The sequence below is a fragment of the Lissotriton vulgaris genome, chromosome 8 (assembly GCF_964263255.1).
Source record: "Lissotriton vulgaris chromosome 8, aLisVul1.2, whole genome shotgun sequence".
Classification (NCBI taxonomy): domain Eukaryota; kingdom Metazoa; phylum Chordata; class Amphibia; order Caudata; family Salamandridae; genus Lissotriton; species Lissotriton vulgaris.
Window position 1 is genome coordinate 1,383,488,237 of NC_141696.1, and position 1,117,991 is coordinate 1,384,606,227.

The 1,117,991-nt window shown below is 45.3% G+C and overlaps 2 protein-coding genes across 10 annotated transcripts in view; both read left to right on the forward strand.

The window, feature by feature from the left end:
• The first annotated feature begins 355,579 nt into the window (after nt 1–355,579).
• RUNX1 (RUNX family transcription factor 1) lies at nt 355,580–971,196 on the forward strand. 9 transcript variants are annotated; one of them, XM_086935374.1, is made up of 10 exons: nt 355,586–355,682; nt 355,871–355,997; nt 839,070–839,317; nt 851,505–851,661; nt 883,809–883,913; nt 892,243–892,299; nt 912,047–912,238; nt 951,629–951,790; nt 954,815–954,904; nt 966,289–971,196. In XM_086935374.1, exons 2-10 carry the CDS (start codon nt 355,937–355,939, stop codon nt 966,780–966,782), a joined length of 1,566 nt encoding a protein of 521 aa, XP_086791500.1. In that variant the 5' UTR covers nt 355,586–355,682; nt 355,871–355,936; the 3' UTR covers nt 966,783–971,196. The 9 variants fall into 9 exon arrangements, with proteins under 9 accessions (XP_086791504.1, XP_086791500.1, XP_086791502.1 ...); XM_086935378.1 differs by lacking the exon at nt 355,871–355,997 and having other exon boundaries at nt 355,580–355,682; XM_086935376.1 differs by lacking the exon at nt 954,815–954,904.
• Nucleotides 971,197–1,099,962: 128,766 nt separating this feature from the next.
• The window catches only part of LOC147698787 (uncharacterized), a 59,855-nt gene continuing 41,826 nt past the window's right edge, over nt 1,099,963–1,117,991 (forward strand). The window contains exons 1-3 of the mRNA XM_086936274.1: nt 1,099,963–1,100,149; nt 1,100,961–1,101,095; nt 1,111,488–1,111,522. Of these exons, the coding sequence (XP_086792400.1) occupies nt 1,100,044–1,100,149; nt 1,100,961–1,101,095; nt 1,111,488–1,111,522 (276 nt within the window). The 5' untranslated portion in view covers nt 1,099,963–1,100,043. The remainder of the gene's footprint in view (nt 1,100,150–1,100,960; nt 1,101,096–1,111,487; nt 1,111,523–1,117,991) is intronic.

A 1,117,991-nucleotide genomic window follows, 5' to 3' on the forward strand; every position in this document is an offset into this window, starting at 1 on the left:
AGGAAGATGTGCTGAGCCTCCTAAACATATCTTTACAGGTAGGACAAGTGCCTGCCTCCTTTAAGGAAGCTTGGCTGATCCCCCTGCTAAAACAAAATGGGGGCGGACGTGAAATGTCTGAAAAATTTCAGACCAATCTCCCAGCTACCGTTCCTGGCGAAAGTACTGGAGCAACACGTTCTCACCACTTTGTCGGATCACCTGGAAAGCTGGAATGCTGGAATGCTGTTAGAGCCGAATCAAGCAGGTTTTCGTGCGAACCATAGCACGAAGCTTGTCATGCTGTCGATTGTAGATGAGCTTAGGAACAGAGCAGACAAGAAAACTCCGGGTGCCCTGGTGCTGCTGGACCTCTCTGCGGCATTTGATACTGTGTGTCATGAACAACTACTGTCGCGGATAAGGGATTTCGGTATTCAGGGCACAGCACATGCATGGTTCACATCCTTTCTTCAAGGGAGAATGCAGAGAGTGCAACTAGGTGACCTGCTTTCCACCGCAACTTCGATCACCTGCGGAGTTCCGCAAGGGTCTGCTCTGTCACCCCTTTTGTTCAATATATATCTACAGCCTCTGATTCTAATGCTCAATCAAATGGACTGTCAGGTATATAACTACGCGGATGACACCCAAATTATCATCCAATTGGATGATAGCCAGGATGCCTTTGCTAGACTGCAAAACATTCTGAGAAGTACAGCTAACTGGATGTCCGGGAACTCCCTAAAAATCAATCCGGACAAAACCGACGTGTTGCCAATTACCATCGCTGGCAACCCTTGGAGCGATCAATTTTGGCCTAGGGAGCTGGGTATGCCCCCGAACCGGCGGCAGTGGTCAAGAGCCTGGGCATCCATGTGGACAGTAAACTGTCCATGAAAAAGCAAGTCACAGCTGTGGTGGGCACCTGTGTCGGCCTCCTCCGACAACTCAGGAAAGTTTCCTCGTTGCACAATGCACAGCAATAACCAGTGCTTGAAGAGGGATATGGTGATGGGGCTCTCTTCCCAAGTGCTGATGCACTTTAGGCAGCTCCGCGCCACGCACACACCCTTGCACCATGGTGCAAGGACTTGTGCATTATGTCTAGCATAGGTTCCGTACTGGAATGAGACCCTTCAAGTGGAAAATATTATTCCTTGACTTACTTTAAAACTTTTTTCCAACTTCAATGTGTGCTAAACAGTAGGGCACACATACTAAGTTGAAAAAATAACATCTTACCTAACTACGCCTTTTCTTGAGGAAACATTTTTTTTTACATAATCCCTATTGGTAGATGGGGACTTTTGTCAATATCCATAGGTGGTTGTATGGGAGCGCCAATGTCCCAACCATGGTACGTTCACCTTGATGCAAAGTAGTGCAGAGTTACCAGTAACCCTATTTTGCACTACCTTGAGGCTACTTTCCAGTGCAAGTAATTCCCAGGTAAATACTTTGCACTGCAATGTGTCACAAAAATGCAAACCCGGCATAAAGTGTTAGTAAATCTGGACCTTTGTGCACATGATGGGTTGTGCTCATTCCCACGGATTTGGATTCCAATTTCTACCAAATCCTACCTTGTAGAATTGAGCATGCAGCACAGGGCAGGGCAGCCAATGGTGCAGGAGCACAAGATGTCAGTTCTCTCAATCGTACTCTGGAGGTTCTTTGGGTTGCTTGTGTTGTGGTTCAGGGAGAACCTGACAGGGTAATTCTGGCTTGATTGTTCTCATTGGCGCGGGATCAAGACTCATTTGCATATGGCTTTGTCCAAACTGAGGTGGCATAGTGTACAAAACAACAATGGACTGGGATGCAGCCCCAACGAATTGCCAGTGACTGAGATTAATTCAGGCATTCCTTTCAACATTCTTGTATACTTCTGGAGGTAGCAGCGGCACAGCATTTGACAGGGAAGACCATCACAGGAAGATCGGTGCTAGTACTTGTGATGACCAGCATGGCTCTTCTCATTATGATATGGCCTGCAAAGGAAAGAAGAATCCCAGCTCTTTTTCTTTAGTCCTTCATTACCCTGCCTTCAACCGAGACTGACTGCAGCTGCAGTTGCACTAGAGCACTACAGAATATAGAAACACAAAACTATGGTCAGCCGGATGACCTGCTGTGAGGCTACAGGGACACAACAAATGGAAGTGGCCTTTGCCCTGAAGTGCTCTGCTGACAAATAACAACTGGATCTGGACTGACTGTAGCCTTCTTCTGGACTCTGCTGAAGACCCTGAGAGTCTCTAAGTGCCTTCCCTGATGTCCTGGGGACCTTAGAACTGTATGTCTATGGTTGCTTGGGCACCAGTAGAAAAGTTTGAAAATGTTTGAACACTTTTCCTCCTGAGCTCAAGAGCATCATTCAGCAGGATCCACCAGGAAAAGTATTCAACTGGCAGATCCATAATGTTGGAATGAATTTCAGCTTCAGCCTGCGTAGAGATCTCTGCACCTCTGAAAAAACAACAAAGTCCCATTCTGCGGTGCGATAGAGAACATTTTCAGAGATAAATCTCCAAAGCTCCAGAGCACCAGTAGGACCAACCTGCTTTAGGTCTCTGGCCTTCGGATTCACAGCAATGATTAGAATTTTAGCACTCTCCTGCACGGGGAGGGTTTTTTTCTCAAGAACCAAAAGTGACTCAGTCCTACCCTGCATTGCAACTTCAAAAATATGTCAACGTTGTTCTTCAAAGGAAGTAACAAAGGCCCTTTCTGTGATGGGACTTGGAAATTTTGGGAACTTTTTGACTTCCAGATTTTCATCTGGACCAATAAACCTGGCAAATCTGACATAGGGATTATCGCAGTGAGCCTGAAATTTACCTTGGTCCGGGGCTACAACTTCAATAGATCATCATTGGCCCTTAGTGCTTTTTGGTACTATTTTACTTTAAAAAATTTACATTCATATCTCTAGTTTCCATTTTTGGATTGTAGTGGCATTTTGTTTATTACATTTTACTCTATTTTTCTGGTCTAATTGTTTTTGGAATCTTTATTGCTTGGTGTTTTGACTTTATTAATGTTTTGGTACTGCATATATATACTTTATACAGTTCCCTAAATTAAGACTGGCTTTACAAGGTACCACAAGGTTGAGCTCAGGTTTCTTTAGTGATTTGAAGGGTTCACCCTGACAAGAAGTATTATTATTCGCCACATTCTTAAAAATCCATTCAAAATAAAAGGTTGGGTACCAGACTATTACTGTCAGAATATTGTCATATATAAATAATGTGTCCTAAATATTGTCTACAACAATATGCCCCTAATGGAGGTAAAAATATGAAAGCTATACTCAATGGTACGATGGTTTTGCAAACGATATTTAGGAAATGATAGGTGTGCCAAACAATATTTCTGACAAAGATATTCATAACATTTCCTCCAGTGAACGTGGGGGACAGTGGGGGCCATGCGGACTCCCACTGTGCCTACACTTGATTTGAACGTTCACTCCCCTCTTGATGCCCCTACCGTTCACTTTCACTTCAGATCACATTGTGCAGCCACCAGACTTTACATCACTGACCAATCACAAAAGAGAACACAGACAACTGCCTCTTGATGATAGCCCCTGAGCTGAAGACAAGGACCAGGGTGAAGGAACTGTCCCCATTGCCTCTCACTCATAGAGGTGGCCATCCTTACCTAATCTTTGTCTGTATCCACAAACAGTGGTCCTCAGATTAAAGGATTCGGGTCCTTCTTAACATGCTCAGCGTTTCAAATGGGATAACATGTAAATGTTAATTAATAAATTCATGTGTTCGATTATGCATACAATAATTGATATAATAGCTATGAATTAATGAAATACTCCAATTTTGGAGTAGCAGCTTTCTTGTCCACAACCCACATGAATCAGGTGTTCCAAACTGAAATGACATTAGTCAATATAAGTAACGTCGTGTTTTACTCAGAGGTTTAGCTGCAGCTGGCAGGGTCTGACTCTTGTAAGGTGAACGCAGCTCCGAGCTCTGCACGTCAGAGAAATCCTATCTAAGCCATACATCCAGGAGCCGTTTCCATGCTTCAATGGAGGGCCCAGTGATGCTCACCTGTCTCCCATTAGAGGCGTTCAACCTCTGCAGCACACCTGGGCATCCCTTTCAAGTCCCCCGGCATAATTACAGAGTGTTTCTTGAAAACATATCTCACCTGCACAGCGCCTTTGGCTGGCTGCATGCACAAGGCATGCCGGGTAAAAAGGGTTCAGGGGCACGAGCTTTGGGTTTATCACGTGCCAAGTTTGGGAGAGTCAGAGAAAGTTAATATGACACGAGATGGCCCACGGAGGTTTAACGAGCACGGGGATCCGGGTTTACCGCAGCTATGGGTTCAGGTGCAACTTTGCCAGCACCATCAGCGGAAGCTGGAATGTCTCCAGGCGGAAACGTGTTTTTTCTTTAAATTCATCGCCTGGAGGACTGGTTTACGGAGAGCAATCGGATAAAGTATTTAGTAGGAGCGTCTTTAAATTGTGGCCTTTGTCCAAACCTTATAAAATCAATTTATCATGTATATTCAAATTAGACACGAGAGAAAATTGTATTTACATTACCTTTCAGGACACCTTGTACGTATTATACCTGAACAATAGGGGCGCTCTTTTACCTTTGTTTATCAAACTAATGCGGTCATGTTCCACAATGAATTACGACCAGTGACTCATGGAAAAGATCGAGATTCATAATTTAAACATTCAAGCAGGTACAAATAACATACTGGTGTGAAACGATAGTTAAAGGAACCATAATGTTAAATATTCATTAAAGCACGGAATTTAGGATTTTTAATGGTTTTTTAATGCAATATTTCTAAGCACTACCTCTCAAAAATTAGGTCTGGTGGATATTTAATTTACACCAATGAGATTCAGGAAATGCACGAATTACAAGTATCATGGAATTTTACAAAATTCCACATTATGCGATATTCGATGTAATATTTTGCCCACAGGCTTGTATCACTCCACCGCTGACATCCCTTATTCAAAGAATTTATTTGTGTGAAAAAGTTTGGGCGAGATGCAAGCAAACCACATTTTGCACAAAAATTAGAATTTTGCCTAAAGTTTGTAAACTGTTACAAAATAATGTGGAAAAAAAATAATGCAGTTCATTCACCCGTTTAAAAAATGCATTCATGAGAGATGTGTATTTGAATAGTGCCTGCGCTGCTTTACTTTAGGAAAGAGTTGAAGACTCACCACTGTAAAGACTACGTCATCACAAAGCAGTAGTGGTCCACAACCCAGCCACTTCTCCTACCACTGGTTGACTTTACAATTGGCTTTGACCAGGTAGAGCACTCCACTGCCTTATGACTAGGATCGTCCTATAGAAATGCTGTATACATAAGTATGTTCACATACACGGACAATGCTTTAAATCTTTTTTGTTGAAGTTTCACATAGCGCCAACTCGACCCGAAGTTACTGACCGCTTTACATGACCACCAGTTTGCACTACCCAAGGACACATTCATTTTCGGTAGGCACGGAGAGAATAAGTGACTTACCCAGAATCGCAGGATGTTGACCCAACCAGAGACTCGAAACTGTGGAGAAGTGTGGCTCACTGGTTAGAGCAGGCAGACCCTGAAGCAGAGGTCAGACCCGGGACCAGGGTTCAATTGCCGGCGCGGCAGGGTCTTGAGCTCAAATGTCCACGGACTCGATAATTCTCGCTTTGGTGCCTGACCTAATCATGGGTTCACACTCTGCAACTCTGGGCATTAAGCTTGCTTAATCTCCACAACGGCCCCCCCGCGGCGGGATGCCTGGCTTTCACCTTGGAGATGCCCTGTAGGGGCTATCTCACAGGAAAAAGCCAGGACGGGTTCCCAAGGCAAGCGCCGAGATACCTCCCCAGGTGATCAAGCGCTATATAAGAACATACAAAAAAAAAAAAAAAAGAGTTGCCAGCTATGGCCTTTGTGACACATCCTCTCTAAGGGCTCACCCAATGGAAAATATTGTGATGCCAACAAACAGCACAGATGGAAAAACACACAAATGATATCAACGAACGCAAGATTCGTAAATACAAGAGGGATACTCTTGACTATAAACTTGGAGAAGTTTACACTTGGGCGGAGGTGTACGCCCAGAAAAGACGTAATAAGCCGTATACATCACAGACAGACACCTCCTCATCGGATAGTGACAACACTCAAAGAACTAGGAGAATTCCACCGACACCATCTCAGCCTGACACAACTAAGGCACAACAACCTACGACCAGTCAACAGATAGATCCAAGTCCTTTTTTAGAACAGGGCCAAACACAAAAAGGAGACCCCGGAGAGGACAAAACAAAAGAAAAAGAAACAAGGAAAGACCCACCAACCACGAGGAGTACAACGGGAACTATCAAGGACAAACTAACCAAGAAAACACAGAACAACTAGTTATCAATATTAGCGACTACCAACTCACCCAACATGAAATCCAACTCCTACAGAAAGGAACTTCCTTTGTACCTACAACCGACACAAACAACTTGGAACTCGAAGTCAGTTTCTTTAAGCTGATGCGCAAACTTCGACTCCGTCATTTTTTTGACAACGTGCTACCCCCCAACCCGTCAGCAGAACCAGATCAGCTTCTCGGATTGAGACCACATAGTACATTTCAATCACCTGTAAGTCACAAAACATTGGACTTGTTTGAAAACAGAGTTAAACAGGATCTAATGAAAATTCAACACAAACACAAGAAAACCAAGAATATCACACAAAAGGATTTAACCACGTTGAAGAAAATATCTAATAATGAAACCATAACATGCGTCAAAGCAGATAAGGGCGGTGCCCTTATAATTATGAACACAGTCATGTATGAAGCGAAAGTGTTGGAACACATCAGCGACACGACGACATATATGAAACTGGATGGAAACCCCACAATGGAATACATGAAAACCCTCACCAACATATTGGATAAAGCATTGGAAATGGGAATAATCAATATGAAAACTAAGAATTTCCTCACCAAATCCAATCCTAAAAGTCCGACCTTGAGAATGCTCCCCAAGATTCATAAAAACTTAAAGGACCCCCCTATGAGACCTATCGTCTCTACATGTGGGAGCCTACAGGAACCCGTTGGACAACTATTAGATAAATATCTACAACCAATGGTACAAACAATGAGGACATACACCAAAGACACAACACATTTTATCTCGAAACTAAGGAACCTACAACTAGAAACCAACCAGAAACTGATTCTATGTACAGCCGATGTACGGTCCCTGTACACGTCAATACCCCACTCCTTGGGGATTGAAGCAATTGAACAATCCCTGCTTAAATCTGACTTGGAAAGACCATTTCAAACGTTCCTAATGGAACTAATGTTATTCACGCTGTACCAAAGCTATTTTAAACATCAAGAAACATGGTACCAGCAACTCGTGGGAATGGCTATGGGCAATTCAGCGGCTCCCGCGTATGCGAACATTTTCATGGAACACTATGAGGAAAATCACATACTCAGTAATAGACAATGGACTGATCACCTCATGCTTTTCACAAGATACATAGACGATATCTTTATCGTCTGGAAAAGCACACAAGAAGAACTACAAGATAGACTGTTGGAATTCAATAAGATCGACCAAAGAATACAACTAACTTGGGAAATTTCAAATACAAGTGTTAACTTCCTGGATGTGAAAGTATCCATTAGCGGACAAACAATCGAGACAGACCTGTACACCAAGCCCACTGATAGAAACAACATGCTTCATTACAGCAGCTTCCATGAATCTAACTTAAAAACATATTTACCATACTCACAAATGGCACGGGCCAAAAGGATTACATCCAACCCGGAGAAGGCTGTACAGCGGATCAAAGAAATTGCATGCAAATTTCGTAACAGAGGGTACCCTGAAAACATCATCGAAAGTTCAATACAGAAAATTAATAACATCGATAGACAGAAACTCCTACAACCCAGTGTAAAAAAAGAACAGACACGCATAGTAGTTGTTTCAAAGTTTTCTACCAGCACCAATAAATTTAAAAAGATCATTTATCAACATTGGCCACTTTTGAATCTTGAACCAGACTTTAACCAGATCTTTCAGGAACCCCCCCTATTTGCACATACCAGATCACGTAACTTAGGTGAAATAGTGCGACACAAACCCACCAAACCAGTCTGTTATTCGGGAACCAAACCATGCTTTAACTGTGGGAACTGCAATTCTATCATTCGAGGCAATACCATCGATCACCCAATGAAGGGTAACAAGATCAAACTCCAAGTTAACGCTACATGCGACACTAGTAATGTCATCTACGCCCTAAAATGCCCGTGTGGAAAACTCTATATCGGGAAGACAGAACGTAAGATTAAGACCAGGCTCATTGAACACAAGTCTAACATTCGTCTGAAAAGTACCAAGTCAACATTAGCAGTACATTTCCATGAAGCGAAGCATAACATTTCTCAATTAAAGTTCACGATATTGGAAACCATTCCAAAACAGGAGGGCAGAGACAATACTAAATTTCTTCTCCAAAGAGAAAATGAATGGATCCAAAAATTGTCAACACAGAAGCCACTGGGGCTTAATGAACGAATTGAACTCTCTTGCTATCTGTAAAGTTGCTCACGGACTGTGGCAGTGATTCCTGAACGATTCAAGGAACACTGACTAAATTGTAATTTTAATTTTGCTATCATTTGTTAAATGCTCGTGCACCCGTTGATATCTCACATACTAATTTTCCCCAGTCTTGACAATACCAGGGTCAAGTCTCTTTTTCCCCGCTTATTGTTACTTAACCCATGTCACTCTTGACCCCACCCCACAGCCAGGTTACCAGGTAGCCCACGTATCGTTAGGTTACTACATTTCCCAAACTACATCACGCCCCCGATCCTCCCCTGTTTACTAGAATTTTTACACGGTCCCTTAACACTCTCCCGAACACGCCCCCCAACTGTCCCACGTGACGGTGTTCCCTTAAGGTAACGAAACGCGGTTAATGGCGTTCCGCCTGAACCAGCGTGGAAGAAAGGAGGACCTTATTCACCATAACCAGGTCAGTTCGAGCTCACAACTCCCCACTGCACTGCGTCAGATGTAACAATTCCGCAGTACCGTTACCCGGTAACTGACGCGCTCCGACCCTTTCTCATTTCAGAACAACCAGCATACCTACTGCAAGACGCACGTAAGCCGATGCGCGCTGAGCATGTATATTATTCCCCATCACATGGAACTACTTTGGAATAATATCGGTGTACCTCATAGTTTTCCCCCCACCCCTCTCCCTCCCTATCCTCCACTACCCAGGTCACAACAAAGTGCATGAATTTATTTATTTTTCTTAATTTCGTGACTCAGTTAGATACTTTTTGATTGTAATGTTTCTGTTTGCAGTGTCCTTTCCCTGATGAAGGGGTGTATGTTAACCCCGAAATGCATTGGATACATAAGGATGGTACTACGTTATGCTGAATTGAAATGAATAACCAACAATATTAATGATGCACTATAAAGAAACCTACGAATAAAAAACCAAACGGAACTTTGCTTGAAAGTCTTTTTTGAAACCTCTATTACCCATAGAGGGACTAAAGTGTGCCCATAAGGATGGGACCAGTGACCCACTGACCCCACACCATGGTCTGTTAAATGTTGATGTCGAGGGACGCCTGACATCACTTGTGGAGCACCTCAAACAGTCGAATAACCTCATTCGAAAATAGCTGTGCGCCAGCCCTACCCATCTCATAGTATACATAAGTATGTTCACATACACGGACAATGCTTTAAATCTTTTTTGTTGAAGTTTCACATAGCGCCAACTCGACCCGAAGTTACTGACCGCTTTACATGACCACCAGTTTGCACTACCCAAGGACACATTCATTTTCGGTAGGCACGGAGAGAATAAGTGACTTACCCAGAATCGCAGGATGTTGACCCAACCAGAGACTCGAAACTGTGGAGAAGTGTGGCTCACTGGTTAGAGCAGGCAGACCCTGAAGCAGAGGTCAGACCCGGGACCAGGGTTCAATTGCCGGCGCGGCAGGGTCTTGAGCTCAAATGTCCACGGACTCGATAATTCTCGCTTTGGTGCCTGACCTAATCATGGGTTCACACTCTGCAACTCTGGGCATTAAGCTTGCTTAATCTCCACAACGGCCCCCCCGCGGCGGGATGCCTGGCTTTCACCTTGGAGATGCCCTGTAGGGGCTATCTCACAGGAAAAAGCCAGGACGGGTTCCCAAGGCAAGCGCCGAGATACCTCCCCAGGTGATCAAGCGCTATATAAGAACATACAAAAAAAAAAAAAAAAGAGTTGCCAGCTATGGCCTTTGTGACACATCCTCTCTAAGGGCTCACCCAATGGAAAATATTGTGATGCCAACAAAATAGCATGAGCTGAAACTTCAAACCACTTTTTTCTGAGAAATACATAGGGGCATGTGGCTTGTAGAGATCCCCAAATGCCTTTTTAGAAACTCTCTCAGTAAGAAGGATGCCCTTCATGGACTCTTGAATACAAGCATTGTCGTACCTTTTTATGGCTCTACTAGTAAATGTTGGACTCATATGTGCTTTAATAGCAGCAATCATCAGCTGTTAATAGATGCCATGTTTTCATAGGTGTCCTAAACTGGGCACTTTTCATGCGGATCACCTAAAATAAGGCCCTCAATATGAGTGGCCCCAAGTCAGTGCTAAATGGTAAAGGAATTAGGCCCAAGGTACAAGCCAAATAGCAAGGTTGTGGGAAGGCGGAATTCTATACTAGATTTTCTTACCAATCTCTAGAATCTTAGGTCGACTGGATTTTTTATTGTTTGCTAAGAAGTGTGAAGGGGAGAACAACATTAATCATAGCAAATTTAGAATTCACCAAATTAGCTCCAACTCAAGAACAACTGACTACCAAAATAACATTTTTAAAGTTTTATTACATAGCCAAAAATAACTGAATATACAAGCACCTCAGCAAGAGGTTCAAGAAATAGACAGGCACTAATACAAACATAATCCTACGCAAGAGTCTCATACGACTCAATATGATGAGAAAAGTTATTTCTAAAAGCACCAGGCAAATGATAACAAATCCAGCTTGAAGCTTTAGCTGCATTCGTTCAAAAGGGCAGAAAAGAAAAATTGGTCTGTCCCTACACTAACACTAAATGACATCCCTACTTAGCATTAACCCCAGGCAAGAGAATAAGGTGTCAGCCGTGAAGACTTCCAAAGAAAAACATTCACCATCCATCAGTAAGTAGCCTAAGCCACTGAGCTCGTTGTAAGATGCTCCTTCTATTCCCCTGCCTAGTTCCCTCTAAAATCCCAAGACCCTACTACATCTTCATCTGCACTCCAAGACTGCCTAACCCAAAACTGACTCTCCACCCTCGGGGCACTTTCCCTAATACAAAATCCCAACAACAGTTGACACGCCTCAGCCACTCCCCTTGAGGCAGGTACCAGTGTATGGATGTTTCCAGTCTGGCTCCATCTTCGTCTAAAAACCGTAGCTGTGTCCTTGGGTCCCAGGCACCTTCCTCGCCAAACTATCCTAATTTCTAAACAATGGCTCATTCTACCTAACAAGCTCCATGGCACCTGCAACAGAAATACATGAGAAACAACCTTGTACAAGCTCAAAGTTACACTTCGAAATCCAACTGGAAAAGAAAAGGTTTTTCCAAAAGACGATTCAGGCTGCACCTCGAGTCATGCTAAGGAAGACACAGTTAGGCCTCTACTGGCTTTTCATGTCGCAAGCTTTTACACGTATAAAAGCATTTCTACCATTACATCAGAATCAGGTTATTCAATAATCATTTCAAAAGGCATACATTCTTATTACATTCCTAAGGCAATATTATTCTCATCAGGTTAGAACATCACACGTTTATTAGTACACATTTCTACACGTGCAAATTTAATATGGCACGTTAACCTAATGCACCATTTATATGTGAAACAATAATTTCTCAACCTTACTTAAAGCATATTCTCAGTTAAAGCACTACATTAGTCTGCAACTATGTGTGCACCTACCTACATTTGCAATACACTTGATTCGTCCTACATTTCCAATGATCACACATTAACATAATCCTCTAAATATGCGGGTGATGACTACTGGGAAGTATAGTGCACCCCCACAATTTTCAGAATAACATGGAGCTCTATCAGCTCCATATTCTTGATTCAATATTATGTTGATTTAAAACACGACAAGACACTCTCTTCACTATTATCTGACTCTTGTAAGATCTTTTTCATCCCTGCTTTCCCTCTTTGGCACAGTTTTTCAGTCTTCATCTTCTTTCTTCTTTCCTCCTTGTGTACACTTCTCTCTCTAGCATTGGATCAAAGTCTGATGAGTTAAAAAAAATTGTGGTCACCAAAATTGGTTGCCGGTGGCCACTACCTGCAAGTAACTCAAATTACGCACTGCCCAGAGTCAGTGGCGTAGCTAGAGCTTGTGGCACCCGGGGCTATCCCTCAGATTGCCGCCCCTGGTGGGGTGGGGGGGGAGTATTGGGGAAAAAGGACAGCGAGCACTTGAAAGAGGTCCGAGAGACATGTAGTATTGCCGCTAATAGTTACCTTGATCATGCAAGTTACATGCACATACATGACACGGTCCAAGGCTACACAGTTGAATACACCGTAACCGGCAGTACAAAGGAGAACACACCAACTGCATGATCTATCTGGGAACTCAGAAAACCGCATGTGACATCCATCAGAGAGGTGCGTGAACGATTACCTGGTAATCACCTTAGCACAATGCAAGCATGCACATACATGACACTGTTCGGGGATCCGTCATCTACAGCTGACATTAAATGACCAAACATCATGGTCCCCCCATTAAAGCAGTGGGGACCTGCACAAACATGATGTGCTCTGGGGACAGCGCAGTCACCCACCTGGCAGCCTCGAAGATAGACAGGCCTGCTCACTCCATGACCGCTGGTCGGGGCAAGGGCACTCTTGGTCTCCCCTCTGTTGATGCCTATTTCTCAGGAGCCGTTCAGGTGCAGGGGCCAGGCCGGATCAAAAGAGCCATCAAGGTTCTTAAGGGAAGGCTGACAGGCTGCAATCCGCGATGGCGCGATCAATGTCATGTTGCTGGTGCTGCTATATTGAGCAGCGATACATATGAGCAGTGGTCCCAGTGGATAGTTTCATGCATACAGGAAATAAACAATATTTACCAAGGAAAAATGCAAAAAGACGTATTGTACTTAGTGCACAGTGTTATTTTTTTTTTTTAAATCTTTATTGACATAAAGGCATCAGTGACATATACAGTATTGCAATAGGATTCAACTTGGTTCTGTGTAGTATTAGACTGGTAATACAGTATGGTAGTGCGTATTATAACATGTAGTAAATGCAGTCCCAACAGGTACATTGATTTGTAGCAGTAATTGTCCTCAGTACAGTAGTTGGAACGTAACGAATCTGTCTCATTTATATATAAGGTACACCCCTCTAACCCTCAATATCATGTTCAACAATGTGTGAAAGGTTTTAAGGTACCAATAAAGAAAAGAAAATCTAACTATTTGTCATCATGTGTAGTATGTCTTCTGTACACTCCAACATTTATCAGCCATTCAGTTTAATTACAATTCGGTACATGATTAAGCCACAATCGTGCGACAGCCCGGTGCATGAAGAACTAAACACCCACCCTCCTAGTCATCCTCCCCCTCAGAATCTAGATCTTCGTTTTCTGGCAAGGGTTCACAGATTTCTCCTCTATAAGTGTTCCAGGGAGCCCAGATCTTGTTCCATTTCCGGGGGCAAGCCCTAAGCACATACACCGCCCTTTCCGTTACCATCAACAAGTCCATATTTTTGGCCCATCGAGCCGCTGTAGGTAGTTCTGGAACACCCCAATTTTGTGCTATGTCCCTCTTGGCTACTGTAACGGCTAATGTGACCCACAACAGTCCATACCTGTCCAAATCATTGGGGTCCCAAATATTCAACAGACACTTTCGATGTTCAGGCAGGACAGATATCTTAAGTGCTTGAGAGACAGTGCGCATAATTTGTTTCCAGTATTCTTTTATCAGCGGGCATTCCCATAGGGTGTCATACAGATTCCCTTCCTCCCCGCATCCCCTGAGGCAGAATGGGTGTGGTGTCCTTTGTATCCTGTGAAGTAATGTTCTAGTGTAGTAAACTCAGTGCAGAATTTTGAGTTGCACTAATCTGAATTTCGCCGATATGCCTACTTCCCTCGGTGAGGCAAGCGCTTCATTCCATTCTGATTCATCAACCTCTCCTATTTCCCTTACCCATTTCTCCTTAAGGTGTAATGTGGGATCTGCCAGGTTGTTGACTAACTTTTTATATGTAAGAGAAGTTGCACTCTGCGGCATAAAATCTGTCAGTAGACTATCTTCTAGTGGTGAAGACTCTGGTAGATCAGTGTCTGGTGGAATTGCTTGGAGTAGTGCGTGGCGTATCTGTACGCACCTGAACGTCTCGTTGGGGCCTAAACCGTATTGCTGTAGGAGTTGTGGTAATGCAATCACTGTGCCTTTCTCCCATGGATTGGTGTCAGTACAACGCATACATTTACAACGACCTACCATTACAACGGAACTTTTACAACGCAAAAACTTTTACAACGCATGTATTTACAACGGATGTATTTACAACGCAGGTACCTTTACAATGCATACCATTACAACGTAAGTATTGGTAAATATATATTAATTTTATAATCGTAAATTAATTGAAAAAAATATAATTTAATTTAATTTAATTTCATTTAATTTAATTTAATTTCATTTAATTAATTTAATTTAAATTTAATTTTAATTTATTTTTACCCTGTACCCCTGTACCCCAAAAACCCCAAACTGACCCTGAACCCCAAAAATACCCCTTTACCCAAAAACTAAAAACTGACCCTGAACCCCAAAAATACCCCTTTACCCAAAAACTAAAAACTGACCCTGAACCCCAAAAATACCCCTTTACCCAAAAACTAAAAACTGACCCTGAACCCTAAAAATACCCCTTTACCCAAAAACTAAAAACTGACCCTGAACCCCAAAAATACCCCTTTACCCAAAAACTAAAAACTGAACCTGAACCCCAAAAATACCCCTTTACCCAAAAACTAAAAACTGACCCTGAACCCCAAAAATACCCCTTTACCCAAAAACTAAAAACTGATCCTGAACCCCAAAAATACCCCTTTACCCAAAAACTAAAAACTGACCCTGAACCCCAAAAATACCCTTTTACCCAAAAACTAAAAACTGACCCTGAACCCCAAAAATACCCCTTTACCCAAAAACCCAAAACTGACCCTGAACCCTAAAAATACCCCTTTACCCCAAACATATAACATTTAAAATATAATTATATACTTACCAATACTTACGTTGTAATGGTATGCGTTGTAAAGGTACCTGCGTTGTAAAAAAATGCGTTGTAAATACATGCGTTGTAAAAGTTTTTGCGTTGTAAAAGTTCCGTTGTAATGGTATGTCGTTGTAAAAGTTGCGTTGTAAGTGATGTTTCCCTTCTCCCATAGGTCCCCTATCGTGGAGATTCCTATGCGGTCCCACTGTGTAAAACCTTTGCATAATCTGAGGTTCCCCAATGATTTTGTATCCCACAGTGGCGTCAGTTTGGTGAGTTTCCCTGCCCAGCCCAGTCATGTTTGTGCTTCATATATATGCAAAAAGGAAGGGGTATCCCCGACTAGAGTTCCTAATTCGGGATGGGTACAATGTTTGAAAGAAAAGGTAATTAGGAACTGGTTTAACTAAAAGGGCAAAACCTGACAGGTGACAGCAATAACTATAGGGAAACAGAGTGCATGGTACAAAATTATAGACTTTATTTTATTAAGTTATAGTTATTATAAAAACATTGTTACTTTGTTACAAATTTTGTTGTGTGCGTGCCTCCACTATACATGTGATAGTTGATCTACATATATATACATATCATTACATCCTTAGTGCAGTTCAGTACATTTCAAAAGAGATTATGATTTAAGAACTGTCTGGAAGCTTGTTTTAACACACTATGCATAAAAACATGGCTAAATATGACATCTACGCGCGTTTCGGCTGAGGGCCTTCATCAGGGAGCCATGTGAATGTCCAAGGGAACCTATGCACATAAAGAAATATAAACAATAGCAGAGCTTGTCAGTGTCTGTGTTTTGCCCTAAATATTTACATATTAAAAACCATAGAGAATTATGATACATTTATACAGTGTTAGAAAACGAAACAATAGTGTCCTATAAGTGCTCAAACCTGTCCTAATATTTACAATTATGTACAATGTATTGCCCATTTGAACTGGTACATGTATGATTATATACATATGGCATTAATCCTGACTTTTTGTACACAAGCTTAACTACATGAAAACGCTATATTGCAGTATGTTTCAGGATAGGGAAGGTGGAAAAGGAAGGCGCACATATGGTAATTATCTATACAACATTCTATGATATTAATACTAACCACCTGTGAACACAAACCACTGATGTTGTGGGGAGGGAAAAGAAAGGGGAAGGGAAGGGAAAACGGAAAAAAGAAAATGAAAAGAGAAAAGAGGGAAGAGGGTGAAGACCAGAGAGCAAGAAGGAGAAACAGGGGGAAGAGAGGGGAAGGTTGGGGAGGGCAGACGGGAGAAGTGTGGGAGGAAAGAGAAGAGAGAAAGGGGGAGAAAAAGAGAGGGGGAGAAAAAAGAGGGGGGGAAAGGAAGGGAGAGGTTCGGATGGAATTAGAGAACCAGCATTATACCTGGTGCAGATTCTCACAGGGACGAAAGTCAATTTGGTCTGAAATGTAGGACTGTCTGTCTTGGAACGTAGGTACTAAATGGTGACATAATATCAAATGTAAAGAGATTAGTGGTCCAGATCAAAAAAAATGTTTAGAGAATGTGACAAGGAAGTTAGGAGGTGGATGAGTAGCTTTATTAAATGCTTTACTCGTTTTGCCTTTAATTCGTTATTATGAGATATATATATCTGGTGAGCGTTGCGGGCTGTTGGATACAAAAGGACATAAGGTAGAATTATAAAGGTCATACTGAGGTCCAATCAAGTCTAGTTGGTGGAGTGGCGCAGAGAAAGTACCTGTAATTGGTCCTACACAGTTGGAGAGCTACGAGCTCCTGACGCCAGGAAGGTTAAGTTGCAGGTAATCTACATGTCGGGAGACATGAATAACGACAGGATTAGCAAAGGCTGTTCTAGCGACTACTCTCCTTGCTTGTGAAAGCGGTCATAACCATGACATTGAGGAACAGATAAATACCTGTGGGTTGTGTCCAATAGTTCTCTAAATGGAGGTCTGTGGACGATTCTGTAAGTGCTGACAGTCTACATGTCGGGAGACATAAACGGCGGCAAGGTTGACAAAGGCTATTCTAACAACTGCTCTTTTAGTTTGTAAAAACGGACATAAACATAGCAGGCAACAACTAAATACCTTTAGGTTGTGTCCACTAGTCTTCCAATGGGGGTCTGTGGGCTTCTTCACGAGCGCTGAAAATTAGCGGACGGGTGCCGTCATGGCGGTAGTGATGCGGAAACGGTCTATACGGCAAAAAAAGCAACAAAGCCGAAAATATTTATTCAAGTTATGTTAGAGAGCGGTCATGGACGCTGTTTAATGAGGCAGAGCGTAGGGGTACGGGGGCCAGTGCTTACCTGGTAGAGGGATTCCGTTCGCCTTCCAATGAGGGGGTCTGTCGGCGTCTGTACGGGTAGAGCCAGGTGTGGGAGCAACTGATGGGTGCCGGGTGGGTTTTAACTACGGAATTCGCACGAGATGACCAATACGTGTCCGAGTTCGGTTCGGTATAGACATAAATGACGGACTATGTGGGATAGCGTCAATGAACAGTCCTGGAGATGGGCAGACATGTTGGAAGGGTAAAACAAACCCTTATGTGCTGGATATTAGCAAAATATATATCAGTTTATTCAGACATGGGGGGGTATAGGTGATAAGCAGAAGCACAACGTGCCTTTGTGTCAGTGGTGTTAGGTATCGAAAGCGTCTGAAGTGGAAAAACATTGGGACCTATTTTTAACCGTAGTTATATTTAAGGACTTGGTCCCACGGTATTTCGTTGTTCATCCCCTTTGTGTAGGTATCCAGGGTAAAAATCCAATATACCTCGCGACATTTACGCACCTGTGTGCTAAGTGTGCCGGACGATTTTCAGATTTTTTCCAGGATGAACCAACGAATGTCGTTGGAATTATGTTTGGCCTCTAGGTAGTGTTTGACTAGGGGGGCTTGCGTTTTGCCTGTGCGGATAGCCGATCTGTGCTCCGATAGGCGGGTTGACATCATCCTTGCTGTTTCGCCTACATAGCCCATGTTGCGTGGGCAGAGTAGGAGATAGACCACATTGGTGGTTTTGCAGTTAGTTAGGGTTTGAGAACGGACGGTGTTGTTGTTGAAACTCATTTCTTTGGTTTCAATTGCAAATTCACAGGCAGTGCAGTCAAGGCACTTGTAGCTGCCTACCACTGGTGTCATGTCAGTAAGGGCTCTTTGTGTGGGGGATTTTTTGTTAGGTTCCATTCTCGATCTTACAATCAGGTCTTTAAGGTTTTTGTTTTTCCTATATGCAAACACTGGCTTAGGAAGCTGACTTTCTTTGGGTTTTGTTGCATTGAGGATGTGCCAATTTGAAAATATAATGTGCTGGAGCTTTGCATTCATGGTAGAATGCCTAGTTACAAAGACCATCTTGGATTGAGGTTCTTTGATTTGAGGTGTTAGTAGGTGCTGTCTGTCAAAGAACCTTGCTCTTTTGTATGAATCACGGACTAGACGCTTGGGATATCCACGAGATATAAATTTGAGTTTCATTTCGGCTGCTTTTTTATCAAAGTCTGTAACAGAAGAGCAGTTCCTTCGAACTCGAAGGAACTGACTGAAAGGAATGCTAGATTTCTGAGTTTTCGGGTGATAGCTAGTGTAGTGTAGAAGTGTATTGCGAGCAGTTGGCTTCACATACAAATCTACACTGAGGTGGTTGCTGTTATTGATGATATTAATGTCTAAAAACTCCACATGTGTCTGGCTAGATGTAGCAGTGAAATGTATGTTCTTATCACATAAGTTTAGCCATGACACAAAGGTAGACAGTGGTTCTGTTTCCGAGGTCCAGATGAAGAAAATATCATCAATGTAGCGAGCCCATGATGAAATGGACTCGCTGAAGGGGGCAATTTCGTTGTAAATGAATTTGGACTCAAATTCAGCCATATATATATTGGCCACGGTGGGCGCACATGAAGCCCCCATGCTGACACCCATGGTTTGTTGATAAAGGGAACCATTAAAGTCAAAAGTATTTTCTGATAAGACTATTTTCAAGCAGTCCAAAATGAAATCTTTGGGGCAATCAATTTGGTAGGCGTCTATGAACCAGGAGACAGCTTTAATGGCTCCCGGTTGGGGAATGTTGGAATATAGGGCCTCTATATCCATAGTGGCTAGCCATTGTCTTTCAGGGTCAAATGTAAGCGATTCCACGATGTTAATGATATCTCTGGTGTCCTTGACGTGGGATTGGGTTCTTGGAATATGAGGCCTTAAGATGGTATCAATGTATTTGGATAAGGGCTCGGTAATGGATCCAATAGTGGAGACTATGGGTCTGTACGGTGGGTCATGACTGTTTTTGTGTATCTTCGGGACTCCATATATTGCTGCCATTTTGGGTTGGCGAACATTAAGAAATTGCCACTCCTTTTCACAGATCACGTTGTCGTCAAGAGCCTTAGTTGTTAGGGACAGAATTGCAGATTGAACTCTTTTTGTGGGATCTTTTTGGACTGGGGTATAATGGTTGGTATTATGTAATAGTGTCTCCATGTTTAGTATGTATTGGTTAGTGTCTATTACAACTATGCCTCCCCCTTTATTGCAACATTTGATCGTGATGTCTTTGTCGGCTTTAAGTTCCGCAAGGGCTCGATGTTCATCATGTGAAATGTTAAAACTAGGAGGGGGTATATATTTGGTGGCAGCTGTGAGTTTATTGTACACCACATGCTCAAATGTGGCAATTTCTGGCGATACTTGTTCTAGAGTTGGTAGAAAAGTGGATGCTGGTTTAAGACCTGATAAATTGATAGTATCTTCTACTTCTGAGTTAGTTGATTCAAAGAAATTTTGGAGTCTGATCTTTCTAAAGAAGGTCATGAGGTCTTTAAAGAGTTCAAATCTGTTAATGTTACAGTGAGGGACGAAAGAAAGCCCTTTGGTTAATAACTTTTCTGTGGCTGGGGTAAGAGATTTGCTACTCAGATTGAAGATAGGTATTTCTTCTAGTCGCACCAGTATTGCGCATGGCGGGTCACAAGAAATTGGTTGGGGTTGGAGTATATTGCTGGAGCTTCCTGGTAGTTCTGAGGAGGAGGGTAAGCATGCATCAAAGGGCCTGGATACTGAGGGTTGGGGGGCGGCGGATAATGCTGATTGTATTGTTGTGAGTTGCCCCTGTATCGTGGCTGGTATCTGGGTTTCCAGCGTCCCTGGGGGTTCCCTCGTCGGGATAAAAAAGGCCTGTTGCCTCTATTTTGGCCTCCTCTTTGTTGTCCTCCTTGGTCTGGGTCACTGGTAGTGCTTTCATTGTCAGACCCTGATGTGTTAGAGAAGGTGGTCACTTTTTTAGGGATGGGTTGTTGATTGGAGGCATAGGTGTTGTCGCCAAAAGGTTCTGGTTGATAGTAGCTTTCTGCCAGATAAGGGTAGACTTTTTCATTGCTAAAGTATTGGATATCTTTTTTAAGTTTATCCGTTTTCCTCTTTAGGAGATAGTCATTATATGACTGCAGGTCTTTTTCCATCTCTTCTAGTTTCTTTACTGCATCTTCTTTAGCTGTGTTGTTATTGAGTTTAAGTTCTAATTCTGCTATTTCTACTAGAAGAGCCTCTACTAGATGCTTAGCAGTTTCCACTATCAGCATCATGAGATCCCTCGAGCATCTATTTGCTATGAGGGACCATCTTTCTAGGAATCTTCTTATCTGGACGAAAAGCCCTGGAATATTTTTAACTCGTAGGCCCTGGGGGATGACTCCAGCTTTTAAATATTGGAGCATAAAGTGGCCGTGCAATTCTATTCTTTTTGTTTTTTTCTTTAGGGCTAACAGTTGTTGATAGTCAGTGTTTTGTAAATTTGTACTTACCGGGTTTTCTGTAGCAGCTAATTCACCTACCATGGACACAAAGTCATCATCAGAAAATCCAAACGTGAGTAGTTTGTCCATAGTGGGTAAGTGAGAGGGCAAGGGATAGAGGAAGTGCAAGGTGGAGTGAGTAGACAAACAGGGTGGACAATACAATAAGTACAAAAGATGGTACAGGTTTGAGGTGAAGAATTGAGCTAAAATAAAACTAAACTAACTAAACCCCCGCACAGACAGGCTGTGGAGAAAATATATGCAAAAAGGAAGGGGTATCCCCGACTAGAGTTCCTAATTCGGGATGGGTACAATGTTTGAAAGAAAAGGTAATTAGGAACTGGTTTAACTAAAAGGGCAAAACCTGACAGGTGACAGCAATAACTATAGGGAAACAGAGTGCATGGTACAAAATTATAGACTTTATTTTATTAAGTTATAGTTATTATAAAAACATTGTTACTTTGTTACAAATTTTGTTGTGTGCGTGCCTCCACTATACATGTGATAGTTGATCTACATATATATACATATCATTACATCCTTAGTGCAGTTCAGTACATTTCAAAAGAGATTATGATTTAAGAACTGTCTGGAAGCTTGTTTTAACACACTATGCATAAAAACATGGCTAAATATGACATCTACGCGCGTTTCGGCTGAGGGCCTTCATCAGGGAGCCATGTGAATGTCCAAGGGAACCTATGCACATAAAGAAATATAAACAATAGCAGAGCTTGTCAGTGTCTGTGTTTTGCCCTAAATATTTACATATTAAAAACCATAGAGAATTATGATACATTTATACAGTGTTAGAAAACGAAACAATAGTGTCCTATAAGTGCTCAAACCTGTCCTGATATTTACAATTATGTACAATGTATTGCCCATTTGAACTGGTACATGTATGATTATATACATTTGGCATTAATCCTGACTTTTTGTACACAAGCTTAACTACATGAAAACGCTATATTGCAGTATGTTTCAGGATAGGGAAGGTGGAAAAGGAAGGCGCACATATGGTAATTATCTATACAACATTCTATGATATTAATACTAACCACCTGTGAACACAAACCACTGATGTTGTGGGGAGGGAAAAGAAAGGGGAAGGGAAGGGAAAACTGAAAAAAGAAAATGAAAAGAGAAAAGACGGAAGAGGGTGAAGACCAGAGAGCAAGAAGGAGAAACAGGGGGAAGAGAGGGGAAGGTTGGGGAGGGCAGACGGGAGAAGTGTGGGAGGAAAGAGAAGAGAGAAAGGGGGAGAAAAAGAGAGGGGGAGAAAAAAGAGGGGGGGAAAGGAAGGGAGAGGTTCGGATGGAATTAGAGAACCAGCATTATACCTGGTGCAGATTCTCACAGGGACGAAAGTCAATTTGGTCTGAAATGTAGGACTGTCTGTCTTGGAACGTAGGTACTAAATGGTGACATAATATCAAATGTAAAGAGATTAGTGGTCCAGATCAAAAAAAATGTTTAGAGAATGTGACAAGGAAGTTAGGAGGTGGATGAGTACCTTTATTAAATGCTTTACTCGTTTTGCCTTTAATTCGTTATTATGATATATATATATCTGGTGAGCGTTGCGGGCTGTTGGATACAAAAGGACATAAGGTAGAATTATAAAGGTCATACTGAGGTCCAATCAAGTCTAGTTGGTGGAGTGGCGCAGAGAAAGTACCTGTAATTGGTCCTACACAGTTGGAGAGCTACGAGCTCCTGACGCCAGGAAGGTTAAGTTGCAGGTAATCTACATGTCGGGAGACATGAATAACGACAGGATTAGCAAAGGCTGTTCTAGCGACTACTCTCCTTGCTTGTGAAAGCGGTCATAACCATGACATTGAGGAACAGATAAATACCTGTGGGTTGTGTCCAATAGTTCTCTAAATGGAGGTCTGTGGACGATTCTGCTAGCGCTGACAGTCTACATGTCGGGAGACATAAACGGCGGCAAGGTTGACAAAGGCTATTCTAACAACTGCTCTTTTAGTTTGTAAAAACGAACATAAACATAGCAGGCAACAACTAAATACCTTTAGGTTGTGTCCACTAGTCTTCCAATGGGGGTCTGTGGGCTTCTTCACGAGCGCTGAAAATTAGCGGACGGGTGCCGTCATGGCGGTAGTGATGCGGAAACGGTCTATACGGCAAAAAAAGCAACAAAGCCGAAGATATTTATTCAAGTTATGTTAGAGAGCGGTCATGGACGCTGTTTAATGAGGCAGAGCGTAGGGGTACGGGAGCCAGTGCTTACCTGGTAGAGGGATTCCGTTCGCCTTCCAATGAGGGGGTCTGTCGGCGTCTGTACGGGTAGAGCCAGGTGTGGGAGCAACTGATGGGTGCCGGGTGGGTTCTAACTACAGAATTCGCACGAGATGACCAATACGTGTCCGAGTTCGGTTCGGTATAGACATAAATGACGGACTATGTGGGATAGCGTCAATGAACAGTCCTGGAGATGGGCAGACATGTTGGAAGGGTAAAATAAACCCTTATGTGCTGGATATTAGCGAAATATATATCAGTTTATTCAGACATGGGGGGGTATAGGTGATAAGCAGAAGCACAACGTGCCTTTGTGTCAGTGGTGTTAGGTATCGAAAGCGTCTGAAGTGGAAAAACATTGGGACCTATTTTTAACCGTAGTTATATTTAAGGACTTGGTCCCACGGTATTTCGTTGTTCATCCCCTTTGTGTAGGTATCCAGGGTAAAAATCCAATATACCTCGCGACATTTACGCACCTGTGTGCTAAGTGTGCCGGACGATTTTCGGATTTTTTCCAGGATGAACCAACAAATGTCGTTGGAATTATGTTTGGCCTCTAGGTAGTGTTTGACTAGGGGGGCTTGCGTTTTGCCTGTGCGGATAGCCGATCTGTGCTCCGATAGGCGGGTTGACATCATCCTTGCTGTTTCGCCTACATAGCCCATGTTGCATGGGCAGAGTAGGAGATAGACCACATTGGTGGTTTTGCAGTTAGTTAGGGTTTGAGAACGGACGGTGTTGTTATTGAAACTCATTTCTTTGGTTTCAATTGCAAATTCACAGGCAGTGCAGTCAAGGCACTTGTAGTTGCCTACCACTGGTGTCATGTCAGTAAGGGCTCTTTGTGTGGGGGATTTTTTGTTAGGTTCCATTCTCGATCTTACAACCAGGTCTTTAAGGTTTTTGTTTTTCCTATATGCAAACACTGGCTTAGGAAGCTGACTTTCTTTGGGTTTTGTTGCATTGAGGATGTGCCAATTTGAAAATATAATGTGCTGGAGCTTTGCATTCATGGTAGAATGCCTAGTTACAAAGACCATCTTGGATTGAGGTTCTTTGATTTGAGGTGTTAGTAGGTGCTGTCTGTCAAAGAACCTTGCTCTTTTGTATGAATCACGGACTAGACGCTTGGGATATCCACGAGATATAAATTTGAGTTTCATTTCGGCTGCTCTTTTATCAAAGTCTGTAACAGAAGAGCAGTTCCTTCGAACTCGAAGGAACTGACTGAAAGGAATGCTAGATTTCTGAGTTTTCGGGTGATAGCTAGTGTAGTGTAGAAGTGTATTGCGAGCAGTTGGCTTCACATACAAATCTACACTGAGGTGGTTGCTGTTATTGATGATATTAATGTCTAAAAACTCCACATGTGTCTGGCTAGATGTAGCAGTGAAATGTATGTTCTTATCACATAAGTTTAGCCATGACACAAAGGTAGACAGTGGTTCTGTTTCCGAGGTCCAGATGAAGAAAATATCATCAATGTAGCGAGCCCATGATGAAATGGACTCGCTGAAGGGGGCAATTTCGTTGTAAATGAATTTGGACTCAAATTCAGCCATATATATATTGGCCACGGTGGGCGCACATGAAGCCCCCATGCTGACACCCATGGTTTGTTGATAAAGGGAACCATTAAAGTCAAAAGTATTTTCTGATAAGACTATTTTTAAGCAGTCCAAAATGAAATCTTTGGGGCAATCAATTTGGTAGGCGTCTATGAACCAGGAGACAGCTTTAATGGCTCCCGGTTGGGGAATGTTGGAATATAGGGCCTCTATATCCATAGTGGCTAGCCATTGTCTTTCAGGGTCAAATGTAAGCGATTCCACGATGTTAATGATATCTCTGGTGTCCTTGACGTGGGATTGGGTTCTTGGAATATGAGGCCTTAAGATGGTATCAATGTATTTGGATAAGGGCTCGGTAATGGATCCAATAGTGGAGACTATGGGTCTGTACGGTGGGTCATGACTGTTTTTGTGTATCCTCGGGACTCCATATATTGCTGCCATTTTGGGTTGGCGAACATTAAGAAATTGCCACTCCTTTTCACAGATCACGTTGTCGTCAAGAGCCTTAGTTGTTAGGGACAGAATTGCAGATTGAACTCTTTTTGTGGGATCTTTTTGGACTGGGGTATAATGGTTGGTATTATGTAATAGTGTCTCCATGTTTAGTATGTATTGGTTAGTGTCTATTACAACTATGCCTCCCCCTTTATCGCAACATTTGATCGTGATGTCTTTGTCGGCTTTAAGTTCCGCAAGGGCTCGATGTTCATCATGTGAAATGTTAAAACTAGGAGGGGGTATATATTTGGTGGCAGCTGTGAGTTTATTGTACACCACATGCTCAAATGTGGCAATTTCTGGCGATACTTGTTCTAGAGTTGGTAGAAAAGTGGATGCTGGTTTAAGACCTGATAAATTGATAGTATCTTCTACTTCTGAGTTAGTTGATTCAAAGAAGTTTTGGAGTCTAATCTTTCTAAAGAAGGTCATGAGGTCTTTAAAGTGTTTGTGCTTTATGCCACAGTGCTGCTGTGTGTTGTGTCGGGCCAATCAGTTTTCTAACCTGGGACTTGTTGTATAAGACGGAGAGCATGCCGTCTGTCCCCAGTTGAGACCAGTCCGCTTTATATGCTGGGTCCTCCCGTGGGGTGTGGACCCATTGATTGATTATCTTCAGTTGAGCCGCCCAGTAGTATAATTGGACATTTGGTAGTGCAATCCCCCCCTCATACCAACTCTTCACCAGTTTATCATGTGCAATACGTGCCGGGCCATTATTCCAGAGTAAGCTGGAGACCAGCGCTGCTATCTGCTTAAAATAGCGCGGTGCAACCAAATAAGGGGTATTTTCCAACACATATAAGAATCTAGGGAGTGCCATCATTTTATACAAAGCCGCCCTCCCCAGGAGGGTCAGGGGCAAAGTCGCCCAGTGTTTAACGTCAGCACATAGGCGTTACATAGGTGGCTTTAAGTTTGTGTCAAAGAAGTCAGTGGCATTACCCGTGATGAAAATACCCAAGTATTTAAAGGAGATTGTCGTTAAGGCCAAGGGGCAGTCCTCCCGCAACAATGGCTCCGGGCCTCTGAGTACATACACCACTGATTTTGACCAGTTCAGGGTATAACCCGACGATTCCCCATGTGTGTTACAGAGGTGCAACAGGGCAGGGATCCTGTTATTAGGGCCCACCATGTAGATGAGCATATCGTCAGCATATAGGGAGATCTTATCTTCCCACCCCTCCTCCCACCTGATACCTCGAAACAGCGGCGTAGTTCTAATCAGGATTGCCAGTGGTTCAAGCACCAGGGCGAAGAGCAAAGGAGACAACGGGCATCCCTGTCTAGTCCCCCGCTTCAGTGGGAACGACGCTGAAATATGTCCGTTCGCCACCACCTGTGCTACCGGTGACGTGTACAGCAGTCGCACCCATGCTCTAAATTTTGGTCCAAAGCCCATACGAGTAAGCACTGCAAATAGATATTCCCATTCCACTAGGTCGAAAGCCATTTTGGCATCGAGGGAAAGGATTACCGCCTGCTCAGCAATAAGGTGTGCACATGCCATCACCCCATGGACCCTCCTGAGATTCATCGCTGTGCTTCTGTGGGGCATGAAGCCCGACTGGTCAGGGTGTATCAGCGTGTGTAGGTGCTGTGTCAAACGGCTGGCCAGGATCTTTGCCAGAATTTTAGCCTCCATGTTAAGCAATGATATGGGGCGGTAGGAGGTGCATGCAGTCGGCGGTTTATCTGGCTTAGGTATAGCCACTATGGTGGCAGTACACTGGTCAAGCGGCAGTGCCGCCCTTTCAAGGCTGTTGGTATACATATTCAGCAACGGTTTGCTTATCATAGGGGCCGCCGCTTTATACCACTCCACAGGCAGTCCATTGGTGCCTAATGCCTTACCGGATTGCAAATTTTGTATCGCCAATTGAATTTCCTCTTCCAAAAGGTCAGTTTCTAATTCTTGCTGTGCCTCTTGTGTGAGCGCGGGGATGGTAATCTTCTCTAGTGAAGTCGTCGCCGTCTGTGTGGTGACGTCACGTTCTGGGGTATATATGTCCCGAAAATGACACGCCAGGGTGTGTACTATTTGTTCAGGGTGTGTCTGCAGTTGACCATCATGCGTGTAAAGTCTCTGTATGCCTCTGTTACTGCCCCCTCTCCTGTCCAGCCATGCTAGCATTTTCCCAGCCTTATCGCCCACATCGTATATTCTATGTAACGTGTTTGCTTGATAACTTTTGACAGTTGTTTTGAGATGATCCTTGTATTGCTGTTGGCGGAGCTGTAATAAGTGTGCTGTTTCCGTTGTGGGATTTGACATGTGCGTGACGTTCGCGTTGTGAAGTGCTAGTTCTAGTTCCGTGAGTTCACGTCTGGAATCCCGTTTGTGTCCCGTTATCGCTGCTATCGCTTCCCCTCTGAGGACTGTTTTATAAGCTTCCCAAAGTACTGAGGGCGAGGAGACAGTCCCTTCATTTTCTTTGAAGTATTGCGTGGTTGCCAATTTAAGTTTTTTCCTAATCTTAGGGATTTTCAAATAGTGGGGATATATTGGGTATGTTCTAGCACATTTCTTTTGTTTGGTGGTGAGTGATAGAGATATCGGGGAGTGGTCAGATACACCTCTAGGCAGGATATCTATTTTATCTATCGATCCCAGAAATAAAAAATAGTCTATTCGTGAAAGGCTATTATGAACTGCAGAATAGTATGTGTAGTGGGTAGCCGCTGGGTTCAACTGTCTCCATACATCCGTAAGGCCCATCGCCTCTATAAAACCAGGGAGTGCGGCAGAACCCCTCGGGCGGTCTCTCACGGGGAAGGTGTCTAGCGCGGGGTCTATTATTGCATTAAAGTCTCCTCCAAGTATTGTGTCACCCTCTGGGAGGTCTAGGAGAAATTTACCAAGTGCTGGTAGTGCAGTTGAGTGAAGTGCCGGGGGGATATACACGGAGACCACATTCAAAGGTCTTCCTTCCCATTGTCCGTGCAATGCCGCAAAACAACCCTGATCGTCCATCCTGCGGCACTCCACCAGAAAAGGGGATGATTTTTTCATGAGTATCCCAGTTCCCCTGGATCCCGTTGTGAATTCTGCATGCACTGCCATAACATACCCACGTCTGTTAAGTGCTTTACATATTGACCCTGCAAGGTTTGTCTCCTGGAGCAGCACTAGGTCAGGTCCCTGACGTTTAACTGCTTGCAAGACCAGACCTCTTTTAATTTTATCCCCTAAGCCCCGAACATTCCAGGTTAGCATACGCAGGGGGGGCACGTCAGCCGTCGCAGGAGCGCCCTCAACGGGTACTACATTTAACTGTTGGGCTATCGGGTTGTGTAATCATTGTCGCAAGCGATCAGTGGCCGACATCAACACAGATGCGGCGCCGTGTGGTAGTGTACCATAATCGTGTGGCTTTTGGCATTGTAGCGTACCATAGAGTAGAAGTGATGACAAATAACAATAACATTAACATTTGAACTCCCCCTCCATCCCCCCTCCCTGCTCCCCTGCTCCACGGACCGCTTCCTGCCCGCTTCCCCAACTTGGCAGAGTGCTTTTCCCCATTCCCTACTATCTTACTTGCTCGTGGGGTTGGTGAGTCCCCTACAGGCACCGGCTAATGCCCACCCTACTCAGCTTAACCAACTCCAGGTCCCTGTAGTTCGTGTGTGTGGTCTCTCTTATGAAGTTCACCTCTAGATCAGGGCCGGCTGCCCAGAATCAAGAGGGTCCCGCTCCAAGTCAGATTCCAGTCCCGTAGCATCAGCGTGTTGTAAAGGACGACTGTTCTGTTCGTCCGTATGCTTGTCGTTACGATGGTGTGGTCGATCTCTGTGTGGACGCTGTTGTTGCCCCGCCTGCCTCCATCCATCAAGCCAGACCCGCGCCACTTCTGGCTTATCAAAGAACCATGCTTTTCCATCGGCTACAATTCGCAATTTGGCAGGAAATAGCATTGAATATGGCAGGCCTTTGTCTCGCAGTGTCTTCTTTATCTCCGTAAAGGACTTCCGGCGCCTGGCCACCTCTGCCGTGTAGTCTGGAAAGAAGGCCAAAGTGGAGTTTTGGAGCTTGACTGGCGGTGAAACTCTTGCCGCCTGTAAGATTGCCTCCATGTCTCTGAAATTAAACAATCTAGCCAGTACAGGCCGCGGCGTCGCTCCCGGTTTGGGCGCCCCACCTGGCACCCGGTGCGCCCTCTCAACGGAGAAAAAATGGGACAGGCCTTTAGGCTGCAGTTTATTTTTAATGAGGTCCGCGACATAGAGGTCCATTGCTCCCTTTCCTTCTGTTTCCGGTAGGCCAAGAATGCGTATGTTGTTCCTGCGGGAACGCCCTTCCTGGTCGTCCAGCTTTTCTTGTAGCACCCTGGTGACTTTTTCCATGCGTTCCATCGCTATTTGTAGTTCGGAAGTGTCTTCAATAAGTGATTTTGTAACCACTTCGACCTGGGACACCCTCTTGGTCATCTTTTGAAAGTCCGCCCGCAGCAGAGTAACTTCAGAGGAAATGGAGCCCACTGTTGTTTGCACCTCTGATAGGGTCTTCATAATATCTTCCAGTGTCACTTTTTTGGTACCACCCATGTCCGCAGTAGCGCCTGTGGAGTTTCGCCCACTGACTTGTGAGTGGCCGTGTTGGCTATAGGCAAATTTATCCAATTTTGCCTGCGTCGAAGCGCTTCTGGTCCCTTTGCCCGCCATGACTCGAGGCAGAGCAGCTTTGTGTCCCGCTGTCCCGTGAGCTTAGGCGTTGGCTGGGCGGTAACAAGTCTCTTTCGCACACGGTCGCCCTACGATTGCAGTCTCAGGAGCTCGATCGGCATCCGACCGTTGCGTGGACCGCCGGGGCTCTTCTAGGAGGCCGCTCCCGGGTGTTGTCGGCACCGTCAGTACTTCATGCGTGTGTTCCGCAGTGCAGGAATCCAGGGGCTCCTGGCCGTGTCGATGGCAGCCTCAACGATGGTTCTGCTCGTTATCACCACATTTAGTAGGGGTCTGCACTCCTGGCGTGTCTATTCCTTTCCCGTTCCACTCGAGCCGAGCAGGCCTCACCTCCAAAATGGCGCCCGATGGGGTCCCAAGGTGCCGCCCACTGTGTGGAAACTTTCACTGTTCAGTCACCGCCGTGGTTTCTTTACGGGTGTTCGCCGCCCTGAGCAGCCGTCCTCGTCCACGGGTCTCCACGGCCCCCCCAGAGACTCTCACCATTAGTTCTTGTACTGGAGCGTCTTTCACTACGTCCCTTTCCGTGGGGGGCCGGCAGTCGCTACTGAGTTCAATCCGGGCAGGTCACACTTCCGCCGGGGTTCGATGAATACGCCAGGCCGATGTCGCCGGTTCGCCGTAGGCCTCACTGCGCACGAGTTGAAAAGTGCAGTTCCCGGCACTCGATTTTCGCCGGAGTCGGATCAGGTGGTGCTGCTTTGGTTCCTGAGTAGGTACCGCCACTTCGGGCAGGCAATGTGACGGATTAGATTATCGGATTTTACGAAAGGCCGTTATGCCGCGAGGAGCTCCCACTTCACGCTGCCGCCATGCTTGGCCGCTAGCCAAGCCACCTGCACAGTGTTATTTAATCACACTGGGCTCCTAATCATTTATACATTTGTTAACAAAATGTTAATTAGAAATATCTAAACCAAAAAAAGGGGGGGGAGAAGGGGTAATGAATAACATTTGGGAAAACAAAAAACAAAATTCGGAGCAAAAGCAGATAGTCTAGGGCCCTGGTGTCTGTCCTAGTTCTTATGAAGAGATAACATGGCATATTAGAACGCAGTATGTATGGGCGCGCCCATGGTGTAGAGGCGGGGCTACATACTAACAGGAAATGGAAAAGCCACTTGCCCTAGGGTTAAAAATCAGGGGCTTGGGAATAAAGAATGGCAACAAACTGGATTTAAAAACATCATCCCAAACAGTAAAAATGCATCAGCATCTAAACCTACGCACGGAACAATTAAGTGTGCAGAGAATATGCTGAATTGCTAAGAAGGCTAGAATAATAGTGGTCATCAGGGTAAACAGGTTACACAAACAATAGATGCCTATTCCCAGTTTGTGGCATAGCAGGCACAGGGCGCTAGACTAAGTTAGCTGCGAATGCACAGAAAGACGCGCTCTCATGCGTGGAGCTGATCAAGGGTTAGATGAAGAATTCAGCTGCTCAGAGACCAAATATCAAAGAGTGAGCACTCGGTTTACACTGAGAAAACGAGTATCCTTTTCAACAAAAGCAAGCGTGCACGCTAGTGTGCTACCACTCTAATGAGTAACCATCCCGAAGCGCCTAGAAACCAAAGGAGGGGTGATCGTTTTCCCAGAAAGATAGGTGTCTTATTTAGAGTAGGGTGCGCTAATGTACTAGTAGCCTAATGAATACCCATCACCAATCTGATGTTCGAGATTAATCTACATAACAGTAAAATCAGTAGAATGTGTGAAGGGCCGTCCGGACAATCTAATCTAACTAAATTGACAAAAGCTTACCTCTCCTCTGTAGCACGTCTCCGTACAAAAGAGGAGTAATAGACAACGCTTAGGTAAGCTGCCGGGAGCCGGTTCTTCATTAGGCGTCAAGGAAGAAAGACTTCACCGACCGTGCCCAACATGACAGTTAACATGTGGAGAAATGTGAGACATTTATAATGCCTAGTGGGTGCAGTCCTGAGTGCGTGCCTCAGACTCAGTAAAGTAAATACCTGAGCTAGCGTATAGAATTAATTAAAGAAACAATGCATACGTTACTTAAAGAAACGCAGTTAAGCATTTTGAGTGAAAAAGCAGAACATCACTTACACATAAAGGGGGATACGATCGTGAAGCGAGGCCAGATCCATTCTGATGTCTCAGCTCAGCACGTTCTCTGTGTCCGTGGGCTGCCAGGGGCCAAATTCCACATCAGTGGTGGCATAAACAGTTAGGCAGGGGGTCTGCTGTGCCTCATTTGACGTAAATATTGGCGCGAACAACTCGAGCATAAGGAGCTTAACTATAGGAGCGTCACGGGCCTATGAGGTGGTGGCGTACGTGCGCTGCACCCTGCATCGGGCAATAACCACTCCACGCATCAGTTAGCGTAAAAGGCCATTTTATTAGGACAGGCATGACAGTCAAAATCAACATAACATTATTAACAATTGACAATCCCCCCAAACATCCTGCCTCTCAACCATCATCCACTCACGTACTCCAATAGTCAATCCCAATTCAAACCACGACCTCTTCACGTATACCATTCACTTCCCCCTTTCACTTCCAAACTCCTCCATCATCTCCATCCATCGCACTCCCGTCTACCACACCCCCATCCTGCACCTGTAACCCCCTCCCCGGAAGGGTGATTCTGCCCGTCATGGACTCCCCACCCCTCCCAGGTCCCGCAAACACCCCCGTGCCATCCTGTCCTAAACTGGCTTGCCTCACAACTTGTCGAACAAAAAGCGCCCAGTATCTCCACTCCTTTCAACCTTGTAGGGTGGGTGGGAGGACAAACTAATCTAATCCCTGAGGCACTGGGGACAGGAAGAGGAAGTCCTTCCCCTCCTGTCCCCTTAAGTAACCTCCTAACCCCCCCACTGGACCCATGCTTGCTCTAAAACGCCGGGCTGGAGGAGGTCGGCCCTCCCAGTCTGGCCGAGTACCTGTAGGGCCGCCCGCACCGCCTCGGCATCGGGCGTTGCCATGACGACTCACTCCGCTTCGCTACATATCTTTTTAATAACCTGCACGAGCCGCACAGCGGGCACCAGTGGCGACGCGCTCCGCCAAGAATTCACTCCCCGCCTACACTAACTACCAAAAACACAGCTAAACAAACTAACCTAATCCCTGAGGCACTGGGGACAGGAAGAGGAAGTCCTTCCCCTCCTGTCCCCTTAAGTAATCTCCTAACCCCCCACCCCCTAATCCCACCCCCTAAACTAACTTCCTGCCCGCCCGTCCTATCGCGCGAACACCCCGGGGAAAAGACTGGTCTGCCGACCTGCTTTCCCGGGGGCCGCATCGCGCAATAACCACTCCACGCATCAGTTAGCATAAAAGGCCATTTTATTAGGACAGGCATGACAGCCAAAATCAACATAACATCATTAACAATTAACAATCCCCCCAAATAACCTACCTCTCAACCAGGCGCGCAACACCCATTGAACTCACCTAGCTTCAGCCTCCCCCGTCTTGTGTGGCAGCCTGGGATGAGACAGATCCCGGGCACACACAGAGCCGCACCCGAACTAGGCCCTGCAGTTGTTTCACCCCCTTCTAAGAGCCCCTGCAGCTCCACTCTGCCTACTGATTGAAGATTCAGCCCCCCCCAAATTTTTTCTTAGCCCCCCCCGAAATTTGGCTCTAGTTGCGCCTCTGCTCTCAACCATCATCCACTCATGTACTCCAATAGCCACTCCCAATTCACACCACAACCTCTTCACGTATACCATTCACTTCCCCCTATCTCTTCCAAACTCCTCCTTCATATCCATCCATCACACTCCCGTCTACCACACCCCCATCCTGCACCTGTAACCCCCTGCCCGGAAGGGTGATTCTGCCCGTCATGGACTCCCCACCCCTCCCAGGTCCCGCCACTCAGGGAACCCCCGGAGGGCGGTTACCTGCCCCACCAATCATGCACCTTTCGCACTCAGTCACGCCTACACCATATCGGCTCATTCCACAGAAAACTGAGCAGGTCCCGCAGTTCCATAAGATAGTACGCATTTCCCATGTGCGAAAGGTGCACGCCATCATCGCGAAAGAGAAGGGGCTCCTCCAGCCTGAGCCCGACATGAGCCAGCACTTTAACCCCACGATCAGCACAAAAAAGTCTCATTGCCTTGTTCAACTTTCTGCGGGCTCTTTCAACTGCCGCGGGTTTAAGAGCACCCCTCCATATCCATCGTGGTATGAACTTAGTCCAAACAATACAGGCTCCAGCCAGATTGCTCCACATTGCCTCCAAGTCCCGCTGCATCTGGTGTAACAAGGAAACCCCCGACTGTTTCACTAAGTCATTCTCCCCCAAGTGGATAACAAGCATGTCCGGGCAGCCCAGCTGTGATACTTTCTTCGTAAGCCATGGCAACAATTCGCCCCATCGCATTCCACTCTTACCCCACCATTGGACCTCATGATGACTGCTCCTCAGGCCCAGGCTTTAACCATATACCTCCCTGTCCGCATACTTTGAGGCCCAGTGTACAAAAGAGTGTCCCACGATCCAGGTGACCGTCTTGGCCCCCGGGCCCCAAAACGCAACCTACAAAGAGAAAGAGATTAGTGCCACAGTAAAGCAAGAGTGTAACAACCACCGCAGCCGCCCGCGCCCCCTCTCTACTTGTGCACATAGCGTTCACAGCATCGCAACCGCCAACGACCAATCCGCCGAATCTCCTCCCACGACCAACCTAACCCCGCCGCGGCCGTGGCTGCCCCGATTCCAAACGAGTGCGTGCCAAAACGCGCCGGATCCCTGTCAAGCCTCCGCAAAGCCAACCTCAACACCGCCAGCAACTGAAAGGACGCCAACCACCTCATGGAAGCACGCACGAAGATCTCACCATCCGACCTCTGCACTCGTCCACAAAACCCCTGCAACTCACGTACCGGGCACACGTCCGCACAACCCCTCTCTGCCAGCCACACCCACTTGCCACGACCAACCTGGTCCGTCTTGGAATGTCCCAACCATATGCCCAGCCGGGCCCCATCCAACCGCACCTCCACAAACACCCGCCCCGGCGCCCCACGAGCCCCCAACAACTCTGACACCCGAAACGCTCCAAAAAACATCCACACCATGCATAAACGGAACAACGCCACTTCATCCCTGTCATAACAGCAAAAAGGCAACTCTCCCAAAATTCTGTCTAACAATTCAAACGTAATCGCCTCGCGAGGCAACTCCCCCCTCCCCCCTCCGCCCTCACCCGTCCCCAACCTTTCAACATACGACTCAGCAGATCCATCCTAGCCGGATCAAAACCCAAATAGACCATGCTGTAAAAAGAAATGCCTGCCAACTTGCCAGCAATCGTCGTCTGAGCCAATCCCCTGTCCATGCAGTCCAGTACAAATCACACCACCCCCTATTCGCATGCGTCCCTGGGCATCCGCCAAGCACCTTTCTTCCAACCCAAAAAAGCTCCAAACTCAGACCACGCCAACCTGTACGACCGCCTAGTGGACTCAGCTATAGACTTTTCAACCAAGCCACCACTCTCACTCCCCCCATGCCCAAATACCCTCCTGCACCTTGGTCTTGCAAGCTTCTGCTCCCGACATCAGCTTCCTGAAGCGCTGCCACTGCGAACGAGATAACGCATCCGCAATTTCATTACTTACGCCAGGCACATGTTGCGCGCGGAACAGCACATTGAAACGCAAACACAGCAGCATGAAACTTCGCAGCAAGCGCAGCACTCGCAGATCCTTTGCTTTCTGATTGTTCACCAGGTCCACGACTGTCATGTTGTCAACGTGGAACAGCACCAACCTGTTCTGGAATTCCGGGCCCCATACCAACAGCGCCACCAACAGCGGAAAGAATTCCAGGAACGCAATGCTCGCTCCTGCCCTGGCGCAGCCAGTGAGCCGGCCACTGCTCCGCACACCAACGGTCGTCCCAGAAAATCCCGAAACCTGCCGCTCCCGCCGCATCAGAGTAGAGTTGTACCTGCCACACCATCCTGTCCCACGCCAAATCCAAGGAGACACCATTGAAGTCTTCCAGAAACACCAACCAGACCCGCAAGTCAGACCGCACTCCCAGCGTGACCCCGACCCTGGGGTGAGGGAGAACCGCTCCCGACATGGCCATGCCGAGGCGCCTACAAAACGTCCTCCCGGCCCTCACCACTCTGCATGCAAAGGTCAACAGACCCAGCAAACGCTGCACAGACCTCAACTCAATCTTGCGGGCAACAAGCACCTGTCTCAAAACCTCCTGTATCTCAGCCACCTTCTGCACCGGCAACCGCGCCTGCCAAGCCACCGAGTCCAATTCGATTCCCAAAAAGGTGAGACAGCAACTAGGCCCTTCCATCTTCTCCGGCGCCAAAGGCACCCCAAACTCTTGCGCCATCTGCTGAAATTGGCCCAAGGCTGTACCACAGTCTCCCGTCTGTCCCAATCCAACAAACAAGAAATCATCCAAGTAGTGAGACACCAGCCGGTGCCCACTGCGGTCCGCGAAGGCCCACTGCAAAAAGGAGCTGAAGGTCTCGAAGAGCGCGCAAGAAACCGCACAACCCATCGGCAACACCTTGTCAACAAAAATGGCCCCATCAAACTGCATCCCCAACAAGGAAAAATCCGCCGGATGAATGGGAAGGAGGCGAAAGGCCGACTTGATGTCACACTTGGCCAACTCCGCCCCCCTCCCGCAGGCCCGCACCAAACCGATGGCATCATCCACCGACGCATACAAGACCCTGGAGTCCTCCTCCGTGATGAAATCATTCGCCAAACCTCCCTCCGGCCACGACAGATGGTGGATCAACCTGAACTCCCCTTGCTCCTTCTTGGGCCCCACCCCCAGAGGGGAGACCATGAGATCCGACATCAGCCACTCATCGAACGGACCCGCGATCCTGCCTTCCAAAACCTCCTTCTTCAATTTTCGCGCCACCACCTCCGGCAATTCTTTTGCCGACCGCAAGTGCTCAGCCCAACGCTGCCCCCTCGGCCCCTGATAGCCAATCAGAAAACCCTTCACAAACCCCCAGTACAGTCTCACCGCAGCCTCTCTCTATCAGGATACCGGGAGAGCCATGGACCCATGGCCTCCACCCTAACCGGAGTATGGGCCCTTTGGCCCAGCCTGTCCCCTGCCTCTTGCAATCTTCCACTGCTCTGAGGGTGTAGCCAGCGTGAGGCATTGCATGACCGCACTTGGAACACTCATGTTTGAATTTACAGGAAGGCCGATTGCAGAATCCCTTATTGAAGCCCCAGCAGGCCCCAGTGGATCCCGGCTTGTATTGCTGCCCGGCAGCCCCTGACCACACCGCCTGAGCTCCGTGCCATCCGGCAACCCCCGACCCACCCGCTCCAGATTGGATGGGGCACGACTGAAAAGACAGATAGGCGACCGGAAGACCACTGGCCATATGTGTGGATGCCGCCGCCTGTGTCGATGACATCCACTGAACCCAGAGTTCTTGGTCAACGTCCCCCCCACGGTTTGTCTGGGTTAACACTGATCCTGGCCCTGAACTCCTTGTCATAGCTCAACCAGGCAAAAACTGCGCCTTCCTAATCACGTCCATATACTTAAACAGCGCAATCGCCAGATCCGCGTGCTTCTCACAATAGATACTCGCATAGATCAAAAAGGCCGACGTCCAATTTTCCATCGTCACCGGCACTCTCGGCCGCCTGGTCAACTCCCACTCTTCCTCCTTCGACTCCATCCTCTTTTCCCCCATTGTCCTCCGTCTTATCAGTCTGTGCACTGGCCGTCACGACCTGTTTATTACCATCCATCGGAGCCGGCCCCGCTCCACCTGAGGCCCCAAACTCCCCCACACCCACCGACCGGCAGGCCTTCTTCCTCCCTCCTTTCGTCCCATCCCCCCAAGCGTCCCACCAGGCGCCTAAAATTCACAAAAATGCAGGGCTTTACCTTTCAGGGAATTCTTGCGCTCTGCTGTGTTACTGACTGCCTATCCGGCTGTTAATTTTCAGGTGGTGGTGCTACAGGAGAGGGGGGACCCTCTTAACCCCTCAAAACGATGTTGCTGCACAACACCTCAACAAATGAAAAACAAATTCCTATGCACACACACTATTAAATTCAAACACCGAGTGGTGTAATAGTCTGTACGGTCAGTATCATCATAAGAATTAATGTCCACTTCTTCTTGTCTGAGCAATTTTTTCTTTTTATTGCTCAAGCAATGCCACGCCAGCCGACACGTGTTTCGTCAGAGTGCAGATCGCTCTGACTCTTAAGGGCTGGAATTCAAACAAAATATACAAAGTACTAAGTATTATAATGTCTAACACATAATACGATTTTGCATAGTAGTGGCCATAAATAATAATTACTAATTTTTTTGGCATGGTTACATGTACGTGATACATATGTCCCCGAAGACAGCGAGCAGGGGGGTTTAAATTATTGGGGCGGGGTGGACAAAGGGGGAATTGTTAGGTCTCCATGAAGGAAGGGTCCACTGTAGTCCTCACACAAAACTTAATTACAGCAATGCTTTTACTCAATGAGGCAGAGAACTTTAATCATATTTTCCCTGTACATTGCACTCGTATAGGTGACATGCACATGCAATGGAAAAGTGATTGCGTGACCAAAACACGACTATGTTTCTCATAAATTAGCTCAAACGACGTATCTTCATTCGTATATCTCTGTACTGTAGATGAAAACATGAAATCAATTGAAATCAATCATGCACGCGGTTGTACTGCGATATCGTGCGAAGATGTGGTTTCAAAGCAGTGAAAAGAATGGTACAAGAAAAAAAGATGTGAAGCTTATCTTTTTCAACGCAGTGGAATAGGAAAGACCCTGCACCACTGTTTTAGTTGTGTAGTTAAAATGATGTTTTGTACTAGGCATGCATATTCATACCTTTCTTGTAATAATGGCGTATATTGTAGTCCCTATTGAAAATTAATACCGAAGAATAATTTTAAAATGCGATTCAAATCGCTACTGTCCGCTAGACTTATTAATAGACGACTATGTGTTGCCACTTACCACTTGACCGTTGATAATTCCAACCCGGTAAGGGTATCTTTTCTGTTTCAAATGAATATGGATCTTCCCATGAGTCTTCTTCGTCGTAGTATGTAACCCGCAGTGGTATATGCAAATAAAAATTAAAAAACTCCAAGTAAGCAGATGTCTCTACCCACGTAGTTCAACCTTCAAAAGTTATTAGACACGTTCCTGCAAAAGTGTTATGAAGACCTGTGCACAACACTTCGACGGCCTTATCTACCCAATAATACATCTCCAATAAATTCATTTCCATCTCGATTCCTTTGTATCCTGTTTGTTAGACTAAGTCTGCTCAACCACATGTATGCCAGAAAGTAAAATTACTCCATCCTTTTGACCTCTTATGTCAATTTTTTTTTCTATATTTAAGCACTCTAAACCACATGCCTTGTCTTAATTACAAAATAATTCACCGCCTCCTTGTCACAATTAATAAAACCTGCTCACCTGTATACAAATAATTAACGTGTTCTATGCGCCGTATTATTGCGCGATACCGGAACAGGAGCAGAACATGTGTACAAAAGTCGATACCTAGAGAAATACGTAAAACATTGTGGTACGTTGACTCTCTCTTACATTCACTCTAAACAACGAGAAACACCCTAATAAGGCTCTCGTGCTTACTATTGTCTTGTTCGGTTTTCGATTCTCAAATCCGTGCTACGTTGGTTTCTGTGGTGTTTAAAGTCAAGCGTCCCAATATACCTGGACCTGTAATTTTACCAAATGTAACTTAACATCCACAGCCTGATTGCTAAGGTTCCTGTACCATCTATGGAATGGAAATGAAAATACAAATTGACTTCGTTACCTCCTGTTCCGCCTAGCCGCGAGTCCGGCGTTTCTAAGCGATGGCGATTTCGAATGCGGCGTGAAAACTATCCCGCGTATATATTAAAGGGGCACTCCCTCCGAATTATTTAAACGACTAGAACGTTGTGAAAACGTCCGTATTCTGAAAGTGGTCCCTCCGGAAGTGCGTACACCATGAATCCATGTGAGGCAAAATGGGAAAACAGACTCATCGCTAATATCCGCATTGATTATTATGTTCGCGTTACTTCTTTCTCGATAAAAGAAAATTCAACTACTCTGACGTAACAGTCAGAGGCTGACCAAAGCCCAATAACATTATAAGCTACCGAATATTCCATCAAAAACATTCCATATCTGTGGAGTGTGAGGATACGAAGGGTGTAGAAAAAATGCCCAAATCTCTCAATATTAGTGAAATATTTGTTGTGTTTCATATTAATGCACTATCTTTGTTCCCCAATTTAATTTGAAGATCAAATAATTCTGTCGATTATTTTAGACCTACTTGTGTATTGAGATTGTATTACCTCACCCCAATGTGCTTTCTTAGTGACCGCTTGAGTGACATTTGATACAAGCACGTACATTTTGTTACACATTGATTTGATGTCGTTCCCATGTCAACCTATTTTACAATAAGTACATGTCTCTGTTGGTTACATGCATTGCGACACCATAGTACTGTTCATATTGTGTCATAATTACGAATTCTATCCCAAGAAAAATTGCATTTCAGAATCACAACTGAGACCCCGTTTCACCGATTCCAAGCACAGTATCCATAGGGCCTCTATTCTACTTAATCTCAGTTCCCTGTTTCCACCTTTAGGGTTCTGTTCTATTACTTCTACCCCAAAGAATGAGATCTCCTTATGGGTGTTTTGGGCAGGGCAAAGTGAAGCATGGATCGCTGCAGGATATCTTGGGTCCCCATTTTTCAAGGCTCTTATATGTTCTGTGATGCGTTCTTTTAAGGGTCTGATAGTACTACCCACATACTGTTTGTTGCATTTGCATACCAGAAGATATACCACATATCTGGTGGTGCAATTGATGTTTTGTCTGATTTCATAGCATTGGTTTTTCAGTCCTTTAAAAGTTTTGACTTTATGTTGGGCCCATTTACACATACTACAGAACCCACATTTGTAGAAAGCTTTAGTGTGTGGTGTTAGCCATGTGTTGTTTTGTGGTGTTCTGGGTAGTGATGGACTAAGCCTGGTGCGTAAAGTCCTCCCTTTTCTGAATGTGATCAACGGACGTGCTGGTATTTCTTGTGACAAAATATTATCTCTTTTAAGGATCCCCCAATGTTTGTTGAGACTTTTCCTTAATGTTTGGTTCATTCCATTGAATTCTGTAATCATGCGTACTATGGTGTTACCTCGTTTAGTTGTAGTGCTGCTTTTTAGTGTTTCTGTTCTGGTAACTTTTATTATTGTTATATTTTGTTATCCCACCAGGCGCCCTCACCTGATAGAGTTGCAGGGACGTCCTGTTCAGTCCTCCGTGTGTCCACCGGCTTCACAGCCCCTCTGCTGGCCCGATTGGCGCCATCCCGTGCCTCTGGGAAAACTCTCGGCTTGCCCATTGCCACTCTACCTTTCCCCCAACTCTCAACCTCTCGCACCTCGCCTTCCTCCAACTCATCCTCCTCCTCCTCATAGTCCAACACCTCATCCTCCATCAACTCGCGCAACTCAGTCACCACTCTCTTAGCACCTTTCCCTTTCACTCCAGGCACAAACTCGCACTCCAACATCGCCGGTGCCCGCTCCCTCGGTGGCGGGCAGGCCGTTGCGGACTCCCCTGCTGCTTCGTCCCAGCGTTTGGAGGCCGTCTTGCGCCCCGCCGGCCCACCCCGGCCTCTACCAGCTGTACCTGCCGGCCTTTACCCCCCCTTCCGAGCCGTATGCGCCCGGGGAGGCCCCAGTGCCACCAGGTCTCTGCGCCGCCAAGGCAGTCCCTGCCCCCTTTACCCAAACCCACTCCCCAACGGCCCCAGGAACCGCTACCTCCGTGCCTGCGTCAGACCTCCCCCCACACGCAGGTGCCGGGGCCCCTTTGCCCCCAGGCACCCCACCCGCCTTTGCCTCCCTGGCCGCACATAAGCACTGCCACTCACCCTCCGCCTCTTCAATAATGCGACGCTGGTCGCGAATCCGCTCCTCCTCCGACATGAGCTTCCACCTAGCGTACCATGATCCCTGCCTCTCCATGTCCCTATAGGGACCCTTCCCTGATGGGGTCACCGTGGGGGCCCTCTTTCAAAGACCCAAATCCCCTCAACTGCTGTGCCTTCCGTGGGCCTTTGCCCTTGGACCCCTGTGCTTTGACCACACCCTTCTTGCCCTTTGAAAGGTCCACTGGCTGCCCCCTGGCAAGGCCCCCTTCCTCCCTCCAGACTCCCCTTCCGTCAGCATGAGGGCGAAATCCTCCCCAGCCGCCTGCTCCCAGTCCCCCAGGTCCTCCTCCCCACTGCCCTCACTACTCTCGCCATAATCCACTAGCTGCCCCCCCTCCTGACCCCCCAACCAGGGGGGCAAGGGGACCAAATCCATCCATGGGTCCCTCGCAGGCTGCAGATGGGCCCCGAGCCCCCCCAGGGCCACCCTCCCCACCCTGCATCACATGACGACTCACTCCGCTTCGCTACACTTCTTTTTAATAACCTGCACGAGCCACACAGCCGGGCACCAGTGGCGACGCGCTCCGCCAAGAATTCACTCCCCGCCTACACTAACTACCAAAAACACAGCTGAACAAACCAACCTAATCCCTGAGGCACTGGGGACAGGAAGAGGAAGTCCTTCCCCTCCTGTCCCCTTAAGTAACCTCCTAACCCTCCACCCCCTAATCCCACCTCCTAAACTAACTTCCTGCCCGCCCGTCCTATCGCACGAACACCCCGGGGAAAAGACTGGTCTGCCGACCTGCTTTCCCCGGGGGCCGCAGTCAGCAGTTGCAAGCAGCAAGTGGCGGTGCGCTTGCACTTTAAGCAGGGTTGCGCGCGCGGCACTGGTGGCCCGTGGCTTTGGCCTTTATAATTTATTTGGGGACACTGACAGTAGTGTCAGTGTCCCCAAATAAATTATAAAGGCTGCCACCACGGGCTACCAGTGATGCACGGCCGCCGCCCCAAAAATAGTGCCGCCTGGGGCGGCCCGCCCCCACCACTCCCCCCCCCAGCTATGCCCCTGCCTAGAGTTAAGTGGCAGAAAAACTATGCCTGATATTGGTAATCCTAGGTATTAATGTTGGATCACAAGTTGATTTCCTGTATGCACATAAGTAGTCGACAATAACTTGCTGAAATCTGTGTTACTGCTATACTTTCCAAATGCAAGCCCATATATGCCATATTTATAGGCATATATTACACCTGCTTTTAGCAAGTAAATATGTGCCCGGAATTCCATGCAGTTTTACTGCATCATGGAATACTGGCTGCGGTAACACAACAGCATTTGTAATACTGCATTTACATGGGTGCTCCTAATGAGGGGATTCTTTACACGGAAAATATATCTCAGTTACTGATAGAAACCTAGCCTAGCTGAGGTTTCATTCATTATCAATAATTAAAGAATGGTCTCATGAAAGCAATAACCACTGCATTGGCCTCCAATGACTGAACGGACATGGTGTAAGCTGATTAAATATGTAAATGCATAAACAGGCAAGCACTGGAGAGGGTGTGAAAAGGTTTGTTATAAATTAATACAAAAATTACTACCAAATGTGCAAAAAGTGATAAGAGATCCTATTAGATCTGTCAATAGAGCAACAGAAAATTGTGGGGACACGTGGAACTCCTTACCAATGTGCATAGAAACAGAAGCAACATCAAAGCCTTTCTGACCATTCACAGCATTTAGGAGCTTCCGTGTTTTGGGAGATGGAGCTGGGTGCCTCAAAACAGTTCAGCTTCACGATGAGATTCCAGTAAACCTACGTAATGTTAGGACACATTTGCCAATATAGCTGAAATAATTTTAAAAAAAGAATCCTGCAAATTTCATACAAGTATAACATTCATTTAATTCCTCATAGGCTTAAGGGTAGCAATGAGTTTAAATAACTTTTAAAAAAACTCTGAAAATGTCCCCTTTATTCAAATCTTGCATTTATTCACTTTAAAATATCAACAAGGGGAAGCAGCATTTACTGAGTGGTCGGAACAATGTGTGCCATTGCCACGCAAGCATAACCATGCATTGGACTTTACCATGCATGTCGTTACAATGCAAAATTTTACAAAACATATATGTCTTTATAACGCATGCTTTTTCAATAAAAATGTAAGTATCTTGCAGGTAAGTATAAAGAATTAAAAAAAAAAAAAAATATATATATATATATATATATACACACACACATATATATATATGTTTCTGATCATATTATGTGAACAAGACCGGGTTCCCCCTGTCGAAGCGCGTCATGCTGCCAGTAAAGGAGGAATAAAGCATTATTAATCCTGAATTTCATCTCGTGTGGTCTGTACCTGCTGTTCGTGATAGTTATCGCATCAGGATTCCTGATTTTATATATATATATATATATATATATATATATATATATATATATATATATATATATATATATATATATATATATATATATATATATATACAAACAAAAAAATGTTATAAGGACATTTTAGTTAGGAATTCATATATTTTATTAATCCTAAAAATTCAATGAAAAAACAAAGATTAGAGGAATATTATAGTTAGGAAATAACATTTTATAAAACTTCGAAATTCACTGAAAAAACCAGAGGTTACAAGAGACATTATACTTAGGTTTAGATTTCACTCTTACAAAACCAATGAAATTCATCAGTTATAGTTACCTGAGCTAACTATAACTTAAGGTCCCTCAATGCACAGCTTATGACCTCACATATTGCATCACTCATGACATGGTGAGTGACATCACTGATGACATCTCAAATGACATAATTGATGTCATCACTGGTGATATCATCCAGTGATCGTAAGTGTTTAGTAAATGTTTCTGAGACTTAAAGATATATACTTAGGTACTGCATACATTAAATACTATTCTTTCTGTAATCCTAATGAGTGATACTATTTCTAACATATGTCATCTAAATGGCCATGTGACTTTCTGTATCAGTGTGCGAGTGGGTGTCTGAGTGGCTGTATGGGTGTGTGAGTGATTGTGTGACTGGCTGTCTGTGTGAATAAGTGAGTGTGTGAGTAGCTGTATGGGTGAGTGAGTGGCTGTGTGTGTGATAGTATTGGTGAGTGAGTCGGTGAGGGAGTGACTCTATAGGTGGGTGAGTGGATGTAGGAGTGGCTGTATTGGTGAGTGAGTGACTGTTTGAGTGGGTGTCTGGTTAATGTTATTGAATGTTGAAAAGAGTCTTGGCAACATCATTTTTTTTAAAGGTACGTGTTATCATTACACTGACAAACTGGTTCCCCCCTTCCACCACCAGTAGAGGGATCTTGGTAAATTAATGGCCACCACAGTAAGGAACAACTATGTTTCTTCTTGATGACATACTTGGAGAAAACTGAGGGTTCAGTGGTCTCAGCCCAGACATAATGCGCAGCCAGGAAACTTGTCTAAGGGACTTCCCAGAGCAGGATGCAGCCCTATCCTAAAAGGGGGTAAGGGAGTCTTAACTTCTTCCTGAAATGGACATTACTGGTGTGATTACACATGTAATGCTTCCCCAGACAGTTCATTTTAAGATGAATGATAATAGAAAATACAACTTCAATTTGCTTCATTCTTCCAAAGCCCTGCTCACATTACTGGATAGCAAGAAAAAACATTATGAGCATAAAGGAGGTAGAGTACTGGCTATGCAGCTCAAACAAATGGTTTTGAGACATGGTGTGTCAGAGATAAACAGAGACAGAATATTAGTAATTGTGGAACCAGACATGGCCCTTAAAATGCTCCAGGCGTAGACTACTTTCACTGTTTAAGATGGTTTTTGTTATAAGACAGGGTGGTGCTTTTTAGAAGGCAGTTATACGTAGAAAACGCATGAAACCCCTTTTTAATTTTAATGAACTTCAGAGTTAACTGACTCATTGGTTCAACGAAAAGGTATGACTGGCCTCGAATTAATTTAAATTAAAATTTAAACATGCATGCATGACTAAAACATTGTACAAAGGATAGATAGTGGAAAGGAAATGCATTGTCAAGTAATGTATTGGCCCACCAACCCCAACACTGAATGAAACCTAGGCAGATGTATATGTGATCTGGCAAAATGCTATCACTCTAAGTGCAAGAAACACAATGGATGAAGTGGAGTAACAGAAGCAAAATGTAAATGACGATTTAACAGACTAAAGGATGAAGATCACTGACTGAAAATGTATATTTATATAAATCTATTATTTATGATTTCTTTCGGTTAAGTGTGAGAATGATGAGACAGCTAAAGATATCACCAAAAATGAAAAAATTTAACTGCAGCCATTACTGCATTCATTAAGAAATAACTTGACCGAAAAATAACAATCCCAGCTAACAACATAACCTTCACTTTTACCAAAGTGCCGCTGCCACTGCCATTAGCATAGCGCTTTTCGAGATTGTGCCCCAATCCTGTAGCGATTTTGGCTCGCTGCCATTTTGTCTTAGTTGTTGTTGTTGTGCCTCCCTGCCCGGATCTCCACCCCGCTCCCGCCTCCCAGCTGATCTTCCCTCCCACTGATACTATCAGCCTTGATCTCCCGTGTGTTACGCTGTGACCGCCCTGCTTCCAGCAGATGCGGCCGCTCCTCACGATGCTCCCCTGCTCTACCTGGTATCGTAGCGCTATACAGCCAAACCGCTGCCTGCCACCTCGCCTCACTACCGATATTGCTATTGCCAGATCGTATAGTATATTGTAACGTAGCGCTAAATTGCCTGACTGTTTGAATTATCGCTAAGCATAATCATTTCGAAGCGCGAGACTGCCAAAGTGCGCTGTAAGTTTGTTTTCAATTGTGCTGTGCTGCTTAAAGTAATTATTTCTGCCTGATTGTGCCGCTGCCACTGCCATTAGCATCGAGCTTTTCGTGATTGTGCCCCAATCCTGTAGCGATTTTGGCTCGCTTCCATTTTGTCTTAGTTGTTGTTGTTGTGCCTCCCTGCCCGGATCTCCACCCCGCTCCCGCCTCCCAGCTGATCCTCCCTCGCCCCTCCCCCTTCCACTATCCACATATGACAGATGCTTTTACGCGCAGCGGTCACGCGCAGCGGTCGCGCCCCATGCGCGCCGAAGGTGCGCCAAAGGTAAGCCCGCCTATGCCCGTCCGTGCCTGGTCCGCGCCCAGCGCCAGACCCCCTGGTCCCCGCATTATCCCTTCCGCCCGCATAACCTACGAGGCCGCAACCCTCCTTGCCCTTAACCCTGGCCGCACACCACAATGCTGCGAGGCTGTCCCAGGACACACTCATGGACCCTTCACCTTCCACTCCTGCAAGTTCGCCTGCATCAGGACTCACACCAAATTCACTAACTCCAAACACAGCTCCGACTCTAACCACCTGAAGTGCATCCTGCTGAACACTCGCTCGGTCCACAGACACGCCACTGAACTCTGGGACCTACTCGACACTGCTTCACCGGACGTCGCCTTCCTTACAGAAACATGGTTGAACGCCTCATCAGCTCCCGACATCGCCATAGCCATCCCGGACGGCTACAAGATCATCCATAAGGACCGCACCAACCAAACAGGAGGAGGCATCGCCATCGTCCATAAGAACACCATCCGAATCACGACCAGCTCCGACAATAACCTCGCTACCGCCGAACACCTTCACTTCCAGATCCACACCGACCCCAAGACCACACTTAGAGGCACCCTCATCTACAGACCACCAGGAACCGGCACACAATTCAGCGAAGACATCACTGACTTCATCAGCCCACATGCCCTCACCTCCGAGAACTACATCCTACTGGGAGACCTCAACTTCCACCTGGAAAAGAAAAACGACAGCAACACCACCACCCTTCTGGACAACCTGGCCAATCTCGGACTCAAACAACTTGTTGACACCCCCACCCACTTGGCCGGACACACGCTCGACCTCATCTTCACCTCCAGCAAACACATCTCCTTCGATCACACCACAGCTCTACATTGGATGGACCACAGCTGCGTTCACTTCAGCTACAAACAGACCACGACCCACAACCCCCCACAACCTATTCCTCGAAGAAATTGGAGCACAATCACCACCGACCAACTCTTCACATCGCTTAACCTAAACCCTCCAGCCATACCATCGGACCCAAACCAAGCTGCCACCAAACTCACACAATGGATCACCCACGGCGCTGATGAATTAGCACCCTTGAAAAACCATCAAACCAAACAAGGTAGCAAAAAGGCCCCCTGGTTCAACGATGACCTTAAGAAATCCAAGAAGTTATGTCGTACTCTCGAGAAAACCTGGAGAAAAAACCCAACCACTGACAACCTGGCCACCTTCAAGGACGCCACACGCAAACACCACCAATTGATCCGATCCACCAAAAAATCAGCATTCAAGGATCGACTCGACAACAACGCCCACAACAGCAAGGAACTATTCAACATCGTCAAAGAATTTACAACCCCACCGCCGGCACCAACAACATCACTCCCTCCCAAGACCTCTGAGACTCTTTATCCTTTTTCTTCCACAACAAAATCGCCGACATACATAATAGCTTTGAAAACCAGTCCGAAGAACAGTCCACTCCACCCACCTCCGAACCTAAACAGCACCCTAACAACCTTTGCGCCTGGAACCCAATTTCTACTGAAGACACCATCCGCCTGATGAACTCCATCCACTCAGGTTCGCCAACCGACCCATGTCCCCACCACATTTTTAACAAAGCAGACTCCATCATCGCACCCCATCTCCGCGATGTCATCAACTGTTCCTTCAACTCCGCTACCTTCCCGGAAAGCTGGAAACACGCCAAACTCAGCGCCTTTCTGAAGAAACCCACAGCAGACCCCACTGAACTTAAGAACTACCGCCCCATCTCGCTCCTCCCATTCCCTGCCAAAGTCATTGAGAAAGCCGTCAACAGCCAGCTCGCCGCCTTCCTCGAATCCAACAAATCCCTCGACCCTTCACAGTCCGGCCTCCGAGCCAAACATAGCACCGAAACCGCCCTCATCGCAGCAACTGATGACATTCGAACACTACTGGACAACGGAGAAACAGCTGCCCTCATCCTACTTGACCTCTCCGCCGCCTTCGACACAGTCTGTCATAGCACCCTCATACAACGCCTCAGCAACGTCGGATTACAAGGAAAAGCTTTGGACTGGATCATCTCATTCCTCGCCGGGAGAACCCAGAGAGTCCGCCTCCCCCCATTCAAATCAGAGGCCACCGAAGTCATTTGCGGCGTACCACAAAGATCATCACTCAGTTCCACCCTCTTCAACGTTTACATGAGCCCCCTCGCATCCATCGCGCAACAACACAACCTCAACATCTTCTCCTATGCGGACGACACCCAGCTGATCCTCTCCCTCACCAAAGACCCAAACACCGCCAAATCCAATCTACACGAAGGAATGAAAGAAGTAGCCGAATGGATAAAGAACAGCCGTTTAAAACTAAACTCGGACAAAACGGAAGTCCTCATCTTAGGATCATCCCCATCTGCCTGGGACGACTCATGGTGGCCACCGGCCCTGGGTACAGCACCCATATCCACAGATCACGCACGGAACCTAGGCTTCACCCTAGACTCCTCCCTCTCGATGACCAGACAAGTCAACGCCGTCTCATCTTCATGCTTCAACATCCTACGCATACTCAAAAAAATCTTCCGCTGGATCCCCACCGAAACAAGAAAGACAGTCACCCACGCACTGGTCACTAGCCGACTCGATTACGGAAACACCCTTTACGCCGGAACCACAGCCAAACTACAGAAAAAACTCCAACGCATCCAAAACGCCTCAGCCAGACTCATCCTGGACATACCCCGTCAAGCTCACATTTCCGGTCACCTGAAAGACCTTCATTGGCTCCCCGTCAACAAGAGAATAACGTTCCGTCTCCTCACCCACGCACACAAGGCCCTCTACGACCTAGGACCCGAATGCCTCAACACACGACTGTCCTTCTACACACCCACCCACCAACTACGATCATCCAATCAAGCCCTCGCCGCAATTCCGTGCATCAATAGATCCACCATGGGGGGTAGATCCTTCTCCTACTTAGCGGCCAAAACCTGGAATTCTCTCCCCACTCACCTCCGCCTCACACAGAACCACCTCTCCTTCAGAAAGCAGCTAAAAACCTGGCTATTCGATAAGTAATGGACCCACCCTCCCTCAAGCGCCTTGAGACCCTCTGGGTGAGTAGTGCTCTATACAAATGTCTGAACTTGAACTATATAATTCAACATGCGTAAAATACCATTTAATAGACTTATGCACACCAAGGACCCAATGTGTTAATGTAAGGTTCTAAAGTATTCAGCGATTTTCCACACCGATTGTTTTTCTACTGCAACTTGATCTTTCACTACCATGTATGTGCTATCATTCGCCATTCAAAGGAGTTTCAAAAACTCTTTTCTTATTAATACATATGAAACAGAAGTCATTTTGTGACCTCCATCTCTGAATGTCAGATTATATTCTGAAACCTTTCCAGGACATTTAAAGAATGGCTTTAGTGAGAGAGCTAATTGACAAACTAAAAATGGATATGACATAGGTGCTAACACAGTGGACATTTAAAACGTGCGCAAAAAAAAAAGTGCAAACGTTTATCTTTCTGTAAAATAGAAAAATATTGTGAATTAGTATTAAACCACCTAGCTTGCTGGTCTGTTGTCATTCCATAGATAGCGCACAATGCATTACGAGAACAAAGTCTGCAGCGTGTTTTGTGAGAAGTGCAAATGTTCTCCAGTTTTTATATTTATGTAATGCTTCCTTACAGTATAAAAATGTGTGCAGGAGAATATGGTGCAAAGAAACAAATTAATGCATTATATTTCAAAGTTGTTATTTTACTTCTGATGGAAGGATTATGTGAATCTAATGAATGTGTGTGCACATAAATTGTACTTGAGTGTAATTCAAGTATGGATGGAAAGCAAGAGAAAATGTTTTTATTTTTACGCAACATTTCAGTTCTTGTGTTGATAGAATGTTATGTATTAAAATGTGCCGCAATTATTTTTAGTTTGTATACATGGATTCTTCATATTGTTCCTAACACTATGGGCCATAAGTACAAACACAGTTTCCCATAGACACAGAATGGGTAAAACCCTTTGATACATCTGGCCCTATAAGTCTTGAATTCATTGGTAAGTAGCACATTTGGGCTAAATTTTAGAGAATCACATTTTACTGGCTCTGAGCGTACTTTGGTCTTGTCGTGCTGAGCTCTCTGTTGCTCAGTCTCATGATTTGGCGATCTGATTACACTTTGCCTCTCACTGATCCTATGGATCAAACCCTCTTGTTACAACAGATGTGTCATCATTGGTAAGTAGACATTTATACACACAGCATGTATGGAGGCATTAAAAAATCTTGTTGTCGGAACACAAAATCTGTGGCCAAGTTAGAGCAATTGTTTGAAAGTACAATGTATGTCATTTGTGTAGTAATAACAGTGAGGGCCCTACTATGATGTCGGTCAGAAAGCCTCCGACCACAGGTCAGAGGAGGCTTTCCGACTGACATCCCTGGTTTGACTTCCAACCTCCAAATTACAATGTATGTGGTTGGAAGTCAAACAGGCTGGTCATTCCAGCTGGCAAGTCAGAACCGCAACGTAATCCCTTTAAGACAGCATTTACGCCACCAGGATTACGATGTTGGTTTCACACAGCCTTTCTTTGGCCTTTCTGACATGGAAAGCCTGTCAGAAAGCAACTTTGTTGCCTCTGCAGCCTATGGTTGTAGGCCTGGGGGTACCTATGGGGCTGCCCTGTAAATCCCTGCATCCTGTGACAGGCAGACTGCCACAGGGTGCAGGGATTTACACAAACTGCCACTGCTCTATGGGAGCTTATGTAGCGGGCGGTTTCTGACTGCAGCAGAAGCTCCCATAGGAAAATGGGAGTGTGCGACCGCACCACGTGCGGTCGCATCATAATACTTTGTTTTCTAAAATGTAGAGTTGTGATCTCTACCAGTGTCACAAGAGATAAGGGAGGTCATGCTTTGAGAAGCTTTGGTGCCTTAAAATGTTCTTGAAAAAGACCAGAGGTTGTCCCGCTCGTCTGTTGAGGTTTCTGTCAGGTTCAACGATACGCCTCGGAGCACATATTTTTGTAGATTTAAAACAGTTCTCAAACTCATCAATAGGGGGCTGGAAGTATTCCTCCTTTGCTCTGGTATAGGCTCAATTGTTGCCTCTACAAAACACACAGGGTTTCCTGTAGTTTTTACCTGCTCTTGGGTATTTCAAAAGCTCTAACATGAGGATGGCAGAGACTATCTATGTACGGTTGATGGGCCTTCAAGACATTTGGTTTGTAGATGGAAATGGGAACTAGGATTTCAAATGCCATGGTAAGTGTTGATTCAAGTCAAGCTAGGTTTTTAGGAGTACATTCAGATGTGCAAAAGGCAACTTAGAGAGAAGTTGAAAAGGATTCAGACATGAGAAAAGTTGATCAAGGTTGGAAGGCATCTTGGCTTTAACACCAAGCACACTGTAAAAAAATGATTAGATGATGCTCTACCAAAGAGAGCTATTGGAATCCTACGGGCTGGAGTTCAGGTGTAAGGGAGAACAGTAGACCAAGGCTGTAGCCTTCACCAGATATTCAAGTCACCCAGGAAACAGGCAGTAAGTACTGGAGTACGGTTGGGTAGTGTTATTTTTAAATTGTGCATTCATTATTGATAATTGTTTAATATGTTTAAGTTGTAATACTTGAGGTTGTTATTTATTTGTTTACGTGTTTTATTACTTTACCATTATTTATTCATTTTTGGGATGTATGGGTGCTTGCTTTTAAGGAAAATATATATTAATGTATATGAATTGGTTAATCAATTAGTTACATTTTTGACTGAATTTTTATTCCTAACATGTTTAATTTTTAATGTATTGATATTTGTGATTATATGTTTAATTCAAACAACTATTTAATCTTTATTTTGGATTTTGAGGTCTGTTGGGGGAATGTGCAATTCTTGTTCCTTTTAAAAGAAATATTATAAAGTATAATCCATTAAAAAGTTAAATATGCAAAATATGAACATTGTAAATTTGTTTTGGGGGTGAATGTTTGCTTCATTTAAATAACAGATGTTATTACTTTTCTTATAGGGTTTTGTTTTCATTAGGGATTTGCGGGACACTGTCTATTGTAAAAAAAAAAAATAATAATTTCAATGTTTTTATAGTCTTGAGACATAAAAACCTTTCATAAGTATGTTTTTCAAAGTAGGATATTGAAATATAAGTGTATATTTAAATTTCGTCATTCATTTTAATATGTATTTTTTTACTCGGTGCAGTGAATCTGACCTCCCAACTCTGCTCCTTCCACACCAATTTATGCACTTTCCCTAATGCAGAGTTAGAAGGGTAAATCTGACCACCCCCACCAACAATGTGTGCACATTCCGCATTGTTTGGAAGACAGGAGTTAAACTACTAAATCTGGCCCCTTACACAATGTTTGCACTTTCCTCTTGATAGAGTGGAAACCACATTTTATTTGTAGGGGTGCATTATAATCACATGTAGATTGCACCCGCATATACTCCTTTGGTGTATTAACATAAAGTGTTGGAATTTGTGAAATCGTATTAACATGGAACGTGACATATTTTAGGCCATTGAAAAGTAGCAGGGAGAATAATGAATGTAACTAGCAGAAACCATTAAAATGGAAAATTTGTGTTGTGCAACTGACAACCATCCATGTATTAAATGTGCTTATTAATCATGATATTTCATATGTAGGTAAATGCATTAATTGAAAGTGCCTTAATGCTATGTAAACTCCTAAGCTTATATGATGCTTTCTTTTGTTAGCTGAATTTCCTAAGCCTGAAACGCAAGACCCTGAAAACTCGTGCTTTAGAATTCAAAGTTTGAATTTCATGTGTTCTGTGGAATCTGTTCTTTCTCACATTTTGTGCTGCAGGTGAAGAAGCGCTCTTGTTAGATAGAATAATTTCTTTATTTTACTAGTCAGGCAGGAGAGAAGAAGTTACAATTGTGTGGCTTGAATCGATAAAGGTAGGTTGTTGATTTTCACACCGAAGAAGGCCTGGGCACCAAGGACAAATTGTAAGAAGGAATGTACACAGTTGTCACTGTGGAACACAACCTTTAGGACTATACCTAGAACAGATGGCGTGATTAGCACTGCACCCTGTGAATTTTACTTACAGATAACTTATCGTTAGGGATTGGGATAGTGACCCCATTTCTTTTTTGTCTACAGAGAGAGAGCATCTTAGAACAAGCTCTGACTTGGTAGCTTTATGCTACATGACCAATTGATCGTGGAAAGACTTCTTAGAAGACTCCTTTTATGGACACCTTTTATTCCTCCTTCTGAAAATGCTTAAATAGGGATGTCATTTTAGTGCTAGAGTAGCGATAGATTTAATGCTTTTCAATCACCAACCCTCGATGCAGGGAAACTTGGACTCATGATTCCTGATCTTTTGTATTTTAGTTCTTGAGCTAATTGTATTGTTTATGTTGCTTCTAAACTGGATGTGCAGATTTGGCTTCATGTAATTCCTATGAATTTCTACACTCTCGTGTTGTGGTGTCTCTATGTTCAGTTGGTTTTGGCTTTGTAATAAATTAACTGACCTTAATTCGTTGCCCGTGGTTATTATGGGTCCAAGAAGATTATTGATTAACAGGTAGGTCCCCTAATGACTTTTCTCCCCTTTACACTTTCATGCTGTGGAAAAGAACCATTGAATTGTGCCTCTAGAATAGGTCTAGAATTTCTGGGCCCGGCCCTTTCACTCTATAACTGATGCTGTGAAGTCAAAATAATAAATATCCCCCGTCACTTTCATCAATGTTTATTAGTGTGGAGATAGAATAGTAAATCTCCCTGCACCCTTCCGTGAATGCATTTTCCCCAATGTCCGTTAGACTGCCTTTAGACTAGTACATGTGATTGCTCGCATCCCAATGCACAATCCATGCATTTTGCCCAGTTTGTGTAGGATTGTAGTCAGAATAGAGCTGTTGTCCTTCACTTTTAAACTTCGGTGAACACTCACTTAATCATTCCTGGAATCAAGGATCCCCACCTGCGTCATTACTGGCTTCAGCATTTTCAATGATCTGAACCACAAAACAAAACACAAAAAATTGAGAAACATGCATTCAATAAACAAATAAACAAATGATGAAATATTTTATTTAATTGAAAAATAAATATAAATAAAATCTAAATTTTAATTTTTGTGGGAAGGTTGGTGGTTTTCTAAATTCAGGAGCGGTCATGCACCATCCATACTATATTCTTCTCGATGCACTTACACTTTTTCCCGCGAGTCAACCTGTAGATGTTGACTTGATTTTTAGCCCCAAATTTCAACTTTTTCACATTTACAGAACCTTTTTAAAATGTTAAATTCTACATTTTGCCTCTTTATTTATTTATTTACACTTTATTAATCTGTTAAGATTATTTTATATTCTAAGTAGCCTCAGGCCCCCTGAGTAGGCTTCGCGGCCCTCCAGTGTCTGGAAGGTCTGATTACTGCAACCAAATAAAATATTTAGGGCCAGATCTACGACATGATTTTGCATGTGCAAACGGGTTTGCGACCCATTTGCGCTTGCAAAATCACTGTGGCACATATACAAACACTATTTTGCAGCGAGTCGCAATTAGGAAGGGGTGTTCCAAGGGCCTCCCTTCCTAATTGCGACTCGCAGCCCTAAGTGTGAATGTTTTGCAACCGCAATTGTGGTTGCAAAACACTCACAATTTACCGCCCTTTTCAAGAAGGTAGTAATGCAGTCGCAAATGGGATGGGGTCCATAGGGGACCCCTTCCCCTTTGCAAATGCAGGTTAAGATATTTTTTAGGGGCAGGCAGTGGTTCCAGGGGTCACTACCTGCCCTTAAAAAATGAAACAAAAACATTTCATTTTTTTTTAAAATGCAGCCTGTTTTCCTTTAAGGAAATCGGGCTGCAATTAAAAAAATAAAACTGCTTTATTTAAAAGCAGTCCCAGACATGGAGTTTTGCTGAGCCCAGCAGGCCACCATCCGTGGGAGGGCCAGCCATTCCCAATGGGGTCGAAAATTGCGAGTGCCTCTTTAATATTCATGAGCCTCGCATTTTGCGACCCCCATTGGGTATCGCAATCAATGTCTTTGACACTGTTGTACATTGTAAATTGCGACTCGCAATTTGTGACTCGCAATCAAGCCCAAATTGTGAGTTGCAGTTTACACTGGTCGTACATCTAGCCCTTAAACATTTGTATGTTTGTTTGATGTTTTCCTGTTTCTGTATTTTTTGGGTGCTGTCTTGCGGTTGAAATCATTGATAAAGATGAGACCAGGGTCCCCCGCTTCCAATAATGACTCAGTGGGGGTCTCTGCATTCTAGGAGCGATTAAGTGTTGCTCCAAAGAATTCAAAAGGATTAGAATCACTGACATAAAATACTTGTTATGTTCCTTTTGAGAATGATATTATTTTTACAATACATTTATTCTAATTATTGTTATGTTCCTTTTGAGAATGATATTATTTTTACAATACATTTATTCTAATTTGCTATTTAATGTCATTGTTGATTAATTGATGCAAGCATTTTTAAGAATATTTTTTAGGTTAATGAATTAATGTCTATCTTATATTTGCTAAATATTTAGTTAAAAAAAACAATGTGACTCACTTTAAATTACAATAAAGCAATTATAATTAAATACACGTAATTATCAATACAATGTATACATTTTGGACCACACAATGTTGGTCTCCAATATATTTTGCATTTTACAATGTATGTATGTAAATTCAATATTTATTTGTTAAAATTTGGAAAATCAAATTTTGTTACCACAATAATTATATGTTCGATATTTTGTCATGCAACCACATTGAATTATGTTGAAATGTTAGACAGTTGTACTGGTTGCCTGCATCATATTAAATTGGTTTGTGGTAATCAGTTAAATGTATGAGTTTAAGCATACTTATCACCTTCTTGATGCCAGATACACTTGAGGATAATGAAAAGTTTTTGGTAGATTTCGTGTGCTATTTTTTGATGTCTGGAGTACAGAACAGGGTGTCTATGTTGCTATTTCCATAGATTGGATTAAAGTAAGTGTATGCAGTTAAAGTCTTTGAGTTTCGATATTGGATTTCAATTGTGAAGCTAGAAGGAGAGCTTTGACTCGTAGACATGGACTGCTATCTTCTTTTCCTAACTTCTCAGGCTCCAGATCGTAAGACAGGCATGTGAAGATGACTGAAGAAAACATCAGTACTCCAGAAAGGGGAAAAACTGAAATGAGTCAGAAAAACTTTTTCAAAAGTGTAAGGCAGATGAAACTCCAGCACATACTCAATAAGAAATCCAGAAGAACTTCAGAAAATCAGGAAAAATCCTTTGAGAAAGCAAAAGCAGGGAGACACTTTGAAATGCACTAGCTGATCGCGGCGGTCTCCTTATTTACGATCTTTTAATGAATTACCCGAAAGTGAAATTTGCACATACTTTCCTTCCATGAAACCTTGGGAAAGTCCTAAGAAAGGGTATTAAAAAAACATGACTTCCACAAGGAAAATCAGATGTGGATTTGTGGATATATATTCAAGAAATACTCAGGGTACATATCTCCAAGTTGGCCACTGTGTTGCCCAAGCAGTTACAAGGAAACATTTCGTTCACAAGAAGACCTTCCTAGACTGATAGCACTCAGTCCCAGCATGCAAACGGAATCCAGCAACTCACACCAATCACCCAACGGTTGATCCAGGAAAAGAACAGCTTCCCAACTCCTATTAGTAAGTACATGCATGCAGAGCCCTCGTTTCTGTGTTGATTTTTAATGTGTCTGTGTGTGAGCATGAAACATATTCAAATGTAACTTTGTTTTTCACTTCTTATGAGCTAATAAATAGGAGTAGAGGATTTAATTGCTGAAAGGATATTACACCAGAATATCGACTACAGAATATTGTGGGCATGGAAGTCATTTATTGGTCACCAGGGGTCGCAACTGCGACCCTAGCAATTCCATTGCAATCTTACACATGGACACATTCAAAATGCGATGGGAACTAGATGAGTTCTTCAAAAACATTTGAGTGAAGGTTTTTTTTTCAGAACAGTCCAATCATGGAAATGGATGACGGATACATCACTCTGAGGAAAAAGTCCAAATGTAATCCACCACCTTCCACAATACCCCCAGAAGTATGGGCTTTTGAAGAGGCAGTGATAAAGGATAGTCAGATTAGCCATTCGTCTACAGGATACCATCAAGAATCTAGTGGACAAGGCCAAAGATAATGAGTGAATTACAAGGAAAGATCAAGAATTTTCTTACCACAATGGAACCACAGATGCCTCAATTTTGCACCATCCCGAAGATTCATGAAGGAAGAATGCGCTCCCCCGGGAAGACCCATAGTAATGGGAATGAGATCAGATCTTGAGCCATTGTCACTGTATACAGATGGATTCCTAAGGTCCCTCGTCACACAAATGATTAACCCCTTCCATGCTCATGACGAGAGATCGTCATGAACAATGGGATTCAAGGGAGGTCAGCACTCTGGAGGAATTGCCTTAGCATTCAAGGTGTTAAGGACATTAATCATTTGCTTAACCTACTGAAAGAAGTGGAATATGACCCACGACAGACAAAACAATACAGTGCCTCGATGTTGAGGCCCTCTATACCAGCATCCTGCAGGGTGAGAGCCTGTGGGTAATTACCGAACTGCTGCTAGCCCAAGAATGGACTTGGGCAGCCCCATTCCAATGGATTATGAAGCTTGCTGAACTGGCATTGATGGAGAATTTTTTATCTTTTAAAGAACATATCTTTTTATAGCGCCATGGGACATCCATGACATATACATTAGCGCCGAATATAGCATGCACCTACATGGGTTGGTTTAAGGAGAAGAATATATGGACCAACAACCCGTTCAGTGACAGAGTACGGTTATAGTAGTGATGTATCAATAACAATCTTGTCATTTGGCGTGGAGATTAAGCTACCATTACATCATTCAATATTTGGCTTAATGGCAGAAACCCTTAATTGAGCTTCACTATGACGGTTGATAAGAAATCTGTGTCTTTTCTTAAAATTAATATCACGGCAAAGGATGGAAAACTCACCAGCTCTTTATATACGAAGCCCACAGATGGTAACAGCCTTCTACATTTTAAGAGCACTCACCCCCGGGCTCTCAGAAAAAAGTTGACTGTTGTACAAGAAATTGCTCTGACGTTCAAGACTTCAAGAAAGAAGCTGTGATACTCACCATAAAGTTCAAAGAAATAGAGGGGCAGATTTACAAGCCCCTTGCACCACTTTTGCGTCATTTTTAACATAGGCAAAGTGACGCAAAAGTGGCGCAAGGGGCTTGTAAATAAGCCCCAGAGTATCCTGAAAGGATCATTGCAAGGGCACAGAAGAGGGCAGGTAACATTCCTAGAGATGCCTTACTGGAGAACAATATAAAACAGGACAACCACTGCTTGATCTTAATGAGTACCTATAACACCTCCTCCAATGCCATCAAGACAATCATGAATAAACACTGGGGCATACTTACTTCTAATCAGTTGACCGTCAACCAACCACTCTTCTCGTTTAGAAGAAACAGGAGTATCAGAGACAGATTGGTTCACACTAACACATGGCAGAAAGTTCCAGAACGACGAACCACACTTTGGGATCTCCCACTAGTGACAAAAAATGTTTCCTGTGGCAGTTGCTCTGTATGTCCACTCACTAAACTGTATAAATATTTTGACCTTGGCCTCCCCACTCCTTGGGGAAGAGAGGACCCGTACAAATTGCAATGATAGCAATATAGTTTATGTCATCACATGTCCATGGGGCCTTCGCCACATTGGAATCACTTCAAGGAAAATCAAAATTCGGATAAGTGAACACAGAAGCACGATCTGGTGTAAAAAAGCGTCCACCGAACTGACATCACACTTATGGGAAAAGAATCACAGCGGAAAAGACATAAGATGGTCAATTACAGAGAAACTCACCCCTCACGTAGAGGTAAACAATGAACTCCTAGAAAAGGAACAAAGATGGGTCTATAAATTGAAAACATACGGAAGAGGCTTCAATGGTGACATACTGTGGAATCAACCGAGCCTGCTGTAGATTTGTGCTGAAGAAAAAGACAGTAACAAGAGCAATGCAAAGTACTGATAGACACCTCCCAGTCAATCATGTGATCTGTATTGACATTTTAGGTGACCCTGCAACAGGAGCTCATATTATTTAGATATTAGCATCCTCGCAAGATGCGCACCTTCATGTCTCTGAACCAGCATCCGAGGTTCTGCTCCCTTTTTATCATGACATGTACATTAACATTGTGTTATGGATGACCAAGATAGTAAAATAAATGTGCCAGAGGGTGTAATAAGTAAAACATGAACATGTATAGGATTGCATCTTTATTACATAGTTAGGTTTTAAAGGAATATATGTCCCCAGTTTATTTTGCACATCTGTCTCTGTGGTCATTGGAGTTCTTGAGTAATACTAGCATATGCAGGACCTATGCCCTTGTTGCATTTTTTTTAAGCACAAAGGTGTCCTTCATATAACCAGTATTTTTTTCCATTGGGTTCCAGTGCTTTATAATTACCCAAAAACATTGATGAATGGTGTTTGCACAGCGGATAGACCTCATGAGTGGTCTTAACAAACCATCAACATAATTTTTAAGGGAATACCGTTTCCCTTTTGAAATGTGTTCCACACAGGGTCTGTGCACCTGAGGGAACTACAACTTCCATGATTCTCTAGATCCGGCGCGTAGTATCCTTGGGGTGCGCATCACGGTTAAATAGCCACATACTGTGGCACGTTCATTTTATGCCATGTCATTTCTTACAGGTATAAACAAGACTGACAAGAATAACATTGCCTGTGCATGCCTATATTTTCTTTGAATGCCGCAAAAGATTGTCACATAAAAATACGTCACGGAGGGAGTGTTAGAAAAACTAACCCACCCACTCTGATGAATGCCCAGGACCATAACAGGGCACCATGTTGGTGAACTAAAAGGGTCATAGGACCATTTTGTCCTACAATCCAGTTCGTACTGTTGTTTTTATCCTTCCTATCCACCAAGCTAATAAATGGAAACCTTAGGAGTGGCAGAGAAATGTGTATCACATTGTTATGCCACTTAGATAACATTATTAAAAGTGGTCCTTGGAATATGGTGGAGCTTACCCTGAATTTTAGGGGTTATGGCAAACCCAGTGATAAGGCATGCCACTGTTCGAGTGTGTGAGGGTTATTTTTAAGAAAAAATATATATTTTTCTTTTTCCAATTCCTCAGGGAGTGGCGTATAGTGTTGCACAAACGATCCCCGCTTTTGAATGTCTCTAACTCTAGAGGGATTCTCTGATGTATGTTGTGTCCTTCCTGTACAACCCGTGGTCTCAGAGGTGTCAAAATCCACGATAGGAACACAGAGGCAGCTCGTCCTTATGGATGTCACTTGGGGCTCCAATTTCCTTGTTTTCTGCCAATTTTCTTTATTGCACTAATAGTGAATGACCTATTATTCACTATCAGTGTAATAAAAACGGAGTACAACTGGCTAGAATATGACTCTCCCTGTCAGCTGAGGTAAGGAGAAAATGCGTTTACATGTATGTTGAGTGCGAGCTTGTGGTTGTTTATGTGAGAGACATAGTAGATATATGTGAATGTGTGTGTGTGTGTGTATGTGTATGTGTGTGTGTGTGACTGAAAGTAAAGGCAAATGGCATGTGATGTCACTTCCACTAACCCTGGCATTTTGTTGAATTGACATCCATGATCGTGGAGGCCATTACATTTATATATTTAAGCATAGGTTTACTATACTTAACTCTACATATATGATCCTTGATTTTCTATGTATATATATATATATATATATATATATATATATATATATATATATATATTATAAGCAAAACACCCTGAAGTATTACAGTGCACACTCGGCAGCCAGCCTGCCCTCCGGCCTTCTCTGACATCTCGTTTTCCCAGTCAGGAATAGTTCAATCGCCTGACGTCTTTCAAGACATGTAGTCTCTTCATCAGAGGCAGCTTCAATACATGTGAGTGCGGAATGCTCCCATTTATTTAAATTAATCACATGGTTGTTATTGGCCCACAGTGGGCGGCACCCAATTCAACATCGAGGCAATGCATGGTGGACTTAGTAGTCCTAAGTGAGAGCGAATGTCATTGTTACCAAGGTTGGTTCCGTACTTACAATGTTCATTTCGAAGTTAGTGTAAATTCCTTAGTAGGATCCTGATAGGTACCACCAAGTTTATTGCGTCTGGCTCGCTGCGCTGAAACAGGCAAAAACAGTTTTCACCCCAGCCTCTTGGTTCACCAAGATGGTGCAGCTCCGTCACGGCGGGGCAGCCGTGTAAGTAGGTTATAAGCAAAACGCCGTGAAGCATTACAGTGCGCACGCAGCAGCCATCCAATGCGGACCACACGTCCCAGAATGCAAATGTAAATATAACGTGATTGGCGCGGCCCACTGGGGGCTATAAATCATGCATTCAATGGTGTAATTGGAATTCTTGCGCCGCATTTCAGAAACTTCCTATGAAGAAGAGGACGAGACCTCGAAACGCGTCAGGCCAAAGAAATGCTTACCTCGGAATACAAATGCAGATTTTCAAGTGAATAAAACCAGAAGGTTTACATCCATCGTTGAGTGCGTCCTTGAAGCTTTCGTGCAATTTGTTTGACATTTGACTACACGGCTGCCCTGCCGTGGAGGATTGCACCATCTTTGACTGTGTAAGAGGCTGTGCAGTGGAACTTTGCCAAATACCGACGAAACAGCACAGTGAATGTGATACTACCAATCTGCATGAACAAACTAGGGGCCAACTGAAGGTTGTATGCAATGTTTAAAATCATGAATGCGGCACAGGACCCACTGTGGGTAACAATAATCCAATTCGGACCACATGTCCCAGAATGCAAATGTAAATATAACGTGATTGGCGCGGCCCACTGGGGGCTATAAATCATGCATTCAATGATGTAATTGGAATTCTTGCGCCGCATTTCAGAAACTGCCTATGAAGAAGACGAGACCTAGAAACGCGTCAGGTCAAAGAAATGCTTACCTCGGAATGCAAATGCAGATTTTCAAGTGAATAAAACCGGAAGTTGTACATCCATCGTTGAGTGCGTCCTTGAAGCTTTCGGGCAATTTGTTTGACATATATATATATATATATATATATATACTAGCAGCCCGCCCCAGCGTTGCCTGGGGGAGAAGGGGGCTGGAGGCTGCATTTTTACCCCGGGGCAGAAGGTGGCTGGGGCAGCATGTTGTCGAGCGGTGCACCCGCCACCTCCCTCCCGCCCCCCCCCCCCCCGGCCCGCCCCGCCTCCCCCCCCCCCCCGCCCACCCTGCCTCCCGCCCGGACTCCAGCAACATCCGATTTAAGTTAAGTAGCAGCCCGCGCGGTGCACCCGCCGACTCCCTCCCGCCTCCCGCCCCAGCAACATCTCCAGCAACGTACCTCTCACTGCTCCTCCGCTTCCCGCCGCTCCTCCCCGCGCTGCCACTGCTCCTCCGGTTCTCGCCGCTCCGCAGCTCCTACCGGCGCTGTTGTCCTCCGCTCTTCCTGGTTCTGGTGAACGCCGCTCCTCCCCTCACACAGACGTCGCTCATGTCGTCTGCTCTTCCTGGTTCTGGTGAACGCCGCTCCTCCCCTCACGCAGACGTCGCGGCCGGCGCTAGTTGCAAGGGACTACTTTTTTTCATTTATTAATATTTTAAACAACGTTTTATTTTTATTTTTATGTAGCCTATGTCCTTCTGCTTGCCCTGAGGTTTTCTAAGACGTCTTGGGTGTGTAGATTGGCGCTGTGGTTCCCGAGATTACCTTGCCCAAAGGTGCAAGTTCTCTCTTTATAATAGTAGTATATATATATATATATACTGGCGACAAGGGGGCAATAAACCACCTCTGAAAGCATCTTTAGCGCTGTCGTGTGGTCTGTGCCTGCTATTTTGTGTCGGGATCCAGAGCCGATTTGCAGGAGTTTGGAACATATATATATATATTTTGATGCAAAAAAGCCCGAAAGCTTGAAGACGCACTCACAGCAGTTGTTGCCAAAACCGGCTTTAATTGAAGAAAAGACCAGTATCTACATTTGAGGTGCAAGGGTTCTTGTGCTGACGCGTTTCAAGGCCTTAGCCTCTTCCTCATGGGCAGCTCAAAGTCAAACACGGATGGCTCCAATCAGCATCTTAAATACTTGTCAGGACCCCCAGTGGGTAATGTTCAATGCATATGTGCAGTACGGTGCATGTTGGGACTTCGAGTCCAGATTGGAGAAAATTGACAACTTATAGTAAGTTCCGTGTTTACTTTCAAATTAAAAGCAATATTTTCGCCTTCAGTAGGCCCCCAAATGCCACGCTGGTTATGTGACTGACATCCGCTGTACTGACCGCGGCGTTAGGCAAAGTTCCAAGCTGCCACGTAGCCCCTCCTTTACATTGTGGAAGCGGTGCAATCTTCCACGGCAGGGCAGCCGCGTGATTAATTTTGATGCAAAAAAGCCCAAAAGCTTAAAGACGCACTCACAGCAGTTGTTGCCAAAACCGGCTTTAAATGCAGAAAAGACCAGCATCTACATTTGAGGTGCAAGGGTTCTTGTGCCGGCGCGTTTCAAGGCTGTAGCCTCTTCCTCATGGGCAGCTCAAAGTCAAACACGGATGGCTCCAATCAGCATCTTAAATACTTATCAGGACCCCCACCTTTTGCTTTTAATTTGAAAGTAAACACGGAACTTACTATAAGTTGTCAATTTTCTCCAATCTGATCTGATCTGATTGGAGCCATCCGTGTTTGACTTTGAGCTGCCCATGAGGAAGAGGCTACGGCCTTGAAACGCGTCGGCACAAAAACCCTTGCACCTCAAATGTAGATGCTGGTCTTTTCTGCAATTAAAGCCGGTTTTGGCAACAACTGCTGTGAGTGCGTCTTCAATCTTTCGGGCTTTTTTGCATCAATATATATATATATATACATATATATATATATATATAAATATATATATATATCAGACAAACACTCCGACCACTTCCACCAAAGCCTTGGCGGCGAAGAAGGAGAAGCAAACCTCTTTTTATCAGGCAAGATGTTCTTTATTCAACCATAAATATCCAAATCAGCAATCGACAGATGACGCGTTTCGGGCTCGAGAGCCCTTGATCACATAGAGACTGGTTTGGTTGTAGCCATTTTTAAATGATATGCCCCATCCTACTCAGGTCACGTGGTCAGTAAGTTAACATGGAACTTGAAAACAGACTCAGGAAATGACCGCTATTGCAGATAGGTAATTTTACATGCTATTATGCAATATTAAAATCGCTATCTACAATGATTTCAAATGTGTATATTTCACATTCAACACGGGCTCAAGTTTTGTCAAAATTCATAACATTATCACTGCTACCCGATGGAAATGACATCATTCCTTTTATCTATACAAATATATAGACAAAAAAGGGGATTTATTCTATGCAGATGCCATATCACTTTTGTATGAATGTAGAGTCCTATTAAGTTGTTGTCATATTTTCAAACATGATTTACCATAAAATCTTAATCGACTAAAAACATTTCTGGATAAATCCAAATGCAATGTCTTGTATATAAAACACTATCTGCTTATATATATATATATATATATATATATATATATATATATATATATATCACAAAACCCAACAATGAAGTGCACACTCAGGAAGTCAGGAAGTACCACAAAGTGCAGGTTTATTAGTCCAGTTGTACTACTCGGCTAATAAACCTGCACTTTGTGGTACCTCTTGCGTGTGCACTTCTTTGTTGGACTTTGTGGGATATATACACCAGCAGGCTCCCCGGTTCAGTGCACCCCCTTCCGACGGGCCGTGGGATCCAGAAGGATCACTCTGTGATTGGACTATACATATATATATTCAAGGTACATAGATCTGTAGTTAAGAGTAGTAAATCTATACTTATCCACATGCACTTATTTTCTTGATGTTTTAGTCCTCCATATTTGCCCTCGTTTTTTTTCCATACAACTCCTCGAATAGTCAAAATTGGCATACAGGAGTCAAGAGCAATCTGGTGAAACCTGCCATGAATTATTCACTCACAAACAATATTTAGTTTTTTACATAAAAAGTGTTGACATGAAAAAAAGCAAACGCCAGAGAATCATTCACTGTAATTCAAACCATCAGAGTTTGGAAGCAGGTTTTGTGTTACAAAAAGCCAGAAGTCTAGACTCCTCTGATATTTGATACAGTAGTTTTCCTAACATCTGCACAAAGATATTCAGAAGATAAATAAAGTGCTCTTGTGTTGGCGCTGCTTATATGGATTCCTTTCACACACAAAATTGCATGAACAAATGAACTGGTAATTCAGCTAAAATACCTGAAACTGTCATGTAACCATGGGCATATCCCCAATGAGGCGGGAACAGTGATGACTCATACAGATTAGTGTGTGAAAAAGTTAGAAACCACACACCGAGATTCCATTTCAATTAAAGACATGCAACATAGAAGTAAGATATACTGCATTAATGCAAACTCTCTCAGCCCATATACTTGAAAGTATCTGACTCCTGAATAGCAGCTGTTTCTTTGAACCTAATGGAAAAAGCTGTAAAACGATTATGCTTTTCTGTACATAGACCTGTTTGATTTTAAACAGTCAAAGTTGTCATAAATGATTTTAATATCTGGATGTATACATTACTTTTGGCTGGCGCATGCATTTATGGCAATAATCACAATAGTTCAAGGATGGATTACCTTTCATTTCATTGCTTGTTATTCTTCAAACTGTTCTTACCTTAGTGACTAGGTCATCGGTTAATAATGGCTTCTAACAGATCCGGTTTCAGACTCTGGCCATTGGGCAATATATTAGTTACAATAACTGGGTGTATGATAATCCTAAAACCGCAGATTTACGAGTTTAAAGTATCATTTATTACAGGTATGGTAAATATTGTTGCTGGTGCTCAGTTTATTAACCTCAAAGCATAAAGGATGTGTTCACCTTGTCAGGGTGGAACTCCTGACCGGTGACTCTAATGCAGGCATCAGCAGGCACCATTTAGTTTATTGGAAATGTATTTATTTAGCGCTTGTACCCCTGATGAGGCGTTGAATTATATTATTGAACAATCTACTGTGCATTTCCACCAGTGCATTTGTTGATTCTACATTATAATTGGTTATTTCTACATTACAGACTTAGGAGACAAGTGGAGATTGCCCAATCCAATTAAAGAGTTTGATACAGGTTCTTTGGTTCACTAACTTCATAGGGTGATTTGCACACCATTTTTACTTAGGAGAAATACTAATGGTGTACCTCTCAAATCATGCCATTCATGCTGTTGTGAAGGGTTCACACCAGTCATGACTGCAGGTTCTTGTGCTTCACTAAACTAATGCTTTCACTCCAGTCATCTGTGTTTGGTCACATGGCCACAGGGACGTCACAGACATGAGAGTAACCAGAGTCCTTACTGTAATCTACCAGATTACTCACTTTCCAAGCAACATCTGATCTCAGGACCAACATATCTTCTGTCCAGAATAGCTAAACATCCTCTGGCAGGGACACAAATCCCAACCTGCAGGGCAGTCCGCGTGGTCCATTCTCGCAGTGGCCAGTATGTTTGTTTCCACTATATATTTATATATATTTATTGTTCCATCAGATTGAATGAGTGTATGTCTGAAACCTGAAACCGATGTAAAGCCTTTTTTTCAGCAAGTATTTTGAAAGTAAATGGGCTACCAGTAGTACAGCAAGTCCATTTCTTACAGGCCCTAGACGAAAGCCAGAGAAAAGACTATGGTGTAAGAAAAGAGAGAGAATCTAAGAGGAGAGAACTTTTATTAGCTCTTGGGGCCAAAACAATGCTGGTGCATCCTTTTGAGTGCACAAATCTCTTGGGCATCTGCTGCATCCTTTCTGGAATGCAAAGCAGTGTTCTCACTTCCAGAAGGTAGGAGCCCCAAATAAGAACAGATACTTAGCAGTGGTGATGACTATTTAAAATATATTTTGTGCTGCAGACTGATGAAAATTTATGAAAACTGACCAATGGAATAACCTATGAAATCACAGCAAGGTAAGGAATTTGCCAATAAGGGACCGAATTATATGTTGGCAGAAAGGGTACTGAGAGAGCGCAATTTGAATGAAATGTATGAATACGCCATATTTACAAACCAGTTGCGTAAAGTTAGCTAAGGTAACTAGAGAGATGAGAATATGTATCCGCATTTACTCACAATTGCTTTGTTAGATATAGAGAGCACATATAGAGTGTGGGCTAATATAGAAATGTGTGGAAATGTTTAGAAATGTTAGATGTGTTAATCAGGTTCCATGTTATGTAGCTGCTAAATGAAGAAGGATGTAAAATGCAAAATGAAGAAACGTGCAGACCACATGGCACTGTATAAGAACGAAATGTACAATTGCATCTTTCACGTAACATGGATTCAATATTATTCAATGATTTTGCTTATATGTTAAAGGCTATGTTTTATAGAAGTGTTTTGTATAACCAGAGTGTGGTGTGTTAGCATATTACTTTAAGTTAAGAAATAAGGGTTCACAGGGTGCAGGCTACTGCACGTAATTTAGTAGGCCCGGAGAGATAAAGTGTCTTCTTTGATCTGCACGTGTTAGTTAAAAGTCAAGCCTCGTTAAAATAAATTGTCAATGCTGGTCGAGTTTTATGGCCTAGCCTGATAAGGGGAGCCTGGAATTTGGGGCCCTGCTTCGAAGTGTCTGTTTGCAGGTGCGAGGGGGGTACCAATCAAGAGCTTGATGAATAGAGCTCTGTTCGAGGAGATAGGCTCGGGTCCGGAGGAGTCTACTGGAATGTCATGGGGGTACCAGCACTCTGGAGACGGAGCCTGGGAAGCAAGGTCAACTTTAACAGATGGCCCAAGAAGTGAAACTATGGAAAAAACCAGAATCGAGACCACGTGAATTGTGTACGTGGTGGGCGTCTCAGAGGGGCGTTCCACCCATACTGTGATTCTGTATTAGGGACAGCGCCCTGGGGAGGATAGAGGGCAGATGGCCTGAGGACCCTTAGAGAGCGGATGGGTAGGCAGAAAGGGTACTGCTACAATGCATAGGTTTTTCATCTAAGACTAAGAGAGAGAGATTGAACTTCTTTGGAAGTCAACACGGCTGACACCTTTTTTTTAGGTAAAGAACTTGCTAAGTAGGGATGTCATCTAGGCTAGCGTAGGGTCAGTCTAACCTGATTTGTTTCTTTTCTGTAAATGACGCTCAAGCTTCATCTTGTGTCGATGATATTTAACTTACTGATTTTTGAATTGGTTTTGGTAGTTTTCTTCTGTCGATTAAAATCTCTCAGAGAGTTCATGTTCATCTTATTACCTGTGTATCTTTTGAATCTTATATTGAGATGTTTGTACCTGCAACTAATTTTGGCTTTATAATAAATCTTTAAAACTTATCCGTAGTAAGTGGTTCTTTAGAGTTGTGTCAGTTTTGGGCTGGTTTGACCTATGTAGGGTTTGCCTTTTACTCAATGACAGTCAACAATCGATCCAAAAGACTTAAGTGAGATAGGAGTTAGGGTGATCTGGTAATCGATCAAAAATCTCACGTTCCCAGTTGGTAGCAGAGAAAGATGGTTGGCTTCTTGAGGAAGGCGACCTAGATTAGGTCAAGATTACCCCAAGGCCCCTAGTGATCGACGACCAGAAGAAGAGTCACCTGCCGAAGAAGGTGCTGACGGTGCGAGAGAGAAAAGCAGCAGAGTCGGTCAAGAGTGAGTATAAGGGTCATGCGTTGTCAGATTGCGGTGTTTGTGTTGTACCTGTGTTGTAATGTCCAGCGGAGTTGAATGCCTGTAGTGTGATTGTGAGACGGTTGTGAGCGCGCGCAACCTGGTGAAAATCTTAAGTTCAGGAAAGAGCTTAAGTGGTTCGGGTGTATCGGACATCCAGAGTAATTGTCTACCATTGTGAAGGGTGTCATGAGGTACCATTGATCGCCCGTAGGACCGTGATAGGTGGAACGTAAGAGTGAGTTTATGAGTAACGGACGCTGGTCGGACGTTTACTGTGTGTAAGTAACCTATCAGTTAAGGCGATCGTCTGAACGTTTACGGAAGACGTTTCGTCAGTTGAGGTGACAATTACAGTTAGACTGTGGACGTACAGTCAAGAAAAGTGATCGCTTGGTCGGAAGTAGTCATTTTTCGGTGTATGAATGGGACGCATGCATGACCGGGAGACGAGCTGAGAAAGGAGGGGAACTGCTGCAAAGGGGACGAGTGACGTCAGAGCGAGCCGCGCTGGGATAGGCTGGTTGGTGTGAAGCCGCGCTGGGATAGGCCGGTTGACGCAAACCGCGCTGTGATAGGCCAGTTGGCAAGAACCGCGCTGGGATTGGTGGATTGTCATCAGGAAGTAAACGAACGCAGGGAATTGAGAAAAGTAGATTTTGAACATGAAGTGTTTTAAATGTTTGAGAGCGATCTTTAAAAGAGAAAGGAGGGAATCTTATGACGGGGAAGAGGCCCCGCCGGAGGGCACACCCGCTCACTACATGGCTACGAACGTAGGGTTACATACTATACTGTGGATCTCTGAGTGGAGCAAGATAACGGAGGGAAATGAGGAACTGACGTTCCCGAAATACGGAACGTTTAGGCTGGAAGCATTGAACCAGCTGAAAGCAGTAATGCTTGCGACGAGACCTCTACCCAGACCAACACAGTTTGAAGCCCTCAATGCATGGTTTAGGGCGGCATATGATCGGAGTTTGAACAGGCGTCAAGAAAGAGTAAGACAATCGGTAAGAGCAGTACAGGATGCCAAATGGGATGAAGAAGCTAAAAAGTGGAGAGTTCAGAGAATTGAAGTAGATAAACTGTATCCAGTAATAGAAGTCACAGGAGAAAAGAAACCTCTAGTGGAGGATGATGAGAGCGAGACAGATGACAGCCTGATAAATAGGTTATTGTTGGACAGACCACCTCCGTACAATAGAGAGGCTGAACGTCCCGAGCTCCAAAAGGGGGACGGGGCCGGTACAGGGGAATATAGACCGCTCCCCATAACAGATTGAGAACCCAACAAAGGCGAGGAAATACCTCAACCTAGTCCAGTACAGACAGTGGTTGTAAGGTTTGTGGTACAAAAGGTGCCGGAAACAGAGTGTGCAAGGTCGTACCAACTGCCGGACGCTCTTCAAGTACCCCTTACCATAGGTCCTGTAGTATCGATTTACGACCCAGAAAGAGCGCAAAAGGGGGAACAGGTACGATTGGACAGGGAAAGAGCAGAGATGGAAAGCAGGAACAATACGATTAATTCACAAAGGCAGTTGCTAGGACCAAGAGGTCGGAGCACACCATTGGATTCGGTAGTGGATCCCATAATAGATCAAGGGGGTCAGAGAGGGCAGATGGATCTGAGAGGACCACGGCCGAAATCCTTTAGGGAGTTAAGGGAGTACTTGAAAGAATGGGATGCGGCCGTAGAAACTCAAAACAACAGGTTAGAAGCGGAAGCTGAATGGGGAAACCGAGAGAACGGTACCCTGTCTCACTGCGGAGCTGGCGAAAGCGGTCCAGAGTGGGACGGGAAGAGTCAGGACGGTAAAGGAGATACTCGCCATATCAGGAGTGGAAGTAGACAGGAGTATGAGGATAGGAATGCAGGATGTGGAGGGGTGCCTCGCCCCATTCTCAGTGAGGGAGATCGAAGAACGCAGGAGTACAGGGACAGTTACAGGTGCACTCACCACACACCGGGCGAAGATGTACAACATTGGAGTCGCAGGAGTATGGAGAGTCGCGAGGGGTTTCACCATGCATCCAGTGATCACGGACGGGATCGCGGGAACACGGAGAGCTGTGAGGGGCCTTATCGAGTATTGAGTGACACTAGACAGCAAAGGAATGGCGAAGGCTTAGAGAATAGTGGGGGATCTTATCGTGTGCCTAGAGAGGCTGAACCGAAGAGACAGAATGGGATGGTGGGAAATAGAGCATTGTTTCACCACACACCGAGGGAAGATGGAAGAGCATGGGACTTAGAAAGATGGGAACAAGGGAGGACTCCTCATAACTCACCTGAACCTAGGCGTACGACTCGGAGTTGGGACGGGAGGAATGTAAGTGGACCATCTAAGAATGAGGTACTAAGAGCTGAGGTAAAGGCAAAGAGACTCGATGTAGCCAGTTTAAAATCGGACTTAGATGAAATAATAGACGGCACGTTGCCAATGGAGAGGATCGACCTGTACGAACAAGACAAGGTACTGTTTATGGCAAAGGATATTATTCGGAAAGCGAGGGCAGTACACGAAAGACTATCTGAATTGGCAGACAAATACACGGTAGACCTGTCAAGGACTAAAGCACTACAGGGTAACCATAGGCTGCATTGCACGGATCAGGATTTAGACGAAAGGAGGACGATCGGGTTGAAAACACACATAAAAGAACTGATCATGGGCATAAGAACGTGGAGAGATTTGGATAAATGGGAGGAAAGATGGTCCAAGAGAGGGACTGTCAGAAGGAGCACAATTGGGATGTCCCCAGAGGGAGGACTACAGAGAATGGAAGCTTACCCTTTGCGAGAAATTGCGAATGGAAGCTATGTGCATGTGCCCTGGAGTAGAGGGGACTTAGCGGCATTTACCAATTCTTTTCCTAAACTGAGGGAGAACCCCGTGGAGTGGTATAAGCAGGTAGAGAGGTTTGTAAAGATATCCAAAGTACTGTGGGTTGACCTGAACACCCTGTTTGACATTGTAGTGCCAGGGGACTTGTGGACAGCATGTAAGGTTAGCGTTGAATGGCCATCATCCGAACCGGATAGGGATGCCCAGACAAACGGACCATCAGAAAAAGTCATGGAAAAGTACGAAAGGGTAATGGCATGGCTGAAGGATAAGGTGCCGTTGCAGGACATACATTGGGTTAAGATAGATCGGACCACCCAAGAACCTAAAGAGACTGTCCATGAGTATTATGAGAGATTGCTGAAAGCATTCAAACAGTACAGTGGGTTGGATGTAATGGATCCTAGAGACATAGGACAGTTTGTGTCAAAGTTCGTTCTGGGTTTGAGACCTGATATTAGTTTGATGATCCAGCAACATTTAATTTGTTGGCAAAACAAACCATTGGATGAAATTTTGAGATACGCAAGGTACTGCAGTGATGAGATAGACTCCAAAGCAAAGAAACTTAAGGAGAAACTGATGATGGTGCAGATGCAGTCGGCTGGAAAGGGTGGACAGCGGCAACAGGGAACAGGGACATTAGAAAGGAAGCAAAATAATCAGAATAAAGACGATGAGGAAAAACAGAGACCTAGGGTAGATATTGCGACATTGAAAAGGACGACCAGATGTCACCAGTGTAACGAGGTGGGGCATTGGAAACACGAGTGCCCCTATAATATTGAGACTGGAGAACTAGAACCAGAGGAGGAGGAAGTCCAGAGCAGTCTGGCTAAGGGGACAACGATACAGAAGGGAAAGATCATCAAAGGGGGGACCCCGACTCCTCGAGCCCAGTTCCCTCAACCACCCAGAATTGCGACAGGGGGAAAGACCTATAGACAAATGCCACTTTTCGTAGGAGGAGAGGAATGCTATTACGTTGATCCATTGACTGGACAGCGTGTGAGTAACATGGAGGACTGTACCCTTGGGGCAGTTCTAGAGGTGGACCAAAGGGGTCCGTATGTAGAGGCTGAAGTAGCAGGGTGTCCTACAACCTTCTTAGTAGACACAGGAGCCACTCGATCCACTATAAGATCAGCAGTAGTCCCGGACCTGCCCATGTCAGGGGAAACTATTCAAGTGGTGGGAGTCGCAAACAGAAGGATAACTAGTTCTTTGACGGAGCCAGTATCAGTGAAAATAGGGAAATACAGTGATGAACATCAGTTTGTGGTCTGTGACTCCAGCCCTGTGTGTCTGTTGGGAAGAGATTTATTGTGCAAACTGAATTGTACAATATACTGCACCCCCCAGGGAGTGGAGGTACTAACTAACGATGATGACGCTGATTTCAAGGTTGCAAATTCAAGGGTGTGCGTGGAGCTGTATCCCACCTTGACGGTGGAAGAGCTTCCATGGGAATTAAGAGGTGCGGTGTCATCTGAAGTGTGGGATTTCACTGGGGAAGAAATAGGACTGATCAAAGGTGTAGAGCCAGTGAAGATCATGGTAAAACCAAATGCTGAGTATCCAAGAACACCCCAATACAAGTTGACCCCGGAGACGATTGCAGGAATAAAGCCTGTGATCGAATCCATGATTAAGCAGGGAATACTGAAGGAAATCGTGGGAAGCCCATGTAACTTCCCGATTATGGGTTTGCAGAAGCCTAGTGGGAAATACAGAATAGTGCAGGACCTTCGAAAGATTAATAACATAGTTGTTTCGTGTTGTCCAGTGGTACCGAATCCATCAGTGATATTGTTTCAGATACCATTCCAAGCTGAGTGGTTCACAGTGATAGACCTTTGCCAGGCCTTCTTTTCAATCCCGTTAGATGAGGAGAGCCAGTATCTTTTCGCTTTTAAGCTGGAAAATCGCGTTTTAACATGGTGTCGTATCCCACAGGGGTATACAGAGAGCCCATCGATTTTTAACCAGCTGTTGAAGAAAAATCTTGAAAGTCTAGTACTGCCACGGAACTCGGTTCTGGTCCAGTACATAGACGACCTACATGTGGCGTCAGAAACTGAGGAAGCTTGCAAAATAGACACCATCACCTTACTGAATCACTTGGCTGAGAACGGACACAAGGTGTCTCCGAGCAAATTACAGTACTGTTTGACAGAAGTACAGTACTTGGGTCACAGAATTGAAAAAAGGAAATGAAAGGTGTCACCAGACAGAATAGAGGCGATCATGAAAATGAATTCGCCCACAACACAGAGAGAAGTCAGGATGTTTCTCGGAATGGTTGGTTATTGCCGGCAGTGGATAGCTAACTTTTCACTGAAGGCAAAACCTTTACAAAAGCTGACGCACAAGGAGGTGAGTGATCCGGTACCATGGGACAAGGATTGTTTGATGGCATTCTTGCAGTTGAGGGAGGACTTATGTCGTGCCCCTGCTCTAGGAATGCCGGATTACGAAAAGCCATTCTTACTGTACTGCTGTGAAAGAGAAGGTTGTGCATTGTCAATTTTGGTCCAAATCCATGGAAATGCCTGTAGACCAGTTGCATACTTCTCGGCTACTTTAGATCCAGTAGCCACAGCGTTGCCCGGATGTCTCAAATCCGTTGCTGCAACGGGTGTCAGCATTAAGCGTTGCCAGAACATTGTAATGGGACACCAGTTAGTGGTGTATGTGCCTCATTCTGTAGAACTGTTAATGACCAGGACCAAGACACAGTATCTGACAAATAGCAGGCTCACGCGCTATGAGCAAGTCATTCTGGCTGCCGAGAACGTACCCTCAAGAGATGCTCTGTTTTGAATCCTGCCACTTTGATGCCACTTCCAAATGACATTGATGATGATGTATGTACAGATCATGACTGCCTTGATGTGACTGAACTATGCACCAAACCAAGACCAGATATCGTAGATGAGCCCTTGACTGACCCTGATGAAATATTCTTTGTTGATGGCTCATGCGTAAGAGACAAGATTGGTCAGCTGAGAGCAGCTTATGCCGTTTGCACCATTACCGGAGTTGTGGAAGCCGCTTGCCTGGAAGGAGTACACTCCGCTCAGGTAGCTGAAATCATTGCATTGACACGCGCCTGTTTAGCAGGTAACAAAATTCGAGTCACCATTTACACCGATAGCCAGTATGGTTTCGGGGTAGTTCATGACTATGGGCAGTTATGGTCTCAAAGAGGTTACATGACCTCTTCAGGTTCACCTATTCGAAATGGGGAATTTGTTCGACTATTGTTGGAAGCACTACAAGGTCCGGCAGCTATTGCCGTTGTAAAATGCACAGCTCACACTAGAAACACCGATTTTGTGTCAAAAGGTAATAGGTATGCCGACGAGGTTGCACGCTACTGTGCAAAACAAGGATATTCTTTTACAGAGGTGGAAGTGAGTGGGATTCAGGAAAGGACCGAGTTAACCATGTTGTTGGAAACTGTAGACACTTGGGATGAGTTGAAATGTATACAAGAGAATGCACCTGACTTCGAGAAAAAGACATGGGAAACTGCAGGTTGCACAAAGAGTGAAATGGACTTTTGGGTCTCCGCAGATGGGAGAGCAGTATTACCAAACGAACTAGTTAGTCCAATGGCAAGGAGAATACATGGGCCAGCACACATAGGTAGAGATGCTATGGTGAGGGTATTCAGGCAAACCTGGTACAACCCCAAGTTTAGAGTGGCGGCAGAAGCAGTATGTCAACGTTGCGTGATCTGCCAACAACTGAATGTAGGAAAGAGAACACCAGTCACATTGAGTCACATAGGGAGGTCCGGGGGTCCATTCAATAGGATGCAATTAGACTTCATTGAAATGCCAAGGTGTAACCGCCTCAGATACGTCCTGGTGGTTGTCTGCATTTTTTCCAGGTGGGTTGAGGCTTACCCCACACGCAGGTGTGACACACTCACAGTAGCAAAATTGTTGCTTAGAGAACTGATACCGCGCTTCGGGGTGCCGGCCTCTTTGGAATCAGATAAGGGAACACATTTCAACAGCGAAATTGTGAAGATGCTTTGCTCAGCCCTAAATATAGACCAGAAGCTGCACTGTAGTTATCGACCAGAAGCTTCAGGAATTGTGGAACAGATCAACAGCACGATTAAGTCCCGAATTGCCAAAGTTTGTTCATCGACATCCTTGAGCTGGCCTGATGCACTGCCACTGGTCCTTATGAGCATACGTAGCACACCAGACAGAAGGACAGGTCTCTCTCCACATGAGGTGTTAATGGGGAGGGCTATGAGACTGCCATCAGTTCCAACTACAGCACTGTTGAACATCACAGATGATTTGATCCTGGACTATTGTAAGGGACTCTCTGACGCCATTCATTCTGTGTCTCTTCAGGTGCAGGCCGCTGAAGTTCCATCGTCCCAAGACTTGTGCCACGATCTGTGCCCTGGTGATTGGGTCGTGGTGAAGAAGCACGTAAGGAAGAATTGCTTAGACGTGCGCTGGCGTGGGCCCTACCAGATCATACTGGTAACGAACACTGCAGTGAAGTGTGGAGGCTTGCCCAACTGGATCCGCGCCTCACACACCCGAAGAGTTCCAGCACCTCCGGAAGAAACAGTTCCTCCCTCGGATGAAAATCCAGTTGAGAATGGAGAATCAACGGAGGAGACCAGTCAAGCTGTAGAGGTGCCAGAAGAGACTGGGAGCGTGTCTGATCAGGCCGAGGACGGTCAATACACCAGCGAAACTGAAGTTGCCACAGAAGGAGAAAGTAGCTGGGAGTACGAATCAGACACTGATCAAGCTGCAAGTGGTCAAGAGTCGAGTGCAAGAACAAGGAGCAGGAGGACAAGAAGTGGAGAGGCTAGCTGGCCGGAAAGAAGGAGAAGGCCAAGCCTGAGAGCAAATCCAGAGAGAACTCTTGTTCCAATTTCTGAAGACTCAGACCTAGACGAAAGTGCAGTGGACTCAGACTCTGAGGGCCCAAGAAGATCAAGGAGGGTATGTGTGCCCTGCAGAAGATACGCCACTCCTGAGTGGACCTACTTGGCGGCAGATATCTTGGGGACAGAGATCCGGGAGGGTGAGGGAAGTGCAGGTGACCAACCTTGATCCAATCGTAACGGTGGAAGTAAGACTGTTGACACCTGGAATTGAGACCGAAGGGTTGTTAACGTTCACTCTCCCCGTCCCTCTGTATTTAAGCAGGATCAAAGACCTGGTACTGAACAGATTAGAATTTCCAACTTTGGGTCACCCAGTACCAGAGCATGAGGAAACCATCCTTCGTTTGGAATTGTTGGAAGATGCTATTAGAGCCGCTGGAACACGAATCATCGTAGATACCTAAAAGACTTTGTAAATAAGCCAGAGAGAAAGGATAACCTAGCGCCTAGTGGACGAAGAAGAAAATTAGGGACATTTCATTTAGTGGACGGAGAAGGGCTAGGGTTGTCTGTTGTTGAAGTTAAAAGAGACTGAATTACAAAAAGACTTTATCAGCTTCCAAGTGTGGTTAACAGACTGAGAAAGCAGAATGAAAGCAGAGTGAAGAAATTAAAAGAGACTTTTCAGAAAGAAACTACACTGTTTGATAACATGGAGGCCGGTGGTCCGAACCGCAAGGCAAAATGCATAGTAGGCACACTTATAGCAGTAGTGATTTTCCTTATAGTCATAGTAGTTACTGTATCATACATAGTGGGACATGCGAGTGTAACAAAGGCAACAGATGTAAAGCCTGTAGCGACATCGAAACCTGCTGTTGCTGGTAAAAAGGAGGAGGACAATGCAATTCAGGAGAAAGCGTTGCTGGCAGCAGAGGCCCGTAGGTTACATGTAGATGAGTCACAGGGCAATTTTAAAACCAATGCTTATGCCAAACTGTTATATGAATACATTGACGTCAAGGATTGCTATGTCTGCATGCAATTGCCGGCTTCTGTAGATGAGGGCATTCGGTATCATCATCTTCCATTGACTTATGGTATTACATGTAGTTTATTGCTTAGTGTATTTTATGGACGCGATGGTTTTGAGTATTATTTCTCGAATTATGATTCAGTATTACCAGAAGTCCCGAACTATAAACAGATGAACAAATGGGACTATTACAAGAAGGAAGATAGATTGGCGAAATTCTTCCTTCCTTGGGATACACTGGATACTTCATATGCACGCAGAAACAATCTAACTTGCAAAGTATCAGAGATTGAGAAGAAGTTTATAGGGCAAGTTGATGACCGTTACAGAAGGCAAAAGATTCTGAAAATGTCAGGACAGTGGAAAACAGATTGGACCGAGGAGGAGAAGGCCCACAAAAGGAAGGGTAGTAATGGTCCAATAGCTTTAGATCGAACACAGAAAGGGAAGTTATGCCTACACAGAAGCAAAACTTACTATGAGAGTGTGTTTGTAGGTGAAGTTAGTTGTGAACATGCTTTTCGATTAGAATACTATACAAAGGATTTCTTAAAGGGAATGCAAGTGATTCCTAATGTATATTTTGTATGTGGAAGAAATGCCTACGTGAAACTGCCTGACAATTGGTACGGTTCATGTTACTTGGCAATTGTTTTCCCCAAAATATATCATGCAAAAGATTTAGAGATCATAGAGGGAAAAGCCTCAGCAAGGGGGAGAAGAGATGTAGGTGATGCTGAGGTAGTTGGAGATGTATTTGGCGCTATGTTTCCTCTTTTAGGATTGATACTTAATGATGTCAAGATCAGGAGACTGGCTACAGTTGTAGACAGATTGTCTGCAAGTACTGCAAGATCACTAATGCTGGTAGAAGGGGAGATGCAATCGATAAGGGCAATGGTTCTTCAGAACCGTCTTGCTTTAGACGTTCTGCTAGTAAAAGAGGGCGGAGTCTGTAAGGCTTTGAAGGTCCAGGAATGCTGCACTTACATTCCAGACAACTCAAAACCTCTTGAGAAGGGCATACAGAATATTACAAAGATACACCAAGAAATTGAGGACCTAACAAGGGTAAATATCTGGGAAAAAGTAGGTCATGGGATGGGTAAAGTTGGAGGTTGGTTTGCCAATCTCGGGAAGAGTTTTTTCTGGTATACTCTGAAGCCTATCATCATAATTGTGATTTGCATAATCATATTGTGGGGTTTAGTGAGACTGTACAAATGGTATAGGTCGAACAGATTGCAAAGGTCTATGAGAGAACAGGAGCAGAGGTTAGCTGCTATGCAAGATCATCAGTATAGGAGTCTGAGGGCTCTAGAAACGATAAAAAGAGGGAGCCTTGCAACAAGTTCTGTTTGATCCATTCAAATTGGTGTACTGGTGATGACCCCTAGAGGTCATCAAAGGGGGAACTGAGAGAGCGCAATTTGAATGAAATGTATGAATACGCCATATTTACAAACCAGTTGCGTAAAGTTAGCTAAGGTAACTAGAGAGATGAGAATATGTATCCGCATTTACTCACAATTGCTTTGTTAGATATAGAGAGCACATATAGAGTGTGGGCTAATATCGAAATGTGTGGAAATGTTTAGAAATGTTAGATGTGTTAATCAGGTTCCATGTTATGTAGCTGCTAAATGAAGAAGGATGTAAAATGCAAAATGAAGAAACGTGCAGACCACATGGCACTGTATAAGAACGAAATGTACAATTGCATCTTTCACGTAACATGGATTCAATATTATTCAATGATTTTGCTTATATGTGAAAGGCTATGTTTTATAGAAGTGTTTTGTATAACCAGAGTGTGGTGTGTTAGCATATTATTTTAAGTTAAGAAATAAGGGTTCACAGGGTGCAGGCTACTGCACGTAATTTAGTAGGCCCGGAGAGATAAAGTGTCTTCTTTGATCTGCACGTGTTAGTTAAAAGTCAAGCCTTGTTAAAATAAATTGCCAATGCTGGTCGAAGTTTTATGGCCTAGCCTGATAAGGGGCGCCTGGAATTTGGGGCCCTGCTTCGAAGTGTCTGTTTGCAGGTGCGAGGGGTGTACCAATCAAGAGCTTGATGAATAGAGCTCTGTTCGAGGAGATAGGCTCGGGTCCGGAGGAGTCTACTGGAATGTCATGGGGGTACCAGCACGCTGGAGACGGAGCCTGGGAAGCAAGGTCAACTTTAACAGACGGCCCAAGAAGTGAAACTATGGAAAAAACCAGAATCGAGACCACGTGAATTGTGTACGTGGTGGGCGTCTCAGAGGGGCGTTCCACCCATACTGTGATTCTGTATTAGGGACAGCGCCCTGGGGAGGATAGAGAGCAGATGGCCTGAGGACCCTTAGAGAGCGGATGGGTAGGCAGAAAGGGTACTGCTACAATGCATAGGTTTTTCATCTAAGACTAAGAGAGAGAGATTGAACTTCTTTGGAAGTCAACACGGCTGACACCTTTTTTTAGGTAAAGAACTTGCTAAGTAGGGATGTCATCTAGGCTAGCGTAGGGTCAGTCTAACCTGATTTGTTTCTTTTCTGTAAATGACGCTCAAGCTTCATCTTGTGCCGATGATATTTAACTTACTGATTTTTGAATTGGTTTTGGTAGTTTTCTTCTGTCGATTAAGATCTCTCAGAGAGTTCATGTTCATCTTATTACCTGTGTATCTTTTGAATCTTATATTGAGATGTTTGTACCTGCAACTAATTTTGGCTTTATAATAAATCTTTAAAACTTATCCGTAGTAAGTGGTTCTTTAGAGTTGTGTCAGTTTTGGGCTGGTTTGACCTATGTAGGGTTTGCCTTTTACTCAATGACAGTCAACAATCGATCCAAAAGACTTAAGTGAGATAGGAGTTAGGGTGATCTGGTAATCGATCAAAAATCTCACGTTCCCAGTACTAAGTAGAAAAGTACCCTTTCTGCCAACGTAATGGTCCACCCGCCCAATTCCAATGAGGGTGGACCTTGGTGTAACGAAAGCAGAGACTACTCTGTCCTTGCCTTGGGTCCACCCCTTCAACGGAGTAAGGGGCTCTGGTGGTTGACCAATATTTAGCTGCTGGGCAGACATAAAGGTAATTTATCACTGCTCATAACCTTGGTGATAAAACCCTGTGGTTAGTGGCAGTGAAAACTGCAAAATGCCCCCCTCACCATGGGAGATAACTCCTAAGGTGAGGTGGGAATTCTTTTTTTTTTTTTTTAAACAAAATCCCACATTGGAATTTTCTTTTTGAAAATAAATAAATTCTAGCTTTGCCGTATGGCTCCATAATGTTTGACAGAGCCATACGGCAGAGTTATAATACATTGGCAGATATCACCTTGGCAGCGGTTCCTCTCGGTACTTGAAATGCCCGACGGATATTTTCAAAATGTGGTCGTTCGGACTCTGCCAGGGCGAGAGGTTAATTCACTCTGTTGCTCTGGCAGAGGACGTCCCAAACTTCATGTTTTAAATCAGGGCCTAAGGCTCTTAACAGACCCCCTTCCTTCTTTGATTAGAGTTACTGCAATTATGCAAGCAGACTTATTGCAGGCAAGCACCAAATGTCCACATCTCAAGAGTATTTAAACCCATTAAAGGTGCTGTGGGGAGCATAGGTTGAGCAATGCAGATCAAAGATGAAACTTTTGTGGATAAATAAATGTACAATTATTCTGAATGTTTCCAGCAACAAAGACAGCAGGGACTCGTCTGTTGTACTGTTCTAAAGGAAGCACACATAAACTAGGCTGCAGGGACAAACACGAATGTAGTCAGTGAGGGCTAAGTTAGAGTGACAAAAGTCAAGAGAAATTACTTTCTCTAAAAATCTGGTTATCTTGGCGAGTACATTCATCCTCCCTGCTGGAAAGCAAGTGTCATATCATTGGAGGACATTTATCTTACTTTAGTATGCCTGCCGAAAAGCTGGTGTTAATGAAATAGGATAAGCTTGTCGATCATATGACCAGAAGACCTCAATGTGACCTCCAAGGTCAGTTTACAGCAGGGGTGTGAATTTTTAAATCACTTTACATCTGAGATGAAAGAGCTCCATGAGTGCAAGACCTTTAAGGTTGTGTATTTGTGTTCTGCCTGTCTGAAATATTAAATAAACTTAGGCAAAGCCAATAGGTCTCGGCATCTGAGAGCTATAGGCATTGTCAATCTTAATGTCTATAGGTATTGTCAATGCGTTGCCAATGCTAATGGCATATCAGCGCAGCCGTGCACACTCAGTACCAGGTGAGGCTTGTCCTCTTCGCAGCATCACCAGCGGAGCGTGAAATGTGTCCTCCCCCTCCCGGGCCGGACCACTAATAGCAGTGCAGCAGACATGCATCAACATAGAGAAGCAACATCGCTACTGCATTTCTCTGCTTACAAATGGTATCACATAATAACAATGTATGTATTGTAAGCTGTTTTTTTTTGTTAATGTGGGGTCCCTACATGCATGGAACCTTCTATATGTTCCCACTGAGTATGTTTGTTTCCACTATATATTTATTGTTCCATCAGATTATATGAGTGCATGTCTGAAACCTGAAACCGATGTAAAGCCTTTTTTTCAGCAAGTATTTTGAAAGTAAATCAGAATGAAAAGTAATGTTGCACTGGCACATCCTTGCTTTTATTTGTACCCTGATTTGCGGATGAAGCATTTTTTTATTGCGATTGCGCCCAAAACACACACTTAAATCACACTTTTATCACTGCAATGTAAAGAGTATGTTTAGGTATGTATTTACAATAGAAATCATGCAATCAAAAGCCTTAATTTAGGCGTATGTTTTGTAACTAAATCAGATACACTCAGAATGAAAACTAATGTTGCACCGGCAAATCAAAATACAAAATTAATGCAGTATGTTGAAAGTATTTACAGTTGAATTACCGGTGCAACATTACATTTAATTATGAATGCATATGAATTACTTTTATGACATGCGCTTAAGCAAAGGCTTTGCATTGCTTGATTTTGTTTGTAACCACCCCCCCCTAAATAAAGACTTTAAATTGAAGTGATAGAATTGTGATTTAGCCATTGGCTTTGAAAGTCAATCATGGGCATGCAGAATTACAGGTATATTATTCCGATGCCGGGCCTGAGTGTTAACGTACACCAATTATGTATAAAATAGCTAAACAGGAGCCCTCAAAAAACAGTGTCCTGCATTTGACCCCAGTTTTTAAATACCCCTCAAATGTGATGAGATAAAAACAAGATTTACAGGCCTGTTTACTGAGCAGCTTGGAGCAGTGAGTGGAAACACGAGCACTCGTGTTAAGTGCTCTTCAACAAAGAAAAAAGTAGTTCCTGAAGTAGATCATAAAATGGAAGCAGCGGAGGGATAGTGTAATTGATCCATGCTTTCGGGGAGGGCTAAACACAGGAAGAGGCACGACAAATGCATGCCATGGACAAAAAGGGAGAAAGAATGTGAGAGCGATGATGGAGACAGCAAATGGGAAGCCTATGGGGGAGCTGAAGCCCACAAAGAAAATACAACAAGTCTCTTCTAGACAACGAATGCACGTCTATCTAAGATGCAAAAAGGGGGTCTGCTCCTATGGATGAAGTAACCATTGGATGTGTAGTTAGTCCATTACGATGCTACAATAGATTGAGCAGGATCTCAAAGAGAAATGAGGGTACGGAGGAGGAAGAACGTTGAAATAGCTGAGCAAGAGGGGCTAATATTATAAAAAGAGAGACGGAAGAGACAAGAGAGAATAGAATGAGAGAGGTAGACCGAAGAGTAAGAATGATAATTAATTATAAATGGGAAAGAGGAGCAGAGCGAACGTGACTGAGAATGACGGTCAGCTTAAGCATGGAAATGAGAAGATAGTTAGAAATAGGAGGAGAATGGCAGGAGCAAAAAATGGTATGACATCATGAGACTGACTCGAGAGAGAAGAAGAGGAATCAGGAGAGAGAAAGCTAGATAGGTAATTTGGTAACAAAAAGAGAAAAGAGAAAGAGATGCAAGAACAGTGTTCATCTTCACAGAACTAAAAACACAGGTATGTTAGTGCAGGACTTTGGGTCCTGGTGAGGTGTATTCCTTGTCATATGGTGGTGGTCGATTGCACCCAAGGATTGTGGCAGGCCACACTAGGATCAATTGTTCTCTTTTCTTGGGCATGTTCTACTCCTTTTAATCTATTTGTTACTCCACTAGCAAGCGTTATGAAACCATTTGGTTTCTCATTGGTGTCCCACACCGACAACACCCAGATTGTGGTGTCAGTGACTAGTAGCCCAGAGGCCACCGTCATTAGATTCCACAACTGTATGCTTTAAATCAAGACATGGATGGCGCTAAGAACTGTTTATAATTGAATTTCGCTAAAAATGAGGATCAGATATTTGTCAGAAACACTTCTTTTTGGTCACCAAGCTGGTGGCCCCTGGAACTTGGCACTCTCCCCAGTCCGATCGCAAAAGTAAGAAACTTGGTGGTACTGGTTGACAGCAAGTTATCTTTCGAAGGTTATATTAACTCCATCACCGCCTCTTCCTTCTCCTTGCTTAAGGTAGTGAGGAAAGTCCTTCATTTTATGCCACAGGAACTGCAGAAAGCTGTGGTTTCTGTTTTAATCACGTCTGTATTTGGACTATTGCAATGCGCTTTTCATAAATATACAGAAAAGGTTCGTAAGCAACTACAGATTCTTCAGAATGCGAAGTCTGGCTACGTTTGAGAAACAAAACAACACTATGGTAGTTAATGGGTCTCAGGGAAAAGTTTAAAGACATGCACTGACAGAATCCCAGGCACAATTATGTATCAAACCAAAAAATCTGCGGGTCTATCAGACTCTCCGAAGAGAGATCAAGAGCACAACCAGTACAAGCAAATAGACCCTACTAAAACATGGAAGAAGTCCTATTTAAAAGGACGGAATCCCATCACTCACCGAGGTGGCATGATTCATCATATGGGATCTCATCTTGGTTGCAAATCCAAGTGCAACCAAGGGTTACAACCCCCTCACTGTGAGTGAGGAGCTCAGGGATGTTTTATTGATCAATTGATCGGATCTCCTAGAATCCGCTTGATGTGAAGCATGAAAGTATTTAGGGAAATTGGGTGCAGTGCAAGGAGTAGAGTGATGTGTAAAGTGATGGTAAAATTGTCTACCAGGCGAAAAAAGGAGTTTAATGATTAACTATTGGTGTCAATGTTAAAAAAACAGTTCAAGCGCGGTCTGCAAGAATTGTCGAGCGTGCTGGTCTAAATAAAGGGTCTACATGTTTCAACCATGATGCTCAATCTCTGATCACGGCCTTCCTCAGGACCTAGATGGTGATTGCTACTGCAAAGACTATGTGATCAAAATAATTACATTGTGATTGGAACGATACAACCTACAAACACCAGTGATCTCCTATGTGAAGAATTACAGGATTGTTGTTGTCACCTATGGAAAGAAAAACATAGTGGAGAAAGAACATGTTAAAAAACACTTGCACTGTACTGTGTGCTCTAATTTGTTGAACAATTTACTTGTTATTATTCCTAAAGTGTACATAGTGCCTTTAGAACTGAAAAGTTAGTAAGGTAGTAGTTTTCTTACCCGTAAGTGCCCGGATGGACGCCTCACCTCACCTGGCAAGAGCTCAGGATGTGAGGCACTGCTCTGTTAGAAGGAAAAAGCAGTGATTATAGCCACTGTGAGTATACCATAAGACTGTTCTCATGTGTTTAAAGTCAACTCTGACAAATCATTCCTGACGAAACCATATAGAATAGCAATAGACTGTGTAGTGTCCTTTGAGCCTAAAGCAGTATATCACAATATATGAATACATGAGCCGGCTCTTAATCCACAGGATAGCTAGGAAGGAGGGTCAGCTATCGAGAATAGAGAGCCACTTCACCTACGTATTCAGTGTTATGATCGCGCCTTGTGGAGCAAGATTCAGGGTTTCAGAATAGCGCGTTGTCAAAGAAGATGACGTTACTCACCTCTCCATCGGTACCCCGGACCTTTCTCTGGCTGCCACCGGAGGTAATCGATGAGAGGGAGCGCCGCCTTTTATACGTTGCGTAATTCATTGATTATACCCCGCTGTGTCTCACTAGTCTTAGATTCTGTCGCGTACTGAATGCATCATCCTTTCAGTAGACTGAAATGGACTACTGAAACGGGCTGAGAGTTGTGGAAACTATAGTTTATATTCAACCAACTGTCGTAGACACATCAAAACTACTGAACACCCATGCAAACATGAGAAATGTAGATTGGCACTTGATTTCCGTGCTTGTGTGTCAAATAATGCGGAAAGGGATTTCATTCCGTAAGGAAGCTTATCTCAATCTTTGTTCAGCCTGGATACTTGTTTATTACACAAGAGTGTCTAAGACTCTTAGGGCCATATGTATCAAGATACCAATTAGCGATTCTGTAATAGCGATTTTTAAGAAATCGCTATTTCAGAATCGCTAATTGGTGTGTATCAAGAAAATCACAATTTTTTAGCGATTTCTTGATATTCCTTAATTGCGAATTCACAAATTGTGAATTCGCAATTAAGGAATACTTTCCCATTCTTTTCTATGGAAGGAATGGGAATTTATTCTCAATTTGCGATTCGCAATTTGCTAATCGCAAATTGAGAATAATTTTAAGGGTGCAGGGGTGTCCAAAGGACACCCTGTTGCAGCCCTGAAATAAGTATGGGTGCACATGTGGTGCACATGCATGCCCTAAGGGCATGTATGTGCATCACATGGCACTTAGAAAAATATAAAAATTGGCATTTTTCAAGAAATTCGCACATTACTACCAACTTGAATTTGGTGGTAATTTGCGATTCCTTAGGGACAATTGGCAATTTTTTTTAGCTTCATACATTGTATTAAAGGAATCGCAAAATTTGCGATTCCTTAAATGCAATTGCAAAATAAGGAATCGCAAATTTTGCGATTCCTTATTTTGCACCGATTTTTCAATCATACATCCCATTAGCAAATTCGCATTCGCCTTAGCGAATGCGAATTTGCTTCATACATATGGCCCTTAGAGAGTTTTATATATCGATAGATCAATAGGTAGAAAAGAGAATCAACTTTGAAGTGCGCCTGCCACCATGCATTTAGCGTAGATATGTGTTTGGTATATAAGAGTTTCCATCACTCTAAAAGGATTTCATATTGTCAGTATATCCAACATATGAGTGTCATAAAGACCCACTATTCGATAGCAATGTATGATTTTGGTTTCCTTGTAAGTGGGCGCTTATACTGGGTTTTGTGTAAGGCGACACTAATATATGCTGAAATGTAAACTCGTGATAGAGTATAAACACACGAGTAGATTGTAATTAGCATAGCCAGCCTTTTGCTACATGAAAAGACAGTACACAGAACTATGACAGAGTCCACGGAATGTCGTCATTTTAACCCTCAGTGTCACTATGTAGTTTAAAAACCCATCTCCGTTCCTTCCGGATGAGGAATTTGGTTATATCTGCAACATGGGGGGAACAAAAGGTTGTTCAAGGACCGTCCATATTAGGTCATTTGCTTTGTGTTGCATATTTAGAAAATGATTTGTTAGTCTTGTAGATAATTGTTTGCACCGAATAGTGCTTTTATGTTCAAGTATTTGTTGTTTCGCCTTTCTGGTCGTCATTCCGACATATTTGAGCTGGCAAGGGCACGTTATCAAGTAGATAACCTTTTTACTATTACAATTCGTGTGTTCCAACTGTCTCCACAGCCTCTCAGTGCCTATATCCACTTCTGTCCTATGTTTAGTTTGTGGACAGTCCGCGCATGAGCCACAAGGATAGTGTCCTTGAACAGCTAGCAAGCTCCATAATGTCTCTTGTCTTTTTGACGATTCTACTCTTGGTCTGGTATGTACCAGACTATCAGGCAGATTTGAGCTTCTCTTGAATGAAATCAGCAGTGGAGGTATGGTTTCTTTTCCTATATTGAGAATGCGCCAATATCTACGCACACTCTTCTGGATTCTGTTGGACAGGGTGCTAAAGGTATTGACGCAAGTAAGTCTTATCAGTGGTTTTGCCGCTAAAGGTTCTAAAAGTGCCTCCCGGTTATTATTGGATGCTCATTTATACGAATGGCGTAATAATTTTTTGGGATAATTCCTCTCATGTAATAGTTGTAAATTTTCTTACATTAGGAATTGTGATTTCATAATTGTGATTAAAAAAGAATCGCAATTAGGAAATCGCAATTCCTACTTTGTGTGCATATGGCCCTGATGGAAGGATAATCCAATACTGACTTCTGAAAACTTTCCAAAGCTCTCACACTGCCTTTTCATGCCTCTAAATAAAGCTGGTAACTTTTTTGTCAATTGCTGGAAAAAAGGGGCTAACAAATGCCCCATCTGACCCGCTTATTTTCAAAATCCCAAAGCCTCCCATCAGCATAGTGGTCTTCCTCGCTTCATTTGCATGGTGCACTGGCTAACAAAAATGACGTAATCTGCCTTTCTTCCTATACAGGTTTACTATCCATAAAGTAAAACGCCTGTTGAATTTAGATGTAGTGTAACGTTCAAAATATCCACTTATCAAGAGTGAAAAGATCTTGGGTTGTTGTCTCAGTGCATTAAAGTAGTAACAATAAAGCAGTGTCACACTGTGGGTGTCGCAGTTAGAAAAAAGAGGCGAGTGGAATGCTTTATTAATCTCAAACACTGGCGAATACTCTGGCTGCATTCCAGGCCATTGTTTTGCCCACTGATCCAAGGAAACTGATGTGCTAATCAGCATTAGGAACTGTCCAGCTCGGAATGCCAAGTCAATTCCCCACCAGACAGGAACACAAACTACACAAAACAGTTTTAGCCATGTGAGCCTCATCAGTGAGGTACAGCTTGAGTTCAATGGCACAGTGAAAATGAGACCCCATGTCTGGGCAGGGCCATTGCACTTAAGGGGTCTTACTTAAAATATGACGTGTGGAATGCATGATTGAATCTCTTCTACAAACAATTCAGACTTCAGAGACATAAGAGAAGGACATGTAGAATGGAGAACGTGATGACCCATAATGCGATGCTGAAGGTGCCGACAATGTCAGCATGCCTCCCATCCCACCAGAGTACCTGTACCATTGGAAAGTACAATGACTTCCCCATTCAGGATGGCAGTGGAGCACTTCCAGGTTAAGTGGCTGAAGAGAATAACCTACCACAACTGAGAACACTTTTGGTTGGCAACTGTGCATTTTGGTGGGTTAATTTTATTTCTCATCATTCTGTCCTTGTTTTCACCTTCACCCTTGTTGTTTTTGTCGCTCCCTTCATTTCCCCTTGTTGATATCCTGCTTCACCTCTGCACCTCTTTGCTTTCGTTTACGACCGTTACGAACTTGTTCCTGCTACCACCTGAATTAATCTCATCCACTGAAAATTACTTGGGCCACATTCTTGTTCATTTTTTTCTTTGCCTATTACAGCACTTTAGACAGATGCTAGACTTAGTCCTGCACCAACAAGGACAGTTCTGCACAAAGTACCAGACCATGTTCCCCCAGACAGGAACACAAGCAATCCCAAAAATCTTTCAGCCTTTTGAGCCTCGTCAGTGAGGTGCAACTTGAGCTCAATGACACAGTAGGTATGGGACCCAGCACCAGGTTAGTAGAATTACTTGCAACACTGCTGCAAAGTCATCAATTATCTCAGGTGTAGACTTGCCATTTATTTAATCCATTGAGACCTATGAAAATTAAATCCAAAGTGTACAGTCAGTTCAAATTGCCAGTATAAATTACAATCAATTAAAAGTCATTGTATGTTTACTGACTGACCAGAGGGTATTTTCCACTATATTTATAATTTTCAACTGGTACTGATGTATTCTTTGGCCCAAACCTTTTGTATGTTTTATCCAGATAAAGTAAGTTACAGGGGCACTGTGTGCTTTACATTTTTTTAACTGAATGTAGTGTGAAGTTACAGAGTTCATTCTAATTTTTCTGTGTTGAAGCTCTTGAAATTACTGGTAGTGAATGCTTCTTAGTGGCCACGTTTTGAAATGTTCTTGTACTCTCTCCATGCCCCATATTTCTGTACGGTTTATATTTACAGAGGTTCTATAATTGCAAATATATATATATATATATGACTGTCACACACTCTGGATCCTCGAGTGAAAAAATAGACGGCCCTCCAAGTCGGTGTTCACCACAAAAGATTTATTGGCAGACCCCCTGCCCCCTCGACAGACGCGTTTCACCGTTTAGGCTTCGTCAAAAAAAAAAAAATATATATATATATATATATATATATATATATATATATATATATATATATATATATATATATATATATATATATATATATATATATATATATATATAACATATATAACGCCAAGGGTAGGAATAGCAAATCTATACTTCACTATATGCACTTACCTTCTGATATATTGGTCTTTGATATTTTGTCCACAATATTCTTGCATCTGAATATTCTTAGTCTCAATATTCAGTAGTAAAATCATTTTCTAAATTTAAAAGCATTGCATAACTAAACACAGAAAGCAATGGTTGTGTTTCAAAAAAAGTTAAAGAATCTACGTACACACTTGGTGCATGCTTTTATGGACCTTAGGCACGAGTTTCATGATTAGTTATTTTCCCAAAGGTACCACCCCAGCATACTCTATAGAACTTGTTACACGGATGGACACATATTTCTTCTCCACATTGCCTCTTCTTTAATATAAATCAATGGGGAAAATACATCACCGCAATTTCTTTTCAAATCTCCTCTTTCCAGTTCTGAAACGTTGGCCTGTATGCCCTGTGTCAGCACATGAGCGCAGTGGGATCTACTGCAAAGGGTAATATTCTACTGCTGTAAGTTTTACTGAAGCGGCCATCCCTCACTGGAGATTTCCTTGAAATGTTAGGAACAGCCACAAATTCAAGAACTTGTGCGCACTATGTGCCCCCCTGCATGCATCCCATGGGCCATGAGGCACCAGGGCCCTTTGAAGGGCCCCCTTTGTTTCCTCACCGCCACCCAAACAAATGCGATCTCACCAACGTGGTTACGGTCACAGTGAAGAAGCTTGTCAAATCCTTGGTGGAGCCACTGCGGCACCGCTAAATATATTGCTGCCTCAAAACGGACGTGCCAGGGATGTCAGATCCCTCGCGGCAGCAGTCGTCCACTCACAGGCCGACAATTGTACTTGTAATATGGCGGTTAGACCACTGGTGCAGCGGTCCCCGACCGCCACCACACCTCCACCACGGGTTTGGTCATACAATGGACCGCCAAACTAGTACTCAGGCTCTTAGGGGCAGATTTATGTTAACTGGCGCATCCCCAGGGATGCGCCAGTTAACATGCGCCACAGTGCGCCACAGCTCCGCCAGCCATGGTGCGCCGCATTTATAATGCGGCGCACCATGGTGCAAAAACGGCACAGATGCGTGACGCATCTGTGTCGGAAATGTGGCGCATTGCTGGAGTTGCGTCGCAAGCGCGACGCAGCTCCAGCAAGGCTCGGGGGTGCCCCATTTTAACAATGCTGCGTCAAGACCTACGCCTGCTTCAAGCAGGCGCAGGCTTTTGACGCAGCATTGGCTTAAAAGTGAGTGAGTGAAATCTCATAGATTTCACTCAGCCACTTTTGCGAGGCGCACCTGCCCCGGAACGCCCACCCTGCGCAGGAACGCCCACATGCGGCGCAGGGCTTTACAACGTGACGCATCTGCCTAGATGCGTCACATTGTAAATCGTTCGTAGGGATGCGCCACGTTTACGCCGCCTTGCGTGACGCAACAGCGGCGTAAACGTGGCGCAAGGGCCTCATAAATCTGCCCATTAGAGCTTAACGCAATTGGAGAGCGGAGTGAATTGGTCGCTCCATCTAATGTGTGGTTTTCTGATTCCTTTAGTTGTGAGGGAACCACTGATTGACTACTTGTGGAACCAAAAGCAGCTGCTGGTCCGCCATGGACCTGCATGAAGAGGTGCGCTGTACTGAGGGATATGTCCCTGGTCAGGTTTGCCTTGGAATGGATAGGCAGTTAGGGAAATCAAAACAATAGCTCCAGGAGTCGCGAGAAAACTTCCTGTGCTTCATCAAAGCCATTGCTTTCTCCTTTTCCATAAAAAAATTTGCTTTGGGGTTTGGTCTGAAAAGCAAAAAAAGTTATGAGACTAGGGGTGTGCGGAACTCACAAGTTTCACTGCACGAAGTTACAAAAAAACTCTATGACATTCTGTGGCATTCCGCCAACAGGTGGACAATATGCTGCTTGTGCTACAATTTAGTGCTGGTAGTGCGAGCGCTGCTAAAAAATTAGCGTGAAAGGCACCTTGCCTTGCGAAAGAGCGCATGGCCGTATGAGTTGATTTTGTTGCCGTGAGCAGCAGCAAATCTACTTGAACAACACCCCTCTCTGACCTCAACATCTTGCGTCCTCCGGCATTATAAAATGCCATGAAGACTTTGTGGCGACTGGAAATCGCGCCAGGGGCTGGCAAATCTCACTTGCAAGCACCAGATGTGGAGTGTCACGTTGTTCCTGCGAGGAGCAAGTGCCAGAATAATTCCGCCACGCACTGATTGGCAGAATTTGCAGGAACTCTGCGTTAGGATGTATGATGGAACAACGCTAGCTATTACAACGTGTGTTGTTACATCGCAGTCATTACAACGACTGCGATGTTACCACGCTATGCCATTACAACGCAAGTCTTTACATCGACTTGCGCTAGATGGCATGCTAACATTAAAAAAGTGTAATTTACTATTCCAACTCCAGTCCACTTAACAGTAGGGAAGGTGTTGGGATAGTAAACTACACTATTTGTAATGTTAGCACGCCATCTAGCGCAAGTCGATGTAAAGACTTGCGTTGTAATGGCATAGCGTGGTTATATCCCGGTCGTTGTAACAACCGCGTTGTAACAGCATTGCGGTGTAGTGACCGCGTTGTTAACGATGTTTCCCCACCAAACCTATGGGATGGCAAGCTACTGGTCAGTGTCTAAATGAACTTATATTTTTCTGCTGGTATTGGACTTACTTCATAGCAGTACTGCAACAGGAGCAGCTTCTTCAACAGTGGTTCTATTAACTCCTATCAACTTTAGCATGGATTCTGTCAGATTCTCACATGCTAGGTAATTGACCCAAAAACCTCCAACCACAAGATCATAGCAGGGGATCTTTTCCCAGTAGGCTGCAGGCATCACTGCAGTTCAAGTGAGGAAGCTAACTTCCATAGCCCTGACAGTAAACATCTAGCCCAGTTTAAAGTCATTGCAACCCAAGAAAATCTCTTTGTAGTCCTTCAGCAGGTAAGGAGTAAATGTCTTCTTTTCTCAAGACTTGAACCAAAGTGAATGGGCAGAGCATGGCCTTTCAAAGTCTCACGCAACATGAATACTCACTTAGGGGGTCATTAGGATCGCGGACGGACTTGAGTCCATCCGCGACCCCTGAGTAGGAGGGAACGTCCGCATGGGCTGCGGCGTTCCCTCTGTGCAGATTAGGATGTGACTGCCAGGGTGGCGGTCACATCCTCTATTTTTAACATTGCAGCGGGTGGAACTTCAAGCTGCACCCGCAGCAATGTTAAAAATGCACGCTTTGCATTTGTATGTAGAAAGTGGCAGGCACCGCGCGGTGCCTGCCGCCTACTGCATACAAATGCAGGGGGGGACCATAGGTACCCCCCATGTGCACCCCCCCACCCTCCATTCACCTAGGGGGCCCGCAACGGGCCCCCGCAGTGAAGTTACACATGCTTTTCCATGGCGTAAAAGCATGTTTCCAAGCACATCCTAATCTGGCTGACGGTGTCTGAGAGACACCGTCACCATATTAGTGCTTTTCCGCCGCGGTTGTAAGCCAACCGCGGAGGGAAAGTTGCGGACGGAAACCAGGACCCACCAGCCTTCCTAATGTGGCGGTGGGTCTTGGTGGGTCCGCAGAGGATTCTCCGCATCCTCCAGGCCGGCGGTGGCTTCCGCCGGCCCGGAGGATGCGGAGAATCCTCCATCCTAATCAGCCTCTTAGTTCGCCAATCTTCTTTATCTTGTTTGGGATGTGAGGCAGAGCACAGACGAGTCAGAGAGTTAAAACCGACACTAATCCTTGCTAAAGGCAGCCTGGAAATGAAACATCATATCATCTCATCTTCTGGGGGCTACGCAGCGTCTTACCTCGTCTTCACTTGCCGAGTCCATGCGCGTCTAAGGCCGGTGGCTTATATGATGCACTATTTCATTTATGTATTCATTAACAGATTGAGCGCAGCAACTCAATACAAACTAAAAAGGAATACTTGTCATCAGCTAATTTAACCTATTATGGATTATCGATATTCTCTGGTGGTGGTAGTTAAGCTACTGAAATCAAGGACCTCCAGCTGCAATAGGTTGCAGTGATCAGTGGTCTCTGTTTTGTTATATTTGTGTGTGTTCCAAATATTTTATTGAACGTTTATATCAGCAAATACTTAATAAACAATAAGCAAGACATACAGAAAAATTGAACATTGCAAAAATCTTGTAAAATATCAATATATAGGAAACAATAATTAATAAAGCATAACAAAATAAAATTCAAAAAGGGAAGGGAAGGAGAGGGAAACTATAATAGCAAAAGCATGAAAGTCAATAAATAGAGCTACTATGTTTTGTTATATTTTTAACAAATCTCAAAACACAGTAGGGAGTTAGAGGCACGTTTGAATACCTGTAGTGAAGCAGCGCTGTTAATAGTTTGTGTCTGAGTGGGACCTCTGTTGGTAGTAGATATTGATAGGGTGCACGTTGAAAACGAGAACAGAAGTTGGATGTAGATTTGTATATTGATGTGTGTGTTTGCCTTCATGTGAGGTTGCCGGGGGTTATTTTATACTGATGGTGAGACAGGACAAGGTTTAACACTGAATAGTTCTTCATGCTTTACTTTCCTATTACATTGCCATGCAGGGGGCAGAGAGAATTGCAAGGCTATAAAACAACAAAATGTATGACGTTACAACGCATGCTTTTACCACGCATGCCTTTACAACGCGGTTTTTACAACGCATGCCTTTACAACGCATAGTGCTTTGGGGCGCTGGATAGTGAATAGTTTAATTTAGTATTCCAACTCCAGTCCCCGTGGATAGTAGGGAAGGTGTTGGATAGTACATTAAACCTATTCCCTATCCTAGAGCGCCCCCCAGCGCAATGCGTTGTAATGGTTTGCGTTGTAAAAGTTGCGTCGTAAAGGCACTGCGTGGTAAAAGTTGCGTTGTAAAGGATGTTCCCCACAATATTCAATATGGCATAAAATCCTTCACCCTTTTTTATTTTGATCCCAGAATGATTGTATATAGTACATCATTTCAGTAATGTGAGAAGCCAGCAGAACTTGTTGAAATACGTATTTTGCGTTATATATAATTCGTATCCACCCAGCTAGATCAATGCTAGAGATTTGAATGAGGAAGAAGGGCTACTAATATTTGAGGTGGCCCCCTCGTCTGAGATTGCCTGACCTCCTTTGACCTTGGGACTCATGCGGTGTTCAGCTTAGTTGGTACCTGCGTGACGGACCTGTTTGGAGCGCACTGATGCTCAGTGTATTTCCTCAGCAGAGGAAATGAAGTCAGCACTTAAAAGCATAACAACATGAAAAGAAATATATTTACTAGAAAATCATGGACCGTGAAATCTGACCAACCTCATGTTTTAAAGGAAACAGCTCTTTCATCTGGGTTAAATGATGTTGGGTGTATTCGCTCTTAAACAAATAAATGAGTGACTAAAATCTTTCACGTGGTCTGGTTGCTTAGACGTTCACACCAGTGTAGGGATAATTCAGTCGCTGTGCTAAAAAATAATATGAAGGCCCTTTTGTGGCAGCACACCCAAAACAGTGGGAGGTACTGCACACAGAGCCATGTTTTCCGGTGTAAATTTCACTGAAGGGGTCATCTCTAAATGGAGCTTTTTCGAAATTATTAGACCACCCACAAATTTAAGAACTTTTGTGTGAACTCGCTTCCACCATAGAAATGTTTGTGGATTTGCTCTTGTGGAGTGGTGTGGCTCACTGATTAGAGGCGGCAGACCCGAAAGCAGAGAACGGCCGGGGACCAGGGTTCAATTCCTGATGCGGCAGGGTTGTGGACCAGGGTCAGCGGACTCGATAATTCTCACCTCGGTGCCTACTCTAACCAGGGATCACACTTGGCAACTCTGGGCATTAGCTTGCCTCATCTCTACAGCAGCCCCCCATTTGCCGGGGGTGCCTGGTTTCACCTTGGAGATACCCAGTAGGGACCATCTCACAGGGATAGCCAGGACAGGTTCTCCAGCGCCACAACGCCTCAGGGCAGCAGTGTGCTTTACAAGACCACATACATTACAACTAAGGGCCCAATTATGATGCGGTAAGGATGGCTCCGACCCTCGGTTGGATCCATCCTTACCGCATCGCAATCTGTCTGTAATAATTTCCGACCAACCCATTTTGATGGAGTTGGTCAGAAATTATTACAAACAGGAATTCCGAATGGCTGACGACAGGCTCGGAGAGCCCGTCCCCCCATTCGGAAGGCCTGCAGTAATCCCTCAGCCGGCTCTTTCCAGCCAAGGGATTATGATGGCAGTTTCCCACTGACTTTCTGTGCCGACCTTTCCGACACAGAAAGGCATTGGGAAACTGTCTTTGGGGGCCCCCAGCAGGCCACCAGGGGTGCAAGGCCTATGGTGCCCCCCTGTTGGTCCCTGCACCCGATGGCTGGCACCGCGAGGTGCCTGCCACGGGGTGCAAGGATGAACTGCACCTCTGCGCTTTGCTATGAGAGCATCATTCCGTTCAGAATGCAGGCTCCCATAGTAAAGTATAGTATTGCTACCAAACAGGTTTCTGTCACATCCTAATAGCTGGGCTGGAACCAACAACAGGAGGTCGTTCTGTTCTATTTCTAGAGCGATGCCGGACGGGCTCCGGTCCATCTGACATCGCAATCGGGCCCTGTAGGTGGAAGTCTATTTCCAGGGTGGGAAAAAGAGGCAAATCATCGTAAAATTGGACGGGGAGCACCAGAAGCATCTCAATGATTTTTAAAAGTGCTATTGCACAAATGTAATGGCATTTTCCATGCTCAATAATGCACAATGTACATCTGTACATGTGACGCTTCATGGTGCAATTGTATTTCACAAAAGTTCCCCTTGAGTATGCCTGAAAACCTGAGATTGTCATAGGTTTCTAGGTGGAATCGGAAAACATTTGTAAATTTTCACTAGGGCTCCCACTTTTATGTTTTTTTTTACATTTCCGTCTGTATGTATCCATATTTATTTTTGGGCCATTTCAGTGGTATTTATCCACATTTATTTTATGTTTTGAGAATAAGAGGGGTCATAAAATGGTATATTTCCAAATGTATTTATCTGATAAACCTGCACTCATACTTTGATGCCTGTGGCGCTTTAGCAAATTTAGCAGCCAAATATAACAAAACACTACATGAACAGATAAATATTAGCATTATATACAAATATATTGTTAACATATGCCAGTATTTAAAGGAATCTGATTCTGTTTTAAAATCCCCATGGTGTCTCTCTGCTTGACAGTTGGTCTGGAATTCATTGTATTGTATTGTATTGTATTGTAGTGTAATTGCATTTATATAGCGCTTCCTATCCCTGACGAGGCATCGAAGCACTTTTTCAGCGAGTATCACGTTACTCTGGGACCCATAAAGGTATTAGTGTTGAATTAGTATAGTGAAATATTAAAGTAATTTAAGTGGTGGATTGGTTAGTCAGTTATTTGGATGCAGAAGGATAGAAGAGGAAAAAAGGTTTGTATTTCTATAGCGCTTCTTACCCCTGATGGGGCGTAGAAGTATTTTTTGTTGGGGAGTAGAATGCTACTACGGAAACCCATAAAGTATTACTGGTGAATTAGTATGGTGAAATATGAAGTCATTTGAGGGGTGGATACTAGTCAGTTATTTGGAGTGAGAAGGATTACGGAGGGGTAGAAGGGGCATTCATATAACACCTGTTAGCCCTGATGGGTGTCGAATCGCTTTTCTGGTGAGTAGCACGCTACTCCAGAACCCAGAAAGCATTAATGTTGAAAATTAGTATAGTGAAATATTAAGTCATTTGAGTGGTGAATGTGTTATTCAGTTATTTGGATAGAGAAGGGTAGGCGGCGGGATAGAAGAGGGAAGAGGGTAGAGGTTTGTATTTATATAGCGCTTGCTACCCCTGATGGGGTCTTGAAGTGCTTTTTTTGGCGAGTAGCATGCTACTTTGGAACCCATTAGGATTACTGTTGAATTAGTATAGTGAAATAGGAAAGTAATTTGAGTGGTGGATATGTTAGTCAGTTATGTGGATTGAGAAGGGTTGGGGAGGGGTTGAAAAGGGAAAAAGGTTTGTATTTATATAACGTTTGTAACCCTGATGGGTGTTGAAGCGCTTTATTGGCGAGTAGCAGCTACTCTGGAACCCATAAAGGATTAGTGGTGAATTAGTATAGTGGAATAAGAAATTTGAGAAGTGAACATGTTAGTCTGTTATTTAGCAGTAGGAGGAGGCTTTTGGATGAGAAGAAATGGGTTGTGGAGGGGAAGAGTCAGAGGGAAGAGTTTAGAAAGGTTTGTTTTAGGGATCTGTATAGTAAAGGAGGTGTCAGATGATGCAAGGAAGGGTAGAGTAGTGGAGAGTCTAGAAAGGGTAATTTTGGGGATCATAGTAGTGGTATTGTTTTGGGATAAATGAGAGAGTGGATGTAGAGGATATATTGATAGATGTACAGGGTGAAGAAATAGGATAATGCATTGGAAAGAGTAGTAGAAAGAAGTTTGAGATGAGTCAGAAATTTGGGCTAGAAGATATATTGAGAGAAGTATAGGCTGAGAAATAGGGTAGTGCATTGGATATGCTAAATTAGAAGAAAGTGATAAATATATAGATCCATAAGAACATTGAAAGTATATAGATGCATAAAGGAAATGTGGGTATATGCAGGTTAAAGATATTGATAGAGGTACAGGATGAGAAATAGGGTAGTGCATTGGATATGCTTTTTCAGAAGAAAAGTAACAAAAACACAGATCCAATACATGGAAAGTACATAGATGCACAATGGAAGCAAGGACATGTAGACCAAATATGCACCAGATAAACTCCGGTTTTCAAGTGCTATTGTACTTTTATTTTTTTTAACAACATAATTTTTCTACATGTTTATACAAAGCGATACACAAATATCAGTACACATCTATAGTGAAAATAAATGCTTATATACAGAGGGATATGCTGTAAATTTCTGTTTGCCTATGGTGCTTATGTGGGGAAGAGCCAATTCTTGAGCAGTTTTCTGAAGATAGGGTGGTTGTCCGTGGATCTTATGTTGAGGGGTAACGAGTTGCATAGTTTGGCTGCTTGAGCAGAGAAAGATGTGCCTGCCAAGGTTTTTTCTTGTATCTTGGGATTTTGAGGTGAGGTGCCACTTTAGAATGGAGGCTCCTTTGTTGAATGTGTTTGGTGATTTTATTCCTGCTGAAGAGCAATCCCATTCCATGTATTGCTTTGTGGGTGATACAAAGCAGCTTGAACGTGGATCTTCTGGCAACCGGTAAACAATGCAAGGCTTTCAAGGCAACAAGGAGAATCACGAATAAGAAGCACAATTTTCTGTATTGTCACGCTTTTAAAAATAAACACAAACGGTAAATAGGCTGTTTTCTGTCTGTATTTACCTGTAAATTGTTTTATAGTTGTGCTGCTTTTTTTGTGAATCAGGAACAATAGATGCAGAAATTAAGAGACATGCACGTTTTCTAGGCCCACCTGGGTGTAGCCAAATCCACATGTTGGTGGTTTTTGGGATAAAAGTGTGGTGGATGGGCAGCAAGAATGACAGATGCATTGAATGCTTCAAGACAATAGGCTTAATTATGCTATAAACAAAAAGAATCAATATTCATGGGGTGGGATTTATAAAGAGATTGATGTAATAAATATGAATCCTAAGTCCCTATCACATGCGAGTAATACAAAAACAAGACATCAACAAAAATGTGCATAAAATATAGAATTATTTATCAGTAGCTGTCAATAAGTTGACTGTTTTCCACTGAGAGGTTCCAAGTGTCAACAAATAGACAACTTGTTTAAAGAAATCTCAAAGTTATTGTGACCTACTCACCTACAATTTTTGGTTATACATATCCCCCAAATCCTCTTCCCTTTATCAGATCAGCAACAGAGAGCTTGTGGAGTCATCAACAGCCATACACAACATGGCGCTACCTCCATCCACCCTCTCTTAAACATCCGGAAATCGTACCACCCACTCGCATGCTAAACCTCCCCTTCTATATCCAGAACAATGTGCATGCTGTCCTGCCTCTCCCACCAAACCACCTTCAGTAGGACCCTCCCTTCCTGCTCAACCCCTCGACCCCCAAAACTCAAGAGATTGCTCCACTCCCCCGCCCCATCTAAAAAAAGAAATACACGCCATTCCACACTCTTTAGTTGCGCTCAACATTCCCCTCAATCAAGGTTCCAGCCTTTCTGACACCAGGATATAGAGAGGTCCCTGAAGCTGAATATTCCAGGTGCAGCATCCTCACTACCTTGCAGCAGATATGCTACTGGCCGCCAGCAGTCATCACATCTATACATATCAACTCTGAATGTGCATGAGAGTTTGTAGAAAGAAGAGGCAGGACAGGCAGCGGTCAGTGCCTTCTCCATACTCTAATGAGAATGAAAAGGAGTGGCTAGTCACGTTGGAGGTAAGATCCCTCATCCTACCCCCTTAAACATGGCACCTCATGGGGATTCCCTGTATTATCTTTAACCTATTAATGGTAATGAAATCCTTGGCCAAGGCAATTTCCTGGCACATTTAGTACAAAGGTACACACTGGGCACAAAGGTGTCACCAAATATCCCTCCCTGATGATGAGAGGTTACTATTCCTTAATAATGTTAATGCCTTAGTTAAAAGTTTAGTGACATCCAAAAATTAATTCATGTGTTCCTGTCTTCTTTGCTTTTCCAAATGGGTGTTTTGTAAGAGCAACATCCAACCTAGAAAGAGGGTCTCATGGCACTGAAGAAGAAGCCTATACATGAGAGGGAACACTGATCGAAAGTTTGTATTTTTTGTTCCGCAGCGCCAGTGAAAGAGAATCCAGATGGCAAAACCCTTACTTAGGAATGATCTTTGGCTCCAATTAACCATCCTGAAAGGAGGTTCAATAAGGGAAGGTACAAGGAAAAATGAATATTATTCAAGGTATGATATATCCTAAATTTAGAAACCAAGAATGAAGGGCACACCAGGTAGAAGATGCAATGCTTGTTGAACACTATTTTGAAATTGACACTCTTGCCCAGAAGCAGCCAGTGCAATTTCTTTAAACAACCCACAAAGGGGTTGGGCAGGTAGAAAACAAAAGCATTGACCACCTGGCGACTCACCTGAGAATCCTTAGATGATAGAAATATGCTTTAGATATTACAGAGACCTGCGAATCAATAAGGTATCAGCATCAATAAATACTATACATGAATTCCTCACTGCTTCTAAAGTGGCAGGATAGGAACCTATTCAGTGTGGCAAGGGGTCGAGATTCCAAGATTTAATGGGGCATTTGTTAAGAAGGATTTCGGATTTGACAGTGTTGAGTTTGGGGCTTATCCCAAACTTTGAATTTTTAATCAATGCATTATATACTCAACACCAGGGAACTCTTTAGGTCAATGTATATGCTGAACAAAATCAATAACATAACACTGAGAAATGCCACTTGGGACAGGCTTTGGCCTGGAAAAGAAAGGGCACAATTGAACTGCCTGTCTCATCCTTTTTCAGTACTTCTGATGTGGAGACTGTCTAGATGCTGTAGGAGATTCTGTTGATCAATGTTGTTGAGGGCAGTTAAACATCTTGTAAATTCAGCACTTAAACACTGCCTCTATATCAGGACTATCTGGGATACAGTCGGAGACTTGGACAAAGACTGGTGACTAGGTAGAAAATGAAGCGGAAAAAGGAGTACAGCACTGCCCAGGTTCACACAGGTAGTCAGAGGGGAAAAAGGGATCCAAAGGGGAAGCCTGTACAAGTGAACACAATGGCTACTCAAAGGATGGGCACTCAAGAGGCAATTTAGCATTCCGAATCACTACACCCAGGACGGACGTGCAGGATATATATAATACAACATTAACAATAAAGGGAATGTGGGGTAAAGCACTCAGGAGCTCCACACGGTAAGACTGAATGAAGCTCGGTAAGTTTCTCGACCACAATTCCTGTTACAGATACTGACTGAAAATACCCGCATATAGGATATGTATGCAAAGCAGGGTCTGTGGAGCTTATACCTATGGTGATGTTATAACTGTAACTCAAAGACAATACTCACAGTGAACAAGAAACACCAGCTAGGCGGTCAGCTGTGCCAACGGATCCTGGCGATCAAGCATGAGAACACACAAGACAGTAACAGCAAGGGGTTAGAACTAAACACAAGCACAATAGACAAGGAGCTAGCAAGGAGGAGTGCTTCACAGGAAGGAAGGAAATCACAGGGCACACTTGACTGAAAGCAAGTAACAAACATACAAGGTAATAAAAGCAAGCCAGCAGAATAGGAGACAGTAAACTAGGAACTGGAACCAAATGGGAAGAAAAGCAGTGACTGGAAAAGTATATTCAGACGGGGAGGCTACAAGGGTATACTAAAATTGTGTTGAATCAGAAGACAAAAAAACACAGTAGCACTCTTCAGTTCATGAGCATAAACAAGAATTGAGCTAAAGTTCAAGAGTCAACTAGCTCTGCAGGCAGTGCTAGTTCAGGAACAGGAAATTAATGTAGCAGAGTAATCAAGGCAGTACTGCAGGCAGTGCAAATCAGGAACACGAATTAGCTGAAGCACAGGAACAGGAACAAATAATAACTATATCTCAGGAACTCAGGAAACAAGGTAGCACTGCAGGCAGTGCCAATTCAGGCAATAGGAATAGCTATAGCTCAGGAATCAAGGAACAAGGATTAACTATAGCTCAGGAATTAAGGAATATTAAAAGCTCAAGAAACAAGGATCGGTCTCACCGGAACACAGCTACAATGACCAAGCTTGGCCTGAAGGGAGATGGGGGTTAAAAGAGCTCACAGTAATCACATACATCAGGAGTGAGCTGGCTAGCAGCAGCCAGCCGCAGGTGAACTAGATTCCTCCAACCATCCTTGGCCTGCAGGGGTGGAGATGGAGCAGTGAGCTGGGAATTCTAGGTAATGAAGTTTCCAGCATGGGCAGATTGGCTTCCACAAAACCCGGCATGGATTGGGAATGGATGTAAATTACCACACGGTGTCCAAATTCCTGGAAGTCAGCATATGAATGCATGGAAGGGTCTTGAAGCTTATTAGAACACCGGAGAGCCCTGTAATACAGCCCCCTGGTGGTGGACACGAAAATGCAAGGAGTGAGTTGTGACAGTACACCCCCTTCAAAGACTTGGCACTGGATTCAATGCCTTTGCTCCTATGAAATAAATTCATTTCCATAATAGATGTAGTGCAAGATACCAGTGCACTGCAGGAAAATTGCGATGTTCTGGAGGGTAGGACATTAGGCTGTAAATTAACAGCAGTATTGAAGGCAGAACCTGAAGAGTCTGAATCCAGTAACGGGGGCTTAGAAGCCTAAATTAAAGATGTTTGAAGTCTTGACGATGACAGGCTAGTGTAGCACTCTGAAAACAAAGCAAGACTGACCGTAGGGTCAAAAGCACATAACGGATAGGCAGGAGGCACAGAGGTCAATGGCAAATTGGCTGAAGACGAAGGAGGTGACACGAAGCAGACCTGAGATTCTGGCCCAGGAGGAAAACATACAGAAGACTCACATGCAGGAGAATTTGGAAGCAGGTATGCAGGAGACCCCGGCCCTGGAGGCATACATGGTGAGAGTTTTGTCTCTGATGCTAGAGGTTCAGTCTCTGAATGTATACTTGCTGAGATCTCTGAAGGCTGGTAAACTGGAAGCACAGGGTCAAAAAGTAGGTAAGACAGAGGCTCAAGGTCGGAAGGCAGGCAGCCTGAAAGCTCTGGTTCTGATGGCAGGCAGCCTGGAAGCTCTGGTTCTGATGGCAGGCAGCCTGGAAGCTCTGGTTCTGACAGCAGGCACCCTTAAAACCCTGGTTCTGACTGCAGGCAGCCTGGAAGTTCTGGCTCTGAAGGCAGGCAGCCTGGAAGTTCTGGCTCTGAAGGCAAGCAGCCTGGAAGTTCTGGCTCTGAAGCCAGATAGGCTGGAGACTGACTTAGTTGGCAGGTAAGCTGCAGGCTCTGGCTCAGATGGCAGGCAGGGTGCAGAGGTGGGTACTAATGGCAGGCAGGCTGCAGACTCGGGTACTAATGGCAGGCAGGCTGTAGACTCGGGTACTAATGGCAGGCAGGCTTCAGACTCAGGTACTAATGCCAGGCAGGCTCCAGGCTCCGATGGCTCATATGGGGAAATATGCGCTGGCATGTACGTATGGGGAGGGAGACAGGTACAGTTCAGTGCTTGCACGGATTATGAAGCCGAAGCGTGGTAAGGTGCAGATCTCTGAAATTAGATCTGCTGAGGGCACCGTTCTCATGGAGGAAATGGATATCGCTGAATGCTACAAACAGTTTTATGCTGATTTATACACCTCCCACCGAGGATGTGCGGAGAAGCAGATTCTTGATTATCTGGAGCATATCAAGCTGATGGTCCTCTCAGATACGCATAAGGAGTTTTTAATGCACCCTATTGAAAAGGATGGGATTTCTGAGGCTCTGGCGTGTAGGAAGGCGGCGAGTGCTCTGTGTACAGACGGCCTGATGGTGACTTTCTATAAAACCTTCCTGGACCTGCTACTGCCACACTTGTCTTCTGTATTTGATGATATGTGCGTCTCTGGTACTATGCCACCGTCGATGAGGGAAGCTCTGTTGGTTGCCATTCCTAAGCAGGGGAAAACCCCCGATGAGTGTGGCTCGTACCGCCCCCTATCTCTGCTCAATGTAGACACCAAGATATATGCTAAGGTGTTAGCAAATAGGCTGGCTCTACTCTCTGCGGACTTGGTGGCACCTGAACAGGCCCGATTTATTCCGAACAGGAACCTTACATACAACGTGAGGACGGTGTTTGGTACTATGCAACACGTGAAACAAGAGAACAAGGCAATAGCAGTATTTCTTGACATGGAAAAGGCTTTGGACTCGCTGGAGTGGGCCTTTATGAGGCAGGTCCTGTTGAGAATGGGGCTGGGATAGTCTTTTTACAACTAATAGGGGTGCTATACCATCGCCCAATGGCGTGCATTCGCTTGGGAGATTAGGTTACGGAGCCGATCTCCATATCCAGAGGGACCAGGCAGGGCTGCCCCAAGTTGATGCTGCTGTATGCCATGGTGGCGGAACCGCTGGCATGTGCCCTGGTAATGAAGGCATAGGGTTCCTACGTACAGGATAGTAGTGTCAACCTACTCGGACTATACCCTCCTGTATGTTCGCGACCCCGAAAATAACTTGACGACGGTCATAAGGGATGTGGTACATTTTTGAGCTCTATCGGGACTCAGGGTTAACTGGGCGAAGTCGACTGTTTTCCCTCTCACCCCGGTTACGTCGGAATTTGATATGGAATACCCACTGCAATGGACCACTGATTCTATCCGGTATTTGGGCATTAAGCTGCATATGGATTCTGAGACAGTCTTTAGGGAGAACTATGGCACAGCTATTGCCAAACTAGAGGATGACGTGGAAATATGGGCTAGACTCCCCTTGCTCCTGATGGGACGTATTTCCATTATGAAAAGGGTGGTCTTGCCTAGGATGTTGTTCCTTTTCATGAACATTCCGATAGTCTTGCCCGTACCTTATTTCTCAGGCTCCACCTGTCCATGATAAAGCTAGCCTGGGCGGGTAAGCAAGCTAGAGTAAAATGGAAGGTCCTTACGCTACCGTATCATATGGGCGGACTGGGGGCGCTGGACTTTGAGTTATATTATCGAGTAGCGCAGGGGGCACGAGTCCACTCCTGGATTCATGGGGGGGCAGATGTCCCGTACCTCCGCATGGAACGACTGTTCGCGGACCCCTATCCGCTACCAGCTATGATATTTGAGCCAATAGATCACCGAACTGGTATTTTAGATTCTATTAATTTGACCCGCCATGCTTGCCACTGTATCCTACAGCAACAGGCAGGTGCATAGCTCTACACCCCATATATGCCGATTGAGTGGACGCTGTGGCTGGGGCAATGCAGAGATAAGGGGGTAACGCGGGCGTTACGGGCAATGTCGATAGCGACGGCAGGGGATCTATTTCATGAGGGAGTGGTAACAGGTGTAAGAGACAGCGGGTGAGCATACTATGCTAGGTAGATTCCAGTTCTACAGAGTGCGCAGGGCATTGTGCAATTTGTTGGGGGAGGACTTAGCGGAACCCCCTGAGGTAAAGGAACTGACACACGTGATCAGGACTGAGTCCCCTCGCAAGATGATTACTGCATTATATAAGTTACTCTTGGTGCACAGGGAGCATGGTTAAACTGCGGCCCGACTGGCCTGGCAAATAACAATAGATGACCTCATGTGGTCGTACCGCTGCCTTAACACTAGAAAGATTTCACTCCATGGCAGGCACCATCTCGTACATTTTAAGTATATTAACAGGGCCTACTACACCCCGGAGCGGCTCTGCAGATACGGCCTATGTGAGGAGGCCACTTGTGACAGATGCCAAGCGCTAGAGGTAGACTTCTTGCATCTGGGGTGGCAGTGCCCCGGGATCCATGCATACTGGGTGGAAGTGTTTAAGGAATTGGGTGCAGTGATCGAGTTGGAACTCTCCCCTGACCCTACAATGGCAGTGCTAGGATACACAAAGAAATTACCCCAGACTGTTAGGTGGTTGGTACATATTGGGCTCCTCATGGCTAAGCGCAGAATAGCACTATGCTGATGAAAGGCCCAGTGTCGACACTTAGGCAATGGTCGCACGACTTACTATACTGTTGTACACAATCCGAAAATTATAATGAGCTGCTTCTGCCTCGTAGCCGGCCTAAGAATTTTTGGGGACTATATACAGCGTACAGGCTGGGCAAGACTGAAGGACAGATGCGGGAGGAGGATATGGTCGCAGAGGAGAGGGGCCAACAGATATAGACCCGGAGGGGGCGAGGAGAAGATATCTGAAGATGGAAAAGTGTGGCACAGCCACGTGATGTCCACTCCTAAGCGGTACATTGTTAATATGGATTCAAGGGGGTGGGAAGCACGATCTGAATGTGTGGTGATTTGGCCTGGTACTCTTCATTGGAGCAGGTTGTTGCCCTGCTGGGTGAATAGCTCTGGCTGTTTATAGGGTAGCAGGTATAAGAACAGGTAACAGGGTCTACTTAATGACATTCTTGCTGGCATGAGTTCGCAGGTAAAATTGATGTGTTGCTCGTTGCACGCCGCCTGCCCGGTTGGGTTGTTGGCACTCAGGCTGTGTAAGACTAATATTGGCGTTGGGTTGCTGGCCGAAAGGCCGGGTATGTGTGTTTGGTGTACTGGGGATATATTTTCTTATAAGCACTGCTGTGTTTCAACATGCTTTATAAATAAAGTTTAAAAAATAAAATAAAAAATATGTGGAAAATGCTGATGTCGCTTTGACTTTCAACACTAAAAACTACTTTTTTGTCACACTTTTCTATGAGTTCCCATAGCATAAAAATATTGAAGCAAACATTTTATTTCCATACCTCCTCTTTATAGTACAGCACAACGCCAATCCTAAAAGTCCTCTCTGAAATATGACTTATTTTTACTGGAATTTACTGTCCAGACATTTCATTATGACTCACCTTTTCTCTTAAGACAACATTGTGATTACATCATGCTTTGGGCTGAGTTAATATTCTGCCAGGAGAAAACAGAAACACATTTATTTTTTCGAACCACATGTTATCTTTCCTATTTATGTTCAATTGAAAGAGGGTGAGGAACTACCTTACAGGGTAAAATGTGTGTTTTTTTTCACACTCATGGAAATGTAATAAGACAAAAGTGGGCTCTACAGATATTTAATCTCCTTTGTCAACTATTTTAGGCTTACTGTGCTGTTAACAGCTTCACAGCTTATGGGTGGAATAATTTGCTGTGTGTGTAGTGGAGCAGGCCTGCTTGGACAGGAAGTTGGACATCTGAAGAGCTGACCAGAAGCAGTAGCTCAGCAGACATGGCGGCCAGGCGGCTTCATTCCTAAACGGGTTTTCTGGAACCGGTTCCTGGCTAGCCCAAGTGGCGCACATGCTGCTCGGAAGCCCCCCTGGGTTTCCAGAGCGGATTCGGTTGCCTTTTAAGTGATTCTGAGCTGCTTCCTTGATGGACTGAAGCCATAGCAAAGACTGGGAGTGATTATCAGCTCGCTGAGCGCTGCATGTGCCAGGGCTCCAGCGTGCCAAAGCAGATCTTGGCTAGTACCAGAACAGGACCACAACTGGGCTAATGGCCACTGCTTGTTGGAGCCAAATAAACAGGAAGAGTTCTAAACACGGAATCCATCCTTTGAAAGAAACTAAAAATGGCCCATCTTTCACATGCTTTGTATTAAGAAGTTCACTTTGAGTGAGAGAGACATCTGTATCCTCTCTCCTGGTACCTGGTCTTCTTTTTTACCAAAGCTAACTGCATGATAATAATTCCTACCACATATTTACTGTCCTCATTGAACCTTTGACACAACTCTTACATTCAATTGTACATGAAGAGAGGCTTTTAGAATCCACTGAATACTGTGCAGCTCTTCAGATGCACCTCGTTCGAGCTGACGAGGCTCCTAAGGGCAGAATCGCTTGGTTTCTACCTAACATTATCAGTCGAAAAGTCCTTGGCGAGGGTCTTAGGGCCTGATTATGAGTGTGGCAGTGCGGGAGCGGGCTGCCACACCACTGCCCCGCTCCTACACCAACGATCAAGGGCCACCACCCACCCACCAGATTACAAGTATTATCGTGGTCTGGCAGAAGGGAGATTTGGTGGCCCCCAGCGGTGCAATTGAAAGGCTCTTATGTGAGCCTTAAACTGCACAGCTGTGGGACCGCCAGTGCATGTTCCTGCATGGACTGGGTGCATGCACACAGGGGGGCACAATATGCAACCCCATGCACAGGACCAAGAGGTGGCCCTATGGGGCCCCCTTTCCTTTCTTTATCTCCAGCTGTTTCATGGAGTAACCTCCATGAGACTGCTGGCACTGAAGAAAGTTGTAATATGCGTATCAGTGCTGTAGGGCACTATCAAGCATAATGCGGCCCTCAGAGCGTTGCGCAACATCGCCAGGGAATCTCTGATCCCTGACGGTTGCGGCAGTGCCATTGCGGTTCAACCAGCCCAAGTTGTAATCCAGCGGTCGGACCGCCGGTGCAGCAGTGGCAGGACCACCACCGATGTGCCACCGTAAGTTGGCGGTCGTAGGACTGCAAAACTTATAATTAGGCCCCTAGTGTATCTGCCCCTAGGCTACACAGGAGAGTTTCTTGCATCCCTAGATAAATGTCTAGCCAAGTACCTTTAGAAATCTTCCAACTTTACGGTCCTAGGAGACCTGGATCTTCAGCTTGATAAAGTCTCAGACGATTTCAGGTGGTTATTTCTGGGAAATTTGACCTCCAGGAGTATAAGGCAATTCGTAAATGTATCAACTAATTGCACAGGTCATATGCTCTACACTATATTTCAAACTGGCAGGTTGATGTTTTGGATAATAAAATGAGTGATTGGTCAGACCATGCTCTGAAGAACTTTGCATAGAAGGTGGAACAGGGTCCTCTAGGCCGATTGATTATTCCTTCTTTATCTTGTAGAAACTTGACTAAAGTTACTAGTTTGGAGATAATGTCCAGTCTTGGTGACAACATCCCGCCTATGAGTGGAGATGTTAAGGCTGATCCTCTGGCAGTTAATGCCTGGTTGCTGCAAATGGCAAATGCTGTTGCTCCTATTAAGGAGAGGTCTGCTTTCTCTGAGAGCAAACAAGCATCTGCTCCATGTTTCAATGGCGAACTCAGGAAGCTGAACAAGCAGTGCAAAGAATTGGAAAGAGGTTAGAGAAACAAATGCTGCCATTCAGATAAGGAGCATTCCAAAAAAGCACTAAGGGGCATCTTAATGACGGCCAGCGATAATTATCGCTGGCCGTGCTTAGCGATAATTATATTATCGCAGGCTATCTCTGGTATTTATCACCCTGGTATCGCGTTATTAACAGCGCGTTACTCCAGGGCGATACAAATTCCAGAGATAGAGAGGTTATTGCCCTTTTGCAGGGAACATCGCTTGTTTTCCAGCAATGTTCCCTGCAAAACGGTGATAACCTTGCTGATACGACCCAGAGGGTCGTAGCAGCATAATCCACCCCCTATGTAAAGGGATGGCTAAGTCAGGATTTTAGAAGACGTTAGATTTTGGCAGAAACAGCAGTTTTCACCAAAATCTAATGTGTGCTATAATCATGTGGGCTGCCTTGTAAATATTGCGATGTAAACATCAGCCATATTTGCAAGGTAGTACATCCGGGGTATGCCCAGTAACGCCCACTTTGCATCCCATTGGAGATGCAAAGGGAGGCGTTGGGAAAAAAGGGTGCTAACATGCGATTATGCATGTTAGCACCCTCTTGTAAATAGGGCGCTGGTTTTATCTCCGCTTTTTTGGCTTTGTAAGCCAAAAAAGCGGAGATAATGCCCTTGTAAATATGCCCCTAAATAGCTACAATTGAACAATCAAGAAGAGCCAAGTGGATTTCTTTACCAATCATATGGCTGAATCTGGCTGTAAATCTAGAGATATTTTAAAGATTGACAAAAAGTGTGCCTGCCCTGATACTCTCCAACAGCTGTTAGAGACCTCCCCTAAGCTATGAGCACAGCTATCCGATTTTTTATAACAACATTTTGAATTTTGTGTATGCACTTAACACTATTGAGGCTTAGGGCCCCCTTGACATGGGCTAGTTGGAGGACCAGTTAGTGTTCTCAGTGGAGAGTTTGTTTTGCTCTTTTTCTTTGGAGAAGTCTGAACAAGATTCCAAAGCTTGCAGGTCCGGTGCGCCAGACGACCCGTGTCCTCCACATATCCTCGTACAGCCATCAATCCCATCCTCAGCCGCCTTTTAAATAGTTCCATATGTTCAGCCATGGTGCCTAGATGCTGGAAACAAGTAAAACTATTTCCCTGCCGAAGAAGCCATCAGCCGAAAGATCAATTCTGGCTAACTTCAGATATACTTCTGTATTGCCTGCTTTTTCTAAGTTACTGGAGAAGTTGGTTAATTGACAATTGTCTATGTCCTTAGATAAATACCAGCTGTTGCATTCTTCTCAATCGGCATTTCACCCAGGTTATAATCCACCCTTGCGAAACTCACTGATACATTTAAGCTGGTGGTAGATCAAGGGAGACAGGTTGCATTGCTACTTTTAGATCTATCAGCGGCCTTTGACACAGTGTCCCACTCCATTATTATGTAACATCTGGAAAATGTAGGCATAAGGGGATTTGACAGAAGCCAATCGGTCTGTATGCTCCTTATCCTTTTGATTCTAAGCCGCTAATGTTTGGTGTTCCCCAGGGCTATGCTCTGAGCCTGATATTGTTCAACATTTATATAATCCCTTTGACAGCGCTGGTGGAACCTATGGGGGTTCAGGTTGCGTCCTATGCTGATGACACTCAGATCCTCCTTATTTTGGACAGAAATGTACCGAATGACTTGAGTAGTTTCAAGGCCTGCCTTATGGCCGTGTTCCAGTGGATGCATTTTAGCAATCTAAAGTGTAACATGAACAAACAGAATCCTGCTATTCGACATACCTCCTCCCACTATAGCACATAATCTTGGGGTAAAGTTTGACAACAGAACTTCTTTTGGCCCACAGGTGTATGGAGTGGTGGGCATTTGCTTTGAACTTCTAAACTCATTAAAGACATTTCTGTAGCTGTTACCAATTCAGTATCAGAAGATGGCAATACATGCCCTTATTACTTCTTGTCTTGACTACCCCAACTCTCTTCACTGGGCACACCGGCGTAGCAACTTAGAAGACTCCAGCTGATACAGAATGCTGCGGCTTAGCATCTACTAAAACTTCCAACAGGCCATCATATCTGTCATCACCTTAAAGATCTGTACTGGCTGCAAATCAAGGAGAGAGTACTGTTTAAGGGGCTTATGCATTCCCATAGAGCCTTCTATCAAGCTGGTCCGCGGTTCCTGGCCAAGAGGATCATTCCTAACTATCCGGCAAGACCCCTGCGTTCCTCTGACGCCATGTTGGCGATGGTCATGAAAGTAAAGAGGATAAAAATGGGGTGCCACTTCTTTTTCTTTTCTTGCCGCCATCACATGTAACACTCTCCCTTCTCACCAACAGGCTATAAAGGACAAACATGTCTTCAAACGCAACCTTAAACTTAAAACTTGCCCATTTGAAGTGGCATATCAGTAATTTGCTTGTGGTACAGGTGGTCAGTGAGGATAGCTAGTGCAGGGACGCTCTTTGAGTAGATGTGCTCTTTATAAAACCATTGATTAACTGATTGAATGTCTACATCTGAGAAAGGGAAGGAGAGAAAGGGAAGGAGAGACAGGAAGTAGCCTGTTGACTTTTTTCCAACTTAGTTTACTTCAGAAAATTCTCTGTTCTTTCTTTGTCTTTCAATATCAAACAATGGGGACTTCCTTGTAACCCTATGTAAAACCCTGATTTGGGCTCCTGAATTAGAATTCCAACTTGGGAGCCAAGCATTTGCCTAAAAGGGTTTTCGCCAGGGAGAACCTGAGGAAAATTGACTTGGTAAAATGGATGAAATATAACTCTGCACACTTAAGAACTGGAGAATTGACATGCAGTTAACATGTTATTCCTTTTCTAAGGTCTAAAGTTTTGAATGATGTGTAAACTGTGCACAAGGTAAACGCCACATTCTGAGGCATCGGCATGCACAATTAGGAATGAGCCGTGAACTATGCTTCTAACGATGCAATGAATATAAACTGGAAGCAATGTTTGAGCTTTACAGGAATGAGCAAAGGGGAAGGGTTTTTTTCATTGCAACTGCACAATGTTTTTCTAAAATGTAGCAATCATATTGTACCATTATCTGTCATAGAGTCAGAACTCAACACCAAATCAACTACTTTTGGCACGTTCAACACATAGCCCCTTCCTCCATGCAACTACCAGGGATCTATTTTATGTCTCTGCTTGAAAATTATTTTAACAATCTTGCATGATGTTTCTCTTACAACTACCTAGTTCCCCAACTCCGGTACCCCTTTAACCTCCATTTATAACCCAAATACCTCCCTATCTTTATACACACTCTCCCACTAAAACATATTTGTTTATCGCATCTTAATTCTCTATTCACTACAACAATTTATTTGTTTGTTTGATTGATCACTGACCTCTATCTCCTTCTTAACCAATCTAAATCAAACAATTTTTACCCGGGGTTGCTCATCTTCAGAACACAAGACTTAAAAGCTGATAACTTCGTCTACATGTGAAAGCATTAACAGTTTACACAATTGACTAACCACTGACCCTGGGTTCCCACAGCAACATGCTGTGCTACTTGCTGAAAAGTGCACCAAAGCGATCCTCCGGAGTAGTTCAAGCTGTATAAATTCAATTATAGTTTTTTTCTGAACTTTAATAGGGATAACCAACAGAAGGCGGAAAGTTTCACTAATAGGCTTGAAGGAGACAAACTCAGCAATCTTTGAAAACTGTGGGAAGTATGAAATTGGCATTCTTAAGTTTAGAGTTCATTGTTGTCATGCTTCATCTAGTTGAAGATTTGCTCTGTGATCAAGAGAGCAGTGTTTGACTGACCTGTCGGGCAGTCTGGCACAGATTGATTGATGAACTTGAAACAGAAAGTGTGTGGCCTAGGTTTTTGGTCCCGCCATGCTCTTTGGGCAAAACAAAATTGTCCCACAAATTGGCCCTTTCAACAGTGTCTTTCTAGCAGTGCTAGACTGCCCTAAATCCCAGTCTAACACTCTGAGCAGTTGCAGTAACAGGTTCCTTTCATGAGTATGAAGTGGAAATATTTCACCATATCCCAGCCAAATGCCCCAAAAAACCTTTTATACTGTGCAGGGAACTTTAAATGTGTTTCTATCCTCTATCATAAGTCAATTGAGTGCTATCTTTATGTGATGAAGCTTTTGTAAAGTAAGGCAACTTGTTGTAAAGCCTTCACAGTTTGCCAAACGTTCTTCTTGGAGGCTTGTATAAATTATGGTGGGCGTCACGATAAGGTGATTCATGGTTCACAAACAAGGTTGAGGATGTGACCTAAAAAATAGTTCGAATAATGTCCACTGCTGGGTTGCACCCATCACATGCACAGACTCAGTCTGAGCGCCTCATTGGGGAGTGGGTTGGGGTCAGGGGGGTTTGGGGGGACAAGGTTTGGAGTGGGGTGGGGGGGTGGGGAAAGGGAAAAGCAAAAAGAAAAAAGAAAGTTCATGCAATTAATGTGCTTCTCAACATAAATGAGATGTTTAAACTGGATGTGTATATTTATGAAAAGCTCAGGAGGAAATGCAATTGGTTAGCGCGTTGGCTCTGTTTCCTACAGGGTAATGTCAAGGATTAGGGTAATTAGCCTAAATATAGGTGGTCTGAATGATTGGAAAAAGAAGGGAAGGTTTGAGGAGTATATAAATTCAATAATGGCCGATATTGTATGTTTACAAGAGACCCATCTACCTTGGAAAAAGAAACACTGGCTAAATTTAAGGGGGTATGAAACTCTGTCCTGTTCCTCACAGACATCAACGGTAAAAGGGGTAGCTATTATGGGCCGGGTAGGCCTGGGAGGAGCTAAAAAATCAAAGGCCGATGTACTGGGAAGATGGGCAATATGCGAACTGAAATTAGGCATAACTCTATGTTCAGTATATGGCTCTAACCTGGACGATCCGGGGGTGATAGACCACATAGAGAGGGAACTTACTAACTGGCCTTCACCTATAGTAATGTGTGGCGATCTCAACATCTCAGCAGATTTCATAGGTGATACCCCCTATAGCGGTCGTAAGCCTCGGGTATTCAGGGCTATACCCGCCATAATTAAATCTCATGGGTTGAGGGATGTGTGGGGCAGCCTTAAGAAAGATGAACCCGAGTTTACATACTTTTCACATCCATTTAACAAGTATACAAAACTGGACTATTTTTTAATATCAGCAACCTGTCTCCCAAACGTAGAAATTGCAATGCTTCCCAGGCTAATATCGGACCACAATCCTCTTGTTCTCACCATGACCGTTAATAAACAAAGGGAGAAAATCAGACCCTGGACTTTCGATAGAAAGCTCTTAGCGGATAGTAATTACGTAGCACATATAAAGAAATGGTCCCAGTCTTTCTTCGATGCGAATAGATATAGTGCATCCCGTGTCATGGTCTGGGATAGTTTTAAAGCTGGCCTGAGAGGAGAGACAATTAGTTTTTCGGGTAGGATGTGGAAAGAAGCTAAGGAAAACAGAGAGTGTCTTCTGGTTAAATTGGCGGAGGCAGAGGAACAACACAGGAGGGATGTCTGCCATGGGATTCACGGTACTCAGAGCTTAGAAAGGCTGAATAGCATGAAGGCAGACATACAACGGCAATTGGCTAAAAAAGCTGCAGTAGAGTATCAGACCCGCAGAGCGGGAATGTATGAAACAGGGGAGAATGCAGGTAGGGCTCTAGCGCTACGGATAAGGCAGGCCACATCAAAAAATACTATAACTGAAATTAAAAAAGGTGATCAGATCTATAATAAACCAACTGAAATCCTCGAAGTTTTTAGGGGGTTCTACCAGGATCTTTATAAGGAAGAGATGGATATAGACGATCAGGGTATAAACTGGCCGGATACAGGCGCTAAACTTACATCTAGCGAGAGAGAATCGTTGGAGCAGAACATCACTATGGACGAGTTTATTCAGGCACTAAAAGATCTATCAGTAGGAAAGGCAGCAGGTCCAGATGCCATACCCCTGGAGGTTTACAAACACCTGAAGGAAGAAACGGCACCCCTTCTGTTAGACTTATTTAATGGGGTTATAAATACTGGGGTCATACCAGAATCCTGGACCAAGACCAATATAGTGGTATTCCACAAAAAAGGGAAACCCAAGGAATATCCTGGCTCTTACAGGCCCATATCGCTAATAAATAGCGATAACAAACTATATGCAAAAATAATGGCTACACGGTTGGGGAGGATTATTGCGGCTCTCGTCTCGCCATGGCAGCATGGCTTTGTCCCTGGCCGGGATACTACTGACCATATCAGAAGAGCCATAACCCTGTTCGATATCCAGGCTGCTGCTGGGGGGGGAGCTGCAATGATCCTCCTCGACACGGAAAAAGCGTTCGACCGTGTTAGGTGGAGTTTTCTGTGGAAAGTGATGGCAGATAGAGGATTTGGTCCCAGATTCTTGCAGGCAATCAAGGCTATGTACTCGAATCCAACGGCCAGCATCCAGCTAATGGGGGAAAGCTCCAGGCAGATTCATATCACGAGAGGCACGAGAGGCACGAGAGGCACGAGAGGACAAGGGTGTCCGTGCTCACCTATCCTCTTCGCATTATATATAGACCCCTTAATTACTCTCATAAAGAATGATATTAACATAAAGCCAGTTGTCACTAACGGATTTCACACCAAAATCCTCGCATACGCGGACGACTTAGCCATAACCACCGCTGATCCCGATAGTGCCATGAGGGCAATAATCAGCATTACATCAGACTTTGGTAGGCTATCTGGATATCGACTTAATGTGTCAAAAACACAAGTACTATGCTCAAGGAATATAGTCAAACTTGACGAGAGATACGTAGATTCAGTGGTATACTTGGGAATTACAATCAATGCCCAGCCAAGGGAAATTATCAAAGATAATTTTGTGCCTTTACTGGAAAAGATGAGACAAGATTTAAAAAGAATTGATACCCTCCACTTGACAATTATAGGCAGGGTCAATGTTATTAAAATGACAATGTTCCAAAAGATCCTATACAAATTCAGGTCTATTCCTTTCAGAGTAGACGACATATTGATTAAGGAAATGGAGGCAATTTTCATGAACTTTGTTTGGCAGTATGGCAAGGTGAGGAGATCAATTAAATTTATGTCTCTCCCCCAGGAAAAGGGTGGATTAGGAATACCTAACCTTAAGTTTTACAATTGGTCTTGCCTTCTTACAGGAATGGCTATACTCTTTTTCCCTGACGATATGCCACACAGGCAGGGTGATATCCCATCTATTTATCAGCTGACACTAGGGAGTGAAGCACACAGGGTTTTGCTAAGGAAATACGATAAACGCTTCTACAAGGCATCAGGTTATAAAATATTAGAAGATATATGGTGGTTATGGTCCTCTGTACAGAAGAATCAGAGCATTCCAAAAGTTTAATAAGCATACTTTACTTTGGAAATCAGGACTACTTCCGCACTTAAGTAAATATGGCCCTTGGAGACATTGGGAAAGACAGGGAATCACTACATTAGGTCAAGTGATGATAAAGGATGTTTTGAGGCCCCTTGAACTCCTGAAGACACGATACGCACTTCAAGGCTGCCAAGGCTGCCAAGAGTTCAAATACATGCAGTTGGCCAACACAATAAAATCAAAAAGACCGAGCATAAACATATTGAAAGACTGCACACTACTAGATTATATGAAGGGAGGTGGTTGCAGAATCAGGTCAATGTACGGGTTATTCTTGGAAACGCTCCCTGAAGATATGCTCAAGACAGAGGCTGCTTGGGTCGATAAACTAAGAGACCCTGATATTGATTTGGATAGAGCTATCCTAATGGATAAAAGGTTCCTACGCTCCTCAAATCTAAGAGCACAGCACTTTAAGACTCTCTTTAACTTATATTATACCCCGGCGAAATTGTATGAATGGGGAAAGAGGCCGGACAACAACTGTCCCAGATGTGGACTTGGACCGGCTGATGTCCTACACATGTTTTGCAGTTGCGGGAAACTAGGGTCTGTCAAAAAGGAAATTGAAAAGTTCTTAGAGGGGCTGCTAGCTGTCAAAATAGACCTATCCCCTACACTTTTAATAATTGGGTGTGATGCTAAACTGGGTTTAAGTATAGAGTCCGAGGCACTCGTTTTTATATCAACAGCTGTTTTTAGAATATTAATTGCTGCTGCATGGAAGGATGTTGAGGCCCCAACCTTCCAAATGTGGATGTGCAGGATGCTCGGGATTCATAATATCGAGTCAGAGTTGTACGCACTAAAGGGAGCGAAATCCAGGGAAATGGGTCTAAGGATTTGGGCGCCCGTGGCTTCATGGAGGAGGCTAAAAAGTGGGGGTGTACAGTTCTTTAAATATCTAATGTAGACACTTCTATTGTATTTATTGTATTTATTGCCCTATGCTTCAACAGCTGAGCTTTTACTCTTATTATGTGTATTCGTCTTCCTGTATGTGTATTTATATTCCTGTATTAATAACTACTGTTATGTATAGAGTACATTATATTGTCATGAACTTTCAATAAAAAAAATAAAAAATAAATGAATAAAAAAAAAGAGTGCTATCTTTATGTGATGAAGCTTTTGTAAAGTAAGGCAACTTGTTGTAAAGCCTTCACAGTTTGCCAAACATTCTTCTTGGAGGCTTGTATAAATTATGGTGGAATTGTTCAAGGATACTGTTAGGAATGGAAACCGTAGCGTGATTTTCCCCCTAACATTTTGCTTAAGGCCTCCTGTTATGCTGACTTCACTTTTGCTAGCTTTAGGACTCTGCACACTTTACCACTGCTAACCAGTGCTAAAGTATTTGTGCTCTTGCCTTAAAACATGGTAGAACTGGCAGAGACCAGGTGCTGCTGCATGGATCAGACGTGCCACAAAGATTCACATCAACCTTGAAGCCCGCAGCCGCTTTGGAACTGCGACCATGCGACGAATCCTCAGTGCAGTCCCTCGCATCCCTTGTCAATGGCAGCCTCGTCGACAATGACAGACTCTGCATTGCAGCCTAGCAACCCTACAGAACTGATACATTGCCCCAACGACACGATGCATCCTCAACGCCAAACGTTATACCACAAGCCTTTGTTGATGAAATCCTCAATGACGATGCCGGACCTTGAATCGCAGCCTCACAACATCTCAGATCTGATTCATTGCTTCAGCTGCGCAACACATCTTCAATGCAAATCCACACAATGCTCCACAAGCAAGATTTAAGGTACTTTTCTTAGCAGGTACAACTGGGTTCGCCTAGCTGCCTCACATTCCATTGTGGTCGGCCTGAACTTCTGACTTTGTACCGGTCCATTGTGACCAGATATCCACAGTTGGTGCTTTGCGCTTTTTGGTATTATTCTAACTGGAATCCTTTAACCTACATATCTCTGGTTCTACTGATTGGATTTGTCATGTTGGTCCTATTTTATTTATTGAAAATAATTCTATTGTTCTAACTTGTTGCGGGTGTCCTTTGTGTGTGGTGTTTTCACCTTATTACTGTTTAAAGTGTTGCATAAGTACTTTACAGATATTTTAACCACATGTTGCAAGCTATGATGTCTTTCACCTGCAACAAAATAAATCCCCCTCTTGGCAAAATAAATTATTTCTTTTATCAAAAAGAGTCCCAAGCAAGAGGTGCTCCTCATATTCACATGCTGTTATGGATAAAAGATACACCAAAATTTGGAACTGACAGTGATGAGTCTGTCTTGTCTTTCATAGAACAGTATGTGACATGTCGCATCCCAAATTACGGTTGTTAAAAGGGCTTGAGACAAGTTCTACTCTTTAAAACTCATAGATGTAGGAAGCACTGTCATCGAAAATACAGATGCATAGGAAAGTTGTGCATGAGATGTCAATTTGTATTCCCAAGACCTGTGATTTCTCAAGGAAGGGTGAATAGCTTTTTGTCTGCAGTAAGACATACACTGACACGGAAATCACAGAAAAACACATACAACCTGAGAACAACAGAGGCTTCCAAGTATATTAATGACTACAACCCTGTGATTCTCAAGATTTGAAATACAAATATTGATCTACAAATTGTTGCAGACAACTCCATCACTGTTGTTTGGTATGTCACTTCATACATTACAAAAAATCTGAGAAGATAGAGATGAAGGAGATGTGGGAGGAGATTTCTGCAGAAAAGACTCTTTTGAAGAAATTTTACAGCTTCAGCTTGAAAATGCTTTACCATAGAGAGATGGGATCCTATAAGTGTTGTGACCGGTTGAGGGCTAGCTTCTGTCTCACCCTGACAAAGACTGTGGTTGCTGCTTGACTGGGGCTCACACCCACACCCCTAGTCAACCAACCAATTAATTTATTATATTTGTGATCAGCAGTGAGAATTAGGACTTGTGTTTGTGCAGTGCCATATTGATTTTGTGTACATTACCATCCCATATCTGAGACCAATATGAGTTTTAATTTTCCCTGATTGGCCTTTTTGCTTTTTCTAAATACTCTCCCTCACTGTTGTGCCTGAACCCCCACCTGCAAGGATGGAGTTTGTGCTGGCCCAGACAGATGCCTACACTGTGTGCCTCCTCAAACCGTTCTGTGAAGAGAGGGGACTTGAATCTAAGACCAACACCAGGATGGTGGAGCTCCAAAATGGCATTGAAGACTTGGGCAGAGGGTGATCAGTCTCTGGTTACTGCCACAAAAGGAGAGGATGAAGTGGGTAGGCAAGTAGAGGATTGCGATCCCAGTCCTGAGAGGCACCGTTCTGCTAAGGAGGATGAAGAACTTCCTCGGTTAGAGGTCCCTACAAGAGCAGAGAGTAACATGTCTTCCCCAGGCCTGTCGCCAGAGGAGCTGGCTGACAGTAAGGCAGAAAGGGAGTTCAGGCTGGAGATGGCCAAAATTAGAATGGAGGAAACAAAACTGTCCATTGAGGTAGGAAAAAAAGAAATTTGCCATTAAAGCAAAACAAAAGAAATTGGCCATGGCAGAGAGAATTGCTTTGGAATGGTTGGTTGATAAGAGGAGCCTGAAGACAGGCCAAATACAGCAGCGATGGTGGCAGTGTACCTACAATTTCCTCTGTAGACAGGAGGGGCTATATTCCCAAAGGCCTGGTGCCTGACTTTGTTGTGGGAGATGACATAGACAAGTGGTTTGAAGCTTATAAGGTGACTTTACAGATGCATAGAATCCCTAACGAGGATTGGGGGCTAGCCTCTGGAAGCACATCCCTAGTGAGGGAGTGACGCCCTACTGGCCCTAGATATAGATATGAGGTATTCCCCCATGAAGGACACTCTTGTCAGATAATATGGCCTCACCTCAGAGAAGTACAAGCAGAAGTTTAGGGACAGCTGTTAGCTGGACCAGCAGTCCTGGGTGGATTGTGTGGGCTTTTTTTGCGAGGTACTGGAGGGTTGGGTTAAGGGCAGTGAAGTGAAGGATTACCAGGGGCGGTACAATTTGCGAAATACCACATGCTCAGTCTTTGTTTTGCAATATCTTATGGATAGCAAGCTCACTGACCCCAAGGAGCTAGCCAATGAGGCAGACCGCTGGCTCAGCACCAGGGTCTTTAAGAAGGTATCTGGGGAATCAACATAATGGTGGGCAGGGTCCCAACCAGAAAATGGGAGGGGACACACATAAAAACAGGGAGTTTTCTAAAGGAATCCAAATTCCCACCAGAACAGAAGAAGAAATGATTACCCGATTGTAAATTCTCAGGGATGGCACCCTAAATGCTATGAATGTTAAAAGGTTTGGCACTTCAAGAGGGATGCCAAGTGTCCCAAGCAGCACGGCCCCTCATTGGTTGGCACACTGGGGTTGGTAAGCATAGGACTTGGGGAGAATATTGCCTTAGATATTGTGGGATATATCATAGAGGTTACCCTAGTGCCCCTGGGTGACAGAGAGATGGTGCAGAGAACAAACATGCCTAGTAACACTGTAACAATAGGAAATACAGACAGTGGGTCTCCATCAATGGACAGAAGGTAAAGGCTCTAAGAGACACTACATCCAGCATGACAGCTGTCAGATGTCATTATGTCACCTCAGAGCAGGTCATTCCTAATGCCTTCCATCATGCTGTTGAAGCCAACAACGTTAAGAGTCACTATCCAGTGGCTCTGCCTCTCTTTGGGTGGAGAGGGTCACAGGTTCCTGGAGGGTAGCTGTGAGTCCATCCATGCCTGTAGATTGTCTGCTTGTCCAAGGCATAGAGCACACCATCTGGAAGGAGGTGGAACTCAGGTCCCACTTGGAGATGTTAGGGTTTCCTGAGTATGTGTGCCTTAACTACATGGTCCATTGTCGCCCGAGAGGCTAGTCAGCAGAACCTGGAGCCTGGAAGTATGGCCCAGGTGCTTGCCAAAAAGAGGAAGGGAAAGGGGTGCAGGAAACCCGCTCCTGAAACTCCCACAGTCTGAAAGGAGGCTGTGAGTGATGCCCCAGAACCTACAGGGTAGGACATTGCCATCCTGGGAAACATTCCTGAGGTAACCAACTGGCAGCAGGAAGGGGTCCCACCATGGAAGAGTTCTGCAAGACGCAGATGGAGTGTTCTTCTCTTGAAGACCTACGATGGCAGTCAGAGGCCCAGGTAGCTGAGTACAACTCTGGTTATCACCCTATTTACTGGGAGAATAGTCTCTTGTACAGTGAATGTTAGGCTTGACATCTTTGGTGTGTTTTTCCCCTGTCTTTTCGCTTCTGACCTCCTGTTTTTGACCATGGGCTGCATTTTGTTTTTGCTGGTTTTAGAACTCTGGGCACGTTACCACTGCTGATCAGTGCTAACGTGAAGGTACTCTCTGTGTAAATTGTGATTCTGATTGGTTGTCCATGTCTGACATATTTGATTTATAGGTAAGTCCCAAGTAAAGTGCACTATGTGTTACCAGAGCCTGTAGATCAAATGCTACTAGTGGGCTTGCAGCACTGACTGTGCCAACCACGTTAGTAGCCCTGCACACATGTCTCAGACCTGCCACTACAGTGTCTGTGAGTGCAGTTTAAACTTTTGTATCTACCTTGCAAGAGCAACCACTTAACAGGCCCAAACCTTCCCTTTTCTACATATATGGCAACCCTAAGGTAGGCCCAAGGTAGCCCCATGGGCAGGGTGCAGTGTATTAAAAGGTAGGACATGTACTGGTGTGTTTAACATATCTTGATAGTAAAATACTGCTAATTACATTTTTCGCTATTGAAAGGTCTATCTCTACCAATGGTTATCATTGGAGCTGCCTTGTAACCTAGTACAAGTATAACTTTCAATTGCGGAGAGATTGAAATTTGGCGTTTGGGGTCCCTGAACTCACAATTTTAAAATACATCTTTTACTAAAGTTGGTTTTTAAATTGCATGTTTGAAAATGCCACTTATAGAAAGTATATATGAAAAAGACAGTGGCTCTTGTGGATATTATGCAGAATACTTGATAATGCATATGCACAATGTCAATTAATGTTGGCAAAACAATGTTGAAAGAGCAGGCATTGAAACAGAATGCAATAATGAGACCAAATACTGTTTGTACACATTTTACAAGTATATTTGAAAAAATCTGATAAATTGTGCTCAGTGTCCCAAATGAACATAGAATAAACAAACAATAGGTGACAAATGTTGGCATACAGCAAGTTTTCTTAGTACAACTAAACGACCATTATATGATACACACTGTTAGGCACAACCTACAGTTCATATCATGGAGACTGTAAATAGTTTGTTTATTATGCTAGTCGACTGGAATAATGTGTGTTGGTGGTCCCCTAGTGCTACTGGGCCTTCCTACTGGAGCTGGCTCATGATATTCCACTGACAAGTAATCTAGGGCAGAACAAGACCTTTGAAAGGCTTTCCACCCATTTTCTCTGGCCCTGATGAGGATGGCCTCAGATGTGTTCTGCAGTGGTGAGTCAGGAGGGATGCACAAGGCCACTGGACCACAAGACAGCCCTTGGCAATAGGCTCATCCTGTTCTTAATGGACCATGCCACCACGCACCCTGTACCCAGAGACTATACCTCTGAGGACGGTGATTGCACCCACAGTGGCCAGGGCACTGACGGGGATCTTTACCTAGGTGGGGTTCCCCAAGGAGGTGGTATCTGACCGTGGTAACAACTCCACGTTGGGGTACATGAAGTTCTTGTGGAAGGAGTGTGGGGTAACCTACAAGTTCTACAGTCATTACCACCTCGTAACCAAATGGCTTGTTGAGAGAAATAAAATGAAATTAAATTTGGATTTATAGCACGCTTTAAACCCAAAGATAACAACTTAGCAACAGCTCCAGTTTATGAAGAACTAGAATGAAAACCAAAAGGCTTTCAAAGATTTTTTGAACAAGACAAATGAGTTGAGCTTAGAGATGTCAGCAGGGTTACATCAAACAGAGGCAGCCCTATTATCCGAACCTGGGGCAATAAAGTATATAATAACAACAGTGGTTCAAGGGAAGGGTGCACAAGTAGACAGAAATAAAAAGTGCAATACATAGTGGATGCTCTGAACTATGTCTTTTTTGTCCCGATGATGACCACACTAACTCGTTTTGGTTGAAACGCAGTCGACGCTCATCTTTGGCATGCATTAAAGAGGAAGAATCTATTGCCAATCCTCTTTTTTGCAATTGTCAGCAACAGTTGTCTTTTTGTATATTTTCCTCGGCCATTGTTTTATTGTATACACTGTCAATTGTTCCTTTTGTATTGGTAGTTGCGTAACTGTATGAGCACCTCTTTGCTCATTTTTGTATTGTAATTTTTCAAATTTTTTGCTTCAAGTAGAAAAAAGCTTTTTTGATAATTTTCTGTTGATGGGTATCATTGTTGATAGTTTTTCTTTGCATTTTCTCCTTGTATTGCACTTTTTATTTCTGTTTTCTTGTGTAATTTTGCCATTAACCATTTATTTATTTATTTATTTTATTTATTTAATTTGTATAGAGCTACAGCTACCCAACAAAGGGTTTCCCGGCGCTGATGATCCAGTGCATTGAATGGTTCAGGTTCTAGATGTTAAACAGCCAGGTTTTTAAGGCCTTCCTGAATTTCATATGGTTGGTTTCCTGCCTAAGTGTCACCGGAAGAGTGTTCCAAAGTGAAGGTCCGAGATATGAAAAGGATTTGCCGCCCATTCTCGCCAGCCTGATTTTAGGAATCACAAAGTGGTTGGCTGTGGCTGAACGAAGGGTTCGGGATGGGCGGTAGGGATGTATTAGATTTTGTAGGTACTTGGGTGCCTTATTGGTTGAGATCCTGTGCATAATACATAAAGATTTGAATTTCACCCGATTCTCGATTTTCAGCCAGTGCAATTCGCGGATGTACTTGGTAGTAGGTGTGGAGATGGGAATTTTCCACAGTAATCTTGCGGCGGCATTTTGCACTGTCTGTAGTCGTCGGGTTGTGGCCTTATCGGCCCCCAGGTATAGCACGTTGGCATAGTCAAGCCTGGAAGTTATTAGAGCGTTGATGACTGTTTTTTGGGTATTTTTGGGCAGCATCCAACAGATTTTTTTTAACCACTTTAAAATCGCGAAGCATGTAGCTGACGTCTTCGCGGCTTGCTGATTGAGATTAAGCGATTCGTCTATGATGACTCCAAGGTTGCTGGCTGATTTGACTGGAACGGGGGGGGTACCCATCACGTCTGGCCAGTGTTGGGGTCCCCAGAGCTCTTTGTTCTTACCCAGAACAAGTAGCTCTGTTTTCTCGCCATTGAGCTTGAGAAATTTTTTTCTCATCCACTCTGCGATGTTGGTTAGACCGAGTTTTAATGACGAGATGTTGTTGGAATCAGTGGATGATAGAGAGAAAATAAGCTGAGAATCGTCAGCGTAGGAGAACATGAGTAGTCCAGTCTCATCTTGGCCAGCGGGCTCATGTAAATATTAAAAAGCAGTGGGCTCAGTATGGAGCCCTGAGGCACTCCATGTTTAAGGGTCATAGTGTCTGAGCAGGCGGATTGGGAGAAAACTTGGAAAGTGCGCTGCTCTAGTAGAGATTTAATCCAATTGCATGCAGCGCCCCTGATACCAGTGGCGTGGAGTGTTTGCTCAAGTACAGCATGTGACACAGTATCAAATGCTGCACTGAGATCAAGTAACAGCAAGGCAACCGTTTCTCCGCGGTCCAACATTAGACGGATGTTCTCAGTTACGCCTAACAAGGTCGTCTCTGTAGAGAATCCTGTGCGGAATCCTGACTGATGAAGGGGTAATAGATCATGGGTAGTAATGAAATCAGTAAGGACTCTGTGAACGTGTTTTTCTAATATTTTCGCAAAGGTTGGTAACAGGGAGATAGGTCTAAAGTTGGATGGCAAATTGGGATCTGTTCCTGCTTTTTTCAGCAATGGGTGAATCATCGCATGTTTCCACTCACTCGGTACAGTTTCTTCCTGTAAGGATTTATCAAGAAGATTAGTGATTGTTTCCAGGGCCCCGTTATTGAGTTTTTTCAGGACCGAGCATGGTAGTGGATCATTAGGTGAGCCTGATTTGATGGAATTTAATAGTTTGCGAACCAGGTCTAAGTCAAGCAGCGGCCAGTTGTTTAGAATAGCTGGAGGTGTTACATCATAGGGGGATATGCAGGAGGACAAAGCTGTTTTCGCAGGAGTAATGGGGGCTGAAGTATTGGTTTCAAAGCTAATGTCAGTAGAAGGCAGAATCACCTTAGTCTTGGCTATGTCCTTTGTGATTTGTTCTATACCCTGATATATCTTATCCACTTTTTCTACAAAGAAGGCTGCGAGAGAGTCACATTGTGATTTATTTAGGTCTGGGGGAGATTGTAAGGTGAGGGAACCAGCTAGTTTTCTTACTGTTTTAAAAAGTGTTTTGGACTGGCATAGGGCTTCAGTAATTTTTGTGCAGGCATGTTCAGCTTTGGCTTTGGCGCATAGCCTCTGGTAGTTTGAGAGTTTGTTTTTGTAGGCTATTTTGGCATCAGAGCAGTAGGATTTCCTCCATTGACGTTCTGCAGTTTTGCAGGTGCTTTTTACCTGTTTCAAGGTCTCATTGAACCAAGCGGCAGGGGGACGGTGGGAATTTTGTTTTAATTTAGTTTTAGGCAGAACGGAATCAATAGCTTTTATAAGCCAAGTTTGGACTGATGTTGAGAACTCTTGTATTGTTGATTTTGTACAGGGGAGATGGCCTTCAAGAAAGGAATTGAGGTTATCTATATCAAGCTTTTTCCATTTCCTGACTAGTTGCGTAGGTACTGATGTTTTATCCCTGTTAGAGAATTTTACAAGAAGGGAAAATTTAATCAGGAAATGGTCAGTGCAGGGCACTGGAAGGGCAGTGTGTGTAGATATGTCATTTAAGTTGGAAAAGATGGGATCCAACAAATGACAGGCTCTATGTGTAGGGCCGGAGTTCTTTAAGGTCAGATTAAGGGATGCTAAATCCGTTTTAAAATCATTAGCTATTGAGCAATCATCTTTCTCCAAGTGTAAATTCGTATCCCCTAGAATGGTGAAGCTAGCCATTTTCATAACTAGAGGTCCAATAAGTTCAACAAGGTTAGGTATCCATTTAGAGGCGGTTCCTGGCGGCCTATAAATAAGTGCTCCCGAGAAAGTAAAATTCGGTGTAAGTGAAAGTTTAAAAATTGCGCCTTCACAACCCTCACATGGGAGTTTATTGAATTCGCAGTTGTAACAATTTTTAAAGATAATTGCTATTCCTCCTCCTGGTTGCTTTTCACGGTCAAGTCTAACAATAGCATAAGTTTCAGGGAGTGCCGTAGCTAAGTCAGGGCCAGAGCTATCTTGAAGCCACGTTTCTGTTAAAAACACGGCATCGGGAACCTCATCCAAGAGTAAATTAAAAATTTCCGTTTTATGCTTAGGTAATGAACGGCAGTTAATACTAAAGAATAAGAATGATTCTGAACCATTGTTGTTATTATATAGAGATGTGAGCAGGCAAAGGGTTCCATAACCTGGCTGCAGCCATGGAGCTAAAACGGCGGCCCCATCTGACTTTGCAAAACCTGGGGATGGTCACTTTCCTATCAAAAGAGGATCTGGGAGTCTACCCTGACACATATCAGTTAAAAGGAGTAGAAAGATATTTAGATCCTGTATGATGAATGGTGAAGATGATCAGGTAAATAGCCTAATAGGAAGCAGTGCAGCATGAAAATGTCTTCTACGACTGACATCCTTTTAGTCAGTCAGTTGAGGTTCAACCAGACCCTAAAAGGCATGATCATGGGCCTATCAGAGCCCTTGAGGTGGAAGTGGGACATCCTCCTACCTTGACATTGGTTGTATAAAGAGAGGTACAACAGAATTGGGTTGGCTTCATCCCCTTTGAGCTTCTGAATGGGCACCCTGAGAGAGGACCTCTCAGTCTGGTGAAGGAGGACATCCTGGAAGGCCCCCAGGATGTGGGCAATACATGCTGGCACTCCATACCCAGATGAATCACTTCTGGAAGAAAGCCAAAGATAATCTAGAAGCAAGCCAGGAGGTCACAAAAAGGTGGTATGACCAGAAGACCACTATGGTCAAGTGGAAGATGTCAGCCTCTCCCCTACCCTGACCCTAGAACAACGTAGAGACTGGCGCCATTTGCTTAGGCAGTTTGCCTGATCTCCCTTACCCTGGGACTCACTCCATGGTGCACCATGATAGTGACACTGGGGACAGCCTGTCTATGAAGAGTAACATCTAGAGATTGGTAGACAAGCTAGGTACCAGCATTAAGAAGGAAGTCTACAAAATACTGGAGTGAGGGATTTTTGAACCCTCGAAGAGCCCTATTCTAGTCCAGTGGTGTTGGTCCCCAAGGCTGCTCCTCCAGGTGCCACCCCTTAACTTAGGTTCTGTGTGGATTACTAGGGCCTCAATGCAGTCACCAACACTGACGGGTACACCACCCCCTGAGCTCATCAGTTCGTAGATAGGTTGGGAGCTTTCAAGTTCCTCAGCATGTTTAGTTTAACATCTGGTTACTGGTAGCTGACATTGACCGAGAGGGCCAAAGATAGGTCTGTGTTCTCTATCCCAGAAGGGCACCTTCCAGTTCCGGGTTGAAAAACGTTTCTGCCACTTTCTAGAGGTTGGTCAAACAGGTCCTGGCTGGGTTGGAGAACTTAAGTGCCTGTGTGATGATATTGCATACTTCAGTTGTAGCTGGAAGGACATCCTGTGCTACCTCAGCAAAGTGCTTTACGCTCTGCGGAGCAGATGCTTGATTATCAAGGCCAGTAAGTGCCAGATAAGGCAGGGTTTTGTGGTTTATTTGGGTTATGAAGTGGTAGGAGGCAAGGAGCACCCTTCCAGGTGAAGTTCTAACCCATCCAGGTATGGGACCACCCCCCCAAGACCCAGACAGAGGAGAGGGCCTTCTTAGGTCTCACTGATTATTACAGGAGAAGACAGTTAATGGACTTTACGGTGGAGCACTGTCCTGGAAAAGACCACACCAATGCTGATGGTCTCTCCAGGTTTTTCTACCTTACTGAAGAGAGCTCCCCAAGGATTGGGTAGCTCTCCCCACTTTCAGCTGTGGGGGATACATGTTAGACCTGCCATCCTTGGCGTCCTCCTGTTTTTACTGACATCGATTTTGCTGGCTTTAAAACTCTGCTCACTTTATCACTGCTAACCAGTGCTAAAGTACTTGTACTCTCTCCCTAAAACAAGGTACAATTGGCTTATACCCAATTGGCATATATAATTAACTTGTTAGCTCCTAGTAAATTGGCACTACCTGTGCCCAGGGCATGTAAACTAAATGCTACTAGTGGGTTTACTATGCAAACAAATGATGGACGGAATGCTGAATAAATCATACATTCACCCCCAGTCAAGAGACCTGGGTTAAATCCATCCTTCGGTTGCTCATCATGCCACTCCGGTCTTGACCCTGTGCCTCATGGGAACAGTCCATACTGAACTGCCAAGCCAGGTCCTCCCTGGACCGGAAACAAGCATCCTGGGACCGGTTTCTGGGTATTACCCTTCAGCAGCCAGGCTAGCCTGAATTCAGTGGCACAGTGAACAAGGGACCCATGTCTCGGCCTACCCATCCCCTTAGGGTGAAAAGTGCAAGTGCAAGGGCGCACATGCAGTTTTTTCAAGAATTACCGATACGGCGAGGAAGAGGAGGAGGGCAGCTAGGGGACGCCGCAGTACAGGTAAGTGGTTTTAAACATATTTTAATTAATGTTAAATACTTGTTAATAGGGGGAGTGGAGGTGGGGACTGGCCAATTCCGCTCTGCTGCGGAGTCTGCAGAGATTTTCCTCCTCCGCGTTCTCCGCGTAATGCGGAGAAGGCAAACCTCTGCACACTCCACGGGAGGAGCGGAGTTCTCCGCCCGGGGTTACTCATCACTTTGGCTGCACAACGCATCTTCAACGCAAATCCTCGCAACACTCCTCAAACCAGGATTTAAGGTACTTTTTGGGCATATGTAGGAAGGCGTTTGCGAATTCACACGTTTAAGAATCTCAAACGGCGATTTGGTATGTAGGTGCCACATAGCAAAATAAGGAATCGCAAAAATAACGATTCCTTAGTTTGCTCAAGCATTTAAGGAATCGCAATTTTGAGATTCCTTAAATGCTATATAGGGGTGCCTTTTAAATTGCGATTTGGGCATAAGGAATCGCAAAATACCATCTACACCAAGTAGATGGTATTTTGCAATTTCCTGTCAAAATGATTTATTTTTTTAAATTCAAAGTGCCCTGCGGCGCACAGACATGCCCTTAGGGCATGTATGTGGGCCACATGAACTTACAGGCACATTCCAGAGGTGCAATAGGTGGCCTTTGGACACCCTGGCACCCTTGGAATAGCGATTCTCAAATTGCGATTTTCTCAAAGAAAATCGCAATTTGAGAATGTATCCCCATTCATTCCTATGGGCCTAATGGCCCATAGGAATGAATGGGACACTCATTCCTTAATTGCGGTTCGCAATTTGCTAATCGCAATTAAGGAATTTTAGGGATTCGCAAAACAATTGCGAATTATTACCTACATTCAATTTTGCAATTCTCAAATAGCGATTCCTTAAAAATCGCTATTTGAGAATCGCAAAATGTAAATTACCTACATATACCCCTTGGTTCAGTGAGCCTAGCTTGGTTCCTGTAGCCAGGACAGTCAGTCAGTCAGTCAAAATGTACTTTATTTGGTTTATCACAAAGTCTTTTTATCTTCTATCAATGATAGTGCTTTTGCATTTAGCTTGCAAATCTTTTTAAAGGATGATTCTTCTAGTTGACTATTCCAAATCTCCTCTACTTTGAGGGTTTCTAGTGATGTTTGCAAATCGTCACCCCATGAATTGGGTTCTTGTTGGTCATATTGTTTTTTAATTTCTTGCCAACATAGGTTATTTAATGATCCTATTTCCGCTGATCTCAATTTCCAGCACCATTTCGCTAGGACTGCTTTCCTTTGATATATTTGATTTTGCAAGCCAAATTCCAGTATTATTTGTGCTGGAGCTGATCCTTTGTAAAGGTTAAACACAGATTTATATATTTTTGTCTGGAGGGTGTTTAAAATGACTGCTTCTTTCCCATGCCATATTTCCAGTCCATATGAGAGGGATGGTAATACTTGGGCTGCCATTACTTTTAGCAGATGATCATATGATGGGCATTGCAATTTCTTTTGAAGTGTTCTGTACGCAAAGCTCAGTGACTGTGCTTTTGCAGCGATGTTTCTTTTTTGATCTAGAAGGGACATATTTTTACTTATTGTGACCCCCAGGTATTTGTAAGCAGTTGTTTCCTCAATGTGTTTATACTTTGTGTACCATTTGAAAGATCGTCTGCTTGTGACGCCAATCTCACCACTTTTGTTTTTTTGGTGTTTAATTCCAGACCTTCTCTGTCGAAGTAGTCCGTTAATTCGGATATTGTTCTTTGGAGGCCTATTGGTGTTTGACTTAAAACTACAATATCGTCCGCATATTGTAGAAACTGGATGCATTCGTTGGCCAATTTCGGCGGGTGTCCATTCACGTTCTGAAGTTGGTCTTTCAAATCTGCCAAATATATGTTAAAAAGGCTTGGAGAGAGCACGCAGCCCTGTTTGAGACCATTTCTTATTTTTAATTCTGCGGATATTCTTCTCCCATCTCCAAGCTTTACTTTTGCCCATGTTCCACTATATAGGGCTATTATAGTTTCATTTAATGCTGGCGGAAGACCCCAATGTTCCAGTTTTTTCCATAGGCCTTGTCTTGCAACTCGATCAAAGGCGGTTTTCAGGTCTATTTAGCAGGCTATTAATCCGGTCTTCCTTTTTCCCGCTCCTTCGATTAGTAGTGACAATGCTGAAAGATTGGTTATGCAGCCCATGCCTTCCATAAAACCCGTTTGAAATTTGGGTACTATTTTGTTTTCGTTTATCCATTGTCGGAGGAGAATCAATATACAAGATGCAAAGAGCTTTGCCTCTACATCAATTAAAGCTATTAATCTGCAGTTCCAGGGTTCCATTCTGCATCCATTTTTGTGTATTGGGTGGAAGATGTTGCCCTGCCAGGACTGTGGTATCTTTTTTTCTTTATAGACGTGATTGAATAGCGGTGTCAGGTATTTCGCCCAAAAGTCTGGATTGTGTTTGAATAAGGCGTTTGGCATCCCATTTGGGCCTGCTGCTCCTTCCGCTTTCAGTTTTTTTATTAGGGCGGTTGTTTGTTTAACAGTTGTCAGAAGTGCCTGTTCCTCTCGGTGTGTACTTTCATACTGGTCATTTTTTCTTTGTCCAAATTCTGTTTCTTTTTGGTCCTGACTTTTTTTAAGGTTTTTATTTATTTCTTTGTCATTTTGATTCCTATGGATGTTATATAGGCTTTCAATGTAAGCGGCCCATGTTGTTTCGCTTATTCCTATGTTGTATTGTCCACCCGCTCCTTTTGATAGTTTATTAATTGTGTTCCAAAATTCTCCACTATTTGGTAGTTGTTCTTAGTAGATCTTCCCAAATTTCCTCTATGTACAATTTTTTCGCTTTTCTGCATTCCTCTTTATATTCTTTTCTCATTTTTTGTATATCGTTGTTATCTACTTCTTCTCCTAACCTCTTGTCTGCAGCCTTTGTTCTTAATTTTTTCGCGATTTCCCTTTTTTATCTCTTAGTTTAGTGTTTAGTGTTGTACCACGGCTCTTTGTTAGCTTTGTGTCCATAATTTGCTGGTGTGTTTACCGAGAATTTTCCTAGCACAAATTTATGTAAGTTCTCCCATTTTATTGTGAGTGATTGATTTTCAATGGTCTTCATAGTATTTTCATGTTCAAGTACCAAATCCATTATCTCCTTTTTTATGGGACCCTTACATTTGATTTTCTTCAATTTGTGTATTTCCGGAATTTCTGAGAAAAATTCTATTTGTGTTTTCTCTTCGATGTTTTTCCTCAATATGGTCTCTTGTGGAAAGTGATCACTCTCCGGTCGAGTTCGTATTTCAAAATGGGCTACGTTCTTTTTTAGTTCATTACTTGTTAGAGTAAAATCTAGTGTGGAGCTATTTTTTCCACTGGAGAAGGTGTTTTTTGCGAGTTGATCTCCCTTCATATTTCCATTTAGGATTGTTAATCCGAGGGATTCCAGTTCGCTCCATATCTTATGGATTTTATTCTTGTCCTGCTTGGCTTTTATTATATTGCTGTTGAAATCACCGGAGAAAAATATCTTGTGAGATTGATGAGTTTTGTGTAAGGTTTTTATCAAATTTATTAGTGTTAGGGCTTTTTTAATTTTTGTGACCTTATCTGGATGAATATATATGTTTATAATTAGTAGTTTCCATCCTGGACTTTCTTTACTTTCTTTTTTCTCTACTTTGATCACTTGTATCCAGTTCTCCCCTGGATCGAGCAGTTCGGTTTTCCAGTTTAGGTCATTTGTTATGAAAGTGGACAGGCCTCCCCTTGGGTGTCCGTACTTTGCAAGTTTTTCTGCCATTACATGATATTCCTCGTATCCCATAATTTGCCTCAGGATTACGTTCCATGTTTCCTGGAGTAGTATTATTTCAAAATTACTCAGGTAGTCTATTGTCTCTTGATCTTGAGACATTTCTTTAAAACCATGTACGTTCCACAAGCAGATTTTTATTTTTCTCTCTGGTTTCGGGGTTAAATTGGTGTTTTGTCTTTGGTTATTTTGGACTAATTTACCTACATCAGGATCGATGAGAGTTTAGTGCCTGTGCTAACCAAGACCAATCATTTTGTTCCTTCAACCCCTGATACTGCTGCTTTATTTTTATACTATTCAGGTCTTGTTCGGTAATTGATTTATTTCTTGCTCCCTTCAAGATTGTGTGTGTTTTTCCGTTAGGGTTATTAAGTTGAGGAATCTTATTGTTTAGTAAGGGGAATGGATACTTTATTGGTGTTTGACGCTCTAAAGTTATTCCCCATTCTGTAAAATGTGTCCTAGTCGAGAAGATAAGCTCTGCTATTTCTTTTGAAGCCCAGGTGGTACTGCTTATTTCCATATCCTTGTCTTTGTTTGTTTGAATGAATTCTACTGATTTAAGGTCGCTTGTTGTTTTTCCCCTTAATTTCGGTATCTCTTCAATTAATCTCAGTATGTTTCCCCGGTTCAGCGTGTCCGATTTACCTTTTGTTTGATATTCCGGCTTGAACAATAGTTTACAATCTGTTTCCATGCTTGCTGTTTCGAGATATCGTGTTTGATAAACTCTCCTTTTTCCCTCTGTTGGGTCAAGTCGAATGTAAGGTGTTTGATAGTTCCGGCCGACCGTAGTTGTTAGTTCCGGTCGGCTGGAATCTACCGAGGATACTACTTTTAGAAGGTTCGTTGATTCTCGATCAGTTTGTACATTACTTATGTTTTGTCCCAATTTGTCATTTGGCTGAATTTCATGATAGTCTCTGCATGTTCTTCCTTTATTTCCTACCGTAATGGTCAGACGTATATTTGGTTCCCTCGCTTGGTCTGCCTGTATTTTTTGAATTTGCTCTTTTTCCATTTTGTTCTGGTTGTGTGGTGATTTTCCTCCTATCTGCCATTTTGGACCTTTTTGAGCCGATGTTTCATACTCCCTTTTTGGTGTTAATGCGTTTTCCTGTGTTTTTTGTTGTTCTATAGCCTCGCTGTGGTTTGTTTTTGCTATCTCACTTGCATCATTAACTTTATTTGTATTTGATTTTTCCTCGTCTTTTGTTTTTCCTTGTATGCTTGATGTTATTTTGTTCTGCTCTGGAAATTTTGAGTATTCCTCGGCTTCTTCTGTGTTTTTTTCTTGATTACCATCTTCTTTGGTAGAAGTATCTGTGATCTGATCAATTGGGGCCTCTTTCTTCTTTCGTTCAAAAATGGCAAAGAGTTGTTTTACTTGCTTGCTTTTTGTAGCATTTTTTCTTGCCTTCCTTGCCCGTTTCCGCTGTCTTTTGGTTAGGGGTTCAACCGTGCCTGATGAACCCATTGTTTTATTTTCGTCTTGTCCACTCTTTGTTGGCTCATTTTCTTCTGGATCTTTTTGAATTTTTTCTTTTTCGACGGTATGGATTGTTCTATTTTGTTTTCCAATTTTTTTGGCCTCATCGTTGGAATTGTCACCTTTATTAGTTTTTGAATATGTTACTGCTAGTATTTCTTTCAAAATGTCTGGTAGGGATGCCAGTTTGTCTATTATGTCCTTGCAGACGCAATTTTGTTCCATTGATTTAGCTTTCCATTGTTTGTCTTCCTCCTTTTCTTTTTTGTAAGGTACACCGAGATTTTGTCCAATTTCGAATTTATTCCCGATATATGAGTTGCAATTAGGTTCATCAGGTCTACCTGCATGTCGAGTTTGTTTGATTGAAAGTTCAGCACGTTGATTGCTTGTTGTAAGCTTTTTAGAAGAAAATCCCCCCAGAGTGCGGATTTTGCTTCAGTTTGTTGCATCCGTACCCCTGTTGTCCTATTTAAGCTTCCTGAGGAAGAGATAGTTATAGGGTATTCTTCTTTGGTCGTATCTTTCGCTGCGTTGGAAGCCTGGCGCTTACTAGTCGGTTGTCTGATTGGGCTTGATGTAAGGATTATTGGAAAAGATGTTGGTTTCCTTTTATATCCATTTACATTTTCATTTTCAATGCTTTCAGAATGTTCCAATTTTCTAAATTTTTCGTGACTCTGTTGCATTGGTTCGGCTTCGTTATGTATGTTTTCTTCAAGCACTTCTCCGAAGTTCTGTTTCTTCGAAAATTGAGAAGGATTTGGACCACTCAATCTTTTGTACACTTTTCTGCAATTTTGTTTGAGATCCTAAATTGCTTTGATTGATGAGTACTAGGCTGTTTTCTTTGACCTCATCGGATGTTTTGTTAGGTGTGGACATTGTTTGACTGAGAGGTGCCTGGATTTGTGCCGAAGTTTTTATCAGCCAATTTTTTATTGTAGGTTTTTCTTTGAGATTGGTGCCCAGACTTATTTCTCATTTTGCGTTTTTTTACATGATGAAGTTAAACGAGTTAATTTTTTGGGACTTTTTTGGGTTTTTTCTTCCTCGCTTTTGGTATGTGTTACTGCCACTTGCTCTTTTGAGAACTGAAAATTGTACTTCAATTTTTCACCCCCAAACTTGAAAGGTTCGGCCATGGGAATATGTGTCCGATCAGATTGTTCTTTACCGGTTGACTCTTCTGACTTGCTTTTATTCCCTTGTTCCTTTTTTCCTTTTACAGCCAGCCTTCTTTTTGCTTTCTGTATTAAAGTCTGTCGGATTTTGCCTGACCGCATAGTCCAATATCTGCTATTTTTACCTAAAACACTCTCACTTCCAGCTCGTTTTTGCGTTGTCTTTCCCAAACCTCCCCAAGCCCGTCTGCCGCTTGTGCGACAGCTGCCGTCGGGGGAGTGCACGTGGAAATAAAGGCAGGAGTTAGGTGAATAGCTTGATGGTAAAAATGGTTCTGTATTTCTGCAGAGTGAACTCTTTTGGGTATTGCGGTAATCTTTTACTGATGGTACTTTTCCTCAGATTATTCCTCTAGCTCAACTCCTTTTATAGCATATCTGTCAGTCCGTCCATTTGTCAAATGCCCGTTCTCATGGGTTCCACTCTCCACCCCCTTTGCTCCAGTTCCAGGACCGATTCAGGCTCTTTCAAACACCCCACTGGACTTGTACCAAATGCTTCTGCTATACCCCTCTTTCTCTGCTGGCCCCTTAATCCCTGCTCTTTACTTGCTCCTTACTTGTTTCAGCTCCAGTCCATAGCTCCTGCAAATCCACCCTCTCTGGGGCTCTGCCTCTTGCACTGGCTCTGGATCTGGCTCCAGCTCTCAAATGTTTCTCCGTGTTGCTGCTCCAAATGGCTCCTCGTGGCCCCTTGTAGCTCCTCTCAGCTCCTCGCAGCTCGTAGCTCCAGATCGCGCTTGGCCGCTCAGCTGACCTCTCAAATTCCGGTCATTTCCTTATTTTTGTAGCCAGGACATGCTCCTTCTCAGTTGGCCTGAAGGTATGACTTTGTCCTGGTCCGTCGCGACTCAATATCCACAGTTGCTGCTTTGTGCTTTTTGACACTATTTGTTACTGAAATCTTTAAACCTACATATCTCCGGCTCTACTGATTGGATTTTTGTTGATTTGGTCTTCCTTTTTTATAAAAATACCTCTATATGTCTAACTTGGTGTGGGATCCTTTTGAGTGGTGTTTTTATTTTATTACTTTGGAGTGCTGCATAAATACTTTACACATCACCTTTCGGTTAAACCTGTCTGTTCTGCTACCAGAGGGTTGAGCGCAGGTTAATTTAGGGCTGGCTTGTGACCAACCCTGACTAGGATTGTGGTTGCTGCTTAGCCAGGGTTCACCACCCAGTCAACCAAGAACCCAATTTCATACAAGTGCTATCACCAAGGCCTTTGTCATCTGCTCTTGGTGGATGGTATGAAGGAGAGGGAGAGTTGATATTGGATGCCTTTAACCACCACAGTGATTTGGGAAACTATGAGTACTCCCAGGCAGGTTCATCTTTGAGCAAGGGATGAAGGTGACCCTCGTTATGGAGTTCAGTAAAGATGTAGTGAGTCAGATTCCACTCCTTCCACTCAATGGATCACATGGTCGAAGCACATAGTGAAATGAATCTGGCTCACTGGCATATTTTCCCAATTCACATTGATTAGTGTGCATTAAACATAGGTTTGAAAAATGACCTTGTACTGCTGGAGGAGGAATTTAAGAGCAGGCAAGAAAGAGATAATTCATTTCCATATACTCTTGAGGTTCAACTTTCCAACATTTTACATGGGTGGTTTATTGACAGGAAAGCTGGCAGCTAGACAAAATAGCAAAAAACACAGTTGATGGACAGAATGTAGAACAATGTCATACATTCACCCCAGTACAAGGATCTGGGCCTAAATACATCGTTTTTTTGCACTCCATACCACCCTGGGTTAGACACTGGCTATATGCAAATCAGCTTTGACCCTGCGCCTCATGGGAACAGTCCAGTCCGAACTACCAAGCCATGTCTTTCCCAGACCGGAATCAAGCATCCAAGGACCGGTTTCTGGCTATCAGCCTTCATCAGCCTGGACAGCTTGACTCCAGTGGTGTGGAGAGCCTGCGACTCACGTCTGAGCATACCCAGCCTACTCGGGGTGAAAATTGCAAAAAACACAGTTGACGGACAGAATGTAGAACAATGTCATACATTCACCCCAGTACAAGGATCTGGGCCTAAATCCATCGTTTTTTGCACTCAAAACCAGCTAGACAAAATATTCAGGTCAGCAGGAGGTTTATTCAAGAGAGGACTGCCGCAGGGGTGAAAGATAACCCCTTTGAGGAGGGAACATCAGTCAAGACCATGGGGTCAGCTTCCTGGAAAGAGGTGATTTGCTGCAATGAATCCAAGCATGCAGTGAAACAGAGTCCTGAAGTCAATGTAAAAGCGTTCATTTTGAGTGCCAGTGTCAACGGGCCTGATTCACAGAATGAACTTAAGACTAAATCCTAAACTTACTACTATTTTGGTATTCACAGAATGCACTTACTACTTTTGGTATTCACAGAATGAACTTACTACTTTTGGTATTCACAGAAGTTAGGATTTTGTCTTAAGTCAGTCTTAAGTTTGTCTTTAATTTGTCTTAAGACAAACTTAAGACAAAATCCTAACTTCTGTGAATACCAAAAGTAGTAAGTTCATTCTGTGAATGCCAAAAGTAGTAAGTGCATTCTGTGAATACCAAAATGGTAGTAAATTTAGGATTGAGTCTTAAGTTCATTCTGTGAATCGGGCCCAACATCTCCTCCTGGAAAATTGAGGAGGTTGTGGGGAATGAACAATGAACCAGAGGTAGGATGACCAGTGAATAAGCAAAGGTGTAGAGTTTTTGTAAATAAAGTTACAGTTTTATATGATTTCTGACTAAAAACATCTCAAGGTCGCCACAGTGATGTTGAGGCAGTCAATGAGTGCTTTCAAATTAAAGTTGATCATCTCCTGCTGGAGATCAAATGTTTCCTGGTTTGGTTTGTGGCTTTGATAATTCACTTAGCAAGTTAATATATTTTGACTGTCTTTACTTCCTTCTGGTAGCCTCTTTTAAGTCTTGAGCATGGAATCTTGTCATTGCTGGTTAATTAAATTCTCCAAATAAGTTTAAGGTTAACGCTAAGCATTTTTGCAGAGCCAGTTCCCTATTTATCACATATTGGTGAATTTAATGTAGTCTTTGATTATGTAGATCTGAATGGGGAAAACCAAAAGTAGCTGTTATGCTATGGTACAGATTTTCTAGTACGTCTTTATCAAGGGAGGATTTCTGTGAGTTTGTTCTGAGTGAACCGTTGGTTGCCTCAAATGATTTAGCACTTGCATTTTCATTGAAACTGGTGGATGTGGATTGTGATGTCCACTAATTGCCAGTAACAAGATGCTATAATATGTTTAATAACTCAGGAGAAATGGGAGAGTGGTCTGGCCTTGAGTCAGGTTACACTGACAATTTGAAGGGTTCTAACTCATATGTGAGTACACAATCCAATGTGGAACTAGCTGTGTGTAGAGGCCACACATCTGCCTACTTGTTTATTCTGCTTTGTGGATCATTTGGTTGAAATTATCCATAATGGCCCCGCTATCCCCCCTGCTCTTCTCAATAGTGCTGGAACCACTAGCCTGCAATATTTGCCAAAAATACACCCACACGGCGCTGGGTTTCCGGCTCCGGCCTATCAGTCTCTCGCTTTATGTGGAAGACATGGTCCTCTACATCCGAGACCCGGAGGACAATAATTCCCCTGTGCTTCGGGAATATGTGAAATTTGGCAGGCAGTCAGGTCTCCGTATAAATTGGAATAAATCCGCCATGATCCCGCTGACCACCGGCACCAAGCCCCCGCAGTTGGAATTCCCTCTAGTGTGACAGGAAGATCCCATTAAATACTTAGGTATCTGAGTACACAGGGATACAGAACTAGTTCTTCGGCATAACAATGGCACAACTGTTGATCACATAGAAATGCAGATACAGAGGTGGATAGCACTCCCCCTCTCCCTAGCTGACAGAATTTCCTTGCTGAAAATGGTGATACTCCTGAAACTTTTATATCTGTTCGTTAACATACCAATCATCCCCCCTTCATCAGTCTTCACAAGGCTCCGCACAGCGTTTGTGCAACTAATCTGGGCGGGAAAACAGGCCAGGATCAGTCTCCGCACACTCACTCTCCCATACAGCGCAGGCGGTTTCACGGTACCAGACGTTTACCTCTGCTACCTATGCGCACACGCCCAATTTGCATACTGCTGGCATCACCCGGTGAAGTACTTGCCGCACCTAGCTGTCGAGGACGAAGACGGTCACCCGATACCTCTCGTAAGTATTTTATCACACAATAGGCCACATCTTGCAGCACGTGAAATAAACACAATCCGCACCACAACTCGTGCGTGGGAAAGACTCAGCACCCTAGCCCACAAATCCCCTATATATGCACGAAACCTCCTGCTGGCATGGCACTCTAGCCTATCGGTCACGATGGAAAGGAACAACATGGCACTCTTGGAACAGGCTGGCATCTCGACTCTGGGTGACCTGTATCCAGGTGGCTCATTCCTCACACATGATGACTTAACATACATCAGGAACCAGACATTGCTCTTCCGTTTCCTCTATCACCGACTGTGGGCAGCTGCTCGAGAGCTATATCCCTCCTTTCCCGATGAACCCCCTACATTACACTCTCTGCAATTACTGATCACCGCACCTACTCATGCGCACATTGTATCTAAACTATACAGGCAGATACAGGATGAGATAGACGCTGACACTGCTCCAATGAGGGATAAGTGGTCTAATTTCTAATTTAAAATACTTCTAGAGCGCAGCGTACACCTTGCGGTTTCTTGGCGCTGGGGGGGATCGGCAACTGAGGGAGAAAGACCAGGGAGAGGTGAAGGGAATTTTGAGGGAGATTAAGTGAGGAAAGCCTGGCTGAAGAGGAACGTTTTCAGATCTCTGCGAAAGGGGAGATACTGAGTGGCAGAGCGGAGGTGGTCAGGGAGTGAGTTCCAAAAGGTTGGAGCCAGGGTGGAGAAATTGGCCCCGCCCCACTTTTTGCGGGTGAAGCGAGGGATCTGGAGGAGGGACTTGGAGGAAGACCGGAGTTCTCTTACGGGTACATAAGACTTGATTAGTGAGGAGATGAAGGCGGGGGCAGTGCCCTGGCGGGCCTGGAAGACCATACAACCGATCTTAAATAGGGCCCGTTCCTTTATAGGGAGCCAGTGAAGCTCCCTGAGAAGAGGGGTGGAGTGGTGATACCGAGGAAGACCGTACACCAGCCGGGCTGCTTGGTTCTGGACGGTCTGGAGTCTACGCAGACTGTATGCGGGGATACCGTGGTAGATAGCGTTTGCGTAGTCCAGTTTCGATATCACAAGTGCGGCCATAATGATCTTAAGTGCCTGGGGGGAAAAGAAGCGGGAGACAGTGCGGATAGTGCGGAGAGAGAGGAAGCAGGAGGACACCACAGAGCTGATTTGTGAATGGAGGGTGAGTTGGCTGTTTATTTTGACACCAAGTGTTTTGACCGTGGTGGAGGGGGTCGGTGCAGTGCCAAGGGAGGGGGGCCAGAAGAGAGAGTTCCAGGGACTGGACGAACCACCAGTGAGAACCAGCTCGGTTTTATCCGGGTTCAGCTTAAGGTGGTTGTGGTTCATCCAGTCCCTGATGAATGTCATAGTTGACTGGAAATTAGAGACCGAGAGAGGAGAAGGGGACAGATCAAAGATGAGCTGGAGGTCATCCGCGTAATTATAGACGGTGACCTCCAGCTGCTGTAGTGCAAAGATGAGAGGAAAGATATAAAGGTTGAAAAGTAAGGGGGAAAGAGAGGATCCCTGGGGGACACCACAGGTGACAGGGAGGGGAGTGGCCGTGAAGTCGCCTAGCCGGACCGCCTGAGTGCGTTCCCTCAGAAAGGAGGAGAGCCAGATCAGAGCTGATCCCCCGATGCCGGCCGCCTTGACACGGGTAAGTAAGATGGTGTGGTCCACCGTGTCAAAGGCGGCGGATAGATCAAGGAGGACCAGTGCCTGGTGTTTGTTTCCATCCATACCCTTTCTGAGTTTGTCCAAGACTGAGACCACGACTGACTCGGTCGAATGCCTGGGACGGAACCCGGCTTGGCGGGATGCCAGTCCCCCATTTGCCTCAACATGGGCGCTGAGCACCGCGGTAACATGGCGTTCCATCACCTTGCCCAGAAAGGGTAGCAGGGAGATGGGGCGATAGTTGGCCGAGATAGAAGAGTCAGCGCCAGGTTTTTTCAGGATGGGCACTATGGTAGCTGCCTTGAGCGCAGAGGGCACTACGCCCTGTGCCAGGGAGCTGTTGAGGAAGGCAATGGGGGGGTCAGGGCAGCTGGAGTATATTTGCTGCAGGACTCGTGCTGGGCAGACGTCCGCGGGAGACCCCGACTTCACTTTAGGGAGTATCTCCATAAAAGAGTCCTGAGTGAGGGGGGGGATGGAGGTAAGCAGGTAGGGGAGGGGGGGAGGGATCGACGAAGGCAGAACAAGGTGGAGGGATATTGAGCTTGATGGTTGCTATTTTATCTAAGAAATAAGTATTAAGATGGTCGCAGAGTGGTTGGGAGGGAGGGATATTGGGCGAGGTTCGGTCTGAGAATGCCAGGTCATTCACTATCCCGAAGATTTCCCTGGGTTTATTTTCGGCAGAAGTAATTTTTGACGAAAAGTAGGCGGTCTTAGCAGCCAGGATTGCTGTTTTGTATTTGTCCAGTGCTGAAATGAAGTGGGTTTTTGATAAGGGATTGTAATTTTTCCTCCATTGCCTCTCTGCCCGTCGGGCGCTCAGTTTGAGATCTTTTAGGTGGTCATTGAACCATCTATTAGCGTCCTTTGGTCGGCGGATGGAGATGCGGCGTAGGGGCGCCACAGAGTCGCAGCCTTCAGCCAGCCAGGTGTTGATGGCCTTGGCTTGAGAGGTAGATGGTAAGCCAACAAGAGTAGGGGTGGAGTCGCGGAGCATGGAGGTCAAGGAGGGGTAATCCAGTCTATTCCAGTTCCGTGCCCAGATGTTTTTGGCATGCGGGGTTTTAGGCATCGCGTTACGGGGAATAGAGAAGGAAATGAGGGCATGGTCGGACCATGGGCACGGCGAGACGGTGGCCGAGGCCACGGGGAGGTTGAGGGACCAGACCTGGTCCAATGTGTGCCCATGGGAGTGGGTGGGAACGGATATGTGCGACACGAAATTAAGGGATGAAAGGCAGTCTGTAAACTCTTTTGAGGCTGAGCACTCGTGTGGGTCAGAGGGCCAGTAATTAAAGTCCCCTAGCACCAAGACCGAGGCGTAGTTGACCACCAAGTTGGCCAACAGGTCTTGAAAGGCCGGCAAGAATGCGGGCGAGGGCTGGGGAGGCCGGTACATTAATAGGCAGGTGATGGGGGGAGAAAATGAAAGAGAACGGACTACCAGGAAGTCAGCAGGGGGAATGGGGGGGGAGGGAAGTGATTGGAAATTCAACTCGGACCGAGCAATCAGGGCGACCCCACCGCCTGCCTTGCCTGCCGGCCGGTCGGCTCGCAGGGCCACATAGGAGGGGGGTAGGGTGGCCAGGAGAACGGGGAGGGAAGTGTCACAATACCAAGTTTCGGTCAGGAGCAGTAGGTCAGGTTTCTCGGAGTCGAGTAAGACGAACAGCTCATGGTGGTGCTTGACCGCTGACCTGGTGTTGAGTAAAAAGACAGACAACGCTGGCGAGCGGGGGAGGAGGTCTGGGGGGAGGGGGCGGGGTGACAGGGTAGCATGTAACGGGGGATGAGGGGCTGTGGGGGAAGAGGAGGCCAGGCCTAGAGAGGAGATCAGTCTGCGGATGGGATCTGGAAGTAGCCAATGGCCTTGAAGAGCAATTAGATCCTTGGAAGAGTAGGATGTAGTTTTGGCATGGAGTCGTGCCCCTAGCCCCGTCCGGCCGCGGACGGGCGCAGACGCGCTTGCCTTAGGCGCGCCTTCGGCGCGCAAACGTCGCGCCCGCTGCGCTCGTCCGCTGCGCGTCCGACCAAGACACATGCTTTATGCCGCTGATCGGGAGGTTGGAGGGGGCGTGGCCAGCCGAGGGGGCGTGTCTCGCCTCGCCCTCGTGAATGGCGTCGGAATGAGGGGGTCGTTGCAGCGAGGAGCGCTGTTTGTGAAAGCCCAGGTACAGGTTTAAAAACAAAGTATCACACACAATAGTTAAAAATCAATTTGTCCCCTGCTCCCGGCTTTTCGCCTCAGGAGCCAATCATAAGTGCGGCGCTTGGCGTTTGGCGCGCTCTATTTGTCTGTTTTCCTGGCGGGGGGCCTGGCCAGCCGAGGGGGCGTGTCTCGCCTCGCCCTCGTGAATGGCGTCGGAATGAGGGGGTCGTTGCAGCGAGGAGCGCTGTTTGTGAAAGCCCAGGTACAGGTTTAAAAACAAAGTATCACACACAATAGTTAAAAATCAATTTGTCCCCTGCTCCCGGCTTTTCGCCTCAGGAGCCAATCATAAGTGCGGCGCTTGGCGTTTGGCGCGCTCTATTTGTCTGTTTTCCTGGCGGGGGGGCGTGGCCAGCCGAGGGGGCGTGTCTCGCCTCGCCCTCGTGAATGGCGTCAGAATGAGGGGGTCGTTGCAGCGAGGAGCGCTGTTTGTGAAAGCCCAGGTACAGGTTTAAAAACAAAGTATCACACACAATAGTTAAAAATCAATTTGTCCCCTGCTCCCGGCTTTTCGCCTCAGGAGCCAATCATAAGTGCGGCGCTTGGCGTTTGGCGCGCTCTATTTGTCTGTTTTCCTGGCGGGGGGGCGTGGCCAGCCGAGGGGGCGTGTCTCGCCTCGCCCTCGTGAATGGCGTCGGAATGAGGGGGTCGTTGCAGCGAGGAGCGCTGTTTGTGAAAGCCCAGGTACAGGTTTAAAAACAAAGTATCACACACAATAGTTAAAAATCAATTTGTCCCCTGCTCCCGGCTTTTCGCCTCAGGAGCCAATCATAAGTGCGGCGCTTGGCGTTTGGCGCGCTCTATTTGTCTGTTTTCCTGGCGGGGGGGCGTGGCCAGCCGAGGGGGCGTGTCTCGCCTTGCCCTTGTGAATGGCGTCGGAATGAGGGGGTCGTTGCAGCGAGGAGCGCTGTTTGTGAAAGCCCAGGTACAGGTTTAAAAACAAAGTATCACACACAATAGTTAAAAATCAATTTGTCCCCTGCTCCCGGCTTTTCGCCTCAGGAGCCAATCATAAGTGCGGCGCTTGGCGTTTGGCGCGCTCTATTTGTCTGTTTTCCTGGCGGGGGGGCGTGGCCAGCCGAGGGGGCGTGTCTCGCCTCGCCCTCGTGAATGGCGTCGGAATGAGGGGGTCGTTGCAGCGAGGAGCGCTGTTTGTGAAAGCCCAGGTACAGGTTTAAAAACAAAGTATCACACACAATAGTTAAAAATCAATTTGTCCCCTGCCCCCGGCTTTTCGCCTCAGGAGCCAATCATAAGTGCCTGGTCTCCAATGTTGGACGCCCTTCTTACGGAGGATGATTGGACAGCAACCTGTACACTAACCACACTTCTTACTCCCAATGGGAACTTGCGTCTTATCCATTATAAATACATACACAAGGTATACCTCACCCCTCTTAAACTGTATAAAATTAAACTACGTGATGATGGAAAATGTACACAGTGCAATGCAGATGAAGCGGACTTCGCACACCTTGCTTGGTGTTGTGAGAGGGTGCAACTATCTGGGTAAATGTTGTCGTCCATCTGGCGAAGCTGTTGTCCTGTGACATTCCATGTACCCCTAGAGTGTGTCTGCTGGGCCTGGATGTACCCCTCAGAGCAAAAGGGAAGAAACTTATGTCCATATTACTGCTACTAGCGAAACGCAGACTATCTATGCACTGGAATAGCAGACGTGCCCCAATGATTAAGGACTGGTTAGTGGATGCTGCCTATTGTAGAAAGAATTTTTTGATATATGCAGAGGAGCTGCCGACTGCTTCTAAGCCCTCAGACACATGGGACCCGCTGTCTGAGTATCTACGTAACAATCCGGATTTGACCAAGCCGGCTCCTGACACCATGTCCCAAACCTAAATATTAACGACTACATTATCTGTTGGAATCTGATGTTTTATATGCTGAGTGAACGATGCTTATGTGTTACTGTGCTCCTTTCCTGATCTGTGTCTTGGATCTTATAATGTGATTTTTACAACTCCCTGTATGGTGATTATGACTAATATGTGACTTGTTCATCTTGATCCTCTATAATAAAACTGATAAATAAAAATAAAAAAATTAAAAAAAAAAAAAAAGAAATTATCCATAATGACGATTGCTTTGGCTGCACAATATGGACAAAGGCAGAATAAGGAGCCAAATCCTGGTGGATGGCAGTCCACTAGATGGATAAATAAATTGGCTTGATTATGCAGTGTGCAATGATCCACTGTTAGTATAGGGATAGCAGGCAGACGATAAAAAAACACTTGCCTCTCTTAGAGTCTCAGTTATTTTCTGAAAATAAGTTGCAATTCTGGTGACAGATCATTGTGGATGGTGGTTGAAGCTTCACTGAATCATGCTTTTATAATCACAACTACATCACAAGATTTCCTAGGGCATGATTTGGTAACTGAATGAGTGTTGATAAGGTATTCGTGTGTGGGAGCTAGGTTTGCTCACATTCTAGAAGGATGCTGAGTAGAGTTCTGTTAGGGGTGCCACTTGGGGCGTTCTTGAAAGAGTGGTGAAGGGTGGCGCCTCAGGGCAATGGGATAGCATTGATGGAGCATATTTATTTAAGTTAAATGCCTGTGATAGTGTGAGGGATCAGGCCATAACAGAGATATGGCTTTAGGCTTCTGGCCTTCTGCATTTGTTCTGTGGTTGTGTTGAATGTGGGGCAGTCATGGCACTGTGCTTCAGGTGACCCTCCTAAATTTTGCAAATGATTTATTAAAAAAGTATAAATCATGTCTGCTTCCTTTGAAAAGATATTAATTGTGAGTTTTCTGTGTGAATCCAAGTCACCCAAAGAATCAGGTCTAAGCCCTGCAAGAAGGAGCAAAATATTGATGTTGGTGAGTTATTTCAGAACAGATAGCCACCAAGCCTGCGGGTCGTTCATATGGAATTGGATGTTGGTCTTGGTTGTTCCTGATTTTGGACTTGTGTAAACATCTGCAATAACAATTTCTGTATAGGATCTTACAATGATGCACTTATATTTCTGGTGGGTGATCCAGTGGTGCACAGAAGTGGGAGGCTGGTGAGTGGATGGCAAGGTCACAAAAACTGCTGAGCTTTGAAGATGGGGGTCTCGCTGTGCCGCAGTGGGTATAGTAACTTACAGGAAAGCCAGCCATGGACGCATGCTGAGAGGTTAAGAGTTAAAGGAACGTTATTAGGTAAAGCTGGCAAGGTCTGCCATGTGACAGCATATTAATAGACTAGAGATTCTGAGAGCAGCACCATCCAGGTGAGTGGATTGGACGGCAGACAGAGTGCACCCTGGGCCTCCAACCGGGATCCATCACTGGGAAGGAAGCTCTCCCTATAAATGTTAAAGGTGGCTGAGGTAAATTGAAAGATCCTTAGTCTGCTTAATAATCCTTAGTCTGCTTCATTTCATTAATAAATGAGGGTCATATTTACTAGAATGGTGGCGCAGGCAGCAAGCTGTCTTGCTGCGCTGCCCTGCGTCACAAGGAAAGGGCGGGGAACGCACCATATTTATCCAATACAGAACATTCTTGTCCTTTCCTCCTAATCTGCTGCTGTTTTGGGAGCCTAGTGCCATCGCAGGCACCCTTGCAAGGGTGCCTGCATTACAGGCAATATTGTTTGTGTGTAGGAAGGGGCACCTTCCTGCACAAAAACAATCCAAAGAGGCATTTTCCTCTTTCTATGTGTGCTGCAGAATGCAGCACACATATGTAAATGTAAATGTGTGTATACTTGTAAAGCGCACTATCTCCTAGAAGGTATCTTGGCGCTGTATACCGCTGTGGAACCCTTCCTGGCTTTCCCTGTGAGATGCCCCTTACTGGGCACCTCCAATGTGAGGCCAGGCATCCTAGCGCTTTCGGGCCGTTGTGGAGATTAAGCAAGCTATTGCCCAGAGTTGCAGAGTGGGGCCAATGATTAGAGTAGGCACCGAGGCGAGAATTATCGAGTCCGTGGACATTGAGCTCAAGACCCTGCCGCGTCGGGAATTGAACCCTGGTCCTGGGCCAGTCCTCTGCCTCAGGGTCTGCCGCTCTAATCGGTGAGCCACACTTCTCCATATAAGGAGGAAAAAACAATGAGAAATAATTGTGTTTGTCCTCGTTAGGCCTCACCTTGGGAGGCATGAGATTTGGATGCAGTCCCAGGTTTACAAGTCCTTGTAACTTTAGGAATGCGTCAAAAACCATGGGAGTTGCATAGGAACACCCACCGCAACACGCATGGAATACCTCCCTTGTGCAGAGTAAGGCAACGCAGCGATTTGCGTTGCTTCATATATAAGACTTGGGGCTTTGCGCCGTGAATGCCATGTTGTGTGGTGCATGCATGACGGAAGGCCCTCCTAAATATGCCGCTAAATAAATAACAAAAAATGGTTGATGTCAATGTATTGATGAATGGTTCTTTGAATAGCAAAGATATCATGTGGGTGCGTCACTGAAGAAGGAACGCAAGCCAGTAAAGCCTCACCACTGTGTGGCTGAGACAATGTTAGGGCTGAGGGCCAGAGTCTGAGGCAGGCTGCAAACAGCTAGCAGTCGGCTCTAATCCGTCCTCTGGAAATTCACTTTAAGGCTCATGTTTTTGATATTGACTCATTACATACAATACATCATTTCATCACCCTATAATTTACACACATTACGGCGAAAAAAAATGAAATCTGGGAAACATGATCCCAATAAAAAATAAATAAGAGGGCTTAGGGGAAGCCTATTTCATTTGCACAAAGTCAGCATATACACAGTGTATACTTCCACTGCGCCCAGCGTCGCCATTCGCTTTTATCCTGCACAGCTCCAGCTGTTTTCTCCATTTAGGTCTGAAGTAATTTGTTCATGTCAGAATAGGTAAAAAATGAGACTAAACCAGAGGAACATATTGTTTTTGCTGCATTACCGCATAAATTCTACTCTTGTTAAGTAGTTCTTTCCTTGTGCTCTCGCCTTTCGACTGGTCAGTTAGTCGCCTGATATTTTGACAGAGGTCTCTGTTTAGTCTTGGTTTGGGGGCGCAGTGAGCTAATGGGGGCCAGCCTGGAGCTGGGGGTGACTGTCAGGGCTACTTGGTCAATAAAGGACATTGGACACCCTTCTGATCTTTGGGCAACAGTGATGCTGAATCTGTTTCCTCAGTATCCCTTCCAATTAGCCATTGTTGTCCGCTGCTAAATATTGACTACTAAGTGGAAATAGGGTTTTGTCTACGAAAGGGTGCGCGAGTTAGAAGGCAAATAAATAGGAAGGGATCATTAAGGCATTAATATGTGGTATACTTTTAGGTACTTGACATTATTTCTGCCGAAGTTCTGTAAACACAAGGGAATTTGTACTCTGCAAATCTGCAAAAGTATTCACTCACACTTCGAGCTCGATTAAAGATATTCATCTGAATGTGCTAGTGCCTGACATCGGAAGTGACGTGTGTCTATCATGCCTACCATAATTACCTACCATATCATTCCTACTACATCTACCTACCATGGCTAGATTGCAGTAAACATCCAGTATCTAACTTACTACGTGTATCCTACCTTCATACCCACATATTGTACCTACCTAGCATACACCTACACTCCTTACTATACCAGACCTACTTACCACATACCTACCGAAGCTTCCCTGCTTAACCTACTACACCTAATCTAGCACACAACCATGTCTAGCCTACCATTCATCTCATATCTTCCAAACTTACCCACCATACGTATCCCGTCAAACCTAATCTACCTATCAGACCAAACCTAACATTCCTAGCCTTGTATAACTACCTACATACCAAACCTACCTACTAAACAAACTTAACAATTGTACTTACTTACCTACTGTCAGAAATTGGGTTATTAATTTTAATGAATCTCCTCCAACTTAATAAACACAATCTGATTATATCAAAACACAGCTCTGAGAGAATCTCTGCTCAACCCCTGATAGCTATGGCACACACGGCAGTCAATTGCCAGGGAAGTGTGTATTAGGTTCAAGCAGTACGAACAGTTTAAAGTAAAGTAAACAACCCAATGAAATTACCAAACCCAGTCAAGAAAACAAATAGTAAAAATACAGCAAGATAACCAAAATATGAGAAGTAGAACTAGAGATATAGAGTTTCAAAGGTTCAAGGCAAAAGTGCCTAGAAACGTAAAGATGCAGTGAAAAATAGGGACGCTAGGTGGCGGCGGACTGGAATGGCCGCGCTGAAGTGAGGCTCCCGCCAATCTGGGTGGATTAACCCACATAACCCCATCCTTTTCACTTCTAAGGCACCTACACTTCGCCATCAGATAGCGGAGGGAGTGCTGCCTAACTGACCCGACTTTGGTGGCTGTGGGTGATCTGAAGCTGCTGCTACAAGCTCCGGAGTTCAGGGGCAGGCGGGGTGCGTCGGCCTGGAACGGCCAGCCGGGCGAGAAAATCATGCGAGGCCGAGGCTGCAAGGGCCTGATTACGGAGCGGCGCCCGGTCCAAGGCCACAGTGGGAGACCGATCAACGCAGCCGCGTGCCGAAGAACGATCAAGGCTGGTGATGACACCCAGGGGTGGAAGTACGGGAGCGAGTCGCGCTGCCCCAATAGGATGACAGAGGTGAACCAGCACCCATATACATAGCTGGGAGTGATCACGGATGAGGCCCATGTCCCGGTAGCTGCTGAGTGGCGGGGCGGGAGACACCGAGGACTTCAGGGGGGACCCCGCTTGTTGCACCAGCACTGCCTAGGAGCCTGAGAGGCAGCCGACGTGATTAGAATCAGCTGGCTGCTGGGAACAAATCCAGAGGAGTAGCAGGCCTCCCGCCGCCATTTTGTGAGAGAGGTGGACGTGCGCTCTTCCTAGCGGGAGTGGACACGGATATCAGCCACCTGGGAAATTGTGATTTGCCCGCATCCTTTTGCCCGGACACAGTACCACCGGGGCGTAAGCACGCTTGCCCATTTGCCCTCGCTGACAAGTGCTGCTGCCTCGCTCCGGATCTGGACTGTCGGGTAGGAATACGGGTAGTCTGAGAGGCCGCATAGGGGCAGGAAACACGCGGTGAGAATAGAGGTGGGAACTCTGACTGCTTCCCTACGACGTAGATACCACCTAGAAGCAGGCTGAAGATCACTGGCAGCTATGGGCAGGACGGAACCCAAACAGGCGAAGCTAACATTCGACACACGCAAAAAGCCCAGCTCCAACTCCAAGGAGCACGTCGATGATGACCCTCCGGAGACCAGAGATGAGGGCTGGAAGGCGCTATTGGTGGGGATGCAGCAGGGCCTCACCTCCATCGACTCTAAAATGGACGCCATGAGCAATAGACTGGAAACTGTTGTGGCGAAACTGGATAAACATGAAGAACGGATAAAGGAAGCGGAACACACGGTGTCAGAATTGGAAGATGGAGCGGGGGCGAGCCAGCAACACATGCTGCAAATGGACAAATTGCTAAAGATCAAAGCAGACAAGAATGAGGTGTTGGAGACCCGCTTCCGAAGAAACAAAGTACGAATGCTGGGCCTAGCACAATATACCAACACTGGGAGGCTGGAAGACTTCATGGAACGACTGCTAGCTGATTTGTTTGGGAAAGACTCCTTCTCTGCACACATGGTCATCGAAAGGGCCCATAGATCTTTGGCAACGTGTCCCCCCCCCCTGTGAACCCCTCCGCGCCCGGTGATCATGCGGTTCCTGAAGTACCGCGATAGAGACACAGTACTACGCTTGGCGTGAGAAAAAGGCAAAGTGCGGTATGAGAACACCACTCTATCCTTTTATCCCGACTTTACCCAAACCGTGCAGGAAGCCCGTCGCAAATTCATAGCGGTGAAGAAAAAACTGCAATCCCAAGGCATTCAGTACGCTATGCTGTATCCCGCGAGGTTACAGATCCATCATCGTGGGACACCGCACATCTTCAGCACACCACAACAGGAGGAGGAGTATCTTAAGCGAGACAGACAGACGATCGGCTTCCCGGGAGGAGGTCACGCAACGACGCTCACGATCCCACTCACCATTGTCGGAGCCAGCTTGACACCGAAGGCCTACATAAGAAGCTATTCCCAGTAGCACTGCTGCTATGCTTTCTTTGGACGCTCTGCAGATTGGTGATGTATTAACACAGCTTATGACATGTTTGCATACTTGGCCGCCAGGTCACTCGCCTCCATCCCATCAGACTGACCCCTGTAGCTCAGGTGGTTGCGATAGAGGGGCTGAGTGGTTATGGCGGGGGCCCCTAGTGATTCCCAATTGAGGGTGTTCCCCCTTTTTCTTTCTGAACAGTTGAGAGTACAGAAGCTATCTGTTGAGGAGGTTGAATGTGGGGGGAGGGATGTTTTTTCCTGGCCAGTTGGGGCAGCCGGTGTGGGTGGCAGGGGGTGGGATGAGGAGGGGTACAGTCCGAAAAGTTTATTCTATGTGAGACTGAGAGGCGAATGCGTCCAAGGCAATATGAAGAATGCGATGAATGATAGATATGACTGAGGACAACACTGATAGAACTGATCTTCACATTGTCTCCTGGAATATGAGGGGATTGAATGACCCCATGAAGCGTAGGCAGGTACTGAGGTATTTGGATCGCCATCATGCCCATGTGGCTATGCTGCAAGAGACCCATCTTTCGCAGGGGAGTGCGCCCAGGTTCGCATCGCGAGGGGCATCCCATAGCTGTTTTGCATCCTACTCAAGTTATTCTAGAGGGGTGGCCATACTTATTAAACCTAGTGTTAGATTTGTTGTAGGAGGGATGGATATGGATCCTGACAGAAGGTACTGTGTGCTGTGGGGCAGGCTGAACTCGCACAATGTCGTATTCGCGAATTATTATGGGCCCAATGTAGACAATGCTCACCATTTTCTCACACTGCGGGGCAAGCTACACACACTTGTACCCAGATATGATCTCTGGGGAGGGGACTTTAACACCGTGGTTGACCCCGACCTAGATCGATCCCATGCCACTGCGGCACACTACACCAACATTCAACGCACCTTGCAAGACATTGTAACATCTGATAACTTGCTGGATGCTTGGCGCTACTTGCACCCCACACGGATGGAAGGGACACACCATTCAGCGGTTCACAACACCTGGGCAAGGTTAGATTATGTGTTCATAACGAAGGGCATGGCGCACTGGGTTGGTAAAGCGACACACATGGCTAGAACGTTTTCCGATCACTCCCCTGTATTAGTTACCGTGAGGCCCCGGATAGATCTATCCCCCTATATTAATTGGAGGCTAAACCCCCTACACTTACAGGACGCTGTCTTTAGGGCAGAGATGGAGCCGGAGATTACTGAGTTCTTCCCTAGAAATATGGACTCTGTAGCCAGTTTGACAACGGTGTGGGAGGCGTTTAAAGTGACCATGCGGGGTTGGTGTACCTCCAAGGGAGGAGGCATACTGAAAGATCTCCGCCGGGACTTAAACAATTTGGAGAACGAGTTAAGGGAGCTGGAGCGGGCGATACTCGGGGGGACGAGACGGGAGTGCTAAAGGCTAGCCTGCGAGAGAAAATGATGGAATACATGAAAGTTGCTGAGAGGGAATGTAAATTACGGGGGAAACACTGCGTGGCTTGAGTATATGGTGAGGGCGACAGGCCTGGGAAGTCCCTTGCTGGAGCATTTAGACCCCCTAGATTTCGTAATTACATCACTGAACTGCAGGATGAGCAAGGAATGCCATGTAGGGCTTTCCCAGACCAAATGTCTACCCTAACGAAGTATTATAAAAAGTGTTACACGTGGCAGAACCCACTAAACCTCAGGGAATACTTTGAGGACGTGGCCCTGGCGTGGCTGGGGGACACGCAACGCAAATTCCTAGCTCACGACTTAGAAGTTGACGAGATCACGGAGGCAATAATGAACATGAAGTCTGGAAAAGCCCTGGGGTCTGATGGAATTCCTATAGACCTTTATAAGACCTATGTTTCCATCTTAGCACCCATACTGAAGGCAGTATTTTATGAGGCTCTGGAGGGGGGATGTCTATCTGCGACCATGAGGGAAGCCCAAATTTTATCACTGCTTAAACCTGGCAAGTCTCCTGACCTGTGCAACTCGTACCGACCCCTGTCGCTTCTTAATAGCGACACCAAAAGGTTGGCAAAAGTGCTAGCTATGAGATTAAATCTTCTTCTGGAACAATTGGTGTTACCCGATCAAGCAGGGTTCGAGCCGAATCAGGCCACGGCTCATAACCTCCGGACTCTCCTGGCTGTACTACAGGATATAGATCCATGCAGCACTGCGGTGGCTGTCTTCCTGGATGCCACCAAAGCGTTTGATTCCGTAGAGTGGGATTATGTGATGGAAACGCTGAATCACATGGGGCTGCCAGAACCTTTTCTATGCTGGATCAAATTGCTATATACGGCGCTCTGTGCCAGAGTTCTCCTTAATGGCTCCTGTTCGGAGACCTTCCAGATTACTAGGGGGACGAGGCAGGGATGCCCTCTCTCCCCCGTTCTGTTTGCCATAGCTATAGAACTGCTAGCCGCTAAGTTGCGGCAACACCACAATCATAGAGGCCTTATATATCCTTCTAGGCAATTGTTAGTGTCCCTCTATGCTGACAACATAACGTTGTACTTTCATAAACCACAAGACAACCTTAACCCAGTCTTACGAGAGATCACCAAGTTTGGGGCAATAGCCGGGGTACAAATAAACTAGGGCAAGTCTGCAGTCTTTCCGCTAACCGACAACACGCTCACACACCCATTAGACTATCCGCTGACGTGGGAGACGGATGACTTTAAGTACTTGGGAATCTACGTCACCAGAGATAAGGACGCTTTGATGAGGACGAACTATGGGCGTGCTATGGATAGAGTGACGCAAAACATCACTAGTTGGCTTAGGCTACCCCTCTCGATGGCTGGGAGTATATCATTAATTAAAATGGTTATAGTGCCCACATTTTTATATTTATTCATAAACATCCATTACCACCAGGGTGCCTATTTTTTTAAAACATTGAAAACGCAATTGGTGCGGTTAATATGGGTGGTAAGCAAGCACGGTTGAAGCTGGACACACTTACGCTGCCGTACCGTTTTGGGGTTGTTGGATGTACCTGATTTTGTACAATATTATTATATTGCGCAGGCGCACTTCGCAGTGTACTGGTTCCACCCTCCCCCGTACATGCCTCATCTCGCGGTAGAAGATGGATGCATGGCCCCAGTCCCGACATCAGGGTATGTGTTTACATCAATCAAGGAAAAAGGCGGAGACCCATCCACTGTAGACTGCACTGTCAAAGCATGGCACTGGCTGGCGTGAGCTGAGGGGGTGCCACAGATGTATTCCCCTGGAATACCTTTACGCTGCTGTCCCATGCTGCCTGTTATGAATGAAAAGATATGCCAAGACTTGTTAACTAAACTGCAATATGCAACTTGGGGTGATTTATATCTTGGGGGTGAATTTCGTACAAAAGACCAATTCTTTGGGGAGGCTCCGCACCCATTTATGGATCTCTTCCTTTACACCAGGTTTAAGCAGAGTGTACGGGCCAAGACCCCGGACTTTCCGAAGAAACCAGAAACGTTTGTCTCCCTCCACTTAATGCTCCAGACAGAAGCCCCTGCGCATGTTACATCTTTGTTGTATGCGCAAGTACATACTGCACCCCACGCTCACTAGTGAGGGCCAGAAGGGAATGGGATAAGGACTTTGACGAACCACTTACTGATGACCAGTGGGATATGGCTTGCCTGCAGACTGACGCGGTCTCTGGAAGTAGTAGGTTTCGACTGCTACATTTTAAATTTCTACATCGGTTGTATCATACCCCAGCGAGGTTACATAAGCTCCATCTCCGAGATAACGATAGGTGCTCCCGTTGTGGTCAGGGTCCAGCTGATTTCATGCATTTGGCATGGGAATGCCCTCAAGTGGCCGCTTACTGGGAGGAGGTCTTTGCAGGACTAGCTGAGATGCTGGGGACTCCCATTGAGCCGAATCCCGTCAGGGCCCTGCTGGTCTGGTTGCTGATATAAAAACACCTCACCGCAAATTCCTGGTAATGGGCATACTCCTGGCCTGGCGACAGGTAGCCTGCAGATGGGGCAGGGGCAGAGCGCCTAAATTTAAGGCATGGATACATGACATGTCCACTTGGCAGGAGTATCTTCATGCATAAGCAGAACAATTACCACTGAAGTCCCGGCCTAGGGATATTTGGGGTCCCCTGATGTCTTATCTTTCGGGTAAGCATGCGGGGGATGAAAATGTCGCCACTGGAGTAGAGGCTGCGTCTGAGGCGTGAATCAGGGGTGTGAATGCGGTGGGAAAATGGTTGTGCTGATAATTGCGGAGAATTGGGGTTGCATGGGGGAGGGGAAGGGTGGGAAGAGCCTATTGATCTGAAGTGACAAATTGCTGTTGTTCCGGGGACATTATCTCGCTGGGAGAATACAATTATGAACTTTGTGTTTTGGACACATCTGCGGACAATTTGGTCAACCTGTTCATCTCTCGGTTGTTCACCTTGGGGAATCTAGAGGGGAACAGTTGGGGGGAGGGAAGGAGAGGGTGGGGAAGGGAGGGGGGGAGTTCCTCTGTGATAATGTATACATGAACCTAAGTTTAGTACCGCACATTACAATGTAACAATTTGGACATCATGCATTGTTGTATGATAAAGGTTTAAAAATAAATTACTTTTAATAAAAAGATGCAGTGAAAAATAGCAATCCACGATTGACCGGGAGCTAAGCATGATTTCAGGCTGACTGTGATGGTACAGAGGTCAGATACATCAAACAGGTCATCCTCGTCAAAGTTTTTACGTAATTACTCTGTAAAAATTGAAAGTTAAAATCCACTAGTGTGGCAAGATCCAAGGTTGTAGCCACTGTTGGACACATCTTCATTGAGCTCCCCTAAAGCTATTGGTTTTGACAACAAAAACTATGAGAGAGACACAGCAGGATTTTGTGACTGCCGAGGGTGCCTCATTGTTCTGATAGATTTAACACCTCACTCAGGCCCAAGGTTTTACCTTCGGATTTTATCAATTATTTTAAACAAAAATATTCCAGCAGGGCAAGGCTCAAAACTGTAGCTGGGTAGGGCTCCAGGAGGCCAATACCTTTACTATGTTTTCAGCACAGCAAAAAACTCTGAGCAGGAAGAACCTTGTTTTCTTGCTTTCCTTAGGTGAAACCGAACTCTGTAGGCCTCAGCATCTTGTCCAAGTTCTTCAGCGGTAGACACAATGACGAGGTCCCGAATTCGCCAACTAATGGGTTGGTTCTTGGCCAGTCCTACAGCCCCTAGCAGCTCAGGGCAGGTTTTTAAGCACCAGGTCTCTCTCCACTCTGGTATCCTGTAGGGGCCAGTCATCTGTGGACAGCTGGGCACACTTGAAGTCAGGAAACCATTTGCTTCTTGTGTCTGTGAATCCGGTAAATAGGAGGTCAACAACATGACCCTGTGAGATCAGGTCCAGTCCTTGGGTGCTAGTCGGAGTCAGAAGTACTTGAACCCTTTGAGTAAATGCTTTTCTTCCAGCAGGATTCTTCTTTCTTCCAGCTGGGTTCTTCAGGTCGAGTGTTCGCAAGTCCAGGAACGTCCTAGGCCTGTCTTATGGAAAATGTAGTTGGTCCTACACAGTGAATTGCTTTCCAGACCTTCAATCTCTGTGAGTGCACATTATTTAAATTTACAATATGCAATTTTTTATATATTCATTACCGTGCCTTGTGGAATTATAATGCAGAATTTAGTGGGGATATACTAACATATAAAATAAGTTTTCCCTCTTGGCAAAGGTCCTTTTTATGTCTCGCAACTGGCGATGCAGCGCAAAGCGCTGTCGCCATCGAGACCTTATTGTTGCCGACTTGCCTCGGAAGTGGGACAGGAGATGGGCATGCGCAGAGCTTTTGGCGATTTGAGCAGGTGTATGCGCACGTACAGCCACGCGCGCGCGGTGTGCACATCTCCTGTCCCGCTTCCCAGGCAAGTCAGCATGCAGTTTCACTTTACATTCCCCCCGTCGGCTCCACGTACACATCTTTGTTCATATTGGTTTCAGCCAGCCAATATTCCCCTTTCCTTTAACCCAATTGAATCCCTTCTCTTACCTCATTCAATTTCCTTGTGAGAACAAGGCACACGCGGTAATGGGGTCTCGGTTAAGCCCTCCAATACATACATCACCCGCCCCGCGCTCCCAGACCCGTGTCCCTAGGACGGAAGTTTAAAACAAGCACAATGTATCTTGAAATTAACAAAATAAGCGCAAGTCCCAACAAAACAAGACCGAAACAAGTTTCTTCTCACACAACGATATCAGTCGGCTACATTACCGAAACACAAAGACATAGTTTAGTCTTAGTGAAATAAGAGTCAGGCAAATGTTATGGTATCATCATTTATCTAGCACGTCACTCAGAAACACTGAGGCAAGTTTTGGAAATGTTTACAAAACCAAAAAAACATTAAAATGCTCTTGAGGCAGAATACCAGAAAAGGGTAAGATAGCTCACAGAGTTAATGCGCAAAAATGCAGGTGATCAGAAGGCCAGTTCACAAATTCAAATCTTGTCACATGTGACTAATATCCAAATTTAATGGCATTTACTTTAACAACATAAAAAAGAAGAAAGGCTGAATTGTCCCTAAGCTGACCCATTATACGACCTTGTGACAAGGCAATTGCTTGGATACACAATAATTATTTAGACCTAAAGCTTTATATACCATTTTTTTAAATGTACTCCTGCGACCGTATCAGCTTTAATTACCATTTCAAATACAAGGATCATCGTCGGTCCTCAAAACAAACTCACATTTATTTTTATGTTTCCTAGACCCACTCGATTCTTCGCCGGCCACTGTACTAGAAAGTCAGATTGTAGTCCTCTTACTATGTTGATTGTTCTAAGTAATCTGCACTCGCAGCAGACGAGTTGGAATCCTAGGGCCAGATGTAGAAAGTATTATACTGGTCACCCTTTGCGACCGCTAACAGGCATTTTGCTACTATAGAGAGCAAAATTACACTCGATAACTTGTTTCCCATTCGCATGTTGCAATTCATTATTAGGAAGGGGCGTTTAGGGTGTCCCTTCCTAATATGAATAGCACGGGTACCTATGCATGTTTTGTCACCGGGAATGCGATCACAAAACATTGGCAGTTGGTGGTAACCATTTGCAAACGGGAATTTAGGCGCTAAAATTTTTTAAGACCAAGCAGTCACTGCCTAGTCTTAAAAGACGAAAAGGTAACTTTTCATATTTATTTTTTAAATGCGTCCCGTTTTCCTTTAAGGAAAACGAGCTGCATTACATAACAAAAAATATCTACTTTATTTAAAAAGTCATCACAGATATGCTGGTCTCCTGACCCCCAGCAGGCCATCATTCCTCTGATTGTCACCATTCACAATGGGTCGCTAATTGCGACTTGCATCATGAATATTGATGAGGCAGGTCCATTTGCAACCCACTGCGAATCGCTAACAGTGCCAAAAACACTGTTGTACATTGCAGTTTGCAATTTCCTAATAGCGAATCATTAAAATACGCTATTAAGAAATCACATACACATGATTTTGTACATCTGGCCTCTAGAGCGCTAACAAATTGGCAGTTGCACCCAGCAGTAATCTGTACCGACCACTTAAAAAAAATCCATCATATTCCCATGAGTCTGAATTTCTTGGTGTAGCTGGATCTTGACTGATTGCAGCGGATCAATCGTCATTAGGAGGTTAGGGCTTGGTAGAGGAGCTATTAATCGGGAGGTGAGCTCAGGGGATTGGTTGACCCTACGATCGTTCTTATCAATGGCTTCTAGCTAAAAAGGTGTATCATTTTTTATGTTTGAAATTTACGAGTTAGGTTGATATGCACATCACATACTGGTAATGTTTATGTCCTCCACAATGTCCCTCATTGTCATTATTACATTTGAGGTGACTATGTGGGTTCCTGAATAGTCAATATTTCACGGAACGCCAGGTCATAAGTGTGGTGTGTTGTGAGATTTGCGAGCGCTTTTCGTCTCATGGTCTCCACAAGCACTGCCACTCTCTCTTCCTGTTTACTTTTGCATCCTTCTATGGAGTGGTTACAAGCCTTAATGCGTTGTTACTCGTGCCTATTTCGTATTTGGCACTGTGAGCGAAACGAGCTTCGCTCGGGGGGGTTGGCGGTATATGTTTAAATGTGGGAGGGAATATATATATTGAGGAAAGGAACGGCTGCAACATTCTTTTGTTACCTCTTCATGTAGCTACATGCTGTTTAATCAAATAAACTGTATGGAAAATTGCCTTCAAGAATAAATATTCTTGCAGCATTTTTCCTACCTGAATATTCCTACAACAGGTCCTAAACAAGCATTTGTAATGCCATAGGTCTCGCATTTAGGTGAGTTTAAGCTGTTGGCATTGTAAATGATATGTCACATATGTGGGTGGTGTAAATACACAATGCAGCCCACAAATGGCATTTAACCTTTTATGCCATATGTTCATTTTAGGTGCCATCTAGAATGGACTTGTAAGAATGTTAAATAGGCCAAACATGGAGTTTCAATTGCACAACATATGTTTTGCGTGGGAGTTCAGGCGCTTCCTCTACTGTTTAGCAGCGGTTACGCTCCCAAAGTTCTAAATCCAGCAAAATCAGAAAGCAGAAAAAGTGGAAGGGGAGCACAGCAACAATGAAGGAATTCCTTTCATGTACCATACCTACTTACCATACCTAGTTTATCGCACTTTCCCACCATACTTACCTACCATCCTTAAATTACTTTACATAATCTAACATACAATAGTGAACCTAAAAACCTTCTACATCTATCATACCTACCTACCATACTTAGCATAACATACCTAACCTATCATGTCCTATCCATACCTATCATACGAGCTTTCCTACCACCTCCAATTACCTACCATACCTTCCTTCCATACCAAATAACTATAACTACCATTCTGTCAAGATCTGGCTGCTGAGAAAATCTGTTGAGTGTTGAGCTGATTTCTTGAATATTAGTCTGGTGCTGTGACCTCCAGCACTAAATGAAATGCATGAAAGGTTACTGTGTCTCTTTAAGAGGATCTTAGGAGGAAATCCCAATAAACGGGAAAAAGCTTCCATGGCAATCAGGTCGCTCCTGAAGATAAGGGTTAATATTGAAGAAATGATCAAGGCACCAAACTCCTACTGACATCACGAAGGAGAAAAGAGCCAAGCAGAATACAGATGAAGAAATCTAAGCGTCAAAACAGCTAGAAGCAAACATCAGGTACAAAAACAGTAGCAAGGAATTACGAGCGTGGTGAAAAATAGGGAAGCTAAAGGTTGTGATGCATCCAGCTCTTGGAAATCTATCCTTATATATGCATATAAGAGGAACAGACATCACTCTGTCCTTCTACTCTGAAATATTGCCCTGACCACCCACCATCTTTCCGAGGGCTAGTTATATGGCTTGGCCACACCCACTTTCTAGAAATCAGAGGGCCTCATTTATGAAAAGAGACGCATCGCTGCGTGAAAACAACGATGCGTCACTTTTCACTGCGCCCTCCTTGCAACACCAATGATGCGTCATAATTACAGTATGACGCACCATGGCACAAGGAGTTACAAATACGTCAGTATTTCTGACGAATCTGTAGGCACAAAAGTGACGCAACTCCAGCAATGTGTCCTTTCACATGGGGCAAGCACCATGTGAAAGGGCCTGCATCAGTCTTACGCCTGCTGTGAGGCAGGCGTAAGATTTTGACGCATTTGAGTCCTCGAAGTGGCGCAGTGAAATCTCATAGATTTCACTGCGTGACTTCCATGACCCTTTCTTGCGTCAATACGCCCCCCCTTGCATACATTATACCTGGCGCAGGTATAATGTGGCGCAGGGGTTTACAAAGTGACGAATCTACCTAGGTGCGTCACTTTGTAAATATGGCGCAACAAGGCGCATTTTTTACACCACTGGTGCGTCACTAAAAGTGACACACCGGCGGCGTAAAAGTGACGCACAGCCTCATAAATGAGGCCCATAGTGTTTATACGGTAGATGAAGAAGAAGCCCGAGTTTGACTTCTCTTGACCAGTGCGGTATTGCACAGCCTGGCTGCCACCAATAGCACCTGGTACTCTGGGTAGTACGATGATACCGGAGTGGATTACACAACAAGGCACATCAGTAGCAGGCCGTGCATCATTCCAGAACACGCCACCTGCCAATGCAAACCATGATTCCTGCCTCCCGTAAGTTCCCTGCTCGTTTCGCGGCACAGTTACCTACATATCATATCTCTAATGCCTTTCCTACCATAATGTACCTTACAACCTACCATTTCTAACCTACCTATTGACCTATTATATCTAATACACCATATGTACCCTACCATAATACTATATCTACCTACCTGCCATACCTGCCTATCATTCATGGCCAACCTTCCATCTTTCACCTACCTCCACCCATGCTGTGTATATATCTTCTGCCTCCCATCAGAGGAAATTTTTGTAAAAAAGAATTACCAAATGCAGCTTTTGAAGGGCGTAAAAAGGTGAATGCCATTGCTTCTCTGAAAATCGTGAGCTCTATTAGCATTGCCAATGTTTGTATCTTACTGCCTCCTAAATATATCTATTAAACTCGGAAAGATGTTTCCTCATCCAGCCATTATGTTTTTTGATTATAAAATACAAAAACAAATAATGGTGTTAATCAACTATGGAGTTACTTTGACTAAGATAATGCCAGACACACTCTCAAACATGGTCACTTTCTAGAGCCCATGTGATGTCGTTGTGATCCTCTTCCTGAGACTGTTACAGTGTAAAACCTGTTTGTATATTTTGCATGTTGGGTTGAACCCCCTACTACAGAGGGTTTCCTTCAACAATAGTACAACACTCTCAATCTAGGGTAAGTTGAATCAATATACTCCCAACATGAATGCTAATAGAAGCGCATGGGAAGGTAGATCACTTGCAATACATATATTAAATTACTTCATTGGATATTTTGACCGATTATCATCTTTCCTATTTTAGCTTATGTAGTCCTGACATTTTAGCCTTCCGCATGGGGTTACTGTGCATACCGGTGGGCACAATTGGGCGATAAGGTTCCATCTTCTATGAGTAGGGAGCCCTTAAGTCCTTTGGAGAATCTGTAGGTCTCCCAGGGGGTGGAGAGTATTATCAATGCCAGCGAGTCCTGAGGTTCAAGCCCGAGTAGCTAATGCTCTGTCTTCACTCTACTGTATGGTTTCAGCAAAACAGTAGGAATATTGAATATATCTAATGGAGATGATATTTTGAAAACTATACCAGTTTGATGACCACAGTCTGACGAAACATGGATTTCAAGAATGACAAAAATAAAGAAGTTTCTTTCTGATTAAAATATGATTGTATTTACTAAAATAGGAACAAAAACAGATCTACAGTTTAATACAATTGATAACATGAAGATGAGAGGCGTTTCTTTGCCTTCTATATCTACTGCATGCTGCACAAGAAGGAAGAAGAGAGACCGTATGAAGGAAAATACACAGGAAAAGAAAGCTAAAAGGAAGGGCATTAGCCGGCCCGTGGAGCACAAGATATTGAAACTGGTGGATATTTAATCTTTCTTCAGGACCTCAAAGACCTTTATTGTGATGCTGCCAATTACCGACTAGCGAAGATTAGACGAGGAATCCCTGCATAAGATAATAGGTTTCTATTCCATAATAACATATAATCCCCTCTGTTCAAGAAAAGAACAATGACATTACATAATTCTCAGTGGTCTTCCACTGAGTGGCTCACCACTGAGCACAGCCAACTATGGGCCCCATTAGGAGCCCGCCCGCCATCCTATCGGAAATCGGGACCGCCCGCCCTAAGGGCGGGGGTCCCGCACGCACCATTAGGATGTGCCGGCCACTGTGGCGGGCACATCCTGTATTTTTAGTATTGTGGCGGGCAGAGCTCTGTGCTCCGCCCACCACAATACTAAAAATGCTTTGCAGCATTTACATAATCAAAGCGGCAGGCACCGCGCGGTGCCTACCGCTTTGATTATGTAAATGCAGGGGGGGTACCAAAGGTACCCCCCCCCCCCGTGTGCCACCCCCCTTTGGCCTTCACTCTGGGGGCCCACAGGAGGCCCCCAGAGTGAACACCGCATGCCTTTCCGTGGCGGCATTGCCGCCACGGAAAGGCATTGTAAAATGCCCATTGTAATATTGCGGGCGGTGTCTGACAGACACCGCCTGCATGTTACTCGTTTTCCGCCCCGGCCGCAAGGCGACCGGGGCGGAAAAGTGGCGGGCGGTCTTTTGCTCCGCCGTGGTCCCCCCCCGCCATTCTAATATGGCGGGGGGAATACAGGGAAGGATGGTGAGCGGATTTCCCCCGCCAGGCTGGCGGTGGCTACTGCCAGCCTGGCGGGGGCAATCCACCCGCCATCCTAATGGAGCCCTATGTCTCAATTTTTTTAAATGAAAAAACACCAAAGCAAAATCACCACAAAGCAACCAATGTTTGGCTATTCATTTATATGGGCACATTACAAATAACAAGGCACATACATATAACATTGGTCATGGTGTAAATCCTTCATTTTACTATTATGATATAATAAAGCCAGCAGATAGGCCTGCTTCTAGATTAGTTATAATGCCCCTGCCAGTGCTAATAATGAGTCTATATGTAAGAAGAGCTATTTTAATTATGTACAAAATCTATGTTAAAATCTTGTGAGAGGAAAAGCGTAGGGGTGACGTAACTGGCGTAATTCTCTCTAGCGCAATTATTCGTAATTACTGCAAAATTACTCGTAATTGTGTGTAATTATGTGAGAAATGTAGTCCAGCATTCAGCACTGTTTTCTTAGTGCAAAAATTCACTTTTGCATCCAAAATTGACCCAAGGATGCATTTTGCACTAAGAAAATAGCACTAATAGCTACAGGACACAAACAGCCTCTTACTCTCACTTAGTTCGCTGTTTCAGTGCTCCTGTGGTAGGATTTTCGCCCCAACTGATTCTTAATTACTCAAGCTTGAGTAACTGCTTAATATCTGTAATTTTGCATCACCCAAGTAATGCTTAATTACTTAAACTACTTCGATTACTCCGGTGTAATTAACATTTCACCCAAGCCTAGGAAAAAAGTGTGTTTCTTGTAGATTGTGCTACAATGTACAAGGATGTGTTGTGGATGGCAGAGTGGAAGCACACATTACTGGTTCTATATTGTTCATCAAGTGGATGATCCTATCTTGACTAGCATTTCAGTCACACCAGCCACGCCGCCAGCTAGGATTCCCTGCAACAGTTAGTCTGACCCTGTTTGGGAGCGTTAGGACAGAGATAGAATACTTTTGTGCACAAAAATGTCCAAAATATAAATATTATAACCTTTGCTTAGGCTAGGGTTGACCATATTTTGGGTTCCCCTCTGGAATGTTATTATTCTCTCAAAACTAGTTTTACCAGTACTTTGGAATCTAATGCAGCAAAAACAAACAATATTAGCCATTCGGCCATGCCACATTTTTGCCTGTTGAATTAGAATCAAACTTTGTTCTGCCTGCCACCAGTAATTTGGTTCTGCTGGACTTCCATCCCAACAGAAAGTTGAGCCTTGATAAGGTGGAAAAACTCTTATAAAGTGCACATTCACCAATCGGTTTCTTGGTTCTAGTGTGGCGGAGAGAAATATTACGGAAAGTTGAAATTAAATGTTGTAGGCTTGAGCAAACAGATAAGTCTTAAGCATCTTTCTGAACTGTCCGCAAGTTGCAATCAGTCTGATCTCCACAGGGAGAGAGTTCCAGAACTGTGGGGCTATGACAGCAAATGGAAGGCCTCCTAGCTTGTTGTGTTTAAAAGGGGGAATGGTCAACCTGTTTTGGTGAGAGGAGCGCAGGGCCCGGGAGGGAATATATCTTTGAATTCTTGCCGAAATGAAAGCAGGACTGCTGCCGTGAAGAGCTTTAAAAATGGTGCATCCCAGCTTGAACACACACCTTTTGGCTATTGGAAGCCAGTGTAAGGTTTTCATTATAGGGGTCACGTTCTGCCATTTAGGTTGGTGGAATATGAGTCTGGCGGCGTGGTTTAGAACCAGCTGAAGGCGTCTGAGGTGGTAAAATGTAATGCCACAGTATAGAGAGTTGGCATAATCCAATCGGGAAATCACCAAGGCTAGGATAACCAAGGTCAAAGCCTCCCCAAACAAAAATCTACTGATCTTCCTTATTATCCTTAATTGGAAAAAACTAGCAGAAACTACTGAGCTTATTTGGGCATTCATTGACAGATCGTTAGAAATCATGATGCCTAAGCTTTTTGCACAGTCTGCAGGACCTGGAGGGTTACCTAGGGATGTTGGCCAGAAGTTAAAATGCCATGGATTAGAGGAGCCACCTGTGAGAATCAGCTCGGTTTTATCAGGGTTGAGCTTAAGTTGTTTATGATTCATCCAATCCCTAATAAAAATCATGGTGGATTGAAAGTGGGTGACTGACGGTATACAGCAGGAATATCGACAAGCAAAAATATCGAGGTAAGAATATCGACTGTGTTAAATATCGACGAATTAAATATCGATGTTGTAAATATCGTTTTTTTAGAATAGCAGAAATATCGACATTGTAAAATATCGTTGTAGAGAATATAGTTGAGATAAATATCGATGTATATAATATCAATATAATAATTTGTTGTTTTATATTTATTTATTAATATGTATTTATTATGTTTATTTAATTGTAATTTAATGTTTTCTGTGATTATTATTAGAAAAAAATTAATATTTTTTATAAAAATGTTGTAAATTTTTTAGGAGCGGGTTCTTGGTTTTATAGGGGATAAGGGTGGGTAGTCATTTAAAAATGTTGTGTACATTTTTTATTTTAATTTACAAATTTCACGAAAAAAAATCATGAATTTAGAAATTTGAATTTGAAATTAGAAATTAATTTAGATATTTTTAAAAATGTATTTAAATTAAGTATGTGGATTGGAGTTAGAATAGTAAATTATTATGGTTTACTGTCCAGCACTTTCCCTGAGTTATGTTGGATTTGGAGTTAGAATAGTAAATTATTATGGTTTACTGTCCAGCACTTTCCCTGAGTTAATTTGGATTGGAGTTAGAATAGTAAATTATTATGGTTTACTGTCCAGCACTTTCCCTGAGTTCTGTTGGATTTGGAGTTCGAATAGTAATTTATTATGGTTTACTGTCCAGCACTTTCCCTGACTTATGTTGGATCTGGAGTTAGAATAGTAAATTATTATGGTTTACTGTCCAGCACTTTCCCTGAGTTATGTTGGATTGGAGTTAGAATAGTACATTATTATGGTTCACTGTCCAGCACTTTCCCTGAGTTATGTTGGATTTGGAGATAGAATGATAAATTAATAATGTATTTAAAAAAAAATATTAAAACAAAAAAATGGTTAATCATATTTGTCAATATTATTACATATATTGAAATAGTTAAGATTATATTTAATAATATTTGTATAAAAAACAATTATATATTTTTATAACATTTTTAAATTTATATCACAAGTTTATAAATTTATAAAGTACAATAGTAATAAAGTCTTGTAAAAAAAAACCAGTATTTATTGTTAGATTTGTTTGTAGATGGAAACATTTAAACATTTTTTTAAAATAATATTTTTGTATTTATTCATATTTAACATTGCAGTATTTGTAACATATACATTGTAATTTTTTTATTAATTAGCATATTACATTCAAAAAATGTAATATGTTAATTAATTTACATATAATTGGCATTTCCAAAACTATATACATAAAATTGTTCACATTTTTATATTATAAAGAATAAAACGTTTTACTTAATAAACATATTGTTTATATAGAATAATTGTTTGAATATATATTTTGATATAAAAAAATTAATGTATATTTTACATTATTCCTATGTCTATTGTAAACATTTAGAAAGTTATAACAATTTAACAAAAATAATTAGCAATTTTTTAAACATTTTTTAATTCATTAATATGGGGATTAAGTCCTATTTTTGTTTCTATTATGCTGCCATTTTGTTTTGTGTTGTTCACTTTTTAGTCTATCTACATCGTTGTTTGGGTGATTTCTGAAATCGGAACCTTGCGGTTGGGAGCTGCTTCGTGTTTGTTAATGTAAGTTTAATTTTCATTACTTTTAAGTTACTTTTAAGAAATTATTTAGTTAGTTTTAGTGTATATGTGTTGCTATGTGTCTTATTTAACTGTTTATGTGAAAAGTACGTGTTATTTAAGAACGTTAGTGATAGCATACTTAGTTTGCTATCTAATATGGATGTAATGTTAATGTTTTGTATTCAAGTATTACTTTATGTATTTTAGTACCTTTTATATGTTATTTCTTGGCTTTGTGGGTTTATTATTTATTTGGGGTGGGTTTTGTTTGTACTTTATTTACAGGTGTCTGTTTTGGTGACCAGATGGATTTGATCTCGTTTTTTTTAAACATAGAGGGAAATGTTTATATACATTTCCCTATTTTTCGGGATTTTGGAGCGTTTTTTATCGTGATTTATTTTCGGGTTTTTATGGCTCCATTATCCAGAGGATTTCTACGTTGGACTCTTTTTATACAGTTGTATTTTTTGCATTTTGGGGGGTTTAATTTCACGATGTGGATTGCTTTTGGTTGGATTCGTTTTGAAAGCATCTATTTCGAACACATTCTACAGCTGCAGAACCGTAAGTCATTATTTATTGAATTTTTGGGGTGGTTTATGTTTATTGGTTATTTTGTATTTTAATTAGTTATATTATGTCTTGTGATAATAATTTATATTTTATATTACATGACATAATTTAACTAATGTAACAAAAAATAGTCTATGTTATTTATTGTTTGATGGTTTGCTATTTGTATTTTATTAAAGGATAGCTTTTGCAATTAGGTCTATGTATTCTAGACCTTGGATACTTGGGTACATTCTTGTTTATTGTTGTAGGTATTCGTACATATTTAATGTTTGTTTGCTTAGTTTTAGCCCTATTTTTGATAGAGATTGTTCGATTCTTAGCTCTTGGTAGCTTTGCTCTTTTTTGATGCATTGGATTAAGCATGGGCAAATTTTGCAAATTCGCGATCGTGAATTTGCGGATTTTTGCGAATTCGCCAAATTCACAAATTCTCGCGAATTTGCAGATTTTTATTTTTGCGTGTTCGCGGGTGTTCGCGGGGAACTTTGCGTATTCGCGGGGCGCTTTGCGTGTTTGCGGGTTTTATTTTGCCTGGTTCATCACTGCCAGCCTCTCGTTTTTTATGCCCTTCTGCCCTCTGTACCACTTGTTTTTGTGCCTTTCTGCCCTCTGCCCCACTCTTGTTTGTGCCCTTTTGCCCTTTGCCCCACTGGTTTCTGTGCCCTTCTGCCCTCTGCCTAACTCATGCCCTCTGTCCCACTTTGTGCCCTTCTGCCCTCAGCCATAAGTCAGCTTCAACAGGAAGCACTAATAGATAAAGTATAGCAGGTGCTTGAGTTGAAGGTCAAATTAAGATACAGAGTCATTAATCACCCCAAGTTTGGGGTGATTAATGATTGTGTAACTGAATTTGAGAATCAACTCTAGCACCTGCTTTACTTTATCTATTAGTGCTTCCTGTTGAAGATGACTTTTTGTAACTATTTTAGAGGCTCTGGCAGCTTGCCGGCGCCATTCTAAAATAGTTACAAAAAGTCAGCTTGAACGTTTGACCCAATCCGTTCCGCTCGCGGATTTTGCGGGAAATTCGCGAATCTCGCGCATTGCGAATTTACCGAAAATCCGCAAAATCCGCGAGCGGAACGGATTTTCCGCCCATGCTTACATTGGATTAGTTTATGAAGTGTTGGTTGTGTTCTTCCTATTGTGGCTTGGAAAGCATTATGCCATCCTTCTACCGCGTTGTTGGTTTTGACTTTTTGTGCTATAGTGCTAGCGTACACATTCCACCATGGAATTTGGAACTTAGGTTGTCTGCGGTGACCAGAACGACGTAATCTTCCTACCCAGGTGTCTTCAAAATAGTCTAAGAAGGGAGTTAATTCTTTCTCATTCCTGCGGTAGAAAGGGCTGTCAAGTAATAAATTGTAATAGTTAGCCACTTCTGTTGTTGGGACATATGCCAGTGCTAATAATTTTTTAATCTGGTAAGCAAAGTTGCTGTTTGTAGAGCATTCTATGCTTAATGTAGATTTTGTAAGTGTCTCCATATACTTTGGTTGTAGTGATAATAACACCCTTGCATTGCAGTGTGTGGATATATTTTAAGTATAGCTTGAATCATAGCTATTTCAAAGTCCATTATGATTCTTTGTGGGTAGTAATTATCTGTAAAATCTTTGATTGTTGTTAAGATTCCTATGTAGGTTGCATTTGTTTTATTTGGCAGCAGTGTATAAATTAAGGGGATATTAGTTTCCTGGTATTCACCGTGGATGGTGTAAAGTTGATAGAAAGGTTTTGGACACACTTTAAGAGTTCCGTCCATCATCCATGTTTCACACGATTTTAGTTTTTGCAAGTTGCTATTTGTTGCAAAAAGTAAAATTCTTTTATCATGACTTTGGTTATCATACATTAAGAATTTATCTTCATTATGGGTAATAGTATATTCTGGATATATTTCAATCTCTTCAAAAGTTTGAGGTGATGGTGGAGTTGGATCAGATGCTCTTTCAGTTTTAGCTATTAATCTTTTCAAGTTGGGGATTGAGGGTAACTGTCCTGTTACGTGTTCTGGGACTTTGGTCAAAACATTTTTCAAAATAGTGGTGCTTGTTTCTTGGGAGCCTGTACTTGCTTCTCTAAGTGTCTCTAATGCTTCTCTTACTTCGACTTCTGTTACATTGGGTGGGTGGTTATGCTCACGTACATTTACAACATTGTTATCGACAGTAGTTGCTCTACCATAGCAAGCAGTTGAATAATATTTACTACATTTCCAATGGGTTTCATTCTCTTTGACTTTTTCTTGGGTTTAGGTATAACCCATGTAGCTGAGCATTATTTTTTGTTTTTGAGATGTTATAAAAGTAGCTCCTTCTGCCATTTCTAAGGTAGATCTGTGAAGACATATATATGTGTTTTTAGTAAATATGTTAAACATTTATTTCAATGTTTAGGTTTAAATAGTAAATTAAAAATGTACTTACAATGTTGTTTTTTCAGCTATTCCGATGTTTTCTGTTCTTATATTCAGAGTTTCACTGTTTTTTCTTTAGTTGTGGTAGAGAACAGTAGTAATTAATAATATTGTTTGATACTTTTTTGTTTCTCTTTTCTGATTATTAATTGACACAGTGAGTATACTTACTTAATTTTGTAGAAGCTGTTGTTTGTGTAGATGTAGCTTGGTAGATGAAGTTTGTTGAATCTGAAAAAAAACGTGTTACTATTAGTTTTTTATTATATTTGGATATATTTATAGCTCATACAATATCAAGTCATTTTGAACTTCTGTTTGCTATATTGTTATTTATTTACAACTTTTCTATGTAGGCATTGATAAGGCTGTTCATATTTTAGTATATTTATTTATTGTGGCTGTTGTTGATAGGATTTTTTAGTTCAATTTAAAAAAAAAGAGAGAGCATTTATTTAGTATCGGGAGTTTAGCTAACTTTCTTGAGGCTTTTATAGTACATAACATGGGAGTTCACTTACTCGAGTTGTAGTAGACTGTGTTGCAGTAGTTGTTGTAGGTGTGTATTCTTTTCTCTTCAGCAAAGTAACCGTTTTTCTCCAAGTTTGGGCCAAAAATGGTAATTTTAGTTAAGTATGTAATTGTTTTTATAGTAGTTAGTTAAGTATTTCTTCATTTTGATTAGTTTAATTACATGTATTTTAAATTCATTGGATGAGAACGTTAGTTTGAATTTGATATCCCTTATTTTTAAATGAGGCTGTTTTATTTGTAATTTCGTTCTAGTATATATTTAAAGATGTTTTGTGTGTGTTTTATATTTATTGTTTATAACGTTAAAAATGTTTCAATATGTGAAGTGTTGATAAAAGTATTATAAATTGAGTATATTTGAATTATTAAGTACGTTTATATTAATTAGTGTTTTAAAAAAATTATATATATATTTTAAATATATAGTATATTTATATATGTTTTTAAAGCATTATTTAAAATGTAATAATTATAAAATATTAAATTTGTTGAGGGTATTGTGTATTTAAGGTTATAGATAAAAAGTCGATTATTTTTTGTATTTTAAATTAGGTAGTAAGTTATTCGATATTTGTGTTATCGATATTTGTGTAGTTGGTAATGTTATTTCAAGAATTGTCGATAATTTTGTAGTCGATATTTATGTACTCGATATAATTGTGAACGATATTAATGTAGTCGATAATAAAATATCGATATTTGTGTAAATCCTTGTTTAAGTATATGGTGACGATATTTTTGTTGACGATGTTTTTGCGACAATATTTTTGTAGGTCAGTGTTTTTGTAATCGATATTTCATCATGGAACCGTGACTGACGATGCTGACGAATCAATTTCAAACAACAGTTGCAGGTCGTCAGCATAGTTGAAAGTCCCAATCCTTTTTTCTCTCAAGGATCAAATTAGCAGGAGCAATTACAAATTAAAAAGGAGGGGAGAAAGAGAAGAGCCATGAGGTACCCCACAGGTGAGTTCCCTCTTGTTGGAAGAGAAGTTAGCCAGCCGCACTGCTTGGAAGCGGTTACTGAGGAAAGCCATCTCAATGCCAGCCCCTGGATCCCCGCACTTCTGACACGGTCAATCAGAATGTTATGATTGACCGTGTCGAAGGCTCCTGATAAATCCAAAAGGACCAGGGACTGGGGGGTTCCATTATCGGCTCCTCTTCTTAGTTCATCCATAACAGTGAGTATAACAGATTCCGTAGAATGGACGGGTCTAAAACCTGCCTGATGGGAATCCAAGATCTGATGGTGTTCGGTAAATGAACTAAGATAATCGGCCACATATGCTTCAAGGACTTTGCCCAAATAGGGCAGGATGGAAATGGGGCGGTAATTACTAAGGACAGACGGGCCCGCACCTGATTTCTTCAGAATGGGAATGATTTCCGCATTTTTTAATTCCCCAGGAACGATACAGAGATTGAGTGAGTTGAATGACAGGGATGCTTCTGATTGTAGGTTGGATAGGCAGAGTAATCACAGGTCACTTATCTGGAAATGTGACAGCAGAGGATAGGAGCAGGTGGTCAAACAAAGGATCAAAGCTGAGGTTGTCTTTTTACATGATGATGGCAAGTGTGGCCTAGTATGGAAGAAACCATCAGAGGAGCCCACTCAGGCAATCATTCCTGCTCGTATTAAGAAAGAAACCTGCTACCAGAAGAGGTAAAGGAGGCCATTGATCATTTGTTAAAGGGAGGACTTGAAAGCTGGCTAGGAGCTCTGCACATGACCACATTTACAACAGTAACATCTGAGCATCAAGGTGATCATTGTCTTCGAGGTGGGCTGTGGTTGGAAATGGGGCTTGTTTTTTCTCTTTGCTAATGTTTACTGGTCGAAAGGATTGTTTACATTGTATACCAATAATTAATTATTATAAAAAAGGACTTCTGAGATAGGTTTCAGGCAAGGAAAAAAATGATTCAACAGTTAGACCACATGGTGGGAATTCTGCAAGGATTGAGTCAGCTATTCGAACCAATCATTGGTTGGTGCATAGGAAAAAATGTCTGAACATCATTAGCTCGGGTGTACCATGCTAATTAAAACTTATTACTGACAATTAGCATCAATTAATTTTTAACACTACTGATTGCAGCACTTTGAAACTAAGGGGAATATTCACAAGAACGTGTGATAACTACCGCAAGAGTAGCGTAATGCAACTTTCAACATCGCAGCCTATCGCGGGAAAACAACCCCATGTCAACCTGGAATTCAAAACGCGGCGATAGCATGCGATAGTCTGCTGAAACCGCGGACAATGTCCGCGATAAAACCACCTCGATGGAGACAAAAACACAAACCACAACACCAAAAAACATGCGATGAGCCAAAGCGCGATGAGGATACCATCGATAAGCAGCGCCAGGCCTGCAACACACACCTGGCAGGTGGGAAATAGCACCATAAAAGTAGAAAAAGCACCCTAACACAAACGGACCAACAATCAAGCATCATGGAGTCAGCCAGAGCAGGCGCAGAGGGCGAGCACAACCCCACAAGCACCCCGGACGACCAGCCCAGGACCTCGGGGACAGGGAAGGGCAAGGACAAGAGGAAGAGAAAGGCGAAGTTCAGTCCGCAGACGAACAGGATCATAGTCACAGAGGTGATGGAACACCATCAACAACTGTTCGTCACCTTCAACGTGTCATTGGGCACCAAAAATGGAATAAGGTGGGACATCGTGGACCAGGTGAATGTCGTCGGGGAGCACAAGAGGACAATGGACGCGGTCAAGAGGCGATGGAATGACATCAAGCGGTGGACCAAGAAGAAACTCTCTGCCAACCAGAAGGCAGCAACGCAGACTGGAGGTGGAGGCCCAGCACCACAGTTTGTGCTGGATGACATGGAGGAGCTGGTGTCAACAGTCATCAGTGTGGAGACTGTGACCGGAGTCTGGAGATCGGACACTGCTCAACAGGACACAACACAGCGGCAAAAGGGTGAGTGACCACCAGGTACTGGGGGGATGGGTGGAGAAGGGCGCAATGCACAATCAAGCAGAGCACAGTGCACACCCACAATGACTCTGGGTCCTCGTCCAGAACTACAGACTGTCACAATGTACAATGCCATGCTGTCTGAATGTCACCATGTACCATGCGGCTACATACATGTGGACACATTATAATACACCATCTCCCCTTCACATTGCAGGAGCACCGTCAACACCTCCTGCAGAGCAGTGCCAGCCACTCTTCACTGATGACGAGGAGGACATCAGCATCGACACCCAAGCCATCCAATACATAATTTACCTCATCCGCCACTCACCTCCAGGACAGGCCAGCTACATCGGGGAGACCCCACCCACTACCCAAAGTACCCAGCAGGAGGCACCCACAGCCCCGGCACTCCCCCAAGACTCCCAGAAACAACACATGGGCTTCAAACGCCGTGTGCTGGAATGCCAAAGGGAGACAGCAGAGCAGGTTCGGCAACATGGCAACCAAACTTGACACCATTCTTGGGTGTGTAGCCCCGCTCCATGGTCTCCAACGAGCCCTGACTAGATCGCTGGAGTCATGACGTGGAAGAAGAACACCTGTCCGCTCAGAGTGGTGTGAGCTGGCACACATTTGGAGGCTCATGGAGGACAGGGTGCGGATGGAGGCAGTAAGGATGGCAGCCACCGCTGCACATCAGCGGAATGATCTACCATGCCTTGCAGATCCTCATCATGGCATTGCTGCCACAAGGCGTGGTGATGTTGAATGATGCTGCCCTCACACCATTCACATCCCCCCCCCTGGTGTGTCCATACCTCCCTGTGCGGCAGCTCTAACCACTCCGGCACCTGATGTTACAGTACCATACAATGCGGATGACAATCCACCTCCGGCACCTGATGTGTCATTGGCACACAGTGCTGCAGCCGGTACAGCAACACCCCCAGGTGGGGCAGGCCACACATCCGGGGACGAGGACGTGGAGGGATTGTGATCAGAAGGGCTCAGTAACATTCATTACCGCCACCTGGCATGTTCCTTGTTGGTCCCGCATATGGCCTCATGACCTTCCACTGACCCCCGATTCACTCAGATGCACTCACCTTGGACAGCGACATGGACTGCCACATCCTGTTTGATTACAAATGACATGGCTACCAGACTGCATTCTGCACCCATCCTCTTCTGCAGTACTAGTCTTCCACGGATGGCCTCTGGCTGGCTGTCCTGGTGTGGTGTATACGGCAGTGCCCTGTACCACTCCATCTGCGGAACTGAACTGGATGTGCAATAAACATCCAGTGGCGCACTGCTGTGTCATGTCTTTCATCACTCATGTATGTATGTGTGGATGAATGTAGGGACAGTGATTTCCTTTGCGCCAATGATGCTCATCCTGTGGGATGCCAGTCTGAGGGTGCTACATAGCGATGTGTGCACGGATCCCGTGGACACCACAGCAGGGACACACGCACCAGCCACTTTCTTGTCCGGACATGGACTGAACCACGCCCAGTGCCCATGAGTCCTTTTTGCAAGCCCTGCACTGCTCCAGGGTACGGCAGGCCAGACCACTTTACTAAGGCTCCAGAGGGGTGGGCCTCATTGCTACCCATCACAGGCGTACTCGCTGGTATTGTGCAGGACACTGGTCTAGTTGTCAGCATGCCACAGCCACTCCCTGAGGGCAGGTTTGCACGCACACCACACCCACCCGGCACAGGCATCACAGGTCATGTGACCCGGCAAATATAAGGGGCTGACAGCGTCACATACCCCTCTGCCGGTGATGACTGGATGACGGACCTGAGGCCTTGAGGTCGGCATGGGCCTACCACCACGTGGCGCTGACTGTGGTTGAACAGGGTTTGTGGCATACGCTGCATTGCAGCTGGCCCAGGCACCCTGCCAAGGGACACTGACTGAAGTTGAACAGGGTTTGTGGCGCATTGCAGCCGGCACAGACACCACGCCACGGGACGGGACGGTGACTTAGGGTGCACTTAGTCCATGGCACCTTGAGCTGCTGAGCGGGTGTGCAGCCTGCGATAACGGCCCGTCCCGGCGGGCCGGACTGCTCAGGATTAGAATGCTTTGCTGGAACACAGTGTAGGCTGCGCCAGCGGGCTGCCCGGGCCTACCGCCACATGGCCCGCTTCCTGGATCACAGAGTTAGTGGCATTCATTGGGCTGAGCGGCTGTGCAGGCTGCAATGTTGCCCGGTGCCCTGCTATGTCCCATCCCATGGTGTAATCAAGACCCAGCACCAAACGTGAGACCTGGTGGCCTGCGCAGCGTGGCTGCATGGTGTGGAGGGTGCCATGTCCATGGGCCCGGGCTTGTGGCTTGCAGCGGCATGTGGTGGGACCTGCAGTCTACACGTCGGTGGTGGAAGGTGAGTAGTGAGACCTGTGTGTGCATGGGCGGGCATGCTCCGATGGGCAGCGGTAGGGGCTGGGATGCCTCTGCCTGGGTGTGCATGGGCGGGCAGGCGGGAGATGTTATCTTGTGCAGGTGTGTTTACTGTGCCAGACATGTCTCTGGACTCTGTTTCAGATGACGGCTCTGTCTCAGATGTGTGACCTGGTGTACTGCTCTACATATCAGCAAGGGACGGAGACACACTGGTGGCAGCAGGTTAGCATTGTGCCCTGGGCACACAGGGTCGTCTCTCTCTCTCTCCCTCTCTTCTCTCTCTCTCCCCCTCTCCTCTTCTCTCTCTCTCTCCCCCCTCTTCTCTCTCTCTCTCTTTCTCTCCCGCTCTCCACTTCTTTCCCTCTCCTTTGCTCTCTCTTGATGTGCGCAGGACACCCCTTCTCATCATATTTTTTGTCTAGCAGGCTGTGACCTATGGGTTGAGTCGATGGGAGCCGCCATGTGTCTTCATTTGATTTCTGTGTTAATTTCAATAAAGTTTCATTGTTTGCTTCAAAAAGTGAATGTGTGATGCTCATTTCTGTGACAACACATGCATGTCATCAGTTGTGATTGTGCGACATCAGGTGGATTATTTCGTACATGTTTTGGTGTAGCTGATGTGGATGTCTTTGGTCGGGGTGCCAGGGAGGGGTGGTCCTCGGTGTGGTGTTGTGGCCCTCTTGGGTGTCCGTGCTGCATGTTCAGTTGCTCCATTGCATCTGTTTGTCTTCATGTGTGAATGGGGGCTGTGCTCCCTTTTGTGGTGCAGGCTGTGGTCCGACTTTACACAGGTCAGAGCAGGTGTAAATTTCCTGCGGCTAACGCGCCTTATTGCGTGTTTTGTGTTTTTATCACCGGTCTGGCTGGTCATTGTGAATGTTGAGGTGTGGTGTTGTCGCGGGTTTTGTCACGGGAACGCCTACTCTGCACCTTATTAGCGATAGTTGCGAGGGTCCTCTGTGGCAATGGCTTTTGCGGCTGCTATCGTGGGAAAACGGGTGCTTTGGGCTGTTAGCACCAGCTTGTGAATGGTGGGGTAAATTTATCACGACTTTGGCTGCAATAAAGTGCTGTTAATTCAGCAATAGCTCCTTGTGAATATTCCCCTAAGTGCATTGCACTAGAATGAATTAACTTCAGTTTTCCTGTACAAAGCAACACTTTAAATAGTTTTCTCAAACAGATTGGTTAAATTGAGTAATAGTAATAAATACACCTTAAAATAATCAAATTTCCAATTGTGATACTAAACAAAAAATAGTTATATAGGATTACCACTATACCCTTAAGCTCTATACCCCAAACTCCTATCCTATTCCCCAAAGTTTTAACTCATACCAAGAGCTCTTATCCCTATATCCTTAAATTTATAACCCATACCTTGATGCAAGTCGTCGCAAGACACCGTAAGTCCTTTAGTTGAATTTACTAAGCCTGGCAAAGCCATCTTGTGTGGCTTTGTGTGGTTTAGTAAATTCAAACTAACGTGAGGCAGCACTGTGTCCTAACTTTTAACCCCTAACCCCTTAAACCTATACCTCTAAATTCTAAACTCGTAACCCCTATATCCCAATCTCTTAAAATGTAATCCTATACCCCAAACCGTTAAACACATTACTTAACCTCTTAACCATGAACCCTATAACCTTAATTCAGACCAGTGACCCCTATGTCTTATGCCTTTAACTCCGTACTTCTAATCTCAAATCTGTCCCTAATGTTTAAGCTCTAAACCCATGCCCTTATCCCTGAATCCAATATCGCTCACCCTTAACGTCTTTATTTCTTAACCCCGTACCTACTATTATGCATCCTTTAACCCGATAATCCAAATCCTTAACCCCTAACCCTAAATGATTGGTTTCTGTGATTTCTTTAGTTAACCTTAACACTTATATCATGAACCTACCCCTAATGCCTAGCTCGTAAAGGCATGACCTTAACCCTAAACCCAATATTCTTCCCTCCTTCCCAATATCACTTACTCCATACCCTTACACCTCAACCTATGAATCCCAAATACTTAACTGTGTCCCCAATCCCTACATATTTGTCCCCATACACTTGAACCCTGGGTGCTAAAGTCTTATCTTTGTATCATTTACACCTAAACCCTTATACCCCAAATTTATACTTAAAATCTAACTTCTAACCCCACACTCACTTAAACCGATACCACTAACCCATACCGCATTATATCCCTGCCCTTAATCCCTTAGCCTCTATAACAAAAACCCTTAACTCTCCACTCCAATCCAATACCCCTAAGCCCTAACACTATACCCTTAACCTTTGTACCATTCACCTCTAACCAGTAGCCTTTTCAAACCAACCTTAAAATGTTTTTAAAGCAAATATAATATATAATTTGGGAACAAACTTTTTGGGAAGTGTTCTTTTTTTAAAGCATATATTTTGAGACACAATAATTGAGAAGTGTTATTTTTAACATTGTTGCTATCGATGTTTTGAAATATTATATCGTGAACAATTATAAGAAGGAAGATTCCTATCTGGTGTGCCTGTGTAAGAGACTGAGGTGTATCCTTTTGTGCACTTGAACACAGGGAAAGTGGAAGTATATCCAATGGTGAGATGTCTCACTTTCTTTTCTGGCTTAGGAACCCTAAAGGATGATAAAAGGCTCTATCCTGTGTGCGAGAACCAGATCTTATTTAGGAACCAGTGGAAGCTCTGGCTGGAGAGAGGTGTGAATCCTAGCAGTCTTCCATGGAAGCACTGGAGCTGTTTGAAAAACCAGGAGTTACTTTTACAGCTTCTTTTAAAAGCGGAAAGGCATAACTTTTGTAGTGTCTGGAGGGCTAAAGCAGGGCACCAAATGTTCCCGTGAAATGTGAGACCTAACTGGAAACTAATTTCCATTTTGTCTTCTTAGAGGTTTTGTTCACTTTAACTCGAGTCTACTATGGGACTGCTAAAAGAAGAAAACATCTCCCGTTGAGCCTTCATCAGCTACAGCATCCTGCAATTACTGTAGGAGATTAAAAAACATACTAAGAGCCTGATTTAGAGTTTGACATAAGTGAAAATCCACCAAGAAAACAATTGATGTCCTGCCCTCCATAACTAAAAGGTATAGGTTTCTATACACTCTAAATAGAGTGTATTGGACATCTGTAACTTTTGGACAGATGTGGCAAATCTCAGTGTGCAACCTTCAAGAGACCATCACTAGCTTCTGCATCCTGCCTTACCTTGCAGCAGGAGTTTAACTTCCAGTAAAAAGATAAATCCAAAGGTATGACCTTCAAGAGCATACCCTACCTTCCCTCCAACATGGTCTGCAGAAAATCATGCCCAAATCCTGGTCATTTGCGAGTATTTGCTTTATTTGTTGATTTTGGCTTTTTTGGCACTTTTGCTACTTAAAATGTTAGCATTTTATATGCGGGGTTCTCTTAATCATGTTTCAATCATTTATGACATTTTGCTCATTACGTTTATTGTCGATTTTCTAAATTAATTAAAAAAATTATTGTCTTCTTTTCTTGACTTCAATTTGTTTGATACTGCTTTAACCTATCATTCCTTGTTCCATGGGAAAAACCATAGCTACCAGTGATCAAGCACAGCTTTCTCATGATGTTATATGACAGGGTGCGGCCTATATAGCGAAGAAGCTAATTTCTTACATTGACCTCACAATAACATTTCAGCCATGAACTTTTGCACATATTTGCGTGCACAACAGTGTTGGATTCGTTTCCCTGAAACTAAACTTGTTTACACATATAGCTTTGCACAACATTATCACAATGCCCAGAACATGATGTACAAGTTTTTTTTCACACTATGTATAAATGTCATCTCTATCTTCATCCACAGGGCGACAAGGCTATCTACATATTCATATCATCACTAATCTATACGCACATTGAAAAGCTATTTTCTATTATAAAAGATGAGCATCTCAATAGATTAGTGGAAAAGGCACTTCAGCTGACACCGAAGTCACTGCATGCTGAAACTTCACCACGCAGCGGTCTGACATCTTGTGAAGAGTGGACACTTCATGACCAAGACGGAGTCATTCATTCTCTCCCATCAGGTAATGGAGTTGGATCGTACCTTGGGTGGATTCTTGGCTTCACACCTACACAGACTCTAAATATACTTACAGTAGGGTCTACATCGAAGGAGTATGCTTCATTACTTCCTTGTTTTATATGCCTGTATATATATATATATATATATACATATATATATATATATATATATTACCTACTGGCGGTCGCCAGTAGGTATATATAGTTAGGATTTTTTCCCTATGGCATTTTTGAAAATTCTATGTCTAATAACTTTGGCGTTTGTGGACGGAATTGGCTGAAATTTTCAGGAAAATGGCACATTTTGTTTCTGAGCAGCTCCTGGAAATTTGGGGGGGTCGTCAAGGGGGGGCCGAGAAAAAAGGGGGGTCCCAAAACGCGTTTTTCCCATGTTAATTTCCATAGGGCGGTTGGACTCACTTTTAGCCCGAACGGCTGAATGGATTTTCACGAAACTTGGCAAAATTGTAGGGACTATTAGCCCGATGTGCCTTTGCTAGGTCTCAATATATGTGCTTCAGTGGATTTTGAGAAATTAACGTTTAAATCAAGATATATATCTGTAACAGCGCTCCGGGCAGCGATCCGGTTAGCGAACTTTTCGCGTATCGGAACTTTGCGAAGCGAAGCTGATTGGCTCTTCGGTGTCTGTCAACATTCTAAACAGTCCGAAGCGGCCGCCATCTTGTCTCTCGGTAGGATCGAGAGACAAGAGGAGGCCAAAACAAAGGGGGAAATTACCATAAGGGGGCATAGTAGATCCTCGTTGACCCCCTAAGTTTTATGTGGAGGTTTTAAAAGGGCCTAGGAGGGTCCAAAAAAAAAATAATATATATTTTTTTTTGCGTGGTAAGCGCCAAGTTCGCGAACCGGAAAGCGTTCTGGGCAGCGTACTTTAAGGATAAAAGAATGATAGACTTTTCTAATACTGTATGTTAATTATTTGTTATTTTTGTTCGTTTTTTTTTATTTATTTATTTATTTTGATTTTAAAAAAAATTATTTATTGTTTTCATAGTTCATTAAAACTTCCAGCATTATATCATCTGGTATCTCGTCAAACATGGATGTTTCTGTCTCTTGTAAGGTTTGAATAAATTGTTCATCAAGAGATTCATCCATAAAATCTTCATCCACATTTTCTTCTGTTAAAATGTCTTCGGATGTAATGTCGAAGGAAACATTAGTTTTTTCTTGCTCCCCTTCCATTTTTTTGCTGTAAATTGCATAAAAAAATAATTATATTAGAAGAGTTAGGGCACTGTTGGGTTTAAGTTCAGACATGTAGTTCTGTTTTTTTAACAGTGAAGTTAAAGTAAGTAAATTCATAATTATAGCAGAGAAGTGTAAGTCAATCAATAAATGTAACAGAGGAGGTTATCTGTATCTATAACTATAGCAGGGGGACAGTAAATAATTATCAATAAACGTTTTTACAAATTAATTTAAAGTGCCACTTACAAATTATCAAATAACTTTACAGGGAGGTGAAAAGGCTCTTGAAATGTAGTTCAGGAAGTAGCAGTGAAAATGGCTGTGTTTCCTTCTCTTCCTTTATATATATTCAGGTATATAACCAATCAAATGTCAGGTAATAAAAATTGTAAATGAAAGTAAAGTTTTCATTGGTTGTCAATTCCAATATTTTAGATGTGTTTTGTGAAGTAATTTACCTCAGGGTATTTAGATAGGTCTACAGGCTAAATGGCTAAATGAAATTTCAATCAAATTTGTGAGAATGAAAGGGATTGTTATGTAGTATGAGCTAATCTATATTTGGTGAGAGTGTCTCTAGTCGTTTTTCTGCTAATTACTTCCCCACCTTTTTTAAGGACCGCTTTCTGGAAAGCGGCCCGGTTAGCGAACCTTAAGCGTCACGGGAGTCCACCATTTTGTGTTTTGGTCGCATTAAGATACAAGATGGAGGGCAAATAATGTTCAGAATGTGTAGAAGGGGGCACGGTAGACTTATCTTGACCCCCTAGGTTTTCTGAGGGTGGCTGAGGAGGGTTAAATGTGCGGAAAAAAAACATTTTTTTAAAAAATTCCGCGAGGTTAGCTTTCGGTTAGCGAACCGGGGAGCGTATTTTGTGGAAAATTAGTGAAAAAAGTTAGAAAAAAATAATAATTGTGAGTGATTAGATGAAGGGTAGCTCTGAGAAGAGCTTTTGGGTTTATGGTACATTTAGGTACTTATAAGTAGGTACCAATGCACATTCTTAAATTCAGAATGAAAATTCTGTTGCCCTCATCTGAGAAGTGAACTCCATCTCCTCTGTAGATATCTTGCATGTAGTAACGCAAGTTATTGTTGTACAGGGAGCCCATTCCATGGTCTCTCATGAAAGCTGAAACAGATTTGTTTACATGCTTCCTCGACTTCTCAATTTGAGGACAAAATTGGTTGGACCACCTCCATTTCTGTCTTTGGCATATATTGGAATATACCAAGGCAGTTTGAGGAAAAAGTGCCATTAATTGCTCAAAGGTGTCCTTTAAAAGCATTTCCAGACCTACCCCTGTCAAAGTGCCCAAATCATTACCTCCACAGTGCACTATTAACAGGTCAGGTTTTGGCAAATGCATAAAGGTTTTCACCAATGGTATCAAATTCAAATTCAAATTCAAATTCAAAAGGTGCTTTATTCGGTTTGTAAAGAAATACAACCATATAGCAACATACACATAAAATTTAACACAATACTAAATTAAGCTGTCAAAAAAAAAAAAAAACAGTCTTACACAGTAGCGCTCATTGTAGAAACATTTACAGTATCAATAGTGCATAGTCATTAGGTCATTCAAGTTTGGCTAAGATTTTAACAATCCTGCGACCTATAATTATGTGCAAAGATGCAATTTAAAGTGCTAAATATTGTCTCTATATTAGTATATGTGCAAATTGGCAATTCTAAAGTGCATATGCAATTAGCAGCACCTAGACTATCTATTAATTAAAAACAATAATAAATGAAACAAAGTGCAAGTGGTAAGCCAATCCTATGATAAATCTAGTACAGTAGCAGCAATTAGTCCAACAAACATATGTGTGCAAAAATACAAATACATAATTCAGCAGCATCAATTTAAAGTGCATAGTACATTTAGCAGCTAAAGAAATTCATATAATAATTGATTTTCTTGCAGAGATACATTTTAAAATATAAGTAGCCACATAAAAGCAAACATCTGGGGACTCTAGGTTAAACACTAGTGTCATTGCTGTTTGTAGATCAATTGGTGACATTTTAATCCTCTTTGGCCCAACCACTTAATTTCCACATCTTGTAAATTGAGGTTGGGTAAATTTCTGCTCTCAGCATACCTTTGAGCCCAGTGGATGTAACTATGTCCAACAATCCAGACGTTAAACATGGTGGGAGAAGGTTGTGCTGCAGTCAGATGAAGTGTGGTAATGAAAGGGCAGTTGAAACAGTAGGAGTTTGTAAAGAAAAAAAACTGTGGAGTTCCAATGCTAATGATTCATTAGCAGTGATTGGTGCATTTCCATTTCTGAAAACAGAAAGTTAGGGTGCATGGATGTGTTCTTTGAAAGATGTAATTTGAATGGTCAAGGAAGAAACTTTTAATGAAAGATTGCACTGGATACGCAGGTGCACTGAGAGTTCAGAGTTCAATTGAAACATTGTTGTGTGAATTTGCAAACATGAGAGGTCTTCCAGGAGGTCGTTGCTATGGAAAAAAGGCAGAGAGGGCAGAGGGGGGAAGGGTTTTGATTTGAAAAAAGTGAGGGAAGAGTTATGATTGGCTAATATGAGAGATATGTGAAATGAATATCTGTATTTCTGTGCTTTCAATAGCTGCAGCCTCTGGAGTGCATACTCTTTGTTCTGCTGAAGACAATTTGGTGTATTTCTGAGACTGTTTTCAAAACTCAAAAAGTATTTGCTAAGGTGAGAAAAGATTTATTTATTTTAGATAGAGAATAGTATGAATTAAGGAGAAAATGATGAAGAAAGCTGTGTTTTTAAACTGTGGCTTTGTCTGTAGTGATATAGAAATAGATTTTGTTACTTTGAGAAATTGTAATTGCATATTCGGTGTAGCATTCTGGCATGCAGTAACACAAGTTATTGTTGTACATGGAGTCCATTCCATGGTCTCTTATGTAAGCTGAAACAGATATGTTGTTTATAAAAATAATTTTTGAAATCAATTACATTTCTGCATATGTACTGCTAGAGCTTCATAGGTTGTTTTGGGTCATATTTATAAGGCATTTGAGTGTCTTTGATGTTATTTTTCCTTTTTAAATGGAAAGCATTCCTCATGGGGCAAGTGTCTTATAAATACGCTCCCACCTGCGCTTGGCAAATTTAGATTTTGATTATGGGAGTTACATAGCCATGTTAATAATGTCGAAAAAATGGTGCTAGGGCATTCCAGAAAACGCTTTCATGTGTCTTAAGGACATTTTCAGTCATTTCCTCTTGAATGCAGGTATACAATTGATTTATATGCTGTGTTTAAAAACGATTCTTTTCTATGATGTTATTTTTTCCTTTTTAAATGGAAAGCGTTCCTCATGGGGCCCTGAGCAGTTCTTAGCCATGTTATTTAATGGGAAGTGGATAACATGGCTAAGAGCATTTGCTGGATAATGCATGAATATCGCTGACTTTTCAGCGATATTCATGCATTGCGGCTGCTTTTTATCGCATTTGCGAGCAGTTCTTAGCCATGTTATCCAATGAGAGGTGGATAACATGGCTAAGAGCATTTGCTGGATAATACATGAATATTGCTGACTTTTCAGCGATATTCATGCATTGCGGCCGTTTTTTATCGCATTTGCGATAAACCTTGCTAATAGCAAGGTTTATCTGCGATAAAAATCGCCGATGTGCGGCGATAATTTTTGTTATCGCTAGTGGTTGGTAATATACCCCCACGTACCCCCGCGTTTTTGGTTGCAGGAATCGGGAGGCGGGAGAGTAGCACTGAAATCAGTAGTCTGACGCCTGAATCGGGAGGGTTGGTATGTGTGGATTCTCTACAGCTGGGGCTAGGTGATAGCCTGGGACCGGCCTGGCATCTAAAATGGCTACCGTGCACGACAAAATTGTGGCATTGTAAAAAAGACAAGATGGCGCAGACAATGTTTATCAATAAGGATTCATTTATAACGAAATATTTTATCGCACTGACAAATTGGTTGTCAACACTTCCTGATTTCCTTCGAATCGAACGTTAACAGACGTGACGCAGCAAAGAAAAAAAAAAAGCTCACGCACAGCCGCTGGAACACATGTATCAACATATATGAGCCTTCTCAGCCACCCTCAGAAAATATAAGGGATTAGGATACGTCTCCCGCACCCCCTTATACTTAGTAATTTAATTAAAACGAAGCACAAAATGGTCTCCCGCACCCCCTTATACCTATTCCCGTTTCGCCAGCAGTTTGCGGCCCAATTCGGTGTTCGGAAAGCGCTTCTACCGTGAAAAATATATATTTTTTATTTTCCCCACGGGACCCTTTAAAAACCCCAACAACATTCCTAGGGGGTCAAGAGGGGTATACCTTGCCCCCTTTCATTAAATTCCCCCTTCGTTTTTCACCTCTTCTTCTCTCTCGATCCTACCGAGAGATAAGATGGCGGCCGCTCCGGTCTGTTTAGAATGTTGACAGACACCGGGGAGGCAATCAGCTTCGCATCGCAAAGTTCCGTTTCGCAGGTGGGAGCGTATTTATAAGAAACTTGCACCATGAAGAACGCTTTCCATTTAAAAAGGAAAAATAACATTATAGACACTCATATGCCTTATAAATATGACCCAAAGCAACCTATAAAGCTCTAGCAGTACATATCCAGAAATGTAATTGATTTCAAAAAATCGTTTTTAAACACAGCACATAAATCAATTGTATACCTGCATTCAAGAGGAAATGACTGAAAATGTCCTTGTGATGCAGTGCTGGTGCAAAAGATTTTCTATGTTAAATAATAAGTAGGGCGTTAAGTTTTTGATGACTGTTATTCATTTACTGTTTGGTAATAGTGGTTAATAACATTTTTTATTATATTTTTCCACAGATTCAACTGCAGATCTTTTTTAAATTTGAAAAATGCCCAAGAAAAATAGAATTAGAAAGGCTAGAAAACGTCAAAGACAGCAGGATGATGTTTTATTGCAGCAGTCCTCTTCCCCAAATACTTATCAAAACACCAAGAAAGCTCCGGGTAAGAGCACAAAATCATTCTTAAAAAATATTTTTAGTAAAAAAAGTATTTTTCGCCAAAATGTTTCAGTTCAGAAAAAGAAGAGTAATTTAAATGGAAAGGAAAGACCCATCGAAAATGTTACTGGTAGAGGAAGAGATAACTCTGTGCATGATAGTAGAAGGAAACAACAGTTTTGTGACATTCGAAAACGAATGTTTCGTAACAGGATAATAGTTAATTTATTAAGAAATATTAAAAAAGGCCAACAGAAAGCGGCATTTTATAAGAAGAAGAAAAATGTAGAGAAAATTATTGATCATGCTTTTGAAATTAAGCGAAAGTTGTTTATTTTGGTAATCAATAGAATTAGGAAACTAAGCAAGGTAATTTCTGATTTCAAAACAAACAGTAGATGGAAGAGAGTAGTAAATCGTAGTAACTTTTGTGAAGTTTTTTCCGGAGAATGGATGCATAATTCAAGTTCTGAGGCATTTTTTAATGAGGAGAGTTATTTTCAGGATAATGATTTGATGTTTGCAGTTGACACCAGTGGTCGAGCTTATGAAGTGAAGGATGGTTGTCCAGTTGAAAAAGAAAAACTTGTGACAACAGAGACAGAAGAGGTGCTAAGTGATGAGGTTTTAGGAAGACGTCCTAAGGGTCCTGTGTACATTTGGAAGTGTAGTTCTATTTGCAGTGTGCGACAGGTTTCCATCAATTTGCTTTGTGATTTTATACGGACATTTAATAAGAAAAGTTTGAAGCAGAAAATGAAGTTGTTGCAAGATTTAGATCCTTGCAGAGTGAGACAAATGACAGGTTTGCGTGGTCATTCACTGGCTTGTCTTTCCAGGAGAGTATGCCAGAGTGTTTTTCATCATTTCAGGATGCTAGCAGTGCATCATAATAAAGTGAGAAAATTAGTGAGAATGTTGTATTATGCTAAGAGTCCAGCAATTATGCTTAAACAATTATGTGCTGCTCTTTTGCATGGTTCTGAAATAGATGTGAAGAATATTTGTGAAGAAATTGAGTTTTGTTACTTTAGTAGTAAAGATGAGAATGTTCAAATTGACCCTGAAGTAGAGGGTAATGTTGAAGATAATGTACAGGTTTCCAGTACAGATAATTTTCAGAAGGAAATTGCCACTTTTCAAATGAAATCAAGTGAGAGGCCTAATTTCACTTGTGTATGTTGTCGACGCACTTATTATAAGAATCAGACTAAGGTAGTGGATTTATATGCAAAAAGTGAAAGGGAAAATAATAGTGAATGGAAGGATTTTGCCACATACTTGATGGTAGAAAATTATTTTTGATTTAGGATCGGATCAACGTGTGTGTACTTATTGTTGTAATAAATTAAACCAAAACCAGATGCCTGCTAGGGCAGTTCATAATAATCTGGAATTGGTTGAGATTCCTTCTGAATTGAAGGATTTAAATACTTATGAATGTATTTTGATTCAAAGTATCCATCCCTTTCAGGCTATTGTAAGAATGGAGCCAAAGACAGGGAAGTTGCCTCCAGCAGATTTACAGAGAGGATTAAAGGGAAGAGTTGTTTATTTGCCTCTAGATTTGAACAAAAACATTAACACAATTGGAATAGAAAAAGTGGAAGAGGAACCTCTGGTTATCTTAGTTAATGGGGTTCTGACAAAGAATAAGAAAATATGGCAAGATTTAGTGGATGTTAGGAAAGTCAAAAAGGCAACAGTGTATTTGAAGACAAATAATAAGTACTATAAGAATGTATATGTTGCAGAAGAGGAAGTAAGTGATGAAGAGGATAGCGATTTGTGTGCTGGCCAAATTGAGAAAGTAGAAGCCTCTAAAAGTGAAGAAATATATGAACATTATAGTGTTCATCCTTTGCATTCCAAGGAAGTCATGGGGAATGCTATTGAGTTGTTTCAAATGAAACAAGCTAAAGGGAGTCCCATTAGTGTTTGGGAGGAAAGTTTGGAAGCTCGGTGTTTCCCACAGCTATTTCCCACAGGTCGAGGAGGAAGATATGATGAGCGACCTCATCAAATTCCTGCGTCAGAATACCGGACTTTACGATTGTATGCAGACGATCCTAGGTTTCGTCAATGCATTCCCTATTTGTTTCATCTCCTGTTTGAAAGCGATCTGTCTGGACTGTCATATGCAGTGAACCACATCTTAAAAAGTGGTATACAGATGCGAAATATCTCGGCAAGGGACTTTATGCATAAAGTCAATGTCCAAGACAGTATTTTGGATTCTCACTTAATTAATCTCATGGCGTGTCAGCGTGGTACTAATGAGTACTGGTACCGTCGTCATGGTGATTTAAAATGTATGCTGAGGAACTTAGGAACTCCGACATGGTTCCTCACTCTGAGCTGTGCCGAGTATGGCTGGGAAGACTTACTTGAATTTCTACGAGAGGCAAATGGAAATATTGAAAACATTGAATTCAAGACACCTGGAGAACTGTGTTCTTTGGATCCTGTGAATGTATGCAGGTACTTCAATCATAGATTTGAAGCTATGATGTCTTTCATCACAAATAAGAAGAATCCACCTCTTGGAGAGGTGTTGGATTTCTTCTGGAGAAAGGAGTACCAAGCAAGAGGTGCTCCTCATATACATATGTTGTTGTGGATCAAGGATGCACCTAAATTTGGAACAGATCCGGATGACTTAGTGATGAATTTCATAGAACAGTATTCTACGTGTGCTGTTCCAAACGCAACGGAGAAGAAAAGCCTAAGAGAACAAGTTCTACATTTCCAAAGCCATCGTTGTGGAAAGTACTGTTGTCGTAAATTTAGAAACAAGGACAAGTTCTACACCAAATGTCGTTTCAACTTTCCACGACCGGTGATTTCTAAAGGAAAAGTGAACAGTTTGATGTCTTCACTGCGACATAATGTGACGAGGAAATCACCCAAAAATACATACAATTTGAAAAGGAACGAAGAGTCCAAGTACATCAACGACTACAACCCAGTGATTTTGTCCATGTGGAATGCTAACATGGATATACAGTTTGTGGGTGACAACTGTATGGCTGTGGCTCGGTATGTGACATCTTACATCACCAAAAAAGAAAAGACAGAACTGAAGGATATGTGGGAGGACATTTCCCATGAAAAGAGCCTCAGCAAGAAGTTGTACAGTTTCAGTCTGAAGATGTTGTCGCATCGAGAAATCGGAGCTTACGAATGTTCAGATCGATTGTCTTCAGCAAGTCTCTATGCCAAATCCAGGAGTATTGTTTGGGCGAGTCTTGGTCTTGCTGCAACGCGAAATCGGGTTCTAAAACCTGTCCGGGAAATTGAATATTTGGCAGAAAAGGAACCAAACAGTACCGACATTTTGAAAAGCAACATGTTGGATACATATTATCCAAATCGAAGCAGTCACCTTGAGAATGTTTGTCTATATGAGGTTCTACAAAATTATATATTCAAGAGGAACATCAAAGAAGATATTGAGAAAGGAGTGTATGCTGTAATTGGAAGTGAGGGATGCCTGGTCAAGCAAAGAAAATGCCAATTAGTAAACCATCGAAAATTGAGTGGCGAATCTTCAGAAAAAAAGGAGTTTTTCTATTTAGCACTTTTGCAACTTTTCAAGCCTTGGCGTGCAGAAGAGGAACTGCTTGGAGATTTCCTCTGTTACGAAGACTCTTTCACTGCTGCTAAGGATAGCATAGAATGTCCTGCTTTTCCCAAATATCAAGAAATGCTAACTTTGGAAATTGAGCAGGAAGCAACGATTGCAGCCGAGATTGCCAGAGACAGTTCTCAGGACAGTCAGAGTTCTGTTTCATTGAGTCAAGATCCACTTGGAGGACCTATTATCGAAAATGAAGCTGCCACTGCTATGAATGAAGTGGAAAGAGCCATGGCACATGCTCAGGAGGATTCAGTTAACTTAGAAGACTTGGAAAAACAACTCAACGTTGAGCAGAGGAAAATATATGATGAAGTTACCAAGCAAATTGAGCATGGATTAAGTCATGAGAAGAAAGAGTGCTCATGTACATCGTTGAAGCCTGTCCTACTGTATGTGAGTGGAGAAGCGGGAACTGGAAAAAGTTTCCTCATTAAAGCAATTTCATGCTATCTGCAGGAAAGGACTGAGTCATCGCTGTCTTGTGTTGTCACCGCTCCTACTGGACTTGCAGCACATAACATTAAAGGTATTACTTTGCATCGTCTACTGATGCTGCCGGTGGAGCATGACAACAAATTACAATATCACAAGTTATCTGGGGATGCTTGCTGTGAAGTTTCAAGAGTCTTGAGGAAAATGAAACTACTTATCATTGACGAAGTAAGCATGGTTTCCAATGTCATGCTTGCCTTTGTGCATTTGAGAATGCAAGAAGTACTTAAAACTGAATATGATGTGTTATTTGGTGGCAAACACATCATTGTTTTCGGAGATCTTCTGCAGCTGACACCAGTAAAAGGAGAACCTGTGTTCAAAATACTCACGCATGAAGATACCAGGAAGTGCCTAGGGAGCATTGGCAACGTCAATATATGGTTAAACTTCAATTATGCTGAACTGCATGAAAATATGCGTCAGGCAAAAGATGAAGATTACAAGAATATTCTACAAGATATTAGAATTGGAAAAGTGACCGAGCATGGAAAAGATGCTTTGAATTCACGATTACTTTCAAATTTATATCCCGAACAAGAGATTGTGGCTGAGAATATTTTTCAGAAAATTACTGAGAAGAAATCCGGAATATGTTTGATGCCAACTCCTGCAGAATGTGCCATCTTCAACAACAAAATGTTGAATTTAGAAAAGCAAGAGATTGTGAAACTTGAAGCTATTGACAAAATAAAGCACATGGGATCAACAATTATTTTGTCAGAAAATTTGAAATCAAAATTGGATTCATTAGAGAAGACTATATCTAAAACAGCGGGTTTTGAAAAGACTTTGAATGTGTGTTTAAATTGCCGAATCATTTTGAGAAGAAATTTACATGTTGAAAGAGGTCTGGTAAATGGATCAATGGGTAATGTTGTTGATTTTGAGAAGTACAGAAATAGAGATGGAATAGAATTTTTAAAAATTAAATTTGATGGCATTGAGGAAGTACAGCTAATTGGTCGTTGTTCTGCTAGGTTTTTGCTTGTTAAAGACTTATATGTTCGCCGTAAACAGTTTCCTGTTTGCTTGGCATATGCGGTAACAATTCATAAATCGCAAGGTTTAAGTGTAGACAGTGCATTGGTGAATATTGGCAGTTCTGTGTTCAAGGAGGGTATGGCATATGTGGCATTGTCACGAGTTAGAACTTTATCAGGATTGTACTTGATTGACTGTGATGTCACAAACATTTGTGCGGATCTAGATTGTGTTAAGGAATACAATAGGTTAAGAAGAGAGTATGCGCCACATTTGCCTCAATATCCTTTGTTTGAGAAACGTGTGGTAGGCCGCAAACGTAGAAATATCAGTAATAGTAGGGAGGTTGTTGCAAAAAGACTAAAAGTCAATGAACCGAAAATTGTTAGCAGAAAGAAAGTGGATTCTGTTGAAGATGTTGTCGGTTTTCAATTTGAAAACAGTTCTGGTGTCAACTGCTATGCAAATGTAGTGGTTAATGTTCTCTTTTCACTAGAGAGTTTAAAAGAACAGATTCTGTTGAATTCAGAACAAATTTTATGCTGTTTATTGAATTCTGTTTTCGAGAAATGTAGCAGTGATCGAACAAAAGTAGAAAGTGTGTCTGAAGTTCGTTATCTGTTAGATGAATGTTCAGGGCAAACAGACTTCTCTGAAAATAATCAGCAAGATTGTCAGGAGTTTTTAATGTATATGCTTGATGTATTGCAAGATGAGGGTGTAGATGTAGATCACCTGTTTGGGCTTTCTTATCAATGGCAGCATGACTGCGAGAATTGTAGGGTATCAAGTACTACTAGTGTAGACTCAGAAAGATTTATATATTTAACTTTGCCAGACAGTAAATCAGTCTCGTTTAATAAACTAGTAAATGCAGCGGATCACAACATGGAGTGTAGCCAATGTAAATCTGAAATGATGTCAACATTATTTATACGTAGATATGGACAGTATGTCATTTTAATGATTCAACGATGTAGGCCTGATGGATCAAAATTGTCAACTTTAATAAAAAATGTTGTGGCTTCTCAGCTTTCAATATCAGGAAGGACTTTTGTAACTGTAGCAATTATCTATCACAATGGTCCTTCAACAACATCAGGACATTATACAGCTTATTTAAAGTCTCGAAACGGCTGGTCATTCTGCAATGATTCCGTTGTAACTTTAAAAAAAAAATTGCCGTTTGACCTTAAAAATTCTTACCTGGTGTTTTTAAAACCAAAATTTTAATGAAAGAATCTCGGGATTTCCTGTGAAGAATTGCAAAAGGTTCATGAAGTAGAGGGAATGTAAGTCTGCAATGCTGTCTAGATTATTGGTCCAAAACTTTTAATTATAATGTCAATTTAAAAATCCAACTATATAAACCTGATGCAAGTAAGTCTGCTTCATAGTAAGCAGTATCAGTGTCATAGGAAAAGGAGAACATGAGTGACAAAGAAGGGTAAGATATTAGTAGTCCAGGATTGTGAAAATAATCTTAAATGTATTCTTTTTGAAAGTTGCGAAAATAGAAAATGTCGGGATTTGATTGGAAGAATTACAAGAGTAGCGAATCGCGGCAACATGATTTGGCCTAGTGGAAACATGTGATAGAATGAGAGAAGTCTTTTCTTCTATGTAACATATTTTTCGTATCGATGGAGGTTTTCTTTCAGAAAGTGGCGGGCTGAAAATATTTATAGCACAACAGAGTGAATGCTGTTCATAGGAGATCCTTCGACGTCATTGAAAGTAAGTTAATTTTAAGGAGTTTTGAAATCAGATTTCTTAGGTAGTATGGGTGTTTTAAACACAGTCATTTTGAGTGTGTTTTTTTTTCCCCGCTGTTACATGATGAATACGTTCAAGTCACTGATTTAAGTGAAATTTGATACATTCTGAGAACAGCAAAAATAAACCATATAACATGTATAATTAATGTTCTTCTGTTTGTACTTATGATATACATTTAGAAATGTGAGGTAGATATGGAGAAACTGAGTCTTCTGTAAGTGTCAATTTTAATGCTTATAGTGCTGTATTTCCGGGTACTGTTTTTTTTAAAAAAAGGAATAGGCCTCACCTCAAAGAAAGCTTTTCAAAGCACACATCTTATTTGCATCCTGAAACTATCATTTAAAATATTAGAGACAATTTTATGATGGCTTTACATCTTTTTTGCGCTGCTATTGCATCACTATTGTGAGACATCAGCAGTGCAAAAGAAGTACCATGTTCCAAAATAGGTCTCAGTTCATCAGCATGAAGATACTGTTTATTTAAAATATATATCTTTAGGATTGTGTAGGGGACGTAGAGAAGCAGAGGCTTCTGTAAATGTCAAAATTGTTGAAAAAGTGTTTCTTCTTGAACCTTTTCCCTTTTCTTTTGTAATTTTTAAATACATGTAGTAATATTTTTGGAAATGTTTGTTTTCTCTTTTACAGATTGAAAGTATGAAAAAATATTTTAAAAAGGTAACAAGAATTATAAGGTAAATGTTTTCTACTCTTTTTACCCGCAATGCACTGCTGATGATGTCACTGACCATGTCATGAATGATGTAATAAGAGGACATGATTTACTTCATTGGTAGGCCTTCACATGCATTATCTGCTCTGTATTCTTCAACAAGTGTAAAATTGATCTGTAACCCTGAGTAGGTCTCACCTTAAACAAACCTCACGAGACATCACACCTTATCGTCATCCTGAATTAATAAATAGATCTATTAAACACTATCTCTGATTTACTCTCTATAGCTGTCTTTCTTTTTACATTACTCTCTGTTTACTTCCCTTATACTAACTCTTCTTTTTTTAAAAAAAATATTTTTTTTGGTTCGCTTCAAGTTCGCGAACCGGGCAGCGAACTTGAAGCGAACCAAAAGAAATAGAGCTTGCTAGAGTGCTAAACATTCTAGCAATTTTATTTGAAAGGGGAGGTAGTTCTGAAAAGAACTTTTTTTTAATGTTTTTGTTGTTTTATTTATTTATTTATTTTTTTCAGAACATTTTTTGTTTTTTTTGTATTTTTAGAACAGTTTTATGTTTTTTTGTGTTTTTCATGGAGGGGAAATAACAAAAAAACAGGCATTGAAAAGGGCTCAACAGGAGCAAAGAAAAAATTACTGCTTGGGTGGGTTAGGGCAGTTATGGTTATCAAACACCAAGTTTATTAAGTTTACGCTCATGTTGCCGCATGAGAGCATAGCACCACAATGTATGCACGTTAACTTCATGTGCTTGAAGTTTGGCTGTATGTTTGGCACAGTTTCCTGTGCCTCTCTTACAGTCAAAGATATATTAGAAGTTGATTTGGCCACAGGAGTTGTCGGGGGATTATCTTGCAGATCCCTTAATTCTGCCCGGCTGTAATTTAATGGATGCCACCTGACCATATGGCGATGCATAGTATAGTTGCCCATACTATACTTTTTCTCTGTGCCTCGAGATAATCTTTTTTTGCAAATTAGGCAGGTGGCATATTTGGCATTAACCTTCTTCTCCCCTCGAGGAATTGAGAAAAATTGCCAAATGAAACTTGTTTTCCTTCTGGAAACACGGGGCAACTCCTGAATAAATTCAGGTTCATCAGTGTCCTCTTCTTCTAAGTCGTCTTCTTCCTCCTCTCTGTTTGAGATGAATTGAGATGGTGGTCCTCTCTTGTCATGAGGAGGTTGAGGTGGTGGTGGGGGTCCACCAGCTGAAGCAAAGATAGAAGCCATTGCAATCAAAATGGAAAATGGTCTTTCTCTCACCAAGATGAAAGTCAGAGTGAGGAAAGAAGAAGGGGTTTACGTGATTTTGGAAAAGCAAAAGTTCGGAACCAATGAAAAGTGTTATTTTTAGGTCACATGACCTAGTCATACATCATTTGGAAACCAGAAGTGAAATGAACCAATGAAAACTTTGATAAACAAGTCACATGACTTGTTCCGCTCACGTTACGCGGTGCGCGCCGCGTCCCGCACCGTTTCCGGTTCGCGGTCCCGAGCACTTTCGGGAGCGCTAAAGCGGCGCGTCATAAGACGCATTACGCGACAATGATACGTCGCGCTTCCGCGACGCGTCACAGTTCCGCTAACGTAACGTTTACCGGTTCGCGTACTAGATCGCGGCATCAAGATGAGCTAACGGAAAGCTTCCCGGTTTGCTTACCGGAAGCGAAGAAAAAAAATATTTCAATAAAAATTATCAATAAACATCTAAAATATATTTTGGGTTTTAAAGTAGAATACATTTAACAGCTACAGATGTTAGCTTTTAAAAAACCAATGAAATTCACAGAAAAAACCATAGGTTATAGTCCATATATAGTTAGGAATTTGCATTTACAAAACCTTGAAAATTCAATGAAAAAACCATTGGTTATAGAACATATATAGTTAGGAATTTGCATTTACAAAACCTTATTTTACTCGCATAAAACCATTGAAATTCCATATATAGTTAGATGCGCTAACTATATATCGCGCACCCGCAATCCACTGCTGATGATGTCACATATTACATCATTCATGACATGGTCAGTGACATCACTGATGACATCTCAAATGACATCACTGATGACATCACTGGTGACATCTCAAATGACATCACTGATAACATCTCAAATGACATCACTGATGACATCACTGATGACATCTCAAATGACATCACTGATGACATCACTGATGATATCATTCATGTGACAATACAATGCATCTCCTCACACTTTAATATAACCTCTGTTACATCCAGTGTAAAATACAGAATATAATTTTTTAAACCATTGACACACCAATACTAGTTACTACATACACACTCACTGATTCCAATGTCTACACAAAGATTCACTCATTCACCCATACAATCATTCATACATACAATCACTCATCTTTACAACACTATCATATGCACTCATACACCTATACAGACACTCACACTCTGCCACTCATCCATGGAGTTACTCACACACCTAGTCAGTCCTGTAAAGAATCAATCACACTTCCATTTTCTAATCAATACAGTTAAACATAGAGTACCTTACATTTTCAAACATATACTAACACATACTTACTCTCTTATACAATCATTGATACAAGAACACATTGATCTCCACAGAGTCATACATCTCCTAGCCAGCCACACACACACTCAGTCTCCCATACAAATACTTCGACAATCAATCAATAACCCATATAGTTACTCATATAGCTACTGATCAACACATGCAGCAGTTTACAGAACAACAGACATAATGATGCACAAATTAAGACAGTTTAGTCACTAACCCATGCACTTAGTGAGACACATTTGATCACTCACTCATACAGTCAGTCACACACCTACTAAATCCTTCATCCAGACACTTCTACATCTACTCATTCTTCAATATGTAAAACATATTTAAACTTTACAGAAACACACAGTCACTGGATGATGTCCTCAGTGATGTCATCAGTGATGTCATTTGAGATGTCATCAGTGATGTCACTGACCATGTCATGAATGATGTAATATGTGACATCATCAGCAGTGGATTGCGGGTGCGCGATATATAGTTAGCGCATCTAACTATATATGGAATTTCAATGGTTTTATGCGAGTAAAATAAGGTTTTGTAAATGCAAATTCCTAACTATATATGTTCTATAACCAATGGTTTTTTCATTGAATATATATATATATATATATATATATATATATATATATATATATATATATATATATATATATATATATATATATATATATATATATATATATGTATATATATATATATGTATACATATATATATATACATATATATATACATATATATCTGCACCCACTAAATCATCAATTCAGACACTTATACACCCACTCGTTCTTCAATACACCTTGGCATATATATATATATATAAATGATATTTAAACTTTACAGAAACACACAGTCACTGGATGATGTCATCAGTGATGTCATTTGAGATGTCATCAGTGGTGTCATCAGTTATGTCACTGACCATGTCATGAATGATGTAATATGTGACGTCATCAGCAGTGCATTGCGGGGGCTTGAGTTATAGTTAGCTCTACTAACAATAACGGCAGGATTTCTCTAGTTTTGTACGACTGAAATGTCCAACTAACTATAACATGCCTGAAACCTGTGTTTTTTTTCAGTAAATTTCAAAGGTTTTTTAAATGCTAATTGCTAACTATAACGTCCCTGAAACCAGTGTTTTTTTCAGTTTTAAAAGCTAATTTCTAACTATGCCTACAGAGGTAGGACATATGCAGAAAGAGGAAGAAAGGAGTAGAAAGAAGCAAGAGAAATGCAGAAAGAGGCAACAGAAGTCCAGAAAGACGAAGAAAGGTGCAGAAAGAAACAAGAGATGTGCACAATGAACCAACAGAGGAGCAGAAAGAGGCCTTGTTGCAAAGTCATCCTGTGCCCCCAACTTTTTGCTGACGGGTACTGGTGGTAACCGACTCTGACTGACCAGGCCCGGAGCCAGTGCGATGCTGAAAGACACTTAGAATACCGTGAAAACACCTACATACACTAGGGTACACTATGGGTTGGGGTACCCCCGTGATTGGCATGACCTCCCATGTAAGGCCCTAGTACATAATAGGGCAGGGGGGTTAAAACTACCTCTAACTAAGAGGTGCAGAAGAAGGAAAGAGAAGTGCAGAAACAAGCAACAGAGGGGCCGAAAGAGACAAGAGAGCTGCAGAAAAGAGCAAGTGAAGAGCAGAAAGAGGCAAGTGAGGTGCAGAAAGAAGCAAGAGCAGTGCAGACAGAACCAACAGAGGTGTAAAAAGAGATAAAAGGGGTGCAGAAAGGGATATGAGAGGTGCACAAAGAGTCAAGAGAGGTACAGAAAGAGGCAGGAGGGGTGCAGAAAGAAGAAAGGAAATGCAGAATGAAGTAACAGGTGCTGAAAGAGGCACAAAGGGTATGGAAAGAGCTAGATACGTGCAGAAAGAGGCAAGAGATGTACAGCAACCTGCAGCAAAGGTACAGAAAGAAGGAACAGGGGTGCAGATTGAGGCAAGAGAGGTGTAGAAAGAGAAAAGAGGGATGCAGAAAGAGGCAAGAGATCTGCAGAAAAAAGCAACAGAGGTGCTGAAAGAGGCAAATGAGGTGCAGAAAGGGCCAAGAGATCTGCAGAAAAAGCAACAGAGGTGCTGAAAGAGGCAATGGAGGTGCTGAAAGAAAAAGAGAGGTGCAGAAAGAGGCAATGGAAGTGCAGAAAGAAACAGCAGAGGTGCAGAAAGAGGCAAAAGGAGTGCAGAAAGAGGCAACAGAGGTACAGAAAGAGGCAAGAGAGATGCAGAAAAGGTGCTGAAAAAGGGAACAGGGGTGCAGAAAGAAGCTAGAGAGGCACATATAGGGAAAAGAGGGTTGCAGAAAGAGGCAAGAGATCTACAGAAAAGAGCAACAGAGGTGCTGAAAGAGGCAAGTGAGGTGCAGAAAGAGGCAAGAGATCTGTAGAAAAAAGCAACAGAGGTGCTGAAAGAGGAAAGTGAGGTGCATAAAGTAGCAAGAGAGATGCAGAAAGAAGGAAGAGAAGTGCAGAAAGAAGTAACAGAGGTGCTGAAAGAGTCAAGCGTGGTGCAGAAAAAAGCAATAGAGGTGCTGAAAGGCAAGTCAGCTGCAGAAAAAAGCAAGAGAGGTGCAGAAAGAGGCAATAGAAGTGCAGGAGAGGTGCAGAAAGAGTTGAGAAAATGCAGAAAGAAGCAGAAGAGGTGCTCAAAGAGACAAGAGGGATGCATAAAGAGGAAAGAGCAATGCCGAAAAAAACAAGAGAAGTGCAGAAAGAAGCAACAGAGGTGCAAAGGAGGCACAAAGGAGGAAGAGAAGTGCAGAAAGAAGCAATAGAGATGCTGAAAGAGGCATGATGAGTACAGAAAGAGTCAAGAGAAGTGCAGAAAGAAGCAACAGAGGTACAAAAAGAGGAAATAATGGTGCAGAAAGAGGGAAGAGAGGTGTAGAAAGAGGCTAGAGGGTTGCACAAAGAGGGAAGAAGGGTGCAGAAACCAGCTACAGAGGTGTAGAAAAAAGCAAGAAAAGTAAAGAAAGAGGCAAGTGAGATGCAGAAACAGGCAAGAAAGGTACAGAAAGAGAATAGACAAGTGCAGAAAGAGACAACTGGGTTGCAGAAAGAAGCAGGATAGATGCAGAAAGAAGCATAGAAAGTGCAGAATGAAGCAACAGAGGTGCAGAAAGAGGCAAGAGAACTGCAGAAAAAAGTACAGAAAGAGGCAAAAGAGGTACATATAGAGACAACAGGGTGCTGAAATAAGCAAGACAAGTGCAGAAAGAAGCATGGGAAGTGCAAAATGAAGAAACAGGGGTGCAGAAAGAGGCAAGAGAAGTTTAGAAAGGAGCAAGTGAGGTGCAAAAAGAGGCACGAGAGGTGCAGAAACAGGAAAGAGAAGTACACAAAGAGGCAAGAGAATTGCTGAAAGAAGCAACAGAGGTGTAGAAAGAAGCAAGAAAATTGCAGAAAAAAAGGCATGTAAGATGTAAAAACAGGCAGGAAAGGTACAGAAAGAGGGAAGACAAGTGTAGAAAGAGATAACAGGGGTGCAGAAAGAAGGAGGCAAGAGAGTGGGAGAAACAGGAAAAAGAGGTACAGAATGAGGGAACAGAGGTGCAGACAGAGACAAGAGAGGTGCAAAGACAGGTAATAGGGGCGCAGAAAGAGGCAAGATGGGTGCAGAAATTTGCAAGAGAGGTGCAGAAAGAAGCAAGAACAGTGCAAAAGAACTAACAGAGGTGCAAAATGAGGAATGTGAGGTGCAGAAGGAGGCAAGAGTACTGCAGAAAGAGGCAAGAGAGTTGTAGAAACAGGCAAAAGAGATACAGAAAGGGAACAGGTGGGCAGACTGAGGCAAGAGAGGTGCAGAAAGAGGGAAGAGGGGTGCAGAAAAAGGCAGGAGTGATGTAGAAATTAAAAAAACAGAGGTGCAGGAAGAAGCCAGAGCAATGCAGAGAGAACCAACAGAGGTGCAGAAAGAGGCAAGAGGGGTACAGAAAGAGGCAGGAGGGGTGCAGAAAGAGGACAAGAACATCAGAAAGAAGCAACAGAGGTACAGAAAGAGATAAGCCAAGGGAAGAAAGAAGAAACAGAGGTACAGAAAGAGGCAGAGTGGTGCAGAAAGAGACAAGCCAGGGGACGAAGGAAGGAACAGAGGTACAGAAAGAGGCAGAGTGGTGCAGAAAGAGGGAAGAGAGGTGTACAAAGAGGTAAGAGAGTTGCACAAAGAGGGAAGAGGTGTGCAGAAACGAACAAAAGGGGTGAAGAAAGAAGCAAGTATGGTGCAGAAAGAGGCAAGAGAGGTGCACAAAGAGGCGAGAGAGTTACAGAAAGAGGCAAATCAAGCATCCCAGTTGTAAACTATGTTTGCATTCAGAATGGAAATAAGAGGCACTTCACAAACTCTGACCCATTTCCAGTTCCTCCCATCTCCCCTCTGAAAGGTGTTGGTATCTACAATATCTAAGCAGATTTTACACTCCCCATATTAGACAGCATAACACCCACCATCATCATCAACACAATGCATACTACAATTGTATTGGTCATATTTACATATTTGAATTTTTCAAACATTTAAAACATTGCTCTCAATCTCAGACTTGTTTAGGGTTTTAGGTAGGCTCATTATACTTTTGCTTTGTATTTATGTATTTCTACAGAAATCAAGAAAACTGAAAAGAACAAACCCATCTCAAAGTGCACTCGTATTTCCTGTTAGACATGGTTAATTCTATTGAGACCGCCAGATGTAAAAATCATCTTCCCCATTACCTGGCTTGCCTGCTATCCTGTGGATCTGTGGATCTCGAACCCTTTAATGGTGCAGTAAAACAGGGCCGACTCTAAGGCGGTGCCATTGGTGCCACCGCAGGGGGCGCTAACTTGGGTGGGGGCGTCATTTTTGCAAGTATATTAACAATTGAAAAGCACCTGCTGCTGCGTTCTTGCTCCAGCAATTTTCAGGCATCAATTAAAACTTCAGGATAACTCTGGTGATTAATCATAATGTAGAACATTGAGCTATTAATTGTCATCAAAGAGCTGCATGCAAACTGAAAGGTGTATGTTAGAGCTATATGATTTTTTCCAGTCTTTCACTATCCTAATCTTCCCAAAGTGTTTATTTGGGAAGAAAATAATTCTTATTATTAAAGAGAAGCCCTAATAATGGTGTTACGTTTTAAATTCTGAATTTGTGTTTTTCCAGATTAAGGACTCAAACTATATTGCCTACCAGTATCAATTAAATGTCACTCCTACACTACACCTTGTAGTCCTGTCTGATGCACATGTACTATACACTGATTTGTACACATATGATTGTCTCTGTGCAATGTGTGTGTAATGTAAAGTGCTCTAACACCTTACACTGGTATGAGTGGTGTTATAGAACTAAATGAATTTGAGAGAAAATGTTTATGGAGACTTGAGGGGCACTGTTGAAGGGTGCTAGTGAGGGACTCCGTGACAAAGGTGGCCATTGGGTGGACTCCAGCAAACATTGTCGCACAGGGCGCCATTAGTGTTAAAGCCGGCCCTGCAGTAAAATGGTGCAGCCACCAGAGTCCGGCTGAGTATGCTGCATTCACTAGCAACTCACCTTACATCAAATATACATCTAATCGATTCCTGTCCTCAGAATCTCATGCCTCTACTACCACCTGCAAGACCCACTTTGTTCCCATCACCACCTTCTAAAAGGATAATCCCGATGTTCATGCAATAATTTTCACTGAAAACTTAAAAATGCCATTCATCTCCACCTCAATCCACTATAAAACTCTAAAGCATTGTACCATATGATACCGCTGTTTTAGGCCTAGATTACCAGGTTGCACAGTACTGGTAATACCGGTACCATGCAGTTATACCCTGCCAGTAATGTGCAATTACAAGTGAAACCCCATAGAATGATGAATAACTGTTTGACCTGAATTTACCAGGTCATATTCAACTTGTGATTCCCATTTAAGTGGGTTTTAACGCACACACTTATCACCGGCTCTGAGCAGGTGGGGGATAGGATAGAGAGAGTGTTGACTGACAGGGAAGAGCATTGCATGCTCATTGGGCTTCTTGTCTGAGGGTCAGACAGGAGCTAGGGAGTGCCTGGTTACTCACGGTAATTTTCATTACTCCGCGTCCTGGCCGCCCGTTCCATTCCTGAGCCAGTCCCTCCCTCCCTGTTTCTGTTTATGATGATTGATTTATGTTTTTCTTTTTTCTTGAATTTTCTTTGGTATTTTCAGGATGTGTGGGTGACGCGCTTTTCCTTTATGCATGCCGGGCCGGGTAGGCGACGCCATACTGGTAGAAGTATCTGACTTTGCTAGGTAATAGGTTTCTGTAGAGCAGACAAGCTGCTCCTTGGTAACGAATGGGATGGGAAAACGGACGAGGAGGTAATTGATCCGAGCTGTAAAGCAGCTCTTTCCTGTAGACAATTTTACCAGATGGATTTCACGGTAGGTAAAACCAGGCCCATTGTTCCCTCATCCGTTAAATCCAGGTACTGGAACAACAGCCCACTCGTGCTTGAGTGGAGCAAACAAAATTTCACACAGGAATTAACCTCAGCTCAACTCATAATCGAGGCCTAATAGGCAGTGGTTAATTTGTCACATAAAAAGTGCCGGGGCTCTCCTCAGGAGGCAGCGCTAATAACAGAAATGTGCTGGGGAAAAACTGCCTCATGACTAGAGCCCCGGCACTTATTATTCTGGAGAGGACTTGGCCTAATGGTTACAGCTGCTGATTTCGGAGCTGGGTAACCAGGTTTGAATCTTGGCGTGGCTCAACATCCTGTGATTCTGTGGAAAATCACCTGCCTTCCAAATGAGTGCATCCTTAACTGATGCTGTGAGCACCGATGCTGAGGATTAGGTGCTGGGCTGAGCAACAGATAGCACCGTCTCAAATTAAGCACTGGTAATAGCACAGAATATCAACCAGCCCATTTTTTCTGGATCTCAGCTATGCATCGGCTTTCACTCTCTCAATCTAAAGGAAACATGAAATGTAAAACAGAAATAGCCAAATAAAAGCAGCAAATCGAACTATAAAACTAAAACTTGCATTGATAGAATATTGCCAGATTGAAGTAAATCTATAAAACTCTCTCTCCCTCATTTAACTTATATAGGAAAACGTCCTGGGAAGTTAAATGTTCCTAAGGTTGCTTTCTTTCCTTTTCTCAATAAAGTTCTCTTTCCCCTTTTGAAGCACAGTTATACATGCAAGTTTGATTCAACAGTTCCATGAGAAACAATTACAAGCGCCACAGTGATCCGGATGTGTCATCAGCACTCTTAAAAGTCTAAGCAGACTGAATGATGTCATAGATGTTTCGGCTCAAAAGGTCCATATGTATAACAGACGCCAAAAGCCCTCTATCACAGTACACGGACTCAGAGGCATGTGAGAATAGCCACACACACACCACCTGATACACGTGAGCTCCATGCCAACCTCTCCAAAATGCTGGCGCTGGTCACACTGCTCGCTTCCTTTGCGCAAAACAAGGGTTTCCTGGAATTAATGGTTTATGCAGCTACACGCTGAAAAGATCCAAGCCACAGTTATTTTACAAGTCAGATCAGCCCCAGAGTTTTACAGCAACTGGTTAGCTCAGTAGGAAAAACATTCGATGATCAGAACGTTGCGCCTTAGCGGGCGCGTGAACCCGCAGCTCGAGTAGTGAGTAGTCAGTCACGTGATGACCCGCCCCCTGATGACTGCAGGTATGGCACAACAGGCTTAATCGTTTCATCATTGGTCATTTAAAACTGATTTTAAATGTCCTTCCCTGTTTTTAGAGGTGATCCAGTCAGAGACAGATTTCTGAATTAATGTTGAATTAACAGTATTTGCTGTATTCGTTAATTTGATTTTTTTTTCAGCTTAGGCCACACAATCTATGGCTGCAAAGACAAGCTACTAGTCAGTGAATGTGCACTTATTTTATTTAAAATAAAAAGGAGACAGCCAGCACTTTTTGAAGGAGGCAATATAATCTATGGGAATGTACAGCCATTTTGAAGTAGGAAGCAGATCCCCATGACTACTGAGTGCCTGCATTTTTATCTACCCAGTTTGAGCAATGCTGTAGACACACATCACCACAACAAGATACACTTGCATGCAGTACATATATGGGAAACCACATATATGCAGAAGGGGGTCCTTAATATATGCACATTTCCCAGTAAAGAAACTTTAGGTTGTCATCTTTTTAGCAGCTTCCCGCTGTCCCCTGCTCTGCCTCTGATCATGTGTGCGTGCCAATGCCGTACGATGTATGATGTCAGGGGCTGTGGGGATCTCCTCAGAAAAGTCTCCGAGCCAAGCTTCACTTCGGCTTTCCCCTTCTCACACACAGCGCACCAGTGTATGACTATATTTCCAAGGATCCCACCGGGCAGAGCAGGGGACAGAGGGAAGCTGCTAAAAAGGGGTCAATCTAGAGTTTCTTTACTGGGGACACGCCAGTGATGGAAGAGTCCACAGGGTATGTCCCGTTCCGGCTGGGGAAGTTGGCTTCGACCAGGTAAGAGCCAATGCACTGTGAGCACCTGTGCAGTCCAGTCACATTGTAAGCAACTTCTTAGGCCATCTGTGCTATTATGCTTTTGTAAGTCGTTCCTGGAAGGATGGAATCCTGCAGTTTCTCAATGTCCACTCCTTGCGCTGAGGTATTTTATCAATGTACTTACCAGGAAGTGATGGTGAGTCTAGCAGTGTTTACCGCACATTTGTGTGTTTGTTTGTATAGTGCACATCACAGTTAATAAATAGGCTACATTGATTCTACATTGAAAAGAAGCAATTGTACAGGAAAGTTTACAATGACGATGGCCGTTCAGCATTGCAATGAATAAACTGTTTAATGGGGCACCAGATTGGCTAAGGATTAAAGTAGGGTGGGGCAGAATTCCGCGGAATACCACTGAGTTTTTATGCAACTTCACAGAATTCCCCTAGAGCAACTCCGTAAACTTCGCCCACCCCTACTCTGAAGTCCACACAGAACCCGAGTTCTGGGGTGGCGCCCGGTGGGGCAGCCTTGGGCACCAGCACCACTGGTCTGGACCAGTGACTGCTGGAGGACTTAATCACCCCTAATGCAAGCATCTTGGAAACCATCTCCTTAATGATAGCTCTCACCTTGACCAATAACCCAACAAACCTATATGTTATTTACACACACACTGTCTCCAGTATCAATGTTGTGTGTATGCCCAGCGGTGAGGGAGAACAGAGAAACAAACTGACCCATCAGTTTGTGACAGTCCTTCTGCTGTTCAAAAGTCAGAGTATGGGAGAGGTTGACTCCCTCTACTGACCTATTGTGCACCTTGGTGGATATGAGTTCAAGGAGAGGTTTGCTGTATTTTTTCACCCCATCATCTGTCACGAGGAGCATGGTGATTTCAGACCTCTTGTAGTGTGGTTTCAGACATTTGACATGGCGCACCCTTAAGGGGTTCCTAGTGGTCTTAAGGTCCACCTGGTAGGTGACCTCCCCTGTTCGTTCCTTCACCTCGTGTGGTCCTGATCAGCAGTCTTGGGGGGCCCTGAGTTCCACGGGCTCCAAAACCCAAACTTTTTGGCCCAGGTGAAATGTGATCAGAGTGCCTTTATGAAGTAACCAGAGACAAGTTCGATCAACTGTTGGAATTGCATCAGGATTTGTTGAAATCGTACTTTGCTCTCATTGAGGCATGTTGACGTAGACGTCTGTATTTGGTTGAATCTCAACTTGAGCGTTATTTTGAGTTTCATTTTGAAGTTGACTTTCAGGTTCAAGGGCAACGAGTTCCATAGCATTGTTGCATAGTCCTTCATTTCGTATAGGTGACTCTTCGAACGTGATGAGTCTTTCAGTTTGAACTTCTTGAATAGTAGCGAGAGGAGGGCGTCTGCTGCTTTGGAGTCCACGTGGCCTACTGCTTAGTATCGGCCACTTAGTGTAGTAAGATTTGGTCAATTGAGACAGATCTTTTCTCCTTTTTTGCAGCAAGAGGAGGTAGAAGTACAGTTCTTGTTCCTTCAATTGCTAGGACCGGTACAGGTTTTCTGTAGAATGGCCCAAATTATTTTTTGTCTGCTATTTTCTCTCTGACCAGATCCCTGACTTTTGGGATCCAGACAGGTCTTGCCGTGACAGATTTGACTTCCCCAGTGGCGGTCTGCTTCAGGTGGACATTACTTAGTTGTGTCCTGGATTCATTTAGATACTGTAAAACAGGTTTTTTTTATCCGCCACTGCGCCTTCACAATCAAGATCAGGTACCCACATTCTTGTCCCAAATAGGACCTCAAATGGAGTGACCCCCCCAAGAGACATATTATTAAGGACCTGCTGGACTCCATACAAATGTTTTACCCACCTTTTGCCCATGCCTAATACTCTAGCTGTTAAAGATTGCTTTAATGCTGTGCCTAGGACCCCCTCCCGCCCGCTTTTAGACAGCCTTCATTAGCTGCCTGTTCGGCAGCGGGTTAAATACAAAATTTGCTGTACCATACACAAATGCCTCTTTGGTACAGGCCCTAAATACCTAACAGACAAGTTCATCCCTTATAGTCCTGGACGTTGCCTACGCTCAAGTAACCAGCAACTGCTTGAGGTCCCCAGGATTAAGAGGGCAAGACAGGGAGGGCGTGCCCTCTCCTACAAAGGTCCCATTCTTTGGAACTCACTTCCACTTGCCCTAAAGACTAATTTAAATTTCCAATCCTTTAGGAAGATCCTTAAAACCCATCTATACTCGACCTCATAGTTCGCTGGTAGTTCTACTATTCAGTTATCAGTCCAGCATCTGCACCTATGCGCAGGCGCGGAGATACCCCTATGGGGGTCGAATCCTGTGCTATATAAGAAAATAAATAAAAATAAATAAGTCTCGGTTTTTTTCTCTCCACTACCGAATTTCCCTCAGGATGGTACGGAGATGAGTACCACAATGGTACACCCAAACTTCCCATGGCCTCCTTGTAAGCCCTAGAACTAAAGGCAGGACCCTCATCAGAATGTAATGTGCCGATTGCGTACGTCCCTATGAAGACTCGCAAATCTTTTATAAAAGTTCAAGTGTTAGCCGAGTGCTGTGGCCACACCCACAGGAATCTCGAGCAGGAATTCACTGCTGCCATTATATATTTTTTAGCCCTATCTCTTTTCAATGGGACGCAGTGGTCTAGGTAGACACAAGCAAGTGGTTTGTCAGCTATTAACAAAGGTGTCTGCACTGGACGTGTTACGGTGGAACCTTTTATCTGCTAGCAGATGTCGCATTGCAAGACATAGTCTTTAGTCTGCTTTGTTAAGCCAGGCCACCAATAGTGTTGTTTCAATAAAGAAACAGTCGCCGAAACTCCATCATGCGCAGAACCTATCCCTTCGTGTGCAGCTAGGATTAAAACTACGATCCCTATTTGGAAGTATTCTATCCCCCACTCTGAGAATCGGAGCAAATGGAATGTTATTGGCATCTAACTTGTAGGAGTACTTGAGTGGAAATCTTTTTGGTAGTGCACCGCTGTTTTTGCTTAAAGCAATAACAGCCACCATACTCTCACCGTCTATTCTCATTTTAGAACAAGTGATTGCAGCTACGGAAGCCGTGCGTACAGCTCCCTTTGCAGCTTCATAAGCCAATAAATTCCCTTCAACATGAACACCATCATGCTGATGACTCAGTGTATGTATCACGTGACCCCTTGATAGTTCTGATTTCAACTCCACTACCTGTTCCCATTGCATTTTATGCTTAATTGTGCCACCTTTAGCGTCTTTGAACCTATTTTGAACCCAGTATTGCAAATATTCATTATATGACTGCACACAGTAAAAGGAATTGCACACAATTAGTGTGGGGAATTCTCAATCTGTATTTACAAGTGCCAGTATCAGTGCTTTTAATTCTGCCAACTGTGCTGTGTATTCTCCTAGAGATTGCGTTTTCGTGCAACTTGGATGAAACGTTCAATCGGCATGCGACCTTTAACGGTTGCACATGCCGTGCTATATTGTTGCTTACTTCCTATGGCCGGTTGAGCAGATCCGTCAGTGTAAATAATATATTCATACTGATCTAGAGGCATTATTTAATTAGGTAAAGGATATTCTTGTTCATATTGCAAGAATGCTTGTGTCTTTAAATTTGGGTCGTACCTGTATTCTACAGCTGTTGCAGTGAGAAAACTGAATTAGCCCATTGTATCCATCTCGGATGTAAAGCTCGCCTTTGTTGCAGCCTCTAAGTCAGCCAGAGTCACTACTATTATTGTTGCCCCTGAGCCAGTGCTCTTTCTCTCACTACAGCAGTCTGTACTGCTGTCAGAATTTTTTTTCAGTAGATGCATTGCACATCTCAGCAATGCAATTTGTACTGTTTCACCTTCATTATATGTTAGATAGGTATACCCAGATTGATCCGCAACTATACAGATCACCAGGTTGTGTACATTTACCCGTGTTTGTAAGTGTTTGGAAACTATCATGTCAGCTTGTAAGGAACGTAGGGCCAGATGTAGGTCGCCAATTACCGGTTGGTAACGGCCGAATTCAGCCGTTACCGACGGGTAATTGGATTTTGAGATGTAGGGCCCTTTATTTTACAGATTCTGTAAATTTACCGAATTAGTAAATTTACCGATTCTGTAAAATACCGAATCGGTAATTTGACCGATTTAGTAAATTCCAGATGTAGGTAGCACTGTTTACAGTGCTACAGGCCTTCAGAATTCGGTATTTTACCACCCAATCCAATCGGGTGGTAAAATACTGAATTTAGGTGTACAGCACATCTGTGCATGTACACCTGTGCCATGTGACACACAGACATGCCCTTAGGGCATGTATGTGTGCCACATGTCACACAAGCCTGTACTTGGAGTGCTAGAGGGTGTCAAAGTGACACCCCCTGCACCCTTGCAGGATTCGGTATTTACCGATTCAGTAAATACCAAATCAGTATTTCCCATTGATTCCTATGGGCTTCATGGCCCATAGGAATCAATGGGCAATACCGATTCGGTATTTGCCAAATCGGTAAATACCGAATCATACAGATTCGGTAATTCTAAAATTAGAATTACCTACATCTGCCCCCTTCCGATTTACCGACTCTTAAATACTGAATCGGTATGATTCGGTATTTAAGAGTCGGTACATCGGAATTACCTACATCTGGCTCGTAGTGTATCTGTGTGTTTCTGTGTCCAATTTCTAGCTGAGAAATCAGGTTTAATTAAGTTGTAGAAAGGTTTTACTCTTTCTGTGCAATCCAAAATGTATGTTCAACAAAAATTTAGAATCCCAGGCTTTTTCCTTTACTTGAAAGCTCATATCCTCAAAACAGGACACTGAGGTGGGCTACTTTTGATTTTTTAAAGGTAAATTTGTAGTACTCTGATGCAAATCCCAAAATTATGGTGATCCAGCGGTGTACCATCAACAGATATTCCACTACCATATACTGACCTGGGCCCATAAATACACAAACACAATTGAGTAAAGTGTTGGAGTCAAAGTTTATAATTTTCTCTACAGTTTTCAAGATTAGTTATTCAATACTCCCAATTGACCTTTCACTGATCAAAAAGTTATTTCCTCTGGTCGATGGAACATTAGTTGAACTAGTTGATGGATAAATGACATAAGCTAACTTTTCAATTTCAATGTAAATAACCACAGACTCAAGAAAGTATTAAATCTTTATCTTAATTTCAAATGCATGTGAACCATCTCAAAATACACAGTGCAGTCACCATCATTCTCAGGAGAGAAAATTCTATTAATTCATCAAACAAATACTTTGGACTCATGCATTGATCAAATGCTCAGAAAGGGAGAGGACAGAAAGAAAAGAACGTCAGCAAATAGCGTGAAAATATATTTACCAAGAATGGTGTGAAGATCAACCCCCTGGCCAAAAGGCTGGTAAGGGTCCCCCGGGAGAGATCATGCGACAAAGGCTTCAGGACAGGAATCAGGACATTCCTACGCTTGCCCCCCTCCATACAGAGCGTTATTTCATATACACTATGTGGGACACTCACCCTAGTATCAGGTGTTTCTACTGTGATATAATCATTCAAGTCCGCTGTCACCAGAAATTCCATCTGGTTCTGGTGAGCTATTATTACTTCTGCTGCACTGTCTAGCATCGTCAGAACCCAAGAAGCAGGTGTCTGCTTGGAAGTGTCCTTTTCAGAACTGCCCATCAGTTGTGGTTTTAAAGCTTTCCCACCCAAACTGTCTCTGCCTAATTCTGCATACGTAGTTTCAATTATTTTTGGCAGTTCATGTTCCGGATCTAAAGGACTGATCTCCATTAGGCGTTGGTGGATAGCCACTGAAACTGCTTCCCCTTTTATATTAGCTACAATTATGGCCGAAACCTGGGCATAGTTAACTAGTAACTTCATCCCTAAGTTTAGAGCAGGTAATGAAGGAATACCATGAGGTTTGGTATAAATGGCAGAAAAGACTGTACCCCAGGTGGTACAATCTTCTACTTGTGGTGTTATCCCCATGGTCAAGCAGATTTTTAGCATTCTGAGTTTTTCATACGGGGTATTTTTCGGGAATACTGCCTCTAACTGTGTTATTTTCTGAGCTACCCAGAATAGCATTTGTTCGCGTTTTGTGGGCATTTTGCCCATTACTGCGTGTAATGTTTGTGGTATGATTTTAGTTGCTGTACCCTGAGAATGAATTCTATTTGTTGCAACTATTGCTGTTTGGACTGTAAATGTCCTCATGACGAATTGCGTCATGTTTCTGTAGATTTTAAATAAATCTTTGTGTTCTATGAGTAAGTCTTCTTGTCGCACTGTTTCAATTACAGGATGTGGTGTGTAAGCCGCTAATATGGGCCATGTTACCCCTTCTCCTCCGAGCGGGCCGAGTCTTACTCTTCTTCTTGTATGGGGTAGGACACCTGTAAACCAGAATAAGGGTTCCTGGTAGGTGAGGGGAACCTCAATGTCCTCAAATGGACAATATTCCGCTGGTGCACCTCCTTCTGTATAGTAGGGAAATGGCTGTGTTCTTGCATTTGCTGCTGGGAATGTGCCTCAATCAGGAAAGCTACTATGCCACCCCTAGCTGATAATCCATTCTCTAACAATTTCAGGGTGACTGCATTTCTAAATTTTTCTGCAATCTAAATTGCACCTGCATCTTCTTCATCTGAGAGTTGCAAATTAGGCACAACTCCCCCTGTGTTCTCCACACCTTCAGTCATTTTTAGAGGAAGAAGTTTCTAAGGGAACTAAAATAAGGTTTTTAATGCACAATTTTAGCAACACTGTGTACTTTAAGCTTGATTAACCAACAGCTAATAAATAGGATTTTTCGCCAACTCATCTGTGGCAGAGTTTGTGAACACCCACTCCAGATGTCTCTAGTGTTTTGTGAGTAGGGTTCTCTGAGAATAGCACAACTGAACTGCTCAGTTCCTACTGTTAAATAAGTACCCATCCCACGTTGGGCACCATGTTGTGTAGTTCCTGTATATCCTATACAGGATCTGCACGTTCGGATAACATAAACTGCAAGTTTGGTGGCAAACTGGTTCCGAGCACCCCCACCGGATATTTTAACCTGTTTGCATTAGCTAGCTCACAGTTCCACTAAAATCTCCTCTTATATGGGAGAAAATCGTTTATGGCAACCTCAGAACATGACAAGCCTGATCCCTCAGGATCAATGAAACAATATCCTACTTTTCGCTCAGTCACTCGGGCTCACTTAGTTTGTCTCAGAAATACACAGAATATATACAAGTATATAAAATACATGATAAGAAAGTGCGTACTCCTACGATGTCTCCTTAACTAGATGTACGTAAATGTACCTAGCATCAGTATAGGTGTTATGCCAAGAATCCTTCTAAGGTCTAGTCAACCCCATTACCTGAGTAAGGAGAGAATATGGGACCCTGTCCTGGTCTCGAGTTGGACACCCGCAAGGGATGTTAGAACACTGCTAGCTGGAGCATCTGCATGCAGGAACCTCAGCGTCTCTGGTCAGTGTGTCAGCCGGGTAGTCATGGTCTCCTCTGTCTGTCTAAGCAAGACATTAAGTATATGTTCCCTCAAGTCTCCCCAGGGGTCCTACCTTGCTGTGTTACTGTGTCGGCCTACAGGATGACGTTGGGCCTGAACTTTGACATAGATATTATACTGGAGATGTTCATCCTGCTGTGAGTCCTGCTGTGCTTCCAATAAGCCTCATGCATAATGTATGAGTATCGAACCAGAGACAAATCCGCTTTCTGAATGGAGTCTCATATCTAGGTAAAAGGTACAGTCCCTATTAACCGTTATGCATGCAATGTAGGGAAGGATATAGGTGAACATTTGCAGTGTTACCTGTGCCTATATAGGGTACCTATATGGAATATAACAGCTTTGGACTCAGCTTGGTTCCTCAAGACCTTTAGGGTGGGGCACTCATTCTCTGCCATACAGAAGTTCCTCACTGGTGAGCCCATCCTCAACTTGACAGTTAGCTAGCTCAGGCAGGTCTCCAAGGGCAGCAATGTCCTCCCAGGTAGGCTCTGGGGCAGCCTCCTCCGGTACCCCATCAACCGTTACTGTAGAGTTTCAGGGGCAGGCTTCCCATACCTATTGCCCTTCTCCTTCCCAATAACTGCTTGGGCCATTCCTCTAGGCTTCCTGACTTCCCTCTTGGATAGTCATGGGCCATGTGGTCATAGAGACTTACTCAGGCAGTCCTCCAGGTGTGGTCTGAGCTCCACTTCCTTCCAGACAAAGTACTCTAGGTCATTGGCCAACAGACAATCTACAGGCATGGCAGGGCTCACATATACTTTTGGATAACCTGAGGACCCCCACCACTCAAAGGGAACCAGAGCCAGAACTCTCACAGTTGCTCCAACTATGCCTGGTGGGATGTATTAGGGAGGACCTGCTCTGAGGACATTAGATGACAACTCACAGTAGCCATACTGGCTCCAGAGCCTTCACCCTTTGATTGTGACTCACTATCTGTACTTTGATGTCTTTGAAGGCATGTAGGCTTTCGGCACAATCTCACTTGTTTAACCTCTGTCCTATCTCCTAAGCTAACTGGGACCACCTCCTCCCCAAGAGTTGCTCCGCAAACTCAGGTGTCTGCCCTCCTGCGGGGGGCTGTGCCCTCTTGGAACTCTTGGAGTCTCCCTTAGATTGCCCATACTTGTACCTGGGGATGAATCTCTTTGTTTGCTTTTCATAGAACCCCTCTCTCTTTTGGCCGACTGGGACTTCTTACTGTTCCCATGGGGCCTTTAGAGAAATACTTACTTTTAAGGTCCCCCCCTCTTTCTTCTGGTTGGACCCCTGAACACCCTTTTGGGAGTCTTCTAGATACCTTTTTGGCCCCAGAGGTCCGCCTCCTTTTCAAGCTGTTGTCAGTGAGCCTACTATCCACTAGGTGTTGGTGCTGCTCTGTAAGACAAGTGTTGAGCATGTGCTCCCACAGGATCAAATTGTACAGCCCAATATACTCATTAACTGTGGTGCCCCTCACCCATCCACTTAGGGCCTTATTTATGAGGCCCTGCGTCACTTTTACACCGCCAGTCCGTCAATTTTTGTGACGCACCAGTGGTGTAAGAAATACGCCATGTTGCGTCATATTTAGAAAGTGACACATCTAGGGAGATGCGTCACTTTGTAAACCCCTGCCCCACATTATAACTGAGCCAGGTATAATGTATGCAGGGGGGCGTTCTGACACAAGAAAGGGTCGTAGAATTGACGCAGTGAAATCTATGAGCTTACACTGCGCCACTTCTGGGACGCAAATTCGTCACTATCTTACGCCTACCTCATGGTAAGCGTTAGACTGACGCAGGCTCATTTAACATGGGACACACCCATGTGTAATGACCCATTGCTGGAGTTGCGTCACTTTTGTGATACACTCCAGCAATGCGTCATTTTTGCGCCTACATATATGTCAGAAATACTGACGTAAATGTAACTCCTTGCGACATGATGCGTCATACTGTAAATATGACGCATCATAGGTGTCGCAAGGAGGGCGCAATGAAAAGTGATGCATCGTTGTTTTCTCACAGCTATGCATCACTTTTCATAAATGATGCCCTTAGTGTCTTAGTGGAATAATCAAGAAAATCCACCTAAGACTAGTTTGGAAGTTTCTGACTCTCCCTAAACCTCATGCAGTACTTTTCTGGGAATGAGCCCAAGTTTGGTGCCAAGAATGGCTTCCATTGGGGCTTATCTCATCTGGTCTCCTATTTCTAGTGTGAGCAGGGTGTCTCTCCCCACTTTAGGCATATGTTTCCAGAGATACAAACTCCTTAGCACACGTTTGATAATTCAAGTAGTATACATGTGTTTCCACCATACAGCAATCATACATTCATAAATAATTTAAATCCTTTTTAGTCAAGGTTGTCTTTGGTATTGTTTAATTTCTGGAGACGTCACAGCCAACACGTGTTTCGTCGTTAGGGGAATGTAAACCACGACTTTCTCAAGGCTATTCTTCTTTTTGTTGTTTTTTAGCTGTTGAGGTGATAATTCCAACCCTCAAGGGGTTCTGTTTGGGGATCTTGTTCGTGGCGTGTGTTTCTTTGAGCTGTAACCAGTGTGTTGGTTTTCTGATGGGCAGCTTTCGCTGTCGTTCTCGTTCTTTAATCTCCATCCCCTCTGCTGTATGTGTGAAGCAGAGACACGCCCCCCAATATTCCACTGAGACCCTGTGCATCCTTAGGGCTACCTCATAGATTGAGAACCACTTGTCAATATCATTCCTCACCACATAGCCCAGTCTTTGGCGATGTGGACCATTTTGTCTCCATTTGACATTGCAGTACCGCTGCCAGCATTACTGCTGGATTCTGCTTGCTTTTCTCTGAGTTACACCTCTTTGAGACTTAGGTCATGGGCTATTTTTAGTTTTGCCATCCTCAGCTGAAATTTCCTCTCAGCTCTCCTGTCCACCACCTCCTCTGGGGACAGACCACGGGAAGACTCACTGGGCTCCATTCTTGGGGTTGGGTTACTTGTTCCCCTCCTCCAGGTGTAACAGCTCAGGCCCTGTGCCCAGGTCCTCCTCCTTCCCTTTGATACCCTTCTCCTCATCCTGGTCTTTTGGTTTTGCCCAAAACTGGTGAGTCTCCTCCCAGGCCTTCAGAGCCTTTAGAAGCTCCAGTTTCCTGGTGCTCTTCTTGGTTGGAAGTCCCCTTTCCTTACAGAACTCCTTCAGCTCGGCCACATTGCAGCTCTCCAGATTGATGAGCTCAAATGTCATTCTTGCAGGTATGGTCACAAGCACAGACAATCGGGTATAATGGGAGTAGGCTTGGAAAAATCATAAAGATCGATCAAGGGAAATGAAAGAAAAAAAAATAATTGGTATCAAATTATTTATACTGGGATTTTTGAATTACACAAATAACTGCTGGCTCGGCACAAACACAAATACTGAACCCCGCCACTAAAGACCAATGTGAGAAATTGGGTTAAGGTTTGATGTGGTGATACTCTACTCAAGCAGCCACCACAATTCTTGTTAGGATGAAACCCAAGCAAACCTCCCAAATGGAACTGTGCTTAGCCCTCTGGCAGCTTGGCACAAAAGCAGACAGGCTTAACTTAGAGGAAATGTGTAAAGTATTGATGCAGCACACAAACAGTGATAAAGTGGAAACACAACACAAGAAAAATCCCACGCCAATTGAGAAAAATTAAATTAAATTAATAATTTATTTTACACCAAAAAACAAAACTCCAATCAGTATACCAGAGGTTTATAGTTTTAAAGGTTTTGGAGAAAATAGTACTTAATAGCACGAAGTGCCAACTGTAATTTTCTGCTTGTGCGGGACCGGGAAAAAGTCACAAGTTCAGGCCGACCACGTTGGTGCATGGGCCAGATATAGGGACCAGGTTAGGCCAGCTGATAACTATACCTTATGTCAATAATATGGGGTGTTGCGCCGTGCCATGGCGGTTCTGAGTATCAATGTAGGGTCTTACGTCGAGATATGTCACATTGCGTTGTTTCTGATGAGAAGCTGCAAAGCTTGATGCAAGATCCGTGTAGAATTGGGTTGCGCTGCCTTGGTTCCACAGGGGAGCTGCTGCGATGTGAGGTCCGCTTTGAGTTGCTTCACACTACTCCAGTTCCGATGAGGAGCAACAAAGGGTGTGATGTGGAGTCTGCATCAAGTTGGTTCACACTGCGTCAGTTCAGATGAGGAGCTGTGAAAGCTGCGGTGTGGTGTCAGCATCAAGTTGGATCGTGCTGCATTGGTTCCAATGAGGAGCTGTGAAGGCTGCAGCTGGTTTGCATCGCACATTGTCAGTTATGATAGGGATCACAGCTGGGTTGGCAGAGCTCCTTTATTCCCTCTCCCAAGTGTCCAGGACTTGAGAGGCATCACTTGGGGGGAGGGGTGAGCCACAGCAGGCAAAGTCCAAGTCCAAGTTCAAGGTCAAGATGGTTGGAGTCTTTTCTTTCCCTGTAGCTCTGATCAGGAAGAAACCAACTAGCCTTTGAGGTTATGCTGGTAGTCCTGAGTTCAAGGTGCAGTTCCAGTCCCTTCTCCTTGGGTAGCAGGGCTGCAGAGAAGCAGAGTAGTTGGGCAGTTCTTCTCTTCTTGCAGCAGAGCAATCCTTGTTCTGAGTATTCAACAGGTCCAGAAGTGATATAAAGAGTTGGGTTTAAGGGTCCAATATTTACACCTTGTTGAAATGGGAGAAATATCTGTAGTTTTCCCCCCACAGGGGTGTCTTGAATTTCCTTCCTCTCTGCCCTGGCTCCAGATTGTCTGGGATTACAATAGACTAGGGTGAAATCCTTTGAGAGTGTGCTGGAGTAGTCCCTTGATGAGCAAGTGTGGTAAGTGACCGCCCCACCCCCAACAAGTGAGAGCTGTTCCATCCTGCCAACACTCAGATCCTCTATTGTGATGCTGTCTGAGAGGAATACACAAAGGCCAACTGCTAACTACACCTAGTCATGTTACCCAAGCAGGAACAGGCTGCAGGCACCAAATGGTTAGGACAAGAAAATTACAATATTCTTAAAGTGGCTTTTTCAGAATTGTGACTTAAAATCTGACTTTACCATTAAAGAGGATTTTAAATTACAATTCTTTAAAGACCAATCTCAGCAATCTCACTCACCTCCAATCACATGGTATCACTTATTAAATGCAATCAGGTAATCAGATGCTATCTTATGTGGCAAGTAGGCCTTGCAAAAGTGAGGAAAAGAATTTGAGAGTTTGGACATGTAAAACCTGAAAGTACATGCCCAACATTTTTAAATACAGTGAATGCTGCCTTATGGGTGACATATTTATTAAAAATGAAGGTTTCGGCCTGGCTAAAGGTTTATGTTAAGAATTGGGATTCCGCTGCACTCCTAAGTTAACCGAAAGTCTTCTTATGAGTATATACAAAGAACGATAGTCTTTTAGGGTGCTCAGGGTAATGCTCTTACTGTCCAGGAAGAGCAGGACGTGTCAGGTCAACATTGGAGTTACAACTGCACACACAGGCTGCAATGGCAGACCTGAGACAAGTGTAAAAGGCTCCTTAAGTGGGTGGCATAATTCCTGCTGCAGGTCGAATAGTAGCATTTAACTTACAGTCCTTATATACATGTAGTACCCCTTTACTAGTGTGCCAATTCGGTGTCAGTCATTTTCACCATGTTTGAAGAGGAGAACATAAGCACTTTAGCACTGGTAGCAGTGGTAAAGCGAGCAAAGTCCTAAGGACAGCAAAAACGAATTTAGCATAACAGGAGGAGTAAGGCAAAAAGTTTGGGGGAAGGCCACCCAAAGGCTGAATGGCCTAACAAAATGTATCAACATAACATTTTGTTTGATGTTATCAGTAATCAAAGAGGGGTAATCACCCACATGGGGCATTGAATCTCTGAAGCTCATTAGCACATAACAAGATATTATTTTTCTCCTCACTGTGGTTGGACTTTCAAAATAGTTTGTTATTTATCAGGGCACCTACCTATTCATGAATGATCAAGCTGAAAGTTTTACTCTACCTGGATATAAGGGCTCTATTCACAAAGTAGCTGTACCTGCTTAAATCTACACCTACGCCTAGGTGTCAATCTCCTCATGGATGGAATTTAAAATTTCCATGTGTGGATTTACACCTAGATGTAGACTTACAAGTCTCCAACCCCACAGGTGATGACTCCTCTGAATGAATTTAACAGTGTAATGTTACTATTAGTACCTTCTCATCTATTTGTAACACTCTTCGCCATCAGCATCAAGATATCTCTATAGAAAGTAACAAATTATTTTAAGAAATTACATTTTCAATTAATAAAATATATTTTTTCAAATAAAATGAATTAAAACACATTTCCCTAACTCCCAGAAGTACCACAGTAACAATGGTACCTGTGGCAAATCTGATACAGCTAGATATGCACAGATCTCAGACAAATGGCTATATCCTTAACAGCTGCTTCAATTTTATGATTGGCAGTGTACTGTCTCCCCGATAAAATGGAAACAAATACACAACTCAGATGTGTCTGTTTTAGATAAGTCATTGTGGTTAGGACTCTTCCCAAGTACAAAAAGCCCCATCTTCAGACCTTATCTCACTTTCAATAAGCTGCTGACAAGCATTTCTTTAATTAGCAGATTAATCATATTGTATTTTTTTTCATGACATGGGCTTCACAGGCAATGGCAAACTACAATGGAAAAACTGATAAGCTATTAATTGGATCAAAACCCAGAAATGTTGGGAACATTCACATGTCCACAGGCAGATTAAATGTTGATCTATGAATGTGGAAACATGGCAAATTACATAAACCTTAAATCAAAAGCTAAGGACTGCGTTTCTGCTTGTTGCCCGGCTGCCTGCTGCTCTCTGACTCTGCTGAAGGAGAGCTGGAGTCTGCCTTCCCTCCAAGTGATCTCCAAGGGATTTTTGGCTTGCTTCCTATTTTCTGAAGTCTCCGGGACGCAAAAGACTTCCTGCAATTCTGCTAGTGCTGGTGGACTCTGCCTTATGCAAGTCCTACCCTTGCCTGAGGTGCCCTCTCAAAGTTCTGGAACTCAGAAGTAGGTTCTGCAGCTGTTTAGCTACAAAAACAACCCATCATCAGCTTCGTGCTGATCGGAACCGACCCATCTCCTCTCGGCACCGACACAGCGGCTGTTTGACTATAGCGGTTCTACAGCCTGCTCAGCCTGACAATGACGCTCTGCGCAGATTGATGTAGACTCATTGCCTCCGCCCGTGGAAGCTCAACAATGACACAGTGACCTGACTGTGTAGAAAAGATAGACACATTGCGCCCTCACCATCAACACCTTGCTCCATCCAAGGTACTTTCTCAGCAGGCCCTGTGTGAGTTCTAGAGCCGGCCTGCCCTTCATCGTGGTTGGCCTGAACTTTGGATTTGCACTGGTCCCTCGCAACCTCAAGTAATTTTTTGACCGCTACAGAGGTCTAAGCACTGTTTTTTCATTTAATCTTTAAAAATTCATATCTTGACTTCTACTGATTGAATTTTTGTCGTTTTTATCTTATTTGCTCAGATAAATATTTTCTATTTTTCTAAGCCTGTGTTGAGTCTTTTTGAAGTGTATTCATTGTGTTACTGTGTGTGTGTGTGTGTTGCACAAATACTTTACATATTACCTCTTTAAGTAAACCTGACTGCTCTGTGCCAAGCTACCAGAGAATGAGCATAGGTTATCTTTTAGTGTGTGATTAGCTTATCCTGACTAGAATGGTGGTTCCTGTCTGGCCTGGGTGCATACCTCAGCCAATCAGGAATCCCATTTCTAACAGGCTGATTATGAAAAATATGCAAAACTGGAAAACTACTCACCTCGTAGAAATCTTTCAGAATTAATGCTATTCCTATGTAACTGGTCAGTCTCCAACATTAATGTGTTTTTGGCAGGGGAGTTGCCAGACCAAGACTGCTGGAGTGGCAGAAGTCCCTCTGCCATCCTTGTGGCATCAACCTGTCATTTCCAGATTTCCTCGCTGCTATGGTGGGACTTGTTCGGCTATAATGCTGCTGCCACCATAGAATGAGCACTTTTGGCAAGTAAATACATGCCTGGTTGATTGTCATGTCATGGTGGCCTGCTCAGCATTTTTAGTTTTTTTAACAAATATCTACATCTGAGGTTGGTTTATGAAAAACACAATTGTCCATGACATGGAGCAAGTTTTATCTTTGAGTGTCATTTCCATTGTGGCAAACCCAGACAGGAAACGAAACGTCTGAAGACACGTCCTAAATAGTGCAGCCATATGGCTTTGTTTATTGTTGATGTTTGTTTATATGTTTAGGGAAGTAGGTTCTTCTAGTTGTTCCTATGTAGACACTTCTTTATAGGTCATAGGAGGTTTTATGGTACAGGGTCCATGTTATGGTTCTCCACTGACCTACTTGTTGATGGTTTAATGCCTGGCTTGGTTTTACAAGGTTTGGCAGAAGGTAGAACATCTAGTGCACACACAATGTTGTGATGAAGGTGGTGCACCATAGTTTCGAGGTCTGATGAGTCAAATCACTTGGTTTTCACAGCACTGTAATTTGGTGTTGTGGTTCATAGATTTGTAAGTAAGCTTGGAAATGCTGAAAGGGGATAAGGAGGACCACATTTGTGACATTGCCACTATGTCTGGTGATTTAATGTTGTATGTGAACATGTGGTTGAACGTATGTCCGGCTATACATGTGAGGCCACTCAAAACCTGCATGACATCAACGGTCTGCATACTCCCAAGGAGGTAGGTACAATGCAGGTTCTGAATCTGTTTGCTGGTCCTTGAGGAGAAGTCACCCAACACCATGTTATGTTTATCTTTGCTATAAGCAGTAGGGTATGTGTCATTTAAGAAGTCCTCCAGTACATTGGGGCTGTGCCTTGGGGCAGTCAACAACAGCTACAAATAAAGAGCAATTGGGATTGATAGAGTAATAGGTATCTATTCGCTTAAATCATGAGTAATTTATTTTGAGGTTGCCTGTATAGGTCAAATACTTGGCACTTCCAGATCACCAGTCCCCCCAATTTGTCCTCCATATTCTTAAGGTTAATTTTGAGATTTGGGTAGGAGGCTGCTGAGGAACATAATGCAGCAAACTCCAAACCAGATTTCGACGATGTGAAGTACGTTACAATTGAAATTGGTGAGAAAGTCCAGGGTGTCCAGCCAGAGCATCAAGCCCAACAGGTGTTGATGAGGCTCAGTTTTATGAGAAGATCTAGTAGATCAAGCAGGCAAGCATAGCTGAAGTGATGAGCTGCTCTTGCTGCGTATTCTCTGGTTCAGGTTTAGTGACATTCTGGAAAGTGGTACTTTTCAGCGGTTGAAAAGGTGGAAGTGCTGGGTAAGGTGTTGTACTAGTGACTGGCCAGGAGGTCAGGTGCTGAGTGGGATTAATTGATGAGACCTAAAGTTTAGAATCAGTGCATAACAACAGTGTGAGAGGTTAAAGAAATGTTTATAAAGGTTTTTGCTTTTGCGCCACCTTACTTCTTTCCTTTTCATTTCGTGGGTTATTGGAAGATTCTTTTTTCTTTTTCTTAGTGCATACTATTCTGTTTTAGCTACACCTTATCCTCACATTTCTTGTTTATATGTTCTTTTGTGTATAATATTTCTTGTGTGTCATATTGTTAAGTCTTATGTTTCTTATCACGTGTGTTTTTGAACTAAATGTTATATTTTTGCATACCCACGAAATGTGTCGTTCTTTTGTTTTCTTAAGGAAAATATTAATAAAAAATAATTTGAAATAACAAAAAATAAATAAATGATAAGTAGAAAAACAGGCAGGCAGGAGCAGGCTGTAGTCTGAAGTACCTCTCCCTCATCAAATAGTATCATTCACAAATTTGCACTTTTTATTGTGTAAAACACGTTCTCATGTTCGCCTGGATGCAAGGTGCAGGGAACAGCATTTTGCATTATTTTCGAATATTTCATGTAATTTTCACACAAAAAATTACTCGACTTTCGCCAGAGCTTAAATGAGATCTTAAACGTTAGAAGTCTAAGACACAATGCGCAAGTTAAGAGAGCTTTCCATCATATGCCAAAAACAACATACAAAAGCAAAAAAAAAAATCTTACTTTGAAATAAGACCCATTCTAGCAGAAGCCTACACCTGCCTGAAGACTAATAACACAGAAACAGACCTCCTTTTTCACAAACAGCCAAGAAGGAAGACAAAATAGATTCTAGTCAAAACTTGCAGTAAGGCAATTCCTGATGGTGCCCCCATAGAATTCACTACTAATGTAGACAACAAGCTTTGGAAAAGGCAATAGGTCTATACTTGACAAGTGGGGCATGTATTTCTTTTCTTTTCTTTTCTTTAAGCTTTTTTATAAACAATTTTTCCACCTATAGATTGGTGGATACATAGTCTATGAGATCACATGTAAAGTTAAGCACAAGTTGCTTAGCTCCCATCAAAGATGATGCTATGAGTGGTTTGATTATTATGTATTGGGCTATTTATTTATTTTTTCAGGTATGTGTTTAAAAGTAATATAATGTAAAGATGTAACTAACTAAAGGTGATATGAATATGTTTGGATAAAAAAAATAAGTAAGAAATGACCCATCACACAAAATTAATTAAAAAACATTTAGGGCCTCATTTCTGTTTTTTTTGCCATAGGGCAGCACAGCTGTCCTTGCTGCAGCTCCGCCCTATGGCAAAAGAAAAGGGCAGGAATGCACCATATCTATTAGATGCAGCGCATTCTTGTCCTTTTTCCCCAGCACCGGCGCACAATGGGCTGCCGTGCGCTAATGCAGGCACCTTTGCACCATGGTGCAAGGGTGCCTGCGTTGCAGGGATGATTATGTTTGTGCAGGGAGGTTAACCTTCCAGCACAAAAACAATCAGGAGAGGCTTTTTCCTCTTTCTATGTGGGCTGCAGAAAGCAGCATACATAGAAGGAGAAAAAACGAGGAGAAATAAATATATTTCTCCTCGTTGTGCCTCCCTTACACCTCCTCTAGTTTTTGGCACCGCCACAGACTTACGATTTCTCGTAAATCAAGGGCAGTGTCAAAAAGCCATGGATGTTGCTGAGAAAGCCCTCAGCAACACCCAAGGAACACCCCTTTCATGCAGTTTTCTGCATGAAAGGGGCACATATTTATAAGGCAAGGAAAAGCCACGTAATGTGGATTTATGTGGCCTTATAAATATGCTGGTGGCATATTGTGCCACTAGAAAGTCAAAAAAGCGACATTTCAGTGGCGCAAAAGCACTGAAGAGGACCAGTTTTCAGCAGATTGCACATTGTGCACAAACAAAGTTCCATCACCCAGAGTGCAGAGAGTGACGTCTGAAATGGCCTGACATGTTGCTCCATGCCTTATGCTGTGGTGGGTAGAAACAGACTGAAACCTCCTCTACTTTTGGGAGACGCATGTATTTCTATATTTTGGAAAATGTGAGTCTGACAATATGGCTAAAGCTGTCCCTAAGTCAGACCTAAAGATGGATCCATCATTATTCAGGCCAATGTCAAGAACCTAATGACCTTTCACAACATCTGATAGCACCCCTAAAAAGAATAAACAGCACGTAACAGATCCACAGACCCTTTCCACAAACAGCAACAACTCAACACAAAACTCCTTAAGATATTACTAACATTTCTTTAACCTCTCACACTGTTGTTATGCACTAATTCTAAACTTCAGGTCTCATCTTCCAATAACCCAAGAAATGAAAAGGAAAGAAGAAAGGAAATAAAAAACTAAACAAATACTAAGAAGAAACTAATAACACTAAATAAATTAATTGCATATGTATAAACTATAAAAGAATGAAAAAGGTCTTTTTAGACTAAGCCTTGACGAAAATAAAATTATGTTGTTTAGGAAATTTTGCATTACGCTTGTTATGTGAAATTCCCCAAATGATGCCATTACACCACTTTGTGTAATTACGTGCCAATTGTGGTAAAAACTTACCATAAATGCCCCATTCACATTACTCTAAATGTACGAAAATAATAGAGCGTTCCCACTGCTCTTGTTTTTTTTTTTTGCACATTTTTTCGCGCAAAACACGTCCATTTGCCGTAAATTGATGCAAGGGTGCATTTCTCACTAAAATGATAGATTTGCATTTGTGTAATTATGCGAAATTTTGCATACATTTGCTGAAATTTTAAGTAATTACAGAAAGCAAATTACCCAAATTGAGCTCACCCCTCCCATAGACTGTGTAGAGTGGGGGCTGCTTTGTTGAAATAGACTAATGGATGATGTCCAAGAGGGTGTCAGATGTTCAGTCATGCTTCCTATTGGAATTTAAAAAGCAATGTTTTTAGTGGTGAGTTGGGGGTTAACTAGGGTGATAGCAGGCAGCATGGGCTGCAGGTGTGCGAAGGCTGAGGTTGATGGACAGGAAGTGAGACAGAAAAAGTGAAGATCCCATGGGTGGGAGGACTCCTCTGTGTTCTCAGTGGCTGCACATTCACCATCTCTGTAAGGTGTGCGTTGTGCGACTTGTAGAAAGCTTCAGTGTGATGATTATGAAAATGCATGAAGTGGGGGAGGACGGTTATCATTTGTAGTCATTTGTAAGGCATGGAGCTCTAATTAAGGGGATAAGTCGGGGCAGGATTAGTTACTGAAGCTGTAGTTTTGCTTGCCTGTTAACTAGTAAATGTGCTTACTAATCATTGCCTTCTTCTTCTTTCCTCCTTTTGCAACAACAGAAATGACCAGGGACCACACCATGTCCGCCCCTTCACAGTAGCTGAAGCTGTGCCTGATACTGGGAAGTCATGTTTATTTTGTATTTATTCAACAATAATAATTTTTACTCCTTTCTTATACAACAGTGGAACCTTTTTTGTACATTTCCTTCTGTTACCTCTCCTATTTCCTCCTGTCTCTTTCACTTTTGTTTCCCTCTTTTACTTACCGTGGAAGCAAGTTTCTTCTCTTTTTTGTGTGTTAGTTTTCCTCTTATTAAAATTAAATCTTCCAAGGTGATACTTTGATTAGTAAGCTCTCAAATTCCTTATTTTTACTTGTGCATATACTGTGGTTATTAATAATATGGATAAATAAATCAGTTTTTCTAGAGCAAACCCAAGAGGAGGAGGTGGAGGAGAAAGACAATAGCCAGGCTCAGAGGACACAGAGGAAGAGGATCCGGGGAGTAGTAAATCAAAATACTTTTTCTAAGGACAAGTACTCTATTTTTTAACCCTAACAAGGTTTTACTTCTTCGCCCCAAGCGAAGTTCTCAGGCTATTTTAAGTCAACGCCTTACTATATTTGTTTCTCTGCCTCTAGGCTATTTAAAGTGTTGGGTAGAAGAGGTGTGTTGCCTGTTGCCCACCCACAGCTACGACATCCTATGACTTTTCTGCCCTATCAAATACCACACTTTTCATTCTCATATTTCCAAAGTTACTTCTCTTATGCTACTTATATCTCTTATGCCTTGTGGATCTTCCATAAACTATCTAACCATCCATGGCCAAATCTAAACCAAGCCCAAGCACGTACGTAAAGTCAGCCTTGCCTAACACTCCCTAACCTAGGAACAATGGGCCCGATGTAGGTAATCTAAATTTACCGATTCTTAAATACCGAATTTTACCGATTCGGTATTTAGGAATCGGTAAACATGATGCAGGTAAAAAAATTGGTAAAATGTACTGATTCGGTAATATTCCTTATTACCGATTCGGTAATACCGATTCGGTAATAAGGAATACTTTCCCATTCATTCCTATGGGCCTGGAGACCCATAGGATTGAATGGGAAGTCATTTACTATTACCGATTCGGTAAATACCGAATCAGTAATAGTGGGAGCATATTCAAGGGTGGCAGGGTGTCACATTGACACCCTTTTTGCCCCTGAATCGTGAATGTGTGCACATGTGGCGCACATACACTCCCTAAGGGCATGTATGTCTGCCACTTTGCACTTTGAAAAAAGCAAATAATTGCTTTTTTAAAGGTATTCGGTATTTACCACCAACTAGTAGTTGTTAGTAAATAACGAATGCTTAAGGCAAAAATGCACTCACTTAAGTGCTACTTACATAAGTTTTAAGGATTCGGTAATTTACCAATTCCTTAAAATAAGGATTAAACAGGTAGATTCATCAACCCGAAAAAGGCTCGCAAAGGGCCAGATTCTGAGAATCTGGCCCTTTGCGAGCGCTATTTTTGCATTTGGGATTCATCATCCCAAATGCAAAAATCGGAATTATAGAAATCGCTAAATTGCGATGAATTGCATTTAAGGAATCTCAATTTGAGATTCCTTAAATGCAATTCATGAACCATTTAAAAATTGCGAATTCGCAATCTGGGGCCCGCAAATTACCGGGAAGTCTAACTACGTGGTAAATAGCAAAAACTTTGAAAAATGCACTAAAGTGCATTTTTCAAAGTTTCATGTTGCGCACACACATGCCCTAAGGGCATGTGTGTGCGCAACATATGTGAACACATCAATTTCAGGGGTGCTACAGAGTGTCCTTTGGACACCCTGGCACCCTTGAAATTGCTTCCTTATTTGCGATTCGCTAATTGCTAATCGGAAATAAGGAATGACTCCCCTTAATTCCTATGGGCCTTTAGGCCCATAGGAATGAATGGGAAAGCCATTCCTTATTTGCGATTGGCAATTAGCGAATCGCAAATAAGGAAGCTCTAGAAATCGCATAAAATATTGCGATTTCTACCTGCATCCCGTTTTGCGAGTCTTTAATAGCGATTCCTTACAATTTGCTATTAAGGACTCGCAAAACGTTACTTTAATGAATTTAGGGGATAGTATTTTACCGATTCCTTCAAATAGGGAATCAGTAAATTACCGAATCCTATTTACAGCCTCCTACATTCGAAAGGGCTAAATACCGGTCGGTAACGGGAAATTCACCGATTTTAGGCCGTTACCAACCGGTATTTAGCTAACTACATGTGGCCCAATATTTTTTATACTGCTGAGGTAGGATTAGTTAGCTGTAGCTTTGTTTAACCCATCCGGCACACTCTCCTGAGATGAGAGGTTTCCCTCTGGTCGGTGAATGGCTTCTAGTTTTGGACCCGACCACACCTTCTCGTGGATCTTGGATGTGACTTGAGGTCTTTTTCCACGTACTGTGGTCCAAAGCTCAACTCTTGGTATTTTACTCTAATAAAGCGGATCACTCCACATACAACCGGTGCTTACTGCATTAAACATAAGGTTCTCGATACATGGTATGGCCCTCCTATTTATGCTGCAATGCACACCCTTGCACAGTCCTCAAGAGGGCCGAGACTTGTAAGGCCGAAACGCATCGATCAACCATTCCCAGGACTTTTGCCCTACTAGAAATAGAAAATGTATTTCCTACTTTGCTAAAGACCAGTGATCTAACTTACTAGAGACTTTTGATTTTTTTCACTCCAAGAGCTGCTTGCCATCTTAGTAAGTATGGGTGAATTTTGCGGATCTGCGGACCACGAATTTGTGCAAAATTGCTAAAAAATCAGCGAGTTTGCGGAAAAATCTGTGAACTTGCGGATTTGCAGAAATATATACTGGAGTACTTTCTACTGGCTAATCAGTAAGTGCTAGCTCGTTGGGTAAATGTATAGTGCTATTCCTACACTGCAGCTGCGTAAAGGGCCAGAAGAGTTGTCTCCAGTGACCATGTGTGTGTTACTATGCCATCTTGCCGAAGGGCGCAGGGGTCCCTTGAGTGTGCTGTCCATCATAGTGGGTAAATGGCGGGAAGACGGTGCACACCGCTAGTGTGTGGGCGGGGCCAAATGGACGTGGCTTCTATGCGAGTTCACATGCCTCGTGTGTGTATAAAAGGTCAGATCCGATCAGAGCAGCAGGTGAGGAGAAAGAAGCCCCTGGTCACAGGAACTGCACAGGGATTGCGCTTGTGAAAGTGAAGGATGCAAAGGCCTCCATCCAGCATCACAGCTAATTTTCGACGGTAGATATGGGGAGAAAGCACACCTGCCCAGCCTAGACAAAGCTCACAAATGTTTTTGTGCTGATGAATGCGTTACTGAATTTAAGCCTCAACTCGGGCACCTGCTTTATTTATATCTGTAAGCGCTTCCTGTTGAGGTTTAATTATTTGTGACAGGAGCATCGTGCCAGAATGAACCCTGCCCTTCGTATTTATCCAAGAATATGCCATCGTTTTGTGCGATACCTCGACTCAACTGGAGTACTTTCTACTGGCTAGTCAGTAAGTGCTACCTCGTTGGCTAAATGTATAGAGCTTTTCCTACACTACAGCTGCGTAAAGTGCCAGAAGAGTTGTCTTCAGTGACCATGTGTGTGTTACTATGCCATCGCGCCGAAGGGCGCACAGGTCCCTTTGAGTGAGCTGTCCATCATAGTGGGTAAATGGCGGGAAGACGGTGCACACCGCTAGTGTGTGGGCGGGGCCAAACGGGCGGGGTTTCTATGCGAGTTCACATGCCTCTTGTGTGTATAAAAGGTCAGAGACCGATCAGAGCAGCAAATGAGGAGAAAGAAGCCCCTGGTCACAGGAACTGCACAGGGATTGCGCTCGGGAAAGTGAAGGATGCAAAGACCTCCATCCAGCATCACAGCTAATTTTCGACGGTAGATATGGGGAGAAAGCACACCTGCCCAGCCTCGACAAAGCTCACAATTGTTTTTGTGCTGATGAATGTGTTACTGAATTTGAGCTTCAACTCGGGCACCTGCTTTATTTATATCTGTAAGTGCTTCCTGTTGAGGTTTAATTTTTGTGACAGGAGCATCGTGCCAGAATGAACCCTGCCCTTCATATTTATCCAAGAATACGCCATTGTTTTGTGCGATACCTCGACTCAACTGGAGTACTTTCTACTGGCTAATCAGTAAGTGCTACCTCGTTGGGTAAATGTATAGTACTTTTCCTACACTACAGCTGCGTAAAGTGCCAGAAGAGTTGTCTTCAGTGACCATGTGGGTGTTACTATCCCATCGCGCCGAAGGTCGCAGGGGTCCCTTGAGTGAGCTGTCCATCATAGTGGGTAAATGGCGGGAAGACGGTGCACACCGCTAGTGTGTGGACGGGGCCAAACGGGCGGGGCTTCTATGCGAGTTCACATGCCTCTTGTGTGTATAAAAGGTCAGAGACCGATCAGAGCAGCAGATGAGGAGAAAGAAGCCCCTGCTCACAGGAACTGCACGGGGATTGCGCTCGTGAAAGTGAAGGATGCAAAGGCCTCCATCCAGCCCCACAGCCAATTTTCAGCTGTAGATATGGGGAGAAAGCGCACCTGCCCTGCCTCGACAAAGCTCAGATTGTTTTTGGGCTGATGAATGCGTTACTGAATTTGAGCTTCAACTCGGGCACCTGCTTTATTTATATCTCTAAGTGCTTCCTGTTGAGGTTTAATTTTTGTGACAGGAGCTTCGTGCCAGAATGAACCTTGCCCTTCATATTTATCCAAGAAGATGGGGCTTCTAAAAAAAATCTGCCCGTAAACGGATTTGCGGATATTTTGGCAATTTCGCAAGATTCACGGATTGCGAAATTGCCGAAAATCCGCAAATTCCGTGAGCGGAACTGATTTTTCGCCCATACTTACATCTTAGGCAAGTTACCTGGTGACGGTACTTCATTCGTGAAAAAGTGATTTGTCCAACAATTTCTGTATATCGTACATCCAGCAAGGATTGTGCATGATATTCAAATATGTTATTGTATCACAACGTATTTACTTGCAATTGTTCTTAGTTGCATAAAACATTTCTCATGTATTGGATTTTTGTATTGTTTATTACTGTTTTTGCTCAAACTTTAGACAAAAGTAAAATCTTCCCTTGGTCTATTTTGTATGCTAATTGCCTTTCTTTACTACACAACAATGATGCCTTGTTAATTACATTTTTAACATTGCTAAGTACCAAATGATTTAATTATCAGTTTTTAATATATGATTTTTTGATTATTAGTAACAAGTTATCTCTGATAAATGTGGCTTAATTTATCCCACTAGGGCATTTCTTTTCTTTTCTGTTCTTTTCTTTTCTTTTCTCTTCTCTCCTTTCCTTTCTTTTCTTGTTTTAGTGAGCCCAGGCTCTAGAGGGTGATGCAGGCTCAACCCTCCAGCCTTTCTTTTGAGTTATGATTAGGTGCAGAGTGCGATGTGGTTTGGGGCATGAGTTGGGTAGGAGAAGAGCAAGACCAACTGCAAATATTAATTTGTGCCACTGGTCGTCTAAAAGCATGTTGCCCTGTTAGCCCAACTCATTTTAATATTTGAAAGTCCAATAAGTTGAGCTTCATAAATAAATGATGTGGCATCAAATGATGGGCGGAATGCTGAATAAATCAAACATTTCAAGAGATCTGGGTTCAATACATTGTTCTTTTGCTCACTACGCCACCCCAGTTTGGACCCAACCATATGCAAATCAGTCTTGACCCTGCTTTTCATGGGAACAGTCCATTCTAAACTGCCAAGCAGGATTCTACCTGGACTAGAAATAAGCATCCTGGGACCAGTTTAGGGGTATCACCCTTTAGTTTAGTTCCTATATTCCCAATAGCCTCTGCGCATTGGAATAATATAAACTATAGTTTAGACGTAGGACTGAGGTCGACTAGGTCTCTATCGAATATATCAAACTTAATTGTGAGTGCCAGCTAGCTCAGAGGTCACTAGAAACTTTCTCAAATTCAGAAGAAGGGATTAGTTTCTGACAACTGCATAAACATGACAAGTTTCTTTACAGAGGATAAGAAACGTATCTCTAGAGTCGCGGAAAAAATAGACAACTATTTGACTCAGTCAATCGTGCATGCTTTGTTTCACCAGAGGTGCAGAGAAATAGAGAGACGGGCGTTTTCAATAAAAAGTATTTCATGAACAGTCTTCTTTCTCAAGCATAGGATATGAACTGCTACAATCGTAATACTGGTTGCAAAGTATAATGCGTACAGTACGAAGAGTATTATAAAATAATGCTGTAAAAGCATGGTATGGTTTCTAAGCCATATAAAATAATATGGAATACGTACATTAATAAATAATGACTAAAAGTACTCAACTGGTGCTTCTAAAATACGCCTACCCCGGTGTACCTAACCTAGTGTCAGACTCCACGCTGCAGGATCCGGCTGATGTACATACAACTCCACCTCCCGATCTCACCAACACACTGGTAACAAAAACACAGTGGGTTCGAGCGATAGGGCGAGGGAAAATAACAGAACAAGGAAGGGAAAGGAAGGGGGCAGCTGGGAAGGGATAGCTGAAAAGACAAGAAAACAAATATACAGGTTACCACTGTTCTCTTAACAACCCCTGCTCTATTTACACTCTCTCCTTGAATGTTAAAGTATTCACCTTATTCATATAAACGCTCTCCTCCTCTTCCCTGTACATTTGGGTGTGTATATAACTGCACCGAAAGTCCTATGGAAATATAACCAACAATTACTCTCAGGTCACCCCTATACTTGATGTTCAATTTTCAATAGCGTAGTTACACCTACCCCTTCTTGAAAATACTGAGCTCTAAATTAAACGTGTGTAATTCCACCAACCATGTGTATCCAAATCATAAGTTAGTCTCTTCAACGATAATGTCTGTGACTCCAGAAAGTACAAAAATAATCCTTAAGGAATACGGCAGGACGTAGCTTCCTACTACTGCCCTCCGCTCCTAACCAAACTCTGTGTCCTCTCAAACAAAATGCTCCAAACACGGCAAGATGTAGGGTTCCCCACTATCTTCCGCTTTGGCAATTAGCTTTATAGACACTAGTGCCGTTCTTCGTAGCGGCAGTGCGCAGAAGGCTAGCCCCACTACACTCCGCTCTCCGATGATTACACCACAAAGTATCCACTACAATGGACGGCAGTCCTTTACTCTCTATTGGAAACAGAACAAGTATTGAATTCCAACAATGCGTTAAACGCCACGCGTTGTTTGAAAACTCACAGTACTTGAGCCGATCTTGTCCGGTCCGCTCTTCCTCCGTTGCGAGTGTCTCTGCTTTCCGTCACGATGTCTGGTGACAGCAGGAACGCCCAGGGAGAACAAATAAATCTTATGCACAGCTCCGCTCGAAATCGACAAAATCCTAAACGCTCCAAAGTACAAGCGCGTTTCACTTTCCCTCGCGCTGAATCCACAATGAAAGGGAACAAAGACTTCTCAGTACTTGAACTAAGGAGAAGACAAGACAACAGCGCTCCGTCTTGGAGCTAATGCACTGCAGGTTACAAAATCACGAACAGGAAGCAATGGGTCCACCCAGCTTTATAGGACCACACCCCCTGAGTAGGCATTCTGGGAGATGTAGTTCCTAACATTGGGTAGGCGCCTTGGCAGATCCTGACACCTAGGTCTAGTACGAGGGAAGAAGTAAGGGAGGTGTAGCTTAAGTTTACTATTCTTTTGCCAAGAATCTATTCCAAGAATTCTCTAAGGGTCTAATCAGCTCCGTACCTTGGTTTAGAATGAAGGAGGTCTTGTATCGCTCTCTCAGGACTCAATTTCCCAGTAACCCGCAAGGGTAACCTGGAAACACTGGAGCTGGATTTCTCGGCAGGAGAAAAGACAGCGTCTCGCAGTGCGTCAGCTGGAGGGTCGGCTTCCTTCGGCACTTGCTGTAGCAGGGCGTCGGGCAAGTAGATAGTCGAACTGCTCCAAACTACCATGTGTTTGCCTGGGCAAATGTGGGCATATTTATACCTTGAAGGTGCCAAGTTTGATGTAAGGTTGGACATAATAACGTCATCAAAGACTCAGTTCTTTGAAAACTCCATGAGTTCTTGGATAAATCAATATTCAAGCAAGGGGAAGTCCCTGTCTGCTGAAGGCAGGTTTTTCCAAGAAATCGTAGTGGATTCTCGGAACTAGTGGAAGTAGCCATGCCATATTTGGGCTGCATAGGCTAAGTCTAAATATGATTATGATTTCTATGCCTATATAAGGATAGGGTGATTTATACTTATATATGGGCATGAATCGGGAAAATTACACTAGGGTCCTAAATTCATATACAACACCCACTCCACTTTATTAAGTTCAACATTACTAAATGTATAAGTACTGAACATTATCTAAACATGTGTTTACAATTCCACCCAAAATACAAAAACTCTTTTGAAAAGGCTGTACACGAAACGAGTATAAACTAAACGCATTTGAGAAAAGTGTGTACATATATGATATATAGCATGAAATGGTTAATGCTAACCTAATGAATCACAAAATTCCATTTCTGAAATGGCTCTTAAGTACAGAAAAAAAATTTGAGACCATCCCATAGCATAATATATAAACTTTTTTGGTTTCGATGACAAGGCCAAATGTTGTCTCTAGGAAGTATTCATGAGTTCCTGTTCTCTAAGAATAGTTCTACTTTAAGCGGATTACTTGTGCCATACATAGTTCTAATTTGGAAAAAGTTCAAATTGAATCGTAGAAAAATATAGTTCCCAATTTAGAATGATTGTTTTGAAAAAGCGAAAGTCGGATGTCAGAGTTCATGGCACGCTGTGTTCAAGATTCAAAAGTTATTCTCGATGTCAGAAGAAAACATCAGATCGTCTAGGCTGGCAAAGAAACCGTCTACCATAGTAGGCGAAAGTGGAATTACTTCATCAAGTAGATCAAATGTGCACAAATGAGTAGCATCGCTGTCAGCGTTATCCGCATTAGCAATGTTCACAGTAGGTGGTACCTGTGTGCCTGTTGTTCCACGTATTTCACCCTCAGTTAGACTTGCCGGTGAGACCTCAATTGTGTTATTTTTACTTTACTTTTTCCCCTGCTTTTAGCGGGACTAGGCTGGGTATTTCCCCCCCCTCTCACCGCATATAAATGATTTAAAATCACCGCCGCTTTGGTGGGTCCGGGTCCCGATGGTGGTCCTGTTTGGGCGCCATCTTGCTTTGGGCTCTGATCTTCCCGGCGGGCGCCATCTTTGAGCGTCCTTGCGCTCGCACTGTTCCTCGGAGCGCCTATTTAAAGTCGTCCTCTCCCGCGCAGCGGGGACGCGCAGTCGAGGCGCCCTCGCGTAGCCTGAGTCGTGCCAGAGTCCTGCCCGTCTGCGCCCGTCAGCGACGAGGAAGCACGAGTTGCGGCAGGGCTCTGGACACTAGTCTCGATTACCATCATGCATGCACTACCGACTTTTAGCTACACTCGGGCCGAACTGCTGTCCATTGGGAATAGGGTCGATGTTTGTCCATGTGATCCTGTGGACCCCTTATCCGGCCCATATGTTTGTGCCTGTAAGGGTTGGTCCCTAGACAGGCCGGCTAGGATTCAATCTTTGGAAGGGAGTGTTCCGACCACGCGCAATAACACCGCGGGCCGTGTGCTTCGGATCTGGAACCTGAACGTGAGGTCATTGGTCAAACATCACCAGTTTATATATGACCTTATTGAAAAGGACTCCCCCGACCTACTCTTTTTTACCGAAACCTGGCTCCAGGACTCGGATGCCGCTATCCTTAATCTTACCTTTCCATCTGAATATACGGTGTTCACATTGAATCGCGCCACGAGAGGAGGTGGCCTCGCCATGGCAGTAAAATCGTGCTTCCCCTCGGAATGGAAAGCCCTCGGTTTGCCAGCCTGTGAGAGTGCCCTTTTTAAAGTGGCCTTTAGTCATCATTTTACGCTTAGCGGTATCCTTATTTACCGTCCTCCAGGCAACGACACAGTCTTCAAGACCGCCCTTGCCGATATGGTAAGTACTCTAGCGCCCAGCTGTGCGAATTTTAATATCACTGGCGACCTCAACATTCATTTTGATCGTATGTCGTCCACAGCCATAGACACCTTGCTTGCGGATCTTGAAGCGCTGCAACTTGTCCAACTTGTCACACTTCCCACTCATACTGGGGGACACATTCTTGATCCCTTCTTTACCACTCTTGAGAGGGCGAAGGTGTCCAACCCGATCCCGGTTGGCTGGACTGACCATCTGCTGGTGGAAGTTTTCTGTCCTATTGATGATTTGCCATTCAAATCTGTGGATAGGCTGATTCTTAAAAGACACTGGCACAAGCTTAAACTTGAGGAGTTCTACAGGTTACTGGAGAAGAAACCCCTGAGCCCCATCCTGAATGTGGAACGAGGTTACGAACTGTTTTGCAAATGGATTTCGGATGCCCTTGACTCCCTTATACCAATGTGCTGGTCAAAATGTCATTCTAAGGTACCTAGCCCGTGGTACAACGACTCTCTTGCCGAGCTTAAAAAAATCTGCCGGAAAGCTGAGAGGGAATGGAGGAAGTCTTACGATCTCAGCCTGAAATCCTCTTATTTTGCCAAACTTAAGACTTATCATAGGGCAATCTGCAGAACTCGTGCCGCATTCTCCCCGCTCCCAGCCTCCCCGCAGACCCTCCCTCCCGGCTCCCCTCTTAAGGGGACCCACAGCGCTGCCCAGGAGCGACCACTGCACCCTTGGCCTGGTCGCCCCCACACCCCCCGCCTGCTCCTCCTTACCTGCTGCCTGAGCCTCGCACTGCACGACGTCCCAGCCGCCGCAGGGCCGCCGCAGAGCCGCCCCAGCGCCGCCCCAGCCACCGCAGGGCCGCCGCCGAGCCCCCAGGCCTTTCCCGCCGGTTTCCCACGAGACCCCGCCCCCCCGCCCGCCGATTGGTTCCCGCGCTCCCCGCCTCCCCGCAGACCCTCCCTCCCGGCTCCCCTCTTATGACGCCCCCAGAGCGACCGCGCAGCGGACGCGCGCAGCGGGAGCACCGATTGAGCGCCGAAGGTGCGCCAAAGGTAAGCCCATCTATGCCCGTCCGTGCCTGGACCATGCCCAGCACCAGGACCCCTGGCCCTCGCAGACCCCTGCCCACCCGCCGGACGTACGACGCCGCCACCCTCAACGCACTCAACAACGGCCGAACCCCTGGATGCTAAAAACATCATGGCGGTGAGTAAATTAGACACTTTATGTGGGGGCGAAAGGTCTGCCGATTTGTGGTCAGCATTGAATGCCTGGAGTGAAAAATAAACAAATAGTCCAATGATTAAGCCAGAGGTTTGTGGTCCTGTCCTTCCTAAGTAGCAAGTATCATTACGAGAGGAAGTTGGACGGGTAACAACCATACCTCTGGGCAATCCTCTATGGCTATCCACAAACACGAGGGCTGGGAAGGAAGGTTTGTGTTAGTGGCTTGAGGAGCGCCTACTTTGAGTATTTACTAACTGGTGGCATGTATGAGGACAAAAAAAAAAAAAACACCGGCCGAACCCCTGGATGCTACCGAGCCACCCCGAGACGCACCCACGGACCCTTCACCTGCCAGTCCTGCAAGTTCACCTGCATCCGGACCTGCACTGCACCAGCGCCCACCAAGCCAAACACCAGCAGCAACCACCTCAAGTGCATCCTGCTCAACACCCGCTCCGTCCACAGACACACCGTCCAACTCTGGAACCTCCTCGACACCACAGCTCCTGACGTTGCCTTCCTCACGGAAACCTGGATGAACGAATCCTCAGCGCCCGACATCGCCATCGCCATCCCAGAGGGCTACAAGATCATCCGGAAAGACCGCGACAAACAGACTGGAGGAGGTATGGCCATCATCCACAGGAACAGCATCCGCATCTCGACCAACACCGACGACACCCTGACAACCGCCGAACACCTGCACTTCCAGATCCACACCGACCCCAAGACCACCCTCAGGGGCACCCTGATCTACCGACCCCCGGGACCACGCACTCAATTCAGCGAAGACATCGTCGACTTCATCAGCCCGCACGCCCTCCCCTCCGCCGACTACATCCTCCTCGGGGACATCAACTTCCACCTGGAGAACAACAACGACCGCAACACCACCACCCTGCTTGACAACCTCGCCACCCTCGGACTCAAGCAGCTGGTGACCACCCCCACCCACCTCGCCGGACACACACTCAACGCCGTCTTCTCGTCCAGCAAAGACGTCGCCTTCAGCCACGCCACTGGACTCCACTGGACGGACCACAGCTGCATCCACTTCACCTTCAGAAGAACCACGGTCCATCACCACCAGCAACAGGCCGCACGAAGAAGCTGGAACAAGATCACAGCCGACCAACTCGCCGCATCCCTGAGCCAGCACCCTCCCGCCAGCTCAGCAAACCCCAGCCAAGCCACCGACAACCTCACGAAATGGATCTACACCTGCGCGGACGAACTCGCCCCTCTGAGGACCCCGCCCAGCAGACCCGGAAGCAAGAAGGCCCCGTGGTTCACCGACGAACTCAAGAGCTCCAAGAAGTACTGCCGTGCCCTCGAGAAAGCCTGGAGAAGAGACCCAACACCGGACAACATGACCACCCGAAAGCTCGCCACCCGAAAGCACCATCAACTGATCCGCGCCACCAAGAAAACAGCATTCAAGGACCGGCTGGACAACAACGCACACAACAGCAAGGAACTCTTCAACATCGTGAGAGTGCTCTCCAACCCCAACGCCGGAACCAACGACATCACCCCATCGCAAGACCTCTGCAACTCCCTCGCCTCCTACTTCCACAACAAGATTGCTGACATACACAACAGCTTCAGCACACAAACAACGCTCCCCACGACCACACCAACGCCCCCCACCACCACCCTCAACGCCTGGACACCGATCAACCTCGAAGACACCATCCGCACGATGAACTCCATCCACTCCGGATCTCCAACCGACCCCTGCCCTCACCACGTCTTCAACAAGGCCGACGCTGTCATCGCACCCCACCTGCGGGACATTATCAACACCTCCTTCGACACCGCCACCTTCCCTGAGAGCTGGAAGCACGCCGAACTCAGCGCTCTACTAAAGAAACCAACGGCGGACCCCACCGAACTCAAGAACTACCGCCCCATCTCGCTCCTCCGGTTTCCAGCCAAAGTCATCGAGAAGACCGTCAACAAGCAACTGGCAGCCTTCCTGGAGACGACTGGATCCCTCGACCCATCTCAGTCAGGCTTCCGGGCCAATCACAGCACAGAGACCGCCCTCATCGCTGCCACCGACGACATCCGAACCCTGCTGGACAACGGAGAAACAGCGGCCCTCATCCTCCTGGACCTCTCCGCGGCATTCGACACTGTCGGCCACCGCACCCTAGTGCAGCGCCTCAGCAACGTCGGAATCGAGGAGAAAGCACTGGAATGGATCATCTCCTTCCTCGCCGGAAGGACACAGAGAGTCCGCCTGCCCCCATTCAGATCAGAAGCCACGGAAGTCATCTGCGGCATCCCTCAGGGATCCTCGCTCAGCCCCACCCTCTTCAATGTCTACATGAGCCCCCTTGCAGCCATCGCACGCCAACACAACCTGAACATCATCTCCTACGCCGATGACACCCAGCTGATCCTCTCCCCGACCAACGACCCCGCCACCGCCAGAGCCAACCTACACGAAGGGATGAAAGACGTGGCCGAGTGGATGACGACCAGCCGCCTGAAACTGAACACAGACAAGATGGAAGTCCTCATCCTGGGCTCCTCACCCTCCGCCTGGGACGACTCCTGGTGGCCCCCCGCCCTGGGCAACGCACCCAAACCGACAGACCACGCACGCAACCTGGGCTTCATCCTGGACTCCTCCCTCTCCATGACCAGACAAGTCAACGCCGTCTCCTCGTCCTGTTTCAACATCCTGCGCATGCTACGTAAGATCTTCCGGTGGATCCCCACCGAGACCAGGAAGACGGTCACCCAGGCCCTCGTCACCAGCCGACTGGACTACGGCAACGCCCTCTACGCCGGAACCACCGCCAAGCTCCAGAAGAGACTCCAGCGGATCCAGAACGCCTCGGCGAGACTCATCCTCGACGTCCCCAGACGAAGCCACATCTCCAGACACCTGAGAGACCTGCACTGGCTCCCGATCAACAAAAGAATCACCTTCCGGCTCCTCACCCACGCACACAAAGCCCTACACAACCAAGGCCCGACCAACCTCAACAGCCGCCTCAACTTCTACGCTCCCAAACGCCACCTCCGCTCGACCAGTCACGCCCTCGCCGCCGTCCCCCGCATCCGCAGAGCGACAACAGGAGGAAAGTCCTTCTCCCACCTGGCCGCCAAGACTTGGAACTCCCTCCCTCCCGACCTACGCCTGACCCAAGACCACCTCTCCTTCCAGGAAGAAGCTCAAGACCTGGCTGTTCGAGCAGTAGCGGACCCCCCCCCCCCAAGCGCCTTGAGACCCTCCGGGTAAGTAGTGCGCGATATAAATGCCTATGATTGATTGATTGATTGATTGTATGCCCAGGAATTCCAAACCAGTACTAACCCCTCAAAATTAATTTTTAAGGTCCTTAAAGACCTTATGAATAAAAGAGCCACTTCGGCAGAAATCTGCACCGACTCTCACTGCGAAAGTCTGGCATCCTTCTTTCTAGAGAAAGTGCAGGCTATCTACCGAGGATTTGACCTGTCTCTGCTCGATCCAGAGCCAGCTGGCCTTAACTTCTTGGGTTGTGAGACTCTGTCCTCCTTGCCTGACTTGTCTATGGAGGCTTTTGACATGCTGAGCCTCAGGATTAAATCAGGCTCCCCTTTGGATCCGCTGAAGCCAGCTCAAATTAGGATTCTTTCCCCCCTGTGTCGTGTTCCGATACTTTCCTTGATCAACATGTCGTTATCATCCGGAATGGTCCCCTCCTCGTGGAAGCAGGCGGTAGTCACCCCAGTTCTGAAGAAGGCAAATTCAGACCCGCTCCTGCCTGAGAACTACCGCCCCATATCTCTTCTTCCCTGGACTGCCAAAGTCACTGAGGCTCATGTAAATTCCATTCTGTCTGATCATCTTTCCCGTAACCATATATTAGACCCAAGTCAGAATGGCTTTCGGCCGGGACACAGCACCGAGACCGCTCTGCTCTACATGACCGAGCATCTGCGTTTGGTGCTCGACTCCGGGAGGACGGCGGCGCTCTTTTTATTAGATCTGAGCGCCGCATTCGATACTGTGTCCCACCGCGTTTTAATTCAGCACTTAGAGGAAGCTGGAGTAGCAGGGACTGCTCTTCAGTGGTTCCGCTCTTTCCTCTCTGATCGATCCTTTAAGGTGGCTATACCACCCTGCCAGTCCACCTTCCATCCTCTGGATCTGGGGGTTCCACAGGGCTCCTCGTTGAGCCCGACCTTGTTCAACCTATACGTGAAACCGCTAGCTGCGATCATCAAACAGTGGGGTTTGACGATGACCTCATATGCAGATGACACGCAGCTGGCGGTGACACTGAGTGGTCACCCTGAAGTGGATGCCCCCAGATTCCGAGCAGGACTTGTGGCAGTAGCAAATTGGTTAAGAACCAATTGCTTACAACTGAACGCCAAAAAAACCGAAGTCATGGTTTTGGGGAAACATGCGGAGCTTTGGGGAGATCAGTGGTGGCCTCCAGAATTGGGCGTCACTCCCGTCCCAGCTTCCGAAGTAAAGAACTTAGGGGTTTAGCTGGATCCGGCGCTTACCTTTACGGGCCATACGAAGAAGGTTGCAGCCACCTGCTACGGCATCTTGCGAGGCTTAAGACCGATCCTTAAGTTTTTTGATCCCTCCACCCGGCAGCTCGTGGTCCAGGCCTCGGTTTTATCTCGGCTGGACTACGGTAGCGCGTTGCTGCTGGGGATAAACCAGGCTGAGGCATCTAGGCTACAAAGGGTACAGAATGCTACAGCGCGGGCCATTGTTGGTCCTCCCAGGCATTGCTCTGTTTCCAGCACTATTTCCGCCCTTCACTGGCTGCCGGTCAGACAAAGAATTAAGTTTAAGTCGCTTTGTCTGGCCTTTAAAATCATGAAGCTCTCTTCGCCGCCTGCACTTGCTAACTTGCTCATCCCCTATGTCCCTTCGAGGTCCTTGAGATCGGAGGCTCTTCATCTCGCGGTCTGCCCCCGTTTTAAACTCAGCAGGATGGGTGGCCGCTCCTACCGAGTGCTTGCCGCTGGTTTGTGGAACTCACTCCCGGTGCACATTCGAGCTCTGGATAATCTGACCGCCTTTAGGCGTGCTATTAAAACTTTCCTATTTTCTGTACTTGGTTAGCCGTCTTTTTCCTCTTCCAGCGTGTTATGTTTTAGTACCTGTTCAAGCGCCAGGACGCCCCTTTGCTGGGGCAGCTGTGCGCTTTATAAATAATATTAACATAACATAACATAACAATGAATGCCGTCATCAGGATTGGTAGCCGTTGGGGGCAACATGATGCATGAGTCGTTACCGGACCTAACAAGGCATCTACATCCGATGACAGTACTGATGGAAGTGTAAGACAGATTTCCAACACGCATTCTTCTCCGCAAAGCAGGCATCGTAGAACAGGTAAGATGCAATCTTGCCAGATTGGTCTGAATGAAAGGAACCAGGTTGTATTCAGATCTCTTAAACGAGCCAAGCCAAGAATCTGTGTAATCCTTTCACGATACCGCATGGCTAGGAGGGCTTGTTCCATGGTAGTCTGGGTATCGTTGGTGACTGGACTTGCCATATCGGAGCAGAAGGAATAAAAATAGAATTCCTGCTACGAGTCCCTAAATGAGAGGCAGGCCGCTGAACACAGAGTGCACAAAATTTGGAAAAAAGGCAAGGACTGCCTCAAACGGTGCTAACAGTCCAGAAAAAAACATCTTAAATACATGTGCGATGCCGCTGGTATCAGACATGTTTAAGATTTGACCTAACATTTCTGCAAAATGTACTGGGCAGTTTGTTGATAATAATGCATGTATCTCTGCAGAAGTCCTTGCAACTTGCAGATCATACGTTTCTCTGGACGAGGTCAGTGTGACAGTTTTTTGCAAATGAATGGCTTTCATTCTGCTTAAAGTATCACTTCGTATAGAAGAGATATTCAGTGAAGGCCATAACACCGACTCCCTGTCTGTCTTGCTTTTTGGAAACAATACTTGCATACAACAAGTGACCCTGGCTGACACACTAACTAGATACGCTTTTCCTGGCAACATGCCACAACAGCATTGAGCATAACGTAGCTGCCATTGGAAAGCTGCCTGAAAATTGGTTGTATCACCGCTGCTGGTGAACCGTGCAGGTGGCAAGAATGGTTATTTGAAGAACCTTCGCAGGCTCCGTAAATTAATACCTTGACACAAAAGTGTACCGCTTAGTGAGTTCTTAAAATTTTTACCACTAAGAAATACCTCCTTTCCCCCACTCCAACGTTTGTGTGTGTATGTTAAATTCCAAGTAGAAATGATGTATTCTTTACCCAACCTTTCATACAGGCCCGCTGGTATGTGTCTTAAGCAATACTGAAACTGGAAAATCGTCACTGGTGCCATGTATTATCCATTCTACGACTGGTTTCTCAGAAACAGTTAATGGTAATCTTTCCAGTTTTTCAATGCTCAGCACGGTATAGTCTGCTCCTCTTTGTGCCAAAGAGATTTTTTTATCTGTAAGGTTAAAGACAGTAAACAATGACGTGGTGTTGATTAGACGCCATAACACGTAGCCTGAACGGAGATTTTGTAACGTCCAGCCTAGCAGCATTATAGAACGTAATTGAGACTGGCCATGTTGTAACATTATCAAGTCCTGCTCTATTATGTCAATGGCAGATAATACAATGCTGTCCAAAGAATACATTTCTGGGGGACAGAGTCATTAACCTATTGTCCACTACAGAGAGAGCTTTCTCTAAATTAATACAATCAATTTCTCGTATTCTTTCTGCAGTTTCCATTTGCGTGATTTTCCATGCTTCATTGTCAGCAGAATATATACTGGCGTATTTTAAACCTTTTTGACGTGGCTTACAAGGTCCAAGTAAAAAGTCTCGTAAATCAACGCTGATTTCTATGCCTATATAAGGATAGGGTGATTTATACTTATATATGGGCATGAATCGGGAAAATTACACTAGTGTCCTAAATTCATATACAACACCCACTCCACTTAAGTTCAACATTACTAAATTCATAAGTACTGAACATTATCTAAATCATGTGTTTACAATCCCACCCAAAATACAAAAACTCTTTTGAAAAGGGCGGCTGTACACGAAACGAGTATAAACTAAACGCATTTGAGAAAAGTGTTTACATATATGATATGTTTAATCTCTGGAAGTGTGGGTTTCTGTAGCCACTCAAGGCATAGTTTTCCTACACTGTATGTTGTTACTATCCCTGGATGTTGTCTCTGGGAATATCTTGGATCTGGCTTATTCACTGTGAACCCTTGTGTTTTGTTCAGGAATCTATCTTGACAGTTATTCGTGTCTGTGGGCCAGATTAACCATTTTTTCTGATCAGGATTAGATCTGTTGTGTTGTAAAATCTATTTTACTTCTACCTCCTCATCTGCAGTGTTATTACTGTCAGGTGTGGGCTTAGGTATGGACGGTTTATTTAAATCTTTTATCTTATCCAAGCCAAGACAAGGTGTTTGTTGAATTGTATCATTTAAAAACATTATTTGTTCTGGGATATTGTAGGCTCTAAATAAGGCTTCTAACCCCTGTACCTGCCAGTCTTTTGTGCCCCAGACAGTTTTTGTCTCAATGTTGTCTTTCGAAAAGTCAAAACCTATTGTAGACAGCTGAGCATAAAAGTTTGCAGAATACATTTGTTTAGTATTGGTCAACATGTTTTTCATTCCTGTCTTATTCAAATTTTTGAAATAAAACCTATCTGGATTTGTGATATTAAAGCCTGAGAAGTATGGAAACTTTTCATAAAATGTTTTTGAGCTACCCTATGGTGGTGTTGGACAATGTTCCCATTGATTATAAGTAAAAACATTTCTAGGGTTTGCAGATTTATGCAAATAATGGTGACCATAATGATTAAAACAATACATTTGTTCATAATCTGATGAACCTTCTAAGTATTCATGTTTTGTGAATTTAGCTGACATTTCTAAATCTGTCATCATATTATTAACAGTTTCAAAGTCCCAATCATCAGAAAATGTGCTGGGTGAGACAAAGTCACTCAAAGAAACCTTAAACTGGTGTAGAATCTTCAACAGTTCCACCGGGCCATAAATGTCATAATCAGCTGTGTCCCATGCTATACTACCAGGTATAGGAACAGCTGTGATGTTCACTGATGACAGGTCTCTTCATTCACGATGAGATGATTTGTGAGGTTTCAGGAGCAAGTTGATGTTCTTACTTGCTGTGTCCATTGTACTGTATTTTCCATCTATCATCTTTCCCAAACTTAAAACATGAACGAGCCAAAGCAGGAGAAAAAGTACACCTAACACGATCCAAAATTCAACCCATGGTGAAACCAGATATGTTTTTTCTAATTGATAAAGAGTTCTGTTATTTTTTCTTTGAAAGTTTTATTTACTGGCGTATTTTCAGGTTCACTGGGATCCTCAGAAAATGTATCAAAGTTGATGAAATAGCCAGAGGCAGTTCTGTCAATTGTTGGAATTGCATCAGGATTGTTTGGAATCGTTGGAGCTGCTTCTTCCTTTGTCATATTTCTATAGTCAGAGGTTACATCATTGTAAACAGGAGTTTCTTGACAAACTGTTATTTGGGTCTCAAGAGGTACAAGTTCCATGGTATTGTTGCATAGTCCTTCTTTTCTTACTGCAGGTTTATCAAAGGTGATAAGTCTTTCAGTTTGAACCTCTTGGATTGTAGCAAGATTAGGTCGTCTGCTACATCTTGGGAGTCCACTAGGCCTACTACTTATTATCGGCCACATGATGTGGTTTTACCATGTCGATGGACACAACTTTGTTCTCCCTTTTACCAGCAAGGGGCGGTAGTAACACTGATCTTGTTCCGTAGATTGCTAAGACATGTACTTCTTTTCTGAAGAAGGCCCAAATTCCTTCTTCACCGCGATCTTTTCCCTGACTAGATCCCCAATCTTTGGAATCCAGACTGGTCTTGCTGGGACTGGTGGTTTTTCTTCAGTGGTTGTTGGCTTTTGCGTTGTGTTACTCAGACGTCTTCTTGTTTCATTTAAGTCCTGTAAAACAGCCAAACGATCTTTGATATCAAAGGGTTTTTGTTCTACCACTGAAGTTTGACAATCGAGGTCTTCGATAATCATTCTAGTATCAAACAGTAATTCATATGGAGTGATTCCACCCAGAGAATTTCTTGGCAGATTGTTAAGACTATGTTGGACACTTATTAGATGTTTGACCCACCCATCACCTGAACCTAATACCCTAGCTGTTATAGATTGCTTTATGTCACAGTTTTTTATTTGCACTACCGCATTTCCCTCTGGATGGAATGGACTTGAGTACCGCAATGCAATGCCCAAGCTGACCATGGCCTCCTTGTAAGCCCCAGAGCTAAACGCAGGACCCTGGTCAGAATGTAGCGTGCCAATTGAGTATGTGCCGATAAAGACTCGCAAATCTTTTATAATAGTTCGAGCGTCAGCCAAGGGCTGGGGCCACATCCAAATGAATCTTGTCCTAATAGTTCTGGGACCGCATTCGTCCATTGTGACGTTTGCGTGTAGATAGTCTAATGCTGTCTAACAATCGTGTCTGAACTGAGATGGCTACACTGTAGTCAGGTATCTGGTGGTTTTCAAAGCTATGATCTCTGTAACAGACATCGCAATTAATTCCAAATTCGTAAACTTGGATGCTCATTCTGGGCAACCAGTACATCTCTTCTCATTCTATTAGAGATTTTAAGATCCCTTGATGTGTCAGACCATCTCCCACATGTGCTTCGTGAACCAAAGCACCTTTCCGGTTCCTGTTTGGAATTACTCTGTCCCCCACTTCAGGCATTCGAGCAAAAGGAACCGAGTTTGCATCAATTATGTATGTATATGTGAGTGGATAGTTTAGAGGTAATGCTGCATAGCTACCTTTCATTCAGGCTTTTACAGCTAGCAATGTTTCACCATCTATTACTCTTTTTGAACGAGTGATTGTAGCTACGGAAGCCGTTTGCACAGCTGCCTTCGCTGCCTCATCAGCCAATGAATTCCCTGCAACGTGAATGCTATCACGCTGATGACTCAGCGTATGAATCACATGAGTCTTTTGTAGTTCTTTCTGTAATAAAACTACTTGTTCCCAAAGCATTTTATGCTTAATTGTGCCACTTTTTGCATCTTTGAAACCGTTTTGAACCCAGTTCCTCAGATATTCATTGTAAGACTGGAAGCAGTAATACGAATCAAAAACTATTGGTGTGGGGAATTTGCGATCGGTATTTTCAATCGCCATCTTGAAAGCCTTTAGTTCAGCTCGCTGAGCTGTACAGTCTCCGAGTGATTGAGTTTTAGTGACCATTGGTCTGAATTTACCTTTGTGCCAGCGACCTTTAACAATCGCGCACACAGCACTATAGGCTTGTTTACCCCAATTGCGGGATGTGCTGAACCGTCTGTATAAATTATACAGCCGTAATGTTCTAGAGGCAGAATTTCGGTCGGCAGAGGACATTCGTGTTCGTATTGTAGGAATTCTTGTGTTTTCAAGTAGGGGTCAAAAACATATTCAAAGTCTGTGGCAGCAAGAGAATTAACCCATTGTATCCATCTCAGATGTAAAGCTTTACCATTTGGAATGCTTGCTTTTGTTACTGCCTCTAAGGCAGGTACAGGTATAGCAATCATTATGCATTTTTCCTGTGCTAGGGCTCTCTCTTTTGCTACTGCAGTTTTAACCGCTGTCAGAATTATTTCTGTAGAAGTGAATTTCATTTCAGCTTGTGTGTACAAGTGTGATTTAAATGCTATTGGTACCTTTTCACCTTCATTAAAGGTCAGGTATGTGAATCTGCTTCTCCCTGGGATGATTCGGATCACAAGGTTGCGCACGTTGACGCGTGTCTGTAATTGTGTTTTTGCTAACATGTCTGTTTGCACTGAACGCAAAATTTTTGTGTGATTTTGAGTCCAATTGGTTTGTTTGAAATCAGGTTGATTAGTTCGTAGAGAGGTTTTACCCTTTCTGCATAGTTTAGAACATAAGTTCTTCCAAATTTCAGGAAACCTAGAATTTACTGTAAGTTTTTCAGCGTTTTTGGAGGTTGGAGAAGCGCACATTTCTCTAGAAAGTTTGCTGCCAGGCTCTTGCCTTCACTTGATAGCATGTAGCCTAAGAATAGGACGTTGAGGTGGGCAATTCGTGATTTCTTAAAATGGAATTTGTACCCTTCAGAAGCGAACCCCAGTATTATGGTGTTCCCTCTTTTCAAGTGAACGTCCAAATCATCATCTGTAAGATAGATGTCATCAACATAAGATAATGCCTCATCATTATTTGTTTGTAGTAACTCTGTTACTCTTGCTGAAAATAACCCTGGACTATTCTTGAATCCCTGGGGAAGACGGCAAAATTGTTGCTGTGTCCCCATAATTGAGAAAGCGGTCAAGTACCTGCTTTCTGGTGCAATGTTTTGACAGAAAAAGCCATTTGAAATATCTAATGTGGTTTTATATTTTTCATGCACTATGTTATTCATCAGTGCTGCACTGTGTGCATTTTGTACTGCAAAAGTTTTGCAACAAGAGTTTAAGTGTCTGTAGTCCAAAACTAGACGATATGTATTGTCTGGTTTGGAGACAGGAAACAAAGGATTGTTCATGGACGAGGTGCATGTTTCAATCACCCCTTGGTATTCAAGTTGATTTAAAATCTCCCTGACATGTTTTTTAGCTTCCTGTTTAACAGGATATTGCCTTTGCATTGTAGGTTGAGTTTTTAACTGGATTTTATGGTGAGGAGAGTCCTCATCCCATCCTACATGATGTTTATATAATGCTGGAGCCTGGGCTACTGCCCCTTTTCTGGCATATGTGTATTTTTTATGAATTGGAATGTGATTTGAGAAGGCTGGCATAATTATCTCTTCGCCATGTGGGCACTCCCTGACAAATTCAGATAGCCAGTCTTGTTCAGCTAGAAGAATATCACAACCCTTAGATAGCTTCTCCCAAAAGAGTGCTTTTGTTTTTCTAGTTATGTCCCCCTCCATCTGGAGTGTTACTTCATATAACTTATGGGGTACACTAATCCTGGTATCGGCAGTTTCAACTTGAATGCATTCATTCAAGTCCACTGTCTCCAGATGATCCTTCAGGATCTTGCGAGCATGGTGACTTCTGCTGCGCTGTCTAGCATTGTCCGGGCCCACTCCCCGTTCTTGAGTTGTGTCCTCAAGATCCTCGGCATGTCTGATCTTTACACTTGCTACCTTCTTCTTTGTGAATTGATTTTTCTTATTTTTTGGAACATGCTGTTCGTCTTTGGACTTCACGCGTTCTTCCTTTTGTTCTGATCGTCCTCTTCTTTTGGATTTCTGCGAGGAAGTCTAAAAGGTACGAGAGGAACGTGTATCACTATCTTTATATCTATCAGGTTTTCTCAAATTAACCCTATTTCTGAGGTTATACCTCTTTTCGGAGGGCTCCCGCTGGGGAGACCTACCTCCCCCGTGGGGAGATCTTCCTCTGGACTGAAAACGCTTCTCTTTAAGAAATGTTTGTTTAGTGTTTTCCCATTTCTTTTTAGGAGTAGTGAGATTATTTTTAATAAAAACTTTTTCAGGATTTTCTATTAGTTGGGGTTTTAATGGTTTCCCACCCAAATTATCTCTACCTAGTTCTTCATATGATTTTTAAATAATTCTTGCAAGTTTATATGGTTGCTCTGTTATATCTGTTTCTTTTAGCTTTGGTGGATTGCCACGGTTGCTGCTTCACATTTAATGTTGGCTAATAGTATATCCGAGACCTGTTTGAAATCTTTTAGTCATTTCATACCAAGATTTAAACCAGGTTCAGGTCTATATTCATTTTGAATCTGTCTTGGACGTCTGGTATTACCGCCATGGATGGAACATCATGTGTTTTTGTGTAGATTGAAGCAAAGACTGTACCCCAAGTGTCAGAGTCCTCCACATGTGGTGCTATCTCCATTGGTAAACAGATTGTCAGAATTCTGTGTTTCTCATGAGGTGTACTATCAGGAAATACTGCCTCTATCTGAGTAATTTTTTGGGCTAACCAAAACGGAATTTGTTCCTTTTTTGCGGGTAATTTACCAATGACTGATTGTATAGACTGTGGAATGATTTTCTTTGTGTTCCCCTGGTGAGGGGTGTGCTGTGGAATCCTTACAGTAGGTTTGACTGTTAAGGTCCACAAGACATATTGAGCCAATTATCTATGTATTTTAATTAACTGTTTTAGCTATGCTAAAAGTTCTGGACCTGACATGTTTTCAATGTCAGGATGTAGTGTATAGCTGGCCAGTACGTTTTTGACATGGCTTACGAGGTCCAAGTAAAAAGTCTCGTAAATCAACGCTGTCTTTAAGTAAAGATAATTGTTGTTTAATCTCTGGAAGTGTGGGTTTCTGTAGCCACTCAAGGCATAGTTTTCCTACACTGTATGTTGTTACTATCCCTGGATGTTGTCTCTGGGAATATCTTGGGTCTGGCTTATTCACTGTGAACCCTCGTGTTTTGTTACCTAGTGGACCGAGCCCGGTAATGTGATTTTGATGTTGTAGGGCGCCTTTAAACCAGAGCTGATGCTCTTGGTAATTTAATGGAATTTCAATGTCCTCGTAAAGGAACATATTCCACTGGAGGTTCCTCTACTTTGTAGTAGTGGAACTCGTGTGTTACTGCATTTACTGCAGGAAAATGAATCCATGAATAGAATACCTCTGTCTGACGATATTCATGTGCCTCTATAACAAAGATTACTTTACCACCTCTCGATGATGCTCCATTATTTATGAGTTTGTAAGTTATAGTTTTATTACATTTTCCGGGATGATTATAGCATCCGGGTCATTTTGTTGGAGACTTGTGTCGTCTAAAACTGCCTTAGCAGCTCTAGCTAATTCTTCGTCACTATTCATTATTTTGTTGACTGAAAGTTTGCAGAACAAGTTTCAAGGAGACAAAGATTAGGTGCACAATATTTTGGAACACTGTATCCTTCAACGTTGAATAAACAAAAAACTAATACATAGGATTTTTCGTCCTACTCAGTTTTGGCGGATATTATCCGTTCACCGACTCCAGACGTCTATGGGAATATTTTACGGGGGAGGGGGTCTGTGTGAAAGGCACGACTGAGTTACTCTAGTATCTAGCGTTAAATTATTGCCTTACCAAACGTTGGGTTCCAAGTAGTGTAGTTCCTATATTCCCAAGAGGCTCTGCGCATTGGAATAATATATACCATAGTTTAGACGTAGGACTGAGGTCGACTAGGTCTCTATTGAATATATTAAACTTAATTGTGAGTGCCAGCTAGCGCAGAGGTCACTAGAAACTTTCTCGAATTCACAAGAAGGGATTAGATTCTGACAACCGCATAAACATGACAACTTTGTTTCCCCAGGATAAGAAACATATCTCTAGAGTCGCGGAAACAATAGACAACTATTTCACTCAGTCAATCGTGCATGCTTCGTTTCACCAGAGGTGCAGAGAAATAGAGAGACGGGAGTTTTCAATAAAAAGTATTTCATGAACAGTCTTCTTTCTCAAGCATAGGAAATGAACTGCTGCAATCGTAATACTGGTTGCGAAGTATAATGTGTACAGTACGAAGAGTATTATAAAATAATACTCTAAAAGCATGGTATGGTTTCTAAGCCATATAAAAAAACATAGAATACATACATTAATAAATAATGACTAAAAGTACTCAACTGGTGCTTCTAAAATACGCCTACCCCGATGTACCTAACCTAAGCCTAGTATGAGGGAAGAAGTAAGTGAGGTGTAGCTTAAGTTTAGTATTCTTTTGCCAAGAATCTATTCCAAGAATTCTCTAAGGGTCTAATCAGCTCCGTACCTTGGTTTAGAATGAAGGAGGTCTTGTATCTCTCTCTCAGGATTCGATTTCTCAGTAACCCGCAAGGGTAACCTGGAAACACTGGAGCTGGATTTCTCGGCAGGAGAAAAGACAGCGTCAGCTGGAGGGTCGGCTTCCTTCGGCACTTGCTGTAGCAGGGTGTCGGGCAAGTAGATAGTCGAACTGCTCCAAACCACCGTGTGTTTGCCTGGGCAAATCTGGGCATATTTATACCTTGAAGGTGCCGAGTTTGACGTAAGGTTGGACATAATAACGTCATCAAAGACTCAGTTCTTTGAAAACTCCATGAGTTCTTGGATAAATCAATATTCAAGCAAGGGGAAGTCCCTGACTGCTGAAGGCGGGTTTTTCCAAGAAATCGTTGTGTATTCTCGGAACTAGTGGAAGTAGCCATGCCGTATTTGGGCTGCATAGGCTAAGTCTAAATATGGTTATGATTTCTATGCCTATATAAGGATAGGGTGATTTATACCTATATATGTGCATGGATCGGGAAAATTACACTAGGGTCCTAAATTCATATAAAACAACCCCTCATCAGCCAGGCTAGCTTGAATCTAGAGGCACAGCCAGCAAGGGACCCACGTCTGGGCATCCCCATTCCACTTAGGGTGAAAAATGCTGTGGCAACAAATGATGGATGGAGTGCTGAATAAATCAAACATTCACCCCCAGTCAAGATATAAATTGACGTGGCACATATTTTAGGAGTCAACTAAGCTTGCATTCACTTAATTATACGAATTTTAGAGAAAATTACACAAAATTAAACATGGTTACAAAACAGGCAAGTCTGTCATTTTTCAGTGTTAATTTTTCCTTACACCAGTTTTTAACACAAGATCGCATTTTGCACTATAAAAAGTATGGAAAACACAACTTCTGCAAACAAATGCCAGTCGTGATCCAGTTGGTTGTGTTTGTTCCCAACAATATCGCCACTAATGTTGGCATCATTACGCAACATGGCATAGTGGCATTCATTTGGGAATTTTTGCGTAACAAAAATTGCAAGAAATTCCCAATATTATGCAAATTATGTTGACGTAATTTAAATCTCACTTGGGCCTAATTTTTCTGCAGTACTTCATAACTTTTTTTCAAACACATGTTAAAGGTTACTGATGTGTCACCTCATGAATTAATTTTTTTTAAACTCTTTCCTTCTGTGTGAGCAAAAGCATTTTATGAATAATGCAAGTGGTGGTGAATTAATTAATGGCAAGTATTGTAAATAAAGAGTAAAATAAAATACCAAAAATGCAGAACCACATCATTTCAGTGGCTCCAGAAAATCTGCAACGTTGTTTGATTCATACTATATATAACCACGTGCTTGCAGTGGCCAAAATTTCATCTTTTTCTTCTTTCTTCAGACTTTGCCCTCTAGAAATTAAAATTAGGCTAGTGTAATTTATAGAACTTGAGAAATTTCACATTACGCTTGTTATGCAAAATTCTCCAAATTACACCACTACACATTGTTGTTTAATTATATTGTAGTTTGCTACAAAATTATCGCAGAACAATTGTGAATGAGACCGGAAGTGGCTGGTCTTTACAGCAATTCTGTTTTGTACTATTGTTTTGGAGTGAAATGCAGCTTTGCGTTAGAAATTGACACAATGACACATTTCATGCGAAATATAAAAATAAAATAAAAACACGTTTTCCCTTTAGTTTTTTTAAAATAGACATTTCTGTTGTGTTGTATTAGTTTAATTTTTTGCTTTATGTTTTGGTCCACATTGTATAGTTCATCTGCTTATTCAGGGCCTTAGTCCAAATAGCAATCACTCCACACACTTGAGATGTCTAAGGAATCTCCCTCATCCAATGTTGTCTCTTCTGAAGCCTGATCATTTTTGGGGACGAAATATTTATTAATTTCTCTCCACATTTTGACGAGACAGACTGGTCATTTGACCATGACTTTTGCACTCGTTGCACTGAAAACCCAGGTGAGAGGAGACAATGGCTACAGGATATGCTAGATATTTTATTGTCATGCTGCTGAGTTCTGGCTACTGTTCCTTTTTCCCACACCAATAGAACAATGGCTCTTGATCCACAAACAATTCTGTATCCAAGTAGTCTTACAACATCTTCTCTATTGTCATAGTTGCTGATATTTGCTGTTTTTTGAGTTTCCAATTGTTTTAAGTCCTAGAACTGAACTACCACAAACCAATCCATCCAAAAGGCTGGTTGAAGAGATAATGTTGGTGTTGTTGGCATTGTTAATTTAGTAGCAGATGTGAGAGGGACAGTGATTATTTTACCACTACTGTACTCCCAAGAATTTAATGGAGACAGCATTTAGGTCTTCTTTACCCTTGAACTTTCAATCTTTTCAATTGTTCGCTTGATGATCCAGGTCTTAGAATTGGAGACATCCGGTGCTGAAAAAGGAATGAAACTAGCTAGCGTCATTGTTTGTACCGTGAAGCAAGTATACTGGTACAGATGTACCCTTCAGAGCACAAGATGACTTGACCCAGGAGGTTTGTATCCATTGGGATTGAGCTCTGAAGAATGGCTGATCTGCCCGCAAATCCTGTGAGAGTATGTTGTGGACTAATTCTTTTTTTGAGGAAGACCTGGACAATTAGGCTGATGCAATGAGCTAAACATAGCACTCCGAAGTGCCCTTCATCTGCATTTGCTTTGACAGTGTTACTCTCATTGCCAGTGGCAACAAATTCAATACAGACACCTCTGAGTTAAAGCCATTCACAGACTTTGGTGCTGAATTCTTCAAGAAGTTAGAAGCTATATGTGCTTTCTCCAAGGAGAGCATTGCAACAGCCAGATGCTGAAGAATAAATCAAATAGTATTAGCAATTGTATTGCCAAAGGCTACCTTTTGCTTAGCTCACTTGAAGGTGGCCCAGTGTTCAGTGATGCACTTTAGGCTGTAGCTTGATGATGGGTCAACATGTCAGCAGTGAGGCAAACTGACTACGCAACACTCTCCTTCATTGTGTCAGAAGCCAATTCCAGCCCTTGCTGGTGCAGCTGTGTTACAGTGGCAGTTGAAAAATAAGTCTGGCTTGGAACCTTCCATTTCAGAGAATGGGGCACCACAAATTCCCCCCAAAAAAACTCCTTATACCAAAGAAAATGAGAGATCAAGTGGTAACATTTTGGCTAGTTGTCTGTTGCATAAATGACACCGATTATAGGTTTGATGGTTCAGGGTCTCCTTGTTGAATATAGCTTTGACTGTGTGTTGTTGTGTTTGGTTTTATTTTTGTGGCAATCCCAACGTAAGTGATCTCTATTGATGTAGGGTGCTCAAACACTTTAATATAACCATGGCATCCCTTTTTTCCTTATGTCAAGCTGAAGTTGCAGCAGGTAATAAATTGACCTGGGCATAATTTAAATTACATCGGCATGAGTCCTTTCATTTTGGGAATTTCATTTTACACTTGTTATGTGAAGTTCCCGAAATTTCGCTACTATGCCGCTTCAAGTAATTACGGGGCCATTTGCAGTTAAAATTTGCAATGAATGGTGCAATTCATGGTAAAATAACCACAACGCATGCAAACAACAGAATGTGAGCGGCTGTTCACTGTGCTTTTGTTTAAATGTGTCCTAGTGCCAACATTTTACGGGAGGACATATTTGCACATAAAATATTGCCCGAAATGCCAGGTTTGCATTTTGCGTGATTATGTGTAATTTAGAGTCATTTTGTCGTAATTAAGCACAGGCAAATCACACACAATGAGAGCAATACAAGTCATTATAACAATACTATACCAATATGTAAATTGACTTTTTTGATCAGACAATTTTTCGACAACAATCATTAAAAAGCTATATAAATAGTAAATACTTGTGGTCTCCCAGGTGGGAGCCAGGTGGAGGGTGGCAAAAAACGATTAAATAATTAATAAATAATAATACGATAGTACTATAAATAACTACAACCAGCCCAAAAGCACAATATTTTAACATGGAATATACATAAAAAAGGGAAAAATGAGCAAAAATATCTGGCATCCCAAGGATACAGACAGAACACCCACAGTGCTCCCAGCATAAGACTTTTAAAAGTGGTATGAAATGGTTAAAATCAATGAGAAGGCGAACACACACACGGTTCACAAAATAGTGGACTAGCACATGGCAAGGAAGGAGAAGGCACAGAGAACAAGGATAAAATGACCTTCTATGAGGCATACATGTGTTTCATAAAATGGTGGACATTCACATGGCAAGGAATGAGGAGGCTTAAGAACAAGGCCAAAATGGTCACCTATGAGACACTCATGGTTTTACAAAATGGTGTACGAGTACAAGTTCATGGCTTGGTGATGCAGAAGACATAGAACAACAGACAAGATGTCCACCTTTGCGACACACACTACTTTCACAGTGAACAAAAACATAGCAAGCGAGGAGAAATGGAGGATAACGAGAATATGGCTGACAACCCTGCTCTTCCCCACCAACCAACAAACACATTGATCATTGCCAGGAAGCATTGAACAAGTATATGTCAAAAATGTGCTTGAGCCCATCCATGGGCCCGTACAGCACCTGTAAAGCAGCAATGAGAACGTAAAAAAATCAACCAAGATAAAAAATAATAACAGCACCGTAGCATGGAAACTGACAAAACATTATTTCAAATAAACTTTACAAAAAGTCCAGACAGAAATCGCCCTTCAGCAAAAACGTTTAAAGGTTGTAGAAAATACACATTAATCAACCATCCTTCATAGACACTCACACAAAATGGAGGGCAAGGATGTGGGAGAGAAGGTGGATGAGAACAAAGAACAATTGATTTATTTATTACAGAGTGGTGATAGCCACTCCGTAGTTATAGTTAGGATTCCCAGAGACGGGAATGTCTCAGGTTTTTGCTTCCTGATAACTTTGCTCAAGTTTAATTAATCTGCACAAAACTTTGCCGGCCTATTTCAATTTCTGCATTAGTGGATGATGCACATTTTTGCTGTGATTTGGTAAGGGGGCACAGAGAAGAAAATGGGGTCCCAAAACATGTTTTGAAACAATGAAATGTAAATGGATTTGTAGAGCGCAAACTAATCACCCGTGAGGGTCTCTAGGTCCTGGGTAGGAGCGAAAAGTCAGGCGCATCAATAGAAGAGCTAGTTCTTCAGTTCCTTGTGGAATGTTGTGAGCGTGATGGCTGCTCTAATGTCCTGGGGAGGTTGTTGCAGGTGTTAGCTGCTAGATAGCAGCATTAGTGGCTTCTTAATCTGCTTTTGCAAATGAAGGGGATAGGGGAGAGAGATAGCAAGGTAGATCAGAGGTTCCAGGTTGTCTGGTGGAAGTACAGTCTGCCGCTGAGGTAGACAGGTCACTTCTGATGCAGTGGTTTGTCGGCAAGGGTATCTTGAACTGGCAGCATTTCTGGACAGGGAGACAATGGATTTTCCAGAGGTGAGGCATGATGGGGTTTGTAGGGAAGGTTGAGAACTAGTCTTGCGGTGGCATTTAGATGGTTTGGAGCTTGTGTGTGAGGTGGAAGGGTAATTCGTAGCAGAGGGTTTTCTTGCCGTGGTTTAACCTGCTCATGATCAGAGCCTGGATGACGGTCTTCCTGGTTTCCCAGGGGAGTAATTTGTAGGCCATTATGAGCATGTGGAAGATGATGAAGCAGGTGGATGTGCCTGCGTTGATTTGGAGTCTCATGGAGAATGCCCAGGTTTTGTACCCAGTAGGAGGGTCCTAATTCGGTGGGCCACCAGGTGGTGTCCCACTGGGAGTTGTTGGGTCCAAAAATCAGAACTTCTGTTTTCTTGGCATTGAGTTTGAGGTAATTGGTGGCATCCATGTGGCGACTTCCGTCATACAGTTTTTTAAGTTGATTTTGGAGATGATGGGGTCTTCTGAGAGGGACAGGATGAGTTGCTTGGCATTAGCGTTTGAGATGCTGCTGAGTCTGTGGGACAGGCGATCTTTGTAAATGTTAAAGAGGGTGGGGCTGAATTATGACACCTGTGGGACTCCACAGATGATGTCTTTGGCTTCAGAGGTGAAAGGAGGAAGACTGACCCTTTACGCTCTTTCGGTCAGGAAGGAGTGCATCCTCTGGAGTGCTGGCCCTCGACTTCCTGTGTCATGGAGTCTGGTGAGTAGTGTGTGGATGGTGATCATGTGAAATGCAGAGGAGAGGTCGAGCAGAATTAGGGCTGTGCAATGTCTCTGGTCTATGATAGTGCGAATATCGTCCTTTGCTGGGATATGGGCCATCTCGGTGCTGTAGTTGCTGAAAAATCCTGACTGTGAGTGGTCAAGGAGTGTGTGTTGTTTCATGGACCAGGAAAACAAGCTGTTAATTGCTTGTTCCATGACTTTGCGAGGGAATGGAATCAGAGAGATGAGTCCAATACATTTCCCATTAACTTTCTAGACAGACGTAAAGGCAAAATGACTAAACGGATTTTCACAAAACTTGGAAGGAATACAAATTTTGCTGTGGAAAGGATCCTTTTTGTTATGTAATGAAAATCCATTCAGTACTTTTGTATTTGGAAGGCACAAAAGCTTAATGATATCTCAGGCTGCTGCAAACCACAGTAGTTTTTCAGTATGCTGTGATACTTGCTGATAAGAAGGCAGTATAGGATTTGCTAATGACTGCCTTTACAAAAGTTAAAGGCTACCATCTTGTTTAAACTACATTTTGAATGTGTTCTGGGTTACGGCCTTAGATGTAGTTAAGTAGTACGTTTAATTGTTATTTCCTACTCATGACAACTTTCTAAAAGTGGCCATAGGTAGAAAAAATAATTTATTTTTTTCTATATACTTTTAAAAAAGGTAACAGAGTAAATTGGTACTATCTAGGTAGTAACTGCTGTATTTAAAAAAACATTTTTTTTAAAAAGAACTATGTAAAGAACTACAAAAACACTGCTACATTATATTTATGGGGAAATATAGGGCCCGATGTAGGTGGCGAATTCCGGTCGGAAACGGCCGAAATTGGCCGTTTCCGACCGGTATTTGGCACTTTGAGATGTAGGGGGCCAGTATTTACCTATTCGGTATATTTACAGAATCGGTAAATTTACAGAATCTGTAAAATACCGAATCAGTATTTTTACCGATTCGGTATCTTCCAGATGTAGGTGGGACTCTTCTGAGTCCCACAGGCCTTTCAGATTCGGTATTTTAACACCCAATCCAATTGGGTGTTAAAATACCGAATCCAGGTGTGCATGCGCATGTGTGCATGCACACCTATGCCATGTGACAGACAGACATGCCCTTAGGGCATGTCTGTGTGCCACATGGCACACAAGCCAGTATTGGGGGTGCTAGAGGGTGTCAAAGTGACACCCCCTGCACCCTTGCTGCAATCGGTATTTACCGATTCGGTAAATACCGAATCGTTAATGCCCATTGATTCCTATGGGCTTCAAGGCCCATAGGAATCAATGGGGGATACCGAATCGGTATTTACAGAATCAGTAAATACCGAATCTTACAGATTCTGTATTTACCGAATCTGAAATACCTACATCTCCCCCCCTCTAATTTACCACCTCATAAATACCGAATCGGTATGATTTGGTATTTATGAGATGGTAAATATAGATTTACCTACATCGGGCCCATAGTGTAATACAGCATTTTGTTCACTTTTGAGATTTTTTTACATTTTACACTTAGGAGTCAATTACGTTCGGAAGGCCTTCAAATCGGATTTGGTTTCGCTGAATCAATTCGGAACCCTTGTATCTGACGAATTGTACACAGCTCCCAATGGCCAATTACAATGCCCAGAAACTGTTCGGGCTGTCCGAATCGGTTCCGAATGGGATTCGGACAGGTAGAGTCTTTCGGAGTTGAATCGTACAGCTCTATGGACACGATTTCCGAGCGAGCGATTACGATGAGCAATTCGAACAGCCATTTCGATTCGGATTGCCTGAAATGAAATGGCTGTCGGAATCTGTCTTTGGGGGCCCGTAGCAAGCCCCCCTTCACCCGGGGCCTTCCGAATTGAGCCTGTGAGGGTACCCAATAAACCCCCCTTTCCAACAATGAACAGTGTGCCAGGCACCATAGGGTGCCCGCCACTGGGTGCACGATTTTCCCCAGCCACCCCTTTTTTCAATGGAAGCCTGTGTTCTCGTTCGGAACACAGACTTCCATTGAAGTCAATGCGAGTCCAACTGAATGGTATACGGAGGTATCTGGATGCATTGTAATCAGTCGGTCATACTCGCAGAACTCGATTAGTTCGGAAACGATTTCGAAACCGATTCGGTCGGAAGGGTTTCCTATCGAGATTGTAATCGGCCCCTTAGTGTTTGTTGTGGGGTTTGGAGGAAATATAGTGAAGTACGGTGTACTTTAAAACAAGTATGAAAACAAGCTTTGTTATGCTATATTTCCCTTTAAAACCCAGAACAAAGATTAAGTGTTGTCTAAACTATATTTAGGATTTTCAAAATTGGAAGCGGGAAATATTGTATAGACCAGGGCCCGATTACGGGTTTGGTGGTCCAAGGACCATCAGACTAGAGGGGGCACGGAGGTGGCAGTCCAGCCACAGCCGCACTGGTGGTCCGACTGCCCCATTACAAGTTGGGCAGTCGGACCCCCCTGGGACCACTGCCAGGGAACTGCTGTTCCTTGGCAGTGGCGCTGTTGGGTAGAGGCAGCAATATGTTTGGTGGGAAGTATATCACGAGTTTCCACCCTGCCGGCGGTGTCATGGATGTTCCCCCTGTGCCTCCCCCACATGTGAATGCACACAGGGGGGCATTATGTGCCCCCCTGTGTGCATGCAGACCAGTTGCTGCACAGCATGGACTTTGAAGCCCATGCTGTGCAGTAACCTTATGTGGCATTTCCATTGCGGTGCCTTTTTCAAAGGCACTGCAGCCTTTGAAAGAGGCACCGCTGCAGGACTGCATACACCGCCCACCCACCAGACCACTTTTAAATTGTAATCTGGCAGGTGGGTGGCGGTGAGTCTCAGCAGTATGGGAGCGTGAGGGGATGACTCACCCGCTCGCACACCACCAAAACTCTTAATCTGGCTCTTAGTCAGCATTCTGTGTTTTAAAGGGAAAGATTGTGCAGCACAGTGTACTATATGTAGAAATTAAAAAATTGAAAAACATTGTACAACACTATGTTTCCCCATAAAACTTGGAAAGCAGATTAAGTGTTGTCTAAACTATATATTTCAAACTTTCAATTTTGGAAAGGCCAAATATTGTTTTGGTCACACTGCATTCTGGGATTTTAGGGGAAATGTAGTTAGCTCAGTGTACTTAGAAAAAACATTTAAGAATGCAAAAATTCAAAAACAAATAATATATTATAGTTACCATCAAAATCCAGAACACATACTAAGTGCACTCTAAACTATAAGCAGTACCGTGGTACTCTGCGAACTTTTAAAGAAATATATAAATAAAATAACTTTCACATACCTTTACACACTTATGCAAACTGACTCCTCCTTTCCTTTCTTATACACTTATAAAACATTAGGACACTATATTTATACTTAAAGGCAGAACAAAGCCAAAGTATGGTCTAAATAATATGATTGCCTTTTACTTTTGTAAGGGCAGTCATTACCCAATCATATACTGTTTAACTGCCCAATAGATCAATAGGTTGTTTGCTTGGGTGTGATTCAGAACAGTAAACTTGCACTTTTGTCTATGTTTATGATTGTTTACTGTTCACAAAGGCAGTTTATTTGTGCTATCTTTACGGCTGCAGTCTCTGAACAAAAGAAGATAGGACTGTTTTATCTTTTTATGTGTGGAGACTCCATTGTAAAGATACTATTAGTAAAATACCTTTGTAAATAGTAAACAATTGTAAACTTACACAAAAATGTAAGTTTACCTTTGTGAATCAGGCCCTATAACTATAAAAACTACTCTAACAATTTAGATCTACGATCAAAAAGAACACTATAAAGCCCATACTCTATATTTCAAACACATTTCATCTAAATATGTTCAGCCATTTTCATGCTACATCTGTTTAACAATATTCTATGACACAGCATGTCACTCCACTCCACTGAAAGACACACCACTCTACAACACCCCACTCTACTTTAAGGCACTCCACTCTATGACACTCCACACCACTCCTCTATACTACACACCACCCCACTCTACAGCACGCCAATACAGCCTAGCACATGCCAGTCCACTCGATGACATGCCACTCCACTCTACCACAAAGCACTCCATTTTATGACGTGCCACTACACTCTCCGACAACCCAGTTCACTATGCACCACTCCACTCTACGCCTCTCCTCTCTAAAACACTGTACCACATGCCACTCTATGGCATGTCGCTCCACTCTATAGACAACATGACACTCCACTCCATGCCACTTCACTGTACATCATGCCACTCCACTCTATGACAGTCCAATCCACTGTATTACACTCCTTACCACCCCACTCTATGCCCCACCACTCCCCTATACAACATGCCACTCCAGTCTACCACACGTCACTCCTCTTTACGACTTGCCAGTCCACTCTTTGCCACTCCACTCTACGACCTCCCACATCAGTCTACTCTACTTCAATTTACACTCCTCCATTCTAAGGCAATGTGTGTGACACCACTCTATGACAAGCCACTCCAATCTACTGTACAATAGGCCACAGCACTCAAAGTCACTCTACAACACTCTACTCCACTGTAAACCACTCTACAACATGCCACTCCACTCTATGACACCACACTCCACTCTATGACAAGCCACTCCACTCTATGACATGCCATTCAACTGTACAACGCTTCAATCTGCACTACGACACTCCAGGTCTCTCCACAGTACCATACAAGCCACTCCACTACTCAACATGCCACTTTACTCTACATTACTCAACTATATGCCACTGCAAAACACTCCACTACACTCTATGCTCTTCCACTGAATGACACTGAACTCTATGCCACTATGCAACACTCTACTCCACTCTGTGCATTCTATGATACCCTACTCTAACAGTCTAAGCAACTCCCTCTACGCCACTCCATCACTTCATTGTATGCCACTCCAGTAGATAACAGTATACGACAATCCACTATATGCAATTCCACTCTATGACACTCCACTCTACACAAGAACACTCTATGCTTCAACACTGTACACCACACCACTCTACAACACAACACTCTACACATTACTCTGTCTGACACAACAACTGTACATCTACATCACTCCTGTGTATGCCACTCCACCCTACACAATAGTCTGCACCACGGCACCGTATGCCACAACTCTCTATGCCATGACACTGTACGCCACAACACTGTGTGACACAACACTGTACGAAATTCTGGCCTATATCACTCAACTTTATGCCATGGCACTCTACTCCATTTAATGACACACCACTCCACCCTATCACATGCTTCCCAAACTTACTGAGTCCAAATTGGGGGTTTCACTTCCAAGACTCAACCCATTAACAGGGGCGCCCCCCAGGGATCCATCTTGAGCCCTATGCTCTTTAATCTATATGTGTCCCCCCTGGATAAAGTTATGAAGGATCACGGCTTCGACACACTGTCGTACGCCGATGATACGCAGCTGCTAATTACTCATAGACCTGATGTTGTTAATATTAAACATAGATTTGGACAATGCATGCTGGATATAAACAACTGGATGCTAACTAACAACCTCCAGCTAAACGCCAATAAAACTGAATTTGTTCTCTTTGGTAATGCACAGACGCTGTGGACAAATGATTGGTCACTTTCCACCTTATGTACCTGTCCCCTTTGGAAAGTAACAGTCTTTAATCTTGGCATTATGATTGACAATCAACTCTCTATGCATGATCACGTCAATCTAGTAACACGAACCTGTTACGGACAAATGCACGCCCTTTGTAAAACTTTCAAATGGGTCCCACTGCTTGGTCTGATTGTCAGTCACCTGGATTATGGGAATGCTCTATTGACATCCATAAATGCAGAACTCCTTGATAAGCTCCAGGTTCTGCAGAACACAGCAGCTAGACTGGTTTTGAACCTTCCTGCCCGCGCTCCTTCTGCACATTGCCTGAGCACTCTCCATTGGCTGCCAATCAAGAAGCAAATAGACTTCAAAATCTGCTGTCTTGTTCATAAAACCCTAAATGGACAAGGTCCCCAATACCTGGCAAATAAACTGAGGAAGTATCAGCCACCAAGGACTCTCCGTTCTACAAACAAATATCTACTAACAATTCTAAAGGTTTAAACAGTCAAGTATGGCAGCAAAGCTTTTTTGAAATTAGCCCCTACTCTCTGGAACTCCCTGTCATTGCATCTACGAATCGAGATAGATCATAAAAAGTTTCATAAGTTTAAGACCTTGCTTTTTTAAATTGTCCTATTCCCAGACATCTTTTTTGTCTGTTCCTGAGTATCGGCAAAGCGCTATGAGACCCTAGGGTGATATATGGGCTCAACAAGAAACAGTACATAGACATAGACATGCCACTCCACTGTACCATATGCCACTGCACTGTATAATACTCCACTCCACTGTATAACCCTCCACATCACTCCACTCTATGCCACTCCAATCTACTCTATGACACGTCACTCCAGTGTACACCACTCCACTTTACCCCACTTCCTTTATGCCACTACACTCTAGGCTATTCCACTCAATGCCGCTCCACTCTACAGCACTACACTCTGTCAGTCCACTTTACGCCAGTCCACTCTACACCACTCCACATTACACTATTCCACTCTATGCCTCTCCACTCCATGCCTCTGTACTCTAAGCCACTTCACTCTGCGCCACTCCACTGTACTCTACCACACACCACTCCACTCTACGCCATTAGACTGTACACTACTCTACTGTAAGCCATTCCTTTCTACAACACTACACTCTAAACCACTCCACTCTAAGTCAAGACACTGTACACCATATCACGCTACACCACAACACTCTATGTCATAACACTGTATACCACAACACTCTAAGCCATGACACTGAAAGCCATGGTACTCTATGGTATGACACTCTACAAGACAACGCTACAACACTGCACTCTACGCCACTAAACCATACTCCACTCTATGACACTCCACTCTGTTTTACGCCCTCCACTGTACTCCTCTGTATGGCATTCCATTGTACAACACTCTAGACCAGTTTATGCCACTGTGTAACACTCTACTTCACTGTTTGGCAATCTACTCCACTCTATGCAACTCCTTCTATGTCACTCCACCCAGATTTACTCCACTATACTTAGTGACACACTACTCCACTCTACTCTATTCACTACTCCACTCTATGCCACTCCACTCTTCGCCACTCCATGCCAATTGACTTCACGACACTCTATTCCACTCTGGTCTACGCCACTCTAATCTACAACGCTCTACTGCACACTATGCTCCTCCACGGTACAGCACTGTACTCCACTCTACAACACACAACACCCCACTTCACTCCACTGTATGACACTTCACACCACTGTTTATCAATCCACTGTATGCCACTCCACTCTACATAAGTCTATGCCACAGCATTCCATGCCAGTGAACTCTGCAAAACTCTACTCCACTGTACAACACACCATTCCACTTTATGACATGCCACTGCACTCTATGCCACTCCAATTGACTCTATGATACGTCACCCCACTGTAAGCTTCTACCCCACTTTACTTTATGCCACTCCACTCTATGCTGTTCCACTCTATTGCATTCCACTCTACAGCCCTCCACTCTATGCCAGCCCACTCTACATCACTCCACTTTACACTATTCCACACTATGCCACTCACATCTACACCACTCCACTCTACCACTCTATACACTAATTTTGAGTAGTTTAAACTTGGTTTGTATAGAAAGAATAAATAAAGTTTTTCTAGCTATGACTAAGCCTTAACCTTTGTTGTTACAAACCTACAAGTATATCCAAGTCATTGAGAACAGGGGTAATCCCTATCCTGTAGCTAGGGGAAACAACAGTTACAACGCAACTGTTACAACAGACTACTTTTACAACGCAACTACTACAACGCAGGATCCTTTACAACGCATGCCTTTACAACGCATGACATTACATAGCAGATGCTATTACAACGCATGCCATTACAATGTAAGTATAGGTAAGTTTATCTTTTTTAAAACATTTATTTAATTTGGGTTTTGGGGTACAGGGGTATTTTTAGGGTTCAGGGCTAGGTTTGGGTTATGGGGTACAGGGGTATTTTTAGGGTTCAGGGCTAGGTTTGGGTTTTGGGGTACAGGGGTATTTTAAGGGTTCAGGGATAGGTTTGGGTTATGGGGTACAGGGGTATTTTAAGGGTTCAGAGCTAGGTTTGGGTTATGGGTTACAGGGGTATTTTTAGGGTTAAGGGCTAGGTTTGGGTTATGGGGTACAGCGGTATTTTTAGGGTTCAGGTCTAGATTTGGGTTATGGGGTACAGGGGTATTTTTAGGGTTCAGGGCTAGGTTTGGGTTATGGGGTACAAGGGTATTTTTAGGGTTCAGGGCTAGGTTTTGGTTTTGGGGTAGAGGGGTCTTTTTAGGGTTCAGGGCTATGTTTGGGTTATGGGGTACAGGGGTCTTTTTAGGGTTCAGGGCTAGGTTTGGGTTATGGGGTACAGGGGTATTTTTAGGGTTCAGGGCTAGGTTTGGGTTATGGGGTGCAGGGGTATTTTTAGGGTTTAGGGCTAGGTTTGTGTTTTGGGGTACAGGGGTATTTTTAGGGTTCAGGGCTAGGTTTGGGTTATGGGGTACTGGGGTATTTTTAGGGTTCAGGGCTAGGTTTGGGTTATGGGGTAGAGGGGTATTTTTAGGGTTCAGGGCTAGGTTTTGGTTTTGGGGAACAGGGGTATTTTTAGGGTTTAGGGCTAGGTTTGGGTTTTGGGGTACAGGGGTATTTTTAGGGTTCAGGGCTAGGTTTGGGTTTTGGGGTACAAGGGTAGCTTTAGGTATTAGGGATAGGTTTTGGGTATAGGGGTACAGGGGTATTTTAAGGGTTCCGTTTAAAAAAAAACTACTTTAAATAAATTAAATTAATTACATTAAATTAATTACATTAAATTAATTAAATATTTATTCATTACAATGTTTTAATAAAAGATATACTTACCTATACTTACGTTGTAATGGCATGCGTTGTAATAGCATCTGCTATGTAATGACATGCGTTGTAAAGGCATGCGTTGTAAAGGATCCTGCGCTGTAAAAATCACGTTGTAATGGTATGCGATGTAAAAGTATGCGTTTTAACGTCATACATCCTGTGGCTAGGCATGTCTGGTGTCAACATCAAGGGAATGCACCATTAATAAGGTATAGGGAGTTAGATGGGATTTTGAGGACAGTGAGGGGTGGTGACAGAGAGAAGACTGGAAAGGAAATATATCTTGGAACTTGACACTTACAACTGCTTGAATTTAATACAGATGACGAGATGTTTGTAAATCTCTAAAGTCTTTTGAAACAAAATAACAGTATGAGTGCTTACCGACAACTGACATCATTTCATTTATATCAAGTGGTTTTTAACACCTAAATCACGGCGGCAATTCCGCCGCGATGCAGGGTGTTCAAGTGAGTGGGCAGGGCCACGTCGCCCAACGGATGTGCGCAGCACTACGGAGGTAGTGCTCGTGACCGCCATTGGCTGACGGGCGCAATGAAAGGGTTAAGGAATTTGTGTTATGTTTATGTTTCAGAACGTCGTGAAGCTTGCATAAAATGAATTACTGTAGACTGTAAGATACAACAGAGTAATATGATCAAACAGAGCCCACTAGGGCTTGATATACTGCGAAAGCAAAAACATGAGTTTATTTGTTTGTTATTTTTCTGAAAGCTTTTCCCCTTATATTTTGCTCTAGTGAGTTATGCCCATTGGGACGTTATGGGGAATTAAAGACTTTGAGGGTATTGGTGTTGGAGAAAATACCTTTTTTTATCTTTTTTAATTAATTTGAAACATTAGATTCAGTTTTCATTGGCAAATATTAACTGTTGGATCATTACAACAATTAGTGACAAAGTATTGTTTTATATAGATATTTCGAAACAAATGCATTGTGATGTATTTCTTTATTTTAAAAGCATGTTGTGAATCTAAAAATGCATTTTAAATTTGAGCTTGTAATCATGATCTAGGTTACGTGGCTCACAGAAACGTGTTGAGCCTCTGTTGGTGGAATACATTGAGCACAAACGGAAGCTTGCTGATATCTGTTTTCAAGAGCGAGTGGAGAATGGTGCTGCAATTAATGAGGACATGCAAACCTCACAGTGGCCAGGCAACATTTTTAATCAAGCGCTGCCAAGCATTTTGTCATATACATATATATATATATATATATATATATATATATATATATATATATATATATATATATATATATATATATATATATATATATATAGTCGCTCAAACTCTCTTTCGTTTGCACAAGAAAGAGGCAGCACTCGCAGTCCAAGAGTCAACCAAAGTTTTTAATCCAAGGGAACAGATAAGCACAGACGCGTTTCGGCGTGAGCCTTCGTCAGTGTGTCATTCGTCAGTATCATGCATCCCATTAAATAAACAAACAATTCGTGAGCATTGACAGAAACATAGGACTATACCCCTTTTAGGCCACTATGGGCGCCATATTGGAATGGTGTTCTATCCGAATAGAGGTATTATCTCATTCATTTGTGCAGTTCTCACGTTTGAAAATAAAGCCGTGGATCGGCTAGTGTCCTATGGCATTTATTACAATGCTAACATAATCAAAACAGTGCAAAAAACATAGAAAAAGTCATCAGGCACATGGAAAAAGTGTTCCTATCCTTCAAACAGAAATGAACCAAAATTCATCATCATAATTTATCATGATCAATAGACATTGTTATTCCATAGGGTATATGGCAGAAGGATACTCATTTAGGTCAAGGAACTGACAAAGGAAAAGTGTATGTAAAATATACATAAAAATATACATGAAAAGTAGAGTAAGACAGAGTGACCGTCTGGTGTGTGTTTAAATGGATAATGAAACTGGGTTGCCCAAACGGATACTTCCAGGACATAAATTATTGTAGATATCTAAATTCAAATATCTACATCAAAGTCCTGGTTCAACTATAGTACAATATCATCCATAGTATTATAGAGAAGCCTCAGTTCAAAGGTATTAATCACAGCGTCCCTCACGCATTAGATCGTATTGCGTGCTGGCAGTTTCTATACACACATGTACATGATAGGTTATATACATATCATATTCTATACACATATGTACAGGCTGTATTATATACATATCTACATATTTACACACCTATGGTAGCCTGTCATCGTCTACAAGGGGGAATATCGCAGTTGGCATAGATGTCAGAATCAAGGTTCAAATTCAGATTCCAGAAACTCATAAATCAAGATCAAGAACATATATATTGGAGACATACTGGAAGAACATGTTTGAAAAAATGTGATCCTATTGTTTCGGGGAATGTAGTGTTCAAGGAATCTACATATTCTAGTTGGATTGACATTTTAATGTACCAAGCTTCCTAAGGGAAAGGAGATCTTCTCCTCCTATGGTATTACTTTCCCAGATGGTATGCTAATTCCTCCCCGCTATTGAGCCCACCAGGTTGTTTTGTAGAAAGGTCTACAATATATCTGGACTCAAGTCTGCGGAGTCTCCTTAACCTGTCACCTTCTCTTACATTGGGTGGAACAATGTCCAATCCAAAGAATCTGAGTTGTTTGCGATCTTTACTATGCTCCTCCGCAAAATGCCGGGCGACCGGATATGAGGTGTCTACTTTCTCAATCGCCCGTTGGTGCTCCAGGATCGTCAGTTTGAGCTCCTTGATAGTACTGCCTATGTAGCGTAAGCCCCACGGGCAGACTAAACAATAAACCACAAACTGGGAGCTGCATGTAATAAAGTGCTTGATCGGCACTTTCTTACCGGTATCAGGTATGTCAAATGATAGCACCCGTTTGCTGCCACTGCAAGCCTTGCAGTGGCCACAAGGAAAGAAGCCCGCCATCCGCTTCAAGGAATTCGTTTTTGGTGTTAATTTGTCTAGATGACTTGAGACAAGCATATCACTGAGTGACCTAGCCCTGCTGAAGGTGATTAAAGGGTGAGCAGGTAGGTCGTCTGCAAGTACACTGTCCGTTTTCAAAATGTTCCAGTTTTTATTAAGCATGTCTTTCAGATCCCCTGCTCCCTTTGAATAAGGAGTAATGAGTCTGAATTTGCCATTTTTTTGTTTGAATTTCTGTTCCTTCCCACTACAGGATTCTCAGTTGGCAAGAGTTGAGATCTTTGCATTTTCCTTACTTTTTTTAAGGTATTTGTTAGTAAGGTGCTACCATACCCCCTCATGGAAAATCTGTTAATACATTCTGAAGCGGCCGCCTCAAAATCGGAGTCCTTTGAGCAGTTCCTACGGATCCTTAATAGCTCTCCGTAGGGAATGCTGTTCTTTAGCTGGGTGGGATGGCTACTGCTGGCAAAGAGTGTAGAATTGCCAGCAGTATCCTATATATATATATATATATATATATTTTAGCAGGGCTCTCCTCCCGATGGAGAAGAGAAAAATTGAGTCGCAACCTTCATCCGGTTTGAAGTATGTTAATTTATTCTTTTAAAAGCGGCATTGTCCTTAGCTCAAATGCATTTCGCTCACTCCTGTGAGCTTCGTCAGCGAGAAGAAGAAGAGGCGCCGCAGGTTCAGGACATCACAGCTCACCACAAGACCCTCAATGTTCCGGTACTTCCGTTTTTAACCCCTTGTTGGGAACCAGTTTCAGCTGCTGTTTGGATTTGCTGCATGCTGGGTCTTGTAGTTGGCTGTTGCCTTCGGTGCGTGTTTGCATGTCGATTTTCGCCTCCCATGCCTGCCGGAAAGACCCTTGAAAATGTCCTTTGCAACATCTTCTGGGACCCTGACCATAGTCCAGTCTATGGGGGCACCTCACACCCTTTCATGTTTTACACGTTCCGCAGGTTGGTCCAATTTCGGGTGTGAATGGCGCTCTGATGGGCGGTGCGTTTCTCTTGGGCCGGACCTTGGCACCATGAATATTTTAGCAGGGCTCTCCTCATGATGGAGAAGAGAAAAATTGAGTCGCAACCTTCATCCGGTTTGAAGTATGTTAATTTATTCTTTTAAAAGCGGCATTGTCCTTAGCTCAAATGCATTTCGCTCACTCCTGTGAGCTTCGTCAGCGAGAAGAAGAAGAGGCGCCGCAGGTTCAGGACATCACAGCTCACCACAAGACCCTCAATGTTCCGGTACTTCCGTTTTTAACCCCTTGTTGGGAACCAGTTTCAGCTGCTGTTTGGATTTGCCGCATGCTGGGTCTTGTAGTTGGCTGTTGCCTTCGGTGCGTGTTTGCATGTCGATTTTCGCCTCCCATGCCTGCCGGAAAGACCCTTGAAAATGTCCTTTGCAACATCTTCTGGGACCCTGACCATAGTCCAGTCTATGGGGGAACCTCACACCCTTTCGTGTTTTACACGTTCCGCAGGTTGGTCCAATTTCGGGTGTGAATGGCGCTCTGATGGGCGGTGCGTTTCTCTTGGGCCGGACCTTGGCACCATGAATATTTTAGCAGGGCTCTCCTCATGATGGAGAAGAGAAAAATTGAGTCGCAACCTTCATCCGGTTTGAAGTATGTTAATTTATTCTTTTAAAAGCGGCATTGTCCTTAGCTCAAATGCATTTCGCTCACTCCTGTGAGCTTCGTCAGCGAGAAGAAGAAGAGGCGCCGCAGGTTCAGGAAATCACAGCTCACCACAAGACCCTCAATGTTCCGGTACTTCCGTTTTTAACCCCTTGTTGGGAACCAGTTTCAGCTGCTGTTTGGATTTGCTGCATGCTGGGTCTTGTAGTTGGCTGTTGCCTTCGGTGTGTGTTTGCATGTCGATTTTCGCCTCCCATGCCTGCCGGAAAGACCCTTGAAAATGTCCTTTGCAACATCTTCTGGGACCCTGACCATAGTCCAGTCTATGGGGGCACCTCACACCCTTTCGTGTTTTACACGTTCCGCAGGTTGGTCCAATTTCGGGTGTGAATGGTGCTCTGATGGGCGGTGCGTTTCTCTTGGGCCGGACCTTGGCACCATGAATATTTTAGCAGGGCTCTCCTCACGATGGAGAAGAGAAAAATTGAGTCGCAACCTTCATCCGGTTTGAAGTATGTTAGTTTATTCTTTTAAAAGCGGCATTGTCCTTAGCTCAAATGCATTTCGCTCACTCCTGTGAGCTTCGTCAGCGAGAAGAAGAAGAGGCGCCGCAGGTTCAGGACATCACAGCTCACCACAAGACCCTCAATGTTCCGGTACTTCCGTTTTTAACCCCTTGTTGGGAACCAGTTTCAGCTGCTGTTTGGATTTGCTGCATGCTGGGTCTTGTAGTTGGCTGTTGCCTTCGGTGCGTGTTTGCATGTCGATTTTCGCCTCCCATGCCTGCCGGAAAGACCCTTGAAAATGTCCTTTGCAACATCTTCTGGGACCCTGACCATAGTCCGTCCAGTCTATGGGGGCACCTCACACCCTTTCGTGTTTTACACGTTCCGCAGGTTGGTCCAATTTCGGGTGTGAATGGCGCTCTGATGGGCGGTGCGTTTCTCTTGGGCCGGACCTTGGCACCATGAATATTTTAGCAGGGCTCTCCTCACGATGGAGAAGAGAAAAATTGAGTTGCAACCTTCATCCGGTTTGAAGTATGTTAATTTATTCTTTTAAAAGCGGCATTGTCCTTAGCTCAAATGCATTTCGCACACTCCTGTGAGCTTTGTCAGCGAGAAGAAGAAGAGGCGCCGCAGGTTCAGGACATCACAGCTCACCACAAGACCCTCAATGTTCCGGTACTTCCGTTTTTAACCCCTTGTTGGGAACCAGTTTCAGCTGCTGTTTGGATTTGCTGCATGCTGGGTCTTGTAGTTGGCTGTTGCCTTCGGTGCGTGTCTGCATGTCGATTTTCGCCTCCCATGCCTGCCGGAAATATATATATATATCTTTTTTAGTGTGTATAATAATTTCATTCTTCTACCAATGTTATTAAATCCTGAATAGATGGTTTTTAGAGCAAAAACACATAAGATTGACAAGGTAGAGGGATAGGAGTATTCTCACGAATGAATTGTTTTTATTCTATTGTCCCCCTTCAAAGGAAATATGTTATATGCGATGACATGAAATGCTGAAATATTATTTTGGATTTTTCTATGTTGTTTTTAAACTGCACAAGCACTTTAGACACACCATTTCCCCTACCATGTATAGCTTGTTAATATTGTTTTTCTAAAATGATGTACATTACAAGATGGCCGCCGACTTGGCATGATTCAGTCCTCTTTCTATGAGGAGGGGAAGGTGGGTATAAAATGGATTTTTTCACTGTGATCTGGTTGACACTGACGAAGCCTAAGTGGTGAAACGCGTTTGTCGAGGGGGCAGGGGGTTTGCCAATAAATTTTCATCTGGATAAGGAACTTTCTGAGTGCCGTCTAATTTCGTGTAACATAGTGAGTTGTGGCGATCATATATATATATATATATATATATATATATATATATATATATATATATATATATATATACATTTATTTATTTATTCACTGAAAAAAACAAAGGTTACAGAGACGTTATAGTTAGGCTCAGGTTGCACGCATACAAAACCATGGCAGTTCAGCAGTTATAGTTACCTGAGCTAACTATAACATACGCCCCACAATGCACTGCTTATGACCTCACATATTACATCGCTCATGACATGGACAGTGACATCACTCATGACATTGCTAGTGACATCTCAGATAACATAGCTGATGACATTATCTGCATTATCATTCACACATCCACTCACACATCCACAGAACCACTCATTTACCAATACGCCTACTCACAAAGCAACTCAGTCACCCATATAGTCACTCACTCAGCCACTCATCCACCAACAAAGTCACTAACATGCCCACTTACATAACCATACAACCCCTCACACACCCACTCACTCATACATAGAGCTACTCACACCTAGGCAGTCACCCATACTGTAACTCACACAGTCGGCTACTCACTTACCCATACTCCTACTCACACAGCCACTCGGTCATCCATATATTCACTCACATACCCACTCACTCATCAATGCAGCCATTCCCACACCCACTTATATACCCATACAACCGCTCACACACCCACTCACACATTCACAAAACAATTAACACCCACTTACCCACCCATACAACCACTGAGGTACCCACTCATACAACCACTTACACACCCACTCACATACCCAGTTACTCAAACACTGAGTCACACACCAATACTTACATGCCCACTCACACACTAATATACAACTGACACACCCATTCACACATCCATATAAATCACACACCCATACAACAACTCACACAACCACTCACACACCATAAAAACACTCAGCCACCCATTCACAGACATATACAGCCTCTCAAACACCCACTGGCATACCTTTACAGCCGCTCAAAAACCCACTGACAGGTCTATACTGACACTCGCAAACCCACTTACACACCCATACAGCCACTTGCATACCCAGTCACACATCCAAACAGCCACTAACACACACTCACAAAATGATACAGACAGTCGCATAGCCACTCGGGTGACATATGCTAGAAATAGTACCACTTATTAGTAGTATAGAACAAATAGTAATTTAACTTATGCAGTAACCTAGCATGTATCTTTAAGTCTCAGAAACTTTAACGAAACACTCACACTCACTTGATGATGTCATCAGTGATGTAATTTGAGATGTCATCAGTGATGTCACCGACCATATCATGAGTAAATTAATATTTGAGGATATAAGCAGTGTATTTCAGGGGTGTAAGGTGCAGTTAGCTCAGATAATTATAACTTCTAATTTCTATGGATTTGTATGTGTGCAATCTGAGCCTAACTATAACATCCTTGTAACCTTTGGTTTTTCAGTGAATTTATATAGTTTTGTATTGTTATTTCTAAGCATGGGCGAATTTTGCGAATCTCGCGTTCGCGAATTTTGCGGATTTGCGAATTCGCAATCCGCAAAATCCGCGAATTCTCGCGAATTAGCGGATTTTTTTTTTGTGTTTGCAAGTGTTTCTGCCAGTTCGCGATGATTTGGTACTAGTTCGAATTTGCGAACTTACTTGTCGGCTCGCAACGGTCGCGACTATGTTGTTTCTACGTCTGGTTCATCATCACAGCCTCCCAGCACCCTCTGTTTCACCACTGGCACCCTCTCTTTGACCCATGCCACACTCTGTTACATCAATGCCACCCTCTGGTTCATCATCACTGTAGAAGATGGGGGGGCAAAGCAAGCCCACCTGCCCTGCTTGAACTGACATGAATTAATTTGGGGTTAGTTTATTAACAACACCTGCCCTGCCCCAACTGACAATAATGAATTAGGGGCTAATTAATGTGTTACTGAAAGAATTTGAAGTTCCAGCCTGGCACCTGCTTGTCTGCTCCTTTAGCTGTAAATCAGGACCTTTGTGGCATACAGTTAAGGTCAGAGCAGGGTCACACAATAGTTGCAAGCAGGCAACCGAATTCTGGAGGGCCCCCTCAGGAAGCACTACAGGGAATCGTTACAAATCATGAGGTTGACCTTTTGCACCTGCTCATTGCTTTTGCTTTTGCTAAAATCGTTTTTCGTTTTTTTCGCGCTATTCGCGGGGCGCGGCGTCGTGCGAAACCGACCGCGGAAGCCGCCAATTCGTGCGAATGAGCTTTTTATTTTTTTTGCGGCTTGTTGTTTCGCGAGTTTTTTTGCAGTATTCGCAAGCCGCTTGCAGCGCAACACGCGAATTTACCCCAAGGTCGAGTACGGGCGCGGCCATTTTGTTTGCGTGACGTATTTCCGTTTCCACCCGCTATGTATAATCTCGCGCAGTAAGCGCATTGCGAGTAGAGGTTCGCACGAGATCGCGAGGGAAATCTAGAGGTTCGCACGAGATCGCGAGGGAAATCTCGCGCGAACTTACTTTCGCGCTCGTGAACGGGCGCCGGCCATCTTGTTTTTCATTAATTTCCTGTGTCTGGGCATGGTGTTTAATCCTCTTGGTATCTTTGCCATCCTTTGCTTGTTTTCAGTTTTTTTTTACGATTTTGCTTCTTATCTATCCCTCTCTTTTCCTAGCTGTATATTTTTGTCTTTTCTGCTATTTTTCTTTACTTTTAAACTACTTTTTTAAACTCTTTTCTTTTCTTCTTCCCTATCCTATTCTTTCTTAATTTTCTACTTCTTCCTACCTTACCTGCCCAGACCATGGTCAAGCCAGGCGCCGTGAAGCTGCCCGCACTTGAGGGCCGCAGCGGCGGCGGGGAGTAGTACTGGACCCAGTGCCAGAACAGCATGCGGGAGATTGAGGGGGGAGCAGGTGACGCGACGGGAGATATTCAGCCCGGAGGAAGTCGGCGCGCTGGTCTACTTCGTCCAGCGCCGCCTGCCCAGGACCATCGCGGGAGGCGGCAGGATCGCGGCCGGCGGCTACAACATGCGGGAGCGCCGGAAGCGGTGGGAGAAGGTGTGCTGGGCCATATCCCACCTCTACGGGGTCCAGCGCACCTACAGCCAGGTCACCCATCGCTGGACGGACCTCCTGGACCGGGAGCGCGACCTGCTGGACCAGCTCGGCTTGGAGATCCCCGGGCTTGGTGAGTAGTAGTAGCCATTTCATCACTCACTACTATGATGTTTTCTCCTGCTCTGTGTTGTTGTGTTGCAAATATTTGTTTTTTACATGGAGCAAGCCAATAATGCCGCTGATGACGATTACATTGTAGTTAAATTATATTTCAAAATCTTCTGTGCATTTCAGGTGCACTGCTCTCCTTCTCAGTGGCGTTGCTACTATGCTTATTTGTTTTCTATTTCATGGTCTCATTGGCCTGAGTAACTATTATGTATGAGTGTACTTTACAGAACTGCGTAATGCTAAACACTAGGGGGCAGATTACATTTACAAGCCCCTTGCGCCACGTTTACGTTGCCTTGCGTGACGCAACAGCGGCGTAAACGTGCCGCATCCCTGCGAGTCATTTACAGCATGACGCATCTAGGGAGATGCGTCACGTTATAAAGCCATGGGCCTGCACCACAATGGGTGCGTTCCTAGTACGCAGGGTGGGCGGTCCGGCGGCTGTGCGCCTCGCAAAATTGCCTGCATGAAATCTACAAGATTTAACGCGGGCACTTCTGCGACGCTGCTACGTCAATTCAATTCCTTATGCCTGCTTGAAGCAGGCGAAAGGACTGACATAGCATGTTAAGTATTGGGTGGCCCTGAGCATTACTGGAGTTGCATTGCGTTGGCGACGTGACTCCAGCGATGCGCCGCTCTTACGTGACGAGATGCGTCACGCAAGTGCCTACCCTTGCGCCAGGGCGCGCCGCATTGTAAATGAGGCGCATCTGCCGTGTCGCAAGGGTAGTTTTGCGTGACGCATTTGATCTGGCGCATCTCTGGAGATGCGCCAGAACGCGTAAGTAAGTATGCCCCTAAGGGGCAGAATTGCAATTACCGTCGCATCCCTGCAAAGTAGCAGGAATGCGCCATTAATTGTGCGGCCCGCTACCACCACCAAACATGGTGCGCCGTATTTGCAATGCGGCGCACCATGGGCCCAAAACGTCACCGAAGCTTTACTGCTGGAGTTGCGTCGCAACGATGGCGCAGCTCCAGTAATGCTCTGGGGTACCCTATCTCCCCAATGCTGGGTCAAGCCATACGTCTGCTTCAAGCAGGTGCAGGGTTTGTGTGACGCATCATTGTCCTAAAGGTGACTGATTGAAATTTTGTAGATTTCCCTCAGCCACTTTTAGGATGTGTTCCAGCGCAGGAATGTCCTCCCTTGCGCCGGAACGCCCCCTGATGGCGCAGGGCTTTATAACGGGATGCATCTCTCAAATGCGTCACGTTGTTATAATACTATACGCCACACCATGGCGCCCTTTTTTGTTTAGCTGCTGCGTCACAAAAGTCACGCAAGAACAGAGCAAAAGAGCCGCAAGGGGCTTAAATCTGCCCCTTCCTTTGTACCCCTGACAATAAGAAAAATAGTGGCGGTGGATTGATAGTTTGACTATTTAAATGACTGGTAATGTAGCAGGCAACTGTTAGTGTTGTCACTGATCTGACTGAAATCACAATGGAGTTTGTCTGTCACTTTGCGTCTTGCCTGCGGACTGCTGCCTGCCAGTCCTAGGTGAACCTTTCAGTACTTTGTTTAGTGAGTTACGTGACTTTCGAAGTCACAGGTCCACAAATAAATGAAAACTAACCCTAATCAATATAATTTCGCGGAAATATTTTGTTATTGTTCTTTTGAAATGTTTGATTTAGTTGACATTGACAAGCAACAATCATCCATGTTTTCTGTTCTTTCTTTCATGTTGTACGTCAGCTCCCCCCAGGGGCAAGAGGAGGACACAGGAGCAGCAGGCGGCGGATGCTGTTCAACAGGGCCAGGATCGGGCAGGCAAGGGCTCCTTTGCTGGCCCCAGTAAGTTTTCATTTTAGACTAGTACCTATTTTTCCTAGCGTTCCTCATTTGACTTTTTTCAAAATTGTCTTTCATCTTCTTGTAGACTGTATCTAAATTCTTATCCTGCCTCTACTATGACTCCCTGTGGTATTACTAGAATATTCTTATTAGTCTGTCTGTGTAGCTAACTAAGATTGCACGGTTGGCGAAACTCCCATGATTCTAGTCCGCAATAGCTCTATCAACTTAGTGCAGTCCTCTGGGATTGTCCATAATGTCTTTTTAAGTGTTCTATCTGGACTCATGCTTGCAAAAATTGCAAAACCTTTCGCTCAGTCACTCTAGTCTGGACCAAAAAACACAGATTGTATTTAAGTTTAAAAGCTTTATTAAAAGTAAACACATTTATTAAAATGAAGTCATAATAAAACTAAACGTGTAACTGATAATGGAAAAGTGGTTAGTGCTGACGATTAATTGAAGACATTTCTTGTGGTCGAGCCGAGCTCTCACCTGGTTTCAACTTGATCTTGTTGTTAGAAGTCCATCTTCTGTCTGTGTGGAGAAAAATGGTGCGTGTTAAAAAACCAGCCTTCATCAGTTGTACCAAAAAGTGCAGCAAGACAACCTTCCCTGGAAAAAGGGACATTTTTTTTAACTTTAAAGTAGACAGTCACAAATTACATTGTTTTCACATGTCTTCATTCCTAGACCAAAGACTAGTGAGTGCTTTATTCTAACATTCTTCAATGTACTTTGTAGGTGGACCATCTGGTGGCGGGGCCAGCGTGGAGGTGGTGGTGCTCGACACGGAGGCGGAGGGCGATTCTTCAGGGAAGGAGGCGGCGGCTGTGAGAATTGAGACGGTGGTGGTGGCGGCCAGAGGTAAGCTCTTATATATTCCTTACTTATTGAGATTGAAGACTAGCTGGGAAGGCAAGAATATGAGATGCATGGCTGTGTGAATGATGAAGCAATGATGGGTGGAAGGACAACAGCCTGGGTGGGTGACACAGAAACTGTATGTGTCCATATACCTGGATCATGCTACTATCTGACTCTTAGATAGCATATGTGTATCTAGAGCAGGGGTACTCATAGTATGGCCCGCGGGCCGGTGGTGGCCCGGCAAGCCTTCCTTGGCGGTGCGCAGACCTTGCAGACAATCACTGCTCCCCCGGCCCCCACAGAGCAGAGGCTTTTTTGTATTTCACCTGTTAGCGCCCCTGCATCTCCACTCTGACAATCACTGCTCCCCCGGCCCCCACAGAGCAGAGTGGAGATGCAAGGCCACAAAGAGGTGAAATAGAACAAAGCCTCTGCTCTGTGGGGCCGGGCAAGAAGTGATTGTCAGGGTGGAGATGCAGGGGCGCTACAACAAACAAAGCCTCAATAATATGTTAATGGTCTTTTAAAGACCTGTTAAGTACTTTGGTGTTGTCTGTGTGTGCGCGTTGAGGAAGCGGTCTCAACCCGGGCTGAAGGCTGACACAGATAGACACACACACAGTGAGATGACAGAGGGGGAGGGAGAGGGAGGGCAGGAGGGAGAGAGAGATGGAGAGGGAGGGCAGGAGGGAGAGCAGGAGGGAGAGAGATGTATGTAAATGCTGGGTCTGGTGGCTCAGTGGATGAAGGCATCTGCTGCAGGGACCTGTGTGCAACCTCATGGTCACAAGTTTTCGTTTTGCTTTAGCCCCGCCCCCTCTGACTCCGCCCCCACCAGTGCGGCCCTCGGCCACAAACTACACTGTAAATTTAGCCCCTGCGAGAAAGTTTGTGAGTACCCATGATCTAGAGAGAGTAGACGGTCAGTGGATGAACTAAGTGTAACTTTGAAGAGCATGTAACACTGCACCCGCACGTCCGTTCCAGTGTAGGAAAGGCAAGGAAAAGAAGTTTTAATTTTGTCCAAATACTACGATCAATAGTAGCAGTAGTTTGTATTGCAAGCACAGCATAGATCCGGTTATTACGGTGGCCACTCCCTACCTCTCTTAATAAGTTTAGTAGTACTCAGTCATTCATGTGTGGATGTATCACTGGTCACTCAATAAAAAGCAAAGCACCTAAAGTCATCCCATATATAAGCAAAAACATCTCATGTGAAGTGATAGATAATCAGATTATTTATCTTCTTCAATTTTCCATTTCTAGTACTCATTTCCACTGTAGGGTGAAAGTTAAATTAATTAAGCAGTAGCCCTTGAGTTGTAACAGAGTATTCTCAGTGCCACCCGTAATAGAAAAGTAAGAGCTTCACCACCTGCATGTACTGGACGGGTACAGTAACGCAACGCAAGTCTAGGTCACTCCTCATGGCGTGCGTCTCTTTTTCTCGGGTGCAAGTTTACTGCGCTGGCATTATGCCGGCTTGCAGAAGATAACGTACCAATTTTCCTAAACAAGAGACAAGAAGAAGAATAAGACTGGTGTACTTTCATAGTCGACTCCAATGGAAGTCCATAGTGCTCGTAGGATTTGTTCCTTAAACTCCCACTAATGTTAGAGCAAGGATGAAGAAGTGTGAGGTTAGATAGATACTGGCCTCAATAGTTATGTAATGCGCTTGCAATTAGCTAGTTGTAGTGCAACACAAATTTCTGCTGAATGATTGAGTTAATCTTAAAGAGCATTGGTTACAGACTATGTCTTTCTTTCTTCATATAGGTTCTCCTTCCAAACGAACAAGGAGGAAGGAGCTGGCTAGAGCGGCCCGGCAACGCATGATCGATGCCACTGTGGCCGAATATCGGCGGCTGGTGGCCCTGGAGGACGAAGAAAGTGTGCAGTCGACCACAACAACTACGTCGTCTGCATCAGCCTCCGTGCCCCCACGGGCTGCCAGTGCCACCCAGCACAGTGGTCCACCCAGACTGAGCCGGGCTGCCAAAGCCAAACGCCACCGCCGAGTAGCAAGGACAACAGCTTCCTCTCACAGCTGTTGCACCTGCAAGGCATTGAAGGCACGCCTGCGCCGCAGTACCCTGATGGTGTCCCGCCTCCAGCAGGAGCTCCACCACATTTCCAACCAGTTGGAGGGGCTCTGCGTAGAGCACGCCTTGCTCCGCCAGGAGCATGATGCCCTGGCCCAAAAAGTAGACAGCATCCACCCATAGTGTCCCTTGCCCCTTTTTTAGAGACTTTTGGGGGGTGGGAATTGGGAGTTGGGTTTTTGGGGACTTTTGAAGGACAATCGTTGGGGTTAGGGAGGGTCTTGCGGGAGATTATTTTGTTAGGGATATAAATATACTTTTTCAAACTTTATCTGAGCATACCCGTTTCTTACTGCTTGCCTGGTGGGTGGGGGTTTACAGTGACTTTGTTTTCCTGAAAGTTTAGTTCCATTTTCTTCCTTTAAGTGTAAATGCCCAAATGTTTTCAACACTAAGTGCCTCTCACAGAGTAATTGAAGTGAATCCAAGAGTCCTAGGACTTTAGTAGTACTACCGTCAGTCTCTCGTCTCTCCTACTAATACTCCATTATACCCCCAAACCACCAAACGCTTATCTTACCTGTAATTTGTGTTTGAAAGTAGGGCTAGACCTAGGGCTGGCTCCACGAGAACCAGCGAATAAGGTTGGCAATCTTGGTCGGATAAAATTTCCTCATAGCGGTGGTACTAGTGGTGTGACACAGTGGCAGTTGCATGCCTATGAAAAAAAAGAAAAATAAATCTGGTTTGTCCTCCTGAGCAATTTAACGGTACAACTGAGAATATAGCAGGTGACAGAAGTACACTAGAACAGTGCCACATTGTAGCCTAACAAATGGTAAAGTATAACTACTAATTCGGTTGCAGTTCTTTGACATTAGCCATGGGTCTTTGTCAAGCAGAGTAAGAATATATCCTCGGATTTCTTCACCAGTCTGTTGCTATCACCTTATCCTCCCCAGCAAGTGTGTGGATTTATTGCTGTAATTTAGTCACACATCAATCAAAACCACACAGCCCGGGGGAAGAGGGTTAGGGTTTGAAAAATGGATGGGTACGGGGGTTTTTGGGAAAGGTTTTGGGAGACAAGAAAAAAAGCACAGCATAGACAAACAATTGAACATAAACAATTCTTTGGGTACAAACCTATCCATCAATCTTTGAAAGTGCATGCACTACTGCATGCATGTCAGTGAAAAGTAAGTAGTACTTTCGACAACTGTGGAAGAAAGAATGCGACAGTACAGGGCCTGTGTGGAATTAATGATAACGATATTCAACATAAGGTCTCTGTACTAGCCAGATACCCGAGAGCCTTGCTGGTCACTATAAATCCATTCACAACAACACTCAATGGGGTTGGTCTGGAAGGTATAGTAGATAGAAAAGGCGAAATTGCTTTTTTTCTAGGTGTCCCCTCACTCACCAGGGTTGCCCCTTGGTGACATGCTTCATCATTGGGGCCATCCCAGTCCTCTACGGGCCGGGGCGTGCTGCGACTTGCGAATTACGTAGGAGCACTTACAAATGACTATGTGTGGTGCAGATGTGATAGTGGAGTGGACTAAGTGATGTGTTAAGGGATCAATTTAGAAGCAGAGAGAGATCCAAGAAATGCAGTCACAGTCAGAGAAAAAGGCAAGGGAAGGGATACTGTATCTATGTGGTTGTAGTTGTCCTGTTGGAAGTGGTAAGTAAGTTGCCTGCAGAAAAAAAATCCTCTTATTAGCGGCACTCCTCCATTGCAGCCGACGCTTCGTCCATCGATGTTGGTCACCAGAAGACACCCTGTAAAAAAAAGCACAGCATAGACAAACAATTGAACATAAACAATTCTTTGGGTACAAACCTATCCATCAATCTTTGAAAGTGCATGCACTACTGCATGCATGTCAGTGAAAAGTAAGTAGTACTTTCGACAAGTGTGGAAGAAAGAATGCGACAGTACAGGGCCTGTGTGAAATTATTGATAACGATATTCAACACAAGGTCTCTGTACTAGCCAGATACCCGAGAGCCTTGCTGGTCACTATAAATCCATTCACAACAACACTCAATGGGGTTGGTCTGGAAGGTATAGTAGATAGAAAAGGAGAAATTGCTTTTTTTCTAGGTGTCCCCTCACTCACCAGGGTTGCCCCTTGGTGACATGCTTCATCATTGGGGCCATCCCAGTCCTCTACAGGCCGGGGCGTGCTGCGACTTGCGAATTACGTAGGAGCACTTACAAATGACTATGTGTGGTGCAGATGTGATAGTGGAGTGGACTAAGTGATGTGTTAAGGGATCAATTTAGAAGCAGAGAGAGATCCAAGAAATGCAGTCACAGTCAGAGAAAAAGGCAAGGGAAGGGATACTGTATCTATGTGGTTGTAGTTGTCCTGTTGGAAGTGGTAAGTAAGTTGCCTGCAGAAAAAAAATCCTCTTATTAGCGGCACTCCTCCATTGCAGCCGACGCTTCGTCCATCGATGTTGGTCACCAGAAGACACCCTGTAAAAAAAGCACAGCATAGACAAACAATTGAACATAAACAATTCTTTGGGTACAAACCTATCCATCAATCTTTGAAAGTGCATGCACTACTGCATGCATGTCAGTGAAAAGTAAGTAGTACTTTTGACAACTGTGGAAGAAAGAATGCGACAGTACAGGGCCTGTGTGGAATTATTGATAACGATATTCAACACAAGGTCTCTGTACTAGCCAGATACCCGAGAGCCTTGCTGGTCACTATAAATCCATTCACAACAACACTCAATGGGGTTGGTCTGGAAGGTATAGTAGATAGAAAAGGAGAAATTGCTTTTTTTCTAGGTGTCCCCTCACTCACCAGGGTTGCCCCTTGGTGACATGCTTCATCATTGGGGCCATCCCAGTCCTCTACGGGCCGGGGCGTGCTGCGATTTGCGAATTACGTAGGAGCACTTACAAATGACTATGTGTGGTGCAGATGTGATAGTGGAGTGGACTAAGTGATGTGTTAAGGGATCAATTTAGAAGCAGAGAGAGATCCAAGAAATGCAGTCACAGTCAGAGAAAAAGGCAAGGGAAGGGATACTGTATCTATGTGGTTGTAGTTGTCCTGTTGGAAGTGGTAAGTAAGTTGCCTGCAGAAAAAAATCCTCTTATTAGCGGCACTCCTCCATTGCAGCCGACGCTTCGTCCATCGATGTTGGTCACCAGAAGACACCCTGTCCACTGATGCTGAATTGTGGCTCGCTACTGTGAAGCCTGACTCCATCCTTTTTTCCCCATTGCAGAGACTGAAACCCGGCCTGTAATTATTCAACGAAAAACAGGAAGTGATATAATATTACAACACCACTGATAAATAAATATAAGGTATGTAGGCTGTGGAGTGCAAAAAGTCACAATTTGATTTTCCTAGTAGACAGTACAATATTTTTAAAAGTGCGTACTCTGTCTGAGTCACCTTTTGAAGGATAAATAAGTATGGGCAAATTAATGTAGCGGATCTTTCCCCTCAAGCTAGGTGTACTGTAAACTGTGTTTTAGAACAAAATTAGATCTTCCTAGCAGTGCTCCCACCCAGACCCTTACTAAAGCCAGTCGCAAAAATGTAGAAGACCCCCAATCAAATCTCAAAAAACGAGGCCTAGCAGAAAACTGGTGACAAAACGTACTTTGAAAGTAAAAGTAGGCCGAAGTACCCCCTTCCTAATTACCCCTTGCCCACCGTGGATTGCATCCAAACCACTTGCAAGCAACCAAGCAAAAGTAGCCATAGCCAGCATCGCTCCAAGACTCGAAATCCCCCCCACTCAAACACATGCAATAGAAATACTGCTAACCCTAACGAACCCTAAGTTAAGAATAGTGGCAAAGGCTTTCTTTAACTATGCCAAATCCCTCCTTTCCCACCATGGATTTTCTTCAAATGACTTGCAACCAAAATTACACATTCTCACGAGTGCTCTAAGACCCCAGAACTCAGTTGCAAAAATCTAGAACACCCCGAAACACATGCAATCCTGCTGCTAGGGCTAACCCTAACGAACCCTAAGTTACAAAAAGTGCCAAAAGGCTTTTCCGTGAGGATTTTGTCCCAACCACTTCTACCCGGTATTAGACCTTCCCAGGAATGCCCCAAGACCCGCCAACCCAACCCACCCGCCAAGAAGCATAACACCCCCAAACAGGCCAAAAGCAAAATCTCATACTTGCAATATTTCTCGGCCTTCGGTCCAAACGCGCTGCGTAGCTAGGCCATAAGTCGGGGTTGCCACGACGGATTTCCTGAAAAGCAAATGCAATCAAGATTAGAGTGTCCCAGCAGTGCTCCCAGACCACGAAACTCACCCACAAACACCAGGAAGCCCCCCAAACAGGCCCCCGAAAACGCTACATTGAGCAAAATGTCAGAAATAGCCCAAAACAAATCGGCCTGGATTTTGTCCCAACCACTTCTACCCGGTATTAGACCTTCCCAGGAATGCCCCAAGACACGCCAACCCACCCGCCAAGAAGCATAACACCCCCAAACAGGCCAAAAGCAAAATCTCATACTTGCAATATTTCTCGGCCTTCGGTCCAAACGCGCTGCGTAGCTAGGCCATAAGTCGGGGTTGCCACGACGGATTTCCTGAAAAGCAAATGCAATCAAGATTAGAGTGTCCCAGCAGTGCTCCCAGACCCCGAAACTCACCCACAAACAGACGGAACCCCCCCTAAGAGCACCTCAAAGGCAAGCAAGTCATCAAAAACACACAAAAAATTCCGCCTGGGATTTGGTCTAAAACACTTTTATCCGGTATTAGAGCTTCCCAGCAATGGCCCCAGAGCCGTCAACCCAGGAGAAAACGAGTAGAAGACCCCCAAACAGCCAAAGAGCAAAAGTACAAAAATGGGGACTTAGTCAATTTTTCACAAATTTCCCAAATCACTCCGCGCGCGCTCTGCAGCTAGGCCCTAACTCCTCTCTGCCACCATGGATTTGCTTCAAACCTCTTGCAAAGTAAAGTATATATAGCCAGCAGTGCGCCCAGACCCCGAAACCCACCCACAAACACCAGGAAGCCCCCCAAACAGGCCCCCGAAAACGCTACATTGAGCAAAATGTCAGAAATAGCCAAAAAAAATCGGCCTGGATTTTGTCCCAACCACTTCTACCCGGTATTAGACCTTCCCAGGAATGCCCCAAGACACGCCAACCCACCAGCCAAGAAGCATAACACCCCCAAACAGGCCAAAAGCAAAATCTCATACTTGCAATATTTCTCGGCTTTCGGTCCAAACGCGCTGCGTAGCTAGGCCATAAGTCGGGGTTGCCACGACGGATTTCCTGAAAAGCAAATGCAATCAAGATTAGAGTGTCCCAGCAGTGCTCCCAGACCACGAAACTCACCCACAAACACCAGGAAGCCCCCCAAACAGGCCCCCGAAAACGCTACATTGAGCAAAATGTCAGAAATAGCCAAAAAAAAATCGGCCTGGATTTTGTCCCAACCACTTCTACCCGGTATTAGACCTTCCCAGGAATGCCCCAAGACACGCCAACCCACCCGCCAAGAAGCATAACACCCCCAAACAGGCCAAAAGCAAAATCTCATACTTGCAATATTTCTCGGCCTTCGGTCCAAACGCGCTGCGTAGCTAGGCCATAAGTCGGGGTTGCCACGACGGATTTCCTGAAAAGCAAATGCAATCAAGATTAGAGTGTCCCAGCAGTGCTCCCAGACCCCGAAACTCACCCACAAACAGACGGAACCCCCCTAAGAGCACCTCAAAGGCAAGCAAGTCATCAAAAACACACAAAAAATTCCGCCTGGGATTTGGTCTAAAACACTTTTATCCGGTATTAGAGCTTCCCAGCAATGGCCCCAGAGCCGTCAACCCAGGAGAAAACGAGTAGAAGACCCCCAAACAGCCAAAGAGCAAAAGTACAAAAATGGGGACTTAGTCAATTTTTCACAAATTTCCCAAATCACTCCGCGCGCGCTCTGCAGCTAGGCCCTAACTCCCCTCTGCCACCATGGATTTGCTTCAAACCTCTTGCAAAGTAAAGTATATATAGCCAGCAGTGCGCCCAGACCCCGAAACCCACCCACAAACACCAGGAAGCCCCCCAAACAGGCCCCCGAAAACGCTACATTGAGCAAAATGTCAGAAATAGCCCAAAAAAAATCGGCCTGGATTTTGTCCCAACCACTTCTACCCGGTATTAGACCTTCCCAGGAATGCCCCAAGACACGCCAACCCACCCGCCAAGAAGCATAACACCCCCAAACAGGCCAAAAGCAAAATCTCATACTTGCAATATTTCTCGGCCTTCGGTCCAAACGCGCTGCGTAGCTAGGCCATAAGTCGGGGTTGCCACGACGGATTTCCTGAAAAGCAAATGCAATCAAGATTAGAGTGTCCCAGCAGTGCTCCCAGACCACGAAACTCACCCACAAACACCAGGAAGCCCCCCAAACAGGCCCCCGAAAACGCTACATTGAGCAAAATGTCAGAAATAGCCAAAAAAAAATCGGCCTGGATTTTGTCCCAACCACTTCTACCCGGTATTAGACCTTCCCAGGAATGCCCCAAGACACGCCAACCCACCCGCCAAGAAGCATAACACCCCCAAACAGGCCAAAAGCAAAATCTCATACTTGCAATATTTCTCGGCCTTCGGTCCAAACGCGCTGCGTAGCTAGGCCATAAGTCGGGGTTGCCACGACGGATTTCCTGAAAAGCAAATGCAATCAAGATTAGAGTGTCCCAGCAGTGCTCCCAGACCCCGAAACTCACCCACAAACAGACGGAACCCCCCCTAAGAGCACCTCAAAGGCAAGCAAGTCATCAAAAACACACAAAAAATTCCGCCTGGGATTTGGTCTAAAACACTTTTATCCGGTATTAGAGCTTCCCAGCAATGGCCCCAGAGCCGTCAACCCAGGAGAAAACTAGTAGAAGACCCCCAAACAGCCAAAGAGCAAAAGTACAAAAATGGGGACTTAGTCAATTTTTCACAAATTTCCCAAATCACTCCGCGCGCGCTCTGCAGCTAGGCCCTAACTCCCCTCTGCCACCATGGATTTGCTTCAAACCTCTTGCAAAGTAAAGTATATATAGCCAGCAGTGCGCCCAGACCCCGAAACCCACCCACAAACACCAGGAAGCCCCCCAAACAGGCCCCCGAAAACGCTACGTTGAGCAAAATGTCAGAAATAGCCAAAAAAAATCGGCCTGGATTTTGTCCCAACCACTTCTACCCGGTATTAGACCTTCCCAGGAATGCCCCAAGACACGCCAACCCACCCGCCAAGAAGCATAACACCCCCAAACAGGCCAAAAGCAAAATCTCATACTTGCAATATTTCTCGGCCTTCGGTCCAAACGCGCTGCGTAGCTAGGCCATAAGTCGGGGTTGCCACGACGGATTTCCTGAAAAGCAAATGCAATCAAGATTAGAGTGTCCCAGCAGTGCTCCCAGACCACGAAACTCACCCACAAACACCAGGAAGCCCCCCAAACAGGCCCCCGAAAACGCTACATTGAGCAAAATGTCAGAAATAGCCAAAAAAAAATCGGCCTGGATTTTGTCCCAACCACTTCTACCCGGTATTAGACCTTCCCAGGAATGCCCCAAGACACGCCAACCCACCCGCCAAGAAGCATAACACCCCCAAACAGGCCAAAAGCAAAATCTCATATTTGCAATATTTCTCGGCCTTCGGTCCAAACGCGCTGCGTAGCTAGGCCATAAGTCGGGGTTGCCATGACGGATTTCCTGAAAAGCAAATGCAATCAAGATTAGAGTGTCCCAGCAGTGCTCCCAGACCCCGAAACTCACCCACAAACAGACGGACCCCCCCCCTAAGAGCACCTCAAAGGCAAGCAAGTCATCAAAAACACAAAAAAATTTCCGCCTGGGATTTGGTCCAAAACACTTTTATCCGGTATTAGAGCTTCCCAGCAATGGCCCCAGAGCCGTCAACCCAGGAGAAAACGAGTAGAAGACCCCCAAACAGCCAAAGAGCAAAAGTACAAAAATGGGGACTTAGTCAATTTTTCACAAATTTCCCAAATCACTCCGCGCGCGCTCTGCAGCTAGGCCCTAACTCCCCTCTGCCACCATGGATTTGCTTCAAACCTCTTGCAAAGTAAAGTATATATAGCCAGCAGTGCACCCAGACCCCGAAACCCACCCACAAACACCAGGAAGCCCCCCAAACAGGCCCCCGAAAACGCTACATTGAGCAAAATGTCAGAAATAGCCAAAAAAAATCGGCCTGGATTTTGTCCCAACCACTTCTACCCGGTATTAGACCTTCCCAGGAATGCCCCAAGACACGCCAACCCACCCGCCAAGAAGCATAACACCCCAAACAGGCCAAAAGCAAAATCTCATACTTGCCATATTTCTCGGCCTTCGGTCCAAACGCGCTGCGTAGCTAGGCCATAAGTCGGGGTTGCCACGACGGATTTCCTGAAAAGCAAATGCAATCAAGATTAGAGTGTCCCAGCAGTGCTCCCAGACCACGAAACTCACCCACAAACACCAGGAAGCCCCCCAAACAGGCCCCCGAAAACGCTACATTGAGCAAAATGTCAGAAATAGCCAAAAAAAATCGGCCTGGATTTTGTCCCAACCACTTCTACCCGGTATTAGACCTTCCCAGGAATGCCCCAAGACACGCCAACCCACCCGCCAAGAAGCATAACACCCCCAAACAGGCCAAAAGCAAAATCTCATACTTGCAATATTTCTCGGCCTTCGGTCCAAACGCGCTGCGTAGCTAGGCCATAAGTCGGGGTTGCCACGACGGATTTCCTGAAAAGCAAATGCAATCAAGATTAGAGTGTCCCAGCAGTGCTCCCAGACCACGAAACTCACCCACAAACACCAGGAAGCCCCCCAAACAGGCCCCCGAAAACGCTACATTGAGCAAAATGTCAGAAATAGCCCCCAAAAAATCGGCCTGGATTTTGTCCCAACCACTTCTACCCGGTATTAGACCTTCCCAGGAATGCCCCAAGACACGCCAACCCACCCGCCAAGAAGCATAACACCCCCAAACAGGCCAAAAGCAAAATCTCATACTTGCAATATTTCTCGGCCTTCGGTCCAAACGCGCTGCGTAGCTAGGCCATAAGTCGGGGTTGCCACGACGGATTTCCTGAAAAGCAAATTAAATCAAGATTAGAGTGTCCCAGCAGTGCTCCCAGACCCCGAAACTCACCCACAAACAGACGGAACCCCCCCTAAGAGCAAGCAAGTGATCAAAAACACAAAAAAATTTCCGCCTGGGATTTGGTCCAAAACACTTTTATCCGGTATTAGAGCTTCCCAGCAATGGCCCCAGAGCCGTCAACTCACCTGCAAAGAGGTACAACAACACCCCCACAAGTGCTGAGTCTTTCTTCATTGGGCGTAAACCAGCCCTCTGGTTTGATGGAAATAGGAGTCTGGAGGAGGAGGATAGAGGAGCATGTTCTTCTGAACTTGTGAACCTGAGGAATGCAGACTGCGGCAACTTCAAATCAATTAGCAAACCAGTGAAGACAGTTCTGCTGATGGGCTTGATTTTGTGATTATCTGATTAAAGTTTGAAATATATTAACTGTGCACAACAAAGAAAGACAGACACACAGGAATAAAAGTGAATAAGGATGAAAAAGAAAGTTATTGATTCGTTGTCTTATTTTCAGGGCTCGGCATCACGGTCCAGGAATAAGAATAAGGCTTCGTCATCATACTCTGCGAATTCAGGCAGGGTGAGCTCAGTGTCACCTGTCAGAGTAGAAATTCCCTCATCTATGTTGTTGGCCACCTCCTCTTCATCCGGCACGCTTTCTCGTACTCTGAAATCTGGTGGTATGAGGTGCTGATTCATCTTGATCATTGTTAACCTCTCCACATTTTTGGGCGAGAGGCGGCTCCGTTTGGGAGTTACAATGCCACCAGCAGCACTGAAAACCCGTTCAGAAGACACACTTGCGAGTGGGCAAGACAAGTAGTTTAAAGCCAGGTTGGTGAGCTGTGGCCACAATTCTTTTTTCCCATGCCAATACGCCAATGGGTCAGAATTAACATAGACCTCTGTTGAGTCATTCAGATAGTCCTTCACCATCGACTCAAGGTCCTCATCAAAGGTTCCTCCACTTTGCTTAGCTCTTGCTGTGCCTCTGACCTTTTGAGAACCAAACCCACGCAGAGCTAGCCAATCCTCTTCAGCCTCCAATGTTTCTGTTGTGTCTCGTGCAGATGATCCGGTTGCCAGTGTCTTTAACGGCTGAGAGGTCACTTGTGCCACAGCCACAGGTGCAGAAGTGGATTGTTTTGACTGGGGATGGCCTGCTGATGTACTGCCATTTCCTTCAATTTTCAGCCGTTCTGTTTCAAACCTCTTGGCTGACAAGGCTAGCCAACGTTTGTACTTTGGAACATGTTCATCATCAAAAGGAAAGAATGCTTGGCCTGCCAGCGCCTTTTTGTAGCGTGGATCCAGAATAGTAGCACAAATGTAATGCTGTTCTGAGTGGATCTTTTTAAGACGTTCATCACCTTGTAGGAGCTCTAATAATTTCTCAGCCAGAAGCAAAGAGTCTTGGTTTTTGTCATCTTTTTCAAACACAGAACACACCTCCTTCAGTTGGTCCTCCAGCATGTACAACAATGGGATAGCTTTTCCCAAATTAGAGTCCTCCTTGCTGACTGCACGCGTGAAGAACTCAAAAGGACGAAGCATGCGTGTCAGGCTTTGAACTATGTTCCATTGCGCCGCACCCATCCTCAGCTCCTCTGTACCCTCTGTAAGGAAATATTGATCGAGTTCCGTATACTGCTCATACAGACGCTCAAGCATGTAGAAGGTTGAGTTCCAACGTGTTACCACCTCCTGGATGAGTGCTTTCACTGGCATTTTACGTTGATATAGCAGGCTCCTCAGCTGCTTCCGGGCCTTAAAAGAATGGCTGAAATGGTTGCACATTTTTCGGCAGGTGTCCAATACACTGTACGCTGCACTGCCTTTATTACCCAAGAATTTTTGGACAACCAGGTTTATACAGTGCGCCAAACACGGCACTCTGAAATAGTAACCGTCCCTCATGGCCTTAACTATATTGGCGCCATTGTCCGTGGAAACATAACCAACCTGGCGTTTTAGTGGGGACAGCCAGTTAAGGACCTTTGTGTTAAAGACATCCAAAATGTTTTCTGCTGTGTGACGTTTCTCCAAACCAAACATGGCTAGTGTTGCATGTTTCCGAGCAGCTTTAAAAACAATGTCCGCGTCAACACCTGCGTTTAGCTTTGCTTTAGCCCCTGAAAAAGAGACCCAGTGTGCAGTGATGCACATGTAATCAGCACCTGCGCCACTGGTCCACATGTCTGTTGTCAGATGTATAGTGTGAACAGCACTCTTCTGCAAAGCTGCCCCAATCACCTTCAGAACATCTTCATGTAGTGCTGGAACCGCAACTCGGGCAAAATAGAACTGGCTAGGAACCTTCCATTTAGGGCAGAGCGCTGCCACTAATTCTAGAAAACCAACCCCTTCTACAAAAGAAAAAGGTAGAAGGTCCAGACCTAGCATTTTAGCCAGCTTAGTGTTATACAGACGCGTCAGTGGGTGGTTGCGTTCATATTGCGCTTCTGTAAACAACATCTTTTTAATGTTGCCCTGGACCAAGGATTTACGGGATGATGATGATATCTTCGACCCAGTTACGCTCGCTGATGAACTTTTCCGCATTGATGTCTCACTCTCTCCCACACTCTTAGCGTGCCTCACATGGGGTGTGCTGCTGACAGGGGTACTGGGTGTAAGTGAAGTGTTTGAATCGTCTTCTTCCTCCTCGTCATCATCAGAAGAAAAATCAACGTTTTCATTACGTGCTATTCCGGCTTGCTTAAACGCCTCTAGGTGCGGAAACCATTGGACAGGGTGCGCTCTCTTAAGGTGACCTCTCTGGCCTCCGGTACCATAGTTAGAACCAAGCTTACCACGACCAACTCGAACCTTACAAAGGCTACAAATGGCTACGTTTTCCATTTTTGGGCAAACACTAAAGAAGTCCCAAACTGGAGACTTGAAATGTCTTTGGGGGCCGGAGGAGGCGGCGATACTGGTGGTGGTGGTCCTGCTGCTAATGCCAGATGAAGTGGAGGATGTAGATTGCCGAACTTCAGTACGTTTTGCACTTTCACCACCACGAATTGAGGTCGAGGACGAGGTGGGTACCTTCTTGCGAGGAAGAAATATGGAAGCGGTAGGTTTTGGTGTACTACTTAACTCCAAATCTAATGATACCATTTCCATTGCCTCCTCGCCGACATCATCATCACGCTCAGCAGCTTCTCGGGATAGGGTCAAAATGTCTCTTTGCTGCATGCCCGGTGGGGCTGCAGTGACCTTTGTGATGACTGGCTCGTCGTCATCGTGAGAGGCTTCATCACCAGCAGTATCTGTCACTTCTTGTTGAGCCTCATCACACTCCATAGGTATGAGTTTTTCGACGACCTTCCTTTTACGCTTAGGTACCTGTGTCAGATCATGGTGTGCCTCACTGTCAGACCGCAGTTGTGGTTCCCAAGACAGATCACTTGCATCAGAACGAGGTGGGCTTGAAGAAGATGTAGACACCCCCCTTGATCTTTTCCTTGCTAGGGATGTGGAAGACAATGAATGATCATCAGGAGGAGTGGCTTCCAATGATACCTCGGCTTCATTGTCGATTTCCTGATGTGCCCCTACTTCGGGAGGAACAACTATTGTGGGCACTTGTGAATCTCCATGCACCTTTGCTTGCGCATCTCCTTTTGCTACCTCTCCTTCCACATGTACTTGGGCGTGTACTTGCACATGGTGTTGTTGTTGCGGCTGTGGTTGTTCAACACTTGTCAGATGAGTTACAACAACCTGTGTTGATTCAGGGACATTGCTGCTACTTTCTTGCGATGAGCCAACATCACTGGTCGATGGTGATTGGAGAAGTACACTGACTGCCTCTGAAGCACTCAAGGGCTTTGACTTAAGTTGGCGTGGTGGTGGAGGCACTGAACCCAATGGAGCAGGGGTGCTGCTCCCAGCTTGGTCCCCAGCAGATCCTGCTGCTGCAGGCGTACTTTTTTTTTTCTCCCAAAAAACGTGGCGGGTGGCACACCAGCCTCCTTGGTAACTTGCTTCTTCTGCTCCTTACTAGCAACTTTCTTGCTAGAGGAGCTACGGAGACCTTTTTTTGGGGCCATCTTCTTCAGAGCAGGTCAGACAGCAGGCCGCAGTTGCACGAATTGTAGAGTTGTCTGAGGCCAGACGTGACGTCGCGTGACGTTATGCTGCACACACACACCGCTGCAGGACTTCTTCCTGGCACTGGTGGTTCTCTTAAGTCTTGTGCACCTAAAAACAATGGAAGACAGAGGAACATCAGTTCAGTTATACAGCACAAAAAAATCGAAAAACACTGCAAAATCAGCACAATCCCAATCCATCCATGCCCTCCATAATGTTTAAATTCAAGACAACCCACAGAAAGACTAGGCCCATGCAAGACTCACTACCCCTGGGCATAAATAAAGGTTGAAAAGTAGGCAAAATGGTTGCAGGCCTAACAACAAAGCCTGCATTCAAAATGGCCACTTGCCTGCCAGCACATGGCCAGTGCCTGTAGCTGCACTCAAAATGGCCACCAGCCACATGGCCTGTCCCTCCCCATGAACACCCCCAAAAATCGAAAAACACTGCAAAATCAGCACAATCCCATTCCATCCATGCCCCCCATGATGTTTAAGTTCAAGACAGCCCACAGAAAGACTAGGCCCATGCTAGACTCAAATACCCCTGGTGAAAAGGCCACAAGTACAGGCCCAAAAAACGAAAATCACTGAAAAATCAGCACAATCCCAATCCATCCATGCCCTCCATGATGTTTAAATTCAAGACAACCTACAGAAAGACTAGGCCCATGCTAGACTCAAATACCCCTGGTGAAAAGGCCACAAGTACAGGCCCAAAAAACGAAAATCACTGAAAAATCAGCACAATCCCAATCCATCCATGCCCTCCATAATGTTTAAATTCAAGACAACCCACAGAAAGACTAGGCCCATGCAAGACTCACTACCCCTGGGCATAAATAAAGGTTGAAAAGTAGGCAAAATGGTTGCAGGCCTAACAACAAAGCCTGCATTCAAAATGGCCACTTGCCTGCCAGCACATGGCCAGTGCCTGTAGCTGCACTCAAAATGGCCACCAGCCACATGGCCTGTCCCTCCCCATGAACACCCCCAAAAATCGAAAAACACTGCAAAATCAGCACAATCCCATGCCATCCATGCCCTCCATGATGTTTAAGTTCAAGACAGCCCACAGAAAGACTAGGCCCATGCTAGACTCAAATACCCCTGGTGAAAAGGCCACAAGTACAGGCCCAAAAAACGAAAATCACTGAAAAATCAGCACAATCCCAATTCATCCATGCCCTCCATGATGTTTAAATTCAAGACAACCTACAGAAAGACTAGGCCCATGCTAGACTCAAATACCCCTGGTGAAAAGGCCACAAGTACAGGCCCAAAAAACGAAAATCACTGAAAAATCCGCACAATCCCAATCCATCCATGCCCTTCATAATGTTTAAATTCAAGACAACCCACAGAAAGACTAGGCCCATGCAAGACTCACTACCCCTGGGCATAAATAAAGGTTGAAAAGTAGGCAAAATGGTTGCAGGCCTAACAACAAAGCCTGCATTCAAAATGGCCACTTGCCTGCCAGCACATGGCCAGTGCCTGTAGCTGCACTCAAAATGGCCACCAGCCACATGGCCTGTCCCTCCCCATGAACACCCCCAAAAATCGAAAAACACTGCAAAATCAGCACAATCCCATTCCATCCATGCCCTCCATGATGTTTAAGTTCAAGACAGCCCACAGAAAGACTAGGCCCATGCTAGACTCAAATACCCCTGGTGAAAAGGCCACAAGTACAGGCCCAAAAAACGAAAATCACTGAAAAATCAGCACAATCCCAATCCATCCATGCCCTCCATGATGTTTAAATTCAAGACAACCTACAGAAAGACTATGCCCATGCTAGACTCAAATACCCCAGGTGAAAAGGCCACAAGTACAGGCCCAAAAAACGAAAATCACTGAAAAATCAGCACAATCCCAATCCATCCATGCCCTCCATAATGTTTAAATTCAAGACAACCCACAGAAAGACTAGGCCCATGCAAGACTCACTACCCCTGGGCATAAATAAAGGTTGAAAAGTAGGCAAAATGGTTGCAGGCCTAACAACAAAGCCTGCATTCAAAATGGCCACTTGCCTGCCAGCACATGGCCAGTGCCTGTAGCTGCACTCAAAATGGCCACCAGCCACATGGCCTGTCCCTCCCCATGAACACCCCCAAAAATCGAAAAACACTGCAAAATCAGCACAATCCCATTCCATCCATGCCCTCCATTATGTTTAAGTTCAAGACAGCCCACAGAAAGACTAGGCCCATGCTAGACTCAAATACCCCTGGTGAAAAGGCCACAAGTACAGGCCCAAAAAACGAAAATCACTGAAAAATCAGCACAATCCCAATCCATCCATGCCCTCCATGATGTTTAAATTCAAGACAACCTTCAGAAAGACTAGGCCCATGCTAGACTCAAATACCCCTGGTGAAAAGGCCACAAGTACAGGCCCAAAAAACGAAAATCACTGAAAAATCAGCACAATCCCAATCCATCCATGCCCTCCATAATGTTTAAATTCAAGACAACCCACAGAAAGACTAGGCCCATGCAAGACTCACTACCCCTGGGCATAAATAAAGGTTGAAAAGTAGGCAAAATGGTTGCAGGCCTAACAACAAAGCCTGCATTCAAAATGGCCACTTGCCTGCCAGCACATGGCCAGTGCCTGTAGCTGCACTCAAAATGGCCACCAGCCACATGGCCTGTCCCTCCCCATGAACACCCCCAACAATCGAAAAACACTGCAAAATCAGCACAATCCCATTCCATCCATGCCCTCCATTATGTTTAAGTTCAAGACAGCCACAGAAAGACTAGGCCCATGCTAGACTCAAATACCCCTGGTGAAAAGGCCACAAGTACAGGCCCAAAAAACGAAAATCACTGAAAAATCAGCACAATCCCAATCCATCCATGCCCTCCATGATGTTTAAATTCAAGACAACCTACAGAAAGACTAGGCCCATGCTAGACTCAAATACCCCTGGTGAAAAGGCCACAAGTACAGGCCCAAAAAACGAAAATCACTGAAAAATCAGCACAATCCCAATCCATCCATGCCCTCCATAATGTTTAAATTCAAGACAACCCACAGAAAGACTAGGCCCATGCAAGACTCACTACCCCTGGGCATAAATAAAGGTTGAAAAGTAGGCAAAATGGTTGCAGGCCTAACAACAAAGCCTGCATTCAAAATGGCCACTTGCCTGCCAGCACATGGCCAGTGCCTGTAGCTGCACTCAAAATGGCCACCAGCCACATGGCCTGTCCCTCCCCATGAACACCCCCGAAAATCGAAAAACACTGCAAAATCAGCACAATCCCATTCCATCCATGCCCTCCATGATGTTTAAGTTCAAGACAGCCCACAGAAAGACTAGGCCCATGCTAGACTCAAATACCCCTGGTGAAAAGGCCACAAGTACAGGCCCAAAAAACGAAAATCACTGAAAAATCAGCACAATCCCATTCCATCCATGGCCTCCATGATGTTTAAGTTCAAGACAGCCCACAGAAAGACTAGGCCCATGCTAGACTCAAATACCCTGGTGAAAAGGCCACAAGTACAGCCCCAAAAAATGAAAATCACTGAAAAATCAGCACAATCCCAATCCATCCATGCCCTCCATGATGTTTAAGTTCAAGACAACCCACAGAAAGACTCAGTCCACCCACCACTGAGTACCCCTGGGCAAAAGGCCCCAAAACAGCCCAAAAATCGAAAATTCCAAAATTTTAGTTGCAGCAACTGTAATGCCCCAAACAAACTTACTTGTAAAATTTCTAATCCAACAGTGATCCAAAGAAAGTCAAAAAGGCCTCAAATCCAAAGATCCAGCAGCATCCACAAAAAGTAATCCTTCCAGTTCCAGATCCAAATGAAAAGTGACCAGGAGATGGACAAAGCACTGGGAGGAGCCTGCTGAACAGGAACAGGAAGTTGAAGACTGTGGGGCACTTCCTTCCTCCCACCCCCCTCCCCCCCTCCCCAAAATGGACTCCTCGCTAAAAAAGTGGAGGCAAATGTCAACCTAAGGAGTTATTCAGATAAAAATCATCATTTCAAGAAGGTTTATGCTGCTTGCTGGTGGATTTCTTGTGCAGAATTGCAAATTTTATATTTTCGCTTGTGCGAGATTCTTGCTGCTCGCCGCATCTCAAATCTCGCAATTGCGAAGTACCGCGAGACGTGATCTCGCCGTACTCGCGTTGACAAACTATCGCTGGCAAGCCGCGATGACGTAATCGCGCTCGCCAATTCCCGCGGGATCACACAGCAAGATCCAAAATGGAGCAGCACTCGCTATCGAGAAAAACAACTCGGCAAACGATGATAAACGCCGCGCGCCGCAAAAATTGTATCACCAACGCCGCGCGCCGCAAAAAAAATCCGCTGCGTGCCAATTTGCGGATTTTGCGGGAAATTCGCAAATCTCGCGGATTGCGAATTTCCCAAAAATCCGCAAAATCCGCGAGCGAAACGGATTTTCCGCCCATGCCTAGTTATTTCCTAACTATAACATCTCTGTAACCTTTGTTTTTTAGTGAATTTTTAAGTTTTTTATTGTATTTCTTAAATATAACCTGTGTGAGTGGCTTTATGGATCTGTGAGTGGGTGTGTGAGTAGCTGTATGGATCTGTGAGTGGGTTTGTGAGTTTTTGTATTGGTCAGTGAGTGGATGTGGGAGTGGCTGTTTGGATCTGTGAGTGGGTATGTGAGTGGCTTTATGGGTCTGTGAGTGGGAAGGTGAGTTTTTGAAGGGGTGTATGAGTGGGTGTTTGAGCAGTTTTGAGAGCATGTGAGTGGGTGAGTGGGTGTCTGAGTAGATTTGTGAGTGGGAATATAAATGGCTGTATGAGTCTGTGAGTGGGTGCAAGAGTGTCTAAGTGGGCGCATGAGTGTGTGCACAAAAGTCTGTCAGTAGGTGTGGAAGTATCTGAGTGGGTTTCAGAGTGGGTGCATGGGTGCCTGAGTCGGTGTGTGGGTAGGTGCAGGAGTGACTGAATGGGTCTGTGAGTAGGTGTGAAAGTATCTGAGTGGGTCTGTGAGTGAGTGTGTGAGTGTCTGTATGGGTCTGTCAGTGGGTGCAAGAGTGTTGAGTGCATGCATGAGTGGGTGTGTGTTTCTGTGTGGGTATGTGAGTAGGTTTGTGAGTGTCTGAGTGGATCCGTGAGTGGGTGTGAGTGTCTGAGTGGTTCTGTGAGTGGGTATGTGAGTGTCTGTGTGGGTCTGCCTGTCAGTGTGAGAGTGTCTGAGTGGGATTGAGAGTAGGTACATCTGTGCCCAAGTGGGTGTGTGAGTGAGTACATGAGTGTATGATTGGGTCTGTGATTGGCTGCGTCAGTGTCTCAGTGGGTCTTTGAGTGGGTTTCAGAGTGTTTGAGTGGGTTTATAAGTGTGTGCATGAGTGTCTGGGTGGGTCTGTGAACGGGTGTCTATGTGCGTGGGTATTTGGGTCTGAGTAGGTCTGTCAATGGACATGAGAGTGTCTGAGTGGGTTTGAGAGTGGGTAGATGAGTGTCTGAGTGGGTCTGTGAACAGGTGTGCAAGTGTCTGTGTGAGTGGGTATGTGAGTGTCTGAGTAGGTCTGTCAATGGGCTTGAGAGTGTCTGAGTGGTTTGTTAGTGGGGCATTAGTCTCTGGGTGAGTGTATATATTTGTTTTATTTTTTCAGCTGAAGTCGCAAATCTACCACAATTGTACACAGGGGGGCGCACTGAGAATTGCAGCAGATTCACAAATCCTTGCACAGGAAAAAAAATAGTTTGAGGGCATTTCCTTCCCATCAAGGGTCCCTCACAGGCCCGTATATTACACTAATGCGGCCAGAGTACCCCGACCCTGACCCCTTCCATTACATTTTTCTCTAACTTTCACACCCAAAGACCATTACCCTATATATAATATTGTAGCAGGAGGCAGCATTGCTTTGACACACAGGGAGCTGCTAAACATACAGGACACCTCAGCTATCAGCAAGCAGGAACACAGTTCCTGCTTGCTGACAGCAGAGTGCTTGCTCTAACTTGTCAGGAGCTGTCAAAACTTCCACCAAGTCACAGACAACTGCTATGTCCTGGGTGTGGGCCCCACGAGACATGCACAGCAGTCTGCTGTGACTTGGCACCAAAGGACATAGTAGGAGCCGGTGCTGGTGGGTAGCGGTCCCAAGGGCCATCATTGACTCCAGGAAGGGAGCCCTGAGGCTCCCCTTCGTTCACTTTAACGGGTAGCCCTGAGGAGGTGGTGGTCCTCTGGGCCAGAAACTGCACAGGAGGGGGTCTGCATGGCTCCCTGCCCTCTTTAATTAAAAATCTTGCACAGAGGAAGTGTTGGTCCCTGGAGAACGGGGTCAATACGGCCCCCACTCCATTTAAAAGTGAGCTCTGGGGAAGTGGTGGTCTCCAGGGCTCAGGAAGTTGCGTGCCCCCCCAGTCAGAGTTTCTTAAGGCCCTGGAAGGTGGCGGTGCCTGAGGCACAGGGGTACCATGTGGTCATCCCTGCAAAATTCATAACAAATAACCGGGGAAGGTGGTGGTCCCCGGATTTTCATTAAACCCTTGGAGGGGGGCCCTATGCACCCCTCCTTTGTTTTAAGATATTACCCTGGGATTTGGCCCACCCTGGGCTTTCTTTAAAAGAAGCATGGGTGTCCACAAGGTTGTTTTGTTTCCAATTTTGCCACAGATCAGCAGCTCCACCAGTGAATTTGTGGCAAAATTGAAAAGAAAAATCTCTTTTTAATGCATGTTGAGGTAACTGTGGGACCCTCCAAAATATCTGGGCGGTCAGGATATTCCTACCCTGCCCCCTTCTCTTTATTTTTTACAAGTTTTGCGGGACTCAGCACAAAGCCAAGCCAAGATGGCTGCCAACACTTCCTGGTTGAAGGGTTGTCAGCCAGTTACATTTCAGTGCGGGCCTGTGGATTTGTGAATCCACTGCAAGGATCCACATTCCTAAATATCTATATTGTTTAATCTTGAATATTTATAAAACTACTGAATGGATGCACACCATAACACAAAAAAAAACGCTTTCTGGACCAACATCTAGCTTTCTGACAAATTTGGTGTAATTCCGTTCAGCAGTTCATACTCTAGTTGTGTTCAAAATCCCCATGGGAAATGCATGGGAAAAGAACATTGGAACCCCCCTTTTTCTCAGCCCCCACTTGGCGGATCACCCAGAAACTTTCAACACAGCAGCTGCACTGACTAAAGTATACGTTTTGAAACTTTCGTGAAGATTCGTCAAGCGGTGCGAAAGTTATAGGCAAAACAATACAAATTCTTCCAATGGAAACTAGGTCCTAAGCATAACTATTGCCAGTAAGTAATATATGTGTATTACCTGCTGGTATTTGCCAGTAGGTAGTTATAACGGTGATGGATTAAACCCAGATCAGTTGACTGGGGGTGAGTGCTTGTATTGTCAACGCTCAGTCCATCATTTCCTTTGGTTTTTCTTTGTCCGCCATAAGTTGGCAGGGTATGCTCCGACGTGAGTCCCTTGCTCACTTTGCCACTGGATTCAAGCAAGCCGGGCTGAAGATGGCTGAAATGCCAGAAACCGGTCCTCGGTAGCTTGTTTCCGGTCCAGGGAAGGCATGGCTTGGCAGTTCGGGTTGGAATGTTCCCATGAGGCACAGGGTCAGACTGATTTGCATATGGCCATGTCTGAACTGGGGTGGCAGAGTGGGCTAAAGAACGGTGATGGATTAAACCCAGATCAGTTGACTGGGGGTGAGTGCTTGTATTGTCAATGCTCCGTCCATCATTTCCTTTGGTTTTTCTTTGTCCGCCATAAGTTGGCAGGGTATGCTCAGACGTGAGTCCCTTGCTCACTTTGCCACTGGATTCAAGCAAGCCGGGCTGAAGACGGCTAAAATGCCAGAAACTGGTCCTCGGTAGCTTGTTTCCGGTCCAGAGAAGGCATGGCTTGGCAGTTTGGGCTGGACTGTTCCCATGATGCACAGGGTCAGGCTGATTTGCATATGGCCATGTCTGAACTGGAGTGGCAGAGTGGGCTAAAGAATGGTGATGGATTAAACCCAGATCAGTTGACTGGGGGTGAGTGCTTGTATTGTCAACGCTCCGTCCATCATTTGCTTTGGTTTTTCTTTGTCCGCCATAAGTTAGCAGGGTATGCTCAGACGTGAGTCCCTTGCTCACTTTGCCACTGGATTCAAGCAAGCCGGGCTGAAGATGGCTGAAATGCCCGAAACCGGTCCTCGGTAGCTTGTTTCCGGTCCAGGGAAGGCATGGCTTGGCAGTTCGGGTTGGAATGTTCCCATGAGGCACAGGGTCAGACTGATTTGCATATGGCCATGTCTGAACTGGGGTGGCAGAGTGGGCTAAAGAACGGTGATGGATTAAACCCAGATCAGTTGACTGGGGGTGAGTGCTTGTATTGTCTACGCTCCGTCCATCATTTCCTTTGGTTTTTCTTTGTCCGCCATAAGTTGGCAGGGTATGCTCAGACGTGAGTCCCTTACTCGCTTTGCCACTGGATTCAAGCAAGTCGGGCTGAAGACGGCTAAAATGCCAGAAACTGGTCCTTGGTAGCTTGTTTCCGGTCCAGGGAAGGCATGGCTTGGCAGTTCGGGCTGGACTGTTCCCATGAGGCACAGGGTCAGGCTGATTTGCATATGGCCATGTCTGAACTGGGGTGGCAGAGTGGGCTAAAGAACGGTGATGGATTAAACCAGATCAGTTGACTGTGGGTGAGTGCTTGTATTGTCAACGCTCCGTCCATCATTTCCTTTGGTTTTTCTTTGTCCGCAATAAGTTGGCAGGGTATGCTCAGACGTGAGTCCCTTGCTCACTTTGCCACTGGATTCAAGCAAGCCGGGCTGAAGACGGATGAAATGTCAGAAACCGGTCCTCTGTAGCTTGTTTCCAGTCCAGGGAAGGCATGGCTTGGCAGTTCGGGCTGGGCTGTTCCCATGAGGCACAGGGTCAGACTGATTTGCATATGGCCATGTCTGAACTGGGGTGGCAGAGTGGGCTAAAGAACGGTGATGGATTAAACCCAGATCAGTTGACTGGGGGTGAGTGCTTGTATTGTCAACGCTCCGTCCATCATTTCCTTTGGTTTTTCTCAGTAGGTAGTTATAGTCAGGACCATGTTTCCATAGCAAAAGTATTTTTTGACGTGTCTATAACTTTGGTGCCGGTTGACAAATCTTCAAAACCTTTTTTTTTAAAGTGTCATAGTGAGTGTTGTTGTGCACGGAATGTTTCGGGGTGATCTGTCAAGCAATGGCCTAGAAACTGGGATGTCAAAAGAGGTGGGTTTTAGCATGTTAATTCCCATGCGACCTTTGGACATGACTACAGCCCAAACTGCTGTACAGAATTAAAATAAATTGGCAGAAAGGTGGCTTTTGGTTTGCAGATTGTGCTTTCTGTTATTTGGGGTAAATCTGTTCAGTAGTTGTTGAGAAATTTAAGAGAATCCAGTTAGTGATATCTGAGGCTGTGGATCTTTCATGATTAATCATAAAAAATGACAAGCTTGTGCAGAGAAAGGCAGAGCTCTGATTGGCTGCCAACACTTTAATCAGAAAATTGGCAGCCATATTCAGACTAAGTTTCAGGTCCCATACTCCCCTGTTTGTTTAAGGCTGGGGCCTGGGAATGGGGTCCCTGGGGTTTAAATGTGCCCGGGAAGGGAACGCCCTGACGAATTTGTTTACGGCCATGCCCCTTGGTGCCCAACCACTGCCATGCACAGCGCGGGGTTGGGTAGTTATAGGGGGTTGGCCGAAGAGACTGGCCACAGGTCAGGGTCTGCAGCTAACCTCCCCTGTGCACAACCAAAGGCCCCTTCGCGGCAGATGTTGTATTAACGTAAAGTAATCAAAATTACTTGCATAAAAAAACATATAAATTCAATGAAAAAAACAAAGGTTACAGGGATGTTATAGTTAGGGAATAGAATTTAAAAAATGTTAGAAATTAATTGAAAAAAACAAATGTTACAGGGACGTTACAGTTAGGCTCACATTTCACTCATACAAAATCAGAGAAAATCAGCAGTTATAGTTTGCTGAGCTAACTATAACTTATGCCCTCACAATAACTGCTTATGACCTTACATTTTACATTACTCATGGCATGGTCAGTGACATCATTCTTGACATGAGTCCAGGGAAGACATGGCTTGGCAGTTCAGGCTGGACTGTTCTCATGAGGCCCAGGTCAAAACTGATTTTCCATATAGTTGTGTCTGAACTGGGGTGGCGAAGTGAGCTAAAGAATGATGACGGATTCAACCCAGATCTGTGACTGGAGGTGAGTGTCTGAAAAGTTTCAGCGCTCCGTTCATCATCTCCTTGTGTTTGCTTTGTTTGTCTTAAGTTGTTAGGGTATGCACAGATGTAGGTACCTTGCTCACTTTGCCACTGGATTCAAGTTAGCCCGGCTGATGAGGGCTGTTAGCCCGAAACCGGACCCAGGGTGTTTGTTTCTGGTCCACGGAAGACATAGGTTGGCATTTCAGGCTGGACTGTTCCCATGAGGCACAGGATCAGGACTGATTTGCATATAGCTGTGTCTGAACTGGGGTGGCGAAGCGAGCTAAAGAATGATGATGGATTCAACCCAGATCTGTGACTGAGGGGGAGTGTCTGAAAAGTTGCAGCGCTCTGTCCATCATCTCCTTGTATTTACTTTGTTCGCCCTAAGTTGGCAGGTTCTGCCCAGACGTGGGTTCCTTGCTCACTTTGCCACTGGATTCAAGCTAGCCTGGCTGATGATGGCTGTTAGCCCGAAACCGGTCCCCCAGGATGCTTGTTTGCGGTCCAGGGAAGACATGGCTTGGCAGTTCGGGCTGGCCTGTTCTCATGAGGCACAGGGTCAAGACTAATTTGCATACAGCTGTGTCTGAACTGGGGTGGCGAAGTGAGTTAAAGAATGATGATGGATTCAACCCAGATCTATGATTGGGGTTGATTGTCTGAAAAGTGTCAGCGCTCCATCCATCATCTCCTTGTGCTTGCATCACTCATGACATCACTGATGACATCTCAAATTACATCACTCATTACATCAATGATGATATTATGCACAGAACCACTTACACACCGACTTACACCCCAATACAACATCTTGTACACCTACACCCACACAACCACTTGTTATAATTCCCAAAGTACCCCAATATAGGCCTGGGTAGTCTCCTAACCTTTCACCTACATTGACCCTGTCATTGTACTATATAACAGTTTAGGTGCTGACCTTTTACCTAGTTAGGTGCTGCATAAATGTCGTGTGGTTTTCTCCGAAAACTAGCCTCATGTATTATGCATTCCCAGAAGCACAGCAGTATTACCATCTTCTGCATAATAGCTGTGTATAAGGTTTATCACTATTGTCATCCTCGGTCAACATGACACAGCAAGGCAGAACGCCTGAGGATACCTTTTGGGTATATAAGCACCACATCTTCACTGAGTCAGGCAGAGGAGAAAGACTTCAATGCTGACACGCTGGCACAAGACGCTGAGGTCCCTGCATGCAGATACTCCAGCATGCAGTCATCTGACATCCCTCGTGGGGTGTCCAACTCGAGACAAAGACGGGGTCCTTCATTCTTTCACATCAGGTAATGGGTTTGGCTCTTTCCTAGGGTAAATCTTGGCTATACACCCATATACATGCTAGGTAAACTTAGGTACATATAGTTAGGGTTAGCATTGTAGAAGTACACGTTATTACTGTCATGCATTTATATGCCTGCATATATTCATTGTTTTAGCACTTTGGTAGAATTCTATCATCTATAAACACTGTTGGTGCTTATAACCATATATATCTGTTTCTGTCTTATGGCTGTTGCAGCACACTTATTTCACACTAGATAGTTGTCAGAAGCTATTTGCTCTTTGCTACGAGGGGTTCATAGTGGCCAGGGCTGGACTGGGAACAAAAACTGGCCCTGGCAAATTGCTTGGCCGGCCCCCCTTGGGGGGGGGGGGGGGTGGTACGGCCGAGCTGTGTGCTAGGGCTGGTTTTGGCCGATTTTGTTACAGTGGCCGATATTGCTTACCCCCGATAACAAAAAACTGCCCCCCAGGGGCCAAAAACCGGCTCTCACCCTGGCGGCCCACCGGGGAAACTCCTGGTGCCCGCTGCGGCCAGTCCGGCCCCGATAGTGGCACTGTGAGCTAGCTGGTCTACAGGCGAACATATCAGGTGGGGGTGTCTGGAATCAGACTGGACACCAATCCCACAGTTTACGTTGTCCAAACACGAAGATCCTATATAGATTTATAGGAACTACACAACACACTGACATATTCATCCGAAGACCCATACAAACCTTCACACACCTACTCATTGATCGATAGAGCCAGTCACATATCAACTCATCCATACAGCCACTAACGCAACAACTAACTCAAATATACAGCCACTCATGCACCTACTCACTAACCAATACAGCCACTCACACATAGAGTCATACAGTCATAAAGAGGCTTACACACCCACTCATACACCCATACAGCCACTCACACATTGCATCAGTCACCCACACAGTTACTCAAACACTCACTCACTTCCTCATGGATATACTAACACACGTACTCACTCATCTATACAGTCACTGAGAAAAGTATATACTCTCCAATACAATCTCTCACACTGACTTACTCAGCCATGCAGTCACTCACACCCCATTCTCTCACCCATACAAACACTTACACACCCATTCATGCACCCATAAAGCCATTCATTTACACTTTCACTCACCCTCACAGACTCTTATGCACCTGTTTGGTCACCCCTAGAGCTACTCATGCACCCTCTCATTCACTATTTTCAGCAACTGACACTCCTGCACACTCACCTATACACCCTCTCATTCATTATTACAGATACTGACACAACCACTCACTTACTCATACAGCCACTTACACACAAACTCACTCACCCAAACAGACACTCCCACAGCCACTTACCTTAGTATGTATGTTTAACATGCAGAAACTTTTAGAAAACACTCACAATCACTGGATGATGACATCAGTGATGTCATTTGAGATGTCTTGAGTGATGTCATGAGTGATGTCATTGACCATGCCATTAGTGATGTAATATGTGAGGTCATAAGCAGTGCATTGTGGGGGCGTAAGTTATAGTTAGCTCAGCTAACTATAACCGCTGAATTTCTCTTATGTCCCTGGAACCGTTGTTTTTTTCAGTGAATTTCTAACGTTATTTTAATCCTATTTCCTAACTATAACTTCCCTGTAATGTTTCTTATTTTCAGTGAATTTTATATATGTGTGTGTGCGTGTATAATCAATGCTTACTTTTTATATGTGTATGTGGATATGTATATATGCATATGTATAAGCACAGACACATATACAAAGTACGCATTGATTGTCCTTGAACACTTGGTATGTCTGGCACAACACAATGCATTCATGCAACTGGCATTGCAAAATCTATCAATAATTAATAATAGTTTATTTGGAGTGCACTTGGGGCAGGAAGGACGTGCAGTTGAGGAATAGTCTCTGGTGCGTGGCGCGCGGTTCAGGTTCAAGCCTTCCCAGGGGATGGTTCTAATTCATAGGTGAAAATTGGATGTAAAACGAGAGCGCGGTACCACTGGGGAAATAAAACCTTATGTTTATATACAAATGAAAGCATGTCATGCCACGTGGGGACACTGCAGGCCTGCCCACATTGTTCTGCTAGTCAACCACAAACAGCAAATTTAACCACCTGCACACGCACCACTTAAGGTGACAAACCCGTTTAATAACATGCTCTCCCTGGATAAGGTTTCTTCACACCCACACACTCCGGGCCCGGCAATCTGTCGAGGTTGCAATGCAGAGCACTGCTGTGTCAGGTGCTGAATTTAGACACTCAGCATCATGTTTATGTTATTATAATCGCTTACACATCTGTAGTTTCAGTTAAACGTGCTGGCTAAGCGGTCATGTGGAGGACAGCTTGTGTTTTTGTACAGAGGGAGATGAAAACAAAAAACAACTGGAACGTAGTACTTTCAGTAAAGTGTTTAGCAAGACACGGAAGGCTCACGAGAGGAGAGAGCGCCGAGCATGGCTTTAGGCCACACAGAGACCTTTCACTCACATCTGCGTGTCTTCAAAGCTTAGGTGGAAATTCCAACTGGACAGTTACATATTGTTTCTGCACGACCTTTTTGTTGGTTTATTAGTTTCTGGAAATCAACTGAACTGGTTTGCAAACAGGCATTGGCAAAGACAATAGGTTTTTGTATGTGAACTCTTTTGGCTTTACCAATGCTTTTTCTTTTCTCCTAGATAGGCGCCGTGGTTGTGCACGCATTTGCGGTGGCCATCTTTGAATGGGGTATAATAAGAAAGGCCATCCAAAAATTGACACCGTGCTGCCAGGTGCGTGCAGCTATCTTGGAAAGGTAAAACATGTTTTTTAACATGGTTAATGGCCGATAAGGCAAAGGACAGCAATAAAAATATGAGGGACAAGCATCTGTTGTGTGCAGGAATAAAAGGGCCATACAATAAAAAGTAGGTGAGGGTGTAGGGGGACTGAGAGAAGGATAGATAGTCTGTGATGCCTTCCTGCAACCTCTGGTCAAACTCATCCCGTCTTACCTACAGGACACTAGAGATGTGCTTCGTCTTATCAACGACATGGACGGTAGAGAGGACATCGATTTTCTCCTAACACTTGACGTGGAAGCGTTGTACACGAATATACCCCAACAGGCAACGCTTGAATCTGTGGAATCACTCCTCCGACAAGAGGAGTGGTTGTCCCCCACTCCGGTTTCCTTCATTATGGAATTGGCACATATTGCGCTTACCGAAAATTTTTTCAAATACGAGTCGAACTTGTACCACCAGATTCGCGGGACATCTATGGGCTCGACCTTTGCGCCGAGCCTGGCCTGCATCTACATGGCATCATTTGAGGAAAGATGCATCTACCCCCCAGACCACAATCCGTTCCGTGAGAATCTCACGTGCTGGCGTCGATACATTGACGATATTTTGGTGTTTTGGAAGGGGGACCGGATGACCTGTGAGGCGTTCTGCACTTGGATAAACCAACAAGACCCGTTTCTCAAATTCACGGGCACTATTTCAAGTGAATCCATCCCTTATTTGGACCTTACCATAGTACTGGAACCCACCACGATTAGCACCACCCTCTATAAAAAGGAGACTGACAGGAATAGTTTGTTGCCTTACAATAGCCACCATACGAGATCCCTGAGGGACAATCTACCATTCGGTCAATTTCTCCGCCTTCGGAGAAATTGTAGTTCAACCAATGACTACAAACGACAAGCACGTTCCCTACAAACCAAACTCCTGGACCGGGGGTATCCCACCCGCCTTTTGAAAGATTCTACCAAAAGAGCCCTCAATAACAACAGAGAGGCCCTACTTGAGGTGCATCCCAAGGTACCAGACGACAAGATCACCTGTGTTACCTCATTTACCAGAAACTCCTCATTTATCAAAAAAACTGTCAACACTCACTGGGGCATTCTTAACTCCGCAGGGATGGAGTTACCACGTCCACGTTTTGCTTTTAAGAGGACGGTAAACCTTAAAGACACCCTTATCCATACCCGTCCCAAGAAAACCTCCGTTCAAGCTGTCAATACACTTTGGGACTTGCCTCCAGTAACTGGACATTATCGCTGTGGTACTTGCGTCGTATGCCCACAGACTATCCAGGGCAAGACCATTGTACTTAATAACAATTTCACATGGACCTTTAGCAAACATACGAACTGTAACAGCTCCAGGTGCATTTATGCTTTGATCTGCCCCTGTGCATTGTTATACATCGGGATGACCATGCGCCCCGTCAAGCAAAGGATCATGGAGCATAACAGCAACATTCGTTGTCGTAAATCACACACTAAACTCTATGACCATTGCAAGGATAAGAACCACCCTCCAGAAAGCATTCGATGGACTGTTATTGAGTCACTACCACACCTCAACCAACAAGCACTCTTCAAGCATGAACAGAGATGGATACATCGATTGCAGTGCGAAACGTTGGGATTAAATGATGGGGTGCCCTGGACTACACTCGCCAGATAGTCATGATTCTGGACACGTTGTCCACTTTCACATGCCTGTGTATGCCTTATTAAGACACCTTAGTCCATTCCAAGATGGCGCCCGCCTTACTATGCCCGGCCTGCGCTGTCCATAAGCAAACCCCTCTTCTCTGTTTACCTTTGCGTGCCGTCACCTAGCAACTCGACGGACACACCCTCGCAGTGCGCGCGCCTTTCCCTTATTTAACCCGGAGATTGCCTGACTACCGTGCCGGCTGTCCAGATATCTGGTTTCCAGTGGGAGGGGTAGGTGCAGAGAAGCCTGCCTGCAGCGACTTTTGAGGTAAGGTGTTGGGCCGTAACACCGCTCGCGAACTGCCATTACACGCAGTCTTCCTCAAACTCTGATCGCGGTAGCCCGGACTGGCTTTACTTTCCCCTTAATCTCCCGCGGGCTGCTCTCCTCTTCTTTCCCTTCAGGACCTCCTCACTCGCTGCTGGCCCCACCTGGACAGCTCGTGAGGCTTCCATGAGGAAACAGTAAGGGTAAGTGCACCGCCGCTTTGTATTACGATTCGACCCACGCTACAAGGCTGTAAAGGGCGTCTGCTTTTGGTTCCCCGCCTCCCTCGCTATCGGAGTCGGATACACACGCACCCCCTACGCGCGCTGGTTTATACGACCACCTTACCAGCGTACGAAGTTATATTTCTACAGAATGTCAAACTACGATTTTTGGTTTGTTCTGTGTGGCGCTTTTACTGTCTATGGCTTAAAATTTGAGACCACTACTTTTGCAAACTGGTGTCACACGTCGCCTGATTACCCTGAGGTGTATGATTGACACCGATCTTGCCACGTGATGACCTAATCCACCATGTATGCTGCGGAGCCGAGATAACGGCATGTTTTAGGCATGCAATTTATAGCGAACCAGAACGGCAGCATAACTCAGTGCGAGTCACTCACACGCACTTAATTGATTGAAATCTGACTCTCTCTCTCTCACAATAGCACCTGATGCTGTCACTTCTAAGACAGGGTCACCCACTGGGCACGCATGTTCTGACACTGTGAACATAGGCACGAATAAGATGTATCTAAAGTCAGAGTAATGGTGCCTTCATCTGTGTCTGTTTTGTTGTCTCTTTTCATTCTCTTTCAGTTCCCAGGAAGTCCCCTGCGTGGAACCATTTCTGTACGACACTTTCACAGGTCGTATACTGGTGTCCTCCTAACTTAGAGGATCCGAGCAATTTATGAGCACCGAGGTCCTGATGAATCGCCCTTAGGGCGTGAAACATGTCGACCGTTTTTTCACTTTAAGGGTTGAGTAAGGGTTGGTCTCATTGCTTACCACCCCTTAATACCCCTGTAACTTTTAATCAAAGCAGTAAGCCTGACTATTAAAATAATTACCAACAGGACTTTACTGACTTTTTTTAACTACACCACCATGCTCACGATTGCACTCCCTTAGGCCCCTCACACACACACACCCGCTGGCCCAGAATAGAAGATCTCCACCAAAGTGCAGCTCCCATCGCTGCCCGACGGGCATTGCACCGCCAGCCTGCCGAAGGAGCAGGATACCGATGATGACGCTGGACGACCATCGGCTGGGGCTACAGTTGTAGTCCTGCCGGTAGCCTGTGTGAGGTATCCCTACATTCTGGAATATGGGTCTACATCATGCACTCTAGACCCTCACATCACCCCTTGTCTAATTGAGTGAGAGAGAATATTGGCTGAGCTAAAATTCTTAGCTCTCCTTGGGGAACTCTGTACACCGATTGTTGCTTAAAGGATAGATAGTCGGTCATAGGTGTAGCAAAGGTCTGATATCAGCAATGGAAGGATGTATGGCGTTACAACGCATGCTTTTACCACGTATGCTGTTACAAAGCCAGTTTTACAACGCAAACCTTTACAACGCATAGCGCTTTGGGGTGCTGGATAGTGAATAGTTTCATTTACTATTCCAACTCCAATCCCCGTGGACACTAGGGAGGGTGTTGGATAGTAAATTAAATCTATTCCCTATCCTAGAGCGCCCCCCAGCGCAATGCGTTGTAAGGGTTTTCATTGTAAAACCTGCGTTGTAATAGCACTGCGTTGTAAAAGTTTCGTTGTAAAGGATGTTTCCCGCAATGGAAGGACAGATTGATGGCCATTGAGTCAATAAATCAGCGAGACCAAAGTGCTCCTGTGCAGGATAAATGCAAGAATAGAGAGAAAAAACATCAAATCAGGAGTAGGGATGCAAGTCAGCGCCGTATCCTCTTCCTGCTTCAACATTCTTCGCATGCTCAGAAAAACATTTCGCTGGATCCCCTCCGAAACAAGGAAAACAGTCACCCACGCTCTGGTCACGAGCCGACTGGACTACGGAAACACCCTCTACGCAGGTACCACCGCTAAACTCCAGAAGAAACTCCAACGAATCCAAAACGCCTCAGCCAGGCTCATATTAGACATCCCACGCAACGAACACATCTCTGGTCACCTTAAAGACCTCCACTGGCTACCCGTCAATAAGAGAATCACTTTCCGACTGCTTACCCACGCACACAAATCACTCTACGATATCGGACCAGATTGCCTCAACTCTCGACTGTCCTTCTACACCCCCTCCCGCCAACTTCGTTCTTCCAGCCAAGCCCTCGCCACTGTACCCCGCATCAACAAGACCACCATGGGAGGCAGATCCTTTTCATACCTGGCTGCTAAAACATGGAACTCACTCCCCGCTTACCTTCGCCTCACCCAGAACCACCTAGCGTTCAGAAAGCAGCTTAAAACGTGGATATTTGACAAATAATCCTCCTCCCCTTCCTAAGCGCCTTGAAACCCTATGGGTATGTAGTGCGCTATACAAATTTGTTGACTTGACTTGACAAGACAAACAAGACATCCAATCATGAATAAGGGGATGACCCTAAGCCTTTCTGTATGTATTGTATTGTTCACAATAAGCCTTTGACAAAAGATACCTTCAGTAGGAAAGGTCTAAAAATGCAAAATACATCTCTGAGCTGTTATTGATGTCTGGTGGTATTTTATGATTTCATTTTGCTTTATAATTAGGACTCCCATTTTTCCATTTTTACTAATTTAACAGATAAGTACACACTGAACAATGTGCTTCGTGTCTGCATTTACTAATAAAAATGGAAATATTCACAAAAGCGGGCCACTTTTGGTGCTTGTCCATACTGTCTTTCATAAATTTCAGGTCAACATCTGAGCAGATAGATGACTTGGAAAGTTAAAAAACAGAATGAGATTTCATTAAATAACTATGTTTGTCAAAATTCAATTGTAGTTTACCTGTTATGTTATATTTGGCTGCTTTATTTGCTAAAACATGACAGACATCAAAGTATGTGTAAATATTTCTTAGTTAGATAAATGTGGAAATGTACCATATTACAACATTATCTATTCAGAGAACCCAAAATAAATATGGATAAACACTGACAAGATGAGCATAATATAAATATGGATAAATACAGACGGAAATGTTAAAAGAATAAATACCATAAAACCGGGAGCCCTATTTATAATATACATCAAAAAATCCATGTGTGGCAACTGGTTCCATTGGAAACCTCTTTTAACCAGTCACATTCCCAATCACAGAATTATATCAGCTCCTTGTTACAACAATGAGATTTTGATGTACTTACTACTTTACGCGTTACTAGTGGTTCCCACAGAAAGATTGTACTTCTTCAGTTGCTTAGTCACTCATTCATATTTTGTAATTGTTTTGTGCTCTCTCCTCCTGGCATCCTAGACATACTCATCCTCCCCCCCCAGTATGTGATTCACTAGGATGAGTTGCAAAAACACATTTTCACACTTTGCCAGACCTCCATTCCTTGCACAGGCATTGCCCCACACCTCTTTTACAACAACAACGGGATGGATGGAATGCTTGAATTAATCTCAGCCACTGGCAATCACTCAGGCCGCATCCCAATACATCGTGTTTTTGCCCACAATGCCACCTCCGTTTGGACTCAGGCATATGCAAATCAGCCTTGACCCTGCTCCCCATGGAAACAGTCCAGCTCAAACTGCCAAGCCAGCTCCCTGATCCGGAATGCAAGTAACCTAGGACTGGTTTCGCCCTGATAAGGCCTCTCCAGCCATGTACAGTGGTTTACGGCCACATGCATCAACCTATTTAGGAAGTGCAAACGGTGCAAATCGGTTAATTCGGCCGTTTGCGATTCCTAAATAGGTTTTTGGGATGCATCGAACTTTTTTGGGAAAATCGCTATTTTTAGCGAATTCCAAAAATGCAATTGCTTTTAAGGAATCGCAAATTTGTGATTCCTTAAAAGCAATGCATGAATACTTTTAAAATTGCGAATTCGCAATTAGGGGGTGCAAATTACCACGAGGGTGACCCTCGTGGTAATTTGCGAAAATGTATTAAAATGCTCAAAATTGAATTTTAAAACACTGTCATGTTACAGACACACATGTCCTTAGTACATGTGTGTGTGAAACATGCACTTCAAAATACATTTCAGGGGTGCAGGGAGGGGTCCTTTGGACCCCCCCTGCACCAATGGAATGCATTAACATTTTGCGAATCGCTATTTGAAATTCACAAAATGTCAATGCCTTCCCATTGATTCCTATGGGCCTTTTGGCCCATAGGAATCAATGGGAATTGCGAAATCGCAAATTAGAATTCTCATAATATTTGCGATTCGGTAAAAATTGCGATTTTTACCGATTCGCAAATATTATGCGATTTAAATCATGCATCCCATTTTGCGATTCCTTATTTGCGATTCCCTAAAAATCGCAAATAAGGAATCGCAAAACAGTACTTTGATGCATGTGGCCGATAGTGCTGATCTTTAAGAACAACACCTATCCATGGAACGACTCCTGGTGGCCTATTAAACTGGGACTCTGTCCCACACCCACGGACCTCGTCCGGAACCTCAACATCATCTTGGACAGCAAACTCATCATGAAGTACAAAATCAATGGAGTCTCCTCTGTTTTATTCCTCACTCTGTGCATGCTTCGAAAGATCTTCAAATGGCTCCCAATCTCCACAAGAGGCACCGTCACTCAAGCCCTTGTCACCAGCCGCTTTGGACTATGGCAACGCACTATATGGAGGGATTACCACACACCTCCTAACAAATAAAAAACTGCAGACCATTCAGAACTCAGCAGACAGACTCATCCTTCATGGACCCACATCACCCATCACCTGAAGAAACGCCACTGCCACCCTGTCCATCAGAGATGCCAATTCAAGATCCAGACCCAAGTCTATCGAGCCCTGTATAAGCAAGGACCAGCATACATCAACCACTGGCTGAGCTTCCACCAACCCTCCAGTGCTCTGCCTGCCTCTCTCTCGCCCACATCCCCCGCATCCGCTGAAGCAACAGTAGAGGACGCCCCGTCTTCTGCCTCACCATGAAGTCCTGGAACAGCCTCCCCCTCCATCTCCGAACCTCACCTCTCTTCAGGAATTCAGATGGGGGCTCAAGACCCAGCATTTCGACGGATGCCACCCGAGCAGCTTGGCTCTCAGTGCCTTGATACCCTCGCAGGTGATAAGCTGCGCTTTATAAACCCTGATTGATTGATTAATCAATAGCTTGATTCCAATGTCGCAATGAGCACGGATCCCACGTCTGCGCATACCCGTCGCACTTAGGGCACATTGACTGCAAAAATAACAAGGCAATAGATGGGATGCTTTGCAGTTCGAACTGGACTCTTACCATTGTAGCAGGGTCAAGACTGATTTTCATATGGCTGGGTCCAAACTGAGTTGGCACGGTGGGCGAAAAATGATGGCCTGGGAGGAGGCCCCGAACGATTGCCAGTGGCTGAGAATAATTCAAGCATTCCATCCATCACTTTGTTGTTGTTGCGGTAAACGCCGCTTTTAAGCACTACCACTTTACTCACCTATGTAGTATGTGTATTTTGAGATACCTCTTTCTTCTCACATGGCACCTCCTCAACTCTCTCTTCTGTGACCTAACCCTACTTGAGGGGCCCCCCTGCAAATTACATGGAGGAGGCCCCCCACGCACCGCACTCAATCAGAAGCTCTAAGGCAGGATCCTGGAGCTCGGGCCCCCGCACCAGGGGCTGCAGGGGCTATTGTTACGCCACAGCCCCTCTTCCCTTATCCCTCCTTTACTCTTTCCTCCATGGCACTTGTGTCAGACTCAGCACTGTAACAAATGCTTCACAAGCAACCAATGTACCGCAACATGGAATAACAACAAAACTAGTTCAATGATGGACAATGTTTGCTACTCCTTTACTTTCAAAATGGCTCCCTTTTGGAGGAATGATGTTAGGAGGTATGAAGGACGCCACTGAGAAATAGTGCCAAGGGCTCTGCTGTGAAATGGATCCCTCGTGCTCTCTCTAGACCCAGTAGCCTTGCAAGAAATGTGGTAAAAGATGCAATCCACCGTCAGGAACATGTGGCAATCTGTTCACTGCTCCTCACATATCATTTGTGCTGCCAGCCGGCCAGCGGGGGAAGGGACTCCAGTGTTTGAACCACAGGGAGGGATCCCTGGTGAAGGAGAAGCGTGCAGGTAACAACCTCCTATTAAAGGATTAGGCACTTAACGCTGAATGTTTTAGAGACCGCAGTGGAGCAGGAGTTACCCAGGAGCGAGTATTTTGGAGGGAGATCTCAGCCGAGGGCTCTTTGTTCTTTTTAGTGCCTGACCCTTTCCCTACTAGACATCAGGAACACAAAAATAATAAATTACACAAAACCACAAAATAGACGCAAAGTGTTGTCTCCAAGTTCGCAGCTACTAAGATTTCCTCTTTAGGTCTTTCAATTTCAAAATATATGTTCAATAAGTGATTATATACTATGGGACATTTTCTTGCCAATTTGGAATATGTTGTTCGTGCTTTGAGGAACCGAGCAGGTAAGGGCTGTTTTAAGACGCATGGTAACAAAAACCTTCCAAGTGTTGAAGGAAGTAAAAATCCATTGTTGGAAGATTATCCACCTGTGGGAAATCCTTTGGAGACAGAAAAAACCTATATTAGGAATGCTGTTGGTGGCATACCCTGTAAAAAGGGTATGCCTCCTAGGCCCATTTTGACCGCTGTTTGAAGGCAGCCACTGTTTTCCCATGAAAGAGTGGCAGTGGCTTGGTGTGTCAATGTGACAGATAAACAAAGAGCTGAGAGGACCTGACAACCATGGATCTTGGTTCTTGGCAGATGTCCTGTTACTGCTCTCGATGATATGTGGCCCGTAATCGTCAAATACTGGCACCAGTATTCAAAGGTAAAATGCTCAAATTAATTTTAATTGAATATATACACTGCCTACAATTTTGAATAATACTTTTAATTCTTATTTTTTTGAGCCATGGTTTGTCCAGCTGAATTTGCAGCATACACCTTATTTACAAGTAAAGCAAGTGTGCAAACTATGCTCAATTTGCAATGCTCTCATGGAATGCTTGTAATTAGTTCACATTGCACAACAAGGATGGAATGTTGACTACCTAGCTAAACAACATTTTCCATCACAAAGCAATTTGTTTGTCAAATCAGGTGACAGTGATAATGGAGTTGCAATAGTGATGTATCACAAATGCAAGCCAAGCTAAATTGGATATATTCAATGCACACACCAAAGGATGGTGTTGACAATAATATAAACGAGGAACGGAGAATGGGTTAAGCAAAAAAAGGGAGACACTGCACATCACCACACTGACTCGACAGTCTGCTGGGCACTGATGGCTACAGGTAGAAGTGGATATCTGAAGACAAAGTGGAACATCATAATATTCTGTCACTAGGGTAGGGTATCTAACCTTAACAGTAGAAATGATGTATCGTAAGAACATTTCTATTTAACAGGCTCTCTGTGCTCTGGTGTGAAGTTGGTGTTCCTGATGTCTACCAGACATATAACTGTTCTGTAAGCAACTGAAAACCCACCTGTTTAAAGAATAGATAGTCGCTGACCTCTATATTGGCCACAAGCCTTTTGCCGGGACATTCAAGTAGTAGCCGTGCACTCTATAAACCCCTTCATTCATTCATTTCTGCAACTGAAGCATACACATTTTTAGGTAACTGTATATATTGACTAAACTTCTTCCCTATTGATAAGGTAACTAACTTATGCTTTGAAGATATGAATTATCTGATTCTCATAGGTTTAGTTTCATGTTTGTCTTTTATGCAGCTTAAATATAATGAGCAAAAGAAACAATTGATAGACAGAATGCTGGACAATGCAAACATTCACCCCCAGTCATAAGGATCTGGGTTTAATCCATCATTCTTTTGCTCACCACAACACCCCAGTTTGGACCCAGCCATATGCAAATCAGTCTTGACCCTGCTCCTTGTGGGAACAGCCCAGCCCGTACTGCCAAGCCAGGTCCTCCCTGGACCAGAAACAAGCATTCTGAGACCCGTTTCTTGGCATCACCCTTCATCAGCCAGGCTAGCTTGAATCAAGTGGTCTAGTGATCACGGGACCCACATCTGGGCAAACCCTTCCCACTTAGGGTGACGTATGCAAAAGAAACAATTGATGGACGGAATGCTAGACAATGCAAACATTCACCCCAACTCACAAGGATCTGGGTTTAATCCATCATTCTTTTGCTCACCACACCACCCCAGTTTGGACCCAGCCATATGCAAATCAGTCTTGACCCTGCTCCTTGTGGGAACAGTCCAGCCCGAACTGCCAAGCCAGGTCCTCCCTGGACCGGAAACAAGCATCTTAAGAACGGTTTCTGGGCATCACCCTTCATCAGCCAGACTAGCTTGAATCCAGTGGTGTAGTGAGCACGGGACACACGTCTGGGCATTAGGTGTGGGCGGAAAATCCGTTTCGCTCGCGGATTTTGCGGATTTTCGGGAAATTCGCAATCCGCGAGATTCGCGAATCTCCCGCAAAATCCGCGAGCAGCGGATTTTGCTCGCACTGCTCGCACTGTTCGCGTGAGTTCGCGGCTTCCCAGTACAACTTCGCGCCCCGCGAATAAGTGCAAAATTGCAGAAATACGATCTAATCAAAACTGAAACTACTTACCAGGTTCAAAAGTTCAGGCTCATCATTAGTAGCCATTTCCTGTAGCGCTTGCTGAGGGGCCCCTCCAGAGTTCAGTTGCCAGTTGCAACTATTATGTGACCCTGCTCTGAACCTCAGAATAGTTACACATATGCCACAAAGGTCCTGAATTACAGCTAAGGGAGACAAGCAGGAGCCAGGCTGGCAGTTCAAATCCATTAATCAGCCCCTAATTCATTATTGTCAGTTGGGGCAGGGCAGGTGTTGTAACTAATTTTGCAACAATGAAAGCACTTAGCATGTGCAAAAGTTCACTAATCAGGAAGCACTAAGGAAGCAGGTGCCAGCTAAAAAAATATTCTGTGACACATTAATCAGCCCCAAATTAATTCAGGTCACTTGAGGCAGGGAAGGTGTGCTTGCGTTGCCACAATAATGTACACTGACTGGACAACCAGAGGGTGCTGTGATGAAACAGAGGGTGGCATGGGTGGGCCAGAGGGTGGCATGAGTAGTCAGAGAGTGGCAGTGGTGACAGAGAGTGGCAGTGATGAAGAAGAGTGTCCCAAACAGGCTGGACACGTAGAAACAACAAGTTCGCGAAACTTGCGACCCGACAGGTAAGTTCACAATTTGCGACATTGTACAAAACCCTCGCGAACTGGCAGAAACCCGCGCAAACACAAAAAAAAAAAAAATCCGCAAATTCGCGAGAATTCGCGGATTTTGCGGATTGCGAGTTCGCAAATCCGCAAAATTCGCGAACGCGAGATTCGCAAAATTCGCCCATGCTTACTGGGCATACCCTTCCCACTTAGGGCGACATATGCAAAAGGAACAATTGATGGACGAATGCTGGACAATGCAAACATTCACCCCCAGTCACAAGGATCTGGGTTTAATCCATCATTCTTTTGCTCACCACACCACCCCAGTTTGGGCCCAGCCATATGCAAATCAGTCTTGACCCTGTTCCTTGTGGGAACAGTCCAGCCCGAACTGCCAAGCCAGGTCCTCCTTGGACCGGAAACAAGCATCCTGGGACCGGTTTCTGGGCATCACCCTTCATCAGCCAGGCTAGCTTGAATCCAGTGGTGTAGTTGGCCCTAAGTTGGCAAGGTATGCCCAGACGTGGGTCCCTTGCTCACTTTTCCACTGGATTCAAGCTAGCCTGGCTGATGAAGGGTGTTACCTAGAAACCGGTCCCAGAAAGCTAGTTTCCGGTTAAGGGACCACCTGGCTTGGCAGTTCGGGCTGGACTGTTCCCATGAAAAAACCACAGTTGATGGACAGAATGCAGAACAATGTCATACATTCACCCCAGTACAGAGATCTGGGCCTAAATCCATCGTTTTTTTGCACTTCACACCACCCCAGTTCAGACATGGCCATATGCAAATCAGCCTTGACCCTGTGCCTCATGGGAACAGTCCAGCCCGAACATGAGGCACAGGGTCAAGACTGATTTGCATATAGCTGGGTCTGAACTAAGGTGGCGAAATGAGCTAAAGAATGATGATGGATTGAGCCCAGATCTGTGACTGGGGGTGAATGTCTGAAATGTTTCAGCGCTCAGTCCATCAGCTCCTTGTGTTTGCTTTCTTCGCCCTAAGTTGGCAGGGTATGCCCAGATGTGGGACCCTTGCTCACTTTGCTACTGGATTCAAGCTAGCCAGGCTGATGAAGGGTGTTACCCAGAAACCGGTCCCAGGATGCTTGCTTCCTGTTCAGGGATGACCTGGCTTGGCAGTTCAGGCTGGACTGTTGCCATGAGGCACAGGGTCAAGACTGATTTGCATATAGCTGGGGCTGAACTGAGGCGGGGAAGTGAGCTAAAGAATGAAAATGGATTCAACCCAGATCTGTGACTGGGGCTGAGTGTCTGAAAAGTTTCAGCGCTCCGTCCATCATCTCCTTGTGTTTGCTTAAATATAATAAACAATTGTAAGAAATTGGGTTGCTGGTTGAGGGGTGTGAGCCCTTTTCAAGCAGCAGCCGAAATCCGTATCAGGATGTACCACAAAAAGTCATTAAATTAACCTATGCTAGTAGCTTCCACAAAAGCAGTCAGGCTTCCTTAAAAGCAATGTGTAAAGTATGTATACAGCACGGTATACACCCGTTACAACGCATCTTTTACTCCGCACTACCATTACAACGCGACTTTTACTCCGCATACCATTACAACGCATTGCGCTGGGGGGCGTTCTAGGATAGGGAATAAGTATAATTTACTATCCAACACCTTCCCTAGGGTCCACGGGGACTGGAGTTAGAATAGTAAATTATACTTACCACTATCCAGCACCCCAAAGCGCTATGCGTTGTAATGGTATGCGTTGTAAAAGTCACGTTGTAACGGTATGCGGAGTAAAAGTATGCGGAGTAACATGGTACATCCATACAGCACACAAACAGCAATAAAATGAACACAACACAAGAACAATCGCACACCAATTTAAGAACATAGAACAAGATGTAATAAGTTATTTGACACCAAAATGACAAAAGTCAAATCAGTAGAACAATAGATATGCAATTTCAAAGATTTAAGGTAAGTATTGCACCTAAAAGCACAAAGCACTACCTGCGGTTATCTGGTCATGCAAGACCAGGTGAAAGTAACAAGTTCAGGCTGACCATGATGGAGTGCGGGCCGGATACAGGCATTAGGATTGTCTCTCTGAAAAAGCTACATTATAAAGTCCAGCACCAAGTGTCCTGTTCATGATGGAGGCGGCCACGAGGAGCCGAGAGAGCTTCTCAGATGAATGTCACTGTTGTGTAAAAAGCAGGCCGGGCGTTGTGGATCATCGTTGCTGTAGTGCGAATATACTTTCGGGTGTCATGGACAGTTGTTGCTGGACTTTCGCATTGGCAGTCACTGATGGCTATCGATGCTGTAGCACGAAGTGCAGATCTTGCGTTGTCAGTTATCACTGACGGTCACTATAGCACAAAGATCTTTGTGCAAACTGGTGTTTTCACTGTTGTGAAGAGCTCAAAGCTTCAGGATTTCTCCTTTTCTTCAAGGAAATCAACTGATGCTATACCATGGTGCAGGACATGGGAGGCTCCTCTTGGAGATCAGGATCTCACTCCAGCCGAGGCCAGCAGGGCTCAGACAGGTCCAGTTGTCGGTCCAGAAAAGCAGGTCAGCTGGGTAGTTGCAGAGAGGCCTCTGGAACTTGTTGAGTCTGTGTATCTCACAGCACAAGGTCAGTCAGCTGACCCTTGGAGTCACTTCAGCCTGGGATGAAGGGTGCAGGTCTAGTCTTCTTTCTCAAACAGCAGCACAGGCATCGGGTAGCAGAACAGTCCTCTGGCAGCAGGGCAGTCCTTCTTCTGTTGTATCCCCGGGTCCAGAAGTGTACTAAATAGTGGGTCTGAGAGTCTCATTTTTATTCTTGGTACTCCCTTTGAAGTGGTAGAAGATTCTGGAGTTTTCCCTCCACAAAAGTGACTGTACTTTCCTGATTCCCTGCCCTGGTCCCAGTTTGTCTAGCGGCCCAATAGGCTACTGTGAAGTCCTTTGTGTGTGAGTTGAGTAGTATCCTTTGAAAAGTGTGGCAGGTGCCCCTCTAATCAAATAAAGATGGCTCATCCTGCTAACACGCAGACCTCCTGTTGTGATGCTGTCTGGGAGCAATACACAAAGGGCAACTTCCAACTACACCTAAGGATGTGACCCAGGAAACAGGCACCAAATGGTTTGGACAAGATAATGCCAACTTTCTAAAAGTGGTATTTTCAGAATTGTGACTTAAAATCTGACTTTACCATTAAAGAGGGTTTTAAATTACAATTCCTCAGACATAAAACATGATATTCCTCCCTGCTCACAAGCAAACTGTGTCAATTATTAAATGACAAAAGGTAACAAAATGTTATCCTATGTTTGAGGTAGACCTTGCAAAAGTGAAAAACTAGTTTGAGAGTTTTTCTCTACCAGGATATGTAAAACTTAAAAGTAAAAGTCCACCCTGCCCTATGGGCTGTCTAGGGTCTACCCTGGATGTGACATGTGTATTAAAAAGGGAGGTATAGGCCTGGCAAATGGTTATTGTGCCATGTTGAAGAGGCAATTTAAAGCTGCACACACAGGCTGCAGTGGCAGGCATAAGACAGGTTTTAAAGGGCTACTTAACTGTGTGACACAATACGTGCTGCAGGCCCACTAGTAGCATTTACTTTACCTGTCCTGGGTATATGGCATACCACTTTACAAGGGGTTTAAAGTAAATGAAATAAGCCAAGTTTACCATGTTTACAGAAGTGAGAACAAGCACTTTAGGACTAGTTTGCTGTGGTAAAGTGCATTAAGTCCTAAAAGCCAGCAAAAATCGGTTCAGAAACAGGAGGGGTGAAGGCAAAAAATTTGAGGTGACCTTTCAGAGAGGCCCTGGTCTAACTACAATCACCAGTATTCTGCAGGTTTTACTATGTGCAATACATCACAATCCTAAATCCTACATATATCCTAACACACATATATACAGATCAGGATTTTTCAACAGTTTTTGATGAGTGAATCCTCTCCATTTGCTCGCAAGATTAAGACCCCAGGTTCATACACACAGTAATCTCTAATGTCTTCGATAAAATATAGTCAATTGTTCAAATAGTTAATTTCCATGTGTGACTTAGTCTCCAGAATACATTTCTGTATTCCCAAATTGGTCTTTATCAATCTCTCAAGGAAAAACAATTGTTTTCCAAACGATTCACAAATCCAGCTCTCAGTGTCCTCTCTGCAGCAACATAGTATAACAAATGCCTAGCAAGGATACTGGAGCATGAGAAACGTATGCCTAGTTATTCAAAATCTTCAAACAACATGGGAGTTTAAGGATTAATGGGAATTGTGATTGTGTTGTCAGCCATTGTCACATATTGTGTTCTGCAGATATATGAAGCCTTTCACCAAGTGCCACCAGCATTCTGAGACCACTGCCAGCCTTTCCTTCATTGCAATGAGCTTGAAGCTGAGGAACCAGCAAGTATTCATGGGCAGCATAGAACTCAGCAGCATGGCCATCAGTACCTGGGGTCAATGAGGACAGCTATCTTAATTCCTCCACTGAGAGTGATGGGTGAGTTGACGTAATTGAGCCCCTTGTAGGAAGGCTTACGCCTTGTCACATATATATGCTCATGTCATGTGTATTTGTAAAGTACACTATCACCGCAAAGGGTAGCCTGGCACTGTGTAGGTCTGTGTGCCTAAGCCTACTTATGGTAAGTTGGTTAATTAAAAAGTCAGGTCTTCAGCTTATTGCGTAATTCAAGAAGAGAGGAGGAGGCTCTGAGGTGGAGATGGAGGTCATTCTATGTTTTTGGAGTAATGTAAGAGAACGCTCTTCTTCCTGATATGGTTGTGCATGCATGAGATGTTGGAAAGGAGGAGTCATACAAAGAGAGGTGTCTGGATGGTTGGTGGAGATGCAGCTGTTCAGGTAGGTGCAGCCTGAGTCGTGGAGTGCCTTGAATGTGTGTGTGAGGAGTTTGAATTGATTGTGTTTGTATATTGGAAGCCAGAGGAGTTTCCTACAGTGTGGTGTAGTGTGAGTTCTGTGTTGGATGAGTCTGGCTGCAGAGTTCTGGGTGGTCTTTAGTCTTCTAGTGAGTTGCTTGGTGATCCTAGCATAGAGGGTGTTCCCATAGTCCAACTTGCCGGTGACTAGGGAGTAAGTGACAGTTTCCATTTGTTGCTGGGAGCCATTTGAAGATCTACATCAGCATCTTCAGGCTGTAGAAGCAGGATACACTGATGTTGTTGACTTATGCAGTCATGTGCAGTTTGCTGTCAATTATTATTGTGAGCTTCCTGGCATGGGTTCTGGGTGTGGGCACAATTTGGACAGCCACCAGTTGGAGTCCCATGGTGAGGTGTTCTTGCCGAAGATCACTACTTCTGTCATATACATGTTGAGCTTGAGAAATGTGGCTTTTATCCATTTAACGATTTCGGTATAGCAGGCAGTTGAACTTGTTTTTTGTGTTGCGGGGTCTTGTTCAAGAGTGAGAGTATGAGTTGTGTGTCATCTGCGTAGGTGAGGATGTTGAAGTCATGTGTGCAGATGACATTTGCCAGAGGGATCATGTTTGTGTTGAAGAGGGTGGGGCTGAGTAATACACCTTGAGGGACTCCACAGATGACTTTGCGGACTTCTGAGGAGTAGGCTGCCAGAATGACAGCTTGCGTTCTATGCGTTCAGGAGTGGATCCAGCGGAGAGCATGTCTTTGGATGTCAATCTCGTACAGGCATCTGATGAGGATGGGGTGTGAAACATGTCAAACGCTGCGGAGAGGTCCAGTAGAATGAGGGCTGCCTGGTCTCCTCTGTCAACGATTATGCAGAGGCGTCAGTGGCAGTAATGAGAGGTGTTTCCGTACTGTATTTGGGCCTGAATACAGACTGCCTAGCACAGAGGAACTGGTGATTTGCAGAGGTGGTCAGTGTGGCGTCAGTTGATTAGTTTCTCTAAGACCTTTGTCAGGTATGGTAGGCGGGAGATGGTTCTGTAGCTGGAGAGCGTGGCTAGGTCAGTGGAGGGTATCTTGAGCAGGGGCATGAAAGTGGCATGTTTCCAGGTGCCTGGTAATGTAGATGAGTCAATGGACTCATTGAGGATGGTCGTTAGTGCTTCACTGATCGGCAGGAGTGCTTTGGTGAGGGCATGGTGGGGGTAAGGGTCAGATGGACCCCCTGAGTAGATGGTCTTAATGGTGCTGGTGATTTTGACAGTAGTGACCGCAGGCCACGAGGTCAAGGTTTGTCCATCTGCCATGATCGGAAGTTGAGTTGCAGCAGTAACAGGGTCAAATTGAGGGTCGATGTTGCTGTATATGGAGGTGATTTTGTTATAGAAGAATTCCGAGAGCTTGTTGCAAAGGTCTTGCAAGGGGGTTATGTTTCTGGAGACTTCCAGAAACATCAGCGCGGGACACACTGTTCTTAGTGTAACCAGGCCCTTTATACATGTTTTTTATTAATATTATTTTTCAGGAGGTGTGGTGAAAGCTTCGATGATGGTGAAGATATCCTTGCTGCTATTAGTGTTGGTGTCAATGTGATCTATAAGAGCTGAGTGCTTGGTGATCCGTATCTGCTAGTGGTAGCGCTGTGTGGCTGATTTGAAGATGTCTTTATCTGTGGCATCTAGTCTTGTTCTCATTTGTTCTAAAGGTGTGTTTCTTCAGCCTGAGTTCCTGTGTGTATCAGCTGGTCTGTGGTTGGCCTCTTGCCTTTGGGTTTCACTTGAGGGGAGCCAAGGTGTCAGCACATGTGGTGATTTAGCTGTTGAAGTTTTTGATGGCTTTCAGCAAGTCACTGGTGTGCTCAGGCTGATGATCAGAGGGGGTGGTAGCCCACTCCTTCTGAGATGCATTGCCAACTCTGGCAGGTGGTTCCTGTGGTGGTAGGTCTGCGAGGTGCTCGATAAGTATAGTGAAACTGACGAGGGCATGGTCTGTTCAGGTAATAGTTGTTGGCTTGTCAACTGTGATGTTGCTGATTGAGGAGAAGATTGGGTCCTATAGCAGTGTGGGTGGGTTAGGTAATGTGCTTGTTTAGGCCAAGACTTGCAAGGTTTTCTAGAGAGCCCTAGAGTGTGGGCCAGTGCTGTCTCTTAGGTAAAGGTTAAGGTCTCCAAGGAGGATTAAACATGCTGGCTTTGATGATGGGGAGTACGATGAACTCCGTTATGTCACTGGCGAATTTGGTGCAGGGTTCAGGTGGTCTGTATATGAGGGTTCCACCCAGGGAGTAGTTTATTGTAACATGTATCTTGAACATGAGGTATGTTGTATTTAATGCTTGTTAAGCGCGGCTGTCACCCGAAAGGGTATCCTGGCGCTGAGACCGTACCTAACCTTCAGGTGAGGTGTATTTTACATTGCTCTTGGAAACAGGTAGGTCTTGAGATCCCTTTTTAAAGAGGGCAGATCTTGGCTACTCCAGGTAGCTTGTGGGGGGAGTCTGTGTAGGTGGTGCAGCTGATGGTATCTTTGAATATGATAACAACTCTGCCTTTTGGACCTGTGCTAATGGTCTTGCCTAATGATCTTGTAGCCAGCAGAGATCGTGGTAGCGATGTTCAGTGCAGGTTGAATTTAGCCATGTTTCTCTGAGAAAGAGCAGGTCTGGAGCATGCTCATGAAGTAGGTCTCATATCTCTGTGAGTGAGTGGGTTTTGAGGAGCATGCATGAGAGTGGTGTGTTGTTTGGATGGTGTTTGGTCTGTGTGAGTGGTGGATGAAGGGTGTGGTAGTGTGCATGAGAACTTGCAAGCAGCACAAGTCAACGCTTCTTCCGTGTTCTGTGGTGGGGATGGCAGTGGTGCAGCGAGAGGCAGCTGGTGTAAAGAGCATGGAGGAGGACAGCAGGGTATTGGTGGGTAGTGGGACAACCAGGGCTCCTGGCGCTGAGCGTCAGATGGGTGCAGACAGGCTTTCCTCTGGTGTGCCTTCATCGTGCCAGAGGCACGACTGCTTTGCAACCGCACTGAAGCTGTCATTAAACAGGTCCTGGGAAAAGAGAGAAGTGCAGGGTAAGGTGTACGGGATACCAGTGATGCCACTTCTTGAGCAAATGGATAAAGAGAAATCCAATGATGTCACTTCCTGTTCAGAGGAATGATGGAAAAATAAGGCCTCTTGCTTGCCTTCTTTTAAATAGTGTTTTGGTGGAAAACCAGTGATGCCACTTCCTGTGCCGCTGGATGATGGGAAGTCCAGTGATGTGACTTACAGTGTTGGTGGATAATTGGAATAGCATTCCTTGAATGTTTCATTGATGTCAGATTGAGAAAAGTGGAGCTTACCATCCTGTCCTCACAACGCCACCACTGGAGACCTAGGTGTCACAGTTCTTACAATGCGAGCAAGTAATTTGCCTAGCGTGTCACCTTTAGAGCGCCTCCTTTCCATGTATTTCCTATAGTTTAAGCTTGTCAGGCTCTGTAGAATGCTTTTCTTTATTAGCAAGTAACAATTGTTTCTGTGTGTCACTGTACTATGCCAATTTCTCATGATCTCAAATTATCTCTTCCAATGCTTTTAAATATCAATAATTAGTCTGACCCCATAATCTGTTCTCAATTCATATACCCCTAACCAGAACTTCAAACGCCTCCCAGAGTTTTTGAACATAACTCACCAAACGTTCATTATGCCTACAATAGTTACCATCTCCCAGATTGCTGCCTTAAGGGAGGGTGTTAAATAGCACAAAAAACTGAAACCTCCACATTGTTATGCATGCAAGGGACCTACAGCAGGTCAAGGCATATAGCAGGCGTGACTGATCAGACTCTGTCTTACACAAAAATGCCACCATCATTTTGCAGTGTCCCACCATTTGGATTGAGGTAAGGAATATGTCCTTCCTATCATGGAAGTTGTGAACAGGGTAGCAAACCAAGAATTCCTTCTCCTTCAGGTGAGTGTCCTTCCATGGGTCCCTAAAGTTTCATCCCTCTTTCCAAGCCCTAGACTTACTTAACACTCAAGCATTAGGCATCTACAGAGGGGAGGGAAAAACCTATTCATTGTAATGCCTGCAACACAGCTGAATTCCCCATCACAAAACAGCGGTAGCCCTGGGTTCAAAGTAATCTTCAACCAAGTGTCATGTGGGAACTACATGAGTGCTAGATTTGAAGCTGCAATACTAATCACGTACACTCATTCCCCATCCAGTCTGCCCTTGAGCCAATCAATCATGGATTTGTATAGCGCGGCTACTCACCCGTGAGGGTCTCAAGGCATTGGGGGAGGGGGCTGCTGCCATGCAGATCTACTATCCAAATGTACCCCCTGTTCAAAACACTGGAATAGAACTACTGGCTTGCCCCAGATTAGCACTTTCCAAGCAAATACAGAGTAGTGTGTATGATGCATCTGCCTCCTACAGCATATCTGCAGTAGTTACTGTTCATCCCCTGAAATATAAGTATATCCGCATGCCTCTCACATTCCATGTTAGGAGGGATTAAAGAGAACTTGTGAGCATATACAGAGCTTTGGGCAGTAGTGGATCTCAAGAAGGGTATCAGTAAACCATATGATTTGAGGCATAGTGAACAGCTTGTAATTGCTGGCCCGGTCACATAACCTAAAAATGCACAATTGTGCGCACAGAATTAAACACCCTCCCAGTCCACCCCTCTCCCCAGCCCCCCACCCCCTCCCCATGGAAGAAAGCAAATCACTGTTCCGCCCACTTCCACCACACCAAACTTGAAAACTCTCAAATTCGACTCAATGGAAACTACAAAACTTGTAAAACAAATCCTTACAATTGTGAGTAAAGTAGACAATGAGATTTTGGGGAAAAGATGGCCAATTATCCACCCACAATGTTTTGGTGCTGTTGTGGAGGTCATACATTGTGTGTGCCTACTTTATTTCTCATCGCCCATCATTAACCACAATGCTTTGCCTTAAATGGGTGTTCCTATTCAACTGGAAATCCCCGCAAAGAATGCCTCTTACCACTGAACCCTTGTTTACCTCATGCATTTAGTTAGTTCTATTTTTAAAGCTAACGGCACCCTTAATGCTAAAATATACATACACATAATTTCAATGGCTAGTGCAAAATCCCAAGAAAGCTGATGAAAAATGTTTTTGCTAAAATGTCAGCACAAAATGAAGGTGTCACAAATGACACAGGGTCTCTTGACAGCTATAAAAGCCTGTGCATACAGTTCTCTGCAATAATACTTGGGGGCCCATTAGGATGGCGTGCGGATTGCCCCCGCCAGGCTGGAGGTAGCCACCGCCGGCCTGGCGGGGGCGATCCGCCCGCCATCCTTGCTCTAAAGACCCCCCCCATATTAGGATGGCGGGGTGGCCGCGGCGGACGATAAGACCGTCCGCGGAATACACCGCCAGCCATATTATGATGGGCAAATTTGAATGCTTTTCCGTGGCGGCAATGCCGCCATGGAAAGGCATGCGGAGAATCCCTGCGGGGGCCCGTTGTGGGCCCCCATGGACTCCAGGGGGCTGGGGGGTACCTATGGTACCCCCCCGCATTTCGCAGTGCAACATGACAGGCACCGCGCGATGCCTGTCATGTTGTGCTTTGACATGCACAACGTGCATTTTTACCATTGCGGCGGGCGGCGCTTTCAGCACCGCCCGCCAGTGTGGTGGGCGCATCCTAATTGCCAAGGCGGGACCGCCGCTCCTATGGCGAGCGGTCCCGTTTTGCACGGGGACGGCGGGCGGGCAAAGTCCGCCCGCCATCCTAATGGGGGTCTTGGTATTAAGGATTTGTGTTTGCTTAAAACAGGAGAGGACAGTAATAATCTACTCATGTACATACAGACCCACGTCTGTTAAATAGTATTCTTCTCTAATTAGTCATCTATGTTCCTTTATTATGGCACGGGTACCGGTTTGCATGAGTTCTGCCAATACTGCAATTATAATTATTCTATAATTATGGAATACAACCCTTTAAAAGAACTCAGAGTGACAGTACCTTTGGGCCAGACACATCATTGAACTGATCACAAAGACCGGTTGCAAATTAAAACAAGTATTTTTGCAATGAGTGTGAAATTTTGTGAACCGACCCATCGATTCGTACAATTCTGAATCAGATTACAATCTGACCTACCTAATTAATATTCTTTAGCTAGGCCTTGACTTGTGACTTAACCAAATTGACCTAAGTAACAGTGATGGTAGTCTGCAAATCTTCAGTAGATCACCGGTTCTGCAATTGTTTTTAAATTAAGTATCAATCAATCAATCAATCAAGATATTTGTAAAGCGCGCTACTCACCCGTGAGGTTCTCAAGGCACTTGGGGGGATGCTTCTCGAACAGCCAGGTCTTGAGTAGCCTCCTGAAGGTAAGTTGGTCTTCGGTCTTCCGTAGGAGGATGGGGAGGGTGTTCCAGGACTTGGTGGCAAGAAAAGAGAATGATCTGCTGCCGGTGGTCGCACTCCGGATGCGGGGGACGGTGGCGAGGGCGAGGTCGGTGGAGCGGAGCTGGCGGTTCGGGGTGTAGAAAGTGAGTCATTTGTTGAGGTATGCTGGTCCGGTGTTGTGAAGTGCTTTGTGTGAGTGGGTGAGGAGCTTGAAAGTGATCTTCTTGTTGACGGGAAGGTAGTGCAGGTATCTCAAGCGGGGTGTTGTATGGCTGTGGCAAGGTATGTCGAGGATCAGGTGTGCAGAGGCCTTCTGTATGCTATGAAGTCGTTTCAGCAGTTTGGCCGGGGCTCCCGCGTAGAGGGCGTTTCCGTAGTCCAGTCTGCTGCTGACGAGGGCCTGGGTGACCGCTCTTCTAGTGTCGGTGGGGATCCACCTGTAGATCTTTCGGAGCATGCGGAGGATGTTGAAACAGAGGATGAGATGGCGTTGACTTGCTTGGTCATGGAGATTGTTGAATCGAGGATGAATCCCAGGTTCCGTGCGTGGTCGGTGGGTGTTGGTGCTGCTCCTAGGGCCGTCGGCCACCAGGAGTTGTCCCAAGCAGAGGGGGATGGAGCCGAGGATGAGGACTTCTGGCTTATCCGAGTTCTGCTTTAGGCGGCTGTTCTTTATCCATTCGGCGACGGCTTTCATTCCTTCGTGGAGGTTGGTATTGGCAGTGAGAGAGTCCTTGGTGAGCGACAGAATCAGTTGTGTGTCATCGGCATAGGAGATGATGTTGAGGTTGTGCAGTCTGGAGACTTGGGCAAGCGGGGCCATGTAGATGTTGAACAATGTCGGGGCTGAGGGACGATCCTTGGGGTACGCCTCAGATGATCATGGTGGCTTCGGATCGGAAGGTGGGGGAGGCGGACACACTGCGTTCTGCCGGAGAGGAAGGAGGTGGTCCAGTCCAATGCTTTGCCTCCGATCCCTGCATCGTGGAGGCGAGTGCATAGGGTGCGGTGGAAGACTGTGTCAAAAGCGGTTGATAGGTCCAGGAGGATGAGGGCCGGGGTCTCGCCATTGTCCAGCAGGGCCCTGATGTCATCAGTGGCGGCGATGGGGGCAGTTTTGGTGCAGTAGTTGCTGTGGAACCCGGACTGGGACTGGTCCAGGATGTTTTTCTCCTCGAGGTAGCGGGTTTGTTGACAGTTTTATCGATGACCTTCACCGGTAACGGGAGCAGGGAGATTGGTCAGAGGTTCTTGAGGTCTGCTTTGGGTTTCTTGAGCAGGGCGTTGATCTCGGCGTGCTTCCAGCTCTCCAGGAGGGTCGCAGTCTAGAAGGTGATGTTGATGGCTTTGTGGAGGTGGGGTGCGATGGTGGCGCTGGTTTTGTTAAAGATGTGGTGAGGGCACGCGTCTGATAGGGAGCCGAAGAGGATGGTGCTTATGGTTTTAATGGTGTCGTCGTCATTGATGTTGGTCCAGGTGAGTAGGGGATTGCCGTGGGAGGTGGCCATGGGGTCTGAGGTGTCGTTGGCTGCTGTGGTAGGCTGGTTGTCGAAGCTGTTGTGGATGTCTGCGATCTTGTGTTGGAAGAAGGAGGCCAGGGAGTTGCTTAGGTCTTGAGAAGGTGGGTTCTCGTTGGTGCTGGAGCTGGGGTTGGAGAGTTCCTTCACAGGGTTGAAGAGCTCTTTGCTGTTGTGTGTGTTGTTGTCAAGGCGGTCCTTTTGGCGGATCTGATGAGGTGGTTATGTTGTCGCATGGTGTTCTTGTGGGCTGCTTGTTTCTCTGGCGCCAATTCTTCTCCAGCTTTCGGCAGTTTTGCTTGGAGTTCTGGAGGTCCGCGGTGGACCAGCTGGCAGTCTTGTTGGTGCGACTGTTGGAGGGATTCTTAAAGCAGCCCATTTTCCTTAAAGGAAACAGGGCTGTTTTTCAAAAAGAATTTTTTTCCAAAAGTTTCTCTGAGAGTTGGCAGTGGTCCTGGAGCCACTGCCTACTCTCCCATGTTATATTTTTACACATTTCCCTAGGTGGTAAGGGATCATAAGGGACCCCTTCTCTTAATGAGTGAGCTGGTATATACAAAGATTATCGGAATCAAAAATATCATGAAACAAAAAATTGTGCCAAGAATATCCAGGAAAAAACATATTGAAGGTAAGATTCTATAGGTGAGTAAGGTTTTACTATATCTAACTCCACATATATGTACCTTGATGTTTATATATAAATACATATATATCGCTGCAGAATGCCTCCATTATCAAAGCAGCGAATCAGCACTCCGTAGGTTTGCAATCTAGCTCATTTATTACCAGTAAAACATCTACACATTTCAGCCGTTACCTCACGGCCTTGTTCACAACGTTGAGCCACAAATAAAATTCTGTTTAAATACACAAACACTTCAATGTATAGATATAAACACTAAATGAGACAATCATTCTTCACAGTTGTAAATAGTATGAACACAGAATGGAAACATGGCGGCCATCTTATAACATCTGATGGTATTCACAAAGTATCTTTTCACCATAGGCAGTAGATGGAAAGTTCCATACATATTACAACCCTATTACAATTTTTTCATTATATTAATACACAATTTTTATTGCATTTCTTATTATAAAGCGCATAAAGTGCATAGTTTATTCTTTAGCTGCCAATTTTAATCTCATTTCCACTGGTCATCTTCAACTATGATTATACAAGTCAAGATTTCATTTCTCATTTTTCATTCTTAAAACGCTAGTGCCAAATTCTTTAAAGTGCTAGTGCTTGATTGTGCTAATAAAGTGCATTGCTAATATTTCTGTAAAGTGTATAGCTGTTATTAAATATTCACATTTTAGCTGGCCATAATACCCCTTAAAGAACAGAGATAATTATATTCTCACCATTCCTTCTAAATTATTTATTTTAAAAAACTACCATCTTCTAAAGTGCTCTATGTATTTTCTTTGTTTTTAAAGGCTAGCGCTTGTTATCTCACTTGTAGTCCTCTACTTATTCTAAAAAACATACATTCTTCTCTTTGACCTTTATATTGCTCGTCCTGACGAATACACATTGCAAGATTTCATTTAACATTTGTTTAGTACAGGCATGTAAATAACTTCATCCAAATTAAAAATGTTGAGTTCCATAATATCTAATTCTAGGACATAATAAGTTTCCAACGTCCTCAGTTCCCTTTCTCTATCTACTCCTCTCCTTTTCTTGGGCACCTGTGCTAAGCAGCTGTATGTCATAGCTGAAGGTTCACTCTGGTGTTCCTTTTCAAAGTGCCTGGCTATTGGATAGCTCCTGTCCTTGTCAATGATGGCTCTCCTATGCTGTACTATTCTTTTGTGGACTGAGAGTGTGGTGCTCCCCACATATATTTTCCTCCATGGGCACCTCAAAATGCACACCACAAAACTCTTCAATGGTTTGAGACCAGAATTTCAGTCACACACCGTTGATACATATGATACTGATCCTGTATTTAGAAGGGATGCCCAAAACACACCTGTTCTAAAATACTGAAATGTTATTCATTCACAAACCCATTTTAGGAGTCAGTAACATTTTACCAACCCCTAATATGGATTTGGTACATGGACTGAAACTTTTTTACAGTCACAAACAGTGACTCAGAGTGTTTGTAGATGGAAAAAGGTTTCACAAATCTGGACCATGTGTCTGCAAGACTGCAGGAACTATGGATTACAGCGGTTCCTGTAGTCCCTGCCAAAAGGTTCTTTCATTTACAAGCCATATGTGACGTCGCTTTCAAACTAAAGAAACAGGTGAAAGTGTTTTGCATAAAATCCATGACAGTGGGTGCCCTACGTGTCCTGTGAAGTGTATGCAAATAGAAGAAATAAAGCTTCTTGGAGATCTAAAATAAATACAGGACCCTTCAGTTTTATTCTATCACTTGAAACAAAGCCATTGTTGCAATCATCTAATTGAGGAAATGTTCACATTAAAAAGGCAAATAGCATCTTTAAACAAGAAAAAGTACTTTGCATTACTTTTTATTCCATGGTACTGGGTAGTATTAGTAACATTTGAATATGTGGTCTAAAATAAGTCAAATTTGCTAAGAGAGCAGATAGTGTATTATGCAATCTCTTCCTGTTCCACCAGATTTTCACATTACAGAAGGGATAAAATGTTTCTTATGTATTATGAAATATGAAGGGACCGAGCACAGGCCAGTAGTAGGAAATAGGATTACTGGTTGGTGGGAGGAGGGGGGCTTAAACCCTGCTCAAGCAGCAATCACAATTCTTCTCAGTGTGAGACACAAGCAAAATTGAAATTAACCTGTGCTCAACCCTCTGGTTGTTTGGCAAAGAGCAGTCAGGCTTAACTTGGAGGCAATGTATAACGTATATATGTAGGACTTCAAACAGTAACAACGCGAAAACTGAACACAAGAAAAAGCCCACGACAAATTGGAGAAATAGAGTAATATTTATTAAATTACTTGAGACCAAAATGACACAAATCCAGTCTGTAGAACTGGAGATATGTAATTTTGAAGATTTCAGTGAAGACAGTGCTTAGAAGTGCACAGTGCAAGCCTCAGCCATCTGGTTGCCGTAGACAGGGTCAAAACAGGGGACCCTAGTAATTAAGGATCACACAAATAATAGACATATACTGAATAGTATATATGACCTCTGTCCAGCCGGACAGGTATTTATTTTTCAATTTTTTGTGTTTAGTTCATATATATAACATTTATACAAAAGTGGGCACAGCCTGTGACCCACAGGGGACAAGACAAAACAAGTGACAAAAAATTATGTAAAAGCGCACAAAAGCGGTCTGTACTATTGTTCAGTTTTACAGACTAGGATTCATTTATAGCAACCCATTGTTTTACACAATTCGTGAGTTCAAACAAACATATGGTGCAGTAAGGTCGACGACGTTTCGATGCAGCTAGAAAATACATGCATCATCATCAGGACAAAAACCAATGTGTCATGTTTGTCTTGAGAATTTTTCAACAGTTACAAAGCCTCTATGGCAATTTACATAATGTTAAATACACGTTTAGAAAGAAGGAAAAAATGGGGGGAAGAAACATGAACAAGAGAGTATTCATTAGAAATGACTAGGCATGAATGCATTTTATATTTTCAGTTTCCACAAACAACTAGCGCGGACTTATTAGTGCTGTTGTGGAGTTTACAGTGACCTAGTGAGGACTAACGACTGTTTGAAGATGTACTTCGTGAATTCTGGCACATGCTTGTGACCATAAAACAGGGAGAGAGGGATGGCTTGCAGTGTATTCGATGTTTTAAAAAAATCGGCGCAGTGAAAAGGACATGTGCTTCAGCCCGTGAGTTTATTGGTTTAAATTTTTTTTTTTTTTTTAAATGGCGGCGCAGTGTTTTCTGTTTGGCATACTGGACTGTGTTTTAGAGCTAGTGAGGGCAGGTGGAAGTGCCCGCTTGCAGTGGCATGTGTTGTAAGATTTAAAAGAGAGACGGCGCATTGAACTATCAAATACCTCATGTCGGCTTAATCAGATTCCTTTGATATATTTGGACTGTCTGCATAGATATGCATCTGTTGAGAACCGAAATCTAACCATTAGGTTTACTCTACGTTTATACGAGTACAAGAAGTGCTCGTAGATACAGAACTATATACTCACAATAACTTCGCCGGCATAGAGAAATTTTCGGGGAACTGGGGGAGAGAGATGGGATAATCAGCCGGGGAATATACGGGATAAGTTGGAGTACTATGCGCCTTGGCAGGACTTACTTAAAGTAGTGGCTCGAGGCTTGTTCTTGCGGCGGTCCGATTCTCCATCTTGGGAATTCTGGGGAGGCAATGGGCATAAATGAACTGAGGGTTTAAGGTAGATGGCGCAGTGAGAGGGGGTGGCCGCGAGCAGTACTCACATGGTAGTCTTGCCTGATAGCAGGACGGTGGGGTTTTGGCGGTGATCGCTGCCGGAGAGTGGGAGGGACCTAGTATTTAATCACTCATAATAGAAAGGGGACTTGACAGGGTGGTTCCGTAACAGAGGCGGCCATCTTAGAGTGGTAATTGTGAATCACCCAAGGTGAAGTGAAGTGCTCGGTGAAAGTTTGGTGACATTTCGTGATATACATATAATTGGACATTTGTTTAAAAAAACATATTTATGCTGTGTAGCAGTTAGGTTGAACTGATGGAGAGGGATTTTTTTCATAACAGAGAGGTCCAATCCTCAACTCTGTTGAGCTCCTTTCGTATACTGTCTGTTCTCAGGATCCTGTGCAGCTCTTCCTTGTTCAAAATTTGCGAAATGTCTGCTCCTCTTGGGGGAGCTTTGACCTGTGTGATCACAGTCCATGTAAAGTCATTCTCCGTGTGCCACTTTTCCATGAAATGTTCTACCAGGGGTGCATTTGCAGTTTGACAACGGATTCTGCTTCTGTGTTGTCCCATCCGCAGCTTGATCTTCTGGCTTGTCTGTCCTATATATATCAACATACATGGACATAAAATTGCATACACTACATTGTGGGAATTACAGTTTGTAAAATGATGTCTCTCATATTTGACTGTGCCATAGGAGAAGGTTTTGCCTTCAATAGTTGAATCGCAAGAGACACATTGACCACATTTGGCATGACCTTTAAGAGTAGGCAAGTTCCACATATCATTTAGAGTACTTCTTGTGTCAGGTTGAGGAAGTGAGGCACAAACCAGGTGATCTTTTATATTTTTAGCTCTTTTGAAAGCAAACATTGGTCGTTCCAAGTTAAGGATACCGGCATTTAGAACTGGCCAATGTTTTAGAACACTTTTCTTAATAGCATTAGATGCGGGAGAAAATGTGGTGACACAAGTGATTCTTTCCTGGTTACTCTTAATGCGGGGTTCTAGTAGTGTCTCCCTAGGGCAGTACCATGCTCTTTTTAGTGAACGACGTACCAATTTCCGTGGGTAGCCTCGCTGTCTCAGTTTGAGGCTCAGTGTTTTTGCTTCTGCAAAATAGTCCTGTTTGTAGTAGCAATTCCTACGTATACATAGGAACTGTGAATAGGGCAATGAATCTTTGAGGGCACGGGGGGATGACTGGTGTCATTTAATAAGGTGTTTCTTTCTGTGGGCTTACGGTGGAGACTTGTTATTAGTCGTCCTTCGGAATGTTTTATTTCAATGTCCAGAAAAGGCAAAGATTCTTTGCTAGTGGTCATGGTGTATTTTAACCCTCCACTGTTGTTGTTAAGCCAGTGTGTGAATTGGTTTAAAGAGGTCTCTGAGTCTGTCCAAATCATAAAGATGTCATCAATATACCTCTTCCACAGGGCAATGCCACTGTGGAAAGGGTTTGAAGGAGCCAGGATCGTATGATTCTCAATGTGGTCCATATACAGAATAGCCAGGTTGGGGGCAGCAAAAATAGCCCCCATAGATGTTCCACGGACTTGCCCATAGAATTGTCCTTCAAAGAGAAAGAAATTTTTGGTTAGGCATATCTCAAGAGCTGAAGAATAAAGTTGGATGGAACATTGTGAGGCCTGGGGCGTGTGTCTAGAATAGTCTCGATCACGCGGAGGGACTCAAATTGAGGTATGTTAGTATAAAGTGATTCCACATCCAGCGTACACATGGTGCTGGATGTGGGATCAAATGGATGTTCCTAAATGAGGTTATAGCATGTGGTCATGGGGACAAAAGGCTTAATAAAATGATCAATATAGTGTCCTAGTGGTTCCAGGATGGAGCCACATCCAGAAACTATAGGTCGTCCTGGAGGTTGTTCGGAGTTTTTGTGGATCTTTGGGAGGCAGTATATTACCGGAATTCTAGGAGCTTTTGTGTTGAGGAACTCAAATTCTTTTTTGGATAAGAAACCGGCTTTTAAGCCTTCATTGGTGACTTCAGATATTAATTTCTGGATTTCAACAGTGGGGTTGCGTGGCAATTTGCAATAGTGCTCATGATTGCCGAGTTGGCGCAATAAAGTATTGAGTTCAGTCTGCTGAAAAGTACCTGGGGCCTGACCATTGTAATGCGCAGTCCTTGCATTGCGCTGTGAGGTCTGGCTTCGATGAATCGAGGAGCCGTGACGCGAGATCCGGCATCAGAAGGCGTCGTGCAGTGGCTCGGCAACTTGGCGATGCAGCTTGCACAAGATAAATAGTTGTATTTATTTACTTACTTTACTCCTTGCTGTCATATGGCCGACTCCACTAACCCCCTCACCCTGCCCCTCCCCACCCCACTGCCCTGCAGCACTCCCTTTGCGAGTCGCCACTGCGCAGACCTTAAGCAATATTAGGAATGCTTTACAAACCATAAAAGCTTCTACAAGCCTGGGGGGCTGCAAAATCAATGAGAGAAAAAACGAGTGCCTTGTGTTCAACACTCCCCCTCGCCTTGAAGGGTTATAGATCTAGCCCGAAAAGGCATTTAGGGTTTTCTTTTTCTGAGGGACCAACTGGAGTATTTAAGAATACCTTTAAGCCAATGGAATTATAGAAAGGACTGCTTTATCAATTATTTGCTGTATTGCATTATTTAAAATGACATTAATATCCACATTTTTATATCTTTTTTTATCAATCCCCTACAAGATAAACGCTATTTTTTTAAAGGTTGAAACAAGTAATTTCAATATGTTTATGGAACCACAAACATCAGTGCATCAGACTTAGAATACTGCAAATGCCTAAGACTGAGCGAGGTATTGGACCCCCAGATTTAAAAAAAAATATTATAAGGCCTCTTTCATTTTACAACTCCGCCGATCATCAATTTGAATCTCCATGTGATATTGAGGGGACTGTAGGTTGCGGATTTAGAATGGCCCATCTTCATCCCTAAATCATCTAGAAAAGGAAGGTGCAAGTCTCTGAATCTTATTCAGTTTTAGAAGGATAAAGTATTTCGGAAATATGGAAATCCCTAAGTAAATGCAGAGACTCCATTGAGATACCATGAGATTTCTCCCATACGGCTTGACCGATTCTACAACAAGTAAATGGGTGGATTTATCAGTTTATAAGGTCTGGGATTTGTTCAATAGTGCCATGATGAAATCCCCCCAAACCCTGTTCACTGGAACTAATTTGTATGAGCATGTGCGCTTTTTATGTACACTCAAATTGAGGGCCATGTTTCATATACTTCGCAAAATAAACAGGCATTGGCATAGCCAATAGGTCTCGCTTTTGGGACCTTATAAGTATTTAGTTATGCAGCACAATATCTTTGGTGCAACAACATCAAGTGTTGCATGGCTAAACACTTATAACATCCCAAAGGCTAGACCTATTGGCTATGCCAATGCTTGTTTTTATTTTGTCTGTTAAGCGCCCAGTATCCTCCCTCGTGTGTGTGTTTTGTATGTTTGCACTTTGATACTAGGTAAACAAGGACCGGAACGGAAGACTGGTGGATTTTACATATGCATTTGCTATACATCACGAGAGCGTTGTTGTGGCAAAAGAGAAGTGTGCTCGCGGCCAGTGATCATACGGGCGTGACAGCACGTCTCACAGTATTTACCAGATGCTGCTGCATCAGGCAATTTGGATAGTCGCATTTAATTGTTTTACTTTTCCTTTCCTTGCGGTCATAATGTATCTTGTAAAATGGATTTTGCAGTATTCACTGCTCATCAGTGAAGTTCACATATTCACTTTTCTGAAAGTGGTATCAGTGGGGTGCGCAGCCACGAACTGGGGAGCACAAGTTTGAAATGGGCCTTCCGGCGAATGACTTCACAACTTCTCAAAACCCACACAAACGTCACACAGAGGAATATCCCAGGAGGCCATTAGAATTCAGTGTGACTTGGGCCCTCCGGTGAATGACGCCACACTACTTCTCAAAACCCACGTAGACTCACACATCCTTGGAAGGCTACCGTTTGCGAGATTAATTCTAGATTGTTAGTAGGGTAAGATGACGTTTTAGAAAGAGCTGTGAAACCAGTTTCTGCTCAATCCTTTGACTCATGTCTAGTGGGCAATACTAATTCCTGCAGGGACACGGTGTCATGCTATCTGAATGTGGATCCCAGGGCCACGTGTGAAGAAATCCAGGGCTCACTCGGCTTTGACGATGAGTCTGGGCACAGAAAACCTGCACAGTCTTGAAGAAGCCGCACGTTGGACAGGCGTGTGCAGCTTTCATGAGGAGCCCAGCCCAGGTACAGTATAACCTGAGGGTGCCTTCCAAAGCACAACAGACAGGCCTAGCATGCTTTCCAAATAACACATGGCGGTTCAGGACAGGCCTCAGATTTTCAAAGGGTCACCGCAGTAGGGATAGCTCTGCCCAGCTTTCCGTAGGACAGGTCTAGCCATCTTTCCAAATTGCCCCAAGCAGGAACGGCCTGGAGTCAGCAAAGGACACGTGTGTGCCTCTTTCACATGAAGCCCGGCCACAGACAGGACTGACCACTACAGTTTTCCCAAGGAGAAAATCACAAAGAAGTGCTGAGAAGACTCATCTTCGAGGAGCTTTGCCATGAGACTAGTGTGTACAGATTTGACCCGTAGAACAGACTGGACAGGGTTGTGCAGCTTTGTAAGGGTACAGGGCAGGACGGTGCAGATAAATTGACCCCACCCGTAAGGAGCTGCAAGGAGCCCTCCCAAGTTCTACACATTCCGGGAGATGAACACAGACGCTTGGGCACAGGCAGCTGTGCATACTGCCAACACAGCAGCAGGGAGGTCAGGGGTATTCCCAGCGAGGCGCTCAAGGTTATGGATCCCTTCCCATCCATACTTTAAAAGATTTATCAGGGTGAGCCAGTGGTGTCTAACATGAGACATGTGCCTAAGATTTAGCATCAATACACATTTCAACATTGTGACAACAGTAAAAGAGTAAGTCACGCACAATGTGTAATTCTGTAGTAAGTAATATGTTTATTACTCCAAAGAATATTGTGCAATAAATATCCATGTGCCCTTTGTTTGCAGATAGTGTGATGCAGAGTTTTGGAGCAGCGCTTGCTTTAACGTTTGGCGTTATAAACAACAGCAAAGCTCCAGAGAGTTGACAGACACCTCCGTTTGTGCTGCTTAGTGCTTTCAGGGCACCTGTGCAAAACCAGTGTTATTTTTGTGAGGTTGTATTTTGAATATGGTTAAAGGAGGGAGCTCAGTGACCATATCCTAACAGATTTGACAATATTTGAGAATTTGGCGATAAAATATGTAATATTTAGAGAAAAAAGTATGATTTGTTTGTCTAAGACACTAAAGGGCCCATGGAAGCTTCTCATGAGTGAGTCTACCTTTCAAAGCTCGAGGCATACAAATGGGCGAGTACTGGGCTTCATTCAAATGATGGTGAACTATTTAAGATTGCTCCAAAATAAATCAGCATATAGCATAAATCTTGGGGATTTAGCACATCTAAAAACAAAGAATGCGCATGGGAGAGAGGGGGAGCAGGAGGTGAGCCCGGGAGTGGTGCGTGTGTGCGCTCGCAGTCTGCTCATTTTCAAGCACTGCACTTGTGCTTGTGACGCGCCCCTGAGAGGGCTAAAGGCCCTCCTATGCAGCGCATGCGCGCTGAGTAGGCGAGACCTAAAAAGCCCTGGTGCACGAAGCAACCAAATGGTTTTCAGACAGGTTGGAGAAGTGTGGCTCGCTGGTTAGAGCAGGCAGATCCTGAAGCAGAGGTCAGACGCGGGACCAGGGTTCAATTCCCCACACGGCAGGGTCTTGAGCTCAAATGTCCATGGACTCGATAATTCTCGCTTTGGTGCCTGACCTAATCATGGGTTCACACTCTGCAACTCTGGGCATTAAGCTTGCTTAATCTCCACAACGGCCCCCCCGCGGCGGGATGCCTGGCTTTCACCATGGGGATGCCCTGTAGGGGCTATCTCACAGGGAAAAAGCCAGGATGGGTTCCCAAGGCAAGCGCGGAGATACCCCTTTGGGGGTCGATTCAGGCGCTACATAAGAAACATAATAATAATAATAATAATAAGGTAAAAACTGTAAAACTGGAACTTCGACAAACAGAGCGGAAATGGCGATCCTCCTACTTACCTGAAAATAGGAAAATATTTGTACGTTTATAGAATAATAAAAAACTTATTTTAGAGGCAAAAGCCAAGCTTTTCCCAAACAAAATCTTAAACTCTGAAAACAAAACCAAGGCTATTTTTGCTATAGTTAGAGTACTATCTAATCCAAATAGAGTGACCATATCATCGGTTCCTACACAGGAGCTATACATTGCCTTGAACCTCTTCTTCATAAACAAAATAAAGTCAATAAAATATAGCATTCCTTCTTGCTTAGTAAACACTGCAACCCAGCTCAAAGACACAAACTCTGCAGTTCTTTTTGATTTCCCAGACATCGGTAAAGATCAGCTATTTGACCTGACGGCCATTTTCCTAAGGTAGCCACCGATCTTCTCAACCAATCCCTTAACCAGGGGAAAGTCCCTCATTCTTTCAAGGAGGCCGCTGTGCTCCACCCTAGAAAACAAAGCTGTTGAGGATCCCACTATCTTAAAAAACTATCTGTCAATTTTATTACTTCCCTTTTTGGCACAACTATTGGAGACTCATGTCGCCCCCGGCATCTCTGTGCCTTTCTGGAGGAGTCTGATTTCCTTGACCATCATCAGGCTGGCTTTTGACCAGCTCACTCAATAGAGACAGTCATTCGTGCTGTTATGGACGACTTGAGGAAGGCAGCCGATGGAGTTATGGAGCAGGTAGATCTTTCAGCAGCTCGGACATTCTTTCATGCTTAGACATTCTATTCTGATCGACTTTGTCAGGGCTGCAGGCCTGAAGGGGTCGGCCCTCGATTGGATGAAATCCTTTCTTAAAGATCATTCTTATTCAGATTTCCTTTTTCCTTTTCGTTCATCCAAAGTTCAGCTAAACTGTGGAGTGCCCCAAAGCTCCTCCTTATCCCCTCATCTTTTTAATATCTACATACGTCCGTTGATGCAGGGCCAGATGTAGGTAATCCGATTTTACCGATTCTAAAATACCGAATTTTACCGGATCGGTATTTTAGAATCGGTAAATGGTATGTAGATAAAAATTCGGTAAAAAATACCGAATCGGTAAATTTCGGAATCGGACATTCGTAAATTACCGAATCGGTATTTACTGAATCGGTATATACCGAATCGGTATTCCCCATTCATTCCTATGGGCCTTTTGGTAATTTCCGAATCGGAAAGCAAACAAAAGTGAAACACAAGGAGGCAGCCAATCAGGTGCTACCCCCCCCCCCCCCCTACCAGGAAGTGGCTACACAGGCAGCTGCAACTAATTAGAAGCTCCTGGAAAGGCTGTTGGAGCTGAGCTGAGTCCCTGAGCAGCACCTTGGTTTCTCAAACTGTAAAACTAAAAACGTGATTTATGGGATCATTTGCCCTTATCCAAGAATTTATATAGGCAAAACAAATCAGCAGGTCAACCTCCGAATAGGACAACATAGGTCAAGAATTAAGAAGAAAATACTCACAGCCCCTATGGTTGAACATTTTGTTGAGATGTCACACAGTGAAACTGACTTCAGGTGGTCTGTCCTCCATACAATGAGTAACGTACAACGCCCCGCGGACATTGATAGGATGCTACTAGAAAAGGAAGCATACCTTATCTTGAAATTTAACTGTACAATGACTGGATTGAATAATATGTCTGAATTGTCAAGAATCTGAGACTTTGCGTCACACTGCTCGGTTGCACTCGCTAAGATTAAAACACTTTATCTGCAAACCTGCAGTAATATTTCTTGATTTGTGATGTTGTGTATTAATTTTAAATCCGCATTGTTCGAATCCTGATGACAAAACCCTGCGATTCCCACCTTTTAAATACTATGGGCTTTCAAATAATCCCCATTTGCCACTTACGCAGCTATGATTCATGCGTTTCAATTTTTAATACACTACAATCCCCATAATGCACTAATTTCACTAACAAGCCTCTTTATAGTTTGACAACATGGCCGCCGGCTTCGTAATCGAGCAAGGAGCGATTGAGAAGCAGAATACAAGACGAGGGGACTGCATAGGCAGGTAATGACACAGACGCGGCAGCGCGGAGCCTCCTTTTAAATTAAAAAAACCCCGCTTTACGTGAAGCGTTTAACAATGCGCTTTTCCCCTCACAGAACGGGAGATTTGTTGCCCTAATCGGAACCCGCTGAATATTAAAAAGAAGGCGAGGCCGATACATCTATAGCCCCGGATGGGGCGGTAGACGGGAGGCGAGAGGCGACGCCTCGTTCTACCAAAAGTACAGGTATGAAAACCTGTTATAACAGCTAGGCGGTTTGTGGCATAAGAATCTGAGAATTTTTGTAATCATTGGGTACTTACAAGTGTATTATACAAACAGGTAGACGTGGCAGGATTTAAAGAAAAAAAGAAAAAAAGAAAAAACGAAGTACCTTGAATGGTACCATCACGTGAATTAAAGGTACGGGATGGGTTTGGTAATCACACGTACCTGTATATTCTTACTTACATACAAGGGTTATCTAAAAGCAGGTTATGTGTCATTTAATTAGGATCACAAGAACAAGAAAACGACATCCCTCCGCCCCCCGGTGCACCGCTATATAGCGCAGACTAAGGTATGAAAACCCCCCCAAAAAAACAGTATTAGGTGATTTTCAAACCCCAAATATTGTGTTTAGTAAATATAGACAATATGTTGTTTGTTTCACAGACTGTTTCTTGTGGAATAAGTTGCCCCGCTTGATAGTTGAAGAAAAGAATTGTGTCCAGTGATAGAAGCGGTCAAAGGCTAAACTACATAGTATCACACAGGTACATTTGTTTCTTATCCAAACGTTTGAGTTTTAACAATAGAGGCAAATTGGTTGTATTAAAACTACGTTTTTCTGCATCCTAACAGAATAATACACAGCCCTGATGATGGTTTGGACACTCATGGTCCGAACTTGAAACGCGTCGGCTACCCCAGCAAGAGCCAATTGCAACAACTAGTGTGTTTCAGGATAATAGTGATACATGTTTCTATTTGCTCTTGGAATGTAGTAACCCCCTTTTTTATGTAAAGAATTTTGATCATTGAATTTACCTAATATATTGCAAAATGGTTGCACTGCAATTTATATTGATTGTTGGATGTAATATTGATGTTTATTGTTTGATATTTTCGTGATATGCTTTGTGTCAATTGTCCATCTAATAGGTTTGTTAGTAATTGCTTGTTTTGTGTATTCTCTTTCTGCCATTTGAAATAATTTTTGTATGAAAGAACATGATTAAAAGGTATAAATAAATATACCGGACCAGATTTAATGCAATAGTTTATTTGGTCCTCAATTTAAAATAACTTGAGAGGGGGGCAATCTTTTGTGTGTTATAATTATATAGGGTCCAGCCCTCCCTCAGCCCCACCAAGGGCCTTCCTCCTTTTTGTGTGCAGTGACACGTCCGCAGCACGCTCAGGTTTGTATATCCTTTAATGCCCCCCGACCTGAAAGTACAAAACGAGCTGGACTGCCAACCTCAAAAAGGCAGCCGGCTCGAGGTCCAGGCTCTAAATGAAGAAAAGGCAGGTAAGAACTCTCAGCAAGGGAGTTCAGGGGAGTTGGGGTGTAATCTTTGTATCTCTGAGACTTCAAAACAGGAGGTAAGCTCTACTTCAAGCCCTTGGAGATCTTCCTCAAGCAGTGGACACAGCACACAGCAAAGTCCTTGTCCCTCCTTCTTTGGCAGAATCAGCCACTGCAGGCCAACCCCTGACAGCACAAAGCAAAGGGGCAGTACTTCTCCTCAGTTTTTCCAGCTCTTTTCCTTGGCAAAGGTTCCTCTTGAATTCCAGAACTAATCTAAATTTCTGGGGTCTGGACCCCACTTTTTATAGCACAAATTCCTTTGTTCTCTGGTGAAAGAGAAGCTCTTTGCCCAGCCAAAACCAGTTCTCTCCTCTCTGGTGCAGCTGCCCGGCAAAAGGTGGGAACGGCATTTTGTAAGGCAGGCCAGGCCCATTCAGGTGAAAGGAAATCTTCTGCCTCTACTCTAAACGCTGCTCATGTCTATTCAGCCCAGCCCTGACTCATCCAGGAAAGGCAGGACACACTTCAACCCCCCGCCTCTCCTCAGTGGCTGTTTGCAGTGAATGCACATCCCCAGTTCCTGTCACTCCAAAACCAAACAGTCAATACACAACCTAGCAGAGGCACACAGGATGGCTACGTAAGAAAGTACCTACTTTCTAAAAGTGGTATTTTCAAACACAGAATGTAAAAATCATCCTCACTTAGGGCCCGATTCACAGAATGAACTTAAGACTCAGTCCTAAACTTACTACTATTTTGGTACTCACAGAATGCACTTACTACTTTGGCATTCACAGAAGTTAGGATTTTGTCTTAAATGTGTCTAAGTTTGTCTTAAGACAAACGTAAGACAAAATCCTAACCTTTGTGAATACCAAAAGTAGTAAGTTCATTCTGTGAATGCCAAAAGTAATAAGTGCATTCTGTGAATACCAAAATAGTAGTAAGTTTAGGATTGAGTCTTAAGTTCATTCTGTGAATCGGGCCCTAAAAGATGCATCTTTATATTCTGAGTTCAGGCATTCTTTATCTTCCTAACTTGTCCCAATGGGAAGTTATTTTTATAAGATATTATAAATAAACTCCCATTCTTTCCTATGGGACAGATAGCCTTTCAATAGTGGAAAACGAAATTTGCAGTATTTCAAAATCAGGACATGCCACACAATTCAGGACATGTCCTACCTTTCACGTACACTGCACCCAGCCCACAATTGAACTTATGGCCTACCTTAAGGGTGACTCACATGAAAGAAAAGGAAAGTTTAGGGACTGGCAAGTGGGTGCACTTGCCAAGTCGACATGGCAGTCTCAACTGCGCACAGACACTACAGTGGCAGGTCTGAGTTACCTGTGAAAGGCTGCTTGTGTGGGTGCACAAGCAGTGCTGCGGGCCCGCTAGCAGCCTACAGGCCCAGGGTGCACATAGTGCTCTGTGCTAGGGACTTAGTAGTAAATCAAATAACCAATCACGGAATCTCTAATCCATAAATCCAATTCACAGGGAGCACTTGCACTTTGGCACTGAACAGCAGTGGCAAAGGGCCTAAAGCACCTAGACAAGCAAAAACGAAGTCCAACACATAGTAGAAATACAGAAGGCAAAGGCAAAAAATTCAGGGGAAACCCATGCCAATCATCAGTCAATCAATCTGGGGAATTGTAAGCACGCTACTCACCAGTGAGGGTCTCAAGGTGCTGGGGAAGGTTGGGGGATGGGATTAGCAGCTCCGTTCAGTCAAAGAGCCAGGTCTTGAGTGTCTTTGTGAAGATGATTAGGAAGGGGGTGCATCTGATGTTGATCGGGTGCTCGGTCCAGGCCTTGGCCGTGATGTAGGAGAAAGCTTTTCCACCTGTCCTAGCTTTGCTGATGCGTGGGATTTAGGCGAAGTCGGCGGTTTGGTGGTTTCTGTTGGGTACGTGGAAGGAGATCCTTTCGTTGAGGTATTGGGGTCCGGTGTTGTGGAGCCATTTGTAGGCACTGGTGAGTATCTTGAAAGTGACTCTCTTCTCTACATGGAGTGGGTGGAGGGCACGCAGGTGTTGGGTGATGTGTTTGGGTCACGGGATGCCGAGCACGAGTCTGGCTGCGGTGTTCTCTATGATCTGGAGTTTCTGGAGCAGAAACTTGTTGATCTCAGCATAGAGGGCGTTTCTGTAGTCCAGTCTGCTGGTTATGAGTGCATGGGTTACGGTCTTCCTTGATTCGGGGGATCCATTTGAAGGTCTTTCGGAGGTTGCGGAGGGTGTTGAAGCAGCTGGAGGCGATGGTGTTGACCTGTCGGGTCATGGAGAGGGAGAAGTTGAGTACGATGCTGAGGTTTCAGGCATGATTCGTGGGGGTGGGATAGGTGCCGAGGGCGGTGGGCCACCAGGTGTTGGCCATTGCAGAGGGGGGATCCAAGGACGAGGACCTCTGTCTTCTCTTAGTTGAGCTTCAGGCAGCTGTAGTTCATCCAGGATGCGACGTCCTTCATTCCTTCCTGGAAGTTGAGCCTGGTGGTGACGGGGTCCTTGGTGAGGGAGAGGTTAAGCTGGGTGTTGTCAGAGTAGGATACTATCCAGAGTCCGTGGTGTCTGACGATCGTGGCAAGGGGGGGCCATGTAGATGTTGAAGAGCATGGGGCTGAGCGACGATCCTTGGGACACTCCGCAGTTGATTTCCGTGGGTTTGTAGAGGAAAGGTGCCAGTTTGATTCTTTGGGTTCTTCCGGTGAGGAAAAAGCTGATCCATTCGAGGGTGGTTCCCTGTATGTCGGCGTCATGGAGCCTTGCGGTGAGTGTGTGGTGGGAGACGGTGTTGAATGCTGCAGAGAGGTCGAGTAGGATCAGGGCCGCGGTGTGCCCTTGGTCGAGGAGGGTGCGGATGTAATGTGTGGCGGCAAGTAGAGCGGTCTCGTGATATCTTCGGAATCCTGATTGGGAGCGGTCGAGGATGGATTTTTCTTCGATGAATGTTGCTAGCTGAGCATTGACGATTTTCTTGTTGACATTGGGCGTGAAAGGGAGGAGGGAGATGGGTCGGTAGTTCTTGAGGTCCGGGAGGTCTGCTGACAGCTTCTTGAGCAGGGGTCTGACTTCTGCGCGTTTCCAGTCATCGGGGAAGGTATCAGTCTTGAAGGTGGTATTGAAGGAGCACCGGAGTTCGGGAGCGATGGCGGGTCTGTGGTAGATGTGCAGTGGGCAGGGGTTTGTGGGGGCCTCTGAGTGGATGCCTTTCATGGTCAATGTGCTGTCCTCGGTGGTGACTGCAGTCCAGGAGGAGATGGTAGGTCCTGGGAGGGAGTGATGTCCGTGGTTTCGCTGGTGGGCTTGGTGAATTCCTGGATGACACTGAAGAGTTCCTTGGAGTTGCTGGAGAAGGCGATGATCTTGTTTCGGATGAAGGTCCTTTTGGTGGATCTGAGGAGCTGGTGGTATTTCGTTATAGCGTTCTTTAGGTGGTGTGATCTTCTGGTATTTTGCTGTTCCTCCAGTACTTCTCGAGATGTCTGCAGGGGCATCTGGCTTCTTGGAGGTCGGCAGTGAACCAGCTGTCTTTTCTGGGGTGCTGTCTTTTGGAGTTGCGTTGGGGTGTGAGGCTGTCTGCGCAGTTGGAGGTCCATCTGTGGATCTGTTTGGCTGCGAGGTTGGCATCGGTCGAGGTGGTGGGGGAGTTGCTGTTGAGGGTGTGGTTGAGTTGCTCCTCAGTGAGTTTACTCCAGTTTCTTCATGGAGGGCGCGTTACCAGTTTGGGGGCTGTGGTTTTGTCAATGTTGAAGTGTGCGCAGAGGTGGTCCGACCAGGGGGGTTGCATGGTGTGGCTGAAATGAATGTTGTTACCTCCTGCGAAGATGGGTTCAAGGGTGTGTCATTCTTTGTGGGTGAACGTGGTGACAAGTTGTTTCAGGCCGCTGTTCATGACAGGTCTAACAATTGCATTGTCACTAGGGGCCAGATGTAGGTAACTTCCATTTAGCGAGTCCTTAATAGCGATTTTTACCGAATCGCTATTAAGGACTCACCAAATGGAATGTAGGTAGGAATCGCTAAAATATTGGCGAATCCTTAACATTCCTTAATAATGAAATCGCTAAAATATTGGCGATTCCTTAACATTCCTTAATAACGAATCAGTAATTGAGATTCGGTATTAAGGAATACCAAGCCATTCATTCCTGTGGGCTAGGAGCCCCATAGGAAGGAATGGGAAGAGATTCACTATTAGCGATTCAGTATTACCGAATCGCTAATAGCGGAAGGTATTTCAAGGGTGCCAGGGTGCCCAAAGGACACCCTGTTTCACCCCTGAAATGTGCATGTGTGCACATGTGGCGCACATGCATGCCCTACGGGCATGGATGTATGCCACATGGCACATTTAAAAAAGCAAAAAAGTGCTTTTTTAAAGGAAATCGCTACTGACCACCAACTTGAAGTTGGTGGTAATTAGCGATTCCTTAAGGCTGAATTGCACTATTTTTAGTGCTACGTACATTGCATTTAAGGAATCAGTATTTCCGATTCCTTAAACGCAAGAGCAAAATAAGGAATAGCTATTTAGTGATTCCTTACTTTGCAAGTAGGTTTGAACTCACCTACATTGCACATGGTTAAATACCGGTCAGTAACGCAGCAATTTATCGAATTTCGGCGTTACCGACCGGTATTTAGCCACCTATATCTGGTTTTATAAAACTTTGCATTTTTTGGGAGTTTTGCAATGGATGCAAGGTAGTAAAAGGCAAATAAAGTGGGGGGGGGTTACAGACTAAATAGTTTTGATTTGAAAAACTCTGTAAAAAAATGTATTTGGAATATTTTCTCAAAGAGTGTAACTTGGCCAATTTGAAAACCTGAACAAACTTTGCTACCTTTGTGAAGTGGAGTCTGCCAACTTTGCCCAACTATGGAGCCTACCTGTACACGTATTCCACTTAAACTCTTTGTTAAACAAAACAATTTTCTACTTAGACTTCTTCTATACTGTGTTCATACAAACATAAGAATTTGCCTCTAGCTCTTCAGGGAGACATCTCCCAAAACAATACCTCGCACTATATACTAGATACTACGGCCAATGTTCAAGGGTGACAATAAGGTCTGAATCACCCTCAGCCTTAAAGAACAGGCAGCACTCACCTCCTGGAGATGACATTGCCCCCCTTCCAAGCCCTCTGTTCTCACTGATAGATGCAGCTGAAATAAATGAACTCCCAATGATACACTCCCACCTCAGCAAGACAGGCAAGGACTGGGAGTTGGAAACAGATCCCCCTAAACAACTTCCATCTTCCATTTCACAAACTTATTCTAAAATAAATCGGCATGCCATCCAGGGAAAGAGCTGTGCAAAAGAGGCACAACATAATTTACACATCTTAATTTCAGTGTGTAAAACTTCCATTCAAGGAAACAAGGGCAAAGTTCAGAACTCACCTAATCACATCTTTGCTGTCATCCACACCCTTTAAAAAGTATAAAAAGAAATGAAGAACTTTTTGTGCATTCATGGAAATTACTGTGTCATTAATCTCACATATTTTTACTTTTTCAGAACGAAAAATAAAGTTTGAAAAATTATGTGCAAGGAAATATCCCTAAATGTATCTTTTTTTTATTCAGCACACCACTCACTTCAAAACCTAAACCATGACCCAAACAGGCTTTGTGCACAGCTTGGGTGGAACAGTGCAAGCTCAGTGTAATAGCAGCTCTAGGAGCTGCTTGTGAGCAGCCCAGTTGCACATCTCTTCCGGCTGCTGAGGCAGCTCCCTCCTGTTCTAACTGATGAGGCTGCATGTCCTCTTCAGCAGCAGAGTGGTTATCCCGAGGGCTTGGATTACCACCACAAGCAGCAGCTGAAATCTTTATCAAAACAAACAGTAGTTCCAAACCCACAAACAATAACATTCGCAGCCTTGTAGCAAATGAGCAAGGATCATTTGCATAATAGCAGGCTGTGAGTCAGAGCTCTCCATCTCTCCCCTCTCTGAGTCTTGCAGAATCTAGTGGTTTTTTGCTGTTTTCTAGCTCAGCCAGGGGGAGGGCAGGTGGGGCAGGGCACTGCTCTGAGAGTACAAGGCATGGTTGACATCACCCATGCTATGTGATTGGCCTGAGCCAATGAAGGCGGGCGGGTAGAAAGAGGAACCGTCGAATGTGTCATTCTGGTTGTGTGAAACACTTGTTCTGGCCTCTTAAACAACCACAGAACCACAAGTTGGGTGCAGAGGGAGTCACACAAGACTGGGTCTGCGATATTGGTCAGCGGAGAGGGCGAATCACTTCGACTGCAAACCACAGGGTTTCGTAGAGCGGTAAGCTTCACCAAAACCACAACCCATCCACTATTTTTTACAATTGCATTGTTTATGTGTTTTTTTTAAGTGCATTATCTGTGTCTCGTCATCACTGCAGAGGAAAGGGAACAGAGAACAGCCATGGTTTGAGTGGGCTGATAATGCCAGGGTTTTTTTTCTTTTTTGTGTGTTTTCCGCTCCCCAAGGTGAAAGGGATCTCACAGCCCCCCCATCCCCCAGCCTTAGGAGACCAAGGACGCTTCGAAGAGGAAATGATGGCCTCAAACAGCATCTTTGAGTCATTTCCTTCGTATCAGCAGTGTTTCTCGCGAGGTAAGTGACCGTGTGCTTACTAGACAAGTATTAGACACTTTTGTGACAGAGCTTGGGCTGTGAGCTCCTGAGACTTCTTACTAGGTTGGAAATGTTTGCTTTCGTTGACGGGTCCCTGGTTGTTGTTATTATGGTCATCTTTTTGTGGAGGGTCAACAGCCCTGCAAAGGCAAACATTGGCATGCACAGTGATAGAAAGTTTCCAAAGAGTTTCCACAGTCCAGGCATCTGTGTGTTGACAGAAGGAGGGAGGCGGGGTAGTAGAAGACAGAAGGCGTGGAATGGGGCACAGTGCTTCGAGGAAAAGGTGCACGTTATTGTAGACCACCTAATAATTCTTTGGGTTTAGAAGTGGGGTGACAAAGACTTTGCTAGCCGCTGTCTGTGACAAAAACAGACAAGAGAATAGCTGCATAAACACCTTGGTCTGAGAGACTATGACCCAAGTGTTCAATGGACTAAAGACAGCGCCATACAGTGCTGGCCCATAATGAAGCTATCACTGTTTCTGGGCACTGGCCAAGAACCCACCGGGCAGTAGAGCACACAAGATAATCTACATGTATTTATGTGACATTGTATGCATTTTTATTAGTCATTCTTCAAACCTTAGTGTATTTTCTTCCTGTGTAGCTCTGATGTTCCCACCTCAAATGTTAGTTGTTTTGACATGTATAAAGTTATACCCAAGTGCACAAGCACAGGACGCAGAAAAAACTTAACATTTAACCAGTTAAACCATCAGACAAGAGAAAGTTTGAAAAGAGTTGAAGTAGATACACCTTCTTTTAGAGTTGTTGTTTATGAATAGGCAGAAACCTACTCAACATTTTTTTTTTTTATAAAACTCAAATTGTATATTGACATGCAGAAGTGGTAATTTTCCGAAATAGAGGCATGGAAATAAATTATACCTTTCTCCCTCTTCTCTTCCGTCTTCCCCTCTCTCTCTCCCCTCCCCCTCTCTCTTTATCTCTCTCTCCCCCTCTTTCTATCTCTCTTCTCCACTCTCTCTCTCTTCCACCTCTCTCTCTCTCTCTTTTCTCTCTCTCTCTGTCACATACCTGTCGGTGTGCTATTGAAGCGTTTAATGCTCCCTTCCCAACCCGCTGTGGTATTTCGGTTAAATGAATGGACGCGTTTAGCAATTCGAAGCTGGGACAGTGTAGTTTTCCGTGCTCGGGTAACATCGCTCCAAGCTGGGCATTGGTATTTTCGGGTGCCTACATGTGCAGAGGAATACATTAGTAATACAAACTGCTGTGCATGTGCATGATGCGTATCTGCATTCCGCTGCACCGCTGCTGAAATCCCTCCCTGCAGCCCCGCCATGCTCCAGATGCGCGCGGTGTTCGGAGTCCTCGTGCATCCAGTCGCGAGCTTGCACCGCCTCGCGCTGCTCCCGCAGGGGAAGCTCGGGCCGGAACCGCTCGTTTCTGCGCCACCTGCCAGGGCCACGGGGGCAGTAACGCGATGACTCATTGGACGTTCATATTAGTAATCAAGTAACGGAACGTAAAAAACGAAACTGTGTCAGCCGCGTGCGTCACACAACCGACTCCAGCCCCCTGGCTTCTGAAGAAGGGACGTGGGTTTTAACGACAAAAGAAAAAGAAACCGAGCTGGGGGAAGTCCGTGGAGGCATTTGAAACCTATGTCATAAAGTATTTACTAGTAACAGGGGAGATGTTTTGCTGAGTTTAGTCACGAGGCCTTCTGTGAATGGCTCGTGCAGGCAGTTCAAACGAGGCGGCGGGAACCAGCAGCAGCTCTCTGACTGCCCCCTGAGCAGCACTTTGACTTTCCCCTGGGCAGCAAGTAGACAGTTCAAAAGAGACAGCGGAACCAGCAGCAGCTCTCTGCCCCTGAGCAGCTCTCTGACTCTTCCCCCCTAAGCAGCTCTCTGACTCTCCCCTGAGCAGCTAGCACACAGTTCAAACAGGGGCGGTAACCAGCAGCCAGAGTCTGCTCTCTGGTTCTCCCTCGGAGCAACTAGCAGACGGTTCGAATAGGCGGGGTAACAAGCAGCATCAGATCAGGCTCTCTACCCCTTACCAACAAGCAGGCAGTTTAAAAGAGGCGGCGGCAACCAGCAGCCCCCTACCCCAGAGCAGCTAGCAGACAGTTCAAACAAGGCGGCGGCACCAGCAGCCTGCAGAAGCCCTCTGACTCTCTCAGCAGTTAGCAGGAAGCAATAATTAAAATAGAACAACACGGGTCTTCCTGGATTTGGCCGCGTCTACCAAAGCTGTTTGCCCTTTGTGTACTCAGGGAGGCCCAGTGCGGATATGTTTTCATATGCTAAGGTGCTAAATAGTGACATATAATTCGGCTGATGTTGTCAACACTGCCTGGAACAGACAGGAGCACGCCTTGGTGCAAAACTGCAGGCCTTTACTCACGTGTTAGCTCACACGCAACTACAAAACTACTCGCGTGGCTTCCACGAAACCATCAAAATACAATACCAGAAAGGGTAGATATGTGGACAAAAAGTATGACCACTGGGCTGCCGAACAGTTGCACTTGTGCCCTTTACCTAGAAACAAGGTCACAAGCACTGTGAAATGCACTTTTTTTAAACGATACTTGTGAAGCTCCCTTTTCGTTTCAGCTAAATTCTGCATTTCAATGGTGGAAAACACTTAACAAAAATAACACTCGGGCTGGGTTCAGGAAAAAAGAATTATCTTCCATTGCTTGCTCTTACCCAAATTTTTCAAAATTGTTTACAGCGGTCCACCCCTAGAAACCGTGACTCCCTGTGCTGAAAATTATTGCACGCGGTTTTTAAACAGCCGAAAACTATGAGTTGGTGGGGAAAAGTTACAACTCATTTCTTTCCACTGGTTTAATGTTATCGGCCTAAACAGAAGGAAATCCATAACTCTTTTTTAGACCGATAAATCGCATGTGAATTTTTGAGTGAAAAAGAGAGACAGAAAGGAGTCAGCTATTGTTCAGGGCGGTGGGAACGGTGTCAGGGAGCCTGACGTGGTAATGAACTGTGGTCCACCGCAAAGGATGCGGCCTGTTTCTATCTGCTCACACCACACGGCCTCTCACAAGGTGAGGAAACTGAGCCGAAAGAAAGTTCTCATGGTGCGGCCATGTTTGTGCTGTAGATCAGAGGAAAGTCAGATGAAGGCGAGACCAAGAATGAGGCTTTCTTTTATTGAGGTCACCGGTTGAGGGGGTGATTTCATCAAGTAATTTCAATGTTCGTAGTGTGGCGACCTCTGAAAGTTGATGGGTGGCTCAGCAGTGACAGGAGCAATAGGGTTGATACTTAGGAAGTCTTCGTTCAGTGCGGGCGTTGGACGTGGTGTTACAATACTGGCATCTCATCGGACTCTCTTCTAAATTAGGTTTACCTTGTTGGTCAAACAAAAACCCATACTATACACATATAAATGAGTTCCATTTTCTAGTCTGGTATATAGTTGTCGAAACCTGTCCCAGGATGCTTGTTTTCGGTCCAGGGAGGACCCAGCTTGGCAGTTCGGGCTGGACTGTCCCCATGAGGAGCAGGCTCAAGACTGATTTGCATATGGATGGTTCCAAACTGAGGTGGAATAGTGAGTAAAATAGCCATGAGTTAAACCCAGATCTCTTGACTGGGGGTGAGAGGTTGGAAAGTTTCAGCACTCCTTCCATCATCCTGTTGTGTTTGCTATATTAGCTCTCAGCGGCATTAACCCTTTAAGTGCTGCCGTCGGCCAACGGTCGTCACAAGCACTACCTTGCCAGTGCTGCGCACGACCGTTGGCCGACGGGCCGCACCCGTTATTCGAACGTTCAGCACTGGGAGCTGAACGTTCGACGCTGCTAAGGTGTTAAGAATCTTGATTGTTTCATGAGTTGCTGTTTTCCCCAATGTGACCCACCATCTTCTTCCCTCTATGCCCCATTTATCTTGCTGAATGAACCCTCTGACTGATCCCTCTGTTGATCGGCCAGCATCAGATTGGCTGCTTTGTTTTTACAAACATGGACCCCCATGTTGGCTCCCTTGTAAGGTGTCTCTACTGTTATTTCTCTGGATAATGTTATATTTGAATCACAACAAAAAACTATTGCATGTTTATATCCTTTTACTGATCATGTAGTTATTATTTGTTTCTGTGACATTGCCAGTGCCAGTATGCCCAGTTCAAGGTCATTCCACTACTATTAATTGATTGTATGTGTTTCAAAACACCAACATTTGCATTTCACTTTTTGAAATGGAGAGTGCATTTTCTTCATATCACCGGCGGTCCATGATGGACATCTTTCTCTGTGGTCATTTTATGCATCAGATGACTGTCTGGGTTTCTATGATGATCTTAGGTGCCATTTTTGTGAGGGTATTACAAATATTAGTCTAAATTGTTTGGTGGATTTCAGACCAAAGGAATAGTAAATTGGTCAAATCAGGAAAGTGGTTTACCCTATTTGTCTGAAAATAAGTTTCGTTGATTGGTTGAAAGAACAATTGTTGTCACATTTCATCATGTTGTGCATGCATTTTATTTATGCAACGAAATTATAAAGTGTTGAATGTATCATTTAACATGAAAATATAGGCCAAATGGAATACTAAGGCGACTTGCATTACCTACCAAAAATATATGAAATATGCGTGTGTGTGAATTCTACCCCAGGTCTTATAAGGGCTCATTTTCTTTTAGTACACTTTTATTCACTGAATTAGCTACATGAAATCACAGGTTACATGCAAAAACACATCAATACAACTTTGAATCAAATGAAAATGTGTTACACGTCAACTCCTCGTCAGGGGTGGTAAGCGATATATAGATGCAATAACATTACAATTGAGTGCAGATTAGCACAATTTACACAAATATGTATGCATTTGAGAAGAAAACAAATCAGTAACAAATTTGCACCAGTCTTGCATCCTTCCACAAGGATCAAAACACTTCCCACTTTTATTCAGAGGCTGTATTAGACAACATCATTTGTGTCAATCGGATGAGCAGACACTGCGTTGGTCCACTTCACAGTGGATTGTGGCACCAGGTATGAGTTGGCACAACAGTGCTGTCATAACTTGCAGTGGTGATGGAGCAATTTTTCACTGGTGCCAGTGCAATACAAATAATCCAGTTCTGTTCACCCCAGAGCATCACAATGGATCGACCACTTTGAATTTTCAAAAGCTAGCCACTATTTTGTACAGTTCAACTTTTATTCAGAAATGGACACGGTTAACTGCATGGAGTGTAATACACGCGTTCTATAGGGTGGTACATCAAACTGATATTTTTGCGTTTACTTGTACGTTTATCTAGTGAACATGCGTTGTTGTAAATCATTAAAGAGGCATTATATGGATGTGTGAGAGGTTTAAATATATCCAATTTACATTTATGTGTGTACAAGAAAGTTTATCTAAAAACAACCTTTCCAAATATTGCATTCTTTTAAATGATTTGTGCTGATTCAAATATATGACTTTTGTTAGAAAATCACAAATAAATATCAGTTTTAAATAATGATCTATTTGTTAAATGAAACTATTATTTACCAATGCTGTATTGGGATCAATGCCTTTAACTAGATTGGAAGTGGCGGGATGTGACATTAATTATGTAAAAGACATACAATTGATGGACGGAATGTAGAACAAATCAAAACATTCACCCCCAGTCAGGAGATCTGGGTTAAATCCATCATTCTTTTGCTCACCATGCCACCCCAGTTTAGACCTGGCCATATGAAAATCAGTCTTGACCCTGTGCCTCATGGGAACAGTCCGATACCAAAGGGGATGATGGACAGAGCGTTTGAGCAAATCAAACACTCACCCCCAGTCAACTGATCTGGGTTTAATCCATCCTCATTCTTTAGCTCACTCCACCACCCCAGTTCAGACATGGCCATATTCATATCAGTCTGACCCTGTGCCTCATGGGAACAGTCCAGCCCGAACTGCGAAGCCAGGTCCTCCCTGGACTGAAAACAAGCATCCTAAGATCGATTTCGGGGTTTCACCACTCTTCAGCCAGGATAGCTTGATTCCAGCGGCACAGTGATCCCGGGAACCACGTCTGGCTGAGGAGGGCTAAAAGCCTGAAAGCGGTCCTAGGATTCTTGTTTTCAGTCCAGGGAGGACCTGGCCTGGCAGTTCGGGCTGGACTGTTCCCATTGGTCGCAGGGTCAAGACTGATTTGTATATGGCTGGATCCAAACTGGAATGGCTTGTTGAGCAAAAAACGATGGATTTAGGCCCAGATCGCTGAGGTGAATGTATTATTCTGCATTCTGTCCATCAATTGTTCTTTTTGCATTAATTATGTAAGGCACCACGAGGGGCTTGCATCAAGCTATACGCCTCCTTCAGTCACACAGGACCTCATATTGCTGAGTATGTGGGCACTGATTGTGCATATTCTGTAACTCCTTGCTTTCCATCAAAGTCGGTCCTGCTTCATGTCCACTATATGTACTTAGTTGTAGATGTGTCTGTCACGTGTGTAAGTGACAGTGTTGCCAATAGAAGAAAGATGACTATTGATGAGGTTTCCAAGAGCTAGAGCGCTGACATTTCAGTAATGTGTAGTGCCTAGATACCTTTTCAGGTTTTTGTGCTATATAAACATTTGGACCGTGGCCAGGGCCATAATCAATAAGGAATGTTTTTTGTGCTTTAATGCAAGCAATGTAAACACTGCTTCTAGCCGGCTAAGTGATTGGATATGTAAAAACATAGAAAACCTTGCTTTCTAAATGAAAAAAAGATTTCATTAGATTTTCAGTGTGTATCCCAATTGATTAACAAAACCCTCTGTATGCAACTGGAAGCAGACATCACCATAAAAGGTCAATGTTTATTGCAAGGGCTGCTGGTACTGCGTTCCATACTGCACTTTGCCATATGAATGCAAAAGAATTTGAGATTTCAAATCCGAGTTTCCAATATGTCAGACAAGTGGCGCATTGAAACGTGGTCAGCCCCGCCATTTTATAGCTCTTTAGGGGAAACTGCAGCCACCGGAAGGCTAAATGTTACTCCCTGTGTGATGGTCTCTCAAAACAAACATTCCGCGGCTTTCCATACTATCGTTTGAGTTATGAGACCATCTTTGTTCACTCTGTCTCTCGATCTACTCACTTCCACCCACGGAGGTCGCTGAGAAATGTATACATTGACTGATGTTTTGGGCTATCAAGGGCATTCTTGCAACCAGAGTGGCGCCGAATCCCGCCACTTTAACGCACCAGGTATTTTTAGTAACCAGTTTTCACACTAACATTTTTTTATAGTCTTTAGAGATATTTACAACAGTGGCAACGTTTGTATATAGAACAAGTATTGGGTTATTTTGCAATAGTAGAGAACTTAGTACAAAATTGGCTTGCCCTGGAGGCTCATTAGGCTGGGGAAGGAAAAATCAGTGCACACAAGACCTGAGGGTCTAAAATGAAATCTAGGATAGGGATCAACCCTGCGTGAACAAGTGTGTTGAACTAATTTTCTATAGTCAGTTAGTTATGCATATGTTATATGCTTGTCATGTCATATTCGTAAAGTTGAAAAGCAGCGACCACAATTTGGAATAAAAGGATAAGACTTCGATGTGAATGTCCTGGGATTCTTTTTCGGCTTTCCTCTCCGTTCCAAGCTATCTTCTCAAGGTCTATGTTGCAAATGAGCCATCCTGCACAGAGAAGTGTGGTATTGTCCATCCTTACCTCAGTTCTCTTTTCCAGGAGCCCTCTCACTTTACCATGGCTTGTCTTTGACGTTTTCCTCTCTCTTGAGTCTTCGGAAAGAAATCCACCTCTAATCTTCACCAGGTGCCAACTTCTCCCAGGACCGGAAGGCCTGAGGTGGGAAACTCTTTGAACTCCCGCCACGGCATAAGAAAGTCGTAACAGGCAGTGAGTTTCATTCTGCAATAAGTTGACCAGTAGGCAGACAAAATCAGAACTATGCCAGATGTTACGAACTCATCCGCATCTGGTAACTGCTACTTATTGGTTTCAGTCCTGTTTCTAATGGTCATGGTTACACTTTACAGAGGCATTGAGGTCAGGTCCAGCAGAGGGGTCAAGGCCTGCCTTGACACTGGAAGCATCCTGCCAGCTCTCTATGGCTCATCCCCAGCACGGGGGAGTGTGCAAGTACATAGGCAGGGACAGTAGGGAAGCACACATTTCCACTTCTTGCTGCTACTTGTAGCACATCTAATTATCAAATACATAGAGGTCAGGACAGCAGTAGTCATTACCTATAAACCCTAACTCTCAAACTCACAGCACAATAGTTCTTGATATCCAGCGCCTTGAGACCCTCACGGGTGAGTAGCTGCATTGATTGAATAATTACAAACCCTTTTTGATATCGCCGTAGCCTCGAGCCTTAACAGCTGATGCGGCAACGTGGTATTATCTTCTGATAAATTGATCAACCCTGTCAGTGTGAAAAAACTGTCACACAAATAGCTCCGAGGCATGTATAGATTCGTAGAGTGCGTTCTGACAGCCTTCAACTGCTTTCTTGTTACTGTTTTGGGTGTTAATTCTGCAGCCAAGCAGAACAACTAAGAAATATAACCTTGGAGACGAGGTAAATAAAAAGTATATGGATTAGGATCGTGGGAGAATCTGTGAATGTGCACCTTGGAAGAATAAGCACTGAGTGATGCCTGTAAACAAGTCCCAGCGGAAGCTGTATGAGAGGGTGACATAAGAGTGCATTTACACGGGAATGTCCCAGCGACCTCTGAATAGATGCTGTGGGTGCTTATTTTGGGAGGGCTGTGGGACATAACCCAGGAGCGTAAAATGCAAAGCACTGGAGTTTCCACATAGGTAGCATTGGGCTTTGCTTGAACGTGTACTGCAGTGTGAGCTATGGAAGGGTACCTCTTGCATGGAGGACTGCGTATAAGTTCTGTTGGAATGTTGAGGATTGGTACTTTGAAATGATCAGTGCACGGAGACACAGGGATGCTGTGTGGATGGTACTTAAGAGCGTTTTTATATACATTATTTATAAAAGAATTAGTCTGATTTAAAGTAGTACCAACTCTCATGGTGGCATGGTATAGAACAAAATCCGGAAGGCCTAACTTACATTTCGGAATCTCTTTGCCAAAGGGTTTGCATTTTGTCATGTTACGAAAACATGATAGGCCCTCATTACAAGAGGCTCGTGAAATAGGAGTGTATTCCCTAAACCCTGTGGTACCGGTAACTCTGGAGTACTGGTAACCCGAGACAGGGAAAATCTGGTCCAATGTGAGTTGGACCATTAGGGTCCACAAATAAATTAGAAATTTCCACGGAAACTGCAATTCTGGATCTTATTTCCCCTGGTAATTCGTCCTTTTTGCCCAGAATTTCACCGTAAGAGATTTCTGCAGCCAAATTCACAATTTGGAAGTTAACAGATCTGTTGTATTTCCACGGATGTCCGATTTCCTATGTGGCAGGCAACGCCCATTACCGGTCCCAATTGATTTAAGTGGCCAGCTCGTAATGAGGGGCATAGGAAGTAGAATACTGACAAATGTCAACTTGTACAAAAACGACAAAAAATAAGTGTAGAGTTAAAAATGTGGTTGAATTAATACATTTGAAAAGAATGAGGCTGATAGAAAGTCACACACACCTGGCCCCTCCATTGGTTGGTATTTTCCACTAATCTTCTTTCTTCTGGATGAATTGATTTCTCGTATACAATGAATAAAGGACAGAATCGAGTAGTTTTCATTGATATATTTTCCTACCTCTTCAACCTGTCTGTGGGGCCACAATGGATAGGAGTCTGGTGACCCCGTGTTGGTGGTGGTCAGCGTGTCTGCCCTGCATTGCCTTGTCGTAAAGCTATCCTGAATAGGTAACAGTGCAATGTTGTGATAAGCGTGGCTCAAATCCACCCGAGTGACTTACCGCACTCACCTATAATTACCATATAGGAAGTCAGCCGGACAGTGGAGAAGAATAAACAAAAGTCTTTATTAGGCCAAACAACACTCATATGAGAGGGCCCTGTCCGACCTCACTCCTAGGAGTGCGAACGAGAGGACTGACTCTCTGCATCACAGCAATACATTATAATGCAATACAGTAACGAGGGGTACGCCCCTTGTGGAAAATCACCGAGCCTCAGACCAGTGTACAATGCTCTCATACAGCAGGCATCTGCACCTGCAAGGGATACATTATTATCTCTACTCAAGGCCATGGAGCTAGGCTTCGGCGTCTCTGGGCATGAGAACATTACTGATAAAGAGACTTGTTAGTTTCGGCCACAGTAAGCTGAGAAACGAAAACTGCTGTCTTAGTACATTTCTGTATTCCTGCGGGAGGGGCATATGAGCGAGCAGGGCCCGCAGGCACTGAGGGTTCACGCAAAATGGTGGCACACAGGCTAAGCTAAGAAACTAATATGATCACACATACATTTGAATATAGGCAATGAATGAGAATAGAAATTCAGCATAAGTGCATATACGAACTACATTAGTTAGTCATATGATGCTAACTCGCACATCATCATAGGGTAATTAGGGCATCGAAAAGTGAATTCTATCAGACCCTCCTTTTCGCATCATTGGCTAACTATAGCCTCATTTATTTGCAAAAGGTAGTGCCGACATCCATTCTAGGGGCAGGACTTTATATCTTTAGTCTAGAACATCTTCTGCAATAAACATTAACCAACTTGCATCAGCAGGAATTTCAGTAATCATGGAAGTGGTATATTGACCAGGTAACTTCTTTTTAGGACACATATTTGCAGCACACATTGAACAACATGGAGGGAGGCAATATATGCAAAGGCAGCAAGTCAGAATCACACTCACCACTCCAACCAAACCCATCAATATTTTCCAACCCCAAGAAGAAAAGGCACCCCAGAGCCACCCTTGTAGAGACCATGTCCCATTATCTTGGTGTAGTTCAGTCGCTAATCTATGCAATTTTTGTACTGCCAAGTTAACAGTCGGGGCGGAGTCAGGGATATAAACACAGCAAGACGTCCCGATGACGCGGCAGGCCCCGCCCCTATCAGCTAGTATGACGTCAAGGACCATCCTGTTCTGGATCGTGAATAATCTCATAGCCTGAATCTCAACAGATATGTTAGTCGTAATGTCAGCCTCAGTTAGAACCACCTTTTCCATCACCCTAGACAGTCGTCTAATAGCTCTACTGTTAAATATCGGGCCCCAGAAAGGTAGCAAACCCTTAGAGAAATCAGTCCATTGCTGATACGAGGTGTCCGTCTGGTCGACGTCATCTACCTGAAGTTCCCTCTTTTTACGCTGCTCTAGCGGCTGTTCCTGAGGACTGGGGAATCGACGATGAGTTTTGTGGTAATCAGAGGGAGCCACATACACAGGGGGAATCATGTAGGCTAGATAGCAAACCCCACCCCAACCCTCAGGCAACCATAAGTATCCATTATCGCCACAGATGAAATATATACTTGGTGGGGCAATCAAAGAGGGGCTAAGAGGCAGGCGTATTGAAGCAGTCACATTACAAGAGCTATTACCAACTTTTATGGGACCCCTTCCCTCTATACAGAAAAATGGAGAAGGACCCACCACAGCCAGGGGTATCAGAGACTTGGAGCTGTCGTTAGTCTTCGGGGGGTGTCTGTAGGACAAAGTGGCATTCAATTTCAGGAAACTATCCCGTAGTCTGTCAGTATCATTTGGTGTCAGGAATCGACCCAACCTTTTCTCACATGTCTCTATGAAAGTCTGGTCAAAAAGTCCATCAGTATATATTCGTCCAAGGGAAGATGGAGGCAGAGGGCGTACTCGCATTGTCATCGTCCACCCCCTATTCTGCAGTCGGGGAGTCAGAGAATCTGGCTGTTGGAAATACTTAACAAGACCTATAAGAGTGTACCATCCCACACAACTATTTACCGGAGTCAAGGGAAGAGCAAGGAATCCATCTTTCTTATAAGCAGCAGAAGACAAAAGCCCACAAACCCAGCAATCCGTCATGTTGGTAGTGGCGTGTGCATGATGCAAAGTCTTAATAAACACATTATCCTGATAATTTGTTCGTAACATTCTCTCACCATAATCAACAGTAATCATATTGTGTTCAGGAACAGCAGTAGGTGTGGGTGCAAGTACATGAGCAGGGTAGGCCTTATCCAAGAAAAATAATATTCCGAGAGTCACTAGAAAGGCAATCAGAATGATAATTATAACCACTATCTTTCCCTTTCGGGGAAGGGCCAACCAGGGGGAATCAGGCTCAGGTCTCGGAGGAGCCGCAAAAGGCTGCTCCTCATCGGGAATGGGACGCCCAAAGGGATACATTTAGAATAATCTTTCAAAAATATCAAAAAATCAAAAATAAAAATCACACTACTACTAAAAAAAATAGTCCCAGACAATCCTCAACCGGCCAGAGGGGTTCTTCAACCCTTAAAAAAAGGGATCTTCTCCCTGTGTCCTTCAAAGCCTCACAGGCAGGCTTTTACCGTCCATACCTAATTCCATCGATGCTGTTCAACAATTCAGAAACAAGGGGAGCACATAATTCGGGCCCCGCACCACTCTATAGTCTCAGAGGACACAATCTTCGGCTAAACACCAGGGCTCTTATAAGTCCATCCCTACCACTAAATCTTCTTATTCAGGAAATCCACTAAGCCCTTCTTCCGATGTCTAGTCCATCATTTTCATCACTGTTAGTTGTTATTTCTTGTTCGGGGCCTCAAATTATAGCGAGTGCTCCCTGGCACTTCAGGATCCGTGAACAAAACAGGTGTATCTGCGGCAAGCGCTGGACTTTCTGATGTCTCTTCACTAGTAGCAAGGGGAGTAGTAGAGCTCACTGAATTGTCTATTCCGCTACGCTCTTCTCCAATCAGTGAAGCATCCGAGAAAGGAGCATACCTTGGTATAGACTCGTGCTCTTGATCAGCGATGCCATCCTGGACCCATTTGTCATAGGGTAACGGAAGCGGGACTCGCTTGACGTGTGAGGCGTGTGTCCACGCTTTCCTGCCGTCGATCCGAAGCGCCGTGCGCGTGGTGAGGAGCACCTGGCGCGGCTCTGACCACCTTGGCTCCAGACAAGACTTCCGCTGGTATCGTCGCACCACAACCCAGTCCCCTGGGTGGATGGCGTGTCCAGGCCCCTCCGGCAACGGCTTCAGAGTGTCTGCTACCTGCTGATGAATAGAACGAAGATCTTTAGTCAAAGCATACAGATAATCTGTCAACAGAGGGTATGGTATTTCAGAAAAACATTTAGGTCTGGGCACTCCCCAGATATTGGCCGGACGGCCGAATACCACCTCATGGGGGGAGACGCCCATCTTTGCATTTACAGTGACTCTCGTTGAAAGCAAAGCTAAGGGAAGTGCGTCTGGCCAACGGAGACCTGTACTCTCGCATATCTTGGCCATTTTTAGCTTGAGCGTGCCGTTAAACCGTTCCACCAGTCCTGCTGCCTGAGGATGCAAGGCTGAGTGGAACTTCTGCGAAATGTGCAAACCTTTGCATATTTGTTTCACTAATTCAGCATTAAAGGACGTACCATTATCACTCCAGATCACCCTAGGTAATCCGAAACGTGAAAAATACTCTTTTATCAACATTTTAGCAGTAGAAATGGCTGTACAATCCTTCGTAGCGTACGCCTCCACCCACCTACTAAAAGCACATACGACTACCAGGACGTACTTCAAGTTATTGACCCTTTCCATTTCAATGTAATCCATCTGGATCACCTCGAAAGGAAAAGAGGGGGGTGCGAAATTTCCAGTTGGGACGGGAGTACCTTTTCCAGGATTGTGTCTCAAACACACCATACACTGGCGAACCAAATTAGTGGCCATCTTAGAGATATTTTTATTACTCCACACCGGGTCTAGCAGTTTACAGATACCTTTGGCGCTCACATGAGCAGGTCCATGTGCCATCGTCACTACTGGAAGAACATACGCATTCGGTAACAACCATCGTCTCTTGTCTGTCGTGTCTGTCCAACATTCATCCGCATCCAGTCGTCCCTGCCCATCCTTCCATGCTCTCAATTCCTCGTCTGTCGCTTTTCCTTGTATGTTCTTGACACTCTGTACAGTGTCTGCAAACATATGAACATCTGGGACCCATCTAGCTGGCCCTGCCACAAACATCCGTGGTAATTTTTCTCTAGCAGTTTCCTTTGCTGTCTCATCAGCAAAAGCATTGCCTCTTCCCACATCATCCACTATTGTCTTGTGTGCGCTACATTTTATCACAGCCAGTCTTTTAGGTAGTGTCAGTGCCGTTAGCAGTCGTAATATCAGTGGACCATGTTGTATTCGTTGGCCATGGGAAGTCAAAAATCCCCGTTCTGCCCAAAGTCGCCCATAATTATGAGCCACGCCAAAGGCGTATTGGCTATCAGTGTAAATGTTCACATCTAGCCCCTCACTCAACTCACATGCTCTCAGTAAGGCAATAATCTCAGCAGCCTGGGCAGAATTGTAAGGTATTCTAGAAGTCTCCACCACCGTCTGTAATGTTGTTATCGCATATGCTGCTGTCGATGTACCGTCTGGTAGTTTAAAACAGGATCCATCGACATACAATTCCCCATCTGGTTCCTCCAAGGGCCTGTCTGTCAGATCCACCCTCCCCTTTGTCTCTTCTTCAGTCCTGTACAGACAATCATGTATGTCATCGTCTTTTGTATCTGTGTCTGTGGGGATAGGTAACAAGGTGGCGGGGTTCAGTGTAGCACACCTTTTAATCGTTACATGGGGTGCAAAAAGAGTCATTTCGTAACCCGTCAGACGAGCACTTGTTAAATGCTGCGTCTGTGTTCTGTTCAGTAAAATGTCCACAGCATGCGGTACCATTACTGTGAGGTCTGATCCCAGCACGAGCCCTGCCGATTGTCTTATAGAGACCGCAGCAGCCGCCGTGGCTCTCAGACAGCTCGGCAGCGCTCTTGCCACATTATCGAGCATTGCAGAGAAGTACGCACACGGTCTCTGCTTCCCCCCAAAACACTGAGTTAAGACAGACAACGCGCAACCTTCCGCCTCGTGCACATAAAGAACAAAAGGCTTCTGGTAATCAGGTGTTCCAAGAACTGGCGCAGAACACAAAGACGTTTTTAGTGACTCAAACGCTTCTTGACATGCAGGGGTCCAGGGTAGGGGCTCGCGCACTTCTTTGGTAGTCAGATACAATAGGGGTTTTGTTAGTAACGCATAGTTAGGTATCCACTGACGACAATACTATGTTATGCCTAAGAACGCGCGCACCTCTCGTTGCGTGTTAGGGACCTGCATGTTAGTGATCGCCTTTATGCGCTCTGGCGTCAATCTCCTCCCCACTTTCGAAAGGAGGTGACCGAGATAGGTGACCTCCGTTCGACAGTATTGAAATTTTGGAAGGGACACTTTATGCCCCCTCGCAGCCAAATGGTGGAGTAATTTCACAGTAGCATCCCGACAACCCTGTTCGTCATCCGATGCTATTAGGATATCATCCACATACTGCAACATGACGTTGCCAGGTGGAAGTTCCAGCTCATCCAATTGTGCCTTCAGTGCTTGACTATAGATGCTCGGACTCTCAGTGTACCCCTGAGGAATTCTTTTAAAGCGGAAACTTCGGCCAGCCAATGAGAATCCGAAGAGGTATCTGCTCTCTTCATGTACTGGTATACTGAAGAAAGCATTTTTCAAATCTAGGACAGAGAAATATTTAGCCGAAGGGGGTATCATTGTCAATATTGTTGTAATGTCCGAGACCACCGGGTACTGTGGCTCCACTACCCTATTGACATGTTGCAAATCAATCACAAATCTATAAACATCAGGAGTATTATCAGTAGCTTCGGGTGACCGTCTTTTGAGGATAGGCAAAATAGGGCTGTTGCATATATTCGAATCAGTCTCTTCCACTACACCAGACCGTATTAAATCTTGTATTATTTGCAACAAGGCCTTCTCCCCCTCCCTAGGAATCCTGTACTGTGGAACTCGGGGCAATTTCGCTCCCACCTTCACTCTTATTGTTACTGGAGCAATGTCCATTTTACCTACATCCGTATCATTGACAGCCCACAGGCTGTCGGGTATACCTTGGAATTCAGGAGGTAATGGATCGTCTTTCGAAAAACACTGGAATGGGCGAGCAACGTTCGGGCCCAGAGTAAGGTACACGCCATCTGGAGAACAATAGATGGTGGCGTGCAACCTTTTCAATAAATCCAGGCCCAACAAATTCTCCCCACAATTGGATGTCAATAGAAACGGTGAATCAACAGTAAAAGGGCCAATCGTCAACGTAAGAGGTTTAGAAATGGGGCTAATCACCGGAGTTCCTGCAAAACCCACGGAGATGTTATTCTTGCCAGACAGAGCCGCCCCTGGGACCCGAGAACGAGCCACTGAACTTTTCATTGCACCCGTATCCACTAGAAATTTCTGTTGGGACCCCATTAAGTCAGCTTCGACATAAGGTCCCCTCTGATCAACTTCCATAAGTACCGGTCCCATGCTCTGTCCTACGCTGTCCTAGTTGTGGGAGAACCCTGTCAAATCGTCCACTGAGTAATCATCGTTGTAGTATTGACCACCGCCCCTCTGCGACTGTTGTCTATCTGCCCTGTCGTCAAAGTAATTGCCCCCCGGTCTCCCGCCTCCTTCTGATCGCGCAGCCTGTCTCCCAAAATCACCACTACCTCGTCCTCTTCCTCGTCCAGGGCCGGCACCTGACTGGAGCAGTGGGCAATCTCGCCACCAATGCCCTTCCTGCTTACACTTGGCGCACTGATTCGGACCCAGCCTTTCCCTACTCTCACCTCTCCCAAAACCGCCCTGCCGACACGGCGCTGCACCTCTCCCCCTTCCTCTAGCCACTTGCTGTAACAAAACTCTCGTCTTCAAATCCTTAGCCTTCTTTTCCTGCTTGTCCTTACTCTCATTTTCCCTATGTTCATAATACTGTGCCATGCTGAGGATACCCGAAGGAGAGGACGTTGTCCATGTACTCTCCGACGCTTGCAATCTAGCGGATATTTCGGGCAATAAGTTCGTAACAAACCTATTAACAAAAAGCCGCAGTCCGCCATCTTGTGACACATCCTGTCCACTGTAGTCCATAAACGTCTCCTCAAACCTCGTAAAGAAATCGGAGACCGCTTCATCCTTTTTCTGCTTACAAGCCGTCAACTTGTCCCAATCTACCTTTTTCGGGGGGATGAGGGAGTGCATATACTTTATTATGCGCCCTGGTAAAGCTAATATTTCAGCCTTCGGCTTCTCTCCTGGCTTACGCTCCTTATCCCAATCCTGCAACTCCTGCCATGTACCTCCCAACTCCTCCGTATGGTCTGCACCTTTCACTTGCCGCCACACATCAACCGGGACCAAAAGCCCGAAAAACAATTCAACATCGGCCAACGTCATCACAGTAGAAGACGCCGCTTCGTAAGCTCTTTGTAATAGGCCGTCGGATTCTTTCTAGAATCCGGTAGCTGGGCCTTCAATGACAACACCTCACTTCTCTTCCATGGCGTATACACCCATTGCTCCTGAAAATGTGCATCAATTCTGTTCCTTGTAACAGCCTTCGTGACCGGGTCTAACAACTCGGGGACCTCGGGGTGAAAAATAGGGTGCACCTCGCGCATTGGGTGGAGACCTGGGAAGTGGGGTGTACCAGCAGAGGGTAATTCATTCCTGTATTGCAATAGCGCACGCAGACTACTCATCACTTCTTTCACCCCTGTGTTCGTTCTATACGCTCCAGCCTGTATGTCTCGTAAAACCGCCGGAGCCACACCTCCATATCCCTGCTCCCATAGCGGTATCAATACATTGGACATGTGCCACAAAGCGTGCTGCTGCATCAAGGGCTCAAAATCTTTCATGGTGGACCAAATATCTTTGAACGAATAGATATTATTCCTGGCCCACTGACATGCCTGATTAGCCACCATACTCTTTTCATCTAAACCAACCGTAGAACGCGTAAGCAACTTCCGTACCTGCGAGAGTAATCCGCTACCTGCGCCTCGACTCGGCGTTAGCATCTCCTGACTGGGGGTGGTACTAGCTGAAACAGTAGGGAGTGCTAAAGAAAATGGTGAGGGCGCAGGTGAAGTGGTTTGGAGTAGAGAAACGAGGGGTGTCGAGGGCGGGGATAGTTGGGGGGCACTTGCTGAAGGACCCGGAACGGCACTACTAGGGGCCGAAAGTGGCAAGGAGGGGTACAAGGGCTGTGGGGCATAAGGAGGAGGGGGTCGGGCATTCAAAATGTCCTCCATCTCATCTGGGTCGTCCTCTCGCACTACATAACTTTTATTTTCTTTCAACCTACAAAGTCTGTCTGCGCGCTCCATACGTAGCGCATTCTCATTCCCCACCTGTTCCCTCGCTTTCTGCGCCATAGTCTGGGTGGATTTTTTATAAGCCTCTTTCTCATCTCTCAACTTGCGCTTCCTGGCCTCTTTCTGCCACACTCGCAAATAATCAAACATACTCTGACGGCTACGCCTAGCAAACAGTTTGTCTTGCAAATAATCCAACTTAGCTTCATCAAAAGAACCCGTCAAAGGCCATTGTAAATCCACATTATCAGCAGTGTACCGATGCCACAAAGTACCAAACAAAATCGGGACCAGTCCATGTTTGACATACATATCAAAACTCGGTGTCCCTTCAGGGGGTGCAGGTTGGCTCTCGGCCAGTCTAGTATCTGAGGGTCGACAACAGCATCCAAAACATCGTAACTTGCTAAAACACGGCATCTTTACTTTGATGTAAAAGTAGCACTTCTCCACAAACTACGTTACCTTGAATCACAAAACTCGAGCTCGTTCACACACACATGTAGACATACATCGGAAAAACCCACACATACACAAATACAATACCTCCAAACACGTGTTACCAAATGGGACAAGGCCCGTCGACCAAGTCCTGGGGAACCTGGACTCTACCGCAGACCGAACAGTACGCTAACTGTTCTGAGGACGGGGAACAGATCCGCCACCCGTGCGGCACTATGGATCACTGCGTGCTTTACCGCGGGAAACCCAGGTCTCACCTCCACTGAACCACCACTCTAGGAGTTCAGGGTAAGTACCGGAGTCTACCCACAATGAGCCACGCCTTCACCACAGTACCATTCGGTCGAATCGCTACAAACAATTACCTCTAAATGCGTCCCCAACCCCGTCAAGTCTGTCAGAGCACCAACTCGTACTCTGAGTTCCCCGGAGCACACTAGCCCCAGGAGCACACCGGCTCCTCAAACCATCGGAGACACTCTAGTCTCCCGGAACACTCCCGTTCTTGCAACAATCACAGGTGGACCACTCACCTTCCGTAGGCGGCACCGACCTCTACCGTTCTCCACCTCCGGCTGCCAAGACCAACACGGTCAGCTTCAAGTTCCGCCTTCTGGACCCCGGCGTAAGATCCGAACCGGGACCTCTCCCGATCAGCAGGGTGGGGCAGCGCTGCGAGAACCAAGCTCGGCATCAGATGGGTACCCGGGCCCACCGTGCCGACCAGCGGGTCCCCGGTCTTCTGCTACCCACTTACGGGTGAGAAAGATCCTTATCGCGGGGTCCCTATTCGGGCGCCATCTGATAAGCGTGGCTCAAATCCACCCGAGTGACTTACCGCACTCACCTATAATGACCATATAGGAAGTCAGCCGGACAGTGGAGAAGAATAAACAAAAGTCTTTATTAGGCCAAACAACACTCATATGAGAGGGCCCTGTCCGACCTCACTCCTAGGAGTGCGAACGAGAGGACTGACTCTCTGCATCACAGCAATACATTATAATGCAATACAGTAACGAGGGGTACGCCCCTTGTGGAAAATCACCGAGCCTCAGACCAGTGTACAATGCTCTCATACAGCAGGCATCTGCACCTGCAAGGGATACATTATTATCTCTACTCAAGGCCATGGAGCTAGGCTTCGGCGTCTCTGGGCATGAGAACATTACTGATAAAGAGACTTGTTAGTTTCGGCCACAGTAAGCTGAGAAACGAAAACTGCTGTCTTAGTACATTTCTGTATTCCTGCGGGAGGGGCATATGAGCGAGCAGGGCCCGCAGGCACTGAGGGTTCACGCAAAATGGTGGCACACAGGCTAAGCTAAGAAACTAATATGATCACACATACATTTGAATATAGGCAATGAATGAGAATAGAAATTCAGCATAAGTGCATATACGAACTACATTAGTTAGTCATATGATGCTAACTCGCACATCATCATAGGGTAATTAGGGCATCGAAAAGTGAATTCTATCAGTTGGCTGAAAGAAAGGATATCTGGGCTTCAGGAGAAGCATGCAAATATTTATTTTCCATAGAGGAGCACTGGTGTTTGGGAACTATTTTCTTGATGATATCAACAACTATTGCAACATTGGGTGGACTCTGCACCAACCACAATGCACGGGAGACCTGATCCTTTAGGGGCCCCTGCTTTCACATGTTTGTAGTGAGTTAACTCTAGATATTTAAAAGACCCTAATCTAATTTTGCAAGTGGGGACCATTCAGCCGCGGTCCATGCAGGTTACAGCGGAGGGGCGGTGGGGCCGCGTGAGGGGGCATTTCGAGGGATGATGCAGAGGGAAAATTCATTATTTATTTAATTTTCCCTCTGCATCATCCCTCGGAATCCCCCCTAACGTGGCCCCACCGTCCCTCCGCTGTTACCTGCACGGACCGCGGCTGTGACCATTGTATGTTATGCCACTCATTACAGCAGTCTTGGGTCTGATGTGGTCAACTGCAGTGCGCATGCCTGATATCAGGCTGACCGCATTGCACTGCAGTCACTGAGTGCAACGAGTTGTAGTGATCTGATCTGAAAGATAATATAATGTGAACCACTGATTGGTGATTAGATTGACCTTTGCAGACTGTCAGTTTCCCTTCAAATCTACACTTCAGGAAACCAAGTGAGCCCGCCATATTAGTCTGCGGCTCCCAAGTAAGGCTGTTATCTAAAATAGCCTGGGTAGTGCTTCTCTTTGCAGAGAGTATGTTTTAATATGATATGGCCACATATAAGAAATCTACTGTGAGTACTACCTGCCGTACACCTGGTTCTCAGTCATTATGGCAGATGTTCAGGCTGAGTAGTGTTGGAAAGGAATGGCTGGACAGAAGGCCTCCACTCCTCTCTGAGCGACGAAATAATAGCAAAGGAAAACTTTCAAGAAGAAATGGCACCCAACAGTGTAGAAGTTTGTAATGCAACACCATACACTGCCCATGCTAGCCGCACATAAGCATGGTCCTGATGCGGAGGAACAAGACTAGACTTAATGAGGATTACAAGCAACCAACCAGGGCGTGTTGTGTATAGTTTGGACCAGGGCATGATTTGATGATGCTGATCCTCATCCCACCCACAAGCCCAAGTATGAGGGTTTCTTTGCCAACCCCAGTGGGGAACATCCATTACAACGCAGTCTTTACACCGCACTACCATTACAACGCTAATTTTACAACGCAAGTCGTTACCACGACTTGCGCTGGAGGGCGCTCTAGGCTAAGGAATAGTAGATTTACTATTCCAACGCCTTCCCTACTGTACGTAGGCTGGAGTTGGAAGTGTAAATTATACTATTCCTAAGTCCAGCACCCTACAGTGCAAGTCGTGGTAACGACTTGTGTTGTAAAACCAGCGTTGTAATGGTAGTGCGGTGTAAAGACCGCGTCGTAGCATCATGCATCCACCCCAGTTACCTGAGGTCACCTCTTCAATGTGTGCTGATCATGAAGCTTCCTGCGGGGTTGTATTGCTTTTTTAATGGGTTGTAGTAGTTACTGGTTTAAGGTATTTTCCTTGAGAGACATTATTTACAGGTTCTCACTCTCTCTGTGACAAGATTCTGTGCCGATTAGAAAGGTGAAGGGTGTCCCAAATGAATGCAGTTTTTTGGTTGATGCACAACTACTGCTCTGGTAATTACAACTGTAATAAAAATATACTGAGGGATTGGGGGTTGGTAATAATGCACTGATTACTTTCTGCTAATCCTCCTTATGCTCAATCTTTGTTTTAATCATCACGGCCCTTACAGTATCCCCCACTGTATGTGGTCTGGCGTTGACCCTTTGTACTCAGTTAAGTTGCTGGAGGACAACAGACGAGGTACCATTTGGACTCCCCACTTGTAAGGAGTGCGTCACGCAAGAGAGATATGGCAGTAATATGAAATTCAATGTAGAGGTCTGAGGCACTAAAGTATAACTGAGTGTGAACTGAGCATGCACCTGGGCAATTTATGCACTTTTCAGTTGGTAATATGTACCCACCCGCTTAAAAATATGGTGGCACTTTTGTTACCATACCAGTCTCCCAAAGAATACATTCTCTCCTGCTGGGCATGAAGAGGAGAATAAGATAAGCAAGAGCTGCTATATAGTGGAGAAGTGTGGCTCAATGGTTAGAGCGGCAGACCCTGATTCAGAAGTCTAGCCCGGGACCAGGGTTCAATTCCCCGCCTCGGCGGGTCTTAGGCTCAAAATTCCACGGACCTGATAATTCTCGCCTCGGTGACTATTCCAATCATGGATCCCACTCTGCAACTCTGGGCAATAGCTTGCTTAATCTCCACAACGGCCCCCACAACGCTAAGGAGGCCTGGCCTCCACCTTGGGGGTTCCCAGGAGTGGACGCCTCACCGGGAAAGCCAGGATGGGTTCCACAGCGGTATTCGTACAAGTGCCTTGAGACCCTTGCGGGTGAGTAGTGCGCTATACAAGTATCAATTTATTTATCAATTTATATACATTCTGTTAGCTTGATTCTGCAAACCAATTATTGTTTCAAGGTTAATTTAGTTTTTCAAGCTATCTTTTATTTTATTTTCAAGGAAATGCCACGGTTTCTGGTGCCAAATTGAAATAAATAAAAAGACTTGTACGCAGGAGACTAAGAATAAATTAAAAAACAAAATACAGAACTGAGAATGGATGCTCTTAAAAAGAAATGTCAGTGTTCTACTATGTTCCTTAGCAGTCCCAAAAATGGAGGGAAAAAGCAAGCAGTGCAATCAATATAAGTGGATATGGTTGTATTTCATATCATTACATTACTATAACAAGTCTAGTTAAATAATAAAAGTGCAGGTAAGAAGAAACACCTCCCGTAGCTCATTATAATGTATTTGATTCTGGGTAGGTGTTTGTTGGTGCCACAGAGGACATCTGTCCCATCCTGGTGCACAAATGATTAGGATCGAGAGTGCGTTGCTATTGCATAAAGTTCGTCATTAAATAAAACATTGTGGAAATGGATGGTCACAATATTCCGAACGTGCATGGACATTCTGTGGTGAAAACACAAATAAACATTAGTTCTCCTGGTGGTAACCACAAATCACCTTTATCAGTGGTGTATAGCTTGAGGGTGGTTCTTGTGTGAGGTGGTTAAGCAAAAAAATGATGGACTGGCATGTCACCCACAGTAAATACCAGTGGTCGAGATTAAGTCAGCCATTCCATCCATTACCTTTTTTGTTTTCTTCAGTGCAAAGCCCAGAAATGCGGCCTGTGCTCACTTTACCAAACTTACCCTCACTGACAAGGCCCAATTGGGAGAAATCGGTCTGGGGTTGCGTCTTTCCCATGCCTATGGGACCTGGCCAAGCAGTTTGGTCTGCATTTTTCCTAGTAGGGAAGAGCCGATACTGATTTGCTTTAGGTTGGTTCTTGTCTGGAGTGGTATAATAAGCGAAGAGACAATGGTCTGGAATGCGGCCCAAGCACTTTCCATTGGCGGAGATTAGTTCATGCATTTCACCGTTCACCTTTTTGTCTTCCGCAGCGCTAAATATTGCAACCATGTTACATGTTGTGGTCACCTCTGGGATTGTAACATATGGCCCTGTGTTATTTAATTTCAACAACCGTTTCACTGACAAAGTAACAAGCAAGGGGCCCGATTCACAGAACTAACTTAAGACAAAATCCTAAACTTACTACCATTTTGGTATTCACAGAAGGCACTTACTCATTTCGGTATTCACAGAAGTTAGGACTCCTAACTTTAGGACTCCTAAATGCCTTCTGTGAATACCAAAAGTCTTAAAATTAGGATTTTTCTCAGTTTAGGACTCGTAAAGTTAGGACTCCTAACTTTAGGACTCTTAAATGCCTTCTGTGAATATCAAATGTCTTAACAATAGGATTTTTCTCAGTTTATGAGTAGTAAAGCTAGGACTCCTAACTTTAAGACTCCTAAACTGAGAAAAATCCTAAATTTAAGACTTTCGGTATTCACAGAAGGAATTTAGGAGTCCTGTCTCCCAAAATCACCACTACCTCGTCCTCTTCCTCGTCCAGGGCCGGCACCTGACTGGAGCAGTGGGCAATCTCGCCACCAATGCCCTTCCTGCTTACACTTGGCGCACTGATTCGGACCCAGCCTTTCCCTACTCTCACCTCTCCCAAAACCGCCCTGCCGACTCGGCGCTGCACCTCTCCCCCTTCCTCTAGCCACTTGCTGTAACAAAACTCTCGTCTTCAAATCCTTAGCCTTCTTTTCCTGCTTGTCCTTACTCTCATTTTCCCTATGTTCATAATACTGTGCCATGCTGAGGATACCCGAAGGAGAGGACGTTGTCCATGTACTCTCCGACGCTTGCAATCTAGCGGATATTTCGGGCAATAAGTTCGTAACAAACCTATTAACAAAAAGCCGCAGTCCGCCATCTTGTGACACATCCTGTCCACTGTAGTCCATAAACGTCTCCTCAAACCTCGTAAAGAAATCGGAGACCGCTTCATCCTTTTTCTGCTTACAAGCCGTCAACTTGTCCCAATCTACCTTTTTCGGGGGGATGAGGGAGTGCATATACTTTATTATGCGCCCTGGTAAAGCTAATATTTCAGCCTTCGGCTTCTCTCCTGGCTTACGCTCCTTATCCCAATCCTGCAACTCCTGCCATGTACCTCCCAACTCCTCCGTATGGTCTGCACCTTTCACTTGCCGCCACACATCAACCGGGACCAAAAGCCCGAAAAACAATTCAACATCGGCCAACGTCATCACAGTAGAAGACGCCGCTTCGTAAGCTCTTTGTAATAGGCCGTCGGATTCTTTCTAGAATCCGGTAGCTGGGCCTTCAATGACAACACCTCACTTCTCTTCCATGGCGTATACACCCATTGCTCCTGAAAATGTGCATCAATTCTGTTCCTTGTAACAGCCTTCGTGACCGGGTCTAACAACTCGGGGACCTCGGGGTGAAAAATAGGGTGCACCTCGCGCATTGGGTGGAGACCTGGGAAGTGGGGTGTACCAGCAGAGGGTAATTCATTCCTGTATTGCAATAGCGCACGCAGACTACTCATCACTTCTTTCACCCCTGTGTTCGTTCTATACGCTCCAGCCTGTATGTCTCGTAAAACCGCCGGAGCCACACCTCCATATCCCTGCTCCCATAGCGGTATCAATACATTGGACATGTGCCACAAAGCGTGCTGCTGCATCAAGGGCTCAAAATCTTTCATGGTGGACCAAATATCTTTGAACGAATAGATATTATTCCTGGCCCACTGACATGCCTGATTAGCCACCATACTCTTTTCATCTAAACCAACCGTAGAACGCGTAAGCAACTTCCGTACCTGCGAGAGTAATCCGCTACCTGCGCCTCGACTCGGCGTTAGCATCTCCTGACTGGGGGTGGTACTAGCTGAAACAGTAGGGAGTGCTAAAGAAAATGGTGAGGGCGCAGGTGAAGTGGTTTGGAGTAGAGAAACGAGGGGTGTCGAGGGCGGGGATAGTTGGGGGGCACTTGCTGAAGGACCCGGAACGGCACTACTAGGGGCCGAAAGTGGCAAGGAGGGGTACAAGGGCTGTGGGGCATAAGGAGGAGGGGGTCGGGCATTCAAAATGTCCTCCATCTCATCTGGGTCGTCCTCTCGCACTACATAACTTTTATTTTCTTTCAACCTACAAAGTCTGTCTGCGCGCTCCATACGTAGCGCATTCTCATTCCCCACCTGTTCCCTCGCTTTCTGCGCCATAGTCTGGGTGGATTTTTTATAAGCCTCTTTCTCATCTCTCAACTTGCGCTTCCTGGCCTCTTTCTGCCACACTCGCAAATAATCAAACATACTCTGACGGCTACGCCTAGCAAACAGTTTGTCTTGCAAATAATCCAACTTAGCTTCATCAAAAGAACCCGTCAAAGGCCATTGTAAATCCACATTATCAGCAGTGTACCGATGCCACAAAGTACCAAACAAAATCGGGACCAGTCCATGTTTGACATACATATCAAAACTCGGTGTCCCTTCAGGGGGTGCAGGTTGGCTCTCGGCCAGTCTAGTATCTGAGGGTCGACAACAGCATCCAAAACATCGTAACTTGCTAAAACACGGCATCTTTACTTTGATGTAAAAGTAGCACTTCTCCACAAACTACGTTACCTTGAATCACAAAACTCGAGCTCGTTCACACACACATGTAGACATACATCGGAAAAACCCACACATACACAAATACAATACCTCCAAACACGTGTTACCAAATGGGACAAGGCCCGTCGACCAAGTCCTGGGGAACCTGGACTCTACCGCAGACCGAACAGTACGCTAACTGTTCTGAGGACGGGGAACAGATCCGCCACCCGTGCGGCACTATGGATCACTGCGTGCTTTACCGCGGGAAACCCAGGTCTCACCTCCACTGAACCACCACTCTAGGAGTTCAGGGTAAGTACCGGAGTCTACCCACAATGAGCCACGCCTTCACCACAGTACCATTCGGTCGAATCGCTACAAACAATTACCTCTAAATGCGTCCCCAACCCCGTCAAGTCTGTCAGAGCACCAACTCGTACTCTGAGTTCCCCGGAGCACACTAGCCCCAGGAGCACACCGGCTCCTCAAACCATCGGAGACACTCTAGTCTCCCGGAACACTCCCGTTCTTGCAACAATCACAGGTGGACCACTCACCTTCCGTAGGCGGCACCGACCTCTACCGTTCTCCACCTCCGGCTGCCAAGACCAACACGGTCAGCTTCAAGTTCCGCCTTCTGGACCCCGGCGTAAGATCCGAACCGGGACCTCTCCCGATCAGCAGGGTGGGGCAGCGCTGCGAGAACCAAGCTCGGCATCAGATGGGTACCCGGGCCCACCGTGCCGACCAGCGGGTCCCCGGTCTTCTGCTACCCACTTACGGGTGAGAAAGATCCTTATCGCGGGGTCCCTATTCGGGCGCCATCTGATAAGCGTGGCTCAAATCCACCCGAGTGACTTACCGCACTCACCTATAATGACCATATAGGAAGTCAGCCGGACAGTGGAGAAGAATAAACAAAAGTCTTTATTAGGCCAAACAACACTCATATGAGAGGGCCCTGTCCGACCTCACTCCTAGGAGTGCGAACGAGAGGACTGACTCTCTGCATCACAGCAATACATTATAATGCAATACAGTAACGAGGGGTACGCCCCTTGTGGAAAATCACCGAGCCTCAGACCAGTGTACAATGCTCTCATACAGCAGGCATCTGCACCTGCAAGGGATACATTATTATCTCTACTCAAGGCCATGGAGCTAGGCTTCGGCGTCTCTGGGCATGAGAACATTACTGATAAAGAGACTTGTTAGTTTCGGCCACAGTAAGCTGAGAAACGAAAACTGCTGTCTTAGTACATTTCTGTATTCCTGCGGGAGGGGCATATGAGCGAGCAGGGCCCGCAGGCACTGAGGGTTCACGCAAAATGGTGGCACACAGGCTAAGCTAAGAAACTAATATGATCACACATACATTTGAATATAGGCAATGAATGAGAATAGAAATTCAGCATAAGTGCATATACGAACTACATTAGTTAGTCATATGATGCTAACTCGCACATCATCATAGGGTAATTAGGGCATCGAAAAGTGAATTCTATCAGTTGGCTGAAAGAAAGGATATCTGGGCTTCAGGAGAAGCATGCAAATATTTATTTTCCATAGAGGAGCACTGGTGTTTGGGAACTATTTTCTTGATGATATCAACAACTATTGCAACATTGGGTGGACTCTGCACCAACCACAATGCACGGGAGACCTGATCCTTTAGGGGCCCCTGCTTTCACATGTTTGTAGTGAGTTAACTCTAGATATTTAAAAGACCCTAATCTAATTTTGCAAGTGGGGACCATTCAGCCGCGGTCCATGCAGGTTACAGCGGAGGGGCGGTGGGGCCGCGTGAGGGGGCATTTCGAGGGATGATGCAGAGGGAAAATTCATTATTTATTTAATTTTCCCTCTGCATCATCCCTCGGAATCCCCCCTAACGTGGCCCCACCGTCCCTCCGCTGTTACCTGCACGGACCGCGGCTGTGACCATTGTATGTTATGCCACTCATTACAGCAGTCTTGGGTCTGATGTGGTCAACTGCAGTGCGCATGCCTGATATCAGGCTGACCGCATTGCACTGCAGTCACTGAGTGCAACGAGTTGTAGTGATCTGATCTGAAAGATAATATAATGTGAACCACTGATTGGTGATTAGATTGACCTTTGCAGACTGTCAGTTTCCCTTCAAATCTACACTTCAGGAAACCAAGTGAGCCCGCCATATTAGTCTGCGGCTCCCAAGTAAGGCTGTTATCTAAAATAGCCTGGGTAGTGCTTCTCTTTGCAGAGAGTATGTTTTAATATGATATGGCCACATATAAGAAATCTACTGTGAGTACTACCTGCCGTACACCTGGTTCTCAGTCATTATGGCAGATGTTCAGGCTGAGTAGTGTTGGAAAGGAATGGCTGGACAGAAGGCCTCCACTCCTCTCTGAGCGACGAAATAATAGCAAAGGAAAACTTTCAAGAAGAAATGGCACCCAACAGTGTAGAAGTTTGTAATGCAACACCATACACTGCCCATGCTAGCCGCACATAAGCATGGTCCTGATGCGGAGGAACAAGACTAGACTTAATGAGGATTACAAGCAACCAACCAGGGCGTGTTGTGTATAGTTTGGACCAGGGCATGATTTGATGATGCTGATCCTCATCCCACCCACAAGCCCAAGTATGAGGGTTTCTTTGCCAACCCCAGTGGGGAACATCCATTACAACGCAGTCTTTACACCGCACTACCATTACAACGCTAATTTTACAACGCAAGTCGTTACCACGACTTGCGCTGGAGGGCGCTCTAGGCTAAGGAATAGTAGATTTACTATTCCAACGCCTTCCCTACTGTACGTAGGCTGGAGTTGGAAGTGTAAATTATACTATTCCTAAGTCCAGCACCCTACAGTGCAAGTCGTGGTAACGACTTGTGTTGTAAAACCAGCGTTGTAATGGTAGTGCGGTGTAAAGACCGCGTCGTAGCATCATGCATCCACCCCAGTTACCTGAGGTCACCTCTTCAATGTGTGCTGATCATGAAGCTTCCTGCGGGGTTGTATTGCTTTTTTAATGGGTTGTAGTAGTTACTGGTTTAAGGTATTTTCCTTGAGAGACATTATTTACAGGTTCTCACTCTCTCTGTGACAAGATTCTGTGCCGATTAGAAAGGTGAAGGGTGTCCCAAATGAATGCAGTTTTTTGGTTGATGCACAACTACTGCTCTGGTAATTACAACTGTAATAAAAATATACTGAGGGATTGGGGGTTGGTAATAATGCACTGATTACTTTCTGCTAATCCTCCTTATGCTCAATCTTTGTTTTAATCATCACGGCCCTTACAGTATCCCCCACTGTATGTGGTCTGGCGTTGACCCTTTGTACTCAGTTAAGTTGCTGGAGGACAACAGACGAGGTACCATTTGGACTCCCCACTTGTAAGGAGTGCGTCACGCAAGAGAGATATGGCAGTAATATGAAATTCAATGTAGAGGTCTGAGGCACTAAAGTATAACTGAGTGTGAACTGAGCATGCACCTGGGCAATTTATGCACTTTTCAGTTGGTAATATGTACCCACCCGCTTAAAAATATGGTGGCACTTTTGTTACCATACCAGTCTCCCAAAGAATACATTCTCTCCTGCTGGGCATGAAGAGGAGAATAAGATAAGCAAGAGCTGCTATATAGTGGAGAAGTGTGGCTCAATGGTTAGAGCGGCAGACCCTGATTCAGAAGTCTAGCCCGGGACCAGGGTTCAATTCCCCGCCTCGGCGGGTCTTAGGCTCAAAATTCCACGGACCTGATAATTCTCGCCTCGGTGACTATTCCAATCATGGATCCCACTCTGCAACTCTGGGCAATAGCTTGCTTAATCTCCACAACGGCCCCCACAACGCTAAGGAGGCCTGGCCTCCACCTTGGGGGTTCCCAGGAGTGGACGCCTCACCGGGAAAGCCAGGATGGGTTCCACAGCGGTATTCGTACAAGTGCCTTGAGACCCTTGCGGGTGAGTAGTGCGCTATACAAGTATCAATTTATTTATCAATTTATATACATTCTGTTAGCTTGATTCTGCAAACCAATTATTGTTTCAAGGTTAATTTAGTTTTTCAAGCTATCTTTTATTTTATTTTCAAGGAAATGCCACGGTTTCTGGTGCCAAATTGAAATAAATAAAAAGACTTGTACGCAGGAGACTAAGAATAAATTAAAAAACAAAATACAGAACTGAGAATGGATGCTCTTAAAAAGAAATGTCAGTGTTCTACTATGTTCCTTAGCAGTCCCAAAAATGGAGGGAAAAAGCAAGCAGTGCAATCAATATAAGTGGATATGGTTGTATTTCATATCATTACATTACTATAACAAGTCTAGTTAAATAATAAAAGTGCAGGTAAGAAGAAACACCTCCCGTAGCTCATTATAATGTATTTGATTCTGGGTAGGTGTTTGTTGGTGCCACAGAGGACATCTGTCCCATCCTGGTGCACAAATGATTAGGATCGAGAGTGCGTTGCTATTGCATAAAGTTCGTCATTAAATAAAACATTGTGGAAATGGATGGTCACAATATTCCGAACGTGCATGGACATTCTGTGGTGAAAACACAAATAAACATTAGTTCTCCTGGTGGTAACCACAAATCACCTTTATCAGTGGTGTATAGCTTGAGGGTGGTTCTTGTGTGAGGTGGTTAAGCAAAAAAATGATGGACTGGCATGTCACCCACAGTAAATACCAGTGGTCGAGATTAAGTCAGCCATTCCATCCATTACCTTTTTTGTTTTCTTCAGTGCAAAGCCCAGAAATGCGGCCTGTGCTCACTTTACCAAACTTACCCTCACTGACAAGGCCCAATTGGGAGAAATCGGTCTGGGGTTGCGTCTTTCCCATGCCTATGGGACCTGGCCAAGCAGTTTGGTCTGCATTTTTCCTAGTAGGGAAGAGCCGATATTGATTTGCTTTAGGTTGGTTCTTGTCTGGAGTGGTATAATAAGCGAAGAGACAATGGTCTGGAATGCGGCCCAAGCACTTTCCATTGGCGGAGATTAGTTCATGCATTTCACCGTTCACCTTTTTGTCTTCCGCAGCGCTAAATATTGCAACCATGTTACATGTTGTGGTCACCTCTGGGATTGTAACATATGGCCCTGTGTTATTTAATTTCAACAACCGTTTCACTGACAAAGTAACAAGCAAGGGGCCCGATTCACAGAACTAACTTAAGACAAAATCCTAAACTTACTACCATTTTGGTATTCACAGAAGGCACTTACTCATTTCGGTATTCACAGAAGTTAGGACTCCTAACTTTAGGACTCCTAAATGCCTTCTGTGAATACCAAAAGTCTTAAAATTAGGATTTTTCTCAGTTTAGGACTCGTAAAGTTAGGACTCCTAACTTTAGGACTCTTAAATGCCTTCTGTGAATATCAAATGTCTTAACAATAGGATTTTTCTCAGTTTATGAGTAGTAAAGCTAGGACTCCTAACTTTAAGACTCCTAAACTGAGAAAAATCCTAAATTTAAGACTTTCGGTATTCACAGAAGGAATTTAGGAGTCCTAAAGTTAGGAGTACTAACTTTACTACTATTAAACTGAACAAATCCTAATTTTAAGAGTTTCGGTATTCACAGAAGGCATTTAGGAGTCCTACAGTTAGGAGTACTAACTTTACTACTACTAAACTGAAAAAATCCTAATTTTAAGACTTTCGGTATTCACAGAAGGAATTTAGGAGTCCTAAAGTTAGGAGTCCTAATTTTACTACTACTAAACTGAAAAAATCCTAATTTTAAGACTTTCGGTATTCACAGAAGGCATTTAGGAGTCCTAAAGTTAGGACTCCTAACTTCTGTGAATACTGAAATGAGTAAGTGCCTTCTGTGAATACCAAAATGAGTAAGTGCCTTCTGTGAATACCAAAATGGTAGTAAGTTTAGAATTTTCTCTTAAGTTAGTTCTGTGAATCGGGCCCTAGGTTATTTTCACAGGTTTATAATGTTATCATGATGTCTCTACAGAGCTCAGTGCCTGGTGTTTTCTTGTTCCATGAGGTGTCTAAAGTTCAAATATATAACTCAGAATTTCTAAAATTATTGCATGAGCCTTACACAAAACAAGTCGGGAACAGTGAGCAAGGATTGCCTCTCTCTCTGTTTCCGACTTGTTCTATTTGAAGTTCAAGCATTTAATCAAGAAATTCCAAACTATATACATAAACTTTAGAATCCTCAAGTGCAAAGAGCTGGCGCTCAGCTCTGCCAGAACCAAATTGATAGGGCCCTATACCTTTCACGTGCTAAGCATAGAACTCAAATCCAATCGTTTTACATACCTAAATTCAATTTTGCCCAGAAATGTATATTACGGTCACAAATTTCAAATCTTTTTTCATAGAATACCCCTTCTGAATAGTATTGCTTGTGGCAGATTCCCTGCAGTGGTACATATAGGGTTGGGTCGGAACATGAGTGTTCCATGAAGGGCTTCGGACTGGCCTATATACTGCTTGGAACAAACGTGAAACTTTGTGTATACTCACTTGGCCACTGAAATTATGTGATGATGGAAAACCAAATGATGCAGCAGGGTTTACAAAATGATGCAGCAAGGAAAGGTAAATGATTGCAACAGGAGATGGCAAATTATTCAGCATTTTAAGCAACTTTAAGGGAAATGATGTGGCACATTCCTTGGCATTTGGAAGCCAGTTAGACCTTTAAACAGTGTTAAAGAAACAAAAGGATTCCAACATTATAAAAAATGCAAAAGCATAAATAAGAAGGCAAGTTACAATTAATAAATTAGAAGCGGAGAGCGGAACTCGCGGAGTTTTGGCACGCGACGTGCCAGGGTGCACTACTTCTTTCTGCTGCACGAGTGATAATCGTGGCTCAAATCCACCCGAGTGACTTACCGCACTCACCTATAGTCACTATATAGGAAATCAGCCGGACAGTGGAGAAGAATAAACAAAAGTCTTTATTAGGCCAAATAACACTCATATGAGAGGGCCCTGTCCGACCTCACTCCTAGGAGTGCGAACGAGAGGACTGACTCTCTGCATCACAGCAATACATTATAATGCAATACAGTAACGAGGGGTACGCCCCTTGTGGAAAGTTACCGAGCCTCAGACCAGTGAACAATGCTCTCATAGAGCAGGCATCTGCACCTGCAAGGGATACATTATTATCTCTACTCAAGGCCATGGAGCTAGGCTTCAGCGTCTCTGGGTATGAGAACATTACTGATAAAGAGACTTGTTAGTTTCGGCCACAGTAAGCTGAGAAACGAAAACTGCTGTCTTAGTACATTTCTGTATTCCTGCGGGAGGGGCATATGAGCGAGCAGGGCCCGCAGGCACAGAGGGTTACACAAAATGGTGGCACACAGGCTAAGCTAAGAAACTAATATGGTCACACATACATTTGAATATAAGTAAAGAGCAAGAATAGTAATTCAGCATAAGTGCATATACGAACTTCATTAGTTAGTCATATGATGCTAACTCGCACATCATCATAGGGTAATTAGGGCATCGAAAAGTGAATTCTATCAGACCCTCCTTTTAGCATCATTGGCTAACTATAGCCTCATTTATTTGCAAAAGGTAGTGCCGACATCCATTCTAGGGGCAGGACTTTATTTCTTTAGTCTAGAACATCTTCTGCAATAAACATTAACCAACTTGCATCAGCAGGAATTTCAGTAATCATAGAAGTGGCATATTGACCAGGTAACTTCTTTTTCGGACGTATATTTGCAGCACACATCGAACAACATGGAGGGAGGCAATATATGCAAAGGCAGCATGTTAGAATTACACTCACCACACCAACCAAACCCATCAATATTTTCCAACCCCAGGAAGAGAAGGCACCCCAGAGCCACCCTTGTAGGGACCATGTCCCATTATCCGGATGTAGTTCAGTCGCTAATCTATGTAATTTCTGTACTGCCAAGTTAACAGTCGGGGCGGAGTCAGGTATATAAACACAGCAAGACGTCCCGATGACGCGACAGGCCCCGCCCCTATCAGCCAATATGACGTCAAGCACCATCCTGTTCTGGATCGTAAATAATCTCATAGCCTGAATCTCAACAGATATGTTAGTCGTAATGTCGGCTTCAGTTAGAACCACCTTTTCCATTACCCTAGACAGTCGTCTAATAGCTCTGCTGTTAAATATTGGACCCCAGAAAGGAAGCAAACCCTTAGAAAAATCAGTCCATTGTTGGTACGAGGTGTCTGTCTGATCGACGTCATCTACCTGAAGTTCCCTCCTTTTGCGCTGCTCTTGTGGCTGCTCCTGAGGACTGGGGAATCGACGATGAGTTTTGTGGTAATCGGAGGGATCCACATACACAGGGGGAATCATATAGGCCAGGTAGCACACCCCACCCCAACCCTCGGGCAACCATAAGTATCCACTATCACCGCAAACGAAATAGATACTGGGTGGGGCAATCAAAGAGGGGCTAACGGGCAAGCGTATTGAAGCAGTCACATTACAGGAGCTATTACCAACTTTTATGGGACCCCTTCCCTCTATACAGAAAAATGGAGAAGGACCCACCACAGCCAGGGGTATCAGAGACTTGGAACTGTCGTTACTCTTTGGGGGGTGCCTGTAGGACAGAGTGGCATTCAATTTCAGGAAACGATCCCTAAGTCTGTCAGTATCATTTGGTGTCAGGAATCGACCCAGCCTTTTCTCACATGTCTCTATAAAAGTCTGGTCAAAGCGTCCATCAGTATATATTCGTCCGAGGGAAGAAGGAGGCAGAGGGTGTACTCGCATTGTCATTGTCCACCCCCTATTCTGTAGTCGAGGAGTCAGGGAGTCTGGCTGCTGGAAATATTTAACAAGACCTATAAGAGTATACCACCCCACACAACTATTCACCGGAGTCAAAGGGAGAGCAAGGAATCTGTCTTTCTTGTAGGCAGCAGAAGGTAAAAGCCCACAAACCCAACAATCTGTCAAGTTGGTAGTGGCGTGTGCATGGTGCAAAGTCTTAATAAAAACATTGTCCTTATAACTTTTCCGTAACATTCTTTCACCATAATCAACAGTAATCATATTATGTTCAGGAACGGCAGTGGGTGTGGGTGCAAACACATGAACGGGGTAAGCTTTATCTAGGAAAAACAATATTCCAAGAGTCACTAAAAAGGCAATCAAAACAATAATTATGACCACAATCTTTCCTTTTCGGGGAAGGGCCAACCAGGGGGAATCAGGCACAGGTCTTGGAGGAGCCGCAAAAGGCTGCTCCTCATCAGGAATGGGCCGCCCAAAGGGATACATTCTTAATACTCGTTCAAAATATATCAAAAATCAAAAAATGAAAAAACACTTCTACAAAAAAAAAATAGTCCCAGACAATCCTCAACCGGCCAGAGGGGTTCTTCAACCCTTAAAAGGGATCTTCTCCCTGTGTCCTTCAAAGCCTCACAGGCAGGCTTTTACCGTCCATACCTAGCTCCAACGTCGCTGTTCAACAATTTAGGAAACAAGGGAAGCACTTAATTCGGGCCCCGCACCACTCTATAGTCTCATAGCACACAATCTTCGGCTAAACACCAGGGCTCTTACAAGTCCATCCCTACCACTAAATCTTCTTATTCAGAATGTCCACTAAGCCCTTCTTCCAGTGTTTAGTCCATCATATTTCAGCACTGTTACTTATTTTCTTCGGGGCCTCAAATTGTAACGGGTGCTCCCTGGCACTTCGGGGTCAGTGAACAAAACAGGTGAATCTGTGGCAGATGCTGAACTCTCTGGTGTCTCTTCACTAGTGGCAACAGGAGTAGTAGAGCTCACTGAATTCTCTATTCCGCTTCGCTCTTCTCCAATCAGTGAAGCATCCGAGAAAGGAACATACCTCGGAATAGACTCATTCTCTTCGTCAGCGATGCCATCCTGTACCCATTTGTCATAGGGCAACGGGAGCGGGACTCTTTTCACATGTGAGGCATGCGTCCACGCCTTCCTTCCGTCGACCCGGAGTGCTGTGCGCGTGGTGAGGAGCACCTGGCGCGGTTCCGACCACCTCGGCTCCAGACAAGACTTCCGCTGATATCTTCTTACGACCACCCAGTCCCCTGGGTGGATGGAATGTCCAGGCCCCTCCGGCAACGGCTTCAGAGTGTCTGCTACCTGCTGATGAATAGAACGAAGATCTTTAGTCAAAGCATACAGATAATCTGTCAACAAAGGGTATGGTACTTCAATTAAACATTTAGGCCTGGGCACTCCCCAGATGTTGGCCGGACGGCCAAATACCACCTCGTGGGGGGAGACGCCCATTTTCGCATTCACAGTGACTCTCGTTGAAAGCAAAGCTAAGGGAAGGGCGTCTGGCCAACGGAGACCTGTACTCTCACATATTTTGGCCATCTTTAGCTTGAGCGTGCCATTAAACCGCTCCACAAGTCCTGCTGCCTGGGGATGTAAGGCTGAATGTAATTTCTGGGAAATTTGCAAACCTTTACATATTTGCTTCACTAATTCTGCATTAAAGGACGTACCATTATCACTCCAGATCACCCTAGGTAATCCGAAACGGGAGAAATACTCCTTTATCAACATTTTTGCAGTAGAAATGGCCGTGCAATCTTTCGTTGGATACGCCTCCACCCACCTACTAAAGGCACACACGACTACAAGGACGTACTTCAAGTTATTGACCCTTTCCATTTCGATGTAATCCATCTGGATCACCTCGAAAGGGAAAGAAGGGGGTGCAAAATTTCCAGTTGGGACAGGAGTACCCTTTCCAGGATTGTGTCTCAAACAAACCATGCACTGACAAACCAGGTGAGTGGCCACTTTAGAGATATTTTTATTGCTCCACACCGGGTCTAACAATTTACAGATGCCCTTGGCGCTAACATGGGCAGGCCCATGCGCCATCGTCACTACTGGAAGAACATACGCATTCGGGAGCAACCATCGTCTCTTATCTGTCACATCTGTCCAACATTCATCCGCATCCAGTTGTCCCTGCCCATCCTTCCATGCTCTCAATTCCTCGTCTGTCGCTTTGCCCTGTATGTTCTTGACACTCTGTACAGTGTCTGCGAACATAAGAACATCTGGGACCCATCTAGCTGGTCCTGCCACAAACATCCGTGGTAATTTTTCTCTAGCAGTTTCCTTTGCTGTCTCATCAGCGAAAGCATTGCCTCGTCCTACATCATCCACTATTGTCTTGTGTGCGCTACATTTTATCACGGCCAATCGTTTGGGTAGTGTCAGTGCCGTTAGCAGTCGTAAGATCAGTGGACCATGTTGTATGCATTGTCCGTGAGAAGTCAGAAATCCCCGTTCTGCCCAAAGTCGCCCATAATTATGAGCCACGCCAAAGGCGTATTGGCTGTCAGTATAAATATTCACGTCTAACCCCTCACTCAATTCACATGCTCTCAGTAAGGCAATAATCTCCGCAGCCTGGGCAGAATTGTAAGGTATCCTAGAAGTCTCCACCACCGTCTGTAATGTTGTTATTGCATATGCTGCTGTCGATGTACCATCTGGTAATTTAAAACAGGACCCATCCACATACAACTCCCCGTCTGGTTCGTCCAAGGGCCTATCTGTCAGATCCACCCTCCCCTTTGTCTCTTCTTCAGTCCTGAACAAACAATCATGTATGTCATCGTCTTTTGTATCTGTATCTGTGGGGATAGGTAACAAGGTGGCAGGATTCAGTGTAGCACACCTTTTGATCGTAACATGGGGTGCAAAAAGAGTCATCTCATAACCCGTAAGACGAGCACTAGTTAAGTGCTGCGTCTGTGTTCTGTTCAACAAAATGTCCACAGCATGCGGTACCATGACTGTGAGGTCTGTTCCCAGTACAAACCCTGCCGACTGTCTTATAGAAACCGCAGCAGCCGCCGTGGCTCTCAGACAGCTCGGCAGCGCTTTTGCTACATTATCTAGCATTGCAGAGAAATAAGCACAAGGTCTCTGCTTCCCCCCAAAACACTGAGTTAAGACAGACAACGCGCAACCTTCCGCCTCATGTACGTAAAGAACAAAAGGCTTCTGGTAATCAGGTGTCCCAAGAACTGGCGCAGAACATAAAGCCGTTTTTAGTGACTCAAACGCTTCTTGACATGCGGGGGTCCAGGGTAGGGGTTCGCGCACTTCCTTGGTAGTCAGATACAATAGGGGCTTTGTTAGTAACGCATAGTTAGGTATCCACTGGCGACAATACGATGTTATGCCCAAGAACGCGCGCACCTCTCGCTGCGTGTTAGGTACCTGCATGTTAGTGATCGCTTTTATGCGCTCTGGCGTCAATCTCCTCCCCACTTTCGAAAGGAGGTGACCGAGGTAGGTGACCTCCGTTCGACAGTATTGAAATTTCGGAAGGGACACTTTATGCCCTCTTTTAGCCAAATGGTGCAGTAATTTCACAGTAGCATCCCGACAACCCTGCTCGTCGTCCGATGCTATTAGGATATCATCCACATACTGCAACATGACGTTGCCAGGTGGAAGCTCCAGTTCATCCAATTGTGCCTTTAGAGCCTGACTATATATGCTTGGACTCTCAGTGTACCCCTGAGGAATTCTCTTGAAGCGGAAGCTTCGGCCAGCCAATGAGAATCCGAAGAGATAACGGCTTTCCTCATGTACTGGAATACTGAAGAAGGCATTTTTCAAGTCTAGGACAGAGAAATATTTGGCCGAAGGGGGTATCATGGTCAATATTGTAGTAATGTCCGAGACCACCGGGTACTGTGGCTCCACTACTCTATTTACGTGTCGCAAATCAATCACAAATCTATAAACATCAGGAGTATTATCAGTAGCTTCAGGTGACCGTCTTTTAAGGATAGGTAAAATAGGACTGTTACATATGTTTGAATCAGTCTCTTCCACTACCCTAGACCGTATTAGATCTTGTATTATTTGTAGCAGGGCCTTCTCTCCCTCCCTAGGAATCCTATATTGTGGAACTCTGGGCAATTTCGCTCCCACCTTCACTCTTATTGTCACCGGGGCAATATCCATTTTACCTACATCTGTATCATTGACAGCCCACAAGCTGTCGGGTATGCCTTGGAATTCAGGTGGTAATGGGTCGTCTTTCGAAAAACACTGCAATGGGCGGGCAACATTCGGGCCCAGAGTAAGGTACACGCCATCCGGGGAACAATAGATGGTGGCGTGCAATCTTTTCAATAAATCTAAACCCAGCAAATTTTCTCCACAATTTGATGTCAATAGAAACGGTGAATCAACAGTAAAAGGGCCAATCGTTAACGTGAGAGGTTTAGAAATGGGGCTAATCACCGGAGTTCCTGCGAAACCCACGGATATGTTATTCTTGCCAGACAGAGCCGCCCCTGGGACCCGAGAACGAGCCACTGAACTTTTCATTGCACCCGTATCCACTAGAAATTTTTGTTGAGACCCCATTAAGTCAGCTTCGACATAAGGTCCCTTCTGATCAACTTCCATAAGTACCGGTCCCATGCTCTGTCCTACGCTGTCCTAGTTGTGGGAGAACCCTGTCAAATCGTCCACTGAGTAATCATCGTTGTAGTACTGACCACCGCCCCTCTGCAACTGTTGTCTGTCTGCCCCATTGTCAAAGTAATTGCCTCCTGGTCTCCCGCCTCCTTCTGACCGCGCAGCCTGTCTCCCAAAATCACCACCACCTCGTCCTCGTCTTCTTCCTGGACCGCCTCCCGACTGAAGCAGTGGGCAATCTCGCCACCAATGCCCCTCCTGCTTACACTTTGCGCACTGATTCGGTCCCAGCCTTTCCCTACTCTCACCTCTCCCAAAGCCGCCCCCCCGACTCGGCGCTGCACCCCTTCCTCTGCCTCTAGCCACTTGCTGCAACAAAACTCTTGTCTTTAGATCCTTAGCCTTCTTTTCCTGCTTGTCCTTACTCTCATTTTCCCTGTGTTCATAATATTGCGCCATACTGAGTATTCCCGAAGGAGAGGACGTTGTCCACGTGCTCTCCGACGCTTGCAGTCTAGCTGAAATTTCAGGCAATAAGTTCATGACAAACCTATTAACAAAAAGCCGCAATCCGCCATCTTGTGACACATCCTGCCCACTAAAATCCATAAACGTTTCCTCAAACCTCGTAAAGAAATCAGAGACCGCCTCATCCTTTTTCTGCTTACAAGCCGTCAACTTGTCCCAATCGACCTTTTTCGGGGGAATGAGAGAATGCATATACTTTATAATGCGCCCTGGCAAAGCTAATATCTCAGCCTTCGGCTTCTCCCCTGGCTTACGCTCCTTGTCCCAATCCTGCAACTCCTGCCACGTACCTCCTAACTCCTCCACATGGTCAGTACCTTTCACTTGCCGCCACACATCAACCGGGACCAAAAGCCCGAAAAACAATTCAACATCAGCCAACGTCATCACCGTGGAAGACGCCGCTTCTGTAAGCTCTTTGTAATAGGCAGTCGGGTTTTTTCTAGAATCCGGTAGCTGGGCCTTCAATGATAATACCTCACTTCTCTTCCATGGCGTATACACCCATTGCTCCTGGAAATGCGCATCTATCCTGTTCCTGGTAACAGCCTTCGTTACTGGATCTAGCAACTCGGGGACCTCGGGATGAAAAATAGGGTGCACCTTGCGCATTGGGTGGAGACCTGGGAAATGGGGTGTGCCGGCAGAGGGTAATTCATTACTGTATTGCAATAGTGCACGCAAACTACTCATCACTTCTTTCACCCCTGTGTTCGTTCTATAGGCTCCAGCCTGTATATCTCGTAAAACCGCTGGAGCCACACCTCCATACCCCTGCTCCCATAGCGGTATCAATACATTGGACATGTGCCACAAAGCGTGCTGCTGCATCAAAGGCTCAAAATCTTTCATGGTGGACCAAATATCTTCAAACGAATAAATATTATTCCTGGCCCACTGACATGCCTGATTAGCCACCATACTCTTTTCATCTAAACCAACCGTAGAACGCGTGAGCAACTTCCGTACCTGTGAGAGTAATCCGCTACCTGTGCCTCGACTCGGCGTTAGCATCTCCTGACTGGGGGTGGTACTAGCTGAAACACTAGGGAGTACCAAAGAAAATTGGGAGGGTGCAGGTGAGGTGGTCTGGAGTAAGGAAACGAGGGGTGTCGAGGGCGAAGATTGTTGGGGGGCACTGGCTGAAGGACCCGGAACTCCGCTAGCGGGGGCTGGAATTGGCAAGGAAGGATACAAGGACTGTGGGGCATAAGGGGGAGGGGGTCGGGTATTCAAAAGGTCTTCCATCTCATCCGGGTCGTCCTCTCGCACTACATAACTTTTATTTTCTTTCAACCTACAAAGTCTATCTGAGCGCTCCATACGTAGCGCATTCTCATTTCCAACCTGTTCTCTCGCCTTCTGCGCCATAGTCTGGGTGGACTTTTTATACGCTTCTTTCTCATCTCGCAGCTTGCGTTTCCTTGCCTGTTTCTGCCACACTCGCAAAGAGTCGAACATACTCTGACGACTACGCCTAGCAAACAGTTTGTCTTGCAAGTAGTCCAACTTAGCTTCATCGAAAGAACCCGTCAAAGGCCATTGTAAATCCACATTATCAGCAGTGTACCGGTGCCACAAAGTACCAAACAAAATCGGGACCAACCCATGTTTGACATACATTCTCGTGGAGAAGTGTGGCTCAGTGGTTAGAGGCGGCAGACCCGGAAGCTGAGATCGGTCCTGGACCAGGGTTCAATTCCCCGCCTCGGCGGGTCTTGGGCTAAAAATTGCATGGACTCGATAATTCTCGCTCCGGTGCCTTCTCGACTCACGGGTACACACTCTGCGACTCTGGGCAATAGCTTGCTTAATCTCCACAATGGCCCCTCGCGGCAGGATGCCTGACTTTCACCTTGTGGATACCCGCTGGGGCTATCACACAGGGGAATATCAGGACGGGTTCCCTAAGCAAGCGCCGGGACACCCACTGCGGGTAGCTGTGCGCTATATAAGCTCAACTACATTTACATTTACATATCAAAGCTCGGTGTCCCTTCAGGGGGTGCAGGTTGGCTCTCGGCCAGTCTAGTATCTGAGGGTCGACAACAGCATCCAAAACATCGTAACTTACTAAAACACAGCATCTTTACTTCGGTGTGAAAGAAACACTTCGCCACAGACCACGTTACCTTGAGTCGCTGGCTCGAGCTCGTTCATACACACATATAAACATACATTAGGAAACCACGCACACACATATACAATACCTCCAAACACGTGTTGCCAAATGGGACAAGGCCCGTCGACCAAGTCCTGGGGAACCTGGACTCTACCGCAGACCGAACAGTACACTAACTGTTCTGAGGACGGGGAACAGATCCGCCGCCCGTGCGGCACTATGGATCACTGCGCACTTTACTGCGGGAAACCCAGATCTCACCTCCACTGAACCACCACACTAGGGGTTCAGGGTAAGCACAGGAGTCTACCCACAATGAGCCACGCCTTCACCACAGTACCACCCGGTGGGATCGCTACCAACAATTACATCTAAATACGTCCCCAACCTCGTCAAGTCTGTCAGAGCACCAACTCGTACTCTGAGTTCCCCGGAGCACACTAGCCCCAGGAGCACACCGGCCCCTCAAACCATTAGAGACACTCTAGTCTCCCGGAACACTCCCGTTCCTTAACAATCACAGGTGGACCACTCACCTTCTGTAGGCGGCACCGACCTCTACCGTTCTCCACCTCCGGCTGCCAGGACCAACACGGTCAGCTTCAAGTTCCGCCTTCTGGACCCCGGCGTAAGATCCGAACCGGGACCTCTCCCGATCAGCAGGGTGGGGCAGCGCTGCGAGAACCAAGCTCGGCATCAGATAGGTACCCGGGCCCACCGTGCCGACCAGCGGGTCCCCGGTCTTCTGCTACCCACTTACGGGTGAGAAAGATCCTTATCGCGGGGTCCCTATTCGGGCGCCATCTGATAAGCGTGGCTCAAATCCACCCGAGTGACTTACCGCACTCACCTATAGTCACTATAGAGGAAGTCAGCCGGACAGTGGAGAAGAATAAACAAAAGTCTTTATTAGGCCAAATAACACTCATATGAGAGGGCCCTGTCCGACCTCACTCCTAGGAGTGCGAACGAGAGGACTGACTCTCTGCATCACAGCAATACATTATAATGCAATACAGTAACGAGGGGTACGCCCCTTGTGGAAAGTTACCGAGCCTCAGACCAGTGAACAATGCTCTCATAGAGCAGGCATCTGCACCTGCAAGGGATACATTATTATCTCTACTCAAGGCCATGGAGCTAGGCTTCAGCGTCTCTGGGTATGAGAACATTACTGATAAAGAGACTTGTTAGTTTCGGCCACAGTAAGCTGAGAAACGAAAACTGCTGTCTTAGTACATTTCTGTATTCCTGCGGGAGGGGCATATGAGCGAGCAGGGCCCGCAGGCACAGAGGGTTACACAAAATGGTGGCACACAGGCTAAGCTAAGAAACTAATATGGTCACACATACATTTGAATATAAGTAAAGAGCAAGAATAGTAATTCAGCATAAGTGCATATACGAACTTCATTAGTTAGTCATATGATGCTAACTCGCACATCATCATAGGGTAATTAGGGCATCGAAAAGTGAATTCTATCACGAGTAGATTTTCTATTCGAGCGGCAGCTTTCTCACCACGAGCGCCAGCTTTCTCAACGCGAGCGGTAGCATGACTGTCTGCGATGGGAAATCTTGCGAGGACACGGTCGAGCACTTCATTTTCTCACTCGCGCTCACCAACTTAACATTGGCAAGCCGCATGCAAGAAAAACGCCATCACACGTCGATTGGCTGAGTTTTTGCGAAACTCCGCAGGCAAAACTCTGCCAACTGCACCAGAGGAGTGGAGTTCACCATCAACCCCTACAAATTAGTCATGGCTATTCAGAATATTGTATAGATACATATAAATAAAATTACTGAGATAATGATTGCATCTTACATGGAAACACAGGAATAATATTTTATTAACATTAGCCTTTCTTCCACCAAGCATAAAATAGTTTATGTAAAATATCTACAATGTGACCCTCAGCAAAAAACACAAGCTTAATGAACACATATTTTGTAATAACATGGATCTTACTTTTATTCTAGGTATTGCAGATATATTTTAAAACATAATCTTTTGGAGCTCGGTTTTAGTATGATTTGGTGCCCATCCAGTCCATTCGGAGTGAGAAAAAACAGGTTGCATTTCTTATGAGAAAATGATGTTGAAAAGAAATTGCATTCTATTCACTGCCATCCTAAGGCATTTGTAATACTTTGAAAGTGCATGAAATGTGCCATTATCACAGTCTTTAATTTACAGGCCCTGGGTACATGTAGTACCATTCACGTGGGACTTATAAGTAAACAAATGTGCTATTTGGGTAGATGCCAATGCTGCCATGTTTAAAGGAGATAGCAGAGGCACACCGCTACTGGCTGGCAGGGAGAAAGGACACTGAGTCCAAATGCCAACAAAAATTAATTCAGCAAAAATAAGGGAATGAAGGCAAAAGGCCTAGGAAAATAACACACCAAGTGTGTCAGGTCAAATGTATCTGAGGTTAATTTGACCACAAATGTATGTTTATATCCACATTTACCATGGTGAATATGCACTTCTATCCTTTTTCAGTTGAAATCTAAATCATCATTGTGAACGGTCATAACTAATATTGCTTCTTTTGTGAAGACCAGCACTAGTCCTTGAAGTTACAAGGTCTAGTGTGTAGCAGTCAAGGGAATTCTCATTGCGGAGATTCCCCCCGAGTGCGGATACTACGCCACAACTGTGGGGCCTCTGCCATGAGTGCAAAGGCTTTTTGTGAATTAGGCCCCAGGTATTTAGATGTGATTTCTTAGTTTAGTTGCTGTATTTCCTTTGCTGTGCATGGTGCCAGCTCTAGGCAGGAGTGACTTTTCTGTTGCTTCCCATCAACACAAGTATAATAAGCATGGAGTGAACCTGTAGGCGGGTCATGCACTTAGGTTCTTATTAATTATTGTGGTAACCTTTCAAATATATTACAGCTTGCACTTCAGAATACTACTATTGATTACTTCTCATGAACCAACAAAGCAGCACCAATAGGACTCATTTGTTGAAGAATTTCTGCAATTTATTTTAGCAGTGATAAATTAGTTAATTTTAGAGACATATTTGCCTGTGATTATTGTGACTAGGATTTACATGAATATCTTATTATATGTATTAATTCAAGAAGGTGCTTTCCAAAGTGCATGCTATGAACAACAGTTATATTTCCTTTTATTTATGTGTTGTTTTAAATATTATGTTCCATTGTGCTGAGAATAGCTCAAAAGAAAAAATATGTATTTAAATTCCTATTTTAGTATTTGTTGTTTGTTGGATTTGTTATGTTGGTTCACTTACTTGGGTAATCTGAGCTTGGCACCTGGTTGTAGCGCACCTTCTCCAGATACTACTAATAATAATAATGATAACCAGAAGAAGAAGAAGGAGAATAGAAAGAAGTAGAAGAGTAGGTTTTCTTCTTTTGTTTCTTCTTCATCTTCTTCATCCTCTTCTTTTTATTATTATTAAAATAGATGTTGTTTTGTTGTTGTTGTCACTGGTTTTTTGCAATGAATACTACTACTACCACTATTACTTATAATAATAACAATAACAACAATATTGATACTATTAACCCCTTCCCAGCGGTGATAATTTTGCTACAGTGCGGGGATTGAATAAGGAGGCGTAACCCCTTGCATGCTTAGGACCGCCCTGGCCATCCTATGTCACAATGGGCGTGTGCGCAGGATGGCCGGGGGCCGTCCGAACTCCGGCCACTAATTAATTCCCCAGCGTAGGTGCGGAATTCGCGCCACCCTGGGGAATCGGCCGCGTTCAGACGGCCCCTGGCCGGCCTGAGCACACGCCCAGTGTGACGCAGGACGGCCAGGGGCCGTCCTGAGCATGCAACAGGTAAATATTACAAACAATAATAAATGTAATAATAATGATAAAGAATGTTAGTGTTGGTATTTTATGGTGAACAGGGTTCTTTCTTCTTTAGGATGGTAAAAAGAGCAAACGTTTGAGACCTTAGGGTGCAATAAGTTCATATTTCACAAATTTCTTATTAAAAGAAAGGAGGACCAAGGTTGCTAAATATTCAGGATACCATACATACCACTTGTAACCGGACCCACTTTTTAACTGATAACCAGTGAAGTTGGTTTAGGTATTGGTAAACCATTCAAATTCTCACAAACTAATAATAAACCTCAGAGTGGTGTTCTGAATAGCCAATAGCTTGCGAATGCTTTTCTAAGGGTGCCCTAGCTAGATTGAATCACAGAAATCCAGATGTAATAAAACAACTGCATTAGCTACAGTAATCCTTTGTGGGAGAGAGAGTGATAAAAGGAAATTCCCATTCAGTATATGGAGAGTAAAAAAACAAGCTTTAACACTGGGGAGGTTAGATTCCATCAAAATTGCCAGGTTCCGTACAAATAGGGTTTTTCCACAAACTAATTCTAAATGATAATGGCAGAATCTCATATTCTGCTGAGAAATTCATAACCATCCAGTGGCGGTTGGCACAGGTAATAGCGGTGAGGCGGAGCAGGGTGGGGGAGATTTTGACAGATTATTAATTAAAAAATTAATTTAAAAACTTACTTTGCGCTCGGCAATGCGGCTAGCGCAAGGTAAGTGATATTATTACGTTTTTTATTTAATTTGAACTAACCCGTCAACTGTTGACTTTTGCCCCCGCCCCGCCACTTCCCCGGTACCGCCCCGCTTCACCGATCTTACCTGTGCCGGCCGCCACTGTCCATCCCCTAATAGACTCCAAAGCTCCAGATAAACTATAGATTGGAGCTGTCTAGTAAACAGAGACTCCATAAAGTAAATCTATATCACTCAATACCACTTACTTTTGTTGATTCCTTTTTTAATATAGTGGCCAATGTCACTATAACGGGACATGACAAATGAAAGCTGGCTTATGTAACGTAAGGCCAGATGCAAAAATACATGCTATAACTTGAGCTAATTACTAATGAGAAGTTTAAAGCCTTGTTTTTATGCAAAAAGAACTCTAGGGCTGAGCCTAATTTGTGAACTTTCCCACACACAGGTGGGGCACTTATTTGATTCAATATTTTCCTCCTTGACTAATATAAAAGCGGTTGATTTACTGCTCTTTTCATGGCTGATCATCTGGCTCTTTTTTGACTGAGTAGGGTACACCCACCTGTTAAAGAAATCCTATTGGGCAGTATTGAGAAGGGCATAGTCTGAGAATACAGATGCTTATTTGAGACACACCCTTCACCTGCCTTTGCTTTTCTCTGAAAGTGTTACAAAAATGAATTCAGAATTTGATTCTTGTGCCACAAACTCTCAAGAGTTCATTGTTCCTTTGAAACAGATCATTAAGTGAAGATTTTAAACTTTCTGTGCTTTGCTGTACCCTATACCTTGCCCAACCTAATCAAGGTTTAGAATAGGTTTGGAGAAGATTATAGTACCTCTTTTGAAAGGATGTCCTGTGCAAATCATGCATTTGATCCGTTTAGTTCCTTACCTTCTTCTTTGTGTGAAGCTTCTCTTTCGTATGCATGTTGATACCAACATGAAATCAAGAAGTTGTGACATCGATCTTTAGAAACAGACGGCAGATCCAAGTATTCTCAATAACTATTGACTTGTTTTGCGGCTTCCAGTTCTGAAAAAAATCTTGGAAAATATGTAAATGGGCAGATCTCTAACAATTGGGCTTTAGAAATGTTCACAGCACAGAATCACGAGTCAAGCTGGATGTTAGATGAGGGCAGCAGAGCAGTGTTGATCTTACTCAATGTAGAATGTAGAATGGAGAAGTGTGGCTCAATGATTAGAGCGGCAGACCCTGATGCAGAGGTCTAGCCCGGGACCAGGGTTCAATTCCCCACCTCGGCGGGTCTTGGGCTCAAAAAATTCCACGGACCTGATAATTCTCGCCTCGGTGCCTATTCCAATCATGGAGTCCCACTCTGCAACTCTGGGCAATAGCTTGCTTAATCTCCACAACGGCCCCCACAATGCTAAGGATGTCTGGCCTTCACCTTGGGGGCGCCCTGGAGTTGACGCCTCACAGGGAAAGCCAGGATGGGTTCCACAGCGATATTCGTACAAGCGCCTTGAGACCCTTGCGGGTGAGTAGTGCGCTATACAAGTATCAATTTACATTTACATTTACATTACATTCTCTACAACTTTCGATACCATCTCTCAAGATAGTTTAATGATCAGTCTTTTTAAAGTTTGCATACAAGATCATGCTTAGGCTTGGCTCATATCATATTTCCCAGAAAGAAGTAAGTGATGAAAATCATTACTTAATTGTCTGATTTAAAATCAGTAAAGCAGGGCATGCAATAAGACTCTTCATTGTTAAAAGTGTATGTGGCTCCCTTAGACGGATTGATCTAATCTTTCAACTTTACTTTGAACCAATGCAGATGACACCAAGGTAGTCATTCATTTAGATAGCCCTTTCGCTTGTGCTAAATCCAGCTTCGAAAATTGTCTGTCCGCAGTGACCTTTGGGTTGTGCAAAATGCTTTGAGGTTCAATGCAGACAAGACAGAGATCTTTACCGTGGAAGGTCCCCAGTATATATGGGCTGGTAGCCGACGGCCAGCAGAGTTAAGCAACCCCTCAAGTCTTGGTTTGGAAGCAAGGGATCTACGAGTTATCATAGACTTCGCTCTGTCTTTCAAATCACAAGTCAACAAAACTACATCTACTCCTTTCTACTACCTAAAGAAGATTAGAAGATCTGACTTCATTGTTATAAAATAGCATTCCAGTCCACAATTTTATCGAGGTTGGATTACTGTAATGCTCTGTGCTTGGATGTTCTTAAAGTTCCATTATTGAGGCCACAAGCGATTCTGAATCTCGAGGAATGGATAATGCTGGATCTGCCAAGACGAACACATATTTTGCTTTTCTTAGTCTCATCACATTGTCTGCCTCTTGGCAAAAGAGGTTTCTTTCAGAGCTTTTGCATTTCCCATTGGGCCTTTCATCAGCTTGCGTCAATATATTTTCAAGATAAACTCCAACATTATATTTTAAATAGCAGCTTGAGGTCGTCTTCTGCTGCCATGCTACGAATCATTCACTACAAGAACGAATGATGTGGGGGTCGGTCTTCTCGATATCAGCCACCAAGGAAAGTATATACTCACTCCCTTCCTGTGGCGGGAGGCACATCATCTCATCTTCAACAAAGCCCTCTGTTTAGTAAACAACTAACCCTTAGTAGAGGCATACTGTTTAGTTCTTGACTACAGTAGTCAGAATAAGTGTAATACATTTTTAATGCCTAGTCAAAATGGCTACCAATTTTGATTGGGTACCAATAAATATATAAACATTCTCTTGTTTTGTTGGAATATTGGTAAATAGGGTTAATTGGGCTGATGTTTTTTGCAACAGCTCTGCCCTTAGATGAACAGCTGTCTATGCTGCCAGAGAGTCCCTACTGCAATACTAGACTGAACTAGTCACAGGCATTTTAGACCGCAAGTAGAGCTAATCTGGTATATTGTAAGCCAGCCCTCCACATCTGTTTTCTTTCTCATTGTTTAAAAGTCTGAGCTCGAGCAACCCAGAGATAGTCCGAGCATTTTGACATCAAATTATTTTAGGGCCATATGGAGGGCAAGACTGGATTTATTGAGCAAGTTGCTTCAAATATTTAATTTGAACGGGGTGGGTGGATACACTTTTTACATTCATCTTTTGCATTTCAGTAATCCCCACCATTGCCAATTAAATTAAAGCGCGATGAGCTCCTTCTCACTACTCACTACTCACCTCTGTCATCTGAACAGCATTTGCTAATTTGTATTGTGTATGGTAAGGAGATACAACATGTATGTTTTGAATTCAGTGTGTTATCCTGCAAATACCTTCCGTAGCAGACCAGAGACTTTATTGGAATGTTTTTCTTTACTTTGCTTTATAGGTTGTATATTTAGTTCCTCTGCTCTTGTGTGCATGCAAGATTCACAAGCTGTCCCTCTTCAGGCATGAATAGCTCACCTGGTTATATTCTAGGACTTGTAGTCTTTTATTTGTAAAACAAAAATGCACATTCCAAATTTCAAAAGCTAATATTCAGGATAGGATAAGCCATCCTACCTCACATGGGAACATTTGAGAACTCTGGCTACACAGTCAAAGGAGTACATTTTCCAATCACCAAGTCAAGTGACCCCATGTCATGTGTGACACAATCACTTGCATTATATGAACCACTGTATTGCTTTTTATTTTTTGACTGGGATGGGGGTCACCCTCATTCGGTTAGGGTATTTCCCATCTCAATTTGTTAAAATTCAGGGCTTTATTTCATAATAAGTTACTAGTATAAGAGGCAGATTTTAGGTTGTTCATGTTGTTTATGCTTGGGCTCTTTTCGACCGCTAGCCAGAATAAACTGTGCTGATTGGACACGAGTCGGGGCTGTGCAGTGCCTATTGGGAATCCTTCTCTGGTAGTTACCGGGATGGAGCTCTGGTACCCATTCTCCCAAGATCCGACCAGCAAAATACTGATGTGACCTTGGTGGTCTTCAACTTTCATCACTGGCTGTGCAATAACAATTTAATATTATGTGCCAGCAGGGGAGGATGCAAGGCCACGTTTATAGGGATTCTTGCAACATACACATGCAGCTCCACCCACCTGGTACACACAAAGGGTGCTGGCAGATCACACTGTTCTGTACCTATACCCCTAAAAGTCTTTGTTCTCTTTGTGCAAGTGGGCCCTCAGCCCGATCTGAACCAGTTCTGGGTGTTTCTTGAGCACTTTGTTTTCCTGGCTTCTCCTTTCTTTTCAGAGTGAGGGGCAGGGTCATCAGCCGCCCAGCAGGAGGTGGAGCCAGCATTGTGGAAGACAGGCACAGCTCTATTCAGGCCCAGGTGCTATCTCCTCCCACCACTCAAGTTGCAAATGCAGTCATTCAGCCTAGGGCTGACTCAGCCAGCCTCCTGGGGAATCCCCAGCCCCTGTCACTCTCAAACCAGACAGTCAATACGCAAACAGGCCAAGGCACACATGAAGGTCAGACAAGAGAACAGCAACTTTCTAAAAGTGCTGTTCTCAAACACAGGATTCAAAAACAACCTTTCCTAAAAGATGTGTTATTAAATTCTGAGTTCAGGGATACTAGACTCTTATGTCCTACCTTGTTCCTGTGGGAAGATATGCTGGTAGCCACTGTAGCCAGCATCCCCCATGTTAGCCTATGGAGCAAGATAGCCTTACAATAGTGAAAAACGACAATGGCTGTAATTCACTACCAGAGCATGCCACCTGCACCAGTACATGCTCTAGCTTTCACATACACTGCACCCTGCCCAGGGGGGTAACTTGGGCCTTCCATAGGGGTGACCAGTGTGCACAAAAAAGGAAGGGTTAGGCCTGGTAAGTGGGGACACTGACCAGGAGGACATGGCAGTTCACAGACTGCACACAGGCACTGCAGTGGCAGGCCTGAGACACCATTTTGGGGCTACTCGTGTGGGTGGCACAATCAGTGCTGCAGGCCCACTAGTAGCATTTGTCATCACCACCCCTGGCACACCCAGTGCACTTTACTAGGGACTTCTGGGTGATACAAATATGCCAATCATGTATATCCAATTATCATAACAATTTACACAGGGAGCACTTACACTCTGGCACTGATCAGCAGTGGCAGAGTGTCCAAAGCATCTAAACCAGCAAAAACGAAATCCATAACAGCATCAAAAATATAGGAGGTAGAGGCCAAAAAGACAGGGGAAACCACGCCAAAGATGCCAGATCTAACAATATCACTTTGCCCAACATACTTTAAATGTTTCTAAGTTGGACATTGAACAGTTCCAAGGTGACAGTTCAGATGTTGTATTTCAAAACAATTTTTTAAACCATGTTACCGCAATACGCTCAAGCATCTTGTGCAGTTTATTTATGTAAAAAAAACGCATAACCTAAATATCTCTCAAATATTAGTCTTTGATTAAACGAAGTAACTTCTTGAAATTATATCTTTTCCCTGTTCCCCTTGGGATTGATATATATTCTGAGTTCCCAGCCAAAATACCACGACATACTTTCTAGTTTTAGTGTATCACACGTTCTGTTCACTAAAGAAATAAGTGTTATCAAAAGAGACTAGCTTAAATATGACCAATATTGTTAGGACTCTGATTAGATTTGTCATGGGCACCTCGTTGGTGAGTTCATGAAGCCCTCACCCACCAACCTGGTTGGTGGCATGCTTCATCATCGTGCCCACCCAGTGACACCTAATGTGTCCCGGGTGTGCTGCGACGCCTGATTACAGCGGAGCTGGTATTTTACTGAGAGTGCAGTGTGAGGTGTAAAGTGAAGTGTGAGTTAAAACGGCTTGGCGAGGGTCCCAGTACCCGAGGGTGAATTTCATTTTAATAACTGGGCCCCCGTCAACGGTAAAAATAAGGCTTGGGGATGTTTAAGGAAGGCGAGTTACAACCTCCTACATCCATCAGTTGGTCGACATGTTTCAGCCAGTGCCTTAAACTAAATCTGGCTTTCCTCAGGACCTTTTTAAAACAGAGTGTAGTGCAGGATAAAAAGGAGTGTAATCCAGGCTATGTGTTACACTCACTAAGATGTTTCTCTAAGTGTGAGAGGGGATTCCCTTCTCATATATGCGCTTAGATTTTGCAGCCAATGCTTCCAGGAGTGAAGCGGTAAGGGGTTGACCAGCTTTTCTGGTCAGAGCCTGCCTTGTACCTGTTGCATCGTCCTCGTACTCCGGTAGTACGAGGACGGTGCAACAGGTACAAGGTCCTGAGGAAAGCCAGATTTAGTTTAAGGCACTGGAGGAAACATGTCGACCAACTGATGGATGTAGGAGGTTGTAACTCGCCTTCCTTAAACATCCCCAAGCCTTATTTTTACCGTTGACGGGGGCCCAGTTATTAAAATGTAATTTACCCTCGGGTACTGTTAAAAAGGGTTCCAAAGACAACCGGTAACCAAAGACCCTTTTATGTTGCCCGGCGGTATCGCCTCTATGACCCACCAATATTAATCAATGAAGAAGCAGGCGCTGGAGACTGGAAGGCAGGAAACGAGGATTTTATTCTCTCCGGAGGAGAACACATCAATTCAGACAGCAAGTATCGTCACGAGGTGCTCTAACCACATCTCTGAGGCCTGGCCTCTTATACTAGGGTTTATGACCTTTATTGCACATAACACATTCTCGCAACACTTTAGTATTAGAAAGAACATCCTCGGAATCTCCCCTTCAGACCCGTTCCCACATACATTTACAGTTGGATTCCCCACCCCGGTCACAACAGGTGATGGTTGTCGCACAGCAGGGCATTCCGCCGATTCACGGAATGCATGGGGTTGATCGGATCTCATGGGGTGGGGGCTTTGATCGGTTCAGGGGTCTTTTGATGGGGAGGGGAAACTTCCTACTGTACGGGGTAATAAACAGTATCCGCAGAGCCAGGTGGCGGCCTGGGAACAGGGAAGACAAACGGGGACACAGGAAAAGGGGGTTTGCATCAAAAGGGTTTGAGGCCATGAAAGGAATGAAGGGAGGTGTCGCGCTGGGAACAGGATAGGATTCCGTGGTGAAGCTGCGCTGAAGAGGGGTTTATGACCCAAGGCATGAGAGAGCGGGGGTTGTCAGCGTGCGGGGGAATGCTTGCGAGGTTAAGAGAGAGAGAGAGACGCGCTGGCTATCAGCGAGGGGCAGGGAGGCCATGGTGCTCAAAATGGCTGCCGCTTACGCGCACGAATGGGCTTGGAAAGGGGCAAGATGGCGCCGATAATGTTGACGTTTTGCAGTCTAATCTTTAACAGTCCTCCCTTTTCAACATATCTTAGCCAACTTGCTGGCCTATTTCCTATCTACACCTATATGCAGCGATCATAAGTAAGGGAGAGGGGACTTAGGCGAAAGAACTGTACATAAACATCACATTATAAACATCATATTGAAAAATCTCATCATTTAGTAGGCGGGTTCATCGTTAAGTTGGTTGCAGAAAAAGTCATCGTAATGCAATATCAGACTAGAATTACGTAGCGAGGGCGTTGGGTACAGATCATAGAATAAGAACTGGTAAGTTATCATATTAAGTAAGTCCTTTTTGTATACGGCGGGTGCATAGTCAGTCCAATGGTGATTGGGAGAGAAAGGAGATACAGTAAAAAATATATATATCAGAGTTCTCGTTGTCCTTTGTCGTCTTCTGTCGGCACTGTTGAGCACCTGGATTACCTATCAACAGAAATGTTCATGTGGATTGAGTCGTTGGGGGTCTGCGGGCAGGCGCATCTTCTTCCGCAATGCAGAGCATAGATTTTGCAATGGAAAATGCAATTGTTCCAGAATTGTGAGATCTGTTTGTTTCTTGAGTCTCTGTGGTGGGCATTTCCTGTTGCTTCCATCATCTTCAAGGTGCTTGGTAGCGGGCAGAACCACAGACTTTGTTTATCTTTTCTTCGGGGGTGACCCTTGGTGGAGTTCTAGGTCACCGTTCTGGGATTTAACATAGTTCGTGGTCTACTTAGTCGGAGCTCCCTCCCTTCTGACGCAGGGAGTACTCTTCTCTGGGTAGCTCAGTAGGATTCGGAGGAACTTGGGAGTTCGGGTGGAAAGGTGCGGGTGTGAACAGTCCTTATGGTAGGTCGGAGGAGGAGGGGATGGAGCAAGGCCAAGTCGGGAACAGATCAGGGGGAGGCGGTGGGTTTGCGTCAGGCGAGTCCGTAACCATGTTCAGAGAGCGGGGGCTTTTGGCACACGTTGATCATATAGCAGGGGCTTCAGGTCAGCCCTTTCCTTAGCTTTGTCTGAAACAGTGCCCCGTCCGGCGTCTCCTTACTGCTGTGGTCTCGCCTCGGCCTCCGTCGCTGATGTTCCACAATCCGCAGTCAGGCCGCGTGCTCCCACATCCGGTCTCTTTCTCCTCCGACAGTGATACCCTTAAATGAGTTTTGAAAAGACAGTCTTTAGAGATATTGCAGAAGAAGGTAATTACATAAATCTATTTCTCTCCCAACACCAAGCAACTGGGGTAAGCATTCGCTACATTGGAGATTCTTGCGGCTAACGTATAAACAATTGATGATGGGTTTGCTGGATTCCTTACAACTTCCTCTCGCTGGCTAATTCTTTGGCGTTTTGATGGTTATTACGTTCATTTGTCATATGTCTATTATAGTAGATGTCAGTTCTTCTGGCAGAGACCCATTTCCCTAGTACGAGTCTTGCAAGGCTAGGCTGGTCTTCAGGGCCTTGTATTTTACAAAAAGTGCAACGTGCTATTCACCATAGTCTGATAGGCATCCTTCTGAGGGATGAACATAGGCTAAACAAGTCTTCATTACATCAAAACATCTTATTTTCAGCAAGGCTTACAGCAACAAGGTCTTTCGATTTTCGATCTAATTTTTAACTTTGCATACATCTTTCTAACTTTCTATATAAATCCTCGCAACCTGGTTACTACAAAAACTCGGGGGGTGGTTTGCGATAATTATTAAACTTATCCTCGGGGAAGGTGGGATCTTATGAAAAACGATTTGGAACACAGCAAATCGGAGCAAGGGGCGTTTTTCAAGTTCTCGTTCAGGGCAGCTGATACCAAACTGGGGGCATTTTGGGTAGATGGGGGTGTCTCGATCATTTCTTACAGTTTGGGGTACGGAGACAATTTTCAATGGGGATGGTCGAATTACCACAGACACATTTTATCATAGAAGCCACTGACAAATAGTTCCCTCAGAGTGGGTCAAATTTAGGGAACCTTAGTCGTCTTACCTGTCCCTTTCCTATCGGTCAATTTAAATTTCATCCATATTTTAGTAGAAAAGGAGAGGTAGTAACGTGGTACCGATACAATTTTTTATTTAGGACAAATTTGTGCAAATACTTGTGGTATTTGGGGCCAATCAGGAGGTGCACCAGGTTCGCCAATTAGGTGCCAGTTGCTAGGAAGAGGGAAAGTGTGGAGGGGTGGAAGAGTGAGTGAGAGAGAGAGAGAGAGAGAGAGAGGGAGAGAGAGAGAGAGAGAGTGAGAGAGAGAGAGAGAGAGAGAGAGAGAGAGAGAGAGAGACAGACAATAGGCCAAACAGTACACGTGGGACATAGAGAATGACCGTGTATTGTTTGGGCTATTCAGTGCGTTACCCAACGTTAGACGTTTCGGGTCTGTGTTAGGATGTAAAAAAGCATGCAGTTTTGGGACAGAAAAGCATTAGATCTAGTACAAAAAGGTCGTGCATTGGGTAGGGCGTCCTTTTTGTGCCGTTTTGTAGCGCTAGTCCGTCTTCATGCATCGGGCGTGACGTGGTTCCAGATCCCTTATGATACTCTAATCGGGATTCTAATGTAACCTGCAGAGGGAAAAAGGGGGGAAAAAAAGGGGGGGGGTAGGGGGACAACATTCAAACACATCAAATGTATAGGCACGAAAGTCCTTTACTTACCACATACTCGTACTTATCTCTTCGGGATATAATCCCTTAGGGTTTTGGTTTCCTAAAGTCATGGGGGCAGGCAATGTGATAGGTGGTTCATGGGGAGGTTCGAGGATGGCATTTAAGGATCGTGTGTAGTGAAAACGCTAAAAAGAGGAATCAGAGGTGCCTAGCGTGAGGTACCCGGTTTTGTAGATGTATCCGGCCTTCGGGATCCTTAAATCATTCCCAAAGCTGTGAGGTTCTAAGACATATCAGTTCTTCGTTTTAACCCGGTACCTTAGTACCTTCGACCACCATATCTTAATAACATTTTATCAATCACCCCGCTTCACTTTACCCATTCTCAGGAGTCGAGGTCCTTCTTCATAAGTTAGTCCCTGAGCTTAGTCGCATATTTTGGAGGCAACGTATCATACCTGGGATCCGATCATCAATCCGGGGCCGGACAACCATTTCTCGGATAACCTTAAAAAAAGAGCAGAACAGTTGCGCATAGAAAAACCCTCCCACCGATACCCGCATTTACAAAAGTATGCGATGCCTATCCATAGCTTTTTAAGACCTTTATTTGTAGAATTATTCAGTACGTAAAATGTGAGAGCGCAATTCATATTTTGGCCTGACATGTCGTCGATGGAAGCACATACAGTAGGGGTTATTTTATAGCACAAGAACATGTAAAAAAGGCCTAATTAATTATTTGCAAGTAACAAAAAACATTTCATTGCGTGACGAAGGAATCAGGGGCATTTCAGTTCATAAATGGAAACACAGTCAAGTTCATCGTAATCACATTTCCTAGATGTAAACCGCGGGTGTGCATCATAAGCGACGTTATGTATCAGTTACAACAAATATCAAAAATAAATTGTTCATTGAAATCAACATTTTACGGAACCCTTCTTAAATGTTCGCCAAGTGAACCCTCCTCCCTTTAACATCGAGTGCGCAATGGTTCGTATATATATATATATATATATCTTAGTACATCAAGTTTCATTAGCTAAGGGACACCACGAGGCATCCGTTAGTTTCCATTGATACCAGCGCCATTTTGGGCGAGGCCGGTTTAGTCCGGAAGTAGCATCAGGGGCAAAATATCCCCGACAATTGGCGGTTGGACCAGAGTCCTTTTCGGCAGTTCAAAAGAAAACTGTGCTAACAGAGGGGCTGGTGGTGTGGACCGTCAATCAAGAGAGGGAGGGGGTAGAGTCTCTCTTACCGGGTCATGTTGATGTTCAGCCGGAACTTGCTCGAGTTCGTTAGCCCATAATGTTCCTGGGTGGTTCAGACGGAAGCTGATGCAGACACGAGAGCACCGCCATCTTGTTGCTGTGCCGTGGTTATTTCATTTGAGATCAATGCAACTGTTCCTCACCGGAAGCCTGAAGGGGCCGAGGGCTCTTGGGACTTTGGTAGAATCTTCAAAGTCGAGGGGATGTTTGTCGATGGTGGGGGCTTGCGCCCAGGTGGGCAAGTGCCCGAGTTGCAATTTCGGACAAAGTTACTCCAGCGGCCTAGACCCGCCTTTTGAGGGCCCAGACGCCATTTTGAGACCCTGTGGCAGCCACCTTTGCCGTATCCATCAGGAGTGGAAGAAACTTCTTGTGATGGCGAAAAACAGAGCATCATGCGGCTGGAGCAGGACATTTTGGTTCGGGGCGCCAGGGTGCAGCAGTGGAGCCTTCATCTGGGGAGGTGAGGGAGGCTCACCCGTGCCGTCTCCCTCTCCCGGCGCATCCTACACCGTCCCTTGGAATCAGGGGCGCACATGATGACCACCCTACACCCCTGATTCCGACTCTTGGGGGACCACTGTACGTCCGGTGCTCCGTAAATATGCCCGTCGGACATTGTATGTCCTGTACTGAGAAAGTATACCAGCCGGGTCTTGTATGTCCTGTGCTGAGAAAATATACCAGCCGGGTCTTGTATGTCCTGTGCTGAGAAAATATACCAGCCGGGTCTTGTATGTCCTGTGTTGCGGAAATATACCAGTCGGGCATTATATTTCCTGTGCAGCGTAGGTATATGGCCGTCGCCCGGCTGGAGGACATCGGTGTCGGGCCAGGGCAGGGAAGCCTCCTACCTGTGGAGGTGGAAGAGGCTCGTCCGCGTCGCCTCTTCCTCCCTGCCCACCCTGCATCCGTTCGATGGAGAAATTCGTGATGGCCGGACCAGGAGATACGAGGGAGGGGGTCATTTTCATCCGCCCCCTCCCTACTCGCGGTCCGGGGGACGCCATCCCTGGAAGGGTAGTATGGGAAGACCATTTCATTGCCTGCTGTGTGGAGTCTCCAGTACCTTCTCGCCAGCGATCTCTTTTTGGCCCATGGTTGCTGGCAGGCCCCGCCCCACACGTGCTATGTGTTTCGGATGGGCGGGACCATCGAACTGTTACATTGGAAGACTTCCGGAGTGAGCATAATATGTTTTGTATTTTTCCTATTAGTAAAGTTTGTTTTTTAGAGAGTTCTACTAGTTATTCTATTTACTGTTGGTTGTGTGTTTTACCGTAATTAAATCCTAAGTTATATAATTGACGCTTGGCTTGCTTGAGTCTTTTCTCTAACGGGGGGGTTGTTTACACTGACCTGCAGTTGTGTTTGTTTTTCAGAGTGGGGGAGCAACAGAGAGCAATCAGTCCCAGAACTCTAACATGTCATTAAAATTGGTCTGACGAAATCTGTGCCACCGAGCATAATCAAACGGGGTGGTCCTGTCTGTTCTGTCTGCACTAGTCTGATTGGTTTTTATCTCACGCCTTTTTCCTTTCTGTCGGTCTGTCCTTTCTGTCAACCCTCCATTCTTACCTATGCTCTGCAGAGTCGGGCATTGGGCTTTCCAGTGTCCAAGACATTTACAGAAAGCACATTGGTTTTGTTTTAAATCTGTCCGTCCTGTGCGTAATGTCGGGGGATTACCTTCGGGTCGTTGTGTTCCGGGGTTGGTTTGTCGGCACATCCCTTTACACCGTTCGCTTTTCATGTCTACTCCTCGGGACTGTGCCATCGCTGGCCCTTCCCTTTGCCTACTAGACGTTTGGAGGGTTGTCCGTCGTGTCCCTTCACCTTTTCTAAATTCGTCGCCTTCCCTTCGTCGTGCAGCTTCTTTGCGCCACATACCGAGACTATCGAGCATAATAGGTGTTGTTTCATTCCTACGAAGGGCTATTTCTACTGTTTCTATTTTGTCGAGATCAAAGGATCCTCTCAGTGGCCACTGTCTTTCTCGATCCTTTTTCGTATATTTATGCCACAGCTCACTATAGGCTATAGCAATTAATCCATGCTTCATGAACATGTCCTTATTAGGGGTGCCTTCCAGCGGAGCCGGATGGTTCATCTCTAATAAGCGGTCCGGGCTAAACAGGCTACTGACCAGTGGGGAGAAGACAGGCATGACGGATCACAATGGGATAATAGTCAGCACTACCTATCTTATCACTGCGCGCAAAGACTAGACAGAATATTTCTATTCTACGTTGTTTGCACGTAGTGAATACCTCATGAACCAATTCTGAGCGATCAATGTTAGGTCAAAAATAAAAAATCAATATGGTCAATGGGGAGAATAAGTAGGCTCGCAAAGGTTCGCGTCACCTACCCTTTCACTATCTGTAAAGAGGGGACCTATTTTTCCCTGTTTGCAGACAGAGAATCTCCAGAAAACAATCGATAACAGTTAATCAATGTTTAGGTCGAAAATAAAAAATCAATATGGTCAATGGGGAGAATAAGTAGGCTCGCAAAGGTTCGCGTCACCTACCCTTTCACTATCTGCAAAGAGGGGACCTATTCTTCCCTGTTTGCAGACAGAGAATCTCCAGAAAACAATCTATAACAGTTAATCAATGGGGGAGAAAGATAGGTCCGACGGGTGTGTACCTATCCTTCGCTGTTTATAAAGGGAGAGCCTGTTGTTTCTCCGTTTGCAGACAGTGAATCTCCAAATAAATTAACAAAAAGTAATACTAGTATTTTCTCAACAATTATCAATCACTTTCAATTATCTATCACTTTCGCAATTCGTCGTGTTTACACGACCTTACCCGGACCGCATGGACAGTTTCTCGTCTTCCGAATCCAGCGCCCGATCGTCCTCTTCTCTTCGTACTTCTCGTGGCACTCCTGATGGTTCCCAGTCAGGACCGTAGATCACTCGAGAGAGGTCTGTTCGGAATCAGTGAAGTTCGGATGATCGGCTGTCAGACGAGGGTCTATCGGACAGGGTACCTTCCGATCGTTGCAGTCGTTCACTCTGTCGTCGGGACCTCTCCCACTGGATCCACGAGTCGCTGATGGGCCCCACGTTTGGGACGCCAATTGTTAAAAAGGGTTCCAAAGACAACCGGTAACCAAAGACCCTTTTATGTTGCCCGGCGGTATCGCCTCTATGACCCACCAATATTAATCAATGAAGAAGCAGGCGCTGGAGACTGGAAGGCAGGAAACGAGGATTTTATTCTCTCCGGAGGAGAACACATCAATTCAGACAGCAAGTATCGTCACGAGGTGCTCTAACCACATCTCTGAGGCCTGGCCTCTTATACTAGGGTTTATGACCTTTATTGCACATAACACATTCTCGCAACACTTTAGTATTAGAAAGAACATCCTCGGAATCTCCCCTTCAGACCCGTTCCCACATACATTTACAGTTGGATTCCCCACCCCGGTCACAACAGGTGATGGTTGTCGCACAGCAGGGCATTCCGCCGATTCACGGAATGCATGGGGTTGATCGGATCTCATGGGGTGGGGGCTTTGATCGGTTCGGGGGTCTTTTGATGGGGAGGGGAAACTTCCTACTGTACGGGGTAATAAACAGTATCCGCAGAGCCAGGTGGCGGCCTGGGAACAGGGAAGACAAACGGGGACACAGGAAAAGGGGGTTTGCATCAAAAGGGTTTGAGGCCATGAAAGGAATGAAGGGAGGTGTCGCGCTGGGAACAGGATGGGATTCCGTGGTGAAGCTGCGCTGAAGAGGGGTTTATGACCCAAGGCATGAGAGAGCGGGGGTTGTCAGCGTGCGGGGGAATGCTTGCGAGGTTAAGAGAGAGAGAGAGAGACGCGCTGGCTATCAGCGAGGGGCAGGGAGGCCATGGTGCTCAAAATGGCTGCCGCTTACGCGCACGAATGGGCTTGGAAAGGGGCAAGATGGCGCCGATAATGTTGACGTTTTGCAGTCTAATCTTTAACAGTACTGGGACCCTCGCCAAGCCGTTTTAACTCACACTTCACTTTACACCTCACACTGCACTCTCAGTAAAATACCAGCTCCGCTGTAATCAGGCGTCGCAGCACACCCGGGACACATTAGGTGTCACTGGGTGGGCACGATGATGAAACATGCCACCAACCAGGTTGGTGGGTGAGGGCTTCATGAACTCACCAACGAGGTGCCCATGACAAATCTAATCAGAGTCCTAACAATATTGGTCATATTTAAGCTAGTCTCTTTTGATAACACTTATTTCTTTAGTGAACAGAACGTGTGATACACTAAAACTAGAAAGTATGTCGTGGTATTTTGGCTGGGAACTCAGAATATATATCAATCCCAAGGGGAACAGGGAAAAGATATAATATCAAGAAGTTACTTCGTTTAATCAAAGACTATTATTTGAGAGATATTTAGGTTATGCGTTTTTTTTTACATAAATAAACTGCACAAGATGCTTGAGCGTATTGCGGTAACATGGTTTAAAAAATTGTTTTGAAATACAACATCTGGACTGTCACCTTGGAACTGTTCAATGTCCAACTTAGAAACATTTAAAGTATGTTGGGCAAAGTGATATTGTTAGATCTGGCATCTTTGGCGTGGTTTCCCCTGTCTTTTTGGCCTCTACCTCCTATATTTTTGATGCTGTTATGGATTTCGTTTTTGCTGGTTTAGATGCTTTGGACACTCTGCCACTGCTGATCAGTGCCAGAGTGTAAGTGCTCCCTGTGTAAATTGTTATGATAATTGGATATACATGATTGGCATATTTGTATCACCCAGAAGTCCCTAGTAAAGTGCACTGGGTGTGCCAGGGGTGGTGATGACAAATGCTACTAGTGGGCCTGCAGCACTGATTGTGCCACCCACACGAGTAGCCCCAAAATGGTGTCTCAGGCCTGCCACTGCAGTGCCTGTGTGCAGTCTGTGAACTGCCATGTCCTCCTCGTCAGTGTCCCCACTTACCAGGCCTAACCCTTCCTTTTTTGTGCCCACTGGTCACCCCTATGGAAGGCCCAAGTTACCCCCCTGGGCAGGGTGCAGTGTATGTGAAAGCTAGAGCATGTACTGGTGCAGGTGGCATGCTCTGGTAGTGAATTACAGCCATTTTCGTTTTTCACTATTGTAAGGCTATCTTGCTCCATAGGCTAACATGGGGGATGCTGGCTACAGTGGCTACCAGCATATCTTCCCACAGCAACAAGGTAGGACATAAGAGTCTAGTATCCCTGAACTCAGAATTTAATAACACATCTTTTAGGAAAGGTTGTTTTTGAATCCTGTGTTTGAGAACAGCACTTTTAAAAAGTTGCTGTTCTCTTGTCTGACCTTCATGTGTGCCTTGGCCTGTTTGCGTATTGACTGTCTGGTTTGAGAGTGACAGGGGCTGGGGATTCCCCAGGAGGCTGGCTGAGTCAGCCCTAGGCTGAATGACTGCATTTGCAACTTGAGTGGTGGGAGGAGATAGCACCTAGGCCTGAATAGAGCTGTGCCTGTCTTCCACAATGCTGGCTCCACCTCCTGCTGGGCGGCTGATGACCCTGCCCCTCACTCTGAAAAGAAAGGAGAAGCCAGGAAAACAAAGTGCTCAAGAAACACCCAGAACTGGTTCAGATCGGGCTGAGGGCCCACTTGCACAAAGAGAACAAAGACTTTTAGGGGTATAGGTACAGAACCCCTGACACGGAAAATTAGACCATCCTGGAATCAAGAAGGAAATAAGCATGGGCGAATTTTGCAAATCTCGCGTTCGCGAATTTTGCGGATTTGCGAACTCGCAATCCGCAAAATCCGCGAATTCTCGCGAATTTGCGGATTTTTTTTTTGTGTTCGCGCGGGTTTCTGCCAGGTCGCGAGGGTTTTTGTACAATTTCGCAAACGCGAACTTACCTGTCGGGTCGCAAGTTTTGCGAACTTGTTGTTTCTACGTGTCCAGCCTGTTTGGGACACTCTTCTTCATCACTGCCACCCTCTGTCACCACTGCCACTCACTGGTTTTCCCATGCCACCCTCTGGCTCACCCATGCCACCTTCTGTTTCATCACAGCACCCTCTGGTTGTCCAGTGTACATTATTGTGGCAAAGCAAAGCACACCTTCCCTGCCTCAAGTGACCTGAATTAATTTGGGGCTGATTAATGTGTCACAGAATATTTTTTTAGCTGGCACCTGCTTCCTTAGTGCTTCCTGATTAGTGATCTTTTGCACTTGCTAAGTGCTTTCATTGTTGCAAAATTAGTTACAACACCTGCCCTGCCCCAACTGACAATAATGAATTAGGGGCTGATTAATGTGTCACTGGATTTGAACTTCCAGCCTGGCTCCTGCTTGTCTCCCTTAGCTGTAATTCAGGACCTTTGTGGCATATGTGTAACTATTCTGAGGGTCAGAGCAGGGTCACATAATAGTTGCAAGTAGGCAACTGAACTCTGGAGGGGCCCCTCAGGAAGCACTACAGGAAATGGCTACTAATGATGAGCTTGAACTTTTGAACCTGGTAAGTAGTTTCAGTTTTGCTAAGATCGTATTTCTGCAATTTAGCGCTTATTCGCGGGGCGCGAAGTTGAACTGGGAAGCCGCGAACTCACGCGAACAGTGCGAGCAAGCCATAAAATCCGTTGCTCGCGGATTTGCGGATTTTGCGGGAAATTCGCGAATCTCGCGGATTGCGAATTTACCGAAAATCCGCAAAATCCGCGAGCGGAACGGATTTTCCGCCCATACTTAGAAGGAACCTCTGCCAAGGAGAAAGCTGAAACTGAACTGTGAACTTTTCACGCATCTGTGGATTATTTTATCGCAACCTTAAGAACTCTTTTGAAACCATATTCATGAACTGTGTATGTTGGATTTTTGTCGTTTTGGTCTTGTGTAGTTTAGATTAAATATCTTTATTTTTCTAAACTGTTGTGGAGTCAGTTTGTGGTGTTTTCACTGTGTTACTGTGAGTGTTGGTACAACTACTTTACACATTGCCCTCTGATTAGCCTAGACTGCTCGTGCCAAGCTACCTAGAGGATGAGCAGGGGTTATCTCAGAGGGTTTCCTCCTTACCCTGACTAGAAGCAAGGGTCCCTATTTGGACAGTGGTACCTACCTCTGCCAACTAGAGACCCCCAGTTCTAACAGATATTATCAAACAATAGGCTGTATCATGAAGAAGCACCTTGAACTTTGTAATTGTAACTCTAAGATCACAGTGGTAATATAATTACATACCAGCACACTTAGTGGTTATGTGGTGTGAAAAGGCAACATCCGAAAGGTCATCTTGTTTGAAGCCAATATCGAAATTGGAGGCACATTTTTAATATACCTGAACTGCATTATACATTGAAGCATACAGCAGTATTGAATAGTGGGATATAGCGTCGAGGAACACCATAAATTTGTATATTAAAGTTTCTCTAAGTTCATTGTGGAATACAATGTAGCAAACATCAATATTGAATATTGTGCTACAGCATGAGTGACTCTAAATACACTGTGGTACCTAGGACCACACAAAATATTACAGCAAGGCAGATAACATCTATGTGTTCTGAAACTGCTGCCTGTGTTAACTGAATTTAAACCTGGATTGTGTAGTGCAATGAAGCACAGGGCAATATTGGATATTGGTCTATAGTGTGGAGGAGCACCATAGCTATGTGACTTTAAGTTCACTGTGGTACAACACTGAGCATATAACAGTGTAGAAAAATACCATAGGTTTGCGTGTTGTACTGGTTCTAAGTTAACTGTGTATAACTACAAAAGACATTACAATAAGGCAAAAAACATTTAGGTGTTGTGAGACCCAGTAGATTGGCTTTGGAACCAACACATCTCTGCTTTAGCGCTTCAGCTTTGGATCCAGGCCATTGCCATCACTGTGTGGAGAAAATTGAAGCATCACCTCAACTAGAGGGATAGTCACTGATGCATTGCTCGGCTGCAGCCTGCCTCCAATACACGTCTGGGGTGGGTGACAGCTCGACTTTGTGCATTCCCTCTAGACAGTCACCCACAAAGGAAGGGTAGGTGTGACTGAGTGCCCATCTGCATCCTGGTGGCTCATCCTGGGCAGGATGGGAGGGAGAAGCTGACACACCTGAATGGGCAACGGGTTGATTACCCACCTGTAGTGAGTCTGGAGACAGGGCTGGGTACTTCTGTGCACTTCAAATACCCTGTTTGAAGTCACCTTCACTTCAAAGACATAACTAGGTATAAGTACGTTGTCTCTCACCCCACCCAATTAGACACTTCTGTACTTGTAAAGAAACTGTGCCTGGAAGAAGGACTGCTGTGCTGCTACAAGGACTGCCACTCTACTGGACTGCTTCTCTGGAAGAACTGCTTTTCTGCCCTTCTGCCTGCTACCCTCTGCCACTGCTGAGGAAGAAATGGGCTCATGCTTGAACCCATAGTGATCACCATTGGTATGTTATCTTGCCTCCTGTTTTGAAACTCGGGGATATCAAAATCTCACCTCCTTCTCCTGTGCCTAGTCCATCGGGAGGCAATGCAGGTGCTTGCTCCAGTAGAACTGACACATCCTCTGCTGCATGAAGAAGAATCAACGCATCGTGGCTGTTGCGAGAACAGACCCGATGCATCACACTCAGAATTAGCGCATCACCTCAAGAACTGACAGATCATGAATGCCGCATCACTGCTGCTGCAGCAGGGGAACATCGACGCATCCCCTCGACTGCGTGGAGAAACCGGGTAGATCAGCTTCGGAACCAAAACATCTCGGCTTTGGCGCTTCAGCATTGGATCTGGTGCATCACCATCACTGTGTGGAGAAAATTGAGGCATCACCTCAACTACAGGGATCGACACCGACGCATTGCTCGGCTGCATCCCACATCTTGTTGTTGCAACCAGGATCAAGTTAATTTGTTCAGCAGGCCTTGCGAGCATCCTGTGTCCGATCTGTCCTCCATCTCAGTTAGCCTGAACTCTTAACTTTGCCCCGGTCCAGCACGACCAGACAACCCCATGGGTGCTTACTGCTTCCAAGTGTTATTTTAACATTTAATATTTAAAAGTTCATTTCTCAACTTCCACTTATTGGATTGTTGCTGTTTTGGTGGTGTTTTATTTATAAAGTCATAATCTATGTTTCTAAACTGGTGTTGAGTCGTTTGTGGTGTTTTCACTTTGTTTCTGTTTGAAGTGTTGCACAAATACTTTACACATTGCCTTTTAAGTTTAGCCTGCCTGCTCTGTGCCAAGCCACTAGAGGGTGAGCACAATTTAATGTATGGTGTGCATCTGACTTACCCTAACTAGAATTGTGGTTCCTGCTTGGACAGGGTGATACATCTGCTAACTAGAAATCCAATTCCTTACAACTTCCAACAACACACCCACATGGTGTAAGGTGGTATACAAGTAGGGAAGTGCTTCAGCACCCTACATAAGGGTAGTAAGCACTATATAAATAATACAATACAATATCACACATGCAAATAATTTCTTTCTACCGTTTACATCTTCAGATTATATGCTATCTCAAAATACTCCTCCAATATAGTTCTAAAACCCTGTCCTTGATTTAAAACTTTAGACTGTTTACTGTTTTCTGTACTTACCTTCAGTGGCAGCTGCTGCCAAGAGAAAGTGTTGTGGAAGAGCAGGGGGGTAATAATAATTAAAAACAGGACTTACCTGCCTCTGATGCTGCCGGCTCCCTCAGTGCTCCTTTGCTCCCGGCAATCCATGGGTCACACAGCACAGGCTCCCAGACTCCAAACCCAATCCAAATGCTGCTCTCATGCTATTATCATGCATGATTGAAGCATCAGGATTGGCCTGAAGGGGCTGGGTTGATGTTGGCTAACGGACAGGAAGCCTGTGCCTTTTCTTCATCCGGCTGTGCAACACAGCTGGTTTGAACAAAAATATTAGTGTGCATATCGGTTTGGCCTTCCTAAGACAGCCGGTCAAACTACCATGCACACTTATATGTGCCCACGACGCCTCCTCACCACTGTTGTCCATAGGCATAGAGGATGGTCCGGCCCGCCCCACCTGAGGCTCACATCAGCTCACTCAGTAAAAATAAAATGACAATACAATTGTTTTATTGTCATTTTATTTTTCCTCTGCTGGCTTTGAGCAGGGACGGTGAAGCTCTTTCACCATTACAGAGGAGCTGCGCTGCTTACCTTTGCATGCCTCCGCATGCCCCCTCTCTCTGAGTATATCTATCACACAAAATAGAGTAAATGGATGCATGTTTTATTGGCAACACAGGATCAACACCAATAACCAACAGTAACCAGTACCCAATGGATTACCCAATAACCTATGGCACCAAAGTGCTTCAGTGCCTTCTTAGTTATATAAATACAATATACCATAATATATGTCTGTATTTTTGAAGATAAAAGGGTGAGACAGCTTGAGCTTTCTCTAGGCAAGAACTAAAATGGCACCTTTCATCATGGGAAGGGACATGGGGAAATGAGCTGGTGTCTGCAACTGCAAATCACTAAAATGTTAGGGCCTTATTTACTATATTTTGATGTACGGTAGCACAGCAAGCCTTCTTGCTGTGCTGCTGTGCTGCTGTGCCTAAAAATAAAAGTCCAGGAATGTGCCGCATGTACAAGAAACGGCGCATTCCTGTCCTTCGCCTCTGTGCCGGCACACAAACAGCAGCCATGCGCCAACGCAGACACTCTTGCATCATGCTGCAAGTGTGCCTGCGTTGTAGGGATGATTCTTTTTGTGCAGGAAGGGACACCTGAGGAATGCAGGAGCAAAGCGTGCATGCAAATATGATTGGTAAAAAAAATGTTGATGACATGGCAAACCCTCATCCTCTGACAATTGGAACATTACAGGGTCCTTTAATCTGGCAGAGCTTGCAGGGGGAGCCGTAGGAAGCTTTCTAGAAAATCTCTGTGTTACCTTGTGGACAAGTTAATGGCCTGACCACAGTTAGAATTTTATTCACACAATGCTGCATTAAACATGTCCCCTTATTTTCATGCTGACTTTAATATTAAATATGATTATATATAAATTGTGGTGTAATCTAGTGCGGATGTTAGTGGCATTTTAGAAACATGCCTTTCTAGTGTTGCAATTGTACCCGAAATGATCAGGGCTGGCTGGGTAACCAAAAGCAACCCTGGCAAAAATATTCAAACCAGTTCTGGTTCTTTCATCTCTTTGTGCTCTCGCTTTCCATTCATCTATTCTCTCTCGCCCATTCTCTGCTCTCTCTTCTGCCTCTTCGATTGCTTTCTCCCTATCATCCCCTCCTTCCCTCTATCTTACTATCCCGGTCTTGAAAAGGCTCCCTGTACCTGCTGTAATTAACCTCAGGAGCTGGGAAAAGTGACAGGGGCACCAGAAGCAGCCCTGGTCTTTCAAAAAACTGGACTCCAAGTGGATCAGCCCACCAGGGAAATATAAGGTGACGTGGCATCCCGGATTTGCCTGGGCAGTCCCAGTTTTCACCAGTTGTCCCAGCAAATTTGGGGACCATTAGCTCATGTCCCAGTTTTTAGAGCTCGTCGACTGAAAACTGTGGCAGGTGCCTTTTTAAGTTTTCCTAAGCAGGCATAATTGGCAGCTGTTATAAGAAAGCAATTTAATTAACAGGCATGATACTGGCTTAAAAAAATCTATTTATTCATGTTCTTATTGCTTCTAATTCTATGCTGGTGAACGCTGTCATTCGGTGCGCTCAATTAAAGTAACATTGGAGTCCTTCCTCTATTTTAGTGAAATGTCCCGGTTTTTGGCTTTAAAATTCTGGTCACCCTAGGGAAATACCCAGTGGAATAAATGGCCTGTCCGGCCCTGACAGTGATGATCATTTGCTGGCAAACAAGGGCTAATTCAGCGCATGAAACGGAAATGAATGGATCTGTTTTTAATCCCCTTCCTTCAGTATGCACAAAGCTGATATCACTCTCAGATTCAGAAAAGAAAGAACGTGAACGTGGATTCTCAAGTTTGAAGGCTGAACTTCCGGCAGAACTACTTTTTCTTGGCTCAGTTAGATGGCGCCAGCCTGAAAACACCGTAACTTGAACAAATTATAATGCTGTGGAAGCGGGCGCCTGTGCCTTAGAGCTCTTCCATTGCAAAGAGGGTAGATTGTGCTGACAGCAGTTCCCTTTATCGGGCGTGTAATCACGATTAAATAAAAATTCCATTGTGTGGTACAACGTGGAGATTACATTTCAGGCTGCTTGTTGGCGGGAAGGGCCTGTGCCCTCGCGCTGAAGCCCGCCCCTTCAGTTTGGAGCTCTGACCTACCTCACCATACCTCCAGCATGCCTCACTCTGTTGCAAACGCTTAGCAACGCCCTTAAAACAGCCTCCTCCGAGTTGTGTGTACAGGATCCAGGGTGGTCATTCATCTCACATCAACAGAGCCTTTCAAACAGGAGCATTTGAAAGTTTTTTCCCCAGCCTGATTCATCCCCTCGCGCTCCTCTGAAAGGACTCCCTCAGTCAGAGGGATTAGCTAAAAGCACCCGGCTGGCTGCAGACAGCCCAGGCTGCTGCTGCAGCTCAGCCCTGTCATCCCCCGCCGTGTGCGCGTGGATTACGGAGCGCCACACAGGTTACGCTGGCTCCATGAGGCCTGAAACAATGGCGGCTCTCCACGCGCATGCGTACATTGACCCAGCAGTGCCTGCACGTGCTGCAGGCACCCTGGGACACCGGTCACTATCTGTAACCAGAGAATTACAAATACAATGCTCCCTATGGAACAAGCTGAGACCATTCTTTCTCTGCCCACTGTGAAAATACTAATGCCATATGCAGTCCTACCCCTCTTCAAAGTGTTATTTCATGGGTGTTATAGAGCTTTTTTCACCCTCCTTGCGATGCGTGCACACATTTTTTTTTTCATCTTGGACTTGTTTTATTAACATATGGCCAAGAAAACAAGTCAGCAAAGCACTATAGCAGCGACCGGCTGTGCCAGATGAAAGGGTAAACAGTATCATTCATCCATTCATCCAGCCAATATTCTTTCACCTTTGTAAATCAGATATTTTTCAAATCCCTACCCTGTGTGCACACAGGCAGAGAGGACAAGTGTATTGGGTGGCTCAGCTCAAACTCTAATCACAGGCCAGAAAGGTAAGTGGTCTGAGGGAGAGAAGGTGACCGGAGCAAATTAGCTTGAATGGCTGATATGTTGGAAATGTCAGTGCTATATCCATTGTATGTTGAGCATCATCCAGGGCTTTAAGTGGGATACAAAAACGGGGGTGGGGGGGTTTCTTAAAGGGGCGCTGTTGATATAATTAAGGGCGTGGCTTAAAAACACCTAATCTAAGCATCTGTGCTTCGCATAGTGCGCTGCCCTTACCGATATTTTGCGTCTTCTATCCTTGCCTCCAGATATATAATGCAACAAGTAACATTATACCAACAACTAGCCAGGCCTATTGGCTTTGTCAATGGTTATTAGTTGCAGAAGATAAATAAGCAACAACTATGGCTTCGTTGTATATTTGATATTTGATATTTGTGGGGTATTTGTAGAGCGCGGCGTTCGCTCCGAAGGGAGCATCTTGGCGCTAGTGGGTGAGAGAAAGCTGGTCCAGGAGGAGTTTAGATGGAAGGGAATTAGATGGAAGCCTTAGAATGTTCATCCGGGAGTTTGAAAATCCATGTTTTCAGGAGCTTTCTGAAGGGTTTTTCCTGGGTTTGATGTCTGAGGGTTTTGGGGAGTTTGTTCCAAGCTTTGGTAGCAAGGAAACTAACGGTTTTTGCACCTTTCGTTTTCAGGTTGTATTTAGGAGGAATGATAAGATTGTCATCACTTGAACGAAGGTGACGGCTGGGCAAGTAGTGGGGAAAACGTCTTGTAAGGTATTTGGGGCCTGTCTCATTGTAGGCACGAAAAGCCAGGATCAGGATTTTGAAAAGGATCCTTTTGTGGAGAGGGAGCCAGTGAAGCGAACGGAGAGCTGCAGAAATAGAGGACCTGCGGGGGAGACCTAGGACTAGACGGGCGGCTGTGTGAAGTACGCTCTGCAGTTTAAGGATGGTGCTCTTCTTAGCTCCTGCGAGCAAGCCGTTGCAATAATCCAGTCGCGAGATAATAAGTGCGACTGCCACCGTCTTTCTGGCATCGATGGGAAGAAAGTCGAAGAATTTCCTCAAGGATCTAATGGTTCCAAAGCATTTGCCAGCGACGGTTCTGGCATGCTGATCGAAGGAAAGTTCGGAGTCGAAGATTACACCAAGGTTCCTAGCTGATGACACTGTCTGGGGGGGAGCAGCAGAGTCGTCAGGCCACCAAAGTGCTGGACAGAAAGTATTATTGGTGCCAGTCTGGAGGATCTCCGTTTTACTTGAATTACATTTCAAGTGGTTATTTGTCATCCAGGAGAATACTTCGGTCAAGCAGAGTTTCAGGTTGAGTTCAGCTTTGGTGGATAGTTTGTCCAGGGGTACAATGAGTTGTGTGTCATCGGCATACGAGGTGACAGGTATGCCGAATGATTCTATCAGATTCAGGAGGGGAATGAGATATATATTAAAGAGGAGAGGGCTTAGGATAGATCCCTGTGGGACACCTGAAGGGACGAGTTTGTCTTTGGAGTGAAAAGGACCCAGAGTGATGGATTGGGAACGGCCAGACAGGAAAGACGTGATCCAGGAAAGGGCGGAGTCGGTGATACCAATGTCCCTGAGTCTATCTATGAGGATGGTGTGGGAGACGGTGTCAAACGCCGCAGTGAGGTCGAGTAGGATTAGGATGGAGTTTTTTCTCTGGTCTTGTAGAGTTTTTATGGTGTCTGAAAGTTCGATGAGGGCAGTTTCTGTCGAATGTTTCGAGCGGAAACCTGATTGTTGTGGGTGAAGAAGGTTGTGCTCATCCAGGTAGCGTTTCAGCTCGCAGTGTACCAGGTGTTCCGTAATTTTTCCCAAAGCCGGGAGCAACGAAATAGGGCGGAGATTGGTGAGTTCCGTCGGGGGTTTGTTGGCCTTCTTCATAAGGGGCTTAACAATGCCCTTTTTCCAGTGGCTGGGTACAGTCCCTGACCTGAGCGAGGAGTTGATCAAGTGGTTAATGATAGGGTTAACCTCATCAATTAATTGGTGAAGGATCTTGGGGGGGCAGGGGTCTGATGGGGCACCAGATCTGCAAGCCAGGATAGCTTTTTTCGACTGCTCCAAGGTGATAGATGGAAAGCAGCTGAACGTGCAGTCTGGGGGGGCTAATGAAGAGGGCGCTGTGGAGATGGTGGGGGGAGGGAAAGTGCTTTGGATAGAGGTAATTTTTTCCTCGAAATAGTCAGAGATTTGATCACAGAGCTTCTGGGAAGGGGGGATTTCAGGCTGAAGTGCTTTAGGATGCGTAAATGATTTGACAATCGTGAACAGGGCCTTCTGTTTTTGGCCTGCATTGTTTATTGCATTGACGTAATAGTTTTTTTTAGCAAGTTTGATTTTTGAGAGGTAGTTTTTCCTAGTCGCGATGTAGGAGGTGCGGTTAGTAACATCATAGGTCGCCCGCCATTTTCTTTCTGCCTTTTTGCATAGCAGATGCGCATTTGTAAGATCTGGAGTGAACCAGGGGGCATTGATTTTGGTTTTGCCTCGGGAGGTGCGGGGGCGCGAGGGCGGAATTCTGGATTTGATTTCTTGGGTGATCCAGTTGTGGAAGAGGTCAACGTCGGTCTCGACGTTGCCGGAAAGGATGGGGGCTTGAGTTTGCATTGTTGGATTGAGGGTGAAGTTGTCCTGGATCTTTTTCCAATTGATGTAATTATCCAGATTTGAAACAGCTTTGTTACGCCTGGATACGTTTTCTCTTGGAATGTGAAATGGAATCAGGAAGTGGTCAGACCAGATCTGAGGTAGGGGGGGTAGGGTGATCAGAAGGGGGGAATTTGTGCAGACACCATCGAGGGTATGACCAAGGGAATGGGTGGGTGAAGAAACGAGTTGCCTAAAGTTAAACATCTCGAGAGTTTGTGTAAAGTTAATGGTATGGGTGTCTGTTTTCGATTCTAAATGGAGGTTAAAGTCGCCGAGGAAGGTGAAGTAAGGATATCTAAGTGAGAGTAGGCCTAAAGAGTCGTGCAGTGAGTCAAGAAACTCAGATGCGTTCCCAGGCGGGCGATAAATAAGTCCACCTGAGAATGAGGTGTGCTCACTCAGTTTAATAGAGAAACCTAGTCCTTCGGTCTTTTTTAGAGGCTCTAGGCTGAAAGTGTGACAGGGGAAGGAGTCTTTAATGATGATTGCCACACCTCCGCCTCGGCCCTTGGCTCTGTCAGCCCTGAAAAGGGAGTAGCCCGGGGGGAGAGCAACAGCAATATCGGGGTTGCTATCTGTTGTTAGCCATGTCTCGGTAATCATGAGGCAGTCGAAGTCGGACTCCAAGATCAGATCGTGTAAATCTTGGTTATGCCTGCACATAGATCGTGCGTTGATCAGACCACCTTTAAAGAGAGGTGAAGGGGCAAGTGGGGTGTAGGCTGCGGGGGCAGCAGAGTAGAGTTCAGTGGACCATTGGCAGAATTTGCAACTGACTGGGCCTAATATAGATGTTGGGTCAAATATAGCAGGACAGTGCTTGGGGACTTGTAGCAGGCGGAGGTCGTTTGGGTGATAGGAGATGCGAGGGGTATGTTGGGCAGAGTGTCCTGCGCCTGTCGCGGTCTTGTCGCGGACGGGCGCAGACGGGCTCGCCTTTGGCGATATACAATATTGAAAATGCTTCCTTTTTTAAATGATGAGAATCTGAAAGAACTATAACGAGTCTCTTTGAAGTTACATCAAAGGCAGCGAAGGGTGGGACTGCTGCAGAGGTAAGGTTTGTTTTTCACCCTGTTGGTGAGGGCAAAAACGAATAGCCCGATAGGGACCCGTCTCGGCAACTACTTTTTAGAACTGCTGATGCGAAGCACCAGCAGGATCCGGCCCACTTAAAGCACTGGTATAAACAATGAATTAATTTAACTTGCATACTTTCACTGTGGAATCCTGACTTCCTGGCTGAACCCATCCTTAATGACCATCAGCAAGTGTCCGCCCGGTCCAGGAGCTTCCCAGTCATGTGGCCAGAGAGGCCCAGGTCACAGTTGGGTAGGTCCAATCCTTTTATTCAAAAAGTTTGAAAGAAAAGGATCTGGAACAAAAACAGGCAATGCCACCAGTGCAGAACCAGATTTATTCTTGAAAACACCAACCATGCTCGCTTAAATGCACTGAAATAACAGTGCATTATGAAAAAGTGACATCATGCCCCTTGAAACTCTGGAGCATGGTTGCATAATAGAATAACATTGACAAACATAAGTATCTTTTCTTAAACATTGTTTACAAAAATGTTGTCCCGTTTGGCATAGACTTTTCATTATTAACACAATTGGAGCAATATTTTTGTAAACAATATTTAGGAGATGATTTCTGTGTCAGGCGACATGTGGTCCGCTATAAAGCCTCAATGATATGTTAACAGGGAATATAGCATCTGAATTGCTACTGAACACAGTAGACAGTTTTATGACAAATGAAATCAAGTTCCATGAGGCTTTGAACAGTGAGATGGTAACCATATGTTTTTACATAGCACTCCATACTGTACTTCTGCCATTTCTAAGGTCAGTATACACATAGTTTGCTACTTTAATGGAACTAAATGTAGTGATCTTCAAAGGATGGAAGGCTGAGTTTGCCGTGCCAGGATTCAAACTCTTTGCCTGTATTTCACTGCATTTGACAGCAGTGAGCTCTAAGCACGGGTATTCTTACTCATTCTCACCACAAGTTCGTAACTGGAGCTGAAGAAACTCCAGAGGGCAAGTTACCGGGACAACATGCCCAATATTTTCACTGAATTAAAAAGAACAGTGTCCTCCTGTGTGAGTTAACAGTTGTGGAACAACAGATTAGGACATGGCTCCCACCTGGAAGTCTGTCTACCCACGAATTCAGAGGACTACAAGTTATTGTGTCACTAAGAGCCGATTACACTTACCAAGATTCTAATATTCGCCAAAATAGGACAGAGAAAGTTAAAATACGAGCCGCAGAAACATTGGTGATACCTCAAAGTTGAACAGCATGCCCATTGGCTGTCTGTGGCATGTACATGTCAAAATACACAAAAAAACACCCACAAATTCTCAAGGATGTGTATCTGAACCAAAGTCTTATCAAAAAACAGGATGATTCTCCTGTAGGGTGCAGACGAGCCAAGGGAGGCAGAGCTTTCTCAGTGCTAGCAACAAACCCATGGGATATATTAGCCATCAAGCTCACGAGATGTTTCAAGAGGCTACTGAAGATAACACAAACTATTCAATGAAAGGCTGTTGATGCTGCAAACGAAGAAGTAGTCTGCAAAGACGAAAGAATGTTTAGAGAGCTCCCTTCCGCGACATACTTACTCCAGCATAGACTCTGACATTAGAGCAGAGTTGAGGCCTCGACTTCTGTTCCTGCAGAGTTTGAAATAAATAAAATGCATAATATAAAAACCACAGTGATTGCTTGCCCTACTTTCTGCTAAAAGCAATACCAGTTCCCAAAGTGAGCACCAACGTTGTCTCATATAACATTGGCCTAATAACTAAAAGGGCAGGATCAGTGCATTGCAAACACCTACAACTTATGCAAACGGTTAGAACAAAGGGATCCCTGCACATGAGGCAACCTGTCGAAAGGAGCAGCGCATCATTAGGAGGAATTTCCAAAATGAAGAAAGTCAGGATGACGAACCTTCAGTTTGGAGAAAAGTCAAAATGACGAAATATTTGTGGCATGAAAATATAAATGTCAATGGTAAACGCATACATTTTAAAAAGGGGATGCCATAGCCTTTCTTACCTGCAGGGGCGGCTCTAGGCTAATGGCGGCCCTGGGCAGGGAGCGTAGGTAGGGGGCCCTGGAAGAGGGGGGGTCAGGGTGTTTGGAAGTGGAACAGAGGCTGCCAAATCGCTGCCAGGGGCCGCCACGCAAATATGTATCCATCCTCAGAGGATTATTATATTAAGGATATATATTGGCGTGGTGACCCCTGGGGTTTGGTGACCCTGTGCAGGTGCACAGCTTGCACATGCCTAAGGCCCTAAGGCCGCCCCTGTTACCTGGTACTCAACAACAAGAAAAAGACGAGGTAGAGCACTTCGGGCTTTGAAGACAGGAGAGAGGGTTAAAGGAACAGGGACAGAGGAGTAACTCTTCTAAAAAAAAAGAAAAAAAGATCTGGTTTTTAGGGGTGAGCCCCTCCTTTAGTAGACACAAAAAAACTGAAAAAAATGAATATTTCTTCAAGAAAGGCGTTCACGAGGGTGGTTTTGCGAATCAGGTGAACGTTATTATAACTGGTCAAAATTATTCTTAAAGAAAAAATTCCTCTAGAAAGGTTTGACAAAAAAACATTGTCAGAAGCGTTTTCATCAGGTCAGTTTTTCGTCAGGAACACTTGTAACCACAGAGAGCATCAGACAGGGAACCAAGCGTACGAAATGATGGCAACTGATGTGAAATCTCAATTGAGTTTACTCAGATAATCCAAATCACAGGATAAGCCTTGGGCAAAGGTTTCTGGGAACTGTTGACTATGGTGACATGGCAATGCTGATTTGACTTCACCCACCTGTAAATCATTCCACCCTCATAGAGAATCATGTAGTCCATGGACAGATTCCCGCTTTTGGAATTTTTTTTACAATAGTCTTAACCTCAATCCTGTCAAATCAACCGTAATTCTATGCACATGTGTGTGAAGGAGATAAACTGTGGTCAAAATATTGCCAGGGTGTTAGCAAAAGAAAATGCATTGCATACAGGTGAGTGGGTGCGTTGTGTGCTTGGCGGCAGTGAAGTGAAGGAGGTGCAAAGAAGTACACACAAGGGAGAGTAAAAAGATGATGCTGAAGAGCAAAGAGATGAGGTGTCAGATGTGGAAATGGAGGATTACAGAAAGATGTGAGGAGAAAAAGAACATAAGGGTCTAACATAAAATGGAAGAACGGAAGTGATTGAAACACTCTGAAGACCACTACCCCTTACACAGAACTCAGTAATGTTTAATTCACAGTTTCATAACTTCTGCATTGAAACATTTTCAATATTAATTATTTACAAAAAAATCATTATTGTTACTCATTAATCTTATACAGATAACAACCACTGATGAAGCCAATAGTTCTGGCTTGTTTTTGGTGTATGTCAGTTGTTGTGTTATATAAATGGATGCAATAAGAAAATGCATAGAGAGGCAGCAAAATACCATTCGGGCACCTCATTATGGGAAGCACAGATTTGTAGTCTACATGTGTAGGCCACGCCCTTAACTACATAAGCCACGCCCCTTTTAGAGACCTCCAGATTTTTTTTATCCCGCTTAAAGTCCTGAGGCCCACAAATAACTAACATAGTCAAAGCTGCTTTTAGAATGTGCTTGGTCAAAAACTGCCTACTTTTCTTTCACAAAAAACGGGGGGGACATAGTAGGTATACCCCTTGTATAGGTATGTAGGTATGTAGATTCCTTTGAAGAACATTCAAAAGCACTCCTGTGTTTGAGTTCCAAATTCATCTCAGAACTAGACTAAAAGCACCTGAAGATGATTCAGTCTATTACCCCTTCCATGCTGATGACGGCCCCCAGCCGTCATGCACTACGGTGCTCGTGTGCTGATGACGGCTGGGGGCCGTCATAAACCCTCCCACTCGCAATTCTGCCGCAAAGGTGCAGAATCGCGGCCTCATAGAAGGGGTTAAACATGCTTTTTACACGTGGGTCTTCATTGATTCATTCATTCATTCATTCAAATATGTTGTCACATTGATCCTTGCTCTGTTAAGTATAGATAAATTAAAATGGCATCAAACCAGGGGTGGCTCCTCCGCTAAGGCGGGTGAGCGTCGCTCCACTGCTCTTTGAGCAGGAAAAAAAAAATGATAATAACATAGTTATTATCATTTTATTTTTTTCAAGTTCCGTGTGGATTAACGCGGGCGGGGTTGGAGGCACAGGGGGAGGAGTGGTTTGCACACTCCAAGTGGCCATGATTTGCTTGGCCGGCTGGCTTGGGCCGGCCAAACAGTCATGCACACTTTGCATGTTCCCCACCAGGCTGCATTACACAGCCCGGTGGGGAACATGCCCAGCCCCCCGGGCCTCATCTGAGAGCTGATCCACGGCACTCAGACCAATCACAGCGCTGCATTGCAGTGTTGTGAATGGTTTAGGGGAGCAAGGATGCTTCTTGGTTCCGGGACTCGAAAAGCGTAGGAGAGACGCGGCCGGCGGAACAGGTAAGTGGTGTTTTTTCTTTCTTTCATTTTATCCCCCGCCACCCCTGCCCATACACCCTCAGTCCCTGCCAGCCGCTACTGCGTGAAACAAAAAACATACAACAATCCAGTCTGCCAAGGAGTCAATAGGCATGTAGACCAAAAGTCAAAATATTGTACTTTATTGACCTTTCTCATGGCGCTTGAAAATAAACTCACCACATTTTACTCACAGAGAAATTTCATGGATATGCCAACTCTACCAATCCCAGCTAAATTCTGAGGTCCAATGGATGATACAGAAGGTTGCTTGGGCAAGCCAATTTCGCTCGAGCAATCTAAGATGAGGGTCTCCAGAAGGTTTGTTACCCTGGTTCCCATCTAACAAAGCGATACTTGCTGTTGTGAAGAAATCATGTCCAGCATAGAATGCAAGCAAATATTCAAGTGCAATCACAATAAAATCAACCATTCATCAGAGGAAAGGAAGTGTATCTAGCATTTCTTTGGGCCCTTTCATGACTGTATCTTGCTATTCAAAGTGCTCCTTTTCCTTCCCCAAATATAATTCTATCCACCAAGTAAAGATTGGGGCTCTTGTTATTAATCTTATCACAACACATCTCTGTAAGGTATTCAAAATTGTTCTGTAATTCTCCAAGTGTGCATGGCAGCCATTTTATTATCATCGTATTGTATTATATTCAAATTGCCTTTATATAGCGTTTATTACCCCTGACAAGGCATTGAAGTGCTTTTTCTTTAAGTAGCCCACAACTCCGGAAACCAGAAATTATTAGTGGTAAATTAGTATAGGGAAATATGAAATTCATTTTATGCGGTGGACATGTTAGTCTGTTATTTGGATTGAAAAGGATAGTGGAGGGATGGAAGAGGGAAGGGTTTGCACTTATATAATGCTTGCTACCCCTGATGGGGTGTTGAAGCGCTTTTCAGCAGGTAGCATGGTACTCTGGAACGCAAGCAGGCTTAGTGGGGAGATTAGTATAGGGGAATATGAAATTAATTTGAGTGGTGGACAAGCGAGTTTGCTATTTGTATTAAAAAGGGATAGTACAGGGAAGGGTTTGCATTTACATAGTGCTTTCTACCCCCGATGAGGTGCTGAGGCACTTTTTGGTGGGTAGCAATCTACTGCGGAACCCAAAAAGGATTAGTGGTGAATTAGTATAGGGAAATATGAAATTAATTTGGGCGGTGGGCATGTTAGTCTTTTATTTGGATTGAAAAAGGATAGTGGAGGGATAGAAGAGGGAAGAGTTTGCTATTATACTTATATAGTGCTTGCCACCCCTGATGAGGTGTTAAAGCGCTTTTTGGCGGGTAGCATGCTGCTCTGGAACCCAAACATGATTAGCGATGAATTAGTATAGGGAAATATGAAATTAAGTTGAGTGGTGGACATGGTAGTCTGTTATTTGGATTGAAAATGATAGTGGAGGGATAGAAGAGGGAAAGATGCTGTTGTATTTATTTTTTTGAGCTCATAGCAGTAGGAGGAGGTTTGGGATGAGTAAGAGGGAGGTGGAGGGGGTAAAAGTCAGAGGGAAGGGTTTAGAAAGGCTTTTTGGGAGATCTGAATAGCAAAAGAGGTATGAGATGATGCCAGGAGGGAAGAATCTAAAAAAGGTTATTTTGGGGATCATAGTAATAGTATGGGGTTTGGGATGAGTGAGAGAGTGGAAGTAGAGGATATACTGAGAGCAGTATAGGGTGAGAAGTTGGTTTAGAGACCAGAAAGGGTTATCGTGGGGATCATAGTAGTAGAATGGGGCTTGGGATGAGTGAGAGAGTGGGGGTAGAGGATATATTGAGAGAGATATAGGGATTAGATATAAGGTAGTGCATTGGAGTGTTGTGACCCTCACTTGGCAGTGGTATTAGTTGCATTGGTATTTCAGATTACACAGCTTTGTAACACAATATAAATAGCACTCTGTAATATACTGCTCATGTTCAAAAGCATCATAGGACATCTGAGCTGACACATGATGTGCTTTGAGCATCACCAGTGCCGAGCAGCACAAATGGCCTACTTCTTTCTTCCTTGCTCAAAAAAGTATTACAAATCTTTTTTAAGAATGCAATGGGCGGAGAGGCCCAAACCAGACCTTTCAATGCTCACCACTTCTTATCTAAGCAGATGGCTAGTGGTGCTCCTATAAATCACTGATGTGCCATGAATGCCCCCAGACACCAGCAGATGTTGGATGACTCACTTCTGATTCTTGTTGAACTTCTCTGCAGACTCTGATATCTGGATATTCTCTCCCTGTCCTACCGGCTCTTGAGAAGTTTTACCCTTGTACGGAGACTATATTAGGTGATGCTGGTCCTGTGTTTCCTTCCTTGGAAGTAAACCATTCATACTCATTGGCGGTCGACAGTTGCAGTAAGACAAGCTGTAAGTAAACCATATAAAGATTAAATTACCCACATCATGGCTGTCTCCTTAGGAGGAGAACATGGGGGCACATCACCCAGCAACCCACCAAAATATGAGGACCTGGCTTGGCAGTTCGGGCTGGACTCTTCCCATGAGGCACAGGTTTAAGACTGATTTGCATGTGGCTGGGTTCAGATTGGAATGGCATTGTGAGCAAAAAAACGATGGATCTAGGTCCAGATCTCTGTGCCGGGGTGAATTTATGACATTATTCTGCATTCTGTCCATCAACGGTTGTTTTTGCATTAGCCACCAAAATATGAAGGCATCGCCATTCAACCCAAAAAGGTAAAGTTTCATGGTAGAAAGGAAAAGGGCCCAACAGAAAAGAATATTATTGTTAACCAATGAGAGCATTCACTCCCGAGGCAGCTCTTCAGTCCCATTTGTTACTCAAAGAGAACAAGGTCATCAAAATGCAAGATCGGATAGGAGCTTTTTCGACAGCAGCAGCAATCCCTAAGAATCATGCATGCTGAAAACCAGTCCAGAATGATTGCAACTCCTTTCCTTCCACCGATTGTTCTCTGAAATGAAGCATAACAGTAGAAGAATGTGCACCCCCCTGCACGAGATAACCTGAACCTTGGCTCAGATGTTAGACATTCCTTGAGTCAGTGTTGACTGGATCACTATGAGCAGACTAGAGCAAGATTGGAAAAACCCTTGCTAGTAATGGCCTTATCTATCTGTTCAATGAGGTCACCAGGACATGCAGACTCCTCCTGGCAGTAAAAAAGTGAAGAAAGAACCATTGAGGCAGAATTTCACTTATCCTGCCACAAGCACATGAAGATGGCATACAAACATGTAGAGTTGTATTTACAAACATTTGGGCGGACTCCTGCACCACACAACAGAATTGTGTGCTCTTTTAATGAATAGTGACTAGGCACTATGTTTTGTGTTGTGTTGCACAATGTGAGGACCCATGAAAAACGTTAGTAAATGTGTGATGGTTCATTTCCCCCAGAAAAGCCAGAATTTCAGAATGGCTGTGGCTGGAATAGGATTAACTAAACCAGGATGTAATGCATGGAATGGATGAGGCATATGACATTGGGGCAGTGCACACACAACACTCGTTTGGTTATTTTGTTACTTGTTACCCATATTGGCAACCTGCGAAATAAGGTGAGTTTATCAAAAATCGCAAGATCTTCTATGGTCAATCTTTGAAGGTGGCATTAGATTCCAAGGGCCGGATTCACAAAGAGCCTCTGCACTTGTGGCAAAGGCCCACAGTCATTGTGGGTGGCCGCACTGGATCGAAATTGCAATGCGGAGGTCCCGCCATGAGTTTGGGCCCCCCTTCACGACTGTTGGACCTCCTCCACAGGCACAGAGTCCCTTTGTGAATCGGGCCCCCTGTCCCAATTTCCAAGCTGAGCAACTTAGTTACAAGACACTATGGGAATGATTTAGATTTTGGAAAATGCAATTTATCCACCAAATATTGGCAGATATCTCACCATTCCTATTTAGAGTGTGCACATTGGTATACACTCTTCATAGGCTGGAGGGGGCATCTGGCATTGTTTATGTGGATGCCCCACGTCCACCAGACTTGAAATAATCCACAATACTTTCTCTCTTCTCCCTTTTTCCCACGTCCATCTGCTCTAGGGTTGAACTGGGACAAGTAATCCTGGATGGACAGATTTATGTGGTGTGGGGCCAAACAACACTGTGTCCACATAATTAACCAAACACTCCAAAAATCATTGTCGTTTTACCCATAAGTCAGCTTAACCCCTTCTAGCTGCATTGCTAGAGCCACTAGATTAGTTACTACCTGGAACATGACAAATGCCACCAGTGGCACATGTTTACTCGAAGTACAATCCTCACCATTGTGTCCTTCTTTGTACACAGAGTGCTCTCGAGCAGGCAAAAATTGAAATTTTGGCACAGAACTAAACAATGCAATAACTAAATAAAACAGCAACAGCAAAATGTTATAATACCATTTCTAAATTAATGTAAATCGAGAAAGCAAAGAGAATCTGGCTATCTGGAGGAAGGTTTGGGGGCTAGAGCACTGCATTTCAGCAAATTGTGGGGAAATGGGGCCAACGCTGTGTTTTTAGTTCAGACCCCGCTGCTATGAATCTGGCTCACTCTGTAGCAATACGGGATGGAATATCCAGCCCAAGCCCTAGGATGCTGAGTTCCCTCCTGCTGCTTCCTCGTCACCTCCACAGTGAATTACTGCGGGCACATATGAGGAATGTTATTCTTATCCATGGATAGTTGAATTATTTCAGTAGAGCAGAGCAAAGCCTTGTGACCAGCAGACTAGGCTTCCCACCACACGCCTCAACTCACCTGTATTTTGATGGTGTCACCCTCCTTGGACTCAACTCTCAAACAAGTGAAACATCTCTCGCAGACTTCAGTTGGAACAAGTATCATATTGTAGATTTGTGTGGCTCTGGGCTAGGCGGTTTTTGGTTCCCCTGTTCACATCTACTTTGAATTTTATGACCCATTTTCTGCTAATTTAAGCATACACGATGCTCAACAATATTCACTTATATATTAAAATTTCAGAAAAGGGAGAAGACAAAAACAGCCGATATAAGTCCTAGTTTGAGCCTCAAATTCCTCCACATGACACCGGGCAGAGGTCTGAGGCAGAGGTAGGCTGAGAGAGGGAAAGAGGTTGGGGTGGAGAAATTGAGGTGATATGTAGAGAAAAATAATTTTTCAAGAGGGTCCTTGGAGGAGGGGAGCCCTGGGCAATTGGCCACTTAACTCATGTATTATAACTTCTCTACTTGGATTATCTGCTATCAAAACCTTCCTTATCATACAAAAAGTTTTCATCTTTATTGATTTAATCTCCTCCAAAACCATTCTCCTGGCCCCTGAAGACTCAACCAGTTGAAAGGATTACTTTTCCAAGGGCTCGAGTGTGCAATGCATAAAGTGCATTTTACACTTTTAGGCAGCATCACGAACTTTTCTTTCATGGTTCACCAACGGGTGGGGTTTGTGGCTTTGTGTGTTCAAGCCCCGTGGGAGCCGCTGTTTCAGTCTTTCTTCTTTTTCTTGGCGGTGGTATTTCTTCATCTACCTCTGTAGCACCTCAGTAGGGGCGGATGCTGTCTGGCCCGTGGGGGGTGGGGCTTTACAGATCTTTTCAAGTAATACTGGGAATTTAACGTTTCAGATGGAGGTGTCCTGTTTATTGAAAAACAATCGGCAGTTGAAGAACGAAGTTGCGAGAGCAACAAAAACCACAGGCCTGTGTCGTGCTGATAACAGACCTCGCAGCTCTTTGCAGAAGTTCCGTCTCTATGAAGCGCCAATGAAAGGGGTCGGCGCGAGCAGCTCTTTCCTGTTCGCGTTTTTGTCTCGCGCAGCTTGTTCCTGACAACCTGTTTTTCGAAGTTGCACGCTCATTTTTACAAACATATTTCCTCTCACAGCCTCCCACCCCATTTGTGCAGACACTGTATACACCCGTCTACCGGCAAGGGTTGCAGGACAGTTAAGAAAGCTTTGGCCTGTCAAACTTGGTTACTTCCACAGTGAATACACTCCGCTTCCGATAAGCAGGTCACAGGCCTCCTAAAAGACCTAAAGCTATTATTAAAGTAAATAAGTGCAGGTGGATACTGTTTAACCAAAATAAGCAGCGCCATATTTGAGTCACGGATAGAGACGGCTAGAGTGGTCGACCTCGAAGCTAAGGAACCGGGTTCGAGTCTCGGCAACCACGCTCAACACCCTTTGAATCTGGAAAAATCACTTGGGGGCATATTATCAAGCACAGCATTAACATTATCGCCGCTTTAGCAGCAGTTTTCTCCTGCTAAAGCGCCGATAAATGGCTTGATAATATGCCGTAGAGAATTCCCATAGAAGCCCATGTTCACACCAGAACATGGGCTTCTATGGGAATTCACAAGGGCGTATTATCAAGCCCATTATCGCCGCTTTAGCTACAGTTTGTTGCCACTAAAGCAGCGATAATGTTAACGCCGTTTCTTGATAATATGCCCTTTAATCTCCCTGCGCCTAACAAAAATTAATGTGTTCTGTAACGAAACTGGTGCTCATGTAACGCACTCTGAACCCGATTTTCGGGTCTAGTTCCTGCTATATAAAACTAAAACCAAAAAACATTGTAGAGTCACTGCAGCGCACTTGCTACTTGTAAGTGAACTCACGGCTGCCAAGGTTTCAGATTGCTTATGAGTGACATTTTCATAATTTCAGTGTAATTATGATTGACATTCAACGACTATGAGTAACACTCTCGCGAGCAATGAAGACGAGGGAAACATAAATATCTGAAATTACACCCACTTGAGCAATGAGAAACTCTTAAGAAGATCTTAAAACTGCAGAAAAGCATCATATCAATGTCTGCTTTTAGATTAAAACGAGGCAAGCATGAAGCAACAATGCTGTATCAAATGTCACAAAATGCACAACTAAGCAGTAGCTGCCTTTAACTTTAGCTGCAGAGATGTTCATAAGATGAACAAGTAAGTAAATATTGCGCAACAAAAGGAAACACCTGAGGAGGTGAGAGGATGTGACATGGCTAGAGCTGCCGACTTTGAAGCTGGAGACCCAGGTTCGAGCCTCGGCATCTGCTCAACATCCTGTGATTCTGGGTAAATCACCTATTCTCCCTGAGCCTAGCAAAAAAGATAAATGAATGTGGCCTTGTGTAACGTAACTGGTGCTCATCTAAAGCACTCCAACACCTCCAGGGCGAGTTTGCGCTATATAAATTTGCGAAAAAACAAAACACCCACTAATAAGTAGCAAAAAAGCACCTGCACACCATTAGGCAACAACTGCCAGCAATATTGGGACGGAGAGGACACAAGCATCCATCATCAGCGCTGCTGTCTGATCACACTGACTGGCCGTGGGTTAGTCGCTGACGGCCAGTCTGGGAGTTTAGATATCTTTCTTTGCTTTAAATTTTAGGCCGAATGTAAGGCCGCGAAGGTGTGGTACTTCCACTGTTTCTTAATAATATTCCTATTGCATTACAGTGAGCAGCATGTTAAAGAGTGGGTTAACTCACGCAGTGGCCTTGGAAAAGTGACTATCAATCGGGTGCTTCGGCTGCACTTTTGTTCTATTGGGACAGCACTTTCTCTCAGTGGAGCAGTGTCAGGCACTGACGTCTTGGGTGGAAAGGCTGAGTACTGCACGTGACATGGCCTTACCCTCTGTTTTAAACCAATTATATAATGGTGGAGACTCTAGGCATGACTAACCAAGCCCGGGGCCAACAAAAAACACTAGTGCAACAAAGAGAGCTTCTCTGTAACCAGCATAGTATCTCTTGTCTACAAGACAGCCAAAACTTCAATTCTTTGTTTTACTGATTGCGAATAAAGATGCCTGGTCAGTATTAGAATGATACATTGAATTAATATGAGTTTAGGTTTAAATGGGTGATAATCTTGTGTGTTTGTGGTAATGCACAGATATTGTCCAAATGTGTTAGCATAACTCGCAATGCGTGGCACTTGGCAGGGCTGTGAACTGCCGGAGCATTACAAGACTTAACAGTGACGTATTATGGTGAAGCCATAATGAATTTTAAGATTGTATGGACTTGTACTGTGATGAGCATTTGCACTTTATACATTTTAGCAAGCCCATTTACTTATTCGAGGAGTGTTATTGGTTGCCATTGCTAGTGAGATGCTGACATCTGCATTTAAAAGTTGTCCTTACCCTGTGATCCACTGTGCTGTTTAAACCTTGATTGTTTAGAAGGAAAAAGAAAGCCAGAAACAAATTTTATTTACAATGCCATATGTCTGCTAACTAACATTTTATCAGGGCAACTGAATGTATGCACTTCTGTGGCTGCAATTTTTCCCCATAACTATGGATTTTTCCTAGTTTGCTGCAAAATGTACCATTTGCTGTATATTTTATTGTAAAATTCATTTTGTTACTAACTTAAACATCATTAAACAAAAGCACTATATGCAAGCACTGGATTATTTGCGAAGTTTAACTAGTCATCTTGCAGTTGCTGATAGAGGTCTACAGGTGTTAAACTGGCACTAGGATGTGGTGCAACTTTCTTCAGGCAACTTCAATAGTTGCAAAAATGACAAAATCAAGAAATAATGATGCTGCAGATTGTATCATATTATGCCCCATTCTTAACTTTTCCTACTTGCATAATTTTGTCGACCACTACCGCATAATTTGAGTGGATCTTCATATACTACAATCTTCTATTCCTGACTTTTATCCAAGAACATGTTGCATTTTTGGCATGTAATTTTACTTTTAACTCTGTCAGTATGGGTTAAAAACCCCAGCATGTAAAGTGCTATGGGCAACAATGTTAACACAAAGAGGGACCCTGCGCAGCACCGGAGGAGCAGGCGCTATTGGTGCTGACGTCCATCGGAACAGTTGTGTTCTTTGGAGTTCTCCCTGCCCGGCGCCTTTTCGAGTTTACTTCACTAATAAGCTCGTATTTGTATCCCGTGATGGCGGGATTCACCTCCACATGTTTCTGATTGACTATGATCATTTCACCCCATCTATTTTGCCTGATTGAGGTAAGGTGGGAGAGTGGACTGGGACTGGTAGACGTCCTGATGGAGACCGGCATGACCTGCTCACTAGGTGCACAGTAAGACGGTCGAAACATGTTGGCACTGGCAGTTTAAGGAGGGGTGTTTTGGGAACTTGACATTCTCTATAAACAATTCCCATCCTTCACTATTTTATTCCTGGCCCTGGAACCTATGAATAAAGGTCCAAAAGGTATCCATGAACGCGTTTTTAGCACTTTCTAACGCTGCACTTTCTTCTATCACTGTACCCAGTCACAGGGTAACACACACTTTGTTATCACTGTTCTGTCACTTTTATGTTTGTCTTGTGTTTTTCCCACTCCCTATGCTCCGTCCTGTGCGTGGCTACGCCATGGCGTTTTGTTAGCAGACCCGATGATGAAGCATGTCACACACATTTGTGTGTCAGTGAGGGCAGTTTTCCCAAACACACGAGCTTTGTCACTACATGCCTGTTGATGTATTTGTGTTGGGTGTTTTTTCCTCTCTACCCCTCTTTGTGTTAACATGTTATATCAGGGGGTTTGGGGTAGTGAAGAGTTATTGACCCTCTCCCCTTTTGTGTGAGTTATGCTATGGGCAACAATCTCAGATTAAGTCACTTGTCAACTATGTTTTACATTTTACCATCTAGTCCATTCCAAAAATTACATCTTTAACAACAAAAACCAAAAGTAAATTCTGCTCACATATTTTGAGAGGTTCGAGTAAACAAGCATGGACAATGCAAATCGTTTTGTCTTTTATGTAGTGGAAATGTTTAATACCAATGTTGGCAATGTAAAAATGGTACAAAAGGGGCAGCAGAAGCAAAATCTTCCCTAACACACAGAATAAGTAAAAGACAGGTGCAGAAGTGACATCACATACAGGACAGGTACAATATAGGTGGCTAACACGCAGAAGAGGGAGTGAGATGAATTAAAGGAGGCTCTCCGTAAACCGATATAAACCTGCCGGAAGTACAGTAGTCCTGGAAAAAGCAGCCAAACCTCTTATGGAATTACCTACCATACATTCATATACTAACGTAGGATGATGAACCCTCGTCTACATTGTGTGATATGTTTCTTTGGTGGGTTTCAGATCTGGCACTGGGAGGCATCCAAGACTAACTATTCACTGTGAACTAGTCAAGGATTCCCTGGTTTCAGTGTGGTTATGCCCCCTATTTCAACACGTTTGTACTCCCTTTGTTACAATCAGACCTATATTAAAATTGTGTGTTGGTGAGCTAAAATGTTTTATACTAGTGTCGCCCTACTACATGAATAAAAATAGGAGGGTCGAGGGATGGGCGCTGCTTTTCTTTCCCATCACCATGTTTGTGTGCTTGAATATTGCCTCTAAGGGGTCAGGTGCCTTCCTCAAAACTAAAGGTTTTGGTGTCTCAGATCAAATACTGTGAAACAGTTCCCGATTATAAGGCATGTTGTGCAAATGCACCAACTATATATCCTTTGTTTTTAGGTCTCTCGCCTAGCTTTGCAGTGCGCAGCATTGCTCGTGCAGCGCAAGACCTCTTGTATGGGCTTCAGAAAGCTCACCACACGCTTGTGCGTGTGGTTTTGCTTTTGCAGGCCGCAATTGGTTGTAGCGTGTTTTAAAAAAAAATACAGCACGCAATTGGGCAAAGGCGGGCGCATGTTCCGCCTTTGCTCCGCCCATTCCCGCCGGTGTCTAGCAAGCGCATCAGCGCGGCACAGACGACATGCTCCCTCGCCCCAGCTCCTCTGTGGTGCACGAGCACCACTGGTTTTGATTCCCACGTCAGCTCCTCTGTGGTGCGCGCGCACCACAGGTTTCGATTCTGTGCTTGTTCTTATTTATCCTCTGTAGTTGCAGGCACAGACCTCGGGTCTGAGGGGAGGAAGGGGCTGCATCTACACACGTGTGGTTCTTCCTGCCCTTTCCCCAGCCACCTGATGTTTGTAAACTCTAATGAAGTGGATTTGTGAGTCGCCCGCAGTGTCCACGATCCTTTGGTGTCTAAATCTAGCTGTTTATGGATTTAGAGTCATGCTGTTTTTTGATGGGATACACTGGAGCGCAAGTTAGCGAGGGGAATCAACTGTTTAATTAAGGCGCGTGGTGAATGTTGGGCCTTAACTCATGCATGTGCAAAATGTGGGTGTGTCAGCATATGTGTAAGCATGAGTCAGTGTGTGTGAAGTTGTGGGTGCATGCATGAGCGTGTCGGTGTTTGTGTATGTGCGAGCATAAGTTAGCTTGTGTGTAAGTATGGGTGTGTGCATAAGTGTATCAGCTTGTGATTAAGTGATGGGTGTGAGTGTCGCCTGTGTGCAAGTTGTGTGTGTGTCCGTAAGGTGTGTGTGTCAGCGTGCGTGTAAGCACGAGTCAGTGTGTACACAAGTTATGGTGTGTGTGTGTGTCAGCGTGTTTGTTCTCTCCCCACCCCCCTCCGAGATCGCTGTCCTTTCACGTCACTAATTGGATAACTCCTTGAGCTTAACGGGGACTACCCATAGCAATACACGTATCACAAGCCCACATGAACATGTGCAGCTGCTGTCATGTTTAAAAAGGGCTGTGAGGGCCAGGATCCCAACACAGCCCATAGGGCATTATTTGTTTACATGCAGCGCGTAGAAAAGGCACATATGCGCTATGTAGCGCTATGTGAAAAGCGAATACTTCAATAAACAAGCCAGTAGAGTTCACGTGTAAACAAACTTAAGGATGTAGTAAATGTATTCATATTTTCATCGAAAGACGACCTGCCTGCCACAGGGGCGAATGTGTCCATGAGCCCAGTCAGTTTTGTGGTCTCCGGCACCGGACAGCCTGTGGGTCGGGCAGACAGTCACCGTCCTTACTTCTGCTGCAGGATCTAGAGCCAAAACACCCCAGAGTGTGATATCTTTTACTGGAGTCATTGAAACTGAAGCAAAAACTATCCGTTTGCCAGGGGCGGCTCTAGGCTCATGGCGGCCCTGGGCAGGGGGCGTAGGCAGGGGGCCCCGGAAGAGGGGGTCCGGGCGGAGCGCAGAGGCCAGTGAAGAGGGGGGGAGGGGCAGGGTGTTTGGAAGTGGCCGCCACGGAAATATGTATCCATCCTCAGAGGATTATTATAGTAAGGATATATATTGGTGTGGTGGCCCCTGGAGTTTGGCGGCCCTGTGCAGGTGCACAGCTTGCACATGCCTAAGGCCGCCCCTGCGTTTGCAACTCTGTGGGTAATGTTTTTGGGACGTTTTAAGGGAAGCGATTTACAAGAGGGAACAAGAGCATGTCCCATATGTTGCTAAAAATCGCTTCGACAGTTGTACAATTCTATAGCTGAGAATAAGAAATTGATTTTAATTCAGGAGTTGTGACTGAACGTCGGAACGGTGACTGCCACTCCAATAGGTCTCTGTCTTCCCCCCTCGTTCTTTTAATGTCTACCGTCTAATCTCAGTGCTCAGAAGTAACTGAATGGCTCTGTGTATCGCTTTACAAAAACTTTAAATAACGTAAGTTCCACCCAAACGAGGCGAGCGATTCGGCTCCCGAATACCCACAAAGCCTGAGAGCTGTTCTTCAATAGGACGTTTTTTATGAATATTTTTTTGTCTACACCACTATTCACTTTTCCCATTATGGGAAGTTTCTAATCTATATTTTTCGTTCTTAAAAATATAGAGATGCCCGAAGCAAGTTTTATTAAAAACTGTGACTCTGTTAAACTTTTAGCTGCTCGCTTGCTTCACTTATTTTTTTTTATTCAATCCTCTAAATGATCCCACTTCATCCATAATCCCTAGTCATTAAAATACTGAAAATCCTGCATTATTACCTCTCATCGGTGCAGTATGTGGGCGCATTTCCAAGAGATTGGCGTTTATAGGCGTGTGAACATCGGTTGCTCTTTTAATGCCACTGCTTTCCTCACAGGTTTTAAACTTACTTATTTATATAGCGCTTCACACCACGCATGTGCCGCATCAAAGCCCTATGTTCCTATTGTCCTATTTAGCGCTGCAAGGCCACACCACTGGCAGAATGTACGCTATATTAGCACTTGTATTTAAAAACTACAGACTATAATAATACTTGTTTCCACTGGAGCCCCCATGCAGCTCAAAAAAGTAGGCGCACACTTGAGAGAGCGAGGAATGTTTTTGCTCGTCTCCACCTGGCTCAACTGTCCTTGAGGGCAAAGGTGGTCAGCAGGGCAGTGATTTCATTTTTAGGTCGAGCCTGATCAGCTCATCTGCTCCTCTGCTAGGCATTCTGTATTCGAGTATAGACTTAAAGCCCCGCATACTCTACGCCCAAATTTGTCATTGGCTTGTGTCAATGTCCTTCGTAAATTCTGGCTTCTGATTTGTTAATACTGGCCCTTTTAGTTCTGTTGTTACACGGTACATCTTATTTAGTCAATTATTTTCCTTAATGAGTTTCTGGTACTGCTGGCACGATGTGATTTCCTGCAACATTCTGCGCGCCATGCGCGCTTTCACTTTCCAAGCAGCCCCGGGACAATGGCAGCCGCTCCTTTGAAATAAAATAGGTCTCACATTTACAAGAGTTTGAGCTATTGGCATTGTACATGACAATGCCTTTTATTTATGTGTTAATTAGCAAAACGGATAAATAAAAGGAATTATTATTTACAATGCCAATAGCTCAAACTCTTGTAAATGAGAGACCTATTGCATTGTAAATGCTTGTTTCATAAGTTGTGGTAACAGGAGTAGAAACACCCCTTCTTCATAGAACATGCACATTTTGGGCAGAGATAGTGTAATGTTATGTTATGTTAGCATGAATTTGTAGAGCACACGTTCACCCTGGGGTTTCTTGGCGCTGTGTACCGCTGGGGAACCCGTCCTGGCTTTTGCTGTGAGATGGTCCCTATTGGGCATCCCCAGGGTGAAGCCAGGCATCCCCGGCAGCAAGGGGGCCGTTGTGGAGATTAAGCAAGCTATTGCCCAAAGTTGCAGCGTGGGACCCCTGGTTAGAGAGGCACCGAGGCGAGATTTATCGAGCCCGCTGACATTGGTTCCGTACCCTGCCGCGTCAGGAATTGAACCCTGGTCCCGGGCCGACCTCTGCTTCTAGGTCTGCTGCCTTTAACCGGTGAGCCACACTTCTCCATGCTACCGTCCTTCACAGGACAGGAACAGTGAGCACAGCAGCAGATCAAGCTTCCCCCATTGCAGTCCATGTTCAAATCAGTTAGGAGCAGTTCAGTCTTTGCTTCCATACAGAGCAGGTGTAGCATGGCAGCAGCAAAGTAAGCTTCCTGCTCTCACTGTAATCACAGAGCATGCACAGTTCAGGCATGAGCGACATGCAGGTCACAGACAGATCTCTGCAGCGGGAGCTCACTCGCTGAGTGGAAGTTATAGGTGGATGAGTGAGCTAATATGTGAGTTCTGACATCATTCTCACTTAGATGATATTCTACATCAGCACCCTGAAACTCCTCACAGACCTAACGTCACTGATGTAACTTGTGGTGTCATATCTTGCACTCTTGTTGCTGTCACACCCTTTTTGATCTAGTGGCTGCCTTTCACGTGCACATTTGCCAATGAATCATACACACCAAAATGCAGTGCTGTTGCTATACCAATACCGTGTTCTTCCTTACTTGTGGTAAATATAAAAGGGATACATGGAGCATCATGTGCCCTGTATGGATCATTTAAAGACAAAATGGCAAAAGCAAAAACACACCTCTGTACAGCTCTTTTGTTTGCCCCAATAGAGAGCCTTCTGTCTCTACGATAGCCCACTTCCTATTAGATATTCTTGTGTCTCTCCACTCTCTCTATTCAGCTTTTACCTATATCCATTCTCTCCTTTCCTGCTTTTCCCTCTTCTACATTCACTTTCCCTCTCTCGCTCTCTCTCAGGGTGTGGCCTAAATTGTAAATTGATACTTGTATAGCGCCCTACTCACCCGCAAGGGTCTCAAGGCGCTTGTACGAATACCGCTGTGGAACCCGTCCTGACTTTCCCTGTGAGGCGTCCACTCCTGGGCACCCCCAAGGTGGAGGCCAGGCATCCTTAGCGTTGTGGGGGCCGTTGTGGAGATTAAGCAAGCTATTGCCCAGAGTTGCAGAGTGGGACTCCATGATTGGAATAGGCACCGAGGCGAGAATTATCAGGTCCGTGGAATTTTGGGCCCAAGACCCGCCGAGGCAGGGAATTGAACCCTGGTCCCGGGCTAGACCTCTGCATCAGGGTCTGCCGCTCTAATCATTGAGCCACACTTCTCCGCCTAACGTCCAGAGCTGCCGACTTCGGAGCTGGGGATGCAGGTGAGAGTCATGGTATCGGCTCAACAACCTGTGCAAATCACTGAATGTCCCCCTGCATATGGGCAGCACCTGGATACCTTTACAGGTGAAACGCTGTGCTATACAAGTTTGTGTTTCATTCCTCTTCTCATTTTCCTCGTGTTCACCTTAATTTGTCTTTTTGCCATTTTCTCTTAGCCTCAATACGCTCACTTTCATAATTCACACCTGTCTCTCCCTTGTTTTCTTGCCCTCTTCTATCGCAATGTAGTCTATTGTACATATCTCTACCTCTCATTTACCCCTCTCCTCATCCTCTCGACTACTCTACCTTCGTCTATACCTCCTAGTGCCAGCACAAGGACGTGTGCCACCCCCAGTTCAAGGTACATTACCCAGGACTACCCTTTTTAGCACTGGTGCCACATTTGTGGTTTGTAATGGAACTGTGCCACCCTCTGCTGGTGGCAGACTAGGCACCCAGAGTATTCTCTTCTTCCCACAACTGCCCTGCTCCCCTGGGCCTCACACTGTCCTCTACCCTCACACCTATTCACCTGACTTTATCACTTATCCCCCTTCATTTTCTTAAATGCATGAATCTCAGTCTTTCTGTTCTCAACCACCCACCTCCTTTTCTATACACCACATAACATCTTCGCTCATAATTTTCACACTTTTATCCACGCACCTTTCTGCCTATCCTCTGATGTCCCGCTCTCTTTATCCTTTTCACTTCCCAGAGACTCACCACTCACACTTCTCTTCCTGACAGCCATCTCTCTAGTATATGTGATACCCCTTTTTCACATAGCCTTTAACATATCTTCTAATTTCACTTTCTCCTTCCACCTCTCTTTCAAAGACCCTACTTTCTATCCCACCATCTACATTTCACTCACAGACTCTCACACCTCACTTCTCAATGAACACAAACACATGCACACATTCTGTTACCTTTTCTCAAATCCCCCTTTCCCTCACAAACCCTGCTTACTTGCCCTTCTCACACCCTTAAAGTGGGACTTTTCTTTCTCATGGGTTTTTAATTAGTAAGAGCCCGCTGCTCCTAAATGCCTGTTTTTTTCTGTGCTGGCCGATATATACTTGCAGTGCACCAGTTATTTCTAGGTTGAGCCTGAGCAGCGCATGCGCTACTGCGAGGCATGCAGTAGTGGAGTATAGCTTTGAAGCCCCACCCACTCTCCGCCCATATTGCTAATTGGCTTGTGTCACTGTCCTTCGTAAACACTGGCTTCCGAGTCGTTATTACTCTTGTTAGTCCTTCCTTGGTACCGCCTTGTCTGCATTTGTTACCGGCCATAACGACTGAACCTTTTACTTGGTTTGTTACATGGTCTGCTTTATAAGTTGGTGAGCATTAGTTTCTTTAATGCTCTTCCTCTATTCCGCCCACGACATCCAGGCACTCGCCTGCTTTTATTTTAAAGTAATGTATTTATTCAAATTGCAGCTTGGTCTGCTTGAACTATAGCGGCCGCACCTATTTAATGTACGGCGCAGTCCACTTTCACTTTAGCAACCTGCTTACTTAATTAATTAATATAAGGTGCAGTCCGCTTTAACTTTAGCGGCCGCGCTTATTTAATTATTTAATTACCAGCGGGCTGCTCTCAGTGTGGCGGCCGCACTACAGACGCTTTTGAAAATATATATTTTTTTCACTTTGGTGAAACCCCCAAAGGCCCTTTCACTTTGTTGGCCACACCCCTTTGTTTAGATGCTGCTCACTGTAACCTGAATATGTGAACCACCGCTAAAAAAAGGGGCATGCCCACAGCCGCGGAGCGTCCATTGGGGCGTAGGGGCATAGCCCCACCAGCCCATGGACCCACGGCTGCAAGTAAAATAAATACCATAACTGTGTTTTGTAATGTAAACGCTATCCGAGCGCCGCCAGGAATCCGGGCAGCACCCGACCAAAACGGGAGTGCGCTGCACAGGGGGACGGGCGGGGCTGGTCTGAGTGACAGCAGGACATGGACGAGTGCTGACTCCACCCACGTTATGTACATTACTGACTGGCAGTGGCAGACCTATAATGCGCAAGTGCTGCTTGGGGCTGCAACGTGCCCCGAGCATGTGCATGAAAGTTCCCTGAACCTTCCCCCATTACAGCTAGTGACCAGGGGGTGGGCGGCAGTCCCCGGCGGTAAAAATGGGCGACAGGGTGAGCAGTTGTGTGCCACCCAAGCCAATCCTGGTGCTGCATGCAGCGCCAGTATTGGCCGGTCACCGCACAGCAGGCCAGGGCAATCCATAATTGGATGCCGCGCGTGGGTGGCTCAGCTGCACTGCACAATGGCCAATCACTGTGTCTGACTTCATGTTGTCATGCAGTGATTGGCCATTGGCGGCGCGCGGCGCTGCTGAGGTGGATCCGGTTCTAACTGGGGCCCTGCGACTCGTGGTGTGTGCACATCATCACCAGGCTGCCTGTGCTTAGTTTTCCTCGAGTCTCATCTCGTCGTCGTCATCATCATTCACCACTAGTAGACCCGACCCGACCGACAGTACAACAAAGTACGTCTGTCTCTTACTTCTTTTAGTGAGTATCCCTGACATGATCACAGTGCTATTGCTCTGTAAAATCTATCTTCCCACTAGGCACATGAGAGAATGCCTAGAGTAGTTCCAGAGCAGTCCGTTTGTGGTCAGCAGCGCCACCCTGTCTCAGTGTGACTCCCTGTCCTCCTGTGGCTGCATGCCCTGTCTCCCTGTCCTGTGGCTGCACCAGTCTGTCTCTGTGAGTGTGACTCCCTGTCCTGTGGCTGCAAGCTCACGCCTCCCTGCCCTATGGCTGCATGCACCTGCTTCCCAGTGACTCCCGTTTATGTAGCTGAATTAGAATTACCCTGTCCACCTGTGCCACCGCCTTCCCTTTCACCGTGTATCGTGTGCCAACAGAGCCGAGTGCCAAAGTGTTGGGTGTTCCGACAAAAAAGCAAATCACGTTTGAATTTCTATTTCTGTTATATAAACCTTAAACTAGTCGAAAACGGTTAGGCTCTGAAAAAATGGCTTTACCACAGTCGCTACTTCTAGGTGTATTCACAACGTGAAAGCAGTACGTCATCGAGACCCCACCGAAAATAGCTTTATTGTGAAAGGCGGAACATTTTTGAGTTTTCGTAAGTGATTGATGTTTTTTTTAATCTAATAGATGTCTCTGGGCGCTTGCGTTTGCCAAAATTAGGGGTTGTTACTCAGTTAACCTAGAAAGGATACGGGTGTTTGTCAAAAGCCCTGTTGCACGAGAAATGAAATCACACGCCACACACGTCACTATCACTAACATCTACCCCCTAGTCGTGCCTGGTGGGGCCACCGGCAGATGAGGTCGCGACATCCTCGTCGATTTACGGCAGCCTTGTATGTTATGTTATGTTATGTTATGTTATTTATGTTTTTTAATATAGCGCAACGGCTACTCAAAAAGAGTGTCCCGGCGCTTTGGGTAAGGGGAACAGATTCAGAATAACATAACGCAATTAAAAAGAACAAAAAAAAGACACCACACACACAAAACAAGAAAGCGCAGCTAGTGAGGCCTACTGGGTGAACAGCCAGGTTTTAAGACCTCTCCTAAAGTCTAAAAGACTAGTCGCTCCCCGAAGTGAGAGTGGCAGCACGTTCCACATCTGTGGGGCTAGCAGACTGAAAGAGCGGCCGCCCAAGCGAGCTCTCTTAATACGCGGAACGGCCGCCAAAAACAGCGATTCAGACCGCAGAGAGCGGCCCGGATGGTAAAAGACCACTCTCTTTTGGAGATGTTTAGCTCCTACTGCATGAAGTGCCTTATAGGCCAATATCATGGCCTTAAAAACGATCCGTTTACGGATCGGTAGCCAATGTAAAGTCCTAATTAACCCAGAGGCACTGGCGCGTCTGTTTAGACCAAAAATGGCCCTGGCCGCCGCATTCTGCGCGACCTGAAGCCGCTGCAGCAGGTACTCAGGTAGGCCCAGGTAAAGAATGTTGGCATAATCCAACCTGGAGCCTATCAGGGCCTGCACTGTCAGCCTCCTATGCTCCTCCGACAAAAGAGGCAGGAACCTCCGCAGCATTTTTAATAGGCCGAAGCAGGTGCCGGTCACCCCAAAAATCTGGGCCTTCATTGACAGTCCCCCATCCATCTTAACCCCCAAGTTCTTAGCCACTGGGGAAGAACCGGACGGAGGGAACATGTCCATGGGCCACCAGGCCTGCCAGCTAGGCTCCGCATCGCACCCGAAAAAGAGTACCTCGGACTTATCGGAGTTGCACTTGAGGCTGTGCAGTTGGAACCATGAAAACACAGCCCCAAGGCAACTCCGGATACTCTCCCCGTCAAAGTCAGCCCCTCTCTCGCAAGAGAAGAGGAGCTGGGTGTCGTCGGCATATGACACGATCCGGACACCGAAAGACTCCACGACCGCCGCCAAGGGGGACAGAAAGATATTGAAAAGGGTCGGGCTCAAAATAGAGCCCTGAGGGACCCCGACTCCCAATGGCGGCATCACAGCGGTGTCAGGCGGCGTCCAGATCGTTTGCCGGCGGTCGGCCAGAAAGGATGAAAACCATTTGAGCACCGTCCCCCGCAGGCCAATCTCATAGAGTCTTGCGAGAAGGCCATCATGGGGGACGGTGTCAAAAGCCGCCGACAAGTCCAACAACACCAGCATGACTTTGCCCCCGGTATCCAGCACTCCCTTGATGGTTTCAGAAACCTCAAGGAGCGCGGTTTCGGTACTACGATTAGTGCGGAAGCCAGACTGGGAGTCGTGCAAGATCTCATGAGACTCCAGGAAATTGGAGAGCACCGACTGGACGTGCTTCTCCAGGATTTTAACGAGGGCCGGCAACAGCGAAATCGGTCTATGATTGGCTGGGACCTTCGGGTCGAGCCCCGGTTTTTTTAGCAGCGGGATGACCATCGCGTGCTTCCATCCTGGCGGAACCACTCCCTGACTCAACGAAAGATTGAGAAGAGGGTTCGCCAGTGGGTTAACCACCGCCGCCAACTTACCCAAGAGCTTAGCTGGGCATGGGTCAAGTGGCGACCCCGATTTTAAATTGCCCATGAGTGCTAAGGAGGCAGAGGCCGGCAGAGATGGAAACTCGGCCAAGACGGCGCCCTGCCAAGCGGAAGAAGGCAGGCCAGCCGCAGAAATAGACGATGTTTCCTCAGGCGCTGTATCATCTCTTCGGCCTGAAATATGCGGCAACTGTGGAGCAAGTGTTTTTGTTGAAAGGTGGTAGTTTATCTGGCAAGTGCACAAGTGCTCACATTATGAATTATGTGGAAAAGGCAACTGCCGCAGAATCACTTAATTTCAGTTATCCTGCCTATAAACCACACATACGCGTGGTAGCTGCCCCTACTCAAACCGTCATACTTAGTTACATGTTGGCATGCTTTTAGTGCTCGCACATGCTGTAGAATGAATGCCCTTTTTACTGGTTTCGTAAAATATATACCACACATTGCAGAAATAACACTGTTCATAACAGACAACCTCTGCAGAGCTTCATTCCAGCCCATTGTTTAATTAGTAACTTCTTCATGAAAAGTCAACCAAAACTGGCCATTCAGATTTCAAGGGAACCACGTGTTCCTTAGCTGAACATTACAAGGGAAACGTTCAACACTTCTGAGTTCAGCCATTGCTCGTTGTTTAAATGACACTCTCGTTGAGAAAAGCAAACCAGAACCTAAACATTCTAAATGGACTCAAGTAAACATTCCACAGGCAATCAGGGCCCAATGTTAATTTAACATTGCAGGTTTTACTAAAATGTACGAGCATAGCCACTGTGTCTTATTTAATCCTTCATGAAAGCGGCATTTCTGATAGCAGAGAAGCCCGTTGTTTCTTCTGCTTTGCTGAGAGTAGCCTCGACAAGCTCTAATTCCTATAACTAAAATGTTTTCTTTTTTTCACACAAGCAAAGCACATCCTATTTGAAACCGTGTATTTTGGACTACATATTTAAATACATCTATTTTCCCTTTGGCCATAAACAGTCCAGTCCAGTATTTCGGGGCTGCATTCGAAAAACATTTCGTTGTGCACCCTGGGGAAAGACGTGCGACTTTGCAGGACAAGCCCAGGTGAGTCAGACTGATGGGCTCCGAAATATGAGTTGCTACAAGGGAAACAGGCCCCATGTTCATCAATGCCCCTGCCCAGATGGGCCCCAATAGAACATAGGCCGGGACTGGGGGGAAAACAATTTCCTGTAGGTTGCAGTTAAGACAGGGCGGGCTCCCAAACCTTGCCCCGGGGGCCCGTGACTGACCATGGGCAATAATGAAATTAACCAAGGGCCCCCTTCGGGAGCAGGCGAGGGACTCACCGCAGGTGTGTCCAGCAGATGCTCCCCTAAGACTGAGAGAGCTAGTGGGTGCCCCAGGCACTAGACAGGTGAATTATCTGATTCAGCACCAGACCTGATACAGAGGGAGCAGAGGACCCATCCCGCTTCCCGCAGAGCACCACAGCAATTGGCCGACACCCATCGCAGGGCGCCGACCGTCTGTAGAGAAACACCTGCTGCTACTTGCCTTGAAGAGCCGCAGTGCGGTAGAAGGAGGACAGACCGCTTCAGCAGCAATAGCACAGGCACCAACGGTATCCCAACAGGCAGCCCCACACATGCCTTGCCTGCTCACCTTGCCATCCTACGGCAACAGGGCACCGGGGCCGCCAGGAGCAGGTCAGATCGTCTTCAGGGCTACTTCTGCTCATGGGGACCACCTGCCAGGGTCTAAGCAAAGATCTCTGCCGTCCACCACATGCCGCAGTGGACCACGTGTGCTGTGTAGGCCTCAGACCAGGCCCAGTTGCAGCCAGTATCACTCTAAGGGAACAGCGACGACTGATATCAGGCTCACACTGCACTTTCTCTGTAGTGGGTATGTTTCGTGCCAGATCCCTGATTTCACTTAGGTTGCAGGCAGGATTTAACAGGATTATTTATGTTGGCTGGCCAGTAGCTCAAGGGGTCACGACTTGTCGGACATATTTTCAGGCCAAGTCCTCTGCTCTTGGTAAGTTAAAGGGATTTTCAAATACTGGTATGCCCTGTAATGTGCATGCAGTGCTGTGGTTTATAAGCATAAAACTGCTCTGAGGAACACTGCTTGTGCCGCTATTACAGATGCAACTGCCCCCATGGTATCGTGGACACCTATATTCTTGAGATGTATGTTCGCCCGGTGGAGCTGCAGAGATTGTGTAGGGAGGGGCAAGGTAGTGCCAAAGCAATAAAATACTTAAACTAAAGCACCACGCCTAATTCTGACCAACAATAATAATGCTAAGTTATTGTTGTTATTTGTAATCCTCTTTTTTATGCTTTTAACTTATGAGACCATGTTGATTACCTGAGACCTGCTCGCATTATGAGGATGATATGAGGATGATTGGGCATGGTCAAGTGGGAGATGGGAAATTTGACCTGTTAATAAGGTTGACTAAGTAATCTCCGGGTGACTGTGATAAGCTGTTTTACATGTTGCACTTTATAATGTTGTTCCTGAGCAAAACGAGTTGCATGCTACTGGTTAATTTGGCACCTTTTGTCTTTTTAATGTGAACTTAATATTTCTGGGATTTTGGGTTGATGACCATTCATTGTGTTTTAGTGTCGGAAATTCTAAGTCTTTACATTGTTATTAGCCAAAGTCATGCGTTGGTTAAATTGATCTAAATGTGTGCTGCACACTACTAATTGCATGGCATTCATGATTGTTTACTAAGATATCGGTTAATGTGCAATATTTCTGTAAGGATTTATTTCTGGGAAAAAAAGTATTAGAGCCACCTACACAGAGCCACCTACACACACACTGAGCCACCTACACACACACAGAGCCACCCACACACACACAGAGCCACCCACACACACACAGAGCCCCCCACACACACAGAGCCCCCAAACACACACATCTTCTACTCTTAGAGCTGAGATTTTCATGAAAGTCTTATAGTCTGAATTCAGCACCTGAGCGCAATAGGACGGAATGTATGAAGCTCTGTGGTTATACTGAATTAGCAGCTACCTATGTTATGCTATAGTTAATGTTATAATCGAATAATTGTCCCACTTGCACACTCTGTTTTCTCTGAATATTCAATTCCAGCGTGCTCTAGGGTGCACCCTCCGTGCTGGAGTGCGTCCAAATCAAAATTCAACAGTGTCCCCCATCTGGGAGACGTCCCCTAGTCACAGCTCTATCGCCCCGAAGGGGTATTCTAATTGATAATGGGTTCCAATTAATCACAACGTTATTTGATTCACATTTGTTTATTTTTTCTTATTTTCAAGAATTCCTTCATTCTCTTAAGTGTATCTCATTTTCAACTCCAAACAAATTATATTCAATCACATCCTTATAGCATATCCATCCTCCAATGCATTTCGGCTGCTAATGAGCCTTCATCAGGGATATATGTCTACAATCAAAAGAGTATAATACATGAGGTAACAGAAACTATTCGTCCCACATTTGATAAATTTACCAAAGGAGAAAAGTAAGAAAATGAAAAGGCCAACACCCCCAGAAATAGATTTCGAGATATACTAAACCCAACTAACCAATAGTAAATCAAATCACCCGGGGCATTTAAAAAAAAACAGTAAATGAATGAATTCATACAAATCGAATATATTCACATATTCCTATACTATAAATAACCTTTAGGTGACATAGAGTATAATGGCAACTTAGAATGTCATCAAATTCAAGTATTTTAATTACGCACTCGTCATATGCCCATGTGGTAACTTAGGAAAGTTGATTACGCACTGTGGCTGTTGCCACACGACTTTGAGAAACCATAAAGCAATTTAAAGTAGCGTACACAATTTAAATGGAACAGAATGTTCCTACAATCCTAGTGTTAAGTTCCTGATCGTAAACTTACATAAGTAAGAAGCAATGAAGCTTCGAGTGTCTGCTCGATATACTGCTCGCATCTGAAGTTAGTCGGCGTTTCTACTCACAATAAGATGTTACCCATAAAGATAAAGAGAGGACTAACATTCTGACTAAAAGAGTGAGTGCCACATTGGAACGATGTTTAAAGCCTAAGAAAACGTTCCCAGTATAGGAATAAGTATAAATAAACAACAGATATATTGTCATAATAAAGCAACCATGAATCGTACTCAAATTAAAGTAAAATAAAAGTGAAAATATTGCAATAGAAAACAGTCTGATCGTGGTCAATCAATGGCATGCATAGCAAGTATTTTGTCAATAAAGTTAATTGAGAGTTCTGACTCTATAAGTAACAACTAAATTCTGTTGTTCATCCCATTGGGCTTTAAAGTGTCCATTTATAAATCCAAAAGTTTTCACGTTTCAAAATAAGTTTGTTATTATCAACCCCTTCTTGTTTTGAAACTGTCTCCAAAATCAAAAACCTCAATTGACTGATATTATGTGCAGCTTCCTGAAAATGTATAGCAACTGTAGATTTTGTGGATTTATTGCAAATGTTTGCCACGGGTGATTTGATTTACTATTGGTTAGTTAGGTTTAGTTTATCTCAAAATCTATTTCTGGGGGCGTTGGTCTTTTCACTATCTCACTTTTCTCCTTTAGTAAGTTTATAAAATGTGGGACGAATAGTTTCTGTTCCCTCATGTATTATACTCTTCTTGAAAATAAGAAAAAATAAACGAATGTGAATCAAATAACGTTGTGATTAATTGGAACTCATTATCAATTGGAATACCCCTTCGGGGCGATAGAGTTGTGACTAGGGGACGTCTCCCAGATGGGACACGCTGTTGAATTATAATTAATGTTATGCCATCTATTAATGTAATAACTGCACTTTCACAATTGCTTTATTAACCTTCCTGCTTTCTCAAATTTGCTTGGAAATGCATTATTTTTCTTCTTTTTTTTCAAAATTTTCTTGGAGGGGTAAACCCCCCAAACTCCCCTATTGGGGTTCGGGCTCGCTCGCTGCGCTCACTCGCTAAGGTGCTGTATGCAATAATTTTTCGCCACACCACTTTCAAATGTCACCCACCGCCCCTGCGTCCCCAACATTACAGTGCTCTCACATTTGCGAGAGTTTGAGCTCTTGGCATTAAAAATAGCAATGCCTTGTATATATGTGTTGCCTTTAAAAAGACATAAATAAAAGGCATTGGCATTTACAATGCCAATAACTTAAAACTTGCAAACATTAGACCTATTGTATTGAAAATGCTTGTTGCATTATGTAAGTGGCCTCTGATTATTATATAACCAGAGGCCACACTTTTTATTGTCTGCGATTTTTGAAAAAAGGAAACGCAATTTATACGTGCTAGAACTCGAGCAGTGAAACCATAACTCTCTGAGCTATCCACACTTTAGATGAAATGCTCTATATCAGGCTAATGCAATCATGGAAAGTGGTCCTCCCCATCCCATTTAGGTAGTAAAATACTGCCATAATATACCAATTGATTCATCCAGCGAGTTAAAGCTTTCATTTTATTATCAATTCGGGTGCACCACCAACTAGAGAAAAAAACCTGTCGGCCAGGCCCTGTCAAATAAGGGCCGGTGCAGAGCATAGGGAAACCACCGGCTCAAATTAAGCACTGGTTTCTCATATTTCTTTCTCAGTTCCTCTTTCTTACAAGCACTTTTACAAATTTGCTAGCTCTCTCTTGCAGATGCAGATACTACAGGATGACTCTGTTTTATGTTCTCCATAACCAGTTCGAATGTTGCATGACCACTTTTTAAAATGGCGCTTGAGAAAGCATGCTGTGTTCTACAATTTGACAGCTTCGACTTAGAGGCCCTGCTGCTCAGATCAGAAAAGTAAATACTATGCAGGATTGTAGATTTAACTCAACGTGGAGGTGAGTTTAAGATGGAAATTGAATTTTAGTTTGGAAGGTAGAGAAAAATGAAAGTAGGTGTTCATTTACGAATACTGAGGTTTGTTTAGAATTTTTGGTTGCCTACGTTTTGAGACGTTGATGTTACTTAGTAGTTCATTGTTATTTGGAGCAGCCCACCCACAAATTAAGTAACTATGCTCTAGAAAGGTGCACAGGTGCCAATTTCTTAAAAAAAAGGTTTGCGTTTCCACAGCACCACGAAATCCCAATCTCGATGCTACACCTGTTCAAAAGGTTGAGGGCTGACAGTGTTTTTGGGAAAGTGTTGACACAGAAATGTACAGTAGTGGAAAACTTTAACTGGATGTCTCTTGTTCCTTGCTCAATCACAGTGCATGAGCAATGCTAGTACAAACAGGCAGGTCATTCAAAGAAAATGCCAGTGGCAGTGGAAGGGTCATTTCACACCCTTTCGAGCCATCACCAAGTTAATCTGAAATCCCACCATTTGCTTCTCCTATGTGATACTGAATAGCTAGAAGAATGGTACAGAGTGTAATCTTCAGAAAGTAAACAAGACTATTAGAGCTGTGTCCACTTCTGAGAGTAGATAAGAGCGATGTTGCTGCCCCTTTTGCATTTGTCTGTAAAGATAGATACTTTAGCTAGCTCATGATACCCTAACTGAGAATCTTGTGGATTTAGGACTGAGGGATATTGTGCAACTTCAATAATAGAGCGATCTGATTGGCCGATGGGAGCTTCTTTCACAGTAGACCCTAAATAGTTTGTTTTGCTAAGAACTTTAGCATTGTTTGACGAACCTTGATTTGTCAAGCGGGAGCCAAAAATAAGGTGGATCACAGGAAAAATAACTGTGCTTACAACCGCATGGAGCACCCAGATACTCCTTCGGGAGTGAGTCGTTTTGCACTATAATAAATTCGTGTAAAATAACATAACACAAATTTGACAGACTAAAGTACAGAGAAAATAGCTGAACAGAATTTCACCAAATTTAGCAGAAAACTAGATATTTAGTCTGAAAGTGTACTTTTAACGATTTGGTGTTAATCCTTTAGGCCATTTTTGAGAAATTAAGCTTAAAAAATAGATATATCTGGGCAGTTGTGGTACCATAAATAAATAAAAATTGAGAATAGTGATTGACTGTGTGCACTTTTTTCACAATGGCTGGCTCACCTCCATTGGACAGACGCACTCATTGGCTAGCCTCAATATGAAAGAAAATCTTGCGGCCTCCATTACCGGACAAGGGGACTAGGTCTCTGTGTCCTTGAACTCAAAAATAAAGGCGGTAGTAAGGAGCAGGGTAGAGGTACCCTTTTAGCCTGAACCTTACAGGGGTATTCCAGAGGGCCCCAAGGGTCAGATAAAAAGAAATGAGAGCCCCCTTCGGGACCCTTGTGGGAGGTTTTGATAGCTATCAGTCGCAGCCGACAGACTAACAGTGGAGAAGCTATAGAGCTGAATTATCCTGCACCCTACTTTTCAGAACTGACCACCTCACCAGCTGGATGATAAAATGCCATATACTGATACCATTGACTGACACCAGTGAATTAGTTGGGACATGCTTACGTTAGAATGAGTTTTGCTAATACGTATGTGTTTTTACAGAATCCAAGGAGGCAAGGCCTGTTTTGTAGGCTTTAGCAGACATCTGAGTTGAGAATTCAGGACCAAATCCCAGAAATAATTTAAAACATGCAAATAGATGCATTTTTGTATGGTCCCTTACCAAAGCTTGTTCAATTTAGCATCCTTATGTATAGATGCTGGATGACCTCCTGTTGTAGCAATAAGGTATCAGTGGCGATCGCTACTGCTCATTATATACTAGTGAGGCTTGATGAAACTATTTGCCAGTGCTACACTTCGGGTTCTGGTATATACCCATGTGGTTCCTCACTACTACGGGAGTTAATTTGATTAGAACTTGTCCTATGCAGCCGTTGCTGGAAAAGACTGATTAGTGTGGCTCACTGGTTAGAGCTGGCAGACCCTGAAGCAGAGGTCAGACCCGGGACCAGGGTTCAATTACCGAGGCGGCAGGGTCTTGAGCTCAAATGTCCACGGACTCGATAATTCTCGCTTCGGTGCCCACTCTAATCACGGGTTCACACTCTGCAACTCTGGGCATTAAGCTTGCTTAATCTCCACAACGGCGCCCCGGGGCGGGATGCCTGGCTTTCACCTTGGGGACACCCTGTAGGGGCTATCTCACAGGGGAAAGCCAGGACGGGTTCCCAAGGTAAGCGCTTAGAGACCCCTGGGTGATAAGCGCTATATAAATCCAATATACAATACAATACAATACAATGCTGACGTGAGAAACTAATTGAATGACGTGCCACAATTCTTTTAGGCACTACATCAACTCAAGAGATCAACAACTGAAAGGACAAAAGAAAGTGGACTGTGGTCTATAAGCAGATATGCTCGTTCTTAAAGCGCTGCATATTCACCAGTCTTCTAGGCCACCAGGCACTCTATGTTGTTGTGAAGATCAGGTCATTTATTCCATGTAATGAAGCGCTATAAATATGACTGAGCTAACTGTTCCTTTGAATTCCAGTCACTAATTCTATGATATATTGGCCACAGACAGGACTCAGATGACAAAGGAATGGACAGATGATACAAAACCTTTGTATTGTAGGCTAATGCAACTGTATCTGAAGCTGTAAGAGAAAATAATCCCCTCGCCCTCTTTGTGTGGCAAGGCGGCCATACTTCATGCTACTGGAGGCAATCAGCCCAGAGCGGAGCTCATGATGGAACACCACAGGGAAGCCCTGTGCTCTTACTATATATAGTCTGTTATCCGTAGAAGTGGGAAGTACTTTGGCCTCGTAGATGGGCAATGCAGGCTCCGGATTCCACAGTGTGCCAGGCTTTCCAACTTTTCTTGATGGAAATGATTTGTACCGCAAAAAAGAAACAGTTTTGCAGACAATTTTCATCTAAATTATGAAATGTGTAAGTGCAGACTGGAATTATTAACAGGGGTAAGCATGAACAATCTGTGCAACATCCTTCATTCTGAGGTCTGCAGCTCGAAATCAGTTGCAAAACGTGCACCCAGTAATCACTGCATTGCATGCAAGCGGTAATTTGAGTGTGCACAATTTTCACCCACATTCAGACTATCAGGCCCTACAAAACAAATCACTGTGAACTTTTGATTAAGAAACGACTTATTAACCAGGTGTCTTAAGTCTTACCTCCAATTGTATGACTGAAACTAGGCCTGGGCGGTGAACTTCGCTCCGCTCGTTGAGTTTGCAGAGTTTTCCGCACTCTGTGCTCAGCGGAGCATGCAGGGTTCAGACAAACTCAGCTCGCCAAAGCGGAGAAGAGTTTTTTCCTCACTTGTGCTCACCAAAGTTAAGTTGGCAAGCACAAGCGAGGAAAATCCAATGCTAGACCACCTCCCAGTGAGATTTCTCAACGCGGACAGGCGCATAGAGAAACCATCCGTTCGCGTTTAGAATACAGCCACTCGATTAGAAAATCTACTCGAACTGAAGAAGGAAGCAGCTCCCTCTTGCGCTGCGCATTGTGCAGTTTGCACTGATTTTCTAGTGTGGGACAATCACCCGGCGCTAAAAATCAGCGCGAACGGCATAGCCTATGTTTTTTGATCACTCCGCCCAGGCCTATCGGAAACCTACATCTTAAGCATCAGCAGGCAAATCCAGGTCTAAAAGAAGCCATACCAACCATGTCAAAATATTAGCCATTACCAAAAGAGTACCAATGACAATCCCAGGCCGCCACCCTCTTCCACCTCTTTCCCAGTTAATCACCCAGGGGTATGATATGGGGGCTTTGGCGGAGAACCCAGCCACAGTGCCCAGTACCCAGACTGCCACCATCCACATTCTTGGGGGTGAGTAGTCAATCAGCTACCATTCCCAGTGCTCAAATTCAATCAACCCTTGTCAAAAGAAGTCAGATCCAAATAAATGACAGCTGGTCTACCCCTTCACAAACATTAGTTTGAGACCAGTGGCTAATAAGGTACACATGTTGGGTAGAACACAGCACAATGATGTGGTTTGCAGGTTACAAGATTGAATTCAGTCAGGGCCAACTTATTCATTCATCTTTTCAAGGGTGATAATACATAGAGTACAAATACAAGACCATTAGCAGCATCTAAGATTTGAAGCAGTGTTTTGGAACGGTAGAGCTGTAGAGTGCAGACCTAGATAAAACATAAGACCTTTTTTTAAGCATTACTGGGGTAGCATGGTTGGACCGACTTTTCTTTCAACCACGAGCAGTCCATGCCTCAACTGTGCCTCTTTCTTCTACTCCTGATGATGGCTGCATAAAAGAAGGCTGTATGTGAAGAGCTGTACCTTTCTACATCTCTAATCCCAGGGGCAGAGCTGTGTCTTACAAGAGGGAAGGGATAGACTGCCTAAATAGGCACCATTAACTTCTGCCCCCTCCAGTTCTTCTAAAGCACAAATAACCCCCTTTCATGACCAAACTGGAAACTACACATGGAGAATAGGGTGCCAGGGGTCAGTACATGGTTCATCTTTGCTTTTGGAAGGCACAAGGTTAGAAGCCCAGAGGGTCTATCTCAGGCCTGACCGAATGAAGACCGCCCATAGTCGATTTCTCTTGTCAAGACACAAGCTTAGATTTGTGGCTCTGCGGGAGGCAGAAGAGAGCATACTTCCCTCACCCTGACCATTAGCACTGCGTGAACTCACTGTACAATGTAAATGTCTTGAACTCTGAATATAAACCCAGACAGAAATGTAGACGGTTTATAAGGAATGTCCTGCAAATGAGTGATGTGTAATTTGGCACAAAGCATGGTGGTTGTAAATTCATGTTGCCAACAGTTTACTATTAGTTATATGTATATAAACTGTAAGAAAGGCAGCTTGAATGATGTATACAAGCACATCTAAACCTAACATAACAAACAGTGTTATTTAAAACACATGGGGATGATGAGCTAGCGTACAAATATGAACTAGCCATTTCTGGAGGCAATTTTAATATTGGCTCCTCGACATGTATCTGGCCAGTGGCTATGCAGCCTTCTTTGGAGCGTGCGGCTCACCTCACTGATCGAGTGCTTTACACTATCCGTGAAAGTGGTAAGAACCACATTACTTATTCTGATGCAAAGAATGGTGGTAGAAGGGAGACTATATACTCACACAAAGTGTCAATGGTACAGTGGGGATTGCTCGTAGGGTGCATGGGTTGAACAATGGATTCCACAACCAATCGTGTTCTCTTAGTACAAGACACACCTATTTTGGTAAAGCACCATGAGTTCACAATACCTATCTGGTGGCCCAACCGTCTATATATATATATATATGGGACACTGATTGTCTTCAAAATCTGCAAATGACTATTGGGATAAAAAAAATTGAATATCAAGTTTGTCAAATCGAATAACAAAACTATTGACCCAAAATGGCAATCACCACTATATCTTCAAGGTAAGTATTTATAAAGAGGCATACATTTACTATTCTAGGCTCCACGCCTACATATAGTGGATAGTTTTGTAAGTCAACATTCCTGAACTCTATAATCTGACAAGCAACCCTGTAAATAGCTACTAGCCATTCATGAACAGTCTGCTCAGTGAACAGGCAAGTTTTATTCTGTGATGAAAATCCCAGCTCTCAGTCTTAATAGGTTTTCTATTTTTATATGAACGCACCTGGTGGACAGGTTTATCAGATAACTCCACGCCACATAGGGACTGTATTTATAGTCTTGAATTTTTCATCACAAAACAAGTAAGAACTTTACTCCAGTTGTTAAATTCAGGGCAGGTTTGGCAGTAAGGAAGTTTGGCTGCCACGTAGGGCAGTACTTACGGAGGATAACCCATAAAGGCAATAAGAACACAATTCTCGAAGGAGGAGCCTGGACGGCAGCCAAGATGGCCGCGCGGACGCCCTGCTCCGCCGCTCGCCCTCGTCTCCCATGGTTTCCTGTCCGCGATCCTGCTCCCCAGCCGCGGCTTTGTTCAGGGGAACAGTAGCGGAGCCCGACCGTGCAACTCTGGTCCGCACATCTCCCCGGATGGCTGGAAAACGTCGTCCGGAAGTCTTCGGCCTTCAGTCCGGATAAGCCGGGACCTCGGGCTGCAGTATGGCCGCCTCACAGTGGATAAACAACGGCGTCCATCGGCCATGATGGTCCGGAGCCCCCGGGGGTGAAACTGAAACCTCCCTGCCGCAGATATTGAGTGCGCTCGCAGCGCCGGACTCACTGCTTGCACGCTACAACTTCTTGATTGGTGTCCCTTGCATCGGGGACGACACACTGCGAGGCAGAATTTATTGCCGGATCGGATTGTAATCCAACTGCGGTAAGGGATACGTGCTGCTGTAGCTGACTGGGGCTCGACTGTGACCCTCTGGGTCACTCCTGCGACCTGCACGTTCCTTTTTTAATTTGTACTCCTACTGCGGCGGCTCTATCCTTGTTCTTTGAGCCCTGAGGTCCCGGTTGATTGCCTGGGGTGTGATGGCGCCTACAATGGGAGATGTTTTGTTGGCCATTCATGACCTGCACGCTACCCTACAAGATCTGGGGACGACTGAACGCTCTGCGCAGCTGATGCCTTCTCCTATTGTGGCCCACCAAGTCGCAACTGTGTGCAGTAAAGAGTGTCTGCCCTCCTTATCCCCGACGACCGCAGTGGTTGACTTTCAGGAGTGTGTGCCGCCGGATGGGAAGTCAGGGGACCATTATGCCTGGGATGATGTGCCTACGACCCTCTTCGATCTACTACCGGCTCCTTTGTTTTCCGACCATGGGCACCATGCACCTCCACCGACTACTGTGATGCCTTGGAGAGCTGTCCCTTTGCTACTAGTGTGGTTTTTGCTGGGCCTTCGTGTGGCCTCAACCGCTACTTTTGGTGCACTGCGTCTCACTACGCACGGATTGGGTGGCATTCTGGCTTTTATCCGATCTGGTCAGGGCTGACCGCTGCTACGACATCTCCTGAGTGACCTTGGTGCCGAAACGGAACGTTGTTCGAATTGGAGACTTTCTACGGCTGGGATGTTCATACATTGTTGCCTACGCTCCCTCTTAGTGGACTTCCGCTTTTTGGGGGTGGGGGGACTGGGGGTGAGTATGGGGCTGGAGCTACGGCCCTCCTCCGTTTTTTCCCGCTTGGGGGTTCTCTTGGGGCGACAGGCATGCCTATTGGGCGGGGGGGGGCGTGGCCTTCCGCTGGTATGCAGGGTGGGGGGATGGGATGTGTTTTATGTTTTCTCTTTGTTTCTATGGCCCTCTTTCTTTTTCTTCTCTTCTTCTGTTTCTTTTTCTTCTACACCTCTTCGCTTCATTTGGGGTCGGGGATCAGTGTTATTAGGGAGTTTATTGTATCGTATCAGTATGTGACATAGAGGTTGGTCCTAGTTCTTTGATGGTGGGAAATTGCGTTCTGACAAATGCCTTCCTTTATCACGCCTCCTTCCGGGTGCTCCTTGAATGATGATTGCTATCCTGGTCAATGATTAGCTTTGACTCTCTTCGTAGTTTTATAAAATTGTACTCGACAAAATCATAAAATTAAACCTTTTTCTATCCTTATGCTATGGTTCTATGTTCCACACGATACTGTTCGCTCAGAGACTGCTTTACCGGCGTTCTGTCCCATTGGTTCCTTTTATCCTTTTACCATATATCATAGCGGCCGGCCCCGAGGGGTTGTAGGCAGACGCTGTGTATTTTACAAATAAAGGTTTAAAAAAAAAAAGAAAAAAAAAAAAAGAACACAATTCTCAGGGGAAGAGGGGCAAAGTGGAAATGGGGCTAGCAAACCTGCCAACGCACATGGTGCCACAGTGTGACACACGATGTCGGCTCCCATTACATGGTCTCCCGGTGACACGCCGATATCACACTATGGCAGGGAAAACGTAAATAGTGGTTTTCCAGCTTGTTTTGAACTGCCAACATCCATTAAGGGGTGTGAAAACATCCCAGGACATCGACACCAGCCTCAGTTAGCTTATTTTTGAGGGGGCTTGGGGTTCAGAAGTGCCACCTAGGTACTTCTGGCCTGACAGTTCAGACTGGACTGGTCCCATAGGGAGCAGGTTCAAGACTGATTTGCATATGGCTGGGTCCAACCTGAGGTGGCATGATGGGCAAAAGATCAATGGGTTGGGATGCTACCCAGAGCGATTGCCAGTGTTTAGACACATTGCAAGCATTCCTACCATCACCTTTTGTGTGTTTCAGTGTCATAAATTATACAGAAAACACTAAGGACATCTGCTGTGTATGTCATTGACTACATATAACACTAGAAGCAACCACCCTACTGTCATAGAGAACAGAAACCACTATGAGCAACCACTGTACTGTCATTGATTACATATGACACCAGGAGCAGCTGCCATAGTATCATAGAGTATGGTAGTGTCATAAAGTATACAAGAACCAGTAAGGGCAGCCGCTTTTCTGTTATTGGTTATATATAAAACTAGGATTAACCACCATACTGTCACAGAGAACAGAAACCGCTAAAAGCATCCACTGTATTGTCATTGTTTGCATGTATAACTAGGAGTAGCTGCTGTAGTGGTTTAGAGTACAGAAACTACTTAGAGCAGTCAGCGTACTGTCATCAATCTCATATGACACCAGGAGTAGCTGCCATACTATCATAGAGTAGAGAAACCACTGCGAGCAGCCAGCGTACTGTCATCAATTTCATATGAGACCAGGAGTAGCTGCCATACTATCATAGAGTAGAGAAACCACTGCGAGCAGCCAGCGTAGAGTCATCAATCTCATATGAGACCAGGAGTAGCTGCCATACTATCAAAGAGTAGAGAAACCACTGCGAGCAGCCAGCGTACTGTCATCAATTTCATATGACACCAGGAGTAGCTGCCATACTAGCATAGAGTAGAGAAACCACTGCGAGCAGCCAGCGTACTGTCATCAATTTCATATGACACCAGGAGTAGCTGCCATACGATCATGGAGTAGAGAAACCACTGCGAGCAGCCAGCGTATTGTCATCAATTTCATATGACACCAGGAGTAGCTGCCATACTATCATAGAGTAGAGAAACCACTGCGAGCAGCCAGCGTAGTGTCATCGATTATATATGACACCAGCAGTAGCTGCTATACTATCATAGAGTAGAGAAACCACTGCGAGCAGCCAGCGTACTGTCATCAATCTCATATGACACCAGGAGTAGCTGCCATACTATCATAGAGTAGAGAAACCACTGCGAGCAGCCAGCGTACTGTCATCAATTTCATGTGACACCAGGAGTAGCTGCCATACTATCATAGAGTAGAGAAACCACTGCGAGCAGCCAGCGTCCTGTCATCAATTTCATGTGACACCAGGAGTAGCTGCCATACTATCATAGAGTAGAGAAACCACTGCGAGCAGCCAGCGTACTGTCATCAATTTCATATGAGACCAGGAGTAGCTGCCATACTATCATAGAGTAGAGAAACCACTGCGAGCAGCCAGCGTAGAGTCATCAATCTCATATGAGACCAGGAGTAGCTGCCATACTATCAAAGAGTAGAGAAACCACTGCGAGCAGCCAGCGTACTGTCATCAATTTCATATGACACCAGGAGTAGCTGCCATACTAGCATAGAGTAGAGAAACCACTGCGAGCAGCCAGCATACTGTCATCAATTTCATATGACACCAGGAGTAGCTGCCATACGATCATGGAGTAGAGAAACCACTGCGAGCAGCCAGCGTATTGTCATCAATTTCATATGACACCAGGAGTAGCTGCCATACTATCATAGAGTAGAGAAACCACTGCGAGCAGCCAGCGTAGTGTCATCGATTATATATGACACCAGCAGTAGCTGCTATACTATCATAGAGTAGAGAAACCACTGCGAGCAGCCAGCGTACTGTCATCAATCTCATATGACACCAGGAGTAGCTGCCATACTATCATAGAGTAGAGAAACCACTGCGAGCAGCCAGCGTACTGTCATCAATTTCATGTGACACCAGGAGTAGCTGCCATACTATCATAGAGTAGAGAAACCACTGCGAGCAGCCAGCGTCCTGTCATCAATTTCATGTGACACCAGGAGTAGCTGCCATACTATCATAGAGTATGGTACCATCATAAAGTATAAAGAAAGCAGTAAGAGCAGCCACAATACTGTCATTGATTACATGTAACACTAGGAGTAACCAGCATACTGTCACAGAGATCAGAAACCACTAATTGCAGCCACGGTACTGTCATTGATTACCTATAACTTACCACCAAAGTGTTGCTTATACGCAAACTACTAGAAGCGCCCAGGTTTACCTTTGTTCATACATAATGCTAGGAGAAGCCACCATACGAGTACAGAAATCCACAAGAGCAGGCACCGTACTGGCACTTTTTACATCTGCCACTAGGAGAAATCATTGCAGTTTCATAGGGCCCGATTCACAGAATGAACTTAACACTAAATCCTAAACTTACTACTATTTGGTATTCACAGATAGCATTTACTACTTTTGGGATTCACAGAGTGAACTTACTACTTTCGGGATTCACAGAATGAACTTACTACTTTCGGTATTCACAGAATAGATTTAAGACTACTAACTTTACGTCTGCACTCGGGCCGGAAATTCCGGCCTGGAGGCGGAGCTTCCGGCTTGGGGGCAGAGCTTGCGGATTGGAGGCCGAGCCTATGGCTGGGAGGTGGGGATTTAGCCATAGCTGAAATCTCCACCTCTGGGGCGCAAGCTCCGCCTCCGGGCCAGAAGCTCCGCCTCCGGGCCACAAGCTCCACCCCCAATCGGAAGCTCCGCCTCCAGGCTGGAAACTCTGCCTCCGGGCCAGAATCTCCGGCCCGAGTGCGGACATAAAGTTAGTAGTCTTAAATCTATTTCTGTGAATACCAAAAGTAGTAAGTTCATTCTGTGAATCCCGAAAGTAGTAAGTTCACTCTGTGAATCCCGAAAGTAGTAAGTGCATTCTGTGAATACCAAATAGTAGTAAGTTTAGGATTTAGTCTTAAGTGCATTCTGTGAATCGGGCCCATAGAGTCCAGGAATCACCACTATTCTGGCTCTGAGAACAGAAAGTGCAGAGTGTCTACCATACTGTATAGACACTAACAAGATGCCACCATACTCTCATTGAGCACATACACTTGTGTGTGCCTTGTGTTTTCTTAATGCAGACCATTGGTTGTGCCTTGATTGAGGTGAGTGTAGGCGCCTGATTGTCGATGCAGATTGGTTGTGCAAGTTCCCATGTGGGTGAGGTTTGCAAAAGCGCATGATTTAAGTATTAGCGTTTACACTGTGGGAAAGCAAAAGCCACATGCACACCGCTAATGTCACCACAACCGCACCCAGCCTGCAGAATATAATCAGCTGGGCATAAGAGGCAGAACTAACACTTCCCCTGGCCTCTGCTTTGCATCTTTTTGCATAGGTTCATGTGGGAAGCCAGCCAGCCCTTGTATAAAACTGTGTCACCTTGAAATAAAAAATGTCACCTTTTTTGCATAAGTAAAGCTTACCAGCCTTTTTCCATTTCTATGGCCTCCTAATTTTAGCAGGTGTGAGAAGTGACACTCAAGCGTTTAAAGCCAACCAGGCAGACTTTCACAACAGTCTTGCATGCTCTTCATTGAGCTACAGAGAGTATGAGGGTGAAACTCACTGAAAGACCATCTCTGCCCCTCTACCTTATAACTGACTCCTTGAATGAACAAAATAGACTAAAAACACACCTCTTCCACCACACATATGGACCTAACTCCTAAGGCACATCCCTAATCAGCTAATTGACTCCCCTGTGCCTCACAGCCACCACAAGGCACTCAGAGGCTGGAAGAGTCCTGTGCACAAACACTTAAATGATTGAATACATGACAACTTGTGCCCGTTCTCACCATCAGCCCAAGCCACAAAGGAAAACAGAGGAAATGTGTTCCTGTAGGATTACTCCCAATTTACTACTATTATGGAAATGACCCAGGACTGTGTCCAGAAGCGGATCTGGACCACCTAGACCATCTCTGCTTGAACAGTGGAGTATTAAAGTTGGGTTTTTATAGGCTGCAACCCATTGTTCCTGTTGCGCAAGATTTAAAAAACACTAACAATGGAAGCTATCTAAAAGTGTTGGAAATAGTGGTGCTGAGCCCTCGCCAATCTAACGCCTGCTTTTTCATGGCATTAGTCTTTGGCACTGCCATAGATTTACCTATCTTTGTACATCTGGGGCAGAATCAAAAAGCAATGGATGTTGATGTGGAACGCCCACAGCAACACCCATTGAACGTCCCTTTCATGAAAGGGCACCATATAAACAAAGCGCTGTTAAGCCACCCAAAGAGGCTTAATGCCACTTTGCAAATATGGAATAAACAAGATGATGCCTAGGAAATAATAATCACAAACTGAAGGACAGAGATCAATAAATTATCCCTTCCTACTCTAGTTAGTCAAATGAAAAATATGTGTCTTATTACCATCTAAGACCAAACTTTTTTCCTTTATTTAGCCTTTTTTTCTTTCAAAAGTGAATATAGATAAGTTCTTTTCTTTTTTAGAATATATATATATATATATATATATATATATATATACATATATATATACAAATATATACAGACAAATATATACAGTCATATACAATACCAAGACAAATATATACACACACTATTTACATTTTGAAAAAACTAACATATATTTTGTATCTATACATCTCATAGCCCTATTATTTATCAAAACAAGGAGCTTCCAAAAATATTTTACAAAAGACATTCCTTCAAAAGAAGATCACTCAAAAACAAAGGGAGTCTAAGAGGCTTATTACTTCAACCTCTATTTTTTATACTCCTTCTAGTTAAATTTTTATATTATTTAATTTTTCAATGGTGTCTTCAAAATGAGTGTTGACGCGTTTCAGCCCTCTTATTCTTGTCGGGCCTCATCAGGACTAGGGATTTCACGGATCCACCGCAGTGTACTGTTTCTCATACTCTGCAGACGTCGAGAGTATCCATATTTATATACTTCTAGGAACTACAGACAACAAGTGCGTGATACTTTAAACTCTTGTTGCCACCTCTCTTCGTGCAATAAGTCAGGTTAGGAGGTGAAAACAAATTCAAATTCTTTCTTGGCTATCTCGTTTTTGAAGTAGCGTTTCCATCAGCCCCCATCCCGCATTCAACAACGCCTGCTTTTTCATGGCATTAGTTTTTGGCGCTGTCGCAGATTTACCTATCTTCGTACATCTGGGGCAGCGTAAAAAAGCAATGGATGTTGTGGTGGAACGCCCACAGCAACACCCATTGCACGTCCCTTTCATGAAATAAACCATATTTACAAAGAACCGTTAGGCCACCCAAAGTGACTTAATGCCACTTTACAAATATCACCACCCCCTTTTTTACCGCTTTTGGCCGCCATAAGTTTGGCAGGGTATGCTCAGACGTGAGTCCCTTGCTCACTTTGCCACTGGATTCAAGCAAGCCGGGCTGAAGACGGCTGGAATGCCAGAAACCGGTCCTCGGAAGCTTGTTTCCGGTCCAGGGAAGACATGGCTTGGCAGTTCGGGCTGGACTGTTCCCATGAGGCACAGGGTCAGAATGATTTGCATATGGCCATGTCTGAACTGGGGTGGCAGAGTGGGCTAAAGAACGGTGATGGATTAAACCCTGATCTTTTGACTGGGTGGGAGTGTTTGATTGATTCAGATGCTCCGTCCATCACCACCCCCTTTTGTACCAAATATGGAGAACGGCATTGTGCCAATGGTATGTCTGTAAAAGTGACGTTCCGGTGGAGCAATTCCCTTGTAAATCTGCCCCAGAGTCTGTGGGAAGAAGCGCACTTGGATATGTGTGGCATTAGGAGTGGTCTCTGATGACCTCTTTATCAGTTGCATTAACACTCACTCCGCTCTGCCCAGTCCCACAAGCATAGGTGACTTAGCCTGTATCAGGGAGTAAGCAAGGCTGCCCAGCATAGGCAGACAGTGCCTGGTCTGTCTGCAGGAAGAGCCCCACACGTCAGCCCAAAAGTGGCGGCACCTTGACAACCACAGCGTCCTGTCTGGTCTGCACTTTTTCTCCTGCCCTATGCTGTGTACAACACTGTTCTCCATTTACTGCTCTGCATTTGCTTGTCTGCCTGATTTGTCATACAAATGTCCTGTTCCTGATAAGAGTTTTCCATACTGAATAACCATCCATACGTTTTTTGTTCCTGTCAGATAGAGGAAAAAAGTTAGTGTTGTGCTTGAGGCGAGCAGACCAGCAAAGGGCACCCCGCGCGAGAGAATTTGCAAGTGAGGGCGGCACTTCTCGGAGCACTTCATTTCCTTAACACAACAACGTGCAGAAGGCGCTTTGCGTTTTTAACAGGAACTCTTCTGTCGCAATAGTCAATACCGAGTTTCCAACTTCCTAAAAAATGTGACTGGATCTAAAGAGAAACCTGCACACTGCCGCATTTGTGCCCGCTTGTTCAATTTGTTTATGTATTTATTTATGGCCTTATAAAGCGCTGCGTGTCCCTAACGAGTTGTCCTGGCGCCGATTTCTGAAGAAATAATGCTTGAGAATGGGTGTGGGTCTTCAGCACAAGGACATTCATGTCTGAAATAGCGAGAAATCAAGACGCAATGTGAGCCGCGGGAAACCTGCGGCAGCAACGTCACCAAGTTGGAAACAGGAAAAAAGAGAAGAAAAAAAACTGGATGCACTTCTACACCCCATTCACAAAGATATTAGTAATTCTGTACCCACATGTTAGCTGCCTCCCTTGGGTGCAGATTTACAAATTTCTGCAACTCCCAAAGATTTTCCAGCGAGCTCTCAAAAACCTGCAAAAGGGAGAGGTACGAGCAACACTGCTAGTAAAATATTCTGAATTATCACTATGAGGAGGAAATTCTGCATGCCAAATTCTACAAATGTACAATTGTGCATGTGAAAATCCAGTTGTATGGATGGATTTCACCTATATTTGAATTTTTTGTTTCTCATAGAAAATATTTTCCATGTGGAGAACCCCCTTCGCTTACCAATTTTGGGTTGTTTCTGTCCCATTCTGTCAGGATAGGGGTACCTTTTCCCCTTCCGGGCCTGAATTTCTAACCCTCTGGCGTAAGGATTTAGTTCAATGCCCCAATACAAATTACCAATCCAGTTGGACTGTGACCCGTACACAGGGTCGGACTGGAACAAAAAATAGGCCCGGACACCAAAATAAAAGTGGTACCTATTAGCAAACGAGATAGATTAAAAAAACAGCCCACACTTCCAAATCATGCCAGTTTTGAACTTGTAAAAACATCTGTTTGGGCGTTTTGCGAAATTTCTGAGGCTGCAAGCATTGGTGTTTACTACAGGCAATGTTTGTTGTAATATCAGGGAAATCAACAGGAAAAAAACGACCCAGTACACCATAGGACACACATGCAACCTGCTACAAAACGGGCCCAAACACTGACTAATCAAACTAGCCCATCAGGCACTGCCTGATTGCCCTATAAGCCAGTCCAACCCTGCCTCTACACACTCCACTGAACAGTCCTGTGTAGGAAGTGTGTTTTGGTCAGAACCAGTCCCTCTAGGTGAGCACAGGGACACAATGGAACTCCAAACCCAATTTCGTAAATGAGAACCACACTAAAAATAGTCCATTTTGCACTGTGATCTGGCTTCAATGTGCAGCTGTTGTGTCAAGGACTGACTGCAGTGAAGTTCTCTCATGTTGCCCTAAGGATTGCCCAAACAAAGGGTGATTCCACCCAGTACCCACAGTGCCATGCTGCATTTACATATATATGAAATGTGACACGTGTCTCTTTATGTGGTTTCCGGTTAGAAGGAAAAAGCCACAAATAGCAGAGAACACCTACTTGGCAATATTTGGGAGCAGGAACCTAAGGCTACCCTGAGTCATAGCAGAGAGTCTAGCATAATCTTCCCGGCTAAATAATCTAACACAGAATACAGCTGCAGAAAAATAAGCAAAAAAATAAAACCAGGGACAAAAAGCATATAAGATGGGCAGTAAATGCAACATTGAGAATTGAAACCTTTTCAATGCCTCCTTCTTAGATAGAAGCTCCCTTATATATGGAAGAACGGGAAATGACTTTACAGAACAATGACCGAACACCATCTTCGACAGCGAATCTCTGGCAGCAGAAACCAGGAAAATGACTATATTGGTTAGGAATGAACATTACCTAACCCTAGCCACCAGCACAGAAAAATGGTGATATACTTATTTGGCTGGCACAGGAGGAGAGTTTGAATGCCTGGTGTCCTTTCCCTCATCCATCCGGCATTTCTGAACCTCCATACCACTGTACTTCTTCCTCCGAATTCTCAGCTCAACATCATGGACTCTTCACACAGAGGTCGCCAGCCAGCAGAAATCCTCCAGTGCAATGGTGGGCATGTGAATGCCAACACCAGGCCACAATCTTGGGTGAAACAAATGGGCAATCCTTCCAAGTGTGCAACTTCTAGGGAACCAACGCTGCTTTTTGGTGAGTTCTGTGTGCAAACTTACCTCAATGGAGCATTTGTTACAGAGGACTGATACAGTGAAAAGTTTGGTTCCAGAAAGAAAGAAAGCTGTTGCACGTTTGGTAAGCCAGTTAAGAGTGAGTAGCTTTAGTCAAGTCTTGAAGGAGCAAAGTATTGCACTTTAGTCTTGAGATCTTGTTTGGGAATGAAATATCTGAACCACCGGAGGTGTTTGAAGTGGAACCGTGCTATTTTAGCCTTGGGAATGTTGTCAGACTGTAGAGGCTAGTTTACTATGTTTTGGCGCAAAGCACCTAAGCAACCGAGGTTGCAGTGCTGCATTGCTCAAGGGGAGGCAGCACAGACCATATTGATTGAAAATGGCCTGATGTTTGTCTCATCAACAAACAAGGCTGCATAAAGTGACACCGACCCTTTCTACAATGGTGCAGAGGTGTGTGTGCTGTCTAGCATTGGGTTTGTACTGGAAGCATACCGTTCCACTGTAACCTTTCTAGAGCAAAATACAGTTTGCACTGGAAAGTAGAAACTGTAGAACAGGGGTCTTCAAACATGGGGGACGGGCCACTTTGGGGGACCTCAAGTGATCCCAGGGGATGTGCAGGCTTCGGCCAAAAGAAGAATTATGCTAATAACTGTGCTTTGTTTTCAGCAGAAACAAAATGAGCGGCAGTAAGCTGCTCTGTAATCGGCCATCAAAAACATATTTTGTTATTTCTATACAGGCTGGGAGAAAGTGTCAAAAGGGAAGGGACTCCAAATACTCTTCATAACCCCCACCCCATTTCTAATAATCAGATTGTGGATACCTTTGCAAGTTAGTAAGGCCTGCCTGACCAGAATAGTATGTTTGGCTATCATGTATTTGATTGCATTTTTAAAACAGTAACATAACTTAATTGCACTGTTTAATAAGTCTAGACATATTTAACAGTGCCAGTTTAATAGAATAATTGTGATAAACTTTGAGGTGGGCACGCTGATAATTATGTTTCATGGTGCGGTGCGGCATTTAAAAGACCACTGCTCTAGAATGAGATTGTGTTAATTTGTGTCACTTTGCAGGACTTAGTGTTGGCACAAACCATTAACATTTTTGCCCCTGAGTGTTTTATCAAGGATGACACAAGGAAACAGAAAGAGTTGATTCAAGATTGTATAGTGATGTTGAACTGCATAGGTGACATAAGGAGGAACTCCATTTTTAATAGGTTGAATTTTAAGTGCTGCTTTGCGGTCCAGCCTTTCACAATCTGGAGTGTTTGCAAGAGGTGCTAATATCATTAGGTGAAACAATCCAGAGATATAGATGTATATCGTCAATATATTGATGGTATAAAATCCCAGAATTCCTTTGTAGATAAAGGTTAAAGTATTTTCCCTGGTGCACCTGCATCTGTTTGGATTTATCATCTAGACTAAGGATCAGGAACCCAATAGTGAAGACCAAGCTGGCTGGCTCATGCCTGCTCATGAAGCAGATAGCACTGCCTGGATCCTGTTAGTCTACTCTGAGGGCACTCTGATTTTATGTAGCAAAATTCCAAAACATCTTAATTTTTGAGTATTGCACTTTGAGCCATGAAGGTTTCATTAGGTTGAGGATCCGGAGTATCCTGTCAAACAATCCAGATAACCCTGAGCAAATGGGTGCCGGAATCTGAATGTTCCTAAAATATTTTCTAAATGCAGCATAAAGTAGCTCAAACATGACATTAGAAACTGCATAACTGGGAGACTGCATGACTCCGAGAATGAAAAGCTGGTTTATCATTACATTTATTTTAGAACCCAGCCCTCTCTTTAGGGTCACCCTCAAATCTTTTGCCTTCACTTGTTTTCTGAAGCCTTTTAAATTTACTCTAAGGACTCTGTGCACTTTACCCCTGCTAACAAGTTCTAAAGTGACTGTGCTCACTCCTTTAAACACTGTGAAATTGTCTTATGCCCAATTGACACATTTAATTTACATATAGGTCCCTACTACTGTGGTGCTACAGGTATCCAGGACCTGTAAATGTAATGCTACCTAGTGGACATGCAACACTGATTGTGCTACCAATTTAAGTAGCCTTTTAAACATGGTCCAGTGTGCAGTTTCAATGTGCCATATCGACTTGGCAACACAAACCTTTTGCCAGGCCTAAACCTTCCTTGCTAATACATATAATTCACCCTTGCGATGGACTCCAAAGAGCCCATAGGGCATCAACTGTTGAATTTAAAAAGTTGGACATGTGGTTTTAAGTATTAAATATCCTGGTAGTGAAAAGCTCTCAAATTTGTCTTTCAATATTGCAAGACTCACCTCAAACATAGGATAACATTGGGTTACCTTATTACATTTACTCTGTTATACCTTTGATTGGAAGCAGGTTAGAAGACTATGTTTGGTGTCTGACAAATTGTAATTTAAAACACTCTTTAAAAGTAAACTTGGATTTTAAGTCACAATTCTGAAAATGGCACTTTTAAGAATGTTGGCATTTTCTTGTCCTAGCCCCTTTGTGCCTGCAGCTTATTTCCTGGGTCCCATGACTAAGTGAGTTGATAGTTAGCATTTGTGTATTCCTCCCACACAGCGTCACAATAGAGGGACTAAGTGTGCCTGGATGGGCCATCTCAGGCAATATGGGGGGCAGAGCTGTGTACAGCCCCACTTGCACTTCAAAAGACTGTGCCCTGCTCTTACACAAAGAACTTCATACTAGCCTATTGTGCTTGCAGACAGAATGGGACCAATGGAGGGAGGCAGGAGATTGCAGGCACTTTGTGAGGAGAAGCCTCTAAACGTTTCTCCCACTTCAAAGGAAGCACCAGGTATATAAACAGGATCCTCGGGACCTGCAGAGGACTAGTAAAGGGCAATGCCTGCTGATGTGGCCTGCTGTATTCTTCAGAAGGGCTGCCTCGATGCACCAAGAAGGACTTCTTTGCTGCTTAAAACCTGATCCGAGCTCCCAGAGGTCTGCCCTGCTCACTGTGCCCTGCTCTTCTCCTTGAATGACTCCAAGGGCTAGTTGGCTGACCTCCTGATCAGAGCCCCCAGGACAGAAAAGGATCAAACCATCTTCAATCTGCACCTGGATCTTGCGTGACTGAGTACTGGTCCTCCAACTGATGCCTCTCCATTCCTGGCCCCTTGAAAGTGGTGCTAAAGCCGCCCAAATTGCCCAAATACAAAACTCGGGACTTAGAACATTTTTGCCCAAAAAGTCCTCTGAGAACCGAGAACCAAGAGGAAACTGGAATCTACCTGCTTGTCAATCTGCCCAAAGAGCATCTCCGGTCGCAGCAGCAAATCCTTTCAGTGGCTCCTCGCAGAAGGGGTAAAAGTCCTGCAGAGCCCTTGTCAGCTACAGCCTGCATCTTTGCATTGCTGGAGATTTTCAACTTCAAAAAAGGAGGCTATGTCCGAACACAGGAATCTTTACAGCAACTTTAGCTTACGACTCCCCAATGACAATACTTTCTACCTTGGCCCGCTGAACTTTACCTTCTCAGACATCTTCATCTAAAATTTCTTCTAATCCAAAGGTAAGTAGAGACTGGGCCCAATCCACTTTGTATATCCGACCCGCACTCCATCGTAGCATGCCACAACTTTCAGCTTTGCCTCGGTCTCGCACGAATAGATATTCGTTGTTGGAGCTATGATCTTTTAGGCTATATTTTGTACTTTCAACTTTAGCAACATATAACTTTGCATCTACAGATTGGATGTTTGCTGTTTTGGTGTCAAATAATTTATTATAATGTTTCCTTTTTCCTAAGTGTGGGATTTTTCTTATGTTGTATTTTCACTGTATTGCTGTTTAAGTGCTGCATAAATACTTTACACATTGCCCTAAAGTTAAGCCTGACTGCGTTTGTGAGAAGCTACCAGAGGGTTAATCAAAGAATAATGTAGTGACTTTTGTGATTTGCCCCGGGTAGGAATGTGGCTGTTGCTTGAGAAGGGTTCACAAACATCTCACAATTATTACTCAAAAGTGCTGTCATCAAGGGGTTTGACCTAAGAAAGAATTCACACTTCTTTGTAAGTGGGTAGACCTTGCAATACAAAAATGCTTATACTCGTATCAAAATTAAATGAAGTGCGACAGCATAAATGCTGGCAAGGTTGAAGGTTTTACTTCTGCTTGTTCACAAAACAATTTTAAAGTTTTCCATTCTTTGAGACCTTCACAAAATTAGTGGAGTAAAAAATAGCAATACAACACTGTCCCTATGAAAGTCTGTATGTGGAAGAGAAGTTGCAAAATAACCATCTTTTAGCTAGAGAATTATGACACCAAAGGTTTTTATCGGAATATTTCTTCCCAAACCCTTTTTATATGGAGAGCTCATAAATCTAATGTTGGAGAAAGATACAAAAAAACTCTGCAAATTTTGCAAAATGTAAAGCGTGAAAATGTACAATATTTTATAACTTCACAAGCAAAGTTGAACTCTTGCCTGCCCCTTTTGATATGCCATCTGAAATCCTATGCAGGGGTCCAAGTGTCTTCAGTAATCTCAATAAGACTCAGTAAGTCATCTTAGTGGCCAGGTTTATATTACGAAATTGGAGTAGAGATTAGTGCATTCTTAAAACACTTCAGGCAGTTACTACATACTGGCTTGAACAGGGAAACTGAGGAGACGTCTGACTACAACAACAGTCAAGTAGGCTGTGTTCACAACTAAATTCCCTTAAAATTGCCACCTAGATTAAAGCTTCAGACAATACAAATATTGCAATGACTGGAAAGTAAGAGACTGCAAAGGTTTGGGTTTTTTGTTACAATAAAAAGACATATGTGTAACTGTCTATACCAATGCACACTAATATACACACACACTAACTTGAAGACGTTGCAAGCATCCCTGAGAACCCAATATATAATTAATTATAAGGGCTGCACCTCTTTGTGAAAGAGAGATGTTACCTCTCGTGGATCAAGATTTATGTAGACAAGAGGTACCAATTTTTTCAGTGACAGGCCTAAATGGACATCTTTCATCACATTTGTGTGTAGATTTGAAGCACAGCGATTTAAATTTTAATGATGAAAATATAGCGGGAGATAAAAAAAAATCTAAAGATGGCAGCTTATATGAGATTTCTTGAAGCTTTGTAGCTTTAATTCGATAGGATACAGTAGTCAGACACCGGTGGCATTTACCCACAAGCTTTAGCGGAAGTGTTACTAAGAAACTATCAGCCCATATAGGTAGACAACAGTAGCACAGGATATCCATGTGATGCGTGCTGTGATATGTTTATAGGACATTGACTAGTGGTAATTTAGCCCTTATTTTTCTCTATATACTCAATTAATGCAATGCCCACCTCTTTCTGCACCAAAATGCCCCACATTACACAAAGACAGACGTATCATTCAAACTGAGATGGGGCAGCTTTCTTTCAATTTTCTGTGGTTTCCAATGACAAGCTCAATGGTAAAATGCTTTGGATTAATGAAAGTTGTTGTGATCAAGGGATTATGTCCTTAACTTTATATTGGGTAAACACTGATGTAAGTTCTACTGAGAAATCCTATTAGACGCAACTGTAAGTAATTTAATACTCACACAAGCTATTCTACTAACGGAATAAGAACCACGAATTGGCTTGAAACACGATAGTAAAGAAGGAAAGGGGCAATTGGATTAAAATGAAGAATTTAATGGTCAGAATATTATACTTTATTGTGGTGGTTGTCATGGTGTCTTCTTGTTTGGGCACACTGCTAGTAGTTAGGACATCCTGGACTCTCATCCAGTACCACACAGACATGGCATCTGATCTACAGAGACGCACATAATCAGCAGAATATTAAACCACTAAAATGTTGAGGGAGTTTGGGAGTTTAGCTTCCTGAATTTGTTTGTTAGAAATGACTATATTTTGCATGGTTCCCCCCAGATTTTTGCTTTCTGTTTGGGACCCCTATGTCCCTGCTCTCTGACACTGCAGGTATCCATGGGCTGTGAATTAAATTCTACTAGAGGGATCTCCCTTAAGAGAAGCCCTGGTGAGAACTTGCAGGGCGGCGGTGATAAGATGCCTAAGCGGGTCTTGGATTGAACTATCATGCAAAACCATAAAATCTTTGAACCTTGCCTCCATAGAGCTGGAAAAAAGAGCACCATCCAAAGAGGTTCCTGGACAATAGGCCAGGCTTTGGCAGACCACAAACTCTTCCTCCCTTCTTTCCAATGGTTGTTTTTACACAGCACAAGTTAATAATAATGAGCCTCTTGTTTGAATAACCATTATTCTTTTATACTTTTTCTTCTCTTCTTAGATCTTTGTTTTCCGCCACTTTTGCAGAGCATGTTATTAATTTTTAACTCGACTCAAAGTTTATTCTGTGTTGTTTTTATGTTGTAAATACCGCTTGCATGGTGGTAAGTCCACCCTTTTATGATTTGTTTTAAATCAAATAAAGTATTATTATTATTATTACTAGTGGGATGTGTAGCCCTCATTGTTCCACCGCTAAAGTAGCATGTAGCGTGGTTTAAAGCTGCAAGATCGAACTGCTAAAGTAAACCATTTGTCAGGCCTTACCCTTCCTTTTTAATACTTATAAGTCAACCCTAGGGTAGACCCTAAATGCTCACAGGACAGAGTGCATGGCATTTAAAAAGTAGCACATGTATATTAGTTTTACAATTCCTGTCGGTGAAAGATCTCCAAAGTCATTTTGGCTGTGCCAAGGCGGGCCTTTCATAGACTAATACTGGTTTATCCTGTTACTTGTGATAAGAGCTAACGTCAGTTTAGGAGCAGGTAGACAACTAGTTCAAAAGGCTCAGTTTAATAGTAATTTCAAATCCAACTTAATGGTAAAGGCAGGCTTTAATTTACTATTTTGGAAATTACACATTTAAAAAGTTGTCATTTTCCTGCTTAAATCTAAAACTATCTTACTGCCAGTGTACTGGTGTTTCCTGAACCCTGCTGGCTCTTTGGAGTGAGATGTGTATTGATCCCAGACATGTAACAGACGGCCAGGGTGTTGGGAGCTTGAGGAGTGGGTCTTCCTGATAGGATGGCTGGAGAGGAGCGATGTCCCTGCCCTGATTACACTTCAAAGGGGCCTGCCCTGGCACACAAACTGAAGAACCCTACACCAAGCTTGCCCCTGTCTTTGTTTCTCTAGCCAGGCTGGAGTCAAACCCAGAGGAGAGGGGGGAACTGACCAGAACAAATTTGAAAGGTAGACAAAGGACTGTCTCCACATACAGGCTCACACTGAGCGGAAAATTGACACCCCCAGAACCTGAAATCAGAACACTGCTGGGCCTGTGAGAACTCAGAAGAAGGGCTGCCCTGCTGTCTGATGCCTGAAGCAAGATCAGACAAGCTTGCCTTGTACCTAGGACCCTAGTAGTGACTCCAAGGGGCTGTCAGTTGACCTCCTGTGTGAACTATGGGTATACAATAAGGTTTCCAGAAGTCTTTCCTGCTTCTCAGCTGACCAGACCAAACTAGACCTGACCTGTTCTCTCTCTCTGCTGGCCTCCGTGGAGTTTAGTGTTTGAACCTCCCATGAAGCATTACTTCTTTACTATCTCATTTCCCTTCCATGCTTCCACTGCTTGCTCTTCAAGCACTACCGTTCACTTTTGGGCCAAGCCAATGCCGGAAAAGGGCATCTTAAAGAAGACACCAAAGAGAGAATCTGGGTACTACTCTTCACCAGAAAAGAGTGAGCCCTCCGAACTGTTGAACAATAATGATGGAACTGAAAGTTGCGACACATCCCCAAATACAACTGAACTAACTATATCTCTTTTCCAAAGCCTGTCGTATTGCTGGCCAGTGTGCTTCTTACTCGCCCGCTCCAAGTTGCTTTCTTTCCCTTTACTTCTCCACTCCACCACACTCTCTGTTTTGCTTCCTCCGCTCTCACTGTCCTTCTATCTCATCCGTTGCTTCTCCTCCTCATCCACGCCCTCTGTTTTGCTTCTACTATCCATGCCCTCCTTCTCTGCCACTTGTTGCATCTCCTCCCACCTCCTGCTGTCTGCATAGGTTCCTCCACCCTCCGTCTTGCTCCACCCGCACCCTCTTAAAGGTAGCGGTGGCCGGCATGGATCTGGGGTGGGAGAAGGAGGAAGGGGAATGTAAAAAAAATAAAAATAAAAAACACTTACCTTATCGCCGCGTCCTGCGCCTCTGCTCCGTCTCTCCTCACCGTTGGAACAGGAAGCACACCCAGGCTCCCCTGACCAATCACAACACTGTAATGCAACATTGTGATTGGTAAGCACCCAGGTTCACACGACCAATTACAATGCTGCAATGCAGCGTTGGGATTGGTCTGAGCGCTGTGGTTCAGCGCTCAGATGGATACTGGGTGCCTGGGCATGTTATCCACCCAGACTGCAATGCAGCCTGGATGGAAAACATGGAGAGTGCACATGACCAGAGGCCAGCCAAAGCATCATGAGCACTTCAGTGTGTCCACCACTCCTCCCCTGCTCTGCTCTGAGAGCAGAGCAGCCCCACCCACCCACCCTGCTTGCAAAGCAGCTGGAGCAAACATTGTCTTCAGCATTTTATTTTTCATTTAGTCACACTGCTCAAAAGCAGTGGGGCGATGCTCCTTAAACTTATTGAGTACCGAAGGGCAGGGAGCTGCACCAGACCAGACCAACTGAGTCTAGTTTCATTGTTCTAGTTTGGCCCAGTACCCCACCTATCTGTATTCAATAGGCCCTTCTGTACTTACTATGTTTTCTAGATACAGGCCCTGTTATCTCATGAAAATATCATGATTCCATAGTTGTTCTCTTTATATATCAGTATTTACATTTGAGCTACCCAGAGCACGTATTGAGTTTGTCTCATCTTCACTTGGATACAATTTTATAGCATTGTAAAGTTCCCTCCTGAAATTAATCATGTGTCACCTGATCCTTTGATATATCAGTACCTTCAATACACACCAATCATCACATCTAGGTCCAGATGTAGGTAAATCTCATTTACGGATTCATAAATACCGAATTTTACCGATTCGGTATTTATGAATCTGTAAATGAGATGTAGGTAAAAATTCAGTATTTTTTACCGAATCGGTAAGATTTGGTATTCACTGATTCTGTAAATACCGAATCAGTATTTGCTATTGAATCCAATGGGCCTTGAAGCCCATAGGATTCAATAGCAAATACCGATTCGGTATTTACCGAATCGGTAAAAATACCGAATTGCTAAGGGGGACAAGGTGTCACTTTGACACCCTGTTGCACCCCTGTAACTGGCTTTTGCGCCATGTGGCACAGATACATGCCCTTAAGGCATGTCTGTGTGCCACATGGCACAGGTGTACAGATGTGCATGTACACAAGAATTCGTAATTTACCATGCAATTGTATTGCATGGTAAATACCGAATTCTAAAGGCCCTGTAGCACTGTTAGAAGTGCTACCTACATCACAAAATAAATTTTCGGTATTTTTACCGAATGGTAAATTTACCGAATCGGTAAAATGTACAGAATTGGTAAAATTACCGATTCGGTAAAATTACTGAAAATGTACGTTTTTTTGGCCCCTACAACTCCATAGCCCTTTACCGGTCGGAAACGGCCAAAAATCGGTATTTTTGGCCGTTTCCGACCGGTAAAGGGCTAGCTACATCTGGCCCCTAGTACCTTGCAGTCCTATGCCCTGAACTTTTTGATACTATATCATTGGCTGTATCCACAATAAATATTCTATGTACCTCATATTCATCAAGGTATGAACTTTGGTCATGTGGTAGCCAACAATACTAAGATAGAAATGTATTGTCTTAACATATCTTTTTACACTCTTGTAACATTTATCATTCAGTAAATGTGTCTTAACTGTTTTAGGGTTGTCTTAACTTGCTTTGCGAGATATTTAATTCTAATTGGGGCAGTTCTCTTCATATTCGTCCCATGTGCTAAATAACTAGTCCTTTTTAGAAAGAACTGTTCTTCTTTGTGCGGCAGGTATTGTCTCAAGATTTAGCATCCCCATACTTTAAACAATTGCATATACTACTGTTGTGCTAAACAGATTAAATGTCAGTGCGCTAAATACCAAGGCGGTAGTCTTTAATTCACTACCAGACAGTCTCTGCCCCTTCAACTCGCAATTGCAGGTTTCTGCTGTCTCCCTTTGTGGTGGTTTTGCCGTATTTTTCCTTCCAATGTCAATTGGATCGGTATGTTTCCCCTCTCTTGCCGTCGGTAAATATTTGATGTGGAAAATTAAATGCCATTCCATAAAAAGAAGTCCTGATGGCCAGCTCCTGCAACCACCGACTCAAATTAAGGCTTGGTGCTTGTGAGATTGCCCTTTTATACCAATGTCATCCAATTGTGATTGTTTTCATAAATGATTTCGCCCTTGCTTAAGACTCTTTCTAGGCTTATGACTGCCGTAAGTCACAATTTCTCTTTTTTTAATTGCATTTAAATTAAAACAAGTTTTACGTTTCCACTGTTTGACTTGTTTTGCCTTGTTTGAGCAGGTGCCAATATCACCCAGAGACAACCCTTCGTTATACAGGAACCCTCCTTCACATCACAAACAATGATGTTCAAAGGGTGGGCACATATAAGGGCTAATTGAGAATTTGGCAGCGAGGGTACTCTGTGGCGACTGCAACGGAGCACCCTCTCTTGCAAGCTCACAACCCGCCTGTCCGATTTAGAGGTGGGCAGACCGACTATATCAATGATGGGGCATACTCCTGCTTCTTTACCGACATACTCCCCTAACGGCATCCGAACATCTGACCAGCAGTGGCGTAGCAAGGTCAGGTGGTACTCATTGAAGAAAATTTCTTGTCACCCCCTCCTTGATAAAATGGCAGAAATATGTGCTTAAAACACGTATTTTTGCCTTTTTGTCACCCTCCTCAGTGATGACACCCGGGGCGGCCTGCACCCATCACACCCTTTCCTACGCCACTGTTGACCAGTTTGGAGTGGACAGCTGGATGGCATTTTTCTTACTGTTTGTCAGCAACAGGTAAAACCTGATATTCAGGGACAGTGGATATCAACCATAGAATTCAATCATAGAATTTATAAAGCGCTCTATGTACCCGAGAGTGTTTCAAGGCGCTGAGAGAGGGGGGGGGGGGTGCTGCTGTTACTGATCGAAGAGCCAGGACTTGAGGAGTCTTCTGAAGGTAAGTAGGTCTTGGGTCTGTCGCAGGTTGGTAGGGAGGGTGTTCCAGGTCTTGGCGGCGAGGTATGAGAAGGATCTGCCACCGGAGGTCTTTCATTGGATGCGGGGAACGACGGCGAGGGCGAGGTTTGCGGAGCGGAGCTGCCGGGTGGGGGTGTAGAAGCTGAGTCTATTGTTCAGGTGGGCTGGTCCGGTGTCGTGGAGTGCCTTGTGAGCGTGGGTAAGAAGCTTGAAAGTGATCCTCTTGTCCACGAGGAGCCAGTGAAGGTTTCTCAGGTGGTGGGAGATGTGGCTGTGACGGGGTATGTCGAGGATCAGCCGGGCAGAGGCGTTTTGGATGCGTTGGAGGCGTCGTAGGTCTTTTGCTGGGAGGCCTGTGTAGAGTGCGTTGCCGTGGTCTAGCCTGCTGCTGACGAGGGCCTGTGTCACTGTTCTTCTTGTTTCTGTTGGGATCCATTTGTAGATCCTACGGAGCATGCAGAGTGTGTTGTAGCAGGAAGCGGAAACTGCGTTGACCTGTTTAGACATGGCGAGGGAGGAGTCGAGGACGAAGCCCAGGTTGTGTGCGTGGTCGGTCGGTGTCGGTGGGGTTCCTAGTGAGGTAGGCCACCAGGAGTCATCCCCGGTGGAGGGGGTGGGTCAGAGGATGAGGACCTCCGTCTTGTCCAAGTTCAGTTTCAGACGGCTGCTTCTCATCCATTCGGCAATGGATTTCATTCCCTCGTGGAGGTTGGTTTTGGCAGTGTGCGGGTCCTTGGTGAGGGAGAGGATGAGCTGGGTGTCGTCGGCGTAAGAGAGAATGTTGAGGTTATGTTGTAGGGCCACTTGTGTTAGGGGGGCCATGTAGTTGTTGAACAGCGTTGGGCTGAGGGATGAGCCTTGGGGGACGCCGCAGATGATGTCGGTGGCTTCGGAACGGAAGGGGGGGAGGCGGACTCTCTGGGTTCTGCCTGAGAGGAATGAGATGATCCAGTGAAGGCTTTTCCTTGAATTCCGGTTTCGTGGAGGCGTGTTTTCAGGGTGCGGTGGCAGACTGTGTCGAAGGCGGCAGATAGGTCCAGGAGGATGAGGGCTGATGTTTCACTGTTGTCCATTTGGCATCTGATGTCGTCTGTGGCGGCGAGAATGGCAGTCTCGGTGCTGTCGTTTCGTCTGAAGCCGGACTGGGAGGGGTCCAGGATGTCGTTGTCTTCGAGGTGGCGGGTTAGTTGTGTGTTGATGATTTTTTCAATGACCTTCGCCGGGAAGGGGAGTAGGGAGATCGGTTGGAAATTCTTGAGGTCGTTGGGGTCTGCTTTAGGCTTCTTGAGAAGGGCGCGGATTTCGGCGTGCTTCCAACTTTCCGGGAATGTCGCTGTTTGGAAGGAGATGTTGATGACCTTCCGTAGTTGGGGGGCGATGGTAGAGTCAGCTTTGTTGTATACGTGGTGGGGACAAGGGTCTGACGGAGATCCTGAGTGGATGGAGTTCATGATCTTGCGTGTCTCTGTGTCAATGTTGTTGGTCCAGGAGGTCAGGCGGTTTGCACAGGTGGAGCTTTCGGGGGTGGGGTCTGCCGTGGGCGTGGCACTGAAGCTGTCGTGGATGTCGGTGATCTTCCGATGGAAAAAGGTGGACAGCGTGTCGCAGAGTTCTTGGGATGGTAGGATGTCGTTGACGTTGGCGCTGGAGTTGGAGAGTTCTTTCACGATGCTGAAGAGCTATTTGCTGTTGTGTGCGTTGTTGTCCAGGCGATCTTTGAAGTGGGATCGTTTGGCTTGTCTGATGAGTTGGTGATGCCTGCAGGTGGCGTCCTTGTGGGCTGTGAGGCTGTCAGATGTGCGTTCGAGGAGCCATTTCTTTTTTAGTTTCCGGCAGTTGCGCTTGGAGGTTAGGAGCTCGTCGGTGAACCAGGTGGATTTTTTTCTGGCTTGGTTGTCGGTGGGTTTCTTGAGTGGCGCGAGGGTGTTGGCGCAATCGTTGATCCACAGTCTGAGGTTGTGGGCAGCGGTGTCTGGGTCGGTGGGGTCGGAGGGTGGGTTCTGGGCGAGGGTGTTGGTAAGCTGGTCTTCAGTAACTTTGCTCCTTTATCGGCGGGGTGGTTGTTGGGTGCTGTGGTGCTCTGTATGTTTCTTGAAAGTGAAGTGGATACAGTGGTGGTGTTGGGGTCAGTGTGGATACGGAAGTGTAGGTGTTCGGCGGTCTTGAGGGTGTCGTCCGTGTGGGTGTAGACTTTGAGGGTGGATTTGTGGGCGATGGCTATTCCTCCTCCGATTCCGTTGGTGCGATCCCTTCGGATGATCTTGTAGCCGTCCGGGATGGCTATTGCGATGTCGGGCGCCAAGGAGTCATTCCACCAGGTTTCGGTCAGGAAGGCTACGTCTGGGGCGGTGGTGTCGAGCAGGTCCCAGAGCTCGATGTCGTGCTTGCGTGCTGAGTGGGTGTTGAGGAGTATGAAGTGGAGGTGGTTTGTTCCGGTCTTTGCAGGTTTCCTCGTTCTGTCGCAGGTGAAGTTGCAGGCGCGGCAGGAGATGGGTCCGTTGGTGTTCCTCGGTGAGGACTGGAAGCATGGTGTGATGTGGCCGGGATTGAGGGCGTTGAGCTGGTCGACCGTGTAGCGCCATGTGGAGGTGCAGGGGCCATGCGGGCCATGGGGGGTGGCACTGGGCGCGGTCCAGGCACAGACGGGCTTGCCTCTGGCGCGTCGGAGCGCTGAGCGCGGTCGCGCAGCGACCGCCATTAAGAAGGGAGGAGCAGGTGGGAGGGAGCGGCGAATGGGGGCGTGAGGGGGCGGGGCCGCAGGGAGGCAGCGGCGGGGGAGCGGCTCAGGGAGAGCCGGCAAAGGGAAGCGCACAAGGGGCAAGAACAGGGAGAAAACCAGAAAAGGCACAAAGGCAACAAATGAAAAACGGCACAATAAATCAAGGCACAATAAAACAGTCACAATCAGGCACAATGCACAAGTCTAGCGACGCTTACCAGAAGCCCACTAGACACCAGGGATGAGGCGCAGGCGGATGCCTGCGGGTGGAGGAGGGCCTCGGACACGCGAACAGCAGCGTGGGCGGGGGTCAAGGACACGGGCACAGCTAGGTGGTGCTGCGGTCGTGGGGGAGCGAGCTCCTGACCAAAGGCAAGTCAGAGGTCACTCACCCTCGACGCGCAGGGACCGCCATCAAGAAGGGAGGAGAGAGGGAGGAGCAGCTGGGAGGCGGGATGGAGCGGCGAATGGGGGCACGAGGGGGGCGGGCCGCAGGGAGGCAGCAGCGGGGAAGCGGCTCAGAGAGAGCCGGCAAAGGGGATCACACAAGGGGCAAGAACAGGCAGAAAACCAGAAAAGGCACAAAGGAAACGAATGAAAAAAATTACCTCCGCTCCGCTGCAGAAAACTCCTATGGTGAGGGACCATTAGTTATGCTATTTTTTCAAAAAGAAACTGCTGCTTTGGGGGTTCATTTTTGAAATGACTAAAACTTTGTTAAAATTTCATGGCTGGCCATCATGTTTCGTGGAGCCGTCCGTCAGACTTTTCCAACATTGACAGGACAGGCTGTGACAGGCTGTCAGTCAGGTCGATGGAGTAATTGATTCCGTCACCCTGAGGAACATTACTCAATTCTTCAAAGTCTAAATCAGGGCCATGGACACTGGTTTTAGCTCTGCATGTCCATGAGGAAACACATCACGGCCCTGCCGTGAGCAAAAGAACACATTTTTGAAAACTCAGTGACTTCTTGCCTGACGGTCACAAACACTTATCAACATAAGAAAAGCCACGGTGCTCGCGTGCATAGTAAAAAAAATAAGAGTAACTCATTTTATTTACCTGTACAAGATTTTTTTTTTTACGTTTGTGTTTTTTAATAGAATCAAACTGTTCCTTTTAAAGTAGATCCTTACAGCTTTTTGTAAATGGTTTGTTTTCTAACGACTCATTGTTATCCACTGGTATCTGACAGGGATTCTGGCCTGCGACTGACAATAACAAATGGAGGAAGCATACAGCTGCGAGCAAACCACAAGCAAGAGGCCGCCATGATTGAATATGAACCGGGAGTGAAGCGAGGGGAACTCGGGGCGCGTGCTGGCGGCCGACAGATCGGATTCACTTTAGACACGCAGAAACCACTAATTCCAAGTTTGGCCTGACCGCCCCCTCGCCTTAAGCCAGCAGCACCTGCCGTAAAGACATCCAATAACCGGCTCTTTAGCGGGATAGCGAAGTCACAAAAGAGAAAGCCTGCCCTGGCGGGGCTCAGGTTACAAGCCAGCTGCCTCCCAGAAAACTGTTAGGCTCCTAAGGTGGCCGACTTTGAGCCTTTTGTTGCTTTCAATTGTTTTTTTTTTACTTTGAATAAAAACACCCCCATCCTCCCCAAACTCCACCACCATCGTAAAAGTTGTGGAAGAACAAATGACTTACCAGCAGCCCGAGCAGGATGCCAAAACTGAAGCATCTCCAATCTAAGTTAAATTAAATTTAATAAGGTCCTTAAAATGCCTCCTAGCTCAACACGGCCTTGATTTGCCGAAGCTGGCGTCCCAACCACAGGTGCTATGATAGTGATGTTGAGTGAAAATGGACAGCTTGGGCAGGGTTGGGTAGGAACAGGAAATAGGTCGGGGCATCAAATGAAAAGTGCACCCCACTAGCGAATAAGAGAGGTAAATGGTGGCCCACATTTGCATGATATCAGGGCAGTTTAAACTTGTCAACACAGGCAGTATTGGTGTTTTGCAAGATATGGGAGACTGCATGCATTGATTGCTGCAGGCAGTGTTTGTGGTAATATCAGAAAAATCAACTGGAAAAAACCGGCCCAGCAGACTATAAACCAGGTCTATAGACACCCAAAAACCCGCCCATACACTGATCTGTCAGACCAGCCCATGGGGCACTGCCGGACTGCCCTGTAGGCCAGCCTGGCACTGGGTTTGGGTCATGTTTAAGTGGGGTGCTGTACTAGAACAGTTTGTCTGTACACAGTAAACCAGTCGAAATTTGACCTTAGTATCTAGTTCAGTAAATTGTCCTAGATATGTTAATCTTCATTGAAGACTATTTAAAGTTTAACCTACAAATGAAGATTATTTTCATTAGCAGGTACGTTTCTTTGGAATATGAATTTGTTCTTAGAGCACCTATATAAATTTCATTCAGTAAAACACTGCATATATGCAGAAAACCACTCTCTTTTTGCTTACTTCACAGATTTTGGCACATCTGACATAAATCTGAGTGCATAAAAACTGTGCGAGGTGCAAACAAACTCCCGGTCCTGGTTCACAGAACCATTTCTAGTGGCAGACTACATTTGCAGACCTGGCACATTCACAGTGCTAGGAGGGGGAGGGATTGTGGGTGCAACTGGACAAGGCAGCCTGTGCGCGTCTGAGAACACCAACAAATCCAGAAGTTAGAGGGTACCCCCAGCACCATGCAGGTACTTCCCCAGCCTAGTAACTCTTACATGCCTGCTCCTGTCAAAAGCAGGAAAACATGTTCCTTTCCATTGTGGGTATGGGCGTGCACGCCCTCAGATGTAACTGAGTTATATCTTCCCCTGGATTTGTCCCTGTCGTATTTAACATTAAGCAGCTCTCACGGTGGCCCCCCCCACACTCTAAGTGAAATATTGTTCGCTTCATTGGGAAGGCTCTGCAGATCTGTGCAGGGGTTCCCTTTTAAGTTCTTCCTGAATTGATAAACTGAATAGAGTGGTCAGTTTGCACAGTGTAAGTAAACGTGCCACCAGTTATTTACTGCCATAATATTCAATTTTTAGAGCACCTTCACCCAGGACACTCAGTGTAATGCAGAACAGGGTACAACCAAATGTACACACACAAAAGACATACAAAAGAAACGTACAGTAGAGGAGGCCTGATTGACAGGTGGTTTATGGGAGGGAGAAGAGACTGGTTCAGATTCTATACTGAAAAAAAGAAGTTAAACGTTCAGCGTCACAACGACTAGAGTTGCACTCTTGTGGGTCACGAAAAGAGATGATCTTATGAGGAAAATGAGTACTCAGAGCTGACATATTGAGATGGACTAGGGGAGGACCAAGAGCTGGTCTCAAAGAGGAACATGGAGATGGAGAGCCAAGGCTAAGCCAAGAAACAGATGAGGTAGAAAGGCTGTAATGGAGCCACAAACTAATGAACCATGAGCAAGGGAAGTGTGTCAGACTCAGTGCTTAATTTGAGATGGTACTTTCCGTTGCTCAGCCCCAGCACCTAATCCTCAGCACCTGTGCTTATAGCACCAGCTAAGGACACACTTATTTAGAACGCACATGATTTTCCCCAGACTCATAGGATGATGAGTCATTGCGAAACTCGATCCTGGGGCCATATTATCAAGAAAGGGCGATACATTATTGCTGCTTTTATCGGCAGGAAACTGCCGTTAAAACGGCGATAATGGGCTTGATAATATGCCTTTGTGAATTCCCATAGAAGCCCAGGTTCTGGTGTTAACCTGGGCTTCTATCGGAATTCACAAGGGCCTATTATCAAGCCCTTTATCGCCGCTTTAGCGGCAGTTTCCTGCCGATAAAAGCGGCGATAATGTATCGCCCTTTCTTGATAATATGGCCCCAGATTCTCCAGCTCCGAAATCGGCAGCTCTACCCATTAGGCCAAGTCCTCTCCAGGTTAATAAGTGCCGGGGCTCTAGTCAGGAGGCAGTTTGCACCAGCACATTTCTCCCGCACTTTTTATTTTACAAATTAGCCAATGGTCAGACTCACACCAAAAACATTAAAGTGAAAGCACTGCATAAACACAAAAACTAAAAAGGAACAATACCAGACACAAACGCCGAATATGTGAACATGTAAATTCGAAGTTTGATGGGGCATCCATGACTACACCCCAAGCATCATCCAAAACCATCTGGGCTTTACCTACAACATTCACTGTGTTGGGCTCCAAGGGCACCATTTTACTTGTAACAGAAAATGGTGCACAATGCAAATAACCTAATTTCTCAGCTCCTGAGGGGGAAACCCTGAAATTGATTAAAAACAAAAAGTGGGCTTATGGCCCCTTACTTTGTTTAATTTCCATTTGGCAACTCATTTTGTGTGGAAACAGTTCTTTACCGTGACTGATAATCCGAATATTTACCACACCCCACTATTTCCAGACAGGACACAGCTGTCTCTTTCAAAAGTTGACAATATGGAATCTCCCAATATGTCTTTCTACCATGTTTATATTGGAAAGGACTCAAAAAGACACAATCTTTGTTCTTTTAGGCAATGCTTTTTTTGCTTTTGATAATTAAATTACTTTAATTAAATTACACTGTCTGGTTTTTTGCCCTCTCAAATCTGCCCACCATGCGTTTAAAACGTCCCAATTCATTTCTTGGACATTCCTATTGTATTTTGTTTTGTTGTGCTCTTATCTCTTGGTGGCTGCAGCACCACAAAGCCCATCAGAGCCAATGTGGCACTTTATAAATGAAACACTCTGAGATTGAGTTAATATTGAGATAAAACTTTAAATGCCGCACCTGTCAGACAACGCCTTCATTACTGAAAAAAGAACGATTAGGAAATAACACAAATACAAAAAGGTGCTGTTCTGGCCGTGTTATTTAGGTCGCAACAGGATGCAGAGGAAGTGTTGAGATCAGCATGGTGATTAACGGTATGTGCTGGTGCAGTGATTGAGTAGAGGGGCGCTCTTTCAAATGCAGGTGCGTGATTCTACCATCAGAATAGTTTGGGAGCGGATGTGGGCAACAAAGCCAGTCTACAGCACACATTTTCATTGTCTCCATGCGAAATATGAAAATACACTTTTAGGCAATTTATTCATCAGTCTACCATGAAATAAAAATGCTTTTTAGGTGGAGTATCTTTCTATCTATCTATCTATCTATCTATCTATCTATCTATCTATCTATCTATCTATCTATCTATCTATCTATCTATCTATCTATCTATCTGTCTATCTATCTGTCTATCTATCTGTCTGTCTGTCTGTCTGTAAGTCTGCCATGAAATAAAAATGCTTTTTAGGTGGAATAGTAATGTATCTATTTCACCGTAAAAGCATGTTGGCAAACAGATAGACAGACAGACACACAGACAGACACACAGACACACAGACAGACAGACAGACAGACAGACAGACAGACAGACAGACAGACAGACAGACAGACAGACAGACAGACAGACAGACAGACAGACAGACAGACAGACAGACAGACAGACAGACAGATAGATAGATAGATAGATAGATGTGGCAGGCAGACTGAGAGGTGGACAGGTTGAGGGCATAGGTGAGTCCAGGCACAGAGAGGTGAATGGGAGCACAGTAGAAAATGATGCTTGGAGTTTCAATGAGGGAGTGCAGATCTGTGCTGAGTTAGTGAAAGGCAGCCTGCTCCCTAAACATGTGATAGGTGTTATCTATCACTGTCCCTAGAGCCAGTCTCACACCCTACTGTGTGCTGCGCTCTAGGGATTCCTGCCGATCCAATGGGCCTGGCCGTGGATTATCAGGTTTTACGCATCTTGTGCTGTGCATTCTCATGCCTGAATGTGCTCCAATGCTGCTGCAGCTGCCACGGCCTAGCACCACCATGGGCAAGAGGGGGTCCAGAGGGAGGACAGCACGCGCAAGAAGACAGACTAGGTGAAGCAGTGGGTGTGTGTTCCGCTGCAGTGTACCCAGAGGGTGGGCTATTACACAAGGCGCTCGAGCTCACAGGACATGCCTACAATGGAGGGTGAATGGACTTGACTAGTGCAACCAAGAAAAACACCTGGGGTACAAAAGTTCAGAAATGGAGCAGTGAGTCACATTTTGTGAAATATACAGGGATGTGCCCATATTATGAGGCCTATGGTTTGCTCTGGTGCAGTCCTGGGGATTGTGCGATTTGGGCAAAGGTCAGAAATCTGCAGGTTAGGGGTGTTACTGTTATCTGCATCTGCAAGGATTACTAGCGTTTTAAAGAACCAGGTAGAAATGTTCTCTTTAAACATAACTGTTAGCCGCACGAATTAACACTTGGGCGACAGAAGGTCAGGAACAATGGTAAATGCCACCAAAGGAAACTGTGTAATTATCAAAAGGCGATGATCCTTAATCTGTGTGAACATTATTGCTGATAATTTTATATTTCATGAAAAACATAAAAATGATGCTAAACACCTACTCAGCTGCCATTGCACAGGCCACACCGCATCTCACCAAGTATGTGGAGGTCGCCATGCCCATTATTGCACAGAGACCCTGGGACCATGGACCACCATTTTAGGTATCACTCCTGCTATTGGCTATTCTTTGGGAGCTACATATTCCCTCCACGATCCGTTCAGTCTCAAGTTCCTGCGCGGGCTCCCAGTATTTAGAATCCTGATGATGACTCCATATTGCATAACAGGGTCAAAACGTTGTTGACAGATAGAAAACACAAGCCTTTTATGTATTGTTTTATCAGAACTAAATTGGCAGTTTTCTTGCTTTCTTGGTACACATGTCACATTATGCACACGTGTGTATCAGACTTATAACACTGGCACCTGTTGTTGATTATCATTTTTATATGTTTTCATTAAATATGATATTGATTATCAGCAACATTGCCCTCGCAAATTAGGGACCATTGTTCTTTGCTAATTACATGATGGCCCCAGGTCTCTAGTGATCACTGAGTTTCCCACTGTTCTCATATTACCCCAAAATGTAATGTAATGTAAATGTATAGGCATTTATATAGCGCACTACTTACCCGTAGGGTCCCAAGGCGCTTCGACCGCTGCGAAACCCTTCCTGGCTTCCCTGAGAGATGGTCCCTTAATGGGTATCTCCAGGGTGAGACCAGGCATCCCCGGCGGTCTGGTGGGGCCGTTAGTGAAGATGAGGCAAGCTAATGCCCAGAGTTGCCGAGTGTGATCGCTGATCAGAGTGGGCACCGAGGCGAGAGAATTATCGAGTCCGCTGACCCTGGTCCAGAAACCTGCCGCGCCGGGAATCGAACCCTGGTCCCGGGCCGTTCTCTGCTCTCGGGTCTGCCGCCTCTAACCAGTGAGCCACACTACTTCACGCTGAGTGAGAAGGGGCATAGGAGCATGTTGACATTTCAGCACACACCTGTGGCTGAGATCTGATCATGTCAGCAACGAGAAGTGTATGAGTCAACGCCATGATCCCAAGAAGGAGAAGTGAAATGAGGCGCTGACACATGGCGTGTTGCTGATAGCAAGCTGCAGGCTATTTCTGGCCAACATGTGAAAGGGAAGGATGCAGGGGTTAGCATCATCTGCACATCTCTGACATGCAGGAAGCATCACAAATAGAAGGGCGGATGCAGGCTGGGCCTGGAGCAGCGCTGCCTGCAACGGTCGAGTATGGCTGCAGTTTGCCGCATCGCGACATTGGGTTCCCATACTACAAATATGATCTTAGGGGCAGAACTAACACATTAGGCATGCTGACACTCCTACAACCTTACGCAAACCTCCTTTCCACTCTGCTGTGTTTGCTGTGACCTGGCAAAGTGCTGTTTTAACTATAACAGACTTAGGATCCTCCCTCTCGCCGAGGTTAAGGCGACCTAGGGTTTTCATAAGTTGATGCTAGGGCGTGGCAAAGACAGAATCAGTATGGTCACCCGATTTTACCTTACAAAATAACAGATAAAGTTCACAGTAGGTGTCCTAACTCTGCCCCACACCATATATGAGTTGGTGTAATATATTCTATTTATCCTAAAACAGGACTGTCTGCATAAAGACATTTTTAAACCTAAAATACTGTGCATTTATATTTTAAAAACCTTTTTGGAACAATATATGCGTTAGACCTAATTTAAATGTTGGTATATTCCATTAGCATGTGGCACAGTTACAAGTACAGCTTCAATCATTAATTCAAAGCTATAATGATAATGCACTGTTTGTGGCTTTTGGAATAAACATATATTGGGGATTATCCTCTGGCATTCCCTGAACCTCTCTCAGCACTTCAGATTGGCTGTTGTACCCAGTAAATAACTTTCCACTGGTAGATCAAGCAATACTACAAAGATGGAAACCATAGTCTGTCCAAAATATAAACAAACAGGGTTGAAAACCCCAATTTCAGCTAAAGCCTGAATTCAAGAAGGCTTAACAGCTGGGAGTCAAACATCTGTACAAGCGCCACAGAGAGGGAGACATGTCTACTTACAAACATTCACCTCAACAACCTTTCAGTCCCACCTGGCAGCTTTGCAGCAGAAGTCTTTAGGGAGTGTACTTTGCATTTATATCACTCGGTGTGGGATTCTGGGGGTTCACGTTGAATCCTATTGACTACCACACCCAACTGCCGCGTCAACCACGCCACATTAATTTAAGACTTGGTTCCACTGAAATCAGGGACATGGAATCTCTCCTATAGACTAAAATGAGAAGGGTCTTGTGTAGGTTTCTAAGATGAAAACATTATCCTGGGACAACTTCGTGCTCTTAGTCAGACCAGCATCAACATACTGTGAGGTCGTCGCAAGTGATATGCAGCTACTGACTGACCGAAGAATGTACCCCTGGGCAAACATTAACACAGCATCGAACACAGTTACCCCAGTTCAAATGTAGACAGCGTAACATATGAGTTGATCATTGGACCCAGCTGACCAATCAGCCACAAGCAAAATCAGGGCTAAGTCCAGAAGCCTAAATCCATTTCTGTCAAGTAGTTCAATGTCAGAGGAAACCCAACAATATGGCTTCACAGCGCTACATTACTTCTTTCATAGTTGAATGGTGCAATCTTCGCCATTCTAAACTATACATAAAATGCTTGTTAAGTCATAGGGACATCACAAGAATTCTTCATAGTCCAACAGTCCTTTCAGGGGTACACAGCATACTTGACACATGAATGACAATTCCTTGCCTCCACTCTAAATGCCTATACATTACATTACATTACACTCTGTTAGCCTCTTAAATATGCGGCTGAGATCTCACTGAGCTTTCAGACACAGGCTTGGTATGCGAATGACAATGTCCCAACCCTACTGGCCTTTCAGGAGTGCTCATGTGACAGAAATTACATCAGACCTACCACGTGTTACGTGTGCTTAGCATGTGACTACCTCTGTGCCAGCCTCACAGCCCTTTAAGTGGTGTGCTTCACAAGTGACTGACTCTGTCTGAGCCTACTGACATATACAATGTTGCATCTATCACGTTTCTACCCTATCCCCGTGGGTTTGTCTATGATCCATCTATTGACTGACTCTGCCCCACTCTATTTCCCTTATCATACTCACTGCCTGTCGGGAAACCTCCCATCCACTTACAAACAAATCTGCCTTCCATCACCATTTGCCTCCCAAGCTCTCGTCTAATCTTTAAATGCACTTGCCGCTGGTACATAAAGTCGTTAGATTTTTACAAGCATATTTCACATTTTGTCTGTTCAAAGAAAAACACAGTATAATCCTGGAAATGTTTTTCCACTCATTACACACAAAAAACAGTGTAAAATAAAGGAAAAAGTCCACCGTCCCAATGAGCCAGTGAAAAGGTCATATGCCATTGTGCACTTGGCAAAACTCCAAAGGGATGAACAGTTACTATCAACCAATGGGAGTGGCTGAAGTCACTGCCCTTCTCTGTATACATTGCCTATACCATGTGAGGCAGTTAGAGCGGCCACTGTCAGACCAAAAAACGGCAATAAAATAGTCTTAAATACCTTCTACTCCAATGCACTGTGATCCATTTAGACCACATCGACAAATGCTTACCTAAGCAATTTATAAATCTGGTATTTGCAGAGACCATTTTATGGCAGAATTCTTTGTTGGTTATGTGCTGACATTATGACTGTGCAGCACCAAACATCTTATGACACACTGCGGTACAAATCCACCATAAACAGGTTTTCTTAGAAGTCTGGCCTACTTTCAAACCATAAGCATGTGTAATGGGCCTCAAAAGCATCTGCTTCTGCCAACGAGGAACCACTTCTGAGATCTTACTTAACATCTGAAATGCAGGATATCTGCTACTGACTCACTAATCGTCTGGTCATCTAAGGTCTAGAACTGCTGAATATCTGCTACTGACTCTGTCATCGTCTGGTCATCTAGGGTCTGGAACTGCAGAATATACGTGACTGACTCGGTCATCATTTGGGCAACCAGGGTCTGAAACTACAGAATATACGCTAATGACTTGGTCATCTTCCGGTCATCTAGGGTCTGGAACTGCGGAATACCAACTACTGGCTCAGTCATCGTTAGGGCAACCAGTGTCTGAAAACGACAGAATATCAGCTACTCACTCACTCATTGTCCGGTCATCTAAGGTCTGGAACTGCTGAATATCCTCTACTGACTCCCCATCGTCCAGTCATCTGGGGTCTGAATCTGCTGAATATCCGCTACAGACTTGGTCATCGTTCAGTCATCTCAGGGTCTGGAACTGCTGAATATCAACTCCTGACTAGATCAACGTCTCATCAGCTAAGGTCTGGGACTGCAGCATATTAACTACTCACTCACTCATCGTCCTGTCATCAAGGGTCTGGGACTGCAGAATGCCCACTACTGACACAGTCACTGTCCAGTCATCTAGGGTATGGGACTGCTGAATACCAACTACTAGCTCAGTCATCATTAGGGAAACCGGGGACTGGAACTGCAGAATATCAGCTACTGACTCGGTTATTGTCTGGTCATCTAGTGTCTGGGACTACAGAGTATCAACACTAGCTTGGTCATCGTTCAAGAAACCGGGGTCTAGAACTGCAGAATATCAGCTACTGACTCAGTCATCATCCGGTTATCTAGGGCCTGGAACTGCAGAATATCCGCTACTGACTTGGTCATCATCCGATCATCTAGGGGCTGGAACTGCAGAATATACGTGACTGACTCGGTCATCATTAGGGCAACCGGGGTCTGAAACAACAGAATATCCGCTACTGACTCAGTCATCGTGTCGTCCTCTAGGGTCTGGAACTGCTGAAAAACAGCTATTGGCTCAGTCACACCTGAATGGGCAAGCTGCCCCCTACCTAAATTTCATTAGAGTGGAGTATTTGTCCATCCATTTTCGCAGTCTGATTTAAAGGTTACACAATGTGCACAACAATACATAACAATAAATGCATATATAATGCCCTCAGCTCTCATCTGAGCCATATCCTGCGTAGCAAGCAGCCACAATAGTCGGTGCTATTGTGCAACATCTTAGAAGAGACAAGGGAATGAGTGACACAATTGCCTTTGAGGGATTAGCTGTTATCCTTGTTCCACTTTCTCCGATCTCATTAGGATCAACTGTTGTTATCTGAGTGCCCAAAAGGCATGTCAATCAATCAATCAATCAATCAATACATTTGTATAGCGCACTACTCACCAGTGAGGGTCTCAATGCGCAGGGGGGAGGGGTGCTGCTACTGCTTGAATAGCCAGGTCTTGAGTAGCTTCCTGAAGGTAAGTAGGTCCTGGGTCTGCCGTAGGAGGATGGGGAGGGTTTTCCAGGTTTTGGTGGCGAGGTGGGAGAACGATCTGCCGCCAGTGGTCGCTTTTCGGATGCGGGGAACGGTGGCGAGGGCGAGGTCGGCAGAGCGGAGCTGGCGGTTTGGGGTGTAGAAGGTGAGTCGTCTGTTGAGGTATGTCGGTCTGGTGTTGTGGAGTGCTTTGTTTGCGTGGGTGAGGAGCTTGAAGGTGATCCTCTTGTTGACGGGAAGCCAGTGCAGGTCTTTTAGGAGGGTTTAATGTAGCTGCGGCGAGGGATGTCGAGGATCAAGCGTGCGGAGGCGTTCTGTATGCGCTGTCGTTGTTTTAGGAGTTTGGCCGAGGCTCCTGCGTAGAGGGCGTTACTGTAGTCCAGTATGCTGCTGACGAGGGCCTGGTTGACCGTTCTTCTTGTTTAAGTGGGGATCCACCTGTAGATCTTGCGGAGCATGTGGAGGGTGTTGAAGCAGGAGGACGAGACGGCGTTGACTTGCTTGGTCATGGAGAGTGTTGAGTCGAGGATTAACCTTAGGTTGCGTGCGTGGTTGGTGGGTGTCGGTGCTGCTCTCAGTGTGGTCGGCCACCAGGAGTGGAGTGGAGCAGAGGATGAGGACTTCCGTCTTGTCTGAGTTCATCTTCAGGCAGCTGATCTTCATCCACTCAGCGACGGCTTTCATTACTTCATGGAGGTTGGTTTTGGCGGTTAGGGGGTCCTTGGTGAGGTAGAGGATCAGCTGGGTGTCGTCGGCGTAGGAGTTGATGTTGAGGTTGTGCAGTCCAGCGACGTAGGCGAGTGGTGCCATGTAGATGTTGAACAATGTTGGGCTGAGGGATGATCCTTGGGGTATGCCGCAGATGTTCTCGGTGGCTTCGGATCGGAAATAGGGGAGGCGGATGCTCTGGGTTTTGCCGGAGAGGAAGGAGATGGTCCAGTCCAGTGCTTTGTCTTGGATCCCAACGTTGTGGAGGCGTGTGCATAGGGTGCGGTGGCAGACCATGTCGAAGGCGGCTGACAGATCCAGGAGGATGAGGGCCATGGTTTTGCAGTTGTCCGTAGGATCCTGATGTCATCAGTGGCAGGAGGATGAGGGTAGTTTTGGTGCTGTGGTTGCTGCAGAACCCGGACTGGGATGGATCTAGGATGCTGTAATGTTACTTTCACGAATACTATCGTTTTGATGCCATCAAAGCTTTATTGGAAATTTGGCAAGGTTGTACTATAGAACTGTCTATGTTTAACCTGGTAGACACTGATAGCCTGATTCACAAAGTCATTTATGTTTGACAGATATCTACAACAAACATTTGCAATGCAATAGGTCTCGCATTTATGCGACTGTAAGCTATTGGCATTGTAAATGACAATGTGTTTTATTTATATATTAAAAACCAAAACATAAATAAAAGGCATTGTCATTTACAATGCCAATAGCTCAAACTCGCGTAAATGCAAGACCTATTGCATTTCAAATGGCAGGCATCACGGACAACGGGAGGGAAGAAGGAAGGGTGGGCGGGGGGGAGAAGGCATGGACAATGGGAGAGAGAGGGAGGAGTGGTAAAAAAGGCACAGACAACGGGAAAGTAAAAGGGGATTGGCCATCAAACACACAAGACTGGTGAGGGAACCTGTCCTGATATTACAACGCCCCCAAGAACTTCATCTACTACTAAACATTGGAAACACAGCTGAAGCATAAATACTGCTTACCAACTTTCTCTCCACAGTCAGATCTGAGACCTGTCTGTCCCAGTGTTCGCATATACCATCCTTGTTTAGAATAATTTCCATTGTGATATTATAAGGGTAAGATGTGTATGGGAAGAAGTCGCCTGGGCACACCTGGAGTAAAATCACAATTACTCCATAATCACGGTGTCAATAAGCCTACAAGCCACAGACTTATCACCATCTGCCAACCAACAATCACCCGCACCCTCCTAGTGCCAATAAGAAGCAACCTAAGCCAATACACCTGCCCCCTTCCATCAGCCATACCTCCCCCTTCAGCTTCCAACCATTCTCTTTCAGCCTGCTAACTAAAACCTCCAGCTCTACCCATCCCCAATGCCCCCGTTTGTTTTTACCTCTAACTCCCTCCTCGCAATAAGATCACCGTCATTTTCTGCTCCACGTGCTCCTACCATCTGATCCAGCAGTGGGCCCACCGTAGAATCTGGATTCCGGAAGCACGTACTCATGACACTGCGACCATATTGAACAGGAAGGGTCCACTTTAGTACAAGTATTTGCAATGCAATAGGTCTCGCATTTACGCCAGTTTGAGCTATTGGCATTGTAAATGACAAAGCGTTTTAATTATGTTTCGAAAACCAAAACATAAAAAAATGCATTGTCATTTACAATGCCAATAGCTCAAACTTGCGTAAATGCGAGACTTGCATTGCAAATGGCAGGCATCACGGACAATGGCAGGGAGGGCGGGTGGGGGGGAGGAGGTAGGAAAACGGGAGGGCAGGCGGCGGTAAAGAAGCCAGGTACGACAACGGGAGGGAGGGAGGGGGGTAAAGAAGCCACTGATAGTTGGGGCAGAAGGCTCAGAGGGGGTTAAAGAAGGCAGGACAACGGGAGGAAGGGCGGGGTTGTAAAGAAGGCACCAAAGCACATCGTCCTGCTGTAAGAGAAACTCAACTATGAAAATAGTGCTTAAAGACAAAATAACAGGTACCGTGTAACAACCAAAGTAAATGGGCCAGTCGCCATGGGAGGTGAGAAATGAAGAGGAGGCGGTACTAAGGAGGGACTAACAAGCCTTTTTAGGAATCAGAAGCCAACATTTAGGATGGACAATGGCAAATATGGGCGGAGAGTGGGCGGGGCTTCAATTCCCTACTCCTCTACAACAAGTCTTGCAGAGCAGCGCATGCACGATGGCACTAGGCTCGATCTAAAAATGATATCTATGGAGTGCAAAAGATTTAACTATTGCATAGCTGTACGCCATGACTGAGTACAGTTATGTAATAATGAATGCCATCAAGAGGTGGTGAATGAGACACAAAAGGCATGTTGTTTCTTGAAAGTTTGTGAGCACCCACAAACGAGGAGTTGTCATTATTCACTAATTCCTCTCTGCCCGTTCACACCTTGGGATCTTACAAAGGATAACTCCCTTTCTGTGATGGGAAGGGGAAAGGCACAGCTCCAAAGCGTGAAGGGCTGTGAGAGTAGTGGTTTATCCACAGGGAGATAAAAAGAAGAAGAAAATGTGCATATGTACATCGGGCATCCGTCGTACAATGCAGAAATGTACATGCAATTTGCAGAATTATGACTTTAGGAAATAGCAGCCTTTAAAAAACAACATGACTCACTCAGTAGCACCCCTGAACATCTGTGACTGGCACTGCTTTCCAGGCATATTCTTGCTGAGTCTTGTGAATAGTAGAAAACTCTACTCAGCAGGAACAGTACGTCTCCGAATATAATTTCCTTTGTGAAAAGGATGAGTTTAGACTTTGGAACTGCATTTGACTTCCCCCCCACTTTTGCTGAGTGGCATTTAAAAAGTATTTTGCCCTTGTATATTTCATGATATCCTGCAAGACTACTATCTTGGATATCATATCAGTGTTTTTTAACTTATAATGCTTTCCCAAATGACGTAACTGCTCTTATTTTCCCACACTGAATATACACAATGCTAAATGTTGTGAACAAGGCTATTGAAGAAGCTATAATATCCTCAGAGACAGAAGGTAAAGGGATACATTCCTCAAAGGCCAGACAAAGTGTGCTGTGTGGTGGTACTGGTGGATTTCCACACACATTCTGTGATGGGTTAAACATTTCAAGTGAGTCACTGAAAGTTTGTAGCGTGGTCTAAGACACTCATTATGGTACTTGAGGGACTAGGGGGGGGGAGTTGTGGTGTGGGGGAAGGGGATACTATTATGTCACACTACAAATTGCCAGGTGTTTCCAGACCCAGGATTTCCTGATCCGAAAGCACACAAACCGGTTTTACTGGTACGGATGACCACCCAGTAAAAGTGACAGTCCTCCGGACAGGGCCTGTGTTCTGCAGCCCATCTCTTGCCCGGATACCACATACACAAGGGTGGAACAGGCAATGCTCCCATCTGACATGGAGACATTTGAAGTACCTGCCCTGCTCCCTGTTGCCCCCTGATTTTCCATGCCCAGAGGAGGTGGTAAATATGACTAGATGTGTCCCTGGATTCAGGAAAAACTAACAGAAAAGGACTTGGTAAATCCTGGTTCATATGAGTGTTTCACATTCTGGAAGGGTGTGGGGACCATACTAATCAGATCTAGGTGCCATTTTAGAAGTTGCAATCAGAGTTTCTAACACCTCAGTAGTCGAGCACCTAAATCTGGCACACTAGTAATGAGGACCTAAGTGGGATATCCTTCAAAAAATATTGACAAAGCCTGATGCTGAGCGGTACATTTCATCATACCATAATAAATGTTGTTATTATATATTAACTCTTAAACAGTGAGTACACAAGATAAACATTCTTCATTCCAGAGTCACACACGTCCAGGCATGTCTGCACCCCAACTTTCGAGATACAACAATTTTCATTTATGTTATATACTCACTTCAGCCCTGATTGCCAAATATATTTTGGAGCCTATTCACAAGGGTACATTTACACATGAGGGTAAAGTTACAAGAAATTGGAGACTTATGGTGTCTTCACTGCCCTAAAACACGGCCAGAGCCAACTTTACAAGAGTAAAGTTACTATTAGTAATTTTCCATATGTAGGGGGAGTTCTCAACCACTGGGGTGGACCTATCCCTATAGAAAGATATGAGGAAAAGTGCAATAAACTGAGCATATTTAAAGTTACATTTATTTTTAAACAAAAAAGGTTATTAAAATATTTTATCATAACCTAATAACTTTTTTTATAAACAAATGTTATTGATTTTGGTAATAGTGTAACAATGCAATAAAAATGAACATTGCATCCTGATCCAGCCCCTGTCTCCCCACCCACCCCCATTTTTGCTAAATTGCCCAGACAAATCCACATTTCCAGGTTCAGTCTCCAATGAGGAAGATAGGCCGTAATCCCACCATTTACACCAAATTGTATTGAATTTCCGAGGACATTCACTTGCAACATATTGTTATCAGAGCCACCAACACTTCGAGTGACCTATCTCCTTTTGTCCCCCCAAACTCATTCCTAAGACCAACATGCATTGCTAAAGCAATGCTTTAGGTCGAGACTTAAAAAGGGCCATGTTCAGCGTCAGTGAGACTGGTCTATTTAAAATCACATAGAGGGCAGCACCTATGTGGGTCCAGTTTTGGGCAATCCGAAGACATTGCCAGGCCATATGGAAAAGGTCCGTTGCATGGGAGAGACATTGAGTAGGTCTGGGCTTAGGGAGAATACCCGCATGCCAAAGTCGTTGTGGTGTCATGTAGGTGAGGCGCAGATAGTGTATTTAGATTAATCTAAGTTTTGCAGAGATCGCAAGTTCCCATCGAGCCACACAGGCCTTGCGTCATTCCAACTCCTCCATCTCATCCACCCACCCCTCCCATTTATGTCTAAGGGGGTCTAGTGTCTCTGGGGCATTACAAACAAGGGCATGATACAGCTGGAAGATACCCCTGGACCCAGCCCACCCATCAACAGTCGTGCCTCCAGGGTGCGGAAACCTGGAAATCCTGTAAGTGGCTACTGTAGTGACCAAGTGCATGTAGCAGCTGTATTTATTTTTATGCCCATATCATTTTTTAACATTAAATAAATGCATTTTGAAAAAAAGTTTAAATAGATTAATTAATTTTACTATTGTTTCATATGGCCTTCTATTTTAAGTCCCCGATTGAAATATTTTCTATGGGATGGTGTTGTAGTACCAGCAGTTGTCTATCTATGGTGCTGGACTTACTCCAGGTCTGAGCTAGAACACATTTACTACTGGTTTGGATTCTTTTCAACTGTAGTAATTTTAGAAGTGCACTTTGTGCATAACAATAGGCTTACTCTTTGGTGGGTGGGTATCTTGCCCTCCATAAACTCCTACTCACTCCTCCCTGAACCCCTCTCATTTAGTCATAGCTATTCCCCCTTTCCAGCCACTCCCCATGGTCTCGCCAATATTTGCTACTAAAACATACGTGTGCGTAGTTTGTTAGTACTATTATAGTTCTACTAAACATATTACAAAGTGCTCTTTGTGAATAGGCCTCTTTGTGGACAAATAGCATTGTGAGTCATAGATTCAGGATCTGGGGACACAGGTGCTTGCAATAGGAAACTAAAACCACAGAAATATGTCATTAAACTTGGATTCATGCAGTAATTTGTTTAGAGATGGAGGGGTTTACATGGGATTTGTGTGGTGTTGTGTGTGGTGTTGTCACTGCCACTGAGATAAACTGTCATAAAGTTGCAACTTTAGATATTTACCAACATTCCAAACCAAATGGTACTTCTCTTGTGGTGAACAAAAGTCTATTGTCTACAAAGCCTCTGCCATACAATTCCTACATGTTTATTCATATACTTTTATGTATTATATCTGTATATATTTTTGTATTTGGTGCATTGTGTAAGTTTAAACTGTAACAACATTGCTGAATGGACTCCACCCACTTGTGTTGTTCTAATGATAAACTGTTTGTCCATTTATCAGCCATCCATTGAAGATAATACACCTTTTTTTTACTTTTGAAGAGTGCTACGACGCCTCTCGTCTATGAAATGCGCTCAGAAAATGACAAATAAATCATTAATAAAACACAGTCACAATTTAAAGAAGAAGAAATAAGAAAAAACAGGTGACAACCAATATGGATAAACTAATGTAGGAATACTTTACCCCATTTCTCAGGGGTCATTTTGTAATGACCTGGAATCCCCCAGTCTAGAAGTACCGATACCGTTGGTGTAGTACCTATGGCGGCAGAAATACCAATAGAGTATTCCAGCAGCCATTGTAAAGGGGGCCTTAATGGTAACAATGTGTAGAGCAGTGTGCATCTGGATTAAAAAATATATAGTTTAACTAACTATAATCTAGCAGACTTTTTGCCAGTTAAAATCCCAACAATTTTATTTTTTATACTTTTGTGCGGTATGTCTCTATATATTTTTCAGTTGGGTGCATTGCGTAAGTTAAAACTGTAACAACATTGCTGAAAGGACTCCACCCACTTGCTTTGTTCTAATGATAAACTTTTGTCATTTCCTTTCTCAGCCATCTATTGAAGATTATACGTCTTTTTTTACTTATTGAAAAGTGCTACGATGCCTCTCGTTTATGAAATGCTCTCATAAAACGACAAGTAACTCAATAATTAATAAAATACAGTCAGAATTTTTAAGAAGGAGAAATAAGAAAAACAGGCAGCAATCAATATGGAAACACTGATGTAGGCATACTATACCCCCTTTCTCAGGAGTCATCTTGTAATGGCCTTGAATTCCCCAGTCTAGAAGTGCCCGTACCCGTGGTGTAGTACCTATGGAGGCAGGAATACCAATAGACTCTAGAGTATTACAGCAGCCATTGTAATGGGGGCCTTATTGGTAACAATGTGTAGAATAGTGAGCAATCTGGATTAAAAAAGATATAGTTTAACTAACTGTAATCTAGCAGACTTTTTGCCAGTTAAAATTCCAACAAATATAGTTAGGCTTAGAAATTGAAATCTATTTTCTTTGGGTTTTTAAATGTGGGATGTGGGAGGACACTGGGATTATTTTACTATACCCCCAAAACACACAGCCAACCCTCAAAGCCCAAGTTTAGTATTGCTGAAGACTTCTGCCATCTTGAAAATGCCCACAGTGGGTAGGGTTGGCCTTGGGGACTTTTACTCAATTAGTTTGGGCATGCTCAGGAGCCGTTCCCACCCACTAACTAGTGCCAGGCATACATTCGGCATATCCAGGCACTTACTTCAGAACACTTTCTGGACCTGAGGGCAATCAGAAGAGGGCTGGAGGGCTGCACCTGCTGTCTGTCACCTGAAAGGAGCCCTGAAAGTCTGGACCTGCTCCCTCTTGTACCCAGGACGTAAGAATGGGCTCAAGGAACAATAAGACTGATCTGCTCAAGCCGCAGAGCTTCAAAAAGCTACAAGAGGCCTTTTCCTGGATGTACCCAGCTGACCAGTGGCAACTAGACCAGGACTGGACCCTGCTCTTGGCCTCTCCTCCCCTGGGGTCTTGATGGGCTTTAGAAGAGTAGTCTTGTGGTTGATTGGGACTTAAAGGACCATGTCAGAAGGTAAAATATTTGACCAGGATGAACATGGTTAATGTATTGAACTGTGATCAGCCTCACCTTTAGCCAAAGGGTTGAGTCCAGGTTAACTTAGGAACTTTAAGGGTTCACCCTGACAAAGGGTGTCATTGTTACTTGAAGTGTGTAGTCATCCACCAGAATTAATAATTCAATTTCTTACATTCTCCCGCTCCAGCAAAGGTAAAAAGAGCATTATTCACCACTGGGATCATTGCTCTCTTACCTGGTCAAAAGAACTTTGTTTCAGGACCCATAATAAAGAGTCTTGGCAGGCCTGGCTGGTACAGGTAAGAGCGGTAGGGCGGGGTGGGGCAAGACCGAGCGGGGTAAGTCGACATACGACGGGATAGGGAAAATAAAATAAATAAATATAACCACTTACCTTGCGCTCGCCGCATCGCCGACTAGGTGATGTGGCGAGCACAAGGTAAATGGTTTTATTTCTTTTATTTTCCCAATCCCATCATATGTCGACTGTTCCACTCCCAACCCCCGCCCCACCCCACCGCTCTTACCTGTACCGGACGCGACTAAGTTTTGGCATGCCCTTGTGTCAATTAGAATTTTTTATAGTGACACCCACAGCGAGCTGCTATTCCTCTTCCTGTTAGGGTGAAGGCTTGACTACCAGTTAAGAGGCATTTTTGAGTTTTATGCCTTTCGCTGACTACAGCGCTCCAGGGGGGATATACACAATTCCACAGGCTTCCTGTAAAAGATCATCATCACTGGCATTTACCTCGGAATTAAGTTTAGATCCAAGGACAAATCATCAGCAGATATTTATTGCCATGAAATTGCTTATATTAAAAAGTAGAATTCCATAGTTTCACCTATAGCAGCTGATATGGTGTGATACATGGAATGTGGCACAAGTCGTGAGGCCTGGGACTGGAACAATGACCAAGTCTTTTACTTGAATTCTAGACTCCCACTCAGCGTTTTTTGTTTTTCTCAGTTAGAGGCTCTAAGTGTGACCGGGGTGCTCAAACGTGGGCCCTGTGCTCACTGTGCCATTGAACTCAAACTGCACCTCACTGATGAATGCAAAAAGAACAATTGATGGACAGAATGCAGAACAATGTCATACATTCACATCAGTACAGAGATCCGGGACTAAATCCATAGTTTTTTTGCTCACTATGCCATTCCAATTTGGACCCTGCCATATGCAAATCAGTCTTGACCCTGCACACAATGGGAACAGTCCAGCGCAAACTTCCAGGCCAGGTCCTCCCAGAATTGTTTCTGGTCCAGAGAGGACCTGGCCTGGCAGTTCGGTCTGGACTGTTCCCATGGGGCACAGGGTCAAGACTGATTTGCATATGGCTGGGTCCAAACTGGGGTGGCGTAGTGGGCAAAACAACAATGGATTTAACCCAGATCTTGTGACTGGAGTAGAATGTTTGCATTGTCAGCCTTCCGCCCATCATTTCTTTGCTGTAGCACCTCACTGATGAGGCCCAAATTAGATGAAAATTGTCTCTAGTTGCTTATAGTCCCATCTAGAAGGTATATGGCTTTTCAGTTCAGGCTGAACTGTTTTAGTCGATTTGGGCCAAGGCTGATTAACATATGGCTGATGTGTGTCTAGAGTGGCAGAGTGAGCAAAAACCTATGGAGTGGAATGTGACCCTGAGTAATTACCAATGGCTAAAATGAATTCAATTAAGTATTTTTTTATCATGATTGAATTTAATCCTAGTTTCTACATCCCCAAGTAAAGTTCTTCTTCCTCCACAAAAGGCTGGTTCAAAAGCCACAAAAGCCACCTCCAACAGTTTGACACATTGAAGTATGCATGCACTCGTTCATGTACATTGCTTGCAGCAAACCTTTCACATTTCAAAGTGGGTTCCCCATCAGGCCTGTATTCCCAACAAAAGAGTAACGGAACCCCGGCACCCCACATTGTCCCAGACAAGATCCCCCAACCTAAGTATCCCTGTGAGGTGTGTGCAGCTATCCCCTTGCCACCTGCGTTGCCATAGACTTGAGTGGGTGTGTCAAACAGATATTTATATAGTGGAAATGTAAAATGTAAGGCTACACAGCACATAAGAGAAGCAGAAAGACAACTAGATCGAACCAGGCTACCCAACAGGATAGAAAGGTGCCAATCTCTTTCCTAAAAGTGCCACCAGTCCAATGCATTTATCAATTGACTGCAGCAAAACACTCAAGGGAACAAGTTGGCGCAATTATAAGTACAGGAATAATTGAATACATCAATATTCGCTGCTACTCTGTGCAGCGCCTGCCCAGGGGCGTACCTATCAATAGTGCAGCAGGTGAGGTGGCATCAGGGCTATGAGGCGTAAAGGGACTACTTCACCCCTAAATAAAGAAGTATTTTTGACTATCAAACCAGGAAATGGGGGGCCTATTTTACTTCATCATCTCACTAGGGTCCAGGGTGCCCTTGCTGCTTCACTGGGCCTGCGAGGCTGGCACTGGGTTTGTTGTGCAGCACTGTTTCCCCCACCAATATATCAGATTTCGGGTTGACGCTGCTCCGTGCGCTTTAAGGCAAACAGTGAAACCGCCGCTAATTGCCTGTTATTCAATGCGCACACGACTGACGTCCCCTCCGCGCGCTCTACATCTGCCTCGCGGGCGGTTCCAATGGCCGGACCTCTTTGTGGCGCGCGGGCTCTTTTCACGCGCCCCACCTTTTGATGTCCTAATATCAGTGTAACTCCATCTCGCTGTGGGAGCGCGCCTCGTACGCAAATCCTCAATTATGAGACTGTAATCACCGCTGCAGCTTGTTCATTTCATTTAGCAGGGCGGAGGGTCGCTAGTTTGTGATGAGGAGTTTATCTGAGTAATTATACGGAAACAAAACTCAATATTATTTTAATTTTTTCGCGGTCTGACTAGAACATACACGTGACGAGTGCCTAGCTTATAGCGCTTCATGTGCTTCTGTCTCCGCCCCCTCAACCCCCCCCTCCACCACCAACAGCAGGTAGTGCCCCTGAATATAAGTGTTTTATTTCCCATTTTTCTATTCAAGAGTCCTTTTTGTTGCATTTTCAATACAAAAGAAGCATCAACCAAATATTCCTGATGTGGGACAAGAAAATAAATTCATGTCTTTTTGGAAAGCTTTACACGTATGCAAATATTGTCTAATTTGATCAAATACTTAATTAAACAGTCACTTATCTATCAATTGATTTCATTGGAGAACATTTGGAGAACATTTGGTGATTATAAAAAATAAGAATTAACATCAAACAAAAAATATATAACAAAATCGTGCCACAAAATATTGATGCAAAAACAATATCTCACTATTTCAGGGTAGTGGGTGAAGCCTTCGAATCAGAGCCATTGGTGTCTGTCCAGAATTACAGCAGTACAAAGGGGGTGAGATAAAAGACCATGCCTTGAAGAGGAGGTAGACTGGAACTAACACAGCTCAAGGTGTCTAAGGCAGCGTGACCAGGTGGGATGCACCCGAGGATACGCGGGGAGTTTAGGGAGTTGTTGGCAGCACAACTGACAAATTTGCTGAAGCGCGCCCTTCAGACAGGTGCGCTGCAGGCAGACCAGAGAACAGCAGATGTGGTCCCATTTCACAAAAGAACTTGGAAAAGGCTGGCAACTTAAGGCCTGCAAACCTGACCTTGACAGAAGGAAATGTATAGAAACATTTGAGGTAGAAAGATTGGCGTGTATCCTGAAGCCACAGATTATGGGATTTACGGCTGTATGGTTTCCCCGGGGAAGACAGCCACATCTTAAAGTCCCCTCAACTGCTGGACTAAGGGTTTTGGTACAGGGAGGGTGGTGGATGTGGTCTCCTTGGGTTTCAACAAGGCTTCTGCCCTTGTCTCACCAGAAAGGATCACAGTAACCTTAGTCTGGATTCCTGGGTGTTAAAGTGTACTAGAAACCGGCGACATGATGCAAGACAACGTGTGCTGGTAATAAGAGTCCATTCTCGGCTTGGGCGAGACCTGTGGAGTGGTGCTGGGATCTCTTGTTGGGTTTCCTTCAATTAATACCTTTGTCTGGAAAATTGCAGAACTGAGATCGAGGTACACTCATCAATAGGCGAAAGTAAGATGTGTGATCAACTTGATATCCTAGGGGAAAAAAAGTAGAAATTAAGAAAACTTCATGTGTATAGGAAGAGGTACCAAGCGGGCCCTATTGTACAAGGATGCCCATGGCTCCAGTGTGTGAACCCACAGCAGCCAATGGTCTACATGTCCAAATCAATTTAGAAATCTACTCCTACATAGGGAGCAAATTTACAGAAGTCAAGAGATTCATAGAGTATGTCAGGAATACCCAAACAAACCTGTCAGTCATAAATGCATAACGGTTACATGCATTATGAGTCTGATTAAACCAAAGTCTGCAAAATTTAATGAAATGTCTTCGATTTTTAGGTAAAGTACCTTTAAGTCTAAATTTGCGCTCACACATCATCCAGATTTTTATCTGCAGTGCCAAACTCTATTAATATATATGTACTCCATGCATTATATTACAAAGTTGATTACAGTTCCACATTTATGCGTTTTTCTTTATCGCTGCCCTGAAAACGGTGTTATGAAAAAAAATCTTTATATCATCAAATAAAAAAAAAAGTTAACTACTGAAAAAGTTGACTGTTTTCAATTGATTTGCCATCAGAAATGATATGGTTCGCAGTAAAAATGCAAAAATAACAATTTGCTGCCAAATGATGTCAAAAGAAAGAAGTATACCCTAAAGAAGCGAGATGGTCAAGAATCATAAATAACGGTAGAATACCTTTGAAAATAAGTTCAATAAATATGGGGTTCCTAGACGAGGTATTGCTACAAGGGCCATCTCGATTCTTAAACAAATTTAAGAAAACAAGAAAATGTACTATCCGCCCACGCAGAAATTTCAAAAGGCGATTTAAAAACATTGGTTCGAAGTCATTGTAATTTGTTTCAAATAAAATGAACACATGGCATGGAATAAAATAAAAGATCAAAAGAGACCAGGGTTTGGACGATGCACACTTACATTTTCAGATGAAGATATTACCTTGCAATGTACTAGTAAAAGGTTACTTTGGTATTCTTACTCAGACACAACTTCATAAAATGAGCACCAGTTGATGAACACAAGTAAAGCTAGATGTGCAAACAGAAGGCAGGCGTTGTTCATGATGCGGCCCTCGGTATACTTTAATCTGGTGTTTTATATTGTTGTGTTATCTTGATGAATATTGTAACTCTCTGAAAATAGAGTCTTCTTCACACTATGTAAATCCACAAAAGAAATCCTGGCAAATGCTGATGGGAGCTACATTCCTAGTGTCAGTAAGAGAGAGATGTTTTAACTCAAACTAGGTGAATAACATCACCAAAATGACACACCAAAGCATGTTAATCCCTGCAATCTGTCAAGGGTTAGGATGCAAAAGTGGTACATATTTGAAAACTTCATAGAGTGACTCATAACCACGGTCTCATGATTGAGGCCCATGGCCCTAGAACCCAGTGGTGTTAAATAGTTACACACTTGCAGCATAACCCATGACTGCACTGTAGAAGATAAGGGATCCTTGAGGTAAAAATATCCAAGATGTACAGTTTGTGTGTCTGTGTACTCTGCTGCTGTTTAGAATCTACTGTGCAATTATCTCTTGGACATGTCTTCAATTGTTGTAATAGGTAAAGAGTGTTGACTGGCTTCCAGTTCAGGGGTGTAACGCAGTGCCCTAAAGCCCCTGCGGTGCAAGGGGAGCTCCCAACTCTTCAAGGGGCCCCAAAACCTTGGGGTGGGGGGTGCTCGTAAAGCCCAAAGCCAATGAATATCTGTGAAATATGGGAGTCTCAAGGGTTCCTTATCAAATTCAAACTCTGCAGTTGGGGTAACATTTTACGTTAAACCACTGTTTCAGTTGTGTGTCAGCTGCATTGGTATTAGGTGGTTCTGTGGGGGTTGCACAGTAGATAATCTCACGCGTGTTGTGATCTTCTAAATCAAATTGATTCGCTTTGGTGCGAGATTTTTCAGTTTGTATGTGCCCTGGAAAGCAATCACAGTTTGCTCTGAATAGCGTCTGTGTCTAAATTGGTGTAATTTTTGTATTGTTATAAATAGTAATGGATTGTTCCATTTATACATTGTTTTTTACCCCTGTTATAGACCTGATGTGCAGTTGTGGGCAGTCGGGTAAGGTACCCTGTTTGTCGTGCATGGTTGGCATCATGCTAATTTATACTGTTTCTGGTGTGGAAAGCATTGGATTTTGGGTAAGGTTGGTAGAATGTTTGGTTTGTAGTGTTGTGGCCCGGGTGTGGAAAGCATTGGATGTTATGTATGGTTGGTAGCCTTTTAGTTTATAGGGCCCTGGTGTGGGAAGCGCTGGTAGGTAGAGTGTTAGTTTGTAGTGGTACCCGTGTGGGAAGCGCTGGATGTAGTGCATGGTTAGTAGCACATTAGTTTAAAGTGTTGCCAGTGTGAAAGCACTCGATGTTGTGCATGATTGTTTAAATGTTACAAAAAAGAATACAACGGCGGACTGTTACTGTTGCACCTCAACCTCCCGGTTGCATCAAATTAAGTGTCCTGTGCACAATTCATCCAGCATTAGCCCCTGTTGGGTGCCACTGAGAATCAGATCAGACATTTTTTCTATCAATAGGAAGGTGCACCAGGAAAGAAGTCCGTGTCCAGTTTAGATGTTGCAACATCTTCTCTATTGATCACGAGAAATACATAAATTCAAATTCGGCCAACGTGTTTCGTTCCAAGTTAGTAAGGAACTTCATCAGGGCTCAAAAAGATGTGCTGAGGTCGTATATACAATTTTTGATATGGTATCACCACATATTCAGAGTCATTCTCCTCCTTAAGTTTGATATATATCCCAAATCACAACAGGTACCACAGGACAGTATCCTGTCCTATAAAGGATACCGGAGTCAGCGTGTCGTCAATGATGGCGTGCGGTCTGTATATTGTTAAAATGTTCATTTATACTGTTGCCGGTGTGGGAAAGACTGGATTTGTTGCAGTAAACTTTACTTAAGCATGAAGTGAGCTTTAAAACCCACAAACCACTTCCTTTTAAATCAGCCAATTACAAAACATTTTGTGGTAGATGAGTACACCATGCCCACACATACACACACCACATAGACACATACACATACACACACTCTCTTTCTCTAGAGGAAGCAGGGAGTGTATCTTTCCTGTGCCGTTTGTAAGTTTCACTCACTCATAAAAAACATAGATTTTACAGCTTCCATCTGTTGTCTGATGACCCATCTGACCTCTATTGGTGGCAACTTGAGGAGCTGCCTAGACACACCTATGATAATGCAGGTCCTGCATCATTTCCATCTGGAAGATGTTGCTTGATTCTGAAAAATATCCTATTTGTCATCAAGTTATGACCACACTTTTTCACAATTAGAATGTGCCACACCACAGGACGAAGGACTAAAGATCACCTCAATGGCCATCGCCTTATTTTCTCATGTGTTTTGTTCGGATCACTGAAAAAATATCGACTGCCAAAATATCGGCCTGCAAGAATATCGTGTAAAAAATATCAACTGACAAAATATCGAGTTTCTATCTACAAAGAGGTAAGTACAAAAATATCGAGTTTAAAATATCGTTTACAAAAATATAGTTTAAAAAAATATCGACTTTACTAAAAACACTATTAAATTAAATTAATATTAAAAACTAAGTACTAAAATATACTTAAGAATACTTAAATTAACTAATGATAATTAAATAATTAATGAAAGTAAAAAAATAAAAATTATTTAATCATATTTCTTAAAACATATATATATAATAACTAAATATAATTAAATAATAGCCAATATTATTAACATACAATACCAAAAGAATAAACATTACTATTCCCACTCCAGTGGGTGCAACAGTAGGGAAAGCGTTGGATAGCGTAGGGGTTAAAATTACTATTCCCACTCCAAAGAGTGCAACAGTAGGGAAAGCGTTGGATAGCGTAGGGGTTAAAATTACTATTCTCACACCAGTGGGTGCAACAGTAGGGAAAGTGTTGGATAGCGTAGGGGTTAAAATTATTATTCCCACTCCAGTGGGTGCAACAGTAGGGAAAGCGTTGGATAGCGTAGGGGTTTAAATTACTATTCCCACTCCAGTGGGTGCAACAGTAGGGAAAGCGTTGGATAGCGTAGAGGTTAAAATTACTATTCCCACTCCAGTGGGTGCAACAGTAGGGAAAGAGTGGGATAGCGTAGGGGTAAAAATTACTATTCCCACTCCAGTGGGTGCAACAGTAGGGAAAGCGTTGGATAGTGTAGGGGTTAAAATTACTATTCCCACTCCAGTGGGTGCAACAGTAGGGAAAGCGTTGGATAGCGTAGGGGTTAAAATTACTATTCCCACTCCAGTGGGTGCAACAGTAGGGAAAGCATTGGATAGCGTAGGGGTAAAAATTACTATTCCCACTCCAGTGGGTGCAACAGTAGGGAAAGCGTTGGATAGCGTAGGGGTTAAAATTACTATTCCCACTCCAGTGGGTGCTACAGTAGGGAAAGCGTTGGATAGTGTAGGGGTAAAAATTACTATTCCCACTCCAGTGGGTGCAACAGTAGGGAAAGTGTAGGATAGCGTAGGGGTTAAAATTACTATTCCCACTCCAGTGGGTGCAACAGTAGGGAAAGCGTTGGATAGCGTAGGGGTAAAAATTACTTTCCCACTCCAGTGGGTGCAACAGTAGGGAAAGTGTTGGATAGCGTAGGGGTTAAAATTACTATACCCACTCCAGAGAATACAACATTAAGGAAAGTAAATAATTCATATATTATTCAAAAATCTACAAAAAAATATCTATTAATAATTAATTAAAAAACTAAATTACCAATAATTAATTAAATTAATCACCTATTAATACTAATTAATTAAACATTAACACATTAATATTTTATAACTTTAACAAATATAACAATTATTTCCAAATACATAAATTGTAATTAGTTTTATTATTTAATTAATAATTAATAATTTAATTTCCACCCTATGCCCCTATAAACCCACTGCCCACTACATAAATTAAATTTGTTACATCTACATAATTACCAATTAATCAATTAATATAAATTAGTTAACAATTTTTAATCAATTAATTAACAATTATAAATTAATTAACAATTAATTACTATTTACTATAAATAAATAAATGTACATATTTAATTAATTATAAATAAATTACTTCCCACCCTATTCCCCTATAAACCCACAACCCGCTACAGAATTAAATAAGTTTAATTTACATAATTAACAATTAATCTATTACTCTAAATTAATTAACAATTTTATTTTAATTAATTAACAAATATAAATAATTAGCAATTAATTACTAATTACTATCAATAAATAAATTTACATATTTAATTAATTATAATTAAATTACTTCCCACCCTATTCCCCTATAAACCCACAACCCGCTACAGATTAAAATTACGCAAAAATTATTAAAACAACATTCGTTAAATATAATTATTTATAACATAAATACACAATGTTCACACATATGATAACATAAAAATACACTATAAAAAATTATATATTATTAAAAAATCGATATATTGTACTATCTACATTATTTACTACGATATTTTAACTATCTATATTTTTTACAGTCGATATTACTTCACTTACCTTAAAAACGATATTTTTGTAGTCGATATTCTGTCCTGTCGATATTTTGTCCACTCGATATTAAATACACGATATTATGTCCAAACGATATTTTGGACTCGATATTATGTCTGTGCACCGTTTTGTTCATTGGCTATCGTGGGGTTCTCTATTGCTTTTCCTGATTTGTGAGAGTTCTAGGTGGTATGTCCTATATAAACAAACTGTTTCTTCGACTTTCGTTTGATTCTATATTAAAAACTCTCTCTACCTAAATGCAGTGTGCATGTCCATTCTCTACTGTTGGTGTGTTGTTTCTATGGAAACTGAAGGAGGTGAGTTTGTGTCCTTTGACACTTCATCTTCGTATGTGAGATGGCAATAGAATGGCTTCTTTTATAGCATAGTAGGGTGGATTTTAAAGATTCCACTGGTGCTGGTGTAATTTAGCACGAACATTTCCAGAGTGCATTGTTTTCACTGAAAGTTATGCAATTTTGAACTGACATCTGCACCAACAATTTGGATTTAGAGACCAGTCCAAACTAACTACTGTACCATTTTTTTCTGCTATAGACCCATGTCAGTGGAGGTGGGCCATGAAAGCCCTAGTTGGAGTGGTGGAATTAAACACTGCACCCTCCATTGTGACGTCATTTGGTGCGACATTCAGAGACTGGAGAGTACTGTGTGTCTGCTGGGGCACTAACAGCATGGTTCCTACTTATATTGAGGGTCAGCGGTCTCACACTGATTACACCCCCTATTCCCTTAGGGGGTCATTAATGGTGCAGCAAATGCATGCAATGTCCTAGGTGGTGCACAGATAATGCATCCCCCAAGGGCCATTTTGCTCATAAGCCGGGGTCTGTAATTTGTTTCAGGTGCAAGGACAAAGCCACATCCCCTAGGAATTTATGGAAAGATGATTACATATGGAACAGGTGTAAAATGTGCTCCCAAGCAATGTGTTTCAGAGAAGGGGCTGCACAAGCATATGTAGACTTTACGCTGCCCCCCACAGCGTTAAATGCAGGTGTAAATGCATGAGACACTCAATGGCACTTCTGTATTGTGGTTAACTGCACTGTAAATGGGGGGCACATTAGTGAGAAATTGTCAGGGAATATTTGAAAGGCATTTGTGAGAAACTTGAACGTAAGGAACCGGGTAATGGGGAGGTTTTCACTGCTCGTAAAATCGAACGTAAAGAATTGTATGATGGGGAGGTTTCAACTGTCCGGATAATGGCTATGTGACAAGGATTTAAACAGGGAGGAATAAATTAATGAAAGCGCCTGATACTTAGGGACACTCGTAATGCACAGAACTGTGGCGTAAAGCCTCTCAAATGTATAAATGTTCTCTGGAATTATACAATAGTTTGAATCTCAATGGGTTAGCAGTTGGTAATGCTATAATGAAGTGAACAATTGAATTGGTGACTGTGATTATTTTTATTTGTTTACAGAGACCCCCGAAGAAGGGCGTTGAGCCCGAAATGCATTGGGTACTTTTAAAATAAACACTGCCTGAAATTAATTTATGCTCTAGTCCTGTTCATTTTTAAAAGTCTGGATAGACACAGTTGAACAGTAAAAATTCGGAAACGGCATATACACTTTTGCGTGTGGACTCGATTAAAACAGAAGAATAAGGATTATAAAATTGGAAAATTATGGAGTAAAACGGATGAATATGGTTTAAATATTGGCAACAATTTTGCAACTGTGCACATTTAGCTGTGCGGTGGTTCGGGGCTAGATGTAGCCCCCATTACAGTGAACTTCTGTATTGTGGCCACAGTTTGTCTATGGAAAGGAAATTGCAATTTAATATGATCCTCCATTGTTTAAAAGTAATTAGGCTCAAGCATGATTAGCAGGGCTGGGCAATAAACACTGATTTGATAAAAACAAAATAACGTATATTTTGATTAATAGATGTAAATTGCATGTGGCAGGCGAAAGGTAATGCATGTAGAAAAAATATATACATGCTAAAAAAAATCTTGTGCATTTGAAATACCATGAAGGAAATAGGTCACAAATATTTCCTAGACTTTAAGTACACAAAAAGAATATTCAAGAGTGGCAGGCCGGAACTTAGATATAGCATGTAGTTTGTTAACATTCATATGCCAAGGCTTTACTTTGGCTAAGACAACCTAAATTGGGCCCAAGTGGGCATGAAAATGTTGACTGTAGAGTGGCATGGCCCTTGACTATAGGCTATATTTCTCTTCACTCCAGTGCTTAATTTGTAAAATATGAAGTGCAGGTGCTCAAATGCTTGCCCGAGGCCACACCCACTGGCTCCGCCCACATACCACTTTATCTCCACCCACATCGTCAACTCGCATTGCTAAACGTCGGCTGTAATATAAGGTGTGTCAGGGCACTAGTTTGCTCATACACACATTGCATGGATACCATCCTATTTCTATAAATCAGTATATAGGGAATGTTACATCAGACAGGACTACAGGGCATAGGAGTCACATGTCATCCATGATTGCATTGTAGGCAATATAGTTTAAGAGTTCTAAGTCTGGAAAAGCGCAAATTCAGAATTCAAAACATAACTGCATTGTTAGGGGTTCTCTCCAATAAGAATAGATTTCTACCTAAATGAACCCTTTTTGCAAGATTAGGTTAATGAAAGATTGGGCAAAAAAAGCATTTATCTCTACTATATAACTTGCAGTTTGCATGTAGCTCTTTGATGACAGATTAGTTAATAGCTTGCTGTTCTATGTTAGGATTTTAACTTACAAACTGCAAGTACAAAAGGATCTCTCTGACAGAAGCAGTAACACACTGACCTACTTTACAAGATTACTTGCACTTTTTGATAGGGATGGTAAACGTTCTTTGCAGCAGGTATATTAACCATCTGTACTACCTTACAACAAGCAGTCACAACTTCCCCTAGTCAAAACTCCTGTGCCTGTCTCTCTCCAGGAAGACGATTAATCACCAGTTATCTTGACATTTTAATTTATGCCTGAAGGCCAGGAAGGAACTCAGCAGCAGGTGCTTTTAAAACAAGAATATACTGGCTGTGCTGGGGGTTAACCCTCTGATTACCTTTGGGACTTGGCCCACCCTGCCCAGTCACAAGTCCAAGCCCCACCAAGGTTGCAGAGTTAGAATGCACGCAGTATAATGGTGACTCACTGGACCCTGCTCAGCCTGCTGACACCTTCACTGTCATCTCAGTCTGTGTTTTGTCTGATGATGATTCCAACGGCCATCCCTGTCCCGTGCCTAGTTCTGTATTGACAGAGGAATCCTCTACATTCAACCGGACACTAGCCCATGGTTTAAAGTTAAGTACTGTAATGTGTCTGCAGATGAGAGGGCCAAAGTTAATACATTCCAGGAGGTGAAACACAAATTTCCTTTGTACTGAGTCGAGTGTTTTTTCGTAGTCTACTGGGACCATGGCTCGGTGTACAGTTGCAGAGTTGGCGAGTGATAGTATATTATTCAGGCAGAGTATGCAGTAGCAAATACTGCATCGAGGCATGAGACCATTTTGATCTGGATGAACCAGAATCATCATTATCCACCATGCTGTTCACGAGCACCTTTACTAAGATTTTGGTCTTAATATTAAGTATAGAAATGGAGTGCTAGGAGTCACACCTGTCTGGTGGTTTTGTGGTTTCCGTATCACCAACATAGTGGCTCCAAGGAGATCATGGGGAGGTCCCCAGCCTTCAGGGCGTCATTGAACATGGAAAGGGGTGGGGGAGAGCAATCGCAATGTGTGCTGTTTTACAGATTGAGTGGGAAGCCGTTGGGGCAGGTGTTTTCCTAGTCAGGAGCAAGTGAATCGCTTTTAGAATTTGAGCGAAGAGCTCTCTTTAATCACAAGCTTAGTCAGAGGGCATCTGCTGGTAGCCACGTTTTCAGCCAGGCTGCAGGCAGAGCTGAAGGTCACGGAGTTGGATCCCTCTGCCCTTTCTGGCAAACTAATAAATACGTAGGTGGTTTGGCATGAGCGGCCCTACACATCCTCCATTCTGCACTCCGGCTGGCTCACTTTGGTCTGTAGTCGGGTCATGTTGTCCGTCAGTGTCTGGATTGTATCTTTGGTGGAGGAAATGCACTGTTCAGTCTCTGTGACCTGTTTGGCACACCTCCGCAAATCTTACCGCAGCATTCCCCCAGCCCCCCCTCCCCCGCTCATTTGGATTTTCATAGTGGCTTTCGTGTCCGGTTTTGCCTGTAAAATTTAGTCAGGGGTGTCTTGGGGCTCTGTTATCGTCTCCAAGGAGTGCGAGTCTCCAGGTGACTTCAAGATGACTGTAGTACATTTGTCTAGGGTGGTCTGCTGTTTGTGTCTTCCCCCAGGCGTCCAGTATGTTGGGGTGGACCGTGGAGGCCCGGAGGGAAGATTCCACCGCTACAATCTGCCAAGAGAAATGGTGCAGTGTCTGTTGAATGAATTGCACCGTTCACTTGCCAAACTTATCGGCCCCTATGAGTTGGGGCCCCCGGTGTAGAAGTAATGGATGCGCCGCAAGAGGCAGTGGCAGCCAGCCCCCACTTCACCCTACAGGAGGGGGGCCATTCCCAATGCAGTTACCTCGTAGAGCTCCGCAACTGCCCCTCCACGGTCCTGAGAGTAGTGCAAGTGCCCGGAGGTCTGCGCCTTGAATGTATGCTGATGTGTAACCTTGGCGTGTCTGGGGGGATGAAGGGGGCCAGCCATCGTGAAACTTCAACAACACCGCTCCTCCTTCGCAGGCCGCACAAACGCCCCTGGTATGGTGAGTGCAGGAAAGGTCCTAGCAGTCTACCGAACTCACTTGGACGACGGGGAGGTTATCCAGGCAGGCCCGACTGTCCCCCCTACCCCCCTGTGTGTCCCCGGAGGGGAGTGAGGGATCCAAAATTATGGACGCCGCGCCGGCCACACCAGAGGCATGATTGCTGGGGCCTCTGAGGGTCGGACTATGTTCAGGTGATCAGCACCACGCGCCAGATAAAGCAGATTTTTTTTTAGTACTCACTGCGGTTGCTGGTGGTGGTACTGCCTTATTAGGCGGCCTGCTATGTGCTGCAGGTTGAAAATGCCCGCCTCCACGTTGTGCTAACTGCCGTGCTGGTTACTCGAGCAGTGTGTGTGTGCCGGGGTGTGGTCAACCGTCCCTGGAATGAAAACAAGCATTTACAATGCAATGGTTTCGCCTTTGAAAAAGTTAGAGCTATTGGCATTGTAAATGACAAAATTTGTAATTTATGTGTTGGTTTTGAAAACAGATAAATAAATGGCATTGTCATTTACATTGCCATTAGCTTAATCTCTCACAAATGTGAGACCTATTGTACCCTACGGACGAGCTCAGCAGACAGCAATTACTACCACACACACACTTACCCAGAGCCACCCACACCCAGAGCCAGCCACACACACCCACCCAGAGCCGCACACACCCACCCAGAGCCGCACACACCCACCCAGAGCCGCACACACCCACCCAGAGCCGCACACACCCACCCAGAGCCGCACACACCCACCCAGAGCCGCACACACCCACCCAGAGCAGCACACACCCACAGGAGAGCAAGCACAGCCAGGGGGCAGGGAAGCAAGCACAGCCAGGGGGCAGGGAAGCAAGCACAGCCAGGGGGCAGGGAAGCAAGCACAGCCAGGGGGCAGGGAAGCAAGCACAGCCAGGGGGCAGGGAAGCAAGCACAGCCAGGGGGCAGGGAAGCAAGCACAGCCAGGGGGCAGGGAAGCAAGCACAGCCAGGGGCAGGGAAGCAAGCACAGCCAGGGGGCAGGGAAGCAAGCACAGCCAGGGGGCAGGGAAGCAAGCACAGCCAGGGGGCAGGGAAGCAAGCACAGCCAGGGGGCAGGGAAGCAAGCACAGCCAGGGGGCAGGGAAGCAAGCACAGCCAGGGGGCAGGGAAGCAAGCACAGCCAGGGGGCAGGGAAGCAAGCACAGCCAGGGGGCAGGGAAGCTAGCACAGCCAGGGGGCAGGGAAGCAAGCACAGCCATGTTTCCAGTGCTTGGCTATTCTGAACAAACCATTGGTATCCGGCCTGCCACTCAAACGAAAACAACTCCCAGAATACCTTAAATTGCTAAATGAAACCTCAGAAGTAGAAACGTTATGTCCTGACTACACGAGAGAGGCTGCAATTGTAACTGCGAGGGACAAATACCACTGAACTGGGAAGAAGACGGCGTACAACTATAGTGGAGAAATAACAACCTCGTACACTACTGCATACCACTGTGCATTGGATCCAGGAACACAACAGGCCCAGGTTTGGACGCTACTTTAGAAATGCCAATGCACAGAAAGAACAACATTACCTAATGTACTTGTGTAATGTAGTTGGTGCTCATGTCAGATGATACACCACCATCTCTTGAAACTGCAGTACCTTAGACTGCATTCTCCCAAATGCCAGGTTTGGGCTCTGTGTGAATTGCATGTGTATTTTACACCTATGCATCGCCACACATTTCCAGTGTTTTCTAATTACTCGGCAGCTGTATCATTTTAGTTGGAATCTTTGTGCAAAGGAACATAGAAGTCAGGAGCTGTTTTGGTTGTTTAGTTAAAATTTACCAAACTATCTATAAAACGGTGAACGGTATAGTGGGAAGGATGAAAGCCTAAAACATAGTCACACAGTGACGCAATAACTCTTTGTTAATTCATAGGCATTTCTGACCTATGTCTGCATAAATTATCCATGATGTAGATAAAAGTGTGTGGAATTTGCGGGTATAACCGGCCTGCATTTTTACTCCGGGAAAAACGTTGGTGTATAACTCATTGCCCCGACAACACCTGCGTGTGGTAGTAAGCAGTTTTAGGCTGTGCCTTATTTATCTCTGCAAAGCAAGTCACATCATGGGATACTAGGATGTTCATTTAAAGGCATGTGATGGCAGTTGCATCACAACGGTACTTAATGTGAAAGCCCCATAAGGACGTGACAAACAAGACATGCATGCTCGCCTAAATGGGCGGACAGAAAGCAGATATGCACCTGCAAGAATTTCATATTCAGCACGCCACAAAAAGTAGGCTGTCAGAAAGGATCTACTTTTAATCAAAGAGTGATTACCATGCATCTTACTTTGGTAAATACAAGCACAAAAATCTTATGTCAAGAGAGCAGTTGCAGCCATAACCTGGTCTGTGTGCCACCGACAGGCACAGGCCACTCTGGCACGACTGGTGCCACGACAGATGGCTCATGCACACACTGTTAATTGCACCGTGCCCGGCTCAACTTTAAGGGGTGGCCGGGGGATACAGGGGTCCAGGGTCACTGGGGCTTTGTGGCACTATGTGCACCCTAGGCCAGTAATATTAAATTCCTAGGACACCTTCTAAACACACGCTGGTACCCCCGACAACCCCCCCCTTCATAAACTCACCCGACACCTAGCCACCCTGCCTTACCCACATGCCTCGCACAAAATGGGACTCACGTGTGTAACTACTTGCCACTCAGGAAGGAGCCCCTCCAAGGCCCACCACCTCTTACCCTCCCCCCTCAAGAAGCACATGGTACAACCCGGGGCTGGTCACTTACCATCGCGCGGGACGGCGACCCATGGCGGCTGCTGCTGGTCACCTGCGGAGTACGATTAGCAGAGAGCGTGAGGGGTCTGGGCGGTGCACACATGAGGCAGGGGAAGAAACCCCGACGAGGTGAGCATCACATGCCTTGGCCAAGCAGCGTGGGTGGGGCCTATGATGGCTATAACCAGTGTCATGAATCAAAGAGTGATGACGGATGATGGATGACCTGTCATGTTGATCACACATGAATGTAACCAAAACATCCTCCTTCTGTCCATGTGCATTATGCTGCACATTTCCTTAACTAACATGTCCACACCAACAGGATATGATTTAACAAGTCCTACCAGAGTTAACCAGAGTCAAGAAGCAACATCCCAAGTTGCCACCTCAGAAAGGGAACACTGTATGAGAAAAAAATGCTAGACCACTACATAATAGACAGCAGGCAAAGTAACCCATTCATGGGATTCAACAACTCCCAGTATCCCCCATTAGCAATGCATATTCTGATTTGCACAGACAGGCAGGTTGCATCACCCAGCTCCCTCGCACCCTTGTAGACATCTACGGGAAGAACCCATAAAGAAACAGAAAAAAATACGGATTGCACCAACAAGAACATAAATAACAAATTAATAAATTGTGACAAACACGAGTTTTATGAATACGGCTCTAGAGAAGAAACGTCAAAGTATGAACAGAAGAACGTGGACAGGAACGTAAAGGTACTGGCTAAGGTTAGAATATAAGACTACCAAAAAAAAGAAGTTAAAAGAGGACGTCATGTCACCAGAATACCACTTTGCTTTTAAAATTCAGTCTCTAGTTATAGTCATAGTTTCGACTAACCAAAGTGTTTAGCTCCCACAACTCAGTGAGTTAATTTATAATAGTAAAGGAGTAGAAATGTTGTTTACCTGTGACATGGAGCCATCTGGTAATTGTAGGTATGGAATAACTCTTAACTGGGACAAACCGCCACGACACAATCAAAAGCGCGGAGAAGCTTTGGAAACTGTATATGCTGCGCTATGATAAAAAAAAGATATCACCACAATTCTGATCTATCCACATTCAGTCAGTTTGACTCCCCTGACTGGGCCAATGTCCAGAGATATGGATCGCGATGCATGACAACTGAACAATGCATAATTAAACTCAGCTTTAAGAATATTAACTAGTACAACAGGGCATATGTTTAATTTGAAATAAACAGCTCGCAAATTGGAGGGAATAATCCAACCGTTTCTCTACTCAGAGGGGAAGTCCTATATTAAAATAAGGTAAGTTAAATTCTCGCCTACCTCTTCCCACTATCTCCATTCCCTCGTGGCTACTCAAACGAAGGTGACGATCTCCCAGTGCCCATTTCGTCTCTGCTTCCCCAATAGCGAGATCTGATGAGAGTGAAAGCGAGTAGTCGGTACGGCTTAGGTCTGTGGGGGTCGGTCACTTCACGAGAAATGGAGATATTGTCCTCACAAAGCACGGAGCTAAATATCTCTGCTAACAAGACACACCCAAGACAACATTAATGCAAGACAAAAATACGTCAACCACACCTAAGTATGTCTTCTTAGTCACCGAGGGGGTGACATTAGACATGCACAAGCCCCCACCCAAGCTCTTGTGACAAACAGCTGACCGTAAAACTCTGCCCTGTTGATTTCTACATCAGGTGGGTGGGATTAGAAACTTCCAGCGGTCAATCGTAAATTCATTGAGTGTGTACATATACTGGGGAAGGGAATTGTTCACCCTGTCCTCTCTCTTTTTAAGGATCTACTTTCTCTTGAAGACATGGGTAGGAATCTGCAATGAGTGCAGTGGAGAGAAGGCTGTAGCAGCACAACCTGCCAAATTCCTAACGAGCAACACAGCACTCACCGTGGGCGGAGGCGCGGGGCTGCAGCTGTCCTACTCGGCAACACCTGCCCGGCAACGTCCTCCGCTTCTTCCGGGGCTCCCTCCAGGCAGGCCACGGGAGCCCCGCGTGGGCCGCCATACTTGTTGTGGGCCGCCGTCTTCCTTCTTCCCCTGGGCGGCGGGGGGGCGGGCACTTCCGGCCGGCCGCGCTAGGATTGGCCGGCCGGCCAGTCACGGGGCAATGCAATCGGGGAGGAGGAGACTGGAGGCCGGCGACGGAGGAGAAGAGACGCAGTAGTGCCGGCAATGCCGGACCAGACACGGGGGCGTTCCCGGCGTCCCGTGACGTCGGCAAAAGCCAAAGAATGTCGGGAACGCCCCCGTGTCTGGTCCGGCATTGACGGACAGGCCCCTCGTCCAATGGCAAGGCTCCGTTTACGGAGCCAGCCAATCAAGGACGAGGGCCGGACAAAGCCACCTTACAGTTCTCAACAGGATTTCGCCTGCGCCGAAAAGATGCGCAGAGCGCATCCTTCGGCGAGGCGAAACCTAAAAAGTTACGCACGGCACGCTGCCCCAGCCCTCTACCCCCCGCCCACCAGCAACAATCAAAGCAAATCGTTTTCTAATCGCAACAAGGAGAGATGGCATTATTATCGGGCTCGCTCCTCTTCTTCACCTTGGGACTCTGACGACTGAAGAGAGAGAGTGAAGTGAACAACATCGTAAGGAAATTATATTTAATGTACTCTTTTACACCGAACGTGCAGACTGCGGTGCAGTCATCATGTTGATGAAAGCTGGCAGTGTAGACCCGGCCCTGATAAAAAGGTGCCGGTGCTAAGCACCGGAAAGCACCGGCACAAATTAAGCACTGCTTCACTCTCGATGTAAGGTTGCTGTCAGTTCAGAGAGTAAACAGTCAATGGAAAAAAAAGATGGACGCCCATTTTGTAAGCTGAAATTTTGCCACTAAAGTTTTCTGGCTGGGCACAATTGTGAGAAGTAAAGGGGACAATACCTTACTCGTCAGTTCACACATCCACCAAAATGGAGAGACCAATAAAGGTAATATACTTTCCCAAGATCTCTAAAAGCCAAAACAATTTACAACATACAAGAGATGAACGAGAGAGCGCAGAATTTGGTGCAAACATTACGACTGCCCCAATTCTATTTTTTATGACAAATTATCCCACTAAGACACTTATAATATGTCTTTGTGTCCATCCCAAAGGCCCCTCGACCACACGACTCGCATCTGCTTGCGATGTTTGGAGCATGGCTCACCTCATATGGCTTGGGTTCTTACTTGATGCACAGTGCTGTGTAGTGCCCAAAGGGTTTGCAGATGAACTCTGAGTAGGGTCTCAGTCCCAGGTAAATGGCACTACCAGGATGCTATCCTCCTGGATGTATGTCGTTACAACGCATGCTTTTTCCACGCATGCCTTTACAACGCAGGTTTTACAACGCAAGTCGTTACAACGACTTGCGTTGGGGGGCGCTGGATAGTGAATAGTTTAATTTACTATTCCAACTCCAGTCCCCGTGGATAGTAGGGAAGGTTTTGGATAGTAAATTAAACTATTCCCTATCCTACAGCGCCCTCCAGCGCAAGTCGATGTAACGACTTGCGTTGTAATTCCTGCGTTGTAAAGGTACTGCGTGGAAAAAGTTTTGTTGTAAAGGATGTTTCCCATCCTCCTTCACTGAGAGCAGGATGAAGCTTTGTTTTCTGAATCCTCAGGTATGGGGATTGTGACAACAAAGATCACTGTGCATAGGGAGGCTTCCTGAATCAATGTCCTCCATAAAGCCCGCATGCAACATTCTACTGCTTAGTTTTTCATCATGATGGGCTGAAAGGCAAACCGATCGGAGCCACCTCATAAACTTATTCAGTGTTGACAAACAGGCCCAGAAGCTGTCCATATGCAGGTTTTATTGAAACTGTGGTGCCTACATTGAATACATTAATTCTGAAAATGTATGAGTTTGTGTACAAGCTGTACAGAAGCAGCCACTCCTCTATGTTTCATAGTATGTGCTTCAGACAGCAGAATTTAGGAAAATAATAGGGGCATCAACCCGTTCTGAGCCTGTACGCTGATGTAAAACCAGTTCTTAACTCAGCTCCCGCATTCCCTAAGTTTAACATCAATTTCTACTGCCTATGAGTCAAATTGGCACTCAGAACTGTGGACTCAAAGATGTGTCCTGCACTTTACATGTCCTTGGGGTGGATGTCGAATCCATGAGTTATCTCACCAGGATTGAAACTTGTGACCTGCAGGTTGCACTTAAATCTTTGCAACACCTTCCTTAGTCCACCAAGCTCACTTGCTAATATTCTAACTTGTGACATACGGACTGTACACGGTACTCTCAACACACACATAAATCAGCTAAGTTACCTAACCAGTATTGGATGTTGAGACCTCCTGGCTACACACAGATCTCTGAAGTATTGCATTAACCCTCTGTGCTATCAGCCAAGACACTGCTTATGCACAGCCATGGCCAAATGGGGCACTTGTCCAAAATTCGCAGAGTAGCGGGTGAATCAGCAAAGGGAGAGGGGGGATATTCCCTTTTCAAATAAATAGGAGTCTAAGCTTGTGGTCAGACCAACTTTAAAAAGTCCTATCAGAATTTCTCACTGATTTTAATTGATCTGCATTTGGAAGGTCAAAAAAAGCATTTTATTTATTGAAATACAGTGGAATGAAGGGATTTTCTATGAGTGAAAAATGCTGGCTTTGAAAAGCATGTTACCTTCATGTTTAATTAGAAGAGATCATCTTCTTGATATTTGATATTAAAATGATCCATTTTGTTCAAAGCATTTCAATTACAACTTCAAGTGGAGTCAGCACATTTGAGGACTTTCATGCAAACTTTGACAGGCTGTGAGCTATGTACCAGAAAGGGACATGTGAAGAAATGTGGGGCCAATGTCACAAGGATACTATTAGAAATGGGGGTCTCTAGTTGGCAAGGGCTTGCACCTTTGTCCAAATAGGAACCCTTCTTCCTAGTCAGGGTAAGGGAGTTACACCCCTAAAATAACCCTTGCTCACCCACTTGGTAGCTTGGCACTAGCAGTCAGGCTTATCTTAGAGGCAGTGTGTAAAGCATTTGCAATTAACCAACAGTAATACAGTGTGAGCACTGCAAAAGGACACCACACCAGTTTAGAAAAATAGCCAATATTTTTATATACTTTAAGACAAGACCAAAAACGATAAAAATCCACAATACAGTACTTAAAAATCTACAGTTGTCAAAATAAGCTTTAAAAACAGTTCCTTGATGTCGATAGCTCCGTCCGGGGCTATCACGGCGTCGTAGGCAAACAAATCCAAACAGCTCTGGCTGACCTGCGGCATCGCGGGCCAGCTACGGTGTCGGGAAGACCAGCAAACAGTACCTTTTAGAAATGAAGGGTGTCAGCGACCTCTCGTTGAGCTTCCAAAAACACGGCGCCCGCAGGTGTCGGTTCCGGAGGTCGGTGCAGGAGTCGTCAGGGCCCTCGCAGTCACACGCGTTGCAGGTCGACCTCCTCTCTGTTGGGAACAGGAGCGCTAGCGTCAGCAGGTGTTGTGTGCTGAGGTGGGAAGTGCAGCAGTGCGGCGTGGGGTGCCCCCAGGTCGCGGTGCGAGCAGCGGCTCGGTGGCGGCGTCGGATGGCGGCATCGGTGAGACCAGGGTCACGGGGCGAGATGAAGGCGGTGCTCATCATGGTGCTGGTAGGTCACAGTGCAAGAAGCGGCGTCGTCGTTGCTGAAGCGCTGTCACCGGCTGACGAACTGGAGTCGATGGCACCGGCATCGGTAGGCCAAGGCTGCGCTGTTGGATGAGGGCGGTGCATCGTGTAACTTTACGAGCAGTGCCCTCGAACCACGGTACAAGCAGCGGCGCAGATTCCGGCGTGGAGCAGCGTTGTCGGGGATACCAAGGCGTCGTCGTGAAGCATGGCGTTGCGAAGTGTGATGCCCGCCATTCGCGGTGCGAGCAACAGCTCGGTGGCAGCGTCAGAAGGCGTCGTGGTGAGACCAAGGTCATGTGCGGAGTTGCGGCGATGCCCTCTGCGGTGCCTTCAGGACACAGAGTTGGCAGCGGTGTCGTAGACATCGTCGAGTGGCTTTTCCTCTGTTGCAGAACAAAACACACAGTCCCCAGTGCTGTGGGCAGAAGATTTTGAAGTCTTTGTTGTTCCTGAGACTTCTTGAACAGGGGGCAAGCTCTACCTCAAGCCCTTGGAGAAACTCAAAAAGCAGCTTGCAGAAAGTTCAGTCCAGTCCTTTCACTGCCCAAGACAGAAGCAGTCACTGCAGACCAACACAACAAAGCACACAGCAAAGTAGTAGGTCCTTCTCACAGCTTCTCCAGCTCTTCTTCTTGGCAGTCTTCTTGAACCAAAAGAGTTCTAAATTTCAGGGGTCTGGGCCCCAATATTTATATCCCAAAATCCTTTGATCTCTTAGGCAGAGAGTGTCTGTGCCCAGCCAGAACCAGTTGGACCTTCTCTGGTTTGATTTCCAGGCAGGAGGTGGAGACAGCATTGTCAGAGGCAGACCAGGCCTTTGAGGTGCAGCAAAATCTCTTCCCTTTTCCCCCATCGCAGCCCAGGTCTCTTCAGCCCTTTCCTGACCCACCTAGACTATCCGGAGACACTCCTGCTCCCCCAGCCTTTTGTCATTCAAAACCCAGACAGGCAATCCACATTCCAAAAGAGGCACAGGGGATGACTGAGCAAGAAAATACCTACTTTCTAAAAGTGGTATTTTCAAACACAAAATGTAAAAAACATCTTCACTAAAAGATGCATCTTTAGATTCTGAGTTCAGGCATACAACATTTTATTTCCCTACCCAGTTCCTAGGGCCAGTTATGTTTATAAGATGTTATAAACAAACTTCCCATTCTGTCCTATGAGGAACAGGTAGCATTGCAATAGCGAAAAACGAAATGGGCTGTAATTCACTATCAGGACATGCCACACACACCCGGGCATGTCCTACCTTTCACATACACTGCATCCTGCTCACAAGGGTACTTTGGGCCTACCTTAGGGGTGACTAACCTGTACAAAAAGGAAGGTTTAGGGCCTGGCAAGCGGGTGCACTTGCCAAGTCGGCACAGCAGTTACCAACTGCACGCAGACTCTGCAATGGCAGGTCTGAGTTGCCTTTTTAGGGCTACTTGCGTGGGTGGCACAATCAGTGCTGCAGGCCCACTGGTAGCATTTGATTTACAGGCCCTGGCGCACGCAGTGCACTTTACTAGGGTCTAACAAGTAAATCAAATATCCAATCACGAAAACACCAATCCATAACACAATTTACCACAGGAGCACTTGCACTTTACCACTGATCAGCAGTGAGAAAAGTGTGCAGAAACACTACGCCAGCAAAAACAGAGTCAAAACTAGGAGGGCAGAAAGCAAAAACTCAGGGGAAACACGCAAAAAGATGCCAAGTCTAACAGATACACATCAGTGACCTAGAATGCTTCTGGTCTTTCCGTGATGATGTGATTGTAACAAGGGAAACCCAATAAACCCTTGTAGGCTTGGGCAATCGTTCATTCAGGTCGAAGGGGTGCTACAAGGGATTTGTTTTATAAAGAGTAATAGCTCAGTTGGGAGTCGTATTGTAAATATCACACTCCAATGTACCAACAGGGTATCACAAATGACAAAAAATAGAAATCAATCATTGGAAGGAGAAAAACACGGAGAAAGTTAAAAATATGTTGTTCAAAAAGTTTTATATGGTTTCAGTAAAGTAAATTGTAATTCAAAGTATAGGGAGACACAATTAAAAAGCAACAAAGTAGTGAGCAGAGGTATATATAACTTCAACTCATCAGTTCACAACTTAAACATCAACTCCAATCAATTTATAGCAACAACCAAAAGAAATTAATTGATAATGGTTGAGTGCTTGTGCACATGCAGCGTAGATGGAGATGATGTAACTGTCGACGTTTCGGTCTTATACTGCTGCCATCATGAAGACCATCATCAGGACCACAAAGTTCATTGCAGGTAAAAGAAACCCCCTGAAGATTCCAGTTGAGAAATTCGTATTTGGAATAGTATGTTTGACAGCGAATCTAATACGTGGTGTGTACAAACTTCGGCGGTGATATGAATACTACCAAACGGGAAGAAGCCAGACGCATGGAGTTTAAAGACCAGGCAGGCGACACGATGTATCTTGATCACTTCGCGGAGAGGCTATGTCGATGGCATGTTGTCCTGTCTGCGGAAATATGTTCATTTAAAAAGAGCTATATATTCTGATGGTACCTCGAAAATATTACAGTGCTAATGGTCCTAGTGTATGTGTGTGGGAGTATATATATATATATATATATATATATATATATATATATATATATATATATATATATATATATATATATATATATATATATATATATATATATATATATATATTTTTATGCATTGTTAAAGTTATATAATGCACCAAATACAAATCACCCAAAGTTTGGGGTGCAAGTATTACTCCATGTTAAAAAAGGTAAAGGCTGAGCACACCTGATGTCAGTTGCAGAGGTATGTTTCAAAGTAGGTTGTGGCTCAAAGCCAAAGCTGTTTAAACAATCTGTGAGAAAGGCAAAAGCTTCTGATGACAATAGATTATCCACCAATAGATATCTTGGTACATGCCTAAGTTGAAATGTTGTAACACAGTGCTGTAGACATATTCTATGCAGCAAGGATGTTTGTATGGTGTGAATGTTTATTTCCAGAACTTCGCTGAAGTTTTTGAGGCCTTGCCTATTGTTGCATAACGTAGAATCTATCTTGGGGGTGGTTTTTCTCACACTGTTGTTGCAAGCATAGCTCTATGCTTGTATGCCCTTATTCCCATCTCAGGAATGTGTGTGGTGTTTTTGCCAAACCATAAAGGGTTGCCATAGACCTGAAATAAGGCGTCTTTTGATACCTGTCAATCTCTTTATTTAAAATTGCGAGTCATGCAAAGTCTTTAAGAGGGTAGTTTCCATTATGGTGACTAGAAAATTGGCCACAGGCGTAGCATGTTGATTTACATCAAATCCACAAACCCTATAGGATGCTGTAAAAATGACGGGATGATCTCATCAGTGATCAGGCCCGGACCGTGCAGGGCGTTATACCGGGGCGGTGACGTCAGGTGGGGGAGGGGCAGGGTGGGGCGGTTTAAAATGCGGAATATGGACCATTACAGGTAAGAAACTAAAAAAAAAAAACGCATTTCGTTGCCAACGCTGCATCACATTTGGCGATGCCGCGCGGGCAACGAAATTCATTTTATTCATTTTTTTTGTTACTTACCTGTAATGGACCATATCCCACATGTTAAACCCCCCCCCCACCCTGCCCCTCCCCCACCTGACGTCACTGCCCCGGTATAACGCCCTGCACGGGCCGGCCTGTCAGTGATGTCATCAATATTGTCATCAGAGATATCATCAATGATTTCATCAGTGATGTAATTAACATGTCATGAGGACTCTAATGTGTGAGATCATAAGCAGTGCTTTGCAGTGCAAACTAAAACAGGTGAAGTTCCGTGGTTTTTAAAAGTTTTTAAATGTTAGCTTATATATTTTTTCAACCATACTTTGAGGCTGAGGGCCAAACAAAAAATAATCTCTCTGCTAAATAATATCTCCTGCTGTGTGAACTGGATACATTTTGAAATTCACTTTTCCTCAGGACAGTATTTGACTGAGGTAACTACTTCTCTGTACTAGTTCTACACTCAAAAACTAAGAACGTTAACCCTGAAATCTTCCTGATACAGAAATTAATTCTTACAACAATACAGTCCTACCTGCGGGATCACTAGTCAGTGTCCTGGGTACTCATTACACCTTCCAATAACCTTTCTTAATTTGAGATTTTGGCGATTCGCCTCTCGTCCTCTTATCACAGGGTAAATCTCTCATCCCACACTGCCACATGATTATAAGGCTTTGACTCCAGAAAATTGAGCTGAAAGCGAAGGAGCCTCGGACCCCTATCGACAGATCTCAAGAGAGGTTCCTGGTAGGGTTCTACATCTCTAACCGGTCTCTCCATGTGACTCTCACATACCTTTCAGTCAGCCCAATCCTCAACATTCTGTGAAAGATCACAGCCACTCTGCAGCCCTGGCTTGCAGCAGAATGTTCCCCCATGATAGCCTGCATAGAATTCACACAGACAGAGCTAATTTAAGATGTGATCAACAAGGTATAATAATTAGAAATCGAATCTGAAAAGATACCCTGGATTCGAAACAAAACTCGGACACAAATAATTGAACCGTATTTCATCCAGGTGCTATATAACATGCATTTCAACATGAGGAAATTCTGCCAGGATAGTGTCATTGCTTCATTGGCATGTTGAGGATTAGGAGGAGGATTCTGGGTGATCCTATGTGGAGCAATCCGAAAAAGTAGGCCACCACCCACAAATTCTTAACTTTGGGGGAACTTACCACATCAGGGTATTGGTTTACCCTGGAAACAGACGTAAAAGTGCTCCTGTTAAAGATAGCAGTAAGAACACTTCCTGGGGACGATGTGAACGAGACCCCGCATATTTAATAGGGCAAAAGATAAGGAGTGTATGTAAAAGGGAACAACATCCATATGAGGAAAATATGTATATGTGCATCGGACAGTGGGAAATCTCCATATGTAAATCTTAGGCATTGGGGTGCTCTGTGAAATCTTGAAATGTCGAAGGTGTTCGTCATTACTTATGGGATTCTTTGGGAATCTTTTAAAAATCAGACATGTGGTCTAACCATTGGATAAATCCATAGGAGCAATTTTCTGACTTTTTTCCAAAGCCCTTTCTGAATTAGGAATCCATCCTGCTAATAAACTCATTGTTGAGTAGAAAATAATGAACTATGGTTGTGAATATTCTCATCGCTAACGTTGGATGGACATGAAATTTGTGTTTTAAATGTGTAATGGGTGTTTTGTTTAGTAATGGTTATTTTACATTGTTTGTATATGTTTAATTTTTTTGTTATCACATTCTCTCATAATTTATTTATTTATTTATTTTTGGCGATTTTTAGAGCGCGCAAATACCCTAGGGTGTCTCGGCGCTATTGTTGCAGAACTCTCAGGAGGAAGGGAGGTTAGGCAGGGAACAACCAAGTCTTTAGTTTCTTCCTGAAGGTAAGAAGTGTCGGAGCACACTTGATGTGTAGAGGAATTTAAATTAAACTACAGAGCTTAGGCGCTGCTAATAAAATGACACATAAAGTGCCTGTACTTTATTTTTTATTCCAAGCACGTAGTGCATGGCTCCATCTATCCTCAGATTGATTTTTTGTTTAGGTCACTTCCTAATATCCGCCATTTTTCTTGTAACAAGCCTTGGAGAATGGTTCTGTCCATCCATCCCTCAACTTCAGGCCAATGCGCTGAACATCTCTCTAGACAGGGAAGCAGTGGTGCGCACTTTAACCAGCTCTGACTAGTCTTAAGAGAGGTTTCCTTCAAACATTCCACAAACACGTCAGTGGGTTTATAAAATACAAACATTCTAATAGATTCCTGTTAGTAAAATTGCAAAAGGGTGCCCGTAAAAGTGATGCATACAAAAAATATTTCAGCTTTAAATTCCCATACTGGGTGTTCCGAACATAATGACGTGTTGGCTGCATTCCAGCTATTTGTTCATCTGTTATAAAACACGTTTTATTTTCACCTCTCTGCCTCCGAGAGACAGGAGATGAGTGGGGTTAGCATCCCCCCTGGTGCGCGAGCTGGTGATGTCATCAAGGCGCTCTTTCTTCCTATCGGAGAGAGGGGTGAGTAACCCTGACAGGCAGCGCTCCCCCCTCCAGTCCCGCCACCCCTCCTCATCAAAGCCAGACTCACTCCCCAAGCATGCGAGGCTGTGACGAGCGGGGCTGTGCCGGAGTGTGCAGTTTCCCACTCGTGGGAGTCTCCTCTCACCCCTCACCCCAGCATCCAGACTTCTCACACCCGCGCGAGCAGTAATGTCATCAGCAGCTGCCCTGATAAGCTCCAGTACCTCCTTACCACTCACAGATTCTTACATATGTTGAGGTGCTGAGCTAAAGGTCAGTGCGCACAGTGCTTAATTTGTAAAACATTAAGTGCCAGGGCTCTCGTCAGGAGTCTACTGCAGCTTGACCCACAGATTGCCCCTGCCAGCACTGCCAATGATGGTAACAACTCAACTATTAACCAACACACTTCTAAAAGAGGGACAATTTGAACTATTTCAGGCCCCCAAAGCTATAAGAATGACTTGGGCAGCAGGTAATAGTCATTTTTGAAATATATTTAATTAATACCTAACTGTTGTTGTGGGCATCTCTAATATGGCCATACAGTGCCACCTAGGGGCAGTCTGTCACAAGCACCGGTGCTGACAATTAAGTGCCGGTGCAGAGCACCAGAAAGCACCTGCTCAAATGAAGCATTGACTGTGCGCAGTTACTAACACCTGGCCCTGAAAATCGATGTTTGCTCCCGATCGCAGTCTTACCCCCAAAAAACGTTTCTTAGAACCACTGAGGATCATCACAGTAAACTGCAGGCAGGATTGTGGCTTATGTTTTTTTACAGTGCTTGAACAGGATAAATAGAAGTGCAGGTACTCTGTAGCAGAGTACCGTCTTGTTTCTGAGAAGTGCCGGTACTCTCCAATTAAAAGTATTTCGTCACTCTTGAGAAGTGCCGGTACTCTCCCTCTCAAAATAAACAAGCATTTACAATGCAATGGTCTCGGCATTATTAAAGGTAGAGCTATTGGCATTGCTCATGATTTTTTTTATCATAAATAAATGGCATTGTCATTTACATTGCCAATAGCTTAATCGTTAAATAAATGGCATTGTCATTTACAATGCCAATTGCTTAATCGCTCGCAAATGCATGACCTATTGCATTTACCCCCACACAGAGCTACACACACAAAGCCACCCACACACACATGGAGCCACCCACACAGAGCCACCCACACAGAGTCATTCACATAGAGCCACCTACAGAGCCACCCTCACACAGACAGAGCCACCCACACATAGAGCCACCTACAAAAAAAAGCTATCCACACAGAGCCACACACAGACCACACACACACAGAGCCCCCCCACACAGAGCCCCCCACACACAGAGCCCCTCCCACACACACAGAGCCCCACACACACACAGAGCCCCCCACACACAGAGTCCCCCCCACACACACACAGAGCCCCCCACACACACAGAGCCTCCCCACACAGAGCCCCCCGACACACACACAGAGCCCCCCCACACACACAGAGCCCCCCACACACACAGAGCCCCCCCCACACACACAGAGCCCCCCAACACACACACAGAGCCCCCCCACAGAGCCCCCCCACACACACAGACCCCCCACACAACAAATCCCATGACAATCGCTACCACCACTCAGAGCCTGCTGGTATGACCCACACCTCCAGGATTCCCAATCTGCATACAGCTCCTTGGTGCAACAGTAATCCCTGCTCCGCCACACTTACATTTGGTACGTGAAGTAGGCGAGAGTTAGTTGATAGTTTGGCCGACTTACTACAAAAGTACTGCTGTCAATCCTAGGAGCAAGGGGAAAGTGGTGTCTTCACAAATCCCTGCCTCTGGGCAGCTTTGGTGGCACAGTTCCCACATTCAACGTGTTTGCTCCTCCAGCCCCATTGACACACCTGTTTTCTAGCCGTCACACAAGTAAGGGGGCGTGTTTTAAGTGTGTTCAAGTCTCTTTTGCAGAGCTCACATTTGGTGTATGTTTTTAAACTCCCACACTGAAATATGCTTTCCACGCAGCTTGAATCTTTTAAGGGTTTAATTTCTTACATTCCCCAACTTCGCCGTGCTGAAGGCATGGTTTGGAGGTTTACTAAAACCGACCGGAAAATTTAAGCCGTACCCACCGAAATGAGGTTTATGCGCTACATTTCCAGAACTCTAATCTTGGGTGTTATCTACCACTCTGTGGTGTCAATAAACACAAGGCTGCGTGTGGTTTGACAGCTTGCTCGCTGTGGCACAAGGGGGAGCTGCAATCCATTAGCCAACAAAGCTAATGTAGCAACAAGTAGACGACTAAAACGCAATCTTTAATCAAGTTATACTAGTGGGCTAGTTAATAAAGTGGAAGGACTTCGAAATAGGAAGCACTGTCAGAGGTAAAAATATGGTTCCCAAAATAACTACTTAAACAAATAACTCACGACTTTGTAAATTATAGCAAAGATATAATCACACTTGTACATGACTATTATACACTTACAAATTAGAGAAAGGTAAAGATGTGCGTGATACTAACGTAAACACGTTTGGCTAACACACAGTAAAGTCATTAGGCAAATAAATTATTTTGGGGCGTATAATAAATACACCCTGTGCAAAAGACATTATAAAAGTTTGCACTGTACAAACAATTCAATACTTAAGATGTTGAAGTGAATTAGTCCTCACAAAGAGAATTATGACATCTTCACAAATGGAAACATAAATGTATAATCCTTTAAAACTCATATGCATCATAAAAATCCCAGTGCCGCAAAATAAAGTTGTTGAATTCAGGGATGTACTGAAGGACTGGGTTTTATTACCACCCAGCGGTGCCAGGGGACAACACCTGAAACCTTCGTGGGTTACCTGTTCCGGCGTACGAATGACAGAGACACGGGACACTTCCTTCGGCGTCAAAGATTCAAGGTTTATTTACTGCAGGGAACACAGAAGTCACGACAAGTACAATACGTGCAACTTGGGGAGACTGCTTCAAATTGGTTCTGTGGATCGCTCCTTTTATACAGAATTTACCCATAGGACAACATGATACACAAAGGTTTACAACCCGGTTCCCACAATTATCCCTCAGAGGGGTCGCTTCAGTCACTTTGATACACACAAAGTCCGGAACATAAGTGCGGAAACATTTGGCGGTTCCCAACTGTAAAAACCCATCTTCCCAACATTAGTGCATTCCAATCGACAGTAAAACAGATCGAAATAGGAACAAAGACAGGTGCAGAGGAAGATGGAGACAGTGGGGAGATCGGAAAGGGTGTAAAAGGGGAGGTATCGGGAAACACGAGATACAGGCATCAAAGGGACGAGCCTAATGAGATGCACGGCTGAGACAATAAACCGGCACGACAAGATGAGCCTCGAGCGGGGCCATCTGCCTTACTGTATCATCCCCCTCGTCATAAAGACACTTACAAAGAACATGTGTCTTCCGCAGATATTTTTTGGGAATCCCAGGGTCGCGAAGCGGGCAGCGTCCGTTCGCTGGCTACTTGAGGGCAAGAGACAAAATGGATGCCGTATCTAAGATGGAACCCGTGGGTACAGATGAAAAACCCACATAACAAATGAACGGTTTAAGTTAGCACAGCGAAACTGCGCACACTTACTAAACTCGTCATTTGCGGTTCATAGATACCAAACTCGACCATATTCGTGCGAGTCAGAAAAACACCACTTACAATTGTCACGGAACCTCAGACGCTCCTTTTGCCCTCATGTAGGCAAGCACTATCGGAATCATACTCGATATTCATCAGTCCATCTAGATGTTGCTGTAGCATAGCTCTGTCCAACCGAGTCACCTTGGTAACAGGTGGCTGTCTCATACACGTTGTAGCACAAAGGCCACATAAGGCAGGACCACACTGCACACAAAGGCAACACGTGAACAGGAACGCCACAACAACTCCGATGATCATCAGAATCTTCCAACCCCAAGTCGACATTAGGCCCCAAAACCACCCAAGTAGCGTCCAATCCCCTACGTCCACGTGTATGGATTCGGAGATTTTATGCAACCTCGAGATGGCTTGATAGACAGTCGGAGCATTATCAGGAATGAAAATACAGCAGCTCGAATGGATCACCTTACATACCCCACCACGATCTGCTAAGATCACGTCTAAAACCATACGGTTTTGTAACGTCATAAGTCTATCCGCCTGGAGTTCGGTGGTGATATTACCAAGGGCACTGGCAGTAATATTAGCTGTCGATTCTACCACTCGAGTCAACTGTCTCAGGTTCCTACTATTAACCATAGGTCCCCAAAACGGGAGGAAACCTTTGAAAAAGTCTCCTGCCTCTTGACCGGCAGTATCCTCTTCGCTAATTACGCCTCTCACAACTCTAGTCTTGTGATAATCTGCATCTACAGTAAACGTCGGAGGGCAACCATGCATACGCCCGATCATGACAGATAAAGTATGTACCCTTGGCAGCCAGGAACACAGGGGACGAGACCATTGGCAGAATGTAATTTTCAGTGCAAGCACTCTCTCCAAGTCGGGCTTTCGATCTTCGGCCACGACCTATTAGGCAAAAATTACCAATGTGGGGTACGACCCATATCGGAGGCGAGCTTTTAAGCTGCTTTTCACTAGTGAACACACTATATTCGCCTCTACTTAGGACCTTATAGGCTTGTACCTCTTCTTCAGGAATAAGCGAGGGATCATAGATATCGCTATCTAAATCCTCTATTGCTATAGACAAAGGTTTTTGGTACGATGTAGGACCAGAGTAGGGGGAACGTGGTTCTCGAATGGGGTGGAAACCCAGTGCGCTCCGAAACATTGTTTGAAATGCTCGAGCTGACCCTTGGGAACTATACGGTAACACCAGATATGGAATTCCCTTATCGGTAGTGTGCGGCATCAACCCACACACCCAACAGTTAGTAGTGTTAACCACTAACTGATGCTGGTGAAGGAGCTGAATAAAGGAATTATTGCGGAATTCTGCACGTCTGGCCTGCTCGTGTTCGGGTAAGCTATGAAAAGAATGAGGAGATGTAGTGGAGGTGAGTTTAAAGTCAGGGGTAGGAGTAGGTATAGCAGAAGGTGTTAAGTAAAACATCGTGTAATACACCCCACCCGCCAATAATGCAGAAACAGTCAAAAACAATACGAATATTTGGAACACAAAACATTTGGTACGACTGAGTTGTTGCAGCTTGAATCTGTGCGCTTGAGCTCCTTCCAAGTCCGTCAGCTTCGAAAATGCCATGCCCTACGACCGTCCGCAACGTTTCTTGACGCACTTCGTTCTGTGTAGCAGTAGTCAATCCCTAGGAGTTCCCAGGAACCGACGGTCTTTAACCTAGTGTCAAGACCTACTAACCAGAAGGAAGTACGCGCGCAGCCCTACGGTCTTTATTTCACAAATATATATGCGGAAACAATGTTTCTCAGCTGTGGAAGCAAAAAATGCAAGGAACGAAACCCAATGAATATATACAAAAATAATCACAATGATATAAGTGTTCAAACTGATCGTGGAAAACGAGATAATGCAATTGTCAAGGGACAGAACAGGATCTTTTATTAGTCTCTGGTGCTAGATCGCAAAAAGTATCGAGTTTTCCCAGGACGTGTCTGTTCGTCAAACAAAGGATCCGTTGAAGGGACCACGTCCTGTTGATCAGCTGAATGTTCTGGTCTTGAGCCTTTTGATGACAAATGTTCAACAATGTCTTTTTGCTGCACTGAGGATTCTTCGACAGGTTGCGCGTCACTGAAAGGTACAAACGCCGGGAATCCTTCGGTTTCAGTTGATGCAATGCCTTTCCTCACCCACGAGTCCGCTGGCAACGGGATAGGGACCTTTTTGGTGTGGGTGGCGTGCACCCAATTCTTCCGTCCCTCAAGGCGAACTGCAGTTCTCGTGGCAAGGAGGACCTGGTAGGGTCCAGTGAACCTTGGGTCCAAGTTGTTCTTGCGCGAAAAGTTGCGCGTCACCACCCAATCTCCGGGCTGGAGCTGGTGGCCTGGACCCTCCGTCTGCGTCGGCAATGCTTCGTGAACCTGTTGGTGAATTAACCTCAGTTTAGCAGTCAAGTCATGAAGATAATCGATCAACATTGGATACTCAAGATCACAGAAAATACCCGGTCTGGGGACCCCCCAAACATTAGCAGGACGACCGAACACTATTTCATAGGGACTGAGCCCTACTCGGGAGTGTACAGTTGCCCTTGTTGACAGTAATGCTAAGGGTAAAGCGTCAGGCCACGAGAGACCAGTCGTAGCCTGAATCTTTGCTAGTTTTAGTTTAAGGGTGCCATTATAACCTTCAACCAAACCTGCTGACTGGGGATGATTGGCGCTATGGAATTTCTGATTAATTCCAAGGCCCTTACACACACTCTTCATCACACTACCCACAAACTCACTTCCGTTATCTGACCACACGACTCTAGGCATTCCGTACCGAGGAAAGTATTCCTTCAGTAGGATTTTCGCAGTAGACAAAGCTGTATTGTCTTTAAGAGGATAGGCCTCGATCCACCGGGAGAATGCGCAAACCACAACTAAAACATATTTCAAGTTATTGCATCGCTCCATATGGATAAAGTCCAATTGGATCACTTCAAAGGGACATGAAGGGGGAGCAAAACTACCAGGAGGAGTTGGGGTTCCCTTACCAGGATTATACAACATACACACCATACAATTCTTTACCAATCTCTCAGCGCACTTCGTAATACCATCATTCTTCCACACAGGGGATAGCAACTTACAAATACCTTTCGCACTAATATGTGCTAACCCATGTGCCATTGTCACAACAGCCAAAACATACGCATCAGGCAACATCCATCTTTTCTGTTCCGATAAATCAATCCAACAACCATTCGCATCCAACGTTCCCGTACTTTCTTTCCATTTCGTCTTTTCAGTCTCGGTGGCCTCATTCTGAATTGCTTTCACACTCTCGATAGTGTCCTCACACATACTCGATTCTGTAGGCCACCTAACCGAACTCGTCACATACATTCGAGTGCTAAGGTTCCGGGCAGTCTCCTTAGCAATCTCATCAGCAAAAGCATTACCACGACCCACATCATCCGTCATCTTACGATGCGCACTGCATTTAACGATCGCCACTTGCTTAGGCAACGTAAGTGCATTTAAAAGATCATTCACGAGTTGTCCGTGCTGAATCTTTGTACCATGCGACGTCATAAAACCTCTCTCTCTCCACAACCGTCCAAAGCTATGGGCGACACCAAAAGCATATTGGCTGTCGGTAAACACATTCACTCGTTTCCCTTTCGCCAACACGCACGCTCTAGTAAGAGCGATCAGCTCTGCAGCTTGGGCAGAATTCTGATTTAATCTCGCAGTCTCAACAACAGTATTCAACGTTACAACAGCATATGCAGTAGTCACATCGCCATTCGGTAATTTAAAACATGAACCATCCACATACAGCGTTCCATCTGGGTCTTCCAATGGAGTGTTTTTAAGGTCCACTCGACCTTTTGTTTCCTCTTCCGTTTTCAGATAACAATCGTGTTCTGTTATCTCATCTGACTCTGAGCTAATTGGTAACAAAGTTGCCGGGTTCAGGACATTACAACGTTTTATCTGAATATGGCTTGCCAACAACGTCAACTCATACCCAGACAACCTCGCACTCGTTAAGTGCTGAGTTTTCGTACGATTCAAAAGGGTGTCGACTGCATGCGGAACCATCACCGTAAGCATATTATCCATGACCAATCCTGCTGATTGTCGGATGGACACCGCAGCTGCCGCTGTTGCTCGTAAACAACTCGGCAATGCTCTAGCTACCGGGTCCAAGGTCGAGGAAAAATATGCACATGGACGTTGCTTACCACCAAAAGCTTGCGTTAAGACACTCAACGCACAACCTTCTTTCTCGTGAACATATAATGTAAACGGCTTGCTATAGTCAGGAGTACCTAACACAGGAGCCGAACACAATGAATCACGTAATTCAGAAAAACTTTTCTGACATTCTTCCGTCCATGGTAAAGGAGTTGAAACATCCTTGCACGTAAGAGCTACCAATGGTTTCGCTAGCAACGAAAAGTTTGGAATCCATTGCCTGCAGTACGACGTGATACCTAGAAAGGCACGCACATCTCTTTGGGTTGTTGGCACCGCCATTCGCGCAATTGCTGCAATTCTCTCTGGGGTCAACCGTCTTCCCTCCTTTGACAATAAGTGACCTAAATAGGTTACTTCTTGACAACAATATTGGAGTTTAGAAGGTGACACCTTGTGATTTAACTCGCAGAGATGTTGCAGCAGCGATACCGTGGCAATTTTGCAAATGTCCTGAGTATCTGCAGCCACCAGTAGGTCATCGACGTATTGGATTAAGGCCGCACCAGCCGGCAACCTAAATGCATCCAGTTGACCCTTCAAGGCTTGACTGTAAATAGACGGACTTTCACAGTAGCCCTGAGGAGCGCGTTTAAACCGGAAGCTGCGTCCACCAAGAGAGAAACCGAAAAGGTCTCTGCTCTCTTCCGCAATGGGAATGCTGAAGAACGCATTCTTCAAATCAATCACCGAAAACCACGATGCAGAAGCTGGAATCAGAGTCAATAGCGCCGTGATGTCAGGCACAACGGGGAACTGAGGAATCACAATTTTATTCACCTCCCGTAAATCGATAACAAAACGATAAACAGGTGGTTTCGAAGGTTCAGTACGTTTTAGAATGGGCAGTACAGGGCTGTTGCACACGTTTCCCCGTGTTTCTTCAATTACGTCTTTCTCGATCAAATCATAAATGATCGCTAACAATGCTCGTTCACCGTCAAGAGAGATACGATACTGGGGAATGCGTGGCAACCGCACATTCGATTTCAACTGAACAACATAAGGGGAGATGTCAAGCAGGCCCACGTCATTGGGACCTGTTGCCCACAAAGATGAAGGAAGAGAACTCAATTCCGGTGGAAGCTTATCGAGAGACAAGTACATGGGAGAAACAACCCTCTCTCCCAGCGTAAGTTTTACACCCGCAGGAGAACAATACAAAGTTGCATACAAACGTTTAAGCAAATCCAGGCCCAAAAGATTTTCACCACAACCCGTGGTTAAAATCAACGGAGCGTCTAACTCACGAGGCCCAATTATAAGGGGCAAAGGGCGCGAAACTGGATTGCTAACGGGGGCGCCAGAGAATCCAACAGAAACATTTGTTAAGCCAGACAAAGGTGCGCCAGGGAGTTTCGAATGCTTCATGGAACTTTTCGCTGCACCAGTGTCCAACAGAAAAGGCTCAACGACGCCCGATGTAGCAACCGTGACGTAAGGCCCTCTCTGATCAACCGGAACTGATACCACTCCCTCTCCTTGTCTATGGCTGTCCTAGTAATTACTGTCGTCAGTTCCCTGATCGACGTAATAATCATCAACATTGTACTGCGCAGATCGTCCTTGCGATGATCCACGTTGATCAAAACAATTATCGGAATTTGATGAGTTATCTGAACGGTCATTTTGAACACCACGACCTCTACCACGTGGTGTCTGCTGAGAACCACCACGACCTCCTCTAAATGAATTACCACTATTACGTTCGGTTAGGACAGGACAATTGAATTTGATATGACCCTCCTGTCGACAATAGGCACATTGATTGTATCCTAATGAAGATCTTTGAGAAGAGGAGTCATTACGAGTTTGTAATCGATTCGATTGCGGCTGCGATCGATTTTGTTGCAAAGTATTCTGATTCGAACGTGGAGGATACGCTTGCTGCAACAACACTTTAGTTTTAAGCTCTTTCGTCTTTTTATCAGCACGGTCACTCTCTTCTTTCTCTCTATTCTCATAATACTGCGCCGTAGCCAGTATTTGAGCCGAAGTAGAAACGGCCCACGCACTTTCTGAATTCTTCAATTTATTGCTCAGATCGGGCAATAAGTTCGAAACAAATTTATCCACGAATAACCTTTGACCACCCTCAGTACTCATATCCTGACCACTATGATCGATGAATGCCTCCTCAAACCTCGTAAAGAAGTCGGAGACACTCTCGTCCTTTTTCTGTTTACAAGCTGACAGTTTGTCCCAATTTACCCTCATAGCTGGCATAAGAGTTTTCATTAACGTTATTATTCTTTGGGGAAGAGCAGTAATGAGTTGTTCAGGCTTAGCCCCACCAACTTGTCGCGTATCGGCCGCAATAAGAGCAGCCCAATCTCCACCTAATTCATTTGGATGATTCTCCTGACGAATCTTAGCCCATACCGGCTGAGGCACAATATTGCCGAACAACATGTCGATATCGGCAAGATTCATTATCGTAGCATCCACGAGCTGCGACAGTTCTTTGTAATACCCTGCAGGATTTTTGCGAGGGTCAGGCAAAGATTGCTTTACCTGTAATACTTCTGATCGTTTCCATGGGAGATGTATCCATACTCTCTGGAAATGCGGCAGAATAATAGGAACAGCATTAGCATCACCCGGCATCCATACCGGTGGAACTTCCCGCATGGGAAATTGACCAGACTCATCTGGCTGTCTTTCAACGTCTTCAACAAACAAGGCTTGAGGTATAGGAGTAGGACGAAAAGATAACAGCCGTTCAACAGCACGTCGAACATTGGTATCCACTATCAGTCCAGTAGAAAACTGGAGCTGTAGATCAGACAAAGCGGTCAACACCTCGTCAGGTGCATCGGCCGATATCTGATCACGCAAAACCTTACACATTTCTTCGAACACGTATCTTTGTGTCGGTACAGTGAATTGACAAAACGTATCAAGTACGACACGTGGCGGATTTCTAAGAGGGTGTGTCATCCAACCCATCGCCATGTTGTATAGCGCAGCACGTTCCCTGTTACCGGGAAGCTGACTACGTCTCTGAGGACCATCAGAACCAGCAGACCCAAGAACAGGTCCAAGCGAATGAAAGAAACTTGCCGCAATAGGAGAATTACGACTACGAGTAGAGGAAGAAATATAGGACACAGGACTAACAAGAGAAGGGGTAGAAACAGAAGCAACAACAGGGGTTAATAAAGCAGGAGCAGTAGCGGGAGCAGGAGTATGTGGAAGCGGAGGAGCAGTAGGGATAGCAACAGGCAAAGGAGCAGGAACAGTCGGAAGAACGGGTGCAGGTTGAGGAACAGGCAAAGGGAGAATAGGTGCAGGAACAGGTACAGGGGGAATCACAGGAGCTGCGATACCCTGTACGTACGGAGGTGGCGATTTCATAAGATAAGACATTAAAGGATCCTCAACTGATTCATCCTTCTTATCCGACTCCGTAGGCAAAACAGGATAACACTTATCTATAGACATACGCTGTAACCTATCAAACACTTCCTTTTCCTTATCCTCCTTATCACGCTGAAACTGCTCCGCTTTCTTTACAATGGTAGCAACACCATCTCTCTGATTACGTTTAGTCTGTCTGATCTCTTTCTGTCGGGCTTCTTTACGCCACAACCGAAAGGCATCAAACATGGCCGGCCTTGACTTCTTCTCGAACAATTTAGCCTCTAGGTTATCTAGGATCGGGGTCTCAAAGCTACCATGAGGTGGCCAACTAAGGACACCGTCCTTCTTTGTATAACGAATCCAATAATCATTAAAGGTAATCGGGCCGAGCCCGTGTTTACTGTACAGTTCATAAGTCGGAGTTCCAACCGGAGGTATCGGACACGAGTCCTCCAGTCGGGAATCCGCACCACAAGGTCTGAAACAACTAAACAAAGTACTACGACCAGGCATCTTGCACACTAGCCGAGTTTCACAAACTTCAAGGGTTACGGGATTTACCAAGTCCCAGCAAAGAACAAAAACCCTCGGTTTTTGGCGGCTGCAGTCGTCAAATAACACAACGAAGTACGCTAGCAAAGTGTCACCGACAAAAACACTCACACAGCGTCAACAACAAAAACACTCGCTAAAGTGTCAACAACTAAGGACTCTGGGAGCGACCCACAAATACTTAACTCAAAGATCGATGGCGTCACCAGGAAGGCCCGTCAATTGTCTCGCTATACCAAGGTCTACGCCAGGCGCCAAAACAGGTCTACAGTCAGGGCAGCAGTCCGTCGCAGCCGTCAGGAGGCGGGAATCTTCGCGTGAAAAGTCTTCGGGCCACTTATTTCGACAACAGGATCGATGAAGCGGAGTGCACCTTCCCTCGGAGATTTCACACGAAGTTCCTCACGATCGTCGGGCTTGGACCGGTACCACTGATGCAGCCCCACGTTGGGCGCCAACTGAAGGACTGGGTTTTATTACCACCCAGCGGTGCCAGGGGACAACACCTGAAACCTTCGTGGGTTACCTGTTCCGGCGTACGAATGACAGAGACACGGGACACTTCCTTCGGCGTCAAAGATTCAAGGTTTATTTACTGCAGGGAACACAGAAGTCACGACAAGTACAATACGTGCAACTTGGGGAGACTGCTTCAAATTGGTTCTGTGGATCGCTCCTTTTATACAGAATTTACCCATAGGACAACATGATACACAAAGGTTTACAACCCGGTTCCCACAATTATCCCTCAGAGGGGTCGCTTCAGTCACTTTGATACACACAAAGTCCGGAACATAAGTGCGGAAACATTTGGCGGTTCCCAACTGTAAAAACCCATCTTCCCAACATTAGTAGATTCCAATCGACAGTAAAACAGATCGAAATAGGAACAAAGACAGGTGCAGAGGAAGATGGAGACAGTGGGGAGATCGGAAAGGGTGTAAAAGGGGAGGTATCGGGAAACACGAGATACAGGCATCAAAGGGACGAGCCTAATGAGATGCACGGCTGAGACAATAAACCGGCACGACAAGATGAGCCTCGAGCGGGGCCATCTGCCTTACTGTATCATCCCCCTCGTCATAAAGACACTTACAAAGAACATGTGTCTTCCGCAGATATTTTTTGGGAATCCCAGGGTCGCGAAGCGGGCAGCGTCCGTTCGCTGGCTACTTGAGGGCAAGAGACAAAATGGATGCCGTATCTAAGATGGAACCCGTGGGTACAGATGAAAAACCCACATAACAAATGAACGGTTTAAGTTAGCACAGCGAAACTGCGCACACTTACTAAACTCGTCATTTGCGGTTCATAGATACCAAACTCGACCATATTCGTGCGAGTCAGAAAAACACCACTTACAATTGTCACGGAACCTCAGAACAGGTGGTGGAATTCGGCATTGGGCGTAGATGAAACACGAAAATATTTGTCCCAAATGTGCACCTTTTCAGTGCCTCTCCAGTAATAAGACGCACTATATACAACCAGTTTTAGGCAGCGTTTGTGTAGCGTGAAGTAAAATAAGTGCATTCTTTGCCATTCTTTCCTCCAGAGCTCTACTGTTTTTAAAGCACTGAGCTTGTAGTCAGCGCTATGCACTGTGTACGGCAGTTTTACATGACAATGCCCTGTTACACCGGGAGGGGACTCCGTGGAGGGGAAGTTTGTTGTTTTTGACTGCCCGAGGCTCGCTCACCTGCTGCTGCAGCGCTTTCCGGCAGTTGGGGCAGATCAGGTAGTCGGCAGTGCCAGAGATGGTGTCCACGCTGCTTCTATGCATCCTGCCGCCTGCCGCCAGCCCCGCAGCCCGACTCACACCGCTGGGACCCAGGCAGCGGAGGCAGCAGCAGAAGCGGCCAGGGCAGAGACACGCCTGCAGCGGGGGCGAGGTTGGCAGCAGTGCTCGCCCAGGCCGAGCCCTGGGGGTGGAGGCAGACTGAGCGCCCTGCCTCTTTCTTGAGTGAACGCTGTGGGAGGGAGGGAGGGACAAAATAAGTCTGCCTATTTGCCGGAAGAACAACAATGCGGGCAAAAAGGGGCGGGCCGTGCCCCGGAAACCACACCCACAGAATGAAAAACACTAAGGAAGGGCTAGTCCGATTTTCCCTTCCCAGCTGTAGTGTTTCCCAGTTATTGAAGGTATTCTACCTAGAAGTGGAAAAGTAATACAAGACATCTAGGGAATTCAAACATTAATCTACATTAAACTTGTCGTGTCAGGCCCCTCAACGGCACAAACAGGGGGGCAGAGGCTTACCTCATGTCCTGGTAGACACTGCTCGAACAGCAAAATGGCGGCCGGAAGGGATGAAAATTTTCGGATTCGGGGGCGTGTATTTGTTGTTTTGAGTGACGGATGACGTCACTGGCGAAAGAACAGCAAAATGTATGCCCCCGAATCCGAAAGAGAGACGGGGCTAAATTGGAGTGATGGCCCTCTCCTCCAATGTCTGGCCTCCGTTTCGGAAGCCAGCCAATGGAGGAGAGAGGCGGGTTAAACCACACTACTAAGAGACATAAGATCTCCTACCGGAAGCTGGCAAGCCAGCATTTCCGGTCCTCGACCTAAAAAGTGCAGGTACTCCGTACCGGGAAGTTCCAGCCCATTTAAAGTGCTGCTTATTCATGAGGAGAAATAATAAACGACATCTCAGAACAGGGTCACAGTGGGACAAAAAATAGATCCGGGCACCAAAATAAAAGTGTCCCCATTAGTGGACCAGATAGCTGAAAAAAGAGCCCCACATTTCCAAATCAGACTGGCTTTGAATTTGTAAAGGTGAACTATATGGCGTATTTTGCAATGTAAAGGAGACTGCATGCCTTTGTGTTTGCTGCTGGCAATGTTTGGGGTATATCAGGATAATCAAAAGTTAAAAAAGGCCCTTCTGGCTATAAAACCACCAACAAACTGCTAAACAAAAACTGGCCCACACACTGCTCTGTACGACCAGCCTATCGAGCACTGCTTGATCGCCGGATAGGCAGGGCCACTACAATGATGCGATTCTGCGGTTGTGACATTTTTCGCATGATTATAGTTTTGTCGCTTTTGTCACATTATCCGTCATCTGCTGAATAATTTTCAGAGTAAAATAAATATATATATATATATTTCTAGCTCAAACTTATTAAAAGTTACAAAAAATGAGGTAACGCTTGTTGCTGTGCAGTAGAAGGCACTTCACAAAGGTTAACTGTTCACCTTTCAGTAGCCTATTGCTGTCTATTAGTGTGAAATTAGTAACACCAAGGTGAAACCTTTGTCCAGACAGAACTCACGTTTAGAAATGACAAAATAATGAACCGATACTGTCACAAAAATTGCAGCAAAATAGTATCTTCTTGCTGCATCATTTAGTATACCCTGACCACAATTTGGTCCTCCCTTGCTGCATAATTCCAGTGGCCCCTGCCTGTAGGCCAATCCGATCCTGTATCAGAATTATTTCCATAATGCAACTTTCTCTGTGACCGCTACTTGCTCAGTGAGTTAGTGATTGCTGCTGACATCCGCAGTGAGCTGAAGGTCATGAGTTTGAATCCTTGCAGACTCTTGCGGTGATTTACAAAAACGCCGCGCAACGCAGCCCCTCGGAAGGCTGCTCTGTGTTGTGCGACAGGGAGCGAGCAGGAGAGCGCCATATCTTCAAAGACATGTCTTTCTCCACCTCCTTCCCTTGAGCCAGTGCTGATTTCAGCTGCTGTGCGCCATGCACACATCTTAGCACCAGCCACGGTCTGTAGTGGGTGTACCTGCAGGGTGGTGATGTGGGGAGGGGGAGGGGCAGGGTGGCGGGTAGTAATCTATGGATTACGGAGCTTTACAGGAAAGTAAACATAAAAATAAATAAAACGAATTTCGTTGCATGCCCTGTATCCCCAAATGCGATGCATTGCGTGCAACTAAATTTGTTTTATTTATTTATATGTTTACTTACCTGTAAAGCTCCGTAATCCATAGTTTACTACCCCCCCACCCTGCCCCTCCCCCTCCCCACGTCACCGCCCTGCAGGTACACCCACTCCAGACCGCGGCTGCTTAGCGCCGCAGCGCTAGGATGTGTGCATGAGGGTAGCATAGGTTTTGTACAGGAAGGGTATCCATCCTGTACAAAATACTATGCTAGGCAAGATGCAAAGCTTTTCCCACTTTGCATACAAGCTGCACAGTGCAGCACACGTGCAAATTTGGAAAAGGAAAGAGAAATGAAAGCGTTTCTCCTTCCTTTCGCCAAGTTGAAAAGGGCGCAGTTTTCTCACACTAAACTCAATCTACTGTTTTTAGTAAATTGGATTTAGCGTGAGAAACCTTGGGTGGTTGCATGCGAATATGTTCTCTGGGGAAACTGTGCACCTGCAATACCTATGGTGAAGCCAGAGAGCAGTACAGAAGCCCACCCACTAACCTCGAAGATGGATATTATTGGTGCGTAACATGGCAGTGTAGCATAATGCACCAAGTGGTAGGTATTTTTTTTTAAAGTAATTAATGTATTAATTTTCAATTACTTAAAATCATTATATATGTATATCTTAAAATACTAGTCAAAATAAAAAGGAGAAAAATATGATTGAGAAATGCATAACATTTTGCATAAAAAAATATTTTGTTTCTTTAAAAGGTTCTATGTTTCAGGGCCTGTGTACTCTGGCCCCGGTGTCTCACTGAGTGGTAGGTATTGTAACTCTCTCCTAGTTGATTCAATTTCTTTTTGGCATGGTCAGTGATGCTCTATGGTACAGAAAGAAAAGCAATGTTTGGATTTTGCCTGCAAGATGGCTCTGTGCCAGGCCCAGTTTTCTATGCTGATTCCTGAGACGGTCATGTGACTTTCCCATCAAACTGACATCGGAGAACTCTGCCAGTGCTTAATTTGTAATAAAATATGTGCCAGGGACCTCACCATTAGGGCACTGCGGATTTAACCACACACTGCCTTGCAAGTGCTGCCAACGACAACACCTATGCAACTACCAACCAGATCACTCCTAAAAGTGTGACAATTCAGACTATTCCAGGCCCCCAAAGCAACAAGAATGGCGTGGGTATCAGGAATTAATAGGTTTTAATGTATATTTAATTACCAACCAGCTGTTGTTCTGCCCATATCTAAATTACACAGAGAACCCCACCATGTGGCAGACTGTCATAGTGATGGTGTTCACAATTAAGTGCCGGTGCTGAGCACCAGAAACCAGCAGCTAAAATGAAGCACTGAACTCTGCATGGGGGATGTGAATACCCTCTGCAAACACATATCTTTTTTCTCCATAGAGATCATATTTCTACCCGTGGAGCAACCCTTTTCCCTGCACCCAAGCCAGATCTGGGGGTGATCTCTAAATATTTCAGTTTTCATACTGGTATGTTTCTGCAGAGAAGTAAATTTTGTGTGGCAGTGCAGGCTCGTTTCTTTGGAGCTTGTCCACACATCTTCCAAATATGTAATTTTACAGCGCTGGTATGTTTGTGCAGGACTGCAGCATGTGAAAGTGCTGGCACTTTCCTGCATTGCTTCTAAGTATTTAATTTTAACAGTGGTGGTATGGTTTGGCAGGACTGCGATCTACTTCACCTGACCACCCTGGCACGTTCTCACAAGGTCTTCTGAATAATTACTTTGACAGTGCCGGTATGTTTCTGCAGTACGGCAACATATGAAAGTGTCGGCACTTTTCCTCGTGGCTTCTAAATTTTTAATGCTAGCATTTTGTGTGGGACTACACTGTTTGATGTGATAATGCTGGCACTTTACTACAGGATTTAAAAAAATATATTTAACAGTCTCGGTAAGCTTTTGGTAGCGCTGACACATTTCCACATGGCTTATAAATATGTATTTTCATGTCTCGCCTAGGCAGCGCTTATGCTGTCTCTTCGAGACGTGCTGTATTCAGGACATGGGCATTGAACCCGCCCGTCGCCTTTGGTTGGCTATTTGGCCTGCCTTTCTAAATTTCTTTACTCTGGTTGGTTAATATTGTTATGTTATGTTATATTGGTATTTATAGCGCGCACAACTACTCATGAGTATCCTGGCGCGAAGCAATAGTACACATATGGCGAGAGAAAAGCATTAATAGGCCTGGCCGAAGAGGTGGGTTTTAAGAAGTTTTTTAAAACATTTTATCTCCTGAGTGTGACGTAGGACTGAAGGAAGGGTATTCCAAAGAATGGCTGCTTTTACCGCAAACGATTGGCCGCCCAACCTGGCGTGACGGAAGTAGGGAATTACCATCAAACGTTGGGACGCCGATCTTAGGGGACGTCGGGGAATATAGAAGGCCACTCTCTTCCTAATATAGGAAGGGCCTGAGTCATGCAGGGCTCTGTGGGCTAAGATCAGGGCCTTAAATTGAATCCTCTGTGTCACTGGAAGGCAGTGCAGTGAGGACATTTGCGCTCTTATGCTGGTACGTTTAGAGATGCCCAAAAGGAGTTTCGCCGCAGCATTCTGGATAAGTTGTAACTTATTAACCAGGAATGCTGGTATGCCCAGATAGAGTGCATTGGCATAGTCTAGGCGAGACAAGATGAGTGCTCGGGCAACCATCTCCTTGGCCTGTTGGGGAAGCAGGGGAAAAAAACGGCCTAAAGACTTAAGGGTCCCAAAGCAGATGCCCGAGAGTCGCTTTATGTGTTCTGAAAACCTTAGATCTTCACCAAACCAGATGCCTAGATTCCTGGCTAGGCCACCTTCCGAGAGGGGGCGGGGAAAATCCCTGGGCCATAGTGCTTCTGTGAACTGAGCGGGGAATTTGCCATATAGGATGATTTCCGACTTTCCCTCATTACATTTAAGTTTGGCCTGGGCAAGCCAGGTGAATATGGTTGCCAGGCATTTTTTTGCTGCTTCAACTTCTGAGTTCGAGTTTTCCCAGGTGAACAGCAGCTGGGTGTCGTAGGCGTAGGCCATAATCTTAGCACCCAGTGCTTCGGCCAGGAAGATCAGGGGGGTCATGTATATGTTAAAAAGAAGCGTCCATATGTCCCGCCTTTGTGTGCTTGGTTCCCTCCCGCTGGACATCACCAATTGGTTTTTTGGTTGGCCTTCTCTGGCCATCTGTTACCTCCTCACTCGCATCCCCTCCCTCCTGTCATTGCTGCCGTCCTTCCTGCCCTGCTGCTGATCTGAACAACATTGGATTGACTTTTGTAGCAATCACGGCACGCAGCGCTTTACCTTTAAACATTTAAAAAGCTAAAGCACCGCATGCTGCCACTGCTACAAAAGTCAATAAATAAAAATACAAAGGCAGGCGGACACCGCATTTCTTTTCCATTTGCAAAGCCAATAGCTCTGCATTTAACTAATGCGAGACCTATTACATTGCAAATGCTTGTTTATACTGGCATGCTGCTACAGAACAGCAATGTATTTCATGTGACAATGTTGCTAGTTTCCACGTGGCTTCTAAAATTGTATTTGGAGTCATTTGATATTTTGCGTGACTACACTGTTTGATGTGACAGTGCTGACACTTTTACTGCAGGGCTTTTAAATATGTAATTTTACATTATTGTTATGTTTTAGCCGCACTAGCACTTTTCCACATGACTTCTAAATAGTTAATTTTACGTTCTGGTATGTCTCGGCAGAACAGAAATAGATTTCGCATGACAGTGTTGAGACTTTTCTCCAGGACGTTTCCACAAAGTTTCCAAATATTTATTTTGCTGTGCTGGTACATTTCTGCAGATCTAACATATTTCTTGAGACAGTGCTAGCACTTTTCCACATGGCTTCTAAATATATCCTTTAATTTACTGGCATTTTTTGGCAGAACATCAACATTTTAAAGAGACTACTGTTGAACTATTTATCTGTTTTTATTTGACATTTACTCATCACGTGTCCGTGCTAGTTCTCAGTAAGGGGTTAGTGTAAGCCCACATGTTATTGCGATGCACAGTACGGTGATGCCCATCAGGGCCGGACTGACCGTAGCAAGCACCGGGCATTTCCCCAGGGTGGGGGCTGGTTTTGGACCCCTGGGGACCCCTTTTGTTACCAGGGGACGACTGTAAAAAATGCAGCGGCAGTGTTTTCAATGCACACCCACCCCGATAGCCACCCCACCCCTCGGCGGCTGGCCCGACTCAATTGCCAGGGCCTGTTTGCTTTCCCAGTCCTGATGCCCATCCGCGTGAGGTACGCCGTATCAACATATACAATACACTTAACATAATAAATCTTCTCATCACAGTGCTGACCTTTGCCCAGGGTCTTTCCACATAGATAATAAGGGGCATATTTTTAAGTTCAAGTTTATTGAAACCAAAAACATAGAATAAAATATAGAATGCAATACACTCAACCAATGGAAGGTATATGAGAGATACAAATCTAAATTGAGAAGGTATAATAAAACGGAATCAATAAACACCTATATCTATATCTAAATCATGGAAAAGGAAAACAATGGGGGAAAAAGAACAAACAAAATGCAAGTTAAGTATGGCAAATACGTAGAGTAAAAACGTTGGGCCCGATTCACAGAATGAACTTAAGACTCAATCCTAAACTTACTACTGTTTTGGTATTCACAGAATGCACTTACTACTTTTGGCATTCACAGAATGAACTTACTACTTTTGGTATTCCCAGAAGTTAGGATTTTGTCTTAAGTTTGTCTTAAGTCTGCCTTAAGATTGTCCTAAATTTGTCTTAAGACAAATTTAAGACAAAATCCTAACTTCTGTGAATACCAAAAGTAGTAAGTTCATTCTGTGAATGCCAAAAGTAGTAAGTGCATTCTCTGAATACCAAAATAGTAGTAAGTTTAGGATTGAGTCTTAAGTTCATTCTGTGAATCGGGCCCATTGTATGCAAATAGTAAACCTAAATAAATAGTATACGGTTGACAGCGAATAACAAATAACTATAAAACTAAGTAAATCGAAGGAAAAAGACAAATAAGAAAAGTCATGGTGGTTTATGAACATAAGGGCCATATTTTTGTAGGTTTTGCTTCGCCTTTGCGCTGAGCAAGGGGGTGCAAGGGCAACGCAAAAATAAAGTAGGATTTATCAAGCCACGGAAAGGCCACCTTGCATGGCCCTGAGTGGCTTGTTAATTCCAGAGTAACACAAAGCAGCGCATATCGCTGCGTTGCGTTACTCTGCCATGGGAAAGCGTTCCATGGGTGGAGCATGGGAGTTCCCAAGCATCTCCCCATGGATTCTGAAGCATTGCCGATTTACCTATCTTGGTAGACGTGGGAATGCGCCAGAATGCTACGCCTTCCCAGAGGAGAAATATCTTTGTTTATCCCTGTTAGTTCCTCTTTCTATGTGTGCTGTATTCTAGGTACATGCCTCAGGGGATTGTTTTTGTGCAGGAAGGGGAATACATGTATTTCAGCTGAGTTGTTTACTCTGAGACAGCTCCTACATTTGTCTGTAGCACTACAGGAATATATATTTTTTCCATCTGTACGGATTACTAATTGTGTAAAAGTAAATGCGTCAGTTTTCCCAGTACAATGAAAAAAACCTGTAGTTGCAAAATTTCACTCCTAAAGTCAGAGCAGTTGCCTGGGAGCATTTGGGGATTTCGTACCCTATAAACACTTCAGACGCCTCTGAGCTGGCCTGGAGTTTTATTGGGTAAGAAAGCATGTGCGTCCCACAAATAAATTCCGCACAGCAGGAACCAAAGGCGGGTGGTGTTGTGTGCACCTAAACAGAGAAGAGAAAAACAGGCTGCGAACTGGGAAAAGTCCCTACAAAAATTAACCACAAAACAGGCTGGTCCTTTAACGGTAGATAATACCCTCCTGAAATAAATAGTATGCATGTCTTTATAACAATTTTGTTTTTATACAGTGCATTTAGTGTACTTTTACCTTTTCTAAATGCTGTGAATAACCAATGTTACTATTATGAAATATAAATGTACTCAATTGAACTATTTTGCGCCAAAATACCTTTGAGAATAGTTCCTCTTACCAGGCAAGAGAGCTCCTAACAGCCGTCTGCAAAATCGGCCTTTCATCCTTCTGAGGTTGGTAAATTGAGCACCATTGTTATTTACAGTGCTTACAAACATCATGAAATGGTATCAAAACAAATCATAATTGTTAGCCAGGAAAGAACAATTCAGCAAGCTGGCTTCTTTTTGCATAGATAGCCAAGCCTGAGATTACCTTTGAAAACATTTTTCAATTGTACTAAGATCTCACCTCGGAAGGATGGAAATCTGAATTGGCCTTTTTGAGATTCTACCTCTTGGACTGCAGAACACTGCAAGTTTTAGTAGTAAACTTTCAACACACTGAGCCAGCCTGCGGCTTAACAGGCAGGTCACTACTTGTAGATAATAGCCCATGCAAAGACTATAATTGTGCTGAAAGTTTACTGGGAAGAGCATTTTGTCACCCTCGCATGGGCTATTTTTTTGTTTTTGTTTTATTGATTTCACACAACAGTTACCCAGACATTACCCAGACATTGTAGAGCGATACATGATCATATAGGTACATGGCATAGTTACATATGTTTACAACCAGTTTAGAATAATACAAATTGATAGTGCCGAAGATCCATGGGAGTCCCTGTACTTCATCGCATTGAGGTCTGAAATCGTGAAATGAGTCTCTAACGGCAAGCCAGTATGGATAATTCTCAGCATTCTCGCCTACACCAGGAGTCTAGCAACTCATATTATTGATTAGTCGAATCTATCAGGACCCAATACATTTATATCAACCTAACAAGAACGTACCCAACCTTCCCTCCCCTCCCCACATGCTCGGTAATAAATTTCTAGTATTAGCATTCGCACAATTTCATATCTAAATTTGTGTGTAACTCGGTTCTATAGTCTGTCTTAGATGAACTGTACAGCCCTGCTAACTTACATAATATGGCCCACGGATCGTAAGGAGCCCAAGTGTCCATTAACCATGGTCCAAGCCCCCAATCGATAGTCACATTCTGTCTTAGTAGGATTAAATATCTATCGCAGCATATTCCTCCATCATTGTATTCCAGCTCAACGAAATCTGTGATTTCCTTAAGCCTCTGTATTCCTCTCTTTTTAGTTACCTCATCTCATCACTTCTGTATGCCAGTCCTGTAGGGACGGGGTCCTAGTGGCTTTCCATCATGTGGTTATGGCTCTTTTAGCTAGAAGGAGCGCAAGATTGGCAAAACGAGAGGCGGGATTACCCTTTTTTTCACAGGGCCCTAGTCCCAGTATGCAGTATTCCAAGGTGTCGTTCTGGTTCACTGGGGCTATATCCGCCAGTATTTTGCATTCCGTCGCCCAGTAGTGTCCCAGTTGAGGGCAATCCCATACCATGAGTATCAACCCCGCATTGGGTGCATGGCAGCACGGGCAAGCATCATTTGCCCCCCGGAAACATAGTGCACAGTCTGCGTGGGGTTAAATAAGCTCTGTGTAGCAACATCAATTGAATAAATCTAAATTTAGGATTACGAGAAACCTTCTTGGGGTTTCCCAATATTGTGTCCCATTCCTTGACTATAAATTCACGGCCTACGTCCCCTTCCCACCTGTCGCGTAACGGTCGTAAGGAGATCGCTGTCGCAGCCTGAATCCCGTGAGTTAGCCATTTTGTCAGGCCTGCCCCATTTCCCATTAGGGATTGCATGGTAAGTAGTGTATTCGTGGTCGGTTCAGTGTCCTCTGGTGACCATGTAGTGCGTATATATCTGGATATATGTGCGTGTAGTAGGAACAGCGTATCGGGGGCACCATGTACACGCACAAATGTTTTATGTGTCATTAAGACACACTTCGAAAATAACTCTCCTATCGTGGTGATACCAGCTCCAGCCCATGCTTGTAGAGCACGATTAGTGGTCAGTCCTGATCTTGTAGGGATACCCAGTAGCAGAATAGTGGGGGCATACGGTGTCGTCCGTTCAGTGTATCTCACTGCACTGCACCAGTAAGTAATGGCTAACTTCAATAAGTGGGGTGTCGATGTCGGTAGGGGGCTTGAGGTAGTAAGAGCCTGTGGATGACCCCCTTGTCCCTGTTCCATGGTGTCATATCCAACTCTTGCAAATTACGTCCTGCAAGCCAATATGCTAGCCTCTGCAATTGGCTAGCGTAGCAATACGCACGCAAATCCGGCACTCCCATCCCCCTTTGTTTCATGGTTAATTGTAATTTCGCTAAGCTGATACGTCTGTGCCCTGTGCCCCATATTAGGTATATTACCAGAGAGTTCAATACTTTAAAGAACCTCGAGGGGACAAGTATCAGTAAATTGGTGAAACAATAAAATAGCCGCGGCAGCAGTACCATTTTTGTGATGGCTACTCTGCCCGCCACCGATAGGGCAGTGAAACCCAGAACTGGATTTGAGATTTGAGAGCAGTGATCGCACGTGCCAGGTTGCCATCTAGGAGGTCTGTGGCATTGCGATAAGTCTGTATTCTGAGATATTTCAAAGTATCAGGCGATATATGGAAGGTCCCGGGACCAAACGTAAAGGGACCACTCCTCGCAGAGCTATCAAAGAAATAAGCATACGACTTGGCAGCATTAAAACCAGGCCTGAAAGGTCTTGGAAGGACTCGAAGAAGAAGGGCATTGGGTGTGGGTCAGCGTCCATGTCTTTGATATAAAGAATGAGATCACCTGCATATGCTGAAACAGTGTGGGATGCACAACCTCGCGTTATTCCCTTACAGGCGGCAAAAGCACGGAGTCTGTTTAGAAGCGGCTCCAGTGCTAGGATAAACAACAATGGCAATAAGGGGCAGCCCTGTCTGGTTACCCGAGCCACCGTATATTGCCCAGAGAAATGCTGACCCGTGCGCGCCCGAGCTGTGGGGTTTGTGTATAGTAAGCGCACCCACACTATATATTCATCAGGTATACCAAATTGTACAAGGGCATAGAACATATAGTCCCAACGCAAGGAGTCGAATGCCTGCCTCAAATCAAGTGATATGCAGCCTTCCTTAGTTCCCGTGTCAAGTGTGCCCAACATGACTTGGTGTAGGCATCTGATGTTAAGTGCCGTGTTCCTACCAGGTACAAACCCACATTAATCAGTGTGTATTAGTGTGGGAATAAACTGACCAAGGCGAGTGGCTAACAACGTACTCAGGATTTTATAGTCCGTATTAAGGAGTGATAAGGGTCTGTAGCTCAAAATGAGCAAACCATCCCTCCCAGGTTTTAATAAAGAAACCACTAACGCTTGCAATGTAGTAGCGGGGAGCCCACCTTCTTCCAACGACTCGTGATATATGCTTTGCAAACAAGGAATCAACAAGTCGGCATATACAGCGTAAAATTCAACCGGTAGGCCATCCTTCCCTGGGGTTTTATTACGTGGTAAAGCCTTAATCGCCTGCCGGATTTCCGCCCCTGTTATTGGTCGTGTTAATTTGTCACGTTGTTGTTGTGTGAGTTGTGGTAAGCATAATCCGTTGAAGAAGGGGTCGAAATCAGTGTCAGTGAGTCCAGGCAGTGGACCATAAAGGGGCGTTTGAGCCAACCGTGCTAGTAACGGCCCTGACCCGTCAGCTTGTGTGTGTTGTTTTTGTGTGTATAGCCGGTGATCGACAACACGTAGCTCCTCAAGTAGTTCTGCGTATTGAATGTTAGCCTCCCGTAGTTGTGTCAATTGTTCATTTGTCCCTGTAGCCTCCCCTTCCAGCGCAGCCAAGTTACCCTCTAGCTCTGTAAGCCGCTCTATTAGAGCGAGTCGAACTCCTGTCTTGGTGCTAATTGCCTCTCCCCTGATGACCGTTTTAAAGGCATCCCATTCCATCTGGCGAGTGCTAGCAGACCCCGCATTCTCCGAAAAATAATGGCCAATCGCCTCCGAGAGGGCATTGCGGAAGACCGGATCTTCCAGCATCGTGGGCTGTAGTTTCCAAGTCGGTATCGGAGTTGGAATCTTGCCCCACTGTAGAATTAATTCCACCGGGTTATGGTCTGAAAGGATTTTTCGCATATGGAGCACAGAAGTAATGGACCACATCAGGGTGCCGGAACATAGGAACCGATCTATCCGAGTGTGTAGTCTGTGTGGTGGTGAATAAAAGGAATACTACCTGTACCCTGGATGTTTTGCCCGCCATGCGTCGTGGAGTTCCCACCCCTCCATCCACTCTTTAAGTGCCTCTGCTTGTTCTTTGCTTTCTGTGGCATGTAATGGGGGGGGGAGAGACCTGTCTAAGTCACCATCTAATACAGCATTAAAGTCGCCCCCTATCACCCAAGGGTATTCAGTCCAGTCTGTCAAAGCTGCACCCAGTGTAGCTAGATATGTATCCTGGTCAATGTTCAGTGCATATATAGAGCCCATAACTACATGAGCCCCGTCCAACAAGCCATGGAGTAACACATATCTGCCATTGTTATCTATTTTCTGCTCTAGGAGCCTGAAAGGGACATTATTTCGCAGCCACACCGCCACCCCCCTGGAGAAAGCTGAGTATGTTGTAGCGAACAGTTGCCACCTCCACTTTCTCTGTAACTTGGCTGCCTCATCAGCATTAAGGTGAGTTTCTTGCAGATAAGCTATAGCAACCTACCTATTAAGTTGCACCAGGACACAGTGTCTTTTATGGATTGAACTCATGCCCCTCACGTTCCAGGTGCAGTAGGTGTATGTATTATGTAATGCCATTGTGGTGCAGAAAGCGTATTTGCCATGTGACATGTGGAAACCGAATCCCTGTAAACATAAACTGCCTATGAGCCGAGCATGCGTTAACATATAAATTCCCCAATACTAGGTTCCCCCATAAAACATCAGAGGACCAAACTTAAAACAGAAGTCCAACAACCCTCGCATGGGTTAGAAGTGCTCCAGTATCCTTACACATTTAGGGAACAAGAAATGTGGTAGAAGACCTGGTGAGCTGCTGCACTGTTGGATAATGCTGCTGCCCGTGTCTCAGGTAAGGAGAAGTGCTTAATTTGAACCTGTTGGCACGGGTACTTATGACAGTCCACCAGATGGTGGTGCTGTCTATCTAATTTTGAATTGAGCACAATAGAAGTTGTTTTAATAATGATTTACACTTTTAAAATGATTAGAACCAGCCACCCAACCATTCTTATAGCTTTGTGCGGCCTTGAATAGCCCACATTGTCACCCTTGTAGAAGTGGTACAAAAGGGGGTGGTGATGGACGGAGCATCTGAATCAATCAAACACTCACACCCAGTCAAAAGATCTGGGTTTAATCCATCACCGTTCTTTAGCCCACTCTGCCACCCCAGTTCAGACATGGCTATATGCAAATCAATCTGACCCTGTGCCTCATGGGAACAGTCCAGCCCGAACTACCAAGCCATGTCTTCCCTAGACCGGAAACAAGCTTCAGAGGACCGGTTTCAGGCATTCCAGCCGTCTTCAGCCCGGCTTGCTTGAATCCCGTGGCAAAGTGAGCAAGGGACTCACGTCTTAGAATACCCTGCCACACTTATGGCTGCCAAAAGCGGTACAAAAGGGGGTGGTGATGGAGGGAGAATCAGAATCAATCAAACACTCACACCCAGTCAAAGGATCTGGGTTTAATCCATCACCGTTCTTTAGCCCACTCTGCCAGCCCAGTTCAGACATGGCTATATGCAAATTAGTCTGACCCTGTGCCTCATGGGAACAGTCCAGCCCGAACTGCCAAGCCATGTCTTCTCTGGACCGGAAACAAGCTTCCGAGGACCGGTTTCAGGCATTCCAGCCGTCTTCAGCCCGGCTTGCTTGAATCCAGTGGCAAAGTGAGCAAGGGACTCACGTCTGAGCATACCCTGCCACACTTATGGCGGCCAAAAGCGGTACAAAAGGGGGTGGTGATGGACGGAGCATCTGAATCAATCACACACTCACACCCAGTCAAAAGATCTGGGTTTAATCCATCACCGATCTTTAGCCCACTCTGCCATTCCAGTTCAGACATGGCTATATGCAAATCAGTCTGACCCTGTGCCTCATGGGAACAGTCCAGCCCGAACTGCCAAGCCATGTCTTCCCTGGACCGGAAACAAGCTTCCGAGGACCGGTTTCAGGCATTCCTGTCGTCTTCAGCCCGGCTTGCTTGAATCCAGTGGCAAAGTGAGCAAGGGACTCACGTCTGAGCATACCCTGCCACACTTACGCCGGCCAAAAGTGGTACTAAAGGGGGTGGTGATGGACGGAGCATCTGAATCAATCAAACACTCACAACCAGTCAAAAGATCTGGGTTTAATCCATAACCGTTCTTTAGCCCACTCTGCCACCCCAGTTCAGACATTGCTATATGCAAATCAGTCTGACCCTGTGCCTCATGGGAACAGTCCAGCCCGAACTGCCAAGCCATGTCTTCCCTGGACCGGAAACAAGCTTCAGAGGACCGGTTTCAGGCATTCCGGCCGTCCTCAGGCCGGCTTGCTTGAATCCAGTGGCAAAGTGAGCAAGGGACTCACGTCTGACCATACCCTGCCACACTTATGGCGGCCAAAAGCGGTACAAAAGGGGGTGGTGATGGACGGAGCATCTGAATCAATCACACACTCACACCCAGTCAAAAGATCTGGGTTTAATCCATCACCGTTCTTTAGCCCACTCTGCCACCCCAGTTCAGACATGGCTATATGCAAATCAGTCTGACCCTGTGCCTCATGGGAACAGTCTAGCCCGAACTGCCAAGCCATGTCTTCCCTGGACCGGAAACAAGCTTCCGAGGACCGGTTTCAGGCATTCCAGCCGTCTTCAGCCCGGCTTGCTTGAATCCAGTGGCAAAGTGAGCAAGGGACTCAAGTCTGAGCATACCCTGCCACACTTATGGCGGCCAAAAGCGGTACAAAAGGGGGTGGCAGACTGGGCTAAAGAACGGTGATGGATTAAACCCAGATCTTTTGACTGGGTGTGAGTGTTTGATTGATTCATATACTCCGTCCATCACCACCCCCTTTGTATCACCCTTGTAGAAGTGTCATGGTTAGTAGTTGGAACGAGACAGACTCGCGTTTGAGCAGGAGTTAGAGAGCAGAAAGAACATATCCAGTTGAAAGAATCTTGCCGAATGACTAACCTGAAAGTCGATACCCAAGGTGTTACCACGGTGAACTTAATATATATGAGGACTACGGAACCCTGTATCAAAACCTAAGACACGTAAAATTTACGGAGCATCAAGGGAAGCAGTACAGTCTATGAGAATTGCAAAAGAAAAGATTGTATAAAAATTGCAAAAGCTCCAACAAGGATACTACTCAAATCATATCCAGTGAGATGAGGAGATGATGAGCATTAATCGGATAAAATAGTGTATATTTCCTCACTAAGTATTCCGACAATGCGAGTTCTACTATAAAGAAGGATACCACCATCTTGGTGTTGATGACCCCAATTAATTCTGTCCTGAGGAAGGTGTAACCATATCTACGGCTTAAACACCGAAACGCGTCGACGCACAATGTTCATTGAATCCAAGTAAAGCCGAGTGGTTTTCATAAATACGCCAATTTTGGACATTGGAAGCCTCACGCGAGTAACATAAAGGCTATTGGATCTGAATATCTGGGACCAACATTTGTTGATCCATTGAAAATAAGGGGTTTACTTGTCTGTCTTTATAACTAATCCTATGCAATTAGTTTGTGATATATGTTTTTTTATGCGCACTGTAATAGCTTTTTGTATTGATGAATGTTTTATTAATTTGTACTGTATATCAAGTAATGTTTACATTAATTGTTTTTCAGGAAAACTATTTTCTCTGAAATTTTAATATTAATTTTGGTTCCTTATGTTAAGGAAAATACCTTGCTAAGTGAAAGAATTTTTAATAAAGAAAACGTGTAAATGTTACATTTTAGTTTGTGGCAAAAATTCTTAAATAATATGCTTGTGTCATAGTTAGATGTCATTTAGGATATACAATTAATTTTTCTAAGAGCTAATCCAGGGAAATTTCCTTTGACTTTAATAGTAGTTGGTATTGCCAGCACAGGCAGGGGTAACATGTAGTGCAAGTTGCTGTGGCCTCCTGACAAGGGCCCTGGCACTTTAAAAAAAATAAATTAGGCACTGGTAGGGAGACTCAAAGGGCAGGCGACCGGAGAGCGCTACATCCCCCTACCAGAGAAAACCCTCTCCAACACCCTTCATGGTCACTAGGGCAAGGCCGCAAGGAGTCACATGAGGCTGACCAACTCCTGCCACAATGAGGGCACTTCTGAGGTAGGGATAGTGGGGAAATTCATGGCCCAGCTCCCAAATTGTGACCACTCTTCTTTGGTTGCCACAGGGATGGTTGTGTGGCTATGGGATATCAGTGCCACACATGTCAGCCCTGTGGCCGATCCAGATATAAGCTTTACAGCATTTATTTCCAAACCTGTTTGTGGAGGGCCCCCACCCCATGAAGAATGCAGGTGTAAGCGAAGTATGGAGGACATTTTGCTTTCCTATTATTGAAGTTCTAGGAAGTAAGGGAAAAAACAAAGCCTGACAGGGGCAGTGCTCCCTGGTAGGTTGTGCATCAAAGGAAGAGGGTGCACTCTGTAGCAATACATACTCCTATATTTTATTGGGACATATATGGGGCTTTCGTACTCCTTGTTAGGTCCCAGGTGTCTTTACTACCATTTTCCATGCTTGAGTTTAAGCTTTACAGGAACGTATCCCAAAGTTAGACTGAGACACTGTGACCAGCTTTAAAGCGAGAGGGGTTGGTATGATGTTTCCTGGCTGGCAGGGTTCATAGTACTTTCATTCTCTGATGATGCTAAAGCCCCCTGCGGGCCATATTTTTGCAATAGAATGGATAAGGAGGAAGAGAGCAAGTGCCCAGGAATTCAGAAAGGCGAGTCCAAGACACAGCAACCTGCCTTAAAGAAGTAAGAGGTAGTTTCAATATTTTTCTAAAATGTGTCTATAAGGCCCAAGTCCAGAGTTCATGGATGAACAAGGCAAGTAAAGTCACTGATCTCCCAGTACAGTCTTTAGCTGGACTGTCCAGAAGGCTTAATCAACACACAGTGGTTGCTGGCATCTACGGAGGGCTGTGGGCGAGCGTGCAAATATTAATATTAAACATAAAAGTTACCAGAACCGACATCCTCTGCTCGTACCTCTTCTGTGGAACTGAGTGTTGCAGCTCGGGCGCCAATCCTGGCTCTGCTCTGATGCTGTGAGAGCAGCGCCCTGATTGGAGGGAGCGGTCTCACTTGGTGCTCTCCAGCGCTCTGGTGGCCTGCACTTACTCTAACCCAGCTGCCTGAAGACAGCTGTGTTAGAGGGTTCAAATTGTGTTGTCTGGCTGGCCGTCGCAAGACTGCCGGAGGCCAAAGGTACATGCGCACTTTGGAAAGTGCACTAATAGCCCTCCCTCCTCTCTGCTGCTGTCATTCAGCAGCAGCCTCGCCCCTGTCCTGACGCTTGGTTCAGAATCGGAGGTTTAAAAATAAAATGGTGATGAATTACTATTTTATTTTTCATCTTTGGGGGTAATTTAAGTGGGGCGATGCTCCCCCGCTCCAACGGAGGAGCCACCCCTGTCACACTGCTGACTCGAGCAGGCATTCAGAAAAGTTGAATTAGGCATTTCCCAGGACATCATATGACACCGATTTGTTACTACTGCCTGAGAGCATCGGCCTCTTGCCAGAGGTGGAAGTAGAGCAGCAGCGGCCCGTGCAGGTTAGAGCGGTGGGGCAGAGTGGCCGGGTCGGGGGGATTTCGACAGACAACAATGAGGTAAAAATTAATTATTTATTTAATTTTTCCACGTGGTCGTGTGTCGAATCCACCCCCAACCCGGCCCCACTCTTCTTACCTGCACGGGGCGCGGCTGGAGTAGAGTAATGAGGGAGTAGGACAAATGGAAGAGAGCAGACAGAGGAGATCCAAAGGAAAGCTATAGATACATATGTAAAATGTGTTCTTCACATGTCCCACTTGTCAGAGAAGAGCTGGACTAAGATTGAAGAAAACGAGAACTACCGAATTGGTGCCATTCTGCCGCCGTTGCTGTAACAATGAAGGTGGAGTAAGTCTCCTTTCACCACATTGTCTGTTTTTACCTAAATTGTCATTCACCACTAGTAATGAAAGTGGAAGGTGCCTGGGAGAAAGTTCTAGAAAGTCGAAAGACCTCCTTCATTAACTAGAAAGTGCAAGTGTCTCTGGGATTAAATGAAAGTATTAGGCTTGCAAGAAGGGCATAACACAAGCTGATCTGCTCTTGTGCTGTCAGTGTAGCACCCAACCAAGCGCTTTGTCTCACTCCCTTGCATTTGGAAGGTGCCAGCTCGCTAGGGTTTGAACCACAGCCTGACTACAGCTAACCTGACTGAGGCTGGTCTGCCTTTGTGAACTTTCAGGGGCTTGAGAGAGGCTTGGAGGTGAACCCCAGCTCAAAATGTTGCCTTCCTTTGGTCTAGCAACAGTAGGTGGAATCTGGTCCTTTGAAAGGTTTGATAGTAGTTTCTGCTCAGGTTTCAAGCCTTGATTTCTCTTCCACTTTTTTCCTCGTTCAAGGGGTGTATCTGTTCAGCAGTCGGCAGTAACTATCCTTGCCTTCAAAAAATGCCTGCTTTTTGCAGCCCGGCGGGTAGTGGGAGCACCGGCCGGGCGGTGACATGGGGAGGCGGAGGGGCAGGGTGGGGGGTAGTAATGTATGGATTACGGACCTTAGCAGGTAAGTAAACATATAAATAAATAAAACAAATTTCGTTGCGCGCACTGCATCACCAAATGCAATGCAGTGCACGCAGCAAAATTAGTTTTATTTATTTATATGTTTACTTACCTGCTAAGGTCCATAATCCATACATTACTACCCCCCACCCTGTCCCTCCCCCTCCCCACGTCACCGCCCGGCCGGTACCCCCACTACCGGCCGCGGCTGGCCTTTTGGCATCTTTCTACTCATTCGACATTCTGCCTGGTGCATGTTGCCACATGAATCACTGGGCTTTCTTTGACTATCCAGTTTTTCGTCCTTCGCACGCTGACCATACCACTGTCCTTACAGCCAGGGTGGTGCTGTGCAGCTATCTATATTTTAGTCCTCATTAGAAATATAATTTGGCACCAATCTCTCACATACCCTCACCCATCACACTGCCAGGAGCTGCATCCTACAACATGACTGCCGCACCTCTATGGTCCTCAAACAAGACTTGAAGGCACTTCAAAGCAACACCAACACCCTTCGAACCAAACGCACTGCGGTGTGTACCTTGCAACACATCCTGGTAAGTGCTTCAAAACCCCACATAGGGTTGGTAAGCTTTATACAAATACTGCAATACAATACTCTGTGACTCTCATTTGGCTAACCACAAACTAAGGATGAGTAATATCACCTACCAAGGTAACTCATGGAAGGAGTAGTAAACTAGGGACAGCAATTCACGTAAATCCATGCCCTGCTCTTCCATTTTGTTTCCTGTGTAACACGGGGGCATATTACTAACAAGCAGCGATATTTATCGCTAAATAGGCTTAGCAACGATTTTTATATCCCTGTCTATCGCTGGATATGTTAGCGGAGAAAACATGCTATTATCAACGTTTTTCTCCATTGTGCTAAAATATCCAGCGATAGCAGCAAAATGCGTGAATATCGCTGAGAATACAGCGATATTCACGCATTAGCGACAAAATGCTCTTAGCCATGTTATCCACCTCTCATTGGATAACATGGCTAAGAACTGGTCTGAGCAGGCATTAGTTTTTGTCGATAGCGGGAATATTTCCCTTGCTACGCCTGCCTTGCTAATAGGAGATAGCGACGTTAGCGACTGCTTTCAGTCGGTTACAGGTTGGGTACGCCCACTTTGCATGTCATTAGCGATAAATATCGCTGACATGCAAAGCGGGCCCCAAACCGCTCGCTATCGCCTAAAAGCTGTCGCTAACATCAGTTAGCGACAGCTTGCTAATAGAGCAATAGAATTATCGCCGCTTAGCGGTCGAAAACGGCCGCTAAACCGGCGATAATTGCCTATCGCCACCCTTGGTAATATGCCCCACTGTGCTCAGTTGGATTTGGAGAAATACCTCTGTGCTTTGCCTAACCGTTGAGTGCTGCTTTTCAACGTCACATATGGAAAAAGAGCGATCACTCTACGAGTGCCTTCCATGCATTCCCTTTTGATCTCTATAGAAGACTGTCCTTGATTAGGTTAGATGTAATATTTTTGGCATTTAGCTGACTTTAATATGTACAGTGTAACTTGCCAAGGTCACACATGGAGGGAGTGGTGAAGCTGAGACTGCCTCCCACGCAGACCCATTTTTCTTTTTTATTCCTACCGAACACTGGCCAGATGTACAAAGCATTTATGTGGTTGCAAATGCTGCAATTCAGTGTTTGAAAGAGCAAAAATTCATTTTTTAAAGTACTAAACCCATTTTTTGAGTCAATAGCAGGTCCCATGGAACCCCTGCCCGGTCATGAATGTAAAAATAAAAGTTTGTTCAGGAGTAGGCAGTATTCCAGGGGACCACTATTCTAATCTCAAACAAACTTTTAAAAAGTTTCAAACTTTTTTTTTAACAAAGTAATGTATCCTTTAAGAAAAACAGACTTTGTTGACATTTCTTTTATTTAGAAAGCAATCACAGACGTGATGGTGTCCTCACCCCAGCAGGCCTCCATCTCTGTGATGGCTACCAATCGTAGCAAGTCACAATTTGCCACATACTCCTGAATATTGATGAGGTGGGTTGGATTGCATTCCACAATTCGGAATTTTGTGAACTGACTTTTATTTTGATTGGTGCGCAAAATTCTACACTAGTCACAATAATACTGGTTGCAAGTTGCAAGCAGTATTTTTACGGTCTGTTTTGTACCTCTCACCCACTGTCCTCAGCTAGGTTTGGTCACTGCCCTGGGCGACTCACTCCCTGGAAACCACCGAGAGATCAATTATCTAGGGCTGTTTCACATTAGAGTGTCTACTGTTTTGGAATATCAATGCCCCTCGCCTCCCAACGAACTCCCCCCACAAAGCCTTGTTGCTTTCCTCGTGCGGCTCCCAGAATTGCGTCAGCAGCTCGCAGCTGCCTATGGTTCTAATCAGGTAGACCCTTAGTCACCGACCTCAGACCCCCTGTGTGTCGGCACTTTGTACTGGACCCCTGAGAAGCCCCTCCTTCCCAGCTTGTTACTAAGTCCCTGGCACCCTGCTGCGTCTGCACTGCAGACTAAACTAGGTTCAGCTGAAGCTCTGGGCTGTGATTCACTCACAAAGCCTCGACTGTCTGCTCCCAGGAGTGCGTGGGGCCGTCGCAAGCGGCCCAAACAAAGCTTGCTATGGCCTACCCCCTGCTTCCGGGTTTCTTCCCTGCATCCTTCAGGCTCCAGCAGCGTGGATAACGGGACGCATTTGGTAACAGAACCCTAACACCACTCTGTCAGTGGAAACCAGTGGTAAACAGGATTTTTATTGGATAGATTTTAAGAATACCCCTAGCTCGTACCCAGACCAGTGGGGTACTAGTGACAGAGCAAGGTTAAGGCGGTGGGTAAAGGGCAGTCTAGGCTCAATGAAAATGTCTGAGGAGTTAGCAGTGTGCTCTGTACCACTGAGCACATATGGCACCTGCAGTGCATCTGCGTCACCCAGCATTCCCACACGGTGCCTTCCTGGGGTTGGCTTCTTGTTGTCCGGGCTTGGTGCCCCTGGCCTCCATCTTGGATGTGTCACTGTACGAAGTATGCACCAGGTGCTCAACGCCCATAGGGCCAAATGGGCTTCACTCCTCCCCCTTGTGTCTCAGCCCGGGCTGTTGCAGCTCAAACTGCTGTGGGCTCGGCTGGGCAGTGCCTGGAGTCTTATCTCTAGCACGGCCGAGAATTTCACAGGTCTTTAAAGACCATTTGCATATTTACATACCTTCGTAAACTGCTTACCAGGGCTTAGTCTTTCCTTTTGGTTTCAGTACCCCCTTGCCCCCCACTCTGCCTATTCCTTACATTAAGTGGAGAAGTGTGGCTCACGGTGTAGAGCAGGCAGACCCGGAAGCTGAGGTCAGACCCGGGACCAGGGTTCAATTCCCGACGCGGCAGGGTCTTGAGCTCAAATGTCCACGGACTCGATAATTCTCGCTTCGGTGCCTGCTCTAATCATGGGTTCTCACTCTGCAACTCTGGGCATTTAGCTTGTTTAATCTCCACAACGGCCCCCTGCGGCGGGATGCCTGGCTTTCACCTTGGGGATGCCCCGTAGGGGCTATCTCACAGGGAAAAAAGCCAGGACGGGTTCCCAAGGCAAGCGCCGGGAAACCTCCGGGTAGCTGTGCGCTCAATAAATGCAATAATAATAATTAAGTGCCTGTTAGACCTGGCACCTTGGCGTGGGTCTCCATTCCATTTTTGCTTTCGCCTCATGTGTTTTTTCTGGTGTTAGATGCTTTGGGCACTGTGCCACTGCTGTCCAGTGCCACAGTGCAAGTGCTCCCTATTGTAAAACTGATGCATGGATTAGTGATTCCATGATTGGCTGGTTTGGTTTACCTGTCAGACCCTAGTACAGTGCAATAGGAGTGCCCAGGGCTGGTAATCCAAATGCTGCTGGTGGGCTTGCAGCACTAGTTGTGCCACCCACAGAAGCAGCCTGTAAAAGTGTGTCTAAGTCTTTGCATTGCAGGGCTTGTGTGCAGTCTGGTACTGCCATGCTGCCTGGGCAAGTGCACCCACTTGCCAGTCCCTAAACCTTCCCTTTTCTTCATATCAGACACCTCTATGGTAGGCCCAAGGGCGGGTGCATCGTAAGTATTAGGTAGGACAAGCCCTGATGTGTGTGGCATGTCCTAATAGTGAATTATAGTCATTTTCGTTTTTCACTATTGCAAGGCTACCTATTCCCCTTAGGCCAGAATGGACAGTTTGATTATTACATCTTATAATCCTAACTGACTCAGGGAACATGGTAGAAATTCAAGTTTAGTATGCCTGAACTCAGAATGATAAAATACATCCTTTAGTGAAGTTGGTTTTAACATTCTGTGTTTGAAAATACCACTTTTAGAAAGTAGGTATTTTCTTGTCTAACTATCAAGGCCTGCCTCTGCTAGGTTGTGTATTCCTTGTTTGGAGTTTGAGTGACAGGGGCTGGGGATTCCAGGGGACAGGGTGAGTCAGCCCAGTGGTGAATAGAGAGATCTGCATCTACATGGGAGGGAGAAGTTGCACCTGGAACCTGAATAGGGCTGTGCCTTCCCTCCACCATGCTGGCTCCACCTCCTGTGGTGTGTCTGATGTCTCTGCGCTGCACTGTGAAAGGAAAGAAGGAGTCATGTAAACAGAGTGCTACAGGACTGACCAGATCTGGTTTGGACTAGGCAAAGGCCTCTCTGCCTTCAGAGAACAAAGAGAAACTGTGTATAAAAGAAGGGACCCAAACCCCAGAGAATTAGATCACTTTTGAACAACAACAAGAAACCTTTGCGGAGGAGAGGCACCAGAAGAAACCAAGAAGAAACTATCCCTAAGCTGAAGTGTTGCTTGAGGGATTGGCCTGCAGTGGTTGCCTGACTGCCAAAGAAAGAAGAAAGGAACTTTGTGTGCTTTATTCAACTTGTGAAGGATCTCCAAGGGCTTGAGAGAAGAGATTACCTCCTGCGGAAGTCTCAGGGACAACAGACTTCAACTACCAGCTCCCCAAGAGTTCTTTGGAAGTGCCTGCAGTTGTTTTGGGCCTTCTGAGGGACTGCGTGTCGCAAGGAGCTAAAAGTGCGACTCACGAAGTAGAAGCGTGTTGCCATTGCAGCTGCTGCCGTCGCATCGAGGATGTCACCGCTGTAGCTGTCGCATTGCACCACATCACGAGAAGCGTCTCGCAACATAGAAGAAGCGCGTCACCATCCCAGCCGCTGCCGTCGCATCACTGAACAAGGGTGTCACCGATGTAGCTGTCGCATTGCACCGCAGAAGCACCTCACATCCACGGAGAAGCATGCCGCTGGTGGAGCTGCTGTCGTCGCACCACTGAACAAGGGTGTCACCACTGCAGCTGTCGCATCGAGCGGAAGCGTCTCGCATCGAGGGAGAAGAGTGTCGCCGTCAAAGCCACTGTTGTCACATCACTGAACAAGGGTGTTGCCGCTGTAGCCTTCGCATCGAGTCGAGTCTTCTCGCAACATCGGAGAAGTGTGCCGCATCAAGAAGAAGACAACATCTTTATTTCTTTGCACCACAATTTTATCGCATCATGGTGTTGCTCGCTGCATCGCCCCGGAAGCGTAGTAAGGAACCAACGCATCACCATCCTTGCAACACTTTTGCTGTCTTGCGTTATGCATCTTAAGGTACATTGACTCAAAGTGTCCCATTTTAAGATCTAAAGAGAACTAAGCTAATCCTACCATTTTCGATACGGTGCCCCATGCCTTGCTTATTGAAAGACTGCGAGCCGTCGGCATTTCAGGGTTGGCCCTTGATTGGTTGTCATCGTTTTTGAGCGATAGAACTCAGCAGGTCTGGATGCCCCCCTACTCTTCGGCCCCGAAGAGAATGACAACTGGAGTTCCGCAGGGTTCTACGTTAAGCCCTCTATTGTTTAACGTCTATATGACCCCTCTACTTTATCTGGCAGAACAGCTGGGAGCCAAGATAATAGCTTATGCAGATGACACTCAGTTGTTATTCACCTGGCCTAAGGGTGTGTCTGATCCATCAGCAGTCCAGTATTGTCTGTCGGAAGTATTTCGGTGGCATGCACAAGTCCAACTTAAGTGCAACGAAGACAAGTCCGAGGTCCTGTTCTTTGGCTCCTTTCCTGACAACTTCAAGGATCAGATTTGGCCCCCGGGCCTGCCCTGCCCTAGTGTGATGGGAGGCCCAGCCAAGAATTTGGGGGTCTGGTTCGGTCAGGATCTGAAGTTCTCGGATCATATAAAAAAATTGACCGGCATTTGCTTTGGTACCTTGCGAGCCTTGAGAAGATTTTTCCCTCTTCTTCCCAGGGCAGCCAAAGAGACTGTTCTTCGAGCCCTGATTTTATCTCGGCTCGACTACGCTAATGCCTTATTTAGTGGCCTACCTGCGTACATGGTTCATCGCCTTCAGGTGATACAAAACGCTGCAGTACGTCTGCTTTTCTCTCTCCCCAGGAGGTCGAGTGTGCGAAGCCACTTACGAAGTCTGCATTGGCTCCCAGTGCCACACCGAATTTTGTTTAAAATTCTTGTGTTGGCATTCAGAGCAGTTCATGGCCAGGGACCGACATATTTGCAGAAAAGGTTTTCATTTTATACTCCCAACCGTGCCTTACGATCGGCCAATCAATGCCAATTGACCATTCCTAAATACAAATACGCCCGATTGGGAGGTCAATCAATTTCAGTTAAGGCAGCTTCTGCTTGGAATGCCCTCCCCTTGCTCCTTAGAGCCTCGCCGACCATTACTGTTTTTAAGAAGGAACTTAAGACTCATCTGTTTAATGCTCCACTCTAACAGATCGTTCTGGCTTGATCCATCACTCCTGCTGTCAAATTAATCACCGCGCCAGGATACCCCGTGGTAATAGAGCGCGCTATAAAAGTTTTAATAAACATAAACATAAACATAAACATTTTAAGTACAGTATTGTGGATTTTTGTCGTTTATGGTCTGGTGTTAAATCTATGTAAAGAATACTTATTTTTAATATACAACTGTGTGGTGTCCATCTGTAGTGTTGTCCCTTGATTACTGTATGTGTTCACAAATGCTTTACACACTGCCTCTGAGATAAGCCTGTCTGCTCGTGCCAAGCTACCAAGGGGGTGACCAGGGGTTATCTTAGGAGTGTACCCCCTTACCCTGACTAGAGGCAAGGGTCCCTATTTGTCACAAGTACCTACCTGTGCCAACTAGAGACCCCCAAATCTAACACTGCCGTAGTGTAAGAATGCACTTCATAAAAAGAAATATAAAGTAGGGTTGCCAAAAGAAAAATGCCAGCCATGTGTTCTTTAAAGGGCATGGAAAGACCTAGTCTTGGCACTAAATAGGGTATTAATCAGTCATGGATCATTCAGGCACCTCTAGAACACAATGTCAAGTGCTTTCCAGTTATATTTGCTATTTGAAGTATTCACAGATAAGTGCTGAAAATAGTTCTTTAGGTGACTGCATACTTTTGTACCGTATGGGACATCAAAATAATGAGGTGGCAACCCTAATCATACGACTGGAAGTTTGTTGCAGGATCAGCACATTATTTCCTCCACCCTCGATCCCTGATTAATGCCATAATAGGAATAGTTTAAGATATCTGAAACCCTATGCCGCTGTCAATAACATGCTGAGTTACTTCAAGTGTCTGGGAATGCACCCTGCATTCAGACAGCTCACTCCTCATTCTCGCCCTTCACTTTTACACTCACCCAGCACTCATAGCGATCACAATGCATTCACACTGATCACCATGCACTCACAACATTCACCCGCTCTCCCTACACTCACAGTGATCACTATGCACTCACAATGCACTTGGACTGTTCACCCTGTCCCTCTTCCTGCAGTCACACAAGCACACTACTCACCCAGCACTCATGTGACACTTCACTCACGTGTTCCCATCACTGCTCAATCTGTATTCTCACTTAAACAAGCCCATCGCAAACCATGCATTCATTCGTCCCACTCTGCACTTACAGCCGTACCCAAATTCATATGGTCACCTCACTCACCCTGAAGTCACTCCTCTTACCCTACTATCACACTGTCACATTGCTCATCGTGCACTCACATGGGTACTCCTGCCACCCACACAGCACAGAGAGTTAATGTGCCTGCTACAAAGAACGTGCAGATCACAGAACTGAGTGTGAGTAAATTATGAGTAGCGCTATAAAATAATGAAATATTTGTCAGAAAGTTAATATAGAGAGATGAGGTGCATTGTTGGTGAGTGGTAGTGAGGGAATTCATGGAGAAGGAGGAAAAGGGGGAGGGGCACCAAAAAAAGACTGTTGCACCGTGTACGACCAGTGCTAGGGCCAGCCCTGGCTGGGAGTGTTAGCCTTCCCCCCCCCCCCCTAAGTTCGGGTCTAGTTGCGCCCCTGGTGTGCACCCACAACACTAAAGAGTCACTACATGAATGTAACACCCACATAGCTTGCCACTACATAGATTACCAAATGTTGATTTAGGGAATTGCAGTAACATTTAATATACGGTAATTAATTTGCTTTAGGGCCAGGGACAATTTAATAATCTATATTAATATACAAGGAGCATGAATTATCGTATTATTAGGTAAAGTATACCTTTATACATTTATTTATTTGCAATTTAATTTAAATTAGTTGAGAGTTACCAGTACGAAATATTTAAGGGCAAGTGTTGCCACTAGTATTAGGGTTAGGTTAAATGCAATTATATATTTTCACTTTAATCACAATGTAAAGTTTACTATTAGTGTTAGGTCAAGGAAAATTATCTGATGTCATTTAAATGTAATTTACATTAATGTAGTATTAAAGTAACAATCAGGACACAGATAAGGATAATTATTTAATTTACCATCAATTAGTTTTAATTCGTGTTGGTCTGAGTTTAGTGTTGAGGTTAAGTTAAGCAAAATGAACTGATTTAATTTTAAGTTATATAAAATCCAATTTAAATATCTAAGAGTTAGGATTAGTTTTAGTATTTAATTAAGGAACATTAAAGTTTGATGTTGACAGTCTAAACCTTCCTCTGTTACTAATACCCCACTTGTCTGGGTACGAGCCGGGGGTATTTAAAGTATCAGGTTTACGATTATTACTGAGGCTAAATAGGCATTTAATTTGTAAATATCACCATTTAGGAACGATGAGAATACTAGTTGACCTAAATATCAAATGTAAACAACATGTACATGCAACTTCAGTAGAATAGCATCAAAAATATTTTTATTTGTATTGTTTTTATAAATTAGTGAAGCTAAATAGGCATTTAATTCATTTTAATGGGCCTCATTTATGTGTTTTTGCTGTACTGCTGCACTGCCCATTGGCAAAAGAAAAAGGCAGGAATGAGCCGTATCTGAAAGATACTGCACATTCCTGTCCTTTTCCCTGCACAGGCGGACAATGGGCTGCCGTGCACCAACGCAGGCACCTTTGCACCATGTGTCAAGGGTGCCCGCGTTGAGGGGATGATTGTTTTTGTGCAGGAAGGGAAATCTTCCTGCACAAAAACAATCACAAGAGGCTGTTTCCTTTTTCTATGTGTGCTGCAGCACACATAGAAGAAGGAAAAACAAGGAGAGATAAAGATATTTCTCCTAGTTGTGCCTCTCTTATGCCTCCCCTGGGGAGGCATAAGTTTTTGGCGCTGCCTCAGATTTATGATTTTTTGTAAATCTGGGGCAGTGTCAAAATGCCCCGGATGTTGCTGTGAACAAAACCAGCAACACCCTTTGCAAGTCCCTTTAACGTGGAAAACTGTGTTAAAGGGGACAATATTTACAAGGCAGCTTTAAGCCAATAAAGGTGGCTTAGTGCTGCCCCATAAATATGTACCAGGGTCCTGCGCCATGGAATGTCACAAAAAGTGACGTTCCCGCATCGCAAAGGGCCTCATAAATGAGGACAAATGTATTTAAGTATTATTACCATAATTGCTATACTTACAGTTTGGATTTGGCTGATGAAATCACAATCAACTATAAATTAAGCAATAACTTTTTTTTTCATTTAAAAATGTCGACGTGCTTGGGTAGCATACACCCACTACACATGGTGATTCCTGCGTGGGTTCCACTCCAAGTTTTTTTATTTTGCTTGCTGCAACTAGAATACCATTTAAAAACACCAAATCAATCGGAGGGCTAATGGGTACATGTTAGAACTGGCTATTTCAGGCAGAAACCACCATTCTAGTCAGGGCAAGGAAGTCACACGCCAAGATAACCCCTGCTCACCCCCTTGGTAGCTTGGCACAAGCAGTAAGGCTAAACTCGGAGGCAATGTGTAAAGCATTTGCGCCAGCGCACAACAGCAACAACATACTAGGCACACCACAAAAGAGACTCCACACAAGGTTATTATAAAAATAACTTTTGTATTGTAAAAACACATCAGATAGAATCACACAGGTACATTGTGCCAACTGGCACGGGTAATATTTACAAGGGATTATTCACAAGACAGGGCCACATGGGCCACTGTCATAATCAGCACTTAGTAGAAATGAAATACTGTCAGAAAGTAGAATAAAAGAATATAAAATCACTGTAGCACAAAGTAACAGTTATGAATCACATCCAGTAACTACTGGGAACAGGTAAGTACACACTACGCAACCCTAAAACACCTTAGGAGCATGTCACGCAGGGAACCAGGACCTCACTAGGACCACCTGTACTAAAAAGACCAACCACCTAAGTATCACACAGCATTTAGGGGTATACACAAGAACACATTACCCATGATGCATGAAACACATTCAGAGGAGTAATAACGGGAAACACATGGCGCATAAACCTACACATTCAGCGGTGTTTAAGAACAGAGCACATGATGCAATAAAATACATTCAGGGGTGCAGCGCAAGAAGACACATGATGCCTAAAACATTCAGAGGTGCAGCGCGGGAAAAGAAAGACACATAATGCATAAAAACATTCAGAGGGGCCAGAGCAATACAATAGCGCAAAAATCACATGATGTCTAAAAACATTCAGAGGTGCAGGAATAACACATGATGCAAGAGAACACATTCGGAGGTGCAATAACCATACAATTGCGCAAAAACTCACATAAGCCACTACCTGTGGCAGTCTCTAGGCCAACTGGCCTTGTTGGGGCTCAGACGCCCTGAGTCTCAATGTCAGGGAGCGCTGCCATGCAGCGCCAGTCTCAAGAAAAGAAAGCCTAAACGTAGCAGCTGGCACTAAGTGCTGCGCAGCTGTGAAGGCCTGGCACCACTGTGCCCTCTCTGTCCCACACAGGGACTCTCTCCTGAAATTGCGCCTAAACGGTGCAGCTGCCCACTAATTGCTGGGCAGCTGGAGAATCATAACTGCGGCAGGGCTCTCTCTAGCCCTCAGGAGCAAACTGTGCCCACTGCTGCCGCCAAACATGCTCAACGTTGGAGCTCTCAGGCTCTGGCACAAAACATGCCCTCAGGGAGCCTCTCGGGGCTCTGGACACAAGCTTCTCGCAGGCAGAAGGGGGCGGGCACCGGCAATGTGCCCGACGCCCCCGCTTAACTAACATGGCCCCCAAGAGCCTCTCATGGCTCTAAATAACGATGGGCCCCCCCTAGAGCCTCCATGGCTCTAAACACAAATCTTGCCCCGTCGTTGGAGCCTACACAGGCTCTGACCTATTCACAACCGTTGGAGCCACACAGGCTCTAAAAACACTGATGCCCCTTGTCAACCAGGCATCGGCATCACTGGCCGTGGGGACCCCCACTGGGGCTCTTAAACTGCAACAGACTGGCCCTCGAGCCTCTCGCGGGCTTTGCAACCACGGTGGGGCGACCCACTGCCATTCGGGCCGCCTGTGGAAAATGCAAACCATCTTCCTATCGATGCCCAGGCTGCTGGCGCAAACCGCCTTAGTTCCCATGTTGAGTAATTACCAAAATAAAGAGACGGGCGCTGGAAGCAGGAATCAAGAGCAGAGTTTATTACTCATGAGGAGAGCCAGTCATTTCGGACACGAAACACAGTGTCTTTCGGGAGGTGCTCTAACAAGTGAGCTGAGACTCTGGCTTTTTATACTCTACAGAACACATGATAACACAATCAGGACGGTGTGACGCAAAAGGAAAGACATCCCCATAATCCTCGTGGTGATCCTACCCATATACATTCACAATGGGGGCCCTTGACCTGCTGATAAGAGGGGAGGTCAATCACGCAACTGAGTGTTTTGCAGGATGTGTACGCCTGATCATAGCCCAAGGGGTGGGGGTGGCTAAGACCAATAGAGGATCCTTTGAAGAGGAGTGACTTCATACAATAAGGGCAGTAAATGGTATCTCCTGGCTCAGGCGATGGCCTCGGACATATGTGGTCAGCCGGACTCGGGGGAAAAGGGTCATCAAAGGAGTGGTATTAATGCCGCGTGGACAATTGAGTGCGGAGGGAAGGCTTGTCAACAGAGGGGCATTCATGGAAGGGAAGGAGGTGCTGGTCAGGCGCGGCCGTGACCCTCAAGGACAGGGCTCTGCGTAAGAAGAGGGTTTATGACTTGTTTACGTGAGGAGAAGGGAGGGGTAGCCAGGGTGGACACAAGGACAGAGTCACACAGAGAGCGAGAGAGATCTTATGACCCGTACATGAGAGCGGGGGCAGTCAGGTGCAGCTGGGGGAGGGCTATGTCTGCTAAGGCAAAGGATGCCTCTCCAAGATGGAATAGGGGGTTTTGTGCGAGTCAAGGGGGAGAGTTGCCTTTCACAGCGGGGTCGTGCAGAGGGAGAGGGCTTCATGGTTTATGCATGTGAGGGAGAGAGAGATTTTGAATACACGCGGAAGGGGAGCCAGTGATTCTAATCTTAGGCGGGCAAAAAGGGCCAGGGTGCCTAAAATGGCTGTCATGTATACACGGGTACAGGCCTTTGCCGGCAGTAGGATGTAGTTAAATGCTTTACGGTATTTAGGATATGCGCAGGAAGAGGAGTGGGAAAAGGGAAATGAACGTTGCTTATGTACATCAATATGTCTATTTTTCTACAGTCGCCCCTTTTTACATAGCAAAAGTTCATTTTCGTGATCGATGATGGTACATATAAACAGGGACGGTCGCAGAATTAGCATTGTCAATATTAGCATATGGTATATAATCATGGACAGTTGATGTGTTTGGCAGAATACGGCACATAGGAGATTGCATTTGTCGAGTTCCTATCATTTCAAAGCACTACATAGCATAAATGTCTCTGACTAAAAATGTAACCAATGAACAGTTTTGACCAGGTTGATGAGAGCGGAATTCAGCTCAAAAACAATATTTCTTCGTCCCAGTGTCTTTTTGTCAGTGAGCCATCACTGGTAGGCTCTAGTCCAAGTACTTTCGTTGGCGCTGTTGAGCACCGGCGGTGGAGCTATGGGTCCAGCTCTGTTCTATCCTTTCGCGTTGCAGGGTGCGGTCAGTCTTCTGCTGTTAGACCACAGTCCTGTTCCCTAAACAATCCGGTTGGCGGCGCCTTATGCTCGGCGCCCACAGTTCTATGGCAGCACCCTATTCCCAGTGGAATGCAGTTCGTTCCTTTGGCAAAAAGTCACGTGGAGAAGAGGGTGAGTGTGGTTCAAATAGTCGATAGGGGAGAGGGTGGAGCTGGGTCAGAGTTCCTGGGACACGCAAAAGGGACCAAGGGAGCAAAGGATAACAAGCAGGCAGGCCCGTCAATCGGGCCCAAAGAAGGGGGACGGAGACTCCAGGCACGCGTGGGTTCAGCAGACGGAGGGCTTCAAGGCGGCCCACCGTTTTTCATTTTCCACGTTGAAATTGCGGTCTCGTCCCGTATCCTGTTTTTCTACGGCTCCACCTTTGGTCGAGGTCACACGAGTCCCAAGATCCGCAGCCAGGCTGTACGTCACTTCCGACCCATCTCCTTCGGTGATCGTGAATCTTTGAATAGGTACAAGACAATGTTTTAGTGAAATGGCAAAAGAAGATATCTATGCATGCTGAATTCCTCCCTCAATTATACGCTCATTGGTCACAGTCAGAGGTCCATTACCAAGCAGTGCACGTGTCAGTATTCCTACTGGGCTCATGGCAGGTCTATTCATCGTCTTATTTATAAATCAAGTGAGGTTCCCATCAACTGTGCATTACATCATATTCAGCATTTTACAGAACATTTCCCATCAGGACTGGCTATCCTTTTTGAACAGGGCGGGGGTGCTATTATCGAGAGTCAGGCAAAACAGGGTCTTTTCGAGGGTCAACAACTACTCATGTGTATCAAGTTTATATTCGGGGCAGCAATTGGGGTTTACCGAAAAAATGGGGCGGGGATGCTTCGGGCGCTTGCGCTTGGGTGCAAAAAAAAAAAAAGGGGGTGGGGCAATCCGGGCGTTGGGAGTTCAATCTGGTCGTTGGCGTTCGCCTCTGAAGAACAGACATAAGGTGCCATTGACATACAGTTCCCCTATAAGTGGCCAGATTTGGGGGACTTTAGTCGTCTTACCTGTCCTTTCCTTCTCAGCCAATTCAAGTTCATTCATTTTTGCAGAAAGGAGAGGCAGTAATATGGCGAGATACAATTATTTTAAGTTTCGGCCAATTTTCGCTGAACACCTTTGCGTTTAATATATATCAAATCAGACTGATGCCGGTGGGGCACAATTTTACAAATGAAAGAGAGAGAATAGGCAGACTCTCATAGAGAGTGAGAGTCGCCAGCAATCTAAACGAGCCATTCGGTACACGTATGACATGTAGGGAGAGAGAGAGTGAGAGAGAGAGAGAGAGAGACGTGTACAAAAATAGGTCATTTAGTGCGCTCACAACACGGAACAGCAAAGGTTAGGTAACATGCAGATACAGACAGAGGGAAGACATAAATCCGTACATTATACACAAACTCAGACAGGGAGGACGGCACATGTATTACACATATATAAGACATTCACGACAAGACAGGAAACAATTGTTAGCCTACAACATCTGTTTTTATCCGTATATCCTACGTATCTTTACTATCCTGTTTTATCTATGTGCTTGCTCTTTCTACCCTTCCCCCCTTTCCCTTCTCGCTTGTCACGCCTGCGAGCGTTCCCAATTACCAATACTCACACCTCGGCTGGTCGATCAGTGATTAACCTGGTCGTGCTAGTTACCCATGGTTGGATCTTAAGCCATTTTTCTGTTCCCTCCTGTGGTGGGAAGTTCTCCAGGCTGAGGCAACGGCAAGCATTGATCGGGAGAACAGTCGGGCAGCTTGGCTATATCTATAAGAGTGTGAGAAAGGGGGTAGTGCATTTTGAACATCAGAAATATTTCTAACTTCCTAGACGGGTGGTGCCGTGGCAACCCTTACCTGTATAATTTTTCTTTGTCCTTTCCCTACCTAGTCAAACGTCCAGTTACATTATTTAGCACGTCATTTCTAGTCAATTTTTCGTCATTCAGTACTTGTCCAGTTTCTATGTCAGTCCATCCTCTCAGTCGCTATGTCCTAAGGAGGAACAGTCATGTTAAGCCTACGTCTTTAAAAAGTTTATCTGTTATAACGACTAAACACAGATTTCCCCTTTTTCCTTTTTCGTCGGTGGTCCGACCGTCGCTCTTCCATACTTCAGTCGACGTTCTGACGTGACCTGCAGAAGGGAGGAAAAGAAGGGGTAGGGGGGGGGGCAGCATTCAAAGCACATCATCATGCAGTAGTTCAAAAATGTTTTACCTACCATATACTCGCCCTATCTCCCCGTACCGCATTCCCTTGCCCCTTCGGCATTTCAGCCCAGAGGGACCAGTGGTGTCATATAGATAATCATTGACGATCTGAGTATCTACATGAGCTACCTGGTCGTAACCGTCTTTATCGGGTGCAAGGGTGACGGTCAGAAGGCATTTTCTGTGGTGTCATTTTTAAGGGTATCTGAAAACACTTTTCCGGTTGCTTGTGGCACATAAGGTAGCTGCCAAATATCTGATCCCTTTTGATCTACATCCATCATCATACTTAATCTTCGCTCGCAGTAGTAAGGCATTACAAAACTTATTAATGCAACTGCAACGACCATGCTTTCTCCTTCAAAATACTTTTAATAAACGGAATTGGTAGCAGTTCATTTCATAAAGTGCAGCAGTGCAAATAAAATCGTATTGAAATTACCTTACAGAGCAGACATGATGCATGTCAAAAATTCATTATTAATCAATTCATAATTCATTATCCAATACTCATTCTTTATCTAAATTACACCAATTCATTTTCCAACTCATAATCAGTACCCACCCTAAGTCAATTCATTGTCCAAGCACATGCTCAATATCCTTCATATCTACTTTCATTATCCAAAACGTTATATATATATATCTCGGGGTTAAAAAGTTGCAAGGTCATGGTACAATAAAGTTCATTCAAAAACTCTCATTTTGTGTCGGCGCCATTTTGGGTGGGGTCAGGCGAGTTCCAGCACAGTCAGGATGTCTCTAGTCTTGCATGGTTGGCCCAGAGCCTTCCGTTAGGAATTCAAAAAGTTTCGTGCTATAAGGTTAACAGTCTAACAATATGGACCATGAGTCAAAGAGTGGGAAGGGCGGCAACAATTTTCCTACCGGGTCATCCTGGTGTTCCTCCGGAACTGAACAAGTCTGTGCCGTGGCTGCATTTTAGCCAGTTCTAATCCGAGGCTGGCGCCGGCAGGAGTTGCACCGATGTCGTGGTTCCCGGTGAAGGGGGCGGGGGCACCCATGCAGGGGGTCGGGGGCCCCCCGGCTCTTATAGAATCTTCAAGGTCGAGGAGAGGCGATATGGAGCGAGTGCCCGTCCTGGGCAGAAGACCGCTTTATGATGTTGACCCTCTTTAAGTAAGAGCATTGGGGTGTCGCTGGAAGCCTCCACCTGGAGGGAGGTGGGGGAGGGTCGTTCGCGCCGCCTCCCCCTTCCAGCGACCCCGCGCCGTTCCTCGGCTCCGTCGTCTTCGATATCGGCCATGCCAGCCATTGATGATGGGGGGGGGGGGGGTGGTCGGCGGCTGAGGCAAGACAGCCCCCCCCCCCTTTTCCTTGACATGTGGCGGGACTACCTGTGCCTATGCAGGCGGCGGCATGCGGTGAATTTGGCATGTGGCAGGACTACTTGATTTGCCGCCGTTTTCGCCTTGGCTTCGGCCTTTGACAAACAGGCGATGGCATGCGGCGAATTCGAAATGTGGCGGGACTACTTGATTCGCCGCCGTTCTCGCCTTCGGCTTCTGCCTTCTTCGTGGGTCAGACCAGGCGAGAGACAGAAGGGGGGGGGGGTGGTCGGTGGCTGAGGCAAGACAGCCCCCCCCCCCGTGGCCTGCAGGGCAGCGGAAGAGGAGAGAAGGAGAGGACTCTGCCATTCTTTGGGCCGCCTGCCCAACATCATCTCCTCCCGATCGTGGTCAGGCGGGACCCTCGTACCTCGAGGCCTCGCCTTCCGGATGGGCGTAACTGCGGACCTGTTGCACTTCGGGAGTTTTCCGGAATGGGGGTAGGTACCTATTTGATTGTTTCTATTTCATGTGACCGTTATTTGGGCGTGGCGGGCAATGAGGCAGGCATGTTGGGAGCAGGAACAGGCAGTGAAGCCTAGCTGCCTCGTGGCTATTTTTGCTGTCAAACTTTTCGCCATTTTATATTTCTTGTTACGAACTATTTCTAATGTTTCTTATTTTTAGTGAAGTCAAAAGCTCATCAGGGGGTTACTGACTTAGCCTGATTTCCTTTTTATTTTTCTTTCTCTTCCTTAGCGTGTTTCGAGCTAAAGCTTTCTGTTAGTAGGGAACGGTGATCACTTCATATTTTTATGGGTCCTTTTCACTGGGGGGGGGGGTGGTACATCTGGACGGACCAGACGAGTCCCCTCCAATAAATGGTCCGGGGTGGAACGAGATTATCGATCAAAAGGGGAACATATATTCCTTCATTAGGGTATCATCCTGGACGGACCGAGCGATGTACTTCCATTTACCAGGGTAGCCTCCTGGACGGACCAGTCGGTCTATTTCTACTAAATGGCCCATGAGTAGAGAGCATATGTCCTCCATAAGAGTAGTCTCCTGGGCGGACCATGCGAGCTACCCCACAATAACCAACCAGTGGGGAGTGGGTAGGACTGACGAATTCACAAAGGGGCATAACCTACCCTTTTCTGCTTGCAAAGACTAGATAGAATATCTCTATTCCACGTTGTTTGCAGGCGGAAAATACCTCAAACGAAACAATGCCTGGAACAACAATGTCCAGGTTTTCAATCAATCAGTGGGGAGAAAAACAGGCATGACGGATTACAACGGGGACAAAAGTCTGCATTACCTGCCCTTCGCTATCCAAAAAGGAAGACAGAATATTTCTACTCGTCTCAGTTTGTAGACAGGGAAGATCTCAAAAGAACAACAATCGATTATTAATCGACTTCAAACAATCCAGTGGGGAGAAAGGTAGGCATGACGGCTTAATACCGGGGACAAAAGTCTACATTACCTACCCTTCTCTATCTGCAAAGAGGGACGACGTTCCTATTCGCCGCTGTTTGCAAACAGAGAATGTCTCGTTCTCAAAAGAGAACCAATATGTCAAGTAGCCCTCAGAGCTAAATGAACCAATACCAACAATGCCAGTATACAAATACCGGTTTTCAATACAAACAATCAATCAATCAGGTGGACAGAGCCACCCTACCAATCAGGCGTAAAAACACCCTACTTAATCTTACCCGGACCGGACCATACGGATAGTTCTTCGACTTCCTCCTCCAGCGCCCGATCGTTCTCTTACTCCATGTAGCATTCCTGTGGGATTCCAGTCAGGACAATAGGTCACTTGAAGAGAGGTCCGTTCAGAATTGGTGAAGTTCTGTCGATCGGCCGCCGGGCGAGGGCCCTCTCAAGGCAGGCATGCCCCGATCATTTAGACGTTCACTTCTTCGTCTGGATCTCTCTTACCGAACCCTATGTCACTGATGGGCCCCGCGTTGGGACGCCAATTGTGGAAAATGCAAACCATCTTCCTATCGATGCCCAGGCTGCTGGCGCAAACCGCCTTAGTTCCCATGTTGAGTAATTACCAAAATAAAGAGACGGGCGCTGGAAGCAGGAATCAAGAGCAGAGTTTATTACTCATGAGGAGAGCCAGTCATTTCGGACACGAAACACAGTGTCTTTCGGGAGGTGCTCTAACAAGTGAGCTGAGACTCTGGCTTTTTATACTCTACAGAACACATGATAACACAATCAGGACGGTGTGACGCAAAAGGAAAGACATCCCCATAATCCTCGTGGTGATCCTACCCATATACATTCACAATGGGGGCCCTTGACCTGCTGATAAGAGGGGAGGTCAATCACGCAACTGAGTGTTTTGCAGGATGTGTACGCCTGATCATAGCCCAAGGGGTGGGGGTGGCTAAGACCAATAGAGGATCCTTTGAAGAGGAGTGACTTCATACAATAAGGGCAGTAAATGGTATCTCCTGGCTCAGGCGATGGCCTCGGACATATGTGGTCAGCCGGACTCGGGGGAAAAGGGTCATCAAAGGAGTGGTATTAATGCCGCGTGGACAATTGAGTGCGGAGGGAAGGCTTGTCAACAGAGGGGCATTCATGGAAGGGAAGGAGGTGCTGGTCAGGCGCGGCCGTGACCCTCAAGGACAGGGCTCTGCGTAAGAAGAGGGTTTATGACTTGTTTACGTGAGGAGAAGGGAGGGGTAGCCAGGGTGGACACAAGGACAGAGTCACACAGAGAGCGAGAGAGATCTTATGACCCGTACATGAGAGCGGGGGCAGTCAGGTGCAGCTGGGGGAGGGCTATGTCTGCTAAGGCAAAGGATGCCTCTCCAAGATGGAATAGGGGGTTTTGTGCGAGTCAAGGGGGAGAGTTGCCTTTCACAGCGGGGTCGTGCAGAGGGAGAGGGCTTCATGGTTTATGCATGTGAGGGAGAGAGAGATTTTGAATACACGCGGAAGGGGAGCCAGTGATTCTAATCTTAGGCGGGCAAAAAGGGCCAGGGTGCCTAAAATGGCTGTCATGTATACACGGGTACAGGCCTTTGCCGGCAGTAGGATGTAGTTAAATGCTTTACGGTATTTAGGATATGCGCAGGAAGAGGAGTGGGAAAAGGGAAATGAACGTTGCTTATGTACATCAATATGTCTATTTTTCTACACGCCCTTCCTCAGTGCCTCGACCGGCACCAACATCAGCGTCGCGGAGCCCCCCTAGCCCTTCCTCCCTATGAGCGTCACTCACCGGGAGCTCCTCTGTGCAGAAGGCGCGGCTCCTCTCACTGCAGGTCTCCCTCGGCACACGGGAGCCCTGTTCACCAGCCGCCACGCTTCGTCTTCGGTCCTCGACGTGCGGTGGGGGCGGGCACCGGCAATGTGCCCCGTGCCCCCTCCGCTACCCCTCAGCTCCTCATGCCGCTCCCAGCAATTCCGGTCTCCCTCTCCACACGGGAGACCGGCCACGAGGAAAGCAGGCTTCTCCCAGCAGCTACCGCCATCTTCACTCTTCCCCTCGGCGGCCTCCTCACCGGCAGCTTCTCTCCTTCTCTCTGCTGCAGGGGCGGGAATTCCGGCCGGCCGCGCTGGGATTGGCCGGCTGGCCACCCACTTCTGGGTCACTGCGGGCAGCACAGCGGCTTTTCTCCTTAGGCAGGCAGGCGGGGGCTGAGTTAACCGAGGAGTGGGCTCCCTCGAGTTAAAATATAAAATAAAGACGCGAGGTGGGCACTCGCAAAAATAAGTAAATAACCGGGCATAAAGCAGGGTGGCACCTGCAAAACCTCACGCAAAATGCGTGATAGCGACACGCTCGCTACGGGTGCAAAATAAAGCGCTGACAAGCGCTAAGGGTCAAGATGCAGCGCTTCCAGGCACAGGAAGCCAACAAAGTCCTGGGGGAATAAGAAGAAGGTCCAAAGGATCCCAGGGCCAGTCCATCAAGTGTCCAGGGGCTGGGCAGGGCCCAGGGATTCCCCTGAGCCCCAGCAGCAGCATGCCCCTGGCAGATTCAAGTTAGGAACAAGAACATTTTGGAAGGGGACACAGCCCCTTCTTATACACAGAAAAGTCTTTGAAGTCCTTTGAAGTCTTTGTGCAAAGGGGCCCTGAGCCCGGTCTAAACCAGTTCTGGGGTTGCTGGAGCACTGGGGTGTTTCTGGTTTCCTTCTGCCTGTCAGTATCAGGGTCAGAGGTGACAGTTGGCCAGCAGGAGGGGGAGCCAGCAGGGTGGTCAGGCAGGCACAGCCCTGCACTATCAGATGCGACTGATTGATTGATTTCCTCCCACTTCCCTGGCAGCAGATGCCGCCTTTCATCCACGGGCTGACTCAGACAACCTCCGGGGCTCTGCAGCCCCTGTCACCCTCAAACCAGACAGTTAATCCACAGCAGGCCCAGGCACCCTGGGCCAGGCTCACCAGCCAATCACACGCCAGAACCAACTTACACAAATATGCCAACTTCTAAAAGTGGCGCTTCTCGACTAGACACAATCATGCCGCATATACCATTACGCAGCATTCACTCTCACGAGTTCGTACATATCAAACTCGACCCTGCACTCCCCACACATCAGGAACTACCATGGGCATACATATTCCCCATTCATTCCTATGGGAGGGCAGGTCACTCACCACACATACACAGAGCACTGTACACTGTACCACAGTGAAAAAGTGCGCAGAGGCCTAAAATCACCAACACCAGGTTTCATAAACAGGCTAGGAAAAAGCAAAAAGTCTAGGGGTGAACCTGCCTAAAGGGCCGGGTCCAACACAACCCCCTTCCAGCCAAAACGCAGGGTAGGCCAATCACTCCACTGATGGGCTTCACTGCTTTGGGCGACAAAACACGGACACGGACCCGCACAGCAGGGACACCTTCGGTTCTATGCCACTCTGAACCCACCTGGTTACCTCCATACAATAACTCTCTGTCACGACTAGGATACCCCACTGGTACTCCCTAGTCATCCACAGCCAAGACCAGGCCATAGGCCATCCAAATATCACAGGTCCTAACCAATCCACAGAGCGGGGGCAATAACCCCTGGCACACAATAGCCATTCTCCACTCTCTCTCTCAGTGTAGCTACAACTACCACTGATCCAACAACCTAGGGACCATACCCTCAGGCTGACCAGAGGTCACGGGCAAGAGTGCCCCACCCTACCTCTAATTCTGCGTTTCCGCACCCTCACAGAGAAGCACTCACCAGAACACAATTCTCCTACCAGATCAGATTTATTAGGCCTTAATCAACGGGAATCAGGCACAGCGGCCCTGAGGAAACTGCATTGGCTTCCCATTAAGGCCAGAGTGCTATTCAAATCCATGTGTATTATGCACAAAGCCATGTGGAAGACCGCTCCAACTATGATTTGCTCCCTAGCAACCCCCTACCTTCCACACAGAGCGCTGCGTTCTAGCACAGCCTTCCTGGCTACTGTCAACAAATTCAGACGCACCAGATGGGGCGGGCGTTCCTTCTCTTGGAACGCCGCAAAGGCATGGAATTCCTTGCCTATCTCCCTTCGTAGTGAACCCAACCTTATAAAATTTCGGAAGGAATTAAAAACCCACCTGTTCATCTAATTCTCCTTCACCTTATAATAGTCTGACTATACACAGCGCTACGAGGCCTTCGGGTTGTTTGCGCTTTACAAAACTCAATTAATAATAATAATAATAATCAGGACCTCACTCCATCACTGGTCTACCACCTGGAAACTATTCCACTTCTGAGGTACAAAGCACACAGCACAGTCCCTCTTCAAGCAGGTGGGGGGACACAGCACACAGCAAAGTCCCCTTTCCACTACCTTAGTGGAAACAACAAACTGCAGGTGAGCCCCAGAACACACAGCAAGGGCAGCCCCCTCAGTCTCTTCAGCTGATCCACTTTGGCAGAGATTACTCTTGACCTAGAAATTTCCTAATCTCCCAACCTAAGATCTAAACCCTCAGGTTGCACCGGGGTCAGAAATAAGGACACCGTCCCTCTGCACCCCCTTCCAGTTCCATGACTACAGGCCCAGTATGTCTCAGGCTAGACAGAGCACACGCCAGCGGCGTATCAGCAACACACTCTCCTCCAGTACTCCCTATCACAGGGTAATTCTCAGTATGTCCCAGGCTAGACAGAGCACACGCCAGCGGCGTATCAGTGACACACTTTCCTTCAGTACTCCTTCCAGGTCAGGCCACAACCCCAACCTGGCTTTCCCCCCTCCTCGGGGAACGACCTCCAGAGGCCCCACAAATGGTCAAGCACTCTAGACGGTCAAATGCTCAGGGAGCCAGGACTTCTGCACCCTCCACTTAGGAGCGGTACTGCCCAACACTAGGACCGCCGAAGTTCTGGTTACAGACACTCCCCGTCCTCTAGACACAGGAAGATCCTCCTCAAATGACCTATGTACAGCTTAGGCCCCTGACCTGGCGCTTCCTTAGGGAACCCTCCAGGCCCTAAGATAGGGTTTCGGGCCAACGTGGGACACACCGTCCCACACTCACTCCGCCTCCACCGAGACAGGGCGTGAGCCCCTACACCCCTACCATACTACTGGGACCTAGCTGGGTTACACATGAACCTCTTCCCCTTCACAGGATCATCAGATATACAAGCCACTCCTTTTAGGTTCATTTCCTAATGCCTCTGCAAGACATCTAGCACACCGCCAGACATCCACCTTCTTGTCCAGTGCCTCTGCAGGACCTCCTGCACACCACCAGAGGTACACCTCACGTGCAAGCTCCTTAAAAAAACTCACACCAACTCCTCCAGTTCAAGACACCACTCATCCACACACTCCCCCTCCAGACTGGTGAGACAGTTCCTCACTGCCTCTGACTCACAACCTGTACCCCTCTTACTGAGCACCAGGCACCATACTCTGAGAACTGGGAATGGGACTTCACACGCACTGGACACATTTAAGCTGCCACCACTGGATCCTACCACACTGGGGAATCCAGACACACACACTACACTCAGGGAACAACCACCCTCCTGAGCTAGTCATTTCTCCTCACACTCCCTCTCTTCCATCTACCCACACAGGGACAGAAATAGGGATTGGACACTGGACCCAGCAAGGGATTCCTAATCTATGGGAACCTCCCCCTCTACTGGCGTCCCGCCCTGTCACTGTCTCTCATCTGCCACTAAACATAAAGCGCAGGAACACATTTGAAAATGACACTCTAGAGGAAAAACAAAAATCAAAAACAATAATCCCAAACATGTGACTATCTGAAAAAAAATTGCAGAGTTTTGTAATGTAGCCAGTTGTCGCGGTGGCACTGCGCAAACACAAGTCCAAATCCGCACTGCTGACCACCAATGTTAGAACTGGCTATTTCTGGTAGGCTAAGGCTGACGCCAAAGCCAGGCAGAAACCACCATTCTAGTCAGGGCAAGGAAGTCACACGCCAAGATAACCCCTGCTCACCCCCTTGGTAGCTTGGCACAAGCAGTAAGGCTAAACTCGGAGGCAATGTGTAAAGCATTTGCGCCAGCGCACAACAGCAACAACATACTAGGCACACCACAAAAGAGACTCCACACAAGGTTATTATAAAAATAACTTTTGTATTGTAAAAACACATCAGATAAAATCACACAGGTACATTGTGCCAACTGGCACGGGCAATATTTACAAGGGATTATTCACAAGACAGGGCTACATGGGCCACTGTCATAATCAGCACTTAGTAGAAATGAAATACTGTCAGAAAGTAGAATAAAAGAATATAAAATCACTGTAGCACAAAGTAGCAGTTATGAATCACATCCAGTAACTACTGGGAACAGGTAAGTACACACTACGCAACCCTAAACACCTTAGGAGCATGTCACTCAGGGAACCAGGACCTCACTAGGACCACCTGTACTAAAAAGACCAACCACCTAAGTATCACACAGCATTTAGGGGTATACACAAGAACACATTACCCATGATGCATGAAACACATTCAGAGGAGTAATAACGGGAAACACATGACGCATAAACCTACACTTTCAGCGGTGTTTAAGAACAGAGCACATGATGCAATAAAATACATTCAGGGGTGCAGCGCAAGAAGACACATGATGCCTAAAACATTCAGAGGTGCAGCGCAGGAAAAGAAAGACACATAATGCATAAAAACATTCAGAGGTGCCAGAGCAATACAATAGCGCAAAAATCACATGATGTCTAAAAACATTCAGAGGTGCAGGAATAACACATGATGCAAGAGAACACATTCAGAGGTGCAATAACCATACAATTGCGCAAAAACTCACATAAGCCACTACCTGTGGCAGTCCCTAGGCCAACTGGCCTTGTTGGGGCTCAGACGCCCTGAGTTTCAATGTCAGGGGGCGCTGCCATGCAGCGCCAGTCTCAAGAAAAGAAAGCCTAAACGTAGCAGCTGGCACTAAGTGCTGCGCAGCTGTGAAGGCCTGGCACCACTGTGCCCTCTCTGTCCCACACAGGGACTCTCTCCTGAAATTGCGCCTAAACGGTGCAGCTGCCCACTAATTGCTGGGCAGCTGGAGAATCATAACTGCGGCAGGGCTCTCTCTAGCCCTCAGGAGCAAACTGCGCCCACTGCTGCCGCCAAACATGCCCAACGTTGGAGCTCTCAGGCTCTGGCACAAAACATGACCTCAGGGAGCCTCTCGGGGCTCTTGACACAAGCTTCTCGCAGGCAGGAGAGGGCGGGCACCGGCAATGTGCCCCGACGCCCCCGCTTAACTAACATGGCCCCCAAGAGCCTCTCATGGCTCTAAATAACGATGGGCCCCCCTAGAGCCTCCATGGCTCTAAACACAAATCTTGCCCCGTCGTTGGAGCCTACACAGGCTCTGACCTATTCACAACCGTTGGAGCCACACAGGCTCTAAAAACACTGATGCCCCTGGTCAACCAGGCATCGGCATCACTGGCCGTGGGGACCCCACTGGGGCTCTTAAACTGAAACAGACTGGCCCTCGAGCCTCTCGCGGGCTCTGCAACTACGGTCGGGCGACCCACTGCCATTCGGGGCCGCCCTTCCTCAGTGCCTCGACCGGCACCAACATCAGAGTCGCGGAGCCCCCCCCAGCCCTTCCTCCCTACGGGCGTCACTCACCGGGGGCTCCTCTGTACAGCATGCGCGGCTCCTCACTGCAGGGCTCCCTCGGCACACGGGAGCCCTGTTCACCGGCCGCCACGCTTCGTCTTCGGTCCTCGACGTGCGGTGGGGGCGGGCACCGGCAATGTGCCCCGTGCCCCCTCCGCTACCCCTCAGCTCCTCATGCCGCCCCCAGCAATTCCGGTCTCCCTCTCCACACGGGAGACCGGCCACGAGGAAAGCAGGCTTCTCCCAGCAGCTACCGCCATCTTCACTCTTCCCCTCGGCGGCCTCCTCACCCGGCAGCTTCTCTCCTTCTCTCTGCTGCGGGGGCGGGACTTCCGGCCGGCCGCGCTGGGATTGGCCGGCCGGCCAACCACTTCCGGGTCGCTGCGGGCAGCGCAGCAGCCCTTCTCCTTAGGCAGGCAGGCGGGGGCTGAGTTAACCGAGGAGTGGGCTCCCTCGAGTTAAAATATAAAATAAAGACGCGAGGTGGGCACTCGCAAAAATAAGTAAATAACCGGGCATAAAGCAGGGTGGCACCTGCAAAACCTCACGCAAAATGCGTGATAGCGACACGCTCGCTACGGGTGCAAAATAAAGCGCTGTCAAGCGCTAAGGGTCAAGATGCAGCGCTTCCAGGCACAGGAAGCCAACAAAGTCCTGGGGGAATAAGAAGAAGGTCCAAAGGATCCCAGGGCCAGTCCATCAAGTGTCCAGGGGCTGGGCAGGGCCCAGGGATTCCCCTAAGCCCCAGCAGCAGCATGTCCCTGGCAGATTCAAGTTAGGAACAAGAACATTTTGGAAGGGGACACAGCCCCTTCTTATACACAGAAAAGTCTTTGAAGTCCTTTGAAGTCTTTGTGCAAGGGGGCCCTGAGCCCGGTCTAAACCAGTTCTGGGGTTGCTGGAGCACTGGGGTGTTTCTGGTTTCCTTCTGCCTGTCAGTATCAGGGTCAGAGGTGACAGTTGGCCAGCAGGAGGGGGAGCCATCAGGGTGGTCAGGCAGGCACAGCCCTGCACTATCAGATGCGACTGATTGATTGATTTCCTCCCACTTCCCTGGCAGCAGATGCCGCCTTTCATCCATGGGCTGACTCAGACAACCTCCGGGGCTCTGCAGCCCCTGTCACCCTCAAACCAGACAGTTAATCCACAGCAGGCCCAGGCACCCTGGGCCAGGCTCACCAGCCAATCACACGCCAGAACCAACTTACACAAATATGCCAACTTCTAAAAGTGGCGCTTCTCGACTAGACACAATCATGCCGCATATACCATTACGCAGCATTCACTCTCACGAGTTCGTACATATCAAACTCGACCCTGCACTGCCCACACATCAGGAACTACCATGGGCATACATATTCCCCATTCATTCCTATGGGAGGGCAGGTCACTCACCACACATACACAGAGCACTGTACACTGTACCACAGTGAAAAAGTGCACAGAGGCCTAAAATCACCAACACCAGGTTCCATAAACAGGCTAGGAAAAAGCAAAAGGTCTAGGGGTGAACCTGCCTAAAGGGCCGGGTCCAACAGTACTTTTGGATCCATGCAAATACTTATGGAAGGGCATGGGACTGAGAAGATTCAGCAAACAGGGTCCCTCTTCCAAAGATCTATTGCAAAATATTGCAGGGTGTATCAAATGTTTCAATTTAAGAAAGTAAAACAAGAGTCTTTAGGACTTAGTTGGTAACGACAAATAACTTCTACCAAATGTACCATTGGGAATTAAAATATGAGGAGATATTGGCAATCAAGTTTAAAGTGGGGATCTTCCAATACAACTATGTAGTACTACAAGAGTTCTCTTTTACATAAACTTGAAAGCCTTTTTGGATCAGCTGTGAAAGGTTCAATAGCCCGTCAGTAAAAGTACAAAGATTGCCAAAGTCTCTTTCCATTTGCACTGCATTTGAATATTCCGTGAACATTCCCATTTTAGCCCCATTTTACATATTTTATGCTGAATTAATAATTGCAAGTGTGTGTGAAAGAGTCCTCCTGGGGAACTAATTTACATACTCAGAAATGCCTTTACAAATAGGGCACCGTGGGCCATATGTATCAAACTCCCCTTTTGCGATTCCCAACCTTAGCGATTTTTCGTGAATAGCAAATTGAGAATTGCTAAACGGTATGTAAATAAAAAATCACACAAAAATAGCGATTCTGTAAAAATCGCTATTATCATTGTGACATTACAAATAGCGATTCCTTATTCCAAAAAATCGCAATTTTGCGAAATTCCCAAAATCAGAGAATCCGAAACTCAGGTGCAGCGTGATGACATCACAACCAGGAAGTGTGACTATCCATGCTGCACCTGAGTTTCAGAAGCACAGTGAGAGAGTAGGAGTGGAGGTGAGGGATCTCTGCAGTGCAACAAACAATGGCAGACACTGGAGACATGGCCAGCCAAGACAAACAGCAGCAGGGGAAGACACAGAGAAATAGAAAACTAAAGTTTTCTGAAACTGAGCTGGAGGTCCTGATCCAGGAAATGGTGTAAGCCATGAGCACCTCTTCGGAAAGAAGTCCCTGCAGGTGCCTGAGACACGCAAGAGGAGGATTTGGGCTGATATCCAGCATAAAGTAAACGCAATTGGCGTCACCCACCGAAGCATGGAAGATCGCAGGAAGCGCTGGTACGTTATGTAATGTAATGTAATGTAATGTCGTTTCTTATATAGCGCACGTATCACCACAAAGGGTATCTCGGCGCTTGCTTTGGGAACCCGTCCTGGTTTTTCCCTGTGGGATAGCCCAGCTGGGCACCCCCAAGGTGAAAGCCAGGCATCCCGCCGCGGGGGCCGTAGTGGAGATTGAGCAAGCTATTGCCCAGAGTTGCAGAGCGTGAACCCCTGATTCAAGTAGGCACCGAAGCGAGAATTATCAGGTCCGTGGACATTTGGGCTCCAAACCCTGCCGCGTCGGGAATTGAACCCTGGTCCCGGGCCGACCTCTGCTTCTGGGTCTGCCTCCTCTAACCGGTGAGCCACACTTCGCCAGCACTCCAAGGAGAAGGTTGCTGCCAGGTTGGAGCAGGCCAAGAAGACTGGTGGTGGAACCTCTACTGCCACCAACTACACACCACTAGAGGAAATGGTTGAGGGGACCCTGCTTCCAGAGAGGGTAATGGGCGTGGCAGACCTGGACAGCTCCGACCCCCCCAGTACTAAGACAAGGTAAGAAGCATGCCATCACACCCCTGATACCCCCCTACTACCCCCACACACCCAGGAGAGACCCAGGGGCACAACAAAACTAAAAGTCCAGTGCTGGTACACAAGCACACACAGCAATGCATTATGGGAGATGTAATCACATGCACATTACAGAGGTGCATTGACACCCAGCCAGTCCCTAACAGTACGAGCGCATCAGGAAAGGCAAAATACAGACAGACAAGACCCATGTAACTCCAAACAGTGAAATTTAATGCATGACAAGTGCAAGTCAGGACAGAAAATTAATGTGTGCATTTACGTCCACAGCACCATCAGAAACACAGGGAACAGACAGTGGAGGAGAGGATGAATCCCCTACCCCAGAGGCAACAGGGCAATAAGAGGAAATGGAGGAGGAGAGCAGCCCAGTAATCCCTCCAAAATGCAGCAGGCGGAATGTAGTGCCACCACTGCCCCCGCTGGAGGATGAAGGCCAGGACACCGATGGCAATGTCCAACCAGTTCCCGGACAGCCAGAGCCACAACACCGTGCTTGAGCACGTGCTGATCAGATCCCGCCAATTCCTTCCAGGCGCATTGCACGTGCATCCACCAGTGCAGCAGTCCCAGGAGAGGACACAGTCTTCGGAGGGCTGGATGGGCACATGTTGGAAGTCCAGCGCCTGCAGGCGAGAAACATCAAATCATTACAGAGGCAAATCAGGGTTGGCTTCATGGGCATGACTCTGTGCGGAACTGAGGGTGGATCATGCTGCTAGGCGCAGGGAGATCCAGTGCCTAGACCTCTACACCAGGGCGGTCAACTGCCTTTCCTCAGCAACCAATGGGCTGTCAAGGCGCAGCATCAGTATGCAGCGTGAGGTGGCACACAACAGCAAGGACGCGGCAAGGGTCCTGGTACAGGTGAAATGTGCTGCGGATGAGCTGTGGGCAGCTCGCACTACTAGCCCAGGAGTCCTCAATCCAACTGACGAGGATGCCCAATCTGGCTGGAGCAGCATTACACCCCCAGCCCCCATCCCCACCATGGGCACCGTAGTGGGGGTTACAGTAGGGCTTCTGAGACAGGTGAGGAGAGCACTGTGCACCCCCAGCCTGGGGCTACGGGCCAACAACGCCTCATTTGAGGTGCACTAACTTGGACAAGGAGATGGGTGCATCAATCCAGTGTACATGGACACTTGCTACTGATTCAATCGCACTGTGATCCTAACATGTGCTGGACATTGAACAAAACATTGTGTGCTACACAGGCTGTGTGCCGTCATTAATCCTGAAGTAAAGGAAATAAAACACAGTCTCATAACTGATATTCAGCATTGTGTCATATTTTCTTACCTATAAATAGGTCCGTGTAATCTCATCTCGCCTCTGGCGCCCAGCAGCTGCACCAATTACACTGGCTGGCATGCGTCCTGGTGCTGGCCCCTCCTCATCTGATGAATCCGATGCACCGAGCTCCACTGGTGTGCATTTCCTGGTGGCGATGTTGTGCAGCATTGCACATGCTACCACTATCATGCAACAGGTCTGGGGGCTGTATTATAGTGCCTCTCCACTCTTATGTAGGCTTCTGAATCTGCTCTTGAGTATCCCGAAGGTCCGCTCAATGGTACATCTGGTTGCTATGTGGGCACTGTTGTATCTCGGCTCCCCAGCATTGGCAGGATTTAAGTAGGGAGTCAGTATGAAATCACGGACCGCATACGCACTGTCACCTGTGGGGTGGGAGGAATATGGTTAAACACTGTCCTGCCAATGCTGTCCTTTACTAGTGTGTCCTTTGTACAAATGCAATTACCTAGTAGGTATCCCTCACCAAACTCCCCACTTGTGAGTCGACGGTGTATCCCACTGTGGCGGAAGAGGAAAGCGTTGTGAGTGCTGCCTGGGTATTTTGCTACAATGTCGGTGATGATGGGCTTGGCATTACACACCACCTGTATGTTCAGGGAATGGTAGGATTTGCGATTCATGAACACATACTCGTTTTGGGAGGGGGTGATATGGCGACATGTGTCCCATCTATGCATCCAATGACGTGGGGAAATTGTGCAATTTCATAGAACTCCTGCTTGGTCTGATCTAGTCCCTGTGGTGTGCTGGGGAAGTGGATGTGGTGATGCAGCCTCTGAACCATGGCATCAAGGAACGCGTGGAAAAAGCGCGACAATGCACTATGTGAGACCCCTCCTGCTGAGGCTATCACCCCCTGGAAGCTACCTGATGCCAAGAGGTGCAGTGAGCACAGGACCTGGATGTGGGTGGGGATGGTGTGTGTCCTGCGTGTGGGGTGTTCAAGTATAGGTTTCATCTCCTCAAATAATTCAAGGATGCTCTCTTCATCCAGCCTGTAGTTTTGTATGGATCTCCTCCTCAGTCCGTTGAAACAGGTTTATGCACGCACGAAAGATCCTTTCCTGGCATCTCCTTCTCTGTGCAGCAGCTCTGAGTCGCAGCCTCCTGGCTATCACATACAGCCCAGCCATTGTGGAAATAATCTGTTACATTGTGGGCCTCCTTAAATAGTTTGCACCTGGTTACCACCTGCTCAGACTTGGTGGTAATTGCGATTTTCAAAATTGCGAATTTTGTGAAATCGCAAATTGCCATATTTTCATGCATTCCATTTTGCGAATTCGCAAATTCCGTGCTCAACAATTGCGGTATTCGCTATTGTTGGGCCACATTTTGCGAATTCGCAGAAAAATCGGTAAGTAGTATGAATTGCAAATTTGGAAATCGCGGATTTTGCGATTAGCAATTTGCATACAGAATGTGCCTCTTGCATAGCAAAGCTGTGTTTTGCGATTGCAAACACCGTTTTTTTGCGATTCGCAGTGTTTGCGATCGCAAAACAGCTTCATACATATAGCACCTTATCTGATAAGTTAGCTCAGGGAGTTAATGCTTTTAAAAGCCAACGTCAGACTCAGCCTTTCATCATTCCGAGGTTGGTAAATTGAGTACCGCTGTTATTTGCAGTGCTTAAAAATGTCTGAAGTGTGTGATGAATACAAATTATCATTGAGCTGGCTATTCTTTGCAGTGCTGTCCAAGCCTCAGATTGCATTTGGTACTAAATTTGTCAGAACCCAACAGAGTGGTCCCTCCTTCAGAGTGACCGGACTGCAGTATACAAAGTCCCCCCATCAGTGTTCCGTCATCTGGTCACTTGCATCTTCAAGAAAAGACATAGAAAGTAAATTCCTTTAGAAGAACGCAACCGTTTTCACATTTTTCTAAGCGTCAGTGCAAAACCCTAACCAAAAGAGCCATACATCACCCCAACTCTAGTCCAGAGGTTACTCCTCTTGTAATTGTAATGTTAAAGGGGCAGTAATAGGGCTGAAGGAAGAAGCATTTCACAGCTTGGAGTATGTGGCAAACCACAGCAATCCTGCATGATGGGGGGGGGGTGTACAGAGGGGGTCAATGACGTACGCCATCGAATGGCCTCTTCCTCTGACAGGTCTTCCAGGTAATCGTCATTGTTGTAAAGTTGCATAACACGTGGCACTTCCCTTGGTGCAACAAGTCCCAGAAACAACGTGAACCCCCACTCACCCCCCCGCCCCCATGCCGTTAGAATTGAATTGTTTTGTGCATTAGCTGCAGTAGCCAGTGATTGTTTATAGTGTTGCTTATGCTCGATAGCTGTGTGCCGAGTTTATTATAAAAACATGTAACTGCAACAGATGATGTATATTATCAAAACATGGCCTCTGAATGCAAACTTTATCGAGTATGTAGAAATCAAAAAGGACTAGCTATGTTTAGGAGGGGGAAGGGGGACTCAAAGAAGTACGCATGCTGGCAAACCAGTTGGTTTGTTCATGAAGCCCTCACCCACCAACCTAGTTGGTGGCATGCTTCATCATCGGGCCCACCACAGTGACACTGGATGTGTCCCGGGTGTGCTTCGACGCCAGATTACTGCGGAGCTGGTATGTTCGCTGAGTGTGCAGTGTAGTGAGTGAGAAAGTGAAGTTAAAAGCTATACAGTGGGTCCCAGTACCCGAGGGTAAGTAGATACGTTTTAATAACTGGGCCCCTGTTAGCGATTAATAGGCAATTGGACACATTGGAGTGCGAATTAAGACCTCCAGCGTCCTGTGTGGTCTACATGTTTCAGCCAGGCCTTTTTTAATTTAAAACTGGCTATCCTCAGGACCAAGTGAGTATGTGAATAAGGTGCAAATTAAATAAAAATACTAAATTATAGTGATTGTGTTATTGGTTTATGTGTCGCACTCCCTAAGGTGCGATTATATGTAAGAGGGGGATTCCCTCTAGCTTTAACAGGCTATTTGCTGCAAAGAGCTTCCTTGGGTCACCTTAATAGTAATAATAAGTAATCTTTATTGCTCAGTTAATTAAAACCATTGCAAATATTAGTACATGGGAAAAATAAAATTATAAAAGTATAAAATGACTATAGGTTCATGATGTTAATAGTCATTGCTGCAGAAATTTATACAGCTTTTCCACAAAGCGTGAGTTAAAATCCGTAAGTCCCTTGTATTGCTTGAAGGAAAAGTCTTACACGGTAGCATTGGTCCCTTATATTCCTGCGGTGACTGTGTAGAAGGCATTGCCCCTGGGTTTTAAGCCTTGTTGTAATGTGCGACTTTAATTTGCTTCTTGATTTTTACTGCAGCTGGTGTCTGCCATCTGGCTTTCCTGTTTCTTTTCTGCTTTCTCTAGAAATTTTACGAAATGGCATGCTAATTGGATGTGTTTTCCATCGAAACAAGCCATGACCGCTTGCCGGCATGTTCTTATGCCCAGCTTGTTAAAGGGCACTTTTAGGTGTAATCTGCGCTCTGTGACCAAGCCTTTGCAGGTGCAAATTAGATGTTGAATGTCTTCTTTTGCATTCCCGCATATTCGGCAGTTGATTGTTGCTTTAGACTTTTTCCATGGAGGAAGGTGTTTTTGAGATGGGAGTAGGCCCAGCCGTAGATGCAAGAACTTCTCCTTTATGCTCCTAGTAAACCCAGCTCCTAGGTAACTTTGGTTAAGGCTGCTTGTGTAGCTTTTAATGACCATCCAGCCGTGCGCACGTTTGGCTAGGCTTGCTTTGTCCTCTATAAATGAGATAGCTCTAACAGATTTGCTAACTAGCTGTTTGAAGATGTTATGGGACCCGCTGCATTTCCAGGCTTCTTGTAGGCACAAGGTGTTTATTGATTGGTTTAAATATTTTGCGGCCGCGCTGTTGCTCTTTCTTTCTATCTCTTTCCATAGGTAGAAGTTGAGACTAGCAGCTTCTCCTCTCTGGATTTTGTGCCATCTTTTGGCATAGGCACCCATTCGCTCCAGCGTTTGGTTTCTTAGGCCAAATTCCAGCCTTATTTGTGCCGGCGAGGTGTAAGTGGGCAAACTGAATATCATTCTGATCGCCTTCACTATTGTGCTATTCAATTGCTGAGCGTCTCTCCCTCGTAGGCATTCGCTTCCATACGTTATGGCTGGTGTCAATTTTGCCTGAAATACTTGAAGCAGGGGGGTAAAGCTTCGGCCAGCTACTTTCGTTTTTAGGCCCCTTAGTGCTATTGCTATGCTGATACCCCTTCGTTTGATTGCTTCCTTTTGCTGTTGAAATGAGCCCTTGATGTCCACAATTACGCCAAGGTACTTGTATTCCTCCACTTTTTCAAGTGTGTGCCCGCCCATGTGCCAGCAGTGCCCTACTGATGATCTTTTGGCATTAATCCTCATTGTTTTGGTCTTTGTGAGGTTGATGCTTAGGCTGTTCTCTGTTGCGTAATTAAAGGTTATGCTGATTAGGTGTTGTAGCCCTATCGGTGTCCTACTAATTAGGACAATGTCGTCAGCGTACATTAAATTTGAGAGAGTGAAGCCACCTATGCTTGGAGCATGAGAGTTGCTTTCATCCAGCTTCTGTGCTAGGTCAGACATAAAGATGTTAAATAATGTTGGCGCCAGCACGCACCCTTGTTTTAAGCCTTTTGTGGTTTGTATTTTCCTTGATAGGAGATCTCCTGTTCCTAACTTGACTTGAACCCAAGTGCCCGTATGTAATAAGATTAGCTGTGTTAGTAATCCCGATGGAATGTTCCTGTCTTCCAGCTTTGACCATAGCAAGTTCCTGTTGATGTTGTCAAACGCTGCGGCAAAGTCAATAAAACATAAGTACAAGGGCAGATTAGCTGTCTTCGAGGCGTCGATGAGGAGTGAGAGGGCCAGAATGTTTGTTGATGTGCCCAGTTCTTTTCGGAATCCTGTCTGGGTGATGGGAATTACTGCATTTGCTTCCGACCATTCTGTGAGCTCTTCTAGTAGAAGGCCAGCATAGTATTTGGCCTCGTTATCAATTAAGGCTATTAGTCTGTAATTTTTGGGATCCTTTACGTCGCCTTTTTTATGGGTCACCTGGCAGAGAAAGAGACCGGAATTGCCGGTCTGGATCCTCCTTGGACCTATCGTCCTTCTGCAGTGTTCCGGGCAAATTTACAGAAACAAGCAGGTACTCTGGTACAGAGTACCTGCACTTCTATTTCCCTATTTCAAGCACTGCCTGTAACCTTCCCTACAGCTACCTAGTCCCCACTGTCCATCCTTTCCTTCATGTTTCAACCCAGGCCGTCTGTCGGCGGGGCAGAGGGGTCATTATTTCCCAGACCCTACGTTTTTTCATGGCCCTGTGTTCATGCTACAACAGGTATTTATAGATTTTAAAGCAAGTCTGCTCTGTTTATTAATGTACCAGTGGATGGTGCTCCATGCTGTGCTTGCTGCCCCGTGCCCGTAAAAATATCTGATATACCTGTGTCAACCGACTATACACCGAAAAGTGCAAGACTTGAAATCTAAGGCTTCTCTGCGTTCTTCATCAAAAAGATAGCATCATCCATCGCCATGGTGGTAGTTAAAAAGCAGCTAAGTTGATAAACTCCACGCAGATGTTCCTGTGTAAGCGGTCTATTGAAGGTGGAGATCAACATGTGTCTGATTATCCCTATCCTCACTTTGATATTCATACAGCATCCTTACCTTCCGCCAGCCCCAGCTCAGCATTGTTGAGACACCTTGAACCTTGGAGAATCTAATCCCAGGTGTGGGCTTCCTTCCATCTAGCCTTGTGAGTTTCAACCCCAGCAATGATGAAACCCAAGTGGCTCTCCATGCTGATTGTGACTTCTGTTCCAGTGGAACGACGGTGACCTTCCTTGCCCTTTAGGCCATGCTGCTTCACTCTTACCCTCACCTAAAGCTTTTCTAAAACTTGAATGATCACGTTTCCCCATCAATAGGTGTTTATCATACCTACTACAACTTAGGGCTGTTGTGCTTGCTTTCTGTTATTGGATGCAAGCTACAATCTCTCCACCCTACCTAAAGCAGAACTTCCTAAAGCAATGTCCTCTACCTCTCCCTTGGACCCTGAATCTCAACAGCATTTTTCATTCTAACCAAACAACCGGTCTCATATCCAAAACAGATTGGAATCTGCCGAATATCCACCATGGTTGGTTCAATTTTCGCCATTTAAAAATCAAATGAACCCAGGTCTATCTGCATGGAACTAATCACCTGAAAGCTGGTGTGCAAGGTCATTTAATTCTACATACCAGGAATGTTGCAATTCATACTGACAAGTGCAGCTTTCCTTCTGTGTCCTTCTTCCTCAATACAAAGGGAAATGTTGCTGCACTAGGATATGCATGTTAAGCACTGCTTGGTAATATTCAGTTTAATACAGGTAGGTGAACAGGTGGATAAGGTGTGTGGTAGGCTAAAATCAGGGATGAAGCTTAGTCAGTGAGATTCAGGGGGGTACATTTAATGTTCTCAATTAAAAAAGAAGTGAACTGGATGTTGAAGAGGTGAGATGATCGAGATTCAGAATGGACTGTTTCCATGAGGAACATGGTCAGTAGTGATCTACAATAGCTGGGACTCTTTCTAGAATGGCAAAGTGGGCAAAAAACGAAGGGCCCGATTCACAGAATGAACTTAAGACTCAATCCTAAACTTACTACTATTTTGGTATTTACAGAATGCACTTACTACTTTTGGCATTCACAGAATGAATTTACTATTTTTGGTATTCACAGAAGTTAGGATTTTGTCTTAAGTTTGTCTTAAGACAAACTTAAGACAAAATCCTAACTTCTGTGAGTACCAAAAGTAGTAAGTGCATTCTGTGAATACCAAAATAGTAGTAACTGCATTCTGTGAATACCAAAATAGTAGTAAGTTTAGGATTGAGTCTTAAGTTCATTCTGTGAATCGGACCCGAAGGGTTGGAATGCTACCCCAGTGATTGCCACTAGTTTGAGTATTTGCAAGCGTTCATCCCATCACCTTTTGGGTGTTTGATTGCCAGTAGTATGCCTGGAAGCCTGAGATTGGTGAAGCTTTCCAAGCTACCATTGCCAATGTTTGTTAAATTCCAAAAAGTAGCACATTTGTACCCATTGCTGGAGTACTTCTATGGGTGCAGACCTATTCTTTTTTTGATAAACCAGTCATTATATGAGCCTGATTCACAAAGGTAACTTACACTTTTGAGTAAGTTTATTACTTTTTGGTTGTTTCACAAAACCTGAGGGTAAATTTATTCCAAAAGTGTAACTTACATGTCTCTACCAAACTGAAGGGCCTGGGGGGCTATTCACAAACTATATTTTGTAGAACTACAATAGTACTACAAAAGTACTGCAAAATACTTTTCACAAACTGCACTTCTAAGGTACTACTGCATAGAAAAAATAGTACTTTAGAAGTGCAGTTTGTGACTAGTAATTTCTATTATGTTAGTACTGCTATTGTAGTAGTGCAACATATACTATAAAATGCAGCATGGGAATAGCCTCCATGCCCGTCATGTAAACCCTGTGGCCTAGATTCTTATTGTAGATGGAGTAACAGTGTAGTCTATTAAATCAATTACAAGAGGCACTTGCACATCCTGAACTCAGGTATTTAAAAGTCCTCTCATACATGAAAATAAAGTAAAAGGAGGCTCTGAAATAACATGTTTGTGGAGGATCAAACAATTTGGACAAGTAGGGAAGACGGTATTGATTCCAGGTTATCTCTTTTAACATTTTGAAATTCAGCCACCAGATTATATCTCTATCTCTTTCCTGTTTTACAGAAAATGTCACTGTTTAGTCTTTTAATCTTGGCCCACGATTAAAAAGCAGACACATATATAGCAGACCAGATCGGGCCCTCTGATCCAACTACCAGGTGAATAATGCATTTATTTGGTGGTATCACACTCCAAACACCCCCTGAAGATACCCCCCCCCCGTGCAAAGCTAAAATCTGCCTCGAATTGAACACAAACGAAAAGCTCCTTTAAATTGCAAACCTGTCCACATATGCTATGTCATATGCTGATTTTGTTTATCATTACTTTTTGTTAATATTGTCGTTCAGGTATCCAGAACTGATAAAGAAAGAAAACCACAGAATAAAATTAAGCAAAGGCACACACATGCCACACACGTACAGTATATCAAAAGAAGAGCTATAAAGCAACATCTGGTATAGTAACATGTGAGAGAAAGAAAATCCGAAAGTAGTTATGATGTGTTGCAATATGGGCAAGTGGTAGTTGTAAGCATTTGTGCCTGCTCAAAACTCAAAATCATATAGACATCGATTGGTGTCCTTTTTAATTTGCTTGAGCTGCAGATTGTCTGTGGGTCATTGCCAAAAGGTGGCTTGTTTCACTTGTGAACTACCTACTGTGGAATTTATATACCAAATAAACTCTCATAAATTGGTAGATCTTTGTGTGCAAGTCTTACTAGGTTGCACTCATACTTTGCTCAGCTATATAGGGTGAAACCCGGATCTGTTTTCCTTTTCATTCAGAAATGAATCAAAAACTCAAATGTGGTGCAAATACATTTTAATTCATAGTGAAACATGCATATGTAGTTTGCTAACAAACAATGGTCATGATCCCAATGATGATGTCATTGATAATGTCACTGATGACTGGATATTTGATACCATCAGTGATTTGGTATTATTCTTTCATACTGTAAGAAACTTACCAACCTGTTTTTACATTATTATTAATACATTTAAAAAAACGATAATTTTAACTTCGAAATTTTTGCACTACGATATTTTTTTTCTCAATATTTTTGTACTTACCTTTATGTAGATAGAACTCTGATATTTTTGATGTCGATATTTTTGTGTCGATATTTTTGTATGTCTATATTCTGTCTGTCGATATTATGTCATAGATCCTTTACATCTGTTAATCAGACCATAAATCTGTAATATTTTATCTGAAAATTATGTTCTGGTGGTGTTACCTTGATTGAAATGTGTTGTGTCACAGTGTTTTTATTTGTTGTAGAAAGCTCTGCAAGTCAGGTTGGTAAGTTTCTTACAGTATGAAAGAATAATACCAAATCACTGATGGTATCAAATGGATCTATGACATAATATCGACAGACAGAATATAGACATTCAAAAATATCGACACAAAAATATCGACATCAAAAATATCAGAGTTCTATCTACATAAAGGTAAGTACAAAAATATCGAGAAAAAAATATCGTAGTGCAAAAATATCGAAGTTAAAATTATTGTTTTTTTTAAATGTATTAATAATAATGTAAAAATAATTTAAAAATACAAATAATTTAACAAATTATGAATATAAACATTAAAACATATTTAAAAAATAATAACTAATACATATACATTTAAAATACATTAAAAACGATACATATAAATTAATATATATACTTACTCCACATATTGCAACTGTAGGAAAAGCGTTGGATGGCGTAGAGGTAAAAATTACTATTCCCACTCCAGAGGGTGCAACAGTAGAGAAAGCGTTGGATAGCGTTCGGGTAAAAATTACTATTCCCACTCCAGAGAGTGCAACAGTAGGGAAAGCGTTGGATAGCGTAGGGGTAAAAATTACTATTCCCACTCCAAAGGGTGCAAAAGTAGGGAAAGCGTTGGATAGCGTAGGGGTAAAAATTACTATTCCCACTCCAGAGGGTGCAACAGTAGGGAAAGCGTTGGATAGCGTAGGGGTAAAAATTACTATTCCCACTCCAGAGTGTGCAACAGTAGGGAAAGCGTTGGATAGCGCAGGGGTAAAAATTACTATTCCCACTCCAGAGAGTGCAACAGTAGGGAAAGCGTTGGATAGCATAGGGGTAAAAATTACTATTCCCACTCCAGAGAGTGCAACAGTAGGGAAAACGTTGGATAGCGTAGGGGGAAAAATTACTATTCCCACTCCAGAGAGTGCAACAGTAGGGAAAGCATTGGATAGCGTAGGGGTAAAAAATACTATTCCCACTCCAGAGGATGCAACAGTAGGGAAAGCGTTGGATAGCGTAGGGGTAAAAATTACTATTTCCACTCCAGAGGGTGCAACAGTAGGGAAAGCGTTGGATAGCATGAGGGTAAAAATTACTTCCCACACTACTCCCCCGTTAACACACAACGCACTACACATACAAAAATACAATTACTATAAATATCAATTAATCAATTAATAACAATTAATATTATTACATTGATGTAATTAAAAATTAACTAATTAACACATATTAATTACCAATTAACAAATAACTACCAAATAATAATTAATTAACAAGATATTTACAAGAATAAACAATATTTATTAATAAATTATTTAGAATTAATATTATTAAATAAAAAAATTAATTAATTAACAATTATTTAATAGATACCAATAAATAAATACAATCTATTTCATTAATTTAATTTAATTATGTCACACCCTATTTCCCTATAAACGCACAACCCACTACACATAAATAAATCACATAAAAAATTAAATTGTCATTTGATCACTTAATAATATTTAATTACCAATTATTTATTAATTAACAATAACAAAAAATAATACATATTACTACATTAACTCTAATTAATTTAATTAACTAATTAATAATAATGACTTACCAATTAATTATTAATTAATAATTATTCATTAATCAAACATATTAAAAAAATATTAATTAATTAATTATAATTAAATTACTTCCCACCCTATTCCCCTATAAGCCCACAACCCGCTCTGATACTAAAACGCAAAATGTAAACAAAATTACTAATTTCTAAACATACATTAAAAAACATGTTTAACAAACATATAAAATACATATAAAAATACACAACACAAAACAAAATTTTGATATTAGTAACATTGATATATTTGATATCGATATTACTGACTTCGATATTACTTACCTTAATATCGATATTCTGTCTATCGATATTATTGCACATCGATATTCTATGCCATCGAAATTAAAACATCGATATTATTGTATATCGATATTTTAATTTCGATATTTTGTCTCTCTACCGATGTAAACTTACATGTTTGTGCAAGTTTACTATTGTTTATTCTCAAACTATGAGTTTGGGCAGAACTTTGTACATAAAAAAATAGGACAGGCCTATCTTTTTATGTGCGGTGTCTGCCACGAGTGCAGAGTCAAAACACTCATAAAATTTCTACTAGTAACACTAATCTCGTTTGAGAATACAAAAAAATAGTAAACTTACACAAAAGGGTAAGCTTGCCTTTGTGAATCAGGCCCATAAACTAAAACCTAGAGTAAACTGATGTATGCAACCAGACATAAATCACACATGCTGGGTAAGTTTGGAAAGAAATGTTTTCTACTACTTCCTAAATCTTATTAGAGTAGATCAAGAGTTAGGTATAAGGAAAGCAAACTCAAAAACTGTGTGTGGGGGGTACAAGTAATAGAAAACGTGTAAATAAATGATCACTAAATCAACATTTGGGATCTTTATTAGTACATCATTTCAACATGTTTGCCAATGTTTCAAATTTGGGAGTGAAAAATGATGAAGCTCAAATTAGGATCCTATGTAAAAATTATTTACCAATGAATCATGCATGGAAGAACAATATTCGTGATGAACTGTTTTATCTTGGTATAGTTGTAACTGTATTTTTTTGCCAGCACTAACTGGGTTGTATGACACAGCCACACATGCCTTGCTCACGCGGTCTTTGCAACGACCGTGTCTTTACCACATACGCATGCCTTTACAAAGAATTACGTTGTAAAGGCATGATTTGTAAATGTATATGTGTGTTATAAATCCCACCACAGCCCCCCTCACATTGAGCTCTAGATCCGGCCCTCCTGCATTATATTCTACCCGCCCCAGCCCTATTACCTACACGATCCCCTACCCTGAACCCTAAAACCCAGCCCCTCAGCCACAAAAAAACTAACACAACACCAGAACTTTCACTGTGAGCCCTAAAAACTAGCCCCCAGTCTTGAAAACTGTCCCCAGCCCTGGAAACTGCACCTCCCCCCCTGCCCTGAGCCCTAACATTGCGCCCACTGTCCTAAAAACGACCCCTACCCCTAAAACCTACCCCACCTCCCGCTGGCCCCAGCCCAACATACCAAGCCGCATCCTGGTCCTTTCTCCTGCCATGATTCTTGCGCCCCCTCCCACACATCAGCTCAGACAGCTAGAACACCGTGGTTAAGGCATATGCGTGGTTAAGGCAAGCGTTGTTCTGGTTGCTGGGAAACCGCACGCGTACTTAAGCGCGCTTTGTAAAGGCCATTTCTCCACTAACTGTAGTAAACTATCAATCCTTAATTTAAAAACTTTGTATTAAACTGTTATTCTGGTATAACTTGAAGCTGTCATAGATTATTTAGAATGAAATAAATACCCTACCCACTCTGCTCTATAAAAGTATGCATGTTCTGGCTAAAGTTGTGGTCACTCTAAGGCAACAGCTGAAGACTACTGATGAAAGGCGGAGCCACCCATGTATTTCGAAATCCAAATTAACGACTCCTGACATTCAGCAGTATTGGGAAAAAGTCCTGACTGCCACACAAATGCACATGCCGAAACCCCTGAAATTATTTACCAAATAAGTATGCTGTAGGTTGGAAATGTTGCATGTACAGAATAGGAAGTTAAAGGCTTGTCACCTTGGGCCTCCAATTAATAATAAAATCTAACCAAGTCTCTTTGGAGATACATTTTTGCTGTGTACTCCCATTTCGGTACATATGGGAGTACAATTTTGTGAAATGGTCATTTACACTCTGGTCTAAAGTAGTTAAAACTTTATGTTATGAGGTTAAGTTACCCCGTACTAATGAAGAGTGAAGGACACGTAGGGGTTTCAGCTAAGAATGTTTTTCAGTTTATTCAGTCAGTTACTGCAGGATTTAATCGCTTTAACAAAACCTTTCATAACTTGTCAATTTGAAGATATTAAGCAAATTGGTCATTGGGTTAGGAAAAATTAAATTTTCAGAACAGCACTGGAAAGATATTTGGTCATTGGTAATAACAATTATAATTTTTTTGATAGCAATATATTCTTGTTAAATGGCATTATACATATTTTATACCTGTAAAAATTAGGAAGCTGTATCGAACTAGAACAAAATGATGCCCAGTATCAACAGGATGTGGGAGAGCTATCTCATATGCTTTATTGCTATAAGCAGCAGCAGAAGTTGTAACCGACCCACGAGATGGGCATTAAAATATTAAAATACAAGTGATACTATGTCTTGAACCCTGTGTGAACCTTTGCTTGGATTGTCAGAGGTCGAGCCACATGCACATGTGTGAATTCACCATATTTATGTGGAGGTCAATTTCCTGATTTTGAGGCATTGGAGATATAGTCGTCCACCAACATTTGATGGATTAAAATCCACTGATTGGTGGTTGCTAAGTTTGTAATAAAGGATTCCCCCCTTTGCTGGCAAAGAACACATGTTGTGCTCTAAGTTGGCCCACTTCATCAGGGTGACGTTTTGACACAGGCCTTGCTATGATCATACCTGGGTGAATGTTTGATTATGAACACTGAACTGTGCATTGTGTGAATTAATAGCATAGAAAGAGATATCAACAATTTATAACGAAAGCTCAGTTTAAACATTAATTGTTGGTCCTCTGATAAAAGATTATTTGGGGTTGCTGTATTTTTCTCAGTGTTTACGGAACACTAAGGGGCATATTTACAATAAAATGTCGAAGCGCAGAGCTGTGCCAAATTTGGCAGCGCCACAGACCGACATTTTGAAAACGCAGAGATGTGCCATATTTACACGAATACAGCGCACCCCTGGCACTGGTGCAAAAAAAAGCTGCCTCGCCCCAGCGCAGGCACCCTGCCGACATGTTGCAAGGGTGTCTACTCTGTAGGGGTAATTGTTTATCAATCAATCAATCAATCATAGCATTTTTAAAGCGCGCTACTAACCCGTGAGGGTCTCAAGGCGCTGAGGGGAGGGGTGCTGCTACTGCTCGAAAAGCCAGGTCTTGAGTAGCCTCCTGAAGGTGAGTAGGTCTAGGGTCTACTGTAGGAGGATAGGGAGGAGGTTCCAGGTTTTGGCGGCGGGGTGGGAGAACGATCTGCCACCGGTGTTCGCTCTTCGGATGCGGGGTACGGTGGCGAGGTCGGCGGAGCGGAGCTGGCGGTTTGGGGTGAGGAAGGTGAGTCGGCTACTGAGGTATGTCGGTCCGGTGTTGTGGAGTGCTTTGTGTACGTGGGTTAGGAGCTTGAAGGTGATCCTCCTGTTGACGGGAAGCCAGTGTAGGTCTTTTAGGTGGAGTGTGATGTGGCTGCCGCTTGGGATGTCGAGGATCAAGCATGCAGAGGCGTTCTGTATGCATTGTAGTCGTTTCAGGAGTTTTGACGAGGCTCCTGTGTAGAGGGTGTTGTCATAGTCTAGCCTGCTGCTGACGAGGGAATGGGTGGGGATCCACCTGTAGATCTTGCGGAGCATGCGGAGGGTGTTGAAGCAGGAGGACGAGACGGCGTTGACCTGCTTGGTCATGGAGAGTGTTGAGTCGAGGTGAAACCTAGGTTGCGTGCGTGGTCGGTGTGTGTTGGTGCTGCTCCCAGTGTCATCGGCCAGCAGGAGTCGTTCCACGCCAAGGGGGTGGAGCCGAGGATGAGGACTTCCGTCTTGTCTGAATTCAGCTTTAGGCGGCTGATCTTCAGCCACTCTGCGACGGCTCTCATACCTTCGTGAAGGTTGGTTTTGGCATGAGGGGGGTCTTTGGTGAGGGACACAATCAGCTGGGTGTCGTCGGCGTAGGAGATGATGTTGAGGTTGTGCAGTCGGGCTACGTGAGCGAGTGGTGCCAAATTTTGAACAATGTCGGGCTGAGGGAAGAATCTAGTCTCAAAAATGTTATTTTTAGCACTGTACTCTGAAAATCATATGTGCTTTTTTAATCATTGGCAATATTGAATTTTACTGTGTTATACTGTAATTTTACTCGTAAATTGCCCCGACGACCGCAGTGAGCAGATTCTCCCTGCAGAATTAATTGCATGAAACGAAGCCGTTTTCAGGGCTCCCGGTCACTTATAACAATCCCCCTCGAGGCTCAGAACTTCGGGCGCCATCTTGGAACGGGTTCTGGACAGCGCTCTAGTGGCTGGGCGATTTGGGCCCACTCACTATAAAATGAAGCCCCCTTCCCGTTCGCGCAGCGGACGGGCGCGCCGATGGCGCGCCGGAGGCGCGCCAGAGGCAAGTCCGTCTGGGCCCGTCCGGGCCGAGCCGGGCTCAGGGCCATCCACTATGCCCATTTCACCTGAAAACAGGATCAAATACTCAAGAGATGACCTGCTACAATACAGTACCGCAATTATCCCCCCCGTACTCCATCACCTCTTCAGGATGAGCCTATTTGGAAAGCTAATCGCCAGACACCAAAGAATGTAAGCCTTGCTTTGCTTAACTGTAGATCTGTTCCTAAACACTCTACAGAAATTAACTTGCTGATCCAAGATACTAACCTAGACATACTTTTCCTCACGGAAACATGGTTGACTTCGAATTCCGAGGCAGATATTGTCAACATGTTACCCCATGGCTATTTAATACAGTTACAGAACTCAGGGAAAAGGAGGCGGTTTAGCGATAGTGTACAGAGATAATCTTACATGCCGGATACAAGAGGGAGGAATTGCGGACTGCGAAAGCGTCCATTTTTCCTTTCAAATTACGCCAAATAAATCCCTCTCTGGTATTCTTATTTACCGCCCGCCCGGAAGCCTAGGAGATTTCGTTGGCTCATTGCTAGAGACCACAATTACCTCTTGTACTGAGACTTCCAACTTCATTTTACTAGGAGATCTAAATCTCCATTTTGACGATCGCGCTGATAAAATTGCAAGCGACCTTATATCAGAACTGAAGGCATTCGAAATCTATTTAAAAAATTCTGAGGCGACGCATGCTAAAGGACACCTTTTAGACCCAGTTTTCGCTAACATCTCTAGAATAGAAATTTCACCCTCACTCCCACTTCCATGGACTGATCACTCTCTTATCCCGTTCATATGGCAAACCAATCTAGACATTCCCCAAGTTCAAATATCGAGATCTCAGGATAGAATATGGTCCAAACTCTCATTCGAGGATTGGACTCGGGAATTAATACAATCTGCCCCTCTCGCAAACTCTGACTCCGTGAAAGCAGATGCTAATTTCAGCAGGTGGCTAACCACTACTCTTGACTCAGTAGCACCCAAGAAAAATTTGAAGAAAAAAAGCAAAATCTTCAAATCCCCATGGTACTCCCAAGAATTGAGGATCTTAAGAAAAATCTGCAAAACTCTGGAGCGGAAATGGAGGAAGGGTTGGGACCCCCTCAACAAAGAGAAATACAAAAAAGCCATGAGGACCTATAAATTAGCCGGGAAAACAGCCCAAGCCTCTTTCTTTGAAGAGAAAATTAAATCTGCCTCCAACTCGTCCCGGGAGACCTATAAAATAGTAAAAGAGTTACTTAAAATACCTAACCCCCCATCAATACAGGAATCCACGGTCGCCAGGTGCAACCAAGTAGCAGCTTTCTTTGAGAGCAAAATAACTAATATTTTATAATCCCTCCCGCCAAAATCTGACAGCAATGCCCCTGCGGCCTCTACTGCCTCAACTTTAGGCCCTACTCTGGATAGTTTTAACCAGATGTCAAATGAAGACTTCCTGAAGGCTCTATCAGGCATGAAAAGTGGTTTCCCGAATGACCCAGCCCCGATTCACATTATTAAACAGGTGGGACCTACCATCTCGCATTTGGCCACTGACCTTATCAATGCCTCATTTAACCAAGGAGTGGTTCCCCCTAATTGGAAACGCGCAATAGTTAAAGCTCTGCAGAAGAAACCAGGACTTGACCCTCAAGATTTTTCTAACCTTCGACCAATCTCTCTCCTGCCAGGTTTGAGTAAGATTGCAGAGAAGGCCGTCAATCAACAACTTTCGGCCTTCCTAGAAACCAATAATCTTCTTCGCCCCTCACAAACAGAATTCCGCCCGGGTCAGGGGACTGAGACCGCTCTTCTGACAGTAGTCGAAGAAGCTAGGTGCATCTTGGATTCAGGAGGATCGGCTTTACCGATCCTCCTGGATCTAAGCGTTGCTTTTGACACTGTAGACCACAGTATCCTGATCCAGCGACTCCTTAATTTAGGGGTGAGAGACACCGCATTATGCTGGCTCACATCCTTCCTAAAGGACAGAACCTTCCAGGTTTGCGAAGGGAATGCGCGATCCAAGTCTTTCCCCCTCCAGTGCGGGGTTCCACAGGGCTCTTCATTGAGCCCTACATTATTTAACATCTATATGGCCCCCCTGGAGGATGTGGTCATTCCCTTTGGGATTAAAGCCGTCACTTACGCTGACGACACCCAAATGGTTGTCTCATTCTCACTAGAAAGAGATAAACTTAGAAACCTACATGACTGTCTTGAAGGAATCCATAACTGGATGTGCGACTCGAGACTCAAATTAAATGGCTCAAAAACTGAGCTCATGCTTCTGGGTCATCAAATGACATCCTTCCCCATCGCTATGTGGCCATCATGTCTAGGAGCCCTTCTAGAACCCAAGACAGAACTCAAAAGCTTGGGATTTTGGTTGGAGCCAGACCTCTCTCTGAAAACTCAGGCTAAAAAGATGGCTGGTACCTGTGTGGGCTTACTTCGCTCAGCTAGGAAGATTCTCCCTCTACTGCCCACACAGTCCCAAAAACTGCTCATTCAAGGTCTCATCTTATCCAGATTAGACTACTGCAATGCCCTTTTCTTGGCTGCCCCAGAATCCACCATTAACATCTTTCAGCGAACCCAGAACGCAGCAGCGAGGCTATTGACAGGCACCGCTCGGAGAGCATCAGCAAAACCAGCGCTTAGAGCTCTCCATTGGTTGCCGATCCGTGAAAGGATCAAATTTAAGGCTCTATGTATTACTCACAGATCTCTGCAGGGTAAAGGGCCACCTATGCTGAGGACCATGCTCTATCCCTACAAACCTACCAGGTCCCTGCGCTCATCTCAAGGCAACTTGGCCACTGTTCACAGAGCCAAGAAGGCCCGCACTGGAGGGCGACGTTTTTCGGTCACAGCAGCAACCCTGTGGAATTCCCTGCCAACCCGAATGCGTTCCGTACCGAACTATATGAAATTTCGTAAATTGCTGAAGACTTACCTTTTCCCTCAATAACTTTAAAATTCACTCCTTCTACCCTTCCGTCTCTCCTCAGTTGTACATTGCACTCACAGTGCTGGGACGCTCCCAGGCAGCCATGCGCTCTATAAATCCCTTTTCATTCATTCATTCATTTCATTCGTTCATTCAAGAGCCTTGGGGTACGTCGCAGATGATCTCGGTGGCTTCGGAATGAAAAGGGGGGAGGCGGACGCTCTGGGCTCTGCCTGAGAGGAAGGAGGTGGTCCAGTCCAGTGCTTTGTCTTGGATTCCAGCATAATGGAGGCGTGTGCGTAGGGTTCGGTGGCAGACAGTGTCGAAGGCGGCTGACAGGTGCAGGAGGATGAGGGCCGCGGTTTCGCCATTGTCTAGTAGGATCCTGATGTCATCTGTGGCTGTGGTTGCTGGGGAACCCGGACTGGGGTGGATCCAGTATGCTGTTCTCCTCAAGGTAGCGGGTCAGTTGTCTGTTGACGGTCTTCTCGATGACCTTCACTGGGAACGGGAGCAGGGAGATGGGCCGGAAGTTCTTGAGGTCTTTGGGGACCGCCTTGGGTTTCATGAGCAAGGCGTTGATTTCGGCGTGCTTCCAGCTTTCTGGGAATGTCGCAGTCTCGAAGGAGATGTTGATGGCCTTGCGGAGATGGGGTGGGGCTTTGTTGAAGATGTTGTGTGGGCATGGGTCTGAAGGGGTGCCAGAGTGGATGGTGTTCATGATTTTGAAGGTGGCATTATCATTTATGTTGGTCCAGGTGAGCAGGGTGTCGGTGAGGATGGTGGTCGTGAGGTCGGAGGTCTCGGTGATTGTCGGGGCGGTCAGGGTGTTGAAGCTGTTGTGGATGTCTGCGATCTTGCGATGGAAGAAGGTGGCGAGGGCGTAGCACAGGTCTTGCGAAGGTGTGCTGTCGTTGGTGTTGGAGCTGGGGTTGGAGAGCTCCTTTCACGATGTTGAAGAGCTCTTTGCTGTTGTGTGCGTTGTTGTCAAGGCAGTCTTTGAAGGAGGCCCTTTTTGGCGGATCTGATGAAGTGATGGTGTCTGTGGATGGCGCTCTTGTGGGCTGCGTAGCTGTCCGGTGTCTGTTCACGGTGCCATTTCTTCTCTAGTTGTTGGCAGGTTTGCTTGGAAGCCTTGAGGTCCGTGGTGAGCCAACTTGCTTTCTTGTTGGTGTGTCTGTTGGAGGGTTTCTTGAGCGGGGCGAGGGTGTAGGCGCAGTTGTCAATCCACTGTCTAAGGTCGCGGGCGACGGTGTCGGGGTCGGTGGGGTCGACGGGTGACCTTCAGGCAAGGGCGGTGTTTAGGTGGTCTTCGGTGATTTTGATCAAGCATCGGCGGGGGATCTGTTGCGTGAGGTGGTGTGTGGTGGGTTTCCAGAAGGTGAAGTGGATGCAGCGATGGTCGGTCCAGTGGAATTCGGTGGTGTGGCTGAAGGAGACGTGGGAGCTTGTGGAAAAGAAGGGGTCAAGCGTGTGGCTGGCAGAGTGGGTGGGTGTTGTGACGAGTTGTCTGAGACCGAGGTTGGCGAGGTTGTCAATCAGGGTTGTGGAGTTGGTGTCGTTGTTTTTCTCGAGGTGGAAGTTCAGGTCCCCGAGGAGGATGTAGTCTGCGGAGGCGAGGGCGTGTGTACTGATGAAGTCGGCGATGGCGTCGCTGAACTGTGGCAGTGGTCCGGGGGGTCTGTAGATGAGGGTTGCTCTGAGGGTGGTGTTGGGAACAGTGTGGATCTAGAAGTGCAGGTGTTCGGCGGTGCTGAGGGTGTCGTCGGTGTTGGTCGAGATTCTGAGGGTGTTCCTGTGGACGATGGCTATTCGTCCTCCTGTTCCGTTGGTGCGGTCTCTACGGGTGATCTTGTAGCGGTCAGAGATGGCTATGGCGATGTCGGGACCGAGGAGGGGTTCAACCAGGTCTCCGTCAGAAAGGCGACATCTGGGGAGGTGGAGTCAAGTAGGTCCCAGAGTTCGATGGAGTTTTTCCTGGCGGAGCGGGTGTTGAGTAGAATGCCTCTGAGGTGGTTGTGTCCTGTCTCAGTGGGTGGTTTTGTGGCTTGGAGGCTGGTGAAGCTGCAGCTCTGGCAGGAGAAAGGTCCCTGGGTTCGTTTCGGGGCGGCCAGGAAGCAGGTGTGTGATCGGCCGACGTTGAGTGCGTGGAGGATGCTGGCATCGTAGCGGAGACGGGCGTTGTGGCGTTCGCAGGGGCCTTGGGTTCTGGTGCTGGGCGCAATCCAGGCGTGGACGGGCGCAGACGGGCTTGCCTTACGCGTGGCCACGCAGTGGCCGTCATAAGAAGGGAAGGTGGGAGGGAGAACAGCTGGGAGGTGGGAGCAGATGAATGGGCGAGCGGGGGGCGGGGCCGCAGGGGAGGCAGCGGTGGGAAAAACCACAGGTGGAACGGCGAAGGATACAGAAGGCAAAAAAGGGCACAGGGCACAGAAATAGTACAAGAGGGAAAAAGGAGGATGAAAACGAAAACAAATAACAAATACAACAAAAATGCAATACAATTACACTAAAGCAAAGTGCAGCGCGCGGGGACGCAGGGGACGCAGCGGCGGGAGAACCACGGGAGGAAGGGCGTGAAGGCAAAAAAGGGCACAGGGCACAGAATTAGCAAAAGAGGGAAAGGAAGAATGAAAACAAAAACAAAAAAAACAAATACAACAAAATGCAATACAATTGCACTAAGCAAACCTACGGCTTACCACTGGCCACCAGGGATGAGGTGCAGGTGGTAGCCTGTGGGTGGAGGAGGGCCTCGAACATTAGTCAGCAGTATCAGCTGGCTCAAGGGCACGGACACACAGGTGGTGCTGTGCGGCGTGGGGAGTGACCTGCCTGTAAAAGGGTCAAGGGTCGCTCTCCTCACCGCGCAGGAAGGGACACCTTCCCGCACATAAACAATTAATAATGGTGATTTGCACCTTCTATGTGGGCTGCAGCACGCAGCACACATGGAAAGAGCAAAAGACTAGGATAAATTAATAATTTCTCCTCGTATCGACATTCTAACGCCTGGTATTCATGGAGTTCGTTTTTGGCGCTGCATTAGCCTTTTAAATCTGGGGCAGCGCCAAAAAGCAATGGGTGTTACGGTGCACTGCCCACAGCAGCACCCATTGCACGCCCCTTTGCAACAGAGGCATGCAGCGAAAAGGGGAATATTTACAAGGTGGCGTTAAGTCACACAAGGTGGCTTAGCGGCACCTTATAAATCTGGAAAATGGCTTTACGCCAATGGGGCATAAAAAATAAATAGCATTACGGTGACAGTGAGGGCTTGTAAATATGTCCCTGTGTCCTTTCTTTCGACACTGCTGGCAGTACAAAAATGGATGACCATGATTTTTGAGCCTATGTTTGTATTACCGACTGTTGATGACTACGAGTGAGGTCAGCCCTTCAGCTTGCGGTCAGAACTACCACAAGCCGTCAGCTGGTGGTAACTGTCATCAACAAACGTGGAAATAACCTGAGAAATATGCGAAATACCATTGGTTGAATTGCTTCATACCTAATACACTATGGGCCAGTTTCCCCACCTCCGGGGTTACTGAGGCATTACTGAGCCGATTCGTAACAAGAGCCTTATTTTTTATGCTCATTGAAAAAAAATAACTAAAAAGTCACTTACAGGTGGATGCTAGCTGCATTCCTGGCCAACAGTTGTGGACCACTACAATCACATATTTGTGAAAGTAAACACAAGGGGTAGAAAATACCCGAATGCCATCTTTTTATTCTTCAGGCATTCCCTCGCAGACTCCACATTGTGTCGGACACCCTCCTCCCCCAGATCCTATTTGTCATCCCCCCCTCTTCACCTGTTTTTGGAAAGTTGAAACTAGATTGTCCCTTTCTCGTTTGGTTGGTGATATGCACGCAGGGGTCCATTACAATGGTGAATTGCAACGGCAAATAGGATCACCCGCAAGAGGTGCGGCGGTCCCGCAGTGGCAATTAGGATGCTACTGCCATGGTGGTGGTGGCATCACACATATATTGCATTGCGGCTGGCGGTGCTGTAAGCAGCACCCGCCACAATGCAATATGTGCATGATGTGAATTGGCATGCACAAAGTGACAGGCACCGCGCGTTGCCTGCCACCTTATCCATGCCAATGTTGGCGGGTACCATAGGTACACCCAAGCGCAGCCAGCCACCCCCCCCGAACCCCTTTGGGTACCCGCAACGGGCCCCCAAAGCGAAAACCGCATGCCTTTCCGTGGCGGAGTTTCCGCCATGGAAAGGCATTGAAAATGCCACATGCTGATATGGGTGGCAGTGCCTGCAAGGCACCGCCACCATATTACGGGCCTTTTCTGCCCGGTAGGCAATCAGGATGATTGCCTACCAGTGGAAAAACGGCAGACGGTCTTTCCATCCGCCACGGTACCCCACCATGCTAATGTGGCAGGGGTAAAAGGCCGTCCGGTGGAGTTTTCTGACGGGCAGATCACCACCGCCGGTCGAGCGGTGGCGATCCGCCCGCCATGCTAATTGGCGCCTCATTGTGGAGTCGTTCCAATGTTGCAGTCATTTGGTGACTTGTGTTTTTCACAAATCTGCAGACTCGAGGGGAACTGACTGAGGCTTTACTTTTCTTGGCTTGCAGGAGAGTCGCTGAGGGAAATCATATGGTCCTCTGGCCGAAGTACAAAGTGCCCTGGCTGTTTGATCTGCTGTCTTAAACTCAAATGCAAACTGATAATTGGGGCAGGCCGGGGAATCACATTCTAACAATCTTCATTTCCTTTTCCTTACTTTCCCTTCTCATCTTTGTCCTTCTTTTGTTCTGACTCACTTTGTCTTTAACAACCTTAATTTTGACAATTCGATGGCAGCAAATGTGCTTCCAGAGGAAGCCTGGTTAATGAACCTGAGGTAATGAATTATTTAGACCTTTCTACGACAGGGGTGTCCAACATGTGTCCAGGTTCTGAGTTCCAGGCCAAGTTTTCAAAATAGCCTCTGATTATGTACATTCGTTCCATTTATATTCGCTGTATCTAAATGTATGTCAATAGTAGGCAGAATGGCTCATACAGTTGATTTGAAAATACTTACTTTGAACCCTTGCAAGGCTTATTTAACTGTCCATCCTTCGGAGGTTGTTAAATAGATTTCTATTAAATTCTATAACAGTACTGCTTCTTATTTATAGAGGTTAAAGTTACACAAATGCCTTATGAAGCACTACATAGAAACACGTTTTTATTATGTTATCCTGAACAGTTCTGTTGGTACAGACCTCCTGGACCTCAGCTGGACACTCCTGCTCTTTGACCGAGTACATTGTAGACAAACGTATCCACACATCCTTGCCGGTTTGGGAAAGAACCCATCAGAATATTTTGTGAACTTGTGCACCTTGACTCATGCTTTGGAAATAGCAAATGAGGAGAGTGGTACTTTGTGAAGACCTGCTGTGAATATGATTTGTCGTTGCATCCATAGTGATACTGACTTGGTAGGTGGAAACAAAATGGAGTCTTCTAAGGAACAAAAGAAAGCGAAATTGATGAGAAAGATTATTTGATGACTGCTGGTCTTTAGCTGTCCTTGACCACTGGCACAGAGCCTGGTTCTTCTGCATGAGCATTGATGGACGAAGGTGGAATCTCACATCCTGGCCGCCACCAATAGGCTCAATAGAACACATCCTGCCCATCTCCCCTGCCCACATAGCACATCCTTCTGACTCTCCCATGCAGCTAGGCAGAAATCACACAGGGATATAACTCGCACATGACTGCTTCTAACACATAGCATATCATTGCAAGTGTTTGACGTGTAAGCACATGGTACCAACCCGTTTTTGATTGCCTGTTGAAAAAGAACTTAAAGCTGCAGCAAAGACACATGATCACCCTAAATACAAATAATTAACAATATATGATAGTTTATAATATTTGAATAGCACTACGGGCCTGGAATGTTGCTTAACCTGTATACCAAGTTGGAGTAAAATTGTATTATTTTAAGTTGTGGATTCCTACACCAACTTTTCTAAGGGTGACTGGTTGTTATTAGCATTCATCTTCTAATGTCACAGATGTCCATAACATGTGAACATAGAATTGAAATTAAAAACAGAAATGATTGGCTAGCATATTAGATTAACCACATCCTCAGAAGTGGCTCTGGAGATGGGAGGCCTCCGCGCACAGGATGTTCTCGCCACATACAGTGTTATAATCGGAGGAGCATGGCGTGCAGGAATTAAATTATCTATTGGCTGCAAGTATTTTAGCAGATATTTTAGCAATCTGAAAGATGTGGAGAAATAAAAAAACATGAGGTGGACCACAAAGGCACATCTCTATGAGATTGAAAAGCAGAGCACCAGTTAAAAACACAACTGTAGCCACCTACAGATGGATAAATAAATGAGAAAACCTCACAATATGGACCACAGTATACACACAGGGATGTTCTGCAAGGCTTTTCCAAATGTGTCACTGTGCAATACCTCTTTAAAAATGTTAAGCATTCCTACAATCATACATTTTGAGGTCACCAGGCAGAGAGCCACAAACTAAATAGTTGTACATGAACCCATCAAACCTCAAAGTTCAATTATTCTGTATGCCTTACACTGCCTGTTTATCCGATGCAATGTGACCTATGGATGGATATGTCAATCAGACTGAGCACTGTTAATAAAAAGAGTTTTTTTTTTTTAAACCTCAAAGTTCATACAACACCAATCAAAGTTCAAGTGCTGTGGTGGAAGATTTCTCCAGGTACATGGGTCTACACTTAGACTCCCTCCTCCAACATTAGCATCATACAAACTAACTTTTTTACTTTTGGAAAAGATCTAAAAACTCACCTTCATCTTCTGCATTGGAAATTTGACTTTCACTGATTGTTTCACCCCTGAAACTGTGCAGCCATCTTTACATTTTTACCACTGTGCCTATTCTCAGCACCCACAGGAAGCTCACACTGAAAAAGTCAAGAGGTGGCATAAGGATTACTCAAAATAATTAAACAAGAAAAGCAAACTGTAGGAAATTGGGTTAATGGTTGAAGGGGAGTGAAGCCCTACTCAAGCAGCAACCACAATTCATGTCAGGGTGAAACACATCAAAACGTCTAATTAACCTGTGCTCAACTCTCTAGTAGCTAAGCACTTAGAGGCAAGGTGTAAGGTATTCAAACAGTAATAAAGTGAAAACACAACACAACAAAAAAACAACACCAATTTGGAAAAATAGATTAACATTTAATAAATTATTTGAGACCAAACCAACAAAAATCCAATTAGTAGAATTGGAGATATGCGATTTTAAAGACTTAAGTGGAAATAGTGCCTAGAAGCACAAAGAGCCAACTAATTTTATCTGGTTGCACTGGACCAGGACAATGTCACAAGTGTACACTGACTGCGATGGAGTACAGACCAGATACAGGGACCAAGTTAGGCCTGATGAACAAATTGTGGTTCGGGAGCATTGCATGATATTGCGTCAAGGATGCAGTTCTGAAGAAGCTGCGGTATTGGGACGCAACATCTGGTATCAAGGATGTGTTGTGAACCGGCGGTGCTGATGAGCTGCGGGCTGCAACCTTATGTCCTGCGTTGCTGTCGAGGATGCCATTGATGGGGGCTTGCAATGCGAAGTCCGTCTTCAAAGATGCGTCACACAGTGGCGGTTCTAATGCGCTCCTGGGTCAGGTGTGCTTGGACCACAGGTGAGCTAACAGAGCACCTTTAGGCCCACTTCCAAGAATCCAGGACTGGGGTGGCACTGCTTGGGGGGCAAAACTCACAGCAGACGAGTCCTAGTTCTGGTTCAAGATGGTTGAAGGCTTTTCTGTTCCTGTGGCTCTAATCAGGAGGCCAGCCACCTAACCTTAGAGTCACTCAAGTGGTCCTGGCTTCAAGACGCAGGTCCAGTATTTCTCACTCAGGCAGCAGAGAAGCAGGGCAGCAGAGTAGCAGTCCTTCTTGCAGCAGAGTAGCACTGTTGTCATTCTGAGTCTTCCACAGGTGCACTCAAGAGTTGGGTCTGAGGGTCCAATATTTATACCTAGTAGGTCCTGAAGGTTCCCACCCCCAGGGGGACTTGGAATTTCCTGCCTCCCTGCTGTGGCCCCAGCTTGTCTAGAGGCACAAAAGACTATTGTCAAACCCTTTGTGAGTGTGATTAGGCAGAGGCTTTCTGATCTGCAAGTGTGGTAGGTGACAGCTCCTCCCCTTCATCAAGTAAAAGATGGCACATCCTGCCAACACCTATTCACCCTTTGTCTCACTCTCTTGGAGCAATACACAAAGACTAACTGCCAGCCACTCCTATTCATGTGACCCGGGATACAGGCTGCAGACCATCAAATTGTTATGACAAGAAAATAGCATCTTTCTAAAAGTGGCATTTTCAAAATTGTGACTTAAAATCCAATTTCACCATTAAAGATGGTTTTAAATTAGAATTCTTTAGACAATAAACTAAACATTTCTACCTACTCCTAACTGAAAGTTATCACTTATTAAATGTAATATGGCAATCCAATGTTATCCTATGGGAGAAGCAGGCCTTGCAGTAGTAAAAAACTAATTTGAGAGTTTTTTTATTACCAGGTCATGTAATCCTTAAATCCTTAAAAGTACATGTCCAACGTTTTAAATACTGCTTCCTGCCCCCTCGGCTATTTAGGGCCTACCCTTGGGGTGACATATGCATTAAAAAAGAAGGGATAGACGTGGCAAAGGGTTTAGTTTGCCAGGTCTAAATGGCAGTTTGGAACTGCACACCCTGGCTGCAATGGCAGGCCTGGGACAATGTTTAAAAGACTATTTAAGTGGCACAATAAGTGCTGCAGGCCCACTGGTAGCTTTTAATTTATAGACCCAGGGTACATGCGGTACCACTGTACTAAGGAATTACAAGTAAATTAAATCTGCCCATTGGGTGTAAGCTAATTTTGACCTGTTTAAAGGAAACACTGGTTAGCAGTGATAAAGGGTGCAGAGTCCTAAAGCCAGCGCAAAACGAAGTCAGCAAAAACAGGAGGATGGAAGGCAAATAGTTGAGAGAATACCATAGCAAGGGTTTCAGGTGCAGCGCAAACCAAAAATAAAAGGAATTAAAGTAACATACATGCATATTTTGTATAATAGCTTTTAAAAAATAGCCTTTTGGGAACTTTGCTTTCAAGAAGCATGTATTGGTCATTACTGGAAGTTGGTTGACTCCCCCTAGATAAGCTGTACCTGAGAAGGGCAGATCATAACTACTCAGCAGAACCAATCCCGCTGCACTCCAAGCATACTGACTGGGACAGCGAGGGCCTTCTCTCCACACCAACCTCCGGCTTCCATCCATCCCCCCCCCCGTGCACACACATGCAGTTTCCAAATAGGGAACCGGTGCCCATTCTATTCTAGGAAACAGCAAAGCAAGCTACAACTCACATCTGTAACCACTAGAAGCACCATGCTCTATTATTATTCTTGTCATGAACAACAGTAGCGGAAACCCAGCCTTGCCTGATGCGACCTTGCGGGACTTGGTCTTTCCCAGAATGCAAGGGGACCTGCACAAGACTGGGTTCTCAAACTTGGCCACCGCTGTATCTTCTCATTCAAAGTAATTGATGCTTTATCACTGACTACATGAAATAATAAGAAAGTACAACATTAAATTGACTAAAAAGGAGCAAACAAATGGGAGCATCACTACAAAACGTCATGAGGTGGCCTTATGACTGCTGATTGAACGATTTGGAATTCTGGATTGTGCTAACATCATGACTTGGGTTGTGCAAAGTTTGCCTAATTTGTAATTATACAACATTTTGGCAAAGTTATATGAAATTGCATGACATGCAAATCCATCAATTTTCTTATATTTTAGTGCAAAATGCATCCTTGTGTCTAATTTTTATGTGAGGACACATTATGTGCAAAAAATGTGGAAAAAAAGCGTAGTGAAAAATAGCAGCTTGCATTTTGTTGTTCTTGCACGTATGCGGTAATTTATGACCTGGAATGGCGCAAGTGAGGAACATTTTTACCACAAATTGGATGTAATTAAATGAAGGGCGTAATGGCCTAATTTCTGTAATTTAGCGTAACAAGTTTACAGTGACATTCCCGAAATCATGCAAATGACACCGGCATGATTTACATTTCACCCATGCCTAATTATGACGACAGGTGGACTTGCAGGTTTTGTGAGGAAGAAGAATAGGCTGCCTACCTATCAAGGCCTCCAGTTCTTCCCCCTGATGTCCTTCAACTGTAGGGTCTCTTCCCCATCTATGAGGCAGTCCATGGGAAATGAGGTCATTGAGCTAATGAAAGAATCTACATGTATCCTGTCCTCCCTGTGCAAGCAGGAGAGACATGATGTTCGTCAAACAATGATGAAATGAAGATACTGTATTCATTTATTATTTGTTGATATATTCAGGGTGTTGCAGGGCACTGCTAGCCACCGAAAAGTGTCCAGAACCTGCTTTGGGGTAGGTACATTTATGATAAGCAGGTCTGAGGAGAATGCTATGCAGAACGTTGTGATGAGATCCGGGTAGAGTATCTGATGAGAAGAGGCATACCCGGGTACCCGCCATTGATTAAGTCCCAAAGAAGATGCAAAATCCTCAAAAGAACAGAGTCCTGACAGCCAGTGGTGAAGACGGCATACTGGTCTTAGGCATCTCACCAGATAAGGAGAATGCCTTGGGGAACACAGAACAAGTAGACGAAAGGTGTAGGGGAGAAGCCGATGAGAAAGTAAGAGAGTAGAGGCAATTTTAGACCCTCAGAGACAAGGAAAGCCACTCTAAGGGCAACTACTTTAGGTGATGGGGCTGCTTGTGCTGAGGTGCACCATTAACTGGGCGCATCGGTAAAGACTGGTACAGTGCGCCCTATTACAGTAAATGCACAGGGCCAGATGTAGGTAATCCCAGATTACTGATTCTTAAATACCGAATCATACCGATTCGGTATTTAAGAACAGGCAAATGGGATGTGGGTAATTTTACCGAAAAAATTACCGAATCGGTAAGTTTCGATAATTACCGAATCGGTATTTACCGATTCGGTAATTGCCATTCAATCCTATGGGCCTTGAGGCCCATAGGAATGAATGTCAATTACCGAATCGGTAAATACCGATTCTTTAATTGGGGGAAACATTGAAGGGTGGCAGGGTGTCACTTTGACACCCTGTTGCACCCCTCAATTGTGTATGGGTGCACATGTTGCAGACAGTGAAGCAATTTGCATAAAATTGCTTTTTGTTTTTTTTTCTTTATTTACCACCAACTTGTAGTTGGTGGTAAATAACGAATCCCAAAAAGGGGAAAGCACTCATTTGAGTGCTCCCTACATTGCTAATTTGGTAATTTACTGATTCGGTATTTTAAGGAATCGGTAATTTACCGATTCCTTAAAATACCGAATCGGTAAATTACCGAATTAGCAATTTGGGCACCTACATCTCAGTAGCCTAATTCCGGTCGGTAATGGGCGAAATTCGGTAATTTCGGCCGTTACTGACCGGAATTATGCTTCCTACATCTGGCCCACAGTTCCCAGTACTGGCGCACACTTGGGTATGCACAGGGAACAGCACAACAGTGTAAGGGGGAACTGCTGTTTGAAGCCTCTGGTCTGCTTCTCACCGCAGGCAACAGACTTAGCCTCACTTTGCAGGGGGGGCAGTGGTACCCCCTCAAACAGGGGCAGTATATAACCACACCCACCCTCAGGTAGAAGCTTGTGGATTGCTGGAACCCTTGTACCTCCTCCCAATAGAATCTGTCTGTGCACACTGATCGCCTGACATCTCAATGTGATACACAATCAGTGTGTTTCCTGATTGCTTCTTCGTTCCTGTGCCCGCTTCAATAACACAGCATGGGCACAAAGCAAAGAGCTTCCTCATTTGTATGGGGCCACAACCTCATACACAAGAGGGAACTCCCCTTGTGACCACACTAGCCACATCTAGCGCCACTGTGATGCATATGGGAGAAAGGGCCACTTCTGTAATACCAAAGTGCCGCGGAGCTTGATAGGCTGGTGCACGCACCCATTGTGCATCAGGGAACTTTGTATAATACGGCCCCTGGTGTGCAATAAAGAAAGACTGCGTTATAGAACTCACCTCCCATTGCACGTCTTCATTCAGGCAGCAGCCGTACACAGAAAAAAGACTTATGTATGTCATTATTCGCAAAAGGGGAACTAGAACTGTGAGTAGATGATAAGTAGTGAAAGGCAGCCACTGGATTGTAGGACCGTGCAGAAAGATCAGGGATGTGAAATGGAGAGAGTGAGTGAGTAGTGCATTGGAGGCACTCTAATTAGACATGCCTGTTGCTACTGAGCTTGGCAAAGATGGTAGGAACAGAAGAATGGCCGATGAGAGATGCAGGTCATGTAGCACAGGGCCTGATTCACAGAATGAACTTAAAACTCAATCCTAAACTTACTACTATTTTGGTATTCACAGAATGCACTTACTACTTTTGGCATTCACAGAATGAACTTACTACTTTTGGTATTCACAAAAGTTAGGATTTTGTCTTAAGTCTGTCTTAAGTTTGTCTTAAGTTTATCTTAAGACAAACTTAAGACAAAATCCTAACTTTTGTTAATACCAATAGTAGTAAGTTTAGGATTGAGTCTTAAGTTCATTCTGTAAACTGGGCCCATAGTGTTTAACAAGTATCCTTAATAGCAATAAGGAACCTATTCTTGAATGAAATGAGGAAACCTAAACAACATAAACTGAATGCTTAAAATCCCAAGGAGTGTATTGAAAGGTACGAAAATCAAAGATTGTTGGTGAATACTTTGCAGATGCTTTGAGCATTCCCATTAGCCACCCGTCCAAATCTTACCCTCAAAACCCTAGTCCTGACACCCTTTAACTAAACGCACCCGTGAACCCTCCCTGTGACTCAGGGTGCCATTTTATGTTGGTAGTTTTCATTTCTGAACACTTAAATTACACAGAATAGGTTCAGTGAATTCATTCTAAATAATGACTGTTCTTTACCCAGCGTTGTATCTTATGCAGGAGGCAACACTTTGAGCTTTGATACATAAAGAGGGTAAGGTCCTTCTATGCAAAGAAGACTTCACACAGGCGAACAGATCTACCAATCTTCTCACCTTTTTGTCTGAATGCTTACAGTTCTGAACTCTCAGTACATATCATTCTTATTGCATGACAAGTTACCGTACTGTATCTTCCATACTTATAACCGATTTAATGACTATCCGTATTGTACAACCTCATATAGTACTGAGCCTTAGGTACTTAAAGACAATTTCAAGGACTCATTTAAAGATTGCATACAGTACCATTCCTTCGGTACTCAAAGCCCCGTTCAAGGAGGATCCATAATATGTTATAACCACATACAGTGGTATACCTTTGGTAAGTAAAGTCGATTTTAAGGACTTTCTTTAGCACATACGCACATTCAGTACTGGTCCCTTGGCCCATAACGCCCATTTCAAAGGCTAGTCGTACTGGGTATTTAATGTAGACGCGATTACTGGTCTCCGCTCTGATATACAAATGTTTTGTGTACCTAGAATTACAATGAGCCACAACAACTCAACATTGTGGAACCAAAGGCATTCTCTCCTCCTTTCTGTTCTTAATGTATGTCTGCTTGAAGCTCTGTACCTTCAGGGCCTAAAGGCAATTGCAAGGGATTGTCAAATGACTTCCTGAATTGGGTCTGTATCTGGTAGGTACCGCAGACGAGAAAGACTTTTTCTTATTGTGTGACCTATTGCAGTACTGTGACTTAGGTGCTTAGTACCGATTACAAGGTCTGTTCTTGTGTGACTACTTACAATACTGTGGCTGTGTTTATTCAAGGCAATCTCAATGCCATTTCTTCTTGTATGACCATTTGCAGAAATTAAGCTGACTTCAGGGGCTTTTGCGGTTACCTTGAAAACTTTTCAAATATTTTTCTTTAAAATTGCATACCATGCCATTAAAAAAGAAAGTTTAGTTTCAAAAGTGCCTTGTAAGTGCATAAGCTGTTTAACTCAAAATATACTCAAAAGGAACTCTTCTTGACAGTTAACAGAGCGGGTTTGCACTTGACGCCTTGGCTATTAAGGAAAAAGCAGCGACATGGCCTGAAGTTGCTTAATGCAATTACTTGATTGGAGAAAGTCATTTCATATGGAAACCGCTACAGGAATAAGCAATATAGCTGTCGATATTCTCTCTGCAAGGCCCAGGGTCTGGTGGCCAGCGTATGACCACATCTTTACATGGTCATTAGCACATTTCCATCAAGGCTTAAATATTCACCCCAGCAAAGCCTTCAAAACCATGAGGGACCGCGCGGATGTGCCAATGGCGGCCTCTCCATCAATTTCAGCCGCGCTCTTTTGTTAATTAATATGCATTGCTTCATAAATTTTTACATCTGTGCTCCATTTGAGTTCTCCAGTGGTATTCTGAGGTCGCCTGTCGCTAGCCCCGTGATACGCGTGAAAAAGACCACGCATGGATTTTGTCAAGCGAATAAGGCCAAGTCACCAGCGCGGAATGGAATGATAACGCCAAGTGCACGACAACATGGCGGCTTTGAGGTGGCTTTGAGAACTAATTGGGACACCGCTTAACTTCTCTGTTTCCAGCAGAGGAGAGGCTTATGGGCCTTCTTCCTGATGGCATTTTGGGTCAGATCTGGAGGTCTGAATGGTTTCGAGGATGGTCAAGTCACTTGACCAAATATTGGCCACATTGTTAACAGTTCACACTTTAAAACTGTAAACTAAAAAGATCTGATGTCCTCTAGTAATGTAGCTACAGCAGTTTTTATGCTGTTCACCCTTCCCAGATTGCCTTCTGTAGAATGGGCAATGTTCGTATATTATATATTTATCTCACTTATTTTTTTACTGGTTTTCATAGAGCACACAAGGTTCAACACACAAATGTAGAATAATTCTCAAAAAAAGAACCCGAAGAGAAATGTGTAACAAATGAGTAACAAGTATATAAAATAACGCAAGTGAAATAGGAGTAAGAGATAAAATGCAAGTAGATTCACAGTCCAGACAATAAATACCATTCTAGGGGGTTTAACATAGGTGGTAATAACTACAGATACAGATGTGTGTTTATTTATTATTTTGGAATTTTATATGGCGCTACATGGCTCCTCTGTGTTACTTTAGAGCGTTGTATGGGTCAAAATATATGTTGATATTTTATGACAGTTTGACTCTAACCAGTCGTGAGTCATGTCCCGAATTCAGTACTCCTCGCTCACGTCAAGTTCATAGTTTTCTTTGTAAGTGTTGACTGATGCGTAGTTAATTGAGGTTAGTCCTTAGAATGGATGTCTCTGCCATACAACGACATCCATCCTTCTACTTTGTTTCTTGTTAGCTCCACTCAGTAATTGTTTGGCATTAATGGAAGGACCTGCTTGAGCACGGACAACTGTGCGTTAACACCCTCTTAGCGTAACTAGGGAATTCTCCCCCAAGCCCTAGTTTGAGTCAACCCATCTACCTACTGCTAATATTCCTACAGAAAAATGGGTAATTCTAAGAACTGGGCAAGGTAGGCTCCCTCATGTAATGTGTCAGGCTTCAACATTTGCCACCTTGTCTCACCCTGGTGAGATGGTACTACCAGGGCGGTCTCAATCTTAGGGGATTGACCAGAAGGAGTTCTTAGAAATTAATTATTTTCTCTGGATAAAATACTTGGATCCAGTTCAATGTTTTAAAAAAACTTTAGAACATGCCTCAAAGTCTCCTTTTTTGAGGTGGTGTCCTAGGCTTGAGTAAAAAGTACCATAAGGTAATCTAAGAGGACATACACTGAGTTGTCATGATAGAGCGCGCAGGTCACCCGACTCTTATTTGTCCAATATGCACACTTGGGCCCATAATGTATTTATCACTATATTTCATAAATCAGGTAACCTACGCACTCCTATCAGCAATCCTTGTTCCTTTCTATTTATTTCCGTGTACCTGACTTACCAATCCTCGGAAACAGGTACCTAAGATCACAATGGATCAGGAGCTATCAGTGGATAGGCAAACAACATAAAATTGATACTTTGTACATTTGAAAATGTTTATACTTTTGTAATAACCACAAACGCAAGAAGTTTTCAACACCTTTATCTAATTAATTTTCGTCATCATATGCCATGAGAATGACATTTACACAGATCAGACTATCAATGACTAAGATTAGTAATATAGTGTAGCTATGAATTACAGTAAGAATCATCTATAAATTGAAAAATAAAAGGGAGGGGAAAATAAGGAGCACGCTAATTTAGTCTATCAGACTTTCACAACGTCACAAAAGGCGGGTAGAGAAAGGGAACATACTAATCAATGTAAGCTTTCAAATATTCTAACAGTTAAGGAAAAAAACGAAACTCATGAAAGTTTCTATATCAACAAGTGCTTATTTTCTATAGGGAGGGTAAGAATGGAACATACTATATATGTAAACAGTTCAGTGTTTGACTAAAGGTAGGGAGAAAATATGGAACATGCTAGTAAATACTTTGCATGAAAAGTCAAATTTTATAAAAAAAACTGGGAAATTGACCTAGGCAACTTTTGCTTTATTTAAGACGGGAGAGAGAAAAGATTTAGATAGACAAACACCCATATGGAATATATTTACCTAGAACAGGATGGAGACTAACCCTGGCCACGGGTCAGTTGGGAAAGGCGGGAAAGGACCCTCAAGGACTTAGGATGCCAGTAGGCGAGCAGGTACAGCTCATGGACAGTCAGGACAGGATAACCCCAGGATTTGGATCAGGACCGGGCTCACCAAAGGGTACGACCAACACCTGCAGCTTCGGATGCAACGCCTGCGCTACTCCCTCTCTGCAAGGAATCTGCAAATAACCCCGATTGGGTTCTCGAATCTCCCAGCAAAGTGCTTCACCAGCACTTAAGGTTTCCAAACTCCGACTGAGTTTGTGGGAATTACGGACAGAGTGCTCCGCAGCTCTCTGTATCAATCACCTATAGAGTTCGTTGGGTCAGTGACAGGTCAGCTATTCGGACAAGTCAGACAATTTCTCTAGCTAAACCTAGGCTAGTTATACTGTTTTCGGGTCAGTGTACCACCCACCAATGTTGCAAGTGTATGGTTCCCTAAATTCTGATTGGACACAGGAGGTGGTTAGGTCATTGTACCTCCTGATTTGAAGACTTTCTCAGGATTAATATTCAATATTTGAACCCACCCCTTACATTTCAGTTCCCATGGCATGTGAGTTTAAGAAAACAATAGAGCACACAGTAAAACATTACAATTGTATCAAATGCAGGTACGAATCGTCCATTCCTCGCTGGGGCGCAGGACAGGTTCCCAGGAGCATCTTAGCTTTGGCAGCCAGCTGGCTGAGTTCCACTGTGACATGACTCTCTTGTCCCCTATCACGTGATTGGTACCACAAGGACTTCAAAGATGGAGTAGCACCTCTCTCCCAGGCCCCCGAAGAATGTTACATGAAAAGTAAGTGAAAACAATTTAGAAACACGAAAAAATGAATACACTGTATACCATGATTGGCTATACTACACCCCTTACTTCATAATAACTATAGCATTAGGAGTTAAGCAGAACGAACAGCTGGGCTAAAGCAGCAGTGCAAGCGAAGAGCATGTGAGAAACAAAGCGGCCATTTTAGCTGTACTGCGCATGAGCGACAAGTTCCCTCCAGAACTGCGATTGCGTCACATCACATGGGTATGACCGACGCATACACAGACTAGAATCCCGCAAAGCAGCGACCATTTAATATGCAAGCGTAGTTAGGATTAGTAAACACATAGGCAAGCGTCACTGGGACACCCCCGTGTAGTGTAAAAGGGCAATATTAATAAGACAAACATGTTGGTTATGACGTTAAGGTTATTCGAGGTTCATGAATAAAAGCAAGTCGCGAACTGTGCGAATTCTTGCTCCATCAGTCATGCCAACATGTTTCTGCCATTCTACTAGAGCCTACAGGTCTCTGGCATTCATCAGAGCTGGATATATGTATACCTACACATATTTATCTCATCTTCGTGTTTAAGATTTGGATCGTGGTTCCGGTACACTATGCCAGTTGTGGGATACCACCCTCACAGGTTCGAAATTCAACACTGGTCTGACTATAGCACGCAGACAATGACACTATCTATTGGATTATGGGACTAATAAACATGAAGATGAGCGATCATACTACAGCCATCAGTTCTCTCAATATTAAGGATTAATTGTGTCCTAGATAGCTCATTGTCTTATTCCAATACAGTGACGATATATAGAGGTCCTATCACCATGTTCTCAAAATTAATGCCTAATATTGAGAGTTCTTATTCCATCAGGACACTTATTTCAACAATAGGCCCTCCTGAACTCTGTACAGGCCCTGTTCTCTAGACTGCGAGTTTTCTCACTGTTTTTTAGAATGTGTTTACCAGATGTTGCATGAATGTGGTATGTGTGGAAGTGTTTATTATAGGTCTAAGTATCTTTTTCTTGGTGCATACTATTTAAACTTGCTTGTATATTAGTTAAACTATTTTGTGCGTAATATTCTTAATAAAAATGATAACATTTATGTTGTTTTGTGACCTGTGAATTTAATGTACTGTGTTTACATATGCTAACATCATTGATTGTCATAATTGTACCTTGGTTTCTTTAGGACTCTTTGCGAGCCTTGCTAAGAAAGGCAAGAGATTCTGCCAACTAACTACTATACTGCCAGGATTTTTTTGTGTTTATTATTGTATTAAAAGTAAACCTGCCTTGCACCTCCAGCTGCTGCATACAGAGGGCAGAGAAACAAGGACAAGGGGGACCCTACTCACACGGAACCAGGGTAGTTAAATTATTAACACAAACTATGGCTCCTGTGGAATAATATCACAATGATATTGATATAATAGTGCACAATGGCAATGAAGAGGGTTAAGGTGATGTCAAAAAGAGAAAAGACCACATACAACTTACTTTTTGTTTTTCACAATCAATTTTTTTATCGTTCTTGAAAAAAATCAAAATATGTACATGGAAATGATATAACAGTAGTTTGTAGTGTCCCCAGTGAAAAAAGGAACCTAAAGTACTGATGACATATTTGTGATATATGTGCAAGGTTTCCAATTTATCATAAAGTCGACCATTTGTAAGTATACAGAATGTACATTGTGTTTCTTATACAATGATAAGCCCTGGTTTAATGGTTTGCTTTTGTTATCTGCCGATGACGTTTCAACCCTTTGTGCAGTGTAGGGTCTCTTCAGGACCTAGAAATGTAGGGACATCTACAAAGAAAGGGATAATATCAGTGTGTGGACATGGTGTGGGCAGAGTCGCTTGAAAAGGAGCTCAAAGGTTTGTATAGTACCTGAAGGGTGGCTTGCATACAGAGGGCAAACACAAGAAGTAATTTTATTGTCAGAAATCTGAAAAGCAGAGTCCGCTTCAATCCAACCTGTAATCTTCAGAACACATACAATTCTAAAACAAGATGAGTATATGGTAAAGCTATGTTTCTAACAGTGTGCTTTTTGGGTTGATTTAGTGTTTCTCGTTGTTTCATGCATGCAGTAAGGGCAGGACAGGTTTCAAGACTTAGTTCAATATGAGTTATGTTCTCTACTCTGAGAATGCCTTTCCCCGACCTACCCTAATCTATTCTTTGGGGCGAGCGAGCCAAGTTAATAAAATAGTTCAGTGGATTCATGCACCCACTGCAGAAAATTGGGTGTATATTCAAATCCTGCAGAGGGCTGACTAGGCCTGTCATTCTCCTGAGGCCAACTCAATGGGTGCACTAAAGTTGGGTAATGGCAACATGTATGTGACAGGCTTCATTAGAAGAGCCATTCTGTAGCGCTCACTCCATAAATGGTCATTTTTAGTATCAGATCATCCGACCCAAAAAGTTGTTCCCCAGAGGTAGCTGATTGGTTAGATGGCGAAGAGCTAAGACCAGCTGGAGAGCCATGAAAGAGAGTGAAGAGGAGATGGGCTTCCAAGATATGGGGCATGGGGGAAGATGTTTTCATGGAGGTGGGAAAGAAAGGTGATGTTGAGCTAAGTTAATAGAGAGTGAGACTCGCCAGCGGATTAACTCAATATTTACCAAGGAAGAAGAAACTAAAAGATGATTCCATGTATTTAGTGGTGAAAAGAAAGATGGCGCACAGAAGAGGATGGACGTGGAGGCGACACTCTGAGGTTGAGTGAGTCTTAACAGGGGACCTTGAAAGGGCATGGAAATGTCATAGGAAGGGAGATACAGCAGCAAATAGGAAATTATTTATGAATGCAGTGCAATTAGAGGCTGAGAAGAGAGAAGGTTTTTTATTGGTCAATGAGTGTAAAATAAAACCCAGAATTAAAAGAGAAAAAGGAAATGTGAGCTGAATGAGGAGAAGAGGCAGGAACTAAGAGATCCATGTATGAGCAGACATATTGGGCAGAATTGGGGCAGGGATAAGGACGGGCTGGGTGCACAGGGGCAGGACACGGGAGGAGGTAATGGAAGGCACAGAAAGGACCACTGAAGAAACATGACATCAGAGAAGATTGCATTAAGACATGAGGAAAATGGAGAGGACAGAGTTGGCAAGAATGCAGAGAGTAGACTACAACGTGTGAAGGAGTGACCCTGCATGCTAAAGAAGGAAAGGAGCGAAGACTCCACTGAGAGCTCAGCTGATCAGGGGGTGATGAGGACTGAAGATAGGAAACTTTAGAAAAGAAAGAGAATAGACTGCTGGGGAGGAAATGGACAAAATGGCGGAGAAAGGGGATGTGAGTCAATGTGTTGAGGAGTGGATACTGAAGATTGCCCGGGGGAGAAGAATAATCCAGTATGGCATGGAAGAGGATACAACAGAGAGTGGAGAATAGAAGGAATGGAAGGAAGGAAACGTTTCAGGATAAGAGGAGTGGATGGAGGGGAGCATTGCATCTTAGTGCAGTCAGGCATGGGATAGGAGATGACAAAAGGGAGAAAGACAAGCAGGTGCGGCAGGGAAGAGACAATCCTACGGACGGGGTGCCAACGCGCCAAGGGATTGAGAACGACCGCAGAGACAGATCTTCCACAAAGATACTTGCAAACTTTCATATTAATTAGATTCAAACACAGTCAAGCAAAATATCGCCATCCCAGCAGTCGAAGTAGGACCTCGCAGAAGATCGCTTCCTCCGGCCATTTCTTTCAATGACAGAATCCCGAGGGCAGATTGCATCACTAGCGATCCTTTTTTATTGGCTCGGTGCAAATTTGTACTGACTTTTGAGCAGCCTTGCCAGTGAGAAAATCACATTTTGCACCAGTTTGCTGGTGGAAATGTCACAGTAAAGTTGTCCAGCGCCCGTGCAATTTACTCAGAGTGGCCATACTATTCCCCATTTTCTTTGTAGTTGCCATTTAATGCTAAACCATTAAAGCATTTAGCTGTCACGGGCAGGATGAAATAATGGTTTATAGATAGAATCAAACAGCGTTATTAATATAATATAATATGACTGGCCTCTGCGGTGGGTGGGATGCCAAATGGAGAGAGGAGGGATTTGGAAAAAGCCCTCACTGTCCATCAGCCTTTTCACTTCGTCTATTAACATTCTTAAGCAATGACTAATTACTACTATTGTTCCTCAAGTGTTGTATTTATAGACACCCATAGTTTTGCTGATCACAAAGTGGTTTGGGGTCCTTAATAAAAACACTGTTACAAAGTTGTTTAACTTTTAAACTGATAACTGCACCAATATAATATAATAATTTTCATTCATGTAGATAAAATTAAAATAAGGATTCAGGGCAACAGGAAAATGAAACGAGGTCACTTTCTGATATGCAGCACGGAATTCAATATAGGTACAACTCTTGAATATATACCTGGCTGCCAAGACCTGGAACTCACTCCCCACCCACCTGCGCCTTACTCAGAACCACATCTCCTTCAGAAAAGAACTTAAAACCTGGCTATTCGACAAATAATGAACCCCTTCCCCTAGCGCCTTGAGACCCTCTGGGTGAGTAGTGCGCTATACAAATGCCCGAACTTGAACTTGAACTAGGTTGGTCTCCAAACATTAATAGCCAAAGCAGGCTTTCCATAACCCTCCTACCATGCAGAAGTTCATCAGATATTTTGGGGGCCAGTCATTCTTGCATGTCCTGGCCTCATGCACTTGCTGCTTCTTATTGAGTCGAAATGTGGTGTTTGCTGAATGGTTCAAGTCAAGTGGCAATCAAGAAGTCTTCAGAAATCCATGGATGACCTTAAAGTGCTTTGGCTGTTATGGGGTATCGAAGGAATAAAGGGTCTCACATATTTATTAGCAATTTTTCTACGGGGAACACGTTGATCATCTGCTGATCATTGAACTAGGAAATGTGCTTAGGAAGGTCATAGCTATAGACGGCTTGAAGAAGCCGAAACACAACCTGTAGGGAGGCGTAACTGGAGGAACGCCTGAAAGGCTACTCCAATCAGATTTAACAATAAGCACAGTGAGGTTCTTTTATTCAAAATATGAAATGAAGGCCCATGTATGACACTTTATAGACACCAAAACATGTTCATCAAAAGTCACTCACCAAATTAAAAGCACATTATGCAAATTTGGATGAGGATTTTTACCAGCAGCTGCAATGTAAACACATTGTAAATGTTGGCCTCTGTATCCTTGTATCTTGTAGTTTTTCTTTTGCATTACATGCCATAAACTAGGGGTTTCCACCTTAATTCAGGGATGACCTGATCAAGGCCAGATTTTTGGAACAGCCTCATTTGCATAGAATTTGAACTAAATAATACTAATTAACATAATTGGAGGTTATGCTGGAAATATGGCATAAAACCTTCCCACCTGAATCTAAGTCGAACACCACTTGCTTGACCTGCACTGATAGCACTTAAAGGGACCATACAGTACATAGAAAACATTGCATTTCTCTGTATCTGGTTCTGCATCACCAAAAATTCCCAACAATAGGAGCTCAAGGATGTTGCTTTGTTTGATAACATCCACTTGCGCTCATTCACTGAGGGCCACGTTAATGCTTTATTCATCATCATTCATCTCAATGAACTGCAATACAATCTGCAAAAGATCAGTTTCCTTGCAGGCCATGGAGACTTTCGAATAGATTAATCAAGAATGGTTGAAGAAGTGATAGGTTTACCATATAACTCCAAGGCAAGAGGACATCTTATTTCCAGCTTCAGGTTTTCATATAAGACATAAATGAATTCTGGGATGTGTAGTTTTGGTTTAGTTCTATTGAACCTACAAGACAACAACACCTTAAAACAATGAGTTGCACAGTGGAAGTTCAGTACTTGGCACATTCTGACCCGGTTATTTGGTAACCATGTATTTTAAGGTTTATCACCTGTGTCCTTATGTTAAAAGCACAGAAAGGTTTTGTTTAAAGTAAAATGTGAGTTCTCTACTAAATGGTGACCTTTTATGACCACGAGTTCTTTTGGAGCTTGGGATACCTGAATGTCATTCTGGTGAAGTGTTTTCGTGTCATTAGTACACAACTTAAATCAAACTTGCTCTTCAATGTTGAATGATTAAATTGCACTAATCTAGGAAAGTCTACGGAGTTTTATTTCCTATTGCAGTTTTTTATCAAGCTACATGATGTTCATGATTGCTTATTAATTTTATTGTGGTGCTTGGTAGTGTGTGGTTTGTTTTGTGGTAGCTCTATTACCAGTAGCTTTGAAAAAAAGGAAGACTGTAGGAGGAGAAGCGCGATAGGAGGGGAGAAGGGAGACAATAAAAAAGAGGTGGATCACTAGAAGAAAAGGGAGCTATAAACGGGCCCTTACAGACAGACAGGATGGTTTGACAGAAGGGAGTAGGTTTGATTTAAAGGAGTACTATGCTTAAGTTGGTCCCCAAAACAGTTGTTATCATGGGAGGCTGCACTGAGAGGGGGTGTGAACCAGGGAAGGAGGTCTTACCTGTCTCAGTTTGGAATCAGGTGCACCAAGCATCACTACTGGTAGAGCCCTCGACTACCTGCGTTCCTGTAGGCTCCACAATCAGCCTGGCTAGGAAGCAGCATTCAGACAGCCCGGTATATGAGCAAATGTCCTTTGTTCATTTTCAGTGAGGTTTTGGAACTAAAAGAAGGGCTTCTACAATACAAAATAGATCACAGCATTTTCTTTCCTTCTTCTGTGTCTGATATGCCACCACATCAACCAATACAAACCACAGACTGACCGCCTGGAACTTTCTCTCCACCCAGGAGACCACCTCCATCATGAAATCCATCCTCCCTGGAGATCCCACAGACCCATGCCTGCACCACATCTTCAATCGTGGAAACCAAAGTATTGACCACAATCTCTCCACCCTGCTCAACACCTCAATCACCACCGCAACATATCCCGACACTTGAAAACATGCCTAAATCAGACCTCTACTCGAAAAACCCTCCTCAGACCCCAGCTGGACTTAAAAACTACTGGCCAATATCCCTGCTCCCTTTCTCAACCACGATAATGGAAAAGATCATCAACAAGCAACCCATGACATACCTGAAGTAGAACCAGCTAATCAACGCCTCCCAATCTGGTTTCCACAGCAATCACAGTGCCAGGACTACCCTGACCGGAGCTACCAATAACATCCGAACCAGCCTCGACCAAGGAGAAACAGCAGCTCTGATCCTCCCTGACCTCTCAGCAGCCTTCAACACCATATCCCACCACATGCTAATCAAAAGACTCCACCACAGAGGCATCCAAGGGTGTGCACTCTGATGGATCACCTCATTCCTCAATGGAAAAACCCAGAGGATCTACCTCCCACCTTTAACCTCCATACCCAAGAATATCACTGGCGGTGTCCACGTTGGTTCATCCCTCAGCCCCATGCTCTTCAACGCATACATGACCCCACTGGCGGACATCGTCACACCGCACGGTCTCAACATAATTTCCTAAGCAGATGACACCCAACTCATCCTCTCACTCAACGATGACCCCACCACCACCAGGACCACTTTATACATATACATGATGAGTGTCGCTGACTGGATGAAGAACATCTGCCTGCAGCAGAACATGGACAGGACAGTACTGATGTTTAGTAACAACAACCCATGGAACGGCTCCTGGTGGTCATCAGACTTAGGATCCACACCCTCCTGGCATCCTTGGAATCATCATTGACAACAAGCTTGCCACAAAATCACAGATCAATGCCATCCCCTCCGCTTGCTTCTTCACTTATCACTGCACACAAGACGCACCATGACAAAGGCCCTCATCACCAGCTGACTGGACTATGACAACGCTCTGTATGTAGCAATTGTCGCACACCTCCTACAGAGACTTCAAACCATACGGAACGCCGCAGCTAGACTCATCTTCTACCTCCCCCGGCAAATCGACATCACACCCCACCTCAGGCCACTCCACTGGCTCCCCATACAAGAGGTGCCAATTCAAGGTGCTGCCCCACGCAAACAAAGCTCTACACAACCAAGACCCCACCTACCTTAACCACTGCCTGAACTTCCACCAACCGTCGAGAATACTATGCTCTGCCTCCCTATCACTGACCCGAAGTGGAGGACACTCCTTCTCCCACATCACAGCATGGACCTGAAACAGCCTCCCCATGGACCTCCGGACCATCACCTCACTTCCAGAATTCCATAAGACCCTCAAGACCTGTCTGCTTGAATGAGCCTCTGGGGCCTGCAAGCGCCTGGATACCTTCTCAGTTGACTACCTGTGCTTTACAAATCCTGATTGGTTGATTGACAAGCCTTAGTAGAAATGGAAGAGGGACTGTGCTGCAGACTAGGGCAGTGCCGGTCCTCCTAGTGCTAGTGGTGACCACTGGATCCTACCACGACCAATTAAGCACTGAAAGAATTAACCCAGGAGTTGGATAACGTCAAATGTGTCCGTGAATAAAGAACACACCATGTGACACAACCGCAAAGTGATTGAATCTACAGAGGGAGCCGGTAGGGTCGAGATCCAATCCTGGAGAGGGGTAGCTGGTGAAATGTTTGATAAATCCACAAGGGAGGAACAAAACTGTATAGATCGAGGTTCCATTAAGGCGTGAGATGGCTGTGGACAGTGGAATGCTATCCCATGGTCTAAAAAACTGGAATGCTATCCTTGACACAGGCAATAAACAGGTACAGCAAACCTCTGATGAGGTAGGTTGCCATAATAACAACAACATACTGTTACCTGGCCCCGAGCTGCCTTCAGAATCCAGATGTTTCACAGCAAGTGCCTGCTTCTGCATTCAGCACTAAATTTAGCCTGGGCACTATGTAAATGAAACCAGGAGACTATAGCCGAACAGCTGCTCTCAGCGAACAGCTGCTTGTGGCCCTGGGCACATTTGAGATCTGTTTAAATAAAGAATAAACATCATTCAATCAGTGGGAAACTGGACGATTCAGCAGTCTGACAGCCTTTCATCTTCAGAGTGATACGTCAAATTCAGCCTTTTTTAGTAGTGACCAAAATGATTAGCAGCTGGCAGCTGTCTGGGTTCTGTTGTTAAATGTGTTGGTGGCCTTAGGCCAGGGTGCTCTGAGCAGGTGTTGGCTTAACTAACCTTCACTGTCACAGTGAACAGATGTGCTAGACGTCTGTGTGAAGAGGCCACAGTCTGAATGTGCATGGGAACTTGATGGCTCACTTACAACTCCAAGGATGCATTGAGGACCATTCTGATGCAGGCACTGTGAGGAGGAAAGCCCTGCTACTGACCATGTGGTGACTGACTTGGCTGAATGAGCTGCACCGAATGACTGCTCGCACAGGCATAGATATGTCATTGTGCAGTAAGGGAGGGTTCATTGTGCAGTGATAGGCACTGATTGTGTATCCAGAAAGGACAGAGACTACTGCCACAGAGGGCTCATAGATCAGCCACAGAGAACTGATGGTTCATAGAGGACTTACTGTTCCCAGTGGAGTGGCTGTGCAGCTATGGAATTGTGACTTCATAGTGATTGAAGGCTGATTGTGCAGCTATGGAACAGTGACTGTGCAGTGATTGAAGGCTGATTGTGCAGTCATAAAGAAATGACTGTCTATTCAGAGAGTTTCTTATGCATCTCTTTTACCAATACACTTAGCTATTGAGATAGCAGAACAGTAAATGTAGCAATATAAAAGAACAGGCAGGAAAAGAGGAAACAGAGAGAAAGGCAGGGGAGAGACCTTGGTAAAAATAATACACGAAAGAGAAAAATGCAGCAACAGAGGTAAGTGGCGTATCTAATAAAAGTTATACATTTAAATCTCAGCACATTCTCAAAAGAGCACAGGCGACCACAGGCCAGCTGTGATGAGCTCCCTGCAAAAGATGGGCCCAGCGACCCCCAGAGGTGGAAATGATGGGCATATACTGCAGAGAGGAGTCAGAACAACTAGCCTAGACCCAAGAGGAGGCCCAGCCGATAAAGAACACAGCTTCAGATGGAACACCCAACTCAAGCCTACACACACTGTGACGGAAACCAGACAGTGACAAATCACAGCAGGGACCCAGATCAACAACAACTCCTGTAGGGCCAACCAGCCAGACCGACCAGCTTCCAACGCAGGCTCCTGCCCACCACACACCCTCCTCTCCCATCAGGCTCCACCCACCACCCAAGGACACAAGGCAGGGTACAGAGGTGGGGAACACAACACACTTCCGAAAAGGAGAGCGGTCGGGACAACTCGTGTCAATCTGGAGATGCCTGTGTACAGAGACTGGTGTAACCAGCCCTACCTCCTGGGGGCAGAGTGGGCAGTCACAGAGCCTAGGATCCTGTTGTGGAGTGCTGATGTGCAATCAGGCAGGGCTAGGGTGCAGCTGTGGGGTGTTCATTGTGAAGTCAAAGAATGATTGTGGGTCATAAAGAGCTGATTGCTAAGTGTGACGTCATCTAAAGCTAACGGGGCAGTCGCAGGCAGCTGAGTGAGCAGCCATAGAGAACTGACTTTGCGTTGCCCTTGGATCACGCAAGGTGATGCAAGCCAACGCAGGCCCTTAAGTTCGATTTCTTATGCCGCGCAGAGCCACCTTGCAATGCAAGGTGCTGCCTTCCGTTACTCTGGGTGGGGAAGGCGTTCCATGGGTGGAGTTGGGTGTTCCCACACGTCCACCCATGGTTTTTGGCGCATTCACCGATTTACTAAGACTAGTAAACCTAGGAGTGTGTCAAAATGCTGCGCCTTTCCAGGTGAGGCGCAGCAAGGATAAATATGTTTATTTCTCCTTGTTTCTTCCTCTTCCATGTGTGCTTTCCACGTGTTTTGCAGCACATGTAGGAAGAGGACAATGCCTCTGGGGATTGTTTTTATGCAGGGTGTACTTTCCAGCACAATAGCTATCATGCCTGCAAAGCAGGCTCCCTGGCAAGGGCGCCTGCATTGGCACCTGCCAGCCACCGGTGCTGCAGCGGAGAGAGACAGCAGGAATGCAGCATATGCTCGTAATGATGGCGCATTCCTGCTTTCTCCGTTTGAGGCAGTGTGGCAGGTTGTCTTGCTGCATTGCGCTGCATCAAATGTTAATAAATCTGGACCTAGAAAGTCAGTCATGGAGCAGGGGCGGCCTTAGGCATGTGCAACTTTGCACCTGCACAGGGCCACCAAACCCCAGGGGCCACCACGCCAATATATATATATCCTTAATATAATAATCCTCTGAGGATGGATACATATTTATGTGGCGGCCCCTGGCAGGGATTTGGCGGCCTCAGGCTCTGTTCCACTTCCAAACACCTACCTGAGCTCCGCGGGGGCGAGAAGGGGGGGTGGGCTCTGCCCCACCTGGACCCCCTCTTCCGGTGCCCCCTACCTACGCTCCCTGCCCAGGGCCGCCATGAGCCTAGAGCCGCCCCTGCATAGAGTCAGGGTGTGCGCCATGGAGGGCCAATCATGGACTCCTAGAAAGGTGACTCTGCGTGCACACAGCTGATTGGAGAGTTGCACGGGGATGACTGTGACCTCAGTTAAGTTGATTTTGCCTTCATAGACGGCTCATTATTAAGTTACTTGAGCTGTTTGCGCTGCCGCGGAGATTGTCTTTTCAGTTTTCTAAACTCAGCACATTTAATGAAAGTCAATCTCACAAAAAAGTTTTAAAAAAAGGGAAATTAAATAAATGTTTTGTGGTAATCTGCCTATCACATTCCTATGTGTACTGTAATTCTCACAGAGATTTGAACACACTTTGGGAACACACATGTAGCATTTTCCAGATGACAAAATGCACATCTGTTCAGCAATTAAATCTGATCTTCATTATCCTTTCAAATTAACATATGAAACATCCATTATGGTTGGAAGCAGCACATTTGGCTTACAAAAGTAATGCATTTTATTTCCGTTCATACATCAATCTGGTTGTTAGATAATTTTTGGATTGCGAGAGACCTTTTATTGAGCTGCAAAAGGAAGATCTTAACGAGAGGTAAAAAAATAAGAATTTAAAGAGTAGAAGCCAGGGAACAAAGAAGGGGGCTAGGGTTCAGTGTGTCCTCAAATAACCTTATTACCTCCAGATATTGGGGAACCTGGACAGAGTGGGGGAGGCTTATACCCGGACTGGTCAGTGTTTGAAACTTCGCCCATGTGCCGCCATGGAGGCAAACTTTGTATTTGAGCAACTTTGTGGAAATCGCCGAGTTTACTAACTTCACTTGAGGGAGAAGCTTCTGATGTAAAAATAATTTTAGGCTAGAAGATTTACCCACTTAGGTCCTGATTCCCAATTGTCCCACAATTGAGGGTTCAAATTGTGTACCGATAGTGTATTGTGTAGTACATTACAAGTTATCTTCATTACAATACATTACAAGTTATCTTCATTGCAAGTTATCTTTCTAGTCTTTATGGAACTTACTTGTATGGTATTCTGTATTCTATACTTGGCTATTGGAACTTATTTACTACATATTGTATTGTAAAATTGTACTCGTATAGAGCTATCTACCCCATGTTGGCTGGCACTTGAAATACCATTTTCAAGGTGAAATTTGAACAAAATCCTGAGTTATAGACCCAGGAATAAGGGATGACGATCTACATGCATGTTTCCCGCATTCTGAGCTTTGTAAAATGGGATTGTTTGTTATTCTTCTTCCAAATCAAATTTGAGTCAAAATTTCCTGCAAATCAGAAGCACAAATATTTTCATTGGGTTCCATTTGTGAACCACTTATATTTTCGTTCCAGTTGCAAGCAAGAGTGAACAGCATGTTCCTTGCAGCAGACAGGTACAAGTTATGGCAGAAAGCATCAGAAGAACGTAAAGTGGATGGAAATTTAAAGGAGAAAATTATGAGCGCTGGAACCAAAGTGATTTATTAAAACTTGGACATGAAGCTCTGATCTATAAGCGAGCCAAGCATTTTACCGAGTCTGGATAGAATAACATTGTATGAGACAGGAATAAGAGAACACCGCAAAACTGATTTGAAATATAACTCATTTGAAACAAAATACTGCAGTCCAAATACAATTCAAGGGCCTATTTATTAAGAAGTGGAAAATATCACTGTTTTTGATATACAATTTGATTAATCTCAAATTAAGTATGCCATTTAAGGACGACGAGCTTGCTTACGTATGCAGGAAGTACCCCTTTAGGATGTATAGAACAATACAAAAAATAGTATCACTGAAATAAAACTAATGTGAGGCTGGAAGAAGTACAAGTTTATTATCTGCACTAAACTTGGCATGCTGAAATGTTGAAATTAATGGCCATCCTCAGCACGAAGCTATCAGTACTGATGTGTAAAGGCTGAAACTCATGAAATCAGAGTTGACAACCGTATACAGGTAATTTGGAACTTAGGTCCCCATTACGATGGCAGTCGGACGACCGTCCGACCGCCATTGTTGCAGGATGGAGAGCGCCCAACATGTGGTTGACGGCACCACCTGCCATATTACGATCCGACTGCCATGAAGGCGGTCGGAAACATGTCTTTTCCAATTGCTGCTTGTGCTGCAGCTCGGAAAAGGGTGGCACAACAAGCCGCAATTGGAAAAGGCATGTTTTTAAACATCCATGCACTCTGTGCCAGGCACCAAATGGTACCTGGCACAGGGTGCATGGATTTTCCGCGGGTACCACATGTGCCCCCAGACACATTCTTGTAGCCGACGGGGGACAGGAGCCCTGCTTGGGACCCCCAAATTCCCTTTGTGTCAGCCTTTACATGGCGCTAGGATCGCCATGAAAAGGCTGAGGGAAAGGGACATCCTAATATCGACGGCGGTTCCTCCGCAGACACTGCCCCCATCGTAGATATTTGGTTCTGACCGCCGCCCCAATGGGCTCCTTGAGCCTGTCTGAGGCAAGAGTCTTTGCCCGCCACCTAAATCGCTCCAACCACTAGAATTGTAATCTGGTGGTCTGACTGATACACTGGATGTCGGGCAGACCTCTACCAACGGCCTGTCGGTGGTGATCTGTCGGATATCAGAATGAGCCAAAATAGATTGTAAGGGTTTGATTTAACACACTATTGTGTATGTCTACTGAACTCAAAAGGTTTGAATGATTCCATGAGAGACTTTGACTGAGTTTGACAGAGTATGAATGACGGTGTGAGACACTAGTAAATTATGTAAATTGCAGCAATTGATTTAAATATTGATTTCAATTATCTGACATAAGAGTCCACCACAGGTTGGGTATTCATCTAGCCAACTTCAAATAGCCTTTTCTCTCTCAAGAACCTCACGAAGGTAAATTCTCACACACTTTTGTAAGAACCCTTTCCTTATATCTGTTTTATGAAAATTCATTGCCACGAAGAACGTCTGGAAAGGAAGCTCCTGAAAGTTGCATGTTTTAGTGCTGGGGGGGCTGATTCAGCAATGTGTGTGTAGATGTCCTTAGCATTATTGTGTGCTGTTCAGGGCCGGCCCAATTCTCACAGGCTGATTGCTACATAGCTAACTCCCATGAATATTTGTTTATTTATTTTCCATGTTCAAAACCCAACAATTTATTATGAAAGCATATTGGGTCAAAGGTGCTGGCTACCTTGAAGACCCGCGAGCAGCTAAAATCAGAAATCTATGCTCCTTGTTGGGGCAATTCATCATGTCCCTTGAAGAGATTTAAATGTGGCAGTGGAACCGTGGGCTTCCAGGGTCTTCACCTATGTAGCAGCCTTAACCCCCACCGCCAAATGGGAACTGGTCACCTTTAATTCAGGAAACTCCTGAAAAGCGAACTCTTCAAACCGACTTCCAGCACAAACCTAGGGTCATATTATCAACAAAGTGGCGAAGAGAGGCGTTAGCCATCTTGGCTTAACGCCTCTCTTCGCCACTTCGGAAACGCTAGGCTGCATCATATTACCAAGGATATGGTGCAGCCTAGCATTTCCCCCTGCGAAGGCGGTAGGTTTTACAACTTATCGCCACCTTAGGGTTTTTCTGCTCTTAAATTTGGCGTTGCCACCTATTAACGCCCACAGCAACACCCACTGCACGCCCCCTTTCACAATGAGCTCATTGTGAAAGGGGCCCTATTACCAAGGCAGCGTTAAGTCAATTAACGTGGCTTTAAGCCACGTTAATTGACTTAACGCTGCCTTGATAATGGGGCGATGCAAATATCGCTGCGTAATCGGCAGAAAAGTGCCGATAACGCGGCGATAAGGGGCTTGATAATATGCCCCTCACTTCCTTGTCAGATATACCAAAGAATGCCAGATCTGAGTTCAGATGTGACCTTGGTCTAGAGAAGTGAGGAATTCTTACACAAGGATGATGTCTCAACCATGAATCACTTAGGAGAGGTTGTTCTCCTCTATGTAAGGGTGGCTGTGAATTTACCACAGTTTCTAATTCATTGGAGGGCAGGGACTGGCCTCAAGCATGGTTTTTGATATGGTTAGAAAATTTCCAGACCAGCAGCGTGAGGGGTAGGTCAGAGGCCCGAATCAAACACCGACTACTAACTGTCAGCACGCGCAATAGCATTTCGCCCTGAAGAGTCCAACTGGGGCCTTATACCTAATACATTTTAGTTCTGCACCCAGAAAGCAGACTACATACTTATGTAAGTTATACAAGACATGTTTTGCACAAATGTCATATATGATCCCTGTTTGAGTAGATGAAGGTCAAATGGTCCTGATGTTATGACATGATCCTAGCAGACAGTAAGAGGCATGATACATGTTGTCTCCAGACTAAAACTAATTAGACCCTGCATAGACCATTATTTCTATCATTAGCTCACTCATCACGTTTTAAATCACGATAAAGAGACCCGATAATTAAAATTGGTTCTTGGTTCCTCTATATTCATTTTTAGTACACATACCCTCCCCTCACTCTACTCCAGAGGTCTTCAAACTTTTTGCTGCTGAGACCCCCTCCTCAATAGTTTTTAGGTGTAAGGACCCCCTCCTGGCAAAATATTCTAGAACCTGTTACTCTCCATCAATAACCATAAACGCCCTTAATTCCTGTGACAAATCATTTTTACGGTGGGGAAATATTATTAAACAGTGTATTCTATAAAAATGTTTAGGTTTTTCACTGCCAGGTAGCTACGTTTAAATAGCTGGTAGTTTAAGTGAAAAATACATTTTAAAAGTTGTTACTCAGTGGGAAATGCACAATAGTACATTATGACACCTTTATTGGTTTAATGCACTTCAGAAGTCTATGTGTAACCAGGGACCGACATAATTTATTCTTTGATGGTGCAGTGGAGAATAGTCACGTGTGCATTTTTTGTGCTAGGTTACAGCTTGTTCCAGAAAGCACTGTGAATATGTAAGTCAATATTTGAAACTTGCATTTTAGTAATACCCAGATTTTACATTTTTTTTTTTACAAAACTGTCATAATCTTCAAACATTTATTTGAAAGGAAATATAAATATATTAGCACCAGGTGTTAAGTGCCTTTCCAGTACAGGTGTTTTATGCACCACAATAAAAAATTCGAAAATCGTAATTATTTGGGTAGACTAGGTGAAAAAAAACCAGGAAAAATTACACATTTCGAAATAGCAAAAGTTATGGAAAGTTGGGTGATTCTGGTCTCTGATTTCCATCCCATTTTCCCCTCACTGAGAACGGCCTGCTCCAGCCCCCGACACCCCTCCCACCAAGCCCAGATCGCACCTTCCCTTGTAAACGCGGTGCATGAACAGGCCCAGCCAGCATGAGGTCAAATAAGCTAGTACTGGCCTCCTGCAGAGCCTGACTGCCTCCTAATGGTTGTTGTCGCCAAGACCCATCCTCCTTCATCAGCTGGTGTGAAGTGTGCACAATAATCAATCAATCAATCAATCACAGCATTTATATAGCACAACACTCACTCAAGAGGGTCTCAGGCGCTAGGGAAGGGGGGGTCCGCTACTGCTCGAACAATAGGATTGCTCTTTAGAGCAGCTCCCAGTGCGAGGCTCTCTGTGGCACAACGCTTGGCAGGGGAATGCGCACCCCCCTTCCTGTGACCCCACGCCCCCCTGGGGGTCGCGCCCCACAGATTGAAGACCTCTACTCTACTCACACCTATGCGCCACATTTGCACCTCACTCTTAAAAAAGAAAAGAACTCTGGCAAAGAGCACCCCTCGAGGGGCTCGTTGGGCATGGCAGCGTCAGCCCAACAAGGAGCAGCCCCTGGACTATTCTGGTCTGACCAGTAGACCTAGACTCCCATTAAGGTACTGCACACTCCCCATTTCTTAGCATATGTGGAAACATATCAAAGATTGTTAGACTTCCGTGCAGCTTAAAAATTAGGCTGGCTCAGCGATGTGGTTAAGGAGGTAAGCGGAGAACGCATACTTTGGACCGGGAAAATTTGCATGTGACAGAATGCTTGAACACCTCTTCTAAACTTCCACTCTGTCCACAACGATGTTGTAACCATCAGAAAGGTTTTGTTGGCAGTGTGGGGATGGTGGTGGTAAACCCTGTAGTCAGTGCTTTTTCAAAGTTGCTGAGACAGATGTGGTGGTTTGTGAATTCCAGCTCGGTTAGTTGTAGAGGAATTAAAGACGCAGGAATTAGGATTATGGTAGACTGAAAACACTTGCCTAAATTGGGGTACCAGGTTGTGATCTGGAGCTGTCAGGATGGTTGATCCAACAGCTTTCACATTACAAGCAGTGCATGGGCTTTTGTGTCACGCAGTGGAAGGTGAAGGGTCATATGCAAGTGATACCAGAGCAAGAACATAGGGATTGTCTCAAGAGATGGACAGAGTATCTTCACGGTGTCTTCACACAACTAAATATATGAGTGGTATGATTACCAGATCTATACCACCACTACTTCTCAGTAGGGATGGGAAGGGTGCACATATTAGAAGACCCAAGTCCTAGGGCAGGCTGAGGTTACCCTGGGAAATTGGCTGTTGAGCAGAGTATCCCTACACCATCCACACACAGCTGTTTCTTAAATCAGACTTAAAAACTTTTACCTCTCCTAACAGGAATTTAGGAGTAGGGAAGGGAGCAAATGTTAAAAGGTTCCATTCCACAAACAGGTGGGCCTTCATATATTTATATTAGTTGCACTTTTTCAAGTTTCCTCTGGATGTTGCAATTTATTTTTAGAAAGGAGAGAAAAATTGCCAGTTGTGAGGCATGAAGAGTCATCCACCTTTCATGTCCGTAGAAACCTTCCCTCTTGCAAGGATCACCCACTCCTTGCCCTCAGATTAGAACTAAATCACCTCTGTCCTACTCCACAGGCTGGAATGTCCTGTTTTGGAAACATACCTAATTTTACCTGGGGAAACGCCTCATGTTACCTCACACAGAGTTACTATCAAGCTTCAGGAATAGAGTTAACTTGATTTCTATTGGACAAATGAATCTTTTGTTAAAAGGGAAAAGGTAAGAAAATAAAACTAGTGAAAGAAAGGAATGTAAATATATGTTTTTGCAGTGATAAGGGCCGGCTTTTGCACTGGTGGTTCCCGGCGCTACAATCTTTTTGCCCCTCTCCACCCCACCCCCCAAAGACCTCTTCCATGGATTCCCTTTCTACCACCCTCCAACATGCCCCTCATCTCTCCACAGTCCCCTTCTCACATACATTTAATTTATTTTAAAGCGATAGTTGAGGTTGGCTTTACTAATAAGAATGTCTTCCAACCCAAAATAACTTTTTTTTTAGCAACATTAGGATAGTGAAAGACTAGGAAAAAATACATAACATCCTAACCTATATTATACAGTTAGCATGCAGCTCTTTGAGGACAGTTAATAAGGCATGGTTCTATCATTAGGAATGTGAAATAGGTAATATAAGGATCTATGTGACAAAGACAGTAACCCACTAAGCTATTCACATATAATATAGTTCTGTGACCTGCATAGTGTGTTATCTTTGCAGCAAGTTAACCCACAGGGCTACTTTATGATGAGTCAAACTGCCACTAGACAAAATTCCATCTCTCTCCAGCAGGAACATTAATCACCAAAGTTATCTTGACATTTTTATTGCTGCCTGACAACTCCTGGAAGAAACCCTGCAGCAGGTGCCTTTAAAACTATAAGTTATTTCTGAAGACAGTGCCCCCGAGGTCACTGCCAGGTGCTGCTGCATGGTCGCGCCACTGTAAAGCCGGCCCTGGTAGTGACTGTCAATGCCTTTTAGGGTAGATCTACCAAGGATTGGGAATGTCTTCGGAGTACTCACGTATTTATATTTCTAGGATAAAAGATGTAATAACAGGAGCAAGGAGGCGGTGTGGTCTACTGGTTAGACCACAGGACTTGGGATCAGGAAAACCAGTCCTTGTCCATCACTGACACACTTATGATCTTGGGTAAGTCAATTACCTCTTTCTGGTCTATGAGCAATCATAGGAAGTGAACACTCTAAGTGGCTCCCTCTCTTTTGACATATCTATGTCTCATGAGCTTCTCTTACAACATGGAGGCTCAGGGCTTTCAGTTGAGTCGGAAATTGGCTCTACAACATGCGTTTTGAAATTGCACGGCATATGCAGTGGTTTTCGCAATATATGTAATGCAATTGCATCTTAGTGATTTACTTCTAGCTGTTGACTGTAATGGCTTGATAAATCATAGGTTCTCAAAATTGATAGTGGACTTTGGAACTAGATAGATGTTACATGAGCCCGGGTCTTCCTAGTTAACCAATGCTAAATGCTGGTATCGATATTCTCATAAGCAAAACAGTGGCTGAAACATACAATGGTATTCTGGGGTTTAAGAAAAGTAGGCATCAATGAACACTGTTGATGCACCCACATGCAGATACCAAGGCTCTATTGCTTCTGTAGTAACCCAGACTTAGACCTGATGGTTGGATGCTCCTCATACAGACCTACCTTGTGTTGTGGTTTCGTTTGGGAGTTTGATTATAACTAGTCCAGTTGAGTATACTGCCTCAACCTCGACTCTGATTGCTGTTACATAATTATGAGATAGGAGTCAACGGGGCTTTTGAGGCGGAGTTTAGATTGTGGTCAATTTGTAATATTAAGGGGTCGACTCAGATTCTAGAAAAACTGCTCCGAATAGCCGTTCGTAGCGTTTTTCCCGTACGAATCGTATTCTGCAACGTCCCCCGTACGAATGACGAAGTACGATTCGCACCAGGAGCTAGACTCCGTACGACTCGTACAGAGACCGTACGAATCAAATACCAGTATGATTCTCCCTCGGAACCACCTGTACGCTACATCCGTATGGTTCGTGGATGGTGTTTCCGACCCAGCAAGTACGATTTGTGTCGGGTACGCACCGTACGACCCTTTTCCTACGAGAGCCCAAAACAGCCGTAAAAGCAGAGTTCGCCTCGAAACAGGTACGGAACGGCCCCCCGGGGTACGGTGCGTACCCCCCATGATCGCAGGGGTACGGTGCGTACCCCTGCGATCATGGGGTGTACGCACCGTACCCCATGTTTGCAGGGTGTACGGTGCGTACACCCTGCGATCGCAGGGGTATGGTGCGTATACCACATGATCGCAGGGGTACGCACAGTACCCCGCGATCATGGGGGGTACGGACCGTACAATTTGTATGTGATTGTGTGCTTTTCTATACAAATCGCCCTTACCTGATGTGGGCCATACGAATCGCATCCTCATACCTCGTTCCGGATCGTACTCGTTGGGTCGTATGGCATGTGTATGAGTCGTACGGTTCACAGTTTCAGCCTTGCAATACGCACGGATTGCGACGATTCGGACGGATTCACGAAATACGGATCGTACTACGTGGCTCGGACGGACGGGTACGATTCATACGGAGAGGGCTCCGGATACGAATCGTACGGACGGTTTCTTACCAGGATCGGAATCGACCCCAAAATGTTGAATCAGCAGAAAATAAAATAGGTATGGGCATATTGATGATTGAATGCATTTCTCATTGGATGCCAAAGGGCTATCTCAAGCTTACCTATACAAGGATGGGATGTTGCTCCTTATCAGTGACACCAAGCATTAAAAAAGTACAAGAATTTGGCAATTCAGCTTGACACCTTCACTCTATGACTCACTAAGAGCCTGGGTTTCTACATAGACACAATCTTCAACTTCAGGTATCACAGGGATGACAACCACCTGGCATCAACTACTTCTACCCTGTAAAGTCAAGGCCTTGAGCATAGATGGAATGGTATGATCTCAAAGTAATGTCCGTCTAACTGGCATCCCTCAGACTCACCTGACTCCATTAAAATCATCCTCTATTCTTCACCCATCCCTTGATCAAAGGACTTTGGAAGTTTAATAAACTCACTGCTACTCTCTGAGAAGTCCATTGACTCCTGCAGCCCTCCCTCATCACATCCATAGCCATCATCAATAGGGCGGTCGTCTCCTGCACTCCACTGGACCTGGACCCAAGTCTTCTCCTGCCTGCGGTACCATCATCAGGTGTGTGGCCAGAAAATGCAGAAGAAGGCTGCTTCTTCTATGCACTGTGCATATGCAGGATTAGGGCTAGAGCATTTGGGGGTCTCCCTCTCCCCACTGTCCCATCAGCTCCCCTAGAGTGCAGGATAATGGGGACAGGCATAAAACACTCTGCTATTGATTATCTTGGTTATGGCTTTCTTAAATTCACATAGGTTTAACAGATTAAGGTTTCTATTGCCTGGTTTATTTGTTAGCTATCACATCTGTTTGTAGTATATTCTGTCCCAGGCAGAAGAAACAGATTGTGTTTTTAAACATTTCAGTGTAACTGGCGGAACTGCCAATACCCCAAATTAGAGCCAGGTTTGTCCGCATCAGTAGGCCATGCACGTGCTTAAATCTTCTAGAGAACATCTTTGTCATGTTTGCATTCAGCCAGGCTGTGGAAATCAGTAATTGTCCTTTCTCCACAGTGGCTGTGCAGGCAGGATATGCACAGGGCTTCCTAGGGACTGTGCCTTGGGAAGTTAAGATTTTCTATATGAACAATCATGCGAAGGAGTAGCTGTTATTTAAAAATATATTTAAAAAAATAGTATATTTAAGGCAGGTATAGTTTAAAATCAAATACACTAATCACCATCATCACAAAATACAGTTTACCAATCTGTTTGAAAGTACAATAATTATAGCTGATGTCATATCCCTTAATCTTTCAGTGCTTAATTTGTAAAAGAATTGTAAGAGTGCTTGGACCTAAAGCTATGCTCAGAATCCCGTGGCAGGCACGTGCTGCACACCAAGGCTATGCAGTCTTGATTCCACCTCATACCTCTTGAATCCACCACTCCCTGCCCCTTTATCTCACATGTGCAGATTCCTGGTTTCTCTGTCAGTCACGTGTTTTAGGGCCATATGTATCAAGCAAAATTGCAATCGCAAACGCTGAAATTCTGCGAATTTCGGCGTTTGCGAATGCTATTTTGCCAAATGGTATGTATTAAGGCAAAATAAGGAATCGCAAAATTTGCGATTCCTTATTTTGCAATTGCATTTAAGGAATCGCACATTTTGCGATTCCTTAAATGCAATGTAAGAAGCACCAAAAAAGTGCAATTTGGCCTTAAGGAATCGCAAATTACCACCAACTTCAAATTGGTGGTAATTTGCGATTTCTTTGAAAAATGCACTTTTTTGCATTTTTCAAAGTGCAATGTGAAGCACATACATGCCCTTAGGGAATGTATGTGCGCCACATGTGCACCCATGCTTATTTCAGGGGTGCAACAGGGTGTCCTTTTGACACCCCTGCACCCTTGAAATTGCACCCTCAATTTGCGATTCACTAATTGCTAATCGCAAATTGAGAATGTCTTCCCAATCATTCCTATGGGCCTCTAGGCCCATATGAATGAATGGGGAGGTATTCCTTAATTGCGAATCGCAATTTGCGATTCGCAATTAAGGAATATGTAGGATTCGCAAAATTGATTCCAAATCCTACATACATAGCCTTTTGCGATTCTCAATAGCGATTCGCAAAAAATCACTTTTTGAGAATCGCAAAATTACTTTTTGATACTTATGGCCCTAACTTCTTTCAAGTCCTTCTTCTTTCCTCGTTGTTTGTTTCACCACTCTCCCGTTCTGGTTTAAAGTCTGATGACGAAAAATAAGCATTGGTCCCTAAAAATGACGATCCACAAAAATGAGAGCCGGTAGGCCATACCTGCAGCCACCGGCTCAAATTAAGCACTACTCGCCACACTTGGGGGCATATTATCAACGATTCACGTTGAACATCGCGAATCGATGACTATCGCCGTATATTGCCGGTTCACATTGCCGTGTTAGCGGCATATTTGCAACAATTTCTAAACAGGCGATTTGAAATCCGGCGATATACGGCGATTTTCATCAATATCACCAGAAAACCAATAATAATACAACTGCGCTGATGTATCTGTCGTTAATAGGGAGAGGTGGATTACAATCCACCTCCCAATATGCACATGGCTAAGTCGAAATATTTGAAGACGTTAATTTTCCCCGATACCCGCGGTTAGCGTTGCTTCTTTCTTCCCCACGCGAGTACTGGCCCCGGCTTGTAAATACCGCGATGTGCAGCTAGTGAATATTTTCATGTTGTTCCCTGAAAGGTACACCTACTTTTCATCTCATTAGCAATGCAATACCAAAACAGCTGCCAACAAACGCTAATGCATGTTAGCGCCGCCTTAGTAATAGGGCGATTAAATTATCGCCGCTTTAGCGGCAAAAAGTGCCGCTAAAGGGGCGATAATGCCCTTGTAAATATGCCCCATAATATTTACCTTCCTGGAGACACTAATTGCACAGGTAACTCTTTTCAAAACAAGGAAGGGTGCATTGTTCCTGATTTTGTAGCAATAAAAACTTCTAAAATGAAAACATAGCATGAGTTTTTGTAAAACGCACATTCATCCAATGGTATCTTGGTGCTGAATAACAGAGGTTTATTGTTACCCAACGGTACTCATTTTATCAAACTCAGAAGGATGAAAGGCTGAGTGGACCTGTGACAATGAGGTCAAACACAGGACCCTACAGGGGGCGCATTAGTCCACTGAGCCACCAGACTCAGCTTATAATTTTTTGTCATTGCATTTAAAGATCGCAGCGCTACTGTCCTCATTCCATCCTTCTAAAAGATCTCTCAAGAGTTCCATCTATAGCACAAGCTCTCCAGGATGCACAGCTGTTCCGATTGGTAGATATCAAAAATGCTGTTTGTGCATGTGTGCATAAGTGTTCTTGCACTTGTATCAAGTCCAGATGAGAGGTGCTTTTGCTACCAGCACATAACGTGCTTTATACAGTTTGTTCCCACTGAAAGGCTGCAAAGTCTACTGGACATGTAAAGCACCGATGAAACCCTCTCTTCACAGCTTTTATCAAGAAAATGCTAGTAAAACAAAATGTGCAACCTTACAAAGGAACATCAATGACATTTTCGGTTTATCAGAATTAGATTACATATAATGCTAACTAAAGGAAAACTGCCCTAAAATGTGAAGCTTTTTTTCTGGAGCAAAAGGTATTTTCCACCCCTCTAGAGTATCTCCTCTTCCCACGTTGGGTTAGAGGGTTGTTCCCACTACACATAAATGCTCCCCCCAAATCATTTTTGGGGACGCTACAGAAAAAGGTGCAGTTTGAACCCCTCTCTGACTGTGTAATGGTGTTCAAGCTTCACTAGTTCCTCAGAATGGTAAGGTTTGGAAACCAGCTTGGAGCAGAGCTGGTTGACAAAGAATCCAAAAATAGACGATATTTCAATCAGATTTAGGGGCATATGTACAAGGACTTAAAACCGCCGTAACGTCAATTTGTTTGACATTACGGCGGCTATTTTTTTATCGCCTCATTTACAAGTTGCAGCTAACTGACGTTAGCGGCACTTTTCCAGCAACAACGTAAGTTTTAAAGATCGCCACTTCTGTTATCGTGACTTAACAAAAATGATGCAAGGAAGGCGTTCCCATGCAAAAACTGCCACTAATCCCATTTTGTGATATTCACAAGGAATTCCTTGTACGGTGCAGAAAAAAAAAATTGCCTCTAACTTGGGTTTGAGGCAGTTTTTTTAAGACCAGAAAATAGCTGGTCTTAAAAATGGTGCAAACACTTAGGGCCTTATTTCAGAAGGTATTGGTGCTGGACAGCGCTAAAAGGAACGTTGTCGCGCTGCCCTCCAACAAAACGACCTGGTAGGAATGCGCACCATCAATAAGATAGGGCACATTCCTGGGCCTGTTTCATAAAAAGTGTTGCATAGCTGCGACAAAACAGAATTGCAACACTTTTCACTACGCCCTTCTTGCGACATCATGGATGCGCTGCATTCACTGTACGACGCTCCATGTTGCAATTAATGACAGATATGTCTGGATTCCTGACGTATCTGTCAGCGCTAAAGTCACACATTTCTGCAGTTGTGTCACAAGCATGATGCAATTCCAGCAATCCATGGGGCCAGCCTATCCGTGTGGCACTGTGTCACCCTTATGCCTGCCATGAGGCAGGCGTAAGGTACTGACGCAGTGGCTTCCTACAATTGTTGCTGTGAAATCTGATAGATTGCGCTGCGCCACTCCTATAAGGCTTTGTTGAGAGGGAATGCCCACCCTGCACACATCATACCTGATGCAGGTATAATGTGGCACAGGGCTTCACAAGGTCACGCAAATGCCTAGAAGCATCACTTTGCAAATACGGCGCAACGTTTTGCAAGAATCATGCTGCAAGTACTCAAGAAAATGAAGCAACTGCAGGGTGAAACTGTCAGAAGAGGCTCATGAATAAGCCCCTCTGTCTTTTTCCCCTCTGTTGGCGCACAATGTCTGCCATGCACCAACACAGGCATCCTTGCGCCATGGTGCAAGGGTGACTGTTGCGGAGTTGATTGATGTTGAGGCTCCATCTCTTCTTGAGATGTCTGCAGGTGGGGCTGGACTAGTGGAGGGCGGGATTGAATCAGTTGGCCTTCTTGGAGTGTTGTTTGCCTTGTCTTTTTTTGAGGGGTGCCAGGGTGTCAGCGCTGTTGGAGATCCATCGGTGGATGTTACGTACTGCGGTTTTGACGTCTGTAAGCGTTGGCGGAGTGGTGGTGCTGAGGGAGTTGACAGGAAGTTCTTCAGTGCCCTTGATCCATCTGTGACGGGGGCAATGATGCCGATGGTGTATGGTGGGTGTGATTAAGGCGTGCTGTAAACAATGATGGTCGGTACAGAAGAGACCTGTGGTGTGGCTGTAGTTGACGTTTCCACTGGTGGAAAAGACAGGCTCAAGCGTGTGTCAGGCTATGTGGGTCGATGCAGTGATTAGCTGCTTGAGTCCGATGTTGGCGAGGTTTCCCAGTAGGGGGGGTGGTGTTTTCATCACTGGGATTGTCCAGGTGGAACTTGAGGGCTCCGAGTAGGATGTAATCGGTGGATGGGAGAGTCTGGGGTGCAATGAGGTCTACAATGGGATCCATGAATGGGGGTTCATGGCCTGGGGGGGCTTGTAATGAGGGTGCAGTAGAGGGTGGTTTTGGCGTTGGTCTGGATCTGAAAGTTCCTTGGTCACCGTCGGGTCAATAGAGTGCGTGATCAATCGGAGTGTGCTTTTCTTAGACAAGGCAATGCCTCTTCCTGGCCGCTCGGGGTGGTCCATACGGGTGAATTTGTGGCCTTCATGGATGGTGATGGCGATGTCTGGTCCGGAGCAGAGGTTGGTTCAGGTTTACGTGAAGAAGGCAACGTCTGAAGAAGTGGCATCGGGGAGGTCCCTGATTTCTGTTGCGTGTTTGTGAAGGGACCGCACGTTGAGGAGGATGCAGTTAAGCCGCTTTACTGCGCTGTTGATCGGCTGGGTGAACAGAGGTGTTGGTGTGCTGATGTGGCAGAAGGTGCTGTTGCAATTTCGACAGGTGCAGGGTGCAAGAGAATTCTACAGTGTTGCTAAATGGCAGGCGGTGTAGCGTCCAGGGTTCTTGGCGAAGAGGATGCTGGTGTTGGAGTGTTGGAGTGTCCAGGAGGAAGGGTCCTTGATGCTGGGTGCTGTCCAGGGGTGGATGGACGTAGACAGGCTTGCCTTTGGCGCACCAGTGGTACGCCCACTGCGCATGGCCACACATCAGCCGCCATTATGTAGTGCTGCGGATGGGACTGGACGGCTGGGAGGCGGGAAACGCTGGGAAGGACATTGGAGGGGGAAGGGACACAGGGGGAGAGGGGGTTGTAAATATATATTTTTTTTTTTCGTGGCTGGGTGCCACGTCTTCTGATCTCCTGCTCTTCCAAGTCTGCTTCCAGGAATAGGAAGCAGGCAGCCAGGCTCCCTCCCCTAAGCCAGTCACAACACTGCAATGCAGCGCTGTGATTGTTCATGAGTGCCGTGAAAAGGCGTTCAGCCAGGGGCTGGAGGGGTGGGCATGTTCTCCTTACAGGCTCTAATGCAGCCTGCACTGTGAACAGGGAAGTGCACATGACTACTTTGGGTGGCCGGAGAGGGCGACCAGTCATTGTGCACTTGAGTGGGCATACCACTCCGCCCCTGCCCTGCTCCGTGAGTAGAGCAGCCCCAAACAAAAGAAATATAGTATGAGCATCTCAGAAAGTTATGATCATGTTATTTTTCCTATTTTTGCACTGCTTGAAAGCAGTGGGGCGACTCTCTTCCACTATAGCGGTGGAGACGCACCTGGGGGTGCATCACCCACCGGCGCTAGGCCTGGGACAGACTCGACCCCCGGGCCTCCTCCGCTATGAGTCCCAGATTCTCCTCACCAGGACATTGAGACTGTGGCGCAATCCGCTGAACTGTCTCCAAATCTGTGACTCAACCAGCAGGAGCCTCAGTCAGGTGGAATTTCACAAGCCTGGGTACAGCAGTCGCAGCCAAGTCCACTAGGGAACCTCTCGATGCAGGTGATGCGTAAAGTTGCAGCACTCCTGCAAGACAAGTTTGGTGCAGCTCAGGGGCCTCACCCTCCACAGCGTACGCCCAGGGCAACATTCTCCGGCCTGTGATGTGGAGAGGCACAGCGCACCATTGGTAATCCCCTCTGTGCACCCCGGTGTAGTGGTAGCGATGCAGACCTCCCTACGTTGGTGCATGGGAGCACCTCTACTGTTCACAGCTCCAAGGGGCACCAGGCAGTCTTCTCACACAGGTCAGCAACCTGTCTCCATGTGACCTTGCAGACTTCACCACCAGGTAAGGGTGATCGCCGACGCCTCAATGTCTAGCGCCACGGCCTAACAACTTCACAGCACCTCCGCATCCCACTCTGGGTCCCAGACACAGGCACAGCAAGGCCTTCAGGCCCCGGGGACTGTCCAATTCAATTTATTTATTTTTATTTTGTTATTGAACTCCGACGGAGGTCCACAAAAACACACCAGCAGATTAAAGAAGACAAACTTTACATACAATACAAAATTCTTCCTTTATCCATCGCTGCCTCCTGAGGGGAATTATTTTATCAAGTGTACTGTGTAATGTGCAAATAGTGCAATAAATACATAAGACAATCAACTATCCAACCAACAAATATTATGACATCAGAATAGAATTACTATTAAACGTTTCCTAATAAATAGAAAGAAATGTTTAAAAAAATGTATATATCTTATAACGAAACCATTTCATTCGGAGGAGACAGAACCGAAGAGCGGGCCTCCTGGGCAGAGTGAATAAATTAATTTGATAAAAAATTGCTTTAAAAACACACGCCTCGCACTTTGCAACTCTGTACATACAAAGAAAACATGATTTAGATCTTGGGTTTGTAACTAGCACATTTTGCAGATTCTCTTCTCTCTTGATATTTTATCCCAGATACCAGTGACTTCTCTTAGAGGCAGCAAATTAAGTCTCAGTAGGAGCATCAGCCTTCTGATCCCCTGAGGGATATTCCAAAATAAATAAGGCTGTGGTTTATTCCCCAAGGCGCTCCCCCTGACCCCCTCATTACTGGACCTGGACTGACTTGAGGCAGCATCTCTCACCAAACTGATAGAGGATATTTACTTCTTTCAAATCTGTTTCAATACAGGCTTAGGCATAGGAGAAGCGGGATTCAGACTAAGACCAAATGTTTCATTTGCATATACAAAGGACCTAAAAAACATTGATTGATCTTTTAGTGTGTCGTAAATTCCTATTCATAGGGCAGTCCTAAGTGTACCCTCCGCCCCCCAAAAGAGGGAGTTACCTAAACGCAGAGCCGCTGCCAAGGATAAAATAAAAGACGAAACTAAACCAAATTCAAGGCGTAGTGCATGTGGGACGGCCAAAGAGTTTAGATTGCAAATTTGACGCAGGATTTGTCCTTCCGCCTTATCATAGGAAAGCCAATAAATCATATCCAATACCTCAGCAGCATATGTTAGTGAAGGAGTGATTTTAACCTTAAAAACTGATAAAACATGCCAAAAATGGCATCTCCCACAAGCTTTGTAGAATCTGTTTAATGCACTCGCCTGGGAGACAGCCTTACTAACACAATGTTTAATGTGCTCCAAATATCGTCCGGTTTTAGAAAAAAAAGCCTTCCCCAAATATAGGTACGAGTCAACCAATTCCAGTTTTTCAGAATCAAGCTTCATTTTAGACATCTCTTTATTCTAAGCCCCTTCTTGCGGAAGACCAAAATCTTGCTTTTTGCAATATTCATTTTAAAAAAAGGGGCCTCTGCATATTTACTTAGGGCATCCAGACGACGTTGCAGGCCAATGGGCGTTAGATCGAATATTGCAACATCATCTGCGTATAATAGCGAGTCAACTGGCACTGTACCGATTCTGGGGGCATCCCCCCTCACAGAGTTCAGAGCACCGGGTAGATCAGCAATATACAAAGAAAACAAAAGAGGTGCTAGTAGGCAACCCTACTTGAGCAGATTTTATGTTCTGATTTTACATGAGAAGCCCTATGAACCTCCCATCAAAACTTGACACCAGGTATCTGTATGCAATTCCATAATAAGGCCCAGAAGGTGATGTGGTATGCCAAGGAGAAGGAGCTTTCTCCACAGCGTTTACACTGACATACCTTGTGACAAAACATATTTCTCCATAATAGTCTGAACGACCGCTGTATTATCCAGGGTGCCATGGTTCTTTCTAAAACTAGCTTGTTCCGGTGGTAGAATATTCTGACCATACGCCCATTGTTATAGATGGCATAATATACTTTTTGCGAATAGTTTGCCTGAGGCATCCAGCAGGGCAATCTGTCTAAAGCTAGCCAGCAGAGTTTTCGGTTCCTTTTTATACAGAGGGACTAAAATATTCCCCTTCCAAGAGGGGGGGATTTTGCAAGAGGGGAGGACTGTCTGCGCTTTCAAGGTTTTGGCTGCCATGGTGTTACAAGGAGGGTGCTATGACAAGTGATGCATCACAGTTTTCCCGGCGATTTACGATGCTCCTCTTTTCATATATGTAGCCCTGATTCCACATTTACCCCTCCCCTGGGGCTCTGGCTGGTCATCCTGGCTGTTGGGAAGTTTGGAGAGGTTGTTGATCTGTGCTGCACTTGTCCCTGGCTGCTCCATTATGCATTCCATTGTTTTTCTTTTCTTTTTTCATTGGAGGTGGACTTATTGGCTATTTTTGCCTCTAGAGGCAAAAAGGTGAAGTTCTGCTGACTAGCATGAGTTTGTTGCCGGTAAAATTGACCTTTTATTAGTTTTCGCCCGCTAACGCCTGAATTTGTATTGCCTTCACACTAGTGTTAGCGGCAGTTTTCACCCCCGCGACCTGAAACTAGCACCATGTAGCGATGTATTGTAAATACATCGCTAGCAGGGCGATAGTATTTGATGATAGGCCACTTTAGGAAAACTGCCGCTAACTAACGCTAACGCTAGTTAGCGGCAGTTCTTGTACATATGCCTAGTTTTAATTTAAAAATGAAGTTTATGAACCAAAATGTCCACATTGTTCAATGCCTTTTCTTTAAATAATTCACACACAAATGTGCATCTGCACAACTGTATAAATGTACGCGTATGACTACCAGCGTGCCTGCTGAGTTTTGTTCCACACCTGTAGAGTCACGTGAGCCCTTCTCTACACATGATGTGACCTCCTCTCTTGCACTGTCACCATCACTGCAGGACAAGGATGATGAGGAGAGATCAGTTGGTACCTTTAGCTGGGCTCGTCACGAGCACCGCGGCGCGTCGGCCCCGCCTCCTCACCCCGTGCCGGCGGGGAATTACCCCCACAGTGAAGGGATTAAATGTTCTTTTGGTTTCCTGATCCATATCCAACTCTAGAACTCTCGACCCAGCAGCGGCTCCTCCATTATGGCAGAGGAGCGTCGCCCCCCCACCCTCTGCCAGCAAAGAGAAACTTGAAAAAAATGTTATAATAAAAGTTTTATCCTCATCTTATTTTTCTTCAGGGGGCTGAGTCTTGGAGGTGGGGCCATACTTTGTAGTGTATCAAGGACCCCCTGGTTAGGATATGGCTCCTAGGTCAGGGAAAACAATTTTTTGTGCAAAGGTAAATGCCCAGGCAGACTTACAAAACAAGAACTGGCTTTTCTTAAAGACACATTATACAAACATAAATCATGAAAATAGCGCAATGGACTGTAATGATATCAAAAAATAATTTTTAATTCTGTTATTAAAAAATGAATAAATACATATAGATCTGTATACATGATATACACAATAAAAGCTAATAATACTTGATATAATCCTTCTTTAGAAATTCACAAGATTTCATCAACAATTAGCAATAAAAATTATCCCTGATTATGGAGGACTGGGCTGTATCTGTCAACGCGTTTCGACAATATTTTTTGGAAAACCAGTCTGCTCATGCCAATCCTAGCACTTCTCTCATGCTGAGTACCAGAATGAGAACAGTATCTGGATTGGCCATAGGAGAATCTGGGAGCCTTAGCCTGTGCACAGCAGAAAGCAGTAGAGCGTCGAGTAGTAGGTACGTTTTTTTTGTTTTTTATTTTGTTATTGAACCTGCGCTGCCCCACTTTCACCTGATACGAGCTGCTACTCTCTAGGTCATCAAAGTCCTGGCTGGCAACCCAATGAACGGCATTAATCTGGTGCTGCCGATCTACCTGCCGGATGGCAACATATATAGAAGATGTCCAGTGACTGGGACTCAGAAGACAAGAGCCTCAACGTATAGAGTGCATACAACAAAATGCTGGCACTTTGCCAGTAGTGATCACACAGGGATGCTGCCAGCATGCCTGTAGGGATCACACAGGGATGACGCCACCATTCTTGTAGGGATCACACAGGGATGCTGCCATCTTGCCTGTAGGGATCACATAGGGATGCTGCCAGCATGCCTGTAGGGATCACACAGGGATGCTGCAGCATGCCAGTAGTGATCACACAGGGATGACGCCACCATGCTTGTAGGGATCACACAGGGATGCTGCCATCTTGCCTGTAGGGATTACACAGGGATGCTGCCAACATGCCAGTAGGGATCACACAGGGATGACGCCTCCATGCTTGTAGGGATCACACAGGGATGCTGCCATCTTGCCTGTAGGGATTACACAGGGATGCTGCCAACATACCCGTAGGGATCACACAGGGATGCTGCCATTTTGCCTGTAGGGATTACACAGGGATGCTGCCAGCATGCCAGTAGTGATCACACAGGGATGACGCCACCATGCTTGTAGGGATCACACAGGGATGCTGCCATCTTGCCTGTAGGGATTACACAGGGATGCTGCCAGCATGCCAGTAGTGATCACACAGGGATGACGCCACCATGCTTGTAGGGATCACAAAGGGATGCTGCCAGCATGCCTGTAGGGATCACACAGGGATGACGCCACCATGCTTGTAGGGATCACATAGGGATGCTGCCAGCATGCCGGTAGGGATCACATAGGGATGACGCCACCATGCTTGTAGGGATCACACAGGGATGCTGCCATCTTGCCTGTAGGGATTACACAGGGATGCTGCCAGCATGCCAGTAGTGATCACACAGGGATGACGCCACCATGCTTGTAGGGATCACACAGGGATGACGCCACCATGCTTGTAGGGATCACAAAGGGATGCTGCCAGCATGCCTGTAGGGATCACACAGGGATGACGCCACCATGCTTGTAGGGATCACACAGGGATGCTGCCATCTTGCCTGTAGGGATTACACAGGGATGCTGCCAACATGCCTGTAGGGATCACACAGGGATGACGCCACCATGCTTGTAGGGATCACACAGGGATGCTGCCATCTTGCCTGTAGGGATTACACAGGGATGCTGCCAGCATGCCAGTAGTGATCACACAGGGATGACGCCACCATGCCTGTAGGGATCACACAGGGATGACGCCACCATGCTTGTAGGGATCACAAAGGGATGCTGCCAGCATGCCTGTAGGGATCACACAGGGATGACGCCACCATGCTTGTAGGGATCACACAGGGATGCTGCCATCTTGCCTGTAGGGATTACACAGGGATGCTGCCAACATGCCTGTAGGGATCACACAGGGATGACGCCACCATGCTTGTAGGGATCACACAGGGATGCTGCCATCTTGCCTGTAGGGATTACACAGGGATGCTGCCAACATGCCAGTAGGGATCACACAGGGATGACGCCACCATGCTTGTATGGATCACACAGGGATGCTGCCATCTTGCCTGTAGGGATTACACAGGGATGCTGCCAACATGCCCGTAGGGATCACACAGGGATGCTGCCAACATGCCAGTAGGGATCACAGAGGGATGCTGCCAACATGCTTGTAGGGATCACAAAGGGATGACGCCACCATGCTTGTAGGGATCACAAAGGGATGCTGCCAGCATGCCAGTAGTCATCACACAGGGATGACGCCACCATGCTTGTAGGGATCACAAAGGGATGCTGCCATCTTGCCTGTAGGGATCACAAAGGGATCCTACCATCTTGTCTGTAGGGATTACACAGGGATGCTGCCAACATACCTATAGGGATCACACAGGGATCCTGCCATCTTGCCTGTATGGGATTACACGGGGATGCTGCCAACATGCCTGTAAGGATCACACAGGGATGCTGCCAGCATGCCTGTAGGGATCACACAGGGATGACGCCACCATGCTTGTAGGGATCACACAGGGATGCTGCCAACATGCCAGTAGGGATCACACAGGGATGCTGCCAGCATGCTTGTAGGGATCACACAGGGATGACGCCACCATGCTTGTAGGGATCACACAGGGATCCTACCATCTTGCCTGTAGGGATTACACAGGGATGCTGCCAGCATGCCAGTAGTGATCACACAGGGATGACGCCACCATGCTTGTAGGGATCACAAAGGGATGCTGCCAGCATGCCAGTAGTCATCACACAGGGATGACGCCACCATGCTTGTAGGGATCACAAAGGGATGCTGCCAGCATGCCTGTAGGGATCACAAAGGGATCCTACCATCTTGTCTGTAGGGATTACACAGGGATGCTGCCAACATACCTATAGGGATCACACAGGGATCCTGCCATCTTGCCTGTATGGGATTACACAGGGATGCTGCCAACATGCCTGTAAGGATCACACAGGGATGCTGCCAGCATGCCTGTAGGAATCACACAGGGATGCTGCCACCGTACCTGTAGGGATTACACAGGGATGCTACCATCTTGCCTGTAGGGATTACGCAGGGATGCTGCCAACATGCCTATAGGGATCACACAGGGATCCTGCCATCTTGCCTGTAGGGATTACACAGGGATGCTGCCAACATGCCTGTAAGGATCACACAGGGATGCTGCCAACATGCCTATAGGGAACACACAGGGATCCTGCCATCTTGCCTGTAGGGATTACACAGGGATGCTGCCAACATGCCAGTAGGGATCACACAGGGATGATGCCACCATGCTTGTAGGGATCACACAGGGATGCTGCCATCTTGCCTGTAGGGATTACACAGGGATGCTGCCAGCATGCCAGTAGTGATCACACAGGGATGATGCCACCATGCTTGTAGGGATCACAAAGGGATGCTGCCAGCATGCCTGTAGGGATCACACAGGGATGACGTCACCATGCTTGTAGGGATCACAAAGGGATGCTGCCAGCATGCCTGTAGGGATCACACAGGGATGACGCCACCATGCTTGTAGGGATCACACAGGGATGCTGCCATCTTGCCTGTAGGGATTACACAGGGATGCTGCCAACATGCCAGTAGGGATCACACAGGGATGACGCCACCATGCTTGTAGGGATCACACAGGGATGCTTCCATCTTGCCTGTAGGGATTACACAGAGATGCTGCCAGCATGCCTGTAGGGATCACACAGGGATGACGCCACCATGCTTGTAGGGATCACACAGGGATGCTGCCATCTTGCCTGTAGGGATCACACAGGGATGACGCCACCATGCTTGTAGGGATCACAAAGGGATGACGCCACCATGCTTGTAGGGATCACACAGGGATGCTGCCATCTTGCCTGTAGGGATCACACAGGGATGACGCCACCATGCTTGTAGGGATCACACAGGGATGACGCCACCATGCTTGTAGGGATCACAAAGGGATGCTGCCAGCATGCCTGTAGGGATCACAAAGGGATCCTACCATCTTGTCTGTAGGGATTACACAGGGATGCTGCCAACATACCTATAGGGATCACACAGGGATCCTGCCATCTTGCCTGTATGGGATTACACAGGGATGCTGCCAACATGCCTGTAAGGATCACACAGGGATGCTGCCAGCATGCCTGTAGGGATCACACAGGGATGACGCCACCATGCTTGTAGGGATCACACAGGGATGCTGCCAACATGCCAGTAGGGATCACACAGGGATGCTGCCAGCATGCTTGTAGGGATCACACAGGGATGACGCCACCATGCTTGTAGGGATCACACAGGGATCCTACCATCTTGCCTGTAGGGATTACACAGGGATGCTGCCAGCATGCCAGTAGTGATCACACAGGGATGACGCCACCATGCTTGTAGGGATCACAAAGGGATGCTGCCAGCATGCCAGTAGTCATCACACAGGGATGACGCCACCATGCTTGTAGGGATCACAAAGGGATGCTGCCAGCATGCCTGTAGGGATCACAAAGGGATCCTACCATCTTGTCTGTAGGGATTACACAGGGATGCTGCCAACATACCTATAGGGATCACACAGGGATCCTGCCATCTTGCCTGTATGGGATTACACAGGGATGCTGCCAACATGCCTGTAAGGATCACACAGGGATGCTGCCAGCATGCCTGTAGGGATCACACAGGGATGCTGCCACCGTACCTGTAGGGATTACACAGGGATGCTACCATCTTGCCTGTAGGGATTACACAGGGATGCTGCCAACATGCCTATAGGGATCACACAGGGATCCTGCCATCTTGCCTGTAGGGATTACACAGGGATGCTGCCAACATGCCTGTAAGGATCACACAGGGATGCTGCCAACATGCCTATAGGGATCACACAGGGATCCTACCATCTTGCCTGTAGGGATTACACAGGGATGCTGCCAACATGCCAGTAGGGTTCACACAGGGATGATGCCACCATGCTTGTAGGGATCACACAGGGATGCTGCCATCTTGCCTGTAGGGATTACACAGGGATGCTGCCAGCATGCCAGTAGTGATCACACAGGGATGACGCCACCATGCTTGTAGGGATCACAAAGGGATGCTGCCAGCATGCCTGTAGGGATCACACAGGGATGACGCCACCATGCTTGTAGGGATCACAAAGGGATGCTGCCAGCATGCCTGTAGGGATCACACAGGGATGACGCCACCATGCTTGTAGGATCACAAAGGGATGCTGCCATCTTGCCTGTAGGGATTACACAGGGATGCTGCCAACATGCCAGTAGGGATCACACAGGGATGACGCCAACATTCCAGTAGGGATCACACAGGGATGCTGCCAGCATGCCTGTAGGGATCACACAGGGATGACGCCACCATGCTTGTAGGGATCACAAAGGGATGCTGCCAGCATTCCTGTAGGGATCACACAGGGATGACGCCATCTTGCCTGTAGGGATTACACAGGGATGTTGCCAACATGCCAGTAGGGATCACACAGGGATGACGCCACCATGCTTGTAGGGATTACACAGGGATGCTGCCAACATGCCAGTAGGGATCACACAGGGATGCTGCCAGCATGCTTGTAGGGATCACAAAGGAATGCTGCCAGCATGCCTGTAGGGATCACACAGGGATCCTACCATCTTGCCTGTAGGGATTACACAGGGATGCTGCCAGCATGCCTGTAAGGATCACACAGGGATGACGCCACCATGCTTGTAGGGATCACAAAGGGATGCTGCCAGCATGCCTGTAGGGATCACACAGGGATCCTACCATCTTGCCTGTAGGGATTACACAGGGATGCTGCCAGCATGCCTGTAGGGATCACACAGGGATGCTGCCAACATGCCCGTAGGGATCACACAGGGATGCTGCCAACATGCCAGTAGGGATCACACAGGGATGCTGCCAGCATGCCAGTAGTCATCACACAGGGATGACGCCACCATGCTTGTAGGGATCACAAAGGGATGCTGCCAGCATGCCTGTAGGGATCACACAGGGATCCTACCATCTTGTCTGTAGGGATTACACAGGGATGCTGCCAACATACCTATAGGGATCACACAGGGATCCTGCCATCTTGCCTGTATGGGATTACACAGGGATGCTGCCAACATGCCTGTAAGGATCACACAGGGATGCTGCCAGCATGCCTGTAGGGATCACACAGGGATGCTGCCACCGTACCTGTAGGGATTACATAGGGATGCTACCATCTTGCCTGTAGGGATTACACAGGGATGCTGCCAACATGCCTATAGGGATCACACAGCGATCCTGCCATCTTGCCTGTAGGGATTACACAGGGATGCTGCCAAGATGCCTATAGGGATCACACAGGGATCCTGCCATCTTGCCTGTAGGGATTACATAGGGATGCTGCCAACATGCCTGTAAGGATCACACAGGGATGCTGCCATCTTACCTGTAGGGATTACACAGGGATGACGCCAACATGCCTGTAAGGATCACACAGGGATGCTGCCAACATGCCTGTAGGGATCACACAGGGATGCTGCCACCGTACCTGTAGGGATCACACAGGGATGCTGCCACCGTGCCTGTAGGGATTAGACGGGGATGCTGCCATCTTACCTGTAGGGATTACACAGGGATGACGCCAACATGCCTGTAAGGATCACACAGGGATGCTGCCAACATGCCTGTAGGGATCACACAGGGATGCTGCCACCGTACCTGTAGGGATCACACAGGGATGCTGCCACCGTGCCTGTAGGGATCACACAGGGATGCTGCCAACATGCCTGTAGGGATCACACAGGGATGCTGCCATCTTGCCTGTATGGATTACACAGGGATGCTGCCAACATGCCTGTAGGGATCACAGAGAGAAAGAGAGATGCTTTCCCTCCAGATGTTTCTCCAGTCACTTGGTTCTGCAAGCTCTTATCTCAGGACCGTGGCTCTCAGCTGTGCGGAATCGTGCCTCAAGAATGCTCTGCACACCTGCCACGTGTGCACGGGTGCATTAAGAAACGAACAGTGCACTGCACATGACATGTCTGCCCACAAGATTGACAGCAGTGAAAATGTGTGCTTTTATCTGTACATAAAGTGCAGATGTTTCCTCGTGTTTTTGGCTGCTGTGCCTGCCATGGCCTGTACCTGTTCGTTGTTGTACTCAACTGCCCGTCAAGTATCACTGAGAGCAAAATGTGCACTTTGCCACTTGTGCTGGATGGCCTGGCTGCCTCCAGGGCCTCAGAACTTGACCTAGGACCGTTTACGCGCGACCTTTGAAAGATGGCCTTAGGCTGGGAGTGCTCGCGACAGTCTGCTGCCTGTCAATCAAAGATGCAACTCATTTCAAGGGTGTCTGGCACAGCTCTCTGCTTTGCTTTGCAATGTATTGTATCACGTCTAACATGAGCTCAGTAGTGAATAGTGTAGTCTATCAGTATTTTATAGCGCTTTCCTACATTATAGATTTCTACAATGCCAGTGCTTGAATTGATGGTAAAATGAAACACAGAACTGCACGATTGTTTGTACAAAAAAAATAACCAGAAGAAAAGCCAGATCGGTGATTTTTTTTATTAGTACTTTTTTATTACAAGCATATGGGGTCCACATTTATATGACGATCTGTTTTCAATTTTTTTTGTGACATGCGTGCAATAAATAAATGCAAAACATTTTTTGGACCATTGCATCACCATGCCAAGGCCAGACCCTTAAGGAGGCTTTTGCCAATGGTAATTACATGTTCCACTGTTTTCTGAAGGGTCACCTAGACTCGTTCGTGCCTCAGAGTGCTGTAAAACAATGGAAAAATATTTATACGAGATAAGGTGTCATTTGAAAGATCGATACTATACTTTTTTGGTCATTTCATTGAGAGATATCTGTGGAGTGCCAAGGGTAAAACAATCCTATGTGAAGAGAGAATTATACACTCTAAGCGATTTGCCAAATATTATAATAATGCAATAGAATAACAGAACAATATAATGCACTGGTAGGTATACTCTCATGGGAGAGCAGGTGAGTTTGCAAGGAAAGGCTAGTTGTCAGGCGTGTAAACTACACATGAAAGAGTAATCAAGATGTTGTTGTATACTATAAGAATAGTAATTACAATTGGATGCAATTTTAAGGCATACAATATGAGTAGCCATACAGGTCCCTGGGACACTGAATATATACCATTTTAGGTGGAAGGAAATACATTCTTAAAATCAACCCCACAAAACCCATCAAAACGGAGTTCCTACTGTTCAACAAGAAAAACAAGCAAAAACCAATCCAAACATGGCTCAATGACAAAAAACTTTCACTCAACATCAATTCACTTAGATTCACCCTGGGCAGCAGCTTCACTTTGAAGGAATATGTTGTCAAGAAAACCAAGAAGAACTGTTACCAGTTATCTTCACTAAAAAAAAGTGAGACATTTCCTTCCAGAAAGCGACTTCAAAACTGCTGTTCAAACCCTCACACTCTTGCAACTGGATGGAGGCAAAGCCATGCCCCCTGCCTCCCAGACTCCACAAGGGGGCCCCTTAACAGCATCCAATACACAGCAGCAAACCTCATCCAGGGCCTGAAGAAATATGACCACATCACCTCCACTCTGATGGAACTGCACTAGTGCCCCTTGGTACAGTGCACCATCTTTTCTATCATCTCTATTATCTACAGAGACATGACAACTGGCACCCTGCCTAAATATCTGAAACGCTGCCCACCTCTGGCAGCTGTTGGCCCTCCCGCACCCAGTGTCCCATCAAACTAGTGATAAAGAAGTGCAAGAAGAGAAAACAAGGCAACAGACTCACTATCTGTGCACATAGGGCCGGATTCACAAAGAGCCTCTGAACCTGTGGCTGAGGCACCGCGGTCATGGTGGGAGGCCTTCAATGAGGAACCGCAGTGTGGAGCTACCACTACGATTGCGGAGGTTCTTTGTGAATCGGCCCCTCACTATCTGGAACACCATCCCTGTATTTATCAGGACCTCCTAAACCCTACCACAATTCAGGAAAGAGCTGAAGACACACCTCTTTAAAAAACACTACAGCATGACAAATTAAGAGTTTACTTTCACTCTCGGAGCCCAGCGACTTCTCCGGTTACTTGTTAACTGACTGTGACTTTGCCTTTGACCCTGTACTGTACCCCTCTGCCTTTGGGCTAGATTCACACTATACAAATACCATATACATACTTACATACAGGACCATAGTGAAAAGGAAAATGAATGTTTAAAATTGTGGATACAAGGAAGCATGTCAGAATATTGTGCACATAAATATCATCTGAGATAAATATCCTGTCCTAAATATTGTTTGCAAATATATAGTCCAACTGGTCATAGATTTTCTCTTATTAACTCCAATGTGCTGATATTTTTGTAGATAATATTAGTGATTTCCAGATCATTTGGATGTTTAAGACCAAAGTGTTGCAGATGAGAAACACCTGACCTACATGGTCTGCAGCCCTTGGTAATAGAACCACACAACACTTGATTAATGTTGCCACTCAGTCATATTCACTTGTTCTGCACTACAGCAGATGAATATACCATTTTTTATATTCCAGTATTGATTTTCACTTTAGCTGTTCTATGCATTAAGTAATTCGAAAGAAAAAAGTTTGTGTCTAGCCTGCATCCAGACGGCCAGAGAAAAATGACGCTGCTTCCAATGTGTTTTGGAGGCCTAGAAGGCAGATTGCCATGTCTTCACTGGATGTCTCTCTAACCTGGGACTGAACTAGCCAGCCATGATATCATAAAGAGGCAGGGATCACTCATCAGTGTCAAAATGTCCATTATTAAGGCATCTTTCATATTGTCCGGTTCACAAACTTCTTTTGTCCTGAAAGAAATGTCTGGCACACAGTAATGACCTTAAAACAGAGCACTAGACTGGAAAGAGTTGTGGTTGACTGGTCAGGATCCAACAAAAGTATGGATACTTTGAGGTAATAATTTATAAAATGTGTTGGCATTTTGATTAATTATTGCTTGACTTAAGCATGGGAATATGTGGCTGATGGAGTCTTGCATTGGTGACTTATTTCAAATCTTCAAGTAACATAAAACCTGGAAGTGTTAATTGTGGTGTTAGGCCTACTAGGGCCTTTTTTTACTATATGACAAAAAGACAAAATGGCGGTATTTGGAACGTGCTGCTTCTTTAAAACTTCTATGAAACAATGACACACTGGAGGGTTCCATGGTGGAATAGTGCATCAATTGTTTGCTTCTCCACCACACAGTACAATATTCAAGTTCTCTCAGTTGAGGCAGGGTCTCTAAGTCCATAGGGCCTGATACTAAGTGGCCTAATTCTAAGTTTTGAGATAAATTCTGATCCAAAATGAAAGTTTTTTTTTTTCAGTTTAAGAAATTTTTATTTGTTTAAAGAAAGTACAATACAAAGATAATGTAATAGTACAGTAGAACCAAGTGATACACATGTGATGCAAAGAAAAAGTTACAAAACAACGGTTCATTTGTAAAAGAAAAAAAAATGAAAGGATAAAGAGATAGAAGGAGAGTAAGAAAAGATAGGGGAAAAAAAGAAGAGGAAAGAAGAAAGGGTAAGAAAGAAGAGGGGAGGAAGAAGAACAGTAGATATACAGGCCCAGTAATCAGAGAGAAGGGGGTGATGAAAGATAGGTGGAGAAGGGGAGCCAGAGAAGATCAGACTTAACTTTAGAGGAGACAGAAGAAGAGGAAGCAATAGAAATCCTATGTTCATCACATACAAAGTTCCACCAAGTAAGAACAGATAATTTGGAGTTATCCTTCCAACAAGATAAAATTACTTTAAACGCAATAGCAATAAAAAGATCCAGTAATCTAACACTAGAAGGAGCAATATCAATATCAACTGAAGCAGATCCTAAAAACACATTCAAGAATGATAAGGGAACAGAACAATGAAATATATGCATGCAAATAACCCAAACAGAGTTCCAAAAAGCTAAAACAGAGGGACATTCATATAATTGATGTTTGAGTGTACCAGTGAGTGAAGAACATGACCAACATAAAGTAGTAGAAGAAGGAGAGAACTTAGCAATACTAAGAGGGGTGAGAATGGATCTATGATAAATAAAATATAATGATTGAGTAATGCGGGCTGCAACAGAAGTCTTAAACAATTTGTTCCATATACAATTCCATTCATCGACAGAGGGAGATACTGACAAATCAGATTCCCAAGCAAGCTCTGTTGCTGACTTAGAACGTTCCAAAACATTTGACGACAATAATTTATAAACAAGAGCAGCTTTAGGTTGACGTAGGGAAAATAAAGGATAAAGGGGGGAGGAAGGAGAGAATGATGGTAGAATATCAGAGGAAGGAAAGGTTGATAGGTATGAAGTTATAGCATTAGTAATAATCATATATTCCTTGAGAAAAGACATGGGTAGATTATACAAAACTTGCAGTTCAGAAAAAGAAATAATGGCATTATTGGCGAAGAACTGATGTACAAAGACAATATCCTTTTCTTTCCAGTATTTGTAGTAGAAAGATCTGCCCTTATATTTGAGGAATTTGTTATACCAGACACAAGATGACAGAAAACATTGGAGTGGAGATAAGTCTTTAGCAAATATATCATGCAGTAGAGTTTGTGAATATTTTAAAACTGAATGCTTAGATAAAAACGAGCCGTTAGACATAAAAACAGTGTGTTGAAATGAAAAACCTTGTAACAATGACCATTCGAAGGTAATCCATTTAAGAATCGGGGAGTCGTGAAAGTCAAATGCTAAGGAAAAGGATTGCTTAATGAGAAATGCTGAGTGATAAAGCTTGAAATGAGGAAAACGAACCCCGCTTTCCAATTTAGGGCGTATGAGTTTATGTAAGGCAATACGAGGGTGTTTGTTGTTCCACAGGAATGTGGAGCAAATGGAGTTTAAACGAGTAAAATAAATGTTTGGAATTTTCATGGGGAGCATTGATAGAGTATATAATATGTGAGGCGTAATCATCATTTTGATGGTATCAAGTCTACCCCACCATGATAAAAATAAAGGGGACCAATTTTGAAGGAGGGATTGAATTTTCTGAGTGAGGTATGCAAATGTGGCTTTAAGAGTGTCAATAAGGGATGGTGAGAACCAAATGCCCAAGTATTTGATTTTGGAGGGACACCATGCAAAGTCAGTGGAGGAAAACATGTAGTGGTAACAAGTAGAGTTTAAAGGTACTTCTGTTATCCAAAATGAAAGTTGACCTGAGGTTTCAATTCCAGGTTTGCTAGTAATGATTTCACTCCTCAGTTTTCCTCATACAGATTTTACAAGGAAACGTCTGGTGAAATTCATCAATGAACTATGCCCTGCCAAAAGGCAAGTATGCAACTTTCAACAACTTTAGCACTGAATCTGTGTGCCATTCCTCATTCAAAGGTGGGGACCTCTGAGTAATTATTGTATCTCCCTCCTTTGGTGAATCTGATGAGGATCTGAGGTGGTCTCTTTCTGTGCAAAGGTTTCTATTGGAATCTTTAGCATGAGGAGATGTAGCAATAGAAATACCAACTCAGGTTGGGGCTAGGCGAATCAGTAGCCATCAGTAATATATTTGTGCTGGTGGTTGTAGGAAATGACCACTGGCACTCATTTTTGGGGACTTACTTTTCATCATCACACTTTGATCCAGAGCAAGAGAGGAAAAAGACAGAAAAGGGCGAATGGAGGAGGAAAAGGAAGGCAGGAAAACAGTGACAAAGCGATATAGCAGCGATTGTTAAATAAAGAGGAGTGGTGTGTGAAATTACTTATTCTTTTTCTTGAAATTTCACAAAATTGTATGTGAATGTGCGATTTTGGTCAATATGTTGTTTGCTGCTGTCTTGTGTGGCTGCATTCATTGTGTAAAATAGTCTTGGAAGAAGCCAGTAGAAGACTCATTTGAGTAGAAAACATTTCTTGACAAGACATTTTCAGACTCCCCCAGGACAAAATTAGGTATTACGAAATTTCACAAATTTGATCTACCTCAAAATTTGAGAAATTTACAAAATTCACCTGCAAAACTAAAAAATGTAAAAATATTTGACCTCTGCATTTATTATTTTTTTACAAGTTAAACATTGCATAAACGTGGTTAAAGTGACCTTTTCTTGCATACCTCTTGCATGTAATATTTAGACCGCATAGGTCTCTTAGGGTCTCATATACAAAGAATGTGTAAGGTAAAGGGGTCTCAATTAGTGCACTGGCTTTTACCAAAGGCATTCTTATTTTATGAACTGACCTACATATTATTAGATCAGTTTACAAAATACAAACTCGTAGTAGGTCACAATTTAACCTCCCTCATAAATATTAATGAGGTAGATCATACATTACGACCCACTATAATTGGTTACACTCACAGGCATGGTGAACTGCTGGGGTCTGCAGATCACCATGTCTTTGATTGCTTTTTAATAAAGCATTTTTTTTTGTTAAATGCAGATAATTTCTCTATAATGGAAATGGAATGAGTTTAGAAAATGAAACTGTTTACAAATTTTTGTAAGATTAAGCAGTGGTCCAATGGAGCACTACCTAATCTCAAAAAATGCTTTTTCACCATTCACAAAGGGGAAGGGTCCCCACCTGTTTGTGAACTGGTTACTTTATCCTTTATATTGGTGGTATAAATGTTGTTTTGTAACCAGATTTAGGTCATAGAAAAATAAAACATACCTTTCAGAATCTGTATTTAGAAGGATAGATCATGTAGTGTAATCATGTGGAATTACCTAAGAATTCAGTGAGATTACACATGAATTATGTGACAATAGTAAATCTGTGTTTAGTGCTATTTCTTAATGCAAATTTGCTCCCATGTGTCCAAAATTAAGACAAGGATGCTTTTTGCATAAAGAAATAGGGCTAAAGGCAACAGAAGATGAATAGCAAGCACGATCAGCCGCTTTCTAAATGTGCATTTGGGGTAGGATTATCCTCCAATTTACCACTGGCATTTAGTAGTATTTTGTTTTACCCAAAGTGCACCATGCGTTTTGCCCTAAAAGGCAGTTCTATATGAAGTAGAACACAAATAGCGGCAGCTCGTGCTCGCTAAATGTGCACATGCAGGAGGATTTTTCCCCCCAAATTACTCAATCACTTGAGCAGTAGTAAACACATAATTATCTGTCGTTTTGCATCAAACAGTGATATCGAATTACCAAAATTACACTTATTACTCAGGCATAATCGAAACCCTGCCCAGGTCTACCTAAAACGCCCCTTCCAAATAGCGATTCCTTAATATTTCCGAAGTCCATTTAACTATAGGAAAAACCTTTTCCAGATCGTTAAATGAGTTCGGTACACCTAAAAAAGTGTTTTATCAGTCACAAACCCTCAGATTTACTGAATCTAAGGTTTTGCAACGATTAAAACACTAGGCCATGAAGTTTTCTTTACGAGTATTTTTGTTAAACTCTAGTTTGCACTCATGTTAAGCTTTCATAAGAAAAATAAGATTGCCAACATCCATCCAGTACAGTTTCAATATTATGAATAAAATAATTTTTAAATTAATTCATGAGAAAATGGCACATCCACTTTCAGCATCAACCAGCCTTCACAAGAAAATAATGGCTTACAACAAGAGAAACCCTGGCACTTTTAAGTTCAATTGATGACATAGTTCTGTCCAACCTAGCAAAAGAGAACAGGAGAAATCCTCTTGACACAGAAAATACGGGAAGTTACATTTATCAAGACATTAATTAATTTATTTTATAAATATCAGTGTAACAAAATTGATACAAGAAGTTGCAAGGACTTGGACTCTTCAGTCTGGATAAAACAGTAAAAAATCTCTACAATGATGGAGATAGTGATCCACGCGTTACATCGTCACCACCGTGACTTTCTCAAGGCTTAGGGATATACGAATAATTAGAAGAAGTTTGATGGCTCATCAGTAGTAGTAAACAGACGTAATGGGAATGAATCTGTACAAATCAGCATTTAAAGATGTCTATATATTTTGTAAAAAGTATAGACGAAGACGATTTAGCACGGCATCTAAGGGGCTATGATAGGTCCCTCGTTGCTTAGCCGACCTCTCGTAAAAGCAGTTTCCTCCCATCTGTACCATAGCGACTGTTTCAATATTATGAATAAAATTATTTTTAAATTAATTTGTGAGAAAATGGCACATCCACTTTCAGTATCAACCAGCCTTCACAAGAAAATAATGGCATTCATGAGTAAATGTTGTTTTGTGATGAAACAGTATGTGAGTGCTTAGGTGGAAACACCGCATGACTTCAGTAGGCCAGTATTTAAAATCCATGTGAGACTCTGCTTGCAGGAGATAACTTTGCACACCCATAGACAGGGTCACTGGAATTATGCGATGCTGCAGCTGCAACGTTATTCTCATAGTTAAGTATACTAAAACTGCCACACAATCCTTTGCTGCGCAAACCACAGATTTTAACAAAACAAATGATTCTAGCTCAAACAGATCAAAAGTTATTAAAAATGTGGCAATATGAGTGTGTTAGAAGACCCTTCACAAAGATTATCTTTGCAAAGTCATCTTTTAGTTGCCTATTTATATGTTTGCTTGTTAAACTGGTACTAATGAGGTGTAATCTTTGCCCAGACAGTATTACAATGAGTGAAAAAATACAATAATGAAGTAATACCATCGAAAAATGTGGCGCATTATGCCAAATCATTTGCATGTTCTTGAGCCATAATTTAGTCAACTCTGCCACATAATTTGGAGCACCCCTGCCGCATAATTCCAGTGACCCTGCCCACAGCATTAACGTATGAAAGCGTGTCAGCAACACAGATCTAACACATAGACACTTAAGGCAAAAACAGCAGGCCTATCGATTGACCACATCACTGCAACAATCCACCAAATGTTACACAATCTTAAACCACAATCAATTTAGTGGAGTCCTTAAATACCAGCCCACAGATACACCTGCCTGAAGGGGGGGATTTTGAGTCTCTGTGTACTGTTTTCTAGGAGTTATTTCCGTGGCTTCAGAAAGCCTGTGGTGGATGCCTCTCGACATGCGGTCCTAATTATACAGTGTGGGTTTGGAAGACTATACATCCTGTATGCAAATCCAAGTATCTGGCATAGATTTGTGGTCTTGTGGCAGAGGAGAACATGTCAGCTTTAAGAAACTACAGTCACCGCGTATTCCTCACTTGAGAAGTAGATGTTTAATAGAAATGTAATCTAAAGAGTGCAGCAGAACAGCAAGTATTCATTTAAAGAGTAGATCTTTGGAGATGTGTTACATTTATATTTGAGCTGCAGTGGTGTGGATTGAATTTAGTCGCCTGGGCCTATGCTTCATCACGTGCAGTTGCGGTCCATGCACGTAAGAGCGGCGGGGTGAGGTGATAGAAATCGACATACGACGAGATAGTGATCATAAAATAAATAAAGAACAACATTTAACTTGCGCTCGCTGCATCACTGATGCGTCGAGCGCAAGGTAAGTGGTTTTGTTTATTTCTTTTATGTTCACTATGCCGACGTATGTCGACTTCCACCCACCCCCGCCCCACAGCCTAACCCCGCTTACCTGCACGCGCCGCCACTGATTACTTCTCCAGAAGGCAGTCTCTGTAGAGATGATCCTTTCTGCACTGTCCTGTTCTGCCTTTTAAAGCACGTGTTATTTTGTAAAGATGTATATGTAGGTTTTTGAAAACCCGGGCAGGACTGGGAACAGAAACCGACTCTGGCAAACTGTTCAGCTGGCCCCCACCTGAGGTGAGGGGGAGTGCTGCGAGCAGTTGTTACAAGAGGCCGATATTGCTGACACCCGGTAACAAAAACGGCCCCCGCCCTAGCGCCTACCGGGGAAACGCCCTGTGCCCGCTATGGCCAGTCCGGCCCTGGTGAAAACTAACTGGAGCGTGCTGGTGTTTCAAGACAGAGTGATGCCCCCTGCAGCCGCTCTTCACTAAGCATTGTTTACCGTCTCCCGCATTGGATCAGGAACCCCCATACAGACAGATTCTATCACAAATCGAATTCATAAATTTCCGAGCCAGCACCAGGCGCAATGCAAAGCGTGGCACGTGGTGCAGTGTTAAGGTTGGTATATAGACAAAGGGGGCTGCAACATTCAGAGAGAAGGCCCCCTGTTGCCTCCACATTGCCAGCTATGAAGGAAATGTGATCCAGTGGCATTATCAAAAAACACTTTTGGTCACTAATAATCCTTTCCTAGGTCATATGTAGCACAATTTTGAAATATCTGATGTGGGAAGTCCCAGGGCAATTATACGGTACTGAATCCCAAAATGTAACAATGAGAGCCAACTTACCTCTGGTATCCTGAAGCCTCTAGACAGTGAACCCTAAAAGTGGGGACCAGCACCTCATTTTATTCCAGAACCTCCGGATAACCAGGTAAGCAATCCAAGGGCAACACTGGAAGGTGCTGAGGGCTAAAACACAGAACTCCAGAATATATATATATTTGTTTTTTAGAACATATTTTATTGATTTTGACGTTATAAACATCACCGAGATACAATTTCAATATGCACAGTATATATCTGTTAATTAACTTTCAAACTAACCAACCTACCCTCCTCCCAAATAGTAACAACTATTCAAGTTTCCCTCTCTCCCTACCAGATTCAATCTTACATTAGACTCTAATAATAGTATCATCCAAGACATATTTTAGTTTGCAGTATATATTAACATGACCTACTGGGATTACCACGGGGATCATTATTCATTAGAGTCCGGCTACCGACAACAGGTCAAACCTAATTAATGTTTAGTGCAAAGATTGTTCAGCAGAGATAAATTGTTCCAGCAACGCGTCCCATTCCTTAGAAATTTGATGTTTCCTAAGTCCTCTATTCTCTTCCCTTCTAATTTCCATACTCCATAATATATATTTATAACACTCAATAATGTCCAGTCGATGCTTTTTCTTGGAAAATAAAAAGTATTTTTATGTACTTAACTGAATACCACACACAAAATTATAAATATGTACAAAATTATAAAGGGAAAAATAATACACAACCCCTTTTATGAAGTCAAAAAGTACTCTAATGTACACAGTTAAATACTATGCACAATATTCAAAATATGTACACAATTTTATTGAGAGATAAATACACAACCCCTACAAAGATGTCTCAAAGTACTTATTACATGGTGATATAAACCTCCATTGAAATTGCTGAAGTGAAACTTTGGTTCTTTATTCAAGACAGGATCAAAGCCTTGCGGGCAGCCGCTCACCAGCGCATCAAGCTCGTAGGCACCTCCAACCGTCCACTCACCCTCAACATTCCAAATGAATGTCTGAGCGACGCAGGGTAGAGTGCCACAGGCTCTACTATCCGCGAGCCGACTCCCCTAACACATTGCAAGTAATGCATTGCAAATACATTGGATATAACAGTACTTTCATGTGCACAGTTAAATGCTAAGCACAACATTATAAATATGCACATGTTGGACTTTTCCTTCTCTGCAGGGTAACCCCCAAACCTTTTTGCCCTTGGCTCCCTGTTTTTTAAATTTGTTTTTGTTGTCATGAGCACTTTGCCACTGATAACCAGTGTTAAAGTGCTTGTGCTCTCTCCCTAAATCATGGTAAAATTGGCCAACATCTGAGAGGCACATTTAATGTGATTATAAGACCCTGGTATAGTGGTACTGCATGTACCCAGAGACTGTAGATTAAATGCTGCTAGTGGGCCTATAGCACTGATTGTGCAACCGACTAAAGTAACACTTTAAAACACGTCTCAGACCTGCCATTCCAGCCTGTAGTGCAGTTTTAAACTGACATTTTGACCTGTCAAATTAAACCTTTAGTTAGGCTTAACCTCCCATTTTAATAGATGTAAGTCATGCCTAAGGGAGATCACAAAGGCCCATATGGCAGGATGCATTGTATTTGAAATGTTGGTTAACATTTTAGATGTCCTGGTAGAGAAATCTCCTAGATTCGTTTTTCACTACTGTAAGGCCTATCTCTCCCATTGGATGAAACAGGGTTCCTTATTAAATGTAATAAGTGCTAAGGATTGGGAGCAGGTAGAAATGTCATGTTTAGACTAAAATTATTGTAATTTAAAATCTTCGTTAATGGTAAAAATGGATTTTAACTCCTAATTCTGAAAACACCACTTTTAGAAATTTGGTATTTTCCTGTCCTTATCATTTGTGCATCTGCCAGGGTCCTAGGCAGCCCTGCCAAGTGCCAGGTGTCAGGGGTCAGATTTACACATTTTACTGCTGCTGTCCACATCATCACACTAAAATGCATTAGTCACGCATGTATAGCTCCCCGACACCACTCCATGAAGGAATCGCCAACGAGGCTGCAGTGATTATTTTACTGGCATGCTATCGGTAGTGCTGTGCTGCACAGAAGAGAGCCTGCTGTGTCATACGAGACTTGCATATGTGTAAGACATGCATTGATGATCTAGTACTTCTATAATTACAACTAAGGGACCACGCAGGCCGGGGCTCACTTCAATCAAGCCGAGCCCCGGCCTGTAAATGTCTCGTTTGCAGATGGTCTGTCAGCACATTAATGCTGGTCAGGCTGATAAAACTAATTTAACCTGCTGCAGTCCTTGACTGACAGCCTCAAGCAGTCAGAGAGAGGGCGGACGACAGCTTTGTTTTTGTTTACTGCGCCCGCCGCTACCTGAGCAGAAAAGGGGCACTGGCCTTCAGTAGCCGTCGGTGGTGAGAGTAGCTGCCGGGCGGTGATCTGGGGAGGGGGAGGGGAAGGGTCGGGGGTAGTATTGTTTGGATTACAGAGGATTACAGGTAAATAAACATATAAATAAATAAAACAAATTTTGTTGTGCGCACTGCATCCCAGAATGTGATGCAGTGCACACAACAAAATTTGTCGATTCCTGAGTCGACTCCTCAGTGCTGCCCAGCCTGTTGAGCAGGTCAAGCTTTTAAACAGCGGCAGATCGATTTCGATATTAATGCAGGATTCCCGCAGACAGCGGTATACCAGAAGGCAGTTGTAGGAAAATGACAACAACCCGCTAGAAATTCCACATTGCCAGCTACTCACCTAATACCGACCCATGCTCTAACATGCAATTGACACTATCAGTAAATAGAACTACCACACTGCCAACACAGGTATGGAGTCTGGTTCCGTTGCAATCGTATAGCCATCAGGAAGAGAGGTACAAATTTGTGAGCCGTTCTTGGTATTTAACCATATTTCAATTAAAAGGACCATGTCATATTTTGTGATCTCGCATTCTTGGGATAGGAGATAACTAGTTTTTAATAGTTTATGGAACAATGCTTTTTGCTGTCATAAAGGTACTGGGTTCATTAAAGCAGGTATTGAGTGGCACTTGTGTGTTCGATGTACAGTGACCCCTTCTTTAAAAATGCTCTCTGCTGGATCAGTCTGGCAGTCACAGGGGTGTCCAGTAGAGGCCTGGGAACTGCAATTGGAGCAATATCGTGGTGTAATGACGTGGCTGAAAAAGTTGGTCTTTCACCTTCAGGTAACTTCATGCAGGGCCGGACTGGCTATAGCGGGCACCGGGCAATCCCCAGGTGCGCTGCACGGGTGGGGACCGGTTTTGGGGACCTGGGGGCCGTTTTTGTTACAGGGCCGTTTTTGCAGCATAGCTGCAAAATCTATACCAAAATCGGTTCGAAAACTGGCCCAGGCAAAGAGCTCGGCGGCACCTCCAACCCCCCGAGTGGGGGTTGGGGGGGAGGGGGGGGGGGCGGCCGAGTACTTTGCCAGGGCCGGTTGTGGTTCCCAGTCCGGCCCTGACTTCATGTAAAATAACGCAGCAAGCACCTTAAAATGAAACATAAATTCAAGTAAAGTAGTTAATGAGAAAACCACTCTAAGATTTTGAAGCCTCGTACGTTAATGCCATCACTGCAGAAACAGAATTAATTCATGGTTGCGCGTGGTAATTCTGACTTCTGTAGTTACACTGCTTCCAAAGAGTTCCTTATTGTCTAATATCATGATACCACACTTAGTACAATCAGCCTTGAAAGGGATAGTATGTAACTGCCCTTCTATTTAGGGTTTTTGCAGCAGTTTCAAGATCTTTTTAGAGCTTCTCATTGGTCAAAAGGGTGTAATTTCTGATATTTATCTCTTTCCATGTATGTATTTGTATTTGGTATTTATAGAGCGCATATAGCACCACAAAGGTCTCATAGTGCTTGCTAGTACTCAGGGCAGGCAGGAAAAACGTGACAGCCGGATGGAGAGGACTGGGCTAGAATAGCCAAGTTTTAAGGAGTCTACGGAACTTCTTGTGGTCTGTTTCCAGGCGAAGGGATAAAGGCAGTTTATTCCAGGTTTCGGGGGGCTACCCAGGAGAAAGATCTACCACCATTTCTGACGGTGCGGACCTTCGGCACTGTCAGAAGGCATTTGCTATTTGACCTAAGGGTTCTTGCCTGTTGGTGTATTTTTTAGCTAGGTAGTGAGGTCCTTCATTATTGAGCCTCTTATGCACCAGACAGCACAGTTTGAAGTGGATCCTCGTTTTGTTTGGAAGCCAGTGCAGGGTCCTTAGGCTGGGCACAGAAGGAGAACACGGGGGCAGATTAAGGACCAGTCTGGCCACTGTATTCTGCATGACCTGGAGCTTGGCCAGGAGTTCAACATTCGTGGAGGCAAGAAGAGAGTTACCGTAGTCCAGGCGGCTAATAATTAGTCCCTGTACAAGGGGCATGCGGGAAGAAAGTAGATCCACTTGAATATTTTTCTAAGACTGCGCATAAGTCCATAGCAAATGCGTACCAGAATTACACCAAGGTTGCGTGCAGCTGTCTTAGGAGGAGGACAAGGTCCTAGGATAGGGGATCCACCAGTCGTTGTTCCATATTTTTGCTGCATCCCCAAAAAGCAGAAGCTCTGTTTTGTTGGCATTAAGGAGAAGGTGATTGTTCGTCATCCAGTTGTTTATGGCTATCATACAGAGTTTGAAACGCTTTTTGGTCTCTGTGACATCTGATCCCATGGTGATTAACAGCTGAGTGTCATCTGCGTAAGACACTGTTTGAAACCCAAAGGATTTGATAATTTTGGCTTCAGGGGACGCATACAGATTGAACAACGTAGGGCTCAAAATGGAGCCCTGGGGGATACCTTTTTCGATAATTTGGCTATCCAAGGAGAAGTCTGCTATTTGAACTTTAGAGGAGCGGTCCGTCAGATAGCTCCTGAGCCAATTCAGGGCTGTGCCTTCTACATCAGATACGCGTAGGCGATCAAGAAGGATGATCAGCAAGATGCTGTTGAATGCAGCCGACAGGTCAAGTAAGACCAGTATAGCTGATTGCCTGGGAAAGTCTAATGTCGTTGACCATTTCAAGTAGGGCCGTTTCAGTGCCCGGGAATGCCCTAAATACTGATTGGGAGGGATCCAGTAGTTTATTATTTTCCAGGTGATGGGTAAGTTGGCTGTTAACCAAAGACTCCAGAATTTTGCCAAAGAATGGTAGAAGGGATATTGGTTGGTAATTGGATAACTGCTTGGGATCAGCAGAAGGCTTTTTTAAAATGGGTCTAATTATGGCCTCTTTCCAGAGGGTGGGGACTATGGACAGCGACAGGGAATGGTTAAATAGTGCAGTAAGGTGCGGGAGGAAGACAGGGACAATTATATGGACTTCATTGCTTGGGTTTACTTGTGAGAAAGTGTCACTCTAAGTGTGACACATTTAGTTGTTGAATGTCACTCATAAGTACACTGAAACCATGAAAATGTCACACATACGCAGCATGAAAACATGGCAGCTGTGCCTAGAACACATGAGTGTGAATGACTCTGCTGTTGGGCTTTTTGCATAATCCCCCCATGTCAGTGATACAAAAGGGGTCTAGTTGTTGGCAGGGTGGGCTATCCTGCCTGGATAGCTGGGGCAGAGCTGTTCCCTGTCCCACTCAACTTCAATCTCCAGCCAGCATACACAAAGGAACCTGACACTAGTTTTTGTGATCCCAGACTTTGTGGAGCTTTGGCAGAGGAAGGGAGGGATGTTTCAAAGCCCCAGTGGGGGCAGCCCAGGATGTCCACCCATTTCCAAGACTGGCACCAGGTATAAATATTGGACCCTCAGAACACCACTTCAGTACACTCCTGGATTCTTTGGACATTACTAAAGAAGGACTTTGTGCCCCAGAAGACTTCCCTGCTGCTTGGGGCCTGCCCTGTTACCCAGAGGACTGCTGTGCTGCTATCAGAGGACTATTTGGCTCGTTGAAGCCTGCATTGCTCTATGAGAAGGAAGACTGCTCCCTTCATCCCACGCTAACCTGAGTGCCTTCAAGGATTTGTTGGCTGTGCTACTGAGACACAACAAGCTCCAGAGACCTCCCTTCAACTGCCCAGCTTTACCTGCCAGGACCTGCATCTGGGCCTGCCTGAGCCCTGCAGGCCTCTGCTAGATCGAGTCACTGATCCCTAAGAGGTGCCTCCCCAGGTCCTGGAGCTTTGGTTGGCATCACCATGAACTCCTCTACAAGAATAGGTGAAATCTTGAAGTTTGGGCTCTTCAATACCACAAATGGGCTCATTCGCGCTGAGACTCTGCCTCCCGCAATGATCACCAACACGAAGCTCCAATGAAGCTGACTCCTCACTCTACAGTGACGACTGGCACCATGAGATCTACAATTTACTACAGCGATGACCATCTGCAACACTAAGCCTGCTCTTCGTGCTACAGGAACAACCATTTGCGACATTCTCTCCGCTCCTCGCGGACCCCTCCACCACGAACGGAACTCTTCACATTGCACTTTGAGAGCATACCTTTTTCAGCTGGACCAACCTGTTACCTGTATCTGACCCAGGCTCCATCACCGTCGGCCTGAACCTGTGACTTTCACCCAGGTGTAGCATGACCAGATGACCAGATGACCACGTGTAGTGCTTTTAGCTTTTAGGTGCTATACTTAACTTTAAAAGTGCATATCTCCAGTTCTACTAATTAGATTTTTTGTCATACTGGTATTGTTATGTTTATATTTATTAAAATTTACTCTAGGTTGTTTTAGGATTTTTCACTTTATTCATTTTTGCGTGCTGCATAAATACTTTACACAGTGCCTCTAAGTTAATTTAGTGACTTTGTGGGTCACCCTGACAAGGATTATGGTTGTTGCTTAAAAAGGGCTTAAACCCACTCAATCAATAACCCAATTTTTTACAGTACAAATTATAGTAGGAAAAATAATACACAACCTAAAAAAAGAACTATGGTGCCAATATTCTAATATTAGTATCTGTCGGATAGAGTGGTTAACACAAAATCCCTTGACTACTACAATAAGCTGGAAATTCCAGGAGACAAAATGACCACCTACAGACCTAAACATGTTATTTACTCACAATAACACATATAGATTGGTCTGTGCTTGTGTGTTTTCAGAATTATGGTTATGGTATGCTCTTGTGGTTGATATGTTTTGTCCTGTTCCTGTCTTCTAAGGTATTCTGCCTGTGGCTTTTTGTGTTGGACTACCCTTTAGTTGTGTTGTTGTGTTGTCTTCCAATTTTGTTGTTCAATTCTTTTATTGAGTTGTACTACAGTTTTTCTTTGTTGTGCTACTATTGTGTTCTGTTTAAGCCCTGGCGGAATTTTTAATTGGAGGAATTTACCTGCTCCGCATTACTCTTTTAAACACATAGGGTCTGATTTATGAAAAGTGAATCATCGCTGCGAGAAAACAGTGATGCATCACTTTTCATTGTGCCCTCCTTGCGATACCAATGATGCATCATATTTACAGTATGACGCATCATGTCACAAGGAGTTACAGATACGTCAGTATTTCTGACGTATCTGTAGGCGCAAAAATGATGCATTGCTGGAGTTTGTCACAAAAGTGACACAACTCCAGCAATGGGTCATTTACACATGGACAAGTCCCATGGCAAATGTGCCAGCGTCAGTCTTACGCCTGCCTTGAGGCAGGCATCAGATATTGCTGCATTTGCGTCCTAGAAGTGGCGTAATGAAATCTCATAGATTTCAATGCGTCACTTCTATGACCCTTTATTGCGGCGGAACACTCAGCCTGCATACATTATACCTGACACAGGTATAATGTGGCTCAGGGCTTTACAAAGTGACGCATCAGCCTAGATGCTTCACTTTGTAAATATGACGCAACATGGTGCATTTTTTACACAGCTGGTGCATCACAAATAGTGACGCACCGGCGATGTAAATGTGACGCAAGGCCTCATAAATAAGGCCCATAATTCTGACCAAATTTTGCCAATCACCGCATGGCAGACTTTTGTTTCTGCTTGAGGAACACGATGACAGCAGGAACAATGTGAGGCTCCAGCAAGCAGCCTGATGAGATGTGGCGCCCCCTAATGCAATTTCCAGTTGCTAGGAAGCCTTCTGGTGCGCTTTTTTAACACTAGCAGTAGTAGGAGTGGTCAGAGGGCTCCTTCTCGAGTAGATTTTTCATTTAAGTGTCAGAAAAATCAACAAGAATGTCTGCACTCTCTTGTGCACCATGTGTTGGCATTCATGCTGATTTTTCCAAAAGCGCAGAGCGACATGCAATTTATACGCCCATTGGTAGAACTCTGCAGAATCGCACGGCGTTTTTACGTAACTCCACAGAATTCCACGAAGTGTAATTCCCTGATTTCTGCCCCCTAGGTCTGCTATCGTTGCTGCCCTCAGAGACTTCAACAATTGCTTCATTGTCAATCAAGATCCCCACATTACATAAGAATTGTGTTGAAAAGCTACCACTGGTAAAGGTCCACTCACTTTTTTAGTCATCCTTGAGTGTTTAAATTATGTCCTTGAGTTGCAGTAATTGAAAGCCAGCAGCAACATTTTTATGCCTTTTAGAATCATATTTTCCTGCAATGTTCATTAAAACTACACAGGGTTTTGCCTGTCCTGAACAGCTTTGCTTACAGAGAAGCATTCACATTGTTCTCATATTATTGTTATTATCTGGTTATTTTTTTACTGCAAGCATATGGAAGCCAGGATTAGGTGCTGGCATGTTTTTATTTTGTTGCACAGTCCTGCAATAAAATAATAATTACTACACCAACGTGTCTAGGTCAGAACTATTGGCTTTGCCAGTGCTTCTTTGTTTGCTATAAATATATTTACACACACAGAGACGCGCGCGCTAGTGAGTACATTGTAACCACCCAGCACGTGGATTAATGGACATGTTTTCAGTAACAGTTTTCACAGGAAATTCTTTCACCTTTCACCCAGACACACATTGCAGAATCTTCACTTCCACCTCTCTGTAAGCTGTGTGCTCTAACACTACCCCCTCTCTGCTTGAGGTCATCTCAAACTAAGACACACAATTAAACCCAGAGCTGGCCACATACATCAATGCACTTCAGTGATCAGTGAGGCATCTGCTTGATTGTCGGGTGTTTTGGCAGCAGGGCCTTTTTCAGCACTGAACTGCATTACAACGTGATGATGTCAAATGAGGACAGCCACATGGCAGGCTCATGTGACCAGCCTCTCTGACACAACTTCCCTTATTTCATGTGAATATCTTTTTAAGACGCTTACATCGCATCTATGTTTGGAACAGGCCTACTGAAGAATTCACAGAGTATCTCAAATGTTGTCTTTGTCGTGTGAGTTTTTGTATCCCTGAATCTTCAAAGTGGTGTATGATGAGGGTGTAGCTTCACTGAAGTGACTGGCAACACAGAGAGCCAATAATGGCTGGAATAGACCTGCACTCCAACATTCCTATGGTCTTCTTTCTGCACCTTCCTCTTTAATTTACAGCATTATACCCTCATGGGGTGGAAAGGTCTAATTGCTTTATAGCCCTTCTTCCTAGGACTATAGCAGTTATAAAGCCACTCTTTCTTCAAATAGGCTCTCTCCTGAAGCTCACGTCTATAACTAAAGTGGCAAGACCTATAATGATTGGTGGAAACTCTGCTGAAGATAATGGTGTGCCTGATAAATTTACACAATTCCCCCTCAGTGGATGGAATGTTCAAATGGAATGTATACCCCTTCTTTCTCAAGCAGCACTCACCGTAGGTCTTCGTCTGTGACATAGGCCTACATGGTAGGCTCAGTTACAGTGTGCCATTCTGATATCAATTGCAAATGGGCTTTCTGATTGGCTGGGTCAGGGCTTCCCATATTTCCAGCTCTTAGAACTTGTTTTGAAGTCAGGGGGTATAGAGTATTAACACATTTAAGAGTAGGTCCCTGCTTGTGAGCTCGGAATTAAAAAGCACATTTTCCATTAGCTTCAGTACCTCTGCTTGGAAAAGTAGAGGAGTTTATAATTGCAGGAGATGAATTATCACATATAACACATTGTCAAATTACATAGCTACTTAATGGCCACGGCGCAGATGTGTCTGTAATAGAGAGAAATCTTCTGCTGCTGGTCGCTGGAGACTCCAGGTCCCATAATCCACTGCCTGCTCAGGGAGGAGCGGGGCACGCTGACTCGCGCTTAAAAGTGCACAACACCACCCGCGACGCAGGTCACGGAAATCTTCTGCTGCTGGTCGCTGGGGACTCCATGTCCCATAATCCACTGCCTGCTCAGGGAGGAACGGGGCACGCTGACTCGCGCTTAAAAGTGCACAACACCACCCGCGACGCGGGACGCGCGCGGGCAGCGCCCGGGCAAAACCTGGGCCAAGGGCAGGCCTGTCTGTGCCCGTCAGTGGCAGGAGGAGGCAGGGCTGGGCCACCCCCCTAACGTCTGTCTTGCCGGTTGAAACACGGAACTGGTGATCCAGTTGTGATTGATATCCCCTACGGGTACTGTGGTAGCTATTTTGGCTGTGACTGCTTTTCTGGTGACTCTGATCCCTTACAGTAAACTGTAAAGACTGGAACTAACTTTACCACCATACCCTTAGCCAACAAGTGTTACATTGTAGTAAATTAAGATTAGGTGTCATATATTAAACCCTGTCTGGTTGGCAAAGACACATTGTAAGCCTGATATTACCAATAATGGGCAAAAGAAAGCTGCTGGGTGTGGGTGAGGATGGGGGGGGGGAAATAGCAGGCACTAGTTCAAATCGGAGTAGGGGGGCAAAAGCAAAAGGGCAAGGACCCTCCAAACACATGCAAGTAGCAACTGTGTTTTAGATCGGATAGATACCTTGATAGAAGAGTGTGAGGGTATCCTTGAGCCAGAGCCAACGATGCAAGCACCTAGTGACCCACCTACTAGTAAGCCGGCTTATGCTGACAAAACGCACACTACTATCATCCCAGCTATGTTCCAGAAAATAAGTGTAAGAAAAGCTGATAAAAGTACAAAGGAGGGAGAACTGTCCAAAGAGGATATAGCCAATATAGATCAAATCGCTACAATGGTGCAGTGCACAAATAGGTTTCTTCCACAACTAGATATTGGTAATCATGAATCAGGTGGTGTAGGTGGGGGACAAGTACCCCAGTTATCCCCGACCACTCTTTACTAGGGTAGGCCGAACCCACTTAAGGACCATCAAGATTTAACCTTGCAAGTTATCGCGATGAGGGACAAAATCTGTATAATGAGAGGCCAGATTGAGGAGCTAATAACGCTAGTAAAAATACTGACCTCTGATCGGTTGCAACCAAGGGCCACAAGAGAAGGCAAAGAACCAGGACACCTATCCACAGTATCTAGGGCCATACCACTGATCTCCTCACATTCGAACCAAACACAGGCTTCTGGTGCCATATTGAGCTCGGGTAGGCTTAGGGATGAGATTTGAATGACACCTTTAACACACCCGCGAGCTATCCCAAATCCTACTCGGATAAACGCTATTAATAGATATAGCGATAATTATTTACCTTCAGAGTCTGTTAGGGCTCAGGTACATCAGAATGGTAACGGGGCAATACATCTTACCCAGCTAAGGCCTGTGGAGGAAAGTAGGAATTTGGCATGTAGCTCTATGGAAACACAGAATTCATTAAAAATTGTTATGGTGAATGTTCCAAAACTTGTTGCGAACAACAGGCCAGAGAGTGAGGATTCCCTAATAAATAAATAAATTCACTGGATAAGGCATGTGAGAGGATGCCGGTTGGTAATTAGGGAAGACATAGTTAGAGCCCGTAGGTTGGTAGCAACAACAAATTCCTTGGATAGCATTGACCTTACGATGGCTAGGGCACATGTAGCGAAAATCTTTTCGCCCTAGAATTCCGTACTAGTGCACCAGGAACATCAGCTATACAGTTTAGACGGCCATCGAGGAGAGGTGATAATGTTCATCAATATGGGCTCGATCCTCCCAGGCTTTGGGGGTAATCTACATTGGAAAATATAGATTGACTTGTGAGTGATCTGGATAAGTGGCAGCAGGTCAAAATAACATCAAAGATGACCCTTAGAATTAGTCCATTTGGGTATGATTGTCCATTAGTTGAGTTGGAGCAAGTTGCAAGAGTGGAGTTATTGTTAGACAATCAAAAATTAGGGCTAGAACAAGATATTACCCAAAGTACAAGCTTACCAGCTGTAAACACCAAATTGCCAGACAAAGGGGCACTAGTAACGAACACACTGCTGACGTGGAACATTGCAGGTTTAGGTTCCAAGTTGGGATCACCAGAGTGGCATGCATTTATTCAGAGGTTTGACGTTTGTTTGTTCCAAGAGACCTGGTCAGAGGCCCCCCTCTTCTGTGTTGGCTATTTAAATTTTCATATCCTAGTTATTAAAGGATTAAGAGGGAGGCCATCAGGGGGCCTGACAATGTGGGTGAAGCAAGATATGGGGTTGAATATCCAAACTATCCCAACCCGCAATCATGACATCCAGGCTGTCAGACTGTCCAGGGGCACCAAGGGGATTGCAGTAATATACAATATGTATGTGTGTGGCTCAAGAGGGAAAAAGTTGGGTGTTTTAGCGGCACTTGACAATCTTCTTGAGAGTAACCAGTTATGCTTACCTTTGATCATCGCAGGGGACTCCAACATAACTTTTGGGCCACTCTTGAATGAGGAGGGTAACTCATTAGATGAGGAAGATCTAAAGTGGGGTGTCCCAAAGTTGTAACTAGAGCCAATAAAAAGATGTTCTGATGTGGTGATCCACATCAACTCATTATGTATGGAAAATGATCTACGGCCACTTAATGGCAGTACAAAGTCCGACAAATTGGGGGCTGCCACATTCAATAATGGTTACAGTACTAGTAGTATAGATTATGTTCTGGTCAGCCTAGCATTGTGGCATACAGTGAAAGATATGATGATACAAGATAGACTGAAAAGTGATCATAATCCTCTATGCGTGGACATGGACCTTTGTTGTTTTAAGTCCCATAACAAAATAGTAGACAGTTATATGTCTAATGATGTAGTGCCATCATACGACCTAAGAAGATTAAAATGAACCAAATTAAAAGAACTACCATTAGTGCTGACTAGTAATGATAACGAGCTGGACCGGGCCATTATTGATTTAAAGGCTAGTGTGACCAATTTGCCCGATATAAAACTACCAACTATCATACATAATACATTTTTGGAACATTTGCCTATGCACTTTGTAACAAAGAGCAAACCTAAAAAGTTATTTATACCTAAAGTGCAGGAATGGTATAGTGTTAATTGTAAAAGGTCACGCGCAGTACTGGGAGATGCTATAAAACAAGGGGATCCAACACAGGTATGACTAGCAAGGGCAACATATCGGGGGCAATATTAAAAGCAAAAAAGGAATTGGACAGTAAAAAGTGGGATGATTTGAAGGAGGCCTGTGTTAATAGGAACCCAAAACAATTTTGGAACATCCATAAATGGAACAGAGGAGGGCAGGCTCCCCTGTTGTAAATGAATCTAGGACCCTAGTGTAATTTTCCCGATTCATGCCCTTATATAGGTATACTTTATCATATTCTTATATAGGCATAGAAATCACTATTTGGCCTAAGCCATACAGCCCAAATACGGCATGGCTACTTCCACTAAGTTCCGAGAATCAACAACAATTTCTTTGAAAAACCTGCTTTCAACAGCTAGGGACTTCCCCCTGCTTGAATATTACATTCTCCAAGAACTCCTGGCGTTTTCCAAGAATGTAGCCTTTGGGTGACGTTATTAAGTCCAAACATGCGTCAAACTCGGCACCTTCAAAGTATAAATATGCCTAGGTTTGCCCAGACAAACACACAGTGGTTTAGAGCAGATCGACTATCTACTTGCCCGACGTCCTGCAGCAGCAAGTGCCGAAGGAAGCCGAGCCTCCAGCTGACACCATGAGAGAGACGCTGTCTTTTCTCTTGCCGAGAAATCCAGCTCCAGTGTTTCCGGCTTACCCTTGGGGTTATCTGGGAAATCGAGTCCTGAGAGAGAGAGATACAAGACCTCCTTCATTCTACAACCAAGGTACGGAGCTGATTAGACCTCTTAGAGAATTCTTGGAATAGATTCCTGGCAGAGAACTACTAAACTTAAGCTACTCCTCACTTACTTCTTCCCTCTTACTAGACTTAGGTTAGGTACACCGGGGTAGGCGTATTTTAGAAGCACCAGTTGAGTACTTTTAGTCATTATTTATTACTTTATGTATTTTATACATTTTATGCACTTTTATGGCTTAGAAAACATATCATGCTTTTACAGTACTACTTTATAATACTGTTCGTATTATATGCATTGTACTTTATAACCAGTATTACGATTGTAGCAGTTCATTTCCAATGCTTGAGAAAGAAGACTGGTCAATAAATACTTTTATTGAAAACGCCCTTCTCTCTATTTCTCTGCATCTATGGTGAAACTAAGCATGCACGATTGACTGAGTAAAATAGTTATCTATTGTTTCCGCGACTCTAGAGATTTGATTTCTTATTCTTGGGAAACAAAGTTGTCATGTTTATGCGGTTGTCAGTAACTAATCCCTTCTTGTTGATTCAAGAAAGTTTCTAGTGACCTCTGATCTAGCTGGCACTCACAATTAACTCTAATATATTCGGTAGAGACCTAGTCGACCTCAGTCCTACGTCTAAACCAGAGTATATATTATTCCAATGTGCAGAGCCTATTGGGAATATAGAAACTACACTACACCTCAGCCCCATAACCATGTCTCACAAGTTGAGTGGGTAAACCACTTTAAACCACAATATGCTGCAAGTGAGCATGACAGTGAAGGCAGTATTGTCAAACAGTTTTTTAATGAGGAGGCCTTCAGTAGGGCGGACGTTGAGGTGGCCTTGAACTCCATTATGGCAGAAAAAGCCCCTGGTTTGGATGGAATACCGGGGGATGTATTCCTTGCCAATTGAACAAGATGGAGCTTATATATCCTTTTACTATCAAATGCTATAGCCCCGGGCTCGCCGATTCCAGACTCATCCCTGTTTTCAAAAAAGGAGACAACGCATGCCCAGGGAACTACAGGCCCATCGGCCTTATTGACTCGCTCCAAAAGGTAATGAGCAGGTTGGTCTTAAACAAAGTGCAAGATTGGATCGTTGCATATGCTATCTTATCATCCCTCCAAGCAGGATTTTGTGCCTTCACAAGCACTCTAGATCAAGTATTCAGGTTTACTCTTTTGCACTGGAAAATAGTAGCCCTGGGCAAGGGCAGTTTATATGACGTTTTTGTTGAGCGAAGGTCAGCATTTGATCTTGTGCCACGTTGTAACGGCCGATTCTCAGACCAGATAGGATCAGCTCCTCAGAGCACCACCAACCCAGCCGGAACGTAATCACCTCCCTCCTCAGGACTTATTTACACCAGGTATCTATGCCTTATACCTAAGGATGGGGAAATTAGCTATATATACATGCATAGGTTTTCTACAATATCACACTCACACCAGTTAGTCTCGCGGCAGCTTAGGCCCAGACTAGTCTACCCTAGGGCAGTTCTGATGAGCTACCATTACACACTGATCACAGTCAGTGCCCACTCAAGCCACGATCCTGTGGGTAAACCAAGCCGCCATCCTGCGGGTATAACTACATCCCAAGCCGCAATACTGCGGGTATCAGCACCAGTTTTCCGCCTGGTGTTCTCCTACTTACATCCCAAGCCGCAATCCTGCGGGTATCGGCACCAGTTTCCCGCCTGGTGTTCTCATTAACGCCGCTTATCAACGACGATCACTTTCCTATGAATACCATTAGAAGGAATCTCTCATTGGCTACTAGGAATATAATACTACAATATTATAGATCACACAACGGTTTGCCGAATTAGATGATGTACAATCTATTCTCCACCTCAGGGGCCCCTCTCTTCCTCATTGCTCAGTCACTCCTTACCTGACCGGGAATTACATCCGTTCATGAAACAATGTCTGACTAGAAGAACAGGTTACCCTGATTGAACAAGAATACAAAGCACATGCTGGTTCACTGAGAACTGGGGTACTTTATTACAATAATTATAATAACACAATACTATACTATATTGATGCTAACAGCTAGCTGCCGCCTACAGACTGACTGATTCACTGCCTCATGCTTTCACTAATATGGAAGCTTGTTCCTTCATGGAAAGTTACGGCCAGTAACCTGCCGCCCACCAAATTCTTGTACCTCCCCGTACCAAGGACACGTTCCCAGCCGGCCGGCCTGATGTTGTGTCTTCGGAGTGGAGAAAAATACAGTCTTTCGATAAGGGCCAGCCTGAGCCGGTTCTCTCCAAGCGAACAATACCTCGTAACTAAAACATTACATTTGACCTAAAAGCATCTCGAGCTGCCGGGGCAGAAAGAAAGATGGAGTCTCTCCCGTTTGAGGCCTACAAGGCCCAAAATAAGCATAACTCCATAGAAGGTATACTAACACTCTTCCAAAAGGACGGATAATCACTAATACTAATCAATCTATCCCCTAACATAAGTTTATAAGCCCTGATCTAAGGAAAAGGGTACGAAACTGTATTAATACGCCTTGTGAATAGGCCCTGTCTATGGTTCTAATCTTTGCACTAGAATGATAATAGACTGGAGTCACCTCCAATCCCCTTCCCTCAAAGGAGGGCCAAAAAATTCGGTCAGAACACTTCACCCTTGACTTTAGTCTATTAATCATTCATTAAATGGAACTCACATCTGTGGAAGAATAATAGGAAACAAAACTAACTGACCTACTCCTCGTGCCGAATCTACAGTATTGGAGCAAGGAAGGAATGCATTGAATAAAGCAGCAAATAGCCACTAAAATACTAATAGCAATCATAGTACCCCCTAATATCTGTTGTAAGGAATGTAAGTCAGGTAACCAATTGAAGAGCCAGTCAAACCAGCCCTGGTCAATGTGTCGTCTAACTTCTTCAGTCACGTCATGAAGTTTGTCAATATGAGCCTGAATGGATTTAGTATGATCAGACAAATTGAAACAGCAAAGACCTTCAAAATCAGAACAATCATGTCCATGTTTAAGTAAAAGATAATCAATGGCAGCACGATTTTGCAAAATAGCTCTGCATTCACCCTGGGCATCTAATAACATATCAGATAAAATTGTAGAAGTATGATTAATCAACTTGACCATCCATCAGGCCATTTTCCCAATTGATTTTGAATTATAGACAGCCAATGCCGGGACACCAATAATTGAAATAGCTAAACTCAGGTATTCAGATTTGGAATAGAGATGTAAGGAAGAATCACAGTCCTCATGTAACATCATAGCATCACGAATTACACGGGAATAGGTATTAGGATGTGAAGAAAACATTAATAAACTCAGTCTGGTGATGGCACAAGGGCCTCCGGAAATATTTGCAGGAATATAGCGCCAAGAAGTATTGCCACAGGAAAAAAGCCAACCAGAAGGTAACAGCATTGTGCGATAATGGCTAGGGGCAACTACTATACTCTTACAAGTCATATTATTTTTAACAGAAGTACATGACTTTGGAGGTCTTTGGGAGCACAAAGTTCGTTCATGAGCGGAAAAAGAAGTTGCTGCCTTTAGTTTCAAACGTATACATTCAGTAATTGCATTGGGATCACAGGTAAGGAAAAAACACAGATCACCCTGGGTGATATTATATGTAGTGATTTGGGAATGAATCGGGGGCGTAGAATCTGAAAGTATAGTACATAAAGGACAATATTCGTGTGCGGCGAAATCGCCGAGAATTATATTGGGTCGGGCATTCGATAAAATAAAAATAGGCGTTAGTGTTTCTAACGAAGCGGGGACAGCAACCAGACAGGTCGCTAGAATGTCAGTCACTGAACGCATCGGTGTCAGGCAAAAATGTGGAGAATTGGTAACTCGTTTAGCTAAAGTAGTCCAAAAGTTAGATGATGAATCCCACGCAGCGAAGGAACGCGGTACTCGGGTTCTCGAATCAACCAAAGTCTGTGGGTTCCCTTCTCTCCCGACGTAGCAGACCAAAAGGATTCCAACGCCGGCACATCCTGCAGCAGCAGTCCAGAGAATGATCTGAAAGAAAATCAAATACAGGCATTATTCATTCTCGTAAGTAACATTTGTCAGCCGGGACAGCTTCCCAGCTATCTTTCCCTGGTCTCATAACTAGAACGGAAATGTCATGACCGGTTGCAATGATTTCAGCTTGTTCAGGGGGATTTTTAGGCGATTGTACCCATATTTTCGCTCCCGGATTATCCGTAGAGCCAAAACCCTTCTGTCCTTGTACAGTTAGCAACGTTGGGGCAGTGCCTTTCTGAATCTCACCACTGAAAACAGGCATAATTAGCAATTGAGCAACTCGGTCAGTCTTTTAAATCGATAAATCAACCTCACTGCTGTTCAGCAGGAGAACCTTAATCTCTCCCTGATAATCACTGTCAATGACTCCTCCGAGTACTTGAATGCCTTTTAAGGCCAGACCCGATCTAGTGGCAATCAGTCCAAAATTTCCAGTTGGTATACAGACACCAACACCAGTTTCAATGATAGCTCGATCTCTACTCTGAATCACAGTATCATTCATGGCATGCAGGTCTAAGCCTGCGGAACCTGGGGTTGCTCTGCATGGAGCCAGTGCTCCGGGGGAAATTTCCCAGTACATTACAGTATTGCCAATGGAATTGGGTTTTGCATCAACAGCTGGAGGAAACAAACGCATTAAAGGAGATTCAGCATTCAAAAAGGGACGATTATTTAATATTAACAGTGCTTGAAACAAATAATCTCTCCAATTCTTATATTTATTGTCAGTCAATTTTCGCAATTGTTCTTTTAACAAACCATTCATTCTCTCAATAAGGCCTGATGGCTGTGAATGTAAATGTAAATGTAAATGTATAGGCATTTATATAGCGCACTACTTACCCGTAGGGTCCCAAGGCGCTTCGACCGCTGCGAAACCCTTCCTGGCTTCCCTGAGAGATGGTCCCTTAATGGGTATCTCCAGGGTGAGACCAGGCATCCCCGGCGGTCTGGTGGGGCCGTTAGTGAAGATGAGGCAAGCTAATGCCCAGAGTTGCCGAGTGTGATCGCTGATCAGAGTGGGCACCGAGGCGAGAGAATTATCGAGTCCGCTGACCCTGGTCCAGAAACCTGCCGCGCCGGGAATCGAACCCTGGTCCCGGGCCGTCCTCTGCTCTCGGGTCTGCCGCCTCTAACCAGTGAGCCACACTACTTCACTGTGGATAATATGGTATATGAAACACCCATTCAATGTTATTTTCCACACAAAATTCCTGTACCAATCTTCCACGGAAATGGGATGCATTGTCAGATTGAATTTGGAATGGAACACCATAGTAGAGCATAATCAATTCCAATGTTTTAATGGTATTCACTTGGGTAGCTTGTTTACAGGGAAAGGCCACTAAAAGGCCACTGTATGTATCGACAATTGTACAAACATATTGGCAATTTTTACTCATAGGGAGTGGACCAATATAATCAATCTGCCAAATTTGAGCGGGCAATTTTCCTCGATGTAAATGACCTCTAACAATTTGTGGTACTTTTCATCGTCTGGAATGTTGACAGATGGGACAATGCAAAATGGTATCTTTAATGAAATCTAAAGGAATATAAATTCCTCGATCGGCGGCCCACCTGCTAGTGTCTCTCTCTCCAAAATGTCCTGCTTTCTGGTGGGCCCATTTCGCCAATCCCGCCAAATCAGAATCTTGCATGTCCACCACTGCCTCAGCAATTTTAGATTTCTCATCTGCAATGTTATGAAAGAATTTGTCAAGGGAGTCTATTGGTGTATGAGCATCCACATGAAAGATTGTCACAGTACTCTGTGGGAGCATTTCCCAAATTTCTTGCCATAATTCTTTTCCCCACAGTTCTTTCGAATGCAATTCCCAATTATGAGAATGCCAAGTTGGTAACCAAACCGCCAGTCCATTAGCAGTGGACCAAGAATCAGTAAAAATATGACATGTGCCAGGTAATTCCTGTTTCAACACTTGGTAAACTGCATATAATTCAGCGAACTGACTACTCTTTCCCTCACCGGTTGTACTCAGTAATTTTTGTGTGATCGGATTATAGGACACTGCCTTCCAATGCCGTTTCTCTCCTATGAACCTTGCTGAACCATCCGTAAACCACACATGTTTTCTGTCCTCCACGGACAAATCATCAAATGGCTTACCCCACTTAACAGGGGATTCCTGTACTACAGGTATGGAGCAATCACTTCCAGTCTCAATCGAAGGCGCCTGCGCCACTTGCTCATGTAAAGATGCCACACCTTTCGGACCCACACGTGCCCTATCTTGAATATACCACTTCCACTTAATCACACTTGCTTCTTGAGCATGCCCAATTCAATGAGTTTTTGGCGAACTCAAAACCCACTGCATAATAGGAATTTCAGGTCTCAAAATCACATCATGACCCAAAGTCAATTGCTCGGTATCCACCAGAGCCCAATAACATGCAAGCAACTGTTTCTCAAAGGGTGTATAACGCTCACCAGCCTCAGGTAACTTTTTGGTCCAAAAACCTAATGGTACTTTTTGTCTGCCTTGTTTTTGCCACAAACTCCAATTTGCATAAAGACCTTGCACGGACACATTCAAGTCCACATCACCCTCGCACACAGGCCACAGATCCAATGCATACTGAATCGCTTCTTTTGCCAAGTTGAACGCATTTTGCTGTGGTTCGCCCCATTCAAACACATTCTTTTTGAGAGTGACTCAATATAAAGGGGCCAGTATCTGACGCAAATGCGGGATATGTTGGCGCCAAAAGCCAAACAAACCAATGAAGCTCTGGGCTTCTTTTCTATTTCTTGGGACTGCAAAATCTAAAACTTTTTGTTTAACTTGTGGAATCACCTCTCTATGACCTTCATGCCAATTGATGCCTAAAAACTTTACACTTTGGGATGGACCTTGTAACTTATTGGGATTAATTTCCCAACCTTTCTCACGTAAGCACTCAAGGGTTTGATCTAATTGGGTCTGAACTTGATCTTGGATTTCACCTTGAATCAAAATGTCGTCAATATAATAACATATCTGAATTTGCGGGTGTACAGATACTTCGGACAAATGTTCCGCCACCAGCCGGTGACAGATCGTAGGACTTTGTACATAGCCTTGGGGAAGACTTCTAAACGTCATTTGACGTCCATTCCATGTAAAACTGAATTGTTCCTGACACTCAGGGGCAATCGGAATTGAAAAGAAGGCATTAGCAATATCAATGGACGCATACCATGTACCTGGATGCTTTTGGATTCTTTCAATTAAAGTAATGATATCCGGTACTGCAACAGTCAAAGGGGGTGTGTGTTTGTCCAGCTCGCGATAATCAACAGTCATGCGCCAAGAATTATCACTCTTACGCACGGGCCAAACGGGATTATTCCAAGCAGAAGTAACCGCAGTTATAACTCCTGCATCAACCAAATCCTGAATAGTAGCACTAATCTCTTCATGGCCACCTGGGAAACGATATTGCTTCTGGGAAACAACTTTTGTAGCCTGAGGGATTTTTATGGGGGGCATTCTCAAACGACCAACCCGTACGGGTCTGGACGATATATAATGTTTAGTTCCAAATTGATAACAGCCGTCATCTAAATGCAAAATCATTCCTTTTAGAATATCAAATTCCAATTATGTATTCCAAGAGTGGTACAACTAATACAGAATATTCTTTTTGGGGAATTCTGCCTATTCTCATTTCAAGTGTAGTTTGCACTGTGGGAGTTTCCTTTCCACCTAAACCAGTAATTGTGAAAAATTGGCCTTTGAATTTCTTTGATTTTCCATGAATAAGAGTGGCCTCCGCTCCTGTATCTACCAATGCTCGGGCCCTTTGGATATTACGATGTTTCCAAAAAATGTCAATATCTACCTAGTCATTCTTACTGCGTTCCGTCAACCAGGACAAATCAGGGTAAATGCTCTCATGTTTTTTGGGTATCAAGACATCATGTTCATATCCATCTCCATTACGAAATGGATTCCTGTCATCTGTATGGTACTGTGAGTTTCGATCGGAAAGTCTGTGTCGATCCTCCCTTCTCCTCAACTCAGGGGACTGATCCCGTTCATCTCTATATCTGTTGTAGACACGATCATCTCTCCCCCTTTCTTTTTCCCCCTCTCGCCCCCTCTCCTTCTCACGACGAGGGGACACATCACGCTCATACCGCCGTTCACCACGACGATCAGAATCCACACAACGCCTATCGTCACCACTGTCATCAGAACAACCGCGATCACAATCATTCTTTCGCACACGTCGGGCACCCTCTTACGATCCAAACCACGCTTGTGAAACATCTCCCATAGGCGATTATTAGGCTCACCATCAATGTCTTCCTTTTTCACACCATCATCCAACAGCGCAAGAATAATATCACGTCTAGAGAATTTATAATCTCCAGCAGTACGACCCTCCGGTCGAGATTGTCTCTCAGGTTTAAACCAGTCACCCAATTCACCAAGCTGACGGACAGATTCAAGCACCATAGATAAAGCATTGCCAGTTTGATTGATTAACAAAGTCATCATAACCTGCTTATAAGCAACAGGGGAAGAACGAATAATGCGATTCCGCACAGAAGATGTCAATAAACCATCCAACAACCTGTCAGCAGTACTGAGAAAAATCGCAGTTTTCATCACCTACTCTTTCAATCGCTGCACAGCATCGCGCAAAGTATACCACGGCTTGTCATTCACAGGCCAGTCAGATTCAGTAGGATATTTATGGTTACAGCCATCAGTCGCTAACTGGAGTAGACTAATCTGGCCAGCACCATTAAAATTTCGAAAATGATCTTGTACAGTAGAATCGGAACTCAAAGAGCAAAATTTCAAGGCATCTCCTGCATCTAACATGATACCTGCAGCGCCCAATTCATAAAGGCGCACCATCCACGTAAGCAAAGCCTCACCAGGCCGTTGTCGAAATCATTGCAAAATGTCACTAACTTCCTGTTGAGTAAAGTCTTCCAAGCTGTCTAAAGCAATACCATTCGGATTATCAGGAGCTTGTTGTAGTTTACGGCGAAAAACCGGATGCGCAGAAACCTCCGGACGAGCATCCGAAGAAGCCCGATCCATAGATTTAGAAGAACAATCAGGAGGAGAAACGTCATGAGAATGGGAAGAGCGACCACCGCGCGAGAACCATCATGTTTGTCACAAGAAGTAGATTTACAGTCACGTCCGGAGTGAGAAGACTCGCGCCTGTCAGACTCCTCAGCCGAGGAACCAGAATCATTCGAGAGGCCAGATATTACCATCCCATTCGTCAGGGTTCCAATCCAGTCCGGCTTTCGCCACGACCAGACGCACTTTCCGTTTACAGACACGACTGCGACGATGCCTATATTTGTATTTCGCAATGCGAACAACAGCCTTTTCGGCAATGGTCTGATAAGTTTCAAGTTTGTCGGCAAGCAATTTATTTTGACATCGCAAAAGAGTATGCGCATTTTGCACTTCAACAAACTTTTCCTCCATATCCACAAATCGTTGCTGTAATTTCAGAAATTTCTCATGTACAATCCTGTACGCAGTCAAAATAATCCAACCTCTGCGTCCTAAAATAGGAAGCTCCTCACCCTTCACTACCGGTGCCTTCTGCAAGCAAGAAATCACATCAGCCGGCTCCGCCCGCTCCAAACAAGAAGTCCAATTCTCACTCAAACCAGTAGAATCGGCCCACTCACGGGCCAAGACCTCGTAAGGCGTTGATTCCCAGCCGGGAATTTCAACAGGCAACCTAAAAGTAGACTTCGATTTTCGCGAAAACATTTTGACACACCAAAAAGATATATACAGTTATGAACAAATAATATACAAAATAAACCACGTACAAGCCGAGCGCGAACCAACAAGATAAAAACAATACAGCGCACACAGGCTTCGTAAACAGTTTGGGATGCCAGATGTAACGGCCGGATTCTCAGACCAGATAGGATCAGCTCCTCAGAGCACCACCAACCCAGCCGGAACGTAATCACCTCCCTCCTCAGGACTTATTTACACCAGGTATCTATGCCTTATACCTAAGGATGGGGAAATTAGCCATATATACATGCATAGGTTTTCTACAATATCACACTCACACCAGTTAGTCTTGCGGCAGCTTAGGCCCAGACTAGTCTACCCTAGGGCAGTTCTGATGAGCTACCATTACACACTGATCACAGTCAGTGCCCACTCAAGCTACGATCCTGTGGGTAAACCAAGCCGCCATCCTGCGGGTATAACTACATCCCAAGCCGCAATCCTGCAGGTATCAGCACCAGTTTTCCGCCTGGTGTTCTCCTACTTACATCCCAAGCCGCAATCCTGCGGGTATCGGCACCAGTTTCCCGCCTGGTGTTCTCATTAACGCCGCTTACCAACGACGATCACTTTCCTATGAATACCATTAGAAGGAATCTCTCATTGGCTACTAGGAATATAATACTACAATATTATAGATCACACAACGGTTTGCCGAATTAGATGATGTACAATCTATTCTCCACCTCAGGGGCCCCTCTCTTCCTCATTGCTCAGTCACTCCTTACCTGACCGGGAATTACATCCGTTCATGAAACAATGTCTGACTAGAAGAACAGGTTACCCTGATTGAACAAGAATACAAAGCACATGCTGGTTCACTGAGAACTGGGGTACTTTATTACAATAATTATAATAACACAATACTATACTATAACATATATCCTGCAAAGGAAAGTGAAAGGTTAGAATGTGCACTCTATACGAAAAAGACTGACGTCACCTTATTAATGTGAAGTCTGGATTCAGCAGTCATCTAGGTTCCCTTCTCGTCTGTGCCTTGGCTCGTCTTTAGGGTCACACTTCTGCAGTCACGGATACACGTCTGCACCGCTATGCTCTGTCTTCTCTGCTTCCCTCCAAGTCACTGGAACCGTCCTCTCATTAGCTGCTGTCTCTCTCTCTCTGGCTGTTCTGCGCTACTCCTCTCTCCTCTCAATCACGGACCATCTTCACTTCTCAGCTTCGATCTTATAACTCAGTTTCAGCCACTCTGGTATTCGTTCTCTTAACTAACTGCTTCACTCTGAATGCTCTGATCTTATAGGTCAAAGCTCGCCAGCTGCTCCAACTAAAATAACTTCAATCCGTCTAAGAGAGTATCAGCTTCTTGGTCTTTCTCGGACTTCGAAATGGCGACTGTCTGCCTGGAAATAATTAATGGCATTGATGCTAACAGCTAGCTGCCGCCTACAGACTGACTGATTCACTGCCTCATGCTTTCACTAATATGGAAGCTTGTTTCTTCATGGAAAGTTACGGCCAGTAACCTGCCGCCCACCAAATTCTTGTACCTCCCCGTACCAAGGACACGTTCCCAGCCGGCCGGCCTGATGTTGTGTCTTCGGAGTGGAGAAAAATACAGTCTTTCGATAAGGGCCAGCCTGAGCCGGTTCTCTGCAAGCGAACAACACCTCGTAACTAAAACATTATATTTGACCTAAAAGCATCTCGAGCTGCCGGGGCAGAAAGAAAGATGGAGTCTCTCCCGTTTGAGGCCTACAAGGCCCAAAATAAGCATAACTACATAGAAGGTATACTAACACTCTTGCAAAAGGACGGATAATCACTAATACTAATGAATCTATCCCCTAACATAAGTTTATAAGCCCTGATCTAAAGAAAAGGGTACAAAACTATATTAATACGCCTTGTGAATAGGCCCTGTCTATGGTTCTAATCCTTGCACTAGAATGATAATAGACTGGAGGTACCTCCAATCACCTTCCCTCAAAGGAGGGCCAAAAAAGTCGGTCAGAACACACGTGGAAAACTCTGGCAGACACTAAAAGATATGGGGTTACCACTCGACCTGCTGATGCTTATCATTAGAATGCATGAGAACAATAAGGCTAGGATCCGTTGGGGCAAACAGGGAGAAGTAACAGAATTTTTCCCAGAGGATAGAGGAGTATGCCAGGGATGTATTCTGGCCCCGACCCTGTTTTCATTGTACATAAACGGGATAGTGAACTGTATGAAATTAATTAACACTGATGCACCAACACTGGCAGTGAAAAAGTCCCCATACTAATGTTTGCGGATGACACATTGATCCTCTCTAAAACACCGAGTGGGCTTCAGAGAGCCCTTTTAATCTTCGAAGAGCTTTGTGCTCAACGAGGACTGGAGGTCAATGTGTCCAAAACAAAACTGATGACCTTTAATCCACACAGGGCGTTTAAAGGGGGCATTAGATTAAATCACATCACGCTTGACCAGGTTAAGGAGTTCCCATACCTGGGGTTCAATATTCAGGAGGTGCTAAAATGGTCACAACAAGTTGATTTAACATCACTGAAACATCGACAACTGGCAAGGGTACTGCAAAAGGAATACAACACCTCTTTTACCAAGATAATCATCCCCGCCATGGAGATATAGAACATGAAGGTAATCAGCTCTGCCATATATGGTGCAGAGCACTGGGGTGAGGAGAACCTAACCAAATTGACCATCTCAGAAAATATGTTTCTCAGAAATATCGCAAAATTACCCCAGAGCACCCCGACATGCCCATTACTGATTGACCTTGGGAGGTAGCCAATCGCAGAAACTGCAAAATTGCGCCCTTTGCTGTACAGGCGGAGACTGTGGTCTACTCCAGAGCTTGCATAGTACGCAGCTGGCTTCCTAGATGTAATAAGGGTGGGTACATCACGTAAAATAAGATGGCTATGACAGCTTAGAGCCACCTTATGACACATGGGTATGAGTTCCAGAAAACACTATCTTCCCTCCAAAGCAGATCCTGAAAGTTAAATATTGGGAAATGGCTCACACGGATTTGGTGAGGAATTGTGAGTCATCTTCCCTTACAGGCCGTTTCTGGTGCTGTAAATCTGTACCCGAGTTAGAGCAATATTGGGACATTATTGCAAAGCCCTTTGAGCGGAAATTATATTTCCAGTTCAGGGTTGGTACACTGCCTTTAAAAGTTTATACTAGCAAATGGTCTACATCCTGTGATAATTCGTGCCCGGTGTGCCAGTTTGGAAACAAATCTTTGGCCCATGTACTGTTTGAATGCAATGGCTACAGAGCTCCACGGTGTATCTGGCTGTGTCCAATATGCAAGCTCTTGGGTACAAGAAGGGCACAGGAGGCAGAAAGAATCCTCAGAAGCGACACAACTGAAGTGATAGTTGTTGCCAGGGCAACATTTTTGGGGTGGGTGTGGACAATTAGAGCACTGTCCCTCGAAGAGGTAACAGCCCACTAAACATACATGTTCTGCTGTAATGTGTGCTTGTGTATCCATTCACCTTCTATTTAATAAGATAATTTGTTTAAAAATTAAATACGTGAAGTTTTTAGTTAACTCGTTTTTAATACAACATTTTAAATTGTACACACTGTTTTATGAGATTTATATATATCCATCCTAGAAAGTGGGCATTGATTCTGCAATGATCTTTTATGAATTTTATGTACAAGTCGCGTATATTTGTTTAATTGTAAATGTGCTTTTATGACCTAATAAGTCGAATAAAGCTTTTTTGGATTGGAGTAGTAATAGAGAGAAGTTAGGGTTCAGAGATCTTCCCTGAAACCATCTAGCCTTCTCTTGCCTAAACTTCCTGTAGGGATGGCAATGGTGGCAAGTAGGATCCATACCTGCCAACTCACACGGTGCCACTGTGTGGCACACAATATCGGCTCCCATCACACGGTCTGCAGATGAGGAGCCGCCTTCACACAGTGGCAGGAAAACGAGCTAAAAACCACTATAAATCGTGTTTTTTCTGCTCGTTTTCTGAGGCTTTGAACTGCCGACATTCATTAAGTTGTGTGAAAACATGGCACCAGCCTTAAGATGTTTTTTGGTTTATTTTGGGAGGAGGGAGCTTGGGGGTGGGGTGGATTTCAAAAGTGCCTAGTAGGTACTTCTCAGCACGAGGCCCTGCCCCCTTCAAGGCACCGCCCCCTTCTCACACAGTGGGATTGTACTTCAAGTTGGCAGGTGTGGGGATCCTATATAAGCATGCTGTCATGCATCTCCAGGACATGCTCTCCAAACACACCCAATGGACCTGTAATCCATATAGCCGGGCTGGCATATGCTGGTATTGACTGGTTAAGATTCGTTCTGCTTTCATTGTAACGCTTAATCGCTGATCTTACATCTAATCTGGGCTTCAATCTGCATTTTTTAAAATTTACTTTTAGTCCTGCATGCTACAATGGCACACTGTAAGGTTTTTTTGTTTTGTAGTTGTACGCTAAACTCAATAAAATTCCAAAAATTAGGAAAACTTAAAGTAGGATCCTATACAAAAAACACAGACATAAACTAAAAATGTAGCTGCTAAGGGTGAACAGTATTGCCTTTTTTTTTCTTCAAAATTCCTTTGAAATTTCCTGAAATTACTCTTTTAAGTGAAATGTGGTTTGTCATTATCTTATGTGACTTATTTAAGGACAGGGTGATTCTCTTGTAAAAGCGTTGTGAGATACCAGCCGGAAGCTGGAATTAAAAGAAAATGTCTGTCTGCGAGACATTTTCTCTGTGAACAAATCTCCCGCTCTTGCAAGAGGTTTTTCATACATTGTGCACACTCAGTTGAAAAATAATTTATGTGCAATTGCATCATGAGTAATTTTGAGAAATTTCACAAATTTCATATAACGGAAAGTTCACTATGTTCACGTACTCGCTGGTGTTACTAAAATTTCACTCATGCCTGCTGATGACTAACAGGCATCAGTTGTGTGGTACTTGTGCGGAGGGAGCAAATACATTATAAGTTAATGTGGGTTGTCCTCAACTGTGCCTTTAGAATGACACATAACACTGTTTATTCCAGGATGAGAGCCATGCGTTGATACCTTATATCTTGGAACAGGTTCTATGACACAACCACGCATGCCTTAACCACGAGGTATTTACAACGACTGTGTCTTTACCACACATGCCTTTACCATGCATGCCTATATAATACATTTCGTTGTAAAGGCATGATTAGTAAAGGTATATGTGTGATAAAGATCCCACCCCAGCCCCCCCGCCATCCTGAGCCCTGAAATTCGGCCGTCCTGCATTGCAATCTACCTGCACCGGCCTTATTAACTATCCCGACTCCCTACCATGAGCCCTAAAACTGCCTCCAGCCCTGAAAACTGCCCCTTCCCCATGCCCTGAGCCCTAAACGTCGCTCCCTGACCTAAAAACTACCCTGGCCCCAACCCCCGCCATGAGCCTTAAAACCAGCCACCACCCCTAAAACCTCCCCCCACTTCTCCCCAGACCCATCCCAACTTACCAAGTCGATTCCCGGCCCTTCCTGCCACAATCCTTCCGGTTAATTTTCCCACCCATCCGCTCAGATAGCTAGAACACCGACTCCCTTAACCATGCATTGATGGTTAAGGCATATGCGTAGTTAAGGCAAGTGTTGTTCTGCTTGCGGGGAAACGGCACGCGTGCTTAAGCCCCCGTTGTAAAGGCCGTTTCTCCTTGGGACATGATTGCCTTGTTGCAGGTGGCACAATAAAAGCTACTTAGGTTGAAAGGGGACTTCTGTTTTGGGCCTAATATGATTAAATAGACTCCAGGGCATCCAGTGTTTGATTACATTTCAGCAGGGCTCTAGACTCACACATTGGCCGCCCTTCTTCATGGCAGATATGTATATGTGTGTTTCCATCCTGCCACTGCAGTTCTTTGAGAAGATAGGAGAATTCAAAGTGTTCATCTATTTGGGATGCAACCATTTTTTAGAAGATTGGATAAGGTGTGTTGGGGGTCTTTGTGTCAATAGTGGTGAAGGAGTGGAGTGTGACCAGTGTGACCAGAGCTCAATATGACTTTTGCATCCTTTCGTGTTATGACCACTGTTTCTGTGGATTTTTTGCTGGCATCTTCTGCTGGTGGACGATTGGGCGGGGATAGCTGCTCACTATTTGAAGATTGTGTTACTGGAAACGAGGACTCTGGGGTAGATTTTTAAGTCTTGTCTAGCGACAGGTCTAGGTTGTCAAAAGACCTCTTGTGAACACCACCAATAATTGCAGGGGCATTGGGTGAACCCTTGGCTTACCGTTGGCCGGCTTCCTTGTCAAGATCCTTTGCTTGCATCTTGGTTTATAGTTTTCCTTCCTCTTCTTATTGTTGCTCCTCCTCATGCCATGCTATGTTATGTTATGTTAAGGTTTTTTCAAGCGTAGTATGCACCACCCAGACGTATCTTGGAGCCTAGAAAGACTGAAGCTACTACAGACCTATCATAAGAGCCTATAAAAGGAACTCTAAAGAATGGGGACTTTTCTGGAAACTGAGATAGTCTATAAGCCTGAAGTAGAATTGAGAGGAATTTCAGGTCCTAGCATCCACGATTGAGAAAGCCTGACCACCTTATCTGGCGTTTCTGACCTTAGAACCGGAAGTGCATTTTACATGTGCTAAGCAGAGCTGCTGCATATATTTAATGGTGGACTTTATGTGGAATATTTCCTGTCCTGTGCACATGGATTTGAAGACAATATATTTCTGTGCAGAGGGTACATGGTCCCAATCATTTCTTGTGACGTGGTGCTATAATTGCTGGATAGCATTCCACTAAATGCTGTAGGAGGCCTAAACTCAGGCCAATGGTATGGTCGATCTATGCTGTGAAATCACCACCTGAGCATCATGTGGGTGACTATGAAAACTTGGTGGAACTTACCTAATATCTGTTGCTATGCAGGCAAGTGTTTGTTTTCTGTTGCTACCAAGAGTGGAATGTTCAGTGCTTGTTGTTGTGATTGGAGGTCCGATTTCATGTCTTTTGTGAGTTGTAGAATTTGGGGTAGAACTGAATTTGAGTGGATATTCCTTTTGGGAGAGTGTGGTCATGATGATGTGTGGTTTCATGGCAGGTGTGATTATTTATTTCATTCAGTCCATGTGGAGCTCAAGGTAAGGTGGCTGTTTATGCTCGTACTGGCCGAAGGGCGATTAGTAGAATATGCCCAGAGACTGATTTCACGCATCAAAAAGACTGCGATCAACTTGATGCTTTGAGCTTTGATCGGATGAGCAAAATGTTATTCTTTGTCAGCACAGTAAAAACCTCAACGTAGTCACACCATGACCATTTCCTGGATCCAAGAAGATGCGCCTGGAGTCCATGCGCATCAAGATAATGGCATCTGGACAGGCTAGACTCTCCACAATCACCTGTGGGTGCCGGAGGTGGTTACAACCGGGCGCGGGATAGGGGTGCGGCCATGCAGTTACAGGCGGGCGGGAGAGGGCTTCGGCCATACTGGGTGCAGGCAGGTGGACGTGGTTCAGGCCGGCCAGTTGGCCCAGAATCTTGTACCGGAGCACTGGGGGTCACTCTAGAGCATGGGTGGGTGAAAATCAAGTGATTCCACTTCCCCTTTCCCTGAGCGTCTCCTTAGGGCAGCACCTATAGTTTCCGCTGCCACAAAGGGCCACTGAAGCTGGCCTCATTTCTTGTAACTGCCTGAAAGTATACGCTCTGTGTAGATGCCTGCAGCTTAAAATGCAATTAAACTGTGGTGTGAGCTATCAGGATCCTCAACTTTGTACGCTACTCCAGATATTTCATAGACCCACACCTTTGTAGATCACCTACACCTTTCTAGATCACCTACCGTTGAATAAACAACATCTTTTTCCTTCATAAGTCAGATGCATGACATATTTTCCCACGCCTTCCCACCTCAGTAACTCCGTCGCCTTAGCCTTGGGTTAAGCATCCTTCAGCGCCATGAAACCGTCTGGTATACGAGCGCTATATAAATTCTTGTAAATTCAAATTCATGAAAAATCTTTCATCAGCCAGGTCTCAGTTGTTCTGTCTAGTTCAGTACACGACACCGCTTCTCAGGAGGTGACACAATTCTTTGGAAGAACCACAAACAATATGGCGGCTGAGTTAACGTGTGCTGCGGTCCCCAGCAGATCTGGTACAGTGTGCCAGCTAGTGTGGCATTAGCAACAATCATCCCTTTAAACTGCATTAAAGAGGCCCTGAGGCCGAGGCGCCGCCTCTTGAGGGAGCAGGGGCGGCCTTAGGCATGTGCAAGCTGTGCACCTGCACAGGGCCACCAAACCCCAGGGGCCACCACGCCAATATATATCCTTGATATAATAATCCTCTGAGGATGGATACATATTTGCGTGGCAGCCCTTGTCAGGGATTTGGCGGCCTGTGCACTTCCAAACACCCTGACCTCCCCTCTTCCGGGGCCCCGCCTGGACCCCCTCTTCCGGGGCCCCCTACCTACGCTCCCTGCCCAGGGCCGCCATGAGCCTAGAGCCGCCCCTGGAGGGAGGGTGGCAGAAACAGAGGTCGCTGTGCTGCTTTACAGTTGTAGGAATCTTTTGAGAGTAGGTGGGATGAGGAAGAAAGTTAAGCAAATATCTCTGCTCTCTTTGTCCTCCTGTAGAGCAGCTGCAGCGCTGCCTCCTGGCACCCGTTCCGCTCCCATTGAAAATCACCAACATCTGTCGCGCAGCAGCAGGAGGGGAGGTTTGCTACCAAGCATTGTCCTTAGATTTCCCGCCAGCAAGCTCCAGACCTTCATGTGGTTTTTGATTTCTTCTTTAGAAAATTAATTGTTCTTCCCCCTTTCTTCTACAAAAGCTATAGGCATGTGTGTCACTGATGTGAAACATTTTCAGGCTATCAAAGATGTGTGTTATCTGCGTCACAGTCCCTCCTGGGGCGATGTACTAGCAGCACAGACTGCTTGGAGGTGAAGGCCCAACACAATCTGGAAATTTAGACTAAAACTTCATGCTGATTCTAAATTGGATGGCATCTTCGGGCAAATGCTTATTTTCCAAATTGGCAATCGTTTGTTGTTCTAATGAGAAGTTCTCCTTAAACAACTTGGATTTATGTATAGAGCTGGCCAAAGCCTCCCAGAGGCGGGGACAGGCAGCAGCCCGAAGACGCCACCTAGTGGCGACACCTAATAGGTCCAAAAGGTCCAAAAAGAACCTTATAATCATGATTTTAATTGGATCGGTACTGTCAGGCACTGAGTACCGACTTTTTTTTGTTTTTAGAGAGAGAGTACTTGCACTTCTCAGCAGAGGGGCAAGACTTATAATGAGAGAGGCCTTCTAATGTGCAAGTGGGTTTTGCAGTGATGAATTCATTTTATTGTAATAGTTTTAAATAACTAAGCAAATACAATTACATTTGAAACAAGCAGGTACTCTGGTATAGGGAAGCTGCACACCTATATTTCCATTTCAAGACCTGCTTAAATTGAACACATTTCAAGAAACAGATGAAAACCCCATGTTTCAGAATAACTGATCATGGGATGGATGGATGGATGGATGGATGGATGGATGGATGGATGGATGGATGGATGGATGGATGGATGGATGGATGGATGGATGGATGGATGGATGGATGGATGGATGGATGGATGGATGGATGGATGGATGGATGGATGGATGGATGGATGGATGGATGGATGGATGGATGGATGGGTGGGTGGGTGGGTGGGGTGGATGGATGGATGGATGGATGGATGGATGGATGGATGGATGGATGGATGGATGGATGGATGGATGGATGGATGGATGGATGGATGGATGGATGGATGGATGGATGGATGGATGGATGGATGGATGGATGGATGGATGGATGGGTGGGTGGGTGGGTGGGTGGATGGATGGATGGATGGATGGATGGATGGATGGATGGGTGGATGGATGGATATGGGTGGATGGATGGATGGATGGATGGATAGATAGATAGATAGATAGATAGATAGATAGATAGATAGATAGATAGATAGATAGATAGATAGATAGATAGATAGATAGATAGATAGATAGATATGATATGATATGTTTATGACTGGACCTGTTTGTCAGGCATTTTTGGATGAACAATATTCTCATCAGCCTTCTCTTCTGGAAACCTTAATGCCTCAACTGAAGATCTGCTTGGAATCTTGTTATGCTCAAGGTGTGTTGTTAAACGCGTTGAGGAGTGTGCATTGACGGAATCGCTTGTGCTGTAACTCAAGGTTTTGATTGCTAACATGGCGCATCACCAAGCATCAGGCCAGAAGTTGCATCAATGTGACCTGTTCAGAACCCCAGAAATCTTCATCAAGTTTGCCTGAGGTGGATGATTTTGATGGCACACATCTGTCGCTCCATCTCCAGTACTAGTCAACTTCCCTTCACCTTCATAAGAAGGAGAAATGCTTAAACACATCCATGCTGCTGACGAGATCAGCTCATCATAGAGTACAGTGGAGCTGCACTCATGACGAGCTGAGCTCGTCACGGCTGTTGGAACGTTCGTACGCGGGGCTAATTTCCCCGCTGTGCTGAACGTTCCAAAAACGGGTGCGGCCGTGACGAACTCAGCTCGTCATGAAGACAGCTCCGCTGTACTCCACGACGAGCTGAGCTCGTCACCAGCATGGGGGCGCTGCGCGCGGCCCCTCCCCCCGCACAGGAGGTGAAAAAACCTGCAGCGAAGGGGTTAACTAAGTCCTATGGATCAGCGTTTACTGAAGTCTTGCCAAATCTGTCCACTGTCAATCGGACACATCACTCCATCCACGAAGGCCTCAGGCCCTTACTTAGAGACGGAAAGGCAGAAAAATGGGAATTTGTTCCCGTTTAGGTTATTGCTACCCTTAAATAAAACTTCTGACTATTCAGGCACTCACCCAAAAATGTAGAAATACCCCTAAAAACTGTGGTAGCTTAACACGGGTCCCCTATGCCCAGAATTTGAACCGGCAGAATTATAACTGGGTGGAAAATTCTCCATGCACTTAGATACATCATGATAAAAAAAATGTATGTTTGTGTATGTAGCTGTTCCATTTCTCCATGAGAATTTTCTTTTCCACTGGAGAAACCACATACTCTAAACCCACACTAAATATGACATTAATCCTTATTATTTCCGTTTGGAAATGCACTTACACCTGACCTGGAATGAACTAAATTAGTTTGTCTTTCCATCGTTGTAAACTGTCTGCAAGGTGAAGGGGAGTTTACACTAACGTTTACTCATTTATGGTTCTTTTTTTCATTTTTACAGAAAGATCAACCAAGGTTTGCATGGAACCTACCCTTAAGTGTACTGTTGGACAGGCCACATGAAGGGCTTGCTCCCCCCCCGCATGACAGGGCCCGAGCCCCGGCCCTCCACGTGTTACCCACAGAAGCAACCCGCACCCCGTCTCATACGGGACTCCTGCCCCCGGACATCGCTGTATCATGGGGCCGAACCACTACCGGCTCCTTCGCCCGGCCCGGCCGCCATCTTGGACACTGCACCACGAGGCCGCATGGCCTCAGCTCGACCCTAACCCTGGGCCTGGCCAGGCCCCGACATCCCGGCACCACCATCCACCCAGGAGGTGAACGGACCACTTGGCAGGTCAATGGGAGGAAGAAGTGTCGATGGCTCTCCCCCGCCAGGTACCGATCGCCCCCAGCCTCCCCGGGCGCTGGCTCCACCCCCCTGCTGGGTGTCTGGACTCCCTCATCCCGGACCTCCCGACCTCCAAGTGCGAGGGTCCGGACATCAAAGGGCGCCAGACCTATAACTGGGGCAGCTCCAGAGCAGGAAGGCAGTTGTATCCTGGAGTCGAGAGACACCGTGACAAACTCATCCTTGACGGACTACTGGCGCTGCCGTAGCCCTGCCTTGTGAACTATTGTCCTGCCTGCTGGCGCTGCCGCAACCTTCTGCATCCTTCATCCTCGTCGGGACCTGCTGGCGCTGCCGCGGACCGTTGTAACTACCACCTTCACCGGGACCTGCTGGCACCGCCGCGGACCGTCGCTACCTACGATCATCTCGGGACCTGCCGGCGCTGCCGCGGCCCGTCCATCTAGAACGCCGAGCTCGAGGATTGTGAGCTATCCATCTTATCATCGCATCTACCAGATTGGTAACAAGACTGTCCCGCTACCCCCTTTCCCATCCAAGAGACTAGAATCGAGGGGACCCCTGAGTCCAGACCTCCTTGTACCATCCTATCGTACCTAAAGATTGCCTATAAAGAACGTTAAACCTTATCCTTGTGTGGTGTACATCTGTGGGGGGGATGTTACTCGTCTGTACGATCGCTGGAGACGGCTCTCCCCGGAGACCTCTCCTCTTGTCCTCGGCCGACCCCCCCGGTCCGTCTAACATTGGTGGCCAGCGGCGCGATCCGAATCAACGCGTAATCGTACAGAGAGTAACTCACCCCACGACTAAACCACAATGACAACCAAAGAAAGCGGATCCACCGAGAAATTCCAGATGGAGAAATTGGAAGAGTACAACCATCGGGAGTTGAAACAATTCTGCATTGAACTAGGCATTGCTACCACCGGTCTGAGCACTAAAGACGATTTCAAGCCCGCCATTGAGTCTTGGGCCGAAACCGGGGCTGCCAGACCCCCGGACCAAAACGTTGCAGCATCAGAGAGGAATCACCACTGCTCCCGAGGAGCGAAGAACAGGTATCTCGCAGGAGGAGATCCAAGAGAGAGAAAGAAGCAGACTACATGAGTTAAAAATGGCACGGCTCAAAATGGACGGTGAACTGAAATTAGCCGAACAAAAACTGAACCTCGAACATCTGCGACTCCGAGAAGAACGGGAAGAAAAACAGAGGCAAAGAGAGCTTGAAGAAAAGAGACTAGCGTACGAACACGAGCGCAAACTGGCAGAATTAGACCTACGGAAGCAAAACAAAGAACTAGGGGTGCCCGAGCAACCGCGCACCCCAGGAGCAACAGAGAAAAAGGTTCACATCCCCAAGGATGTAGTCCGAGAGTATTTCCGAGATGACGACATACAACAGTGGTTCAAGGCCTACGAGATCGCCATGACCTCCCACAGGATCGACCGAAGTGACTGGGGAGCCGGTCTATGGGGGAGGTTCGTCAATGAAGGTCGCGATGCCCTGTTACAACTCCCCGACCACCTGATGACACCCTATGACCACATGAAGGCTGCCCTCCTCACCCGATATGGGCTCACACCCGAAATGTACCGCCAGAGGTTCCGAGACTGCACCCGGATCCCGGGTACAACTTGGGTGGAATATGTGAACTATTTCAGCCGAGCCTTCGAGGGTTGGATCAAGGGGAGCCACGTAACAACCTACAAACAACTTTTTAATCTCATGGTGTGGGAGCACCTCTCCAACAACTGCTTCGTCGAGCTCAGGCAGCACCTCCTCGACAGTAAATTGACTGACCCACGACAGCTCGCCGCCGAGGCTGACCGATGGGAGAGCACCCGAGTGGGCCGGAGCGGGCCGCACGAACAGAACAGAAACAACCAAGGTCAGCACCGTCCCCGAGGAGGAGGAGGAGGCCAGGGACGAGGAAGAGACACCGTCCCGGCCGCTCCCGCGGCCAGCACTCAGCCCCCGGCCGGCCGGGGCAACCCCCGATGCGCCCGGGGTTCCGAGCCAATGTCACGTGTCACCGATGCCAGCGAGTCGGCCACTACGCCAATGACCCGAACTGTCCACAGAACCAAACTCCGAGGCCCAGCCAGGTAGCTGCCGCCGCCCTGGGGGGAGAGCAAATCTCTGAAGAACAGGAAGAGTGCGAACAAGAACAACAAGAGTGGGAACCGCCCGCCATGGTTCTAGCATGCCTAGGGGGAAGAGACATGATCCCGCGGGCTCCCCTACCCGCCAACACCAGAAAATATAGTCAGTGGGTGAACATTAATGGGCGCAGGGCCGAAGCACTACGTGACACGGGGGCCAGCGTGACGGCCGTCCGCTGTCACCTGGTGACCCCAGAACAGATCCTGCCGAACATTCTCTGCCCCGTCCGTTCAGCCGACAATTCCGAGAGTCTGTGTCGGATGGCCTGCGTCCCCTTCGAATGGGGAGGAGTCTCCGGCATGTTGAAGGTGACGGTCGGAGACGATGCCCCCGTGGACTGTCTCCTGGGGAATGATCTGGAGAGTTCCCCGTGGGCCGCCGTGGAAAGGAGAGAACACCTGGGGATGCTGGGCCTCCCGGACTGGGCGTGCGTAACCACCCGGTCCATGGCCGCCCGGGCCATCCCCCAACCTGAAGAACCCGAATGGCCCACACCTCCTCCTCCGATCACTCCAGTGGAGGACACCGACCATACCGACCCCCCAGAGCACACCCCCGAAGGGGCCACTCAGCTCCAGGACCTTCCCGATCTGGCTCAGTGGCGTCAGGAAGGGGGGCCCACCCAGGAGCAGTTCCGACAAGAACAGAAGACCTGTCCCTCCCTCGAGGGACTCCGCCAGCAAACCCTCGCCCAGAGCACAGGGGACACCACCGGAGCCCATTGGATCTATTGGGACAACGACCTGTTGTACAGTGAACAGAGAATCGCGGAGTTAGGGGCCAGTCGAGTGCTGGTGGTGCCCCTCCGTTTTAGAGACTTCTTGTTAAATTTGGCCCACGATGTCCCCCTGGCTGGACACCTGGGTCAGGACAAAACCTACAGTCGCCTGGTGACCCACTTTTTCTGGCCCAAGATGAGAAACGACGTCCTCAACCACTGCCGGTCCTGCCCCACGTGCCAGGCAGCGGGAAGAGCGGCCGCAAACTTAAAGCACCTCTGCAACCCTTCCCAGTTGTCACCACCCCGTTCGAGAGGGTGGGAATAGACATTGTGGGGCCCCTGAACCCCCGTACAGCACAAGGACATCGGTTCATCCTGGTACTGGTGGACCACGCCACCCGCTACCCCGAGGCTGTTCCCCTGCGGACTGTAACAGCCCCGGTGGTCGGCCGGGCCTTAATGGGGATCTTCTCCCGGGTGGGCTTCCCCCGAGAAGTCGTCAGTGACAGAGGCACAAACTTTATTTCAAAATATATGAAGTCTCTCTGGCAACAGTGCGGGGTCACCTACCGATTCACGACCCCCTATCACCCTCAAGGAAACGGACTAGTCGAGCGGTTCAACCGCACGCTCAAAGGGATGATTGGGGGGTTGGAAGAGCCCCTCCGTCGCCAGTGGGATGTGCTACTGCTGTGCCTCCTCTTCCCATATCGAGAATTCCCCCAGAAGTCCCTCGGCTTCAGCCCGTTCGAACTCTTGTACGGACACCCTGTGCGAGGGCCCCTCAGCCTAGTCAAAGAAGGTTGGGAGATGGCCCCCCTGAAGACCCCTCCAGATGTCTTCAAGTACCTCCTGACCCTACGCAATCAGACCAGGCGATTCAGAGAAATGGCGAAAGCGAACCTTGAGGCCAGTCGGGAGGACATGAAAAAATGGTACGATCAAAATGCCTCCTCCATCAAATTCGAACCTGGCCAACAAGTGTGGGTGATGTCCCCCACCGAACCATGTGCCTTGCAGGACAAGTGGACGGGGCCCTTCAAAGTGGTCGAGCGCAAGAGCCCCGTCACCTATCTCATCGATATGGAATCTCCACGGAACTCCCTCCGGGTCCTCCACGCCAATAGACTCAAACCCCACTTTGTGCGCTCGGATCTCAGTCTCCTGATGGCTACAGACAGTGGAGCGGAAGAAGACTCCGAGCCCCTCCCTGATCTCCTAAAGACCCGTGAGAAGGATGGTTCCGTGGACGGGGTCCGACTCTCAGATGCCCTCACCCCGGAACAGCGCCAAGGCTGCCGGGACCTCCTGCTGCAGTTTGCGACCCTGTTTTCCCTCACCCCGGGGTCACCCCCTGGTGCGTGCACGACGTGGACACGGGGGACAGTCCCCCTATCAGACATCGGGCGTACCGCGTACCAGATCGGGTACGGGCCTGCATCCAAGAGGAGGTGTCAAAGATGCTCACGCTCGGGGTCATCGAGCCTTCGGACAGCCCCTGGGCCAGCCCGGTCGTGCTGGTCCCCAAAGCTGCTGCCCCCGGCACCACCCCTGAGCTCCGATTCTGCGTCGACTATCGGGGCCTGAACGCTGTCACCAGGACCGACGCTCATCCCATCCCCCGAGCGGATGAACTGATCGACCGCATGGGGGCTGCCCGCTACCTCAGCATCTTCGACCTGACAGCGGGCTACTGGCAGATCGGTCTCACACCCCAGGCTCAAGAACGATCCGCCTTTTCCACCCCCGATGGCCACTACCACTTCAAAGTCATGCCATTCGGCATGAAGAATGCTCCAGCTACTTTTCAGCGACTGGTAAACCAGGTCTTGGCGGGACTCGAGGAGTTCAGCGCCGCCTACCTGGACGATATCGCTGTGTACAGCCGCCACTGGTCCGACCACCTCCACCACCTCCGAGAGGTCCTGCAGGCCCTCCAACGGGCCGGCCTCACAATCAAGGCCAGCAAGTGCCAAATTGGTCAGGGGTCCGTAACCTATCTCGGACACCAGGTGGGAAGCGGTCTGGTGGCCCCGCTTCAACTCAAGATCGCTGCCATCCAGTCCTGGCAGCCCCCCGTCACGCAGACCGATGTCCGAGCCTTCTTGGGGCTCACCGGCTATTACCGGCGGTTCGTGAGGGACTATGGCAGCATTGTGGGACCCCTCACCGAACTCACATCCAAAAATCAACCGAAGAAGGTCAACTGGACCCCAGACTGTCAAGCGGCCTTCGAAAAGCTGAAGGCCGCCATGTGCACTGCCCCTGTGCTCCAGGCCCCCGACTACAGCCGGGAATTCATCGTACAAATGGATGCCTCCGACCATGGCATTGGGGCAGTCCTCTCCCAGTTGAACCCCGAAGGACTTGACCAACCAGTGGCCTTCATCAGCAGACGTCTCCTGGCCCGAGAACAGCGCTGGAGCACCATCGAGAGGGAGGCCTTCGCAGTGGTATGGGCCCTCAAAAAGCTCCGGCCCTATCTCTTCGGTACCCACTTCCGGGTGCAGACAGATCATCGGCCCCTGCAGTGGCTAATGCAGATGCGGGGGGAAAACCCAAAACTATTGCGTTGGTCCATCTCCCTGCAGGGGATGGACTTCACTGTGGAACATCGACCTGGCCAAGACCACGACAACGCAGATGGCCTGTCACGATTTTTTCGCCTCGACGAGGAGAGTCCCCAAGAGGATGGGTGACTCTCCCTGCCTTCGGCTGGGGGGGACGCATGTTGGACAGGCCACATGAAGGGCTTGCTCCCCCCCCGCATGACAGGGCCCGAGCCCCGGCCCTCCAAGTGTTACCCACAGAAGCAACCTGCACCCCGTCTCATACGGGACTCCTGCCCCCGGACATCGCTGTATCATGGGGCCGAACCACTACCGGCTCCTTCGCCCGGCCCGGCCGCCATCTTGGACACTGCACCACGAGGCCGCATGGCCTCAGTTCGACCCTAACCCTGGGCCTGGCCAGGCCCCGACATCCCGGCACCACCATCCACCCAGGAGGTGAACGGACCACTTGGCAGGTCAATGGGAGGAAGAAGTGTCGATGGCTCTCCCCCGCCAGGTGCCGATCGCCCCCAGCCTCCCCGGGCGCTGGCTCCACCCCCCTGCTGGGTGTCTGGACTCCCTCATCCCGGACCTCCCGACCTCCAAGTGCGAGGGTCCGGACATCAAAGGGCGCCAGACCTATAACTGGGGCAGCTCCAGAGCAGGAAGGCAGTTGTATCCTGGAGTCGAGAGACACCGTGACGAACTCATCCTTGACGGACTACTGGCGCTGCCGTAGCCCTGCCTTGTGAACTATTGTCCTGCCTGCTGGCGCTGCCGCAACCTTCTGCATCCTTCATCCTCGTCGGGACCTGCTGGCGCTGCCGCGGACCGTTGTAACTACCACCTTCACCGGGACCTGCTGGCACCGCCGCGGACCGTCGCTACCTACGATCATCTCGGGACCTGCCGGCGCTGCCGCGGCCCGTCCATCTAGAACGCCGAGCTCGAGGATTGTGAGCTATCCATCATATCATCGCATCTACCAGATTGGTAACAAGACTGTCCCGCTACCCCCTTTCCCATCCAAGAGACTAGAATCGAGGGGACCCCTGAGTCCAGACCTCCTTGTACCATCCTATCGTACCTAAAGATTGCCTATAAAGAACGTTAAACCTTATCCTTGTGTGGTGTACATCTGTGGGGGGGAAGTTACTCGTCTGTACGATCGCTGGAGACGGCTCTCCCCGGAGACCTCTCCTCTTGTCCTCGGCCGACCCCCCCGGTCCGTCTAACATGTACCATTGTGGTTAATTCTGCCATTTAAGTACAATTGTGGCTTTGACAAGTGCTCTTTGTAAAGGTAAAAGTCTGCCTGCTCTGAGCGTTTACTCTCACAAGTAGAATTGTGAACACTACAGTTGAACGTAGGTGCACAAAAGGCTTTGAGAATCGGTCCAGCATGGGCTAATTGTATATCAAGGTTAAAAAAAGGTAAATACATGAAGGCCTATGCACTTGTAGCTACTTGATCTCAATGAATGGTGTCCAGTGAATGAACACCATTCACCTCAAAGGATGTTCGCATTTATTCTCATTTTACTGGAATTCATGTTATTTTTATCCCTTTTCCACCAATCTCTTACAGTAATTTCTTGATACGTCTTAATTCCCGCCCGTCCCGCTGGCAGGTGATTGAGCGCAATTTTCCTTTGACAAAGGATCAGGTGTCTGACACGCGTCTTCAACCCGCTTCTCTCATATCATCTCAGTCCTGGTGTCAGAAAATCAATCAGAGACTTCAGCAAAATCTTGATCCTTTCCTCCTCCTCCTCTCCAGAAGCTGGTCAATTATTCATGGCATCTCCTCATTTCCAGAAATCATCCCCCCTGGACCTTAAAACTCTGCAGACTTGCAATACCCACATTGACGCGACTCTCCTGTTACCTGTCCTGTTCGAATCTGTGAACGTCAGGGTAACTTTGTAATCCAATGCCTTGAAACACATGCACAAAATTAAACAGGAGGCCAATATTCACCATTTTAAGGCGTTCCTAACAGGATGTTGCATATAGCTGGCCATAGAACAAAGATGTAAGTTTTTCAATAAGTTTTTAGTTGACTTTGTTGAATCCCAATATTCACTATTAAAGTCTTCCATAACATAAACGGAGGTGTTTGTAGGGGTTTAACATGTAAAGATTAGAATGGTCCTACATTTATGACATCAGGAGGATAAAAGGCTGCGTCACGCCAACCATAATTCAAATCTGTAGCCAACATATCACAACCCGATGTCAGATGTGGCTTTCAGCTCACTGAGCTATCATAACAGCAAGTACTTCATGAAACACGGATGACATTTCTCCTCATTGGAAAGTTTAATAAAGGTGTTTTTCAGCTGTGTTTGCCTTAATGAAAAACTGTGAGCTTTCTTAAGCTAGGAGCCTTTCTGGTTGTATATCTTTGGCAAAATAGATTTCTGTTATCAAAAAGCTCAGTATTAGCCATTACAGCATCATCAAGATTGCAAGCAAGATACAATCAAGAGGGTAAACGAAAGACCATAACGAAAATGTTGAGTTGAGAAATTAGTTAATGGGGTGAATTTTCATAGCATTTCAAGTTATATATAGGTAGTTTTAAATTGCTCATTTCTTTTATGTGTAAGCAACCTTGTGCCATCTTACCCCTTATTTTATTCCTCTAACAGACCGCTTACGCAGTGCCGTCTTATTGCACGTACAGGGAAAAAAATGGGAAACCCAATATACCCTTGGAGGCTTGGGCAGGTAAATGTTGAAAGGTAAAGAGGCCTACTAGGGATTTACTTTAGAAAACTAAGTAGAAATTATTTACACAGTTTACTTGAGATAATTAGTCCGAAATCGTGACTAACAGATGAAAAATCTATGCAATTAAATTTATTCACAGTTGAAATTTACATCTGAAACAATCGTAGCTAGTTGGCAGAACACAGTGTAGATTTCTCAAATCAAATTCATTTTATGTGGTTAAATAAAATTTAGGGTACACAAGCTGATATCTAAACACAATGAAAGAGGCAAATGGATGATTCACATAAGTGATGGCCTTCAAAACATTTCTGTTAACATCTATTACAGACAAATAATTTAACAAAAATAAGCAGAAAACAATTTCTGGCAAAACAGATGACAAAGGGAATTAGATTAACTTGTCGACGTTTCGGTCTGTTGTGGCTTACAAGTCCATCAGACCATCTTCAGGACGATGAATATAGAGTAGACTGTCCCCCAGATGCATCAAAGTTATGTTTTGCGAGTCCTTAATAGCGAATTTTAAGGAATCGCTATTAAAGACTCGCAAAACGGGATGCATTTAGGAATCGCAATATTATTTGCCATTTCTACTGATTCCTTATTTGCGATTCGCTAATTGCTAATCGCAAATAAGGAATGGCTTTCCCATTCATTCCTATGGGCCTAAAGGCCCATAGGAATGAATGTGGAGTCATTCCTTATTTGCGATTAGCAATTAGCGAATCGCAAATGTGCCGCAATTTCAAGGGTGCCAGGGTGTCCAAAGGACACCCTGTTGCACCCCTGAAATAGTAATGTTTACTGGTGTTGCGCACACACATGTCCCAAGAACATGCGTGTGTGTAACATACAAATTAGAAAAATGCACTAAAGTGCATATTTCTAAGTTTTTGCTATTTACCACGTAGTTTGACTTCGCGGTAAATAGCGGCCCCAGATTGCGAATTCGCAATCTTGGAATGGTTCATGCATTGCATTTAAGGAATCACAAATTGCGATTCCTTAAATGCAATCGCAATTTGAGAACTCGCAATTATTTGCGAATTCTTAAATTGCGAGTGCATGAACCCTTGATGCATCTCAAATGCCATTTTTGCGGGCGCAAACGGCCGAATTTTGCGGCTCGCACCGTTTGCGCTCGCAAAAATGCTTGATGCATCTACCTGAATGACCCTTATTTTCTGGTCAAGCACTAGCATTGAACCAGAAGATTGATTGAAGTTGTGGAAAGTTCCAGGCATACGACTCCGGACATACAGGTTATTTGAAAACCTGATGAATATCCTAACCAATTAGATAAACTCCAACAAGCAACTCAAAAGAGTTTGCTCAGGGCACCACTCGCTTCAATCGAGTGATTCGAATGGGGCTTGGCTCCTCAGAAAACTCCGCTGTCTCAACAGTCGGCGTGTGTGAAAAGACGCCTGCCGCCATTTAATTAATTTTTTTATTCCTGCTAGTGATTGTGCAGGAATGGCCCAGTGCACTGCCCTTAGGCTTCCTTGGACAAGTCACTTATTTTAGAAGTGGCGTCATCCATTCCATCCAACAAATGGCAAATTCTTGCGGATTGCAATCCTTTTCCTTGCTCACTCCATCTATTTGACGATGCGGTCTCAGGACCCACTGCGGTGGATTTGCGAACCACATTCACTCCTCAGAGTGTGTTCCACTACCCAAGCCTCACCTCCAATCAAGCTCTGTGTCACATATGGTATTTGCCCCTCTTGCTTCATCCTCTCTGCTGCATCTTTTTCGCTGTTTATCGCATGTGCACAGCCCCCTTCATTCAGCTTTCCCCAGTAGCACACTCCTCACAGGCCAGGCGTGCAACGCCCATAGGGCTAAAAGGGCTTCAGCCGCCCCCCACCCCGGTTGTGTGTTTCAGCCCGGGATGCTGCAGCTCGAGCTGCTGTGGGCTCGGCTGGGCAGTGTCTGGAGTCTTAACTCCATCCCACCCGAGCTTTTCACAGGTCTTTAAAGACCATTTGCATATTTACATACCTTTGTAAACTGGTTAGGGAGGCTTACTTTTTTTCTGGTTCTAGTACCCCCTGATCCCCCACTCTGCCTATTCCTTCCATTTGTATTTAACTTTTACTGCTGTGGTGTGAGAATGCATTTCATGAAAAGCAGTATAAAGTAGGGTTGCCAAAAGAAAACTATCCATTTGTTGTTTAAAGAGTCTGCAAAGGCATCATCTTAACAATGATAGGGGTATAAACAAAATAGTATGTATTCATTTGCAATGTGACCTTTCTGTCTTTGTTCCCTTCAATTATCAGTCATGGATCATTCAGGCAGCCCTAGCACACAAAAATGCTTTTTATTTAAATTTGCTGTTCGAAGTATGCACGGATAAGTGCTGAAAATAGGCTTTAGGTGACTGCTTATTTTTGTACAGTCTGGGACATCAATATAATGAGCTGGCAACCCTAATCACAAGACTGGAAGTGTGTTGCAGGATCAGCACATTATTTATTTCCCCCACCCTCGATTTCTGAACAGGGCTGGACTGGGAACGCAAACTGGCCTTGGCAATGGACCGGCCACCGGGGCTGCTGCGCGTGGAAAACACTGCATCAGCTTTTGGTACAGGGGGCCAATATTGCAGCACTGCTGCAAAACCGGCCGCCTGTACCAAAAACCAGCCCCCGCCATTCTGGTCCACTAAGAAAACACCCAATGCCCGCTACTGCCAGTCCAGCCCTGACCCTGGATAATGCCATAATAGCAATAGTTAAACTTATATCTGAAATCCTAACCATCCCTCAATACCATGCTGAGTTACTTAAAGTGTCTGGGAATGCTCCCTACATTCATACAACTCACTGCTTATTTTCACCCTTCACTTTCACATTCACCCTGCACTCACAATGACCACACTGCACTTATGGCACTTGCCATGCACTCACAATGCACTTGTACTGTTCACCCTGTACCTCACCCTGCAGTCACACAAGCACACTACTCACCTGTCCCCCTCACTGCTCACTCTGCATTCTCACTCAAACAAGCCCATCACTACCCATACATTCATTCGTCCCACATGCACTCACATGGGCACTCCTGTCAACCACACAACGCAAAGGGTTAATGTGCCTGCTACAAATAAGGTGTACCATGCAGATGACAAAACTGAGTGTGAGTAACCTACGGATAGTCTTATAAAAAAATGAAATGTTTGTCAGAACGGGGCTATAGAGAGATGGGGTGCATTGTTGGTGAGTGATAGTGAGGGAATTCATGGAGAAGGAGGAAAGTGGGGAGAGGTGCCAAAAAGAACTGTTGCACTGTGCGCAACCAGTGCAAGGGCCTGCCCTGGCTGGCAGTTTTAGCCCCATTCGAAGTTTGGTTCTAGTTGTGCCCCTGTCACAAGCTGTATGTGTTTCTAATGTTTAACTGAGTGCATGAGTTTCACCCATTTGCTGTTGACTTTATAGTTCTCCTGTTAAATGCAGTGCTTTAGATGGGCAGGTACCTTCAAGTAATGAGTACCTGCACTTCTTTGGCGTTGGCTCAACATCCTGTGATTCTGGGCAAATCACTAATCTCCCCGTGCCCAGGGACAGCGCCTGGATACCCTCACAGGTGATAAACAGCGCTAAATAAATCTACAAATGTATTTATTTGTTTGATTTGGAAGGCTGAGTACCTGCACTTCTCAGCAGAGGTGCAACACTTTTAGTGGGAGAGTGCAGGCACTTCTCTATACTCTGCTCTGCTAGATACCTGGTATTCTAGATTTCCATCTCAAGCACTGTGTACTTGGCACATGTTCCTACACCTGTCGTGTTACAACCACAGAGGCACAGAGAGCAGAGGTCCTGTGTTTGATAAGCAGATCATCACTGGTAATTAAATGCAGGAAAAGCACATCTGCGTTCTGTCCTGTACATTCATCTCACGTCCCCTCTCTCTGCCAGGGCTCATTTCAATGGCATTTCGCACATTTACCCTGTCAAATGTTTCAATAAGCCGCAGTAGAGTAGATCTTCTAGTCAGGGCTTTAAATGGGTTAAAAAAACTGGTGGGGGGTCTCAAAGGGGCGCAGCCAATTTAATTAGGGTGTTCTTTAGAACATGCATGCTAAAAGTCTGTGCTTAGCATAGTGTGCCACCCGAATGGCATTTTGCTGCTTCTGTCATTGCATCCAGATATATAATGCAACAAGTAAAATTACACCTCCAACAAGTAAGGACTGTTGGCTTTGTCAATGGTTGATAGCTGAATAAGATAATTAAGCAACAACTACAGCTTCAACACTGTGAATCACAACATCCTTGCCCAGATATGAAAGTTTCACATTGGCCTGAAAGACAACAATCACAATTAGTGCTTATAATATTTAGCTTACCAATCTCAAGTTATCAAAATAGAAATTTCCTCCTCCAGTCATGTTCCAGAGAACTGAGTTGTCCCTCAGGGATCCATCTTAGTCCTGCGTCATTCAACTTCTACCTTGAAGCTCTTGGCTAGTCTATCAGAGACGTAGGACTATCATACCCTCAGTATGCACAATACACAACTGTATTTGAATGTCACAGATTACAAGAACATCAACTTGTTCAAAGTAACTCTTGTGAGCAATCAAACTTGGATTACCATCCATCACTCTCCTCAGTCCCAACAAGTCAGTACTTCGTTTCTTGTCACAACCTTATTGCACCCTACTCCAGGAATCAATCCTCCCTGCCAATGTCTTAGCATGCAAGTCGCCCACTATTGATAATTCCAAAGCTTGGTTGAACCTTCGGAACCACATTAACTTTTTGCAAGCAATGCCAAGCACAAGATTCGTCTGATTTGTGGAATCGACTCCTCCTCAGCGAACAAGACCTTAAATTTAAACACTGGTTCTATCATGAAATGACTATGACAGTTGTATCCTTCTTTTGCATTCCTAAATCTTAACTTGCTCTGCTAAAAGCCTTTGCGAGCGCGTTCACACTGAATCTGTAGGATTGGTCGCTGTGATCACATCTTTCTTTTTTGCTGCATTCACTATGCTTGCTCCCTATCAACTGCAGATCGACTTTCCAACGCGTTTTCACTTGTGCACTTAAATGCGGACAAACTTTATTACCCGATAAGCAATCTGATGATTTCTGGGGGCTCCAGTCAACCGCAAAGCTCAAATGCTCTTTTTTCGTGAAACCCCTGGATGCAACAGGGATTTGGGTTGCTAATCCGACACCTATTGCTATCATCACCTCCTCAACTACATTCATAGGAGAACTTAAATTCTTTCTCTTTGATCAGCATCTTCCCTTGCCCTTTAGCTAATCATTTATCTGGGATCGATAAAGCTTCCATGAAAGGCCTGAAAGTGGTGCAAAATGCAGCTGCTAGGCTTATATCCAGACTGCCAAAATATACCTCGGTTACTTCTCTTCTTGCGAGCTCCATTGGCTAGATGTGGAAAAGCATGTCCAATTTAAGGCCTTGTGCTAAGTCTTTAAAGCCAGGGCCTGAACTGCTCCCCACCACCTCAATGACTTGATAAATTATTATCAGCCCACTCGTTGCCTGCGCTCTAGCAATCGCTCGCTGCACACTGATTAAACTTGCTCGCATGGGAGGTGGCTCCCTCACGTCCCTCGGCCCTAAGCTCTGGAATGCTTCGAGAATATCGTAGATTCTGCACTTCGCTGCTCTCCTTCCGCAGACAACTTGGCTGTTTTGACTCCATCTGAGTTGGGAGACACTCTTCTGCTGCTAAAAGCGCCAGGAAACCCCGAGTAGGTCTCTGTACACGCTCTATAAGTATTTTAATAATAGTGTATATTCATCAAGAAAGCAAAATTGAAATCTGAAAAAGTCTCTCTAAATGTGAGGAAATGTAAAATCTGAGGGTAAAAATGAAGTTGGCACCCTTCGTTTGATTTATGAGAGCAACGAAAGTACAGCAAACAGTAGTATGGACGATTGGTGGCCTCAACTGAAGCACTTGTATGTGGCAATAAAAAGAGAGGCTGGAGGGCGAGGCTTAGCCGGCTGCAAGATGGCCGCACTCTGAGTGGGCTCTGCCTGCAAAGCCGTCACCCAGCACCGTGCTCTATAGACTCACCTTGCTCTAAGGCAGAGGTCTTCAAACTTTTTGATGCAGAGACCCCCTTGTGAAACTGTTTTCGGCTTAAGGACCCCCCTCCAACAAAAGTTTCTAGAAACTGGTACTCCTCATCATCAACAACTATCGACAACCATAAATGCGTCTGTTAGACCTCATCACATCCATCCATCCATCATTCATCCACCCACACTTTCACACATCCATCCATCAATCCTTCATCCATCCACCCTTTCATCCTTCCTTCCATCCATACATCAATCCTTCATCCATCCACCCTTTCACCCGTTCATCCTTCCATCCATACATCCTTTACCCATCCACCCTTCCATCCATCCATCCACCTATCATTCATCCACCAACCTTTTCACACATCCATCCATCATTCATCCATGCAACCTTTTATCCATCCATACATCCATCCTTCATCCATCCACCCTTTCATCCTTCCACCCATCTTTCATCCATCCACCCTTTCATTCATACATACATCCTTCATCCACCCACCCTTAAATCCATCCATCCATCCACCAATCATTCATCCACCCACCTTTTCCCACTTCCATCCATCATGTTCCATGCAACCTTTTATCCATCTGTACATCCATCCTTCATCCATCTACCCTTTCATCCTTCCATCCATACATCCTTCATCCATCCACCCTTTCATTCATCCACCCACCTTTTTAAACATCCATCCATCCGTCATTCATCCATGCAACCTTTTATCCATACATACATACATCCTTTATCCATCTACCCTTTCATCCTTCCATCCATACATACATCCTTCATCCATCCACCCTTTCATCCATCCAGCCACCCTTTCATCCATCCATCCATCCTTCTTACATCCATCCACTCATCATTCATCCACCCACCTTTTCACACATCCATTCATCCATTCTTCATCCATCCACCCTTTCATCCTTACATCCATCCATCTTTCATCTTTCCATCCATCCACCCTTTCATCCTTCCATCCATCCATCCATCCATCCATCCTTCATCCGTCCACCTTTTCATCCTTCCATCCATACATCCATCCACCCTCTCATCCATACATACATCCACCCGTTCATCCTTCCATCCATACATTCATCCTTCATCCATCCACCTTTTCTGTGCCTCTCTCATGGGATGGGGGGAGGGGGGCAGTATCTCTCTGCGTCTTCTTCCTTAGTCTCTCATGGGAGGGTACCTCTGTGCCTCCCTGCTGGGGGCGGGGGGGGGGTGCAGACAGACTATAACAACATCTCACCGCATAGAACAGACTCTGGCACATTTCTCGGGCACAGGCGCCAGGTATGAGGGCTCGTGGGACTTGAACCAATGATTTATGGGACGTGTCGGAGAGGATGGGGGGGAGAGGACCTTTCATGTGATTTACTGGCGGGACCCACAGCTCCAGGCACTCAACGTCCATTGAACTCAAAGGGCTACAGCCTCCTCCCCCAGCCACCCCCCCACCCTTGTGTATGTGAGCCCGGCTGAAACAGCTTCAGGGACACACAAAGCCACACCCAAGTACGTCACAGTTCTTTAAAAGACCTTTTACTTGTTAATGAGGCTTTGATCTGTTTCACCCCTCGGTGTGAATTAAGCCTCCACCTTGAGCACCCTCAATCAGTCCGACGCCACTAAGGAACTGCACGCTCTGACAGAATCTGCGACCCTCTTCCCAGGTCTCCACGACCCCCCTGGGGGTCACGCCCCACAGATTGAAGACCTCTGCTCTAAGGTATCGATTGCCTCCTTCCTGGGCCCCCATTTGTGCTGGCACGCCGAGATCTGCTGTTGGGGCCTGGCGCGGTGTCTGGGCCTACTTGCTGGCGCGTGGTTGGCGCTGAGCCTGGTCTGTGGCGGCGCCACCAACCTGCCGTCCTGCCCCAGTGGACTCCTGCGGGACAAGTCATCTACCCGGACCAGCCCTGTGATCCTGCTTCTTTGGGCCCGGGGAGTCACTCTCTGTGGGGGTGCCTTGCGGCACGGGGTGGGGGCGTGCGTGTCATACCGCTGCGCCCGGGACTGCGCTCCACGCGGGCACCTTCTTCCACTTCTGGTGCTCGCTGCTTTGTCCTGTTTGCCCTGGGCCCTGCGAAGTGCGTGGCGCACTTCCCGCGACTCCCCGCTGCTCCGAGCCCTCGGGTGCACTGGCTCCCGGCTGCCCCTCCAAGTTATTGGCCGCTGGGGCCGGGTCTGCACCGCTACCTCCTGTTGGTGTGCTGCCGCGCTCCTGCGCCTTGGGCCCCCATTGTTACCTGCTCGGCCCGACGCAGCCTGGGACCTTCATCCTTCGCTCCATACAGTCATCGCCGCTTGCCGGTTGGGTGGCCCCCGCCGGGTTTGGCTCTGTGGTGTGCTGTCAGAGTCGGCGATCTGCCTGCCTACTCCGCACACCTCCCAAACACTGTGACTTGCATGACTGCCGCCCGGGTCGAATAGCTGCTGCTGCCTTACCACAATTGGTGCCCTTTCGTGCTGGCCAACTGCCACCGTCTCCCCGGGGTGCCCAATTCCATCACTGGACTCAGAGTGGGGCCAGCCTCCTGGGCCCCTGGCGCTCGTTCTCTGGAGCTTCGGTGCTGCCTCCCCTTCCCCCGGTCCTCCATCTCCCGCCCTGCCAGCTTCCCTGCTGAGGGGTCCGGCTGACGTCCGCTGCCCCTGCACTTGCTCTAGCCCACCCCATGGACCCATGCTGCCTGCTCCCTCCTCACTGGGCTCTCCTGCTTGCTTGACGCTATGATCGGACGCCACCTCTCCTGGCGGGCTCGGCGGGCCGTGTGGCCTCTCACCTGCTTCGGCCTACTCTTTGCGCCTGACAACCACCACTTCCTCTGGTGCTCATCCGTGGCCATGGCCACTCCTGCCAGCCCTTGCCTCCTCGCACAACCGTTCATCTGCTCCTCGGTCCTTTGCGGTTTTGATCCATGGGGTGCGCAGGTGCTCCACTATGGGGCGGACGGACTCCAGGCAACCGAAGTTGGTGTTTGACCAAGGCAAGTCATCACAACAGGAGGGAGTGGTCATGGACGCTGCTGAGTCCGCTACTCAGCCTGAAACTGGCCTGACCCGTGAAGATGACCTCAAGACCATCATGCTGGATGTGGAAACCACAGTTACTGGCATTGCTGTCCAGCTTGACCAGCTCTCTGCTCGTCTGGACACCGTCAAGGCTCGAGTGGACTCCCATGACACGCAGCTAACCGAAGTTGAGGTGAGGGTGTCCGATGCGGAGGATGCTGCGATCCGAGATCACCATGCACTCCTACAGATGGACAAAGTCTTGGAACTCACTAAAAATAAAAATGAGGATTTGGAGGCGCACTCCCGCAGAATAATCTCCGCATAACGGGTGTGCCCGAATCCTCCAACATATTGAAAATGGAAGACTTTGTTGGACAGCTGATTCGCGACTTATTTGGAGAGGTCCTCTCACCGGTGTTCATCATCGAGCGGGCCCAGCGCTCTTTGGTACCTCGGCCTGCCCCTGGCCTCCCTGCTCGGCCTATCATCACCAAACTTCTGAACTTCAGAGACCGTGAAGCGGTCCTCCGAGCTGCCAGGGACAAGGCGGGCATTCGTCATCAAGGGAATCTACTATACTTCTATCCTGATTTTACCATGGTGGTTCAGGCTGCCCGCCGTGATTTTCTCCCTGCCAAACGTCTACTGCAAAAACATGACATTTCCTACTCTCTGTTGTATTCGGTCAAGCTGCGTGTCAGGGATGGCTCACAGGTTCACACCTTCCTGGAACCAAAGGCGGGTTTGGCCTATGCCAAAAAACTGGACAAATCACAACGCTCCAACCCTGCCAGCTCCCAAACGGCTGCTGCTGGCGTTCTAAGTGACAATTACTGATGGCAACCCTCGCTCATGCACTCCGGTTTCATGCGTCGTATGGCACGCACTTTCCTTTCCTTGTCCTAGTTCCTGTTGTTAAGCTTTGGCTCATGTACTGGCCCGCACTTGTTGTTTTCAAACTAGCCAGCTCATGGACCCTGCAGATCTTTTAAGCTGCTGCGAAAGTACTAAGTATGGGCGGTAAATTCGCAATCCGCGAGATTCGCGAATTTCCAGCAAAATCCGCAAATCCGCGAGCAGCGGATTTTATGGCTTGCTCGCACTGTTCGCGTGAGTTCGCGGCTTCCCAGTTCAACTTCGCGCCCCGCGAATAAGCGCTAAATTGCAGAAATACGATCTTAGCAAAACTGAAACTACTTACCAGGTTCAAAAGTTCAAGCTCATCATTAGTAGCCATTTCCTGTAGTGCTTCCTGAGGGGCCCCTCCAGAGTTCAGTTGCCTACTTGCAACTATTATGTGACCCTGCTCTGACCCTCAGAATAGTTACACATATGCCACAAAGGTCCTGAATTACAGCTAAGGGAGACAAGCAGGAGCCAGGCTGGAAGTTCAAATCCAGTGACACATTAATCAGCCCCTAATTCATTATTGTCAGTTGGGGCAGGGCAGGTGTTGTAACTAATTTTGCAACAATGAAAGCACTTAGCAAGTGCAAAAGATCACTAATCAGGAAGCACTAAGGAAGCAGGTGCCAGCTAAAAAAATATTCTGTGACACATTAATCAGCCCCAAATTAATTCAGGTCACTTGAGGCAGGGAAGGTGTGCTTTGCTTTGCCACAATAATGTACACTGGACAACCAGAGGGTGCTGTGATGAAACAGAGGGTGGCATGGGTGAGCCAGAGGGTGGCATGGGAAAACCAGAGAGTGGCAGTGGTGACAGAGGGTGGCAGTGATGAAGAAGAGTGTCCCAAACAGGCTGGACACGTAGAAACAACAAGTTTGCAAAACTTGCGACCCGACAGGTAAGTTCGCGTTTGCTGGCAGAAACCCGCTCGAACACAAAAAAAAAAACATCCGCTAATTCGCGAGAATTCGCGGATTTTGCGGATTGCGAGTTCGCAAATCCGCAAAATTTGCGAACGCGAGATTCGCAAAATTCGCCTATGCTTAGAAAGTACTGCATTCACCTCCATAGCCCTACACTCCTTTCTTTCTTATATAGCAACGTTATTTTCTTGCTCTGTACCTGCATCTTGAGTGAATTGTGAGCCCCGGGATACAGGGTGCTCCTTTGGGTCTCCCTCTCCTTCTTCCACAGTCCGCCTTCAACCACGGCTTGTCCACCCTTTCCTTGCGGCAGGGGTGTACTCTGATCTGAGCCACATCTCTGTGGGATAATTCCCTTTATCTCTAACTTGGTTTTTCCCTTCCCTGTTGGGGATTCCCTGGGTGGGAGGGATGGTCTCGCAACCTAATTGGGGGGTTAGTGTGGGTGGTGGGGTGGATTTCTGGGTTATGTTGCCTCTCCTTCGATACTTGTTGTTGGTTTTGTTCTATGACCTCATATGTACTGTGCTGTCTTCAACACTGCTCCTGGCACTGCGCATCCCACCTCAAGTATTGCTGGCTTCCACTTCACATCCGTTTCCATCTGGCACTCATCTCCCTGACCTAATCTTATGACAGCTTCCAATCTCTGGACATGGAAGATTCGCAGTCTTAACGACCATTGGAAGGCCCGCCTTGTACATGCACACCTCATACGCCATAAGATGGACATCGGTTTCCTCCAGGAAACTCACTTACTCCCTACTACCGCCTCCAGGCTACAATCTAGGCACTGGGACGAGATTCATTCGCCCTTCTACTCTTCCTACTCTTGCGGGGTGTCTATCCTTTTACGCAGAGGACTACCTTGGTGCACCACTAAAGTCATTGTCGATCCCGAGGGGCGCTTCGTCATCCTGCTTGGCACCGTCTTGACCCAGCCGCTAATTCACGCGGCAAAATACAGCCCTAACTCTGAGGACACTGACTTCTGTGCGCAGGTATGGCGACACATATCCTACCTGGACCCTGCTGCTTTGCTGTGGGGGGGGGAGGGGTGATTTTAATATTACACCTCCGGCCACTCTGGATCGATCTGGGCCCGCGCTTTGCACACGCACTCCACTTTCGTCCTGCGCTCTCTCATAGCTGACAATTCTCTGTTAGACGCATGGCGCCACACCCACCCGGACTTGTGCGAGGGCACCTGTGTTACTGGTTCTTTAGTTTAAACCATAACAATGGTTCTGTTGGGATTGTAACAATTTCTTAGTTTGTCAAATAATTGGAATAGAGCATAGAAATACACTTAATCTGCAGTATGCAATGACACACAACCACAATTGTGGTTAGGAAGATATCTCAAGTAGTAGATATCAGGAAATGTATTAATCAAGTCAACAAGCAGCTGTCCATGACATAGAATGACATACAAAAACATGTACTTATTACAAAGTTAAGTGACTGGTGTTGAAAGGTGATGACCGTGCTGTACAAGAATAAAATAGTGACAAAAATTCAATGCAATTGAACAGAAACATAAACACTCGTGTGTCCACTTCGGTAATAGATAGTCACAACAATCTTAGAGTTTTTTTCTTTTTGTTGAGACTTCATATGGACGCATTGACATTAGCAACGTCGACGTTTCAACCCTAAGAGGTAGTGCAGTGTTATTGGCATCTGGGGCAGGTCTTCATCAGGACAGGGGATAATGAGGACAGCCTGTGAATGTAAAGGGGTAGGGGTTAGGACCCTATGTGTGTCAGGATTCGGAACAGGGAAGAACCAGGGGCATGCTCACCGGTTACTGGGCTACCCCATTATAACTAATGGTTACTGGTTCTTTAGGCTGCTGGTCCCGCTTGGATCTCTGGCTTACCACCGAGGATCCTTTTGCATGGGTCACTTCAGTTGAACATATGGGGTGCACTCTTTCTGATCACGCTCCTGTTAGTCTCAGTCTGCTCCCCTGCATGCCCTTAAGCGTATTCAGTGTTCTGTGCTGAGATCCAAACTGCAATGGAGAATTAATTTGAACTTAATGCTGGTTCCGTGGAATCCCCCTCTACACTATGGGAGGGTTTTAATGTTGTGGTCCGGGCGAATGTTTCTTCTAGCAGTCTGGTGTTCTACGCTCTATTTGTGGTACCCTTGAGCGCCTGGAAGGAGAAATTAAGGCCCTCAACTCTTAGCACTCTCTCAGCCCCAACCCTGACACTCTTGCACAGATCCGAGGCAAACTTTCTGAATTCGAGCAAGAAGCCAACAGGTAGCTTTCCTTCTTGGGTAGGGAAGCCAGGGCACGCAGTAATGGTGAGGGTGATTGCCCGGGTAAGACTCTAGCCAACATTCTGCAGGGGCCTCACGTCACCTCATACATCACAGCTCTGCAGGATGAGGGTCCGGATCGCACTACCTGAGGCGGTCTCACGGGTCACCGCTTTTTATACTCCACTCTACACCACCGGGATCACCCCCTCGCGCGACATCCTGGACCAGTATTTCGAACTCTAGAGCTCCTCTGGCTGGGTAACTGCCATTGGGAATATCTCAATGAACCGTTCTCCAAGGAGGAGATTTTAGCAGCCATTAACAGCCTGCCTGGGGATAAGGAGTCCGGTTCCGACGGTCTGCCTGCGCCTTTTTATAAAACCTTCACGCCCATCCTCATCCCGCACCTCGCCGCCATGTGAAATGATTCCTTCGGGACAGGCATGTCCTCTATCACTTCGCGAGGCCCTTCTAACACTGCTCTTGAAGCCGGAAAAGCCCCCAGAACTTCTGGACTCATATTGCCCTTTATCCCTCATCAACACCAATAATAAGATTTTCGCTAAGCTTCTGGCCTCCCGCCTCCTACCCCTCATGCCCATGATTGCTCGCCCGGACCAGTCCGGTTTTATTCCCGGACGTGCAACGTCGCATAACCACCGCACGGTATTTGCCATACTCCACCAGATCAACCCCACTCTGCCGGCCGTGGCAGCTCTTTTAGACGCCACCCAGGCCTTTGACACTCTCAAGTGGCCCTTCCTATTTTATCTTCTTCCTCACCTTGGATTTAGCCCGTTTTTTTCTGTGCAAAGTCCTCCTCCTATGCACACTCCCTGTTGCTCGTCTCCAAATCAATGGCTAGTTATCAGAGCCCATTCATGTTTCCAGGGGCCCGTGGCAGGGGTGCCCACTTTCACCCATGCGTTTCACTGTGCTATGGAACTCCTTGCCGCCAGACTCCGGCAGCATCACATTCAGAGAGGTTTGGGCTTTGCGTCCCGAGCCCTGGTCGTCTCCATGTACGCGGACGATGTCACACTCTATGTCCGCCACCCTCAGGAGAACCTCGGCCCCATGGTTCAGGAGGTCGTGCGATTCAAGGGTCTGTCCGGCATCCACGTCAATTGGAGTAGGTCTATTCTCTTTCCTTTGACGGATGCAACTGTCGCCTTCACTCCGGACTATCCATTTGTGTGGGCATCGGGCCCACCAGATATCTGGGTGTTTGGTTCAGTAGGAGTGTGGATGAACTCTGGAAGGCTAATTTCGGCCGGGCGGTTGACTGGTTCGAGACCAAGATTCCCCTTTGGCGGCATCTACCTCTATCTTTGGCAGGGCTTATTGCCATCGCTAAGATGGTAGTGCTCCCAAAATTTGTATATCTGTTCCTGAATGTCCCCGTTCCTCTAACAGCTCATTTCTTCCACAAACTCCGCTCCCTCATCATCGCTCACGTCTGGGATGGGCGTCAACCCAGGCTAGCGTATGATATCCACATGCTTCCCCTCCCGTGCGGTGGGATTGGTGCCCCGGACTTCAAATTATTCACCCTCCGTGCCCAAGCCAGCTTCCTTCATTTCTGGTTGCACCCGATGTCGTTCCAGTCCCACATGGCAGTGGAGACTGACCTGGCGGCCCCCTTATCCCTACAGACCGATATCTTTGCTCCTGCAAAACCGCCGTGCGGGGAGATTGATACCGTAGAGACCCTACACTGGAACTGGTTCGGTCTTAGGAAGTATTCAGGCTCCAGCCTGCTCTCCACCGATGCCATGCCTGTCGCATACCACCCGGCCTTTCCCTCACTGCACACGGCCGGGATGGCTAAACGCACGGCCGGCTTGGGTCTGGCCACTTTATCAGACCTCTACCTCAACGGCGATTTCTTTTTGATTCAGGCCGATTCTGGCCCCATGGACATACTGCTCTATTATCAATTTAGAGTATCTTGCCGGGAGTTACACCCCACATTCCCGCAGCCTCTCCTGTCGATAGCCGCCCTCAACTTAGTATACACGTCCACTTTCCCTCGCAAACTGGTCTCGAGGCTCTATGCCACCACACTAGTTGCATCCTCACTCTTTGCTGATCGCACCCGCATTGCCTGGAGTAAGGACCTTGGCATCGATCTTTCTCAGGAGGACTCGCTGTATTGTTGTAAGCAGACCAGCCACCTACCTCCTAATTACCATCCATGCCTCATACATTTTAAGTTCTTCCACAGCTTGTACCACTCCCCCACTCAGCTGTACAGAATGGGCCTGACCTCCAGTGATAGATGTCTCCGGCGCTCATCCCCAGCGGCGGGCTTCTCTCATCTTGCCTGGCTGTGCCCCTCGGTTTTCGTATATTGGCGCAACGTGTGTACCGTCATTACTGAGATCACCTCCTTGCCTGTCTTGCCAGATCCATTGACCTACTTACTCTGCTTTGTTAAGCACTAATTGCTATACATTGGGGCCGTAGGCCCGCACCTAAGGTTAGTGCCTGGCTTGAGGATGCTTCGCGTTGTCAGATGCTTCTGTCAGAATTTTGGGAATTAATGCCGGCTACAGGTCGGCTGTGTGATATCTGGGGACCTCTTGTTTCGTTTCTCCTTTCTCGGAATGCCTCCCCCTCTGCGACTTCTCCCACGCTCCCTGCCGGCACTCCGGCCCTGGCGGCCGCCGGTGCTGGTCCGTAGAACTCCACCCTCTTCTCCTTGCTCTCTGCCATTTCCTCGCGCCACCCCTGCTGATACCCCACCCTGTCCGACGTCCCTCTCTACCCCTCCATGCTCCATGCTCTGCCACTCCTTACAATTAATGGTGTTGTGCTATTATACAACTGCCTTTCTGTGATTGATAACTGACGTGGCCTTTCTACTTTCTCTTGTTATTTGCTGAAGTACTGCTTGATTACCTTGTAACCTGATGTGCACAACTTTCAATAAAGGTCTTTGAAAAATTAAACAAAAAATGAGAGGCTACATTAGGAACAAAACAGACAAAGTGGTAAGCTAGAGCCTAGCATATCATTTTGGCTTTTAAAAATAAGAGAAAACTCCATCCTTCAAATTAAAATTATCATTTAGATTTTCGTATATTTTTTGTCAAATAAATAAATGATTTTGAATTTTTATTTGGTTCATATTTGTTTCTTTATTGTTGTGTATTTGTTTAAGTTTAATTCGTGGAATTTGCTTATGGCCAGGTCGTCCGCTTCCACTAGTGTTTCAGTAGTGGTCTCTGCAATCAAAACCTTAAGAACCGCTGCTCTACATGATTCTACCTTGACCACATGGAAAGCCTAGGGAACTGTTGTTAACTATATGATTTTCATTGTAGCCAAAATAACGGCAAACAAAAACAACAAGCTTTGGCCGGCACAAGAAGCTATTGGAGGTACCCTAACTAAATGCGAGGCCCAGGTGGGAAGGGCATCTTTGTGGTCGCACAAAGGTTAAGAGTTTGAGTGGGACTCTACGTTGAGAAAAGTCATTGTATGGCAACAAGCACCCACCAGAGAAAATCCAACTCCATGGTGTTCCCACAAATTATAAAAACTAATTAATATTTTCCTCATCAGCCTTTGAATGTAGCTGCCAGGTTTAGGAAGTACTTAGGATTTATACTAGTCTTTCTTCACTGTTCACAGGACAATTTAACTCCGTTTGAGTTTATAACACTCTGGAGCCTTTTATGTTTTATTACTTTGCAGAACACAGATGCTCTTTCCGATCATAAAGCAGTCTGCCCTGTCCAACACAGGATTCATGTGCCTTGACATTTTGTTTGACTGCAGTATTGTTGTCTCTCGATATGACAGTCCAATTTTGTTTGCATACTTTTCTCATTGACTAGTAATTTCTTCGTTCTTGCAAACGTGTTTCCCATTTTGTTTAATGACCATCAAGAAATATGTTGTTTAATTGAATGTAACTGTACTTGCATTGAGTAAGTGAGGGGGGCATGAGTGGTGTGACTGCTGAGTCCCAGACCCTTACCACAGTGGGACCTCAGCTCTTGCTGCCAGTAGCCATGCTGCTTTTTAGGTCTCGGCATAGCGTACCCTGCGCAGCAGTGTCGCGCAGCCGAGATTTAATGTTTTCCTACAGTGGGGCTTGAACCCGCCCCTCTTCTCCATTGGCTGGCTTCCTAAACGGAGGCCAGCCACTGGAGTTCAAGCCCCGTCTTTTTGGGATGGAGGGATGTGGTTTTTGTGTTCTTTCTCTCCCTGACATCATAGGTCCAAAAACCTGCACGCACAAGTCGGCTCTCTGATTGGTTGACAACTACCAAAAGACCCTACCAATGGCGCATGCAGGCAGCGTGAGCAGCTCTCCTCTCTTGTTTCTGTTAAGACTTTCTATTCACAAGAACTATATGACACAAGTCTAGCAACCTTTTAATGCTTCAGGGCACGACGCAGTGATGGTAATGGGCGCGCGCGCCCTAATGGAGCAGTGAAAAACTTTCGTTTTCAATGATTTCATCTGTTCGGAAATGCCGAAAAATCAATATCGAGGCATGCACTGGGACCCGATGTCTTGCAAGTTTGCAGCCTACAATACGTATTGTTGGCTCTGCGTGTAGTAGAGGTGGGGTGCCGTTTGCATCAGTAACGTAATCCATTAAAAACCGAACAGTGAGCAGAATTGGGCAGAGCGCATAAATTTGCACAGCTAAATTCATGAGCTACAAGCAGGCGGCGTTCGTGCATCACAGTGATTGTGCATGCGCCCTTTAAAATTAAGCTTTTGTCCAGTTAAGCGCTAGGAAGTTATGTACGTTTTCACTTGTGAACAAAAAAAATCAGTTGTGCTTGTGAATGTAAAATGGACATCGACGGCGGTTAATTGGTATCCTGAAAACGATGGCAGGGAAGTAGTCCACTCCCACTGTACTGTGAATACCCCTGGTGCTTAGCTGCCGAGGTTTTAGATTGCTATGTGAGACATTTTCATAGCGTAAGTGTAACTATGAGTGACATTTTGACGATTTAGTGACACTTTTAGCACCGTCTATCCCTCGTCTGGTGTGTGACAGGGTGTGCACAGGGTGCCCTATGGTGTGTTTTTGAGGCTTTGCCCCTCGTCTGGTGTGTGTGCGCAGGTCACTAGATGGTGTGAGTAGGCCAATAAAAGGGTTCTGAGGGTAATACCCCAGGTCTAGTGTGCACACAAAGTGCAGTAGATATTGTGAACTGGGCGCGCACGGGTTCTGAAGGCTGTATCCCTTGTTGGGTATGTAGGAGGGTGTGCACAGGGCACTGGAATGTGTGAGGGGCTGTACACAAGCTTCTGAGGGGCTGTACTCCTCCTCTGGTGATGGGGAGGGTATGCACATGGCTTTAGATGGTGTGAGGAGGCTTTGCAGAAAGTTCTGGATGGCTTATTGCTCACCTGTTGATTTGGGTGTTAAGGTGGTACTGGGTGGTGTGAAGGCATGCATTGCAGCCCCCCCAGAAGGTCCCTTTTGAAACCCTTGTTCTTAAAATGGGGCGCCAGGACGTGCTGGGAGGCCTCGGCCTTGTGCTTTACATCTACTGACATTCAAGTGTTTGCTAGGTTTGGAAAATTTGTCAGACTTTTGGACAATCTTTTATTACCTCCCCTGGTTGCCATGCTTCTCCCCCCTCGCCCTCCCCCTCAAAGACTCATTACAGACTTTTTTCGTCCTTTGGCCCAGTACTCTCTGTCTTAACTATTTTATCCGGCCAAGCACAGCAAAACGCTCACATAGGAAACTATAATGCTGCTCTTCAATAAGCATATTGGTCTCTAAGCCTTGAAAATTGTTCTTTAGCCTTGTTTTTACTTGATAAATGTGCTAAAAGCTAAATGTTATACTCGTGCTAAAGTAGATTTTGTATAGCAATGGTTTTAAGTAACTGTGCTAAATTAATAAAAAACTTGGAAACTTGAAACTTGCAGACACATCTGGAGGATGTACGTAGAGTGTATCCATTGTGTAGGCTGCAAGAGTAAGCTATTGGCATTGTAAATTACAATGCCATTTATTTATTTTTTTGCCTCTGTTCCCTGGGGCGTTACTGGCCAGAGATGGGCGTGTGGCTGACCTAGACTGAGGGATGTCTGTGTGTGTGGCTCTGTGTGTGTTTGTGGCTGTGTGTGTGTGTGTGTGTGGCTCTCTATGTGTGTGTGTGTCTCTCTGTGTGTGTGGCTCTGTGTGTGTGTGCGTGTGTGTGTGTGTGTGTGTGTGGATTTCTGTGTGTGTGGCTCTGTGTCCGCTAATACTCTCTACTACGCTCTAATTCTCATCTATTGCCATTGTAAATGACAATACCATGTATTTTGCTTTTTTTTTTAAACAAAAAATGAAAAAAATGCCATTTGCAATGCCAATAGCTCTAACTTTAACAAAGCTGAGGCCATTGCATTGTAAATGCTTGTTTCTAGAGCTACTGGCATAAGAAGTGTCCATTACAACACAGTTGTTACAACAACCGCGTTGTTACATCGCATATGATTACATCGCAAGTCATTACAACGTCTTGCTGGAGGGGACAGAATGTGTTGGATTTACAATCCAACACCTTCCCTGCTGTTTCCCAAACTGGACTAGGACTAGTACATTATACTATTCCTAAATCCAGCGCGCACCCTACAGCAAGTCATTGTAATGACTTGCGATGTAATCGTATGCGATACAACAACCCGGTCGTTGTAACGACCGCGTTGTAATGGCATGTGATGTATCGTAATGGCATGCGATGTATCTCATGCCTTATAACGACTTATATTCATTATTGGCATGCTTAATTTTTTACTTAATTTGCAAATGCATCAGCTTGTTTTCAAGGACATTTTTCAGTGTATTGTATTTTAATCTATAAAGTGCTTTGCGAAAAAGGACTTTGGTTGTTCAAGCAACAATGCAGAGGTAGTTGGTGAACCGGTAAGCGTTATCAGGAGCAGAAGGATTAAGAAGAATGTGCAATGGACAAGAGGGGGACTTTCAGCTTGATATAGAAGGCGGGCAGCGTAGGAGTGTGTAGAACAGCTATAGAGAGGGACTTCAGTGCTCAAGAGCACGGATGAAACTAAAAGCAAATAGGGAACAGGGACTTTGCGGCAACCGATAAGCAGTGTTGCCATTGTTTGCAGTCTTGCTACAGACAACTCCATTATTATATACAACACTTCACAGAATCAGTGCTTGCTAATGAATAGATGGATTTCTTGTCAATCTCAGTTCCCTGCAGTTTCAATGGTGGCTTTTGCCCTCTGACCATTCCCGAGCATAGCTTGTTTACCCTTGCTTGTGATTGGCTAGGGTGTAGCCTCCCACTGCTGACCTCCTGGAAATCTTTTCTGTGCTTTTTTTCCCTCAGTGTTTTAACACTCCATAGGATTTCATGTGTTGGTTTTCAGAGTGCACTCATGCTCTTTACTTTGATCCCTTTCGACTCACCCCATTTTTCCCCTCCCTCCCGATTCTCCTTGTAGACATAGCAGGCCCTGTATGTTGGCCATAGTGATGCTGTGAATGATCTTCGAACCTTGTCTCTCCACTCCTCTCCTTCCTCCAGATGCACCTTTACAGCACGACAGGTGCCAGATGGCACCATTGGAGTGGAGATGATATTATCACATTGCACCATCCAGTGCTGTCCCTCCCCATGGTGGTAGTTGGTACTTGCTTTTAAACTCAGGCAGACACTGGCAATACTTTTTGCAGCAATCAGCCATGATAAAAGTATAGAAAACAATAAAAGCATTGTTTCCTATACTTTCAAGGTGGGCATTGCATTACAGCAATATAGATAACATTCATGACGATGCAGTACATGTTACATCACGTGATACAGCAGTCATCTTGATAGAATTTAAAGCACTGTTTTGATAGGTCTATCTCTTTGCTTGCTCAAAACTGGCAAAGCAATCAGAAGTGATGATCTTTGGAGCGGATGACTCGCCGTGCAACTCCATCATGTGGTTTACAGACCTCAGACGTATTCCCAGTCCTCATGGCAGAAACCTTGGGATCATCATCAATAACAAGATGGACATATCCGCCCATGTCAACACTGTCACCATGTCCTGGTTCCATGATCTGAGAATGCTGAGAAAAATCTATAAGTGTCTACCAAACAACACAGAAATTACCAAACATATAATGAGAGGACTGCAAACCCTCCAGACCACAGCAACCAGGGTCCGCCTCAACCTCCCACGCAGCACAGACATCACAACACACCTGAGGGAGCTCTACTGACTTCCACCAATACACAAGTACGTACAGCTCCTCACCCTACACTTACACACCACTAAACAGCACAGGCCCAGTCAACCTGAACAGCCACATACACTTCCATCAACAATCCAGACACATCTGCTTAGCTGAGCTCTTACCAGCACACATCCTTCAGATTCACAGAAACAGAACCGAAGATCGCGCCTTATCTTGCATTGCTCCTAAAGAGTGGAACAACCTCCCACTGCACACCAGAGCCTTCTCCTCTCTCCTTGAATTACACAAGAAGTTGAAGACCTGGCTCTCCCCACTCCCAGCGCTAACCTTTCACACCTACACAGCACCAGGTTACCCTCATGAGCAAGGTCGGATTGGTAAGGCGGGCACTCAGGCAATGGGTGATGGGCCTGTATCAGAGTTGCAGCTGTGGGCTGCTTTTTTGGGCCGCATGGTGTCCGATTTGGGCTGCTCAGATGCCACCAGTGGCCTAGTGGGGACCTGCGTGGCCTTTCTAGAGGCAGATGGGCCTCTGTTACCTTCCTTTTACCAATGGGCGGAGGTGTCATTCCCAGTCTCTCGCTGGGCAGTCCATTAATGAATGCAGATTGAGCAGGAGCAGGGGGCCTGGGCAGAAGTGTCCTCACTCATATTCAGGTGTGGTTCACAGCTGTGAACTAATCCATGAACAAAGAGTGCTGGCAACATTTGCATTTTCTTAATCTCAGTTAAGTTAAGAAAACATGCCTCTCTCAGAGCACCCTCCCACTCTCCTTCTTTTCATAATACAACATTATTTTGCGAAAAGGCGCAGTCCGCCAATGTGGAGCACTTTTTTTAGGGTGCCCGGGCCTATTTTTGATCCTAATCCAACCCTGCTCACAGGTGAAAGTGCACTCTGAAAATACTCAGAACATAACAAGACTGAGTGGCTTTGCCCATGCTTGTTTCTGAAGTTAATGCCATTAATGTCTTTTGCACCATCCCAATATCTCCCAGTTTGGTGAAATATGAGATAGTGAACTTTCCGTCACATCTTTCCTTTCATAAAGATGTCTCTTTCAAGTTCAAAGAGCCCCATTCTTGTCATATTACAAAGCTCTTTTGTGTTCGCCTTGTACAGTGGTGGTCTGGTACGTTTCCGCCATCTTTCCCCTAATCGAACACACCACAGTGGGCTGCAAAATCCACTGCTACGTGTTAACAACAACGTAACACCCTCTCAGGCTTGGCGAGCCTCGTCCATGGGACTTGCCACTCCAGCAGCACCGCCTACTTAGATCTTCCTTTTTATACCTCTCTTTTTTCACCCCCTGAGCTAAACTTCTGCGCTGAGGCTAATACATTCTGTCACCTCATCCAATCAACTGCGTGAACACAACTTCATGTCAGGGCAAGGCGCTGTCAACTGATATGTCAGAAAATCAATTAATTACTTTTAAGTAGCAGTTAAGGGGATCCACACATTTCTGCCATGTGAATTATTAAAGGGTGCGCGAAGTGAGGTTTCTGCATAGCTGAGATCCTGTCTGAAAGAAAAGTGCAGTGCGCTGTTCCTGCCCCGGAGCCTAATCAACAGTATTGAATCCGCCTTAGGGGGAGGAGCGCGCGGATGGCGCGCGGCGCACGCTCGCGCCAGCCGGAGGCGGCACTAAAGAGCCAGGGTTCTTAGGAGCGTGGCACGAGGACCGGCCGGCTGTCATGGCAATTACGAGCAGGCCCCTAGGTTGCGCGCGCTGGCCAGCTGGGCCCAGAGGGGCTGAATGTCCCACCTTGAATGCAAATAAGTGGTGGGCAGCACGCAGGCTCTTCTGTGGCCCTCGGAGCCCGGACAGTAGTCATGCCCACTGGTGAACAACCTGCTTTTGTTCACTGACATGAAATCAGACTGGCCTATCCGTGAACATTTATTCTGGTATAGACAATAATTTAAAATGACCCGTAATCTAGCAAAAAAACAACATTTAGAAAGAACATTCATAAAAGATTTCTGTATGAGGCCATTTCTGTGGGGAAGGGCCAGCAAAAACATCAATATGCATGGATCACATTTAAAAAAACTTGGACGATGTGTTCCAGTGTGCACACATTTGCCTACAATTAGTGGCCAAAAGATTTTATGAGTATGGAGAGCAGTACTTCAAGAGTACTCTTTTACATACTCTTACGTGCTTTCGTGAATTGTCCCGAACCATCTGACTCCATATTAATAAAAGTGCAAAGATAGTGCAGGACTTTCTATTTTTTTGCTAATTGTTTATTAATACGCCCTGTATATTCCCATTTTAGAAGTTCTGGGTAAAATTCAGAAGTCCATGCAACAGTGACTAAGAGTACTACAAGAGGACAGCTTTACGTACTCCGAAATGCCTTTGTGAATTGGCCCCAGCCCGTTTAATAAGGCCCTTGCCCCAGTTCGCAGTGCCTGGCATGCTGAGGGTTATAAATGAGCAACATTCGACACTCATGAACCCGTGCTTGACTGTGTTCGGGGTCCTCAGAGACACACTGAGCCAGGTTTAGCCATGTCAGCCAGGGGGGTGCAGGTTGACCCACAGGATGTGTCCGCAGAGTTGGAGATATATCATGCTATCCTCCTCTCCTACATTGTAGATGCTGCTGTAAGTGGCCTGAACCTGTTGAGGTGATGTCAGCCATTTTTCTGACTGACATCAGCAAGTGGCAATATGATCCTTTTGGGTTGTCCTAGGACTCAAGTCCTAAAAAAAGAAGTGAGAGGACTCACCAAGTTAGGCAGAATGGTTGTCACATTACCGTCCATGACATCACAGGAAGTGACCTCACCTAGTGTGACATCACAGGAAGTGACATCACAGTATGTGACGTGGCATCATAATAACCCATAACCTCACAGCAAGGAACATTAGATCTTAAGACTTCACATATGTTTAGCAGGTCTATCATGACTACATTTGAGCGCTTAAAATATTTAACAAAGTAGATTTTGCATTGGAGTTTTGTCAAAATATTGACAGTACCCAGTAGCAAAATCTAGGCCTCAATTTATGCATTTCTTTTTAAACCCTTCCACAAAGAAGTTGGTAACTAGGAGAAACATGGCAGTAAATCTGTTCTGCTTAATTAGTTGCAATGTCTGTATTTTTAAATATCTTATGGGTTTAAGGCGCCTGCTGCAGAGATCTTTGTGTGCCAGCTAAGTCTCAAGGATTAATAATAATGGTAAGATAGCTCTGAAGGTTAATGTATTTGCTGGAGAGAACTGTGTTTTGCCAAGTCCGAGTTTTGAATCAAAGTAGCATAGAGGGTTAATATGTCTCCTGCCAATCACGTTATGTAACAAGTAGATGACAGATTTTTATGTTATGTAAATGGGTAAGTGGGTTAAATCCTTTTGTTACTTGTAGTTCATAAGTTGTAATCCTTCTGATATAGCACATTGAGCTATCAAGGACATGTGGCTCCTACACTGGGTCGACCAACACATCTGAAATTCTTACAGTGCATGCATATATCTTATATACAGGAACTGAACAAAGTCAAAAGCATTTCTCCCTTAAGTACCTGTGCAGTGATAAGATGTGAGCCTTTGTCCCCGCCCCCCCCATTGCATCTTGGTGAGAGGCTCCCGATAGCTCCCAGCAAGATCAGGGCCGGACTGGGAACCAGAACCGGCCCTGGCAAAGTGCTCGGCCGGCCCCCTCCCCCCTCCGGGAGGAGAGGGGAGGGGGGAGAGGTGCGACCGCGCTTTGTAACAGGGCCGGTTTTCGGACGTTTTTGTTACAGGGCCGTTTTTGCAGCATAACGGCCCTGTAACAAAAACGGCCCCACGGGCCCAAAACCGGCCCCCAACCATGCGGCCCACCGGGGAATTGCCCGGTGCCCTCAACGGCCAGTCCGGGCCTGAGCAAGATACTCTGACAAAAAGAGGCCGAAGGACCCCATAACTCCTGCTTTTATTATGGGCAAAACTGGAATCTGATAAGCCCTTTCCCGCCTTCACTCTGCTGATAGGAACTAAAGCAGACAATGTGTAGGCGCTGCTGAATGTGTCCTGGTGTCAGAAAATGACAACGGGACGAGCTCATCATAGTTCTGTGAATTCTGGGAGAAGTAGGCAGGGAACGTGGCACTCCGCTGAAAGTGGCCAGCTTTGCAGCAGGGTGCACAGCGTCTACCCTCTGAAAATAGTGGGTAGACGGCGTCTACCCATGTCTATCTTCGACTCGAGCCCTGGGTTAACCCTGTAAGTATATCTGATTGAGGATTCTAAGGGATCGGCTATATCAATTGAAGAACCACTCTTTTCAGTATAGATGTATCCCTTGGAACGCCTGACCGAGACCTCTAGTTTCATATGTGTGCAGGGGAATCCAGGTCTGCTTCACCATTCAAGGAGGGTTCTGGCTGCGGTATACTTGTCTAATGTTTCCATGAGATCCCCAGTGGATGACTGCACACTGGGTGCCTAAAAGATGGATGTTACGAGGGTTGGTGCGACACTGGAAGAAACTATCTAAATCACCTGACCAACTTTGGTAGGAGATTAAACTCCACAAATTCCCCTCTAAATTAACAATCCTACATTTTATGTTACTTTCCTGGTTTATATATATTTTAATTGGGAAAAGCCCTAAAATTTATGTCTTAATACAAATGAAACTAACTACATTAAAAAAATAACATTCCTTTTTACAGATGTATTTACTTTTTAACCTGCCATCCTCATTTGCCACATCGGAGTTCCTTTACTCTTGCTCCTCCCTCCTCCCACCAGCTAAGCGTATCAAAGTCTTCCAACAACATATTTTGATATAGTCATCATGCAAGGCATGTGTGGTCACAAGCATGTTATTCCATGTGAAGGCATGTATGGCGATAGTCATGTAGAACATGACCAAATATGTCTCACCATACAAGACATGTAAACCGCAGCCATGTATGTGTGATCAGATAGAGAATCGAAAACCATGGCCGTGCATGTATGAGCACTGCCACACATGTAAGATCCTAGGCAGGTCTGAATGACCCAAGACATGTAACACCATGGACAGGCATCTAGGACCTCAAACAGATATTTTCAACCACCTGCAGACATGTATGATCAGAAGACCAAACAAGTAATACCTTAATCGGGCATGCATGAACATGCACAGACATATATAAAGATAGCCAGGCATGTATGACCAATCGCAGACATGTGAAACCAAAGTGAGATATTTATGACCACACCCAGGTCTATAAAACCTTGGTTTGAAATGTTTCACTGCAGATACAGGGACTCAGAGATGCGTGTATGACTGTATAGAGTCACATATGTGTTACAGACTCTGGGATGCATAATACGTAGGGTGACCAGGCGTCCCCGTTTTGCCAGGACGGTCCCCGTTTTTAACCAGTTGTCCCAGCAAATTTCAAGAAATTTAGCCCATGTCCCAGTTTTTAGGGAGGGTCGACTGAAAATGGTAGGAGGTGTTTTTTATGTTTTACTTAGCAGGGAAAGTTAGCAGTTGTTTCAAGAAAGCAATTGAATTAACAGGCAAGCTACTGGATTTAAAACTTACATTTTATGTATGTTCGTACTGCCTGTTCTGTAATTTTCTCTTGAGGAACGCTGTCATCCCTTGAAGTGAAATTGTAGTCCTTCTTCTATTTTTGTGAAATGTCCCGGTTTTTGGCTTTAAAATTCTGGTCACCCTAATAATACGGCCCCTACCTACCATTATGTCTGGCTGTACTTTCACATTGATATGTTGTGACATAGCTCAGTGGGCTAAAGCGTGCTCTGTAGCTATCTTCCTGTAACCAGTAGATCACAGGTTCAAAGCACAACAGGTGAACTCAGCGTTCCACCCTCCTGCGTTGAGACCCGGCTATAGTAAACTGTGATATATCAGTATAATGCTTGCTATAGTTGTATCAGATCTATACGGAAATTCCCACACGTTCTGGCTTGATAATAATATAATGACGCTATTTGGCGTCATTGTATAATTTCCAGACGTTTTGAGTAGCAAGCGTAGTGCGAATTTCCCCAAAATTAGATGAATTCCGCTGGCATAAGTAACATTTACAAAATATGTCACACTAGAGGCGCGCTTACTGACATGTCATGAAAATATGAAACACTGCTGACAACGAAGAGGCAGGAAAGTGATGCCTTATCCCGATCTTTCGTCATCTCCAGCATGTCGTGTGTGCCAATCTCCAAGCCGCCAGTGTTTCCTGCCCCCGGCTCCGTTTCCTGCCTTGCACAGTGTGCTCTTGGGCTCACGAGCTCCACGCTTCAGGCTCTGAGCATTTCACAATGCGCGATAGCTTATCTGTAGCCATCAGCCTATCGCTATCGCAACATATCGCGTGCTCTGAGTGGACAAAGTGACCCTCTTTTGCCTAACCACACACGGCGTGCGGAGGGTTACACTATCTGAACTTTCCAGTACCCAAAAGGAGCAGATGAGTGGAATTTCGGCTAGCAGGTGGAAAAGAATGTCTTTTTGTTCAAGATAACTCAAGTTTACACTCACTACTCTAGGGAAACTCTTTGTCTAGCGCTTTGAAGACATACAGGTGCGTGAAATGCGGAAACAGATAGAACATTGCTCTGATTAATGATGGAAGGAGATGTCAGCTTGCGACAAAAATGCAGACCTTCGAACCGAGAGACTAAAATTACAATTCTGCTTTACACACCTGCCTAAAGGCAAACAGGCGGGCAAAAGGCTCTCTCACCCCTGTGCCATGAGTGGTAAATGTGTATGATGTAATGAAAATATGGGCGATATAAAATGTGTTCATATATGTGCAAAAAAACACCTATAAAGAGAGAATCCTGCTTCTCCTTATCAATTCCAGGTTTCTATAATCCAGTCTCTGTCAGCCCTGCTCCTTTCACTGCAACATACACTCATGGTTCACCTTCTCCTGCTGCAATAAAAATGTTACCTGTGAAGTGCTTGCTGGATTACGACGTCTTGAAGAAAATATAACACACACATTTTATGAGCACAAAAGATTTTTTGTAGGCGGTCGCACAGCAAGAGTGCCTTTGGCCCTAATTTAAACTCAGAAAATTGCCCCTCTACTCCCCCTTCAAAATCCAGTCGGCAAATTTAACCACCTTGCTGAGATCCCTGTGAAAAATCTTTCTTTATTAGTAAATATCGAAGTGCTCCCTCCAAGAGTGGTGTTGAGCCCACCCGGTGGATATTATTGGGCCTGGGCGAGAAATTCCCCTCCGCTCACAGATTTTGCAGAGTTTTTTCCTCGCTCGCAAGGAAAATCTTACTCCAGACCACCGCCCAACAAGATTTTTCAATGCGAGCTGTTGCGGGCTACTGCTCACATTGAGAAACCTTTACAAAAAACAGAGAGGGGGGGGGGGTCATAGGGAAAAAGAGATTAACCCCTTCGATGCTCATGACGGAACGGTTCCGTCATGAGCATCGGTTGACCTGTGCTCATGACGGAACCGTTCCGTCATGACCACACCCATTTCCATTAGGGGTCAGCATTGGGCGGTAAATCGTACCGCACCGATGTGGTTAAAGACCTACTACAGGTTCACTTCCCCAGCTCCATAGCGTAAATAACAAACAAGAACCTGAGAGGTATGTTAGCCGAAAAAATTGGCCAGGGCTGACATGTATTACACTATGTCAGTGGGTGCTACAGTCACCATGAAACAAATTTCTAAGGAAAGAAGGAGAGCATGAGCCACGTGTTTAAGAGATGCAAACTCAAATATCTAGTGATAACTCAAAAACTAGTCAACAATATCCAGAACAGCTTCTTGTGGAAAACCATCAAACAAACCAAGTGATCAGTCATATCATTTGGCCGTCCACACTGTGACCAGGCTGGTCCTTAGATCATCTAGACCCCTAGCCACACAGTGAGTTGTTAATACAGGAACAGGTCCACAGTACGCTATGAACCACTAATTGTTGGCCAGTTTATGATGGTTGAAGAGAAAGTGGTGAAAACACAGTGCAACATAACAGAAAAGTGGTGGATATAAAATAGGGTGATATGTCTAAACAACTCTTTAATGGGAACAATGCACACCCCCTAGTTAAAAGAACATGAACAGTGCAAACGACAGTATGGAACAAATGACTTTCGTACTAAGGGCCGACATGTTTCTGCCTATCGGGCAAAACGTCCCTTGGCTTTCATCAGGGCCACTGCTCTTAAACGGTTGCTACTGTAACAGGTGTGTGAAACAAATACTACACCAACCTAATCAGTGAGAAAAGAAGAAAGAAGAAGGAAAAAGGTAAATTCAGGAACAATACAACCTGTACCTACACTTATGTACTCATCCTCCTTGTCAAATGGATACTCAACGTTATCCAGAATGAAGGGGGACTGGACCTCACCTCACCTGGACCGTGCTCAGGTATACGAGGCCCCGCACTGTCCGTTGGTGCCACCAAACTTTCCCGCCAAGCAGCACGACGCATACAGGAGAACCCCCATTAGACACACGATCACGGAAGACTAAAGATGCAGCAGTGAGATGTCGTTATCTGCCATCTATATAGCAAGACCTTGAAGTGTAGTCTGTCTCTGCCATGATTCTCTGCTGACAGGATCCTAAAAGCAGGTTGAACCATTCGAATAATTCCCTTGAAGAACAAACAACTGGCAGCACAACGGGTATACCGAATATAAGCAGTACTTATTTCTCTTACAGATGCAGAGACCATAAGGTTAAAGTGAAACTGAGTCTCTCATCAAACAAAATAGCTGGGGAGTTTTTCTCCACTGTTCTCTTCTCAATAAAAGAAACTCAAGAACCCCCTGTTTTTAGATTTTGGTGTGTGTATATGTATTTTTTGTCTATTCTGTCTCTGGCCCTGAAGAAGGTGAACCAAATAACAACAATCACCGAAACGTACGTAGGCCGTACGCATCTAAGACCCTCTTATTAAAAAATGTATCTGACTTTTGTAAAGAGAAAGAGGCACCAATGTGTTCATAAAATGAAAAAGTGAATAGTTACAGGACTTCTCTCTCGCAGTAAATCCATAGGGGTCTGCCTAGAACAATTCATTGTTTGTCTTATGTCTTTTGTTAATTATGTCTATTTCTGTTCTTTTAGAGTAGGTAATGAGAGTAGTAGTATGTATGAAGGAATGAATGTAATGAGGATTAGATATATAGCTTGGGTTTCTTTCTCTTATGTTTAATTTAATTTTGCTCAGACTGATCAAATTGAACATGTCACTTCATTTATGTATTCAAAGAAAATGTTAAGTGTTTATTATGAACAAAATAGAATGAATGAATAAATGAGAAAAAATAATAAAAATAATTTTGGAATAAATAAATGTCTTTTTCATATATTTAGCATCCTTTTTTTGAAAGTGTTCGTGAAGATTATCATTGTATAAAAATATATAGGTCTGTCAGAGGTACTCTTCCGCTGTTGCTTTTTCCTCTCCCTCCTCTGGACCTTAAATTATATTGGGAGAACTCTTCTCTTTAAACTCGCATCATGGGTTGATGTCATTGTGCACAAACCTGATTTGCTTTCTACCGTTTTCATGTCAAAGGCATGCCCCCTTCCTGCCACTATCTGCAGCATTCGAATTCTCTTTGGCTATGTTTACATTCAAGGTGTGTCAAGAAATAAATATATATACATTAATTTGGTGGTGACTCTAGAATTGTGTTATCTGATGTCCGGATACCTCGGGGTTTATGGGGCCTCATAAAATTATGAATTATGGTGTCGTTATTTTTGATTGCAGATGTGTCAAGTTGTTTCTCCAAAGAGAGCTGAAATGTGATCAAGTGTTAGCAAATAAAATGCCTTGGGTGGAATATGCAAAAACGCAGGTTCACAGACCGGGCCACACCCAGCTCCAATGGAGGATTTATGGCCTCATACATATGTAAAGTAGCAACGACCTTCTGAAGTGTAGGGAGGGTGCACATCAGTGGAACAGGTGCAGCTGTAGGGGCCTTAAAGAGGACACAGATCCTGTTTGCTTCATCCTTTAAATTCACACTTGAGCACTGTAAACTTTGGCTTCAGGAGTCTAATCTCTTTGAGTTTGTGTGAATTACTGTTGGCTTACTTTTGACAGACCCCTGAGTCTTCATGTGTAAATCACACCTATTTCTGGAGAAAGCTCAGTAAAACTGGGCCTGGAATACATGTGTGTTATGTGTGCACACAGCTATACCTGTGTCACTGGGGGCCTAGAGTCTAGAACTGTGAAGGGTTTGCAGTCCATTGATAGCTACAAGGCTTGAAATACATCATTGGTGCCCAAGAGTTACTCTGATGGTGACTTCTTTTGATTTGGCAATCAATGCGGTTGTTAATAGGGGTGGGCTTCACTTGCAGAATTCCGTGTAGCATAATCGTGCGGAATTGCCTACATTTTTGTGAGATTATGCAGAAGTTTGCAAGAGTAATTCTGCATTTAGCACTATTTTCTTAGCATAAAAATGCCCCCTCGCTTCCAGAATGGATGTGAGGATACTTTTGCACTAGGAAATCGCGCTAAATGCAACAGAACATGACTAGTGAGCGCTTGCTAACTGTGCACTTGGTGTAGGATTTTACCTCAACTCACCCCTAGAATTTAGCGCTCGTCTCTTAGAATAAAAAGGCCCCCTCACCTCCAAAATATGTGTGAGTATGCATAGTGCAATAAGAAAATAGCTCTAAATGCAACAGAACATAAAAAGCAGCACAAGCAGCTGTACGCACTCACTGAATGTGCTCTCGCAGTAAGCTTTTTTTCCCCCCACAATTTCTCAAAATTTGAGTAGAAGATATCATATTATAGGTACTTCCGAGTCCCAGAGTAGCACTAAATTACTGAAATTATTCTGATTTCTCTGGCGTAATCGAAATTCCATCCGGGCCTAGCCGTTCCTTCTCTAGGCGTCGTTTGGCGCCAGTCGGAAAGGAAGAGCATTGAGTTGAATAATTAAAGCAGGACGATGGATAGTATTTTCTGGACTTCACAGCAGAGCAAGAAAAAGTTAGGTGGAATCATATGATACCAATCCGGGCTTGTGAGATTACCCATACTAACTACGACAGAGAGGGTGAAAAAAAAGTATCACTTTTCTACAATAAATGTATCAACTAGGTGGCATCTTCAGGCGCCCACAGTGGTTTGGTAGATTATCCTTAAAAGTATTATATGGAGCCTCTGTACCAGTGTGAGGGTGAAACACAATGTCAATTTCCTTTGGTGTCAAAATTCCTTGCACTCTCCCTAAGTAAAGAAGTTTTTCTCATGGTCTTAAATTGCTTGGCAATACATACCACATCTGATGTTTCTTATTTTTGGTGCTTATACCCACAACTGTGTGTCTCAGCTGTATTCATAATAAGTTGGTGTCATCCTACTCCATTATTTTCCAAATTTTCGACAAACAAAAATATTCTCATCAGAGAGGCCAGGAACTTAATGAGCAAAGAGTCAGAATGACATCTGTTGGACTTGGCCTTTCCCCCCAAATTTTTTTCGCTTTTGACCCCCTTATCTAGGATGTCTCCCCCATGGGATTAAACCTGTATAGGCCATGAGTGGTGTGAGACACCTTGTTGAAAATGTAATTACATGTAATAATGTGAGCACTTGTAAATTTCCCCATTTTAGAACTGCACCTGACTAAAATGTACTGAGTCTTAAAATGGATGCCATGGCCCTGGGTAGTGCCACCTGACTGCGTTAGGTCAGCGGTCTAGATAATATTACCCAGCTACCCCTAGTTTTTGGAGGGAAGCCTGGTACCCAGGGTGCTCAACCCCTCCCCTTGAGCCAGAGTGAACCAGTTTTCCCCAACATTCCGGAAGGTGCTGGCTCTGTGAGGGAAGAGAGTTTAAGTAGGGAGAAGTGCCACCAGGAAGTCAGTCAGCGCTGGGACAAAGAAGAGAGGGGACCTGCTGTGAGGTGCTACCGCCACATGGGCCTGTGAGCTGGGCCCTGCACCCCTATAAACCCCCCCCCCTCTGTTGTCCCCATGGGCCCCTGACAAGGGAGGGCCCCTATCCAGGTCACTGACGCTATTTGACCGGGTACCACGCCAGCGCTGTGTGAAGAAGCGCCCAGGAGGTGAGGAGTATGCCCCTGAGGAGGACTGTGGGACTGTTCACCCCCCCCTGTGAGGTGTGCTGCCAGATGCTGTGCTGCATTAGCGCTGTTTTGGGGAGGTTGATGCCCCCAAGGAAGCTGGGACCCTTTGGAAGCGCTGGGCTGTGAGGTGCCTATGGTGAAGGGCTGTGGACAGCTGTCTGGCGTAAACTGCAGTATCGCCCCCTAAGCGCTGGGTGTCTAAAGACTGTTGCTGCCTGTGGAGCTGCCTGGGGAGGATTGTGCCCCCAAGGGACTGTGCCCTGTGATTGGTGTGGCCCCCGAAGTGCTGTTGGCCCTGAGGAATTGCTGTGGGACTGTCTGCCCCTTTGAAGCACCATGGGGAAGATTGTGCCCCCAAAAGAAATGCTGCTGGCTGAGGTGCTGTGAGGCCCTGTGAAGGCGCTGGGCCCTGGGACTGTTGTGGCCCCCTAGTGCTGTAAAGCCTGCCTGTCAGGCGCGATAATTGCGAAGCGCTGAGGAAGTGCTAGATTTCTGCCCCCTCTGCGTGGTCTGAGGAAGGAGCTGAGGTTGTGGGCAGAGGGAGGAGCAGTGCGCTGTGAATAGCGCCGTCTTCTGAGGAGCAGTGCGCTGTGAATAGCGCAGTTTTCACTGTCATGAGGAGGGGGCATCGAGGCATGGGTTCGGTGCCTGCCCCAGTCCCTGCCTCAGAAGCCCGGTGAAGCGATGCTGCTGGCGGGGCTCTCCTGAGCTGTAGAGAGCCCCACGCACCCAAGTTGGCCGCATTGAATCCCCTGGGCCCCCGTGAGGAGGAGAGGTCCGGGTGATGCAGAGAGAAGGGGGAGGCCTCGAGGCACATTGCGGTGCCTGGCCCCTCCTCTGGAAAGGAGTCCTGCGACTCGAGGCACATTGTCGGTGCCTGGTGACCCCCCCCCTGCAGTGGAGACCCCAAAGAACGCCTGCAGGACCTACTGAGCCCCGCAAGAGCCATCGAGGAGAGTCCGGTGAGTGGGGCCTGTCTTAAGCTGGTGGAGGGGGGGCAACGGGGTACATTGCCGGTGCCCGCCCCCTGGGACTGTGTTACCCTGTCAGGCGGCCCGTATGGCAGAGGACATCTGTGACTTGGGCTCCAGATTTATTGAACTGCCCTGACTTTCCTGCAACTAACTGCCCTACTAGACAACTCTGGAGCAAGCCGGTTGCCTTTATTGCATATTTTGGGGTAGAGAGTCTTATCCCCCCCTCATTGCAAATTTAGGTCCCTACTGTCTGGGTTGCCCTGAGATCCCCAGTTATTAAGGAAGCCTGAGGGAGGAACGGTCTAAGGGAGTCTAGAAGTAAAGAGGGTTGACTGCTGTGTACACCCTGATGTTTGATACCCCTAGTTTGATGGTAGAGGGATTCCTGACAGGTGTTCCTGATTTAGGAGAAGGGCCCCTACCTGATATTTATGCTGGGCGAAGTATGTTCCGCCTAGGTTGGTCAATGGGTTGGCCTGATGTTATTCCAGGCCCTTGTTATGTACCAGATTGATGGGCCAGATAGGCTGATTTATTGCAGGTGTTCCTGTCCATGTTATGCCGTGATGCCCTAATGTTTTCTTTCCCTAACAGGGGTTGGGTTGGTGTTAATGTGCATGATGGTTAACTATGCTAATGTAGAACTTTTGCATTTACAGCCTTCCCTGTAGGATGAGAGTCTGAGTTGGCCCCGCCAGATTGGGCTCCAGATCTAATGACATTTTGATTCCATCCTTTTTCTCTTTCAGCATGGACTACTTCCTATGTACATAATTTCCCCCCTTTATTCACTTGGCTCTGGCGCCATTGGGCGTCTTGTGTGACACTACTGTTTTGCATTCTTTTGCCTTGCAGGTTGGAGATACTAAACTGTTTAATTTTCCAACTCAGATTGGTGTCCTGCCTCTTTTGTAGTGTGCCTGGTGTGTTGACTGAGGGTACTGCGTGAGTGCTTCACATGTCCTCCAAGTTTGGCCTGCCCGCTTGATGCCATGCTACCCCCTTTGAGACTTGGGCAACCCCCGATTTCCAACATTTGGTGGCAGAGCGGTGGGATAGGACTTGTGTTTGCGCAGTACCACAGCGGCCACGGGTTACACTGCAAATAGAGCTTGGAGGTAATCTGAGCCTTGTTGTGGGGATTATTGTTTTTTGATTGCTTCCTCCAGAAGAGTGTTTTGAATTGTCCCCTTGTTCCACTGGGAGGGTGTGTCCCGGGTGTACCTCGCCACGATGGGGTTGATCTACCAGGAAGTGGAACTGATGGAGTACACCGAACAGGAGGTGATAGACTTCCTCCTGGAGAGAGGGATACCCCCAGTAGGGAACATTAGGAGGAACCTGTTTCTCTATGAGGCCCTCAAGAGGGGAGAGCCCTTAGAGATTGATGGGGACTTGTCTGACTACCCCCCGCGAGGTTTTGAAGGGTCAGTGGGTTAGAGACCAGAGAGAGGGCTCCCCATCCAGAACCCTGGGAGGTAATTACTCTGATGAGGAGGAGGAAGAGTTTGAGAGGGCGGAGACGCCAGTAGCTGTGGAGGACACCGAAGATAGGGAGTCTCGCACTGGGTCCAGTCCCGGGGGCACTGCCCCATCCCTTTCCCTGTCCCCAGAAGAGTGGGTAGATAGGCGAGAAGAGAGGGAGTATCAGCTGGCGCTGGCAAAGCTCAGGCATGCCGAGGGCTTAGCGCAGCTGAGGGTAGAAGAGCAGCGCCTAGAGACTGAAAGAGTCCTAGCGCTGGAGAGGATGGCGGAGGCGGGGAGGGCCTTCGCCAGGGAGAGATCAGCTCAGGTGGGTAGGTTGACCCCTGAGAGTGGTTTCAGGAGTCTGGATTCACCGAGGAGGGTGGGATCCAGTGGTGGCAGCGAGTGTAGGTCCAGTGCAAGGAGTCCCACTCCCGAAGCTCAGGAGACTGTGCCTGATTCCCCGGAAGAGGAGGACGGGTTAGTGTTGAGGGGCAGGGGAAAGCTGTCCCATCAGTCCTGGGGAGAATTTGAGGAGGAGTGTTGGACTGTACTGGAGGATTGGGTGGTGAGGAGAGCAGTGGAGGATTGGGAAGGGCTGTGCCATGCCGTTATCCGGGAGCACATGCTGAGGAGTTGTTTCCCAAGACTGCGTCACCATCTGTTGCAGTGCGGGTTCTCAGACCCCAGGGAACTTGCACAGGAGGCAGACCTCTGGGTAAGTGCCAGAGCGTCTGGGAAGGCTGAGGGGAGTGATCCCGAAGGGAGTGAGACGGGGAGGTGTCCCAAGGTACCCCAGCTGCGGCCACCAGGCCTGGAGTGTTCTTTAAGAGAACCCCAGCTTGGGAGGCTAGGCTGCCCCGATGTGTCATCCAGAGGGAGGGATCCCCTTATGTCAGGAGAACCCGGAGCATCATTAATCAGAGCTCCAGGGGTTCGGGGGACTGACCAGTCACAGGGTCTAGATCTTGGACTGGGGTTCCGGGTTCAGGAGTTGCCTGGCCTGGAGGGTGGGGTTCCTGTAAAGCAGGTCCCTACCAAGTTGACTCCCAGGGGTACCACTTCCAGTGGGAGGGTGCGGAACCCTGGGAGGGGGTGCAGAGGGAGGAAGGTCTCTTCTCTGTCACCAGCTCAGCCACAGGGCGCAGATCCCGGGTTGGGTGGCCAGGGACAGGAGTTGCCTGCCCTGGTGGGAGGGACATCTGTAATCAGAGTCCCCCCGGAAGTGACTCCCAGGGGTACTTCTCCGGGTAGGAGGGTGCAGAATTCTGGGAGGGGGTGCAGGGGGAGGGAGGACTCGCCCCTGTCACCAGGTCAGCCTGTGAGTTTCGATTCCAGGTTGGGGAGAGAGTTGTGTGAGGGTGTCCCCAGGCGTAGGAGATGGAGGAACCCTAGGAAGAGAAGTAGGGGGAGGAGAGCCTCGCCCCTAAGGGCTGGTCAGTCTGAGGGTGTAGACCCCAGGTGGGTGGACCAGTGGCAATTTGGAGAGAAGAGAGTGGTCCAGGAGAATTACAAGCCTGAGGCTAGAGCCTCCCACTCTAAGAAGGAAAAACATCCCACTAGGGAACACCAGTGGGGTGGTTTTGTTGGTGAAGGGAGGGTTGCGAAAGAGAACCATTGGGTTCCAGAGTGGAGGAGAGACTGCAGGTGTTCCTGTAGTTGCAGGCCTGCGTCCACCTTTTTCCGCCCCAAGCAGGGAAGCCCATCAAGGCATTGATATGTCTACCCTGGCTTTTGGCTGGGGGGGAGTTGTGTTGGACTTGGCCTTTCCCCCCAAAATTTTTTCGCTTTTGACCCCCTTATCTAGGATGTCTCCCCCATGGGATTAAACCTGTATAGGCCATGAGTGGTGTGAGACACCTTGTTGAAAATGTAATTACATGTAATAATGTGAGCACTTGTAAATTTCCCCATTTTAGAACTGCACCTGACTAAAATGTACTGAGTCTTAAAATGGATGCCATGGCCCTGGGTAGTGCCACCTGACTGCGTTAGGTCAGCGGTCTAGATAATATTACCCAGCTACCCCTAGTTTTTGGAGGGAAGCCTGGTACCCAGGGTGCTCAACCCCTCCCCTTGAGCCAGAGTGAACCAGTTTTCCCCAACATTCCGGAAGGTGCTGGCTCTGTGAGGGAAGAGAGTTTAAGTAGGGAGAAGTGCCACCAGGAAGTCAGTCAGCGCTGGGACAAAGAAGAGAGGGGACCTGCTGTGAGGTGCTACCGCCACATGGGCCTGTGAGCTGGGCCCTGCACCCCTATAAACCCCCCCCCTCTGTTGTCCCCATGGGCCCCTGACAAGGGAGGGCCCCTATCCAGGTCACTGACGCTATTTGACCGGGTACCACGCCAGCGCTGTGTGAAGAAGCGCCCAGGAGGTGAGGAGTATGCCCCTGAGGAGGACTGTGGGACTGTTCACCCCCCCCCTGTGAGGTGTGCTGCCAGATGCTGTGCTGCATTAGCGCTGTTTTGGGGAGGTTGATGCCCCCAAGGAAGCTGGGACCCTTTGGAAGCGCTGGGCTGTGAGGTGCCTATGGTGAAGGGCTGTGGACAGCTGTCTGGCGTAAACTGCAGTATCGCCCCCTAAGCGCTGGGTGTCTAAAGACTGTTGCTGCCTGTGGAGCTGCCTGGGGAGGATTGTGCCCCCAAGGGACTGTGCCCTGTGATTGGTGTGGCCCCCGAAGTGCTGTTGGCCCTGAGGAATTGCTGTGGGACTGTCTGCCCCTTTGAAGCACCATGGGGAAGATTGTGCCCCCAAAAGAAATGCTGCTGGCTGAGGTGCTGTGAGGCCCTGTGAAGGCGCTGGGCCCTGGGACTGTTGTGGCCCCCTAGTGCTGTAAAGCCTGCCTGTCAGGCGCGATAATTGCGAAGCGCTGAGGAAGTGCTAGATTTCTGCCCCCTCTGCGTGGTCTGAGGAAGGAGCTGAGGTTGTGGGCAGAGGGAGGAGCAGTGCGCTGTGAATAGCGCCGTCTTCTGAGGAGCAGTGCGCTGTGAATAGCGCAGTTTTCACTGTCATGAGGAGGGGGCATCGAGGCATGGGTTCGGTGCCTGCCCCAGTCCCTGCCTCAGAAGCCCGGTGAAGCGATGCTGCTGGCGGGGCTCTCCTGAGCTGTAGAGAGCCCCACGCACCCAAGTTGGCCGCATTGAATCCCCTGGGCCCCCGTGAGGAGGAGAGGTCCGGGTGATGCAGAGAGAAGGGGGAGGCCTCGAGGCACATTGCGGTGCCTGGCCCCTCCTCTGGAAAGGAGTCCTGCGACTCGAGGCACATTGTCGGTGCCTGGTGACCCCCCCCTGCAGTGGAGACCCCAAAGAACGCCTGCAGGACCTACTGAGCCCCGCAAGAGCCATCGAGGAGAGTCCGGTGAGTGGGGCCTGTCTTAAGCTGGTGGAGGGGGGGCAACGGGGTACATTGCCGGTGCCCGCCCCCTGGGACTGTGTTACCCTGTCAGGCGGCCCGTATGGCAGAGGACATCTGTGACTTGGGCTCCAGATTTATTGAACTGCCCTGACTTTCCTGCAACTAACTGCCCTACTAGACAACTCTGGAGCAAGCCGGTTGCCTTTATTGCATATTTTGGGGTAGAGAGTCTTATCCCCCCCTCATTGCAAATTTAGGTCCCTACTGTCTGGGTTGCCCTGAGATCCCCAGTTATTAAGGAAGCCTGAGGGAGGAACGGTCTAAGGGAGTCTAGAAGTAAAGAGGGTTGACTGCTGTGTACACCCTGATGTTTGATACCCCTAGTTTGATGGTAGAGGGAGCCTAGTTGATTCCTGACAGGTGTTCCTGATTTAGGAGAAGGGCCCCTACCTGATATTTATGCTGGGCGAAGTATGTTCCGCCTAGGTTGGTCAATGGGTTGGCCTGATGTTATTCCAGGCCCTTGTTATGTACCAGATTGATGGGCCAGATAGGCTGATTTATTGCAGGTGTTCCTGTCCATGTTATGCCGTGATGCCCTAATGTTTTCTTTCCCTAACAGGGGTTGGGTTGGTGTTAATGTGCATGATGGTTAACTATGCTAATGTAGAACTTTTGCATTTACAGCCTTCCCTGTAGGATGAGAGTCTGAGTTGGCCCCGCCAGATTGGGCTCCAGATCTAATGACATTTTGATTCCATCCTTTTTCTCTTTCAGCATGGACTACTTCCTATGTACATAATTTCCCCCCTTTATTCACTTGGCTCTGGCGCCATTGGGCGTCTTGTGTGACACTACTGTTTTGCATTCTTTTGCCTTGCAGGTTGGAGATACTAAACTGTTTAATTTTCCAACTCAGATTGGTGTCCTGCCTCTTTTGTAGTGTGCCTGGTGTGTTGACTGAGGGTACTGCGTGAGTGCTTCACATGTCCTCCAAGTTTGGCCTGCCCGCTTGATGCCATGCTACCCCCTTTGAGACTTGGGCAACCCCCATTTCCAACAACATCCAAGGCCACACTGCACCAGAGGTGACGGGCAATGCTGGAGGTCTGGGCTGCTATGGACGACTTCAGCGCCCCGTGCTTATAATATGGCACTTATACCGACAGTATACATTCACTCTAAACAAAAACGCAACTTCAAGACATTGAGTTTAAGGTATATGTAAATGGTAGAAAACATGGGTGTTTGAACCTCTAGAGCCCCTCCACACTGAGTCGTTTATGTTCAGCATTCTCTCTGTAAATAATTAAAAAGGGGGTGCTAGAAGATATGCTCTCCGCAAGACTAAATGCAGTATTGGGACATATGGGATCCCACACTCATCTGGGTACCCTCATCAAATAAGTAACGAAAGATCAATGGGGAGAAAGTGCTTAGCATTATCCTACACAATGTTGTAGCGGGGTGGCGGTCCGCCCCAGAGGCATGAATTTTGGGGGCGGCTGCCTCTCCCTCCCCGCCCTTACCTGCGGCTACCGCCAGGTGGCAAAAGCAGGAATCGCCAGCACACTCCCCCTGCCCCCACTCGTAAATGCTGCCGCTGCAGGGCGGCAACTACAGGGGCCATCACGGGCGGCCACAGGTCTATCTACGCCACTGATCCAAAATGTTTATAAAATGTGACAAATTAAATAGAAAGGATGAAGCAGAATATATATGTCTTCTTGTTTAGATTGCCGCCCTTTTGTAGACTTCTAGTTCAGTGCTCGTAAAATAGGGGCAGAGCTGAACCCTAAGATAAGGCGTGCAAATAAACGGGTTCAGCAGTAGACGGGCACCAGAGTACGTGTGCCCAGAGGCCAATGAGGCAAGCCCAGTAGCGTCCGGTGGTGGGAGTGCTGCCAGGCGGTGATGTGGGGCGGGGGAGGGGCAGGGTAGGGCACAGTAAACTACGGAATATGGCCAAATACTGGTAAGTAAACATAAACATAAATAAAACAAATTTCGTTGTGTGCACTACATCGCCAAATGCAAATGAAAAATGCATTGGCCAAAAACAACCCAACATGGCTGCTGCATCATGATGTATATGTGCACGTGTCACCATGCATGTGAGAGATTGTCATGACCCCATGGACATTTTGCCGTTGTTTTAAGTTCCAGTTTCAAAACTGCAGATGCCGAGGATGGAGAAGTACATTAAAAAAAATGGTGCACAAAAGAGCATGTTCGAGGAAGGAAGGGCCAGTAGGAAATTGCAGCTGCCAGGTCTTCCAAAAATGCAAACAACAGAATTTTTTTAAAAAAACAGAACAGACAGGAGCAATAGAGAAGCAAGAGGCTGGGAAAGGAAGGAGAGCAACTGAACACTGTTGAGCAGAGACCAATTTAACAGTGATCTGAGAAAAGTGTAGTGAACAACTAAGGAATTGGCTGATTAGAAAATTAGAAGAAAAAAAACTGAGTGGGTAGGCAAAATAACTGACAAAGTAGGGGGCAGCATGAGAGAAAAGGGAGTGGGAATGTGGGGGAGAAGCAGCACATGAGTGAAAGAGCTAGAAAACACATGCACTCTCATAGAATGCTGCAAGAAAAAAAATAGATCCCTAAATGTGAGCAGTGGAAATATGCATTTCAGCCAATCAAAAGAATGGTAAGAAGTCTGTGCTCCAGGGGCGGGACAAACACAGGAAGAGGAATGAAAGCCATTGAATAAGAAGAAAATTGGAGTTACAATAAAGCCAACGAATGGTAAGCAATGGGAGGACTTTAAGTCCACTGTAAGGTTTTGGGATGCTGCACAAAATGCTTTTGCCTGGTAGGTGAAACTAAAAAAGTGCCACACATGATGCTGTGCCATATCTGACACTTTAGAAAGGATAACTGGACACGTTTCCTTGCTGGTTGCAGTAGGCAGGTGTTAAACTAGTAATAATTAGTGAGACTTTCGTCCAGACAGATTTAGTGCAAATGAAGGTGATTATTTGGCACAGGTCTGGAGCATGTCAGCACATTAGGCCTTCCAAAAATGGCCCATATTATTGACCCAGCATCATTTCTAATGATCTCATGACTTCACAAGGTGCACAAACACTCCCAGAGACACATGACCGATAAATCCAAGACTTGGCTCAAGACACGTGAGGCATGGCCTGAAATAAAAACGCATCTTGCAACACTGTTCATATGCATATATTGTTTGTGAATATTACATGTGCATGTGTACGGCTCTCCAAATAACAGATGTTACATTTGATAAGATCAGCTCTACTCTTTCAGTAGCAGCTGCTACCGGGGAGTAGTGGTGGGTTGGAGGGGTGTTAAAAAAAAATGGAATGGGGGGCTGGGGGGAGAATAGAGAAAAAGGCATATACCTTCCCGGCATCCGGCTCTCCTCCGTCCTCTTCCTCCCCGACGCAGGAACAGGGCGCACCAAGGCCCCCCTAGCCAATCATAATGCTGCCTTACAGCAGCGTTTTGATTGGTCTGAGCACCGTGGTTTGGCGCTCAGATGGGAACAGGGAGCCAGTGCATGTTCCCCACCAGGCTGTGTAATGCAGCCTGGTAGGGAACATGCAAAGTGCGCATGACTGTTTGGCCAGCCCAAGACGCCTGGCCAAGCAGTCATGCACACTTTAGAGTGGGCTCTCCACTCCTCCCCCTTCCAAGCGACCGGCACAGCCCCACCCTGCCTGCACCTTTACAGCGCCAGACAATAGTGAAGAGAAAAAATGATAATAACATTGTAATTATTATTTTATTTTTCTTGTGGGGCGATTTTGCCATCCGCCTTAGCGGAGAAGCTGGTACTGTACTCTTTGCGTTACCTGTACCAAATTGAAAAGTCTGTTCAAAGCTGACTGCAGGTAGTGCCGCCTTTAAGGCGGTGCCACTGATGCAGCCGTACCTAGCACTGATTTTGGGTGGGTGCTGCGTTTAGAAATAACTTATGGGTTTAAAGGACCCTGCTACAGAGTTCCTTGTCTGACCAGCAGTTTTCAGGCAACAATAAAAATGTCAAGATAACGCTGGTGATTAATGTTCCAGTGGGAGAGAGATTTTATCTAGTGGCAGTTTTGACTCAAAATACAGTAGCTTAGAGGGTTAACGTGCCTGCTGTGAAGAACGTGCACCATACAGATCACTCAACTTTAATCTATGTGGATGGCTTGGTGGATTACTACTTTTGTCACAGAGATCCTTTTGTTATTTGCTGTTCATAAATTATAATCCCAACATAGCACAGTGAGCTATGAACTGGCATGAAAGAGCTTCATGGAAACCGCAAGGAATAGGATGGAACTTTCTGATGTTTCCTCAGTCTCTATTTATCCTAATGTTCCTAAAAAATTCTTATTAGTTGAGCCAAACCTAACCAGTGTGTTACTTTTAAATCCTGAGTTTGTGCCACTCCAGACCAAGCACTCTTAAAATGTAATGCCTAGCCATATGGATAACAAGTGACTCCTACATCTTGCAGTCCTCTTCGTCTTATATAAAGTTTTCAATAGACCAATTAACACATGTATAATTCATTGTCTCTGTAAAAGGCACTAGCAGCCCGTCCCGACGTTGTCCGGGTATGAATTGCTGCCGGCCAGTAGTATATTGTTTTGTAGGATTTCAATTTGATAGCATTTCTTATCTGTGACAAGCCTGTGAAACGCTCCGATTCACAGTGCACTGCTGATGCACTTAAGAGTGTGCGTTGAGTAGTGTGTGAACTTGAGTTTCCCTACTTTATTTTTCCTTGCAATATTATATAGCGCAAACTCGACAACATGGCATGAGCACAATTTACATTACAGAAGAACACATTCATTTGTGCTAGGCACGGGGAGACAAAGTGATTTGCTTGGAATCACACGATGTTGAGCTGATGCCGAGATTCGAACGTAGCTCCCCAGCTCTAAAGTTCGTAATTCTAGAACTTGTGGCGGGAGGTGTGTCTAAAAGTGTATGTCGGTGCTGGCCTTCAATGAGAGAGACCTGTGCATTTTTCAAATAGGTGGTGAAAAAATATATGAGTATGTTGCTGGAGATGTGGGCCGCCTTGCCACAAATGTACTTACCTGGGGAGGGTAAACACCCATTATTCCGCAACTTTCTTTCCGCATACCATCACTCCGCATACTTTCATTACGAAAGTACCATGACTCCGCAATGCCATTATAACGCATGGAATTACATTTTATATGCTTTTAGCACGCATGCATTTACAACGAAATTCGTTGTAAACGCATGAATGGTAAAAGCATGTTTTTTTTAATGTTTGGATAAGGTAAGTATGGGTATAGGGGTATATGTTTTGGGGTACTGAGGTATGTGTTTTGGGGTGTTTGGGTATTTTAAGGGTTCAGATATAGTTTTGGGTTATGGGGTACAGGGTTAGTTTTAGGGTTTAGGGACAGGTATGGGTTTTGGGGTACAGGGGTATTTTTAGGGTTCATGGCTCGGTTTGGGTTTTGGGGTATAGGGGTATTTTTAGGGTTCATGGATAGGTTTGGGTTTTGGGGTACAGGGGTATTTTAAGGGTTCAGGGCTAGGTTTGGGTTTTGGGGCACAGGGGTATTTTTAGGGTTCAGTGCTAGGTTTGGGTTTTGGGGTACAGGGGTATTTTAGGGTTCAGGGGTAGGTTTGGGTTTTGGGGTACAGGGTTATTTTTAGGGTTCAGGGCTAGGTTTGAGTTTTGAGGTAAAGGGGTATTTTTAGGGTTCAGGGGTAGGTTTGGGTTTTGGGGTACAGGGGTATTTTAAGGGTTCAGGACTAGGTTTGGGATTTGGGGTACAGGGGTATTTTAGGGTTATGGGGTAGGTTTGGGTTTTGGGGTACAGTGGTATTTTTAGGGTTTAGGGATAGGTTTGGGTTTTGGGGTACAGGGTATATTTATAGGGTTAAGATGGGTTAGTGTTTAAGGGTGTTGAGGTATTTTAAGGAGTAAGGGTGGGTTATGATTATGGGGTGCAGGGGTATTTAGAATCAAACATTTTATTATGCAGCAAAATCCATACACAGCCCAGCTGCCTACATCGATTCGCCGGCAGGGCGTAAACAGGCAGTAATTAAACACGGCATACGGACCTACAACCCGGAGGGCAGTCCTGCGCAGTAAAATCCATGAACCATCCCCACCGGCATAGCAAAGCCCGCAGTTTTCACAGATAAGAACATTGACCAGAACAAAGAAAGAAAAACAAGAACATACCCCCTCCCCCCTCCCTCCCTCCTCCCCTAGGCAATCCCCTCCATTCCCCCCCATCCCCCCTCCCCACTCAGCATCAACCGTCAGCCCACGTCCGTGCTTCCCACACATCATTTTAACACATTCAGACCCATCACCAGAAATTAGGACCCTGGGACAGCCCCTGTTGGATCCAAAGGAATAAGCTGTAGGACCTGCAGATACTTTGGGCATATAACTTCTCTGAATTCTTTAGATAGAAGCCTCAAGAACGGGGCCCACAGAGCGGCATACTCAGACCCTCTGCCATCTATATTCAAGGTAAGCCGTTCCATTGCTAAGACATGCCACAGACGCATCAACCAATCACGCACATCCGGGACGTCCGGAGAGCCCCAGCGCGCTAGCAGGACCTGGCGCGCAGGCAGCAATCCCAGCGCTATTTGTCGCCCTAGTGGAGTGCGAAGAGGGTAGCAAGCCGGGTGTGGGAGGCCTAGCAATGTATGCTCGGGTAGTCTGGGTAGTGTGATCTGGAACGCCTCATCTAGTTCATCAAGAACTGTTTTCCAATATCGTTCCAGTTTAGGGCAGTGCCATAACAAGTGCAGAAGAGTGCCCGGCATACTGCACCATCTCCAGCAAAGACTGGATTTAGCCTTATCCCAAGATGCAACGCGAGACGGTGTATAGTACCAGTAAGTCGTAAGGTTGTAGGCTGATTCCGTACCCGCTGTGTTGACTGTCGTGTGATGTGCGCGGTAAAATACCTGCTCCCACTCCTTCTGCAAAAGCGGTCGCCCCAATTCCACCTCCCAACGCACCTGCGCCTTTGTGCGGGCCCGCTGCGTATCACACAGGATCATGGCATATAGTTCAGAGATGAGACTCCGGTCGTTCTTTTTACGCAGGAGCCATTGCTCGAAGGCCGTGAGGGAGCGCGACATCAAAGCCACGTTGGCCGGACTTGACACCCAGTGAGTTACTTGCGCATAGGCGAAGCCATCAGACACATCCGTTAGGGAATGTTCAGTCCGAAGCACCGTGAAGGGGACAAGCCCCTCTAGATCAAAAAGCATACCCACCCTCTTACAATCCTTCTCTCGCCAGCGATGAAAGACCGGGGAAGCAAGGCCAGGAGGGAAGGCAGGGTTGTCCACTATCGGTGTCATGGGTGAGGGGAAGGTTGTCCACCCTTTACGGATTGGCAGTTGATCCCATGCTTTAAGTGTTGGTGACGTCACTGGCGAGGAGTATAGTCCCCACGCCCTATCCTTGCGAGGCAACCAGAGCTCCCGCCAAATGTTGCAATCCGCCACTGTCTGGTCCATGAATAGCCAATGTTTACTCATTTCCGGTCTATTCCATTCGACCACGAAGCGTAGACAGGCAGCCTGAAAGTAGGCCATAAGATGAGGGAAACCCAAACCGCCCGCGGCTGTAGGGAGTGTGGTCGTCGAGAAGGGCGCACGGGGCCGTTTATTGTCCCAGAAGAATCTGTTCACCAAACCCTGGAGTTTTTTCAGAATCCCCCTCGGCGGGGTAAGAGGCAGCATTTGAAAGACGTACAGTATCCTGGGCAAAAGAGTCATTTTGATAGCTGCTAACCTGCCGAACCACAACAGGTTGAGGCGCGACCATGCGGAAATAGATTTGGTAGTTTGTTCCACCAGGTTAGCATAATTCAGGGTAAGCGTCCGGGGGATGGTCGACGCAAGGCGGATGCCCAGGTACGTGATATCTGATTGCGCCCAGCGGAAGTCAAAATCCCGTTGCAGGTCAGCGACCTCCTCCAGCGGGATCGAAATGTTAAGGATTTCAGATTTCGGAGTTGACCTTAAAACCGGCCGGGGTCTGAAAAGCCTGGATCTCTGCCGAGAGGCAGCGCAGAGAGGCAGCAGGGTTCCGTAGCGCTAGAATAACATCATCAGCGTACAGGCTTATTTTGTGTTCGTCGGCTCCGAATCGAATGCCTGCAATGTCAGAGTGGGATCTGACACGCTAAGCAAAGGGCTCCATGTAAAACGCGAACAGGAGCGGCGAGAGGGGGCACCCCTGCCGCGTCCCTCTGGTGATAGAGAATGGAGCCGATCTACAGCCATTGACCCTAACGACTGCTTTTGGAGATGCATACAGGGCCTGGATCCAGCGCAGGAAATTGCCCTTTAGTCCGTAAGCCCGCAGTACTCGAAAAAAGAATCCCCACTCGACCCTGCCAAAGGCCTTCTCCGCGTCGATGGATAGAAAGAGGGCCTGGGTCTTTGCGCAACGAACTCCATCCAGCAAGTGCAACATCCTCTTGGAGTTGTTGCTGCCCTGACGGGTGGGAACGAAGCCTGACTGGTCCGGTTCCACCACTCCATCCATAAGAGGGCTAAGTCGCGACGCGAGGATGCCCACGAAGAGCTTAGCATCAATGTTAAGGAGGGAGATTGGCCTGTAGGAACTACAATCCGCGGGATCCTTGCCGGGCTTAAGTATTACCGTTATGGCAGCATCCGACATAGAGGGTGTGACGACCCCGTCTCAAGGAATGAATTAAAAAGACGGGTCAGAAACGGGGCCAATTCCCTGCAAAAAGTTGTATAAAACAGCGCAGAGAAACCGTCAGGCCCAGGGGATTTAGCTAACTTTAGTCGGGAGATGGCAGAGATGACCTCCTCCACTCGGATCTCCAAGTCTAGATCTTCGACCGCACTCTCCAACAAGGGGGTAACGCCAGCCGCCGCGATGTACCGGTCACACTCAGCGGGTGAGGAACCCTCCCCAGTGTACAGGGATTGGTAGAATTGGCGGAAGGTAGCCGCGATCTCAGTGTCCGTGGTGCGGGACACCGATTGGCAGTCTCGGATGGCGGCAATGGCCAGCGACTGAGCCTGGGCCCGCAGGCGGTGCGCGAGCATTTTACCCCCTTTGTCCCCACTTATGTAGAACTTATGGCGCAGGCGCAACAGCGCGTATTCAGCCCTGTCGAGATCCAGGTGCTTCAGCATGCGCCTCTTCGTTTCAAGCTCTCTCCAAACCCTGCGGGCCCCGGTGCGTTTGTGTATAGTCTCCAAACCCCGGACCTCCTTCTCCAACTCCTCCGTCTTATCTCTTCGAAGCTTGGAGTATGTAGCCGCCAATGCAATAAAATCGCCTCTAACCACCAGCTTCAACGCCTCCCAAACAGATGCAATCGCTGTTTCTCCGACGGGATTCTCAGCGAAGTAATTTGTGATAGTGTCCCTGACCTTATCCACAACAGTGTCCGCACGGAGCATGGAGTCACGTAACCGCCAGCCAGCAGATGGGGTGCGTGCGCTGTCGAGAGTGAAAATGACCGACAGGGGCACATGGTCCGAGAGGGATCGGGGAGCAATATAAGCGTCGTGAAGGTGGGGCAACAGGGCCGAAGAGGCCAGAAAGTGGTCAAGGCGCGCATATGTCTGGTGTGCCGCAGAGTAATATGTGTAATTACGCTCCTGGGGATGATGCAGCCGCCACACATCGTGTAATCTGCCGTCCGCCAACCATTGCTTCCCCTCTATCGACCAGGACCCTGAGCTGTGCAATCTATTTGCCGACCTATCACTAGAATCATCCATTACTAGGTTGAAGTCCCCCCCCACCAAGAGGAAAGCGTCAGGGGAAGCAAGGACCTGGGCCAATGCTGTGCGCAGAAAGGACTCCTGTTGTGTGTTTGGTGCGTACATGGACCCTACAGTAAAAATCGTGTCCCCCCCCACTGCATCCGCACCGCCAGGAACCTCCCCCTAATGTCTACCAGATGAGCCAAGACCTTACAGCGCAGCCGGGAACTAAAGAGGAGGGCCACTCCATTTTTCTTGGCCGGGCCCGACGACCACAGTTGAAGGGGAAATCTCTTGTATCGCATTCGGCGCTCATCCTTGAGCAGGAGGTGCGTCTCCTGTAGGAGGCAGACATCAACCCCAGACTGTTCAAGTAGGGATAGGACAGCAGAGCGTTTCACTGGGTTGTTTAGTCCCTGGACATTAAGGCTCACCACCTTCAACTCCCTTGCCATCTCAGTCGAACCTGATCTGCATCACAAGCGCCCCAGGGCAGATCCAGGGCCGCGCACGGCTCCCGCAAGCATCTAGAACACACACCCATCAGCACGAAGGAAATGAGCAGAAATGCACCCTTAAGGACAAGCGGCAACGGTCTGATGCGGAGTCCCCCCTTCACTCACTCCCCCCCCTCCCCCAGCACACACACCGAACCCCCCCATAACAGAACCAAGTTGAAGCAAAAAAGGACAAGTTTGAGTACGCAAGTCCGTAGTACAGGCCACATAGGCAAGGGAAATATGTACCAATCCACAGTCTTCCTTTTCCCGATACGGGACTCACTCAGCCCACAAAACATATCAGAGTACCTGCAGGGGATATCCCCCCTCCGACGCCATCTATGTACCCTCTCAGGATTCACGGCACCTCCGTGACATCCACCGGGGTGGCCTCCGTAACCAGGGCCACAGAGGCTACAGCTGAGCCCCTCTCCTGGAGACACGCCGAGGGATCAGGGCCCTTCTTGGGAGCAGAGCGGCCCACCTTCTGCCACTCCGTCAAGCGCCGTCTTCGCCTGAGAGTGTTGCCACTGCTCGTTGACTCCGCTTCTGTGTGTTCGATACCCAGGAGGTCCATGGCTACCGTGAGCGATCGCACCTGGACCAGTTTATTTTGCCAGCGAAAGATGAGTCGAAAAGGTTGGCCCCACATGTATGCGACGTTGCAATCTCGCAGGAACGAAGTGACCGGCCGGAAGTCCCTGTGCTCCTGCAGTGTGGAAGCCGCCAAATCCTGGTAAAGCACCGGGTTATGCCCCCGGAATTGCAGGGGAACGACATTGCGCGCCATCTTGAGAATACGTTCCTTCAATTGAAAATCATGCACGCAGACGAGGATGTCCGGGGTAGGCCCACACAATGCACTCTGTCCATTCGAATGTCCTTAATCTCCTCGTCCTGCAGGATCTGCTTAAAGAGTGCCTCGACATACTCACGGAGATCCGATCCCTCACCCTTCCATGGCACCGCTCTGATCCGGATATTGTTGCGACGGGAACGGTTCTCCAAGTCCTCCGCATGTGCCTGAAGGTCGAGGTTCTGCTCAGTAAGCCTGATAACATCTTGCTGAAGCCGGTTTATGTCACCCCCGTCCCCAGATCATGCTCTTCCAATGTGGCCACACGTTCCCCAACTTCGTCCACATCTCTCCGGACCTCTCTCAAGTCTGCGGCAAGCTGGTTGCGCAGCCCTGCAATGTCCTCTTTGATTGCTGCGAAAAGGTCCAGCATAAAGGCCTTGGTCGCAGGTTCCTCTGCTTGACTCCGGCCCAGGGACTTGTCAGTCACTGGGGACACGGCTTGCCCAGAGCTCTTCGGCACTCCGTCCTTGCCCGGTTTTTCTTTCTTCATCCTGGCAGCGGCCATAGTCGACCACAGGGTGCCCCCTTTCTACAGCCCACCCCTCGAAGCCGGCAGGGCCACCGCGCAGCGCACATGACCAGGCCAGGCGTCCACGTGCTCAGCTAGGCCCCACACCGAACACTTGTGCTGTATTCCAGGCTAAGGCCTAGAGGTCCGATCTCGCAGGGCCAGGGGGAATACAGGTAGTCCCTCACAGGGAGGAGGCAATCCGCAGCTCCAGTCGCCACCCAGCCAGGCAGTGGATAGGGCCAGGGCACAGGACAACACAGCGCAGAATGGGGGCACAGCACTCTCAGGGCAGAACACCATGGAGGGCGGGCTGGCTCATCACGCGCCAAGACAGAGTCCCAGTAGGCCGCAAAACGTCTCAGAGGTCCCCCGCTGTCGGTGCGCGGCCGTTCTATCGCTCTCTCACCTCCGGGGGCCACACCAGCGGGCCGCAGGCAATCCGGGGCTCCCGCGCCGATGCACTCTCCTTGCAATATCGGGGCTCCTCCACTCCCCCGTCTCCAGGGCCGCAACCGCTTGGTCCTCATCCGCCCTCCAGGGGGCCCACCGACCTGGCAGCGGGACTCGGGCTGTAGGTGCCTCAGGGGCCTCTTCCGTAACTCCGGGCGCTAGGCCCGCACAGGCCCCGAAGCCCCGGGCTCCAGTGGGTGGCCCAGCCGGGCTCGGCTCACCTCTCTCGGCGCCTGCTCCCCTTGCCGCCCCGCGGCGAACCCTAGGCGTCTCCGTCGGTCCGTCACTCAGCGGCCTCCCCAGTTAAGAGAGGCACGATGGGGGCTCCGTCTCCACCTCCACCTCTCCGGCATCTTCTCTTTCGCTCCACCGCCCACGGTCTGCTCGCTCTCATCACCAGAGCACGGCCCGGAGCCTGAATCCAAGCGTGCCACAGGCCTTCCTCTCCATCCCGCCAAGTAACGGTTCCGGCGGGTGAACCAGGACCCACAGCCGGATCGCCGCTGCCGCAGGGCGTCAGGGGGGCAGTAATCCCCGCTGGGGAAGGGTCCTAAGAGGGTGCTGGGCAAAGCTTTAGGGCTCGTGGCGCCGGAGGGACTCGGATTCACGTCCTACTCCGCCGCCATCTTGGCCACGCCCCCGTGCAGGGGTATTTAAAGGGAGCAGGGTGGGATTAGCACACGGTATGAGACATGGCATGAAGGGCGGAACGTACCACACGCCCCCAGCGTTTGTAACGCCCCCAGCACACGCCCACAGCACAACGCAGACACGCCCACAAGGGACTACTTTGCTGGCACGGTTCTTTTACCTTTTAAATGTATATGGTGGGCGTCTGCATAGCCTATGTCCTTCTGCTGCAACTGCCCTTTCCAACACTGTATTGGGTGTTGTGATTGGTGCTGTGGTTCCTGAGATTACCTGCCTTAAAGGTTTGGGCTCTCTTTTAATTATATTAAAGTATAGATTTCTGATATAAAGTACTCTTATAGCCTACACTTGTAAGAGTAGCACTTTAAAATAAGTCAAATACAGGTGAGAGAGGTGCTATGGAGAGATGAGGAGCACCGTTGGAGGGTGCTAGTGAGGGAATCTGTGAAGTAAGACATTGGGGGTTGAGGGGTGCCAACAAAGGTTATCGCTCCGGGCGTAACTGTCCCTGCCAGCAGATCAGGTACAAAGCAATTCTGCATCACCCCACTCACATTCATAGCCTGTAAATTTGTCACACAGCTCTTTCCTACCCCTGCCACCGTCCTTACTATCCCTGGTCACAGGGTTTCTGAAGGCAGCTGCACGAAAAGACAGTCGTAAACAAGGCTCCAAGGGGCAGATTTACAAGCCCCTGCACCACTTTTGCGTCACTTTTAACATGGGAAAAGTGACGCAAAAGTTGCACAAGGGGCTTTTGAATCTGCCCCCAAGTGTTTACCTTCTGCAGTGTCAACTTCTGCCCTGCACTTGCCAAGGTCATTAGGAGCAAGTAGGAGGCTGTTGAGGCTAAAGGTGGAACAAGTAGTCAACCCTGTTGCGCCATAGAGGTCAAAGGGTAACATTGCAGAGGTAATGCCATTGTATTTTGGTGAGGTGGGCGAGCCACTTATGCCTCGAGCCAGATGCCTAAGCCTCGCTCGAGGCAGAACCTCGAGCCAAAACAAGCTAACGCTTCCTGGGGTTTCTACTGCCCATTTCTTACCTAAGTCACTATTTTCTGGACAGTGTTTTTGTTTCAGCTTCATTTATTGTGCAATTTGTGTATTTATTTAACACAGTGGCCTGATGTAGCTCCTCGAAAAGTTAATAAGACAAAGCATACCCCTCTGGTGGCCTAACTGCACAAGCAGGACTCCAGGGATCAGTCCCAGCTTCCTTGCTAGGACAAATACTGTGACCCTTGGCAATTCCCTGACCCCTCTGTGGCGCTTTTCCTTTATCGTCACATTTGCGATCACCTTGAAATACATCAGCTCGAGATCTGTAGTGTATAAAAATCTCTCTTGCAAATGTTTCAATAAAACACTATAATAACAGTCTTGGTCATAGGGTGCACATGTCAACTGACGTGCCTCTTGGTTTCCTAATGACATCATCCTTAGGGCACAAATGTGTCTAAGTTCATCTTTCCATACTATCCCTTCTAAACAATGCCACCTAATGCAATGATTCAGTCTAAAGCTTTAGTGTGAAATTCTAGTCAAAGATAGACACTTCTTCGAATTTTGAGGGCTCTTTGTCATATTTGTATGTGATGTTTCTTACACAGTTTACTTGCCAAAGGTGCAGGCTGCTCGGCTCGCCTTATGGTTGTTGGAGCTAGGCCAGACTCCTGGTTCGGCTCTGGCTGGGCTCTCTCTGTTAAGCTGCAGGCTTACCCACTACTAGTATTTCCGTGAATATCTTTGAACTCACCACCTGTGACCAGGGTCGGATTGGGATCACAATTCGGCCCGGGCACTGACGAAAAAAGTGGCCCACATTCAAGAGGCGTGGCCCATATTTAAGGGGCGTGGCCCACATTCAAGGGGCGTGCCCTTTCATGAAACACCATTTGCACAGACAAGGAATGAAAGTGGGAGGATACTGTTCTTGCAAACAACACAGGGCCAAGGTGACAATGGCCTACATGCTGAGACACTAAAAAAAATAGCAAGGCCCCTTTTTGTCACAAAATTATTCCAGCCCTCCAGAGTCCAGCACAGGAGCACCTGAAAAGCAGCAAAGCCCCTGCTATTACTAACCTACTCAGCCCGCCCAGACCTTCAGCTCAGGAGCACATGAACAGAAGTAAGGCCCCTGCAATTAGTAAATTAATCAACCATCCAGGCCTTGGGGAAATGTCCTGGCAGGGGAGCACAAAACACAGCTTTCTGGGTCATCCAGGTAGCCAGGTAGCCAGGGAGAGGCTGAGGTGAAGCTGGTGCATGGGAAGTGCCTTCCCAGTGTGTTCTGGCAGTTTCAGTATTTACCATTTATTGTAGTATTATCCTTGTACCTGTGTATAGTACCCTTTTGTAGCTTACACAAGTCACTTTTCTCTTGTAACACACTGTTTGCTTTAGATACTTGCACAAGTGCCACCATTGCCTACGAAACGTTTGTTCTTGTGCTGGAGTGTCTGCCATTAATTGCAGTATTATACCTTTACTTGTACTCTGTACGCTTTTGTAACCTGCACACATATCACTTTTTCCTCCTGTAATGTACCGATTGCTACCTCATGTATTTTGGTTGCTCACTATTGTCACTTTTGATTCATGTAACTTAACGTTTGCTTTTGTAATTTGTCCACTTGTAATTTTTCCCCTCATGTATTATTGCTGTTCCTTGTGTGAAGCGCTCTGACACCTTCGGGTAAAGTCCGCGCTATATAAAATCGCATAAATAAATAAATAAAACAAAAAAATTCCAAACATCACCAGGCCCCCACAGCAAGACCCATTCTTCCTCGCCCACTATGCCCTGAATGTGAAGGGCTGTGGGCGAGGTGTTAAGACCAACACCGTTTCTGGGCTGCATGGGCGCCAGGGGGCCGAGGTGCAAATGGCTCAAAGGCCTGAGAAACACCTGGCCCCCAGGGAGTCCGATTATTGCAAACAATCACCCCCTCCCCAGCCCAGCCTCAGCTTGATTGCTTGGCAGGGTAGGGGTGAAGGAGAGCCCACAGCTGACAATCGCTGTCTGGCCGCACAGCGAGGCTGCTTTCATTTTCTCAGTCTCTGTGCACAATGTGGGCCGGTTTTTTTTCTCCCCTCCCCTAGTCCACTCTCTGTGGACTGGGACAGGGGAGAAAAAAAAACGGCCCACAGAGGGCACTGAGGCACCGGCCCTTCGGCCCATTCCCGAATGCCCGCCTTGCCAATCCGCCCCTGCCTGTGACGCGTGGCGTAGCGGCCAGAGCAGCTGACTCCGGAGCATGGGGCTTACGGTTCGATCCTTGGCGGCAGCTCAGCTCAGCACCATGTGACTCTGGGAAATAGCTCACTTAGGGCTAGATGTAGGTAATTTCGATTTACCGATTCGAAAATACCGAATTTTACCGATTCGGTATTTTCGAATCGGTAAATGCAATGTAGGTAATTATTCGGTAAAAAATACCGAATCGTTAAGATTCGGTATTTACCGAATCGGTAATTACCGGTTCGGTATTTGCCATTCATTCCTATGGGCCTCCATGAATGTCAATTACTGAATCGGTAACATTTGAAAAAAGTCAAGGGTGGAAGGGTGTCACTTTGACACCCTGCTGCACCCCTGATTAGTGCTTGTGTGCACATGTGGCACACATACATGCCCTAAGGGCATGTATGTCTGTCACATGGCACAGATGTAAATGCACATACTTTCATTTACATAGGAATTCGTTATTTACCACCAACTAATAGTTGGCGGTAAATAACGAATCCTTAAAGCCCAGAAGCACTGTTTACAGTGCTTCCTACATCTCATTTACCGATTCGGTATTCAGTTACCGATTCGGTAAATACCGAATCGGTAAATGATGATTCGGTAAATACCGAATCGGTAAGCCTCCTACATAGGAAAAGTCTATTACTGGTCGGTAACGGCCGAATTCGGCCGTTACCACCGGTAATAGCCTACCTACATCTGGCCCTATATCTCCCCGACGGCCCACAGCGCCTTGAAACCTTAAGGGTGATATGTTCGCGCTTTACAAATTGAAATTATTATTACCTAAAACCTCATAGTACAGAACATAGTTATTAATACTGTCTCCTTGACTCACTTGGGCCTACCAAATCGATTCATACACGTGCAAGCCAGGCTTACTCGTTTAAACACAAGTCACTAATCCTAGCGCCTGGTGCCACAAATCAACCTAGCGCTCGAAAGTCTGAGCAGGTGTGTGCGCCGATTAGCAGGAGCAGAAACGATATAAACACACGAAGGAATTCCTACAAGAAGGAAGGGCGTTGACACTCAGCAGATGAAAGGAGAATGCGCCTGGGGGGCTGATAAAGCGCAGGTTGATCAGGGAAGAGAGATCCCTGCTATCCAAGTGCAGAGACTGAAAACTGTGACATCTCAGATAAGCAGCGGCTCCTCCCAGAGCTGGAGACAGGCGCTGGCTGCAGGGCGTTATCGGGCCCGCACGAGCGGCCCCCTCGCACCCCCTGCCCGCCGCCTGCACAGCGATGTCTACAGAGTCCAGGAAACACCTTGCTGCTAAGTTGACGAAACACGTGTCAGAGCCCCTGACAGGCCCGCCGCTGCCACCGTTCCAGTAACTCATGTCACAACACCCCCTTGCCAAATGTTTCCTCGAACAACGCTTCCGTTGTGCGTTTTTGTCCACGGCTGGCCTGTAGAAAGAGCTGGAAGGTGGGATGAACAGAAAGAAGAAGTAAAAAAACATTATTCAGATCTGTTATGTAGTTATTTGGATGTAACCAGCGGCAATTGCCGCCTTTTCTATCAAGTTGAGGATTGGTTGAAAAGCAATTTTAAAGCCAACCAAAAATGGCCTCAGAAATTGGGTCTGCTGTGCCCTAGAAGTGATTCCAGGCCAACATGTGTTGATGGAAGAAGTGTGGCATTAAAAATACAAATAATTCGGGGACTTAATGTTCAACGTCAGCAAGAGAGGGTGAAAGGGAGAGAGATAAGCAGAGAGAGTGAGAGAAGGCGAGCGAGAGTTCAAGAGAGAGAGGGAAAGTGAGAAAGAAGACGGTAGCAAGAGAGAGGTAAAGAGTGAAGGAGGAAAAAGGGAGTTTAAGAGAGTGAGGAGAGAGAGGACGGGTTATGAATGGAACGGGGAGAGAGGCAGAGAGAGAGAGTGAGAGAGATTGAGAGAAGAGACGGGAACAAGATTGAAAGAAATAAAGGAAGTGGGTGAGGGAGAAAGGAAGAGCGAGCAAGATAGAAATAGAGAGAGGGGCAGAGACAGAAGAGTGGGGCAAGAGAAAGGGAAAGAGGGTGAGGGACAAAGGGAGAAGAAGTGCGAGCGAAAAAGAGAGAACAAGGTTGAACGAGCCAGAGAAAGAGAGAGGGAGAGACAGCTAGTGCTGGAGAGAGAGAGAGAAGTCAGAAAAGTGGAGAGACACGTTTAGGGAAACAGAGAGAGAGAGAAAGAGACTGAGAAACCAGGACCCATAGTATACATAGGGCATAATGTTAGTGTTTGCCCACTGCGCACCTTTTCAAAGTGCGCGCCGGGCTGGGACCAGAACAGTGCGCCTGTTATGATGAATGCGCTGTCCCCAGGGAGAGCGCAAACTGGCACTTATCCTGCAGTGAAATACGGAGGTGTGACTTCACAGCCTCTCAGTGTTCCACAGTGCAGGCAGCAATCGGCCAGCACCCTGACCCGCCTGCACTTTAAAGAGGGGACAGAGACCTCCCACAGGTGGTTTCAGTGAGAGACTGCACCAGCTTGCAGGGGATGTCTGGATGGTCCACGGAACCCTCTTTATCATCTCCGAGGCACTGTCCTCAGAAGGTGCACTATCAGTGTGCCACTTTTTTGTGGCACACTTTAAGTGCACCTCTTAAGGGCTGTTTGCCTCTGTGCCCGTATCCTTAATAAGTAACAAAACAACAGTGTCACAAATGGAAATCATTTAACAAGGGCGGTTAAAGACGGTAGTGTACATCTTGAGGTGTATAAGGGGAAAAGGAAGGAGACCACAACGGAAATGGTAAAGAGAAGAAAAATATTATTTGTAGATAGTTGTAGCAGCACTACAGTACAATTAATTGTATGGTGACCATAACACACAAGTGAGCACTGTGCGCGGTGGTGGTGAGTGACGGTGCAGTGACACAAGAGTGATAAGAGAACCGCGAAAAATTAGGAACAAATAACAAAGTGGTCAAAGGAAAACATAAAATGATGTACAATTGTTTTTAAATTATGGGATAATGATTTGACCACAACAGCGTCAAAGTTCTGTGCTGGGTCGTCAATGGCGTTTCGACCTGGTGGATTTCAGGCCATCATCAGGACAATCGTCACTGATTTCAACAATAGTGCAGGAAGAGGCAAGCGTTATGTCAGGTATGGCGGTCAAAGTCCAGCCAAAGAAGATCGCAATAAGTGGCGGAAACCCAGTCAATGTGGGAGATTGGGCCAAGTTCCAGCCAAAAGAGATTGCAATAAGTGGTGGAAACCCAGTCAATGAGGGAGATTAGATCTGGATGATGTGTAATATATACGAGACGAGCTTGGAATCCGGCGTTAGTAACCAGGAGGTCGTGGAGAGTCCCGGCAGGGTCCGTGGGTGCTTGTCTGAAGTTTGTGTGAGATTTGGCAGTGATGTAAGCAAGTCATTGTGAGGCGGAAACTGGACCACATCTTTTTTTTCCCGAAGATTGATATAGTGCAAACTCGACCCGAAGGTATCAGAGTACTTTTCATGAGCACCAGTTATGTTACAGGGTAAACAACCTAAATATCGAACTTTTTTTTTTGACCTACAAGAATATCGAGTTAGAAATATCGGAGGGACAGAATATCGAAATCAAGAATATCGACGACCAGAATATCGACCTGAAGGTAAGAAATATAGTTTTTGTTAATATCGAAGTTAGTAATATCGATGTTACTAATATCGATATTAATACTGGTGTTATGTATTTTATTATCCATCACACTATTTAAGAAAGAAGTAAAAGCTATCCTCATGGCTAAATACACCTGAGCTATTGACGTTGGTTTTCAAAGTCGCTGCACCAGTCGGTATTATCTGATAGATCCCTTCGATTATTTGTTGTACTTGTGTTTTTGATTTACCTGACGATCTATGCTCTCACTTATTTGTACCCCTTGCAGTATGATGTAACTGTTTTACTATGCTCACTCCTATGCCTTCCCCACCCCACTTATTACCTACAATTTCGCCATATCTAATGCCCTGTTTTGTATGCACTGTAAAGCGCTCTGATATCTGCAAAGATCTGGTTCGCGCTATATAAAACTCTCAAAATAAAATAAATAAAATAAATTATGTATTTTAACTGTTTGTTTTTATAATTTTTAATTATTGTACTAGTTTTAAAATATATGTATTACATTTTTAGAAGTTAGTAATGCGTTTTAGTACCGTAGTGGGCTGTGGGTTTATAGAGGAATAGGACGGGAAGTAATTTAATATTAGTAAATTAATTGAATATTTTTTAGGAAGTATTAAATATTTTTAAATACATTTTGTGTTTTAGTTCTGTAGGGGGTTGTGGGTTTATAGGGGAGTGGGGTTGGAAGTAATTCAATTGTAATTAAGCAATTTTTTTTATTGTTATTGATAATTCATTTTATGTTAAATAATTAATAATTGGTAATACATTTTTATTAATTGGAAATTATTTTTTAATAATTGATTAATTGGTAATTATATTAAGTGTATCAATGTATTATTGAAGTGTGTTGTGAGGGTATAGGGAAATAGGGTGGGAAGTAATTTAATTGTAAGCGACCACAACCCTTTGTCACTTAGTTTGAGACTCCCAGGTGGATTCGGTAGGCCCGCTTCTGCTGTTCATGTAACAGGGGATGCTATCTTAACAAACGATAGAAGAAGGCTTAGATGATCCAGGGTTGTGGAGAACCCGACCCTTCTTGATAGCATAATGAAGGCAGCCTCGTCGACTTTGAGCAACATTTTGTCCCTTGCTCACAGTAGGGTTGTTTGTAATCAGATTTGTGACCTTCACGAACGGTGTTTTGCTCATCTTAAGGTCCTTTTGACGATTCCAACAACGCAAGGCACCGTAAAGGTACATGGTCCTCGGGAAAAATGGTATAATAAAAATTGCAGGGAGGCACATAGCCGTCTAGTCAAAGCAGTGAAATCTAGGATTTTTAGTGATATAAAGGAGGCACGCTTAATGTACAAAAGAACCCAGTGGGAGGCGAAAAGGGAGTGGGTCGATCTACATTGGTCTGACCTACTGGATGCATGCACTTCTGCCAATCAGATTAAGTTTTGGGAAATTGTTAAGTGGGGCAGAAATCCTGACTCTCAAGCCCAAGTTAACCATGTGTCCGCAGAAGCATGGGTTGATTTCTATTCTGGTCAGTTTATGGACCCTGACTTAGAAATCGACACAGCTCAAACCAGGCAGGTAATCACCCTCATTCCTAACAAGAGTTAAATTTCACGCCACTGGAAACTGAGTCTGCGCTCCGCCTGGTCCTAAGGGGGAAGGCGCCAGGGATGGACTGCATCCCGGCCGATTTATTTCAGGTCAATCCCCAACTCTGGGTTCCCTACATAACCACGATAGCGAATGCCATTGCCATGGGGGCCAGGATCCCTATGTCCTGGAAGGGGGCGGAGATTCTCCCAATTTTTAAAAAACGGGACCGTTCAGATCCGGGAAACTACCGCCCAATAAGTTTAATTGACTCACTTCAAAAGGTCATTGCAAGGATGGTCCTTGCTAGAGTTCAGGGGTGGATGGAGTTGGAGGGCATCTTGTCCCCCATACAGGCCGGCTTCAGATCAGGTACCAGCACCATCGACCAGGTCTTCAGATTTTGTCTGATTTACTGGAAGGTGGTGCTGTTGGGCGGCGGAACGATCTATGCCGCATTTATTGATCTGAAATCGGCCTTTGACCTTGTGCCAAGGGTCAAACTCTGGACTGTTCTTAGAGATCTGGGACTGCCATTAGAATTATTGGACCTGATTGTTAGATTACATGAGGGCAACTTTGCCAGGGTGAGGTGGGGAGGTCAAGGGCAGGTGACGGATTGCTTCCCCGTAACTCGTGGTGTCCGTCAGGGTTGTGTCCTGGCACCCACGCTCTTTTTACTGTTCATTGACCAGGTGGTCAAGTTTTTTGCAAATACCCCTACTGATGCACCATCTTTGGGCGGGACCAAGTTCCCTATGCTCATCTTTGCTGATGACACTTTACTCCTCTCAAAGACTCGCAGCGGCTTGCAAACTGCACTGACCCGCTTTGAGGAGTTTTGTACCGTCAACGACCTAAAAATTAATGTAAGCAAAACTAAATTCATGGTACTAACTAAAAGTCGTCCCATTAAGAGCTCAGTGAGCTTGAACGGAGTGGGCCTGGAACAAGTTGAGGTTATGACCTATCTAGGAGTAACCTTGGACTACCGTCTCCGCTGGAAACCACAGGTTGACACACTACACCTAAAATTTGCTCGCCTTACGGGCTGTCTTTTACAGGAGCAAAAAAGGTCCTTAACTAAACGTATTAAACCCGCACTTAAGATTTATGCCACTAAGGTAAGCTCCGCAATACTGTACGGGGCAGACCTTTGGGGACATATTGACCTATCAACTCTGGTGAAAGTTCAGAATAAATTTATGCGGAAACTAGTAGGACTTCCACAATCGGCTCCAACTAAACCACTATGTCAGGATATGGGCTGTAACCCTATTAATGAAATGGCTAGATACAGACTAGTAGCTATGTGGAGACGCATCTGGACCTCCCCAGACCTAAGCCTCTTTGCTAGGGAACTTGAGGAAGTAAGATCCACTTGGGGGTCTAGCAGTATACCCTGGTTGCGTGACGTGAAATCGATCCTGGATGAGATGGGCCTTAATCAGTTGTGGGTTTCTCCGGGGTCTACCAGCTTTCCCTCAAAACAGGAATATAAAGCACTCTATTGGGCCTCTGTTCGCAAAGGGCTAGTTATTGCCTCAGATTCTGTTAGCTTAACAGGTAGGTTCTTGTGCCATAAACTGGACCCTCTCCTAGAGAATTACTGGGATGTCATAACTAAGCCATTAGACAAAAAGCTTTATCACCAGTTCCGAGTAGGTACTTTGCCTTTAAGATCTTTTACCAGGAACTGGTCTAACCGAGTGAGTGATTCCTGTCCTCGGTGCCCTGGACATAAGGAGAGTGTGGGTCATCTCCTATTTGCATGTCCGGTTTATCATGCCCCAAGAAGCTAATGGATAGGGCCCATATGTCGCCATCTTAAAGTCAGAGGGAGTGCAGAGGCTATATGGGCACTTCGTACTAATACCTCTGAGGTGGTAGTTGTGGCCGTAGCCAAATTCCTTGGGGGACATGGGTGATTAGATCAAGATACCTGCAGGCACTTTGATTCTGTCTCTGTTTCCCAACTTCTAAACAGGTTTTTTCTTTCTTTTACTTGTACTAGGTCTTTATTATACTGTTTAATTCTAATATTAGTGTTGAAATGTCTTGAAATATATGAAATTGCAAATTGTAACTATGATGGCTTTTAATCAAATTTTAACTATATCATATCATGTATGCTCAATTTCTATTGTTTTTAATTGTCTTTTATGATCTAAAAAATCGAAATAAAGACTTTAAAACCTGATAAAACCGGTATCAATGTATTATTGAAGTGTGTTGTGAGGGTATAGGGAATTTGGGTGGGAAGTAATTTAATTGTAATTAAATAATTATTTATTTTAGTGTCGACTATTGATAATTACATTATTGTTAACCAATTATTAATTGGCAATACATGTTTAATAATTATTATTTAATTGTATTTATTTTAATAGCTTTAAAAAAAATGTTTTAATTATTACTAAGTTATATTGACCCCTATGCTATCCAACACGTTCCCTACTGTTGCACCTTCTGGAGTTGGAATAGTAATTTTACCCCTACACTATCCAACACTTTCACTACTATTGCACCCTCTGGAGTTAGAGTAGTAATTTTAACCCCATATGCTACCCAACACTTTTCCTACTGTTGCACCCTCTGGAGTTGGAATAGTAATTTGTACCCCTACGCTATCCAACACTTTTACTACTGTTGCACCCTCTGGAGTTGGAATAGTAATTTGTACCCCTAAGCTATCCAACACTTTCCCTACTGTTGCACCCTCTGGAGTTGGAATAGTAATTTAAACCCCTACACTATCCAATACTTTCCCTACTGTTGCACCCTATTAAGTTGGAATAGTAATTTTAATCCCTACGCTATCCAACACTTTCCCTACTGTTGCACCCTCTGGAGTTGGAATAGTATTTTTTACCCCTACGCTATAAAACATTTTCCCTACTGTTGCACCCTCTGGAGTTGGAATAGTAATTTTTACCCCTACGCTATCCAACACTTTTCCTACTGATGCACCCTCTGGAGTTGGAATAGTAAATTGTACCCCTACACTATCCAACACTTTCCCTACTGTTGCACCCTCTGGAGTTGGAATAGTAATTTAAACCCCTACACTATCCAATACTTTCCCTACCTTTGCACCCTATTAAGTTGGAAAAGTAATTTTAATCCCTACCCTATCCAACACTTTCCCTACTGTTGTACCCTCTGGAGTTGGAATAGTAATTTTTACCCCTACGCTATCCAGCACTTTCCCTACTGTTGCACCCTCTGGAGTTAGAATAGTAATTTTAACCCCTACGCTATCCAACACTTTCCCTACTGTTTCACTCTGGAGTTGGAACAGTAATTTTTACCCCTACGCTATCCAATATTTAGGGGTCGATTCCGATTCTGGAAACTAATCCGTACGATGATTCGAATTCGTAGTCGTTTCCGTACGAATCATACAAATCCGTCTGAATCGCATAGTACGATCCATAGTAAAAAAAATACATCTGAATCGTTTCGAACCGTACAAAAAGCAAGGGTAAATCCGAAGGATAGGGACCCTGAAAGTGAACTGTACTAATCGCAAACATGCCGTACGACCTGACAAGTACGATCCGGACCGGGGAATGAGTACTCGATTCTTACGGTAAACGTCGCGTATGAACAATTCGTACGGAGAGCCACACAATCACATAGGGTACGGTTCATACACCCCATGATCGTAGGGGTACGGTTCGTACACCCCATGATCGTAGGGGTACGGTTCGTATACCCCATGATCGTAGGGGTACAGTTCGTACACCCCATGATCGTACTCATACACCCCATGATCGTAGGTGTGCGGTTCGTACACCCCATGATCGTAGGGGTACGGTTCGTATACCTACGATCATGGGGTGTACGAACCGTACACCTACGATCATAGGGTGTACCAACCGTACCGGGGGTCCGTTTTGCACGCATTTCGAGTCGAATTCTGCTTTTCCTGACGTTTTGAGCTCTCATAAAAAAAAGAGTCGCACGGAGTGTTGACTGAACGAATCGTACTTGCTGGGTCGGAAAATGATGCTTCGATCCGTACAGACATCGCGTACTGCGCGTTCCGAATGCGATTCGTACGGATTATTGAGTTGTACGGGCTTTGATACGATTCGGACGGAGAACTGCTTTGGGTACGCATTGTACTACATCGTACTTACGGGGACGTTCGAGGATACGATTCGTAGGGGAAAAATGCTCCGTACAGCTATTCGTACTGGATTTTACCGAATCGGAATCAGCCCCTTAGTGTTTCAGTTAATGTAGTGTAATAATTTATTTAAAATTATTTTTTATAATTTGTTATGTATAGTTTAGATATTTGTATTTATAGTATTGTTGTATGTGTGTGTTTATAATTTAGAAAATATTTTTAACAATGTGTAAGTTATTACAGTGATTAATTGTAAATATTATTAAGTAAGTATATCTATTGTATTTTATATGTATATGTTTAATTTTTTTTTATATTCTATGTATCACTTATAATTTTAAACATATTTTTAACTATGATTATTTTAATTATATGTATAATTTATTTAATTTTATATTATTTTCACACAATAAAAAAACAATATTTTTTACAACGACATGTTTTTCTATTTTTTTTTCTATATTTTTGTACATACCTTAATGTATATAGGACTTCGATATTCTTGACATCGATACAGCCTCCGATTTTTCGGACGTCGATATTTTCAATGTTGATATTATGTCAGACATTTGTGTTACAGATGTACACATTCATTTTGTTAGGCACGGGGAGATTAAGGGATTTGCCCAGAATCACAGATGTTGAGCGCCCCTGTCGAGACTCGAACCCGGATCCCCAGCTTCAAGGACGACCACTAGTCCATTAGACCACACATCAATGCATTATGTAGAGTGTGGTACATAGATAGGTATGGCATTCTCTTCTTTCAGTTCTTACATTTTTTTCTTCTTTTGGATTATGTCCAAGTCCTTTCATAAATGGGCATGCCAGCAGCATTTCACATATTTTTCAAACCTTGAAGTTGCTACTTAAATGTCAGTGTCATCCATCTCCTCAAGAACAATTGAGTGGATCTTTGCATGACTGCTGAGTCTAAGGCATTTGGTCCAGTGTGAGTGCAAATTCGAGGTCAAAGATTAAAAGAGCAGCGGGGGCATGGCTTGGCTAGCCAACAGGGCGGACATGTGCTGAGTGAGCTCCGTCCAACCCACCGATTATCCGTCATTTATCCTGACTTCCCAACTTCTTGTGACCCTGTAACAACGGCCCTATACACCTTTGGGACGCCTGTCTTCGCACGAGGGGGTTTTGGTGTTCCTTAAGGTGCCCCTGAGAGACGCGATCGGACCGTGCCAGAAGTGAGGCCTGAGCCCAGTGGTGGAGCCGGGGACTTGCGCCTGTGATATCCGGAGGCGGCTGGAGGGTGTGCAGCATATTGGGCCCGCCCGCTGGGTAGGAGGCGAGTCCGGAAAGCACTGGCAGTTGCGGAGGTCTTGCATTGCGGGTGAAGGTGTCCCGCAGTAATATCGCCTGGCCTGGGATGCAGCTGGAGGAGTTGGCTCTGCGGCCTGATCGGGCCGCTCAGGTGAGGAGGGCGGGCCCTCCTAGTGGTTGGTGCAGCTGGCGGTGTGGCTGACGGTTGAAAGGGGCCGCTGAGTTGGAGAGCTGCCGTGAGCCCCCCCTGCTTGCTTGGTGTACCGTGGGAGTTCGTCGGTGCAGCCGACCCGCGGAGGAGGCCCTTGGTTGCCTCTGGGTGCCCTCAACCCTGGGATGCTCTGAGGCCCGTGGAGCTCAACTGGCGCAGGTCAGTCGGACCGCGGGGTCTAGCCTGTTGCCCACGGAGCATCCACCTTTCCCGGGGACTCAGCGGGGGATCGATGGCAGGATCGTGCCGCGGGGGCAGAGCACCGGGGCTCGGAGATAGGCATCTGAGCCTCCCCCGGATTGGGATTCCTGGTGTGCCTGGTGGCCACGTGGCTTGTGGACGGCTGGTTCACCTCCCGTGAGGCCTTCCCTCTCCTACACGTGAGGCGTAGAGGGGGGTTCAGCGGTGCAGCTAACTGTCTGGCCCTTTGTCTTTCCTTCCCCCACCTAACCCCGCAGAGCTGATTGGGGATCTCGGGAGCGCCCTAGCCGGCGGTCGGTCGGACCGCGTGGGCCTACATTGGGCCCCTGGGGTGCGGTAGTTGCTATCGCTGCTGGTGGGTCCGCACAGCGGGGTGACAGTGAGGTGCTTAGTTTCGCGTGCAGAGACCTTGCCCCGGCCGTCAGCAGCGCCACGCGCACGTGTCCAGGAGCCCCTGGTGAGGTAGGGCCCTGAGAGATTTAGTGGGCCTAGTTACTCCAATTTGGCGGTTTGGTCGGACCGTGGGAGCTAGTAGCCCTGACGCTTGCCACCTACCCTTTGGATTTAAGTGGGGTATTCGGGGGTGACCATGACACGGGACAAAGGAGGGGCTTCCCCCGGGGGCCATATCCCAATGTGTCATAGTGAAGAGGGCCCATAGAGCTCGAATGCAGAAACCCCCAGTGGGGGCTCGGTCCTGGCCTGTTATTGCCACAATGTTGAACTACCTGGATCGGGATGCTATCCTAAAGCACGCGAGGGCTAAGGAACCTTTGCAATATAAAAACGCATGCATTCTCATTTATCCGAATTTCACAAGGCTAGTTCAGCAAGCAGCGCCAGTCTTTTACGGCGGCAAAGGCCCGCTTGCGAGACCTTAAGCTTCCATATGCCCTGCTATTCCCTGCTCGCCTGCGGGTGGTTTTTCAATCCTGCACCCACTGCTTTGACACCCAGGATGAGGTATTCAAGGGGACTGACGAGACTGTGCGGGTGAGGCCGCATACGCCGCCTGGAAGGGATTCCGATTCTTCTTCGAGTGCAGGGGTCCGGAGGGGCCCCCGGGGTCAACGACAGAAGGGCAGCAGACGATCCAGGTCCCGGCGGTGCTCCCAATCCTTAGACGGAGATAATGTATTAACTTTAATAATGTATCCCAGTGCTTTCCTATGAACATGTTCAACATTACAGTTCTACATGTCCTACTTTTAAATATCATGCACCCTGGCGTATGGCCATTTCAGACCTACTTGGTGGTGACTTATTATTATGTAAAAGGAGGGTTTAGGCCTGTGAAATGGGGTTATTTTGACAGGTCAAATTTCTAGTCTAAACATGCCCAGGCTGGTTACTGGTGGCATGCCTGCAGTCATGTTTTGCTTTCTCACTGTAGTCGGTGGCACAATATATTCACTAGTGGCATTTACCTTACAGGTCCTGGGTACATTTTGCACCCTGTACTAGGGACTTGTATATAAGTTACATATGGCAATTAGGAGTATGCCAATTGTACATGTTTTTAGGGGGGTCAGAGTACATACAATGGGACTTGACATCAGTGTCCCAGTGTGGAATCAAAATACAGCAAGAAAATCAAGTAGAAACTGGGGGTGACCATGCAAAGAGAGACATTTTCCTGCACCTGCCATAAGCAAATCAGTATTTTCCCTGCTCTAATATGAACAGACTACCTCAAACTACCAGACCAGATCTGCACTAGAAAGAAATACAAGCAATCGCAGACTGATTGTGACTTACTTAGGACTTGTCAATGAGGTATACTCTGAGTTCCAGGGTACAGTGAGCAAAGGATCCACATCTGGTCATACCCTTCCCACTTAGAGTGTCAACTGCAACCAACAACAAGGTAAAGGTAATAATTTTTGAATTAATCTCAGCCACTGGCGATCGCTCTGGGCTAAGACAGATTTGCATATAACGGTCTCTGTCTAGACTGGAATAGTGTGCAAAAAACGATGGACTGCAAATCTGCCCAGAGAGGTCACCAGTGGCTGAGGTTAATTCAAGCATCCTTGCTGTTTGTTGCTAGCATAAAATTGGGAGTAATTATGTTTGCACCCCTTTTTATATTAGCACTGATGAAGAGACAAACTCAAATTGTGATTACTCCAATGTTTGCAGGGTCACTTACAAACAGATATGACCTTTTGGCAGTTAGGCATGCATAACAGGGCACTACGAGTAGTGACACGTGTAAAATGGGAGCAGTTGTTCTGGATTATTACCCATTCTTTTATATATATATGTACATTGGGTGCAAATATTCCCTGCAGTCTGGCAGAAATGTTATTTTAGGCAGAGGGCTTTCTGAGGCTCCCATCAATACCGAGGTGACCTGTATGTAGGATACCTGGAGAAAGACAAAATACTGTAAAATATAATGCATGCGACTGGAGTCAAATATTGAGTAACACGTGACACGTCTCTTTTCACCCTATCAGTGCTTAATTTGAGCCAGTGGTGTCCAGTGCTCAGCACCGGCGCTTTTCATGAGCACACATTCATTGACGGGGAAATTAAGTGATTTGCACAGAATTACATGAGGTTGAGCCAATGCCAAGACTCAACCCAGGCTCCCGGGCTCCAAAGTCAGCAGCTCTGACCATTAAGCCACATCCTCAACCCACTTTCGTGGTTAGTTGCTAGTTCTGTTTTAGGCGGCGCTAACAGGAGAAATTAGCTGGTGCAAGTTGCCTCCTGACAACAGCCCCGGCACTTATTTTTTTACAAATTAACCACTGCACCCTATGGGTTCTAACATAATGTTAAGAAAGCATCTATGAATAATATGTGTCACCGGAGAAATCTGATAATAAAAATATAAATACACACACACATACACAAACACAGGCACTGACTATGATGTATATGCATTTGAGTCTGTTGCTCTTGACAGTGATGCATGCGTACATTTTCCTTGAAGGACCTCATGCAGAAAAAAATCACTTTCTACCCCAAGAAAATCATTTGAGTAGCTAAATGAAGATTAGCAGCGTAAAGCTGCCTGAGGCACAAGCGAAGTGAGGTCTCGGGTGAGTTTGGTTAGCATGAGGAAAGCAGCAGGCATGACTGCTTGTCAATTTTCTCAATTTGCCTGAACTAAATAATGCTCACCGGGGCAGGGGAGCGCGTGTAAAAGCAGCGCCCTGCCAGGGGCAGGCTCAGTAGCCGCTACTGCGCGACTGGGCCCTGAGTGAGGTGCTCTTTGGCGTCACCATGAACCGCGGGCAGTTCGGCCTCTCCTCTCCGCTGTCCTGGGCCATGTACCTGATGAGGAAGAACAGGGGAGCCACTCGCCTCTATGGTAAGTCTTTTTTTAATAAATTTCAATTATTAGCAATCATTTTGAGAGTAATGCAACTGTTATTACTAATAATTATATTGTCAGGGGGTTTCAATACTGGCAAACTGCTTGCCAAACAAATGACTTTCTCTACAGTATTGGGGTTTCCTAACTTTAAAAATATCTAGTGGCAGTTTTACTAAACACAGTGCTGCAACAAAAGTTGGGCTGAGCAAAGGGAAAATTTAGGCAGTGCCTTATCTACAAAGATATGGCATGGCTGCTGTTGTCCTTTGCACTGGCGCTCAAACTAGCCACCTAGCACCATGCACCATGGCTTGCGTGATGGCTAGCATATCATTTCAGCACAAATTTCTATATTTAGACATACTTTAAAACTTTTCTCACACTATATGGATGCTGCACGGTGTGGCACCAAAGCAATGTCGAAAAGCTTAGGAGAAATAAAAGCATTATTCCTTGTTATTGCCTACCTCAAGGAGGGGGTATTGTTGGTGCAAAGCCCTGTTTACCATTGTTGGTAGATAGGGCTTTGCGTCACAAACCATGCGTAGTAGTGGGGAACGCCCATGTCTCCTTGACGCAAAGCAACACAAAGTGGTATTTGCATTACTTTAAAAGCTGTTTAGCAGCATGAAACTGTTTTGAGCTGGAAAGTTCATCAACACTTGCAACTACTTTGCATCAATGTTTGCGCCTTTGCAAAGCATTGCTAAATCTGTTTCCTTATGTTTCTACTACCCTACTCAGTGATAGTCATTAGCTACTTTTTCCCTTAAATGTATTTATTCCAGTTGCAAATAGTTTCTGTGCACCCAGTTTCAACATATGCATATTTATATTTTAAACTATTTATATCCATCATAAACACACAAGCAATGTTCAAGTTGGTTAAAAATTCTAGTCAAACAAACCAAAAGATGCAATCAGATGCCAGGAACCAGTTGCAATCATCCTCGCCATGACAGATTACCACGAGCTCAAAAATCCATATGCTACCAACTGGTAAAGTCAGTCCAGTAAAATCCATTTGTAACTGCTCAACTGTCATTTTTACCAAAGAATGCAGTTTACTAGGATCACATGGAAATTAAGTATGATGCTCGCTTCCTTGGTGTTGCCTAATGGTCAGAGCTGCCGACTTTGGATCCGAGGAACCATGTTCGAGTCTCGGCGTGGACTCAACATCTTGTGAATCTGGGCAAATCACTAAGTCCCCCTTTGCCTAACAAACAAAAAAATAACTGACCGTGTGTACTGGAATCTGGTGTTTATGTAATAGGCTCTAATGACCTTAAGGTAAGTTCGCTTCATATAAAAACAGCAAAAAAATAAATACAAAAGAAATGTCACCGTATTGTGAATAACAGAGTATACGGTATACAGTCGAATGGTACCCGAGTTCGGCCTCCGAAGGATGAAAGGTGAAGTTACGCTGACTTTTGTCTCGTACACAGGCCTTAGCAGCATTGTCTTAACCTACTGAACTAATTTCGCTGCCAATGTGACCAGAGCTAGCTTAATACGAAATGTTTATTGAGCGATGTAGAAATGTCCATTCCCCTTCATTGAACTGTTTCCGGTTAACCCCAGTAAGATGTAGGTGTTCATTTGGAGCTCCCCTGCTCTGTGTCGTGCGGTGGCACCTTGTCCACCTCAGTTGCGTCAGAGGTGTGATTTTCACCATCACTAGATAAGAAAGCGAGATATGAAACATCACGCCCTCGTTAGAGCGTCTTGGCTGTTTCTTCTGGAAGAACAAAGCACGCAGCTGTGCGGATGCCGTTGACTTTCTTGTGTTGTTTGCGCAACAAAAACGGACATCTGGGGGCAACGGGATGTTTGCCAATGTAGACGGTTCGCGCGCCGGCACGGCTGCTTGCACAAGCGGCACGCGTGAATCTGCCGACTGTGGAAAACCAACGGCACGACCGTGCGCGCGGCAGGTTTGAATCAGCCGACGGCGCGTGGTAATTGGCTGGCAGGAACTGCAGAACAGGGGACTTCGGGGTACAAGACATTGCTCAAATGTGTTTCAACCCGTTCCGGTGTTTAAAGGGCCAGTGCAGCTATTTTTTTAATTTAAAAAAAGCTGGGGTTTCCCTCTAGTTGTACTTGTAGTTCTTATTAACTACTGTCTTTAGTTAGTTTTCGCTTGTTCTGTTGTCTTTCTCAGTTTTTAATTGTTTTTGTTCTTTCTAGAATTTCCGGTGCCAAATAGGGTATCTTTTCGGACATTACATGGTGTCATTTGAGGTGCTTGAATGTGCCTTTCCATAAACCATGCAGCACATAATAATAGCCTCAGGGCAGGAGGTGAGGGATGTGGTCAAATAGATAACTGCCTGGTTTTAAACGTTGAATTCTAATCCCGGCTACGGCACACAATTCATGTGATTGTAGGCGAAATCCATTTATGTGCATGTGGCCAAAACTACAAATATACAAAATGCAAAAAACAAGTGTGTAGTGCCCCAAACAGTGCATGAAATGGAAAACCAGAAATGCAGGTATCCTATACCAGAGTAACTCACTTGCTTCTGAGAAGTGACGGTACTCTGCAAATCAAAGTGTTGCACCTCTGCTGAGAAGTGCATGTACTCCCTCTCTCAAAATAAAGACCTGTAGGTACTCAGAACCTAACAGTACTGGTCATTTAAAGCACTGGCACTATGGTATGTAGGGTACTGATGTGGGCTGACAGTTTTCTTAAAGTACCGCACAGAATCACCCCTCCCCAAACCCCCCCACAAAAGAATTGATGTATCCAGTGTGTTTGGGCACCATGAGACAATTTGCAGGGCCCATTACTTTTCATGGCAATATTCATAGTGTGCCTGTACTCAATAACCCACATTGTTGGGGAGAGGAGGAGGCTGTTGAAAGAGCGCCTAGAAGCAGAACCTTGTTGGGCCCGGCTCAGTTGCTTCAATCTCGTCTCAGCCGGCTGCCACCAACCAAAATTCTAAAATGAGCACCACAGGGTCGAGATGCTTCTGATGCAATAAAACATTTCGTGTAAAACATTCACTGCGCCTTGGAGTTAGGTCACCCCTATATCACATTCCTAAATATAACAAAATAATTTCTGGACAATGATGCTTCCATGGTTCTAACAGATTCGTTTTTATTATTTCCATTGTTTTGTGTTGTCAAATTCAGATTTTTTTTATGTTAGGTGAATTACACATGGCAATGTTCTGTGCAAAACCCGGTGTTTCAGAAAGCCAATTTTGCAAGGAAAAGCTTCATCTAAGCACGTCGGACGCATGCCACAATATTGACTTTCATGATTTAGCTCCATGACTATGTGGTCCATAATGATATAGTTGGAGCCGTCAACCTTCCTCAAAATGGTGGACTCTTGAGATTCAGCGCTACTTGTTGTTGGACCTCTCTCTGGCCGTTGACACCCTCGACCACCAAAATCTTTTGAATAGATTATCCTGGGCTCCGCGAGTTGAATGACAATCTGCGGGCCATGAGTACAAATCCTGGCAGGGCTAATTCAGCCTCCCATAGATCCTTGACGGTCACATCGAGTCCCATTGAATTGGATAATAGTATCCAGTTATTTACGGCATTTAGAAACTACAGAATTGTGGAACCACTCTGTAAGTGGTACCCTAATTCAGTAGTCATAGAACTTTATTGGTGGAGTGGACAGAATAGTCAGGAGGTCGCAGAAAATATAAATTTACACAGATCAGACAGGGATAAAGTGTCTCAGGCGGGCACAATAAGCAGATCGGTACCCTTGAACCCAAAACATCATTATCCATGGTGATGTGAAGAAGCATTTTCAGAGAGCAGCCACAATGTAGTGATCAATCTTTTCCTTTTTTGGAGTGCACAATCCTTCTCAAAGAAGATTGCCACTTTGTGGTAAAGTTTAGGCATCTTTCATATTTTCTGGGATTTTATGTATTTATTAAACCGCTTGTCGGCAGTCCATTAGTGTGAGCTACCATTGCTTTTCCATCTATTGACCTCAATTTCTGTTTCCCTCATATTTGCATCTTCATTATTAATTGATGTGAGGTTGCCGTTGCCTTTATTTTCTACGGCTCTTGCCAACATTGCTTTCTTTTCTCCTGGTCTGGTTTCTGAAACCACCTGATAATATTTTTTTTTGTCCAAGGCTGTGCCTTTTCTGAGAGGAATTGAATCTGGAAAAAAAGCAACAGTTTATTCCAGTGGCGTAGCTAGACCCTTTTGCCACCCGTGGTGGCCCGTGCTTTGCCTCCTAGGGGGGGAGGGCGATTCCTGCATTCGTTTGCCACCCGGTGATGTCTGCAGCTAATGGAGGAGGGCTGTCCGCCGCCCCCAAAACCTGTGCTGCCCACGGTGAGCCGCTCCCCCACCATGCCTCTGGTTGATTCCATAGGAGCCTAAATAAAAGAAAATAACAGTGTTATAAAAAGTTTTGCTTTTGCACAAATAAGACAACAGATTAACATACCATTAAAACAGCAGTAAATAAGAAAGAGAAGAGAGGTGTAGTGGGGGCTTTTAATATCAAATTAGTTTAGAAGATCCCTCAAATCACCCTTTGGCACCTTGGGCTTTTGAATTTACCAGCCATGGGACAGTTGCATCGTCCCTGTCAAACACTAACATTACATGTATGTATATGTTATTTCCATACGAACCGAACCATAAAGCAGTGGAGTACTGCACAGGGTCAAAGACAGCTGTAAAGTCAGCCAGTGTTAGGCGAGTTAGCTTGGTTGTGGATGGTTAACCTATTGTGATGTGGTGTTCTTTAAAGAGGTGAGTCGTCAACTCTTTCCTAAATTGGAGCAACGTAGAGAAATCCTGGTGGATACAGGGCTGTTGTTTCAGAACATTGGTGCATGGATAGAAAGGCCTGCTGCCTCGTATTTTTTCTTATTTACACTTCTTAGTCTGCAGAATGATGGCGTCCTGGCTGTCGGCGTGCCAAGCACCACCAGAGATGGGGAGCTTGTCTGCAAGATAAGTGGGTGCACTGGTCATGATGGCCATGCGAATGATGCAGCTGGATTTGTAGATGGAGCGGGCGGAACAAATGGAATTCCTTCCGAATGGGAGTGATGTGATCACATATTCCAGGCCCAGAAAAAGAGGAGCCGCAGCGTGTATGATGCCCTTAAGGAGTGCCAGTCTGGAGTCTGGGAGGAAAAAGAGTTGGGCGTTACCTCCCTCCATATGTAAGAGTGAGAATTACTTTGAAGGCACATGGGCCCAATTACTGGAATTTTTATAAGGAGGTATTCCAAGAATTTTATGTTCTGCACCGCTAAAGACACTCATCTTGTTTCATTATTAAAATCAATGTTAAGAAGTTCCCTCCTTGGTACTGAGTTTAGTAATAAGTGAATGACTGCTTCAACACCCTAAATTCAGCTTTATGTTTTTTATCCTAACCTGCTAATAATAGCGCACTGCCTTCTGATTGGATGATCATAATTTCCGTTTGGGTTGTAGTTACAGTTTATTGGAGGAGGGCGAATGAACATTTTCTGAAACTTTGTTTCGCTAAGAATTTAATGAAATGTGCATTATTTGCAGAAGATATTGAAGACTGTATAACGTGATCATTTAATTCAACAAAAATTAGTGGGTTAAAAAAAAAAAATCCTCCAAAGTCGTTGCCTCCTCCTTACAATACTAACTATAATGTTGAGTGGAGAGGAGTTTAAAGGATGGTGAGGAGGGTAACTGTCACTGCTGTGGCAGGTGCAGTGGCACCGGGACCCAGGGTCTGAGGAGCCCCCTCAACCCCAATTATATCTGTTTTTTAGTACCAAACCAAGAGGTGATGAGCATTTTGCCATGTCACCCTTTGTGCGCCTTCGAGGATGGGTGCTACTTCAGACAGTTTGACTTTCTGTTACATAGCTGTACCACAGACACAGATTGTCACAGAAAGAGTTCACTTGTAGTAGGAGCATCTTTATCATGTGATGCTGTGCATAGAGCAGCCAGGAGTGTGAGTGATGGGGTAAGGGACATGTGAGTGCAAGAGTACTAAACAGCACAGTCCATTCTTACACATATAATGCATGTTTACATTTGTGGCCCTGGGGAATGTTTTTACCCAGAGATACAAGATTTGCTGGTCACTTGCTATAGCTAGATTGGCTCCCAGAGGCCTTATCATGGAAAGGTGGGCACAAGGTGTGAACGCACAAACAGATGTTATGCATGTCTGAGCAGCACCATCATTCTGTCCATGTCACAGTGTCACGGAATGGTGTATTTGGAACTGTGTCTTTTTTACATGACCAATATATTTAGGCTGTGGATGTGCACAAAATGTTTTAGTGCTTTTGCCAATGAAGTCTTGCGCCAGGGCAACGTTTGCATTATCGCAATACCACATTAACACTTGTACTAATGCATTCTGCATCTTTATGAACAAATTTTGTGCAAAATTTAACTGCACAGCACAAATTCCTAATTCCAAAAAGAGAAAAATAAAAACTGTGGAAAAAAAGTTTTCTGCTGACGTGTTGGCAAAAATAAAGGGGGCACTAAGACATGCAAAAGTTGTTTGCACATGTGCATCTTCCCATGAGATGGCCCAGGTATCCAGGTTTCAGGGTCAGAAATTGTTCTCACTAGTCCATCTTCTCCTCCCTGATCACTCCTCCCAGGATCACTCAGTCACTACACCCACTAGTCTGCAGAAGCTGTCACCCACACAAGTGAACGTCCACAGTGCAAGGCATCTCACATTGGTGCATAGGATGTGAAGGGGAGCGACAACGCACAATTGATGCCTTGTAGTTTTTAATTGCTTCAAGGCACACAAGTTGATGGGTAGAGAAGGGAGCATATCCACTATGAAACACACTCTGACCATGTGCCCCCTTGCATGCATCCACTGGCCCTGAAGCACTTAGGGTCTTATTAAATGCACCTTGTCCCACTTTTGCGTCACTTTTCCCATGTTAAAAGTGACCAAAAGTAGCGCAAGGGGCTTGTAAATCTGCCCCTTAGTTACCTCACCACCATACTTTTCATGGCACATGAGGGACCTCATATTATGCTTGGTGGTGTGTCAGCGGCACTGTCTGCATATTACGTGCCTCAGACTGCTGCAAGACCTCCAAGGATCATAGATCGCTTGCAGTAGCAGCGGTCCCATGGTGGTCCGACCACCAAACAACTTGGAATGCGGCAGTCGGACCGCTGGGGCGGCGGTAGCTGCACCACCACAGTGGAAAACGCATAATAAGGCCCATAGTAATGATTCAGACAGAATGAAACTTATGTGCAGCAAGTAGCAAGTCTGCATTTGTAACTCAAGTTGTGGGGAGTGGTGGTTTTTAGGTGGGTAAACCCATAAAGGTAAAATAACAATGACAAACTTGAAAGCCTATGTGTATTCACCCTGGAGTTACTCCAATGCAGGGCAGGAGAAAACGCCTATTTGGTTCGGGAAACAGGAGCAAACACCTCCCAAAATGTTTGGGATGTAGAGGAGGGGTTTACCCCATAGCATTCTTTTATAAAAACAAAATAAATTAAATGCACTTTTGCATCAGATTTAAGCATGCTTAAATATACACCGGTATAACTGTACATTTGGAAATGGTAATGTATTTGGGAAACCTGGAATTTACAAAGAATTCCACAACTACACCTAGAAATAGCGACAGTCACAGATTCATAAAGGCGTTCTGGAATCCTATGAGCATTCGATGATAGTCGAAAATGTACTCCAAATAGGAGAAACCCTACACGAGTACCTGTTAACCTGTTTTGTGTCAAGCCAATCGTGTTTAGTTTGTCTTCACTCGCTTCTGGTACTTCTGTAACCTCCTATGCTAGTGAAATGTAGCATACACCAGGATATCCATAGTACTAGTCCTACTTACGCACAATTAAATTGACTCCTTTCTGATTCTCGTGGAACCATGTGGTCTTCTACAGTGAATCTTCTTACTAAACCCAGGTAATGCTCACTCATTTGATTTTGTAGTAATAACTAAAGAACCCATTGTGATTTTAGCCTTTACAGCAATACACCTGCAAACCTTCCAGACACCTTTGCCTATCCGGACTTCTACTTGTACAAATCCCACGCATACAGATCCGGCGGTCGAGCCTTCTTTCCCATAGCTCCTAAGGTGTAGAATGACCTGCCACTACCCATAAGAGCCTCCTCTTTACTTACTGAATTCCGCAAGAAGCTGAAGACTTGGCTTTTCGAGTAGTCTCATGACGGCCCAGATGTGCCTAGATTCACACCTGCTCAGCACTAGGATACTCTCCCGGGTGATAGTGCACCCCCCACATCTGCAAATATAACATAACATGCACTGTGGGGCAATTAAGAAAAACATTTAGGAGTGTGGGACAAAAGAACGCGTTCAAGGATGTTATATGTATTTCTGTATCATCCCCAAAACATCCAACTCCCTATTAGCAAGAATTCAAAGCGGGCGCAGTCCTTTGTATCTGTACTAATTGTGTATGATTGTGTATGATCCAGGCGCACAATGCCCATTGGATTCAAAGGGCTTCAGCCCCCGTCATGTGTGGCAGCCCAGGATGAGACAGCTTCCTGGGCACACACACACATCCGCACCCGAGCACTTCACAGGTCTTTTAAAGACATTTTGCTTGTTAATGAGGCCTTGAAGTCCCCCCCCCTGCTTAGAGCCCCTACAGCTCCACTCTGCCTTTTGCTTGACGAATCAGCCCCCCCCCCCCTAAATTTGACTCTAGTTTCGCCTCTGGTATGATCCGTCCCTCAATATTCCCATTTTATTCCAATTTTAGTTGTAGGAACCAATTCACAAAGAGCTGTAAGAGTACGTAAAAGAGTACCACAGGAGTACGACTTTAAGTACTCCCAAAAGCCTATGTGAATAGGTCCCATAATGTTTATTCTCAGAAAGAGTGAAGTGCCTCTTGGTGAATCCTTCACATGTGCAGCCCCGTCCACACTCAGCTGTAACTGTTGAAAGTGGCAGTAACAAGTTCATAGGACTAAATAACTACACACAGTAACAGTGTGCCTCATATGGATGCTGCAGATGGTTTGTGAAGGTTCCTTCTAAAAATGGATGCCATGGTACCGGGTTTCGAGCGGAAGCCTACCATACGTTTCTGCTTGCGATCTATTACTAAATACTATCGAACAATACAGCACCCTTATATTAGCACAGTGACGCCTTCTATTACAAACCACTATGGGACCAGGCATTGCCTTGTAGTTTACCTTATGCAGTAGCGGGCTGTGGAGTGAGTTCCGCGGGCGGGGGAAGGGCAGGGTGGCGGGTAGTAAACTCCGGCTTACGGCCGACCGGAGTAATGTACGTAAATAAATAAATAAAACACATTTCATTGCACGCACTGAAACGCATTCGGCGTTTCAGTGTGCGTAATGAAATTTGTTTTATTTATTTATTTACATTACTCTGGTGGACCAAGAGCCGGAGTTTACTACCCCCTACCCTGACCCTCCCCCGCCCCACGGAACTCCCTCCACAGGCCGCTACTGACATTATGTGAGAGTACTAATGTGGGCCGATGGGTGCTGATAAGTTCCTTTTGCCAGTCCTTCTTCGGCTACCATGGCAACATGTGTTATCTGTTCAGAAAGCAAGCCCATACAAGCCCCAGGTCTGTGAGTTCAATTACCTTTCAGGCTTTAATCAAGCTCTTCTGGTTGGGCTGCAGAGCCCTGTGAGGGTGCACCTGTCTACTAACGTTCAAACTCTGAAAATCCCCAGATTTGAACAATCCACTCATGTAGGCCTCAGTTTGCTTTAAGGGACCCCATTTTTTAAACCGTCTCCATCTCAGGTTTGTTTGCCACCTTATTTTGTCAGTCTTTGAGGGTTGTTAACACAGAGGGGCATATGTAAAGAAAAGGCCGGAGCATGGTGTTAAACCAAATTTGGCAACGCTGCACTAAGACATATTCAAAACGCAGTGATGTGTAGTATTTAAAAAAATACAGTGGACCCCTGCGTTTCCCCCAGCACTGGCGCAGGCACCCTGTCGCCATGTTGCAAGGGTGCCTGCGCTGCAGGGGTGATTGTTTATGTACAGGAAGGGAACCTTCTAGCACATAAACAATCAATAATGCGATTTGCTCTTTCTATGTGTGCTGCACAATGCAGCACACACAGAAAGAACAAAAAACAAGGAGAAATTAATAATTTCTCCTCCAACCAACATTCTAGAAGCAGGTATTCCCTGGCCTTTGTTTTTGGTGCTGCTCCAGCCTTGTAAATCTGGGGTAGCGTCAAAAAGCAATGGGTGTCGCGCTGGAACACCCACAGCAACACCTATGACACGCCCCTTTCACGCTAAGTGGTGCGTGAAAAAGGGCCATATTTCAAGCAGGCCTTAAGCCACTAAAAGTGGCTTAACGCCTCTTTGTAAATATGGAGAAGGGCATATCGCCACCAGACGTCACTGAAAGAGACATTCTGGTGGTGCTATCCCCTTGTACATACTCCCCAGAGACTTTTTTTAGGAAGTCATACAAGGCCAGAGCATGTAAGCTCCTTTTGCTGAAGGCACTTGAATTTGTTCTTAGTAAATTGTGGAGCGCCACATCCCATCACATCAATAAATACTAATTTTTGCTTGCTGTATTTGATTAACTAACCCTTTGCCAAGTTGTCAGCTGAAAACCTTGACTCAGTCCCATGTTTATTCCATGTCAACTAACAGTGAGCTGGCAAAGAAGAATGAATCTAAAATAAGACAGAAAAGGGGGCCGTGGCGATGCTTAACATGATTGGGTGTGGTGCTTACAAAGAGTGCAGGTGATGTGACCCAGCTCACAATGTCTGGCTCCGTTCCCAGCCCTGCACACTGAGACAGATGCTTTTTACTCTTTGCACCCTTTTAAAACTCATATCATCTCTTGTATGCCAAAGTTCTTTCAGCAACCCATCCCATTTCATTTGAGTGTTTTGTGCATTATGGCAACTGTTCAATCATGCCCTAGTCTTCAGTTTATTACAAGAATATTTCTATTTAATATATAAAAATGTTCTATGTAATATATGTATTATTTAATATATTTAATATTAATAACTACATTCTCTATTTAATATATGTAATGTAATGTATGTATACTTGTAAAGCGCACTGTTACCTCGTTACGTGGCGTCCTAGCGCTGTATACCGCTGGGGAACCCGTCCTGGCTTTCCCTGTGAGAGGGCACCCCCAAGGTGAAGCCAGGCATCCCCGGCGCTGCTGGGGCCGTTGTAGAGATTAAGCAAGCTATTGCCCAGAGTTGCAGAGTGGGACCCATGGTTAGCGTAGGCACCTAGGCGAGAATTATCGAGTCCGCGGACATTGACCCAAGACCCTGCCGCGTCGGGAATTGAACCCTGGTCCAGGGCCGACTTCTGCTTCAGGGTCTGCCGCTTCTAACCAGTGAGCCACACTTCTCCACAATATATTTAATAGTTCTATGTATTTTGAGGGGGTTAATATAGGAATATTTAATATAGTAACATTTAATATTTATATTAGTATATTTCAGAAATATTACAGGTCATGGTTGCTTCACTTTGTAATAGAACAGCACATGACTGCATGCTCTTGGGGACTTTGAGTACTGCCTACTCTAAAACACAACTACCTAGGGTTATTTTCTAGCTGTTATTATATAGTTATTATATAGTAATATATTTGCCCAAGGGTTGTTTTCTCCCATTAAGCTTATGCTGCAGTTTTTAAGCATCAAAAGGCCCTTTCGTTTCACTTGTACAACCTGCCCTCAGTGCCCCACTAATTCCCAGCACCATTTGCTGGTGGTTTACGGAATCTCCCCCAACTTCTCTATCCTTTTGGCCCTGTAGTCATCCGTTTAACAGTTAGTTTATTGGAAATAATCAAAGTAGAATATAATAAGACATTCCAACCAAAAATGAAAATGTAAATGAGAAAAAACAGGAAGCGTAAAAGGGGAGAAACAAAGGGCACAATATAACAATATAATCATGCATGGTCAATTCAGTAACATTTTGAGGATACGTACTATAAAGAAACAGCGGAAAACATTGTGCTAAAGTAGGAAAGAAACAAACATTAAGGGGGTTTAAGAACTTCCTCTGAATTGGGGTAATGTTGAAAAGAGGGTTGTGCTTGTTTGTCCAAAGCAATTGTGATTGGAGACCACAAAATAGAGCGTTTAAAAAACAGTGAGAGAGGATGACAGTATGTTGTGACCAATCTATGAGTGTGATAAACTGCATACTACCAAGCTTGAAAGGTTAGTTGGGAGAATTCTTTCCAGTTCTTTGTTATTTGTTGGAATGCCACTGCTAACAATAAATCTATAATTTTCGTGTGGGTGGAAACTGCAGATCAACAGTCAGCTAGGCTTCCCAGAAAAACATTACTCGTGGAAAAGAGTGTCTTGGACTAATAAATTGAGTTAATTTGCTTCAAGACTTTCATCCAGAAGGTATGTACTAAAAGACAAATGAATAATAAATGCTTGATGTCTGCAGGGCATGAATGACATGACCAGCAACTGTTAGGTATATCAGGATATGTGTGGTGAAGTGTAGCAGAAAAAAAGAATAGTCTGTTATAGATGAAAAATAATGATTGCATAGTATAAGCATCACAAGGCATTTTCCATATTTTTATCCAAATACCTCCCCAAGTAGAAACAGGCCATACAACTTATAAATCACCCTCGCAGGCTAATTCACTGTCCGTGTTAGGTCTATCCAAATAGGTTTATTTTAAGTACTGATAAAGTTTTTGGATTTGTGAGAAGAAGAGCACCTAATGTAGAGGAGGGTAATGTGGCTGGTTGATTTAAGCTTGGAAATGATTGTAAGCAATAAATACAATGTTCTTTAGTATTTGAAATTTATTTTGAAAAGAGGGTGGAGGATTAAAAAGATTTTGAGCATGTGGAAAGGTCAGAAAGGAATTATTAATGGAGTGTTGATTGACCCATATTAGTCTGGCTTGATTGCCAGGATTTCCAATAAAGGAGTTTGTTATTATGCACTAATGAGGAGTTATGCCAAATTGTAGAGTTGTGAAAAGAAGTATTATGAATGGGTTTGTGTGATAATGAAGGTTCTAGGAAGGGACAGATATGTTTAAAAAGAGGAGTGGAGAGAGTTTGAGGTTTTCTGGAAAAAGCCAATTATTCAGGAAAAGTGAAAGGGAAGAGAAAGTATTTCTCTAAACCTGCCCTTAAAGGAAAAAAATCATAAGATTTAGAAAGTCAATGAACATACTGATTTAAAGGAAAAGCTCAGTGGTATTTAAGAAAATCTGGGAAATGAACACAACCATCTGATTTATGATGTTTTAATTTCAAGATATACAGGATTTTTCCCCATTCCACAAAAAAATGAAAGTATGGAATTGACTTGTGGGGGTGGATAATGGAATATTGGAAATAGTATATAAAACACTGGGTACCAACATCATCTTTATAGCCTCAAGGGGCCCCCACCAGGAGAAGTGTAAGGGATGCCAGCGATTAACTAAGGATGTTAATTTATTTATGGACTCATCTAGACTTAATGAAATAGAAGTTTGAGTGAAGGAGAGAAGCATGGTCCTAGGTATTGGATTTTTGTCTTGTTCCATGAAAATCTGGTAGTTATAAAATCTGATTTAAAAGTAAATCTGTTGAGCAGTAGAATTTCACACTTGTCATGGTTTAACCTGTAGCCAAAGACAAGAGAGTAAGAAGATGCTTCGTGGAGAAAGGCTGAAATCAACCCTCAGTAATGTGAGATAAATAAAAGAATGTCCTCAACCTAAACTGTCATTATAAACTGCAGCTATTTTTCATGAAAAACCTTGTATGTCTTATCCTGGAAAATTAAGGGCTCTAAAGCTAGGTTAAAAAGAAAGGGAGAGAGGATAACCTTGATGAACACCCCTACCCAAAGTGAAGTAAGTCCATTAACAAAAATAGCCACTTGAGGAGCAGTGTAGAAAAGGGAAATGAGCTTATTGATTTTTGGCACAAAACCGAACCAATGAAGAGTATGGAAAATAAATTACCAATCTATATAATCTAAGTTCTTCTCCACATCTAATGAAGTCACTGCAAAAGTTTCAGGCACGTGTATGGACATGGTTAAATATTGTCCAACGTTAGACGGGTGTTGCCAGATGCATAACTTCCTTTGACAAAACTGGCCTGATCTTTTCCAAGAACTTTGGGTAAAATGGGTTCTAAACGAAGGGCCAGAGCTTTCCAGAAAATCTTATAGTTGACATTGACAAGAGTTATAGGCTTGTAATTCTTTCGAAATTGTGGATCTTTCTGTCTTTGGGATAAGACATATAAGTGCCTCTAAAAATTATCCTGCTGAGTTACCTTTGTTAGAGAAGAAAGTTAGGAGGAGAGATACTTTGAGAAAGAGTAATTTGGAAAAGTGCATTACAAATTTGGTAGTACAGCCATCAGGACCAGGAGCTTTATCAGATTTGAGACAAGGCAAAGCATTCTGAAGTCCTGCTAAAGTAAAATCTGTCTCTAAAATGTTAAAGTTTAATTGACTTTTAAAGGTTTTTTTGTGTTGATGAAAGGTAATTCAAAATATCTAAATCAGAAGGAGCGTGATCAGGTGTATATATTGTTTTATAAAGCTGGGCAAATTCTCCTAAGATGTCTGTGCTTTTGTGTAATAAATTTGAATATAAATCTGTAATGGACTCGATTTTTTTATGTTCTTAATTTTAAAATAATTTGCTAACAATGTTCTTGACTTGTTCTGGCTGCCATCGTATTTAGCACTGAATTTAGAAGGAACAATGATGCACTATTAGTGGATAATGTATTAAACTGAAGTTTAGCATTGACAAGATCTTGTAGACAATCTTTAGATTCAGCAGTGTAATACTTGTGTTCCAGTTTTTTGATTTTTGTAAAAATGTCTTTGGTTTTAATGGTAGAAGCTTTCTTTTTTTTGGAGACAACCTTTATAATAAAATTGCGAACTTAGGCCTTGAAAGCATCCCATATAGTGTAAAAAGTAAGACTATCAGTGTGATTAAGATGGAAATATTCATGGAAATTGTAAAGGCAGGTGTGAATGAGGTGTCCAGTAAAAGTGAATAATTAAATCACCATCTGTTAGGTTTAAAAGTGTTGGGGAAAATATCTAATTGAATTATGACAGGGGCATGGTCAGATATCAAAATTGAACCTACATCAGTAGAATGTAGTGTTTGAGCTAAAGTACACAAGATAAAAATATAATCTATCCGCAATTGGGTGTGATGTGCAGAGGAAAAATAAGTACATTCACGTAAAGTGAGGTTGGAAATTCTCCAAACATCAATCAGTGTGTGCTGTTTGACATGTAGAACAAACAATTTTTGAGACTTGTTAGGCACATAGGATGAGGCAAAATTTCTATCAATAAAATGGTCAGCAATCTGATTACAATCCCCTGCAAGAATAAAATGATCCTCTAAACATTGTAAAATTATTTGGGAGACAATCAACCTAAATTGACAATTAGTGTTAGTTGGACCATATTAGTTAAAAATAGAAATTGGAACATTTTTGATAAAAAAAAAATGAGTAAGCAACCAACATCCTTCAGTATTTGTTTCCTGGGAAATCAAGTAAACTTTGAGAGATTTATGACATAAGGTTACAACACCATTCTTTTTATCAATAACTGGTGAGAACAAAACATTACCAACCCACTTTCTTTTCAAATTCAAGGATTCTGATTCAGTAAGGGGAGATTCTTGTTTGTGAGCAATGTCAGTATTAAGTTGTGAGAGATGAGTTAAAATATGTTGACATTTGATTGGTGAGCCCTTCACGTTCCAAGATACAATTCTTACAGACATATGGCAGGAAGACTGGAAATGATATCCAATAACGTGAAATGAACAAGTATCGTATACCAAGTATGGAGAGATGATTTGGGAAAAAAGGGAGAGAAAGGAATACAGAAAAGACTCAAAGATTGAAAAAAGAAAAAAAGAGAGGAGAGTAGCCAAAGGTATCACAAAGAATGAGAGTTTAAAACATATTTTAAAACACATGAGGGAAGGACAACATACCTAAGAGAAATTTCAAAGGAGAATGGGGTGGTGAGACCACATGGACGAGATGACAAGCTGAGTTCCACATAGAGTACAAAAGATAGACTTGTTGAACAAAGGTGAAGGACGAACTGCACAATTCGAACAGGAAAAGTACTACCTGTGAAAGGAAGAATAATATTCGAAAAGAGATTAATAAAAATATTTTAAATAACACATATGAGCTGGAGCCTACAATGTAATAAGAAAAGAGTAACTCTAAACCATCAATCAACATTTGTAGAGCGCACAACTCACCTGTGAAGGTCCCAAGGTGCTGGGGAGGGTGCGCAGGCGGGGGGGAGCAGCTACTGTTCGAACAACCAGGTCTTGAGGAGTCTCCTGAAGGTCATCAGGTCCTGGATCTGTCGCAGGTGGATGGGGAGGGTGTTCCATGTCTTGGCGGCGAGGTAGGAGAAGGATCTGCTGCCAGAGGTTGTTCAGAGGATGCGTGAAACGGTGGCGAGGGCGAGGTCAGCGGAGCACAGCTGGCAGTTGGGAGTGTAGAAGGTGAGTCGTTTGTTGAGGTATGCTGGTCCGGCATCGTGGAGTGCTTTGTGAGCGTGGGTGAGGAGCTTGAAGGTGATCCTCTTGTTGATGGGGAGCCAGTGCTGGTCCCTCAGGGGGGCGGTGATGTGGCTGTGGAGGGGGATGTCAAGGATGAGGCGTGCGGAGGCGTTCTCTATGCATTGAAGTCTCTTCTGGAGTTTAGCCATAGTTCCCGCGTAGAGGGCACTGCTGTAGTCCAGTCTGCTGGTGACGAGGGCCTGGGTGACCATCCTGGTTCTGGTGGGGATCCATCTGTAGATATTGCGAAGCATGCAAAGGGTGTTGAAGTAGGAGGAGGAGACAGTGTTGGCTTGCTGGGTCATTGACAGTGATGAGTCCAGGATGAGTCCAGAATGAATCCCAGGTTGTGTGCCTGGTTGGTGGGTGTCCACGCAGCTCCCAGTAAGGCCGGCCACCAGGAGTCGTCCCATGTGGAGGGGGTGGAGCCGATTATGAGGACCTCCGTCTTGTCCGAATTCAGCTGACTGCTCTGTATCCATTCGGTGACGGCCTTCATTCCTTCGTGGAATGGCGTTGACGAGGTCTTTGGTGAGGGAGACTATCAGCTGGGTATCGTCGGCGTATGAGATGTTGTTGAGGTTGTGTGATCGGACGATGTTGGCGAGCGGTGTCATGTAGACATTGAAGAGGGTTGGGCTGAGGGATGATCCTTGGGGTATGCCGCAGGTGATCTTGGTGGCTTCGGATCGGAATGGGGGAGGCAGACTCTCTGGTTACTTTCGGTGAGGAAGGAGGCGATCCAGTCCAGGGCTTTGTCACAGATTCCTACATTGTAGAGGGGTGTGCGTAGGGTGTGATGGCAGACGGTGTTGAAAGCGGCCGAGAGGTCTAGGAGGATGGGGCCGCGGTTTCACCGTTATCCAGCAGGGTCCTGATGTCATTGGTGGCGGCGAGGAGGGCGGTTTCGGTGCAGTGGTTGCTGCAGAATCCGGATTGGGACGAGTCCAAGGTGGTGTTCTCTTCGAGGAAGCGGGTCAGTTGTCTGTTGATGATCTACTCAATGACTTTCCCCGGGAGCAAGGAGATGGGACGGAAGTTCTTGAGGTCCTTTGAGTCTGCCTTGCGTTTCTTGAGTAGGGTGTGGATCTCTGTGTGTTTCCAGTTTTCCTGGAAGGTGGCGTCTCGAATGAGCTTTTGAAGATCTTTCGGAGTTGGGGTGCAATGATGGAGCTTGCTTTGTTGAACATGTGGTGGGGGCATGGGTCTGACAGTGATCTGGAGTGGATTGTGCTCATGGTTTTGATGGTGTCTTGGCTGTTGATGTGGTTCCAGGAGATCGGGAGGCTGGTGTGACTTGGGGGGCGGTGAGTCTAAGGTGTTGGGGGCTGCCAGGGGGGTCTAGGTGTTGTAGCTGTCGTGGATGTCTATGATCTTGTGGTGGAAGAAGATGGCTAGAGAGTCGCAGAGGTCTTGTTGCGGCGGGATGTCGTTGGAGCTGGAGCTGGGGTTGGTGAGTTCCTTCACGATGTTGAAGAGCTCTTTGCTGTTTTGTGTATTGCTATCGATGCGTTCCTTGAAGGAGGTCCTATTGGCGGTTCGAATGAGTTGGTGGTGCCTACGGCGGGCGAACAGAGAACATTGGGTTGAAAAGAGAATATCAAGGCTTACAGATGGGGTAGTGGCCATAGTTTTAATTCTACAGTCCTGAAGAAATGCCTTCAATCGAATAGGATCCTCATAGGTTGAAATCTTGTTTTTGAATGTCACTTTGAACAAATATTGATGGAAATTACCAAAATAAGCGCTGAGGGATAGAACAGCTGGTCTCATGGATAAAAATTCTTTATGTCTGTCTGCAGCGCTTTAAGTATAATCCTATGAGAAATAAATATTGTGACCAGACTAAGAGATTATTTTCAGTTCCTTGACTGCTGAGAGAACCTTAAGCAGGTCAGTATATTCGAGAAAGTAAATGATGACCCTTGGAGTCTCTTGGAAGTAGAAGCAGTAGTAGGTAGTTGTCCTCGTCTATGGGCTCTCTGTAAATTTAGTGAAGGAGACTCCGGTAGATGAACTAGTGTAGGAAGAAACGTTTTGAAAAATTAAATAGAGTCAGAACCTTCAGAATGCTCTGGCAGCCCATAAATCCATAGGTTGTTCCTTCTATTTCGGTTTTCTAAATCCTCAACCTGCTTTTGAAGCTAAGAGGCCTGCGTTTGGAGATAATTGACAGTAAGGGTCGTAGTATTAAAGGATGAAATATGTTGTTCGGCTATCAAGATTCTCCCCTTCATCCTGAACCATCTGTAATCGAGAGATTGGAGTTTAGCATTGGTTTCTTCCATGTAAGAGCGTAAAGCTCATATTTCCTCCAATTAAACATCCATTGAAACTAAGGGTGGTGGCTTAGTAGGGGATGGAGGATCTTATTTTAGTCTTTTAGTGGAGAATTTGCCAGCTGTGTATGGTGGAGTAGCGGCAGCAGAGGAAGAATAAAAACTGCAAGTCACAGAAGAACAGGGCTCCTCCATCTCCAAAAAGCACTATATGATGAGAAAAATAGTAAAGAAGCTTATGAGTGGAGCCAGAGGGATATTTGGAAGGCATTTCAGATAAATTTCTCTGTCTGCCCATGTAACAAAAACAGCTGTAAGCACTGTTGTTTTCAATTTATATCTGAACATAGAGGTGTGTGTGATGCCGTTTAGAAGGAAGGACTGAGGAAGATAAAGTAGTTTTGATATGTAAACAAAATATGCTTATTAGGATATACATAGAATTGATGCCGTCTCCACATTACCAGCGTTAGTCAAAAGTGGTGTATAGCTAGAGACCTACATACTAGGGCAAATGGTGTGAAAAAGAACTGTTAGTAGACATTTCCTGAGCCGCCAGCTCAGTCTGCCTCAGCGCACCGACTTTACCATCGAGCAAAATAGCAGCTGCTTATGAGGAGGAATGCACAGCATGAAGAATAGTCATAATTCCGATTTCCTTCCGTCACAACATGGTGGAAAACAATGCTCTGGGTGTTCCCATTGCTGTGTGGAGAAAGTATTGCTAGTGGCAGTGGTAAGAGCCGCTGCCGTGATGACTAAGGCTCCGTCGTCCTTCGGAGAGCTACACAAATGCCACCATCTTCCGTGGGCGTCAGGCTATGCCCGTTCTCCCTGTAGTCATACTTAAATCCTATCACAGAGGAGTAGCCCCAAAGTAAAACCCACACACTACTGTCCTCTAGCTATTGACTACGCCTTGTGAAGTGATCAAAGATGACTCATCTCATGATGGGGAGGCCTTAGAGATTGGATGCTCATAAGGTCGGGACTGGTTGATCTAGATCTGAGGTTTGCTTCACAGCGTGAATTGTGCTCAGGATTAGTATTAATACAGCATAGGGAGTGATGGGAAACAATGTCTCAAAATCTTCTTAGGTGCCCTTTCCTTATATGAAATGTCTTATTTTATACCGTCTCACTTATTCAAAGCTTTATCGTAAAGGAAATCGCTAGTATTTATTCTTTCCACTTGCTCTGTCTAGCAGGATGGCTCGGCACCCAACAGAACACTGTGGAGAAAACACAATGGCATAAATCCAACACAAATGCCTATCATGGTGGCATCAACATCACTCAATTCCAAGTCACCGCCCTATAGGACTGGTTAGAAAGGACATTGCCTGACATCCAGCAAAGTGCAGATGTGACATATAGCTAGCCAACATACTCACATCAGCACTTTCAACCAAGACATAGCACACATGAAAACATTCATCATGACGTATTAGACAGTACATGTCACACACACACAACAGTGCACAGATTGTCCACATCTCCGTTTGATTACAACAACACTATCTACGTTCTTTCAGCCTAACCTGTGGCAAGGCTTCTAAAAGAAATTAATGAAACTCGTAAATCTTCCTTTTTTGCTTTGAAAAGAAATATAGGTATTTTGCAGCAACACTCACTACATACAAACAAAACACATATTACATACAACACAATATATCAGACACACATGGCAAAGCACTGATAAGGCACATAGCTGGATCTCACCATGCTCACAGCATCACATGTCCTGTTGTAGGGCAGTAGTAGTGTATCATGCCTCCCCAACATCACCACTAACAGCAGTTAATGAATGTGCATAACAACATGCCAGTCAATGATCAATCACAATACAACAACACAATCACAAATGCACCACTGGCATCACAACTCATAATTTCAGCCACCCTCTGATGTATGCCAGGATCCTCAAAATCAGAATGAGATGTACCAGATCTTAATGTTGATCTGAGGCCTCACTAATGTGTGCTATACATTATGTATAACAGGGGTGTATCCAAGCATCATCTAGGAAGGCCATCTAAGAAGGAGGCTCCACCCCTCAGCCAGCTACAATCCTTCATATTCCGATGAAGCTGCAGTCGGCTGTACTCAAGACTCCTTTTCCTCATTGTGCCTTATACTTGACATGACAGTAACGTCAGGGTTTTAAGTGGGATGAAAAAACTGTGAGTATCTCAATGGGGCGTCGCCAACACAAATAAGGGCATGGCTTAAAAACACATAGGCTAAAAATCTGTGCTTAGCATAGTGTGACGCCTAACTGGTATGTTGCTGCTTCTGTCATTCCACCCAGATATATAATACAAGTAGCATTACACTTACAACAAGCCAGTACTATAAGCTTTGTCTATGGTTGTTAGTTGCATAAGATAAAAAAGCAACAACTCCGGCTTTGTTGTACAGAATATTGAAAATGGGTTAGCTCTTGTTGGAGAGGCTGTGGCCTAACTGCTAGAGCTGCCTACTTTGGAGCCGTAGTTGTTGCTTATTTATCTTATGCAACTAACAACCATTGACTCAGTCTCAGCATCTGCTCGCCATCCTGTAATTGTGGGCAAATCGCTAATCCCCGTGCCTACAAAAATAATATGAAGGATGCCTTTGGGTAATTTAACTGTTACCTATGTAAAGTGCTCCAATACCGTCAGGTCAAGTTCGTGCAATATACTTTTGCAGAAACATTCGCAGGATCAACATTATTTTACACCCTGAGGGTGAGGGCAAAAATTGGAGAACCCGCCAGTGACCTGTCTCAGCACCTGCTTTTCAGAACTGCTGGTGCTCAGCACCAGCAGGACCCGGCGCATTTACATTCCTAGGTACCACCATATCCTGGGTCTACAGACTTCCCCTCAGCCTGTCATCTACTTCGTCCTACGGTGCATCCTTGGTGCCCACCTTCCATATCTGCAAGGAGCTCTTATGGATGCCCCGTGGATGGGAGGGTTCCTGGAGGATCAGACGAGTGCCCTGCGGTTGGTCACTCCTTTGGGCGGATTCCCATCTGGTGACTAGTGCTCTCTTGGCAGACCAGGAGGCATGACTTGGTGCATGGTTGCGGCCTCCAGGGTCTGCGCGGTAGCCTAATGTGTCGAGAGTTCCAACTTCTGAGGACTCTTTGTCCACCGGAGAAGGGAAGCAGTTCAGATACAGATGGAATTATCTGCTGATGACACACATTGGGGGCGATATTATGGAAGGAGTGTCTTGGGTGCAATGGGAATGTGTTTCCAGTTTCTGCTCTTGGGGCACTTTGGTATTACAGAAAGGGCTGTAGATGCTGGTGTACCCCCTTTTGTAATACAGAACATACTAGTGGATCTGAAGAGGGCATACCATCATTTGCATAGTGGGTGGCCCCATGCAAATGAGGAAATAGTTTCCCTCTTTGCCTGTTCCATATTATGGACGTTGGCCTAGAGAAAAGGGAGCTGTGATGGGATGTCTGCTTGTGCACCACAAAGAGAAGCCGCAAGGAATCCTGTGAATGTGGGTTACTGCTTAATTTGTGAAAATATACATGCCAGACCCCTACCAGGAGCCCACTGCAACTTGCACTACCCATTGCCCCTGCCAGCACTACTAATGACAATACCAACACAACTACAAAACATCACACTCCTACAAGTGTGACAATTCAGACTATTGCAGGACCCCAGAACTATAAGAATGGCTTGGGCGGCAGGTGTCAGCCATTTTTAATGTGCATTTTTAATTCATTTAAAATTGTTGTTGTGCTCATCTGTAAATTAAAGAGACAGCGCCACCACGTGGCAGACTGTCATAAGTGCAAGTGTTGACAATTAAGTGCTAGGGCCCACACCGGAAACCACCATGTCAAATTAAGCACTGATGTGGGTTCATGTACCCCCCCCAGACACCCCTCTGCAGACTGGTGCAGTCACTCAGTGCAGCCGCTTGTAGGTGGCTCTCTGCCACCCCCGCCCACCTTTGAAAGACTGGCCACGCTGTAATTTGAAAAATGAAAGAACCAATGACGGCTTCAAAACTGCTGGCCTATCTGTCGCTAATGACATACCCCAGGGCAGGCACCAGTGTAAGGCTGTGCTGGGAGCAGTAACCCTAACTGGAGGAGCTCACAGGGCAGGTCTGTACCCAGTACATAGAGCTAAAGGTGCACAGGGACACAGAGAGGCAATGCCCCCATACAGAGGCCCTATGCATACTACAGGCCCTGACAGCACCACTTTAGCTAGAAAAGGCATCGCAACACCAGTGTGATAGCAAGTGGTAGGTGTGGGCTGACAAACAGTATGACCAGGGCTCAAGTCGGGGTACCACGCAAGTGGACCGCGTCCTCACACTTATTTTACCAGTAGCTCGATTAGTGGAGCAAATGAAGCCACACATTCACTCTTTGGCCTCTCTGGGGCGAGATCGGAGCTCATTCAGAACGCTGCTCACGCGCTGGCTTCTCTGTTGCAATCGCATCTAAGGGGAGGCAATGAGTCTGATGGTGCAAGCCACCTTTTGTGATGTCACTTCCTGTCGTGACGTCTGCGTCCCCCAACTTCTTTTTATAGGACTTGTGCCTTGAGTATTACAGCACGCGTCTGGTAAAAGAACAGTGATGGGCCGTCTGGTAACGTAGAGCACCTATCTGCCATTCACGATGGGCAGCACAACACAACCATTGGAAGGCAGACAGCCCAGCAGAAGAGTGATGACAAACAGAGCAGTGGTGCCTGTCTAATGACAAACAGTCTGGGGTACCTGTCTGATACAAACAGCACAGCTGCCACCTGATATTAAACCGAGCAGCAGTACCTGTCTAAAGACAAACAGCCTGGGGGACCTGTCTGATACTAACAGCACAGCGCTACCCACCTGATGACAAACAGAGCAGCGGTACCTGTCTAAAGACAAATAGTCTGGTTTAACTGTCTGATACAAACAGAGCAGTGGTACCTGTCTAAAGACAAACAGTCTGGGGTAATTGTCTGATACAAACAGCACAGCACTGCCCACTTGATGACAAATAGAGCAGCGATACCTGTCTAAAGACAAACAGTCTATGGTACCTGTCTGATAAAAAACAGCTCAGCACTGCCCACTTCATGACAAATAGAGCAGTGGTACCTATCTAAAGACACGGGGGTACCTGTCTAATACAAACAGAGCAGCTGTACCTGTCTTAAGACAAAAAGTCTGGGGAACGTGTCTGATACAAACAGCACAGCACCTCCCACCTGATGACAAACAGAGCAGCAGTACCTGTCTAAAGACCAACAGTCTGATATAAACAGAGCAGTAGTACCTGTCTAAGGAAAAACAGTATGGGGTTTCTTACTGATACCAACGGTACAGCACTGCCCACTTGATGACAAATAGAGCAGCGGTACCTGTCTAATGACAAACTGTCTGGGAGTACCTGTCTGATAAAACAGCACAGCACTGCCCACTTGATGACAAATGAAATGAAATTTGATTTGTAGAGCGCATGGCTGCCCGAAAGCGTCCCAGCGCTTGCTTAGGGAACCCGTCCTGGTATTCCCCTGCGAGATAGCCCATTACTGGGCATCCCCAAGGTGAAAGCCAGGCATCCCGCTGCGAGGGGCCGTTGTGGAGATTAAGCAAGCTATTGCCCAGAGTTACAGAGTGGGACTCCATGATTGGAATAGGCACCGAGGCGAGAATTGTCAGGTCCGGGGAAATTTGAGCCCAAGACCCGCCGAGGCGGGGAATTGAACCCTGGTCCAGGCCAGACCAATGCATCAGGGTCTGCCGCTCCAACCACTTGAGCCACACTTCTCCGCAGAGCAGCGATACCTGTCTAAAGACAAAACTTCTTGGGGTACCTGTCTGATACTAACAGAGCAGCTGTACCTGTCTAGAGACACAACGTCTGGGAGTACCTGTCTGATACAAACAGTGCAGCGGTTCCTGTCTAGAGATAAACAGTGTGGGGGTGCCTGTCTGATACAAATAGCGCAGCTGTTCCTGTCTAAAGACAAACAGTGTGGGGGTACCTGTTTGATACAAACAGAGCAGCCGTTCCTGTTTAGAGACAAGCAGTCTGGGGTACCTGTCTGATACAAATAGCGCAGCTGTTCCTGTCTAAAGACAAACAGTGTGGGGGTACTTGTTTGATACAAACAGAGCATCGGTTTCTCTCTAGAGACAAGCAGTCTGGGGTACCAGTCTGATACAAACAGCACAGCACTGCCCACCTCATGACAAACAGAGCAGCGATACCTGTCTAAAGACAAACAGTCTCGCAGTACCTGTCTGATACTAACAGAGCAGCTGTACCTGTCTAGAGACACAAAGGCTGGGGTACCTGTCTGATACAAACAGCACAGCCTCAGCTGCCTGAAGATGATGAAGAGCAAGAGCGCCTCTTTCTATTGACAAACACCCCCAAGGCCGTCGGATAACAAGAAACAACAAGGTACCCGAAGGCTGTACGCGTGCACCTGTCTGATAATAAACAGGTCGGCGTCACCTGTCGTATAACAAATGACATTCCGGTGCCTGTCTGGTGACGAGCATCGCGGCGCTACACTTCTGATGACAAACAGCTCTGCAGCATTTGTGCTGATGTCGAGCGACATGTAAGCGCCTGTCTGATGAGAAACAGTGTAGAGGCGCTTTCCTGCTGAGGAAAAGCATGACGACGCCGTGATTTGCATATAGGCAGCACCTGCCTGCAGACATGCAGCAGGGAAGCGCGTGTCTGAATACTAAGAGCACTGTAGCGCCTGTCTGGTGCCTCGCAGCACACGGCGCCAGCATGATTACAAACAGCAATGCTTCAAGACGTGCCCCGGCGCTGTTACTGCGGGACGGCGTACATTGGGAAAGCCCAGAGGAGGAACGGCGTACATTGGGAAAGCCCAGAGGAGGGACGGCGTGCTCTGCAGAAATATTCAAGGATAAGATGCACAATTTCAGCTTCGAGGGAGAAAGAGGGCTTTCGTGAGCAAGGGTCACTTTGTTTTTTCTAAACATTATTTCTAACTATCTGTTTTAATTTTATACCAAGACGGTAAACGGCCTCTCTCCTCGGTCCGCCCGTTTCAGACGGCAGCAGAATCCAGCCGGCGTGTGACCTTGTAATACCCGCAAAAACGGAGTATTTTATTGTATTTAAATATAAAACTGCATGTTTCATTTTAGTGGAGACCCGACGGGTTCTGCGGCCGATAACTCCGCTCCCCGACACGTGTTTACGGCCCCGAGGGGCTTCAGTCTCGGCTTCTCGTGTTCACCAACGAACTTTTTCACTGCAGGTAACAAGTCTCATTTTCAAATATCCCCCTTAAATTATCTCGGATCAACATCCAAACCTGCAAAGCGATCATTTCTAGCACACGGCACGTGCCGTGTTCACGGGCAACGCAGATCGGCGCGGGCAGAAACGGACGAACTTCACGCGTCTTTTCTTAATATTAATTAGGTTTCTTTCTCACCGAGTTTAATAAATTCGTTCCTATATGAATTGGTTGTATTTTTAAGGCGTTTGTGCGGGTCGAAAGCTGTCATTTTATCAGATAGGTGGGGGCAGAAAACTGCAGATGTATTTGTAACCTGAAAACTCAATAAAAACCAAATACCAAAATACCCCAAAAAGTGCTGATAAAAAAATATTTGTGAAGATTGTCGAGGTCCTTGCGTGGGGGGGACGGGTTGGGGTCGCCAGTTTCCGGTGCGGTATCACAGTATTATGTGTGATTCAATCGAATCGGCACCTCTTACCATCGACCCGTTTTTTGTGTGTTTTTTTTTTTGTTTAATTCAAGGTGTGCAGCGTATTTCCTGAGCGCGACACCTTTTTTTCGCCAAGGTATTCACACATTACTGAACAACATATGTGTTGTAGTTAAGAAGCCAGTGTGTGTACCTTTCCACTAATATCAATGCGTTTTCCTTAATTTCTCAAGGTCGGGAAGGGGTGTTGAGGGGGTCGGGTGGACCCCATGCTTGCCTTTCCATCTCTAATGATTTCTCGGTTTTAACAATTACCAGCCGGGTCTACTAGGATAGCTCGGCGATCTGAGCACATGTTCATTCCATTTGGTAATTCTATTTAACCAGTTACAACTGGTTACTACTGGTCACATTTAGATTAAGATTTTTGGGACTACATACGCAAAGAGAGAATAAATGCACTCGTTAGTAGTAAATATTGGCGTAAGGTAACAGACACCCTTAGAATCCGTTATGTCGTTGTAATGTAACCGGTACCTAAAGGAGTGATTTTTTTCCCCCTTACCTTCCCAGTAGACGCGCAAAAGCCCGTCCTTGCTTCACCCATGCCAGTCAGAAACGAGATGCCATCAACAGCTGGAAACTGGTATTGTTGCCAATGCCAAGAGTCCTTGCAGGACAGGCGCCGCCGTTCATCCTTTCGAGGTTGATACTAAAGGTGGGTGGGGGAGCATTGATGATTGTAACCCGCTGTATTTAGAAAGCTTCTGAGCGGCGCCCTGGCGCTAATTAAGGCGAGTCTTAACGTGCTGGCGTGGACCGTTCTGTACATCAGACGCAGTGTTTACTAGCACTGTACTCTCGGTCACTCATTGAACAGAGCGCCTGCCCTCGGCATTATTCCCAGCGACATCCCTGCCAACCCCCGCTTCACCCCCGTGGCCCCGAGAGTAATATTTTTAAAACCCCTGGACATCAGATGCCACGTTTCATAGCGCTGCGCACCGCTGCGGCTCCTCTCAGCACATAGTACCAAAAGGGGCCCCGGACCCTGGGGTCCACTCAGCATCCTGTGCATGAAATGACATCTATAGTGGTACTGCGGCCTCTGGTCACTCCCTGAAACACATGGTGCATCTATGCGCACAGCCCCCACCCCTCCACCCCATGTTGATCTGATGGGTTTCGGGTGCCTCTTCTTGCAGGGCGTGTCCACAGGTTTTCACGGCGGGTGCAAAGAGCGTGGGATGGCATTGAAACCTGGCGCACAAGCAGCTGCAAAACACCCCCAAACCCAGAGAAAGATGGGGGGGGGGGGGTTTGGTCCCCCCGGAACACACAGCCATCTTCCGGTGCACGGACCGTGCACATCAGGGCGAGGTACTGCCCTACGTGTGCACACACAGTATGTGTACCAGGGCACACGAGAGTTCACAAGTACGGCCTACCCTTGGCGACACCTGCGCCTTGGAGTGTGTTGCACTGTATTGTGCTGTGGAGCACTATCTCGCATTGTAATGTGTTGTGGTGGTGTATTGTGTATGCTGTTGCATTGCATAGTATGATTTTGCTTTATTTGTTTTGCCATTGAGTGTGTAGTATCGCATTGCATTTACTGGATTGCAGTGTGTCAAAGCGCATTGGCTTGTTTTGTGTTCAGTTGCACTGCACAGCCTTATTTTGCCCCTCTTATTGTACTGCAATGAGCTATTTCATATTGTTGTAGTGTTGTGTCGCGTGTTGTCTTGAATTGCATTGCATGGTGTTGCATTCCGTTGTGTGTGGTTTTTGCCTGTGGTTTTACTGTACATTAGTGTATTGCGTTGTCTTGTTTGTTTCGTGCAGTTGTGTTTTTATCATATTCCACTTTTGATCGAATTTCAGTGTAGCCGGCGGGTGCGTTGCTATCATTGGTGCAGCAGGTGCAGCGGCACCGGGGTCCAGGACACACTGCTGTGTTTTACTACCCAGCAGCAGTCCCTTCTTGCACCGGGGTCCGGGGCATCCTTCCCAGCACTGGTGGCGGGTTACACTGCCTTGTTTTGCAGTGCACAGCAGTATATTGTATTTATTACTTAGGAATATATTGAATTGTGATCCACTGGATGCATCCTTGAAGCTATTCTCTCAGGATGCAAGTGACGACGACCTCCCCTGTCAGTAGGAGCTACAGCGCCCCCTCCTGGCCGATAACAGAGGGAGAGGTGTCCGGGCGCAGCTGCCACCTGTAGCCCTCCGTGAGTCTCTGTATCTCATCTATGCGTGCACAAACCCCAAAAAGAACCTATGCGTGCACGGTGTGCGGGACATCGGCAAGCAGGCGTGACAAAGACGGCGTGGCGTAACAAAGGCCCCTAGAGCCCCTGTGGGGTAGAGGGGACAACGCTTCAGGGCCCCCCTATGCCTTTCAAGGGGGCCCCATTCAGCCCAAGGCCAAGGATAAGCTGTAGGATATGGGAGACGCTGGGGCCCTTCTTAACATTCTGCAAGGGACCCGCCGTTTTCCCTTACACTGGACGTACTCCATTGGTTGAAACACGTGTGGCCGTTTGCACGGCTTTGTCAGAGGAGACTTAGGAAAACCCTCTGCAGATCTGGCGAACACAACTGCTCGCCGCTTGTTGGCGGTAACACACATTTGTACCGAGCGCCACACACTTTTCAGTCCGTCGAAGTTCCTGAGCCCGATTGCACAGAGATGTCACCGCGCTGCTTCCTGTCAGGCGTGAGCAATTACATCGCTCATTTGGTAGTTTTTCATGTATGTATATCATGTATCATTCGACACAGCGCTGACGTAGTCTCGAAGCGCTTTACACAACTCAAAACTGCGCTATATAAAACTTTCAAAATAAAAATAAGAATAAATAAAACTGAAGCGCTATCTTCCAAACTGCCCCGCGGGCTGTGACTGAGGCCGGATTAGAGAGGCACGGCTGTTGGGTGGATAAACATATAAACAACATGGCTGCGCGGGCTGCAGTCGCCTCACCCGGCCGGGACAGGCCTCGGGTCTCTTGAGTTCAAGTGCAGCCTGCCCTGCCGGCTGTGACCCGCGGCCCTGTGGCCGTCTGTCTCACCCGGGCGCTGCAGACAGATGCTATCAGCGACCTCCTGCACCAGCGCCTGGCAGCCAACGAGCAGCAGGGGCTCCAGGTCTCTTGGCGCCCCCGCGTGGCACTGTAGGGCATCGACATCACAGAACAGAAACTTTATAGATCATTCGCGGATCTGGGTTTTAAAACCCATCAAACCTCGCGCCTTTAATGTAAAAAAAATTCCACAAAACAGCCAAAACAAATGTGCCTTTCAGCAAAAATATTTTATATGTTTATACTATACTTTGATCAGAAAGGTCCTTTGTATTCAAGGAACAGAATCACACATTGTCTTCAATTTAATTGTAAGTTCTTGCAAGTCCCCACCTTTCACAAAACCATAAAGCGGGAGGCAGGGCCTTTTTCTAATCTTACATCGAATTTTTTGAGGTGTCTTCCCCTTTAGTTTATTTCTGGCCCCTCCGAATCCACCTCTAAAAAGAAAATAGAGGCCTTTCTTTTTTAATTAACTTTTGATCCTTCGACCCTTCATCTTGTAGTACCAGTTGATTGGTACGCCGCAAGCGCCGGGAAGCTTCATTGAAAGTAGCTGTGCGCTGTACACACTGGGAGATGAGGATTATTATCATGTGCATGGCTAGAATAGAGTCCAGTGAAGACACGCGGACACTACGTCATGAAAAGAGGCATGCGGTCAGGTTGTCTTCAGTGCCCGGGCCGGGGTGATACAACAGGAGAAATGAAAGTGTAATAAGGTAAATGGCTATTTTCACACGCACTATGCACAGTCAAACATGGATTCGGGGGCTTAGGGTGTGTGCTTGTGTTCCCAGACTACTTATGAAAGCCTGAATGCCCTGCCAGCTGAGGAGTGGGCGTGAGTGTGTGCCGGACTGAGGGTGGGCGCGCTGTCAGAGCCGCAGCTGTCACTGGTACAGCAGGTGCAGTGGCTCCGGGGCCCAGAGGCCCTCAGGGGCCCACTGAACCTAGAGTATCGTTGTATTTTATGTTTCAAACAGCAGCCAGGGCCCCCATTTCATTCCTGGTACTAGGGCCCCTGCCAGCCAGGTGGATGCATGCACTGGCAGGCTCAGGGCAGCGTGCACAGTAGCAAGTGACGGCGGGGGTACTTTGACAGGGTAAGGGTGGGCACGAATACTGGCAGGATCTTGGTGGGGGGGTGAACTGGCTGTCTGGTGAAGACCAATTCAGGCTAATGCAAGAAACTGTGGTGCAGAATGAAACGGGGCACCGCAGGACAATAAAACACGGCAAAATAAGGCGCCTCGGTGCCACGGTGGAGTGCTGTGGGCAGGCGGGGCACTGGCAGGCTGAGGGGCGAGTTTACACTCTCAGTCTGGGGTGGCGCCCTGTCGGGCAGAGGATGGGCGAGTGGAGTGCACTGACAGACAGAGGGTGGGTGAGTGGAGTGCACTGGCAGACAGGATGGGTGAGTGGAGTGCACCGGCAGGCAGGATGGGTGAATGGAGTGCACTAGCAGACAGGATGAGTGAGTGGAGTTCACTGGCAGGCCGATGAGTGAGTGGAGTGCACTGGCAGACAGGATGGGTGAGTGGAGTGCACTGGCAGACAGGATGGGTGAGTGGAGTGCACTGGCAGGCAGGATGGGTGAATGGAGTGCACTGGCAGACAGGATGAGTGAGTGGAGTTCACTGGCAGGCCGATGAGTGAGTGGAGTGCACTGGCAAACAGGATGGGTGAGTGGAGTGCACTGGCAGACAGGATGGGTGAGTGGAGTGCACTGGCAGACAGAGGATAGGTGAGTGGAGTGCCCTGGCAGACAGGATGGGTGAATGGAGTGCACTGGCAGACAGAAGATGGGTGAGTGGAGGGCATTGGTAGACAGGATGGGTGAGTTGAGAGCACTGGCAGACAGGATGGGTGGGTGGAGTGCACTGGCAGACAGAGGATGGGTGAGTGGAGTGCACTGGCAGACAGAAGATGGGTGAGTGGAGTGCACTGGCAGACAGAAGATGGGTGAGTGGAGTGCACTGGCAGACAGAGGACGGGTGAGTGGAGAGCACTGGCAGACAGGATAGGTGAGTGGAGTGCACTGGCAGATAGGATGAGTGAGTGCAGAGCACTGGCAGACAGGATGGGTGAGTGGAGAGCATTGGCAGAAGATGGGTGAGTGGAGTGCACTGGCAGACAGGATGGGTGAGTGGAGAGCACTGGCAGACAGGATGGGTGAGTGGAGAGCACTGGCAGACAGAGGATGGGTGAGTGGAGTGCACTGGCAGACAGAAGATGGGTGAGTGGAGTGCACTGGCAGACAGGATGGGTGAGTGGAGTGCACTGGCAGACAGAAGATGGGTGAGTGGAGTGCACTGGCAGACAGGATGGGTGAATGGAGTGCACTGGCAGACAGAAGATGGGTGAGTGGAGTGCACTGGCAGACAGGATGGGTGAGTGGAGAGCACTGGCAGACAGGATGGGTGAGTGGAGAGCACTGACAGACAGAAGATGGGTGAGTGGAGTGCACTGGCAGACAGGATGGGTGAGTGGAGAGCACTGGCAGACAGGATGGGTGAGTGGAGAGCACTGGCAAACAGAAGATGGGTGAGCGGAGTGCACTGGCAGACAGGATGGGTGAGTGGAGAGCACTGGCAGACAGAAGATGGGTGAGTGGAGTGCACTGGCAGACAGGATGGGTGAGTGGAGAGCACTGGCAGACAGAAGATGGGTGAGTGGAGTGCACTGGCAGACAGGGTGGGTGAGTGGAGAGCACTGGCAGACAGGATGGGTGAGTGGAGAGCACTGGCAGACAGAAGATGGGTGAGTGAAGTGCACTGGCAGACAGGATGGGTGAGTGGAGTGCACTGGCAGACAGGATGGGTGAGTGGAGAGCACTGGCAGACAGAGGATGGGTGAGTGGAGTGCACTGGCAGGCCGATGAGTGAGTGGAGTGCACTGGCAGGCCGAAGGATAAGTGAAGTGCACTGGCAGACAGAGGATGGGTGAGTGGAGTGCATTGGCAGACAGGATGGGTGAATGGAGTGCACTGGCAGACAGGATGGGTGAGTGGAGAGCACTGGCAGACAGAAGATGGGTGAGTGGAGTGCACTGGCAGGCCGATGAGTGAGTGGAGTGCACTGGCAGGCCGAAGGGTAAGTGAAGTGCACTGGCAGACAGAGGACAGGTGAGTGGAGTGCACTGGCAGACAGGATGGGTGAGTGGAGTGCACTGGCAGGCCGATGAGTGAGTGGAGTGCACTGGCAGGCCGAAGGGTAAGTGAAGTGCACTGGCAGACAGAGGACGGGTGAGTGGAGTGCACTGGCAGACAGGATGGGTGAGTGGAGTGCACTGGCAGGCCGATGAGTGAGTGGAATGCACTGGCAGGCCGAAGGGTAAGTGAAGTGCACTGGCAGACAGAGGATGGGTGAATGGAGTGCACTGGCAGACAGGATGGGTGAGTGGAGTGCACTGGCAGGCCGATGGGTGAATGGAGTGCACTGGCAGACAGGATGGGTGAGTGGAGAGCACTGGCAGACAGAAGATGGGTGAGTGGAGTGCACTGGCAGACAGGATGGGTGAGTGGAGAGCACTGGCAGCCCTATGAGTGAGTGGAGTGCACTGGCAGGCCGAAGGGTAAGTGAAGTGCACTGGCAGACAGAGGATGGGTGAGTGGAGTTCACTGGCAGACAGAAGATGGGTGAGTGGAGTGCACTGGCAGGCCGAAGGGTAAGTGAAGTGCACTGGCAGGCCGAAGGGTAAGTGAAGTGCACTGGCAGACAGAGGATGGGTGAGTGGAGTGCACTGGCAGACAGAAGATGGGTGAGTGGAGTGCACTGGCAGGCCGATGGGTGAGTGGAGTGCACTGGCAGACAGAGGACGGGTGAGTGGAGTGCACTGGCAGGCCGATGAGTGAGTAGAGTGCACTGGCAGACAGAGGATGGGTGAGTGGAGTGCACTGGCAGACAGAGGATGGGTGAGTGGAGTGCACTGGCAGACAGAGGATGGGTGAGTGGAGTGCACTGGTAGGCCGATGAGTGAGTGGAGTGCACTGGCAGGCCGATGAGTGAGTGGAGTGCACTGGCCGACAGAGGATGGGTGAGTGGAGTGCACTGGCAGACAGAGGATGGGTGAGTGGAGTGCACTGGTAGGCCGATGAGTGAGTGGAGTGCACTGGCAGGCCGATGAGTGAGTGGAGTGCACTGGCATTCAGAGGACGGGTGAGTGGAGTGCACTGACAGACAGAGGGTGGGTGAGTGGAGTCCACTGGCAGACAGAGGACGGGTGAGTGGAGTGCACTGGCAGGCCGATGAGTGAGTGGAGTGCACTGGCAGGCAGATGAGTGAGTGGAGTGCACTGGCAGGCATAAAGCGGGGCGTGCACTAGCAGGTTGTGGGTGGTGCAGTAAGCTGACAGACAGGGCGGGTGACTGCACTGGCTGGAGTGGTGGACTGCCAAGTTTGCCAGACTGAAAGTGGGTGAGCGCACCGGCAGCCTGAGGGCGGCTCACTTGGAGTCAGAGGGTGAGTTGTCAAGCGGAGGGTTGGGGTGGGCACTCATAGGCCGATGGGTGGGTGCACTGGCTGCCTGAGGGTGGCACGCGGGGAGGTGTGGGTACGTGCTGGCAGTCTGCAGAGGCTTTAGCAGACAGAGGGTGAGTGCACTGGCAGGTCGAGGGTTGGGCACTAGCAGGCTCTAAGAGGGGGAGTCCACTAGCAGACAAGGCGGATGAGTGCACTTGAAGCCTGTGGGGTACACTGGCAGGCTGAAAGTGGGTGACTTCACTGGCAGACTGAAGGGGGTGCACTGGTGGGTTGAGGGTGGGCGAGTGCCCTGGCAAGTTGAGGGTGGGAGTGTGCAGGGTGTTTGGGGGCCGGGACAGGCTGAGGGTGCACCAGCAGGTGCAGTGGCAGGCTTAAGTTGTATATACATTGGTGCAGTGGGTGGGCACGTCGTGGGTAGAAACGGGCTGGCAGTGGCAGGCGGAGGGTGGGTGCACGCACTGGCATGCAGGCTGTCAGTGGCAGGAAAAGGCGGATCCTCCCTCCAGTGCTCGGCTCTCTGTGTGTCTCTGTGTGAGGAGGAGGAGGGGGTGCCGCCGAATTCTTGCGGTTATATTTCCTGGAAGTGTAACCGGCCGTGACATTCAGGCCCTGGTCTGCCCCCGCCTCCCACGGGCGGTCTGTGGCTTTATAGACAACAAAACACGACGTGGGGAGAAAAACGCGCCGCTGAAGAAAATAAAACAGGCCGCTGGAGAGTGGATGAGTCAAAATGGAGCACACGGGCCGCCTGGGAACCGCAGCGCCTGTCTTCTGGTCATAGTTAACGAGGCACTTTGGGGGTGCCGAGGGGGGGCAGGCAGAGGCAGGGGGCAGACAGAGGCAGAGGGGCGTGAGGTAGGCCGTGCTGCACGATGTGATGACATGTTTAACAGAGCACACAGCAGTCGGTGATTAGTCACACAGTGAAGGGGGGGGGGAGGTGGGTGCTGAGACGCGGACCACGACTTCTGAGTGAATGGCACCGCTCCTCGGATTGCACACACACTCATTCAACCCCCTCGGAGTGAAGGGTTTATGGAAGCTTTTGTAGCGCCACACACCCGAGTCGGGTGTGTAGAGCTACACATCCCTTCCATAAACCCTTCACAGGCAAACGACTTTGCCCCCTCAGGGAAGGTAAAAGTGGCAATTTCCTCACAACTCCCCAACACCGCGCAGTTTAACCCTTGCCCACAAGAGCACAACTTCACCACGAGTAAGGGCCTGCAAGCACCGAAAACGTTGAGCCAATCACCAAGTGCCCCCTTAAACACACAGGGCGGACTACCCACCCCCCTCCCCCCTCGCCCACCTTACACACACACGCACACAGACAGGAGTTTATGAACTTCTAACTCTGTATCCCTCTCCCAGCCCAGGACGTCCTCATCTATAAGTCGCCAACACCTGCTGATTACCAACATCAATCAGCACATCAAAAAACAAATATATGTCTTCACCAAAACACGTCTTCTCCAAAACTCCTGCAGATGGGTCACAAAACTTCCTGCCGGGGCCCCTGAAAACAAGGCAATCTATTCCTTATCAAATGAAATACGGGTGTTGCAAACTTATGAGTGTGCATATAGCGCCCAGTTCTAAAAACATTGGTGACAAGGCATTTTTCCCAAATAGTCAATCGTGAGCGGAACGCTGGTACTCATTCCATTCCAGCCCCTGAGCTCCGGGGACTCCGCCGGCCTCCCCCGGGCTCCCTCGCTCTGGCAGCGGCGGCACATGCTCCCCGCGCCGGCGCCCTCCCCGCGGCTGCCGCTCGCACAGTAGCTCGAGAGTCCTCGCCAGCAGCAGCCGCAGCCGCCTGGCCCCGCCCCGGTGCCTTCAGAGCGCGCTGATTGGCCATCGCCCCCTCCCATGCAAATGAGCCAGCAGCCGGCATTCCTCCAGCAGCCTGAGAGTAAAAGCGCCCTGGCTCCCAGGCATCCCATTCATACGGCGAGCGGGCGCAGGGCAGGAGCGGGGCTCCCCAGGTCTGCGGCCAACCCGAACCACCGCACCGCCCGCAGCCCGGCCCCCAGGGTACCACAGCCCCCGCCCTCCCCCGCCTGGACAGCGGCCGGCTGAACCCTTCAAAGGGCTGGACCCCTGAACTACCCCCAGCAGCACTCACAACTCACCGCAGGCCGACACCACAGCACGGCGGGCCGGCACCACAGCACGCCTCACCTGCTGTGGCCGAATCTTCAGCAAGATTGCAAAACCCAGCGTGACTCACAGGCAGGCGCTCTGCTAGAGTGTGTGCGCTGCTGAAAACCACAGGGCAGCCGCGGGACCAACCCAGAACCTCATCTGCCGAAGCCCGGTCTGCCCTGGAACCGCAGCCTGAGAATTCTTGTCCTTTGTTAACCCTCCTTCAAGTTTATATATATATATATTTTTTTACTATGCACTGGGATTGATTTTCCTCTTTTTCGTCATGCACTCCCTTAAACTACTGAAGCTGATTTTCAAAGTTTAATTCAAGTCCTGCCCAGAAGGTGTTTCCGGTTCTGTTGTGTCTCCGTCTCTCTGGAGCCCGCAGCCCTCCAGGGCGCGCTGTAACTCGCTGGTCCCCGGATACCCTGGGCTGCCTGCTGCCCCGCAGCGCTGCTCATCACCCAAGCAGGCCTGACTGCCAAGAAACGGGAACAGGGCGGCCTCGAGGCCAATGTATTCTATGCTGTACTGGGACCTTAGACAAATAACCTGACAGGAAACCGAACAGCTTCTTTTTTTTATCAACAATACTCATTTTTAGGTAGAACCATACTTTTTCTTGCCTCAAAAAAATAATACAGATTAACCCAGAGTATGTTGACTCCGAAGACAGCTTTGAAACCACCAAAAACTGAACTATAAAGACAATTAGCAGAGAAATACTGTTCTTCTCGTCCTATTGCCTTTTGGATTTGCAAGTGATTACACAAGTAAACTGGTATTTGTCTTGACTTCTGTAGTGATTTTCGAGTTCACTTCCTAAGTTTTTGATATCTTGCTTCCCAAACCCTGTGTACATATGTGGTGGACCTTTTAGAAAGTTGAACGCCTTGTTTTTTTGCCAATTTTTTTGCTTGAGCTTTTACATTTTGGGGATCTTTGACTGAAAAAAAGGCCTGTTGTGATGCGTATCCCCGTAGATACCAGCACCAGCCGCCGCTTCACGCCGCCCTCCGCCACCCTGACCCCGGGCAAGATGACTGAGTCGCTGACCCTGGACAACACCAGCGCCGCCCTGGCGGGCAAGATGAGGACTGCTGACCGCAGCATGGTGGAGGTGCTGGCCGACCACCCCGGTGAGCTGGTGAGAACCGACAGCCCAAACTTCCTCTGCTCGGTGCTGCCCACCCACTGGAGGTGCAACAAAACGCTGCCCATCGCCTTCAAGGTAGGCCATGTTTTTTCTAAGTGTGGGTGCAGATGGTTTACCTGTTGGGTTGAGTGCTATAACATAGACTAAAAGGACCTCTGTCTTGTTCTGAGCTGACATGGGTGATTTTTCAATTTTAATCTCTAAGCCTCAAGTTATGGCATGTGAAAGACTGGAGAGGGTGGCATCCGCTCTTTTGTTTCAACCTCTAGTACTCCAAAATGATTGAAAAATCATATCTTTGACTGTGACGAGGAGAAACTACAGCAGAAACAATTACCTTACTTTAGGAACATTATACAACCAACACTTCTCACACTGTCCAACTACTGAGAGATTGACAACTCAAGGTTCAAGTGCTGTATAAAAATGCAAATATACAAAAACTTGCCGTGCCTTCAGGGTATAGGGGACCACTTACAAGATGGTTGAAGAAACATTCCATGCAGATTCACTCAAAGTTAATATTACAGTACGGGGTGCATGGGGCACTCAGGTCCGGAATGGGAATCCAAAGTAACCCCGACAACTTTGTCAGACCAACACCCATACGGTGAAAAGCGAGCAAGCATGACCACTACAAGTTTTTTGGGGGAAGTTCTCCTCCCAGGAAAATTTGGGGTAAAATGGCATAATTGGTGCCTTCTACAACACATTTTTAATTGTATATTTTATTGTATTAGTTTGTAAAGCATAGTAAATGGTGACCTTACAGTGCACTAGGATACGGCTGTCTTTATTGGGGGCTCTTTATTGATACCCTCACTATCACCCTCCGGCAGTGCCTCTCACCGCTCCATAGCCCCTCTCTCACATGTATTTCATTTGTTTTATAGTGCCTCTCATACCGGTCTCAGAGCATTTTCGATCCCACACACAGACAGAGGCAACGAATCATATGTATGTAAATCAGTGTATAAAATGTTTTACTTAACATAAAGGGAAATACAGTGTGTAGGATTCACATGTCATCCATACTGGTAGGCATTTGCTAAGCATGCTTGGTCTGGGGAAGCACAAACTCAGAATTCGGAACATAACACAGTGGTTAGGGTTGACTTTACTAAGAAGAATTCATTTTTACCCATTTTAGCAAAATTAGCATAATGAAAGACTGGGACAAAATAACAACTTTCTAACCTAGATTACAATTTTAACATATGACTGAACAGTAACAAAATGATCTCGGTGACAAGAGCAGTAACTCACTGAGCTATACATATGAAATACTGTTCTGTAATCTACATAGTACACACTCTATGCAGCAGGCATAGTAACCTTCTGCACTGCCTTAGATGAGTCAAAACTACCACTAGACAAACCTTTGATCAGCAGGTACCCGTTGGTTATACAAGGAACTCTGCAGTGCTTTTAAAACTACTGCACTGCTAAAACACTGACCCCCCCAGTAACAAAACTGACCCCCCTCCCTCAGCCTTCAAGGGAAACCTGATGGCCAGTACGGCCTTGGGGGCACTGAGAGTTGCCCCCATCCATGGCTCAGACCCATCCCTGAACTCAGTGAAAAGCCTGAGCTACATCTTTGTGCGGACAACCACGCTGAAAACAAACCCCTAACTCTAGAGAGGTATTACATATGAGAGGCTTTACAATCCATCACAGGCAGGAAATGTGTTTTTTCCTAACCTAATAGCCATGAATGGCTCTTGCCATCTAACCCATAAAATCCCTTCTGTTCCTCCAAGCAGCTTTTGGAGGTCCCTGTACCTGCTACAACTGCAAGAATGCCCACGCCTATTGCACTGTTCCCCCAAACTATATCTTTCCACAAATTTCAAATTGACATAAGAGGTCACGAAGGGTGGGACGGGTTCAATGACTTCACTCTTTGACCATAACTGCAATGGTGCCGCTGGGTCCTTTACCGGGCTAGCACCAGTTGAGTACAGACTTAATGCATAAGTAGCACCGGCTTGATGACACTGTGAACCCTTTTTAAGATAGTGCATAAAATAAGACACTTTTAAGCAAAATAATAACAGGTGTTACTATTATTTAATTTGATTGACTCAGCTGACCCGCCTCTGAAGGATGGAAGGCTGAGTAGGCCATGCTAGGACTCAACTACCTAACCTGCAGGTCACTGCATGTTTCAGCAGCAAGCTTTCAATTCACTGAGCCATCCTGCCTGTCGTGTATTGGGAATCCACATTTTGAGTCTAATTGACTGTGGTTTGGCCAGCCCCAATCTAAATAAAATGTATGAAGCGCCAATTGGCCCGAAAAATGACTCGCAACATGTCTGCTTGTAATGCAGGAATTACTGTCCAGTCTTTCTGCACAGTGCATCTAACAAGCGATCCCGCGCCATTGTAACCCTTGCACTGTGGTTAGGTAGTAATAGAACACATCTACCATAAACATGTCCTTTAGACAGTGCCTTGACACTGCAGTGGTGGAATAGTGCGCTATATAAATGCTGTAACAAAACAAGGTTTTCGGCCTATTTACACCTGCATCAGAACCAAGTGCTTCATTGAGAAGTGCAGGCAAAAAGTGCTAGCTTTCGTTCTCTAGCACTTTGTACCGCAGCTTTATGCTGGTTTACATCACTGTACATAACAGGTATCTTTTACCCATCAGAACAGTGCTGCATTCATTGGCCTCTGAAGAATGAAAGGCTAAGTCATCCCTGTGGGATGTGAACCTTTCATCGGTGAGGTGCTTAGAGGTGTCTCCGGAGGGTGCCTCATCCCCCTGAGCTCTGTTGCTGCTATGAGACATCACTCGGTGCTTATTCACCATGGCGCGTCTGTGTGTTACTCACCGAGGCTTACTGGACTACAAAAGAGCCCTTCAGCAGCCAGGGTGACTGCTGCAGGCCTGGCTCATCTGCAGTAAGTGTTCCCAGGGTAGCTGTGAGCTGTGTACCAAGGAGAAGAGCAGGCGCAGGGCTGATCACTCACTCAGAGGGAGGTAAATAACTCACTGGGTGCCCCAGGACAGACGCAGGGCTCTGATCACTCACTCAGAGGGAGGGTGAATAACTCACTGGGTGCCCTAGGGAAGACACCGGACCCTAATCACTCACTCATAGGGAGGGTGAATAACTCACTGGGTGCCCTAGGGAAGACACCGGACCCTAATCACTCACTCATAGGGAGGGTGAATAACTCACTGGGTGCCAAATGGAAGACGCAGGGGTCCGATCACTCACTCAGAGGGAGGGTGAATAACTCACTGGGTGCCCTAGGGAAGACACCAGGCTCTGATCACTCACTCAGAGGGAGGGTGAATAACTCACTGGGTGCCATAGGGAAGACGCAGGGCTCTGATCACTCACACAGAGAGAGGGTGAATAACTCACTGGGCGCCCCACGGAAGACACCGGGCTCTGATCACTCACTCAGGGGGAGGTAAATAACTCACTGGGTGCCCTAGGGAAGACACTGGGCTCTGATCACTCACTCAGAGGGAGGGTGAATAACTCACTGGGTGCCCCACGGAAGACACCGGGCTCTGATCACTCACTCAGAGGGAGGGTGAATAACTCACTGGGTGCCCTAGGGAAGACACTGGGCTCTGATCACTCACTCAGAGGGAGGGTGAATAACTCACTGGGTGCCCTAGGGAAGACACCGGGCTCTGATCACTCACTCAGAGGGAGGGTGAATAACTCACTGGGTGCCCTAGGGAAGACACCGGGCTCTGATCACTCACTCAGAGGGAGGGTGAATAACTCACTTGGTGCCCTAGGGAAGACACCGGGCTCTGATCACTCACTCAGAGGGAGGGTGAATAACTCACTGGGTGCCCTAGGGAAGACACCGGGCTCTGATCACTCACTCAGGGGGAGGTAAATAACTCACTGGGTGCCCTAGGGAAGACACCGGGCTCTGATCACTCACTCAGAGGGAGGGTGAATAACTCACTGGGTGCCCTACGGAAGACATCGGGCTCTGATCACTCACTCAGAGTGAGGGTGAATAACTCACTGGGTGCCCTAGGGAAGACACCGGGCTCTGATCACTCACTCAGAGGGAGGGTGAATAACTCACTGGGTGCCCTAGGGAAGACACCAGGCTCTGATCACTCACTCAGAGGGAGGGTGAATAACTCACTGGGCGCCCCAGGGAAGACACCGGGCTCTGATCACTCACTCAGAGTGAGGGTGAATAACTCACTGGGTGCCCTAGGGAAGACACCGGGCTCTGATCACTCACTCAGAGGGAGGGTGAATAACTCACTGGGTGCCCTAGGGAAGACACCGGGCTCTAATCGCTCACTCAGAGGGAGGGTGAATAACTCACTGGGTGCCTTAGGGAAGACGCAGGGGTCTGATCACTCACTCAGAGGGAGGGTGAATAACTCACTGGGTGCCACAGGACAGACACAGGGCTCTGCTCACTCACACAGAGAGAGGGTGAATAACTCACTGGGTGCCACAGGGAAGACGCAGGGCTCTGATCACTCACTCAGAGGGAGGGTGAATAACTCACTGGGTGCCAATGATAGCCACAGGGCTCTAACACACTCTCACTGTGCCTCATAGGGCTCTGCTCACTGGCTCAGAAGTTAGATGAATAACTCACTGTATGCCACAGAGTGCTCTGGCCATCCACTCAGAGCATGGATGAATAGCTCACTGGGTAGAGGGGCCAGACACAATGCTCTGCTCACGAACACAGAAGGTGGGCGAACAACTCACTGCTTCACAGCGCTCTGCTCAGGTATACAGTCGTGTGTGAATCACTCACTGGGTACCACAAGGAAGATAGCGGAATCTGCTCACTCACCCAGAGGGGGGGGGGGGGGGGGGGGGCTACTCAGTTGGTAATGAGGAGGAGACACGCGGCTCTCCTCACTCACACAGAATGTGGGTGAATTACTCACTGGTTGACTCAGAAGTCCCAGATCTCTCCCCACTAACACAGAGGGTGAGTGGATAGCTCCATCCGGCAGACATAGGGCTTTGCTCACTTACGTGAAGGCTCTCTGTTCACTTATCCATGGGGTTAATTAACTTATTGAGAATTAAGTGGTAGACACAGGGCTCTCTCACTCAGAGGCTGGATGAATCAGTCACTGGTACCAGAGGCAGGCAGAGGGGTGGGTGAATCCCCCTCTCTGCATAACTCTGTGTTTACTGAGGAGCCGACATGGAGCTCTCCTCAGTCCCTCAGCGGGTGGGTGAGTAACTGACTGAGGCACATGCCCCGGTCATGCTCGCATATTAGGGCTGAATTATTCTCACTGATTACCGTAGACAAAAGGGTTGATTAAGTCATGGGGTAGGCGAGTGATTTCCTCACTGACACAGAAAGTGGGAAAATAACTCACATGGGGCACAAGCATACCAAGCAATCACCTCGTTCACACTGAGGATGGGTAAATAACTCACCAGGGGCACAGGCATAACAACCTCGTTCAGACTGAGGATGGGTAAATAACTCACCAGGGGCACAGGCATACCAAGCAATCACCTCGTTCACACTGAGGATGGGTAAATAACTCACCAGGGGCACAGGCATAACAACCTCGTTCAGACCGAGGATGGGTAAATAACTCACCAGGGGCACAGGCATACCAAGCAATCACCTCGTTCATACTGAGGATGGGTAAATAACTCACCAGGGGCACAGGCATAACAACCTCGTTCAGACTGAGGATGGGTAAATAACTCACCAGGTGCACAGGCATACCAAGCAATCACCTCGTTCACACTGAGGATGGGTAAATAACTCACCAGGTGCACAGGCATACCATGCAATCACCTCGTTCACACTGAGGATGGGTAAATAACTCACTAGTTACACTGGCATACCCAACAATCACATTGCTAAAAATGAGGAGGGTTACATATCTCACTTCGTAAACAGGCATACCCAGCAATCACCTCGATCACACTGAGGATGGGTAAATAATTTACTAGGTACACAGGCAAGCGCAGCAATCATCTCGCTCACACTGAGGATGGGTAAATAACTCACTAGGTGCACTGCAATGGTCTCGCTCACACTGAAGGTGGGTAAATAACTCACTAGGTGCCCCGCAGTGGTCTCGCTCACACTGAAGGTGGGTAAATAACTTACTAGGTGCACAGCAATAGTCTCGCTCACACTGAAGGTGGGTAAATAACTCACTAGGTGCACAGCAATCATCTCGCTCACACTGAGGATGGGTAAATAACTCACTAGGTGCACAGCAATGGTCTCGCTCACACCGAGGATGGGTAAATAACTCACTAGATGCACAGCAATGGTCTCATTCCCACTGTGGGTGGGCAAATAACTCACTAGATGCACAGCAATTGTCTCGCTCACACCGAGGGTGGGCAAATTACTCACCAGAGGCACAGCAATGCTTTTGCTCACACTGAGGATGGGTACACGGGCACACACAGGTATCTCCTCACTAATGTGTGGATGAATAACTCACTGTGTACCACAGGGCAATGCACATGCATATATAGAGCCAGTAAAGAACTCACTGCACCCCAGGGCAGACGCAGGGCCCTCCTCATTCACACTGAGAGTGGGTTAATAACTCACTGGGTACCACAGGGCAGATACATGGCACTGCTCTCTCGCACAGTATGTGGGTGAGCATCTCACCAGATGCTATTGGACAGACACAGTCTCAAACAGCAGCACACTGCACACACCACCTCAAACACCACCACACTGCACACACCACTTCAAACCTCAAACACCACCACACTGCACACACCACTTCAAACAGCAGCTCACTGTCTTGACAGTCTGCCCCCTGCTGGATCCATCCTATGATGCCCCCTCGCTGCCCCCTGCTGCTTGTGACACCTCCCCCCCGATGAGCACTGTGCCCCGTCTGGTGCAGCCTCGGGGCAGCCGAGCGCAACTTACGCTGTCTGTATATGTCACAAACCTGGCCCTGTCATGGATGCGCAGAGAGTGCCTAACATACGTTAGAGTGCATGTGCATAACCAGCACGACGGCTCGCTGCTGACACCTGGTGTGACCTGCAGCTCTTCCAACTGGGCAGTGCCAATTCCGCTGTTCGCCCTTCCATATTAGAATGAAACGGTGTATTACATTGAGCAATCACAAACCCTGCCATTTACAGCGCTTAGTAACATACACTGTGATGATAGGGGTTGCACAAAGGACACGTTGTCGCTTCTGCGAACACACATGTTTTTGCGAGTGGGCCGCCGCATCTAAACTCGACTCACTGCGCACTGCTCCTGGCGTCGCAATGCAGCGCTTAGAACGCCTATAACACGGAGTTAGGCGCATAACTTCCAGGACGGATTTCCTCGCGCGTCGTTTCCGTTGAGCCGTTGCTGACTGATTTAAAAACTGACTCCAAGGCCTTTCGCGCTCTAGTGTACTTTCCTACACCGGCAGTGCCACCAAGTGCACATGCGTGCACACACACCTGTGTGGGGGAAGTTCTCGTGAGCCCTGGTGTCACGCACTTCCCCACACAGCTTCTGTTCAAATGTATAGCCTATAATCAGCCGGAGCATTGTCAGCTAAGAGTGATCCCCGAGAACTAGTGAACATGGGCCGCACATGCACACACAGGCCTTTCACACGCACCGTCCTTTCACGCTTTCACACGCAGGAGGTGATATCTCCCCACGCGCACAATTTCAACCCTGACCCCTTCATCACTGGTTGTCTTGTTCCAATCATAGGTGCCTGTTTGTGGGGCAAAGGGCAAATAATGTTTGCTGGGACTGCAGGGGCAACATAACGGGGCCAGGTAACCACAGCACCGGCGTCTAAGCGCACAGACCCGTTCCTGGGCCCAGGCCCCCCTGTTATTAAAGACGTATACTTGTCCTCTGTGATGTGTTACAAATAACACCGTGCATACGAATAAGAAAAAGAATAGACATTTGGTTTTATGTAGACTGAATTCACCGCTTCTACTGTTTCTAAGCGCTGGAAAGGACAGCTCTTATTATTAACTAATGGCGCTCAATTTTCTGAACGCTCAGTGGCGAACATTTAACTCACTGAGTTATCGTGACGGGATAAATGTACTTATTTCAGTAATAACGATAGCACATCCTTTGATTATATTATTGTTACTGTACTTGCTGTTGTTAGTACAAGTATTATTGTTTTGTAGCGCACATGTAGCATTTGTTCAAGGCGCTAGACAGAGAAGATATATTGTCGCCAGTTATTTGCCCGCCTCACCCTCCTCCTCGTTAGTGCCTGTCGCACTACGAGAGAGGGGATACGTGCCTGTTACTTGGGTTTTTTATGTAAAGCGCATTTCACCAAAATAAGATGTGTTTTCAAATAAATGTTACCTCTGGCGTCTAGAGCAACACGGGTGGAAAGGGGGTTGGGGCCACCTTAGTAATGACTCACTTTAGGGGGTTCCGCCGGGCACCCCGCCACCAGCATACTAACATTTTGAGCCCTCTGTACTGCGACAGACCCGCACTCTGCTCGCACAGTACCTTTAAGGACAACATGCCCCGAACGTTTGCAATAATTAAAAGCACAAACGCACCTTTAAACACAAGCACCGGCTGCACTTTTAATGTAAAAATATTTCCAAACACAAACAATGCAGGGTTTTCCGTTTAGAAAATACGCGTCTTTTCAATGACACGCCCTAAACTTTAAATTTTAAAATAAACGGAATTCCAAACACAAACATCCCTGCGATTTCAAATACAAAACGTCTATACTTTCAAATAAAAAAAGTACTTTCGTATTTTAAAATAATACAAAAATGACGGTATTTCAAGGTCTAAATTGCAGAATTTTCTATCAAACCCTACCACCTCTTCCAAACTTGCGAACTGCAGCCGCATTTTCTCACTCAAAAATGCGAGTACTTACAAATTCGTAAATGTTTAGATGGTATGAATTTTGAAATAAAAGCGAATTCGCTTTTAAAATGCAAGGTCCTCAATTCAAATCCAATGTTACTTAACATAGCCTGCGCATAAGAGGTTTCTTGGCGCTTTGAGCAATGCGCCGTTTAAAGCTGCGGCCGAAACTCTTCAAACCGCGCACTGCCTCTTCCGCCTGATGGTTGTTTATACCAAGTTGTGTTTTTTGGAGGGCGGGCGGCACCTCAAATCGGGTAAATTGGAGCTTGAATTGACAGAGATGAAAAACAGACCCGTTTCAAAGCCATGTACTCAGCAGAAGTCCCCGCTAATCCAAGTAAAGCCCCCGCGCTCGCACAGCGCGCCGAGGCCGAGAGCCGGGCGGCAAGTCCCAGCGTGCCTCCTGTCTCCCCGTCTGCTCCTGTGCCAAGGAGTCTCTCACAGCCCCCTTCGCACCTACGGGGGGCCTAAGGCGCACCCCAGACTCACAGGAGGGACGGCTTAGGCCTACTAAAATGTCGACTTTTCGCTTTTCCAGTATTCTAATATTTTAGCTCACAAAGTTTATAATGTCTTAAACTAAAAACGGCACATGCACCTCTATGGAGGATAATCCACCCACCTTACAGCTCACTTATTGGTCCATCCACCTTTACAGCCCACCCATTGGTCCCCCGGTCCACCCACATTGCCATTTCACATATTCGATATGGAAGTTCGCGTGGCCGTCCTGTGAAAACATACAATTGACGCTGGTGGAGGGGCTTTGACGCGTCATACACATTAGACGAGAAGAGGCCCAGGCCATGGGCTGCCCAAAGCAGCCCCCCTCATCCACCCTCCGTCTCCCCCAGCCCCGTGCACAGCACCGGACAGACCCCTGCACCTTCCCAGGGTACCGACGGGCGGTACAGGGTCCGACACGAGGGGCACAGCGACACTTTCAAAGAGCCCAAATATATCAACAACCCTTCTACACCATTTCATGGGGGGCTAACGGTAATCCCTTGTTTATTTGTGTGTATGCTGCAGCACGTCACCGGTTTTCACAAGCAGCTTTTTTATTTATTTTGGGGAGGGGTGGGGCATTGTCAAGTAAACCAGAGCTTGCTTTGGCATATCTGGGGGATGGGGGGGGGGGGGGGGGGGGATCTCACTTTTGAAAAATGGAGACTGAAAAAAAACATAAAAAAGGTACATTGTTTTATTTCGTGCTTGCATACTCAGCTTTCCAGACCCTACAGCGCCAGACGTCTGTGTTCACCAACTCAGTGGCAGGCAGCTCACCCTTCCCTCGTCCACTCCATCGACCCTTCCCTCCCGGAGCCCCCCTCTTAAACTACCCCTTCACTGTCCAGCTGTTCTTTCACTGCCACGTGCCACCCCCACCCCCAGTCTTCACCCCTCTCATTCTACCTATCTCTATAGCGCCCTGATCTATCCCTTATTTCCTAGTTCGCCCACTTTCTCTCTTCTGACCCGTTTCTCCACATTCCCACCTCAAGGCCCCCCTCCCCGCGCCTCTCACTCCCTTTTGCCCTGCATCGCCCCTGAACCTTTCTTCACAGCCCGCTCAGTTGTTCTCTCTGGCAGCATTCCCAGCCGATAGCTGATACCGATTGGATGATAACTGGCGCCCCCTAGTGGTGGCGGGCATGTAGCGCGCTGCTGTTCGATTGTACGTACCCCGTCGCTTATATTTATGGGATTAGGCGGGGTGGAATTTGGATCTCCGTATGATACTTGGGGTGGACTAAGTGTGGTAAAACATTGGGAAGCTGCTGACGCCATGGGGGCCCGTGCAGCGGAAGTGACAGACGCCATGGGGGGTCCATGCATTGTGGAGGTGACAGATGCCATGGTGGGCCCATGCAGTGTGGAGGTGACAGACGCCATGGGGGGCCCATTCATTGTGGAGGTGACAGACGCCATGGGGGTCCATGCAGTGTGGAGGTGACAGACGCCATGGGGGTCCATGCAGTGTGAAGGGGACAGACGCCACGGGGGTCCATGCAGTGTGGAGGTGACAGACGCCATGGGGGGCCCATTCATTGTGAAGGGGACAGACGCCATGGGGGGCCCATTCAGTGTGGAGGTGACAGACGCCATGGTGGGCCCATGCAGTGGAGGTGACAGACTCCATGGTGGGCCCATGCAGTGAGTGTTGGCAAATGCCAGGTGGAGGGGTCAGATGTGATGGTGGGCTAGAGTAGTAGAGAGGTGACAGACACTGATGTAAGTAGGCGAGTGGATAGGATCAATAGCACCACTATGTGGCCGTGTGACGACAACTACAGGGGCGGCTCTAGGCTCATGGCAGCCCTGGGCAGGGAGCGTAGGTAGGGGGCCCCGGAAGAGGGGGTCCAGGCGGGGCGGAGCGCAGAGGCCAGTGAAGGGGTGGCGGTCAGGGTGTTTGGAAGTGGAACAGAGCCGGAGGCCGCCAAATCGATGCCAGGGCCCACCACACAAATAGGTATCCATCCTCAGAGGATTACTATATTAAGGATATATATTGGCGTGGTGGCCCCTGGGGTTTGGTGGCCCTGTGCAGGTGCACAGCTTGCACATGCCTAAGGCCGCCCCTGACAACTACTACACCATTGGATGTGTTAACTCAGTATTCCATATATTTCTCTGGTTCTCATCCCTTCAACTCAGCAATTCAGACCTGGTCAAGGCGCTCTTTCTGTACCGGCCCCGCTCTTTGGTTCTTTTCGAAGAATTCCTTTCTCTTATTTTCTCAGCACTAAAACCTTTTTATTCCAGCTCTGACACAAATCTCTGCAAAACCCACTCTCTGCAGTGGAACTGCCACCTTTTATCATAAAGTTGTGTCCTTGTGGTTTCAAGTCTCATCACTTAACACTTTCATCTCATTTCTGAGGCGTCTTCAAAACCCCCAGAAAGCCTTGGAAAGGACGCGAAATCACTTGATTCTGATGGGATGAAAGGATGCCTCCCACCCAATAAAAGTAATAATAATAATAAGGCATTTATTAAGCATGCAGCTACCCCAACGGGGTGTCCCGGCGCTATCACAGACAAAGAGAGGGCCACTGACCAAGCTTAGACTAGTCCTGACAAATGAAACCAAAGAATGTAAACAAAAATGTAAGGCACACATGCCATCTTCCAAGCAATGAGACAATCCAGTGTAAATGTTCTTTTTGCAAGAGGTCAAAGTTTGTGTGTGACTCTGCAGTACATGGGACCACATCGCTGGGAAGCCCGTGTCTGGGTAGCCACGCACTCTATAAATCTAAGTAACATAGCATAACACACAAACCTTGTCCATTGGTCCAACTCACCCAACACATGAAGGGATTATGTTTTGATTGGCAGAGCCTTGAAAGGTGCACAGAGGCTTCTTGTCACTTACGGTTGTGCTTCACCCGTTTCAGGTGGTCGCCTTGGGAGATGTTCCTGACGGCACCTTGGTCACCGTCATGGCCGGTAACGACGAGAACTACTCCGCGGAACTCAGGAACGCAACGGCTGCCATGAAGAACCAGGTGGCACGGTTCAACGACCTCCGGTTCGTGGGACGAAGTGGACGAGGTACCTTTATTCACATTACGCTTGGGCTTGACTTAGAATGTGTTTAGTGTTATGTGCTTGTTGCTTTTTCAATCAGGGATGACCAAAGTTCTTATCGTACAAGCGTCACTGGTGCTCCAGCCATTCTTAAGCATTTTGTTGATTATAAGTATTATTGGGTTGAATCATTAAAAAAACTGATATCCAGGATCACTGGAATTATGCGGCAGGGGAGGAACACATTATGCGGCAGAGTTGTCTCAATTATGAAACAAGAAAATGCAATTATGCGGTATAATGCTGCACATTACATGACAGTTTGATGTAATTATCCACACTTTTACACAAGGCACCTGAAAGGTGACTAGTCAGATTTGTAAAGGGCCTTCTACTGCACACAAACACGTCACTCCATCTTCAGTTACTTTTGACTTGTTTGAGCTAGGATTTTTTTTTGTTAAAATCTGCAAATTATGACAATAGATTATGTGGCAAATGCGCACTTATGTGGAAAGTGCGCAGCCACAGAATGACAGAATTCCAGTGGCCCTGCTGATACCTCAGCTTGATGATACCTAGCATTTACTCCAGCTAGCTGTAAGGTCAGTCTGAATATTTCTGTGTTATTTATTTTGATAGTTTTCTATAGCGCGAACATGACCCTTTTGGGTATCAGAGTGTTTTACAAGTATACAGAGACCAGTATAACAATAATTTCATATTCAAGATGAAGTTATCCCCTGAGCGCTACTCTACCAGTGTTTCACCAGGTCAGTGTGACCCGTGGTTAGAAAGGGCCACTAGATAGGCCACGGATAGGTGCCCAGCTCCTCAGACTGAACGGAAATTACTCCACTTAGGCCTATGGAGAACTGTGAGACTTTACTGGCATATAGCAGCTTAATTAACTAGCATTGTAGGGTTTCCATACTAACACCGGAACACTCCCCCAAGGCTTTTTGATGATGATGAGCAGGAAAAGTGGAAATATGGCCAAAGCAAACGTTCACAGGCTATGTACCCTGTGAGCAAGGGCGGATGCCCGAAACGCGTCAGATTAAGTGACTCTACTAAAATAAGTATCTTTGCCGAAGAAATACGTTTGGATTTGCGTGGTCTCTACTATCGCGGTGGCGGTGTGGTGGAAAACTAATGTGGACGAGGCTATGTACTCTATGCAGCATGATTTTATAGCTAAATGTTTTTCTGACATACTTCCCGCCACAAGTTGGACTATGAAGGAAACTGAACATGCAATCGCACCCAAAGTGGTAGATTTTCTTTCTGTTGAGTAACGGGTCCCGGAGTGTGCATTTCATCACACCAAAGGGACTGTCTTCCCCTGTGGGCAGGCGTGAGGTTATTTCAGTTCCACAATTCAGCACGATTCCGCCAAGACACTTGCACCATCACTGCGGTCACCAGCCGTCCTTGTGGGTTTGGGGAAGTGGTGCCTAGCGGAGTTTGGCACGTTATTCGTGACCAGAGAAAAAGCAAATAGTATGTGGTTTTGGGGATGCGGTTATACTATTAAGTCTTCACTGGCCACTAAACCTAACAAGCATTGGTAAAGTCAATAGGTGGTTGTTAGCTGGTAAACATTTAGATTTGTCAATGCTTGTTGTTTTTTTCTTTCTTTTTTTAGGTGGTTTTGGTAAAACTTTATTTCTAGTAGAGGTGCCATACCCCCACCAATATAAAAAAAATTGGCTAAAAGCAAAATAGTTTTTGATTTCAAAAGCACACATAGTAGTTAGTGTCTGGCAGCAAAAGGAGTAGCTTTGTGTGCAGATGTGCACCTTGTGACAGAAAAGAATGCCGTTACTCACATGGACGTCAGCTAAAGTCTGAAGCGGGCAGAACCACTGCCCAATTTTGTATGCTGTAGTGCATGGAAGAAAACGGTGAATGGCACAACGGCAGACCAACGCGGTTGGACTAGAACAGAAAATAGGTCCGGGTATCAAAATAAAAATGCCTCCCATTAACGAATCAGATAGTTAAAAAAAATGTCTCACATTTGCAAATCAGGGCAGTTTTGAACTTGTAAAGACACTGTGTATAAGAGATTTTTCAAGCTATGGGAGGCTGCATGCATCTGTGCTTGCTGCGGGCTCTGATTGTGCTAATATCAGGGAAATCAACACTAAAACCCAGACCCTAATACAGGCCCACAAACTGCCAAAAAATGGCCTCCACCCTAAACGTGTCAGACCAGCCCTTCGGCCACTGCCTGATTGCCCTGCATACCAGAGGAAGAAAAGGGCTGGCTTGAAGTAAAGTGCATTATATATAATATTATAGTACAATCAAAAGATTTTGGCTAACAACAGACTTAAAAAGCATAGCTGTACAATCATCTATTAGTGTTCAGCAATGTTTATTCCTGATCAGTTGTTTATGTATTTTTTTGTACAGAATTATATAAGACACCGGGAACATTGCATGACATTCTTCCACAGAACGCCTAGACCTTGATGTACAGATTTCATTTAAATAATTTAAATAATTTAAAGACATTGACATGTATTTTATATACCGATAAGAAACTAATTTCGACACAAACTAGGACATTGTTTCAGGCCTACTAGTCTGAGTTTTTACAGAAATGCATTGCCCTCGTTGAAATCGTTAATAGTGGAGGAATAGAAGAAAATGTACCTCGGCATTAAAAAACGGTGAATTTACTTATCAGATCCCACAATGGATCTTGTGCTGCTGGTCTTAAAATGGTGGGCCGCTTGCGGAAGTGCATTGCGTGCTTAGAGCAAAAAATGGGGAAGCATATACTAGAACTGGAGAAGTGGAAGGAAGCAGTGTGAAATGTAAGCAACACCCAGTTGCTAAAAAACAAAAGCAACAGTGAAAGAAGAAAAGCGGTTAACAAGACACACATCCAAACATTTACAAGCAAATACTCTTCAGGAATATCCATATTTTGTTGTTGTTGCCCCAATTAGATGTTTATTTGTCCCAATAGGACATTTGCATGCAAGAGCAGGACTAACCTAAGATGCACAGTACATGCCTGATCAATAAACAACCCCAATCTCATCCTGTCTCCTGACTCCAACGTGGCGGCAGCCCCTCACCCCATCACAATCCTATATCGCTCTCTCTCTTCCTTACACAGAGCTCAGACACTTACCAGCCAGGTATGCCTTTCATGGCCACCAGTTCTCACCTACCACAGATCCACCAACCAGAATCATAACTATATGTGATGTCATCAATCAGACCCAACCTTTTCTTGGGATGTAGTCCTTAAGGACCATTTTTAAAAGGCACGCACTAGCAGCGCACCAGTGAGGCCGATACCATGGGAAATGTGGTGCTCTTATGCTCGGTTGGGTTCAGGGAACCACTATTTCATAAGAACATGGCGAGTTAGTGGCGAAGTATCTTGATCTAATGCCTTTTCCAGCTCCTGCATGAGAGGGTTTGTCTAGGGTGGCCCGGGGGGGGGGTGGCCGAGGAGATAAAAAGCCCACAGGGATTTGGGGTTCTTCCACTTTGCCCCCTGGATGCTTCCGGGTGTCGTCCGGCTGCACATCAATAATATCTCTTTCTGGTGATGGGAATCAGGTGGGCTGTTAATGGCTCATCTGGCTATTAACACATCTTGCAGTTCATCCTGGTGAGGACTTGCATGGAACAGTTTTACCCCACTATGGGCCAGGGGCTGTTGAGTGCTTGTGGGGCACCTGTGCCCCCAAACCTGGCAGTCCTTGGAGGGAAGATTCGCGTGGGGATTAGCCCGGGCCATTAGGGCTCTGAGAACCGACTGCAGAGAGTATGTGTTGAAGGGTGAGTTGGGCACTCGAGCAGCCTAGTGAAATATTTCGAGAGACCATGCCAGCAGGGTTGGAGCCGTCGGGCACAAAAACCGCTTCATGACTTGAGGAATGCTGATCTTGCATTTCTTGCAAATCATTTTTGGCTGTAAATATTGAAATTTGTTTATCAGAATGATGGTAAAAATATTCTTTGTATAACTTCGGTTTTCGACGATTGTTTAGAGAGAACATTTTAGGCATTATGTAAATGAGTATGACCCTTAAATTTTTGTGCGTATTTCTGTGGCGGCCAGGGGTCCTCGCTCCTGCTGGTCTCCATGCCTTTGAGATGTTGCTGCTTGGAGAGTTTCCCGCCAATACCTTACTTCCGTTTCTGGAAGCCATCACCATTGCCAGTGGGCCAGGAGAATGTATGATTGACAGGCCTCTGCTGTCAGAAGATGGTTTTCTAAGTGTAATATTTGCTTGTACTTGCATACCTCCAAGGCATGGGTCTTTGGGAGGCGATGTGATATCACACGAACCCTGTAGGCTTCGCAGTGATTTTGAACAATATGCAGAAAGGTTCAAGTCTGTTACTCAAAGTTTCATCTTTGTGAATTCGGGAAAACTCTTTCCACTGAGTTGCATATTAATTTTACTCATTGCTTAAAGTGCCAAAATCTAATCCAGTCTCTGTTTAGTGCTTAATAAACAGTTAATATTCTTCGCATTAAATTGCAACACTCGCATCTGGATGAGGCCAGATCACATCTGTACCAAAGTGTTTTCAAAGATAATTTTAATCGGCGCAAAGAAGATGCACATCTTCTCTAGGCGCTCTGAAAGGTATGCACCAAAAGTGTGGCATCAAGAACACTCAAAGCAGCCGCTGCTCCCAGAAGCCTAGCTTCAGTGTGGATCTGCTTGCACTACGGGTCAAGGATCCGTGGGCGCTGTTAACAATCCAAGCTTAGTAAAAAAAATAAACAATATGAATATCTTTCTAGTGTGTACTACATCAGTGGCGGCTGGCATGTAAAGAGGGTAGTGGAGTGGGGAGACAAAAATAAATGCAAAAACTAAGTTTAAAAAAAAGAATTCCCTGTAATTTCCTGGTGCAATGTCCTCCTCGCTCCGGTCTTCTCCAGGCAGGCAGGCTCCAACGCGGGACCCAGGAAACCGCAGTAACCAGTCCTGGCGCTGCTCTCATGTAGCATGAAAAAGGCACCAGGATTGGAGGGAGCGACCTCCGTGGGCACTCCCAAGGACACTGGAGCCCTATGCTGTCTTTAACCCAGATCAGAGATTTAAAATACGCATGTTTGGCTGGCCGTCGCAAGACTGCCGGCCAAAAAGACATGCGCACTTTAAACTTAAAGTGCCCTGCCCATGGCTGCTTTCTGCTGCTGCCTGATTACCAGCAGCAGCAGAAATCAGAAAGCCCCACATCCCCGTCCTGACCCTTGGCTTGGGACGCGGCTTTGAAAAACAAAATGGTAAAATATTAACTTTCTTACCATTTAATTTTTCCATTTCTGGGGCCAGTTTTTCCTCTGCCTTAACGGAGGAATCACCCTGGTAGTACGTTTATTGACTTCCTTAGTCTAACCAGTGATAATATAGGCATACCATCGCCAACATCACAAAACAGCAACAAAACAATAGCAAAAACAATAATATTCTTTATACTGCACAGTATTATCAGGTCAAGGAGTATGAATTGTCTCACTCATAAGAGAGAAAACTCTATAAAATTGTTGTTATTGTTACAGCTAGTTAGTGTTTCTCTTTCGATAGGCCTAGAAAATAACTTGTGTTCATGCGTGTCAAAAAGTGTGACATGTACTTGATTGTTTAAATAATTACAAATAAGTAAATAGATAAACATTCTTGAACAGCACACTGAGGCCGGCGGGGACTAGCCTGCAGTGTACAACACCAAAGGTGTTAATAAATAAATAAATAAATACTGTTTCATGAAGTCGTGTTCAGACTATATTGAACAAGTAAAGGGAACACAGCACTACCTGAAACGCCTCTTGGCACTAGATATATTTTCCAAATCACTGGGCCTCACTTTTATCAACCTGAGATAGATGAAAGGCAGAGTCACCATTCCTAATGATAATCATTCTCGAATATACAGAGCGATGGTGGATGTCAACTCGTTGACATCTCATCTCTAGCTTTTAGCCAGTTATTAAGTACCCAGAACACCAGCATTTAAGGGAACAAGGCACGTGCATACAAAGTGATCTGCCCACCAAGGCTGGTGTCACATTATGGCAATTGTAAATGGCTGCCTTAAGGCAGCACCACAAATGTCCACAAGAGAGCACCAGATTTTCACAAACGGCCTAAAAATGGTCTTGTTGCTCTGGAAAGGGAGGGCACAAATGCCAAAATATATTTCTTCTTTGGCTGGTGCTGCTTCCCTGTTGGTTGCTTTTACACATGTTGTTCAATTAGGGAAGTGGTAACTAGAAGCTTGATGTTTGGTTATTTGTGTATCACAGCTGAAGGTTTCACTACTGGACAACGTTTCCTGTTGCGAGCAGCCCAACAGCGGTATGAGTGTTAGCGTCCTGTGCTACTGAATGACAAGAAACACCATTGTGAGATAAAGAATTGTATCACTTACTGATAATACTAATTGTAGGATCACCAGTCCCCTCACAGTGCCCCTGCGAAACCCTGCTCGCCATTTCATCATTTATTACCCACTCAACATGTTTTCCTTCATAGAAGCCTTCTTTTTCACTTACCCTGAGAAGGAGCATCGTAGTGATCCAAGGTTGGTACTCTCCAACTTAGTACTCTGCTTTACTTTTGCATAATTGTGACATTTCTGAAAAAACAGGCAAAATACGGGGATGTTACGCATAATTGTGTGAAATGCAAAGCATGCATTTGGAGATGTATTTCGAATGCATGGATATGCGGAAGCATTTTGTGCTAAAATGTAATGCAAAAATCAAGCACCGCAAACACCAGCCACTGGCGTTCTGGAGTGATCGCGCTTCCCTTGCCTTATGGAAGAATAGCCCAGGTGGATATGGTCGAGAGGGGGTTCTCAGCTTCCACAAGGATGGTATAAACAACTATACTCTGGGTATATCACTTGAGTAAAAGTGCAAACTTAACTTCTTCCAGTCTACCAGTCATTAGGATGAGACAGGCACTAGAGTGGCTCTTAAATTAAACACACATTCCTATGTTCATCGTACTTTAAAAGTTTGTAAAAGGTCAGAGGAAGTGTAATCACCTGTACAGCATGACGCGCGCTATCATCTATGCATGCAGGACTTTGTTCAGGAATAAATACTGTCACTGGTAACAGAGAGTACAGCCCCAGAACCCGGTAACCTCGGTGCTATAAGTATTTCGTCTCCCTTCATGAAAATGACGTTACTACAGATCTCCTGTCATAAAACATCACTATATTTAAGTAAGGTAGAAAAAGCAATTCTCAATAATAAAAATAATAATAAATATGTGGTTCGATGTTCCTTGAGTAAAATAATGGTCAGAGATTATGTACTAATCGTCACAAACGTTTATTTTAATGCAGTTGAAAACAAATGAAAGCCTCTATTTAATAGTGGAGAAGTGTGGCTCACTGGTTAGAGGAGGCAGACCTGGAAGCAGAGGTCAGCCCGGGACCAGGGTTCAATTCCCGGCTCGGCGGGGTCTTGAGTCTTAAAATGTCCATGGATTCGACAATTCTCGCTCCGGTGCCTACTCGATTCACGGGTTCACACTCTGCGACTCTGGGCAATAGCTTGCTTAATCTCCACAACGGCCCCTCGCGGCGGGATGCCTGGCTTTCACCTTGTGGATACCCTGTCGGGGTATCTCACAGAGGAATACCAGGAGGGGTGTCCTAAGCAAGCGCCTTGATGCCTTCGGGTGATACATGCGCTATATAAATCGCAATACATTTACATTTACATGATACACCTCTCAATGGCGCCCAAGCCACGGCTTTTTCGAGGATAAGATGGTTTGTACATCAAAAATAGTGTTATGGTTGGTCTCACAGGGATTGTGGGTAAGGCGTTTTGGTCTGTCCTTGTGGTCCTCATGGTATCTTTAGGTAGAAGATGTTTGTAATTGTTTAATAACGAAGTGACTTTTACAATTCTTTTGAAACCGTGGTCAACATCTTTCATTAGTAGGGGTCGATTCGGTCCCTGCGTTCCAATCAAAAGTGTAGACAAGCACGATTATCTACTACCCAAAGATATGTTTAGGAGCTCAAGGACAGACTAAAAGGTATGACATAACCATAACACTATTTTTAACGTACAAACCATCTTAGCCTTGAAAAAAGCCCCGGCCTGCACGCCTGTGAGGGGCAAAACACGTGCTGGCAGGCCTGAATTATCTGCTGCCTCACAATTAAACAGAGGAGGCTTTCATTTGTTTTCAACTGCATTAAAATAAACATAGGTGACGAATAAGATGTAATCTCTGACTGAATATCAAAACACACGTATATTAGTATTATTATTATTATTATGTTTCTTATATAGCGCCTGAATCGACCCCCGAAGGGGTATCTCCGCGCTTGCCTTGGGAACCCGTCCTGGCTTTTCCCTGTGAGATAGCCCCTAACGGGCATCCCCAAGGTGAAAGCCAGGCATCCCGCCGCAGGGGGGCCGTTGTGGGGATTAAGCAAGCTTAATGCCCAGAGTTGCAGAGTGTGAACCCATGATTAGGTCAGGCACCGAAGCGAGAATTATCTAGTCCATGGACATTTGAGCTCAAGACCCTGCCGCGTCGGGAATTGAACCCTGGTCCCGGGTCTGACCTCTGCTTCAGGGTCTGCCTGCTCTAACCAGTAAGCCATACTTCTCCATTATTATTGAGCTCTACCTTATTTCAATATATTTCATAGTTGTTGGCATAGGGGTATTGCCCCCCCTAGGGTAAGCAATCAATATTGCCAACTAGCCAAAAATAGTCAGTGTAACTCCAGAACTATTACCCCCTTCCTTGATAACCGTAACAAAATATCACTAGATGTACACATTTTCTGCTGGTAGTAAAAGTGTTGCCAGAAATGGAATTGTGAATTACTGGCTGACTGAAAAGTACAATAATACTGTTGAATAGTGATTTTTTTTTAATTTTAAGGAAAATGGTTTCTATAGTGGCCGTAGGTCCAGTAAACTCTGGATCTACCCCCAGCGCTTCCTTGCTTACCCACATTTAGTGACTTGGGCCTATGACGTCTTAATGTACAACTATTTGCAGAAATGCCAGATGTGTGAGTGCTTGGAAATTAGTTAAATGATCAGCATTGAGTGCAATAGAAATACAATTGGTAGGATTACCTGTGTCTAAGTTCCTTCTTTCTGGTGACTGGTGACACACCTAGTCTCTTGTAATAAATTACATATCCGTGCAGATGTCATAACTTATTGCAGATGAGTTCTATGACAATGCCTCCTTCCAGAACCAGCAACCAAGATAAAAAGCGGGACACAGAGCATAATTAGAGTTGCAGTTTAAAAAAACAAAAATGCAATGTTACATTTCATTCTTCTGATGTATCTGTCTAGATGAAGAGTGATAAGCAAAAAGGAGATATTAATGGCAACATGTTCATTTTTCGCATGTCTTGTGTAATAACAGAAAGGATAGGATCTCTCCGTACGTTTCTACACGTTCCAATCTACAGCACTTTTTCTTTTTAAAATATGATGTGCATTACAGTAATTCTAATATTTTTTTGCAGCAAATATTTATTTTGCACTAGAGATTCCACCTTTGTTGTACATTTTGCAAATATGTTATCTCTTTCCTATTAAAGAGCTACTCACCAAGAACTTGAATGATCTGAGGAAAAGGTGATAAGTGACCTTGTATTATAGGAATAAAGCACCCCCTGCCATATATTATAAAGATGTTGCAAGTCACCTCTGAATTACAAAGGACCTCGACTCTTCACCATGTTGCTCTATATTACCACTGAACTTCTTAGTGACTAGCAATATCATTATAACATATGGAAGGGAGCACTTTATCCCACATTAAATAATATAACATTTACCGTTGCTCAAAATAAATCTGCACTCATGCTTTCAGTTTTAGAGTGCATAATATAGTACGTCAACGAGAAATGGGGAAAGTGGCAAGCCTTCCATGGCCACAAGGGGGAGCTCCAGCGTCAATGCAATAATTCTCCAATATTTACAATAACAACAATAGCGTCGTCTTATATTTTGCTTGCTTCTACAAATTTTGCATATTAATAGCGCTGTAGATTACAAATGTTCCTCCCACCTGTCTCAATGGCGGTTATTTTTAAGGACATTAGAAGGATGAAAGCTAGGGTAAATCGGCAATTGAACTACAGACTTCAGAAGTACACACTCAACTGAATTGTTTTGACGGCTAGTACAACTAGGCAAGTAATTTACTTAGTTCACTTGTTAATAACTATTTTTTTAATATCTTAAGTAATTATATTTTTGCAGGGAATGTTGTTTCTAATCTGTGCTCTTTTTCTACATTTAAAAATCTCTGCCAGGTCATTTTTAGCAGTCCCCTGTCCATCCCGTCTCCCCCTTAGACTCACGACACCTCAAGGAGTGAGGCTAGCGCCTTCTCACGTCACGCACAGGCTGCCTGGAGCCTGGCCCTGCAGGCCTAGCTGCGGCTGCTCCTATTTTAAGTGAGTAAGTAATTCGCCCTGGTGTTTACACACATTACGTGTGGTTGTTTCCTCAAGGCGGTGGCTGTTTGCACTTCGCTGCATGATTTGTGATGCTCAGGCCCTCTGTTTGCTCGCGCATTGACAATGAACATGGCTGCCACCGAGGGCGGGGCTTCTTTTGATACCCCAGAGCAGGGAACAAACTGAATGTGCGTGTTTGCCGGCCCGGCCTCGTATTTGTCTTTGAGTGTGTGACTGCAAGCTTCCTCCCTCGGGGGAGAAGAAATGCCAAGAAAGCAGAAAGGCGGGGTTGTTTTGCGCGTGATTGTGCTGCAACCACTTGTGTGGTCGCGAGAATCACCCTGTCGGCTGCCATAGTCCTCAAACCATGGTGCAAAGAGGCGGCCATCTTCTAGCCCGTTTTCTGGCAATTCTATTGCACAATAACAACTGGATTTGCTGAAACAGGTAGTCTGTTTTGTAAGTCTGAGAAGTATCACAGAAAGCTCCTTTTTTGGGAGGTTGTTAATGTTAAGCGTTTGTCTGCGAGATACAATGGAAATGTTGACACCGAGTGTAGAATGGACCACCCACTCACATACACAACATTATTTGCCACCTGCAAGCCCTGATGGCCCTTTGATTTCTCTGTTAATTTTCCAGGATTACACATCCTCTTGCACCGCCTCTCGCCTTCCTGAATGATACAACTGGGCCACCATCTCGACAGAATTCAAGATTCGCTGGTGTCCGTAGTAGGGTGACAAGATTTTGAGAAGCAAAAAGCGGGATAGGCCCGACATAAAAGTAGGACTAAAGCTTTTAGTCTTACTTCTTTTACCTGGCCTGGCCCTCTTTTTTTGCATACCCTTGTAAATATGTGCACATATGTACATATATATATAAATATACACACACACACCAATAGGCTTGTAAATGTATGTGTATATAATAAATGTAATGTAATGTAATGTATTACTTGTAAAGCACACTGTTGCCAGCCGGCGTCCTGGCGCTGTATACCGCTGGGGAACCCGTCCTGGCTTTCCCTGTGGGATGGTCTCTACTGGGAGTCCCCAAGGTGGAGCCAAGCATCCCCAGCATTGATGGGGCCGTTGTGGAGATTAGGCAAGCTAATGCCCAGAGTTGCAGAGTGGGACCCCTGGTTAGAGTAGGCACCGAGGCGAGAATTATCGAGTCCGCTGACCTTGGTCCACGATCCTGCTGCGTCGGGAATTGAACCCTGGTCCCAGGCCGACTTCTGCTTCTGGGTCTGCTGCCTCTAACCAGTGAGCCACACCACTCCACATATATACATAATATACACATATATCAGGACCGGCTTAACCCTGAGCTCTCCCCGTCCCCCTACCCACCCTGTCCCCCCTCTCTGGGAGGATGCAGCCACCCTCCTCCTGTGCCACCTGACAAAAACAGATACATTACTTTCACTCTTCAGTAAATGGAGCATGTAACTTTCAATTGTGCTTTCCAGATCGACCTGACCTCAGTCCCAAAAAAGGGGACATTTACCTAAAATTAAAAAGCATGCCGGGACACTAGGACAGTCCTCTGAAAATCTGGAGTATCCGGCAGGGAAATCTGGGACGCTTGGTGACCCTAGTCTGTTGGCATCTCTTTGTTTTCTTCACATAGCTAACATTTAGGCACTCATCCCAATCTCAACTCCAGCATTAAGAACAGCCTTTCCTCGTTAATAATTCAAAGCTCCTTCTGCCCGCTCCCGTGCCAAAACTGAGGATCCCCTGGTTACCGGTCTGTAATTATTATTAAGAATCTCTTTCTACCCACCACCTCAGTGACATTAAAAATTCCATTCTGCCCTTCGCCTCCTCTATACTAAAGATTCCCTTCTGCCCACGTCATCACCTACATGAAAGATTGCTTTCTGCCCATCTCCACACTGACATTAAAGATTGCTCTCTGCCCATCTCCTCACCGACATGAAAGATTGCTCTCTGCCCATCTCCTCACCGACATGAAAGATTGCTCTCTGCCCATCTCCTCACCGACATGAAAGATTGCTCTCTGCCCATCTCCTCACCGACATGAAAGATTGCTCTCTACCCATCTCCTCACCGACATGAAAGATTGCTAGATTGCCATATGCTCATCATCTCATCGACTATGAGATTTTCTTCATACCCTCTCCTCACTGACATCAAAGACTCTCATCTGCGCATCACCGCACTAACTTTAAAGATTCCCATCATTCCATAGGCTCATCGCTGGTCAAGATCCCCGTCTGCTCACCTCCTCACCAACATTAAAGGCCCCATTCTGCCAATCATCTCACTGACATGAAAAATCCCTTTCCGGCCATCACCTCCCAAACATTAAAGGTTCCCGTCTGCCCATAAATCATTTCGTTTTTCACCGTGAATAAAGAGAGCTTGCCTTTAAGGGCTTTGCCCGCCTGTGAGGTCCTTGTAACCTGAGGTTCACAGGTTTACGATGACTCAGCCTTCCCGCCTTCCGGGACAGATACAATGTCTGCCATTTGCAATGAAGAAATATAATAGCTATGGATACTTTTCAGATCTCAGGCTATAATGAGCTGGATGAACACCAGAATAGGATTGGAAGAAGGAACCAAAGTAAACTAAGGTCTGATAGGGGCATCACTCATAGCGACGCCGCTTGCCAAGCCGTTTCAGCTGTAACGCAGCGAAAGTGTGGAAAACTGACTCCAGAGGGGATTGCAACCTCATTTACATAATATGTTCATCCCAGAAGGCATCGGTGCAAACAGCATACAGAATTGTATCTTCACTTATATACAAGATTTCCAATCTTTTGAGAGATAAGAGGGTTAATGTTCAGCCATTTCAGACAGAATTGAGATAACTGCATTCTTATTGGATATATTTGTTTTTTTGGCATTTTAAGGAGATGCATTGTCACTAATATTACTTGTGAGACTCTCCTAAACCCGAGTACAACTCAACTGAAGACTGGAGGGGATCCCATCTCAATAGCAGAGATTCTTAGAAGAGCAGCAAGGCACTTATAGTTCCATGACATCCGAAAAGGGGCCTCTTGGTACAGTGCGAGCAGTCAGATCAGATACAATATTGCAGGCACGAGGCCCCTTGTAGAGATGTCCGTAGCACTGCTGAGGTGGTATTCTCACACTACGCATGCAGAAGATCCTTTGTGGTGAGTTATTACCACCACCACACATCTGAAAAGATTTTACTCTACTATCCCTCATATCTTATTTGTTTTTCCGTGTCTGAGTTTTTTTTAGGGATATATCTACAGGAATGTTTGGTGGTTTCGCCACAAATAAATTTTGAACTGGGGTTTAACCAATCAATTTCACAGTAAAATCTTGCAAAAGCATAGGCTATGGGGTGTATGCTTTACAGGCAGTTCAGCAGACTCGTTGAATGTACCAGTCCTTCTGGGCCTGTCACAGTAGCCTGGAGCAATCATTCTTGACAACAGTAAATTGTGATTGTGCCTATAAAACAGTTGTATGCCACTCCTTTGTGGCTGCTTTTCGGCCTGGATGGGCTGGGAGTGGATGTCCTGTCAGTCATGAAGACAGCTTATCTTCCTTGGCCACTTCCAGCAAGGAGATGCTACATAAAATAAGCACAGGTGACAAAGCAGCTAAATGCCACTTCACCCTTGGTACCAAGCATCCTTGCGCGGGTTCTGTTGCCAGGGTTCTATCTTTGCCCTGCATGGAAAGTCTTTTCTTCTCTTCAGTGATTTGAAAGCATTTTCAGTATTCAAATAAAGTTGTTTTGTTTTTACTTCAGATTTTAGAAAAATGTCCGTGTTCTTTTTGCTTTTCCTAGTGTTTATTAAAGATGTTTACGAAAGAAGCTCTTTGGCTAATGATTTTTCTGGCGCCTCTATTGAATCCAACCCATTTACCAAAAAGATTTTGTTTTTTCGCTCTATTTGGTTTGGTGATTGTACTGAACAGGATGCAGATGTGGGGAAAGAAAAAAGAATAGGTTGTCCAGTGCCCCTGCTAATTAGGATGTTGGCATGGCGACCAATATCAGAGGTGTGTGGTCCTCACCATAGGTACAGCATTCTACAGTGAAACCTTGCCTTACAGGGCGAGTTACTTCATGGGGAACAGTATATAAACCTAGTCGAGATCTCCTGAATCTGTGCCCACCTGGTGTTCACAGAGAGCGAAAGCGGTTTTATAGCGCGTCCGACCGACCCAACAGTCTCTACCGACATCAGCCTGAATAGGCAAGTACAGGGCCATTCACCCTCACAGCACCTTTACCGCAGTACATTTTTGGTGGGATGCTGAGTCGCTGAAAGGGTGTTAAATACGACCAAACAAAGTGGACACACTAATACCTTTTGTTGGCAAGCAACTAAGCCAACATGTCAGTTTGCAAATGTGAAGGTTGCCAACTACACCGCCTTGTCAACTAACAGTGTCTAGTTGGCACATGCCCATGCATTGTCTACAGGTTACATTACTTCTGCTCTGACGCGTATATCATTTTACAGGGCTGTTATGCGGCTAGCTGCATTGTACGGACAGCGGCCTTGATGCCCGTTCTGAGGTTCTATTTATCGGTGCTCTCAGGGCACTGTCTAAAATAGTCATTCACATCAATGCTACTTGCAGTCTATTGGCCATTTCTCTTTCTCAAAAGCTCCCAGAGAAGTTGCATAGTCCTTTACATGAGCAATAGGACCCACTTGTCCAGTATTAGCCACACTGCCTGTATCCATCAGAGAAAGGCTATGAATGGATGAGCTCCTGACTGTATCCAAGTTCAAAGATTATTGGCAAGTTTTTTTTAGCGGGGGAAAGCCCCTTAATTGCATGGATGGCTCAGTGAGGGTCCTCATAACTCCAGGTGTAGTTTATTTATTCTTTCATTTATTTATATATTGTAAGTGTGTTTAATGTTAAATAGTAAAAAGAACAAATGGAGGACAGAATTTGGAACAATGCAAACATGGACCCCCAGTCACAAAGATCTGGGTTTAATCCATGGTGTTTTTTTTGCTCGCCACGCCACACCATGCTTATTCTGGTCCAGGAAGGACCTGGCTTGGCAGTTCGGTCTGGACTGTTCCCATGAGGAGCAAGGTCAAGACTGATTTGCATATGTCTGGGTCTGAACTGGGGTGGCAAAATGAGCTAAAGAATGATAGATTAAACCCAGAGCGGTGACTGCGGGTGAATGTTTGCATTGTTCAGCATTCCATCCACCAATTGTTCCTTTTGCATTAGTCACCCTAAGTGGGAACGATATGCCCAGATGTTAGTCCCGTGCTGACTGGGACACTGGATTCAAGCCAGCCTGGCTGATGAAGGGCTGATACAACAAAACTGGTCCCAGGATGCTTGTTCTGGTCCAGAGCGGACCTGGCTTGGAAGTTAGGGATGGACAGTTCCCATGAGGAGCAGGGTCAAGACTGATTTGCATATGGCTGGGTCCATACTGGGGTGGCATGGTGAGCAAAAAAAACAATGGATTAAACCCAGATATATGACTGGAGGTGAATGTTTGTAGTGCTCAACATCCTGTCCATTTCAGGGTAGCAACAATGGGTAAAAAATTCACAAAATCCTGTTCGTAGAGTGAATAGCATGAGTGCGCCTCACATCCACAAGTCAACATTCTGTCCATCATCTGTTCTTTTTGCTAATGTTAAATATGGAAGATTTACATAGACTCTCCTTAGCTGAAGAAAATAAGGTGAAAGAAGTGACGATTTTGTAGTTGTTTAGTGTTGTTTGTTGCTATGTTTAAATTTCAGTGGTTGCTTCATAGATACTGTGTCAATGATTCATCGCACAATTAGTATCGTATGTTTGGGGAAAATTAAACCTGGTCGATGAGCACATCATTGCATTCCAGTACAAGTCTATAGCGCAATACTGGGCAGGTAGAGAGCATCAGCTTACAATAACACAGCAGTGCCTCAGTACATAATGCAATATTCAGGATTAAAGGATAATGAAGCGCTGCAGGAAGTGGCTGTAGGCTACGAATGCATCCATGGTAGTCGTGCGGTGTGTGATGACTATATTCAGTGCACAATGTAGGAATACTGCATCCTGATGGTCCATGAAGGTTGAGTCTTCCATTGAGATGGGCGAGGAGCTTTTGTACAATAATTTACAGACCGCCCACTGCTGTGGCACTCAACTGGCCGTGTTCCTGTACCCATCAATTGCCTCCAGCACATTCAACTTCAAGTTGTTATTGGCCCATTTAATGCTATTGCCTCTGTGTCAGAATAGTCCTGAGAGGAATAGTTCAAAACATCATATTATCGCGTTTTTTCGATCAGCAAAAAACAGTCCTGTCATGTATGTGTGTGTGTATTTTCCAATTTCATGAACATGATAGAAAGAGACAGAGCGAGTGGGTAATTGACTGCATTATTGTTTTAAGGCCAGTACTTTCTTAAATATCTATTCAAATGTATGTTTCTTTGAGGAACTACTCCTCCAGTGGCCTTTTAGTGGCAACCTCACAAAATATAAATATTCAGGATCCAGCATTCCTTGGAAGAGGTCTGCAAGAGCGAAACACGTGTCAGGAGCTACAATAATTAACAATGCATATAAAACACACACACATGTCTTTTCCTTGTTTTCAGCTCGTAAAACGAGATTTGTTGGGTGCTTTTACTTTAAATCCACTATATTAAATAATAGTATTTTAGTAATAAGAATAATTGTCTGCTCTTACAGGGTCTAGTTCTACTTCAAACGAGAGCTAGCTGACAAATGACAGACACAAAAGAAATAAGCTTTTCCCAAACCACACTGAGGAGACGGCGCCAGAAGTGAAATGGTCATATAATGCTATTAACCTCTTCCATGCTCATGACGGCTCCCGGCCGTCATGAGTCACGGTGGGCGTGTGCTGATGACGGCTAGGAGCCGTCATGACCACGCCCGCGATTGGAATCTTCAGCACTGTGGCGGAATACGCGCCGCAGCGATGAGGTTAACAGGTTGGGTAAAGAAGGGCTGTTGTCTGTGGGAGAAAGGGATTGTGGATTATGGAAGTGGTGGTCCAGAGGCCAGTTTAGGATAATTAGGCACCTACCCTGGCAGCACAAGAGCCGCCCTTGCAGCTTTCTTCAATGCAGACGAGGTGCAGTCCAGATGCAGAGGGGTATGCTTCTACACCATGCATCTGAACACCATACGTAGGATCAGTCCAAGGAGACATGGCGAAGTATTTACCGGGCAGGCGGGCCTTGTGTAATGGTTTGTCTCGGGTCTTTACTTGCTCAGTTGATACACTTTGTGGGGTGCATTGGCAGAAGGCTCCGCTGGCACGCCTTCGGACCCCCATACAACAAGAGGAGAGTTAATACACTGGCCATTTTGCTCCCCTGTCTCACCTTGTTTCTAGCCACTTGTTACTTTATGAACATGTGCTTCTAAAAACTCTGGAAGGTGCTGTCCTGGCTACTTTTTTGAGCCTTTCTTCAAGAAAAAATATGGCGATTCCTTTTGTTTACACTTGATCAAGCTCTATACATGGCATTTTTTCGAAAACCTAACGAATATTTCAGTCTGTTGAGCAAGACCCAGATCTCAAGCGTGTCTATTGTTGCGTTGTTTGCCTGACTTCACAAACAGTTACTAGGAAAGTAGTTTGTGGTCCCAAGAAATTACTACATCTCACTTCCTGATGCTAGCAATACCAACGCCCCTGTTTGAAGCTCCGCCCTTGTGGTTGTCGCACATACAACTATCGTCAGCGGCGGGCCTTCTTCAAACGGCCCAATCCATTCGCTAATTGTTTTCTTGGCACTCTGAGGACCTGACCTCTCTAATTTGTTCTCTCAAGAGCAACAAAAGACCATTGTTTGTGCCCAGACATGTACAATAATGGTGCACATCTGCAACTTGAAACTACACGTGCGGTAGACAGGATAGAAAGAAATGGAATGAGGACTTCCAGGATTAGGGGCTAGGGGACACCGAGGGAGATACAGAAGAAATTGTGACATCTAAAAATAGGTTTGTGAAAGATCATCTTGGGACTCCATGACACCGTGGCAAGTGTTGTGCAACCCGCCTCTCTCTAAGGCCAGGCAACCTGCTTAAAGGAGGTAAATCTTTTTTTCACCCTTTTTGCCTACCACAAACCTTTAATATTCATCATTAATCACAATGGGTCCGATTCACGAATTTGTGAATAATGATGAATATTAAAGGTTTGTGGTAGGCAAAAAGGGTGAAAAAAAGATTTACCTCCTTCAAGCAGGTTGCCTGGCCTTAGAGAGAGGCAGATTGCACAACACGTGCCACGGTATTCACAAAAGGCATTCAGGAGTAGTAAAGTATCCTAACTTTACTACTCCTAAATGCCTTTTGTGAATACCGAAAGTCGTAAAGTTAGGATTTTGTCTCAGATTACTTTTGTGAATCTGGCCAAATATATAAATGCCTCGCTAAGTACGTTAACTATTCTTATTATATTGATGTGCATACTTTACCTTTGCATTAATGAATATCATTGTTATTTTTTTTATTATTGTTATAGTTATTAAATCACGTGTGCTAATATTAATAACAGATATAGTTAATGTTACGATATTGTTACTCTTATTTAGGAAAATAGTATTTATTATAGAGCACCAGAATAATTATTTTTCATTTGTTGTTGTTGTTCGCAGCATTCACAATGACAATGATAATTGAAAATATAATTATAACATTAATGTCCGCATCATTAGCATTTATATGACATATGTAAGCATGTAACAAAAGTATGAAAAGGAGTTTACAATTTTCTGATAACTGTCTGGCTTTGGCATCAGTAGTCACCAACATAAAAAGAAATTGTCATAAATACTCGAGTGTAGTTAGTTATTTCAGTTGAGTAGTGGCACCAAGACGCCTCAGGCCAGAGCCAGCAGACAGGGTGAATGGCAGGTCACAATGCAGAATTACAACCACCGATTAAACAATACTTTTTGGCTCCCTTTCTTCTAAACTCTTCACTTCCCAGAAAATTAACAATCATTTGCAGATAAAAGAAAATTATGCCAGTCTGCCTATTTTTTGCATGCACATCCCTGGAGGTTAAACATTCAACTTACTAAAACATGTTTTTGCAACAAACTACAGGCCACGAATTGACATTTTTCCACTCTAGATTCAACGTTTATTCCTCTTTCAAGTGGAGCAAAATACAAAAAATGCAAGTGAGTAGGACGAAGCATGATAACATGGCGATGTAGTATAAGGAATAAAATACCCTCTGCCGAGTGTTTAAAGGATAATGCAAACCAGCTAAAAGTTCTGTTACTTTACAAAGAAACTCTGCCTTTGGCCTTTTCCTCCATAGGCATGCTATACTTTAGAGACTTGTGATATCCTTATTACATATGGCAGGTAGTACATACCACTTAAGTAAGTGATAATGGAAAAAAGAGGCTAAAAAAACAGAAGTTTTACGTGCACTATGATGTGGTTAGTCCAGAAGCATCACACTTGTTTGTGAAAACAACGTCCTGCCACAAAGCATGAGATCGCATAGTTTCAAAGGATCTTGTTCCATCTGGCAATGCTGTAGGGTTTAATGTCTTCCAGGTCTCCTGAATGCAGGAGAGCTCCCAAAATAGAAATTATTCAAAACATTGCCATTGCAAATCAGAGCCAGCCTCGCAATAGAGAAGAGGAAAATTGCTAGTGTCCCCGCTTTGCTTCCAATTGGTAAATTGTGCTTACGCGATCAGTGTGCCGGCAGCCCAGCACAGCTGAACCCATAGGCAAAACAATCATGAACGGAATGCCTTAGCGGACACCCTATGACGTAGTCAATCAACGAAAAGAAGAAAAACAGGCTGCTTCTGGTGTCTTCTGAACTGAAGGTCTTGTGGATTCCTACTGAATTTGTCATGTACTAAATAGTATCAAGTCACACATGCCCAAGGGCCAAAAACAGCCCATCTTTACTTTAGGAAGTTGTGTGTGTGTGCATTCATGAGGATGGACTGGCATCAACACGATTATTTAGCACAATTTAAGAGATTTAGGGCCAGATGTAGGTAAATCCTATTTACCGACTCTTAAATACCGACTCATACCGATTCGGTATTTAAGAGTCGGTAAATTGGAAGGAGGCAGATGTAGGTAAATAATTACCGATTCTGTAATAGTCGGTATTTACCGAATTGGTAAATACCGATTCTGTATTTCCTATTGATTCCTATGGGCCTCGATAAATACCGAATCCTGCAAGGGTGCAGGGGGTGTCACTTTGACACCCTCTAGCACCCCAATTCCGGACTTGTGTGCCATGTGGCACACAGACATGCCCGAAGGGCATGTCTGTGTGTCACAGTGCACAGGTGTGCATGCACAGGTGTGCATGCGCACCTGAATTCGGTATTTTACCACCCAAGAGGATTGGGTGGTAGAATACCGATTCTTAAGGGCCTGTGGCACTCTTAGGAGTGCCACCTACATGTGGAATTACCAAATCGGTAAATATACCGATTCGGTATTTTACCGATTCTGTAAATTTACCGATTCGGTAAATTTACAGAATCGGTAAAATATAGGCCCCCTACATCTGGAAACCCTAATACCGGTCGGTAACGGACGAATTCGACCGTTAACGACCGGTATTAGGGCTCCTACATCTGGCCCCCACTGTCTTGCACCACAGAAATGACATGTACAAATTTGCAGGTTATGCGAACAAACCAAAATCTTTTCCCTCAGGGGAATTATTTGTATTAGAGAATTATACAATTATCCCAGATATAAATATAGACATGTATGAAAAGATACATCAAAGCTGTATCTATAGACCATAGGAGTATATTTTGTTCAAAAATCACCTGACAAATGTAGTTGAAACAAGCATGGCTTTGAATGTAAACTTACAGTAATATGTGAAACTGTTTAATGCCAAGAAGGACCCAGAAAGTCACCACTTACGTTTTGACCACACAAATATGTGCCTGTCTTCTTTCTCATTCATACCACAGGAAGATTGGGTATTCAGCTGCAATGTCGTGTCTTACAATTCTTTTCTAATTCTCACTGATGCAAACCAGTGACCACTGGCTCTTTGTTCATATAGCAGTACACCCTGTTACTTTATCGGCACTGCCCCTTAACAACAATTTGTGAAACAGTCTACTGCATGGAAGCACACACCATTTTTAGACCCCCTTAAACAAGTAATAATACCTACACCAATGACATTCCATGAATTAGTGCCCAAAAAGCATGTATCTGCAAGGAAGACCAAAAATATCAGGCCAAATTTATTAAGGAGTCATGATGTCCTTGCATCACCCAAGATGACGCAAGGCAGCACAAATCCCTAAATCAGATTTTACAAAGCCACGCATGGGGAGATTTGCACTGCCATCAGTAGCTTTGTAAACAAATGTGATGAAATGGAGCTGGCTTACCTTACATTTTGAGCTGGGAGATCTTCAATGGGTGGAGCATGGTTATTCCTGTGCACCCATCTATAAATTTGACGCAATTCCAGTTTTACAAAAGTGTGTAAACCTGGCGTTGCTTCAGATTGGTACGCCTCCCACATGATAGAGTACTGAGGAGGAAAATGGGGTTTCTCCTCATTATTTTGTGTTTCTATGCATGATGGGTTTTGCACCATGCATTGACAGAGGAAACTACCTCTTTGGGTTATTTTACTGCTGGAAGGTACCCCTTCCTGCACAAAAACAATCCTGCCCTTAACACAGGCACCCTTGCGCCGTTTTGCAAGGGTGCCTGCTTTGGTGTGAAGCAGCACACATTGCACCAGCGCAAGGAGAGAGCATAAAAACCCCATATCTAAGTAAGTATGGCGCATTTCTGCTCTCTCCCTTTCACACAATTCAAGCCAGAAAGCGAAATAATAGTACATTTTGTTCGTATTGAGTCAAAGGCAAATTCGGTGGCTAGTCAGCCACGTTAAAATCAATATTTTGGCTATGCCATGCTACTTTCTACTCTCCCACTGAAGTTAAAACCTATAGTTCATAATTCTAGCAAAATCCAAGATAAATAAAAAAAACATACACTGCAAATAACAGATTCCTTTAATTAACAGGTATTGATAAAGCCAATAGGTCTGCTGTTGGCTGCCAGCCTTTTGCAAATCTTGGTGCTTGTCATGATTTTTATTAAAACAGTGTGGGAGCTGCCGAGCCCTAGTCAATATTGATAGAAAAAAATATTTTGAAACATTACCACTGAAGAGAACTACTTCCTGTGCAGTTGTACTCCTTGTGAAGGAGCAGGAAGTCGTCATTCACAGTAACATACACCCATGGCTCACTGCCACATGATTTTAAGGGGCGGGCTGACAGCCCATAGAGGTAAGTATAATATATATTAGTTTACTATTATCAAAAGGTCTTGACTTATACAAAGAAACAGGATAGGCGGCTGGTGAGTAGTTGTGGGTGTGGAAAGGGAGAGCTTCAGGTGTCTTTCAAACAGCTACAAAAAAAAATCAACGGAAAGCACAGCCTCCTAGCCAGAGCCGTTCAAGTGTATACAGCTCGCCCAAGCAGCGCTCTGTGGGAAACAAGCCCTTAGAATGGGAACCGGCCTCATGTGCAAACACCTGAAGGAAGCTAAAAGCAATGATTCACTTGCATACGTTGGATTTTCACAATAGGCGTGACGTCAAAGTACACACACAGTAATCCCTTGGTGATGGGAGCCCTGGGTCATGGTGCCCATGAGCGCTGCATTCCTTGTTCATACTGCTACCATCTCCGCCAACATTAATTGGAGTTTGTTCTGCAGTGTCAGATCAGTGTGGTGGATGTGAAGAAAGCTCTTGTCTAGATCATCTGGGAGTAACAGTGCACAGGTGGCAATGTACACCCTCATCTCACCATTCCCCGTGTTAACACTGAGAAATAAGGCCATGCTTACTTTGCGAAAAATAAGTGCTGGGGCCTTCGTCAGGAGGCCTTTGCAGCTTGCACCAGGCCATTGCTCCTGTCAGCACCACCTATGACAGAACCAACACAACTACTAACCATAAAACCCTACAAGACGGCCCATAAAGCTGTAGGAATGGCCTAGAAGGCAAGCAACAGCCATTTTAAGGTATATTGAATTAATAACCAATTGTTGTTTTGCTTCTCTCTATATTAGAGAAACAGCATCACCATGTGGCAGACTGTCATAAGCGCCGGTGTTTACAATTAAGTGTGGCTGCCGAACACCAGAACCCACCGGCTCAAATTAAGAACTGCAATACGGCCATGAACGTCTGCATCATCCCAAACCCTCCCGTCTGTCTAATGCTCACCTACAAGTTCAACTCAAAAAGAATATGCTTTATCACCCTTCTTTTCTGTTATTGGACATATCACTATTCTGGCTTTAAAAATTTATTTGTTAACAAGTTTAATTGTAAGGTACTTTATGAAGTGGTGCAGTCTGTTCTTTATGTCCATGCAGGCTTCCAGCCATGCTTTGTACAGCGCACATACATGATCACTTTAACGCTATAAGTAATACGAGGGATGGCTTGCTGCTCACACAACTGTAGAATAAGCCGTGGCCTATCTGTAACAATGAAGGCTAAAAACAGTCATGATCCAGTTTCTGTTAAATTCCTGGTTTCAATGTTCGAAAGTTCAAGAATGTCTCCTAGTCTGTAGCTCTTATTCGAGGTTCTACAGCTTCAAAAATATAAAGCCAATTTTACTGCTCCTTTTGGAAGAACAGAAAATGTACACTAGCGTTGTTCGCATGAAAAGTCTCGGCTATCTAGGGAATACTGTAGGTCGTCTGCTATTCTGTTGGAGCCAAGTCTTCGTCTTCGTAAGAATGAATCTAGATATACAATCTGCATTGGTCTTCGTTGAAACTGGTGCTTTGTCCAGCTCTGGAGAGAATATAATCTTGAAGTCACTGTCACCAGATCAGTCTGTTGTGATTGATATTGAAATCTACAGCAAGGGGTTTCTCAGTGGTATATGGGTCATAGCTTTGTTGGTCACGGTGAAGACCCCCGTTGACGTGAGTAGGCACTCCCCAGCCATTTCAATTGACGAGCTCTCCATGACTCTCACATTGGATGCATACTTGACACGTATCATGGCACATGAGCCATGGTCTCGCGTCTGTGGTCCATTGAGATCGACGGACAAAGCTAGTTGGCCGGTATAGCCATTCAATCCATGAACTCCGGCGATGTACATGCATGTGGACGTACAAGACATATCCATTAAAATAGTGTATACCCATGGGTCGAGGCCTATGAATGACACTGCTAATAGGTGAAGCATCATATGAGCAACAGCATTAACATTGGAAGGAAAATATGGCAGCAAATAACTCCAGAATTGCTGTGGCCTCCTGTATTTTTATCTATGGTTTCTATGGTTTATGCCTTGTCCTGGTTTGACAAGTCCAGTGTGATGGGGATTTACTGAATTGATCATTACATAGGATAACACTCTAGAAACCTCAAACTTTTCCGGAGACCCAGGAACTATATTTTAAGGCCTGGATCTTGATCCAACAGTGCAGACAGTTTTTCAACTTTCCATTGTGTGACTGAAGCTGTGGGTTGTGCTTCACAGGTGTGTGATGAGATATGGCAGGGTTCTTATTCAGTTTAATTTATCTTTAAAACAATACAGGTTGAAGAAGCAAGTCACAGCTTGTTTTCTTGCTAGGTGTATGCATGTGTGCTATCCGGGCTTTTTTTGCGTATGTGAAAGTATAGTGGTGATGTTATATCGAAAAGAGGTGACTTTGTCTTGGCTGAGCAAGGAGGCGATGCTGCTCTTGTTTAGATGTACCTTACTTACCTCTAATCACAGCCACTGGAATTATAAGAAAGGAGAAAACCAAATTATGTGGCAGGGTCGACTAAATTATGAAACGAAAAAGGCAAATTTTGCAGCCTATTGCCCTACATTTTGTGTTTGTATTAGCTCTTTTTTTTTAACACACGTTAACGCTATCTGGGCAAAGTTTCAATCCTTAGTACCACTTTGACACTCAAATACAGAACACTGGAAGGGTGACTGGTCAACCTTTGTGAAGCTCCTTTCGCTGTGTGGCAACACATGCTGACGCATTTTTTTTACCCTTTGAGCTAGAAACATTTTTTGGGCTGACAACGTCAGATTATTATAGCAGATGGTGGATTAAAACGCAAATGCAGGAAATCCATAATTATGTAGAAAATGCCACAGCTGCAAAATCGTATAATTCCAGTGGCCCTTCCTATAACTAGATAGTAATTGAAGGTAACATCCTTTATAGAACTAAAGAGGAATTGTGCTTGCCCCTTTCACCGTGAATATTTTGTATTTCATATATACTCTAAAAGGTTTCGGTTCAGCCTTATTTACCGCAGGAACTTTCCGGAATGGGTTTGAGACACTGTCAATCAGATCTTGCATCGGCCCACAGGAGTATTTTAGTTCCACTTTCTTTGCATTTGTATGAGTGCATCCTTTCGCTTTCTTTCGAATGCATGAGAAATTATTGTCCATCTTGAAAGTATTAAAGGTACACTCCTGTGCATGCACCATGCCTAAGCTACTGTGATCTGAGTGCGATTCGTCCATTTAGTTTCCCTTTTATCTTCAAAAAATTATAATTATAAACATTTCCAAGCCTTTCAGCACTTTCACTTCATTATTTTCCATTCCACTGCATTGCTTCCATTAAAGGCGGATGTTGTGTGCAGCGGCTGGTCCAAGCGGCACTTGGCTGCCATTTTGAGAAGCTGAGCCGTCTTGCTAGGATGGAAATGTAATTATCTTGTAATCGCGGGTTTGCTGAAGGGAACTTAAATTAACAGTGCCAGAGAGATAAAATAGAAAAACTTTACACCATGACAGGGAGGATGAGCGGGGGGGGGGGCAAAATGGAAGAAACATTAAAATACAGTGCGCATCCCACCGAGCTTTTTCTAAGTAGTAGTGTGCAATGGCATTACTACAGTTCAAAGCAATTATCATTTAACCACCACTTAGATATCTCTTCTAGCTCAGATGTTCCACACTTCTTAGTACCCACATATGTGTTTCCCACTGATGCACATGCATAGCAGCCGAGGTCAATATACACGCTACCGCAAGCCTGAATCATATCTTCCATGCGGTCAATTGACCACCCTCTGCCACTCCAGGGGTCCTCTCAGAAGAGATTGTGTCACATCTGACCGGAGGCCAAAGAAGGTAGCTGAAACCATTCTCTTCCAGTTTGGCCATTTACTAGCACCTAGAAATGGCACCAAAGAATGAGGCGCTTTGCACTAATCTACCATTAACTTAATTAAATTGTTAGCTTTTCAATTTTGACAATCAAATACCAATACGAGCCCGACATATCAGTGCTCTAAGATAGTTCCATTCAACCATATTTAGTCTCAAAAGTAGTCAGATAACTATTTTCACTGCAGAGTTTAGCAGAGGCCTTGTGAAAAACTGTTGGCTTCTTCATACACAAAAATATTTTTTTTTTAAAGTGCAAGTAGGGTGTCTTTGTCATTTATACGTGAACCTTATAGTTCTGCACCTCAGTCAGATAATGTTTTTCAAGAGTGAATTTTCCAACTGTTTCCTGGAGGGGAGGCGTCTGTCTGGGTTTCTCCGGTCAAAAGGTGAAGCCTTCCTCAGGGCGGGCCCGGCTACTGAAAGGGAGTGTCCGCCCACTCTCGACAACTGTGCTCTGGCAAGCGCAGCGTGTTCCAGTTATAGAGGGAGGCGCCCGCCCTGGATTATACAATAAGAGCGCAGATGAGAAAAAATGCAGCAGAAGCAATAGATGGAATGCATTGATCAGATAAACGAGTTGGAACTCTGCCCTCTCCGTGACCTTCATGCAGCATATGAAAAGAAGGGTCACGTACCTGTACCTTATGGAACCTTACCCATCTCTGAAGCACATATATGCATGAATCGATGCAATAAACTGAAACATTTAAGCAACTCCATTTAAGCAACTTTCCCTTGTGCAGGTGGAGATGCTGGCATGTTTACCTGCAGGTCCATCCTCTGTGTTCAGCCTGGGATCTTTGGGGGACAGTCAGGGCTTTAAGTGGGCCGGGTCTCACTGGGTCTGAGCACCGGCAGTTTTTTTAAGGAGGCCTCAAAACGGGTCTCTATCGGGCTCTGTTTTGTGCCCTGGCACAGGCGGTTCGAATTTTCCGAGCATTATAGGGGAAGGAAAATCCTTTAAAGGGAGTCATTTTCTCTCTGGATTTCTCTTCTCTTTTCAGAACTCAAGAGCAGCAATATTGTCGTGGTGTCACCAGGTCTTTATGTGGAAGCTTTTTCAATATTATATACAAGCCACAGTTGCTACTTATTTATGTAACTAACAACTATTGACAAAGGCAATAGTTCTGACTTGTTGTAGGTATGATGTTACTTGTTGTATAATATATCTGGATGCAATGACAGAAACAGCAAAATACCAGTCGGGCGCACACTACGCTAAGCACACATTTTTAGCTTCAGTGTTTTAAGCCACGCCCTTAAATTCATTGGCCCCGCCCCCTTGAGAGACCCCCTAGTTTTTTCATCCAACTTAAAGCCCTGGGGACAGTTGAACAGAAATGGATGCTCAAACCTGTGCTAATGCAGGATTCAAATAAACATGCCCCTGGTTCACAAATACTGCTGCCAGAATAAAAGGAGAATTATTGGCAAGTCAATAGCACTTCATCTGTGTAACAAACACAATGTACAGCTGTGACCCGTGTCGTGGGTATCCAAGCTAGCGGTCTTCCTGTCACCCGTATTCATTTTCAGAAAACACAAGCTAGTCATCTTCAAATTTGACCCCAAAATCTTTTGTTTTCTTATCGATTGAAATGCCTTTTCTGCGTCTCTGTGGTAGCGATGGGCAATAAGATGACATATCAAGACCCTGCCTCAGTCTGACAGCGTAAGGGCATGCAGACATCTCCACCTGGGATGCCACCTTGGTTGGCCAGGCTTGGCGTGCATCGTGATGCATTTTGCAGACCAGCTGGGCCATAGCCGCCCATCTGCCTTGTTCCTCTGGTGCCAGTAGAGCAGCCTGCCAGGTCTGTCATTCTCTGCCTTGTCCACAGCGGTGTCAGCTGTATTGCTATAAATATGGACGTAAATATCCTGACCATTCAGTCCGCACTGAACGTTGCTGCACTCAATGTTTTACCTTCTCTGACCCCTAGATGACTCACAGGCGTGTATTGATGGGAGTAAATTTGATTTTCTATCATTACACAACAAAATAACTCACTTAAATGGGATAGTACTAATAATTTGGGGATGTAAGGGCTATGATGCTCACTGATTCAGAGTGAGTTGTGCAATCGAGTCAGTACCTAGCGCTGTAAGTGTAGCGCCACCACATATAGTTAACGGAATTTGCAAAAAAACTAAATCAGGTTGCTCTTTTTTCGTTTCGACAACTCATATTCAAATCGGTCCACGGACTGCATCTGATCCCTGCCATGGTGTGAGCCGGGAGATCACAAATTGGAATACAAAAGCATTACTTTTGTTTTCATTTTAGCTCTTGCCTACAAACAGCTTTAAGCTGTGTGTTGTTGAAAAGACATTGTGAACAATTACCAATACTTGCAGTGAGCTCTGGGTCAGCCAATGCGTACCCTTGGTTGGTTTTCTTGATAGTCTCATTTGCTTGCTTCTCATTCAATGCTTCCCTTCCTCTTACTGTGTCCCTTTCCTGGATACAGCTTCTTTGCCATCCTATTGGCTGGATGACTTGACTCCTTCAAATGGTCACATTCAGGGACTACTTTTTTCTAGCTCTTTCAGTACGCCATAGCAGTGGGGGTCATACGCTTTCTTGCTCTCGCCCTTGAATGCTGCTTCTCCTCTAAATACCCACTCCCCCATGCACACTGTGTTGCTTCCTCCTCCCCTTGTCTGTTACTTTCCCCAACCCTCCTTTTTTTTCAATCACATTGCCCCCGCCTAAAGCTCCACCACAGCTCGCTTGACCCCACTTCCTGTGGTTCTCCCTGCCCTTCCCTAACCAGATTCTCTGTTGCTCTCTCACCGCGTTCATAAAAACATGTTTTTTTAAATCTTTTTGGAGGGCCTGGCAGTTGTAGTTTCCTGCTGAATGCTCCTTTTCAAGCATGCGCTTTTGCATCCTTTTAACTTTTTAGCGCTTCAAAATTAGCATCCGCCATCTTGGAACTGCAAGTAAAAAAAAAGAAAATAATTTGGTGGCCGCGTCATACCATATGATGATGCTGGATTGTGCCAGAATAAATGGTGCAACTGCATGCTGCAGCAGTGAAGACTATCTATATGCAAACTCCAGTGGATAACGGTAAAGCGTTAGGGGTACACATGGGACTCTTCCATGTAAGCTGTCGGGTTGTTTTTTGGGTGGCGGTAGTTGGCGAATCCTACAACTCTTAAAGTTACTCTTTCCATAGTGAATGATACTCACTGTTGCCATGTGGTGTGCTGGGCCACAGAGCCCTAGTCTAACATGCATAGCTCAATGTATCAGCCTCGCCAGGATTTAAAATTTTGACCTGCTAATTTCTGCATGTCTCAGCATGTAACTCGCTGAGCCATCCTGTTCAAAACCACAGAGGCCACTGGCGCGCCTTGTGGTTGGTAACAGCTGACCTTTTATTAGCGGCTTTGTAAGAAGACGTGGAAATATAAGAAGCCACTGCAATTCTTTAACCATTAACACGACCACAAGCTGATTATGTATTCCTGGCTGCTTTGAACAGGCACTTCATGGCTACAATTTAGTCCTTTCCGAGTTTTGTGCAGGTTCTCAGGGCTGTAAATAAATGCTGTGCTGGGTCAGACAGCCTGGCTCCTGCGTGGGTGGTTGTGACTTAGGCAGTAACTGCCCACGTCGGGCTACCAGCCAGCCCTTGCGCCAGTGAGGACAAACACACAAGAAAGAAGAAATGCTGCAAGGATTATCGAAAAACACAAGAAAGAAGAGATACTAATAGCATTATCGAAAAAGACAAGAACGAAGAAATACTGCTAGGATTATCGAAAAATACAAGAAAGAAGAAATACTAATAGCCTTATCGAAAAAGACAAGAAAGAAGAAATACTGCTAGGATTATCGAAAAATACAAGAAAGAAGAAATACTAATAGCATTATCGAAAAAGACAAGAAAGAAGAAATACTGCTAGGATTATCGAAAAATACAAGAAAGAAGAAATACTAATAGCATTATCGAAAAAGACAAGAAAGAAGAAATACTGCTAGGATTATCGAAAAAGACAAGAAAGAAGAAATACTGCTAGGATTTCAGCGATGACCTTTTAACAGTCAATGTTAAAAGGTGGAACCACCGGAAATTCTAAATGACGTTCGTGCTGCACCAGACTGCTACAACTTAAAGCGTGACAATAGTTGAAGATGAGCAACTCAGCCCAGACCAGTCCCACTCTGGATAGGATGCAGAAGAGAAAGAAACATAGGAAACAGCTCTAGAATAAGAAAATAGTAAGGTGTAGGAACCCCCTCTCATAAATTAGAGGGAACCGATTTAAAAATTAGACCCTGGGGAAATTATCCATTACTCTGGCGTAATTTGTGCAATTTCGCAGTACACAAATTATGTGGAATGTCACAAATTACGCCAGCACAACATTTTGCACACTTCCTTACTGCAGAGGATTGGTTTGAGCAGAAATTGCCTTGTGGGAGACAGGTTCGGGCAGAAAAATGTATAATGAGAGACATTTTGTCTTCGGACCAGTGCCCCTTGCTGGGAGACATTTTTTAATGTGAGGCATGTGCTCATGTTTAATTTACGCTCAAGTTACCTCAAAACGTATTTCACATAATTTACATGTGAATTTATCGTAATTTTCCATATATTTTGCATTATTTTGTGAATTAAATTAAGTGGTTTTGCATTCCCCTGGTTGAAACCTGAATATTTTGCAACATCAATATTATTTAGAAGAATGGTTGAGAATGAATTGGTTCTTTCACCGAAGGTGGACTTCAGAAAGTCGTGGCCCGCCCACCGTTGTCTGAGGCGATATTCCTTTTAGACGACCTTTCTTATGCTACGAATTTGCATAAATGGCTATAGTGTCTGCATGTTTCTTTGGAATCGGTTGAAATGGGCTACACTGCTTGCGATGATAGAACAAACATCATGTCGACGAAGAAGACATAGATGAACATATATGTGGCCTGGTTCGATCAGATTTATAAATAAAAAGAAAGCATGCTGAAATGAGCCATAAAGTCCTCACCAAGTTTATGTTATGATGACCTCGGTAATTATTGTATTGCGTCAGAAATTTACTATTTCAATTTTAACTTATATCTCCCTTTGAAAAGGACAAGGTTTATCAGGTTATACATTGAGTGTTGTGGTAAACATGTAGGTCAGTGTGCCTTGTAGAAGAATCTCTTGTGGCTAAGAATTGCCAAGGTGGCCAACTCGTGTGATATGGTGCGACCGAGGTGGCCAGGCGAGCCATGAAAACCTTGTCCACAAACTAAAAACAGAAATGTCCATAATGAGGTTTTCTGAGAAGGGGTTCAGCCTGTATGAAACTCCCCATTAGTGCATTAAACAAAACAATTGTTTTTGTGATTAAATAAAGCTCTTGTATTCTTCACTACTTGCTGATACCCAATACCTGTGTATTTTGGCAGAACTGAACCTATTTCTTTTCAGGACACAAGTTTAGTATCAAAATGTAAAAGTCTCTCTAGTAACATCCCATGTTTGCTCCTCCTCTAGGAAAGAGTTTCACACTCACCATTACTGTCTTCACCAATCCTCCGCAAGTGGCGACCTACCACCGCGCCATCAAGATCACGGTGGATGGACCGCGAGAACCGCGACGTAAGTAGACTGACAATACGCTGTAGCTTACTGAAATACTCGGGGAAAATTGCCCTACAATCTTAATTGATGCAGACAGTGGAGAAAAAACACCCCTTGCAAATTTTAGTAGGGGAAAACCCATCCACAAGAGAAAACAATACACACCCTGGTCCCAGTGAGAATCTGCATAGTCACAGCTTTGTTGACACCTTGCTTGGAGGGTAAAATGCCTTGCAGAAAGCTCCTGGGTTTCTGATCTCTACATAATTCTTAGAGAGTGTATCTTTTCTACCACAGGAAAGAATTAGTGGGTAATGGTGGAACGGACCCCCTTTCACAGCTCGGTTCACTATAGTGTCAAGGCGCCCCTCTCACAGCTCGGTTCAATATAGTGTCAAGGCCCCCTCTCACAGCTCGGTTCACTATAGTGTCAAGGCCCCCTCTCACAGCTCGGTTCACTATAGTGTCAAGGCCCCCTCTCACAGCTCGGTTCACTATAGTGCCAAGGCCCCCTGTCACAGCTCGGTTCACCATAGTGTCAAGGCCCCCTGTCACAGCTCGGTTCACTATAGTGTCTAGGTCCCCTCTCACAGCTCGGTTCACCATAGTGTCAAGGCCCCCTGTCACAGCTCGGTTCACCATAGTGTCAAGGCCCCCTGTCACAGCTCGGTTCACCATAGTGTCAAGGCCCCCTGTCACAGCTCGGTTCACTATAGTGTCTAGGTCCCCTCTCACAGCTCGGTTCACCATAGTGTCAAGGCCCCCTGTCACAGCTCGGTTCACTATAGTGTCTAGGTCCCCTCTCACAGCTCGGTTCACCATAGTGTCAAGGCCCCCTGTCACAGCTCGGTTCACTATAGTGTCAAGGCAGATGATGTAATAACAGGCCTTTATAGATCATGCGTTTACCCTCAGGGCCTGTTGGCACTATTGACAGATAATGGCTGTTTACTGTTAGCCTACTCAAGGGTTCTCGTACTGTGAAGGTCAGAAGGATGAAAGGCTGAGTGGACTTCAAAGAATTTGTACCTGTGCCCATGGGATCAAACACCGATCCCTGCATCGGATGCAGTAGTCCACTGGGCCACCAGGTCACTACTGCATCTGCCTGATATCAGCTCCATCACCATAGCTGCTTAGGTGGTGGAGGGTCAAGATACACAGACCATAAGGAGAAGTCACACAGGCCCATATTCTACCTGAAAACATGAAATTATGCAGGCAACCAGGAGGATTTGGTCCCTCAGTGATCATGAAAGTGAAATATTAACCTCTCGGTCCCTGCGCCCACACCCTTCCTCGCAGGACAGATCTGGCAGATCGAAACGTATGACATATTCGGTCTGAAATACAACCACTGTCGGTTTATTTATGCGGCGCGCCTTGTACCACTTTGTAAGTTATGAGAACTGCCAGTCTTAAAACAAGACTTCCATTGGGAAGCTGGAAGTGGATGCCCTGGGGGGCACTTTTTCAAAGACAATCCTTCTTGCCAAATAGATTTTTTTTTTAGGTATGTGGGTGGAGGAAATGGAAGAGTGGGTGTGTGGAAAAAAGCTAAACAGATGAGGAATGGCTCGGAATATCTGGGAACAAATCCACCAATGTTTCGAATGTACTGCCTTTAAAAAATAACAGATGTAGCCCCTTGCGACACGGTGCAACCTTAATATTTGTGCTCCGTGGGACAAAATGACTCTGCTAACTTTGTCAACATAATTTCAGGGATTTATTACTTTAATGGTGTGAAATGCACCTTCTGAGTTTTCTTTCATCACAACTGCATTTTTGAAACAATAGACCTATTCTGTTTGTATGTTCAAATATAGATTTCTGAGAAATGAACAGCAAGAAAAAAACATATTCATGCATGCCACATTGTTAAATTCTGCCCTCTAGCGGCAGTGAAATGCGAAGCAGTCTTTGCTAGGGATACAGACTCTTGCTTGATATTGCCGGTTCTATTCCTGCCTTTACTCTTAAGCAGAACCACTGTAATTAAGCATTTGGGCGGCTGCAGTGTTTTTTTTACATAATTATGAAATTGCAGCAATTGCCGCATAATCCATTATCTGCTGCATATCCTGCAGATTTCAACCAAAAAAAGGTTGTATCACGAATGGTTCAAAAGTTACTAAAAATGCAGTGATACTTGTTGCCGCTCAGTGGAAGGCCCTTTGCAAAGGTCAATTTACTGTTGGCTACAGCTATATTTGGGTGTTAAACGGGTACTTGTGAGGTGCAACCTATGCCCAGACAGTGTTAACACGTGTAAAAATGACAAAATAATGAAGTAATGCTATCTTATCATAATATGTGCTGCATAATTTGCTTTTTCTTGCCGCATAATTTACTCAACTATGCTGCTTGATTTGGACCTCCCCTACCACCTAATTCCAGTGGCCCTACTCTTAAATTACTCCCTCGGAAGGCAGTTTATGGTTAGTCAGCTGGTATGCAGAGCTTGTTCAATGTAATAAAACTTGCTGTTCTCTTCCCTAAAAACGTTATCTTTCTTCATTCTTTTTTTCTCTTTTTCAAACCTTGCTGTGTATGTTTTATGCTCCTCGCATGTGGGGGTCACGAGGCCATTTTCTCGCAGAGTGGGCATGACCGACCAAACCGTCAGTAATTACATTCTACAGCTGTGGTCTGCATTACATTAGGATAACCTGGGCGGGAAAGTCTCTTTAGCCGTGTACATTATCACTCAGATGTTCATATCCTACCTCGGGCTTCAACAAGCTTTTCCGTCCCCAGTGCCCTATTGGACAATCCTACCCTGCACCTTTCGGTTCACTCGTGTGTCCATAACGAGCTTTCCTCTGAGTAAGTAAGGCTTTCATTTTGCTGCTAAATTCAGTAGGTGAGACGGGGTGGGCTGCTCCCCGTGGGCTGAAGAATGCAATTCCGTTGACCTGAATGGTTAGAAAAGGAACCGCCGCCGTGCTTCGCTTTTACCCAATAAAAGCCGTTGCTGCAGTTATTTTTTTTTTTTATCTCAGTTATGAAATCTCCCGGACGAGCCCCTGGCAGTCGTTTGTGCTGCTTTGAAGTTCGGTTTCCTGTGCGCGTGCCGCAGGGCCTTGTCTACGACTTGTTTACATGGTCGGTGGCGCAGCGCCGTAATCTGTCGCCCACCTGCGCGTGACGGCAGACGCGTCACGTGACCGGGAAAAAAAACACAAACACAGGAGGCTGTTGGGTTTGTGTATCTTTTACCACTACAACTTGCGTTAACAGAATGTCCCCTTGTTGTGTACTGCGAGAAATAAATTACTACACACATTCTGCCAACTAAGACGATTTAGATCACAAATAGTCGTGATTTTGCAGTAATGTATGTGTTTACATTCTCTAATTGGATAGACACAGGGCACACATTCTAAAAAAAAAAAAAAAGAAATGGGGGGGCCTTACCAAGGTAGGCAGTGTGCAAGTGACATCAGAGCGAATGACATTGCACACTGCATTATACGCATTTGCATCACGGGAAGTGACATTACAACCCATTAGCTCACAGGAAGTGACATCCGATCTTATGACCTCACTCATGTTTAGCACGCAGGGCCAGACTGGGAACCCAAAGTAGCCCTGGCAAATATTGCCAGTCTGGCGCCCATACAGTGCATAACGAGCACAGTGAGAGAGCCTGACCAATACAAGGGAGTTTTTCAGGGGTTCCCCTTCCAAGAAATTGTGGGGATTTTTTTTTTAAATTATAAATCATTATATATTCAAATGTGTTTTTCTAAAGCATAGTGAATGATAACCTTACAGTGCACCAGGATACAGTATTTTTCATCACTATCACCCTCAGACACTGGCGTAATGAAACTTGGGACCCCCTCCTGCAAGGTACATGGAGGGCCACCCTTCCGGACTCATTATGGAGATCTCTGGGCAGAGTACTGTGCTGAGAGGGCCCTCTGGAACTTGGGGGCCCCTGCACCGCAGGCGCTGTGGGGGCCTGTGTTACGCTACTGCCCTCAGACAGTGTCTCTCATCTCTCCCTAGCTCCTCTCCCACATGTATTTCATTAATTTTTTTTGCACCTCTCATACCAGTGTAGGATGTTGGGGCATATCACACACATACAGAGACAATGAATTATACGTGTGTAAATCAGTGTATAGAAAATGTTACTTAGGACAAAAGGGACTAAAAGGTGTATTATTTACATATCATCCCTACTGGTAGGCATTTTATAAGCATAAACTCAGGATTCAGAACGTAACATAGTGGTTAGGATTGACTTTACTAATAAGAATTTATTTCTATCCGAACAAACCATTTTTAGCAAAATTAGGACAATATAAGACTGGGGAAAAACATAACTTTCTACCTAGATTACGATTGTAGCATAAACAGCGCATAACAAAAGGGTCTCTGTGACAAAAGCAGTAACCCATTGAGCTATGCTCATAACAAACTGTTGTGTGAACTGCATAGTACACACTCTTAGTAGCAGGCATATGAACCCTCTCCGCTACCTTAGATGAGTCAAAGCTGCCACTAGACAAAACTTGGACCAGCAGGTACATTAATCACCAGAGTTATCTTAGCACTTTTATTGTTGCCTGAAAACTGTTGGATATACAAAGAACTCTACAGAACAGCTGCACTGCTACAAAACCAGTACCCGTTAACAAAAGCGTCCCTCACCCTTCTTGCCTCCCAGAGAAACGACTTATGCCGAGCCCGACCAGTCCGACCTTATCAGCAGGTCTAACATGAGGACATTGAGTGCATTCCAAGATGATTTAAGAAATGCGATTTTGTGCCAAAACAGTGGCACAATCTCGACAAAAAATCTGGGCCCCAATTCATAATATTTTTTAAAAGACTGCTACAAGGAAATTGGCAACAAGGGGAAATGTTGCAGTAAATCCGTTCTGCCTAATTTGTTGCAAAGCATGCATTTTAAAATATCTCATGATGTTAAGGCACATGCGGCAGAGATCTTTGTGCGGACAGTAAATCTCAGGGAATAATGGCGAGAAACTCTGGAGGTTAACGCATTTGCTGGAGAGATCTGTTTTTTTTACCTAGTCCTAGTTCTGAATCAAAGTAGCATAGAAGGTTAATGTGTCTCCTGCAAAGCACATCATGTAACATGCAGATGACATAGTTTTATTTAATGAAAATAAGTAAGTGGGTTACTGTTTTTAACACAGAGGTCCTTTTGTTACTTGCAGTGCAGTTAAAATTGTAATTTTTAATTTGGCGCAGTGAGCTATGAAGGACATGTGACTCCTACACTTTATAACCCTGTCTTATGTAACATCCTGTACATTGATTTACACACTTATAGGACTGTTAATGTATAATGTGCATGTGTGATGTAAAGTACTCTGAGACCCTGCATTGGGAAGAGTAATGCTATAAAATAAATAAAACGAAATTGTGCTATTTAAATTGTTATTTGTATAAATACTGAGACAGTCCAACACATCAGACATTCCGACAGTGCATGCATATTTCTTATTTATAGGGACTGAACAAAGTTAACATCATGCCTTTCTTATGTACTTGTGAAGTTATAACAAGCTGTGGGCCTTTGTCTCCCTTCCATTGCATTTGCATGTAAGTGTGAGGCTCCAGATAGTTCCCAGCCAGGATACTCGAACAAAAGGAAGCCTGCTGACCCTTTAACTTCGGCTTTTATTTTGGGCCCAGCTGGAATTTAAAATAACAAACCCCTCTCACTGCCTGCAGGTTGCTGCTCAGAACTAAAGCAGACAACGTGCAGGCACTGCTGAATGTGTCCCGGTGTCTGAAAATTACACGCAATTAGTTCAGCATATTTCAGTGGGGCCCAATGTCTTGGCAGGGTTGGAGAGTGGTTGGACGCCGTCTACCTTTGTGTACCCCCCGTATTGTGTCCTGTATAGATCTATGTAGCCAATATTGACTAGAAAAATAGGTAGGTTTGTCAATTCAACACCGTAGTTCTTCAGGGTGTGCCATTAGGCACAAGAGAAGTAAGAAGACAAATAAGACTAAATAATCAGAAAAATATGGCTAGAGTGAAGGGTTTTCTCAGTCGGAGGTTGCAAATTTGCATTTGCAAATTTCTGAAATCTTCTGCCGAGGTTGGTAGAGTTAGGGACTCTGCTGGAGCTTTTTAACATACTGTTTTTTAAAGGGTACCACATGGTCCCTTGTAGTCACTTCACAACACTTAGGAGCTATTACGGACTTGCGTTAAGCTTACAAAAATTTCATACAAAATTACAACATAGTCATGAGATAAAGGTATAGAACATATGCAAAGTAAGCAAGCTGGAGACAAAACAGATCCTAGACTGTTATAATATGCATGGTAGCAATAATGAAAGAAATATACAGGAATTAGTGGCTAGCTGCTTCAAAGTTTTGTAATTTGACTTTAAGAAAATCAGTTGGCTGTGTGGCATCATCAGGACTTATATTCTATTTTTAGTTTGCACATGGATTACAATATCAGGCACTTAACCTCATGGGTGCTGCTGACGAGCCCCCTTCCCCCGCCTCTCCCCCCCCCCGCACAGCTGGGGGAAATTAACCTCATGGGTGCTGCTGACGAGCCCCCTTCCCCCGCCTCTCCCCCCCGCACAGCTGGGGGAAAACACCCCGCAGCGAAGGGGTTAAAGAGATAGGAAGTTGTAGACATATACTATCAATTCTTCTTTTCTTTCAAATTGGAAATAACAGTGGTGGCTGCTTCTTGAAAGTCAATGTCGGGTTGCATGGTGAACAGTGTCTTAGCTATCATTAGTGCAGCATGTTACAAGGGTATTGGGGATGCCACAGTTAAGAGAATGCCTTCCATTGCCTTGCCTGCATTAGGGCCCGTGACGCCCTTACTAGGCCAGTGGTTTTGTATTATACTCAGACCCTTGTGTTTACCCCTCTCAAGTTTGGTATAGTCTTATATATTGATGTATGATCATGCACAACATTCATTTGCCTATCACTAGTAAAGCAATTCTTAATGTTTGCTTTTACCTTCTTCCGGTGTAGTCTCCTGCTCAAAAATAGGGCTAGAATGGGCAATGCCCTAATGGGCTACATGTATCAGTAATGGTGGTGCTGGAAAAAGGCATGATCAGGTGCTACGCCCGACAGGTACCACCACCGTTAATTTGAGGATGGTTACTGTTTCCTCACCAACTACGTTAATGACAGCTACATTGATTGTTCAGGGCCCATGACTTTTACCTTTAACCCTGGTAAACAGACAGCATACCACAGTAAAATCTGCTTTAGTCGCTGACTCAGTTTTGTAGGAATCTAAAAGTAAAAATCGCAGCATGAAATCAAAATACTAAGACTTAGTAGAAATGTTAAACCATTAAGAAATACTTCTTTAGACAGCTTTAGAAATTTTTATATACTTATATATACACATATATGTAAACATGCTGGTGTGGTCAGTCTGTACGCTGCTACTGGTTGCCCGTATTTCCTGTTGGATATATATATATATAGATAGATGTTAAGATGGCCATCTCAAAGCAGAGTAGTGGTGCAATGTGTTCAGCATTCAGCTGTCAATGTACAGCACTTTGAGTGACAGGCACCTCTTGTGCAGATCAATCACGTAGGCATGAGTTAAAAGCTATTCTAAGTGACCGCAATCCATAGTTCCTGGTACTGCCCGAATGGCACCTTAGTTGGGTTGGTTGAAAAGTCATCACAAGATTTTTGACTACCATGTCACAGGAAATCCCGTTATGGCGTATGACAATGATTCAATGAAGCAGGTATTGCCGGTGAGAAAATCACGGGCTATGGAATAAAAACTTACAATACTTGTAAAACTAATAAATAACGAACATCTCATAGATACAAACAAAATACAGGCAAATAAATATAATGGTATCTGAGGCTGCAAAGGGAAGCCCTGGAGACCCCTAAATGACTGCTCCACCATCGGTTACTATCCCAAGGAATGCCTGCCTAACCAGTGCAAGTTTAGTGGATCACCAGGGCAGTAGTAGCCCTTCTGGATACTAGAATCTCAGGGATTTGGAATCCGTGAGTTTGAGGGCCAAAAGAGTCGAAACAGTGATTCCATGTGACCCTGAAATGGCGTCCATGATTCCACGCACACTAGCCCTCATAATCAAGAGTAGGCCATAAGCGTAGACACAAAAGCCAATCTCCAGGCTTATGTCTCATCCCTGAAGTCTGGGCAATTTTAATTATTTATAAAAGTGATAACTATCAAACATCCTAGAAAAAGTTTGAAAATGTTTTCTTTTTTATGTACTTTGGAATGTTTGATAATTATAACTTGTCAAATAATTCAGATTTGCCTGATTTTCCTAGTAATTTCGTTAAAAAAATCACTGTTTCCTAGATGGGGCTCCCACTGCGTTTCAATGGAAATACTCCCATTCCGGTATGGCCGCCATTGGTACGTATGGCTCCTAGCGGGTCCTTTCTTCAAGACCTTTTTATATTTTTATTATCACCTCCTTTTATTTCATAAGACTGTGTTGCATCTATTAAACATCTAACAAAACAAAATTAAAATCTTAGATGAGCACAACCCTACCACGCTTTAGCTAAAATTGCACCAAATTGTCAACCAAGGCAGCTGGTTTTCTCTAATACTATTTATATGGTACATCTAACTGTACTGAGAACCACCATTGGGGCTGCTAAAAGTGCATTAGAAACATGCAATCAAACATATATATATATATATATATACATATATATATATATATAGTTTCATAAAATAGCATGAATGTGCTGATTTCTGTTTTAAAACATTGTTTAGCATACAACCTTTCCACGGACAGTCTGAGCACTGAATGTTTCATTCCATTAATTGTAAGTTCACTTGTCCAAGCACAAAGCCACAGTTCTCCTTTTCCATTGAAATGTTATTTTTGACTTTTAAAATGTTTGCTTTCCAAATGCTACAGCTGAGGGCTATGGAAAACGGATCAAAAATAATCAGAAAAACAGGTTTTGTCTCCGGTTGGAAAGAAAATACATATTTTTCCTCTAGCTGGTGAAGACTCTTATTTCTCCCTTCTCCGCTTTCAGTTAGTTTATCCTAGCAAAGCAAAGGGCCTCGTATATCTGGGTTATATATATAATTTTATTTTTTTTATTTTTACCAACTTTCAAAATAGAAGTGTGAAGTCTGTCTCGGACAGTGGCCTCTTTGTCCGCTGACGTTCCTTGATTGCTAAGGTTACACGGCTTAAAAATGGAAATTGTGTAGTAGTGGCTGTTTTGTTCTGTGAAAAGGAAACTGTATATAAAGACTTTTGTGTTTTGTCAATACTGTTATTTTAGTATTTCACCAGTACTAGGCTACGGACAGAAAATGACAGTTTTTTAATGAGCGTTGTGATTTTATTTGTTTTTTCTTGTAACGTGGTCATTGTTACAGGTCATTTAGAGTTAACTTTTGGCAGCCATATTTGTTTTTATAACAAGGAAAGAGTCCTTATCACCCAGGATGGTTGGAGGCAGGAAACTATAACAAGCCCTCATACTAACTCATTTCCTTTTATATGTTGTACTGTTTCAGCTGTCCGAATGTAATCATCATTACTCTAATCACAATAGTAATTTTTTTCATGAAGATGCACATTGCTTAATTGTAGCAGTAATTGCATTTATATATTGCTTACTACCCATAATGAGGCATCAAAGCACTTTTTCGGCTAGGAGCACGCTACTCTGGAACCCATAAAGGATTAGCGGTGAAATTAGAATAGTGAAATATGAAATGAATTTGACCAGTGGATATGTTAGTCTGTTATTTGGATTGAGAAGGCAAGTGGAGGGATAGAAGAGGGAAAAGCTTTACATTTATATAGTGCTTGCTACCCCTGATGGGGTTTTAGGTGAGTAGCATGCTACTCCTGAACCAAATAGTCCTTAAACCAATCTGCTCAAGCCACATTTCAGATAAAGAAATTGCTTTCCAATAGCCTTCATCAGGACCTCATATATTTGTTTCACTTAGGCAGCTTTTTGTAAGAGGGCAAATCAGTGGGTTTTAGCCCTGGGAGTCAACTATAGTTCACCAAGTGTCTCATCACTCCACATTTCAATTTCATGGATGCCCGCTCAATCAGCTTTGTGGCAATAAAAAATCTTTTCATCTGTATAAACACATCATCCAGTTTCATAATTCTCACCTCTTGGTTTGTAACACTGGTGGTTTATTTTGCTAGTGAAAGAAACAAGATGAACTCATGACCCAGACTGTGTGATTATTGGTGTCAACAAAAGGCACACGTTATATGAAGCAAGATTTTGCGAGTCGTTGAAACAAAGACTATGTACATCTTAAAATATGAAATAAGCAATTTCAGTCAAACAAAAGATAATATACCAACTTTTTTAGTGTTGGAATCTTCTCAGTCTTAAGATATAGCATCGTTTTCATGCAGGAGTATCTCTCCTTTGATGTGATAAGTGGATATAGGGTGGTCGGCTGTTTGAAGCAAAAGGATGTACATTTATCAGCGCTTTGAACCAAATTGGGCCAATTTGTTGATTTTTGGAATTATATTGCAGTGTAAGACATATTTTGCTCTAGAAAATAGCTCCAAAGCAATGGAAAATAGCCTTTTACGCTATAAGGGCCATCTTGTAGGGGTACATGGGTATTTCCCATGCAATCCCCCATGTATTTTGTTGCAAATACCTATCTACTAATGATGATTTCCTACAGTACAGTACAGTTTTCATACAAAGTAGGAAAAGGTATCAACTATGTCTAAGCATAGTGTTTTGTACTGGGTGGTAAGCCTTCCAGTACAAACTTATGCCTGACAACACACACACACACACACACACCACACACACCTTTGCACTGTTGTGAAAAGGTGTGTGCAGCTTAAGGAAGGCTTAAGTCTGCCAGCTCAGAGAAAGGGAAAACACCACCATATATTTGGAGATATGGTGCTCCTGTGCTCTCTCTTTTCACACTGCACATTGCAGCAACTTGGTTGTTGCGCTGCATTACGAGAATTCTTTGATTTAATGCCTATGTTCCGCAGAGAGCGTCGGCTCATGTGATCATTGAACAACTCCAGCGCTCTATGTGGTGTTTGCTTACCTTTTGTTATTTAATGTGTATATCAGCTGCGACCCGTGTAGGTAAGAACGGTGAAGCCGGGTGTTTGGGGGGGGGGGAGATTTCGACAAAAGACGACGAGGGAAAATTAATTATGTATTTCATTTTCCCTTGTGGTCGTCTCTCGATTCCGCCCCACCCCAACCCGGCCCCACCGTTGTTACCTGCACGGGCCGCTGCTGGTGTATATATTTAACACTAAGCCTCCACTGCGCCAACCAAACAGCTGCGGAGCACAATGGCACTCAAAACACTAAAATAGCATTCAATTGTATCCGTTTTTCCCACAAGCAGGAACTCTTGGAGATATCAGGGAGTTTGCAACCTCAACTCCCAGCGCCTAATTTCAACCACTGGTTGCAAGGGGTAGACACCTGCACCCATTTTTGGTGACAGAGACTTTTCTCATCTTCAAACTTGTACCTGTGACAAGACGGAAAAAAGGCAGAGGAGTGAGCAAGAAGCGATGGGATAGGAAAACCGATTCAATGGAAGAAAGTGGAGATACAAAATAACTTTCAGGAGGAGATAATGAGATAGGAAATGTGGGGTAGTGAAAGAAAGAGGAATGATGTGGACTTAAGACTGGCCAACATTGGGATTCAGCCACACCGGCATTGAGTAGCTCCAGCGGCAGTCTTCTAAGAAAGGCCTATGCGCACTTATTTATTTATTGATGTTTACAGATTAAGCACTGTGATCTGCTAATAGTTCAACTACGTAAACAAGGGATTTTTATGTGAAATGACAGGATACCTCTCTAAGGGCCAGATGTAGGAGCCCTAATACCGGTCGGTAACGGCCGAATTCGGCCGTTACCGACCGGTATTAGGGTTTACAGATGTAGGGGGCCTATATTTTACCGATTCTGTAAAGTTACCGAATCGGTAAATTTACAGAATCGGTAAAATACCGAATCGGTATATTTACCGAATCGGAAAAACCACATGTAGGTGGCACTCCTAAGAGTGCCACAGGCCCTTAAAAATCGGTATTTTACCACCCAATCCTATTGGGTGGTAAAATACCGAATTCAGGTGTGCATGCACATCTGTGCATGCACACCTGTGCAATGTGACACACAGACATGCCCTTAGGGCATGTCTGTGTGCCACATTGCACACAAGTCCATAATTGGGGTGCTAGAGGGTGTCAAAGTGACACCCCCTGCACCCTTGTAGGATTCGGTATTTACCGATTCTGTAAATACCGAATCTGTATTTCACAGTGATTCCTATGGGCTTCAAGGCCCTAGGAATCAATGTGAAATACAGATTCGGTATTTACAGAATCGGTAAATACCAACTCTTACAGATTCGGTAATTTTTTACCTACATCTGCCTCCTTCCAATTTACCGACTTTTAAATACTGATTCGGTATGACTCGGTATTTAAAAGTCGGTAAATCGAATTTACCTACATCTGGCCCTAAATCTCTGCGGTAACATCCTAGTTCAAAGTATTACGCCAAAATGGAGAGAATAAATAAGTACATTTGTCCCCTGTTTAGTTGCACAATTATAAAAAAAATGGCATTTTAGCAAGTGGTATAGCGTTATAGCACAGTGGGTTAATGTGTGTACTGCAGATTCGATGCATAGGTTGCAGGTCACAGATTTGAGTCTTAGTGGCATCAAATCTCCCCTTCTTCCTGGCTCAGGTAAACAATAAGTATTACTGAATCTGGTATTTATAACTTCCACATTTGTACAGCTACTAAAAACAAGCTTGTAGCACAAATGTAAACATAAAAGCAAGTCATATCAGAAAAACAAAGGAGTACCGCAGTATAAAAAGCTAACTGCCTTCTGTATTGCAGTCTTAGAATGTTTTACTTAGGACAGAGGAGATTTAGGTCCTGAATTATAATTGGGTGAAAATGATATCCTACAGCGCTTGTAATATGGCGGGCGGGATATCCGCCATGTTTTTGACCGAGTAACCCGTCCACTGAAATCTAAATCAGGCTCTTAGTTGGGATACTCATTTAATGGCCCAACAAAGTGACAAATGGTTAGCATAAAACTACCTGCCCTAAAAGGAATTCAGCACCTCATATATCCTGGAACCCTGCAAGCGATAGGCAAAGTAGACAAGGTGCACATTTATGTGTTTTATAGCGCCTTAGCGGCAAGAAGTCCCTGCTTTTGGAGCACTCTAAAAATAACTACAACATAACATGTGTAGGTAGTGCTTAATTTGTGCCAGAGGCTTCAGGTGTTCGGCACCTCCACTCATTTTTGGGGGCCAGGGCTTTTTTCATAAGAGACTTTGCAGAATTTGAGATAATAATTCATAAGTACGTGCAGACATTAGACATAGGTTGCCTGCCACTGAATACATACCATCTGACTCTGCCTTGCTTGACTCCGCCCCCTTTAGCCCCACTGGATGTGGGGCATGAGGTGGAATCAAGACAAGACCAGCCTTCGGATCCGGCAACCCTGTCATTCAACTGCGTCTATGGTGGCCCCCTAAGAAAATCCCCCCTACACTACTTTTTCCTATAAATTAAGCACTATTATGTCATCGCAGACCACACTTCTAAGATTTAAGTACTTCTGCTTATTAACACCTCCTTATATACTACAGAGACACTTCACGCACACATGAAGGCAAGCGTTGTGAGATAAACGTGGATAATCCGGTACAGGATGTGAGAGGGGGAGCCCCCAGGGCCTAAAGGACAGTTTCTGTCCTCCGTCGGGTCTGCTCCCGTGGTCCAGGGAGAACCCTTGCACACTACGCCAGATGTCGTCCAGGCCGGCCCTGCTCCCCCTCACACACTCGGTATGCCTGACGCAGGGTGAGCACGGGCGCGCGCGCGCATGGCCTCCATGTTGTGAATAGAAGCTGAAGGCACAGAAAGCAGGGAGGCAGGCTCAACCCTGACTCATAGGAGAGATAGCAGGAAATATGCTCGGTCATTCGTAGCCCTTCCGGCCTCCTCTCAGCAACCCTTGCTGCCAACACACGTAAATGTGCGGGAACGGTAAAAATATTTTTCCAACATTTCTCAAACACCGCGCTGACGGCTGACTGATGCTGGGCACAGCTGTACTCAAACTTAAGAGAAGAACTGGGGAATTAATGTTCTCTTTATTGTGTGGACTCTGACCCAGTGCTTTAAATGGGCCGGTACGGAGTACCGGCACTTTTTTATTTTGCGAGGAAGAGTACCGGGACTTCTCACGGGAATCGTAATACTTTTAATTGCTTTCTTCAGCCCATCAGAGCGTCTTTGTAGTAAGATGCGGCCATTCTACGCCCCGGTTCCCATTATTACCCGCTACTTTATTTAAATCCGGCATCATTTTAGGTTGACCAGGTTTTTAAAGTCAAACGTTGAAGCCTGTCAGTGTGCATCAACCAAGGGGCAGAGAGTGACTTAATTGACAATTCTCATCCACATAGAAAACACAGACAATAAGCCACCAAGGGGTAAATTAATGCAACTTTTTCTCACCGTATTATCTGGATAAATTAAATTGTTTTCTGACAAGGGTTGCCAACTAATCCCACACCGGAACCCATCATACCTTGCCTCCCTGGGTGTTCAATCAATCCTCTTCATAAACTGGGACTGGTGGTTAATTTACAGAAATTTGCTCAGACAGATGGCAAAATATCGGGACTGACCAGTGCTTAACTTGAGCCGGTGGTTTCCGTTGCTCGGCACCGTCTTTTAATTGTCAACAACGGCCCATATGACACAGTGGCTCTGTCTGTCTAATTTAGAGATCAGCACGACAACAGTTGTTTATTAATTAGGTAAAGATTAAAAATGACTAATACCTGCCAACCAAGCCATTCTTATATCTTTGGGGGCCTGGAATAGTCTGCATTGTCACACTTGCAGGAGTCTGATGGTTATTAGTTGTGGTGGTGCGAGTATTGGCAGCACCGGCTGGAGCGCAGGCTGCACTGGCCTCTAAACAAGAGCCTTGTCACTTATTTTTTTTTACAAATTAAGCACTGCTGGGCTCCACAGCAAATCCAGTACACATACTCACCCTGTCTTAGACGCTTGATCAGTTATAGCTTGTCTAGCAAGAAAATCCCAACAACATAACAAAGGAATGGCCAAACCCGGCAAATCTGCTATCGCCTGTTAGGGAACAAGCTATCCTCTAACGCTAATGTAGCCAATGTAATTCTTCAGCCACTGAACAAGTGTGACCATCAGGAACAGGAAAAATGTGTTTCTTGGCCAATCCAAATTCCAAGTGGAGTGTGCGGACCCTCCGTCCAAGGCTCTTCGAGTGCTGTGGGCTCAGATTCATTCAGCATGCTTTCTCCAACCGTGCAGTGCGGACTGTTCCTCATTACCGTCCCCACCTATCTTCAAAATGAATCTCGCCGCAGAACAGTTCAGGTTGACCGCACCGCTTCCCTACTGAAAGTCAATATGTCTTGACTCACCCTGCCCAGTGAGCGGAGAGCCAACGAAAGCAATGGGTAGAATAACCCGCCTGCGTGTCACATAGAGTGTTTCCCGGCGGCCCCTGCTTTCCAAATGTGATATAGTTGCTTAGTATAACTTTCCAGCTGCAAGTGGGAACATCGAGCAAGACTGGTGGGAACAGGGCTAGGCAACACAGCCAGAAGCTCATGGGCCCGGGCTGAACTCGAAGCCGCTCTTGCAAGAGCGCCCAGACAGTGGAGCGACTGTTGGACTTTAAGAACAACGCAAAGCTTTTAAAGAAAAGTCACACACTGAGCCAGCAAAGCGGACATATGGAGGTATTCATTCCAGATTGTGCACACTGATGCACATAACTTTTTTAAAATATGGCCGAGAACACAGTCCATCTTCTGTGCCGCGCGCTGGAAATGACGCTGAAACAAGACCCATTTTGAGCCTGGTTAGGCTTATGAAGGCATGTATCTGGCAGTGGTGATGGCCAAACAGATAATGTTTAATTTAATTAGAATTTTCATATATTATCAAAATGTTTAGTTTTAAGGGAACCAACTGCTCAACAGAGCAACCCTCAAAATGTGCCTACTTTCAGGTCATAAGTAAAAACTTTCATTGTAGCTGGAAACCATGTAGAGTCTGTGATCACAGGATTCAAAAAAAGAGAGGATGGATGGGCCTACCTGCACTTATCTGTAATTTCGTTCTAGTGTACCAAAGATGTTCACAAGCATGTATTGCACCTTTTAGTGCCCTTCTTCAACAGTGAGCGAGTCTCTGATTCATGAAAGCCACTTGCAACTTTTCAGGCAGTCAATTGTGCAACTCGTATCTTGTAGCCACTAAGCAAATGCGGATTGAGGTTGAACCTCATAGTCGACTTCCCAACCTGAGTCCCTCCGTTTAATCTCCACAGAGTGGCCTGGGTGGACCAGCCCTTTAGATAATGCCAGCAATGGCTTATGCTGCCGGACAGCAGAGAAACCTCCAGTTGTCACTCTCCTTTCCTTTATTGCCCTGTGCTTTATCCTGTATCGTTACTTTACAGTAACAGTTCACGTGATGATGACAACTTACAAGGAGTCTTGGGTGCCAACCTATCCATGTGCGTAGGGTACCGTCAATCTTTAGGTTGGTTCTGGAAGTCCACCCTGCTATAAGACCTCCCAAGTAAAGAATCCCGGATGAGCCGTAGACCTATAAGAGGCTACAAGATCTGGTTCCTCCGATTCCCATGTCACAGGTTTAGCATTTTCTGGGAATCCCTGGTTTCTCCAGAGATGATGTTCCTATCAGGTCAGGCAAGGGTAACTAAATGAATCTTTCGTAATGTTCTCAAGAAGTTCCAACACAAGTTTTCCTAGACATGGGTTTATGTCCTCCAAACCTTCCCATTATTGTTTTGATATTACTCAAAGTATGAAAGATTCAGGCATAATTAGAAGGCTGATGAGACTTAGGCCCTGATTACGAGTCGGCCGGTATATTGCGTCCTCTGCTTAAAATTCTGTTTATGCATGGATCGGAATTATGAGTTGTTAGATAAATACCTCAACCTTCGCTAAATTTCAGCAGTTCAAACCTGCCAAAGTGTAACAGGCAAAAAGCATATGATATGTACTGTATCATGCTGATTTTGATATGTTAAATGCCAAAATCTGCATGTTATTCCCCACCAACTCATAATAGGTGTTATTTATCGCACCCAATAAATAATGTACCCTGTGGTATCGTCGTATATCAGGTGCAACAAATAGCACTTATATTTGTAATTAGGGCTTTAGAAGAACATAGATACTTACTTATAGCGCTTTTATGAAGTGTGTATACACTGGTGAAGGTCTGAAGGTGCTAGACGAAAGAAGAACAGCAGCCATCATAGCATGCCCTTAGATAATTGGGGAAGAAAATAGAGAGGTGTTCAAACCGACATGAAATAGATCAATGTCAGAAATGTATGTGAGGTGCAGTGGTAGGGAGTTTCAGAAAGCAGAATATAGTTACAAGAATCTCCCACAACCAAACCTGTGCTAGTTAAAACAGGGTACTCTGGAATTAATGAAAATGAAAGAAACACTACTTTTGTGTGCGGCTGGAGTGCTGCAATCTTCCGTGTTAGCTCACTGGTGCTGAATACGCTGAGCAATTTTTTTCTGTTTACTTTTTGACTCCACCCATTACCCGTCATGTACGTCTCCAACAATTCCAAGTCCAGAGGGTGTTTCTTTGTTATTTAATGTGTGGGAAGAATGAAAACACAGAGGGCTAGGTGCTTGGCAATGTGTCCTGGAGCCACTAAGAATAGTTGGAACAGATTCCTCCCAAATGTGTGTATGTTGAGGAGAACAGAAAACGAAATATGGCCTGGCGGACTCGTTTTCACTTCCTTGCGATAATTCTTTTAGCATTTCCATATGCTCAGTCGTATTATTTTAACTTCAGCACGCTGGAAGACTTCCAGGCCCAGACGGCGGAATGAATGCATTTCTAATAAAAGGAGGATGTAAAACTGCCTTGAAGTGGCCCTCTTTTTTAATTTGTAAACATTTCTCTAATGAAGCATGTACCCCTGGGACGTGGTGTGCATATGTGCGTGCGAAGCGTCCTGCGTGCCTGGCCGTGGCCCAATTGACTGTCTCTCGAACTCCAGAAGCCTTAATTTACCTACTTCAAGCAACACAAGTACTCCAGTTGCTTCTGAAGAGAAGGTGTAACCTTCCGCCTCTCTTCTTTCAAAACTAACTTCAGAAAAGAGTCCCAAATGTTTACAAGTGATTAAGTGACCTGACACACACCACATGCGTAGACATTAAAGTTGGAACTACTAACCTGTTGAGCACCAATGGCCACCAAAAAGGAAATCCTCCCATACTCAAGCCTGTGTCCAGTAAAAAATGCGTCTCTGCTGCAGCCATCGAAGGAGGTTACAACCGCAAGAACCAAAGGCCCCCAAACAGGAAATTCACGTATCAGCATACCCATCTCCACATTATGCAGGCAAAACATTACGTGTTTTTTGATCAGTGTTGCTGTAGTTTAATTTAACACAATTTAAAAGATGTCCTCAGAGATTAGGAGGATAGCAACTGTGATATTCTGGTGTCTTCCCCATTTAAAGGCATGCACAGTTTTTTTGTAAATGTTTATTTTGTTGTCTTTGTGGTGAGATTTGTTAGTATGGCGACGACTCTACAGAATCAGAGGGGTGTGGGTGTAAGCTGGATACCACATATGGTCCACGTCTACTTCGAAGCTTGCATCACTTGGCTAGGACCAACTTTTGTGTTTAGTTTTGTGTTGTTAGTATCTTCACTCCCTCTCTAATCCTTTATCTACTCAACTCGATATGAGTAGTTGCCTGTTGAAAAGGTTGCTTATGGCAATCTTGATTGACAAAAACAGTATAATTACTGAAAAGTGCATAACTTAGTAGCCCAAAGAAAATGCATTTGAAGCGTTCTTTACCCTTTCCTTGTGTTACTTAATTTCAATGAAGGGAAGAACACATTTGGTTGTGATGATCACACTTCCAAATGAATCACCACTCGTTGTTCCTATTTTTTTTTTAGCATGTAGGGAACCTAAGGCACAGGGAGAAAAACGTGATTTGCCAAGGATCACACAATGTTGTCAAGGGGGCTACCAGGAATTGACGTAGGCCTCTTTGAACTAAATTAATAAATTTAAAAACAGCATTTAACTGAGGGAAAATGGAAAACAGTGCAGTGTTAATGAATGTACATTGTCCTTCTTGCTGTACATGACTCGACGTGGGTTAAATAAAGTATTTAGCTGTCTAATGAGTGATGGTGTGTGATTTGTCCAGATGTGTAAGGTGCATAGTTTGAATTGTGTAAGTTAGTGTGTTGATCATTAGTGGGTAACCTGAGGTCCTATTTGAATGAAGTACTCCCTGACGTCTGTGAGTATTTCTAATGTAACAAACATGTGGTATCATTGCCAACACCATTCCTGATGTCAATACCATTTCACTTCTTATGTTACCAAAATTCTCTTTTTCTTTGTAAACCCATTGGACACCTGAACATTCACAATGCCTAAGATTACAAAAAACACTTAGGTGTTACTAGAACAAAGTTCTTTATTTGTTATCCTTTCTGTATGTCTTAAAGGTTCTGTTGGCTGGTAATGTGTGATCCTTGACAAACCAGTCGGACACAGAGACTCCTCCTGTGTACACCAGTCTGTAGGCGGTGCTTGCAACACGCAAGAGTCAAAATTAGCTCAGACAGCGGGGCCAACTGTCTGGTGCAGAGTTGTCCAGAATGTTTTTAATATCCCACACCTACATGAGATATTCCTAATGTCTCTACAGCAAATGTGTGGTTTCTTTTTACTGAACAGCAAACACCGGGCTTGTTGTTGCAGAGTTAGGACTCTATACCTGGGAATCATTCTGAGAAGACCCTATTTCCAGTTCTTCAAATCTGTGTCCAAAAGAATCTAGGTAGAAAGTTTAAGAAGTTTGAAACTGTAGTTCAAAACCTAATGCCGTCTATGTATCTGGCAGTTAGCTTAAAACATTTAAATGTTTTCTATTTTTTTTTAAATATTACATTGTATTTTAAAAGCTGCTCTACCATTTTTAAGGGCTCCTGACCCACACATACACAAATCCTACCACTTCATGTGTGGGGGTCCCTGATCCTAATAATAAATTAGACATTTACCATCTCTTATCCTAAATCTAATTTAAGCCTGTGCCAAAACATTTCCCTAATCTAATTCTAACCATATATATCGAACCCTAACCATAACTCTAACACTAACACTAAATTGTACCCTTTACCCTCACTTTATCACTTACCCTAACCCTAATCCAAGCCTTTGCATTACATTTTCCCTAACTCTATTGCTAAGCATATATTGAACTGTGAACATAACCCTAACCTTAAACTATATCTAAAGACTAACCAATATCTTGGCCTGAAACCTCACCCTATCCCTGACCTTCACCCGTTTGCTCATTGAAACTAATCACACGAAAACATTTACATTTTCATATCATATCAAAATTTAAACCATTTCAAAAGCATTGTTTAAAACTGTGTCTATATAAACTACTATATTTTCAGTCCGTAAATTTCAAATTCTTGGTTTTCCCGACTACGTTATCTAAACTTTTGGCCTAAATTCATCAGAAATGTCCCACTTATCTTCGTAGGAGGCTGCAGAAGGCCACTTGCAAAGGCTCTGGACAGACCAAGGTGTCAGTCAAAGGCGAACAGAGGTTAACATGAAAATAAATAAGTGCACTGGTTCCCAAGGTTTTTAGGAGCCTGCGGCCGGTGCTGCCAAATGACAGTGTTGCTGCTAATCAATATTGTCTCGTATTAATTCCACGCCATGTCTCTTTTTCACCACAACCTCATACTTCCTCACTGTTTTGGGTTCTTTTTCAACAGGTTCATAATTTGACCTGTATCTATTTTTCACCCTTTGTCGCTGTTTCCTATCTTCACCTTTTCTGCCTTTCGCTCTCTTGCTCTGGGTTGGTCTGAAAATGAATAATATGTCCCGGTCTCCAACAATTAGTGATTGTGCTCACCAGAGGAGACCAGTTCATAAGGTCCAGCAACTACTAATACCAGGTAGAAATGACATCAACACTTTACTCTGCGATTCAACTTATGCCAACAAGGAACCACGACAAGGCACATTCGTTAGAGTCCATACTTGGCTGTGAGTTGCTATCAGGGTCGGCTCCTCCATTGAAGTAGAGAAACATCGTCCCACTTAAATTTAGTCCAAAGCCCCAGAGAAGAAAAATAAAATTACCATCTTATTTTTCATCCCCCGTCCTGAACAGAACGCCAGGACGGGGTGGGCCTGCTGAGTGACAGCAGGAGGGAGGAGAGTGAGCTGTATATGCACTCTTTAACCCCTTCGATGCTTATGACAGAACGGTTCCGTCATCAGCGTCGGTTGGGCTGTGCTGATGACGGAACCGTTCCGTCACGACCCCGCCCGTTTTTAGAACCTTCAGCACAGTGCGAAAATTCACGCCGCGCTGAAGGTGTTAAAGTGTGCATGCACATGGGCATTTTAAACATCTCTAACCCAGCTGTCTTATCTAATCAATTCCCTCTAATCAGCGTGCTGCTCTCAGACTGCATGAGAGCAGCGCTTCGATTGGTTAATGGGGTTTCCTGTTGGACTGGTTGCTATAAACTTCTGTTGGAGGGTTTTTTTATTTTATTTTTAGCAAATTTCGTTTGATAAAGAGCTTTGTTTATCAAAGGTCGTCTACTGCTAGCAGTAGAGGCAAGTTCAGACAGCAGAAGCCACAATCCGAGTGCAGAACCCGCCTCAAATAAAAAAGAAAAGATGTATTTTTGTAAACACAGCATGAGTCTGTCTTTTTGAAGACAATGCCAACGTCACAGTAGGAATTCAGATGGATAATGGGGAAGGTCTGTGATCTGCTGGGCTTTCGGTGAAATTGTGGAAACATGGGCGTACCCTTATAAACATGTCCCTTTCCCCTGTGTCCCATCCCAACACTATGCACCTGGAAACCACAGCATGTAGTCTTCAAGTGCACGCCCGGCGTGGCAGTTGTAAAATTAGTTTATTTTTATTATGGACATTTAACAAGCAACAAAAAGCGGAGGTTTACTAGGAACTTTGTTTTGGTTGGACCCAGAGGCCTGGTCAGGTGGCAGATATCCAGGCATACCGGGGTCATTTTTTTTTAACATCTATGCAGTTCTTGTGGTAATTTGTAGTTAATTTAACAAAATTGCGAAAACTCGAGTCAGCACATTTACATAGAGGCTAAAATCCTGCTTAGCACAGCCAACAAAGCCAAGTATTATAGTTTATGGAGGAAAGTGAGGAGCATAAGCACCAGTTGGGCCAAAGAGGAAGTCTACTCCATGCTCCACAATGAAAGCGCCAACAGTCGCATTAACTAGAACACACCACTTCTCCGTTGGCGCACGGAGCATTATATCCATAAGTGTCTGCGAAAACAGTAGATAGCCGGCTAATGGGCTGTGTGGCGCAACGGAATCCTATTGGATGGCCTGCTCTGACCCGCTTGCATTCCAGCCGGTTTGTCTATCAGCCCGAGTGATTCATGGGAAGGCCCAGAATCTTCATTTACCGGAAATGCATTGCACTTTGGGCATGCAAGAATATTGCCCTTGGGCTGGGCGGATATGATGTCATGTGTTGTCCCTGCTTTCTAGTGGCATTGCCTTAGCGTGCGTGCGTGTGTGTGTGGGCCTATGCTTGTGTATGCACGTGTGTGTAGGTAGGTGAGATGTGAGAGGTGTCAGTCACTGTTTTTGAAGTCCCCGATATTTCTGAAATGAGAGAAAATATAGAACTGCAAAATTTAGGAGGTATAGGTAAGGCACCAGCCCTTCCTCCTGTCAACAGTTCAAGCCAGCAGGGGGGGCCACCATACAATGCTGAATTCTTTTGGTGGTAGTAAAGCAGCAAATGAACTGGAGTGACAGAAAACCTCCTCCCAATTCTAGATAGAATTATGTACATTTTATTTGCTGGCACGGCTGAAGTTATTCGCGCAGAGACGGCCAATAAGAACTGGAGCCAATATATGGCCATTGCCAAAGAGGACACGTGCGTGGATATTAGCTGTAACCATGTGCTTTTCTTTTTACTTCCTGTTAATAGCTTTTTCGTGTATGTTGTTTCAATTTTGGGTAACAGGAAATGAGGTAGCACACCTCCCTGTTGAGAGGATAGTCATTCGGAGTTTTTCATGACAGTCCAAGAAAGCAGAAGCCATTGGAGATCTCCAAGAAGTAATTAATCCTCATTAATTATATTTACATTTGTATTGTGCCAGTTCTGAAACATTGGCATGTCTTTGGCCATCCTGGTCCATAGTTGTACAATCCTGTACTAAAGGAGAACCATGACCTGGGTGGGGAGAGGAGGAGGTGAGGTGTTTGTGGGTGATGTGTGAATGCAGTGGAGGTGTTTGATGTTATGTAACTACAGAAGAATTAAGCCCCTTCCTGATTTTTGCTGACACCCAATTACACCAGGGCATTAGTTCCCTCGAATGACACAATATTCTGCCTGTAAGAAGGAATACCGAGTTATGTCTCAAAGTACCTTCCGTAGTCAAACAAGCATTGCCAAAGCCAATAGGTCTGTTTTTAAAGGAATGTTGTATTGTAATGTGAAGCATTACAAGTAGATAGGATGGGAATGGATATGCATTTGTGTGGAAGCAAAGAGTCATACAATAATATTGGTGTAGGTTAAAAGGTAAGGTGACAGGTGCACTGTCAAGCCAGACTTAAAAATCTACGTAGGTTAATTAACGACTGCCTTCCTTCCATCTGTGCTGCTGCACCCACCCCCCCCCCCCCAAAATAAACTGATGTTGTCTAGTAATCTAAGGCATTAATAGCATTACAATGCCATGTGTATACTATTAAAAGTTCAAGCAGCTGAATAAATAAACAAAACAAATCTTATCTGTGTGGAGGGCAAGCACATTGGCGAGGCACACAACTTCTGTCCAATCAAAACATGAGCTCCCAAAATGTGGGTGGAGGCAAAGCCCCTCTCCTTTTGATTAACACTATTGTCTAGTGCCAGCAACGCGGTCAAGCCAGGCCATAAAAAGGGATAGGGAACTGGTCAGAGCCACACTCCCCCCCAATCGCATTTTGAGGACATCATATATGTTTCTAGGCAAGTCAAACCAAGCAGATTTGGGTGACCGTTTGGATTTGACCTTATAAAGACCTTGAGGCAACTCATTTTGGAAACAGCCCACTTGAGTCTCTTACCATCCATTCCTTAACACTGCATGTTTGAGACGTGCCAGAAGCTCACGTTTCACTCATGGGCTACACATGTAGAGGATCCGGGGGTAGTGTCACAAACTCTACTTCAATAATCTAGTGTTTGTGAAACTGTCTTCTTGCAGAGCTGAGAAACCCTTGTTCGATAGGCCTGAGAACCTATAATCGTTGAACAACTACACGTGTCCCCGGCACCAGGAAGTGGGCATGGGGACTTGGCAACAATGCATGTGCTGTCTCACATCAACTACTCCCAGCAGCAAAATAATTAAATTTGGGCTGGAGGAAGACACTATCAATTTCTGATTTGTAACGCGGTGTCCTGTTACCGGAAGTCGCGCCCCATGTTGCGAAATAGCTATCTTCAGTTCTTGGAATCCCCAGATTTTTGTAAGAACTCCAGGACACATCATAAACTGCTTAAGTCATTTCCTTCTCGTTTTCAAGAGGTTTCTGATGAGGGGAGGCTGTAGAAAAGTAGAAGCGCATTATCTCAAACCTACCAATTAATGCGGCATTACTCTTCATGCGGCATTCGTTGCGCCTTGGCTAATACCATGAAAGCTCCAAAGTCCTGCAGAGGGGACAGAGATGCTAGATCTGAGTTCTTTGACATGACTTAAAGGCTGAGCATGCAGGAGGTATTCTAACCATATGAACAATTTGTGCTTTTTTTATTTTTAATATTGTTTATGGCACGTACTGCAGGCAAAATGGGTTTCAGAGACAGACATAATTTGCACTTTTCACATTGGGGGGTAACTATAGAACCCCCTGCACCCTTAAAGGTGATCAATTATCTCCACCTGTGCTTTTATAGGGGGAAGACCAGTGCAGTGGGCTCCCAAATTAAGCTGCTTGTTGAGAGGATCCAGTGTGCATGAGGTGTACAGGGAGCGAGGCAGTGAATGTAGCTGTCTCAAGGGGCGGAGTAGTCTTTCTGTAGCAGCTTCAGACCAGCCGCTGTGTGTATTTAGTAATGAATACTTGCCCTGAGAGAGATGTTAACCACAGAATGGGTGTAGCAAAAATCATAACTGTCTGTTCTCCACCACTTTCAGCCAAGCCTAGTTTCCCTGGTCCTTGCGTGTTGTCCTGCTCTAGTTCAGATTTCTTCTTTGAATTCTGGGACTTGTAGTCTTGTTTATTTCATTATTGAATGTTACTACAAGCCTCAGAATTCAAAGAAAAACATCTAGACTGGAGCAACCCATCACTCATGGATGTGGGGAACCTGGCAGCCATGAACTTTACTTGCTCGAAAGGGTGTTGCAATCAGCCCATCCAATCACTAGTCCCTATCCGTATTGCCCACCACTTTGCCCCCACTGCCATGTGTGCCACTACTGGCTGGAACATCCCACCACAAACTGGCCAATGGGCAGCCTTTGCGTCTTGCAAAACAGAAAAGAAACCACCTTTTGCCAATTGCGGCCAGACTTGAGCAGGTGGAAGCTTGCAGATGCTCTGAGTCCATTGTAGTGGGTATGGAAATTAACTTCTTTTGTGTGGCTGGTCCTGCAGGCCACCAGAGCAGGAGCAGTGGCTGTCGTCTGCCTTTGAATATGTTTGTGGTATTGGCTGTACCACCAACACAGATTTGTGTTAGTGGTATTTTCATTTGTGGACAGTAAAAGCTCTCCGATGTGTTTTTATTTTTTTGTGCAAAAAGTTATTTATTGAATTATCATTTATAACAATCCAAAATACATAATTTGGTGCCGTACGGAGCTAACACCAAGTACTGTGTATTTTACTGCTAACATATTAAAATGCTGCTGACAGCTATTACCGCTGGCAAATACAGATGCTGCCAAAACAAATCTATTTATGTAGTACAGCTATTACTGCAGGCAAAACCCAATACCATCAACAAAAAACATGTTTCGTAATATGTGGCCAGTTCTGGAGGCATTCATAATCTACCCTCAATGCCAGAAAGACACTGCTAGAGTCCTATGTACCTGAATGCCTCTCAGAGGCTCTCGTTCTGAGTTTTGACAAAATACCATGCAGTAATACCACCCATAGCAATGCAAATATCATAGGGATTTAATGTATTCACTTGTGCAGTATTATCGGCTCATTGGAGTTCCACAGGTCTGAATGAGGGATAAAATCAGGAATAACACACTTTCCCTGCACCATGCTCCAAAACTCGGAATGTTACATGTTTGCCCATCCACATTTCACCAGGCTTTATCAGCCTGTGAGAAAATCTAGCTTCTTGCAATATTAGTGAATATGGTATAATCCTGATTCTGACCTAAACACCCATTTGCACCTGATGCATTTTACCGCCCCAATTGCAATGCTGGCCATGGTGCGAATTTCACCTTGAAATACAGCGCCATACCATAATTCTGCTCCTGCCTGCGCTGCTGTCCCAAGAGAAGACGCGTTTAGGTAATGCATGCTGTATATTAAAGTTGGCTGATGTGTAGTGCACTTTAAATACCATTGGTCCTCTAAGCAATGGAATAAAAATTGTTACCATTACCCAACATAATGCTACCCAGTGAATGCACTCCGGATTGTAATTATGACAGGCTATATCGTGATCTTTCCAAGAAGTAAATTTGTGACTGATGTTTTCCGCCACTGTTGCATTTAACCAATGCAGCATTTTCAGTGCATGCTAATAAGCTTATCAACTTTCAGAAAGTGATTCTAAACAAACTATGATCTGTGCGTGCTGCAATTTACGCAGTGTATTTACATAATGTACCCTGGAATGCATCTCTCAATTGCAGCATTAGTAACAATTTCAAAGTCTTTTGAAGGGAATTTTACAGATTATTAGTTCCATTTTTAGGCAATATTATGAATAGTTATGACTTATGTTATATATCATAGCACTTCATAGAGGACACATCATGACAATGAGCCTTATTTAGATCTTGGCGGACAGGTTACTCCGTCACATTGGTGATTGATGTCCTTCCCGCGTAAATTTATATCCCAGAGAATATAATGGAATTTATATTTCGGCAGATGGGCTATCCGTCACCGTTGTGACGAAGTAACCTGTCGGCCAAGATCTAAATCCGGCCTACATGTTTTGTGATAATATTTCTAATAATTACTCAGCTCAGTGGTACTCATTTCATTGTCCTTGGAATGATGAAAGGCAGAGTAAATTTGTTAGTAATCTACCATCTGACTCCCTGGTCACATCCAGTCAGGCCACAGGCACACTGGCATACTAATTCTTTTTAAAGTTTTGAGAGTTCCAGGCATGCTTATTGTGCCCTTGTTGTCTTTGCCCTTACCCTCGCATCAACACACTGATATATCTGTGCACCAGAGCTCAACCAGAAGCAGAAGCAGGGTGATTGGTAGTAAGTCTGGGATTTAGAGGATCTGGGCTGGTTGTCCCAGGATGGACAATTCACAGACCCTCAGACAGAAAGTGTCTGTACTGATTGAAACTGATAGTGCTTGGGTGTGACTCTCACACACCACCTCCCATGGAATAGAACACGATGTTATGTACCTGGGGATGGAGATATTAACCTGTGGCTTTTCCAAAAGAGTTTGGGAAGCTTGAAATAGTAAGAAAAATCCAAAGGGCTGGTGGTCGTTTCTCAATCGATGGGATTCTGCAAGTGCAATTTTCTTGTCGGGTGCATGGGATAACTGGGATTATTGTCAAGCACCCCCGGTGGACACACCTGGTGCTGCATGGAATTTGTCTTTTTTTAGTGTTTGAGTAGCGGTAGCCTTAGCTGAAGTGTACACAGTGACTTGCCAGCTACGTAGCTTGCCAGCATATTCAAACATGTGCAGATTTCTGACCTTTCTCCCCCTCCCACACTAGGACATCGCCAGAAAATAGATGAGCCGACCAAGCCCGGAAGCTTGTCCTTTTCAGAGAGACTGAGCGAGTTGGAGCAGTTACGGCGTACCGCCATGCGGGTCAGCCCACACCACCCAGCCCCCACGCCTAATGCCAGACCTACCTTGAACCACGCCACGGCCTTTAACCCCCAGCCACAGAGCCAAATTCAGGGTAAGTACCTGATAGCCCCTTTAGAGCCATCAGCGGCCTAGCCTTTCCCACAGGCTTAGTGGTCAATATTGGGAGAGGAGCGGGGAAGACTTTTGTGCTAATATGTTGTCAGTTAGTATTATTTTTAAATTCTTGAGTAAAGTAATAAGAACAAAAGTGGCTGCAAATATCAGAAACATTTGGCTGTTTTGGGGGGTAAAGTAATAAGAACAAAAGTGGCTGCAAATATCAGAAACATTTGGCTGTTTTGGGGGGTGTCATGGCTCACTTGTAGCGCACATGTAGCAAGATAAGACACAAAATCAAGTGGTTGTGGTTCAAAAAGCATTCTTATTTAGAGAGCTAAAGTCCACCATATTTATGCAGCCCTCTTTGTCCTACAAAGGAAGTGTTGCTCGATATACTGAGCATATTAATATGTTTCTACATATAGTACGTGGCTCCAATGTCTTTTCACATTATAGGACTTTGACATTTTTTTTTCACAGACTTTTATTTAGCGTGAACTTGACCCTAAGATATCGGGTATCAGAGCGCTTTACATAACACCAGTTGAGTTACATGAGGACACATTCATTTTTGTTAAGCGCAGGGAGATTAAGTGATTTGCCCAGAATCACAGGATGTTCAGCGTCATTGCCGAGACACGAACCCGGTTCTCTAGATCCGAGGTCGGCCTCTCTGGCTGTTAGGCCAACTCCTATCCCCAATAACAAGTGTGAGAGCTCCCTGCCTAAATGTACCCTTTTTTATTGACCTGCATAGCGTGAAACAAATGGTGAACACTTGAGTATTTCATAGTGTCACAGATGGTTCATTAACCCACTCTATGACCTAGCAGCATCTTAAGCCCATCTGCATCTTTTCAATACATGAGAACCCCCTACACACTGAAATGTCGCCCCACACTCAATTCAACTATTGCCCGGGCTCAATCCTTTGCTGACGACAGCTTTTACGGTTGTTATGGTGAAAATGGCTTTCCAGTGGTGTGAATGCTGTAGGTCTGGAGAAGGTAGAACCACCTACAAGTAACCTCTGGTCTTCACCTATGCCTGACTCAGGTACAAAGCTTTTGAATAGTTGTGACACCTGAAAAGTGCTTCAAGCGTAGTAGGGTGCCCATAGCTGGTCTGCGATGCGTGGACTGTGCTGAGTTGGCTACTCACATTGTAGCAGTTTTCACAAGCTTGAATTTGATACAGAAATATGAGGTGCTTCTTGCATAAATACAAGCAAATAGGGACAGGTTACTTAGCTGGCAAAATGTGTTTAGCCTGGTTTACCTAAAAGACCAGTAGGAAAGTGCATGATTAAACCCTGTGAAGGCCCAACGACAGTTGAAGTTTCGGGGGCCCCCTTGCAAATTATCTTCTATAACCCAATGCACCAGATTTTTTTTTAGAAAACTGCACACCTGCAAGAAGATGAGCTTTTAAGAAACAAACTGTTATGTGAATCTGATGCCTTGGTTTATATACTTTAATTTGTTAATTGGCACATTACATTAATACAGTATTTTCTCTACAGTCTTTAATGTAAAGTTTTTCAATTTTTTTTCTATCTTTTAGAAACAATATTTAAGAAAGCTTGATTGTAGTTTTCTTTCAAGATCTAATCAATATTATTTTGATCTGGGAGAATTTTGGCTTTTGTGGTCATAGGCAATTTCTACTTTACACTAGTGTTATTCCACATGTGTTGTAGTAATTGCCCACCTCATAATAATGGTATCAAACTAAGGGTATTAGACTACTCGCCCCTTGTCTGAAGAAACAAATGGCTTCCTTCTATGTTGTGTCCTTATTCCACGCTTTCAGCTGAAGGTTTAGAAATTAGAAAACCCGGAAGTTAATGCCCACCGCCAAAGCCTCCGATTGGCTGATATAATCTCAGCATTCCAAGAAGGTGATAATTCTGCCTGTTCTAAGAAAGAACAGCTCGTTCTCTAACCAAACACCACCTCTCTGCAAATGTGCAAACACATAAAAAATAGAGACTCGCAGTTTCCACTGACTTGGTGTAACTGGACCCACAACAGCGCTGTCTGCGCACGAGACCGCACGATACGAATCGAAGTCTCGCGACAGTATGTCTTCAGCTCTGTTCAGGCCTTGGGAGCAGAAACCTTTGTGATAGACGAGCCCCGAGCACAACAGCAGCATCACCCGAAACTGAGCATCAGGCCAGCCGCATTCCTGGCGGATTACACGCTTTTTGTGTGTACTTTGCCTACTAAGTTGGAACGTGCTTTACGTTTCGTTTCTTTTGTGCGCACAATGGCACTTACATGAAACAATAGTGATGCAATGACAGCTGCAGAGTAGTGTGGGCGGTGGTGTGACATGCCACGTTTTAAAATGGAAAAAATGATGCCTCGACGCCGCCTGTGTCACACTTCCCACTTCCTTCTGAGGACGGCCTAGGTAGTTCAATGATAACTAAACCAGCTCTGCTGAAAAGTGTCAGCACTGTTCCCACATGAAATTATTGCATCCCTGCTGGAAAGTGTCAGCACTGTCCCGCTGAAAGTACTACGTCCCTTCTGAGAAGTGCTGTCACTCTCCCTCTGAATGTTTTGCATCCCTGCTGAGAAGTGTCTACTCTGTGCCACTGGAAGTATTACATCCCTGCTGAGAATTGTCAGCACTGAACATATTACATGCCTGCTGAAAACTGTCAGCACTGTCCCATTTAAAATGTTGTATCCCTGCTTTGAAGTGTCAGCACTGTCTCATTTAAAATTTAGCATCCTGCTGAGAAGTGTCAGCACTGTCCCACTGAAAGTGTTGCATTCCTGCTGAGAAGTGTCAGCACTGTCCCACTGAAAATATTGCATCCCTACTGAGAAGTGTCAGCACTGTCCCACTGAAAGTATTTCATCACTGCTGAGAAATGTCAGCACTGTCCCACTGAAAGTATTGCACCCCTACTGAGAAGGGTCAGCCCTGTCCCACTGAAAGTGTTGCATCCCTGCTGAGAAGTGTCAGCACTGCCCCACTGAAAGTATTCCATCCCTGCTAAAATGTGTTGGAACTGTCCCATTTAAAATATTGCATTCCTGTGTAAAGTGCCAGTACTGACCTCATGAGGTTCAGAAAACTTCTCAAGACATGGTTGTTCACACAAGCATACGATTAACTCAATAGGGCTCCGGCATCTCCTAGAGCAGCGCTGTGAAACCAATCGGTGTACGTGCGCTTTATAAGAATTTGATAACATAACATAACTGGCCCATTTGAAATGTTGCCTCCCAGAAAAATAAAATAATAACATAGTGTTATTATCATTTCATTTTTCCTTTTTCCGTTGCTCTAAATGCAGTGGGGAGGCGCTCCTCCGCCTTAGAGGAGGAACCGCCGCTGGGGAAGTGTCAGGACTGTCCGATTGAAAGTATTGTATCCCTTCTGAGAAGTATCAGCACTGTCCCACTGCAGTCTGACCAGTTAGAAGAGCAAGTACTCTCCCAACACACCTATTGTATCCAGGCTAAGAAGAGTCAATACTGTGACAGTGGATGTGTTACAACCCTACTTAGACTCGCCGGTACACTACAATTAGACGAACAGAAGCCAGCCTGAGTTGTGCCAGTACTGTGTCATTGCTAGGATTGCAGCTCTGATTACAAGTACCAGTACTGTGAAATTGGATGTTTTACAGCCCTGCAATGACCTGTAAGTACAATATATTTAGGCCCAGACGGAATTATAATTCCACTTGCGTAATTGGCGTAATTTGTGGAACTCTGCGTTCCTGCCAAATTTCGCCAATCGGCGTGTGCCAAAATTATTCTGCCATTCGGGCCTTACAGGAACAATGCAAGATTCCACAAAGTACACTTGCAAGCACGATATGCCGATGCCTGGTGTGATTTCCTGTTGCCACGGAGCCTTCTGGCGCCATTTTATAACGCCGGTGGATGCGGTCAGAGAGGGCTGCCAATCAAGTAGATTATCTACTGCTACGCGAGCAGCAGCAAAATCGACTCGAATGGGCGTGCACTTTTGTGCAACACATGGTGCCATTTTTCACAGATTTTCAGCACTGCTTGCTCTACCGGCGCTAAATGCTGCATATTTTCCAACCATTGGCATAATTCCGCAAAATCGCACAGATTTGTTCGGGAATCCGCAGAGCGAAACTTCATGAGTTCCACCCACCCCTACCTAGAACTAGAAGTACTGCAGCCAGCCTGGGTGGTGCCAGTACTGTCTCATTACAAGGATTACAGCTGTGATTACAAGTACCAGTACTGTGACACTGGATGTGCTTCAGCCCCGCTAAGACTCACCAGTGCACTGCCAGTGGAAGTACTGCAGCCATGCTGGGTTCTGAACTGCCTTCTATCTGCATTCTTTTTAGAAGTAGATGAACATGATTTTTATTACGAACACCCTGTCCATCTCTCTAGTCTCTGCTGACACCTGTCCTGCGTTCATGTACTGCTGCTTTATTTCCTGCCTACTATATTTGACAAGAGTTTGTCACTGTTTCGGTGTGTTGGAGATGTACAAGATAGGTATCCACAATCATGTGTGGGTGGAAATGCTCAAGGCAGAGAACCAGGCATCAAAGTGCTTCAAGCCACTGGCTCCTCATTAGATGTACCTGTAAGGACCTGTGAGGTCAAGAAAGTAGATCAGAGTCGATGCACGTGACTGTGACGTAGGTCAGCTTTTGGAAATGGACTCCAACGCCTTGAGCAGTCAGTAATAGAAAAGATGAAAGTCATCAGATGGGGGCAGGGGTCTTGAGTGCCCACCACAGCACAGGCGAAAGTCGTGGCATGCAAACGCCGTGCTCTGGGTTCTCAAGGTATGGACTGCAAGAAACCTCGTTTGATGGCGATCCCAGGAGCCGTACCTGCTACCCTCCTAGGTGTGATTGCTTGCCTTATTTGGTGGTACATGGAGGATGCTGAGTCAGCGTATTCTAAACAACATTAGTGGGTAATAGTAATACAGTTATACATATTGCCGCCATCACTGGGAAGTTTGTCCAACAGAACTAAGAGGCTCAAGAAACCACACTGAGCTCGCAAAGTTTGAAAAGAGATAGGTCTTTGCTCCTCCAATGAGGCGAGGAAAAACCAACGAAGTATGAGCCAAAATCATAGTCGGGAAGTCTTCTTGCTTTCATGAGACGAAGGGCCTGATTACGAGTTTGGGGGACTTGGTTACCGATATCCTGTCCGCCAATTACAATTCCATTATACCCTACGGAACTAGGTGGATGGGATATCCGTCAAATATGTGATAGAGTATCCCATCCGCCATACTTGTAATCTGGCCCTAAATAGTTTCTTCGACTAGCCTAGGGCTTGTTCCTGAGTATAATCGGAAGGTCGTTTGATAATAGTTTAGTATCATTGGTATGGACCAGTAGAGCCAAAGATTCATTCAAACATTCCATCCACCAGTGTTTTCTTTTTCTCAGATGCCCTAAATGCATAAGATGTGCCCAGATGTGCGTCTTGTAGCTCCCTGTGCTCTAGAACATCAGCTGCACCTCATGCATCAGGCCCATCGTGCTAAAACATGCCTCAAATTGGCTGCTTTTTTGCAGAAATTATGTAGCCTGACTGTTTGGGCAGGACTGTAACTTTTGGAATGAGGCCAAGATTGGCTTGCTTATGTTTGGCCCCTATCTTTAGTGGCACAGGGAGCACAAAAATTGAGATACTAAAATGTGACTCAGAGTAATGGCCAGTGGCTAGGATGAATTCAAACACTGCATCCATCAATCTTTTTTTGATTTTCTCAGACAGAGCCATGTTCAAGCATCATGCCTCAGTGATAGGGCCGCAGAAGCCTTCCTGCATGGACTTTAATGTTGTCTTGCAGCTGTCAATCATAATATGACTACTAAAATATTATCTCCTAGTGCAAAATCTTCCAATTTCACAGTTGGGGTTTTTCCTGCTATCTCCGTCATTCTGCAAGAGAGTGGAAGAGCACTGGTGTTAAGAGGATGAACCTCCCAAACAGTCCCCTTCTTGCACTACCTGGATTGCATATTGGTGAGAGGATGTGGCCTAATGGCTAGAGCGGTCGACCTCGAAGCTGGAGATCTGGGTTCAAGCCTTGGCAGGGATGTTCAACATCTTCTGCTTCTGGGCAAATTACTTAATCTGCCTGTGCCTAACAAAATGAATGTATCCGTCTGTAACGCAACTGATGTTCGTGTAAAGCGATCTGATACCTTTGGGTCGAGTTTGTGCTATATAAAACTCCCAAAAATATTTATAGATATTGCACTTCCATGGGTCCAATATTTCGAGTGTGTTTACAGCCAAGTTCACCCTTCAAAGGACCCCCTAATTTTTTAGACTTCTATAACGCAGCTTATCCCCTGAGGGGGTATCCTGGCAGAGTACTTGAGCATGGGGAGATTAAGTGATTTGCCCAGAATCACAGGATGTTGCTCCAACACTGAGAAACGAACCCGGATCACAAGTTCCCAAGTCGGCATCTCTGGCCGCTGTGCCACATCCCCCATATTCACCGTCCTCACCAGTTGGAGTCTGCTGGTAGCCATGCCTCTCAGCCACTGTTTATTTGTCGAGCTTAAGATTAGTTTCCTTCTTTACAAAGCCTATGAGTTGGACCGGCGCAAGCCCATGCACGCCCCAGCACCTGGGACCGCCCCAATCACGTTTTACTCGCCGTTGCCACCACAAGAATGGAAAAAGTACACCTGTCCCTGTGAAAACACCTAACCACACAGGTTCAGAAACAAAGGAGAACTGGGCCACCACATCACACGACCTGGAAGTTAAAAAGAGCTTTGTGCTCACACGGAGCGTGCACTAACGACAACAAAGTGGGGATAAAGGACTCCGATTTAGGCCTTTTCATGAGAGGCAAAAGCCATTTTTTCTTGTTATGTCTTGGAATGTAATACCTCTTAGGCAGGTGCATTGCTTTTTATGTTAGATTCATTCCAAGCCCTTCGTCGTCCCTTGTTTCCATGCCTGTTTGTCTGTTGTCTCAAGAAAGACTCTTACCTGGGACTGACAGCTGCCCTTTGGTCCAAGAAATGTGCACCATATTCTCATCATTAGCTCAGCCTGCTCTCCTACGGACAATCCATATGTCTTATTCCTTGTTGAAACCATCTGGAGGTCCATAGTGATGTTTATACGCTCTCTTAGTATGCATAGTTTTTCACTTTGGCACGTGCTCGTGAAAACGTGCAATCTGCGACAATTAGTGCCACATGCATAATAATAATAATATTAATAATACAGACTTTTGTATAGCGCGAACAGCTACCTCAACAAGGAGGTGTCCCGGCGCTGTGAGAGCAGAGCAGGTCTGAGAACCCTGGGAGAAAAGAATATCTAGTTTTCTTGTGTGAAGAGCCAGGTCTTCAGCTGCTTTCTAAAGCTGGATTCCGAGGGGTTCCTTATTTAACACTGACAACATGGTTGTGCCTAAGATACACCTTGGAGACATCAGTGCCTATCGCCTGTTGAATGCCACTGTGGACAGGAAAACTCTGTTAAAGCGCCCTTGCTGAGAAAACATCTGAATAAATGTGACATTGTGTGTAGAAAACCTCCTTAAAGGTACACTTGCGAAGCCAAGCCCTGTAATTAGAGTGAACATAGTCTGTCTATTCAGTGCAAATTAGTTCACAATTATGAGGAAAAACTTAAGGCTATGGTCAGTTGTCCTCTCCTTGGCGTCGGTCGGTCTGTTTTCTCAATGAACTCTTCTCTGTATTTATTTCAGAGACCGCATTTCATCGTCGGAGTTTGTCTCTTGTCATGCTGTGCTCAATAAACCGAGAAGCCGAGTATTGTACTGCATAAACACGCACATTTCATTTATTTTTATGTCTGACATGATATCACGGGTGGCTGTGAGCTCAAGGAGTGGGCTCCGTTGAAGGAGCCTTTAGACTCTTGTTGAAAATACGTGACGTCACTTTAAAACGGAAGTGAACCCAGGGTTTGCTGAAGTGAATGATGCCTGAATTTCACTGAAAATAATGCAGAGATCACCTTTGTTTCCTACTCAGTGCACCATGGAAGAAGTGCCTGCTGGGATACCTGTATACTGCAAATGTATCTTGTCAGTGACAAATTATTTCGCTCTGATGGGCGCCATATTGACATCCGGAGGTGTTTTGCCTCTGCAGCGTTTCATTTCCTTGAGCTCTGGTTTTGTTTGTTAGTGTCCTACTTTAGGCCTTCGAGTCTGTTGTGGGTGTGTGGGTGAGAGGATTTATGGGGCGTTAAAAGTGTGTCAGGCCTTGAACAATCTTTGCACTCACACCACTGGTAATTGTAATAGAATGTATATAGCGCTTACAACCCTTGACAAGGCATGAAGCACTTTTTCGGCGATTAGCATGCTTCTTTGAAACCCAAAAAAGATTAGTGGTGAATTTGTATAGGGAAATATGAAATTAATTTGACCGGTGGGCATGCAAGTCTGTTATTTGGATTGAAGAGGATAGGGAGTCCTTCCCCTGTTGCCGCTTTGTTACTGCTTGTTCTTGCACGGGTTAATTTTGCTGCTAGTGATGGTAATGATGAGCTGGAAAGGATTTACGCACAAGCCTGACAGGCGTCAGCTTAGAGCGCCCCAAAGATAGGGATCACCTGTTGGGACAGTGGCTTTTTACAATTTAGATTCATATATGATTTTAGATACACTTTTGGGGTAGTTTCCCAGTGTACCTGTATCTTTAAAAAAGTACAAGAGGTGGGTCGGTCCTTCAAGGTCCCCCTTGATCTTCCCAAAATTACCTTTTGATTATTGTATTTAACTTGTAGCAAGATGATGTACGCATTCTGAATGCTGGTGAAATGTGTTAACATCCCTAATGTGGTCCAGGGAGGCGTTTTTGTCCTGTGATCCATGATAAAAGTGATGTGCAACCACAATTACATGTGCTCCACCTGTGGTCCACTTTTCAACCATTTTGTTGGTGCATACCGAAGCCATCTACGAGGAGGGGGCAGGACTGCAGTACATGCACTTACTTCAGAGCACTTCAAACCCGACAGGTGGACTGGGTCAGCCGGCCAGGGGGCTTCGCCTTTGAGCTAAATATGAGGGGCCTGGGGTTTAACAATACTGGGCTGTGCAAGGGGTTTTCGTCTTACCTGTACCGTTAATGAGCGGGGAAAGGTCAACCCGCAAAAAAGAAACCACACCTTTCAGGTGAAGGAGCAAGTGCTGATGGGATGGACATCCATTTCAGGCATTAAACATATTTTTTTCAGAGCCAACAATTGTCCTACATGGAAATATGGACCCTTTTAAAACAAAGAATCAATCACACAGCCCCATCTTTTCCAATTCAAGAGGAAACGAGTCTGAGAAAAGTATTCTAACTCCTAGTTACAGTATCTGACAACATATAGACCATGTCGAACAGAAGATACGCTTGGCCTTGACACGACCAACCGACATACGGCTCCATCGTAATGGATGAATAAATTAATAAAGCTGCCCCAAGGCAAACTCAAACTTAGGTCTGTGCTAGAAAATCATGCGACTTCCGATATGGTCTATCAAGAGCTTCTGGCCAGTGTCATTAATGTAAGCCCACCCACTGGTGGCCACCTTCTTCTCGAACACCCACGCACTGGTTCTGCCCCTTAATCAAGATTTTCTCCAAAGTGGAGGTGGTAGGGGGCAGCTGGATTAGTTTATGTCTTTATTGAACATGAATCAGCTTCTCTTAACAGGCTGTAGTCAGGGCAGCCAGGTGTTTGTAGACAACAACCAGCAGCATCAGTAGATTTGGACTCTGATGGTGTAAATGTGGGTACAGGTAAACAAAAGGAACCCCCTGGAGGTGTGGGGAGGCAGTCCTTAAAGATATTCACCATCCCTCAGAAATAGTGAAGCTTTTAAGCACATTTCGACATTCTTGTGTGTTAAAAGGACATTAAGCAAAATCGTGGAAGTGGCTACCCTTGGTGCAGCAGCTGCAAAGTTATTGGGGTCAGAGGTGTGAAGTTCCCTCTGCACCCCATTTATGATTGTCCATTACCACCCCATGGGGAAAAGGTCCATTTCCTCTGCCTGCGTCCGGGGGGCCCATGCAATCCTGACTACACCAGTGTGCCAAAAAGATTTATAGCCGACACTGCAGAATCGGCTCTATGAAATCCCAGCTGCTGTTAGTTGTTATAAACCTACTGCACGCCCTCACCCTAGAAGAAGAACTGCTGCCCATGCCAGGCACTGGCACCCTGTTCCCATCACTGGCGGGGTCATCAAATGTGCAAGCATACAAGGGCCCTGCCAGCACGCTGCCCAGCCGCATGCCAGGGTAAGCGGATAGGTGTATTTCCCCCCTCTCTGCTCCGCTGCTGCTCTCATACAGGGGAGGAAGCAGAGACTGTCTCTCTGATGGGCTGTCCTGGAGACAAGTAAACAGCAGAGATTGCCTCCAAATGCGACAGAAAGCCAGGCTGTTGCAAATGTGTTTATGCTTTTATTTCTATTACTATTTTGTCTTTTGTTTTTGCTTTTTGTACTCAAAGACCAAAACTTGGCTGCAAATAAAAAATTCTAAACATTTTTTATTTGAGAATAGGCGGTCTCTGGACCACTGGCCATGATTGCATTCCAGGAATTTGGAATAGCGAACTGCTAGATCCCAGGAGTACTGGAAGGTTTTACTAAGAGCATCTTTTCTTACACTTGGACCATCTCAGATATGATGCACATTGATTAGTCCAGTACCAAAGCCGGAGTTAGAACCCAAGGAGATCATCTTAACCTCTGGACCGTAAACCCAGCTCCAAATCTTGCTCCCTCAGTGAGATCCAGAGGTATCATAACTATCATAAATCTCACACTACAACCTCATAAGATTCTCAGTGCGTTATATCAGCTGAGCATGTTTTACTTTCCTGGTTGGCCAGGGATAGACCCAGTGATTAATTTGAGCCAGTGGTTTTCTGTGCTCAGCACCAGCACTTAATCAACACTTGCACTTTTTATGGACACCAGTTAAGGACACATTAATTTATGGGGAGGTTAAGTGATTTGCCCAGAATCACAGGGTGTTGAGCCGACGCCGAGACTCGAACCTGGCCCCACAGTGCCAAAGTCAGCAGCTCTGGCTGTTATGCCACATCCACTACCTACTTTCCTGGTTAGTAGTTGGTTCTGTTTTATGTGGCAATGACAGGAGAAATGGGCTGGTGCACGCTGCCTCCTGACAGAAGCCCCAGCACTTTTTTTTTTTTTTTACAAATTAACCACTGGATAGACCCACAACACATTTATGCAATGAAACATGAAGAGCTATAATTGGAAAGAAGAAACCCCACTCTTTGAGATGATCCCCCGGCCCACCATGCTTCTAGCGATCACTTGCACTAACAACTGCACAATTGATTCACGAGCGTCAAGGCATGCCGAGGAGCGCGACCATCACTGGAAGCTTTGACTGCCCATGAAAAGAAGAGTGTGCACTGCGGAAAGATCTGGTCACCGCCTCTACTGATTAGCTTGCCAAAAAACACTAGCCCAACCTGTTCCACTGACATGTCAAATCACTGAATAGAACGGTGATCCGTAACAGGCTTTTCAGCTTAGGGAAGGGTACCTGATACTCACAGCATCAAGTAAAGGGCGGCCTTGAGGGGCCATGACACACAGAAGCGGTTGACATGACGACCTTACGATGAAGGGGATCAGTACCTGGTGCACCAAATATGGGACCCCTGACAATAGAGAAGCCAGTGACAGGAAACTTGTGGAAAGAATTAACACCATATGTGAGAGGACAGTGATGGGCAAAGTTATAGGTACCATATTGTTGTGTTACTGCGGCAGCCAGCTCAATATTCACATAGGCATGCGCCTTGGGAGTTTCAATGCTTGATTCTGTATCAGGGTTCATGGAGGTACAGAGTTTGTGAGCGCTTACCAGTGTCTAGACTGGACAGCTACCTATAATACCTGGACATGGGACCACCATCAGAGTCAAGACGGGGAGTGCTTTGGCCTAAATACACTGCATCTACCTCCAATGAGTGCAAAGTGAGTGCTCATGTCTGCTGGAGACTCTTCTCCCTCATGGTTGATGGCGTTCGCGTGTGCCTGCCCACCTCCTCCACACCTGTCCACAGGTGAACGGGCTCTCTCTGCTTGCGCATGGAAGGAATGCGCAACATGGCATCAGATTCCTCATTGATTACACATGTAACGTCGAACCTTATTCCAGATTGATGCATGCAGATAGGAGCTAGATTGCTGAACGGTGGCCTTTGAAGCTAGCTCTCACGTTGGTTATCAATGGCACATTTATTTATCAAGTTTTATATAGCGCGAACATGACCCAAAGACGGTATCATAGCACTTTACAAGAGGTCAAGAAGGAAGATACAGTAAAACAGATCAAATCTTGAGTGAAACAGTATGGGAGGGGCCCAAAATGAGGCAGGAAGCCTTCACAGAGCCCCTGCCACATGATATATATATATGAGATCCACCACATGTATGTAAAGATCGAATTTCTAATTGATGAAGTACATAAGGACCTAGCAGGTTTCTAACTGGCAGCAGTGCAACTAGGCATCTTCTTGAGTGCTTGTGCAACTTGTGTGAGGACGGCTCAATGCACATGGTCCTCAATAATGACACGTAGCATAGGGATAATATTTATGGCGTGGGCGTTCTTGACACATATGTATAATTTAATCATTGTTCAAAGAAGTTAGAAGCCAACTAGATTTAAACTGGGACATTCGGAAATCTATATTTGTTTTCGAGAGATCAGAGGCAGAAGGGGCCTGGGGCTGCTTGCGTATCGATCTCTAGAATTTAGGGATGTTTAATCGTAAAATATTATTTTCCTTAAGGTCATCGACCTTTGTCATCTATCTGAGAGATGTAGAGCATTTCCATTTATGTTATTGTATGTTGTCATTTAAAATGGTTCGGATTCATGTTGGTGTATATTAGCCATTTGACAAAGATGTTACTTCCCATGAGGGCATCGGATATGAGAGGAGGCACCAATATTACTTTCCTTCAGTCGTAGTTATTTAAAAGGCTGATTACCTTCTGTATACATTTCTCTCGAACAAGGAGGGAATCGAAAGATGCCTTGATTTTCCGACACAACATTTATCGGAGGTTGTATGACTTGCGTACTCACTTTGGTCCATTCTGGCTTTTCGTGTAAGAGGTCGGCCTGGATTTGAGAATATATCCATAGGCAGAGATAAATAAGTTCCTCTGTAGTCTGCTTGAAAATAAAATGTGCCCTAAAATGGATGTCCTGGGGTGAGGTTTTAAATACCTGCAGATCTTGCATACTATTTATACTAGCCTTAGCTTTTCACATACCTTTGTGGAATGAGGCAGACGTCCTCAGTGTGTAAATATTTGAATGATTTTCAGCCTGTTCAGCAGTGACAAATTTACTTTAAGCATCTTTTGCAAAAAGTCCACAAGCTCCTGTGGATATATTTTTGGATCCAGAAACTTTCTTCGTAGTTACCGATACTGATGTTTCCAATGTACAGAGGATTTGCCTGAACATTTTATGGATTTTTGTTAGTAACAATGCAAAAAGATGTACCTGTGAGCCAAGTAAATATAGTTGTAAGGCCTGCGCGTGATCAATCAATACTAAAAATAAAGCCACAGCAAGATCACCCCATCCCACACAGAAAGTGAATCCTAAATCCTCTCATAATCTAACTATTTCTCTATAGTTATCCTAATGGTGGGCCCAACTGATATTTGGTCCTATGTCTATCGCTTCAGTGGCTGCTGGAGCGAGAACCCTTCTTCACCAAAAAAAGTCTTTGCTACACACGTTCCACACTTATTTAAAAAATGCCCAAAAATGCTTCAACCATAATTATTTATGCTTTCACAAAAATAAGCTTAATGCTTGGGCAATTAAACTGTGGGGATTAAAATGAAAATCCCTTTCCATCAAGCAACCAACTCTCTGGATCTCTATTCCAAAGAACGTGATGCGTTGGTTCTTTGTGCTTTTTTCATCTTTTAAGGTCAAGGCTTGGCCAGTATACAGTTGTGTACCCTTGGGTTCTGTGCTCTCTGCAGAAGAGCGGGCTCTTCCTGGAACCAGGCCTAACCTCCCTATCTCTGAGTTTCTTTTCAAAGAATCATTTACTTAAGTATCTACTGAAAACATGTATGTAGTTTGGACCCGTTATATCACAACACGTTCAGCGATGCATTGAGGCTAGTTGGTCTGCAAGCATGTTGACTTGTCTAGACTTTATGATTTACTCAATATAGGGTTTTACTGATCTTGCAAACTTTTGTATAGTTAGAATTGCGAAGAAAGCAAAAGGTTCTGGTTGATATAATATGGTCAATGGAATGTCTTTACACCACATGGATAAGATGAAGTAGAACGGTTGACTTTGTATGACCAATGTAAGGTACATTTGAAACTTGTAGTCGTCCTTCGACATGAAAAATGGAATTCCATCACTATTGACCCAACAACCAACAAACTGAAATCCTACATGGCACAACATGTTTGTACGGCACTGGCCTTGAGCTCTTTGCCGGTGGCCACAAAGACAGTGACACCTGCTGCTGGCATGCGTCACCCGCCACCCCTTGGCTTACTCATTCTTGCTGGCACAGAGGCAGCAAAATTGAGAATGTAATATGGGCCGCGAGAGGGAAGGAGTGGCACTTTCCCGTAGTCCCTGACCCGCCCACGGGAGCAGGCGGTGTGCCCTCCACGGTGGACAGCACAACGTCTGCTGGCCACGCCAGCGACCCAGCCCACCGTTGATATTATCTTTGCTTCGCCGCCCAACTCCCACCATTACCCACATTCATTTGCTACCTTTTTTTTATTGACCTTTGAAGCGCACATAATGAAGCGATTGTTACAAAAGATTAAAGGTTCTGATTGCAAAACTCCTGCAAACAAAATCTCCTTCAGCCCTGGACTGACAAATCCAGTTTCTTTCCTTGCCGTTCTCTCGTTTAATCTCTTTCTGGCAGAACACTCTATGTTTTGATAGCAGCTCAGATTACCTGCCATGGTAAGCAAAACAAAACCGTGTACATAAATAAAAAAAAGAACTCCTTACCCTAAAGACAAATATTTACTGAAACCTGCATATGTTTTCTTTATTTGATTTTACACCCACTGGTTAAGAAAAACATATTGTGATTTCATGGTGCGGCTCCCTGTAGAATACAGAGAGGTAGTTGCTACCTTACTGTTTCCTCTCCTGCGGGCATATTTCTACCCTGTACTGTGTGTTCCGACATGTTAATGGTGAATTTTCATTGTATCGTACGTCTACAAATGCGCAGAGTGTGGTAGGCCATGTTTTACCATTGCTTAGTGTAGGGAGGGGCAACAATTCACAGGAGACGAATGTCCCTCATCACCCTCAATAATTGTAATAATAATGGTAATAAATAACATATTACATGCTTTGGATGTACAAGTATGGTTTATGCCACACTGTTTTTCTTATGTGCAGTATTTATGAACAAAGGAATTTAACTCTGCCCAGAGCAGAAGGGTTTAATGTGTGCAGTAGGATGAATCAAAATAACTAGCCCTTAGTGAGTGAGTATGGTCCCAAGGGTCTTCTTCTGTGAAGTCTGTGATGCACTGAGCATTGTTTTTAAATATGCCACGTTTGTTTTTAATGGCATAAATATCTGTGTGTATGTATGTTTTAATATAAATATACATACTTACATTAGATATTTATAGATAGATAAATAAACATGCCGCGCATACTCCTGTGATCTAGTGCTGGGCTTGGAGGTGTGCAACTTGTTTTTATTTGAACAAGTCTTTCAAGTCATGAGGAATAGTGAATCTTCCTATTAGTGGATATGCCCATGGACATCGGCTCCATCGTTAGATTGTTTTTTCCACCATTGGGTCCAGATGCGTTTCAGCAAGCGCATGGTCGATGCCTTGTGGTTTAGTACTCGGACCCGTTCAGATCCCCTCCACTTGTCAGTATAGTTACATGTAGAGTTTTCCCCTCTCATCTTGAATCATTGCACTACATTTGGTTCAACCTATGAAACTCTTTCAGTGCCCTGTTCGAGGCCTCGCCCTCTGAGGCTGTGTCCAGGCAATTCGGTCCACGACAATGCCCTGTGAAATGGAAAGTCCATTCCTTAACTGACTAAAGTGTTGCAGCAAGTTCCCATGTAAGGACCTCGACTAGGTGTGTAATCTCTGTCTTATTCTGGAACATGATGACACCTCCTGCGAAGCCTGCCTCACCATCCAGAGCAAGAAGCCCATTCACTGCCATTAGGATTGGCCTTAAGCATCCACCTCCATGGCACACAGACAAGGCGATGACACTCCAGATCTCTTTGGCGAGCAGGACTTTGAAGTCGATCCCCAGCCACAGCTTACTCCTTAGAGAACCGCGTGCATTTGTCCCATTATACCAGTTGGGTCAAAAAGTTCAATGGTGTCAAGAACATTCAAGTATTTATTAGTTCGCTACTTATCTTAAAAACTCAATAACAAGTTACAGGTGGATACATGGCCCAAGAAGCCCAAACACGCAACCCTGGCTCATCCATTGCCCTGAACACACTGATTGGTCAAGGAAATGTATTATCTCTCTTTGGAAGTTCACAGTTTGGCCCTGGGGGATAATGACTTTGGTGCAGCTCTTCGCTTTCTGCTATAAATGAATGAATGAATCACTACCCTTATAATATCTTCCCTTCCGCTGCTTGGGTGGAGAGCTCTACTTATTTGATATGTACAGGGTTGAGAAGCTGTTGTGAGTGCAGTTATGTTTATTTATTAATTAGGCATTTGTTGGTCTTTAAATTGCGCCTTAGTACCCGGAGGCTTTTAGGTGCTTTACATTCACCTCTAACAGTTCAAATCTACAGCCTTCTTATCTGGAAAATCACTCTCAGAGTCATAGAACAAGCTAGCCAATGGCCATGATAGTTTAAAACCCCACACTTTCTGGGGGAAACCAAACAAAATCCCCTAACCGCATATTACCAATTTGTTGTATAAGTAGTATCAAAGGCACTGGCGTAACGAAGCTTGAGGGGGCCTCCCTGCAGGACAAGTGGAGGGCCCCCTTCGGACTCAAACATGAGCTCTCCGGCCAGAGTAATTTGCTTTGGGGCTGCGGGGGCCTGTGTTACGCCACTGATCAAAGGTCAGAACCATATCCAGCATTGTAAATAATAGGAGTGACTTTATCCAACTCCACAATACTCGTTTCGTTGATGTATAACAGATGAACATATGGGGTAGGGCCCCTTAACCTGTAGGCTTTATACAGATCCCTGAAGTGCTCTGTTTGCTGGTGTTTAGAATTCGAACTGCCCACCAATGGAATATTCTGCCATTTCTTTGGTCAGTCACTTCACTTCTCAGTGGTGTTCGTACTGCTTCATGGGCAAGTAAGAAAATGGGCCCCCACCCCGGCTGCTGTTTCAACTGGGTAATACAGTAATAATCAGGGTTTAGTGCGCCCCGGTGCAACTGCACCAATGGAATCTAGGCCCCTGCACTCTAAATAAAACCTCTTGAGCTGAAAGCGATATTTTCGGCAGGTTTCACTTTCCTACCTATCAGTATGTCCACTCCCCACAAATATTATCGTCCTGTCTCGGGCCTGGAGGTGTGTTGTGCGTGGCGCAGTCTGGACTCCACGCATCGGTGATATTATGATGGCCGCCTCCTCGTCATTATGATTTACAGGCCCTGGCGGGCGGCTGCAGCATGGACGGCATGCCGAGCCCACGCACCGGCGTTCCTCTTCAAAGCTCCTCGGCAGCTGTGGGCCAGCCTGTCCCGACGAAATGCGAATATCCAACAGGTGTCTGTGACAGGGGAGGCGGCCATGCCGCAGCTGCAGGGGCTCGTGTTTACCAGCGGCCCCCGCGCGCGCTGCAAGGGCTCGTGTTTACTAGTGGCCTCCGCGCGCGGCTCCGGCGCGCTGACGTCGGCGCAGACATGGCGGCCGCGCGGGAATCCTGTGAAAACAGAGACGGCCCTGAAAGATTCCTCTGCTGCGCGCACTCCGGTCCCCCGAGATGCGGCAACCACGACCAAGGGTATTAAAATCCCATAAACAGCAGTCGGGATCGCGTGAAATGAATGATGTGGCTTGAGGAAGCTCTCTGGAGCACGGGCGCGCTGCCCGGAGTGGAAGGCCAACTGAAAACAAGTGACTGTGCTTGAAGGAGGGGCAGCAGGGCTTACTTGCACTTTGGGCGTGGAGGGTTCGAGCACTTAAAGGCAAGAGACACTTTAAGTCTGAAAAGAAAGACTTGAGGCATCTGTATGACACAGCTCATGCTCCCGCCATGAGCCGGCCTCCCTGGTTGAGATACTGATATGCATTTACGTGTACCACTGAGGCAGAACTTCATGGCTGTAGATCATTGGTTGCATCCAGCACTGAGGGCAGTGGGGCGACCATATGGTGAGGTCGTCCTAGTGTTGAGTGGGGCCACCAACATGAAATACATTAAGGGCTTTTGGGGAGAACAGGCGACGAAGAGCTTTACCGCTTCCCCCGAGTTTTCGGGGGAGTAGTGCAGGCCTGGGGACTGCTGGACAGGGGTTGGTGAGTTTTGCCATGGGGCAGGGTCTATGAGTCGCATGGTGTTGACAGAGGGGGGGGTTCTTTTTAGGCGAGTACATGCTGGCCACAAGGCGCTAACACTTCACCATTCCACCCTCCTGACATGACTAGGCCCTGCTTATGAATGCAGCATCACAGGGAACAAGCTCGAATGGCATCTTTCAACAAGCATAACCCTTGTGCGCCAACTGCGGTGGCGTAAAGCTAGGGCTTTGGATCTTTTCCGAATTCCGCTGGATTGGAAACTCCCCAGCAGCTGGGAGCTTTCCACAAGGTTGGCGCCGGCGATCAGATGTCCTTTATGTGACGGGGGCAAGATTTGGGAACTTGTTAGGAAGCACCACAAATAGTTTAGACTCCGAAACCAATTACTCTTCCTCACATCCCAAGGGAGGTTGCATCAGTTAGGCAACTGAGTAAATCTCTGGTTCCCCCAGTTCCACCCTACCTATCCTGGTCAATGTTTACATATAACAGGGATGGTTTGGGGTTTGGCTGGTTTTTCTGTAGCCGAAAGAATATGGATTTGGAAGAAGTCAGAAATACTGCACAAGTCAAATTTATAAAATATAATAGGTGGGATTCCGCAGTCTCCCTGTATAATGCCCATCTATATTTTCTTTATAATATATGGGATTCTGCAATCCTTGTATAAATGCACATCTCTAATTTCTTTATAATTGGCGCCTAGTGATGCACTCAGTCACTGATTATAAGGAAAAGACGTGGGAACTCAACTGTAATAAGTTATTGCAGTTGATTTCTGACATCACAATACCTGCTGCCAGCAGCCAAGGTGAAAGGGTCGCAGAGCAGCTGTTTAAAACAACAAAAATGAGATGTTGCTTTACTTTCTACTGCTCTATTTTTCTATCTTACAGCGAATAGCAAAAAGAACATGATTTTTGTTAGCATTTCTTGGATATTTGGATAATTATAGAAAAGTCAGAATCGTTCTGCATGTTTCTACACATTCTGAGTCACTGTAGTTTTTATTTTTTTCAAACTGACTCGTATTGAACTATTTCTAACATCTTTTTGCAAAAAATATCTAACCGGTTTTTGATGTGTTTCATTTTGCACTGGTGGTTTTATTTGTATTCATCATGTTTGCAAACATGCTGTCTCTTTCTGGAAGAGCTATGCACCAAGGTTTGTGGGACAGGTGATGGTGTGACAATGTATTATATGGGATAAAGTACCCCCTTCCGTACATTACACGGAAATTAAAAGTCCCCTTGGAGTTCTATAACCTGATAAAGGAACTTGGACTTCGGCCTTGTTCACCTATATGGTTATGGAAATCTTCTTTGACTTTCAATACCCTTATAATATACAGCAGAGGGTACTTTATCCCTTATACATTAGGCAACTTGTGACTCCACCAGTTATAAATAATAGACATTAGAACTCCACTGTAATAAGTTATTACAGTTGAGTTCTGTAGTCACAATGCCTGATACCAAACCCCGCAGCTGAGGGGAAAGGCAGGCCGGGTCACGGAGCATAATTAAAGCAGCTGTTTAAAGCAACAAAAAATGGACTTCTGCCTCATTCCTCTTTAGGGTTCTGGAAGTCCTCAGTGACTTGCAGTATCCTTATAATGTACAGGGGTTCTTTATCCCATATATATTTTCCACCAGTGACCTTCTATTTACATGCTGTTATACACCGGCTAGAATGGAGGAATTACAATAAAAAAATCAGCTGAGCTCCATTTTGTTCTTTTGCTCTTGAATTAATGACAACTCAGTCTTAAAGACTGTCAATTTCATCATGATGTCTTATTGCTCTGATGGCTATTTTGAGCTTCTTGTGGGTTAATTAGTGCAGCTGATTAACTTGAAGCCAAAAAACACATTCAGTAACCACAACAAAGTAAATTTTCCTTGTGTGGGTATCATGCTTGTGCCCTTGGATGACAAACAAAGCCTGTGACGGTAGAGAGCAGCCAAAAGTTAAGACTGTTCTACAAATTACTTAAGAAAATCACCCCTGCATCATTGCAAACATTGAATATTTTTGTGTACTCAGTGGGGTCAAGATTCCCCCAGTGTTTTCACCTGTAAAATGTGAGCAATCATGTCTACGCTAAACTCTTCTTCGACTACAACCATCTTCTAACTTCTCCCTACCAGTCATACCCAAACTCCATTGCGCCCAACCATGCTTTTGATCTTTCCGGGCACTCATAGGTGACCTACCCATCCTGGGAGGAGTGATTGCTATTGCGCTGGATTTAAATGGACAGCAAGAAAGCTTTTTCTTATAGTGCTCGAAAGATAATTCATTTGACCACCTTAACGCTTCACCCACTCTCCAAAGATTAATCTCACTACTTCTACCACAGGCCTCTTACCCTCAGAATTGCAAATATATACTATTTGTAAGTACAATGAAATCTGTTCTTCCACTCTAGGTTTAATCTGTCTCTGCAAAGCAATCGTTGGGTAAGCACACGCCCCCATAACGTTGTTAATTTAGTAGCGGGCCCGAAGATTATTGCAGCACCATGGTAATAGCTGCACTTCCTGTCACATGACACTGACAAGGGGACCCTTGCTGGCAAAAAAACAGAAGCTGGGCAGGCGCAATGGATTAGGGGGCAAGGGATAGCGGCTCAAATGGATTTTTATTGTAAAAGCCCATTGCAAGTTTCTGGTGGCTCTTTGTTACTCACGCCACAGCTGCCTCCAGTCTTGGCCCTGTCATTCAAAAAATGCCTTTTTCTTACTAGACTGGAAGTCCAGTGCACATGAACCTCCACATCCCTTCGCTGTTGAGTCCTAGTACAGTCACAGAAAATGGGTTCAGTGTCGTGCTTAATTTAAGGCAGTGGTTTCCGGTGCTCAGCACCTGGACTTAATTCTCAACACCGCCACTAATGACAGTCCATCACATGATGGCACTATTGGTCGAATTTTGAGATGAGCACAACAGTGGTGTTAAATAATTCAATATACTTTAAAAATGAATATTACCTGCCACCCACACCATTCTTATAGTTTTGGGTAGCCTGGAGTAGTTTTAATTGTCACCCTTGTAGGAGAGCAACTATCATTGGCAGCGGCAATGGGTGGTGCAGGCTGCCTCTTGATAAGTGCCCTGGCACTAACATTTTTTTTACACAAATTAAGCACTCTGACTGCTGTGTGAGCATTATATGTACCAATAACCAACGTTCAGTGAGCCCCTCAAGCCTCTGGGTCTCAGTGCCATTCTCTGCTACACCATTGACAGCCACGTCCCTGCATAACCCTTATGTACCATTTTATTACTGTTAACCAACTATGTGGTAATCAGTTTATTGATCTCAGAAGGATGAAAGACCAGGTCAGCCCCATCAGTATCCAAACCTGTGACTGTCTAATTTCTCACCGATCTCTACCGCGGACGCATTAACCTACTGAACTATCCTGCCTGCGTGCACTCCTCCTTGCCTTGACACGATACATTTCTCTGAATTCACTTTTAGTTTTTCTGTTTTTTTTTTATTATTGTTGCTCCTTGCATGCGGTTATTTAGCTGACGCATCGACAGATATAATTCTCTGTGTGTTTTGCAGCCAGACTGGGCTTTCGCAGGAGCTGCTCTCCTCACAGGTAAACAACCAACAGAAACGTACTGCCAGGACAAGATAGGGCAAACAAAAATCTGTCTGTGCAGGCTGCGCCGCCCAGCCCCTCTCATCTTACATAAAAAGCTCCCAGTAACCCAAACAGGCCGGGTGTGATGCGCACAGACAGTCTGCAGGCATCTGCCCAAGAAGCCAATGGCTGGCTGCTGCATCCCGTCTGATTTATGCTGTGTGTGTGTGTGAGTGTGTGTGTTAAGCCTTAAATTGTTGAGTCTCTGGCTGGCTGCGGTGGTATTACTGGATGGCGGGAGCGTGTTTTCGGCTAGCAGCGCTGCTGGCGCTGATACCCGGCCCTTGGCCGGGGCTCAGCTCCAATCTCACACCTGTCTGAGACAATGAGCGCCTTGTTAGACACATCCCGCCGGCCGGCCGCCATCTTGCACATTTAAAGCAGAGGTGGAGGAGAAGAGGTGGAGGAGAAGAGGTGGGGGCCGCTGCGCCCGCTGAAATGCTGACTTTTAAAGGAAGCACCATTCACCGCCAGATGTATAAGCATCATTTTGTGGGCACTTAAACGCACCTCCCCGGTAACTGAGACTTCCAGTTCGCTTTAAAGTCCGGCTGCTGTGTAATTACCTCGTTCTGTGCCACTTCTGTTTAATCAGAAAAAGGTAATGGGGCCCAGGGCTGTCGACACACGGCACTTTAAGATGTGTTGACATTTGGCGAGGAGAAGCCACCGTTCTTAGTGAAATGCGTGCATTTTTCTCCCGCAGAGTGATCAGCGCAGCCAAATGTTTCCATGTCAGGGTTGGCTCGAGGCGCTCGATTTTGAGGCAGCAGCAGTGGATTCTGGGACCTAGCTTCTGCTGACCCAATTGAGAATACCCAATTTACTGATCTCGCAAGTATGGGAGCCTCATTTTGACTTGCCGGGGTTTACATTCATGGCCTTCAGAGCACTGCATTTGTCAGCAGCGAGCGTTCAGTTCACTGAGCCATCCTGGTAGCTTTTGCAGAGCCCTCAGCTGACTCTCTATAGAGAGGGTGGCGCTCAGCCATTCCTGATTGGACATCACTAAGCGTGCAGGGATTGAAGTTCTACTTTTTCCATTATAAATATGGGCTTAAAAGTTTGTCATTACTTGGTGCGGTTGTCTGCAAACCCTGGACGTGGGTACAGTCACTACCATCACACGGGGCCACATGACACTCATGGGTGGGCTCCCAGGACACCACACTGCAACACGCTGTTGGCTAAGAAGCCGGAGGTGGGCGGAGCTGTCACACGCGACTGTGGATTGGATAATTTTGAAGCTATGGGGAGAGTTTCCGTGCTTCCCAATTCTTTAAAAAAGAAACTCCTTTTTATTGTCAGAGCCCCCAGGCACATACATTCTCTTAAATGTAGGCCCGAATGTTAATAGTGCAAGAAAAGTAAGTTGCAGTCTACACTGTAAATGTATAACTCGGTCCAATATTTGCTAGTGATATGTCAGCTTAATACATGGGAACTATTAGATGTTTGGTTAAATCTTCGAATCAGAAGTTTATTTTCTCAGTCTATTTTCTCATGGGCATCACCATTGCTTCACATTGTGTGTGAAGCAGGTTGTATTTCTGTATTAGTTTTGTATTTTCTGCTTTGTCCACCATTATGATGGTGGCTGAAAACACCTCAGGTTTGCATGTTTCCCTATTCCCCTGATTATTTTTTAATGTACTTTGCCCTTTCGGGTCTCCAGCTTTGCCTTAACCCTGCTTGACTCCAGTCTTACTCTTGCACTATCCAGCTTTACTTGACTTCAGGTCTGCTGCACACAGGTCTGCTGCACACAGGTCTGCTGCACACAGGTCTGCTGCACATAGCCCTCCAGGTTTACATTTACATCTCAGACTCGATTTAATCTCCAGCTCAAGTCGTGCACATCAGAACTTGCGTTCTTTTGAATTTTAATATGTGTTTATTCTACTGTCGTAGTGTCTCCCTCGATGCGCCATATCACAAACACATTTCTCAGCTTTAACATTGGATGTCAGGCCTTCTGTCGCCCCCAGAATTCCCCTAACTTTCACACTACTTTTACTATTTTGTTTACATGCTGTTATCATCTTTGCTCTTACATTTTTTAAAAGGAGCGATAGAACATTTTTTTATCTGTGATATTGGAAGACCTCTAATTAGATCATCAATACAGTATAATGTGCTCCAGGAACAGATGGAGGGCAGCCATGATGCTAGACTATTGCGCTTCTGCTGGAGAACACATGGCATCTGTGGTGGTGGCCGTGATTGGGAAAAATGCCGTCCTGATTAAATTTGTAGTTGACCAGTTACAAATTGTTTCTACTAGTTCCAGTGGTGTGATGTGGATTTGTGGACACTGAGTTATATGATTTTAAAGCAAAAAATTTAACATAAGATCAAATGGATTTTACTAGTTAAATAGGAACCGGAACAAAAAGGTGACAAGGACCATGCGGCAGCTGGAATCCAAAAGGATTTTAGGCATATCAGATCAGTACACGTCCAAAAAAGCGCTCATGCCAACTACTGACTCCAGTAGAATCCATATGTGTCCATTCTAGGAGGATGTACACCACTCGGATCACACAGGCCATTCACAGTTGCTGCTCTTTTTTTTATTCTGCTACAGTAACAAGTAAAGCTCTTCTTTAAGGACCATACTTAAGTTTAGCGTGTCAGGCCTTGTGCCAGTGTGGTTTTTCCGTGGACGGATGTGCGTTTTGCAGATTACTATTGCGCACACTTCAGGATACAAGGTTGAAACGTGGCAGGCCACCAAGCACTTGATGAGCCATTTCTAAATGTAAACAAGTTATTGTTATTAGTGAGAGTAATTTCCCAATAAACCTCATGCATTACTTCCATATAACCGGTAAGGATTAATTCCTAGTCTTGGGTCCTATTCCCTCAAAAGAAATGCACTGTGAACAGCCCTCTGGTAGCTCACATTTTCCTGCTTTGCGCTTTACTAAAATCTTGAGAAAAACAAATAAAACGCGATATGTATGGTTTTATAGCTCATATATGTGTACGGTGCTAGAATGCAACTAGAGTGAATCCGCGTTTTGGAACCATTATCAATGTGTTTTTTTTTTGTACTGTAAATTTGATTTCATTCAACTATCAGGGCCTATGAGAAAGAAATGAGCTTCACTTTAGATTGTGCAAGATAGCTCAGGAGGCTAAACGCCTGCTCCGGTGGCTGGTCTCAAGTTCAAACATCCTGACCCGGTCTTTCCGCCTTCCAGTCTTTATAAACTGTGTACCACTGATTTTAATAAAGCTCTTTTACAGTCCATGGCAACCTCAGGGTTTAGTGCTGTTTGAAACTAGTTTTTGCTATTACTTGAGTCTGCCAAACAAGGTAATTGGCACTTCATACAGGAGAAATATGTAACAATTCTTGGCAGTCAATGTTCCAAACTTAACAAAAAAATGTGGCAAATGCTGTGGAGGGCGGTGCTTTTACAAGTCTAAATATACTCAACGGATGAGCACTTAAAAACAAAAATAGCCATCAATATTCAGGGTAGGATCAGGTTTGGCACTTTCTGTAACCAGATGCCTTTGCATCGTGGCCGAGCAGAGCAGAAATGCATGGTCTGCAGACCCCAGGGCAGGGGGCGGTGTCGTTTAAAACCACAGCAACAAACGCTGCTAAAATGTAAGTAAAACTCTAAAGAGAAATGCTTTGATGTCAGAAAGCAGAATAAAAACACATCCCAGTCATACCCCAGCCCACGTGATGCCCAGTGACGGTGGAAGGTATGGGAAGATCTCCAGATGGCCCCTAGCACTGGGCACAGGAGGGCACAGTGTGAATTAAGGACAGAGAGGCTGGCACACGAGAGCTTTACAAATAAAGAAAGCCATGAGATGTGCAGTAACCAGGCCCTCTCATATTAGTCCTCTTGGCATCGGGTGCGCCTATTCATTCAACAGTTTGCAGAATTCCTCTGCTGCACAGAATGTGCTAACAGTACCATTGCGGGAACATGGCAAAGCCCAGTGGTTCTTACCTTAAAAGATCCCAGAACCATGGTTTTCCTGCAGGCATGCACAATTACTGAATGCTACAGAGAGAAGCTGTTAACATTCATCTGACTCCAACATTTTCAACACTGTAATGCAAACTTTGAGAAACTGTATTCTTTGGATAGTAATATTGCCCCCCCCCCCCCCCAATTCAGGCGACTAGAATATAGAGAATATAGTCTGACTGGGAGACACACACCATGTTATCTGAATCTCCCTCTTAAAACTCTGTTTATTGTCCGTTATGTCCATTGAAACCCGCCCGCTCTATCCACAGTACAAAGCAGAGTTCCCCCAAAGAAGGAACAATATATTCCAGAAGCAGTGCTTAATTTGTAATAAAATGAGTGCCAGGGCCCTCATCAGGAGGCCGCTGCAGCTTTAACTACCCGTTGCCCCTCCCAGGGCTGCCCGCAACAGTACCTACACAACTCCTCACCCTAACACCTGCAAGTGTGACATTTCAGACTATTCCATGCACCCAGAGCTATAAGAATGACTTGAGTGGCAGGCACTTATAGTTTTTAATAAACAGCGTCTGTTCTGCTAATCTCTAACTTACGCAGACAGCGCCACCATGTGGCAAACTGTCATAAGAGCTGGTGTTCACAATTAAGTGCTTGTTGAGAGCACGGAAAACCACTGGCTCAAATTAAGCACTGTCCAGAAACCATGATTGTGTAGGACCGACATTTGTAATCATCATCTTCACTAAATCATCGCTGTACAGGTAGACATGCCTGTGTGTGACATCCCACACCCACTGTACAAATTAGGTGGTGGTAATTAGAGTTCAAAGTAAAACCAATGGTGGCTACTGGGTGTTTGTGTGCATTGTGGCCATTGACATCCAGACTGGCATGTGAACGTATTTGTTAATTTTTACAAATGGCACATAGCAATTATTGCAGGTACAAGAGAAAAATGCCATAGGCCATTCTATGCATTTGCATTTTTCCATACATTTTATTCTGTGACCTGACCACAAGTCCAGTTTGTAGCTCTGAGAATTTTGACCAAGGAAGCATACTAAATAAATTTGCATTCTTGCTCTTTAGGCTTGCATGAAGAATATAAGATCGCCTGGTGGGCTGAGCAGACAATAGGCATGCATGATGCTGGTATGAGGCCTGCAGGGCCATGCATGCCTTTAATCTTTCTGAGGTTGAAAAAAGGTGTACTGCTGAGATGGATATGACTGTGTTTTACTATTTAAGGACCTACATGCAAAGCAATTGATGGTGGGTGCTGTATTGCTGCGTTCTGGTCATAAGAAATGAGTGTAGACAGTCCCTATCTTTGAAGAAATGCGTGTCAGACTGCCCTGTGTTTGTATCCCTTGGCTCTATGTATGCTGGAAGGTGAAGGCCCATACTTAAAGTGAAACTACAGGTCCCAGAACCCACATGGCTGTTTGCTAAAAGCCAGGATGAGCCCTTCAGTGACTCTCATGACACAGGGCCAGTTGGAAACCATGAGGTGTTGAGTAACGTCTAGGCGCTGCTTCCTGCATGGACATATCTGTGATGGACTGGAGACACTTCATGAAGGCTTCTGTCATAGTTATCCAGTTCATAGTTGGGACTTGTAGTCCTGTACAGGAAAATGTGGAACTACAAGCCCCATCTTGCTTCGTATGGTTGGCTGGAAAACATGGAACCAGCTGATTGCTTTGCTGGAAAGTGGTGGTATGGCTTCTATTGCGGTCACAACTGGCCTTGTTCTCAATTCTTTGCCCTATAAATATTTCTCTGCTCTCTCCCTATTTTCATCCATTCTTAAAAAAACACAAGATGGAGGCCATAAATCCCCGTGTCGGGTGTGCGTGCCTGCCGTGCACCGTTCGAAGCTGATAGAAAAGTAATCCCTGCACATGAGGGCGACCTCGTTTCACCTTGGAATCAAAGGCCTGCCCTGCAGGCAAGGCCTGGCGGCTGCGCGCCGTATCGCCTTTCCCTCAAGGTGACCTCATCCCCTCAGCGCGGGAAGTGCGATTGATGTCACTTTCTTACTTTCTCTCTCTCTCTGTCAGGAGAGCGCCCCAGACATCTGGGCTGACCCGAGCCACGCATGTCAGACCCCTGGACCCAGAAACAATCCGGGCAGGCACAGGACAGAGGTGTGGGTTGTGAGGTAGGCCCCAGGCAGAGGGATTGGAGGCTCTGAGGTAGGCCTGCCTGCTTTTCTTGCGGCTTGCTTCTGTTATGTCTTCTGCTCGGGGTGAGATCATGAGGGGGCAAACAGCTTCCACCTTCAAAGACCCCTTCGTGCGCACCCCACCTCGTCAAGGCCTGTGATGAATGGCGCGTGGGCCTAATTAGTTTAGGTATAGTTCAATCAGCAAGGCGGGCGGGAGGCTGTGGGAGGGGAGGCGCTGTTCATACCGACCTGTAGCCCCCAGCTCTAGAGAAGGAGGGACGGAGGAGGGGGAGGGAGGATGCTAGTTTCCCTGCTGTCATGATATATTTTTGTATTGCACTTCGTAGCATTTATTGGCTGTAAATATCCGCCATTTCATCCAAACTTTGCTCAAGTTCTCGATCTGAGAAATATGAACGGCTGATCAGGCCCTGCCACAGTTCGAACTCGCGAGCTTCTGGTCAGAGCAGATGTTTCTTTATTTCAACCATTTGCTTGGCTTGTGAAGAGTGAAGCCCCACAGATGAAGGAGGGCAGAAGCTTTTTTTTTTGGGGGGGGGCGAATGGGGTAGGGGGTTATTAATTCAGAAAGCAGTGCCATGCTCTTGCGCACATTAGGGTTGCTAGATCGCTCCATGAAGCATTTTTTATCATGCATCATTAAAATTGAGTTTTTACATCTGTTTGTAGCTTCAGTGAAAGAAAATCATGACTACAACCCCCAGCATACACTCATTTGCTAAATAAAAGAGAGTGACTGGAAACTTGGTGCCCTGCTATCTTGGAACAATCTGGCAACTCCATAGAGTAATGTGACATCCATTGCACAACCTGTAGTATTTTGGGTGTATCTTCGATTTTTTAGCCCAAAGAGACAGATTCTTATTTGTTTTGTATTGCATTATGTTTTTATCAACATAGGAATTATGCACTTTTTGTGATTACATCTATACAATAGAACCAGGTGAATGTATTTCCCTAAAATAGCAGTTAATGGAGCTTTAAGCCAGTGACTGTAAAGCTCTGCTGCCTTTCCACTTGGTTTGTGCTCCACACGTACACATTGCTAAAATAAATATCAATATACATATCTTCCACGTGGCTCCATGTCATATGTGACATCATGAGTAGGCCTTGCTTTGTAGCCATCAGAGCATTTCATTGCAGGACCTGTAGGTTTGCTTTTAGCATCTGAAGTATGGCCCCGAAAATCCCAACATGCACAGGGCTGTGGACTAACCCGCAAAGAATGGAGTAGGTGTCACATGTGACTCTCTACCTAAAGGAACCAGAAGCTTTTGTATAGGTCCAGCACACGTGCTCCTAATATCAGTAAACTACATCAACATTTGGAGTTTGTGCTGTTCCTATAGAGACAACAAAGGGGGTGAATGAGGCGATCCTAGCGTTCCAGTAAAGGGGAGTGCTCCAAATAGGAGCAGGTGCCCTCACACACCCCAAGGGGTGTCATGCTTCATCACTGGGTAAGCACCATGTCGTGCTGACGCTGCAATGCCCGCCGTGCACCCACGAGGAGTCTCTTTGCCGGAGGTCTTTTTGTATATTTTGTATGATGAAGTGGGAGCGAGAGGGTGGTGAATTTTGTAGTGTGTGAAAGAGTTTAAACAGGAGTGGTTGAAAATAAGTATAGTGCCACTCATTGTCTATTAACTTTATTGATGGAACTTGCTACCCTAGTTAAAAATGTGGTGATTAATTAAATGTGTGGAGTTAAAAATTGACTTGATTCCTTATCCTATTCGTAATGTTATAGTAATCAGTCAAATATCAGGTCAAAATAAATGAATTGCACCTTAACCTGGATAGTCATTCCAGAGAGGGTAACTAAAGGTACCTTCATGCTCAGAGCAGATTAGGACGCATGTTAACGTCTTGCCCGCGGATTAGAGTCCTCCTTTGGACTAGGCCTGGGCTATAAATTCTGTTCCACTCGCGGAATTTGGGTAATTTCGCGTTCCACGGAGAAAGCGGAATTGCTAAAAAGTCTGCGATCCGTGGCTTCGCAGAATTTTTTTGCCTTTCGCACTTTTAAAATAAGAATTTGCAAGATATTTCTCCCCAAGCACGCAAACAGCTTTCGCGAGCAGGTAAAAAGCATTGCGAACGGGCGGAACAAACAATTCCGCGTGTTCGTTGAACTTTTGTATGCTCGCTGAGATTTTTTACCGTTTTGCGGAGCTTTGCGTAGCGCGACTACACAAATTCCACCCACCCCTACTTTGGACCGACCCCCAACTCTGCTCGCCTCAGGATATCTGACCTGATATTTGACTGATTACTAATAGATAACGTCCCACCTCCGACTGAATTGTGTCTCAGCAGTCATGGATGAAGGAAGGCAAGACACCAATCTCCTGTAGCGCTGCGAAGACTCTGCTAGTCACATGTCAGCACTATTTAAAACATTGAAACAAACGTATACCCATATGAAGTGCACGAACACTGCTAGTGGCCACGCCACCATGTTCTGAAATGTTTATGGTTTTTATTAACTAATAAACATTTTTTCACTAGTGGCTACACCAGTTTTACCAGTGATCCTGTCTGTGCCCACTAGCAAGAACTTCCTTGGCCGCTGCTGCCTGACCTCGTGGCAGAGGGCACCGCTCTGGAGGTGTGTACATCAAAACCCCCAGTGAGTCACGGGCACGCGCGGTGTTTACTCTCTCGGCTCAGGTCATGTGCAGTCGCTAAGTACTACTTTTAATCTCCCCTGATTTCCTGAAGCCGGGCGATTGAGTCACCGCGCCTCACAGGCCCCTGCGCCCGAGCCAGCCCCGGGAGCAATCTTTGAAAAGATGAAAAAGGCCCAATTGCTTCCTTTATCGCATCTGAGAATGTGTTTCTTTCCGGGCAGGGGCCGGGGGAGCGGAGGCCCTTGTGTAAATGAGCTGTCCCGGCTGAGCTCAGCGTGAGTCAGTGCCCGGAAGCGGGCCTTGAACAGAGCCCCCTCACTTCTCACAGCTCCCGTTTCTGGGCCTGCGTGTGTCAGGGCACTGTGAGAGTCTGTAGCGCCGCGCTTCAAAGCGCCCTGAAACCTGCCTACCTGCCCACGAAGAAGAGAGCGCCCTTTGAGAGGACATTCCAGACAGACTTCATGCAGACGCCGATTGTGCAATCCACGGCTCCATGGCTCATCCAGCCCCCCCTCCCCCCCCCCCTTCCCGGAATGAAAACAAGCGCTTTCCAAGTCTAGGGTGTTGTCATGAAGCAGCCGCCCCCGGTGTCCACGGACAGCGATGCCCCCCGAAGTAGTTGTCGCGGAAATGAAATGACACACACACACACCCTCTATAACCTACCAGTCGTGACCCCTTGTCTCCCCGTAAGATCCACCTATCAGCCTTTTGTTTCACTAACTTGGGTGAGACAGGGATTTTTTTTGGTTTGCCACTGACGTCAATGATGATGACGTTTTTAGTTTGGAGGGTCAGGGAGGTGTCTTTTTCTTAAGAATGAAAAACATTTTGCTTATTTGGACGATAGGGCAAGGATCACGACACCCTACAAACGAGGGTGAGTGAAACTTCAAGAGCCTCTAGTTTGTTGCTAAGGGGTAACGAAAAAGATGAAGAAAAAACCTCAGAAAGAAAACAAGGCTTAGACCCGGCCATATATCATTGTTTCAGGTGGCGCTGTTCAATTGAATCGGCTGAAGTGAATTGAGACTACAATTCCCAGAATGCTTAGGTTGTTGAACGAAATCCCAGGACTGGAACGCAGCTTTCTCTGTGAAATAGAACCTTCTGGTAACCTTACTCGTTTACCGAGTTTGACAGTAGTTGACTGAACACTACTGTTAAGTGCAATGACAAAACAGCGTTCTTTCTGTCGAGCCTGGAAGCGCCTAGCGCCACTTTGGTTCGTCGCGCTTCGTTATGCTCTTCGCGTATCATTAACGGTCATATATGATTTAAAAGTAATATCTGCGCATAAAGTGGACATTTTTGTTCTTACAGAGATAACATTTCTTGTCTCCACATGCAATAAACTGCGAAATGGTCGATTAGAATAAGTTCCTGCAATTTTGGCTCGCTAAGAACGCTTTCTGCATGTCACGTGTCCGATGCGAAGTGCAACAGTGCCACCTTCTGTTTGAAAATAGGATGCTATTTATACCATAACTCGCCTGTTCTCTGAGACTCCTACACGGATTCTCTCTCACTATAGCGCGCCTTGTAAACTTCTTAATTGGTTTTGAGCTGCCACCTTCTTAATGAGTAATACAAACTGAGAGATCTCTAAATTAATATTACAAAATCATATTAAAAGCATTCCAGTGCATGTAAAGCCTACAATGGATTATTGCATATACTGCCTTTAAAAAAAGGTTAAGACTACCTTTGAATTGTATGTTATCTTGATTTGTAGAGCACACTATTTATCCTAGAGGGTACAGGCACTTGGGCAGGTGGATACATATGTGGTCTTCTAGGGGCTTATACGAAGAGCCTGGCCTTCAGCTTCTTGTGGCGCTCAAGAAGTGAGGAGGAGGCTCTGATGTGTTGAAGGAGGTCCTTCCATGTCTTGGGAGCGATGTAGGAGAATGAGCGACCTTCAGTTTTGGTTTTGCAGATGCAGGGAGTGGGTGAGAATGAGGCAGAGCGTAGGTGTCTGGTTGGTGGGTGAAAGTGGATGCAGCTGTTCAGGTCCATGGGGCACAGGGTCAGAGCTGATTTGCATATCGCCATTGTCTAACCCAGGGTGGTGTGGAGTGCAAAAAAACGATGGATTTGGGCCCAGATCTTTGGACTGGGGTGAATGTGTGACATTGATCCACATTCTCTCCATCACTTGTTTTGTTTGCAATTACCGCCCTAAGTGCGCTGGGGATGCTCAGACGTGGGTCCCAGGCACTCCACACCACTGGAGTCAAGCTAGCCGGGCTGATGAGAGGTGTTACCTCGAAACCGGTCCGGTCCTCGGATGCTTGATTCCGTTCTGGGAAGGACATGGCTTTTGTAGTTCGGACTGGACTGTTCCCATGGGGCACAGGGTCAGAGCTGATTTGCATATCGCCATTGTCTAACCCAGGGTGGTGTGGAGTGCAAAAAAACGATGGATTTGGGCCCAGATCTTTGGACTGGGGTGAATGTGTGACATTGATCCACATTCTGTCCATCACTTGTTTTGTTTGCAATTACCGCCCTAAGTGCGCTGGGGATGCTCAGACGTGGGTCCCAGGCACTCCACACCACTGGAGTCAAGCTAGCCGGGCTGATGAGGTGTTACCTCGAAACCGGTCCGGTCCTCGGATGCTTGATTCCGTTCTGGGAAGGACATGGCTTTTGTAGTTCGGACTGGACTGTTCCCATGGGGCACAGGGTCAGAGCTGATTTGCATATCGCCATTGTCTAACCCAGGGTGGTGTGGAGTGCAAAAAAACGATGGATTTGGGCCCAGATCTTTGGACTGGGGTGAATGTGTGACATTGATCCACATTCTGTCCATCACTTGTTTTGTTTGCAATTACCGCCCTAAGTGCGCTGGGGATGCTCAGACGTGGGTCCCAGGCACTCCACACCACTGGAGTCAAGCTAGCTGGGCTGATGAGAGGTGTTACCTCGAAACCGGTCCGGTCCTCGGATGCTTGATTCCGTTCTGGGAAGGACATGGCTTTTGTAGTTCGGACTGGACTGTTCCCATGGGGCACAGGGTCAGAGCTGATTTGCATATCGCCATTGTCTAACCCAGGGTGGTGTGGAGTGCAAAAAAACGATGGATTTGGGCCCAGATCTTTGGACTGGGGTGAATGTGTGACATTGATCCACATTCTGTCCATCACTTGTTTTGTTTGCAATTACCGCCCTAAGTGCGCTGGGGATGCTCAGACGTGGGTCCCAGGCACTCCACACCACTGGAGTCAAGCTAGCCGGGCTGATGAGAGGTGTTACCTCGAAACCGGTCCGGTCCTCGGATGCTTGATTCCGTTCTGGGAAGGACATGGCTTTTGTAGTTCGGACTGGACTGTTCCCATGGGGCACAGGGTCAGAGCTGATTTGCATATCGCCATTGTCTAACCCAGGGTGGTGTGGAGTGCAAAAAAACGATGGATTTGGGCCCAGATCTTTGGACTGGGGTGAATGTGTGACATTGATCCACATTCTGTCCATCACTTGTTTTGTTCAGGTATTCTGGGCATGTGTTGTGCAGGGCTTTGAATGTGTGCTTGAGAAGTTTGAATTGACTGGGCTTGTGAATGAGGAGCCAGTGAAGCTTCTTGAAGAGCGGTGTAATGTGGGTGTGGTGTGGGAGGTTGAGTATGAGGCTTGGGCCGGTGTTCTGCATGGTATGGAGTCGTTCGCAGATTCCGGCATAGAGAGTGTTGCCGTAGTCCAGCCTGCTGGTGTTGAGTGCTTGCATGAGGATCTGTCTGATGTTCTGACACAACCATTTAAAGATCTTTTGCTAGTACTTCTGTCTTGTCTGAGCTGAGCTTCAGGCAGTTCTTTTGCATCCATCCTGCTACCTTGGTCATGCAATTGGTGAAGTTGGTTCTGGTGGGGATTGTCTTGTCTGTCAGGGAGAGGATGAGTTGGGTGTCTTTGGCGTAGGGGATGACGGAGATGTCTTGTGCTCAGATGATGTTGGCGAGTGGTATCATGGATGTGTTTCAGAGCCATTTAGTTTTAACTCTTTGAAACTTCCTGGCTAAACAAAGAACATTTTGTGAAATGCTCTTTCCTTGCACCGACCCTGGATTTTGTAATGTGCTGCTGATGCAACAAACTTGCTCTTTCTCTCTCGCTGACTCTCTCTTCAAAAGGTAAACCTGATCACCCTAATGTATATTTATACTTTGTGAATCCAGACTCTTATTCCAGATTTTGTCGTTCCATCATTTTCGGCATATCAATCTGTATCCTTACTTTATAGCATTGTTTCTTTTTTTTTGCCTATAACGGTATTTTGTTTGTATCTTGATTAGTAAATCTCTCTGATGCCTCTACTTTGCGTATCAATTAATCATACATTAGATATTGTAACATAAACACTTAAGGTTGTGACCGCCGTGTCGAGTAAGATCAGCCTCAACAAAATTTGAAGTTTCCATACAGATTGTTCCTCTGCAAGGCCAGTCTGTCCTTCCTTCACGCCAGTCGCACCCCCAGAGCCACAGCCCCAAAGCCTTTCAGAGCCAACCTACAGTCAGAAGTTCTGCTGCTTTCCACAGCTCAGGCCTCCTCTGCTCAGTCTCTTCAAGAAGGCAAGTGAGGTTACAAGAAAAAGTTAATTGAAACTGCTTATCGTACACGCAAAAAACTAGAGACAGCGGCAGAGTACTCTTTTTCACCGACAGCCGGTGAAATAGCCCAGTGGGATAATGCACCTGATGCTTAAACCTGTATGCGACCTAAGGTCAGGATTTTGAAGCTTATCCCTGTGGGGTCAATAAAGAGAGCTGCCAAGAGTTGGGAAGTAGTAAGAATGTTTATTGACAAAAAAGAAATTGAGAGGCTGGGGCTGTGGTGTGAGCACATCTTGTAGGGCAACCCCTGTTTCCCACTCATTCCAAAATGACCTATCTGGGCAGATGACCTTCAACCTCACCCTACTTCAAGAATGAATCCTCTGTTATTTTTATGTCAGTACCAGACCAGTTAGGTGAGAGGCAGGGCCTAGTAGTTCCCGGGGTGAGGGGCGCAGTCACTTTGCTCATTTTATCATCAATGTAAACCAAGGGTTTGCACCAGGAGGTGAAGAGAGCTGTCAAGGGGACCAAGACACTTTGTCCAAGAATACTTCAGTCACATCTTAAACACTGACCATTCAGTGTCTTGCTATCTGCTATGTGGGGGCTAGTCCCCTTTCTAGGATTAGCCACTGAGGGCCACAGTGCTAGGCCTGCTAGACCCATGACTTCAACTAAAATACACTACTGTAATGTGGCACTTACACAAAATGTGCCCTAATCCTCCTGCAAGTCTCCCAAAGCCGAGCACCCGGCGTGGACACTGAACCCCTAAAATGGCGTCAGACTTCACTGGAACTAAACAGGGTACAAGCGGGTATTTGGTTCTCGTTCTAATATTTATTCTCAGAGCAATTAAGTAATGCAGCAAACTATATAAAGTGCACAGAAACACCATACACTTCCCATAGGTCATTAAATCCCTGCAGTATAATTCTATCTGCTGTCTCAACGTGTAGACTCATAGCATCATTTGTGGAGGTTTTTTCTATATGTTGCTGCTGACTTGTCTTCCATATAACTTTTAGAAACACACATCACCTGTGTACGTAGGACTATAAGCACCCTCTTTTTACATTTTTCATTCATTAAGAGCTACCGTGCACAGAGCTTTAAATACTTTTTAAATTTCATCTAGGATTGGAAGCCGGGGCTCCAGCATTTTCATAACGTCTGTCCTCCATTTTCCTGGGGATTAGTATATTCGGCACTGGCTAGGCACGTGAGAGGATTCCAGGTGTGATCCTGGGCATGTTACCTTATGAAACTCGTTGTACCAGTTCCCAAGACTATTATAAGTGTAGCATTGCCACCCCCCACCAGACGCAGACATAGGCGCGTCTAATGAATACTTGTCCACAGTAGCACTAGCAATGTCTGCGAGACTGGCAGTCAAATTAAAACCTGTGGCTTTTACCCCATTCCACGCAAAACTATTTCTCAGAATATTCTATAATATTTTCAGAATTCCACGAAATTCTGCACAATATTTCAAGGAATGTATTTTGTCCATGTCACCCAGCTACAGCACCATGCTTCAGCAGAATGTTGTGAAATTACATTTTCCTCTCTGGTCCCACAGCTTGTCAATACACAGGAAGACTTGCCCATTTGCAAAGATTAATAAGATACAAAACGCGCCAACGTCTATTTTCTGATAGTGGAGAAGCGAGTTCAAGTTATGTTTTAAGGCACGGGCATAGTTGGCAAATGCCCAGGACCCCACGTTCCAGGGGCCCCTGAGAAACTTTTTTCTGTCTTCTGTCTACTTCTCTAATGTAACCTTTAACATATACAAATTCAATATTGTTTTGCATCATGTGGCTTTTAATGTCAGATAATGAGAAATAAAATTCAAAGTTCTTCCATACAAGGGCTCCCAAAATATTTTTGGACCATGGCCCTCAACATCCCCGAGACGACGCGGGCTGGATCTACTTAAGGCCTCGGTAGGGCGAGAAATGGCTTAGAAGCTGTGAGAGCGAAGCAGTTGAGTATCCGCCAGTCCAGACTTGCAGTTCCCATGGAGAGGGCGAGGCGATGTGAATCATAATTCTGGTAGGCCAATTATGTGATTTCCTGTTCATCTTGGACGCGTCGCGGATACTGGTCTTGTGTTTAAAGAAGCCCTGAGGCTAGAACTTACCGACTGCCTTCCTGCCTCTGTCTTTGCCAGAAAGTGGCAATGCACTACTTTTCTGCAACTACTTTACGTCCACACTGAAAATGGCTCCTGCAGAGACAGACTAGCCGCTCACTGTGCAAATGTCTGGAGCTTGCTTTACATAATGGCGAGGCACGCTGTTGGCATGTCATTACCTCGCAATTAACAAGTATTAGTATTGCAATTATCAATTGCTTCATACGGAAGTGTTAAAAAGGCTTAGTCTAATTGCTTAACTGTAATCGAGCAAATTGCCGCCATCCCAGCAGCGGGGATTAAACCTTCCTGACCAGGCAGCGACAGCGATGGTCTTAAAATGGCGGCGCGTGGTTTCAAGGGGGCGCGTGTCAGCTGACCTTGGTTTCTTATACTTGGCTTTATTTTAGGAGGTGCTGTTGGCGGCTTCACTGTACTGAAATAGTCTGAATTGCCACACTGTTTTCAATAGCATTGTAACGAAATCATTCATTGCTTACCAGTTTTCCCTTGTAACATATTTTTTTCTTCGCCCTTCCTTTTACTCTAACTTTTCTTACTGTACACATAAGGAGATTGTGTTAAGAAAAACATCTGAATTCACAGGCACCCGGCTTGCCTTGCATGTAATGTACTACGTAAAGCTCTCTTCCCACAGGTCCTAAAGCAGCCTCCACCCCAAATGGTTTTAAAGTGCAGAACAGCATCTCTTCAGAAGAAACAGGAAGTGACTGTGCACTGCAGCCTTGGCCGTAGGGACAAATGTTATGCTATGTGTTGTTAGCATTTGTATAGCGCCTAACGCCAGTGCTACAGTGCCACAGTGCATTCTCTATCCAAGCATCTTTCGTATGGGGAGGAGCTATCATTGACACTGCCTGTTGTTCTGTTGGTATTTGGTAGCGTGTGGTTAGTAGGAAGATTATTCACTGTTAGCTTCCGAATGGTTTGTGTAACATTTTGCGGTCTAGCAGCTTGCATTGTTCACAGCTCATACACACAGTTGGTCCTGGCAGTCTGATCTCCAAATTCAGGCCTCCCATATCTGGCTTGCAACCCTGCTGAGACTTCACTAGACTATACCCCAAAGCTCTGACACCCCAAGGCAGTAGATTGCTTCTTCTCTAGTGTTCAAACAGGGTACCCCTCTTCTTGTCGCTCTCCTTCGTGAATCCATCCAGCTCAAATCCAGCTGTGTCTGACCTGAGCTCCTTTGTCCCCCGCCTCTTTCCTGGGGGTGTTTGTTTACTTCCATATCCTCTCCGTACTCTGAAACCGCCATGACATGTATTGTTACCACCATATAGAAAGACCAAATATGCGCAGTATAAGAGTGGTTTTACATAAAACACACATAAGTATACCATTTTAAATAATCTTTATCCCTTATTTTCATGAAAATGTTTTCAATATAAATATTGTTTTTTTTGTTTTTGTTTTTTTTAAAGAAAAGGACATTCCTTAAAAAAATGCATCCTTATTCCCAATTCTGTGTGTTTATCTGTAGGCCTCCAGTCTCTGAACTGCTCTTAATTCACCACAAGTTATGTATAAACACACACTCACAACTTTGTGCTGTTTAGTAGAGCTATATTGAAATGTATATATTAAGCGTTTAACACAAATGAACATTGACCATTCTGTTTTTTTTTATTTCTGTTTGCAGACACAAGGCAAGTGCAGACATCCCCCCCATGGAGTTACGATCAATCGTATCAATACCTGGGTTCCATTGGCACCCCCGCTGTGCACCCGGCTGCACCCATCTCTCCAGGGCGAGCCAGCGGCATGTCTGCCCTCAGCGCAGAGCTTTCCAGCCGGCTTTCAGGTAACTGTCCACTCAATGTGTATCCTGTCTTCACTCTGCAGCATTATCTTCACATAACATCCCAAAAAACATAACCATCAGCAGGGAAACAATGTATATCCCCTTTAAACACCCCTCAGCCGAGATCTAAAAAGTGGTGTTGTACACTGGCGAAGTCACCATACCATCTAGCCTCTAAAATGGCTCCCGAAAGGGGCAGATACATAATAGTAATAATAATTCCTATTTGTAAAGCACAAACATATCACCCCCTTAAGGGTTTCAATGCGCTGGGAGCCGTCAGGGAGGTTAAGTGAGCCCAGAGGCACATGATGCTGAGCTGAGCTGCCTCCAGAGCCGGGGACCAAACTGAGAACCCACACTCTTGAGACAGCCGCTCTGGCCGCTGCGTCACACCTCTCCCAATTCATTCTATGTCTCAGGGCAGTTCTTTGCATGAACCTGGTCCGCAATGGAAGGAAGGAAGAATGGACGGATGGATGAACAGATAGGTGTCTATAACGATTGATACATGTAATTGCATTTATAAAGCACTTTTTACCTCTGCTGAGGCATTGAAGCACTTTACGCAGGGCAGCACGCTGCTCCGAAACCCAAAGTTAGTGGTTAACTCAGTGTCATGGGTTATTGTTGGTTTGTGGTAGAGTAAATCAATAGGAGTTAGGGGTGATCATTAGAGGTACTAGGGAGGGGGTCTACAAGTCCAGACATGTTTGGCAGGGTCAGTTGATGCGCTGGAGGAGGTTAGGTATTGCTAGGCTGCAGGAGCATGACTTGCAAGGAAGGAAAGGATGGGAGGTTTGAAATGAGTTGTGGGCAATTTACAGAAACACATTAATGAAGATTAACCCCTTCGCTGCGGTGGCTATTCTGCCGCAGCGCTAAGGGGGTTCCGTCACGGCCCCGCCCGCTCTTCAGAACGTCAGCGCAGGCGCGGAATTCGCGCCATGCAGGCGCGGCGAGCGGGCCGTGACGGAACCGTTCCGTCACCAGCACAGCCCACCCGAGGCTCGTGACGGAACGGTTCCATCACGAGCATGGGTGGCGTTAAAGCACATCAGTGCCTCCTCCTCCCTTTGTGAGTTCCACAAGAAGCTGAAGGCCTGGCTCTTCTTATAAGCACCGTGGGGACCTCCCACCTACACACCTGCCTATGCACCTGGATACCCTCTTAGGTGATTCGTGCTCTATACAAATCAATATAACATAACATAGCAAGGGAAATATGCATGTGACCCAGAGAAGGTCGTGCTCACAGAGAGGAGGCATGGAAAGAATAGAGGAGAAAGAGAGGGCCATTTGGAAGAAAAAAGGACAGACGACAATCAGAAGGTATGGTCAGTGTTCATGCTGTACTTTAGAAATAGAGAGGACACTTTTTGAGATAGCATGCATGGACTTAAGGGTAAGTGGGCAGATTGAAACATATAGCGGCTTATTCACAAGCCCCTTGCGCCACCTTTACATCTCCTTTCCCCATATTAAAAGCGATGTACCAGCGGCGCAAGGGGCTTGTACATAAGCCCCATATTCTGATGGAGAGACTTAGGGATACATGTACAGAGGTCACAGCACTAATGCTGCCTACCCCTGAGGGTTCTTGACTCGAGGGCTGTGGTCTATCACGAGACCACTGTTTGTGTCAGTAGATTTTAACATATCCCAGAGCTCAGATGGAGTCTAAAAGAAGACGTGTTCTGAGTGCAAACATTGTTCTCGCTCTGCACAGGCAGACACACACACCATGCATGTTTGCCAAGACATACACCCACACTCTGAGAACACCACTCCAGACAGATCCCACACCCTGCTGAAAGGCTTTCTCACCTAGAGCTGGCTTTGTCTTTCGTTAGCACAACTTGGCTGCCAAGTGCCTGCGTCATTCTGGCGTGATCCCTTTAAGCAGTGCATTATCTGATAACGATTCCTAATCCCTCATTAATATCTGCTCACCCTACTGAGGCTGATCCCATCATTTGTCATGTGGAGATGAGTTTAGGTGTTGTTCAAATGACTTTACCCCCATTGTGAGAGAGGGAGTTCATTCTCTGGCATTTACACAGCTTGTTTTGTTTCTTTCCCATATGTAGCATGTGTTAATTGTGAAAGTGTTTGGCTATAAATCATCGCTTATAACTACTGCATTGAGAGGCAATGCCAATGATTCCTCCATTAAACACCGCCTCCTACCTTCACAGCACCTCTGTAATGAAATCCATCTTAGGGCTGTGTTCTTCCTACTTTTTTGCTCTGGACATTTGTTTTTTTATGGCCTCTGCAGGGATGGAGAGGCACCTAGCCAGGCTTCAGTCACATGTGCTTTGTTTAAAAGGGTAAGCAGTTTTATTTTAAGTTCTCATATCTGTCCCTCTGATGCACAGAGTGGTTTGCAAGAGTGAAAGGGAATACTTTCTCCACTTGCATCTTTAAAATGTAAGAACCTTTCAAAAGTGCATATTTTGTGTAGCCACGCTGCAGCATATATTCCCAAATCTGTAATATGGAGTAAAAACTCAAATTGCTAAATTCTGATAGGTAAGTGCTAGCACAATATATTTGCAATGCATAAGTAACCTAGTCCTACAACCTCCATGTGCAATATAAACCACATAAGTTCGTTCCATTTCTAGTGGATACATTTGTAGGGCATTCCTGGTGTGTACCTCCCCTGTGCAGAAGGCAATGATGTAATGCTCAGTATGTTTAACAAGGGCCAGAGCAAGCTTACTGCCCCAGAATCTACTGTATCATTGTATGTACTTGAGGGAATCGCATGTGTGAGCAGCGTTTAGTGGAGCCAAGATATCCGCAGAAAAGTGCTCCGCGACACAAGGTCCCTTCAGTTTTTTATGCGGATCTGCTGGCATGCCAACACTACAGTTTGCTAAGCTTGACCGGATGCTTTAATCCAAACATTGCGAAACACTTGACGCTCACTGTTGTGATGTTCATTGAAATCACACACTTGTATTGCCTTTTTTTGCTAAAACCCATTTTCCACACATTACTTCCCTCTTTCCTTAGGTGACCCAAGAAACGTTGGGGTGGGGTTTCCAGATTGGATCTCACAAGAATGCACCCCTCTATACTATTTAGAAAGAAATGCACTGAAATGTAAGCTTTTAACTGACTTAAAAGTATTGCATCGGTGGTGTGTTTTGGGGGAGGGCGTTGTGCTTGCTCGAGAACCTGTCAAACTGGGATATATTTCTGTATTTTGAAATACATCCATTTTAAAGGCGAGGAGATATGGGAAGACTTGGCTAGAGTTAGATGCTTCTCGCCCTTTGGGACCAGAGATTCTTATGCATGGCTCGTTGTATTGTTAAACACATCTACACGTATGCAGTATCCAGGATCAATAATCTGAGGGTCTGATGACATTCTCACTATCACCTTTCGGAGTTGTAGCCAGCAATCGCAAACCTACATCTATTGCCTGATACCCATGCCAGAGACCTGCGCAGGTCTAAGGGGCTCCTGTTTTCATAGACAAGGTATCATTATTCCCTGGTTTGCTGCCATTGAACCACATTCACTGCTTATAAACTATGGGGCCTATTATGAGTCTGGCAGGCTTGCAACCGCTCTATTGCGACCCTAGTGGTCTTGCTGCCCTGAAACTCCGCCTGTAAACCACCATTTCCTGGCGGTGATGCAGCTGTCCAGAGGCACTTATATGCTTAATGGGACTGCCGCAGTCCCCCCCAAGCATATTACGACTTTCATCACTGCCACTGTTTTCATGGAGGTCATTCCTCCATGTTAACTGTGATGGCGAGGAAAGAAAGGGGGCACTGCAGGCCCCACTCATTCCTCAGGCCTTGTGGGTGCACACAGGGGGGCACAACATGTGCCCCGTGTGTGCATGCACAGAAGTCCAGCATGGCATGGACTTTTCAGTCCATACCGTACTGGAACTTCCTTTGATGTTCCCATTGTGGTGCCTATATTTGGGGACGCCAAAGGAAAAGCCTATCAATGACTGAAAAGTCATAATTGGTTGGGCAGTCTCCACATGGGTTTGGTGGTGCGGTAGCGAGGCGGTCCCGCTGCCGCACCGTCAAACTCATAATAGGGCCCTATTGGTTTTTCAAAGTCCCAAATTAATTTTGTCACGCTCCTCATATATTTCTTGCAAACCTCCAACAAATATGCGAATATTGTGAACCATATGCAGTTGGGTTTTGCATGAACATCAGGACTTTCACAATGCTTTTGATATCACATAGTCACATTCTCACCAATTTGAACACAAGTGTAATTTGCTTTACCTTTCCTCGACAAAGAAAAGTCACACAAGATATGCAGCTCTATAGAGAATGCTGGTCCTGTGCCTCTTGATTTTAAGCAGTAGATTTAGCAACCAGAACATGGGAAAGAGACTGACTTGGCGGGCCTACGTCAGGAAGTGACCAGTAACCTCAAATTAAATAACACCAACCTTGGCATGTTAGCTCAATTTACTTTTTATCAGCTTTGTCAGTTTTCCTTTCCGCCCTTACCTTGAAACTTTCAAATAGCCTCTGCTTTACCTCTGTATTTTGTATTCTCACTGCAGGCCTGTGTTTTTTCCATGCCTTTTCAAATGTGTTCACAGCTTTTGTCTTTGGGTGGTTTTCTAGTGTTTCACCTTCAATGTCTGATGAGAGAGTTATTTGCTTCGGATGTAGTACTCTCCTGCCCTACAAAAAAACGGGGGCTATGCTATAGAGTTCGCACATCAGAAACTTGGTCAAAGTAGGAGCAAGTGAAGTCAAATAAAAAGGACTGTCCCAATGGTGGTGCTCACTTGGTACCGACACCCTAACACCACGGGTGAACAATCCGTCCTTGAGCGAAGTCCCAGCACAGTAAGTTTAGGAGAGAAATGGTACCGAAGCACACATACAAGCCTTAACAGTTCTTATCAGACCATGATACATCAACAGTAAAGACCAGCAAAAGTTTATGTTTCTAAATATTCTTGGCTTTATTCTTCTTCAAATCTTCATACAAAACTTTTACTAATTTCAAATTTCAAATTTATTTATTATGATAACGGAACTCAAAAGAGATCCACATAAGAATTCATAAAGTCATACAACAAAATTCCATAAAAAGTACAAAGAAAATATACATAGTATTAAGTAATCAATATAATGTTAAAAAGCATTTAAAGAAATAAAATAATTTAAAACAAAACATTTCATCGGGGGGATTAAGCATTGCTTCAATGAAATCATAAGCAGTACGAATGCCCAGTTGGAGGCACATAGGTCTTAGCCATTTACGTCTAAATGCCATAAGGGCCGGACAAACGAAAACAACATGGTACATATCCTGGGTATTAAGGTTACAATGATTACAGATCTCTGAACTACCATACCATTTGGACAGAAGGCAATTTAACGGGAGCAAATTATACCTTAACAGCAGCATAAATCGCCTAATTCCATGAGGAAGATTCCAGCATATGTATGGTTGGGGAGTTTTTATTTTACAAAATTTACCAATAGGGAACATTCCACTCACCGCTTTACTGGTCCCACTATCAACTCTAAAGCTCAGCTCCCAAGAGGCAGATTTTAAAGATAACTTCAGTTGGGTGTCAGATAATGTGAAAAGACTTTGTTCGTCTAGCTGTAGTAGCGCAACAGCCTGTCGGAAATTCCTCACAATGGAGGAATGAGCGTTAAAGGAACCCAACAACTCATTTTTTATTAGGTATCTCAATGTGCCAGGCATTCCTCTTGCAATGTTATAGACCCAACGCACCACACTCGCAGATGCCTGAGCCCGAGAGCTGCGCAATCCAAATTCTCGTCTTAAAGAGGAGGTAGAATTTGCGGTACTGACAGAGGCTAAATTGCGTAATATTTTTCCTTCAGTAGAATCTAAAAAATTCCAGCATGCCATGTCCACTATTTCTAATCCATAGATTAGGGATGCAGGGATTTTTGCTCGGAAAACCTCGAGCAATATGGAAAAATGCCTTCTGCCAGTCGCTTTGTAGAGGGAAATAAGACTCTTCCCTTGAACAAGGGCTTTTCTGTTGTTATTCTCCGTGTGGGCTTTTTCACTAAGATTGTTCATGACAATCTTACCAAGGAAGGGATAAGATTTCACTACTTCCAATCTTTCACCCCCAATGGACCAGTAGTAATTTTCATATTTGGAATTTCTCTTTCTCTGAAAGCACATTATTTTACTCTTTGAGATATTGATTTTTAAAAAGTGAGCCTTAGCGTAGGAGGACAGGGCTTGTAAGCGGTTATTCAAACCTTTTGGGATGAGGTCCAAGATTAAGATATCATCTGCGTACATTAAGCACGCTATTGGAGCTCTCCCCAAAAGTGGAGCAATACCATTACTGGTTGATAAAATAGCTTTGGGGAGGTCGGCGATATATAGGGAGAATAACAGGGGAGCCAATAGACAGCCCTGTTTCAGACCATTATCTGTGGGTATAACCCTAGACAGTCCTCGCTCGCCACCCATTAAAACTCTGCACCAAGTATCTGTATGTAGTGCGATAACTAATTTTAATAAACTAGATGGTATCTCTAATTTGGTTAACTTACTCCACAGCAGGGGCCTATCCACTTTATCAAAAGCCGTAGAGAAGTCAATGAAAGCCCCAAATACACCCCCTCTACGAACTGAAACATATTTTTCCACCAGGATTTGAAGAGCAGTAAGATTATCCAAAGTACCATGCTGTTTCCTAAATCCAGTCTGTTCCAACGGGAGTATTGCAGATTTCGTTACCCAATCATTTAAACTATTCAATAAACATTTAGAAAAAACTTTGCCTATGGCATCTAAGAGGGCTATTTGTCTATAATTTTGAGGTAAGTCTCTAGCCCCCTTTTTATGGAGCGGGATTAGTAAACTCCCCTTCCAAGAATGTGGAACCGTGCCATTAAGAAAGCAAAGTTTAAAGACTGGGTATAAGATTTTTCCCCATAACGTGCTATAGGATTTTAGCACGGAAATTGGGATTTCATCTGGGCCTAGTGCACCAGATGAGCGTAAAGCTTTGATTGCTGCAACTATTTGTAATTCAGAAGGAGGGTCATATGGGGTTGAATCCTCCTGCAGTTTATCAGGACAGAACTTCTCATCATTGCTATTATATAGTTGTTGTATAAAATCAACCCATGTCTGCTCGTTAATGGATATAGGAGAGGGTCTGGATCGCACCCCACATCCTTCTCCAATTAATGACCAGAAAGACTTTACCTGCCCTTTCTTAGATGCCTCATGAAGCTTAACCCAGAGAGCATCTTCTTTCTCCCGTTTTAATCTAACCTTTAACCTATTTCTTCTTCTTCTCAGAAGAGAAATTCTCTGCCTACGTTCAGGAATAAAGGAAAGATATTGAGCCCTGACTAATTTATTTATTTCTTTATTTAGGTAACGAAGGTCAGGAGGGATTTTAGGAATTGGCTTTCTTGATTGTGGCTTTCGAACTTTAGTTTTTAAAGTTTGTAAAAGAGACGCAAAATAAAATAGCTCTCTACCTTCCCATGAACTTAAATTCTCAGCTGTGTGTTCTAATATATTAGACAAACTTCTAATGGACCCTAAATTCCAATAACATTTCCCTTTATTATTAATGTTCAATAAATCATTACCAATTTTCCATGAATCCCTTTGAGATGATGTTATATTTAGTGTTAAAAGTAGAACATTATGATCACTAAGATCAGTAACTAGAACGGAAAAATCATCTAAGAAACAAAAGAAGGTACTATCAACTATCATATAGTCGAGGATAGAACCACCATTTCCTAATTTGTGAGTGAAATGGGCGGGAATATCCGAAGGGAACCTTCCATTAATTATAATGCAGTCTACCTCGGATAAACTCTCTAATATTAATTTCCCTCTTTTATTTATTTTAATGCTCTCCGGAAAGATAGCTTTAGGTATCATAAATGCTTCCTCTCTTATCTTATTCCTAAATATCTCAAGGGCATAATTAGATATTTTACCATTTAGATCTCCTAGTAGTAAAATGTGGGGGGGAAAAGGGGATTCCTGTAAATTTAATATAAAAGAACTAATCATCTTAATACTCGAATTATACTTTGCTTCTGGAGGCAAATAAGCATTTATTATTACAAACGATTTCTGAGAGGCGTCCATGGCGGAGTTTGTTATAGTTATTGCCTGAAATAATTTATTTGGATCCTGGTAGTGAGTATAGTTCCATTTAACCTTGTTGGACAGAAGGCAGGCTAACCCTCCCTTTGCTCGGCCTCTCATAGAGGGAATAGCACTACTCTCCAAAACATAATAATCTTTTACAACCGGAAAGTTCCCTGCCAACCACGTTTCCTGCAAACAGATAATATCAGCGTCAAGAGACTGCAAAAATAACAGCTTTTCTGAGCTCTGGTTTAATCCAGCAATGTTCCACGATATTATTTTTAAGTTATCGTTAAAACTCTGAATTCATTTTGGCTGCAAAACCTGATTTATCTGATAAGACAGCGGGCAACCAACTCCATTCCTGATCAATATCCTTTACCCTAGTTTGTTTGATGGGCAACGGATTATTAATTATCACCTGTCGGTCATTTTTTGATATCCGTATTTTTAGCTCTTCAGGCGCTGCCGTAAGGCCATCGCGAGGACCGGATTTTATGCCTTGATAAAATGACATTTTTTGATATTTATGATTTTCTATTTTAACCGGTATAAAGGGATCAACATCAATTCCTCTTATTTGGAATTCTTCTGCCCATTGTAAGACATGGTTTGTTACCAATTTTGAGTAAAATTGTACCCGTGTTATCCTTCCATTCTCAGAGTTTATTAATGAAATTATGTCTAGATCTACAGACTGGATCAATTTTAAGCTTTCTATTTCGTGAAAACATTTAACTAAGGCAGATCTATTTAAAATGAGGTCAGGATCAAAAATAGGTATGAAATCGAGATAAAGAGTATCCACATTGTTTCTGATCTTAGGCACTGTTTTGGATATATGATCAGTTGCAACAACATCTGAAAAAGCAATAGCCGAAGGGTTAAGAGGTGGCTTTGGTTTGGAAACTATAATTGAAGTTGGATTTTTTTCTTTCACCACTTCAGTTTGCTCATCAAGATGTTGTTGACTTATGAGCGAATGATAATCTTCTTGTATGTTTGTTGAGTCAAGATCCACTGGATTGGAGTTATTCAGCGAGGGTTCTTGTTCACAATCAAAAATTATTTTCCTTTGCCTTTTTTTGTAAAATCTACGATTTGGTTTTCTTTTTTTGCATCGTTGTTTTTTTGATGCTTTTATTTCCTTTTTTTCCTCCCTTAATGATGACATTTTTTCTAAAGTAGTAGGAGGGACTGGAGTTTCTTTATTTGATTGTGGAATGAAAATTGGGAAGATGGGGGGTAAAACATTACTTGAATTATCCTCTGGGGGCAATAAAGTCTCGATCTCCTGACTAATAAAAGCTACGCAATTACCATTAGATGGATTCTCCTTCCTTTGTACAGATGGTTCAGGAGTAACTGCAGTATTAGTATTAGTTTTAACCAGGGGATCTGACGATAAAAGTGCCTCAGGGGTTACTTTTATATTTTTTATTTCCTCATTTGCTTCCATATTTAAATTATTAGATGGAGTGATTATTTTTTGGTCAAAACCGCCATCTAATCCTATTTTGTTACTCAACAGTGCCTTTAAAATCAATGTTACTGTGTCTAATACATTATCTGATCCATTAACCATTCTTTCCAATAGCTGTAAAATTGATGAAATAAGCCGTTCCAGAGAAGATAAGGAATTCGAAATTACATTATCTTCTCTTGTAAAAGAATTTCCTAGATGTTTGTTATGGATATGAGTAGGACTGAGAAATAAGTTCATTTCAGGGGTGGAAATCTCAGAATTTTTTGACGGAGTACTACTATACAGATGTAACCTAGGGGTAGTTATAATATCCTGAGCATGAAAGGGGTTCTGTGTTTTTATTGATTCTTTCTGAGATTCTAGATTTATATCAGGGAGGGTGTAATCCTCTGGAAGGATATGCAAGGGGGAAGAGATTTTCGAATAGATTTTTTGGCTTACTTTAGAAGGAGAGGGAAAATTGTGTACTAGAGCCACAACAGGAAAGACAGAAGTGCTGCCTAAATCAGCAGCATCCACTGCTTTTCCTTGGGTTTCAAAAAGATAGTTAGTATCTCCCTCTTGGTAAGTTGATGAGAGGCAGAGAGTTCTGTACTCACAGGCAGCACGTCGAGTTCAGAGTCCAAAAAGCAGCAAGATTGCAGAGAAATCCTCAGGTGCAGGCAGGAGGCAGGTTTTTACAGCGTTGCCTAGCAAGGGGAGGAGCCTGCAGGGAGAGCGTCCCAGCTGTTACTACTTGGGAGTAGTGGGTGCTCCTGGGACTTGGAGTCCTGCGCCCACAACACGCTCGCAGCCCTGCAGGTCCCAACACCCAAGGGAAGGTTCCAAACACTGGCGCTGTGCAGAAATAGCCTCTGGCGAAGCGGGACCCGCGCAGCGGGTACCGCGAGTTGTAAGTTGATGAGAGGCAGAGAGTTCTGTACTCACAGGCAGCACGTCGAGTTCAGAGTCCAAAAAGCAGCAAGATTGCAGAGAAATCCTCAGGTGCAGGCAGGAGGCAGGTTTTTACAGCGTTGCCTAGCAAGGGGAGGAGCCTGCAGGGAGAGCGTCCCAGCTGTTACTACTTGGGAGTAGTGGGTGCTCCTGGGACTTGGAGTCCTGCGCCCACAACACGCTCGCAGCCCTGCAGGTCCCAACACCCAAGGGAAGGTTCCAAACACTGGCGCTGTGCAGAAATAGCCCCTGGCGAAGCGGGACCCGCGCAGCGGGTACCGCGAGTTGTAAGTTGATGAGAGGCAGAGAGTTCTGTACTCACAGGCAGCACGTCGAGTTCAGAGTCCAAAAAGCAGCAAGATTGCAGAGAAATCCTCAGGTGCAGGCAGGAGGCAGGTTTTTACAGCGTTGCCTAGCAAGGGGAGGAGCCTGCAGGGAGAGCGTCCCAGCTGTTACTACTTGGGAGTAGTGGGTGCTCCTGGGACTTGGAGTCCTGCGCCCACAACACGCTCGCAGCCCTGCAGGTCCCAACACCCAAGGGAAGGTTCCAAACACTGGCGCTGTGCAGAAATAGCCCCTGGCGAAGCGGGACCCGCGCAGCGGGTACCGCGAGTTGTAAGTTGATGAGAGGCAGAGAGTTCTGTACTCACAGGCAGCACGTCGAGTTCAGAGTCCAAAAAGCAGCAAGATTGCAGAGAAATCCTTTTACTACTTTCGGCCACTGACAGCGGGCCTTATCAAGGCCTTCACAATGCTATACTTTGTTGCCGGACTGGCATGTATGGTGTGGATACTTACGGGGATTCATTTGTTTTGAGAATCCTCCTGTTGTGATTGGGGGAAGTAATTTTTGGTCACCATATAATACAATATCTAGTTTTTTGGAGCTCCGTGTGATTATTGGCGCCCCTGTTGCACAATCTCTTGCGATACCTGACATTTGGGTGGCAGCGAACAGAGGCTACCAGAATAACTTTTAGGTTTCACCTTACGTGTCATAGTGGAATGGTATAGTTACTACAACCTGACATTGACTTTGACATGGCTGCCTCTCCAAGATACATCAATGGATGAACGACTCAGCCCTCAAGCTCAACGGGTCAAAAACAGAGATTCTGCTCCTAGGACAAAAAGGGCCCTCTCTACCCCCGAACATCTGGCCCGCCTGCCTTGGGGAACCTCCTGCCCCCAAGGCGGAGGTCAAGAGCTTGGGAATATGGTTAGAAAAAGATCTCACCTTTAGAACACAGGCAAGGAAGACGGCCAGCGTCTGTTTCGGCCTTCTAAGGTCATGTAGGAAGGTGCTCCCCCTACTTCCTTTTAACTCCCAGAAACTGCTGATCCAAGGCCTGATTGTTGCCAGGCTGGACTACAGTAACGCCATCTATTTGGGTGCCCCCGAAGCCACCTTTCAGACCCTACAGAAAATCCAGAATGCCGCTGCCCGGATGCTCACGAACACCCCGGCCAGAACATCCGCGAAACCCGCCCTGAGGAAACTGCACTGGCTGCCGGTCAGGGAAAGGGTAGTTTTCAAGGCCCTCTGCCTGGCCCACAAATTGCTCCACAATGAAGGCCCACCAATTCTTAAAAACTGTATTACCCCCTATAGACCCACCAGAGCACTCCGATCGGACCACGAAAACCTTTTAGTGGTACCTAGAGTGAAAAAAGCCCGCTCAGGAGGTCGCCGGTTTTCGGTTCACACAGCGAAGCAATGGAATGCGCTCCCTCTGAAACTAAGAACAGAACCGAACCTCCTCCGCTTCAGGAAATTGCTCAAAACTCTTCTCTTCCCATAAGACCTCCATCTCTTCTGCACTCCCTCCCCTCTGGATTACGAGGCTTAGCGCTGGGATACTCACGGGTGACTACGCGCTCTATAAAAACCTTAAATAAATAAATAAAAATTGAACTGGATGTCACATGGATATAGCCTTAAACAAGTCTTGTAGACGAAACACGTGTCTGCTGCCTTTTTGAAGATGTGTTGAATGTTGTATAAAGAAGAATAAAGCCAAAAATATTTAGAAACATAAGTGTTCGCTGATATTTACCGCTGATGTATCATGGTCTGATAAGAACTGTCGGGACTTGTATTTGTGCTTCGGTACCATTTCTCTAATATACTCTCCAGCCCAACATTAGGGAAAGATGCTCACCATGAGTTTTCACTTATCGACAGTGGCTGCCGGTTGCCATCACCGCACACTCTAATTGCTCCGGTGATGATGAGATGAAGGCCATGGGAAATTGCCTGACACTGAGAAGTTCTGTACACCTAATCACCAGATGATGAAGTATACAGCACTTTTACTGCACGTGCCCCTGAGAGGTGAGCTCACCTGCCTATCACCCACTGGTCACCTGCTGGTCTCTGTTTGTACTAACTATGATTTACAAGCAAGTCCTACAGAAACCTCAAGGCGTTTCCAGGTCCAATTATGCCTTCCAAGGAAAGGTTTGCTTGAGGGAGACACAAATTGCAATAGGTAACTGACCCAGTATGGATTCTGTGGATAGAATAAAGGTGTCTTTCATTCTGAATTCTGTGTACATGATTATTTGAGAGATTCTGAAGTACAAACCACATCAGGTGGACACCAGCGTTCAGGACGTAAAACACAATCAGCAAGTTTAATTGATGACATTAGTAAGACATATCAAGGGTACTGATAGTCAGTTTTTTTAGTTTCAATCAAATGAAAACAAACGTTTTCAACTTATTTGGTAACTTATGTTCATGTTGGAAACTATAACATATGCGTTTATGAAATTGTTATCAGTATGACAACAATAATGTTAGTCCATAAATCGTGATATAATTGAGCAAAGACGGAATTTATGCTTATTTAAAATAAGATGCCAATAAAAATGCTACTTAATAATAACATACAGAAAATATGAAAAAGGCGACCTGACAGCAGCGCAGTAGTTATATCTAGTTACTAAAGAATATTGCGAGGAAAGAATGGTGTGGAAAGTTGGTAAAAATGTAAAAATAGCGAATTACTTTCATTTGCCTAATATTACTGGCTTTTTTTAAACACAAGTCAAACAAAAAGTTGTTAAAAGTAATGTGCATGTATTGTCAGCAAAACAAAATAGAAAAATGTAGATAATAATGCATCGAGGAGAGGCCACTGAAACAACAGTATATACAGAGCACTTTACAGTAGCTGGACAGGTTGTCCGATGCTTCTCTTTTAAGCAGTAATTTTCAATTTTCTTTGTAATGTTTAATTTCCAGATTTGATCCTCAGTGAAAAATAGTACCAGACTCAGTATCCTCGCAGGCGTTCCACCTGAGGGGGATCATACATGCCCATTCAGGGTTGACTTTGATGTAAGGCAAGGAGTAATTGGCCATTTCAGCAACCCTTAATTGGGCATTAAACCTTTCAGTTACTCTTGATTTGGACTAACTTTGAAACAAATAAACCAAAGATCAATGTTAAAAAGTCTCAAATATCACAGAAAATCGATTAGTCATGTGGTCTCACTCATACCCTGTGCAAAATAAAGGCACCTAACGTAACATACGCCCTCCGGGTCAGAGGGGCCATCAGCGCAACGCCCACATGGTAATAGGTGCAAACATTCGAGAAATGTTGAAAAAGCATGGTCCTCTGGAATTCAAAGTCCAGAGGGAATAGCCATAGAACTGAATTCAATCAAACATTAGGCCACCACAGTGGAGTTTATGTGCCTTACCGTGTTAGGCTACAAACACACATGTGCTTTCATCAGCTCGTACAGTTCCCATAGCCTATACAAATGTATCTAAGGACTTCTGGTCTTGGCCCTATAAGGTTACTACAATGACTAACATTGCTCTACTAAATTAACCAGTATGCCAATCAAATATATGTTGCATCTTTCAGTGTATTCAGTAAGATCCATGTCTTCAATACTCACCCATCTTCTTTGTTTCCTCCAACAGGTGCATCTGACCTCCAGGCCTTCAGTGATCCGCGGGTAGGAATAGACCGCCAGTTCACAACGCTTCCATCGATATCTGACCCTCGTATGCACTATCCCGGAGCTTTCCCGTATGCACCGACACCAGTCTCTACCGGAATAGGAATCGGCATGTCCGCCATGACCACTGCCACAAGATACCACACCTACCTACCACCGCCATATCCAGGCTCAACTCAGGCTCAAGGCAACCCCTTCCAGGCCAGCTCGCCTTCCTACCACCTCTACTATGGCACATCCGCAGGATCCTACCAGTTCTCAATGATGTCAGGAGGAGATCGGTCGCCTCCACGCATCCTTCCCCCTTGCACTAATGCTTCCACGGGATCCACCCTCCTGAACCCCAACCTCCCAAACCAAAACGATGGGATAGACACTGAAGGCAGCCATAGCAATTCCCCAACCAACATGGGCACCACAGCAAGGCTAGAAGAAGCCGTGTGGCGGCCATATTGAATTATCCAATTGCAAAGCTGACATTTTCAGGGAGTTTACTTCCTTCATCAAGTGGACATGTTCGTTATGATGAAGCATGGAAAGATTCCGTCAGGGGAAAAATGACTGCTTCTAACCTGACAATGCTGTGAATACAAAAAAGATTTTTTTATCTTCAATCCACTTTTTGCCCTCCTATTATATTACAAGAAGTTTGGGGATTTTTATATACTTTTGTTGGGGGTAGGGGAATTTCATCTTTCCTTGCAGCTGATTTTGTTTATTTTGGCACCTTATAAATTGCTACGTGAAATTATGAACATTTTTTAAAACAACGTTGCTTGCTTTTTTGTGTTTTTAAGCCACTGAAAGAAATGCCCCCTTTCAGTGAGATGTTATTTAATTTTGGGGGCCTGCTCCTGTTTTCCATTTTTTACTTTTTATATTTTTGTAAGCAAATTGCTACAGCCGAAGGTGATTTCCAACTACTGTACTACCATGCAGAGTTTTTAGATATTTATGCAAAGTGTTCAATTTTTCTAATGTGCTACTAGCATTATTTAAATGTGCTTGGATTTGAAAACAAATATCAGTCAAATGGGAACTGCATTGAAGTAAAGGGCTGGCATTTTTTGATTGATGGTTACCGTGGCATCACAGATGAAGAGGGGGATTGTTTACGTTTGACATGCATGTTTTTTAACTGGAAATGGCGCACTCATTATACGGCTTTTCAAAGGATGTTGGTAAATGTTGCTTTCCAAAACAGCACTGATTTATTAGTTTTGATGGGGCCCTTCCAAAAGTCAGGTAGACAGATGTGAATATGGCTCCCCACTGATACAGGCCACTCCCAGGCGTAAGGTGTGATAACAGGGAAATATAGATGTGAGTAGTGCTGGTACTCTCCCATTAAATGTATTGCAGCTGTGCTGAGAAGTGCAGGTACTCTCCATTTCAAGTAGAAGTGCAGTTACTCAGTACCGGACAGTAATCGCCCATTTAAAGCACTGGCTCGAGAGAGAATTGGTAACTGTAGTGTTAGCTCTAATGGTCCGAGGTAAGACAGGACATCATTGATGTTAACACTGAATAAAAAGCTCAGATTGGCAGAGCCATTCAGAATTCTTAGAATGCTGGCACTAACTACTGATTTTTTTCCATAGTCTTCAGTGACAAGGATGTGTAGCAGACAGAGACAGTGGGTGTGGTTATTTGCCTGTACTGGGTGAGATTAGGGAAGCCGGCATTGATTGTCTTACATCACAACTGCTACCAGGTTTTAACAGCTCTTTATTGCCCTTCAGCTCATCAGCTGCTCTTCACTTGGTCTGTAATGTCAGGATAAGTAATTTAGAAGGATTAACACCTTCGGCAGAGGGCATTAATCACTGTTAACGCCCTGAGCAGAAAACAAGAACACTATCCCGACCATCAAAAATTTAAGCTGGGAGGATGTAGGGATTTTTGTGGCAAAACCAGTTCTCACTGTGTACACAGGCAGGGGGCAGTGAAAATTTGTTACGTATCTGTAGGGGCCCTGTAGGGTTGTGTTGGGTTGGTTTGGTTCCAAGAAGACTCTTTATCATCTAAGCAATGTACTTAACAGAGCAGAGGTCTGCCTGTAGGGGGAGTTGTGCAAGCACGCGGAAGAGCTGTCTGTGGGACAGTATTTCTGCAGGCATGACATGCACCTTTTAATTAGGCCTGGGTGGAGTTTGTGGTGTTCCGCTACGTGCAACACCGTGAAGTGACAAAAAAACTCCACCGTGCTACGCGGAGCTCTGCAAGTGGTGGAGTAAGATATGTCACGCTGCTCGCCCAGTTTTTTAGTGCCGGGTGTTTGTCCCGCATTGTAAAATCAGCACGAATGGTACCATGTGCAGTGCGACAGGGTGCTTTCTGCTAGTTGAGTAGTTGTTCTACACGAGCGGCAGCTTCCTCAACGCAAGTGGCTGGTTTCTCAATGCGAGCAGTAACGACTTGCCGTGACCGCCTGCATTGAGAAATCTCACTGGTAGGTGGTCTGGAGAAAGATTTTTCTCACTCGCCAACATAACATTGGCAAGTCATGAAAGAGGAAAAACTCAGCTCGGCAGAGTTTTCGGAACTCCGTGCTCTATGCAGAGAGGTAAAAACTCTGCGTGCGGAAGTTCACACCCAGGCCTACTTTTAATGAATGGTCAGCACTGATCCAAGTTTGTATACCAGCCTTTGTGGAGCTAACTCAGGTAAAATCTGTTATTCCATTGCCCACCTGTGTGTGCAGCAGTCCAGCACCTCCTGCACGTTGGTTGTCCTCCCTGGCACCTTAGGGTGGTAGACGTGTCAACTTCCACATAACTCAGTTTTAATAGGAGAAAGGCCATTTGGATATTTTTTATTTGTATCCTCAGTTTAGTGTTCAACATTTACGTAATTCTTTTAACTAAGAAGCCATGCATCATGTCAAGAAGTGATGTAATGAGTGATTTAATAAGGGAAGCTGTTAAAACCCAGTTTGTCCCCACTTTACATTAGTGTCTTGGCCCAACTGCGGCTGACCACCAGATATCCTTTTCAATAATTGGCACTGGAATGCACCTGGCTCCTTTTTAACACACATCCAATGCAACGAATCAGGAAAGCAATGCTCATAGAAGATGAACTATACTGGAACATTTCCAAAGTCAACTGGAAAGTAGACAGCTGATACCTCTGTCCTATTAAGAAGGACAGCAGGCGGGTTCCACTGTCCCAATAAGAGATACAGCTGGCAGATTCCACTGTCCTAATAAGACAGACATTTAAATATTCCATTGTCCCAATAAGACAAAATGCTGTCAGATTTTTGATTCCACTGTCCCAATAAGACGGACAGTTGTCCGATTCCACTGTCCAAATAAGACCGGCAGCTGGTGGATTTCACTGTCCTAATAAGACGGATAGCTTGCCGATTCTGCTGTCCCAATCTGAGATTCAAGCCCTCGATGCCACAATGATCGCAGGGGAGCTGTGGTGTCATTGCACGGAGCTGAGAGTTTGTGGGTTCTGTTCTGGACACATACCAATACCAAGCAGACTCATCGTATGTCCCTGCATGAAATTCCACAAAAGCACTATTTTATTTTAGGGAATTTGGTTAAGTGTGGCGGTTATACTACTCTTGAGCACAAACGACTCGTGTTGATATGTTTGTACTCTAAATATGAGGAATGTTTATTTAATGTACCTAGAACTAGTGAAAATAAATATTGCAGGTCAACTCTGAAGAATATTTGAAAGCAGGACTTCAGATCAGTGTTTGATAATACGTTTTAAAGAAGGATGAAATAAAATAAAAAAATCCTCGGCTGCTGGCAGCAACACGGCTGATCTTATTTAAATCATGTATTTTTCTTCAGATTGTTTTGTTTATTCTGTATATATTTTGGCTTGTGTTTTTGTTAATCAGTTTGTATCAATCAGATGCAGTAGCACTTTTGCCATACCACCTGATACCAGTCAATAGATTGAATGAGGCCCTCCTTGTGTTCAACAAGACAAGGTTTTTTGTTAGTGACAGCAGAAATAGACAATGTTTTCTCAGAAATTATGTATAGAAAATAAATATGAAACCTGTTTTAAAACAACTCACATGTAATTCATGCACATGGCCACCAGATGTCAGGGTTGCCTTTTAAAGTCCACATGAAAGAAAATACATTATTTTACTCAGTACTATTCACAAAATCTCACAAAAGATAAATTGTATTTTTATGCAGAACAGATACCACACAAACAGTCATCACTGAAGTGCCACAACCCTTCTTTCAACAATGGTACATATCCATCATTTTTGAACGCCCCTTAAATATTTATAAAATATGCAACAGTGTTTGTTTAATGGACAGTATGTGTCTCTGGCTACACATTTTTCTCTGGATAGGACATCATTTTGTTACGACGTTTCCTTATTCAAAACAGTTTGCATCCTCTAATTGGGAATCTTGCCAGAATAAATCCTTCTACATCTGAGAATTGTTTATTTTTTCCATTTTTTATGCACTCGGTGTTTGTTAGTTGCTCTCGTTTGGGACTAACGAAACCTACCTGTCATTTTCTTTATTATTACAAAAGCGTTACAGCAAGTTATTGTATTTATAAAATGTAAATAAATTTAACGAGCTTCCGCGCGGATTATTGATAAAGCTTGTACCTAATTACCATCTCTTCTGTTTATGTTTTTTTCATGATATTTGTCTATGTATTTCCTCAAAACTGTTTCAATACTGCTTCAGTTTCCCACCCCGACGACAGATTAAACAGCCGAAGACGTTTCATTTGTTTTTGTAAACTTTGTAAAAATGTCTTTCGCATGAAACTTCACTTTTTTTCCTGAGGAAGTGAATGATTTTTCAGTGACCCATGGGTTATTTATTTTATTTTGTCAAATAAACTTTGTTTGAAATTCTAACTTATGAATCTTATTGTGCAAAGCAGAGAAACAGAACAAGATCGCTGATTTTTTTAGAATGTGGAACTCACACACAATGAAGTGCCAGATTCTGGTTCAGAACAGTGAGTGAAAAGGGGCCAACTTATCATTAATATTGGCTGATGCGACGATTTGGATCCCTGGAAATTCACAAAATGTGGAATTGTTACATGCAATGACTGATTCATGGTGCAGCATCTGAGTTTGGCAGGGTGGTTGAATTATTAAGGCAGAAAAGAACCGGCTTATCAAATTAATTGTTTCAAAAAGTAGGGTCTGTCCCAGCAGCAGTTTCTCTAATAAAGCGGAGGAGTGTCGCCCCGCCTGCTGCGAGCACATCAGGTACACACAGAATAATAAAATGGTCCTTACCATTTATTATTCTCTGTGTTCTGGCGACTGCGCTAGCCAAGGCATGATGGTGGGGGCATGATGGTGGGGGTGGGGTAGACAGGTTCCTGAGTATTGCAGGATGGTTGCTTCAAGTGCTCAGTGCACATGACAAATTGGCCGGCTCTCCACCGCCGGCCAATCTGTTGTGCGCACTTCTGAACCTGCAAACTCAGTGCTGTAAAACAGCAGAGATTGGAGGCACCCAACCTCAAAATGAGCGCTGGGCTAGCCTGCGTCAACCAATCCTGGACCTGCTCTCATGCTGAAAACAACATGAGAGCAGTTCCAGGATTGGTTGGATTTGCATGCAGGAAGTAAAGCACCTTCCTTTTCTGCTCGTTGTTGTCGGAAGAGGAGTAAGGCAACATATTGTGAGTTTAACGGCGCACCACCGTTTTTTATGAACATTGGGGAATATTATCAAGGGGGTTTATCTCCGCTTTTTTGGCTTTAAAAGTCAAGAAAGCGGAGATAAAATTATCTCCCTATTACCTAGCTGTCGCTAACACCAGTTAGCAACAGCTAGTAGGAGATAGCGACCATCTTGGGCCCCGCTTTGCATGTCAGTGATATTTATCACTAATGACATGCAGAGTGGGCATGTCAAGATGTTAGCGACTGGAAACAGTCGCTAACATCGCTATCTCCTATTACCAACTTTTGGAGATATTCGCGCTAAGCGGGAATATCTCCAAAAGCTAACACCTGCCCCTGAGCAGTTCTTAGCCATGTTATCCAATGGTCGGTGGATAACAAGGCTAAGAGCATTAGCTCGGTAATGCATGAATATCGCTGACTTTTCAGTGATATTCATGCATTTCGGCCGAATTTTATCGCTTAGGAGATAAACCTTGATAATAGCAAGGTTCCTAAGCGATAAAAATCGCCGCAGCTCGGCGATAAAAATATCGCCGCTAAACCAACATAGCGATAATTATCGCTAGTTGTTGGTAATATGCCCCATTGTTAGCCGCACCTGGTCTGAACTGCCCTGTCAAATGTGTTGTTCCAGGAAGAATGCAAACAGTTGGTCAATAAGATTGTCGGGATTATGAAACAGCCGTGGTATCAGTATAAAAAGTGTGTTGAATCAGGGACTGGTTGGAATCAGATGATTTAATTGATTAGGAGAGGAAAAATAGAGCCAGTCTATGGCTAGGACGATTTGATGAGCTGAGCTATGAAGTATGTAACAAGATCGTCCCTTTGGTTGATTCATGGCATGGCCTTTGCCTGGATTGGTGGGTTCACATAACAAATGTGGAATACGCCGATCACACTGGATAATGCAAGTGACATACAAGAAAAAAAGGTAAACAGACTGTCTGCTTTGAATTAAATAATATGAAACCAAACTCGCAGACTTGCTGATTCAGAACACTGACACGCGTTCTGTCTGTCCTAATGAGGGATTAGGAAATACACTTGTACCAGGCTTGGGATCCTTCGCAAAACTAGATGCAACTGGATCCACACAGGAGCCAGACAATGTCATTTGTTATTTCAGAAAGGAGATGTATTATGCAGAATTGTTTAATTTTGTTTGCAAGAAAATAATGTTGTTTCCTATTGGGTTCATGTAGCACCACAGTGTTTAGAGCCATTGTTGGTTAATTAAGGAATCTACCATAAAACTAGTCTCATAAAATGAAGGTTGATTAATCACATGTAACTTAGTACATCTTTCAATATATATAACAACCCCTGACAACTAATAGTGGATTTGTGAATCATCTGGGACACACACAATTGCGTGTTTCTCGGACACACGCAATTGCGAGTTCTACTGCAGTTTCTGCCCTGCGCTGAAATCCCGTCATGCATGATTTCTCGCTCTGTTCCACCGTACTTTTTAAATGTGCCGCTGGTTTCATTTTAAGAAGTTGGTTCCGCAACCAGGACGTTTCTGTGTATGCTCTATGCTTCCTTTATGCCCCACATCCTTTTTGCTTATCTTATTTTAATTAACAGAGATGTGTCCACACCGTCCTCCGGTAATGTTTTTTCCCATTCTGTGTGGGGAGCGCAGACCCTAGTTTTCATTGTCTGCTCTTGCTGTGGTGTGGAATCCCATGATGCATTGCAGGCAGTGTAGTGGCCAGAGGCGTGGTGTGCGCAGTGAGTGGGCATAGTGATGTAACCATATTTTACCCAACCTCCACCTCTAAGCGGTCACTAATGATGGTTTGTGAACATTTTACCAATAGGTGGAACATGGAACACACTAAATGTATATTTCAATGCTCTTCTAATGGTTTAAAAAATGTTCTAGAATGTATATGTTTCAGGAGCAAAGACAGTGCCACTATTCTCTGATAGAACACAGTTCCTCATTTAGACCATAAGCGGTTGGCCATATCCGGAGTTCCTCTCCGCATTGTAGGATTTAAATTGGCTCCTCCTTTCATAGATGTAGCCACTTCAGTAAAAAAAAAGTACCATCAGGGCTGCCTTCCATTAAGGCATATTATGCACCTGTTAGCCCCTCCCCCTGTTTAATCAAGGGGGAGGGGGTCTATTTTTAGAGAAAAGTAAGAGTAGTGTCCAACACACTAGGATTCCTCTCTTAAAGTGTTATTTGTGCACTTTTGCTGTCCTGGACCTCAGTTGTTTATATGATTGAAGGTGAAAAGGGAAAAAATATATTGGATATGGCCTTAAATTGGGTAGCCATGCAAGGGCATTCCCTTTCCCTCAAGTGGTGCTTCTGCCAAGGGGGTCATCAGGAACACTGCCATCACCCATACCCTAAATAAGTCAGTGGGTGCAAGAGGAGGGCTGACGGGAGAACTACTTTTAAATTACTACGATAGTGTGTTCCATTATTTGTGACAAAAATCCAGTCTCTAACCATTATGTGTAAGAGGAAAGAGATTCCTTCAGGTATATTCAATTTCTGAGTTGTTAGAGAAAAACATATATTGGTCCAAAGTGAAAGGTATGCAGACTTTTATGGCCAAGGGCTAGACATTTTGTCAAAAGGTGAGAATACGAGGCCACTGAAAAATATGTTAACCATAAAATTTCTTCTCTAGCAGGTCTAAATGTCCAGCATTTCTTGGAAATTAATAGTCTAACTTTGGACATTTGCTAGAGTGTCTAGATGATCCCAGGTGGTATAAATAAAAGAGAATTAGTAGCACAGGCATCATTGAAGCTTTTGAGAAATGTAAAAGATTCTAGATTACCTTATCTTGTACACGTAAGAGATTGTGTAACAACGATCTCAATGGATCTTCTCAAAAGTGTCAAGCATATTTTCAACCACACTTTTCAATAATGAAAAACATACTTGTTTTAGTCCAGTAGAATGAGAGTCACGTCTCATGAAGTAGGGTCACCCTGAAAGGCTTTAAATAGCTGAAGCAAACAGAGGTTGCTCTAATCTCATTATAAATTACATAACATAGCATGTGTATTTGTAAAGCACACGTTCAACCGTAGGTATGTTGGTGCTGAAAAACAGATGTTTATTGTTACCCAACTCAATTTACTCATTTTATCGACCTCAGGTGGATGAGAGGCTGAGTGGACCCGCTGGGATTTTAACCTGTTGCCATACGGTTGAACACAGGCCCCTACAGTGAATGCATTAGTCCACTGAGCCACCAGACCCAGAGCATTAAGCATTGCAGTCTCGACCCTTCCAAACTTTAATAGCTTACTATCTGAAAGAGACACGTTAGTGATAGATTCCTTACCTTACAATATCCCCAGGCGTCAGACTGGATCCGGAAAGTTTTGCTTAGCAGTACCCTTGCGCGTCAGTAGGTGGCGTCTTGCGGCTCCGCGTCTGTCACAGGCATCGTCAGTGCCGAGATGACATCACGGAGAATACATAGGCGCCACCCTGCGCGCTGATGTCAGTTCTTTCTTTTTCCGCGCCAGTAAGCGCAAATCCGGATTGAGCACGTACCTTGGTCTCTTTCTGACCACTATTTTGAGACTTTTGTCTCCCCCCTATTTTCTTGATGCACATAGGAATGCCCGGCTTTAAGTCCTGTGGGACCTGTCACCGAAACATGACGGTAGCGGAACCCCACAATGTTTGTCTCTACTGCCTAGAGGCCGACCACGAATCCCGGGACTGCCGTGACTGCCGTCCCATGGCCCCCAAGGCCTTGTGGGAGCGGCGTTGGAAGTTGCTGGTGGTCCAGCATTCCTTGTATCGTCGCTCCGGGTCTAGGGGCCATTCCCGAGTCTGCTCGCGGTACCAGAAACGTCGCTCCTCGGACTCCAAGTTTTCACTTTCAGATTCCGGTAAGCGTCGCCAGGAAAAGAAGTCAAAGAAGCGTGTTCGCTCTCCGACGTCCCTCCGTCGCTTCTCGGAAGCGGACGAGGGGGACAGGGGCCTCTGGAGCCTTGCTGCCTTGGACCGCCTTCACAGGCCTCGGGCTCTGCCAGCGCGCCTTCGGTCCCCGCTGTCCTGTGTCCAGATCCTAATGGCCCCGGCACCACAGGATCCTGCGCCGCTAGCTCTGGCCCGGTCCCAGCCCCAGTGCCATCCTCGGCTCCAGCCCTGGCACCACCCTTGGCTCCACCCCCGGCGCCATACTGTGTTCCGTTCATCCCACCCTTGCCCCGGTTCCCAGACAATTTTGGCCTGGGATCCGCATTGGGAGCCAGCGCTGGTCTGGCCCCGACCGACGCCGTTCTCTGCAGTGTTCCCGACACCGTTCGTACCTTCTCCAGCTCTAGCTCTGCTGCCGTGACCGGCCCCCTCTATGCCAGAGGAGGACAACGACTGGGAAGGGTCCGAGGATCTGCTTGCTCGGTAATGTGACACTGAAATCGATTGAGTGGACGACTTGGAGGATGCAGGTGACCTTGATGTCTCTTCTGACCATTGGTTCGCCTCTCTCCCGCCTACTATGGAGAAGGGTGCCTCCTACAGAATGGTCCTCCGTCGGGCTGCTGAGGCCCTCAAACTTGACCTCCCCAAGGTGGCCCTCACGACCAACCTCCTCCCCAAGGTGCTCCAGACAGCGTCTACTTCGGCAGAGCTGCTGCTTCCCTTTATTGACGCCCTTACGGAGGTACTCTTGGGCACTTGGACGAGGCCGGCCACTGGGTCCCTGGTGGATAAAAACATCGGCAGATGCCACCGACCGGTGCCCGGTGACCCTGCTTTCTTGACCACTCACCCTACACCTGAGAGCCTGGTCATTCAGGCCGAGACGTCGCAGAGTGCCTTTCCCACGGGCTCGCCGGATAAGGACTCTAAAAGGCTGGACCAGTTTGGGAAGCAGTTGTTCTCTTCGGCCAGCCTCAGGCTGAGATCGGTGAACACCGCCTGCTTGTTGGGACTCTACTCCCACGCGGTGTCCCTGTCTAGAGGCTGTTGCCAGATGGATGCAATCCTCATACCTCAAACTTAATGGGGAGAAAACAGACATTATGCTGTTGGGCAACCCCTCTCCATCTGCCCTAGCATCCATCTGGCCTCCATCTCTTGGCCCGCCACCTCCGCCCAAACCCCAGATTAAGAGCCTGGGAATCTGGCTGGACAAAGCACTTGATTTTTCAGCCCAAGCCACTAAAACCGCCTCCACTTGCATCGGGATGATGAAAATGCTCCGTAAGGTGCTTTCCCTGCTCCCATTCCAGGCCAGGAGGATCATGGTCCAGACCCTGATCCTCTCTCGCCTGGATTATGGGAATGCCCTCTATATGGGAGCCCCAGCTGCAGTGACCCATAGGCTTCAGGTCACACAAAACTGTGCTGCCCGATTTTTGTACAACATCCCCCGCTGGCAGTCAGCTAAGAAAGCTCTGAAAGAGCTTCATTGACTCCTAGTAGTGGCCAGAGTGCAGTTCAAGGCCATGTGCATTGTGCACAAATCTTTTCACTTTACTGGCCCGGCAATTCTGCACCCTATAGCTACACCCTATGCTCCGTCCAGAGCCTTACGCTCTAGTTCTCTGCAACTTGTAACCGCCACCAAAATTAACAAAGCCCGTTGGGGCGGTCGTTCCTTTTCCCATACCGCGGCCAGGCTTTGGAACTCCCTTCCCCTCTCCCTTCGAAAAATCAATAATCACTTGTCCTTCAGAAAGGCTTTAAAAACGCACTTGTTTGCAAAGACGTGCTGATCTACCCTGAGCCCGCCACCAGTATTCAGTCTAAAACGCCGCAAGGCCTCCGGGTAGTTACGCGCTATATAAGTGCAATTTTCATTTCATTTCATTTCGTTGCTCAGGTGTTGCCTCAGTGTCCTGAGGAGGTGCAGGCTACCCTTTCTCAGGTGATTGCTGAGGGCAACTTCGCCATTCGGTGTGAGTTAGACACAGACAACTCACTGGGCAGGGCGATCACTAAGACTGTGGCGTTGCGGCGCCACACCTGGTTGCTTTTGACTGAGTTCTCACCCGATGTCCAGAGTTCACTCATGGACATGCCTTTTGATGGCACCCGCCTGTTTGGCGACAAGGCTGACAGTGCACTGGAGCGCTTTAAAGACTCGGGGGCTATGGCCAAGTCCCTGGGTCTTTCTACTAAGAACCCGGCCCTCCTGGTTTTCGTTCCTTTTGTGGCCAGGGTCGAGGCGCCCAGACGCTCCCTTCCACCAGGCCAATGCAGAACCAGCCCCAGCGAGGCCGCAGTCACGGTTTCCGCAGGGGAGGGTCAGAGATTCAGTGTGCGGGTCCGTCTACCTCCACCCCCGCTGATTCCGCGTCCAAACCTTCCTAATCTGAGCTTCAGGGAGCACCCCACGCCGGTGGGTGGCAGGATCCGCCGACACCTCCCTCACTGGCGCGAGTTTACATCGGACAAGTGGGTGCTGAAGATAATCTATTCAGAAAAGGGGGTGGTGATTGACAGAGTATCTGAATTAAGCAGAACACTCGTACCCAGTCAACAGATCAGGGCTTGATCCATCACCGTTTTTTAGCTCACTGCACCATCCCAGCTCAGAACCTGGCTACATGCAAATTAGTCTGTCCCTGGCTCAGTGCATCATGGGAACAGGGCAGACCAAACTACCAAGCCAATTCTTTTACTGGAAAGGAAACAAGCTTCCGGGGACCGGTTTCTGGCATTACAGCCGTCTTCGGCCCGGCTTGCTTGAATCCTGATGGTGCAGTGAGCAAGGGACTCATGTCTGAGCATAGCCTTCCACGCTTGTGGTGGACAAAACGATTCAGAAAAGGGGGTGGTGATGGACAGAGTATCTGAATTAAGCAGAACACTCGTACCCAGTCAACAGATCAGGGCTTGATCCATCACCGTTTTTTAGCTCACTGCACCATCCCAGCTCAGAACCTGGCTACATGCAAATTAGTCTGTCCCTGGCCCAGTGCATCATGGGAACAGGGCAGACCAAACTACCAAGCCAATTCTTTTACTGGAAAGGAAACAAGCTTCCAGGGACCGGTTTCTGGCATTACAGCCGTCTTCGGCCCGGCTTGCTTGAATCCTGATGGTGCAGTGAGCAAGGGACTCATGTCTGAGCATACCCTTCCACGCTTATGGTGGACAAAACGATTCAGAAATTTGCATGTAGCCAAGTTCTGAGCTGGGATGGTGCAGTGAGCTAAAAAACGGTGATGGATTAAGCCCTGATCTGCTGACTGGGTAGTAGTATTCTGTTTAATTCAGATACTCTGTCCATCACCACCCCCTTTTCTGAATCGCTGCAGATAATCTGCCACGGTTACTCCCTTCCCTTTCAGTCCCCCCCTCCAGCCATGCCACCTCGGTGCCACCGCATGTCGGGGATCATTTGGCTCTTCTCCAACAGGAAGCTGCGGCCCTCTTGGCCAAAGGGGCCATTGAGTGCCTTCCTGGGCCAGAAGTAGGGAGTGGTTGTTATTCCCACTACTTTCTGGTCCCTAAGAAGGACAAAGGGGGTCTGCGTCCTATCTTGGACCTCCGGGACATGAATCGCTTCCTCTGGAAGGAGAAGTTCAAGATGCTAACTCTGGCTCAGGTCTTGGCTGCCCTCGACCCTGGAAACTGGATGGCATTGGACTTGCAGGATGCGTATTTTCACATCCCCGTCCTGCCGGCCCACTGGCATTACCGGTTCACAGTAGGCCACAAGCCTTTTCAGTTTACCGTGCTCCCCTTTAGCCTCACCAGGGCCCCTCGGGTGTTCACCAAAGTGATGGCGGTGGTCGCAGCTCACCTGCCCAGGTTAGGGGTGTCAGTCTTCCCCTACCTCGACGACTGGTTGTTGTAGACGGGCTTGCCCCAGGCAGTTGTCACCCACCTTCAGACTACGGCTGACCTCCTGCATTTGCTGGGGTTCTCCATCAATGTGCTGAAGTTGCACCTGAGGCCCCCTCAGAAGCTCCCCTTCATCGAAGCGGTTCTGGATTCAACGCAGTTTGGGGTTTATCCTCCCGAGCAGCGAGTCTGGGATATTCAGTCTATGATTCCGCTCTTTCAGCCTCTATCCCGGGTTTCAGTCAGGATGACCGTACGGCTTCTGGGCCTGATGGCCTCCTGCATTCTGCTAGTACAACATGCCAGATGGCATATGGGGGCTCTGAAGTGGGATCTGAAGTTCCAGTGGGCACAGTATCGGGGCAACCTGTCTGATCATGTCCAGATCTCGGAGGGCACTGCACGACACTTGCAGTGGCGGCTCACGAATCGCGATTGGGTCAATGGCAGATCCTTCTCCCTTCCCCAACCGGAGCACACAGTGGTGACGGATGCTTCCCTCCTGGGATGGGGAGGCCACTTGGGAGAGGCGGAGATCAGAGGCCTCTGGTCTCTGGCGGAGTCCCGGCTCCATATCAACCTTCTGGAGCTGCGGGCGATCCGACTTGCACTGAAGGCATTCCTTCCCTCTGTCCGGGGAAGGGTAGCGCAGGTGTTCACGGACAACACCACCGCCATGTGGTATTGCAACAAACCGGGTGGGTGGGGTCCTGAACCCTATGTCAGGAGGCTCTGCGCCTCTGGACATGGCTGGAACATCAAGGCATTACCTTGGTGGTTCAACACCTGGCAGGTTCTTTGTACACCCGGGCGGACAAACTCAGCCGCCGGTGCTTGATGGATCACGAATGGCGTCTGAACTCAGACGTGGCGCAAGGTCTCTTTCAGCAGTGGGGAGACATCAGTTCTGCGCGTTGGAATTTCCATGGCGGCACTCACTTGGCGACGCTTTTAGTCGCGAGTTGCGTTCTGTTGTACGCCTTTCCGCCTATACCACTTCTGTCCAGATTGCTGACAAAGATCAGGCGCGACCGGGACAAGTTATTCTTGTGGCTCTGGACGGAAAACAACCTTTACAACACAACTTTTACAACGCATTACCATCACAACAAAACTTTTACTACGCAACATCCATTACAACGCATGCCATTACAACGCAACCATTACAACGCATGACACTACAACACATACCATTACAACGCAGTCATTACAACGCATACCATCACAATGCATAGTACCCTTACACAATGCAACACTTACCCTACTGTTGCACCCCCTGGAGTTAGAATAGTAATTTTTACCCCTACACTATCCAACACTTACCCCACTGTTGCACCTCCCTGGAGTTAGAATAGTAATTTTTACCCCTACACTATCCAATACTTACCATACATGCAATGTAATGGTATGCGTTGTAATGGTATGCGTTGTAAAGGTAGTATGCGTTGTAATAGAATGCGTTGTAAAGGTAGTTTTTAAAAATTTGTTGTAATGGCATGCGTTGTAATGGATGTTGCGTTGTAAAAAATGCATTGTAAAGGTATGCGCTGTAAAAGTATGCGTTGTAACGTCATACATTCCTCTGGACTGGGCTCGAAGAGTATGGTATCCCGAGCTACTCAGTATGAGCATTGATCCCCGATCCGACTGCCTTTTCGGGAGGATCTTATGTCGCAGCAACAGGGGGGCGGTCCTCCACCCGAACCTGTCCAGCCTCCACCTCCATGTGTGGAGATTGAGCAGCGACAATTGACGGCTTTCAACCTTCCTCCTGAGGTCTGTAATGTCATTCTGGCAGCTAGGCGTCCCTCCACTAAAATGATATACGCCTGCCAATGGAACAGATTTGTGGCATGGTGCACAGCAAAGGCTGTGGATCCCCTTTCGGCCCCTCTTTCTGAGGTTCTTCTGTTTCTTCTGTCTTTGGCCCAGCAGGGCTCTGCTCTGGGCACTATCAAAGGTTATCTTTCTGCCATTTCCGCCTTCCTGAGGCTTCCTGATCAGCCTTCTCTTTTTAAGTCCCCGGTTGTTAACCGTTTCCTCAAAGGCATTACACACACGTTCCCTCCTGTGCCTTTCATAATGCCTCAATGAGACTTAAATCTTGTCTTGACTTTTCTGATGTGAGCACCCTTTGAGCCTCTTCATAACTGTCCTTTACATCTTCTTACTCTAAAGGCGGCTTTCCTGGTAGCTGTCACCTCTGCCAGGAGAGTGAGTGAGCTCCAGGCTCTTTCTTCTAAACCTCCTTTCCTTTCTGTTCATCCGGACAAGGTGGTTTTAAAGACCCGTCCTTCTTTCTTGCCAAAGGTTGTCACACCCTTCCACATCGGGCAGACCATCACTTTGCCCACCTTCTTTCCGCCTCCACATCCTTCCAGGTAAGAGGAGAGGCTCCATCGTCTGGAACCAAACAGTGCACTTGCTTTCTATCTGCAGCGTACAAAACAGTTCCGGGTGGATGATCAGCTCTTTGTTGGCTTTGTGGGCACCAAAAAAGGTTGGGCTGTGCACAAACGTACCATTTCCGGTGGGTCGTTCTGTGCATTAAAGCTTGTTACTTCTTGGCTGCGTGCACATTTGACCAGGGCAACTGCAGCCACTACTGCCTTGGGAAACTGTGTTCCTTTGCAGGACATTTGTCAGCCAGATACGTGGGCCTCGCTGCACACGTTTACAAAGCACTACTCCCTTGACAGTCAAGTCTGGAGAGACGGCTTCTTTGGCCGTTCAGTTCTCCGTGACTTCCTTGTGTAATTTTGTTCACAGACTCACCACCGGGGTTGTATTGATGGGGTATCTATTCTAATGTAAGGAATCTATCACTATCGTGTCTCTTTCAGATGCACAAGTTACTACTTGTGAACGATATATCTGTAAGAGACATTAGTTAGTGATAGATTCCTTACCGCCCTGCCCATCCTCCCCGTTCTGCGAACTGGTTACTAGGGTTAAGGTCATCCCCTTTTAGGGCCCTAGTTTTATGCACCACTGGTCAGTATCTTGCATGGCTCTGCGTTCCATGGCACAGTAAGTCATGTACAGAACTGACGTCAGTGCGCATTGGTGATGCTTAAGTACTCTCCATGACGTCATCTCGGCCCTGACAATGCCAGTGACGGACGCTGAGCCTCATGACGCCACCTACTGACGTGCAAGGGTACTGCTAAGCAAAACCTTCCAGATCCAGTCTGACGCCTAGGGATATTCTAAGGTAAGGAATCTATCACTAACCAATGTCTCTTACAGATATATTGTTACACAAGTAGTAACTTGTGCCATTAGGATAGACTGTATTGAACAATTAGGCAAGTTTTAGTATATCATGAATCCTCCATCTCCATACATTTTTGTGGTGGGATGATAGGCAGTACTGTGTATCTGCAATGGGAACTTTTATCACTGTGAGTGATGAGTCGATAGCCATGAATGCCTAGAAAACAATTATTGAAGAGGGAATCCAGCTTCAAATTAAGCTATTATGGTCCATCTGATTGTTTTGGTCACTCTGATCAGATCTCCTTATGCCAAAGAATAAAGTGTTATGATACTTATATTTATTGGAAAAGTGGTGAACCTTTTGCCTTGTTATTGTTAAAAAACTTTTAGTTCTCTAGACCTAAACGTCTAATATGCATTTAATGCAAAAATAGCAAAAGGCACAACACATAACGTGACAATCCTTGTCAGTTGCCTAGAACTCTCACTTAAAAAGCCATCTGGAGCATAATGTGCTAAAATGCATGCAATTTTGAACGGTTCTTAAACACTTTTCTAAATACAAACCTATGGAACATAAATACATTACAGAAACTGGTACATCAACAAAACAATCTAACGAGCAGGAGGCAGGATCTTCTCACAGAGAGAAGGTGGAAGAGCTTAAATCAAAAATAATGAAATATATGAACATACTGCTGAATTCCCTATTTTCCTAAAATCACACTTTTGTTTGCCAGCATTGAAACTGAGCCTATACTTTACTATGAAGTGCTAGAAACATGAAAATATACAACTGAAATAAAATGGCTTCTAGGCCTTTAAGATTCATGGAACATAGTATGCATGTTAAGGCAAATGAATACTTCAGGTTATTATACAAATGATACCTAAATGTGAGTACATAATAATTCAAGAATTGACGTGCAGGGGCAGGTCATAAGGCTTTAGGAGCAAAGTAAGAGGTGGTACGATCGCCGGACCTGGCTCTGCGTAAACGGGGGAGGGGAGGTGCGGTGTAGGAATCTGGCTGAGCGGAGGTGTCTGGTAGGTTTGTGGAAGGTTATGTGGTTGTTGAGGTACGTTGTGCCAATGTTGCGTAACACTTTGCATATGTGCATGAAGAGTTTGAACAGTGCTTATGTGTGGACTGGTAGCCAGTGGAGCTCCTTGAGGGGCAGGGCGAGGTGTGAGTTTGGGGTGGGAGGTTGAGGGTGAACCTGGCTGCTGAGTTTTGAACGGGCAAGAGTCTTCTGGTCAGTTAAGCATTGATTCCGGCATAGAGTGCATTGCCGTAGTTCAGCAATGCTCCAATGCGTTCTTCCTTTGGAGCACACATATGTACACCTAGTCGCTGTGCTGCAGGAAATGGTGGCCCTATGTCAGACAGTGAGGTAAAGTTGTTGTAGAAACTTCCTATAATCTTTCTGCAATACTACAGGACTGCATTTTCGTTCAGTTGTAAATCTAACTTTGTAGCTGAGACTGGAGGATCTGAGCACAACATCATGTGTTGGTCCATAACAATTTAATAAGGCTCCAATTTTGTTTTCTGTGGGGCAATCGCTTCAAAGGACAATAGTGCTAGTGGCTGAGCACTAAGCTATTTCAATTGAGTTTCTGAGCATAGTTTTGATATCCTATATCTGTTTCTCAAGGGTAACATTGTTGCTCATTACCTTTCCTGCTGATTCTGATTGAATTTGTACAACGGAAATGTTGGTCTATCCCTAGAGCCTTGCAATCGTCCTGTACTGCTGCTGACATGAACTGTGCTCTGTAGTCCCTTGAGATACAGTTCAGTACCCCTAAGCGAGGAAAAAAATCTCTAAATAATCTCTTAGCTACTGTGTTAGAAATGAGGGTCTCTAGTTGGCAATGGTTTGCACCTTTGTCCAAATAGGGATTTTTCCTTCTAATCAGGATGGGGGGATACAGTACTGAAATAACCCCTGCTCACCCCCTTGGTAGCTTGGCATGAGCAGTCAGGCTTATCTCCGAGGCAATTTGTAAAGCATTTGCACATAACACACTGTAACACAGTGAAAACACTACAAAAGGACACCACACCAGTTAAAAAAAAATAACCAATATTTATCTGTGGAAAACAAGACCAAAACGGAAAAAACGGAAAAAAGATCAACACAGTAATCAAAAATATGCACTCTGCAATAATGACTTTAAAATGCAGTTCTTTAAAGCCGGTAGCCCGGTTGGGGGCTACTGCGGTGCTGAAAACGATAGAATCCAACAGTTCTGGCTGACCGCAGCGGTGTGGACCGGCGGTAGTAGCAACAGACTCGTAAACAGTACCTTTGTGACCGCCCGACTACGTTCGTGCGGGGCGGTTGTGACAACCGTTGCGGTTGCGATGTGAAGCGTAGCGGTGCAGCATGCAGTGCTTTCAAGTCACGGTGCAGGCAGTGGATCGGTGATGGTCGTCCAGCAGTGTTGGTGAGACAGGGGATGCAGTGCAAAGTGGGGGTGCTTGTTGCGGTGCTAACAGGTCACAGTGCAAGTGACAGTGCTGGTTGATGGGAGCTGTCATCGGTCAGCCCAGACTGCGGTATGGGACCAGGCGGTGTCTCGTGTGACTTATGAGCGGAGCCCCCAATCCACTTGCGGTCACGGGTGTCGAGGTCGGCGTACACCGTCGTCGGTGATACCAGGGCAGTGGAGTGAAGCAAGGCAGCACAGAGTGCAGTGCCCACAGGTCACAGTGCAAGCAGCAGCTCGCGGAGGTGGTGGTGGTCGTCGTTGAGACCACGGTTGCGGTGCGAAGTGCGGCTGTGCCTTCTGCTGTGACCTCAGGACATGTAGCCAGCAACGGTGCCAAGGAGGTGTAGGCTGCTTTCCCCCTCTGTGGCAACTGAAACCACGGTTCCAGAGGAGGTACCAAGCAGTAAATGGAGTCTTTGCTGTCTCTTAGACTTTGTGAACAAGAGGCTAACTTGATTTCAAGCCCTTGTAGATACTCAGCGACAAGTGAAGAAAGTTCAGTCCAGTCCTTTAACTGCCCAAAAGCGGTACAAAAGGGGGTGGTGATGGACGGAGCAGCTGAATCAATCAAACACTCACACCCAGTCAAATGATCTGGGTTTAATCCATCACCGTTCTTTAGCCCACTCTGCCACCCCAGTTCAGACATGGCTATATGCAAATCAGTCTGACCCTGTGCCTCATGGGAACAGTCCAGCCCGAACTGCCAAGCTATGTCTTCCCTGGACCGGAAACAAGCTTCCGAGGAACGGTTTCTGGCATTCCAGCCGTCTTCAGCCCGGCTTGCTTGAATCGAGTGGCAAAGTGAGCAAGGGACTCACGTCTGAGCAACAACACAGCAAAGGGGCAGTACTCCTTTTGGCAGTTCTTCCAGCTCTTCTTCTTGGCAGGGTCCTTGATCCAAGTGAGTTGCAATGTTCTGGGGTCTCGGTCCCAATATTTATACACTGTTTCTCTTTGTTCTCTTGGGCAGAGAGTGTCTGTGATCAGTCCAAACCAGTTTGGTCCTCTCTGGCCCAGCTTCCTGGCCAGAGGTGGGGACAGCATTGTCCAATGCAGAACAGGCCTATTCAGGTGCAAGAAAATCTCCTCCCACTACTCTAAATGCGGCCCAGGTCTATTCAGCCCAGCCCTGACTCATCCAGGAAAGACCTCAACCCTCCCAGTGGTTGTCTGAAGAGAATGCACATCCCCATTTCCTGTCACTTCAAAGCCAGACTGTCAATCCACAACCCAGCAGAGGCAAACAGGATGGCTAAGCAAGAAAATACCTACTTCCTAAAAGTGTATTTTCAAACACAGAACATAAAAAGCATCTTTACTAAAATATGCCTTTCTACATTCTGAGTTCAGGCATACTTAACTCCATTTCTCTATCTTGTCCCAATGGGAAGATACACTCGTAAAATGTTACCCAGCACTTCCCATTCTATCCTATGGGACAGATGGCCTTCCATAGTAAAAAAAACGATATACACTGCATTTCACTATCAGGACATGTCACCCACCCCAGTACATTTCCTACCTTTCAAATATACTTCACCCTGCCCGTAAGGGTACTTTGAGCATACCTTAGGGGTGACTCACGTAATAAAAGGGAAGGTTAAGGCTTGGCAAGTGGGTGCACTTGCTAAGTTGACATGGCAGTAAAAACTGCATGCAGACACTGCAGTGGTTGGTCTGAGAACCCTTTGAAAGGCTGCTAGTGTGGGTGGCACAATCAGTGCTGCAGGCCTACTAGCAGCATTTGATTTACAGACCCTGCCTCTCTCAGTGCACTTTACTAGGGACTTACCAGTAAGTCAAATATGTCACTCATGTAAACACTAATCAATAACATAATTGACAACAAGAGCACTTGCAGTTTAACACTGGACAGCAGTGAGAAAGTGCACAGAGACACTAAACCAGCAAAACAGAGTCAACACCAGGAGGTCATAAAGCAAAAAGAAAGGGAAAACGTGGCAAAAGTTGCCAGGTCTAACATACTGTGATAGCATTTGCATGTACACGAGTACACCAGTACCCATCCCGAAAACACACACACAACTACTAAAACATACAAGTAGGTAGCACACCTTGGCATCTGGGTAAAATCCATCTGAAGGCACACCAATAGACCCCAGAGTAGAGGGTGAGCAGCAGGGGTAGTCTTAGTACCTTCTCCAGCATTATGTGGCAGGCAGATAGCTCTGAACTGGTAATAATTCTGGGCTATTGAAGATTAAAAGGTCAATACCAATTGGTTCCTGCAACACATTTTGTGCCTTTCCAATCGACATGGAATGCTCCATGATGCAATATGATGAGGTTGAGGAGTAGAAGTGTCAGTGTGTTCTCATGTACAATGCTGTCTTTCCTCACTCCCTCAAGGTCTCTATCACATTTCCACTTGATCCTAGACATGTTTCCACTTTTGCAGGCCTGCTCCTCCAATTGAAACAAATCTTTCAGGGAAGGCACGGGAAACAAACCAGTACTCACAATACACTGGCAACATCAGCGGTTTTAGAAACTGCCACCTTCTTAGGTAACTGTAAGGCATTTAAAAGGTTGTGAACATACCATTTTCAATGGGGGTTCCATTAGATGTTAGGCATCCCACCACTGCATCCAGAGGTGCCCAAAGTTGTGTGTCACTCCAATACCATACTGTGAGTCAGTGTACACAATCACAATCCTTTATCTTGGCAAGGATGCATGCTCTGGAGGGGAAACATACTTTACAACGCGGGGATTACATAGCGATGCTATTACATGGCGGTTTTCACAACGCAAGTCGTTACAACGACCTGCGCTAGATGACACTCTAGGACAACGAATAGTATAATTTACTATCCAACACCTTCCCTACTGTACGTAGACTGGAGTTGGAATAGTAAATTATACTACTCCTAAGTCCAGCGCCCTCCAACGCAAGTCGTTGTAACGACTAGCATTGTAAAAACCGCGATGTAATGTACCGCGATGTAAATGTATGCATTGTAACTTCATAAATCCCTCTGGAGAGAGCAAAAAGATCTGTCGCATGAGAAGATCTCACATGTGACAAAGAAGAGCTTTCCAAAATGTGATTCAATGTACATACAGCATAAGCAGCAAATAGGACACTATTATTTCTGAGTCAGGATCTGTCAACAAAATACATCAGTTCAGAATAGGCGCATCTGTGAAAATAACACAGGATTTAGTCACATGAGCAGCAACTTGTATGCAGCCAGGGATGGTTGCTCGCCTTCTCACAGGTGGGCATTAAAGAGTCTGGGTTCAGAGTCAGACACCAGGCCAAGGTGATTTGTGAACTAGGCAACAGTAACATTTCATACCAGTGCAGTCAGGCTGTAGAGAGGTACAGAGGTCCATTGTGAAGATGAGGGCAACGACAGACGGAGGCACAGCAACAGCTCAAGGAGAACTCAACACAATATCTTCAGATGCTTCAACTAGAGTTGCAGTTCAGGTGACAGTGGTTCATGAGGATTTGTTCTGGTACTCCTTCACAAATGTTTGCAACGTCTATAGCAAATCCTTGCAAAGAGGTGACTCTTCACCCAAACACAGCAGATGACCCAGGGGGAGGAAGTTTAGATTTTTTATGAATATTCTAAGATATTATAAACTAGTATTGCTTCAGATAATATAGACGTCAGAAAAGCATGCGAAAAGTGACAAACGTGATATGCAGAAGTATCCGTTGTAAACATATACAATATAGTTGGAGCACAATATGTTCAGAGCAAGAGATAATTGTATTGAGACTAAGTATGGGTGAAATTTGCGAATTCACGGTCCGCGAATTCGCGCAAAAGCGAATTCACGATCCGAAAAATTCGCGAATTTGCGGATTTATTTTTTTGCTTTTTCATGGTTTTTTTTGCGTATTTGCAGGCCGCTTGCAACGCACCGACCGCGAAGTTATCCATGCGGTCATACATGGGTGCGGCCATCTTGTGCACGTTGCGTATTTCCGTTTCCGGGCGCTATTGGAAATCTCACGTTTGTGGGGTGCTCTATTACGAGTTCGCGTGTGTTTTTGCGTACTCGCGGGGGAAATATCGCGCGAACTTACCCACGCGGTCCTCAATGGGCGCGGCCATCTTGTTTTTCATTCATTGCTATGGTTCTGGGCATGCTTTTTCTTTCCAGCTTCAATCTTTGCCATCCTTTGTTTGTTTGAAGTTTTTTTTAATCTTTTTTACTTATTATCTATCCCTCAATTTTTCTAGATCAATATTTTGTGTTTTCTTCTACTTTTGGTTACTTTAAAACTACTTTTGTTACCTCTTCTTTTATTTACTTTTTCCCTATTCTCTTTCCTATTTATTATTTCCATTCCTGTCCAGGACCATACCAAAGGGAGCCGGGAAGGACAAGGGGAAGGGTCCTGCACCCCTTTCCCGGCTCCCATGCAGGCGATTGAGGGGGGAGCAAGTCACAGCCCGGGAGATCTTCAGCGCGGAGGAGGTGGCCGCACTGGTTTATTATGAGCAGAGCCACCTCCCCAAGACCATTGCGGCAGGCGGCAGGATCGCTAGTGGGTACGGGCTCCGGGAGCGTCGGAAGCTGTGGGAGAAGGTGTGCCGGGCCATGTATAAGCACTCTCGGGTCCGGCGCACCTACAAGCAGGCCACGCACCGGTGGTCCGACCTCCTGGACCGTGAACACGACCTGCTCGGCGTCGAGATCCCCGGGCTTGGTGAGTAGTAGTAGCTATTTAATCACTACTCTGTTTTCTCCTGCTCTATGTGTTATCATATTGCAAATTTTTGTTTTTTCTGAAGAGCAATAATGTTGCTGATTACATTGTAGGTAAATTATGTTTCAAAATCTTCTGTGATTGCATTTCACGTGCACTGCTCTCCTGCTCAGTGGCAGTGCTACTATGCTTATTTGTTTTCGATTTTGTGCTCATTTCATTGGCCTGAGTAATTATGTTTGAGTGTACTTTACAGAACTGCGTAATGCTAGACACTAAGGGGCAGATTTACAATTACAGGTGCATCCCTGCAAATTAGCAGGGATGCACCAGTAATTGCGCGCCACGCCTCCACCACCCATGGTGCGCTGCATTTACAACGCGGCGCACCATGGGGCAAAAACGACACAGAAGCGTCACCCATCTGTGCCCTAAAGGCGGCGCATTGCTGGAGTTGCGTCGCAACCGCGACGCAGCTCCAGCAATACTCTGGGGTGCCCTATCTCCCCAATGCTGCGTCAAGCCATATGTCTGCTTCAAGGAGGCGCAGGGTTTTGAGTGACGCAGCATTGGCCTAAAAGTGACTGAGTGAAATCTTGTAGATTTCATTCAGCCACTTTTAGGATGCGTTCCTGCGCAGGAACGCCCTCCCTTGCGCCGGAACGCCCCTTGATGGCCAGGGCTTTACAACGTGATGCATCTCTCAGATGCGTCATGTTGTTAATATACCCCGCACCATGGCTCCGCTTTTGCGCTGCCGCTGCGTCACAAAAGTCAAACAACGACGGAGCAAAAGAGCAACAAGGGGCTTGTAAATCTGCCCCTAGAGACTCACGTCCAGTCCTTCCTTTGTACACCTGCCACTAAGAAGAGATGGTGGTGGTGGATTGATAGTTTGAGTATTTTAATGACTGGTTATGTAGTAGGAAACATACTTTTTAGTGTTCTCACTGGTCTGCAATCACAATGAACTTTGTCTGTCACTTCGCGTGATGCGGAGTGCTGCCTGCCAGTCCTAGTCGAACCTTTTTGTAGTTGGTTTAGTGAGTTACTTAACTTTCCAAGTCGACGGTCCGCGAATATAGCAATACTAATATCCTAGTAGACCACATCAGATAGGTCAATAAATGTAGTGCAATTGTTGTCTATTTGCTATTTCCCTGGAATAATTTGTTATTGTTCTTTTGAAATGTTTGATTTGGTTGACAACAATCATCCATGTTTGGGTCTTTCTTTCATGTTGTACATCAGCTCCCCCCCAGGGGCAAGAGGATAGAGGAGGAGGTAGCTGCGCCGGCGGAGCAGGAACAGGAACGCCAGGATCGGTCCGGCGAGGGCTCCTCTGCTGGCCCCAGTAAGTTTTCATGTTGATATTAATAATTATACTTCCCTATCTTTTAGAGTACCTATTTTTTACTAAAGTTTCTCATTCGATTTTTTCTAAATCGTCTTTGATCTTCTTGTAGACTGTTTCTAAATTCTTATCCTGCCTCTACTATGACTCCCTGTGGTACTACTAGATTATTATTATTAGTATGTCTGTATAGCTAACTAAGCTTGCACAGTTGGCAAAAGGTGTTAAACGAAACTCCCATTCTATTCAACAATAGCTCTATGCACTGAGTGCAATCCTCTGGGTTGTCCATAATGTCTTTTGAAGTCTTCTAAATGTTTATGCTGTGACAATTCCCAACAATAAAATGTTAATGACCACCAAGAAAGAATAAGATACTAGTTTACTTTTTGATTGGATAGGAGGACAATCCATACTACTTGCAGGGACAATTCTGCACAAACAGAACTATGGGCACTAAATAGTGCATTGTTTATCAATTATAATAGGCGCAGTTAGACTTTCCACATACCTCAGTCATAACAGAATTTGCACCCCCAATCTCCTGACTGATTAGCTAGTGTGGCAGAGTCATTTAGCTCCCTAATTCATCGATGATTGATCCCCAATGATGATTATCCAACCCAGGACATGAGAGTACGGAGTCAGAGTCCAGAACTGTTAGAGCCACGGACTCATGCTTGCAAATTGCAAACCCTTTCGCTCACTCACTCATGACCATAAACCATAGAGTCTATGTAAGTTTTAAAGCTTTATTAAAAGTAAAAACATTTATTAAAATCAAGTTCATCATACAACATAAACAATGAATTGAAAATGGAAAAGTGCTTAGTGATTTCACACATTAATTGTGGGCGAGCCCTCACCTGGTTGGAACTTCAAATCTTCTTTGTGGTGCTGAATCATTGCTGACTCCGTCCTAGTGATGATGATCTGATCTTGCTCTTGTTCTTAGAAGGGAAGCTTCTGTCTGTTATGAGAAAAATGGTGCGTGTTAAAAAGCAAGCATTCATCAGTTGTGCCAAAAAGTGTAGCAAGACAACACCCTTCCCTGAAAAAAGGGCAATTTCTAGTTTTGACTTGAGTCACAAATTATTAAATTTGTTTGTGTAGTCGTAGTGACATTTTTTCATTCCTAGACAAAATACTAGGGAGTGGTGTATATGGCCTCTAGGAGTCTGAAATGTATTTTCTAGGCGGAACATCTGCACAACCATCCACCGGTGCCGAGGCCTGTGCGGAGGTGGGCACTCCTGGGGCGGAGGCGGTGCAACAAACAGCGGTAACTGCTGTGGGGGATGCCACGGTAGTGGCGGACAGTGGTAAGCTATTATATTCCTTACTTATTGAGATTGCAGACTGCAGAGTGTGCTCTCTGCACGGGTGTATATGTTGTACAGTACAAGTATACTATACTGTTAAGAAGACTTACAAATTTAAAACTACGTTTTTATCAACCAGGTAGTAGCCTCCTCTAAATTGACTTCAACTCAGCTGTGAAAGTTTTTTCGAGAATCCAAGTCAGGCCAGAGATGAACTTGATTGATGGGATGAACGAAAAGGGAAAGAAGGGTGTAAGTAAGTGTGGAAGGACGAGCGAGTTAAAAGTAATGATGACTGGTAAAGAATGATACATGTTTGATTGCTGCCCGAGGTGGCTGGGAATATGATGCATGGCCGGTTGAAGGAAGAAGCAAGGATGGGTGGAAGGAGAAAGGGAAGAGGACTGCCTGGGTGGGTGAAACAGAAACTGTATGTGTGCGCAATATATCCTTTGGTTGAAATTGAAATGCAAGTCAAGCACGGATGCATGGCTTGCGGTTTGCAAAATAAAATGAAAATGTTGTTTTCCCGTGAGAAAAAGTAAGGTTTGTCCAGTTGAGACATTAAGAAGAATGATTGACATTTACTTTGAATGGATGGATGCCTGGATCATGGTACTATCTGACTCATAGATAGCATATGTGTATGTAGAGAGAGTAGACGGTCACTGGATGAACTATTTGTTACTTTGAAGAGCATGTAACACCGCACCCGCACGTCCGTTCCAGTGTAGGAAAGGCAAGGAAAAGAATTTGTAATTGTAGGAAGGGGGAGGCTCTAGTTGGCGCAGTGTAGCACTAGCGACAAGCAGGGACTCTCTCTTCCTCGTCAGGGCTGAGGGTTACCTTCCAGACAACCTCTGCTTACCCTCTAGGTAGTGTGGCTTAAGCAGTCTTAGGCTAATCTTTGGGGCACATAGGGTTAAACATTTGCAATATTACACCATCACAACCAACCCACCACACAATGACATCAAACTGTATTTGTAAAAATATATATCTTTATATAGATTTCAAGCAGGCTTGTGAATACAGTTGTCAAACTTTCAATAGCGGTTCCAGTTTACTCGAGTTCAGGTTGCCACAGTTCTTTCTTAGCAATAAGTAATCTTTTGGGGCCTTCTGCCCAGGTTCAGCAAGGTTCAGTGTCTTGTAGCGCCTCAATGCGCTTTCCGCTGTCTCCGCTCGCTTCAGAGAGGAGATCGGGCGTCTAGGACCAGGAGCTGTGCGAGCCACGGTTTCAGGGGCGGCTCGCGTTTGGAAGCAGATAGCGCGGTGCGAGCTCGAGTTGCAGGACGCTCGCACCGTGAGGATACAACACAGTACCTTTCAAATTCTTGTGGATCGGGCGGTTTCCAGGGGAGCTGTCCCACGTCGCGTTGCTTTTCCGGGGTCGCTGTTCGCTGCGGCTCTCAGCCGGGCAGGTCACGGGGCATCCGGGGCGGCGGTGTTCAGTGGCGGCAGGGTCCTTCCTTCGTCGTTCGCTCCGACCCTGGAGGCGGCGGCTGTGTGGTGGCGGCAAGTGGCAGTACGGTCCCCAAGTGCAGGACGTACCCAGCCAAAGTGCCGGTTGCAGCTGTGCGCTCACAGCTGAGCTGTCGGGCAGGATACCGGCCAGAGGGGGGGTTATCACAGGCCGGCTGTCCGTCTTTGCAGGTGGATTGACGGCTTGAAGCGCAGTCAATTCGGGAGCTTGGACCGGACAGGTCCTCCTTCACTTTGCTCTCGGGCTTCCGGTGCAGATGCGGTCACGGTGTTCGGGCCAGCGGCGGCTGGACCTCACGTTGCTCTCGCTGTTGCTTTGGGCCCCGGTCACGGTGCTTGGGGGGATGTCGATGCCCTGGATTACGGGGAGCGTGGCAGGCTTGCCCAGCGCTCCCAAACCCCTCTGTCAGTACTGCAGCGATAAGCAGCACACACAGTCGCTTTCTTCAGGAGGTAGCGCCCACTGGTCCTGGGGCGCTGGTCAGGGGGCAAGTTCAGCAGCAAGCCCTTGGAGATCGTTCAGCAGAATTTGGCACAAAGTTTCACAAAGCAAAAGTCTTCTTGTAGTCTTTTCTTTTCCTCTCCTTCTGCAGCAAGGTACCAGACACAGGCAAGAGTCAGCACTCTCCCTTGTCCTTCCCGGTCCTTCTCGTCGGGTAGAGTTCCTTCGGTAGCCCAAACAGGATCTAATTTACAAGGAGCAAGGCTCCGTCTTTTATACTGCGTTTCTTTTGTTCTCGCAGGCCAGGGGGGCCTTTGCATAGCCACTTTCAGTCCTTGAGTACTCTGGTGGGTGTAATCCGGCTTCTGCTTTCAGTGTGAGGGGCAGGCGCCTCAGACGCCCCACAGGAGGTGGAGCCAGCATTGTGCGGACAGGGGCAGCCAGAAGTACCTTGTTGATGGGGCTTCGCCCTTCCTGGGCCAGGTGTCGGCTGAGTCATCAGTCGCTCCCCAGGAGGGTGGAGCCAGCATTGTGGTGGCAGAGCACAGCAAGATCCAGAGTCAAGAGGCACTCCTACCTCCCACCAAGGTGTAACCTTCGCATTCACCACCTGTCATCCCCCAGCCCTGTCACTCACACATCCCAGACAGTCAGATACGCATACCAGCAGAGGCGGCTGAAATGGTTAGGCAAGCAAATGCTAACTTTCTAAAAGTAGCATTTGCAAACACAGGATATTAAAATAAACTTTACTAAAAGGAATATTTTATTATTCTGAGTTCAGGCATACTAAACATGACTCTCTACCATGCTCCCTGAGCCTGCTGGGATTATAGAGTGTAATAATTCCAGCAGCCCATCTGGCCTAAAGGAAGCAGGTAGCCTTACAATAGTGAAATACGAATTTAGTTGTAATTCACTACTAGGACATGCCACACACATCAGGGCTTGTCCTACCTTACACCTATAATGCACCCTGCCCGTAGGCCTACCATAGGGGTGACTAATATGCAGTCAAGGGAAGGTTCAGGGGCTGGCAAGTGGGTGCACTTGCCCAGCCAGCATGACAGTACGAGACTGCACGCGGGGTCTGCAATGGCGGACCCCAGACATATCTTAAGGCTGCTTCTGTGGGTGGCGCAACCAGCGCTGCAGGCCCACTAGCAGTATTGGCATTCACAAGCCCTGGCACTCCTAGTGCACTTTACTAGGGACTAACAGTAAATCCAATGAACCAATCATGGGCATCAATCACATGTACAATTTACAGTAGGGAGCACTTGCACTGCGGCACGGGTCAGCCGTGGCGCAGTGCCCTGAGTATCGGAAAACCAGCAAAACATCGGAGGCACACCAGCAAAAAGTGGAAGGGAAGCTCACGCCAAGGTGCCAGGTCTAACAGTAATTTTTTCGAATACTACCATGAATAGTAGCAGTAGTTTGTATTGCAAGCACAGCATATATCCGGCGATTACGGGGGCCACTCACTACCTCTGTTAATAATTTTAGTACAACTCTGTCATTCATGTGTGGCCTATCAGTATTCACTCAATAAAAAACAAAGCACCTAAAGTCGTCCCATATGTAAGCAAATACATATCCTGTGAAGGGATAGATAATCATATTATTTATCTTCTACATTTTCCTTTTCTAGTAGTCATTGGCACTGTAGGGTGAAAGTTAAATTAATTAAGCAGTAGCCCTTGTAACAGAGTATTGTCAGTGCCACCTGTAATAGAAAAGTAAGAGCTTCACCACCTGCATGTACTGGACTGGTAAGCCTGTGTCATCATGGCGTGCGTCTGTTTTTCTCGGGTGCAAGTTGACTGCTCTGGCATTATGCCGGTTTCCAGAAGTTTACATACCAATGTTGCTAAACAAGAGAGAAGAAGAATAAGACTGGTGTACTGTCATAGTCGACTCTAATGTAGTGAGTCCATAGTGCTCGTACAATTGATTCCTAAAACTCCCACTAATGTTAGAGCAAGGCTGAAGAAGTGGGAGGTTAGATAGATACAGGCCACAAATGTTATGTACTGTGCTTGCAAGTTGCTAGTTATACTGTGACACAACTTTCTGCTGAATTATTTTGTGTTAATCTTAAAGAGCATTGGTTGCAGACTATGTCTTTCTTTCTTCATATAGATGCTCCTTCAAAACTGTCACGGAAGGAGCTGGCTAGACGGGCCCAGCAACGGAAGCTGGAGGCGATTGTCGCCGAATAACGGCGGCTGGTGGCCCAGGAGGAGGAGGATACGCAGTCGACCTCCACAACATCCACAGCGACAGCTGAATCCTCCTCTGCGCTCCCTGGGTCAGCCAGTCAGCGCAAGCCTCCAGCAGTACGGAGCCGTGGTACTGCAGCTACCCGCCACCGCCAAGCAGCCAAAAAATCAGCTGCCCCCAACAGCACTTCAAAGGCACGCGTGCACCGCCTAACCCTCAGGGTATCCTACCTTGAGCAGGAGCAGAAGAAAATTAAAATCCTGCTCAAGAACCTCCGCAAGGAGCATGACCACACTGTCCCTTGCCCCTTTTTTAAAGACTTTTGGGGGTTGGGAATTGGGAGTTGGGTTTTTTGGAATTTGGGGACTTTTTATTTCACGGACATTCTTTGGGCTTAGGGAGGAGGGGTGGGTCGGGTCTTGCGGGATAGTTTATTTTTGTTAGGGATATAAATAATTATTACTTTCAACTTAAACATAGCATACGTGTTTTTACTGCAGTTCAGGCTGGGGAGGGGGGGTTTAACTCTAAGTTTGTTTTCCTGAAACTTAAGTGGCTTCTTGATTCAAATTGTGTAAGTAATTGCCCAAATGTTTACAAAACTAAGTGCCTCTCACAGAGTTAGTGAATTCAATTGTCCTAGGACTTTACTAGTGCTACCGTCAGTCTCTCATCTCCCCTACTACTCCATTATTCTTCCTCCCCCAAACGCTAATCTTACCTGTAATTCGGGTTTGAAAATAGGGCAAGGCACAGGGCTGGCTGCATGGCAAATGGCGATTAAGGTTGGCAATCCTGGGCAGATGAAATGGCATCATTGCGGTGGTACTAGTGGTGGTACACAGTGGCGGTTGCAGCATATGAAAAAAAAGAAAATGAAACCTTGATTGGCCTGAGCGGAGCATTAGAACGGTACGATAGATACTATAGCACGTGACAGTACACTAGAACAGTGCCATAATGTAGCCCTACGAATGCTAAAGTATTGAAAGTATAACTACTACTTGCGTGGAATTTGACATTGGCTAATACTACAAGAAATAGTACTGAAGGTGAAGGACACAGCAGCGTAATCATTTGCCACGTGTAGGAGGAGGATGTTCTTGATGATCAATCCAGTTGATGGTGCCCATGAAAATCTGCTTTGATTTGCCAATAGTCATGGGTCTGTGCCAAGCTGAGTAAGAATATATCCTCAGATTCCTTCACCAGCCTTGAAATGTAATTCATTTTCTGTTGCTATGACCTCCGCAGCAAGTGTGTGGAATTATTGCTGTCATTTACTCACGCATCAATGAAAACCACACAGCCCGGGGGAAGAGGGTTAGGGTTTGGAAATTGGATGGGAATGGGGTTTTTTGGGAAGGTTTTGTTGAGAGAAGAAAAAAAGCACAGCATGGACAAACAACAAATGAAGATAAACAAATCTTTGGATACAAAGCTATCCATAAATCTTTTAAGTGATATAAAGGAAGTGCATGCACTACTACATGCATCAAGTTGTTTGCTACATGGATAGGTTACTGAAAAGTAAGTAGTACTTTCTACAACGTACTAAACTATGAATGAAAGAATGCGACAGTACAGGGCTTCAGTAATTATGCGTTTTCACTTGCCTATCTCTGCACTCAGAGAAACACTTTGTACATTAAATTAGTTTGAAAAATAGCAAAGTAAAACCTATACAATGGATGGAGGGATGAATTTAGAAGCAGAGAGCAAAGAAATGCAGAGTCACACTCATAGAAGTTCACAGCAATAACATTACTTAAAAGATAAGTAGAAATGAATGGACGTACTTTGAAAGTAAAGTAGGCCCAAATCCCCCCTTTTCCACCATGGATTTTCTTCAAACCACTTGCAACCAAAATTAGACATTTCTCTACAAGTGCTCCAAGAGTAGACCCCAGAATCCGGTTGCCAAAATCTCGAACACCCCAACACATGCTAACCACTTGCAATCAAAACTATCCATACCCAGCCTTGCTCCAAGAACCCCCCCACCCTCCCCCAAGCACCAAGAACCCCCCCAAGCAGGCCCCCAAAAACACGAAAGTGAGCGAAAACTCTGAAAAGTGAAAACCTTTTTCATCATGGATTTTCTCCAAAACACTTTTATCCAGTATTAGACCCTCCCAGCAATGCCCCAGACCCGTCAACCCAGGCGAAAACAAGTTTAACACCCCCAAACAGCCAAAAAGCAAAAATGCAAAAACGGGGACTTAGACAAATTTAGGCCTCATTCCCAAATCACTCTATGCGTGCTCTGCAGCTAGGCCCTAACTCCCCTTTGCCACCATGGATTTTCTTCAAACATCTTGCAATCAAAACTATCCATACCCAGCGTTGCTCCAAGACCCCCCAACCCCCCCCCCCCAGAACACCAGGACCACCCCAAGCAGCCCCAGAAAACACGAAAGTGAGCAAAATCGCTGAAAAGTGGAAAACTTTTTCACCATGGATTTTCTCCAAAACACTTTTATCCGGTATTAGAACTTCCCAGCAATGCCCCCAGACCCTTTAACCCAGCCTAAAACAAGTTTAACACCTCCAAACAGCCAAAAAGCAAAAACGCAAAGACAGGGACTTAGACAAATTTAGGCCTCATTCCCTAATCACTCCATGCGCGCTCTGCAGCTAGGCCCTAACTCCCCTTTGCCACCATGGATTTTCTTCAAACCACTTATAATCAAAACAATCCATACCCAGCGTTGCTCCAAGACCCCCCAATGCCCCCCAAACACCAGGAACCCCCCAAGCAGGCCCCCAAAAACACGAAAGTGAGCAAAAACTCTGAAAAGTGAAAAACTGTTTCACCATGGATTTTCTCCAAAACACTTTTATCCAGTATTAGACCTTCCCATCAATGCCCCCAGACCCGACAACCCAGGCGAAAACAAGTTTAACACCCCAAAACAGCCAAAAAGCAAAAATGCAAAAACGGGGACAGACAAATTTAGGCCTCATTCCCACTTCACTCCATGCGCAGCTAGCTAGCTAGCTAGCTAGGCCCTAATTCCCCTTTGCCACCATGGATTTTCTTCAAACCACTTGCAATCAAAACTATCCATACCCAGCCTTGCTCCAAGACCCCCCAACCCTCCCCCAAGCACCAGGAACCCCCCCAAGCAGGCCCCCAAAAACACGAAAGTGAGCGAAAACTCTGAAAAGTGAAAATCTTTTTCGCCATGGATTTTCTCCAAAACACTTTTATCCAGTATTAGACCTTCCCAGCAATGCCCCCAGACCCGTCAACCCAGGCGAAAACAAGTTTAACACCCCCAAACAGCCAAAAAGCAAAATGCAAAAACGGGGACTTAGACAAATTTAGGCCTCATTCCCAAATCACTCGATGCGTGCTCTGCAGCTAGGCCCTAACTCCCCTTTGCCACCATGGATTTTCTTCAAACATCTTGCAATCAAAACTATCCATACCCAGCGTCCCTTCAAGACCCCCCAACCCCCCCCCCCCAAACACCAGGAAACCCCCAAGCAGGCCCCCGAAAACACGAAAGTGAGCGAAAACTCTGAAAAGTGAAAAACTTTTTCCCCATGGATTTTCTCCAAAACACTTTTATCCGGTATTAGACCTTCCCAGCAATGCCCCCAGACCCGTCAACCCTGGCGAAAACAAGGTTAACACCCCCAAACAGCCAAAAAGCAAAGCCGGAAAAAACTCACTTTGAAAAATTTAGGCCTCATTCCCAAATCACTCCATGCGCGCTCTGCAGCTAGGCCCTAACTCCCCTTTTCCACCATGGATTTCCTGAAAAACAAATGCAATCAAAATTAGACTGTGCCAGCAGTGCTCCCAGACCCCAAAACCCACCCCCAATAACTTAGAAGCCCCCCAAACAGCACCCCTAAAACAGGCAAGTGAGCAAAAACGGAAAACCTTTTTCACCATGGATTTGGTCCAAAACACTTGATTCCGATATTAGACTTTACCCAGCTATGCCCCCAGACCCCTGCAGCCACCCGCAAAAAAAGCAGAACACCCCTAAACAGGCAAAAAACAACAATGCAAAAAAGGGGACTTAGACAAATTTAGGCCTAGTTCCCAGATCACTCTGTGCGCGCTCTAAAGCTAGGCCCTAACTCCCCTTTTCCACCATGGATTTTCTCCAAACCATTTGCAACCAAAATTAGACATGCCCAGCATTGCTCCACGACCCCCCAACCCCCTAAACACCAGGAACCCCCCCAAACAGCCCCCCGAAAACAAGGAAGTGAGCAAAAATGGAAAAAACTTTTTCACCATGGATTTGGTCCAAAACACTTGATTCCGATATTAGACCTTCCCAGCTATGCCCCTAGACCCCAGCAGCCACCCGCAAAAAAGCAGAACACCCCCAAACAGGCAAAAAGCAAAAATGGGCCTACCTTCAATTCAGTCCAAAGGCACTCTGCAGCTAGGCCCTAACTCCCCTTTTCCACCATGGATTTTCTGAAAAACAAATGCAATCAAAATTAGACTGTGCCAGCAGTGCTCCCAGACCCCAAAACCCACCCCCAATAACCTAGAAGCCCCCCAAACAGCACCCCATAAACAGGCAAGTGAGCAAAAACGGAAAAGCTTTTTCACCATGGATTTGGTCCAAACCACTTGATTCCGATATTAGACCTTCCCAGTTATGCCCCCAGACCCCTGCAGCCTCCCGCAAAAAAGCAGAACACCCCCAAACAGGCAAAAATGCAAAAACTCATACTTAGAAAATTTTCAGCCAACCAGTCAACATCGGTCCAAACGCGCTCTGCAGCTAGGCCCTAACTCCTCTTTCCCACCATGGATTTTCTTCAAAGTACTTGCAATCAAAATTATGCTATCCCAGCAGTGCTCCCAGACCCCCAGACCCTCCCCCACAAATCTGGAACACCCCCAAACAGCCCCCCAAAAACATGCAATACTGGTATATTCAAAACATGGCAAATTGCGCTGTTCACAAAACATTGCTGTTTTCAGCACTTCCACTACTTCGATCCTCTTGAAACTTACCTGGACAGACACTTGTTCCAGCGATTCACAAGTATCTCAGCAAGGCAGAACAAAATCGAACCACTGCGCTCTTGGAAGAAGAAGAAGAAGGTCTACGACTAGTTTTCACCCAAATTCATGCGCCTGCAAAACACACAAAAAGGCCAAAATTCTGCCAATTCTGGACCAAAGAACACCAAACCCCCCTAAAACCTTGCCAACATCATTATGAACGAGCCTGCATCGGGCCCCGAGCCCTAGACTCAGCGTGAACCATACCAACTTAAACCCAAAAACCCTAGTAAATCGCACTGAACCCTAAACCCTAGATATGCTTTGTCTGTCTGTGTCAAAGAGCCTAGGTATGCTACATCAGGGAGATGCTTGACTCAGTGGTGCCTGCCTTGAACGTCTGCATGGCCCTGCTGCAAGCATGGGCCAAAAATCCGTTCCGCTCAAGAATTTGCGATTTTTCGGTAATTTCGGGATATTTGAGAAATACTGAAAGACAGCAACTTTTCCAAACATAACGGATGTTTGGCCCAAGCTTGAGGCATTGCCATGCAGACGGTCAAGGCAAGCACCACTGAGTGAAGCAACCTGATGTAGCATACCTAGGCTCTTTGTCAGATAGACAAAGCATATCTAATTGTATGCAGCAAGCCACATAGCCCCAATTTTACATGAACTGCTGTCTAGAGTGAACTCTGCCTGGCATAACAACAACAGTACACTGCCTCGCCCTCGACCACTACATACCACGAATAGACAGACATGTAGTTCTGCTGTAGTAGTTGTTGTAGACTGGTTTACCTGTTTGCCACTCACGAATTGGCCATAGTTGTTCCGTAAACCAACGCTGATGATCCATCCATCCCAGTGAGTGACTGTAAAGAAAAAAATATATATTATTTAATCAATCATCATGGTATATTGGAAAGTGAGTCCGCTCCAAGGACATTTTGCATATTGTGAAATGCAACATAGTGGCCCCTGAATTCGTAGTACAATTTTAATTAAACAAGGTTAAAATAACAGAGTAGTTGACATGAGTTACAATTACTGTGTAAAAGATTAAATAATAACTAAGATAAGACATATGATTCATCATTTCATGCACAAAAAACAAACAGCAATTGGTTTCATCAGAGCCAGACAGCCATTGCTGTCCACTGCATGCCATCTTCTCATTATTCATTACCTGTTCTACTTTTTGTCCGCATCTTCTTCGGAAAGTGAGGGCCCACAGGGCAGCCTCTCTTGTCAATATCAGAAGTAACTCTGTCGGCAATCAGCAAGCATGTAGTCTGTCAGTAATTTCATTCCCACTTGAGGGGACTCGTCGTAATCCATCCATCTGCCTTGAGGGAAATGGATAGGGGGAGTCTGGAGGAGGAGTATAGAGGAGCATGATTGAGTTGTGAACTTGTGAACCTCAGGAATGCAGACTGCGGCACCTTCAAATCAATAAGGAATATAAGATGAAGACAGTGCTGCTGATGGACTTGTGATAGGTGATTAGAGTTTTGTTGTGGTAAAAGTTGCAAAACAAAGAAAGACACATAAAAGTGAATAAGGACAAAAAAAAGGAAGTCATTATCAGGCCTCGGTGTCAGGGAAGTAGAGCTCGTCCTCAAACTCCATGGGCGTAAAATCAGTTCGGTTCGTGGAATTTACGGATTTTCTGCAATTTTGCGGTCCGCAAATCTCGCAAAATTGCAGAACAATCCGCGAAATCGCGTGCAGGACGGATTTTCAAAAACTGAAGTACATGAAGCACTTACAGGTTTACAGCAGGTGCCCAAGTTGAAGCTATTTTCTTTGTAACCATTCACAAAATGGTTACAAAGAAATTAACTTCAACTTGGGCACCTGCTGTAACCCTGTAAGTGCTTCCTTCGCGGCGCCTCCAGAGTTGTTGCCTACTTGCAACTATTCTCTGACCCTGCTCTGACCCTCGAAGCAGGGTCAGAGAATAGTTACAAGTAAGGCACAATGCTCCAGGCTGTCACAAAAATTAAACCACAACAGGAAGCACTTACAGATAAGGAAGCAGGTGCCGTACTTGAAGCTTAAATTCAGTAATACATTAACCAGCCCCCGGTTGAGGCTGGGCAGGTGTGCTTTCTCCCCATAATCTACAGTGGTGAACCAGAGGGTGCTGTGATGAACCAGAAGGTGGCAGTGGTGAACCAGAGGGTGGCAGTGGTGCACCAGAGGGTGCTGTGATGAACCAGAGGGTGGCAGTGATGAACCAGAGGGTGGCAGTGGTGAACCAGAGGGTGACAGTGATGAACCAGAGGGTGGCAGTGGTGAACCAGAGGGTGTCAGTTGTGAACCAGAGGGTGGCAGTGGTGAACCAGAGGGTGCTGTGATGAACCAGAGGGTGGCAATGATGAACCAGAGGGTGACAGTGGTGAACCAGAGGGTGACAGTCATGAACCAGAGGGTGGCAGTGGTGAACCGGAGGGTGGCAGAGATGAACCAGAGGGTGGCAGTGGTGAGCCAGAGGGTGGCGGTGATGAACCTGAGAATGGCAGTGATGAACCAGATGGTGGCAGGGGTGAACCAGAGGGTGCTGTGATGAACCAGAGGATGGCAGTGGGGAACCAGAGGGTGGCAGTGATGAACCAGAGGGTGGCAGTGATGAACCAGAGGGTGGCAGGGGTGAACCAGAGGGTGGCATTGGTGAACCAGAGGGTGGCAGTGGGGAACCAGAGGGTGGCAGTGATAAACCAGAGGGTGACAGTGGTGAACCAGAGGGTGACAGTGGTGAACTAGAGTGTGCTGTGATGAACCAGATGGTGGCAGGGGTGAACCAGAGGGTGGCAGTGGTGAACCAGAGGGTACTGTGATGAACCAGAGGGTGGCAGTGGTGAGCCAGAGGGTGGCAGTGGTGAACCAGAGGGTGGCAATGGTGAACCAGAGGGTGGCAGTGATGAACCAGAGGGTGGCAGGGGTGAACCAGAGGGTGGCAGGGGTGAACCAGAGGGTGGCAGGGGTGAACCAGAGCGTGCTGTGATGAACCAGAGGGTGGCAGTGATGAACCAGAGGGTGGCATTGGTGAACCAGAGGGTGGCAGTGAAGAACCAGAAGGTGGCAGTGGTGAACCAGAGGGTGGCAGTGATGAACCAGAGGGTGACAGTGATGAACCAGAGGGTGACAGTGATGAACCAGAGGGGGCTGTGATGAACCAGATGGTGGCAGGGGTGAACCAGAGGGTGGCAGTGGTGAACCAGAGGGTGGTAGTGGTGAACCAGAGGGTGCTGTGCAGTGGTGAACCAAAGGGTGCTGTGATGAACCAGAGGGTGGCAGTGATGAACCAGAGGGTGACAGTGGTGAACCAGAGCGTGGCAGTGGTGAACCAGAGGGTGGCAGTGATGAACCAGAAGGTGACAGTGGTGAACCATAGGGTGGCAGTGATGAACCAGAGGGTGGTAGTGATGAACCAGAGGGTGGCGCTGCTAAACTGCCCAGGAGCCCTGTGGGTGTGAGCCCCCGTGCTGCTGAGCTGCCCTGGGGTTGTGAGCCCACGTGCTACTAAACTGCCCTGGGGCCCAGTGGGTGTGAGCCCCCGCGCTGCTGAGCTGCCCAGGGGTTGTGAGCCCACGCGCTACTGAACTGCACCGGAGCCCTCTCAGTTTGAAAATCATTTGTGCTGAACTGCCTGGGAGCCCTCAGGGTGTGAGCACACATTGTGCTAAGTGCCCCCCTGCCCCCAGTACATATATACCTGTACCGCACAGCACCATTATGGTCTTGCACCATGAAGTCTGGTGCCTGGTTGCTCCTGATCCGTATTGGTGGTACCACCGTCTAGTGCATTCAAAATGTAAAGTCATAACTTGCTGCACAGCACCAATAAACACGTGTCCCCCTGGCACCGGTATGGGCATGTACCAGGCGTGGAGCACCTGCATGCTACTGCACCCTACTGCCCAGCGCCAGCTTATGCCTGTACGGGGCAGTTTAGTATGAGATGGGTCATTGTCCAGCAGCAGTAGCTGCATGCGCCTGAACCCACTGAGCAGGATCAGAATGGCTTTGTACCAACACGCGCAGTAGAGCTATCTTGGACATCTGAAGGATTCTGGGGTCCTGTGCCAAACATATTTTTGCATCCATGAGTTTCCTGAGCACCATCCCCGTGTAGCTCCTGTGACCAGGAGGCTGCTTTCTCCTTATCTGCTGCTCTTCTCGGTCTCTGACCCTTTATAAACAAGATGCATGTGAACTCACATAGAAGCCTCGCCCATTTGGCCCCGTCCACCACACACTAGCGGTATGAAATGTCTTCCCGCCCATCCCCACTATAATGGCCAGCTCACTTAAGGGACCTCGGCGCCTTTTGGCGTGCTGGCAAAGTTACAGGCACACGTGGTCACATATTTGTGCAAATGGCACAAAAATCTGCGAATTCGCTGGAAAATTCGCGAACTCGCAGATTTTCTTGCCATTTCGCACGAATTCGCGGACCGCAAATTCGACCCATACTTAATTGAGACAGGAGTAGGTCAGGTAACAAAGAAGAACTTCCGTAACCTAAGTCGGTGTCCTCTTCTTCCTGCGTACATTCACGTACTTTGTAATCTGGTGGTATGAAGTGCTGATTCATCTTGATCAGTGTTAACCTCTCCACATTTTTGGCCGAGAAGCGGGTCCTTTTTGAAGTTACAATGGCACCAGCAGCACTGAAAACACGTTCAGAAGACACGCTTGCAAGTGGGCAAGACAAATAATTTAGAGCCAGGTTAGTGATCAGTGGCCAAAAAGGCATTTTCCTGTACCAATACAGCAATGGGTTCTTATTAACAAAGACCTCTGTTGGGTCATCCAGATAGGCCTGCACCATCGACTCAAGGTTCTCCACGGTTGCTCCACTTTGCGTACCATCTGTGGCCTTTGCAGCACTGGAACGAGCAAACCCTTGATGAGTTAGCCAATCCGCTTCCGACAATATTATGGCTGGGCCTGGTGCAGGTGAGGATGATGATACGGTTGCTGCTGGTGTTGTTAACGGCTGTGAGGGAAAGTGACTCCCTTCGCCCACAGATTCAGAAGTGGAACTTGACGCCGGATGGCCTGCTGATTCAGTTGGACTTCTGCCGGCTCCTTGAATTTTCTGCTGATCTTTTTCGAACCGAGTGGCTGACACAGCTAGCCAATGTTTGTACTTTGAAACATTTGCTTCATCAAAAGGAATGAATGCTTTGCTGGCCACTGCCTTTTTGTACCGTGGATCCAGAATAGTGGCACAAATGTAATGTTATTCTGTATGTATGTTTTTAAGCCTTTCATTGTCAACTAGGCGGCTTAATAAACTCTCAGCCAAATGATATGCGTCTTGCTTTTCACCATCATCTCTGAACATTGAAGACACCGCCTTCAGTTGGTGATCTAGCATGACCAACAATGGGATATCATTGCCCAAAGAACAGTCTTCCCTGCTGACTTCACGCGTGAAAACCTCAAAAGGACGATGCATGTCTGTCAGGCTTTTAACTAGCTTCCATTTCTCCAACTCTAGCCTCATGTCTTTCATAGTAGAACCCCGTTGAAAGACATACTCATTGATTACCATGCACTGCTCAGACAGACGCTCAAGCATGTAAATGGTTGAGTTCCAACGTGTTGCCACCTCCTGGATGAGTCCTATGACTGGCAGTCTACGTTCATGTTGAATACCCCTCATCTGCTTCCGGGCCTTAAAAGAATGGCTGAAATGTGTGCAGATTCTTTGGCAGGTGGTCAGCAACTTCCTGACTGTGTTTTTATTTGTCAAGAAATCTTGCACCACGATGTTAATACTGTGCGCCAAACACGGCACTCTGAAATAGTCACCTTGCTGCATGGCCTTAACTATATTACTGCCATTATCCGTGGAAACATCACCAACTATGCGATTTCTTGGATACAGCCATTCAGAGACCTTACTGTTAAACTCCTCCAAAATGTTTTTTGCAGTATGAGATTTCTCCATGGCAAACATGGCTAATGTTGCATGTTTCCAAGTAGCTTGAAAAAGTGTGTCCGGGTCAACACCTGCACTTGACTTGTCTCTAACCACTGCAAAAGAGACCCAGTGTGCAGTGATGCACATGTAATCAGGGGCTTGGCAACTGGTCCACATGTCTGTTGTCAAGTGGATAGTGTGAACAGCACTCTTCTGCAAAGCTGCCCCAATCACCTCCAGCACATCTTGATGTAGTGCTGGAACCGCAACTCTGGCAAAATAGGACAGGCTAGGAACCTTCCTTTTAGGGCAGACTGTTGCCACTAATTCTAGAAACCCCACCCCTTCCATGAAAGAAAAAGGGAGAAGGTCCAGCGCTAGCATTTTAGCCAGCTTTGCGTTATACAGATGTACCGTTGGGTGGTTGCGTTCAAATGGCGCCTCCGACCAAAACATGCTTCTAATGGTGGGCTGGACCATTTTACGTGATGATGATGATGCAGACTTCAAACCAGTTAGGCCCAGTGATGTACTTTTTCGCATTGGTGCCTCTTCCAGACTCTTAGTGTGCCTCATACATGTTGCAGGGGTAGAGGGTGTGGGCGCTACCACTGCAGTGCTGCTGCCAGGGGTACTGGGTGTACCAGAAAAAATGTTGCTCGATTCTTGACTTCCCCCCTGCACAATCAGCCCCTCGTCAGCATCAGATGCAATGTGAATGGATACATTTGGATCAGTTCTACTTTTTTGGGCTTCCTCGAACTTACTTAGGTGCGAATACCACTGGATAGGATGGTGTTTTTTGGGATGACCTCTCTGGCCTCCGGTACCATAGTTGGTACCAAGCTTACCCCGACTAACGGATACTTTACAAATCGAACAAACAACCATGTTTTCTGCCTTTGCGCTAACAGTAAAGAAGTCCCAAATTGGGGACTGGTGATGTTTGCTGGTGGTGGAGGTGCTACTTTGACTTTCAATGCCAGATGAAGTGGAGGATGGGCGTGGCTGAATTAGTTTCAGTTGTTCACTTACAGCACCACTACTTGAGGTTGAGCTGGATGGAGGTCCCTGCCGGCCCTTCTGACTAAAAAAGATGAAAGCTGTAGGTCGTGTTGGTGTTGTAGTTAACTGCGTTGGTGGCGGTACCAGTGCCACGCCGCCCACATCCCGCTCAGCAGCCATTCGGGATAGGGTCAAAATGTCTGTCTGCTGCATGCCCGCTGGGGCTGGAGTGACGACTGTGATGACTGGGTCGTCGTCAGACTGTTCATCAGCAGCAGAAGACACCACTTCTTGTTCGTCGTCATCACACATAAGTCGAAGCCTTGCGGGAACGTTCCTTTTAGGCTTAGCTACCTTTGTAGGCTCATGGCGTGCCTCACTCTCAGACTGCATTTGTGGGTTCCAATCAGGATCAAGGACATCAGAATGAAGGGGGCTTGAAGAAGAACTTGTAGTAGTAGTAGCCCTCCTTGACCTTTTTTTGCTGTGGATTTGGAAGACAATCGATCATCCTCAGGAGGAGTGGCTTCCTCGGATGATAATGTTTGAATATCAATTTCCTGATGTGCCCCTACTTCTGGAGGAACAAGCGTTGTAGGCAGTTGTGCCGCTCCATGAACCTCTAGTTGCACCTCTCCATGCACCTGTCCATGCGCCTGTCCTTGCGCCTCTCCTTGCGCCTCTACTTGCGCCTCACCTTGCGGCTCTACTTGCGCCTCTCCTTGCGTCTCTCCTTGCCCATGTACTTGCGCTTGTACTAGTTGCACCTGTGGTTGTCGTTGCGGCTGTGGTTGTTGAACACTCGTCAGCTGAGTTACACCCGGAGTTGATTGGATGGTACTTTCTTGTGATGAGCCAAGATCACTGGTCGATGGTGATTGAACAACCAAAGTGGCTGCCGCAGCAGCACTCATAGTCTTGGACCTAACTCGGCGTGGTGGCACTGAGCCCAATGAAGCGGAGGTGCTGCTTCCAGCTTGGTCCCCGGCGGACACCGCTGCTGCTGCAGGCATAGGTTTTTTTTCCCCAAAAATGGTGTTGGTAGGCACGCCAGTCTCCTTGGTAGGTGGTGCCACTTGCTTCTTCTGCTCCTTCTTACTGGCAGTGGCACTGGCAACTTTATTCGCTGAGGCGCTACGGCCACCTTTCTTTGGGGCCATCTTCTTCAGATGTCAGAACAGCAGGCTGCTGTTGCACGAGTTGCAGAGTTGTCTTGTCTGGTCTGTGGCCACACGTGACGTCACGTGATGTTGTGCTGCACACACCACAGCAGGACTTCTTCCTGGCACTGGTGGTTCTCTTGTGCTCCTAAAAGCAATGGAAGCCAGAGGAACATCAGTTATACACCCCAAAAAGTCGAAAAACACACAAAAATCACCACAATCCAATGCCATCCATGCCCTCAAGGATTTTTAAATTCAAGAGGCCCCACAGAAAGACTAGGTCCATGCACCACTGAGTACCCCTGGGCATAATGGTTGAAAGCAAGGCAAACTGGGTGCAGGCCTGAGCTCACTGCCTGGCTTCAAAATGGCCCCTTGACCCCCACCACATGGCCAGGCCCTGCCCGTCCCAGGCCTCAAAATGGCCCCCACCCACATGGCCAGGCCCCAACAACACCCCAAAAAGTAAAAAAAAACACACAAAAAACACCACAATCCAATGCCATCTATGTCCTCAATGATGTTTAAAGTCAAGACACCCCACAGAAAGACTAGGCCCATGCACCACTGAGTACCCCATGGCATAATGTTTGTAAGCAAGGCAAACTGGGTGCAGGCCTGAGCACATTGCCTGGCTTCAAAATGGCCCCTTGACCCCCACCACATGGCCAGGCCCTGCCTGTCCCAGGACTCAAAATGGCCCCCACCCACATGGCCAGCCCCCAACAACACCCCAAAAAGTAAAAAAAAAAACAGCACAATCCAATACCATCCATGCCCTCAATGATGTTTAAATTCAAGACACCCCACAGAAAGACTAGGCCCATGCACCACTGAGTACCCCTGGGCATAATGGTTGAAAGCAAGGCAAACTGGGTGCAGGCCTGAGCACACTGCCTGGCTTCAAAATGGCCCCTTGGCCCCCACCACATGGCCAGGCCCTGACTGTCCCAGGCCTCAAAATGGCAACCACCCACATGGCCAGGCCCCAACAACACCCCAAAAAGTCGAAAACATACAAAAAACACCACAATCCAATGCCATCCATGCCCTCTATGATGTTTAAATTCAAGACACCCCACAGAAAGACTAGGCCCATGCACCACTGAGTACCCCTGGGCATAATGGTTGAAAGCAAGGCAAACTGGGTGCAGGCCTGAGCACACTGCCTGGCTTTAAAATACCCCCTTGACCCCAACCAGATGGCCAGGACCTGCCTGTCCCAGGCCTCAAAATGGCCGCCACCCACATGGCCAGGCCCCAACAAAACCCCAAAAAGTCGAAAAACACACAAAAAACACCACAATCCAATGCCATCCATGCCCTCAATGATGTTTAAATTCAAGACACCCCACAGAAAGACTAGGCCCATGCACCACTGACGACCCCTGGGCATAATGGTTGAAAGCAAGGCAAACTGGGTGCAGGCCTGAGCACACTGCCTGGCTTCAAAATGGCCCCTTGACCCCCATCACATGGCCAGGCCCTGCCTGTCCCAGGTCTCAAAATGCCCCCCACCCACATGGCCAGGCTCCAACACCACCCCAAAAAGTCGAAAAATACACAAAAACACCACAATCCAATGCCATTCATGCCCTCAATGATGTTTAAAGTCAAGACACCCCACAGAAAGACTAGGCCCATGCACCAATGAGTACCCCTGGGCATAATGGTTGAAAGCAAGGCAAACTGGGTCCAGGCCTGAGCACACTGCCTGGCTTCAAAATGGCCCCTTGACCCCCACCCCATAGCCAGGCCCTGCCAGTCCCAGGCCTCAAAATGGCCCCCACTAACATGGCCAGGCCCCAACACCACCCCAAAAAGTCAAAAAACACACAAAATCATCACAATCCAATGCCATCCATGCCCTCAATGATGTTTAAATTCAAGAGGCCCCACACAAAGCATCGGTACATGCACCACTCACTACCCCTGGGCATAATGGGTGAAAGCAGGGCAGGCTGGGTGCAGGCCTATGGCTCAAAGCACACTGCCTGGCTTCAAAATGGCCCCTTGTCCCCCAGCCACACGGCCGGGCCCTGCCTGGACCAGGCCTCTAAATGGCCCCCACCCACATGGTCAGGCCCCAACAGCACCCACCAAGTCGAAAAACACCACAATCCAATGCCATCCATGCCCTCAATGATGTTTAAATTCAAGAGGCCCCACACAAAGCATTGGTCCATGCAACTCTCACTACCCCTGGGCATAATGGGTGAAAGCAGGGCAGGCTGGGTGCAGGCCTATGGCTCAAAGCACACTGCCTGGCTTCAAAATGGCCTTTTGTCCCCAAGCCACACGGCCAGGCCCTGCCTGGACCAGGCCTCTAAATGGCCCCCACCCACATGGTCAGGCCCAAACAGCACCCACAAAGTCGAAAAACACCACAATCCAATGCCATCAATGATGTTTAAATTCAAGAGGCCCCACATAAAGCATTGGTCCATGCAACTCTCACTACCCCTGGGCATAATGGGTGAAAGCAGGGCAGGCTGGGTGCAGGCCTATGGCTCAAAGCACACTGCCTGGCTTCAAAATGGCCCCTTGTCCCCCAGCCACATGGCCAGGCCCTGCCTGACCAGGCCTCAAAATGGCCCCCACCCACATGGCCATGCCCCAACACCACCCCAAAAAGTCAAAAAACACATATAAATCACCACAATCCAATGCCATCCATGCCCTCAATGATGTTTAAATTCAAGACACCCCACAGAAAGACTAGGCCCATGCACCACTGAGTAACCCTGGGCCTAATGGTTGAAAGCAAGGTAAACTGGGTGCAGGCCTGAGCACACTGCCTGGCTTCAAAATGGCCCCTTGACCCCCACCACATGGCCAGGCTCTGCCTGTACCAGGCCTCAAAATGGCCCCCACCCACATGGCCAGGCCCCAACAGCACCCCAAAAAGTCGAAAAACACACAAATCACCACAATCCAATGCTATCCATGCCCTCAATGATGTTTAAATTCAGGAGGCCCCACACAAAGAATCGGTCCATGCACCACTCACTACCCCTGGGCATAATGGGTGAAAGCAGGGCAGGCTGGGTGCAGGCATATGGCTCAAAGCACACTGCCTGACTTCAAAATGGCCCCTTGTCTCCCAGCCACATGGCCAGGCCCTGCCTGGGCCAGGCCTCTAAATGGCCCCCACCCACATGGTCAGGCCCCAACAGCACCCACAACATCGAAAAACACCACAATCCAATGCCATCCATGCCCTCAATGATGTTTAAATTCAAGAGGCCCCACACAAAGCCTTGGTCCATGCAACACTCACTACCCTTGGGCATAATGGGTGAAAGCAGGGCAGGCTGGGTGCAGGCCTATGGCTCAAAGCACACTGCCTGGCTTCAAAATGGCCCCTTGTCCCCCAGCCACATGGCCAGGCCCTGCCTGACCAGGCCTCAAAATGGCCCCCACCCACATGGCCAGGCCCCAACACCACCCCAAAAAGTAAAAAAACACACAAAAATCACCACAATCCAATGCCATCCATGCCCTCAATGATGTTTAAATTCAAGACACCCCACAGAAAGACTAGGCCCATGCACCACTGAGTACCCCTGGGCATAATGGTTGAAAGCAAGGCAAACTGGGTGCCGGCCTGAGCACACTGCCAGGCTTCAAAATGGCCCCTTGACCCCCACCACATGGCCAGGCCCTGCCTGCCCCAGGCCTCAAAATGGCCCCCACCCACATGGCCAGGCCCCAACAGCACCCCAAAAAGTCGAAAAACACACAAAAATCACCACAATCCAATGCCATCCATGCCCTCAATGATGCTTACATTCAAGACACCCCACAGAAAGACTAGGTCTATGCACCACTCACTACACCTGGGCCTACTGGCTAGTGAGGCTTTACAGGCACCCCAAAATAAAAAAAAATCAACATATAACAGTGAGCTAAAATTCCATGACATAAATGAGAATTAAGTTTAAAAAAAATCACAGAAACAGTTGTATGTTATGTTATGTTAATTTTGATTTATATAGCGCCAAATCAGATACCGGTCTCTTAGCGCTTGCTTTGGGAACCCGTCCTGGCTTTCCCTGCGAGATAACCCCTACTGGGCATCCCCAAGGTGAAGACCAGGCATCCCATCGCAGTGGGGCCATAGTGGAGATTAAGCAAGCTATTGCCCAGAGTTGCAGAGTGTGAACCCATGATTCGAGTAGGCACCGAGGCGAGAATTATCGAGTCCGTGGACATTTTTGAGCTCAAGACCCTGCCGCATCGGGAATTGAACCCTGGTCCCGGGTCTGACCTCTGCATCAGGGTCTGCCTCCTCTAACCAGTGAGCCACACTTCTCCACATGCACCCATGACTAACCCTGGGCCTACTGGATACTGTGGCTACCCACAATATATATTTTGTTAAAGTTGTGAAAAAAGTTTTAGAACTGTAGTTGCCTCAACTGCAATGCCCCAAACAAACAACACCAACTTACTTGTAAAATCTCAAGTCCAAAAGTGATCCAAACTCCAAAGTCCAAAAAGTCCTCAAATACAAATATCCAGCATTAGCCACAAAAAGTAATCCTTCCAGCTCCAGATCCAAATCAAAAGTGACCAGGACATGGACAAAGCACTGGGAGGAGCCTGCTGGACAGTAACAGGAAGTTGGAGACTCTGGAACACTTCCTCCCCCCCCCAAAAGAAATGGACTCCTTGCACCAAAAAGTGCAGCCAAATGTCAATCTGAGGAGTTATTCTGATCAAAATCATCATTTTCACAAGGTTTATGCTTCCTGCGGTGGATTTCTTGTGCAGAATTGCAATTTTCGCAATTTCGGGAACGCGAGCTGTTCAAATCTCCCGCCGGAAGTCAGCTGCGCGCTGCATCTACGTGTTCGGCATTTTTTACTCCCGCAATGCATGATCGCGGGCCTTTATGACGTACTTGTGTTGTCAAACTCTCGCTGTGCAAGATGGCGAGCCGCGATAACGTAACTGGGTACGAAAAACTCTCGCGCAATAACGCAGCAAGATCGAAAATGGCGCAGCACACGCAAACCGGAAGAAAAACAACTCGGGGGACTCAGAATCACGGTAAGTCAACTCCGCGCGCGCGATATTGTATTTTTCAAGCGCGACCAAGCAAAATATTTCGCAGCTTGTGAATTGGCGGATTTTTGGGCAAATTTGCGCGATTCGCGGATTGCGAAATTGCCAAAAATCTGAAAATTCGCCCGCGAAACGGATTTTACACCCATACTTAATTGAGACATATTTGTCTCCAGTCTACAATTCTTGTAAACACAGGGCCCGATTCACAGAACTAACTTAAGACAAAATCCTAAACTTAGTACCATTTTCGTATTCACAGAAGGCACTTACCCATTTCGGTATTCACAAAAGTTAGGACTCCTAAATTTAGGACTCCTAAATGCCTTCTTTGAATATCGAAAGTCTTAAAATTAGGATTTTTCTCAATTTAGTAGTAGTAAAGTTAGTACTCCTAACTTTTGGACTCCTAAATGCATTCTGTGAATACCGAAAGTCTTAAAATTAGGATTTTTCTCTGCCTTCTCCTGCCTGGTGGTGTCCACGTCACGTGCCTCCCCCCAGGTGCCTCTTCAGCCTCTACCCAGTCTTTTTATATGAGATCTTGTTAGTCTCTGGGGGAGTCCACTTCCTCTTCCTGATTGGTGGTTGAAAGTCGTGCCCTCCTCCCAATTGTTGATCTTTTTTGCCCTGGATCTGGCTGGGCTGAACCTTGGCCAGCTCGGTCCTCTGAAAAAGAGTGGGAGAAAAAGAGAGACATTTTTAATTCTAATGTTCAATAATGCATATTAACGCAACATTAGATAAAAGGGGCAATGTATCCCAAAATACAAGAGCTGACATTGTAGAGTTTTAACCAAACCTGTTGCCAGTGGCGGCTGGGGAACTTTGAAAAGATGGTGGGGGCAAAAAGAACACAAATTAAATTTACGGAAATGCAATGAGCAATTGAAATACATGTCTCAACTTCTATAAGAAAGGTTCAGGGCTGCTTATGCGTGTGCTTGTCCACCTTGGCCTGTAAATGCAATGCAAACACTGCACTTTACCTCACCTCGTAACAATTTCTTGGCGAGCCGATGCAAAAGCACAAATTTGACTATATTTTGATACAATAAACATCATATCCTTAAATATGCCCCTGGGCACTCATCCCACCCATGCCTCCTATTGTTCTCCTCTCCCTCCTTCATCTTCCTTCGCCCACTAACTCCTCCCTCCAGCCTTTTCCTACATGACCTACCGATCCCTCCAAGTATTACCTAATCACCCCCCCCCCGCCCCCAGCCTCCCCGCATTCACTTACCCTTCCCACCTCTTCTCAAATCTTTCCCTCCTAAACTAGGCTAATTCTCTCTGGAATTGTGTTAGTGTTAAACTAGAGCTGTTTTTTTTTTACCTTTTTGTTGGACTTTGAATACTGCTTCATTGTTATTCTGTTACATTCAATGTATTTATCTATGTATAGCTGTCTAAAATCGCCTTAACTTTCCCCCTCCCTTGCCTCTCCCCAATCCCATACTCCCCTCCCCCTCTTTTACTTCCCCTCCCTCTCTCTCCAGCCTAATCTCTCTTGATTATCTATTGACAATTTGTTTGTTTAAATTGTGTACTATTTAGGTTGCTTTCTACCGTTCTGTATTGGGTTCTGGACACCACCACATTGTAAATTTTATCTATACTGCAATGAAAAAACTCGTGTAAAGCGCTCTGATACCCCCGGGTCCAGCCAGCGCTATATAAAACATGTTAAATAAATAGAATCATATACAACATTCCGGAAGGTGGCGCTGTTTGATTACACTACTTCAGAAAAGCTTTGCATTGTCTCACATAAATGGCAAGACAATGTGTGGTAAATTATATTACAGAAATACAAAAAATAAGATATATTGCACTTTCACTCAGTAACATTAAATCATTCAAAGTGCTGTTGACATCATCACTTACAGTGAAAATGGATGAATGATATATTTCCCTGAGAAGAATGAAACACCATTACAGGTCACTGGCATTTAGTGGAAGTTTCAGATTGTCTTGAATAATCAGCTTCACCACAACACAGTCAGTTCATGAAGTCTGTCATCTATTAAACATTAAAGCTTGGCTGCTGTACAACGGATGGATGTGACGTGGCTGATGACAACATGACGTCGGGCGTGAGTGTACAGTGCCCTGTGAGACAGGATTTTATTGGCGTGATTGCGTCACTCCTGCAGAACCTTTCCTGCAATAGTCAAGGGCTGCAAAATCGTAAGCCCTAAGGGAGTGGTTCCCACGCATGCCTGAAGCCAGACTTAAGTTTCCTGCCAGATGATGCTCGGAAGAAAGATGAGGCAGCCTGGCCCTTAGTAAATAGAAGATTCTGGGGAACATTTTACCCTCACAGCCCTAATGCCGAGACTGCCCAGCTTGTCATTATCCTATGCTTTGATATCAATATTGTTCCCCTTTCAAATAATTAGAAATAATATTTGATCAAATATCTTTTGAATGAGAAATTCAAATGAGGAGAGAGGACTGCGATAAGAGCTTATATTTTTTTTACTAATCCTGTGCTAATATTAAAAAAAGATAGGTGTCTATATTTACAAGAAAATGACTCGGCTCGGCCATCTTGCTGGGCCAGCTGCATCATTAGGAAGGTGCAGGTACGCGTTGTATTTACAACAAAATGACCCATTCCTGTGCTTTCCTCTGCGCTGGCGCGCAATAGGCCGTCTAGTGCCAACACGGCCCCCTTGCACAAAGGTGCCTGCGTTGCAGGAATGATTGTTTTTGTACAGAAAGGGACCCCTTCCTCCACAAAAACAATCATTGACATTTTTTATCTCCTTCTGTGTGTGCTGCAGAATGCCGCACACTCAGAAAGAGCAAAAATCAAGGAGAAATAAAGGTATCTGTCCTCATTGCACCATTTTAACGCCTTGAATCTGATGCGTTCCCAGGTTTGCAAAACCTTGTATATCTGGAAATTTGACAGAGTCCATATACATGGATGTTGCATGGGAACACCCACAATAACACCTATGGAATGCCCTTTTAACGCAGAGTAATGCGTGAAAGGGGACCATATTTACAAGGTCATGAAAAGCAAACGAAGGGTGGCTTTGTGTAGTCTTGTAAATATTGGCCAGCACACTGCACCTCTGGAGTGTCAAAAAAAGTGATGCACTGGTGGCGCACAGGACTTGTAAATATGCTCCATAGTTTTTAAAATCTTCCATACATTGGTTATCTTAGATGAGAGTGTATTTGAACAATGCAACAAAGCATTGTAAAGGAGTGTGTTCAATTGTTGAATATATTTTCTTTAATTTGTGTGAATCAGGACTGGAGCAGGTAAAAAATACAGTGGGGCAGATTTACAAGAGACTGATGCAGCTGTAGAGATTCGTCAGTTCCTTGCGTCAGCCTGCGATACCCTTGCTTCAGCATGTATGTGTCGCATTTACAATAGAGCGCACCGTGGAGCAAGGATTAACAGATGCGTTAGAAATTCTGACGCATCTGTATGGAGGCAGTTGCTCAATGGATGATTGACAATTCATTGAGGCTGAATGGCGAGAAGACGGAGATCCTTGTGTTCGGCGGGAAGGAGGACATCTGGTCGACGGAATGGTGGCCCTTATCTCTGGGACTTGCCCTGTACCTACCCTCTTAGCATGAAATTTGGGGGTCATGATCGATCCGGCCCTTGCGATGGGTCATCAAGTCATCAGGACAATCTCCCCTTGTTGGGGCATTATCAAGATCCTGCGGAAGATTAAGCACTATCTGTCCGTACAAGCCCGGAAGAAAATTGTGGTTGCATTAATAGCCTCTCGGCTTGATTATTGCAATGCCCTATATGCTGGAATAAATAAGTGCTTGCTACAACGACTACAAACCGTGCAGAACGCCGCAGCTAAGTTTGTACTGGACTTGCCTAGGAGGTCATCAGCTACTGTCGCCAGGAAATCCTTGCACTGGCTTCCAATTGAAGCCAGGATCTCTTTTAAGGTTCTCTGTTTGGTTTATGGGGCCTTGAACAGAAATGAGATAGGAGGAATAAAAGATCTCTTGTTTCCCTATGCTCCTCCCAGAAACCTCAGCTCTTCAAAGAAGCTTCTCCTATCAGTTCCCAGAGTTCGAAGAGCCAAGTGGGGAGGCAGAGCCTTTTCCAGCCTTGCTCCTAGATGGTGGAATACTGTACCCTGTGAAATTAGGACTCTGCCATCGATGCAAACCTTTAGAAAGGCCTTGAAGACACGGCTTTTTGCCAAAGCTCACCCTTAGTTTTCTGGTTTTGCCTTTTATGATTTTTTTTTATAGGCGCCTTGATGCCTCCGGGCAAAGTCGCGCGATATAAGTTTTATTTCATTCATCTGTTGGTCCAAACGTTATGCATTGCTGGAGTCGTGGCACAAGCACGACACAACTCCGGCAATGCATGTTGAGGCCAATACTTATTGTATTGCATCACTACTTATGCCTGCTTCAAGCAGGCGTAAGGTTTTGACGCAGTGTCATCCTAGAAGTGGCGCAGTGAAATCTTGTAGATTTCACTGCATCACTTTTACGAGGCTTTCCTCCATGGGACGCCCACCCTGCATACATTATACCTGATGCAGGTATAATGTGACGCAGGGCTTTACAACGTGACGCATCTCCCTAGATGCGTCACGTTGTAAATTGGCTGCATTGTTTACGCCACTGTTGAGTCACAAAAGTGAGGCATTGGTGGCTCAAAAGGGTTGCACGGGCTTTTAAATCTGCCCCAGTGTGGTTATGAAGTAAGGTAAAGGTACCCAATGGTAGCTTCAGATCGCTAATGTGTGCCTTGAGTTTATACTGTTGTCATAAAATAGAGCATTTTTAAAGCATATCCATAATGTTTGGATCAGATGATTAGTCAATCCAAACAAAACAAATACAATAAACACGTTAGCAATGTTAAACTTTCAAACCTTTCATAACACGCACATTACACATGTCAAATACATCATGAAAAATAAGAACAAAGCTGAAAGTGAACCCGGGAAAGTGGAAGACGTCAAAACGCATGTGCACTAAGTAATTATTAAAAAAATAAACTTATTGTTGTTGTTATCATTAATTGTGATTTGTAGAGCACTTAATACCGGCAAGTCTCTAAGCGCTACAAGAAGGTTAGCTATAGTCCCAGAAGTGAGTGTTAGCCTCTGAGTGGTAAATGTTATCCCGGGGCTTCTGTGAAGAGTAGCGTTTTCAGTTTCTACCTGAATGAAAGAAGGGCTTTTTCAGAGCGGAGATGACCTGGCAGCCTATTGCAGAGTTGCGGGATGAGGACAGAAAAGTCTCGCCCACCTTTAGCTGTGTAATTAAACCGTGGACATGTTAGTAGGCCATCCATGGAACACTTTAGGGTGCAGCCAGGGACATATTTCACCAGGCGTACTTTAATGTATCTTGGTGCCTGACCGTGTAGGGCCTTGTGGGCGATGCAAAGGCCCTTGAATCTATCGCCCTGTTTAATGGGAAGCCATTGCAGCTTTTGCAGTAGGGGTGAGGCCCTTGTACATCTGGGGAGCTTAAAGATCAGCCTGGCAGCATAGTTCCTCACCACCTGGAGTTTGACAAGCTACTTGTCCGGCATTCCAATGTAAAATGAGTTACCATATTCAAGTTGTGACAAGATCAAGGCGGCCACCACCGTCCACATGGTGGAAAAAGAGAGGATGGGTGATACTTTCCTCAACTGTCTAAGCAGGCCCACACAGGTCCCGAACACGGTTGATACTTGGTTGGACCGTGAGAGTTTGGCATCTATTTTAATACCCAGACTTTTTACCGCTGGAGACGGAGTGTCTCCAAGCTCCTGTGGCCAATATTGGGTGGTCCATGGGTTACTGTCCATAGTAATGGCCAATACCTCCGTTTTGTCGGGGTTGATCATAAGTGAATTGGCTGTCATCCAGTTTACCACAAATCTCAGTATGTCTGTGGGCTTGTGGGGTGTTTTCTATTTGTCAGATAATTTGTGTGTCGTCCGCCTAGTTAAATACCTGGCAGTCCATCTGGGCCAGGTCCCTCACTAGTGGTCTGAGATAGATGTTAAACAGGAGTGGGGACAATGCAGACCCTTGAGGGACTCCACAGGTTATAGATCCCCTATCTGACACACAATCACCCATCTGAATTTTTAGGGTATACTCCGTCAGGAAGGAAGTGATCCACTGGAGATTTTTCCCCCCATTGCCAATGTCCTAAATTCTTTCCAGGAGATGTCAGTGGTTGACTTTGTCGAACACCGCCGACAGGTCAAGGAGGACTAGAACGCACAGCTTTTTGCTGTCAGCTGTGATCCTATTTTCATCCAATACTGAAGGCATCACCAACTCGGTACTGTGGGGCGCTCTAAAGCCTGCCTGTCTCCCAGAGTAGTTGGTGTTCTTCCATATTAATAACAAAGAAATGTCTGTGGGTCAAAGGAATAAGGGTTCAATTGTGTATACTAATGTGTGGCACAACTTGAGAAAACCAAGAAAAACTTCTGGTGCAAATGTGCAACAAAAAGCACTAAATTCCTTGAGTTAGAAAAAAGTACCTATCAGTTCCCACTCGGTACCGCCCTAGTCATCATTTGGGCTCTCCGTAACCCAGGAGAGAGTGCAGTCCATCACTAGATGTTATTTTGATGGACATTCAACTCAAGATGAAAATAAAAAATTGTATTTCCAGTGGTTGGTGCCGAAAAATCAGTACACCGGGGTAACTGAATTGCAGTGCATAAGTGTATAGTGAAAAATTGTGAAATGTTATAAAATTAGATAGAATTGAGTAGAAGTAGACAATTTTAATAGTTTCTCTCAGTTATTCCAACATTAAAAACAATAATGAACTAACAGATTTAACAAAATATCTGTGTGCAGGTAGGGTCGACATGTTGAAGCATATGTGGCTAGACGTACGGCACTGCTTTCTTCAGGACCATGATGTAATACCTACTGCAATAATAATAAAAAGATATCACCTGTATGATTTCAGGTCTTACTCAGTCTCCTCCAATGCACTATTTGGTTGGAGAAAAATGCGTCACCCCACCTGGCTGCAGCTCAGGTGTGTGGAGCACCGCTCTTTCCGTCGGTACACCGGGCGTCCCTCTGAGCAATCTGGGGGTGTTCTTCCATAAACATCGATAAAGTTCGGAGGACGAGTTGTTCCATGATTTTGGCTAGAAAAGGAAGTTGTGAGATGAGCCTGTAATTTTTCATGTTGGTGGTGTCTGCTCCTATCTTTTTGAGAAGGGGGATTAATCTAGCTTCCTTGAATTTCCTAGGGACCTTAACTGTTTCTAGCAAGAGGTTAATCAGGGAGAGGATTTCTCCTGCAATCGCCGGGAGGGCTAATTTGAAAATCCTTGGTGGACACGGATCTGCGGGTGAGCCTGATTTTATTCTGGTTGCGATGCACAGCAGAGACTCCTGGTCAAGTTATTGGAAGGAGGTAGTCAATTCTACCCTGTCTTTATGTGGCTCTGCCCTTTCCAAGACACGCTGTTTAAAGGGGGAGTTGTCTATGTCTGCCAGGATGTCTTGTACCTTGTCTAAGAAAAAGGACAAGAACTTAATTCAATGTTCCTGGCTGCTGGGCGCTTCTTGCGTCTTCTTTTGACTAAGCTCCTTCAGGATTTTGAACGTTTCTTTTTGCTTATTGTCTGCCTCCAAAATCCTGAGTTCATCAAATTTGGCCCTTCTACTAAGAACAGCTTTTTCGTAGATGGTAAGTCTGGCCATGTAGTCTGGGAGCACCTGAAACTTACTGCGACTTACTGTCTCTCATCTCCTCAAACTCTTCCACTGAGCTTGGAAGGTAGCCAGGCAGCTCTCAGGACCCTCCTGTACACTGGTGTCATGCGAGGGTACTGAGAATGTGGCTTGGAGTACACGCCCATGAAGACCGTGACCTTTATTCAGGCCCAGTGACAAATGTCCTCCCAGCCCTTGCAGCAGAACTTCCCTGCCGGGTGGGGGCAACCATTGCACTGCAGCACGTGACCATGTCTGTCCAGATTTGGACCTGCACTGCATTACTCAGCTGGGTTTCTAGACCCCTATAAAGCTGAGAGTACTTTTGGATGACCTCCTCGCTAATTATTTATAATTCAGGGTCGGCGAATGAAGGGGCTTTCTTAGCAAGTCTCTCAGCAATGTTGGTGGTAAGAGTAATGCAAGAAGCAACAATATGTAAGAGGATGGTGTTGTAGGAAAGAAAGAACTGCTAAGAATGACCACAAAATGGCAAACTTCCTTTTCCTGTATGTCATTTCCTATTTGTTGTGGACGCTCTGCAGTAGAGAGGAGACTAAGCATGTGGGAGAGAACCCTCCGCATGCAGAAGACATACCTCCGAATGCAGGAGCTAGACCCCTGCATGTAGCAATAACATTATACAAGCAGGTCTCGCTTTTGGGTCGTTATAAGTGTTTAACCAAAGGTATTGGCTTTGCCAATGTCTTTAAGCTATGTTGTAGAGCATTGTGGCTGCTGTGCAGCATGTTGAAAAGTTATAATAAAAAAGTGTTATAAGCATTTTTGCTACCTTATATGTAACCAAGAATACATTATGTACAACTGAACGTCCCTATTAAAAAAGATTTAACAAAAAAAAAAGTCTTCTAGTATTTTAGTCCTTGCAATGTTCACAACTTCTTATTGTATGTTCTAATGCTTGTTTGTTACAGCTTTTTTGTTTTTGGGAGGGGAGGGTGGAGGTGGGGAAATGGTATCTGAATTACAACACGAGCAGTTGACGGACACTAGGCGAGAATCAACTGATGCTAGATTCCGAGGGCAGACTAAGGTGGTGTTGGGTGATGCTGAGGTGGTGGTGTGCTGGTGCAGAAGTGATGCTGAATGATACATCAACACTAAGAGGGAGTGAGAAGTTTTTATAGTGTGAGCCCTCAGCTTCCCAAACTATAATCCCAAATACACACAAAGGAGGGTTGACCCAGCTCTCTTGGATCCCGTCTTATACTCTGTCATATACGTGGCCTTTCAAATACCTCAAGTGAGTTTCCCATTGACTCCCAAGTAAATTAGTGCTCTTGCCCCATTTCTTGGATATATTTGTTGGATCCTCACCCACAGGTACCACCAGTGGCCTGCTTCATCAGTGGACCCACACCCACATCACCTAATGTGAGCGGGTGGGCTCTACGGGTTTGTAAGCGGAGCACTTAGAAAGTGAAAGGCAAGGGATTTAGTGAGTGAGTTAAAATTGCCTCATAGATCCTAAAACTATTATTTAATGAGCAAGGTCTTGGGCAAGATGAACAATAAGTGGGATGTCATGTGGATATGATGGACCTTAACATCAGAAGATAAAAATGTTTTAACCGTATAATTGCCCCAAGGGGCAACCGGCTTTCTTGAGGACCAGGCATTTGCTATATTTTAAATCCCTGAGTAGTAAACATTCTTTGAGGGATCGGAGCTCTGTCAATACCTGCATCTATCCCTGCAGCACCCCATCTTGCCTGTTTGACTACACAGACCGCATTCCCTTCCATACTCTACGAGGCTTCACTAACATATATGCCATCCATGACCATATCAAAGTGTCTTAAGTATGGCCTGTATAATTGCATACATGCTTTCTTAAAATTGTAATGAAAGCATTGAATTAGGTCGGACTGCTCAACCACATAACACAGGGATTTAAAATGTGGCACAAACCTCGTCTTGAAGAAAGCTGGTTGACCCTAGGGGCAGTAATACAGCTGAAACATGTCAACTGTCTGATGTCAGGGGCCATCATATCTGCATCACATCCTACTTGTTTTTAATCTTGCGCTAGACCTTGCTCATTGAATTATAGTTTTAGGATCTATGAGGCAATTTCAACACACTAACTAAATCCCTTGCTTTTCACTTTCTAGGTGCTCCTCTTACAAATGCATAGAGCCCACCCACTCACATAAGCTGTTGTGCATGTGGGTCCAATGGTGAAGCAGGCTACAGGTAGTATCCAACACCCAACAAATATATCCAAAAAGGGTGGCGGGAGCTCTAATTTACCTGGGTGCCGATCACACACTCACTTTTGATATTTGAAAGTTCACGCATATAACCAACTATAAGACAACATTCAAGAGAGGTGGGTCAACCCTCCTGTGTGCATATTTTGGGTGCTGATTTATACTCAGTTGGTGCTGAGTGGTTCTGAGTTGGTGCTGTGCTGAGATGATGCTGAGCTGACGCTGAAGTGGTGCTGCGCCGATGCTGAAGTGGTGCTGAGTTGGTGCTGAATTACTGCTGAGGTGGGGATGTACTGGTGCTGAGGTGGGGCTGCGCTGGTGCTGGTGTGGGGCTGCGCTGGTGTAGGGCACTGATGTGGAGGTGGTACTGTGCAGATGCTGAGAACGGTGCTGCACTAGGGCTGAGGTGGTGCTGCGCTGGTATTGAGGTGGTACTACTCTAATGCTGAGTTGGTGCTGCACTTGTGGTGATGCACTGATGAGGAGGTGGTGCTGTTCTGATGCTGAGATGGTGCTGTGCTGATGCTGTGGTGGTGCTCAGGTGATACTGAGGTGGTGCTGAGTCATGCTGAGGTGGTGGTGCTGCGCTGGTGCTCAGGTGGTGCTGAGTGATAGTGAGTTTGTGCTGTGCTGAGGTGATTCTGCGCTGATGCTGAGGTGGTACTGCGCTGATGCTGAGGTGGTGCTGCACTGATGCTAAAGCAGTGCTGCATTGGTGCTGATTTGCTGCTGAGGTGGGGCTGCAGCCCAGGTACTGAGGAGGGGCTGTGCTGTTTGTGGTGCACTGATGCAGAGGTGGTGCTGTGCTGATGCTGAGATGGTGCTGTGCTGAGATGGTGCTGCGCAGGTGCTAAGGGGGTACTGTGCTTAAGCTGAGTTCATGCTACACTGGTGGTGGTGCAATGCTGAGGAGGTGGTGCTGTGCTAATGCTGAGATGGTGCTTTGCTGACACTGAGGTGGTGCTGTGGTGGTACTCAGATGGTATGTTGCTGATGCTGAGGTGGTGCTGCACTAATGCTAAAGGTGGTGTTGAGGTGGTGCTGCATGATACCGAGGTGGTGGTGTGCTGGTGCTCAGGTGGTGCTGAGTGATGCAAGGTGGTGCTGAGTGATACTTTGGTGGTGCTCAGGTGATACTGTGCTGGTGCTCAGGTGTTGCTGAGTAGTGCTGCACTGGTGCTGAGCTGATGATGCGCTAATGCTGAAGTAGTGCTGCATTGGCAATGAGGTGGTGCTGCGCTGCTGCTGAGGTGTTGCTGAGGTGGTGTACTGAAGTGGTGGTGGGGCTGCACTGGTGCTAAGATGGTGCTGCACTGGTTGTGGTGCACTGAAGCAGATGTGGTGCTGTGCTGATGCTGAGGTGGTGTTATGATGGTGTTGAGTGATGCTGAGGAGGTGTATCGCTAGTGCTGAGGTGATGCTGAGTGATGCTGTGCTGGTGCTGCGCAGATGCTGAGGTGGTGATGCTGCACTGATGCTGAGGTAGTGTTGTGCTGTAGTGAGGTTGTGCTGCACTGGTACAGAGGTGGTGCTGTGCTGATTCTGAGTTGGTGCGGTGGTGCTGCACTGGTGCAGATGTGGTGCTGCCCTGGGGCTGAGGTGGTGCTGTGCTGGGGCTGATTCATACTGAGGTGGTGACGTGCTGGTGTTGTGATGGTGCTCAAGTGCTGCTGACTGATGCTCAGGTGGTGCTGCAGTGGTGCTTCAGTGGTGGTGCTGCTGAAGAGGTGCTGAATGAAGCTTACTGGTGCTAAAGTGGTGCTGCACTAATGCCGAGGTGGTGCTGCGGTGGGACGGATGCGGTGTTGCACTGTCTACTTGCAGGATATACTGATGAGTAACCTTACATGACATGCCACAGTTGGAGAGCACGAGGAGGCATCCCTTGATATTGGTTTTATTTCACCTGGTAATATTGGACAATACGATGTCGATGTACTCCATGATGATGATCTATGTAAGTATAAAAAGAAACTTGCATCTCCATTGTTGAATATACCCAATGTGCCCTCCTTCTCAACCCAAGCCAGAAATACGTGGTTAGACAAGCCCTGCAACCTAGGCTTGAAGCAACTGATTGACAGATCACAGGTGGGGGGTGACATGTAACCTTTATACAGAATGCGCAAACAGGAAAACCCAGATCGATCCCACAGATAGGCAGCAACACCACAATGGTCTCAGGAGATTGGGCACTATAAAAGACGTTTGGCCGGAGCGGCACGTATTCTCAAAAATACCATAAAGTCGAATGCCAGGCTAAGTTAGAAACACACAGACAATCAGAACACAGCATGCACATTACACAAAACCATCACGTGCTCTTCATGCCAGACATCTGGACACAAATCCACTGGCCCTGCAGTATGTTCACACAAGAATGAGGCCCACCTGCACTTCTAATCGAACCCCCGATTTATGGCCCCGTGACTAGGCCCAAACGTCTGTCACCAAAGGATTGCATAAATCATTTTATAGTACTTCATGCAAAGTATAAAATGATGGCTGAAACCATTGTGCTTCGAGACAGTCTTCAGACCCCGACTCTGTTGCTTGATCTTGTGGTCGCTGAGTTTAATTAAACAACTGTTCCTGTTTTACCAAACGCCTCTTGTGCTTCATTTTTTCAAAGTTTAATTCATATTCGAGCAACACAGCAATAATTGAAACCTAAAAGAAAGCTTCAAAAGGTGAAAGCACGCAACTTAAAGCTGATTCCATTTACGTAAAGTGAAGCAATAGCAGCATGTTTACCTCTTTAATCATATCCAAATAATCTCGCTGTCAAAAGCACAATGTAAATTGCTTGACTTACTGTTGGCCGTCTTCTTAAACTACACTTCCATTAAGGAAGTATCTTATTAAAGGTTTGGACATTTGAGCAAATGAAACCAAAAATGTTATAGGCTGAAAAACAACGTTGCATTCGGCTGAAAAAGGGCCGGGGAAACAAAATACACTGGAAAACAAGATGAGGACATGATTTGCAGCCCTCGGCTGAGTGCGTTCAAAAAGCCAAAACAACCCCAGGCAAAAGAAAGATGATTGCGTCAAAACTAGCTAATATGGCTGATAGTGAAGTGATCCATGTAACAGGTCCAGTCTCTAGGGAGTGAGCAAGACAGAAAATGTAGCGACAAATGTACAGTATTCACCAATGAAAATAAAAGAATTTCTAAAGGCACATGAAGGAATTAATCAAAACGGATGGGTGTGCTGAAAGCCCATACAGTTGATACAGCATGCCTCGAGAAACGGCGCATGTACTGCCTAGGCAAGACCTAAAAATGGATAGAAGGAAAAAAGTAAAAAGTTGGACTGTTTGTGTACCTAATGTATATGTGTTAAGTAAGGGTTTTTGTATGCTCGCCCTAAAACATGTGCGTAATATGTGAGATTTTGGGCTTATGTGTTGCTAATGATAAGTGTTATCCAAAATGAAGCGTCAACTTACTTTTCACTAGAGCACAGTATGTTAGTTCATGGCATTATGTAAATAAGCAGAGTTGTCTCAGGATACTATGTGCCTCAGAAGGTATTAATGGGCTGAGTGGTAGTAGTCCACCATTCATCATAGACTTGTGACTGCCAACCACATATATACAACAACCAAACGAGTACCTCAAAAAACAAAATGAGTTAACTAACGGATCCAACAACTGACCTCTATTGTGCACCCCACCCTGGGCACCTCAATAAAGGCTTAGACCAGGGTCAATATCTATATGTAAGCCCTGTTGCATGGCTTTGTAGTGCAACACACAACAAGCTACAACAATCTTGTCCACAACTTCTGGGGAGTACACCAGCACCCCCAGTACTGTCAAGGCACCTGAATCATGACTTGAGTGTCCCAAAAGTGCATTAAATAATGGCTCATGGACAAATGTGTGCCCTATTATACCTATGTTGAGATAACATGATTGGACATTTGCAGGTTCTGAGAGAGCATACCCACCATCTTCTGCAATAAAGATGTGTAAAATGTTTACAAAGAGGTCTCTATTCTAAATGTAATACGTTATGCCGATTGTCATGCAGTGGATGTGACGGTAATGTGAGTGTATTATTTGTGATGTAGTGATTATTGAGTATGCTAGAGAGGCCACCCCCAGATGCGGATGTAGCCACAGGGTGAGGTGTTGTTCATTACCAATGAGCCACGTCACCAAAATCACCAGCAACCAAGCAATGTGCAAGAGGTAACTGTCAGAAAATGCTGGTGTAGTGCATGCCAGAAAAGGCAGCATACATATCAGTGAAGCAACCGCTGGCATTGCAGACAGCTGGCACATTTATGTGGTGTCAGCGGTGTCTGTTGAGGGAAAGGTCTACAGTGAGGTGGTTTAAGTGCCACAAGGACACAAGAAATAACATGTAGCACATGCGGGATATGGGCAAAGGCATATCATTTCTTTGCCACCCTTTGCCTTATGGACAGTGACTGTGGCATGGTGATAAACTCTATTGATGAGACTGGCTTGCCTGTGAAATTTCAACATTGTCAGATGTGACCCTCTGGAAAGTTCCAGTGTTCACGAAATGGAGTGCAGCCAGCATTTTGACATAGGCAGGGATAGCCTGGGAGCAGACAGTAGAGGATTTAAGCTCTTGCTCCCAGTCTGCAACTATGTCCAGGATCACCTAAGCTAAGAGGCATCTGACAATGACAGCTTCTCTGGACAGTCCAATTTTTTTTATAATTTACCTGCAAGCCCTCTCCTCCTCCTGACCTCAAATAATCATTCCTCAAAGGAAGGGACAAAGCAACAAACACATTCACTGACAAAGCAAAGTCAGAAAAAGTTGTTTGGGGTTTGAATTTATTTATTATGTGATCAACTTAGCTGTCAATGGTTGGTGCTGGAATGTGATTCATCTGTAAGTGGGTGGTGGAGTTGAGAACAATCACTCCTTTCATTACCAGAAATGGGACAAGTTCTGGTGACTTGAAAACCTGATCTTTGAACAGTGACATTGGTCCCCTTTCTGGTCACAGACTGAAGAGGAGTATCAAAGAACAACCAAAGGTGGTGATGGACGGAGCGTTGACAATACAAACACTCACCCCCAGTCAACTTTTCTGGGTTTAATCCATCACCGTTCTTTAGCTCACTCCGCCACCCCAGTTCAGACATGGCCATATGCAAATCAGTCTGACCTTGTGCCTCATGGCAACAGTCCAGCCCGAACTGCCAAGCCATGTCTTCCCTGGACCGGAATCAAGCTTCCCAGGACCGGTTTCTGGCATTACAGCCGTCTTCAGCCGGGCTTGCTTGACTCAGTGGCAAAGTGAGCAAGGGGCTCACGTCTGAGCATACCCTGCCAACTTAGGGCGAACAAAGAAAAACCAAAGGTGGTGATGGACGGAGCGTTGACAATACAAACACTCACCCCCAGTCAACTGATCTGGGTTTAATCCATCACCGTTCTTGAGCTCACTCCGCCACCCCAGTTCAGACATGGCCATATGCAAATCAGTCTGACCCCGTGCCTCATGGCAACAGTCCAGCCCGAACTGCCAAGCCATGTCTTCCCTGGACCGGAATCAAGCTTCCCAGGACCGGTTTCTGGCATTACAGCCGTCTTCAGCCGGGCTTGCTTGACTCCAGTGGCAAAGTGAGCAAGGGACTCACGTCTGAGCATACCCTGCCAACTTAGGGCGTACAAAGAAAAACCAAAGGTGGTGATGGACGGAGCATTGACAATACAAACACTCACCCCCAGTCAACTGATCTGGGTTTAATCCATCACCGTTCTTTAGCTCACTCCACCACCCCAGTTCAGACATGGCCATATGCAAATCAGTCTGTCCCTGTGCCTGTGAAGAGGAGTATCTACATATCTGAATTTAGATGTACATGTGTAAGGGTCAGTTCACACACTTATTTGTCATTCATTTGCAGAGCACCCCATGCAAGCAGAAAGTAAACGAGAAACAGCCTGTGGTGGCAGTGAAGATTAAAAGGGCAGAGCTTGGGACTCTAAGCTGCAGGTCACGCAATGCACTTCCGGGGTAGCAGGGGACTCAGTGTTTGACAAACATTTAGGGCCATATGTATCAAAAAGTCATTTTGCAATTCTCAAATAGCGATTTTTTGTGAATCGCTATTTGAGAATCGCAAAATGCTATGTATGTAGGATTTGCAATACATTTTGTGAATCCTACATATTCCTTAAAAGAATACCTCCCCATTCATTCCTATAGCTCAATCGGTTTGTAAATGCTGTCAATGAAACAATTGATGGCATTATTCCGCTGAAAGTGTATAAACCCCGCCAAGCAGCCAGACAAGAAGTCTGGTACTCTGAAGACCTAAGACATATGAAACAAAAGTCCAGAAAGCTGGAAAAAGTGTGGAGACAATCCCGGAGTCAGGAGGACAAACAATGTTATCTAACATCCCTTAGATCTTATCATAAAGCCATAAGGATGGCCCGGAAAAGTCACATTGCTATGCAACTTGCAGAGGCTGGGAAGGACTCTAAAGTTCTTTTTCAAATCCTGCAAACTTTCACCAAGCCTGTAGCATGCGAGACGGTGGAGGTTGCTTCACAAGAATTATGTGATGGGATCTCACACTTCTTCATGAACAAAATCGATTCAATTTATGCAAAGATACTGGCCGCAAAATCGATTAAAGTTGCCGATCCTAATACCCCCTCTCACAAAAGTCCGCAGCGGGACACACAGGCCAATCAATTAAAAAACTTTCCCCCTATTTCCTTAGAGGAAGTCATCGCCCTTACAAAAGTGATTAAGAGCGGCAGTCCGCAGGACTCTGTTCCCGCCCGTATCATGCCCATGTTAGCTGAAACTCTTGGTCCTGGTATCCAGAAACTAATTAATCTATCGTTAAGTACGGGAGAAGTTCCGAGAGATTGGAAACGGGCTCTGGTAAGACCGCTAAGGAAAAATACCACCATTCCTTGGACGGATCTTGCCAACCTACGCCCCATCTCTCTTCTCCCTTTTATGGGTAAAATGATAGAGAAATATGTTAACAGACATCTGTCCAGGTTCGTTGAGGATACACATGGCCTGGACCCCTCTCAATCGGGCTTCAGGCCAAGCCACAGCACCGAGACCACCTTGCTGTCAGTCGCAGACGACCTACATATGTACCAGGATGGGGGCTACTCCGTCATCCTGGTGCTATTGGATCTGTCTGCGGCGTTTGACACCGTGTCACATGACATCATGACCACCAGACTTGTGAACATCGGTCTGGAAGGTGGAGCTCTGGCATGGTTAAGGAGTTTTCTGACTGACCGTACCCAGACAGTCATCCTGGGTCCCCACCGGTCAGAGGAGTTGGAGATCTCAAAGGGGGTGCCACAGGGTTCTTGCTTAAGCCCGACCCTTTTTAATATCTATGTGGCCCCCCTGGCAAACATCATGAGATCTCATGGGTTCATCCCTATGTCATACGCGGATGACACCCAACTCTTCTTTCCGTTCAAACATCTCACTGAGACGGTCAGGAACTCTTTCTCCTCGGGGATGAAGGCAGTGGCCCACTGGATGGCATCTAACTTCTTGCAATGCAACGTTGCAAAAACGGAAGTGATGCTGTTTGGTGAGGCAAAGCTCCTATGGTCCCCAGACTGGTGGCCGCAAGATCTAGGCCCAGTCCCAGAGCCAAAGCAGGTGGTAAAAAATCTTGGCGTGCGCCTGGATCAGGAGCTCTCCCTGAAACAAAACAGCAATCAAGTGGTGAGCTCATGCTTCCATGTGATCGCCATGCTGAGGAAAGTTTTCCCTATACTCCCTGACTCAACTAGGAGAACATTAGTGCAGGCCCTAATACTGAGTCGTCTGGACTACTGCAACGGGATGCTCCTATCAGCAAATGAGGGAGTTATCAGCCACCCCGTACACCATCGAAGCCTCTTTTGAACACCTTACATTGGCTACCCATTAAACAAAGGGTGAAGTACAAGATTGGATGTACTATACATAAGAGCCTCCAGAACAGAGGGCCTGAGTATCTAAACAGCAGATTCTCCATCTATAAACCTGTACGGTCCCTGAGATCTAGTGACCAAGCCTTACTACAGGTCCCAAGAGCTAGAAAGACCAGGCAAGGTGGAAGGGCACTATCCATAGCCGGACCAAGGTTGTGGAACAGCCTCCCTCTCTCTTTGAGACTATGCCAGGACTATCTCCCGTTCAGAAAACTGTTAAAAACCTTCCTATTTTCCAATTAGTGATATCTGTGTACTTACTGCCACAAGCTGTAAAGGTGTTCAAGGCGCGGAGATACTCCTTCGGGAGGTGATCCTAGCGCGGTATAAACCCGTAAATAAATAAATAAATAAATAAATAGGCCTCGAGGCCCATAGGAATAGACTGGGAAGACATTCTCAATTTCCGATTAGAAATTAGCAAATCGCTAATTGAGAATGCAATTTCAAGGGTGCAGGGGTGTCAAAAGGACACCCTGTTGCACCCCTGAAATAAGTATGGGTGCATATTTAGAGCACATGCATGCCCTAAGGGCATGTATGTGCCTCACATTGCACTTTGAAAAATGCAAAAAAGTGCATTTTTCAAAGAAATCGCAAATTACCACCAACTTGAAGTTGGTGGTAATTTGCTATTCCTTTGGGATGCATTTAAAGAATCGCAAAATTTGCGATTCCTTAAATGCAATCGCAAAATAAGGAGTCACAAATTTTGCGATTTCTTATTTTGCCTTAAAACATACCATTTGGCAAAATTGCATTCGCAAACGCCGAAATTCTGCGAATTTCGGCATTTGCAAATTTCGGCATTTGCGAATGCAATTTTGCTTGATACATATGGCCCTTAGTTCTTGATAAGATTTCTCAGTGTTTCTGATGAAGTTCACACCTGTTTCTGTGTCACTATACTTTGTTATTTTTCTCTTCCTAGGTTCCACTGTCCCTCAGTTAACCTAAGCCAGAGTTGTATATTGTTTATTTAGGTGTTGTGGTGGGAATGGGTGATTATGCTGTCAATGAATAACATGATATGTACAGGCCGGACAACGGCAATACCAACAAATGCAATGTCAACATATGCCATAGCCTGTGCCCGCATAACAATGTCAATTCCAATAAATGCAATGCCAATTTATGCCATAATCTATGCCCACACAACAGTGTTGATACCGGCAGTAACAACGTCAATGTATGCCCTAATCCATGCACGCATAACAATATTGTTACCAGTAGAAACAATGTCGATGTACGCCAAGATCTAGGCATGCATGAATATGTCAATATCAGTAAAGACAATGTCGATATACGCTATGACAACTGTATGCACAATGTTGAGAATTTCAATAAAAATTATACCAGTGACTGCCATATTATTTTCAGGAATTCTAATGAACTCGTATCATTGGTGTCAGATTCACCCAATGTGACCGACCCATCAACCCCGAGTTAGAAATACATGGTCAAGCTGGTGGTACGACCCACACCTATCGAATGACAGGTCACAAGTGGGGTCTCATTTAGCCAAAGACAAACATGCATCCAGGAAATACCCTGATTCATCCTACAGATAGATAGTTGCACCACAAACAGGTCCGAGGAAATTGGCCCCAATAAAACTCACTTTCTCCAAAAATATCACAAAGTTAGATACCACATGTAGAAAGGAACACTCAGCCAATCAGGACATGATATGCAGACCACACATAGTGATCATGAGCTTCCTGCACCAGACATCTGGACACACACACACACTGGCCCACACTAACTCTCCCTGAGGTCTAGAGCCATCTGAGTCTTATCAGATGCCCAAACTTGTTAATTTATGACTGAGATGTTTTTTCAAGAATGCAGACATTGCTTTATTGTAACTCACAAGATATATATAATGTCAGCTGATACTTTGTACACCGAGAAACTTTCCTCAGACACTTCCTTTCGAGACTCTCCCTGCCTCTACGTTTAATTAAACCAACTTGTTTCTGTTTTACCAAACGCCTCTTGTCATTTCATTTCTGTAAGGTAAATTCATACCCCAGCAACATTCTGCTGATTTGTGTACTTTCCCAACATTTTTTCATTTTCAATAGCCTTATGTGTTCCAGGTCTTCCAGGGGACTTGTTGCAGCCTGAAGCCTGTAGCAAGGTAGTTAGCTTGGAGATGTCTGTCTTCATTGTTCTGTTAAAACGTACTCAGGATGTGTGTCTAGCGTTGCCTAAATGCTATTGTTTTTGCCATCAGTTGTACCACTCTGGAAGGGATTCCCCACATCGTACCTTTTTCTGAATAATGTGACTTCCTGTCTGGCAGCAAACAGCTACCTTCAATGTTTTTATGTCTCTTTCAATTCCTTCCTCTATATTTCCCCCAAGGTTTATATCTGCCTTTTCCTCTTTCATCTTTAACGTATAGTTATTGAAAGGTTGGTGAATGACAACGGATTCCTCTGCAGGTCCTCAGGGGAGGACAACCTGTCCTATGTTGGCATCCGGCCTTTTAACATTCTAGGACTTCATCTTATTCTTGTCAATCTCTTGAATACAGCTTCTCCAGATTCTTCTCTGCCACTGGTACCTTTTTGCTCTCTGTGATCTCATTATTCCAAAGTGGTAAAAAGGTATACATACTGTGGACTAACATATGATCCACTGTACACTGCCTAATTGGGTTTGAGGAGTGTTTCAGTGCACTTGCAGAGCATGTTTGAAAGTCTGCTGAAGTGTCAAGTGGTGTAATTTAGCTTAAGGCTGGGTCATCTTTAAGGTCAACATAAATCGCTCTATTATTCAATTTGCTTTTCAGCCTTAATATGTCAATCTTCAGAAATGTATATAAATTGCAAATGTTTTGAACTCTTTTCTCTTGATAACTTTGGACATCCTCCATGCTGATAACATCTCATCCTCAGTGGAATTTACTTTGGCTGCTGCATCTACAAAGGGAACTTTGACTCCTCATCTATTGACAGGGATATTTATTTTAGGGTCTATGGTGTCAGGAACCACCACCATTCAAGTACCCTTATGCAGGACTGACATTTGCAGTGGATGGGATATATTTGTCCCCTTGCCCTTTTGCCAAACCCTAAAGACAATCTTGCAGAGGGCCTCCACCAGGCTGTCCACTCACTGCTCTATGGATTTTTAGGTAACTCTGATCACTTGATGCCATTCATTAGCCTTATCGATTAGTTATCAACAATCCAATTACCTCATTAGAGTATTCCACATGGGGACTTTGTTAATATCTATAAAACCCATCAGTTTCTTAAGTCCACCCTGTGTAGAAGGAGTCGAGTGTTGATGAAGCGATGCCTTTGTAAAGGGTATAGAACATGATTTGCTTCCTTTACCGGAGCATTGTTAAGTGATTCTTCTGCTAGCAAGTCCTAAGCCACTGATGGAGATGGACTTTTGCATCTCCACTACAAAGTTCAGGTTTTCTTCAGCTGAAGAAACAGACTCTTCCCAGGCTAGCAGTGGGTGTCGAGATATGTAGGTTTTCAGAATGTATCACCCCGTGTTCTTATTTTTCTGATTGTACAATTACATGGCTACCTGTTGAAGGCCGAAGCGTGCATAGATTTTATTATTAGCCATGAAAGATATATGTAATTGAATCTAATTTGTCTTGTTTGTTTTGCTTTCCCCCGCCTCTTTTTTAGTTTTTTGGACATTTATTGTAAATACGATATATGAATGTGATAAATGAATTTTGACATTGTACCGATAAAATGATGGCAGTATAGATTATTGACTACACTGTATAGATAGGATTGTGTCATTGGACAATTGTCCTAACAAGAGATTCATTCAACATCTGTGATCCTATTAATTGATGTACATATATCAATTGTTCCTTTTTAGGGCTCGGGCCTACGTCACACTGCATAGCAGTGTAGGCGGAGCCTAAGAGTCCTTTTCTGAGGGTCTCCGAAAATCTACCTAACAAATTCCTGGCTGCTCGTAATTTTTCGTCCTTCTTTTTGCCAGCTGCATGGCAATTGGGCCTCGCATGCGTGTGTTTTTAGAAGAGCACGCAATAGGCCATGGGAGGTAGAGTAGTTCCGCCTATGGCATATTGTGTGAGGTCACGCACACAGGAAGGCCATATTTCTTCAATTACCAGCTGTCAGTGCCCGTGGTAATTGAAGACAGATGCTGGGGGCGCGTAGCAAGGGCACTCTGTCTCCTCGCGCTGAGAGCTCGTGGCTGTTGCCCTCCTCCCCACACTCTCCCCCCATATAACTTCCCCTGGTTCCTCATCCCCCACCCCCTGCCTCCTGTGCCTCTACCATGAGCCCCGCAGCGCTGGAGGCCGCCGGACGCTGAGCAAGGCCAATGGACGCAGCCTGGTTTTACAATAGCGATCGTGATCGCTTTCAGTGTTGCATCTTTGCTTTTGGATCCATTTCTCAGCACATGGAGCATTTAAGGACCCCTGGCGAGTGTGAGGTACTGCGGAGAGTGCACTGTCCCTTTGTTCTTGTGAGGACTTTATGGGCATGTGAGGTTTTTATGCAGGGAGTAAGCTTATCTCTGGTTTCGTTTTTGCAGTCTGTCTCTTGTGCCGTAGCGAGAAAATCTGTTAGTCTTGGATATGTGTCTACATGACTGAGGTCTGTCTCTTGTGCCGGAGTGAGCAGATCTGTTAGTCTCGGGTGTTTCTCTACACGGCTGAGAGTCTGTCTCTTGTGCCGGAGTGAGCAGATCTGTTAGTCTTGGGTGTTTCTCTACACGGCTGAGAGTCTGTCTCTTGTGCCGGAGTGAGCAGATCTGTTAGTCTCGGGTGTTTCTCTACACGGTTGAGAGCAGGGCTCGAGTCGGGGTACCACGCAGGTCGACGGCGTCCCCACACTTATTTTAATTTATTTTACCGGGTGGACGCCATCCCCCCTGGAAAGATTCCCTTGCTAAGGAATAGTGTATTATTGCCATTAACTGCATGCAAAAACACAACAAATATAAAGACGGAGAGGGAACGCCCCACGGGCCCACCACTGACTGTTCCCGATAGAAGCTGTAGTTACAAGCATAGTAAGTACATGGGAAGTTATTCACAAAAAAACGCTACATCCCCTCCCCACCCTCCGCCTGGGAAGGGCTCTTTGAACAGCCTACAGGTGCAGCTTTTTACGTTTTTATCTAACTCACTAATTTGACAGGCATAGGTGAAGTATGTAATGCCATGTTAACAGATGTATATAGGACTGCTCAAATAACATTGCAAGAGTTGATTCTACACCCTGCAAAAAACCCTTGGGGCCACAGTGCTAGGTTGCCTGTGAAATTACAGAAACATCTTTTGTTTTTTATTCTTTTTCAAAATACATTTTCAAATAAAGGCTCTATTTCTTCAACATATATGTACTGCACTATAGGACTAATTTACATAGATGTGTTTTGGAAGTGCAGATATGTGTGAAAGGAGTGCTCTAATTTTTATCTTTGGTGACGTCACTTCCGGCCGCGACGTCCCGACATGCCTTTGAGCATCCCCCCATTTCTATGTTTTTACCTTTCGTGATGTCACTTCCTGTTGTGACGTCACTTCCTGTATTTGAGCGTCTCCCCACTTCTTTATTTAGGACTTGTGCCCTGGCTGAGAGTCTGTCTCTTGTGCCGGAGTGAGCAGATCTGTTAGTCTCGGGTGTTTCTCTACACGGCTTAGAGTCTGTCTCTTGTGCCGGAGTGAGCAGATCTGTTAGTCTTGGGTGTTTCCCTACACAGCTGAGAGTCTGTCTCTTGTGCCGAATGAGCAGATCTGTTAGTCTTGGCTGTGTGTCTACATTGCTGAGAGTATCTCTTGTGCCGTAGTGAGCAGATCTGCTAGTCTCGGGTGTGTGTCTACATGGTGAGAGTCTGTCTCTTGTGCAGTAGTGAGCAGATCTGTTAGTCTCGGGTGTTTCTCTACACGGCTTAGAGTCTGTCTCTTGTGCCGGAGTGAGCAGATCTGTTAGTCTTGGGTGTTTCCCTACACAGCTGAGAGTCTGTCTCTTGTGCCGAATGAGCAGATCTGTTAGTCTTGGCTGTGTGTCTACATTGCTGAGAGTATCTCTTGTGCCGTAGTGAGCAGATCTGCTAGTCTCGGGTGTGTGTCTACATGGTGAGAGTCTGTCTCTTGTGCAGTAGTGAGCAGATCTGTTAGTCTCGTGTGTATGTGTGCATATGGCTGAAGTCTGCATGTATTTGACGTCTTTTTCTGTGCAGGGAAATAACCTGTCGGAGTGCAGTTGTTTGCCTCTGAAGTGCAGTGTATAAGCGCCTCTGTGCTTTTGTTGTTGTGTACAGGGCTGTGGGTTAAGTAAAGGGGGGTTCACCCAAGTAAGTCACTGGGACCTGGGTACATATGTTGCTGAGAGAGAGGGGTCCCAGTAAACAACCACACAATTAAATGTAATTAACAAGAATCAATTAACAGCAGTTTGCTAATATTGTTTTTATTTTCAATATAGCTCAGCCATATTATTCAGGCAATAGACATAACATTTATAATTGCTATAAAGTGCCCTGGTAAAGGGGGGCAAGCGGGGTGGTGCATTGAGTGTAGGAAGGGTAAGTGACATAAGAAAACGAGCCAAAGGCTACGAACAGTCAAATAAATTAAAACTGGTTCACATTAATAATGACCATAGGTTCCAAATTGTTATATATGAGAACACATGCTCCATGCAGGTATTAGATATCGTTGTTCATGGAATGAAGCTGAGAAACACAAAAAACAGTCGACGTTTCGACCCCTATTGTGACCTCAGGAAGAAGTTGATCCCTTGCAATGGGGTCTTCATCAGGACGAGAAGAAGGGGGCACAACCGTAGATGCTTGTTATTGTAGGTGGAGAGCGATAGACTCCCACAAGGCAAAAGACATGCAAAGACTAGATGAAAGGCACAAGTCTGGTCTCAAAACCACTGAAGAATGTTGGGAAGAACGTAGTTCTGGTGGGTTGAATCAGTATATGGTACAGATAAAGGTACCGGTCCAGATAATCATGGAAGAAACAGCAGGTCTCTGGTTATAAACAACGTATTCTCCTGGTTAAACACAATGCATTCTCCTATGGACTGTCAAGAAAAAGTGCAAGTGTTTATTTTTAAGGGTTTTTATAGGTGTATTTCTTTGAAAGGGAGGTAGGCTCTTCATCTAAACAGTGGGATGAAGGCACTATGTGCTTTTAAAATACCCCTCACACACTAAGAACCTCTTAGTGTCATGCTTCATCATGGGGGTCTTCCCGTCCCTCTACGGGGCGGGGCGTGCTGCGACCTACGAGCTACGCGGGAGCACTGTAATTTTGTGGTGAAGGACTATGTGTTTGTGCAGTGACAGTGGAGATAGTGAAGTGTAGGGACCTAGAGGAGTGATTTTTAAAAAAAAGGTTTAAAAATTCCCTGGCTAGTGGAAAAAATAATTTTATTCGCTTCCCTAGCTGGGAATGTTTAAAAAGGGGTTGTGGGGTAGGGCTGTTTAGCAACTACCGGGTCGACATGTTTCACAGACAGTCCCCTACTGTCTGATCATCAGGACCAGTGGTGGTCCCTACTTGGAGGTACTCAGTTCTAAGTAGTATAGCCTAGAGTCCTACAAACTGATAGCAAAAATCGGCTAACAGTTTGTGCTTCGGAGCGGCACGAGGGTAGGAATAAAGCACTGTCGAGCAGCGGTTACTTGACTGCATCGAAAAACCCTCGTACCTGCCGGCTCATGAGGCACGTATTCTGAACTGTGAAAAGACCATTGCGTCTTTTTTCATTTTTTACGCTTCATATTGGGCCAACTCAAGCCCCGAAGCACAAACTGTTAGCCGATTTTTGCTATCAGTTTGTAGGACTCTAGGCTATACTACTTAGAACTGAGTACCTCCAAGTAGGGACCACCACTGGTCCTGATGATCAGACAGTAGGGGACTGCCTGTGAAACATGTCGACCCGGTAGTTGCTAAACAGCCCTACCCCACAACCCCTTTTTAAACATTCTCAGCTAGGGAAGCGAATAAAATTATTTTTTCCACTAGCCAGGGAATTTTTAAACCCTTTTTTTTAAAATCACTCCTCTAGGTCCCTACACTTCACTATCTCCACTGTCACTGCACAAACACATAGTCCTTCACCACAAAATTACAGTGCTCCCGCGTAGCTCGTAGGTCGCAGCACGCCCCGCCCCGTAGAGGGACGGGAAGACCCCCATGATGAAGCATGACACTAAGAGGTTCTTAGTGTGTGAGGGGTATTTTAAAAGCACATAGTGCCTTCATCCCACTGCTTAGATGAAGAGCCTACCTCCCTTTCAAAGAAATACACCTATAAAAACCCTTAAAAATAAACACTTGCACTTTTTCTTGATAGAATCTCTTTGTTTACATAAGTCTTCCTGGAGGGTGATTCTATCGCTTCCTCTACACTTCCTCTTTTGATCAACATTATTAATGTGAACCAGTTTTAATTTCTTTGACTGTTCGTAGCCTTTGGCTCGTTTTCTTATGTCACTTACCCTTCCTACACTCAATGCATCACCCTCCTTTCCCCCCTTTACCAGGGCACTTTATAGCAATTATAAATGTTATGTCTATTGCCTGAATAATATGGCTGAGCTACATTGAAAATAAAAACAATGTTAGCAAACTGCTGTTAATTGATTCTTGTTAATTACATTTAATTGTGTGTACAGGGCTGTGGCGGCTGTGTCTGTGGGGCTATGTTTATATGTGGTGAGTTGTAGTCTCACTGCATCTGTATGTTGCGTGCGGGGTAGGTCGGCCTCTGATGTTGAATGCAGGTTTGTGGTTATCACGTGCTGGAGTCTACCGGTGTCTGTCTGGCGGGTTGAAGCCGGTCGCTGGCGTTGCCATGTATGTGCAGCCTTTGAGATTGTCCGTCTCTGGGGTTTCTTTGTATTTTGCTGGAGTATGTCGCTGTCGTCGCTGAGTGACATGCTAGAGAAAATCTGTGTGATGCTGATGTGTGCAGTGTAGGCACCTGTCTCTGGTGTGCAGAGTAGAGGAGCCTGTGTGTGTTTCTCTCTCCTCCCTCAGTGGGGTTAGCTTGTTTGTTTTCTCCTTGAAACCTACATCCCTGGCTGGGAAATGCGTTTTCGAGGCACTGGCAGAGATATTGCATTATGATGAGAATAATATAGAAAATTTGAGAACTAGGCTTCCCTGTGACTCCCGACGACCCTGCCCCCAGTATTGAACCCCCGACCATCCACTAAGATACGTGATCGCTTTGTCTCCTTGTTCTTGTTCCCCTCCCTGGGCCATGAGTTTGTATCCTTGACTGCCCCTTAAGCTGCGTGCCCTCCCATGGTGCGAAGGGGCTCTTTGTCCAGACAGAAACGGCTCCGAATTCCATGTAGTCAGCTTCTTGGCCCTCTTTCGAGGGAGCACGGGAATCAAACAGGAGCTTGCTCCTAAATTGGTGTAGAAATGCTGCACGTTCTCCCACACACAACTTTCGCCTATTAAAACCTGGGGAAATGATGTGGGAACACAGTACCATACCATGTTTTACAGCTCGGCGCCAAGGAGTCTGCGCGGAATTACCGTCCTATCTCTCGGTTTGAGGTGTGCAAAAGGTACTGAGGGAGTGCTTGTGCCTAGTAAATACCTCACCCTGCAATAGTTGTACATCCCAAGTGCGGTATTGTGTGCCAAAATAGAAGGTCCCTCTTAAGGTGGGCGCTACAGGCTTCCTTAGTCTCAGAAAAGGGCCCTCCCTCGTATTAAGATTTAGTGTCTGATTCATACTCCAAACCATTTGTGATCACGTGTGGACGCTTATTCTCGCAGAAGTTTAAACATGCCACTGAACCTACAACAAGGCATTTTCTCTCTAAATAAGGCCTGTGTGAGTCCTGAGTGACTCAGACTGGAAGCGTGCACGTGAAGGCCTGCTTTGTGTAATTCATTATCGAAAGGGGGCCAGTGCAGCATTTCTTAAAAGCGAAAAGCATTACCAGAATGTCTCAATTTATAAATGTTGCTGTTTTTTATTTGGGGGTGCAGGGTGGTAAACATGTGTTCAATGTTGTGCATTGATTATATAAACCACATTGAAAGTGGCCTCCTCGCTCAGAAAGAAAGCTTCCTGCATGGATGAGTTTCAAGACCAGAGTGTGAGTATGCAGGGTGAGCCGAGTGTGAGTATGCAGGGTGAGCCGAGTGTGAGTATGCAAGGTGAGCCGAGTATGAGTATGCAGGGTGAGCAGAGTGTGAGTATGCAGGGTGAGCAGTATGTGAGTGTCCAGGGCCAGCAGTGTGTGAGTATGCAGGGTGAGAAGAGTGTGAGTATGCAGGGTGAGCAGAGTGTGAGTATGCAGGGTGATACGTATGTGGGTGACCTTCTAGCTGGACTCGGTGGGGATCCACTTGAAGATCTTTCAGAGCAGGCGTAGCATTTGGAAGCAGGATGATGAGATGGCGTTGATCTGGCGTGTCATGGTGAGTGAGGAGTCCAGGTTGATGCCTAGGTTTCACTGTGGTCTGTGGGTGGAGGGGGGTCCAAGTGCTGTAGGCCACCAGGAGTCGTTCCAGGCAGAGGGGAAGGAGCCCATTATGAGGACTTCGGTCTTCTCTGAGTTGAGCTTGAGGCAGCTGTTCATCCTCCAGGTGGTGACTGCCTTTCATCCAGGTGCCTGGCACACTAGAAAATGTTTGGACTATTTCATAAGTGCCCCTTTAGAACCTATGGATTTTTAGTTCATGTATGCGGAACTAGTGCTGTAAAACTCATAATTTTGCACTGGTTTTTTTCCTTTTTTTTAGGAATTGCAAATGTTATGTTATGTTAACTGTTATTTCTATAGTGCGTAATCACCAGCAGGTCTCTTAGCGCTCCGAGAGAGAGTGGCCAAAGCCACAGGCAGGTACCAATATCATGCATGGCAGAGGATTAAACTGTGGCCAAGGCCTTCCTGAACAGGAACGTTTTGAGATGTTTCCTAAAAGAGAGGAGTGCAGATTCCTTGCGAAGGTAATTAGTCAGTTGGTTCTAGAGCTGTATGAGTAGGACAGAGAAGGCTCTGACACCTTTGGATACTATTTTGAACCGTGGGAAGGACTTGGAAGAATGGAGTGTACGGTCAGGCACATAGTTCCTAAGGCATTCCTAAATGTAGACTGGGCCAGGCCATAGATGGCTTTATGGGCAATGCAGAGGCCCTTAAACTTTGCTCTCTGCTTAATGGGGAGCCAGTGTAACCGGCACAGCAAAGGGGTGGCAGGAGTCCTTCTGGGAAGCCTGAAGATTAGCCTAGCTGCATCATTCATCGTCACCTGTTGTTTGTTGACAAGCTTTCCAGGGAGGCCAATGTGTAAGGCATTCCCATAGTCCAGTCTGGACACGATTGTTGCTGACACAATCATCCGAAGAGCCGCGGTTAAAAAGAGGGGGGCAAGTTTCCGCAGCTGTCTCACTAGGCTTGTGCAGGTTCCAACCACGGTAGCAACTTGATTAGCCATGGAAAGATAGGCATCAATCTTGACGGCCAGAATTTTTACAAGCGTTACAGGCGTAAGGGTGTTGTCAAGCTCTTGGGGCCAAAAAAGATCGCTCCAGGGACTTAACGCTGCTAAAAAAACAGATTCACTCGTATCACTGAGGCACAGCCACTTACTGACAAATAATTAAACACCAGCACTTCCTGAAGGGGGAACATCCTTTACGACGCAACTATTACCCCGCACTACCATTACAACGCGGGGATTACAACGAAAGTCGTTACAACGACTTTCTCTGGAGGACGCTGTTGGATAGGGAATAGTTTAATTTTCTCTCCAACGCCTTCCCTACTATCCACGGGGACTGGAGTTGGAATAGAAAATTAAACTATTCCACTATCCAGCGCCCCCCAACGCAAGTCGTTGTAACGACTTGCGTTGTTATCCCCGCGCTGTAATGGCATGCGGGGTAAAAGCATGCGTTGTACTAACATACAGCCTTCATGAAGTCACCAGCCAGCATTGCTTATAGGGGGTTTCATGGTAACCCCATAACAGTGGGTGGCTTCCATGGTGCAGTGGGCGATGCCAGTGGCGGAACTGGGTGGACCCTGCAGAGGCAATAGCAGGTGACCCCTCAGAAAATATTTAGGGCCCAGTATTTATGTTTTTTTTTTACCAGTTGTGGACAGCCCAAGATGCCCTAAATAGTAACATTAAGAGATCGTCAAAACACAACGTTTCCTGAACACAGAAGACTATAAACATTAATGTGTGAAGTAATGGCACGCTTTCGTCTACAGACTAAGAAGTCCTCTCTTGATATTTGTGTGGTTTATTACTGATCTTCACTGTAGACATATTTCTATGTTTATGTTTGACTTGTCTCTGAGTTTCTTTTGCAGCTCTTTGTTGCGCTATAAGTTAGGGTACACGGCTTTACAAAACTCAAAAAAATAATGAAAGCGCTAAAAAAACACTTTGACCTATATCCTAACCTTAGGCCAAGATCCAACCATTTTCAATAAAAACATTATTCTTTTATACTTGTTTTTCTACAAAGCTGTCCTTTAAATATTTACAGCCTGATTCATGTACGGGCCGTTTTGCGTGGCCCTAATAGCGAATCATAGCAACTCGCTATTGAGGACACGCAAAACGGCATTCATGTAGGAATTGCTAAATCAATAGCGATTCCTACATGTTCTCTATTTGCGAGTAGCAATTTGCTACTCGCAAAAAAAGGAATTTCTCCCCATTCAATCCTATGGGCCAAAAGGCCCATAGGAATGAATGGGGAGTATCCCTTATTTGCGAGTAGCAATTTGCTACTCGCAAATCAGATAGCGATTTTAAGGGTGCCAGGGGTGTCCAAAGGACACCCTGTAGCACCCCTAAAATGCACATTTGAACAGGTGTTGCGCACACACATGTCCAAAGGACATGTGTGTGTGCAACATGCAACTTAGAAAAATGCTTTTAAAAGCATTTTTCTATGTTTTTGCTATTTACCGAGAGGTCTGACCTCTCGGTAAATAGCGGCCCAATTTTGCTAAATCGCAATTTTTGCAAGTGTCATGAATAGCATTTAAGGAATCTCTAATAGAGATTCCTTAAATGCTAATCCTCGCATATTTGCTAATTCCTCATTAGCGATTTTAGCATTTGGGATTGTGAATCCCAAATGCCAAAATTGCACTCGCAAAAGGCAAGATTCTGAGAATCTTGCCCTTTGCGAGTGCAATTTTGCTTCATGAATCAGGCGGTTAAGTCTTATCACACATTGCGCAACATAAAACTCCCAGCGATTTGATCAAACTTTCAACTTCTGCTGGACACACATATTGTATACCACTAGAGGGAGCTATAATTCTAAAAATACATTTCTACTGTTTTCTATTGATGTCTTCAAAAGTGTAATCAGCTGCTAGTAAAATAAATAAATAAGGTCCAGCTTTAAGGCTTTGTGCCGCCACAAAGCAGCACAAAGCAATGTATTGATATTTACTTTTCAATGGAAAACATATTTTGCGCTGGAAAGGTGTCTTTTCTCTGCGCAAACACCTCTTTGTGCTGGATTGCATGCTTTGCGTTAATTTGCATCGAGGAGCGCAGATCACCACAAACTTTAACATAGCCCTAAAGGGCTTTTGGAGAAAAAACGAATACATCCTTAAAGTAGGTTTCTACAATGGAGAAATGCTATAATTTTAACAAGCCCAGGCTTTGCATGTGTACTGAAAAGCATAGCACACGGCCCGGGCACTGTTAGAGTCCCTCACATGGAAATATTGAGACGTATGCTTTGAGCACAAATCCTACACTAGATGGTACACAAATCCTAATCCAGGAAAACCAAACATCCTATGCTAGACGGTGCACAAATCCTATGTTAGACAGTGAACAAATCCTACGCTAGACGGTACACAAATCCTAAACCAGACAGTGCAAACATCCTATGCTAGACGGTGTACAAAACCTATGCTAGACGGTGCACAAATCCTATGCTAGACGGTGCACAAATCCTATGCTAGATGATGCCCACATCCTATGCGAGACGGTGCACACAGCCTATGCTAGACCGTGCACATATTTTACGCTAAACAGTGCACAAATCCTATGCTAGACAGTGCACAAATCCTATGCTAGACGGTGCACAAATCCTAAGCTTGACAGTGCACACATTCTATGCTAGACGGTGCACAAAGCCTATGCTGAACGGTGCACAAATCCTATGCTAGACAATGCACAAATCCTATCCGAGACGGTACACACATCCTAGGTGAGACAGTGCACAAATCCAATGCTAGACGGTGCACAAATCCTATGCTAGACGGTGCACACATTCTAAGCGAGGCAGTGCCTTCATCCTATGCTAGACAGTGCACAAATCCAATGCTAGATGGTGCACAAATCCTATGCTAGATGGTGCCCACATCCTATGCGAGACGGTGCACACAGCCTATGCTAGACCGTGCACATATCTTACGCTAGACAGTACACAAATCCTATGCTAGACGGTGCACAAATCCTAAACTTGACAGTGCACACATTCTATGCTAGACTGTGCACAAAGCCTATGCTGAACGGTGCACAAATCCTATCCGAGACGGTACACACATCCTAGGTGAGACAGTGCACAAATACAATGCTAGACGGTGCACAAATCCTATGCTAGACGGTGCACACATTCTAAGTGAGGCAGTGCATTCATCCTATCTAGACAGTGCACAAATCCAATGCTAGATGGTGCACAAATCCTATGCTAGATGGTGCCCACATACTATGCGAGACGGTGCACACAGCCTATGGTAGACCGTGCACAAATCCTATGCTAGACGGTGCACAAATCCTATGTTTGACAGTGCACACATTCTATGCTAGAAGGTGCACAAATCTTATGCTGAACGGTGCACAAATCCTATGCTAGACAATGCACAAATCCTATCCGAGACGGTACACACATCCTAGGTAAGACAGTGCACAAATCCAATGCTAGACGGTGCACAAATCCTATGCTAGATGGTGCACACATCCTAAGCGAGGCGGCGCATTCATCCTATGCTAGACAGTGCACAAATCCAATGCTAGACGGTGCTCACATTCTATGGTAGACGGGGCATACAGCCAATGCTAGACAGTGCACAAATCCTATGCTGGACAGTGAATACATCCTATGCTAGAAGGTGCACAATTCCTATGATAGATGGTGCATATATCCTATGCTAGACGGTGCACACATCCTATGCTAGACTGTGCACAAATCCTAAATCAGACAGTGCAAACATCCTATGCTAGACGGTGCACAAATCCTATGCTACACGATGCACAAATCCTATGCTAGACGGTGCACAAATCCTATTCTAGACAGTGCACACATCCTATCCTAGAAACTGCAAACAGCCTATGCTACACAGTGCACAAATCCTATGCTAGACTGTACACACATCCTATGCTAGACAGTGCACAAATCCTACGCTAGACAATGCACACATTCTACGCTTGACGGTGCACAAATCCTATGCTAGACGGTGCCCACATCCTGCGGTAGTCGGCGCACACATCATATGCTAGACGGTGCACAAATCCTCTGCTAGAAGGTGCACAAATCCTATGCTAGACGGTGCGCACATCCTACGCTAGACAGTGCACACATCCTATTCTAGAAAATGCACAAATCCTACGGTTGACAGTGCACAAATCCTATGGTAGACAGCGCACAAATCCTATGCTAGACAGTGCACAAATCCTATGATAGACAGTGCACACATCCTATGCTAGACAGTGCACAAATCCTACAGTAGACAGTGCACACATCCTATGTTAGACAGTGCACACATCCTATGCTAGACGGTGCACAAATCCTATGCCAGATGGTGCCCACATCCTATGGGAGACAGTGCACACAGCCTATGCTAGACCATGCACAAATCTTACACTAGACCGTGCACAAATCCTATGCTAGACAGTGAAAAAATCCTATGCTAGACAGTGCACAAAACCTATGCTGAACGGTGCACAAATCCTATGTTAGATCATGCACAAATCCTATCCGAGACAGTACACACATCCTATGTGAGACAGTGCCCAAATCCTATGCTAGACAGTGCACAAATCCTATGCTAGATGGTGCATACATACTAAGCGAGGCGGTGCATTCATCCTATGCTAGACAGTGCACAAATCCAATGCTAGACTGTGCACATATTCTATGGTAGACAGTGCACACAACCAATGCTAGACAGTGCACAAATCCTATGCTAGACAGTGCACACATCCTATGCTAGAAGGTGCACAAATCCTATGCTAGACAGTGCATAAATCCTATACTAGATGGTGCATAAATCCTATGCTAGACGGTGCACACATACTTTGCTAGACAGTACACAAATCCTAAGCCAGACCGTGCAAACATCCTATGCTAGACAGTGCAAACATCCTATGCTAGACGATGCACAAATCCTTTGCTAGACGGTGCACAAATCATACGCTAGACGGTGCACACATCCTATGCTTGACAACTCACACATCCTACACAAGACAGTGCACACATCCTATGCTAGACAATGCACCCATCCTACTCTAGATGGTGCACAAATCGTATGGTAGAAAGTGCACAAATCCTATGGTAGACAGTGCACAAATCCTGTGCTAGATGGTGCACTGTTAGACCTGGCACCATTGGCGTGGGTCTCCCTTCCATTTTTGTTGCTGCTTCATGTATTTTTGCTGGTGCTAGATGCTTTGGGCACTGTGCAAGTGCTCCCTATTATAAATTGATGTATTAATCAGTGGTTCCATGTTTGGCTATTTGGTTTACTTGCCAGACACTAGTCTAGTGCCCAGGGCGTGTAAATCCAAATGCTGCTGGTGGGCCTGCAGCACTGGTTGTGCCACCCACAGAAGCAGCCTTGTAAAATGTGCCCTAAGGTCTGCCATTGCAGAGCCTGCATGCAGTCTGGTACTGTCATGCTGACTGGGCAAGTACATCCACTTGCCAGTCCCTAAACCTTCCCCTTTCTTCATATCAGTCACCCCTATGGTAGGCCCAAGGGCAGGGTGCATTGTAAGTACAAGGTAGGACAAGCCCTGCTGTGTGTGGCCTGTCCTAATAGTGAATTACAGCCATTTTCGTTTTTCACTATTGCAAGGCTACCTGTTCTCCATAGGCCAGAATGAGCTGTTGGATTATTACATTTTTATAATCCTAACAGACTCAGAGAACATGGTAGAAATTCGAGTTTAGTATGCCTGAACTCAGAATAATAAAATACATCTTTTAGTGAAGTTGATTTTAATATTCTGTGTTTGCAAATACCACTTTTAGAAAGTAGGTATTTGCTTGCCTAACCTTTCAAGCCTGCCTCTGCTAGGTTGTGTATTCCTTTGTCTGGTTTTGTGAGTGACAGGGCTGGGGGATTCCAAGAGACAGGATGAGTCAGCCCAGTGGTGAATAGAGAGATCTGCATCTAGATGGGAGGGAGGAGTTGCACCTGAACCTTGAATAGGGCTGTGCCTGCCTTCCACAATACTGGCTCCACCTCCTGGGGTGCGGCTGATGTCTCTGCCCTGCACACTGAAAGCAGAGGAGTCCTGTTAACAATGTGCTCCAGGACTGTACTTGCCTTTCACAATGCTGGCTCGACCTCCAATGGGGCGTCTGATGCTTCTGCCCTGCACTGTGAAAGGAAATGAGAAGTCTAGTAAACAGAGTGCTGAGGAACTGGTTTGGGCTGGGCAAAGGCCTCTCTCCCCTCAGAGAACAAAGGACTTTGGGGTATAAATATTGGGACCCTGATCCCAAGAATTTAGATCACTTTTGGACTACAAGATGAAACCTTTACTGAGGAGAGAAACCTGAAGAAACTGAGGAGAGACTATTCCCAAGCTGAAGTTCTGCTTGGGGGATTGGCCTGTAGTGGTTGCCTTACTGCAAAAGCAAGGAGAAAGGAACTGTGCGTACTTTGCTTTCAACTTGTGAAGGATCTCCAAGGGCTTGGAAAAGAGCTTGCCTCCTGCTGAAGTCTCAGGGACAACAAACTTCAACCCCCAGCTCCCCAGAGTTCTTTTGGAAGTGCCTGCTGCTGTTTTTGGCCTTCTGAGGGACTGCATGTCGCAAGGAGCTGGAAGCACGACTCAACGGAGAAGAAGCATGTCGCCGTCGCTGCTGCTGCCATTGCATCGTGAATGTCGGTGCTGTAGCTGTCGCACTGCACAGCATCGAGAGAAGAGTCTCGCAACGAAGAGGAAGTGTGTCGCCTTCGCTGCTGCTGCCCTCACAATTCCAAAGGACGGTGTCACCGCTGTAGCTGTCGCACTGCACCGCATCGAGAGAAGAGTCTCGCAACGAGGTCGGAGCGTGTCGCCGTCACAGCTCCGAAGGAGGGTGTCGCTGCTGGAACTGTCGCACTGCACCGCATCGAAGAAACGCACCTTGCATCCCTGGGAAGTGTGCCACCATCGGAGCTGCTGCAGTCGCATCGTGGATGTCACCGCTGCAGTTGCATCGCGGAACAAGGGTGTCGCTGCTGCAGTCCACGCATCGAACTGAGAACTTCTCGCATCCCCGGAGATGCGTGCCGCATCTGGAAGATCTTCACGTCTTTATTTCTTGGCACCTGAACTTTGCTGCATTCCCATCACTGCGACATTGCTTTTCGTGGAAGCGCAACGCATCGTAAGGTACATTAACGCAAAGTGTTGCATCTTAAGAACTGAACTTAACTAAGCTAAATCTACCATCTTAAAGTAACAGTATTGTGTATTTTTGTCGTTTATGGTCTTGTGGTAACTCTATATAAAGTATACTTATTTTTGATATAAAAACCTTGTGTTGTGTCCATCTGTAGTGTTGTGACTGGGTTACTGTATGTGGTCACAAATGCTTAACACACTGCCTCCGAGATAAGCCTGTCTGCTTGTGCCAAGCTACCAAGGGGTGGGCAGGGGTTATTTAGGAGTGTAATATCCTTATCCTGACTAGAGGCAAGGGTCCCTATTTGTCACAAGTACCTACCTGTGCCAACTAGAGACCCCCTAATCTAACATGCACACATCCTATTTAAGACGGTGCACACATCTTATGCTAGACGGTGCACAAATCCTATTCTAGACGGTGTACACATCCTATGCGAGATGGTGTACACATCCTATGCGAGATAGTGAACACATCCAATGCGAGACGGTGCACACATCCTATGCTAGACAGTGTACACATTCTATGCTAGACAGTGCACAAATCCTATGCTAGACAGTGCACACATGCTATTCGAGTCAGTGCACACATCTTATGCTAGACAGTGCACAAATCCTATGCTAGACCGTGCACACATCTTATGGAAGACAGTGCACACAGCCTATGCTACACAGTGCACAAATCCTATGCTAGACAGTACACAAATCCTATGCGAGACTGTGCACACATCCTATGCGACACAATGCACAAATCCTATGTTAGACAGTGCACAAATCCTATGCTAGACAGGGCAGACATCCTATGCTAGATGGTGCACAAATCATATGCTAGACGGTGCACACATCCTATCCTAGAAAGTGCACACAGCCTATGCTAGACAGTGCACAAATCCTATGCTAGACAGTACACATTTCCTATGCTAGTTGGTGCATAAATTCTATGCTAGACGGTGCACAAATCCTACGCTACATGATGCACACATCCTATGCTAGACAATGCACACATACTACGCTAGATGGTGCACAAATCCTATGCTAGACGATGCACACATCCTACGGTAGTCGGTGCACACATCATATGCTAGACGGTGCACAAACCCTATGATAGACGGTGCACACATCCTACTATAGACAGTGCCCAAATCCTGCGCTAGACAATGCACACATCCTACAGTAGACAGTGCACAAATCCTTTGGTAGACAGCACACAAATCCTATGCTAGACAGTGCACAAATCCTATCTTAGACAGTGCACAAATCCTACAGTAGACAGTGCACAGATCTTATGTTAGACAGTGCACAAATCCTATGCTGGACAGTGCACCAATCCTACAGTAGACAGTGAACACATCCTATGTTAGACAGTGCACAAATCCTATGCTAGACAGAGCACAAATCCTATGCTAGACAGTGCACTAATCCTATACTTGTCAGTTTATAAATACTATGCTATACAGGCTGTGAATTGTGAATGGTGCAAGGTGGCCTTCTAGAGCAGCAGGGCTGGAGATGCCAGCAGCTAGTCAGCAGGTGTAGTTCAGCACTGCATTTACCCTTAGATGGAACACAGCCCAGCAAATCTGGTTGCTTCTCTGCGTTGAGTGAAAATGTTTTAATTCTTGACTAGAGTGTCAGACCTCAAAGTACTTTTTGAGAGTCCAGCGGTGTGTCTGGTCTTAGGGCTGGTGGTAGCTGAGCCCTGACAGAGAAAGTAGAGGAAGAGATATAATAAGGTGTCCTGGACAACATTACTTAAAACTACTATCCTGCCACCCACACTCTGGCCACTCTCTGGCCACCTCTTCCCACCCATACAAAAATTTTAAGAAATGTCTACTTTCCTGCCACAGGCACACCGCGCCCTCAGCATTACCTTTCCCTGCCCTTTTCAAATATTCCAAAAAATAAATAAGCAATTGTCTTGCCATCTGCACTCCCCACCCCTCCTCCACACAATATTTTTAGAATTTTGTTTAAAGATTTATTTTACGTAATTCAATAGGTATCAGGGAAGAGAGGAGTGATATATTTTTACACAACTCTTGCCTTCAACCCACTATCTCTCTCCAAAACACTGCCTCTCAACACTGTTCTATTCCCATTGTAATACACAGCCTTCCACTCCTGGCTCACAGAGACTAAAACATTTTGACCCTGCAGCTGACAGCTGTGTTTTTTCAGCCATTGCATATTCCTCCTTCATTACAAATATTTGAGGTTTAGAATTTGTGTTTATATTTCAACTCTCATTTTCTCCTTGTGGGGTTTATTTTCAACCCATGTTCTGGGATCTATCGTAACAGTATTCCCTTCCCCGGATGTGCTTTCGGGTTGTTTGCTAATGCAATTCTCTCTTGGGCGATCCTCTGTTAACCATTCTACTAAAAGTGGAATTGTTCACATGTACGATTGCAAAGCTGCTCTTTTGGCAAGTTCAGAAAAATTGAAGATATTCTCAAAATGTTATGTTATGTTACATGTTATGTTATGCTGATTTTTATTGTTCATGGCTGCCCGTAAAGGGACTTCCCAGCCCAACCTGCTTCCACTTGAAATGTGTACTCATAGTGACTGTGAAGTGTCTATGTTGTCTGCAAAAGGTGTTAAAGTAGCAGTTTACCACAGATGGAAGGTTCAGGTATATATGCTGTAAACAAGTGCACTGTGGGCAGACAGTTGAACCATAAGAAGCAAAATGTCATAACTACTGTGAAAGAAAATCTTGATTTTATTAAAGATGTGAATATGATCCTCCCATTGTGTATTGGGATGATCTTACCCATGAATGTATGTATGTTATGTTTTCATTGCAGTGTCTGTTGCTGCAGTAACTTCAGCAAGAATTAAAAAAGATTTTTTAACACCTCCAGTCTGCTGGGGACACTGGGTGGTTCTTAAAACCAGAGCTGCTCAACCAGCAGATATTTTCATGAAAGTTTATATTTGAGATAAGTAGCTCTTGAACATTAACAATGTTCACAAAACAAAATATTTAAGATTATTTACCAATAAACTTTAGCTAAGCCCAGTATGGTCATTGCAAAAATGTTATTTTCATATTTGTTTGACGCTGCTTTGGGTACATCCTGCATGTAATATATGGGATTATATAACCCCTGCTGTACATGAAAAGCATATCATATGTCACCAAGGTGTTCTGTGACTTTATAGATGACTAGCAGCCCGTCCCAACGTTGTCCGGGTAGGAATTGCTGCCGGCCAGTAGTATATTGTTTTGTAGGATTTCGTTTTGATAGCATTTCTTATCTGTGACAGGCCTGTGAAACGCTCCGATTCACAGTGCACTGCTGATGCACTTAAGAGTGCGCGTTCAGTAGTGTGTGAACTCGAGTTTCCCTACTTTATTTTTCCTTGCAATATTATATAGTGCTAACTCGACAACATGGCATGAGCACAATTTACATTACAGAAGAACACATTCATTTGTGGTAGGCCCTGGGAGACAAAGCGATTTGCCTGGAATCACAGGATATTGAGCTGATGCAGAGATTCGAACGTAGCTCCCGGGCTCTAAAGTTCGCAATTCTAGAACTTGTGGCGGGAGGTGTGTCTAAAAGTGTATGTCGGTGCTGGCCATCAATGAGAGAGACCTGTGCATTTTTCAAATGGGTGGTGAAAAAATATGAGTATGTTGCTGGAGATGTGGGCCGCCGTGCCACCAATGTACTTACCGGGGGAGGGTAAACATCCATTAATTCGCAACTTTCTTTACGCATACCATCACTCCGCAAACTTTCATTACGAAAGTACCATGACTCCGCAATGCCATTATAACGCATGGCATTACATTTTATATGCTTTTACCACGCATACATTTACAACGAAATTCGTTGTAAATGCATGAATGGTAAAAGCCTGTTTTTTTTTAAATGTTTGGATAATGTAAGTATGGGTATAGGGGTATATGTTTTGGGGTACTGAGATATATGTTTTGGGTTGTTTAGGTATTTTAACTGGTTCAGATATAGTTTTGGGTTATGGGGTACAGGGGTAGGTTTAGGGTTTAGGGATAGGTATGGGTTTTGGGGTACAGGGGTATTTGTAGGGTTCAGGGCTAGGTTTGGGTTTTGGGGTATAGGGGTATTTTTAGGGTTCAGGGGTAGGTTTGGGTTTTGGGGTACAGGGGTATTTTAAGGGTTCAGGGCTAGGTTTGGGTTTTGGGGTACAGGGGTATTTTTAGGGTTCAGGGCTAGGTTTGGGTTTTGGGGTACAGGGGTATTTTAGGGTTATGGGGTAGGTTTGGGTTTTGGGGTACAGTGGTATTTTTAGGGTTCAGGGCTAGGTTTGGGTTTTGGGGTACAGGGGTATTTTTAGGGTTATGGGGTAGGTTTGGGTTTTGAGGTACAGGGGTATTTATAGGGTTCAGGGATAGGTTTGGGTTTTGGGATACAGGGGTACTTTTACGGTTCAGGGGTAGGTTTGGGTTTTGGGGTACAGGGGTATTTTAAAGGTTCAGGGCTAGGTTTGGGTTTTGGGGTACATGGGCATTTTAGGGTTCATGGGCAGGTTTGGGTTTAGGGGTACAGTGGTATTTTTAGGGTTCAGGGCTAGGTTTGAGTTTTGGGGTACAGGGGTATTTTTAGGGTTCAGGGGTAGGTTTAGGTTTTGAGGTACAGGGGCATTATAGGGTTCAGGGCTAGGTTTGGGTTTTGGGATACAGGGGTATTTTTAGGGTTTAGGGATAGGTTTGGGTTTTGGGGTACAGGATATATTTATAGGGTTAAGATGGGTTAGTGTTTAAGGGTGTTGGGGTATTTTAAGGAGTAAGGGTGGCTTATGATTATGGGGTGCAGGGGTATTTAAAGGGAGCAGGGTGATATTAGCACACAATATGAGACATGGCATGAAGGGCGGAACGTACCACACTCCCCCAGCGTTTGTCACGCCCCCAGCACATGCCCACAGCACAACGCAGACACACCCACAAGGGACTACTTTGCTGGCACAGTTCTTTTACCTTTTAAATGTATATGGTGGGCGTCTGCATAGCCTATGTCCTTCTGCTGCAACTGCCCTTTCCAACGCTGTATTGGGTGTTGTTATTGGTGCTGTGGTTCCTGAGATTACCCGCCTCAAAGGTTTGGGCTCTCTCTTTATATTATTAGTATGGATATGGATTGAGAATAAGTTTGAAGGCCGAGTTCCGTGATCTGGTCATGAAACTGCTATTTCTTTCTAATGCATGGTCACACCCTTATTCTCCCCACAAACCTCTTAAATCCTTGGGGTCTTGCTCCTTCACATGAAAGAGAAAGCATAGTTGCAAACATGAAGAATTAAAGTGGAAGCTGTAGCACAAAATTAAACTCACCAAAAAGCAGTTAGCAAATTGTTGTAAAAGCATAATAGAATAAACATAATTTAAATTAGATTTAAAAGGGCTGTTGCCCCGAATGAGAAGTAACATGCAGAGAGATTATTTCTATCCTGTAATTAATAATGTGCAAAAAATAAACATGTTGGCATAAATCTCTCTTTTCTGCCAATTGCTGTTCATTCGGGAAAACAGATCTTAAGAAGAAAAACCATTTCTCATATTCTTTGTTTAAATTGATCTGTAACTATGCTCCTTGACACAGCTTTCACCTTAGCTGCTGGCTCTATCAGTAGGCATTATTATTACTCTGTCACAACAAAATTGTAAGAAGTTGTCACAGTTGAGAAGTTTCATAATTTTCTTATTACAGATGAGTAGAGAGGTCAAAACTCAACTGTATCAGGAAATTAGAGACAGATTTCATACTGCGATTGCAGGCTTCCATGTGTTGCATTACCTGTGATGGTGTATATTGATGCTTTTAAGGGGGTCCCAGGTTGTTTTAGTACATTGGACAATGGAAAAATGGGATTCTCTGAAAAATTACTGACTTTACATTATTAGATAAACACTTATATGTTTTTTTACTCTGCTGGTAATATTCATTTTAATCCTAGAATCTGTTTTCCTTCAATTGAACTTTTTTGTTTTGTTTAAAGAAGCTTTATTAAAATATGTAATATTATTATATAATATCCTTGTAGAATGAAGTGAACATCATTGTATAAATGTATAAAGCAATAAAATAAGATACCATAAAGAATAATACTCTATATGAATAATACAAGATATGCTGCAGACCAAAGAAAACACTATATTAATTCTGTACCTTATAAAGAACGTATTTTATTTTTTATATTTTGTGAGGAGGGAAGGGAAAGAAAAGAGAAAGAGAAAGAAAGGAAGAGAGGGGGGATAATAAAGAGGGAATGAAAAGAAGATGAATGAAATCAGCAAGCTCATATAACATTACCAATATCCAATTAATAACATGGTTGTCTTATAATAACTAAATGATGTAAGTAACAAAGGTGAATGGTAAATATACGAGAAGAAGATTTCATGGAGGCTGGGATGCAATAGTAGAGTCCTGGGACCCTCGGCGCTTTCTGGTTAAAAAATCAGTAAGAGGCGACCAGAACATATTCTTTTTAATCACATGTAGCGTAGAGGTAACTGATGCAGTGTCCAGGATATGATGGGAACAGAGAAAGTTCCACAAATCAGCTGTATTGACCATAGTAGCATTTTTCAAGTTGGATGTGATTATCTGGTATGCAATAGTAATTAGTGGTTCCATAAATTTACCAAGTTTACAATTCCCAGACCTGAGGTGTGAGGAGCTTCCTAAAAAGATAAGTTGAATGTCAAATGGACAATTAATTGAACATATGATTGAGATTGTTCTACTCACCTCCAACTAGAAAGTTTTAATTGAGGGACAATGAGAGAAATATGTAAATATGTGCCAGCTGTTGTTTTACTAGACCAACATGTGTTTTGAAGGGTTGCATTGTATTTATGAATAGAGGTTGGAGTGATGGACAACCTATTGATGCAGCATCACGTTTTACCATATGATTTCCCAACATAACATTTTGATCTACCCATGTGAAATGAAGGCCCCATGTAGGCCCTGCCAGATGAAAATCTGGAAATGTGCTATTTTGACCATCAATAAGTGGTAGCCCATATATCCTTATTGTCACCCCTGAATAGGCCCAAGCCAGAAAGCCCACTGCCCAGTGTTACCATCTTTGATAGTAAAATCTACTAGGCCCGATGTTTTAAACATGCATTTCTTTTGTGCTGAACACAACAAGGCAGCTTGGGCAACCACAGAACAGAAACTTTCCATAATTGCAAGACCAGCACACACACAAGACCAGTTGGTACATCTTCGACCATTTGCTTCATTGTTATTTTGAAATGTTCCAAGCTTGCTCAAATGAAACCACAACAGCATCTTGTGATGGTAACACCTGTTTTATCAGTTCCGCTCTCATATGTATTTTTAGAGATGTCTACGCTACAAATGTTCTTTGTTTATATTTTGCGGTCAAGCATGGCCAACCACCCGCCCAGGCACCTGACCACTTCTGTGTCCTAGGGCATGCGGTCAACCACATGGACCAGATCATACGTCAATGCGGTCTAACAGTTCTGCATTGAACAGGTATAATAGGTCCAACACCCCACTTAGAGGGCAGAACTCTCCTGCCAGTGCATGGCACAAGCGTGGGTTCTCCGGCCGGCCGTTTATCTGATTTGGGACTTCAAAGTCTATTCTCAGGTGGTACATCCTAATCTAGATATCCTTTTTGCCTTTTTTAATCTCTCTCTAATCATTCTCAGAGTTCTTCATCCACACCCAATTCATTGCATTTAAGGTCTCTTGAAATGATAAATCTTGCATGGCTAGTTCTCTCTAGTAAGGTTTGCCTTCTAGGTGCTAGAACATTATAGAATGTGTTCTGTATTTATTCTTTAACTTATTTCAATTGTGCCTTTTGAAAGATCCTTGCTCCAGCCTGTCTCCTAGGCGCTTGTGCATTATAGAAGTGTACTTGTGTTTTAGTGCTGATGGATTGAAGTCAGCTTTTTAATTGATTCTTGTTCTAGTCAATGAAAAGATGAATGCATTTTCTGATGTGCTTATGACTTAACGAATAAAGTGCCACTTCAACGTTATTTTCGTTGTCTCTCATAACTGTATTCCTTATTCTCAGTGAAGAGGTGCTTCGGTGGCTTGTGAGCACGGTGACCCCACCAGAAGGGCAATTTATTCCCTTTATCAGCTGGCGACCAACGAATCCGTCGTACCAAGACTGTTCTTGCCTGCGGTGGATCTGGAATACTTCCACAGACTTCCCCCGTGGGTCCCACTGCTGACCACGGGTAAGCCAGGTATATTTTTGTTTTTCCCTTGAATTGCCTTGGTCCTTGGTATGTGGTTGTGAGGCGGGGTCTCTGGGGTTTCTCTGGCTGATTTTCCCGACCCGCTGTAGCAGTCTCTTTAGTCACGATTAGTACCCTCTCGCTCTCTCTTTCTCTCTATCTCTTTGTGTAGTCAAGATTTTCGCCTTACTGTCACATACAAAGTGTCGGTTTCTCTTGTACACGTCCTGTGGATACAGGTCTTGATGTGGGTTTGTGGGTTTGATGTTCTCGGCTTGTCGCCTCAGGTTCAAGTGTTGGGGGGGAGGTTCATAATGCCTTTTCTTGTATAATAGGGGTTTGAGTCCTCTATTATGGTATATTGAATTGAAATTGTGTTCTCTTGTACATAGGTACGTAGGGGTTTGAGTCCTCTATGGTGCTTATGGGGTTGCATTGCCTTGACCTTGCGTCTTTTTGTGCATTGGGGTTTCAGTCCTCTATGGTGGTTTTACGTTACATTGTGCTGCGGGGTTTAAGTCCCCTACTTTAAATATATTCCTACACCTGTATTGATCAATTGCCTCTTCACTGTATTCATATGGCATTTTGCTCTTGCTTGACGCTTCATGATATCTGTATATTTTCTTCTTCTACTGAGGTTCTTTTCTTCACCTTCTGGTCACCGTCTCCTGCCTGTGCTTTCAGACTTAGGTCCTCCCCCCCACTTCTTCCATGCAGGCTTCCTTCCTTTGCCTATTCTGTCCCTTCGGATCTCATTATTTCACGGGCATTCCTCCTCTCTTTATCTCTTCCTTTATTGACATCATGCTCCATGGATTGGGTGTAACCATTTTCTCCTTTTTTAAACTGTTTTTGCTCTTTAAACATCGTCTTTTTTAATTGCGTACTTGGCTGTCACCAAAAGAGGAAGTCACTTGTGGTCACTGAAGACTTCACCCTCCCTTTTCCCCTTCGTTCCTTTCCAGCATTGCTGGCTCAGCTGTGCTGTCACACGATTCTCCTCTTCTCCGTTTCCATTCTACCTTTCTTTTTTATCGCTAAAGCCCCCTCTCCCCTCACTCTTTCTGGACACACTACATCATACGCTGCTATCCTCTTACCTTCTCCCCTTTTTTCTATACCAACTTTCTTCCCCTTGGCTTCGCATTACTGTTCACACCTCTCCCTCCCTCTCCCGGTTTTTGATCTCAAGTTCTTTAGTGGTGCACTGCCGTTTCTAGTGAGTTTTCATATCTAGGTCTGTTTACAATACTTCTTTTTATTTTTCACGATGCATCTTCTATATTTCATTATTATTTATTTTCAATTAAACTGTCATGTTTAATGTTTGTTTTTTCATGTTTTATGTTTTCTTGTCCTTTGCCTTGTTATTTGCCAAATGTGCTTCTTATTTGCCTATTTGTGCTTCTAATAACATAGCGCCTACTCCTCCTACACCACCTATTTCTTGCGATACCTTTTGCAACCATACATTCCTCCACGTCATTTTTGTCTATCATTTGCATCTGCAACTGCTAGACAAAAAGGGGGAGAAGTATTCCTACCTCGCCTCTTGCCACCCTCATCACACCTTCTATACCCGAGATGTCAAACTCCCCCCACGTCCGTGATGTCTAACGCCCCCACGTATTATCAATTGCACTATTCATTTCGTGCACAACACTCCTTCCGCTGTCCATAATACCACTATTAGCAAATTACCTCTCCTTTATGACGTACTCTGACATATCCTATCCAACGCTTGGGACATTCTAGGGGTCACCTTCACCCCAAACACCCAAGTTTGCATCTGTGCACTTTCCTTGACCGGCCTATTTGATGCTCTCCAACATATATCTCTCACCCCGCCATCTCCAGACACGACTTGCCCCCATCTCCTTTGCCCTGACCAATCATCTAATACTTCCACCCTATCTGTTCCCCACTTCGCTTATTTTGAACACCTCTGTTACCCTGACCATTCTGCTACCTCCCCCATTGTGATTGTCATGGGCGGGGAGTCTTCATTAGACTCCATACAGTCAGTGGCTTCATCCGAGGCAGCCTCTCTCCCACATCTTGATGCTCCTGATTCCCCCACACTCTCTGCCTCTGATTCCTATTTTTTCCACCCCCATTCTCAAGACCATCCAACACCCCTCTTACGGGCACTCCTGCATGACTATTCACAAGGCTCCGCAGACTCCGCATCCCAGCTTGCCCTTGCGAGCCCACCCCATTGCTCCAACTCAATATAAGGGAATGACCGATAACTCCCGCAGCAATACCCCACCTCATCTCACCGAATACCTGATCAACAATCCCATAGTGGGCCTCTCTGATGGTCACCCTTCTTGCTTAATACACGTGACACCATTAACTAGCACTGTCCTTCTCACAATATTTCAAGCACTCGGCATTGACTACAGTCATTCCCAACAAATCACGCTATCAATAGCACCTGCATTTTCATACCCCCTTACATCCAAAACGTGTACATCGAAACACAATAAAAACAGCATCTCCTGTTACACTTCTTCACCACCTACCCTTCACCACCAAGACCAGCACACACACAAGACCAGTTGGTACATCTTCGACGGTTTGCTTCATTGTTATTTTGAAATGTTCCAAGCTTGCTCAAATGAAACCACAACAGCATCTTGTGATGGTAACACCTGTTTTATCAGTTCCGCTCTTATACGTATTTTTAGAGATGTATTCGCTACAAATGTTCTTTGTTTATATTTTGCGGTCAAGCATGGCCAACCGCCTGCCCAGGCACGTGACCACTTCTGTGTTCTAGGGCGTGCGGTCAACCACCTGGACCAGATCATACGTCACTGCGGTCTAACAGTTCTGCATTGAACAGGTATAATAGGTCCAACACCCCACTTAGAGGGCAGAACTCTCCTGCCAGTGCCTGGCACACGCATGGGTTCTACGGCCGGCAGTTTATCTGATTTGGGACTTCAAAGTCTATTCTCAGGTGGTACATCCCAATGTAGATATCCTTTTTGCCTTTTTTTAATCTCTCTCTAATTATTCTCAGAGTTCTTCATCCACACCCAATTCATTGCATTTAGGGTCTCTTAAAATGGTAAATCTTGCATGGCTAGTTCACTCTAGTAAGGTTTGCCTTCTAGGCGCTAGAACATTATAGAATGTGTTCTGTATTTTTATTGTTTAACTGATTTCACGTTTGTGCCTTTTGAAAGATCCTTGCTCCAGCCTGTCTCCTAGGCTCTTGTGCATTATAGAAGTGTACTTGTGTTCTAGTGCTGATGGATTGAAGTCAGCTTTTTACATGATTCTTGTTCTAGTCAACGAAAAGATGAATGCATTTTCTGATGTGCTTATGATTTAACGAATAAAGTGCCACTTCAACGTTATTTCCGTCGTCTCTCATAACTGTCTTCCGTATTCTCAGTGAAGAGGTGCTTCAGTGGCTTGTGACCATAGTGACCACACCAGAAGGGCAATGTATTCCCTTTATCACTATTATAGAAATAATATAGGGCTTGTGTGGTTCTGGCATTACAAGAAGCATGATATATTTTAGACCTCATTAATTTCCAGATTTTTAAAGGAAAATGTGTGGTGTATGTCAGTGTCCCACTGTATCTCAGCTTTAAATGTTGGATGAATGGGAGTTATGTAATGTAAGTATTTATATATGTAAGATGATTTGATATTTGGGGAAAAGTTAACTAGTTCAAGTGACGAAAAGGGAGAAAAAGATTGTGTTTGTGTAAGCATAGAAAAAGATTGCATATGGGCAGGCTTGAGAGGATCATATTTATGGATAGAAGAAGACGGACACCCAAATTTAGTTTGAATATACAGTGAAGAGAGAAGTCATTCCACACATTAGTTGTTTAACCCGAATGATGTCCTTGATCATCCAGTGTTTCCAGAAAATTGTGCGATTAGATAATTTGATACGTTAATTATGCCATATAGAAGATTCCAGAAATTCCTGCAGGGGTGTCAAAGGTTGTGTAAGAATCTGGGATATTAATAAAATTGAATATGTGATTGGAGAGGGAAAAGATCTAGAGGGTCATAAAAAATGAATTAAACATGTTTTGATCTGCTTGTGGACTCCTTGGTTCATCATAGGCCAACTATTTATTTTAAGAATAGTCAACATTTTTGGACAAATTTTGAAAATTAGTTTTCTTTGCACTTTAAGTTTCTTACCTGTCCTGCTTGTCAATTGTCTTTTGACCAATTTTCTTTCCCAATTTTGTACTTTCACTGTGTTCTCTTCTTTTACCTTACTTGCACCCATATTATATGCTATATCATTAAACCTTGCAAAAACAATTCGAATTGCAAAACCCATATTAAATGGAAGTCTCATCTACGCATGATATGTTCAAATTTGCAATAATTACATCATCTATGAATTCTAGCCTCCCGTAATGAGAAGCTTAGCAAGTAAAATATAATGTAACGCAGAATACTGCAGAACTCTGTATTACAGCTTTACTTAGTTTGAGAAAAATATAGGGGGATATTTTCAACAAAATGTCGGAGCGCTGTGTTACGCCAAAATTGGTAACGCTGCACTACGAAATTTTTTTAAACAAAGGGATGCACCGTATTTACAAAACTACGGCGCATCCCTGTGTTCCTCCTAGCAATTATGCTAATAAAGCTACCTAGGACCAGCGCAGTATATTCCCTGCACATAAATAATCTTGAAAGGAGATTTGCTGCAGCACACATGGAAAGAGCAAAAGATTAGGAGAAATTAATATTTCTCCACGTATCGCCAGTCTAAGGCCAGGTATTTGCTGGTCTATGTTTTTGACACTGCCCCAGCCTTGTAAATATGGGGCAGCGTCAAATAGCAATGGGTGTTGCGGCAGAATGCCCACTGCAACACCCACTACACACCCCCTTCTCGCTAAGTGAAGCTTGAAAAGGGACCTTATTTACAAGGCGGTTTTAAGTCACATTAAGTGGCTTAACACTGATGTTAGACTCTGGGTCCCTGGTTGGCTGAGGTAGGTACCTTAGGCCAAGTAGGAACACACATTCCAATGTCAGGGAAAGGAATGTCACCGTCTTAGATAGCCCCGCTCACCCCCTCGATAGCTTGGCACAAGCAGCCAGGCTTATCTTCAAGGCAAATGTGTAAAGTGTCCGCAACCACGCTCACAATAATCAAACGATGACACCACAAATAGACTCCACATAAGTTTAATAAAACGAGTATAAACTTTATGTAAAAAGATATACGATAAGACCACACAATATAAAACCAACATATGAGGTTGTGTAATATTTGTCCTGGCCAGTTGTTAGGCCAGCCCTTGTAAGTTCTGGCGATGTCAATGAGCACTTCTAAACATTCTCCTGTACTCCTAATATCATGTCATACAGTTTGTAATGCTAGAAACAGGTACTTTTGCAATGTAAAAATACTGTAATGCGCAACGTAGCAATCAGACACTCTACAAAGAAAATAATGCAATGTGTAACGCAACAATCAGGCACTTTGCAAGGTAAAATAATGCAATGCGTAATACAACCACCAGATATTCTGTTCTGCAAAAATAAGGCAATGCGTATACACTAATCAGGTAATTCGTTAAGCAGGAATAATGCAATGCGCAATACGCTAATCAGGTAGTTTGTTATGCAGAAACAAAACAATGCGTCATATGACAATCAGGTAGTTTGTTATGCAGATACAAATGCCATGCGTCATACACTAATCAGGTAGTTTGTTATGCAGGAATAATGCAATGCGTAATACTCTAATCAGGTACTCCGTTATGCAGAAATGATGCAATGTGTAATACGACAGTCAGGTACTCCATTCTGCAGAAATGGAATTCTACGTGGTACACTCAGGCCCTGATTACCGGGTCTTAGACCGTCTCTCCGCCTCTCCGTCTAACTTTCCGTCAGCCTCTCACAGTTGCCCCAACACAGTACGATGTAATCCAAAAGTGCAGCTTCACACTCCGGCCCCTGTACCGCCACTCCCTTGGCAATATGGGCCGCAACAAGAGCCGAAGCAGAGGCTCGCGCTACCAACACGAGAGAGAGGATGAGAGCGTCTTCCTCCACGCCCCGCCCCAGGAGTAGACACATGTTACCTGGGGGCTTCCAATGCAGCTTAGTGAAATGGCAATGCCAACTCGGGCCGGCAACTCAGCTCCTCCAGGACTGCCGGTCGGGCGGCTTCAGTTATGAACATCTCAGGCTACCACAAAGCACACGCACACAGCGTCGCTGAGTCTTCCTTCACTCCGGGTGCACGATCACTGAACACTCCACACACAGGACTCAGGCTGCACGAAGATCACGCTCACAGCGTCGCTGAGACTCACTTTACTCCGGTGCACACAATAACAAGGCAAATCCTCATGAAGGTCTCCCAAATAACAACACACCCGCACACAGTGGAGATGAGACTCACTTGGATTCCGATGCACTCAATAACAAGGCAAATTCTCAGAAAGGTCTCATGGCGACAACTCACACAGCGTCGATGAGACTCACTTGAATTCCGGTGCACACGATCACTGGACAATCCTCACAAAGGGGTTTAGACTGCACCAAGCACATGCACACCGCATTGCTGATCCTTGCTTGGACTCCAGGTGCACCCGATCACAGGCCGATCATCATGAAAGTCTCAGTCTGCACAAAGCACACACACACAGCGTCGCTGAGACTCAGAGCCGGACCTAGGCCTTCTGAGGCCTTCTGAGGCCCCGGGCGAAAGGGAAGATGTGAGGCCCCTCTAAGTGCCTTACTGCCTGCGCGAGTGCGCTTTTCCCTACTCTGCGGGGCCGGCAGGGGGCCCCCTGAGCGCGAGGCCCTGGGCGGCTGCCCATACCGCCCATGCCTAGGACCGGCCCTGCTGAGACTCACTTGACTCCAGGCGCCTACAATCACAGGGCAGTTCTTACGAAGGTCTCAGGCTACAACAAGCACGCACACACAGCGACGCCGAGAATCTCCTGGAAACTTTTGTGTTCCCGTCTTTCCTAACAGGGAGCCAGCTCACCTCAGGCCCTTGGGGATGTTACTTCAGGACACAGCACACAGTAAAGTCCTTCAAGCAGGGGGACACAGCACACAGCAAAGTCCCTTTAGCCTTTCCTTGGTTAAAACAGCAAACTGGAGGCCAGTCCCAGATCACACAGCAAGGGTCAGTCCTATCCTTCGGTCTCTTCAGTTGTTTCTTCCTTGGCAAAATTCCTCTTGACCACAAATTAGCTCCAGTCTTGTTCACATTCGATCAAGCCATTTTCCAAAGTTTAGGGGCTTCAGCTCTCATAGTTATACCCCTCAATGTCTTTAAAGTTGTTGTGTTTCAGTGGGCACTGAGCCCTGTTCAAACCAGTTCTGGGTGCCTCCCTGCCAGTGACACCTTTCTTCCTTTGATTAGTGGGGGTCTGTTTTCTCAATCACTCGGCAGAAGATGAGCCAATTGTTTTATAGCAGCAATCCAGGCTTCTTCACCTCTAGGGGCTTTTCCTTCCACTACATTCCAGATGCAGGCCAGCATGTTGCTGTCTCACCTCCTCCCCTGGGTCAAGACATTCACCAGATCCTATCGCTTTCAAATCCAGACAGACAATCCACAGCCAGGCAGAGACACACAGAAATGTCAGAGCACAAATACTCAGCCACTTCTAAAAGAGTGGCTTCTGAACACACAATGCAAAAACCACCTACATCAAAATATGTGTTATTACACTGTGAGTTCAGGCATATTAAACTTCACCTTTCCATCTTAAGCCTTTGGGAAGATAGGCTGGAAAACATACTATACAGCCTTCCCATTCTGTCCAATGGGTAAGATGCCCTTTCAAAAGTGAAAATGAAAATGTAGGTTATTTCACTGTCAGGACACAACACACCCTAGTACCTGTCCAACCTTTCACATGCACTGCACGCTGTCCAGGGGGTACCCTAGACCTACCATAGGGATGTCTGATGAGCCTAGAAAGGGAAGGGTATGGTCTGGCAGGTGAGTACACTTAACAGAACAACATGGCAGTTTAACAATCTGCGCACAGGCCCTTCAATGGCAGTTCAATGAGTTCCCTTTTTAAGGCTACTTGTATGGGTGGCGCAAACAGTGCTGCAGGCCCACCAGTAGCATTTACATTACCAGCCCTGGCACACATAGTGCACTGTATTAGGGACTTTACTAGTAAGGCAAGCATACCAATTATGGACAACCAATTACCATTACATTATACAGGGAACACTTACACTTTGACACTGTTTTTTTTTTTATTTCAAAATATTTTTATTGAAAATAAATGTTACATATACAAAAAATAAAACGTTTGTCATATTTCTTGGCAGTTCCGACAAATGTGTGCTGTTGGCTTAGTGGAGCCCGAGAGAGAAAAAAAGAATAGAGAAGAAGAGGAGGGGCGGGGGTGGGGTGGGTGAGTTTACTGCCTACTGCCTCAGGTGAGCGTCAAGGGCTTCCCACATGTCTTCCCTGGCAGTATCATTCGCCGCCTGGTGTTTAGCGGTAATGTTGTCTGCCCCCCGTAGGAATGTTACCTAGTTGAACCAGCGTTTGAAGGTGGCTTTGCTCGTGTTTTTCCAGTTCCCCAGGACTGTTTTGACGGCTGCTGTAAGCAGAACATCGACTAGTTCGCGTTTTTCTTTGGATTCAAGCTGGGGAGCTAGGAAGGCTGTGGCTATACCTTCTAGGCCACGTTGTGTCTGGCAGCCTGTGATCATGTCTATGAGGTTGTGGACTTTGTTCCAGAATGTTTTGACCTTGGTACAGTCATATAGCATGTGAGCTAAGTCTCCCCTTGCTTTGTGACAATTCCAGCAAGTGTTGCTTTCGCTCGCCCCCACTGTTTATAGCTTCGCTGGAGTCCAGTGTAGCCTGTGTAGTATCCAGTATTTTGTTTGTGCTAGTTGTGGGGTTACTTTGTTTTTGGACGCCGATGCCCATAGTCTAGCCCTTTCATCTTCGTTTAGTGGTCTCTGTATTTTCTCTTCCCACAAAGCTATTGTTTTGTTGTTTAGAGTGGTGGTGCGTGGTGTGATTAGTTTGTAAATCTGCGCTGTTTGGTGGCCTGTCTTGTTTAAATTTTGTGAGTACTGTATGATGGTGGGTTTGTGTTTCGAGAGGTTTGCTTTGGTGATGGCTGCTTTGATTTTTAGGAATTCATAGAATTCCTTGTTTGGTAGCTTGTGCATCTGCTGCAGTGCTTTGTAAGTGAGTGGGTTGCCTCCCGCCTCTAGTTGTGCCGGCTCTGTGATGCCTCTGCTGTACCACTCTTTGTTATCTAGAGTCTTCCCTTTGTATGTTACTTTGGGGTTGTGCCATATTGACTCCCATTTGGAACCTCTGATGCTGACTTCTAGTTCTCTGTCTACTCTCAGTAGCGCCGTTTTTGTGTTCCGGAGTATCGCATTTTTAACATCCGGGTGCCTGTTGGCCGTTATTGCCATGATCGGATCCGACCCCCCCAGGATGCCCCTTTCCAGGTCTAGCCAGACCGGCACGTACTCTGGTGTAGGGGGCGATCCAGTGTATTCCTTGTTTGGCAAGGCATGCCATTTGGAAGGCCTTGTAGTTCGTGAGGTTCAGTCCTCCTTGTTCTTTTTTAGTCTGAGCTTAGCTAAGCTGATTCTTGGCTTTTTCCCCCCCATAGGAACGTGTTGATTGCTTTATCTATATATTTGTGGAAATCTGTGGCAACATGCTCAGCAAGTAGTTTAGCATTGGTGTGACCATCATCTTGACTGTCTCGATTCTGCCCCACCAGCTAATAAATTTGGGGCCCCATGTGTCTAGCTTGGTCTTGATCTTTTTCAGCATTGCCTCCTCGTTGTGGTCTAAGGTGGACCTAAGGTCCCTCCCAAAGAGGAGGCCTAGATATTTCAGGGGTTTTGCTTGCCACGCCAGCCCGGACGTCCCTAGGACTGTCCTGGTGGTATGGCAGTTCATAGGTTTGCATTCGGATTTGTCCCTGTTGAGTTTATATCCTGAGACATGTGTGTACTCCTCGATTGTTTGTACTAGGGCTTCTATTGACTCCTCTGGGGTACTGGTGGTGATCAGTATGTCGTCGGCGTACGCCGCCAGCTTGAAAGCTTGCCCCTCTACTTGTACTCCAGTTATACGCGGGTTGATCCTATTCATGTGGAGGAGCGGCTCTAGTGCTAGTAGGAATAGTCCCGGTGACAGTGGACAACCCTGCCTTGTTCCTCTGCCTAGGGTGAATGTTTCTGACGTGGATGCGTTGACCACCACTCGTGCGCGGGGGTCTTTGTATAGAGACATGAACATGCCTCTATATTTCTCCCCTAGCCCGAACTTGCGCATACATTGGTCTAGGAATGGCCATGAGACTCTATCGAAGGACTTTTCTGCGTCTAGTGCAATCACAACAGCCTTCTCCCTGCTATTTGCGATACGGTTTATTAAGTGACAGAGTAGTCTGGTGTTGTCTTGTGAGAGTCTGTTTTTTAAATAGCCCACTTGCGTTTTGTGTATAAGAAGGGGAAGGAAAATGTTTAGCCTTGCGGCCATAACTTTGGTGTAGATTTTACAGTCAACATTTATTAATGAGATTGGCTGGTAGTTTTGCAGGAACTGAGGGTCTTTCCCCTCTTTGGGGGTGACAATAATGTTTGCCTCCGCCATTGATTTGGTCATACAGCCCCTTTCCGCGCATGTCTGGAAGACTCTGACCATTGTATCTTTTAGCAGTGGTTGAAACTGTTTATAGAATGTTGCCGTGAAACCATCTGGCCCTGGGGCTTTGTTAGCTTTCAGCGAGTCTATTGCCATGCCTACTTCTGTTCTGGTTATGTTTTGCTCTAGCGCCTCTCTCTGTTCGTTACTGAGTTTGGGCAGGTCTAGTTTATCTAGCAAGCTTGCCCCCCCGTCTGCGCCTAGTGATGTGTCGGCTGTGTACAGTTCCTTGTAGAAGCCTCTGAACGTTTCAAGAATTTGCTTGTTTGCCGTGTGCGTTGTGTTGTTTTTGTCAGATTGCTGCGACTGAGTGCTGCCTTTGTTTGGCTTTTAGGTACCCTGCTAGCGCCCTTCCTGCTTTGTTTGCTGAGCATAAGTTTATGGATTTGTATTTGTTAATCCATGTGGAGGCTCTCTCACTTAGTATTCTGTTCAGTTCATACTTCTTCTTTGTGAGTGTCGTTAGTGTGTTTCTGTCTGACAGATTGGCAGTGTGGTTTACTTCTAGCTCCTTTATCTGCCCCTCCAGTTCTCTGATTTTCTTATTCCTGCCTCTGTTCATCGTTGCCTTGATGCTCAGGAGTTTCCCTCTTATTGTGGCGTTGAGTGCTTCCCACAGTGTCGTGACTTCAGTGTCTTTTGTGTCATTAAATGTCAGATATTCTCTAATTGCCTCTTCTATTTTGGTGACGTTTGTGGGGTTCTCTAGTATGTCGCTATTGAGGCGCCATCTCCGGCTTGGTGTTTCATTGTGTTTCCCGCTTATGGAAAGGGAGATGTGAGCATGATCTGAAATTGTTATGGGGCCTATTTCCGTTGATTCCGTCAGGTTTGTGTGTGTGTCAGACATGAGTATATAATCTATTCTACTGTATGAGTTGTGTGGGTTCGAATAGAATGTGTATTCTCAGGCACTGGGGTGTTGTAGTCTCCACGGGTCTGATAGTGCAAGTTTGGTGCATACGTTTTTGAGTGTGTTCTGTTCTTGCATGGCGTGGCTGGGTCTGTGTGGGTGTCTATCTGTGGCGTTGTCCATCGCTAGGTTCATATCTCCAGCTGTGATTAGCAGTTCCCCTAATGGGATATTGCTGAGCTCGCTTTCTACCTCTTCCCAGAATTTTTTGTCTGTTGCGTTGTGCCCGTATATGCTTGCTATGTGCATGGTCTCCTCCCCCCTTTTAATGCATGTGAGTAGTCTTCTGCCTTTTGTGTCAGCTTGGTGGTCGTAAACCCTGAACTTTGCTTTGTTGCTAATTATAGTGATCACTCCCCCCTTCTTATTCACGGCTGGTGAGCACACTACCTCGCTTATCCAGTTTGCCTTGAGCCTGTTTGCGTCCTCTATGGAGACTCTGGTCTCTTGGAGGACGTATATGTCTGCTTTTAACTTATTTAAGTATTCTAGCGTCTTCCGTCGCTTGACGGGGTGATTGAGTCCTTTGACATTCAGGGATACGATCTTTATGTCCGCGGCTATCCGTGCTAGGCCCTGGGTGTTGGGTGTGGTCATGGTGCAGTGGTTATATCGCTGCTACCTGGGCTGGTGTCTAAGTTGGTGCCTTGTTCCAGTTGTGGGGCCACGGGTACTACTTCCCACCTCGAGTGTTCGAGCCCCCCCCCCGGGGTGTGACTAGGACTGGGGATGTGTGCAGGGACAGAAGAAAGAAGGAAAAAGAGAGTATGTAGCTCCACCAGGATGTGATTGTCTGTGCTTCATGGTCTCTCCCCCGGCCCTCCCCCCCCACCCGCCGCCCTGTCAACATACTGTAAACGTGCGACAGCAACGGTTCTCTGCCCCTGCCCCTCCGGGTGTATCAAGTCTTCCTCGCCCCCTTACGTGCTGTGCATTCACTAAAAGGATATTCTTTGCAGATCACTGGGGCCTGCCCGTGAGTGAACACTTCCTGAGAGTTGTATAATACTGTATGTAGTAGCCTTAGTACAGAGACAAAAGGATGGTAAGATAGTACAGAGTGCATCGCTCGTTGAGGTAGATGGGTTGTTAGTTCTGCAGGTCATGATTTAGGTGTCAGTTTCTCCGATTGTCTGTAGCACCTCTGTGTTTGGCAAACTGAGGTGGCCTTATTGAGGTAGCCGTTGTTCGGGTATACGAGCTAGTGCCGAGTCTATCCTCGACCTCCTGCTTCCCCTTTTTCCCCGGTTTCTGAGCCATCCGATGATGCCCTTCTTTTTGCAGTTCCTGAGCTGTTTTGTTCCATCTCCTCCGGCTCCGGTTCCTGGAGGTAACTGCGTAGCTCGGCCGGGTCGTCAAAAGTGCGCGTGCCTCTTCTATTGGTTATCTTCATCTTCGCTGGCCCTGTAAAGCTACACGTGATCCTGGCCTTCTTCAGTGTGTCTCTCAGTGCCAGGAAACCTTTTCTGGTTTCTACCGTACTCTTCGAGAAGTCTTGGGTGATAATTATTTATTGTCCATTCCATTTGAGTGTTTGGCTTCTCCTCGCAAAAGCGAAAATGGCGTCGGTATGGTTTGCTCTCAGGGGCCTGCAGATGATTGTTCTTGGTCCCTTCATGTGCTGTTGCTTCATGGCTGGTACCCTATATGCTTTATATATTTAGAAAGCTCTTTCGAAATGGAGGCCTGTCAGTTTGGGGATAAGGGGTTCGAGTAAAGCTGCACATGACCCCGCCGCCACTTCCTCGTCTTCTGGCACCCCCTGGATCATGATGTTCCCCTTTCTGTTTCTGTCTTCCTGTTCCGCGAGCAGTCTCTGCATATCACTCGATATCTTGGAGATATAGCGTACGTCTCTGTCTGTGGTGCCTGCTTTGTCGTCTATGTCGCTTATTCTTCTCTCCGCCTCTCCCACTCTGCTGGCGATTCTGTTCTGGTCTGCACGTATTGCAGTGAGCTCTAGCTGAACGTTGTCCATAGAGGTCTTGGTGGCCTTGGCCAGGTCATTGGCTTCCGTTATCTTTTTGACGAGCACATCCATTGCTGCCTCAGTGTTGTGGATGTTCTTCGTTTTGATTGGTGAGTCAACCAGGACTTTCCTTATTTTTTTGTTGTCGCTGCCCAGTTTGTCATCTCTGCCGGACATCCTATCAAAGCCTCTTCTTTCCAGGTAGATGGACAGCCTGTCCTTCTTTTGCTGGTCTACCTGCTGGATTACCTGGTGTGGGCTGTTGTTTGTAGTACTTATGTGTTTGTCTTTTGTGGTGTCCTTTGTGGTGTCCCCAAAGGTGAACCTGCTGGGCCATCTCACTGTCCTCGTTCTTGTTTTCCCGGACGCCAGGGCTTCTGCGGCTATGTTGGGTGGCAGTGTGGTTGATGTGTCTGGCGACCCGCTTGTTCGTCTTGGGGTCGGCTGTTTATGCGCCGCTGCTGGTGTCTGTCGGTGTTGTGCACCACGCTCGTTTGTGATTTGTTTCTTTGTTGCTTGTCTCTTGGCGCTTGGTGCCCATTCACCTCCCCCCGTTCGTTATTGCGGTACAGTCTCTATCATGGTCTGGTTATTGTTGGTTTTCTCACTGGGGGGACTGGCCCTGCGAGCTTGCGTTTTGATCAGTATCGCTTTGTGGCCTTCTGTTCTCTCCTTCTGCCGTCTCTCTGAGCGTTTGATTGCCCCACTTAAGATGGCTGCCGTACTTGTTCGGCTTTGTTGGGTGCCGGGGGTTGAGCGTCCTTCGGCCGGTGATAGCCGCTGTTAGCCACTGAGTCCTTAGTACGGCAAAGCCGCAAAAGCTGCCCCTTGTTCGCTTTGCTCTCTGTTCTTTAGACCCCTTGTCGTAACGTGCAGCCGTATGCCCTTCTTAAGATGGCCGCCGCCCTTGCTCTTCGACCTGCGTTGTGTGGCTGTTGGTCTTTAAGTTGTATGAGTTCTTGGGTCCCCCTGCGTCTGGGTCTTGGTCTGATGATTGTCAGATTCCGATTGCCGGTGCTCCCGCGCGGGGTCTGGTCCTTCGAGCCTGCGCGCTTTGTTGCCTCGCTCCCAGACAATCTACATCTTGCGACACGGCAATGCGGGCGAGTGACCCCGAACCACCTAACTGTGCTAAATTTACCACAGGTAGGCCAAAAATCAGATATCACTCCCACGGTAGTTCAGATATTACTAAAAAAGGCTTAATTTGTGCAGGTGGTTGCAGGTGAGAGTCGCATGCGCTCCTTCTTGTGCACTGGTACCCATATCATAAAGATGCGTACTCAGGGAGGGGACAGCTGTGCGCCAATTTTCTTCCACTTACACATTCTAAAGTACTTACATTTAACTCCAAATTTTGCGCTACAGACAGCATAGCTCGGAGGCACTCACCTCTTAGCTGTGCTACATGCACTGTCTCTGAGAAACTCCGAGTTAAATGTATGCGGTTTAGAAATTAAGGACCTGCGGCTGCTCACAAGGAAAAAATATGGGGCCCTCCAAACTCAAATATCTGGTTCCCCTTATTGGATATAGTCATTTTGTTGTGATGTTGTTTATTACATTTTTACTCTACTTTTCTCATTCTTTTTGGGATTTTTATTGTGTTGCAGTTTTACTTTATTCTTGTTTTGGTACTGCTTAAATACTTCATACACTGCCCTAAATTAAGCCTGTCTGCTCTGCGCAATTGAGGCAGGTTCATGTTTTGACTTTGAGGGTTCGCCCTCACAAGAGTTATGATTATTCCATGCGTTTGCTCGTCACTCAGCCCAAATAATCAATTGTTTGCAATTGGTACATATGCACACAATCATGCAAAATAAGATGTGAACATTTTAAGCCTACACATATATTTACCTTTGCAGATTGATATGTGGCTCCAATGTGCAACCCTCCTCCCCATAAAATGTACATCTTGAGACGTCTCTGATAAATACTGATCAAATGTTATGGATTAGCATGTGGGAATGTTGATAACCTCTCTACAAGGAGACCTATTTTAATACATTGAGGGCCTTTTGTCTGTGCCTCAGTCTCAGAGTCGAGATGCTGCTGTGTGCAGTTTGTGCAACTACTTCAGAAAAAAACCCAATTTCGCTAAGTGTACAAACAAAGGTGCACCAGTGGACACTCAGCAGAACATGCACCTGTCCTGGGTTATACAACCCCAGTGTCACACTCTGGGGGCCCCATGCTGGCATCCTATTTAACAAGTGCTTCACTTTTACACGAGTCACCCTCCTTTAAGGGGCTGCATTTCTTGTTTGTGATGGCGGTTATCAGAAATGAAAACCTGCTTTCTTGCTCGGAGTCAGATCCATTGATCCGGTCGCACAAGCCCTTTTCAACTACAGAAATGTGAATTTGAGGAAGTTTAGTGTTTACATGTAATAAGTAATACCATTAATAACCCATTCTATGTGTCACTCGTTCCCTAAGTTTTACTCTTTCGTATTACCGTGAATACTAGCCATTATGACTACTTATCTTATTGGTACTTATATTAAACGTGCCTCAAAGGATGATGAGCTAAGTCGGCCCTGCTATCATTCGAACCTGTGATTTACCGGTCCATGCAGATTTCTGCAGAGGGCCATTAACCCACTGAGTTGTTTTGCCAGCACCAAGACAAAGCCTTGCAAATATCGTGAAGAAACAGCTTTGGGTGTTACCTTCAGCTAAGGCGCCTGCCATCAAAAGGCGGAACAAATCAAGAGGAAAACAAACTACACCTCGGACATTGGCACCATATTAGTTTAGACCAGGATACAATTTAATGCCTACAGTTTTTAAAATTCGAAATTTGCCTTCCCGAGCACCTGGGATGGGGACTGCAGAGACGGTTCAGTGGACTGCAGATTGGATGTTCAACACACGTCGCAAAGGGAAACGATGCTGCGCTCACCACCTCTCATTCATCCACGTACTGCGCCACTGAAAGCAAACTCCAGGAGGGTGTTCGTCCTAATCTACCCGCGATGTCATAGTCGCGCTACACGCGACACACCCACACTTGGGAGGCGACACAGTACCGTGTCGCGCCACAGAGCTTGGAAAGCTCTGCTTTATAAGATCGTGAAACTCAAAGGTGAATTGCAGTATCTTTATACTGCACAGCAGGGGGGTACTTTAATCATTATAATACATGGCCACACCATCACCTTTCTCACAAACCACTTAAATCCATGGTCTGTTCCATTCCATATGAAAGATATAACAGTAGATTTTCGAATGCAAAATTAAAACACCCAAAAAAGCAATTAGATATTTGTTACAAAAATTTTTTATCAGTTTAATACAGGTCCAATTTTATAAAAAAGGGGGTAACTGGGATTGTGTAGAAACATACAGAGACATTCTATCTTTTGTATGATTACCCAAGACATTTAAAAAATAAACATGTTGCCATCATTGATTAATTTCTACTTATCACTGTTCATCCAGATAAACAGAGCTGAAAAAGGAAAAGTCATGTTTAGTTTTTGTTTTTTTAAACTGCAGCTTTAATTATGCCCCGTGTCCTGTCCTTCACCCTGGCTGCTGGCCCTGGCAGCAGGTGTCAGTTGAGCAGTTACGTGTCGCCTGTAATAAAAAAAAATAGTACAGGTTTTTATACACAAATTGCAGAATCCCAAATATTACAGAGCGATAACGCATAGTCACTTGTTATGTACCCTATGTATAGTCTATCTGCTTGCCGATGACAATCCAATTCTCTTTCATATCTTCTCTCCAGGAGTCCAGTTCTCATTTGTGATAGTCTCTGTCCACTACAATCTCTCCAGTGTCTAGCAGTACAGTGCCTGTCAGATGAAAACGCGCCTAGAATCAAGGCAGAGGTAACGCAGACTCTGTGACGCAGACACAATGTCGCTCCTCACAGATGCTGGTCCGTTCCCAGCTGCTTCGGTCTGGGCAGCGCTTGCCTCGATAAACGGCGCCTCCACGCGCTTCTCCGCATTCCACAAAGCATGACATGTTTACTTAGCTTATTTACAGCATCCTTTCTCCGGGTCATTAGCATAGACAAACAGAGCCATGTCCGTCACGGTCGCAGACACCCTGACTCAGTCCAACTGCTACAAGTGCGCGGGGTTGGGCTTTGCTCATTTCCTGTCATAGAAACGGACTCAGTTCAAGCCTCCCCACAATCAGTGTGAACGCCGTCGAGTTGGTAGTCGCCTCCCTTGTGTTTCTGGGACGCTGCTGCTGAACTCTACGTGGCTTCTGACGCACGCCCTGCTTGCGCCACCGTAGAGGTCACGGTGATGCCCCGTATCCCAGTCGGGTTTACAAATAGTGCTGTTGACTGGTGACCTAGTGTTAAAGGTCAGAGGAGGCTTCTTTGTATCGTCCTCCCAGGCGGACGCACCACAATGTTGTTCACATTTGTACACCACTAAGTAACCACACCATTGCTTTAAAGAGCACTGTTTATCTGGGCACACTTTTGTGCAGACCTCAGAAGCTCATTAACCAAACTGGAGGGCCATTGTTTAGTAGTGTCTCTTAATTATTTATAATTAGAGAAAAATAAAATGAGTTCGATCTACAAACTTCTGTATCTTTTTATTTGTATAAGTGGGTGTGCCAAAGCGCATTTCTGTATTTCTGCCTATTTTGGTAGGGGGACTCAATTGCCCATTTCTGTAGGGAAGTGCTTGTAATATGTTCATTACAGCTCCAGTCTGTGTCTTATTCGGTGATGACCCTTTCCCGTCAATAAAACAAATCTCCTGATGTTTCAAGCTAACAGAGATCATGTCTATATCTGGTGCTTTCACAATGTTGATCCAAGTGCTGCTAGGGTCATCCTGGCTTGGAGCAAGCCAGAGGGCCCTGGTGGTGATGTCCCACCTCAAACTGAACGGCGACAAGACTGAGCTGATGTTCTTGGGAAAATTGCCATCTCCCCTTTCGGCTCAGCTATGGCCAACCTGTCTTGCCACAATGCCTGCTCCCAAGCAGCAAATAAAGAGCCCCGGCATGTGGCTTGACAGTTCTTTGTGCTTTGGCCACCAGGCCACCAAGCTAGCCGCCGCTTGCTTTGGCCTGTTGAGGATGTTAAGGAAAATTCTTCCTCTGCTTCCCTTCAAGGCGAGACGGATCATGGTACAGGCCTTAATACTCTCCCGCCTGGACTACGGGAACGCACTGTACCTAGGTGCCCCGCAGGCAACCCTGCAAAAACTTCAGGTAATCCAGAACTGTGCAGCCCGCCTACTGCTCCAAATTCCCAGGAGACAATCGGCTTAACCTGCTCTGATGACGCTGCACAGGCTCCCGATCCGGGCCAGAGTTCAGTCTAAATCGATGTGCCTGGCTCATAGAGCCATGTGGAAATCTGGCCCGGCTATTTCACATTCCCTCCTCACCCCCTACCAGCCCTCAAGAAATCTGCGTTCAAGCTCAGCCTTCCTCGCCACCACTAGGAAGGTTTGTCGCGCCAAGTGGGGTGGACGCTCTTTCTCCCTGAATGCTGCAAACCTTTGGAACTCTCTGCCCCCCACCCTGCGCGGTGAGCCAAACATACTGGCCTTCCGCAAACTTCTTAAAACTCATCTTTTTTGCAATATGCCCTAAAGGGATTTGCCTTCACCTTGCGGTCCACAAGCGCTACGAGGCCTCAGAGTAGAAACGCGCTATACAAGCACTATTTCATTCATTCATTCATTCTTTCCTGGCCTGTCGTGTGCTTCTGAGCTAGCTTGCCTGGAAGTCCGCAGCCGGCCCACAGAGTCCAGCGATGTAGACACAGGGCTTGTCTTCTGCTCCTAAAGACCAGAAGAGGCTAAACGAGGAAACTACTTCTGCACGTGCAGAGAAGCTGCTCTGTCCACTAATCATATTTCCTCCCTGTACTGGATTTTATTCTTCTTTGACCCTGCAACTTTGGCAGTGGTCCAGAATCCAAAAGACTCATTTGCTAACCCGGTGCTTAATTTGTAAAAAATGTTTTGAAAAAAAGTACATGGCAGGGCCCTTGTCAGGAGGCCACTGCAGCTTGCACCGCCTCACTGACCGTGCTGGCGCTGCCAATGGTGTGTAAGTTTGAACGTTTTGACTACATGAGGCCACCGAAGATATAAAAATGACTTGAGGGACACATATTAGTTGTGCTTATTGTATATTGAATTGATAAAGAGGTGTTGTTCTGCTCATCTCTAAATAACACAAACAGCACATGTAGCAGCTGTTATAAGTGCCGGTGTTAACAATTAAGTGGTGGTGCAGAGCACCTGAAACCACTGGCTCAAATTAAGCACTGAGCTAGCCGGATCGAGAGAATGCAGCTGAGCTAGCCGGATCGAGAGAATGCAGCTGTCCGCGGCCCCCGCAGGGGGCCATCACAGCGGGAGGCCCTTTAATGCCATTTGGGCACACACCACCCACTGACCAAGGGTTTTTACTCAGGATTGAGTTTTTCGCCTTGGTGTGCTAGGCGCGCCACTTCTGGTGGACAGAGGTCGGGGGAGGGTACTTATACCTCCGCCCACCTTTCTGGCATCCTCTTTGCGCCAGACACGCCGTCTCCCACCCTACCACTTACCTGGCGTGTCGTTGGCAGGCAATGCACGTAGAATGTTGTAATGTTTTCTTTTTCGTTGCAGGCGGAGTTACAGGGCGAACTGGAAGCAGACGGGTACAGTAAGGGAATCTCTGCAGCAGGCGGGTACAGTAAGAGTACCTCTGCACGGCACAGTAAGGGTGCCAGAGCCAAAAACCAGGAGCCTCAAAGCAGGTTACTGGAAAACCGCAACGGCGCCCCGTTAGTCCTTCGGGCGGTTGGGGGCCTGACCAACCGGGGGTTTGCCCTGCTATGCTCCGCCCCGGAAAGGGTGTGAGTAATGTGAGACCAACGTGTCACGTGATCTGGACGAGGATCACCAAAGATGTAGCACTGTCTGGGTATCCTCATGGTCACAGGTTCAAATCCTAGCGGGTCCACTCAGCCTTTCATCCGTCTGAGGTTGATAAAATGAGTACCATTGGGTAACAACAAACATCTCTTATTCAGAGCCAAGATACCTTTCGTGGTGAACATGTGACTTACAAATACACGTTATGTTATGATTGGGCTGTGATCGATGATGCATATCGATAAACATTTATTGAAATCAGTCCCTCTTTTAATAAATACATTTATCATTTGTGTTGTGTTTTCTTGCTTTTAGGATCAGTGTTCTTGGCTGTAGGTGATTTGACTTTTCAGAATTTTCATGGGTGCTATTTTCGCGGATAATCTGACCTGTGCACTGTGACTTTGCCATTCTTTGTCACAGTGCATGTGCTCCGTCACTAAAACTGTACTGTAAATTTGATTTCACCCAATTAATGTATTTAACTTTCAAGTGATTCTATTGGATATTGCATCAGTGGCATGGAAGTTAAATATAATATGTGTATTTACACCAACCACACATATGACAAAATATAAGGCTTACTGGGGCCCCATCATGCTGTTGTTGGGCTGTAACTGAAAGAGGAGCAGTAGTATGTAGCAAGCAAAAAAACCTGTGCTGTGTAAAAAATCCTTTATAACATAAGCTAAGTCATCCAAAAAGTGTGCCTTTTAAGCCACAGGGCTGGGTGCTTAATTAATAAAACAATATGGCAAGATACATATTATGAATGATATGCCCTTGCAGTGAACAACTACCCAAAATCTATTTTCACTCTGTAGGTAACGCTATATTTTCCACGAACAATCTCAGTATTATTGAAAGTATATTTTTGATAACCTTAGTGGAAACATAACTTTTTAGACAAGGTGACTTCCTGCTTTTTTGGAGAAAAACAGTTTACAGCTGGATTGCCTCTCAGTCCTTTGGAGAGGCTCAGTGCACATCCTTGGCTGGCTAGCAAACAGCGCCAGTACAACAATGGCCAGATTTTCACTTTGCTCAGCAGGTTCGTTGTTTATATGAGTCAAATCCATCCCAAGAGCATTACTCCCACACGAGGTAGCGATTCCAAGATTCCAACATATAAGGGTGAAACCGCAGAGTCAAACACCTTCTGGGCATCTGTAAGTATTGCTGTTTCAGGAAGGTCAAGGACTAGATGTTGGAAAAGAGCACAGATGATGCGGTGAGTGTCTGAGGTTGACCTTCCAGTTAAGAAGCCTGATTGCTACGGTGAAACAATGGCTGTCATATGGGGTTGGATCCTTTGTACTATGAGCTTAGCAAGAATTTTAGTGTCAAGGTTGATGAACAAGAGTGGTCTATATACCAGGTTTTAATAAGACTGTAATAAATGCTTCCGGTAATGTTGACAGGAGCACTCCAAGTGCCTCCAACGCACTGTAAACCCCAATGAACAGGGTAGTCATCCCACCCAGAATCCCAACCAAACCAAAACATATTAATGACCCAACTGAATCAACCCACAGGCGATACTCTGTAGGGGATTCTGGAGGTCAGCCTGTAAAAATATGTGCTAAACCAATTGCTCTAAAGTGTTGAACCAGCACATACTGCAAGAGTTAAATTTTAGATGTTTGTGCCGTATGTATCCGAGAGCTACTCAGGCATATATTCTGGAGTACTAGAAGTGATGAGCAGAGAAAGACCATTATATTTCATCATAAGCGTGCAGTGTGAATTTATTCATAACCACTTAAAATAGGGATACAAAAGTGTGTAAAACTTGTGTACAACATGTGATGTCAGTTAAAGCAAAACAATCATGTTGCAAGGTCTCTGCCTGGGAAATCACTATGCTTTGATGGTGATTCACTGCACCTGGATTACCCAGGAAAATTCTGTTTTGGGTAGGCGAGCGTAGTGTCTGGAAACGTACTATGTCGTGATGGTGATTCACTGTGCCTAGATTGCCCCTAAAAATTATGTTTCAGGTAGGTGAGTGTAGAGGTTCAGGGTCAATGAAGAAGACTGGTTTCCATTATGTTTAATGCACAGTTTGGCTGGATATTTGATGGATAGTTGCATAGTTTAGGGCCATGATTGCTTGGCCAGCCCTCTCGGGCCGGCCAAACAATCATGGGCACTTTGCATGTTCTACACCTAGGCTGCATTACACCCTGGGCGGAGAACATGCCCATGCTCCCATTCCCTGACTGATCGCCAAACCACAGCGCTCCAACCAATTACAATGTTATGTTATGTTATAACATTTTATAAAGCGCAACAGTTGTCCCAGCAAAGAGGCATCCCGGCGCTGAAAGCAGTGAGAAACAAACGAGGCGAGGCCAACAAAACCAGGGCCTACGACAAATGAAAGAGGTGTGTTTTAATTGCCTTCCGGAAAGCTTGGTAGTTGTTCAGCTACGGATCTGTGCAGGTAGCGAGTTCCAGAGTTTTGCCGCCATAGTACGGAAAGAGTGACCCCAGCACGTACCCTCCTTACCCGGGGGACCACTACCAGGTTTTGACCCAAGGAACCGAGTTGGCATGTAGGTACATATGGCAGCAACAGGTTGGCCAAAATTCCTGGGGCGGCATATTTCAAAATCTTGAAGGCCAAGCAGAAAGCCTTGAACTCAATCCGCCTGGCCACAGGCAACCAGTGGAGTTGGCGAATGGCATCTGTTACAGGTAGGCTCTATGACGACCAAGGAGGGTTCTGGCAGCAAGCATTTTGGACCCTTGTAGTCTCAACATTTCTGCCTTGTGTGACCCTAGATATAGTGAGCTGGCATAATCCAGTCTCGACAGAATCGAGGCCTGGATGTCGACTTGCCGTGTTGACGTGTTAAAAAAAACAATAAAGGTCTGATCCCCCGCAGTAGCCCAAAACATGACCCTGCCACCTTTTTTGTTTGGACTTGGAAGCTGAGGGCCGAGTCCACCCACACCCCCAAATTCTTTATCACCTGCTTGGGGAGGGGGGGCGTTACTGAGGGTTTCAGGCCATCAGTGCTCACTCCAAAGCCTGGGGTCATTCCCTACCAACAACACCTCAGACTTGCTAGCATTAAGCTGGAGACAGTTTGCAGTCATCCACTCTGCGACGGCCGCAAGATCGCTCTGAAACTTGGGAGCGTCCTGCGTGGGGTCGTCCGAGAGTGCCAGTACCAACTGTGTGTCGTCGGCTTAGGAGACCATAGTCAGAACTCTACTCTTGGCTACCACCACCAGGGGTTGGACGTACAGGTTAAACAGCAATGGGCTCAAGGAGGAGCCCTATGGAACCCCTTGTATGATGGTGTGAATACCTGAAATGAAAGGGGGGCTGTCACCTTGAACGTCCTCCCTGCAAGAGTAGAAGAGAGATAATCTAGATCAGAGCCTACTATGCCTACCTCCCCCAGACGTTGCAGCAAGATGGAATGGGAAACCATATCAAATGCAGCAATTAGGTCCAATAATATCAGTACGGAAGTGCACCCAGCATCTAGTGCTGTCCGTAGATGTTCGGTCACAGCCAGGAGCGCTGACTTCGTGCTGTGGCCAGGACGGAAACTATTCTGGGAGGGGTCTAAGATGTTGTTGGTATTCAGGAAGTCTGTTAGTAGGGAGTTGATATAGACCTCAGTGATCTTAGACACCCATGGCAGGAGGGAAATAGGGCAGAAGTTCTCTGGCTTAGTTGGATCTAGGCTGCATTGCAGCATTGTGATTGGCCAGGGGACCCTGGGTGCTTCTTGTTCCGGCCAAGCAGAAGGACGAAGAGGAGAGATGACAGAGGAGAGACACGGCAAGGATGTACGTTTTTTCCCCTGTATCCCCTGCCCTTCGCCCGCCAGCCCTGGTCTGTGCCAGCCACTGATATTCGTGCCTCTTCATTTCTGCCAGGCCAACCAGAACAGTGTTGCAATCTCTGTAGTTTAATAAGCACTCAACGATAGGTCATGGGGCGCTGCCATAGGGGGAAGCGTACTTTCAGAAATCTATGCGTTCTTTCTACTATAGCAAATATGTTGGAAAGCATTTTTTTGACACAGAGTTCCATTTCACTCACTTTAGTGGATTCAAGCAGATCAATAATGTGCAAAATATTGAGGCATGAGTGTGCCTTCAAGTCCTCTTTTTTGCATTAGTTGTCTCCAGTTGTATCTCCAGCTGTTGTAGGGTTTTAGAGTGTGCTATTGAGTCATCTTTGAGTTCAGATATGTGTCACTGCGCTGTCCACTTTTTCAGCAAATCTGTTAAGGTGATTATGCATCAGATTACCCCAGAAGGAGAGTCTGTTTGATTAACAGAGTTCAGACTACCATGCATCTTTAATAGTGGTGGTGACTGTCAGGCTGGTCAGAATAGGCTTCTTCCTTGGCATCCAGGGGCCTGTGCAGACTCATTATCCGGAACTTAGCCTCTGGTCGATCAACTGACATCGAAATTTAGCCTGGGTTGTTTATGATTTGTTTTCCCTATTTCAATGAGTGGAGAGTTGGTATAGGCAATGTGAGTGGTGGGATCGGCTTTAAACAATTAACGGTATGCAGTTCAAGTACCACCTTCTGGCTCAACATATCGTACCTAAGAGGTTGATACTGTCCAAGGTGCCTCACCCAGAATATACATTGAGAATTGTTCTAGGAGATGAGTACGTGGTCAAAGAGCATTGTGAGGATGTGCTAGTTATCAGTGAGCAACCATGACCTCTTAGTGCCTTAGTGAGATTGTGATTCATGAGGGAATACCTTTGAAACAAGCCCATGTCTTTGAGACCACTCCTATCAAACTGTACATCCAGTAGCAGCAATCAGTGAGGATCAAACTTTGTGTAAGCAAATTAAAGTACACTCTCAAAGTCAGCAATATTCCAGTAAGGTAGCCACATGGGTCAAGATCTAATCAGCATGTCTCCAAAAATCTTCCCAAGGTGAGGACAAGGAAAGTCATCCAGTATCAGAGGAGAGGCAGCCAAATATGAAAGCAGAATGGCACAGAGGCCTGGTCTGGGCCAGCAGAGGAGCTCAGTTGTCACCTCACTTGCTTACTGTGAGGTTGCTCTGGACAACGTGATGGGTATGGAGTACTCAATTTAGAAACATGGGCATCCTTTACCCACTGGTTTGGCGGAGAACCGGGAGGGCTTGAAATTGGCTGATGCTGCAGCAGGGATCTCTCAGCAGTTGCCACCACCCCTGAATACTGCAGGATTTCCTTTCATTGCAGAAGTCAAGTTTGCCCTAAACCAGCACACACCAAATCAAACACATCCTCAGAGCACCACCAGGTGGGCACCCACAAGGCCTGAGTCTAAACAGTGCTGCTGCCCATGTGGTGTGTCCAGACCAGTGTACTCAAAAGAGCCAGCAGCTGTCCCTCTGTGTTGAACTCCAATGGAGGGCGCCCCTCGCAGATATAAGAAGAAGGGTGTTCATAGACCCCAGTTGGGTCTGGCGCAGCAAGTATGGCCACAAAGCACTTATTGGCTCACTCACATGCCACAGACTTGTTTGATGCTCCCAAACAAAGTACTTATCCATGAAGCAAGTCAGCATTCTGAACCAAGTTTACAAAAAACCTGTGTGCCATTGGCTTGCAGCGTAGGGCAGAGAGCAACATAATCAGCTGGCCAGCCACCTCACATAGCTCTCCATACTATCATCAAAATGTTCTGCATGCTCGCAAGGCACTTGTAGCTCAAGATGTAATAAGTCAGATTGGTGGCTGGATATGACGGAATCTTGGCAGTTGAGGCAGAGTGATGTTAAAGTTCGGCCATCTTAGCCAAAGCATCCTAAGACCCCTTTAAGCTATTGAGTAGACTGTGTGTCTATAGATACCCTTATCCCTCTCCCTAAATTTTGCCCATTTTCATGGAAAAAGTTAAGGAATATGGATCACTATATTGGTTGTAAAATGGTTTACCATTTATAACTTGGCAGGAAGAGTCAGTATCAGAAGTACCATCTCGCAAATGTCTTCAAGGGATCCCTAAATTATGAGTTTATGATAGGATGTGAGAAAGTGCCATCTTTCTTGCATTGGTATGTCCCCACTTTTTTCTGACTGCTGATTTGCTTTGACTTAGTGTGCCTTGGCCTCCTATCAACCAGGTGCCCAGGGCCTGTGTTCCTTCCCTAAAATGGTGTTGAAACTAAAACCCAATTGGCATCTTTGGCCACCTGTCAGCCCCTAGTAAATGGTACCCTAGGTACCCAAGGCATGGTGACCAGAGAAGACCCCTAAGGACTGCAGCAGTTATTGTGCCACCCTTAGGGGCCCTGTACCCTGGCACCCACACACTGCCTTTGCAGACTGAGTGCCTAAGTACAGAACTAAACAAAGAGTCGACATGGCACACATCCCTATGTGCCATGCCCACAAACCCACTGCCCTGGCATACATCAGTCACCACTCTAGCTGGGTGCCCTATCCCAGTGGTGTGGGCACAGGTGCATGAGCCCTGTACCTCTACAGTACCCAGGGCCATTCCTGGGCACTGTAAGTGAAGTGATGCCATTAAGAGTATATGGTGCTGGGAGGCCGACATTACGAACTCCACAACACCATAATGGCTACACTGAAGACTGACAAGTTTGGCATCAAACTTCTCAGCACATTAAATCCACACTGATGCCAGTGTGGGATTTAATGAAAAATGCACCATAGAGGGCATCTTAGAGATGTCCCCTGAAACCTAACAACAATCCACTTCTGAACTTAGAGGCTGCCTAGACTGCCACACAGTAGACATGTTGCTGGACCCCTGGGTGGAGAGCCCCCGCTCTCCTGGGCCTGCAACAATGCACATCCTGGGAGAAGTGCTAGGTCTCCTCCCCCAGGATGGGCAGGGGGAAGCTTCAAAGGACTGCCACCTCTGTGAGCTTCTCCAGATCATTTGCTGTACCCAGCAACTGGCCCCCACTGTGGCAGAAAGACTGGCGGGAAAAACTACGTCAGGAAGGGGGGGATGCCAGCCTGTGCCAACCCCACCCCTCAGGTGGGGGAGACGAGCTGAGCACAACCCCGGGCTCCGGCCATCTTGAAGATGAGGAGCCCTGCCCAATCACAGCTAGGCTCCTGCCCCCCTCCCACAGGAGAGGAGCAGGCTAGGGGGTGTACCCACCCCAGGACAGGGACCTATTGGTCCCTGCCCTTGCCCTACCTGTAACGCCCCAAAATTCAGTATTTAGGGGCTCCCTGAACCTTCCCTCCGCAGATCCCAAGAAGAAAAGAAAAAAGAAGATCAAGAAGAAGAGGACCCACCGTGCAACTGCTAACAACAGGACGACAACAACTGACTTGGCCCCAGCCCTACTGGCCTGTCGATCCTGGAACCTGCTCCTGCCTAAACCCTGGCGACTCCAGCGGACAGCAACCTTGGGACACCCAGAGGACCTGCCTGCCTTGACCCTCTTTAAGATTGGGTCTCCCATCAGCAGAGGCTCTGCTGCAACAACCCCCCTGGTGTCAGCCAGGAAGCTCCGGACCAGCCCACTCGGCACCCGCCGAGCCCGGCCCATGTCCAAGTAATCCAAGACACGAGGACGTCCCCCCAGCGACTGGGACCCAAAGTCCAGTGCCCAAAGACCCTCCTCAACAAACCAGACGACGCCTGCAGACTCAGAACCAGGGGCACCCCAACCACGTCCAGCTGAGGGTAAGCTTCCCAACACCTAAAGAAACCCCTGCACCCGGCGCCCTACAGCCCCCTGTGCCTTCCTTTGGGGTACCTACCTGTGCTCCAAGATCCCAACTTACCTCTCGAAGTGGTGATCGCCCCTGAAGAGTCTCCGTCCCCGAGCCTGCAGCCTTTGTTCGTTTTTTACCTATCCTATTGAATAACATTGAGCGCCTGACGGCTCAAAAGCACCCTCCACCCAGCCGCCTGAGTACCGCTGGCTGTGCCACCTTTGCCCTATCCTACTTTCCCCCTTGCCCTGAGCAAGTGACCAGGAGCCCAGCTCCCACAGCCGAGTGGCCTGCTAGCCAGCAGCCACCAACCGGAGGCCCCCTGTCCCTCATTGGATAACATTGGGCCTAACTACCTCTGCACCAGGCCGCCCCGTGCCGCTGAGGGTGAACCAACTGTACCTACCTGACCCTGGGGGACCCCTGAGTCTATGCCCAGAACCTTAACTTCACCAACCGAGAGCTCACCTGGAAACCGGTAACTCACTTACCTGCCGTTGGATAACATTGACTGGTTTGACTCGAAAAATCTTCTAAGTGTCGACTTTTGAAAACGTAAAACATTCATATAAAATCAACCGAATTCGAAGTACTCACCTGTGATCAGGAGAGAAGCCAGTACTGTACCTTGTATCCCACTACTGAACCGCAAAAGTAATCCTTAACGGGTTTACTAGTAACCTGGATTTTCTCCATAGGAACCCATTGTCTGCTTTCTATGGAATTTCTTCTGTCTATTTTTTCAAAACTAGAAATATTCTTTAAAAATCATACGAAATACTGAATCAATCAATCAATCAATCACGGCATTTGTAAAGTGCTCTACTCACCCGGGAGGGTCTCAAGGCACTGGGGGAGGGGTAAGTTACTGCTCGAACAGCCAGGTCTTGAGCTGCTTCCTGAAGGAGAGATGGTCTTGGGTTCGCCAAAGGTGGGTGGGGAGGGAGTTCCAAGTCTTGGCTGCTAGGTAGGAGAAGGATCTTCCTCCGACGGTGGCTCTGCGGAGGCGTGGAACGGTGGCGAGTGCGTGGCTGGTCGATCGTAGCTGGCGGGTGGGCGTGTAGAAGGTCATGCGGTCGGTGAGGTACTTGGGGCCCCGGTTGTGGAGAGCCTTGTGTGCGTGGGTGAGGAGTCTGAACGTAATTCTCTTGCTGACGGGGAGCCAGTGCAGGTCTCTCAGGTGTCCGGAGATGTGGCTGTGTCGGGGGATGTCGAGGATGAGTCGTGCGGAGGCGTTCTGGATGCGTTGGAGTCTTTTTTGAAGTTTGGCTGTGGTTCCGGCTTAGAGGGTGTTCCCGTAGTCTAGTCGGCTGGTGACGAGTGCCTGAGTGACGGTCTTCCTGGTTTCCGTAATTGTTTACCTGTTTTAAGTTGAGACTCCAGTGCTGGACCCAGGAACCCAGTACTGGATTACAAAAGTAACAAGATCGTACTTTACCTGCAACCTGAATTTTCGCCCATTGGATAACATTGCCAGATTTCTGTTGAAAAGTTTTTAAGTGTGAACTTTAAAAATAGCTTTATATTCCAGAAAAATCATTACAATAACTAAAACGTTTTTACTAAATTGTTTTCAGCTTAGACTCCAGGACTGAATCTGGGATCCAGTCCTGGAACTACCAAAGTAATCCACAAAGTAATCACCTGTGTTTATATAGGAAAACCCAATGAGCTCAATGCTAAATTGTGTGTAGAATTGTGTTGCCTACTGCAACCCCTGTACCTATTGTGTTTACAAAGTTTATTGCCTTTCTGCAAAGTACTCATCTGAGACCTCTCATATTGAGAACAGTAAATTTGTATACATGTTGGTTCAAGAAAACAAAACATCTATATCTTTGATTTAAAAGCAATTTTGAGTGTGTGAAACCTTTTGCTGACTGATTGTGTACAACAAATGCTTTACACTGTCCTCTGGTACTGCCTTACTGATCAACCAAGCTACCACTTTAGAGAGTAAGGTCACACCTGGCTTTAACCTCTGCTATACCTCTGGGGTTTGTGGACTCTATACACACTGTACCTTAATATGGTCCAGTATATATAGAGCCACTTTCTCACATAGGGTGACTGCATTCAGGTTCTGCTTGCAATGGGTCCATTTCCCCTTTGCCTCTGGGTCATCGAAACCTCTGCACCCATCTTTAAATCTGGTGATAGGACTAAGATCAGAGATAGAGGTTGGAAATGGAGGGAATGCAGCTCATTCATGCTCAGGGCTGACCATGACCCTCCACAGTCTGTTCTCTTCTATGAACCCCACAGGGAAACCCCCATCACAAAAGTTGGAGGCTGGAGGACTCCCTTGCTTGGCCACAGCACCAGGACAAGGATACACAGAGGTTTTCTCTGGCAGCCTGGAGCTGACAGCCTACCTAGGTCTACATCTCCTGTCAGGGTACATGGTCTATCACTGACCTAACACACCTCTTTCTGCTGACAGCCACCTCTTTCCGCTGACAGAGTAAATTAGGTAGAAATAACAGAAATAAAATTTTAGAGGCCATGTGGCTGACAAGCATTAAAGAGTCTAGCAGCAGCCTTGTGCACTCACCTACATATATATCAGGCCTGAAGTGACCTGAACTATATACCGTTCCTTTAGAAAATCTTTGTGGAAGTTTTCATCAAAGTGAACATTTAATGATCAAAATGGGGGTAGTTGGGAAGGCCAGACCTGACGGTATGCCACACCAAAGTATACAAAAAAGTGATGGATGGAATGCTTGAATTAATCTCAGCCACTGCAATCTGAACACAAGCAACTGAGGACCAGTTTGCTCTGAGTAGGTTTTATCAGCTAGGTATAGTTTGGTTCCAGTGGCACAGTAGGACCAACACCCGCACCTACAGACCACGCAAGAAATCCGGGGATCATCCTAGACAGCAAGCTCAACATGACGGCTCAAGTCAACATAGTGTGTACCTCCTGCTTCCATATCCTATGCATGCTGCAAAAAATATTTAAATGTTTGCCTCAGAACACCAGACAGACTATCACATAAGCACACATCCATGGCCGGCTGAACTACGGCAACACTCTACGCCAAAATCTCCAAACAACTCCTACACAGACTCCAGACCATCTAGAACACCACTGCATGAATCATACTTGATCACTCACGCCACACCCACATGACACCACACCTCAGAAAGAATCACTGGCTCCCCATTTACAAGCGCAGCCAATTCAAACTTCTCACTCAGACATACAAAGTCCTGCACAACACAGGACCAGAATACCTGAACAGCCACATTCCCTTTCACCAACCCACCAGACACCTATGCTCTGCCTCACTCTCACTCACACACATTCCCCACATCTGCAAAAGCAATACTGGAGGTCGAATATTCTCCTACATTGCACCCAAGACTTGGGACCTCCCTCAAAACATCAGAGCCTCTTCCTCACTTCTTGATTTTCGCAAGAAGCTGAAGACCTGGCTCTTCATATAAGCACTTCGGGACCACATACCTGCACACCTGCCCAAGCGTCTGGATACTCTCTTGGGTGATTAGTGTGCTTTAAAAATCAATTTACCATAACATACCTGTGTGCACAGGATCCATGCCTGGGTTGGGTTGCTCGTGTTCAGGCTCAGAGAGGACCTGGCCTGGCAGTTCTGGCTGGACTGTTTCCATTGGAACAGGGTTTAGACTGATTTTTAGGTTTCGCCTGGTGTCCGCTGCGCAGCAGTGTTCGCCCAGGCGAAATCTTATGTTGGAACAGTATGTGGCTTTGTCCCGCCTCTCTCTTCCATTGGCTAGCTCCATAAATGAAGGCTAGCCATTGGAAGAGAGATCTGTCCGTCATTGTCCGAGGTGATTCGTGGGCGTTCCGGCGATTTTTTCCCTCGCCGCCCCTTGTAGAACGTCATTGCGGCGGTGGGCGTTTTTTTTTTTTTTTCACCAAAGGCGTGTTTTTATCATTCCGCCGGGCAGTAGCTTACTTGCGAAGCTCCGTCTTGAAACTTTCGAGTTCGTATATGTAATGTACCTTTTGCACCTCGTGTATTTTGTTTTCTCACAATTGTCACTTTTGCCTCATGTAACTTAACGTCTGCTTTTGTAATTTGTTCACTCGGTAATCACAGTGACTTGTGATTTCTGAGGCAGTGTTCAGTGCGGCTCTTTAAACTGAATGAGTGAAAGGAAGGGGTGAAACTGTGGCCCTTTGCCATCTTGGCTGTGTGGGTAAGTGGTGTTTGCGTGTTATGTTATGTTATAGGGGGTGCTTCTATAGCGCACGGCTACTCCGAGGAGTGTCCCGGCGCTGTCAGAGCCTCACAGGTCCAGAGTGGAAAAAGACAGGACGAATGAAGGGGGCATAGCTTAGCAGGGCGGTGTTATTGCAAGAAAAGCAAGGTCTTCAGGTCTTTCCTGAAAGCCAACAGATTGGGGCTGGATCTGAGAGAGAGAGGAAGATTGTTCCACAGCCGAGGGGCGAGATGTTTGAAAGAGCGCCCCCACAGCGGGCACAACGGATCATGGGAGTGACTGCCTTGGCCTGGGTTGAAGAGCGCAAGGATCTGGTTGGTGAGTAAAAAACTGATCCATTTCTGAATATAGCGGGCGCCTGTGCCATGAAGAGCTTTAAACGCGATGGTCAGGGCCTTGAAAGTGATCCGCTTCTTCATGGGAAGCCAGTGAAGAGTTCTAAGAAGCTCACTGGCCCTTGCTCTCCTGGGGAGGCCGAAGATGGCGCGATGAGTACAGTGAAAAAGCCAAGCAAGGATGCGTGGCTGGCGGCACACGGCGATTATTTAAGGCCAGTTGCTGGTCGTGGTACGTCCTAGGATTGCTCACGTAGTTGGGCAGCGTCTGAATAAGGGAAGGCACAGAAGGCAGGAGCTCGTCTGGCGTGGCTATTCGGCAGTGAATGCGGGAACATTCACGTACCACGACCAGCAACTGGCCTTAAATAATCGCCGTGTGCCGCCAGCCACGCATCCTTGCTTGGCTTTTTCACTGTACTCATCGACAACCCCGTCCTGATGACGATCCCAATCCAAGGGGATCGAAACGCCGTCGACCATACAGCCTGAATCATTTGACGCATATCGCACTTAAAGCTCTTACCAGAAAAATAATTGTTTTTCCAAGTGATTATAACTTGTTTTGTAATTGAAGCTTTAATTGATGTATATATTTTCATTTATGCGTCACCTATGCTGTTTTTAAAGCACTTGCACTTTTTACCTCACCTAAAACTGTATATAGCACCTTGCACCAAGTGCCACTGGGTTGTCACAAGATCTAATCTTTACAGTGCTGTCTTAACTGTATATGCATATTGAATGCCCTTTGTCCTTGGTGAATAATACCACCACGCCTTCAAAACTTTTGACTCCTTGTTTTCTGTTCTCAGTAATGCCTGTTGCATACGCAATTGAAACTGTCTTTTAAATAATACCTGTTGGGAATTGTTTTTGACTAAACCAGTCAAACACAGCCTCAAGGCAGCCCCGAATGGATGCCCCATCGAAGTCATGACCCCTGTCACAGGTGAACAGGAGTTGAGTGTCGTCGGTGTACGACACGATCTGTGACCCTAAAATGTGCGTACTTGAATTCTTAATTCCTCCTCTGCCAGCGCCCGCCATAGTCAGCTGTCTCTTGGGCATAAAAACATTCTCCACTAACGGCGCTAGGCACAGCGACTCACAGCAACGCTTTGAGGAGGCGGAGCCATCCGCTGACGTCATAGCACACAGCTTAAAACTAACCGTGCAGATAGCAATGCATCCCACTTACTACCCCTGAAGTGTTTTTCCGAATCGAATGCACGCATCGGTATCCTTGTAAGATCATTTAATTTAGTGCATAAGACTCGAAAAGTGATTTTGTACTTACCGAAGCTAAACGCATTCCACACTGCAGCGTATGTGTGCTCGCCTCATTAGTAGCGCCTAGCAGCGCACGAGGGAGGGGCGGGCTGCTTTGTTAATGTCAATAGGTTGCCTTTACAGTGCTTCAGTCCGCACCCCTGCCATTTCCAAGCGCTATAACTGCTATGCTCAGCTCTCCTCCGTCGCGCTCCAATACCAGGTTCCACAAACACTACATCTCAGTAACAGCTCCTATATCTCCCCCAGCGGCAGAGGGGCTGCTTGATCCACTCCCGGAGCTGTGGGGAGACGTGGGCTCCACTGGCCGTTGGGCTGCGCTTCTATTACAGTGCTTGTTTTGCAGGGTGTAATGAGTAGGCTGCCTGTTTGCCTGCAGCTGCCTGTCCTCATAACTGCATGTTGCAAGTTAAGCCGCCTTCCCCTACTGGCTCCCCCACACTCCTCTTCACTTCACTCACACTCCGATGGGCCTGGGCGGGTTCATCCACTCCCTTCAGCCCCTCCTGAGACCATCAGTTCATCCAAGCGGACCATCACTAAACAGCAAGAACTTAGCATCAGGGCGCCAGTGTTATTGTGAAAGCGGCGTTGTACAAGTAGGGACAACGCATCATAATATAAGGGTGGGCTGCACACATATAGAGGTGCCAGTGCCCCGGACTGCTCGGAACATGCCCAGCCTGGGGAGGGAGCTAGAGAGGAGTGACACTGGCATATAGAGGTAAAGTGAAAGTCTGGGTAAGGCAGGGAACGGAGAGTCAGACCAGAAGGGGTGCCTGGAGATGGAAAGGAGAGCGCGAGCCAGTGATTGGAAGAGGGGGGCAGTGATAGCAGGTCAGACACTGGAAGGCAGAACCACAAGCGCACATCCCTGGAGTGCCCTAGCTTACGACATACTCACAGGTGCTACGGACGCCTCTTAAATTAGAAAAGATATGAAAACACTGCACAAAAACAGCTTCCATGGATTCCATTGGTACAAGACTTTACAGCAACTGCACCGAAGTTCCTTTTCTGTGTCATGCCATCTGGGTGAAGTGGTTTTCACCACAGTGAGTGTGAAAGTATAGGTTTTGAAAGTGCGCCGCAGCCACACCCGGCCCGAGTTGTTGGTGACTCAAGTCCTCCCTGGCAGCGAGAACTGCAGGCAGAGCCTGTATGGGAAGAGAGTCGAGCGGAGAAGTCAACCTGCGGGTGGGCGCAATGACATCAGTGCAATCTAAAACTGAACGCAAGCACTTTAAATGAATTTAGTAGCAGAGGAGGGTGACTGCACGGTGAGAAGTCACGTGGGGTGTTTGATTGTGGGCCAGAGATTGAGACGAGTGATTCCAGGAGCCCACAGTAGATTGTTGCACACCGATTCAACTCCTTCAACACTCGAAAGGGACGGAAAGGCAGCATTATGCTTGCGCATGTCACCGTGAACCCGCAACCCCCCATGCTCTTCGACATACATGCAGTCGGCACACCTGTGATTGCAGACGCAAGCCGTTCACATGCTTTGAGCTGTGTTTTGTTCGCCAGTAGGGCCAAATTACATTGTATTTCATTCCGCGGCAAGCTAGACATCTGCTTCTACCTCTCAAGGATAACAAGCTTTGGCAAAGCTCATAGGTTTGGGAGTGCTGTGCTATCATATTAAAGTGAGACAAACAGGAGGGAGCCAGCGTGAGTGGACTGACAGGGCTATCATTGTAAAATATTCCTTCCTGCAGTTAAGTGCATGCACTCGAGTGAAGGTTGAAGAATACATCCAGACAGCCAATAGATAACAGATAAACTCTCCCCTGGGCTGAGCCAGGAGGTCATTGACAAAGTTCAAAGCCAATAGGTGAAAGAGGCTGTGTGGGCTGTGAGAGCTGTATGGGCTGTGAGAGCTGTGTGGGCTGTGAGGGCTGTGTGGGCTGTGAGAGCTGTGTGGGCTGTGAGAGCTGTGAGAGCTGTGTGGGCTGTGAGAGCTGTGTGGGCTGTGAGAGCTGTGTGGGCTGTGAGAGCTGTGTGGGCTGTGAGAGTTGTGTGGGCTGTGAGGGGATGTGAGAGCTGTGTGGGCTGTGAGAGGTGTGTAGGCTGTGAGAGCTGTGTGGGCTGTGAAATGTGTGGGTTGTGAGAGCTGTGTGGGCTGTGAGAGCTGTGTGGGCTGTGAGAGCTGTGTGGGCTGTGAAAGCTGTGTGGGCTGTGAGAGCTGTGTGGGCTGTGAGAGCTGTGTGGGCTGTGAGAGCTGTGTGGGCTGTGAGAGCTGTGTGGGCTGTGAGAGCTGTGTGGGCTGTGAGGGGCTGTGGGAGCTGTGTGGGCTGTGAGAGCTGTGTGGGCTGTGAGAGCTGTGTGGGCTGTGAGAGCTGTGAGAGCTGTGTGGGCTGTGAGAGCTGTGTGGGCTGTAAGAGCTGTGTGGGCTGTGAGGGGCTGTGAGAGCTGTATAGGCTGTGAGAGCTGTGTGGGCTGTGAAATGTGTGGGTTGTGAGAGCTGTGTGGACTGTGAGAGCTGTGTGGGCTGTGAGAGCTGTGAGAGCTGTGTGGGCTGTGAGAGCTGAATGGGCTGTGAGAGCTGAATGGGCTGTGAGAGCTGTGTGGGCTGTGAGAGCTGAGTGGGCTGTGAGAGCTGTGTGGGCTGTGAGAGCTGTGTGGGCTGTGAGAGCTGTGTGGGCTGTGAGAGCTGTGGGGGCTGTGAGAGCTGTTGGCAATGTAAATAACAATGCCATTTATTTAAAAGTAAAAAAAAAAAATGTCGTGAGCAATGCCAATAGCTTTAACTTTTCCAAAGGCGAAACCATTGCATTGCAAATGCTTGTTATATGACTGATTCCAAACTGGGGTAATATGGTGTTCAACAATGGGCTGCAATGTGTACCAGAGTGTTTAGCAGTGTCAAGCATTCCACCCATCACTTTTGTATACTTGTGTGTGTCACCCTAAGCGGGTCGTATGTTCCCTGACATGGGTCCCGTGCACTCTGTGTCACTGGAACCAAGCTATACTTGGCTGATGGGTCCTAATCGAGGTGAATTCCCAGGCTAAAGAATACAGACCTCATTGCAATGGGACTGAATGGAGATCAGAGACCAGAAATGGGTAGCTCACAGGTTCATGAATAAATAGCTCACATGTTCAAGAATACATAGCTCACGGGTCCATGAATGGGTAGGTCACGGATTCAGGAATGGTAGCTCACAGGTTCACAAATGGGTAGTTCACAGGTTTAGGAATGGGTAGCTCACAGGTTTAGGAATGGGTAGCTTACAGTCTCAGGAATGGGTAGCTCACAAGTTTAGGAATGGGTAGCTCGGAGCTTACGGACTGGGTAGCCCACAGGTTCAGAAATGGGTAGCTCAGTGGTTCAGGATTTGGTAGCTCACAGGTTCGGGAATGGGTAGCTCACAGGTTCAGGAATGGGTAGCTCACATGTTCAGGAATGGATAGCTCAGAGGTTCAGGACTGGGTAGTTCATATGTCCAGAAATTGATCGCTCACAGGTTTAGGGATGGTTAGCTCACAGGCTCAGGAATGTGTAGCTCACAGGATCAGGAACGGGTAGGTCACATATTCAGGAACGTGTAGCTCACTGGTTCAGGAATGGGTAGCTCAGGTCCAGGACTGGGTGACTCACAGGTTCAGGAGTGTGCAGCTCACAGGTTCTGGAATGGGTAGGTCACATGTTCAGGAATGGGTATGTCACATGTTCAGGAATAGGGAGCTCACAGGTACAGGAATGGGTAGCTCTCAGGTTCAGGAATGGGTAGCTCACAGGTTCAGGAATGGGTAGCTTACAGGTTCGGGAATGGGCAGCTCCGGTCAGGGGCTGGGTCAGGGGCTGGGTAGCTCAGAGATTCAGGACTGGGCCACTCATATGTTCAGAAATGGATAACTTACAGGTTCAGGAATGGGTATCTCAGCAGTCCAGGACTGGTAGCTCATATGTTCAGAAATGGATAGCTTACAGGTTCAGGAATGGGTAGGTCACAGGTTCAGGAATGATTAGGTCACAGGTTCAGGAATGTGTAGGTCACATGTTAAGGAATGGGTAGGTCACATGTTAAGGAATGGGTAGGTCACATGTTTAGTAATGGGTAGCTCACAGGTTCAGGAATAAGTAGGTCACATTTTCAGGAATGGGTATCTCAAAGGTTCTGGAATGTGTAGGTCTCATTTTCGGGAATGGTTAGGTCACATGTTTAGGAATGAGTAGCTCAGAGGTTCAGGAATGGGTAGTTCATAGGTTCAGGAATGGGTAGCTCACAGGTTTAGGAATGGGTCGCGCACAGGTTCAGGAATGGGTAGCTCACTGGTCTAGGAATGGGTAGCTCACAGGTCAGGAGTTGGTAGCTCACAGGTTTAGGAATGGGTAGCGCACAGGTTCAGGAATGGGTAGCTCACAGGTCTAGGAATGGATAGCTCACAGGTTCAGGAATGGGTAGCTCATAGGTTTAGGAATGGGTAGCTCACAGGTCAGGAGTTGGTAACTCACAGGTTTAGGAATGGGTAGCGCACAGGTTCAGGAATGGGTAGCTCACAGGTTCAGGAATGGGTAGCTCATAGGTTTAGGAATGGGTAGCTCACAGGTTCAGGAATGGGCAGTTCGTGTGCTCAAAGCTGTAGCTCAGAGTGGTGAGTAGATAGCTAGCCGGCTCAGAAACGGATGAAGCTTACAAATTGGAAAACAGATAGGACTCACAGTGTCACAGGCCAGGAGTGACTGACTATCAGGGGTGAATAGTTCAGGAAAGGAGTGGGGCTGAAGTTGTGTGATGTACGAAAGAGACTGTCCTGGAGTCGGTGATGTAGGAAAGGGAGGGATCAGCTGGAAAAATTATGCAAGAACTTTGGACTATTTTTACTTCCCTTTTTCCTATACATACTGTTCACTAAAATCCAAACACGAGGTGGTACCAGGAATATCAGCGCAGCAGACACGTATGCAGGTTTTCCAGTGAGACCCCCATAGGAAAATATTTGCATTTCCCAGCCGCAGTAGAGTACTCTTCGCTGCCCCTGCTGAGGGCACCGTAAGGCCATCGGTGGGCCCCATCTCTGCGTTCCTGAGACATTCAGAGCCGGCATCCAAACCAGACACCAGGCGCACCACAAAGGCGACCAATAGGGTTGCAGATGTCATTTTCATGTGAGGAGAGTTTATAAGGTATTAGATTGACTGATGAACGGCATCGTCTTCTGTAGCTCATGGGAAGAGTCTAACTAGAGTGGGAGAGTGGGGGGAGACTGGCTGAAGATCTAATGTCCCCGACAGACTAAAGTGAAGGACACAAGTGCGTCATGGACAGCTGTGGCATTGGAACCCTGGGACTCTCTGTGCCCTCGTTTATTGTCATTAAGGACACTAGAAAGGTAACACTGGAGTCAGAGCATACCTTAGATGCCTGTTCTCAGTGTTCTTTAAAAATATAAGTCCCCCAATTAAAAACATGATGCCAACATCAACACACCACCACCTGTGCATTGAGGTCCACCTCCCCCAGTGAGCGGGATATGGCTTGGCCAAGTTCATCCTTAGACACTGAAGTGGTTTTATTTTAGCTGGCTGGGTGGGGGCTCCAGGGCATGCCCTTCCTATGTTTCTGCCTCTGCTCCAGGTCACTCCTCGCTATGCCAACCATGTGCGTCAATGGGGTATGTTTGCCATTGCTCTTTAAGTGGCATTCCTATTAAGATACAGAATGGCGACAATGTGGGCCATCGGATAGTTTCTAAACTGCAGAAAGCCAAACGCAGTCCATTCCAAAGTTTACAGACACGTTCGGAAGATTCTCCTGTTCAAGCAGTGATAACACACATTTAATGTGTTTGCACAGGCAGAGAAAGGGCCTCTGACGTTGGAAACTCCGCTACAGGCCGGGCACAAAGCAAACCACGCAGAATAGACGGAGACAAGGCGCCAAATGTCAAAAATGCAACCGACTAAAGTGGAATTTGATTGGGGTTTTGTCCTCTTGGTGATGTATGCCAGGGGGAGCAGGGGTTTAAAAGAGAGCGCTGGGTCTCCATCCACCACAGGCAAGAAGGTCTGGACGCGCGAATACGACAAGCCTTGTAGCGAGGCGCTGAAAGGAACAACGTAGAACTTAAGGGACCACAGACTCAGGCTACCATGGAAGCCAGTGTTTTCATTAGTGTTGTTGTGATGGCGGTTCTCTCCGCGACTCTCCAGGTCTTCGCGACCCCCGTTCTGCAGGACAAGCTGACACCACAGGAAGGTAAGTCCCATCATGGAGTCATCGATTGGTCCTTCTGTCATTAAACATGTCCTCAACCTCACAAAAGGTCCACAGTACAACAATAATGCGCTCTTTCATCCTCCCAGCATAGTCAGTAGAAGTTTGGGTGGGTAAAAACAATTTCCGTAAGTTCAAATTTTCATCAAAAATTTAGTAAGATCCGAAGGCTACATTTGTTTTTCTTTGGATGTTTGTGATGTTGACTTACATGAACCCTTTAAAAAGTTTTTGAGACATTTTTGTGGTCAAGTGCTTTTACGTATCAATTTTTGCTTGCAGTGATTTATAGCATTGACCAATCATGTTGCAAAAACATGATCAATTGAGTGCTTTAAGGACAAAGAAAGACTGGGTCGGGCTTTGGAAGCAGAAAGAGTGGGTCACAAGAATAGCGCTGTCACACCAACATAAAAATACTTCAGCAGGATATCCAGAATAGAGCTGTTTTTGAAACGGGCAGCTATGCCTAACCACACATGCTAAAAGACTGCTTGTCAATTGATGGGACAATAAATTATGCCACTTTATAGTCTGCATATCAAGTTAAAAAGATTATTTTTAATAAGTCAAGCGAAAAGATCAGAATACTGTATTAGAAGCGTAGCGTTAGCTATGGCCTAAAAATGGGGTGTTGGGTAGGTTGTTGGGTTCTACTTTGATATCCAGTGTTCATCGATCTTTTTGTTACTTATGCATGTGGTAGACGTAGCTAAGCATGGTGGCGGGCTAGGATATGAGTCGTGTGGCAACAGTCCTGTTACACTGTGAGTAAATTAATTGTCTTCTGCAGAAGACCGACGACGGACAACGCTGGACAACCCGGACACCGATGCTCAAGGCAGAGTCTTGAAATTTTTAACAGCACTTGACGAAGCGCAGAAGAGTGCCCATGCCAGAATCAGCGCCAAGGGCACGGCTCTCAGAGGTAAACTTTGAAACATCCCCTTCAAACTGTTTTAAGCTAAGTTGCCTTTAAGAGGAAGAAGCTGGCCATGTCCTTTCCTCAAATGACATATCAAAATTCACACAAAGTATCATGACCTGGAGTTGCATGGAATATTAGCTTCCAATAAAAATAGGCACAAATAATGGGCAAAAGTTGGGGTGGACAACTTTGTGTGAGTTTTTAACACACCATACATATAACAATCGTGGAGAGAACACATATTACTGAATGTACTCTTGGGTGGAAGTCTGGGTGAAGAAAATTGAACTCGAGGTCATGGATCAAGTACCAAATTCACTCAAGATGCCGCTTACAGCCTTTTTGATGAGGATGTAAGAAATAAGACATGTGGCAAATAAGATGCTGTGCTAAATTTGTTAGTTCACGTACACAACACAGCTGGTTTTCGTGCACTGCCTAATTGCCCTTGGGGGCACTCAACGTTGCACGAAAACCATTGGCAGTTTTAGAGCAGCGTCATTTTGGCATCAAACGGCAATGACTTCGCAAAAATAAAAACTAATAGAATCACACATATAAATTCAAAAATCGTGCAAACTCACGAACTCCAATGCTCTCACCTGTTTCCATTTGGCGTTAGTATCTCATGCAACTCTAAGTCTCCTTCCTGTGCCCACAATTCGTATATGTTGTTTACTATAAGCGTTTGCATAGGCTCCATTCCACAACCTCCACCTTGCATACAATTCAGGAGTTTTGTGCAACATGACATAATGACATTTAGCACCCGGCATAACTGCATAACTTTGCATCCCACGAGCACCCGCACAAGACTTTAGTGCACGTGGCCAACTCACCTGACTTTCAGGTTTGTCCATTAATTAAGTGTTGCCAGCAACTATCAGAAGGTGCATGAACATATACTGCTGTGTTATTACCATCCCTTAATCAACATAGCAATATGAAACAATAGTTTCAGCTCAATATTGTCTTGTTAATTTTGTCAAAAGAAATATATTGTCATCTTCCAAATGATTAAATGTCAGAAGAAGCAAACTTCAGTATGTCTATCTCTGTTTTTATAAATCTCTAACTTTCTGACTCTCCCTCACATTCTCTGTAATTCTTTCTCTCCCTCTGGCTCATGGGTCTTCTATAATGAGCGCTACTTGTGATCTTTGACCGCAGCTTCAGCGTCTAAGAACCGTAATGCAATTTACATTCAGGGGCGGAGCTTCGGTGCGGGGAGGGGGAAGGGTCGGGTGTCACACCCCCTAACAAATGTATTTTATGATAAATAGTTGGGTGCAGGTGCTTTCAGTCGGGCATGATGAGGTGTCTGTCGGATTTCACCAGGAATTGTTAAATGCACACAGACAAAAACGCACATACGCTCTCTCGCTCCCTGAAAGTCCTCGGAAAATATGCTGAGTTTACTAAATATTGTGTTTTCTCTCACTTTGTAAGGTAAGGTAATATTTTATTTGTATATGATTAATTAAAATCTTTACAAAAATATAAAACGCCATATGACAGTACAAATGATTTAAAATACAGCAATTACTATCTCTCACTTAGTACTCCAACCAATCTACATTCCTCTCCCTTTAGGCCCCTTTCCTGCACCATGTTTTTCCAATCATGTATTTTTACATTATGTGCCAGCGTGATTGTTGGGGAATCTGAAGGGTTCACCTCCCAATCTTACTTACCAAGCTACGACCCTGGTTACATTAGTTACCAAACCAGGTAAGGTCGGCCGATTGTGGTTTTCGTTCGGTGTGAAGACCCCACTCCAACTTCTACAGGCTCGCACTCTAGCTACTGTGCTCCTCAGTGTGGTAATGACTGTTCTGGGCCAAACTCAACAACCAGGTGACGTGCCGTCAGTCACATTGTGTGCATAAGCACGGGGTTTTGCCATTGGCTTCACTCAATGCCACTCCAAAGAATTGAAGCTTAGCGGCGTTGATTCTGGCACTGTGCAGATGGAAGACTGGCCATAGGCGTAGCTTAGTCAGTAAGGGGGTGATTATGATGGCGGACGGACTTCAGTCTGTCTGCTATTGTATTGGGAAGTGGGACTGCCCACCTACAAGGCTGGTAGCACCTGCCGCAATGTAAAAACGGCACATTTCACATTCCCCAGTATTACATGGCAGGCACCATGTGATGCGTGCCACATGGAACAAGGAAATGTAGAGTGGCACCATAGGTGCACCCCAAACCAAAAAACAAAGTGCCGGGGGGAAAAGGGGACCCGCTACAGGCCCCCAAAGTCCATCCCCTCCAGAATTTCCATGGTGGGTGAACCGCTATGGAAAGGCTAGCAGAGATGCGTGGTGGTCGGAGTTTCCGACCGCCACTGTACCGCCCAGCATAATAATATGGAGGGAGGATAATGGCCTTATGATGGCGGTGAACCCGACAGCCTGTCGGTGGCAGGTTCACCACCATCGTAATCAGCCCTTAAGATTGGGGAGGGGTGAGCTTGATATTTCCTGACAATCATGCTGACAAGTAATGTCAAAATACATTATACGACAAGCAAGGCGCCTGAGAGGGGTTTTTAGGGGCAGTGGAAGGGGAGAGGAATGGGGATTGGTAAAGGTACTAAGTAAGATAAACCCTATAATTTATAAAAATAATCAATATTTTTTAGGACTTTCAAAATGGAGATGAGAGAGAGAGAGAGTGTGTGTGCTTTTGTGAGTGTGTGCATGAAAGAATCCCAGGTAAAATCAGACAGACAACTCACCATACCCAACTGAAAGCACCTTTACCCAACTATTTACTACAGAATACATTTACTAGGGGAGGGCAACACCCCAAACATCCCCCCTGAAGCTACACCCCTGTCCCGACCCTCTGAATTATGTGCTAGGCTGGGGGTTATGTCCAGCGGCTTGTTACTGGCAGTTTAACCTCCGCCCCATCTCTCTGCTGGCTGCTCCCGGGAAAATGCTGGAAAAACTAATTCATCACCAGCTGAATGCTCATGTCAAATCTAACAACGTCCTTCATGAGACTCAGTCTGGGTTCAGACCCGGCTTCAGTACGGAGACGGCGCTGATCAAGGTGGCTGGTTCTCTGAGGTGGTCGTTAGATTCAGGAGACTCAGCTATGCTGATGCTCCTGGATCTCTCGGCCGCGTTTGATACAGTGGATCATGCTAGGATGATCCAACATCTGGCAGACATCGGCCTACAAGATCAGGCACTCGGTTGGATGCAGTCCTATTTGTCAAACCGAACGCAGAGGGTCACTCTAGGCACTTGTGACTCAAAGCGTAAGCCGCTGCATTGCGGGGTCCCACAAGGATCTGCCCTTAGCCCCCTTTTGTTTAACGTTTATCTTGCCCCTCTTTTTTCTCTCATTACCAACTGGGGAGTCACCACAATTTCTTACGCTGATGACACCCAGTTGGTTTTTCCCTACTCGGAGGTTACAGATGTGGCTTTTGCAAACTTTAAGGGGTGCCTTCAGGATGTGGCTTCCTGGATGAATACTAATAAGCTGAAACTGAATCCGGAAAAAACAGAAGTGATCTTCTTTGGTAAAGGCAGTCACCCTCCAGCTGAGCTCTGGTGGCCGACTGAGATGGGTACTCCACCTTCCCCCTCTCAGGGGGCAAAAAATCTAGGGGTCAAGTGGGACGAAAATCTCTCCTTTGTGCCCCAGATCCATCAGGTCACAGGCTGCTGCCTGAGCAAAATGAGGAACCTCCGTCCAGTCCTGAAACTTTTGCCTGAGTCTTGCCGGAAAACCGTGATCCATGCCACCATCACTTCGAGATTGGATTATGCTAATGGCCTGTATAGCGGTCTCCCGAAATACTTGGTACAAAGGCTGCAAACGGTGCAAAATGCGGCAGCCAGGCTACTTAAGCATATTCCTTTTAAAGAGCACACCTCCCCCCATCTTCGGGCCTTATACTGGCTCCCGATCGCCAGTAGAATAAAATTTAAAATCCTTACTCTGGCCTATAGGTCCCTCTACGGCACCTGTCCTAATTATTTGAGAGCCCGTCTGCCTAGATATACACAGTCCCGCTCCCTTCGCTCAAATGATCAGGTGCTACTGAGTGTGCCACGAGTCAAAAGGGCTAGACTGGGCGGCCGGACCTTTTCAGCCAACGTGACCCGTCTCTGGAATTACCTGCCTCCTGAGCTGCGAAAGGCCCAATCAGAAACAAGTTTTAGGAGACAGCTTAAGTCGTGGCTGTTCTCGGTGCCTCTCTAGGCTGCAGACTCCCAGCTAGCTTTCTTGCTAAGCCCTCACAGCGCCGGAACGCCTCCTAGTTGAGGCAGCTGTTCGCGCTTTATAAATTCATATTTTTTTTTTTTTTTTTTTTTTTTTTCTCTCTCTCTCTCTCTCTCTCTCTCTCTCTCTCTCTCTCTCTCTCTCTCTCTCTCTCTCTCTCTCTCTCTCTCTCTCTCTCTCTCTCTCTCTCTCTCTCGTTAATACAACATTATTGAAGCAAACTATATTACATTGCGGCAAAACATTTGGCGATGTTTCAGTAGCCTGTTGTTGTAGTCCTTACATGGCTTCAGCTCAACTACTGCCTACTTTAGTGTGCTTTAATTTGATCCGGAGTTTGCTGGAGGAGAGTACCTAAACTTATTTCAAGGGACTGGAACTTCTTTTTCCGGAGTTTCTGTCAGTGTGAAGACTATATCAGCATGTGGCTTTGCCAATTTTGCCTGCAAATGAGAGGTTATTTGTCATTTAGAACAGCTGACTCAGGCTGGCTGTGCAAATATTGCTGTCAGGACTGCAGGGTGTGTTTTTTAGAAGAGCTTGGTATCTAAACAATGCAATTAGTTTTCGTTCTGGGGCTGACCTAGAGAGAGCTTTCGTTGTCTCACCAGACATATATTTATATATGCACTTTAGCGTAGGATACAGCTCCTGAACTAAAGGTTTGCGTTAGACTTGCCAGATCAAGATACATCAGGTTACAGGGATCATTTAGAGGACCCCACCAGGACCAGTACCACCGGCTCAGCCTCCTTTGGATACCCCCAGCAGTGTTCCTCCTCAATATCAGCTCCAGAATATGGTGCTACCAACATTTTGTGACAATAATCTTGAAGACCAAAATATCAACAATGTAAGTGCACATATATACATATGGATTACATGTATTAACTCTACATATATGTATATGTATCTATGGAGTTAATAAAGTAATCCTGTACTTATTGTGGTAGTACGTTTCTGTATGCCACATTTCGACATACAACCCCTTGACGGACAACTTCGTCTAGTACGACAGACCCGCATGCATGTGGCCTCAGCGGGGAGCCAACAAGAAAAACTCACCGAGAAGGAGAGAATAGCAAGCAATGGCACTTGAAACACAATAGCATTTTCCAAGGTCATGCATACACAAGTTATGTCACATAAGTAGCATATAGCAAACATATCCTGTGTCTAATTCGTAAAACAAGCATTGGCAATGCTAGTAGGTCTGGCTTTACAAGAATATTCTATGGCAATGTAAATCATCAAGGCAATGAATATGTATTTGTGTGGAAGCAAAGGACTGTAGAATTATATTGGTGTAGGTTAAAAGGTCAGGTGACAGTTGCTCTGTTAAGAAAAACATAAAAATTAATGTCGGTTAATGAGTGCCCTCCTTCCATTTGTGCTCCTGCCAGAGAAAAACACAATAAATGATCTAAGAAACTTTAATAGCATTATAATGTCATGTGTCTGCCCCTGAAAGTTCAATCTTAGGCTACTGGATAAATAAACAAAATAATCACAGCTGTGTGGAGGGCAAGCACATTTTTGCGGAAGCACACGACTTCTGCAAGTTCTGCCCAATCAAAACATGTACTCCTGGCTTCCAACATGTGGACGGAACCAACCCCTTTCTAGTAATGCTCACTTGTCTGGCAACAGCTGAGCTGTCAAGCCAGACCATAAAAATGAGTAAAGGTAATGCAGGAGGTTTCCTGTGGTGTAATTCTCAATTAGATTGTTCTTAGTACTATGTATTACTAATATCTTATTCTTTCACGTCTGTGATTGTTTCTTATGAGAAGGGCACACAGGGCCCATTGGATTGGGAACATTGAACAAGGTGGAGTACGGGGAAGGTTAAGGGAACACTGATCTAGTTGGAAGCGGCCTTGTGTGCACTCGCTTTTGCCGCCTGAAATTGTTATCAATATATACGCTATTCCGAGAGACAGTGACCCTGAAGCTTCATTGGAACATTTACGACTTCACAAAGGTGTAGACTCACTTATTTTGGGAAACACAGAGGTTCCCAATGTTACGCCAGGAAACCTTGGAAACTTAAGACAGACTCTCCGAACTTCTATTTTTCATGCACAAATATACACATATTTATTTGCACTTATGTATTTGCCTATATACTTGCTATATTTTTTGTCCATGGGGAAAATATTGTTTACCCATGAAGAAATCCCTACCAACTTTAGGAATGCCCCCTTCCCACTCTCCCCCACTCTTGCCATTGAAAGGAGTACATTTTCCATAATTTGCCTCTACTGGAGGAGTCAGAGAGGAGTTTGTGACTACCCACAAACGTTTAGGTCCATAAACTCACAGTCCTCGCCCCAGGGAGTAAATATACCCAAATTAAATCCTTTGTGTGAGTCAATCCTTTACGTAGGTGCAAAGCCAACATTTGTAAGTCCCAAAAATGGTTTTGCACTTGTACCAAATGCACATCTACAAATACAATTCTGAATCCAGCCCATTTATTTAGAATATGGCGTTCGGACATGAAGCTAATCCAGATATGGGCTATCAGCGACCGCATTGTATTATAAGGCTGAACATCTATTGGAGCATCAGAGCCTTTGCCTGTTCACCCCTTTAACATTGTATCCGAGTCTAGATGTGTTGGTTTCTTGACAGCAGTATGTTTGGGTTCAAGTTTTTTTCCTCCAGTTTTATAGAGCGCGAGCTTGGCCCAAGGGCATTAGAGCACCAAACATGAGCACCAGATTACATAAAACACAGTCAGTTTACATTTTTTCAGCATTATTATTTTTTTTTTACCCATGGGGCAGTTAAGTGATTTGTCAGGTCGCAGGTTGTTGAGCTGACGCATGGACTCGAACCTGGGGGCATATTATCAAGCCCCTTATCGCCGCGTTATAGGCACTTTTCTGCCGACACCGCAGCGATATTTGCATCGTTCTATTATCAAGGCAGCGGTAAGTCATTGGTAATAGGGCCCCTTTCACGATAAACTCATCGTGAAAGGGGGCGTGCAGTAGGTGTTGCGGTGGGCGTTCCACAGCAACACCCATTCACTTTGACACTGCCACCTATTATCAAGCGTGGCGATAATAGGTGGCAGCGCCGATTTTAAGAACAGGTAAGACCTGTTCTTAAGGTGGCGAAACGAGGAGAAATGCTTCATTTCTCCTCGTTTTTGCTTTTTCCATGTGTGCTGCCTTGTGCAGCACACGTGGAAAAAGCAAAATGCCAAGGTTTCTTTATGTACAGGAAGGTGTCCCTTCCTGTACATAAACAAAGCTCTTTTTAAAAATGCCAATTTGTAACTTACATGTGTGTTGCATAAAGCAGCACACATGTCAGTTACAGATTGCCATTTAAGATTTGTTTATGTGCAGGAAGGAACTCCTTCCTGAAGATAAACAAACCTCCCTGCTCACAGACACCCTTGCACTCTGGTACAAGGGTGCCTGCGCTGGCGATAAGTTGTAAAACCTACCGCCATCGCAGGGGGAAAACGCTTCGCTTCACCATATCCTTGTTAATATGGTGCAGCCTCGCGTTTCCGAAGTGGTGAAGAGAGGCGTTAAGCCAAGATGGCTAACGCCTCTCTTCACCACTTTGTTGGTAATATGCCCCCTGGTTCCCCAGCTCCAAAATGTTGTTCCAATCTCATCCTCAGGAGTCTGAAGTGTGAATGAAACATGATCGTCAATTAGAGGGAGCTAGTAGTAGCAGCTGCCCAGAACGTGCCCAAAATTACCACTTGTACCATGGGTCATGTGGACAGTGGAAGGAACAGAAATGAAACTGGGATCAAAGAGTTCTCTTTAATTTCTGTAGCTGACGCATTTTATGTGATTTGGTTCTACATGTTGCAACCCATAAATCTGCCTACACAAGTCTTCAGATCACAAACTAATTTTTTGCTTTATGCAGTGTTGAGAAGGTACATGTAAGGTGCAGAGAGTCGAGAAACACTACACACGAATCAAAAAGGATTTAGCCCAAAACTATACTTCTTTTAATGTGTTTATTTATTTGTCTATAGCTATATTAAAATGTGTACCCAGCAAACCATCAGCTGAGTGAGTTTACAAATATTTTACTTTCATAATCTAGTATAGGTGAAAAACAGCAGTTGGGGTCTCACTACAACAGGGAACAAAATCAAAACCATTCTGATAGGGTGAACTCATGCCATGCCTGCCCTCGTACAGTATTAGGAACACACCACCGCGCCTCTTCTCCATCCAAAAATTCTTGAAGTAAGAGACCCTCAGCCTTTTGTTCTATTATGTTTACATGTTTTCTTCACAGCATCAGGCAGTTCCCCAACTGCGAGTTAAAACACAACATTTACCTAAAGAGTTCAGACTTTAGAAGTTAATAACTGGACTCTTGACAGAGTAAAACAAAGTCATGCTAAAAATAACCACAACTATTGGCCCAATAAGATGGCTGACTCATGCCATGGGGAATTCTTGAGAATATATACATGTGCCCATAGGGGCACCTTTATAATTACAGCCTCTTCCTTTACTACCCTTCTACATGAGCTATTATTATGGTACCAGAAGGTAAATTCAGTAAAGAACAGGCATTGTGTAGACCCTGAAAATAATCTGTTGTAAATTCTTGAGTTTACGTGGGTTATATAGGAATGAAGATATAGCGGCTAAGGCAATTTCATTATCCGTTACTTTGACTCTCGTGGCAGACCAGCAAGAAGGCCTATTGCCTGTCAAACGAAAGGGGGTGGCGTCTTGTAACAAATGGTAATGATAATTTTGAGTTATTCTTTCGTATAATAATAATAATATTGATAAAATGTCGATGATACTGCAAATCTTAAATGCAGTGGCGGCTCATCCGCTATGGCGGAGGAGCGTCGCCTCACTTCTTTGAGCAGTGTAAAGGAAAGGAAATATATAATGATAATAACTTTTAGATATTATTATTGTATGTTTCCTTCCTTTGTGGACGGGAGAGTGGGCGGTTCTGCTCTGCTCACATAAAGCAGGGCAGAAGAGGAGTGATTTGCCAACTTCTAAGTGTGCAATGACTTTTTGGTTGGCCCTCTCGGGCCGCCCAAATGAGTCATGCGCACTTTCCCCATTCCCCATGCAGGCTGCATTATAACCTGCATGGAGAACAAGCCAAGGCTCCCATTCCCTGGTTGAGCGCCCACCGGGAGCTTCAAAACCAATCACAATGCTGTATTGCAGCATTGTGATTGGTCAGGGGAGTCTGGATGCCTACTAATAGCAACGCTACATTGCAGGCAGTGAAAGGGTGCCTGCGTTGAGGGGACATATACAATCTGAAATGGCGTTTTGTAACTTCTATGTGTGTTGCTTTGTGCAGCACACAAAGAAGTGGCAACTCGTCATTTTTTTAATTATTTTTTATGTGCAGGAAGGCACACCTTCCTGCACATAAACATTCAAAGGTGTTTTTCTGTTTCTATGTGTGCTACACAACGCAGCACACATGGAAACAGGAAAAACGGGGAGAAATGAAGCATTTCTCCTCGTTGCACCAGGGTAAGATCAAGTTTTCCATGGTCTTAATTTTGGCGCTGCCCAATATTTACGCCACCCTTGTAAATATGGGGCAGCGTCAAAATGAATGGACAGCACCCATTGTCTGCCCCTTTCACGCTAAGTATAGCATGAAAGGGTGCCTTATTTACAAGGAAGCATTAAGCCTCGTTAAGTGACTTAACGCTGCCTTGTAAATAAGGCGAAGCCCATATCGTCACAGGAACGTCACTAAAAGTGATGTTCCTGTGGCGATTGGGGCTTGTAAATATGTCCTAAAGTGTCATAAATGGCTGGTGTCTTTCTGAAGTTACAATTTGAATCAAAATATTTGCTCGGACGACTGTGTGCAGCCGCGGCCCGTGCAGGTAAGAGTGGTGAGGCGGTGTGGCCGGGTGGTGGGGGGGGGGGGGGCGGGGGGGGGCGGTGATATTTCGACGTAGGATGACGAGGGAAAATTAAAGAACTAATTAATTTCCACTCACCACCACCCCACCGCTCCACCTACATTGGCCGCAGCAGGCAGTGAGTACAGTTCACTCTTTCAAATAACATCCTTCTCTGTGAAACCTGCATTAGAATGATGATATCATTTCAACAAGACTGAATTTAGAAATCGATGTCTCTTTCTTCATTTTAGGCAACGGAAAATTATTTGGGAAGAAAGGAAAACTGGTAAGGAAACCATTATTGTATTGTAATTGTATGTATATAGTACTTACTACCCGCAGGGAGGTATTGAAGCACTTGAAATCGGAGCATTAGGTTTATAGTTGTCTTTTAACTACTTTGAAAGATTCCGAACTCACCTTTGCCTGCAGTGTTTTTGGGTACCCCTTGAGAATATTGTGTGGTTATGTTGTGCTGAGAAACATATATATATTTGTTATATTACAAATGAAAGTCTTTTGCATCGAGAGAAGCCACGTGCGGGTGACTGTGCCAGAGGTGGCTTAACTTGTACCGGTGCAGCCAGTGCAGTTATGATCAGCGACTCTTGCAAACACAACTTATGCTGCAGGCCAGAGAGCATGCATCACTGCTACTGGAGGCAGTCGAGGTCCCAGCATCCTGCCTATAAGTGTGTGGGTTACTTTCTAACGCTGAGTCACGTGACTGCTCAGTAAGGTCGAATTACCTCCCAGAACCCCCATAATGTCTTGCATTTTCAGAACTTCCTTCGAGCTCCAGGTGTCCAAGCTTTGAAACCTGCTCCTGGCATCCGTGACCACCTCAAATCCTGTTCCAATACAGACAACTCTTTCATGCACCAGTCAGAGAGAGGACGAGGGCACATTTCTGCAAACCGACTGTGTCTTATGCCTGTCTGTCTCACGTCATGCGTAAACACAAATATGGGATTGCCACAGCAGGGATAGGGCACCACTTTGAGCCTCACCACACGTGATATCCAATGCTTCCCACACAACACGAAACACTCACACTCCTCCCGTCAGACCCATAATTCATAGTGGCCCAGCCATGCTGAAGGTGGGACATACCTGCAAGCCCGCATCTACTCCTCTGTACTTTACTACAAACGTAATCACACCCAGCACTTATGCCACACTACAAGCCCACATTCTACCAAGCAAGCACTGCCACCCGGGGCCTTTGGAAGGGTTCCAAGGCCTATAGATATCCTACAGTGCAGTACAACAGTGTGGCAGCAAATACATTAAGGAAGCATCATCAGGCCATAACCCCTCCCAGAAGTGCGAGTGACCCCCTCCGCCCACAGCCTAACTCATGCACCATCACCTACCCCATCCAGGTCATCAGAGTCGGAATCTTAGCTGGTGCATTACGGCCTCAGTTTATTTGGGGAACATCGTTTACAACGCAGTGTTTACACCGCACTACCTTAACAACGCTGCCATTACAACGCAAGTCGTTACTACGACTTGCGCTGGATGGCGCTGTTGGTTAAGGAATATTCTCATTTTATATTCCAACACCTTCCCTACTGTTACGTCGACTGGTGTTGGAAAATAAAATTATAATATTCCACAATCCGCACCCTCCAACGCAAGTCGTTGTAACGACTTGCGTTGTAATGGCAGCGTTGTAAAGTACCGCGATCAAAAAGATTGCGTTGTACTGACATACATCGCAAACAAAACTGGTGATGGACAGAATGTGGATCAATGTCACACATTCACCCCAGTCCAAAGATCTGGGCCCAAATCCATCGTTTTTTTGCACTCCACACCACTGGAGTCAAGCTAGCCGGGCTGATGAGAGGTGTTACCTCGAAACCGGTCCGGTCCTCGGATGCTTGATTCCGTTCTGGGAAGGACATGGCTTTTGTAGTTCGGACTGGACTGTTCCCATGGGGCACAGGGTCAGAGCTGATTTGCATATCGCCATTGTCTAACCCAGGGTGGTGTGGAGTGCAAAAAAACGATGTATTTGGGCCCAGATCTTTTGACTGGGTTGAATGTGTGACATTGATCCACATTCGGTCCATCACCTGTTTTGTTTGCATTTGGTACTGACATACATCGGTTTATTTGAAAGCATGAAACACAAACATTACATTTCTTTTTTGTCAATCATACACTTCATGATTTCAACACTGCATCACATCTATAAAAAGAATCACATTTTGATGCATTGGTCTATAAACTCTTTACTGCACTTCCAGCACAGCCCCCTGAGTGACGTCCCCCCTTTGGTGTCTAGCGCTGTGGCCCTTAGGCTTCCCTTGATACCGATACCTGAGTGGGTGGTCGTCAGGCCCGACCCGGGCTGCAAGTGCTGTGACCACCTGCTGCTGAGCCCAGGCTAGCCATTCGCCTGCTCCCCCAGTGCCCCTGCCGAAAGGCATCCTAATGACACTGTTTTGCATGGCTGGTCACCCTAGGCTAGTGTGCTTTCCTGTCTGTCTACTTTGTGCTGTTTTGCCACTCTGCCTGGGGTCCCCAACCTCTGGTAGCTCCCCCTGCCCCCCGGCTTCATTAAGAAACCCCAACCTGTTCCAGCGCCCTTACCAGGTTAAGCAGGAGCGTATCCATCCCCACCCCTCAGATGGACGCTGACAGACTCGTAGTACCCTGGTGTTTTAAGATTGATGTGGCCGTGTCTCATGAAACTCCACCTGTTCTCTCCGCAGACTTTTGCATTGAGATAACCAGCTTTCTTCTTGACCTTTCTATCGCTGCATGGATGGCTCTGTGCGCCCCACCATTCGTGCCGTGCTATCAGAGGCGCAACTAGAGCCAAATTTCGGGGGGGGGGGGGGGGGGGGGGGGGGGAGGGGGTGGACCTTTAATCAGTTGTCAGAGTGGAGCTGCAGGAGCTCTTAGAAGGGGTGAAACAACTGCAAGGCCTAATTAACATTCAAAGGGTCTTTTAAAGACCTGTGAAACGTTCGGGTGCCGCTCTGTGTGTGCCCGGGATCTGTCTCATCCCGGGCTGCCACACACGACGGGGGGGGGGGGGGGACCGAAGCCCGGTGAGTCAATGGGTGGTGCGCGCCTGCGTACTATGACCTCAGACAGTATGACGTCTGCCGGGCGGACCCTCAATAAGTCTTCCCCCCCAAGAGTTGCCGGATCGTTCCCCCCAAGGAGCACCAGGTCTGTGTCCGGACTTTCTCCACACCCTGGAGTTTCTTGGATAGTGGGTAGCAGTTGTACCCATCGCAGGCCTTCCTGCCCCAGCCATGTCATAGACGTGTTTCGCAGCCAATGCCCTTGTATTCTTGCGTGCCTCAGCCCACCTTTGCGCCCTCGCGACGTACGAATGTCCCTGGATCCACACTCTGCGCCCATCTCCGTGGCGCCCTGCTGTGGGTGAAACCAAGTCTTCACTCGGTGCGGGTCGTATAGAGCCCTTGAAGGCCCATGATGCCCATCCCCTATCTGCTTGATGTGCTCTTCACTTAGCCTGCTAACCGCTGAATGCGGTCGCCCCCCCCCCTATGAGAGAAGATTGCGACCGAACCCCTTGGCTGACAAGCTCGCTTTGTTAAATGCCATGCTCAATGCTGCTAAAAATTGGAAGCTTTTTAAATAAGCCCCACCTTGGTGCCTGAATAGCGGTCGCCCTTCACATACCCCCAGCCCCAAACAGTCTTGCATGAGGTACACTGGGCAGTATGCCTTTTCCTCCAGGCAATCCAATCTGGAGCTCCACTGTTTTCCCTCCTGATCCGTTTTGGACTAAAGTAAGTATACCGTCACATGCCCCTCGCCCATTCGGGAATCTTCCCAATGCATACCCGCTGTCCCAGGGCTGTTTTTGAAGGGGGTGACCAGCTCGCTCACCCTGTATGCCCCAAGGAATGTAAATGTAAATGTAAATGTAGGTATACTTATATAGCGCGACCTGTCACAACAAAGGGCATCCTGGCGCTTGCCTAGGGAACCCGTCCTGGTATTCCCCTGTGAGAGGCCCCGGCAGGGTATCCACAAGGTGAAAGCCAGGCATCCCGCCGCGAGGGGCCGTTGTGGAGATTAAGCAAGCTATTGCCCAGAGTCGCAGAGCGTGAACCCGTGAGTCGAGAAGGCACCGGAGCGAGAATTATCGAGACCGTGGAATTTTTAGCCCAAGACCCGCCGAGGCGGGGAATTGAACCCTGGTCCAGGGCCGATCTCAGCTTCCGGGTCTGCCGCCTCTAACCCCTGAGCCACACTTCTCCAAGGAATGCCAAGGCAAATGCTGCTCTGAACACCACTACCTCATGGTTCTGCCCACAGATTTCGAGGAGCGCCCCCAACAATTTTGTTAGCACTGAAATCTCAATTCCCTTCTGTGATCTCGGTTGCAACCTTCCCCACCCATTCATTTCTGCCCTGCAGTAGAAAGAATTTGCCAGGTCCACCCCTGTGGCCAGTTTTGCATAGTGTGACATTGCACTGAGCTGGGCCTGTACCCACGCCCTACTTTTCCCCTCTTTGAAAGCCCACTGTATAAATGCGCTTACTTCCCTAGTCGTCACTAAACTGTGCCCTTCAGTGCCTGTGACCTGTTGGAAGGCTTCCCAGCACTTACAATATCTTTATGCTGGCTTGGACGCCGGGGCATTCTCTACCAACATCCTTAGGTCAGCTCCACCAGGCCCACATCTGCTCGGCCATGGGCTTCATATTTAGATCCGCGTGTGCTGCCAATTCTCAAAATTCGGCCATTGAAAATGGCACACTGGATCAGCTATGGAATTATCATACCCCGGCACATGCCTAGCTTAATTCGCTGTATTAGTTCTTAGCTGTGGAACTCAATAAAAAAGAGAGGGGTCCAGAAACCCAAAGGGACAGGACACCACAAAGACGCTTAAGTCTGAGAAAGATTCCCTTTGGGATTTTCTATGTTCATACAATCTTTTCAATCATACCTCAGTATTCCACATCACTCATAAACATACATGGGGCCAATACCATCAACACCAGAAAGTCAACAGCTAAATAGGAATTGTTTTCCACCAGGGAATTGTTTTTATTTTCTGCTGAGCTTGTTCATATGAAAGCAATAAAAAAGTATTTGGCTAAAAAATTAGCACAACAGTATACACATTAAAAATAATTAATTAAAAAATGTTTTCCTTTAAAAAAAACAAGTCACAGAAATACAAAAAAATTAATAGTACCCTCTCCAAAAATGACATATCATTTGATCTATATCACAAAAAAACTGTGCAAATATACTCAACAAGTCATAGACAAAGGATAACAATACATTTGATAATTTTGTGAACAGAGGTAGTTGATAATTTTGTGAGCAAAAAACAGCGACGCCTATCGGAGGATAAAGTTGATCCACCTCCTTCTTCAGGCTTGCTACACATCTATTTCAACACTGCACATCTATATAGATATACATACAAAATATATACAGATACAGATAGCACTCTTACAAGAGACACATCTCATCCAGGGGGAAGTAGAAAAACTGCACAGGAGATGAAGAGGGCAGATATTCGCCACCACATTCTCAGCATGTGCCCAAGGGGCACTGATATAGATTCGACCAGGGTTCCCTCTCGAAGCAACGCGCACCTGAAAAGACAAAGAGGGCGGATATGTCCTCCAGTGGGCAAGAGATCACACTAGGCTGCTTATATGCCCCCAATCAAGACCAAATAGCCTATATGGCCTCCCTCTCTGCTTGTATAGCTGACATAAAAGTGGGGCATGTGATTTTAGGGGAGGACCTTAACTGTGTGGCTGATGTGATGCAGGACCGCTCCCACCCTCAACTCTCGGGCCCATAGGACAGCGTCGGGGCTCGGGGTGGATGGCCCATTGAGAACTACAGGACATTTGGGGGCTGCAACACACAGGGGACAGGGAATACTCATTCTACTCCCACATACACCCACTCCACACAAGATTGGATGTTTTCTGGTGCTCCTCAGGCATCAGCGGCTCCATTGGACACACAAAATATCTAGGTCGGACATTCTTCGACCATAGCCCTTTGTTGCTGTTGTATCGCCCCCAATGCCCACGTGGAGACTTAACCCCCTCTCGTTGGAGGATATACCATTTGCAGACTCCCTGCAATCCTTAGCAGATACGTACTTTGTCGATAACGCATGCTTAACATTCTCGACACTGGTGGAGTGGAAGGCATTCAAGGTGGTAGTGAGGGCACACTGTATGGGACAGACGACTGGAATACAGAGGGGATTGCACCGGGAGCTCCTGGCCACAGAAGGGGAGCTGCGCACACTAGACAACATGCAGGGAATGGGGGTACAGGCACATACATGACTACTTGCCACATGAAAACAATATGATGAGGCCTTCAAGCGACTTTGATCACACGACTACAGGGCATATATGGATAGAGTGCAGGGTGAAGAGGGGCAGGCCAGTTGCCTACAGGCGTGGATAATCAAGTCAGAGGGGATTGCACCGGGAGCTCCTGGCCACAGAAGGGGAGCTGCGCACACTAGACAACATGCAGGGAATGGGGGTACAGGCACATACATGACTACTTGCCACATGAAAACAATATGATGAGGCCTTCAAGCGACTTTGATCACACGACTACAGGGCATATATGGATAGAGTGCAGGGTGAAGAGGGGCAGGCCAGTTGCCTACAGGCGTGGATAATCAAGTCAGAGACCCAAAGTTCCCCAATTGCTTGAATTAAAACTTAAACAGACACAATTAAATTTGACTCGGATAGGA

What these genes read in the sequence shown, in the direction of transcription:
- RUNX1 (XM_086935373.1), top strand. Translation starts at nt 355,826, where the DNA reads ATGCCAGGGTTTTTTTTCTTTTTTGTGTGTTTTCCGCTCCCCAAGGTG. An exon ending in GCTTTCCAGCCGGCTTTCAG is followed by an intron (nt 951,791 to 954,814) that starts GTAACTGTCCAC and finishes CTCTTTCCTTAG; the next exon opens with GTGACCCAAGAAACGTTGGG. An exon ending in AGAAAGAAATGCACTGAAAT is followed by an intron (nt 954,905 to 966,288) that starts GTAAGCTTTTAA and finishes TTCCTCCAACAG; the next exon opens with GTGCATCTGACCTCCAGGCC.